We start from the raw sequence: 1,139,341 nt of genomic DNA, 5'->3' as shown, positions 1-1,139,341 counted from the left end.
TGATTGTTTTTTTAGTTATTCCTGATACTCACTGATTTCCATGATCAAAAAATAAATTCCCTGATTTTAAAGGGGTTTCCAGGTTTTCGACACTCTGTTTGCTAGACAAAGCAAGAAGTATGCTACATGGGACAACACTGTCCAAGAAACCTTGGGGTGAAGCTGTTTATACTGCCACACATTTAACAGACAGATCGCCTACAAGCGCTTTGTTGGATAATAAAACTCCGTATAAAAATAGTTGGGACGAAAGCCAGATGTGAGTAAACTGAAAATATTTGTCTGTGATCAAAGACGAGATAACAAGATACACAAGTGTCAGATCTTCTTATATACCTTGCGAATGTGAATGTATATGTGTGATGTGCAGAAACTATCAAATACGAGTTTGACAATAACAATTGCAGAAATCTCGCCAAACATGTGAAAAGGGCCCATGTGCCATATGTAAACAAGCCAAATTTTCTCGTTTTTTGATCAATACAAGCGAAATCTGCTCTTACCAATGAGATTTATTGATAAAAGAATTCACTTTTTATCAAAAAATCTTATTTGTACGAGTAGATTCAGCTTGTATTCATTGAAAAACGTGAAATTGTGGCTTGTTTACATATGGCACATGGGCCCTTTTCACATGTTTAGCGAGAAATGTCTTGTCAAACGTGTCAAACCGATAACACACATACAGACACAGTTGATTTTTCTTGGGCGCATTGATGGCGTTTCGACCTTGTTTACAGTCACATGCAGGAGACTGTGCGTCTCGTTATTGCTAGTCTTATGTCGAATTCGTTTTTACGGCAGGACTATACCGTCCCGGACTACACTTTGCAGCTGAAAAAAAAAACACTTTCGAGCAGTTGCAATGGTGTGCGTAATACCAGAGGTATCTGTCACTTTGTTTTGTTTTGGTCATTATCGCCATTGCCTTTTTGTCGCGTTTTTGCTTCTGTACGAAAAATTTGCCAATTTACTGAAAAATGACGGAAACTTTTATTAATTTGCAAGAATATGCATTGGTAGTGAACGATGCTGGTACAATGTAAAAATTAATAATAATCAAAGCAAACCGATTTTGACACAATTTTTTTTTTATTTTTACACATACGTGTGAATGTGTTGGTGTCTTCAAAACTGCACTCTCTTTCTTTCGCGGACTGTCCGGGACAGAACAAGGGTAGTCCGGGGTAGTCCGGAAAATTAAAAAAAAAACAGTACTAGGACAACGTGTAGTCCGTGGTGTAGCTACACCGGAAAAACGAAAACGACATTAGCTGTGACGCTTACGCGCAAATTCCAAAAAAATAAGAAACTTGATAAACTAGGTAAGCTTCTGAAATTCGTTGGTTGCTCCATTAATTGCTTCAGACTATGAAATGTGCATATTAGAGGGATTGAAATTTCTCTAAATGCAGTGTTCAATGAGCAACTGTTATCATCCAATGGTATGCGAAATAATTCTACGAATAATTGTTGGGATTTTTCAGTCGTCGTTAATACAGTACCAGAACACAATGGTTCAAGCACTAACATTATCTAGAGTTTGGATGAAAGTTTTGCAACAGCAGAAGACGATGGTGCTTTCGGGAATGATAACGAACAAAACGAAGCAGAACAAGAGCTTCGAAAAAGCGAAAGAGAAAAAAGACCGCCAGAATGGTTGAAAAACTCTGTGTAACAGCGATTTAGAATTTCTTAAGGGGTTTAGTGTAGGTTGTAGGTCATGTTGAGTGTAACATTCGCTCATATCATAAATTTTCCAAACACCCCAAAAAATTGAAATTATAGTCAAAATATCGTTTTTTGGACTTCAGCGCATACAATTTATTTTGATTTGGTCATTTCTCACCCGATTTCCAATATTTTATCAATTTTGGAAAGGAGAAAAATAGAGCTTTCAAATTTATACTAATTTCATCTGAACATGTTAGGTTCTTTGAGCTTTAATCCATTTTTGCCTTTCTCCTAGAAAGGTATAGCAATCACTTGCAAAACCGAAAGTATAAAAGTGCTCCAAAGGGCCGAATGGCATATATCACTCGACTTCTTTCGACGAACTGAGCATTTTCTGTATGTGTGTGTGTGTGTGTGTGTGTATGTGTGTGTGTGTATGTGTAGATTTTTATTCTCACTCACTTTTCTCAGAGATGGCTGCACCGATTTTCATGAAATTAATCGCAAATGAAAGGTCTTGTTGTCCCATAAGACTCTATTAAATTTTATTGTAATCGGATTTTTGGTTTAGAGGTTATGTATCATAATGTGAAAATCACGAAACATCATTATCTCGAGAACAACACAATCGATTTGAACAAAATTGATTTCAAATGAACGGGCTACCTTAAAAACCCTTAACTTTTGAATTTTATGAAGATTGAACTTGTGGTTCAAAAGTTATGAAAAGAAACGTGTTCTGAAGACTGTTTAATCTCACTCATGTTTCTCAGAGATGGCTGGACCGATTTTCATAAAATCAGTTTCAAACGGAAGGTCTAGTTGCCCCATAAGACCCTATTGATTCGTTTTGCGATCAGACTATTCATTTGCCTGCTATGTTTAAAAATGTGAAATCAGGCTATGAAAAGGAACATATTCCGAAGACTACTTGGACTCACTCACTTTTCTCAAAGATGGCTGACCCGATTTCCACAAAATTAGTGTCAAATGAAATTTATAGCTGCCTCATAACACCCTATTGAATTTTACTGTAAGCGGACTGTAACTTCGTCTGTAATGTATCGAAATGTGAAAATCACGAAACTTCATTATCTCAGAATCTACACAACCGATTTGAACAATATTGATATAAAATAAACGAGCTAGTTAAGGGGTAACTGATAAATTATGATTGAACACGTGGATTAAAAGTTTGGCTGCCCTATACGTTCCCATTTCATTTAATTATAATCGAACTTAAGCAACCGTTATGTATTAAATTGTTAACAAAACAACGGAAGTCTATTATCTTAAAGATTACATGACTTATTTGAACATAACTAGTGTCATACGAACGAGTCATCTCTCGAACCTACAAATAACAAACTTCATAACAATTTGATATGTGGCTCAAAAGTTATGGAAAGCGAAGAAATTCAAAGACTAATTAAAACTATACCTGCTTTGATCGATATATGTGGCCTCAACATAATTTAAATGTGGTATCGTACTATTTGAACGTTCCAATTTAATTGATTCCTTGCGATGTGTTAAAAGTCTGCAAATGCACAACGAATCGGCCATAGGATAAGATCAAAGTCAAATAACAAATCGTTTGAAATGATTGGTTTTATCGAAATGACAACATCCTCGTCTTCTGGCTTCTGTACATCGCCTTAATTCTGAATATATTCATATTGGGTGGTATTCGGTCATTTTTAGCAGATTTTCTGGCATCAATCTGACACCGGAAATACCTATATTGGGAGGTATTTAGTTATTTTGGTTGTTTTCCAGAAACTAAAAGTGGTCGTCTTTAAATCAAAATGGTGTCCAGGGTCAATGTTTGGTTTCTATGCATCATCTCGATTACAGAAATATTCATCTTGAGTATTATTCGGTCATTTTCGACTGTTTCCTAAAAGTTGCCATTTAGCAATTCAAAATGGTGCCTGAGGTCAATTGTTAGCTCATTGCATCATTCTAGTTCCAGATATACTCATATTGGATGGTATTTGGTTATTTTAGGCTGTTTTTCACAAACCGGAAGTCGCCATCTTGGATTTGGATGGTATTTGAGATAATTTCTAGCCTCTGAGCGTCATTCTGGTTGAAGAAACACCCATATTGGGTGTTATTCGATCATTTTCGGCTGTTTCCCAGTAGACTTCCCGTGCACGCGCTTTTTTTCAAGCGACGAGAGAAATCTTTCTCTCGCTCGTAGAATTTCCATGCATGTGCGACGAGACGAGACACGTCACATGCAATTTGCAGGTTGCTCTTTCGCTTCTCTTTCGGTTCGGATTGCGATGCGCAAGGCGATGTTTCATCGCACTACGAACTGAGCGAGACGCCCGTACTGTACATACTTGATACAGCTCGTGCGCTACAGCTCGTGAGACTTTCTCGTGTACACAGACTTCCTGTACACGCGCTGAAACGACGAGAGGTTTCTTTTCTTTTTTTTCTTCGGTAAGAGACTGCGGCGCACCACACGTTGTCTTATCGCTTTACGAACTGAGCGAGACGCCCGTACTGTACCTTAGTGAAACTGTATATTAGAGAAATGACAAAGCACTCACCGTTGAGGAAACTGTCAACATCAAAACGGGCGAGCTGTATAATTTTGCATTGCCGTTATCCGTTTTGATGTTGACAGTTGCCTTAACGGTGAGTGTCTCTGCGTCTCTCTGGTGTATAGGCTGCCTACCGTACCTACATACGATATATGCCGTCAGACCCTTCTGAAGGTGTATTAATCGGAAGAATTCACAAAACTATATTACTACGATCAGATTATCACGAACCTTCAGAACCTGATTTGCAATATCTATACACTAAGGTCGCTTTTACGCGGTTTTTTTACGTGGATTCCGGAATTTACGCGGTATTTTTTTTTTCTTGCGGATTTCGGTTCCTCTTCACTCGGATCGCAGAACTTACGCGGGTTTTTTATACGCGGATTCCGGAATTTACGCGGTTTTTTACGCGGCATGTATCCCCCGCATAAAAAGCGTTTGTAGTGTACTCAATTCGAAAATTCTATCCAACATCAACATGTACTAGAAAATATAAACAATTTCAATGGTTTTACTATTTTTAACTCCCGAAAAACTTATGTTGTAATTTCAAACCACATTTTCTATCCTTAGAACTACAAATCAGAGTTCTATCATAAGATAGTCAATGACATCTAAACCGACGAAAGGAACACTTCTGTAAACCAACGTAACACTCTGCATCCGGTGCATTTTCGTACCGTTAGCATAATAAGTATAGTAACAAAACGTTCTTAATTCATGGTAACAAAAGTCGGATGAATTAATAATAGAATTTTGAATTGATAAATAAATGAACTAGGTTATATCATTGATAATTCTAACGGTGTTTTGATGCATGCTGCTATAACACCGTAAATGAAAAAAACATAAAATCCCTTGCCTGTTTCCTTCTGCGCAAAATCAATTTCCTTCTCGCACCATTAGCGCAAAGCAACATGCGAGGCAAGCTCGCGAGACGAGCTCACGAGAATTTGCACGCAAGCTGTCTCAAGTACACGACGCCCATGCACCGCACTCGTTAAGTTGAGAGACGAGATATCTTCGTGTACGTCGCAATAAAAATTCCCATGCGACGAGATATGGCTCGTACGAATGGTAAGTTTTCTCGCTCGCACGCTGCACACAGCACGAAGCGACTGAATGAGAAACGAGACTTGTAGCGCAAAGCACACTGTCTCTTCTTTGTGCGAGCGAGATTTCAGGAAGTCTGTTTCCCAGGAACCGGAAGTCGCCAACCTAGAGTCCAAAATGGGATGTGTGGTCGATTTCAGCTGCTGTGTATCATTCTAGATCCGGGGATACTCATGTCAGACGGAAATCGGCCATTTTTGGCTGTTTTCCAGAAACCAGAAGTTGCCATCCTACAATTCATAGTGGTGTTCTTGCAACATTCTGGCTCCGGAGATACTCATATTGGGTGGTATTTGGTCACTTTGGGCTGTTTTTCAGAAACCAAAAGTCGTCATTTTGAACTTTAAAATTGCCTGTGAAATCAATTTCTGTCATCTGGGCGTAATTCTGGTTCCGAAAACATTCATATTGAATGGTATTTGGTCATTTCCGGCTGTTTGCCAGACACCGGAAGTCACCATCTTAAAATTCAAGATTGTGTCTGTGATCAATTTTTAGCTTCTGTGTATCTTTCTGGTTCCGGAGATACTCATATTTAAAGGGAATCGTCCATTTTAGGCTGATTTCCAGAAACCGGAAGTTACTATCTTACAATCCAAAATGTTGCCTAAGGTCGATTATGGAACATATTTTTTACCACTAAAACATTCACCTGCCAAATTTGGTTCCATTTAGTTGGTTAGCTCTCGAGATGTGCAGAAATTTGTGTTTCATTTGTATGGCATCCCTCACTTCCAAAAGAAGGAGGGGTGTCAAAACATTATGGACATATTTTTTACCCCTTAAAACATCTACATGCCAAATTCAGTTTCATTTGCTTGGTTTGTTCTTGAGTTGTGCAGAAATTTATGTTTCATTTGTATGGGACCCCTCCCTTCCAGAAAAGGGGTCTCAAACTATCATGGGAACCTTTATCGGCACCAAACACCCCTACATACAAATTTTCACGCCGATCGGTTCGGTAATTTTCGAGCCTATATGGATCAGACAGACAGACAGACAGACCGGATTGCATTTTTATATGTATAGATTACAACATCAATATTTTTCAAGAATGAATATACATTTATTGGATTGAAGCGTTCATGTAAATCTATTTTTACAAATAAAAGTTTGAATGAGAAAGGCTGGGTCTGACCGCTAGGTGGATTAATTTAGGTTTTTTACTTTTTTACGCAATTTTTCTATTAAATTTGAAATGTGCTGCTTGTTTTCGTGAGAAAAGTGCTTCAAATACAGAGGCGTTTTGAAGGTAAATAGACAAATGGGGATTTCAAAATATATAGATATATCTAACGATTCTACCAATATGTGAAGAGTTGCTACGAACTCTTCGCTTATTAACGCAACAGTGCAATAAATACTAAAAAAAATCTGTTCCTTTAAAATATATCTCAACTCAGCAAAATCTCAGCCAATTTTCTTTTAACAACAGTTATTTTATTTGAATCTGAATGTTTTTTCAAGGCTTTGGTATAACTGTAGTGTATTTGTTACAAAAATATGTGAAAAATTGCGAATAAACATGAAAACTTAAAAATAAAAAATTTAGGTGAAGTCTAGTTATATATCTTTGTGTTCGAGAGCCCTGTCTTTCTTCTTTCCAAAATGGTCAAAATATAAAAAATCGTATGAATACTGGCAATAATAATTGTGCCTCGGTTTTTCCTAAAAAAATATATAACTCAGCCAAATATCGTCTGATTTTCATACCACAATCCTTATTTGATTTAAATTGAATATGCTTTCAAACAGCCAGTGTATTGTAGTACTTTTCTTACAGAAATAAGTGGCGTATTTCTAATTGAAATGAAAAATTGCTTCAAAAAGTACAAAAAGAGAATTTTGAGATTTTTGGTGAAGTTAGTATAAACCTGTATATATTTTGAAATCTCTATCTTTCCTCTTTCCAATACTACTAAACATTCGATATCGGTTGAGAAATCATCGAGTTAAACAAAATTATGCACTGAGGTCCAATAAACGGTATTTTGACCTGAACTTTAAATTTCAGGGGGTATTTGCAAAATTTCTAGTATGTGCGAATGTTACACTCAACAAGACCTACAACCTATACTAGGTACCTTTATAAGTGCTTGCATTTTGTTTCATTATTATGAAACAGGATTCACTGCTAATGAATTTATAGAATAAATTCCTCCATCCATTGATCATTTGATAAAACATGATAATTAGATGAACTAAGCTAAAAATTTGTCAAATGGATGTTAATACGGCATTTTTGAATGACGAACTTACAGAAAATATTTACGTGGAGCTCTAAGTGGATGAAAACGGGGTTTCTAACACTGTTAGGTTACAACAGACATTATATGACCTGAAGAGCAGGACATAGGCGTAGCCAGGGGGGACAGGGGGGGCCGTTGCCCCCCCCCCCCCTTATCACTGGCATTGGTGCAGAATTTTTTTTTTGGCATTGGTGCAGATTTTTTTTTTGCAGAATAACGCTAAGGTGAAATTTCTTTTACACACCAAGTTCCCCAATACGGTGCTGCTGTGGCTGACAATCAGAGTGAAGGGGATGTTAAACCTGCTCTTCTTTTGCTCCGGACTGGCCGAGAATGGGGGAATTTATAGTACGAAGTACCTGCCGGAAGTAGCGTCGTTCACCAAAAAAAGTAGGAGGTTGTACTCAAGACACGACCGCATAAATGACGTAGAACTACGTACACTATTAACAAATGCATTGAGTGTTTCATTACCCTAGTAACACAACTGGTTTTATCAAAGTTTCATAGCGCTTTTTTGGCTGTATTGAGCGCTATGAAACTTTGATAAAACCAATATTTTTACTTGGGTAATGAGTTATAATGTCTACTAATGAAGGGTCGTGAATTTCGTGAACCGGATTCAGCAGTTAGCAGAACGTGCCGAGTTAAAAACCATACACAGCACACACACACAAATCATACCATATCATAGACACATACACATCATAGCATATCATACAGACACACGCACATCATATCATATCATACACACACACACATCATACCATACACACATCACACCATATCATACACACATCATACTATATCATACACACACAGCGTGCAAGCGACCAATCAGAGGACGTTATTTCTATTTCAACAAGGCTTGACAATTTTCAATAGTGCAATAGTTCGTAGATTCAAACAACATTTTTTCTGCATTTGGGCAGATGCGTGTATAATTTTCCAATCGATTGCTGCAAGAATGAAAAAAATCGGTTGAAAACCAACCGACCTATGAGCATTTGAAAAGGGACAAATTTCGTCCCAGTTTTTCAGTTTGCATCCCTGTGTGGTATGCTAAAGTAAAACGTAGCTCTACGTCAGAAGGCTTTTTTTTTCTTCACAAATCATTTATTTGACACGGCACAAATACAATTCAATGTTTAACGGCGCCAATTATATCGGATGACTTAAAATCTATAAGCAAATTTTTTATCCTCGCTGCCGACTACGAGCTGAAATTAAGTCTATCTTAAAACTAGCATGTATTATTCAATCAGTGTTTTGTAGTTGAATGGTCGTCTGATGATCATCGAACGAATATGCAGCATGTATGGATTTGTTCTGCTAAGCCACGATGTCATGAGCTGGGACAGGGGCTTGTAATCCTCGGGTTCTGAGGGTATTGTGCGGGGTCTAGTTGCTGGTTTTGGTTCGTTGTTGTTGTTTGCTGGTGTTCAAGTTGCCATATGGTGTGTGCCGCTGAGCCAAGATATAAAGAAAGGCCTCGGGTTTTCCTGGCGAGTTCGTGTGGGGTTCAATTGCTGGTTCCAAAATCGAGGTCTACGACGTGTTCTTGCCGTTTTGTTGAATGTGGGTGGAAAGGAATGGGACTAGACTTGGGCATGGATGGATTTCAGGAAAATGTATATAAGGGACATGTAGGTGAGGTCGCGACTCGCCAAGACATCACGAACAGGGACAGCTGGTTCTCTACCCTCGGCCCGGAGGGAAGTTATTAATTTAGACCTGGCGTCACGGTGTACAGGGCATGACCAAACAACGTGCTCTTTGTCGTGATAACCTTCACCACTGACACAGATACCACTTTCCCCGAGCCCAATACGACGGAGATGCGCATCAAATCTATAGTGATTGGACATAAGCCGAGACATCACGCAAATGAAATCTCGACCTACATCCAACCCCTTGAACCACGGATTCGTCGATACCTTGGGTATAATGGAATGTAACCACCTTCCCAGTTCCCCTCTGGTCCAAGAATTTTGCCAACTGATGATCGTATTCTGACGTACAAATGCGAAAAATTCATTAAAAGCAATTGGTCTTTCATAAATTTCACCGTTTGATGCGCCCACCTTAGCCAAAGAGTCCGCTTTCTCATTGCCCGGTATCGAGCAGTGAGAAGGGACCCACGCTAAAGTAATCTGAAACGATTTTCGGATAAAGCACTCAGATGTTCCCGTATTTTCCCCAGGAAGTACGGAGAGTGCTTAACATCTTTCATCGATCGAAGAGCCTCAATAGAACTGAGACTGTCCGTAAAGATGAAATAATGGTCCGTGAGCATTTTTTCGATAATCCCTAGGGTGTACTGAATTGCAGCCAATTCTGCGACGTAAAAAGAAGCAGGATTATCGAGCTTATGGAGGACGGTTAAATTGTTATTGAAGACACCGAAGCCAGTGGACCCATCGAGAAGTGATCCGTCAGTGTAGAACATATTGTTGCAGTTGATGTTTCGATATTTATTGGAAAAAATTTTGGGGATCTGCTGCACGCGTAAATGATCCGGGATTCCACGAGTTTCTTCTATCATGGATGTATCGAAAAACACAGTAGAATCAGAAGTATTTGATAAGTTGACACGATTTGGAATATTCAAAGAAGGGTTAATATTTTGGGACATGTGATTGAAATACAATGTCATAAAACGGGTTTGAGAATTGAGTTCGATTAACCTTTCAAAATTTTCAATCACAGGACGGTTCAAGACCTCACATTTGATAAGAATACGAGAAGACAGGCTCCAGAAGCGGTTTTTCAACGATAGAACTCCGGCTAAGACCTCCAAACTCATCGTATGGGTCGATTGCATGCAACCTAAGGCGATACGCAAACAACGATATTGTATTCGCTCCAGTTTGATCAAATGTGTGTTTGCTGCGGAGCGGAAGCAGAAACACTCGTACTCAATTACAGACAATATCGTTGTTTGGTAAAGCCTTATAAGGTCTCCTGGGTGGGCTCCCCACCATGATCCGGTTATTGTACGAAGAAAATTTACTCTTGGCTGACTTTTCTTCATCAGATACCTAACATGGCAACCCCAGGTGCCCTTAGAGTCGAACCAGACACCAAGATACTTATGCACCAAAACCTGAGAGATCGTTTTACCCATTAATTGTGCTTGGAGCTGAGCAGGTTCATGCTTCCTAGAAAAAACTACTATCTTAGTTTTCTCCGGGGAGAATTCGATACCTAGCTGTAGAGCCCAAGCAGACAAATTGTCCAAGGTATCTTGCAATGGTCCTTGCAAATCGGCAGCTTTGGCTCCTGTAACAGAGACCACGCTGTCGTCGGCAAGTTGTCTTATCGTGCATGAATTTGCCAGACATTCGTCGATGTCATTTACATAAAAATTGTAAAGAAGGGGGCTTAAACATGAGCCCTGGGGAAGACCCATGTAGCTAATTCGAAAAGTTGCCAAATCACCATGCGTAAAATGCATGTGCTTTTCGGACAACAAATTGTGCAAAAAATTGTTTAAAATTGGAGAAAATCCTTGTCGGTGAAGTTTACCCAAAAGAATGTCAATAGAAACGGAATCAAAAGCCCCCTTAATGTCCAAGAACGCAGACGCCATTTGTTCTTTGCGAGCATACGCCAGCTGAATATCTGTTGAAAGCAACGCAAGACAATCACTCGTCCCTTTGGCACGGCGGAAGCCAAACTGAGTATCTGATAGCAGACCATTTGATTCGACCCAGTGGTCTAAGCGACGGAGTATCATTTTTTCCATCAATTTCCGGATACAGGATAGCATTGCAATCGGCCTATAAGAGTTGTGATCAGAAGCTGGTTTCCCTGGTTTTTGGATGGCGATCACCTTCACTTGCCTCCAATCCTGCGGTACAATGTTTTGCACCAGGAACTTATTGAACAAGTTCAACAAGCGCCTCTTGGCATTGCCGGGTAGATTCTTCAACAAGTTGAATTTGATTCTATCTAACCCAGGCGCGTTATTGTTACAGGACAGGAGGGCAACTGAAAATTCTGCCATCGTAAAAGGTGATTCTATCGCGTCGTGGCCCGGAGACGTATCGCGAACAAGGTTTTGCGCAGGAACAGAGTCCGGACATACTTTCCTGGCAAAATCAAATATCCACCTACTTGAAGACTCCTCGCTTTCGTTGACCGTTACGCGATTCCGTATTTTTCGGGCTGTGTTCCAGAGAGTGCTCATTGATGTCTCCCTCGACGTCTCGTTTACGAACCGACGCCAATATCCGCGTTTCTTTGCCTTAGTCAAGCTTTTAAACTTGGTATCAAGCTCCGAATAACGTTTAAAGTCGTCGGCATCGTCTGTATCCCGGAAGGTCAGATACGCGTCGGATCTTTGCGTGTAGGCATCGGAGCACTCTTTGTCCCACCACGGAGTGAGAGGCGGTTCTTTGATCGTTACGCCAGGGTATTTCTTCGTTTGGGCTTGCAACGCGGCGTCGAGAATCAAGCCCGCGAGGAGGTTGTATTCTTCAAGCGGTGGATGATGTTGAATCGAATCGACCGTTTTTGAAATCATTTCCTCGTATAACTTCCAATCGACATTCCGTGTAAGGTCATATGGAATATCAATTGGTCGCATGCGAGTTGAACCGTTAGTAATTGAAAGAAGAATAGGCAAATGGTCGCTACCGTGAGAATCGAGGATTACCTTCCATGTGCAATCCAACCGTAGCGACGTCGAACATAAGGATAGATCCAAAGCGCTTGGGCGCGCTGGAGGTTTCGGGATACGTGTCATTTCACCGTTGTTCAAAATAGTCATGTCGAAGTCATCGCAAAGGTTATAGATCAAAGAGGAGCGGTTATCATTGTAAGAGGAACCCCAAGCCACACCATGAGAGTTGAAGTCTCCCAAAATCAAACGTGGCGAGCGAAGAAGTTCTATTAAATCAAAGAGCAGCCGTTGCCCAATCTGTGCTCTGGGAGGAATATATATTGAGGCAATACAAAGCTCTTTACCTTGTATTGTCATTTGACATGCGACAACTTCGATGCCTGGAATCGAGGGGAGGTTAATACGATAGAAAAAATAGCACTTTTCAATCCCTAGAAGTACTCCTCCATATGGGGTGTCTCGATCAAGGCAAATAATATTAAAATCATGGAAGTTAAGATCAATATTTGAAGTAAGCCAAGTTTCACAAAGGGAAAATGCATCGCATTTGTTTTTATTTATCAAAACTTGAAGTGAATCAATTTTTGGTAAAATACTTCTACAATTCCACTGTAAGACAGAGATAGGATCCTTCATATACGCAGATGAATTAGGCATCGAAGGATACAATCGCTGCAAGGAGGGGCCATTGGACAGTCAACTGCTTCAAAAATGATCTAACTGTTGGGAGAAGTACTGTGAGGAAATTTTTAATGGGATCAGGTATATTGAAGTTTTCAAGAATCCAATCCACGATGTTAGAAAAATTCACCAATCCAGAGTTTATTTGATTATCTGGGTGTGCAAAAAGAACAACTGGGGTTTTAGATGTTCCAGGAAGTGCTGGGAACTCCTTCTGGAACTTTAAATTTGCAAGCCCAGGAGGAGTTTGCTTCGGCTTTTCCGCAGCACTTTTAGATTTGTTCGTAATATTCATTCCATCTTGAGAAACCTTAGGTCCTTTCCTGGGAAGCTTAGGAGAGGAAAGATTTTTCCTCTTTCTAGTCTCCCCAAGACAGGCAAAAGAAGTTCCCTCTAGTGGTTCGTCAGAGTCGGTTTCATCTGAAGACAACAGATCAAAGGGGTTCGATATTATGGTAGAAGTGGTCACGGTCTTCTTAAGAATCTCAGCGTAAGAACGCTTTGAGCGCTCCTTAAGAGACCGTTTAATTTTATTTCTGCGTTGCATGTACACCGGGCATGCGGAAAGCTCATGCAGATTTTTCCCGCAGTGAATAAACTTTTCAGCGTTTACACTGCAAGAATCTTCCGCATGAGTCTCCCCACACTTGCCACACCGTGCCTTATTGCAGCAGTAGGCAGCTGTATGGCCTAACTGCTTGCAATAGGTGCAATTCATAACACGGGGCACATACAAACGCACAGGCAGACGAACCTGGTTGATAGAAACGTGGCTAGGGAGTGCAGATCCGGCAAACGTAACGCGAAACGAGCCTGACGGAGTGTATACTTTTTTACCGGAGACGAGCGACATGGACCGTAATTGCTTAACATCCAATACTTTCGCCTCGGTAGTGGATTTTTTGAAGCAGCCGACGCCGCTTCCCAGAATACACTCAACAGTCAGACTCGAATCGGTTATTACACCGTCGATCTCCGAGAGCTCAGAGCGAGCTATATCGTTGGCCTGATCCAGATCATTGACCACGACACGGAGCTTGTTTGGTCTGATTTTTGCGATTTCGGTCACGGCCTTGTATCGTGACGTCAGATCTTTCGCGATTTGTAACGTGTTCAGTGATTTTCCTCCCGGTTTGGGCCTCATGTAGAGAACCAGTGGACCCGTTGATCCGTCTGGGTAGAGCCTGGGACGAGGATTGACTAAAGCAGGGACAGAGGGGGGGGGGGGTGAACAGGAGGGACAGGATCGGGTGGGTTTGGAGACGGGGGATCGGGGGCTAAGGGATCCACATCCATTGCGCTCAAACTAGCGCAACAGTACAGTGGCAAAGAATCACGTACCTCTTTTTTGTTGTCTTCAATAGCACAATCACCGAGTCTTTCGGTGCTGGAACGGGCAGCTTCGCAGCGACACAGCTATAGCACAATACCAGGATGACCTTCGGATTATCAGTTTGTCTTCACACCGCACTTCGCACTCTTTGAAACACGACCGAGTAAGCAATGCTTCTTTTCTTCTTCACACAGTAGCGACTTTATAGCGAGACAATCACTTAATGCGTCCGTTTTCGTCGAGCGTTCGGGACGGAAATGAAAAGGCATTTTGCTGTTCAAAATTGGATTTGGTGAGGACGATCTTTATGCTGCCCCAACAGTGGGGGAATAATGGCAGTCTGGCGAGGCACGCTGAGAAGAACCGCGCTGCTACTGAGATATGGTGACCAACCACAGCGCAAGTGATTTATTTAATTTGAAGGCAGCCACAGGCGCAACGCGCTGTTACTTCTGAGTGCTGTATCTGCTTCTTCTGCTGTCAACGTTGTGGACGGTCCATCCAGCTCACCTTCCGACTAATGAATGTAGCTAGTTTTCCCAGAAACACTCTTTTATAGCCGAAGGGTGCTACGTAACAGGCCACGCCTTTCAGTTCAGTTGTCACATTCTTTAATGTTCTTTAGACGAACTATTCCACAATTCGCGTTTGATTTTTGTATCCAGCTAGTAAACACCGATGGTGCTCTCACACACGCAACGATATTATCCCTATCGTATTACGGCTTGTAATATCAAGCAAGCGATTTCGTTTGTCGCTATCGCGTGTTGCATCATGTTGCAACTGAGCAGTTGAGAGACGACGAAATTCTGTTCATGCTGATTGATAGAATCGACTTTATATCAGTACTGCATATTCGAATTAACTGCCTTTGTGAATGCGTTCTAACAGGGCAGTTTGTTATTCAAAATCGATTATGTTGATCGCAGCCTTTGTGCTGTCCCAACAGTGGGGGTATTAACTAAATAAACTACAACAGAATTTGATTGCTAGGATTCCGCGAAGAATGTTTGCTTGGGTTGATGCTAGGAAATTTTCACCCTTCAATTACTTGTTTATTTGCCTTGAAAAAAGGCATTTTTCTGTTCAAAATCGGTTGCTGATCGCAACCTTTGTGCTGCCCCAACAGTGGGGGAGTTAAGATACAAGGACAACATGCACTGTGGAAGCTATTTCACCTTCTGTAAATTAGACGGCCGCGACAGATGTAACTGCTAGAATCCGCACAGAATGCTTGCTTACGTTGTCAAAAATTATTAACTTTCAATGACTTGTTTATTTACCTTGAAAAAAGGCATTTTGCTGTTCAAAATTGGATGTGGTGATGACGATCTTCATGCTGCCCTAACACGGGGGAATAATGGCAGTCTGGCGACACACGCTGAGAAGAACCGCGCTGCTCCTGAGACGTGGTGACCAACCACAGGGCTAGTGCTGCTGCTAAGGAAGGACGACTGCTGTTGACAACTTGTCGCTGTCCAGAACTATTATGAGCGGCTTCGGCTGAAACAGACTCTTATATAGGCCAAATAGCATGTTTGGAATTGCAAGGTATATGATTCTGTCGACCGTGCTTGGGAAGCAATCATATAACGACCAATCAGAGGACGTAATTTTCGTTTAAACAAGGCTTGACAATTATCAATAGTACAATAGTTTGCATAATCAATCAACAATTTTCTACATTTGGGTGGATGCGTGTATAATTTTCCAAACAATTGCTGCAAAAATGAAGGACATCGGTTGAAAACAAACCGATTTATAAGCATTTTAAAAGGGACATATTTCGTCCCCTTTTCGTTAATAGTTTTCCTATTTACATCCCTATGTGGTAGGCTAAAGAAAAACGTAGTTCTACGTCAAAAATACCATAAGGCCGAAGACACGGTGTTTTGGCCGGATCTGGAGTCGGCTCACTATTCGAGGCGATCATTTGAGGAAATGGAACGGCTAAATGTCGATGTGGTTCCCAAGTTGGTGAACCCGCCCAACGTCCCCAAGTTGCGTTTCGTCGAAGATTTCTGGCAAGCCTGAAGCGTAAGATCTACTCCAACAACTTTGTCGCGAAATTTGAGGAGGAATTGATAAATAAAATGAAAAAAGAATTTGAAAACATGCCTACACGCATGTTTTCATCCGCCATGGCGAACGTTACGGTTAACTGCCGAAATTCGGCACGCAAGATCGTAGATTTTTTCTGCACGTAAGCTAGCATAATTACCTTTCATAGGAAATTAATCAAACCTTATTATCTGTCTTAGTTATTTTTTTACCACCATCCAAAAAAAATCCATTTTTTTAACGCATAGGTTAGCACAAAACGACATTTTTAGCCCACCTGCATCAACTAGCTTAGTATTGGAATCGAGCATTGACAATTCCTTACCTTAATTCTCTAATAACCTCACAGGTAACACGGTTCATGGAAGATAGTGCACTTGCCTACGCGTTGTCCTCGCTGTATCCTGCTAACGTAATACGCATGTCGTAAAAAGAGTTAAAGTGCAAAACCGGAGCTTTCGTATTTTTTTTATGACGTTAACAATTTTGTTGGAGAGGTGGAAGTCTGGTATCAACATTGCAACAGCATGAGAGCAGACGGTAAGAACTTGGAAGACCGGGATCTTATAGACTTGCTTGCTGAAGCCCGTTCGTTCTTACCTGCGACCAGCGTTGCCAGGTCATTTTTTAAAAAATCTGGAAAAGGCAAAATAAAAATCTGGAAAAAATCTGGCGGTCATTTCGTGGGGTGAAAGGTTAATTTTTCGGATAAAAGTCCTGGGGTACGCAAAAGTTTAGGTGACGAAATTGCAAAATTTCGCGCCAAAATTGAAGTGATGACCTTTTTGCGGCACAGAAAAAATAAAATCTGGATCATCCATGAAAAATCTGGATAATTGGACATCAAAGCTGTCTACCTGGATACATGTTCAAAAATCTGGATATTCCAGCTAAATCTGGATACCTGGCAACGCTGCCTGCGACTGAGAAAGCAATTAAAATTGAACTTGCTTCACCATGTAAAACAAGCACGATTGAGCTCTCGTTCAGCACATTACGTCGGGTGAAAACCTGGCTGAGGTTAACAATGGTTGAGTGCTCTCTGCTTGCTGAGTGTTCATCGGCAGATGGTAAACAACAATCGTGGAAAATTTACTGAATTAGCGCTGGAGCGATTTGCGGAGGATAAAAGGAAGATGTTTTTTAGTTAACGACCTTGTATTGTGATCTTTCTACGGTAGATTTAGTGTTAATTAAATTACAGTTTAGTTTAATTTAGTGTTAGTCTAGTCTAGTCTACACTAACACAGCCAGTACTTGAAAGGATCCTGGAAAATCCACCATTTTTTCAAAAACTGATTTCCATACATTTTTCTTGTCAACGGCCAGGCCTACTGTGTAGCGCAATATAATACAATGTAATCTAAGAACGGGGACAATCCGTATGTAAGAAGTAATATAATTCGTTGGGAGTGACAAAGCTAATAAATTACACTCCTTTGTTGACCAATCTCCTGGGATGGAACATAGGTATTTCCTCCTTATGTTCGGGTTTTAAAACCAAGGATATAGCACCTTTACTCGCTTCAACTGTTACGGTTGGAAATTAAAATTATTTTTTTTACCTGAGTACTTACTCTAGTCCTAGCATTTTAAGCTTATGGTTATAGCGCGATTACTCGCTCTCTTGAAGGAATATTGATTAGGTAAGAAGATTTAAGATGATGTTTCTTGTTAGCTTAGCTTAGCTTAGGTAGACTGCCCGTAGTTGCACTCCGTGATTGGTCGAACTAAGAAAACTGCAAAATGAACCAGATTTATGGTGCTTGGGACTAGTATGTAATGCTAGTGCAATTTTCACTGGTTCACAATACTTTTGCCACTGACCAATAACGACGCCGGCCACGACCAAAAGGCGGTACTACTTGGGAAGGAAAGGGATGGTGATACTCGTTTTGTTTAGAGACCGCGGGTACCACTGCATCTTTACGAGTATGACAGGATAGGAATCCTTTTAATAAGGTACAGCTCTGGTAACTTTATGATAACTGATGCATATTACGCGAAATACAAATTTGAAAATTCAGCAGCCTATTGCGCGATCAAAACCGTTATTTGTTTTAGTAAGATGGGGTGAGACAAATTCAGGATTTGCCATGGTAGGCAATGGGGAACGAGAACGCATGCTGAATCTGAATCTGAATCCGTTGTTTGAATATATGTACTAGCAAACCGATGAATTTTTATCGAGTTAGTTCGATTTGTAACTTAAATAAGTTCTACAAACAACGCGATACAGAACTGCAGAAATGCACCTGCCGTACTGCATTTATATTAAACATAATTTTAGAGAAATACTAAGCTATAAAAAGAACGCTCTCACCATCTACAATTCGATCCAGATCCTATTCAGTCAATCTATATTTTGTGTTCTTAATCGATCATACTCATCTGTCGAGTATCACTCAGCTTGGATAAATTGAAGAGAAAAATTCATAGGACATTCGTTGGCTCCTGTAGCGAAAACTTCTCCTTATGGCGGTTTCGATTACTCCCTAAGTTTTAAGAGGCATTTTAATCCGCTTGATCTTCATGCACTTTGACTAATACTGCGACCTGCGTGTTGACTAATATCGGCTGTTTCTTCAAATACGGAAGGCAACGTTGGCGGTTTTCGGTGAAAGCTAACTTTATATAACACTGTTTCAACCAAAAACAATAAATTAAAAATATTTAGCGAGAAAATTGTGACGCAGTAGAAAAATTGCGCCCGTCCGCGTTCGTGCTTCACTTCGATCTCCATAGTTTAGTTTAATTGAGTGTTAGTAAAAAAATTAATTTTTTTACTTCTAAAATTTTGAAGAACTTGCCCCCCCCCCTATTCAAAATTCTGGCTACGCCCATGGAGCAGGACGAAGATGAAAAGAACGCTTTGATAATGTAATGCGAAAACTTAGATTAGTACCATTATATGATCGTTGCATATGCAAAATGAAGGAACGCATACAAGATGCGTATTATATGTAGATGATTTGTTCATAATTGATTAATTAATGAACGATATTACCTGGATCAAAGCTGATAACCATCCAATTTCAAATGAAAGATATCAATGAAGTTTTCGTTTCTTGGGACTAGATATAGTATGAGATCTGGAAAATCAGCAAATGGAAATTATTCAGCTGCAACACACTAACATAATTTTGAAGCGGTTCAATATGGAAAATTCCAACCCACTGGCGACTCTAATGGATGAAAATCAAAAATAGAATCGACCTGGTGATCCTCTCACCACACATTCTTACAGAAAATAAATAAGATGCATTGCACCGGACATTTGCACCGCAGTTGCATTCTGAGATATCTTCAAGAAACTAAAGCTACAAAACATTTGTATCAAAAAAAATACGGCTTACCAACGCTACAAGGATAAGTGGATACAGATTTTGAAAATAATACAGAAAAAAGGAAATCTATTTCTTGATATGATCCCAAGTGTTCGGAAATCTCGTGTCGTGGTCAACAAAATCTCAACCGTCTTTTAAGGCTCCAATACACTCTTTGACCAAGCGTCAAATATTTGTTACTTTTTGATAGATAAAAATTTGGTCAAGATACTTGTTTGTCACTCTCCAATTTTTACATGGGGCAAACAACCATGATTTCAAATAAATTTGGCCATTATGTCAGAAGGTCAAATATTTGATCATTGGACAAAGAGTGTAATACAGGCTTTAGTCTACACAGTAAAAAAAATTACATCACTTTTAATGCACATAAATGGAGCATCGTAAACCATGTAATATTCCGTGTGGTATTATATTCACATGCAAAGTAAATGAATATATTGTGAATTTGCATGCATATTTATATTCGAAGCTTTAAGTTTATATAAATTAACATACAAATTTACATGGCTTAAACCGATTCTGTATTGTGCATTATTAACGGTGTGAAATTGTATATATTATTCACTTTATGTGCTAGAAATCGTTATGTGCTTTCATTTGTATTAGTTGTAGATTTCATTTTTTGGTACTGTGTATCCTCAACTTAGACAAAACTCATTTCACACTGTCTCCGCGACCAAAGAAGCAATATGGCACTCGTATCTGCTGTCTGAATTTGAAGTGAATAATTTGCCATACATAATCTATGAAAAAAAAATACCATGTATCAGGTTTTTTGAGTAAAACCGGAAATACCAAAGAATGAAACACATCGACGTGAAGCTTGTTTTCATCAGGGATATTATAGAGAGGTCATTTCACATTACAGTAAATTCCCACTCAAAAGAAACCAGCAGATGCGTTAACTAAGGTTTTTTCTAAAACTCAGTTTCAAAAGTTTTTCGATAAGCTTATGTCGAATTCGTTTTTGCGGCAGGACTACACCAAAACTACACTTCACGTGCTACTGTCATTGCGTTTTTACAATTGTAGCATGTAGTTTTGTTGGAGTCCCGCCGCAAAAACGAGCTGAACAATAATGATGCATTCACGAGAATGTGTTGAAGTATGCAATTTTATATTACTTGTTTACTACATCTGTCATACAACTTTGTGCTCTTGTACAAAAGCTTGAAGGGAAACTTCGAACTATTGTATGTATCCTGTTGTATCCTCCCGAGAAGTGTTTCTTGTAGTGACAATGCTATCGCCAATGTACCATGTAGAGTAGGAATAAGGCGTTGAAGCCAATCACTTTATTTGCAATTTCAATTCGAGCTAGCAGATAAATAAAGTTAATTGAAGTGGTTAATCTCAACAAACAAACAAATCGCTATGGAATTTTTCTGTCGAAGCCGTTTAAATCCAGAAGCACAATTGCGGTGACACTTGCAACGTGCCTGCCGAAAGTTTGTACGGGGCAAAACTATACCGTCGTATGGTGATCGAACTGTTGATCAAAAGCAATCTAAGAATTAAATTCTACCTGAGGACCAGGCTAAAAAGACACCGTAAGTGATATGCTTCTAAAATCACACATGTAATTTTTAAAATAATGAATAAAAAAATCACAGAAAGGTTGTATGCAAAGCCACGACCGCAAGGTTGAATTAGAATACTTTTATGAAAAAGATAACCCGGCTGCTTGCGTGTTAGTCATTTTTTCTAGTAAATAAACGTTGACCGTTCATTGGCAGTATTGTAATTTCTCTTTATTTGATATTTTGAATGAAGTTTATTTAATTTTGCGCAAATGAGAAGTTGAAGTGCTGCCGAATTGTATGCACATTTAATACGACATCATTGAACGGGAGCGGAATGATGGCGCTATGCGATTCGCCTTACCGTGGTGAAATGTACAGCTCTTTTTACAACGAAAGCAATCGTATAGCGACCAATCAGAGGTCGAATTTTGTGTTTTGACAATGCTTAAGAATTTTCAATAGTACAATAGTTCGAATAATAAAATTGCAATTTCCTGCATTTGGTAGGAATCTTAGAAGATTTTCTAAACGATTGCTGTAAAAACGAAGGAAAACCATCGAAAACTAACCGATTTATTAGCATTTAAAATTGGACATATTTCTCACTTTTTTCGGTTTTAGAATTTCATTTCACATCCCTATGTAGCCGAACTTCCTTAGAGAAGTATTCTACTTCAAAATATCTCGATGTATTTTCGAAGCCGTTCAAATCCAGAAGCACAATGTAATATGGATTCGGTTCTCGAATGGCTGCTCACGCACAATGTTGCCTTATATATTATTTCTTCAATGATCAATATAACTGTAGTTGGCAGAGCCGGATTTAAGGGGGGGCCCAGGGAGCCCAGGCCCCGGGCCCCCACATTTTTGGGGCCCCCACAAAACGAGAAAAAGTTCTTTTCTCTATCAAAAATGAGATTCAAGCAAAAGTTCAATTTACAGCAAGAAAATTTGAACAGACCATTTCAATTTGAAACTTTTCTTCATTGTTATTTTTTCGCGAGCGCCAATATCACAACTACATCCAAGATCCTTCGATTCTCTTGGAATTACACACATTAACACACCATTTGAATCGAACCAGCGCGCATGGGAGATCAAGCAGGAAAGAAAATACATAATCCACAAGTTTTTTCAATGCATTGCTGTTGATTCCGAAAATAAGATTACTTGTCCGAATCAGGGATACCAGATTTGCGTTGTAAAATGCAAATGTTCAGAGTCCATGTGCAGATTTTATTGACCTGCAGATGTGTGTAGTTTTTTCCTAGTTTCTGTAGATTATTGCCAGCGTAGCCTTATATTTGCGCAGTCTTACTCGAATTGTGTGCAAATTTTTGCCTGCGGATCGCATTTTTTTCAAATTGCGGCAGGTTTTTTTTCAGATATCAAGAAAAAAATTCCGGATTTCGAGCAGTTGCAGACATCTTTCGAAAACATCTGGCATCTCTGGTCCAAATCAGTTAGATCTGGCTATAAACAGTGAGCAAGAACCGAATTTATTATTATATTTATTCAAATGAGCTGTCACCACAAAACCTCGCGTATATCAAAGTGGAGCTCAAAAAAGATGATTACATGAAGAAAAAAATCAAAAACTCGTTAGTGCCTTGCAAAAATTATTTTATTTAAGGATTTATTTGAGCCTAATGATCTCGAACGCAACTGGAGAAAGGTCTTTTTCGAAGATGAAATCGATTGAAAATAGGTTGCGTACGACTATGAAGAGTGGAAGGCTGTCAAACTTAGCATTGTTAAGTTGAGAGTACAATATTCTGAAGGAGCTGAATGTTGATTATTCAATCAATAAGTTCTCTGCAAAAAAAACTCGTAAAAAAAAATCTAGCAAATTTTTGGTAACTTTTCAATAACAAATAAATGTTTTTAACTCGTACGATAAAAAAACGGGTTTGTTTTATTTTGGGGCCCCCACTGAAAACTGGGCCCCGGGCCCCCACAATCGTAAATCCGGCTCTGGTAGTTGGCAAAATCAAGAAATTTATAGTTGCCTCAAATTTAGGGCACTACAGTTAGGTTGTGCGAGTTTACTACCAACAAAGAGACCGAACATATTGTGAGTACAGTGGCAAAAAAGCGCAGAACCGAGAAGTGCGCACCGCAGCTTTTAAATTGCTGAGCCGAGGGGCCACCTTCACCGATCTAGTGGACAAGGTACGTCAAATCGAAGCTATACGATCGAATGAAGATATTTCTCATAAAAATCGTCATGATGATATTCAATAAAAAGCACGGCAAACAGAATCAAGCAACAACCAGAATTACTGAAGGAGTGCCACGACAATGAAACTCAGGAAGACCGACAAGTTCGGGACGCGGAAAGTATAGTAACAACCAGACTCTACGGGGTGGATTGATGCAGGCACGGAACAATGTGGATTGGAGAGGATTCATCGACACCCGAACGTTGCTTCAGATGCAACAGCTTGTTTCACAAATCAAGGAGCTGTTGCGCAGCGGACGAAATCTGTCTGAATTGTGGGGTAAAAGGACACTTGCAACGTACCTGCTGATCGTTTGTACGGAACAAAGCTATACTGCAGTATCGAACTGTGGATCAGAAACAATCTGAGAACTATCGGAGAAAGATAATCAACCTGAAGACCAAGTTAAAAAAGACACCGTAAGTGATATTTGAAAATCACACATGCAAGTTTTAAAATAACTATTATTTTCAATAGAACAATAGTTTGAATAATAAAATTACAATTATCTTCATTTGGGGAGAATCTTAGAAGATTTTCCAATCTATTGCTGCAAGAACGAAGGAAATCCATCGAATACTAACCGATTTATTAGTATTTAAAATTGGACATATTTTTCACTTTTTTCGGTTTTAGATTTTCATTTCACATCCCTATGTAGCCGAACTTCCTGAGAGAAGTATTCTACTTCAAAATTCGACCTCTGATTGGTCGTTATATGATTGCTTCCCAAGCACGGTCGACAGAATCATATACCTTCCAATTTAAAACATACCGGTTGGCCAATATAAGAGCCTGTTTCAGCCGAAGCCGCTCATAATAGTTCTAGACAGCGACAACAACAGTCGTCCACCCTTAGCAGCAGCACTAGCAGTGCAGTGGATACCAGCGATGGCGGAAAGCGGCCACAGCTGTGGCGTAGCAATGAATAGCGCACTAGTTGCAGCGGATTCCAGCAACGATAGCAGCTGGGCCAGCTGATGCAGGAACAGTGGATACCAATGGCAGCGTATAGCGGCCACAACTGTGGCATGGCTATGGATAGCGAACTAGTTGCAGCGGATCTCAGCATCGATAGCGGCTGATGCAATGAGGCACTTTAGTGAAATGCAGTCTCTGTGCGATAGTGGGCACTAGTAAATGCATTCAATGAAAAGTTGACTCATTTTGACAACACGTGAGCCGTCTAGTTTTGAGTGTTATATCAGTAATTCATTGTTTACTTTATCACAAGGAATACATTATTCGCCCTGTCAGTGATAACGCAAAGATGTGATCGGCATCTTATCCGATACTAAAATAAACAACAAATTGTCCTTTTCAAGAGTTAATATTTTCTAATGAGTTAATTCACATTTTTAATTTTTACAAGTTATAAATTTTACTTCATCTCCATGTCTCAAAACGTACTGAATTATATTTTCCTTCAGTCATGAGCACGACATCCGAAAAAATTTCATCTCAAAATTTAGAAATTTTCAAGCTTCAACCATGACAAGCAACTTACTATGTTATTGAAAATGGTCAATCTTATTTGTTGTGCCCGGTTCGTTTTAAACCGATTTCCTTCATTTTTGCAGCAATTGTTTGAAAAATTATACATGCATCCATCCAAATGTAGAAAATTGTTGATTGATTATGCAAACTATTGTACTACTGATAATTGTCTAGCCTTGTTTAAACGAAAATTACGTCCTCTGATTGGTCGTTATATGATTGCTCCCCAAGCACGGTCGACAGAATCATATACCTTGCAATTCCAAACATGCTATTTGGCCTATATAAGAGCCTGCTTCAGCCGAAGCCGCTCATAATAGTTCTAGACAGCGACAACAGCAGTCGTCCTCCCGCAGCAGCAGCACTAGCCCTCTGGTTGGTCACCATGTCTCAGGAGCAGCGCGGCTCTTCTCAGCGTGCCTCGCCAGACTGCCATGATTCCCCCGTGCTAGGGTAGCATGAAGATCGTCATCACCAAATCCAATTTTGAACAGCAAAATGCCTTTTTTCAAGGCAAATAAACAAGTAATTGAAGGGTGAAAATTTCCTAGCATCAACACAAGCAAACATTCTTCGCGGGATCCTAGCAATCAAATTCTGTTGTAGTTTATTTAGCTAATACCCCCACTGTTGAGACAGCACAAAGGCTGCGATCAACATAACCGATTTTGAATAACAAACTGCCCTGTTAGAACTCATTCACAAAGGCAGTTATTTCGAATATGCAAAGCTAATATGAAGTCGATTCAATCAATCAGCATTAACAGAATTCCGTCGTCTCCCAGCTGCCAAGTTACAACATGATGCAACACGCAACAACGAGCAAACGAAATCGCTTGATGTTACAAACCGCAATAAAATACGGGTTAAAACCGTTGCGTGGTGTTTATCCGCTGGAAACAAATATCGAATGCGAATTGTGGAATAATTCGTCTAAAGAATAATAGAGAATTAAACAACTGAACAGAACGGCGTGGCCTATTACGTAGCACCCTTCGGCTATAAAAGAGTGTTTCTGGGAAAACTAGCTACATTCATTAGTCGGAAGGCGAGCTGGATGGACCGTCCACAACGTTGACAGCAGTAGAAGCAGATACAGCACTCAGAAGTAACAGCGGGTTGCGCCTGTGGCTGCCTTCAAATTAAATAAATCACTTGCGCTGTGGTTGGTCACCATGTCTCAGTAGCAGCGCGGTTCTTCTCAGCGTGCCTCGCCAGACTGCCATAATTCCCCCACTGTTGGGGCAGCATAAAGATCGTCATCACCAAATCCAATTTTGAACAGCAAAATGCCTTTTTTCAAGGCAAATAAACAAGTCATTGAAAGTTAATAATTTTTGACAACGTAAGCAAGCATTCTGTGCGAATTCTAGCAGTTACATCTGTCGCGGCCGTCTAAATGCGCTATAAAACTTTGATAAAAACAGTTGTGTTACTAGGGTAATGAAACACTCAATGCATTTGTTAATAGTGTACGTAGTTCTACGTCATTTATGCGGTCGTGTCTTGGATACAACCTCCTACTTTTTGTTATATTGCTTTCCGCCAAAGACGGTGGTTAACAATGTTGATTTTTTGAGAAAATATTTTTATCTTGCTTGTAGGGGGAGTTTTTTTTTTTGCAAGAAAAATTGATAGAAACCTAATCATTCAAAAATTAACTATGCTGTGACATAGAAAAAAATGAAACTGATTTTCAAAGTTCAGTGAGAATATCAAAGGTATAGTGACATAAAATAAGAATTTAACGACAAAAACCTTTTTTAACATGTTTGATCAGATCAGATGTGTACAGTTTCTTCTGCAAAGATTTTTGTCATAAAATCACGGTGGTCAAATAAATTTTATTACTTCATTGTTAGAGAGATCCATCACGAATCTGTCAGTGCTGTGAATGTCAATGCTAATCTGTTTTTTTGACGTAGAATTACGTCTTACGGCAACATAAACAGGGGGCCAGTTTCATTACAGGGATCCAATTTCAAAAACCAATAACATCGAGAGCGTCACAAAAATTGCCCATTTTCAACCGTTTTAAGCTCAGTCAGTTTCCAACCGATTTTCGTCATTTTAGCAGTAAGCGATTGGAAATCAACCAAGCACCCGTCCAAATGGAGAAAGTTGTAATCTGATTGTTCGAACTGTTGTTCTATTGAAAATTGTCAAGCCTTGTCGAAACGCAAATGTCGACCTCTGATTGGTCACACAATGCTTCTTTCCCTAACAAGGTCGACAGAGTATACCTAGTTGACTAAGAATGCGCGCTTTGTGTTTTATGTATAATTTATTCCATGATTGTGCCGATACCACACGGACTGCTGGAAGGCAGCAGATAACAGAAATGCAGCACTTACGCTATTGCGTCTTACAACAAAACGGTTATAGATCGACATCACAATTTCCACCTTCATACTAATGTCTACCGTCGGCAGCATAAAACATGCACGATCTGCTTCCTTGCGACTTTAGTCATATCTATTTTTTCAGTTATCCCAATCCACAACGTGCAAAAAATCTATGTCAGAGCGGATATTGCGCGCTATCTGGACCATGAAGCATTTATGCGATAATTGAACGAAATTTGCAACTACAGCAACCAGTCTTTCTCAGGGGTGCTAAATATTTTTGGAAGAGCATAATGAATGGTTATTACTAAATTGCAACTTTGATTGCAGTTTGATGCTGCTGCAATTGCGCAGCAGTGTGAAAAGCCAAGAGAAATGATTACCCTGATCATTTCTCTTGGCTTTCTAAATTTCTACCGAAAACTCCCCGACAAGGCATGGATCACCAGGCCCCACATTTCTCTACCTAACTCAAGTTGTTTACGTTTTCTGAGTTAAAATTTGCCCCAGTCGTTTACCTAATTAGGTATAAAATTCTTGGGGTTTCGCTATTTTCCCCACAGTCCAAATAAGCACTGACGAAGGCACGAAGGTCAGTGCCGAAATACGTATTTGCAAGTGAAAAGTGATAGAATTAAATAGTGAAAGTGAATAAAAAGTGAAAAGTGTAGTGAAAATGTTTCTATCAAGACGCTCGAACATAAGTGAATAAATTCTTTCTGCTTTGTTTATTATGACGTAGAACTACGTTTTTCTTTAGCCTGCCACATAGGGATGTAAATAGGAAAACTATTAACGAAAAGGGGACGAAATATGTCCCTTTTTAAATGCTTATAAATCGGTTTGTTTTCAACCGATGTCCTTCATTTTTGCCGAAGCCGCTCATATAAGAGCCTGTTTCACCCGAAGCCGCTCTCAAAATCATTCTTAGTCTCACGCTTGGTGTGTACAGACGTGTTTGTTACAACAACTGAAAGTTTTAGTTTACCTATCGCATTCGTTTATTTTACCTATCGCATTCGTTATACAACAGTACGTTGTCGTGTCCCAACGGAATGGGAAAAACGGGTTCCAGTAAGGAGCAAAACAATAAGCGTCCTCGTGACCCTGCTGAAAAGGATGATGGAATCGCCAAGAAGATACTAGCTGCTAACAAGTTTGCATCGCTGGCTGACCAAACTATCGAGAAAACGGAAAAGAAGGAGAAAATGCCGCCTTTCTACGTAAAAGGTTTCCCGCCTGGACTAAGGCAACACTTCAATGAACTTATCAGCAAAGGGCTGATAGCTACCCTGAGGCTATGCACGGACGGCTACAAAATCGTCGTTCCATCCACCCCACGTTACAAGGCAGTAGAGGCTTACCTGAAGCAAACAAAAGCGGAGTATTTTACTCACGATATTGCAGCTACAAAACCATTCAAAGTTGTACTGCGTGGTTTACCGGAATTGGAACTGGACGAGTTAAAAACGGAGCTTGTCGCTTGCGGCCTAGAAGTGAAAGCAGTATACAAAATGATAAGACAACAAAGCCATCAAGTATCGTGATCAGTTATACCTGATCCACCTGACCAGGGGTTCAACTACACTGAGCACAGTGAAAACAATCACCGCCCTATTCAACATCATCGTGCAATGGGAGCGATACAAACCGAAGCCGAACAAATCAAGTGTCTCAAAGTGACAAAGAGCATGCTACGAACAGCCGTTCCTGTCCAAAACGAGCAGAATTTATCAAAATTCGAAGTGAAATTGCCAATCGCCAGCGACCGTCGAATAGAAAAAGTGTACAACCTAGCGTTACACCAACCCCGCCAGCGACTTCAAGTACGTTGCCGTTTCCACCTCCTCCAACTGGTGGTGTTCCTAGCCGAAACCCCCCCGGATTTTTGGGTTATGCACAGGCTGCCAGCATGCCCCCAGCAAGTAGCAATTTGTACTCGATGGAACAGCTAGCTACGCTGTTTCTTAAACTCAATCAGCAAACAAAAGCTCGTCGCACCAACCAGGAACAGATTGCGGTCATGATGACTTTTTACTACCGTCATGGATCCATTCTTTCGAATCCTTAACTGGAATTCCCGCTCTGTGGCCAACAAGAAGTTAGAACTTCTACATTTTCTGAACACACACCACATCGATGTCGCTGCAATAACCGAAACACATTTGAAGCCGAACATAAACTTCTGCCTGCCGGAACACTCGGTAGTCAGACTGGACCGCACAACCTCAGCTGGGGGCGGGGTTGCAATCGCCATAAGGAGAGGACTACCATACAAGTCACTACCGAGTTTCAACACAACCTTTGTCGAAGCTGTAGGAATCGAAATTACCACCACTGATGGACCACTCACATTTATTGCGGTCTATTGTCCGAAGCAGTCTCGACGGGCAAATGGAACCACGGTGAAATTGAAGAACGACATCCAAAAGCTGTCCAGAAGAGGAGGCAATTTCGTCATCACAGGTGATCTCAATGCTCGCCACTCCGCTTGGAGTGACTCCAGGTGCAACTCAAATGGTAACATCATCGTAGAAGATTCCGAAGCTGGATATTACTATCCCGCTCATCCGGAATTGCCAACTTACATCTCTCCTGGTGGTGTAGGCTCCAAGCTTGACATTTTTCTGACCAACATCACCGATCGATTTTCGATTCCGAAAACCATAACAGAGCTCTCCTCGGATCATCTTCCGGTCATCGCTGAGATTGGTGCTAACGTAGAGCGGCGCCAAGTTCAACAAAGAAGAAATTACCATCGTGCAAATTGGGTTCAGCTGCAGCGGTATGTTGAAAACCATCTTGATGCGGACATCACTCTGAACAGCACTGGAGACATCGATCGTACTCTACAGTCCATGATACACGTCATCCAGGAAGCAGAGTGCCGCTACATCCCATCTGTTCCAGTGACACGTAAGTTTGCGCAAATCGACGATAACACCAAGCGCATAATTTCCTTGCAAAACTCGCTGAGAAGGCAATATCAACGTACCCGCAACCCTAGGCACCGATTCTACGCTAGACAGCTAACAAAAATCGTTCAAGAACGTCTGGAGAAAGTGAAAAACAGACAGTTTGCAACCGAATTACGTAATTTGCCCAACTGCTCACGGCCATTTTGGCGTGTGGCTAAAGTGTTAAAGAACAAACCAAAACCCATCCCGCCATTAATAGTGAATAGTGAAACTCTGCTAGCTTCCCGCGAAAAGGCTTGTGCTATCTCTCAGCATTTTGCCGCTTCCCACAATCTTGGTCGTGATATTGTGAGTGGAATCGAACCAGCTGTCAGTGAATCGATAGTAATTCTGGCCCGCACACCGAATATCTTACCACCTGATCAGCGGATAACAGTGGTCGAGGTACAGAACAATATCAAATTCTCTCGGAACATGAAGGCTCCCGGATTCGACGGAGTGTTCAATCTTGTGCTTAAAAACCTTGGACCAACAGCTTTGTCTGTGGTGGAAAAAGTGTTCAACCGATGCCTTGAATTGGCGTACTTTCCAACAAAGTGGAAACTGGCGAAAGTGATTCCCATTTTGAAACCAGGAAAGGATCCCACATGCCCCAAAAGCTACCGTCCCATCAGTCTGCTTTCTGCCCTCAGCAAGGTATTCGAACGATGCATCTACAGCCGTATTCTGTGCCACGCAGAAGTAAACAACATATTCCTGGACGAACAGTTCGGTTTTCGCAGAGGCCATTCAACAACATATCAACTGCAGAGAGTAACAAAACTCATCATTCGGAACAAGGAGCTATCTAAAACAACTGCCATGGCCTGCCTGGACATAGAAAAAGCATTCGACAACGTGTGGCACGACGAGCTTATCTACAAGCTACAGCGCTACAACTATCCCGTTTATCTAGTGAAGATTGTGCAAAACTATCTCTGGCTGCGCAAATCTCAGGTCTGTGTGCTGGGTGGCCTGTCTGACCCATACGACGTAGGAGCTGGTGTTCCACAGGGCAGCATCCTTGGTCCTGTTCTGTACAACTTATTCACATCAGATATTCCTGAACTACCCAATGGAGGCATCCTATCGCTGTTTGCTGATGATACCGCCATTATGTACGAGGGCAGACAGATCAACCAAATAGTTAAAAAGCTGCAAACTGGGCTTAACGTCTTTGTGAATTACCTAACCTCATGGAAAATTTGTGTGAATGCAGCAAAAACTCAGACCATAGTCTTCCCACATCGGAATAGTCAACGTTTGGTGTCGACAACAAAGATTCGGTTGAACAATGTGGATATTCCCTGGTCGTCAAATGTTCGCTACCTTGGTTTGACCTATGATCATAAGCTACTTTATCGCCCCCACATTGAACAAACAGTAACGAAAAGCTTAGTGCTAATGAAGAAGTTGTACCCGCTAATCAACCGAAAATCGAAATTATCCGTCGTGAATAAATTGACGGTATACAAACAGGTCATCCTGCCGATGCTTCTATACGCCTCGTCGATCTGGAGAACCTGCGCGAGAACCCACCTGCAAAAGATTCAACGGATCCAGAACAAGTTCCTGAAAATGATCTCGAACGTGCCCTTCGGAACCCGAACATCAGAAGTGCATCAAATAGCTGGTATCGATATGACCGAAAACATAATCTCTGTACACGCTGAAAACACTAAAAACAATGCACTTAACTCTAGTGCGGTGCTCATTCGTGAGCTTTATTTATAAGTAGCTAGGTATATTTATTTAATAATTAAAACTCTAATGCCGAGCATTAAAATGTAAATCATGTACGTAGAAAAGGAAAAAGTAGTAACACTTATAGTACACAGTAAAAAAATCTACATTACTTTAAATGCACATAAATGGAGCATTGGAAACCACGTAATATTCCGTGTGGCATTATATTCACATGCAAAGTAAATGAATATATTGTGAATTTGCATGCATATTTATATTCGAAGCTTTAAGTTTATATCAATTAACGTACAAATTTACATGTCTTAAAACGATTCTGTATTGTACATTATTTACGGTGTGGAATTGTATATGTTTTTCACTTTATGTGCTAGAAATCGTTATGTGCTTTCATTTGTATTAGTTGTAAATTTCATTTTTTGGTACTGTGTACATTAAAAACATCAGAGTTGAAAAGTTGATAAAATTGAATCTCTCACAATGTTCAAAAAACAAATGTATAATGAAAATACCGTAAGAAAAATAAAGAATATTGAATCCAAAAAATCACAGGAGGGTTCTGTGCAAAGCCTCGACCGCAAGGTTGAAGTAGAATACTTTTACAAGAAAAATAACACGGCTGCTTGCGTGTCAATCGTTTTTACTAGTAAATAAACGTTGACTAATCAGATTAATCGAATTTTGCGCTAAGTTGCTTGTCATGGTTGGGACTTGACAATTTTTAAATTTTGAGACAATGAAATTTTTTCGGATGTCTTGCTTATGACTGAAGGAAAAGATAATTCAGCACGTTCTGAGACACGGAGATAAAGTAAAATTTATAACTTTTACAAATTTAAAAATGTAAATGAACTCAAGAGAAAACATTAACTCTTCAATCATCAGGTTTTTATTTCATCCTGAGTGAAAAGCTTATTTAACATTCAAAACTAGACGGCTCATGTGTTGTCAAAATGAGTCAACTTTTCATTGAATGCATTTACTAGTGCCCTCTATCGCACAGAGACTGCATTTAACTAAAGTGCCTCACTGCTATCGATGCTGATACCTGCTGCAACTGCTACGCTTTCCGTAGCCGTGCCACAGTTGTAACCGCTATACGCTGCCATTGGTATCAGCTGTTCCTGCATCAGCTGGCCCAACTGCTATCGATGCTAAAGCCGCTGCAACCAGTGCGCTATCCATTGCTATGCCACAGCTTTGGCCGCTATCCACTATCGCTGGTATCCACTGCACTGCTACTGCTGCTGTTAAGGGAGGACGACTGCTGTTGTCGCTGTCTAGAACTATTATGAGCAGCTTCGGCTGAAACAGGCTCTTATATAGGCCAAATAGCATGTTTTAAATTGCAAGGTATATGATTTTGTCGGCAAGGCTTGGCTATTTTCAATAGTACATTAGTGTGAATAATAAAATTACATTTATCTTCTTTTGGGAAGAATCTTAGAAGATTTTCCAATCTATTGCTGCACGAACGAAGGAAATCCATCGAATACTAACCGATTTATTAGCATTTGAAATTGGACATATTTGTCACTTTTTTCGGTTTTAGATTATCATTTCACATCCCTATGTAGCCGAACTTCCTGAGAGAAGTATTCTACTTCAAAAAAAAAATCCGAAGCCGCTTATAATAGTTCTGGACAGCGACAAGTTGTCAACAGCAGTCGTCCTTCCTTAGCAGCAGCACTAGCCCTGTGGTTGGTCACCACGTCTCAGGAGCAGCGCGGTTCTTCTCAGCGTGTGTCGCCAGACTGCCATTATTCCCCCGTGTTAGGGCAGCATGAAGATCGTCATCACCAAATCCAATTTTGAACAGCATTTGCCTTTTTTCAAGGCAAATAAACAAGTCATTGAAAGTTAATAATTTTTGACAACGTAAGCAAGCATTCTGTGCGGATTCTAGCAGTTACATCTGTCGCGGCCGTCTAATTCACAGAAGGTGAAATAGCTTCCACACTGCATGTTGTCCGTGTATCTTAACTCCCCCACTGTTGGGGCAGCACAAAGGTTGCGATCAGTAACCGATTTTGAACAGCAAAATGCCTTTTTTCAAGGCAAATAAACAAGTAATTGAAGGGTGAAAATTTCCTAGCATCAACACAAGCAAACATTCTTCGCAGAATCCTAGCAATCAGATTCTGTTGTAGTTTATTTAGTTAATACCCCCACTGTTGGGACAGCACAAAGGCTGCGATCAACATAATCGATTTTGAATAACAAACTGCCCTGTTAGAACGCATTCACAAAGGCAGTTATTTCGAATATGCAGTACTGATATAAAGTCGATTCTATCAATCAGCATGAACAGAATTGCGTCGTCTCTCAACTGCTCAGTTGCAACATGATGCAACACGCGATAGCGACAAACGAAATCGCTTGCTTGATATTACAAGCCGTAATACGATAGGGATAATATCGTTGCGTGTGTGAGAGCACCATCGGTGTTTACTAGCTGGATACAAAAATCAAACGCGAATTGTGGAATAATTCGTCTAAAGAACATTAAAGAATGTGACAACTGAACTGAAAGGCGTGGCCTATTACGTAGCACCCTTCGGCTATAAAAGAGTGTTTCTGGGAAAACTAGCTACATTCATTAGTCGGAAGGTGAGCTGGATGGACCGTCCACAACGTTGACAGCAGAAGAAGCAGATACAGCACTCAGAAGTAACAGCGCGTTGCGCCTGTGGCTGCCTTCAAATTAAATAAATCACTTGCGCTGTGGTTGGTCACCATGTCTCAGTAGCAGCGCGGTTCTTCTCAGCGTGCCTCGCCAGACTGCCATTATTCCCCCACTGTTGGGGCAGCATAAAGATCGTCCTCACCAAATCCAATTTTGAACAGCAAAATGCCTTTTGACGTAGAACTACGTTTTACTTACCACACAGGGATGCAAACTGAAAAACTGGGACGAAATTTGTCCCTTTTCAAATGCTCATAGGTCGGTTGGTTTTCAACCGATTTTTTTCATTCTTGCAGCAATCGATTAGAAAATTATACACGCATCTGCCCAAATGCAGAAAAATGTTGTTTGAATCCACGAACTATTGCACTATTGAAAATTGTCAAGCCTTGTTGAAATAGAAATAACGTCCTCTGATTGGCCGCTTGCTCGCTGTGTGTGTATGATATGGTATGATGTGTGTATGATATGGTGTGATGTGTGTATGGTATAATGTGTGTGTGTATGATATGATTTGTGTGTGTGTCTGTATGATATGCTATGATGTGTATGTGTCTATGATATGGTATGATTTGTGTGTGTGTGCTGTGTATGGTTTTTAACTCGTTCGCACGTTCTGCTAACTGCTGAATCCGGTTCACGAAATTCACGACCCTTCATTAGTAGACATTATAACTCATTCCCCTAGTAAAAATATTGGTTTTATCAAAGTTTTATAGCGCTCAATACAGTCAAAAAAGCGCTATGAAACTTTGATAAAACCAGTTGTGTTACTAGGGTAATGAAACACTCAATGCATTTGTTAATAGTGTACGTAGTTCTACGTCATTTATGCGGTCGTGTCTTGGATACAACCTCCTACTTTTTTAAACATTTAACAAGGCTGAAATTACTAACTGTTACTGCACAGTTTAATTGTCTGGTAAGTACAACTAATATCAAACATTTATGAATTGATTATACGATTTTTTTATGTTTCTTTCAACAGAGTCGACTTAAGCACATCGATTAGTGCGTTTTCGACGAAGAATTATGTCTTACGGCAACATATATAGGGGTACAAACTGTAAAACCGAAAGCATCGAGAGCGTCACGAATATTGCCCACTTTCAAAAGTTCTGAGCTCAGCTAGTTTCCAACGGATTCCGTTTATTTTTAAAGCAAAAATAATATACGAAACAAATACGGAAAAATATATCGCTTCACACCATTAAAATGATTAACCCTAATCGAGTGTATTTCCAAAGCTATTGCAAAAAAATATTGACATAAGACTAGCTGTCGTAATTCTACGTTAATCTTGCGGTCGTTTCGTATAAACAACCTCTTCCACTTTTTTTTACACTCTAAAACTTTTCCGAAGACAGCATTGATCTAAAATGTAACATTCGCGAGAAAATGAATTTTGACCAGCTCTTTTCGCATCCCTGCGTTGTTGCCCTCTCATCGAATTGGATTGTGCACAGCTCTGTAGATACGAAACAAGTCATTTTAAATCAATCGGCATTGAAGTTTTCGCTGTCGTAAATCCTAGAATCGTAATCGATGTTTGAAAAGTTATTGTTTCTTTCAATGAGTTGATGACTGGTGATATTTATCCGAGAGGAGATGTTTGTAATGGTTTATGTCAAAATATTCTCAAGTAATCATAGTATAGTCAGAGGTATAACAACAATGGAAAAAGGAAAGGTCAACAGAGTGTTTACGTTGAACAACATTAAAAAACATGTAGGGGTAAACAGGGTAAGACCGCCCACTGTAGTTTTACTACCAAGTTTTATGATAATTGAAAAATTTCTTTAACGTGTCTTTTACAGTATAATTACATAACATTTTGCACCCCTTTCTGTTTTGATAGTGCGCGAACGGTCACAGAAATAATCAAAAACAACCTTTTAGCTGGCAACCAGTCAATGCGCTATTGTTTTGCGGCAACGGGACTTAAGGTTTTTCTGTCTAAAAATCTATCGTTTTGTTTGTGAATATACGTTTAATCGCTTGCCTGAACCTGTCTTTTTTCGTAAATATCGAAAGTTGTGAGTAATCATGTAATTTTGACTACTTTTTCGGTGTAATATGAAAATGTTTCACTGGGGGTAAAGCCGCCACGTATACAACTGTTTGTTGTTTTACTTCAAGACCCAAATGCCTCGACACTACATAGGGGAACTTTACAGGATCAGTAAAGCAATTTCAAGCCACATAAAACAACGATGTTAATCGACCATTTTCAATTTGGTTGAAGCTTTTCTAGTAATATTTTTTTAACTTATTTCTGAAAAAAGTAACCTTGTGTAAAATGGTAATAATGAACAAAAATAATTTTAGAGCCAGGACGATTTATTCGATCGGTATGACGTTTTCGGCAGAGTTAAGAATAGTAGTTTTCTCCTTCCGAAAAAAGTATACACAGTAAAAAAATTCAAAGAAATGATAAAAAATAGAACCAAAAATCAAATTTCTTTTAAGTTTAAAAAAAACATGCAAAATCTACAAAAGGTAAGCTAAAATTTGATGGTTGTTGGATCGTGGAGTAATAGAAATATTAATAGCTCACATTTTGTAAAGAAAAATGTTTTTGGGCTGTTTGTTTGATTGGTATAGAGTCGTTGGTAATTTTGTTCTTCAAAAAAAAAAAACATAAAAATTTTAAAATTTATAAAAAATAACAATTGTTATTTTTTTATAAATTTTAAAATTTTTATGTTTTTTTTTTGTTACTCTATACATAATAAGTTTTCAAAAAAATCATACAGACAGGATTAATGAGTATTTTTTTTTTAATATGGGGGGAATGTTTGTAATGATTTATTTATGTACTAATATCTATTCAGAATTAGTATTGTGTGTTCTGCCACAAATTGTGGCATTTCAACACTATTATATATATGTATTTGTACACTTTTTTATATTATTGAATGTTATTAGCTTTCGCAGTTAAGTTAATGTAATTGTAGGAAAATTATTAAACCTACTTGTCAAGGAAAAAAAAGGAATAAAACAAAACTTAAAATAAACTTAAAACTATCTTACTGACTATAAAGTGAGCTAATCGTTGCAATTGAGGATTGCAACGATTTTTGTCGGAATTTGTTGATAATTTGGCTTGACATATTTTCTAATGTTTCTACATTAGTGAGCCTATGTAGCTCGTTCGTGCTAAACCAGGGAGGACGCTTCAAAATCATTTTCAAAAGTTTATTCTGAATCCTTTGAAGTGTCTTCTTCCTGGTTGTACAACAACTTGTCCAGATGGGAACTGCATATAACATTGCTGGCCTAAAAATTTGTTTGTAAACTAACAGTTTATTCTTGAGACAAAGTCTAGAATTCCTGTTGATAAGAGGATATAAACATTTGATATACTTATTGCACTTTGACTGGATATTTTCAATGTGCTCCTTGAAAGTAAGATTCTTATCATAAATTAGCCCTAAGTATTTAACTTAATCAGACCAATTTAAGACCACACCGTTCATCTTAATAACGTGGTTATAGGTGGGTTTGAGAAATGAAACTCTTGGCTTATGAGGAGAAATAATTAACTGTGTTTTAGAAGCATTAGGGGAAATCTTCCATTTCTGCAAGTATGAAGAAAATATATCTAAACTTTTTTGTAGCCGACTGCATATAACACGAAGGCTTTTTCCTTTTGCGGAAATGCTTGTATCGTTACAAAACAGAGATTTCTCACAACCTGGTGGTAAATCAGGAAGATCAGAAGTAAAAATGTTATAGAGGATTGGGCCCAAGATACTCCCCTGAGGCACACTAGCTCTAACAGGCAATCTATTAGATTTACCATTTAGATAGTTAACCTGAAGAGTGCGGTCAGTTAAATAACTTTGTATCATTTTTGTAAGGTAAAGCGGAAAACTGAAATTTGACATTTTAGCTATTATACCTTTATGCCAAACACTGTCAAATGCCTTTTCTATATCTAGAAGCGCAGCTCCAGTCGAATAGCCTTCAGATTTATTAGTTCGAATCATATTTGTTACTCTAAGTAACTGATGAGTAGTGGAATGCCCATGGCGAAAATCAAACTGTTTATTTGCAAAAATTGAGTTCTCATTAATATGTGTTAACATTCTATTAAGAATTATTCTTTCAAAAAGTTTGCTAATAGAGGAAAGTAAACTAATTGGTCGATAACTTGATGCCTCAGCTGGATTCTTTTCGGGTTTTAAAATTGGAGTGACTTTGGCATTTTTCCATTTCGTAGGAAAATGTGCTAGTGCAAAGCATCTGTTAAAAATTTTTACCAAGAAATTTAAAGAGTTTTCGGGAAGTCTTTTAATAAGGATATAGAAAATCCCATCATCTCCTGGTGCTTTCATGTTTTTGAATTTTTTGAGAATATTTGGCACCTCATTCAAGTTTGTTCCCAATACCTCTTCAGAAAGAAATTCTTGGGTGGTGATCTGATCATACTTTTGGTTTACTTCATTTTCAATAGGACTTACTACGTTCAAATTGGAGTTATGAACGCTCTCAAACTGCTGAGCAAGTTTTTGAGATTTTTGTTCATTCGTTAGAAAAATGCAATCACCATCTTTAAGGACTGGAATGGGCTTCGAAGGTTTCTTAAGAACATTCGAAAGTTTCCAGAAAGGTTTTGAATAAGGTTTTAGTTGTTCAACTTCTCCCATGAAATTCTCATTTCGCAAGAGAGTGAATCTATGTTTAATTTCCTTTTGTAATTCTTGAAAAATTATTTTCAAAGCAGGATCACGAGATCTTTGGTATTGACGTCTCCGTATGTTCTTCAAACGTATAAGAAGTTGAAGTTCACTGTCAATAATTGGTGCATTAAATTTCACTCGAGCCTTAGGAACTGATAAATTCCGGGCATTGAGAATTAAGCTACTAAAATTATCTAATGCTCTGTCAATGTCAGCACTATTTTGTAAAATAATATCATTATTCAAATTTTCTTCGATCGTAGAACGATATCTATCCCAATTAGTCTTGTGATAATTTAACACAGATCTAGTGGGATTTAAAATAGTTTCATGAGAAATAGAAAATGTTATGGGAAGATGATCAGAATCAAAGTCAGCATGAGTTAATAAATCACTGCATGAATGACTTTGATTTGTTAGTACCAAATCAATTGTAGATGGATTCCTAATAGAAGAATAACATGTAGGACCATTTGGAAATAAAACTGAATAAAATCCAGCCGAGCAATCATTAAACAATATTTTTCCATTGAAATTGCTTTGATTATTATTCCAAGATCGATGTTTCGCATTAAAATCACCGATGATTAAAAATCTAGATTTATTTCTTGTGAGTTTTTGCAAATCTCCCTTGAAATATTTTTTTCGCTCACCAGTGCATTGAAAAGGCAAATACACTGCGGCTATAAATAAAATGCCAATACTTGTTTCAATTTCAATTCCCAAGCTCTCGATAACTTTGGTTTCAAGATGGGGTAAAACACGATGTTTTATTCGACGGTGGATAACTATTGCAACTCCACCACCGGCAACATCAATTCTATCAAACCTATGAACCATGTAATTTGGGTTCTTTTTTAGTTTAATATTTGGCTTTAAAAGCGTTTCAGTCACATCTGCAATATGCACATCGTGGGCTGTTAAAAAATTGAAAAATTTATCCTTTTTCGCCATTAAAGAGCGAGCATTCCAATTTAGAAAATTTACAGCATTATTCAAAATCATTGCTGAATTTCAATTTCATAACAATATTAGTTGTAAATTTTATACCTTCTTGAACAGCCTCGTACATCGAGTTACAGTTCAACAAAACGGACATTAGCTGCAGCATGGATTGTTGTAGGTATTCAATCTTTTCTGGAGTTGGACTACCTAAATCAATACTGGCTGACTTTTCAGCACCAAACACGAATGGTTTGTTACTGTTTGAATTTGAAATATTACCTGTAAGGACACTGGCATATGAACAGCCTGGTGTTGCCTGAATAGGATTTTTTGTCTGAAATTTGTTATCTGAATTTAAATTATTACCTATAGACACACCTGCTAATGAAAGTGCTGGTGATGCCTGAACAGTATTGAAAGTCTTTTGTATACCCACATTGACAACGGGTTGCTTAGAATTCCTAAGTTGTCTGGAAGCAATAATTTTTGACCTTATAGGACAATTAAAGAAATTAGATTTGTGATTTCCCCCACAATTCACACATTTGAAACTATTAGTGGTCTCTTTCACGGGGCAGATATCTTTCGTGTGACTACCCGAGCAGGAGAAAATATCTCAGTTATACCATATTCAGATATTGGAAACTTGATAACACCATACCTTATTTTGATCTTGATAAGGCTTACATAGTTGGTAAAATAACAAAAAATAATACCAAAATTTTGTTCCTCCAAGACTATATGAATAACAAATCTTGATACTTGAATAACAAACCAATAACTTGCATTGAAAAGTTATGAAAGTAACTGGTTCAGATATTATCGAATTATTGAGTACCAAACGCATAACTGAACATGTTATAAATAATCAATAACTGCTGAAGGTAGCTTGCAGATATGCAATAGCAAACGAATATTTGAATGAGTTATCAGCTTAAGATCTCACGAAAACCTATGCATGATATTCAAATTAAGACCTAAATAATATCATACCCAGTTTTTTGGATTTCTTATGTTTTACCAAAAAAGTCACTGCATTTATTTTTCATGATTTATTAAAACAATAATGTATAAAAAAATAATAGTTAAAACAAATGAATTATTCGTTTACTTACAGATCATTCATTTTTCTCTCTTTCCAAAGAAACTGATAAGAATAAAATATGAGTTTACATATTTTTATCTTCTTGAATAATTAGTGGATCACCGATTTTTTCTATCAAAATATGTTGATAAAAATTTAATACCAATTTACTTATGTTTAATTCCTGGATTGTTCGAAGTAACGCGTGTAATCAAAGACGCTTTCTTGACGGCCTTCTCGTAAGCTGTTCCTGGGGAGTCCTGCATTATGAGCCTTCTTTCATAAAGGCGATCTAGAAAAATCGAAAGAAGAATATAGGGAAAATATTTATTATATTTTTTATATTTATATATATATATATATATATATATATATATATATATATATATATATATATATATATATATATATATATATATATATATATATATATATATATATATATATATATATATATATATATATATATATATATATATATATATATATATAATTCAAATAATAATAACTAAGAGCTTCAATTTACCTTTCATATATCCCACTTTTGATGGATCAAGCTGTGTTCTGTCCGGCGTGTCTACAGGTTTCGCTGATAGTCCTTTAACTCCGCCCGGGTTGTTAGATGACTTTCCAGTCACAGTTGCATCGCCAGTTCCTTCCGGAAATAATTCAATTAACAGTTCCTTCACAAACATGTAATCGCTATCTTTGCAGGATTGTGTAACTTTGATAAGCCAGTCTTTCTTCGGGTATCCGGGAAGTTCAGTGAATGTAGCTCCCGTGGTGTTTGTTACAGCGTGTTGCAGTTTGAAATTAAGCTCTGTAAGACGCTCGTTTTGTTTAGTCAAGCTACTAATTTTATCTTCCAGCTTTTTTATAATCGTAGCTGTATCGTTTAGATCCTGCTCAATAGAACTTGTTTCCGGTTGCGGCGCCTTATGATATCTTATAACAGACGCAACGGCTACAGGTGCCTCCAAATCATTGGTTATTTCAATTGCTGAACTTTCAGATATTGATTGAGATTGGTTGAAAGCGCTGCTTCGTGAGCAACCCTCTCCCGGATCCACCACTTCCGGAATGGTTCCTGATTTTTCAGAATCCTGTTAATAAACTAGCATTGAAGAACTAGTAATAAGCACGACATAAAATTGAGAATGAATTCGCAGGATTGAGACTTAAATTTCGCTCCAAAATATAACTTTTGACCGTTAGCCTTACTCAAAAAACTATTTTTTAAGCGAACTTATAGCCTCTTTTGTGAAGAAGTCCTATTTCTCTGGTTTGTGAGCTGTTTAGTCCGCCATTTTATCATATGCTTTTTGTAGTTTAAGAAATAGGATGTAATAGAAACATACATACCGTTTCCATAAATGCCAGATTCGCAATATTTGCTGCCAGTTTCACTCGTTTGACAGAAAGACGTTCGGATTTTCTCGGACCCATTTTTATAAAAAACAACCTTTTTGATTCTATACTTTTAACACTTCTTACTGCATTAAACCACGGAAGAGAAATGGACGTTAGATCAAGACCGAAAGTTATATGTGCACTGTCAAAAAAATTATCCATATCAAGAAAGTCAAGAATAACATTCCGAAATGCCGAAGGTTATATAATACACGCTAACGACGAGCTATTTTAAGCTAAGTTGAAAATAATCAGCCTCGATAAAACTGTGTGGATAAAAATAGAATCGAGCGGCGATAAAACAAAACTGAACTTCAGATTTACGAGGAGTGTTTAAATACCTTCAATTTTACTCTACCTCAGTGGCGTAGAAAAGGCATCTTAAAAAGGGCGCAGCGTTCGTCGTCAATGCGAATCAGTTATGCAAAACGAAACAATCAACTACTTACATAGCTTGGAAAAAAATCTAACAATATTCGCGTAATAACCGTTGACCTCTACATTATTTAAGAATGGATTTTTTTTTTTCAAGATTCTATAAACAAAGAGTGTTAACACTGATGATAGTCCAGGGAGCTTGTTTGCACGTTCCAGTGAATGAATCAAAATTTTTAAACGGAATCCTACTCTCTAAGCAATTGTGATACCAACTCTAAACGGGTTTGAAATATTGTTCTGCCATCATTGGAAACTAGATTCACTACGCAGTTTATTTTTTGAAAATAACTTGCATCTTGTAATGGCATAGTAAATATAATGATTTTTGCTCTTTTTTTTCGTAAAACACTTGAACACACTTGTTTACCAATACGTGACGATTTTGTGTGAGTCGACCAACTAGCTGTCTGACTCTTTCAGTACCTGAATAATGTCAGTGCTCAATATTCCGCACAATAACAAGTGACATTTCGCTTCACAACAGTGTTCACACCAAGTGAATTTTGTTTTTCCCTCGGTTCCTGATTTCTTTTCAGCTGCGTACTGCTAATGAGAAGACATTTCATTGCCTGATTCAGTGCCTGAGTTTCACATGAATTTGAGTTAGGAAAAAAATCTTTTCAACTGCATACCGCGCTTAATCAACCAATCACATAGCGATGCCACTCTGATAGTAACTTAGTCTTATTTTGCGCTCCAACTGGCATATCCTGTCTTAGATTTTAAAACAAAAAACGAAACTTAACTGGCTCAGTTCATTCAGCCCAGCAGTATGTGTTAAGTTTATCTACATTTTAAATAAATTTTTGAAAGTGTGTGCCAAACTTGAAACGCTCTTTCCAAAAATTAGGCCATAAAACTACTGGCTTGATTTCTTTTTCAGCAGACAAAATTTTTTATCTACACTGAACCAAATTTACAATACGTTGGCTTATGAAAGAAGAATTATCTCACAATTATCTTATGAATAGGCGAACCGGTGCATCGTTGTTCGATAGATTATTGCACACACAAAATAACCTCACTTTTTTAACACTTCACACAGGTTTGTTTACAAAGTGTTATATATTTTCCATTCACCGTCTAGTGGCTCTGTTCTGTTAGGAGTGCAATTAATGATATGAGTACAAAAACAACCAGATAGCTCTCCGCCTACGTGAATTCGTTGCTACACGTTCGTTGAAGCACTCCACAATTCAGACGATATTCAATCTTCGGTGACGGTTTTTAAATATCAATTCAATATAGAGAACAAACATTTTAAACCATACCCGAAAGTTTTCCTCCAGCTGGAGGGCACTGAACCAAAGTTTTTTCGTTTAGCGCGCGAATTTTTTACGAAATGCAATTTTTTAAGCAACACATTTCCGCATTTTCACTAGAGCCGAAAGTTTTACAAGTCCATGTAAACAAACTTTTTGCGATTATCAAATCTCTCTTATTTTTTGTAACGTCATCGTGCAGTGATGCAGTCATGCTGTGGTCCACCACGTTCCATATCTGGTTCTTGATGTTCATAAACGCGTAACGCAAATGATGAAATATTTGAGTGTAATACGAGCCAGTCGTCGTAGGTTCGAGTCTCGGCTCGGTAGAGACTGTTAGTGTCAGTGTGATCATAGTGCCAGCCCCGCAATTGTTCTGTAGATTAACTTGGCTGCAAAGTCTGTGTACTATAAGCAGAAGGTCGAGTTTCGAATCGGGATATAGTACCAAGGTTTCCGTTTTTTTTAAAGTGCTTTGATAACTTCGTTAATGCTCTATGGAAGTCTTGACGTTTACTACTGAAGTAGAGTAAATGATTAATAATTCAGCCTTGAAAATTTTTGCAAATACCTAGCCAAAATTTCCAATACAACGGAATCATCTATCTGAAGAAAATCAAATTGAATGGAAATGCCTGCTCGCTATAACATATTTGAAATATTTTAATTCAATACAATATTTCGCAGTAAAGTAAAAACTGCATAAGTTTGGTCAATTCTATTCATTCAGTGCATCAAACATAGGTTTTGACAATTGACACAATGCAGCACGCTCAGAGCAGGAATGCCAGATTCGCAGATTTTCCTGCCGAAATGCAGACTTTTGAACTGTTGCGCAGATCCTAATGAAATACAATCTTTTTGCCGATTTTCTGAATTTTGGGCAGGATTCCTTTGGGCGGTCGAACAATTGATGCAAACTTGTGCATTTTAACGATATTTTTACAACTGTACCACCAACAACTATGCAACCTTCCCATTTTTGGCCATCACTCATTCGTTTTGAAGTTCGCAAACCTGCTCGCACTTCCTGGCATCTTTGATTCAGACATTCAGTGGTGCAAATCTAAAGAGGTGCAAAAGGGCAGGCATACCAGATCTTCGAATTTCTATGTAGATTTACGAATTTGTTTCATTTTTACGGATATAGGTACGAATCCGTGAAAAAATCCATGAGTTTTTGACAACATCTATGGAAATCTACGGAGTTTTTCAGTGCATGTTGAGGAAATAAGAATGAGACATTGAAAAACGCATGTAAATAACAGCTTTAACATATTTAACATCTAAAATATGTATTTCAATCCAGGTATATCAGGGGTTTGCTATGGTTAATATATTTAACAAATTCGTAGGGAATTTAATCGCGATTCGATCCCGCTGTTTCTTAATTTAAACTGTAATATGTCTAGTTCGCATATGCTTACTGCTGAAATCTAACGAAACAAATCGTTACAATAATTAAAAAAATGTGCTTGTTAGTGACAATAATATGATGTACTTTCGCCGTTTAACTATTTATACAAAATTTCACTTTTCATTCATATTTGTAACGAAAAGGAAAAGAAATCATCGAAATCCGCAAATTCGAAATAATTCTGGCATCGCTGCAAATGAGTGACTGTGCTTGATTGAAAAACTGATTGCGTTTTTTTATTCCACTAGCCCACCAAGTTTTAACCTGAAGCCAACTTAACAGCTATTGACACCTTTCTTTATTCGCTTGACTCTGACCCAGTTTTGACCTGACGTGTTGCCCGAAGCACACCGTAAAATTTGTCTTACTTGTGTCGTAACCGCTATAAATGTGAATATTTTGTTGACAAACAAAAAAGAAGTTTTAAATATGTGATATTTCATACCCCAAAGCAGCAATAAACATAAAAGTAAAATGTTAACTCTACTCGTCAAATCATCGAATACTCAAGAAGAATACCTAAATCTTCAAACCTGATGTAAATCGCAATAAATATTTGCAATTTTTGAGTTCGTCGAAGCTGTCATGAGTGAACTGAAAGCAAATACGAGGTGCCGCCGAAACTTTTGACGTTGACTAACGTCTATATCGAAGTTAGGCCCCTGAATTGGAAAATCTAGTAATTCAACCAGGGAAAACCAGAGAAAAGTGGTCAGGTTTTGAGCGCTTATTTTGCAGTCATCTATAATCAGGTTTTCGAGGTTTTGGCATCAATCGATCAGAAATTTTTTTACGGTTAAATTTATGTAACAAAAACAAACTTTTGTTTGAGATACACTATTGAAAAATTGGTAATTAATATCGATTGTCTAAATCATACCGCGCAGCCAATCACTACCTCTCTTCCCAAGCACAGTCGACACTAACGGATACAATCGATCTGACTTTGTTGTTATTGTTGTTGTCACTTTCTGTTTCGGATGTTTATGCTGCTGCTAGCGGAAAAAACCTTGCAAATATGCATCTTTTTGTTGGTGTTAATTTTACGACAGCGGCCGGCGCCCCATAATTCTGATTCCAAAACCGCACCAGTGACATGCGGACGCTAGGTGATAGCAGCTGAAAGGAGGAAATACAAAATAGTACCGGTCATCTCGTGCCGGTTTCACCCGTTATGCTGGTGGCTTTAGTAGTAAATGGCTACTGCAAAACACTTAAATGGCTGGAATTCTGGACGGACTAACCAGGAAACTATAATCGGCAACTAGCACCTTTTGTAGCCTCGAAATTTTGGTACAGAAGCGGCTAATTGAATTTTCTGTTTTACCAAATGCTGCTGCAAGCGGAAAAAAACCCTGCAAAAATGCATGTTTGTGTTGGTGTTAATATTACGACAGCGGCCGGCGCAGCTTTCAAGAAACATTTGTCTCTACCATTCCATCATCTATGTAGCCCCGCCTTCTTTCTAATTATCTGACGAAGCCTTGGTATAAAACGTATCGTTCGAACATTTCACCCCATCAGTTTCACTACTAAACCGTACCGGATACATACGGACGCTCGGTGTTAGCAGCTAAAAGGAGGAAAAACAAAATAGTAACGGTCATCTCGTGCCGGTTTGACCCGTGATGCTGGTGGCCACTGCAAAATACTAAAATGGCTGGAATTCCGGACGGAAACCAGTAAACAAGAAATCGGCAACTGGCACCTTTTGGTGCCTCGCAGTTTTAGCGGTTAGTTGAAGCGGTTAGTTGAATTTTATGTTTTACAATTGCTGCTGTTAGCGGAAAAAACCTTCCAAAAATGCATGTTTATGTTGATGTTAATTTCACGACAGCGCTAGGTGTTAGCAGCTGAAAGGAGGAAAGACGAAATAGTACCGGTCATCTCGTGCCGGTTTCACCCGTTATGCTGGTGGCTTTAGTAGTAAATGGCTACTGCAAAACACTTAAATGGCTGGAATTCTGGACGGACTAACCAGGAAACTATAATCGGCAACTGGCACCTTTTGGTGCCTTGAAATTTTGTTACAGAAGCGGCTAATTAAATTTTCTGTTTTACCAAATGCTGCTGCAAGCGGAAAAAACTTTGCATAAATGCATGTTTGTGTTGGTGTTAATATTACGACAGCGGCCGGCGCAGCTTTCAAGAAAAATTTTTCCTTACCATTCCATCACCTATGTAGTCCCTCCTTCTTTTTATTTATCTGACGAAGCCTTGGTATAAAACGTACCGTTCGAACATTTCACCCCATCATTTTGATTCCAAAACCGCACCAGTGACATACGGACGATACGGATTTTAGTTGTAAAGGTTTACAGCTATAGTAATTCGCTAGCAGTTTCGTCTAGTGCTAAAACGAACATATTGAGAATCTTCGCAATGTCTCGACACATGAACATGATCTATAAGCGCAATTCTCGGAAGCGTGCGAAGGATCGGCAGAAGACGATTTCTCCGAAGGTACGAAGAACGATTGCTGGGCAAGAACGAGATCAAGACGACATGCTAGAGGTTAAAGGTAATACGCTTTCAACTGATTGGGACGCTGGAGAAGGACCTTCGACTCGAGGTAGGATATTCAATTCAGTTTATAATGAGGTCAGCAAGTTTTCACCACTGCATATACTTGTCGCTGTTATAACATGTTTTCAAGCATATAAATTTGATAATATCTATATTATACTCGGTTTTTGTACCTCTTATTCACAGTAAGGCAGTAATGTATAGCTCTACTTACGGCTGTACATTGGCCTACCCGATCAAACGATTATAACAAACGGGTAACACAAACATATCTGAACTTGATAGAAATAACAAAGCCTGTAATATTTTTGATATGCCAGAATGGTAAAAAGTACAAAATTATATCAAATTCTGTTACCATACACTTGAATGTTCAAAAGTGTGTTTTTCTAAAGCATATTTAAAACAAAACTTGTTATTCAATCAAGAAAATATTGTACATTCTAACTAATTCTGATCTTCTTCTGCCGAAAATCTACAAAACTTGCTATAATTTGTTATAATCAGTAAATGATTTTGATAGAAATTTTGATATTTTAACTATTAACGAGACCAAATTTAGAACACAAGTTGATGCGAAAAGTGCGTTACAATATATTAAGATTTGTTATAATCCTGATATTTTTGACTGATCGGGTACGGCCGGGCGAATCGGTTCGCGCCGCTTTTCGCGGCTACTATGACAGAGGCCTAACTAAATTATAGAGTTACTATAAAGTGTATTATGCCATCCATTGTTCATAAACTTTACTGATAATAACCCACAACTCAAAAATTATAATTTTGAGGAAAACGCGTTGGAAAGTTATCTTTGAAAGTTTCGTTCAAACTTAAAAGAAAACTCGATTTCAAAATTATCAATCGTCATTCAACTTTCTGTGTCTATTGTGTACATATTATGAGCACGTTGCAGTAGTTTCAACCGTGTTTTAATTTTAACTACCTTAATCACGAAATTTTGGTTCTAGCAGCAAAAGCATTTCTACTCACAATTCTGATTTTTTTTTTGACGTTGACTAACGTCTATATCGAAGTTAGGCCCCTGAATTTGAAGTTTTTCATCATCTAGTTTTTCAACCAGGGAAAACCAGAGAAAAGTGGTCAGGTTTTGAGCGCTTATTTTGCAGTCATCTATAATCAGGTTTTCGAGGTTTTGGCTTCAATCGATCAGAAATTCTTTTACGGTTAAATTTATGTAACAAAAACAAACTATTGTTTGAGATACACCATTGAAAAATTGGTAATTAATATCGATTGTCTAAATCATACCACGCAGCCAATCACTACCTCTCTTCCCAAGCACAGTCGACACTAACGGATACAATCGAGCTGACTTTGTTATATTGTTGTTGTCACTTTCTGTTTCCGATGTTTATGCTGCTGCTAGCGGAAAATACCTTGTAAATATGCATCTTTTTGTTGGTGTTTATTTTACGACAGCGGCCGGCGCCCCATCATTCTGTTTCCAAAACCGCACCAGTGACATGCGGACGCTAGGTGATAGCAGCTGAAAGGAGAAAATACAAAATAGTACCGGTCATCTCGTGCCGGTTTCACCCGTAATGCTGGTGGCTTTAGTAGTAAATGGCTACTGCAAAACACTTAAATGACTGGAATTCTGGACGGACTAACCAGGAAACTATAATCGGCAACTGGCACCTTTTGGTGCCTCGAAATTTTGGTACAGAAGCGGCTAATTGAATTTTCTGTTTTACTAAATGCTGCTGCTAGCGGAAAAAAACCTTGCAAAAATGCATGTTTGTGTTGGTGTTAATATTACGACAGCGGCCGGCGCAGCTTTCAAGAAATATTTGTCTCTACCATTCCATCATCTATGTAGCCCCGCCTTCTTTCTAATTATCTGACGAAGCTTTGGTATAAAACGTATCGTTCGAACATTTCACCCCATCAGTTTCATTATTAAACCGTACCGGATACATACGGACGCTCGGTGTTAGCAGCTAAAAGGAGGAAAAACAAAATAGTACCGGTCATCTCGTGCCGGTTTCACCTGTTATGCTGGTGACTGTTAGTAATAAATAGCTACTGCAAAATACTAAAATGGCTGGAATTCTGGACGGACTACCAGTAAACGAGAATAATCGGCAACTGGTACCTTTTGGTGCCTCGCAGTTTTATAATAGAAGCGGTTAGTTGAATTTTCTGTTTTTCAAAATGCTGCTGCTAGCGGAAAAAATCCTTGCAAAAATGCGTGTTTGTGTTGATGTTAATTTCACGACAGCGCTAGGTGTTAGCAGCTGAAAAGAGGAAAGACAAAATAGTACCGGTCATCTCGTGCCGGTTTCACCCGTTATGCTGGTGGCTGTTAGTAATAAATGGCTACTGCAAAATACTAAAATGGCTGGAATTCTGGACGGACTAACCAGTAAACGAGAATAATCGGCAACTGGTACCTTTTGGTACCTCGAAATTTTGTTACAGAAGTTTTGTAAAAGAAGCGTTGCAATTCCCCCTACTATTTGCTTCAATGGAATATTTTTTTTTATAAGAATACGGTAGTCAACGTCATGCGGTCGTGTCTTGAATACCACCCTCCTACTTTTTCTTGTCGTCGGGTTATGAAAATGCGAAGTATGTTAAAAAGGTAAGTAAATTATATTTCGCAAAAAATGTATCCTTCATAATTATTTGTTTACAGTCGAGATTGTCTGAAAAACAACTATCACAGACGGTGAATACTTCTGCCAATGCCTCGGATTCACATAATGCAAAGACACTGTTCGTTCGCTAACTGGGCTGAGGGCCTAGCCCAGTTATCGAATGTCGCTCGCTAACTGGGCTGACATTTCAAATGTCGTCAAATACCGAGGGGGATTTCGATGTATTGGCGCTAGGCAAAACTCCCTCAGCGAATATTGGAAAATGTTTTAAAACAAATACACTAAAAATTCTGATTGATGAACAGTAACTGAGAAATAATAAATTGTCTTTAGCTATGCGTGTGCTTTATTTGCACTAACCGTTGCTTGGAAACATTTTCTTCCAACAAAATATTTATTTGACCTGGAAACGAGTAGATGGATATCTGGTGGATCGCATGTGTGATGACAACCAAAATCCATTGAACTGAAAAAATCAATTTCAATTTACTATTCATGTGCCCCTATCTCGTTTTGACAGCGATATGCCAAACGCTGATTTTTGACGTTCATCTGCTTTTTAACTGGGCTATAGCCCAGTTAGCGAACGCCCAGTTAAAAAGCAGCCCAGTTAAACAGCACCCAGTTAGCGAACAGTTACTGTAGATCGAATCAGTTCAGCCTTAATAGTGCTACTTTGTTTGAATATAATGCCAATAATGAGTTGTTATTTAGAAGCCCAGATGCCGAATGTATTACCATCAGTCACTTGGAACTAAAAAATATAACCGGAAGCAATGACACTACAGCATATTCCAACTTGTCTTTATTTGATCTCCAAACCAATTTGTTCGATAATGAGATAGGTTCAAACGTTTTGGAAGCTTCCAGAGCTAGTCTCCCGCCACCAGCGCTACACAAAAGAGGTCTGTAGAAGATAAGAATGAATGTTTCGATAATTTTGTGGATAATGAGGATGCTTTTTTGAACGACTTTTTACAGGTTTGTATTGCCCGTTTAACCAAAAACACGCCTCAAACATATTTGCGTCGGTTTTGACCTTACAGAAAAGTAGAAAATTCGTTAATCTTTCGAACTAGTTTCTACTCGAATTTTGCTCTTAGGATTCCGAAACAAAATTTGACAATCGCAAGTGCATATTAAAATTTTAAAGCAAAAATAAAAGCTCATGCAACAATCAATGTGCTTCACCCAGTCTTCTGTTAGGTTTTGATCGACCACACAAAGTATATTGAGAGCAGCATTGTATTCTTGATAGGACTGACAAGTTGTCATATATTTACTAGAATAAGATTCATTACTAATTACCGTCATCCTAGTATTATGGGCCAGTCAACACTTTGTATTGGTTTCTAAGATATTTCAATAACTTTTAATAGTCAAATTTAAGTTGAGTGAACGTGAACAACGTTCACCCAACTGAAATTCGACTATTACATGTTATTGACATACATTAGAAACCAGTAAAAAATCTATTAGCCCATAATACTGGGATGACTGTACTTACTAATTACATTACTAATTTCTTACGAGATTACTTACTACTTTGTATTTTCAGATATTTTGCACTAAGGATAAAGAACTTTTCAAAGCAGAGTCGAAAATTTTGAATGTCGAGGTTCTGTTCATGGTTCTTAATTTTTATGTCCGACATAAACTCACATATTCTGCACTGGAAGATATGCTACGTATGTTGAATACAATTGCCGGGAAATGAACATTTCCAGAAAGTATTAAAGGCTTCTTAGGTTCGTTTAAAAATAATCCATACGGTTTCAAGCGGGTATATTTTTGTATACGATGCCAATATGATTTTGGTACTATAGCTCCGGCTGAATCAACTGCATGTGCTGTTTGTGGTGCTTGTAAAACAGACTTTCATCGTGATTCCTATTGAGCCCCAACTTAAACAGTTAGTTGAAGAATATGAGCAAGATATTGATTCCTATCGCAACTACATAACTGAAAACAAAATAGCTGATATAAATAAAGGAAATACCGCTAACAAATTACCACATAGCGAAGCAATGCGAGAGTCAACTCTAAGTGTCAATACCGATGGGGCAGCTACATTCCGCTCAACGACAAAAAAGCCATTATATCCAATTTTTGTTGTTCTGAACAACCTGCCTCCGAGTTTAAGATTCAGTAAACGAAATCTTATGCTTGCTGGCCTGTGGCTTTCGAAGGGAGAGCCAAACAGCGATATATTATTTAAAAATTTTTGCATGGAGATGAAAAAGCTACAAACAGGTATAAATATCAACAATTCAACACTGTATTTTTGCTTCAAAACTGCCTAGATTCTGTTGCGCGTTGTAAAGTGAGATGCACATGCAACAAACAATTTAATGGTGTGTATGGTTGTACTTTTTGTCTTCACCCTGGAGAATCTATCGGTAATGCTAGATGTTATCCTGGAAAATCTGTCGCAGACCGAGATGATGCCTCAACACGTGTATTGATGGATGAGGTACACAGAACCGGAAAGGAAAAACTTGGAATAGTTGGAAAATCTGTGTTCATGTCGATACCGAACTTAGACATTGTATCCAGATTTCCCACAGACTACATGCATGCAGTATTACTCGGAGTAATGAAACAATTATGGTCGCTGTGGGTAGATAGTGAAAACCATAAAGAAAATTTTTCTGTTGGCTTACGTCTCACTGAAATAGAAGAACGTTTCCTATCGTTTCGTCCACCAAGCTCCTTCCCAAGATTTCCCAAGCCCCTTACTGAATATAAACAATTCAAAGCAAATGAATGGGAAGGAATACTGTTGCATTACATATTTCCTATGATGTATGGAATTCTACCTAGGGAATATTTAAACCATGTAATGCTACTCTCATTTACTATATTCCAATTGCTGCAACCGGATTTAAGAGATATTAATTTATGTGGTCGACGTTTGGAGCATTTTGGAAAACAGTTTCAAGTTCTCTATGGACATCAAAACATGACGTATAATGTTCATCTATCCGCACAACAACTAATTAAGGCAGTGCATAATTTCGGTACCCTCTATAACTTCTCTCTTTTCCCGTTTGAAGCAGGTATTTTTAAATTTATTTCGTATTTGAACAGCAAATAATTTTTTAAACATTTTCTATTTTAGGCAACGGAATGTTGCTTGGTTTCCGCAGCGGAAGTAACAAACCAGTAGTTCAATTAGAACAAAAGTTTATATTATATAAGTTATGTATGTTTACCAAGGTTCCAAAACGTTTGCCGATAGAAAAATGGATAAAAGAATTATGGGCCAACAAAACTTCAGGAGCAGAAAATAAACAGCAATACTCATTACTCGCAATACTTTGTGAATACGATGATGACGTCAACACGAGAATTCGCACCACATCAAAAACTAGTAGTTAAATCAGTTACTATACGCACGAAAAATTCTTGCATGGACTTCATGTATGATGATTCATGGATTTCACTCAACAAAAGTTTCTATAACGTATTAAATATTTTGAGTGACCGTAACAATTCGTTCTATTTAGCTTTGCAAAAGTTAAACACTCAAGAAGTTTACAAAAATTTGCATACTTTTACAATCAGCAGCGAAATCAAATGTATAAAGTTAGATGAGAGCTTGGTACAGTGTGTTCATATGCAGATTACCACAGACAATGAAATTTTAAACTTTATTTCACCTTGTAAAATGCGAACACAAATTGATTAAAATATTCATTTTTAAAATTATCCATGCCAGTCCAAAAACCTTCATTCAAATACAATACATGTAATTTCATAGGAACAATAAAAATATTTACTATACAGTATGTTGTGTTTTAATAGTGTAAAAATTTTCTCTTCAAAAACGAGCCGTTTATGAAGTATTCATAAACCACTTCTAATATCTTATGGAAGGCACAACGAGATATAATATTAAAATTTGATATTAATTTCATATGCGTGTTAGAAACGGGAATATCTTTCGAATAACACGATAAGACTTCACAACAAAATATGTTATTGATGAGTTATAATTTTGCTATGCTCTCCTGCCCGGGTACCCGAGCAGGAGAAAATACCACAGTAATACCATATTCAGATATTGGAAACTTGATAACACCATACCTCATTTTGATCTTGATAAGGCTTACATAGTTGGTAAAATAACAAAAAATAATACCAAAATTTTGTTCCTCCAAGACTATATGAATAACAAATCTTGATACTTGAATAACAAACCAATAACTTGCATTGGAAAGTTATGAAAGTAACTGGTTCAGATATTATCGAATTATCAAGTACCAAACGCATAACTGAACATGTTATAAATAATCAATAACTGCTGAAGGTAGCTTGCAGTTATGCAATAGCAAACGAATATTTGAATGAGTTATCAGTTCAAGATCTCATGAAAACCTATGCATGATATTCAAATTAAGACCTAAAAAATAACATACCCAGCTTTTGGATTTCTTTTGTTTTACCAAAAAAAGTCACTGCATTTAGTTTTTATGCTTGATTAAAACAATAATATATAAAAAATAATCGTTAAAACAAATGAATTATTCGTTTACTTACAGGTCATTCATTTTTCTCTTTTTCCAAAGAAGCTGATAAGAATAAAATATGAGTTTACATATTTTTATCTCCTTGAACTATAAGTGGATATATATATATATATATATATATATATATATATATATATATATATATATATATATATATATATATATATATATATATATATATATATATATATATATATATATATATATCATATACATATATATTATATTCAAATAATAAATAAGAGCCTCAAATTACCTTTCATATATCCCACTTTTGACGGATCAAGCTGTGTTCTGTCCGGCGTGTCTACAGGTTTCGCTGATAGTCCTTTAACTCCGCCCGGGTTGTTAGATGACTTTCCAGTCACAGTTGCATCGCCAGTTCCTTCCGGAAATAATTCAATTAACAGTTCCTTCACAAACATATAATCGCTATCTTTGTATCTTTGTATCCGGGAAGTTCAGAGAACGTAGCTCCCGTGGTGTTTGTCAAGCTACTTATTTTATCTTCCAACTTTTTTATGATCGTAGCTGTATCGTTAAGATCCTGCTCAATAGAACTTGTTTCCGGTTGCGGCGTCTTATAATATCTTATAACAGACGCAACGGCTACAGGTGCCTCCAAATCATTGGTTGTTTCAATTGCTGAACTTTCAGATATTGATTGAGATTGGTTGAAAGCGCTGCTTCGTGAGCAACCCTCTCCCGGATCCACCGCTTCCGGAATGATTCCTGATTTTTCAGAATCCTGTTAAAAAACTAGCATTAAATAACTAGTAATAAGCATGACATAAAATTGAGAATAAATTCACAGGATTCTATTTCTCTGGTTTGTGAGCTAAAATATAATAGAAACATACATACCGTTTCCATAAATGCCAGATTCGCAACATTTGCTGCCAGTTTCACTCGTTTGACAGAAAGACGTTCGGATTTTCTCGGACACATTTTTATAAAAAAAAACCTTTTTGATTCTATACTTTTAACACTTCTTACTGCATTAAACCATGGAAGAGAAATGGACGTTAGATCAAGACCGAAAGTTATATGTGCACTGTCAAAAAAATTATCCATATCAAGAAAGTCAAGAATAACATTCCAAAATGCCGAAGGATATATAATACACGCTAACGACGAGCTATTCTAAGTTAAGTTTAAGATAATCAGCCTCGATAAAACTGTGTGGATAAAAATAGAATCGTGCGGCGACAACACAAAACTGAACCAATTGCTTTGAAACTTCAGATTTACGAGGAGTGTTTGAATACCTTCAATTTTACTCTACCTCAGTGGCGTAGATAAGGCATCTTAGAAAGTTCAGTTATGCAAAACGAAACAATCAACTACTTACATAGCTTGGAAAAAAATCTAACAATATTCGCGTAATAAACGTTGACCTCTACAATATTTAAAAATGAATCTTTTTTTTTTCCAAGACTCTATAAACAAAGAGTGTTAACGCTGATGATAGTGCAGGGAGCTTGTTTGCACGTTCCAGTGAATGAATCAAAATTTTTAAACGGAATCCTACTCTCTAATCAATTATGATACCAACTCTAAACGGGTTTGAAATATTGTTCTGCCATTGGAAACAAGATTCACTACGCAGTTTATTTTTTGAAAATAACTTGCATCTTGTAATGGCATAGTAAATATAACGATTTTTGCTCTTTTTTTTCGTAAAACACTTGAACACACTTGTTTACCAAAACGTGACGATCTGGCGTGAGTCGACCAAAAAGCTGTCTGACTCTTCCAGTGCCTGAAAAATGTCAGTGCTCAATATTCCGCACAATAACAAGTGACATTTCGCTTCACAACAGTGTTCACACCAAGTGAATTTTGTTTACTCCCTCGGTTCCTGATTTCTTTTTAGCTGCGTACTGTCCATGAGAAGAAATTTCATTGCCTGATTCAGTACTTCAATTTCACATGAATTTGAGTTAGGAAAAAAAAATCTTTTCAACTGCATACCGCGCTTAATCAACCAATCACATAGCGATGCCACTATGATAGTAACTAAGTTTTATTTTGCGCTCCAACTGGCACATCCTGTCCTAGATTTTAAAACAAAAAACAAAACTTAACTGGCTCAATTCATTCAGCCCAGCAGTATGTGTTAAGTTTATCTACTTTTTAAATAAATTTTTGAAAGTGTGTACCAAACTTGATACGCTCTTTCCAAAAATTAGGCCATGAAACTACTGGCTTGATTTCTTTTCAGCAGACGAAATTTTTTATCTACACTGAACCAAATTGACAATACGTTGGCCTATGAAAGAAGAATAATCTCACAACTATCTTATGAGTAGGCGAACCGGTGCATCATTGTTCGATAGATTATTGCACACACAAAATAACCTCACTTTTTTACAGATCCCACAGGTTTGTTTACAAAGTGTTAGATTTTTTCCACTCACCGTCTAGTGGCTCTGTTCTGTTAGGAGTGAAAATCAATGATATGAGTACAAAAACTATCACATACCACTCAGCCTACGTGAATTCGTTGCTAAACGTTCGTTGAAGCACACCACAATTCAGACGACATCCAATTTTCGGTGACGGTTTTTAAATATCAATGCACTAAACGGATTGAAAATATAGAGAACAAACATTTTAAACCTTCCCCGAAAGCTTTCCTCTAGCTAGAAGGCACTGAACCAAAGTTTTTTTCGTTAAGCGCGCGAATTTTTCAGGAAACGCAATTTTTCAAGCAACACATTTCCGCATTTTCACTCGAGCCGAAAGTTTTCCAAGTCCATGTAAACAAACTGTTTGCAATTATCAAATCTCTCTTATTTTTTGTACCGTCACCGTGCAGTGATGCAGTCATGCTGTGGTCCACCACGTTCCATATCTGGTTCTTGATGTTTATAAACGCGTAACGCAAATGATGAAATATTTGAGTGTAATACAATCCAGTCGTCGTAGGTTCGAGTCTCGGCTCGGTAGAGACTGTTAGTGTCAGTAGGATCGTAGTGCCAGCCCCGCAATGGTCCTGTAGACTAACTTGGCTGCAAAGTCTGTGTACTATAAACAGAAGGTCGAGTTCCGAATCGGGATATAGCACCCCTTTGGCATCACGTCATGCTTCAAGGGCTAACATCTCAACATATGTGTAAACGAGATAGCATATCACCGCTTCTTTTCATACATCTTTATCTTACTGCTGACAGCGGGCACAAATTAATTTGAGCCCAGGACATGAGTTCATTGTCATTCACTGCTACTCGGTATAGGGATGCCAAAGGCTCGGGCTATAGTCCCAAGGTTTTCGTTGTTTCTTAAGTGCTTTGATTACTTCGTTAATGCTTTTTGGGAGGCTCGACGTTTACCACTGAAGTAGAGTTAATAATTTATAATTCAGCCTCGAAATTTTTTGCAAATATCCAGCCAAAATTTCCAATACAATGGAATCATCTATTTGAAGAAAATCAAATTGAATGGAAATGCCTGCTCGCTATAACATATTTGAAATATTTTATTTCAATACAATTTTTCGCAGTAAAGTTAAAACAGCATAAGTTTGGTCAATTATTTTCATTCAGTGCATCTAATATAGGTTCTGACAATACAGCACGCTCAGAGCAGGAATGCCACATTCACAGACTTTTGAACTGTTGCGCAGATCCGCAGATCCATTTTACCGATATTTTTACAACTATAAATTATGCAACCTTAACATTTTTGGCCATCACTCATTCGTTTTGAAGTTCGCAAACCTGCTCGCACTTCCTGGCATCTCGGATTCAGACATTCAGTGGTGCAATCTAAAGAAGTGCAAAAGGACAGGCATACCAGATCTTCGATTTTTTTTTGTAGATCTACGGATTTGTTTCATTTTCACGGATATACGAATCCGTGAAAAAATCCATGAGCTTTTGACAACATCTATGGAAATCTACGGAGTTTTTCACGGCATGTTGAGGAAATGAGAATGAGACATTGAAAAACGCATGTAAATAACAGCTTTAACAGCTCTAACATCCAACATATGTATTTCAATCCTGGTATAACAGGGGTTTGCTATGGTTAATATGTTTAACAAATTCGAAGGGAATTCAATCGCGATTCGATCCCGCTGTTTATTAATTTAAACTGTAATATGTCTAGTCTAGCATATGCTTACTGCTGAAATCTAACGAAACAAATCGTTACAATAATTCAAAAAATGTGCTTGTTAGTGACAATAATATGATGTACTTTCGCCGTTTAACTATTTACACAAAGTTTCACTTTTCATTCAAAATTGTAACGAAAAAGAAAAAAAATCATCGAAATTCGCAAATTCGAAATAATTCTGGCATCGCTGCAAATGAGTGACTGTGCTTGATTGAAAAGTTTTGTTTTTTTTTATTCCACCAGCCCACCTAGTTTTAACCTGAAGCCAACTTAACAGCTATTTACACCTTTCTTTATTCGCTTGACTCTGACCCAGTTTTGACCTGACGTGTTGCCCGAAGCGCACTGTAAAATTTGTCTTACTTGTGTCGTAAACCGCTATAAATGTGAATATTTTGTTGACAAACACAAAAGAAGTTTTAAATATGTGTTATTTCTGGAGTCATACCCCAAAGCAGCAATAAACAGAAAAGAAAAGTGTTAATTCTACTCGTCAAATCATCGAATACTCAAGAAGAATACCTAAATCTTCAAACCTGATGTAAATCGCAATAAATATTTGCAATTTTTTAGTTCGTCGAAGCTGTCATGAGTGAACTAAAAGCAAATACGAGGGGCCGCCGAAACTTTTTCTTATCGTCGGGCAAATTATATTTCGCAAAAAATGTATCCTTCATAATTATTTGTTTGGAGTCGATATTGTCTGAAAAACAACTATCACAGACGGTGAATATTTCTGCCAGTGCCTCGGATTCACATAATGCAAATAGATTGAATGAGTTCAGCCTTAAAAGTGCTACTCTGTTTGAATATAATGCCAATAATAATAGGTTATTCAGAAGCCCAGATGCCGAATGTATTACCATCAGTCACTCGGAACTAGAAAATATAACCGGAAGCAATGACACTACATCATATTCCAACTTGTCTTTATTTGATCTCCAAACCAATTTGTTCGATAATGAGATAGACGTTTCGGAAGCTTCCAGAGCTAGTTCTCCCGCCACCAGCGCTACACAAAAGAGGTCTGTAGAAGATAAGAATGAATGTTTCGATAATTTTGTGGATAATGAGGATGCTTTTTTGAACGACTTTTTACAGGTTTGTATTGCCCGTTTAACAAAAAACACGCCTCAAACATATTTGCGTCCGTTTTGACCTTACAGAAAAGTAGAAAATTCGTTAATCTTTTCGAACTAGTTTCTACTCGAATTTTGCTCTTAGGATTCCGAAACAAAATTTGACAATCGCAAGTGCATATTACAATTTTAAAGCAAAAATAAAAGCTCATGCAACAATCAATGTGCTTCACCAAGTCTTATGTTAGGTTTTGATCGATCACACAAAGTATATTGAGAGCAGCATTGTATTCTTGATAGGACTGACAAGTTGTCATGTTTTTACTAGAACAAGATTCATTACTTATTACAGCCATCACAGTATTATGGGCCAGTCAACACTTTGTATTGGTTTCTAAGATATTTCAATAACTTTTAATAGTCAAATTTAAGTTGAGTGAACGTGAACAACGTTCACCCAACTGAAATTCGACTATTACATGTTATTGACATACATTAGGAACCAATACAAAATCTTTTAGCCCATAATATTGGGATGACCCTACTTACTAATTACATTACTAATTTCTTACGAGATTACTTATTACTTTGTATTTTCAGATCTTTTACACTAAGGATAGAGAATTTTTCAAAGCATAGTAAAGAATTTTGAATGTCGAGGTTCTGTTCATGGTTCTTAATTTTTATGTCCGACATAAACTCACATATTCTGCGCTGGAAGATATGCTACGTATGTTGAATACAATTGCCGGGAAAAGAATATTTCCAGAAAGTATTAAAGGCTTCTTAGGTTCGTTTAAAAATAATCCATACGGTTCCAAGCGGGTATATTTTTGTACACGATGCCAATATGATTTTGGTACTATAGCTCCGGCTGGAACAACTGCATGTGCTGTTTGTGGTGCCTGTAAAAAAGACTTTTTCGTCGTGATTCCTATTGAGCCTCAACTAAAACAGTTAGTTGAAAAATATGAGCAAGATATTGATTCTTATCGCAACTATATAACTGAAAACAAAATAGCTGATATAAATAAAGGAAATACCGCTAACAAATTACCACATAGCGAAGCAATGCGAGAGTTAACTCTAAGTGTCAATACCGATGGGGCAGCTACATTCCGCTCAACGACAAAAAAGCCTTTATATCCAATTTTTGTTGTTCTGAACAACCTGCCTCCGAGTTTAAGATTCAGTAAACGAAATCTTATGCTTGCTGGCCTATGGCTTTCCAAGGGAGAGCCAAACAGCAATCTATTATTTAAAAATTTTTGCATGGAGATGAAGAAGCTATTAACAGGTATAAATATCAACAATTCGATCTACACTGTATTTTTGCTCCAAAACTGCCTATATTCTGTTGCGCGTTGTAAAGTGAGATGCAACAAACAATTTAATGGTGTGTATGGTTGTACTTTTTGTCTTCACCCTGGAGAATCTATCGGTAATGCTAGATGTTATCCTGGAAAATCCGTCGCAGACCGAGATGATGCCTCAACACGTGTATTGATGGATGAGGTACACAGAACCGGAAAGGAAAAACTCGGAATAGTTGGAAAATCTGTGTTCATGTCGATACCGAACTTTGACATTGTATCCGGATTTCCCACTGACTGCATGCATGCAGTATTACTGGGAGTAACGAAACAATTATGGTCGCTGTGGGTAGATAGTGTAAACCATAAAGAAAATTTTTATGTTGGCTTACGTCTCACTGAAATAGAAGAACGTTTCCTATCGTTTCGTCCACCAAGCTCCTTCCCAAGATTTCCCAGGTCCCTTACTGAATATAAACAATTCAAAGCGAATGAATAGGAAGGAATACTGTTGCATTACATATTTCCTATGATGTATGGAATTCTACCTAGCGAATATTTAAACCATGTAATGCTACTCTCATTTACTATATTCCAATTGCTGCAACCGGATTTAAAAGATATTAACTTATGTGGTCGACGTTTGGAGCATTTTGGAAAACAGTTTCAAGTTCTCTATGGACATCAAAACATGACGTATAATGTCCATCTAACCGCACAACATCTAATTGAGGCAGTGCATAATTTCGGAGCCCTCTATAACTTCTCTCTTTTCCCGTTTGAAGCAGGTATTTTTATATTTATTTTGTATTTGAACAGCAAATAATTGTTAAAACATTTTCTATTTTAGGCAACGGAATGTTGCTTGGTTTCCGCAGCGGAAGTAACAAACCAATAGTTCAAATAGAACAAAAAGTTACATTATATAAGTTATGTATGTTTACCAAGGTTCCGAGACGTTTGCGGATAGAAACAATCTTCAGAGGCAGAAAATAAACAGCAATACTCATTACTCGCAATACTTTGTGAATACGATGATGACGTCAAAGAACGAGAATTCGCACCACATCAAAAACTAGTAGTTAAATCAGTTACCATACGCACGAAAAATTCTTGCATGGACTTCAAGTATGATGATTCATGGATTTCACTCAACAAAAGTTTCTATAACGTGTTAAATATTTTGAGTGACCGTAACAATTTGTTCTATTTGGTTTTGCAAAAGTTAAACACTCAAGAAGTTTACATAAATTTGCATACTTTTACATTCAGCAGCGAAATCAAATGAATAAAGTTTTTTTTTCTCTGTATGCCTGAAGGGCACTGGGTACTGAAATGCCACTGCGACATTCTTGCTGATTGTCTTTTGTGGCGGGCCCCGATTGCTGTGCACAGGTTACGGATTGCTCGTACTCATTGATGGAGTAGAACTGTTTTGTTGTAAACCTGTACCTCAATTAGGTACAACATAGTTGATGAAACTAATGACCTGCTTGGGATTGGAGCTCCATGCTTGGTATGGAGTTAAAAGGTAACTTCCTAAGAAGTTGTACCTAGAGGAAGCAAGAGCTTCGCAAGAGCAAAGCAAATGCCCTGAACTCTCTGGTTCAGATTTGCAGAATCGGCAGGTGTCGTTCAACACTACGCCGATTTTCTTTAAATGATAAAAAGCGGGACAGTGTCCGGTGAGGAATCCCGTGATTATCCGTAGGTCACTACGATTTAGACTAAGTAGCCTTCTGGCGGTTCCAGGGTTCGGATAGATAAACTGTTTGCGTTGTCTACAACCCTGTGCCTGTTGCCATTGGGATACTATTTCTAGCCTTTCCCAAGTTAATAGTTCGCTTTTGATAGCGGAAATGGACGTACCCAGAAACGGCTCGGGACCAATAAACCGCTGAGCTGATCCCTGTCTTGCTAGGTAGTCAGCGTGTTCATTACCCTCAACTCCGCAGTGTCCGGGCACCTAAAACAGAAAAACTGAATTCTGTCGGGAAAGTTCCCGTAGAGTTTCAATGCATTCCCAAACAAGTTTGGAAGCGCATTTGACGGACTTAAGTGCTAGTAGTGCTGCTTGACTGTCCGAGAATATACCGATTTTCGCATGTCTGTAGTTGCGTTGCAGACATATTTTTGCGCAGATATAAATGGCATATACCTCTGCTTGAAAAACGGTGGGCCATTTTCCCAGGGAAAACGTTTCCAATGACTATCCGCGTATCCAATGACCTCGTAACCAAGCTGTGAAAGCTTGTTGATAAGTGCGTCGACAACTAGTGACCATAACAAGGGCGAGAGAACTCCTCCTTGCGGGCACCCCTTGACCACTGACATTGTTACAGACGAATCTCCCAAGGTTGCTGTGATCACTCTGCTAGAGAGCATTGCGATACGCGATACGATACAGTTCCTTGAAGTTTGGTCGATTCCCTTATTAGAAAGAGCCGTATCGATTGATGCAAAGGACGTGTTATCGAAGGCCCCTTCAATATCAAGAAAGGCACATAGCGCCGTCTCCTGATAACTTAGGGACTTTTCAATCAACGTCACTAAGCTGTGAAGAGCAGTTTCTGTTGACTTGCCGCATTGATAGGCATGTTGGTTCCTGTTCTGCGGGGAGTCTTTAAGAAACTCGTCACGGATATATTTATCCATTATTTTCTCCATCAACTTGAGAAGCGATGAAGTCAGACTTATGGGTCTGAAAGTTTTAGGTAGGGTTTTGTCCTTTCTTCCAACTTTGGGGATAAACACTACCTTCACCTTCAGCCAGTTATCCGGAATATGGCCCAGGATAAAGCTGGCTCTGAAGAGGTTGATGAGTTCGGACATGATAACTGCGGCTGATTTTCGTAGAAAGATTGGTAGTATGCTGTCTGGACCAGGAGACTTCATAGGGTCGAATGAGCTTAGAGCCCAACCTATTGAAGCTTCCGTGAACAGTCGACGGGCCAGCATGATGGACTCCCGAGACGCCATATGTCTCGAATTGTCCTGCCGCGACCCATCACTATTCAGTTCTTCGGTCTCTGTCGATCCAGGAAAGTGGGTGTTTATCAGAACCTCCAGCGTTTGCTTGGTAGTGACAGTGAGGCATCCATCCTCTTTCCTCACCTGTCCTAAACCGTTAGTATGGTCTTTGGACATCGCCTTTTGGAGCCGCGTAGCTTCCGGCAGAGTTTGGATTCTTTCACAGAAACTAACTCTGGATTTCCGTTTAGCCTTGCGTAGCTCGGCGTTGTACTTAGTGAGGGACGCCCTGTAGTCGTCCCAGTTAGACGTGACTTTTGCCCTGTTGAACAACCGCCTAGTTTGCCGACGAAGGTCACTAAGTTGATCATTCCACCAGGGTACGTCACGGCATACTGACCGCTAAGTTAGTGGACAGTTAGCGTCGAGAGCATCCATGATTCTGTTTTGTAGATCATTTGCTGCCGAGTTCAGGTCAACTGAATTTCGGATGTTGCTGTAACTGAAAGTTCGTGAATCGATCAGGTGTCCCTTAAAGGATTCCCAATCTGTATTCTTAGGATTTCTGAACAGCTCTCTTTTCAGAGGGTTAGCCTCTATATTAAAAACGATGTGTCTGTGGTCCGACAAACTAGTTTCATCGGAGACATGCCAATTTTTAATCCTTTCAGAAATAGAGGCGCTACACAGAGTGAGATCAAGGACCTCCTGTCTGATAGCGTTTATAAACGTGGGGTTATTCCCTACATTACATACATTGACATCGTTAGAAGTAAGGTATTCAAGTAGGTACTCACCCCTGGTGTTGGTGTCCGAGCTGCCCCAGATCGTGTGGTGAGCGTTGGCATCGCAGCCGATCAGAAACGGCTTGTTGATGGCCTTGCAGTACCGCACGAGCGCAGCAACTTCGGGTGGCGGTATATCACCTTGGTCGCCCGGGAAGTAGGCCGACGCGACAACCATTTCCTGCTTTCCTCTAGTTGTCGGTACTTCAACCGTGACGGCAACGACGTCGCGTTGGATAAATTCTGTAATAGGTAAAAAATTTAGTTCTCTATTTAGCAGAATTGCAGTCCTTGGTTTGGACTGCGTGTCACAGTAGATTAACCTACCGTTAGGAGCGTTAAGTCCGAGAACTTTGGATTCGTTGATCCACGGCTCCTGGATGAAAGCAGCCGCTAGCTGCTCTTTGGCGAATCTCCTGCAAAGAACACCCGAGGCGCCTTTTGCGTGATGACGATTCTCTTGCAAGCAGCGAAGGCTGCTCACTTTGCAGTGAAGTTGCCGTCTTTGTCCGGATCGGAAGATGATCCTGGTATTGGCTGACGGCTGCCAACAGCGGTTTGGCTGGTTGATGGAAGTTGCTCTTCCTCACTGTTCGGCTTCGGTTGCAGCAGTCGATTGGCAACAGAAGGTCGTCGCGCACACTGTGGCGGTTTTTGACTCCGGGGGGTGCGACTTTTCGGTGGTTGATGCTTCACACTCTTGCGAGTCTTTGGCGGAACCGTCCGAGCAGCCGCGCGGTTGCGTTGTTTGGGTGGTGACAGGGCACTCACGGGGGAGCATCCTGCGCGTACCTTCCCAACCGCAGGGTTGCGTTTGGGTGGTTGTGGGGCACTCCCGGAAAAGTTTCCCACGCGAACCTTTAGCCCATTCGCAGGATCGCTTTGCCTGGGTGGTGGCAGAGTACTCCTGGAGGAGTTACCCGCACGTACCTTCCCTGACATTGCGACGGAGTCTTTCCTGCCTGTGACGTTCGGCCTTCCGCTTACCTTTCGGATGCGTGCTTTGCCGAAACCGTAGTGCAGTTCATTATTTCTACTCTCAACGAGTTTGGCCGATTCTTCGTCAATATCCAGAACTAGTTCGACCAAGGTCTTTACCAATTTGCGGTTACAGACTCGCCACATTTTGGTAGAGAGATGGTCGTTATGATTCTGGAGTGAACGAAGAATCTTCTCGTCCGGAGAGTTCGCACTGTCCGCGAAGTAACCGACATACCGTCTGGCCTTCGGCAGATCCTTCATGTGGTATACACGAAGTTGTGCTCCCTCCCATGGTACGAGAGAAGGTACCTCCCTTTCCAACCATTGCACTGTGTCGTTGTCGGCACAGGCAAGTTGCAGGAAGCCATTTTTTAGATGGCAACCGTTAAACTTGGGCTTGGTGGTTGGATTTTCCTGGTCCGCCATGTGATCGAGGATGGAGGTCCGGACAGCCTGAAGCTGGTCCGTTGTGAGTAGGGAGCTGGGGTGGGTAGCAGAAGTAACCGCAAGGCTTATAGCTCCCACCATGTCCCTATATGTGGCCTTCGGGAGCGGCTTCGAACCCGATGCCCCCAAACCAGTGCCGTTCCGCAGTTTTTTAGGCTGTGGACACTTATTACTGGTGTTTGGGGACACCAAGTCGTCCGACCGCTGTCGCTTGACGGCAACTTGGTTCGATTGAGCAGGCTGCTCTGTTGAAAGGAGGGCGAGCTTTCTGGCTTCTTTGTACGAGAGACCGGAGCGAAGATTTTTGCTCAGTCGCCGCCTTTGCGCATTTGAAAGTCGCTTGACAAGGGGTGCCGATGATTCGGGTTTCCCTTCGTCATCGGGCCTTGTCTGTGGACCGGGAACTAAGTCCATTTGACTTTCGTCATTCCCTTGTGGAGAAAGTAGGATTAAAGATGAAGCAGAGGGTCCTCCGTCCAGCGATTCGCTGTCGAGGTTGAAATCATCCTCATGCTCCATCTCCTCCGTTCTGCCCGGTGCGTTTGTTTTTATTGGACTACGCTCCGATGAGTCCATGGGTTCCGGCAAAGAAAGGCTGCCGGTGGCCGAATTTTGTGAAGTTTTGTCGTTCATAAAATTCCCACGAGTCGCTGGGTAAAGAAGAGTCCGCTGCATCAGTGACCCGCGTGATGCAGTAAGGGCTAATTACTGTGAAGGGTGCCCTGGTACTCCACAGGCTCCGTTAGAGGCTGGGTATTTCTTAAACCCCCCCCCCCCCCACCACGTCATCCATCGGCACGGGTCGCATAACACCTCAGCTTAGGGGTTTTAACCATTGGATTTTACGCAACAGCCATGGTTAAGAGCTGTTGCAACCATCCTCCTTTACAAGGGCTTTGGACCCTCTGCTACAGTTCTCAATAATTCAAGTCTATTCGTAAAGGCTAAACTGAACCATGAGAATCGTAACAGGCGGAGTTAGAATGTATAAAGTTAGATGAGAGCTTGATACAGTGTGTTCATATGCAGATTACCACAGACAAAAATCAGTGCGTCTTGAACTGTCCTACAGATCAGACGTTTTTTCGGTTGCTTGTGGACTGGTCTTTGAATGCCTATAGCTTCAAAGTTTGTGTTTTGTCAGTGTGTCTTTTAAAGATTACCTGAAAGTTATTTCCCATCAGTCTTTCTCAAGACTACCTACTTTTGAATTTAACATTTGTTTTAACTTTTTTCGTATCACCTGAAATGGCTGGACGGAAAAAGAAACCTCGCATCGCTGCGGGGAGGAAAAGAGAGGCATCTCTTTCTGACACATCGAGTGTCTGTAGTGACAATCCTTTTGATATTTTGCCTGAGCAAGAAGCTGGTGAAATGGAAGTTACAAATAATGAAACTATACAAAATATAAAATCTTTAAAAAAGGAGAAAGTTCCACCTATTGTGGTAACTATTTCTTCTGAATTTAATATATTCAAAAAGGAACTTTCAACGTTTGTTTCTGACGTTAAAGTTACCTATCAAATTGGCCGTAGAGGTGAATGCCGCTTATTAGCCGACTCAGTAAAGGGTCGTGATCGTCTTGTTCAGTATTTAACTGACAAGATGTACAAATTTTTTACATATGACACCAAGAACGCCAAGCCGTTCAAGGTTGTTTTGAAAGGTCTCACCAACGATCAAACCGTTGATGAGATCAAACTTACTTTAACAGAATTACTTGGCATAGCCCCTACCCAAGTAATTCTAATGAAACAAAAATCACGAGGCGAAAACAGTCAGAGAACTGGAATTTCCCTTGTTAACTATTTAATTCATTTTAACCGCAATGAGGTTAACAACTTAAAATTTTTTGAAAAAGCACATGCTTTGTATAATGTGCGTGTAAAGTGGGAAATTTAAAGGAAGTATGGCGGAGGTGAAAAGCATATCACCCAATGCCGTACTTGCCAACGTTATGGCCATGGTTCCAAATTCTGTAACATGGACCAAAAATGTCTTAATTGTGGAGACTCTTCTCACAAAAAGGACACATGTCCTGTGAAAGAGAGTAAAAATTTTCGCTGTGCGAATTGTAACGGCAACCATATGTCAAATTTTTATCAATGCCCAGTCCGTTTAGCAATTGTTAAGGCAAGGCAAGGTAAACAAAATTCAATTTCTCAAATAAAACCAACTTCAAAACAAAATTCTCCAAGCGTACCAGTGACGCATAGTTTACCTACTCCTTTGCATACCCGTTTAACTTATGCACAGGTTACAGGTAGTTCGAACATTATACCGCCTAGTGTTGGTAGTTCGAAAATAACCGTTAATATGGGTAAGCAAAACACGCTAGAAAATAATTGTACACCTATCACTCCAGCTAATATTGCTACCGAAAATATTTTTTCTAATGTCAACTGCCTGGGGCCTATTACGGCAGGTAAACTTTCTTTTTTGCAACAGGCAATGTTCGATCTTATGAACGCCATGTTGCAGGCAAAATCAATGTTTGAAGCCATTCAAATAGGTACAAATTTTACTATTAAAATTGTTTCTAATTTAAAATTTAGCAATGATTTTAAATAAAACAATTAAAATATTAAATTGGAATGCTCGCTCATTGAAGGCCAATGAGAATGAGCTTTTTAATTTTTTAACAGTAAATAATGTGCATATTGCAATTATTACTGAAACATTTTTGAAACCTAACATAAAATTAAAATATGATCCCAATTACGTGGTTCATAGATATGATAGGATTCAGGGTTCCGGCGGTGGAGTTGCAATTATTATTCATCGCCGAATCAAACATCGTGCTCTTCCCCATCTTGAGACGAAAGTTATTGAAACTTTGGGAATTGAAGTTCAAACTGAACTTGGGATTTTATTTATTGCCGCAGCATATTTACCATTTCAATGCACACGCGAGCTCAAAAATTATTTTAAAGGTGATTTACAAAAACTCACCAGAAATCGTTCGAAATTTTTCATAATCGGCGATTTTAACGCTAAACATCGTTCATGGAATAATTCTCAAAGTAATTCCAATGGCAAAATTTTATTCAATGATTGTTCTTCAGGATACTATTCTATTTTGTCTCCGAATAGTCCCACATGCTTTTCTTCTTTAAGAAACCCTTCAACAATTGATTTGGTGCTAACAGATCAAAGTCATGTATGTAGTGATTTGATCACACATGCTGACTTTGATTCTGACCATCTTCCAATAACTTTTTCTTTATCACATGAATCAGTTTTAAACCCTATGAGCTCTGTTTTTAATTATAACAAGGCTAATTGGGAAAGATACAAAACTCATATTGAGAGAAATTTCAATAATGAGCTTGATTTGCAAAACGAAGTGAATATTGATTCCGCTTTGGAAGCATTAAAATGTGCAATTGTTGATGCCAGGAATTATTCTGTTCCAAAGGCTCAAGTGAAATTTGATTCATCAATAATTGACGAAAATCTTCAACTTCTAATTCGTTTGAAAAATGTCCGCAGACGTCAATATCAACGTTCTCGTGACCCTGTTTTTAAAACTATTTATAAAGATTTACAGAAAGAGATTAAGCATAGATTTACTCTTCTGAGAAATCAAAATTTTGAGACTAAAGTTGAAAAATTGAAACCATATTCAAAACCATTTTGGAAGCTGTCGAAGATTCTTAAGAAACCTTCAAAGCCTATTCCAGTTTTAAAAGATGGTGAACGTTTTCTTGTATCCAACGAACAAAAGGCTCAAAGACTTGCTCAGCAGTTTGAGAGTGTTCATAACTCAAATTTGAATTTTGTGAGTCCAATTGAAAATGAAGTCACACGTCAATTTGATTTAATTTCTTCCCAGAATTTTTTACCTGCAGAAATAATTGAAACTAACTTGAATGAGATTAAATCAATTATTAAAAATTTCAAAAATATGAAAGCACCTGGTGACGATGGAATCTTTAATATACTTATCAAACATCTCCCTGAGAGCACAATGGAATTTTTAGTGAAAATTTTCAATTGCTGCTTCAAAATTGCATATTTTCCCAAATTATGGAAAAATGCAAAAATTACTCCCATTTTAAAACCGGATAAGAACCCAGCTGAAGTTTCAAGTTATCGACCAATCAGTTTGCTTTCTTCAATAAGTAAACTGTTTGAGAGAATTATTCTTAACAGAATGATGTCACACATCAACGAAAATTCAATTTTTGCAAATGAACAGTTTGGATTTCGCCATGGGCATTCCACAACTCATCAATTGCTCAGAGTTACAAATATGATACGAGCTAACAAATCTGAAGGTTATTCCACTGGAGCTGCTCTTTTAGACATAGAAAAAGCATTCGACAGTGTTTGGCATAAAGGTTTGATTGCGAAATTGCAAACTTTTAATTTTCCAATTTTCCTAATCAAAATTTTAAAAAATTATCTTACTGATCGAACTCTGCAGGTTGTCTATCAGAATTCAAAATCTGATAGATTTCCTGTCAGAGCAGGTGTACCTCAAGGTTCAGTCTTGGGTCCAGTCCTGTACAACATATTCACTTCAGATCTTCCTGATTTGCCTCCAGGATGCACAAAGTCATTGTTCTGCGATGACACAAGCATTTCCGTAAAAGGAAAAAGTCTTCGTGTCATATGCAGTCGATTGCAGAAAAGTTTAGATATTTTTTCTTCCTACTTGCAAAAGTGGAAAATCTCTCCCAATGCTTCTAAAACTCAAATGATAATTTTTCCGCATAAGCCTAGGGCTTCTTTCCTTAAGCCAAACAATAATCACGTTGTCAAGATGAATGGGGTTATTTTAAGTTGGTCCGACAAGGTTAAGTACTTGGGACTAATTTATGATAAAAAACTTATTTTCAAAGAGCACATTGAGAGTATACAAGCCAAGTGCATCAAATATACGAGATGTTTATATCCTCTCATTAACAGGAATTCTAAACTTTGTTTAAAGAACAAACTTTTGATTTACAAACAAATTTTTAGACCAGCAATGCTTTATGCTGTACCGATCTGGTCAAGTTGCTGTTCAACAAGGAAGAAAACGCTCCAAAGGATTCAGAATAAAATTCTGAAAATGATTTTGAAGCGTCCTCCTTGGTTTGGTTCACTCGAATTACATAGACTTACTGGTGTTGAACCATTAGAAGCTATGTCAAATAAAATTATTAACAATTTTCGACAAAAATCGTTGCAATCCTCAATTGCTACGATAAGCTCTCTTTATAGCCAATAAGTTAGCAATTAAGTTAGTTGTAAGTTTACTTCCCCTTTTCTGACAAGTAGGTTTAAATCCCTACGAATGATAAGTCCTAATTGCGAAAGCAAACAAATCCTAACAATTAAAATTACAAATTTCTAACAGTGTTGAGAAGTCACCATTTGTGATTGGACACACATACTCATTATTTACTAATATTTATCATAAATACTTAAGCTACTAACAAATCCCCCCTTAAAAAAAAAAAAAAAAAAAAAAAAAAAAAAAAAAAAAAAAAAAAAAAAAAAAAACCACAGACAATGAAATTTTAAACTTTATTTCACCTTGTAAAATGCGAACGCAAATTGATTAAAATATTCATTTTTAAAATTATCTTTTGTTTCGTTTCATGCCAGTCCGAAAACCTTTATTCAAATACAATACAATAAATGTAATTTCATAGGAAGAATAATAATATTTTACTTTACAGTATGTTGTGTTTTAAAAGTGCGAAAAATTTATATTCAAAAACGAGCCGTTTATGAAGTATTTGAAAACCACTTATAATATCTTATGGAAGGCACAACGAGATATAATAGTAAAATTTGATATTAATTTCATATGCGTGTTAGAAACGGGAATATCTTTCGAATAACACGATAAGACTTCACAACAAAATATGTTATTGATGAGTTATAATTTTGCTATGCTCTCCTGCTCGGGATATGGCAGTTTCGAGTTCCATGACCATAGGCTTGACAATTCCGACATTGAGTAAGATTATGGATTTCTCCATGTCTCTTGAAATTTTCCCACTTTATTCGCACGTTAAATAAAACACGTGCATTTTCCAAACATTTCAAATTATTTACTTTGGTACGATCAAAATGTACTAAGTAATTTTCCTGGTGTATTCCAGTTTGATTAATTTTGGCATTTGCCTTTCGTTTCATCAAAATTACTTGGTTGGGAGCAAAACCAAGTGATTCTGACAAACATTCTTTAATTTCCTCAATAGTTTGGTCATTTGAAAGACCTTTCAAAACAGCCTCAAACGGTCTCTCGTTTTTGGCATCAAAAGAATAAAATTTATACATCTTTTCAGTAAAATACTGTAAAAGATGTTTATGGCCAAAATACGAATTTCGCCTTGGCGGCCAATTTGAAAATTAACTTTCACATTCGACAGAAACGATGAAAGCTCTGATCGAAATGCTTTAAAATTTGCTACATATACCACAATAGGTGGAACTTTAACCTTCTTCATAACGGCTTTATGCTCAGTATGAGAAGTTTGAATTTCTTGATCCCCAACGGAAGAAAGAATATCATACCTGTTAGTCGAAATTTCAGTGTCACTTGGAGGAGATGCCTCACGTTTCCTTGAAGCCGCATCAAAGCGGGCTTTTTTATTTTTTCCAGGCATAACTGGAAAACTTCACTACACTTTCACTACACTATAGAATTTAATTAGAAATATCTCAAACCAAATTTACTCACTAAACACTCGTTAACGTTAAAAACAAATTTATTACTTTGCGTTTCAACAGGTAGTCTTTCAAGAAGATTGCCTGTTGAAAGCGAAAAACAAATTTCAATATCTCTCGGTAGTCTAAGACTTAGCCTCGAGCTGTTGGTAAAATGCGACCGTACTGTAGGACAGTTCAAGTCGATCTGGATTAATGAGTATTTATTTTAAGCTTTAAGACAGGTATATTATAAATTGAATATATTGAAAAATTATGAAAAGTATCTTTATTTTGAAAACCACAAAAAGTTACCTAAACATTATTTGGAAATTGGATAATCAAAATATAAAACAAAGTTAAAACTTAGATTTTTATTCAGATTTTTCACAGTGTATATTTTTTTTAAAAAGAAAAAAAAATACCACCTACAACTTTGCCAAAGACACTATACCGATAAAATCAACCGTTTTGGTCCTAAAAATATTTGTTATCCTCAAAAAATGGTGGGCGATATTACCTCGCTGGTTGGCGGGCTTACCCCGCATGAAAAAGATCTGCACATTTTCAATGACTTTTCAAAATTGAAAAAAAAAAGCTGGAAAATATGCATAAGTATTTCAGTCCTTATTTTTCGAATGCAGGTATTGAATAGAAGAACCTCTTAGTGAAGAAAAAATAGAATTACAGCCGCAACTTTTTTTTCTATAAACAAAATCGTTTAAGGTGTTACCCCGCTAAGGGGTAAGCTAAGGTTTAAGGTCTTACCCCGCTTACCCCTACCACAGGAGAAGAGAAAGTTTCGGCGAACGGTGCAACACAATCGTGGAGCCTGTTTCCAATGATATGATTGAATATTTGACTCCAGGAGGCTATGGAAGCCATCACCCAAAACAGCAGCAAGATTTCTTCTGACTCGGATGTTTTCGAAGACGATGAAACAAACGGGATAACGGCCGAGACCTTGTGACGTGGCGTAGACGTAGCCCAAGGCGGCTCGGAACCTTGTACGGTTCGTTCTGAACTGGAGACTGATGGAGGTGAAGACGATTGGCGCGACGACGTAGGCGTAGCCGGCGAGAATTTCGGCGTATCTGACGATAGTCTTTAAAGATCCCTGGAGTCCAACAGTACGTCGAGAGGTAGCGTAATCACTTAATCGAGTTTCCGGCATGCCTAGCCGAGCGAACAAACCACGCATGATGCTACAGATCGCAACGGTGGTGATGCTGGTCGTCCTAATGATCTCGGGCCACTTAGAGAATGATTCGATAACGAGCAAGTAATAGTCGCCTTCGATTGGACCGGAGAACACGATGTGGACGCGTTGCCACGGAGCAGTCGGTCTAGGCCAGGGCAGAGTACCGGGATGACAACGATGTTGCTATTCGAAGCATCGCTTCCTATGTAGCGACGGGATGACGAGTCACTCGGCAAATAAGATGCACCAAAGATAACTAGAACAAGATACCTAACTTCCATATTTTTCATACATTTTGAATACGACTGATTTTCGACGGTTAGTGCTGCCATCTGATGACTTAAATTCTCATAAAATTGTCACTATGAGCAAACCCGATTTATCGTGCATAGTCCGTCATCGATAGTTGAGCTGCTCAAGATTGTATATGAAAACGGTTTAGCAGTTTGGTCAGCTCGACGCTTAAGATAACATGCAGATTTTTGATATTGTCATTTTAATGCTATTGCCATATTTTTTGCACTTCAAACTACGAAAGAAAAGTGTGAAATTGACTGTCAGAGTGGGAGTTTATATTGAGGGGTTATATTTATTTTCAGGTCCCATTCTACCAACACTTACAGTTTGATATGACGCAAGCCAGGTTTCGGCACCATTGTGCATATGGTCAGGTTCACCGGGGCACCCGATTTTTGCTTTATCAACCTCGGCAAGAGTGGACAACTTGGCTGGAGAGCGTGTTCATAGCGGTTATCAAGAATTTCTGATGGTACGCTAAATTTTGAATGATGCGCCGATTATTCTTGATTCTTCCGGACAGTTTCCTGTATGAGAACTAAACATTCGTACACGTTATTATCATTTTTCGGATGGCAGCACCGTACAGTCGTCCACATGGATACTGAAAAAATTGTTTCACCTTTCAGCAGTCATGTCTTGGCCTTGTCGTCAGTTGATTTTGACGTTAAGTATACATCATATTAACAGTGTATAAATTAGTTCGACTTTTGCTCACGCGCAGCGACAATCATGTCCGATGAATTCTGCAAGAGTCAGGTATCTTGTTCTAGTCATCTTTGGATGCACCCATCCACCACAGAGAGCGATTCACTTTCCAATGATGTCAAACAAATTTCATCATTATGTCAGAAGGCCAAATATTTGGCCATTGGTCAGAGAGTGTAATACAGGCTTTAGTCACGCTTTTCATGCCGATTTCCACCCAATTTGCGAACTGGAGATTCACTTCACTGATACCACTGTCCTCCGCAAGCTGCTTCTATGTCACGTTTTTCCGCTCTTCAATATTCGTGAGACACACATGTAGACTAAGCACTTGAATTGCTCCTTAGAAAGCTCGCCAAGCTCGAACTCCACGCAAGCTTTATTCATTCGGCAAGCAAAAGCAACATGATCTTCTACAGGGTTTTTCGCAATCTGCAGACATTGGTAACGTCGGCTTGTTGCCGATTATTAGTATTTTTGTATACCTGAAGGGCATTGGGTAAAAGTGCCACTGCGACAATGTTTGTCTTTTGTGGTGATTATTTAGTTTCAAACAGGTTTTTGAGGTTGGCCACCGCTTGGGATTTTTTTTGCAATATAAGCAAAATCTAACTTACACACACACTTAAAATTTTTTGCCGCGTCTCGGTAACTTATTGCCGAGAACGGCACCACTGAGTGCTCGGTTAAAAAAATAATGACAGCTGTCACATTTTTTCGTAAATCTCGGTTCACTCAACTGAAATTTCGGCACAAAATATACGAAATCTCGGTAGTAATATTTTGTGCCGAAATTTCAGTTAGGTTAAACCGAGATTTACGATAAAATGTGACAGCTGTCATTATTTTTTAACCGAGCACTCAGTGGTGCTGCTCTCGGCAATAAGTTACCGAGACCCGGCAAAAAATTTTAAGTGTGCATCTCTCATGCTCAGATGCACCCAACTTTCTTTTCTTCCGCGCAACAAGAGAAATATTGGCTGTTTTCATTCACCTAAAAACTATCCTTATATATGTCTTATTGGGTGCAAAACAACCGGTACTTTTTTGCACCAAATATACTCATTTTTGAGAATCTATTCTGAAACTTAGTTTGAGAAAAAGTACCTAATTTTAAGAATCCAGCTTTTTATGCACCATAGAGCAAGAGCACCAGTGGCTAGATTGATGTGTCTAGAACAAGTTTGACAACCTACACCATGACACGGCCAGGGATGCCACATATACATATTTTTCTGTATTTTACAGATTTTTGAACTGAAAAAGCAATACAGAATCTGTATTACAGAATTACAGAATATTGCCTAAAATACCGATCTTACAGATTTTTTCGTTATATCGACGAACTGAAATCAATTTTAAAGGTAGAATTTGATTCGATTTTCAAAGTTTTGTAAAAGAAACAACATCAGCATTATGTAGGTATCGATGAAGAAAAAATGGAATGTGACTTGAACGAAGCGCGAAAATGAACGTGTCAGGATTTCTATTCAAAATTCGTATTGCAGATCTGAAACGCGAATTACAGGCAACTTGCAAGCAAAGTGCAGATAACGTGCACGCCAGATTGATCGTATACCAGTCAACTAGAGCGAACGCGACAGAATGCCTTCGTTAATCGTATCTATACAGTCTATCGCGTTCACTCTCGTATGCTGGTATACGATAAATCTGACGTACAAGTTGTTTGCATTTTGCTTGCAAGTTGTCTGTAATTCGCGTTTCAGCGGAAATTTGCAATAAAACAAATTGCAAAAAGGTGCGATTCTACCGATACTGTTGTAAAAATGGCAGCTTTAAGTAATCTTAAAGCGTTCGTGAAATTGGAAAATTTAAACGATTTGATGCGACAATTCCCCAAATTCGTAACAATAACTGACTGATAAGGGCTGCCCAGAAAATTTCGCACGCTTGAAAAAAAAAACTTTTTGACCGGAAGATTCTTTGAAACAAATAACTTAACTTAGTCTGCGCTGTTGAACACCATTAGGCGGGATGGTAATTTCAAGTTTCCATTACAGATCAAATGTGAGAATTTTTTTAAAAAATCCACACTCTTCTGCTTGTTTAGAACGCATACTTTTAATATATAGTTGAAACCAGAAAAAGCTAATGATCTCATTTTTAAAAGCTGAAAGCTACGTTGCAGACCAAGGAGAAGATACTAATATTAAATTAACGAAAACTTTAAAAAATAAACTCAACAAAAACCAGTATAAACATCACGTAGAGAAGAATGAATTTGTTTAAATATGTTCTGCAAGTAAATTTTCTTCTATCCAACATTCTGAGTTTGCTCGATACAGATTTTTAATACAGATTATTTGGCCCGAGATACAGATATACAGATATTTTCAAAGAAAAATACAGATATAAATGTGGCAACCCTGGACACGGCAACCGCACCGAGTGTTGCTATTCGGATTTGGGAAATAACAACCCACCTCTCGGATTAAAGCTCAAGCACAATGGATACGTTTGCGTTAATTTGACAGAAAATGTATGGACTTACTATCAAATTGCCGCAACACATTGCTGCAAATGTCAAACGGCTGTCATGTTTGTGTACGCAACCCCAATAGCAACGACCGGTGCGGAAATCGGTTGCTATCCAATATAGCAACGACTTAAGTTGTAAAAATAGCGACTTACCGGTGTGCTTGCTCTAACGGCGGTCGCTAAAATGTGCGTTCGTAATATGCGAACCTCTCTGCTTATACGACAGTTTTGAGATTTCTGAAAAGCTGGCAACACAAATGTTTAGATATATTTTTCTTTTGATAAAATGGGTAAAACCACCCCTTTGGCATCACGCCATTTTTCAAGGGCTAACATCTCAACATATGTAAAAACGAGATAGCATATCACCGCTTCTTTTCATACATCTTTATCTTACTGCTGACAGCAGGCACAAATTAGTTTGTGCCCATGACATGAGTTCATTGTCATTCACTGTTACTCGGTGTAGGGATGCCAGAGGCTCGGGTAAAATACATCAAGACTTCAAACTGACATAAGTAGAGTTTTCAAGAGTGTGAAATTTTGACGTAGAACTACGTTTTTCTTTAGCCTACCACATAGGGATGTAAATAGGAAAACTATTAACGAAAAGGGGACGAAATATGTCCCTTTTTAAATGCTTATGAATCGGTTTGTTTTCAACCGATTTCCTTCATTTTTGCAGTAATTGTTTGGAAAATTATACACGCATCCACCCAAATGTAGAAAAATGTTGATTGATTATGCAAACTATTGTACTATTGATAATTGTCAAGCCTTGTTTAAACGAAAATTACGTCCTCTGATTGGTCGTTATATGATTGTTTCCCAAGCACGGTCGACAGAATCATATACCTTGCAATTGAAAACATGCTGTTTGGCCTATAGAAGAGCCTGTTTCAGCCGAAGCCGCTCATAATAGTTCTGGACAGCGACAAGTTGTCAACAGCAGTCGTCCTTCCTTAGCAGCAGCACTAGCCCTGTGGTTGGTCACCACGTCTCAGGAGCAGCGCGGTTCTTCTCAGCGTGTGTCGCCAGACTGCCATTATTCCCCCGTGTTAGGGCAGTATGAAGATCGTCATCACCAAATCTACTTTTGAACAGCATAATGCCTTTTTTCAAGGCAAATAAACAAGTCATTGAAAGTTAATAATTTTTGACAACGTAAGCAAGCATTCTGTGCGGATTCTAGAAGTTACATCTGTCGCGGCCGTCTAATTTACAGAAGGTGAAATAGCTTCCACAGTGCATGTTGTCCGTGTATCTTAACTCCCCCACTGTTGGGGCACAAAGGTTGCGATCAGCAACCGATTTTGAACAGCAAAATGCCTTTTTTCGAGGCAAATAAACAAGTAATTGAAGGGTGAGAATTTCCTAGCATCAACACAAGCAAACATTCTTCGCGGGATCCTAGCAATCAAATTCTGTTGTAGTTTATTTAGTTAATACCCCCACTGTTGGGACAGCACAAAGACTGCGATCAACATAACCGATTTTGAATAACAAACTGCCCAGTTAGAACGCATTCACAAAGGCAGTTAATTCGAATATGCAGAGCTAATATGAAGTCGATTCAATCAATCAGCATTAACAGAATTTCGTCGTCTCCCAGCTGCCAAGTTGCAACATGATGCAACACGCAACAACGAGCAAACGAAATCGCTTGCTGTCACAAACCGCAATAAAATACGGGTTAAAACCATTGCGTGTGTGAGAGCACCATCGGTGTTTATTCGCTGGAAACAAATATCGAATGCGAATTGTGGAATAATTCGTCTTAAGAATATTAGAGAATTAGACAACTGAACTGAAAGGCGCGGCCTACTACGTAGCACCCTTCGGCTATAAAAGAGTGTTTCTGGGAAAACTAGCTACATTCATTAGTCGGAAGGCGAGTTGGATGGACCGTCCACAACGTTGACAGCAGTAGAAGCAGATACAGCAGTCAGAAGTAACAGCGGTTTGCGCCTGTGTTTGCCTTCAAATTAAATAAATCACTTGCGTTGTGTTTGGTCATCACGTCTCAGTAGCAGCGCGGTTCTTCTCAGCGTGCCTCGCCAGACTGCCATCATTCCCCCACTGTTGGGGCAGCATAAAGATCGTCATCACCAAATCCAATTTTGAACAGCAAAATGCCTTTTTTCAAGGCAAATAAACAAGTCATTGAAAGTTAATAATTTTTGACAACTTAAGCAAGCATTCTGTGTTGCATCTTAGCAATTTAAATTTGTCGCACCCGTCTAATGTAAAATAGCTTCCACAGTGCATGTTGTCCATGTATCTTAACTCTCCCACTGTTGGGGCAGCACAAAGGTTGCGATCAGCAACCGATTTTGAACAGCAAAATGCCTTTTTTCAAGGCAAATAAACAAGTAATTGAAGGGTGAAAATTTCCTAGCATCAACACAAGCAAACATTCTTCGCGGGATCCTAGCAATCAAATTCTGTTGTAGTTTATTTAGTTAATATTCCCACTGTTGGGACAGCACAAAGGCTGCGATCAACATAACCGATTTTGAATAACAAACTGCCTTGTTAGAACGCCTTCACAAAGGCAGTTAATTCGAATATGCAGTACTGTTATAAGGTCGATCCTATCAATCAGCATGAACAGAAGCGTCGTCTCTCAACTGCTCAGTTGCAACATGATGCAACACGCGACAGCGACAAACGAAATCGTTTGCTTGATATTACAAGACGTAATACGATAGGGGTAATATCGTTGCGTGTTTGAGAGCACCATCGGTGTTTACTAGCTGGATACAAAAATCAAACGCGAATTGTGGAATAATTCGTCTAAAGAATATTAGAGAATTAGACAACTGAACTGAAAGGCGTGGCCTACTACGTAGCACCCTTCGGCTATAAAAGAGTGTTTCTGGGAAAACTAGCTACATTCATTATTCGAAAGGCGAGCTGGATGGACCGTCCACAACCAGGGATGCCACATATACAGATTTTTCTGTATTTTACAGATTTTTGAACTGAAAAAGCAATACAGAATCTGTATTACAGAATTACAGAATATTGCCAAAAATACAGATTTTACAGATTTTTTTGTTATGAGCATGAGTATGATTGACCGCCCGCGGTTGCTACTCCGTTATTGCCAGATCAGCTGTAATTACACAGAGAACCAACAGATGATGCTTGGGACCAACATGCATCCTCAATGTGTAAAATCCTTGTGACCTTAATCTTTATTTTAGGCAATACTAGCGCCGGCCGCATCCTATATAATGCAGGTCAAAGAAGGAATTTGTATAGGAAAATGTTGACGTGATACTCGCTTATTGGAAGCCGAGAACACCTCTGCACTTCCACGAGAAATCACTGGGATGTTGGAGAAAGGGCAAGGTACACAGCAGGGTTCGTTTTGGTAAACGATGCGCTGGTTTCGAGTGTCGGGTTCTTTAGAACAAGTATCGCGCGAACAAGTTAATTATATCCGCCATGATATTCATAATGCGATTCGAACTTATTCAGTTTTACAATGTAACAATGATCAAATTGGGACAACTTGAAATGATATGATATCTCCTCGTAAGGTGATCCTTTTTACACCGAAAACTATTGCGCGTTGTTGATCTATCTGCAGATAATTCGACCTCATGAAGGTATCGACGCGGAGTCACTAGGGGTTCGGTCAACCGGGCATTTTCTACCTAATTGATCGACCAACGACGTTTCTCGTACACACTTTGACTGCTCTAAAAAAAACGATACGATTCCGCGAAAAACACACCTGAAAAACAGAATATAACGATGTTGCGCGCTTATTACGAAAACTAACCATGAGTATATTTCTTGCCAAACATCGCGATCCTCTGCGTACGACGCACGCGATGGATTTTACAGATTTTTTTGTTATACCAATGAACTGAAATCAATTTTAAAGGTAGAATTCGATTCGATTTTCAAAGTTTTGTAAAAAAAAACAACATCAGGATTATGTAGGTATCGATAAAGAAGAAATGGAATGTGACTGGAACGAAGCGAACGAAGGATTTCTATTCAAAATTCGTAAAACAAATTGCAAAGAGGAGCGATTTCACCGATCCTGTTATAAAAATGGCAGCTTTAAGTAATCTTAAATCGTTCGTGAAATTGGAAAATTTAAATGATGCGATAATTCCCCAAATTCGTAACAATAACTGACTGACAAGGGCTGTCTAACGAATTTCGCACGCTTGAAAAAAAAAAACTTTTTGACCGGAAGATTCATTGAAACACATGACTTAACTTGGTCTGAGCTGTTGAACACCATTAGGCGGGATGGTAATTTCAAGTTTCTATTACAGATCATTTGTGAGAATTTTTTATATAAATCTACACTCTTCGGTTTGTTTAGAACGCATACTTTTAATATATAATTGAAACCAGAAATTGCATGGCCCCTAAGCTAATGATCTCAATTTAAAAAGCTGAAAGCTACGTTGCAGAACAAGAAGGAGATTCTAATATTAAATTAACGAAAACTTTAAAAAATAAATTTAACAAAAACCTGTATGAACATCATGTAGAGAAGAATGAATTTAAATATGTTCTGCAAGTAAATTTTTTCCATCCAAGATTCTGAGTTTGCTCAATACAGATTTTTAATACAGATTTTTTGGCCCGAGATACAGATATACAGATATTTTCAAAGAAAATACAGATATAAATGTGGCAACCCTGTCCACAACGTTGACAGCAGTAGAAGCAGATACAGCAGTCAGAAGTAACAGCGGGTTGCGCCTGTGTTGGCCTTCAAATTAAATAAATCACTTGCGTTGTGGTTGGTCATCACGTCTCAGTAGCAGCGCGGTGCTTCTCAGCGTGCCTCGCCAGACTGCCATTATGACCCCACTGTTGGGGCAGCGTAAAGATCGTCATCACCAAATCCAATTTTGAACAGCAAAATGCCTTTTTCCAAGGCAAATAAACAAGTCATTGAAAGTTAATAATTTTTGACAACGTAAGCAAGCATTCTGTGCGGATTCTAGCAATTACATCTGTCGCGGCCGTCTAATTTACAGAAGGTGAAACAGCTTCCACAGTGCATGTTGTCCGTGTATCTTAACTCCCCCACTGTTGGGGCAGCACAAAGGTTGCGATCAGCAACCGATTTTGAACAACAAAATGCCTTTTTGGCGTAGAACTATGTTTTACTTTAGCATACCACACAGGGATGCAAACTGAAAAACTGGGACGAAATTTGTCCCTTTTCAAATGCTTATAGGTCGGTTGGTTCTCAACCGAATTTCTTCATTCTTGCAGCAATCGATTGGAAAATTATACACGAAAATTAAACAAACTATACAAATGCAGAAAAATGTTGTTTGAATCTACGAACTATTGCACTATTGAAAATTGTCAAGCCTTGTTGAAATAAAAATAACGTCCTCTGATTGGTCGCTTGCTTGCTGTGTGTATATGATATGGTATCATGCGTGTATGTGTGTATGATATGGTATGATGTGTGTATGATATAATGATATGGTATGATGTGTGTGTGTCTATGATATGGTATAATTTGTGTGTGTGTGCTGTGTATGGTTTTTAACTCGGCACGATCTGCTAACTGCTGAAACCGGTTCACGAAATTCACAACCCTTCATTAATAGACATTATAACTCATTACCCAAGTAAAAATAATGGTTTTATCAAAGTTTTATAGCGCTCAATACAGCCAAAAATGCGTTATAAAACTTTGATAAAAACAGTTGTGTTACTAGGGTAATGAAACACTCAATGCATTTGTTAATAGTGTACGTAGTTCTACGTCATTTATGCGGTCGTGTCTTGGATACAACCTCCTACTTTTATTACGAACTTTGCATCATAGCGTCCGTCATTACGGCGCGTTATGATATGTGTGTTGCCTAGCAATGGGCAAGATCGATCCGATTTTTGCAAAATCGATCTTTTTGGGTCGATTCATCGATTTTTTGAATCGATTTCTTTGCGCGCGATCTTCTACTGAATCCTTTGGATGGCAAGATCGTTTATTTTTCGCCTGAAAAATAAATGTGTGCAAAACGGATTGAAGACAATAGTGATAGCATTTATTGTTGCCAACGTAATCTGCGGCCGAATTCCGAGAACACTTATTTTTGAAGAGAAGAAAATTTCTTTATTGATAGTATACAAATTTTTTTTCTTCTCTCCGAAGAAGTGTGTGCTCGGAACTCGGACACTGATCTAAAAAATGTATAAATTTTTTACCGGGATGACCATAGTTGAAAAATGGACTAAAGTTCAGTTGACATGAAACCGAGAAAAACGCACTTCAAATGTTTTTGTTGGTTCAAACAATTGTCTACGTCCATGACAACTTTTTTCATGAGTATGTCACCACCCCCACTAGGTTCCAGAATATCCAGCTTTCCACGAACGGTAATGGCACCTTGCCCATTTTGACGTTTCCTGTAGGTCAGGGAAGCTGGATAACCTTGTCGTCGAGTTGAAAAAGAACAATCCGCAGCCAAATTAAGTCCCTCCAGTATTTTTAACGCAGTAATCATTTTTTTGCCTTTGTAAACGCGACATCAATAGACAAACCCGTATGACATTTGGCTAATACGCATGCGTTGTGAAATATATCAAGGATTAGGGGTGGGTGAAACGGCTCTTTTGCAAGAGCGGTTCTGAACTGACTCATGGTTCACAATCATTCACGAGCGTTGACAGTTCGTGTTGTCTCGGTAAACTTCGGGTTCGCGCGAACCAAACAGTTCTGCTGCGCCCAAAGAACCGTGGTTCTTTTTCGTGAGCCGTTCGTTCTTTCGCTCTTTTCTAAGAACCGGTTCATATGAACGGCTCGTGAGCCGTTCGCCCATCCCTAGCGAGGATGAAAAGAACGACGAGAAAAGTTTGCACCTCGAACTGAATATAAATTGCCGACCACAAGACCGCCTCGAAAGTTTGACATATATGTATTGTATACAATCATTACTAACTGATTGGTGTATATTGGGGTGGCAATGGACTTTGACAGTTTTGTTTAGAAGTAGTGTTCAGTGTTTAGCCCTCACGAACAGTTAGCAAAATTTCGATTTTTTGGATAACACCCGACTTCGACGTTTTATACATTTCTAATAACCCGTTCACATGATGTAATATTGCTCATCTTGATTTCAAATCCCATACTCCAAACTTTCCGTGAAAACTAGATGTATGTATGTTTCAAGATACACGATATCACGTGATATCTGCTATAGCGTGAAAAGTAGGAGGATGTATTCAAGACACGACCGCATAAATGACGTAGAACTACGTACACTATTAACAAATGCATTGAGTGTTTCATTACCCTAGTAACACAACTGTTTTTATCAAAGTTTTATAGCGCTTTTTTGCTGTATTGAGCGCTATAAAACTTTGATAAAACTAATATTTTTATTTGGGTAATGAGTTATAATGTCTACTAATGGAGGGTTGTGAATTTCCTGAACCGGTTTCAGCAGTTAGCAGATCGTGCCGAGTTAAAAACCATACACAGCACATACACACAAATCATACCATGTCATAGACACACACACACATCATACCATATCATTATACCATACACACATCATAAAATATCATACACACATACACACATGATACCAAATCATACACACACAGCAAGCAAGCGACCAATCAGAGGACGTTATTTTTATTTCAACAAGCGTAGATTTAAACAACATTTTTCTGCATTTGGGCAGATGCGTGTATAATTTTCCAATCGATTGCTGCAAGAATGAAGAAAATCGGTTGAAAACCAACCGACCTATAAGCATTTGAAAAGGGACAAATTTCGTCCCAGTTTTTCAGTTTGCATCCCTGTGTGGTATGCTAAAGTAAAACGTAGTTCTACGTCAAAAGGCATTTTGCTGTTCAAAATTGGATTTGGTGATGACGATCTTTATGCTGCCCCAACCGTGGGGGAATAATGGCAGTCTGGCGAGGCACGCTGAGAAGAGCCGCGCTGCTACTGAGACATGGTGACCAACCACAGCGCAAGTGATTTATTTAATTTGAAGGCAGCCACAGGCGCAACTCGCTGTTACTTCTGAGTGCTGTATCTGCTTCTACTGCTGTCAACGTTGTGGACGGTCCATCCAGCTCACCTTCCGACTAATGAATGTAGCTAGTTTTCCCAGAAACACTCTTTTATAGCCGAAGGGTGCTACGTAATAGACCACGCCTTTCAGTTCTGTTGTCTAATTCTCTAATATTCTTTAGACGAATTTTTCCACAATTCGCATTCGATATTTGTTTCCAGCGAATAAACACCGATGGTGCTCTCACACACGCAACGGTTTTAACCCGTATTTTATTGCGGTTTGTCACATCAAGCGATTTCGTTTGCTCGTTGTTGCGTGTTGCATCATGTTGCAACTTGGCAGCTGGAAGACAACGGAATTCTGTTAATGCTGATTGATTGAATCGACTTCATATTAGCTCTGCATATTCGAATTAACTGCCTTTGTGAATGCGTTCTAACAGGGCAGTTTGTTATTCAAAATCGGTTATGTTGATCGCAGCCTTTGTGCTGCCCCAACAGTGGAGGTATTAACTAAATAAACTACAACTACATTGTGGAAGCTATTCCACCTTCTGTAAATTAGACGGCAGCGACAGATGTAACTGCTAGAATCCGCACATAATGCTTGTTTACGTTGTCAAAAATTATTAACTTTCAATGACTTGTTTATTTGCCTTGAAAAAAGTCATTTTGCTGTTCAAATTCGGATTTGGTGATGACGATCTTCAAGCTGCCCTAACACGGGGGAATAATGGCAGTCTGGCGACACACGCTGAGAACAACCGCGCTGCTCCTGAGACGTGGTGACCAACCACAGGGCTAGTGCTGCTGCTAAGGAAGGACGACTGCTGTTGACAACTTGTCGCTGTCCAGAACTATTATGAGCGGCTTCGGCTGAAACAGGCTCTTATATAGGCCAAATGGCATGTTTTCAATTGCAAGGTATATGATTCTGTCGACCGTGCTTGGGAAGCAATCATATAACGACCAATCAGAGGAGGTAATTTTCGTTTAAACAAGGCTTGACAATTATCAATAGTACAATAATTTGCATAATCAATCAACAATTTTCTACATTTGGGTGGATGCGTGTATAATTTTCCAAACAATTGCTGCAAAAATGAAGGAAATCGGTTGAAAAAAAAAACGATTTATAAGCATTTAAAAAGGGACATATTTCGTCCCTATTTCGTTAGTAGTTTTCCTATTTACATCCCTATGTGGTAGGCTAAAGAAAAACGTAGTTCTACGTCAAAAAGGCATAAGACATTTGGCACAAAAAGCTATTACAAACTGTGCTTTTCTTCAGAAGTCGAGAAAGTGAAATTTAGACCAAATACTCCTGAATTCCGATTGAGCTGAAATTTTGCATTGCATTGGATATTGAATTTACCGTTTTGGATATTAGCCAACATTATTTCACATTTGCTACCTCAACCTCGTTAACTCAAATATTGCAAAAGTTGAATTAAATGTTCGTGTATATGCCGTGCTGCATTCTGTTCAGCATGGTGTCGCGCTCGCCATTTTGTTTATTTGAGTTTGTGCTGCGGATGTTCCGATTTTTTTATGAATTGGGTTGTTCAGCTATATCAGTTTTTTCTATCATCTGAAAGATCTGAATTTTCTAAGTAAAACGTGATTCAAAAAAATTCTATCATTGTCCTTCGCTTTTTAAATCACGATTTGAATTAGCTAAACAACCCAATTATACAGGTTTGGATTGCTCTTAGTGCATCCTAAACAATAGACCATTTCACGAACTGACAGGTTGATGATGTTGATGATGCTTTCACGTGCATTATGACAGCGGTTCCAAACTTTCTGTCAAAATTTCGTTCATGAATCAAGTTCACAAACGTCTCGTGAAATGGTCTATGGGATGAGCGACAACGAAAACTCTTAGTAGAAAAAACCGCCAAAAGAGTACACGCGGTAAAAGAAGATGGCAATAAACTAAAAAAGCCGTATCGTTAGTAGATGTTGTGAACGAAAACTCGTTGAACATGATAGATAAACCAGAAAACGCAAACAAAACAAAATCTCCATAAATATAGCCAAAAAAGGTCGTAAAAAGCTTATACCAAACAAAAATCGATTTTTCGGGCTCGATTTTTTTATGAATCGATTTTATTAATTTTGATTAATCGATGCAGGAGAATCGATTGTTTTTCGAAGATCGCTAATGTTGCCAGTTCATCAGAAACTCCAGAGAGGTTCGCATATTACGAACATGCTTTATAGCAACCGCCATTATGGTGCGTAAATACCGTTCGCCATTATGGCGCGTAAACAGCTGGACTGGAAGCGCGTGGAGCGCAGATTAACGAGATTAACGTAATAATTATTGTCGCCCCAGTAAAAAGTCGAATTCTTCGACTAGCGATAATGGATTTTAGTCTCATACCGTACATTATACTTAACGTCGGAAGTAGTGATCGACAACTCCAATTTTCAACTGAATGCATAATATAACAATAATAATTATTGGATATTAGATTTTTTAGGATGTTCTCGCCTACGCAAATTTTCATATGCAATTGTCAATTTATGTGTGAAAAAAGGGTAAAAGTATTTGCTTCCTTTTTGGCAAGCAAAATACTAAGAAATAGAGTCGTCAGGGCCAATTATGATCTGACGATCGTCAATTGAAAATGACAATGAGCGTTGACGGAGGCAGGGGGATTCCATACAATACTTCACTCATATAGCCTACTAGTTTCACAACCCGAAGTAGCTTCGGGGCGCTAATGATCGACAGAAAAAAATCTTCGAAATATTGATCGGAACTTGCGTGACGTATTTATTGGATGGATTAGATGCTATTGCCGTTTCGACTGCGCCTTGCGCGGTGTAACAAAACTATCATCAAATGACATGATGTGGTGTAACCAGAAAACTTCCAGTGCCGGTATCATGTTGGTCATCAACTATAGTAGCCGAAAGGAATTTGAATAATCGATGATCGACAGATGATCGACAGAAAAAAATCTTCGAAATATTGATCGGAACTTGCGTGACGTATTTATTGGATGGATTAGATGCTATTGCCGTTTCGACTGCGCCTTGCGCGGTGTAACAAAACTATCATCAAATGACATGATGTGGTGTAACCAGAAAACTTCCAGTGCCGGTATCATGTTGGTCATCAACTATAGTAGCCGAAAGGAATTTGAATAAAATTCTTCATACTAAAACGGCTATTATAAACCAAAGTATTTCACAAAAATATTTAGACTTTATGTAAAACTGTATTTAACTTTGCTTAATTCATAGAAAAAAATACAATATTGATTGCTCAGAATCAGCCTTGTTGGTCTTCGTCCAATTTGTGAGTCCATTCAAGGTTAGCTACCAAGGCGATATGATCAGATGGGAACACAGGTGACGGGATTGCACTGTAGGCAAGAAGTTCTTCTTCGCTTGGTAAAGGGACAACATCGTTCACATGCAATGCATCGGATTGGTAATAGATGTAATCAATACACGCCTGAAAGCCTACGGTAAAGTTTGTATACTTTGGACATCCACAGGCCGATTGAAATTGGAACGGTTGTGAAAGCGTCACTCCACGAATAGCTTCCTCCTCGTTACTTTGCCAGTCAGCCATTTCATCACCAACGAAACGTTCTGTCATTAACCGGTACATTCCGCACTCGGGTGTACTGTTGAAGTCACCACAAAATATAATGGCAAAATGATCTCTTTCTAGCTTCAATTTTTCCTCAAACTGTTCATATAAACTTCGAACGTAAAGCATTGAAAACCCTCCTTGCAGCAAACGTATGTGGTCTGCATCGGGATGGAAATAAAAGTGTGTGTTCGCCACTAAGAGATGCTTCATAGGATTTTGACGGGACCTAAGTAATGTAACTTGAATAGCTGTCGAACGTTCGCTAATTCTGCTGGCCAACTTCTCGTGTGACTTAACCTGACTCCACAGACACTGAAAAGCTTCTAAAGTTTCCAAATTTTCTCCTATAGTGATCCCTTGTTGATCTAAAACTCTGAAAGGTACAGGCAATAATTTATCACATCAACATTTTATTCTTAATCAATGTAAAAAATCAAACTTACTCAAATCTATCAACATCAAAAAACGTAGCTAAACCCTCAGCTGTTTTGCCTTTCGCCTTGAAGTGCCCGTCGTAGGATTTAAGTCTCAGCACTGGAAGTAAATCTAAGTCGAAAATCTTACTGTCCACTTCTTGCAGGCAAATGATATCCGCATGATAACCAATCAGTTCTTTGATGAATAGTTGTTTCCGATAATCAATGTGCAAAGCATAACTGGGACAATAGCCGAAGAGTTCCGTTCGGCTATAATCGCTATCAGCATACAGGTCAGCTAAAATATTGTACGACACTATCCGAAACTGGTGTCCATTTACCAATTTGGACTGCGTGAACAAATGCCGAACATCAAATGGACATTGACCAGGGCCAGCCTGGACCTCGCTAACAGATGTAATCTCCGATGATGGTCCAGACTTCTGCGAATTTTTAGGAACGCACAAAAATTTTAGATGATGGCCAACATCATCGGATGTGGGCATATAAGAAAAGCCAGTTCCTATTTGCTCCCACTCTATTAGCTGAGCATTTTTTGACTTAGGCATTTTCCCCCGAAACCAGTGAAAGTCAGATTGTTCTTTTTCGGCAAATACCAATTCCAATTTAGACGGATAAACGTAAAATCCTGCTAGCATGGATTGTGGTAAGTTAATTGTTTGTACAGCTGGCGAGTTAAAATCTATCCGAAAATCGTCATCCAATATTTTAAGCAGAATGTTTTTTTCCTCGTGTACACGTTTAAGCAGTTCCGAGAATGCAATCCCCTTAATATCTTGCTCCTTATCACAATCGAAAAAACGTACGCCAACTTCAGGGAGTACATCATTCACTAGTGCTAATTCCGTCGTTCCAAGCTGCTCCGACGGTGTTCCAGATTTAGCCTTCTTTTTCTTGTTCATTCTTTTTTTTGTTTCTTTTTCGATGTTCGCCTTAATCCGTTCGGTACTGGCATCTATATTCTCGGTTACATCTCGAAAAAAGTTAAAGACCCGGTTGATTTTATACCGCTCGCTAGCTAGGTGGAAAGTTATCGCACATTGTTCTTCATTGGGTAGTTGACGAAAGTATGCAACATGCATATTGTACTGGTGTTGAAGAGCGTAATTAGAAACAGAACGAATTAGCGGCGCTTTACCGCAAAAATTAGAAAAAGCAGAATTTAAAAACAGGCTGTTAATGATTGAGCAAGGCACAAGAGAAAGCATTTTTTAATGTTGACAGATAAGAATCAGCTGTCAATGACAGCTGACAGCCTGTCATCGTTGTTATTTAGCTTTAGCTTTTCAACATATCGGGGTTATTTGAAAGTGATGTTATAGACTATTTTACGAGACGTTCCTGAAATCAATTCATGAATGAAATTTTGACAGAAAGCTCGGAACCGCTGACACAACGTACGTAAAAGCAACATCAATATCAGCAGGATCCGTGACACCTGTCAGTTCGTAAAATGGTACGCAGGGAGAGAGGTATCAAAGATTGAAAGCAGCCCTATCTAAACTCTACACGTTTGATAGTATAGGCAACATATCGGGGCTTTATTTAAAAAAAACGCCCTGCAAAAGTTCCATATGTTTATCACTTTAGTCGGGAAGACCCTTTATTCATTCAACATAGAAAGAGATAGCAAGATAGCATGTTGTCATCCTCCTGATGAAAAAGAACAAGATACACAAGTGTCACATCTTCTCATTTACCTTTCGTACACACTTAAGCCTGTAGTACACTCTTTGACCAATGGTCAAATATTTGGCGTTTTTCCGAAAAAATGTTTGATCGTCAGTGTAATCACATACATAAGACATACGTAACACTCAGGAAGAAATCTTCCAAATAAGTTGGTACAAAATGAACTACTCGAAAGTACCAACCTCTGTGAAAAAAACCTCTGTTTGAGTTGTTTTTGATGGCAGTGTACCTGCGCAGCCCTGCATTTTTCTCGTTCCTACTCGAAAAATGCTGCATTGATTTTGTAAATAACTTTTTGACAGTTCCTTATGGGATTTTCTTTGGGGCTCGATAAGGCCGAGAAAAAGTTAAATTCATTTGGTTCATTATTTATCGAGCAGTTTGACAGGGCGAGGTAGGGAGTACTATGGGGCAACGTGTACCAGAAAAAAACGCCAGTGTTACGTATGTCTTATGTATGTGGTGTAATGGTCAAACTTATTTGACGTCAAACACTCTTGTCAAATATTTTGTTACTGTTTGACCAAACATGTTTAGCGTGTTTGTCAAACAGTGTAATGACCTTCGTTGAATATTCTAGTCAAATTTTTTTCAGTGATTGTTGTTTGCCCGAGTTTGTCTCTCATAAAATTGGGGAGTGACAAACAGACAATTTTTTTTTTGGTAAACGTCAAAGCAAGGCAGTTTTAACGCGTCCAACACTCCTGGATTGTTTTTTCTGTAATCTACCTACAGCTCCTGGAATTTTGTTTGTATCTATTCTGATCTTGTTTGTATCTATTCTAATTGTAGCTCGATGGCACAAAGGTGAGTTGATAATATTGTATTCCAAGATTTTTCGTTGCTTTTTCAAAGCCTCCTCGAGTGACAACCAAAACATATTACGAGTTTTCAAATCGTGTTGAAACTCACGGAATGCATAAGAAACATTCGAAAAAATCAAGAACATTTGCCAATATTCTTGTCTTCTAACATTTTCTATGGTTATACACTCCTGGAAGCACCAAATGCAGTATGATTTTGGTGAATTTCCTTGAAAATCAAAATGATTCTTCTCAGGAATATTTAATAATTTAACTAGTTCCTACACCTTATTCAGCTATATTTCTCTGCCGTTTTACGCATAATTTTCACAGCGTCCATCAAAGTTTTTCTAGAACAAGGAACAATATCCTCTATATTTTCTAAATTATGTCTGTTTACAGGAAAACCGAATGCATGACTATCAATCATGGTGAGCATCAGATCAATGTGAACTGTTCTCCAAAAACTAAGCGGATACTGGAAGTAGGTGAGTATTTTTTAAAACTACGGGAGGGGGTATTGTTGCGATTCAACCAATAATCGTTACAATTTACGGAAAGTTTTTTCAATGAAGTTGCTTTTATATATTTTTCAGACTCAACATGGCGAGCCAAACTAACTGCTGCCGCAATGGACGACTGCGGGGAAGCAGTCCTTGAAGAGATTTCCGAATTTGCTATGGAAATGGAGGAACACCTGGAGGAACATACTTTACAACCCTTGGAAGTTTTGTGTGATGTTAGCAACAAAGTTGCGCATGGTAAAGCTATCACCTTTCACTCTTTTTAGTTTAACGAAATACTTCAAATATCAAATATACGGAACATCGTCAAAAAAATCCTTCTCCGCCAACATATAAAATACATAAATAACGTGTAATTGAATCTTCTCATTTTCAGAACCAACATACAAGAAAAGGAGACGACCGAAGGTTGACATTACCTGGGATGAGCAGAATATAGCTAACCTCATATCAGCCGTCGAGTGCCACGAATGTTTGTGGAACGCTGGCAATGTATTCTACAAAGATCGGGTTAAGCGAAATGCTGCGTGGCAAGAGATTGTTGAAAACGTTTTTCACCAAAAATTTGATACTGCACAACTGAACGCAAAGTGGACGAATCTCCGGATACAATTTAAGTCTTACCATTCTAAGGTTGAAAAAGGAGGCAAATCAGGCCAAGCTGCCCTGCCGAAAACTTATTGGAAACATTACGGACAGATGCTTTTCGTGTCGGCTGCCGAAGAGAATTATACACTGGAAACGGAATCGAATCTGGTGAGTTGAACAGCAAAATAAAATGAGAGTAGTCATGATCAGTGGAAAATAATCAAGGGAACTGATTATTGGGTAAATTTGGATCTAGCGCTCGATAGAAATATTTTAGAGAAAAACTTTTTCCTAGAAAATTGTTACGATGAATTTTCGATGAAACAAAAAATCTAACTATTTTTATTTTTGCAGATAGAATTTTATTTTACTACTATTTTACTAAACCGCAATAGGTCACTAATCATGAAAAAACCGCCATTTTCACCCCAATTTTTTTGTTTGGATTTTAACAAATTTTCATTCAGTTTTCATATAACATATGACCCTTATGCGAATATTGGCAGTACAGTACCAACAAATGAGCCAATAATAATAAGTTTTTTTTTATTTTAGGATACGGATCTCGAAAATATTTCCGACCAGCAGATCACACCCAAGACACTAAAAAAAGCGAATTACACAAACCACCTCAAGCGAGGAAACGAGATCAGTAGCACTGGCTGGAATGACGGCCGCACTAGACAAAATGGCAAGTGTGGACAGTTTCCAAACATTTGGGAACTTTGTTGCAGAAGAATTGAGAAAAATTTCTAACGAAAAGGACGCAAACAAGGTTCAACGAAAGCTAACGAGAAATTTGATAGATTACTTAGATGAGTTAGAGCAGGAGTAATTTTGTTTCGTTTATTGCTTTTATGCATTTTCCGACTGATTTGCATACCTTTGTTACTAGTGTACTTTCGTTATCAGTATAATAAACATAATGTTCAAAAATAATGTTCGTTTGTTCATATGACAAGAAAACTTTTGGCTTAACTACGGGGGAGCTAGGGGGTCTATAGCCATCCTAGGATTTCTGTAGCCCTCCCTAAAGTTGATCACACCATTACTAATTTTGCTTCTCAAAATTGAACTGTTGGCGAGAATTGGACTTACCATATGACAGCGGGTGTAAAGGGAGACTGGAGAGGAGAAGCCCAAGACCGAGTTTTGTGGAGACGTATTCTGGATTCGGCATAGGATCTCAACGATCTGTCACCATAAAAGTAAAGTAAGTAACGCGGTGCATTTGCCCTGATTACTGAATTATTCAAAGTATACACTATAACAGAAGGAGGCTCCGTCGTTGTACTTACCAGTTGACTCTGGCATCGTGAACAAAGACTGATTTTATATTATTTGAATTATTTTATATTATTTGTGAGTATATTTACAGAAAAAATAAGTTTAGTTTCAACTCGTTTATAAGCACTCTCGTTATTTTCAAAAATTCACTTAGTTTGAAATTAATAGTTATGTTATTTCCAAAGATACACGCAGTTTTAAATATGTATAAAAAAGATAAGACTAGAAGACTACTTCAAATTTTCGAATATTGCCAATCTACATCACCCTCGTTAATAAAATACTGCGCTAGTTCATCTCGTATTTCCTTAGCAGTGTTACTGACGTACTGGCCGCTGTCCCTTATGGAGAAGAATCCTTCCGATTCTACAGAATCTTTTCGCCATTCTCCTGGTATAATAACTCCGTCATCGTTAGACCGATCGAATGAACCTGGTGGTGCATAAACTGTACTTTTATGTTGAATAAGACAATTATGCAGCGCGCAGCATGCCAAAACTACGCTTCTGGTTTTCTCTGCATTCAAATGAACAGGTTTTCGAAGCACTCGAAACCGCGCTGCCATTATTCCAAAAACGTTCTCAATTATTCGGCGAGCACGAGACAACCGGTAGTTAAAGATGCGATGCAGACCAGTTAGCTGTGTTCCAGGATATGGTTTCAGCAAATTCGCATTCATCGCAAACGCGTCGTCACCTACCAGGAAGTACGGAATTGGAGTAATTCTGTTCTTTAGTGACTCCGGAATGGGAATTCCAAGTTTGTTTTCACGCAACGCCTTTGCAAAACTACAACGTTTGAAAACTCCACCGTCGGACATTCTTCCATTACGTCCGACATCTGTGTAAACCAATTTATACTCAGCATCGGCTATTGCGAGAAGTACTATGCTGTGTGTGCCCTTGTAGTTATAAAATATGCTTCCTGAGTTCGGGGGTGCCACCATGACAACATGCTTACCGTCGACAGCCCCAAGAACATGGGGAAAATTCCATCATCAAACTTGTTTGAAATGGCTTTCCATTCTTTTTCAGTGGACGGTACCTGCGAAATAAAAAATAAAATAGATTTCAATCAAACCTAGTTAAGTTACAACGACACGTTCTACGCCCACTCAAGCCTATCCACCAAATATTTCCAAAACTTGAGCTCCTTCCAGATAAACGGCAGTTAGTGGAATTGTAAGAGGAGATTTTCAGTGACAAACTCTAATCCAATGCCCAATTAATGGATAAACTGGTGTTAGCCGTTCTAACGAAATTAAGGAATTTAAACATGCCATACAAATTATCGCAACATTTCGCACTATGTATCTAGGCTATGTATACTGTGGCCTTGAAAAACCAACAGCGGAGATAAGTCGCCTCAGATACTGCACATTCGAGGAACGTTTGTGCATTATAAACTTGAAAATAAAACAAAATTTTGATAAACAAAAAACTTAAACCTCGGATAATAAAACCCAGCAGCCCCCAAAAGTGCTCTACGAGTTCTGAAAAATTTTAGAGGTTTCAAGAAAAAATCAGAAGTTTCGAAAACCTTTATTTTTTTCAATAAATACGGAGGAAATAGCTGACGAAACCGTCACGTACTTTGGTTAAAAAAATACGCTGGGGTCGCTTTTTACGCGGGTTGGTTTTACGCGTTATTTTAAACAGGATATTTTTACAATAACGCGGATTATTTTTACTCGATTCGGAAGATTATTTGTACGCGGTATCAAATTAGTTTTATTATAAGTATAGCTAATTTAATCTTTTCAATGCGGTACAACCAACCGCGTAAAAAGAGACCTCACTGTATTTTAACAAAATAGACGAACTTACCTTCATATACAAAGGCTTCAATACTTTCCATATTGCATCCAGTACTTCAGGAATAATACGTGAGATGGTAGTCTCCGGAGTTCTGAAGAGGTACTGAAGCGACATGAAGCTATCTCCTGAGGCCAAAAACCGTAGTGTTAAGGCCAACCTCTCGCTTGCGGGAATAGAATTGCGCATATAAGTGTCCTGCTTGCTGATGAGAGGTCCAACTTTAAAAGTAATCGAAATCTTTTTTGGACATCCGGATGAAGTTTTTGTATAATCGTGGAGACTCTGTCAGTAGTTCCGGCAGTAGCTTCACGTAGAATTCATCTGTTGCACGTTTAGTTATCCACTCGCTCACCCAGACACTGCGGCGTGCCCGTTTTCTTTTAATTGGGCCTTCTTCCTCCTCGAGAGCAATTGATGCCGCTGATAAAACAACGGCCACGGATGCATACGATTCTTTCGACAACGACATTTTAAACAATCAACCGAGAAATCAACAAGCGAACTTTAAAACTCCGAACTTATCTGAACAGCGACTGAAAAAGTTTGACATGAACCGTCAAGTAGTGTACTGATCGAAAACAGTTTGACACCGGCTTAAAATTTTCTTATTTGACCAAATAATTTTCTGTCAAATATTTTATAAGTGTAATAAATTTGTCAAATAAGTTTGACAAATAATTACCTTTGACCAAAATTTTGGTCAAATTTTATCTGTCCAAAAGTGGCAAATATTTGACGCTTGGTCAAAGAGTGTACTACAGGCTTAAGAGTCGTAAACCCATTAATGGATGCATTCCGAAAACACTGATTGCCTCTTATGTTCTAGTTCCCGTGGTTAAATTGTTCGGTACTGCTGCTGCTGTTGAAGGTTGCCGTTGCAGCGGTTCCAACAGTGGAAATTGCACTCGCCACTGGCGTCGCCAGAGATGTCCCATTACCACATACATAAGACATACGTAACACTCAGGAAGAAATCTTCCAAATAAGTTGGTACAAAATGAACTACTCGAAAGTACCAACCTCTGTGAAAAAAACCTCTGTTTGAGTTGTTTTTGATGGCAGTGTACCTGCGCAGCCCTGCATTTTTCTCGTTCCTACTCGAAAAATGCTGCATTGATTTTGTAAATAACTTTTTGACAGTTCCTTATGGGATTTTCTTTGGGGCTCGAAAAGGCCGAGAAAAAGAAAATTAATTTTGTTCATTATTTATCGAGCAGTTTGACAGGGCGAGGTACGGAGTACTATGGGGCAACGTGTACCAGAAAAAAACGCCAGTGTTACGTATGTCTTATGTATGTGCCATTACTTTGTTGGCTGAAATCATAACATCTACATTTTACTAACTTGAGAGTTTAAGATAATCGTAAAATACTTTCAATGTTTTCGAATTTCTGTATCCTTGTGGCTGCATTTTCTGCCGCGGGTGGGATCGAGGTTTATCACATAGCACATAGCTGAATCCTAAATAACGTCATGGTTAAAAAGCAACGTGAATCGAACAACACGGTTCGTGTTTCTAGTGTGAGATCTCGCCTAATTAACTTTAGTTTATTATCACATACATAAGACATACATAACACTCAGGAAGAAATCTTCCAAAAAAGTTGGTACAAAATGAACTACTCGAAAGTACCAACCTCTGTGAAAAAAACCTCTGTTTGAGTTGTTTTTGATGGCAGTGTACCTGCGCAGCCCTGCATTTTTCTCGTTCCTACTCGAAAAATGCTGCATTGATTTTGTAAATAACTTTTTGACAGTTCCTTATGGGATTTTCTTTGGGGCTCGATAAGGCCGAGAAAAAGAAAATTCATTTTGTTCATTATTTATCGAGCAGTTTGACAGGGCGAGGTACGGAGTACTATGGGGCAACGTGTACCAGAAAAAAACGCCAGTGTTACGTATGTCTTATGTATGTGTTATTATTGTCTTCATAAACACTATAATGGTATACTTGTAGCATAAGCATTCTTCTCCCGCTATCTCCCCACCTTTATTTGCCTCATTGAATGAAATTCACCACTAATCTCAGAGGAAAAATGGTAAAACGCAAAAAAAGTGTTTTCGGCAGGATGGGGTAAAATGTGCATTTTTCGGTTTTTTTTTTTCAATAGTTACAACCCCCAAAGAAAAAAAATTGAATGAGGATCGGTTTTAAAAATTAAAAGACATCGTTTGAGCGGATAATGCTGTTCAAATTTTCATAGAGTTCCTCAGTTTACGAGAAAAAAAAATCTTTCAGAGCACCACTGACGTTGATTTGAAAGTACACAAGTTGTTAAATCTTTTAGTGGTTTAAAAAAATCACAGGAGGGTTGTGTGCGAAGCCACGACCGCAAGGTTGAAGTAGAATACTTTTACACAGCTCTACTTACGACTGTACATTAACCTACGGCCGGGCGAATCGGTTCGCGCCGCTTTTCGCGTTTAGCCTGGCAGAGGCCTAATGCACACGGCCAACACAATAGAAAGGTGTTTTCACATTGAAAATTAGACACGGCTTTACTGAAGTAAGTGTTGGCAAATGCATCAACCGTATTAGCGCTATCGCCGCTATCGTACGAAAGTCAACCTGGCAGAAGCCTGAGACGTGGTGAACAACCACAGGGCAAGTGATTTGTTTAATTTGAAGGCAGCAACCCGCTGCTATCCTCTGTTACTGCTGAGTGCTGATATCTGCTGTCAACGTTGTGGACGGTCCATCCAGTTCACCTTCCGACTAATGAATGTAGCTAGTTTTCCCAGAAACACTGTTTTATAGCCGAAGGGTGCTACGTAGTAGGCCACGCCTTTTAGTTCAGGTTTACCATTTCCTTATATCCTTTAGACGAATTATTTCACAATTCGCATTTGATTTTTGTATCCAGCGAATAAACATCGATGGTGCTCTCACACACGCAACGGTTTTAACCCGTATCTTATTGCGGTTTGTAACATCAAGCAATTTCGTTTGCTCACTGTTGCGTGTTGCATCATGTTGCAACTTGGCAGCTGGGAGACGACGATATTCTGTTTATGCTGATTGATCGACTTCATATTAGATCTGCAGAGTCGAACTAACTGCTTTTGTGAATGCGTTCTAACAGGGCAGATTATTATTCAATGTCGGTTATGCTGATCGCAGCCTTTGCGCTGCCCCTACAGTGGGGGGTTTACTAAATAAAGTGAAAATTAGACAACTACAACAGAATTTGATTGCATCCCGCACAGAATGTCTGCTTGTGTTGATGCCAGAAAATTAGTAACCTTCAATTATTTTTTTATTTGCCTTAAAAAAAGCATTTTACGGTACAAAATCGGTTACTGATTACAACTTTTGAGCTGCCCTGACATTGGGGGAATTAAGTTACACAGACAACATGCACTGTGGAAGCTATTTCACATTCAGTAAATTAGACGGGTGCGACAAATTTAAATTGTAGGATGTAACACAGAATGCTTGCTTGCGTTGACAAAAATTATTAACTTTCAATGACTTGTTTATTTACCTTGAAAAAGGCATTTTGATTTCCAAAATTGGATTTCCTGATGGCAATCTTCATGCTGCCCCAACACGGGGGGAATAATGGCTGCCTGGCGACACACGCTGAGAAAAACCGCGCTGCTCCTGAGACGTGGTGACCAACCACAGGGCTAGTGCTGCTGCTAAGGAAGGACGACTGCTGTTGGCGCTGTCTAGAACTATTATGAGCGGCTCCGGTTGAAACAGGCTCTTATATAGGCCAAATAGCATGTTTTCAATTGAAACGTATATGATCCTGTCGACCGTGCTTGGGAAGCAAGCATATAACGACCAATCAGAGGTCGAATTTTTCGTTTTGACAAGGCTTGACTATTTTTAATAGTACACTAGTGTGAATAATAAAATTACAATTATCTTATTTTGGGAAGAATCTTAGAAGATTTTCCAATCTATTGCTGCCAGAACGAAGGAAATCCATCGAATACTAACCGATTTATTAGCATTTGAAATTGGACATATTTTTCACTTTTTTCGGTTTTAGATTTTCATTTCACATCCCTATGTAGCCGAACTTCCTGAGAGAAGTATTCTACTTCAAAATGTTCATACCTAGGGGCTAGACACCTTTATTTTCATGAAAAATATTCCGATAATACTACTCGATATCGGTAGAAATATTTTGATATTTATCGTTTATCTGCCAATTGACAACCCTCCAACCATGATGTATAAAGATATGGTGTAACGATATGTCAAAAGCAGAATCGGCCATATTGGAAAAAAATTGCCAGCGAGTAGGTTTGTTTATAAACAACTAGGGCATAAAAATCATCGCATCTCATAATATATCATTTGGATGCATTTAAATCAGAAATTTGGCAATGCTACATACCTTGCTACCAATATTCATCAATTTAAGAAACAATTTTCAACTAAAAACACCTCCAAAGTGAAAAAACGCTTCCTCTCCCCGCGCCTACTTTTTGGTCAAACCGTTGCACCATGTTCTACTCATCATGCCTCCAACGATAATATAACGTCAATGAGCTATGATATAAATAGAGGGGTGCCCAAAAATGCAACGATAAATACTTCGTAATATTGAATATTGGAAATATTTCGCAGTATATCAATAGTGTCTAGCCCCAAGGTTTATACTGCAATAAATCAACTATACGACGCGTTCAGAAGGATGTTTTATAAAACCGGTGATCTATCATTCGCGTCTATAAGAGTTAAAGAACTGCTCTTTGAAAGACTTCAAACGCATGTATGCAGCATTTGAACAACACGTGCAGAATCTTGAGGCAAGACACTATTGATATATTGCGAAATGTTTTCAATATTCACTTCTTATTTCTTAGCTCATTGACGTTATATTATCGTTGGAGGGTTGTCAATTGACGGATAAACGATAAATAGCGAAATATATCTACCGATATCGAGTAATATTTTCAAGATATTTTCCATAAAAATAAAGGTGTCTAGCCCCTAGTGCAGAATAATAGTTGCGGAGTTGCCGTTTAAAACGTTCGAATAGCTTTTATTGGGCGAGAACGCCACTGATAAATGGAGTCCTTTAAAGCGCTTCAACGCAGCACATATTTACTAGTGCTGCTAGTAATCACTTGCAAACGTTTGAACAACTTCTGTTAAGCTAGAGTTCCTCTGTTGAATAAGTTCATGAACATGCTGCAACGTTTGTTCAACAAATAGTTCAACGTGTTGTTTATTTAGCATCGGTTGCTTCAACACTGCTTTTGTTCCACATTTGCTCTCATAACAGCTTCCAAAGTGTTTGTTTGAGAAATATCTTTGACCAAATTTTTATGTCAAAAAGTGACAAATATTGCTTGGTCAAAGAGTGTAATCTAGTCCTTAGCATAAAAGCACCAAAATCCCACATGGTTTTTGGTTTCAACAGCAACGTACCCAGATGCCAGCCATGTTGCAGATGTGGCCTTAACTCACTTCTGATTAGTTCTGAGTATGCGTGTAGGTTTCCGCCAGTAAATGATTTAAGAACGATGAGTGTTACCCATTCCCTGCAGAATGTGCATCCGCTGGGCTGTTTATTTCGTTTTGACCAAGCTCCTGGACTGCGCTCATATTAGCGAGCACCATAATCGTTTTCTTTGCACTAGCACTCATTCTATCTATCGTGGTCAGAAGGTGTTGTGTGAAGATTTTCACGGATCTGCTGTCGATCGGTCGGTTATTCCTTGCGAAACGAACCGAGTTTTAGGTAAAAAAGTTGTTCTATACTGTGCATTAAGTGATGAGGCGCATATCGTATTAAAATTTAACTCTGAAAACTGTGATGCAGAATTACGGGATTTTCGCGAATAAATTTCACTACTAAAGCGTTTTAGCTTACGGGGGACGATAAGAGCTGTATAAGTGCAAAAGAGAGAATATGCCAAAAAGTGAGAAAATGGCAAAATGGTTGCTTCCCGGAGAGAATTTAATTCCTCGTCATACAGCGTTGCCGATAGTGTTCGTCACGCTTTTTGCGTCAAATCAAAAGTTGTAGGGGTATTATTCAATTTATTCCTAACCGGTTAATCTTCTAGAAAATCTATAATTTAGTAGAGTATAACGGAAACCGATAACTATTTCTTTGACTGACCGGTTAATCTTGTAAGAAGTAAAGGAGTGCATACTAAGTTGTTACGCTGCGAGTATATGAAAGCAAAATTGGTTTGTCATCAGACGCAATTTAATTGCTGTTGGATGCGATCAAAGAAATTTTGGCAGCACGGTCATTATGCGAAAGTCGTGAGAGTGAGTTCTCAATTTGCTGGTTCTGACTGACGGCTTACTAGTGGACTTCCGTAGTTGGGGCACTCGCTTGTTATTTTTTTCATTGTCAGTGACACAATTTGATCGTTTTTATGTCAATTTTGCAGTGTGGCAAGCTGTTGGGCGAGTCACGAAGAAAATTTTTGACGAGACAAAATCGTCATCATCGTACAGTGTTGGTGCTAGCAAAACGATCGCGATAGGGAAGAGGAAAACCGTAGCCATCTTGTAATACGACTTGGTCGGCCTGGTTTGCACCGTTTTCAGAGTATTTTTTTAATCGAAAAAAACAAAGCGGATTGCGTTTGTTGAGTCGTACCGAGTTGTTTCGCGATTTGATCGTTTTGGTTAGGCTAGTTTCCGGATCGTACGCGAAAACGAGACCGAACTGCATCTGATCCATACACGGGCACATTCGTTCTTCCCATTTCAGTTTTCTTTCGGTTCTTTTTCAATTCCCCTTTGTGAATTTCGTGCGTTCCGCGTGCGTGTGTGCGTGAGTAGCGCAAGAGCCAATAGGGGAAGAAAAGAAGTTAGCGAAGAAGCAGACGGACTTTTTTTCACATCGAGCAAAAGCAAGGAACAGCCAGCCAACAAGCAGCGATTTCTGAAAGTTGGAAACGGAAGAGCCAGTTTTCTTCAATTTTTACGGTCAAAACTTAGAGCCTAGCGGCCGAATACACATCGCAATCGCGCAGTACAGATGGCGTTAAAAAGAATTAATAAGGTAAGTTCCCGAAAGCCACCCATTTCGCCACCCCCGTGCAAATTTAGTTAAGGTCGGGTTCCCTCGCTGTTGATGGTTCCGGTCAGAAATAACCATCTTCAACCTTCGGTTTTGTCTGTGCAATGGTGTAGTTTACCTTTTTTATTTGAAAAACTAGGTGATGGACAAAACTGAAGATTGTGCAATTTTCAGTCCTTGCTTTTCTACTGTATTTGGATACGGTAGAAGAAAAACCTTCAATAACGGGGCTCTCGCTGCGCGATTATACCGTCATCCGTCAGCAGAAGGCTGCTGGTGTATGTGTAGGTTTGGCTTAGTGTAGGTTTGTTGCCGTCAGAGCTGCCAGGCCAGAGATAGGAGATGGCACTTGGGAAACTTATTTTAATCTATTTTAATGACATGCTTTATGAAACATTTTTTAAAACAGCTTCAGCCTATTTGCAATTTTTTTTCTTCGATTTTAGCCGATCACCGATAGGCTCGAAGCAAGGCTTGTTTTCGAATTTCATTGACCTTTATGTTCCAACTTCAACCTTTTTTTCCCATTGTTCATAAATTGTTGCGATTGTATAACATTTCTCAGTAATTATCTTTTCGTAAGAAGTGGATGTTTAAAAAAGGTGTAAACGACTAACAGTGATAAATATGATTCACATAGATCATAAACCAACCGGAAGAGCATGATAAGTCATGGTTTAAATAGTGTCTGGTTGAGTTGCTCCAAACTATTTGAACAGTTGATAATTATTTTAGAAAAAAAAAATAACGAAAAAGTTTTGGCTCAACATGTTCTATACTAAATAACAAAACTTGTACACTCTTGCTAATTTTGACACGAAATGATTTACATAAACTTTGTAGATGTTTTGTTATAATCGTGCGCCGAATTCTTGCTCGGGTGGTGTAACTTATATAAAATATATCTTCAGAATAAGCTGATAAATTAACATTACTGTTTCAACTTCAATTGTAAATCATTTCAACTGTACGATTTAAATTGTGGTATTATTTTCCATCTGTTGTTTTCTTTGACACTAATAATCTGAACTGTTTTTTTTTTTTAATTTCCCGAAATGTTCTGACTAATACTCCAAAAACCAATCATGCATTTTTTAGTGTTACTTCATTAGCATCTTGAGCATTCAATATAGGGTATCGGCTCTATTATCGTCAGGTTTTACCTATTATCGTCCGGGAGGTAAATGATGTCCTAGAGCGGTAATTTCTTGCATGATGGTTCTTCATAATGCAGAGCATCTTTCTGCAAAAGATTAGTTCTCTCTGACTTCATTAACCCCCTGGACGATAATAGGTAAAACTCGACGATAATAGAGCCGATACCCTATATTATGATTATGAACATTCTAAAGTTAGCGTTTGGCCAATATAGATATAGAATCATTTTTCCGATTGCTAAGCGCCATAAAATGCTGAAGCAAGTTTCAAATATTTTTAATGTTCTATTCACATTTTTCGAATTGCGTCCGCAGCAATTTCATACATAGAAACTATATATTTTTTATTTGCTTGACCAAAAACACCCTTGCGTACCCGCAAGGATACCCTGTACCACTTTATTAAAATTATTTTTTGTTATTCGTTTTCGATAATTTATGCATTCAAGGATTCAGCAAAGTATTCACGTTCAAATCAGTTCAACAGTGCCTCGCTGGATCTTATAGATTTCCGAAAATCCGGGAATATGTTTCTAGAATAAGGCTAACGATTCTAACAAAATCATATTTGGGTATTAAAATACTAAGAAATGCTCTACCAATGCCACTATACTAATTTTTGATGAAATTATCGAACCAATCAAAAACCGTAGAAATGGCCTGCTTGGACCAATAATTGTACAATGGTACACCCGAAACAATGTTAAACTCTAAGAGATGGCGCTGTAGTGGTAGTGGTAGTAAAATCGAAATTTCAGCGAACATTTTGCTTAATGACCAAAAAACTGCTATTAGTTACTCTGTTTTTATATTATTTTAACTTTCTAGTACTTACTTTTACTATATTCAATCTATTTTTATCAAAAAACTTGATTTTGCTGTACTACTATATTGAGTCAACGCAGCTGTATAAAAAATTATTTTTTTTTTGATAAATATAGATTGCATATAGTAAAAGTAACTACTAGAAAGGTAGAATAATATAAAAACAGGGTAAATAATAGCAGTTTTTCCAGTCATTAAGCAAAATGCTCGTTGAAATTTCGATTTCTCTACCACTATCACTACAGCGTTATCTCTTAGAATTGAACATTATTTCTGTTGTCCGATTTTGTTAAAATGTACACAAAACTTCTGAAATCGGATTTCTGCAACCTAGTCTAGAAGAACCAACCAGAACACATTGATTCGAAAGCAAACAAGTTGTTGAATCGTTTGATGTTAAAATTCGCGGAATTAGATGATAGTTACAAATATTGAAAGAATTCAAATACAAATATTGAAAGAATTCATACAACAGAAGCATGAACAAGTACATATGTGTTTTTATTAGATACCGGAAAATTTTCTCTTGCATAAATTTTCAATGGGTTTAGCTATGCAGCATTTTTTTACGTTTGATGCTTTTAGAGCTTAGAAGTTTTATAATGTTTGTATTTTTTTTTACTACACCTATTTTTTCATAGTGTCGATAGTGTGAAATAGCTCGAGGTGATTATCAAAAGGGGGTGAATGAACTGAAAAAGGTTTATAGCCACTGATTTAGAGTATTCGACATGGTAAATCAATGTGAAACTTAGAGTTTTTGGTATTGATTATGCAATTTTAATAGTTTAAGCTCAAGTGGGTCGTCTTTCTTCCGTTTTTTTATCTTATTATTTTTTAAAAGTCCAAAAGTTTGGTTGTTTTAAGAAAATACTGCTACTAATAAATTTTCGATGGAAAACGATCAGCGATCTTTCGAATGTATGCCACATGAACACCAAAATAAACTTGTTCCGTCAACACAAGTAGGTACAACGTGGAATTTTCGAGATAATTTATTTATAACCTAGTTGCGGATGTCACAGGTGCTTCCGTTGCATGTATATGTGGGCATGTTGTTTTGACCACTAATTTTCACATGCTGTGTGATAACAGACATTGTGCTTATCACTAGATCGCTTTAAAGTGTTTTTAACATTTGTGTGGAATCTAAATCGATGTTCTAATCATTTTCTTTTTTTGCTTTCTCTTTCAAGGAACTACAAGACCTGGGGAGAGATCCACCCGCACAATGCAGTGCCGGACCAGTAGGAGATGACCGTAAGTATCAACTTATCAGAAGCTCTGCTAATTTTATATCATCATTTTCTACAGTTTTTAGTTCATAACGGGTTTCATAGGTGTTTCTCGCCTCAAATCATTCGTATTTTTGGGGTTATAACTTTCATGACCAATATATTCTCAATTGAATAAAACTTTCATCCGACTAAGTTTTCCAAAACAAAGCGACCCGAATTCGCATTCACAAAAAATTCTAAACTTTGTAGAAATTAGCGTTAATAACTGATTTTATAATACTGTGTAATCATACGGCTACGAAGGTTCTCGTATGACCAGGAATGGCCTAGTAGGTACTATATACGGAAACAGCAAGCGGAAACGATTTTTGAAACATCGTAGACGAATATTTAACTATGTGGTAAAATACTTTTAGGCAGGCCCGGATTTGAGGGGGGGCAAAGGGGGCAAATGCCCCGGGCCTCCCGATTGAAGGAGCCCCCCTAGACCTAGGGCGACCTTTTTTTTTTGCTCGTTACCTTCCAGAACGTTACCTCAAAATGTTTCAAGAAAAGAGGGCCTCACAAACAAATTTTCCCCGGGCCCCCAGCTTCTAAATCCGGCCCTGCTTTTAGGGTATGATTTTACTTTAAAATAAAAATTCTAGAGCGAATGGAATGCTATTTTTTAACAAACAATATGCTTCGCAAAATTGTAAGTTGACAAAAAAGGCAAAGCTTTGGTGCTACATTCCGATTCGGAACTTGACCTTCTGTTTCCTAAACACAGACTTCGATCCTACTGACACTAACAGTCACTCCCGAGCTGAGACTCGAACCTACGACGATTGGCTTGTTAGGCCAGCATCATACTTCGAGACCATCTGGGAGATGCTGTTGACAAAACTGTTATTAAAATATATGTTACTTTTTAGCAATTAGAACGTTCACATGATTTAGGCTGAAAATCAGTTACCATATGTTCGATTTCGGATCCTTACGGAGCCAACGAAAAAATCGTTACACAAATTGTGCAGAGATCGTGTACCGTTAAATCATCGAAACGGTGATAGTGTTTCTCATTTCGTTTTCTTATTTCCGTGTAACATCACTGAACAATTCAACTTTCATTCCGTGCTTTCAATTGTACAATCTTGAGCTGCATTGTAGCCGCAAGGTTATGGACTTCTCTTTGACAAGCGGGAGTGATTGTGATCTCGAATCTTATGTCGAGCTTTGTCGTGTAGCAATTACACTTTTGCACTAGAAGTGTTCGTTGTTGGTTTTTGAGCTACGCCTGAATCACACTTTGTCTATCTCACTCAAAAAACACACCAAAAACAAATACAAATGCTGCTTAAAAGTGACTGCTAAATGTGTAACTTCGTTTCTATGTTTACTTTCCAATTATGTTGTCTTAATTAGGTTCTTTCAAACAAACGAACTCGATGTGTCCTCTAATTTTATCAATGACATTCGCAAGACAACGCCGGAAGCAGAGCATGCCGAACGCACGCAGCCCTCCGGTATCAAAAAGCACGTGCGCATTATGACAGACTTCTACTGCCGCTCCAAGCATAACTGTCCCAGCGTCCATAAGGTTTGCACAGAATATGGGACAGTTATGCTTGGAGCGGCAGTCTAAGTCTTCAAAGTAGGATGAGATGTTTTGCAGGCTTGTACTACAACATATACCCAAATCGCGAAATCCAACGGGTTACGATCCGGACTTCTAGGGAGCCTCAAATTATTCGACTTAAACCTTTTTTTCCATCAGCCATCGTTGGATTCAATTATATCTGTGACATGGCACTCCATCCTGTTTTAGAACAACATATTGACCCTAGGACAAGTTGGGTTTCATTCAGAGAAGCACTCAGTTCTTTAACATAACGATATACACTACGGTATTGATTTTAACACCAGCATCAACGAAAATATGCGGCATTTTTTTTTTAAGGGGGGGATTTGTTAGTAGCTTAAGTATTTATGATAAATATTAGTAAATAATGAGTATGTGTGTCCAATCACAAATGGTGACTTCTCAACACTGTTAGAAATTCGTAATTTTAATTGTTAGGATTTGTTTGCTTTCGCAATTAGGACTTATCATGAGAGGGATTTAAACTTCTTGTCAGAAAAGGGGAAGTAAACTTACAACTAACTTAATTGCTAACTTATTGGCTATAAAGAGAGCTTATCGTAGCAATTGAGGATTGCAACGATTTTTGTCGAAAATTGTTAATAATTTTATTTGACATAGCTTCTAATGGTTCAACACCAGTAAGTCTATGTAATTCGAGTGTACCAAACCAAGGAGGACGCTTCAAAATCATTTTCAGAATTTTATTCTGAATCCTTTGGAACGTTTTCTTCCTTGTTGAACAGCAACTTGACCAGATCGGTACAGCATAAAGCATTGCTGGTCTAAAAATTTGTTTGTAAATCAAAAGTTTGTTCTTTAAACAAAGTTTAGAATTCCTGTTAATGAGAGGATATAAACATCTCGTATATTTGATGCACTTGGCTTGTATACTCTCAATGTGCTCTTCGAAAATAAGTTTTTTATCATAAATTAGTCCCAAGTACTTAACCTTGTCAGACCAACTTAAAATAACCCCATTCATCTTGACAACGTGATTATTGTTTGGCTTGAGGAAAGAAGCCCTAGGCTTATGCGGAAAAATTATCATTTGAGTTTTAGAAGCATTGGGAGAGACTTTCCACTTCTGCAAGTAGGAAGAAAAAATATCTAAACTTTTCTGCAATCGACTGCATATGACACGAAGACTTTTTCCTTTTGCGGAAATGCTTGTGTCATCGCAGAACAATGACTTTGTGCATCCTGGAGGCAAATCAGGAAGATCTGAAGTGAATATGTTGTACAGGACTGGACCCAAGACTGAACCTTGAGGTACACCTGCTCTGACAGGAAATCTATCAGATTTTGAATTCTAATAGACAACCTGCAGAGTTCGATCAGTAAGATAATTTAAAAAAATTTTGATTAGGAAAATTGGAAAATTAAAAGTTTGCAATTTCGCAATCAAACCTTTATGCCAAACACTGTCGAATGCTTTTTCTATGTCTAAAAGAGCAGCTCCAGTGGAATAACCTTCAGATTTGTTAGCTCGTATCATATTAGTAACTCTGAGCAATTAGTGAGTTGTGGAATGCCCAACTGTTCATTTGCAAAAATTGAATTTTCGTTGATGTGTGACATCATTCTGTTAAGAATAATTCTCTCAAACAGTTTACTTATTGAAGAAAGCAATCTGATTGGTCGATAACTTGAAACTTCAGCTGGGTTCTTTTCCGGTTTCAAAATTGAAGTAATTTTTGCATTTTTCCATAATTTGGGAAAATATGCAATTTTGAAGCAGCAATTGAAAATTTTCACTAAAAATTCCATTGTGCTCTCAGGGAGATGTTTGATTAGTATATTAAAGATTCCATCGTCACCAGGTGCTTGCATATTTTTGAAATTTTTAATAATTGATTTAATCTCATTCAAGTTAGTTTCAATTATTTCTGCAGGTAAAAAAATTTGGGAAGAAATTAAATCAAATTGACGTGTGACTTCATTTTCAATTGGACTCACAAAATTCAAATTTGAGTTATGAACACTCTCAAACTGCTGAGTAAGTCTTTGAGCCTTTTGTTCATTGGATACAAGAAAACGTTCACCATCTTTTAAAACTGGAATAGGCTTTGAAGTTTTCTTAAGAATCTTCGACAGCTTCCAAAATGGTTTTGATTGAATATGGTTTCAATTTTTCAACTTTAGTCTCAAAATTTTGATTTCTCAGAAGAGTAAATCTATGTTTAATCTCTTTTTGTAAATCTTTATAAATAGTTTTAAAAACAGGGTCACGAGAACGTTGATATTGACGTCTGCGGACATTTTTCAAACGAATTAGAAGTTGAAGATTTTCGTCAATTATTGGTGTATCAAATTTCACTTGTGCCTTTGGAACAGAATAATTCCTGGCATCAACAATTGCACATTTTAATGCTTCCAAAGCGGAATCAATATTCACTTCGTTTTGCAAATCAAGCTCATTATTGAATTTTCTCTCAATATGAGTTTTGTATCTTTCCCAATTAGCCTTGTTATAATTGAAAACAGAGCTCATAGGGTTTAAAACTGATTCATGTGATAAAGAAAAAGTTATTGGAAGATGGTCAGAATCAAAGTCAGCATGTGTGATCAAATCACTACATACATGACTTTGATCTGTTAGCACCAAATCAATTGTTGAAGGGTTTCTTACAGAAGAAAAGCACGTAGGACTATTCGGAGACAAAATAGAATAGTATCCTGAAAAACAATCATTGAATAAAATTTTGCCATTGGAATTACTTTGAGAATTATTCCATGAACGATGTTTAGCGTTAAAATCGCCGATTATAGAAAATTTCGAACGATTTCTGGTGAGTTTTTGTAAATCACCTTTAAAATAATTTTTGTGCTCGCGTGTGCATTGAAATGGTAAATATGCTGCGGCAATAAATAAAATCCCAAGTTCAGTTTGAACTTCAATTTCCAAAGTTTCAATAACTTTCGTCTCAAGATGGGGAAGAGCACGATGTTTGATTCGGCGATGAATAACAATTGCAACTCCACCGCCGGAACCCTGAGTCCTATCATATCTATGAACCACGTAATTGGGATCATATTTTAATTTTATGTTAGGTTTCAAAAATGTTTAAGTAATAATTGAAATATGCACATTATTTACTGTTAAAAAATAAAAAAGCTCATTCTCATTGGCCTTCAATTTAATATTTTAATCGTTTTATTTAAAATCATTGCTAAATTTCAAATTAGAAACAATTTTAATAGTAAAATTTGTGTCTATTTGAATGGCTTCAAACATTGATTTTGCCTGCAACATGGCGTTCATAAGATCGAACATTGCCTGTTGCAAAAAAGAAAGTTTACCCGCCATAATAGGCCCCAGGCAGTTGACATTAGAAAAAATATTTTCGGCAGCAATATTAGCTGGAGTAATAGGTGTACAATTATTTTCTAGCGTGTTTTGCTTACCCATATTAACGGTCATTTTCGAACTACCGGTAGGCGGTATAATGTTCGAACTACCTGTAACCTGTGCATAAGTTAAACGGGTATGCAAAGGAGTAGGTAAACTATCCGCCACTGGTACGCTTGGAGAATTTTGTTTTGAATTTTGTTTACCTTGCCTTGCCTTAACAATTGCTAAACGGGCTGGGCATTGATAAAAATTCGACATATGGTTGCCGTTACAATTCGCACAGCGAAAATTTTTACTCTCTTTCACAGGACATGTGTCCTTTGTGTGAGAAGAGTCTCCACAAATGAGGCATTTTTGGTCCATGTTACAAAACTTCGAACCATGACCTACCACAAAAGATCAAAATAATGGTCGCAGTGGTCCAAATCTTACAAAAAAAAAACTATGACCATAACGTTGGCAAACCCGGCATTGGGTGATATGCTTTTCACCTCCGCCAAACTTTCAATATAATTCCCATTTTACACGCACGTTATATAAAGCATGTGCTTTTTCAAAAAATTTTAAGTCATTAACCTGACTGCGGTTGAAATAAATAATTTACAAGGGAAATTCCAGTTCGCTGACTGTTTTCGCCTCGTGATTTTTGTTTCATCAGAATTACTTGGGTAGGGGCTATACCAAGTAATTCTGTCAAAGTAATTTTGATCTCATCAACGGTTTGATCGTTGGTGAGACCTTTCAATACGACCTTGAACGGCTTGGCGCTCTTAGTGTCATATGTAAAAAATTTATACATCTTTTCAGTTAAATACTGAATAAGACGATTCCAATCTTTCAATGTTTGGGCCAGTAAACGGCATTCGCCTCTTCGGCCAATTTGATAAGTAACCTTGACGTCGGAGAGAAACGTAGAAAGTTCTCTTTTAAAAATATGAAATTCAGAAGCAATAGTTACCACAATAGGTGGAACTTTTTCCTTTTTCACAAAAATTTCACTTTGAATAGTTTTACTTTCGAACATTTCAATTTCGCCGGCTTCTTGCTCAGGCAGAATATCATATAAATTTTCACTGCATAAGCTAGTTTCAGAAAGAGATGCCTCTCTTTTCCTCCCCGTAGCGATGCGTGGTTTCTTTTTTCGTCCTGCCATTTCAGGTGATACGAAGAAAAAGTTCAAAAATAATATCAAATTGCAAGTATTGAGAAAGAAAGAAATAGGTAGTCTTGAGAAATACTGATGTAAGTAAACTTCCAGGTAATCTTTAAAAGACACACTGACAAAACACAAACTTTGAAACTATTGGCAGTCAAAGACCAGTCCACAAGCAACCGAAAATACGTCTGATCTGTCGGGCAGCTCAAGACGCACTGAAATATGCGGCATTTTCAAACAGCTGGACACCATCTAGCCAAACATCATGGAATCCGCCGGATGTTCGATATGGAACTTCAATATCACTTTTTCCGGAATATGCACACCTTTTTTTAGTGAAATGAATCAGTCTGTGCGGTTGTAGACCACAGCATCAATGCTGAAAAGATTTTCACCTTCTTCGGCAAAAAAGCAACATCTTCGAAAGAGCCACTGGTAGCTCCTTTACCCGCTCAATAATGAGGTTTTGTTTCTTACTAGATCTAGAAGATGTGTGAAGTATTTTATGATGATTCTTCGCATCGATTTTACAGAAATTTCATTGGCATGTTTTCTGATGGAAGATACCGGATAGTAAAAATTCCTTATACCAAATCTTTGTGCGGACCAATTTGATCACGTTGAGCGTACGTGTAAATCGCAAAGCTCAACTTTACCAATTCCGCTGATTAGAGTCATCCTGTACAGACTTTTTGATGCAATAAGCTGTACCTAATACCTTTTTTGCTTATTATAATTTCGATATTCTGATGCACCACTTGAAAAAAAAAAAAAAAATCGAATACACTGTTAACAATTAGTCACACAAATAAACTCAATATTGAAGTATGAACAATTTCACTTCTGCCGCACCCTGGGAAATAGAACAGAGAAACATCAAATATTCGTTCTCTCCAGAAAATTGTAATTTGTGATACGGTAGTTGTTTGCTAACTGGACGCAGAGCACTTCCCTGTTATCGGCTCGCTCACTGGAATGTCATATGAAATGTAAACAAACGCCAAAGGGGACTTCAATGAATAACGGGCTAACGTGGCTTCGATTACAATTTCGTAAAAGAGCAGTATCGAAAAGTTTAGCGAAGCAACAAAAAAGGACTTTACACAAACACGGATAAAATGATGTCCTCCTGTTCTCCCATGTGCCGTTTTGAATTCATTTTTCCCATTTTCCCTCCGAGAAAATCTGGGCAACCTAAACTTAACGCATGGAAACGTAATACAAAAGATTGCAATTGGACATTTTCCTTTGAATTGTGAATCAATTGCTACTGGCTCATAGATCTAGTAAAGATCACAGGATCTTTAAACTTAACAGCATACCTGGGAGGGAGAAACGAATACTACACTCAAAACAGAGAACACGTACATGCGTCGTTTTCTGATAGCGTGTAACTACGCATGCATGACTCAAACGAAGTTTTATATTGGAATATTGAAGTGCACAAATTAATTTTTTTTTTCGCAAGTTTAATAATCAAAGTACGCTAGCATGACTATTACTTAAAGCTTATGAAATTTATTATTTTACGTAAAAAGTACGTTCAGTTATAACAATACTCATCCCAAAAAAATGCTGTTTTTTCATTGGTTCAAACTGACAGTCAATGACAGCTCATTTTGGTTCATTTTGACACTCACACAGCTTCGTATCCGTTTCTCCCTTTCAGTAGCATACCATCGAACGGAGCGACTTGTCACACTTCATTTTCCATTCATCATAACTTTTTATGGATAATATATTCAATTCTTATACTCTGGGGAAGTTTTATTGGATGTCCATAGCCATACTCGAAAATTGAAATGTTAAAAAAAAATTGATTCATAAGCTTCCAAAACAAATGAAAATGCTAGGCGTTGCAAGTTCAATGAAATAATAACTTCAAAACAGCTTGATAAGGTAAATTGGGGTATAGAGTTATCCTGCAGTGTCGGAAAGATGGTTTCGATGCTGGCGGATCAGTTTTCTTTGTGAGATTTCCGTAATCGCGATTTCCAGCACGCTTTTTGCAGGTTCTGACCATGATTTCCGATGCAAGAGAAGCCTTGTAACAGAAAATCATCGAAAAAATAGATACCAAAGTAAACAATCGGTTTCAAACACTTAAACCGATTAAACATCGACTATTGCAGCCATTTCGTGGACGGATAATTTTCATAACTTAAATGCACTGAAGTAATAACAATAATATAGTATATTATTACTGCACAAATGTATTCATTATTACATGAAGGATCTTTGATGAGAATCGGTTTCATAAAAGTTATCCACATTTTCTCGCATAAACTTAAGATTTGCGATGTTTTTTAAGTAAAACAAATCATTATACGCGTCAAAGCGGTTTGTTTACCATATGTCTCAACTTGGATATGTCAAAATCGACCGGCATTTACTGCTGGTGCCAGCTATGTCGTTTTGATCGAATCAAATTTTATGTTATAGTCCCTTTTTCGTTGTCGTTTTTGTTAAAAAGTCGAAATTTAGAATAGCATTTTGAGCATTTCGTACGAATGTCGGAAGTAGTTGTTAACAGAAATGAGGGTGATAACCACTAGATCTAGTTTATTGATATTTGATATTTACAAAATTTACGAATTAATATATTATTAATTTCATTACCAGACAAAAGTGAAAAAAAATTGCCGCAAAGCTCACAATAATTACCCTGGAAAAATTATAACTTTTTAACCATTCCTGTGAATTTAGGTGCTCCTAGTTTGGTTAGAAGTGCGTCAGTTTTTGACGCTCTTTGGGTTCCTTTTTTCAGTTTGAGCTCTATGGCAAAATCTTATGATTAAAGCAGGGGCGACTCGTGGCTCTGCCTGTTCAACTACAAATTCTGAAAATCGCAGTTTGAAGAAATAATCACAATCATGTCCGCGTAATCACGCAAATCATTCTCTTTGTTACTATTTGGAAGTGAAACTAAAAATCAATAAAATATGAATATAAATTTGCGTTTGAAATATATTTTTTGTAATGCACAGGTTGCACCTATGGGCGAGTTGCCCCTGGATTAAAGCCACTTCTTGTTAAAAGAAATCACTTCTTTGAAAGTCGATTGTTTATTTCTTCTCGGAAACCATATGTATAGATACATGTGTGTATGTATATGTATACTTAAACTAGCTTAAACAACACTGCATGCAAGCGTCAAAATTTCGATCAAAGTGATTACAGCAGCACAACTTCTAATGTTATTTGTTTTTGTTTTCTTTGCAGTATTTCATTGGCAGGCAACAATTATGGGACCGGTAAGTTGACATTGATCCTCATCATAACGCGTGAATCGTGTATATAGGCACATCACACCATTAAATTTTTGTAGCAATACAAAATTTGCAAGTGTTGCAACAGTTGGCAATATTCGATGAAAGTCTTAAGTCTAAGTCAGGGCTGTACCCATACTTATTCAGCTGAACTTGAACTCGTGACGAAACTTTGGTTGTAACAGGGAAACGTGTGACCATTTAGTTTTCGAATCACTACCGGTGTTTTACAGCAGATTCGAATGCATTGTGTTCGATTTATTTCTAAGTTTAAATCAATTTCCGTTTTGGCCGGCGGCCAGCGTGTCACCCGATCTTTAAGATGGTGACGACGACCTCCGATGATAAACAATCTGACAGCAAATACTTTGATATATGACCGATCTGATAGTTTTAGTAACGGTCGATCAGTAGTTGTTGATCCAGCCGGATGATCACGCGTGCATAATACGTTTGATTAGAAATAAAATGCATATTTCATGAAAATGATCAATAGATTGTCTCATCCCCCCTCGACTTGAACTGTCCTACAGTACGGCCGCATTTTACCAACAGCTCGAGGCTAAGTCTTAGACTACCGAGAGATTTTGAAATTTTGTTTTTCGCTTCCAACAGGCAATCTTTATTGAAACGCAAAATAATAGATTTGTTTTTAACGTTAACGAGTGATTAGTGAGTAAATTTGGTTTGAGATATTTCTAATTAAATTCTATAGTGAAGTGAAAGTGTAGTGAAGTTTTCCAGTTATGCCTGGAAAAAATAAAGCCCGCTTTGATGCGGCTTCAAGGAAACGTGAGGCATCTCCTCCAAGTGACACTGAAATTTCGACTAACAGGTATGATATTCTTTCTTCCGTTTGGGGATCAAAAAGTTCAAACTTCTCATACTGAGCATAAAGCCGTTATGAAGAAGATTAAAGTTCCACCTATTGTGGTATTTGTAGCAAATTTAAAAGCATTTCGATCAGAACTTTCATCTTTTCTGTCGGATGTGAAAGTTAAATTTCAAATTGGCCGCCAAGGCGAAATTCGTGTTTTGGCCGAATCTTTTGATGGCCATAAACATCTTTTACAGTATTTGACTGAAAAGATGTATAAATTTTATTCTTTTGATGCCAAAAACGAGAGACCGTTTAAGGCTGTTTTGAAAGGTCTTTCAAATGACCAAACTATTGAGGAAATTAAAGAATGTTTGTCAGAATCACTTGGTTTCTAATTTATTTAATTGTCCTGTAAGGTCAAAAATTATTGCTTCCAGACAACGTAGGAATTCTAAGCAACCTGTTGTCAATGTGGGTAAACAAAAGACATTCAATACTGTTCAGGCATCACCAGCACTTTCATTAGCAGGTGTGTCTGTAGGTAATAATTTAAATTCAGTTAACAAATTTCAGGCAAAAAATCCTGTTCAGGCAACACCAGGCTGTTCATATGCCAATGTCCTTACAGGTAATATTTCGAATTCAAACAGTAACAAACCATTCGTGTTTGGTGCTGAAAAGTCAGCCAGTATTGATTTAGGTAGTCCAACTCCAGAAAAGATTGAATACCTACAACAATCCATGCTGCAGCTAATGTCCGTTTTGTTGAACTGTAACTCGATGTACGAGGCTGTTCAAGAAGGTATAAAATTTACAACTAATATTGTTATGAAATTGAAATTCAGCAATGATTTTAAATAATGCTGTAAATTTTCTAAATTGGAATGCTCGCTCTTTAAAAGCAGTCCACGATGTGCATATTGCAGTTGTGACTGAAACGCTTTTAAAACCAAATATTAAACTAAAAAAGAACCCAAATTATATAATTCATAGGTTTGATAGAATTGATGTTGCCGGTGGTGGAGTTGCAATAGTTATCCACTGTCGAATAAAACATCGTGTTTTACCCCATCTTGAAACCAAAGTTATCGAGAGTTTGGGAATTGAAATTGAAACAAGTATTGGCATTTTATTTATAGCCGCAGTGTATTTGCCTTTTCAATGCACTGGTGAGCGAAAAAATTATTTCAAGGGAGATTTGCAAAAACTCACAAGAAATAAATCTAAATTTTTAATCATCGGTGATTTTAATGCGAAACATCGATCTTGGAATAATGCTCAAAGCAATTCCAATGGAAAAATATTGTTTAATGATAGCTCGGCTGGATTTTATTCAGTGTTATTTCCAAATGGTCCTACATGTTATTCTTCTATTAGGAATCCATTTACAATTGATTTGGTACTAACAAATCAAAGTCATTCATGCAGTGATTTATTAACTCATGCTGACTTTGATTCTGATCATCTTCCCATAAGATTTTCTATTTCTCATGAAACTATTTTAAATCCCACTAGATCTGTGTAAAATTATCACAAGACTAATTGGAATAGATATCGTTCTACGATCGAAGAAAATTTGAATAATGATATTATTTTACAAAATAGTGCTGACATTGACAGAGCATTAGATAATTGTAGTAGCTTAATTCTCAATGCCCGGAATTTATCAGTTCCTAAGGCTCGAGTGAAATTTAATGCACCAATTACTGACAGTGAACTTCAACTTCTTATACGTTTGAAGAACATACGGAGACGTCAATACCAAAGATCTCGTGATCCTGCTTTGAAAATAATTTTTCAAGAATTACAAAAGGAAATTAAACATAGATTCACTCTCTTGAGAAATGAGAATTTCATGAGAGAAGTTGAACAACTAAAACCTTATTCAAAACCTTTCTGGAAACTTTCGAAGGTTCAATTCTTAATTCTTAATAGAATGTTAACACATATTAATGAGAACTCAATTTTTGCAAATAAACAGTTTGATTTTCGCCATGGGCATTCCACTACTCATCAGTTACTAAGAGTAACAAATATGATTCGAACTAATAAATCTGAAGGCTATTCGACTGGAGCTGCTCTTCTAGACATAGAAAAGGCATTCGACAGTGTTTGGCATAAAGGTTTAATAGCTAAAATGGCAAATTTCAGTTTTCCGCTTTACCTCACAAAAATGATACAAAGTTATTTAACTGACCGCACTCTTCAGGTTAACTATCTAAATGGTAAATCTAATAGATTGCCTGTTAGAGCAGGTGTGCCTCAGGAGAGTATCTTGGGCCCAATCTTATATAACATTTTTACTTCTGATCTTACTGATTTACCACCAGGTTGTGAAAAATCTCTGTTTTGTGACGATACAAGCATTTCCGCAAAAGGAAAAAGCCTTCGTGTTATATGCAGTCGGCTACAAAAAAGTTTAGATATATTTTCTTCATACTTGCAGAAATGGAAGATTTCCCCTAATGCTTCTAAAACACAGTTAATTATTTTTCCTCATAAGCCAAGAGTTTCATTTCTCAAACCCACCAATAACCACGTTATTAAGATGAACGGTGTGGTCTTAAATTGGTCTGATCAAGTTAAATATTTAGGGCTTATTTATGATAAGAATCTTACTTTCAAGGAGCACATTGAAAATATCCAGTCAAAGTGCAATAAGTATATCAAATGTTTATATCCTCTTATCAACAGTAATTCTAGACTTTGTCTCAAGAATAAACTGTTAATTTACAAACAATTTTTTTAGGCCAGCAATGTTATATGCAGTTCTCATCTGGACAAGCTGTTGTACAACCAGGAAGAAGACACTTCAAAGGATTCAGAATAAACTTTTGAAATTGATTTTAAAGCGTCCTCCCTGGTTTAGCACGAATGAGCTACATAAGCTCACTAATGTAGAAACATTAGAAAATATGTCAAGGCAAATTATCAACAAATTCCGACAAAAATCGTTGCAATCCTCAATTGCAACGATTAGCTCACTCTATAGTCAGTAAGATAGTTTTAAGTTTATTTTAAGTTTCGTTTTATTCCTTTTTTTCTCTTGACAAGTAGGTTTAATAATTTTCCTACAATTACAATAACTTAACTGCGAAAGCTAATAACATTAAATAATATAAAAAAAGGCGTACAAATATATATATATATATATTTATATATATATATATATATATATATATATATATATATATATATATATATATATATATATATATTTATATATATATATATATATATATATATATATATATATATATATATATATATATATATATATATATATATATATATATATATATATATATATATATATATATATATATATATATATATATATATATATATATATAATAGTGTTGAAATGTCACCATTTGTGACAGAACACACAATATTAATTCTGAATAGATATTTTGGTACATAAATGAATCATTACAAACCGCCCCCCCCCCCTATTAAAAAAAAAACCCTGATCCCAGCATCTAATTTGAGTTAGTTAGACCCATTTCATTGTTTGATAATTTATGTATGTCTTCATATAACGCTTCAATTGTGCCGTGTCAAATAAATGTTGTGTGAACAAAAAAAAAAAATATAACGCTTCAATTCTATTCAGAGACAGACTACTGGTGTATCGTTGAAAGCATCAGCTTTTCCTGTTGACATGTTCACACCATTGAATTCAAGGAAATGTCCCTGGAAGGTCAATACCACCGACAATTATTAGGACTTTTTACTCTTTCAGTAGACGTGAATAATATTAATAACGGTGTTACCACGATGAAGCAGAAACGGCAATAATATACTCACGTAGAGTTACCTGGTGCTCATATCGATTTTCTCAACCTCTACTCTATTATCCTCAGGTCGTGATGAAGTACTTTATTGTCCTTTTCGATCCCCCCTGCGTCAATCGGTTCGTCATTGTTGTTCATATTCTTATTTTCAACCTTGCTGCATGCATTTCGCTCACACATACAATATGCAAAGGAAAGTGATAGTTGCGTTATGTCCATATTTCAATATAACATGCTAAAATCGGTGTTATACAAAACTCATAGATAGGATAAGATTTGCCTTTTTCGGTTTAAGACTAATTATTTTTATTCCAAATCGTAATCAAACCAAAAAAAGCAAATACGAGTTACAACATTTTGTTAGACGTGAAGTTCTTAGATTTCATTTCAAACATTGAAAACATATGCTCGAACAATTCCAAATGCTACGGAGCATTATTAATCGCCTTCACAAAGGCCACAGGCAAAAGTATTCGAGCGTTGCATGCTTGCTAAATAATAGTTTAGATTACAACGACCGGTTATCACTCCAATCAGCACATTGCAGTTCATTTTTGAACGGTTAAAAAAATAGTAGCTAACTTTTGGTGACAAGTTTGGCACATGCATTTTGTTTTGCGGCTAGAATCTAGATTCGACCAAATCTTGTTATGCTCAGATATAGCCCTTTTCTGTTTTTTCGAAGACTCAGGAATAGGCACCGCAAACTCAGGACCCACGAAATCATTTGATGCTCCATTACGGGCAAGCTCGTCTGCCCATTCTCTTCCAGTAATATTTGTATGTCCAGGGACCCAAAGAAGATGAACAGTATTTACAACTCTAAATTCTTCTTGTAGAATGCGACATGTAATGACCAGCTTTGACCTGGAATTGTGAGAGCCAAGTACTTTGACTATCTGAACATAAATAAATTATTCGAAAATTACTTTTTGTTTGCAGCCCTCCGCACGCACTCCACAAATGATAGCAAAGATTTCATCTTGAAAGACTGTGCAGTAGGTATTTAGTGAAAAGGTTCGTTGCAAGCCTAATTCACACGAGTAAACTCTGGCTCCAGCTTTTCCATCAAGGAGTCCATCCATATTAATAACGATATGATCGGATATTAGTCATTTAATATACCCCGATATCTGATCATTACGCAAAGGAAAAGAAGCACTGAAGTCACCATTAGGGAAACTCACAGAAAATGCCATAGCGCTTGGAGCAAATCCGAGTTTACCCCAAGAAATCATGTGTGACTACAAACATGAGTGAGATTTGTTATTGTTAATATCATGGTGCCATAGTCCATTTGTTTGTAATCGGTATGCACATGAGTAGGCTTCCTGTTCCAAGGAAATTTGCTTTATATCAAAAAGAGCTTCTAAAGGGCTATCCACTTTCAACGTGGACAGATTTTTAACGATTTTGAAATCAGGTTGAATATTGTGCCTATACACATACCAGGGATCAAAACAAGACAATCATCAGTGAAACCATATATGTACAGGAGATCCTATATCATTAAGTTTCAGTAGCAGAGCGTCCATTGCAAGATTCAGCAGTAGAGGTGACAAAACGCCTCTCTGGGGACATCCTTAAACGCATTGTTTCTTTATGTTTGCTCATCTTAACGATGAGTTAAGATAACGATTTTTAAGTATCTCATGTATCCACGTAACGATAACTGAGGGTATCTCATTAAAAACTATCGCTTTAAATGCTATATTGAAGGGAACACTATCAGAAGCTCCCTCAATATCTAAGAAATATGCCAGACAGGATTGCTTCTGTGAGAATGTTTTCTATATATCATGGATAACACGGTGTAACGGGCTAGTTGTTGATTTTCTTCTTTGATAAGCATGCTGCATTTCATAAGAAGTCGTTGCGACAAAGTTTTAAAACGAATGTTACGATCGATAATTCTCACCAAACATTGAAAAAGAAACGAGCCTAAACTAATTTACCTGAAGCTTTTTGCTTCATCATATGACACTCGTCCACTCTTTGGAATGATATCAACTTTTATTTTTCCTCATGATTTTGGAATGGGGCCATCCACATACCACGTGGACAGCTTTGGGGGGGGGGGGTTGGCTAATGTCCACGGTCCATACAATTTGTTTAGAATTTATATGGGCAGTTGTCCACGGAGGGGGAGGAGGGGGGTCAAAATCGGTAAATCTGTCGACGTGGTATGTGGATGGCCCCAACGTATCCTGCAAATAAAAATCTGTGTAAATTATTTTCCAAACAATTGAAGCTTCTCTGAAGTAAACATGGGTGTATCCAAATATCTTAAAATAACAATATAGTTCACTCTCGAATTTCCCATATATTTTCGTGAAGACAGACAGGGAACACCCCCTCTTGTGGTGAAAAAGGTAACTTAACTTATTGAACAGTGGTACAGTAAGGCATTTTAGGTGGACATGAGCTTTTCATTGCGATTTTGGTTTGCGGTTCAAAGCCATAGTTTTTATAAAAAGTTGTTTTTTATACATAGTCCTCTATTTATGTGCAAATGAAAATTAGGGTGGTCCTAAAATCAACGAAAAATAAACAAACTAACTTGTTTTTATTTGCATAAATAATTGTAAACATTCTTTGGCAAACTTGTAGATCAACTAATTCTAAGTAACTTTGTAAAAAAAACTTTTTTGTAGACATTAAATTTGGTTTCCAAAAACAGTCTTTTCGCTCTATTTTTTCAATTCAAATTTAAAAACAAAGTTTTCTTCGGTAACTTTAATCAAAAATACGCCAATTTTGACGAAAAAACATTGTCGATATATTGTACAGATGAAGAGTTTTCACTATTTCTATTTTAAAAATAGGCCCTTTTAAAATATTAATGTCTCCGTTTATGGCAAACATAAATAATATTTTTTGGTATCATTTGAAAGAACAAATATTGTATAAATATTGTAAAGAAATACCGAAAGTTGCTTAAAATTAGTTGATCTACAACTGTGCCGATGAATGTATATATTTATTTCTGCAAATAAAAAAGTTAGTTTTTTTATTTAGTCGGTTTCAGGACCACCCTAATTTTCATTTGCACATAAAAAATAGGCTAAATATAAGAAACAAGTTCTTAGAGAAAAATTTTACTCTAAAACCACAAAATCGCATCGAAAAACTCATGTCCGCCTACATTGCCTTACTGTACCACTGTGCATTGTTGTTGAATTTCTGTGAGCGTGTGACATTCTCACACACGAAACAGAATTTACTCAATTTTAGATTTAGTTGACTCAATTTCATACTTTCACAGAAAAAAATATGTTGTAGATTTCGTGCGTATATTGTTTGTATGTAAAACTAACGCCATTCCGGGAGTTAGCTTATCGAGGCACGAAGAAGAAATATTCGAATAATCAGGCCACGACGTGTAAATGTAAACTAATCCCAACCAATGTTGCCATAGACGTGGTTCCCTGTGTAACTTCACTAACTCAGATCCATCACGGGAAGCAACTACAAAATGTGCGGCCGTCAAGCTCAAGCTCAATAATCAGGCCACGAAATGTACAATTAAATGAATGTTTCAATTACCTCGTGGAAAAGATAAAAGGAGAAACCGCACAATGGTTGTCAATAATCGTATATGGTTGTTGTGCAACTTTTAGCTTAGATAACACTTGAATGTTCTATCAATTTAACAATTTAAGTATGGATACATATAATGTTGTAATTGGTTTAAAAGCTTTATTATATTATATATAAGAGATATTCCACAAAACAAACATAATTACTGATAACAACTGTTACGCAAAAACTATTATTTAATGTTTAGTTTTCTTCGTTTTGAAAGTATTTTTTGTTTTTTTTATCCCTCTGAATTTTTTGCTCTCGAGTTCTAATCTTCGTATTCATCACTTGCAGCTTTGCTTTAACCAGCATATTTATGTATTTACTAGCTGACCAGGCAAACTTCGTCCCGCCTATTTTTGTGTTTAATTTAATATTTTTCAACATTCCAAATTCATTGATTTCTTGCGATTTGCTTATATCGATTGAAATTATTGGTTTTATCGGAATGACAACATCCTCGACTTTTGCCTTTAGTACATCATCTCTATTCCGAAAACACTCATATTGGGTGGTATTCAGTTATTTTCGTTGTTTTCCAGAAACTGAAAGTGGTCATCTTCGAATTCAAGATGATGTCCAGGGTCAATGCTTGGCTTCTATACATTATTTCGATTACAGAAATATTCATATGCAGTAGTATTCGGCTGTTTCCCAGAAGTTGCCATCTTACAATTCAAAATGGTGTCTGAGGTCAATTTCTAGCTCCATGCATCATTCTGGTTAAAGAAACTCTCATATTGGGTGGTATTTGGTCCCTTTAGGCTATTTTCCAGAAACCGGAAGTCACCACCTTGGATTTTAAAATGGCATTTGGAAACAATTTCTGGCCCCTGAGCGTCATTCTGGACTAAATAACACCAATAATTGGTGTTATTTAGTCTTTTCCGGCTGTTTTACAGAAACCGTAAGTCACCATCTTAGAATTCAAAATGGTGTCTGTGGTCGATTCTAGCTCCTGTGTATCATTCTGGTATCGAAGCATCTCATATTGGATGGAAATCGGCCGATTGACGAAATACCCATATTGGGTGGTGTTTGGTCATTTTCGGCAGTTTCCCATTCACCGGAAGTCGTCATTTTACAATTCATAATGTTGTCTGAGGTCGATTTGTAGATTTAGTGCATCATAACAATCCCGGAAATACCCATAATGAGTGTTATTTGGTCTTTTGCCACTGTTATTTAGGAACCGGAAGTCGCCATATTGGATTTCAAAATGGCATTCTGAGACAATTTCTGGCCTCTGAGCATCATTATGGTTAAAGAAACACCCATATTTGGTTGTTTTTGGGTCATTTTCGGCAGTTTTCCAGTCACCAGAAGTCGCCATTTTACAACTCAAAATGTTGTCTGAGGTCGATTTGTGGCTTCAGTGCATCATAACAATCGCGGACATACCCATATTTGATCATTCGCTGCTGTTTTTCAGAAACCGGAAGTCGCCATCTTGGGTTTCAAACTGGCATTTGGAGACAATTTCTGGCCTCTGAGCGTCATTCTGGTTAAAAAAAAAACACCCATATTAGGTGGTATTTGGTCATTTTCGGCAGTTTTCCAGTCACCGGAAGTCGCGATTTTGCAACTCAAAATATTGTCGGAGGTCGACAAACGTACAAACCGTGGAACACCACCCATGGATTGCCTCATACATAGGCGAACTTTACTATTATAAAATATTCGGCCGAGTCCACTTCACAATAAAATGTGCATTTTTTTCAGTGTACCCATTAGGGTAATATTAGTGTCAAAAGTTACTCTTTTTCGCATGTCGTGTAGAACAGAACCAGAAGTGGCGCACCTAGCGGTCGAAAAGGTGACTAACGCTTCTGTCATTTTCAATTTGTCTTCATAATTTCACGTAAGTGAACTATATTGGTATTTAAGATATTTGGTGTATCCCGTCAACTCTTATGTGGCGAAAAACTATCTAGAGCCTATTTTATTGACTAAATAGTAATTAGCCGGCGAACTATCGCCCAATTATCGGAAGGAGCAGGAGAATGATCGGGAGAATCAGATTGTTCCAGCTGTAAACATCCTGGGAAATGTATTCTAAATTACTTTTCAAGTGCATACACCTTATTAAGAACACATAGTTCGTAAGAAAAAACTGAAAAATATCTATTTTCGCACACCAGTCCTACGTTCGCGAGCAGCAGTTTATGCTCGCGAACGTAGGACTGGTGTGCGAAAATAGATATTTTTCAGTTTTTTCGTACGAACTACTATGTGTTCTCAATAAGGTGTTTGCATTTGAAAAGTAATTTAGAATGAGAGCAATACAGTGCCGTTTCGATTCTACCACGGTCAAAATAAACACTTTCCAGTTAATCTAGCGAGATTGTGGATTCGAGGAAATGATTGAGGTTAGTATTTTAAAAATACTGATTTTTATCATTTCACTAAGTCCACAGTTTCACTGGATTCACAGCATGATGTGAATAAATCAAAACAGCACTGTTATACTTTTGCATAATGATTATTATAGGTATCAAAAAACTTTCAATCGCGTTTTTCTCGACTGCTTAGTTTTCGACATAGGACTCTTATCCAGTTTTGGAGTACTAAAAATTGTATTCAAATTTTTTTTCGAAATAAATTACACTTCCTGCATGAAAAAAAACAACGGACATTTAAAATTAAAGCTGAAGAAAATCGGTTAGAAAGTTTTTAAATAGTCATTTTACGAAATACACTAAAGTTGCTTTTTACGCGGATTTCGAAATTTACGCGATTTTTTTACACGGATTCCGGAATTTTTGCGGTTTATTTTTACGTGGGTTTTAAAATTTACGCCGATTCCAGAAAATTTCGTTTCTTACGCCACATGCTTTTAATGGTTTTTTAGTTTTAAATCGTTTATTTTGTGTCCGATGAGTTTACTTGATTCAATTAATGAACTGATTCAACCTGACCTTTTTTTCCTGATTTTCATCTCTATTCGCAGGTGGAAAATAACACTGCTATTGATTCTTTTTCGGAAGTATTTACAGAAATTATTAAAAATCTTTAGCAAATGAAATTTTTTACGCAAATTTCAAGATTTAAGCTTTTTTTTTTCACCAGATTTGATAACTTACTTGTTTTTTTTACACGCTATGTGTCCCCCACGTAAAAAAAAGACTGCAGGGTACATCATTCCGAAATAATCGCGTACGATAAATTTTCAAGTTTAGTTAATGGGTCCGTGAATAGGCGCGCTACAAATCGCTTTAAATTTTTCTCTATCGCTCAAATTTCTATGAAAAATTTGGAAAACTGTTCTCAACTAGTTGCACTTTAATAGAGCAATCATTTGTTTCCTATTTTTATTTTAATAAAAAGCTTTATAAGGTTTTCTTATGGTGGCCAGGTGTCCTAGAAACCATTTGTCAGATTTGCGGATGGATACATGTCGATTGTCCCTGAGAGTATCCCATAATAGTTCGTCTCAGACTCTGATGATGGCTTCTTATAAAAAACAAAGCGATACGAATTGGTTATCATCAATATATTTAATAAAAAAACCAAATATTTACGAAAATAGCAACTGTTGGTGCATACTTTGGGATCGTTTTACTTAAACCATGCATTAATACATTGAACGGTAGATACTCCGTTTGGATAATCTACTAGTCGTGTAGACAGAACATGAAATTACCATTGAAAACTGTTTAAGTATGATTTGCAGGCACGATGTAACTTGTCACATGCGTTGTTATTGTTCAGTAATAAATCGGAAATGCCATATAGTGACTAGAAACTTCACAACCCCGACCTTATTTTTAATTAGCATCGCTTAATATGTTACTGATCAAACCCAGTGACCTTGAAATTTAACAAGTTTGTGATACTAAGGTAAGAAACGGCAGATAAATGCCCTTCGCTAACCGGAGAGCATATACTCCGAGAGAGACAGAGCAAATAGATTTCTCTGCTGCGCTTCACTGTGAAACATTATTCAGCGAGGAACAATAAAGAGCAGAGTATAGTTCAACTGCTCATAGCTTTTTGACATAGGGTGATTGATTGTAATTCTCACGCTGCATGACTGAAATTCATGAGTTTGAAGTCAGTTTGTTAGTTGATTTAAAATAAAAACAGCTCACATGGTGGCGCATGAGTGTAACGTTTCGAATAAGGACGATTATTTTTCTTAGAAGAGGCACGCCTGTTTGTCTGTGCTATTATGGTCACCATACGTGGATTTGTTGTTTGATATTCTAAAAACTGAATTTGCATTGCATCAGGACCCAAACCCAAAACTGCGATAATACCTACTTTAACTTGTTTCGCAAGCTGTTTGGATGTTGCGTAGTCTTGATGTTTAAAACTGTGAACTCCTCATTGTAGACTGAGTTGTTTTTTATTGTTCTAAATCTAGCAATAGCATGCGGAAATTATAAGATCTCTTACCATTTTTTTTTTTTTTTTTTTTTTTTGATAAAGACAATCATTTTTTAATAGTTGCACCATTCCAAGGCTACAATAGTTTGTATAACAAAGTGGATTGTTGCTTGTTTATAAAAAAATAAAAATTGTCCGACTAGCATCCCACAAAACCGATGCCATGTCATTACCAGCGAATTGAACCGTTCATTCGTCTCATGTGTAAAGTGGTTGACCGGTGTTTGACCGAAGCAGACTTAAAAATTCATCATCGCCAACCTCTCGCTATTTTGATCCAAAGTTAGCAAACGCGGAACAACGGCGCACAGCCATTTCATGCGAAAATGTTGCGTCAATATGCAATTTACAGCAACTTCGATGCGTCTTTTTGTCTGCTGTGGATTTTTTTATTACTCCTGTAACATTTCATTTGGTCGTCCACTACGGGATTTAGCTTTTACGGTCTCTATCACGGATGCGATTGGATTATTAATAATTGTCAAACATTTGCTGTTAATCGGAGCTCACTTAGAATTCAAACTTAAGCTTTCTAAGGCTTAAAAGAAAAAAACTGCAAGAAAATACAAGATGGGCGTATACTTTCAAGCTAATGCTAATTTTGCAATAAAATCATTCAATAATTAGACCGCATTCTGTTGACATCTCAGAAATTGATATTTGTTTATCCAAAACTCCCAGTTACTTCGTTGTGCAGTTTATAATTGTTTCAAACAAAAATAATGCACGGTTCCATTTTTGAGCAATAGAGTCATCACGAAAATCTATCACATGATTTGAAGTTTCTACAAATCTAATAAAGCTTGAAAGGTGTGAATAAATCAGACTTCGTGGATTTTAAACAGCTCCTAGCAGCTAACATAGTATCAACAGGAATATTCAAAATAATAACATGTAACCAATGAAAGCTAGCTCACGACTTAGCGAACTTATCGCCGCATTGCTATATGTATTGTTATTATTATTTGTGATGTCAGCGAAAACATGTTCTCCTTCTATACAGCGTGAAAGCTGAACTTTTTGCTGTTGTGCCATAAAACGATAACGAAAGGCGTTTTGATATTTTGTCTATCATAAATTTTATTACAAAAACCAATTAAAAACTACCTAAAGTTCCTACAGATTACCATCTAAAATAAACACATTTCTATGCGCACTTTTACGTGATTCTGTCGAATCATGCTTGAAGAAGGTATTTTTACTCCCTAGTGTCCCGCTATATAGTATTTGTCTCAACTTTGATTAAGTTGGTTTTGTTCCTACGTAGTCAAAGAAAATAATAAATAAAACAAATGACTCACGAATCAAGTGCCCAGTTTAGTCTGGAACGCATGCAACGTATTTCCTAATCGTCGCAACACAAGACCATAACGTTCTAGGCAATGATTTTTTTTTTCATGTTCTAGTTTAAGTACCATTTACGTATAACAGAGCCCATTATCTTGACAAATTTTCTAATGTTACTGATTTTTTTCTCCATTCCATGTACACAACCTGCTGCTGCTGCTTCGGGACACCTTTACTTCGCAATGGTATTTCTGCTGAACGATACAAAACAATGAAACCACCTGCAGCCAGACAGTCCGTACCAAGGGGGTGTATTCTTCTTAACTATACATTTTCCTACAGATTATCCATTCAAACCACCTAAAGTGGCTTTTACAACACGCATATATCACCCTAACATAAACAGTAATGGTTCGATTTGCCTCGACATTTTACGATCTCAATGGTCACCTGCATTAACTATATCGAAAGGTAAGTTTTAGTTACCATGGTTTTAGTATTGTCATGTAGTAACACTGGGAATTAGGACAAACATTTTTTCAAGATCTGAATTCGACTGTCGCAAACAAAAATAACGCTAATTTTTATCTCTTTTCAGTGTTGTTATCAATTTGCTCTCTGCTATGTGATCCCAATCCAGACGATCCACTTGTACCAGAGATCGCTAGAATATACAAAACCGATCGGGAAAAGTATAATGAGCTTGCGCGGGAGTGGACTAGAAAGTATGCTATGTGATGCGTTCCAGAAAATAATCTAGAAATCAACAAAAACAACATCAACCAGAGAACCAACAGTAACTACAGCAAACAACACCCACTTGTATCAGAATTTTTACTTGTGCTACTCCTTTTACTACTGCTCCAACCGTCGCCACTCATGCGCAACAATGTTGCCACGGGTGCTGAAGCCACCGTCGCCGTCGCAACCGCTGGGACGAAAATTAGCGATGTCGTTTCTGATAGCAGCAGTAACAGTGTGACTCCTTCTCTATCGACCACGATCCTCCAGAGTTTCCGCCTCCACCTTAATCCTCTTTCCTACAGTCGTCGTCGCCGCCGCCGTACTCGTCTTTGTAACTGTCGTCATCCGCGCAATGACCCACAGTGGCTGCTGGATGGGCACATGTACCGAGGAGACAAGCAGCAGCAACAAAAACAATATGCAAACAATACGTTTACTATTATTTATTAACACACACATACCAACAGATTAATGTCATGAAGATCAGCTGGGACAACAAGATCGCGAACCGTTACTGAGAAAAAGCTGAAAACAAAAGAAAAACAATAAATAAATCTATTGATTACTCGTAAAAAAAAACTCAATATTCGCTCTGAGATAATCGTTTCGACGGCGGTTGCGCGCGTTGATTTTTTGAACAATTCCTCTAGAACCTTTCTCTCCGTCTGTGTACTATAGTTGAAAAACATACATAATCGACTGGTCCCCTTACGATCCAAACTATACAGAGGTGAACTATCGGCACTCACTGTGTGTCCCATTTCTTTCCCAAAGCAAACCCTTTTTTCAGAAGAGCGCTCCTTGTTCCATTACATTAAAAAACATTATTTCAAACTTTCTTACAAGATTTCTTTCAACGTCTAATAGCAAATTATTGCCGATATTCTTACTAGCTTCAAATCTGCAGAGTGCAGCAGACTGCAAGGTTTTAGGTTGCTCCGGCCAGTTTCGTGTAATGTACCCCCCTCCTAAGCAAAATCAGCTACTCTAAGCTGTAAAAAAGAAGTGTGTTTGATTTTTTTGTTTTGTAGCAACAAAAAAAAAAAACAAACATTGCGGACGATTAAAAAAAAGTGAAGTCAAATAAATGGTAGTGATCAAAAAAATTTATTTTATATTTGCTTTAAATACAGCTCATACTTATCGTACTTTGAAACAAAAAAAAAACACTGCAAAAAGAACATTGTAGTACTATAATACAAGCATTTCAAAAAAGCAAGAGGAGATACAAGATACTGAGATAAGTGAGATTTGAGAAGAAACTTAACTAATGATGAAAAGCAACCGCTCGAGGTTTAAAAATATGTGAGAAGCGATAGGAAACAGCAGAATACAGAACAAGAAAAAACTATAATTAATTTTTATTAGACTTTTTTTAATTAGAATAATTATTACTATTACTGCTATCTTATTACTAGACACATGAAAAAAATACTGGAAGTAAAGCGAAACAAGAGAGATAAAAATCCAGACGGTAAGAGTGTTTTTGTGTACGTGTGTTTCTCTTTCACCTTTTCCAGCAAACCGTTTTATTTCCCGCGATGAGGCGTTAAGGGTGCTCAGTTTTCTCCATTATACGGTTCCTTTGAAATGCAACCTTCTATTTCTTCTCTGATTTGTACGAAGTGATGATATCGCAGAATTTTGGCCAATTCCACTTTGGATCCTCGAGACCTTTTTCTTTTCAAAGTATTGATTTCGGGAGAAAATGCGTTCTTGAAAAAGGAAAAAAAAAGTTTTATGGTTGGTGACATCTTTACTCTGTCCTAGATAGAATAGGATACAAAATGTCTTTTTCTACACAAAACCAGAAGATTGGAGTACCATTCGCTGAAATTTATACCCTAGCTAACCGTTTTAGAATTTAGCACTACTTTCTGCTCAATGATTGGGCAACCAGTATCCATGATTGGGAAAGGTGGCTGATAAGTACGTACCTCATTCATTTATTTATTTAACATTTATTTACTTAGCATCATCGGACAACAGGGTCTACATGAAAAAAATAAAACTTAAAAACTAACAAACTAAAAAGAGCTTCGGCTACGCAATCGACATTTAAACGTTTCACAGCTAATATTGAAGTCGAACAAATGGAATACGGAATTAAAAATTTTACACATGGCAGTAATTGGTTCGTTTTGACCATATGCAGTCCGATGAAAAGGGATTCTGAGAAAGTCAATTGTCCGGAGAATTCTGGAGGGCGCGTTAACATTGATATTGGCTAGAATCCATGGTGCATCTATTGATCCACAAAGCACCTTTCCAACAAATACAGCAGCATGTCATCTCTTCGTTTCTCTAATGTGTCCATATCCCGCAACCTGCACCTATCTATATATGGAGGAAGCTCCACAGAATCTGTCCAAGGGAGACCTCGAAGTGCATATCTGATGAACCTTCTCTGTACCGATTCGATTCGTGCAGTCCAGAGCCCAGTATAAGGACTCCAAACAACTGCCGCTGTTTCAAGGACAGAGCGTACAAATGTATAGTACAAAGCTCGTATGCAGTACGGATCACGGAACTCATTAGCAATTTTAATTATAAATCCCAGGTTCTTGCTTGCTTTGTAAATGATACTGCTGCAATGATCGTGGAATCTGAGTTCGGTATCCAGCAGAACACCGAGATCTTATACAACCGTAACTCGCTCAATATCCTGACCGTTAATAGAGTAGTTGTATTCGATAGGGGCTTTTCTTCGACCAAAGCTGATTACGGAGCACTTGGCAACACTGAAACTGGTGCTTATTACGGGAGTCACTTCACGGTGAAAATCAGAGTGAAGTGAACGAAGTCCTATTACGGGCCTCACGTAAGTGAGAAAAACGTCGCAAGGTGACATCTGCCGTGAAATCTGGGTTATTATGAGTGTCATATGAGTCTAAGGAGAGACAACTGGGTATAGATTTGCATCCACTTTGGGAACCACTCACTGATTGGCTGAAATTGAAAACCCCGAGTGCGTTAAAATTTATCATCAGGCTTGCTGGCAGTGTTGCTGAGCAACATTGTTCGTTGTTTTGATTTATGTTTTTTAATGATGTCACCTGTTACAATCTAAAATAATTTAGAGTGAACATTAAAAAAAGGTACAAAGCGTACAAATACGGGCGTAGTAAGAGATCCGACATGGATCATCACTAAAATCAATTACCAAAAGATCCAAAAGTGCGCAAGGAGTTATTACGGTTTTGCGTGAAGCATAAGAACAGCATACCGCTGCTCGATGTCGGGAGTAAATAGTGTAGTGTGAGCTTATTTCTATCCGTTCTGGATTAAGATTGGAACATACCTGTTGAGGCATATTGCTTGTGCGGAGAGTACAATTCAGATGGGCCATTGAATGAATCATAATCAATGATGGATGACATGTTCGATTTTAAGTATATAAAAGATGCAGATTCTCCGGTAACCCTCAGACGGTAAAACTATCGCCTACAGGAGGAATTATGCATAATGGTGATAAATAGCATTAAAATATTCAAGTATTTTCCGAGTGAATGGCATCACTTACGAAAAATACAACAGGGATCATCGAGGTGGATGAGGAAGAATAGTAAGAAGCCAGATGTCGCCCCTTAGATTTGAGTGAAGTGGAAAAGAAAAAAGCGACGTTTCGCGTGGAATTATTTCACGACCATTTTGAACGGTGAAATGATTTCACGAAGATAGGGAAGTTTAAAAATCGATTGATTTGTAATCTAGTGATAATATATTTGGGATTTATTTTCCAGTAACAAGGCTAATCTTTTTTTTTTCCTTGAAAAAAATCGACTTTCTGGGACTTAAAAATTTTTGAGCTGCGGCCGGTGGAACGTAAGGGAAAAATTTACCTTCGAATTTCGTTTAGTTGTAGGGCGCAAAAGTTTCCTCTTGTCGAAAAATGTATTCATACAAAATTTCAGCTCAATCGACTTTCCGGGACTTGAAATTTTTGAGCTGGGAAACTCGCTTTTTTTATTTTAAGGGGGGGTTTGTTAGTAGCTTAAGTATTTATGATAAATATTAGTAAATAATGAGTATGTGTGTCCAATCACAAATGGTGACTTCTCAGCACTGTTAGAAATTTGTAATTTTAATTGTTAGGATTTGTTTGCTTTCGCAATTAGGACTTATCATTCGTAGGGATTTAAACCTACTTGTCAGAAAAGGGGAAGTAAACTTACAACTAACTTAATTGCTAACTTATTGGCTATAAAGAGAGCTTATCGTAGCAATTGAGGATTGCAACGATTTTTGTCGAAAATTGTTAATAATTTTATTTGACATAGCTTCTAATGGTTCAACACCAGTAAGTCTATGTAATTCGAGTGTACCAAACCAAGGAGGACGCTTCAAAATCATTTTCAGAATTTTATTCTGAATCCTTTGGAGCGTTTTCTTCCTTGTTGAACAGCAACTTGACCAGATCGGTACAGCATAAAGCATTGCTGGTCTAAAAATTTGTTTGTAAATCAAAAGTTTGTTCTTTAAACAAAGTTTAGAATTCCTGTTAATGAGAGGATATAAACATCTCGTATATTTGATGCACTTGGCTTGTATACTCTCAATGTGCTCTTTGAAAATAAGTTTTTTATCATAAATTAGTCCCAAGTACTTAACCTTGTCGGACCAACTTAAAATAACCCCATTCATCTTGACAACGTGATTATTGTTTGGCTTGAGGAAAGAAGCCCTAGGCTTATCAGGAAAAATTATCATTTGAGTTTTAGAAGCATTGGGAGAGATTTTCCACTTTTGCAAGTAGGAAGAAAAAATATCTAAACTTTTCTGCAATCGACTGCATATGACACGAAGGCTTTTTCCTTTTACGGAAATGCTTGTGTCATCGCAGAACAATGACTTTGTGCATCCTGGAGGCAAATCAGGAAGATCTGAAGTGAATATGTTGTACAGGACTGGACCCAAGACTGAACCTTGAGGTACACCTGCTCTGACAGGAAATCTATCAGATTTTGAATTCTGATAGACAACCTGCAGAGTTCGATCAGTAAGATAATTTTTTAAAATTTTGATTAGGAAAATTGGAAAATTAAAAGTTTGCAATTTCGCAATCAAACCTTTATGCCAAACACTGTCGAATGCTTTTTCTATGTCTAAAAGAGCAGCTCCAGTGGAATAACCTTCAGATTTGTTAGCTCGTATCATATTAGTAACTCTGAGCAATTGATGAGTTGTGGAATGCCCATGGCGAAATCCAAACTGTTCATTTGCAAAAATTGAATTTTCGTTGATGTGTGACATCATTCTGTTAAGAATAATTCTCTCAAACAGTTTACTTATTGAAGAAAGCAAACTGATTGGTCGATAACTTGAAACTTCAGCTGGGTTCTTATCCGGTTTTAAAATGGGAGTAATTTTTGCATTTTTCCATAATTTGGGAAAATATACAATTTTGAAGCAGCAATTGAAAATTTTCACTAAAAATTCCATTGTGCTCTCAGGGAGATGTTTGATTAGTATATTAAAGATTCCATCGTCACCAGGTGCTTTCATATTTTTGAAATTTTTAATAATTGATTTAATCTCATTCAAGTTAGTTTCAATTATTTCTGCAGGTAAAAAATTCTGGGAAGAAATTAAATCAAATTGACGTGTGACTTCATTTTCCATTGGACTCACAAAATTCAAATTTGAGTTATGAACACTCTCAAACTGCTGAGCAAGTCTTTGAGCCTTTTGTTCATTGGATACAAGAAAACGTTCACCATCTTTTAAAACTGGAATAGGCTTTGAAGGTTTCTTAAGAATCTTCGACAGCTTCCAAAATGGTTTTGAATATGGTTTCAATTTTTCAACTTTAGTCTCAAAATTTTGATTTCTCAGAAGAGTAAATCTATGTTTAATCTCTTTCTGTAAATCTTTATAAATAGTTTTAAAAACAGGGTCACGAGAACGTTGATATTGACGTCTGCGGACATTTTTCAAACGAATTAGAAGTTGAAGATTTTCGTCAATTATTGATGAATCAGATTTCACTTGAGCCTTTGGAACAGAATAATTCCTGGCATAAACAATTGCACATTTTAATGCTTCCAAAGCGGAATCAATATTCACTTCGTTTTGCAAATCAAGCTCATTATTGAAATTTCTCTCAATATGAGTTTTGTATCTTTCCCAATTAGCCTTGTTATAATTAAAAACAGAGCTCATAGGGTTTAAAACTGATTCATGTGATAAAGAAAAAGTTATTGGAAGATGGTCAGAATCAAAGTCAGCATGTGTGATCAAATCACTACATACATGACTTTGATCTGTTAGCACCAAATCAATTGTTGAAGGGTTTCTTACAGAAGAAAAGCATGTAGGACTATTCGGAGACAAAATAGAATAGTATCCTGAAGAACAATCATTGAATAAAATTTTGCCGTTGGAATTACTTTGAGAATTATTCCATGAACGATGTTTAGCGTTAAAATCGCCGATTATGAAAAATTTCGAACGATTTCTGGTGAGTTTTTGTAAGTCACCTTTAAAATAATTTTTGTGCTCGCGTGTGCATTGAAATGGTAAATATGCTGCGGCAATAAATAAAATCCCAAGTTCAGTTTGAACTTCAATTCCCAAAGTTTCAATAACTTTCGTCTCAAGATGGGGAAGAGCACGATGTTTGATTCGGCGATGAATAACAATTGCAACTCCACCGCCGGAACCCTGAATCCTATCATATCTATGAACCACGTAATTGGGATCATATTTTAATTTTATGTTAGGTTTCAAAAATGTTTAAGTAATAATTGCAATATGCACATTATTTACTGTTAAAAAATTAAAAAGCTCATTCTCATTGGCCTTCAATGAGCGAGCATTCCAATTTAATATTTTAATTGTTTTATTTAAAATCATTGCTAAATTGCAAATTAGAAACAATTTTAATAGTAAAATTTGTGCCTATTTGAATGGCTTCAAACATTGATTTTGCCTGCAACATGGCGTTCATGAGATCGAACATTGCCTGTTGCAAAAAAGAAAGTTTACCTGCCGTAATAGGCCCCAGGCAGTTGACATTAGAAAAAATATTTTCGGCAGCAATATTAGCTGGAGTAATAGGTGTACAATTATTTTCTAGCGTGTTTTGCTTACCCATATTAACGGTCATTTTCGAACTACCAACACTAGGCGGTATAATGTTCGAACTACCTGTAACCTGTGCATAAGTTAAACGGGTATGCAAAGGAGTAGGTAAACTATGCGTCACTGGTACGCTTGGAGAATTTTGTTTTGAAGTTGGTTTTAATTGAGAAATTGAATTTTGTTTACCTTGCCTTGCCTTAACAATTGCTAAACGGACTGGGCATTGATAAAAATTTGACATATGGTTGCCGTTACAATTCGCACAGCGAAAATTTTTACTCTCTTTCACAGGACATGTGTCCTTTTTGTGAGAAGAGTCTCCACAATTAAGACATTTTTGGTCCATGTTACAGAATTGACATAGGGTGATTGATTGTAATTCTCACGCTGCATGACTGAAATTCATGAGTTTGAAGTCAGTTTGTTAGTTGATTTAAAATAAAAACAGCTCACATGGTGGCGCATGAGTGTAACGTTTCGAATAAGGACGATTATTTTTCTTAGAAGAGGCACGCCTGTTTGTCTGTGCTATTATGGTCACCATACGTGGATTTGTTGTTTGATATTCTAAAAACTGAATTTGCATTGCATCAGGACCCAAACCCAAAACTGCGATAATACCTACTTTAACTTGTTTCGCAAGCTGTTTGGATGTTGCGTAGTCTTGATGTTTAAAACTGTGAACTCCTCATTGTAGACTGAGTTGTTTTTTATTGTTCTAAATCTAGCAATAGCATGAGGAAATTATAAGATCTCTTACCATTTTTTTTTTTTTTTTTTTTTTTGATAAAGACAATCATTTTTTAATAGTTGCACCATTCCAAGGCTACAATAGTTTGTATAACAAAGTGGATTGTTGCTTGTTTATAAAAAAATAAAAATTGTCCGACTAGCATCCCACAAAACCGATGCCATGTCATTACCAGCGAATTGAACCGTTCATTCGTCTCATGTGTAAAGTGGTTGACCGGTGTTTGACCGAAGCAGACTTAAAAATTCATCATCGCCAACCTCTCGCTATTTTGATCCAAAGTTAGCAAACGCGGAACAACGGCGCACAGCCATTTCATGCGAAAATGTTGCGTCAATATGCAATTTACAGCAACTTCGATGCGTCTTTTTGTCTGCTGTGGATTTTTTTATTACTCCTGTAACATTTCATTTGGTCGTCCACTACGGGATTTAGCTTTTACGGTCTCTATCACGGATGCGATTGGATTATTAATAATTGTCAAACATTTGCTGTTAATCGGAGCTCACTTAGAATTCAAACTTAAGCTTTCTAAGGCTTAAAAGAAAAAAACTGCAAGAAAATACAAGATGGACGTATACTTTCAAGCTAATGCTAATTTTGCAATAAAATCATTCAATAATTAGACCGCATTCTGTTGACATCTCAGAAATTGATATTTGTTTATCCAAAACTCCCAGTTACTTCGTTGTGCAGTTTATAATTGTTTCAAACAAAAATAATGCACGGTTCCATTTTTGAGCAATAGAGTCATCACGAAAATCTATCACATGATTTGAAGTTTCTACAAATCTAATAAAGCTTGAAAGGTGTGAATAAATCAGACTTCGTGGATTTTAAACAGCTCCTAGCAGCTAACATAGTATCAACAGGAATATTCAAAATAATAACATGTAACCAATGAAAGCTAGCTCACGACTTAGCGAACTTATCGCCGCATTGCTATATGTATTGTTATTATTATTTGTGATGTCAGCGAAAACATGTTCTCCTTCTATACAGCGTGAAAGCTGAACTTTTTGCTGTTGTGCCATAAAACGATAACGAACGGCGTTTTGATATTTTGTCTATCATAAATTTTATTACAAAAACCAATTAAAAACTACCTAAAGTTCCTACAGATTACCATCTAAAATAAACACATTTCTATGCGCACTTTTACGTGATTCTGTCGAATCATGCTTGAAGAAGGTATTTTTACTCCCTAGTGTCCCGCTATATAGTATTTGTCTCAACTTTGATTAAGTTGGTTTTGTTCCTACGTAGTCAAAGAAAATAATAAATAAAACAAATGACTCACGAATCAAGTGCCCAGTTTAGTCTGGAACGCATGCAACGTATTTCCTAATCGTCGCAACACAAGACCATAACGTTCTAGGCAATGATTTTTTTTTTCATGTTCTAGTTTAAGTACCATTTACGTATAACAGAGCCCATTATCTTGACAAATTTTCTAATGTTACTGATTTTTTTCTCCATTCCATGTACACAACCTGCTGCTGCTGCTTCGGGACACCTTTACTTCGCAATGGTATTTCTGCTGAACGATACAAAACAATGAAACCACCTGCAGCCAGACAGTCCGTACCAAGGGGGTGTATTCTTCTTAACTATACATTTTCCTACAGATTATCCATTCAAACCACCTAAAGTGGCTTTTACAACACGCATATATCACCCTAACATAAACAGTAATGGTTCGATTTGCCTCGACATTTTACGATCTCAATGGTCACCTGCATTAACTATATCGAAAGGTAAGTTTTAGTTACCATGGTTTTAGTATTGTCATGTAGTAACACTGGGAATTAGGACAAACATTTTTTCAAGATCTGAATTCGACTGTCGCAAACAAAAATAACGCTAATTTTTATCTCTTTTCAGTGTTGTTATCAATTTGCTCTCTGCTATGTGATCCCAATCCAGACGATCCACTTGTACCAGAGATCGCTAGAATATACAAAACCGATCGGGAAAAGTATAATGAGCTTGCGCGGGAGTGGACTAGAAAGTATGCTATGTGATGCGTTCCAGAAAATAATCTAGAAATCAACAAAAACAACATCAACCAGAGAACCAACAGTAACTACAGCAAACAACACCCACTTGTATCAGAATTTTTACTTGTGCTACTCCTTTTACTACTGCTCCAACCGTCGCCACTCATGCGCAACAATGTTGCCACGGGTGCTGAAGCCACCGTCGCCGTCGCAACCGCTGGGACGAAAATTAGCGATGTCGTTTCTGATAGCAGCAGTAACAGTGTGACTCCTTCTCTATCGACCACGATCCTCCAGAGTTTCCGCCTCCACCTTAATCCTCTTTCCTACAGTCGTCGTCGCCGCCGCCGTACTCGTCTTTGTAACTGTCGTCATCCGCGCAATGACCCACAGTGGCTGCTGGATGGGCACATGTACCGAGGAGACAAGCAGCAGCAACAAAAACAATATGCAAACAATACGTTTACTATTATTTATTAACACACACATACCAACAGATTAATGTCATGAAGATCAGCTGGGACAACCAGATCGCGAACCGTTACTGAGAAAAAGCTGAAAACAAAAGAAAAACAATAAATAAATCTATTGATTACTCGTAAAAAAAAACTCAATATTCGCTCTGAGATAATCGTTTCGACGGCGGTTGCGCGCGTTGATTTTTTGAACAATTCCTCTAGAACCTTTCTCTCCGTCTGTGTACTATAGTTGAAAAACATACATAATCGACTGGTCCCCTTACGATCCAAACTATACAGAGGTGAACTATCGGCACTCACTGTGTGTCCCATTTCTTTCCCAAAACAAACCCTTTTTTCAGAAGAGCGCTCCTTGTTCCATTACATTAAAAAACATTATTTCAAACTTTCTTACAAGATTTCTTTCAACGTCTAATAGCAAATTATTGCCGATATTCTTACTAGCTTCAAATCTGCAGAGTGCAGCAGACTGCAAGGTTTTAGGTTGCTCCGGCCAGTTTCGTGTAATGTACCCCCCTCCTAAGCAAAATCAGCTACTCTAAGCTGTAAAAAAGAAGTGTGTTTGATTTTTTTGTTTTGTAGCAACAAAAAAAAACAAACATTGCGGACGATTAAAAAAAAGTGAAGTCAAATAAATGGTAGTGATCAAAAAAAATTATTTTATATTTGCTTTAAATACAGCTCATACTTATCGTACTTTGAAACAAAAAAAAAAACACTGCAAAAAGAACATTGTAGTACTATAATACAAGCATTTCAAAAAAGCAAGAGGAGATACAAGATACTGAGATAAGTGAGATTTGAGAAGAAACTGAACTAATGATGAAAAGCAACCGCTCGAGGTTTAAAAATATGTGAGAAGCGATAGGAAACAGCAGAATACAGAACAAGAAAAAACTATAATTAATTTTTATTAGACTTTTTTTAATTAGAATAATTATTACTATTACTGCTATCTTATTACTAGACACATGAAAAAAATACTGGAAGTAAAGCGAAACAAGAGAGATAAAAATCCAGACGGTAAGAGTGTTTTTGTGTACGTGTGTTTCTCTTTCACCTTTTCCAGCAAACCGTTTTATTTCCCGCGATGAGGCGTTAAGGGTGCTCAGTTTTCTCCATTATACGGTTCCTTTGAAATGCAACCTTCTATTTCTTCTCTGATTTGTACGAAGTGATGATATCGCAGAATTTTGGCCAATTCCACTTTGGATCCTCGAGACCTTTTTCTTTTCAAAGTATTGATTTCGGGAGAAAATGCGTTCTTGAAAAAGGAAAAAAAAAGTTTTATGGTTGGTGACATCTTTACTCTGTCCTAGATAGAATAGGATACAAAATGTCTTTTTCTACACAAAACCAGAAGATTGGAGTACCATTCGCTGAAATGTATACCCTCGCTAACCGTTTTAGAATTTAGCACTACTTTCTGCTCAATGATTGGGCAACCAGTATCCATGATTGGGAAAGGTGGCTGATAAGTACGTACCTCATTCTTTTATTTATTTAACATTTATTTACTTAGCATCATCGGACAACAGGGTCTACATGAAAAAAATAAAACTTAAAAACTAACAAACTAAAAAGAGCTTCGGCTACGCAATCGACATTTAAACGTTTCACAGCTAATATTGAAGTCGAACAAATGGAATACGGAATTAAAAATTTTACACATGGCAGTAATTGGTTCGTTTTGACCATATGCAGTCCGATGAAAAGGGATTCTGAGAAAGTCAATTGTCCGGAGAATTCTGGAGGGCGCGTTAACATTGATATTGGCTAGAATCCATGGTGCATCTATTGATCCACAAAGCACCTTTCCAACAAATACAGCAGCATGTCATCTCTTCGTTTCTCTAATGTGTCCATATCCCGCAACCTGCACCTATCTATATATGGAGGAAGCTCCACAGAATCTGTCCAAGGGAGACCTCGAAGTGCATATCTGATGAACCTTCTCTGTACCGATTCGATTCGTGCAGTCCAGAGCCCAGTATAAGGACTCCAAACAACTGCCGCTGTTTCAAGGACAGAGCGTACAAATGTATAGTACAAAGCTCGTATGCAGTACGGATCACGGAACTCATTAGCAATTTTAATTATAAATCCCAGGTTCTTGCTTGCTTTGTAAATGATACTGCTGCAATGATCGTGGAATCTGAGTTCGGTATCCAGCAGAACACCGAGATCTTATACAACCGTAACTCGCTCAATATCCTGACCGTTAATAGAGTAGTTGTATTCGATAGGGGCTTTTCTTCGACTGAAGCTGATTACGGAGCACTTGGCAACACTGATACTGGTGCTTATTACGGGAGTCACTTCACGGTGAAAATCAGAGTGAAGTGAACGAAGTCCTATTACGGGCCTCACGTAAGTGAGAAAAACGTCGCAAGGTGACATCTGCCGTGAAATCTGGGTTATTATGAGTGTCATATGAGTCTAAGGAGAGACAACTGGGTATAGATTTGCATCCACTTTGGGAACCACTCACTGATTGGCTGAAATTGAAAACCCCGAGTGCGTTAAAATTTATCATCAGGCTTGCTGGCAGTGTTGCTGAGCAACATTGTTCGTTGTTTTGATTTATGTTTTTTAATGATGTCACCTGTTACAATCTAAAATAATTTAGAGTGAACATTAAAAAAAAGTACAAAGCGTACAAATACGGGCGTAGTAAGAGATCCGACATGGATCATCACTAAAATCAATTACCAAAAGATCCAAAAGTGCGCAAGGAGTTATTACGGTTTTGCGTGAAGCATAAGAACAGCATACCGCTGCTCGATGTCGGGAGTAAATAGTGTAGTGTGAGCTTATTTCTATCCGTTCTGGATTAAGTTTGGAACATACCTGTTGAGGCATATTGCTTGTGCGGAGAGTACAATTCAGATGGGCCATTGAATGAATCATAATCAATGATGGATGACATGTTCGATTTTAAGTATATAAAAGATGCAGATTCTCCGGTAACCCTCAGACGGTAAAACTATCGCCTACAGGAGGAATTATGCATAATGGTGATAAATAGCATTAAAATATTCAAGTATTTTCCGAGTGAATGGCATCACTTACGAAAAATACAACAGGGATCATCGAGGTGGATGAGGAAGAATAGTAAGAAGCCAGATGTCGCCCCTTAGATTTGAGTGAAGTGGAAAAGAAAAAAGCGACGTTTCGCGTGGAATTATTTCACGACCATTTTGAACGGTGAAATGATTTCACGAAGATAGGGAAGTTTAAAAATCGATTGATTTGTAATCTAGTGATAATATATTTGGGATTTATTTTCCAGTAACAAGGCTAATCTTTTTTTTTTTTCCTTGAAAAAAATCGACTTTCTGGGACTTACAAATTTTTGAGCTGCGGCCGGTGGAACGTAAGGGAAAAATTTACCTTCGAATTTCGTTTAGTGGTAGGGCGCAAAAGTTTCCTCTTGTCGAAAAATGTATTCATACAAAATTTCAGCTCAATCGACTTTCCGGGACTTGAAATTTTTGAGCTGGGAAACTCGCTCATTTTACTTGTTCTATGGTGCTTATTACGGGAGTCACTTCACGGTGAAATCAGAGTGAAGTGAACAAAATCCTATTACGGGACTCACGTTAGTGAGAAAAACGTCGCAAAGAGACATCTGCCGCGGAATCTGGGTTATTATGAGTGTCATATCAGTGAAGTGAGAACGGAAAAAGCGACGTTTCGCGTGGAATTATTTCACGACCATTTTGAACGGTGAAATGATTCCACGAAGATGCCATAAGTCTTAAAGTTGATTGATTTGTGATCTAATGGTAAATATTGGATTTATCCTTCAGTAACGAAACGAATCAGAATTTGATCCGTGCCTTAAAGCGGTCAAATTTTCATTTTTTTGGCCGATGAAAAAAATGCAAAGTAGTTCAGGCGAGCGGGGGCCTAGTGTGGTTAATAACGTCTCCGCCAACCACGCTCGACGCCTGGGTTCGAATCCCACCGCCGACATAGGTGTCGATGGTTGTGAGGTGGCGTGATCCACTCACAACCAACCCAACTGGTCTAGATTCAATCCTAGCCGACACCGGGAGATTTTCTGAGGCGAAAAATCTCTGGGATCACGCCTTCCATCGCATGAGGAAGTAAAGCCGTTGGCGCCGGTCCGTTAATAAACGGGTCGTGAGTTAGGGTCCTGGGTGTGGAGTCGCCTCCCTGGGCGTCGGTGATTGGCCACAACAGTGGCGGAACTAGACCGACGGAAAACAAGCGAGAAAAAAAAGTAGTTCAGGAAATTTTCGATACCGAAAAAAAACATTTTTTTTTGATGCCGAATGTCTTAGAAATGCAGAACACGTCAAGATCTGGCGTTATCTGAAAAATCGGAAAAAAAAGACTTTCTGGGACTTAGAGATTTTTGAGCTGGGAAACAATCTCATTTCACTTGTCCTATTCTCAATTTCACTTCACTGTCAATCTCACTCCACGGAGGTGATTTTTGTCACCTCACTTGAGGAGGAATCGGGAATAAGTCTAAAAACAGTGAAGTGAGCGTGAGAGTGAAATATATTTCACCGGGAAGTGACTCCCGTACAGTGGCGTAGCATGACCGGGTGACACCCGGGGCGGAAAATTTGGGTGTCACCCTTTTCCCCCTGGGTGTCACCCCCATCAGGTTGCAATGAATTTATTCTGACATCAAAAATTGTGAGAGTTAGCACGATCATTTTCAATTGTACTAAATCTACTTTTTTTTTGAAAAATTGATTGAGATTATACTCTTAGAAACAAATTTATATAATTTCCGAGGGTTTTACCGCGACCTCTACTAATTGATAGTTAATCTGACGGATATCACCTTTTTGAAGGTGACACGTATGAAAATTTTCCTCATGGGTGACCGCCCCCGCCGCCCCCATCACGCTACGCTAGTGCTCCCGTAATAAACACCATTCTCTATTTCACTTCACTGTCAATCTCACTTCACGGAGGTGATTTTTGTCACCTCACTTGAGGTGGAATCGGGAATAGGTCTCAAAAAGTGAAGTGAGCGTGAAGGTGAAATATAGTTCACCGTGAAGTGACTCCCGTAATAAGCACCACTGAGACGGTTACAAACACACCATTCATGGAATATATTAATTAATTTTTGTAACTCAATACAATCAGTAACTGAGTAAACTACGAAGTAGATTTTTAGGTCATCACCTTACACGATTCTACATCCTGGAGGAAGTGCCAAGCAGACATCGTTGTAATACAGCGAGAACAGTTAAGGTCCAACATTGCTACCTTGAGGTACGCCTGAAGTACTTCGGAAACCGCGAGATTCTGCGTTCCCTAGTTTTACAGATAAATAGCGGTTTTCAAGGAACGATTTCAACCACCGGACGAAGGTAGTAGAAGCTCCAAGATGCTTTAATTTGGCTAACAGTATATTGTGATCAACGCGGTCAAACGCTGCCTTAATGTCAGTATACACCGTGTCGACTTGTGCTCCATTTTCCATATTTTGCAGACAAAAAGAACAGAATTCAACTAGATTTGTACTAATTAAGCGACCAGGAAAAAAGCCATGCTGATCCGTTGAAATGTATTGCGTAACACTCCTTTGCAACGAGCCATCGATCAAAATCTCAAACAGTTTTGACCCAGCACAAAGCGATGTAGTCCCGCGATAGCTTGTAACGTCACTTTTGTTTCCTTTCTTGAACACAGGAAAATTATAGGGCCTTTTCCAGCATTCAGGAAATGTTTTTTGATGAAGCGACTGGTTGATAATTAACTGTAACGGTTTTGAAAGAGCAGATGCGCAATTTTTTCAGTATGATTGATGATATTCCATCCGGTCCGGGGGTCACTGATGATTTTAACTGCTTCAGAGCCTCTACAACTTCATTTTGTAAGAAACTAGTTAAGTTTATATCACATATATTTGCAGGAACGAACTTTAGCGCATTTTGTACATCACGAATTGAAGCACTTTTTTTCTGTGTGGGCTCATCACTGCGACCAGAGATTAGATCTATTGTGATATTGCCCAAGTGTTTTCTGTACTCCGCACTTCATATTATTGGCAGCATCACTATTGAACTAAGTGATACGCTTATCATTCATATCCGTGCTTGTGTGTAAGTTTTACCTTTCCGTTTCAAGCTTACTACTCTACTATACCGAGCCTCTGTCCCTCCTAACAATGGTGCTTATTACGGGAGTCACTTCACGGTGAAATATATTTCACTCTCACGCTCACTTCACTTTTTTAGACCTATTCCCGATTCCACCTCAAGTGAGGTGACAAAAATCACCTCCGTGGAGTGAGATTGACAGTTAAGTGAAATTAAGAATAGGACAAGTGAAATGAGATTGTTTCCCAGCTCAAAAATCTCTAAGTCCCAGAAAGTCGTTTTTTCCCGTTTTTTTAGATAACACCAGATCTTGACGTGTTCTGCATTTCCAAGACATTCGGCATCAAAAAAAAAGGTTTTTTTTCGGTATCGAAAGTTTCCTGAACTAGTTTGCATTTTTTTCATTGGGCAAAAAAATGAAAAATTGACCGCTTTAATGCACGGATCAAACTCTGATTCGCTTCGTTGCTGAAGAATAAATCCAATATTTACCATTAGATCACAAATCAATCAACTCTAAGACTTATGGCAGCTTCGTGGAATCATTTCACCGTTCAAAATGGACGTGAAATAATTCCACGCGAAACGTCGCTTTTTCCGCTCTCACTTCACTGATATGACACTCATAATAACCCAGATCCACGGCAGATGTCACTTCGCGACGTTTTTCTCACTTACGTGAGTCCCGTAATAGGATTTTGTTCACTTCACTCAGATTTCACCGTGAAGTGACTCCCGTAATAAGCACCAATATCGCCTAATTACAATTCCCTGGAGAGAACTTTCATACGTTACTCACACCAGTTTTATAATAACAGGGACTTATATTTTTGTTGGAAGGAGAGTCAACAGAGGTACTGTAGAATTCAGATTGAAGGAAGGGTGGGCAGCCTGAGAGTAAACCCATGCTAAAGTCCTTTGGCAACCACCAAATGGCCTGATTCTACTGAGATTCGAACCCACGACCATCCGCTTACCATAGCGGACTCTGTAACCTTGCGGCTACGGAGCTCCCCTGAGGCACTACTGGTAGTGAAAACACTAGCAAGACGATTACAGATGTCTTCAGTATTACTGGCTGATTGATCGTGAAGTGTCATTTGAGCAGGAAGTCCAGTTTCCTTGCGTTTCTCGTTAACGAATGACCAAAAACGTTTAGAATTTTGTTTAAGGTCACATTGCTTTTGCCCAACGTATCTCGAGTAAAGGAAGCGATTATATGTTCTGTATTGACGACTAGTTCTGGCAAACTCTCGTTTAGTGAAGGTGTCTCGAAAACGAGAATACTCCTTTAGCGCAGTGGATCTCTTACGTTTGAGACGACGACGTAAATTTGACCAAGGTGGCTTCAGCTTTGGCCTGGGTCGAGGAACGAATTCACGAAAGAGTGACAAGAGACGTTGGTTGAAAAGTGTTACAGCCATATTAATATCATTTGTATCCAGGAACGACCAGTCTGTTGAGTGCAAAGCTTCATTCAATCTTGCAAAATCAGTGCGGAAGTCAAACTCTCTATCATCAGGTGCCTCGTTATATCTAACTAGTGGTGGACAGCTGAGCGTGACAAGAACGGGAGGGTGTAACGGATCAACTTTGGTAACAGCCTCAGGTGGTAGCATTACCTCGCACTGATTGACTGCATTGATATTAGCAAATACCAACTCCAAGCAGGATTGATATTTGTTGACACTCTTGAGTAAAAGTGAAAAAAAGCATCCATAAACGTTATTTTTTTACAATCCTTTCAGAGTTCTCTCTTTCCGCTTTTTGCATGGAAGTGAACTGTCAAAACACCTCATTATGTTTCATGCGATGGAAGCAAGACAACAAAATCAGTTTATCAGTTAACGAAGATTTTCGAGGCATCGGTCAGTGTCAGTGAAAAAGTGTTTCGGTGAGGTTTTTTTTTGGTTGAGTGGACTGTTTATTTTTCTTTTTCGCTTTGAAGTGAAGATCATTTGGTTGGATTTGTCGTTAAATTTTATTCCGTAACCGTGAACGATGCTCGCGATCTATTTCATCTGAGTATAACAGCACGTTACTAGGACGAAAATCTAGTGTATCTGAAAGAGTGCTGTGATCATTGGAAGTGAAAATTGAAAATGATTGGCTGTAATTTTTGAAAAATTTTACTGGGGAAAACGACTTTTATCAGCACTGAGTCCAAGGCTCGATCACGGTTATTCGTGAACGGATTAATCTGATGCATGTCTAGTAATGCCATTCCATCCACAAGTGCACTGTTTGCAGTAGTGAATGCAGAGTTTAGCAAATCGAGTTGAACTTTTTTAGAAGAGCAATTCCAACAAAGGCCAGGTTGATTGTAGTCGCCAAACAGTAGGTGAAAGTCCTGCGGTCCCAGTTTCTCAGATACTTTAAATGCACAATCGATATGACGATCGACACTCTTCGAGGAGGTAGAAAATTCAGGTGGGATGTAAATAACGCCAAGACAAATAATTCGGTTACCACCATTCACGTTAACCCCAAGTTATTCGATATCACTATCACTAGCTACTTCTCGTTTTACTGACTCGGTTGAATTGTAGCGTTTGGATACGGCTATAAGTACACCTCCTCCTCTTGCTTTGCCCGTACTAACAGGATCACGATCATTGCGGTAAACATTATAACCAGTTCCAAACAGCTGCGGTGAATGGAAATAATCGTTAAGCCAAGTCTCGGTAAGAATCACCACGTCGATTTCTGTGTCGCTAACTGAGATGAAAAAGTCATCGATTTTAGTACGGAGTCCCCTAACGTTCTCATAGTATAAGCGGATGCAGTCAGAATTTAAAATAGTGCCGTCAGTATCAGCCGAAGAGATCAACGTGTCATCGAGGCTTTCTGGGTCGTCCGCTAAGCTTGAGGCTTCCATGGTACAGAAACGGTTGCGTACCGGACACAGGTCAGGATCATGATGATGGTGCGTTGTCACAGGGCTGAAACAGGTGAACGAGTCACAAGCTGAAGCGGTATTAAAGTCGTCGTACTTGCCTGTAATATTAGCTTGGAAGACCACTGCTCCAACCTCACACACAGGTCCGGGATGACTGACGAACGCAGGCTGCAGTAGCGCGGCTGTGGTGGGAGGATCAGTGACTTCCATAGTGCTAAAATCGTTGCGCCCCGGTGTAGATCCAGTGCCATCCAAGCACAATTCGGTTGATTGCTTAATCGAGTAGTTTACCGTTTGCCGAGCTTTCTTCAGACGCCTCTGATAAATAGGACAGTTGACGCTCCACGTTAAGTGGTTAATGCTGACATCGTTTCACAGTTCACGCACTTTTCAATCGCAGAATTACAATTCTTTGCTTCGTGATCTCCGGCACACTTAGAGCAGCAGAAAGGATCATTGCAAGAGGAAGCTCTATGGCCATATCTCGAACATTTGAAGCAGCGCAAAACATTGACTTCGAAACGATTAGACTGAAACGAGGCGCGCAGCGAGCAAGGTGGATCGGTCAAGTGGAAGACGACCTGCGGGGCTTCCGCAGACAACATGGCTGGCGAGCTGCAGCCAAAAATAGCAAAGCCTTGGTGCTACATTTCAATTCGGAACTTGACTTTCTGTTTATTTATACACAGACTTCGCAGCCGACTGTTTAGTGTACAGGACAATTGCGGGGCTAGCACTACGAAAGGACAACCGTTGATCGTGATCGTTGATACGGCAATCTTTCGATGTTGAGAGCTTCCGTGATTGGTGATGCTTCAATACGTTAGGTTTTCGCTTAATTCTTTTCAGCTTCAGCTGGCGAGACAGGTCACGTACGCTGTAGTCGGGCGCATGATGTATGGAACATGGTGTAACGGTTTGATGAAAAAGTAGGCTCACGGTGAGATAGTGGTGCTTATTACGGGAGTCACTTTACGGTGAAATCAGAGTGAAGTGAATAAAGTCCTATTAAGGGACTCACGTAAGTGAGAAAAACGTCGCAAAGTGATATCTTTCGTGGAATCTGGGTTATTATGAGTGTCATATCAGTGAAGTGAACAGTGAAGTGAGAGCGGAAAAAGCGACGTTTCGCGTGGAATTATTTCACGACCATTTTGAACGGTGAAATGATTCCACGAAGATGCCATAAGTCTTAAAGTTGATTGATTTGTGATCTAATGGTAAATATTGGATTTATTCTTCAGTAACGAAACGAATCCGAAATTGATCCATGTCTTAAAGCGGTAAAATTTTCATTTTTTTGCCCGATGAAAAAAAATGCAAACTAGTTCAGGAAACTTTCGATACCGAAAAAACTTTTTTTCTGATGCCGAATGTCTTAGAAATGCAGAACACGTCAAGATCTGGTGTTATCTAAAAAACGAAAAAAAACGACTTTCTGGGACTTAGAGATTTTTGAGCTGGGAAACAATCTCATTTCACTTGTCCTATTTTCAATTTCACTTCACTGTCAATCTCACCCCACGGAGGTTATTTTTGTCACCTCACTTGAGGTGGAATTGGGAATAGGTCTAAAAAAGTGAAGTGAGCGTGAGAGTGAAATATATTTCACCGTGAAGTGACGCCCGTAATAAGCACCAGTGTTTTTGTGTTGGAGGGATGGAGAGAAACGTCGCTAATTGACTACTTTTCGAACAACAACAGTCCATTCGTTTTCTCTTCAAGTGGATAGAATATTTGCTGCGAAAGTTGCTATTTTCTGAGTTTGGGGATGTGAAACGTAAGTACATTACAAATTATTCATCGTATTGTAATTACTCTTCATCGTAGACAAGGTCGAAAGTATTTTTCTAATTAAAATCGATCCATTTTTTATTTCTTTTAGGTGCCCTATTTTCGTATAGTATAAGATTGCCATCACATATCAAAAGCACTCGACTGACGTAGCAAAAGTACATACGACATCCAGCTTAACCGATCAATCGCCATGCCCAACCACGAGAAGTCAGAAGGTGATTTAGTAGTCTTCACGTATCAACGAACAGTATGTCCGGTATCCAGTTCATCTCACCCAAGTAGCTAAACACGAGGAACCAAACGACGAGTCAGCCAGCAGTCATCAAGTATCAATGGCCAGCATAAAAACACATCGTTATAGTAGTGATAGTTCTGGTGGTTAGATCAGGGTCAGAAGGAACCCAGTCAATCTCAAGCAGAGTTTCGTGATCGTTTTAAAAGTAAGTTTCAAGCGATTTCTAACATAATGTAGAGTGAATATTTATCAAATAAATCTCAGTGTTTAGTCGGGCGTTCGTCCATTTGCCAGAGTTAGGCTGTCATCCACATATAACGACAACCTTCACCCCCTGCATAGTCTGGTACAGAACGACAATTTAGGCGGAAATAAGGTTTTCGATATAATTTTGTGATTTCAAAGCGATATTCTCTTTGAAGAAGTTACTTCTTATAAGAAGGTTTACATTTAAATTGAAATAAGAATTTAGGAAGCATACTTAAATGACGTAGCATTCATGGGAGAGGGGGGCGTATGATCGTTTTGTGACAAGCTATGACAAGGGGGGGGGGGATGGGTTTGGTTGAAATCGACGTGGCATTTATATTTTTGAAAGACCAATTTTTTTGCAGAAGAAATGTACACTAAAATACACTAAAACAAAACTTTGCAGCGGAAGCTGTCGGAATCTTTTTTTCTGTGGCATTCAGCAATTTTCTAAAAGCTCTTCTAGCGTATAGACAATCGCTTGCATTCTCAATGCGTGCTTTTCAGTAGTGAAAATTCCAAAATACTCGTTTGTTTTCAAAGCTGATAAGTGCAGCGATTTCTTTGATGGCGAATTCGTGAATATTTTTTGTGTTTTCTACAGACAACAATATCGCACGCTTAGCCTTGGGGCTAATAGCGGTCTCGATCAACTAGGTTAGTTGAGAGAATGCGTTATCGATATTGTTTTTGGCACATTTTGCATGTGTAGGATAAGTACAACGATACACCGTGCCCCAGGATGACACCCCGTTAAGCATACAGACGCGAGGCATACGGACGCGAGGCATAGTACGCTAGGCATAATGGACGGCAGGCATACGGACACGAGGCATATGGACGCGAGGCCGAAAGGACGCGAGGCCGAAAGGACGCGAGGCCGATTGGACGCGAGGCCGATTGGACGCGAGGCCGAATGGACGCGAGGCCGAATGGACGCGAGGCCGAATGAACGCGAGGCTGAATGGACGCGAGGCCGAATAGACGCGAGGCCGAATGGACGCGAGGCCGAATGGACACGAGCCCAAGGGGAAGTGATGCGGAATATGTTATTATCGTCATCATCATCACAGCCCTCTTTCAATAACATGTATTTCGCATGCGATCGTACAAAACCGCATTCGGCCTCGCGTCCATTCGGCCTTGCGTCCATTCGGCCTCGCGTCCATTCGGCCTCGCGTCCATTCGGCCTCGCGTCCGTTATGCCTTTTGGCAGTATGCCTCGTATCCATTATGCCTCACATCCATTATGCCTCGCGTCTGTATGCCTAGCATACTATGCCTAACATCCATATGCCTAGCGTCCATATGCCTCGTGTCCCGTCCCCGTGCCCCAGTGCTGAGTCGAGAAAATTTCCAGTTTGAAAAGTTCCTCGACTCGATCGGGAATCGAACCAAATATCACAACCGTGTGCGAGAGAGCTAGCCGACCGACATCGCTAACCTCAGAGCCACGGGGACCACATTTTCTACAGACATATACCCTAAAAAGACGAGTTCTGCAAAGCAGAAGACAATTATATACAGCGCAATCAACATCATATAAAATGCTGTCACAAATGTATGATTGATAATTAAATTGAATTTGACAAGGTGGTTTTGTTTTCAAATATTTTTTTTTATAAATGTTACAGCATGTATTATTGTGCATTTTTTGGAAATAAGGGGAGTGTCATCTAATGTTACGTTTTTTCAGAGGAAGTTGAGAGTATGTGACCAAATGCTACAAAGGGGAAGAGAGTGTTTGAAAATCATGAAAATAATGCTACGTAATTAAAGTATGTTCCCTTAGGTGGTCCTCAAATACCAAATCAGCGAAATTTTTTTTTGGTTGCGGACGAAATGTTAGACTGTTTTTGGTTGAATTGTAGATCACTTGATTTTCAGCAACTTTGAAGAAGAGTTATTACCGTTTCAATTAGGAGATACGTCCTTTTCAAATGCTGAGAATCTCGTGTACTTAACTATTTTAAAAAAAATAGAGAAAGTAACTGATCAAAATTGAATAAAATTGATTTGAATATGCTAATTTTTGGTACAAAAAGGTAAGATTTTCACAGTTATAATTTATTTTGTTGGTAAAAATACTGTCAGAGCTGTATTAAGGGTGTGGGGCAGGGAGGCCATGGGCCCGGACCCCATATTTGTTGCCCCTCCCCCCTCAACTTAAAAAATGAGCTATGAAATGACAAGATCCCAATATACAACACAATTTTCGAAAAATAAAAATTGAAATTTTGAATGAAAATACTATAGGAAATGCAAAGAAAAGAATTGTCTCTTTCATTAAAACATGAAAGGTCAAATTTATATTGAACTTTAGGATGCACAAGGCTTTTTCACGTAACATTCCCAGTGACAATGCAGCGGTACTTATTATACGGGTACTATAATCGTATAAATCACGACATGGACGTAGCCAAAATTTCGAATAGGGGGGGGGGGCAAGTTCTTCAAAATTTTAGAAGTAATTTTGAAAAATAGAAATAAATACTAGTAGTTAGTGATCAACACTGAATTTCATTATTTTTTTTAACACTAAACTAAACTAAACTGTAATTTAATTTACACTAAATATACCGTAGAAAGATAACAATAACAACTTCGGTAATTACAAACCATCTTCCTTTTATCCTCCGCAAATCGCCCCAGCGCTAATTCAGTAAATTTTTCACGATTGTTATTAACAATCTGCCGATGACCACTTAGCAAGCAGAGAGCACTCAACCATTGTTGACCTCCGCCAGGTTTTCACCGGGTGTAATGTGCTGAACGAGAGTTCATTTGTGCATGTTGTACATGGTCGAGCAAGTGCAATTTGAATTGCTTTCTCAGTAGCAGGGAAGAAAGAACGGGCTTCAGCAAGCAGGTCTATAAGATCCCGGTCTTCCAAGTTCAAACCGTCTGCTCTCATGCCGTTGCAATGTTGATACCAGACTTTCACCTCTCCAACAAAATTGTCAACTTCGTAAAAAATTACGAAAGCTCCGGTTTTGCGCTTGAACTCTTCCAACGACATGCGTATTACGTTGGCAGGATGCAGCAAGGACAACGCGTAGGCAGGTGCACTATCTTCACCGAACCGTGTTTCTAGTGAGGTTATTAGAGAATCAAGGTAAGGAATTGTCAAAGCTCGGTTCCAATACTCCAAGCTAGTTGATGCAGGCGGATTTGCCCGGTACTTTTGCCGCTGCAATATCCTTAGTGGATCAACTGAAAAACCTGTGCAATTCCACGCAACATAGGGCAAGCATCTCAATCTATTTATAGACGCAACTTGGGGACGTTGGGCAAGTTCGCCAACTTGAGTACCACATCGACATTTGGCCGTTCATTCTCCTCAAACGATCGCCTCGAATAGTGAGTCAACTCCAGATCCGGCCAAAACACCGAGTCTTCGTCTATAAATTCCCCCGTTCACGGCCAGTCCGGAGCGATAGAAGAGCAGCTTCGACATCCCCTTCTCGCTGATTGTCAGTCACAGCAGCACCGTCTTGGGGAACTTGGTGTGTGGAAGAAATTTCACCTTAGTGCTTACTTCTTTCGTGGGTGAAGTAAAATACAAAGTGCCCTACCAGTCGTTGCCATCCAGGTATCGTCGTCTCGGGTCGCCGGGAAAATCGATTCGACCATCTTATTCAGGCACTACCGCTGCGTCATTGCCTGCAGCTCCGAGACTAGTGAACAGGACTTCCTGCTTCCTGACATGTATATCCATGTTCGTCAAGCACTGTGTCAAGTCGTCGGCCGTCCGGAACCGGGCTTTACTTCAATGCTCTGATTATTGTCCAATAGTGCCAAGATGTTGTAGATGCCGGAACGGGCGTATCCGGTGTCCTCGAGCTGCCGCACGATGTCCGTTTCCGACGCTGCGTGGTACCGTTATTTAAACGCGCAAATAAAAATTTTTTTTTTGTGGCTCATGGGTTGTTGAAGTTAACCACTTCAATTAACTTCTATTTTTTTTTTTTTAACTCTAATATTTATTTAGGCCCAACCGCAAAGCATAACGGGGCCGAATATCTTTTGGAGTAGGGAAAAGCCAGCTTGAGTAGAGCCTGTATCCCGACTGCTCCTCCTCAAACAGGCATAAAAACCCTCTCATCTTTTCTCTTTTATAAATACAATTTAAAAATACATATCATTTAAACCTACGGCTAACAATAACAATAATAAATAAAGTTCTTCTCTGTATGAGTAAATATCAATTCTTAATACTATTCGTTAAGGTGTGATGGTTCCTTATATCTTTAGAAATGAAAACTTATATCTATGTTTGGTGGATCATGTCTCTCAGAAAGAAGCGATGATTCATGTGTCTCTAAAAAGATCAATAAAAGAAAAAAAAAAGGAACAGAATTAGTGTGAAACTTTTTGATGGAGGTTGTGTTGGAAAAATAAGAAGAAGAAGCAAGGAGATAATCAAATTCGATACTTGATATCTCTTAAAAAGTCATAAATAGGTATTACAAGCGCTGGGTTGCGGCTAGCAAGCGCATCCCGTACTTGCATTGTAAATGTCACTTTCTGTTTTCGGAGAGAATCAATAAGCTTGGTCCTTGCTCTGTGGTACTTAGGGCATACGAAGACTATATGATCTATATCTTCGTACCCTCCACATTCGCACAGATTACTATCGACTAAGTTTATTCGATAAAGGTGTGCGTTTGCAACATAGTGATTGGACATTAGGCGCGAAATAACTCGAATGAAATCTCGAGTTAAATCTAACCCTTTGAACCAAGCTTTTGTAGACACTTTGGGCGAAATCGAGTGCATCCATCGCCCAAGATCGTCTTTATAATTTACTTCTATTGATCTGCTGACTAACTGTCAGCTTGACTTGAAAATGGAATTACATTCCTACTCTACATGGTACATTGGCGATAGCTATGTTTACTACAAGAAAATTCAAGCTAGAAACCTACAACAGTATACAAAAGGATATAATCATATACAACAGTTCGATGCTTTCATTCAAGCTTATGCACAAGTGTATAAAGTTGTATGTCGGATGTAGTAGACAAGTAATGTAAAATTGCATACTTCAACACCTCCCCGCAATTTTAACTTTTAGTTTTTCAAATAACTTTTGATGCTGAGTTTTAGGTAAAGCCTTAGTCAACGCATCTGCTAGTTGCTCTTGAGTGGGAATGTACTGTAATGTGAGATGACCTCTCTTTATAACATCCCTGATGAAAACAAATTTCACGTCGATGTGTTTCATTCTTTGATGTTACCGGGGTTCCTCAGAAAACCTGATACATGGTTTGTTGTCTTCATAGATTATGAATGGCGAATTCTTCACCTCTAATTCAGATAGCAAATTTGAAAGCCACATTGCTTCCTTGGTCGCAGAACAGAGAGAAATGAGTTCTGCCTCAGTTGAGGATAGACTAACAGTTGGTTGACGTTTGGTTGACCACGAAACGAGATTTCCGAATACTTGGAAAACATATCCAGAAATAGATTTCCTGTCTTCTGAATCATTTCCAAAGTCTACATCCGCGTATCCTTTGTATCCTTTTGTATTTTTAGTTCCTTGAAGATATCTCAGGATGCGCTTTAATCCAAATTTACTCAAAATGTTGACTGCGGCGCAAATATTCGGTCCTGAACACAACGCTAGATATTGCAAGCATCCTATCAATTCTCTGTAAGGATGCGTGGTAAGAGGATCACCGGTTTGATTCCATTTTTGATTTAAATCCATTGGAGTCGCAAATGGTTTACAATTCTCCATATTGGACCTCTTCAAAATTTTTTTAGTGTATTTCATCTGTGAAATTTCCATTCTCTGATTTTCCAGATCTCTTATAATGTCTAATCCCAAGAAATGAGAAACTTCACTGAGATCCTTCATTTGAAATTGCTTGGATAATTCAGCTTTAATTCAATTGATATCGTCCATGAATTGACCAATTGTAAGTAAATCATCCACATAAAATACCACATACAAGACACGTTCCTTCATTTTGTATATGCAGCAATCATTATATAATGGTAATAATCCAAGTTTTCGCATTGCATTATCAAAACGTTCATTCCATTTTCGTCCTGCTTGCTTCAAGCCATATAGTGTCTTTTGTAATTTAACAATGTTAGAAACCCAATATTCATCCAATGGTAGTTCCATGTAATTATCTTCTGTAAGTTCTCCATACAAAAATGCCGTTTGTACATCCATTTGATGAATCTTTAATTTTTGTTCGTTGGCAAGTGATAACATAACACGAATGCTACTCATTTTCGCCACGGGTGCAAATGTATCCTGATAATCAAGACCCGGTCTTTGTGAGCAACCTTTGGCAACTAACCTGGCCTTGTATCGACCATCGTCCTTAATTGTAAACAACCATTTGGATTTAATCGGTTTGTGGTGTTTTGATATACTTTCTATAGTAGTCCATGTTTTATTTTCATACAAGGAGGCAAGTTCTATTTCAATTGCTTCTTTCAATTGCATCCAATCATCACGTCTTTTTTAAAGATCAATGGATTGAGGAATTTCTTGTATAAATTCTTTGGCACTGAATGCTATTTCATAATTATTCATCCATTCTGGTGGTCCTCTTTCTCTTTCGCTTCTTCGAAGCTCTTGATTTGCTCCGTTTTGTTCGTTATCGTCCCCGAAAGCACTATCGTCTTCTGCTGTTGCAAAAATATCATCCAAGTTCTCGGTAATGTTAGTGCTTGGACTAGTGTATTCTGGTAGTGTATTAGTTACAATTGAAATATCCTCACAATTATCTGTATAATCATTTCGCACACAATTGGTTGATACCAGTTGCTCGTTGAACACTACATTTCGAGAAATTTCAATCCCCCTAGTTTGCGCATTCCATAGTCTGAAGCCATTATTGGAGTATCCGACAAATTTCAGAAGCTTGCTTCGTTTATCAAGTTTCTTCCTTTTCTCTTTTGGAATTTGCACGTAAGCATCGCAGCCAAATATTTTTAGTTTGCTCACATCTGGTTTTCTTCCAAACCATTTTTCAAACGGAGTTTTTTTTCCAACAGAGCGCTTGTAGGAGATCTGTTTGTTAAATATGTGGCAGCAAAAACAGCTTCACCCCAAAGTTCCTTGGACAATGTAGTTCCATGTAGCATACTTTTTGCTTTGTCCAACAATGTTCTGTTCATCCTTTCGCTCACTCCGTTTTGTTGTGACGTATATGGCACAGTTGTTACTATTGTAATACCTTTTTGAATACAGTAGTTCTTGAAATTTTCTCCAAAATATTCAGTTCCATTGTCTGTTCTTAAATTTTCAATGCTTAGTCCAAAATGAGCCGAGCCATTGCTTCATATTCCCTGAACCGATAAAACACATCACTTTTGTGGCTTAATAGGTACACTGTTGTGAAATGTGTGTAATCGTCAATGAATGTGACGAAGTAGCGAAAACCATCATAGGTCGTTTGCTAGAAGAAACCACATACATCAGAATGTATTATCTCAAGAAGTCTGGTAGACCTGGGCAGAACCATTTGTTTGAATCTTTCACGCGTTTGCTTTCCATAGAGACATGATTCACATATCTGTCTGTCTTGGTTAAACTCGTTCACCTGTATTTTGAAACCTTCAACCATATTCCTTTTAAAAAGTATCTCCAAGTTTGATTTTCCAAGATGACCAAACCGTTTGTTCCATTGAACCAAATTATCGTTCTTGCAAACCAAAGCATTTTCATTCATTGCTTCGCCGTATACATCTAGCAAATAGAGCCCGTTTTCGAGGTATCCTTTGGCAATAACTTCTCCAGATTTTTCCCGAATAGTAACAAAATTGTCAGCAAACAAAACTTCCTTTCCGAGGCTAACACTCTTTTAACGGAAATCAAATTTCCCTGCAACTCAGGAATAAATAGAACGTCGTACAGCTTCAAATTCTGCATTTTATTAAATCCGATTACAGATTGTAGTGAAACATTTCCAATACGCTTAGCTTGTAGTTCTTCTCCTTCCTTAGCAGTAGTAACAGTGATTGTTTCCTCAAGGTCCCGCAATTCCCGCATTATGTTAACGTCATTAAACATATGGTTAGAAGCACCAGAGTCCACTACCATTAAAGAACGTGAGCGATGCCGACGAATACCAGCCATAAGAGCATGTTCTCTACGTTCGTATTGTTACCTACTCCTCTATTTTCTTTGCGTTTACGTTTTTCTATTGGGCATTTATTGTGATAATGCCCAAGTTGGTTGCATCCATAACATCTGACGTTACGCTGTCGATCGTTGTTTTCGGCCAGAAACGCAATATTTTATCCTGCATTCGTATTCCGGCATTGCAATATTTCAGCATCGTATAAGATTCGGTGTAGATCTTCTAAGGGTTTCCTCTGTAGGACCTCTTCTGGTAGTAATAATATTTGTGCAACTACGTTGTTGTATCATTCCGGTAGTGCTCCCAAGAGCGTTTGTATGTACTCACGATGCGACGATTGTGGATCCGCACGCTGCAGTTCTCGCACAAGTTTGGAATGTGTTTCAACGAGCTCGTTCAAGTTGCCAAATTGCCTATTCTCTAGACCATACAATTGACGTCTCACGCACATTGCAACAAGCGTACCATTGCGTTGGTATGCTTGTACCAATGCATCCATGCACTGTTTTGCATAAGTACAATGCATGATTTTTTGCAATGGTTCATTAGTGAGGGTGCAGCAGATTTCATCAATAGCTGCATCATCTTCCTCACAGTGTTTCCTGTAGCGACGCATTCACTGTTCTTCTTCCTCTGTTGTGGCTTCTGGATCGGGTACTCCATATGGCTCTTCTAGCGGCGTGCGTTGAAGAGTATGATCCAATTTGAGTCTGGTCAAATGGTGCATCAAACGCCATTCCCATACAGTAAACTACTTTTCCTCGCCGCTGAACATTCCCACAGTGACGCTACGTCGTTGAATTAGCATTAGAGTGGCAGCATTTGGGACGAGGATATCATCCAGATCCTGTCCTGCAGCATCAAATGCTCCGCCTGTAGTTAGACTGCATCCGCTGCTACCCACAGCACCAGCACCAGCATTGCCGCTGCCACCCGCAACACGACCGTTACCGCTGCTACCCACAGTATGGTTACTTCCACTGCTACCCGCAGTTTAACGCTTCTACTGCTACCCGCAGCTTGACCATTTCCGCTGCTAGCCACAGCTTGGCCACTTCCGCCGCTACTCGCAGCTCTTCTGCTTCCGCTACCACCCGCAGTTTGACCATTTCCGCTGCTAGCTGCAGCTTGGCCATTTCCGCTGCTACCCGCAGCTCCAAGATTGCAAACCACAATCTTCTTCTTCTTCTTGCCGGACGATGATTGTCCGCCTATAGCTTCCTTTTTTGGCGTTGCCATCTCAGCCAAATAGTTCCGCTGAGTTGTACTGGGCCAATAACCTGTTGAAGTTAACCATTTCAATTTACTTCCATTGATCTGCTGACTAACTGTCAGCTTGACTTGAAAATGAAATTACAGTGATTATTCTTACCACCTAATTCCTACTCTACATGGTACATTGGCGATAGCTATGTTTACTACAAGAAAATTCAAGCTAGAAACCTACAACAGTATACAAAAGGATATAATCATATAAAACAGTTCGATGCTTTCATTCAAGCTTACGCACAAGAGTATAAAGTTGTATTTTTTTTTTAATTCTCGCTTATTTTCCGTCGGTCTAGTTCCGCCACTGTTGTGGCCAATCACCGACGTCCAGGGAGGCGACTCCACACCCAGGACCCTAACTCACGACCCGTTTATTAACGGACCGGCGCCAACGGCTTTACTTCCTCATGCGATGGAAGGCGTGATCCCAGAGATTTTTCGCCTCAGCAAATCTCCCGGTGTCGGCTAGGATTGAATCTAGACCAGTTTAGTTGTTTTTGAGTGGATCACGCCACCTCACAATCATCGACACCTATGTCGGCGGTGGGATTTTAACCCAGGCGTCGAGCGTGGTTGGCGGAAACTTTACCAACCACACTAGGCCCCCGCTCTTGTATAAAGTTGTATATCAGATGTAGTAGACAAGTAATGTAAAATTGCATACTTCAACATGGGTTAATATGATTGATGCTGCATGCGTAGTTTCGTCAGTGCATGTAAAGGTAAACACATGAAAAATTGGCAATTTTTGTCCATTTCTCTAGCACAAACGTTATTAGAGTTATTGGAAACAAAATTCTGCACCAATGTCAACAACTAGCGGCCCCCCTGCCCCCTTCTGGCTACGCCTATGAAGCACGATCTAGTTTGTGAGTTTCCGTGACAAACTCTACGAAAGCCTCTACATCGATTTCTCTGTTGCAATTGACAACTGCGAGAAGGAATCTAGACAGAATATTTTTATTTAGTTCTGTAGAAATTAGACGCGAGTAAAGAGCGAAGTATATATTTCAGTTTGCTCTCTATCGATCAATTTGAAAGATACAGGTTTTTTGTCTGAAAATTTATCTTAAATAGGTTTATTTAGAGCTTTTCCGAAGAATATGTAGAGCGATTTAACCAAATAAATAAACTATATTCTGTGAAAAGACGAAGCGAGCGGCGAGTTACTCGTCTGATCGCGAATCGCGCGCGTTGTTTTATTTCGCTAATTTTAGGACTACCCCAATTTTCATTATAATTTGAATGTAGACCTCAACAAGGCTCTACATTTTTCAATAGTATAATAGTTAGAAATCCCGATAGAGTCCTTCAACTTCGAGGTAGGCCCCGTACTCTTTGCATGTGTGCTGTCAAAAAGGATGCCCGCGAAATAGGTGTTAAGGGAGATTGAAGGATAGCAGCCCAAGACCGAGTGACATGGCGACGTATTTTGGATCCGGCATTGGATCGATAATCGGTCCGTCGCCGTAAAAATGAAGTAAGTACGTATGATAGTTAGTGTTACAAAATAACAGTTTTTCACATTTTGGTAGGAGTATATTCGCAATTTTCAATTCTCAAATTTTAACTGAGTATTTAAGGAGTATGGTCAAATACTTGATTACAAATAGACAAAACAGCGAAATTGTTGGTGCCACGACTGATAGGTTTGGTCCCCTTTGGCCAATCACTGTGAGTTTTAGAAAATCATCACTTTTTCGATATGCCACGCAAGTCGCACTACTGACACATAAATCATACCCGTGTTAACTGACCATCTTTAGTCGTACTTTTATCATTGTAGTTATCAGCAATTATCTTGTTATCGCTTATCCTGCTGTTTTTTTTTTATATATTTGAGCATCAAAACCAACGTGATATTATTCGACATATTTAATTCATGGGCCACGGTTATAATCGATTCCATATCATTTTCGTGTATTACATAACATTTTTTAGCTCTTTAAATCTCATGGTGATGAGGCTAGCATACAAAAACTGTAAGATTTTGTGTATACAATGTAATCATAATCGTATTTAAAAGATTAGATGACAAAAACAAATTCGATAGAACTACGCAAACTATAACCGAAAATAAGTTGACATGTACCTATAGCTATGTTTGTATCAATTCGCGAAATGCATTTCTAGTAAATATCTCCAATTCTCTCGCCCGATACGCGTCTTTCTCCCGCTCGCGAAAGCAGAACTTTCCGTCAAGGCCGGCCAACAGCTGCGCCCGAATCCTAGTCGGCAAACAGTTTCTCTCCGGGCTGCACATATATCGGATCGCTTAACCACAATTGCTTAGCCCGTAGCCCGTAGAGCAACGGGAAACAACCCGAACCGGTCGCGGTCTGAATCGTCTCGTGGAAGACCTTATAATGCGTAAACGTGTGATAAAGTGCCCCTAAAAATAAGTGAAAGCTGGTTTGTCCGCAAAGGTTAACTTAACCGAATATGTAAACAGTGCTCTGTGATAAATAGCGGCGAAGTATGTTAAACGGGAAATACTAGTTTGTATCTAATTTTAACTTGTATAATTGAATCTCTAAATTTACTAAGCGAAAGATTGAAGTTAAATGGTAGCTGTATACAGTACGACTTTATGGATAAATATTTTCATTGGTAAACTCTTAACAACATTCTACCGTAGTGTCTGCCTCATGAAGAGAAATGCGCATAGTGCAGCGAAATCTACATTGGATTTTACTTCAGCTCTGCTAGTAGGCACTTCCTCTCCGCCAATTTCGAGAGTCTATTCATTGTGAAGATCATTGATGGTATTCATTAAGAAAAAATAGACTAGCGTAAAAGAGAATTTCACCGCTCGCCACAATTTGCATTTGTGTCAAAATTAAGTTATTTTCATGATTCAATAATGCTTTGGAAATCGGCTAAACTATTCCTCTGAAAAAAAGCAATGATAAAACGCAAATTTCGAACAAGTACACTCAACAAACCAATTGAAGACAGCAAATTTGCCTCAATCAAAAATAGGTGACTATAACGTTGTGCTTCATTTGCGACACGCGCGCGAATTTGCAAATGTTAACTTGACCCGCACAGGTTTGATTGAGTTGTCAATTAATGTGTTCTATTTTCCCTTTCATGTGGCTTTTCTTTGTCATTTTAGTCGGTGATTTTATTTACATTGCAAAGTGCAGAACTCACGTGTTTCCAGTGCTTTTGTACTCACCTTAACTGTGATAATAATTTGTTTGAATAAAATTAAAAGTTTTCTACGTAGTCAGTACCGTGTAAACGACCCCATATCTTACGAAGGACGCTTTGCTTTTTAAATTTATAGGAAACACAACTTTAACTCTTGCAACTCACAGTTGAAATAATTAAATAATTCTATAACAGCAATGCAAACAGTAGTAAAAAAAAATGTTAATAAAATTTACAGTTACAATTGTCATGAAAACGTTTTTCTTCAAGACATCATTGTAATCATTGAAATTGAGATTGAGAAAGAAAATTGTTTTTTTTTTTGAACAAGCTTTACCTTTAAAGCATCACATTGCTCAAGACATAGTATTTCTTCTAATTGGAAGCATTTATTCCTTTTCCTGAAAAAAATCAGTGTTCTGCAAATGCATGTTTGTAAATACATGTAAACTAATTGTGGTCCGTTGACAAACATCGTCATGTTTATTCGTTCATCAAACATCGTCATGTTTATTTGTTCTGCGAACTAACGGTTTTTGGTAATTAGCCACTGATTCAAATGCCAGCAACAATGCTACAGTTAGTAGCAACCCCTGACACTTGTGATAAAAATTTCTTATCAGATATTCCATAATGTCTACTGATAATTGAACGCTATTGATCTTCCCGATGAAACGTGTACACAGTTACAGTTAGGAGGATCGAAGTCTGCACTCTGCAGTGCAAAGCTTGCATATCCACACTTCCGAAATGGGATGCGGATGTAAGCGACTGCTGGAGTTTCCGAAAGTACGTCGTTGATTGCTAAATGCGCTTCAACATGGGTAAGATTTTGCACAAACAATTAGGTGCCTGTATTGAGGATGACGTGCTTAGGTAATATCGCTTTAGTCGAGACGACTTAAGCCTGACTCGATCCAGCATATTATGATAAACGATGACTAGCGTGAAGAATTCCTTTATTGAGTGGCTTTCAAAGGGCGGCTCGGTCCGGCAGTTACAAGTAGTCAACTGCACGCTTTCGTAAAATCAAAACAATTGCAGGGAGGTACGTAGGGTCGTGGTAAACATGAACATCGTAGCTCTGAAGGTATGGCCAGTGTTTTGCGAGCGGTCGGAATTGAACGTTCATTTGTAGAAAGTAGCCCCGCTTCCCTCAATCGCATCTCGTAATATTTTGCCACTACCAGCAGAAGTGCTGACCAGGGTGGCTATGGAAGCACAGAGAACAGACGTTCATCTTATTTTCAAAAGATGTGTAAAAACTTGCAACCGTCATTTAACAGTAAGTGGTAATGCTCCCGCTATGTGGCGCTCGTGTCACTTAAAAACCAAGCGCAGATATCGATAAAATATCGATACAGCGATATTTATGCAGTGCTACTGGGGCACCACAAGACAGATGTCGTTAGTGTATTAATGTATTTGGATTAGAATCTTTACACATGATTTTCAAATTTCTTTATATGAACATGAATGTCTGTTCTCTGTGGTGAAAGTGTTCACATTTTAATTATTATTGAGCACCAATTGATTTGAACAGTAATCAGTAAATGTTGGTTTCCATAATTAAGGATTTAGCGGATACAAGAGTGAAATTAAAACCAACATGTGTATGTAACTTTTAGAACAACTAACGCAACGACGATCAAGTGCAATGGAGGATTTCAACAATCTGTTCCAGGCGGAAATGATTGTTTCTGCAGGATCAGCGGGCATTTCAGTCGATGAAAATATGAATACCGGAGGAATGAAGGCGTCTACGTTTTTAACAACTACCGCAACGGCTGCCACATGTTACCAGCGGTTGTCCAAAAATAGGAAGGTATGTTTATCATGACTTTTAAAAATATTGTGCCTTTGCCGGTAACAAGCTGCTCGATGTTGGTACCGTAACAAAATGACTGGCGATTTGTTTGGTTTCCGTCACTGCGTGAATTCATTATAATTATACCTGCCTAGCATCAATTGCAAATTCATCAAATTTAAACCATTTACGTCAGAAATGTAAACCGAGCATGTAGATGTAGACCGAAGTGTAGTTGTTTTTTTTTTTCAATGTAGGTCACATGCAAACCAGATGAACGCTAACAAATGAACCAATTTACTGTTTGAATAAACCTTCTTTCGATTTGTAGAATTACTATGCGCCAGCGTTCAACGCTCATACGCTTAATCTGATTTGTTAAGTTTAGTTTTGCTACCAAAATATCTCTGGATCAAAAATATGAGTTCCATTTTTCCATTCGATTTGCACTAAATTGATAAAATAGTAAATGATACCTATTTTAATGGCATCCTTCAATACCAGCATTCCATAACCACAGATAACAGACATCCAAGCTAATTCATTGATTTGATAACATCGATAGTTTTTTTGATATTATCGCAGAAACAAGGGTTGCCGTTTTTTAATGTAGAAATTTTGAAAAGTCGTAATTTGTAGAAAAAAGGACAATTTTATTTAATCCCAATTTATGTTTGCGATAAATTTGTTTGTTTTAGTGTTGATTTGGAAAAAAATACACAAACCTCACATAATCAGTGTTATATCGTAGCAAAAACTGCGACTTTGTCGTAGAGCTCAAACTAATAAAAAGAAATGATTATAGCTTTTATACCATTCCTGTGAATTTTAGTGCCCCTAGAAAAGATAAACGAGTTTTCCCGTAAACCAACGTAAATGATGATGATGGTCCCATTTCATAGCCCTACATCAGTTTGAGCTGGTCGATTTATCTAGGTAAGATATTATATAGAGTCATTGAATGTAACCAGCTGACAAACAAATAACGGACTGATTATTATATTACTGATTATACAGACATAGTAACCCTTCAAAAGAACACCAATAATTTGAAAATGAATAAAAAAACGATTTTCCACTAACATTAATCTAAGGCTGGACTTGGTTAGGAATTGAACCTAACATTTAGGAGCGTTAACTAATCAGAATTGGTTCTGGATTACGATTCTGCACTACGAGAGAGATCCTATGACATCAGAATTCCCGTTAACGAGCTCTCGGTCCACAGGCAAACACAAGCCTCCTCAGTTTTTTCTCCCAACCCGTTTTTTTAAATCGTAAAAACAGATAAATATAGAAAATAAAGGTATCAGCAGATATACTATTACTAACCAAAAAGCAACTTATCAACCCGATATGCTTTTGTTTCAATTTCAGGGATTCAAACCTGATGTACTCAATATCCAGATTGTCTATGTCAGTCTACGCGCGCGTGGCTCAAACATGTGGTGGCCGACTCTAATAATTAATATTATATAGCTATTCAAACAAAAATCCATCATCATCAATGAACATAATAACTTAATTTACCCAATAAATTAAGAAAAAATATTGAAATTTAACAATCTTCGTCATCAATTTACAAAAAAAATCTTGATAATCTGTCTACAAGACAGACTTTATGTGTGAAATACAAAGCCTTTTGAACTCCGCCATTATTGCTAAACGTTTTACTTGTCTTGGCATCGAAAATGGAAAAAGTTTATTCTTTGTACAACAGAGAATTCTGTGATCTTCCAATTGAAAAATGTGGTGTTCTAGCATCATCCGCGTTTCAAGTGTTGTACCTAAGAAAATCACACCCTCTATCAATTCGATCTCACAAATAGCGAGGCAGCATATTATTTAAAATTGTATATAGAAACAACATTGTCAAAAATAATACTCTTCTCTTCACAAAAAGCCATTGCAATACGTCCAGCATAAAACTCGAGGAAGTGTTTCTATTACATCTTAATATTAATCGCATGACTTTACTTTGTAAGCGCTGCATTCTCAACATTTGTGTATTGTTTGCGAGAAATAGTATGGATGAACAAAAATCTATATATGGTGACTTCTAAAGACTAGTTTTACTACTAACAGTCTATTCATTTTTCCAACGGGACAACATACCGTATTTTTTCGCCATTTTCCTGATGACATTAGCTATGTGAGACTTAAAAGTTAATTTGTCATCAATAATAACTCCAAGATACTTTAATTCATTCGATCGTCTCAACATCATTCACAATATTTACGTCTGGTCTGGAGTTGGCAGAAGAAATAATCAAGTACTGTGTTTTACTAATATTTAATTTAAGCTGTTTTTAAATTTTTACCAGTTCGCCAGATAATGTAAATCTTGATTCAAAAGTACAACAACAGTGTTTGGATTGTTCGCTGCAATGAACAGAACAGTGTCATCGGCAAATAAATTTATATCGCAAAAACCGCAAAATTCGATTCATGTCATTAATATAAATTATGAACAAAATGGGCCCTAAAACACTTCCTTGCGGTACACCAAGTGTATTTGCAATGGAATCCGATTCAAATCATTACAACGAGTTTTTTGAGTTCTAGCACACAAATAGCTTTCAAACCATTTATATGCTGTCCCTACGATACCAAAGCGCTCCAATGTTTTTAACAATAAGAGACAAGAAATTGTTTCAAAAGCGCGTTTTAGATCAAAAAATACAGCAATAATAGTTTCTTTAGCCTTGATATTTTCTTTCAATTTTGCTAACTCCAGATTCAATGCAGCCTTACAAGAGTGCCTCTCTCGATAACCTGATTGCTCTGGGATTAGCAAATCATTACTATTTAAATAATCCATCAGCTGGCCTTTTACAACTAGTTCTAAAACTTTCTCACATGTGTGCAATATGTTAATGGGACGGAACTCTTTGGCTTTATCTGTATAAGTAATCTTGGGGATTGGAACCACAAGTGATTCCTTCCAAACTTCAGGCACGTGCCTCGTTTGCAGTGATTCAATAATAAAGTACAGCAGATCGTGTCCAGGAGGAACTTGAGGAAGCACTACCTTCCACGGAAGAGCTAAGTGCTTCGACTCTCGACGATGGATGGGGGGAAATACGCTCGGTCATTGGAGAGGCCGCATCCGCGGCACTAGGTGTGGTATCGTCGAGCCGACAAAATGACTGGTTTGACGGGGAATGCCAGCAAGCGATGGAGAGGAAGAAAAGAGCTCGGAAAAATTATCTAAGCATCGCCACAAGAGAGAACGCGGCCAAATACCGACGAGCACGAAATTAGTTGACCACGATTCTGCGGAGGAAGAAGCGCCAGCAGGAGGACAGAGATCGTGAAGAGCTGGAGCAACTGTGTCGGGCTAACGATACACGCAAGTTTTTTGAAAAAGTGAACCAATCCCGTAAAGGCTACACACCGAGTCCATATATGTGTAGGGACGTGGAGGGAAACCCGATCACAAGCGAGCGCGAGCTGGTTGATAGGTGGCAGCAGTTCTTCGATGAGCACCTCAATAGCTGAGCAACGGAAGGAGGCGGAAGGGAAGTTATCCTTGGGTTGCCTACATACGACACTAGTGTCCCAGTTCCTGATATCCTGGAGATCGAACGGGAAATTGGGTCACTTAAGAACAACAGAGCCGCCGGCAAGGGCAGGCTCCCGGCAGAGCTCTATAAACACGGAAAAGAGGCTCTAGCAACGGCACTCCACTGGGTAATCTATAGGATTTGGGAGGAAGAGAGACTACCGGAGGAATGGATGAAAGGAGTTGTATGCCCCGTCTATAAAAAAGGCGATCGGCTACAATGCAGCAACTACCGCGGCATTACGCTGATCAACGCTGCCTACAAAGTTCTCTCCCAGATCCTACTCCGCCGTCTATCTCCTTTAGCGAAAGAACTCGTAGGGCAGTATCAAGCGGGCTTCACACAAGCACGCGCTGCTACGGATCAAATTTTCACTCTCCGGCAGATCCTTCAGAAATGCCGGGAGTAAAACGTGCCCACACATCATGTTTTCGTGGACTTATCATACGCTGCAGTCGATCGAGACCAGCTATGGCAAAAAATGCACGACTACGGTTTTCCGGATAAACTTACACGACTTATCAAAGCTACCTTAGACCGAGTGATGTGTTACGTGTGCGTGTCGGGGACACTCTCGAACCCCTTCGAAGCGCGCAGAGGGTTGAGACAAGGAGATGGATTATCCTGCACACTGTTCAATATTGCCTTTGAGGGTGTAATCCGACGGGCGGGCATCAAAACGAGAGGCACGATTTTCAGCAAAAGTAGTCAACTCATAGGCTTCGTAGACGACCTGGACATTATTACAAGAAACTCAGCGACGGCGGAGGCAATTTACGCCAGAATAAAAGCGGGAGTTAGAAGAGTTGGACTAGAAATAAATGCGTCGAAAACCAAGTATATGATAGGAAGAGGCTCGAAAGAAACTAACATTCGCCTCCCACGGACGGTGGTCATGGACGGCGACGAACTCGAAGTGGTAGAGGAGTTCGTATACTTGGGATCTCTGGTAACCGCTGACAATAACACAACTAAGGAGGTCCAACGACGTATTCAAGCTGGAAATCGAACCTACTTTGCCCTTCGCAGGACGCTTCGATCCAGGAGCATACGCCGCCGCACGAAACTGACGATGTACAAAACCCTAATTAGACCGGTAGTTCTCTATGGACTCGAAACCGTGACGCAGCTCACAGAAGACATACGCGCACTGGCCGTATTTGAACGGAAAGTGTTGCGGACAATATTTGGTGGAGTACAAACCGAAAGCGGAGCTACAGACACTACTTGGAGAGATTCCCATTGCACACCTGACGAAGGTCGGGAGACTACGATGGGCCGGACATGTCATGAGGATGCCGGATGACAGCGCGGTAAAATCGATTCTCTTCAAGGATCTCACCGGCACCAGGAATAGAGGGGCACAACGTGCTGGATGGCTTGACCAGGTTGAAGCGGATCTGCGAGTATCGAGACGTCTAGGAAATTGGCGACCCAAGACCGAGTAGAGGACCGAGTAGAATGGAGTAAAATTCTTGATACGGCACGAGCCACCACGGCTCTAGGCTACTGAAGTAAGTAAGTAGATCGTGTCCAGAAAGAAACTATGACTGACGCACTTCTAACAAAACTAGGGGCATCAAAGTTCACACGAATGGTTTAAAAGCTCTCTCTCTTGAGCTTTGCGGTAAAATTTTGGTCGCTTTTGTCGACCAGTGAAATCAATGTTCACAATCAATACAAAAAGCTAGTATGAATTGGGGATGACACAAGTAAATGAGATTTTTAAGGCTTTTCGCACCTACGCGAATTCTCATATGCAATTGTCAATTGATGTGTGACAACAAAAGCAATAATATTTATTTCCTTCACTTTTGCAAGCATAAACCAGACAAATACCAGTAGAGTCGTCAGGGCCAATAAGAGGAGGATCCGGGGGTATATTATTGAGCTCTGAAACAATGATATGAGCTTTTCTAATGCCTTTTTGCCCCTATTTATTACGGACTGTCTGTGTAGAATCAGCAGAGTATTTATACTAGTTGCTTAAATGCTTGTTTTTTTATCAATGACTCTAACTGAACAAAGTCAGCATAAGCTATTTTTTCGAAGTCGTTCAGAATAAGCAAATAATTATTATTGTCTCGGTTTTTATTACTATTCAACTGCTCAAACATATCACAAATTTTCAACAGGCAGAGCGTCGTTATTAGGGCTAAACTATCGTTTGCATTGAAAAAAGGACTTTTTTCGGGTGGTGATAAAAAAAACTTACACGGATAACTGAGTTTAATAAGTTTCCTATGGAAGAAATTATATTAGCTAACTTGCGTAAAATTCGAGCGAGCGGCCTTCCAGTAGTTAACCGGGACTTTCGTCATGGCGGACGAAAACATGCGTTAAGGTATGTTTTCGAGTTCTTTCATTTATCGATTCCTCAGTTTTCGCGTCAAAATTGTTGAAGTTGACCTTACGCTTCAGGTTTGCTTAGAAATTTTCGATGGGAGGTAGCTGGGCACGTTATGGTATTTCTTAATGAACGACAAAACATCCGGCAGGCACTTCGGAGTCAGTCCGGAGCTATAAGAGCGGCTTTAACCTTCTCACTGATTGTCTGCCACAGCAGCATACTTGGAACTTGGAGTGTGAAATAAACTTCATCTCGGAGCTCACTTGCTCCGTGAGGGAAGTAAAATATGAAGTGCCCTGCTAGTCGTTCCCATCCAGGGTGAGATAGGTCTCGTTATCTATCACCACGTCACGATTCGCCGGTAAGATCGACTTGACCATCTAATTCAACCGCTACCGCTAAATCATTGCCTGCAGCTCCGTAATCGGTGGACGGGGCTGCCGCTTTCTGACATATATGTTTAAGTTCGCCAGGTACTTTTTCACTGTTTGGTAGACCAGACCGGACCGAATTTCCGGCCAAGTGCATGTAGCGAAGTAGCAACTTTTCCCTCGGTCTTCCAATAGCGCCAATATGTTTAGCTGCCGGAACGGGCGTATCTGGTGTGCACAAAGTGCCGCACGATGTCCGTTCTCGACGCGATACCGTTTTTTGAACGCGCACACTTCTGAACGCAGTAGCTTTACTGTTCTCTACATCACGATCAGGGTTCGACTAATAGAGCTGTTAAAGTTTTTCTGCTGCGTGTGAAGGTAAACCCATGAAAAATCGGCAATTTTAGTACAATCTTTTAATGCAAACGTTAGGAACAATGAAAATTTTCTTTGATTGGAATATTATCGGAATTCGCAAATGTTCTAGGAATTGCCAAGCCTTTCTTAAGTGAGATCTAAGAATTCGAGTTCTACCGATTTTACTCCACGACGGGTAAGCTCCGAGCGGTAGAATTTATCGCAGGAAACTTCGAATACACTTTAAAAATATGTTAAAAAATGAAAACACAAGATATTCGTTCCTGAATCTATTTTTATTGAAGCAGTGTATATTGAAAGCCTTTACGACATATTAAGCAAACAGCTTATTTATGCGTGAAAAAAATCGTACGCGGCACGCACGTGGTTCATTGGAAACTCGCCCCAGTTCTTGGAATAAGCCTTTCTTTTCGTGTTCGCTCTGCCTGACCAGCATGTACGACTATACATAGAAGTCCATAGGGGTGGGAGGCCGCAAAATCTTCTTGAGAAAATCAGTAAAATTCTCCCGACAGCACGCTTGAACGATAATCGCCGTGTGGACCGGTGCACCGTTCTGTTGAAGGACGGAATGATCCTTCCCGTGGAGGTCCCTAAACGCACACGTTGGACGGGAGTAGTTTTCCCGTCCTATTATTGGTAGACACAGTCTCCATGCTACCAGTAATGAGAATGGTCTGAGGATGATGAACTTCGCCGCACCCTACCATGTGAAAGGACAGGTAAGGGAACCTGATAACCGATGAGACACTGGTGGCCAGTGGAAGTGCGTCGAATCTTGCTACTGAGATTGTGATAGATGGGGGTATCTATGAAGTAGTCGACAATTTTTTTTTATCTTGGAACTCTTGTGACACGTGACAACGATGTTAGCCAGAAAGTAAAAGACGAATAGTAGCCCCCAACAGGAACTTCTACGGTTTAAGTAGCCAGCTTAGATCCCGCAGTATGCATGTCCGCACGAAATTTGCGCTCTGTAGGACGCTGTTTCCCCGGTGGTACTCGACGGTCATGAGTGTTGATTGATGAATTGGGCCTCCGGCGAGCGCTTGGAGTTTTCGAGCATAGGATCCTGCGATCAATACTTGGCGGAAAAATGAAGAACGGAGTGTGGCGCAGGCGCATGAACCACAAAATATATGAAGCATATTAACATGCGGATATCATCAAACTTATAAAATACGACAGGCCACAGTTGGCTGGCCACGGAGGAGCGACTAGCGAAGAGAACACACAAAGGTCGATTACTCCGTGGAGGACTCCGTACTCGTTGGATGTGTGGATGGTTGAGGACCCCCGATTGGCGGATGTTGGGGGCAATTGGAAAAGACTAGCCCAATATCGAGTGATGTGAACATGTTAACACTTGTAAAAGCTTCGTGGAAGATTTTCCACGAGAAACTATTTTGTCGTAGCCAATGTACAAACAAAAGATTGCAGTATTCAGCAATTTTCAGACGTAGGACTACGTCTTACCGCACTATTTTTTCTTTGTTCACACACTCTTCTTACCGCACTATATCGAGATACACTCTGTGGAAACTAAAACCAAGATGTAACGTCGGAATAAAATATTTCAAACGGTATTACTGATGTAACCACATGATGGATAACGGAAATCAACATGTCGTTGTGTTGGATGTGAAATCAATATGTGGTGTGGTGGATTGATTATTTGATTGAAATAATTCAGTTATCATTATCATTTTTTTGCTAAACAGTGAAAATTGAATAAAAGTTTTAGGATCGAATTTCCACGAACAATGTATCAATCACATGGCACAGACTTATGAGTAGACACCAACTGCCTGCTGTGATATCTTCTATATCAGCGGCAACAAAAATTTGACAGAATCTCCCCGTCCCAATAGGTCAACTAATGTTTGTTTCCATGAGTCTAGACTATTTTGATGTCTTGAAGGTGAAGCTTTTTCGGAAAGTTCGTATCAACCTCCTCTATAAGACAGCTCTGCTGTTAAAGTGTTATTAAAACTGATGTCCTAAAGGAAAACATGCTGGCACAGGTAACAGTATTGCACCGAGCCATATATGAATACAGCGCTGGTCTCTCGTCGTATATCAGGGCAGTAGAACTCGATATTCATTAGTGTGCAGCCAAACCAAGTGATTGCCTCATTGTGTGGGGCGTGTTGGGCTAACACGTAGGTATCGTGTTGCGACCTAGAAGACTCTTCTTCTTTTTGTTTCGTGTAGAAGCAAATATCACAAGGTGCATTCCGCACACTACGCTGTACCGCCGGAGACAACAAAATTCTGTACGACACTCGCGTATCAAATAGATGCACACTGTCAATCGTTAAGCGATATTATTTCGGCCTATTTCTGGCTACTTCGTTCATTTATGTTGAGAAATATTATTACAAGATCAATGAAATAAATAATTTCCAGAATACACGCACTCAACGGGCGTAATTCTCATTTCTAGAAAAAAATGTCAAAATACGTTTGGGAAAATAACGTCGTAATGGCGATACTCATTTGACATGTTTGTTTAAGAATGTATTCCGACAGCGAGCCTTGGTAGCGTCAGAGGAAGAAGAAGACGATTATCGCAGTGAAAAGTGGTTCTACCGTGACCATTTCGAAGCCTGGTTGCGATATAGAGATAAATCCTATTCATTTTATCTTGATATTAGGATTCCCATATTTATATTTGTATTTTTCTATTAAAAAAAAAATTACATCAGCATCTGCTAGAAAACATTACCTTCCATAACCTGCTGAGGCTAATGTTGTTTATTACTCTAGCCTGGTTTATTTTTAAAGATAATTAAATTAAATATAGAAAAAAGTTTACTTTCTAATAAACCGTGCTCAACTAAGATCTGTACTTCGCCAGCTAGCTGGCATCCCGCCATGTTTCGAGGACTAACATCTCAGCGTATGTGTAAACGAGATAGCATATGACCGCCACTTTTCATCAGACCGATGTCATGGCAACTGTTCCCTGAAGCTGCCGCCGATGATGATGACGCTAGTGTTGAAAATATGATCATAAGCTCCGTTCATTGTGCCGCATGTGTTACTGAACAGATTTTTTTCGTGCTTCTAACTATATTGAATTTAGGGCTATCCAGAACGTGTTGAAACATGTTTGAACATGACCATTTGTGTCCTGCACAAAATCCATAGAACGTTTAAAACAAAACAATCGTTCTTCGCTTTTTGCATTCCTACACACCACTTGCAGCAACAGATGATCTCGCATGGACGGAGCTTATTCGTCTGTTTCGCAAGCGCTGACAGCCTTCTGACGGATAATCGAGCCAGAGAGCCAGAGAAAAACGGCTTCAAGCAAAATGTATGGGGATGACGTTCGTGACAGGGATGTGCTTTTCATACGCATAACATAGTATCTGTCAATGGGGCCCGCAAATCGCGGATCCGTTGCGATGTTAGCTGCAATGAAACGAAGCAATTAAGATAGAGATGCCAGCTAGCTGCTTTTCGCGAATTGAAGAAAATTGACTGTGTTAGGATTAAAAGTATTCTTCAATATTAAAGAGAATATTTTTTCTTTTAAAACAGAGTGCTGCAAATAAAAAATCAAAATACAGACCCTGTTCGATTTTGGCAACATGCCAGATTTTTTTTCTGCTACCAAAATCGAAACATGCCAAAACGAAACAGTTCTTTTTTCATGACTTTTTTTACTTTTTAGGTGGCCTATGGCAAAGTTAACAGTAGATATGGTCACCAATGAACTACTTTTAGTTCCAAGTCGTTACAGGTGCCGTATGATGAATTTAGGCTCAATAGTCTGGGTGTGTCCGGAACTCAACGGGGACAGGTCCGCATGTAGCCTATAAAGCCTGTATCAGACTAACCGTTGTAGCGGTTGACCGCTACCGTTCCGTTCCTTTTCGACCAATCAGAGCACAGCGGTCAACCGTCGCTTGTTGTTGTTGTAAAAAATAGAATTATTTCTATTTTTGCCGCCAACCGTTCCCTACGGTTGGCGACTGCTGTCATTGACATGGCGAAGGCAAACGTGCCTCTTCACACCTACACAAAGTCACATATAGAGACTTATCGAATAAAAATGTGTGCTTCTCTTTTTGGCACACACGACAGCCAGTCAAAACATTAATAGCACCGGCAACGCTGGTTGGCGATGTCAAATTTCGACCAACGGGAACGGGAAGGTAAAAAAAAGAAGTTTTGTTTGGATCGTGCGCTAGGAACTTGTTTTTATTGAATCTGTGTTTCGTTTGTTAGAAATAGTTCCAGTGCAAGTGAAAAAAAACTTGGCCGTTCGTGCCTCTCCGGAGGAATATACTCATACGGCGTTTTTGTCGTGTTCGCGTAGTGTTTGTTTGGTGATGCTGATCCACTTAAGCAGCGAACAAATTGGACACCATGAATCCGGGATCGGAGCACGGCATCGGCGCTGGTATCGACTGCATGATCATCTCCTCCGCTATTATACCTATATTGATGATCAAAAATACAAGCCTCCGATCGGAAGTATTGATTTGCAGAAGTGCTCAGAAAGTAACTATTGCACCCAGATTGGTATGCTTACGATTGAACAAATTATTAGAATTCCGACGTCCACCATCGCCGAATGATGTTGAATCGCTGGTGCCAGCAAAGCAAGGCAATACTGCTATTCAGCGGTAGGTTTGCGTGAATATATGGCTTTCACCGGGTACTAATATGTCGTTTTATATTTTTTCAGGAATTTGCTGTCAGCTGATTGTTGCGACGAGTGGTGTGCACATCTTAATAAAAAACTTGCTCTGCTTGAAGCCTGGGGACAGACCGATAGCAGAAGTTCGAGTTGCTAAATGCTAAATACGATCAATCTGCTTCATATCGGTTTTCTGTACAGTTGCCATTGTTAGTAGTATTATTATTAGTTAGTTAGTTAGTAGTAGTATTATTAGTTAGTTATTTATTGAAATTATGAATTCAAACGTCCCAAGCAGATAAGGATTAGTGTTTTTTTTTGACGTTGACTAACGTCTATATCGAAGTTAGGCCCCTGAATTTGAAAATCTAGTAATTCAACCAGGGAAAACCAGAGAAAAGTGTTCAGGTTTTGAGCGCTTATTTTGCAGTCATCTATAATCAGGTTTTCGAGGTTTTGGCATCAATCGATCAGAAATTCTCTTACGGTTAAATTTATGTAACAAAAAAAAACTTTTGTTTGAGATACACTATTGAAAAATTGGTAATTAATATCGATTGTCTAAATCATACCGCGCAGCCAATCACTACCTCTCTTCCCAAGCACAGTCGACACTAACGGATACAATCGATCTGACTTTGTTGTTATTGTTGTTGTCACTTTCTGTTTCCGATGTTTATGCTGCTGCTAGCGGAAAAAACCTTGCAAATATGCATTTTTTTGTTGGTGTTAATATTACGACAGCGGCCGGCGCCCCATAATTCTGATTCCAAAACCGCACCAGTGACATGCGGACGCTAGGTGATAGCAGCTGAAAGGAGGAAATAAAAAATAGTACCGGTCATCTCGTGCCGGTTTCACCCGTTATGCTGGTGGCTTTAGTAGTAAATGGCTACTGCAAAACACTTAAATGGCTGGAATTCTGGACGGACTAACCAGGAAACTATAATCGGCAACTGGCACCTTTTGTTGCCTCGAAATTTTGGTACAGAAGCGGCTAATTGAATTTTCTGTTTTACCAAATGCTGCTGCTAGCGGAATAAACCTTGCAAAAATGCATGTTCGTGTTGGTGTTAATATTACGACAGCGGCCGGCGCAGCTTTCAAGAAACATTTGTCTCTACCATTCCATCATCTATGTAGCCCCGCCTTCTTTCTAATTATCTGACGAAGCCTTGGTATAAAACGTAACGTTCGAACATTTCACCCCATCAGTTTCACTACTAAACCGTACCGGATACATACGGACGCTCGGTGTTAGCAGCTAAAAGGAGGAAAAACAAAATAGTACCGGTCATCTCGTGCCGGTTTCACCTGTTATGCTGGTGGCTGTTAGTAATAAATGGCTACTGCAGAATACTAAAATGGCTGGAATTCTGGACGGACTAACCAGTAAACGAGAATAATCGGCAACTGGTACCTTTTGGTGCCTCGAAATTTTATTACAGAAGTTTTGTAAAAGAAGCGTTGCAATTCCCTCTACTATTTGCTTCAATGGAATATTTTTTTTTTTATAAGAATACGGTAGTCAACGTCATGCGGTCGTGTCTTGAATACCACCCTCCTACTTTTTTTTCAAATAGGGTGTTTTGAGATGAATTAAATGTTAACCAATATTGATTTAGAATTTATATTGTGTGTTCTGCCATGAATATTAATAGTTTGTAGTTGCTTTCGCAGATAAGTGAAAATTAAGTGAAAATGGCAAACAAAAAATTAATTGAAATAAAACTCAAACCTAATCTTACATTTATCTTTACTGACTATAACTGAGAATTGCATGATTTTTTCGGAACTTATTCGACATATTTTGTAATGTTTACACATTAGTAAGCCTATGTACAAGGGTCAAAATAAGTAGGATAGGCAAGTGCCGGTAGGTAGTAAATCTGATAATTTTTGGATGGATTTTATAATTGATGACCTGATAAAAATGCTTATTGGCATAGATGAAAAAAACATTTCTAAAGTGAATGTTTCATCAAGATCAGGAATCGATAAAAAGCTCATCGAGAAATGGCTATTTTAGAAATGAAGCAGGGCAGGCAGTGGGGAAAATATACGGTTGTGACGCATATGCTGGTTGGTCGATTATCCGAAAGCATTGAGGGAAGATTCAACACACAAAAATTTTATGAGGCCAGCCGTGTGAACTGGAGCGTTGTCATCCTGAAAAAAACCTTCACCATTCGGGAATAATGCTTGCATCATTGAGAGAACCTGATGATAAGAATAATTTCACAATACTGTTCAAGAATCAAGGATTGTTTCGAAAGTGACCAAAACAACCAATATTCAAAAATATGTGTTTTGGAAGATGCCTGATAATCCTGAAGATAGAGGTGTCGCATGCTATATTTTGTTGCAGAAATGTAAATTCTCGCACTAGGACTTACTTCGGGACATCCAGTTTGTTCCGGAAGTGGCCAATGACGCCTAAATTTAAAAATATGCCTTTTGAAAGATTCCAGATGAAAAATCCTGGAGATATAGGTGCCACACGCTATATTTTTACGCAGAAACGTAAATGTCCCCTGAGACAGGTTTCTCTGGGGATTTCCAGATGAGAAATAGCCATTCCTCGATGGGCCCTTTACCGATTCCTGATCTTGATGAAACATTCACTTTACAAATGTTCAAATCCATCCAATTAGCAGGTTTGTCATGCCTACCGGCACTTGCCTATCCTTCTTATTTTGACCCCTGTACATATGCTTACTAATGTGTAAACATTACAAAATATGTCGAATAAGTTCCGAAAAAATCGTTGCAGTTCTCAATTATAGCCAGTAAAAGATAAACGTAAGATTAGGTTTGAGTTTTATTTCAATTCATTTTTTGTTTAAAAGCAACTACAACTATTAATATAATAAAGTATAAAATGTATGTAATAGTGTTGATGTTTCCGTTTATGGCAGAACACACAATATAAATTCTAAATTTATATTAGTAAATAATCAATTCATCACATAAAATCCTATTTAAAAAAACACTAATCTTCATCTGCTTGGGACGTTCGAATTCATAATTTTAATAAATAACTAACTAAATAATAATACTACTACTAACTCACTAACTAACTAATGATACAACTAACAATGGCAACTGTACAGAAAACCGATATGAAGCAGATTGAACGTATTTAGCAACTCGTACTTCTGCTATCGGTCTGTACCCATGCTTCAAGCAGAGCAAGTGTTATATTAAAGTTAGCACACCACTCGTCGCAACAATCATCTGACAGCAAATACCCACACAAATATAGGACGACGTATTAGTATCCGGTGAAAGCCATATATTCACGAAAACCTACCGCTGAATAGCAGTATTGCCTTGCTTTGCTAGCACCAGCGATTCAACATCATCCGGCGGTGATGAACGTCGAAATTCTAATAATAATTTGCTCAATCGAGAGCATATCAGTTTGGACGCAGCACTTCTGCAAATTCATGCTCCCGATCGGAGGCTTGCATTTTTCATCATCAGGATTAGTCGAATAGCGAAGGACATGACCATGCAGCCGATACCAGCGCCGATGCCGTGCTCCAATCCCGGATTCATCCTCGAACATCGTCGATACCTTCCAGAGGACGACTGGACTTTGTGTCCAATTTGATCGCTGGATTTCCCACTTGCAAGTGAATCAGCATCGCCAAACAAACACAACGCGAACACGACAAAAACCCGCAATTGCAGCAGCAAGAAAGCTGAGTCTGACCGTTTGACTATATTTCTCCGGAGACACGAACGGTCAACTTTTTTCCACTCACACTGGAACTAGCGGTAACATACGAAATACACAGATTTTTATAAGAACAAGTAGCGCACGATCAAAATGAAACTTCTTTTTTTCCATCCCGTTGGTCGAAATTTGACATCGCCAACCAGCGTTGCCGGTGCTATTAATGTTTTGACTGGCTGTCGTGTGTGCCAAAAAGAGAAGCACACATTTATATTCGATAAGTCTCTATATGTGACTTTGTGTAGTCGTGAAGAGGCACGTTTGCCTTCGCCATGTCAATGACAGCAGTCGCCAACCATTGGGAACGGTTGGCGGCAAAAATAGAAATAATTCTATTTTTTACAACAACAACAAGCGACGGTCGACCGCTGTGCTCTGGTTGGTCGAAAAGGAACGGAACGGTAGCGGTCAACCGCTACAACGGTTAGTCTGATACAGGCTTAAAGACCCAGAGACTTGATATGACCACCCGAGTAATTGGAGGCATAGTACGGTTCTTGGTACTGCTTTGTTCATAATCGTTATATTACCGGAACATGTTCCGGTCATATCTCCAGAACCGTTTTACCGATTCCGGTCATCCGCATCGGCAATATAAAGAACCAAAATACCTTTTAGAGGATTCTGAGCTTAAATTGTTTAAAGAAAAAAAAAAAATATATGATCAACATAGTCGCTCGTTTCTGGTACATGTGTACCAAAATTGAACCGTGTCAAAAGTAAAACGTGCTCAAATCAAACAGAACCTGTAGTCTCAAAATGAAATATAAAACTATCGTAGTCCTACGTCAACTATGCGGTCGGTAACTCGGTGACTTACTACTATGTTTATGAGGTAACATTTTTCTGTGAAAAACATTAACAATAGGGTGAATTTCATGACCATGAGAGCACGAATATTGGAGTAGGGATTCAATTGATAAAAAGAATATGGAGGCGTTGTGAAAAATAAAATAAAATATAGGACAAATTTTTTGTTTTCAATAACTTTGTGGTTTACGAGATGAATAATGGATACATACGATGAATAATGGATAAATACCCTATTAACCGTGGCATAGGAGGTCTTCTTGTAGCTTTGTGGGTGCCTTAACTTAGTCAATACGTAAAAGACATTATTTGTATTCAGTTTGTATTAATCAAATCACGCAAATACCTATGTATAGTAGCTCTATAAAAAAACCTCGAAGTTTGAAATTACTACAATTTGTTCAAGTTATCTTGACCATCATGTACTTTATTGGCTTTAAAACTTCAATCAAATTCATCACCAATCGGAAGCGCTAGTGCAAGTTTCTCTTCACATCCAATCCATGTTATTATTATGATTATGCTGACTGTTACCCCGCTATATTGACACCCCGACTAGCGCGATCACGAGTAAATGAACCGCCGTTATAAAGGTCGACAGATCATTTTATTTCTCCTTCGTTTTCAAGCTTTTTACTCTCTTGGTGGGGCAAACATTCGCTATATAGGTATGTATAACGGATTTGGCAACAGCAGCCGCTCTGGTCAGGCCAAGGTCAAACAAGCATATATTCAACGGGCAACTTTTTCGATGAATATCACTCTACAGACCGCCGAAGTCCTCAGAATCAATCAACATCACGGGTAAATGGCCAATGCGTAGGTAAGCAAGAGCTGCGTAGATACAGAAAATGTGACTTGCACCTTTCAACCAACCGCCCGGCCCATTTCGGAACCAGCAGGGTATGGGCTAAAACGTACTTAGTGTATTCCGTAAAATTAATCGACAACCGAATGTAACCTCACTATGCCATGAAAACGCCAAAAATTTGTTCCCATCATGCTTTATTGAACAGACGGTCGGTTGAACCCATTCTCCTCTACATTGCGTCAAAACGCAGCAGTTGAAGGTCGTAACAAAAAAGTTCGAATTGTGGTTGATATTTGAAGGGCACGCTTTGGAGAGGTTTTTGGCGGAGTAAAGGTGTGACGTGTATCGTTAGACATTTTGTACATAACGGTACCGTGGTTTTTAGATCTACTACATTTCACAACACTGGATTTGCGGTTTTATGATTTGAAGGATTTGCACTGAGGTTTCTTAAATTTGAATACCAGATAGTGCATGTTGAGAAATTGAAATGCGTCATATTTGCTTTTACTTAGCTGATGATTTTTAATTAAATTATAAAAGTCATGGAAAAGTAGAGTATGTACGTTCGTTTGTTGTTTCGGATAACATGAATTAGTCGCGAATTTATGAGTAAAATCTTTGTTTTTAAACTGCAAACTTGTTGTTTTTCATCATGACCAGATTGTCTTGCCTGGCAATGTGAGCGAAGTGAAAGTTACAAATATCAAACATATAATATATACCTAGTAAAAAATACTGAAATATGAGTTGAAGGGCGTGAAAACGGCCCTCGGGCATCACTTTTAAAACAGTCAGTGGTAGCAGAATTGTTATAAGCTGTGATTAAAAAATAAATATTGAATGCGTGTTTTGTTCTAGATAATTATTATACTACAATTCTTTATGCGGAATAGATGAGGAAAAAAAAAATTCTTTATGCTGTATCCCTATTAGAAAATGAAGAAAAAAACACTTTTGGTGCATGAAAATTCAATATCCATGTACGAGTATTCAATTAATATAGTCTAGTGTTTAAAAAGGAATGAGAAAATAGAATTTTGCTTCAAATTTATTTAGTATTAAAGTACTTTTAAAGGTAATGTAAGAACAAAGTACCACAACGGTCTATTGGAAAGCTTTTATTGTTTTTATTCAAGTGATCGTGATCAGGGCCGGCGGTTCATGTGGGTAGTGTGGGTAGTAGTACCCATTCGGAAAATGTCTCTGTGGGTACTTACCCACACGGAATTATCCCCCTCCATTGCTTACTACCCACTCGGGAAAATAATGTGACGTCGGCCCTGATCGTGATATTGTTTATAATTTTATTTTATTTCCCCAAATTTGACACCAACATTGTTCAATTTATAATTAGTGGTAGAAAGTTAAAGATTTGAACAAAACATAAAAGTGAATTTGATTATTTTTAAATCACTGTAACCTAAGGAAGTACCCTAATGATGACTATACAAACAACTCAAGTTTTGAGTAAGAATACGTGCATCCAAATCTCAAGTTTCACCAAATTCTAAATTTACCAATCAATTTTCAAAAAACTAAGACATACATTGTTTCATTCTAGTACTAAACGAACGGAAACTGTCTTTCTCAGGTTCAAAGGTTTGAAGTTTCTCGAAACTTCTCGATTATTTAAAAATCAAAATAAATCAGAATGTAGCGTCATGAAAGTCGATGGATGGTAAAAACCCCCTTGCTTGCTAGTGATGAATGCCAGTTAACATCCACAATTTATGATTTATTATATCATCGATTGTGTTATTCATTGAAACTTTAATGTTGAGAAGTAGAACTCATCCAGCTTGGTTGTAATTGCAAAAAAACATTTAGTCAAATACAATGTGTGTTAAATAAATATGGCTTGTAATTTATCCTTCTATTACCTATCAAGATTAATCTCAGGATGTCATTGGAGTTTTGCTCTTATCTCATAACATCAACAGCGAAATTGCCATCAAGATTCTATAAACTATTTTTGTCACTATTATAATTCAACGCGCACTGATTGTTTCCAAGTCATCACTTACTTAGATAGACACTAGTTAACAGAACGTGTGAGCTACTAAATTATATAACGGTATGCCATGTGTTAAAACGGTAAAGACAAAAAGCAGCTTTGACTTGGCTGTTTGGCACGTTGCTATATTTACCAACTCGTTACTACCCGACAGGCATGTTACCACAGGTGCGCAATTCTTGTTATGGTGCTTGTTCCAAGAAGTTACTTTTAGTCCACACCAAAATATACCGCAATATGCACGAAAAAGGTGTTGTTATCTGATGACATGCAGACACGCACAATTGCTATCAAAATCTGAAACAAAATGGCATATCATCATTGCTGTATTCGCCACTTCAGTTCATGTTAATCTTGAACGTATAATTGTAGCGAAAAAGTGTACTATCTATAATTGAATATGCATAATAGTAATTGAAATATTTAAAGGGCTCAATTCATTTGAAACACATCGCAACGTGAACCTTTTATTTACTAAGCTGTAAACCTAAATTGTTTTTTATCTACAGGGAGAAGACAAAATGATTGAGAAAGGCAAAATTTTGTCAAATTTCAAAAGGCTATAATTAAATCTCCAAAAATTAATCAATTAAACCGAAACCATTTCCGGTGTCCGTTGGTCACGTCGAATCTTCAAGAAATAGGGTAGGGAACATATTCTAAGCAGCTTTAGGAACCGCCTGTGTATTGAGACGAAATGTGTTGGCTGTTGTTTGTTTCAATTGCTGTTTGCTCACAGATTTCTTTGGTTTAACGGTATTTCTTATATTCGTAAGGGAGCTAGACAACCAAAGATTACGTTTCCATCATTGAAATTGTCGATATTGATCGAAATTCAGGAGTTTGAGGCCTGTTTTTTTCGACTGATTAAAATAGGTGGTACTGCTTAAGCCGTTCCCCACCCTACTAGAAAACTAGGATAGTTTTTCTGTGAAATAAAACCGATTTCGTCAAAATTGATTAATTTTTCGTGAAGTTCTGCCCATTTAAAAATTAATAAAGTTTTGCCTGTCTCAGTAATTTTGTCTACCCCCTTTATCTCCGTGCTCTAAAGAGTGAATCACAAGAAAGTTCTTGTAGAGTCTTTTCTACTATATAATTACAATATAGAGGTTGTAGGTTAAAAAAATATTATCATGATGCAAATGCGATATAAAAACTCTTTGCGTCTTGCGAAACTGCGTAACTGACACTACTTGAAAAAAAAAGGCAGACCCACTTGCAACATAGGTTTACAATAAACATCGCGAAGTGAGATGATATTTTGGTTGAAGTCCCTCTGAAACAAAAACCAAATAAGACAAAGGATGATGTTATCTCAGTGCGGATATCGAATGCGGTCTGATCATGGCGCATTTATGTGATAACTGAAAGAAATTTGCAATTGTATGATTCGGCCTTTCTCAAGGATATTACACATATTTGGAAGACATTAGTGATCCGCAACTCCATAATGAGTGGTTTTTTATCAAATTACTAACTGTGGTCTAATTTCGCTACAGATACGCAAAACCCAAATTCGATTTCAATCAAAAGTTCGACGAGAAGTATTTGATTGTCTACCTTCCAAGCTGCAACACAATACAACGAGTTATTTTACTGCGTGACCAGTTCCACTGTTTGCCAACACGCAATGAGATTCATGTTCGTATGTTTGTATTACATGTGGAATTAAATCTCGTTGCGTCTTGCGAAACTGAGGAAATGACATAACTTGTAAAAAAGTGCAGCCACTTACAACATGAATCTAATGAACATCGCGAACACAAAGCGAGCTTGTGATTGGTTATCTGTTACTTTTCCAATTGATTTTTGGTTTATGTTTTGATTGGTTGAACGTTGCGAAATCAAACCAAAAATGATTGATTTTCAACTCAACTTTTTATTAATTTTTATTTTGTTTTATTTTTATTTTATTTTTATTATTTTTATTAATTTTTATTTATTGAAAACATGTGTCAACTATAAAATCACAAGTTCAGGGCATTTTTCACCTTTCGATCAATACATTGGGGTTTAAAATCCGTTGATTGATAGTCACGTGCATTTTAAGAGAACACAGTTCCTTTACACTTTTCACGATATGCCACACTTCTAAGGTAAGACGCACAGTGGTCGGAAAGGACTGAAATCAGGGCGTAATTAATAACTTCTAGGGGTTGCCTTCTAGATGAACAATGTCTTCTCGATGATCCTGAAACATCTTTTGGTTGGTGTATGCGTAAGGGCTATTAAAATTTGAGTAGATTGAATTTTAATTATACGAGTGGGCGCTCTACACAACAAAACTTCTTTTTATGGTTCAGCAAAATACATTGCTGAAAGTGTATCAGCAAACCACTTGTTTACTGAATCACAGCATTTTTTTCAAAAGCTTACTCTAATTCAGTTCTACAATTTACTGAATTTCGTTTAGTTATTTTATTTTTGCTGTAAACCAGTATTTCATCGATAAATTCACTGAAAACCAGTAATCGATTCAGTGATTCGCGAAAATACAGCAAATCTATTTGGGGAACAGAAAACAGTAAATGAATGTTTGCTGGAATCCAGCGGAAGAATTGATATGTCAAAATATTTTACGTCAAGCTGTCATTAGTAAAACGCGCCAAATCGCTGTGCAGCTGGTACGGGATCATTGCTAAGCTCCTGATAGCGGATATGGGACCATAGCTAAGTCACTGTTGGGCTAGATGAACTCAAAGGTTGAAATGATAATCATACATCTCTAGTTCAATAGTAATTTGGCTATGATCCGATGGGCGGATGGAAGCTGGTGCCTGACGGAAACATGGTTCCCTTGAACTAACTGGTTAACCAGTAAATTGATTTATGCTTTGCTGAATGTACAGCAAATTGTCATAGCTGACAACCAGCAAGTTGTATTTTGTTTTACCGAACATGCAGCAAACGATCTGTTACTTTTATGCAATTGAGCATTACTGAATAATCAGCAAATTTCATTTTGCTGAACAGATTGCTGGAAATACAGCACACCAAAAATCAGCAAAATTTTGCTGGTTTCCAGCAATAAAAATTTGGTGTGTAGGCTAACATTTCTCGCTAAAGAATGGGCGATTGTGCGTCGCATGTTTGTTCTTGTTTCCGATATTGTGAATGTTAGGGCGAAAATTGCCCAGAAAACTTTCATGTTCCTGTCGCTATAAACGGAAGGGAATATTGTAGAGCGCGGGAATACCATTAAATACTCTACATAAAGTTGGAGTGTCATACATTTCATCATACTTATTTTTTAGAGGGCCTATTACCATCCTACTTTTTGACGTAGAATTAAGTCTTACGGCAACATTATAGGGGTGCAAATCAAAAAAACGGAGAACATCGAGAGCGTCATGAAAATTGTCCACTCTCAAAAAAACAAAGGAAAGCTACACCGATTCGGAGTTTGACCTTCTGTTTTTATTATACACAGACTTCGCAGCCAACTGTTTAGTGTACAGGACAATTGCGGGGCTAGCGCGACGATCCTACTGACACCGACAGTTTCTCCCGAGTCGAGACTCGAACCTATGACGACTGGCTTGTTAGGCCAGCGGCGTACCTCGAGACCAACTGGGAGAGATTGTCCACTTTCACATGCTTTTAAAAATTAGTCAGTTTTCAGCGGATTCCCTTCATTTTTACAGCAATCGATTGGAAAACTAGCTATGCATCCATCGAAATGCGGAAAATTATGATTTTAAGAGGCTATCTATTGTACTGTTGAAAAATGTTGAGCATTGTTTTGAACGCAAATTCGAACAATCAAAGCTGAAAACAAGGCTAAAAATATATCCAATTTGTGTATTTTCAGAGCCAGCATGATATCAAGTACCTGAAAATCGACGCTAGACGCCATTTATAATTTCAGTGTGATGACTTTCGGTTTCGGGAATCTGGGAAATGGTCGAAAACCACCAAACATGAATATTTTAAAGTTCAAGATGGTGACTTTCGGTTCCTTGAAAACAGCATGATTAATACCGCCTAATACGGGTATTTCGGGAACCGAGATGGTGCCCAGGGCCGTGAATAAACATCAGACGCTATTTTGAAAACCATGATTGCAATTTCCGGTTTTCGGAAATCTGCATAAAATAACGAAACATCACCCAAATTGAATATTCTCGGAATCAAAGTGATGTCCAGCGTTCGCAAACTGACTCCAGACGATATTTTGGAATCCAAGATTGTGTCTTCTAGTTTACGCGAAAGAGCTTAAAGTGGTCAAATACCACCTAATACATTAGTATTTTCGAAATTCAGTTACAAGTCATTGAAAAAATGGAGAGAGAGGACTAAAGTTTCCTGCTTTATATTATAGTTAATTATAGTCCTACGTCAAAAGAGAAGTTTGCTTCGAGTTTATCACTTGCGAGCACTCTCGAATGCAGCAATGCAAGTAATGTAACAAACAGCTTGATGTAGTTCTACACCAAACTTGCGGTTGTGGCTTAACATACAATTCTTCTAATTCTTATTACTTTAGTTCTGTTTGATGGATTTTTCAAAGTTTTAACATATGTGGCGTGTTTTTATCATTAAATTTCCTTTTTTCTTTTTTTAGTTTTTCAGGGTATACACAATGTTGCATATGTTTATGTGTCACATTAATTTGTAATAAATCATATTAAATCGCAGAAACACATTGAAATAGGAGTAACAACAGACTAGTTGGAAATATACTAAAAAAGGGTACGCAGTCGGCTGTCCCAAACAAAATCGATGTTGAAAAAGTCAAGGTGCTCAGCCCTAAATTGAAAGATAATGTTATTTATAGCTTTTTTGTAGAACATTTCGACTTTCTAAAAAATTGTTTTCAGGTTGCCCAAACGTGATTTATGAAAAAAATACTTTTTCAAGCTACAAAATCACTTTCTTGCACTTTTTCCAAATCTGTTCGATTCCTACGTTTTTCCATATATTTTTTTTTATTTTTGTAGGGGTTGTTTTTGAATATTTTACACGGTTTAGTTCAGCATCGTTTTCAATTATTTGACTCACAGAGCTCATTGAACATCACAAAAAAGTGAATTTTTCTCATAATATTTAGATAACACCTTTCAAAACACATTTAAAAAATTGTTTTGATCAAGAACTGGATTTTCATTGCAAAGCGGGATTCAAGACGAAATTTTACATGAGATCTAAATATTGGCGTTTTCACATGTGATGGAAAACTATGCATTTTCTCAAAAATGCCACTAAAGCTCAATATCTCCATTGCACAGTGTTTTATTTTGCCGTTTGTGTGAATTATTTCCTAAATAGTGGTTCGAATGTTAATTATAGCCATAAGGTATGTTCGGAAAAGCTTCAGGATATTCTAAAATGCATCTTTTAATGTAGAAAAATGTTTGATCAATCCACCAATGAGTGAGATAAAAATTCTTTCTCTTACATATTACGAGCAACATTGAGTTTTCTATTAAAGGGCACTAAAAATCACAATTTTCGTTCTCACTTTTTTCGCAGATTTTTCCAAATTTTCAAACCTTCTACTAAGTTATCAGCCATCCAAAAATGCATTTGTTTTCTGAACATTGTTATTTTTTATCTCCCAAAATAAAACAGTTATTTTAAATATTTGTTAAAATGCGTAGTTTTCCATCACATATAAAAATACCAATGTCTCAGCTCCCCGATAAGATATCAAGTATCTTTTTTCATGTAAATTTTTGACATAAATCCCGCTTTGCAATGAAAATTTCAGTACTTGATCAATTTTTTCATTTGTGTTTGAAGGGTTTAATCTGAAAATTATTAGAAAAATTAATTTTTCTGTGATGTTTAATGAGCTCTAGGAGTCAAATAACTAAATGCAATGCTGAACAGAACCATGCAAAATATTCAAAATCAACCCCACAAAAATAAAAAAATATGGAATATGGAATATGGAAAAATTTAGGAATAGAACAGAATTGAAAAAAGCGCAAAAGAGTGGGTCTGTAACTTTAAAATGTAGTTTTTTCATAAAACACGTTTGGGCAACCAGAAAACAATTTTTTAAAAGTCGAAATGTTCTACGAAAATGCTATAAATAACATTATCTTTCAATTTAGGCCTGAGAACTTTTACTTTTTCAGCATCGATTTTTTTGGGACACCCTAGTGCGCAACCCTTTTCACTTCATCACAAACCCCTTACTTTCAAACAAACAAAAATTCAATGAAAAATAATAATAATTTTACGTATCGGCAAGAAATTATCCCGTTTCCGTAAAGCTTAAACGACTGCGTATAGTTATACAATGGGGCTAAGTTGTAGCACAATATGTACAATGAACGTGAAATGTACGATTCTTGACATCCTATCCTATGCCATCACTTGACATCCTAAGTTTGATCACGCGTTGTAATGACGTTGAGCACGTAACTATAAATCAACATTCATAATAAACTAAAAAAGTGCATCTTTAGTTTGGCGTGTGCATTAGCGACAAAAAGACAACTTAGCAAACTGTGATGGGTATGTAGGTATTGCAATGGCGAAAAATTTCCAGCACAAACGATAAAAATGTGCTAAATCCTGAATATCAGCTTACTATTTGCAGTTAACTGATAGCATGTCGATATTATTATTTGGCATTCTCGGAACATATCACTATAGACTGATTTTGCATGCTGTCACCTAAACTAAGTTTTCATCATATAGCACAGTAAACCTAGGTCAGTGATGTTGAAAATTGCAGTTTTCGTCAAACGTTCAGCGCGAAATACCCTTCCGATTCGAATGTCCGAACAGTTTACGGATACGGATATATGCTCGAAATGCTTATTGTTTATTTCGCGGTGTAGAATGCTTGCATACGCTGCTACTCCGGTACTCGCGGACAACACCACCAAGTGGCTTAATTCTCACCGCTAGCTTCTACCCCCTAAAGCGATAGGACGCTACGAGTAGCGAGAAAATCCATTTTTTGTTCTTTCAAGGCTACTCGTTTACACCTCCCCAGCGTTATAGTACATAGGTGGATTTGCAAGCCGACTAGCAGCAGGTAGAGCGCAAGAAATTCAACTCACGCCAACCGCATGTGCACTGCAGAACCGCGACCAGACGACCGAGAAGTTGACTTCTCACAGCACCAGTCAGTCTTTGTTCGCGTTTTAAGGTGTATCGACCTGCGATCGATACAACCTAGCGTTCAGCATCACAGGGATCGTTTTGTACAGGATATACACGGTGTACTCGTAAATCTTGCGTATAGCACAAGTCGTTCGCACAGTTTGTGTATGAGTTTGATAGAAAAGTATAAGCTGCAGGCTAGATATACCTTCCTGGTCAGATTGTTCCTCATTCGGCATTCGTTCCGCGAGTCAGAAAGCAACCGCCAGTTTCAGCTGTTCGGCGGAAGTGTGGAATTGCGAAAAAGTTGCTCATAAAGCAGAACATACATTTTAAACAATACCATTTATTGTATATTCACCTATAAACCGCGAAAGAAATCATCGAAGCTGCTTTCGCGCCGCACTGCCGCAGGAAGGTGAAGTAATTGTGTCGAAATTAATCGTCTTGGCCTCAGGTGTTTCCGAAGTTTGCGCGATACTCCAAAGTTGAAAGCACTGCGCAGAAGATATCGAAACTCGACTGATGCTGTGAACATACTAGTTTTTGTACATCACACGAGAATGCTTCTTACTTCTACGTTAACGTAAAAGTTTCAAGATAAAGTGAAATAATAAACACTAAATAGTGTTGGAGTTCAACGGTGAAACTTGCCGAAGAAAACGTATAAGACTAACTGCAGCAAAATGCAACCGAACGAGAATTATAATAACGTACGTATTATATTGAGTGTATCTACAAAAAAATCAGAACAAGCTTTTCGAAAAAATGTGATACGAACACACTATTATGTTAGGTTTAGAAACGTTTAGACTTCTTGACAAAGAACACAACTATCAACAAGCCACATAAACTGTTATTAACTGGACACTGCTATTAACATATTGGATTTTTGCATACTTGATTTAAAAACACAAAAACAAGGCGATACCTGGCTATGCATAAGCTGTTCAATAGTCGCACTGTGTTTTGTTTTTTATTTGCGGGGTAGGGTCGACCTGCTTATATCGGCAGTTGATCAGTGTTCGTTTTTAACAAAAAAACTACAATCACTTCAACGTCTTCCCGATAAAAAGCGCCAATTACGTTACTTTTTTCCCTCTCGCTCTGAACACCCTGACCTGCTAAGCAAGAACAGAATACTTACTTCTGCATATAGCACAAAAGAACGCGCGAATGCTGTAATGAAAATAAAATTGCATCTCCGTTAATAACTAATGAGTGATGAGCAAGAGATGATAAGAGCAGTGAGAGCGTCAAAACGGATCGACATCAGATCGTAAAGAGCCCAGAAAGTTTATCGCGAAGTCTCATACGAACGAGCAATGTTGTGTATTATGAAAATTACCGTGTCGCATTTATCATCAAAGTCTTCTAAACTAGAGTTAGGATCTACCAATGCAATTCATCGACATGCTGATTTTGAAAAACACACTAAGTGTTAGGTACAAGCTTTGAACGCATGAAAAAGTTTGAAACTACGTCCACTTTTAAAGATCCACACCAAGGACGCGGTAATACAGAAAATCCGGTCAAAAATCGTGGTTCGAACATACGAAGACAGGCTTGCTAGGCCAGCATCGAATTTCATGTACAGGAGGACGAAAAACAAACAAGCCTTAAAGCCAAAGGTTAAAACGCTGTATACTTGAAACAAGAAAAACAATAAACCTCTACTTTGGTTTAAAATTGCATTCGTGGACTCAACCCTTCTAACGGTTTCAGAATTGTTTCAATCATTTTTAAAGTATTTAATTGTACAATAGAACTGTGTCGATTGTTGATAAAATCTGTGCTATGCAACGATGACAATTTCAGTTGGTGTTGGCTGTTGGATTAAAACTAAGTTTAGCCGTCTTGGCCGATTTAGCGGAATACATTAAGCAACGGTATTGCGCACTAAACTAAACACCACCAGCAGGCATTATTTCGCTTTGCTCACAGAACAAACGAAAACTGTGGAAAAAACGTTATGCGTGACAGATGAAGCCAATGTCGAATAAGCTAACGTTGAAATTTTACAAGGTATAATGATCTATGACGAGCAGGGGTAGTTTTATGTGAAGAAACTGAGCAAACCATTGAAGGCTCCATATCTAACGATCAGATATGTTCAGTACAAAACGATCAAAACAAATTTTGGGGTTTTAAAATACAAACTAGCTTCGAAACTCATTGGTCAAAATCATTTGGTTTGTATTAAAATCTTTTTCGACCAATTGTGATGCGTTGGCCACAACCCCGAATAATTTTATCTAACTTAGTTCAACAATAAATCTCTACTTTGGCATAAATTTCTCAAGGTACACTTTAAAAACCCAACTATCCCAACGGTCAATTGATAATATTCGAAAATCTAATAAAATTTCAGTCATGGCATTTACTGTATCGTCGTCAAGAAGGATTCCATAGCGAATTCAGATATGTTGCAAGATTTCACTTCGCACCTACCAGTTTACTAAAAATCCAGAAAGCCAAGAGAGAAAGAAAACCACTGCAGCGATATTGAATTGAATGTTTATTGCGAAAAACCGCTGCTATGGACATTAGCCCGTAGGTAGGGTTGTTCCATCATGGTTCATGGGATTCGAATGTTGGTCATTACCGCTTAGTTACATAATATTCGCGACAGTCGGCTGTGCTGTCACCGGCTCCTTTTAATGAGAGAAGAAGAAGGAAAAAGTTATGAATGTCTATATAGCGGCAACTCTCCTCCGATCCAGTCTATAGCGTTTGTACATAGCCTGATCAGAGCCGCCAGAAGATGATGTTGCAAGAATTGTTGTTTCTCATTCCGCGAGTGTCAATATGCATTCGCTCCGCGCTCCACTGCTGCCACTCTACACGGTGTAGAATAACTGGTTTTAGTGTGGAGAACCCATTCATAGTGAGTAGAGTAGGGTGTTACCAATTCCACGTTGTTGTCGATTACTATACATGCCACAGTCGTATTCGTATAGCGCACAACAATAATTATGGTGAGGGACAAGAATACATTGATTACACATATGAAACACTAAAGGATTAAAACATATTTACGTATAGTAAGTACAATAAACGGATTCAGTGACGAACTTTAAGTGAACAGAACAATGTTACCAGCAAAATGTTTGGAATGAAAAATATATTACTGGTAATTCCAATGAAGTACATTACTATAGCAAATTGGCATTAAGCACATAGTAAATGCTAGTTTTATAAGTGCTGGATTTAACAACAGTTTCGTTGGACATCTCCAAATTACGAACAGTAGGTAGAGCTAGTAACATCATAGTTCGATTCAAGCTTCAGGTTGAACTTTATTATACATCTTGTAGCTATTGTTCCATTTCATGAGCTGTTTTAGTTAATTTGAGTTGTACTAACCTAATTACAGGATTAACGTTTAGGGCACCCTTTGCAGTCTATAGGTATGCATAACGGAAATAAGATTAAATGACCAGTTCCGTTATGTGTGTAGGTAGAAGTAAATGACATTGACTATCGCACATTGAACCTGCTTCTGCGACCTCTCTTAATTCTTGCTGCGTGAGAGCTAATCAGTTGTTTTGTTTTTACATGATCTGGCTAGACAGGTTTTCACCCGATACTGTCTGATCCGCTTTTTTTTCTCTGTTAAATGCGAAGCACGCATCCGGAAGTAAATCAGAATGATAAATTTTGTTACGGTACGATGGTAGACATTTTGCAACGTTTATTTGTTCATCTATTTAGTACTCGGCTAAGAAAGAATTGAGGTATTGAGGTAGCTCAGCATTTCAAAAAATACCTTAATTGCTCTTAATGCTCAAAATACAACTTTGTTGTCGAGGTTTATTAATATGTTCCAAAGTTGTTTTAATATGTTCCAAAAAATTAGATTTTATAACAGAAATGTATGTGTAAGATCATGTTTGTACAAAACCTAGTAGTTTTCTAGAATGTGTTCATAGATAATTCCATATGACTAATGGTTTTCAATTTTGTTTTTTTTTTTTTTCAATAAAGTAGTCAAAACCAGACAAATATGATATTAAAGACATAATTAAACTCTCGTTTAAATTAAAGATGGTTTGAAGATGGAGATGAGATAGTCCGATTAGATAAGAGATTTTTGTTCATAATAACGGGAGACAACTAAAAACTTAGATTTTATCTACTACTGTCGAAAAAGAAACGGATGTACCTGAAGAAAAACGAATTTATTTCTCATGATGATACATAACATAAGTATATCAATTTGTTAACGTTTTTTCGTCAGCACTGATTTTCGAATTATAAAACTGATTTAGTAAACTCTAACAATAATATTTGCATTAAAAATGGACTTTTTTTGAATGATGATAACAAAAGTCAAGACAATTGAGTTTGATAAATATTCCATGGAAGGTAATTATTTTAGCTTACATGCAAAAATAAACCTACGCCCTTGCGAGTGGCCTTTCGGTAGTTAACCGGAACATTCGCCATGGCGCAGGGAAACATGCGTGTGGGCGTTTTCGAGTTACTTTTTCGTTTTAAACATAACATCAACTCCTCCTCAGTTTACGCGACAAAATTGTTGTAGTAGATCTAACACTCCAGATTTGCCCAGAAATTCTCGATGCCAGGATACCACGTCTTCGTCCTTATGGTATTTCTTGATGAACGATGCATCTTCCGGCAGGCACTCCGTTCACGGCCAGAACTTCACCTCAGAGCTCCTCCTTCGAGAGGTAAATAACATACGAAGTGCCCTGCCAGTCGTTGCCATTAACGCATCCACGCAGCGATATAGCCACTTTTCCTTCAGTCTTCCTATTCAGCATCTTTTGGAGCTTCTTGTCGTTCAGGTTCGCCGGCCACCCGAAACCGGACTTTCTTTCGATACTCTGATTGTTGTCCAATAGTGCCATTATGTTGTAGATGCCGAAAGGGGCGTATCCGGCGTTCACAAAATGCCACACGATATCAATTTTCGACACGGCGGGGTACCGTTCTTTGAACGCTCACATTTCTGAACGGAGTAGCTTCATTGTTTTCGCCATCGCGCTTAGAGTTCGATTGATAGAGCTGTCCAATTTAGACGTAGAATTACGTCTTAAGGCAACATATTGGGGTACAAATTGAAGAACCGAAAACATCGAAAGCATCTTGATAATGGTCCGCTTTCAAATGCTCAACACTCAGTCAGTTTCCATCGGATTCCCTTCATTCTTGTAACAGTTGACTGGGAAATTTGGTATGGTATTTGGTATCCACCAAAATGCGAACAATTTTGATCCGGTGATGCTAGCAATTGTACTATTGCAAATTTGTAGTCTTTTTAATCGCATATTCCGACCAATTAGGCCTGAAAACAAAACTAATTTATCAAGCAAAACTCTCGGTGGAGACGAAGCAACTCAGACGATATTATGGAAAATATAACTTTTCGAGGGAAATTCTCAGTCGACCAGAAGTTTCGCAGACGACAGAATGGACGAGAAAACGAATCATTTCTTTGTCGTTTTCAATAGCTGGACTGGCAGCAATAGCAAAGTAAAAATAAGACGAAAAGCTAGTGTACAATACGAGTGTGGCAGCAAAATATCAACTACTTCACAATCAAATGCTTTTGGGGCGCTAAAAAGCGCTAAGAAGTTTGTTAAATTACCATACCGGTCATTGCGGATTGACATTTGCATATGACGTACGATGATACTCGTTCTGTTATTATCACGATAGCACTTTCTACCATTTTTAGCGTTTAAGCGTTTAAGTTAACAACCTACAGACACACGGGTGCTCCAGTAATAGAGCTCTTTTCTTGGAACTGCACATGATGCATTCGGCCTACCGGAAATGAGAGCCCAGCACGAGATAAACCTTCTTCTTTGCCACGACCAGACCCTATCATCCACATGCTGATGAATGATGGTGACTTTCTGTTTGCTACCTTTTATACCAGGCTTTTGCGAGAACTCCCAGTGGAGAAGAAGCCTTGTAATTGACAGAATGGAAGAGAACATATCAGTCACAAGTTGTGACTGATATGTTCTCTTCCATTCTGTCAATTACAAGTTCAAGTTTGATGAAACAACAATGTTGTGACTCACAACATTGTTGTTCCACCAAACTTAAACTTTTTTTTCGAATGACTTCAGGGCAATTATTCAACGCTCCTCTTTAGTCCAGTCAGGTTTTAAACAAGAGAGAGTACTGAAATTTACCGCTTCACTTCATTAAATTGGTTGGCTGTCGTAGTTCTTCGTTAAGCTTACGGTCGCACCTCATACACAATCTCTTCCACCTTTATTCTACAGACTTATGGGTTACTAGGTTCGATGCTTCATGGGTAGTTTCGTCAGTGCGTGTGAAGGTAAACCTATGAAAAATCGGCAATTTTATCCATTTTTTGATACAACCGTTAATCATTTAAACTTCCCAAACGAGGAGCACTATTTCAAGCATCCCGAACCTATTTTAAGCAGTTTGCATCTGTTCTGCAATGCATTTTCTTCAGCATCTAAATGGTGCCTGAATGGCTACCATTTTGGTTGTTTTTTTGCGATTGATGTCCATTCAAAGATTTTTCTGCGTTGAACGATATTGTCGATATTTTGTGTATTCGTAAGACAGCTAGTTACTCAGAGTTTTTGTTTTCGTTACTGAAATTATCGATACTGATCAAAATTAAGGAGTTTGAGAACCGTTTTTTCGGCTGCTTAAGCCGTACCTTACTCTACTTTTGTACAGCAAAAAATCCAAAAAAATAATCGATTGAGCGACTCTCCAACACTTAATAGAAATCAGTCAGTTTACAATTTTATGTCCATAACCTGAGAACCGGCTTGTAAATGGTCACTGTAGAACAACTTTTCACTGCGATAATCGTCTTCTTTTGCTTCTGGCGGTAGCAACCCGAAAAAAATAACATCAAAAATACTTTAAAAGATGCTGTAATTGTACATAGTTTTACCATAATGTTTTTCATTGTAAATACATCATTTTTACATTAAACATCATTGTCCAGAACAATAAAAAACATTGTTTCTGCCTTTTTGCCATGAAACAGGGGGGTTGTTATGTATCTTAACAGCATTTTTCCAGGCACTTTTCCCATACATTTAGAAGTCACTTACAATGTTTTTCATGGTAAAATTACTGTCGGTGGTAGACTCAACAACAAAAACCATTGTGAAAACATGGTAATAGCAAGAAACGTTCGCAAGCTTACAGTAAAAATACCATGTTTTTTATGGTTGCAATAAAAAATATTGTCCATTTACTGTTCTCACCCCAAAATACATCGTAAATTTTTTTTTTCGGGAAGGCACGCTGTCTAAATACATTCTTGAACAAACATGCCACCACGACGCTTTTTTTCCCTAAACCTATTTTCACTTTTTTTTAGAAATGAGAACTACGCACGTTGTGTGCGGATGTTCGGGAAATTATTTATATGATTGAATTTGTAATATTATTGCTCAACAGAAATAAAATAAAGTAGACAGGAATAAACCAAAATAACAATCGCCGAACGAACGACAATGTGCATTTCTTCGATACGCAAGTGTGATTCGACCATTTTTCTATGCGCGAGAGCCGATGGTCGTTCTACATTTACGAGCGAGAGCCCACCGCGACGCACACTAAAGAAGCGAATCAAACAAAAGTGTAGACCATTTACAAGCCTGTCTTAGAAACTGGGAATGGAACCGAGTCACTTCTGATGAAAGGAAGAAATTTTGACAGAATGAAACCAAGACAAAACATTTTTTTTTTTGATGGCCGATTGCGTTTCTACCATATGGGTGCCGGAATGTTTGATGATGTCAGCTTTGCGTTTTGATAGCGTGCTCTGTTTAGTTACACTCTTGTTAGGAAAGCTGTAGTCAACCCGATCAGAAAGAAAAAACAAAAATGTAACAGAAGCTGTTAGTTTGTTACGGAAAAAACCTTACAGGCTGTGTTTCCAATTTGATCCCGTTAAGTGTAAAATAACAGAAATTATAAAAGAAATAATTCTACTAATATCAAACACATATCAAAATTTGTTGCTAATGTATCAGCTTTCCAACAAAATAAGATAGTATATAGAACAGTATAATAACAAACATTGTTAGAAACAACAGGTTTTGATAGAGACGAAAATTAGTTAGACTTGTTTCAGAACTACTTCATTTCAGGTTCTGTTATTATAACTCATTCAGATTCAATTTTGTTACCAAAATTATATGAAAAAATACGAAATTGTATCAAAATATGTTATTTGTATCTCGCGTTGGTAAAATTTTGTAATTTTTTAGTTATGCTCTTCTGATCGGGAATCATTAAACATTTTGCGATGAGTTTGGGAATCCTGGGATTTATTTCTGCTCCTGGGATCCGGAAAACAGGTTTTTCTCCAGAAATACCTTTTCCCTAGATTCGTTAAGTATTGCGTTTTTTGGGTACAAATGGCGTCAAGCGGTTTTTTTTTTATTCTCGCTTATTTTCCGTCGGTCTAGTTCCGCCACTGTTGTGGCCAATCACCGACGCCCAGGGAGGCGACTCCACACACAGGACCCTAACTCACGACCTGTTTATTAACGGACCGGCGCCAACGGCTTTACTTCCTCATGCGATGGAAGGCGTGATCCCAGAGATTTTTTCGCCTCAGAAAATCTCTCGGTGTCGGCTAGGATTGAATCTAGACCAGTTGGGTTGGTTGTGAGTGGATCACGCCACCTCACAACCATCGACACCTATGTCGGCGGTGGGATTCGAACCCAGGCGTCGAGCGTGGTTGGCGGAGACGTTACCAACCACACTAGGCCCCCGCTGGCGTCAAGCGGTTGTTCAGAAACGTTTGTGTTTTTGGTGGAATAATTCCATCGACAAGGTGTCTTTGGAGAAATGAAATCAAAATTTTCTTTTAACATTCGTTCTAAGGTTTTTTTTTGTCCATTACTTTGGCCCGCCTTCCGCTACTTTCTTTGCGAAGTCACACAGTCGAAACCAAATGATTTTCGCATTTGAAATTGATTTTTGTGCAGTTTTTTTTTTGTCATCTCTGATTTGTCTCGATTATCTGCAAATTGTTATTTGTATCATTTTCTTCACGACTCTCAATTTTGTACAGTTTTCTTTTACTTTCAATAAATGGATATTTTTTTTTGTTTCTCATTCATTTTGTTGAATCATATATGAAATTTTATCGTTTGTCATAGCAATACAGTCTCAAGTTAAATCAGCTGCTGAGCCAGTTCTGTCTTTTTTTTTTTGCCAAAGTCGTTTTGATTTGAAAGCAGTTTTATGCTATCGTCAGCCTAAAACAAAACTCTATTTACTTGAAATGTTTCATTCGATATCCCTACCTTAAAATTTGTTGTTCTTTATTTCTACTATCTTGTTTGGATTCATTTCAAATTCAAATTCTCCAAGTAATTTATTTCCGAAAATTTCAGTTATAAAGAGAGGAATAACCTTAAATTCCAAAAAAATGCGGGTCTTAACATTTTAGTCCACGAGACGATAACATTGATTAACACAGGTGTGATCCTAAAGTTCAAACTAGAAAAAAATGTAAGATTATTGGTTTTTAGCCATTCCTGTGAATTTTGGTGCCCCCAGCCACTATCATTTTTTTCAGAGACTTAAATGAGTTTTCTCGTAAACATAACATTGAAGCGACGTAAGTTGCGGTTCGGGGCACCAAATTGCACAGGAATGGTTAACAAACTATAATCTTTCTAAAGCAGCTATTTCTAGTTTTGGGACAGCACTTTTTTCGCTTTTGTCGACCAGTGTACTTACTTACTTAGGTCGACCAGTGTAATGCAAGCATTTTCTACATAACAAAATTCCTCAGCTATTTCACTGTTACTTAGTATACGAGGTTTACGTTTACACCACCTGTGATTCTGTTTTTCACTACACTTGAAGTGCAATCATGCATTCCAGTAATTCGAGCCAGTGACAAACGCCAGGAAAGGGTATCTTATGTTCAATTACGCCATTTTTCGTATCTGCTCAATTGTTTCAGAACTTCAAGCAATGCACCAAAATAACTCAAAGTTTTTATATTATTATTATTATTATTTTCAGAACATTGCACAGGAGGAGTTTCTGCCCACTTTCGAAGAAAGCGAGAAAAGTCCTATCACATGTGCCACCAGCACGACGACATCATCGATTGGTACATTCAATAAGCTAGCAAACGGTAATGACAGTCCCTCCCATCATACCTGTCAGCTCGGTAATGGATGCTGTGACAGCACGAACCGGAACTCGAACCCGGCCGAGTTGAACTGCGGCAAGCAGACCGTCTCGTACTACAAGCAACGCCAGTTACTCAGCTACGATGACGCCCCAAAACACCTCCAATTCAACCCGTTCATCCGAACAGGCTACCGAACGATTCTCTCTACCAAGCTCTGCCTGGAGAGCATCTTCTGGTGGACGAACGAAACTATCAACATCTGGAGCCACATTTTCGGCTGGTTTCTGTTCATCGGGTTAACCTATTCGGATATTATGCTGCTGGAAATGCATGCGAGCATGGTCGACAAGTTAATAGTTGGTTCATTGCTCGTATGCTTTCAAGTGAGTTTCAATGTTGTTCCCTAATGACCAATAACAATAACTAACGTCATTTCCTCAGGTTTGTATGATCTTGTCTTCCATTTACCATACTTTCTCCTGTAAATCGGAACAAAGCTATGAGTGTTTCCTGGCATACGATCTCTTTGGAATTGCACTGTCCCTATTGGCCATTTTCATCAGTGGAATTTACTATGCCTTCTGGTGCAATGCGGTTTGTATTTTGTGGAATAAAGTGATTTATCAACTATTAACAATATCTATTTTTAGGCGCTTCGGAACTTTTACATCATTACCATCGGTGTTATCTTCACCGTAGCTATGGTGTTGCAGATTCCCCGCCTGAAAGTAAATTCCAACGTCAAGATGATGGCCTTCGTTGCGTGGGCAGCATACGGTGTGGTACCAACACTGCATTGGTACATAGTAATGGGAGGTGCAGAAAGTACCATGGTCAAGGTGAGCTGCACGCCTTCAAATCCAATCATCGCCACCCGGCGAACGTGCGCACATATGTGAACAAACTATTAAGTAACCACTCTGGTAGCATCTTTTATGGCTTCCAATTTTTGAATGCGCGCCGAATGTTTCTATGCGCTATCCTCCATTATTTATGTGATCGATAGACCTTGGGAAAGAAATTCCAAGAGTATACTTGCAACTACACTGTGGGCGCAAGTCATGTTGCATAATTTCGCACTTCAAGTCTAATGTCAAGCTCATCGACACTGGACATAATTTAGTATTCAACGCACCGTGCGCTTTTTGGTGTTTTTATTCTTTTCATGCATACCATCTACAATGCACTGACCTCGAATTTTCATGTTTGTGTTGCAGTTATTCATTCCACGCGTAATGATGATGTACCTGCTGACGGGTACCGCCTTCTTGATCTACGTCACAAGGATACCGGAACGCTGGTTCGTTGGTAAAGTAGACTACATTGGCCATTCGCACAACTGGTGGCACTTGTTCGTGCTTGCTGCCCTGTACTATTGGCACAATAGTGGTAAGTTGTTAGTTTTTCTTAACGCTAGTATCTTTTTGTTTTTTTTTTTTGTTTTTCTTTTCAATCTACTATAACATTGCATAATTTCTTATGGCAAGTAACCCACACAGCGCCTATTTAACCGATAACTGCTTTGAGTATTTTTCTACTACTTTTTCAGTCACAGGATCTATAGCAGCAAACTATTATCTTATACTGCTATGAACTGAGAAGTAAATTAAAGCTTATGCTTTTGGGTCATATTTATTAGCGAGCACTTCTTTCTTGATGCCACGTACGATAAACGCAATTTTTCTTGGTTCATAAGTTTTTTTCTTCAAGCTTGTTTTACATGTTGATTACATCTGTTCAACATATTTTGCTTAGTTATGTTGCTTGGTTTGGTACAGTATTTTCCAAAGAATAATCCTTTGATTTACAAACAAATTTTTACACCAGCAATATTTTATGCAGAACCGATCTGGTCGAGCTGTTATCTAACAGAAGGGATACCGTTTCCAAACAAAATTCGGAAAATAATTAGAGAGCGTTTTTCTTAGGTTGGTACACTCGAATTACGGAGGCTTATTTTGCGGCCCACCAGAATTCACAGGAAAAGTTGAAAAACTATAATCTTCGATATTTTTTGAGTCTGAGCTCTATGGCAAAACATGTGTTGACCAGGATTGTTATTTGAGATGCACCAAATATTTGGACGCCGAATATTCGGTCAATTTTTGAATTCGTCGAATTTTATTATATAATATTTAGTTCATTTAGTTTTTATTTAAAATCTCGGTAAACATGAATTTTCTCTTAGTTTCTTGTGAAACTTGTAATGCAACAATCGGTAGAATAAAAAACCGCTATTACAGTGAATCCACGATTTTATCGTCTCAGATTTTGTTGCAAATTGTAACACTGCCAATTTTACATTTAAAAAACAAATTTCATTCTACAGGAAATTATCCGAAATCAAACTCTAATCTAACGTACCGACGGTGGTAAGAACCGACAAGTCGTCATAGAACTGCCTTATCAGCCGTATTAGTTTTTAGTCGACATGTTCTACAAACTAACACAAAAACTGTCTAACGACTCATTCATAAGTGTATCTCTCACCTCGTGAGTAGGCAAGTGCTAACAATTGTAACGTAGAAAAATACTCAAACTAATCAGTAACTGTAAAGAGTATACTTTGTAACACGTAGTAACTGAACATGTAGTACCCTCATGCACTTGTATAAGTGCCGAAATGCACGTCATAGCATAGCTAAGCGGAAACTGCCAAAAAAAACAGATTTCTTTCATTCAGTATCACGTAGTAGGTGCGTAAAGCAATGCGTTTAATTTAAATATTTTTTTTAGTTCTGCTAAGGAATCTGAAAGTTTTGTGTTTTCCTTTTATGTGCTGTGTACACAGCAGATATGCAATTGAATTCCGTCGAAATCGATACACACTTCCTTTCTTTTCGCAGGTTTGGCCTTTGCATTTTTCATGATTGATAACGGATGTGTGGAGGATAGAGATAAATGTTACCGTTTATAAATAAGCCAAATAGAAGCGAATTGAGTGCAAAATGAGCACCATTCCTCTTCAATTGCTTATACCTACAATACATGTATCTAATTGTGCAAATAATTCCGGTACTGTTGATTATTGGACATGATTTCAATACCGTGCATAGTGCGTTACACACTGATATCGTATTCATTTTTTGTTTGTTTCGGTGTTCGTTAAGGTTATGGTAGCTTGTTATATTGAGGTTTAACAGCGCATCTTGTGTTTTATTTCATGACATAGAAGTTACTGCGAGAGTTTTCTATCGATTTATTTATTCATGTTGTTCGCTTCTTTAAAGCAAAATACTTTATGTTAAACTGCCTGTTACATACTGTTCGTGTTTTAACGAAAAATACGTTTTATGTTAACTTGGATTTTTCTGGATTGTTCCAATCAAAATCAATATAAAATTAATTAACTAATTTATTGCTTACCATTACGGACAATGTATAAAAATGAGTGAAAAAAGGTGCATAGGAAAGTACTGGGAAAGCATGTATTAAAACCAACAGTCGAAAAATACAATCTAACCAAGACACCAGGAACCAATGTTACTGCAGTTGTGCTGCTCTTAATACGCTAACGTTCCGCGCAAACTACTTCAAACGCGAAATTTGTCAAGTAATCTTATGAAAATTTATAGATCACATCGCTCGTGATTGGATTATTTTTAACTGAAGAAAATATCAAGAATTTTGATTAGAAAAACTAAAACGCGTCGAAAAAGTGTAGTAAAAAATTCGATTCCCATTGTTAGATACACGAAAAATGGAAGCACATATTTTATATTTATTTATATAGACCAAAACCAGCTGCTCTAGAAAAGTTGCTGTACATGCGCTGCACACTTCCATGCAAGTTTTCAACAAACCAATCACAGTTGATTAGCATTTTTCGAATAACGTTCACATTTGAATTCATCGCTATTCGTTTACATGGTTTTCCGCTTACTACATTACACATTTTTCGACCGGTTTTTCACCGGTTCAAGTTGGCTTTTACAATGATTCAAAAAAACCTCCACGCCCTCCCTCCTTTTTTAGGTATGATATATGCCGAGTTCAGAATGACCCACGGGTGCTCTGCTGGGGTCCAGTATTCCTGACCAGATACAAAAGACAGACCACGGTCGCGTGGTGGGTAAGCGAGCGAGAGAGAGAGTGACTCAAATGAGATATTTTTAATAAGTCGTTGCTAGATTTTACTGCACTGAACAGTCAATTACTATTAGTCGTTCAATTTTGCGTCCTGTTCTAGTTGCATAGAATAGGTAATGTTGCTCAAATCTTCCAAGCCAAGCATAGGCATAAGTTTAGACAGTAAAATAGCGAAAAAATAAAGTTAAGAGGTTTACCAATTCGCAGTACAATACAAGATGATATTTATGCTGAATCTCTCTAATAGAAACAAAAGACGAGCTCGAATATCTTCGCAGGCTTTCATTATATTATAATTAAAAAAACTTTATATGAGGAAACCAATTATTGAACGATGACACTCCTTTACACAATATCCATTGAACCCAACCAATCCATTCATAACGCAATAACTCCAGATAACACCAATAGGTAAAATAATATGTATTTTTCTTAGTATCCCAGCTGTTTACATATCATGTTAGCGGTCGCTGAAATGTTCATAATATGCGAATGTTGCCAGATTTATTTTTGTTCTTGAAACACATGAGATTATTTAGTTGGGTACTAAATAATGTAATGAGAAATGTCGTTGGCATCGCTGGTTTTTAACAGGTCACGTATAAAGTTGATCTGCTGGGCAAGTAATGTCAAACTTATTTACATACTGTGTAGCAACGATCAACAATAGCGAAGTGGATTAAGGAAGTAAAGCCTTAAAAAATCGGAAAAAGCATAAGCATTTATTCAATATAGAATGAATATTCACAATCTTACAAATAATTTTAACATCGAAACTCTGCTTCGGATACAGCTAGACGAACCATTTGTTTTCATTTTTCGATGGTCGCGAAAAATCGACTCTAGTGCTCGGGATCTCTTTTATAATATGATTGTCCTCAATTAGCGGTACATGGGCGACATTACTTATCTAGGGACTAAATGGTCGGCGTGCAGCCAAACCGAACCAAGCGCCAAAAACATTATTTCGAGCAGATAGATTACTAGTTTTCACATCCACTGGTGTCAATAACTCAATTTTCAAGAAAATGGCGCTTGGTTCGGTCTGGTCGCACGCCGACCAAATAGTCTTATAAAACATATATAAAGACTCGAAACGGAAATTGTCAAAAGGGCGGGTAAAATATTATGAACTTTTTATTGCAGCGTCCGTTATTATAACATCATCGGTGGGTGCGGATCGCACCAGGGTACACTGGGAGGTGCTGGATGAGCCTAGACTGATCTGTCGAAAATTCGGCTATGGCACAATATCACCTGAATAACTTGTCGATATTGTCTGTTGGAAACTAACTAAAAAGATTGATTTTGAAGAAGTTATCAATAGTTTTGCCTCAATCAAAGCCCAGGAATAAAATTTATCAGGAGCAGAAAAGTTATTTCAAAGATTTAGCTCACATTAAGAAGCGGTTCGCCGCTCACTTGACTGAATAATTCTGCCACCTACCAACTACTTAGTGGTGTTTTGTTAGGTTCCCATCTTGCTTCAGCCTTCGTGAGATCGGGTTGTTTTCTCGTAGAACATCCACGTTCCATCGGAACAGATATTCCAGATCTTCACGATCTAAAACCATCCCTGGTTTGTGGCTGAAATACTGGAACGTCGGACGTGAGACTCGGCAGCCAGCATCGCTGGTGGTAGCAAGGCAGCCGTCAACATCTTTGGTCTTGACCTGTTGTCGTCACCAGGGCTGCAAATTTTTACTGTCAGTGATAGATTCTCAGTTGAAACTGAAAACTTCGAATATCAGTATCAACACGAACGAGCTGAAAGTGATAATTGCTTCCAGCTTCAATCAGTTGACGGTGGTAATGCTGACTGGCAGCATTACCGTGATTTCGCACACGCTATGTTGCTCTAGAGATGTTTATGCGGTGTAGGATGAAGGTGTCTACCTATAATCGCGAACGCAAACGGAACACGACGAGTGATCAGACAAGACACTTATTGCTCTTACAGATATAAAAGGATAATATAATAATTACCTTTCGTCTACCGGTTTCGGGCTATATATTGCCCATCGACAGGACGAGATCCCATATCCAAATGGTTAAAATTCTCGTACGTTGTATCGCACGCAGGGTGGAGAAATGTACTCGTACGCTACAGTATTCACACGACAGTAGCAAGATTTTTGTAATTACCACTGTGGAATAAAACACTACGCGACAGTAGCCGCTACCGAAGTTGCATACGATCTGCTTTATCTCTTACTTTTTGTCACGAATTCAATATGAACAACAGTTCTCTCGCTTACTTCTCTTTATACTGTTGTCATTGTACAGACAATCTCTGGCTCGTGTGTTATTGACTGTAGCTGTCTGTGCTATTTATTGCATTGATTACGAATTGAAGTGGAATCAGTTCACTTAGCATCGATTTTTATTTGGATCCGAGGACGTTAATTGAATTTGTAAGATTCATGCTTTAATTGTCCTGCTTTTGCTTAAATATGCTAAATTTAAATGAGACTTTCGCTACAGCGAACTATTTTCGAATGAAATAGTTTTGAAGTTGGGTTTCAAATCTTCTGGTGTTCACGATTGATGATACTTTTCGGCAGTACATATATAGAAATTATTTATTTTCCATCTTATTGCTGTACTAAACTGTCGCATGATTACTAATTATTGTCATTCGCACAATGCTACAGTCGAGATATCGAAGCGGCCGGAGATCGGTACAAAAGAGAATCGTTAACCATCCGTGTTGGCTTCTAGTCAAACGATTCTCTCAAATAGAGAAGCGTACAGCTGAACGCTGCTGTCGCAGTCTGCAAGAGAGGCAACAATTCTTTTCGATACGGTGTCATGCAAAAATGTCAACTGTTCGACACACTGATCGCACGCGTCGAAGACAGTAAGCTGGAGATTACTTTCTCCGCGTTGGTTGTCAAGTTGAAGAGAATTGAGTTGATCGCATCGTCATCGTTCATCAATGGATGTTTGGACGTCACAATGTACATTGACTCCCAAGCATTGAGGAGACTTATTTTATTGATGCTTTTGATCAGACCCGCCTTATCCCAATCGATCTCGTGTTGGTTACTCACTATATGTGTTGCTACACTGGATTCACTACTTTTGTCCATTTCTTCTGCTCTTATATGCTCTTTGAGCATGTTTTTATGTGCAATATGTATTCCATATCTGCGAGCGGGAAGCTGACTCTTCGAATCTCCTCATTTCACTCGTCGTGTTCCGTCTGCGTTCGCGATTATTGTGCTGGTTCTTACGTTATCTTTAAATCATTGTAAAGTGTCTACCTACTTCATTAACCTCATGCTCAGATCAAATAATTTCGATATTAATTAAGATCTATCATTTGTATCATTGACATGATTATTGACTGATAATTGACTCGGGTGATACTCAATATCAGTTTGAAGAGAGTGAGAGTTAAACTGCTGTTGTATCATTTTCATTTTTCTGTGTCGAAAACTCGCAACACTGGTCGTCACCCCACAAATTCGTATTGGCACTCGCGGATAGCCGATTCAAGCAAGCCCTCTGGCTCACCTGTATCGCATTCCTAAGCACCGATCTTGCATCCTAATGCTCCACGGCACTGTACTCTTTGTTCGTCAATTCGCGCACGTTGCATCATCCGTCTTGCACGGAGGTATGTACTGCGGAGGCCCGCATTTGCGTTGGTCCACCAGAATACAGGTGACCCACCACTCCTATGCTGGCGAGTCCTAAGCATAAGCGTCGTTCGCACCCGATAATGTGGAACCTAATTAGTCAGCACTCGGGCGGAGCCAACTGCTATCTCCTCATTGCCTTTTCGAACTCCTCGGCATCAAAATGCGATGTCTTCTACCCGTGAACGGGTAAAGCTCTACCCGTCGCGTTATGGTATACACTATAGCAAACCGAATGGTTGTCACTTTGAATAAAATCTGACTCCTCTGGGTACAGGGCCCACTCAATAGTCTAAGCGTTAATGTCGCCCGGCATTACTAACGGCGTTAGGCCCGTCAGCTCCATAGATAACAGGTCGACTATCTGGGTGCCTTTCGATAGACCAAAAGGCAGAGTACAGCTAATGCAGTAGAACATCTGTCCACCAACCGCGTATCCTTCGTTTGAGGTTAACCGTTATGTACTCGGCAGGGTACTCAGGTACCTTTTCAGACTTTATTGCAAACAAGGATAACCTCAATTCAGCCAGCTGAAACTTATGAAATGCTCCTAACTAGTGGAAATGAACCATTTTCCATCATCAGAGGGGGGTCGAAGGAGGGGACTTCGATTTTTTTTACCCCATAAGTACTCGGCAGGGTACCCACAAATTGAAATTCTTCTTGCTTTTTTATTTCTTGACCGATTTTCAATCTTGGCCTGTCAAAAGATTGGAAAATCTGTCTACTGTTAGAATCCGGGACCGACATGGACTTGTGACCACATCTAGTTTCTGTAAATCCGGATCTTCGGATCCGGTGGAACAAATTAGTACAATTGTCGGCAATCTTCGGATCCGGTGGAACAAATTAGTACAATTGTCAACAACATTGGTACAACATCATTCAATTCATGAAATCACTCCAGGAGTTGATTTTCATTCTGAAATGGCCATTTCGGACCAAATTTTCGATCTTGAACATGGTCCAGAAGATCTGGTTTTGCGGGAACCATATGGGAACCAAGAGCACTTCAAGTCCCGTATACTAAAAATAGATAAATTTTCCAATCCTAAGCCAGGTCAAGATCGAAAATTGGTTATGAATTGAAGAAGCAAGAAGCGTTTCATTTTGTTGGGTACCCGGGTACCCTGCCGAGTACTTACCTGTGTAAAAATTGCCGAGTGCATAACGGTTAACAACCTCCTGAACCGGGAGCCTGCTCGTCGTACATATAAGTGCCATATTGAACTTACCGCAACCCAGTTACTGGGAGAAATGCAGTAGAAGTTCGATACGATGGTACCGGTACCGGTACATACCATGCACTTGGGAGGCTCTCCGCAGTCCTTAGCTTCACGCCATAATGCTTGCATAGCTGGCTTCTACAGGGTGGTAACGTGAAAGTGATACACTTTATTTATGTCATAAAATTCAAACCAGTTTTTATTTCTCTTCGGAATCGTTTTCAATAACATCTTTAAGTAGTAAAATTACAATGTTCTATGTTGATTTCAAATCATTCACCTTTTACCTCAAATGCCTAACGTCGTTAAACTTTCCTAGCATGTATCCCCAGCTACTGAAGTCTAGCGGGTTCAAATCCGGTGACGATGCAGAACATTCAAATGAACTGATGAAACAAGGCAAATTTTACTCACATCATTTCTAAACGATCAATGCCGTTGTTGATGGATCCTGTTGAAAACTAAAACTGTCTTCCCCAAAATGCATTTTAGCGCAAACGGCCTTTGATAACGTTTGCCTCTTGATTTTTACGCCCCTGTTAAAGAATAGCAATAGTAATTCCCCAAACTACGACAGCTGACGCCTTGTGATATCTCTCGACTGCTCTTTCATCGGCTGGTATACCACGAAGACATGTTCCATAAACACAGTCATTTTGATTGTTAAAAGTTGCCTCCTGAGCAGTGCTGATAAAAGTCATTTTCCCCAGCAAAATTCTTCGAAAATTACAGCCAATCATTTTCAATTTTCACTTCCAATGATCGCAGCACTCTTTCAGATACACTAGATTTTCGTCCTAGTAACGTGCTGTTATACTCAGATGAAATAGATCGCGCGCATCGTTCACGGTTACGGAATAAAATTTGACGACAAATCCAACCAAATGATCTTCACTTCAAAGCGAAAAAGAAAAACAAACAGTCCACTCAACCAAAATGAACCTCACCGAAACACTTTTTCACTGACACTGACCGATGCCTTGACAATCTTCGTTAACTGATGAACTGATTTTGTTGTCTTGCTTCCATCTCTAAAAGGATTGTAAAAAAATAACGTTTATGGATGCTTCTTTTTCACTTTCACTCAAGAGTGTCAACAAATATCAACCCTGCTCCTGAGTAAACAACTTTTGGTCCGAAAAAATAATGTTGTGATCTGCGTACTTCTTCAGACGAGATCTAGGAACCCTGTCGGCAATATTTTCACGAGGTAATCCGTTAATTTTCTGCTTCCTAACAGCTGAATATCCAAGGTCCTTTTTGATAACATATTGCATGGAAGCGTGGCTCATGTTCATCTCACACTCCATTTTTCTTGCCGAATGGGCTTGATTTCGCCGGAAATGATCTTTCGCTGCTTTAGTGACCCCTGGAGTCCGAACACTCCGTTTTTCACCAGGTTTCTCCTTGGGAACAACCGTGGCTGTATCCTTGAAACGTCTGATGGTCCATCGTACCTCGAGACTACTTAGGAGGTTCCAGTATGTTCTACTAAAACAAAAAAAAAACATGTTTTTAAGCTACAGTAACTACTTGAGCGTTATGATTCCTTACTTACTTCAATGGCGACTGGCCGTTATCGATCCCAACATCTTTTTCCAACGAGCCTACAGCCAAATAAAAAACGTAGTAACTGAAGCTTAAAATCTTCAAGAATTCTTTAATCGGTTTTGTTGGACGCCGCTGCCTCATATTCTCAAAGGGCAGGGAGTATCAAAGTCTCATGCAGTGTTAGTTTTGGGCAAGTACTCAGTTGTGGGAATCTCACGTTTTCTACCAGCTACTGCTCCCTCAAGAAGGGGGTCATGATCCCTACATTTCGCTAATGGAGCGTTCATATTGGATGAAGTTGTCCAAATGTGTTTCTCAATCAAGCGATCGAAGGCCGTACACAGCAATATGGGCCAGCAGAAAATGTTAGCTGCCAATATTGGCATAATACGAATGGTTGGCTGCTGCAATCAAATCAAGTTTTCCATTGTAAATTTTGCTCGAATACCATGCCAACTGTTTGGTATTATAAGTCAATGTCCATCTTAGGGTCCCAATGGAAATCATCTTTTTGAGTTACATTTAGCGGTAAGCTTCAAAAGTTTTTGTTTCCTCGAAAAAAGTTTCTACCATAAATTGAGCTTATCAGACTTTTCACAGCATGCCATATTAAGGTATGACTTAGCTCAATATAAAAAACGTTTCCAGCTTATTTTAGCTATACAATTATGTAGTTTTATGTTCCATGTGATTTTGTGGAATACAAAAACCTTTCTTTTGTTTATGCATGTGAAATCCAGTACTAAGGATAATACTATTTTATTACAATGAAGCTCAGTTTCGGCGTTCTTTTACCGAAAGAGAAGAAGAAAGTTTAAACCGTAATAAATTGGTTTTATTACACCCACATCTGAAACACAACCAGTCCGCGATATCATTCCCGTTGCATGAATATAACGTACGGCACGGAGAGGAAGCACTACAAGAAACAATTTAATCGCAATAAAGAGTAATACGAAAGCGCCTACATGTGTCACAATGCCTCTTCAGCCATGCGAGTTTAGTTAGTGTGCAACGCTGAAACCACTCGGAAGTGAAGTATATTTTGGAATGGTACTTGTGTTTATCAGCGATTTCGATCGAATTGTTTCGTCCCAGCTGTGGTAAATTTATAGAACAACACAAAAACAATAGGAAAAGATATCTGTTTATTTTGCACATTGTTGAATGTTACTTACTAGTGGTAGATAATGCAATGCTTCTAAATATGTGATAATACCAGGCATATAAGAACGACTGTGCAACAAAGACTGCTGAGTTGTTTTATGTCATCTTAAAACAGAGCAGTTATTAAAAGAAAGCCGGTTGGTACGCATAGCACCCATTGAATTCGGATCGGTCTCCTATACTGAAACAACTGTGAACATCATTGCAGATTATTCTTATCCGGTAACACAAATTACTCATTTGCAACGCATATCGTACGATATGCTTTCCTTTGGTCTGAGCATTTCATTCGGAATAAAATTGACACTTTGGCCGGATGTTTCGCTTTTGCCATTGAAAAAAAAATCATTTAAGTGTTGTACCAACAATTACGCACTCTAGCACGGTGTTGATATGAAATACCCCGGGCTGGCAATTTATCGATTAGTTGGCAAAGCGGGTACAAGGAACTGTGAAGCATGGAAGCTCAAATTTCAAGTGCATAGAGGGATTATCTATAGTTTGCCATTTATGCCCACTACCGGCAGAAATCGGAAAGCCGATAGCAAAGTCCAGACCTGCCCGACAGACAATTGCTCACTCAATAGTTAACAATAATGCAATGTAGGGTAGTTTGGGGTAATTTGGACCCCCTTAGGAAAACTACTGTTATTTCGTAACCTGTTTTTTCTATCCCATAAACGTAATGTACTATAGTAATATTGATCTGTTTTCTATGTTTCTACACGAAAAAACCTTGATATTAAGGTCAAAAGAACAAAAAAAATAACGAAACTAAAAATTACGATTTTCGGACATAAAAAATCGTTTGGGGTGAAAATGGACAGCTATTGGGGTAATATGGACAGTGTTTGGGGTGATGTGGACAGGGTAAAAAATGTGAGTTTTATGGTATCAATAGTTGCTTAATACACAGTAGAAGGTGGTATCAGGCATACGGAATGATAACTGCAATTCTTAGGCATTGCACAGTGGTCCCACAGTAGGCCAAAAAAATTTCTATTCTCCAATTATTCATACTAGAAACTGAGTATGCGATCGTGTGTCGCACACGCGCGTTTGTATGTGTGTGCATGTGTGTGTGTATGTGTGTGCGTGCGTGCGCGCGCGTGTGTGTGTGTGTGAGTGTGTGTGTGAGTGTGTGTGTGAGTGTGTGTGTGCGTGTGTATGTGTGTGTGTGATTGTGTGTGTCTGTCTATGTGTGTGTATGTGTGTGTGTCAGTGTATGTGTGATGTAAGTTTCATGAGAATCGGATGATATACCAATTTTTGGCAGCACTTTGAATGTTGCTGTGTCAGGAAATTTCAATGATTTTTATGTTCGAAAATCACAATTTTGAGCTTAACTTCGATTACCTAATTCCCTCAATTTTGATCTGATTTTGGATCAACGAGTTTCGTTTTGAGGGGAAATTTATGTTATTTTTCAGAACTCTTGTGTACCGTACAGTCTCGTGAAACAGTTCGGAATGATCGGATAATCAACAGCCTATATGAAATTAACCGTATTTTTCAAGTTTTTGGGTTCCGGTTTGCATATCGTCGTTCCAAATCCGTTAATCCCGAATTCGCGAAACGGAAAAATATAAGACGAATGTACGTTGACGTACGATTTCTTATTTTTCCTTGAAAGGCCTATCAAATTCCTTAAATTTTTCATTAAATCTTTCAATCGGTCAAACGGCTCAAAAGTTACAATTTTTTGAAAAATGATTGCCGATTTTTCGCAACTTTAATTCAAAATGGGTCACACTAAGGACCAAACAAAAAAATACGGGTGTAAAGTTTTTCGATAAAGAAAGGTATACCAATGTTGAACATGATCTGAACAAAAAAATTAATCTGATAATAAGAAAGGTTTAACGGCATTTTAGGGGAACAACATTTTCGGACATCAGAAATGAGTTCAGCACCCAAAAATTGGCATTATACGTCATTTTCAAGCATTTTAGAAAAAAAATTAGGTTTTTCCAACTTTTGTTCAGAAACCCGCCACTCTGCGGGGCATTGAAAACACTTTTTGTACAGATAAATCATCCCAGATTGCCTGCAACACTTTTTACAGTTCATTGTTTGTACACCGCCGTCTATCCGTTCGTTTTTATATGCCCGCGGCATCAGTCCGACAAAAGAATTTACTTCAAACTCGCCTGACCATAACACCCCAAAAAAACTGTCCATTTTACCCCAAACAGGACGCCTTTCTAAAAACTCATTTTCTTCCACTATTTTCGGTCAAACTTATCGCAATCTTTCATTAAAATGTACTCTTCTACTAGACAACCACGGCTGCAAAGCTCATTGGACTGAAAACAACGAAGAAAATCTCAAAAAACCTTAAATACACAAGCGTAAAACTTACAGCAAAATCAACTATTGATGTTTCCTTTGTTTACATTAGCACTGCGGTGCACCTGTCACAGCAAACCATGAAATTTTTATATTAGTTAGAATTTAGTAGTTCATGGAAAGGATGAAGTAGTACATGGAACCCAAGAATGTAATACTTTCCAAGATAAAGCACCTGTCCATTTCACCCCAGGGGTCCAAATTACCCCAAACTACCCTATCAATGAAAGTAGTTCGTTTTCAAAGTTGTAATTTGGCTGGTACAATGAATGTCAGTTTATCAATCATGATATGATGTTAGCAGTGAACTCAGGTTCAACATCGATGTGTTTCATAAACCGCTGGTGACAGCAATGTTTTGTTACAGCAATTCACGATTATGTACAGGAACGCTCATACTTCATGAACTGTTGAATGTTCTTTTTCTAAGCAAAATATGGTAGTGTTAAAGTGTATGTTTACGACCTCCCCGAAAATTTGTTAGAATATGTCGTGGGGTAAATATAGGCTCAAAGGTAACCTTCAATGGAGAGCAAGCACTTGGATTATCGTGTGTGTAAAATGAAAAACTCCTGTATCAGAAAAGCTAGACTTAAATAATGAAGCTAACTAGATAGACCAACAAATCCATTTCCAGCCACCCATCTTAAAACTTAACTAGCATGAAACCAACAAACGTAAAAATCGGGTGCTAAGTCCACCACATCACCTTTAAATTCGCTTATCGTTTTCCGCCAACCTATCCAGTTTTTACCCTATTGTCGTTGTGTGTGAATACTGAAAAAAATTAGCGATCGTTCGAGACCCGGAGGTGCTCTTGTGATATTTTATCCCAGGCCAGATGTCGCTTCAGGACTTCCACACCTTCACATTTTCAGAGCAGACCAATTTTGCGATTTGTCAATCATGCTCTCATCGGTAATAAACATTTTTCGTGTCACACCAATTGAAAAAATACTAGAATGGCTGTTTTGATTTTGTCCCGCGTTCCCATACATTCAACGCACTGTGCGTCGACGACTCTCTGTAGAACTAGTTCTCGATATGTGTTTTGGTTGATCTTCACTTCTACAGGGACAAAACCAAGCGGAATCTGACCCAAACCATCACCGACAATGGTTTTTGTCACCTGGAAGCTCGTCGGCATAGCTTCGTGATCTTTCCGGCAACAAATCCTGTCGTTCTACTTGTTTACGAACTGTTGTACGGTGATGAGTTTCTCGTTGGTAAATACGATATTCTCCAACCTTTTTACCTTTGTTTTACCTTTGTTATACTAAACAAAGGTTATAAAATCGGTCGAAAAACGCAAAATAGAACCAAGATCCGGAGGGCCGAATCGTATATACAATTCGACTCAGCTCGACGAACTGAACAATGTTTGTTCGTGTGTATGTGTGTGTGTAAGTATGTTGTCTGTATGTATGTGCCGCAAAATACTAACGCACCTTTCTTACAGAACGCAATATCCGATTTTGATGATCTTATACGCAAACGAAAGCTCCCCCAGAATGCTACCGAGTGGATTTTTGATTAGTGGCTTAGATTTTAAAATATTGATCAAAGAGTATTTTTAATATGAGAAATTTAACTTTTAAGAGCCAGTTCGCGAGAGCCGCAACCGCCTTTCTGAGAGACGTTGTTTTGATGCCCTCCGATTGGGTTGAAATTTTCAGCGTTTGTTTGTCTATTCAAGGTAGGAAGTTTTGCAAAATTTCAATTTTTTTCATTGAGGTTAAGTAGGGTGAAACGGCCCTTGAAAATGATATGTCCAAAAACGTTCAAAATCTAAAAAGTACAATAACTGCTGCTAGACTCGATGGATTTTTCTAAAAATTTGTGATATTATTCTACACTAAAAGTACTTCAAAATGCATGGTCACAATACATGGCAAAGAGGTAAATTGACGAAAAAAATGCATTTTTCTTTTAAAAATTGTCAATTTTCAGGGTCATCCTACTCTTTTCAACATCGCTAGAAAAAATATCTGAATATGGCGTTTTGTAGAGCAACTCAAGAGCTTTGATGTCATATATAAGCCACGTGTGCCAAATGGGGTAAAACAGCCCTAGAAGGTCTTTTTCAAAAAACCGTCAAAATCACTAAAATCACTATAGTTCCTGCTAGACTTAGTAGATGTTATTAAAAATTTGGATTATCACTGTACCTTACCAGAACTACCTACTTTACCAGAAGATGCGCGATCTGGGGTAAAACGTTCCTTAAAGACTTTTTTTTTCGAAAAAAGCCGTCAAAAGCACCAAAACTGCAAGAACTTGGGTTAGACTTGATAGATTCACTGAAAATTTAGAATATTACTCTAAGTTAATACGAACTTAAGGGCAAGATGACAAAAGTGACAAATAGATTTACATAACGAAAACAAAAATTTTCTTGAAAAATACTTGGCGATTTTCGGGGTGCTATTTTCTCTACAGAAAAGGTCCAGAACCCGAAGTTAACATTTTATAAAACAATTACAGAGCTTTTATTTGGCTTAATATCCAGATGCATCTTTTGGAAACTGACTAAAAAGGACTAAAGTTTTTCTTGACATCAGTCAAAGCATCAAACAAGGTAAAAGATATTATCGATATGACGGTTGCGAAAATAAATAATTCCATCCGAGTTCCTACTTATCCGTGGAGCAAATAAAATTTGTTCGTTATTTGCACGATTCCCTGCAATATTTATGTAGGCAAAACTTAGCGTAAAGGAAGATGGTGCTTTGATGAACGGTGAAGAACACCATGAGTATAAATTGTAAAGCATAAGTGTTCGCAGTCGTGTTTTTTAAATGATTGTATATTTTTATTAATACAACAGTAAATAGAGTAACATGATTTTTTAGCCAACACTCTGGGAAAAAGCGTAGAATGAGACCGATGTCAATAAATTTATAAATAATCAAATTAAAAAGATGAACATTAAACTCAAACAACAACTTACTTTATTTACTTTAACAAAACTCGAAATATTGCAGTCTTTCAGCAACCGTCTCATCGATATTGTCTTTTACAAGGTTTGATGCTTTTCTTGAAACCTAGTAAAAAGCCAAGAAAAAGTTTAGTTTCCAAAAGATGCATCTGGATATTATGCCAAATAAAAGCTCTGTAGTTGTTTTATAAAATGCTAACTTCGGGTTCTGGACCGTTTCTGTAGAGAAAATAGCACCCCGAAAATCGCCAAGTATTTTTCAAGAAAATTTTTGTTTTCGTTATGTAAATCTATTTGTCACTTTTGTCATCTTGCCCTTTAGTTCGTATTAACTTAGAGTAATAATCTAAATTTTCAGTGAATCTATCAAGTCTAACCCAAGTTCTTGCAGTTTTGGTGCTTTTGACGGCTTTTTTCGAAAAAAAAAGTCTTTAAGGAACGTTTTACCCCAAATTACGCATCTTCTGGTAAAGTAGGTAGTTCTGGTAAGGTACAGTGATAATCCAAATTTTTAATAACATCTATTAAGTCTAGCAGGAACTATTGCGATTTTAGTGATTTTGACGGTTTTTTGAAAAAGACCTTCTAGGGCTGTTCTACCCCATTTGGCACACTTGGCTTATACATGACATCAAAGCTCTTGAGTTGCTCTACAAAACGCCATATTCAGATATTTTTTCTAGCGATGTTGAAAGGAGTAGGATGACCTTGAAAATTGACAATTTTTAAAAGAAAAATGCATTTTTTTCGTCAATTTACCTCTTTGCCATGTATTGTGACCATGCATTTTGAAGTACTTTTAGTGTAGAATAATATCACAAATTTTAAGAAAAATCCATCAAGTCTAGCAGGAGTTATTGCACTTTTTAGATTTTGGACGTTTATGGACATATCATTTTCAAGGGCCGTTTTACCCCACTTAACCTCAATGAAAAAAATTGAAATTTTGCAAAACTTCCTACCTTGAATAGACAAACAAACGCTGAAAATTTCAGCCCAATCGAAGAGTATCAAAACAACATGCGGTTGCGCCTCTCGCGAACTGGCTCTTAAGGCAGAATTAATGGCACGGAGAGCCATGTGTTGTATACCAATTTACTCAGATCGACGAATTGAACAAATTATGTATGTTTGTGTATGTGTGCCTGTACGTATGTATGTGTAAATATGTTGTTTATATGTATAGTATATCAAAATCGACCCAAAAAAGAAAAATAACAAAAAAACCCTCTTTACAGAACGCTTATTCCGATTTTGAAGTTCGCATGCTCAAATGAAAGCCCCAGAGATCTTTGAAAATCATACTGAGTGCGATCTTTTATTGGTTGCTTGAACTGTAGAGTTTTGACCAAAGTATATTTTAGACATGGGATATTTTACTTTCTGGATAATTTTTCTCTCCCACTGCTCTTTCCTCTTCTCTATCTCTCTTTCTCAAAGGAAATCAACAATCATGGAGAACTTTTCATAATCTTTACACTCTTCGTAGTGCGTCTTAACTGGTGTAAATAAATTACCCTTAAGCTTTTTCTTGGAAATTTGAACCAGATTTTAGAAGAAACTGCAATGCTTACTTAGCTCCTTTTCTCCCGAAGCTCCCGTCCTCACTTCTTATAAAATATATACTAAATTGTACGTTGAACCTAGATTTGCGAAGAGTAACAAACATTTACAGCTTTCGGGAGCCAAGCATTGTGGCAAAACCTGATCCCACAGTTTGCACATGTAACACAATTAGCGATACAGATATTTTGAAAAGCTTTACCAAAGATGTATAGACCTATTTACGTACGAATGTGTTAGTACTACCCGTTGAGAAAAACACAAATAAATCGCTGTTTTGTTTGCAATGCTACGTTTTGAACAGCTGGAAAATTTTTCAGTTGAATACTTATTTTATGTACTAAATTTGTGACCAGGAATCTAAAGTAGCTGGTGAACGTTATCGGCAAAATTAGGAAAAAGTGTTGTTCATGGCTATACACGTTTACTAGTGTGCGCAGGTGAAAAGTCACTTATCTCTATGAATGATACAATATGCTCATGTAAGATATAAATATTGCTTTCTAATTTAAGACTAAGTGCAAACAGAGTATCCATGTTATTCCACTTCGCGTTATCGCAGCAAGATTTAAAAAGTCTTTATTTCGGATTTTTCCATACAGCCTAGGCCTTCGAAAAGAATAATGTTCTCACCTACACTCTGGAAATCTAAAATTCTCAAAGATCGTGGAGAACCTTCATTTTCAGATAAGGCATTTGAGATAGAAATAAATTGACAACTTTCATCAATAGCTATATTTTTTTCCTGTATAATTCTAAACTATAATTTTTCGAGAGCAGGTATGTAAGGTTTGCTTCATTTCGTAAATAAAACTTGAAGCTGATTCATAAATCTAGGTCCTACGATTTCTGAAAATAACGCGAATAAGTAGGAACAGTGCGTCTTGAACTGTCCTACAGATCAGACGTTTTTTCGGTTGCTTGTGGACTGGTCTTTGACTGCCTATAGCTTCAAAGTTTGTGTTTTGTCAGTGTGTCTTTTAAAGATTACCTGAAAGTTATTTCCCATCAGTCTTTCTCAAGACTACCTACTTTTGAATTTAACATTTGTTTTAACTTTTTTCGTATCACCTGAAATGGCTGGACGGAAAAAGAAACCTCGCATCGCTGCGGGGAGGAAAAGAGAGGCATCTCTTTCTGACACATCGAGTGTCTGTAGTGACAATCCTTTTGATATTTTGCCTGAGCAAGAAGCTGGTGAAATGGAAGTTACCAATAATGAAACTATACAAAATATAAAATCTTTAAAAAAGGAGAAAGTTCCACCTATTGTGGTAACTATTTCTTCTGAATTTAATATATTCAAAAAGGAACTTTCAACGTTTGTTTCTGACGTTAAAGTTACCTATCAAATTGGCCGTAGAGGTGAATGCCGCTTATTAGCCGACTCAGTAAAGGGTCGTGATCGTCTTGTTCAGTATTTAACTGACAAGATGTACAAATTTTTTACATATGACACCAAGAACGCCAAGCCGTTCAAGGTTGTCTTGAAAGGTCTCACCAACGATCAAACCGTTGATGAGATCAAACTTACTTTAACAGAATTACTTGGCATAGCCCCTACCCAAGTAATTCTAATGAAACAAAAATCACGAGGCGAAAACAGTCAGAGAACTGGAATTTCCCTTGTTAATTATTTAATTCATTTTAACCGCAATGAGGTTAACAACTTAAAATTTTTTGAAAAAGCACATGCTTTGTATAATGTGCGTGTAAAGTGGGAAACTTATAGGAAGTATGGCGGAGGTGAAAAGCATATCACCCAATGCCGTACTTGCCAACGTTATGGCCATGGTTCCAAATTCTGTAACATGGACCAAAAATGTCTTAATTGTGGAGACTCTTCTCACAAAAAGGACACATGTCCTGTGAAAGAGAGTAAAAATTTTCGCTGTGCGAATTGTAACGGCAACCATATGTCAAATTTTTATCAATGCCCAGTCCGTTTAGCAATTGTTAAGGCAAGGCAAGGTAAACAAAATTCAATTTCTCAATTAAAACCAACTTCAAAACAAAATTCTCCAAGCGTACCAGTGACGCATAGTTTACCTACTCCTTTGCATACCCGTTTAACTTATGCACAGGTTACAGGTAGTTCGAACATTATACCGCCTAGTGTTGGTAGTTCGAAAATGACCGTTAATATGGGTAAGCAAAACACGCTAGAAAATAATTGTACACCTATTACTCCAGCTAATATTGCTGCCGAAAATATTTTTTCTAATGTCAACTGCCTGGGGCCTATTACGGCAGGTAAACTTTCTTTTTTGCAACAGGCAATGTTCGATCTTATGAACGCCATGTTGCAGGCAAAATCAATGTTTGAAGCCATTCAAATAGGCACAAATTTTACTATTAAAATTGTTTCTAATTTAAAATTTAGCAATGATTTTAAATAAAACAATTAAAATATTAAATTGGAATGCTCGCTCATTGAAGGCCAATGAGAATGAGCTTTTTAATTTTTTAACAGTAAATAATGTGCATATTGCAATTATTACTGAAACATTTTTGAAACCTAACATAAAATTAAAATATGATCCCAATTACGTGGTTCATAGATATGATAGGATTCAGGGTTCCGGCGGTGGAGTTGCAATTGTTATTCGTCGCCGAATCAAACATCGTGCTCTTCCCCATCTTGAGACGAAAGTTATTGAAACTTTGGGAATTGAAGTTCAAACTGAACTTGGGATTTTATTTATTGCCGCAGCATATTTACCATTTCAATGCACACGCGAGGTCAAAAATTATTTTAAAGGTGATTTACAAAAACTCACCAGAAATCGTTCGAAATTTTTCATAATCGGCGATTTTAACGCTAAACATCGTTCATGGAATAATTCTCAAAGTAATTCCAATGGCAAAATTTTATTCAATGATTGTTCTTCAGGATACTATTCTATTTTGTCTCCGAATAGTCCTACATGCTTTTCTTCTGTAAGAAACCCTTCAACAATTGATTTGGTGCTGACAGATCAAAGTCATGTATGTAGTGATTTGATCTCACATGCTGACTTTGATTCTGACCATCTTCCAATAACTTTTTCTTTATCACATGATTCAGTTTTAAACCCTATGAGCTCTGTTTTTAATTATAACAAAGCTAATTGGGAAAGATACAAAAATTATATTGAGAGAAATTTCAATAATGAGCTTGATTTGCAAAACGAAGTGAATATTGATTCCGCTTTGGAAGCATCAAAATGTGCAATTGTTGATGCCAGGAATTATTCTGTTCCAAAGGCTCAAGTGAAATTTGATTCACCAATAATTGACGAAAATCTTCAACTTCTAATTCGTTTGAAAAATGTCCGCAGACGTCAATATCAACGTTCTCGTGACCCTGTTTTTAAAACTATTTATAAAGATTTACAGAAAGAGATTAAACATAGATTTACTCTTCTGAGAAATCAAAATTTTGAGGCTAAAGTTGAAAAATTGAAACCATATTCAAAACCATTTTGGAAGCTGTCGAAGATTCTTAAGAAACCTTCAAAGCCTATTTCAGTTTTAAAAGATGGTGAACGTTTTCTTGTATCCAATGAACAAAAGGCTCAAAGACTTGCTCAGCAGTTTGAGAGTGTTCATAACTCAAGTTTGAATTTTGTGAGTCCAATTGAAAATGAAGTCACACGTCAATTTGATTTAATTTCTTCCCAGAATTTTTTACCTGCAGAAATAGTTGAAACTAACTTGAATGAGATTAAATCAATTATTAAAAATTTCAAAAATATGAAAGCACCTGGTGACGATGGAATCTTTAATATACTAATCAAACATCTCCCTGAGAGCACAATGGATTTTTTAGTGAAAATTTTCAATTACTGCTTCAAAATTGCATATTTTCCCAAATTATGGAAAAATGCAAAAATTACTCCCATTTTAAAACCGGATAAGAACCCAGCTGAAGTTTCAAGTTATCGACCAATCAGTTTGCTTTCTTCAATAAGTAAACTGTTTGAGAGAGTTATTCTTAACAGAATGATGTCACACATCAACGAAAATTCAATTTTTGCAAATGAACAGTTTGGATTTCGCCATGGGCATTCCACAACTCATCAATTGCTCAGAGTTACTAATATGATACGAGCTAACAAATCTGAAGGTTATTCCACTGGAGCTGCTCTTTTAGACATAGAAAAAGCATTCGACAGTGTTTGGCATAAAGGTTTGATTGCGAAATTGCAAACTTTTAATTTTCCAATTTTCCTAATCAAAATTTTAAAAAATTATCTTACTGATCGAACTCTGCAGGTTGTCTATCAGAATTCAAAATCTGATAGATTTCCTGTCAGAGCAGGTGTGCCTCAAGGTTCAGTCTTGGGTCCAGTCCTGTACAACATATTCACTTCAGATCTTCCTGATTTGCCTCCAGGATGCACAAAGTCATTGTTTTGCGATGACACAAGCATTTCCGTAAAAGGAAAAAGTCTTCGTGTCATATGCAGTCGATTGCAGAAAAGTTTAGATATTTTTTCTTCCTACTTGCAAAAGTGGAAAATCTCTCCCAATGCTTCTAAAACTCAAATGATAATTTTTCCGCATAAGCCTAGGGCTTCTTTCCTCAAGCCAAACAATAATCACGTTGTCAAGATGAATGGGGTTATTTTAAGTTGGTCCGACAAGGTTAAGTACTTGGGACTAATTTATGATAAAAAACTTATTTTCAAAGAGCACATTGAGAGTATACAAGCCAAGTGCATCAAATATACGAGATGTTTATATCCTCTCATTAACAGGAATTCTAAACTTTGTTTAAAGAACAAACTTTTGATTTACAAACAAATTTTTAGACCAGCAATGCTTTATGCTGTACCGATCTGGTCAAGTTGCTGTTCAACAAGGAAGAAAACGCTCCAAAGGACTCAGAATAAAATTCTGAAAATGATTTTGAAGCGTCCTCCTTGGTTTGGTACACTCGAATTACATAGACTTACTGGTGTTGAACCATTAGAAGCTATGTCAAATAAAATTATTAACAATTTTCGACAAAAATCGTTGCAATCCTCAATTGCTACGATAAGCTCTCTTTATAGCCAATAAGTTAGCAATTAAGTTAGTTGTAAGTTTACTTCCCCTTTTCTGACAAGTAGGTTTAAATCCCTACGAATGATAAGTCCTAATTGCGAAAGCAAACAAATCCTAACAATTAAAATTACAAATTTCTAACAGTGTTGAGAAGTCACCATTGGTGATTGGACACACATACTCATTATTTACTAATATTTATCATAAATACTTAAGCTACTAACAAATCCCCCCTTAAAAAAAAAAAAAAAAAAAAAAAAAAAAAACGCGAATAAGTAGAACCGCATTAAACTAACATACATGTTTGCTGTTCTAGTGTGAAATCAGCATCATTGTTATCTATAACTGTTTCCCCACGTTCGATTATCTCAAAAAAAAAAATTAAATTGCTTCTAGCCAGCATTTGAAAATTGGTTTGTGATCGAAAAAATAAGACTCATGTACTCCAGTGATAACATTCATATTATTTGCAAAAACCACGTCAAGCTTTAATTCAATAATCGTCTTTGGTTTACACTCTGAAAACTATCTTTCAAAATCATTTCATTCATTATTGAAATTGGACTTATGATGGTATACGATTTGTAAGTGACTGGCCAAATATGTTTAAAGTAATAGTTAGTATAACAAAGGTTTCTGCACCACTAGGTGGATTAATTTAGGTTTTTTAACAGCGATTTATCCCTTTTTACCCGTTCTTGTTTCTGCCTCGCAGAAAGGTCTTGAAGCTTCTGAATCGTGGTCTGAAGTTTACGTTTCAGGGTCTGACGAAGATTTCGATCAAATACGTTGAGATGCACCGTCACTTTGATGCCACTACGCCGAGGATTTCGCTTAATGGGCCTTTTATGGCTTTTATCAAGATGGCTTGACAAAGTATTTTTTTTTTAATTCTTATATCACCAATATTTAGTGGTTAATTTGTGAGTTCGAAACCCAATTCGTGGAAATTCGTGGTTAAGTGGTTTCCGAGAAATTTTCCAAAAACCAAGCCATCTTGAAACATGATTTTTCTTCAAATGAATCGGACAACGATGAAATATACATCAATCGAAGGCTCTTAATTTGTGGTTCACGAAAATGTAATTTTAAGGTCATAATTACTAGTGTTTGTACAGAAATTTGTGTTTTATTGCTCACGTAGTTCTACGTTTTCTACTGCTAGCCGCTAGTGGCGTTGACTGTTTGCGGTGTTTGTCACTGCTATACTATGCGTGCGTGTGGGGAATATGGTAAATATCGAGATTCAGGGAACTTAGCCAACACACTTGCTATTACAGGTAGCCCAACAGGCGCAGAATGGATATGTGTAAATTTGTTGTTAAAAAGGATACCGGTAACAAAAATGTACTTTAAAAGGAAAGCAATCCAAATTTGACGGATTATTTTTCAGAACCAGTAGGTATTGCTAACAATAATTATCACTTTTTCATCACCGAGATTCTGAGAAATGTTTCGGAAATATTTAAACAAATGTTCAAATAAGTTGCCGGGATCTAACTTAATGTTGCTCTTCGGTTATTTTTCCATGCATATGTGCTAACTTATGAGCAAAGTAATAAACAAGATGTCTGCTGTTCGCGGGTCTGTTAAGCTACTAGTGGCACCGTCGCGCAGAGGAGTACCTAGAACAAAATGCTGGCCAAAATAAGAAAAAAGTTTTTTGTCGCTTTCTGGTGCCGCTATATTTTTTTCTGCAGCTTAAATAAATGCTTCATAAAATATCCTCACTCGATTAACATTAAACGGTATTATCATATGCTGGGAGCGCTGTAAACATTGACAAATTTTCAAGCATTTTTTGAGAATCGAACCATTTATAGAAACAAGTTGTCAAACAGGCGTCAAAAAATGACAATTGATCAATATTTTGCACCAAATGAGTTTTTATGTTCAATGCTAATAAACCGGTTGAGGAAAATTCCGATATTAAAAATTATAGCTACTCTTAGGAAGTTTTCGAAATGATGTGATGAAAAAGTGATAATTATTGTTTGCAATACCTACTGGATCTAAAAAATAATCCGTCGAACTTTGATTGCTTTCCTTTGAAAGTACCGTAGAATGGGGTGAAATTGATCACCTTAATATTCGTGATAAAAAATACTAATCAAAAGGTATTGCACCTACAACACTAGGCAATGTTAACGTGTCCTTAAACGCCACTTTTGCATGATTCACATACCTGTCAAAGTTAACCCTTGCCCGGGGCATTTTTTCATATTTTCAAAAAATTCTTCTAACTCAGTCAAAACTCAATCAAATTTGACCAAACAAGTTTCCAAATAATAATAAAAAGTAATCTTAGTTAAGGGTTAATTACGTTAAATTTGGAGAAGTGAGTAAAGTTTTATAAAAGTTAAAAAAATGTAATTTTCAACAGTGATCATTCCACACCATTAAAGAAATACTGATAAATTCGCAGGAAACCACAAAGATTTTAATTTCAGAGCTAGTTTTTGAGCTTTTGCAACAAATCGAATTGAAATCGGTCTAACGACGATCAAATAAGAGCAAATTTAGCAACAAGCAGCTCGTGAACCAAAATAAACGAATATTAACCTGAAATATCGTTATTTTCGTTTCCAAACTAGTTGTAAATAATATTTTTCAATACAGAAATCATCATTCATCTTTTGCATATCGAAAAAAGCACATTGTCATAGTACCTTATAGAATTATCGAATTTAGTTCATGAAGTAGACGATAGAAGTTTCACCAATAGCCATAGAGGTTTACTGCATCACATACCAGTACTTGTTTTGAAGTGATACTATTTCGAGAAAAATGTACATGAAATTGGAAATTGTTATAAAAATTGATCAATTTCACCCCGTTCCATGGTACATTTTCGTCACCGGTATCCTTTTTGACAACAAATTTACACATATCCATTCTGCGCCTGTTGGGCTTCCTGTAACAGCAAGTGTGTTGGCTAAGGTGTCGTACACAAATTACGTAACGCACGAAGGGGGAGAAGGGGGTTGAGTTTGCTTTAGCTATTGTTACGTAGGGGAGAGGGGAAGTAGTTAAGACAGTTAGGGAACATCCATAAATGACGTAGCTTTTTTTTAGGTTTTTTTGACCCCCTCCTCCCCCATCGTAGCATTTCGTCACAAAGTCAGGACCCCCCTCTAGATAATTACGTAGGTTTATAACAACCCCCCCCCCCCCCACATAATTTTTTTTTGCAAATTTTATTATCCAAAACATACCTTGAGTCATTAATGAACAAGAAAAGACAAGGAAGGAATAAAAATGACCCTAAGCAGACAAAACAGTGATAAAAAGAACAATTAGGAAAAATCCAAATTTTTTTCTTAGTTTCATGTTTGCTACGTAGCTTGGCTTGATCCCCCCACCCTCTCCCTCGTCACAAAACTACAAACCCCCCCTCCCCCCTCAAATGCTACGTCATTTATGAATGCTCCCTTACGTAACTGTGATGTTTGCTCTCAATTGAAAATTCCGGAGGGGGGTCAGGCTGTTCAGCGTTACGTAATTTTATGGAGGGGGAGTCATATCGAACCTTACCTTTCGTTACATAGGGGGGGGAGGGGGTCTGAAATCTAGATTTTAGCGTTACGTAGTACGACGCCTAAGTTCCCCGAATCTCGATATTTACCATATTCCCCACACGCACGCTCAGTATAGCAGTGACAAACACCGCAAACAGCAAACGCCACTAGCGACCAGCAGCGTCATCAACAAAATAAAAACGTAGAACTACGTGAACAATAAAACACAAATTTCTGTACAAACACTAGTTATTATGAATTTGAAAGTTTCATTTTCGTGAACTACAAATTAAAAGCTTTCGATTGATGTATATATCATCGTTGTCCGATTCATTTGAAGAAAAATCATGTTTCAAGATGGCTTGACTCAGTTTTTTGAAAATTTCTCGGGAACCACCTAACCACACAAATTGAATTTCGAACTCACAAATTAACCACTAAATATTGGTGATGAAAGAATTAAAAAAAAATACTTTGTCAAGCCATCTTGATATATGCCCTTTTATGCCCTTTTTTGGTACTTCCGGTCTCTAAATACACGTAAATCGGGCAGCTTATCAACTATGTCCTTCTTCAATTTTCTACCTCGGAACAAGGTAACCACAGCACTACGTTTTTCTGTTCGAGATCCATTTTTGCCAATAATACTCGATTAGAAAAGTAACACATACATCTACTGACAGCTACGCTACGGCCCAAAGTAAATGAAGCGAGGAGGAATCGTCCAATGCAGTTTCGTATGCAACATAATAATAAGTGTTAAGGTAATATAGCAGTTCAATTGTCAGACCCTGTAGTAGCCTGCGTCCCAATATGAGGGCTTATAAGTGAATTATCCAACCAACACCGGCAAATGATCAAATCTCTCCTTTCTACAGATTTCCTTTCACGCAAATCCCCGCCCAAAGGATCAATTATGTTAAATTTATTCAGACCAGAGGCAAACTCCGACCGAATTCCACAAGGTCCTTCCCCTGGCCAAATTTTTCAGTTTTTTATCAGCTAATCAGATTTAAAAAAGGCAGAACAAAACAATCGAGAAAGTAATTGGCCGCCTGCTTAGCGAAATATATTAATAAGGCAGCTAACGTCAGCACAGTGAACGAAAAAATCGAATGCAGAAACCATACAGAAAAAGATATCAGCCATCAGAGCTGGATGGAGACGGCTTAATCTTGCGAATCTAACCGAACCTGCTCTAACAGGAATGAGTGGAAGACGACTTTACAAAACATATATCTGCTCTATGAATCAGTGTAATTATAGTTGTTTCAAAAGAAATATCTACATACATAAACGACCTAAGTTTTAAAAATATAAAAAAGTTTCAGACTACGGGCTAATAATAATAATTCGGAAAATTCTGGTAATCAAACCAAGCTTTGTGATTTTGACGTAAAACTACGTCTCTCAGGAAGTTCGGTTACATAGGGATGTAAAATGAAAATCCAAAACCGGATAAAGTGAAAAATATATCAAATTTAAATGCTAATAAATTCCTTCGTTCTTGCAGCAATCGATTGGAAACTCTTCTAAGAATCCTCCCTAATGCATAAAATTGTAATTTTATTATTCGAACTATTGAATTATGGAAAATTGTTAAGCATTGTCAAAACGCAAAATTCAACCTCTGATTGGTCGTTATATGATTGCTTCACAAGCACGGTCGACTGTATTATAGAACTAGTAATTCAGAATATACTATTTGGCGTCTATAAGAACCTGTTCATAGTAGTTCCAAACAGCGACTACAACAATCTTTACTTAGCAGCAGTGGTAGCGGATAGAAGGAGTACCTGTGGCAACAGATAGCAGCAGCAGTTGCAGCGAGTATCAGCATCGATAGTGGCAGGGGCAGTTGATGCAGCGGTACTTCCTTTAGTAAAAGTTGGCTTACTGCGGTAGCGGACAGCATCAGTAGTAGATGCATCCAATGAAAAGTTACCGTATTTTGACAACACACAAACGTTTTGGGATGCTGGCAATTAAAATATATAGGCCGTTGAGTTTTCAGTGTGAAAACAGCCTTCGACTATCGTAAAAATGCCTTAAATCTCCTCTCTCGGGGCAGCACGATGAGCAATCAACATCATATCCGATATGAAATTGAACAATAACTGTCTTTATAAGGACAACAAACAGATTATTGAAGATTTAATATTTTCTCGTTTTGCGTTAGAATTAAAAGTAAAAGGTTGTTTTGATCTGCATGCACCCTGACTTTTGAAACTTGTTCGTGTTGTATAGTGTTTGTTCCATTCTTGTTCAGTGATTTATGTGCAAACTTAATTTCGGCAGCACTTCAACTCCTCTTTTGCACAAAATTTTAAACATATTCAGTACAAGTAATGTAACAAACAACCTTATGTAGCTCTACGTCAACCTTGCGGTCGTGGCGTTGCATACAACCCTTGTGATTTTTTGTTTTCAATATTTATGCTCCAAAACTTCTTTTTGCATTACAAGTTGTCCTTTCAACCGAAGCGTTAAATAAGTCTTCCAAATTCCAGATGAATTGAACCAGCAGCCAAACTAATCATGCTGGACACATTGAAGTTTTTCCTGTTCGTGGTTCTTTTATTGATTACCATCATCCTCAACCAAAACGTTACGTCGAAGAAGTCCGGCGAGCGAGATCTCAGTCAATTCTGGAAATTGGAGAATGCCAACGGAAGTAAGCGCGAGAAGATAACACGTCAGTTTATCAGTTTATCATAATGTTTATTTTTTAAGCACTTAAAATGGAAAATCTAACGCTACCATCTGGAGTTTATACAGCCCTTGAACAAGGCCTCATCATAGAATCGATTCTGGACTTCAAGAATGACCTAACAACGAAGTGGATCGCCCGTGATAATTGGACTTACTCGCTTGGTCTGCCGTGTGATTTAGAAGACTTCAACTTCACGCATGTTTTATTAACTTTACACGGCGTTGACACTTTCGCAGATATTTATCTGGGTGACACTCTAATCGGTCAAACATACAACATGTTCACTCGTTATCGCTTCAACATCAAAGCGAAGCTGAAATACGAGGTAGGTAAGGAGCTTCATCAAGCTTTGCCTACATAAAGGAACTGAAGTAGCACTAACCATTCGAACTTACAGTGCAGGCATTCCTTACGTCTGCGGTTGGTTATCCGATCGCCAGTAGCGGAGGCGGCATCCCTATCTGCTAACTATCAGTCGCGAAAAATAGTTCCCGAATGTCCCCCCAAGGTGTACAATGGAGAATGTCACGTCAACCTTATAAGAAAAATGCAGGCCAGCTTCTCCTGGGACTGGGGACTGTCCGCGCCATCCATGGGTATTTGGAAACCCGTGCGGCTTGAGTTTTACAATTCTGTGAAGATAAGAGACATCACGTTCGCACTATCGGACGAAGAAACTCACTGGTCTGTACTGATAGGTGTTTACTTGGAAGTAGGCACCAGTCGCAGAAAAATAAATGGAACTTTAACCTTCAAGATTCTGTAAGTTTCTCTTTTCTCTTTTAACATTTAACAAACAAATCTTTGGAAAAATTCAAGAAAAAAAGTTGATTTTCTTTTTAGAGGAGTGGAGATCCCATCTGAGCAGCAAATAATTGCCGTTGATGAAACCAGCAACAGCTTCGGAGAGTTACTGGTGGAACATAACTTAACGATTCCGAGAAAGGATGTTAACCTTTGGTGGCCAAACGGGTACGGTAAAGCCACATTGTATAATCTATACGTAAAGTGGGAAGACAGCCAGATCAACAATATTCGCTTTCATTATCGTGATACACAAATTGCGGAAAAAATCGTTCGAGTTGGGTTTCGCACTATCAAGCTCAGTCAGGAACGGACCTCAGATGGTTTGATGTTTTATTTTATAGTTAACGATATTCCAATCTTTATGAAGGGCTCCAATTGGATTCCCTCGTCGGTACTGCCGGAGAGTTCTTATGATGAAAATTACGGTACAAATCTAGAAAGACTTCCGACTTCTCGTTTCTAACGTCTATTCTATTTCAGTTAAGTTTCTGCTTTATGCCGCCCGTGATGCAAACATGAACATGCTTCGAGTTTGGGGTGGAGGCGTTTACGAAAGTGATTATTTCTATCGACTAGCTGACGAGTTGGGAATCTTAATATGGCATGATATGATGTTCGCATGTTCAACTTATCCTACAAACGACGAATTTTTGGTTAACGTAGCAATCGAAGTTCACCAGAATGTGCGCCGGATACAGCATCATCCCTGTGTTGCGCTCTGGGCAACGAATAACGAAAATGAGGTAGCGCTACGGCAAAACTGGTATGGCACTAGACTCAATGAGGAAGCATATGTAGCGGATTATAAAAAATTGTATGTGAATATCATACAACCTGAGATTTTAAAAGTAGACAAATGGCGAACAGTACTCATATCTTCTCCTTCCAATGGAGATCGTAGTATAGAAGAAGATTACTACGCCAAGAATCCGCAAGATCCTCGGTATGGTGACGGTGAGGCTTCAAATCTATTTCTCTTTACTATGCTATATCCGGTTTTATTTTGTTTATTCTTCAGTTCACTATTATAACTACGTTTTGGACGGATGGAATCCGATAATATATAGAGGAGGCCGTTTTATTTCTGAATACGGTTTTCAATCGTTCCCTGCGTTCACGAGTTGGCCGATTCGTGATCTAGACATGAATGGATTAGCAGACTTAATCGAACATCGACAGCACAGTCCGCTACGAAACGGACCAATATTACAAATGATCGAGGAAAATCTACCAATGCCAACAAAGAACTCCTCTAACTATTGGCGAGATATTATATATCTCAGCCAGGTGTCACAGGCCATGATAGTAAAGACCGAAACCGAAGTTTATCGATCGAAACGCATCGAACAAGGTACGATGGGGGCACTTTATTGGCAACTCAATGATGTTTGGATCGCTCCATCTTGGTCAAGCATAGAGTACGGTGGTAAATTCAAAATATTACACTACTGGATGAAGGCTATTTTTGCTCAAAGACATGTAGTAGCATACATCAACGCAATGAAAATGCTTGACATATACCTCATTCGCGATACGCTAGGACCAAATGAAACGTGGTCTGTTGAAGTGAAAGTGCAGCGTTGGAATAAGTTTATGCCAGTTGAACAACTGTCCTACAACCTCAATGTTTCGAAGAATACCGTAGTAAAGTTAGGCTCGATCGACATTTATGATCACATGAATCAGAAGCAACTAGATGCCAAAGAACATATATTACTGATCGATGTTTACCGGAATGATAAACGAATTGCTGAAAACTTTGTTTTCCTAGGTAAAGTGAAACAGGCGACGCAAATATCAAATGTTAACGTAAATCTGAACGTTGCTTCGGTGTCCTGCAACGCAGCATCCAACATTGTCAAATTGAGCATAGAAGTAACCGTAAACTATCCCGCAGTGTTTGTCTACTTAGAGCTAACTCCGGAGAATAGTGCTCTGAAGCAGTGTCAATTTTCAAAGAACGGTTTCCTACAGTTCAAACCCATTCAAACAATCTACATGCAGTGCGTGGATATGGGCTGTAAATCCAAAATACAGAGCAGTGACATCACAGTACTTACGATTAATCAACTAATGTTCCAGGAGGATGTCTAATTCGTTTTTGTATTCGTGCCCATGTCTTGGGGTTTATAATAAAAATCGAAAAATTCAAAAGTTGCATCTATCAACTAACCAACACTCCCAGTTAAACCTTATTTTTTCGATATGTTTCTATATAGTCCACAAAATTAACACCCAAAATAAGGAAACAACCCAACATAAATGAAAAGCAATTTAATACTTTTTTTTTCACAACATTTATTTGACACGGCACAAGAATTTAATACTTGTTGTTATTAGTCTTCCAGTTGGCCTCGATGTAAGATGATGCTCTAACTAGCCAATCGTCGTGTTTTCGCATCTCGTCTTGAAGATACCTTCATCCATAAGATCGCAGCGCTTACCCCGCAATTGTATGTGAAAAATGTTTTCCCACACTTTTCACCGTATTAAATAATTGTCGTCTGTTTAGTAGTTTGTTTATTGAAAAATTATTGGAAAGCAAAAAATTAATGTTTGAGAGTATTGGAGAGTATCAACAACGTCACACTAAAAAGTAACCCCGCAATCACCGACCGCTATAGAGACTTCTGTTGATTATTAGGGTGACAATGACTGTATGGAAAAAATTTCCTCGAAAATCTACCAAGTATATGAAATTGAAAAAATCGATTTTTTTTATGCCAATTGACTGAAAAATGCATAAAACCAGATCTGGTGTTATCCAGCGAAAAAAAATTTTGGTCGAAAATCGACTTTCTGGGACTTAGCTGTTTTTTCGGCAACTGAGAGCCTAATATGGGATATTCCAGAATTGACTTTTAAAATCGCTTCAGAACTAGCTCCAAACCACATGTATATTATTCTCATGTTCACTGGCGTAGCGTTGAGGGGGCGGCCCGCCCCGGGTGTCACTCTCTAGGTAGTGACACCCATGAGGAAAATTTGCATACATTTCAGCTTCAAAAGGGTGGCATTCGTGAGATTAGTTATCAATAAGGTGGAGGTCGAGGTAAACCCTCGAAAATTATATAAATTTGCTTCCAAGAATCTAACCTCAACCAATTTTTCAAAAATGGGTAGATTTAGTACAATTGAAAACGAACGTGCTAATTTTTGATAACAATTTTTGATAACAAGATGATTTCACTGCAACCTGGTGGGGTAGAGGGGAAACTTGTTGGGGGTTTCCCGTCCCGGGTGTCACCCGGTCATGCTTCGCCACTGCTAATGTTTATGAGGCATCATAAATTTGATTTTCATTAGGGTAGTGCTTCTATGTTTCACTAGGGTGGTGCCTAAAACAATTAAAATGAAATTTATTATTATTAATAGAGAGAAACAATCCTAGTAGAAAACTTATCTTTCTGACATTTCGCACCACGACTAGGGATATCTATATCCTATATTCTAGTTCTAATAAAAATGGTTCCAATACAACTCTTTGTTGAGAATTTTACAAAAATTTCCCTTGACAAAAGTCAACTCGTAGCCTATTTACCTATGTGAACCAGCCAACCAATTAATTTCATAAAGGCATACAATTTGTGTCTAACATTTTTAGCAAGAAGTAGGAAACCAATGAGTAATGCTACGTAAATTATGTACTCTCCCTTTGGTGGGTCAAAAAATCCCAACTTTGAGGCATGACCCTTTTCGCTGCCACTCTGCTGAGCCTGGTTGGTAATACCACTGAAGTCCGCCGTGTTTTATCCGCTTGACTATATCGGCCGATTTGAATGACTGGTACACTTCATAGATCATGTCACTGCGCCAAACACCATTCTCCAGTTTTCCACCAAGGATCTAACGCAAGATCCTACGCTCAAAACACCAAGAGCTTGCCGATCAGCTTCTCGCAGTGTTCACCCCAAGTAACAATATCTATGCTTTAAAGCCATGAACATGTTTTTAAAAAGTTTTGTTAGAGTCGTTCCGAAGCCAATAAGTTTCTACACAGCAACGTATTGCATTAAAATAAATCGAAATCAGTACGTCTTGGAAAGGTTTTCAGATGTCATCTAAGATTCATGTCTTCAATGCGTTATTCACTGTTAATTAATGGGGACATAACTGCACGATAAACCTAATCCTTATATCATCAGTTTTAAGGAGGACCTGGTGAATCAACATTGAAACTGTTAGGACTTTCGTGAGGTTATTCCAGATTTCGTTACAAGTGCGAGCTGGTTGGCGAATGGTTGGACACGTGTCACTTGAGATCCTATTGTGGTCATTCACCTCTGTCTAGCAACTCCTATCCCAACCTCCACGTGGTGCCAACCGGGATACGAGTAACCTTGGCGGAGATCGGGTAACCAACCCCGGTGGAAACTTTGGCCGTATGCTGACTGGGAAGGGGGAACGTACGCGGCTGTTTCCCCATGTTAGGGGCGGCGTACAACAGCGTCTGATCCGTAGCGGGCGGCTGAATCATGAAAAGCGGTGTCTCGCCAGCTATATCAAAAACGGCAGCCCCGTCGCGAGACTAGGGGTCGCAGCCCTAGTAAGGCAGCATACTTAATTTTAAATACTACGAACAATCCAGATATAAATACGGAACGGAGTAATCGGCATGGACCTAGGCGAACGAAAAAGGACAACGATTATTGGAAACTCGGTACTTGGAATGTAAGGACTCTACTCGAACCGGCACGCGCAAGTATCCTGGCTAGAGAGCTGCGGAAGGTGAATGTGGAGGTTGCAGCTATCCAAGAGGTGCGGTGGCCAAAATCGGGAGAACGCCAATTCCGAGCAGTAGATCCTATTGCGGACACTTCATTTAAGTACCACATCTACTATAGCGGCGGCGTGAAAGCAGAAAGAGGAGTCGGTTTCGTGCTAATTGGAAAACAGATGAAGCGTGTCATTAGATGGAAGCCGATCAGTAACCGTATATGCGTGTTGAGAATTAAGGGCAAATTCTTCAACCACAGCCTAATAAATGTGTACGCACCGGGGTCACATGTTGGTCACGGCTGTGACTCGTCAGAGCATGGGTAGATATCGAGATGCAAGAGCCGCTGAAAAGAGACTCCATCGCCGGAAGAAACGACAGCATTGGGAGCGTATTCTTGCGGAGGCGGAAGGTTGCTTCTCCAGGCACGATGCGAGGAGCTTCTACAAGAAGGTCAACGGAATCAGGAATCGAAACGTGTCAGCCCCTGTCATGTGCAACGATAGGGAAGGGAACCTGATAACCGATAAAACAGAGGTGGCCAGGCGTTGGAAGGAACACTTCAGTGTGCTGTTGAACGGTGAGGGAAACAGTGGAGTCGAAAGGAACAGGATGACTATTGAGAATGATGGTCAAGCTGTGAATCCACCATCCATGGACAAGGTGAAGAAAGCAGTGAAAGAGCTGAGAAACTGCAAGGCAGCCGGGAAAGACGGCATTCCCGCCGAACTCTTCAAAGTCGGGAGCGAACAGCTGTATCGTGCCATCAATCGGATCATGCTAAGAGTGTGGTCTGATGAAGAATTGCCCTCGGACTGGTTGGAGGGTCTCATATGCCCGATCTACAAAAAAGGCCATCGCCTGGACTGTAGCAATTATCGGGGAATAACTCTTCTCAATACCGTGTACAAAATTCTCTCCCGCATCCTGTTCCACAGACTGAGGCCGTTGCAGGAAACCTTTGTTGGCGAGTACCAATGCGGTTTTCGAGGGGGACGCTCCACGACGGACCAAATGTTTACCTTGCGACAAATCCTCGATAAATTTCGAGAATACAACTTGAAGACGCACCATCTGTTCATAGACTTCAGGGCAGCGTACGATTCAGTCAAGAGAAATGAGTTATGGCAGATTATGATTGAACATGGCTTCTCAACAAAGCTGATTAGGCTGTTTCGTGCCACCCTTGAAGGTTCTACATCAAGCGTCAGGATATCCGGTGAGATATCGGACTCGTTCGTGACGTTAGATGGTTTGAAGCAGGGCGACGGGCTGTCGAACTTATTGTTCAACATCGCATTGGAAGGTGCTATACGGAGGGCTGGTGTGCAGAGAAGCGGCACCATCATCACGAAGTCGCACATGCTTCTCGGTTTTGCGGACGATATCGACATCATTGTTATCAACCGTAGAGCTGTGGAAGAGGCCTTCGGACCTCTCAGGAGGGAAGCTGCGAGATTAGGGCTCGTCATAAACTCTGCCAAAACGATGTATTTCGTGGCTGGCAGAGTGCGTGGTAGTCCGTCGGATGTTGGTGCTGCGGTGGTGCTAGATGGGGAAACATTTGAAGTAGTCGACGAATTTATTTACCTGGGAACATTAGTGACATGTGACAACGAGGTTAGCCGTGAGATAAAGAGGCGGATAGCAGCCGCAAACAGGGCCTTTTACGTAACCAGCTAAGGTCCCGCAGTCTGCAAATCCGTACTAAACTTGCACGCTATAAAACACTGATTCTTCCGGTGGCTCTCTACGGCCATGAATCATGGACGCTGAAAGAGGCTGATCGGCGAGCTCTTGGTGTTTTTGAGCGTAGGATTTTGCGTTCAATCCTTGGCGGCAAACTAGAAAATGGTGTTTGGCGCAGACGCATGAACCATGAAGTGTACCAGGCATACAAATCGGTGGATATAGTCGAGCGGATAAAACACGGCAGGCTTCAGTGGGCTGGGTAGTAGCGAGAATGCCGGATGAGCGTCAAGCGAAGGCTATATTTAGCAGGAATCCCGATAAAGGTCGTCGACTTCGAGGTAGACCCCGCACTCGTTGGATGTGTGCTGTCGACGAGGATGCACGCGAAATAGGTGTTAGGGGCGATTGGAGTATAGCAGCCCAAGACCGAGGGACATGGCGACGTATTCTGGATTCGGCACTGGATCGATAATCGGTCTGTCCCCTGTAAAAGTAAGTAAGTAAAGCGAGCTAGTTAGTTTTTAAACAGACATAAAGCGCAGATTTCGCCTAGCTCGCACTTAGTTTTTAAATACACAGTAAAAAAATTACGTTACTTTAAATGCACATGAATGGAGCATTGGAAACCACGTAATATTCCGTGTGGCATTATATTCACATGCAAAGTAAATGAATATATTGTGAATTTGCATGCATATTTATATTCGAAGCTTTAAGTTTATATCAATTAACGTACAAATTTACATGGCTTAAGACGATTCTGTATTGTGCATTATTAACGGTATGAAATTGTACATGTTTTTTACTTCAGGTGCTAGAAATCGTTATGTGTTTTCATTTGCATTAGTTGTAAATTTCATAAGTTTGTACTGTGTAGACATAAAGCGCCACAGTGTTGAGAAGTCACCATTTGCGATTGGACACACACACTCATTATTTACTAATACTCATCCTTACTAATACTTACCCCCCCCCCCTCCCTTGTTCTTGCCACTGGTGCGAAATTTTGTTTTCAATAACTCTACTAGCACAGAACAACAACTTTAGCCAATAAAAACATCTGTGTAAAGTATCAGCCAGATCAAAAATAATTCTAGAGAAACATTTCAAATGGTCCAATCTGCTTTTATCGACTTTTTGATCGATCATTTTCATTCAATCCCCTGAACCTATTAATAACCTCTTAAGACACGTTATTTGCACAATTTGGTAGCGGAGGGATCACTCTAGCCTTCTGAACAAAAATCACACTTGGGAGAATTACTAAAGCTGTACCATTACCCAAATGAAAAGAGACTTCGGAAAAACGATGAAATCAGATAGGACCTTTTGAAATGTTTATCTAGAATTGATCAAAATGCTTGCCCTATGTTGCGGAGGCGGAAGTCTGGTATCAACATTGTAGCAGCATGAGAGCAGACTGTAAGAACTTGGAAGAGCTGGATCTTACAGACCTGCTTGCTGAGGCCCGTTTCCCACGACTGAGAAAGAAATTAAAATTGCACATGCTCTACCATGTACAACATGCACGATTGAACGCTCGTTCAGCACATAAGGTAGGTCGGGTGAAAACCTGGCTGAGGTCAACAATGGTTGAACAGCGGTTGAGTGCTCTCTGCTTGATAATAGCTAATTTCTTTATTCCACCAGCTCACCTCGTTTTGACCTGAAAGCAACCTAACTGCTGCCAAAACCCTTCTCTATTCACCCGATTTTGACCCAGTATTCACCTAGTATGCTGCCCGAAGCGCACTGTAAAATTTGTCAGCATCAACCCTCCACCGCACTTGCTTAGTTCGTAAACAATTATCTGGCATCTCTTTCTCACTTGCGTCGTAAATTGCGAAGTCGTTTCTTTTTCCTTGGCAGATTTGCCCGAACACAGTGGAATAAAGAAATTCGCTATAAGTGTTCATCGGCAGATCTGCCGTTAGCTGAGATTTTGACGTAAGCGCCAGAAGCACAAAACCGCCCCAGAAGCGATTTGTTTTAAATCGTTCCAAAATGATCAAAAGCGCTTTATTACGCAATCTGATCTGATAGAATCTGAGTAAATATGTTGAAAAACGTATCCCATTGCTTTAACATGTTTATTTATGTAAATGTATTGAGTTCTAACGCCAAAGTCACTTCTTCTGCAAAATAGCAAAATCATTTCAAAGCTTTGCACGAAAAGTGACGTTGGTACGCGTAATGCGTACTGTAGTCAGCAGCAAGAAGTTGGCATTGCAGCACCATGCTTGGTTTCGCTATTTCGCTCTTTGAATGCTCATTAGGCTATATTTTGTCAAGGAGGCAGAATTTGAACAAGTCATTTATGAAGCACTTGCAGAGACACTCTATCTTCACAATTTGTCTGAACATTGTAGGTTTAGTGTAAATTAATACACGCAAATATCTGTATCTTCTCCGACAGTCAGATCAAAGCGCTTAAAGCACCTAGTTGCAAAGCAAAACTAGTGTGAGAATGCATTCTTTCACTTCGGCAACTAGCACAAAAAACAGGTTTTACTATACTGGGTACCAGGACACTGCGGAATTAAAGGCAATGAAAAAGCCAACTCACAAGCAAGACAAGGTTTTTCTGTAAATTTTATAGCACCAGAACCCTTCTGTGGCGTTTCACCAAGAGCTATAAAAACAGAACTAGATGAGTGGGAAAGGATGGTCATAAGTAGGGACAGTGGTAAATCGCGATTTCGCGGAAGCTGCGAAATCTAGCATCGGCCGCGAAATTACCAAAAATCCACGAAATGCCGCGAAAACCAGCAACACGGACAAATCTAAAGATTAAAGGGCACCTCGACGGTAGCGGGAGGCCTATTCCTACGCAACCAATAAGACTAGTACTACTGCTCTCTTACGAGATTTTGTCAGCCTGAGTTGAATTGTTTTCGGACGGTTTGGTTACTAGATCTTCTTCGGGCAATGATTTCGGCAATTGTAGACCTGCATGATAGAGTTCCAGAGTGTGCAAAATCGAAGTTGAAATATGTACCTACTTAGTTCAAGCAGCAAACATTTTTGTATATTCAAAAATACGCAACAGTGAGATTGATATTATAATTTTGGTAAGTATTCGAAACGCGGACGGTTTCTTGAGGTTTTCCGGTTGGCAAATAAATATCTATAGATTGTGCCTGCAGACCCCAAAATATAATTGAAGACAATTTGACAGTAGTCCGTTCTGCAAAGAAATCATGAATCGTACGGTTAAATTACCGTATATTAAATTGACTAAAGCAGTTTTTTTTTTATTGTTTTTAGCCAAAAAAGCACTTCATTTTGCGTTTTCTAAAGAAAAGGTTGCCGCGAATTTACCGCGAATTCTGAATATTTTCTATTTTACCCCCCGCGAATTCTCAACTTTTTTGCCGCGAATTACCACTGTCACTAGTCATAAGTAAAAATTGCAATGCTGCATCTGGTTTACGGTAATCAAAAAAATTTATGAAACCAAACTACGCAAAAACCATGACGCTACTTAGGCTCAATAAAGTAGACCTAAGTACGATAACAAAACTTTTCACTGGTCACTGTCCGAGTAAGTACCATCTGAAGAAACCTCGGAACACCCACTTTGCGAATGCAGAGTATTAATACAACGCAGACTGCGTATCCTCGGTAAAGGATTCCTAAGTTCTTCCGAAATATGGAATGAAAGCCCTTCTCAGATACTACACTTCATTCGAATTGTGATACCTGACTGGGATACACGAGCAAATCAAAATTGGACATCAATTCAATAATAGTTATGCGCCGAAATTGAATGCACCTAGATTAAGGCGGAGCATACCACAATAGATCTACTATCAATGGTCGCAGTGGTTCAGTTTCCTACAGGAAAAAGTGTAAATTAAGTTACAATTCAGTTTAGTTAAGTGTCAATAAAAAAATGAAATTTAGTGTTGGTAGTCGACGCTTTATTCGCTAGCTGTTAACATTATATTGACACCGAGCAGCACGGATTTTTTCCTAAACGGACAGTAACCACAAATTTAATGCAGTTCGTGTCTCGCTGTGTACAAACCATGGATTGTGGTTTTTAAACTGATGCAATTTATCTGGACTTGAAGGCTGCGTTCGATAAAGTGGACCACTGGATACTGCTTGGTAAAATGCATAGGCTCGGTATAACATCGGATTCCGTACGCTGGTTTGAGTCGTATTTGACTGAGCGTAGAGTTTGTGTGAAAGTAGGATCTGTTGTTTCAGACCGCTTTTCCAATATATCAGGAGTTTCTCAAGGTAGTAACCTGGGTCCGCTACTCTTCTCTATCTTCATCAACGATGCTGCTCTTCTGCTGCCACCAGGCTGCCGGCTGTTTTATGCTGAAGACACGAAACTGTTTAAAAAAATTAAGTGTTTGCGTGATTGTATGGAGCTACAGAACTACCTGGACACGTTTGTGAGTTGGTGAGGAACGAACTGCTTAACGCTGAACATAGATAAATGCAACACAATCTCTTTTAATAGGAAGCGTACGCAAATCGAATTTACATATTCTATTGAAAATCAACATCTTCTCCATGTGGAGTGTGTAAAAGACCTCGGAGTAATTTCGGACCGCGAACTGACATTTAAAACCCATTATGACAGCATTATCGCTAAGGCAAACCGACAACTTGGGTTTATATTCAAGATTGCTGATGAATTTCGTGGTCCGTTATGCTTCAAATCATTGTACTGTTCCCTCGTGAGATCAATCCTAGAGGCCAGTTCTGTGGTATGGAGTCCTTTCCATGCAAATTGGTCACACAGACTGGAAATGGTGCAGAAAAAATTCATCCGCTATGCTCTCCGCTTTCTCCCTTGGCGGGATCCACAGAACCGACCACCATACGAAAACCGCTGCCGACTTCTTGGTATTCAACCATTAGAACATCGACGACAAATCGCACAGGCCGTCTTTGCTGCAAAACTATTGACTGGCCACATCGACTGCCCAAGTATCTTGACCCAGCTCAATCTACACGCTCCTGAAAGACCACTGCGTAACAGAAACTTTTTTTTATTTGGAACCGCGCAGTTATGGTTCCCACGATCCGATTCGCGCCATATCCCGCCGCTTTAATGAGTTTTATGAGTTATTTGACTTCAATATGCCGATCAACGCTTTTCGTCAGCGAGTTATTGATGTTTTACGAACAACCTGACTATATTTTTAATTTAATAATTCATTAAGACTCATCATTGTCAGATGAATATAGATTGTGAAATAAATAAATAAATCACTTAGTACTAGTATTTACTTCTAAAATTTTGAAGAACAAGCTCCCCCCATTTGAAATTCTGGCTACGCCCATGTGTTCTAGAATTGAAATTTCACGTGAAATTCACCTGAATTCCAGAAATTCGTAACGTGAGAGAGGTAGTGCTAATCGTGTTAAAGATGATGTTCACACTTAGCACTAGTTAAAAAGATGCAATGACCAAAGCACCATGCGGCTTGATCAACTTTCTTCGTATAAAAATTAACACAATTTCACAATGTTTTTGAAGGGCTTGTTTTTTTGGCAGTTTTGCAGTAGAATTCACCGAAAAATTGTCTTGGCATACCCAAAAAAAAATTAAAAAAATGATATTTATTCATGGAAGTAAGAGAATATTATATGTACATGAATTGAACATAAATAGTTTGAGGATGGTTTTAAGTTGTATCAAGGATTCAATTCATACAATTTATATTTACATTTTTGTGTGCCTGTGCTCGTTATTACCTAAAACGCAGGTTTGCTTATAATCCCAAGTTATCATCCGAATGACATCTTAAGTTTACTTTTATGTCATTAACGTTTTTATTCGAGCTGTAGAGACACTCGTAAAGCTATGTTAAGAGTTGACGATCAAAACGTTTATTCATATATTTGGTTTTATAATATAGGTTTAACACCTTCTTGTAGGGTAGACCCTTGTAGTTGTAGCATAGTAATTTCATAGTATTATTATAGCCATTAAGATTTGTCCTACTTTAAAGTTGATTTAGAAACACAGCTTTTACTTCAATGTACTTACTTTACTTTACTTTGTTGGCTAACGGACCGTTCACCGGTCTAGGGCCGAACGAATTAGAGATGTCCAGCTTCTTCTGTCTTGGGCAGCCGTTCTCCAGTCTCCCCGTACACCAGCAGATCGTGCATCTTCTTCCACCGCGCACATCCATCGCGTGCGAGGCCTACCACGGAGTCGACGGCCTCTTCCTGGTTCTCTACTGAGATAGTTTTGGCGGCTCTCTTGTCAGGCATCCTGGCTACATGTCCAGCCCACTGAAGCCTGCCCCGCTGTATTACCTTCACTATATCAGCATGTTTGTATACCCGCCACACTCCATCTTCCAGTTTACCGCCAAGTATCGATCGCAGAACTTTACGCTCAAAAACTCCGAGCACTCGTCGATCAGCTTCCTTCAGCGTCCATGCTTCATGTCCGTAAAGGGCCACCGGGAGTATCAGCGTTCTATACAGCGCTAGTTTTGTGCGAGTTTGCAAACTACGGAACCTTGGCTGGTTACGCAGTCCGTAGAAAGCCCTGTTCGCAGCTGCAACTCTTCGTTTCACTTCACGGCTCATATCGTTGTCACATGTCACAAGCGTACCAAGATAAACGAATTCGTCAACCACTTCAAATCGTTCCCCATCTATCTCCACCTCAGCACCAACACCACGGGGGCTCCCACGCTCTCTGCCAGCTACCATGTACTTCGTTTTGGCAGAGTTAATGACAAGCCCCAATCTCGCTGCTTCCCTCTTAAAAGGTACGAAGGCCTCCTCCACGGCCTTACAGTTGATACCGATGATATCGATGTCGTCCACAAAACCAAGAAGCATGTGAGATTTCGTGATAATCGTACCGTTTCTTTCGACGTTTGCTCTTCGTACTGCACCCTAAAGAGCGATGTTAAACAGTAGGTTGGAAAGCGCATCCCCCTGCTTCAGTCCATCCAACGTTACGAACGCGGCTGATGTCTCGCCAGCTATCCGCACGCACGATTTTGATCCCTCCAGTGTCATGTAACCGTCGGTTACAGGACCCTGTATGATTTTTATTTGTGCTCAAATGTTTAGTCATACTTTCACGTTAATATTTAAGGGTTATTATAAGTAGGGTTAGTAAAATGTAATTGAATGTTAATATTAATTGTTAAAGTAGGTTTGTAGGATTAGTCAAATTAATATTCAAAAAATTGTCAACACACTTCCACAATATATATGATACACAGTGGGTATAAGTGGGTGGTAAAAGAGCCAACTCCCCTCCAGTATGACAGCAAGTTTGAGGGGGAGGAAAACTGTTATACGGATGGGTGTCAAAATAATCTAAGCGCGAAATATGGTGCAGCCACTGTAAAATAAAATAGCGCGAATAAGGTTCTTGGTACCTGAGAACACCATGCTAGGTCATATAGTATCTGGTTGTCGTGTGCTAAGGTTGTAGATTGAAAGGTGCTGTGCTAATTGTGAGTGGCAGCAGAGTTTACTCAGGTAACAGAATGAACCCTGAATGTGGAAACGCAGTTCGCAAGATAGTTGGAGTAATGATCTCGTTATTACCGCCCTCACAGGACCTTTTACTATTGGTTTAATTTCGACCGTTCAGTACGGTTGAACCAGCACACGACCGGCCTAGCGAGCCCTGGATGCCCGCTACGTCTAACCCGTAAAAGACCAGCGATCGTCCTCTGGCATTGAGCCATAAGCGCAAAGGAGGACCTACCCCTCTCGGCACGGCCACTCTGGTATCGTCCTGGGCCTGCCGATACTCGTCAACGAGGGAAGACCAGAAGAGAAAGCCAGCGTTTGTTCCTCACCCCACCCCTCCGTCGTAAACCACAGCAGCAACGAAGCGGAGCATCACGCCACAGCAGCGGCAGCAGCGTCGTCCGCACCGAGCAGCAGCAGCGTCAACTTAAACAGCGGTACGTACCGATCGTCGGCCATCCCCACACCCACACACATACACGCTTACAATAGAATTAATTAGTAAAATTAGAAAATATTCCCGCTTAAAATAATCCTTTTAATAAACTAATTTACGTCACAATTGTTTGCTTTTCCACTTGAAGTCAAATACAAATTCTATACCACAATAGCCCGAATGATAAGGTGAAAGTAGTCCGCACAGTTGTCCGCGAAGCTCCGCTGATTACCCAGTAGTAAGCCGATCCTGGGACCATCGTCACAGGGTCTCTTGCTACTGAGCTTTCCCGGTACAGACTGTAGAGTAAAAAGACAGTAACACTTGGCGCCTAACTACAACACACGAAAGGTAATCAGCGGAAACGAGTAATATATAAAAATCGGTGGATTTTTTTTCTAGGCGGCGGGAGAGTACACAACCCAATTGTGTAGGATCCTCAAGTATTTCATTGCGCAATACATACTTTTGAATACTTACACTAGACGCTGGCCATTGTGAATAGATCGCGGTTGATTAACGTTCAGAAAAACAGTTGAAAATTCAAAATTCACAGAAAGCAATAACAATATTTTCGGATATAGCAGTGAATATAAATTTTATTAAAATATAAAAACTTGGATAGTGTCCGAGCGAAACTGCAAAAAGAGGTCTTGAATAAACAAAAATTAATAGTAAATAAGCACACGACAACACAAAATCAGAAAATTTTTATTCATATTATTTGCCATACATTGTTCAATTGATTCTCTATTTTAAAAATGACATTATTGTTCGACTATTTCAAAACGTTTTATTTGTCCAAAATTATTTATTGATTAAACAATTAAAAAATGAATTCAGAATTCATGTTGCAATATCGTTCCATGAACGTAGAACACCTGTTTACCGATGAGTTTGAGCATGAGTTGCTGATTCGAAAGGTATCATTCAAAACTAGTGATTCCAGTGATGCTAAGAAATGGAAATTGCGTAATAAATTGAAAGAGCAACGTGAAACTAATGTTTTCACGGTTGCGCATTTTGAGACAGAAACGGATTGCGTCGATGAACTGAATCGTGTGGATGAAAAACTAGCGAAAATTCGTGACCAATTGGAAAATAGAAAACCTAAGAAAACTGAACTTCCCGTATTGAAGACTAGATTGATCCACTTGCTATTCAGGTTGGACAGGTTGAAAAAGAACTTTGACACGGAAGGATTGGAAATGGTTGCGATGAAAATGCTGAACGATCATTTCACCTTGCTATCTGTAGATCCAGATGCAAGAAAACGAACAGAAGAACAGATTAGGGCCGAAATGAGCAATTTGAGCATTAGGGAAGAAGAATCGGAAATGGAAAGGGTAGACAGTAGTGATGATGAAAGTTTTCTAGAGTCTGTGCCAAAACGAAATAGAAAAGGAACCGAGAAAGTGATAGGAAAAGCCAGCACCCCCAAACCGAAAAGAAAACGAACAGTGAAAGGAAAACAAACAGAGGAAATTATGAACAAAATGTTGAAACACTTGGAAGGTTTTATAGAGTCTAAACTGAGCAGTTACGGCTTAAAAGAAAAAGGAAATAGTTGTTTGAAGGATGAAAATAAGGAAACAGCTGTGGAAAGCAAGAAAGAGGTCAAGAAAGGAAAACAGAATAGTAACGCGGAATGGAAAAATAGTAGAAAAATATACAACGAAGAAACAGAAATTAGTTCAAGTTCAAGTAGCTCCTCTAGTGAGAACAGATCATATGCTCCCAGACGCTCTCCACGTTCAGTAGCGGACTGGAGGATGAAATATGATGGTAAAGATGAAGGGAAAAGATTAAATAAGTTTATCGCAGAAGTCGAATTTATGGCTGAAGCGGAAAACATGAGAAAGCGAGCCTTGTTCAATGAAGCAATTCATCTGTTCATTGGAGATGCTAGGGCTTGGTACATTGAGGGAAAACGCAACAAAGATTTTCAAAATTGGACTGAGTTAGTGACGGAGTTGAAGCTAGAGTTTCAACCTCCGGACATGGACTTCCATTACGAACAACAAGCGACTCACCGATGGCAGAAGCAGTCTGAAAAATTCCAAGACTACTATAATGCAGTCATAGAGATCTTTCAGTGCATGGCTGTTCAACCTAGTGAGCAACGCAAATTTGATATCATTTTCAGGAACCTACGCTCCGATTATAAAAATGCTTTAGTAGTAAAGGGCGTAAGAAACCTGAAATCGCTGAAGCAATGGGGAATGAAATTGGACTCCGTTAACATGCTGATGTACCGAGCTAAGGATAAGCAACCAAAGTTTACACAGGTTCACGAGGTAAATTACGCTAACAACCAAAGAGCAAACAAGACAGGTGGGAAACCAAGGAACCCTCCTGCTAGCGGTGAGAGGTTGAATTGGCAGCAAAAACCCGAACCGTTTAAAACACCATTGCCCGTTAAAGCGTATCCTTTCGAGGACAATGCACAGCCAAGCTCAAGTAGAGGAGATTTAGAGCGCAGATTAACAAACTACAAAATTCCTGATAAATTTGTCTGCTTTAACTGCAGAGGAAATATCCACCACTACAAGTCCTGCCTGAGAGAGAGGGAACTTTTCTGCACGGTTTGCGGATTCTACGACTTTAGAACCGAGAACTGTCCCTATTGTACAAAAAACGGACAGAAGTCGGCGTAGAAGGTCGTCGAATTGTAGTCAAAAAGCCTTCGACAGTTTTTGTTCCGTATAACTCAGAAGTGGGTGAGCTAAAATTAAACTTAGAAAACGATGATAGACCGTTTGCCCAAGTGTCGGTGATGGGAATAAAAATGATAGGGCTATTGGATAGTGGAGCACAGGTGTCTATCTTAGGGAAAGGTAGCGAAAAGCTGCTTGACGCCTTGAAGTTAAAAGTTTTCGACACCAAAACAAAGCTGTCGTCCGCTGGAGGTAATGAATTAAAAGTTGTTGGGTACGTAAATCTGCCAGTAACCTTTAACGGAATTACGAAAATTGTAATCACCTTAATAGCACCAGGACTGAAACGCCGATTGATTCTCGGAATCAATTTCTGGCGGCTATTCGACATAGAACCCACAGTTGAAGGACCTTCGTTAAACGCGGCAAAAGCCTTAGAACTGAGTGTTGATGAGCAAGAAAAACAAGATCTGCTATCACAAGAACAAATGGAACAACTGGAACGGGTAAAGCGACAGTTTAAGAAGTTTGTGGAAGGTGAAAAATTGTAAAAAAAACCCTTACTTTCTCACAAAATAGAACTTTCTGACGACTTCAAAGATGCTCCCCCGGTTCGTTTTAATCCGTATCCGTGGTCGCCTGAGGTACAAAAAAATGTCAACGATGAGCTCGAAAAATGGATTGCTTCCGGAGTTGTTGAACGGTCAACCAGCGACTGGGCATTGCTTATTGTGCCAGTGATGAAGAAAGCCGATGGAGATGACGGTGAAGGAAAAGTGAAGGTGAGAATGTGTTTGGACGCACGTGAGTTAAACGAGAGGACAAGGAAAGATGCTTACCCGTTGCCTCACCAGGATAGGATACTGGGAAGATTGGGTTCGGCAAAATACTTGTCTACCATCGATTTGTCCAAAGCATTCTGGCAGATTCCGCTTGATCCTGCCTCACGGAAATTTACTGCTTTCCGCGTATTTGGCCGTGGGCTTTTTCAATTTACCCGTTTGCCATTCGGTTTGGTCAACAGTCCGGCAACATTGTCCAGACTAATGGACCAAGTGTTGGGCTACGGGGAGCTGGAACCACATGTGTTTGTGTACCTTTATGAAATCGTGGTCGCAAGCAACACATTTGAAGAGCATATAATTATTAATGGGGGGGATTTGTTAGTAGCTTAAGTATTTATGATAAATATTAGTAAATAATGAGTATGTGTGTCCAATCACAAATGGTGACTTCTCAACACTGTTAGAAATTTGTAATTTTCATCATTAGGATTTGTTTGCTTTCGCAATTAGGACTTATCGTTCGTAGGGATTTAAACCTACTTGTCAGAAAAGGGGAAGTAAACTTACAACTAGCTTAATTGCTAACTTATTGGCTATAAAGAGAACTTATCGTAGCAATTGAGGATTGCAACGATTTTTGTCGAAAATTGTTAATAATTTTATTTGACATAGCTTCTAATGGTTCAACACCAGTAAGTCTATGTAATTCGAGTGTACCAAACCAAGGAGGACGCTTCAAAATCATTTTCAGAATTTTATTCTGAATCCTTTGGAGCGTTTTCTTACTTGTTGAACAGCAACTTGACCAGATCGGTACAGCATAAAGCATTGCTGGTCTAAAAATTTGTTTGTAAATCAAAAGTTTGTTCTTTAAACAAAGTTTAGAATTCCTGTTAATGAGAGGATATAAACATCTCGTATATTTGATGCACTTGGCTTGTATACTCTCAATGTGCTCTTTGAAAATAAGTTTTTTATCATAAATTAGCCCCAAGTACTTAACCTTGTCGGACCAACTTAAAATAACCCCATTCATCTTGACAACGTGATTATTGTTTGGCTTGAGGAAAGAAGCCCTAGGCTTATGCGGAAAAATTATCATTTGAGTTTTAGAAGCATTGGGAGAGATTTTCCACTTTTGCAAGTAGGAAGAAAAAATATCTAAACTTTTCTGCAATCGACTGCATATGACACGAAGACTTTCTCCTTTTACGGAAATGCTTGTGTCATCGCAGAACAATGACTTTGTGCATCCTGGAGGCAAATCAGGAAGATCTGAAGTGAATATGTTGTACAGGACTGGACCCAAGACTGAACCTTGAGGTACACCTGCTCTGACAGGAAATCTATCAGATTTGGAATTCTGATAGACAACCTGCAGAGTTCGGTCAGTAAGATAATTTTTTAAAATTTTGATTAGGAAAATTGGAAAATTAAAAGTTTGCAATTTCGCAATCAAACCTTTATGCCAAACACTGTCGAATGCTTTTTCTATATCTAAAAGAGCAGCTCCAGTGGAATAACCTTCAGATTTGTTAGCTCGTATCATATTAGTAACTCGGAGCAATTGATGAGTTGTGGAATGCCCATGGCGAAATCCAAACTGTTCGTTTGCAAAAATTGAATTTTCGTTGATGTGTGACATCATTCTGTTAAGAATAATTCTCTCAAACAGTTTACTTATTGAAGAAAGCAAACTGATTGGTCGATAACTTGAAACTTCTGCTGGGTTCTTATCCGGTTTTAAAATGGGAGTAATTTTTGCATTTTTCCATAATTTGGGAAAATATGCAATTTTGAAGCAGCAATTGAAAATTTTTACTAAAAATTCCATTGTGCTCTCAGGGAGATGTTTGATTAGTATATTAAAAATTCCATCGTCACCAGGTGCTTTCATATTTTTGAAATTTTTAATAATTGATTTAATCTCATTCAAGTTAGTTTCAATTATTTCTGCAGGTAAAAAATTCTGGGAAGAAATTAAACAAATTGACGTGTGACTTCATTTTCAATTGGACTCACAAAATTCAAATTTGAGTTATGAACACTCTCAAACTGCTGAGCAAGTCTTTGAGCCTTTTGTTCATTGGATACAAGAAAACGTTCACCATCTTTTAAAACTGGAATAGGCTTTGAAGGTTTCTTAAGAATCTTCGACAGCTTCCAAAAAGGTTTTAAATATGGTTTCAATTTTTCAACTTTAGTCTCAAAATTTTGATTTCTCAGAAGAGTAAATCTATGTTTAATCTCTTTCTGTAAATCTTTATAAATAGTTTTAAAAACAGGGTCACGAGAACGTTGATATTGACGTCTGCGGACATTTTTCAAACGAATTAGAAGTTGAAGATTTTCGTCAATTATTGGTGAATCAAATTTCACTTGAGCCTTTGGAACAGAATAATTCCTGGCATCAACAATTGCACATTTTAATGCTTCCAAAGCGGAATCAATATTCACTTCGTTTTGCAAATCAAGCTCATTATTGAAATGTCTCTCAATAGTATTATTTGAAGAGCATATTCATCACCTACATGAGGTGGCAAAGCGTTTGAGGGGCGCAAATTTGTCGATTAATGTAGAAAAATCGAAATTTTGCGTACCAGAGTTACCATATCTGGGCTTTATCTTGTCCGAAAACGGCATGAGACCAAACCCCGCAAAAGTGGAGGCAATCGTTAACTTTGAACGACCGTCTTCCGTAAGATCACTGAGGCGTTTTCTAGGCATGGTAAATTATTATCGTCGCTTCATAGAAAACTTCAGTGAAATGACAGGCCCTTTGACAGACTTGTTAAAAGGGAAACCAAAAATGGTAGCATGGTGCGAAATAGCAGAAAAGGCTTTTAACAGATTGAAGGAAAAACTTATTACAGCACCCATTCTGGCGAACCCCAATTTTGAATTGCCATTTAAAATTCAAACAGATGCGAGTGACATTGCTATAGCTGGGGTTCTTACACAAGAACTGGCCGACAAAGAACACGTAATAGCGTACTTTTCCCGAAAGCTCACTACACCTCAGCGATCATGGAAGGCAGCTGAAAAGGAGGGTTAGTGGCATTGGAAGCTATAGAGAAATTTCGTCCCTATGTCGAAGGGACAAGGTTTACTCTCGTGACGGACTCATCAGCTCTTTTGTTCATTATGAACACTAAATGGAAGCCTTCTTCGAAGCTCAGCCGCTGGAGTATTCTTCTACAGCAATACGACATGCAGGTGCAGCACCGAAAGGGATCGGAAAACGTTGTTGCCGATGCACTTTCCAGGGCAGTCGAATCTGTGGATTTAACTACTTCTGACAGCTGGTATGCTAACCTGTATAGAAAAGTTGAGAATGAACCACATAGTTTCGCGGACTTTAAAATTGAAAAGGAAAAGTTGTGCAAGTTTGTGTCTGGAATCTCTGATGTTTTAGACTATACGTACGACTGGAAACTTTGCCTGCCAGAAAAACTGCGAAAAATTGTGTTGAAACAGGAACACGATGACTGCTTGCACCCTGGATACGAAAAAACGTTACATCGCTTGAAGATTCGGTACTACTGGCCCAGAATGGCAGCAGATACCAAGCGTTATATTCTGGCAGCGACATTTGCAAGCAATGTAAACCTACTTCTTCCCCAGTGGTTCCACCCATGGGAAAGCAAAGGTTAACTGATCGCCCGTTTCAGATCGTGGCTCTGGATTTCATTCAGAATTTTCCTAGAAGCCGGACAGGAAATTACCATTTGTTAGTCCTGTTGGATTGCTTTTCTAAATGGACAATGCTTGTGCCGGTGAAAAGGATTGATGCAAAGTCTGTTTGCAGGATAATGGAGGACCAGTGGATGAGGCGCTATGGAACCCCGGAAGTGGTGATAAGCGATAATGCAACCACATTCCAGGGAAAAGAATTCCAAGCACTCTTACGCCAGCGAGGAGTCCAACATTGGCCTAATTCGAGGCACCATAGTCAGGCGAATCCGGTGGAGAGAACTAACCGGACAATAAACGCCTGTCTAAGAACGTATATGCAGACAGATCAGCGAATATGGGATACCAGAGTCACTGAAATAGAAGAGATGATAAACACTACAATCCATGCGTCCACTGGCTATACTTCATATCGTATACTGTATGGGCATGTTAACCAAGCTTGCTCAGGGGATGTTGGGTGGGGAAAGGTTAAGGGCTTATTATTGAAAACGAGCTCACAGCTAGTCTTACATTCACCACTTTCTAGTACTTCACTTACAGAACACACCCGGGGCACGAACCATTTAACAGGGGTGAACAAAATTTCAGTGCGTTGCCTAACGACTCCGACACTATCGTATCGAAATGAACTTTTCCTTCGAAACCAACTAAACGAAATTACTGTAACTCCTTTCGAGTTTGTGGAGCGAAATGCGAAGCTAGGTGAAAATTAAGGGGAATCTCGGGCTTGAAAGTAGGTATAAATCATCCTTAAAATCTAGTTTATTTCCCTTCCCGACATAATTTTGTCCTTATTACTAAGTTACTTGCTCTCTTGACGACGTTCACAAGTGGCTAAATTCCGTTCCGTTCCTGCTGAGCACGAGTCGGCGTCCCGAACATCGTGGCTGTTGACAACTCTTGCGATCCTCTGCTCACTAGCAGCTCACACGGTCATGTCAATGGCTCCCGGCTCGTACTTGGTAACTAAAGGTGCTGACAGGTGCGCCCAAAATGGCGGTGTTTCAGCTTGGACGCCGCAAAATGGTGGGAAAGATTTCTGTATTCCCTTTCAATAGAGGACGCCGCCTCGACCGTAAAGCTCTGGAAGCAAGAATAAAAGGCCCTTCGAGGACCTTTTTGAAGGGAATTAGCCATCTTGTTTTCTCGCCTAGTTACGCCTAGGTTACATTTTTCTTTAACTTAACTTATATTTAATTGTACATATATTGGTTTTACCTTTTTTTCTCCTTGTTATACAAATCTATGTGTAGTTTTCCAATAAATCTTTTAATTGCTAAGCACTAAAACAATAGGTAATTTTATTAAAATACATTTTAACCACATTTTAACAATTTTAACACTTCACGATTACAATTTTTTTAAAAACAACTTTTATTACCTATCACTACACTTTTTAACTCCTGACAAATCCATTAATTCACACCCAGCGTATTGTAAGTAATTGTACATCAAATCTATAAGCGCGCACCTCTCGATGTTTAGCGGGTTTCGCCGAAAAAAGCCCGCTTGGTACCGGTTCTTCGCCTTTTATGTGAGCTGTCATTGCAGAATCGCGACTGTCCCGAACACTCCCGAACCGCAATAGACCTGCTCCGTGGGCTACCCTTTTCTTTTGAACCACCCTGTGGAGCCGAATAGCTTGGTCGCCTCTGTCAGTGTGCCTGTGAGCGACCCCGTATGAGTGACCCCTCCGTCCCAGACGCGAAGCGACAGACTTGGAGGGATATCACCTAACTCTGTTAAAATGGTAATGGTGATATTGTTGACGAGCTTTCTTGCATGGGTGACCCCTCCGTCTTAGACGTTAAACGACAGACTTGGAGGGATATCACTCATGTAGATGTGCCGTGAATCCAGGGTAGGATCTAGGGGATGGGGGATTTAAGTCGAGCAAGTCTGGATTAAGTTTTAATTGTGGCGGAGCCAGCGCATGCAATGAAACCGAAGGTTAAATGCATGAGAAAGTAGTGAAAGGCGAGGAACATCGGTTGGAGCGGGATGAAGGAGAATTATCCATAGAGGTAAGAGATCAGCACAGAAGAGAAGTTGGGGGAAATATTCTGCAGGCGGTAACGAAAAATCTAGCGAAGAGTCACGAAAAGCACCTTAAAGTGTATAACTTGAGGCATAAGAAGTTTGCACCGACTTATCAAGTCGGACAGAAAGTATACAAGAGAAATTTTCGTGTATCCTCGGCAGCTGACAATTATAACGCGAAGTATGGACCGCTTTTCATACCATGTATCGTCGTTGCGAAACGGGGTACTAGTTCCTACGAGTTGGCTGACGAGCAAGGGAAAAATCTGGGCATTTTTGCAGCTCAGGATATAAGACCCGGTAACAACACGATAAAATGAGAAACAAACAACATAGAATCGACTCACCGATAACCAAAAAGAAGCATGATCTTATCCATAGTATATGAGGTATCCAACTCACTGAACGTCGCAAATAATTCTTCACCTCTCATCGTCTCACTCATGGTGCTTAAGTATCATGTGAGTGGTAAATGTAGTAGAGATGGTGAATAAATTTGTCGATGAATCACTCAGCTGAAATGAACTGCTATGAGGAGTGAAGCTTCGTAACCTTAAAATAAAATAATAAATTATTTCCTTTAGAGAGAGCACAGCTAAAGAAAATCTAATAGAATTAATAGAGCCCGGGACAAAACAGAAAAAAACTACCTCTACGACAAATTTGATCGCACTAACCTCTATTAATTAAACTCGAAACCACCTTGTTTCAGGAGTTATTCCTGTAGATCCCCAGGTGGCCAACTGAGGGAAAAAATCCTGCAACGAAAACGTTTAATATGCCTAGAAGAAAAGAGGAACAAATACCGAGAAAAATTACAATTTTCCTAATCACTCAATTCATTAATTTACCGCTGACATGCTTTCATATCTTTACTTAGTAAAGATAGCGCAAAGTAATACAATTAGCGACCGATCAATACGTTTTCAACCGCACGCGATCAAGTTGTAGGTAGACTGAATTGTTTCACCAAACGTCGACCGAATTACCCGATATGAGAATCGATTAAACAATGAATGGCAGTACTAGATTTTACCAATGGTGTACACCGTGTTGCCTAAGCATAGGAGGAAAATCACATGTGTGAAATAATAGCAAATTTGAAATTAAAATTAACTTTTAGTCAATCACGATTTCCGAAGGTGTTTAGTTGTTTACTTAGTATATTTGTCTATTCAACTGTGTAAAATACATGTAAATTTTCAATATATGTTATTTGTCAATGGTAACGTCTTTCAAGTTTTAGAAGTACGTAGTGTGTAGAGAGTATAAAATAAATGTTAAGAATAGAGTCCTAACATTTATTTTGCTGAGGTGGAGGGATAGTGTAACCGTCGGTTACAGGATCCTGTATGATTTTTATTTGTGCTCAAATGTTTAGTCATACTTTCACGTTAATATTTAGGGGTTATCATAAGTAGGGTTAGTAAAATGTAATTGAATGTTAATATTAATTGTTAAAGTAGGTTAGTAGGATTAGTCAAATTGATATTTGTTCTCGATTGGAATCAACTAATTTATTCACGGATTTTTTAACGTTGAGAGGATTGACAATTTTAGCGTGTTTCTTATGCAATTCTATATTTCAGACTGATACTGACCGATTGAACTGGACACTGCTGTGGGTCAGTGTAGTGAATAAAACACACGAACATCCACGATCTCGAGTTTCTATTGCTCTTTGATAAGCATATTTTAAGAGAGAATATTGAGATTGCATACCAGTGTTGCTAACAATTATGGAACGATCGTTTCTAAACATGCCGGCCGCCTTGAAGCCAGACCGGTTTCAAACTTTGTTCTGCTTAAATTATTTACATGAATTTTTCTTCTCTCTAACCTTTTAACCATTTTACAATTTCATTTAACTTCTTCTAACATGATTGATTTAATTTTTTTTATATTCCGGAACTATTCTGCTTCTGAGGCCCTTGACACCGAGCCCTCTCGGTATGGTCGTCTTCCTCCATTAGATGTTGCCGCACTTCTTCTGCCTGCTCTGGTACTTTCGGATAGTGATGATGTGATGAATAATTGAAATCTTTCGGATAATTTTGCGCTTGGTTCTCTTCGATGACTTTGGATGGCATCAGATGATGCATTGACTTCCTTCCTTCAACTTGGCTTGTTGTGTTTGACATCCTTGACGATATTGCGATTTATGTGACGATTTCCTCAGGATGAGATGGATGTAGTATACTGACATTTTTTTGTGTAACTGGAACAACTTAACCCACATGGCTTATATGGCGCCTGCTACTTGCTTTATGATGAGAACGCCTGGTGGAATTCTCGAAGATGACGAGATGAGTGTTACTATGGCTTGAACTTCTTCTTCGTAGAGTGTTAGGTGTTGATTGACAAATAGGGCTGATCAGACCGAACTCCAACCAACTGACTAACACTGATGGGAGCCTATAACATAGTTGCTTCCAGGAACTGATTGACGCTGAACTTGCTGCTGGTAACGATATGATGTGATTAGTTTACTTTCCATTGAACGATGACCCTTGCAGTCAACGTAAACGCCGCGTGCGTCGAAGTTCATGCTTGTTACCAAACCAAGAATACTGGACCCTTCCAGTATGATTTCTATACTAAACCGTCATGCATGCATGCAACGAATCAATGGTTGATTGAAGATAAAGGGAATGACTGCTAATGATGATTTCTGACCCGTGGTGGGACAGAGCAACCTATGGGAGACAAAAATTCCTTAAGCTTTTTGAATTGTCATATGAAACAAAAAGTTAACTGGCCCGCGGAGGTACTCACTAGGGAGCCCTCCGCAGCGTTGCAGCAGAGAACTTAATATCCGTCTGCTGTTGATTGATGAGTGTTGTCACGAATCGGAAGTACACAAATTTTTAAGATTCCTCTGTCGAAGCAACCATCCTTCGTGCGTACTGTAACAACTCTGATGTTGCCGTCTCGTCCGGCAAAAATCTTCACTACCCGTGCCAAGTTCCACTTTAGAGGTGGTGCATTTTCGTCCTTTAGTAAGACCATCGTTCCCACTGTAATATTATCTCGTTGTTTGGTCCACTTTGTACGGTTGTGAAGGTCGGACAGATATTGAGTGCTCCACTTTTTCCAAAGCTGCTGTGTGAAACTCTGGGCACGCTGCCATATCGATAACCGATTAAATGGAACACCCTGTAAATCAGGTTCTGGAATCGCTGTCAACGGACGATGCACTAAGAAGTGCCCAGGAGTAAGTGCTTCAAAGTCGTTAGGGTCGCTGCTTACAGGTGTCATTGGGCGGGAGTTTAATACAGCCTCGATTTGTGCAAGAGCGGTTTGCATTTCATCGACGTTTAGTGTCCTGAGTCCGATGGTTTTTCTGAAGTGTGTCTTGAACGATTTGACCTGTGCCTCCCATAACCCACTAAAGTTTGGTGAGCGAGGGGGGATGAAGCGAAAGTCGATTCCATCGCTTCCAGCATGCTTGGTGATTGACTCTTGGAACTGCTGACTATAAAACAGTTTATAAAGCTCCATCAGTTCTCTTTTGGCTCCAACAAATGTGGTAGCATTATCACACATTATCACTTGCGGTTTTCCTCTCCGGGCAACAAAGCGTTTCAATGCCGCTAGGAAAGCTGCAGTAGTCAGGTCGGTCACAAGCTCTAAGTGCACCGCTTTGACAGCCAAGCAAACAAATATAGCAACGTAGCATTTTACTGGTCTGGCCTTACGATTAGGATAACTAATGAGGAATGGTTCACAATAATCCACTCCAACCTTCAAGAATGGTGATGACGGTGTTTCTCGCTCTGGGGGAAGATCTGCCATCATTTGTTCTGAAACCTTCGGTTTATTTTTAAAGCATGCAATGCATTCGTGAATGACTCTTCTAGCCAAGCTATGAATTGAGGTTGGCCAAAACCTTTCTCTTACAGATGCAATTAATAGTTGCTGTCCTGCATGAAACAACTTGAGATAATAGTGCCGCATAATCAACAATGTTAGTGGATGATGGTGGTTCAAGATAAAGGGATGCTTTCTTGATTCTGGGATTGACGCATGTAGTAACCGGCCGCCAACATGAATCAAACCCTCGCTGGATAGCTGCGGACGTAGGCTCATGATTGAAGACCATTCTTGAACATGGCCATATTTCGTCAAACTGCGAAGTTCTGCTGAAAAGCACTCCTTCTGTGACAATCGAACCAGGACAAGCATTGATTTCTCTAGTTCTTCGTGTGAAATGATGCCTAGTTTCCGTTGTTGGCGGTTACAAGCTTGCGAGTTAAACCGAAAGCGTCTGAGCAATGCAACTAACCGGACAAGATCCGTGTACGACGATCTGATGCTGAATAGTTCACTTGGTGGAAATGCTTGAGTGGGAAACGACGACGATCGTTCTTCTAACAGAGTGGGCTCAAGCTCTTCTTGGTTTGATTCCTCCGTTCGTGGCCAATATTCTTGTTCTTGACACAACCAATGAGGACCCTGGAACCACGAAGATTGGTACTGCAATTGAGTAGGGGACATCCCCCTGGAAATGAGATCTGCGGGGTTCTCTGTTCCAGGCACATGGTTCCAAACTCCATCCCTTGTAATATGTTGTATCTCGGATACACGATTTGCGACAAAAACTTGCCATTTTGATGGTTGCGATGCCAGCCAGTGTTTGACTATCATGGAGTCAGTCCAGAAGAATTGCGGTTTAAATGGAGCATTACAGGCAAATTTTTCGTAAAGATGGCTGAGCAGAAGAGCAGATGAGAGCTCTAACCGAGGATAGGTTACCTTTTTCTTTTTGGTTTTCAAGTATTCTAGGGGAGCTACTCTCGATTTTGAAATGATAAGAGTTATTGAAACGGTTCCATCTGATGCGGTACAGCGAAGGTACAAACATGCCCCGTATGATACCTCAGAAGCATCGCAGAATCCGTGCAACTGACTAGCCTCCTAGCTTCGGCTGGACATATACTAAAATTGGAACGATACAGAGAGAATTAGCATGGCCCCTGCGCAAGGATGACACGCAAAATCGTGCAACTGAATCTCTGAACAATCGCTACTACAGCCTATCCAACGAGGAATTGACAACGACTCCAACGCTATCAGGTTTTGCTTATACTCCTTCCAAATTAACTGTAACGATTCATCCAATGGATCGTCCCAGCCGCATTTCAAACGCCACAGCTGCTGAATAATTATTTTCGCCTGCACTACAACTGGTCCCACTAAACCAAGCGGGTCGAAAAGGCATGCTGCGTCTGAGTGGATGCTCCGCTTTGTGATAGACAGTGTGTTTGATCGCCATTGTGGAAAGTTGAAGCAAAAACTGTCAGATCAGGTCAGGTCTTTACTGTCGCACTAGATGAATCTAACTCCAGAGTGGTCCGATCATCCTTTAGATGCTTAGGAAGATTAGCAATCAGCTGAGCAGAATTAGAATTCCACTTTCTAAGGGTAAATCCTGCTGAGTCGGTCACCTCGATTACCTCTGACATCAACCTTTTAGCTTGTTCGAAATCATCAGCTCCCGATAACATGTCATCTACGTAGAAGTCCTTTTGAATTGCTTCGGCACATAAAGGTGTGTAGATTGGCAATCCTTTCCCAACTGCGTGAGACATTTTGTTGCAAGATACGGTGCACACGCCGTGCCGTATGTGACGGTGGTAAGCTCGTATGTCTTGACTGGACCTTGGGGTGAATCCCTCCAAAGAATTCTCTGCAAGTGCTGGTCTGATGGCTGAACTCGAACCATCCGATACATTTTGGCAACGTCAGCGACGAGAGCAAAACGATGTAAGCGGAAGCGCATGATGATCGAAAATAGGCTGTCCTGAACGACTGTCCAACCATGAGTGCGTCATTCAAGGAGACGCCAGTTGAAGTGCGACATAATCCGTCAAAAACAACACGAAGCTTCGTTGTCGTGCTGTCTGGTTTTAACACAGCGTGATGAGGCAAGTAGTACACGGGCTCCGTGCAGGGTTCGTCGTCGACTTCCTTCATGTGGCCCAATAGTTGATACTCGTGAATAAACTCACTGTACGTCGCCTTCAGCTCAGGACTCGAATCAAGTCTTTTTTCCAAGTTAGTAAACCGCCTTAATGCTATGGTTTTGGATTCTCCCAGCTTCGACATCGTGGTTTCCTTCTTTGGCAGAGTAGCCACAAATCTTCCTTCGCAGTCACGGACGGTCGTACGCTCAAATAGCTCCTCACAGGCGGTCTCTTCGATTGAATAAGTACTGCTTACATGACAGTGCGTCTTGAACTGTCCTACAGATCAGACGTTTTTTCGGTTGCTTGTGGACTGGTCTTTGACTGCCTATAGCTTCAAAGTTTGTGTTTTGTCAGTGTGTCTTTTAAAGACTACCTGAAAGTTATTTCCCATCAGTCTTTCTCAAGACTACCTACTTTTGAATTTAACATTTGTTTTAACTTTTTTCGTATCACCTGAAATGGTTGGACGGAAAAAGAAACCTCGCTGCGGGGAGGAAAAGAGAGGCATCTCTTTCTGACACATCGAGTGTCTGTAGTGACAATCCTTTTGATATTTTGCCTGAGCAAGAAGCTAGTGAAATGGAAGTTACCAATAATGAAACTTTACAAAATATAAAATCTTTTAAAAAGGAGAAAGTTCCACCTATTGTGGTAACTATTTCTTCTGAATTTAATATATTCAAAAAGGAACTTTCAACGTTTGTTTCTGACGTTAAAGTTACCTATCAAATTGGCCGTAGAGGTGAATCCCGCTTATTAGCCGACTCAGTAAAGGGTCGTGATCGTCTTGTTCAGTATTTAACTGACAAGATGTACAAATTTTTTACATATGACACCAAGAACGCCAAGCCGTTCAAGGTTGTCTTGAAAGGTCTCACCAACGATCAAACCGTTGATGAGATCAAACTTACTTTAACAGAATTACTTGGCATAGCCCCTACCCAAGTAATTCTAATGAAACAAAAATCACGAGGCGAAAACATTTAACATTTAATTTATTTAATTCATTTTAACCGCAATGAGGTTAACAACTTAAAATTTTTTGAAAAAGCACATGCTTTGTATAATGTGCGTGTAAAGTGTGAAACTTATAGGAAGTATGGCGGAGGTGAAAAGCATATCACCCAATGCCGTACTTGCCAACGTTATGGCCATGGTTCCAAATTCTGTAACATGGACCAAAAATGTCTTAATTGTGGAGACTCTTCTCACAAAAAGGACACATGTCCTGTGAAAGAGAGTAAAAATTTTCGCTGTGCGAATTGTAACGGCAACCATATGTCAAATTTTTATCAATGCCCAGTCCGTTTAGCAATTGTTAAGGCAAGGCAAGGTAAACAAAATTCAATTTCTCAATTAAAACCAACTTCAAAACAAAATTCTCCAAGCGTACCAGTGACGCATAGTTTACCTACTCCTTTGCATACCCGTTTAACTTATGCACAGGTTACAGGTAGTTCGAACATTATACCGCCTAGTGTTGGTAGTTCGAAAATGACCGTCAATATGGGTAAGCAAAACACGCTAGAAAATAATTGTACACCTATTACTCCAGCTAATATTGCTGCCGAAAATATTTTTTCTAATGTCAACTGCCTGGGGCCTATTACGGCAGGTAAACTTTCTTTTTTGCAACAGGCAATGTTCGATCTTATGAACGCCATGTTGCAGGCAAAATCAATGTTTGAAGCCATTCAAATAGGCACAAATTTTACTATTAAAATTGTTTCTAATTTAAAATTTAGCAATGAGTTTAAATAAAACAATTAAAATATTAAATTGGAATGCTCGCTCATTGAAGGCCAATGAGAATGAGCTTTTTAATTTTTTAACAGTAAATAATGTGCATATTGCAATTATTACTGAAACATTTTTGAAACCTAACATAAAATTAAAATATGATCCCAATTACGTGGTTCATAGATATGATAGGATTCAGGGTTCCGGCGGTGGAGTTGCAATTGTTATTCATCGCCGAATCAAACATCGTGCTCTTCCCCATCTTGAGACGAAAGTTATTGAAACTTTGGGAATTGAAGTTCAAACTGAACTTGGGATTTTATTTATTGCCGCAGCATATTTACCATTTCAATGCACACGCGAGCTCAAAAATTATTTTAAAGGTGATTTACAGAAACTCACCAGAAATCGTTCGAAATTTTTCATAATCGGCGATTTTAACGCTAAACATCGTTCATGGAATAATTCTCAAAGTAATTCCAATGGCAAAATTTTATTCAATGATTGTTCTTCAGGATACTATTCTATTTTGTCTCCGAATAGTCCTACATGCTTTTCTTCTGTAAGAAACCCTTCAACAATTGATTTGGTGCTGACAGATCAAAGTCATGTTATGTAGTGATTTGATCACACATGCTGACTTTGATTCTGACCATCTTCCAATAACTTTTTCTTTATCACATGAATCAGTTTTAAACCCTATGAGCTCTGTTTTTAATTATAACAAAGCTAATTGGGAAAGATACAAAAATTATATTGAGAGAAATTTCAATAATGAGCTTGATTTGCAAAACGAAGTGAATATTGATTCCGCTTTGGAAGCATTAAAATGTGCAATTGTTGATGCCAGGAATTATTATGTTCCAAAGGCTCAAGTGAAATTTGATTCACCAATAATTGACGAAAATCTTCAACTTCTAATTCGTTTGAAAAATGTCCGCAGACGTCAATATCAACGTTCTCGTGACCCTGTTTTTAAAACTATTTATAAAGATTAACAGAAAGAGATTAAACATAGATTTACTCTTCTGAGAAATCAAAATTTTGAGACTAAAGTTGAAAAATTGAAACCATATTCAAAACCATTTTGGAAGCTGTCGAAGATTCTTAAGAAACCTTCAAAGCCTATTCCAGTTTTAAAAGATGGTGAACGTTTTCTTGTATCCAATGAACAAAAGGCTCAAAGACTTGCTCAGCAGTTTGAGAGTGTTCATAACTCAAATTTGAGTTTTGTGAGTCCAATTGAAAATGAAGTCACACGTCAATTTGATTTAATTTCTTCCCAGAATTTTTTACCTGCAGAAATAATTGAAACTAACTTGAATGAGATTAAATCAATTATTAAAAATTTCAAAAATATGAAAGCACCTGGTGACGATGGAATCTTTAATATACTAATCAAACATCTCCCTGAGAGCACAATGGATTTTTTAGTGGAAATTTACAATTGCTGCTTCAAAATTGCATATTTTCCCAAATTATGGAAAAATGCAAAAATTACTCCCATTTTAAAACCGGATAGGAACCCAGCTGAAGTTTCAAGTTATCGACCAATCAGTTTGCTTTCTTCAATAAGTAAACTGTTTGAGAGAGTTATTCTTGACAGAATGATGTCACACATCAACGAAAATTCAATTTTTGCAAATGAACAGTTTGGATTTCGCCATGAGCATTCCACAACTCATCAATTGCTCCGAGTTACTAATATGATACGAGCTAACAAATCTGAAGGTTATTCCACTGGAGCTGCTCTTTTAGACATAGAAAAAGCATTCGACAGTGTTTGGCATAAAGGTTTGATTGCTAAATTGCAAACTTTTAATTTTCCAATTTTCCTAATCAAAATTTTAAAAAATTATCTTACTGATCGAACTCTGCAGGTTGTCTATCAGAATTCAAAATCTGATAGATTTCCTGTCAGAGCAGGTGTGCCTCAAGGTTCAGTCTTGGGTCCAGTCCTGTACAACATATTCACTTCAGATCTTCCTGATTTGCCTCCAGGATGCACAAAGTCATTGTTCTGCGATGACACAAGCATTTCCGTAAAAGGAAAAAGTCTTCGTGTCATATGCAGTCGATTGCAGAAAAGTTTAGATATTTTTTCTTCCTACTTGCAAAAGTGGAAAATCTCTCCCAATGCTTCTAAAACTCAAATGATAATTTTTCCTCATAAGCCTAGGGCTTCTTTCCTCAAGCCAAACAATAATCACGTTGTCAAGATGAATGGGGTTATTTTAAGTTGGTCCGACAAGGTTAAGTACTTGGGACTAATTTATGATAAAAAACTTATTTTCAAAGAGCACATTGAGAGTATACAAGCCAAGTGCATCAAATATACGAGATGTTTATATCCTCTCATTAACAGGAATTCTAAACTTTGTTTGAAGAACAAACTTTTGATTAACAAACAAATTTTTAGACCAGCAATGCTTTATGCTGTACCGATCTGGTCAAGTTGCTGTTCAACAAGGAAGAAAACGCTCCAAAGGATTCAGAATAAAATTATGAAAATGATTTTGAAGCGTCCTCCTTGGTTTGGTACACTCGAATTACATAGACTTACTGGTGTTGAACCATTAGAAGCTATGTCAAATAAAATTATTAACAATTTTCGACAAAAATCGTTGCAATCCTCAATTGCTACGATAAGCTCTCTTTATAGCCAATAAGTTAGCAATTAAGTTAGTTGTAAGTTTACTTCCCCTTTTCTGACAAGTAGGTTTAAATCTCTACGAATGATAAGTCCTAATTGCGAAAGCAAACAAATCCTAACAATTAAAATTACAAATTTCTAACAGTGTTGAGAAGTCACCATTTGTGATTGGACACACATACTCATTATTTACTTATATTTATCATAAATACTTAAGCTACTAACAAATCCCCCCTTAAAAAAAAAAAAACTGCTTACATGACAGGCCTCTAACTCCCAGAACTTAGCAATCAGTTCTTGAAAATTGACTGTCGAACTGATGAACGTTGATGTTTGGGGGGTACAAATTTGATCAGGAACTCTTCCCGATATTATCTTTTTTTTTATAAAAGTATTTATAAAAGTATTGACGTTATATTGTTTAATTAAAAATTATTTATATAATTGTATCAAACACCGACTTCTAAATTGAAGTTCAATTCTTCTACATTCATCCTACCATTACAATTATCAATGAAGGTAATGTATCTAAACAAGAGTTTCAAAATTTCCCTTCTTGGTGTCGCTGATTTACCTTCAAGCGAGGGCCGCAAGAGTTCATCAATCGTCAGTGTTCGTTGATAGCCAGTCCAAGCAAGCAGCTTTTGTTGGAGTAGTTGGTGCGCTGCGCGCACTCTGGTGCAGCCAAAAAATTTGTGCTGGATGGTCTCCTCACCAGCTCTACAGTGTATACACACTGGCTCATCGGTTCGTCTCATTTTGAACAGCAGTTGACGATGTGGCAACTTATTGTTGAGGTACATGTATAGTGTACTTTTTTCCGCAGACAGCAGACTTCGACCAGAAATATTTTTCCAAACACGGACCCAATTGATATTCGGATTTTTGATCTCCACTTTTGGTTTGTCTGTTTGTTCGATGAAATAACGATGGATCGAACAGGCGGAGGGGTGTAGACGGATTTGCAGGGGATGATGTGTAATATTGCTTAGGATGATTTTAAAACAAGGAAGATCGCGGATGGAATTTGAGTTGGGAGGAATTGCTTGTTGTAGTAAGGAATTATAAAAAGGAAGGGAGTCTAATTCGTGTATATGTCGGTTAATCAATAAAGCCTTGCATTTGAGCGCCGGTAAATGCAGTTTGAGGCCACCATCCTCTCTGTTGCGTGACATTTGCTGCATAGGTATAGTAGCATAACACCCACGGAAGAGATAGCTACGTATGGTGGCCGTTAGTTTCGCTATGTGTGCTGGCGTCGGTGCTAAGTTGGCTGCCATGTACCAGATTTTCGATGTCAAGAAAACGTTTAACAGCGTAACTTTCTGATGTAGCGTCAAACTGCGCAACGAATGATGCCAAATTTGTCGTCTGAAATTGGTTACCAGAGTGTTCCAGTTGAACGAAACCATCTCCTGTATTGAGTTTGTAAAAACTACGCCAAGTATTTTGATAGTTTCCTCCGTCCGCAGCCATGGTACTGTCATAGGGTGATTAGTTCCACCGACGTCGATTGCCGTTGTTTTTGCTTCATTCAAGCGGGCCCCGGAAGCATTTCTAAACCGCCTGATCAGATCTCGCATTGTATTGAGCTGCTCCACACTGGTGACGATGGCACTAATGTCATCTGCATAAGCAACTACCAAATCAGTCCCACACACGTGTTCTAATTGTCGTAGGAGAGGGTGCAGATATATCACGAACAAATGCATTGAAAGTGGGTCCCCCTGACGAACCGATCTCTGAATTGGAAAGGGTGCGGAGAGGTGTCCGTTGATGAGCAGTCTGGAGGAGGAAGCAGTCGATACACGAGAGAGTAAATTCACTAATGCCGTGTTAAAACCCAGGGATCGCATTGTATTGAATAAAAATTGTTGATCGACGCGATCAAACGCATGATCCAGATCAAAGGAAATAAGCTTTCCATGTCTGCCGTTTGCTTTTATTTGTGCGATCCTATCTTTCATGCTAAGTGTGGCTTGAAATATATTTCGCCCAGTATTCGAACACCTTTGTGATCCGGTCAGTACGGAATGAGTTTGTAACACATTTTCCAAGCGGTGCTTTAAAATACGGGATAAGATTTTATAATTGTAATTGATGAGACTGATGGGCCTGTATGAACGAGCGGTGTTCCCCGCACCGCGTTTTTTTACCAGAACGATCACTCCGTTCATGAACTCGTTTGGAATGTTTGATCCGATGGCTTCATTCAAAATTAAATTTAGTTCTCGGTGAATCACATTGAAAGTTCTTAAGTAAAACTCTTTTGGAAGGCCGTCGGGGCCAGGAGATTTTTTTGATGAGCTGGATCGAATAGCAGATAGTATTTCGTCTGTCGTGATTTCATTCATACAGCCTTCGTTCGCTGCATCCTCTTCTGGGATGACTCTCTCGCATTGGAATATTTCATCCACTTCCACCACATTCTCTCGTGCATACAGACCAGAAAAATATTTAACCATATGATCACCTATAGTATCAGCGTTGTCTATTACTTCGTCCGTTTCAGTCTGCAGTAGTTCGATGGTGGTTCTCTTTCGTGCTCGTTCTCCTAGTTGGTAGGTAGACAGTGGTTCTCCGGCGACGAACATTTCTTTTATTTGCACGAACATTTCGGAGCGGCGTTGATGTAGCAGCCAGGGATGCCACATGTACAGATTAATCTGTGTTTTACAGATTTTTGGCCGAAGTAACGATACAGAATCTGTATATACAGATATACAGATTTTTGTCGAAAAGTACAGATTTACAGATTTTTCGAAATTGACATTAATTTTTAAAAACAATCCAAATTTTATTTCATTAAATATTAAGCAAATTGAACATATTTTCTACTCCTCACACGTTTTAAGCTAAAAATTTTGTTTATGTACCATAAACACTTAAAAAATACAAAGTTCTTTAGGTTTAAACAATACAGATTTCTTTTACAGATATTTTTGTTCCAGATACAGATGCTCAGATTTTTTCAAGGGAAAACACAGATTTAAATGTGGCAACCCTGGTAGCAGCATTTCGGCTTTTATCCGGTTGATGGTGGTGAGCATGGCACGGTTGTTGTAGTAGTCGTCATATGCTTGTCGGAGTAGTACTTAGAGACGTTGTTGTTCCCGATAGAAGCAATCGTACATTATTTTGGACTTCCATCGAAAGAACGATTTAATTTTCGGCTTCGCTACTGCTAGCCACCATTCCATCCATGACTGGAAATTGCGGCGTTGACGAGTCCAGTACTGCCACTGTGTTTGGAACTCTTCGATGTGTTCGGTAGTGAGGAGGTGGGGGCGGAGACACCAAAAACCGTTCCCATGTGCTTGGTTAGGAAGAGGGAGACATACCCTTGCGGTGACGGCTTTGTGGTCAGAGAAACAGCATACATGGGTAGTGACGGATCTTAGCTGCTCTCGGAGACCAGCACTCACGTAGAAACGATCGAGCCTGGACGAGGAGTTATGAGTGATATACGTATATGCAGTATCTCGTGGACGTAGTTGTTGCCAGACACCAAGCAGACGCAGTTGCTGTACGGTGGCTAGCAGAGCAGGACTCGAGTTGTTTCCCGTCGCATCGCATTGCCGTAGCACACAATTCAAATCGCCCCTAGGACAGTGCAATGGCGAAGATAATATGCGATAGTGTTGTTGAAAAAACGCTCTCGTTCGGCACGCAGAGCGGTTCCTGACGGAGCATACACGTTACAAAGTGTCGTGTTATTTATACGCAGAGCAAGCAATCTCCCGTCCAGACTCTTTTCTATATGAGAGAACTTAAGATGCTCTTTCAGGGCGATAGCTGTTCCTCTCCTAGAGTGATCGACGTTGCAGATGACATTATAGCCGGGCAAAGTAAGCTGATCGTTCTCAACCTCCTGCAAGAAAACGATATCTAGCTCCTGGGTGCGGATAAATGTGCGTAGAGCGTTTAGTTTTGTTTGGTTGGTGATTGTGTTGATGTTGATAGTTTCAATGTTACAGCTGACGTGGTCCATCACTGCTGCATCTTCTCATCGGAAATTAGTTCGTGTTCGTGCTCGGCGGTGGGGGTATCGTTGTCTCCTTCAGTGGGTTTTATCTTTTTGACCACCGGTTTCTTGTGTCTTCGGCTACCGTTCGAGGTTATCGAGTATTGGGAGCTGTCGGTTTCGTAGTCATCCTTGTTGAGGTGGTTGGTAGAAACTGTACCGAGTGAGATCGGTAACGGAGAGAGTTTGGATAGTCTTGCTGAAATCGGGGCCGCGGGAGGCAGCATCGAGATTTTGACTTGCTTGTTAGCAGAGTGTACTCCTAGGAGATTCAGGGCTCCACCCGAAGTGCTTGGTCTACCGATTTTCCCCGAACTACTGGCCATAGCCCGTGTTAGTATTCGTGTACCTACCGGGTTCGAGGAAGTTTTAGTCGTTGTAGGTTCGGACGGTTTTCCCATCGCTACTTTCGCATACGATTGGTCTGCAGTGGCTTTTTGCACCAGTAATTTTCTGTTTTGCACACAAGGAATACCAATATGAGCAAATTCGTGGCAGTGCAAACAGGTTTGCCTTTGGCCCTTGTAGGCTACCGTGGTTTCTTCGTCCTCAATCTTAACGAGAGAAGGTATGTTTTTCGTTACTGCTACCCGAGCAACACGAACACCGGTTGTGATGCCACCTAGCTCACCATATGCGTCATCCCAGATCAAGTCACGAACGTAGAAGACTTCGCCGTATTCGGCGAGGAAAATGGCGATTTTATTGTTGGAGATACCTTCGGAAAGGTCGAAGAGCCTCACTTCCACCGCCCCGTCCTTCATCTTAATGCGTAGCTTGTACGACTTTCCGTCAAACATGAACTCGTGCTTACCATCGTGTTGCCCCACGATCTTCTCGGCGAGCTCGAGGTTGTTCACCTTCACAAAGGCACTTCCCAGCCGTCTACTGGGTTGAAGTTGGAGCACATTTTCGCGTGTAAGACCGAGTTTTTTTACGACAAACTTATGAATCACGTCATGAGAAAGTTGCTTCGAAAACTGGGAATAGTCCAGACGGAACGTATTTTCGCGTCTGACGCCGCGGCAGAGGCGAACGCAATGATTGCTCTGGCAATAGCAAACGTATATAAGAAAAAGCCCGTGATCGACTTCCGATAACTGATCGCACAAAAATATCGACTGTTATTATCCAGCCGAACACGGTTTCTTGGAGAGTTGGACCATCTTCGCTCAACTTTTTCTTTCCTGCAGCTAGTAGGTCAAAATATACTTCGGCTCCAATGATCATGTCTATTGGTCCAGGTTTCCCAAACGATGGATTTGCCAAAATAAATTCTTGGGGAAGCTGACAAAGGTTGATTTCAACGGGATTTATTGGTAGAGCTCTGGTGATCCTTGGAAGGATGTAAAATTTCATATTTTCGGCAAATGACGAAATCGAGGGGAGCCTCGGCAGAATGTTTGCTTCAACGCATTTGGTTGATGGTATGCTACTGTTTCCGATTCCTTGAACGCGCAAGAATACTGAAGACCCTCGAAATTTCAGCCTCTTCGAAAAACTGCTGGTCATGTAGCAGTATTCGGAGCATGAATCCAGCAAAGTTCTAGCGAACGATGTGTTGCCAAATTGATCCTGCACACGAACGATGGCAGTAGACAGGAGAACTTGGTGCGTCAAAGCTCAAGCAACGCTTTCGAAAGTTGTTGTTATGTTTCGGTCTTCGGTGGGTGGTGGGTGAGTATTGGGAGACATTGTGCGAACAATGGGATATGATGTTGTAGGTTTTTGCTCTGTGAGTGCTTGAGTGAGTGTATTTTGTGTCTGACCTTGTGGTTTAGAGTGTGTTTGTTGTGGTTGTGGGGCTGCAGTTTGTGGTCTACCTTGTCCTTGCGGAACGAACGGTTTCACTGGACGCGAAGAGGCTACTCCGCTGTCGTAATGTAGTAGAGTATGATGCTTCCTCCTGCATCGATTACAGGAACCACGAGAACAGCTCTCCGCGAAATGCCCAGTAGATATGCAGTTTCGACATAATCGCTTCTAACTCACTTCTTTACACGTTGCTTTACTGACATGGACTGAAATTTCTCGCACCGGAACGCAAGGTGAAACGAATCACCACACAACATGCACTTTTTCGATGACTGTACAGATGTATGTGCCACTGCCAACCGCGGACGTCTTATTGTGAGCTAAAATCGTTGACCAGTTCGCAGGGTTTTCTCCGATTTTTGCAAGCATTTGTAAATTCTTGTCAAACTCATTGATGAGGTAATTAAGAGAGTCACAACTTTCTCTTCGCATGGGATTAATAGCAAAAAGTGCATCCAGATGGGCCTTTACAATCAGCTTTTTGTTTTCGAACCTTTTTTCCAACATCATCCATGCCACTTCGTAGTTGTCTGCCGAAAGTCCAACAGAATTGATTTCCTGAAAGGCATCACCAGCGACCGACGATCGTAAATACGTGAACTTGTCGACATCATCGAGCTGACGATTGTTATGTATCAAACTCCGAAAGGTGGCTCGGAACGTGACCCAGTCCTTTACCTTACCGCTGAACATTGGCAACTTTATATCTGGTAGCTTCACCCTTGAACCTTGTGGTTGTGCTACAGCGGGTGGATCATTATGAGCAGATCGTCCTGCTGATGCATCTGCTTTTGACCGCAAAGATATGAGTGCCGTTTTGATCTCGTAATACTCCTCCTCTGCAACTCGAATGGCTTCATTATATTCTGCTTCACGCTGAGTTAATAGTGCTTCCAAACGCTCTGCTCGTTGTTCAGCAGACTCCTTCTTGTCAGGCTTCTCATCTTCTTCATCGATGATTAATTCGATTTTGCGGCGGACGGTGTAAAATTTCCTCAACGCATTTTCTAATGTTTCCAAACGAACATCGATTTGTTTCTCGTGCATGTCAGCTTGAAAATCTTGTACAAACTTTCCTATGGTTTTGATGGACGACCGCAGCTGCCGCTCATGTTTTTTCAGCTCCTTCATGTCTTTCATTTTGCACTTCACTACTCTTATCACAATGTTGCAGAGCTGCTAATCAACGTTTCTTGAGAAAAAGTTGCAGAAATGATCCTAACCTTTATCACTCAGTTAAAATGCTCGCGCACTTTCAAAGTACATTTTGTCTTTATCACTTGATTGTTCAGCAACACTGCAACTTTTCAAACAATGTCACTAAGCACTTCGTTCAATTTTTCGATAATCAGCAAAGCACGATTAGATGAATTGACCGAGCCGACCGATTGCGTTCGCGATTGACAAAGGGACCAGACCAGGGAATTTGACTGCAGCAGTGAACCCAACAACTTCGAACTTGCCAACAAAGTCAAACGTTACTCTGAACCAGAAGATAATAATCAAACCAACTCATAAATCTTAAAAGAAATACGCTCATGCATTTAAGATCAACCATTTATTTCGCACAATGTATAACTCTACCCTAACCAACATGCGTATGCGCTTCATGCAAATAACGCTAGCACGAACATGCAATTTGTACTTCCCAGCGGTATGATGAAATCCAGCAGCAGACATCCCACAAGTGTCCGAATTTGTGATAATGCTGACGGATCTTGGTGATGATCGATTCCGTGTACGACGCCACGCCACGCCAGCATTCAGCGATGGCCGCCACCGGCCAATTAAAGATGAACAATAGGTCTTTAGAGACGCCTTTGTCGCTATAACAATGCAGCACTTAGCGACCACGCGAGACGTTATTCCGCACTGACAACGCCAAAATTGGCAATTATACACTACGCGCACTATGAGTTCTTCATCCAATCGAGCAATCCGGGTAATCCGGCTCGAAGGACCAATGTTCTCGATTGGAATCAACTAATTTATTCACGGAATTTTTAACGTTGAGAGGATTGACAATTTTAGCATGTTTCTTATGAAATTCTATATTTCAGACTGATACTGACCGATTGAACTGGACACTGCTGTGGGTCAGTGTGGTGAATATAACACACGAACATCCACGATCGTGAGTTTCTATTGCTCTTTGATAAGCATATTTTAAGAGAGAATATTGAGATTGCATACCAGTGTTGCTAACAATTATGGAACGATCGTTTCTAAACAATATTCAAAAAATTGTCAACACACTTCCACAATATATATGATACACAGTGGGTATAAGTGGGTGGTAAAAGAGCCAACTCCCCTCCAGTATGACAGCAAGGTTGAGGGGGAGGAAAACTGTTATACGGATGGGTGTCAAAATAATCTAGGCGGTGCAGCCATTGTAAAACAAAATAGCGCGAATAAGGTTCTTGGTACCTGAGAACACCATGCTAGGTCATATAGTATCTGGTTGTCGTGTGCTAAGGTTGTAGATTGAAAGGTGCTGTGCTAATTGTGAGTGGCAGCGGAGTTTACTCAGGTAACAGAATGAACCCTGAATGTGGAAACGCAGTTCGCAAGATAGTTGGAGTAATGATCTCGTTATTACTGCCCTCACAGGACCTTTTACTATTAATTTAAAGTCGACCGTTCAGTACGGTTAAACCAGCACACGACCGGCCTAGCGAGCCCTGGATGCCCGCTACGTCTAACCCGTAAAGGACCAGCGATCGTCCTCTGGCATTGAGCCATAAGCGCAAAGAAGGACCTACCCCTCTCGGCACGGCCACTCTGGTATCGTCCTGGGCCTGCCGATACTCGTCAACGAGGGAAGACCAGAAGAGAAAGCATAGCCAGCGTTTGTTCCTCACCCCACCCCTCCGTCGTAAACCACAGCAGCAACGAAGCGGAGCATCACGCCACAGCAGCGGCAGCAGCGTCGTCCGCACCGAGCAGCAGCAGCGTCAACTTAAACAGCGGTACGTACCGATCGTCGGCCATCCCCACACCCACACACTTACACACTTACAATAGAAATAATTAATAAAATTAGAAATATTCCCGCTTAAAATAATCCTTTTAATAAACTAATTTACGTCACAATTGTTTGCTTTTCCACTTGAAGTCAAATACAAATTCTATACCACAATAGCCTGAATGATAAGGTGAAAGTAGTCCGCACAGTTGTCCGCGAAGCTCCGCTGATTACCCAGTAGTAAGCCGATCCTGGGACCATCGTCACAGGGTCTCTTGCTACTGAGCTTTCCCGGTACAGACTGTAGAGTAAAAAGACAGTAACAGTCATACGACTCAGCTTCATTAGTTTCGTAGGGAAACCGTGTTCCAGCATGATCTGCCACGGCTCGTTTCTTTTCACTGAGTCGTATGCCGCCCTGAAGTCCACAAACAGAAGGTGAGTCGGTAAGTTGTACTCCCGGAACTTATCGAGGATCTGTCGCAAGGTGAAGATTTGATCCGTCGTGGAACGCCCGAGTCGAAAACCAGCCTGGTATTCGCCAACAAAGGATTCCGTTAACAGTCTCAATCTGAAGAATAGGATACGGGAGAGCACTTTATATGCGGAGTTGAGCAACGTTATCCCTCGATAGTTGCCACAATCCAATCGATGGCCCTTCTTATAGATAGGGCATATGAGGCCTTCCAACCAGTCGTTCGGCATTTGCTCGTCCGCCCAGATTCTTAGTATTATCTGGTGGATCGCATAGTACAGCCGCTCGCTTCCTGCTTTCAGAAGTTCGGCCGGGATACCGTCCTTCCTAGCGGCCTTGCCGTTTTTCAGCTCACTAATCGCCTTTTTCACCTCCTCCTGTGTTGGTGGCTCCACAGTTTGTTCGTCACTCATAATCGTCATCCTGTTCCTGCTCTGCTCATCCGGCTCATCACCGTTCAATAGCGCCTGAAAATGCTCCTTCCACCTGGCTGCAACCGTCGGTTTATCAGTAAGCAGGTTGCCGTCCTTGTCATTACACATGACCGGCACAGGGAAATTCCTGCTTCTGACTCTGTTGACAGCTCTATAGAATCTCCGCACGTCGTTCTGAGCAGCGTTGCCAACCCTCCAGTTTTTCCTGGAGATCTCCAGTTTTTTGAAGATCGCCAGCGAAACAGCTGAAGGTTGAATATTTCCAGTTTTTTGAAAATTGTTCCAGTTTTATCCAGTTTTCTGTTCATCACCTCATTTTTTGAACTCATTCCATTTACATGTATGGTCTTTTCAGTGTTTTGTGCATTCATGCCCCTCGGTTGTAAGATTTTAATCGAAGTCCACTCAATTGCAAGTACGCCAGTGACCATAATCTCCATCAGTAAAAATTTTTCTTTTAGTCTTTTTGGTTACATGCAATTATACGGTGCAGCATTTTTGAACCGAAAATCAAATAAATTTCTGTAAAAGCCCAAACTTTATATATCCATTTTTCTCAAGCTTTTTATTTATCGCTGGTTCTGAGCATAGCTGTCCTCTGCGCTGGCGAGCACCTGCTCCTCGCGCTTCTTTCGACGGTGGGTTCTATTTTCGGCAGCTCTTGCCACCCTGTACCTGTTCTGACGCGTAACCGCCGTGAGCATGCGGCTCCTGACACGGTTTTCTCATCTGTGACTCTCTGCCACTTGGCATCGAACCAGCCATTAGGCTGTATTCCACGCGTCGTACCTACCACCTCTCTCGCAGTCGTTTCGATGGCGCCGTGGATATTGCTCCACAGTCCATTTATGTCTTCCACTCCTTCCTCTTGCTGTTCTGCTATCCGTTGATCCAGCTCTCTGGCGTACTCTGCTGCCACGCCATCATCTTTCAACCGCTGAATGTTGAAACACGTCGTCCTCTCTGTGCGAGATTTCAGCACGTTCGACAACCGTGCGCGGATCTTACAAACGACGAGATAATGGTCAGAGTCAATGCTTGGTCCCCGAAAAGACCTACCATCAGTAACATCCGAAAAGTGCCGACCGTCAATCAGTACGTGATCGATCTGGAAGCAGGCTTCTTCATTCGGATGCCTCCAGGTGTGTTTCCGAATATTCAAACGTGGAAAATAGGAGCTACATATGGCCATTTCTCTGGCCGCGGCAAAGTTTATCAGCCTCGGGCCGTTTTCATTGGTTGATGAGTGGATGCTATGCCTTCCAATGACTGGACGGAAGAATTCCTCCCTCCCAACCTGTGCGTTTGCGTCTCCGATGACGACTTTTACGTCGTGTTTTGGACACTCGTCATAGATTCGCTAAAGCTTGTCATAGAACTCATCTTTGACTTCATCGGATTTGTCGTTTGTCGGTGCGTAGGTGTTGATTAAACTGTAGTTGAAGAATTTGCCCTTAATCCTCAAGACGCATATACGGTCATCTACGGGCCTCCACCGGATGACTCTTGTTTTCTGATTTCCCAGCACTAAGAAACCGACGCCTTGTTCCGTTGCTTTGCCGCCACTGTAGTAGATGTGGTACTTGAAAGAAGTGCGTGCAATAGGGCCTACTGCACAGAATTTCCTTTCTCTGGAATTTGCCACCGAACCTCCTGAATCGCTGCGATTTAGACTCCCTGCCGCTGTAGTTCTCGAGCAAACAAGCCAGCCCGCGCCGGTTCATTGAGAGATCGGACGTTCCAAGTACCCAATTCCCAATCGTTTACCTTAATCTTTTTCCGTGTTCGTAGCCTAGGTCTTTGCCAATTGATCCGTTCCGTATTTCTAAATTCGTTGTTCGTGGTTGATGAAAGGTTTCGGTATGCTATCTTACCAGGGTCGCGATACCTACATCCTGCTGATGGGGCTGCCATCTTAGGTGTAGCTGGCGGGATACAGCATTCCATAATTCAGCCGCCCGCTCCGGATCAGACGCTGTCGTACGCCGCCCCTATGGGGATACAGCCGCGTACGACCCCCTTCCCAGTCAGCATACGACCATAGTTTCCACCGGGGTTGGTTACCCGATCTCCGCTAAGGTTACTAGTATTCCGATCGGCACCACGTGGAGGTTGGGATAGGAGTTGCTGGACAGAGGTGAGTGGCCACATTAGGGTCTCAAGTTACACGTGTCCAGCCATTTGCCAATACTTCAATGTAGAGAGTATTAAAAAACTTTTAATGTTACTAGTTTTATACGGAATTAAATTCGCCGACTATTTCTAATGATCTCCCATCTACCACAGCAGCAACACCAGCCTACCAGCTACTTCATATATTTTATTTTGGCAAAATTTATGACAAGCCCTATTCTCGCAGCTTCCTTCTTGTAAGGTCCAAGGCCTCTTCCACCGCTTTATGGCTAATACCAATGAAGTTGACATCGTCCGTAAAACCTAGGAGCATGTGAGACTTCGTATTGATGGTGCCACTTTTCAGCACGCCAGCCCTCCGTATAGCACCTTCCAATGCGAATGTTGAACAATAAGTTCAACAGTTCGTCACCCTGCTTCAAACCTTCTAACGTCACGAAAGCGTCCGATAACTCATCGACAACCCTAACCTATGCTGTGGAACCGTCAAGGGTGGCTCGAATCAGGCTAATCAGTTTTGTTGAAAAACCGTGTTCAAGCAGAATCCGCCTATCCTATTTCTTTTAGATAAATTTTTGCTTATTCTTTTTTTTTCATGAAGATGTCGTAGTTTAAAAATAAGAATAAGTAAAGATTAAAATCAATCGGACGGATTACTGTCATTCAGGTGCTATATTTTCAGAGGATTCTAAGGGAGGATTGCTTTCGGTGATTCGGTCTGCTGTCAATCGCCTCAACTAATATCTCGTCCATAACGATGAGAAACAGCAGCGTTGATAAAATGCAGCCCTGTCCCACACCATCAGTAACCCTCATAGGATCGGATAAGACACCTTGCACGAAAACGCCTCGCATTGAGCCCGATGAGATGGACTGGCTTCTCTGGAACTCCTTTACACGTAAGTGCACCCCAGATGTTGCCGTGGTTGAGTCGGCCGAACACTTTTTCAAAGTCAACGAACACCAGTGCTTTAATATAATGATTTGCCAGCACAGAATCCAGCTTGCTGCCGCCGGAGAGAAGCGCCGATCTTCTCCTGGATTCTATTAAGGATTACCTTACAGAGTACTTTGAGAGTAACACAATGCGACGTGATGCTTCGCCAGTAATCACATTCAGTTAAGTCTCCTTGACTAATATGCACTGCATCCAGTCCACCGTCCAAAAGTCGCGGTTTCCCATATATTGCTGAATAGCTAATGCATCATCTGCGTTGACAAAAATGGGTCAGGTTTGAGCATCTCGGCTGAAGTACTTCTGATTGCCGCTTCGATTTCATCTAGCGATGGAGCTTCGGAGTTGACGCGATTGAAGCGCCGAACTGTTCGCCACTGACATTCGAAACTTGGAAGAGCTGTTTGTTGTGTCCATCGCTTAAGCTGTTCAGTACAGTCAGTCAGTAGCTGATCAGCTCTGTCTTTTATCGGTAGCTTTATGCTCATACTGGCACCACTAAGGCGGCGAGTATTATTGTACAACAAGCGGATATCACCATTGGCGGGAGCTGTTTCTTCTTCCAGACTCTCTTGTCCCGTCTTCAGGCGCGTTTAACAGCCCTTTCCACTTCAGCGTATCATTGCCGGGCATTTGTCTTAGCTGCTCTGGTTTGCGCTCGCTCAATGCGGGCCTTCGGCTCCCTCCGCTCCAAGTTTCATCCGAAATCTACTCTTTCCGTTTGCTGTGCACTTTGCCTGAGGTCTCATCACTTACGCGATGACGACGTTCTTGATGCCGGTCCATTGCTCTTCGACAAAGGCCCTCTTCACGTCGGTATTCTCCAGTCGTAACGACACCCAACTTTCTTCTTTCGTCGTTGAACACGTGCGACGCGCAGTCGTATCTCAGCGATATCGAAATGATGGTCGGATGCAATGTCGCTACACTTGTTTCGTACATCAAGAAGGTTCTTTCTCCATTTTTGGTTGATACAGATGTGGTCATTTTGGTTTTCTGTTCAGCCATCGCGGAAAACCCACGTCACTTATGTGCTGGTTTATGGAGAAAAAGCGATCCACCAATGACAATGGCAAGGGTCAGTATATTCCAAGTTCTGATTCATGTCTGTATTTTTATGTTAAAGGTCGTTGTCAAAGATTTCATATTTCGTAACTTATTTCTGTTTTCGGGTACAGTATGTTGTTAGCCTAAGGTTCCTATCCCGCTGACGGGGCAGCCATCTTTGGGTGTGTGGGATCCACCGTTCCCTCTTCCCCGTTGGCGTAGGTAACCAAAGTTGCGTACCTCAGCTGGCACTACGTGAAGGTAGGGATATATGCTTGTAGAAAATATGTTGAAGGATAGGAGTCAGCGACCAGAGATGATAGATTTGCACAAGTTCACTCTTTGAGAGCCGTTTGAAACATTTGGGGTCCTGTATTTTTTTATAGAGACCGGATTCCTTTTCAGAACTGGTTGATATACACACAAAACTAGAAAAAAAAACAAGAACCCGACCCGCGGTTCTGTGAAAATTGAACCATGCCGATCAAAAAAGTTAAAATTTATATTTTTTTTCTTATGCTTTATTTTCATATTTTCTCATCTAAAGTCATCTAACCACTTATTTTTCAGAAAGCTCAGTAAGCCTTACTGTTGTCTTGATTTAGTTATTCTGGTGATAGTGTTCAAAACATCGATTTTTCAGTTAAAATGTCTACTCTTTATTTTTTTACTCTTCCGATTTATGCTCCCCTGAAATCCTACAGTACGTCTGTTCGCACCCACCAATATTTTTCAATTGTCAAAGGCTGATAACCAAATACTAATCAATCAAATTATCATATCATGCGAATGAACCTTGTCTCATAGCATCGATCAGTGGCAATTCAATTTCTCGTTTATGATAATCACTGATAGATTGTCCCTTCAAATTACTGTTAAAGGGAGGCAAATTATTTGAATCCCTACTTGAATTTATTTCATTTTTATTCAAGTTTCCAAAAATGTTTAACTACCAGCCAATGTTGAACAACATATTCAAAAAACCACTTCGACAATTTGAAGTGCCATTGAGTAAACTGCGCCCAACTGCTGGTAGCTAAAGGGTTACATAGAAAAAAGTGAAATTTATCACCCGGCTACTGAAACGAATGGCCAATCTAGTTTGCATTCGCAGGCGCACCGCATCGGAGGCAGTTGTTGTAAAGCTCCCAATGCCCATTTTGGTCACATTAACTTATTGCTCGATTGAGTATTAATTTTAGATTGTGCTTCATGTTGCAATCTAATATTTTGAGAAAAACGTAAAAAGAAAGAAACCGTGTTGGTTGGGAGCTTTTATTTATAATGATGAAGCGTTTAGTGATTCTAATAGCCATAATTTCACTGAAAAATGCGAAGGTACTAAGCTTTAGTGAAATAAATCTTAACAGTTCGTGGCGTATCGAAAATTCCAATGGAAGTAAGTTTTCTACTGTGAATAGTTGAGAAGAATGTACAATTTTACATCGTTTTTAACAGCAATACGGCTTACCAATATATCTTTGCCGTCTGGAATCTACAGTGCATTGGAAGAGGCCCGGGTCATTAAATCAATTTACGATTTTAAAAACGACCTCAGCACAAAATGGGTAGCACGTGAAAACTGGACCTACCTTCTGAATATACCGTGTACAAAACAACAGCATGACTATGATCACGTTATACTTTCCTTGCACGGAGTAGATACCTTTTCACTGGTGTACCTAAACGACGAGCTTTTAGGAGAAACGAACAACATGTTCGTCCGCTACCGGTACGATGTTACAACTCTGTTACGCAAAGAGGTATATAGCTTATTTTTTTAATCAGTTGTATGATTATCACTAATCCTGAACTTTCTTCGGATACTGACATTTTCAGTGTCCATCAGAGGTTCGTCTACGCATTGAAATTCGCTCTGCAGTAGCCGAAGCAGCGGCTTTGTCAGCCCGCTATCAACAACTAAAAGTGGTTCCCGAGTGTCCTCCCGAGGTCTACCACGGTGAGTGCCACATGAATTTGATTCGCAAAATGCAAGCCAGCTTTTCCTGGGATTGGGGTTTAGCAGCCCCATCGATGGGTCTATGGAAGCCAGTTCGATTGGAGTATTACAACTCTGCTAAGCTGAGTGATGTAACGTTTGCCCTGACAGAAGTAGGAGATTACTGGCATATTCGCCTCGGAGTTTATTTGGAAACAGGTACTCTTAGTAAACCAGTTGAGGGCACGTTGAGTTTTAGTATACTGTAAGTATTGGTTACGTTCCACAAGTGCTCTTATCAATCAATATAGATTTTATTATTAGAGGATTGACTGGCTTGGCAGAACAAACGATCACAGTTGAAGAGGATAGTGCAGAGAACGGTGAATTGCTTGTAGAAAATACGTTGAAGGTACCTAAGCAATCGGTTGAACGCTGGTGGCCTAACGGGCATGGCTTACAAAAACTTTACGAACTTCGTGTGCAATGGGAGGATGAAATACTAACCAGCCCTCAAAAACCGACAGAGAAGATTATTCGTATAGGTTTTCGAAGCATAGAACTTGTGCAGGATAAGACCAACGATGGGTTGACATTCTATTTTATGGTCAATAATGTCCCGATATTCATGAAAGGATCGAACTGGATAACGTCTTCTATTTTACCGGAAAAATCCTACGACGAAGACTATGGTAACTTAATCAGTAAATCATAGTTCTAGCCTAATCAGTTTTTCTTGTTTTGTTAGTAAAATATTTACTTACTTCCGCAAAAAGTACTCATATGAACATGCTTCGCGTGTGGGGTGGAGGTGTCTACGAAAGCGATCTCTTCTACCAATTGGCTGATGAATTAGGAATTCTTATTTGGCATGATCTAATGTTCGCGTGTTCTATGTATCCAGCGAACGAAGAATTTCTGAACAACGTTGCAACAGAAGTACGACAAAATGTAAAGCGCATACAGTATCATCCGAGTGTAGCTCTGTGGGCTACCAACAACGAGAATGAAGTTGCTCTGCGGCAAAATTGGTATGGAACTCAAATTAATCAAGAAGCCTACATCGAAGAATACAAGCAACTGTATGTCAACGTTATCCAAGCAGAAATTCTCAAAATAGATAAATGGCGAACGGTGCTAATATCATCACCGTCGAATGGAGATTTATCAGTTGCCCAAAACAATATTGCAGATAATCCACAAGATCCGCGATATGGAGACGGTATTAAAATTACATATATTCGCTGAAAACTAAGTATAATCGATGAACTTTTTAAACCTTTTTTTAGTTCATTATTATAATTATGAAGATGACGGTTGGGATCCCAACATCTACTCCGGAGGTCGATTTATATCTGAATACGGATACCAATCATTTCCAGCATTTTCGAGTTGGCCTACTGTAAGTCTAACTCCTGAAGAACTGACTGATTTAATTAATCACCGGCAGCACAGCCCGTTGGGTAACGATCCAATTCTACTGATGATCGAAAAAAATCTTCCATTACCATTGATTGATTCACCGGATTACTTGCGTAACATCATATATCTTAGCCAAGTATCACAGGCTATGATCGTGAAAACTGAAACCGAAGTCTATCGGTCGAAACGAATCGAACAGGGTACAATGGGAGCACTCTACTGGCAGCTCAACGATGTATGGATAGCTCCGTCATGGTCGAGTATTGAATACGGCGGAAAGTACAAAATTCTCCACTACTGGATGAAAAAAATATTCACGGAAAACCACATTGTCGCTAGTATCAATCGCAATAAATGGATGGATTTATACCTGATCCGCGATGCATTGGGAGTGGATGAGCAGTGGACTATACGCATGTATCTTCATAGCTGGTCAAGTTTCCAACCTGTCCATGAAGTGCTGTTCGATTCAATCATGGTGCCGGAGAACACTGTCGTTAAAATTGACAGTTTCAACATCCATAGTTATCTGAGCCGTTTCAATGCAAACCCAGCGGATCATCTCGTGCAATTTGAGCTGCTGTCGCAAAACGGAACTAAACTGTCAGAAAATTTTTTACTTCTCGATAAAATTAAAAACGCCTCTCAAAGTCCACGTCCATCGATAAAAATTTCTATTGTCGCTATGAAATGTAGTGTGATAACTAACAAAGCTACGTATAGTATCAAGGTAGACGTCACTTCCCCGGCTATTTTCTTGTACATGGAGCTAGCGCCAAAAAGTGACAGTTTAAAACAATGCCACTTTTCAAACAACGGTTTCCTACAATTTACTCCCTCAGTATCCGTTCAGTTGGAGTGTGCAGATCTTGGTTGCAAATCAAACCTGCATGCATCTGATATCAACGTTATGGCAGTAAATCAAATGTAAGCCAGGCGCCAAAAGTTTGAACTACACAAAGTTTTGTGTGTATTAGGTAAGAAAACATAAAGAGAAATAAAATATAATAAATGAAAATCAAATTCATTTGAATGCTCCAGATCAACGTTTATTTGTTTATACAATTGAAATTGTATCACTGACCGATATTTTGATTTTTTTGTACTAGAGGAAAAACTTATCTGAACTGATCGATCAGTAATAATTTTCGTAAAAACGTAGACTGCCTCAGGCGCAAATTTAATAGCGAAAGCTGTCTCTGCTCAATCTCTCAGCTCCCGGTTCTCTAAAAAAAAGGATTTACTTGATATGAAGACGTACTGTTTAAATGGTTGCTTTGTGTGTTCGTCTTATTTTTACAAGCTTCTGACAACAGGGTTTACCGGTAAGTTACGCATATTCAATTCCAACAGGACCAGAGTAAAAATGATCGATTATTACGGTACAAAAACAGCACGTTGGATTGGTATCATGCTCTTAGTGATAAATTTCAACATTGTAATGTGTAGCTAGGAAAAAGCGAATCTATATGAAGAACGGATATCATAAAATGACGTTTTATCAAAAAGGAACAACTGTGAAAATCGGCAATGACAGGCTAGAAAAAATATTTTTTTTACTTATTTTCCATGGAATGCCTCAGATATTAGTTTCTAAGAGGAGAGAAAATAACATGAAATAACTGAAAAATGTCCCCCAATACTGCCAACCAGAAACACTTTGTATGATTGTCTGTCTTTGAAAATATACTAAAGTCGCTTTTTACGCGAAGGATACGTGCCGCGTAAAACACACCGCGTAAATTACGGAATCCGCGTAAATAAAAACCGCGTAAATTTCGGAATCCGCGTGAAAAAATCGCGTGAAAAGCGACCTTAGTGTAGTTGTGTCCTTGAGAGAATGGGAATCTCGAGAACCTCCCCGAACTTCAATCTCAGACTAGACTTTATATTATAATCCAATCCTTTCTCATATGCACCCCTAAGTGTTGCATCGTTAGATGTTGCTGAATTACTATATTTTGCGGCAGTAAAACAGTAAGATACTTTATGTATTGATAGATCCAACGATAAACAGTTCACTGGCAACGATGTTATAATGACAATTTTACCGCCAGTACTGCCTCGGGATCATTGAACCTCTTAGCACTACTTTACCTCAACAGATAGTTTCTAATTTCTGGTTACACCACTGTATTATAAAAGTAAAATAAATAAAAGAAATATTAATTTTATGTTCGTGATTGGCAAATTTTAATATTTTTTCTGTGATTCGCTTATCCGGAAAACTCGATTATCCGGAATGATTTTTTTTTTTTTTTTTTTTTTTTGATACTCCGGATAATCGAGTCCGACCTGTATAACTAAACATACCAATTCCCAAGTAAAAAAATCCGGACCATTTTTTCAAAACTAGAGTTTATTATTTCATTTATTTGGCATTCCGTCATGACATAGCCTGATAAACAAAGTTTCTCCAATTCACTCGGTTATTGGCTGCTGCTCTCCAATCCCTTGGGCACCTTGTACTCTCCGCCAGATCTCGCTCACCTGGTCTACCCATCTTGCTCGCTGCTCCCCTGGTCGTCTCACGGCTGGTATCATTGTCCTCGGTTACCAGCAGCGTTGCCAGGTCATTTTTTTTAAAAACTGGAAAAGGCAAAATAAAAATCTGGAAAAAATGTGGCAGTCATTTCGTGGAGTGAAAGGTTAATTTTTCGGATAAAAGTCTTGGGGTACGCAAAATTTGAGGTGACAAAATTGCAAAATTTCGCGCCAAAATTGAAGTGATGACCTTTTTGCGGAACAGCGAAAATAAAATCTGGATAAAATCTGGATCATTCATGAAAAATCTGGATAATTGGACATCAAAGCTGTTTACCTGGATACATGTTCAAAAATCTGGATAATCCAGCTAAATCTGGATACCTGGCAACGTTGGTTACCAGTGAGCCAAGATAGACAAAGTCGTCGACTACCTCGAACTGATCGCCGTCAATCATAATGCTACTGCCTAAACGAGGTCGGTCGGCTTCGGTTCCGCCGGCTAGCAGTAACTTCGTTTTAGACGCATTTATTTGCAACCCAATCTTCCTTGCTTCGCGTTTCAATCTGGTGTACTGTTCTGCCACCGCCGCGGTTGTTCTGCCGTCAATGTCTATGTCATCAGCAAAGCAAACGAATTGACTGGATTTGTTGAAAATCGTACCCCGCGTGTTGATGTACGCTCGATTCATTACACCCTGTAGCGCAATATTGAATAACAGGCAAGAGAGACCATCACCCTGTCGAAGCCCCCTGCGGGATTCAAATGGACCCGACAATCCACCCGAAATCCGCACACAGCACTGCGTCCCATCCACCGTAGCTTGTGAAGATTTGGTCCATCGTAGCCGGCCTGATAACTTCCCACAAATCTGTTGGCTAGGGGTGAGAGGCGGCGGAAAATGATTTGGGAAAGCACTTTGTAGGCGACATTCAGGACGGTGATCGCACGATAGTTCCCACAGTCCAGTTTGTCGCCTTTCTTATAGATGGGACAGATAACCCCATACTTCCACTCCTCCGGTAGCTGCTCTGTATCCCAAATTCTTGCAATTAGCCGCTGCAAACAAATGGCCAGCTTTTCCTGGCCCATCTTTATAAGCTCCGCTCCGAACCCATCCTTGCCAGCCTATTTATTGGTTTTTAGCTGCTTTATGGCATCCTTAACTTCGCCTATCGTTGGGGCTGGCACGTCTTCTACATTTGTCACACCGGCGGGATCGCTTTCTATGCCGCCATGGTCTCCTGCCTGGGCGCCATTCAACTGTTCGTCGAAGTGCTGCTTCCACCTTTCGGTCACCTCACGATCGTCCGTCAGAATACTACCATCTTTATCCCGGCACATTTCGGCTCGCGGCACAAAGCCTCTGCGGGATGCGTTGAGCTTCTGATGAAACTTTTGCGTTTCCTGAGAATGATGCAGCTGTTCAAGCTCTGCAAACTCCTCCTCCTCCAAGCGGCACTTTTTCTTCCGGAAGATTTGGGTTCGCTGCATCTTCTTTTGTCTATGTCTTTCCACGTTCTAACGAGCGGCACCGCGCATTTTTGTCACCCGCGCAGCGTTTTCCTCATCCATCTCCCTCCTACATTCGTCGTCGAACCACTCTTTTCGTTGGGTTCGTCCCATATGCCCGATGACGTTCTCCGCTACGCTGTTGATGGCTGCTCTGATGGTTTTCCAACAGTCCTCGAGAGGAGCTTCCTCCAGCTGGTGCTCTTCCGGCAGCGCAGCTTCGAGCGAATGCGCGTAGTTTTCGGCGACGTTAGGATGCTTCAGTCGCGCGAGATCTAACCAAGGCGGGCGTCGGTACCGAATGTTGTTAACAACGAAGAGTTTTGGGCGCATCTTAACCATCACCAGGTAGTGATCCGAGTCGTCGTTAGCGCTCCTATAGGATCTCACGTCGAAGATGTCTGAGAAGCATGCTTGTCATTCTCCTCAGTATGTGAAAGGATAGGAGAAAAAATTCACCGCGCACTTCCCTTCCAGTATCTGCCTGCGTGTAGCAAATGCTTTCACCACACTGCTTCTTTCTCCACTCCAAAGTGTCTCAACCAGCTTATAGAAAGACAAACACACTTCCAACTCACCCCACATCTGATAGAAACAAGAGGGGTGAATCACTCTACAGAGAAAACGCAGAAATACACAACAGTGTCCACTGGCGAGTAGTCCGGAAGGTGAAAAAAAACCTACCGGGCAAAAGTGTAGTCCTCTTGTAGCTACATTGCGAAAACGAATTCCACCAGAGTAAATTTGACCGGCACGAGCAACGCAGTCTATTTTTTTTTTCTCCCAGTCTCTTTGCCTCTTCTGCCATGCTCAAGAAACCAACTGTGAAACGCACCGCAGATATTTAGCTCTGCAGTGTAATTATTGTGCATGATGTCTACACGTGTGAGAAAGTACACCATAGTTCATTGTCTCGCAAGAGAGAGATTTCAGATTTCACCGCAGTGCTTCCAGGAATTTCAGCAGATAAAAATCGTTTGTCGCTTCCTTCTAGCATGAGCGTTGATTAGCTCTTTAGTGTGAGAGCAGTTGTTCTCGCAGTGCAAGATGTTCTCCTGAAAATGTGCCAACAGTCAATCAGAACGTGGTCGATCTGTGTTTCTGTCTGATTTGGTGTCCTCCAGGTACTATGCACGGCCATTAGACTGGGACACAGTTGTATGGGAAAAAAGCGTTGGTGTAATTTTTTCGCTCCAATGCACTTTTCGTGTTCCTTATGGGTCCTGTAACAACTGTGTAACTTTTCAGATCGATCGGTGGAACCCCTGATTTGCGCCCGATTTTTAAAGTTTCCATACGATTTTATATGAGAAAATCCACATTTTCAAAACTTATCCTCTAGAAATTTCCAGTTGGCTCCTAAAAATATACCAATACATGATATTTGTAGGAAATTTTCCTGGGAATAATTCTTCTGAAGACTGTAAGGCGCTACAAAATTTGTAGAAAGAGTTTTTCACCTTAAACTGATCGAATGTCTGACGAACGGCTCAACATTGAATTTTTCCAGCAACACTGCGGCAGCATGCTGCTGTTGCAAACTCAACAACGTGATGAGAAACAGTTTCGCGTAGAATTAAGCTTGAAAGCGTGATTTTTCGCTCATAGTATCTTCGGAGAAAATGCTTAGAATATCAATCCCTATATTTGAATAGTATTCGTTGTGTGATTCATACCCCTAAAAGTGAGAAATCAGCTTTCTAAACACCCCTACGTAGTGAAAAACATTTTCGTGTGGAATTAAGCTTGAAGGTATGATGTTTTGCTCACGTTATCTTCATTATCGGAGAGCTTGCTTAAAATATTAATTATTAAGTTTTGATGTAGATTGATTACTCCCCCTAAAAGAGGGAAGTAAACTTTCTAAACACCCACGTCGTGTGACTCTGGTGTCTTTCAGAAAAGAGTTTGGTAGATACATAGCTACAATTTGTGCAGATACATGGCTAGCAGGTCACTACGAACCACGGTAAATGAAGTCTATTGAAAAAGAGAAAAAGAGAGTATTGATCTTTGGGCGAGATGTTGGTTGAGCGGGCACCAAGGTGGGCCGCTGAAAGATCCGAAACAACTGGAAAAGGGTAGGTTTTCAAAGTTTTTCTTTAGCTCCCCGAAAATGGAAACATCTTTGGCTCCAACTTAATTTTTATTACTGATAATTATTGCAATTAATATTGATTAAAACATATACAAAAATTCAACAAAAAAGGTTATCACCTTTCAATATTTCAGAGGCTTTTGTTGTCTGTGGGATTCGACAACTTGTAGCAAATAATTCTGTTGATCGGGGTCTTTTGTTGTTGTAGCCGCTGACAAGCTTCACGGCCTTTTCCGCAAAATCATTCACTACTGCAATTGCCTTCACGCGTTCTTGTGCTTCCAGATATTGTTTATTTGATTGCCATTTTTCAGGTTTTTCTTTAAAAAAGTCCGTTGAGATTTTCATGATTTCGAAAAATCGTTTCGTTGCCTTCGTTACAAAGTTAGAAAGTGTAGAGTTTTTCTGAATGTTATCAGCCTTTACTAAGACTTTAGCATTCTCAAGTTGTTTTGCCTTCTTAAGTTTTTTTTTGCTTCTGTTTACCTTTTTTCGCTACTAGAACAGACGAATGTCTTCTTCTTCCTCACCTGTGTATACCTCATTGGTTCGTAGTGACCTGCTGGCCATGTATCTGCGCAAATTGTAGCTATGTATCTACCAAACTCCTTTCTGAAAGACACCAGGGTATGATCTATTGAATTGGCACCAGAACCCAAGTTGTCACACGAGGTGGGTGTTTAGAAAGTTTACTTCCCTCTTTCAGGGGGAGTAATCAATCTACATTAAAACTTTATAATTAATATTTTAAGCAAGCTCTCCGATAATGAAGATAACGTGAGCAAAATATCATACCTTCAAGCTTAATCCCACACGAAAATGTTTTTCACTACGTAGGGGTGTTTAGAAAGCTGATTTCTCACTTTTAGGGGTATAAATCACACAACGAATACTATCAAAATATAGGGATTGATATTCTAAGCACTTTCTCCGAAGATACTATGAGCGAAAAATCACGCTTTCAAGCTTAATTCTACGCGAAACTGTTTCTCATCACGTTGTTGAGTTTGCAACAGCAGCATGCTGCAGCAGTGTTGCTGGAAAAATTCAATGTTGAGCCGTTCGTCAGACATTCGATCAGTTTAAGGTGAAAAACTTTTTCTACAAATTTTGTAGCGCCTTACAGTCTTCAGAAGAATTATTCCCAGGAAAATTTCCTACAAATATCATGTATTGGTATATTTTTAGGAGCCAACGGGAAATTTCTAGAGGATAAGTTTTGAAAAAGTGGATTTTCCCATATAAAATCGTATGGAAACTTTAAAAATCGGGCGCAAATCAGGGGTTCCACCGATCGATCTGAAAAGTTACACAGCTGTTACAGGACCCATAAGGAACACGAAAAGTGCATTGGAGCTAGTACTTATTTTTTGTCCCACCCTAACGGCCATGTTCTTGGAGGCTGCAAAGTCGATGAGTCTTGGGCCCCTTTCGTTGGTCAGCTGGTGCGCGCTGAACCTTCCAATCACCGCTTTGTATTTCTCCTCCTGGCCGACCTGAGTGTTGAAATCCCCGATGACGATCTTGATATCATGTTTTGGGCAGCGGTCGTACTCACGCTCCAACTGCGCGTAGAATTCATCCTTGTCGTCTTCGGTACATCCGAGGTGAGGGCTGTGCACGTTTATAATGCTGATGTTGAAGAAACGGCCCTTGATTCTCAACCTGCACATTCGAGGGCTGATTGGCCACCACCCAATCACCCGTTTCCGCATCTCGCGCATCTTTATAAAAGCTGTCCCCAGCTCATGCGTGTTGCCGCAGCTCTGATAGATGGCATGACCATCCCGGAACGTACGTAACATTGAGCCCTTCCAGCACACCTCCTGCAGCGCTACGACGTCGAATCTGCGGGATTTCAATACTTCGGAAAGCGCTCGTGTGCTCCCTTGGAAATTGAGAGACCGGCAGTTCCACGTCCCGAGTTTCCAATCGTTAGTCCGTTTTCGTCGCATGGGTCTGTGCCAATTGTTCCAGTCCGAATTTCTTTGTTCCTCGTTCATTACTTGTGAGTATTTTACGGTGGCGGCTTGTAAGGCCTGTGCACCAACCCCCTGTCTCGCCGGAGGACCGTCCTGCACAACACTGTTCAGAGTCCCACGTTGGCACGAGGACGATAATCGGCCGCCCCTAACCTGGGGTACAGACGCCGTTTTGAGCCGCTCCTAACATGAAGGTCAGACGCTCGGAAACTCAAAAGAGCCCTCCTTCCCTGTCAGCATACGACCAAGTTCCCACCGGGGTTGGTTACCCGATCTCCCTTGGTTGCTCGAATCCCAACCGGCACCGCGTGGAGGTCGGGATAGGAGTGGCTGAATAAGAGGCTAAGGACCACATTTGGGTCTATTTTATTCCAGTAGGCGCACTTGGCCCCGATGGTACGCATTATCCAGCCGTTTACCAGCCACAACTCGAGTTTATTGGAGTCAGTTAATAAAACCTATTTCTAGACTACTTTCTCTATTGGACCACCCCACACTGTTTCCAAAGCTGTAAAAGTGAGATCGAAATTATTTTGCCGAAAAAAATTGATTTTAGAGCCATAACATCTTCAGCAAAGTTAATTAGTAATTATTCTCTATTTTATAAAAGTTGCAATTTTGTGATTAATCCACCTAAAATTGAGAAACGATTTTTACCTTTTTTATTTTTCCTTAGAAAAAATCACTTATTTCGGCAAAGTTATAGCACATTTGATAAGAAACAAATTTCTCAATGACACCATACTTCTATCGGTCTATTTGAATGGACTTTTATGGAGTTTTCTATAGATAGGGCCGAAAATCAATTTTTCAACAACACTCAAAAGTTTTTTTTTCAATGTTCCCTAATATTTTTAGCAATACCGAAACAAACAATTTCGTCAAAGAAAGTTCATTTTTATCTCTCATATTTCTTTGGTTATTGACGATTTTATTTAAAATAATGCACTAATATACTTACAGATACCTACAAAACAAAAGCAATATCACCAAGGTAAGCGACATGCTTATTGTTTTATCCGTGTATATGTAAGCTTCCTCGTTCCTCCTGCCAAATATCATCAATCTCAATTCCCTGGGAAGGTTTGTTTTCCTCTGGTCAGTTAGTTTTAGAGCCAGAGAAAAAATGCTTACATTCTTTCAAAATCGAATAGTCTGATTCTATTGATATTTAAACTAATGACCCCCGCTTGATTGTCAAAGCAGACACTGTAACCTTACGGCTACGCAGCTTGCGCGGCCGATATCCTATGAAAGCTAACTGCCCGTCTCTAGATATAGTCATTCAAGATGCGTATGAGAGTATCCAGGATGTATCAAGCACAAAAACCGCTGTCCGAAGTTATACCGAAAGATTTATCCGAGAAGAAGATTTATCCGAGAAGAACTGGAGAGTTTTGGTGGGTTTGACCAAGCAACACCAATTTTCTCAAGTCTCTGTTAGCAGATTTTTTTGATTCAGGCTGGCGAAAAAGTTTTCACAATTAAATCCCCTGATATTCCCTGAAATATAACATTTATTTCTCTGATATTTTCAGCATTCAGCACATAAAAGTGCAACGTAGATGAACGCAACTCTGAAATCCCAGTAAAAAATGTGTTCGATCAGATATGAAACCAAACAGTAAAGGTACCGCATTAGCCTTTCATGGTAAAAAAAATCCTTTCTTGCGCTAAAGAGCCATTTAAAACAAATTGCGTCTGATATTCCCTGATTTCCCTGATCGAAAAATGAATACCCTGACATTCCACGATTTTCCAGGTTTTACCAGGTTTTCGACAACCTGTTAATTACTTTTTCATGGCTCCTATTACAGAAGACGAGGCGAGCGGCGAGTTACTCTTCTGATCATTTTTAATCGAGTCCGACCTGTATAACTAAACATACCAATTCCCAAATAAAAATATCCGGACCATTTTTTCAAAACTAGAGTTTATTATTTCATTTATTTGGCATTCCGTCATGACATAGCCTGATAAACAAAGTTTCTCCAATTCACTCGGTTATTGGCTGCTGCTCTCCAATCCTTTGGGCACCTTGTACTCTCCGCCAGATCTCGCTCACCTGGTCTACCCATCTTGCTCGCTGCTCCCCTGGTCGTCTTCTTCCTGCCAGATTCGAGGCAAACACCATCTTCGCAGAGTATTTGTCCGGCATTCTTGCAACGTGCCCTGCCCAGCGTATCCGTCCAGCTTTGGCCACCTTTTGAATACTGTGTTCGCCGTAGAGTTGCGCGAGCTCATGGTTTATCCTTCGCCTCCATATTCCGTTCTCCTGCACGCCACCAAAGATCGTCCTAAGTACCCGTCGTTCGAAAACTCCGAGCACTCGCAGGTCCTCCTCGAGCATTGTCCACGTTTCATGCCCGTAGAGAACAACCGGTCTTGTGAGCGTTTTGTACAGGTTACACTTCGTACGAGGGGTCAGTCTGTTCGAACGCACTTGCTTGTGGAGCCCATAGTAGGCACGACTTCCGCTGATAATACGCCTCCGGATCTCACGGCTGGTATCATTGTCCTCGGTTACCAGTAGGCCAAGATAGACAAATTCGTCGACTACCTCGAACTGATCGCCGTCAATCATAATGCTACTGCCTAAACGAGGTCGATCGGCTTCGGTTCCGCCGGCTAGCAGTAACTTCGTTTTAGACGCATTTATTTGCAACCCAATCTTCCTTGCTTCGCGTTTCAATCTGGTGTACTGCTCTGCCACCGCCGCGGTTGTTCTGCCGTCAATGTCTGTGTCATCAGCAAAGCAAACGAATTGACTGGATTTGTTGAAAATCGTACCCCGCGTGTTGATGAACGCTCGATTCATTACACCCTGTAGCGCAATATTGAATAACAGGCAAGAGAGACCATCACCCTGTCGAAGCCCCCTGCGGGATTCAAATGGACCCGACAATCCACCCGAAATCCGCACACAGCACTGCGTCCCATCCACCGTAGCCTTCATTAGTCTAATCAGCTTCCCCGGAAAGCCATTTTCGTCCATGACCTTCCATAGCTCTTTCCGGTCGATAGTGTCATACGCGGCTTCAAAGTCAATGAATAGGTGGTGCGTGGGGGTTCTGTATTCACGGCATTTCTGGAGGATTTGCCGTATGGCGAAGATTTGGTCCATCGTAGCCGGCCTGATAACTTCCCACAAATCTGTTGGCTAGGGGTGAGAGGCGGCGGAAAATGATTTGGGAAAGCACTTTGTAGGCGACATTCAGGACGGTGATCGCACGATAGTTCCCACAGTCCAGTTTGTCGCCTTTCTTATAAATGGGACAGATAACCACTCCTCCGGTAGCTGCTCTGTATCCCAAATTCTTGCAATTAGCCGCTGCAAACAAATGGCCAGCTTTTCCTGGCCCATCTTTATAAGCTCCGCTCCGAAGCCATCCTTGCCAGCCTATTTATTGTTTTTTAGCTGCTTTATGGCATCCTTAACTTCGCCTATCGTTGGGGCTGGCACGTCTTCTACATTTGTCGCACCGGCGGGATCGCTTTCTATGCCGCCATGGTCTCCTGCCTGGGCGCCATTCAATTGTTCGTCGAAGTGCTGCTTCCACCTTTCGGTCACCTCACGATCGTCCGTCAGAATACTACCATCTTTATCCCGGCACATTTCGGCTCGCGGCACAAAGCCTCTGCGGGATGCGTTGAGCTTCTGATGAAACTTTCGCGTTTCCTGAGAATGATGCAGCTGTTCAAGCTCTGCAAACTCCTCCTCCTCCAAGCGGCACTATTTCTTCCGGAAGATTTGGGTTCGCTGCATCTTCTTTTGTCTATGTCTTTCCACGTTCTAACGAGCGGCACTGCGCATTTTTGCCACCCGCGCAGCGTTTTTCTCATCCATCTCCCTCCTACATTCGTCGTCGAACCACTCTTTTCATTGGGTTCGTCCCATATGCCCGATGACGTTCTCCGCTACGCTGTTGATGGCTGTTCTGATGGCTTTCCAACAGTCCTCGAGAGGAGCTTCCTCCAGCTGGTGCTCTTCCGGCAGCGCAGCTTCGAGCGAATGCGCGTAGTTTTCGGCGACGTTAGGATGCTTCAGTCGCGCGAGATCTAACCAAGGCGGGCGTCGGTACCGAATGTTGTTAACAACGAAGAGTTTTGGGCGCATCTTAACCATCACCAGGTAGTGATCCGAGTCGTCGTTAGCGCTCCTATAGGATCTCACGTCGAAGATGTCTGAGAAGCATGCTTGTCATTCTCCTCAGTATGTGAAAGGATAGGAGAAAAAATTCACCGCGCACTTCCCTTCCAGTATCTGCCTGCGTGTAGCAAATGCTTTCACCACACTGCTTCTTTCTCCACTCCAAAGTGTCTCAACCAGCTTATAGAAAGACAAACACACTTCCAACTCACCCCACATCTGATAGAAACAAGAGGGGTGAATCACTCTACAGAGAAAACGCAGAAATACACAACAGTGTCCACTGGCGAGTAGTCCGGAACGTGAAAAAAACCTACCGGGCAAAAGTGTAGTCCTCTTGTAGCTACATTGCGAAAACGAATTCCACCAGAGTAAATTCGACCGGCACGAGCAACGCAGTCTATTTTTTTTCCCAGTCTCTTTGCCTCTTCTGCCATGCTCAAGAAACCAACTGTGAAACGCACCGCAGATATTTAGCTCTGCAGTGTAATTATTGTGCATGATGTCTACACGTGTGAGAAAGTACACCATAGTTCATTGTCTCGCAAGAGAGAGATTTCAGATTTCACCGCAGTGCTTTCAGGAATTTCAGCAGATAAAAATCGTTTGTCGCTCCCTTCTAGCATGAGCGTTGATTAGCTCTTTAGTGTGAGAGCAGTTGTTCTCGCAGTGCAAGATGTTCTCCTGAAAATGTGCCAACAGTCAATCAGAACGTGGTCGATCTGTGTTTCTGTCTGATTTGGTGTCCTCCAGGTACTACGCACGGCAGCGGTCGTACTCACGCTCCAACTGCGCGTAGAATTCATCCTTGTCGTCTTCGGTACATCCGAGGTGAGGGCTGTGCACGTTTATAATGCTGATGTTGAAGAAACGGCCCTTGATTCTCAACCTGCACCCAATCACCCGTTTCCGCATCTCGCGCATCACTATAAAAGCTGTCCCCAGCTCATGCGTGTTGCCGCAGCTCTGATAGATGGCATGACCATCCCGGAACGTACGTAACATTGAGCCCTTCCAGCACACCTCCTGCAGCGCTACGACGTCGAATCTGCGGGATTTCAATATTTCGGAAAGCACTCGTGTGCTCCCTTGGAAATTGAGAGACCGGCAGTTCCACGTCCCGAGTTTCCAATCGTTAGTCCGTTTTCGTCGCATGGGTCTGTGCCAATTGTTCCAGTCCGAATTTCTTTGTTCCTCGTTCATTACTTGTGAGTATTTTACGGTGGCGGCTTGTAAGGCCTGTGCACCAACCCCCTGTCTCGCCGGAGGACCATCCTGCACAACACTGTTCAGAGTCCCACGTTGGCACGAGGACGATAATCGGCCGCCCCTAACCTGGGGTACAGACGCCGTTTTGAGCCGCTCCTAACATGGAGGTCAGACGCTCGGAAACTCAAAAGAGCACTCCTTCCCTGTCAGCATACGACCAAGCTCCCACCGGGGTTGGTTACCCGATCTCCCTTGGTTGCTCGAATCCCAGCCGGCACCGCGTGGAGGTCGGGATAGGAGTGGCTGAATAAGAGGCTAAGGACCACATTTGGGTCTATTTTATTCCAGTAGGCGCACTTGGCCCCGATGGTACGCATTATCCAGCCGTTTACCAGCCACAACTCGAGTTTATTGGAGTCAGTTAATAAAACCCGAACTTATGCCAATGTACAGGCTTTTTTTCACGAAAAAGTTTGATGAAAACAAAAAAAATCAAAACCTATTTCTAGACTACTTTCTCTATTGGACCACCCCACACTGTTTCCAAAGCTGTAAAAGTGAGTTCGAAATTATTTTGCCCAAAAAAATTGATTTTAGAGCCATAACATCTTCAGCAAAGTTAATTAATAATTATTCTCTATTTTATAAAAGTTGCAATTTTGTGATTAATCCACCTAAAATTGAGAAACGATTTTTACCTTTTTTATTTTTCCTTAGAAAAAATCACTTATTTCGGCAAAGTTATAGCACATTTGATAAGAAACAAATTTCTCAATGACACCATACTTCTATCGGTCTATTTGAATGGACTTTTATGGAGTTTTCTATAGATAGGGCTGAAAATCAATTTTTCAACAACACTCAAAAGTTTTTTTTTTTTCAATGTTCCCTAATATTTTTAGCAATACCGAAACAAACAATTCCGTCAAAGAAAGTTCATTTTTATCTCTCATATTTCTTTGGTTATTGACGATTTTATTTAAAATAATGCACTAATATACTTACAGATACCTACAAAACAAAAGCAATATCACCAAAGTAAGCGACATGCTTATTATTTTATCCGTGTATATGTAAGCTTCCTCGTTCCTCCTGCCAAATATCATCAATCCCTGGGAAGGTTTGTTTTCCTCTGGTCAGTTAGTTTTAGAGCCAGAGAAAAAATGCTTACATTCTTTCAAAATCGAATAGTCTGATTCTATTGATATTTAAACTAATGACCCCCGCTTGATTGTCAAAGCAGACTCTGTAACCTTAAGGCTACGCAGCTTGCGCGGCCGATATCCTATGAAAGCTAGCTGCCCGTCTCTAGATATAGTCATTCAAGATGCGTATGGATACTCTCCAGGATGTATCAAGCACAAAAACCACTGTCCGAAGTTATACCGGGAGATTTATCCGAGAAGAAGCATGGGCTGGAGAGGGCGACTGGAGAGTTTTGGTGGGTTTGACCAAGCAACACCAATTTTCTCAAGTCTCTGTTAGCAGATTTTTTGATTCAGGCTGGCGAAAAAGTTTTCACAATTAAATTCCCTGATATTCCCTGAAATATAACATTTATTTCTCTGATATTTTCAGCATTCAGCACATAAAAGTGCAACGTAGATGAACGCAACTCTGAAATCCCAGTAAAAAATGTGTTCGATCAGATATGAAACCAAACAGTAAAGGTACCGCATTAGCCTTTCATGGTTGAAAAAATCCTTTCTTGCGCTAAAGAGCCATTTAAAACAAATTGCGTCTGATATTCCCTGATTTCCCTGATCGAAAAATGAATACCCTGACATTCCACGATTTTTCAGGTTTTACCAGGTTTTCGACAACCTGTTAATTACTTTTTCATGGCTCCTATTACAGAAGACGAGGCGAGCGGCGAGTTACCCTTCTGATCATTTTTGTTATTGCAGATGCCGAGTTGGCTGGATTTTGGACGAGTAGCTCATCTGTCACTCAGCTGTCACCAGTCAAGTTTCGCTCGCGTTCTCTATACAATATCTTGCTAGCCTCTTCGGTGGCTGCGGGCGAGGTGAGTAGCTGAACTCGTCTTCTGTGATAGAGTCTGTCAAAGGACTTATGCGAAATGGCAAAAATTCTCAAATTTTCTGCTGAAGAAAAAGATACGCATATTTAAATACATCGTTCCAATATATATAATAATAAATTAGGTAACCATCGCAATAAAATCTACACAGTGTAACAGCTATGAAGTATTAATCAATTCAATGTTTGAGTGGCGACTTTCGTGATTTCAGCACATTTTTATTTTAAGCATATACAACCAAACTCTATGAAAAACTATTTTTTGCCATTTTAAATCAATCGAAAATATCCTTTATACTCAGCACAGCTAAGAAAAGTGGAACAAGAATCAGGCATACATACAATAGTTATACATACATACATACAATTGTGTGCGCGCGGAGCCTAGGCAGAGATTGTTAACGTAAAAGTTCAAAAATATGGTGCTGCTACTACCAACTTGGTAAGAACTATTTCAATCATTTGAAGCAGAGCATGGACATCAAAAAAATAAACTCAAATGCCGAAACACGTACAAAATTTTTATCGCTAAAAACCATATTACAATTAACAAACCTCTTCAAAAAATCTCGATTTTTCAAAATCGTCACCAAAGCTGAATATTTATCATCCATTTGCTCTAATCTTCATATTGTTTACTAACGTTGTTTGGTGTTGCATTTGTTTTGAAAAATGTCCTGGGGTACAGACGCCGTTTTGAGCCGCTCCTAACATGGAGGTCAACCGCTCGGAAACTCAAAAGAGCCCTCCTTCCCTGTCAGCATACGACCAAGTTCCCACCGGGGTTGGTTACCCGATCTCCCTTGGTTGCTCGAATCCCAGCCGGCACCGCGTGGAGGTCGGGATGGGAGTGGCTGAATAAGAGGCTAAGGACCACATTTGGGTCTATTTTATTCCAGTAGGCGCACTTGGCCCCGATGGTACGCATTATCCAGCCGCTTACCAGCCACAACTCGAGTTTATTGGAGTCAGTTAATAAAACCCGAACTTATGCCAATGTACAGGCTTTTTTTCACGAAAAAGTTTGATGAAAACAAAAAAAATCAAAACCTATTTCTAGACTACTTTCTCTATTGGACCACCCCACACTGTTTCCAAAGCTGTAAAAGTGAGATCGAAATTATTTTGCCCAAAAAAATTGATTTTAGAGCCATAACATCCTCAGCAAAGTTAATTAATAATTATTCTCTATTTTATAAAAGTTGCAATTTTGTGATTAATCCACCTAAAATTGAGAAACGATTTTTACCTTTTTTATTTTTCCTTAGAAAAAATCACTTATTTCGGCAAAGTTATAGCACATTTGATAAGAAACAAATTTCTCAATGACACCATACTTCTATCGGTCTATTTGAATGGACTTTTATGGAGTTTTCTATAGATAGGGCTGAAAATCAATTTTTCAACAACACTCAAAAGTTTTTTTTTTTCAATGTTCCCTAATATTTTTAGCAATACCGAAACAAACAATTCCGTCAAAGAAAGTTCATTTTTATCTCTCATATTTCTTTGGTTATTGACGATTTTATTTAAAATAATGCACTAATATACTTACAGATACCTACAAAACAAAAGCAATATCACCAAAGTAAGCGACATGCTTATTATTTTATCCGTGTATATGTAAGCTTCCTCGTTCCTCCTGCCAAATATCATCAATCCCTGGGAAGGTTTGTTTTCCTCTGGTCAGTTAGTTTTAGAGCCAGAGAAAAAATGCTTACATTCTTTCAAAATCGAATAGTCTGATTCTATTGATATTTAAACTAATGACCCCCGCTTGATTGTCAAAGCAGACTCTGTAACCTTAAGGCTACGCAGCTTGCGCGGCCGATATCCTATGAAAGCTAGCTGCCCGTCTCTAGATATAGTCATTCAAGATGCGTATGGATACTCTCCAGGATGTATCAAGCACAAAAACCACTGTCCGAAGTTATACCGGGAGATTTATCCGAGAAGAAGCATGGGCTGGAGAGGGCGACTGGAGAGTTTTGGTGGGTTTGACCAAGCAACACCAATTTTCTCAAGTCTCTGTTAGCAGATTTTTTGATTCAGGCTGGCGAAAAAGTTTTCACAATTAAATTCCCTGATATTCCCTGAAATATAACATTTATTTCTCTGATATTTTCAGCATTCAGCACATAAAAGTGCAACGTAGATGAACGCAACTCTGAAATCCCAGTAAAAAATGTGTTCGATCAGATATGAAACCAAACAGTAAAGGTACCGCATTAGCCTTTCATGGTTGAAAAAATCCTTTCTTGCGCTAAAGAGCCATTTAAAACAAATTGCGTCTGATATTCCCTGATTTCCCTGATCGAAAAATGAATACCCTGACATTCCACGATTTTTCAGGTTTTACCAGGTTTTCGACAACCTGTTAATTACTTTTTCATGGCTCCTATTACAGAAGACGAGGCGAGCGGCGAGTTACCCTTCTGATCATTTTTGGTATTGCAGATGCCGAGTTGGCTGGATTTTGGACGAGTAGCTCATCTGTCACTCAGCTGTCACCAGTCAAGTTTCACTCGCGTTCTCTATACAATATCTTGCTAGCCTCTTCGGTGGCTGCGGGCGAGGTGAGTAGCTGAACTCGTCTTCTGTGATAGAGTCTGTCAAAGGACTTATGCGAAATGGCAAAAATTCTCAAATTTTCTTCTGAAGAAAAAGATACGCATATTCAAATACATCGTTCCAATATATATAATAATAAATTAGGTAACCTTCGCAATAAAATATACACAGTGTAACAGCTATGAAGTATTAATCAATTCAATGTTTGAGTGGCGACTTTCGTGATTTCAGCACATTTTTATTTTAAGCATATACAACCAAACTCTATGAAAAACTATTTTTTGCCATTTTAAATCAATCGAAAATATCCTTTATACTCAGCACAGCTAAGAAAAGTGGAACAAGAATCAGGCATACATACAATAGTTATACATACATACATACAATTGTGTGCGCGCGGAGCCTAGGCAGAGATTGTTAACGTAAAAGTTCAAAAATATGGTGCTGCTACTACCAACTTGGTAAGAACTATTTCAATCATTTGAAGCAGAGCATGGACATCAAAAAATTAAACTCAAATGCCGAAACACGTACAAAATTTTTATCGCTAAAAACCATATTACAATTAACGAACCTCTTCAAAAAATCTCGATTTTTCAAAATCGTCACCAAAGCTGAATATTTATCATCCATTTGCTCTAATCTTCATATTGTTTACTAACGTTGTTTGGTGTTGCATTTGTTTTGAAAAATGTCACATTAAACATCACTGCAGTTAACAACACTTTGCAACAACAACGCTCTCTTCTATTGCAAGTGCTGAATTTGCGCTCTCTATCATGTTAACCTTGTGTTGTTAGCGTTGTTCTAAACACAGATAGTTAAAATAGCCAGTGATTAATTCCCCCTTTCACAAATTTCATGAATATCGTGTCTCCAGTAAACGCCCGTAACCATTAATCAAGTATGGCGGTATATGGCAAGCTGCTATGCTTCGGCTTGGTCTTGTTGATAAACACTTTGATACAACCGTTGAAATCGGCACTTACCAGTACGTATCCACCACAACCTTTCTTACGTTGTTCTACAAGTGGGTCTGCCGGTTGGTTGATAGAAATCTACAATTAAAGAAAAAAGTTAGCTAACATTTTAAGGGCCCTGCAAAACCATTACATTATCCGCATTGATTTCGTCATCCAATTCGGGTTTAATAATCGCCTCGGGGTGTGGGGCGAAAATTGCGCACGTTACTGTTGCATTGTGCGCTTTAATACCTTCCCAGAAATCGCTTCGATCTCTCCTGACCTACAATTGCCATATGATATATGATATATGTGTTAATTTTGCTTTTTTTCGTTACATACAATATCAAACTTACCGAGCTTAGCTTCGTGTAATCATGATGCGTCTTCCAGATGTATATGGTCTGGTTTTCTGAGCCGGAAATAATGTATTTGCCGTCATGGGAGAATGATGCCTTGATTTGTGAAGACACATTCATATATCCCTTGTATTTACAACTCAGATTTAAATCTCTTAAATCGTACAGCCGTATTCGACTATCGTTGGATGTTACCAATATTTTATCCTCACCTGAGAAGAGAAACTTCTTTACCGGCATAATTCATGAAAAACAATTTACACAACTTACCGGGCATTGGTTCAATACCACTTATTTTTCTTCCAATAGCATTTTTGCCACGTGTAGACCGAACGTGAATCTGCGTATGATACTTCAACTGATCAGTATTGTAGAACAAACACCTTCCATCATAGGATCCAACTACAGCGAATTTCCCATTCTGGCAGAAATTTGCCGCAGTGATAAGCTTGGTTTGACCATCTACCTCATTCCACAAAGCTACTTTTTTATCCGGAATATTCCATAATCTTAACTTGCCATCTAGACTGCCACTGAGGAAATAACGGTCGTCCCGAGGATGAAAAGCTATTGCCGTCACAAAATCGATATGTTGGAAGCAGCAAAGACATTCTTTACGTGAGATGTGCCATAGTCGTACGGTTTTGTCCATTGAACTGGATAGGATAAAATAGTTTTTGGACCAAGACACATCCAACAGATCTGAAGTATGGCCCGAGTAAGTGCAAAATGATTTTGGCATAAATGGGCCCGGAGATTTCTCCGCTGCCATTGCTAGTGCAAGTGCTTCTTCTGCAGAATGATGCGACACTAGTGATTCTTGTGACGGTGTTGGAGAGGATTTTTGATCTGCTGCATTGTATTTTGTACGCATATCCTGGAAAAAGGGGAACGCATCCTTCAACACCCAAATTCGAAGAAGACGGTCTTGACCTGCAGTAGCCAACAAACGACCACAGGAGCTAAATTTCATGCACCATACAGCACCAGTGTGCTCACCAGATAGATCTTGAACATGTTGAAGCTTTGCAAATTCATACGGACCCTTGTTGGTACTAGATGCTTTAATTTTGATGTTTTGCTCTGGATTCATGACATCTTCGATGTCTGCCACGTCTTCTTTGTGCCTTGCATGTGATACTTCCGAAGCGATAGATTTTGCCTTATCGACAGTTTTTTTAGCAGTCGAGCGAAAAAACCTTTTTATTTTGGCAGTTTTTCTCTTTAATCGGCCACCTTCTTCTTCGATTTCGAGATCTTCTTCGTAAGCTGGAGCTTCAGAGCCGGGTGGTGGACCGACAGACTCTTCATCAGACTCCGGAATATGGCTGGTTAATCTCATGATGTGCAAAGACAACGGGTTGATACACTGCGGCAGCTTCTCTTCAACTGCAGAGAGCGGAAAGTTCTCACCTGTATCCAGATTCTTAACAGGAATTTGTTCTAGAATTTCCATATCTGTTAACTGTTTACCAGAATCGGTCCTGGTTTTTACGTAGATATTCATTTGTTTAAACATGTCCTCGTCACCAGCCGACTTGCGACGTTCTTTCAAGTTCATGTGTTTCGCTAGTGATGAACTATATCTTGTGCCACTGCCTAAGCTGTTGGTTCCAGTTCCTGATAAAGCTCGGGTCACTGCTGTGTTTCCCATAATTTCCTGTCTCATTTTTTCTACCCGCTCAATTTCCTCTCGTGATGGTCCTTGCGCCTTATTGAATGCTCCATCAGTGGGTTTCACAACATATTGCCCTTTAGTTGCCTTGTAAATATTCAATCCCTGCGAAGGATCGATCGAACTAACACGAGCTGGTGCAGAGTTACTTTTCACACTATTTGACGGACTTGGTTTAGAGTTAACAGAATTCGACGAATTCCCTAATGAATTTGATATTCGCCCGATGGAACTGGTAATTAATTTCCGCGGTTGTTCACCATTTACATCGGCTACTCCACTCAAGGCAGGGCTTCCATTCGAGATAGTGCTGGAAGCATCCTTGAAAGAACTTTCAATCTCTCTTGTAATCGACTCCAGTGTAGCAGGATTTTCTAACGAACTTTTTCCAGCTAAATTATCTGAGTCAGAACTGCGAGGGACGCACATTGGTGTCTGCGATGGTAGTTTAACTGTAAGCTCATTCGATGAGTTATCCGCAGGAGGTAACTTTAATCCCTCGTTCATGTTGAACTGTTCCGAGGAACTACTAGAGAGTTTTCGGGTTTTCTTTTTTCGTCGTGGTGGAGCAATCGGGCCGGAACACGTTAAACTATCCGTCGTCTTAGAATGGGCAAGCTTAGTGCTCGCAATGACATCTGGCTCTGAAAAAAAAATCCATTTGAATTACATAAAATATTTGTAATAAAAGTTGACACGTGACGATGACATGTTTAATTCTTTTTTTTTCATGCGAAAAATAAATGCTTTCACAATTTATAATTGAATATTGTCATTCCAGGAAACAATTTACCTTGGAGCGCAACATTCATGTTCATTCGATATTCACTAACATTGCCACTGGAAGAAGCATGCTCCTGGTGTAGTCCCACCTCCTCGTTGGAACTGTATTTATTTGGGCTGAAATTGTCCTCGCTTGTAACTCCAATGGCACCACTGCTAGACGGAAGCGATAAGCTCTCACTGAGTTGTGTGTCGCGAGATGACGACGAAGGGACTGCTACTAGAGACTGCGGGGCTGACGAAGCAGAAATTCCTACGTACAGGGAGTCCTTGCCCAAACTAAATGCTGTACGAAGAATTAAAATGGAAATTGAAACTGGTATGAAGAACATAATCGATTATTTACCACTAGCATCGACGCTCGCACTTCCTGCAAGGATTCTTCCAACTCTGCCCAACGAAGTCATACTTTGAATGCTAAGCGTATCACCCTCGATCACTCGGAAAGGATGCGTTGTACGCGTGGATGAAGAATAAACACCTTCAACAGAACTATTCTGCAACATCAAATAAAAAGAAAAATTTAAATTTCATCTACGATTTTGTGGGCTGCAAGCACATAGATTTTTACAACTAGATTTCTAAATAACATTGTACCCGCGAGAGAAAACAGCTATAAATTCAAACAGCAGCGCCATACGGTTAACTTTTTGCAAGCCGTGTAAAAAGGTGGATCAAACGTTTTATGCAATGTACCTTTGCTCTCATAGTAGGGCATATTGTTGGAATTGTCACTGTCGTTACTTTGCAGTGGGTACGCACTGCTGACTCCGACTTTTCAGTTTCACGTGCATGCGATTCGTAAAGCCGATTACTGTACACATATAGTTGGTTAGCTACAGAGTCATTAGATAGATGAACGATTTAAATTCAAACGGTTCCGCTCTGGCGCGCTTGCCTTTTTGATAGTATAATAAGGTCTGAGAGAGCATCGGAATACGGAATACACTAAACAGATATAGATTGGTACAGTACCTGTGAATCAGGTGTTAGTGTGTTGCCAGGATTCTCATCTTCGTCATTCTGCATGCATTGACGCAGTTCGCGAAAACGCCGTCTACCAAACTACAAAAGAAAGAGTACGTCAAACACACATGAATTATACACAACTAGATGCCACACAAAATCGAAGCTATCTAATATATCAACTGAAGATGTTTTTATCGAAACTTGTTGCATTTAAGTTTCTCCCAATCATCTGCAGATATTTTTGCAGAATTAAAATAAACATACAATATGCGATTTTTTTAGTAATTATCGATGATCAACAAAATTTAAACTCGCTGATAAAATTGCTTTTTCCTAAAGTTATTTCGTTATTTATTTCTCAATGCTTTTTTGGAGTTCATGTTTGATTGACATTCACACTACAGTAATAATTCTAATGCTCTAGTTTCTGCATCGTACAATAAAAAGCAGCCAGTGCCTTTAGAAACCAATTTCAAAGTATGTATTTTCTGCCACTGTAATGTTCATTTATAAAAAAAACATGCCTATTATAAAACATGCAATGTAGTTTTACTCAAGAGATAAATTAGAAAACGAAAAAAAAAAATTTAGCACACTTAAACCTAATATTACCGTTTTTGGTTCGACAAAATTAGACTCATTCCTATTTTGGTTAAACACTTGAGACTGCTGAGTCTGCTGTAACTGTTGCTCTCGTTGAACAATTTGCAAACTGTGCTTTGAATTATCGATATTCAACTTCTCTCTTATGTCCGGATTCTGTAACTCATCTTCACTGTTTGATTTCAATGAACGTTTTCTGTAATGAGTACAAAAAATACGCATTAAATCAACATACAACAACAAAAACTTTCATTCGCAAACAATACAACCAAATGCTATTTACTTTCGCTTTATTAAATGTAGGGTAATGTCGCAAATTCATCTCAATTTGGTAAAGAACCTCTTTGAAAACGATATATCGGTATAACTGCCAAGTGAACCGCTCTAGCCTCATTGGTTTGATTATTGTTTTATTATCTCACAATTAAGTCGTTATGATTCACTTTTTACACAATTTTCGAAAAAAAACAAAACAAAATCAACAAAGTTGATTGATGCAGTTGTTTTATTTTTATTATTGTTCCTCCAAACTTTTCATAGCAAACCAGTAACAGAAAGAAATCAGCAATTGAATCAATAAAAATCGCATTCCGTTCGAGGATATTCAGGTAGATTGAACATTTTTGATTCTTCTTTGATTACTCACTTGCCACTGCCAGTAGAGGTGTTGGAGTTCCGCGGAAGATGATTGGCGTTGTCTTCTTCTGCGTCAAAGAATTCGTCAGAGCTATCACTCGCGCTTGCCATATTGCTGTTGGATGTTTTTTGTGTTTCTTATACTACCTTAGCGCCGGTTATTAATGAATAATTTACATGATATAAACCAAAAATGCAGCAAAATGTTTCAATTTCTGCAACTATTTATTTCGGATGAAGACTAACAGCCTGGCACGGATGAAAGGTGAAAAATCATTAAAACGCAAGTGTCAATGATGACTTTGACAACAACAGTGTACAGGGTTGAAATTACCCCTACGGTGTGCAAAAATCGCAGAACTGCACTGAAAAAAATCACACGCTCATAGACTTTTCTATCCGCGCTCACACCAAATTCCCGAAGCCAGATACCAGCAATCTTCACTGAAATTCAACAATAAAACCATATACTGAAATTTCAGCAATTAAAATGTGTACTGAAAATTCAGCAATTTGTTTTACTTTACCGACATTCAGCAATCTTTCCTTCGATTACTGAATATACGGCAATATACTGCCAAAATGAAAAAAATGGTGCTTGTTGTCAATATTTTTACTCCGCGCGCGTAAAAAAGGCGTACAAAAGGCTTGTGAGGCTTGAACTCCGACCGTTGAGACGTGAACGAAGTGTTTGGTGAGTAGTAAAACTAATGAATCTTGTTTTTCTTTAGTTCAATGGAACGAGGAAGATGGCGAATGGACATCGGATGAACGGATCGGACTTGGGCGACACATTACTCGAGGATCAATTTTGTCTTTGTGACATGGTGAAAGTTTAATAAATAATAAGCAAAAAATCGACTTCCAATGTGCTTTAAAATCTACACGAAGAATTCTCACTGAACTGATATTTCAGTAATTTAACGGACGTTCGCTGGAAATTCAGAAATAGTCCGTCAAACATGAATGACATTTCACATTGCTGGAAATTCAGCCAAGTACCGTCAAAAAGAATGACATTTCACATTGCTGCAATATTTCATTGCTGAAATGTTTACTGAAGCTCCAAGGTGGCAAAATTCAGTAAAAGTTTACTGAATTTCAGTAAAACAAATTTGGTGTAAGTATTAGTGGTCGATTTCACTAATACACCGTTCACACTACACCGCATATCACCTGATTCGTGCTATCAAGGCCATATCACCATCCATATTACCTGATATCCAATTATCCAATATTGATTACAGAGAACAGACTAACAAGCAAACGCTAAAAAATTAGTAAAAAGTTCGTGTGCGCAAAAATACACCCCCCCGAATTAAATCCCTCGCCATGACTCATGCCGAATGGTAAAGTGTGATGTCGCTACCTTCGCCATGGAGCGAACGACATAACAAATAGATAATCTCGTATGTCTGAACGTAAACAAAACGAGTGAGAGATGATTTGTGCAAGTGAAGTACAAGCAACCCAATGGCATCACGCCATGTTTGAATGGCTAACATCTCAACGAATGTGTAAACGAGATAGCATATCACCGCCACTTTTCGTATACAGCTTTATTTGACAGCTGACAGTGGGCACAAATGAGTTTGAGCCCAGGACATGAGTTCATTGTCACTCACTGTTACTCGGTGTAGGGATGTCAATAGCTCGAGTACAAGGGATATAACTCTTTCTCGTTTTGTTTACGTTTAGACTTACGACCTTATCACAAAGTACTCCAGATTTTAATGTCAGTACCTGAGAGGAAGAAACGAATACACTCAAAACAGAAAACACGCACATGCGTCGTTTTCTGATAGCGTGTAACTATCTTCTTGCTGTAACGCATGCATGATTAAAACGAAGTTTTTAGAAACATCAGGAATACTGAATGTGAAAATTTCACAACTAATTTTTCGAGTCTGTTTTTTTTTTCAATTGGCCGTTGTATAAGTTTTTTCTGAGTTTCGAGTTCGACCGTGATGAAGAGTGTTCGAAATTGTAACCAAAACCTTAAATCACGAGAAGCGCAAGTTTAATAATCGAAGTACGCTAGCATGATTACTACTTAAAGCTTATGAAATTTATTATTTTACGTAAAAACAAACCAAAATATTTTGTAAAACGACAATGAATACAAGAACTGTTTGCGATGAATATTTTTTCGAGCAACGCGATACCTTTCAGTTATAACAATACTCATCGCAAAAAAATGCTTTTTTGAAGTAGAATACTTCTCTCAGGAAGTTCGGCTACATAGGGATGTGAAATGAAAATCTGAAACCGAAAAAAGTGAAAAATATGTCCAATTTCAAATTGTAATAAATCGGTTAGTTTTCAATGGATTTCCTTCGTTCTTGCAGCAATGAATTGGAAAATCTTCTAAGATTCTTCCCAAATGAAGATAATAGGGGGTTTTCATTTGAAAAAATACCTACTTTTGAAGTAGAATACTTCTCTCAGGAAGTTCGGCTACATAGGGATGTGAAATGAAAATTTAAAACTGGAAAAAGTGAGAAATATGTCCAATTTCAAATGCTAATAAATTGGTTAGTTTTCGATGGATTTCCTTCGTTTTTGCAGCAATAGATTAGAATATCTTCTAAGATTCCTACCGAATGCATAAAATTGCAATTTCATTATTCGAACTATTGTACTATTGAAAATTCTTGAGCCTTGTCAAAAAACAAAATTCGACCTCTGATTGGTCGTTACACGATTGCTTTCCCAAGCACGGTCGGCATAGTTATGGACCTAGTAAATTGGGAATGCATCATTTGGCCTATATAAGAGCTTCATCAGATAATAAACAGACATTTCATTTGATATTAAATAGGAGAACTAAAATTTGAAGAACACAAATGAATATTTGAAGAGTTCATATTTTCTCGTTTTGTGCTATAATCCATAGTTAATTATCTTCATCTACATGCATACTCGGACTATTATTACGTGTTTGTGTCGCTTAGTGTTTGGCTACGGTTATGCAGAACGCAAATAACGGCGCGATGCGATTCGGCAAGACGAAATGTGTTGAAATATATAGCTCTACTTCGCCTTAAGAAAAGCTGTACATTTCACCACGGTAAGGCGAATCGCATCGCGCCGTTATTCGCGTTCTGCATAACCGTAGTCTTTGTTCCGTTCCCGTTTAATAATGTCGTATTAAATGTGCATATTACAATTCGGCAGCACTTCACTTTTCATTTGCACAAAATTTGAAAATATTCATTGAACTTCATTCAAAATATCAAACAAAAAGAAGTTACAATACTGCCAATGAACGGTCAACGTTTATTTACTAGAAAAAATGACTGACACGCAAACAGCCGGGTTATCTTTCTTGTAAAAGTATTCTACTTCAACCTTGCGGTCGTGGCTTTGCATACAACCTTCCTGTGATTTTTTCTTATAATAATCGATAACCGACCTTTCAGTAGGCACTACGTAATTTGTCTTAGATCTCTACAAGTTTTCTTTGATTTTAAAATTGAAAAATTATATTCGTTATAAATTTTCACTAACTGGCAAGTAGTGCACAGAGTGACATTGCTGTTGCTGGCTATTTGCTCCACATCTGTGGAGTGTGAAGATATTTGAAAAATGACCTGGCCTCCCTGTGTCATGATTTCTTGACGGTAGGGTATGTCTTAAAACCAGTTACAGTTGTTAAAATTCGTAATCGATTTTTTCTATAGTGTTGCTATTTAAATTAAGAAAAGTCAGTAGAATATGTATTTTTTTTTTAACATTTCTTATCAAAAGAAATAATAATATAAATACCCCTAGAACACTTGTAATTTTATTATTCAAACTATTGTACTATTGAAAATAGTCAAGCCTTGTCAAAACGAAAAATTCGACCTCTGATTGGTCGTTATACCCAAGTAACACACAAAACATGTTAGAAAATAATTCACAATGACAGTAGTCATATAAGAATACTATAAGCGCAATTCAAAACTTGTGTTGTTCTCGAGATGTTATTTCATAGCATAAGTGTGTTTAATATATTATCGAATATAAACTGCTGCTGCTTATCTGTAACTTGTGTTTATGATGTTATCAAAACAGTACAGAAAGCAACTTAAAATACAACATTTGCGAGATGTTTTTCATCAGTAATTCAACCACATTTCGAACACAAACTCATTTTTTCCTGGTTTTGGAGATGTTTTCCAATAACATGAGTTAAACAAACAACAACTATGACACAAATGACACTTGTCTTAAAGTTGTCCTCCAGATGTTTTCACTATGTATTAGAAAAACTGTGTATGAAATGCCCAGCCGGGACAGCCGCGCGCGTTCAATATTATACGCCTAATAACAATACTACGTACCTGTAAAGTACTTTTCCTATCATTGGTATTCGAAAACCAACGTAAAACTACTTGATCAAATTGTTAATAGAATTATTTAAACGATTTTAATAAACCTATTTGAGGTGAGTCAAAATGCGCCATGAAAAGGTAAACAAAACGCTTACAGTGCAACCAACATCACTCTAATTGTTGTTACCGTATATCTAACAACGTTTTCTAGTTATGAATTATTTTATGTCTACATAACGCGAAAACAATATGAATATTCAAGGGATAGAAACAATTCATTTTAAAAGGTTGAACATTGCTTTTCATCATCAATTTATAATGGATTAAAAGTGCAACTGACAAAAACGATCATCGAACTGGTTGCACTGCGCGTAACAATACGTTTGCGCATGCGCTGGGTAAATATTGTCATAGCAACGCATTTCCGCATGCGCTTTGTTATGGCGAATTCTGACCCACGAATGCGCGAATTTCTTCATTACACTGGGTCAGTGCAGATCTACCCAAGGAAAAAAAGAACATTGCGGTTTACTACGCATGTAAGAAAGAGATGCCAGATAGTTGTTTACGAACTAAGCCCATGCGGGGGTGGGGTAAACTGACTCTTCGCAATGAAATAAATCAGTGAACATTCTGTAATGCATAATCTATGTTCCACTGATTGACAAATAGAAAACAATATCCAATGAATGGCGCATAATTTTTTCAGAAGTAAAACGTAATGTTTCACCATGAAATTTGACGCGCACGTAAAACTTTGTATTAAAAGCATCAAATGGTTGATTTATTATTTTTTCTTATTTGATTATTCGAAACGCCATAATCACTATTTTTTTCCATTATTGTTCCTGAATAAATCAGTGTCGTTCTGCGATATTTTTATTTTAAAATTTTATGCTTGCGTCAACGATGTTTTGATTAGTTAGCAATTGCAACTTAAAAATAACCTATTTTCAACGTATTTCTACCATATAGGTACTCAAGATGTATTTTACAGCTCCGGTCTAACAAGTTGGCTTGCTTTCATGAAGTTTTATAATACTTTATAAAGTACCAGTACTTGTTCTAGTAGCCTTTAATTTTTGCGCTTTTCTGGTAATAGAGATGTCATGGAAAAGGTAATGTCAACTGAAATTTATAACTGCAGGTTGTATTAGAGCAGTTATCTCAACCGCTCTATACGACGTGTGTTACTTGGGTATGATTGCTTCCCAAGCACGGTCGACAGAATCATATACCTTGCAATTTAAAATATGCTATTTGGCCTATATAAGAGCCTGTTTCAGCTGAAGCCGCTCATAATAGTTCTAGACAGCGACAACAGCAGTCGTCCTCCCTTAACAGCAACAGTAGCAGTGCAGTGGATACCAGCGATAGCGGATAGCGGCCAGAGCTGTGACATAGCAATGGATAGCGCACTGGTTGCAACGGATCTCAGCATCGATAGCAGCTGGGCCAGCGGATGCAGGAACAGCTGATACCAATGGCAGCGTATAGCGGTTACAACTGTGGCAAGGCTACGAAAAGCGTAGCAGTTGCAGCGGGTATCAGCATCGATAGCAGCTGATGCAGTGAGGCACTTTAGTGAAATGCAGTTATCTCTAAATTTCAAAATTGTCAAGCCCCAACCATGACAAGCAACTTACTATATAATTGAAAATGGTCAATCCTTGTTGAAGCGTGAAATTCGATTGATCTGATTAGTCAACATTTATTTACTAGAAAAAATGACTGACACGCAAGCAGCCGGGTTATTTTTCTTGTAAAAGTATTCTACTTCAACCTTGCGGTCGAGGCTTTGCGCACAACCCTCCAGTGATTTTCCTCCTTGGTTCAAATTGACAGTCAATAGTCTGGTGGACAAAAACAAGGGAGAAAGGTGCTCAAGATAAGTTGGAAAAACTTCAACGGCTAGCCACTCTCTCAATAACGGGTGCAATGAGAAGCACACCCACCAAGGCATTGGAAGCTCTACTGTTTATGCTTCCACTGCATCAATTCATACAATTAGAAGCCGAAAAGAGTGCCTTACGGATCAAAAGATCATTAAGGCTCTTTGAGGGTGATTTAACGGGTCATCTAGGTATTCTAAAAACTATTCGTATCAATCCCCTAGTGATAAACAATGAAGACCGGATGGAGAAAAGATACAATTTTGAAAGAGGATTTCGAATGTTTGAACCTGAGCGTGATGTTTGGAAACGCGGTGGTCCTGATCTCCGCCCAGGATCAATCATTTTCTACACAGATGGTTCAAAAATGAACAATCGAGTGGGAGCAGGAGTAACTGGCCCAGGAATAGACCTGTCAGTTCCAATGGGCCAATGGCCAACTGTCTTCCAAGCTGAAGTCCAAGCAATACTAGAATGTTCTGAAATATGCCTACGCAGGAAATACAGACACTCAAACATTTGCATGATGTCCGACAGTCAAGCAGCGTTGAAGGCTTTGAAGTCTGCGACATGCACATCAAAACTAGTTTGGGAGTGTGTTCAATCACTCCAAACACTGGGTTGTAATAATCAAGTAGACTTATACTGGGTTCCTGGTCACTGTGGAATAGATGGGAACGAAAGAGCCGATGAATTGGCAAGACTTGGATCGTCTCATCAGTTCATAGGACCAGAACCCTTCTGTGGTCTATCCGCTTGTTCCCTTAGAATGGAACTAAAAGCATGGGAAACTCTGAAAGTGGAATCCAACTGGACAAACACCTTCATCGGTAGGCAGTCGAAACGGTTCATCACTCCGAACGTTTCTATGACTCGTAAAATACTGGATCTTTCAAAAAAAGATCTAAGCACGTATACTGGTTTAATAACAGGGCATTATCCGAGCCGTTATCATTTGAAGGTTATGAAAAAACTTCAAGATGATACATGTCGAGTATGTGGCATGGAAAAAGAAGACTCGGAACATCTGTTATGCCGATGTCCGGCAATTTTTATCAAAAGATATAAGTTCTTCGAGAGAGGTCTTCTGGAACCCTTTGAAATCTGGAGAACAAATCCCAGTACGGTTGTGCGCTTCATACAAAGTATAATACCGGACTGGACTAATGCTATTGGCCAGACTATAACGACCACTTCCAATAGTGATACGTTATCCTGACTAAGCAAAATTAAAAAGGGGGAATATGTCACAAAATATCAAAAAATTGGTCGCAGTGACGAAAATACCCAACACGGAAAAAAATGGCATCGCGCCATGTTTCAAGAGCTAACATCACAACATATGTGTAAACGAGATAGCATATCACCGCCTCTTTTCATACATCATCTTCTTACTGCTGACAGCGGGCACAAAATAATTTGCCCAATGCCTTGTTCAGACTACGCCGGATATCACCTGATATCGCCAGATGATATCGGATATCACCTCGATCGTTCACATTGGAGAGAGCTGATATGATTTGACATTTGCTTTGATGATTGAAAAGAGAAGAAAACAAAAACAGGTCAAAAAAAAAACAAAACCACAAGAGCAATGGGATCAGGATAGAGATGTCAGCGAGTTGGCTCGCACCAACGCGAACTCTCATATGCAATTGTCAACATGTGCGGGATGAAAATAGCAAAAATATTTCTTTCCTTTTTTCTCGCATGCAACGCGAAGTGCGAAATTTGTAGGGTTGCGTCAAATGTCTGTTGGCCGTGTGGCCAACTGCTTAAAATGTGGTTATTATTGGTTTTCGAACATGATATCCGCGATAGCATGTAGCCGAGGTGATATCCGTTGACAGCTCGATTGTATGGGATATTAGGTAATATGGATGGTGATATGGCCTCGATAGCACGAATCGCCTGATATCAGGTGATATGCGGTGTAGTGTGAACGGGGTACAAGACGTGAGTTCATTGTCATTCACTGTTACTCGGTATAGGGATACCAATGTCTCGGTATACTCTTAAGGCTCTAATACACTCTTTGACCAAGCGTCAAATATTTGTCACTTTTTGACAGATAAAAATTTGTTCAAAGATAGTTCACATACAAACAGACGTGCCTCTTCGAATAGTTATCCTGAAAAATTTTCGTGCACATTCGAAACGTTACACTCATGCGCCACCATGTGAGCTTAATGCCTACTAACTTATTTTCGTAAAACGGTTCTTATTTTTGCTAATGGGTGTGCACTATACACACTTAGATTTTATTGCCGAGAACTCAACAGCTGATAAATTGCTGACATTTGTTAAAAAATTCGCCGAGCTCCATCAGCTGTTGGGAAGTTTGCCGAGATAAATTAAGTGTGTAGACACTATATATATATAGATAGATAGATCTGCGGACTGAATCGCAGCGAGCCAAAATAACTGTCAAACGTGCGAGCCAAAATGAACATAACGAAAAATTTGTATCAAACAAAAAACAAGAATATAAAAAACCAGCGATTCCAGTGCTACTGTCATTAACTACGCAGGTCTACATATATAGTGTCTATAGTGTGCACCCTTGCTTAAATCTACACCAGCGGCATAACTGACAGTTTTTGCCTTTGATACTGAATGTGTACAGTTGCTTATAGCGACACTAGTGGCATTACTGCCCACTAAGCAAAATTTCAAAATAATCGTTATTTTTTTGATCGATGAAATCGTCATCGATTGGCACGTCTGTTTGTCTGTGGATAATTGTTTGTCACTCTCCAATTTTTACATTGGGCAAACACGGGCAAACAACAACCATGATATCAAATAAATTTGACCATTATGTCAGAAAGTCAAATATTTTACCATTAGACAAAGAGTGTAATGCAGGCTTAATGAACATGCAGGTTGTTTAGCGACGCACAGTGCGTTGAAAGTATGGGAACGCGGGACAAAAATCAAAACAGCCATCCTAGTTTTTTTTTTCAATTGGTGTGACACGAAAAATGTTTAGTACCAATGAGAGCTACTATTTGCACAATTGACGAATGTAAAATACGTCATCGCAAAAATGTCTTAAACGCCATTTTTTTGTACAGAAGCATAAAATGATAATTTTCCAAAAATATTTTCCATTTCGAAATAAAAGGCTTGAAAAGCATATTAAAATAATTTCTAGACGATGAAAAAGTGACCTAAACGCCATCACATTCAGTTTTTATGATTATTTCTATTTAATTCTCTTTAAGTTGTGTTTATTTACGATTTACTGTTGCAAAACACCTAGACATTGTTTATCCAGGAATCTTTTATGTGTTTTGCACATAAATTACGTGTTATACATAAAAATAAGGGACAGATGTACGACAAATTGCTCATTCTTGGTTCCAGAGGTATCACTCGAAAACGCGAATTTCGGTTGAAAGAGCAAACTTGAGCAATGGCAATCACTTTCAAAGTTTGGAGGACATTCCAAATAAGAGGAAAAAGTGAAATTCAGAGAGGTACTTTGGGGTACTTTTTTTGACAATCGATTTTAAATCGAAAGTGTCCTTTTTACTCTAGGCATAAATATACATGACTAAGAAGCCTGTAACTTCCAAATGCGCTATGTTATGTCTCAATAGTAACATGTGAAATGTAGTAGTTACGCGCCTCACCGTTGCCATTTTGGTTTTAACATGTAAAGATATAAAGTATATTAAAAAATTAATTTTAAAACTGAGAATTTTTTTTTAAAAATTACGTGTCACTTGAATAGGTAAAACCACTTTGCAGTAGATGCGTGCCATAATCGTATGAGTGAACCTGGGAGATTATTAATATTATTACAGTATGTCTCAAACATGTATAAAACATACCAGCATATAGAATTGGTTTAGTAAGAAATCAACTTTTTTGATTTTTGTCTATGGAACGTTGCACTGTGCGACGGTTGCGACATCACACTTTACCTTACCATTTAGTATGACGAGGGGTTTAATTCGGAGGATATTTCGTGGCAAACATGCCTAATTTTACACACTTTTATCAGACTTTTTTTTCGTCGCTTGTTAATAGTCTGTTCTCTACACACAGAAAAAAAAACATGGTAATTTTTACTATTTTAAGGGTCAGCATGAGCAGATTTGATCGGTGGTTTTCAACCGACTATTTTATATAGTATAGATAACAATTCTGTGGTTATTACAACAATACCAAAACCAAAAATCGAATGGTGAAATCGACCATGTATGGTTGAGATGACAATGTTTTTTTTATACTTTAAAACTGTCATAATGACCATGTTTAGTTATAATTAACCATCAACCTAATTGTTCGTATGACAAGAGAATAGTCATTTTCAGATGCCAACATGAGAATTTGTTGCTTCAACCATGTATTTGTTGTCTGAACCAAATCAAGCAGTCGGTTGAAAACCACCGATCCAATCGAGTCAAGCTGACCCCCAGAATGGTAGAAATGACAATTTCTACCATTTTGGAGATAACTCAACGATTTATTTTGTTTTTCCTCCTCGTTGAGGACATGTTAAGTTCTTGTCATCACACTGATTTGAATAACGCCGATCGAAGTGTATAATATAAAAAAAAATTTGTATTCTGAACTTAGAATTAAACTGAATTGTTTTTGTTATGTTTATATAGTTCCCTTATAGAGTTCTCCAGGCGCGTTTGTATTAGTGCGATGTATTCGATTTTTCTTTGTTAGCTGTAAGAATTTTTTGTCATCTGTGAGAACTGTCATCTAGGAGAGAGAATAAAAAAACTACCGAGTTTGATTCACACTATCACAAATTTCAATATACAGTGTAAAGCGGGCCGTGTCGCAGTGTTCGTGTCTTTTCGCTTGGAGAACTCTATAGTTTCCTATGACAGACGTGATATATTTCTGTTATTTTTTTTTTTTTATTTTGGACAACTATGACCTCAAAAAAGTGAAAGCTCTAAAATGTAGTAAAGCGGGCAATGTATGTAGTTTTTCGAGAATGCGAAAATGAACGGGAATAGAAGGTGTGACTTTTAGGCTTAGAATTTTTTTTTTGCAGTTCATCGTGGCATGCTGGGATACGGGAACACAATAGTAGAGGATGATTCGACTTTGGCTTAGAATGAGTTATACCTTTCCCAGTAGTTTAATTGGCCAAAACACCTTGCCGGAGACAACGGAGATTGCGGGTTCGAGTCCCATCTGGACGAGGGAAATTTTTTTTTTAAGCCTAAAATTCCTTCTATTAAATTTTTTTTTAAGCCTAATAACCTTCTATTCCCGTTCATTTTCGCATTTTCGAAAAACTACATACATTGCCCGCTTTACTAAACATAAAAAATATAAGTAATATGACAAAAATGAAATTAGTTCATAAAGTCTAAAATGTAGACTTAAAAAAACTATAACATGGTGACTAGGCACTATTTCGTCCTGACCGTTCTATGTTATAGATTATTTGGCAGTCTACTGTTTAGCGCTCTCGCTAATAGTTTACGCTTTTTACGTTATAGTTAATACTTTTTAAAAAAATTGTTTCTTATATTCCATAAAAACTACGACATAGAAATCTATCACGTCTGCCAGAGGAAACTATGCCACTGTGCATCGTGTGGCAGCACTTTTAGTCGAAATGTATAATGTCCCTAGTTTTTATGTTTAGTTTAATTATAACTATAACTAACTTTATAACTAATCCGTAGTTTGAAGCTAGAGATGTCAAGGTTGGAAGCGATTCAAGCATTGGTGGCTGATTTCGGTACCATATCAGCATATGTGCCTTCAGTTATTTCTACTTCAACAAAACGCAAAATGCTGTCAGCTTAGTCTGGGATGGTTTATTACGAGTCACGCCAAACACGTTTGGATCCCCAACACCTGGTTTCCTAAAAGTAGAAATTCAATGAGTGGCAAATACTACTTGTCACTCTTACACATTACCTTTAGGTGTACCAAAAGTATGTTTATACCACTACGCTTCATAATGAGTTTCCGATGGTCTTTTGCTCTCAGTATCTGAAACTGTAAACATATTAATAAAAGTTACTTGCATTCATATTATCAAAAAATCACAGGAAGGTTGTATGCAAAGCCACGACCGCAAGGTTGAAGTAGAATACTTTTACAAGAAAGATAACTCGGCTGCTTGCGTGTCAGTCATTTTTCCTAGTAAATAAACGTTGACCGTTCATTGGCAGTATTGAAATATCTTTTTGTTTGATATTTTGAATGAAGTTCATTGAATATTTTAAATTTTGTGCAAATGAGAAGTTGAAGTGCTGCCGAATTGCAATATGCACATTTAATACGACATCATTAAACGGGAACGGAACAAAGGCTACGGTTATGCAGAACGCGAATGACGGCGCGATTAATTATAGCGCAAAACGAGAAAATATTAACTCTTCAAATATTCATTTTTGTTCTTCAAATTTCTGTTGTTCAATTTAATATCCGATGAAATGTCTGTTTATTATCTGATGAAGTTCTTATATAGGCCAAATGATGCATTCCCAATTTACTAGGTCCATAACTCTGCCGACCGTGCTTGGGAAAGCAATCGTATAACGACCAATCCGAAGTCGAATTTTGTGTTTTGACAAGGCTTAAGGATTATCAATAGTACAATATTTCGAATAATAAAATTGCAATTTCATGCATCTGGTAGGAGTCTTAGAAGATATTCTAATCGATTGCTGCAAAAACGAAGGAAATCCATCGAAAACTAACCGATTTATTAGCATTTGAAATTGGACATATTTCTCACTTTTTTCATTTTTAGATTTTCATTTCGCATCCCTATGTAGCCGAACTTCCTGAGAGAAGTATTCTACTTCAAAATACCTGATTCATTTTCACAACCGTGAATATCGTGAATAATATCCGAACGTTCTGTACGATTCGCGAGAACGAGTCGGTAGGCCGTATGTCTCGTGGACACTTATAAGATTATCGAATACATGCTCGGTGGAAGATGTCTGCGTGGTTTACTGAATGGTGCTTTTGGAAACTTTCGGTTAATCACTGGAGGTCTGCAAGGTTAATGGACAATATATATAATAAAAAAAAACTATTTCAGTGCAATTCAAAATAAATAAACCTGAATAGGATCATAGCAATTTTTTTTTAAGTATCGATATAAATAAGAGAGATTTTAAATTTAACAGAAAAGATTGAGAAATATGTCACTCTGAAAAGATAATCATAAATATTTTGATATAAAATAAGATTCTGACATTGAAATGGTTGATAAAAATAAACGGATTGTATTGAGGGATTTCATGCAAACTTGTCTATGCAGTTAATTTTAACAATTTTAAACTTACCATTACTCCGTAAAACTTGAGGCATACTGAAACTGATTCCAACGTTCTGCAGACAGAGATCGTGGTTGTTCATAATTTTTGTCGTAATTTTGTAAAACTTATTTGTCAACATTGGTTGGTTGTTTTGTTTGGTCTGTGATCCAAGATGAAGCCTGGAGAAAAAAATTGGCTTATTCTTCCGTTTGGTACAAGCATAGTAGTTTCATAATCCCACTTACGTTGGAATGATATAGCACGAACTGATGACCATATTTTCTTCTTACAGTCACGATGCGGATTGAAGTGTTTGAATACTCGCTGAATGTTCGGCCTTGGTTCGGTCCGATCCCATTTGCACTTCCAAGCGGAAAATATGTACGTTAACATTCTCCATAAACTGATAGCGTTCTCCACTAAATAGTATACGGTAGCATTTATTGGGCTCTAGTATGAATTCTTCTGTACCTGTACCTGTCCAGCTTCGCTTTTCTCTAACACATATTCACCATACTGAGTTGCTGGCACTCGACTCGAACTTGACTTCAGATCTGTTAACAAAACGCAAAAGTTTTGGAGATGCAGTTTTTCGTCGTTCCTTAACCGTCGTTTATCGAAACTTATTTTGCATTCTATAAGGTCGTGCAACCGATCAAGGTCAAGTTTTATGGGATTATTGAAAGAGGAACCGCAATCTCCACTCATGGTTCATGTCCCGTCTGGATGAGGTATATTTTTTTTGAGCCAAATTCACATTTTCAGTTCCCGTTCTTTCTACGCATTGCATAAAAATGCATGCACTGCATACTTTGCAGAAGCACTTAAAATGTAATCGTAACACAAAATTTGCAATTATGCTCACGAATCATAATCTCTAAGAACATTTATTTTTTATTGACAAGTCAAAAAAGAACAAAATTAGGTGCGCCACGGATTAGCGTACTCCATTCAATAAGCGCAAAATTAATTATTCCGAACAATTTTCAATTATTTTCTTACATGAACAGTCAAAAAGCGAAAATAACAATTTAAACATCAAACATAACCATTTGGTTATTTAGTTATTATACGATCAACAATGTGTTCAACCGAAAATTCGTCACACCGAATTTGCTTCATTATTTGATTACAGTAAGACTGAGCATGTTCCAGGAAGGCGGATTGCAGTCTTAGTATGCGATTCATTAAATGATCGTTGTGAGGAAGCACGAAGAGCATTTTTGCGGTAATCTCACCGGTGCTGGTCAAGTGGGATGCCCTCTCGGAAGCAACAAAATCATCTCCTTGAGGTATGCTGGCACCTTTTTGAATTAAAACTACCGCTAGCCGTATATAGTTTCTCTACGCCTGAATAATCGAAGCACACTGCAATTGCTTCTCACATCCCTGTAGATCGTTCCATTCTTGATCCCGAACCAGGACTACGACTGCCGGCAAAACATGCAAATGTGTCAGCATCCAGTTTTGTTTTAAGATTCCTTTTGAGTAATACCATTCGTAGGATTGGTGTTTTGGTTTTGATACAGCAAATTCATAACTGGGTGGAAGAAGCTTATATTCTATAGATTCGCTAGAATTAAAATAAAAACAAAAACAACTAATTTTATAGTATCCGCTCTTAAGAATCTAGGTACCTTTCTGCACAGAACAGATATGCAACTTCGAACAAAACTCTCTAGCAAATCGGTGCCCAAGCTTTCGCATTCATTTTTTGCTGTTTCATTCTACATTGATTTTACAGTGCATCGTTCGAACAGTTCGCTCCAATAGTTTGAACATGCACCAAAAAAAAATTTTTTTTTTGCTTTAATGACTAGGCAAAAAGGAGATCTTGAATAGTTGAATCTATCAAAATCAAGTTAAGACAGGATCACATTCAAGAGATCTTTAAAGTGGAAATTCAGTAACAAGCCACAATCAACGTCAATAAAACAAATTAAACTGAAAATCTTTCAACCATTCAAACATTGTCTAAAAAAATTTTTTGGATCGTACACCTCACGACTGTTAAAACTATTTCAACCTGTTAGTTGATTTATTTGAATATTTTCGTTGGACTTGGAAACTGAATTTCTCGATCCACGACAATATTTTTTTCTCGTACCGTTTTTTATACCTAACATTGCTAGAAATGCATATCAGACGCGCTGTACCAGCACTGCTTACGACAAATGTAAAAAAATGATTGTCGTTAGTCAAGATATTCAGTTTTCAACTTCGGCAATAATGAAATTCATTGAAAATATATCTACATAAAAACCGTTGCACGTATGCGGGTGGTGCTGTACGTTCATCATGAAAAGGCACCCTCGCTATACCAGTACCGGGGAGAACAAAGGATTTTCTCGATGAAAAAGCGGCGAGAGCTCATACAGTCCTTTAGTTGAATTGTTTATTAATTGTTTATTGTTTCTCGTCTTCGAATGAAAATCGGACAGACTAATTATAGCTTATTCTAATTTCTAATTCTATATTTAAAAGCCGTTTTCGTCATACCCAGTTCATGGAGGTCACTGACATCGTTATATGCTTTCAGACATGCATTATATGCACTATCACGTCCGTAACTAGTTCTTCGGAAAGGTAAATTAATCGTGGGATAACTTCGGAGGGCTCGCGGGGGTACATTAAAATTGATGTGTCTTAACAGTTCTGGACAGTCAATAACATTTTCTATTATGTCGAAAATAAACGTTCTCTGCAGCTTGATTCGACGGGCTGCGAGAGTTTCTAAATTAAGAAGCATGCAACGCGCGGTGTAGTCAGGTAAATTCACCGGATCATTCAACGGTAGTTGGCGTAAAGCATACCGAATGAACTGCTTTTGTATCCGCTCTAATTTCACGGCGTGCGCTAGTTGGTATGGTGCCCAGACTTGAACTGCATACTCAAGGATGCTCCGAACCAATGCACAGAAGAGGATTTTTAGAGTGTATACATCAGTGAAATGGCGCGACTGCCTTCGAATGAGTCCGAGCACTGCAAACGCTTTGGCTGCAATGATTGAGACATGATCATGAAATCGGAGTTTAGAGTCTATTGTGACTCCTAGATCGCTCCAGGACGTTACCATCGATGTAATATGTATGGTTTACAGAGTCAGAGCGTCTTGTGAATGAGACAATTTTGCACTTCGCTGCGTTCATTTTCATGCCATTTTGTGAACACCATAGCGAAAGTTCGTTAATGTCGTCTTGCAAAGCCAGACAGTCCAGAGGTGCCGATACTACTCTATAGAATTTGAGGTCATCAGCAAACATCTGCTTCTGGGACTTCAGTCTAGTGCATATGTAGTTTACAAACAAGACAAATATAAGCGGACCCAGTACGCTTCCCTGTGGGACACCAGACGTGAGGACGAACTCTTTGGAACACACGGAGTTCACGCAGACTGAGGCTTTACGGTTAGTGAGGTATGAGTGAAGCCATTCGGTGATGTGCTCTGGAAACCCCAAACGTTTAAGTTTTTCGATGGCATAATCGTGTGGTACAACATCAAAAGCCTTAGAGAAATCGACGTAGACAGCATCGACTTGTTTTCTGTTCTCAATTTCAGGAAATAGTGCGTTTGTATAACACATCAGGTTGGAGGTTGTGGACCTTTGTTGCGCAAACCCGTGTTGGTATTCTGATATAAGCGGTCGTGCTACTTTATATAGCACGACATGAACTAGCGACTCGAATATCTTCGCAAGTGAGCATAGTATTGATATGCCACGATAATTGTTGACGTGGTGAATATTGCCAGTTTTGAGAATCGGTACAATGCGTGCGGTTTTCCAGACCGTTGGGAAGACCTTCGAAGAGAGCGATAAGTTGAAGAGGCATGAAACAGGATGAGCCAGTGATGCTGCGCAATTTTTGAGAAGTAGAGGCGGAAGCCCGTCCGCTCCAGCGCCTTTTGTGGTGTCGACATTTTCCAGTGCTTTTCGAACCTCTCCAATCGAAAACCTTATTTCTGGTAGACTTATGTCATACGAATTTACACTCTGGAAGCATTCGGGACGTATCGCAGGGGACGATGTACTATAGACACTTTGGAAGAAGTCGGAAAATAATTCAACAGCTTCATCAGCCGTATTTGAGGTTTTACTCGCATGTTGTAAACTGGACGGTATTCTAGGGCCAGCCTTAAGTGACTTTACATATTTCCAGAAAGAGGCCGGATTTTGCCTTAGGTTTTGTTGTACATTTTGCAAATACGCCCTGTGAGTATCAGCAAGAAGATTCTTATACGTAGCTTCCATATTCCGAAGCACCCTACGGTTTTCTTGGGTTTTCGACTTGAAGAAGCTTTTTCTCATTTTCCGAAGCATGTTCCTTGAGTGGCGAAGTTCGGGAGTCCACCAAGACCTGCGAGTTGAACATGTGTGTTGATTACCTCAAACAGTTTATCATAGTACTTTCCAAATCGACGGATTCGTTAACCAGATGCTGTTGCCAGTCGATAGCGGCAAGAGCATTATTCAGCACGTCAAAATCGCACCGCCTGAAATTTAGCTCCACTTCGGCTGGCCGATTCGCAGCATTTAACACATCGCAACGAGCATCGAGCAATACAACGAATGGTCTATGATGACAATCAACTGGTAGCAGCGGGTGTGGGGGCTCGTCTACTTCGACTTCATCCGGCATGTTACTGAAGAGCAAGTCCAGCCAGCGCCCATTCACATTTGTGAGATTGTTCAATTGAACTAAACCACAGGCGAGTAGTGTTTCAGTAAGTACTATCTCTTGTTCAGACGATGCATTACTGGGCAAATAACCGTTCAGATCCGCGTCACATTGCCATCTTAGGTGTGGGAGGTTGTAGTCCCCTAGCACCATTATAAAGTCAGTATTGTCGACCTGATCAGACCTTGCCCCGATTGCTGCAGAGTGAGCAGCGTACACATCAGCACTGGAATTTGGCCGTAAGTATATACAGCAGATGTAAAGTGAGCGACTTGGAAGGTGGACCCTAACAGCAACCTGCTCAAGATGGCTACTGTTCGGCAGTGAGATCAAAGTGCTTGTGATGTTATTTTTGATTGCAGTAAGCACACCACCACCCCGCGATAGTTCACTGGTACGCTCTCTGCGGTCACATCTAAATAAGGAGTAGTCGGATGACAACTCCGAATCAATTATGTCAGGTCGGAGCCAGGTTTCAGTGAAGACTAGGACATCGTAGTCACAACTGGAAAGCAACAGTCTCAGCTCGTTTGTTTTGGTACGTAGGCCCCGCACGTTCTGGTAGTACACAGTCAGATAATTTTTTACGGTGGTACTCTGTGATCTGTAAGCGTAGTGCGGATCGGTAGTGCATGCGGAAGAAACGGAAGTGTACTTGCCGTGACAACATTTTGGAAGCCCCGTTCCCCGCTACCACACGCAGGACCGGGACGACTGTTGAGCGCTGGCGGCAGTGGCACGACTGCGGTGGGGGGTTCGGAGGATTCCACAATGCTAGAGTCGTTGCGTCCCGGAGTTGTCAGCGAGTCGACCGTAGAACGCCGTGTGTTGGAGACTGGTGGCCGAGGGTCAAGTTCTAGCGGGCTGGAAGCGCAGTGCTGATGAAAATGATTACCGTAAAAAGATTTGTACTTGCCATTGATGAGTTCTTGGAAGCCCCGTTCCCCACTTCCACACGCAGGACCGGGACGACTGTTGAGCGCTGGCGGCAGTGGCTCGACTGCGGTGGAGGGGTCTGGGGCTACCATAATTCGAGAGTCGGTGCGTCCCAGTGGCCAGAGGAATGTGGTTGTAGCTGGTGAAAAATCGGTTGATGCGTTGGTGTTCGTGTCTACGAGATTTCCATTTGCGAAGAGCCTACTTCCATGCTGGGGGACAAGAGATCGCTTGTTGGGGTTACCTCTATGCGGGGAGCATTCGGTGTCTTTTCTTGAATTTGTGGTGCCCAGAAGTTTTTTGCATTAGTGCCGTCGAACTCCCGGAACACAACGCCACGTGGCCAGGTTTCCACGTCAAGCGCGATATCGCGGTATTTTTTGTCCATTCCATTCTTTGAAGGATATGAAGTTCATCGTGCTCAAGTCGGCGTTCCTTTTCAACAAAGGAATTACTTTAATTGGCTCGTTGCACTGTAGACTCTCTTTAGCGAGCTCGACAATAGCTTCAGTTTTGACACTGGGATGAATTCTCGACAAATATAACCAGAAAAGTTCCTTTGGAGGTGAGACTGTCATTATCGTCTGTGAAGAAGATGACTTCGTTCCGACTAGAAGTGGTGGATTCGTTTTCGTTTGTTCCTCGCGGCGACGTTTTTTTGGAGGCTCTCTAGCTTCATTTCTTGAAGAAAGTGGTGTGGATGCAGTTCCAATGACCTTCTTGGAAAGTTTTTCCACGTGTTCACCATTGGCTTTAATTGCCTGTTTCAATTCGCTAAGAGCTTCGGCGTGTCGATCATGGGTTGATGAAACGGCACAGCTAACAGATGACATAGCATCCTTGAAGCGAGTCATTTTCATGAGCTTTACACACTCGTCGCACATTCAGAAGAGATTTTTCCTTTCGCGAAGAATTTTCAAAAAGGACGAGTTCATTTTGGCACACATAACATGGGCGATTTGGTTGCAGAAACCCATGCATCGAATATTATCCCCATCGGCTTGAGCCGGCTTAGCGCACTGGTCACACACATTCTCCATTTTAGCGAAAGATTTTCGTTCAGTGTAGCAAATGTGTAAATTTAAAACGGCGTTGGATATGACCTTATCCTCGATGGCGGTGGCGCAAACGAGCAACAAAAACAATAGGTGGTGTCAGTGATTAAAATGAAACTTTGCAGCTTAAGAATTAACGGAATCAATTAAACTTCACTTTTCTTTGGTCACAAATCACTTTAGAAAATAGATGAGATACAACACATAGCAGACGAAGTTTGAAGTTGAAAGAAAAACACAGATAAAAATCTACTCGAAAAAACGCTGAATGTGAATGAATGGAATATAAACGTAATGAAATTTCGAGTGTAAAATGCGTTCTCTCCACCGCTAGATGTCGATACTTAAAATAAAGAGATTTTGTCTCGTTTTTGGTTCTTCAGTTGAACAGATGTGCTTTCTGGCTTTCCAGATCCCAGATCGCTCGTGAATAGTGTTCCGCTGCACATCCAAGCCGGATAGCCCAACTAGTGGCTGAGCGGTGGTTACCAGCTCTGATGGTTAATCGCTGGCAGCCGTCCTGCACTACTCGGGCCTTGTTCGAACAATTTCGTTAAATCCCGGCACAGTTCCTTATCAGTAGGTTTCGTTACCAGCCTTGCCCGAAAGCAAGAGATTTTACTTCTGTTTTTCCATTTTTTTTCTCACTCACAAACATCGGCGCTTTCGCTGTGGGCCTGGTAAACCGAGGTTACCTAATCTTATGCCCACAGCAGCGATTATATTTTGTCTAATGACAGACACTAAGAAAACGACCGATAAGGAGAAATATGTTCACGATTTCGAACAACTACGAGATGATGCAAAATTTTTGCAGACAACGTTTTGACAGTTTCAGATTACGGTGTCAGAATATATTGCAGCTCGAAAAATATTACACGTTTGTTCACAAGACTACATAATTAAGTAAATTTAACCGGTAAACTACCCAGGTAACCATCAAGCACTATTTTAAGCCATATAAGAAACACATAACAGCTTTTGAGTGCATATTAGCTGTAAAGAATATTTTCAAATGCCAATAAGCACTGTAGAATTGAAGCCGTGAAATAGACCCTTTATGGGTGTATAAAGCTATGTTTTAGAGCTTTTAAGCCCTGTAGCTTTAGGCTAAGTAACGTATACGTGAATGTTTACGATTTTAAAGACAAAAACAAATAAAAAACAAAGGATAGAATGGAAAAGTGGCAAAACATTTTGAAGGGTAGCTGTTAACGAAGAAAGTTACGAAATTTTGACCGTTTTGCCTAAGACAGTAAAATCAAACTACGCACTAGTACTGTGCAATCAGTAGCAGATCAGCAAATAAATGCCGATTTATATCAAGAAATTGATTTCCAAGCTGTTGAAGTTGATGATTTCTATGACCAAGAGTCTTATTATAATCTGGAGTTTGTAAGTTAGTTGCTATACATGTTCGCGAAGAAACGTTTGTTTGTACATCATACTCTTCCGGCAAAAAAACTCATAACCTGTATAACAAGTTTATGAAGAAATTACAGTGTATCATAACATCATACTCTATCTGTAAAATAAGGGAATGCAATAAAAAAATAAAAAATATGTGATATTGATTAAAACAGAAATATTCGTTTTTGCTCGTCAAATTCATAGGACGGCCGTATTTAGAATATTTTTTTTTTATTCTCGCTTATTTTCCGTCGGTCTAGTTCCGCCACTGTTGTTGTGCCGACCCGTTTATTAACGGACCGGCGCCAACGGCTTTACTTCCTCATGCGATGGAAGGCGTGATCCCAGAGATTTTTCGCCTCAGAAAATATCCCGGTGTCTGCTAGGATTGAATCTAGACCAGTTGGGTTGGTTGTGAGTGGATCACGCCACCTCACAACCATCGACACCTATGTCGGCGGTGGGATTCGAACCCAGGCGTCGAGCGTGGTTGGCGGAGACGTTACCAATCACGCTAGGCCCCCGCTCATATTAAGAATATATTTGAAAAACAGTTTCAAATGAATCGTAGAAAAACGAAACTGCAACAAGTTGCCTCGAATCACTTTACGATTTTAACATGTCTAGTCTCTTCGGTTCGTTATCACCGAAAGTGCGGGTGGCTCCTGTCCAGGAGCATTTCAGTGGGAATTCACGATCAAAAAAGTGATCGATTATCTGGAGATTCACCGTTGCGCCTTGTTTATTGAAACGATTGCGACCGTGTATCTTCCCAATCGATGCAACCGTTGCCTTCATAAAATTTTCATCTCGGCAGCGGTCCCCCAAGGATTCCACATTGGCATTTCACGGGCTGCTGAAGTGATTCAACTAACTTAACGTTGATCGGGTTGTTTGGCGACGTACCCGGTTATTAAAACAACTTCCAACGCATCCAGCTTCGTATTAACGTGCGACAGCAACAACAGGCATTTGTTTACCTTGATGGTCAGGTTATCGTTCTCTTCCGCAGCCTCTTTCGGTTCTGTCTGGCAAGATGAATGTTTCATCTTTTGTACTTCTCTTGTATTCTCCTAGTTCGAGCAAAAAAAAAACGAAGAAAAAAAAACAGCAGAAACCATCAATTTTAGTTTGAAAACTCTCGTTTTGCGATTTTAATAGGCTGTAAAAATGATGTTTCACCGAGCGAGACGATGGAACAACGGGTAAACGCAGAAGACCAGAAAGCCTTCAATATGCAACAACACCGCGGTTCGAAACTGGATCTTCTTCGACTTCACAGAGCGACACGAAAAAAACAACGAGTCAGCAGTTAGCTGGTCGGATACGTGTGAGGAAGCAAGAAAGCAAATAACTTTTTTTTTGCCCGAGAGAAAAAAAAACAAAACATAAACAGAATTTTTCTCATAGGTGTAGTTCAAAAGTGGGGGCAGGCAGTATATCGACCGAAATATTCGCCAAAAGTGGTTTTTGAACAGCCCTTAAGTAGAATATAGAACTTTTAGGCTTTGTAAGACATTTTCTATATTATACTATAGAACCAAATTAGAACTATTTTTCACGGCTAAACGGTTACTTTGGTAGTTCTATTGCAAATATCGATAGTTTTGATCACCAGATAATACATGGTCGCTATGACCACTGCGATTGGGTTTTTTTGACAATGTAAATGGTTACTGCTTTTTTAACTGTCATGGTATTTTCAACCATGAACTATTTCAAGGTGACAATTATTGTGGTAATAACTACAAAATTCTGTGATTGTTGCGATAACCATAGGTGTAAGGTCAATACTAACATTTTATTTTTCTCTGTGTATGCTTTAATTATAAACATTTTTCTAATCAAAAGTCTTATACGATCTATGGCAATCATTAACTTTTCAACGCCAGACTTTAACTGGGTAGAGCTTTAAGGAATGTGTGAAACTATTACTCACTGTGTGCGTGTGTTCTGCTGCGCTGGTGATGTTTAGGATTTTATGGGTTGTATTTTGCTAATTTCACTCGTCATTGAATTTTGTTTCGAATTTCAACAGTTTAATCGCTTGTACAGTTTCTAGTGTTTAGCGACAAGCAAACTGTTGTGCTAGCAAATTCTAACATCTAAATAGTTTGATAAATCTATTGAATTATTTTGTCAATTTGCCAAACAGTAGTGATTTGTTTTACATATTCAGACGAAAAGTAGTCATTTGATCTTGAAAACTAAACTAAATTTAATATCGATCTTAAATATAACGTATAACGTTGTGTCCAGCCAAACAGTAGTTGAAACATAAGAGTCATTTTCAAGTGTGCGAAATCCGAGGAAAGTGATCATTATACTCTGGCTAAACATCTGTAACGCTGATAATTGCCTAATAGGTCGAAACTGTTGATGTGGAGTGGGGAGCAGGTAATGGATGTTTTTCTTTTAGTCAAGCTGTTTGTTAATTTTTGATATAACTCGATAAATCGTAGACTCAAAGCAAAAACAGTTGTTTGTTTCAAGTTGTTTATTTGTTTTTGCGTAAGGGCGTTGTCGTGTTCTTTTATGAAGTAGGCCAACTGTGTTGCAAAATTTATTTCACATTCGATTTTACATTTTTTTTTATTCACAATCAGTTTGATGATCTAATTATGAAAATATAATTGTTTATTGCAGATGGAGGATAAATTACATGATCGTGCGTTCGTAGAGAACTACTTCGAAAATCTGAATGATTTATCTAAAAAAATTGCTTTAGATATTGAGGAAATAAAAGCAACATACGAACATATCTGGGATGATCTCAGCTCCGACGAACAAACAGAAATTATAAATGAAACTTTGATCAAACCAGAATTGACACTGAAATATTTTGATAACTTTTCTACTTCTTCCGATTCGTTCAAGAACATTATTGACGGTGAAGACGATAATAGTGACGACCGGAAAGTCAATTTGTACGATGGTAGATCATTGCAAACCTTTCAGCACTTAAAAACAGGAAGGAAAGTGATTCACGACGAATCTATTGGTTTGTTCCGAGACGAGCACTCTGCACCTTTCTCGCACAAAACTAAAAGTCAAATTAATTTGTCCATATTTCCACTGGAAAAGGAGAAACCAACCGAAAGGCGATTAGATCTTGCGAAAAAGCTGGAAAAAATGAAAACAGAAAAACCAAATAAAACTGGACAAGATACTTTGAAAATAACCGGAATAGCCAAAAATAGTGACAATGATCTGTCGTACAATAATAATAATAATTTAACACGAGGAATCAAATCAACCGATCAAACTAATTTTCTTGCCAACTTCATATGTGGCCAGACTGGAGGACCAGTGTTGGTCTCTAATGCTTCAATAAGCGGAAGTGATGAAGCAGACGGTCAGTCACTTGAGAATATAGGTTTCGATGATGATAAAATAAATTTGTTTAGGAATAGCTCCAGAAGCGACAGTCTTCATCAAGTACGATCTTCTTCTGTTGAGGAAGATGATAAGAACTTTGATGAACTGAACAGTTTGCTAGGCAACAGCAAAGGTTTTGATTTTCTCAATAATTGGTGAAACAAGCATAGGCTAGAACCCCCAGTAAACTAAATACTGGTAGCAGGGCAACCTTTCATTTGTTGTTTGTCTATTGTTCTTCTCGAGTTTCCTTCTAGTCTCTCTCCGCATCGTCATTTTCACTATTTCTCTGTGTGTCGTTTTAATTTATCACGAATCATTTTGCACACATTTTAATATTAAGAATTCAAAACTCAAGATACTCAAGTAGACTATTCTAAGGCAACAGACTGATTTTCTAAAACCAAATATAAAGGAATAGATAGTTGCGAGAGTAAACAGTACCTCAAAATTTACTAGTTTTTGAGAGAGTTGATCAAACTTTATAAAACACAATAGGCTCATTCGTGGTTAGTTTTATAGTTGAAATAGAGATAATGGTGCACATTACGGGAGTCACTTCACGGTGAAATATATTTCACTCTCACGCTCACTTCACTTTTTTAGACCTATTCCCGATTCCACCTCAGGTGAGGTGACAAAAATCACCTCCGTAGAGTGAGATTGACAGTGAAGTGAAATTGAGAATAGGACAAGTGAAATGAGATTGTTTCCCAGCTCAAAAATCTCCAATTCCCAGAAAGTTGTTTTTTTAGATAACACCAGATGCATTTCTAAGACATTCGGCATAAAAAAAAATGTTTTTTTCGGTATCGCAAATTTCCTGAACTAGTTTGCATTTTTTTCATCGGGCAAAAAAATGAAAATTTGGCCGCTTTAAGGCACGGATCAAATTTTGATTCGCTTCGTTAATAAAGAATAAATCCAATATTTACCATTAGATCACAAATCAATCAACTTTAAGACTTATGGCATCTTCGTGGAATCATTTCACCGTTCAAAATGGTCGTGAAATAATTCCACGCGGAACGTCGCTTTTTCCGTTCTCACTTCACTGATATGACACTCATAATAACCCAGATTCCGCGGCAGATGTCACTTTGCGACGTTTTTCTCACTTACGTGAGTCCCGTAATAGGGTTTTGTTCACTTAACTCTGATTTCACCGTGAAGTGACTCCCGTAATAAGCACCAATATGACTGTAAGGAACCTGTTCGAATACAAAACAATATCACATCCAGTCTACAATACACTAAGGCCTTTTTACGCGGATTGCGGACTAAAGGGTTTTTTTTATGTGGATTTCGAAATTTGCGAAGTTTTTTTACGCGCTACGTATCCCCCTGCGTGAAAAAAGCTGTACTTTATGTGCTATGTAAACCCAAGCTTCGTTTGTAGTACTACTGGTGAAAAAGATTTTTAGTGTATTCACCTCCCAGCTGCGGAGTTTTTCTAATTTTGACCCTCAAGAACATCAAGTGTAAGCACAGTTCCTGATAGTACGAGAATCTATGTTAAAAATTTGCAGAAAGTGTGCGTTTTTGAAGGAAGAGGTGAATGAAAATTTTTCATTTTTTTATAAGTTTCGAATGTTTGGCTGATTTACCAACAAAATTCTTTGCATATTATTCCAACTTGGTCCAAAACACGTTGAGAGAACGTTTCGATCATTGTGCGACGGGTAATACGATCTTTTTTACGTGTGTAAGATACAGCGATAGACAAGAGATATGTTACGTTACTCTTTAAAAAACTGAGAAAAATCAGAAATATTAGGGAAAAAATGGGGCTTATTACGGGAGTCACTTCACGGTGAGAACGAAGTGAAAAATCTCACGGTGAAAAAAGACGCGTGCAAATCGAATGGGAATCACTTTCACCATGCCTATTACGGTTGTCACTTCACCGTGAAGTGACTCTCGTGATAAGCCCCAATTGCATAAAACAGTTGAATGCCTGCAAAATGATCAGACTTGTTTTTCAATGAGATGTATTTGACATAAGATTGCCTTTTTCTGTAACTGAAATAGCGAATATTTCGTCGTTCCTATCGCTGGGTACTCTTGGCAATCTGCTCCTTCAACACGAGTATACTGGTGCGCTGCTCCGGTGGTAGCATAGCAATTTGCTCATCCGAAAGTTGCAAAACCTGCATAATAAGAGCTGCTTTTTCCTGATCCGAAGCATCATTTGGAATACCGTTAGAAGAAGCTGCTGCAGCAGCACTTGCTGCGGCAGCCGACGATGCTACCGAAGCTGATGGCCCAGAGCGCGCCCCAGCATTAATTGTTCCAGCTGGTTGTTGACGTGGGTCCTTGGGACCCTGGCGGGGGTCAACCGGTCGTTGACGAGGATCCACTGGGAATGGATTCGATTGAGGCGGTATTTGAGGACCAATAGGACGTGGGGGAGGACCTCCACGTTGATTGAAGTTTCCACCCATGTTTTCCATCGGCGGCGCTAGTCCACCAGGTGCAGCCAAAGATCGCATATCTTGATCCAAATTAATTTGTCGACTTAGTCTAGGATCGACATTTCGTAAATCGACATCATGACCAGCATTTCCACCAAACGAAGCAGATGCTCCAACTGGAGGTACCGGCATTGGGGCTGGAACTGGCAATGGTGCCGGTGAGTGTTGCGATGGAGAAATAGTTGTTGAATCATTCATCAAAATGGGAGGCATCTGATTCGATTTATGAAGGAAATTCACTGCCGATGCCGGATCAACAATTCTCATAACTACTTGTGTCTGCAGAAGGGCATAAGCTAGTTGTGGATTCTTTAACAATAGATCTCTTGCCTCTACAGGGTTGTTTTGGAAACAGGTTTTCATCTGTTTCATCAACTCGTACATTTGCTCAGGTGGAAGAGAAACCACCGTTTTCGTAATTATTTCCGGCGCTTGCGAAGGATCGCATGGGTCTCCGTAAGGATTGTCAATTTGTGGTCCTTGAAGCAAAGCTGCCATTTCCATTCGCGATTTCTCGGTACACGCATTGTCCACGCGTAAAGCACGGCCCCCGATTTCGTAACCATTGAGATTACGCATAGCACTGAGAGCCGTCTCTTGATCTTTATATTCACAGAAACCATACCCTTTCGGTTTGCCGCTCTCACGATCAAATACGAGCCTGTAATGAGAATAGGTAATATAAAAAAATGTATGTTGATATTATAAGAACTATTGAGGACAGTCAAAATCATAAACACAATAGATTTAAATGAAAACTTACTTCAAAGATATTACTGGACCAACTTCACTGAAAATATCCTTTAGTTTCTCCTCTGTTGCTTCATAAGGAATATTTCCGACTGCAACCATCAATAATAAGTAAATGTTCCGACAGCGAAATATACAATAAAATATTTACCAAAGACAGATCGCATGGATTTATCCATGATACTTTGGTCACTTTTATCACCCATCATTTTTATTATACTCAATTGATCGAGACAACACGAGAATGGAATGAAAAACTTTGAAAAGCGTCAGTAAAATTGCGATTCCAGAAATCAAATGACAAGAAAATAAAATGCTTGCTTCAGAGATGCCAGATGTTTTTGGAAATTATTTGATCTATACTCTAAACTGAGAAAAAATTTTTTGAAATGAGAAAATAATCTGCTAGAGACAAAAAGGACCAAATGTTTTTAGGTAAAAGCTCATACATCAAAGAAAGTATCTACTTGCATCTGCAAAAAATAACTGCAAATATCCTCACTTTAACAGAATTGTCTCATGGACTCCAGAAGTCCGCATTTTATAAGCAAATTAGGCAAATTTGCACATCTGGTATCCCTGGCTTGATTCAAGTCGATTTGACGTTTTTATTCTACACGATAAAAACACTATACCTCCAGCTGTTACACCGTAAAACCATGATATGCACACAAAGAAAATATTACCAAGTGAACACGTAAAAACAACGCAAATTTACGTAAACCTGAATGTTTTCACTGCTTTAGGTAAATAATACGCATAAAAATTGGTGAAAATAACGCAACAGCCTAATAAAATGCGAATACTTAATTTTGGGTAAAAATTTGTATGGAACTTTTGATTTTGATATTGTTGATTCAAGGTATCCGATTTTACCTAAATGATGACTCCCATGCAGGTACTCAAAAGCAGGTAAATCACTTTTACCTAAAAGTACCTTCCCGCGAAGAAGCGCTGATTTGCGTCGAAAATACGCATATTTGGGTATTTTTATTTTTCTGTGTGTAGAGATATTATCTCCGCTTGTTTGGCACAGAACGCGCAGACAGGGCTGCCAAGTATACAGATTTTTCTGAATTATACAGATTTTTTGACCACGATACAGAATACAGAATTCATACAGAATTTTGATTTTTAATACAGATTTGTACATAATTTCAGCAATCGATTTTTTTATATTTTCGTTCGCTGTGGTGTGGCCTTTGCTGTACGTAAGAGTCCTCTCCATTCCACTCGGTCCATGGCTGCAGTTCGCCAGCTCTGCAGTCTGCGTAGGGTCCGCAGGTCGTCTTCCACCTGATCGATCCACCTTGTCCGCTGTGCACCTCTCCGTCTCGTCCCTGACGGATTGGTTTCAAGAACCATCTTTACCGGGCTGTCGTCTGACATCCTTACAACATGCCCAGCCCACCGCAACCCAGCCTATCTTAGTGGCGTGGACGATAGATGGTTCTCCAAGCAGCTCCTGCAGTTCGTGGTTCATTCGCCTTCTCCACACTGCGTTTTCCATCTGCAGTCCACCGAAGATGGTACGCAACACCCTCCGCTCGAAAGCCGCAAGGGCGCGTTGGTCCTCCTTAAGCATAGTCCATGTCTTATGCCCGTAAAGGACTACCGGTCTGATCAGCGTCTTGTAGATGGTTAACTTGGTGCGGCGACGAATTCTACTCGATCGGAGCGTTCTCCGGAGACCAAAGTATGCACGATTTCCTACCATAATGCGCCGTTGCATTTCTCTGCTGGTATCGTTGTCGGCAGTTACCAGTGAGCCCAGATACACGAACTCATCAACCACCTCGATTTCATCACCACCAATTTGAACTCGAGGTGGGAGGTTAGCACTGTCCTCTCGTGAACCCCTTCCTTTCATGTACCTCGTCTTCGATGCGTTGATGACCAGTCCAATCTGTTTAGCTTCAGCCTTTAGTCCGATGTACGTATCCGCCATCTTCACAAAGGTCCGAGCCACAATGTCGATATCGTCGGCGAAACCAAAAAGTTGAACCGACTTTTGGAATATCGTGCCACTCGTGTGAATCCCCGCTCTTCTAATGACACCTTCCAGGGCAATGTTAAACAGTAGGCACGAGAGACCATCACCTTGCCTTAGACCTCTTCGGGTTTCGAAGGGGCTCGAGAGTGCCCCCGAAACTCGAACTACACACATCACTCGATCCATCGTTGCTTTGACAAACCGCGTCAGTTTGTCCGAGAATCCGTAGTCATGCATAATTTGCCATAGCTTGTCCCGATCGGTTGTGTCGTACGCCGATTTAAAATCGATGAACAAATGATGTGTGGGCACGTTATATTCGCGGCATTTCTGCATAACCTGCCGAGCCGCGAATATCTGATCCGTGGTGGCGCGGGCACCCATAAATCCCGCCTGGTAGTGCCCCACGAACTGCTTCGCAAATGGTGATAGCCGACGGCAAAGTATTTGGGAGAGTACCTTGTAGGCGGCGTTCAACAGAGTGAGTGCCCGGTAATTGCAGCACTCCAGTTTGTCGCCCTTTTTGTAGATGGCACACATAATACCCTCCATCCATTCCTCCGGTACTCGTTCTTCCTTCCAAACCTTGACAATGACTCAGTGCACGGTTCTAGCCAGTGTTTTTTCATCGAATTTCAATAGCTCGCTGCGAAGTTGGTCAACTCCAGCAGCTTTATTGTTTTTCAGCCGACAAATCTCCTCCTCCACCTCCAAAAAATCGAAGGCTGGAATTCTGATGTCTTCTGCTCGTGCACCAAGATCAGTTGCCATACCGTCCTCGCGCTCTACTGCATCGCCGTTTAGATGCTCGTCGAAGTGCTGCCTCCACCTTTCGATCACCTCACACTCGTCAGTAAGGAGGTTGCCGTCCAAGCTCCTGCACATATCGGCTTGCGGCACGAAGCCTTTACGGGAGCTGTTCAGCTTCTCGTAGAACTTCCGAGTGTCGTTAGCTTGGTACAGCTCTTCCATCGCTACGCGATCTCGGTTCTCTTGCTAGCGCTTCTTCCTTCGGAGGACTGAATTTTGGCTGTTCCGTGCCTGTCGGTATCGTTCCACGTTCGCTCTCGTACGGTGTTGCAGCATTCTCGCCCGTGCTGCATTCTTCTTCTCGACCAACCGTTTGCATTCGCCGTCAAACCAGTCATTTCTATGATTCAGGGCCCTTGTACCTAGTAGCGCTACTGCAGTGCTACTTATGGCGGATCGGATGCTCCTCCAGCCATCATCAAAGGTAGCTGCGCCAAGCTGCTCTTCCGTAGGTAGCACTGCCTCCCGCTGCTGCGCTTAATAATAATGTAGTCTTGCCATATTTATAATTTAAACGCATCCATGTTCGAGTTCTGCTGGGCGTCTGGCATTTACTAAGCGGGAAATTCCTTTGTTTGATTTCTTCTGGACATTAGACATTTCACACTCGTTTAAATTGTTCAGTACTTTTTATTACGGTCATGTTCAGTAAATTTGAAAAAATACTGATCATTTTGTAATTTTCTTAAAAACAACTGATGTCGGTTGACTTGACGAGCTCAGCAAAAAACATTACTGACCTTTTCTGTAAACTAAGGTATGTTCTGCACTTTCATGAAGTTTAGTAAATATTTGACGCTAAGCGCTAAGCGGGAAAGCTTTGAAATAAAAATACCGGATTCTATTGCCTTTCTAGCAGAAAAACACGGTTATAGCATATAACGAAGCCCATTTTGGATGTGATTCCGATGTGCTTCAGATAGAAACATATTTTTTTTATTGTGTCCGCAACAGAAGGCATTATTATTGTTAATTTTAATCACCAGGTATGATTATTTAGTATCATCATGGCGGATCGTATCCAGTACTGAAACTGAGCTGTACCCAAAAAAATTAGTACCGTCGTACACAAATTTTGAATAATAATCACTCATTTTCAAAGACGCCTAGTGTTACTCAGTTTTGAGTATTTGTGGAGTTACTCAGTTTAAGAGTTGTTCCACTTTTCACGAAAATGCGTCAAATGTCACTAATTTCAGATTTATTATTTCCGAGCGCGTATATCAAAAAGTCATTGACAGAAATTCGTTTTGCTTACAAACAGCTGCTGCCCAAATTATTGCACCTCGATTTTTTTTTCATAAAAAACACAAATTATTATTTTGATCATACAGCTACTAGCAATATTCATGCATCGGAAAAGTTATTTACCCTCTATGGGGTGACACCCATGAGGAAAATTTTCATACGGTGTCACCCTCAAAAAGGTGACATCCGTGAGAATAAATATCAAATAGGTGATCGTGGCGAAACTCTCGAAAACTATATGATTTTTTTTTCTAAGAATAGAATCTCAACCAATTTTTCCAAAATGGGTTGATTTAATGCAATTGAAAACAAACGTGCTAACTCTCACAATTTTTGACAACAAAATGATTTCATTGCAACCTGGTGGGAGTGACACCCAGGGTGAAAGAGGTGACACCCAAATTTTCCGCCCCGGGTGACACCCGATCAGGCTACGCCACAGTAGAGAACTAATATTTCACAGAGAGGTACTCTGCATTATGAAGAACTATCCTGCAAGAAATTAATGATCCTGGACATCATTTACCCCCCTGACGATAATAGGTAAAACCTGATGATAATAGAGCCTGTTTAATTCAAAAAAATACGATGCGCTTGAAATAGTGTTATGTTTTCTTCTCAGATAGATTAACTTTAATGTTTTTTATACTTTTGTGTCATAAAAAGTCAACTCTTAACAATTGCTATGGAATAAATTAAAGTGGGACTGATATGCATTACAGCGTGTAAAATAACCGAATATCAGTCCCAGTCTTTATGGCCACTAAGACTGAATCAGATTGTTGTTGTCAAACTTGTTTGTTTTGCTGGAAGTGAATCACTTTAAAAGTGTCAAAATTGTTTAACCTCGTGCAAACATCCTCATTAGATCGGATCCGTGCTTGTTAGGCACACACCGATAGTTCCGTTTAAGATTGTCTTGGTTTTAATCTGGCTCTTTCTGATCACTTATAGTTTGTTTTTTCGTGTGGTTTTATTGATAATTTCTTAACAAGGAATAATAAAATGTTGAGGAAAAAAGCACTCAAACCTAGGGGTTTGCGAAATATTTCCAATATTCGATATTACAAGGTATTTATCCTTGCAGGCACCCGTCTACCTATATCACAACTCCTTGACAGGACATCATTGTCGGAGTCAGAGTGACAGATAAACGGTAAATATCAAGATATATCCACCAATATTGTATAGTATTACCGCAATATTTCTCTTAAAAAAACATTGTCTAGCCCCTAGACTCAAACTTTGAATACAAACGTTATTTTTTTATAATATCAATTATGGGACTCGCATGCGATTACTTTTTAGATGGGAAAAATTGACCTGATATTTTTTTAAATTTGCAGAATAAATTCTATTATTCTTCACATTTATTTTAAATAGCATTGAATAGCATTAGCGATGATTCTAGCCGCTGGTGGTCATAATTCTAAATCTATGAAACTGCAAATAGAACTGATATGCGTTTCGCGGCAGTGCATGTGTTCTAAAACTAATCGCAACACTTACTCTGTAAATAGTATCCACGCAGAAATTTGCTCGCAGTGTGTACTTGAGACAAATTTTATTGTTATAGAGTTTGAAGGTTTGTTGTTATTACAATATATTAATATGTTAATTTATTAACATGTTTCCAGTTCTTCAGAAATCAGAAAGGTGTAAGTGGAAGGAGTTTACTTTTAAGCATTTCGGATGAAACGATCACAACACAAGCAAAAATTCAAAAAGGTTTTAGATTTTCATTTGACATCCCTATGTAGCCAAGTATATAGCCGAACTCCCTGAGAGACGTAGTTCTACGTCAAAATTCTTTTGTAATAAATGATTTTTCATATCCTAGATTAACACTTCAAACAGCCAGTAATTCGATATTCTAAGTAAAAGCCACGTTTCAAAAAACATAAATTACCAAGCATATAATAATATGTATAACAACTGGACAACACAAAGAATACTTTTAAGTCGTAAGGAACCATTTAAATATTACATAACGCATAACCCCTGAGCGCGTTATGTATTATTTGCATGTTCCCTAAAGAACCCCTGAAGGCAGAAACTGTTCGAACATTCTACTGGTGTAACGCATTTCGACTATCGATCATCATACCGAAAACCCAGCCATCACAGGCCGAAAACAATTTTTCCGCTGGGAGCACGGTCAATAATAAAAATATGTCTAATTGTTGGTTTCTCTCGCACATTAATGGCTGACAAAAATTCTTTGCATTTTGGTGATAAAGTTAAACGAAAATGCTGAAAAAAGGCATGTAAGTACAGTTAATTGTGTATAAATGTAATTGCGATAGTTTTGAGCTACTGAAAACCCTTTTTTGAGTGTGAAAAGGTGCTTTTTCAAACGGGTCAATTGTTAGCCCTGAGTGACATTTTTCAGGTCTTCTTTTTTTGTTCGATTCATACGGAGGCTTTTCACGAGAAAGATGTATGTGTGAATTACTTTAAAAGTGTGAGTGTTTGTGCAGTGCTTTTGACTTTCTGGCTTCTGGCTGCCTGTGTTGATGTTTTTGGAAGAACAGCTTCGAAACAGTGGAACCGAATGGTGTTTCGTTGTGCGATACACGAACAAGGCTGGATTTCGTTCGAAAAGCTTGTATTGCTGGTTCTCGAGTACAACGCAAAGCCTTCCAGTTATTGGAGCTATCCGGAACAAATATCATTTACTGAATGGACACCAACAAAATCATTTGTTCGCTAGAAGAAATTAACCGCACAAATGTTATGAGTTATGTTTTTGTGACCAGTGTTGAATCATCTCATCAACACATAATTTATCTAATTTTGGGAAACAGCCTTAGGAGTCATTGGCGTAAATAATCGTAAAAAAATCTGAATGCTTTACTTGAGAATTAAACACAACCACAGTAACAAATCGGTTGTGGGATGAAATTATTTCTGCGATAGCAAATGGCCATGCGATTCAAAATGAGGCCAATACACTGGGTGTGATAAAATCCCACATCGTGCGTGCTAAATTAGGCGAACAATTGTAATTAGTAGTTTCTATTGTTACTGGAAAATGTGTTATAACAAATATTCAAGTGTTAAGTATTAGGAAGTTAATCTGAGCTTATATCAGCAGTTGAGCGTGAGAACATCGTAGATATAAAGCTTACGTTTTGCGTAAAACGCAGCACCGTCATTTGGTGCGGCTGAACAACAAAGATGGAAAGAAGTTTGTCTGTCAAAAGCTTGGAAACTCAACCAGCGCTGCCAGTCAGAACAGCAAAGCGAGTAAAAAACTGAAAAATTAGAAAAAAATTAGAATTTATGATTAGTATGTAGCTTTATTCGTGCTAATTATTTTAATGAAAACTGTAATTACACATAAAACATTTTTTTGCTTTGATAGGGTTCTATAAGCTATGTTGCTATGTGTTTAAATAATTTGTTGAACGCTAAAAAAAACTTTTGGAATACAGCCAACCGTCTGGTAACGCTGGATATCCTTTTCGTTAGTGTGTGAGTTGCCCTATGCACTTCCCAAAAACACTACCAACGAGATAGCACTGTGGCAGCTGCTTGCTCACAATAGCACACAGCGAGACCAACAATGAAAAGTCAAAGCATTTCTGTAGGACTGTAGTACAGATTTCGCAGGAGAAATTGAGTAAGTTTTGCAATCAGCAAGAATTTGTGAAACGAAGACACTCGCAATGCTCTCCGCGACTGGTAGTCCTACATGAGCCCAATCCTTATCGATGCAGTAGTTAGCGGTTTTGTTCCACTGCCAAATTATTTTGGAATAAGTTATAATGGTCAGATTTGTTTGTTCAAGTACAAGTGAAAACTAGGTTGGTAAAATGAACCCCGTAAATGAAAAATCAAATGAGGTAAAAGTAGCAACTTCCAGGATATTGATTGCTGTCAGCTATCGTAGCTTCCACTGCTGTTGTTGTCGCTGCTTTCGATGGTCGATTGAGAAAAATGTAACGTGAACATAAAAGTGTGTGCGTATGTCTTTACGAAATGTAGGGTCCTGATAACATTATAAGTAAGCAAGGTACGATGGCTGTTGATATGTGTTGTGAGAGGAATAAAGCTTTTTCGCCATTCCGTGGGCCCACTGCGTTGAAGACAGTCGCGACACGTGCAGAGAGGAGCATCTGACCAACGATGAAATTTCTTTTGCTCATCTGACATCCGATGTCTAATGGTTAGGTTTCGTCGTTCTCGCTCTCTGCTTCACTGACTGACACAGCACACCGACACCTTTTATTGATTGATGTTTTGTCTAAGAACTTTTTAGTTAAAAAGTGAAAGATTGATCATTTATTTAGTAATGAGAAAAAAACTGACTTGATACAACTTTCATGTTTTGAAATTCGATAATTTGAGCTTTGGTTTTAATCAATTTTTAATATGACAATGTTTTTGTTTATAGTCTACGATTGTCAATTATTAGGATTCTCTATTTCTGAGCTGTTGTAAGCTAGGAGAATAAAATTTGAAGTAACATGTTTATAATTTTCAAAGAGGCTTCGCGTGGCTGATTTCATCATATGTGCATCAAACATTCATTCAAGTGCTCTTTCCTTATATGAAAAAAAGAAAATCAAACCGATGCTTTAATTGAAGGTTTTCGCCAGTACGCTTACTTGTTTTTATAGCTTTTCATATTTCGATAGTTGCATATGCCCGGATATCAGGGGATAGGGTACCTGTGCAGTGCACAGGTGGACCCGACGCACCTGAATTTTCAATTATCAATTATTTGGTTAACACATTGTATTCAAGTGATACATTTTTGCAGGCGCATATTAAAATGTTATACTTATTGAATGTAAAACATTTGTAGCGAATTATTTTATTACTTTATGTGGATGAGGTTATTCTTCTTCTGTTGTTTTCAAATAGCACTGCACACAAATTTGGATGAGCAAAGCTAATAAACGAAGTTATCATTATAAAGTTTACGGTTCGCTTTATTTCGACGAGTCCCTTTTTTATATCTTAGTCTGATGTTCGATAGTTGTTGTTTTTTTAACAATCTAAATCTGCATCAGTCAAAATAATATTTTTAGAAGTTTGAAAAAGTGTACATTAGTTTATAATATACAGTAAACTGGAAAAATTCTCCAGCAGCCAATAATCGAGTTTGAAATGATAACAGCATTCAAATATACAAACCAATTCGAGACCTGACTTAGAATTTCTTTATTGATTTTTTCTTACAGCCGCCAGTTGCGCCGAGCTCCGTTAGTTGTCTTCTTTGACACAATTCACCATTAATTGTGAATCACCAATCTTGACCGGTACGGCAGCTCGGATTGGAAATTAATTCGTTCATCATCAATAATTAAATTACGTGTGCGCAGAGAAACTTGCACTGAAATAGTAAGACCTCCGTGAAAAATAAAAAAAAAACAATAATGGGTACCGTAGAATGTCCTGTGTGCACATTGTACCTTCGGGCTGACATGAGCCTTGAGGCACATTTGGAGACGCATCCACCGGACAAGGTTATCAAAGCTTTAGTAGAAATGGTTTCGAAGACAGGTCCCACGCCAGAAGCACCAGAATCATCTCCAGTAGTGAACGCTGCACCAACCAGTGCATTGGAGTTGACCTCGATGCCAGCATGCAGCTCACGTTCGCAGACACCACCGAATGCCCTAATGTATCACTCCAACGGTTATGAACCGTTACATTCGGCCGCTCCTCCACCACCAGCAACACTAGTTACAAATACTGTCCCTACCGCAATAACCGTTGTCAAAGCGTCCGATGTCGGTTATCCAATAAACAACGTAATGATTGTGAAAAGTTGCAGTACGAAATTTCTTCAGCCTGCCGGGAACTCCGGCGGTCTTGCATACGCATCTGGTTCAATAGGAACTGGAAAAGGAATGTTTCTAGAATCCGATCGTGGAGGAACACAAGGAGGTAAAACAGCTTCTATCACCGTACGCCGTCAGCTTGCCTCCTCACTGTACCCTCGCTACACGAATGAGCGATATTCTGGCCCGCCACCACCGTATAGTACGGCAATATCATCTACAGTATCCACTGGTTCTCAGCTGCAACAATCAACGATGACTGGAATTTCCTCAAAATACGAGCAGAGACAACCGTCACCATCTCAATATCAGGCGGCTCCAACGATTGCAGTTACCCAGCAACAACAATTTTATCAGGCTCACCCACCGCCGCCACCTCCGCCGCCACCAGCAATGCTGCAGCAATCTTCGCTTGCAATACATCAGCACCAACAACAGTACCAAACCCCTTCAACCAGTGGAATTAAAAACACTAACTTCCTGCAGGCTCAGTACACAGAAAAAGAAGATGGCAATTTTGTGGTAACCGAGAATCCCAAAAAAGTTGTAGAATATACGGAGAACGACGAGGGTGATTTCATGGTAATTGAAAAAATTATCAAATCTTCACCAAGAGTTGTTCAAATCTCCGAGGATGATCATTCTATAACAAAATCAGAAACAAGGACCGAATCTAATGAACAAGAGGTACAACCGGATGAAGAAGCCGGGGAAGGCCAGTCTGAATTCGAAATGGATATTGAAGAGGATGAGCTTTACGAGGAAAAAGCAAAAGAAGATTCCCTTCAGCAACTGGCAAACACTATTGAGATAGTAGAAAACGATGATGGATCTTTTAACGATAATCGTGGATCACACAATATGAAAGAAATGCCAAAGCCGATACTGATCGGTGGTAATGAGGAAAATAGTGGCAAAAAATGCAACAGGTTTAATTTTATCGTGGAATCGTATAGTTCAGGCGATGCGGGTCATTCCTCTAACGGGGCATACACGCCTAAAAAGAAACCTGCTAGTGGACTAAAAGTATTGAGTAATGTGAAAGTAACCACTGATTTATCTCAAGGCATCAAAGATATTATTCTCAACTTAAATAGCAAAAACAAATCCGCCAATGTTCCTGGAAGCACTAGTGGTAACTCCAACAATGCAAACGAAATAGGGGCATCTATCATTTCCGGGGTTAAACAAGCAGCTGTTGTTAACAACAATTGTCAGAATGAGCTTATCATTAACACTGGTAGCAACATGCCACCGATCGATCTCAATAATGTGAAAGATATCGAAATCATTAACGAAGACGAGGAGGACGTTCGTTCCGGTGAAGAAGAAGAATGTTATGTTGGATCGATGGAAGTCAAAGCAAGCATTTCCGACATAGTTCAAACTAATCAAGAATCGCAGGAATCGTTAGCATCATCGCAATCTACATCTTGTGTTTCACGCACCACACCAACACCGTCGGTAATTACTAGTGTAATCCGAATGACACCTCATACATCTCCGGTAGTTACTGCTCCAACTCCGCCGCCATCATTAACTCAAACAGTTGAAACCTGTAGCGTGCAATCTACTGAACCATCGAGTTCACAAGCTTCCACTTCAGTTCCAGCTACTGTTGAGTCCTCAGCAGGTACTGATTATAAATTAGCAGGACTGTCAGAGGCAATTAAGAAAATTTCGGCATTACAAACAGGAAAGAAAAATTGTTCTGCAGGGCCTATTTTTAACAAGCAGCCGAAAAAGTTAACGGTCAAACTAAAAACACCTCTTCCCCCGGTACCACCTGCAACCCCGCCTTTGAGCGTGGCGGAGAAAAACACGAACAACAACGGCACTTTATCAGTCGTTCCAAAAGTTGAACGTACCATTAACGACGACAAAGAATGTCAAGAACAGGAGCCTACGTGTTCATCAACTACATCTACAACATTTGCAAGTCATCAAAGCGAAGCCATCGATGAACTGTCCTCGCTCATGGTACGAGACAACCTCCAAAGTCCTAAAGCTGCACATAAATTAGAGCTTCAGGTCAGTACATAAAGTGTTTAGCCTATTTAATCTGTTTGAATATTTCTTTTTTTTAGGACTCATTGCCGTCACAAAATTTGATTCCGCTGAGAGAAGAAGCAACTGATTTGACTACAGAAACCATTACAACTACAACATTAATCACTACAAAGGTCGAAAAGGATGCCAAACTATCGGAAACCATCATTTTTACACAATCTTCCATGCACTGCAGCAGCAGCAGCAGCCACAGTGGACCCCCTTCAAATGAGAGCGTGTACGACGAGTGCGAACAAAAAGATGCTATTCTTCCATCGGAACAACAGGAGATTGTTCCATCTGCCATCGCGTCGGTTGAGTGCTACAAAATTACATTCATCGATGATGATGCTGCAGAACCCCCAGTCAGTCAATCGAAATCTGAAACTGGTAATGTCGCCGTCGGTGCACATGAAACAGTTGCTACGAATTCGGAATGTAACGACGAAAATCAAGAAAATAAACCTAAACTAGAGATAGATGTGAAAGAAGATATCGCCGGAAGTAGTTCCCAGCTTAACGACGATTATTTATCATCTGGGTCTTCTAGTGACTCTGCGCACGAAGATGAAGGAGAAAAATTAAGAGTGAAATCCTCCGATGCTGTACAACAACCAGTGTCAATACTGAAAAAATGTATTAAAATAGAAAAGGTGGATAAAGGAACCCTAGATGAGTTAATGGGTTGCGCTACTATTTCATCCGCAAAGAGTTGCGGTAGTGCACACTACCAGAAAGATCAAAAAGATTTACTCGAGGCTGGTCCTTCGAGTGCCTCCACTAGCACAACTGATGGTAACGGTAATGTTCGATCAGGAAATGTTGGACCTACATTTTTAGAATACTGCGCCGAATATGACGATTATGTTCCGGTTGCCGGATACGGAATGCCCCAAGAGCAAATCCCATTATCTTGGGTACAAAAGTTCAGCCCACAATATGCTCCTTTTGAAGACCAGAATTCTTACATGGACTTGGATATGTGTAGTAACAAAACTAATTCCAACAGCGTCGGCGAGAACAGTGCTACCAGTGCAAGTGGCAGCGGAAGCCTGGGAAGTCGAGTAGACAATAGCATGGATCGAGCACCATCGGCGGAAAGTTTGAATATCCGAACCGACGAAAAAATGCCTGCCAAAGGTGAAATATCTGAACAAGAAAGTAATGGAGATATGGAGTTGTCGTGGAATAGAGTAAGTGTACACCCGGTATGATGTCAAGATAGAATATCTGAGCGTTTTTTCTATTTTCTTCTAGTTATATCCGGTTCACGAGAACATTCCGATTTATCCTAGCTCTTACGACATGTCGACGGCTCAGGAGTGTTGGAACTTGACTAATCGTGGAAACACCAGTGGCGGTGGTCACAGCAGCAACAGCAGTAACGGAAACAATAATACTACCAACGCCGTGACTACGGGAGGACCATCTAGCGCCAGTGTTCTAAACGGGGCACAACAGGATCGCGGTGAAGCGTGCTATCCGTATCATCATCCTGCCATAGAGAATCCCTCCCACGGGTTGAATTTGTAAGTGTTTTTCTACATTCCGGTTTTATTGACTTTTTGATTTTTTTTTTTTTTAATTAAGTTTCAATGCAAAATTGAGAACACCCCTTGAGCTTGCACTTGATTGGTTACTAATTATCACAAAAACAAACGGAAAGTGTGAAATTTCACGGAATGATAATGATAGAGCAAACCATTTGACTTACTTAAGGGGCCATCCACATACCACGTGGACAGCTTGGGGGGGGGGTCCACGGTCCTTACAAAAAAATATGGGGATTTGTCCACTGGGGGTAATTATCGTTAAAAATCTGTCCATGTGGTATGTGGATGGCCCCTAATGTCTTTTCAATAGATTATGATTCAATGATATTTTTGGATGACCGGATTTATGAAAGTGAATCGATCAGTCCATATTTTCAATTATTTAGTTAGTACCCAAATTAACAGTATTAATTACAATAGTACAAGTCGTATCATGACGACACCAACACCAACCCAGCTCATCGATCTAGAGGAGGATTACGGAGCATCCGTCGATCTCGCATCGGCGAGATGATACTTAAGCTCCGAAAGGACGCCAAAAACAGAGGAGATGAGGGGTGCGACGTTGCAAAAACTAAAGAGAAGTGCGGCGTGGAAGTGGCCACTGAGTCAATCCGCCTCCGAAAGGGCCCACTAGTATCGACAGTTGCGAACTTGGCCCAAAATACAGCCAAACTCATGGTTTGCTTCAGGTGCTTAACCCTCTAGTGCCCAGTGCCGCTTTAGACGGTCTTCAGTTACACCTTTAAAAATGTTCATAAAGATTCATGGTGATTTTTTCGAAGCCCTCCGAAAAATGAACTTGGGCACTATAGAGGTTAAGTCGTGGGCCTGCGAGTGGCCCGGCAGGAGTCAATTGTACAGGCGTTGTCGTGGTGCCAGCTATAAAGCGAAAGACTGCTAGGAGCCTCCCAAGTGCTTGGCATGTTCCGGAAATCGAAGGATACGCGGTTACTAAGGTGAACAGAGTGTCCGCCACGTTGGTCTATCGACCTCATAATCATGGAGCTAACGAGCCTAACGCCGTTGGTAGTGGCGGGAGACTTCAACGCTTGAGTTCTTGCGTGGGGAAGTCGCTACACGAACCAGATGAGTCAGATCTTGTTGGAAGCTTTGGCAAAGCTCATTCTAGATTTGGTCAACGCTGAGACCATAAGTATATCCAGTAGAAATGGTGCGGAGTCTCACGTCCGACGTTCCAGTATCTCAAACACAGCCCAGGGATGGTCGGCCAACCTACCGAACATCCAATCCATGAGCGACGACAGCCGTGTAGAGGTTGAGGAGGAAGCAAGGGTTACGAATGAGACACTCATCGTGATCGCCAATTCTTTGAAGGTGAGCATGGTACTGGAACTGGATGGAATCTCGCCAGATATATGGGTATAAGGGCCTACATGTAATACTGGACAGTGCGGGCAAGGTGCTTGAGAGGATTATCCTCAACAGACTGGTGATGTACACGGAGTATGTAAACGGTCTAGTAATTAGTTCGGATTCCTGAAGGTCAGATTCACTCTGGATGCTATTCTTTTCGTCATAATACGGCGATGGCAGCACTCCAACGTAAGAGACGGGACATCCGCTATTACACAATCGTCAAACTTGACGTGAAAAATCGTTCACAAGCGCCAGCTAGGACTCCATTGCGCTTGCGCTGTACAAGATTTTGAAAAAGTATTTCCAGAATTGAGTACTAATCTACAACACGGATGAGGGTTAAAAAGTGCGTCCCAATCACCGCAGGAGTACCACAAGGTTCCATCCTGGGTTCGTTATGTAGAATATCACATATGACGGAGTCACAGACAAACAGATGTACCACTTCGTAGAAAAATCCTGAAAATCTTCGTCCTTTTTCGAAACGTTACTCTGATGCGCTATCATTTGAGCTTATTGCCTACTAACTTATTTTCATGAAACAGTTTTTGTCTTTGCTAATGGGTGTGCACGCTTACATGAATCAACACCAGCGGCATTACTGACGGCAAAGCAAAATTTCAAAATAATTGTTTTTTTTTCTGGTCGATGAAATCGTCATCGAGTGGCACGTCTGTTTGTCTGTGACGGAGTGTTGGAGCTGAAGTTCCCTGCAGGGGTTGTGATCGTCGGCTTTGCGGACGACATAATGCTCGAGGTCTACGGCGAGTTGATCAAAGAGGTCGAGTTGACGGCCGCGCACTGTATACGCTATGTCGAGGACTGGATGCACTCCAGAAAACTGGAGTAAGCGCACCATAAGACAGGTCATGGTTGTGAACGACAATAAATCAGAGCAACAGAATCGGAGATTACATCATTACCTCAAAGTGATCTTTGAAACTCTTGGTGGTTATAATTGACGACAAACTTACGCTCAAGAGCCACGTTAACTATGTCTGTAAGAGGGTCTCAACGGCTATTGCAGCTCTATCTCGAATGATGTCGAATAGCTCAGCGGTGTACGGTAGCAAGCGGAGACTTATTGCCAGCGTGATTTCGTTCTTGCTTAGGTATGGTGGCTAGTGTGGTTCAATGTGCTAGGTACTAATCATAGCAAGTACCTACAGGCTCATGTGCCTGAGGGTTGCGAGTGCGTATCGTACAGTGTCGTACGACGCAATCTGCATCTTGTCCGGTATGATACCTATCAGCATGGCCATTAGGGAGTTATTAGGGAGAGTTATGTAGAATGCTTTGATCAACATGACACAAGGAGCATACGAGGTACCAGAAGGTCATACTCGAAGATCAGATGGCAGCGGAAATAGTACAGTTCTGCGAAGGGTAGATGAACGCACCGACCCATTTCGGAAGTATCCGGATGATTAGGGAGGCGCCATGGAGAAATGAATTTCTAACTGATGAAGGCTCTGTCAGGCCATTGACTGCTTCAGGCAGTATCTACTAGAGATGCACCGAATAATAGGGCGGGGAAAGTTATTTTTGAAAATTGCCGAATATTCGGATTATCGAATAATGATTTAAACTAGACCTTGTTTAAGGTAATCCACTCTAATTGATGAGTAATTTGGTTTTTAATTTTTCTCATTTAAATATCATGTTCTGTTGAATATTCGGCCGTCTGTCCGGCCGAATATTCGGCTGAACAGACGGCCGAATATTCGGCTGAACAGACGGCCGAATATTCAACGAAACATGATGATAAGATGAGAAAAATTAAAAACAAAATTATTCTTGACTTAATGTGACTTACCCTAGACAAGCTCAAGTTAAGACCATTATTCTGTAAACTGAAAATTCGGTACTTTCCACAACAAAACTTTTTCCCAGCCCTATTATTCGGTGCAACGCTATAGTATCTACACAGGTTCGGGCACGTGGGATCCTGTATGTGTCCCGAGTGCGTGATAAGGAGGAGACCGCCTAGCATGTCTTCTTCGTATGCCTTCGCTTTGCACGCTCAAGAAGCGACATGATGGTAAAGAGCGGGCCAGACACTACGGACAACTTAGTTCGGAACATGTGCAAAGATCCGGACATATGGAGTGCGGTTCGTGCAGTCGCCTTTCCGATTGTCCTGGAGATACGTGTGCTGCGGGTCAACCACCAACACTCCAGTAGTAGCTAACTGCCAGTCATCAGGTGGTTAACTATGGGGTATAAGAGTAAAAAGGGAGTTATAAACTTAACTGTTGTTCCGGAAAGATAAGGGCTGGAAACCAGAGGGGTTTTTAGTGAGTTCAGTTAAATTTAACTTAGTTCTGACTGTATATATGGTTGCTACTCCGTGATGGGTCCAAGCCACTGACGATGCCCTTTTTTTCCTGTGTGGACTCATCACTACGACCAGAAAAATTGATCTTTTGTGATATTGCCCGTGTGTTTTGTTGTATCCGCACCTCTGTTATTAGCAATATCACTATTGGAAGTAGGTGATATGAATATTATAATCCGTGCTTTTGTGTATGCCCTTCATTTTTACGCCTACTATTCCGAGCCTCGCTGCCTCCGGCCAATACTATCGCCAATTACAATTTCCTGTAGAGGTTTCAACTGGATGGACCTCTGACCAGTTTTATTGTGAGAGGGGTTTAATACCAGAGGTTTTTGTCGAGGTTCAACGTGAAGAAAGGGCTAATGAGGAGCTTGAGAATAAACCCATGCTTAAGACCGATGACATCGAACGGCCCTGATTCTATTTAGATTCGAACCAACGACCACCCGCTTGTCAAAGCAGACTCTGTGAACTTGCAGCTACGAAGCTCCCAAGATGCACAATACATTCCACTAATAAAATTGATTTCGGTTTAAAAACACCAACAACCATACAAAAAAAAATTACAGCTGAGTGTAACTTGGCTTGTTCGCTTTTAAACTGCGGAATCGGTGTTAGCACCTCCAGTAGCAAAACGAATTCGACATAAAATTACAATTGTATATATTTTCCGTTTTTATGTTTTCTTTTACCAATCTAATAGAAAATATTTCGTTGCAGTCAATTTTCTCACCAGTACGAGCAACATCGGAGCGACGTGGCCAACGAAGAAGATAAGGACGACAAGTCGAAAATTTTTCTGGACTATGGAGGAGCTGGTAACAGCGGGTTAAGCTACCACGGATTGGGAGCAGGAAATAGTAGTGGCTCGATTTTACACGACGAGGCAAATCGCAAGTTGGCCAAAATTCGTACGTACCGTTGTACTGAGTGTCCAAAATCATTTGCTCTGTTGAAGCAGCGACGGGCACATATGTTGTCCGAGCATGAGATCGATTGCAAAAGAGAAGTTTTAGGTGCAAGTACTAGTGCTGCATGCAATAGTAATACCACTAGCATACCATCGACCGTTACTTCCGGATCAGCTTTGAGTCTGTTCGCTGGTAATGCAGGTGAAGGTTCTAGTACGGCATTGCTAGCTAAAAAGATCAAACTCGAGCCACTACCAATGCTAATGAGCTACAGTTCCTTGAAACAGGAGCTCGAATTGAAACGAGAAGGAGGAGTAGCTGATGGAGAAATCCCAGGTCCTAGTGGGATGGCGTCTGGGTCCAGAAATAGTGGAGTTTTGACAAGTGGTGAAGTTCGTCGAAGACGATCGTACGTGTGCGGTACATGCAAGCAGGTCTTTGCTAGGTTTAAACTTTTTAATGTTCATTTAATGACTCATCCCGCCGAATGTTATACATGTGGTAAAAGCTTCCGACACTGGCCAAACTTTGCTCTTCACATCAAGCGACATCTGGGCATAAAAGATCATCAATGTCGACTGTGCGGCAAAAAGTTCGTAATCAAACAGAAGCTTGATGAGCATATGCGAGTACATACCGGAAAAGCCCCGCTTAAATGTCCAGATTGTGATCAACATTTCCGACGGTTCTCGAACTTGGCTCAACATCGAAACAGACACCACCTCAATAAGGTTCCTTCCGAAAAAGATTTTGTATGTCATTGCGGTGAAGTCTTCCAATCGAAGGCCAAAATGGAGTGGCATAAAGAAATCCACGAGAATAGACCTAAGAGCTGTCCGTTTTGTCGGGAGAAGTTCATCCACAAGAATAGTTTAACTCGACATATTCGCTTGTCTCACACAGAGAAATATGTGAAATTAGAAATCGAAACCGAAACATGTACCATTTGTCAGCAGCCGTACATCAAAACGAGTATGAAACGCCACATGGAAACACACACCGAAGAACGAATGGCTTATTCCTGTGCAATATGCAACAAGCTGTTTACCACAAACTGGAATCTGAAACAGCATCAGTGGACGCACGCCAATCCGACGCTAAAACCGTTCCAATGCAACATGTGCTCCAGTGGATTTGTACGTGAGGCGGACTACATTACCCACATGAATGCTCACAAGTCGATTCGGCCGTACACCTGCAATCATTGCGGTTGTCAGTTCATCCGTAAGTATAACTGGATCCGACACACTCGTGAACACGAGTCAGACAAAAAGTACACTTGTGAAATCTGCGGCCGTAAGTTCCATCGGAAATATTATTTGAAGGAGCACAAGCGCATCCACACTGGCGAGCGGCCGTTCTCCTGCAACATCTGCGGCAAAACATCATCAACCAAAACTAACCACAACAAGCATATTAAGATTCACCATGCGCGTGATCCACTGACGGCGGAGAATTAAGTGGTTGGGATTTTCTTTGTTTATTTATCATGGCTAACAAAAAAGGTTGACATCTGGCTCACTTTCTCGGTGCCAGTTCCCGACAGGAAAGTAGCATAGTGGAAAAAGGCCGTACTAGCTATTATGCCTAGCGAATGGGCGAAATTACCTACATGACAGGTTTTATCGGACATTATCTCCGATATCGCGAAGGGAATAAATTTTCGGATTGCAAAAGCTACACAAGAGACCACTTCGTTTTATTACATGGAATAAATTTTAGCTTATATAAGTTTTTGCACATGTTTCTGTTACTAAAGCAAAAATTAACTAATAAAAGCTTCACTTATATAAATTTTCAAAATTTTAGAACTATTGTTGCTCTCATTTATACCGCAGCCAGATGTCAGTCAATATTTGTAGAAACAAAAAATTCAAAATTATCCACAAAATTCCAAAATCAAAAAAAGTAATAAGCAAACGTCAAATATAAGTAGACAAACAAATAGTAGAGCCTAAATTTATTTATTTTAGTTATGGTTTTTTTTATGTCGTACTATAAATAGTCCCAGATGGAAGCGTAAAGAAACAAGTTTGAGTGTGTCAAGTCCACAAAACTATACAAAGAACTGATTCATTCATTTTTCAACAAACAGACTAATGGCTAACGTGCGTAAACATAGTCCAATTATTTCTAACACTTAATAGAATGAGCAGATAGCGAGCTTCATTGGAAGCGCAGCAAATCGTGTCAAGAGAATGTTCTGGTTAAATTAATTTTAACTCACAGCAACCCTATAATCTTGTATGAAGGCAAGCAGGATGAATTATTACAACAAGCATAAGCTAAGATAAGTAAAGCTAAATGAAAGGCAACAAAAGTAATATTAAAATAATATTAAGTGCAATAGTTAGGGAACAGTTTTAAAAAAATTTCTATCCTAGGTACACTTTTTAAACTAATTGCCAATTTGGAAGTAGTCGTTTCTTTAAACTTTCCTGAAAGTTTTCCTTCGTGGAACTTTTGCATAATTTTTCGATGATTTTTGCTCGCTATCAGCCTGTGGCAAACTGTAAATACTTGCATAAGCTCCATTTGTTCTGTTTTTCTTCATTACCTTGTATTTGTTAAGAACGTCCTTAGTTCAATTGTAAAACTACTGAATTTGCTCATCGATGCACACAATCCATACCCACAATTATAATAATAGAAAAAAAAAGAATAATTGATCAGCCTCACCTACTGCATTGTGCTCCAGTTGATCATTCGTCAGACTATCAAAAGAGGCAACCACATTGATTTATGCTGCGGATACCTCCCGCCCGAATTAAAAAATGACTGATCTTCATAAGCAACCACTTTTCTCACCAATTTGCCTCATTCATTCGAAGGTCTTATTATTTTGTTGTAACTAAATAGTATCGATTGTAATAAACTAGAACACCTAAACTCTAAAAAACAAATTGAAATAAAGCAAAAAAAAAACTGAAATAATTCGTAATTATAGGTGTAATACAGACAGAAATAAAAACAAAAAAAATCTTTGCAAACCAACAAATACTATAAAACTACGGTAGCGTTTAATGATCATGCGTAACTTAACTCTCAACCAGAGTGTGGCAAATATTGATAGAGAAGCTGAAAACCACATTGCAGCAGAACACGGTTACTATTGTCCCGGAAATTGTACAGAAACCACTTCGGGCGGCCGAAATTCAACACGAAAGTGGACTCGCGAATTCACACATGACTCTACCAATTGCAAACATGTATTCGGGAATTTCACAAAATTAACCACAATCTCCTAATTGAAGCAGATCATATTTTTGACCGGGCAGATAGTATTTTTGGCTGTAATAAAATTACAACAGTTTGAAAGAAAAATCAAAGTACATTTTAGACAAAAAAAAGAGTGCGTTTCAGTATAACGTTTTCTGTTTGTTTCGGGAAGAGATAGAATAATGAAAAATGCATAATAAACAGAACGTGAAAATACATTCAGCAACATAAATCATGGTGATTATCGAATTAAAAGTAATAAAATTATAAAAAAATAAGGATATACAGTCATGGAGAAAATAATAAATACACTTGCAGTTTTGGTTAATTTTCCATATTTTAGGCACTGATTTTAGTTGTTATATGATGTTATGTTACATCATTACGATCTGCAGACACTCTCTTTCAGAGAGGAACAGAGAAATAACTGGAATTTTTCTGTGTCGGTGATTCCGAAAATTTTTTGCGTGAGTTAGTGCTTTTTAAGGTGGCGAAAAAAATAAATACACTATTGAAATATATATACAAAACATTCCAAATAAGCTTTATTTATCTACATATCGTTAGCAAAGTGACCTTTTGCGTTACAAAACTCACTTTCAATGTTTTGTGGCTTGTCCTTTGTTTTGTAAAACCATATTCAATCTACGTGGTATGATTACCACCAGTTTTTCACGAGTAGAAGCTGGGCTAGCATTTCACGCTGCCTGTACGTCGTTCCATAAGTCTGTTTCATTCTTTAGATGATGGTTTGCAACGTAGAACTTAACAATCTTCCATAGATTTTTGATACGGATAAAGTTAGGAGACTATGCTGGCCAATCCAACAATTTTATATTTTCCTCTGAAAACCATCTTCAAGTTTTCAATGCTGTATGTTTAGGATCGTTACCCTCCAACGGAGAGGCATGTTTTCTCTGGCATACGGAAGCATCATGCTACTTAAAATATCTACATAGTCATTAGTATTCATTGTCTACGTCATAAAATGAATGGGTTCCACACCAGCATCAGAAAACAGCACCACACCATTTTGTGGTCACTTCCAAATTTGACTATTTTCTTGGTTAAATGTGCGTTGAAGGCAATATTTACCGGTCTTCCCACCAGCTGCTGACCGTTTGGACCAAAAAGGTTAAATTTCGACTCATCCTACCAAGACACGATGTGCCATTTAGTTGCCCCCTAGTCTAAGAACTTTTTAGAAAATTCAGTTCTTGCCAAAATGTGTCGTTTTTGAAGTAGAGTTAAGTTTCCTATGTACCTTGGTGGTCCATTTTGCTTCCGTATACCAAAGAAAATATGCCACTTTGCTGGATCTTTAGGCAGTATAACAATCCTAAACATACAGTATTGAAAACACGAAGATGATTTTCAAACGAAAATATAAAATTATTAGTTTGGCCAGCGCAGTCTCTTAATTTAAATTCGTTTAGAAATTCTATGGAAAATTGTGAAAGTCTGGGTTGCAAAGCATTTTCTAAAACATGAAACAGACTTATGGAACGTCGTACAGGCAGCGGGAATTGCAAGTCCAGCTTCTACTCGTGAAAAACTGGTGGTAATCATACCCGAAGATTGAATATGGTTTTACAAAACAAAGGACAAGCCACAACATATTGAAAGCGAGTTTTGTAACACAAAAGGTCACTTTGCTAACGATATGTAGATAAATAAAGCTTATTTGGAATGTTATGTATATATATTTCAATAGTGTATTTATTTTTTTCGCCACCTTAAAAAGCACTAACTCACACAAAAAAAATTTCGAAATCACCGACACAGAAAAATTTCAGTTATTTCTCCGTTCCTCTGAAAAAGAGTGTCTGCAGATCGTAATGATGTAACATAACATCATATAACAAATAAAACCAGTGCCCAAAATATGGAAAATTACCTAAAACTGCCAGTGTATTTATTATTTTCTCCATGACTGTATAATTATAAAATGATGACAAGCCCCAATCTATTTTTTTCCATTATTCTAAGTGTCGAGGAACTTTGCAAAATCATATCTGTTGTGCTTGTACAATAAATGTACTAAACTAACGAAATGTGCTTAATTCAAATCGTTTGGCAGTGCGACAAGAAATTGCACAACCTTATCTTACCAAGCCGTGGTGTGGCCTTCGCTGTACGCAAGAGTCGTCTCCATGCCACTCGGTCCATGGCTGCAGTTCGCCAGCTCTGCAGCCTGCGTAGGGTCCGTATTTCGTCTTCCATCTGATCGATCCACCAATACCGGTCTGATCCAGCGTCTTGTTAATGGTTAACTTGGTGCGGCGATAAATTCTACCTAAGTATACACGATTTTCTGCCATAATGCGCCAATGAATTACCCTGCTGGTATCGTTGTCGGCAGTTACATGAACTCATCGATCAACTCGATTTTATTACCACCAACTTGATCTCTAGGTGGGAGGTTAGCACTGTCTTCTCGTGAACCCCTTCCTTTCATGTACTTCGTGACCAGTCCGATCCGTCTGGCTTAGGCCTTTAAACCGATGTCCGTCTCCGCCATCTTCACAAAGGCTCTTGCTACAATGTCGATATTGTCGGCGAAGCTAAACAGTTGAACCTTTTGAATATCGTGCTACTCGTGTTAATCCCCGCTCTTCTTAATCACACCTTTCAGGGCAATATTAAGCAGTAGGCACGAGAGACCATCACCTTGCCTCGAACCTCTTAGAGTTTCTAAAGGGCTCGAGAGTGCCCCAGGTACTCAAGCTACACACATAACTCAATTCATCGTCGCTTTGACCAACCGCGTTAGTTTATCCGGAAATCCGTAGTCGTATGCCAATTTGAAATCGATGAATAAATGGTATTGTATTCGCGGCATTCCTGCATAACCTGCCGAACCGCGAATATCTGTCCCGTGGTGTCGCGGGCACCTATGAGCCCTGCCTGGCAGTGCCCCACGAACTGCTTCGCGCAAATGGTGATAGTCGACGGCAGAGTATTTGGGAGAGTACCTTGTTTGCGGCGTTCAGCAGAGTGATTGCCCGGTAATTGCAGCACTCCAGCTTGTCGCCCTTTCTGTAGATGGGACACACAATACCTTCATCCACTTCTCCGGTACTCGTTATTCCTCCCAAATCTTGACAACGACCCAGTGCACGGCTCTAGCCAATTTTTCTCCAACGTATTTAAACAGCTCGCTTAAAAGGTAGTCCACTCCAGCAGGTTAAGTGATTTTCAGCCGGCCAATCCTTCTCCACTTCCAGGAGACCAGGGGCTAAAATCCTGTTGTCTTCTACTCGTACACCAAGATCAGTTGCCATACCGTTCTCGCGCTCTACTGCATCCCTGTTTAGATGCTCATCGAAGTGCTGCTTTCACCTTTCGAACACCTCACATTTCGTAAGGAGGTTGCCGTTTAAGCTCCTGCACATAACGACTTGCGGCACGTAGCCTTGACGGGAGCTGTTCAGCTTCTCGTAGAACTTCCGAGTGTCGTTAACTTGGTACAGCCTTTCCATCGCTACGCGGTCTCGGTCCTCTTGCTAGCGCTTCTTCTTTTTGGCTGTTTCGTGCCTGTCGGAGAAGAACCTGCCGTCGATTAGAACGTGGTCGATTTGCTTATCTGTCTGTTGGTCGGGTGATCTCCAGGTGGATTTGCGGATATCTTTGCGGGGAAAGAAGGTACTTCGGATTACCATACCACGGGAGGCCGCAAAGTTTACGCACCGATGGCTGTTATCATTTGACATTGCGTGCAGACTATCTGGCACCAATGATGACTTTCACGTCCCGTCGCGGGCAGCTATCGTGCTCCAGCGTAGAACGCTTCCTTTTCGTCGTCGGGTCTTCCTTCATGTGGCAGTGCACGTTGATGATGCTGTAGTTGATGCTGTAGTGGCTTTTTATCCTCAACTTGCACATCCTTGCGTTAATCGGCTGCCACCCCATCACGCGTTGGCGCATCTTGCCTTTCTATGAAGGTCCCCAGCCACAACTCTGGTAGATAGTAGCCGCCCGGTGTCCGCTTTTTCATACCTTCTGTCCTGTCCAATAAAGTTCCTGTAGTGCTACGACTTTGAAGTTGCGTGAATGTAGCTCATTGTAGATTATCCTGTCGCATCCGCATCCTGGAAAGCAGAGCGATTTGCAGCTCCATGTCCCATGTTTCCATATTGTTTTCCAATGCGCCTCGTTGGGGCTTCCCCAACCCCTGTCTCGCCGGGGGACCATCGTGTTAGCTCGGTTTAGAGTCCCTCGCTGACACCAGGACGGTGATTAGCCGCTCCTAACATGAAGATCAGACGCTGTTTTGAGCCGCACCATCTTGGTGAACAGAAGCTCGGGTTGGCGAAACACTTCCTCTACCGCCGGACTATGGTTTACGCGCCAATGATCGCGTCGCACCTTCTCACTCAGCTATTGTCGGATGACAACATTGCCTAGGGAACACCAACCAGTTGTGTTGTGTTTCAACTGGCAGTCTAGTGTTGTCATATGACTCGTGGAGGTGTGAGATAGGAACTTGTGGGGACCGGAGCTATGTTTGACGCGTTTTCCAGGTTTTCAACTCACCATTTGAATCCCCGGAAGCTGCACAAGCTTGACTCCAAAACGAATTAGCCGAGCAGAGTCAGCCGATAGTTCAACTATCAAAACATTTGGCAGGGTGTCGAAAACCTGGAAAATCAGGGAATGTCAGGGTTTTCATTTTTCGATCAGGGAAATCAGGGAATATCAGAGAAAAGTAGAAAATAATCAGAGAACATTTTTTGACTGATACGCGGTGCTTTTTTAAACGGCTCCTTAGCGCAAAAACTGTTTTTTTTTTGAATTTAAAAGAATAATTCAGGACCACTGACGTTCAGTTCTATATCTGATTGAATTCCTTTTCCACTGAGATTTTAGAGTTGCGACCTTCTACGTTGCATTTTTTTGTGCCGAATACTGAAAAATATCAGGGAAATTAATGGTATATTTTAGAAAACATCAGGGAATTTGATTTTCATATTTTTTTCGCCACCCTGTTGGGACACTTCGTATGTATTCATCTACGATATATTTCTGCTTCCTGCAGTTAGAGTCGTTCTAGCTCGCGTTCGAGTTTGAGAAGAAGCCGAGTTTAGAGAAGCTACTATTCCCCCCGCTGATCCGTACTGCACTTTCAGTCTTCGGCAACCTGACGTCCTGTCGCCAGTTTTCACAGAACGAACTGATAACCATTCTATTGGTCTTCGGATATACTACCAAAATGTCCTTGGGGGCCGTTCAATAATTACGTAAGCAAAAAGGGGGTGAGGGGGGGTGTGCAATTTTCTTACGCTATCTTACAGGGGAGGGAGGTGGTGAATTGCTTATCTTACGTAAGAAAAACATTGTTAATGGAGCTATTTAAAAAACCATGTTGGTGAAAGTATGAACGGTTAAAAAGAAAATTACGGAAGGTCTATTACCTCGAATTAAGGACAAAAAAGGAAATAAAGTATTGTGCTCGCTTCAAGATGGTCCCCGTAGTTCTGTGGTTAGCGATGTCGGTCGGCTAGCTTTCCCACACGGTTGTGATATCGGGTTCGATTCCCGATCAGGTCGAGGAACTTTTCGAGCTGGAAATTTTCTCGACTCAGCACTGGGGCACGGTGTATCGTTGTACTTATCCTACAACATGCAAAATGTGCCGAAAACAATATCGATAACGAATTCTCTCAACTAATCATAGTTGATCGAGACCGCATTAGCCCCCAGGCTAGCGTGCGATATTGTTTTCAAGATGATAAAACTATAATAAAAATCTATATATATAGTATACATAGTAAAAACTTACTAAGGGGGAGGGGGGTATCAAAAAATCTTACAAGGGGGCGTGGAGGGGTTGAAAAAGTGGAAAAATATGCTCACGTAATTATTGAACGGCCCCTTGGACTTCGGATTGAAATTGACGACTTTTTCTTCATGGCTACCGAATATCATTGTGTTAACCGAGACCTGGTACAACTTTTTGGTGGTCTATTCGCTGTTTATCGATGCGAACGTAATCATCACGAGAGCTGCAAGACGCGTCGTGGTGGGGTTTTGATATTTACTTCTAAACGCCTGAATAGCTGTAATGACCCTGCTCCACTAAATGACACCCTTGAATAGCTTTGGATTTAAATCTCCTTGCCAATTCGCTCTCAATCGTGAGGATTGCTAGAATTGAATCCGTGCAATGAAAATTTGTGAGATATGCTCTAAAATTCCTCCCTTGGCGCAACCCCTTAAATCTGCCAACCTAAACTGAACACTGACGGCATCTAGGAATGCGAACTCTTGAGTAAAGACAATTCGAGGCTAAAAATAGTAGGAGGGTAGTAGCCAAGTCAGGACCGCAAGACGTAGGGCTACGGTATTTTTCCATGTTTCGATGCTTCGGAGAAATCGTTTTCTACCGATCCTTCACACGCTTCTGGGAATTGCGCTTATACATCATATTCATACTACGAGACATTGCGAGGATTGAGATGTTCGTACGAGGATTGAGATGAGAATTTTTTTTTTTTGTAAAATGTTTTAGCGGTACCTTTTATATCAAGGCCTCGTCAGTTACTTGAAAAGAGAGTGGAGCGCAGCAGAATAGGAAATGGCAGAAAAGGTAAAACATTGTTCAAAACCATTTTTTTTCAATAGTGTCTCAATCAATTAGTTGTATTTGTTACAACTTAATCGTAAAAAGAAATCTGATCGATTGATGTCAAAACCTCCATAAAAATGACTGAAATATGAGCGCTCAAGCCCTGATCACTTTTTCCATGGTTGAGTTTCTTGATTTTCGAATTCGACACCTAACTTCGAGATAGACGTAGTCCTACGTCAAAAAAGTGCTAGGTCAAATCGATGCCTCGGCAATTTTCGACCACCTGGATCGAAATACTTTTCGAAGTTGTATTAGGTAACATTATCTATATTTCAACGTATTTATTTCTTTCATATCAAGAACTTAGATTCTAGAGTACTAGTATGCTGTCACGCTGTCTGTTTAAATAACAAAAATAACAAAATCCTGCTGGATGTTAAAAACGGGAATATCTCTTCAAATTGTCGTTCCGATCCATTAATAGCTGTCTTCAATTATCTCGGCGTCGTGTCGTTTCAGCCACGACGAAATACTTCTCCTTAATCATCTTATGGTAAACTAGATTCGTACACTTCGAGTCAGTGTACAGTTCCACTTCGAGCGTTGGTGAGTGGCTGGTCACTTTGGCATAAATTCGCTTACCTTCGATTATTTCGATCAATTTCATCATAATGTCCGATTCACGCATCCTTGGATTTGCTCGAAGAGCGTGCAATTGCACCTGCACATTTCGCAATGGTACTCGCCGTAAACTGACCGGACATTTCAGTATATCCCGTACACTGATGGTTTCCTTGTTCAAATAATCGACGTAGAAAACTCGCACTTCTCCCTGATCCGGGAAGTATTCTTCGATGAGACCACGATACCAAAAACTGTCCTGCTTGTATATCGCAAGACATGGCATATTTTCTTCGATATCCGAGCATTTGCGCTGCTTTCTCACGTAACATTGAATTTTGGCCATCATCTCTTTCATCTGTTGAATGTGATCATCCAGCTGAGGGTATACAAACAGATTAAAAGGACTTATGAGGTTAGTAACCTCGCAGTAGAATCCTTTAATGGATTTGTCCAACTCAAACTTTGGATAACCGTGCAATGTCGGCCGCGTCAACTCGACTGGGGGATCAATTTGAGTTGATGTATCGAATTCGATAGGATTAAACGAAACATTCGAGGAAACATCGGTCGCAGCTCCACCGCCTGCCTCATCGTTCAGTTTATCGTCATCAGCAACCTCACCGTCTTCCAAATCTGATCCCGTCTCGAGTTTTACATCACCGAAGCTGAAGAAATACTGCACCTTATTCAGATCGATTCCGATTTCCTCAGATTCTTCATCCAACTCCTCATCAAAATCAGCCGCAGCAGAACGCGACTGTTCCGCGGTCACGTGGTCGAGCAAATCGTTCATTTCTTTTTTGCTGAATCGGCCACGAAAATTTGTAGGTGTTTCCTGCAACAAGAAGAACAATTTAGTTATCATTTTGTACGTCTGTCGATATCGATGACACATTTACCGCATCACTTTCACTGTCGCTAACAGCTTCCGTTCCAAAATTAGCACCGATTCTGAATCGAATTCCTTTCGGTGAATTCCCTCGCTTACTGCCGAATAAGTTCATATACGGATCGAAAAGCTGATCAACTTTTTCTTCGAATATGCCGTGCTTTTTGATGACCATTTTTTGTTCGAGTAAATACTCGGATACATCCACGGAGACGGCACCGGTCACTTTCAAATAGCACGGAATAACCCCTGCCGCATCGCAATCCATATCTGTGTCGACTCGCACTTGACACTGTTTGCCCACAATCAAAGAGTGTAGCGTATCCAAAACTTCCGTCTTCCAAACGACATCCGGATCAACCGGAGCCACGTCAGTCAAGCGGTACTTATTAACCAGAATAGGTACGCGTCCGCATATCACATTCTTTCGCAAGTCTTCCACGTCACATTCCTCGATGTTGCCATAATCAACAAACTGTACCTTATACCGGCATGGACTAATTGCCTTCCGAACTATGGCCCGATAGAACTGATCATCAATGTGAAATTTTGCCACGCACGGTTCACCGCTGGCATAGAATTTGTCGCTCGGTAGCTGTTTACTGCCATCAAATTTCGCATTGATAAGCTTCTTCAGGGCCGACAGGGTCTGTTCCTTTTCCACATCGTGCAGATAGATTACGCCATTGTTATCCACGTAGGTTGGTACACCGACAAAGATACTCTTATCAATAGGTTTTGCCGGTGGCCACCGATCGATCGGAGTCGGTTCATTAGTGATATCGTCCTGAAAAATAAATCAAGTTGTGTTATTGTTTGATTCGTGATTGATTTCGTGAATCACTCACCTGATAGGTGTCACATGATCCAGAGAAGCTGGGTTCTATATCAGGTTCCACCATTTCGGTGTCCAAAGATTGAACAAACTTATCGAAAGCTTGGTAATGGCGTAGAAGCTCCTCTTCCACTGAAGTAGCCGACGACAGTGCCATGAACTTCTCCTTTAGATGCACGTAACCGTACTGTACCAGGTTATTATTGATGTTGGTATACTGAAATAGCAGCGGCGAGAGTGCTGTGGTATTTTCCGATGTCATTCCCCATAGAATGACCGGCAGTGAATCATCCACGCTTTTACCATGTAAAGAGATTGAGAAACAATGAAACTTCTCGATTGCCACCTTAAAGGCATCGATTACGGATGAACTCCAGGTTGGTTGATTGCCCGTCGGACCGATGCACGCCAGGAAACAACGAATCGCTGCTGGATGGATCTGTCGGATAAATACCATAATTGCAATTAAAGAGAGTTCCGGCCATAGCGACATCCCAATCGCAAGCATTATGGAGTATTGCCAACTCCCTGGTTTCAATCGAACTGTGTGAGATTGGTACCATTGGAGGCAAAGGCAACACTAGAAATCTCAAAATATCTCGATTTCTTTTTAAACAAAAACATTTTTTTTGTTCTAATCTCTGTTACTCAAAAACAATAAGATACACAAATTTTTGGTTGAATTTAAATAAAAAATGTTTAGAATTTTCAAGAGATTTGTCGCTATTAAGGAAAGAAGATAAGGAAAAGACTGTAGCCTAAATTCATACCTGTTTTAAATCGGCAGGAATTGTACACATGTTGGAGTAATGAGCATTCATGGTGAATGCTCGATCGATCAGGAAGACCGTATAGTTGCTGTCATCTACAACCTCTATTACACGCGCTCGGTACCATTCGCAGCCGATTCCATCATTGTCGGGTGTGGGCACGGCTGTCATCGTAGGAAACACCAAGCAGAGCTCATCTACTTTCCACTCCGTTTTGTCATCTCCTTCGTCCATTTTCTCGTCCATCCGGTTTTGGATCTCTTCCTGCATTCGGGAAATTCCATTGGCATTTTTGACTAGACTAACGTAGAATTCTCCCGGAGAAACAACCCGTAAAAGTTCTACGCGAACTCTTGCTTTTCGTTTTTCTGAAGCAGAGCTTTTAGTAGCGACTGTTCGCTCACTGGCAGTATCTCCCCCATCCATAGCAGTCTTATCCTCGACAACAGGCGTCTCCTTAGGTCGTTCAACTATGATGCTCTCTGCCCCTGTCGAAACAGCGAAGCCATTCTTCACCATCAACCCATTAACGCATATATCATGACGTTTCTTAACAACGTACAGGGCAACGTCGTAGAAGCGCTCAGAATCACGACTATCTACAATAATCTGGAACACTGAATTGCTTTTGGCTAGCCGGTTGAAGTCGGCTATCGCTTCCTGTGTCCAACGATAGTTATGCTGTTTAAATGGCATAACATGCATGAGCTTGCAACAAACGGCAAATTCAGGCTGCAAGCAGAATTGTTTGGGCATGTATCGAATGTCTTGCCATTCAATAAGCAAACGGTGCCCAGTATCTACGGAGGCAACCTCACAGTGTGCTATACATGGAAATAAAATAAATAAAACAATAACATAATTATAATTAGGTATATGGAAAAGGAACCTACCTTCACCAAGCTTAATTATTCGCCCTCGTTTCCATACCACAACATCATCAGGATCTTGTTCGGCGAACGCGCAAACCATTCCAACGTGGGGCAAATAGGCAATTTTGGCCTCTTTGCTGCAATACTCAGCAAGCTGCTGTTGCATTTTATCGAACTGCTCTTGCCATGCGTTGTTACGAATGTAGAACTCACTTGGTGAAATAGAGCACGTCAGCTTAGCCTTGAATACATCGTCCTTCTCTAGTTCACGAGCGTTGATTTTTCGCTTGTACTCAGAGTTCCATTTTTGTAGACTATTTTCCAACTGATGAATTCGAAGCTGCGCATCGGATGTCCGCTTTGGAGGTTTTGGATCCGTTTTCGCGACGTTCAAATAAATTAGTGTACTTCGCAGTGACTTTGGGTTGTCGACGGTTTGAGAGATCAAATCCACGAGTAGCGGTTCGGAGCTCGTTGTATTCTGTATAACATACATAATCATATGTTTGCTGGAAAATTAAAACAGAGTATAGGTAAGTTAAATGTGCTGGAATTTCTGCAAATTAAACACCTACTTCTCGATAACGTCTATCATTAACTGGCGTGCCTCTGGGCTCCACGTGGAACCACCATCCGCCGGTACCAAATCATACAGGGTGCACTCGCAGGCCAACAGTTCGGTGTCGTGTAGAATTTGAGTCATTTCACGAAAGTGCGTCCTCGGAATCTCATCGGTACGGCCGAAGTCAACAAATAAAACTTCATACTTTTTTCCGTGCTTGGCTCGGCTCAAAATCTTTGCCCGGTACCAGCGTCGTTCGGAAATCGGCTGCGCCAGATAGATTGAGCCGATATTTATTTTTTCTGGTTCCTCAACTTTTTCAGAATCAATCTCACACAATTCGTTTATAATAGAGAACTGTTTTTGGTTAGTAATCACGTAAAACTTGTTTGGATTGATCACGCAAGTGACCTGAACCTTCTGACTGTACTTAATGAAGGTTGCGTTATCAGGATTGATTGGATTTATTTCCAAAATCGGTTTACGAACCATTTCGTGAGCTGCATCTGCAGGCATAATTGCCGGAAGTGATTTATTCGAATTACTTTGAGTTGAATTAGTGGAACCGTAGGAAACAAGGCGGCCTCCGAGAGTACGATTAGACTGCACGACTCCTAAAGGTTGCTGTTCTTTGTGGCTGTCAGTAGCGTGCTGAGAACACTGCGGATCTGATTGGTTGGGTATGGTTGAAACGAATACCACATCCGGACTAGGGGCTCTCTGCTTGTCCGTTGTAGTTGAAGACTGATGTGCACTCGAATCGCTGGTATGTTTTTCGTGACGTGAAGATTTTTTATGCTTGCGTTTAGAATGACTTTTTTTTATTCGACGCAGTTCAGATTCACTGGATCCCATTGAAAGCTGATCCCTTGCTGTTTGTATTTCCTCAGATCTTCTTGAAGCAGAATTACTTCTGTTTTTGGTTGATTCGCTTCCAATACCCTCGGACGGAGTTTTGGATTTATAGCCTTTTTTATTAACGCGATCAGATTTTGTATTTCCTGAAGCAGATGATGCTGCTTCGTAGGGTTTTTTAGGTTCTAGCGAGTTCATAGGTTCCAGCACAGGAAAGGGCTCCGGTGTGTAAAATGGAAGATATTTGTAGCGGTAACTGTCGGAGGTGCAAGTTAGTCCAAAATAGTTTCGGATCTCCTTACGCAAAGGTTCTTTTTCCCGAAAATTGAACGGATTTCTAGAAGGCTCCTGAATCTGAGCCGTAATTGGGGCAGTATGCAGCATTTTTTTCATGTCCTTGATTAGATCTGACAAAAGAATTTGTCGGGGTAGTGCCACTTGGAATGTTTGGAATTGTTCGATAGAACGCTGTGGAAGAAAATGAAACGTGAAGTTTCAAAATGTAGTAGTTTAGCTGACTGTCTACAATACGCACCTGTAGGTTTCGACCGGAAGCATTAAGTTCCTTCTGAATAACCGTAGTTTCTTTGTGATACTCAACGAACTGTTCTCGCACAGCGCACAGTAATTCCTGTTCTACAGATTGTAGCACGTTGTGGAGCGAGAAGAAATAGTCGGTAATTTCGGTAATAACTTTATCGGTATACTCCTTCTGTTTTTCGATAACACGATCAAGGTTCTGCAAGAAAAAACATAATAACACATTGTCAAGAAAGTACAAATTAAATAAAACAAAAATAAATAAAAAGGCTATAAACGCCCGGGTGGTCACCCTTACGGGGGTGTTTTAGCGAAATTTACAACTCTCTCTTTTCGTTGACTTTTTCATGCTGGAACTTCCATGCCACGCCTTTGTGGCCTTTTGAGCTTATCACTTTAAAAACTTCGTAAGGCGTCGTACACAAATTATGTAACTCTAAAAATCTAGATTTCAGACCCCCTCCTCCCCTATGTAACGATAGGTAACGTTCGACATGACTCCCCACCCCTAAAATTACGTAACGCTGATCAACCTGACCCCCCTCCGAAATCTACAATTTCGAGCAAACATCAGTTACGAAACTGTCTCTACTCCCCCGCCCCCCTCCCCGCTACCTAACAATAAGTAATGCAGACTCAACCCCGCTCCCCCCCCCCCCCCCTTCATGCGTTACGTAATTTATGTACGACGCCTAATCAGTCGAGTCGGAGATTATAGTTTGAAACCCAAAGCATGATTAAAACTGAACCAGTGGTATTCAGATCATCACCAAGAAGATAATTATTTTATGTCGTCAATGTTATAATAAATAGTACGTCCTAGAATAAAGTCTGATTTAAAAGATAGAGAAATTTGGAATATGGTTTTTGGTATGAAGACGACCACTGACAGTTGAACATAAATATCCTTTGATCCCCAAGCTGGTCCGGGAGAATACCGGCACAATGACCGAGCTTCAACGAACGAACGTTTAACTTCTACATAACCGTGACATGGGAACATCGATCCTTCTCAAATAACCATACCTCATAGCGGTTACTAAGGACCTATTGATCAAAGCACACCGAGTATTATACGTATTTAGATGAAAAAGAACAAGAGGAAAAACTAAAAGCGCAAGACCGGACAGCATCAGATGAAATAGCTAATAGCTCTGCTGTACATGATTTTAAATTCGGCCTTTAGTATCCAAAACAGCTCGGATCCTGCACACACCCGTCATATAGAAAATCAACCCCGATAGAAACGATCCTGGGTCATAGTGATATAAGTGCCCTTTTTCTAAAAGCAAAAATAGCACTAGGAATTCAATTGCTGTTTTATATCTTTTAATCAATTTCTATTATTTTATTATCTTACTTACGTTAAATATTATATATTTATCACTTATTCCTAGGCAAAAATATATTACAATTAATACTGACAGTGCGATCGCAAAAATATGGCGTCAGCAGACTAGAAATTTCAGATTAGAGATGGGCGATACTTCTATCGACTGGCGATACTACCCAGCAGGGATGCCAGGTCATTTTTTCAAATGTCTTCACGTTCCTAGAGAAAATGTCTTCACATATCTTCCAACCCGAGATCACTTGTTAAAACCGACCGAAGGCTGCAAAAATTACCGGCAAATCGAAAACTGTCGAGCAAAAAAGAGGTCACCACCTATGCAAAATGCGGGTCATAATAACATGTTTTCAAATGTCTGCACATATTTTTCAATGTCTTCTATTTCCCGCATAATCAATAACCATAACAACATGCTTAACAGCCTATTAGGTGTATGGATTACCGTTAAACTAGCAATACTCAGAGAGAGAGAGAGAGATATGCGAAGAGAGTGATGTGAGCCAAACGAGCAAGGAAGGTAACACATTGAAAGGTGCTGCAATCAAGTACAATAAAGTATATATTTTTCATGTTTTCTGGCTAATCAATGACTTGAGAATGCTTCAAAGTTGGTTTATCAGAGTGATTTTTAACTGGTGGTTCACAAACCTTTTGTATGTTCAACAAAATAATGATCAATTATGGTACAAGTATATAATATTAAATATAAACATGACACCTTCAGGGTTTTTGTGATAAATTTAACACCTTCAGGGTTTTTGTGATGCACTTTATTATTGCCCCAGGATTTCCACCGTCACTATCAGTTATACAAGTCAAATGAAAGAGGTAGTCAACATTGCGTTTTGAGAAGCAATCCGGCAACTCTGACACGTGAAACCTAGTTGCCAAATTGACGGTTTTTTTCATCGCTTATCTCTCTTTGAGCATCTCTAGTATGAACAGCAGCAGAGCAAAAATATCGAGTTTTTGGGAATCGATACTCTTCGCAGGTTATTAGGGGGATGACAGCATGCTATCTTCTACTATTTTACTGTTTAAAGTTCAGTATGGAACTTTGTCAAGTTTTACATCAAATAAATAAATTAGTGTATACGTCGACGCGAAAAAAAAATTTTTTGGACCATTTTGACTCAAGATTTGTTATTAAAAACTGTGTGTTTGTTTAGGTGGATGAATTTTTTGCAACATTGTAAATATCTCAAAAACTATGATCATTACTAAAATGATATTATATGGAAACTTTTGAAACTTGTGACATAATAGTTAAAAAAGAATACAATCAATCGTAGGAACACAATTTTTTTTTTCATCTATAACTTATTTGACACGGCACAAATACAATTTAATGTTTAACGGCGCCAATTATATCTGGTAGCTTACTTTCTTAAGTATCTTAATACCTAAAAGCAAATTTTTTATCCTCGCTGCCGACTACGAGCTGAAGCTAAATGTAACTTAAAGCTAAAATATTTTGCATTAAAAGCACTGGTTTACTGTATGATGGTTTTCATTGCCATAGGTAAGCACATGTTCCGCAGCTGGGCCAAGATATTACGGACTGGCTTATTGGGTTGTCTCCCTCGGGCCTTGAGAGTATCGTGCGGGTCTGATTGCTGTTTCCGGATCCGGGGTCTTAACGTGTTCTTGTCGTTAGGCTGGATGCAGGCGGAAGGGGGTAGGACTAAACTGGGGCGTGGATGGATTTCAGGAAAACGTATATAAGGGACATGTAGGATAGGTCACGGCTCGCCAAGACATCACGAACAGGAACAGCCGACTGCCTACCTTCGGCCTGCAGGGAAGCTATTAATTTAGACCTGGCGTCACGGTGTACAGGGCATGACCAAACAACGTGCTCTATGTCGTGATAACCTTCACCACAGGCAGAGATACCACTTTCCCCGAGCCCAACACGACGGAGATGCGCGTCAAATCTATAGTGATTGGACATAAGCCGGGACATCACGCAAATGAAATCCCGACCTACATCCAACCCCTTGAACCACGGGTTCGTCGACACCTTGGGGATTATGGAATGTAACCACCTTTCCAGTTCCCCTCTGGTCCAAGCATTTTGCCAACTGATGATCGTATTCTGACGAACAAATGAGAAAAATTCATTAAAGGCAATTGGTCTTTCATAAATTCCACCGTTTGTTGCGCCCACCTTAGCCAAAGAGTCCGCTTTCTCATTGCCCGGTATCGAGCAGTGAGAAGGGACCCACGCTAAGGTAATCTGATACGATTTTTCGGATAAAGCACTCAGATGTTCCCGTATTTTCCCCAGGAAATATGGAGAGTGCTTAACATCTTTCATCGATCGGAGAGCCTCAATGGAACTGAGACTGTCCGTAAAGATGAAATAATGGTCCGTGGGCATTTTTCGATAATCCCTAGGGTGTACTGAATTGCAGCCAATTCTGCGACGTAAACAGAAGCAGGATTATCAAGCTTATGGGAGACGGTTAAATTGTTATTGAAAATACCAAAGCCAGTGGACCCATCAAGAAGTGATCCGTCAATGTAGAACATATTGTCGCAGTTGATGTTTCGATATTTATTGGAAAAAATTTTGGGGATCTGCTGCACGCGTAAATGATCCGGGATTCCACGAGTTTCTTCTATCATGGATGTATCGAAAAACACAGTAGAATCAGAAGTATTTGATAAGTCGACACGATTTGGAATATTCGAAGAAGGGTTAATATTATGGGACATGTGATTGAAATACAATGTCATAAAACGGTTTTGAGAATTAAGTTCGATTAACCTTTCAAAATTTTCAATCACAGGACGGTTCAAGACCTCACATTTGATAAGAATGCGAGAAGACAGGCTCCAGAAGCGGTTTTTCAATGGAAGTATTCCAGCTAAGACCTCCAAACTCATCGTATGGGTCGACTGCATGCAACCAAAGGCGATACGCAAACAACGATATTGTATTCGCTCCAGTTTGATCAAATGTGTGTTTGCTGCGGAGCGGAAGCAGAAACACCCGTACTCAACGACAGACAATATCGTTGTTTGGTAAAGCCTTATAAGGTCTCCTGGGTGGGCTCCCCACCATTGTCCGGTTATTGTACGAAGAAAATTCACTCTTTGTTGACATTTTTTCATCAGATACCTAACGTGACAACCCCAGGTGCCTCTAGAGTCGAACCAGACACCAAGATATTTGTGTACCAAAACCTGAGAAATCGTTTTACCCATTAATTGTGTTTGAACCTGAGCAGGTTCATGCTTCCTAGAAAAAACTACTATCTCAGTCTTCTCCGGAGAGAACTCGATACCTAGCTGTAAAGCCCAAGCAGACAAATTGTCCAAGGTATCTTGCAATGGTCCTTGCAAATCGGCAGCTTTGGCTCCTGTAACAGAGATTACACTGTCGTCTGCAAGTTGTCTTATCGTGCATGAATTTGCCAGACATTCGTCGATGTCATTTACATAAATGTTGTAAAGAAGGGGGCTTAAACATGAGCCCTGGGGAAGACCCATGTAGCTAATGCGAAAAGTTGCCAAATCGCCGTGCGTAAAATGCATGTGCTTTTCGGACAGCAAATTGTGCAAAAAATTGTTCAAAATTGGAGAAAATCCTTGTCGGTGAAGTTTACCCGAAAGAATGTCAATAGAAACGGAATCAAAAGCCCCCTTAATGCCCAAGAACGCAGACGCCATTTGTTCTTTGCGAGCATACGCCAGCTGAATATCTGTTGAAAGCAACGCAAGACAATCATTCGTCCCTTTGGCACGGCGGAAGCCAAATTGAGTATCTGATAGTAGACCATTTGATTCGGCCCAATGGTCTAAACGACGGAGTATCATTTTTTCCATCAATTTCCGGATACAGGATAGCATTGCAATCGGCCTATAAGAGTTGTGATCAGAAGCTGGTTTCCCTGGTTTTTGGATGGCGATCACCTTCACTTGCCTCCAATCCTGCGGTACAATGTTTTGCTCCAGGAACTTATTGAACAAGTTCAACAAGCGCCTCTTGGCATTGCCGGGTAGATTCTTCAACAAGTTGAATTTGATTCTATCTAACCCAGGTGCGTTATTGTTACAGGACAGGAGGGCAACTGAAAATTCTGCCATCGTAAAAGGTGATTCTATCGCGTCGTGACCCGGAGACGTATCGCGAACAAAGTTTGGCGCAGGAACAGAGTCCGGACATACTTTCCTGGCAAAATCAAATATCCACCGACTTGAAGACCCCTCGCTTTCGTTGACCGTTACGCGATTCCGCATTCTTCGGGCTGTGTTCCAAAGAGTGCTCATCGATGTCTCCCTCGACGTCTCGTTCACGAACCGACGCCAATATCCGCGTTTCTTTGCTTTAGCCAGGCTTTTAAGCTTGGTATTAAGCTCCGAATACCGTATATAGTCGTCGGGTATACCTCCCTTCTGGAAGGCCAAAAACGCGTCGGATCTTTGCGTGTAGACATCGGAGCACTCTTTGTCCCACCACGGAGTTGGAGGCCGCTCTTTGATCGTTACGCCGGGATAATTCTTCGTTTGGGCTTGCAACGCGGCGTCGAGGATTAAGCCCGCGAGGAGGTTGTATTCTTCAAGTGGTGGGTGATGTTGAATCGACTCGACCGCTTTTGAAATCATTTCCTCGTATAACTTCCAATCGACATTCCGTGTGAGGTCATACGGAATGTCAATTGGTCGCATGCGAGTTGAACCGTTTGTAATTGAAATAAGAATAGGCAGATGGTCGCTACCGTGAGGATCGAGGATTACCTTCCATGTGCAATCCAACCGTAGCGACGTCGAACATAAGGATAGATCCAGAGCGCTTGGGCGCGCTGGAGGTTTCGGGATACGTGTCATTGCATCGAAGGATACAATCGCTGCAAGGAGGGGCCATTGGGCAGTCAACTGCTTCAAAAATGATCTAACTGTTGGGAGGAATGCTGTAAGAAAAATTTTAATTGGATCGGGTACATTGAAAGTTTCAAAAATCCAGTCCACAATGTCAGAAAATTTCACTAATCCAGAGTTTGTTTCATCAACTGGGAGTGCAAAAGGAACAACTGGGGTTTTAGATGTTCCTGGCAGTGCTGGGAACTCATTCTGGGACTTTAAATTTGCAAGCCCAGGAGGAGTTTGCTTCGGTTTTTCCGCAGCACTGTTTGGTTTGTTTGTAACTTTCATTTCACTTTGGGAAATCTTAGGACCTTTTCGGGGAAGTTTAGGAGAGGAAATATTTTTCCTCTTTCTAGACGCCCCAGGATTGGCATAAGTTGTTCCCGCTGGTGAATCGTCAGAATCGGTTTCATCAGAGGACAACAGATCAAAGGGGTTCGATGTTATGGTAGAAGTGGTCACGGTCTTCTTCAGCATCTCAGCGTAAGATCGCTTTGAACGCTCCTTAAGTGACCGCTTGATTTTATCTCTGCGCTGCATGTACACCGGGCATGTGGAGAGCTCATGCTGATTTTCCCCGCAGTGAATACATTTTTCAGCATTTACACTGCAAGAATCGTCCGCATGAGTTTCTCCACACTTGCTACATCGTGCCTTATTGCAGCAGTAGGCGGCTGTGTGGCCTAGCTGCTTGCAATTGGTGCAATTCATAACACGGGGTACATACAATCGCACAGGCAGACGAACCCGATCGATCGAGACGTGGCTAGGGAGAGCAGATCCGGCAAACGTAACACGAAACGAGTCTGACGGAGTGTACACTTTTGTGCCGTTGACAAGAGACACAGACCGCAATTGCTTGCAATCTATGATCTTTACTTTTACGTCGTGACACAAAGCATTTTTGAAGCAGCCAAAACCGCTTGCCAAGATACACTCGACCGACAGACTCGAATCGGTTATGACACCGTCGATCTCCACGTCTCGTGCGGGTATATAAACGCGATACTCGCGTGTGAAAAGCTCGGAGCGAGCAATAGCGTTGGCCTGTTCCAGGTCGCTGACCACGACACGGAGCTTGTTGGGTCTGACCTTGGAGATTTCGGTCACGGCCTTGTACCCCTCCGTCAGGTCTTTCGAAGTCTGCAGGATGTTTAACGGTTTCGATTTCGGTCCTGCTTTTGGCCGAAAGAAAACAGTAAAGCTGCCCTGAGATCCGTCCGGGTAAAGCCTGGGGCGAGGGGGGACTGGAGAATTAACAGAGGAAGGGTTGGCAGGAGGGACAGGGTCGGAGAGGTTCGGGGATGGTGGCACGGGATGCGAGGGATCTACATCCATCGCGCTAAATCTAGCGCACTAGCGCCGACAGAACACGTACCTCTTTACTTCTCCTTTCAGCAGGGTTGGTTGTCCGAACGGTCGAAGCTGCAGCCGTTACAGCCAGCAGCACCAATACAGCAGCTCCAAACAGCCACCAGCAGCGAGCCGGGTGTGTGATCACTCAGCACAGCGACACAACTCGCTGTCAACTGTTGGCTTCTTCTCTTTCCTCCTTTGTGTTGAGATTCTCGTCTACTGCTGTAGCACAAATCACTTAGCAGCCAAATCGGCTTACGCACCAGCAAACAGCCACGATGCGAAACAGTTGCACAATAGCGGGCGACCTTGAACCTTCACTCGACCAGGCAAACAATGCCAACACTTGCTCGCGCGTCTTTTGTTTTATATTCTATCGGAGCTATCACCAAACACATCCGATACTGATGCTTGTTCGGCACAGAATGAAACACAAAATTTTGTACATTTTTAAATTAATATTTTTTGCCTTTCTCCTAGAAAGGTATAGCAATCACTTGCAAAACCGAAAGTATAAAAGTGCTCCAAAGGGCCGAATGGCATATATCACTCGACTCAGCTCGACGAGCTGAGCATTTTCTGTATGTGTGTATGTGTGTGTGTGTGTATGTGCAGATTTTTATTCTCACTCACTTTTCTCAGAGATGGCTGGACCGATTCTCATGAAATTAATTGCAAATGAAAGGTCTTGTTGCCCCATAAGACCCTATTGAATTTTATTGTAATCGGATTTTTAGTTTAGAGGTTATGTTTAAAAATGTGAAAATCATGAAACATTATCTCAGAAACTACACAACCGATTTGAACATAATTTGTCTCAAAAGAACGGGCTACCTAAAAAACCGTTAAGTTTTGAATTTCATAAAGACTGAACTTGTGGTTCAAAAGTTATGAAAAGAAACGTGTTCTGAAGACTGTTTAATCTCACTCATGTTTCTCAGAGATGGCTGTACCGATTTTTTTAAAATCAGTGTCAAATGGAAGGTCTTTTTGCCCCATAAGACCCTATTGGTTTGTTTTGCAATCGGACTATTACTTTGCCTGTTATGTTTAAAAATGTGAAATCCAGCTATGCAAAGGAACATATTCCGAAGACTACTTGGACTCACTCACTTATCTCAGAGATGGCTGACCCGATTTCCACAAAATTAGTGTCAAATGAATGGTCTAGCTGCCTCAGAAGACCCTATTGAATTTTACTGTAATCGAACTGTAACTTCATTTGTAATGTGCCGGCTTGTGCAAATCACGAAACTTCATTATCTCAGAAACTACACAACCGATTTGATTATTATTATCAGATGAGCGGGCTAGTTAAGGGTTAACTGATGAATTATGATTGAACACGTGGTTTCAAAGTTTGGCTGCCCTACACGTTCCCATTTCATTTGATTATAATCGAACTTAAGCAACCGTTATGAATTAAATTGTTAATAAAACAACGAAAGTCTATTATCTCAAAGATTACATGACTTATTTGAACATAACTAGTGTCATACGAACGAGTCATCATCAAACTTACAAATAACAAACTTCATAACAATTTGATATGTGGCTCAAAAGTTTTGGAAAAAAGAGAAATTCAAAGACTATTTAAAACTATACCTGCTTTGATCGATATATGTGGCCTCAACATAATTTAAATGTGGTGTCGTACTATTTGAACGTTCCAAGTTCATTGATTCCTTGCGGTTTGTTTGAAGTCTGCAAATGCACGACAAATCGGCCATAGGATATGATCAAAGTCAAATAACAAATCGTTTGAAATGATTGATTTTATCGAAATGACAACATGCTCGTCTTTTGGCTTCTGTACATCGCCTTAATTCTGAATATATTCATATTGGGTGGTATTCTGTCATTATCAGCAGACTTTCTGGCATCAATCTGACACCGGAAATACCCTTATTGAGAGGTATTTTTGGTTGTTTTCCAGAAACTAAAAGTGGTCGTCTTCAAATTCAAAATAGTGTCCAGGGTCAATGTTTGGTTTCTATGCATCATCACGTTTACGGAAATATCCATATTGAGTATTATTCGGTCATTTTCGACTGTTGCCTATAAGTTTCCATTTAACAATTCAAAATGGTGCCTGAGGTCAATTGTTAGCTCCTTGCATCATTCTGGTTCCAGAGATACTCATATTGGATAATATTTGTTTATTTTAGGCTGTTTTTCACAAACCGGTAGTCGTCATCTTGGATTTCAAAATGGTATTTAGGATACTGGTTAAAGAAAAATTCATATTGGGTGATATTTGGTCACTTTGGACTGTTTTTCAGAAGCCGAAAGTCGTCATTTTGGACTTTAAAATTGCCTGTGAAATCAATTTCTGTCATCTGGGCGTAATTCTGGTTCCGAAAACATTCATATTGAATTGTATTTGGTCATTTCCGGCTGTTTGCCAGACACCGGAAATCACCATCTTAAAATTCAAGATTGTGTCTGTGATCAATTTATAGCTTCTGTGCATCTTTCTGGTTCCAGAAATACTGATATTTAATGGGAATCGTCCATTTCAGGCTGTTTTCCAGAAACCGGAAGTTGCCATCTTACAATTCAAAATGTTGTCTGAAGTCGATTTGTGGCTCCAGCGCATCATTATGGTTCCGAAAACATCCATATAGGGTGGTATTTGGTCATTTGCCGCTGTTTTTCCGACACCGGAAGTCGCCATTTTGGATTTCATAATGGCATTTGGAGACAATTTCTGGATTTTGAACGGCATACTGGTTAAAGAAAAACTCATATAACCGGAAGTCGCCATCTTAAAATTTAAAATGCTATCTGTGGTCGATTTTAGCTCCTGTGTATTATTCTAGATCCGGATATTATTATATTGGGTGGAAATTGGCCATTTTCGGCTGTTTTCCAGAAACCGGAAGTTGCCATCTTACAATCCAAAATGTTGTCTGAGGTCGATTATGGAACATATTTGTTACCACTAAAAACATTCACCAGCCAATATGGTTCCATTTAGTTGATTAGTTCGCGAGATGTGCAGAAATTTGTAAAGAAACATGTACTTCCAGAAAAGGGAGGGGCGTCAAACCATTATGGACATATTTGTTACCTCTAAAAACATTCACATATCAAATTTGGTTGTATTTTCTTGATTGGTTCTTGAGCTGTGCGAAATTTGTGTTTCATTTTCATGGGATCCCTCCCTCATAGAAGAGGGAGTCGGATTTCAAACCATTATGTACATATTTGTTATCACTAAAAACATATTAGTTACCCCTTAAAACATCCACATGCCAAATTCGGTTTCATTTGCTTGGTTTGTTCTTGAGTTGTGCAGAAATTTATGTTTCATTTGTATGGGACTCTCCCTTCCAGGAGAGGGAGGGGTCTCAAACTATCATAGGAACCTTTATCGACACCAAAAACCCCTACATACAAATTTTTCACGTCGATCGGTTCGGTAGTTTTCGGGCCTATATGGATCAGACAGACAGACAGACTTGACTGCATTTTTATATGTAAAGATTACAACATCAATATTTTAGAACCTAGAGAGTGAATATACATTTATTGGATTGAAGCGTTCATGTAAATCTATTTTTACAAATAAAAAATTGAATGAGAAAGGCTGGGTCTGACCGCTAGGTGGATTAATTTAGGTTTTTTATATATAAATACTGCCGTAGATTTTCACTCGTTGCCCAGCTAATAAAAGACTTTCAGTCGTTGGGCTGAGCTATCAATTTTGCAAATCGATTGAGGAACACAGGGAACCCAGGCAAGCTTGAAAACGTTTAAGAAACTGCAAAAGTGCAAAAACATTCTTTCTGGATTTTTGGATTTTCTACGTAAATAATTGTTTCCCCGATCAGTATACATTTGTTTTATGCCATACAATAGCTCAAAATCTACGATGGAATCCGGAAAGTGCAGCATAAGTCCGAATTCAAAAACCGCCTGGTTCAAGCCTATGTGATTGCCAAAAAAAATCTCATCGTTATTCCAACCCAAACAGTGCTCAACAACAACGTCTCCATAAACACTCTCAAAAATAGGCAGCTGATTTGCATTAGTACGCCAGATTAACTTAGATCGTTTTTGAAACAATTGATTCAAATATGGTTGTTATAAATGTATACTCAGTTGCGTTTGGTTTTCTTATTATTTAATTTAATTTAATTATTTTAATTTCTTTTAGTTCTCTATGTCCAGCGTTGAAAAAGCATTCATAAATATCTCAAACGAAAATCAGTGTTGTCAGAAATGATGTTTGGCTTCGTTTTAGTTGGCCTACATAGCCCACGGGCGGGAGCCCGACTAAAATGTTGCCCATATTGTATTATTATGTATATTTAGATCACAAATAACGTTTTTTTAATACGAGCGGGAAATGTTTTGTGATTAATTAATAATTTAGCTATATGTATTCAGAATTGAATTCAATATACATATGTATTCAGAATTGAATTCAGTAAATGTATTCAGAATTGAATTCAGTCTTTCGAATGCGTTTCCCGAAAACCACGAGTGGCGTTTTTGCTTGTACGTTTGTTATTGTTTTTGTTTTTCAAGTTGCAAAACCCCACTGACCGAACACGAAATCTTTTAATATCGGAGACAAAAAAATCTAAAGTAATATTTTTATGTTGGTTAAAGGATTTCCTCTACAATATTAAAGCAACTGATCTGACAACGTTTGTTTTTCACGCTTCTCGATCTGGATTGCATCCAAGTTGAAAAATCTGTATGCACCCGTGATTTTCTGTATTTTGTTTTTGTGTGCCTGCAAGTGCTTGGGTTTAGGGTAACTGGGTGATAAAATTAATAAGTGAAGTGAAATAAAAGTGTAGTGTAAAATTGTGGAGATTCTGTCAACAGCTCGCATAAGAATTAATGAATTTATCTTAGTTGACAATTATTTGAAAATTTCTCTTCACTACCACATTTAATGTTTTAATGAATCAAAGAGACTTGCTCGCATATTCCGCATAGATCTTGCAGAAAAAGTAAAGCGAGTTTATTCATCTAGGCTACCTAATGCAATGATTTAACGTAACAAAAGCTCTGTAGAAAGGTATACATCACCGTTAAGTTAAGCTAAGGTAAGTTTTTTTTATTCACCTTTTTCAGTTTCATTCTAAAACTCAAATTTCTAACGTACTAGTAACACTACATGCGAGACGAACTCACAGTGCAACCTGTCAGTATTGATGCGAATCGACTTTCTGTTTTCCCTCTTGGTTCTATTTTTAGCCTCTACTCATACATTTACATGTCGAATAGCTAGAACAAAAGCTGCCACCAGATTACAGCTTCCATAGCATATCACAAAAGCTCAAGCTAAAAGTTCCTATAGCTGGTTTATCGTGAGAAAGAAATGTATAACAAAAAAAAATGAATAAAATTAGATAGCATACGGGTGTTCAATTTTATTTATAGCATAGGTTCTTCATGATTTTCATGTTGTATGAAGCTTGTGTTAACTTGTGAAAGCTCACGAAATACATCGCAAAGCTTGGTGTACAACATGGGTATTACCTGTATGAAAACGATTATTAAAGCGTATCTCGCTCTCCCCACCATCGAGTTGGCCGTGTGGCCTAATGGAGAAGGCGTCGGACTTCGGATCCGAAGATTGCAGGTTCGAGTCCTGTCACGGTCGATGGAAATTTTTTTTATTCTAGTTGAGAATAAATTTTTTATTTGTTTATGTAGGTAAGTCAATACATATATATGTCTTCTGCTTTAGATTCAAACATAATAATAAACAACTTAAAAATTATGTAATTTTAATTGATTAATTTTATTTTCATGAAACATTTTTGTTAATGTTAATAAGTTAATAAATATTTGATGCCAATATCAGACAGATTTAACGAAAAAAGTTGCAGGGTTTAATTCTGTTTAGATCATAGATTTTTATCTAGAAAATTAAAATACCGGTGTGAGTACCGCAATTGTGCTGCAACAGCAACACAACAGCAACCAAGAAATGACTCATGGATTCGATATGTAAAGAATTTATACCATACCATGAGTGATGATCATTCCACTCTGTTCCTAAGCCAGTGATAGAAAATTGAGCAGATGTTGTATGAGGAATGCAACACACGTGCAAAAATCTGACAAACTGAGACAGATATGATTGCATGCTTTCCTGAGTTCCACAAACGATGCATAGGAGCAGAGTATGACGACCGCGAAGTTAGCTAAGAACTGTTTATCTGTCATATAAGAACTGTTTAACTGTTATTCAGACTATTTGGAAATCAAGCTATTTATCACGTCACAACATACCTATTTATCTATGTTTGACAACATTACCTAAATGTTTCGTATCTACTTCATATGTTTAGTTTTTGGCAATTTTCGTAAAAATTCAAGTTTATTGCTTTCACATTTTGGTGATTACGAGGTTATCGTTTTACCCTTTATGTTCCCGTTCATAACAGGGATTACGCACTGTATCTGTTTGTTTATTTATATTAAAACGATCTTATAATTTTGATTTTGCTATTATGCTTAGTTTTGTTACTAGCAATGAGCGGTCAATAATTGTTTGTCAAGGATATTTTTTTTCTTTATTTTTAAGTTGTTGAAGTAATTTTTAGCTCTGTTTGCCATTTTTCTGGTAAAGAAAAAATCGTTTTGATCGTTTACAGTTTTTGATTTTATTTGTCATTTCCATTTAGATATTCACGACCTTTTTCAATATCGTTGTTTTGAACCCTTGTTTAGTGTCTTTTTTTTTAAACGTTTACATACGCAGAAAAAAGAGATCTATCAAAATAATCGTTCATGGACTAGCAAAAGCTCATGCATTTTTTTTATTTTTGTGATTTCAATTGAGATGAAAAAAATCTGAGAAAAGGCCTTAACCCTCCAATAATTATTATTTCTTAGAACAAATTCTCTTCCCACTCTACTAAAGGAAAATTATAATTGTAATGTAATTAAAAAACCACATGTTTCAAAAGCAGAAAAGTATGTAACCGCTAGTGAAAAATAATAGAATAATCCGTTTTTAAAAATAAAAAAGAATATCCAAGGAAAACAGTTTTCTGACTACTTGTGATTTGAAATAGCATATCACCTCTTCAACTATTTGAAAAAAATTCAATCTCAAACTCAAAAATTGTGAATTATTATTATGCTTACATTTCAATCGATTTGAAAAGTGTGAAATTCATTATAGGCTCAATGTGGCACCTTTCGAATGTGCTCAGGACGGCGAGCGAGGAAGTAAATGGTTATTTTGTGACGCGCTCAAGGCAACCATCAAATCAAATATCACAAACGTTGAAGCAAACGACGAACGTGGGAGGAAATAATTGCGAATGGAGCATCTGACAGAAAAGCCTTGTGAAGATTACATGTAATTTGTTTCGAATTAGAATGCCACTGTGCCGGTTGGATATTTGAGCCATCGGCTATAAATTTTGAATGTTGAATCACGTTTCTCTATCGTTATTACTCCAACTTCGTAGGGAAGAAGCCGAATCGCAATCTACAACTATGCGTGCACCTTGACCCTTTTTTACTTATAAATCGTGCAGACCAAACTGTTTGGAAGCCTGTTGAAAGCCAAGGTTCTGAGCTGTGAGCGATCTCCAGCAGACTGTTCGGAGTTCTGAAAGGAATCGGTTAACATTTCCAGCTTGCTGATTCGTAGTAGTAGAAACATTTATAGAGTAATATCGAAACATTACGCCGTGAGCGCCGCAAGGTTGCGCGCACTCATAAACCTAATAGTATCACGACCTAGTGACGTTTGTTTCGTTTGTTGGAAGGTAAACTCACATAAAAAAAAAGATTTACATCCTTTCATAGAACGACTGTCGCTAACTTTTCCGATCTGTCTGAAGACTCCATTCTAAAAGCTACAATCTTCGGTGTCCAGGGAGAGACGGCTTCGATCAGAAAATCTTATGTTCAGAAATAAAAAAAAATCAAACAACGACTGACTGTGTTGTGAACGATCACGTCTATGGCGTTGTTGTCGTTGTCGTTGCCATAGTCACTAAGACTCGATTAGTGATCTTTAATGCTGTGCTGATGACTAGCGCAAAATGATAGCCTTATGCCGATCGCAGCCGATCGGTACAGCCCTTCGCCAGTTCTGCCGGTACAGGGTAGTGTGAATGCGCACCTTGTGCACTGGGATTAGCAAGGGTTCTACGTACACATTCGCTCGATTGTTGCCTGCAGCACGAAGTGTTGCTCACTATAGGCACAGCCAAATGGACAGATGAATTGCTCAAACGAGTTTTAAGGCTAGAGTCAGTAAAGTATCGATGTAGCGTCCCATCTAGCAGTGGATCTGTGACTCAATGCGCGACTTCTCGGTTTAATTTTCATGAGACCGACCGAGCGCGAAGGAAAGCAGCTTGAGTCGCACGCGCTGGCAGAGAGCGGGTTCTCAGGCGATTATGCATAGGAATGAATCTCTTACTCTCAGGGGTGCGCACACGCGGAGTTTTGTCTCGCGCCTCGGCCACATTAAAGAGGTAGGGGAGTACTCGACTGCATTAGTAAGTAAAGTTTACATTTTCGGGTTGACTTCTACGTGAATAGTTTTTATATTTTAATTCAGTACGCGTTGATCGTTCGGATTAAGACGTTCTGCGTGGTCCTCGTCGGTATTGAAATAAACTTTACTTTGCTATCGTAAGTTTATTTTGCAGGGGTTCACGTGCACAAGGGTGTTGTAACGCGATCTTCCATGGGGATCGAATGCTGATGGAGTGTGCTCATCATTAAGATTCGGTGAAAGCATTCAACTTTGACTTTTGGCGCCTCTCGCGTACGGTAGCTTGCGGCGTGTTCAGGAAGCGATCGTACGATTGCGATTGCTGTTTCTCGCGTGATCGTGGCCCATCTGCAAGCGGATTGAACTAACATAATTTTTATATAACTCCCTGGTACTGAGCCTTCGGGTGTCAAAGATCTGTGGGAGCTAGTGCAACAGTGCTGGCTGATTCGAAAAATCCTACAGTGCCTACGGGTGGTATCACCAAAAGGAACGACGAATGTGCAGAGAGGCGGGTTTAATCTTTTAATCAATTCGTAGGTCTTCTCTTTATTCAAGTGAATCGGTAATGCAAGCTTTGAGGGGCTCATAAATCAGCGAAGAAGAGACCCACTTGGTGTGCAAGGAGTGGGAACCTTACAGCTTCAGTCAAGGAAAAGGTTCATTGGAATACACTTAGTGCCAGCAACGGTTTTAGTTAAACTGTGAAGCGATTCTACTTTTCTGCCCGCACGGCCTAGAGTCTAGTGTTATTATTGTTGAATCTTCTCCTTTTAGATTTTTGCATCTTTTCTTCTCTTTAGAGCTAGTATAATTGGTGATGCATGCATACCGGTGCTGTAGTGTTTATTGTTCATAAAGCATGATTGTGCCGCAGAAAAGTGTGTCGTGAACGTGTAGTGAAGCGTTGGAATATACTCAACACAGAGCATAAATATAAACACAGAGTGACATAACAGTTATCTCCACAATCAACATCATCATCATCATCATCGACCGGACTGGTAAGAACAGCTGCATCTGCTTGGCGAAGGGTACAGATACCCAATACTACTGGCCTCGTCGCGGTTTGCGTAAAGTTTAAACGAAAGTGAGAGTCAGGTTGGATACTGACTACCTGTACAGGAAATCGGTACGAAGGAAAAAAAAGGAAAATGTTCCTGCGCCGATCTTACCTCGCAGTGCTAATCATATTCGGATACCTGCTAATCATAGGTAAATATTAAATTTACATATGATACGTATGACCTGTTTCAACTCGGTTAGTTGTTCGGAGTTGATGTTTTATGACTTTAGTTTGCATATCATAAACCAAGGATATTATGAGATTGCGAGATTGAGTTAGTGGAGTGAAAGTGAAATTTGAAACTCCAATATACGGCAGAAAGTAATAATACGGATATCTGTTGATGATATCTACAGCGAAGACATTATTAGAGTAAGCGCTCCTATAATGGAGATAGTACTAATAGTGGTTGTACTGTAATAAAGGCCGCTTTATTAAAAATTTAACGAATATTAGAGCAAATAAACTGATTACAGTGTGTTCACTTGGTATTCACGAATAACCAGAGGTGAAATTGTTTTTTTTAGAATAGGACTGAGAAATCTATCTTCAAAAATAGTTTTTTTTTACTTTTATACCAAATATCAATTTTCTGCCATGGTTCAAAGGTAGTAAAATGATATTATCCCATGACTTTACTGTTTTACATGGAAAAAATTCTCTTTTTAACATATAGAGTGTATTTTAAATCATTAAAATTTGTTTTACTTACTTCATCCCTTTGTGCTACTATAGGTACATAAAAACACGCTTGTTGTTATAATGTCGTACGACAAAGCAGCAATAAGCAAGTTTCCTCCCAAGGGTTTCAAAAATGGGTGGTTTAACTTATTTTTTTCAGGTGAAAAAAGCGACGCAGAGAAATAATTCTTTTGCATTTGCAACTTGGAAAAGACCTTTCTTTGAATTAGAGAAAAATCTTTCGAAGAGGTAGGTAGAGACGAGCAGCCTTTCTCATGATTTTAGAAAAAAAAAAATATCTGATTGGTGAACACCATCATAAGTTCTTTTTTGTAACAATTTTTCAATGCTTTGATCTACACTAAGGTCTTTCTTACGCGGAGGATGCGTTCTAAGTTCGTATGGGCCCGCGTAAAAAAGACTCTTATGAGTTGCAAATATAACAAAGAAAACCGTCCTAAAATGTTTAAACCTCGTTTGAATATGATAGTGGTTGATTCAGAGACCAAAAGGCAATATTCTAAATTTTGAGCTTTTACACCAAAAATTGTGTGTTTTTTTTGTCAACTGATCTATGATAACTCGTGGTCTAAAACGGAAAACGTGATTGAAATGATGCCGATTTCTTGTACCAGTTTTGAGTAATGGAGAAAAGCAACCCACATAAAAAAGGCATAAGAAAAGACCTTATTGTATTTTAAAATCATGAACGTTCGCGACTTGGTGAATGATTTTTTTCTTAGTGCCAATTTAATTTATTTTGGATATACTGACTTTGGATAACACTGACTTTTTTCGACATGATAGCTTTTCCATGTTAAATTTTGGTTAAAATTTTGTTGAAGTTAATATCAAAAATTGTTTTTTCATTGCAATCCGCTATTTTTCAAAATTTCCGATCATTTACCGAAGTTTTAAACTTATATTTAATGTTAATTTATCTAATAAATCACCATAAATAACATTTTAAGTGATTAAGTTCAAATAATATATTGCACTTGTGGCGTAGCCAAGGGGGCAAGAGGGGTGGGATTTGGGAAACAAGCCCGCCCCAAAGCCATTGATCTTCAAATTTTTTTTCAATATTAGGGTTCCGCATTACTTTTCATCAGGGTTTTAATAGAATTTACGGGGAAAACTTGACCTTCGAATTTCGTTTAGTTTTCCTATTGTAAAAAGTCCCCATGCAAAATTTCAGCTCAGTCGGCCTCCGGGAAGTCATTTTTCGACCGATCATATTTTTGATTTTTGGATGAAATTTTTGATATCAAGAATTTTTTCTAAGTCTAATGTCTAACTGCATAAAACTTCGAGATCTAGTATTGCTTCAAAAAAATTTTTTATCGAGTTTTCCAGTTTGAAAATTTTATAAGTCCGATTGAAAAAAGTTTTTTTATCAATTCCAAACGCAATTCCGCAATTTGGTATCGAATACAATTTCGATATCGAAAAACAGGGACAAAGCCAAAAATTAAAAAAGCAAGAAAAGTATAGGGAGAAAAATTAACAACTGTAGCGGTTGAAGTTTCACTGTTTTGATTATAAGACACACCCGCAAGGTTAACAAGAAATTACGACAACCTGTCTTATGTCATGTATTTTTTGCAATATGTTTGGAAATACGATCGATAAGTTCTCATATTGAAAAGAAAACATGTTAAATATTATGAAGTCATTTGATTGTGTGTGTGTGCTGCTACTGCTGCTAATTAGTTAGGACCGTCATAGAGACCCTCCGCTAGTAAACTGATCGATTTGAGCAGAAGCAGGTTCTTATATAGTCCAAAGAGTGCATTCCCGGTTAACTAGGTATATCATTCTGTCGACCGTGTTAGGGAAGGTAAGCAATAAGTGACCAATCAGAGGTTGAAATCGGCGTTTCAACAAGGCTTAACAATTTTCAATAGTACAATAGTTCGAGTAATCGAACTACATTTTTTGCATTTGGGCGGATGCATAGACGATTTCCCAATCGATTGCTACAAGAATGAAGGAAACTGGTTGGAAACGGACTAAGTTTAAAGTGACAGTGGACAATTTACATAACGCTCTCAATGTTTTCGGGTTTTCAATTTGTACCCTTATATATGTTGCCGTAAGACGTAATTCTACGCCAAAAAGCGCATGAAAATTTTTCATCGATCAAAAAGTGAAACTTTGACCAATTTTTCTCTCAGTCCTTTTCTTGGTTTTTAATTCTTTGCCTCTTTACTTAAAGAAAAGCAAAGCCATGGTGCTACGTCTGATTCAGAACTCGACCTTCACAGACTTCGCAGCCAACTGTTAAAATGTACAGGGCAATTGCGGGCTAGGCTAGCGCAACGATCCTATTGACACTAACAGTCTCTCCTGAGCCGATACTCGAACCTACGACGACTCGCATGTTATTCCAGCATCGTACCTCGAGACCAGCTAGGAGGATGCCTCTACAGTCTACACTTTATAACTATAAGTAAAGTTAGCAAAAAGAAAAGTTTTTTGTAGCTTATTTATATCCTTACGCCCGTCCCGGTATCTCATGGGAAACAAGGTGTCTAGAATCAGCACTTAATTCTGGCAAAGGAATGTCGGGAAAATATACTATTTCATGCAGCTATGCAACGGAAGATTGCATCGAATGTCTGTCTAACTGTGGCAATATAATTTTATGACCATACCTGATTCTGGGAAAGAAGCTGCTGACAATTGAGCAGTAATTTTGTATGGGGATTTTTTTACGAGATGACGAAACTACCAAAATTCGAAAAGTTGATTTTCATTCGCACCCTACTGCGATAAACAATTCAAATGTTGGTCCCTAACTTATGATTATACGTACTACACAACGGTTCACTTAAATAGTACGTGCGTTGCACGGTAAGCAGTATCGCTAATGGCCACAGAAAAACACTTAATCTTTTACGTTGTTCTCTCCTATTCGCTTTCTCTTCAATTTTCCCCCGCACTCATATCCCTACTATAACACAACCCGTATTGTGAGTGAGTGGCTTAAGAGCACCAAACCACTATTTTTCTATCCTCGTTTTGTTACATGATAGTCATTATTATATTATTTTCTTATTCATTAAATCTAAATTGTCTGATACGATGCATACGATTCCATAAAGAACCTTACTAATGCAGAGAACAAAAATTTCAAACAATGGAACAAATGGAAAATCATTAGTATAGGATAGCTTACATTCTATTTTTTCAAGACTACACGCAAAAGCTCAAGCTTTAATCATCCAATGTGTCCTTTCAATTCGCACAGAATTTGCTCTGACTCCGCACAACCAATGCGTGATACGCATAACGCAAAAGTTGTACAAGGAATACATTAACAGAGATCAAAATCAGAATATGTATCATATACACAAAAATCGTAATGTCTCGGTAAACTTCGGTTTCGGGCGAACGATCAGTTTCGAGGCGCTCAAAAAACCGTTCTTTACTTTCGCGAGCCGGTGTGTATCAACCGCTCGTGCATCCCTAAAAATCGTCAGCAATCGAAACAGCCAATGGCGAGCCTTGTTGCCGCGGAAGTTATTGACGCTGGTGCCAGTAACGTAGAACCGAATGCATGTGAATGAAACCAGAGTCATAATTAAATGCAAAATGTTTTGGACTAATCTCATGTTTTTGTTTATTGTTAATGATTGAATGATGTTTTCAAGTGACCTGATTCATGAAAGTGAATCGATCAGACAATAATTTCTTCAATGGAGTCAGTACCCAACTTATCAGTGTTGATTGCTGGTTGCACTGTTTTAACGATGCCAACCTTCTGAACATCGGCTGATGCTTTATAAGTGTAGTGGTTTGGAGCTGCGCAATACATTTAAAATACGCTAGAGCATCAAATGCGTTATGCCCAACGCACATGCGTTGTACTGGTTCCAATTTTAATCAGTAAATGCGCTAATTTCGCTTATAATTGATCTGGTTACGCACAATCCAACTTTTGCGTGTAGCTGCGATATCAAAAGCACGAAAAAAGCGGTCCAAGATTACTTTCTAGTGGAACGCCGGAGTAGTTTGTGAATGTTCGAGATGTACAGCACTCACGTTATGATTATAGGGTAATTAACGGTTTCGTCAGCAGTCAGCACAGCATGTTGCTGGTATTTTAATTGCCACAATGGAAATTGGTCAACCAAAACGAACTGTAAGGGCGGCTTTTTCACAAATTAATTTAAAAAATCCGTTGAACTTTCGATAGCTTTTGTCAATTTTTACAAATAGATAAAAAGTAGGAAAAGATGGTAAAAAACAATAGATGAAACTCGACCGCTTGCTAAAAAAGGATGGCAGTCTGAAACATTACAACTGTCATAGACTGACGAGAATTGGTAATTTACCCTACATAATTAAAAAACTTTTATGACATTTCAATAATAGTATTTAATCAGCGCTTAAATTTTTGTTGTTTTTACGGATTCGAATTAGGAAACAATTAAAAAAATATTTTACCAAATAAACAGGCATTATTTAACATTTAACATTTATTTACTTAGCATCATCGGACAACAGTCTACATGAAAAAAAATATAACTTAAAAACTAACAAATTAAAAAGAGCTTCGGCTACGCAATCGACATTTAAACGTTTCACAGCTAATATTGAAGTCGAACAAATGGAATACGAAATTAAAAATTTTACACATGGCAGTAATTGGTTCATTTTAACCATATGCAGTCCGATGAAAAGGGATTCTGAGAAAGTCAGTTGTCCGGAGAATTCTGAAGGGCGCGTTAACATTATATTGGCTAGAATCAATGGCGCATCTATTGATCCACAAAGCACCTTTCCAACAAATACAGCACGCATGTCATCTCTTCGTTTCTCTAATGTGTCCATATCCAGCAACCTGCACCTATCTATATATGGAGGAAGCTCCACAGAATCTGTCCAAGGGAGACCTCGAAGTGCATATCTGATGAACCTTCTCTGTACCGATTCGATTCGTGCTGTCCAGAGCCCAGTATAAGGACTCCAAACAACTGCCGCTGATTCAAGGACAGAGCGTTCAAGTGTATAGTACAATGCTCGTAAGCAGTACGGATCACGGAACTCATTAGCAATTTTCATTATGAATGCCAGGTTCTTGCTTGCTTTGGAAATGATACTGCTGTAATGATCGTGGAATCTGAGTTCGGTATCCAGCAGAACACCGAGATCTTTTACAACCGTAACTCGCTCAATATCCTGACCGTTAATAGAGTAGTTGTATTCAATAGGGGCTTTTCTTGGGCTGAAGCTGATTACGGAGCACTTGGCAACAACTGAGACGGTTACAAACACACCATTCATGGAATATATCAATCAATTTTTGAAACTCAATACAATCAGTAACTGAGTGAACTACGAAGTAGATTTTTAGGTCATCAGCGTATACGATTCTACATCCTGGAGGAAGTGCCAAGCAGACATCGTTGTAATACAGCGAGAACAGTAAAGGTCCAACATTGCTACCTTGAGGTACGCCTGAAGTACTCCGGAAACCGCGAGATTCTGCGTTCCCTAATTTTACAGATACATAGCGGTTTTCAAGGAACGATTTCAACCACCGGACGAAGGTAGTAGAAGCTCCAAGATGCTTTAATTTGGCTAACAGTATATTGTGATCAACGCGGTCAAACGCTGCCTTAATGTCAGTATACACCGTGTCGACTTGTGCTCCATTTTCCATATTTTGTAGACAAAAAGAACAGAATTCAACAAGATTTGTACTAATTGAGCGACCAGGAAAAAAGCCATGCTGATCCGTTGAAATGTATTGCGTAACTCTCCTTTGCAACGAGCCACCGATCAAAATCTCAAACAGTTTTGACCCAGCACAAAGCGATGTAATCCCCCGATAGTTTGTTACATCACTTTTGTTTCCTTTCTTGGACACAGGAAAAATATAGGACCTTTTCCAGCATTCAGGAAATGTTTCCTGATGAAGCGACTGGTTGATAATTAACTGTAACGGTTTTGAAAGAGCAGATGCGCAATTTTTCAGTATGATTGATGGTATTCCATCCGGTCACTCGGGGGTCACTGATGATTTTAACTGCTTCAGAGCCTCTACAACTTCATTTTGTGCGAAACTAGTTAAGTTTATATCACATACATTTGCAGGAACGAACTTTAGCGCAATTTGTACATCACGAATTGAGGCACTACTGGTAGTGAAAACACTAGCAAACTGCTGAGCGAAAAGATTACAGATGTCTTCAGTATTACTGGCAGATTGATCGTGAAGTGCCATTTGAGCAGGAAGTCCAGTTTCCTTGCGTTTCTCGTTAATGAATGACCAAAAACGTTTAGGATTTTGTTTAAGGTCACATTGCTTTTGCCTCACGTATCTCGAGTTAAGGAAGCGATTATATGTTCTGTATTGACGACTAGTTCTAGCAAACTCTCGTTTAGTGAAGGCGTCTCGAAAACGAGAATACTCCTTTAGCGCAGTGGATCTCTTACGTTTGAGACGACGAAGCCGTAAATTTGACCAAGGTGGCTTCAGCTTTGGCCTGGGTCGAGGAACGAATTCACGAAAGAGTGATAAGAGACGTTGGTTGAAAAGTGTTACAGCCATATTAATATCATTTGTATCCAGGAACGACCAGTCTGTTGAGTGCAAAGCTTCATTCATCCTTGCAAAATCAGTGCGGAAGAAGTCAAACTCTCTATCATCAGGTGCCTCGTTATATCTAACTAGTGGTGGACAGCTGAGCGTGACAAGAACGGGAGGGTGTAACGGATAAACTTTGATAACAGCCTCAGGTGGTAGCATTACCTCGCACTGATTGACTGCATTGATATTAGCAAATACCAAGTCCAAGGCTCGATCACGGTTATTCGTGAACGGATTAATCTGATGCATGTCAAGTAATGCCATTCCATCCACAAGTGCACTGTTTGCAGTAGTGAATGTAGAGTTTAGCAAATCGAGTTGAACTTTTTTAGAAGAGCAATTCCAACGAAGGCCAGGTTGATTGTAGTCGCCAAACAGTAGGTGAAAGTCCTGCGGTCCCAGTTTCTCAGACACTTTAAATGCACAATCGATATGGCGATCGACACTCTTCGAGGAGGTAGAAAATTCAGGTGGGATGTAAATAACGCCAAGACAGATAATTCGGTTACCACCATTCACGTTAACCCAAAGTTGTTCGATGTCACTATCACTAACTACTTCTCGTTTTACTGACTCGGTTGAATTGTAGCGTTTGGATACGGCTATAAGTACACCTCCTCCTCTTGCTTTGCCCGTACTAACAGAATCACGATCATTGCGGTAAACATTATAACCAGTTCCAAACAGCTGCGGTGAATGGAAACGGTCGTTGAGCCAAGTCTCGGTAAAAATTACCACGTCGATTTCTGCGTCGCTAACTGAGATGAAAAAGTCATCGATTTTAGTACGGAGTCCCCTAACGTTCTGATACTATAAGCGGATGCAGTCAGAATTTAAAATAGTGTCGTCAGTATCAGCCGAAGAGATCAACATGTCATCGAGGTCTTTTGGGTCGTCCGCTAAGCTTGGGGCTTCCGTGGTACCAAAACGGTTGCGTACCGGAAACAGGTCTGGATCATGATTATGGTGCGTCGTCACAGGGCTGAAACAGGTGAACGAGTCACAAGCTGAAGCGGTATTAAAGTCATCGTACTTGCCTGTAATATTAGCTTGGAAGACCACTGCTCCAACCTCACACACAGGTCCGGGACGACTGACGAACGCAGGCTGCAGTAGCGCGACTGTGGTGGGAGGGTCAGTGACTTCCATAGTGCTAAAATCGTTGCGCCCCGGTGTAGATCCAGTGCCATCCAAGCACAATTCGGTTGATTGCTAAATCGAGTAGTTGACCATTTGCCGTGCATTCTTCAGACGCCTCTGATAAATAGGACAGTTGACGCTCCACGTTGAGTGGTTAATGCTGACCTCGTTTTCTTTCGGAAGGTTACGTTGTTTGCTCATCGTTTCACAGTTCACGCACTTTTCAATCGCAGAATTACAATCCTTTGCTTCGTGATCTCCGGCACACTTGGGACAGCAGAAAGGATCATTGCAAGAGGAAGCTCTATGGCCATATCTCGAACATTTGAAGCAGCGCAAAACATTGACTTCTTCGACCACTCTGCAGCGATCCCATCCCACGCTAACCATTTTCAGCTTAATCAGTATTTCAAATGTTTGGGCATCAGTCTCCAGAACAGCCACCAATCGGTTGTAAGTCCAGTTCTCATTGATACGAGTACGAATAACGCTAATATCGGCGGAGAGCGGAAGGTCGTTTTGCTTTTTTAATTTTAGTACAATATCGTCAGCAGTCAAGTCTTCAGACAATCCAATTATTTTTATTCTCGGTCTCAAAGGTTTTTGAATCGAGATTTCATAGTTCTCGGATAAAATTCCAGCAGCGGTATTAACAAATTTCTGAGCAAGCTCATTTGTTTCGCATCGAACAGCAACGTCTCCGTTTTCCTTACATCGAACAGCTTTGACGCAGAAGACGGTAGGTTCAAGCTTCGAGCGCCTAAAGCCTAAAAAGCTATCCTGCAAACTGTGCTTACCAGACTCAAGATTTTTAATAACATCAGTTACATTGTCAAACCGCTTCAATAGATCAGCGCAGGATTTTTGCATTTCGTTGAGGCTAATTTGCTTCTTGCGACAATCAAAACAAAAATGCTTCAGGGCGATGTTGTTTTTTAACGCATTGTGATCTGCCGTCCTGAGCTCAGAGAACCGAACGGGTACTATTAGTCCGCAACCACCAAAACAATACACTCTCTCATTTTCAGTGGCAATACTCAGCATACATACACTGCAGGTCACCGACGTCATGAGGGCGACGCAGGGGGCCCTTCCCAACAGCTTTACAGTAGAAGCAGACAATTATAGCACCAGGGGGGGGGGGCTAGGGGGGGCTTCAGCCCCCTCTAGAAAGTGTTTAGCCCCCCCTAGAATTTTCCAGAGAATGATTGTATTCAATATAAATACATTCTATACTACTTAGCAGAGCATCAAAATCAACACAAATTGAGATGTCGTCATTCATTGGCTAAGAACTAGTTCTGCACCCAGGATCGTTTCTCAAGCCTAGCTCTCTTACTCATCTTACCAGTCAGACAAGAGCTGTAGTAACTCGTGCTGTATCAAGAAGTTGTCGCCATTTTACTCGGTTTCGGGCTGTGTTTCACCAGTTTCTGCGACCCTTACTTTCTGGTGCCGGTAGGGTTTGCTGAAGAGAAGTGATTCCACAGGGTTGTCGTCCGGCATCCTTACGACGTGACCGGCCCACCGCAACCTATTGTCTTTCGCCAGGTGCGCAATGGGGTTCTCTCCAAGCAGCGCTTGTAGCTAATGGTTCATGCGCTATCGCCGTTATCCGTCGTCCGTTTGTACTCCACCGTAGATAGTCCACAGCACCTTCCGTTCGAAAATACCAAGAGGACTTCTGTAGAGGACTACCGGTTATATCAGGGTTTTGTAGTTGTTTGTATTGAAGTAGTCATGTCCAATCAGCACTGTAATTGGTGCGTACGTATGTAATGTCTGTGAAGAACGGGCCGTCGATGAGAACGTGGTTGTTTTGCTGTACGTTGGTCGAGGAAAGAAGGGACTTTGGACTGCCAGCCCGTGGGAAGCTGCGAAGTTGGTGCATAGCTGGCCGTTGTCGTTCGTCACGGTGTACAGGCTGTGCGGGCCGATCACCGGCTTATATAAGTCTTTCCTTCCGTTCATATCCCCAATGACGATCTTGATGTCTCTACGCGAGCAGCTATCTTAGTTTCTCCAGCTGTGCGTAGAACGTTTCTTTTTCTGCATCAGGGCTTCCTTCGTGAGGGCAGTGCACATTGGGAAAAGTGTAGTTGTAGAACCAGCCTTTTATTCTCAACAAACACAACCTGTCGCTGATTGCCTGCCACTTCATCACACGACTCTACATCCTGCACAGCACTATAAAACCGCTACCAAGCTCATTGGTTGTGCCACCACTTTGGTAGTACTGTGCCTTGCGGTCACAAATCCACCGTACCTTCTCTCCTTTCAGGCAAAGCTCCTGGAGCGCAACGATGTCGAAGTGGCGGGATTTTAGCTGATCCAGCGGAATCCAGTCGACATCCGGGGCGTTGAGCGATCTACTGTTACATGTACCGAGCTTCTTATCGTCGTCCTTATTTCGTCGGCTGGGTTATTGCCTATTGTTCCGGTTCGTTTTAAATTCTTGATTCTTCGTAGTATGTTTATTTTAGTATGCTGCCTAACTAGGGCTGCGATGCCTAGTCTCGCGACGGGGCTGCCGCCATATGTGTAGCTGGCGAGACACCGCATTTCATAGTTCAGCCGTTCGGCCCGGATCAGTCGCTGTTTGAGCCGCCCCTAGCCTGTGGGGTTCAAACAAGCTGCTCTCTATGGAGAACAACTACCCCTTTCCTGTCAGCATACGGCTAAGTTCCCACCATTTTCCTTGGTTGCTCGTATCACAGTCGGTAACACGTGGAGGTAGGAATAAGGCATTATGCATTGAACCACACTGGGGTCTATTTTATTCCAGCTAGTACGGGTGTGCTGTTAAAAAGCACTGTCCAGCCATTTACCAAACCTGGCTCTCATTAATATCAAATCAATGTTGCTGAAAGAGGTTGGCGTTGATGCTGTGTTCAAGATATTCAGTACATCTTCGGAGATTCTATCCCGAAGTGATTTTTTCTGCTGTTACGACACAATTTTAAGCGTTATTAAATAAGTATATTAAAATTTCCTTATCCGTTTTTTTTTAATTTACATACATGAAAATTAGCCCCCCCTAGAAATTTTCCTTAGTTGCGCCCATGGTTTTGGTTACTTGAAATAACCTTTTTTGGAAGTATGCATTTCAGAGACCTCAAGTTCGAAAGCACTTCGATATTTAGTATATGAGTGACATCTATCAACAGGGACAGAACATTTGCAATCACAAAAAATATGGATCTTTTAATTACTTTAATATTTTAGGTTTAACTTCAACAAATATCAAAACTAAACACCATTTTTCTGGAAGGAGTCTGATTATTTGATTGGAACCGTAAAACATTGAGTGACTGAGTTCAAACGAATAAACGCTGAAGACGAACCATGCAGTGGATTTCACACGTATGACGAAAGAGTCGGTGGAAAAGACGACGAAAAGTGACGATCGAAACAATGTATTGGACGGAGGAAATCGTCTCTGGGGAAGATAGAGATAGTTTAATTCGCTGGAAAAGTCACGGCATCGGTTTTCTGGCATGCGCGGGGGGGAATTTCATTATCTTAAAAAAAACAACGGCTCATTAGAGTATTTGAATGATGGAATCAAGAAAAACGGTCTGTTTTGCAAAAAAAAAAAAGTGTTGTTCGAACAGCAGGGAAAAGGGAACGTTGACATATAATGTATATCTTTCTAAATTGTCAGTGCCGTTTGTCTAGTAAAACGTCCTCGTACTTCTTAAAAATAGCAAAGTTAAATAAAGTACAATATATATATATATATATATATATATATATATATATATATATATATATATATATATATATATATATATATATATATATATATATATATATATATATATATATATATATATATATATATATATATATATATATATATATATATATATATATATATAGCACCCCTTTTTTACAAAATGTCGCAGTGCTCGTATATAAATATTCAGCTGTAGAAATAGTCAACTTCTTTGGTGAAGATACAAAATTTACGGTTGGGTATTTAAGTTCGAGCGCCATGTGAATACCGTAATTATGCAATAATTGAGAATAAAGAAACTGTACAAATTTACACAAAACTTAAAAAAAAAAAATTAAGTAGTTACTTGTGTTAATTTACTATTAACGAAGCATTTCGTTGAACAACAAAATTTGACTCCTTCAATTCCTTCAACTGTGGTGGACAAATATGTTTCAAATGAATTATTCCATACACGTTCATGGCGCATGTACACTGACATTCATGCTGAGGAAACAACTGCAGTTTAATCCTCTAGCTCAAGGTGTAAAAACAGCACTTTAATATTTAAAGGCTGAACTCAGCATCGTTTCAAGCGGCATCGTAATGGGTGTTGATGGCATTTGCGGTTAATCTGCGTGATTTGCTGAAGGGCGCGGATTATCCGCTCCTTTTCCACGCAAACGGCGATGAGCGCCGTGTTTGCATCTTCCAAGCAAGCCGCCAAGCCAAGCAAAGTTGCTTCGCAGATGCACCGTCACCACCACCGCACGTCAAGGATTTTGGCGAAAATTGTGTCAGCTCCGGTAACATAATAGAATTTACAACATTTCAATCGGTTCAGTGTTGTTTCGCTTAGAATCGTACGCAAGCAGAAATAACAACCATCAGCGCGAAGCGCTCAATTGAGTGAAATAGATTCTACTCTTTGCCACTGAACTCGACTGAACAGTGGCAAAATAACAAATACGTCAGCTGAAAGGAACCCTATCTTTGAAGCGATGTGAATTATTATGACTGATTTACAATACCTGTTCTACGGTGGCGAGTAATGATGATTGATTGCTTTAGTCAGATGCTCCACAGACAAATCGCAACGCGACGCGATGGCAACGAATGACGGGGTTTCCACAACAAAATCAACTTCTTTTTGCTTGGAATAGCAATATATTGTCAGAGAATGAAATCAAATACAAGATCCACCCCACCATTGAAGGGCTAAAAGCGGATTGTCAAGCTCTCAGTAATGCTACAAGAATAATCACATTTGCAACTTACAGATTCGTTGGTTAACTGTTTTCGTGTTTTTTGACCTCGAAATCAGCCACTCCATTCACCATTTATGCAACCGCTAATTTCACTGACACTCGCGTTGTTGCTGTCTGACCGCGCTTGTAATAATTAATTTTTATGACCCACGATTAGCACCGAATTCATTAAACAGTTCTATCAACATTTGTAAACGGTGAGAAACTGGCCACCACTGCGGGGTGTCAGACTGTGCGACAATCGCTTAATCTTGGATTCGTCGGGGCCACCGTTTCGTTGATCATTTTCCACCGGAGATCCCACGCCCCGTCAAACCAACGAAGACGACCGGAGCTGGGATGGGTCGTGAAATATTGAAGGTATCATCATCATGTATTCGGTTGGATTGAATCTGAACAGAACTGATTCAATCTGTCATTCGTTAAGTTTCTGAACAACACTTCAATCTTTGATGGAAACGGTATAAGCTTATATCATCCCCATGCCACAATGCAGGTATAACAGGTTGAATGTGAAGAGTTATAAAAATGCTTACGCCGATAAACCTTCAAATATGTTAATTTGTGCACGAATGAGAAGCTCTAATAAGAACACAATTAAAACCAAGCTGACGTCGTCTGATACCTCCGTCTCTTAAACGCTAAGCTTTCGTTCGCGAAGTTCTAACCTATGTAGATGTCTGTGGCCTCTTGTGGAGTATGATTTTTTATCCAAGTACCTTTACGATCGTGGAAAATGACGGCTCGAGTACTTCAGTAGTCCGTCGGTCTGTTTTGTCAGCCAGCCAGTCAGTCAGTCAGTCAACCAGCCAGCAAGTCTAACGCAAACGTACGGTGAGTACATCAGGCATCAGAGGTTGCAAAATCCAGCCACTTTGATGCATCTCCGCGCAACGCAAAACTATGCTACGATTTGTCGAGCTTTCAAAAGTGTTTATCGATTGCTAAAACACTTCTCCACGAGCCCTCTGCCGTCGATGCCGATGAGCGGCGCGGTGCGTGTGTACTCTTTGCTCTTTCCCTGGCCAAAGCGCACGATAGCTACTCGGAAAGCATTTTCCAAGCTCGAGATTGTCTTTGCAAGGACTAATTTCGCTTTGTGCAAGCCTAAGTTTAATTAAAAAAAAAAATAAGCCTATGATTTGAAGCAGAAAATTGTTCAGCGGCAGAGTCATTTCGATTGACTACCGTTGCGCTCTTTGCTGGGCTTTCGTGACCTTTGAGTGCAGCCTATTGCATAATGCGCCGTCTTATTAGCGTGGTGTAAGGTTATCTGACTTCTGACTGAGATTTGCGAAATACGACATATACCGCAGCTTTCACTAGTGTCCACGCGGCATAATAATTAGAGTGAAACATAGACTAATATTATAGTTGGCTTAAAAAAAACTGATGGCGATAAAATTTATAACTGTTAACGTGTCCTGCGATGGTCAAAGTTTATGCTTGTATGAGGCTTATGTTTATATATTTTCTATTTTATGCACTGAATACGAATGAACACAAAGAAAATAGCTTTTTCTGATAAAGTAATACATACTTTAGTTCGTCACTCGTAACCAAATCTACTGTGTCCTAATAACTGTGTATGAAATGTGAAAATTAAATCTGGTTGAGAAAGTTCCCATTATCTTTGTTGTTACAATTGCTGTTGTTACAAACCTCACTTCTCATTCAATTGTAGAGAATGCAGAAACTATGATTCAGTTTGAAGTTGAAATGCCCTGAATGAACGTAAGTGGTACGCCAGTTAATATGTTGTAATTTCAACGAATCCATCAGCGACAATGAATCATCATCTTGCTTTGTTGTTACTAATGATAGAGGCGAAATTAAACTACATTGCTACTTTTGTTATGTACAAAATTAAAGTCTACACACATAACTCACTCCTTCGTTCGAATCAGTTTGTCGATCTATGTATGCGAATGCGAGTATAGGTGCGCGATTCTATGTGTTTGCTATAAATCGGGTACGATGGGTATTTTTTTCTGGGTCCGAAAAAGTTCGGTTCAGTTATGACAGTGAAATTGGTGCAAGGCACAAACAAATATCAAAAAGTTTGTTTTTTTTTTGACGTAGAACTACGTCTCTCAGAAAGTTCGGTTACATAGGGATGTAATATGAAAATCTAAGTTACAAGTATGTCCAATTTCAAATGCTAGTAAATCGGTTAGTTTTCGATGGATTTGCTTCGTTCTTGTAGCAATCGATTAGAAAACCTTCTTATATTCTTAATGCAGAAAATTGTAATTTGATTTTTTTTTAAAGCAAAATTCGACCTCTGATTGGTCGTTATATGATTGCTTTCTCAAGCACGGTCGACAGAATTATATGCCTAATAAATCGGAAATGTATTACTTGGACTATATAAGAGCCTACTTTAGCATAAACTGGTCATAGTAATTCTCGACAGTGTAGTCGCTGTCGGATTGCAATGGCAGCGGATAGCAGCAGCAGCAGCAGTTGCAGTGCAGTATGGTTTATAGAGGGTGTGGCAATATTATTGTAGTTGCATTGGTGCCCTACATCACTTTTTAATATCATGTGCAAAACTACTATGATGTTTTTTACGCTACCGTTGCTAAGAAGGAGCGCTACGTCATACCAATGTTTTGGTTTCGTCTTCCTGCAGTGTTTTAGTGTAAAGTGATGGCATTGTTTTAGAAATCCCGTAATTGTCCGCGAAAACTATGGCGACTGATTAATGTTTAAGTGTGTAGTCTCCTTCTAGTGTATTACTGACTATAGTCATGAAAAAAGACTAGTTAATACTGCTTTCCGCAGGAAAAAGCCTGGAGATTAAAATAGATACGGAAACGTGTGCTCAAAACGTTCTCGTAGTTCTAGCTGTTTAATCCGTTCGAGTGCCGTCACAAAAAAAAACCTGACCGAGAGGAACAACTGGAAGGGCGCCAGGACAGTGCTTTATGAATTGTAGGAGAAATGCTAAGTATTTTTACTTGGGTGACTGTTATTCAGAATGAATTCGGATTCGATTGTCATGCAGGAATTTCTACCATTTTCAGTAAAATTACCGGTGGTGGGTTGCATAACGTTGGATTTTGCAGATTTAAACACGAATAACATGAGAATACTAAGCCAGAAAATTTACGAGGTATGAATTTCTGAGGAACAAGGAACAAACCAGCAAGATCATTTTGTACAACGTAGTCGCGATCTCATCGATATGCAAAAAAATATTCAAGAGATAACAATACATAAATATAAATTTCAGAAGAAACAGCCTCAAAATAGCAATAACAAAGATAAATGACAAAATATTATGCATATCATGAACCGAATAAATATGATAAAAGGCTAATATTTTCTTCGATCATCGTATTAGACATTAGTCATATCCGAAAGTTTTATTTAACCTTCTATCGATATAAATAAAATTATATTGTTCTCAGTTCAAAATTAGCAGTAATTTTTGAAAGTAGTGCGGGAGATGTTATAACCGAATTGGCATGCATATTGGATTATGTTGACAATTTCATAATCACACCAGTGAACGTTTTCCAAATGATTTTGCGAATTTGGTACCAATATTTCATTGCAAAAATAAGTTGATTTTGATATAGAACAGCAAAATAGCGGTGCATGATCAGTACACTTCCCCGGTGTATTTAGAATATATTTTCATATAAATTATTTGTGAATTAAACATGAACATACAAATCGAAAAACAATCTCCATAAGAGCACTTAAACCCATTTGTGTTATGACGTTACTACTGTTCACACGGGCGTTGATGATATTTTTTGACTCACCAACACACTCTCACGTATACTTCTTCCACACCCTATATATAAGATGGATGCCCAAAAGCCGGAAATCGACTCCAGATGCTATTTTACATCCATCCACCTCATACATATAACCATATTATTTTTAGAGAATTATTTTAATAGTGTTTGGTAAAACTTATTTGCAATCTCTGCGTCTCTCATTCAAAGAATTATTGTAAAGGAAAAATTTGCTTCGAAGTTATAGTTACTTGTAGTTACTTGCAGTCACTCTCGAATGTAACAATGCAAGTATTGTAACAAACAGCTGTAGCTCTACGTCAATTTTACGGTCGTGGTTTTGCATGCAACTCTCGTGATTTTTTTTTCAGAAAAATAGTCACGTGTGATTCAATTACAAGCAACAACATTATCAATGCTTACCCAACGTTCGTGGAATAGGACACCCAAGGCTTTGTTGTACTTTTTGCTGTTTCGTTGTGAATATGATTTTAATTGTTCATTAGAATGTCAACGAAAATCGACTTTTCGATAGGGCTCGAAAGTTTTCAAAGCCATAAAGCGGTGACAGTTTCACTTTTTTGACTCATGTAAAAAACAGAAAAGGTTCTGATACTAACGATATCGAAAATATTTTGCTGATGACAAATGCCTGAAGCGTCGAGATCTGGTGTTTTTTTTTTTTTCAAAGGTGGCGGGGAAATCTGCAAACAGACACCTGAGAAGAGAACTCAGGGTGTGGGGATGAGACTAGGGGAGAGATGCTGGGGTAGTTACACTCCCCCAGACCCCAACTGATCCCTGTCCCGACCCACTAAAACCCCTCCAGTCTCCAGCCCTGGTCTTCCCGGAACGACGGTTAAGTATTACGTCGGGAAGTGGCTTTTGTGCGTGATGCACCCTCTTTACTCTTATAACCTCCTAGCTAACTACCTGGAGACTGGTAGTTAGCTACCACTGGCGTGTTGGAGATTGACCCGCCACACACGTTATAGCTCCAGGACAATCTGGGAGGCGGCCGCACAGGCCGCGTCCCAGATGTCCGGGTCGTCGCACATCCTCCGGACAAGATTGTCCGGAGTATTGCCAGGCCCGCTCACAGCCATCATGTTGCTCCTCGCTCTTACGAAACGGGGGCATACGAAGAAGACATGCTCTGCAGTCTCCTCCTCTTCCACGCACTCGGGATACATGGGGGACCCCGCGTGCCCGAACCTGTGCAGATATTGCCTGAAGCAACCATGGCCTGACAGGATCTGTGTCAGGTGGAAGTTCACCTCGCCATGTCGTCTCCCGACCCATCCGGATATCTCCGGTATAAGTCGGTGCGTCCATCTGCCCTTTGTGGAATTAGACCATTCCCTCTGCCAACGGAGCATCGATAATGACATTCTGGTGCCTCGTATGCCTCTTGTGTCACGGTGGTCGAAGCACTTCCTGTCCTCCTTGATAGCGATGCTGATAGGCATCATGTCGGACAAGACACAGATTGCATCGTATGACACCGTACGATACGCACTCACAACTCTCAGACACATGAGCCTGTAGGTACTTTCCAGTTTACCGCGGTAACTGTTAGTACCTAGCGCTCTGGACCATACTGGCCCACCATACCTAAGTATGGACGAAACCACGCTGGCAAGAAGTCTTCGCTTGCTGCCATAGACCGCTGAGCTATTGGACATCATACGAGATAGTGCTGCAATAGCCGATGAGGCCCTCTTACAGGCATAGTCGACGTGGCTCCCGAACGTGAGCTTGTCGTCGACCATAACCCCCAAGAGCTTCAACGATCGCTTTGAGGTGATGGTACAGTCTCCGACTCTGACCACCGCCTGTTGCTCTGATTTACGGTTGTTCACAACCGTGACCTCCGTCTTATGGTGCGCGACCTCCAGTTTCCTGGAGCGCATCCAGTCCTCGACCTTCCTTATGCAATGCGCAGCCGTCAACTCGACCTCTTCGATCGACTCGCCGTAAACCTCTAGCGTTATGTCGTCTGCAAAGCCGACGATCACAACCCCTACAGGAAACTTTGAACTATGACGTTCCACAACACCGGACCCAGGATTGAACCTTGCGGAACTCCGGCGGTGATTGGGACGCACTTCTGACCCTCCTCTGTGTTGTAAACCAGTACTCGATTCTGGAAGTAGTTTTCCAGAATCTTGTACAGCGACACCGGTACGTGGATGCTTCTGAGCGCGAGCGCTATGGAGTCCCAACTGGCGCTATTGAACGCATTCTTCACGTCAAGCGTGACGGTTGCGCAATAGCGTATTCCCCTTCTCTTGCGCTGGAGTGCTATCTCCGCCGTCTTGGTGACGGAGGCGATGGCATCCAGCGTGGACCTGCCCTTCCGGAAGCCGAACTGGTTGCTTGCCAGACCGTTTACACTCTCTGTGTACCTCACCAGTCTGTTGAGGATAATCCTCTCAAGTACCTTGCCCGTCGTGTCTAGCAGGCAGATAGGCCTATATGCCGATGGGTCACCTGGGGGCTTCCCAGCCTTCGGCAGTAGGACCAATTTCTGCCGTTTCCACCTATCCGGAAAGAGGCAGTTATCCAGGCACCTCTGCACGACTACTCGAAACAGCCCGGGGGCCGTTTTTATCGCCAGCCTGATTGCCAGGTTAGGGATGCCATCCGGTCCCGGTGCCTTGCTCACCTTTAGAGAGTTGGCGATCACGATGAGTTCCTCATTCGTAACCCTTGCCTCCTCCTGAACCTCGACACGGCTGTCGTCGCCCACGGATTGGATGCTCGGCAGGTTGGCCGACCATCCCTGGTCTGTGTCTGAGATACTGGAACGTCGGACGTGGGACTCGACCGCCGGAGGCCAAGGACTTGGCTCGTGGCGCGGAAAGAGTCCCTCGATGATTCGCTCCAGCATCGCTGGTGATCGCTCTGCAGGCGCAAGCGCGCCTTTGGTCTTGGCCATTACGATCCTGTAGGCGTCACCCCACGGGTTCGTATTGGCACTCGCGCATAGCCTATCGAAACAGGCCCTCTTGCTGGCCTTAATCGCACTCTTCAGCGTCGATCAGGCAGAACTGAATGCTGCGCTGAATGTCCTCTGTTCGTCTGTTCGCGCACGCTGCATTCTCCGTCTCGCACGGAGGCACGCACTGCGAAGGTCCGCTATCTCGTCAGTCCACCAGTAGACCGGTGGCTTCCCATTCCTTTTGGCGAGTCCTAGGCATGGTGGCGTCGCACGCCCGAGATAGCATAGCAACAAGTTGGTCAGGCGTCGGGCGAAGCCGACTGCCTCCCTCGCGCTCTCGTCTAATTGCCTCTTCGAAAACCTCGGCATCAAAATGCGATGTCTTCCACCCGCGGGCGAACGGAGTGTTGGCCCTACTCGTCGCTTGCCGCCTCTCTTTGTTGTCTACACTATAACAGACCGCCTGGTGGTCGCTATTAGTGATTGATCAGTCTTGGGCTGGAGAACGTCACGTCGATGATCGACTCCGCGCCATTTCTGCTAAATGTACTTTTGTTCCCAACGTTGGCCAGATCTAGGTTAAGCTTTGCCAAAGCCTCCAACAAGATCTGGCCCCTCTGGTTCGTGAAGCGACTTCCCCACTCAACAGCCCAAGCGTTGAAGTCGCCCGCCACCACCAACGGCGTTAGGCCCGTTAGCTCCATGGATAGGAGATCGACCATCAGGGTGAACCTTTCGGTAGACCAACGTGGCGGAGCATAGCAACTGCAGTAGAACACTCCGTTCACCTTAGCAACTACGTACCCTTCTTCTGAGGTTGAGACAACCTCCTGAACCGGGAACTTGCCCGTCGTACATATTGCCGCCATACTGGACTTATCCGCAACCCAGTTACCGTTTCCGGGAGGGATGCGGTAGGGGTCCGATATGATGGCGATGTCCGACAACGACTCAGCGGCTGCTTGGTGTAGCAGCTGCTGAGCTGCGAAGCAATGGTTCAGGTTCAGTTGCGTCACCCTTACGCTCGTGGTTTCGCAGCCGGCTTACCGGCTGGACACCTGGGGCCTCCCATAAAGTGTTTGGCGTCCCGTTTCCCGGAACATACCATACACTTGGGAGACTCCCCACAGTCCTTCGCTTTATGGCCTGCACCTCCACATCGCCTGCACAACTGGCTCCTATCGGGCCCCATTGCAGGTCCAGGACTTATGTCCACCCTCAAAGCACCGGAAGCAAATGTCTGGTTGCTGTAGTATGCCCAGAGGACATACAGACCAGCCGACCTTCAAACTTGCCTTCTTTCAGGGCCAGGTTAGCATCCGCCGACGGTAGTCGGAAGGTAGCTATCTGGGTCCCCGCCGGACCTTTGCGGAGGCGGATTGACTCCTTAGCCACCTCCACCCCGCACTTCGCTTTGAAGGCTTGTGCAATGTCGCACCCCTCGGTGATTTCGTCCAGGTTTTTAAGCTGGAGAGTCACCTCTGATGTGGGTGCCCGCACTTGCACCTCCTTCCCTAGGACCTTTTCAGCTACCGTTTTATAGGTAGCTCCCTTGTTCTTGGCGTCCTTCCGGAGCTCAAGTATCATCTCGCCAGTGCGAGATCGGCGGATACTCCGCACATCCGTCCCCAGATCCTTGAGCTGGGTTTCCCCCCTCATCTTCTTCAAGACTACTGAGTATTTCGACCCGTCCGTCTTGAGTATGAGGGCATCACCCCTACTCCGCGCCTTTTTGACCTTTTTCGGTCCTCTGGCCACTCCGCCGTCTTGGCGCGTCGCACCTTCCCGACGCCTCCTACCCTCTACAGTAGTCCAAGGGTTGCCCGTAGCCTCCACTTGTGCCGTTTCCGCGGCGGACCTTGAACCGGTTGGTGTGTTCTCCCGTGGGAGTAGCGCAACCAACCGTTTCTTGGGGTTCCCGGGGGCCGCTTACCCCGGAGACTGCCTCGTTCGCTTAGCGACCTGCCCTGTAGAGCAGACCGCCGCGAACGAGGGGGCGTCTGTCTGCACCTCTTTAGATGCAGTCGCCCTTCTGGTCCTTACCTCTTTCTCGGCCGCCTTCACCCGAGCTAGGAGTTCTTCGTGCTCCTTCCTGGCTTCATCAATAGTGGCCCGAAGCAGGAGGAGGCTCTGCTTCAGGCCGCCAGCGATATTCCGCCTATTCGCCGAGAACTCGATTATAGCGTCGAGTTGTTCGGACAACGCTGCCACTCTTGGGCGCGTGTCCATGCACCTTTCGACGGCCTTGACTAGCAAGGGACCGTCTACCGAGATGTCTGGTGTGGACACCGACGGATTCGCCGGTTTCCTAACTCCAGACTTCGCCGCATCCGTCTCCGCCTTCTTCTGCGGAGACCGCCGGATGCCACCTCGTGCGAAGGGATCTGGTAACCCCTCCGCACCCGTCTCTTTTTGGTTCTTCGAGCTCATTTTTGTTAATTGGGTCCCCCTTCCAGCCGCTATCCTTGTCCATAGATGAGAAGTCGCTTGTATGGTCCCATGGTAATCTATGCCGAAGCAGTGAGGCCATGGGTAAGGGGGGTCGCCATAGTACCTTATCAGCACTATGACGCCCCCGCCCGCGTAAGTCAGGAGAGGGGCATCTTGTCCTAGGACTAGTTCCCCCCTATCTGATCCTTCTCTGCCTGATTCCCACCAGGCAATGGACGCGGAACGTACTGGAAGGCCTGCCAGGTTTTACGGGACGGAGACGAGATCTGGTGTAATACGGTCAGACAATGGTCAGTGTCAGTGAAATTAGCGATTGCATACATTTAGCATCAAAAACAAGATTAGCATCTTTTCCATGAATAAAAATGTGAAATTTGGCGGCTTTAAGACTCCACTTCCCGAAGTCCGTTTGAGTTCAAATTTTGCATAGGGTCTTTTTTCGACAAGACGAAACTTTTGAGCCCTGCCGCTAAACAAAACTCGAAGGTCAACTTTTGACGTAGAATTACGTCTTACGGCAACATAGGGATACCAATTAAAAAACCAAAAACATCGTAGGCATCACAAAATTGTCCAATTTCAAATTCTGTCAGTTTTCAACGGATTTCCTTCATTCCTACAGTAATCAATTGGAAAATTAGTTAGGCGTCCGCCAAAATGAGGTGAATTGTGATTATGTGATGCTCACTATTGTACTTTTGAAAAGTTTAGAGCCTTGTTAAAAACATGGCAAAATGTTAGGTGAAAACCCTCAGTATCAGTCTAAATCAAACTAAACAACCAATCACTACCTTTCTTCTCCAGTACAGGCGACTTGATTTTTGAAACGATTTGTTGTTTTTGTTGACGCGCTCACCGGAAGTAAAACTCTCAGTAGTCACATATAAAATTTATAGAAATTTAGTCTTCAGCACTGCAGTACTGAAGCATGAGGATGATTTACTGGGAACGGAATCAACCAATGATTTCAAATATTTCGCAGACTTTCATAGCGGACAGACCAGCAGAGGAAAAAAGTGAATCACGCTCTGGTGTTTGTAGACCAGCATTTTGTGGGAAGCATCGTCATACAATCAAACTAAAACCAACCGTCTTTTCAAGGACGACCACATATTTTCAACTGAAGCAGTATAAAAGAGTTTTCCACATCTGAGTACTTCAGTAATCGTGAGTGTACTATCAAGAAACGGGGTGCTTTCTACTGCTAGGAACTGTTAGCGTCATAGTAAGAACATACAGCACCCGTGATTGGTTCGCAGTAACTTCACAAACCGAATAACGATTTGTTTCGTTGTCATAAAATTGGCACAACAGCGTTTTCGTTCAAAACTAATTCACAAAATTGGCATATCGTCGTTTTCGTACTAATCTAATAACTCATAGTTTCGAGAACGGGTTTGGAAATCTGAAACTTCCCATTCTCATTGACCATATAAACCATAAATCCAACAAGCAAATAGAAATCAAATTTCAACATGCGAAGAAACTGTATTCCTTTGTGGTACTGTGCATAACATTGAGTTTCATCACTATCCGCAATTTGCGGAACCAGAATGATACCCAGAAACCGGATATCAACTACAAGCGCTATTTTGATATTCTAGATGATGACTTCTGATTTCTGCAAAACAGGGAAAACAGACCAAGTACCACCTAATATGAGTACTTCCGGAATTAAGACCCACAGACCTGGAATCGACTCCAGACGTAATTTTGAAAATTGGATGAAAATTACAGACATAAATATATTGATACAAAGATAATCATTATCTCAACGTTAACGTTAAGGAATTATTATTGAAATTTATCGCTTTTGGCCATCAAATTTATCAATGCCAATACAGTGTATTTCTTAACCTATTGCAAAAAAATACAATGACTTATGACTCACGTTATTCTACGTTAAACTTGCGGTCGTGTCTCATACACAACTTCTTCACCTTTTTTCCTATACATTCCATTGCCACCCTAGTGCTTATTTTGAATTAAAAAACAGCATTGTGTGGATATTTTCATCGAGTGTTTGGAAGTGATTCGCAGTGATGGGGTGTCAAAATTTTTGCGTCGATTTATTTTCACGGACAAAACATGCACCCACCACCTATCACCCGACTCGAAACAATGGGCTAAACAAAGACAGCCGCCTCCGAAGAACGCGAAAATAGTTCCATTCATGTCATATCATTGATTGACTGGAATGCGCGTGAAATAATTTTCAATAGTTATTTATCTGCATCATTTTCCATCATGAACAATTCAGGTATCTAAAGCGGTGATTTGAAGTTTTAATTTTTTTTATTTTTTTTTAAATCAATATAACAACAACGGTTTTTTCAATTTGAAACTGAAATTGTTCGAAAATGTTTTTTTTTTTTCTTCACATAACATTTATTTGACACGGCACAAATACAATTTAATGTTTAACGGCGCCAATTATATCTGATGACTTAAAAACTAAAGCAAATTTTTTATCCTCGCTGCCGACTACGAGCTGAAATTAAGTCTAACTTAAAACTAGCATGGGATTTCCAATCAGTGTTTTGTTGTTCAATGGTCGTCTGATAATCGTCGAATGGCATGTATGGATTCGTTCTGCTGAGCCACGATGTCGTGAGTTGGGACAGAGGCTCGTAGTCCTTGGGTCCTGGTTCTATTGTGCGGGGTCTGGTTGCTGGTTTTGTGCTTAAGGTTCAAACGTGTTTTTGTCGTTTTGTTGGGTGTAGACGGAGGGGAACGGGACTAGACTGGGGCGTGGATGGATTTCAGGAAAACGTATATAAGGGACATGTAGGATAGGTCACGGCTCGCCAAGACATCACGAACAGGAACAGCCGGCTGTCTACCCTCGGCCTGCAGGGAAGCTATTAATTTAGACCTGGCGTCACGGTGTACAGGGCATGACCAAACCACATGCTCTATGTCGTGATAACCTTCACCACAGGCACAGATACCACTTTCCCCGAGCCCAACACGACGGAGGAGCGCGTCAAATCTATAGTGATTGGACATAAGCCGGGACATCACGCAAATGAAATCCCGACTTACATCCAACCCCTTGAACCACGGGTTCGTCGATACTTTGGGGATTATGGAATGTAACCACCTTCCCAATTCCCCTCTGGTCCAAGCATTTTGCCAACTGATGATCGTATTCTGACGTACAAGTGCGAAAAATTCATTAAAGGCAATTGGTCTTTCATAAATATCACCGTTTGTTGCGCCCACCTTAGCCAAAGAGTCCGCTTTCTCATTACCCGGTATCGAGCAGTGAGAAGGGACCCACGCTAAGGTAATCTGAGTAGATTTTTCGGATAAAGCACTCAGATGTTCCCGTATTTTCCCCAGGAAATACGGAGAGTGCTTAACATCTTTCATCGATCGGAGAGCCTCAATGGAACTGAGACTGTCCGTAAAGATGAAATAATGGTCCGTGGGCATTTTTTCGATAATCCCTAGGGTGTACTGAATTGCAGCTAATTCTGCGACGTAAACAGAAGCAGGATTATCGAGCTTATGGGAGACGGTTAAATTGTTATTGAAGATACCGAAGCCAGTGGACCCATCAAGAAGTGATCCGTCAGTGTAGTACATATTGTCGCAGTTGATGTTTCGATATTTATTGGAAAAAATTTTAGGGATCTGCTGCACGCGTAAATGATCCGGGATTCCACGAGTTTCTTCTATCATGGATGTATCGAAAAACACAGTAGAATCAGAAGTATTTGATAAGTCGACACGATTTGGAATATTCGAAGAAGGGTTAATATTTTGGGACATGTGATTGAAATACAATGTCATAAAACGGGTTTGAGAATGAAGTTCGATTAACCTTTCAAAATTTTCAATCACGGGACGGTTCAAGACCTCACATTTGATTAGAATACGAGAAGACAGGCTCCAGAAGCGGTTTTTCAATGGTAGTACTCCAGCTAAAACCTCCAAACTCATCGTATGGGTCGACTGCATGCAACCTAAGGCGATACGCAAACAACGATATTGTATTCGCTCCAGTTTGATCAAATGTGTGTTTGCTGCGGAGCGGAAGCAGAAACACCCGTATTCAATAACAGACAATATCGTTGTTTGGTAAAGCCTTATAAGGTCTCCTGGATGGGCTCCCCACCATTGTCCGGTTATTGTACGAAGAAAATTCACTCTTTGTTGACATTTTTTCATCAGATACCTCACGTGACAACCCCAGGTGCCTTTAGAGTCGAACCAGACACCAAGATATTTGTGTACCAAAACCTGAGAAATCGTTTTACCCATTAATTGTGTTTGAACCTGAGCAGGTTCATGCTTCCTAGAAAAAACTACTATCTCAGTCTTCTCCGGAGAGAATTCGATACCTAGCTGTCAAGCCCAAGCAGACAAATTGTCCAAGGTATCTTGCAATGGTCCTTGCAAATCGGCAGCTTTGGCTCCTGTAACAGAGATTACACTGTCGTCTGCAAGTTGTCTTATCGTGCATGAATTTGCCAGACATTCGTCGATGTCATTTACATAAAAGTTGTAAAGAAGGGGGCTTAAACATGAGCCCTGGGGAAGACCCATGTAGCTAATGCGAAAAGTTGCCAAATCGCCATGCGTAAAATGCATGTGCTTTTCGGACAACAAATTGTGCAAAAAATTGTTCAAAATTGGAGAAAATCCTTGTCGGTGAAGTTTACCCGAAAGAATGTCAATAGAAACGGAATCAAAAGCCCCCTTAATGTCCAAGAACTCAGACGCCATTTGTTCTTTACGAGCATACGCCAGCTGAATATCTGTTGAAAGCAACGCAAGACAATCATTCGTCCCTTTGGCACGGCGGAAGCCAAATTGAGTTTCTGATAGTAGACCATTTGATTCGACCCAGTGGTCTAAACGACGGAGTATCATTTTTTCCATCAATTTCCGGATACAGGATAGCATTGCAATCGGCCTATAAGAGTTGTGATTAGAAGCTGGTTTCCCTGGTTTTTGGATGGCGATCACCTTCACTTGCCTCCAATCCTGCGGTACAATGTTTTGCTCCAGGAACTTATTGAACAAGTTCAACAAGCGCCTCTTGGCATTGCCGGGTAGATTCTTCAACAAGTTGAATTTGATTCTATCTAATCCAGGCGCGTTATTGTTACAGGACAGGAGGGCAACTGAAAATTCTGCCATCGTAAAAGGTGATTCTATCGCGTCGTGGCCCGGAGACGCATCGCGAACAATATTTTGCGCAGGAACAGAGTCCGGACATACTTTCCTGGCAAAATCAAATATCCACCGACTTGAAGACCCCTCGCTTTCGTTGACCGTTACGCGATTCCGCATTCTTCGGGCTGTGTTCCAAAGAGTGCTCATCGATGTCTCCCTCGACGTCTCGTTCACGAACCGACGCCAATATCCACGTTTCTTTGCTTTAGCCAAGATTTTAAGCTTGGTATCAAGCTCCGAATACCGTAAATAGTCGCCAGGTATACCTCCCGTCTGGTAGGCCTTAAACGCGTCGGATCTTTGCGTGTAGACATCGGAGCACTCTTGGTCCCACCACGGAGTGGGAGGCCGTTCTTTGATCGTTACGCCGGGATATTTCTTCGTTTGGGCTTGCAACGCGGCGTCGAGAATCAAGCCCGCGAGGAGGTTGTATTCTTCAAGTGGTGAATGATGTTGAATCGACTCGACCGCTTTTGAAATCATTTCCTCGTATAACTTCCAATCGACATTTCGTGTGAGGTCATACGGAATGTCAATTGGTCGCATGCGAGTTGACCCGTTAGTAATTGAAATAAGAATAGGCAGATGGTCGCTACCGTGAGGATCGAGGATTACCTTCCATGTGCAATCCAACCGTAGCGACGTCGAACATAAGGATAGATCCAAAGCGCTTGGGCGCGCTGGAGGTTTCGGGATACGTGTCATTTCACCGTTGTTTAAAATAGTCATGTCGAAGTCATCGCAAAGATTATAGATTAAAGAGGAGCGGTTATCATTGTATGGGGAACCCCAAGCCACGCCATGAGAGTTGAAGTCTCCCAAAATCAAACGTGGCGAGGGAAGAAGTTCTATTAAATCAAAGAGCAGCCGTTGCCCAACCTGTGCTCTGGGGGGAATATATATTGAGGCAATACAAAGCTCTTTACCTTGTATTGTCATTTGACATGCGACAACTTCGATGCCTGGAATCGAGGGGAGGTTAATACGATAGAAAGAATAGCACTTTTTAATCCCTAAAAGTACTCCTCCATATGGGGTGTCTCGATCAAGGCGAATAATATTAAAATCATGGAAGTTGAGATCAATATTTGAAGTAAGCCAAGTTTCACAAAGGGAAAATGCATCGCATTTGTTTTTATTTATCAAAACTTTAAACGAATCAATTTTTGGTAAAATACTTCTACAATTCCACTGTAAGACAGAGATAGAATCCTTCATATACGCAGTTGAATTAGGCATCGAAGGATACAATCGCTGCAAGGAGAGGCCATTGGGCAGTCAACTGCTTCAAAAATGATCTAACTGTTGGGAGGAATGCTGTAAGAAAAATTTTAATTGGATCGGGTACATTGAAAGTTTCAAAAATCCAGTCCACAATGTCAGAAAATTTCACTAATCCAGAGTTTGTTTCATCAACTGGGAGTGTAAAAGGAGCAACTGGGGTTTTAGATGTTCCTGGCAGTGCTGGGAACTCCTTCTGGGACTTTAAATTTGCCAGCCCAGGAGGAGTTTGCTTCGGTTTTTCCGCAGCACTGTTTGGTTTGTTTGTAACTTTCATTTCACTTTGAGAAATCTTAGGACCTTTTCTGGGAAGTTTAGGAGAGGAAATATTTTTCCTCTTTCTAGACTCCCCAGGATTGGCGTAAGATGCTCCCGCTGGTGAATCGTCAGAATCGGTTTCATCAGAGGACAACAGATCGAAGGGGTTCGAAGTAACGGGAGAAGTGGTAACGGTCTTCTTCAGCATGTCAGCGTAGGAACGCTTTGAACGCTCTTTGAGAGACCGTTTTATTTTATCCCTGCGCTGCATGTACACCGCACATGTCGAGAGCTCATGCAGATTTTCTCCGCAGTGAATACACTTTTCAGCGTTAACACTGCAAGAATCTTCCGCATGAGACTCCCCACACTTGCCACAACGTGCCTTATTGCAGCAGTAGGCGGCTGTATGGCCTAACTGCTTGCAATTCAGGCAGTTCATGACGCGGGGCACGTAGAGCCTCACAGGGAGACGAACCCGGTGGATCGAGACGTGGATTCGAAAATGTTGCTAATAGTTCAGGAGCGAATTTCAATAACGATTAAGCGAACAATTATTTTAAACACTTTATTGTGTATTAAAGCATAATACCGAGATAAATGCTACAAGTTTGGTTTAATCCTAATTTTATTTTATTTTTTTTTCTGATAAAAATCGTAAATAGATTTTATCGGTTCAAAACATCACTTCAAAAATTTGTTAACAGACCAAAAGTGCTTTGTATTTCAGTGGCTTTACACTTATATTTCTTTATTTCATGAAATGGTGTTTGATGACATCAATAAAATATGAATGTCAGAAAAATAAACCACGGGGTTTGCTCACAAACTGCTGTTACTACTACTAGATAATTGAGATGAAATACAAATACGCTCATAAATTGCCATAATGGAGTGCAATATTTTACCTTCCATATGAACGAGTATATCATGTAACAGAAACTAATAGTCCAAGCGTACTTTCCCTAAGTCCTGAAAATTTAACGTTCACATTACTTAATTAAAAATTATTGCCAGTAAGCGAGCAAACCGAGGTTTTCTATCTGTTTTTCTTTCTTTGAAAAAGCTGTTCTGGTAGCAATTAAAATATACCCTAAATATTACCTAGCGAACCTATACATTAGAGAAATGACAAGACACTCACCGTTAGGGCAACTGTCAACATCAAAACGGATAACGGCAATGCAAAATTATACAGATCGCCCGTTTTGATGTTGACAGCTGCCTTAACGGTGAGTGTCTCGGCATCTCTCTGGTGTATAGGCTGACTATAATTACCACAAGCTTATTACCTACTCGCTGCTTGAAATTCTGTGTAAATGAACTGAAGATTTCAACGGGTGAGCACGCAGGAACTCTGCTTTGGCTCGCTGGGGTTAGACTGCGCAATATATTCCTATAACGACATTCGCTCAGAGACACAAAAAGAACCTAACGACCCATTTCCCAACAGTACGAATTACGACAAAACCCCCCGCCCAGCCCAGCGAGCTTGTTGTCATTCAAGCTCAAAGGAGGGTACTTTGTGTGCTAACAGCCGGTAACTGTACCTACGGTCTGTATGCCAACCAGCACACAATTCGCAGAAATAACCGAGAAGGCAATAATGATACACTCCGACACTTGGTCACTTTCGAGTTGGCCATTATAGCATACACGCGATCAATCGTTCACACCCCTTCCTGAAGTATGCGGTTGCGTTGTACGATCCGCTGGTACGGGACGAGGGACAACAGTTCGATTTCATTTGTCAGCCCTCAATTGAACTTTCATTCCTGAGTTTTCGATATGATTTCGCACTTCAAATGCTCAAGCTGAGTGTCACATAATTTTTTTCCAAACATTTAACTGCATCTCCCTTGGGTTCTAGAACTGTAGGAAATTTTCTGCACTCAATTTATTAGTCAGTCGGTTAGTCCACGTAACAGCATAAGTAGTAACAGTACGTTGCGCCACGTGTGTCCCACTGAGCATGCAACATAATAATGCAACACACCCTGGCGGTAGAGAAACAAACAGACAGAGAGACAGAGGTCAACAGAGAACGTGATCTGATAAGTGGTGAGTGAAGCTTAGCTCCCTACTGTAACACCTCCAACTGTTGCATGATCGTATTGAGGTGCTCTTAAACTCAGCAGCTGTGCTTCAGGGGTTCCCATGCGGCACTCCATCCGCGTCCAATCCAGCTGTTGGAAACATGGATCCCAACGAGCCCCGTGAAAGTAATGAAAACACATTGGTCTATCGAGTCCTGGTCAGCAACATCAATAGTGAGTCAACAATATTGAGGTGTACGCCCTTGGGGGCTTGGCTAGTTGGCGTACGGCGGCAACCGATCGATCAATCAACGCTGTAAAGATTGTATTCGATGGGATAAACATTTTTGTTGACGCCGATAAATAATTCATTTCGCTCTTCAAGTGATCATAAACTGTTGAGTATTAGTGCAAACTGAATTTCTGTCCCGGTTCATTCAGCTGAAGTTACAGCTGGATGGAATGGGATAAGCAAAATAATATCGTTGTGATTAACAGAAACTATCAATACATAAAATGGTAAAAATTTAATAGTACATATCGTAGAATATTTGAAGAATTAGTTGAAGAAACACGTAACAAACAAAAAAATTTCGTGGAGCATTTTTTTATTTCTAAAAATGAAATTTGTTAAACTCATTCCGTCGTTTTTTTGTCATATAAAAGGTCAATTATGAAATAATCATGAACTTATTTCTGGAAAAGTACTCAAACATTTTTAAACTGCTACTTTACTCTGCATGCTGAGCTATGCATAGTTCAATTTAAACAACCAGTGACTTTTTTCGTTGGACTACAAACAAAATGCAAAAAAAGGATGCCAAGTTCGACAGTTTGCAAGATAGTTGCTTGAAGTATGCATGAATTTTTGCTTGTCTTATAGATTGCTTCTCATCCGAGACATCAGCTTTAAACGAGTTCGTTCTGTTTTTCGCTTCTAGACACCACGGACTTTAAAACCGATCAATCCGCATCACTTCTCTCTGCATAATAGATGCGATTTTGTTGGACACCCTCTCTCATCTCTTTAATCTATCCAACCTCTCAACTACCCAACGACGTTCATCGCTGACTGCTTCGGCCCGGCAGAATGTAAGACGATCACGGTATTAGACACAACCCGTGATCGCAATTTGCATTCTTCCCCATCACCAACGAGATCAGACAATCAGTTATGCTATGGTGATTTTCCTATGCCTATACAGTGCCGCAACGCTAGTTGGTGCTATTTTAATTTTCAATTACGGTGTTTCGTTTGATTTGCTGAGTTGACAGGGTACGTGGCAAACACTCAAGATTCAACTGTTTACGTTTGCGCGTTGATCTTCATGGGTTGAGGGGTCTTTTTTCACATGGAAATCGATTGTACTCGCTTACGAAGCGTCCCTTTTGCTTAGCGGGTAATATCAGTCGAAACATGAGATCAGGTTGGACATAATATAGTCTTTCGCTTGGTGGCGTGCAGCATGCCGTTGGTGCATGAGAAGATGCGCTTCCGCTATTGGCAGCAGAGAAGCGAAACTAAGTAGAGGCGTGAGTCAGACGTGTTGGGAAAAGGTCACTTCTTTGTGACCTATCGAATGCAGGAATGGTTGTACCCATTAGCGAGAGGTTGCATCACTTGACATGGTTGTAATTTGGTTAGCATTGTCGTTGCGTTTGATAATTTTTTTCCAAGTCATTCAAAATCGTTGAAAAATTAACTCTGCTCACTGACCGTTGCGTGGCGTGGCGTCGTGTCTAAGCCAATTGTCAATGAGTGCTGGTCCGTCAAAAAACCACGAAACACCCGCTAAGGATTTATTATGATTTATGGATAAACAAGTTTAATAACGTAAAATTTAAATTCGCTTGATGGTTTTGCGATTAATTTTTGATAAGCTTACGTTAACAAATCAAAGTTGAGTGTTTAAACTGGTAAAATTTATCAGGACGTAGATATCTAAGAAACATGCATATCGCATTTTTACAAAAATATTCTTCAAACTGATTTTTTTAAGAAAAATATCATGAATTCCCAAAATCGCGAAAAGCTACTTACGGTAGAGCTAAAGGAGAGTGAGTGGGTGTTGAGTTATAAAAAATGCCAATTGAAACCATCGGAAATTGTACGAAAAACGCACTTGCATATCGCGCTGTACTGAACAGAATGCGAGTTTGGAGGATGCGAAAATAAATAAATAATTACCAAACGGATGGAGCGCACCAAACTGCCGATAATGTGACACCGTAGATTTGCCCACACAAAAATGCCACAAAAGTACAGTTTTGAGTAGCTTCAGCACACGGATATTACCTGCGAAAAAAAATAAACTTTCGCGTAATTTGTTTTTACAGCATAACAATTTTGAAATGATTAAGAAATCGAAGCAAGCGTGCAACGCAAGTAGACGTCTTTTATTTTTCGCGTCCGTGTTTTTACAGGAAAATTATAAATACAAACCGACAACAGAAGTATATACATAAATTTATTGAGCTACATATGCCACTAGTGCCAAGTGTAACAATTTGCTGTGATAATAAGCCAGTGAGCTGTTAAACGTGTTAGTTCAGTGAGTGAGTGGAAGTCGCAAGATTGTGGAAAAGTATAAATTCGAATTGATGTTTGTAATAGAACCCTAGACGGCGCAAATATGGTTTATAAATAAGGCTAAGCATTCTTTCCTGCATATTTCTATTCTATCTTAGATTTCATCGATGAAAATGGAGGATTATTTACATAACGCGTTAATATAGTTAATGGAAGAATTGCTGCGTAATAGTTAGGTGGTATTCAGTAGTTTTAGATATTTTTAGTAACTGATATGCTCCCAGGATTTTCTAAGGAAAACTGGTGATGTTGGAGCTATTGAGTTGGTAAATATCTATAATTCTAATTAGCCCACACAACAGCCTTTGTGATATTTAAAGTTTAATTTCGCGTAACGTAGAGTATCATTTACCAAAAAGGAGAAAAGCTGTTCTTTTTCATATGATCACAAATCCTACCCTGTTATACTCGTAGTGATGCAGTGGAACCCGCGGTCTCTAAACCAAACGAGCATCACCATCCCTCTTCTTCCCAAGTAGTACCGCCTTTTGGTCGTGGCCAGCGTCGTTCTTGGTTAGTTGTAAAAGTATTTCCTAGGTCCCAAGCACCATTAGTCTGGTTCATTTTGCAATTCTGTTGGTTTGATCAACCACGGAGTGCAACTGCGGGCAGTCTATCTATGCTTTACTATGCTTTATTTAAGGGATTAAACATAAATAATGCCAGCAAAAAAATAACAAAAATAATTTCAAATTCAGCAGCTTAGACCAGAAAAGCCACAAATGAAATGAATCTAGTCAAAATTTAGCCTAGAAGGGCTAAGAAACGCAACAGGACAAATATATTCTAATTTTTGCTGTAAATGGTTCCGTCTTCCATGTATGATTTTTTGATGTAGTTTGATGCGAAAACAAATTTCCCCGAGTTTGGATATATTTCAACTTAAGCCGCAACAATGCCGCCATTTCGAATTTTTGAGAAATCGGAAATTTTTGATGTTTTTTCGACGCCAAAGCCAAATATCGAAATTTCGAGAGTTTGACCACATATTAGCATCTTCTTACCTACCTTAAAAAAAACGGATCTTAAATCGAACAAAAATTGGGCACAAAACGATGATTCTACGAAAACGGTTTTGGTATGGTTTTAATATATTCCACAAAGCAAAATAATATGGAGTATGATAATCATTGATCGTAATGCGCTAATTTCTAAAAGTGGTGGTCAAATTATGTCTTATATTGAGAAAAAAGTCTTAGAAATCGTTTGGCAGGTGTCTGATCTACGTAAAATGTCAGAAACATGTCGTTTTCCCCTACAATACTAAAATAGGTTTATAACGACGTTAAATTACCTTATTTGAAATCTCTTTAATGTAACATCAAGAGTGTAAGCAACACTAAAAGATACAATAACAGCTTGTCTTCACATGATTCTCCCCTTTTTGTGGGGAGGGGGTCTCATTTTTGGCCAGGACCGGTCAAAACATAAAAATCTCGCTTCAGCTATGTGACAGAATCATCGCAGGTAAATTCAATGTCTGAAACATTTCAAATTATAACAAAGTATTCTCATGGAACGGTTTTAAAATTTAATTTAATTGAAATAAGATCCCAATTACATAGTTCTTAGATTAAATAGGAATCAGTATTTCAACGGTGGAATTGCAATTACAAACTTAAGACGTTCTGAGCTAGACTTACCAATAAAGCAGTGCGAAAATATGTCATACCCTTTCATGGGCAATTTGCATTTTCCGAGCGCATTAGATCCGTTGTAATTATATCCATCCAGAGCTTCGTCCGAGAAAACCATTGGAAGAAATTTAACTAACGACATTCCAGCAGGTTTCTTGCGAGTCAAAAAGTTTACCTTGCGAAATAGTTAGAGGTTTTCATATGTTGCCCGATTGAAATCAGCTGAAAAACCTACATATTCCTCGCGGATGCGATCGTTTTGAGAGACCGAATTCTCGAGTCTCTCGACTTCCTCCGGTTCGACTAAGGGGAACAAAAATCCAGTTACATACGGTGCATTTGAGTCGCGAACTTCGTAAATCTCATCGGAGGATAAAATGTAGTATTTTTCCGGTGTGGTTACTGCAGAGTAGTAAAATGTTAGTGCTTTTGTTAATCGCTGCATAGAAGTAAAAGCACTAAGAATTGTCAGGTGAGTTAACTTATCAATGGGCTCGATACGACATACACGATTTGCGTTTGGTATTATATTTATTTTCCTAAATGGTCCGCGTTCGAATATGGTTCACATCATGTGATGATCCACCGAATACCACGTAGTTGCCAGTTTGCGGAACGACGTAGCACGCCGTTTTGATTGTGCTCGTCATGAATGTTTAACTGTTACAGTTTTGAATGTCCAAATTGAAAACAGAGTGCAATTAAGGTGTTTTTCTGGAGCCCTTTTCTCGTGTAGTTCTGTCTAATAGTATTGTTTATTAGAATTTATGGTGGAATAGATTAATTGATATGTATTCACTGATATGTCGTGTGCAATGAATTTTTGAACGCACTGACTCTCGCATGACAGGTAATAGAAAATTCAATAAAGTTGAGTTTGACATCTGATGACTATTTAGTCAGCCTGAAATAATCATGATTGGTTTGGTCTTATCAATATTTTTAAGACTTTGGATTAGTATGTACATCTACACCTGATGTTTGCACTTAATGTTTTAGATACACCAAGCTTTGCCATTTTTCTATCTTTCCAACAGGATCACACCCTAGGTAATGAGTAGCTCAACTTAGTAATGAGCCAACATGACGCATAGTATGCCTCGAATCCGTCATCTACCACGTTTTTGCACGGTCAGGCTTCAAGTAGGGTTCTATCAGCCAAACATGTGTTCACCTCGAAAGCAATGGTTGTGGATAATACATGAAATCTTATGCTTCACTTTTTCGATTTTTCTAGCTTTTGGGCTGCTTATGTTTTGTATACTATGTTCCAATAATGACTAGGTCGGCATTTTGTTAACAAACTTAAGACTATATTAGCTCGATGGATGGTCAATATGGAAATTTTCATTTTTAAATTATTAAGGCTTTGTATGCATGAAACTTTGCCAATTTTTCTATTTAATAGGCAACATTCGCATCGACAACTAAGAGAGAATCGGCGTGAAATGTCGTAGTGTTTCGATGTAAACCGCGTTTCCGGCTCGGGAGAATTTTACTTATATTAACGTTTTCGGAATATAATGATTTCGAGGGGTATACCCAGATACTTGTTCATGTCTCACTGTGACTGTTTAACCGAAGATTTCGTCCGGTCGATAAATATCGCGATTAACGAAAACGCGATGTATGCCTTCCCAAGAATCGCGACGTGCGTTCGTTTTTTCTCGGGATTGGGATTGACTCGGGATCGACAAATAGCTGATTGCTACGAGTAGCATGGGCTACATCGCGTGCGTCGTACGCAGAGGATCGCGACGGTTGGCTAGAAATATACTCATGGTTAGTTTTCGTAATAAGCGTTTTTCGCGGTATCTTATCGTTTTTTTAGAGCAGACAAAGTGTATACGAGAAACGTCGTTGGTCGATCTGTTAGGTAGAAAATGTCCGGTTGACCGAACCCCTAGAGACTCCGCGTCGGTACCTCCATGAGGTCGAATTATCTACATATAGATCAACAACGCGCAACTGATTTCGGTGTAAAGAGGATCACCTTACGAGGAGATATCATATTATTTGAAGTTGTCCCAATTTGATCAAAGGTCCAGTATCCTTGCGTACGATTTATTGTTGCGGTGTAACATTGTCAAACTGAATGACTTCGAATCGCATTATGAATATCGTGACGGAACTTGTTCGCGCGATACTTGTTCTAAAGAACCCGACACTCGAAATCAGCGCATCGTTTACCAAAACGAACCCTGCTGTGTACCTTGCCCTTTCTCCAACATCCCAGTGATTTCTCGTGGAAGTGCAGAGGTGTTCTCGGCTTCCAATAAGCGAGTATCACGTCAACATTTTCCTATACAAATTCCTTCTTTGACCTGCATTCGGATGCGGCCGGCGCTGGTATTGCCTAATATAAAGATTAAGGTCACCGGTTTTTACACATTGAGGATGCATGTTGGTCCCAAGCATCATCTGTTGGTTCTCTGTGTAATTACAGCTGATCTGGCAATAACGGAGTAGCAACCGCGGGCGGTCAATCATGCTCATGCTCATGCTCATGCTCATAACAATTTTGAAATGATTAAATCTATGGGCTCAACGCGTACGCGTATTTTCCTTCCGTGCGTTGACACTCCATAAACGAGCATACAACAGTGACATCTTCAAATTCGGATGCACTTCGGTCGGACGTAGTCCATAAAGCTGCACACATCATTTCGCCTGTCGCTGGTTGCACACAAATCCGTGGCATCGCTTAATGGGTTGCTTCAATCATTTCCAATAATTCGGGGCAGTTTCCATAGGCATCACCATCATGATATGATGTTGGGGAGTGTTCCTGTCCCGCCGATAGATAAGAGTGACATTTTCAATTGAATATTAACTAGCGGTATTGATGCGGTAATGTTTCCGCGGTCCGCACAAACTGTGCTCTTCTGCTATCGGTCACGTACACTGTGTGGAATGCTACGCCACCGTAAAAGGCAGTCAAGAATTTGGACATCCGAATTCACCATGTCGGACCTCATTAATTCAAGCTTGGTTTTGTACAAAACCTTTTGATACTATAATGCACCGTATGTAGTTATGCGGATGAACTGCGCATAGAATGTTTTTTTTTTAATTGCATTATTTTGTTTGCACGTTTGTTTCTTGGTCAAAGAACAACGAATAAATGGCGAAAACCTCCCTACAGCTCAGAAGCCGCACTTTGAACGCTGCCAAACGACTAAAAACACGCAGATACACACCGTGGTGGGGAAGGGGTATGACATTTCACGACACCCACTCACAGCCGCCCGGTGATGCGCGCTGATGGTGAGAAAAAATTAGGCTTCTTCGTCAGAATGAGAAGTGATGAATGATTGAATTATAGCCCTACGGGCTGTGGCGGGTTCGAATTGCGGTTTATCCACGATCGTTTCCCACAGTAGTGCGGCGTTCCGGACAAGATAAGGTTAAATTATAAATAACCCTATGCACAAGTCGACCGAATCGAGAGCGGGTTGGTTTGTTGGTGCAAAAGTACCGCAAACCTCCACGTGGAATTCCCTCGAGAGACCCCAAAGCTTACTCGAACGAAGATGAACGGCTCGCGATTGGCAAATAACGACGGATAATCATATTTTATAAACATTTCGCGTTTATTATATTAATTTGCATGTTTGATACAATTTTCCGTCATTATTCGCTGGCGGTCGACAGCGCCGTTTTGCCAACCGACAACGAGTGACGCACGCTTTCGGGTTGCATTCGATCCGCACCGCGCCGTTTATCTGTCATTTAATCGAGGCCATTATTGGTGTTGTTTGTGTTGATGTTGACATTGCTGCAGCGCGCTGGGACGGTTTTCGATTTATCACAATTACAAAATTTAAGCGCTATTGAAATGGTAATTTGTCTCTGCCGCGCGCTAGATGTGCGTGCCTATCAGAAGCTATTGCTGCGTCGCGAAATTGTTGCCTCTCTGCATTCGGCTCCTCTTGACTTGCATTTGAAATGCGACAAAAGATGGCCATAAATCGGCGATCCAGCGAGTTCGCGCCACTATGACAAGTTTGCCTCGGAAATGACAGTTTCTGGTGTTTTTTTTTCTACATAAATATTTGACTGTGCAGTGGTAAGCGTTGCACGTTTGGACAATTGTGGCGCGATCTGCTGCATTTTGTCACGTGTCATTAAATGTTTTTTTTCCATAATCAATCCAGTGAATTTTGTTTGGGCGGTGTGCGGATTGTGAGTGAAAATTCGATCTAGAAAACGACGGATTAAGCTTTTCGAGTTGTCAGAAACAAAAGTGTTGCCGCAAAAAAATTATCGACGACAATTTCATTTTAAGTTTCAGTATTTGAAAGTGTATTTTGATTGCGAAAAATGAGTTTTTTTTGTTTTAAGATTTTGAAGCATTCTAATTGATTCACTTATAAGGTCTATAAGTCTGTCTATCGAAAGCTTTCAGTTTAATTACTAATACTTCAATAATGTGCAGAAGAAATGCAAAGGTAAAATTTGACATAGCATTAAAAAGCACATTTTTACGACGAATGCCCATATTTTCACCTATTACACAATTATTTTATAAATTGTATGTCAAATTGAGCAGTAGTGGAATTTGCGCCAATAACTCTACTCCGCTAATCGAAAAATGTAACAAATTTTTACTTTTTTTCGAAACAATAATATACGTTAATCGCTGAGTCTTGATTTCAGAAGCTCACACTAATCGTCAATTATATGTTTATTTTTCGCAAACAACGCCCTCTTAAACTCATGTACCATGAACTGTGGTTTCTCTTTAGAGAATCACTACTGGTGAGTGTGAGAGTACACTGGTGGGCAAAGCGATGCTCTTACTTGAAGAGAGCGGCGAATCGTTTGTGTCTGAGAAGCTAGCAAAAAATAATGAAATCAAGGTAGGAAAGTAGATAGCATTGTCTGCTTTACATCTCGATACTTACAAAAAACCCAGCCACCAGTCACGCATGTTTGCTTTTCGAATGCTATCGAATTTATCTCAGCCGCGATCATCGCGGTGTACTTCTGTGTATTTTCACCAGAGTGATTCACCACTCTTGTTTCGTTTAGCTGTGGCAAGTGCATTAATTTTTCTACGAGCAGCAGAAACACAGCACAAGGCAGAAGCAAAAAGCGTGGTGCAAAATGTTGCTACACGTAGCCCTCATGCTGGGCAAGAAGTGAGCGGGGAACATCCACTCTGCTCTTTCCACATATTAAGGAGAATACTAAGCCTGATAGTCAAAATAAGTAGGATAGGCAAAATTTCGATGAAATTTGAAGTGCTGTAGCTTTGCCAAATGTTATTCGATTTTAAAAATTCAAACACCGTTAAACTGGAGCATTTTAAAATTTCATTTTCTGACCACAAATGTGGCCTAGGGCACCGGATGTAACCTGCTAATTTTTTGATGGATTTGGTAATGGGTTACCTGATAAAAATGCTTATTTGCATCATTGGCATAGATGACAAAACCATTTCTGAAGCGAATGGTTCATCAAGAACCGGAATCGGACAAAACCTCATCAGAGGAACCTGTAGTAGGGGACATTTACATTTTTGCATCAAATAAAGCGTGTGACACCTCTATCTTCAGGATTTTTCATCAGGAATCTTTCAAAAGACATAGTTTTGAATATAGGCTTCATTGGACACTTCCGATACAACCTGGATGCCCCGAAGGAGCTCGTAGTGGGAAAATTTACATTCCCGCATGAAAATATAGCATATGACACCTCTATCTTCAGGATTTCTGAATCAGGAATCATCCAAAAGACATATTTTTGAATACAGACTGCGTTGGTCAATACCGGAACGATCCGGATACCCGGTAGGAACCAGTAATGGGGACATTTAAATTTCTGCATCAAATATAACGTGCGACACCTCTATCTTCATGATTTTTATCAGGCATCTTCCAAAAGATATTACTGAATATAGCTGCAATTGATCACTCCCGGAACGATCCGGATACCTTGAAGGAACTGGGAGTGTGGACATTTGAAAGCAGTCTAAAAAAATATTAAAGCTTGGACATTTTTTGTGGAACTTCTCCAATGCAAGTCTTCATGTGCAACAGGGACATGCCTGAATATCCCGATTGACATTCAGAAAGCCCAGAAAATATATTTGTATTTTAAAATTCATTAAAGCCCGAGAGAGAACCTTGCGAAAGGTCGGCAGATTTGTAGGACATATTGCACCGTATGCAATTTTCGAGTTTTTACGAAAAATTAATTACGAAATTCAGAACTATTTTCGTAAAAGTGCTATATCTTGAGATAGGCTCATATTACCACGGGATGATGAGTGTTTCTTACGTAACATTTTCCAAGAAATACGATGAAACCATCAAATTCAAAATAAATTTAGCTGCATTTGCCGAAAAACGCAAATTAGGTTTAAAATACAAAAATAATCTATCTGGCAACACTTCCGGTCAAAAATAATATTTTTTCTGGATTCCTTGGTTTATTTTCTTCAAAATTCTTCTATCACTATTTTTCGGTTGTCTTACGTCTATAAACTGTAAAAAAAAAATTAATTACGAAGTTAACAACTTTTTTCGTAAAAATGTTATATCTCGAGATTGGCTTATTTTACCTCGAGATGATAGTTGTTTCTTATGTAAAATTTTTCAAGAAACACGATGAAATTATCAAATTAAAAATCGAAATGGCTGCATTTGCCGAAAAATGTAAGTTTAGTTTTCAAATACAAAAATAATTTATCTGGCAACACTTCCGGTCAAAAGTTATTTTTTTTCTGGATTCCTTGGTTTATTTTCTTGAAAAATCATCTATCAGTATTTTTCGGACATCTTACGAAAAAGAAAAAAGAGATTTTGAACAAAAAAATGCGTGACTTTGCAATAAACAGGCGGGCATACCAATCGACACCAAATTTGGGATTTTTCCAAAGGGACAGTAGATGAATAATTCTCCCAACTTTGAGTGAAATCTGTGATGGTCGTGTCCAAGTTTATGCTTTTTCGTGGTCGCTTCGTATGGAATGACCCATATATATATTTTTTTTTTACAACTGCAACTTTATTATCTATAAAATTGTCGAACACACTATTTCAATTGAACAAAGCGTTTTTCTGATATAAGATTTTTTATTCATTAGTAACAATTTTGGATAAGTCTTTTTTAGGGTTGCTGATATTTTATCGATATTTGATATTATGGATATTTACTCGTCACAATATCAATATTTTCGACCGATATTGTTGCGCTTGATATTATCGATATTCCGATATTGCGACTCGATATTGCCATCAGGGGAGTACTGCCATCAAAATCTTGCCTACCAATCATAAATTCATCATGGCATCAACATTAAATTTAAAATGCTTACACACAATATAAGATATTCATTGAAAGTGCACATTTTGACAGCCATACCAATCTCCTGGTTGTCATATTTCCATTTTTATTGACAGCATGTATAGAGCGAATTTCTGGAACCCGTCGAGCTTCTCGGGGCAATAGCCACCACATTAAACCGATCAAATGCGGTGCCTTGGTGTTGCATTGGGATAGCAAAATCGATAAATTTTAGTCAAAAAGCGGTGTTACATAAGCGATAACCGGAATGTTCACGTAGGATTTTTCAGTAACTGGCTGGTGATTAGTCAATGGATCAGTGAAGATGAGGAGACGCGGCCCACGAAACGTCGATTTAATCTGATTGGGAAATGCACCTGGCGTAAAGCGATCAGCAATCGGCCCGCTGTCCTAACGGACGAGATGAAATAGCAAACACTTCGCCGGAACATTCAATACTAAGGCCTGAAACATGCTGAACGCCAACGCGAGCGTTCGGGCGAGGTTCTTGCCATCGCTCACGTTGGCGTTCAGCATGTTTCAAGCTTAACTGAAAGCCAAACAAAAAAAAATTGCAAACATCGATAAAATATCGATACAGGAATGAAACATCGATTTTGACAAAGGTGCTGTTTTTTTTTATCGATAAAGCTAATATCGATATTCTATTTTTAATATAAACAACCGTAGTCTTTCTGAAACAGCAGTCGTGAGTCAACATGAACAACTGATATCATTAAATGACTGTGAAAAGTTTCAGCAAAGTCAGAAATGACAAGTTGAAAAAATTTGCCCTCCTGTCCTGTAACAATAACGCGCCTGGGTTAGATAGAATCAAATTCAACTTGCTGAAGTATCTACCCGGCAATGCCAAGAGGCGCTTGTTGAACTTGTTCAATAAGTTCCTGGAGCAAAACATTGTACCACAGGATTGGAGTCAAGTGAAGGTGATCGCCATCCAAAAACCGGGAAAACCAGCTTCTGATCACAACTCTTATAGGCCGATTGCAATGCTATCCTGTATCCGGAAATTGAAGGAGAAAATGTACTCCGTCGTTTAGACCAGCGGTTCTCAACCTGGGATACGCGTACCCCTAGGGGTACGCGAAAGAAAAATCAGTAATGGCGGACAAAGCAATTCTTCTTTATAATACTTCACTTGCTTTTAAAACATGACTATAGCAATCAAACAAACTATAGTTCAATCTGAAACCTAAACTAGACCACCACAATGATCTACCACTAGGCTCTCTCATTCTGCTAGAACATTCCAAGGCAGGGGGTACAATTGATTTAGAAAATGTCGCCAAGGGGTACGCGGACAACCAAAGGTTGAGAACCGCTGGTTTAGACCATTGGGTCGAATCAAACGGTTTACTATCAGATACTCAATTTGGCTTCCGCCGTGCCAAAGGAACGAATGATTGTCTTGCGTTGCTTTCTACAAATACTCAGCTAGCCTATGCTCGCAAAGAACAAATGGCATCTGTGTTCTTGGACATTAAGGGGGCTTTTGATTCCGTTTCTATTGACATTCATTCGGGCAAACTTCACCGACAAGGATTTTCACCAATTTTAAACAATTTTTTGCATAATTTGTTGTCCGAAAAGCATATGCATTTTACGCATGGTGATATGGCAACATTTTGTTTTAGCTACATGGGTCTTCCCCAGGGCTCATGCTTGAGCCCCCTTCTTTACAATTTTTGTGTAAATGACATTGACGCATGTCTGGCAAATTTATGCACGATAAGACAACTTGCAGATGACAGCGTGGTCTCTGTTACAGAAGACGAAGCTGCCGATTTGCAAGGACCATTGCAAGATACCTTGGACAATTTGTCTGCTTGGGCTTTACAGCTAGGTATCGAATTCTCTCCGGAGAAGACTGAGATAGTAGTTTTTTCTAGGAAGCGCGAGCCTGCTCAGCTCCACTTACAGTTAATGGGTGAAACGATTTCTCAGGTTTTGGTATATGAATATCTTGGTGTCTGGTTCGATTCAAAAGGCACCTGGGGATGTCACGTTCGGTATTTGATGAAAAAATGTCAACAGCGAGTAAATTTTCTCCGGACAATTACTGGATCATGGTGGGGCGCCCACCCAGGAGACCTTATAAGGCTTTACTAAACAACGATATTGTCGGTGCTTGAGTACGGGTGTTTCTGCTTCCGCTCCGCTGCAAACACCCATTTAATCAAGCTGGAACGATTGCAGTATCGTTGTTTGCGTATTGCCTTAGGTTGCATGCAATCTATGTGCCCTATGTGCCAGTTCGTGATATCCTCGCTCAGCGAAACTTGCCATACATGCTACTTGTTTATAGCTATTTGAAGAGCCCATTTAACAGCGAAACGAATCTCGGATGACAAAAAAACATGTTAGTTTTAATAATAGATTTAGTTTCAGCTTGTAGTCGGCAGCGAGGATAAAAAATTGGCCTTTAGCTTATAAGATATTTTAGACCATAAGGCATTAGACTTAATTGGCTCCGTAAAACATTAATTTGTATTGTGCCGTGTCAAATAAATGTTGTGTGAAAAAAAAAAGTTGAAAAAATATTTATTTTCTTTCATTTCCTATGGAATGCCTCTCTCGCAGACCTATGTCGTATCTGGGATACCACCCTTCTACTTTTTTCAAAGTTTTGAAAGAATAGAAGACGAGCCCTATATTTTTATAATGCGAAAATACCCAAAAATGTAATAGACGTTTTTTTGATTTGAATGAAATTTTGTACCTACATGTATTTGGCTTAGCAAACTGAATATGTTAAGTTAGAATCGAGAGAAAATTTCTGAATGGGCGTATGTTCTTTGACATAAGTTTTATTCAAAGTATTTCAGCTTAAACATTCATGGTTGTACTAAATAACTGTCTGAGATTGAATTGTAGGGAAGCTTGTAAACAAAAATATATACACCGTAAGAAACTTCTTTTTTCACTACAAAAAATATTCGCATAAACACTAAATTACAAGCCAATTTTTTTTTCTTTTTATTCTAAATGCGTTTTTCTTATTTTTTAAATTGAAACTTTCAAATTTTTAAAGTAAATCTTTTAAATTTTAAGTTTTGAATTTTCAGACATAATCATATTGGATAATATTAGGTCACTTCAAGCTGTTTTCTAAAAACCATAAATCGCTGTCTTAGATTTTGAAACAGTGTCTGGAATCGATTTCTGGGTTCAGGGATTCAATCCGGGTCCCAAAATACTCACAGTGGTTGATATTTGGCCATATTAGGCTCTTTTTTCTATCTCTGGGCTCCTGTGTCCTGTGTATCCATTAGACTGGGACACAGTTATATTTATGAGGAAGAGTGATGGTCCTATAACAACAGTGATGGTCCTATAACAGAAAATCCACTTTTTTTAAACATATTCCCCAGAGAAGTCCAGTAACTCCTAAAAATATATGGATACATGATATTTGCAGGATATTTTCCTGGGAAAAACTCTTCTGAAGATCGTAAGGCGCTATCTGTCATTCATAGACATTCAAACAATTTTGACACATTGAAGAGTTATTCGTCTAATTGTAATCAGAAATCGTTGGAGAGGTTATAGTATTATTTCGTTTTCGCCCTTCATAACACCTTACATTGTTTTAAAATTCAAATTATGTTAAACAACCCCTTTGTTATATTACTTACTCACAATGACTCAAAATATAGCATAAATAGTAGATCTCCAGTTATTTTTACCTGTAAAGACAAAAAAAAAAACATCGTTTAATCAAATTCTGGAGTGCAAAGATTGGATCGAAAATTTATTTAATATTTCCTCCGTTTTAATTAGTGACTATTCCAACTCTATTGAGTGAATCAAAAATTCTGATTGGCAACGATACTGATGAGTTACGACTTGCCTTGACATTCAACTTTATGATCTGGAACCACAAGTTGGTAGATTCAGTCGTTTAGCAAATAAGATCGTTAGAGAGATATATTCGTGGGAAAAATAACCTCCACTCATCAAACACGCATATCTCATTTTTTTCTAAGAGCACTGGACCCTAACAGAGCGTGAAATGTTTTGTAATTTTTTCAGGAGTGCGATAAATTACAGCAACAGAGCGTGGAATGTTTAGTTTTTTCCTATTGTGTCAAATTAAACCAGCCTAGAAATGTAGGTACCTGTAAACCTGTAACGACACTTCACTGCCGGGGGCGATTAATATTGCATTGTTGGTATATTTCTTTATTTCGCTGAATCAGTAGGCTAATTTAGTTTTTGTACTCTCATACTATTTAGCAAACTTCCAACCCCTTGGGGAAAACGAAATCGAACGCCAGCACGAAATTCACCGGAGCGTTAAAATTTCTAGCGGAATAAAATGATTTACGACCATAGTGAAATAACGCGTACACGAAATTTGTAAATTAATCACTCACAATTACCTGCTGAACTAATGGCTGCCGCTGCTTATAATAATTTCTGTCCGAGAGAAAATTAAAATTCAATAATAAATTTGTCAACCAGAGTGCACGCTGTGTCGGCGGTTCGTCGGTCGTGTCAGAAGGTTTGAGCGAATTTGTGTATATACCTGCCAGCCAGTGCGGGGTTAACCGAAAAAGCTCGTCGCCTTCATGATGCAAATTCAGAAATGGGCAATATTGTGCCTGTCTCCCATGACACTACCACCGCTTTCGGAACGTTAAGCTTGCTGATGATGGTGAGCAGTGGCGTTTCTAGGGAACGATAGAAATTTATTATGCAATTTGTGTGATGGACGCGTCCGAACGCAGATTAGATGTGTTTAACATCGTCTATTAGCTTCTCTAGAAAAAGGTTCCTAGAACCTACATGTTAGCGGTCACAGTTCGGCTCTTATTCGGACAAACAATAATTACATAAATAAAGTGTATCCGTACTCGTCACGGACGAAACGGACAGCGACGGCTTCTCATTGAAATGCAAAACTTTTAATAAAGCATAATTTATCAAATGATTTTATGAGGTGATTTATGGATTTTCGTTCACAGCTCTACCGCATTACCACTTGCCCTCGCATGTGCTGCCGCCCAATAACCGCTAGAGGAGCACAGTAGGCTAGGGAGATGTGGTTGCGCGGTGGTGACAGGCGTAAACATGTCATAACAGTATGCACGCACTTTTGGGCATCGTCAACGGCTAACGCATTAATTGTAGTCGGTGGCACAAAAAGAAACCAGGCGGCACGCATGTCCATCTTAATTAGCGAAACTGTTGTTGGCTTGTTTACTGGTTTGGGACGATCTTCTGGAGGGAAGGTTCATGGCAATTAGTATAGTTACCAAAAAGGGCATCTTGAAGGAGCTCTTTTATGTGTATAGTTCAATATCAAGAGTCAGGGCAAGGCGGACGCGTGATGGGCGTAAATTTAGTGTGTGGGAAAAATGTTGATCATCTTAAATATGTAAAAACCAAGGTTGGACAGTACTAAAAGTACTTTTTTAAGAGAGTTTTGAAACTTTTTCTCCATTCTTTGATTTGAGGTTTTAGGTGCCGTGTATAATTCACCGAGAAAGATTAACCATCCAAAGAGATTTTTTCTCTATTCTTTTTAAATACAGAACATCTTAGTATTTAACCAAATTTGTAGAGTTATCGGAGTGAAATTAACGGAGATAGGTTTACCCACTTACAAAACCATAAGTTTTATTTCAGATATTAGTACATAAAAAAATCTAAAATATTAAACCACAGTTTCGTGATTCAAATAGAAATGCACCACGAGCGACTCGCTGTTTTATGGTAGGTTTTCGTCATTTCCCAGACAGTTTTGTTAAGCAAAGCGCCTCCAAACAACAGTCCAAGGCAGCAATGCTCAAAGCATTCAGAGCCATTCTTCGGGTGTAAACACCTACCGATTAACAACTTTTAGATTGTACATACTGCACCGAGACACCGTTGTTGTGCATCAGCTGGCTGCGGAAAAAAAGATCATTCATAAGCAGTAGGTACTGCTATGCTAACCTGATCGAGAAGCAGAACCCCATTAAGCATAAAAATTCGTGATCTACCACAAGACCACGAAGTTGGTTCACACGCCACCCGATGAGACACAGTAGAACCGTGAGCCTCCACGAATGTTATTTTTTATGCGATAGATGCAATGAAATACGGAGCTGTGTATATGTATGTGTTCAATTGGATGACGTCATGGTGGATGTCATCGGTTCGGCGATAAACCCCGCAAGGAACTCTGGGCTGGTTTGCGCTGACCTTGCCTCGTTACCCACACGAGTGAGTATTATGTGGCTCATATAGGGGAGTCAGAGACGTTCTACCCTCACAATCCCTGCTCCCGCAAGTACAGTGTGTAGTCGTTGATAGCGTGAGACGTTAGTTTAACTTGTTTTGTTTTCCTGAAGCGAGAAAAATTAATTTTGCTGTTGGTCGTGGATTAAGTGCTGCGGGTAGGCCTGAGTGATGACCGAACAATATGCCCACGTCTCATTGAAGTCCTATGCTTTTAGCTGCATAAGCTGTAGTAATCCACTATTGCTCCTCGATGAACATAACCATGATGTTGATTCTTTAAGCGAACTCTGCAAGGGTTGCAAGATTCTTTAACACAACCTCCTGTTGAAGTCAAGGTTTTCGAATGACATGCGTTATAAGTGACTCGTGAATGCAATTGAAACGAAATTGTGCAATCCCACAAAAAAGAAGCAACCGTTTCATTCTACCATTTTTGATCTGGCTGGCACAAAGGTTTTTTTGAATCTTGACTAATTTGTGAAAAGGGCTGTGATATCTTTAGGGTTGTAGTTCATAATTTTGTCTTTCAAAAAAACATATACACTATGAAAAAGGTTTTTTTTAGAAATAAAATTAAAAAAAGATAAAAATAATCTAAAAAACTTGTTTTTCAAAAAAAATTTGACGTAGAACTACGTCTCTCAGGAAGTTCAGTTACATACTCGGCTACATAGAGATGTAAAATGAAAATCTAAAACCGGAAAAAGTGAAAAATATGTCCAATTTCAAATGCTGATAAATCGGTTAGTTTTCGGTGGATTCCTTCGATAGATTGACAAATCTTCTAAGATTCTTCCCAAATGCAGAAAATTGTAATTTTATTATTCAAACTATTGTACTATTGAAAATTATCAAGCCTTGTCAAAACGAAAAATTCGACCTCTGAGTGGTCGTTATATGATTGCTTCCCAAGCACGGTCGATAGAATCGTAGACCTTGCAATTTGAAATGTGCTATTTGGCCTATATAAGAACCTGTTTCAGCTGAAGTCGCTCATAATAATTCTAGCAGCAGCAGCAGTGCAGCGGATACCAATAGCAGCGAATAGCGGCCATAGCTGTGGCATGGCAACGGATAGCGCAGCAGTTGCAGCAGGTATATCAGCATCGATAGTAGCAGGGCCAGCTTATGCAGTGGGGCAATTCCTGTGTGCTGTCTTTGTGCGATAACGGGTACTAGTAAATATGCATCCAATGAAAAGTTGCCTCATTTTGACAACGCACCAACTTTCTGGAAAAATGGCGTTCAAAATACATGAGTCGTCTAGTTTTGAGTGTTAAAACAGCTTTTCACTGTGTTATTCTATACAAGGAATACCTAATTCGCACTGTCGGTGATAACGCAGAGAAGCAATCGGCATTTTATCCGATATTGAGTTAAACATCAAATTGTCCATTTCCAGGATACCTGATTGAAGAGTTAGTATTTTCTCTTAAAATAATTTACACCTTCATATTAGTAACAGTTATAAATTTGGGTATTTAAATTAAGTAATAAATTTGGGTTCATCTTCATGTCTCAGAACGTACTGAATTATCTTTTCCTTCAGTAATAAGCGCAACACCCGAACAGCTTTCATTATCTGCATGAAAATTAAATTATCGCATTATTAAAACTTAAAAATCATCAAGCAACTATATTATTGAAAATGGTCAATTTCGATCGATCTGATTGGCCATTATATGATTGCTTTCCCAAGCACGATCGACAGACTCATCATAGTAATTCTGAATGTACTATTTGGTCTATATAAGAATCTGTTAAGAGTGGTTGGCAAATGGCTGGACACGTGTAACTTGAGACCCTAATGTGGCCATTCACCTCTGTCCAGCAACTCCTATCCCAACCTCCACGTGGTGCCGACCGGAATACGAGTAACCTTAGCGGAGATCGGTTAACCAACCCCGGTGGAAACTATGGTCGTATGCTGACTGGGAAGGGGGTCGTACGCGGCTGTATCCCCATAGGGACGGCGTACAACAGCGTCTGACCCGGAGCGGGCGGCTGAATTATGGAATGCTGTATCCCGCCAGCTACACCTAAGATGGCAGCCCCATCAGCAGGATGCAGGTATCGCGACCCTGGTAAGGTAGCATACCGAAACCTTTCATCAACCACGAACAACGAATTTAGAAATACGGAACGGATCAATCGGCAAAGACCTAGGCTACGAACACGGAAAAAGATTAAGGTAAACGATTGGAAATTGGGTACTTGGAACGTCCGATCTCTCAATGAACCGGCACGGGCTGGCTTGCTTGCTCGAGAACTACAGCGGCAGGGAGTCGAAATCGCAGCGATTCAGGAGGTTCGGTGGCCAAATTCCGGAGAAAGGGAATTCCGTGCAGTAGACCCTATTGCACGCACTTCTTTCAAGTACCACATCTACTACAGTGGCGGCAAAGCAACGGAACGGGGCGTCGGTTTCGTAGTGCTGGGAAATCAGAAAACAAGAGTCATCCGGTGGAGGCCCGTAGATGACCGTATATGCGTGTTGAGGATTAAGGGCAAACTCTTCAACTACAGTTTAATCAACACCTACGCACCGACAAACGACAAATCCGATGAAGTCAAAGATGAGTTCTATGACAAGCTTGAGCGAATCTATGACGAGTGCCCAAAACACGACGTAAAAGTCGTCATCGGAGACGCAAACGCACAGGTTGGGAGGGAGGAATTCTTGGAAGGCATAGCCTCCACTCGTCAACCAATGAAAACGGCCTGAGGCTGATAAAATTTGCCGCGGCCAGAGGAATGGCCATATGTAGCTCCTATTTTCCACGTTTGAATATTCGGAAACACACCTGGAGGCATCCAAATGGAGAAGCCTGCTCCCAGATCGATCACGTACTGATTGACGGTCGGCACTTTTCGGATGTTACTGATGTTAGGTCTTTTCGGGGACCAAACATTGACTCTGACCATTATCTCGTCGTTTGTAAGATCCGCGCACGGTTGTCGAACGTGCTGAAATCTCGCACAGAGAGGACGACGCGTTTCAACATTCAGCGGTTAAAAGCTGATGGCGTGGCAGCAGAATACGCCAGAGAGCTGGATCAACGGATCGCAGAACAGCAGGAGGAAGATGTGGAAGACATAAATGGGCTGTGGAGCAGTATTCACGGCGCCATCGAAACGACTGCGAGAGAGGTAGGTACGACGCCTGGAAGGCAGCCTAACGGCTGGTTCGATGCCGAGTGCCAGAGAGCGACAGATGAGAAGAACTGTGCCAGGAGCCGCATGCTCACTGCGGCTACGCGTCAGAACAGAGAGAGGTACAGGGTGGCAAGAGCTGCTGAAAATAGAACCCACCGTCGGAAGAAGCGCGAGTACGAGGAGCAGGTGCTCGCCAGCGCAGAGGACAGCTATGCTCAAAACGACGTGCGGAGATTCTATAGAACTGTCAACAGAGTCAGAAGCAGGAATTTCCCGGTGCCGGTCATGTGTAATGACAAGGACGGCAACCTGCTTACTGATAAACCGACGGTTGCAGCCAGGTGGAAGGAGCATTTTCAGGCGCTATTGAACGGTGAGGAGCCGGATGAGCAGAGCAGGAACAGGATGACGATTATGAGTGACGAACAAGCTGTGGAGCCACCAACACAGGAGGAGGTGAAAAAGGCAATTAGTGAGCTGAAAAACGGCAAGGCCGCTGGGAAGGACGGTATCCCGGCCGAAATTCTAAAAGCGGGAAGCGAGCGGCTGTACTATGCGGTCCACCAGATAATACTAAGAATCTGGGCGGACGAACAAATGCCGAACGACTGATTGGAAGGCCTCATATGTCCTATCTATAAGAAGGGCCTTTGATTGGATTGTGGCAACTATCGAGGGATAACGTTGCTCAACTCCGCATATAAAGTGCTCTCCCGTATCCTGTTCTTCAGATTGAGACCGCTAGTGAAATCCTTTGTTGGCGAATACCAGGCTGGTTTCCGACAAGGGCGTTCCACGACGGATCAAATTTTCACCCTGCGACAGATCCTCGATAAGTTCCGGGAGTACAACTTATCGACTCACCATCTTTTTGTGGACTTCAGGGCGGCATACGACTCAGTGAAAAGAAACGAGCTGTGGCAGATCATGCTGGAACACGGTTTCCCTGCGAAACTAATAAAGTTGAGTCGTATGACACTGGAGGGATCAAAATCGTGCGTGCGGATAGCTGGCGAGACATCAGCCGCGTTCGTAACGTTGGATGGACTGAAGCAGGGGAATGCGCTCTCCAACCTACTGTTTAACATCGCTCTTGAGGGTGCAGTACGAAGAGCAAACGTCGAAAGAAACGGTACGATCATCACAAAATCTCACATGCTTCTTGGCTTTGCGGACGATGTCGATATCATCGGTATCAACCGTAAGGCCGTGGAGGAGACCTTCGTACCTTTTGAGAGAGAAGCAGCAAGATTGGGACTTGTCATTAACTCTGCCAAAACGAAGTACATGGTAGCTGGCAGAGAGCGTGGGAGTCCCCGTGGTGTTGGTGCTGAGGTGGAGATAGATGGGGAACGATTTGAAGTGGTTGACGAATTCGTTTATCTTGGTACGCTTGTGACATGTGACAACGATATGAGCCGTGAAGTGAAACGACGAGTTGCAGCTGCGAACAGGGCTTTCTACGGACTGCGTAACCAGCTAAGGTCCCGTAGTTTGCAAACTCGCACAAAACTAGCGCTGTATAGGACGCTGACACTCCCGGTGGCCCTTTACGGACATGAAGCATGGACGCTGAAGGAAGCTGATCGACGAGTGCTCGGAGTTTTTGAGCGTAAAGTTCTGCGATCGATACTTGGCGGTAAACTGGAAGATAGAGTGTGGCACAGACGCATGAATCACGAGTTGTACCAGGTATACAAACATGCTGATATAGTGAAGGTAATACAGCGGGGCAGCCTTCAGTGGGCTGGACATGTAGCCAGGATGCCTGACGAGAGAGCCGCCAAAACTATCTTCAGTAGAGAACCAGGAAAAGGCCGTCGACTCCATGGTAGGCCTCGCACGCGGTGGATGTGCGCGGTGGAAGAAGATGCACGATCTGCTGGTGTACGGGGAGACTGGAGAACGGCTGCTCATGACAGAAGAAGATGGACATCTCTAATTCGTTCGGCCCTGGACCGGTGAACGGTCCGTTAGCCAAAAAAGTAAAGTAAGGAAGTAAGTAGTAAGAGTCTGTTTCAGCCGAAAATGCTCATATTAGTTCTAGACAGCGACTACAACAATCCATACTAATCAGTAGCATTTGTGGCAGCGGATAGCATCAGCAGCAGCAGTGGCATCAGCAGCAATATTGGGGCCAGCTGGTGCAGCGGCACTTCCTAGTTCTAGTAAAAGCTGCTTTTGTGCAGTAGCGAGCAGCGTCAGTAGTAGGTACATTAGCCGATATTTCTTCTAATGAAAAGTTGCCGTATTTTTGACAACACACAAACATTTTGGAATACTGGCTTTTAAAGTATATGGGCCGTCGAATTTTCACTGTGAGAACAGCTTTCAACTGTGTTATCAGAAAAATACCTTAATTTCCTCTGTCGGGGTAGTCTGTGTGATCACCTTTATATCCGATATGAAACTGAACAACAACAGTCCTTATAAGGCAACAAACAAATTATCGAAGATTTAATTTTTTTCTCGTTTTGCGTTGGAATTTTCAATTCGTAGCACTTTAACTCCTCTTTTGCACAAAAATACAAGTAATTTAACAACCTTATGTAGTTCTACGTCAACCTTACGGTGGTGGCTTTGCATACATCCCTTGTGATTTTTTTCGTATAAACCACGAAATATTTGCTAAACATTGATGGCTGTTAAACCATGGAGAAATGACAAACAAAATGATTGAAATTTTTCAGAAAAAAAAGAAAAATATCACTGCCGGAACGTTTTGATTGATTGGTATAACGTTTTCAGCAAGGTTTCAGACAGTAATTTTGTCTTTCCAGAAAAAATATATACCGTTAAACAAAAAGAATTTTCGTACAAAAAAAAAACAGATATGTTTATAAACTAAATGTCTTAAAAACTTATCTTCTATGAATTTGTTCTTTCAAAACTACACATTATAATCTTAACAGAAATAGTTAACTAACTGAACATGAGAACAATGAAAAAAAAAACCAAAATTTGTCAAAACAATTTTTTTTGTTTTCAAACTTTTTTACAGTGTATATTTTTCTAGAAATAAATAACTACAACTTTGCCGAAGACACTGTAACGTTCAAACGCTAAAAATGTTTTTATCATTATTAGGCGCTCGGCGCAGGAAATAGTCTCGGCACAGGAAATAGTCCCGACATTTGTTTTATGTCAGCACAAAATTTGGGACATTATGTTTTGGGATTATTTCCCGTTGTGAAACTGCTCTGGTAGAACGTCTTGAGCAAAGAGTAGATAATAGTTCATCGCCATATACAATATGATACATATACATATGAATTTTTATTTGGCTTCGTTCTTATCTGAGTAAAAGACACGTGAAAGTCGGATCAACAGTATCTGACAGCTTTATCCTATCTTCTGGCGTGCCTCAAGGAAGTAATTTGAGCCCATAGCTGTTTGTACTATTTTGCAATGATATGACGATAGTTCTTGAATAGTGGAACACTCATTTATGCTGACGATTTGAAAATCTTCCTCAAGGGGGTTCCTCAAGGTTCTCACCTGGGCCCTCTTCTTTTTATATTATACGTGAATGACATTTCCTTTCTTCATAAATCAATACATGTGCTTGTATATGCTGGCGATATGAAGCTCTTTATAGAAATAATGAATGCAGAAGACTTCGAAATATTCCAGAATGAAATTAATGTATTCTACACTTGGTGCAACAAAAGTCTATTGCAACCCAACATTAAAAAATGTAATTCAATAGCCTTCAGCAGAAAAACAGTAACACAAACATTTTCTTAGGAAACCAACCAGTAGAAAAATGCAAAATCGTAAGGGACCTAGGCGTAGTCTTAGACTTCAAACTTACATTCATAGAACATTATAGCACAATAATCAACAAAGCAAATAGTATGCTGGGCTTTATAAAACGCTTCGGCCATAATTTTGAAGACCCATATACAATCTAACTATTATATATTACATACGTCCGACCAATTCTGGAATACTGTAGCATTGTATGGAATCACTATATTGTAACACATGACGAACGCATTGAATCTGTCCAAAGCAATTTCTTTTGTACGCGCTTCGTAAGCGCGTACAAAATATGAAGCACGCTACATGCTTATAGACATACAAGCACTTGAAGACCGCCGCGAACTTTCAATACTTTATTTCATCAATGACATTATTCCCCAACGCGTGCAATCTTCTAAATTATTATCGCAACCAAATTTTTATGCACCCAGTCGTCAATTAAAAAATCGTAAAATATTTTCGGAAAACTCGTCACTATAATCAGCACTGCGGAAATATCGACATCACTTTGGGCAGATATCAAATCAAAAAACGACTAACTACAGGAAATAATGTATAGAATATAAGAAAACGTTGTATTATTATAACTGTAACCTACATTTGCTTGACGAGATAAATAAATAAAATAAATTCTAGTATCATCGACAAAGCCAATCGTCAACTAGGATTTGTTTTGAAAATGGCAAATGGCTTCAGTGATCCAACCTGCCTACGTACCCTTTATTGCTCCCTAGTTCGATCAATACTCGAATTCGCATCAGTCGTGTGGTCACCATATAAAACTATGTGGAAGTCCAGAATCGAACCCATCCAGCACAAGTTTATCCGGTGTGCGTTAAAACTTATGTGGCGTAATCTTGACGACTCGAACAACACGTTTTTTTTACACAGGACGCTGCCCCCGTGCAAAAAAAAGAATCGGGGGTAGTTGGGTTATAGCATTTCGAAAATTTCGTAAAAAGTTACACCGAACTTAGATTTTGAAATCATAGCATAAAAATTGTGAAAAAAAAAACACATTTGTTCATGAAAATGTTGCATCTAAAAGTCGTTTGGTTGGTTTGGTTTGGTTGAAAACTGTTGATTACTAATCAAATTCACTATACAACGTATCCTAATGTCAATTTGTCTTGTTGACGGTAGCAATCTTAAACGATTGTTATGAAAACGTCAGCAGGGATAAAAAATTAATTCTTTCTGATCCGAAATTGGTTTAAATTATTCTAAATTTGGTATCATGCAAAATGCTACTCACAATTCTGAACGTAGCTACTGAAGGAAAAGCAATTTTTCCGCTTGGAAAAGCTCGCTTAATGGACAACCGTACCAAAAATCTGCAGAAATTTGCTGTAGGGAACACACACACACACAGAGAAATGATGAATGATGATACTTCTTGCACTATCGTCATTCAGTTTCGGGTGCTGTCGCGTTGATACCGATATAGTGTGATAGTAATGCAGGGGTGTCCAGTTTATCGTCCCATGCGAAGCCGTAGTTACAAACAACAGAACCCGTTCCAAACGTCAGCCCAATGGACTTCTTTCATCCAACCTATAGATAGCCAGGTTAAGTTGCATGCTCCCGCTCCAAAATGGAACGGCAAATGGCTCGTTTTGTGTAACATTTGATAAATCTTTTCAGCGGTGACGCTAAATAAGCCGCACCATGTTCTGGACCGAGCACGGCTCCTTGTTCGATCACAGGCTGTACGAGTCCATCTGAGAAAGGCGTTTGTTGTTGAATAATTGGAGAAGGCTGCCGGTCGTATCGTTTCAAAACCGTTCACATTCAACCATTCGTTTTTCTTTCGACGCTGTCTCCTACTACTGGATGCCGTTGCTTTCATCGTCGAATAAACTGCCGATGCAATTTGCTACTACTACTCATCGTTATCGTCATATTTCTAATGCTCTCCAAACTGGTCCGGCACTATAATCCTTCCACGAAAGGCGCAGCAGTCATTAGGCGAGAAGTGTTTTGTCGTTAAACATTAAACTTGGTTTGCTGCTTTTTTTTTTGCTTGAACCATTATTTCAACATACTAAACGATTTGCCAGTTTTATCAAGCGAACATTTGATTCCTGCCTACGTCTCACTTCTTGAACACCAAGATACTTTTGGAACCCAAAAAAGCTGAAGCAGTTTGGGCGCAATTGCACAATTTCTCCATCAACACGCGCTTAATACTCACTATGCCGAACATTCCAACGCGTACGGTAACTCTAAGGAACGCCATCGCATTATAGAGCTCGGTTTCGTGCAGAAATCACCGAGTCTCCCACCAGGCGTGGCACACATCTATTTCGAACATCAAATCTGAATTATTCATTTGAAGCGAAACAAAACCCCACTCGTGGACGGATAGCCAAAAGAACCTGCTGGGAGAAAACGCTCACCAAATGCACACGCACCGTCTAGTCCAACCCCGTTCGGTTGTCAAGCCGGCTAATGCTGTTTCGTTTCGAAACATCCAATATAATTTTCCTATTTGGCAAGAAAAATTCTGCCGAAACTTTTCCTCCACTTCTGTCGCACTCGTCTCGTAATTTGTATTTCACTTTCGATCTGTGTTAATCATCATAAATTCGTTTTGATAAAGCACTGCGACGCAACGGGCGAGGGTTCTAACGCAGACGCACCCCCCCCCCCTTCGCCTTCGCCACTCTTTGACTGTGGAAAACTCTTGTTTTAGTCGGTGTCTTGTTCGGTGCCCGGATAACCGTTGCACCATGTGTGCAGCTTTTCTGTTTGGTGGGTTTTTGGCCATTCGGTGGTTTGCAAACTCGTTTGCTTCCATCGACAACATGTTGAGAATGGGCGATGAGTGTAGCTGCGGCTACATGTGCAAAACTGCCCACTACAGGCTGATACCAGGTCATCCGTCCGTCTGCCATAAATCGGTAAACGTATTTTCCCTAACGATGATTTCATTTTTGGGCACTGTTTCAGCAGTGCGCGCGTTGATTTATGCAAAAATCTGCAACATCGCCGTAAGACGATGTCGATACTACAACCTAAATTCGTATGGTAGCAGTATAGGATCACCTTCGCGCATGCCACACCACTCACGCACCACACTCCAGCGTGTGATCTAACTAAACTGTTCAAGCTTGGCAGGAATTAAATTACCAACCGGTAGATATAGATCGTCGTTTGTATTGTTTGTTGTTTCCTACCAACTGAAACATGGCAAACAGATAATTTTCACCTCGTTTAAGCATTTCAAATAAGACGAATAATAGAACAAAAGTGAACTCACAAAGCAAGATGTATGACACATAGTTTCCCTATGTGTGGGGCCCCAGCTAAGGTTAACGAATGCACGTTAAACTTGCGGGAGGCCACCGACCGCAAGCTGGAGCAACTGAGCGCAGAGTTCTAGATCAGGTTTGTAATTGTTTCTATGTACAGCAGTTGAGATACTATTGAGTAATCAGGTCGAATTGCGCACGCCATAATGTTTGTCATGGGTGTGGAGCAATTAGCAAACTGGAACGGACGGAACCGACAGGCAGCCAGGCAAAGCGATCCAAGTCTAAAGAGGATTAGAATCATAAAACGCGTCTAGTCTAGAGGACAGTTGCCGGTTGTTGGCACCGAGATAATTACGTTCGAAATTGTTGGGCTGCATTCGTCGATTTTGATTGTGAATTGAACTTTATTTTTTTTCTTCATCTATAGTTTATTTGACACGACACAAATACAATTCAATGTTTAACGGCGCCAATTATATCTGGTAGCTTACTTTCTAAAGTATCTTAATAACTAAAAGCAAATTTTTTAGCCTCGCTGCCGACTACGAGCTGAAACTAAATCTAACTTAAAGCTAGAATATTTTGCATTGAAAGCACAGGTTTGCTGTTTGATGGTTTTCATTGCCATAGGTAAGCAGCATATGAAATTTGTTCCGCTGCTGGGCCAAGATATTACGGACTGGCTTATTGGGTTGTCTCCCTCGGGCCTTGAGAGTATCGTGCGGGTCTGATTGCTGTTTCCGGATCCGGGGTCTTAACGTGTTCTTGTCGTTAGGCTGGATGCAGGCGGAAGGGGATAGGACTAAACTGGGGCGTGGATGGATTTCAGGAAAACGTATATAAGGGACATGTAGGATAGGTCACGGCTCGCCAAGACATCACGAACAGGAACAGCCGGCTGCCTACCTTCGGCCTGCAGGGAAGCTACTAATCTAGACCTAGCGTCACGGTGTACAGGGCATGACCAAACAACGTGCTCTATGTCGTGATAACCTTCACCACAGGCACAGATACCACTCTCCCCGAGCCCAACACGACGGAGATGCGCGTCAAATCTATCGTGATTGGACATAAGCCGGGACATCACGCAAATGAAATCCCGACCTACATCCAACCCCTTGAACCACGGGTTCGTCGATACCTTGGGGATTATGGAATGTAACCACCTTCCCAGTTCCCCCTTGGTCCAAGAATTTTGCCAACTGATGATCGTATTCTGACGTACAAATGCGAAAAATTCATTAAAGGCAATTGGTCTTTCATAAATATCACCGTTTGTTGCGCCCACCTTAGCCAAAGAGTCCGCTTTCTCATTACCCGGTATCGAGCAGTGAGAAGGGACCCACGCTAAGGTAATCTGAGTAGATTTTTCGGATAAAGCACTCAGATGTTCCCGTATTTTCCCCAGGAAATACGGAGAGTGCTTAACATCTTTCATCGATCGGAGAGCCTCAATGGAACTGAGACTGTCCGTAAAGATGAAATAATGGTCCGTGGGCATTTTTTCGATAATCCCTAGGGTGTACTGAATTGCAGCTAATTCTGCGACGTAAACAGAAGCAGGATTATCGAGCTTATGGGAGACGGTTAAATTGTTATTGAAGATACCGAAGCCAGTGGACCCATCAAGAAGTGATCCGTCAGTGTAGTACATATTGTCGCAGTTGATGTTTCGATATTTATTGGAAAAAAAATTAGGGATCTGCTGCACGCGTAAATGATCCGGGATTCCACGAGTTTCTTCTATCATGGATGTATCGAAAAACACAGTAGAATCAGAAGTATTTGATAAGTCGACACGATTTGGAATATTCGAAGAAGGGTTAATATTTTGGGACATGTGATTGAAAAACAATGTCATAAAACGGGTTTGAGAATTGAGTTCGATTAACCTTTCAAAATTTTCAATCACGGGACGGTTCAAGACCTCACATTTGATAAGAATACGAGAAGACAGGCTCCAGAAGCGGTTTTTCAATGGAAGTACTCCAGCTAAGATCTCCAAACTCATCGTATGGGTCGATTGCATGCAACCCAAGGCGATACGCAAACAACGATATTGTATTCGCTCCAGTTTGATCAAATGTGTGTTTGCTGCGGAGCGGAAGCAGAAACACCCGTACTCAATAACAGACAGTACCGTTGTTTGGTAAAGCCTTATAAGGTCTCCTGGGTGGGCTCCCCACCATTGTCCGGTTATTGTACGAAAAAAATTCACTCTTTGTTGACATTTTTTCATCAGATACCTCACGTGACAACCCCAGGTGCCTTTAGAGTCGAACCAGACACCAAGATATTTGTGCACCAAAACCTGAGAAATCGTTTTACCCATTAATTGTGTTTGAAGCTGAGCAGGTTCATGCTTCCTAGAAAAAACTACTATCTCAGTCTTCTCCGGAGAGAATTCGATACCTAGCTGTAAAGCCCAAGCAGACAAATTGTCCAAGGTATCTTGCAATGGTCCTTGCAAATCGGCAGCTTTGGCTCCTGTAACAGAGATTACACTGTCGTCTGCAAGTTGTCTTATCGTGCATGAACTTGCCAGACATTCGTCGATGTCATTTACATAAAAGTTGTAAAGAAGGGGGCTTAAACATGAGCCCTGGGGAAGACCCATGTAGCTAATGCGAAAAGTTGCCAAATCGCCGTGCGTAAAATGCATGGGCTTTTCGGACAACAAATTGTGCAAAAAAATGTTCAAAATTGGAGAAAATCCTTGTCGGTGAAGTTTACCCGAAAGAATGTCAATAGAAACGAAATCAAAAGCCCCCTTAATGTCCAAGAACGCAGACGCCATTTGTTCTTTGCGAGCATACGCCAGCTGAATATCTGTTGAAAGCAACGCAAGACAATCATTCGTCCCTTTGGCACGGTGGAAGCCAAATTGAGTATCTGATAGTAGACCATTTGATTCGACCCAATGGTCTAAACGACGGAGTATCATTTTTTCCATTTCCGGATACAGGATAGCATTGAAATCGGCCTGTAAGAGTTGTGATCACAAGCTGGTTTCCCTGGTTTTTGGATGGCGATCACCTTCACTTGCCTCCAATCCTGCGGTACAATGTTTTGCTCCAGGAACTTATTAAACAGGTTCAACAAGCGCCTCTTGGCATTGCCGGGTAGATTCTTCAACAAGTTGAATTTGATTCTATTCAACCCAGGCGCGTTATTGTTACAAGACAGGAGGGCAACTGAAAATTCTGCCATCGTAAAAGGTGATTCTATCGCGTCGTGGCCCGGAGACGCATCGCGAACAATGTTTTGCTCAGGAACAGAGTCCGGACATACTTTCCTGGCAAAATCAAATATCCACCTACTTGAAGACTCCTCGCTTTCGTTGGCCGTTACGCGATTCCGCATTCTTCGGGCTGTGTTCCAAAGAGTGCTCATCGATGTCTCCCTCGACGTCTCGTTCACGAACCGGCGCCAATATCCGCGTTTGTTTGCTTTAGCCAGGCTTTTAAGCTTGGTATTAAGCTCCGAATACCGTATATAGTCGTCGGGTATACCTCCCTTCTGGAAGGCCAAAAACGCGTCGGATCTTTGCGTGTAGACATCGGAGCACTCTTGGTCCCACCACGGAGTGGGAGGCCGTTCTTTGATCGTTACGCCGGGATATTTCTTCGTTTGGGCTTGCAACGCGGCGTCGAGAATCAAGCCCGCGAGGAGGTTGTATTCTTCAAGTGGTGGATGATGTTGAATCGACTGCTGGACTCGACCGCTTTTGAAATCATTTCCTCGTATAACTTCCAATCGACATTCTGTGTGAGGTCATACGGAATGTCAATTGGTCGCATGCGAGTTGACCCGTTAGTAATTGAAATAAGAATAGGCAGATGGTAGCTACCGTGAGGATCGAGGATTACCTTCCATGTGCAATCCAACCGTAGCGACGTCGAACATAAGGATAGATCCAAAGCGCTTGGGCGCGCTGGAGGTTTCGGGATACGTGTCATTTCACCGTTGTTTAAAATAGTCATGTCGAAGTCATCGCAAAGGTTATAGATTAAAGAGGAGCGGTTATCATTGTAAGGGGAACCCCAAGCCACATAATGAGAGTTGAAGTCTCCCAAAATCAAACGTGGCGAGGGAAGAAGTTCTTTTAAATCAAAGAGCAGCCGTTGCCCAACCTGTGCTCTGGGAGGAATATACATTGAGGCAATACAAAGCTCTTTACCTTGTATTGTCATTTGACATGCGACAACTTCGATGCCTGGAATCGAGGGGAGGTTAATACGATAGAAAGAATAGCACTTTTTAATCCCTAAAAGTACTCCTCCATATGGGGTGTCTCGATCAAGGCGAATAATATTAAAATCATGGAAGTTGAGATCAATATTTGAAGTAAGCCAAGTTTCACAAAGGGAAAATGCATCGCATTTGTTTTTATTTATCAAAACTTTAAACTATACTATATTTATCAAAACTTAAAACTCCCCCAAAACTTTAAACGAATCAATTTTTGGTAATATACTTCTACAATTCCACTGTAAGACACAGATAGAATCCTTCATATACGCAGTTGAATTAGGCATCGAAGGATACAATCGCTGCAAGGAGGGGCCATTGGGCAGTCAACTGCTTCAAAAATGATCTAACTGTTGGGAGAAATGCTGTAAGAAAAATTTTAATTGGATCGGGTACATTGAAATTTTCGAAAATCCAGTCCACAATGTCAGAAAATTTCACTAATCCAGAGTTTGTTTCATCAACTGGATGTGCAAAAGGAACAACTGGGGTTTTAGATGTTCCTGGCAGTGCTGGGAACTCCTTCTGGGACCTTAAATTTGCAAGCCCAGGAGGAGTTTGCTTCGGTTTTTCCGCAGCACTGTTTGGTTTGTTCGTACTTTTCATTACACTTTGGGAAATCTTAGGACCTTTACGGGGAAGTTTAGGAGAAGAAACATTTTTCCTCTTCCTAGACTCCCCAGGATTGGCATAAGATGTTCCCGCTGATGAATCGTCAGAATCGGTTTCATCAGAGGACAACAGATCAAAGGGGTTCGATGTTATGGTAGAAGTGGTCACGGTCTTCTTCAGCATCTCAGCATAAGAACGCTTTGAACGCTCCTTAAGTGACCGCTTGATTTTATCTCTGCGCTGCATGTACACCGGGCATGTGGAGAGCTCATGCTGGTTTTCCCCACAGTGAATACATTTTTCAGCATTAACACTGCAAGAATCTTCCGCATGAGTCTCCCCACACTTGCTACATCATGCCTTATTGCAGCAGTAGGCGGCTGTGTGGCCTAACTGCTTGCAATTGGTGCAATTCATAACACGGGGTACATACAATCGCACAGGCAGACGAACCCGGTCGATCGAGACGTGGCTAGGGAGTGCAGATCCGGCAAACGTAACGCGAAACGAGTCTGACGGAGTGTAATCTTTTTCACCGCCGACGAGAGACATGGACCGCAATTGCTTACAATCCAAAATCTTCGCATGTGTTTCGGTATTTTTGAAGCAACCGGTTGCGCTTTTTAGGATACACTCGACAGACAGACTCGAATCGGTTATGACACCGTCGATCTCCACGTCTCGTGCGGGTATGTAAACGCGATACTCGCGTGTGAAGAGCGAGCGATAGCATTGGCCTGTGCCAGATCACTGACCACGACACGGAGCTTGTTAGTTCGGACCTTGGAAGTTTCGGTCACGGCCTTGTACCCCTTCGTCAGGTCTTTAGAAATTTGCAGTATGTTTATTCGCTTTGAACTCACTCCTGCCTTTGGACGAAAATAAACAGTATAGCTGCCCTGTTGAGATCCGTCCGGGTAAAGCCTGGGGCGAGGGGGGACTGGAGAATGAACAGGGGAGGGGGTAACTGAAGGGTCAGGGTCAGGGGGGTTCGGGGATGGTGGCACGGGAGGCGAGGGATCTATATCCATCGCGCTAAATGTAGCGCACTAGCGCCGACAAGAACACGTAACTATTTACTTCTTCCTTCCAGCAGTGGTTGTCCGATCGTTCGAAGCTGCACCTAAAGCAGCCAGCAGCACCAGTACAGCAGCACCAATACAGCCACCAGCAGTGAGCCGGGTGTGAGATCACTAAGCACAGCGACACGACTCGACTGTCAACTGATGGCCTTGAATTAGAAAGATCTATTCACTGTGCACAGATCAAAACTGCAGCTGGTATTTTGCACCAATACAGCCAAAGTTGCGAGCCGGGTACAGAACGTAGCGACACAACTCACAATCTAGTTGGCCTTTAGCGCGAATAATACACTCTTTTGTTTGGCTATTCGTACACACGGACCGGATTGTAATAGAACGACCACTTTGCACGTCCGTTTCTGTCGAGTGTTCGACGCGTGTGAATTGAACTTCTCCAGTAAGAAAATTTATACAGTTCCTCGCAGAATAGGCAATATACATCTCATTCTTTTGAGATCTCTTAGTTTTATAAGGCACTGCACACTTTAGCTGATACCCAAAATGCATTTTCCATTTTTGATCGAACATTTTTGAGACTGATTAGACAAACGGCCTTTTTAATGGTTGTGCAGTATCGGATTGACTGGAAGGTTTTGAAACTTTGCCAAAGGTAGAGCTTATCGATTTTTTCTTAAAATCACTTGCTTTTAAAAGTCGTAACTAATAAAACGTACATCGTAAATAAAAAATAGTACCTAGGATGGATTTCACGCAGCATCCTCTCAGAACTCAATAAAATATTGTGGGTGTCCTTAATAAACTAAGTAAGCTTGGCGTACTTTTTGTTTTGAAAATAACACATGAGAAGGTCTAAAGTTTTGAACCCTTTTTAAAATAAAATCTGAATATTTTAACAAGGCTGGAAGAACATGAGGCCGAATGGACACATAACCAAATGAAAAAAAAAAAATCTAAAATGATAACTCAAACAGACTGCTGACGTAAGTTTATTTCTTTGTGCATTTTTTTACCCAATAAACATATAACATATTTTCCGACTCTCTGTAGTAGACATGCAAGGTTGTGGAAGTTGTCGTTGGTCAAGACAAAAATAAATATCCTAAAATTTTGACTAGTCTGTGAGTTTATGAGAAAAAATATTTGATTGAAAACTACTCTTCATCCTCCGGAAAGTTTTCTGATTTTTTCTTCTAATATTCCAGCGCCATAAAAAGTTTTGTGGTTTTTTTTTGCCGATTTGCTGTGAACCACTGGCGAAACCAAGGGGGGAGCTTCACTTTGTTGATCGATGAAAAAATGCACAAAAATTGTCGACATCAAATTTTTTTAACCAAGTGCCTTAGAAATGCATAAAACATAGAGATCTGGTAATGTCTCGAGAAAATTCTTAGAAAATTTTTTTTCAGAGAAAGTACCAGATTTTGACATGCCATTTTACAAACATTTGGCATAAACGAATCGTGCTTCGAAATTGTGGTTTAGTGGAGTCGAAGTGACGACGTGGCAGCAGTTTAAAACTAAACTGACAAGGGATTTTCCGACTTCGGTAGATGTGGTCAGCATAAATCAGACCATGATGAACCGAAAAAAAATACCCAGTGAAAGTTTGGAAACCTATTTCTATAGCCATGTTGCGATGGGAAAAAAGGTAAATCTGCCAGACGAAGCCATTATAAAATATATCGTATCGGGCCTGGAAGGCCGCTACGGAACTATTGCGCAAGTGGGTAGTCTGCCAGATTTGTTAAAGCAGCTTAAGTGGTTGGTTGATCTGAAAGATCTGAAGGTAGCCGAAGGTAATAATCGTGCTGCACCGTCAAGATCTCCTAAGCCGACGGGTACATTGAACATGAAATGATATCGGTGTGGTGCTATGGGACACGTGGCTGCAACTTGTAGTGAAAAAGGTAATGCAAAAATGCAAAACGTTGAGTGCCTTCGCTGCAACCAAAAAGGCCACATTGCAAAAAACTGTAGTAAGTCGGGTTTCAAAGAAAAAGCCAGGATCATGCAAGAGATCAGCCAACAGAGTAATTTCATCAAACAAGTGAAAATTGGTGACTACAATTTAGACGCGCTGTATGATTGTGGATCGGCAGTTACCACTATTAAGCAAAATTTCAAGCGTGCTTTGACCAATGTTGAACAGTGTGATTTAGTGCTGATCGGGTTCGGCGGCAATAAAGTGAATGTGACGGAAAAAAGCAATGAAATTGTTACCATCGATAATTTGGAAATTGAATCGGCGGTGTACGTTGTTCCAAATTACGTACAAGCTAACGCAGTAATTATCGGTCGTGATATTCTTGATCGCAAGGACATACGTTTCATCAAAGAAAGGGGTAGTGCCAGAATTGAAAAGATACCTTCCTATGAAGAGGAAGAGCTGGCAGCCACAGGCGATCGGCGAGACGTGTTTAACGTTCGCGCGTTTGAGCCCATTGAGGCGGCGGAAATCAACGTGGAATGTGAAGATGAACGAGGAAGAATCTTAGAAGTAGTGCAACGTTACCGACATTGTTTTGCGAAAAATTACCATGAAATGGGTACGGCGAAGGATTGTGAAATAGTGATCGAAATTTCTAATGTAGAAAAGCCAGTATATACTAAGCAATACCCACTGGAGTACTCTCGTGAAAAGTGATCGAAGTGAGTGAATTATTGGAAGCCAACATAATTCAGCCGTCGAAGTCACCATATAATAGTCCGACAGTGCTTGTGCGAAAAAAAAAATGGTGATTGGAGAATGGTTGTGGATTACAGGGCTGTGAATACGAAAACAGTAAAGGATAAGTGGCCAATGCCTATAATTGAAGATTGTCTGAACAGACTAGTTGGCGGGCGTGTATTTATAGCAGTGGACCTATTTCGTGGGTATCATCAAATTCCTATCGCGGAAAACAGTCTCAAATTCACTGCGTTTTCCACTCCGCACGGGCATTTTGAATATATTAAAATACCATTCGGCTTAACGAACGGCAGTGCAGTGTTTCAAAGAATGATAGATTCGGTTATTGCGCCACTGCGCTCGTTGGGATTTGTTGCGTATTTGGACGATGTGACATTTGGTGGGCACGATATCGAAGATGTTATGAAAAAGCTTGAGATATTTCTCGACAAGCTAAGTGAATACGGTCTTACAGCTAATTTGGAAAAGACGCATTTTCTCAAAACGTTCATCAACTTTTTGGGACACGAGATAAGCGAAGGGAAGATTCAACCGGGAGCTGAGAAAGTGTTAGCAATTCGGAAATTTCCTACTCCTATGATCGTGCGAAACGTCAGAGAATTCTTGGGTCTGGCGAACTACTTCAGGCGGTTTGTAAAAGAATTCAGTATTACAGCGGAACCATTAACCAGACTGACCAAGAAAGACGCGGAATTCGAGTGGAATGAGCAACAGCAGCGAGCTTTTCAGACTCTCAAGGAAGTGCATATTAGTCGTCCAGTGGTTGTTATGTACGATCCCGAAAAAGATATTGAATTGCACACAGATGCGTGTTCGCATGGGCTCTCTGGCGTTCTCCTACAGGAGATGGATGACGGTCTTCATGCCATCAGCTATTTTAGTCGCAAAACTTCTGAGATAGAAAATCGGAAATATAGCTACGAGCTTGAGGCCCTAGCGATTGTAGAATCGGTGGAAAGGTATAGAAAATATCTTCTAGGAAGACATTTCAAAATCGTTACTGATTGTGAAGCGGTTAAAAAACGGTGGAGAAGAAGCAAATGTTACCAGTAGTGGGAAGATGGTTGTTGAAACTACAAGAATATGACTATGATTTAGTGCATCGAAAGGGTGAGAAGATGAAGCATGTAGACTGTTTACGTCGCAATGCAGTTGAAGAGCCCGAATGTGAAGAACCGGAACCAGTAGTGGCACACATTATGGAGGTAACAATTCGTGAAAACCAGTGGTTGAAGCTTTTGCAGCGAGAGGACGAGAAGCTTCACTCGATTATGAAAACTTTGTCAGCACCGCCAAAAGACAACAGGGATAAATAAATCTACAAAGAATTTTCTCTGAGTGAGGAGGGCGCGATGCGAAGATGTGGCGACGGACTAAAGTGGGTGGTACTAAATCGTGCTCGCTGGCGAATAGCACGATGCTACCACGATGAACTTGGACATAAGGGAGTGGATAAGGTGATTGAGGCAATGAAGCAAAATTTCTGGTTTCGTCGGATGCGTAGCTACGTGAAACGATACATCGGGGCCTGTATCCATTGTGCATATGTGAAGGGGAAAGTGGGTGCAAAAGAAGGCCTACTACAACCAATTGAAAAAAAAAACCTGTGCCATTTGATACCATTCATCTTGATCACCTGGGCCCGTTCATTCGTTCCAAACTTCAGAACGAATATCTGATAGTATTAGTGGATGGCTTTACGAAATATGTAGTGATCAAGGCAGTCAGAAATACGCAAACCGGTCCAGTAGTAGTTATGCTGAACGAGGTGTTTGGGATATTCGGAAAACCGAAACGCGTTATTACGGATCGTGGTACTGCGTATACATCCAAGGAGTTCGAGAGTTTTTGTGTGCAAATGGGAATCATCCATGTCAAGGTTGCGGTTGGAATCCCGCGTGCAAATGGTCAAGTGGAACGAGCCAATCGCAGTATTTTGGATTCAATAAGGTGCATGGTGAAGGATGACAACCAAACTTGGGACAAACACTTGCGGATGGTTCAGTGGGGTTTGAACTCAATGATCAACAGCACAACTAAACTGTCACCCAACTCACTTTTATTCAATTATAATCCTCGGGACATTGTTGAAAATCAATTAACGATGATGTTTGCCAGTGAGTGCACCGAAGGCAGATCGGACGAAATAAAGCAGTTAGTGCGAGCGAGAATAAAAACAGAGCAGCAGAAACAGAAGAAATACTTCGATGAGCGCAGAAAGGCAGCTAGAAAATACTATGAAGGAGACATTGTACTCGTTGAAAAGGACCTGCAGGCCACTGGGCAGAGCCGGAAATTGGAACCACGATTTAAAGGGCCATACGTTATCCAGAAAGTGCTAGGAAACGATCGGTACTTAATAACCGACGTTCCTGGGGTACAACTAACACAGCGGCGAACGTCGACAGTTTTCGCCGCAGAAAGAATGAAGCCATGGTCAGTGAACGCATTAGTCGAAGACAGTGACGATGATCAGAATCAATCGGATGTTTCAGGTGAAGAATAGCTTATCGCCGGGGCGGGATAATATCTATGGTGTCCGTTGTTGAAGTAATTAAAATTTCATAATTATTAGAAGGATCACCCGAGCTTACAATTTACTACTACTACAATAAAGACAAGATTCTTTTACATATTTGGGCAATGGATTGGGGAATAAAGGAAATAATCAGCAGTTGAAATTCTATAGTCGATCTGTGCGTTTGATTTTTCTGATCAGTGCGATCCGAAAGCAAATCCCTTTTACACTTGCTATTTTCCAAAAAAGGAAACTTTGGCACCACTCGTTTTTTTTGTCGCCCACCTATTTCGCAGCTATGTGGCCGTCATTGTTTCCCCAGTGAAACAAGGTGTCTAGTATCAGAACTTTATTACGGTGAAGAAATATCGAGAAAATGTAATATTTCAGACTACGCAACATGAAGCTGCCTCGAATGTCTGTCTGTGGGAAAATAATTTGGTAAATGAACCAGTTTTTGGGAAGGAGGCTGGAGCACGATGGAGCTGGAATTTTCATGAGGACTTTTTTCTAGAAGACAAAACTTCTGATACCTACAAAATACGGAAAGTCGATTGGTTCTTTACTGGTTATGTCATGCGATGTTTTCGAATTGACAATGGAGTGAACTATGCTACAGTTTATTCAAACAGCACGTGTGTTGCACGGTAAGAGGGTTCGCTAGAGAAAGCAAGAAAACACTTTAGTTTCTACGTTGTTCTCTCCTATTCTCTCTTTCTCTTGAATATTCCCCCGCACTCATATTTCTACTACAACGCAACCCGTAATGAGAGTGAGTGATGTGAGCGTGCTAAACCACTGATTTTCTAATCCTGTTCACATTTTTTATCGCGGAGAGAATTTGGCGGTTGGCACAGCTTTTTTCGGAATTCGAAAGAAGAAACGACACGGAACTGTGAGTAAAGGTTATTAACGAAATGTATAAAGTAGCCAGGGAAGAAACATAGGATTTAGGAGGCACGAACGACGCCAAGAAAATGTGTATAAATTGTAGAGATTAATTTGAGTAACATGAAAAGTTAATACTATACTCGTCGTTATATTTTGTGCAGATTTTGCCATTTAGGTCTGCTAGTCGGACCGGTGAACTATAACATTGGAAGGGACACAAACTCGAGTGTAGTAAATATCGAGACATAACCCTCCTAAATTCCGCATATAAAATTCTCTACCACTGCGGTTCCATAGACTGAGGCCGTTGCGGGAAGCCTGTTTTGGTGACTATGAGCGCGGTTTTCTACGGAGAAGATTTACGTCGGACCAGATATTCATCGTGAGACAGATTTTCAACAAGTTTCGAAAACATCATCTGTAGATAGATTTAAAGGCAGCGTACGATTTTGGGTTTTGCGAAAGACCTCGATATCATCGATGTTAATCGTAGAGCTGTGGTTCTACGGCTCTCTGAAAGGAAGGTACGAGAATTGGATTTACCACGAACACTAACAAAACAAAATACATGGTGGCTGGCAGAGAGCGTGGTAATCCTACGGGCGTGAATGCTGCGGTGGTGATGGATGTGGATAGTTTCGAAGTGGTTGATGAATCTGTCTATCCAGGTACACTCGTAACATGTAATAACGAAGTAAGCGGCGAGGTTTAAAGACGGATTGCGGCGGCGAACAAGGCTTATTACGAATTAGGTTCCGTAGCACTCTTAAGGACGCTGATCCTCCCGGTGGCGCTCTTTGACATAATTCGTGGTCGTGGAAGGAGACCGATCGGCGTGCGCTTGGGATCTTCGTGCGTAATCCTGCGATTAATACTCGGTGGCGAACAAGAAAACGAGGTGTGATGAAGGCGTATCCATTACAAGCTGTACGGCAGATTACAGTAGGCTGACCACGTAGCACGTATGGCGGATGAGCAGCCAACAATGATAATATTTAGCATAGACCCGGATAGAAGCCAACGACTCCGAGGCGGGGTCTTCGGTAACGCGTTAGATGTGTGCTGTCGACGAGGATACCTGAGCATCAGTTATAAGAGGCGAAAATCTGTATAAATTTCCTTCAGATGTTTAAGGATAATAAGGAATTACCAAGTGATTTAAAGAAATTAGTGGAATAACAAAGTTAGTGAGTTAATAAAAGTATCCAATTTGTTTTTGCATCCGATACTAAAATTTAAAATAATGATTTTAGGATTTGGCTTCCGGCGTTCGAGTGCCTAGGGACTTGCTAGTAGTATAGTGTGCGCAAAATCTTCAAACAACGATCGCATAAACTATACGGGTGGATCCAGGTCAGTAGCTTACTGGGAAGCTGGTTATGACCAACTACGTTATTGATCATGAAAAAATTGAGGAAATGCACATTGAGAATAATTTGTCACTCTCGGGCATCCGTTTTGGTAATTTAATATACTAAATTTCAACTCATTTTGATCAATAACATTTGTCATTTGTCAATCGATGTTCAGAATTCTCGATTTTTAGAGTTTTATATTTTAATAGTTGATGTGAAATTTAGAAATTCCAACGTGAACATGTTGTTTTTCATAACCAATTTATTGAAATTTGATGCTGTGCGTTTCTACGACTAAGCGCCAATCGCAGTTCCAATAACTTGAGATGAATACCGCCACAGTAGTAACAAATCAAACAATCGAACAAACAGCATTTCAACCAAGTGGAAGCGCAATAAGCAGCTGCAGCCCATAAACCGATCCTGAAGGTTAGCATTAGCATTTCCTATGTGGCAAGGTCTGTGTCCCACACACAGCGATACTTGTTCTGGAACTCAGCGGTTAACGCGCGAAAAAGCATCCTACTCTCGGCGCTGATTTCACGGATGTTCGCAACAAACTGCGACGACAGAGACGTAAGCTGGCCGCAGTGTCGAGTGGATAAACGACTATTCGCAACCGGATTCGGACAAATTTGAAAGGGAAAGGCAGGCAAAGCGATGATCGTCTCTTATGATGCCTGTGTTCGATCGGTTTTTAGATGATGATGGATGCTTGTAACTGCTCAAAAAGGCTCTGCCGCCAAGAACGACAAGCATCACAGACAGATGCAGATGTTCTTAGCGTAAGGTTGCAAAGATGCCCATAGGCGCCTGCCGTCTCCGACCTTAGGTGCTTATAAATTATCTCATTGCGGTGACATATCCGAATTAAACCGTCAATCGATTTTTATGGAAAGCCCGCGAGCTAGACGCCGAACGAAAACAAAAGGTTGAACTCAACCGCCTTTGAACAGCCCAAATCAACAACCGTGAAGCGAGACTACGCTATGCCATAATTTACAACCACTTACCACTTCTCTGTATGCCGCCGCGATATAAGTCGAAGAATTGGAGCAGCTGAGTAACTCACTAATAACTGGCTTTTTGTTCGGAACCATGTTATAAAATAATTAATCCGTAATTACAGTTGTAACCCTTTCGATGGGCTGCCTCCTCTCCTCGGCATCGTGGGCCCTTCTTGCTTCGCAGACACAAAAGGGTAAGTAGAACTTCTACCAATGTTCAGTTCGGGTAGACACCGGCTGGATTTGCATTGTTGTTCATGACTGTGTGTAGTGTAGTTATGGCAGCTGTTTGCCATTCATGTTTGCAATCCGGCGTCGAGGTGCATAATGTCTTAAGTTCATGTGCGGTTCTGATTGTTGCCATATTCTGCGGGAATCTTTGGCCTTTACCGATGCCGATGTGATGTGAATGTTCACACCAGAGCTTCAAACCGTGCCGATTTGAGCAAGCGGTAACTCACGTTAGTCAGAGCAGTCATTTGTTTCTTGACCGTGATCTTTACGGTGAACGGTAGAGTTCAGAATCGGTAAATTTGATTAGCTATGCGATACGAGTTGATCCGTTTAGTGACAACAACAAATAAAAAAATGAGTTTTATTTGTGCTGACAAGTTAATGCTGTTTTATTTTTATCACAAAAATTATATCTGTGTTTGCTTTAGAAGGTGCTGACATAGAAATTCTAAACAATATTTAAGCAATGGTTTACTATTGAGAGAGAGGTTAAATCGGTTATTTTACAAGGTCGGATCATCAGTATTCTTGCATTGCAAAACCGTCGTTTAAGTTTTTTCAAGTTTTGGATGGCTTAGGAAGAATTTTTAACACGCTCATAACATGTAACATTTTCTTACTAGCAGCTGTTGAAATTGGAATTTGAAAATGCAGGCCTCAAGGTTTTTTTTCTGCAGTACATGAGAGATATTACAAATAAAATAGTTCTGAAGTGTTCATACCTGATTTCAATTTACCATAAGAGATGGTCATGTTCTCACAATACACACATTGACACAGTCACAATGATAATTTACCTGAAAGAAAAGAATACGAAACACTTTTATTAAAACTTGGAAAATTGTACAAAACGTAAGCTATTATAGTTGAAATAAAATTTGGAAGAAATTTACATCAATACTTATATGAAGATATAGTAACATTATTGTTGAACTCTGTACACGTGTCAAGAATGTTCAAAGATTTGCCCTTCCGGTATGACTGTCAACCATAATCAACGCTGTCATCATCCACAAGGCCATGAAATCAATCACGAAAACTGTATGTGACAAGCAACAAATTGACAAACATAAATTTACATCTCGTTACGTCAACACGTCTCGATCTTCGCTTCCTAGCTGGCAGGACATACAGTGCCTTGGTGGAAAAAAGCATCTGTAAAGGAGCTCACAAATAGGGGCAACCGAACAAGGGTACGCTGCTGAACGGTGGCCGGAAACCAGTTGCCACCAGTTTTTCCATACACCGTAAACACACCGATAATGTAATGGATCTTCATGGTAGCATGATGTGCAGGCTTTTAAGGGTACAGTGAAAAAAAATTAAGTTTTCGTTTTTAAAGTTTTGACTCTCTAGTTGTGAACTGTTTTTACTGTGCCAATGATTATGGCAAGACAGAGTCTCTAGGAAACAGCGTCTGTAGTAACCATCGTTTGAGTGCATCCCATGGATTGCACTGTGATGGTTCTTGGCCAATTTTGACGCGTGTTTCAACTTTATACCTACTGCTGGTAACTTGTCTTTGCTTTAGGCGAGACTTCCATCATGGTTGATTACTTAGCTAAACAAGCACTGACTCGGCGGCAAAGTTGAATCATCACCTTGAACGGATGTGAAGCAACTCTATCAAGAAGGTGTGATGCGGCCCGCTGTTGGAGCTGCTGATTTTTGTATCAAAATCGTTTGAGGATTGCTTTCTCTGTCATGAATCAAACGCCAGGAAGATGAAACGAGCTGGAACATTGCGGGATTACAGGATTCCTGGTTGGGAAGGAAGGAATATCTCTTAGTTAGTGTAATAGAGCATATTTGCTCTTTTAAGTTTATGATTATTAGGGTGGGGAAAAGTTATCGATTTTCCAGAACCAAGTTATTTTGGTTCCTTTTGGGGCCCCAAACAACCCCAAACTAACCGGAAGTCGATTGGTTTTGTCTCCGCTTGGCGCATTGCATTTCAAATTTGTATGAAGATTTATATGGGAAAACCTACTTTTTTGCATTTACCTTTCTAGAGAGCTCAATAATGATCTAATAATGCACTACATTATGTTAAAGTACAGTAATTTAGATGCCTAACAACTTTACAGAAGGCACTGAAGAGCTACGATGTCCCTAAGAAGAGCTACAGTTGTTCAAAGTTGAGTATGTCGATTTTAATGCAGAAAATCTTGTTTTCTGCCAACATCACCAATGTATCGACGTCAGTAGAATTCCCATCAGAAATAACCTGTCGTAACGAGTTTGTACACTCAGCTGGACCAAGCAAACAAATTTAGGTTAATATTCTAGACGTAAGTAGAATCTACAACGTGTTCCAGAGGTTACTTCTGATGGAAATCAGACTGACGCCGGTACACTGGCAGTGTTGGCAGAAAAAATGATTCGCAACATAAATTTCAACATGCTCAACTTTGAACAGCTCTTGCATTTTTTTGAGACAACCTAGCTTTTTAGTGTCTTCGGCCAAGATGTCAAGCATCAAACAACCTTCCGTTTAAAGTCATGAAACCTATGGTTTGAGCCATTTTGAGCTCTTTAGAATGGAGAATGCAAAAAAGTTGGTTTTTCCATACAAATCTCCATATAAATTTGAAATGCAATGCGCCAAGTGGAGACAAAACCAATCGACTGCCGATAAATTTAGGATTGTTTGGGGCCCCAAATAGAACAAAAAAAACTTGGTTCTAGCTTTCTGCTATCACGTTTCATTATTTCCATATAACGATTCCCCACCCTAATGATTATTCATGTGAATTAAATTCGATTTTCTGTTTTATTTATTTCACAGGTAATTCTCGAGCTTCAATACTAAGTGACAATCGAATTCCCTAATTTATGGATAGAGTAAGTCCTTTTCTGCAAAAATTATACCAAATGTAAATTCGAAAGTATAGATTCGTCCAAGTCTCTGGTTCTCTTTGTGAGGAAACATATACCTGAGACTGCCTCCAAATAAGTGATACACGCTGATAATCTACGATGTAGCAAACTAGAAACAACATATTGTTGATTAGTTCTGGAACAATCTCGCCTAAATGCTAAGGAAGTTTTAGCATTGCGACAAAAAATGGGCAAAAAACGAGAGAAACATTTTTAAATATATTTCGAAATGTTAGTTTATATTCAGTTGATTGCCAATTGTTAGCTTCAGTGAAAAAAAAACGAACTCTATTTAAGTAACACTGAGTGTCCCCCAGGGATCACACTTGGGATCTCTTCTTTCTATTTTACACTAGTTGACCCGTTAAACTTTGTCCCGTATATTTTTTTTTCTATATTTAGGCCGTTACAAATTTTATTTTCATTATATGTCGACTCCCCCCCCCCCCTCCAAAATTCTTAAAAATTGAAAGGGAAAGAAAAAAATTCAAGCCGTTTTGTTAATATTAATGATTCTTCGACAGCGTGTATACTAAATTTAGCAACAAACAAGTCCAGTGTCAGCTAGAGTGTCGTCAAAAATCAAGCAATATGAATAACAATAATAATAAAGTGTTATTTTTCAACATTCATTTGAGTGCAAGTTACAAACGTCGTAACTTGTATACAAACTTTCATCGAAGATATTCTTTCCTCTTCGTCTCGGTGTTATTTATTTTTCGCCCTCCTTTTTGCTTCACCATAACTTTTAAAATTGATCTTTATAGTACCAAAATCTCCAACCCAGAGTAGTTATCAAATCTTCTACAGTGAAGTATTTTTTACGTGATGAATACGTACCGTACAAAAAAATATGTAAAAAAACGCGTTATTTGGAAAAACGACGTAAAAACCGCATCGTGTAAAAAACCGTGTAAAAATATAACTGTGTAAAAACACCCTCCTATAGTCTGTTACCGTTACTGTTTACGCGAGGACGAAAAACCGTGCAAAAACGTGTAAAAAACATGTTATTTAAAAAAAAACGACGTAAAAAACCGCGTTATTTGGAAAATCGTTGTAAAAAAATCGTGTAAAATAAAACCGCGTAAAAAACTCCATACTGTATATGGGTCATTCCATACGAAGTGTACATGCCACTTGGACACGACCATCACGGATTTGGCTCAAAGCTGGACGAATTATTCATCTAGGTTCACTATGAAAAAATCCCAATTTTGGTGTCGATTGGAATACCCCCCGCTCTGTGGGACCCCCCTCTTTGGGACAAAGTCAGGCAATTTTTGTTCAAAATTCCGTTTTTCTTTTTCTTACAATTCATAGATGTAGGACGTCCGCAAAATACTGATAGATGATTTTTAAAGAAAAAAAACAAGGAATCCAAAATAAATATAATTTTTGACTGTAAGTGTTGCCAGATAGATTATTTTTGTATTTGAAAACTAAATTTACATTTTTCGGCAAATGCAGCCATTTTTATTTTAAATTTGATAATTTCATCGTGTTTCTTGGAAAATTTTACGTAAGAAACAACTAACATCCCGAGGTAATATGAGCCAATCTCGAGATATAACATTTTTACGAAAATAGTTGTAAATTTCGCAATTAATTTATTTTATAGTTTATAGCCGTAAGACACCCGAAAAATAGTGATGAGTGAGTTTTGAAGAAAATTAACCAAGGAATCAAAAAAAAAATATTATTTTTGACCGGAAGTGTTGCCAGATAGATTATTTTTCTATTTTAAAACTAAATTTGCATTCTTCGGCAAACTTAGCTGAGTTTATTTTCAATTTGAAGGTTTTATCGTGTTTCTCGGAAAATTTTACGTAAGAAACATTCATCACCCCGTGGTAATATGAGCCAATCTCGAGATATAGCATTTTTACGAAAAACTAATTACGAAATTTAAAACCATTTATGTAATATTTATGTTACGTTTTGGGCTACAAAGAATAAACTATGGCGCAAAACCAAGCCAAATGATCTGACAATAGGCAAACATTTAATCGATCAATTTTAAATTGAATGAAACGGGTCTCCTACGAAAGGCAGAAAATCAAAAGGCAGAATCACGAAAGGCAGAATCACGAAAAGCAGAATTACGAAAGGCAGAATATTTCATAAGGCAGAATAACGAATGGCAGAATCAAAAAAAGCACGAATGGCGGAATCAAAAAATGGTCTATTTTCTTTTTAACAACACACACTCGCGGCCTTCGGCCGACTCTATTGTCCAAGTGTATGCTGTCCTTACTCGCTACCGCTCGTTCGGACTTAACTAAGGGAAAGAAAACCTGTTTGATAATCCTAGAAAACCAGTAGATCAGTTGTTTGTATGCGAGAGGCCGCCGCTTCCGACGGCGGGTCGGCGGCCGGCTCGGACCGCGGAAACCACGGCGGCTTTGTGCCGCCTCGGTTCCTTGCCCTCGATTATGCGTCTTCGCCGCATGAATTGTTTCATGTTAATTATAATCAACAAGCCGTTGAGACTAGTGTAAGTTATACCTACCATCGAAAAATTTCTCTCCGCGATGCCGTGAGACTCTTTATGATCTGAGCCAAACCAGTTTGCGCGTTTCGGATCTAATAATTAGGCTTGATTTGCACCTCACAACAAAAGTGGTCATTGATAGTGACCAGTTATTATGTCTGGTTCCCAAAAAATATTAAATAATAAAGGTAGAGTAGCAGCTTTGATACCGTGACCAGGATTCGCACCAATTTGTCATTACGCACTTGGCTATCGTGAGTCAGATTCTGCTACCAGTGATTCTGCCTTTCGTGCCCTTCGAAATTCTGCCTTTTGAAATATTCTGCCTTGTGTGTACGGTCATAGAATTCTGCCTTTTATGATTCTGCCTTTCGTGCTTCTGCCTTTCGTGATTCTGCCTTCTGTGGCGAACCCAATGAAACTTTACACACGTATTTGACCTAGCAAACTGAGTATTTTCCGCGTTTGGAACAATTTTTTAGGCTCAAGTAATTTATAAAAGCGGTCTGCATTTTGACATAGGTTTTATTCAGAGCATTATACTCCAGAAACCATAGGAAAACCGCAAACAAAAATCTTTTTGACTGCGAAAAACTCCAAATAAACACTAAATTGTAATGTAGAATAGAAGAGTTGATTTTTCTTTCTTTTAAGGGGTTATATACCTTTTTGGCCGAGAAAAATTAGGGAAGTTTGAACCTTTTTTTTTAGTGCATAGCACCATTTTCATTGCATCGAAGGGTATTTTTCTGAAAGTACAGTTTATCAACAACAACAAAATATGTTTGATTTTGAGATATACCAATTATTACTCGAGTAATGGCCGTTTCCCTGAAACGCTATTTTTTTGCAGAGGCTTGCGGTGATCCTGATAGAGACTCAGCGGGTCAACCGAAATCAAAAAACTCATGTTATTTCATTAGTTTAGAAATGTGCCGGGTCCTTGAACGATCGCTTTTATGAGTATTTACGCGAGGACGAAAAACCGTGCAAAAACGTGTAAAAAACATGTTATTTAAAAAAAAACGACGTAAAAAACCGCGTTATTTGGAAAATCGTTGTAAAAAAATCGTGTAAAATAAAACCGCGTAAAAAACTCCATACTGTATATGGGTCATTCCATACGAAGTGTACATGCCACTTGGACACGACCATCACGGATTTGGCTCAAAGCTGGACGAATTATTCATCTAGGTTCACTATGAAAAAATCCCAATTTTGGTGTCGATTGGAATACCCCCCGCTCTGTGGGACCCCCCTCTTTGGGACAAAGTCAGGCAATTTTTGTTCAAAATTCCGTTTTTCTTTTTCTTACAATTCATAGATGTAGGACGTCCGCAAAATACTGATAGATGATTTTTAAAGAAAAAAAACAAGGAATCCAAAATAAATATAATTTTTGACTGTAAGTGTTGCCAGATAGATTATTTTTGTATTTGAAAACTAAATTTACATTTTTCGGCAAATGCAGCCATTTTTATTTTAAATTTGATAATTTCATCGTGTTTCTTGGAAAATTTTACGTAAGAAACAACTAACATCCCGAGGTAATATGAGCCAATCTCGAGATATAACATTTTTACGAAAATAGTTGTAAATTTCGCAATTAATTTATTTTATAGTTTATAGCCGTAAGACACCCGAAAAATAGTGATGAGTGAGTTTTGAAGAAAATTAACCAAGGAATCAAAAAAAAATATTATTTTTGACCGGAAGTGTTGCCAGATAGATTATTTTTCTATTTTAAAACTAAATTTGCATTCTTCGGCAAACTTAGCTGAGTTTATTTTCAATTTGAAGGTTTTATCGTGTTTCTCGGAAAATTTTACGTAAGAAACATTCATCACCCCGTGGTAATATGAGCCAATCTCGAGATATAGCATTTTTACGAAAAACTAATTACGAAATTTAAAACCATTTATGTAATATTTATGTTACGTTTTGGGCTACAAAGAATAAACTATAGCGCAAAACCAAGCCAAATGATCTGACAATAGGCAAACATTTAATCGATCAATTTTAAATTGAATGAAACGGGTCTCCTACGAAAGGCAGAAAATCAAAAGGCAGAATCACGAAAGGCAGAATCACGAAAAGCAGAATTACGAAAGGCAGAATATTTCATAAGGCAGAATAACGAATGGCAGAATCAAAAAAAGCACGAATGGCGGAATCAAAAAATGGTCTATTTTCTTTTTAACAACACACACTCGCGGCCTTCGGCCGACTCTATTGTCCAAGTGTATGCTGTCCTTACTCGCTACCGCTCGTTCGGACTTAACTAAGGGAAAGAAAACCTGTTTGATAATCCTAGAAAACCAGTAGATCAGTTGTTTGTATGCGAGAGGCCGCCGCTTCCGACGGCGGGTCGGCGGCCGGCTCGGACCGCGGAAACCACGGCGGCTTTGTGCCGCCTCGGTTCCTTGCCCTCGATTATGCGTCTTCGCCGCATGAATTGTTTCATGTTAATTATAATCAACAAGCCGTTGAGACTAGTGTAAGTTATACCTACCATCGAAAAATTTCTCTCCGCGATGCCGTGAGACTCTTTATGATCTGAGCCAAACCAGTTTGCGCGTTTCGGATCTAATAATTAGGCTTGATTTGCACCTCACAACAAAAGTGGTCATTGATAGTGACCAGTTATTATGTCTGGTTCCCAAAAAATATTAAATAATAAAGGTAGAGTAGCAGCTTTGATACCGTGACCAGGATTCGCACCAATTTGTCATTACGCACTTGGCTATCGTGAGTCAGATTCTGCTACCAGTGATTCTGCCTTTCGTGCCCTTCGAAATTCTGCCTTTTGAAATATTCTGCCTTGTGTGTACGGTCATAGAATTCTGCCTTTTATGATTCTGCCTTTCGTGCTTCTGCCTTTCGTGATTCTGCCTTCTGTGGCGAACCCAATGAAACTTTACACACGTATTTGACCTAGCAAACTGAGTATTTTCCGCGTTTGGAACAATTTTTTAGGCTCAAGTAATTTATAAAAGCGGTCTGCATTTTGACATAGGTTTTATTCAGAGCATTATACTCCAGAAACCATAGGAAAACCGCAAACAAAAATCTTTTTGACTGCGAAAAACTCCAAATAAACACTAAATTGTAATGTAGAATAGAAGAGTTGATTTTTCTTTCTTTTAAGGGGTTATATACCTTTTTGGCCGAGAAAAATTAGGGAAGTTTGAACCTTTTTTTTTAGTGCATAGCACCATTTTCATTGCATCGAAGGGTATTTTTCTGAAAGTACAGTTTATCAACAACAACAAAATATGTTTGATTTTGAGATATACCAATTATTACTCGAGTAATGGCCGTTTCCCTGAAACGCTATTTTTTTGCAGAGGCTTGCGGTGATCCTGATAGAGACTCAGCGGGTCAACCGAAATCAAAAAACTCATGTTATTTCATTAGTTTAGAAATGTGCCGGGTCCTTGAACGATCGCTTTTATGAGTATTTTGTTTTCAGTGCAAACGGGAACGTTTTTCCCAAAAAATGCACGTTTTGAGCGCTAAAAATTGCATTTAAAAATTTTTTGCGGCAAAATGTAACTGTATGTTTCAAAAAGCGATCGTTCAAGGACCGGCGAATTTAATAACGAAAATTAAAAAAAAAATGAAGGAAATCGGCTCAGTAGTTTTCCCGCAATCAGGATCACGGCAAAGTCATTTTTCGGAAAACACTATTCCGAGATAATCGCGTGTAAAGTTTGAAGTTTAGCTTATGCGACCGTGGCGAGGCGCGCTGCAAATCGCTCTAACTTTCTTCCTATTGCTCAGATCTTTATAAAAATTTGTGAAAATGTTCTCAAGATGTTATATTTGAAGATAATACAATAAAACTTTTTTCGGTTTTTTGAAAACTAAAAAGGTATATAACCTCTTGAGGCTGATACAAATTTCGAATTCTTTCTATGTCCAAGGTTATCAAAGTTAGCAGATGGGGTAGCAAAAAATAAATAACACCGAGACGAAAAAAAAGAAATATCTTTGATCAAAGTTTGTGTGCAAGTTATGACGTTTGTTACTTGCACTCAAATAAATGTTGAAAAATAACACTTTATTATTATTATTATTTATTTCGCTTGCCTTTCGACGACACTCTCGCTGTCACCTGACTTGTTTGTTGCTAAATTAAGCATTTATGCTGTCGGAAAACCAATGATATGAACAAAACGGTTTGAGCTTTTTTTTCTTCCCCTTCCAATATTCATTGATATTGAAGATATCAGCTCTTATATAGTCAGGTTTCACCTATTATCGTCCGGGGGGTAAATGATGTTGTAGAGCGTTAATTTCTTGCATGATGGTTCTTCATAATGCAAAGCATCTTCCTGCCTAAGATTAGTCCTCTATGACTTCATTAACCCCCCGGACGATAATAGGTAAAACCTGACGATAATAGAGCCGATACCCTATCCAAAGATTTACCTTTCGATTTGTTTAGTCTGCAAATGCATAATGAATCGGACATGGGATACGTTCAAACTCGATAGAAAAATCGTTTAAAATGATTGGTTTTATCGGGATGAGAACATCCTTGCCTATCAGATTTTGTATAACACTTTAATTCTTAAAATACCCATATTGGATGACATTCGATCATTTTAGCTGATTTCCAGAAGAGGAAGTCTTCTATTTGGATTTCAAAATGGCGTGTGGAGTCAATTTCTGACCTTTGACCATCAATATCATACCGGCATATTGGGTGGTATCCATCCCCAATGTCACTATCCTGGAATTCAAAATGGTCGTCATCTTAGAATTTAGAACTCAGAATCCTAGAATTAAAAATGTTCGTCATCTTAGAATTCAAAATGATGTCTGGGGCCGCTTTTTTGCTTCTGTCCATCATTCTGGTTCTCAAAATATCCATATTTCGTGGTAATAGGTAATTTTTGTATTTGGCTTTTATGCATCGTCACGATTACGGGAACAGCCAGTACTACGCAATAGTATTTGGTCACTCTGAGCTGTTTTCCTGAAACTAGAAGTCGCCATTTTGGAATTCAAAACTGTGTCTGTGGTCGATTTTTGGTTTGTGTGCATCATCATAATTACGGAAATACCGGTATTTGGTCACTTTCGGCTGTTTCTCAGAAACAAGAAGTCGTCATCTTGGATTTTAAAATGGCACGTGGGGTCAATTTCTGGCCTCTGGGCGTTATTCTAGTTCCAGAAACACTCACATTTGGGGATATTCAGTCGTTCGAAGTGTTTCCCAGAAACCGGAAGCCGTCTAAAAATTCAAAATTGTATATGAGGTTGATTTTTGGTTTCTGTGCGTCATCACATTTACGGAAATACCCATACTTGGTGGTACGGAATGTAGCTTGTGTCACTTCCGGCTGTTTTCCAGCCCCTCCGCCTTCTTTCAAATGTATGAGGGGTGCCAAACCATCATAGAAACATTTCCTACCCCCGAAAATCTTCACATAGCTAATTTGGTTCCATTTGCTTGATCAGTTCCCGAGTTATGCAGAAATTTGTGTTTTATTTGTATGAGAGCCTTTTTTTCCAAAAAGGGAGGGGTATCGTACCATCACAAAAATAATTCTTGTTCTCAAAAACCTCTACATGTCAAACTTGGTTCCATTTGCCCGGTTAGTTCTCGAGTTGGGCAGAAATTAGAATTCTAGAAGAGAGAGTGGTATCGAACTATCCTTAACACCTGTCTCGTCCCCTGAAACCTCTACATACAAATTTCCACGTCGATTGGTTTAGTAGTTTCCAAGTGTATATGGATCAGACAGACAGATCTGCATTTTTATACGTTTGGAAGATCAGTGACGTAGCCAAGGGAGAGAGGGTTAGGGTTTAAACGCCCCTCTAGGGTCTTCAATCTTGATTTTTTTTAAATAGGGGTCGGCATTACTGTTTATTAGGGAGTGCAAAAATTTGATCTTCGAATTTCGTTTAGCGGCCGTCCAAATTCCAAGTGGACAGAAAAATTGTCATTTCAAACCCCCCGTCCCCGTTGTGGCAAAGCTAAAAACTTCTCAAATTTCTCAAATGCCTCTTAAAGGTAGAAATAGGCTATACAAAAGTTTATGCTGGAAAACATTCCTCAAATCCAGAAAAAGTCGAAAAGAACATAAACTTGAATATAATTTTAAGTAATCTCAACAGCTTATGGAAAAAACAACAAAAACTCTAAACAAGCATCAAAAGTAAAATGAAAAGAATTAGGAAATAGAAAATGTAAATTACTTTTAAACGGCAGTTGAAACCAAAAACGAAAATGATCTTAAATTTGGTTCAATTCTAACAAGAGGAAGATGATGATTCAAATTCAGCCTAATGTTTAGAGGACGCCAAAGAAGGAAAGGCCAACACAAAAATTGATTTCAAATTCAGCTAAAAGTGGTTCCACAGATGGATGAGACTAATGATAAAACGGAATCCAAATCTGCTAACAAGAGCAAATAAAATAAAGTCTTATTTTACTTAAATTCTTGCAAGGTTCTCAACATGTGCTCAACATGTCTGAAGAATCTTTCCAAATTCAGAATCGATTCCAAATTTATCTCAAACATTGCTGACAACGACTCGAAAAACTGAAATATTTGCAAATTTTTTATCATAGGCCAATATTTTTTTTACTTGGTAGATTTCCATTTTTAGGATAAAAATCGTGTCCACGTGGACATTATCATTACCCCCTTCTCCTCCAACCGTGGACAAGCGTGGACATTTGCGTACCCCCTACCCCGTATAAGTGCGATTTTATAAATAACGATATTGTGATTTTGATTCTTTTGAAAGGCTAAAATGGGTAATTTTAATGGTCTCAAAAAATTTTAACAACCAACACAACCTAGGGAAATGACACCTTTTATCACGGCATATGGGATTTTAATGCACTAAGTGCCATAATTAGTACCTTTGCGTTTATGGCAAAGAGCCATGTTTGAATTGAAGATCGACCACGTTATTACCTGGCATGGCCTTCGACTACTGAAGTTATTCTTAAATTGAATTGCTTAATTCATATCGAATAGGTTAGATCATCTTCGTCCAACATTCAACCAGTTAGGTCACGGACAAACTAGTGAAGGCTACGAAGTAACAATTTGCTACCCTCAACACTGCACAATTGTATTGCGAACAATAGTACACCGGTTGGACCACCATCGAATAAGGCAATCAAAGCTCTCATCACCATCTAATTTCAATGGAAATCGCTACAATTCCTGTGATGAGATTATCGGAACCGCTGGCTCTTACGTGCGAATTACACCTTGTTGCAAAACGGCATAATTGGCACGTAAACGCGGTGGTAGGATGCGTGCACTACACAATGGGTAGCTAATAACCACAGGTCAGGGTCAGAGTGCATGCCTCGAGAAGATGGTAATCCTACGAAACCTGTGAAATTTTTCCCCTTTTGATTGCTAGTACGCAAGCCTGGATCATGGCGCAAAATGTGATAAGGTGAGCAAGATACGTCTCATGGTCACTCGTACACGCGAAGCGTGGCCCTAAGCCGGGAGCTGTCCGAACGGTGCCGTTTTGATTGAAAAATTGCTCATAAGAGCATTGCGTGACATGGACACGGTGGTGGGTTGAGCTATCGGCTTATTGTTTTGTGATCGCATGTTATATTGTAGACTATCATCCTCTTCATCATCATCATCGTTACACCTCCGGCGGTCTTAGTGAGAACTGATCTGAATGTGATAGGAAAAGATGACCTACAGCAGATTGAGCTGTGATTCAGCAAGATTTTTTTATTGATGTCAACTTTTTTGTTTAAAAACGTTACAAAACAAAAATTGATGTTTTATAATAGCAAACTCCCTCTGCACTGTTCATTGAGGCCCAGTCATCCAAATGTTCCACCCATCTTGGGACGTGCTGCTTTCTGTAAGGACAGCACCGAAACGTGAGAACGTACAACGGCCCTGCTCGCATTAGCAGAGGCACAATGTTACCCAGACTACATTGCAGCAGGCGTGATGCCGTAAGTGGAAGGGTCATTCCCTCCGGGTATAGATTCGGCCTTCGCCTGTAAATGCCACGCACTATTTATATTCCTCCGAATCGCGATTGATGAGTCACCATGGTTAGGCACTGCCAACTCGAGTAAACCCCTACCGAGTCAGTTTCAGTTAGAGGTCTCAATTATAAGCGACAAAATTTGTTATTAGCAATGTCGGAACAATTTTCACAGTAAATAACCGAGTCTACCGGCAGTTCCGACTTTATTTACACCAGCGAGCAAATTATCCCGCGGGCAAAAACCTTGTTTTAATGCATTTCTAATTATGACAGATCATGATCACCAAATTGGGAAATTGCACCACAGCACACGACGTGTTTGCAGCGGTTTGTTATCCAAGCCCTTAGTAGCGCCGATCTTAGTTGCAACCTCAACACAGCACAACGAGCCATTCTTACCAAATTACCCAGGGGCCGAACGTGACATAAGACTTCGCAACGTATAGATCGCAAGTTCTGGGTCCGATGTTGCGCAAAACTGGTCCAATTTAAATTGGTTAGACACAAATCTGGACTGGCAGCCAGCCACGAACGTTTTGCTGTGTGGAAGTGGACCAGAGTGGGCCACCCGGGTGCCCGCCAAAACCATTATGAAAATGCACGCTTTCCGTTCAGTGAAGTTGACAGACTGAAAAGTTTGCTCGTTGTGGTTTAGGGTGAAATGAAACCTAAACTAAATGAGATTTTTAAACCCAGGCGTTAAATTTCCGATTGCTTGCGCGGAAGCAACGAAGAGATCGAAGCAGTAGAATGGTTTCAGAGTGAACGGTTTCATAACATCAGGTTAACCTAGTAATTCTAATCCTCTGAAATAACTTGAACTTAAACTACTGTTAAATCTTTTCTGCGGTATAAGTGCACCAAACACGCCTTTCTTGTAATCTTACGGCTCGAATCAGTTCTCTAGTGTGCGTATGCTGGTTTGGCGTCTTGTGACGGTGGGTCCCTTTTAGTTGCTGGTTAGCACATTTATGTGATCAATTTCCACCACGGGTCGCTTGTTTGTTGCTGGAAGCGCTGCATTTAGCAACCGCACATTTCTCATCCCCTCGGTAATGGTTCTCAAGGCAGAAAGAGGAAGTTCGAGTTTCGAGTGTTTTGGTCTTTTATTAATCGACCGATTTATGAATGATTGTTCGCACTACTAGCGACTTTGTGAGTTGTACTGACCGTGGCAAAGTTGTCCATCAGCAGCACCGTCACCGATCCAGATTAGATTGGTGTTACGTTCTCTAGTCGCACAATATTTGCTGTCCCTGCTTAACAGCGGTAACGGTGTCAAGGTTAAGTGATGTACCGCAGATTCGTAATAGAACGTTAGACTTGTTGTAACCTTTCTGGCGTTTTTGTGCCATGGCGTTGATTCTCCTCTGCATCGGGGATAGCCACAGCCGAGATGTGAACTTTTCTTCTGAACTTCAACAACTAAGCCATAACAAAGCCATCAAATCGGTACGATAAAAAGAGGCGTGTATCTGTGTCTCGTGGGTGCCTCCAGGCCATACGGGTATGCAACGCGATCTTCGGCAATCAGGGGAACTGCCCTGCTTTAGCGGGCTGTTATATGCTACCTAATGGGACATGGTGATCGTGGTCGAGCACGGTCTGTGTTTGCCCTCACTGCGGTCGATTTGCGCGCATTTAGTTTGAAGTTTGTTGATTTTTGGTGCATTATAGAATATAAATACAACTAGAGACCACATCAATGGTTCGCGAATGAGAACTTCGAGTAGATTGAGGAGACAATACTCAACTATCCCATTATAAATCACGGTATTTATGAAAATTTCTAACGGCACTGCTGTATGTTGATTGGTGCACAATGAAGCAACCACCAACCGTTTGCAATCAAGCGAATTATTGTGTGAAAATAAGGGTAGCAATGGTTATGTGAGAAAAAATACTTTCGATAAAAATGAAGTTGATTTTTTTTTGTAAAAACACATCTTCTCGCGTTATAATCCATATGCTAGTAATCTTTTTATGGAAAGGTACAGAAGAACGTACATGGCGCAGTCAGCTCCGGTTTGATCTTAACTTATTTCTCGAACTTTTGAGAAATGTCAACCAGCCATTTTTTAATTGATGATAATAATTAAAATCAATAACATTAGTGAATCAATTACAAAATACAGTCAAACCTCCATGAGTCGATGTTCTAGGAGTCGTTATTTTCCTATACTCGATGAAATTTTCAGTCCCTTCGATTTCCCATACAAACTCACTGCCAGTCGATGCCTCCTTCACTCGATGGTCCCGTGTGGTAACTATGCTAGTTGTTCGGTTTTTATGAGCAGATGTTGTTTCCAAATTTCAAGTTCTCTGACGCGAGAGAGTGAATGGAATCTCAATTCCCGCAGAAGATGAAGAAAACTGAGAAATGAAGGAATAATGTGCTGACTTGTTAAAATGTGATAGGCTAGATCGGATTTTGATGATTTTTGGTAGTAGAACTAGACAAAACAACAACCTATAGGGCAATAATACTGGAAGCTCTACAGTTAGCAAAAAATATTGCTTCAACATTATCTAATTAAAATTATGATCCAGCAAGAAATCATTTAATAGCAAAGGGAAATCACCTAAGAGCCCCTCTAATGAAGAAAAATTATCAGATGCTCACAACTTCTATTTTTCTCGTTTTGAAATTTGCAAATTTTGACACTTGCTATCAAAAAAATGTTAGATTTATAGTATAAAAAATCTACTGACATATAAAAATGCCCCCACTTCTTATACTTATTTAGAATTTTTGCTATCAAAGAAAAAGTTACTTTTACATGGTATAATTTTTCTGAAATTCAACTATCTGTAATATTGTCGATTACAGTATTTCAATAAAACATGTCATTTTTTAGTATATTATTATTATATCCCGTCGGGATGCGGTATATTTTTCCAAATCTGTATCATATTTCCAGTTCGCTTAATTTACATTCTCTCTACCAAGGTTGTTAATACGATAGAATATCGGCGATAATCGTCATCGCCGTTACCGATAACGTATGGTATCGTTATTGACGATGACGATAGCACCTTCAAACATTAACGTTATCGGCGACGACGATAGTCACTAGACGTTATCAGCTCACTAACGTCTTGTGCCAGTTTTGTCTGCTGTGGTAGCGAGTGGTGTACTGACTTGATCAAAAAGCAGGCACGGGGTGGAGAAGCGTTTTTTCACTTCGGAGGGTTGGAGACGAAGCATCACTAGGCAACAGGAAGAAACTTTTCCTTATTTGTTTATGTTTCGCTGCTCACCAGGCAAAAAATGTTTGAGTTTTGATTGTTCTAACTTTAGAGGCGCTTGCGTTGTCATATTGTCATATTTGCTTAGAGGCGTTGCGTTGTCATATTTGCATAATGCATCTAAATTATATATCTAATGATACAAAAATTACTCTTACAGTGGTTGTTGAAAAACAAACGTTATTGTTTCGATACCGTCCAGCAGGTACCGTCTTTGACAATGACGATAATGTCTGAAGACGTAAGCGTCATCGTCGATAACGATAACAGGCGGTATCATTATCGGCGTTTTCGATAGGTTATCGATTAACAACCTTGCTCTCTACTTCATATACTGTCTGCTTAATGAACTATATTTTTCACATTGACATTTTTGAATTATTTTTTCAGAATTGTGATTTTAAATAATCAATCAATATCATAGAATAAAATCTCTATCAATATCAAAAAAATTCGCAACTATATCGGAAACAATCGGTCCGGATCGATTCACGAAGCAACATGTATTGACTCTAGACACCTGTTGCTACTAAAATTGAATAATATCTTGAGTTTAAAATGACAAAAAATAGTGTACACAGCTCTATGCAATCCATTGTTTGAATAATAGACGTCTTGAAAAATATATTCTATGAGTCGATATTTCCTTGAGTCGATGATCCCTTCGATATCGACTCCTGGAGGTTTCACTGTAACACATTTTTCCCAGAACCTTTTTTTTGAGCGTGAAAGTTGTAATATTTTTATTTGCAGGCGCGCTTCAAATCACTAAAACATTCATCCCTTCCCCTCTCGGATAAATCTTAAACTTGTACCTAAAGTGATAAAGCAATGATTTTTTTCTCGATTTTTTTTTAAAGGTATGAAACCCCTTAAGCTGAGAGAATGAGTACCATGAGTATGCGGTTTTTTACGCGATATCGCAGTAAATCAAAAATCGTTCTGCGGATTTTTAAATTAACGCGGGTTGGTAACCAAGACGTCAAAGCATTTTTCGAGTAAGAGACTTAATCAAAAAAAAAAAAACCTTCGCCCCTCCGAAGGATCCGGAATAACCGTGAAAAAGGACAATTTTGAATACTGGGCGTAGAGTAGAGCATCTCGGGGTTTTTTTTTTTTGACGTAGAACTACATTTTTCTTTAGCCTACCAGATAGGGATGTAAATAGGAAAACTATTAACGAAAAGGGGACGAAAAATGTCCCTTTTTAAATGCTTATAAATCGGTTTATTTTCAACCGATTTCCCTGATTCTTGCAGCAATTGGTTGGAAAATTATACACGCATCCACCCAAATGTAGAAAAATGTTGATTGATTATGCGAACTATTGTACTATTGAAAATTGTCAAGCTTTTTTGAAACGAAAATTACGTCCTTTGATTGGTCGCTTGCTGCCTTTCCCAAAAAAGGTCGACAGAATAGTATAACTAGTTGGCCGCATCGTAGCGAATTGCGGAAGTAGCAGCAGCGGGTTGCGCCAGTAAACAAATCACATCACGTATCTAAGCAGCAGCGAGGTAGCACCAAACGTCTTGATATGCCAGTTAAGAGCTTCGGCCTTCTTCCCGCAAAAAAGTCTTGGCAACAACACATTCTGTGCTGAATCCAAGAAAACACAATTCTGTTGCGGCCGTCTTATTTACTGAATGCTAAAACAGCTTTTAAAGATTTTGAACAGCAAAATGTCTTTCTCAAGGCAAATAAACAAGTAATTCAAGGTTAATATTTTTTTGGCAATAACACAAGCATTTTGTGCTGGATCCTAGCAATCAAATTCAGTCGCGATCAAAAAATTTACTTTATTTATTTACCTAATGCCCCCACTGCTGGGGCAGCACAAAGGCTGTGATCAGTATAACCGATTTTGAACAACAAACCGCTGTGTTCTGTTAGAACACCTTAACATCAATTCGACTCTACATGAATAAATTGAAATTTAATCAATCAGCATAAACAGAACTTCGTCGTCTGCCAGCTGCTCAGTTGCAACATGATGCAACACGCAACAGCGAGCAAAAGAAATCGCTTGATGTTACAAACCGCGACACGATGGGGGTTAAGATCATTGCGTGTGTGAAAGCACGATCGGTGTTTATTCGTTGTATACAAAAATCAAATGCGAATTGTGGGATAATTCGTCTAAAGAACATTAGAGAATGGCAAAAATGAACAGAAAGGCGTGGCCTATTTCGTAGCAACCTTCGACTATAAAAGTGTTTCTGGTAAAATCAGCTACATTTATTAGTCGGAAGGTGAGCTGGCTAGACCGTCCACAACGTTGAAAGCAGTATTAGCACTCAGCAGTTACAGCAGATTGCAGCGGATAGCAGCGGGTTGCGCCTGTGGCTGTTTTTAAATCAAACAAATCACTTGCCCTGTGGTTGGTCACCATGTCTCAGGAGCAGCGCGGTTCTTCGCACTTCTCAGCGTGTGTCGCCAGACTGACGTTATTGTCTCACTACTGAGGCAGCATAAAGGTTGCCATCAGCAAATCCAGTTCTGAGCAGCAAAATGCCTTTTTCAAGGCAAATAAACAAGTATTTGATTGATAATTAATTTTTAACAACTTAAGCGAGCCATCTGTGCTGGATATTAGCAATTTAAATCTGTAGCGGCCGTCTAATTTCTTGAATGTGAAACAGCTTTTACAGCTCGTGTTTTCAGTGTCTTCATTCCCCCACTGTTGAGACAACACAAAGCAAGCATCAGTAGACTTTATGACTCAATAATGAAACACTTACAACAATGCATTTGTTAAAAGTGTGCGGAGTTCTACGTCAGTTATGCGGTCGTGTCTTGTATACAACCTCCTACTTTTTCTAAATCCTTTCTTGGTGATTTACTTAACGCAGATTTCTTGAGTTACGCGTTTTTTTACGCGGATTTTTAATTCACGTGTTTTTTACGTGGAATATCATTTCAAATGAAGGCGGATTTTCGAATTACGCGGCTTTTTTACGCGCTTTCCCCAAGTGAAAAAACCTGACTGTATATGTACCCGCAGATTAGTTGGGTTGCGTATATTGGGTACAAAAATGGAGTATAATAACTGCTCAGGAGCCTGTGTCTATTTTCTCCCAGAAACCTATGCTCCAAATCATTCTTTCATTATGGGGCCGTTCAATAGAGAGAATTCAGGTTTAATTGCAATCTGTTACACATCAGAAGTTGTGCAGATCGAGTTTTAAGGACGATTGCGTCATATTCGTCTGATTTCCATCACTGATTTTGATTGATAGGCAACTACTGTGCATGAAACATGATTTTGACAATAACAACGAAGTTCACTACCTCCCTGGCGAATTGTTGTTAAGGCTGGTAGGAATTTATACACAGTCGAAACGGCAAAGTTTTTCACTTCTTAAATGTTTTACCGTTAACTTCTTCCTAAAATTGTTGTACAGTTCAGTTGGAACTGTATATAATGTGCTTGCACAAGGCTCCTTGTTTCGGCGCCATTTTGAACAAAACTAAGCAAGCATAAACAAAACAAAAAATACTGAAAATTATTTTAAAAATTTCCTTTTTCCTTTTTCCTTTTTGTTTTTTCATTGAAAACAAATTATTTGTAAAGAACCAATATTTTTGCTGAAAATGATCCCAAATATTTTTAAACAATCAAATTCTTGACATATGGGCAATTGTTCGAGTTTTTGTATAAAAAATCTGCTGAAAAAAATAGAATTCGAAAATTGTACACTAAGGTCGCTTTTTACGCGTTTTTTACGCGGATTCCGGAATTTACGTGGTTTTTTTTACGCGGATTCCGGAATTTAAGCGTATTCCGAGATTTACGCGTTTTTTTTACGCGGATTCCGGAATTTACGCGTTTAGTCACTAAAGCGACTTTAGTGTATTTCACTTTTCCAAACACATTCTTGCTTAGATTTGACCTTTTTGTTAATAGTTCGTATGGTTTCCTGAAAGTCGTCTATCAATTGCCAGATGGACACTTACAGAGGCAAAAAAGTTTTACCTTAGAATATTTTTGTATTCTTCTAAGCGTTTCTACAAAAACAATCTATCTGGCGACGGATGTATAATATATGTTATAGATATTTTTTTTAATTCTTTGGTTTATTTTCAGTATTCATAGACGTCTTAGGTCTAAATAATAAAAATAAGTAAAAGAGGTTTCGTTTGCAACAAGGAACCCCTGTCTTAGAGACCGGGGGAATCGGGATTTTTCCAAAGTGAACCTAGCTGATGAGCTTTGATCCAAATCCTTGAAGGTTGTAGAGCATTTCCAGGAAAAATGTCCTAATTTTATATTTTTTTTCGTTATTTTTGATTTAGCTGAAACTTTGCACAGATCCTTTGGGCTAAAGATGTTATTTTGTGTTATTGGTGTTTTATTAGCATGAGGACTAATTTCTGAAAAGGGTTTAGGTAAAAATGATAACGATGATTACAAATTTTTCTAGAGCCCGAAATGTTTGTTTGATCGGTGTGACGTCTTCGGCGAAGGTGTGGATAATACAGTGCAACAAAAACTTACTTTTTCTTCTGCCTTGGCTTCTATGTATGACTTTTTGATGAATTTCGATGCAAAAACAAATTTTCCCGAGTTTGAAGAAATTTAACCTTGAGGGGCTACAATAGCGCCATTTTAAATTTTTGTGAAATCGGAAATTTTTAAATTTTTTTCGATGCTATTTTGTTTTTAAACCAAATGTCAAAATTCTAAGAATTTGTCCACAGTATTTTCTTACCTATCTATAAAAAACAGATCTTAAGTCGGACCAAAACTGTAAGGCTGTGCGAAATTTCGAGATTCCCGAAATTTAACGAAATTCTTCTCGAAATTCTTCAAAAAATGACTAGAATTTAAAAATTTTAAGTAAATCTTTTTATTGATTCATATTTCAACAGAATGCTTAGAGATATTTTGAGTTTATTTAAGTTGAAAACTTTCAAGAAAATCCCAGAAATTAGGAAAATTATAGTAAACTATTGAATTTTTTAAATTTATACGGTTAAAGCTGTGGAGCATTTCCGGACCTTAATTAGAGCTAATGACAGCAGAAAAATTGGTTCTGAAATCAGAATTTGTATCTATTTTTAAAAAAAAATGTGTTCTGAATTTCGATAAATTTCGTTTAATTTCGTGAAACTCGAAATTTCTCGAAATTTCGCACGCTCTTACAAAAAACTGACCTCAAAACGGGGATTTTTCGAAAAAAAATTAGGATATGGTTTTGAGAAATTTCACAACGCAAAAACAATATCAAGTATGTAAATCATTAATGCATTTGCTACTATCTAAATGTGGTAGTAAATTATGCCTTATATTGAGAAAAAAAGCCTCAAAATTTGATTGGTAGCTGCCTGATCCATTTAAAATGTCAACAATTTGCAATTCTCCTGCAATTTCAAAACTGGAATAGGTTTAGCTCAGTGGTTTTCAACCTTTTTCAATTCATGCACCCCCTTTTGATAATTTACACAAGCTTTTCCCCCCTAACGGAACCATGGAAAAAAAGCTGTAGTAATTAAAAAATATAAGGCTTTTTAAACTTTAATTTTAAACAGCTTTCAAGCAGGAGCAGGAAAACACCAATACACGGGCATCTTCAGCATCACTTGTGAAGGTGTGTGTGACGATTTATCGTCAACAAGCACATAGAGCTTTCTACGCCAGATCTCACCAATACAGGCTTAGTCGTGTATCCTTAATTCCTTATAAAATCGATTTGTTTTCAACCAAAAAATTAGCTGATATTCAATTTCGAAAAATATTTCACTTAGAATCCTAGTTCATTCGTGTTACCTGTTTCAACGAACTGTGTTTTAGTGGAAACATAAATGAAATAAAACTAAAAATCGGCTTACAACTTGAATAAAAGTTCGGGGCAGGAGGAAATTTTTTGTTATCACCAGCGTGTTGATTATTTGCAACCAAAAATAAAACTTGTATTAGTGAAATCGACCACTAATACTAGCGCAGATAGAAAGGTCTATGTGACGTATGCCTATATATATATATATATATATATATATATATATATATATATATATATATATATATATATATATATATATATATATATATATATATATATATATATATATATATATATATATATATATATATATATATATATATATATATATATATATATATATATATATATATATATATATATATATATATATATATATATATATATATATATATATATATATATATATATATATATATATATATATATATATATATATATATATATATATATATATATATATATAGTGCTAACTGCAAGAACGCAGTCCCGGACCATCAGCGAGAGCTAGCCTAGGTTGTGGTGAGACTCAGGCATTGGACCGCCGAATTCTCACAAAAGCCACATTATCCGGAAGCAGCTCTGACGGAGCGAATAGTGCCGCTCCCACCACCCAAATGCACTAATTCGCCCATTGGGATTGATGCCAGTAAGTTCCCAATTACGGTAACTGGTCGCAACGCCATATGATAAGAGTCGGATTTCGTTTTCGTACCACGATTCTGGGCTGACACCTGCGCCGAGCTCCCTTAGTAAGGTCGTGTGACAACGGCTTGAAACGGCGAGACAACAACCGGTGCAGGGGTCTCCGTCCCGTAAAACCTGGCAGGCCTTCCAGTACGTTCCAAATTCATTGCCCGGTGGGAACCGGGCAGGAGTGGGATCAGATGTCCTTTCCTGACTTGCGCCGGTCGGGGGTGTCATAGTTGCTCATAAGGCGCTATGGCAGCCGCCCCTAGCCATGGCCTCACTGCTTCGGCATAGACTACCATGGGACCAGATAGGCGACCACTCCAGTATGGATAAGGATAGCGGCTGGAAGGGGGACCCATTTAACAAAAATGAACAAAAATAATTAAGATCAACAATTGGGCGCAGATGGGTTGAAAAACCCGTTTGCACGAGGAGGCATCCAGAGGTCTCCGCCGAGAAAGGCGGAGATGGATGCAGTAAAGGACGCCTGCGAAGACGGCAAAGGCAGTACGCCTACCGGATCGACGCAAGACATCGCAGTGGCTGGTCCACTGTTGATAAAGGCGGTCGGAAGACAGCGAGACACGCTACCGAAGGTAGTAGCGCTGTCGGAGCAGCTCGATGCCATAATCGAGTTGCGAAAAGTCGCACCAACACGACGAAGTACCTGAAGCAGGCTCTCTACGTGCTTCGGTCCTCCGTCGATGCTGCGAAGAAGGAGCACGCCGAGCTCAAGGCAAGAGCGGTGGCTGCAGAGAAGAATGCAACGGAGGTGACCGGAAGGGCGACGAAGTCGGTCCAAACGGACACCTGCATGTTTGCAGCGGTTTGCGCCTCCGGGTCAGCCGCAAAAAGAGCAAGGCAGTCTCCGGGGGAAGCCCCCGAGAACAGCAAGAAACGGTTGGTTGTGCTAAGCCCGCGAGATAGCACACCAACGGCCTCCAAGTCTGCCGAAAAGTCTGCCGAAGTGGCAGCTACGGGAAACCCTTGGGTTACCGTGGGAGGAAGGAAGCGCCAAAAAGACAGCAAGCGCAACGACGAGAAGGCGACAAATCGTCCAAAAATGGGAAAGAAGGCGCGAAGCAGGGGCGACGCCCTCATACTCAAGACGGATGGGTCCAAGTACTCCGAAGTCTTGAAGAAAATGAGAGGCGAAACCCAGCTCAAGGATCTGGGAGCGGATGTGCGGACCATCCGTCGTTCTCGCACCGGCGAGATGATCCTTGAGCTCCGTAAGGATGCTAAAAACAAGGGCGCTGCCTACAAGACGGTAGCCGAGCAGGTCCTCGGGAAAGATGTGCAAATTCGGGCACTCACCTCAGAGGTGACTCTCCAGCTCAAAAACCTGGATGAAATCACCGAGAGGTGCGATATTGCACAGGCCCTCAAGGAGAAGTGCGGAGTGGAAGTAGCCACTGAGGTAATTCGCCTCCGAAAGGGTCCAGCGGGGACCCAGGTGGCCACTTTCCGGCTTGCATCGGCCGATGCAACTCTGGCCCTGAAGACAGCCAAACTTAAGGTTGGCTGGTCAGTATGTCCCCTGAGCATACTCCAGCAGCCGGACGTTTGCTTCAGGTGTTTCGAGGGAGGACACAAGTCCTGGACCTGCAAGGGGCCCGATAGGAGCCAGTTATGTAGGCGTTGTGGTGGTGCTGGCCATAAAGCTAAAGACTGCGGGGAGCCTCCCAAGTGCTTGGTATGTACTGGAAAACGGGACGCCAAGCACTTTATGGGAGGCCCACGGTGCCCAGCCGGTAAGGCGGCCACGAAACCACGGGCGTGAGGGTGACACAATTGAACCTGAACCATTGCTATGCGGCACAGCAGCTGCTATACCAAGCAGCGTCTGAGTCGCGGTCGGACATCGCAATCGTATCGGACCCCTACTGCATTCCTCCCGGAAACGGTAATTGGGTTGCAGATAAGTCCAGTACGGCGGCCATATGCACGACCAGCAAGTTCCCGGTTCAGGAGGTTGTGTCAACCTCAAATGAAGGATACGCGGTTGCCAAGGTGGACGGAGTGTTCTACTGCAGTTGTTATGCTCCGCCGCGTTGGTCTATCGAAAGGTTCACCCAGATGGTCGATTTGTTATCTATGGAGCTGACGGGTCTAACACCCTTGGTAGTGGCGGGCGACTTCAACTCTTGGGCTGTTGAGTGGGGAAGCCGCCGCACGAACCGGAGGGGTCAGATCTTGTTGGAAGCTTTGGCAAAGCTCAACCTAGATCTGGCCAACGTTGGAACCAAGTGTACATACAGCAGAAATGGTGCGGAGTCGATCATCGACGTGACGTTCTCCAGCCCAGGACTGATCGTGAACTGGAGGGTAGACGATGGCTACACCTATAGTGACCACCAGTCGGTCTGCTATAGCGTAGTCCAGAACGTGAGGCGGCAGGCGACGGGTAGAGCCAATACTCCGACCGTCCGCGGGTGGAAGACATCGCATTTCGATGCCGAGGTATTTGCAGAAGCAATGAGAAGAGAGCGCGAGGGGGGCAGTTGGCTCCGCCCGAGTGCTGACCAATTAGTTGCCACATTATCGCGGGCGTGCGACGCCACCATGCCTAGGACCCGCCAACCTAGGAATGGTAAGTCACCGGTATACTGGTGGACCGACGCGATAGCGGACCTCCGTAGCGCGTGCCTCCGTGCAAGACGGATGTTGCAACGTGCACGTACCGATGCACAGAGGGTAGAGCGCCGTGTAGTATTCGGATCTGCAAGATCGGCGCTTAAAAGTGCGATAAAGGCGAGCAAAAGGGCCTGCTTCGATAGGCTATGCGCGAGTGCCAATACGAATCCGTGGGGCAACGCCTACAGAGTCGTAATGGCGAAGACCAAAGGCGTGTTGGCGCCTGCAGAGCGATCACCAGCGATGCTGGAGCGTATCATCGAGGGACTCTTTCCACGACACGAGCCAAATCCTTGGCCTCCGGTTGCTGAGTCTCACGTCCGACGTTCCAGTATCTCAGACACAGACCAGGGATGGTCGGCCAACCTGCCGGGCATCCAATCCGTGAGAGACGGCAGCCGTGCAGAGGTTGTGGAGGAGGTAAGGGTTACGAATGAGGAACTCATCGTGATCGCCAACTCCCTAAAGGTGAGCAAGGCACCGGGACCGGATGGAATCCCGAACTTGGCCATCAGGACGGCCATGAAAGTGGCCCCCGATCTATTTCGAGCAGTCATGCAGAAGTGCCTGGATGACTGCCTCTTTCCGGACAGGTGGAAGCGACAGAGATTGGTGCTGTTGCCGAAGGCTGGGAAACCGCCAGGGGACCCATCGGCATACAGACCTATCTGTCTGCTGGACACTACGGGCAAGGTGCTTGAGAGGATTATCCTCAACAGACTGGTGAAGTACACAGAGGGTGTAAACGGTCTGGCAAGTAACCAGTTCGGCTTCCGGAAAGGTAGATCCACGCTGGATGCTATTCTCTCTGTCAGAATCGGGTACTAGTTTACAACACGGAGGAGGGTCAGAAGTGCGTCCCAATCACCGCAGGGGTACCGCAAGGTTCCATCCTGGGCCCGGTGTTGTGGAATGTCATGTATGACGGGGTGTTGAAACTAAAGTTCCCTGTAGGGGTTGTGATCGTCGGTTTCGCAGACGACATCACGCTAGAGGTCTACGGCGAGTCGATCGAAGAGGTCGAGTTGACGGCCGCGCACTGCATACGCAAGGTCGAAGACTGGATGCACTCTAGGAAACTGGAGTTAGCGCACCATAAAACGGAGGTTACGGTTGTGAACAACCGCAAATTAGAGCAACAGGCGGTGGTCAGAGTCGGTGACTGCACCATTACCTCAAGGCGTTCCTTGAAGCTCTTGGGGGTTATGGTTGACGATAAGCTCACATTTAAGAGTCACGTCGACTATGCCTGTAAGAGGGCTTCAACGGCCGCTGCAGGACTATCTCGAATGATGTCCAATAGCTCAGCGGTATATGGCAGCAAGCGTAAACTTCTTGCCAGCGTGGTTTCGTCCATACTTAGGTATGGTGGGCCAGCGTGGTCCAAAGCGTTAGGTACCAATAGTCATCGTCGAAAACTGGAAAGTACCTACAGGCTCATGTGCCTGAGGGTTGTGAGCGCGTACCGTACAGTGTCATACGACGCAATCTGCGTCCTGTCCGGCATGATGTCTATCAGCATAGCCATTAAGGAGGACGTAGAATGCTTCGATCAACGTGACACAAGGGGTATACGAGGCACCAGAAGGTCATTCTCGATGATCAGATGGCAGCAGGAATGGTCCAATTCCGCAAAGGGTAGATGGACGCATCGACTTATTCCGGACGTATCCGGATGGGTCGGGAGGCGCCATGGAGAAGTTAACTTTCACTTGACACAGATTCTGTCAGGTCATGGTTGCTTCAGGCAGTATCTACACAGATTCGGGCATGCGGGGTCCCCCATGTGTCCCGAGTGCGCGGATGCGGAAGAAACTGCTGAGCATGTCTTCTTCGTGTGCCCTCGTTTTGTGCATGCGCGGAGCGACATGGTGGTAGTGAGCGGGCCAGACACCACTCCGGACAACCTAGTTCGGAGGATGTGTAAAGACCCAAACATTTGGAGGGCGGTTTGTACAGCCGCCTCTCAAATAGTTTTAGAATTGCAAAACAGGCGACAGGTTGACCACCGACACGCCAGTGTTAGCTAACGGCCAGTCTCCAGGTTAGTTAGCTAAGTTAGCAAAGAGATCTATAGAACCAAGAGGGTGCACAGAGCACAAAAGCCGCTCCCCGAAGCAATACCTAGCGGTGGTCCCGGGGAGTATTATGGGCTGGAGACTGGAGGGGTTTTAGTGGGTCCGGTCACTGATTCAAACCAACCCCACACTCCCTGAGGTTGGTCACCCCAGGGGTTTGGATGCAAATTTCCCCTCCACCTGAAACAAAAAAAAAAAAATATATATATATATATATTTATAGATATATATATATATATATATATATATATATATATATATATATATATATATATATATATATATATATATATATATATATATATATATATATATATATATATATATATATATATATATATATATATATATATATATATATATATATATATATATATATATATATATATATATATATATATATATATATATATATATATATATATATATATATATATATATATATTTCCAGATGTGTATCATGTTTTCAATTCGCTTATTTTTCCGCTTTCTCAGCTGCACACACTGTCTACCTTTAATAAGGTTTATTCCACTTAGTATTTGGCCGTTTCCATTCATTTACTGCAGCGCCTCTAATTGTCGTGCCGAGAAACTAATGACAGTATTTTGATCTGTTAAATTAGTGGTGAAAATTTCATCAGGATTGATAAACACGTTGAAATTAACCAAGATGGAACGCGAGGCGAGAAAAAATTGTGCACACCTACTAACACAGAACCTGATTGTCATGAGTTCGAATCTTAGTAGAATCAAGACCTTTCGGTGTCAGAGTTGCGCTTACGCATGAGTTTATTCTCAGGCTCCCTCCCATCCCTCTATTTGGCTCTTTCTTCCCTCACGCTAAATTCCAGAAACTAAGTCGAACAGAATGAAATGAATATTTTTCCAGGCAGTACTGAGGCATACTTGGTAGGGTAATTAACGAGGCTTGGGAAAGAAGAGCAGTACTGCCGTTCTACGCATATTTGTCCCATGTTCCAAATCATGCAAACGAGAAAAACGATGTTAAAGTTTTACAATACTTTTACGCATTGTGTCAATGTGATAAATGCAATTATGGGCTTCTAACCAGTTTTACCTTGCAATAGACTGTTTTCAATAAATCTAGTTGAAGGTTTTTCGATTTAACACTCTTTTCCATAGAAATACCCACTGGGACAATAATGCCGAGAAATTTGCCTTCCAATATGTATTTTCTACGCATATCAGTCCCACCACGTGCATTCGATGTTTCCCAATACAAAGTTCGTACTGGGGATACAAGGCTGTTTAACCTTTCACGCAAATGATCACGCTAATCTTGTTGTCTTTATACGTAAGTTATGATAGTCGAGATGAAAGTTTAGTTAATTAAATAAGTATCAGATGACCTACCATTACAAAGGGAAATTGTTTTTTAGATTGCCCATTCCTATCATATTTGAACGTTGTTGGGCTTTCACCATTTTGGCTACACACAAAAGACAGTTCTTACAACTTCCAATTAGTATGAATCTCATGCGTTTATCTTCTTTTATGCTCGAAAAGGAAGAGCATTCATATTACAAACCAGCAAACGTGGCTTAGTTATCCCTAACAAAGATATGAACGTACCGCATTTGAATAATCAAGCAAAGTGATTTTCGGTACCGAATTTCTGAAACCTGTAATGTACCAAACGTTGTTAGGAGAAGTCTTGAGTGCTCTGTAGCCCTTCCCAAGTTATAAATGTGGGAATTAGTGGTTATTGGGATGAATTAGAATAGAAAAAATCTAGTGGGACAAATATGTGTAGAAAATCATCGATGGGACAAACAGACTTGGTATAGTTATTCAAGATTTTCGGAACAAACAATGTTGTTTTTAAAAGTTTTTCAAAAATATACGCGAAAATAGACTCATTGGTGATAAAAAACGAAAATCGACCAAAAGTAACATGGGACAACTATGCGTAGAACGGCAGAGTAGAGTCTATGAAAATAGGCGTGTAGAAAGAAAGATAAAAGTGTAAAAACCGTCGCTGACCACGGTGATAAAAACTACCTTTCTTTTCCAATATAGTCATTAGAGATGCAGAGGTAAAGTCGGCCTCTAACATTAACGGTTGTAACCCTTCCTCCTTTCCTTCCCTAACGACCGTAATGACGTGGCCGGCGCCGTTATCGATCTTTACAAAGCGGAAGCTACTGAATTGTTATACATTGAGGATGGTAAATTAATCCCAAATAGTCAGTGAGATGGTTCTAGGTGCAACTTCACTAGCTGAGATTCATCACGGAGGAGAAACTACGAAATGTGCGGCGGTAGTTTTCCAGTCGTATACACTGCAGAAACGAGGGAAACAATATCAATAAAATCAACTGCGTTACGGAATTTTATTTTTATATATAAAGAAGAAGAAAATGATGTATTTTTTTGAAGATGTAAACAATAACTAAAAGTAACTCCTGAGGATAATATATGGTGTATTGTATTCAAATTTAATTTCTCTCCCACCAATCCCTTACGTTACCTCTGGATGATTCTACCTTCACTATTTTTTTTTGAGAATAATTTTTCAAATCAGTTTAACTCAATATTTTAACTTCTAAAGCCACATCATCCGTAACTACTGTAAAATACAGGCTTAGCATTTAAAAACATATTGTGACAAAATTTAAACATATTCAACAATTACTGTTTTGGTTCGTGGTTAACCGTTATCTTGGCTGTCACAACGCTTAGTGTCGACCTATTTGCTTCGATGTCCCAGCAAAGGCTGCAAGAAATTGTTTGTCAATTTTAGCCCCTTGTTATACACACACGCAAAGGCACACGGTGGGCGTTCTTGGAATTCATTTCGCTTATTCACTGCGGATTTCAATTTCCGCAGGCAATTTATCAAACCCTAGCCCTACCCAACAACCTATATAATATTAAAGTTGTCTCCCTTCTCTCGCACCGGTTAAAAATCGGATGGAATGAACTGTCTACGCACGATCCCGTGTTTCACGCGGCGGTCGACTGCGATTAGGCGGCGGGTGATTTAAACGATTTCGCACCCATAAAATCCGGACCCCGAGGGCGACGAGCGGTAGACCACGCGTACCGTTTCGCGCGCGGTTGATACTTTACTGTCAACTTCCCTCCATGGGATTACTTATACGTATTGTACCTGAGTTGGTGTTTAGTGGGTATACACGAGTATGTGCATTTATAACTCGAGCACAAACGGCGCGGTGCTCGTCTGAAGGACAGTGGCTGTTAGGGTCAACCACCACGACTACTGTTATTATATAAAGACTCTGCGCCATTCATTACAACTTATTTCTATCAGATCAGATCAAAGCTACTTCCTCTTATATGGTGGCATGTCAACATGGGGGACTTATACGTTGGGAAGTAGAACACTTCCGTGAGCACTTTTTTAAAGTCAATTACCCCCGCCTTGTCTTCACAATACTGGTTCAAACCAACGATTTATTTCACAGTGGGACTTTTAAGATAATCCTACTCTGTGCTGATGATGCTGATGACAGGTTTACAAACTACTAGGCGAGATCTTCCGCCAGATCGACATTGCTATCATTTTATTCAGGGTATCGGTCTAGGTTCTCACGGTGCTATTAAGCCGTGTCGCCTTACCAACATCACAAACGACACAATCGTTGAGGATTTCGCAGAACAAGACATTTTTGTCTTAGAGCCTCATAAAACCAAACACGGCGAGGCAATTAATCACACGGATGCCACCCTCGGCAAAACGGGCAACAGACCCGGATCTTTGTGGATTTTGAACAGCAACCTAGAGGATGATTTTCATTCGCGTAGATTCATCGGTTACCACGTGATCGGGTTCGAACGGGTGTAAAAAGGGCCTCCGGAAAACCATCCAATCAATTAAGCCAAACAAATAATCAAATTACTGCAACCCCATAAAAGGTTCAGACACGATGCAGTCCAAGGACTGACGAACTGAAGATCTATCTCTTGTGATGCCGTACGGAGAAACAGTGTGGTAGAGGTGCCGCTCCAGTTGCTAATTAATGACGACGGAAATCAAATTGGAGCAGCTGCCGGCAACCACTTCGATCAATTGGCAATGTCAGGTAAAACTGAAGTGCACACCAATATGTCCAAAGTGATCATTTTCTAAACTTAAGGAAGATGCCAATTCAGCCTGACGGTCAACCATGAAACCGTGATGTTTGTGCGCACTCCGTTCGCTACTAATTGAGCGCTAATTGGGACCTATGTGGGTCGTAAATCACTTCGACAGATCGCCACCACTTTTTACTCTACCACCGCATGCGAGCGAATCAAACTCGATCAGTAGAGACATCCTCCGGTCGGCGATGCACGCAAGTGTGCATCCGAAATGACGAATGATCATTACGATCGACGGAGGACACGTGACATTGAAATTGGTGCAGAAGACGACGGAAAGCAATGCTTCTGACAGTAGCGTGCGTTGTTGGCCTCTGAAAAAAGCATTTATGCTAGCTAGCTAGCTAAGTACGTACACGTAGTTGTAGTTGCAGTTAAGGCAGATGACTTCCATAAATTCTTTTGTCGCAATATAGCAGTACCGGTCACGATCAGAAATTATATACCACCGAACATTCCATCCATCGTGTATGATTTCGTAATTAGAGGTTTATACATTAATCAGGATAGCAGCGCGAATGATGAGCAAGAAACTTATGCAGTTTATAGAATGTGTTCTTCCGATACATTTATTGCCCCAAGTGATGGTTGGAGGTTACCAAAATACTGTTAGTGAATGATATCCTTAACTGTAGTTGTTTGTGAGATTTGTCAAGAAAATATGTCATTCACTTTTTTATGTATTTTACATACCTAAGCGTTTTTAACATATTTTTCGTGTTTCAATAAGAAAGAGAAAAATGTAAAAAGGTGAAAAAAATAATGTGAATGATATGTATTCTTTAAAAAATCCGAAACCGACTGCACTTAGGAATATATACACTTAAAGCATTTTTTATTTACTTACAATCAAAACGAATAATTCACATTAAAAACCTTAATTAATCCACCTAGCAGTGAGACCCAGCCTTTCTCATTCAATCATTATTTCATATTCCATTATTTGTTTAAATAGATTTACACGAATGCTTCAATTTAAAAAAAAAATACATCTTGGTAATAATTGCTGGATTTATATATCGCTTTAAATAACAAATTTTTGGTAGCCAATTGTGAACAAAACATTCAAGCACATATGAACATATATTAACACTTGCAAATAACATAAAGTATATATGTTTCAAAAATATGACGCGATTTTTTTTTTTTTTTGAATCGTGGTATAATCGAAACGTCAATGTACTCACATTTAGGTTGGACTCGATTATATAACATTCGATAGAATATCATTTTATATTCGATTATTGATAGCAGAATTTTTTTTCTAATTCAAATATGACTTTCTTTTCACAATTCTTGAACCACGTGTTCAAACATAATAATTCATCAGTTAACTCTTAACTAGTTCATCCATCTAATAACAGTATTGTTCAAATCGGTTGTGTAGTTTCTGTGATAATGAAGTTTCGTGATTTTTACATTTTGATACATTACGGACGAAGTTACAGTTCGATTACAGTAAAATTCCATAGGATGTTATGAGACAGCTAGACCACTCATTTAACACTAATTTTGTGAAAATCGGTTCAGCCATCTCTGAGAAAAGTGAGTGAGTTTAAGTATTCTTCGTAATATGTTTCTTTTCATAGCTAGATTTCACATTTTTTAACATAACAGGCAAAGTAAAAGTCCGATTGCAAAACAAATCAATAGGGTCTTATGGGGCAACTAGACTTTCTATTTGACACTGATTTTATGAAAATCGGTCAAGCCACCTCTGAAAAACATGAGTGAAAATAAACAGTCTCCAGAACACGTTTCTTTCCATAACTTTTGAACCACATGTTCAATCTTTATAAGATTCAATAGTTAAGGTTTTTTTAGGTAGCCCGTTCATTAAAAACCAATTATCTTCAAATCGGTTGTGTAGTTTCTTAAATAAAAATGTTTCGTGGTTTTTACATTTTGATACATAATCCCTAAACTAAAATTTCGATTACAATGAAATTTTATGGTCTTATGGCGCAAATAGACCTTTCATTTGCAATTAATTTCATGAAAATCGGTCCAGCCATCTCTGAGAAAAGTGAGTGAGAATAAAAATCTACACATACACACACATACAGAAAATGCTCAGCTCGTCGAACTGAGTCGAAAGATATATGCCATTCGGCCTTTTGGAGCACTTTTATATCTTCGGTTTTGCAAGTGATTGCTATACCTTTCTAGGAACAAGGCAAAAAATGTACAAACATTATTTGTACTTCCAAAATATCAGAAATTGTTTTTGATCTATCATGCGATAGGTTTAAAAAGTCTGGTGTGTATTTTTGCTAGAAGGACAAAATAACTGTCTACAACTTTGCTGAGGACGTTATACCAATCAAACAAAACGTTCTGGCATTTTTTTTTTATTTTGGAAAATTTTGGCTTTTTTGTTTCTTTTTTTTCCATTATCGGACAGCCATCAATGTTTAGCTAATTCTGTAATGTTCTTATAGAAAATAGATCTCAAAAAACGAACTTTTTTAGATAATTAATTTGAAAAAAAAAAGTTTTTTTAGAGCTTCGGAAAAAATAACTCATGCTTTTACGTTTAAAGTAACTTATTTACTTTTTTTAAATCAAAGGTACATTGCTTGCATATATAATAAAAAGAAGAAATCTCAAGTGTGAGCCTTGGGGAACACGCCCTAGTTACTTGAATAGAATTCTTTTTTTTTTCACTGAAGCTAACTGTTTGCAGACGATCACTGCCGCTTATAGCAAGTCCGTCCCATTTGCGTTTTGGTGTTGACGAGAAAACAGCAATTGAAAATCGTAACGCTTTGGGTGAAATTTGGCACCCAAATGCCTTTTCAATCAAGACCATCAACAGAATTTAGTACTGCAATGACAATCTAACACTTTTACATCATAAAACTTGTATAAACACCGAAATTTGACTAAAATTTGTTGAAAATCATAAGCTGGGACTCACATGCGATTACTTTTACGGCACGTAGCCAGAATGATGGCAAGTCAGTCCCATAGCCGGCTACGACCGGTGATGAAAAACAAACTACTGCAAATCAATGGCGGTGCTATAGCTTGCGTTTGGAATGAATTCATCGCTGGTCAATTCATAAATGACCTTCTCTCGTGCCTCATTAAACAAGTTTTTTGTGAGAAGCATAACATAATGTACCAACTGCGCCGCTCAGAATAAAATTAGATTTTGTTTTTACATTTGATACTACTGATAAATTCGAAATCAGTGTAGGTAACTTATTCTAAATTTTCCTGAGAGCGGTCACACGTTCATGACGGCGGACAGCTTCGACGTAGCAGTGGAAGCAAATATGAAAGAACAAATATAGCTTAGGAAAATGTTTGCTCCGTTAAAAAATAGTTAAGTAGCGTACCGAAGTATTTGATATGACTGACAAATTCTTCAAAACGAAATTCACGACAATAATTATAAATTTACAATTCTGGCCCACGTCTTTACATAAAATACGGATAAAATACGAAAAGTAGTATTTACTCAAGAATGCTTCAACTAACAAGCGTTCATTGTAAACAACCAACAGCTGAAAGAAGCTAATGGTGGAAACTTTGTCTTGAAGAAAACATTGTACTATCAGCTAGAGCCACACGATGCAGAACGTGTAAAATTCAATCAAACCTCCTATCGAATATCACTTGGTACATCCAATTCTAAACCTGAAGACCATAAGTTGTGGTAAATATCACATTTTTCATAATCATTATTGGCTGTGGGGTTAAATTGCGAAGATTTTTGGAATGGGACCGACTTGCGATCACTTTTGCTATGGGACAAACCGACTTGCTATTTTTTTCATAGTTCCTCAGAAAGAAGTATTCAAAAATATTTGTTCTATCGAAAGTAGATATAAAAAGGAATTGATTCCATAAATAAACTCAAAATTGACAAAAATGCAACTGGGACGGACTTGCCATGAGCGGCAGATCAGTTAAATACGACTTAATTAAGTTGAGGAGAACTCAACGATAGTTTCAATCGTCGATTCTGTAAAAAATTCGATACTTGAAGCTATCGTTGAATTGAGATTTTGATCGGTATTAGAAAGAATTTTCTCCATTTCGCCGTAAACTTTTCGAAATCAAGTGACATACTAAGCATTCTTAACAAACGAAGAAACTACTTCTTCAATTCAGGGTGGCCAGCGGATTTTCAATTTTAAACTCCCGGTTTTTCCTGGTTTTCTCGGTTTGTTTATTTTCCGGTTTCAAAACGCAAAAATAAATAAGTTCAACAGTGTTTATTTTTTGATAAACTACAATTTTGTAGGAATTTCAATTTTATTACTATTACTTTGTTTTTAAACTGAAGGAAGGAAAATTAGTTCGACCAACTTTTTTTTCGCAGCTGATGATCTTTCGTTTTTTATGGCTAAGGATTGGATGCAACTCTGCCCATCGTGTTAATCTTGAACGAAGTATTACACCAGCCACCGAAGGGCCAAAGGGCACCAAAAGGCTTTCGGAACCTCTGAAGACCATGGAAAGTGTTCCATATAACGAACAAACAATGTGTCAGTCATTTTTAAATTTTCCTGAAGAACCGTTCTTCGAAATAATTTTCTGTTATTCTTTTCAACTAAACTGTATAACTAAAGCAATTTGATCCTCGTGACTTCCTGCTCTTTCTGGTTAAGGTTTTCGAAGTTTTGTAGAATCAGCTTCTGCTTCTTTAAGCTTTCAGATTTGTTTTCATAAATTTTAAATTTAATTCAGAAAATTCAGCTTCGAATCATTTTCTTCAAAATCATTTTCTGTAATGATAGAAGCCTTGAGAAATTTTCATGACTGTTTGTATGCTTTGAGAGGTTTCAAGTTTTTCATTTTTAACTTAATTTTAGCATTTTTAACCAAGTTGTTATTTGATTTGACTTTAAAATATTTGTAATCAAAAAAAAATTTTTTTTTCTGGTAGCCTTTTTATTTAAGTTTTAGATCTCCTTATAGCTTAGTTTTTATCCAAATACAGGGTGTTAGGTAGCTCACTTAAAATCCTTTAAGGGGTGATAGAAGACCCTATTAGATAAAAAAAAAATCCTTCTACGCACATGGTCAAAATTTAATTACTGCTGAGTTATTCACTTTTTCAGTTTTCGGTTATGTTTTCCTTAAATGTAGTCTAGCACAAGAAGTGTGATAGCTAGCTCAATTCTGTTGGTTTCGTTGGAAAGCTGAGAAAATTTCGTAATCAATATTGTCTTAAAAACGTCCAACTAGAGGAATTAGGAAGCACTTAGAATGGAATAAATGTGAAATTAAATGTTTTTTGAAAACTAAACTGCAATTTTCTGTCTGAAATGTGTGATTAACATGGATTTTGTAGTTGACTAAATTAAACATTGAATCTCTACAATTTGTTCTTTGACATCAAGCATCTAACTGTATTAGTTTAGCCGCTATTTCACTTTAAAAGCAATAAGCTGCGCCGCCATTCAGTGTTAAAAAGATCACAATTTTCGTTTCACTTTTTTACGTAGACGCGTCGTTGAATGAAAGCGCAGCCTATTGCTTTTAAAGTGAAATAGCAGCTAAACTAAAAGAGTTAGATGCTTGGGGTCAAAGAATAACTTGTAGAGTAGACTTCAATGTTTAATTTAGTTAACTACGAAATTCATGTTTATCACACATTTCAGACATAAAATTGCAGTTTAGTTCTCAAAAAACATTTGATTTCACATTTGTTCCTTTCTAAGTGCTGCTAAATTTCTCTAGTTGGATTTTAAGACACTATTGATCACGAAATTTTCTCAGCTTTCTAACGAAACCAACAGAATTGAGCTAGCTATCACACTTCTTGTGCTAGACCGCGTTAAAGGCAAACATAACCGAAAACTGAAAAAGTGAATAACTCTGCAGTAGTTGAATTTGGACCATATGCGTAGAAGGATTTTTTTCATCTAATAGGGTCCTCTATCACCCTTTAAAGGATTTTAAGTGAGCTACCTAACACCCTGTATAATGCCTGATTTGAATAATTCTTGACTTTTCTAGGCTTCAAAATATTTTCAGCGATTTTAGGTCTTGACCTTTCCTAAGCCTAGCTAGTTTATGTTAGCAATTTGTAACCTAAGATTCAAATCTTTTTTAACATCTAGGAAAGCAAAGCCCAACTATATTCCCCCGTTTATGAGTTTGACATTCTGTGTATAATACACAGACTTTGTAGCCAACCGTTAGTATAGAGCAGTGGTTCTCAACCTTTTTTTGTCCGCGTACCCCTTGGCGATATTTTTCATATCGATTGTACCCCCTTGTTTGGAATGTTCATGCCGAGTGGGAGAGAGTAATGGTAGATCATGTTGTGGTAGTCTAGTGAAGGTTCCAAATTAAACCGTAGCTTGTTTGATTGCTACAGTCATGTTTTAGGGGCTAGATTGACCAATAAAGGAAGTATTATAGAGAAAAATTGCTTTGTCCGACAACATTGTTTTTTTCTTTCGCGTACCCCCTGAAGGCTTTCGAGTACCCCAAGGGGTACGCGTACCCCAAGTTGAGAACCGCTGATATAGAGGAGAATTTTAAGGCTAACGCTACGATCCTATTGACTTTAACAGCCGTCTCTTCCAGCCAAGTTTCGAACATATAACGACTGGATTGTTACACCAGCATTTTGCTTAGAGATCTACTGGAAAGTTTCTCGAACCTTCTAGTGTTTGTGAGATAGGAGAAAATGTATAGCGCGTTGAACTAACGCTACAAATTTTAACCAAAATAATATCTAAATCCAACATCCGATTTTCCGGTTTGCTGGCCACCCTGACAAATATACGTAAACTTTTTGGAATTGCTTTCAACATCATCTAAAATCGTTTATCGTAAAGAACAAACAGAAATTGTCCTAAGTGTAACCCTTGCGGATCACCAGAACAGAATACGTTTTTCATTGCATCTAACTGTTCACTTTTGGTTGGTTGAATACAACCTAATGTAGATCAATAATCTCAATTCAGTCCTCATTTTTTCAAGCTGTAAAATCTAGATTGGAATGCTAGCACTTTATTTGATAATGAAAATGTCAAAAGTCATTGGCCAACCGATTGTGGAAAGGCCTTTAAAAAAATGTGTTGTTCATGTGTGATTCTATGTTTTTTTTTAATAAAAGTCGGTATTAACAAGGATTTTATCTATTCCACCAGAAATTTGCTGGAATCATGAGACATAATGAACAGTCAAAATATGAAACAAAAATAAAACTCAAATCCTTAGTAACGTAGTTATTTTTAATAATATAATTAATATGAATTATTTCTCAAAAAAAATCATCGACATCGAAAAAAGACTCTGACAACAAGTCCGATATTCAAAACTATTGTGAAATTGCAACAGAAGTATTGGCATAGATTTACGTCTCTCAGGAAATTCGGTTACATAGCGATGTAAAATAAAAATCTAGAAACCGAAAAGTGAAATATATGTGCCATTTCAAATACTAATGAGTCGGTTAGTTTTCAATGGATTGCTTTCGTTCTTGCAACAATCGATTGAAGAATTATTTATGCATCCACTCAAATGCAAAAAATTATAATTCGATTTTCCGCACTATTGTAGTATTGAAAATTGTCAAACCTTGCTGAAACGCAGATTTTGACCTTTGATTCGTCGCTTGATGCTTGCTATCCCTCACATGGTCGACAGAATTTAATATCTAAGCAATCGGAAATGCATTCCCTGGGCTATATAAAAGCCTGCTTTTGTCATAACCAGTTATATTAGTTCTGGATAGCGACTAGGACAGTCCTAGACTAGAATAGCAATAGTGGTAGCTACGTTTGACAACATACAAACGTTCTGGAATGCTGGCATTCAAAATATATGGGCCGTCAAATTTTCAACATGAAAACAGCTTTGCACTGTGTTATTAGGAGAATACCATTTTTCCACTATCGGGGATAGCACACAAATTGTTCTTTTGAGGACAAATTAAATACATGATTGAAAAGTTAATTTATCGAGAAACAGAATCGGTAGCTACACCGGGTACCAGTAGCGGTAGTTGTGGTAGCAACGTCAGTGGTAGATACCGTGGCACTTCCTTCAGTAAATAACAGATCGCTTGTGTGCAAAGCCACGACCGCAAGTTGACGTAGAGCTACATAAGGCTGTTTGTTACGTTACTTGTATTGTTGCATTTGACAATTATCAATAACAATAACTTTTACCCATCATTATTATAACTTTGGAAATAATGTGGTTACACTAAAAAGACTCAGAACGGCATCTGAGGTTTTAAAAATTCAAGGTGTTGACTTCCGGTTTCCGGGAAATGATTAAAAATGGGCAAATACTGATAAATCTAGGTGTTTTAGAAATTAGGTGGATGCTCAGATGCCAGAAGTCGACTCCAGATGCCATTTTGAAATCCACAGTGGTATCTTCCAAACTCGAAAACAGCCAAAAATTACAAAATGTCAACTTATGGGAATATTTCCGGTTTCGGAATTATATTCATAAGCCGTAAGCCGACCCTTGTTGACATATCTACATTGATGACTGATTATATAAGATAGTCTATCGTAATCTTACCATCTAAAAAAATATTGTAAAGGAGAAATTGGCTCCGAACTTATCACTTGCGGTCACTCTCGACTGAAACAATTACGTCAACTTTGCGGTCGTGGCTTTACACACAACTCTTGTGATTTTTTTTTTAGTGAAATAAAATTCAATAAGAATTTTGTTTTTTAAAAGTCCGTTTTGCAACTGGAAACCTGATCAAATATACGTTTTAATTTACCGCAACGACAGAGGTCATAAAGAAACTAGCTCGAAAACATAAAATCCTGTACAAGTAATGTAGGGCGTTATTCAAGGATCACGCTCGGGATCGTTTCTTTTTTTATATACTATCACATTGAAAGAAAGTCGAAAAAAGAAATCGTTTCACAGCGCGTTGAAATATACTATTTGTTGTCAAAAATGAGTGTATACGCTTTACTGCTCGACAACTTTGCAATTGATGTTAATCGATAAGTTTGGGAAGTAGAAAATTGTCTCGAAATAATTAGAGAACAATTATTTCTATAAATGAACTATGTAATGTTCGAAGTAGAGACATCAAAAAATTCCCCTCACATATAGTTAATAGTTCAAACAATCTGTCAGTTGCTGCCACTGTTATCAAGTTGAAAAAGAACTCAACCAGCTAGTAATTGAAAACACTAAGCTTTGCATATGTTGTATCAACTAGTGTTTTTTTTACATAACAACTAATGTTTTTGAATACGCCGAAAAGATAGTTATCTGAAAGAATACCACAATCGTGGTGCGTTCGATCATTTTGGCCTAGTTTTTGAAATTGTCTATAGGAATCCGTCGGTGCGAAGAAGAAGACCATCACCAGTCAGCGGAATGATCGATGCGCTAGTTTTCGGCAATTCGCAGTGCGCTTTTTCCATTCAACCCATCTTGTGAAAGGTCATCGAAAGCTGATATTATCATAAATATGTTATTTTAACGGTCCGCTCGAGTCTACACACATTTGACATGCAGCCCATCAAAAGCACCCGAAACTGCAGCATAATGAAGCCATTCAGACTGCCGACGGCAGCGGCAGCTTAGCGGGTGACCCTTTTGGCAGGATCCCAACCTCGCTTAATTATGCTTCCACTAATTGTGAATTCATTCACATAAAGTGGCTCCGGCCATGCAGTCCCCTTTTCTCATCTCATCGGCATCGACAAGATAGCCGTGAAAATGAACGCCATCACCAGCACCGCATTAAACTAACCGCAAACGGCGACGACTGCACGGCATCCTTTCGGAGGTCGTGATTGGAATTTCGGAATGCCAAACGACGAAAATGCGAAGGAAGCAGCTTGCTATAATAGTTCACCACTAATCAGTACTAATTTATAGTTTAGACCCATTAAATATTTTTATGTTCCCATCTGTGTTAATTGTCATGTTAATTGTATGTTAATTTTTTAGGATTAGAAGCAGTCAAACCACGATGAAAAAACTAATGATTTTTTTCAACAATCAAAACCAGAAATGTTGCACCTACCAAACGTTTGGATTTTATACAATTTAATATTGTATACTAAATTGCCGGATGGCTGTTGATTAAGGAGTAAGTTGACTGACATAAATGAACAAAACAGTTTCAAGTTCATTCCCGCAATTCAAGAAGAATAAAGATATATCATCACCGTCTCAATGCTGTCTAGGCGAAGTTGGCTTACATATTGGAGCACTAACTGGTAAACTGAAGTTTAGCGCGTAAAACCTTTTAGGTGTCACGGACAACTGAGATGGGGGCGGAGGGTGCAAACATTCTAATGTGACCACAGAACGGAAAAATTAGCGGCAATATGCAATCACCTGCAGCTCGAGTACTACCGCCGCTTAGCTGTTAGAGCATTGTGAATTAGAGGCCAATTTGGTGGTTGATTGAAAGAAAAATTGAATATTGATTGGATCCGCCGGATCGGCGATCGGTTACCAGACAATTGAGGCTTATAATAACGTACATTAACGAAAAACTAATTACAGTTTTGAGAACGTTCTATTGAGCCCAAGGTGGTGAGAAAAAAATGTGTTATAAAGTAATCAACAGTGCTCTGGTTTAAAATGGTGGGTAGAAACCCGCCCTCGTCAGTCGCTTAGCGTGGATTTACCATTGCAGAGATGGAAAATCAACACGACATTATAAATCTACCTGTTTCGATTCCCTGCACGTAGAATTTATTGGGTCATTAATCGGTAAATATTCATTATTTTAATGATCACGGTGTGCCGCCCGTCAGCGCCGGTTTATAACATGGAACGTGTTATTTTTCCGAAAGATTTGCCAATGGTGTCCACAGCTGGCACGAAAGAGGAACGCCAGAATGCTACAGTTGCACCCCCGAGGGGGATTAGAGCACCGTGCTGATGGAATTTGCCGTTTGGATAATGACAATAATGATAATAATAATAATAATAATAATAATAATAATAATAATAATAATAATAATAATAATAATAATAATAATAATAATAATAATAATAATAATAATAATAATAATAATAAAAGGATTTGCAAGGATTTGACGGTGTTAGTATTCAGTTGATAATCATGAGAATATTGTGAACTGCTAGCTGATGACTAGCAGCTGTGTTTAGCCTCGGCGAAGTTGTCGAGAATATCATACGATGTATTGACCCTCGAGTATTGTCGATTTTTTATGAACCTCATAGTTATCGACATCCAACGTTGATCGATATGATTAAGTAGAAACTATAAAAGCCTTGAAGGCCTAGTTAGGAAGCACAATTTACATACTTAAACCTCTGCAACATCGCCAGGAACGTTGAAATCGGCTGATCCGCAACAGATTAGACTATTTGTGAATTACTCTTGCAGTTTTCCATCTCGCACCTTCTGAAAACCGTTTGGATCGTCATAATATTGAACATATCAATATGCCATCACCGAATAGTTACTGGAAAATGAAGTGCACTGAATTGGAATAAAACGTGCTAATCTGCGTTTAGCGACCGCACTATGTAAAGTAGCAAAAATCGTAAATTTCAGCAAAACGGAAAAAATTGTCAGGTTTATTTTTTGCGTTCGCCACTAACGGATGGTTTTACGCGGTGATGCGTTGTACGCACGCATGTTAATCAGTTAAGCGTGAAATTCGCAGAAAAGCCGCATTCACCTATAAGGATGTCAGTGATAGTTTAAAGTAAATACTTGTCATAAATAAAAAACGTTCAATATAAAGTACTTTCAAATAACTACTGTTTTGTGTTCTTGAATCAATTGAAAAGTTTTAACGGAATTAGTAAATGTGTGGAATAAGCACATTTTAAACGGAGTTACAAAGTTTTTCAACAGTTGCCGAGCATAAAAAAGCTACGTTGTCATTTAAGCGGTTGTTTATTGTGTTAACTAAAAATTGCAAACTACTTTCTGGCGCTCCATCTTTAACTCGCTGGATGCCACATGGTTCAATCAATTTGCATCATGTAAACAGTTTTAACGCACTACCGGTTATGTGCAAAGTGGTGACGCCTTCGATAATTGGTGAAAATTAGGTTTCCTGCGTTTTTTACTATTTTCGACGGTGGAAAAAATATTGTGTATACCGATTGCAATTTGGAAATAAAGCGTGTTCGAAAGTCGTCAACTATTTTTTTTTTCATTTTCTATTTCGATTTCGATCTCAAATTTTGTATTGCGTTATCTTTAAGTAGAACCTTTTCACAATTTTTCATGAAGATCTGAGCAAAAGGGAGAAAGTTAGAGCGATTTTAAGCGCGCCTCGTCTCGGTCGCTAAAGCTAAACTTGAAACTTTATACGCCTTTATTTCGTAATGGTGTTTCTCAAAAAATTACTTTGCCGTGTTTACGATTGCGGTAGAGGTACTGAACCGATTTTCTTCATCTTTTTTTGAAAAAATGTTCGTTACTGACTTTCCCGGCCGTTGAACGATCGTTTTTTGATACACGAAGTTTAAGTTTGCCGAAAAAAAATTTTTGATGCAATTTTAGCCCTCAAAACATGTTTTTTTTTATGGAAAAACGTTCCCGTTTGCACTGAAAACAAAATACTTATTATAATGATTGTTCAGATACCCGGCACACTTTCAAACTAATGAAATAATATCAGTTTTGTAATTTTAGTCGATCTGCTAGGTCTCAATCGTAAACACCGCAAACCTCTGCAAAAAAAACAGCGTTTCGGGAAAACGGCCATTACTCCACATTGGTATTTCTACAATCAGACGTGTTTTTTTATGTTGAATAACAGAATTTCCAGAAAGTTACTACTTTTATGCAATTTAGAAGGTACTACACGCTTGATAAAAAATCCAAACTTTGCTCTTTTTTCTCAAGCAAAAATGTATATAAACCCTTAACGTAGAGTTTTATGTAAAATACTATATTTTCCTGCACACATCGTGAAATTTAAAATCGTTAAGTTCCATTACAATGTGTTAAATACAATCGAGTCAAAATGAAATAGTGAGCACTATAAGTTAGTTCAAAAAACTAATCAAAATAAAAAATGAGATAGTCACAATAGAGATATAAAACCAACGACGATCATAGTTAAACATCAATAACAATAAGTGATGTATTTAAAAATGAAATCTGAAAATGCAATTCCACGTGAAATCATCAAAAAGTGCTGAAATCTGAAATGAACATTTATAATTTTCATGAAGCTTTGTACTTGTTTACGGCTAGACATGACTTTCTTGAAATATCTCGAATATGGTTACATTTAGGGATGTGTACACTAAGGATATTTTTCAATATAATCACATCAGTAGGCATACGCAGTCGAAATTTATAGTTGCTGCGCCATTGAGTTTACTATGGCAACAGCATAACTCTCACATTTACATAATTTCGAACGAATATTAACATTACTATGTTATATTCTGCCCGAAAATCAGTTTTGCCGAATCATGTTTCAACAATGTCCCAGTTTCGCTCAAAACTCTTAAAAATACATTCGGGAAAATAGCAGTAGGTGAAAATGTAAAAAAAACTTGACGGAATGATTTGATACTGAATGTTTTATTTTGGCTAGAAGAAACATTGTCCCAACCTTCAATCGAACTACACGAGCAAAAAGACCCAGCACCGTCAACATTATCTGAAGATTCGTTGCCTGATTCTTCTTCTCTAATTTCGCTATCCGTGAATCTCATATATTGCAGAACCAATTAACGATGAATAAATTTTCATGATGATCGGCTCAGTAGATTTTGAGTCAAGTTTTTGATCGAAAGACTTACAAAAAAGCGAATTTCCATAAAAGACTGGAATTTTCCAAACTCAATTTTGAAATATCTCAAAAACAGATCATTGAGAGAGATAGTCGCCAATTACTAATAAAATAAATTTTTTTTTGAACGTCATAGTAGAATGGAATTGAATATCGAGAATAGGTTATGTTTCCATTTAATTCTACTTTATGTAGTAGAATTTAATGGAAACATAACCTATTCTCAATATTACTAATAAAATGATGCTGCATCATTGGAATTTAATTGAAAGGGGACAAATTGTGTAGATTTTAAAATTTAGGTAAAAAATTATCTTATATTTCTCTATCCAGAACTTTATATCAATAATTTTGGAATAATGAGAAATTCCATGGAAAATGAACGAAAAAAAAAAATTTTTAGCATCTCATTTCCGATTTTGCTGAAGCTCTGTACAGTTGTTCCTTTACGATTTACAGGTCATTTTAGACTCACGATTGATGACATCCGATGACATCCGAGAGCGTCTCTCTATGACAGTGTTGGTATTGGCAAAATAAAGACAGCCGACAGATAAAATATATTGCGACTATAACGTTGCCGTCTAGTTTCCCATGCACGAATGTTTTTTTTTACTGTTCACCTTATTCCCATGTCGACGATAGCATGTATGGTTGTATATAACATTCGGTATGCAATACACACATCTCTCAGTGCACAGCCGCTCTATTGCCGAGTTTGCTTTTCTTTTCACGAAGGCTATCGGTGAGGTGCCGAGTAGTCCTTGCGCTTCTTCTTCCCACAGCCTTTTAAAACAGCCGTCACACGACATTTAAATAAAAAAAGAGAGGGAAAATGTCTTTGATGAATTCGGGTTGTTACCGGAATGCGCTGTTTGTGTAATGCGGACACGAACGTCTGTAGGTATAAAAAACAGATTCTTCTCTTTTCTACATTCGCAATCCCGAAGACATCCTCCAAATAATGCCGAATCGACACACGAAGTGTCTTCAGCAAAGTTGTAAGTAATAAAAATGCGGTTCTAGAAAAACCATATACACTGTAAATTTTTTTTTTTCGAGCCAAGCTTTCCGAAAAAATCGTTATTAAATATCTGAAAAAGTACTTTTATTTTTAAATCGTTCGTTATGAGGTTTAGATATTTTGCCTATAATTTAATTTAGAGATCCTAGAGCAACAGATTTTGGCTATTTGATTAGCGTGTACAGGAAGAAGGTGCAGCAAGAGTGAATTTGTTCTTTGTAAACTCCAAAATACCAAACTCGATCATTCTACCAATTTGTAAACGTTGATTCTTGATACTTGAGATTAGTTTGCCATCTTCAGTGTACAACAATCCAGTAGCTACTAAGGCTGTGCGAAATTTCGCGACATTTTTCTCGAAATTCTTTAAAAATGACTAAAATTAATGATTTTTAAGTAAATTTTTTTATTGATTCATATTTAAAGAGAAGGCTTAGAGATATTTCGAGTTCATTAAAGTGCAAAATTTCCAAGAAAATTCCGAATATTAAGAAAACATAGTAAACTCTTGTTTTGAAGTGGGACTACGTCTTTGTTTACTATACTGGGATGCATTCTGTAAAATTGGAAATGAAACTTGCAAATGTTGCGTCAGATTTCAAACGTTAATAACAGCATAACCACATGATGGATTACAATAACCAATATGTTGTTGGATAGATGAAATGTGTAACAATTTCGTAATATGATAGTAATCACTCCAATTTCATTGTTTAGCGGTAAAATTGATAAAAAGTTTCAATGACAAATTTACGCGAATAATGAACCAATTGCATGCGATCATTCCTAGCACAGACGACGTTAATGGACACCATCTGTTCCCTGTTATATTCTCGGTATCAATATCGAAAAAAAAATTGACAGAGTCTCCCCGTCCCAATAAGTCAATTTATTTTTGCTTCCATGAGCTTACACTAATGTGATATCTTGAAGGTAAAAGTTTTCCTAGAAGTTAGAAACAACCCCCATCCTTGAACAGTTTCTTAACCTGCTTTCATAACCTAATAAAAACTGATGTCTTAAAAGGAAACATGCGGGTAAAAGCAACAGTACCAGTGGAGTAAAGAACCGCAGGTCTCTCGTCGTCTATGATTGCAGCGGTACTCTTCTATTCGTACATTTCAGCGGTACATTTCTACGCGTACTGCAGCGGTACTATTCGTACTGCAGCGGTACTATTCGTATTGCAGTGGTACACTTTTTTTCATATATTTCTATTCGTGTGCAATCGAGGAAAAAATGCAATGCTGCTGATAATGATGATTAAAACCTAATCTAATAAATATGATTACCATAAATTACTCAACAAAAATTGTAAATTTTCGCAACAGATATTGATTTAATTTTATCTTCGATATTCACTAAATAATCGTGACCGGATAGTATCGAAAGAGTAAATTCCCAAATATACACATTTATAGAATTGATTGATTTAATCGGAGTTAAATAAGACAAAGCTAAAGCAAGTATTATCCCGATCAGTCAAAAATATCAGGATTGTAACAAATCTTGATATTTTGTTGCAAACTTTTTGTATCAACTTGTATTCTAAACTTGGTCTCGTTAATAGTTAAAGTATCAAAATTCCTATCAAAATTACTTACTGATTATTGCAAATTATAGCAAGTTTTGTAAGGTTTTCGGCAGAAAAAGATCAGAATTTGTTAGAATATACGATATTTTGTTAATTGAATAACAAATTTTGTTATATTTATAAAAAAACACTCTTCAGCATTCAAGTGTATGATAACAGAATTTGATATAAATCTGTACTTATTATCATTCTGGCATATCAAGAATATTACAGGCTTTGTTATTCCTATCAAGTTCAGATATATTTGCGATGGCTGTTTGTTATAATCGTTTAATCGAGATTGGATTTGGTTTTTGAGGATATAGAGTTAATTCTGACTTTGACGCATTACGAGAAATTCTCGGTGCTTCTTCTACAAGTACGATATCTTGTTACATGTTGTTTGCACAAAAAAAAACACTGCAGGCATAATAACCAAATATAAACGTTATTCTTTCGAGTGTTGTTGAATATATTTCAAAAATTGATTTTCGGGGGAGGCTGAAAATAAAAATACGTACAGTCACTGAGCAAACACATTGATTTTGTCTGCGGACTCTGTATATTTTGTAACAAAAAATCCCCTAATTACAGTGTTTAGTCCCACGACACCATTTCATACAACCCTAGGGCTGTATACCTTGTAGTATTTTAAAAACAATTGAGACCAAAGGTTTTGAAGCATTTGCGGACCTTCATTAGAGTTTACAACAGCAAAAATAATTTTTTATAAAAAATTTATAAAAAAAATGTGTGCTCAATTTCGGTAAATTTCGTCCAATTTCGTGAAACTCGAAATTTCGCGAAATTTCGCACACCCTTAGTAGCTAGTATGGAACGATAACGGCGCAGACCACGTGCTTACGATCGTTAGGGTAAGGGAGGATGTTGTAAGAATGGAGGTGTAACAGCCGTTGTTGACGGAGACCGAGTTTACCTATGCATCTCCACGACTGCGACGGAAAGGAAGGGTTGTGTCACCGTGGTAAGTGACTGATGGTTACAATCTTTGGTTACAAGCACAAAAAGAATCGTCAAAAGCAGAGAGAATAAAATTGCCTCAGCTTGTCCCTCGGCCATTCAAAACAAACGTAAAACGAAAAACGCCATTCAAAACAAACGTGAAACGAACTTGTGTTAGTGCGAGGAGCATCGCACGAAAGAGCACCGATCTTTCTGCACTCGCGCTTCTCTTACTTTTTTGAGTGTAAACTCGCGCTCACTCACACTGCTACGCTCACAGAAAACGCGCTCCGCCATCGAAATAATGGCTACTCTCATGAATCATCACTTTATTGGCCACTACTCCGTTGCCGGATATGATTATTAGCGGCAACTAAAATTGCTCGTAGCTTTCACGGATTTTAATATTGGCGTCACTTTCACCGGTAGTACGAAACCGACAAATTTCGTATCACCTTCTTCATTTTTCGTACTTAAAGAAATTGCGATTTCGCTACAGGAAAACTAAATGAATAAAATGCGATCGACATTATGGCACTTTTCTCAAACATACACGACTTTGTTGGCGCTACGCCGCACAGCTATTGAGAACAATAATCGGCCCGGAACATTTGGAAAAGTGGACCGCACAGGTCGAGTGCTCGCATCGAACTCCTATCGTTGCGCAAACGTTGATTTTGACTACTATCTCCTGATGGTCAAAATGCGCCAGACCTTCGGTGGTCAACAACATCCGCTATCTTCGCCCACCACAACGGTATGATCTGAAACGACTTAAATTCCCCGAAGTTATCGACGGTATGAGTAAGAGATGGTTGACGAATTTATGTTCCCCGGGTCATTGGTAACGTCAGACAACAATTGCAGCAGACGAATCCGTAGATGTATTGTACTTAGATGAAAGTCGTGTCCCTACTACGGACTCCTCAAGGTCTTGAGGTCTTTTTGCCCCCGGACCATGCGTACCTTGTACAAGATGCTTATAACACCGCAAGTCCTCTAGAGCATGAGACATGGACAATGCTCGAGGAGGACTAGCAAGCTTTGGCCGTTTTTGAACGACGTGTGCACAGGACCCTCTTCGGTGGAGTATGTGCACGGTGCTCCCACAGACCGTTATTATTAAAGAAAAATACCATTAACACAGAGAACGCCAGTTTGTTCGTTATGATGTTCTTCATTTCTGGGTAAAATCGTTGGTGGCGTTTTTGAGTAATGTCCATTTCATGATAAAATGACCGAAATTCTTAGGAAATTTATACAAACTCGTTTTAGCTTCTCAGATGTCAATGGTACTTTGTAGGTATAGATATTTTGTCTACCTATAAGCAATTTGCATTTGCATGGTGTAGCTCAAGGTTATATTTTTTGGTAATGGCTTTATTTCAACTTTATCTTCGGTACAAGGGTTCGAGTCCTGCAACCGTAAAACTGAGTTGAAAAGGATTAATGTATCAATCGTTTATTGTTTATGTGTTTATGGCTTGTTTTTTTATTGTACAAATTACCTACAAGTTACCATTGAAATCTGAGGGACTAAAACCGATTACTGGTGCAGTGTGTATGAGTTTCCTAGGAATCTCGGCCATTTTAACATGAAATGGATATAACTCAAAAATGCTACCAACGATTTTTTTTGAAAATTTATCCAGAGATGAAGAACATTATAACGAACAAACTGGCGTCCACCGTTTTGATGGTTTATTTTGTTTAGTAATAACGGTCTGTGGAAGCATCGTGCAGCCATAATGCGTTACACAAACACAAACAGATCACATACAGAAAGATACAACAGAAGTAACAAAAAATAATAAACTAACAGCAGAAAATGCGAAAGAAATATTCTTTTGTGGTGAAATAGGTAACAAAAATCAATCTTGGTAGTAATACTTGAACGTGTAGTTAATATGATAGTATTGGGTTATTTCTCCTTTGTCTCCTGCACCTTGCTCAACACCAGGAACAAAGTTACTTTGAACCTACATTATCTACTATATAAAAATGGAATTCCGTAATCGCAGATCACCGTTTCTGAGGTGTACAGTAGTCACTATCGTTTTATATCGTTTTAAATCAAAAAAATCACAAGAAGGTTGTGTGCAAAGCCACGACCGCAAGGTTGAAGTAGAATACTTTTACAAGAAAGATAACCTGGCTGCTTGCGTGTCAGTAATTTTTTCTAGTAAATAAATGTTGACCGTTCATTGGCAGTATTGTAATTTCTTTTTGTCTGATATTTTGAATGAAGTTCATTGGATATTTTTAAATTTTGTGCAAATGAGAAGTTGAAGTGCTGCCGAATTGTAATATGCACATTTAATGCCGAATTGTAATATGCACATTTTATACATTTCAACAGATTTCGTCTTGCCGAATCGCATCGCGCCGTTATTTGCGTTCTGCATGACCGTAGCCAAACACTAAGCGACGCAAACACGTAATAATAGTCAGAGTATGCATGTAGATGAAGATAATTAACTTTGGATTATAGCGCAAAACGAGAAAATATTAACTCTTCAAATAATCATTTGTTTTCATTCCGCGTCGAACACTCGACAGAAACGGACGTGCAAAGTGGTCGTTCTATTACAATCCGGTCCGTGTGTACGAATAGCCAAACAAAAGAGTGTATTATTCAAGGCCATCAGTTGACAGTCGAGTCCGTGTCGCTGTGCTGAGTGATCTCACACCCGGCTCACTGCTGGTGGCTGTATTGGTGCTGCTGTACTGGTGCTGCTGGCTGCTTTGGGTGCAGCTTCGAACGATCGGACAACCACTGCTGTAAGGAAGAAGTAAAGAGGTACGTGTTCTTGTCGGCGCTAGTTCGCTAGTGCGCTACATTTAGCGCGATGGATATAGATCCCTCGCCTCCCGTGCCACCATCCCCGAACCCCCCTGACCCTGACCCTGACCCTTCTGTTACCCCCTCCCCTGTTCATTCTCCAGTCCCCCCTCGCCCCAGGCTTTACCCGGATGGATCTCAACAGGGCAGCTATACTGTTTATTTTCGTCCAAAGGCAGGAGTGAATTCAAAGCGATTAAACATACTGCAAATTTCAAAACACCTGACGAAGGGGTACAAGGCCGTGACCGAAATTTCCAAGGTCCGACCTAACAAGCTCCGTGTCGTGGTCAGTGATCTGGCACATGCCAATGCTATCGCTTGCTCTGAGCTCTTCACACGCGAGTATCGCGTTTACATACCCGCACGAGACGTGGAGATCGACGGTGTCATAACCGATTCGAGTCTGTCTGTCGAGTGTATCCTTAAAAGCGCAACCGGTTGCTTCAAAAATACCGAAACACAGGCGAAGATTTTGGATTGTAAGCAATTGCGGTCCATGTCTCTCGTCGGCGGTAAAAAAGTTTACACTCCGTCAGACTCGTTTCGCGTTACGTTTGCCGGATCTGCACTCCCTAGCCACGTCTCGATCGACCGGGTTCGTCTGCCTGTGCGATTGTATGTACCCCGTGTTATGAATTGCACCAATTGCAAGCAGTTAGGCCACACAGCCGCCTACTGCTGCAATAAGGCACGATGTAGCAAGTGTGGGGAGACTCATGCGGAAGATTCTTGCAGTGTTAATGCTGAAAAATGTATTCACTGTGGGGAAAACCAGTATGAGCTCTCCACATGCCCGGTGTACATGCAGCGCAGAGATAAAATCAAGCGGTCACTTAAGGAGCGTTCAAAGCGTTCTTATGCTGAGATGCTGAAGAAGACCGTGACCACTTCTACCATAACATCGAACCCCTTTGATCTGTTGTCCTCTGATGAAACCGATTCTGACGATTCATCAGCGGGAACATCTTATGCCAATCCTGGGGAGTCTAGGAAGAGGAAAAATGTTTCTTCTCCTAAACTTCCCCGTAAAGGTCCTAAGATTTCCCAAAGTGTAATGAAAAGTACGAACAAACCAAACAGTGCTGCGGAAAAACCGAAGCAAACTCCTCCTGGGCTTGCAAATTTAAAGTCCCAGAAGGAGTTCCCAGCACCGCCAGGAACATCTAAAACCCCAGTTGTTCCTTTTGCACATCCAGTTGATGAAACAAACTCTGGATTAGTGAAATTTTCTGACATTGTGGACTGGATTTTTGAGAATTTCAATATACCCGATCCAATTAAAATTTTTCTTACAGCATTCCTCCCAACAGTTAGATCATTTTTGAAGCAGTTGACTGCCCAATGGCCCCTCCTTGCAGCGATTGTATCCTTCGATGCCTAATTCAACTGCGTATATGAAGGATTCTATCTCTGTCTTACAGTGGAATTGTAGAAGTATTTTACCAAAAATTGATTCGTTTAAAGTTTTGATAAATAAAAACAAATGCGATGCATTTTCCCTTTGTGAAACTTGGCTTACTTCAAATATTGATCTCAACTTCCATGATTTTAATATTATTCGCCATGATCGAGACACCCCATATGGAGGAGTACTTTTAGGGATTAAAAAGTGCTATTCTTTCTATCGTATTAACCTCCCCTCGATTCCAGGCATCGAAGTTGTCGCATGTCAAATGACAATAAAAGGTAAAGAGCTTTGTATTGCCTCAATATATATTCCTCCCAGAGCACAGGTTGGGCAACGGCTGCTCTTTGATTTAATAGAACTTCTTCCCTCGCCACGTTTGATTTTGGGAGACTTCAACTCTCATGGCGTGGCTTGGGGTTCCCCTTACAATGATAACCGCTTCTCTTTAATCTATAACCTTTGCGATGACTTCGACATGACTATTTTAAAAAACGGTGAAATGACACGTATCCCGAAACCTCCAGCGCGCCCAAGCGCTTTGGATCTTTCCTTATGTTCGACGTCGCTACGGTTGGATTGCACATGGAAGGTAATCCTTGATCCTCACGGTAGCGACCATTTGCCTATTCTTATTTCAATCAATAACGGGTCGCCTCGCATGCGACCAATTGACATTCCGTATGACCTCACACGGAATGTCGATTGGAAGTTATACGAGGAAATGATTTCAAAAGCGGTCGAGTCGATTCAACATCATCCACCACTTGAAGAATACAACCTCCTCGCGGGCTTGATTCTCGACGCCGCGTTGCAAGCCCAAACGAAGAAATATCCCGGCGTAACGATCAAAGAACGGCCTCCCACTCCGTGGTGGGACCAAGAGTGCTCCGATGTCTACACGCAAAGATCCGACGCGTTTAAGGCCTACCAGAAGGGAGGTATACCCGACGACTATATACGGTATTCGGAGCTTAATACCAAGCTTAAAAGCCTGGCTAAAGCAAAGAAACGCGGATATTGGCGCCGGTTCGTGAACGAGACGTCGAGGGAGACATCGATGAGCACTCTTTGGAACACAGCCCGAAGAATGCGGAATCGCGTAACGGTCAACGAAAGCGAGGAGTCTTCAAGTCGGTGGATATTTGATTTTGCCAGGAAAGTATGTCCGGACTCTGTTCCTGAGCAAAACATTGTTCGCGATGCGTCTCCGGGCCACGACGCGATAGAATCACCTTTTACGATGGCAGAATTTTCAGTTGCCCTCCTGTCCTGTAACAATAACGCGCCTGGGTTAGATAGATTCAAATTCAACTTGTTGAAGAATCTACCCGGCAATGCCAAGAGGCGCTTGTTGAACTTGTTCAATAAGTTCCTGGAGCAAAACATTGTACCGCAGGATTGGAGGCAAGTGAAGGTGATCGCCATCCAAAAACCAGGGAAACCAGCTTCTGATCACAACTCTTATAGGCCGATTGCAATGCTATCCTGTATCCGGAAATTGATGGAAAAAATGATACTCCGTCGTTTAGACCATTGGGTCGAATCAAATGGTCTACTATCAGATACTCAATTTGGCTTCCGCCGTGCCAAAGGGACGAATGATTGTCTTGCGTTGCTTTCAACAGATATTCAGCTGGCGTATGCTCGCAAAGAACAAATGGCGTCTGCGTTCTTGGACATTAAGGGGGCTTTTGATTCCGTTTCTATTGACATTCTTTCGGGTAAACTTCACCGACAAGGATTTTCTCCAATTTTGAACAATTTTTTGCACAATTTGTTGTCCGAAAAGCACATGCATTTTACGCACGGCGATTTGGCAACTTTTCGCATTAGCTACATGGGTCTTCCCCAGGGCTCATGTTTAAGCCCCCTTCTTTACAACTTTTATGTAAATGACATCGACGAATGTCTGGCAAATTCATGCATGATAAGACAACTTGCAGACGACAGTGTAATCTCTGTAACAGGAGCCAAAGCTGCCGATTTGCAAGGACCATTGCAAGATACCTTGGACAATTTGTCTGCTTGGGCTTTACAGCTAGGTATCGAATTCTCTCCGGAGAAGACTGAGATAGTAGTTTTTTCTAGGAAGCATGAACCTGCTCAGCTTCAAACACAATTAATGGGTAAAACGATTTCTCAGGTTTTGGTACACAAATATCTTGGTGTCTGGTTCGACTCTAAAAGCACCTGGGGTTGTCACGTGAGGTATCTGATGAAAAAATGTCAACAAAGAGTGAATTTTCTTCGTACAATAACCGGACAATGGTGGGGAGCCCACCCAGGAGACCTTATAAGGCTTTACCAAACAACGATACTGTCTGTTATTGAGTACGGGTGTTTCTGCTTCCGCTCCGCAGCAAACACACATTTGATCAAACTGGAGCGAATACAATATCGTTGTTTGCGTATCGCCTTGGGTTGCATGCAGTCGACCCATACGATGAGTTTGGAGATCTTAGCTGGAGTACTACCATTGAAAAACCGCTTCTGGAGCCTGTCTTCTCGTATTCTAATCAAATGTGAGGTCTTGAACCGTCCCGTGATTGAAAATTTTGAAAGGTTAATCGAACTTAATTCTCAAACCCGTTTTATGACATTGTATTTCAATCACATGTCCCAAAATATTAACCCTTCTTCGAATATTCCAAATCGTGTCGACTTATCAAATACTTCTGATTCTACTGTGTTTTTCGATACATCCATGATAGAAGAAACTCGTGGAATCCCGGATCATTTACGCGTGCAGCAGATCCCTAAATTTTTTTCCAATAAATATCGAAACATCAACTGCGACAATATGTACTACACTGACGGATCACTTCTTGATGGGTCCACTGGCTTCGGTATCTTCAATAACAATTTAACCGTCTCCCATAAGCTCGATAATCCTGCTTCTGTTTACGTCGCAGAATTAGCTGCAATTCAGTACACTCTAGGGATTATCGAAAAAATGCCCACGGACCATTATTTCATCTTTACGGACAGTCTCAGTTCCATTGAGGCTCTCCGATCGATGAAAGATGTTAAGCACTCTCCGTATTTCCTGGGGAAAATACGGGAACATCTGAGTGCTTTATCCGAAAAATCTACTCAGATTACCTTAGCGTGGGTCCCTTCTCACTGCTCGATACCGGGTAATGAGAAAGCGGACTCTTTGGCTAAGGTGGGCGCAACAAACGGTGATATTTATGTAAGACCAATTGCCTTTAATGAATTTTTCGCATTTGTACGTCAGAATACGATCATCAGTTGGCAAAATTCTTGGACCAAGGGGGAACTGGGAAGGTGGTTACATTCCATAATCCCCAAGGTATCGACGAACCCGTGGTTCAAGGGGTTGGATGTAGGTCAGGATTTCATTTGCGTGATGTCCCGGCTTATGTCCAATCACTATAGATTTGACGCGCATCTCCGTCGTGTTGGGCTCGGGGAGAGTGGTATCTGTGCCTGTGGTGAAGGTTATCACGACATAGAGCACGTTGTTTGGTCATGCCCTGTACACCGTGACGCCAGGTCTAGATTAATAGCTTCCCTGCAGGCCGAAGGTAGGCAGCCGGCTGTTCCTGTTCGTGATGTCTTGGCGAGCCGTGACCTATCCTACATGTCCCTTATATACGTTTTCCTGAAATCCATCCACGCCCCAGTTTAGTCCTATCTCCTTCCGCCTACATCCAACCAAACGACAAGAACACGTTAAGACCCCGGATCCGGAAACAGCAATCAGACCCGCACGATACTCTCAAGGCCCGATGGAAACAACCCAATATGCCAGTCCGTAATATCTTGGCCCAGCAGCGGAACAAATTTAATATGCTGCTTACCTATGGCAATGAAAACCTTCAAACAGCAAACCTGTGCTTTTAATGCAAAATATTCAAGCTTTAAGTTAGATTTAGTTTCAGCTCGTAGTCGGCAGCGAGGATAAAAAATTTGCTTTTAGTTATTAAGATACTTTAGAAAGTAAGCTACCAGATATAATTGGCGCCGTTAAACATTGAATTGTATTTGTGCCGTGTCAAATAAACTATAGATGAAGAAAAAAAAAATCATTTGTTTTCTTCAAATTTCAGTTGTTCAATTTAATATCCGATGAAATGTTTGTTTATTATCTGATGAAGCTCTTATATAGGCCAAATGATGCATTCCCAATTTACTAGGTCCACAACTCTGCCGACCGTGCTTGGGAAAGCGCGGTATAACGACCAATCAGAGGTCGAATTTTGTGTTTTGACAAGGCTTAAGAGTTTTCAATAGTACAATAGTTCGAATGATAAAATTGCAATTTCATGCATTTGGTAGGAATCTTAGAAGATTTTCTAACCGATTGCTGCAAAAACGAAGGAAATCCATCGAATACTAACCGATTTATTAGCATTTGAAATTTTTCTCACTTTTTTCAGTTTTAGATTTTCATTTTACATCCCTATGTAGCCGAACTTCCTGAGAGAAGTATTCTAATTCAAAATTAAATCTTCATTAATTCATTTGTTATCCTTATAAGGACAATTGTTCAATTTATCATAGGATGTAGTGTTTATCTTACATCTTTGTGTTACCTTGCTAGTGAGGACTAAGGCGCACGGTGAACACAATGAGAAAGGTGTTTTCACATTGAAAACTAGACACGGCTTTACTGGAGGAAGTGTTGGCAAATGCATCTACCGCTAATACCACCGCTATCATACGAAAGCGCGTCGTTTCATGTGGGGAATATCAACAACGGAAAATGACGCGCGTCTAAGCATAACCCGAACTGTTTCGCCGTGCTGCTCCCATTTACCTTTACATCGCCCTCAGGGAAGTACCGGCTGCATCTGCATCTACCGCTGAGGCTGTCACTATACTGCTGTTGGTACCAAAAGCTATTAACTCTTCAAATAAGTGTGTTATTTGTTCTCAAAAGAACAATTGTTTAATTCAAAATCGGATTTACGCAATCGCATCTCTGTAATATTACAGACAATAATATTCTTCTGAACAAACTGATACAACTTTCCCATTAGGCCTCTGCCATAATAGACGCGAACCGATTCGCTCAGCTGTAGGTTAATGTACAGCCATCAGTAGAGCTGTACATCAACCTACGGCCGAGCGAATCGGTTCGCGCCGCTTTTCGCGTCTACTATGGCAGAGGCCTTAGAGAAAGTTGCTGGCTGATGTATTCACTTCATGCAAGCCTGCTGCTGATGCTTCCCGCTACCACACTGAAACAGCATTTCAGTGAAGGGAGTGTCGTTGCATCAGTTGACCCTGCTACTATCGATGCTGATATACCCGCTGCAACACCTACGCTATGCATAGCCATGCCACAGTTGTGGCCGCTATACGCTGGCCCAACTGCTGAGTACCTGCAACGCTATCCGTAGCCATGCCACAGTTGTGGCCGCCATTGGTATCCGCTGTACCTGCATCTGCTGGCCTTGCTGCTATCGATGGTGAGATCCGCTGAAACTGCTACACTTATTCGCAGCCATGCCACAGTTGTGGCCGCTATCCGCTATCGGTACCCACTGCTCGCTCCCGCTGCTGCTAAGGGAGGACTGCTGTCGTCGCTGTTCAGAACTACTATGAGCGGCTTCGACTAAAACAGGCTCTTATATAAGGATGAAAATAGGAATGAATTATTTTACGTACGTGGTGGAATGATATAACTTGAAAAATATGTGTGACTTCATTCTGGTTCAGAGCGATCATTTGATAAGCTCCACCTCTTTTTTCAGTTTCTAAAGTTTTTCCTCAGTTTCGTAGCACGGATGCACAAAAATGATTTCTTGTGAATATTCTGTCGAGCCGGACCGATAGCACTCTCATTGAAGCAACAAAATAAAATGTTTTGTGTCGTGTTGCGCAGCTTGGTTGAAGAAAATGTTCCCGTCCCCATGTCGCATGTAAGCAGATTACTGCGTTCAGTAGACAGTAGATAGTGTATCCAGCGAATAAACACCGATGGTGCTCTCACACACGCAACGGTTTTAACCCGTATCTTATTGCGGTTTGTAACATCAAGCGATTTCGTTTGCTCGCTGTTGCGTGTTGCATCATGTTGCAACTTGGCAGCAGGGAGACGACGAAATTCTGTTTATGCTGATTGATTGAATCGACTTCATATTAGCTCTGCATAGTCGAACTAATTGCTTTTGTGGATGCGTACTAACAGGGCAGTTTATTATTCAATGTCGGTTATGCTGATCGCAGCCTTTGCGCTGCCCCTACAGTGGGGGGTTTACTAAATAAAGTGAAAATTAGACAACTACAACAGAATTTGATTGCATCCCGCACAGAATGTCTGCTTGTGTTGATGCCAGAAAATTATTAACCTTCAATTATTTTTTTATCTGCCTTCAAAAAAGCATTTTGCTGTTCAAAATCGGTTGCTAATTACAACCTTTGAGCTGCCCTAACATTGGGGGAATTAAGATACACGGACAACATGCACTGTGGAAGCTATTCCACATTCAGTAAATTAGACGGGTGCGACAAATTTAAATTGCTAGGATGCAACACAGAATACTTGCTTGCGTTGACAAAAATTATTAACTTCCAATGACTTGTTTATTTGCCTTCAAAAAGGCATTTTGATTCCCAAAATTGGATTTCCTGATGGCAATCTTCATGCTGCCCCAACACGGGGGGAATAATGGCTGTCTGGCGACACACGCTGAGAAAAACCGCGCTGCTCCTGAGACGTGGTGACCAACCACAGAGCTAGTGCTGCTGCTAAAGAAGGACGACAGCTGTTGTCGCTGTCTAGAACTATTATGAGCGGCTCCGGCTGAAACAGGCTCTTACATAGGCCAAATAGCATGTTTTAAATTGCAAGGTATATGATCCTGTCGACCGTGCTTGGGAAGCAAGCATATAACGACCAATCAGAGGTCGAATTTTTCGTTTTGACAAGGCTTGACTATTTTCAATAGTACAATAGTGTGAATAATAAAATTACAATCATCTTATTTTGGGAAGAATCTTAGAAGATTTTCCAATCTATTGCTGCAAGAACGAAGGAAATCCATCGAATACTAACCGATTTATTAGCATTTGAAATTGGACATATTTTTCACTTTTTTCGGTTTTAGATTTTCATTTCACATCCCTATGTAGCCGAACTTCCTGAGAGAAGTATTCTACTGCAAAACAACGGTGACATGTAGTTTTTTTACATGAGAAGATTCGTGATGTTCAGGAAAGACATTTGAGAAAAAATACGTAAATATCGTATCGTTTTCAATCGTTTGAAATCAAAAAAATAAGCGGTGACATGTAGTTTTTTTACATGAGAAGATTCGTGAACTTCAGAAAAGAAATGTTAGTTGATATTCAGGAAAAAACATTTGAAGAATAATAAAAGAAATATGTTTACGTAAAATTGAAATACTGCTCACAAAACTACGTAGAACATGCAAAATCATGACTTTTAGGCTCAATTCGCCTTTAAATTAAAGTTCAAAGCGATGACAAGTGATTTTTTTACATTAAAATGTTCGGTAATGTTCAGGAAGGACCTCTGAGGAGAAATAATAGGTATAAAAACTAATAAAAATTTATATATTGTTCACAAAACTACGTGAAACATGCAAAATCATGACTTTTTGTGCTGGATTTGCCTCCAAATCGAAATCTGAAGTGGTGACATGTGATTTATTTTAAATTAAGATGTTAGATGATATCCAGGAAAGACATTTGGAAAAAAAAGATAACTGTTTATTTAATATTGAAATATTATTCATAAAATTTCGTAAAGCATGCAAAATCATGGTTTTTTACATTAAAATTTTAAATGAAATATTAAAAACGTTCTGAATTTTGAAACCTTTAATCGCGAGCATCGCCGGGAACATTCAACTAGTTGAATATAAAATTGCTTCTGAAAACACAATTTTGAAAACAACGATTAATCCAAAGCAAATTTGTACCAATTTTTTAATATTCTACGTAACAGAGAGTTGTTTTCACACGAGTTGCAGACTCAATTACCAGCGTTCTATATCAGTTTGTGCCACGAGTATCGCTAGTGATTGAATCTTGTATATGATACATGAGTGAGGTATATTTCTATTTTGAAATTTTTGCGGTTTGAAGCTGACCTTATTTCGATTATTGGCACGGTTGGCGTTTTCTAAGCGACGAAACAGACCTTCAACCTAAGATTAAAAGCCTCTGTTAAAATGTTTAATAAATGCTAAACGAGAGGAACTCATAATTCATCAATCAATAAAAACTGACACCCTTATTAACGATTTCTCATTGTCTGCCGCCTGCCAGTATTGTCAAACCAACAAGAGAACAACACGATTCGGTCGCGTCGCATGTTTTTCAGCATTGAACCGTTGACCAATGTTGGTTCAGCCAAAACCCGTCAATAAACCCCGGTGCCAAAAGTCTTTTGACGAGCAGTGTGTCATATCGCACAGTTTCTGTGCGAATTGCCAGCAGATGCATTCGTAAAACAATGCGTGTCAAGGCGTTTTTCATCGCTCATCTTTCACAAATACTAGGGATAAATGAGTATAGCTTCGGCTCATTCAACTTTTTTTGTCATATTTTGTCGTTCGACTTACTTTCAATGTTTAAACGTTAAGGTTTACACTGATCTGTGGTGTTCTTTTTCGTAATCTTCTGAATTCATTACCTACGTGATCTGGATTTAAATCAGGTTAAATCTCGTGTTAAACAGAGCTTACGTGTAAATCACACCTAACTTCTTGGCATCGGGCTTAAACTCGAAGACAGCACCTAGATGCAAAACTAGCCGAATCAGGCTGTACAGGTTTTTCTGCACTGCCAGAGCAGTGACATAAAACTCTCAACAAGACAGGCGCTGCTTTTTTACAAACCAAATGTTGATGCTCGACGATGCACAAAAGTATGGACAAATTCAATAGGAGGAATGTGGCTGAGGCCAAACTAGCCTGCCTTCTCACAGGCGATATCGCGTCTTCTTTTCTCCCTCATCACCAGCTCTCGTACCCTCGCCGACCACGAAACGGTGGGCGGTACGTTGAATGTCCAGTTTTGCGTCACTTACAATCCTGAAGAAACGACCGTGTGAGGAACCCGTAAGGTAAGGGGTCAAAGTTGCGTAAGTAAGCGAAGATGAGCACGGTTGCCCGCTAAAGCACGCGATCACAAGCCGACGAATGTTTTGATAAAATATAAAGATACGAAAGTTTGACAGTAGGGATGTTGTCATAACCTACCTTTTCTAAGCTTGCAGAACCATTACACAATCGCTAACAAGGCTATGGGAATGGATTAATAACTCTTCTCTTTTGTTATCTTCTGCAGACGGTCGCGAGGAAAATGTGCGGACCAAACGTGGCCGTAAGCCCCGCGTTTCGGTGCTGCCTACCCGGGTCGATGCGGAACCGAGCCAAAATCTGGACAACGGAGAATCCGCAGGAGATGACTCGCCGGTAATACCACCCGGATTCCTGAGCCCCTCGGTGCAAGAGTATCTCGAGCTGGGAAAGTCGATTCCTGGTGAGTTTACTGGAAAAACTTTCGCAAAAGGCCATTTCGTACGATATTAATTAAGTTAAATTCACATACATATTTGCCCGCAGGATTATTTCGCAATAATTAATTTATATTCGAATTCACTTTGCAATTAGCAAGTTTTTTTCATTCTTTCACATTGCTGGACACAGTGCCAAAACGTGGAAAGCAAAAAGTACACAAGAAATTCTTTTTCAGAGTAGCTGAAAAACGCGGCCATCAACCATGTTTCTAGGCGATAGGTTTTGAAGCAAATTGGGCTGGATGTATGATGCAGAAGAATGGGAAAGAGATAGCGCGCGCATTACGCCCATTAGTGAAACATCGTGTATAGCCATTATTTATTTATCCGAAGCGCGTGCCAACCGGAAAAGTGGCACACTGCAGCAGTACGTACGCGAAGGCAAATTGCATCCGGTGGTGTTGCAGTGTACAGCGACAAACGGAAAGTTTCCTGGGGGTTGATTTACGTGTCAAGCTTTTTTTAAAATTTCGATTGAGTTCAACGAAAGTTTTTGTGAAGCTTTGAAGCGAATTGAAATTACAATAAATAGAAAATTTTATTGCTTAATTTTCGTTCTCATTATACTTTGTTCGATTTTTTCCCACTTTCTCTTTTTTTCAATCATCCTTTTTCTGCTCAGTAACAACGTGCTGTTCATTTGTTTTAGTTTTAGTTTTATGTACTAGCGATGTTACGTTAAAGGTAAAATTTACCTTTGTTTGAGTTTCTATTTGTTTTATTTAGAGTCAATTTGAGATTAGTTTATCTTTCATTGTTTGGTACATCTTTTGGCTTCCAGTGTATTTTGAAGCTTTTCACTTCTTTAGCCTATTCTTTTCGCAGTGGCATCCCTGTATTATTTGATCGATATACTCTTGATGAATATTTATGTATTGAAAACAAAACCGAAAGCTCTAAAAAAATCGATTTCTTCCAATTAAGTCACACTAAATATTTAAAATCTCAATTGTGCAAAATAGTACAGACGTGTTAACAACCTTCTCAGATTTGACCTAAAGTTTGGGGAGTTTTTCATATAAGGTCACTGAGCAAAAAATTATCCCACAATAGATCAACGATTCTGGTCGCACTGAAGAAGTCCATACAGGTAAAAAAAATGCAAAAATCCCAACTATAGTATCGATTGTACCTCTCCTTGCTCCGTGGGACCCAGACCTTTTTTGTAAAAATTACCATTTTCAGCCAAAAACCCTTTCTTGTTTTTAAATTATGGTCAGGCATCTCAAGAGTACAACCTTTTTTAATGTCTCAGAATACACAGAATGTTCTCATAATACTTTTTCTTTTGCTGTTTGTTCACAAGAGCATCACAAAAGAAAACGAAAAATGCATTTCGTGCGTCGATTTGGTATTATTTGAAGAATGTTTTCGGAATAAAGAATGTAGAAGAGAGAAGAAGCTGTTTTTTTATAAATCGTTCGTATCAGCACTAACAGTACGTTTCGGTAACAGCTCAAATCCACCGGAGACATTTTTTCCCTTTTTTTATTTGCCTATGAAGGATGTCGTGTGACGTCTGTTGAAAAAGGCTGTAGGAAGTATAAGAGTAAAAAGTTAAATACAGACTGCTCGGTACCGGTACTCGCCAATAGAGCGGCTGTGTACTGAAAGATGTGTGTATCGCATACCGAATGTTATATGCAACCAAACAACATGTTTTCTGTCGACTGTCTTTATGTTGCCAATACAACTACTGTCATAGAGGAACGTTCTCGACTGTCATAAAAAACTGTCATCGCGTGGTACATTTTTTCCCTGATTATGGTTATATATTTATAACACAGTCTAAAAATAACTGATAAGAAAATTGAGCTAGAAAATTAAGCTAGAAAAAATAAGCTAAACATGCTATAACTTTGTAAGGAAAAGTCCTGGAGATGTGTGACCTTCAGCAAAAACGTGTGTTTTGTATGTCCAAATGCTTCTTAAGAACAACGTTTTCTTGTGAAATGTAACTAACAAAAGTTAAGCACAAACAACTAATTTTTAAGTAACTTTTATAGAACATACTCTGTAATCCTGTACCCAATGAAGATAGGAATTTTGATTGTTCAGCAAAGTTTCATATTTTTGCACATTCTAAAATAGTATTTACATCATGATTCCACTTGCCTCTTTTTAACCTATACGTTCTTGAAGTTATCGAAAAAATAAGCTAAAATATGATATAACTTTGTCCTGGAGATATATAATCTTTGGCAAAAATGTGTGTTTTGTGTGCCCCAACAATTCCAACACCTTTGTTCAAAATGCAACTAACAAAAATTAAGTACAAAAAACTAACTTTTAAGTAAGCTCCATGTAATATACTTTATAACTTTGTACCTAAAAAAGATAGGATTTTCATTTGTTCGACAAAGTTTCATATGTTTGAATCTTCTACAACTTTGCTGAATAAACTATTCATCTATCTCTTAACACAAAAAAGTTATTTTTTTTAATTAAGAATAGTGAACTTTTCATATTTTTTAACAATTTTCGATTAGGCGGGTCATTCATACAAACATTTGTTCCGAAGACACTATGAAGTAGGGATGTAACGGATATCCGCATCCGCATTTGCAAATGCGGAATGAAAATTGACATCCGCATCAACATCTGCATCCGTAATCACATATCCGCATCCGCATCTGCAGATGTCTGAAAAATCACATTCGTAACATCCCTGCATGAAGCTAGGATGAAGGTGAAAGGCGCTATGGAATTAGGCTCCACTTTTTGCCTCATTGGACCACTGTGCATCGCCTCAAGCATGTTACTAAAGCGGATAAACATACTATGGGTGGATAAAATTTCTGGAGGTTTAGATACGATTATTTTAGTCTGGAGTGAAGTTTTGGTGTGAAAGAGTCTGAGGAAAAGTTCCCCCTTTGATATTGAATGATCAGATTTCTACTGAGATTCAAACCTTTTCTTTTTGTTATACAGATCGAACTCGATTATCCGCAGACACGGTTATTAGAAGGCTTGATTTTACGGAGAAAATGGTTCGATTATCGGGAGTCATTTTGGCTTCCAATAACTTCAAAATTTGGTTTAGGTTAGAATTTAAAAGTTCAAAATTAATGAAAAAAAAATTCCTTATGAATATCCAAGCAACTGGCAACACTTCCGGTCAAATTTTGACGTGACATGGCTTTATGGCTTTGTTTTCTGTACTGAGATGATTTCTGTAAAATTGAAAATGAAACTGGTAAAGGTTCCGTCAGATTTCAAATGATAATAACAGCATAACTACATGATGGGTAACCATAACCAATATGGATAGATAGGATGTAGGACAATCTTTTAATACGCTAGTTATCATTATTTTCAAGGACAATATTACGCGAACAATGAACCAATCACATGCGAGCACAGACGATATGAAAAGACACCAACCATTCTCTGTAGCAATATAAAAAAAAAAATTCACAGAGTCGCCCCATCCCAGCAGTATGTTTGCTGCCATGAACTTAGACTGATTTGATGTCTCGAAGGTAAGGGTTTATAGCAAAGTTTGAAACAACCCTTTCCCTCGAATAATTTCTAAACCTGCTGTTAGAGCGTAATAAAAACTGATGTCTTGAAAGAAAACTCTCGTCGTCTATCATTGCAGCAACCTATTCGCATGCAATCAAGGAGAAAGTGCAATGCGGCTGCTTATGGTGATTGAAAGTTTATCCAATGAATATGGTTATCATAAAACCCATAAGTTGAACAAGAGTTGAATTTTTGCAACGATTATAAGTAACAGTTATACCTCGATTATACACACCCTCGATTATACGCACCCTCGATTTTGAGTACTTCGATTTTACGCACATTTTACCTCGATTTTACGCACATTTTACCTCGATTTTACGCACACTTTTTTCAAACACATTTTAAATTCGTATGTTTTCTTCATTAAATTGTGCGTAATGAAGGGTTATATATATTAGACATGGTTCACTAATAGAGGGCCGTCTATATAGACTGCGAAACCTGCCGAAAACCGGGAGACAGTAACAACAAGACCTCTTTTGCGAAACAGTGAACTTTTTTAAGGTTGTACACGTGTCTAACGCGTAAAATATTTGATGTCGTACGCACACAATCTCTTTTGGAGTAATTTACTAAAACTTTTATATAAAACGTGTACTGTTACAAGCTAGAGGAGCTGTTTTCAATGCCTCCTTAGCATTAGTATATGGGTAAAAATAAATGTGTGAGTCACACATATCCTCTCTCTCACACACACGCACACACACTCGCACACACACAGACACATACACACATACACACATACACACACGCACACACACACACAAACATACACACACAAACACATATACGCACACATATACGCACACATATACATACACATATACGCGCACACATATACACACACACATACGCGCACACATGTACGCACATACATATATACGCACATCCACATATATACGCACATCCACACACACATATACGCACATACACACACATACACACACATACACACACATACACACGCAAACACACATATATACTCACATACACACACGCCCATTTCATTTTTTTTCAAGTAATTCCTTTCAAGCATTTTGCTTATGTTCTGGGTGAGTTTCCCACGGCACATTAGAGAACGTCTATTATTTACGTAACGCAAATAATTACCTTCATCGACCCCGCTTCTATTTCACTCTCTTTTTTGGATCCTTAATATTGTTTCTATGAGTTGTCAAGCTTTCCAACCCCCCTATCGAACATTACATACTAATTGGATGACCCTCACATGTTTTCTTGCACATTTCTGATCACGGAAGTTGATTTTTGACTTTGAAAAAAATTAAAAATTCTGATTCGATTTTATGAACAATTCGATTTTACGCACATTTCAAAAACAAGAAGGTGCGTAAAATCGAGGTATAACTGTATAGATTTCTTTATTTCATTTTATCTTCGACCAAAGCACGTGATTTTTTTGTCTATTTACTAAGATTTATTGAGAATCATTTTTACATTTCAACTTTGATATTTTATTTTTTCATTTTTAATTTTACAAAAAATATACGTATATTAGCTGTCTTCATAATACAGTGAATATAATTGTTGGCAAATGAAAATAAACTTGTCAAGCAAAAAATTAGAATAAACCTCCCAAGTAACAATTTAAGTCGTACTGCATTCTTTTAGCGGTTTTCATGACCAATTTCGCAAAATTGCTGTTAGAACTAAAAATACTATCAGAACCTCCTGATAACCGCTATAAGTTTGCTTTACAGCCAAGTGGCCCACCCTTGCCAAGCTTATTGAATCAATTATAAGAATGGCAATAAAACTGCTTTAAAACCACATGGAAAGAGTACCGCATACTATAAGCAACTGGCATTACCTCTTTAAGAGCGCAATAAGTTTGGTTGCATTATTGCGCTCTGCTACTTGCCACAATAAATCCAAATCAACTTTTCATTGCTTGACAGCAACCGTAATAAGTTGATTTGTTGTGCCGTTCCTGCACACACACCAGAACATCACGCCACTTTTTTTAATAAGGAAATCTCTCGTCGCGGGAGAAATGTTTCACCTGTGTTGGTTATCATCGTGCAATCGATTTTGTTTGATGGTGATATTGTAGAAAGATAAGGAATAAGGAGGGATTTTTGGTAGGTTTTGTAGCTCTCAAGCATATGCGCATGAAATTTTGTCGTGCATTTTGAGATCATAGGCGCTTAAAATTTATGCGCCATCAGAATAGTAAGGGCTTACAAAAATGATCTCATTGTTAGCAAAAATGAATTGGATTGTTTCAGCTCAGTTTTTCGGAAAAAAAATCTAGCCGTGTTCTTCAATACAGAGATAGATCAAAATCAACTTTGGATATTCAATTTATTTGTTAGTCAAACGACGATTCGATTTTCGTTTCAAGATTATAAAAAGTTTCAAAAATATCAATATGGCGCGGTTGGTAATTAGTTGGCATTAATCGTAGCCGCAATAAGCCTAGTTCAATGATATATATGTTGTAAGGTGCGGCATAGGTTGGATGCCTGCATTATTAGAGAAAAATATGGTAAATCCCTGAGGCCTAGACAACTTTATTTTTATGAAAAATCTGACGTCACACCGACGATAATGAGGAATCGACAAACTTTGATATAAATAGAGAGGTGCACGAAAAATTTAACGATACATACTTAGTTTAATTGAATATTGAATATATTTCGAAATATATCAATAGTGTCTTGCCCCTACCTTATTTTTAAGGACGCATAATTTAACGACATAGGAAATTATTTTCAACCAAAACAAGACAAACTGGCGATAAAATTTAAAAAAAACTACCAAAAAGTACTAAGTTTGCTGTGTTACTTTATTAGATTTTTGGAGTTCTACGTCATCAATGTTCACAAATGCGCTGCAAGATGCTCTAAAGCATTTTACACACATCTTACGGAGACTGCGACAGAATTCTGCATCACACTGAACCAACTCAGCTGCTTTTGTCTCACCTTTATGTATATCATTGCCTGCATATATTTGTTTACAAGTTTGACAGGTTAAAACTGGGCATTTGAATGACCGCAATAAAACTGGTTTCTATGTTATATGACAGCAAGCTGGAATGGTTTTAAGGGGCAATAGATAGTAATAATAAAACCAATAATAAAGCAAAATCGCATTGACTCTTGCCGGTTTTATTGGAAGTTTTATTAGAGTTTTATTGACAGCTATCAGTGTTCATTACGACTTGCTATTTTTGGCAACGGGTTTGACCGCCATAAAACCGTTGGTAATATTCATTGCTGTGATAAAACCGTTAGAAAACCAAGTAGCTATAGAATTGTTACTCGGGCTTTCAAACTTTATCTCCGTTGTAATTGCAGATTACTACCATTTTTTGCAGGAACTTTTTGATAACTTTGTTTGACATATTTTTTCATGTTTCCCTAACGGTAACGGTTTCGAAATTATTTTCAGAGTAAGATTCATATAAAAAATAGATTAAATCAGAGCACAATAAGACAAAACCATTCATTATGATAACGTAAGTATCGTTCGATTTGGTTGTTGAGGAAATAGAGGTAATTCTGCTTTAGACGCATTACGAGAAATTTTTGGGTCTTCAACAATAACGATACGCTTGTGCCTTTTCAAATAAATGTTGTTTGCATAAAAAACACGACAGACAAGATATCGCCAAGTGTAAACGAAATTCTTTCGAGTGTTGTTAAGAGGCTGAGAATAAAAATACGTAAGTCACTGAACTCATGAATTGATTCTGTCTGTGGACTCTATACTAAACTAACTAAAAATCCCTCTAATTCCAGTGTTTGGTCCCCCGTCACCATTTCATGCAACAGTAGGGATGTATACCTTGTACTATTTGAAGTACACTAAAGTCGCTTTTTACGCGGGGGATACGTGCTGCGTAAAAAGAAACCGCGTAAAGAAAAACCGCGTAAATTCCGGAATCCGCGTAAAAAAAAAACGCGTAAATTCCGGAATCCGCGTAAAAAAAAACGCGTAAATTCCGGAATTCGCGTAAAAAACCCGCGTAAAAAGCGACCTTAGTGTATTTGGATTCCGGAACTTACGCGGTTTTTTTTACGCAGATTCCGAAATTTACGCGGTATTTTTTTCTTACGCGGTATTTTTTCTTACGCGGATTCCGTATTTTCTTCACTCGGATTCCGAAATTTACGCGGTTTCTTTTTACGCGGCACGTATCCCTTGCGTAAAAAGCGACTTTAGTGTATACCATAGTATAGAGTACAGCACACGTACTAGTGGTTCGTAATTTTCATATAAGCTGACGGGCTCAGACTTTTTAATTTCACTTCCGTTTTAAGGCCAATAAACTTTTTCAATACAAACAATATTTTTATATCTAAATGAAGATAGTTCATTATTCTTGAGTTTGAAGTTGAGCTTGACTCATATCAAAATCAGGGCCGGATTTAGATACTGGGGGCCCGAGGCAGATATTTTCGTGGGGTTTCTTTTCCTAAAAAAAGTAGAGGTAAGCAAGTTTTATATTTTGATATGACTTAACGCTTCACTGGAAGCTGACGAGGAAAAAAAACTTTTTCATTAATAGAAATACTTAAACAATCCTAATGAAACTTTCTAAGTAGCATCAGGAGAAATTATTTGAAGCTTTTGCTGATTTTGTTTTGACGTGGGACTACGTCTTTCTTCACTATACTAAGGCACATTCTGGGAAAACTGGATTGAACATGTAACGTTTTTGGTTGGCGGAATGGAAGATTTTAGATGCTAACAGCGCTCTAACAACTGTTCCGACTTCAATAGTTAATATACCGTTGGAAAGCTAAAACATACAAGATTTGTAAAACATGATAATTTTAGTTGCCATTTTATCATCACTCCGTGGAAAATACGGGAAAGTTTGAAGGTCGAAAATCCACATACATTTTTCATACGATTGCTATATTTCCCTAACGCAGACTTCAAAAACATAGACGAAATGATTTCACGCATTCAGTCATTGGCTAGCAATGCCAGCTAATTGGCATCGCATTCATCACCCAACGTAAGCGACGAAGAATGAAAGCAGAGATGCATCCACGTGATTGGTTTTTCCCCCAAACAACCAAGTTCCCCACACTGAGTGATGCTATAAAAGGACATTCCGTGTTAAGAGAAGATCATTCCCTGGTCGACCGTCAAGGCGAACAGTTCGGCCTTCGATCTGAGTTGGACCCCACCAGTGGTAATCTAATTCAGATATCGTTGTTGGAATACAGCCCGAAACTGGACGTGATCGGCACTGGGGACCATTGGAAGCCGTTGGAAGGGACCATTGGAAGACTTGGAAGCAGAGTTGCCGTGTCGAAATCTGTGTTTTGACGACAAAAATCTGTGAAAATCTGTGACCAGAGAAAAAAAAATCTGTGATCATATCTGGGATATGATTATTTGTTTAAAAACAAAACGAGATTGATTGAAATGCTTAATATGAACATTAAATTTTTCTCCACTCGACTGAATTAACTATTTAGCTTTTAAAATTGCATTGGAACAGTCAACTTGTTTTTCAACGAAGTGTTTTTCAGGTTGGCATTGAGACTAGATAAGCTGCGTATCAGAGAAAGAGGCTATGATTTAGTCAGGAACGCCAAAATATCGTAAATTCAATCATAATGAGGTGATTCAATCAGGTCACCTCTCTGCACACTTCATTAGGTTAACTAAGCAGCATATGTCGCGAAAAACTAGCATTCCTAGATGGAATCGATAAAAAGGCAAATGTCGGAATTGTAAACGAATTCGAAATTTGCGAAAAGAATGACTCCGGATAATCGAACTATTTTGTACGGATGATTATTTGAGCTTCCGGAAAATCGTACCTTCGAATTAATGAGTTTGGTTTGTAGAAAAAATGTAGGTAATTTGTTATTTCCGGCATTTATGGGAATCTGTGAAAATCTGTTATTTTCCAAAAATATCTGTCATCTGTGATTACAGATTCTTTGATTTGAAAAAGGAAGAAAATTTGTGATTTTACAGAAAAATCTGTGAAAATGGCAGCTCTGCTTGGAAGCCGTTTGGATGCTGCCGATAGTAATTTGTGTAGGTATAGTGTGTCGTATACCAAGTGTGTGTCTGAGTAGCGTTAGCGTGTGTATGTGTGTGTGTGTGTGTGTGAGTCGCGTGTGTATGTGTGTGTGAGTAGCGTGTGTATGTGTGTGTGTGTGAGTAGCGTGTGTGTGTGAGTAGCGTGTGTGTGTGAGTAGCGTGTGTGTGTGTGTGTATGTGTGTGTGTATGTGTGTGTGTGTGTGTGTGTGTGAGTAGCGCGTGTGTGTGTGTGTGTGAGTGTGTGTGTGTGTGTGTGTGTGTGTGTGTGAATGTGTGCGTGAGTGACGTATGTGTGAATGTGTGTGTGAGTGTGTGTGTGAGTAACGTGTGTGTGCAAAATGCATTCATACGAGGCAAATTTATTTATGACAGAATACTTTTATAGGCAACAAGTTAATTATTTTTCCTATTAGTTTGTATGCTATGGTTTATGACATGTGTGTGTTTTTTTTTTGTTCATGGATTGTTGTGTATGGTATTTGTACATTTGGTGTGTGTTATATACTATGGCTATGGCATGAATGAAATTATTACACCCACAATAGTCCCACGCCAAGCCTACGTTTGTGCACCCAAGCACATACCCTTTAACTTTTGTTAAATTTTGTTAAATTTTGCGAATCAAAAATTGTTCCGATCATTATACGATCAAATACAAATACAAATACAAATACAAATTATACATTACCTTTTCTAGATTTTCAAAACAAATTTGCTGTCAAAATCCATAGCAGATACGCGTGTCAAATAAACAACGATTCCGAATTTTATATGAGTCAAACCTCAATTCCAGTCTTTCCGTGTCTTTTTTTTTTCAGCCCAAACATCAATGGGAAAATGGGTGCAATTTGCTTTCTTTTTACTCACTATTATATCCATTTTTCATACTGAACTCGCGACAGACAAACCGAATAAGGCGAACTGAATGAAAATAAATCCTAATAATAAACATGCGAGCATAAAAAGGTTGCGGAGGGGAATAAATGCACTCCAATAAAGGACCAAAATAAGAGTTCGATACATAATTTATCTGTGTCTGCTATTTTCTTTTTAATGAAATAAATTTGAAAATATTAATTTTATATCTGACGAAGGTGAGAGAAAAAAAAAGCATATAGAAAAAAAGAGACTGTTTCCGCCCGGGTTCGAACCGGGGACCTTCTGCGTGTGAAGCAGACGTGATAACCACTACACTACGAAAACTGACGTACTAGGTGATGCTCCGTGCACAAACACATTTAGCAGCGTGAGCCTCTAAACCATATCGTTATTCGTTAGAAGTATAAGTGATCAAGCTTGTATAGTACTAGAGCTAAAAATAAAAACTAGGATGATATGCATAAATAAACAGGGTGGATTCGTTAATTGTTGCCTTATACCCGTCATATGGAAGCCAAGAGTATATTAGCTATTTAAAACGTGAACAATATAAAAAATAATTTTATTAATTTAGATTTAAATAATAATCATCTCGTCTTCTTCCCCAGGCCGCCCCGGAACAGACTATCCTATTTTGGCTGCTGTACCATACACTAACTTCTACTGTGATGAGCAGGACTATCCAGGCTTCTTTGCGGACATGGAAACCAGGTGCCAAGGTAAATATTGAAAATTAAAAAACAAAATTGTTGATATTCTACGAATAATATCTGCCTGTTTTATTGCCTCTTTTAGGTTGGCACTATTGCGACATCGACGGCCGGCAGGCGACGTTCCTGTGCCCCAACGGAACCCAGTTCTCGCAGGCCGTCTTCGTGTGCGACTGGTGGTTCAATGTCCGGTGCGATCTGTCCCCGCGGCTGTACGCCATCAATGCCCGGCTCTACCAGCGTCCGAAGGTGAACCCGACCCGGAAGCATCGGGTTATAACGAAACAGCTAGTTGAGGACATTTTCAACAAATGAGCCATTTTATTCGAAATGTGTTTTTGTACTGGAAAGAACGCTACGTGGGGTGCTATTCCACCAGCATCCGCCGAGCGAGCGAGTGATCAAAAGAAGTTTGAATGAGGAGCAGAGTGCAGCTTGGGTGTGTGTGATTTTCAAGTAGGGTTTATTCCGTACCCAAACTCGACCGGTCTCACGGCTGGATCCGGTAGAAGGGCTTTCGTGATACTGCCGGGTACAACAGAGCAAGCATTTCACAAAATTGTTTTATATTAAATATTTTAAGTCCTGTCACGATGAGAGACACGGCAGGTATGAATGTGTACAAAGCCAACTTTCAAGAGCCGAATCGCGGCTGTACGCGAAAGTAAAGTTAGTTCTTCTTTCGACCTTTCCCATTCAGAAAATCTAACTGCAATCGTTCAGAACAATGGTAGGTTGGTTCAACGGGTGATTTTTTTTCGTTATAAATTGCCATTTTAAAACATTACTAGATGTATTATGAGCAGAATTACAGTTAGAATAAACAAGAAACTTCAGGATAAATGTTGATTGTAGCGTAAAATTATGAACCAATCTATTGCTCTAGCAATAGATGTATAGTTAAGTCTGTGAAGCGACGAAAGGCAAGCACAGAATTTGAATTTAAATTAAATAAAAGCAAACACAAAAATGTTCATACACACCCCACCATAACCGTCGCACCCCCTCACCAGGGCCTCCCATGAGTATCAGTGTAAGGCCAAACTGTAAATGAAACTAATTTTCAAGCGACTGCGATATTTCTAGCACTACGAAACGAAACGAGGACCTGGATAAAGGCTCGCGTACGGCGCGAAAAAACCTTTCTTAGAGTTTATTTAAGAAGTTTTTTTTCTGTATCTGGCTCAAATGACACAGGAACACCAGCGTTGCTCCACATCACACTATACAAATGTAAATAAACAGTGTTTGCCAACTCGTAATTTTCATCTGAAGCAACTTCGAGTGCGCAAATGTGTAATTTATTTTCATATATTCTTCCTTGTTCTACATTAGTTTTAAGTAAAGTTTTCCAATGTCGAAGATCAAGTGTTGACGAATACTCACAGAGCTATTAGAAGTTTTCCAATTAGCTTGTATGACTATAATTTGGAGTTTTTGCGAATATGAGGCGTTGTTGCAGGGTAGCGTAACTGTGAAGGTGAGCATTTTTGTAAAGTTTACCTGTAAGAATTGTGTTAGAGATTTTCTAATAAATTTAGTTTAAGATACTGCAGTGATGATTTAATCTATCCGAAAATTCTCGAGAAATCCCACCGTTATAGGATTTAAGATTTGAGGGAAATTTGGAATCCCGATTGCTTAAGATTTGCGATTTTACCAAATTCTGTATGGGTACTGTGATTGGCACAAAACGATAACGCGATTCTGTGAGATAGTCTATAGTAATAATAACGTGTTGTTTTGCAACATTAGTTTGCATGCAAGTTACAAGCGTCCTACCTTGCATACAAATTTGTTGAAAAGATATTTTTTTATTCTCGATGTTATTTATCTTTCGCGCGGCTTTTTATCGAAATTTACCGAAATTTACACATTTTAGATGGTTTTATTATGCATTTTACGTGGCACGTTTTACACGCTTACAGAACGACTCCATGTTTTTTCTCACATCATAAAGCTAAAGTAACATTACAAACGCACAAGTGTACGATAAAACTATATTAATCTTTACGAGCTTATAAAATAGTTTTTCGGTAAGTCTGCCTTTTTTCTATTCGCTATCAATGCACTAAATCGTCCTATTTGTTTTTTTTTTCAAGTGCCATATTTTGTAAAAACGAGAATAACAAAACTTACCCAACCACCATCGGAAAGCACAAACAATGTGATATGATTTTGGTTCCTAATCCGCACAGCAGTTTTGGAAAAAATAAATCCATGATTTTATACAGTTCAAAAATAACAAACAAGTTTATTAAACACGCAAGACTTCGAAATTTTGCATGTCAAAAAATTTTACTCTAGTCGTAGGCAGGAGTTAGGAATGCAGTATTTTTAAGCCTAATGTATTAAGAGGTGATTCCCCCGTTACCTTAGCTCGAATTTTCGATCAATTCGACTAATGATGTTTGTTTCGCGTGTCCGAAGTTAATCTAATCGGCAGTATATGAATTTACAATAAAATAATAGCAACGATCAATAAACGAATTATTTTCACAATAGGATGAAGATTCTGATGTATTCACTGTTGTATAACTATAATAAAAATATGAAAAAAAGATCGTGTGGGCTCGTCCGGGATTTGAACCCGGGACCTCTCGCACCCTAAGCGAAAATCATACCCCTAGACCAACGAGCCCGTTAAGAGGTTCGTTGCAAATAGTACTTTGAAAGCTGCATGCTTGCCTGTTTCTATATATAGTCCAGCACATAGGCCTACTAAATGGATGCGACTGTGTGAAAACAGAAATGCAAAAATAAACCAGTTTGGTATGCAGTAGTTGGATAAATTGGTGGCGATTGAGCAGTGGAAAGTTAAATGTAAGGCGAAGTTGGTTATAAGGTAAGGTTAAATGTTTGAGATCTTTCTATCATAGAGACCTTAGGTAGCATTAGTGACGCTTGCATCTTGCAGGCGTATAACACTGGTGCACGTAGAGAAAATAACTATTGAGTTCCATAAGAACCCCTTATGATTTTGCGCCACAAGGATTCCTTATAGAAGTCATAAGTTTGTCTTATGAAATGGAGGGGAAATTTTATTCTCGACTACTAACAATTTTCATATGTCATACTTATAAAATTTATTGGTCGTATGTATGCATGATATAAGAACAGACATATCAAAATCATAGCTTTTCAATATGAACTCCATGAAGAGATTGATATGAATATCATTAGTTGATTGTTATAAAGCTCATAATTGCTGCCATAAAATTTATAATACCAGGGTATGTTAACATGTTTTGTTAAAAAAAAAATTTACTCTAGATCTTATTTATTCTTTACTCACAAATATCGCAAATATATAAAATATAGGTTTTGAAATTCGGGACACAAGTTCGCCTTTGATTCCTCTTGCCGAATGTCGTCAGCGTTGCCCTCTTTAATGATCACAAGCCCTCTTTAATAGTCGCTAGAATAAATATAGATGACATGATATAATGGTAGAATTTGTAGAGATGTACTTACAGTTTTTTTGCTCCAATTTTCAACAACTGACACCAGCTGTGCAAATTTCAGCTTAGCTTTATCCAATATCTTAAAACACTTATCTGACGGTGCACTAGCAATAGGAACAAAAATTCTGGTCTGCCATTTTGCAGATTTAATAAGATATGACTATGGAATTTTCAGAGTGTTGACGTTAAAGAAAATCATAAGTTACGCGTATGGGATGCATATATCGTTTATATGAAAATTCCAAAATATACTTATGAAATTTATAAGCTTGAGATGTAATGCATAAGTGTCTAATGAAATCAAAATTATGCATGTTCATAAGTTGTAACTTATGAAATTCTCAAGTGTTTTTCTCTCAGTGTGGATATCGAGTCTATTTTATGGCGATAAGTACAGGCCCCGTTCGATTTTGGCAACACGTCAAAATTTTTCTTGTTAATATCGAACAATGTCAACAACTAACGGTTTTTTCTTCACCATAGTTTTTTACTTTTTTTGTGTGCTATGATGACTTAGACTCTAGCGATGGCCACCAATGGACTAGTTTTTGGATTTCAAGTCGTTATAGGTGTCGCTAGGTGGGTTTTGGTACAATAATCTGGTAGTATCTGGAACAAAACCGGAATAGGTGCGCAAGTGGCCAATGGCGACCTAGACACTTAAAATGACCACCAAAGTAATTAGAAGCATGGTGCATATGGTAGGCATGGTAATCATTGTTTTGGTCATGGCCATTATATTACCGGAACATGTTCCGGCCATGTATCCGGAACCAGTTGACCGATTCCGGCCATCCTCCTTGGCAACATTAGGGACCATAATACCTTTCTCTTGGCGGGTATTGAACTCAAATTGGTTAAAGGAAAATCGAGAAAACTAAAATATATAAATAAAAAACCGTTTGTTTTTGGCACATATGTGCCAAATTCGAACAGTGCTTAAATTGAACCGTGCCAAAAACGAATCGTGCCAAAATCGAACGAGGTCTGTTGTTAGTTCTATTGTTCATCAGGACCACCATAAGGGAACTGGTGGTAATTAATTATGCTGCAAAAATGAGGACTTACCTATAACTAAAATATGTATTCGTAAGACAGCTAGTTATTCAGAGTTTTCGTTCTAGTAATCGAAATTGTCGCTATTGATCAAAAATCAGAAGTTCAACCCTAGAAAGACAGTCTGCGTCAATTTGACTCCTCGCTTTTAGTGACATTACGCTCTTCTTTTTCAAATAGTGCGAATCCATTACTGTTTTTCAAAAATAGTAGGAGGGTGGTATTCAAGACACGACCGCATGACGTTGGACTACGGTATTCTTATATTCCATTAAAACAAATAATAGAGAGAATTGCAACTCTAGTATTTGCTGCAATTTTATCTAACAGTGCATTTCTGGATGCTGAGACGTTAAAACGTTATAAATAATAATATATACTAAAAGAATGGATATCTTTATTTAATCGCTGTCATTTCATACATATTCGAATCAACCCTTTGTTTGCTGCACTACCAAGACAATCATTTAATTGAGCGAATTGGTAAAATTTTCCTATCTAAGCAAAAAGCAAACTTTACGAAACTATCTTTAATTGGAGCCCAGAACGATTCAACCGAAAATTTTAAATCTGAAAATTGTTTGACATTTAATCGATAAAACTCATGCTAGGTTAGTTCCAGCCCAGCATATAACTTCATGTATTTGAAAAAATAAAAACGTTTGGTTCAATAACTCAATATAGCAAGAGCTCAATCACACGTTTTTCGGTAGTTGTTATCAAGGTTTGGGCGAGTGACAGGAAAATATCTTAACTTCTTCAGTTGTGATTTAGAGCATTTCTAATTGTTTTGTTATTTTTCACGATAGCGACAAGTTTGTTTCTTTCTGTGTGCGAGAAAAAAAACAAAACCGCGCACCGAGAAACAAAAACGAAAATTTAATGAATGCTCATTGAGAAAACTTGCAACTCTTTTTACCAATAACTTATGATACTCAAAAGAACCCGTTTTGATCTAAATCAAATTTCTAGTAAATAAGTGTTGATCATTCATAGGTAGTAATTTTTCCTCGATGAATAAAGACTGGCTGAAGAAGTTAAAATCGCTGCTGTAAAATCAAATTCACGACTGTGTTCGTTAAGACGTTTTAATATTTTCAATGACAATAATAATCTTCGATAAACACCCGCTAAAGTTATTCACACACATGCTATAGCTATCTAAACACGCGTTAAAACTATTCATACACACGCTGTAGCTATAGCTATCCATACACACGCTATTCCTTTCCATACATCCGATACAACTATCTATACACACGCATAAGCTATCCAACCATGCGCTATTACTATCCATACATACGATATAACTAATCATTACACACGCAGCAGCTATCCACACACAAGCTATAACTATCCGTACACACGCTGAAGATATACACGCAATAGCCATAATATGCTACACATGCTAGTGTCTTACACACGCTATAGCTAGCCATACACACGCAACAGCGCCATCCCTATCATCGCAAATGTCATAGCAATACAGATGCACATACGCTATATGTGCACACTGCACACACACCCAACGTTTTCACCCAACGATATCTGAATTGGATTACCGCTGGTGGGGTCCAACTCAGATCGAAGGAGCACCGAACTGAATGAAGAAATGCAGCTTCCCACTACCTCCGCCGCTGCTGCCTGATACCACCGCTCTGGTTCTGCTGCAGCTCAGTTTGGCCGCTGGAATCAGCCACCGCTGCTGATTATACAAGACCGGCCTGGTGGCCTTTCACTTGTTAACTGATGACTGCTATGAGACGACACAGGCTATTATATAGCCCAAAGCAAAAATCCATCCGCGAGCAAACAAGAAGCGAGCTTGTGATTGGTTGAATGTGCACGACTTTTACCACAACTTTTAACTAGTTTAGTATCGAGCACATATTTAAATTATTGTATGACAATCTTGCGCAATATTTCCCCTATCAATCAAGCCATTGGTGTTTAGAATCTGTTCAGTGGTAATGATAAAAGAAGCATTTTAAAACGGTGTTGAAACACCTGTTGCAGCTACCGAAAGCGAGCTCGTTATTGGTTGAAAGCTGTGAGACTGTTTACAAAGTCAGATCGGTTGTATCCGTTAGTGTCGACTGTGCTTGTGAAGAGAGGTGGTGATTGGTTGCTCGGTATGATTTAGACAATCGATGTGATTTATCAATTTTTCAATAGTGTATCTCGAACAATAGGTTATTTTTGTTACATAAATTCAACCGTAAAAGAATTTCTGATCGGTTGATGCCAAAACCTCGAAATTCTGAAAAGAAATGACTGATATATAAGCGCTCAAAACCTGACCACTTTTCCCTGGTTTTCCTCGGTTGAATTACTAGATTTTCAAATTCAGGTGCCTAACTTCGATATAGACGTTAGTCCAACGTCGAAACTGAATTCTGGTATTTGTTATGTATCGTATTATGTATTGTTGTTAACACCGTAATGATCACTCAACAATAAATTTCAAACAGAAAATTGCATTTAAAATGATTAAAATGCATCAAATTAACGCCAGAATAAGATTTTCTTCCCAGGGTTCAGGCCCTGTTATTTAGACTAATTGAAGTAGGCGCCACTGCTTGAGCCATTCTTTACCTTACCATATTTTCTATACATCGTTCACGCTTGCCATAGACAGAAAGGACTATAATTTGCCACTGGAATTTCTAACTCATTTTCTATACAGTATATTCAAAAGTATCTACTCACAACTGATTTGCCAGCAGAGGAGCCTGGTGGCGTTTATTAACTCTTTATGAAAGGAAGCTCAATGATGAACACAAAATTGAACACATTCTAAGCTATATGTGTTTACTTGCGGTTAGTAGAAAAAAAGTAATTTGTTATAAAAAGATATCATAACAAACAAAAAACTATTTGTCAGAAGTGGGATTCGAACCCACGCCTTCAGAGAAGACTACGACCTGAACGTAGCGCCTTAGACCACTCGGCCATCCTGACTTGTGAGAAAGGCAGTGCTCAAACGCATACTATAGCTGTAGGTGTCGCTAGTGCGTGTGGTGAGCAAAACCGATCTACTAAACATACAGTCGTTAGTAACGACTCGTTACTCGATATCGAGGGCGAAAAAAGGTATTTATGTACATATACCTGATCAATTTTACCAACAATTGTTGGGCGGTTTAGGTATTAGTCACCCAAATGAGTAACAAAAAAATGAGTGCGTCACTACATTTTAGTATCCATCGTATAATTCATAAAAAGCCATTTTAGTGAGGTTTGTCACTATAATATAGCAGCTGGAATGACTGTTTCGAAAATTTGTTAACTTAAGACATGTTCTCCTTAAAACGGCTACCTTTTACCGCTACATTCACGCGCAGGGAAACTATAAATAGATTATTCCTATTTTAGCATTAGGTGCTACTCGATTATGCATGAACCAATTGTTCAATTTATCCTATATTGTATTGAGATTTATTGGAAATCAATTCTTACAATTATATGATCATATTTACATTCGTTAATTTCTAACTGATCATTTTTTGAAAACACTGATGAGAAGACTCCCTACAACACATTAGCAACAACGAAACATTTGTGGGAAGCTTATTTTTGTATAGCCTAAGTTCAATAATATTTTTGTTCAACTTTATGAAGATTTCCGACAGTTCTCTCACAATGACATTATACCGATCATGCAAACCACTTAGATGCTAAAAATGTCTATTATCATTGATAGGCATTCGGTGCAGGAAATAGTCCCGACGTTTGATTTATGTCAGCGAAAAATCCGGGAGATCAAACGGTTTGTTTGATCGGTATAGTGTCATCAGCAAAGTTGTAGATAGTACTTTTGTCATTACGAAAGTAAAATAAACATTGTAAAAAATAGATTTAGAAAATATGTTTTTTTTTTTGTTGAAAATGTTATTTTTTTATTTTTTATTTTTCCAAGTTCCGTAAATTATTTTTGGTTAGTTAATATGTAGTTTTTGTAGGAAAAATTCAGAAGTATAAAAAGTGAGTATTTTGAGATATTTAATTTATAATTATATTTTTGTGTTTAAAAGAAAAACTTTTTGTCTCACGGTGTACATTTTTCCCAGAAGGACAAAATTATTGTCTGTAACTTTGCTGAAGACGTTATCCCAATCAAACCAAATGTTCTGGTTTAATTTTTTTCCCGAAATATTTTGACCTTTTTAGTTCTAATTTCTCCATGATCGAACAACCATAAATTTTTAACACTCTTTTGCCGATTTAAAAATATAGATTCAAAAAAATGAGCTGTTTTGGAAAGTTTTATTTTTCAAAGTTTAATTCATAAGAAAAAAATCGAAGAGAGACAAAACTATTATCTATAACTTTGCCGAAGACGTCACACCAATCAAACAAACCGATTTGACCTCAAATATATTAAAATTCATCAACACGATTTTAAAATAACATTTTTACATAGCTTCTAAAAAATGAGTCGTGATTAAAAAACAAAAAACAATAGCACAAAATGGCATCTGGCCCATACAAACATCTACGCAAAGTTTCAGCCAAATCAAATAAGACAACTGAAGTAGTACAGTGCGCCATCGCCTATACAAGTAAAATAACAAAAGGGAATGTTTATTTTATATTCGCTGATCGCAAATTCGAAAATTTTTGTTGTGATTCGATTATCTGCAGGATTCGATTAAAAGGTGTACAGAATTAAAAATCATCATTTTCAAATGGCTGTAACTTTTTACTCATTGAGTATTTCCTATTGAACATCTGGGTGAAATTTGTTCAATGTGTATTGTTGACACTGTGTAAGTTGCACTCAGCTACTAGTGCAATCGTTGCGAAGATGAAGTCGGAACGACAGGAGAGGTAGAAAATCCGAATATTTCTCATCGTGCAATCAGCAAGAAGCTGGAAATGGTTCAACCTACGGTAATTCGCGTTTTAGGTCTAATCTACAAAAAAAAAAAATATATATATATAAAAAGACTCAAAGAATGACAATAAGTTTTAGTTCGGAGCTTCGCAGCTAGGGGCGCTGCAAAATCTACGTTTTCATTCATGAATTTGAGCAAAAAAGATGTCTTCAGCTAAGTTGTGGATAATGTTGTCACAAAAAACTTTGCCGAAGACACTTTTTTAACTCTTATTGTATATCGTTATATCTCTACGTTTTATATTACGATTGTTTCAAACATTTAAAAACATGTTGCATTAAGAAGGCAACAATGTTCTGCATATATTTGTATATCATCCAAACATACATCTTTGTAGTTGACACAAATAGCTTTAGTTTTTTTTCTCGAGTGCCCAACGACACGCCCACCGGAAGTATGACTGTCATTAGTCACATATAACAGCCAACATGCAACTTTTCAGTCTTCAGTGTTCATCTGATCACTGTAACAAAAGGATGATTTACTGAAAACCGGATCGACCAGTAGCAAGCAGGCTTGCCGCAGCGCAGCATGCGACGATTTTATGTTTGTATAGTTTTTGCTGCAACCCACGCTCATTTGAGTGCAACATTTCGTAGCGGACGGTGCCTTTTTTTTTTTGGCGCATCAGAATTATTCAATTGAAGTAGTTATGATTTTTCTGCAACTCTCAGAATGTTGCTTAAAGTGATAAAAATGTACTTACCGCGCAACGTTCGTCATTATACCTAAACACAATATGCTGCGTAGTCCAACTTTTTTTACATTCTTCCATAATACCATTTCCACGGCCCCGCCTACTTTTGGCGTTACTCCTTTCCGACAATCGTACGGGTTTATTTCATCACATCATCATTTATTCGTCCACTGACTTTCACGCGATACGGGTGTATATTTTGAAATCGGTTCCGGTTCACATTTATTCTTCGTGTTTCTCATGAATACGTTTCTACCACGTGGGTGGTAGAGATGGTCGAGTTTTGCTTTTTTTAAACCCGTACCCGACCCGTATCCGATTTTTTTTCGGTTGAAACTAAACCCGACCCGAACCCTAAACTTTTTTTTTCAATCAAACCCGAACCCGACCCGAACCCGAAAATTTTAATATTGTGAAACCCGAACCCGGAACTGTGAAACCCGAACCCGACCCGAACCCGAAAATTTTATTTTTGTGAAACCCGAATTCGACCCGAACCCGAGATTTTTTTTCGGCTCGATTTTTTGTATTAATTTGAAGCTGCCCTGAAGCTTTGAGCCTCGATTGGTATTGAAATGTTAGTGATTTTTACAGTTACATGAAATTAGACATCATTATCTTATAAAAATGCTTATTTGATATAGTCGGGTTTCGGGGTTTCAGACCTAAGCCCGACATTTTCAAACCCGATTTTTTTTCCACCAAACCCAAACCCGACTCGTACCCGAAACCTTCAAAAATTTTCAAACCCGAAACCCGACCATCACTAGTGGGTTGTAACTGTAGAAGAAAACGCACACCAGGTCCAAGACTGCCAATACCCGTAAATTATGCGGGTTGGTACAGCAGTGCTAGGGTGGCAATAAAAATCGAATTTTCGAATTTAACTTAGGAGTAGTTCTCTAAAGTTCCGTCTCCTCGAAAAAAACCTCAAAGCGGTCGAAGTTTCAGGAAAATATCGATGTAAAAAGGCACCTTTTATGTATGACGCATGCCTGCGTGTACGTCAATCTGCGGGTGTATGTATGTGTGTATAAAATATATGCGTGTATATTTTAATTACGAATATTAAGGATTGTGACCTCAATTAAAAGTTAGGTTTCCATCCGACTAAAATCGACATTATTAAAAACAAACAATATAGAGCAGGTAAAAGGGTAAAATTCGGTAGTTATATGAACTAAAAGAGATTAGCGTACTTGCCAACTTTGATTATTTGAATTGTGTTATGCTTTCATGAAGACTAAATCGCCAATATCGGATAAAACAGGCGTATTTTTAAAGATTAGGTTTCTAAATTTGTGGAAGTCAACTTCAAAATCGAAAGCGATTGAAATTTTATTGTTATAAGTATCACCAGTAGAAATTCTCCTAAGTTGAATCGTAAACGCAAAAGTTCAAGTCTTAATCAACCTCATTTCATACAATTTTTGCTCTAATTTCGATCAACGAATGTATAACATGCAAAAACAACATTTAATCAGATTAGACACCAATGCCTTCACCGTTTGGTCAGTGATAGAAAAATTAAGAAAAATAACTTCTTGTAGAGTAGTGTTTATATTTTACTGCACATTTTACTGTTTCGATGTGCCGGCATAATAAAAAAAATGCAATATATCAACCTTAACTCCAAGGTGGCTCTCCTTCGCGTGCGGTGGTATCATCCCTCGTCATGCCGCCGCCGCCTTAACCAATGCCAAAGAATTGCATATGGATCGAGACGATTCTCGCTGTCCCAAAAGGCTCACCAAACCACACATCATCTTCTTGTTCGCCATCTCAACCCACCGGCACAAAAAAGTACATCTCGTGAACATATGCACCCGGTACAAAATCGAGCCCACTGCATATCGTGGTCTCCGGGGCGGAGAAACGTAATTATACACTAGACCTCTTTTCATCACAGCGGCGACGTTACGGATTCGTGTCATCACCACATATCGTCCTTGTCATCATCTTTTGCTCCCGAAGCTGACCCTCTTACCAGCACCATTCAACGTTTGCATGCACGTATGGCTGATAAGTGGAAACTTTCTCGTGAACATTTGGCACGGTAGCTTCTCGCTATCACCGTTGGATTCAATGAATATAAAAATTGGTCTTTCATTGCCAGCATTGGCCACAGTCTGCAACGACGACAGCGGAGGTGATGATGAGATGATGTTGCCAACGACGAGTGGAAGAACTTTTCTAATTAACTTCTCCCAGGAGTAGAACAATAATAATCGCAAAACTAGAAAGCGTGAAAGTCCCACCTGTCGTATATGACATCTGCTGCAGTGCAAGAAATGGCGAGGTAGACAGAGAGAGAGAGAAAGCGATAGACCACGCGGTACGACGACACAATCAGCTGTCATTAGCGCATTCAAATGAGGTTTAAATCCAGTTTGATTCCTTATTGAGTTACCCCACCGTGCCGGCCCCGAATAGGAAGTTAGGTTGTGGTGTCGATTGCATCGAGATCAGCCGATAGCTGTCAATCAATATTAACGGGTCCCCAAAGAGTATTACTCTGAATAGGATGATGAAATGATGAAGTGATGAAAACATAATGTGGTAGAATGAAAGCGTGACGAATGATAACAAAATAATAAAATGACAAAAATATTAAAACTTTAAATGAGAAAATGATGATAATAAAATGAATTAATGTTAAAATTAGTTGATAATACAGTGCTGAATTAAAAAAAATAGATACTTTGTGGAGTGATGGGATGATAAAATAATAAAATGGTGAATAGCAAGTTTCAATAATAAAATTTTAAAATATCAAACTGTAAAATGAAAAAAGTATGTATTAACAAAACGGCAAAATTATCAAATGACTGATACATCGCAATTTAAATCGGTTTAATTTGAATTTGTATCATTCAGTTGCTTTTTTTTCAATATAATTATAAAAATAGAACCCACCACCAAAAACCTAAACTCCTTCACTGGAAGATGAACCACGACGCTATAACCAGACTCAACAATCTAATTTCTTTAATGCAGACCGGGGACCCACTCGGGGGAGGAACCGTCCCTTATGATTAGCTCTGAATTGGCCCGAACTGGACGAACAGATTTTCCCACTTAAAACCTATTGGAAACTTCATTTCTTTATTCCAAGCACATTTGGTTCTTCACACACCTTCCGAAGATTGGTGTTATTGTTCAATCACTGCTTTCCTTTTTCAGCCTTTTCTTACCTCCCCATCCTATGCAGGCACAGAAATGATCGTCTTTTGTTGTAGACCATAGGCATTCTTCTCGTGCCGACCCGAAGATAGTGTTCCCCTCGGGGGAGCCGGCGAAGGAAGATGCTTCACTAATATTTTTCCAATCACAATTTCTCGTTCGTTCAACTGCAGGTTTTCCTCTGCACTCGAGATTAGAAGAGAACGCTTCAGTATTTGGTCGATTTCTTTAATTGAGCTTCCTGTTTCCGGTCCTTGCGCACTCCTACACCAATCTTTCCGTGACAGAGGTTTCAATCAAATCAAATCAATGTACTATCCTTATTAATGGCTACAGGGTCTTCCCCTTTGCTGCAACCGTTGCCACTGTCCTAGGAAGTGTGTGTGTGCTTCGAAATCGAATTTGAGACCTTAATCAGGGCAATCTTGGAGAGTACTCGAACCATTTCTAATGGAAATGTTCTTTTTTCCCAGATGAAAATGCATATAAAGACATCGGAGTTGTGAGCAGGCTTGTAAACGGTCACCAATTTCATTTGATCTCGCTTCCTTAGCGTGCGTCACAGTCGGCTTTCGCTCGTAAATGTAAAATAACCAAACCATCGCCGCTCGGCTCACAGAAAGAAAAGGATAGTCAAACGACACTCACGTATCGAAGAGATGCACACTGTTAATCTTTTAGCGATGTTATTTCGGCCTTTTTCTGTCTACTTCGTTTATTTATGCTGAGAAATATTATTACAAGATCAATGGTATAAATAATTTCCAGAATACACACACTCAACGTGCGTAATTCTCATTTCTAGAAAAAATGTCAAAATACGTTTGAGAAAAATAACGTCGTGATGGCGATACACATTTGACATGTTTGTTTAAGAATGTACTTAGACAGCGAGCCTTGGTAGCGTCGGAGAAGAAGAGGACGATTATCGCAGTGAAAAGTGGTTCTACCGTGACCATTTCGAAGCCTGGTTGTGAGTGTACTATTTGATGCAGCCAAGCAAAAAAGATAGCATATAGATGAAGTCATTTTCGCTAACACCTTCGCACTCGGTATCCACGTCCTGGTTGTCTGTCCGACAGTACTTAAATATTCACGATTTGCATAAGAAGCAGAGAAGCACAGCCGAGATTAACATCTTGTACGAAGTGATTTTGTCACTCGCCTCGAAGGGGAGAAAAATGTCAAATTAGTCAAATGAGAGTAAGCTTCCCAGTAATTTATTCGCCATCAAGCGCACCGCGGAAACGTTACGAAGATGCATTTGGAACTAAAAGCGAATCTGCAAAGCAAATTTTCCGCTGCACGCGTGAAACTGGCATAATACGAGGCGAGAATAAATTGGCAGATGGTCAATCGTGGAGGAACGCATGATCTTCTGCCAATAACAATGGCTCTGTTTTTTTTCTACTTTTCAACACCATTTTTTGCGGCACTCCGGTGCACGGGAAGAAGGCTTGTGAACATACGGCGCACTGGATGAAATGAAATAGAAAGTAGCTTTGCGGTGTGGAAATTTCGCTAATTTATCAGCTAATGGACCTACCCACTTTGTAATGGCACGTGACTAACGGATCTGACAAAACTTGCGAATTGCACGGATGGGAATGAAAAATTACTCAATGAAAATTATGAAGTAACATTAGTTTAATTCGAATTTGTTGTTAATGAGGTAAAATAAGAATCACTTTGTTTGTATGGTGTAAACACAGTTGAAATAATGGGAATAGTAAAATCGTAGTTCACCGGTAAAACGCTCAATAAATCTATTTATATTAAAAAGATGAAGATACATATCAGTCAATCGGTTGTATGCAATAACTAAACTGGGTAAATCTTAAAATGTGAGTTTTTTGAAAAACCTGTATGTGTTTTTGAAAGCTCTTACTACATTACTACATTAAAAACGGAATATCACACTCAGGTTGGCAAGGTTGGACAATTCAGCGCACACCGGCTCACGAACGACGGCTATCGACTTATTGATATCGCCACCTCCAATAGCATGGCCATACGTAGTTTAAAAGTTTGATAGTAAAAATGTTAAAATTTAGGTGAATTTTTGGCACTTGACAAATGAAAAGACCACGTGGTTAAAGTCGCAAGGGGGGGAGGGGGGTTGGCCGAAAGACCACGGGGGGTACGGGGGGTATAAAAAGTGATCAAAACATGACCACGTGGTTTAGGAACGGCCCCTAAGGGAAGTAAACTTATCGCGAAGACGAACAATTAATATCTTTTTAACAGATTAGAGTACAGAATTCTGCAAAAACATGTAGATTTCTTCGAATTTTCACTAAATTTGGGGCCGTTCCTAAACCACGGGGTCATGTTTTGATCACTTTTTATACCCCCCGTACCCCGCCGTGGTCTTTTGGCCAACCTCCCCTTTGCGACTTGAACCACGTGGTCTTTGTCAAGTGCCAAAAATTCACTTAAATTGTTACATTTTTATTATTAAACTTCCAGTACATTCTATATTTCTAAAATGCAAAAGCTTCATTCTTGACTTGGTGGCATCAATGAATTATAAGTCAAGAAAGACAGGGACCACGTGGTCATTTCGTTAACCACCCCACCCCCGTGCGTGGTCTATCGTGGTCTTTTGACAACCCCCCCCCCCCATCCCTCATCCTCCTCCTTATGGCCATGTGGTTTAGGAATGGCCCCTTTACAGATTTTCTACAGATTGTTAAACTGGAAATCTGTGAAAGATTTTGAAATTCAATATACAGATTGAATTGTTGCACCTCTGGTTACAAGCACAATACTGCCGGTACCCGCATAACTGTCCCATACTGATTTTAGTCACTTTTGAGTTATCATCGGGAATCGACTCAATTGTTATCATATTTTCTGGAAAAAAAATTAAAATTGATACTTTTGTATGGAAAAATACCAAGTTGTTTTTGTCCCATATTGAAAGTACCCGCATTACAGTCCCACTGCATAGTGGTACAAACTGCAAACATATAATTTTGCTCCAGATTTGCGTATATCGGATTATTTTAGGCATGTAGAAGTATGTCATTTATTTAACTAGACTAATAACAATGGCAGAAGCGCCACATACATCATTTTACGCGCAGATTGGTCAGCGTTATGGACAGGAAACCCTAGAAATATTGAAGGCGTATGCCAACTACAACCAGAAACTTGGTAACATGCTGAACCGGAAGAATTTTCTCCTCGAGTGTCGGAGGAAAGGCCTGGTTCCGCCACATATAGTGCATTCGCTGAAAAGTGTACACGGGCTTTTAGCTAGCAGAAGTCCGTTTGCCCAAAAACTGACATCCCATATCGCCAGGTTTCAAAAATCTCTTCAGAATACTGAGATTCCTAGAGAAACATTTCAAAAGGTCCTATCTGCTTTAACCGATTTTTTGATCGATCACTTTTATTCAATCACCACAACTTATTAAACACCTTTTATGACACGTTATTTGCACAAGTTGAAAGCGGAGGGATCACTCTAGCCTTCTAAACAAAAACCACGCTTGGGAGAGTTACTAAAGCTGCACCATTACCAAAATGAAAAGACGCTCCGGAAAAACGATGTAAGCAGATAGGACCTTTTGAAATGTTTAGTATGAGATTCAGGATACTTTCCACAACGTCAAGATGATACAACAAAGCATGTCGTGTTCACGAAATCGGATCGTTAAATCCACGGACCCGGACTTGTATCGACAGTTTCTAACGAGTCAGAAATTTGCATTCTACACGAACCTCCGTAAAAGAACCGAACAAACGAATAAAAAAATGCGTAAGTTGCTCACGAGCACGGCAGACGATAATCAATCATACGAGCCCAATGTCAATGAAAAGGCTATTTTGAACACTACCACTGTATCTATCCCCACAGAGTGCTTGACGCTGTTGAGCATGGGTCCTAAGTTTGCTCTCCCGTACAGATCGTTTGCCGAAATGCCTTTCATTCATCTCATTGCTGATGTTGAAATGGTCTTGTCTTCGGAGACGAATCAAGATACACGTGAACGAACGAGATGCCAAGTCATTAACGAAATGCAAAACTTCTTAAGAAGATCCTCCACCAGCACACAAGTCGAAGTCTTTTGTCACCGGGCAGAGACCGTAACAAGGAAATTCATCAGAACTCATCCGGACATCTTAATCACGGAGGCGGACAAAGGAAACCGAACCGTTATGATGAGTCTGGAGGAGTACGATGAGAAAATGAAGCAGTTGGTCGAGGACACGAACACGTATGAGCCTTTGACTAGGGACCCCACGGCTAAGTACCAACGAATGAACAACAGCATAGTGCAGCGTTTGCATCATTTAAAGCAGCAATGCGATATGTCCTCGCATATACGGTTTACCCAAGACACATAAACAAGGCATACCACTACGTCCGGTAGTCCCCAACATAACTGCACCAACCTACAACCTATGCAGATACGTCTCCCGTGTGCTTCAAGCTTCAGTCGACAATTCTTCAAACTTCAGTCGACAGTGTTTACTACGCAAAAAATTCAAATACTTTCTGTGAGTATGTTAACCGACTAGAGGTTCCGCAGGACCACATATTAGTATCGTTTGATGTGGTTTCTCTTTTCACAAATGTGACTAAACATGCTGTGACACATGACGTTATAATGATGTGGGATGAGATATAGAAAAACACGGAAATCAATCTGGATTTATTTCTCGAAATTCTGGAATTTTGCATCGATGCCAGTTTCTTTGTTTTCCGTGGAAAGTTTTTCCACCAACGATCGGGAACTGCAATGGGCAGCCCTTTGTCACCTATTCTGGCCGACATAGTGATGAACAACATTATTACCAAAGCAGCGCAGGCAGCAGGCAATCCCACCCATGACAGTTTCGTGCTGATCCATAGGGACAGAGTACAAGAAGTTCTCGACATCTTTAATCTGCAGGATGAAAACATACGTTTCACTTGTGAAATGGAGGAGAATGGTAGATTACCGTACCTGAATATGCTGCTAATTAGAACCGACGACGGAAGGATCCTAACGGATTGGTATGCCAAGCCGATGGCATCAGGCAGAATGCTTAATTATTTCTCGTTCCATCCAATGGCTCAAAAAAATCGGGGTTGTCTTCAATTTAATTGACCGGGTTCGAACGTTGAGCACCTTTCGCACGGAGGACGAGAAGAATCAGATTATAACTAAAATGCTACTAAGTAACAACTATCCACTGCGGCTTATCAACAGAATGCTTCGCCACGGCCGCCCTCCAGAAATAACAGAAACAACTAGCAAACCAGACTGTTATCGATCGTTGGTACATATACCAGGTCTCATACCTATGATAAAACGCACACTAAAAATCAACATGCCTTCGGTGGGAATCGCTTGCAGCAGCGATCACACAGTCAAGAGTTTGTGTAAGACTGCTAAAGATCCTGTTCCCCACATGCAGAAAAGTAATGCCGTGTACCGAATTGCATGTATTGACTGCGAGAAATGCTACATCGGTATGACCAAAAATCAGCTGCGAACGAGGATGTATGGCCACCAGCCGTTAGTGAACATTCTCGATCGGCACCTATCGACTGGTCACGAATACTCTGATCCACTGATACAGCAGCTCAGAGAGAAATCTGCTCTGTTGGAGCACGCTATAGATCAACAATACCGTTTTGATATAAATAATCCATCGATAGTCGATAACAGTTTCAAAACACAGGCGCTGCCGGTATTGGAGATGTGCCACATATACACCACTCCTGAATCAGTGATGGAAACGAAACGAATATGATGCAATCGTCGTTTATTCATCAATTGTGCACTTCACGAAGTGTACAGGCCGGGACTAAACTCGAATCCTCTCAACCCATAATGAAATGATGATAGCGTGCATAGGTTTCTGGGAGAAAACAAACACATGACTAGACTACATCAGCTCTGAGAAGCGAATCGATCGTTGCGTTTGTCTCTCCATAGGCCGGTAGTTACGGGAAGAAAGGATAGCAACAGGAGAAAATCATGTCGCCTGAACAGCAGCAAAGGTGTGGTGCGGTGAGAGGGAATGTGTGGGGGAAGGAACTACTTCGGCAGCGGTTGAGTTTAAGCGAGAGTAGGAGAGCATACACTGTCATTTTCTTTCTTTTTCTGACAAAAAATCATATTCATGAGTCAAAAGAATAAGGATATAACAAGTTCTGATCGCTCTCTGTAACAGAGACGAATAACTTCATATACCGAGTTGTGCACATTGAGAACCACGTATTGTGGTGTACACTAATGAATAGAAATATATCGTAAAGAGGAAAGCAAAAGGAGTGCACCAGCATCGATACTTTGTTTTTCGCATACTGACGACGATCTCAACGCATCCTAGGCTTGTTTTATATGTATTCATTAATCGCTAGAGGTGATTTTTTTCCTTCGCTGCTCCTGATACGGTCAAGCGACGTACGGACACTGATGGCATCAGCGCTACACATAGCTATCTGCTTACAAGTGTAGCGAATCTGAGAGCGGAGCGACCAACAGCAGCCCGTCAGCACCAGAGCGACACCAATGAAGCATTTGACTTCAACACTAACCAAAGCTCATAGACTCGTCTGCACAGAATATTTCTTCCTCTTCTGTAGTATTGGTGTTTGGGCTAGAGTCCGACAGTTCGAGTGGGAAAATTTTTGTGTGATGGAGGCGAAGTGTATCGCTCGATAGGTTTTTTCACCAAAATGAACCAAATTTGAATCTGCGCTTCGGATGTACGGCATTAAACCCCCTTACGACCCGACCTTTATTATGTTTTGCACAAACATTTTAACTTGTTGGTTACAGTTTTCGAGTGAGTAGTTTTTCAATGTCATATAGTGTAATATTGTCCTAATGTAAATCAATTTGTACGTAAAATGTGAAATATATTTTAGGCCCTGATGATGGTTCCATAGAAGGACCGAAACGTTGGTGATGAGCAGATAGAAATCAACGCAATTCATTAGACTGCAAGCCGAAATATAAATCCCTTAAATAATAAATCAATTCCAGTCGAAAACTTAAGTTACAATATCTAGACTAATGTTGTTTTTCTGTAGTACAATCTACGTTGCCAATAATACCGCCGGTTGCTGGTTGAATTTATATGTGATGGGACAAAATATGCGAGTACTTTTGAAATGTACCCGCATATTTTGTCCCATTTTGTCTTTTTTCAAGTTATATAACGTAAAACCAATTTCATCCATGTTTTTTTGTTCTCAACGATAAACTTGTGGTGCCATGAAACTGTTATGGTCATTGGTTCTGGATGTAATTGCTGGAAATCCGAAAATTCACGGATAATAATTAATCGCCGTTTTCTCAACATGTTGTTTTTCATTATGGGACAGTTATCCGGGTACCGGCAGAATAGGAATCGTTAAGAGCAGAGGGAATGAAACTGCTTCAGCTTGTCTTCGGCCTTTTAAAACAAACGTTAAACGAAAAACTCGCAAGCAAAATATCATCAACTTTGCTTTCGGTCTCTTATCTGAACCATTGTGTTAGTGCGAGGAGCATCGCACGAGAGAGCAGCGATCTTCCTGCACTCGCGCTCAGTCACACAGATTTACGCTCGCAAAAAACGCGCTCCACCACCGAAAAAAAATGGCTGCTCTCATGAATGATCACTTTATTGGCCACAACTCCGTTTCCGGATATGATTATTAGCGGCAACTAAAATTGCTCGTAGATCCACGGATGTTAACAGTAGTGTCACTTTCACCGGAAGTACGAAACCCCCTAATTTCGTATCACCTTCTTCTTCACTTTTTACACTTAATAAAATTATGATTTCGCGACAGAAAGACTAAATGAATAAAATGCGATCGACATTATGGCACTTTTCTCAAACGTACACGACTTTGTTGGCGTTACGCCGCACAGCAATCGAGAACAATAGCGCTTACTAAATCGGCCCGGAGCATTTGCAAAGCGGACCGCACAGGTCGACTGCTCGCATCGAACCCCTATCGTTGCGTAAACGTTGATTCTGACTATGGACAAAATTCGCCAAAGACCATCGGTGGTCAACAACATCCGGTATGATTTGAAACGACTTAAATTCCCCGAAATTATCGACGGTATGAGTTCGAGATGGTTGACAAACTCATGTGCCTCGGGTCATTGGTAGCGTCAGACAACAACTGCAGCAGAAAAATCCTTAGATGTATTGTACTTAGATGAAAGTCGTGCCCTTACTATGGACTCCACAAGTTCTTCAGGTCTCTTTGCCCCCGGACCAAGTGTACCTTGTACAAGACGCTTATAAGACCGGAAGTCTTCTACGGGCATGAGGCATGGATAATGCTCGATGAGGTCTAGCAAGCTTTGGCCGTTTATGAACGACGTGTGCTCAGAACCCTCTTCGGTGGAGTATGTGAGAATGGCGTATTTAGGCGAGGATGGCGCAATTCTACGGCGAACCCTAAAAGTCGCTAAAGCTGGAAGGGTACAAAGGGTGGGACATGTTGTAAGAATGTCTGACAACTACCCCGCACAATGGTGTTCGTCTTGAATCCGGCCGGTACGAGACAAGATCTTGCAAGTGTGGGATGCTCAAGAAATTGGAGACAAGCTGCCATGAAACGAGTGGGTAACGTTGTGAGACAGGTGAAATCCGGAGGGATGTTTCTGGAGTACAAGTCTTAAAAATATCTACAATTACTAGTTTTTGTAGATTTCACACAACTGTTTGGTCTTAGAGAGTGTGTGAACTGAGCTCTAATCTCAGGGATTTTTTTAAATAAATATTGCACGACGTCACAGCGCAGTAGGCGTCTTCGCTCGATAGCTGCGCTGCCAGAAGAGATTGAACCTGAAAAAGCCCCTATAGAGCATCGCTGGAACGCCGTTAAAACAGCTATCATAAGCGCCGCCAGAAAGAGCCTCCTCATGCAAAGAACTCGAGCAGCTGCACTGCACACACGACACGCGGGAATTCTGCAAAAACTCAACGCATTCCACACAGGTTTCGTCCCACGAGCAGGGTTGCCACATTTATATCTGTATTTTTCTTTGAAAATATCTGTATATCTGTATCTCGGGCCAAAAAATCTGTATTAAAAATCTGTATTGAGCAAACTCAGAATCTTGGATGGAAAAAATTTACTTGCAGACCATATTTAAACAAATTCATTCTTCTCTACATGATGTTCATACAGGTTTTTGTTAAATTTATTTTTTAAAGTTTTCGTTAATTTAATATTAGAATCTCCTTCTTGTTCTGCAACGTAGCTTTCAGCTTTTAAAATTGAGATCATTAGCTTAGGGGCCATGCAATTTCTGGTTTCAATTCTACATTAAAAGTATGCGTTCTAAACAAACCGTAGAGTGTAGATTTATATAAAAAATTCTCACAAATGATCTGTAAAAGAAACTTGAAATTACCATCCCGCCTAATGGTGTTCAACAGCTCAGACCAAGTTAAGTCATTTGTTTCAATGATTCCGGTCAAAAAGTTTTTTTTCAAGCGTGCGAAATTCGTTAGACAGCCCTTGTCAGTCAGTTATTGTTACGAATTTGGGGAATTATCGCATCATTTAAATTTTCCAATTTCACGAACGATTTAAGATTACTTAAAGCTGCCATTTTTATAACAGGATCGGTGAAATCGCACCTCTTTGCAATTTGTTTTACGAATTTTGAATAGAAATCCTGACAAATATTTCGAAACGTTCTTTTCCGGGCTTCGTTCAAGTCACATTCCATTTCTTCTCTATCGATACCTACATAATCCTGATGTTGTTTTTTTTACAAAACTTTGAAAATCGAATCGAATTCTACCTTCAAAATTAATTTCAGTTCGTTGGTATAACAAAAAAAATCTGTAAAATCTATCGCGTGCGCCGTACGCAGAGGATCGCGATGTTTGGCAAGAAATATACTCATGGTTAGTTTTCGTAATAAGCGCGCAACATTGTTATATTCTGTTTTTCAGGTGTGTTTTCCGCGGGATCGTATCGTTTTTTTTTTTAGAGCAGACAAAGTGTGTACGAGAAACGTCGTTGGTCGATCTGTTAGGTAGAAAATGTCCGGTTGACCGAACCCCTAGTGACTCCGCGTCGATACCTTCATGAGGTCGAATTATCTGCAGATAGATCAACAACGCGCAATAGATTTCGGTGTAAAGAGGATCACCTTACGAGGAGATATCATATCATTTCAAGTTGTCCCAATTTGATCAAAGGTCCAGTATCCTTGCGTACGGTTTATTGTTGCGGTGTTACATTGTAAAACTGAATAAGTTCGAATCGCATTATGAATATCGTGGCGGATATAATGAACTTGTTCGCGCGATACTTGTTCTAAAGAACCCGACACTCGAAACCAGCGCATCGTTTACCAAAACGAACCCTGCTGTGTACCTTGCCCTTTCTCCAACATCCCAGTGATTTCTCGTGGAAGTGCAGAGGTGTTCTCGGCTTCCAATAAGCGGGTATCACGTCAACATTTTCCTATACAAATTCCTTCTTTGACCTGCATTATATAGGATGCGGCCGGCGCTAGTATTGCCTAATATAAAGATTAAGGTCACCAGATTTTACACATTGAGGATGCATGTTGGTCCCAAGCATCATCTGTTGGTTCTCTGTGTAATTACAGCTGATCTGGCAATAACGGAGTAGCAACCGCGGGCGGTCAACCATACTCATGCTCATAACAAAAAAATCTGTAAAATCTGTATTTTTGGCAATATTCTGTAATTCTGTAATACAGATTCTGTATTGCTTTTTCAGTTCAAAAATCTGTAAAATACAGAAAAATCTGTATATGTGGCAGTCTTGCCCACGAGCCGAAATGTGTAGGGATAAGGATGGAGGCGACGGATGATCTTGCGGTGATCAAAAGCTCGAAGCAGCATTGCGATGAACACCTGAATGCTGAATGGCATGCAAGCAGAAGACCACAACAGGACTGGAGGAGACGTGGTTGGTGCAACGAACGACGAAGATGTGTCACTCCCAACAATAAGCGAAGTTAAAATGGGCCCCGACAAGTTGCCCAGCTCGCTACATCCGCTGGTCGTCGAAATCTGGGAAACAGAATAGTTACTCGCACAATCACAGTCCTGAATGCCGCTTACAAAGTGTTTTCCCAGATCATCTTCCAACGCCTGTCACCATTAGCCAGCAAATTTGTAGGAAATTACAAGGCCGGCTTCATGGAAGAACGGTCTACGACTGACCAAATCTTCACACTGCGGCAGAACCTCCAAAAGCTCCGCGAGCTTAGAATCTTTTCGTCGATTTCACAGCCGCATGCGACACAATAAACCGGCGAATGCTATGCAAAATTCTTGACGGTAACGGCTTTCCGGGGAAGCTGACAAGACAAAATAAGGCTACGATGGAGAATGTGGAGTGTTGTGCGAGGATTTCGGGTGAAACGTCGAACTTCTTCGAATCCCACAGGGAGCTTCGACAAGGTGTTTAACATGCGGACACAATTATTAACAGATCAGGCCAATTTATTTGCTTTGCGGATGACGGCAGGAATTTTAAGACGGTGGCAGAATTTGTGTACCTCGGCTCTCTGGTAACTAAAGCAGGTATTAGACGTAGCGAAAATTTGCTATTTTTAGTACGAATTTTATTTGCACAAAATAAAATCCGTACCAAAAATAGCAAATATTTGCTTCGTGTAATACCTGCTTAAGAACAACGATACCAGCTGGGAGATAAGAAGGCGTATTATCGGAGGAAGTCGTGCCAACTATGGGCTCCATAAAAAACTACGGTCGCGATGCCTGAGTCTCCACACCAAGTGTATTCTGTACAAAACGTTAATAAGACCAGTCGTTCATTATGGGCGCTCGGAGTTTTTGAACGTCGGGTGCAAAGAGCCATCGATGTCGGTGTGCAGGAGAACGGAGTCTGGAGGCGTACAAAGAATCATGAGCTTGCGCGCCTCTCCAGCGAACCCAGTATTCAAAAAGTGGCTAAAGCTGGGAGGTTACGCTAAGTAGGGCATGTAGCTAGAATGACGGATAGCTACCATGCAAAATTGGTGTTCGCGAGATGAGTAGACCAAATGGGGGACGATCTGCAGAGCGCCGGGTGCTCGTGGAAAACTCACTGATACACACAGACACTGACACTTTGTCTACTTTATCTATTATACAAACTACTTCTTCTGCTGTATAAACTTAACATGAATTTTTGTCGGTTGCTTATTAGTTATCAACTTTTTTAAGCTTTTGACAGACATTTGGGAGAACCTTATTACAAAAAAAAATCGTGTATTTCCCGTTTAACAAAACTGAGATTTTTTTTTGTACTTTTTCTTTCTGTTCAATATGAACTTGTTGATTATGTTGTAGAGAGATTAAGTTCAAAGACAGTTTTTCTATACCATCAAAAGTTTTCAAACTACAATGCTTTAATTAAGTATATGCTCAAATATATTAAAGGTAAGTTTGAAGCGTAAAAAAGATTTCTGTATCCGAGTAATTAGCATTTGAAGTTTCAACATCCACAAATTGTCCGTGTGTTCTCTGCAACCAATGATTTCATTTTTACATGAAAAGCAGACTCAATTAAAAACTAATAGCGCTTAGTCCGGTTTGATTGCATCCAGATTCTATAACATTCGGCCAATCAAATTTTATTTAGAAAAAATAGCAAAAATAAAAAAATAGAAAGGTGATTAGTACGGCCTATGATTGAGCCATATAAACTGTAGGTCGACTAGTAGATTCAAAACATATCAGAGTAAAAAAGAAAACAGAACATAGATCGTAGGGTGGGGAAAAATGATCGATTTTCCAGAACCAAGTTTTTCTGGTTCCTTTTGGGGTCCCATACAACCCCAAACTTACTTGAAGTCGATTGGTTTTGTCTCCGCTTGGCGCATTGCATTTCAAATTTGTATGAAAATTCGTATGGGAAAACCTACTTTTTTGAATTTACCTTTCTAGAGAGCTCAATAATTCTCTAATAATGCACTACATTATGTTAAAATATAGTATTTTAGATTCCTAACAACTTTGCAAAAGACACTGAAGAGCTAGAATGTCCCTAAGAAGAGCCATAGCTGTTCAAAGTTGAGTATGTCGATTCAAATGCAAAAAATCTTGTTTTCTGCCAACATTACCAATGTACCGGCGTCAGTTGGATTCCCATCAGAAGTAACCTGTCGTAACGAGTTTATACACTAAGCTGGACCAAGCAAATAAATTTAGGTCAATATTCTAGGCGTAAATAGAATCTGCAACGTGTTTCAGAGGTAACTTCTGATGGAAATCGGACTGACGCCGGTACACTGGCAGTGTTGGCAGAAACAATAGTTTGCGACATAAATTTCGACATACTCAACTTTGAACAGCTCTAGTATTTTTTTGGCACACCTTAGCTTTTTAGTGTCTTCGGCCAAGTTGTTAGGCATCAAAAAACCTACCATATGAAATCATGAAACCTATGGTTTGAGCCATTTTGAGATCTTTAGAATGGAAAAGCAAAAAAGTTGTTTTTTTTTATACAAATCTCCATATGAATTTAAAATGCAATGCGCCAAGCGGAGACAAAACCAATCGACTTCCAATCAATTCAGGATTATTTGGGGCCCCAAATAGAACAAAAAAAAACTTGATTCTGGCTTACTGCTATCAAATTTAGTTTTTTCCATATAACGATTCCCCACCCTAATAGATAGCTAGAAAACTTAGGGGGCACATTAGTATCTAAAGTAAGAAGAGCTCAAATAGTTTTAGTATCATGCAATCAGTCAAGTCGGCTCTATTAACAAACAAATGATTAGAATGTAGTTATAAATATCAATGAGTGGTAAGCTTCAAATCATACTAAAACACAGCTGACGCAAAGGGGCAACTTTTACGAAACGATTATCACAGAGCAATCGCTTCCAGGGGACAATCAAAGAGCTTATTCAAATTTTCTGTAACCATTAGACTAAATTTTAAAGTTTGCCCCCCTAATTTCACTGACTGATCCTTTTATGTACTGAGAAGCCGAATGATGAATACGGCCATTAGAAGGATATTCACTTGTGCTGTCACGGGCAACCCATTCTCGCTCACCGTGTCTATCCTGGTTGCAACGTTCCGTCCATGTGATCTTTCATCAAGCGCCAGAGGGCGTTGTTTTTAACAGCTTGCAAAAGAGATTTTCCCACTCAGTTGCCTCCGTCCGGTGTTGGTTGCTGCTACTGGCGCGGCTTCTGTGGTGCTGTGGTATGGAAGTTGGTTTTTCTTACCCTCTTCACTGGATCAGCCAGTCGAGCCGCCCTCCAACCAACCAACAAGTGCCCTCGATCCATCATCCAAACGCCATCATCCCCTTTTGCAGCCGCGTGTTCTGGCATGCGAAGAGCTGTACTGACAAGAACCTGTCAGTCAGTCAGCATCGTTTCGCTGCCTGATTGGAGCCGGGGTATGCCACAGATCTGGAATCACGGATAACACAAAGACGATAACATCTCACACTCCCGGCTTTCGCATGTGAGCAGTGTTCCTGCTTTTCCCAATTTTACCTTCACCGGAGAAAAGCGATGAAACGAAAACACAAATCCAGTACGGAAAAGTAGCAGCATCAACGTCAGCAGTGAGCAGAAGCGTTATGATGATGCTTATTGAAACGTTTTTAAGTACCAAGGCCACCCGCCAACAGATCCAACCTTGACGATTCGGTTATCCATTGGTCATCGCAATACGGTGGGACGGTTTCCTAAGAGCGGTGGTCATAAATCTGTCAACAAATTAAGTAACAACCAAAAATTATGTCTTATTATTATACGGCTGTTTTTGGTAAGACAATTAATTTACATTGAAAATTGGGGAATTACACGGCAGCTTACAGCATTACCCAGTGTGACAACGGCCGCAGAAAATCCTGTAAACTTTCCCAATCTGCTTCGGCCAAATCGAGTGCAGCAGTGGTAACTTTTCCATCCTAGTATAGGCCACACAGCGCACTGTTTTGACTTGCCAACCAGCCAGCTCTCGCATATTTGTGGTTTAGAAGTTGTCCAAAGTCCCCACCCCTCCCGCCAATCCTTGCCGGCTGGTCTGGCCATGGACTGTAAACTTTCGGGAAGTATCCTTTTCTGCATCAAACTCTAGCATCAGTGCTTCGGGTGCTACCCGAAGTGATTGTGATTGTTTATTATGTGCTGCGGATTTCGAAGCCATAGAATTCCGGAATCCATCCTTCCTAGAGGTTTGAGACAGTATGGGGAATCGCTGCTCGGGGCTGCGACAGGGTAGATCCTTTTGTGTATGTTATTTTCACACAGCTCCTGACGTGGTAGTGCATCTGACTGGGGTCGAAACTCACTCAGGTCGTCCAAGAGGTTGAGGTTCTGACTGATGGCAGGTTGGCAGTGGAACGTCCGGCTTGGATTTGGTTCAGAGGTGAAAGTTTAACGTTTGCTTTTGGCGCTGCAATCTATCGCTATGCCGACTGGGTAACCCCGTTCGGTTCATACGAAGCTGCACAGTGGGCAAAAACTAATCAACCAATTGTCCGACCCTATTAGAAACGATTACTTCTGGCAAAAAATTTCGTTAATGACACGAGAATAGCTCAAATGACCTATGGAGTGTCGCGAAACTTACGCGCTTGTGTTGATCTCAACTTAACTGTAATTTCGCCTACAACTTAAAACTATTCAAGCCTAGCCATGTGCAAAAGGTAAAACTTCAGCATCCGTTTCTACTGTTTCAGCGTAGGAGAGGTCTTCTTGTGCGGTAAACTGCAGCAACCCAAAACTGGCAAAGGATGCTGACTTCGATTCCACCGAGAGTGGTGAAAAGCTTTCGCATTCCGGAAGAAGTTGGTATTATTTTCAAATCATTGATTTCTAATTGGTGGTGGCACTTTGGCAGATACGACCGACGAGAGCAGAATAAAAGACGAATGTTTGCTGGCTTGAGGCTTTCCGGGGGAAAGTTTTTTGTTGTTCGTACCGGGTTTGATTGAACTGTGCGGGTGTGCGTTCTGGGTTCGCACAGGCTGGTGAGGTTCCTCTTGCTGGACGATGTCAAACTGTGATGTTTCTCGGATGCCATACATTTTCAGTAATTAAACTTTCCAACTATAAACGTTTTTCCTCGCGGCACAATTTGCGTCTCCAGCTGCGTTCGATTGGAAACGAATATCAAAAGGCTTACTCAACTCCGTCAGCAACGGAGACCGTGTTCTCATTATAAGTCACAGCCAGAAACGATTTATGTTTTATTCCCGCACAAAGACCGCGACTTTTTCACTCTGACAACGATTTATTTTTATGGTCAGCAACAGTTTTTCCTTTGATTTTTTTTTCTGCTGCACTACGTTAGAACACTACCGCGGACAAAATTATTACTCGTCATACAAACTGTTAATCGCACTTTTTTCTCTCAGTTGGTTTCGGCTCCGTCGGAGTACAAGCCGAAGAGGCGCATTTTCATAACTCACGCCACACAAAGGAAGCAGTCAGTAAAAAATAAAACTTTTCGCACAACTCACACGTGCACATACGAATGGGGAAGCGGAAAACCTCTGCATTTGATTGTATGTACATTTATTGAAATAGATTAATTTTCAACCTGTTTCGTCGCACCGGGTGTGGTGACAGCGATTCCGGACAAAGTTGATACTTGGTCTGGTTGGTATTGCCGGATTACGAACCGCTTTGGGATACTCGTGCTATGTCAGTCGCTTGACAGAAATAAAATTAAAATAAAAATGACTGCACTTAATAGACACAACGTCATTTTGGATAGTTTGCCATTTGTGCAAAGGATAATACTATGAGATTGTTGAATTTTCTTGTTTAACCTGTCCATTGGAACTGCTGGCAAAATTGAAGTTCAGTAAAAGGGGGTAAGGTCAACAATATTCTTATTTTGTTTTTTTTTTCACAAAAAAATAAGTTTGAAACCGTCAAAACGTAACGTTTTGCATATTTTTTGCAAAATTCCAGAAACAATGGCCATTTCAGGCTGTTTTCCAGAAAGCAGATGATGCCATCTTGCAAGTCAAAATGGCATCCAAGGGTTGTTTCAGGCCTTTGGGTATCATCGTGGGTCAAAAAATATCCATATTGAATAATATTTGGCCATTTCAGATCGTTTTCCAGGAACATGAAGTCGTTATTTTATATTTCAAAATAACATCTGGAATTGATTCCTGGCTTCGGGAAATCATCTCTGTTCAAGAAATATCCCCGCAAAACTTTTCCTTATTACTTTAACAGCAATAGCGCAAAATTGCCCTCCAGGTAACAAATCCGTTATTTAAAAGGCAATAAAGTTCTTCCCCAGTCACGTAACAACATATACCGACAGCCTACTCTTCCGGGTCAGAAGACTAGTCTTTCTTGGTTAAGTATTCGAGGAAACTAGTTCAAGAAAGATTGGTCTTGTGATCGTCATGAGATGGCTGACAAACGATGGATTTGTATGACATAATCTCACCCCCACTGGCACAATCTCCCCCGGCTAACGGTACTGTCATATATTTTGCACGTTTTACGGGAATACGATTATCTATAGACCGTTCCGATAATAATAAATACACTTACGATCAACCGTCATTTCAAATAACGTGCAGTATACAACCAAACGTTGGCTGCGTCCTGTTGTTTACATCCAAAAGAAATAGATGCTGTCATTTTTTCTAACATTTAGTGCGAAATTTTGAAAATGCGTGGCCTTTCTCCCGAGCAAAAAAAGCGAATTGTGCACAAATGGGGCACCGTGAGTGGTCTTTCTATAAGAAAATTAGCCAGAGAAGAAGGTATAAGTGTCGGAGCAGTTCAAACCGGATTGCGGAAGTATTGTGAAGAGTGCACATTTACTGATGCCCCAAGACGTGGTAGAAAACTTGGGCCTGTTGATCCCACAATGTACAAAAAGGTTAAGGAATACTACAAGCGGCATCCTTCAGTATCAGTACGAGATGTGGCGAGAAAGCTTTGAACCTCGGCGAGTAACGTTATGCGTGCCAAGGGAAGAATAAGTCTGCAGACCCGTCGGAAGCAGAAGCAGCCAAAACGAAATTCAAAACATCAATCTGTGAAACCGAGAGCTCGGAAGCTTTATGACAAACTTCTGACCAAAAAAATGGGGTGTGTTATCATGGATGACGAAACCTACATAAAACTGGACTATAAGACTCTGCCAGGACCGCAATTTTATACATCACCGAAGGGAAAGGATGTCCCTGGACCAGTGAAAGCCATTTACACCGAAAAATTCGGCAAGAAGGTAATGGTTTGGCAGGCCATTTGTGAATGTGGGAAAATATCTCGTCCATTCATTACGAATGACACAATGAATGGTAAAATTTACGTGAAAGAGTGTTTGCAGAAAAGGTTGTTACCCATGGTTAAGCAGCATAACAATCCATAACAATCTTTTGACCCGATCTTGCTTCCTGCCATTACTCTAAGGATGCACTAGGGTGGTATAAAACAAATAATGTCACATGTGTCCCAAAGGAGATGAATCCTCCAAACTGCCCTGAAATTCGCCCTATTGAAACTTTTTGGGCTTTGACCAAGGCAAAGCTGAGGAAATATGTCAAACCAGCGGACAATGTTGAAAAATTTAAAAAGATTGGCTTAAAGTGGTAAAAATGGTCGGAGAACACACTGTGCAAAAGCTTATGAGTAGTGTTAAGAGAAAAGTTAGAGAACTCGCGTATCCTACGAAAAATAATCCCAACTTGAATTGAAACTGGAAAGAAAACACTTATTATCTATATTTCCGCCAACCACGCTCGACGCCTGGGTTCGATTCCCACCGCCGACATAGGTGTCGATGGTTGTGAGGTGGCGTGATCCACTCACAACCAACCCAACTGGTCTAGATTCAATCCTAGCCGACACCGGGAGATTTTCTGAGGCGAAAAATCTCTGGGATCACGCCTTCCATCGCATGAGGAAGTAAAGCCGTTGGCGCCGGTCCGTTAATAAACGGGTCGTGAGTTAGGGTCCTGGGTGTGGAGTCGCCTCCTTGGGCGTCGGTGATTGGCCACAACAGTGGCGGAACTAGACCGAAGGAGAATAAGCGAGAATAAAAAAAAAATTATCTATATTTCAGAATAAAATGACCCGAAAAATCCTGTATTTTTTGTTTTATTCAAGAAAGAAGATGTATTTATAATTTTCGGAACAGTCTATAATAATGGTCGTTTCAACCACATGCAAAATTTAAGTTAAGTTTTGAATATCAAACGTCGTCCCATCAATCATACATTTTAATAAATCTATTTTCAAATCTGGAGAACTACAAATAACTCACAAAAAAGCGTATTTTCATTAAAAATTTTGAGATATTTCAGACTTAATATAACATAGCTCAAAAAAAAACGATGCATTTAGAAAGTTACTTGCTGAGAGATTTATAATTTCAAATTGCTATTAGAATATATATGGCATCGTTGGAGTTTTATTCTCAAAAATGTTAAACTGGAAAAAAGGCTTGGACTAAAAGTCAAAATTTTTGGGATAATTTTAAGTTTTTTTCAAAATAACTTGAAACAGATGCATTTACGAAGTTTCGACAATCATAAGTTTTTTGACGTAGAACTACGTTTTTCTTTAGCCTGCCATGAAAGGTATAAATTGAAAATCTTTTAACAGAAAGGGTACGAAATACGTCTTTCTTCAAATGCTCATAAATCGGTTAGTTTTCAACCGACTTTTTTTATTCTTGCAGCAATCGATTGGAAAATTTTACACGTACCCGCCCAAATGCAGAAAAATGTTGTTTGATTATGCGAGATTTTGTACTATTGTAAAATTTAAAGCCTTGTTGAAACAAAAATACGTCCTCTGCTGGCTTTCCCTAAAAAGGTCGACAGAATAGCATATCTTGATAGCTGGGAATGCAATATTTGGCTATGAAAGACCCTGCTTCTGATCAAACTAATAAATATATTCTGTTGGTAGATGGTGAGATGGACGTACGGTTTTATATTCCTAATTTGCTTTCGGCTTGAAAAAATCACTTCCCGGTTAGTCACGTGATAACAGCAAACATTTCAATTCGCCGGTTAAGGGCTTCGGCCTTCTTCCCCGCGATGAAGCCGTGGCCTTTTTTCTGGATCAAGCGTTCTGTGCTGGATCCTAGCAATCAAAATCTGCCGCGGCCGTCTAATTTACTAAGTGTGAAAACGGCTTTGGCAGTGTGTTGTCAAAGTGTCTTATTCCCCAATTGTCAGGGTAGCACAAAGGTTGTGATCAGCATATCTGATTTTGAATAGAACACTGGTCTTTTCAAGGAAAATAAACAAGTAATTGAAGATTAACCATTTTGACGTAGCTGAATCTGTTTCAGATAACACTGATCAATACAGGTGTGACCTTAAAGCTAAAACTAGGAACAAAATTAAAGATTATAGATTTTTAGCCATGTAAATTATGGTGTGCCCGTCACCAACATTTTTTCAGAGACTTAAATGTGTTTTCTTATAAACATAACGTTGAAGCGACGAACCAGGTGAGCAATTATTATGAGACACTCTCACGTAAGTTGACGCATTTCTACACTGGCTAGAGGCACCAAATTTCACAGAAATGGTTAACTGTTATGTGCTCGACGGGGACCCGGGTAGTTATTAGGTTTCAAAAGACAAAATTTCCGAAATACCCATATTGCGTGGTTTTCTACCATTTTCAAATCTCTTCCAGAAACCGGAAGTCGCCATTTTTATAATAAAATGACCGCTAGGAGAGCAAAATCATTTCAAATCGCCTGGAAATACGCGAAAATTTAATCGACCATTTTTGATTTGAATGAAACTTTACACACGTATTTGGCTTAGCAAACTGAGCATTTTTCACAGGTGGAGAGATTTTTTACACCCATGAGTTACATTCTAAAAGGGCGTATGCCTTTTGGCATAGGTTTTATTCTAAGCATTGTAGCCCAGAAACCGTTGGTTGTATAGTAAAACTGTCTGAGAATGAGTTGTAGGGAATTTAAAACGCACCATAAAAAAATACACACTGTACAAAAAAATTTTTGTTTGACCAAAAAAAATGGAGAAATGAAAAATAATTTTTTTATGGTAGATTAATTTTTTTTATGAAAATTCTAATTCAAACATTTTTCAAAATATTTGTATTCTGATGATTTTAAAAGATGCAGAGAGTCATTTTGAATCAAAAAGCTCTTGGTAGTAAACATTCTAAAGGCATTGGTTTTCGAGTTATTTCTAATTTGAGCTCGAAAAATTATAATTATTTAGGAAAATACACGTTTTTCTTAATTTGTCCATGGTTCTCCAGCAAAAACCATACGTTCATTGGAATGCTTGATCAAAAATATACAATTCATTCTTTGACAACAAAACGATTGGGCGAATGGTTCTCAAGAAAAGAGTTAAATGTTCTAAGTGATATAAATATACATAAGAATCAAATATTTATTTTCGAGTTTTATTATCTTAGGAACATATTTTTTATGACATAGATACTTCACAGAACTAGTTTCACCTTATATTTTATATACATCATAAGTAAATGTTTCGCCATCTTTTGAAAACAGCTTCGTTTGTATCTTATTTTCTGAAATCGGAACAAAAAAGTAATTCTTTTGTGTGGCAGCTATTATTATAGATTTTTTGAAAATATTGCTCCATTCTGTTACTCCTTGTTCATATTCTTCATATTATAGCCAACTAAAAGACATTTTTGATGAATTTTTGTTACAATCATACAATTCTTTTGCACTTGTAATGGGATGTTCATGTTCTTTAGTTAAACTTGCATTTCTTGCCATTCGTTTTAATATGCCACCAATTGCATCGCGGGCCTTCACCATGAGAAGTCGCAAAAAATGCCACTCTGCATCGACGTTATATTTTGTTTTGAACTTGCAAAGACTTGCAAAGTTTTCTCTATTTTTATATTGCGAGGCAGCTCCATCAGACATTAATATCGCTTTTTTCAACTCTATTGTTGTTTTCAAAAAACTCATTAATTTGGCAATGAACACCTGAACCGCAACAGTATCATGATGGAGTACTTCCGATATTATGATGAAGCTGATATTCTTAAGTGTTCCAGATTCTGAATAGTAAACATGGTGGCTTGACTATCATTCCAATAACCACACGAATCACAAATTGATAAAGACGTATTAAAATGAGCTTGACTGTTCAATATTTTTAATTTTGCAATAACGTTTTCGTTTAATTTACGTAAACTTGATGAGCACCGATGATCAGGAAAGGGTTTACAGCATTTGGGCTTGGTGTATTCCATTTTCACTTCCTTCATCTTCACAAAATACAAACTGTTACTAACACATCTGGAGTAGTGCAATCGTATTTATATACGAAAACAGATATTATAGGTAACCCAGTAGTTATTGGTTGCGTACTTTACAAACAGTTATTATTAGTAAACAAGTAGGTAGTTTTTTTTTCTTCATCTATAATTTTTTTGACACGGCAAAAATACAATTCATTGTTTAACGACGCCAATTATATCTGCTAGCTTACTTTCTAAAGTATCTTAATAACTAAAAGCAAATTTTTTATCCTCGCTGCCGACTACGAGCTGAAACTAAATCTAACTTAAAGCTAGAATGTTCTGCATTAAAGCACTGGTTTGTTGTTTGATGGTTTTCCATTGCTACAGGTAAGCAGCATATTGAATATGTTCCGCTGCTGGGCCAAGATATTACGGACTGGCATATTGGGTTGTCTCCCTCGGACCTTGAGAGTATCGTGCGGGTCTGATTGCTGTTTTCGGATCCGGGGTCTTAACGTGTTCTTGTCGTTTGGTTGGATGTAGGCGGAAGGGGATAGGACTAAACTGGGGCGTGGATGGATTTCAGGAAAACGTATATAAGGGACATGTAGGATAGGTCACGGCTCGCCAAGACATCACGAACAGGAACAGCCGGCTGTCTACCCTCGGCCTGAAGGGAAACTATTATTTTGACCTGGCGTCACGGTGTACAGGGCATGACCAAACAACGTGCTCCATGTCGTGATAACCTTCACCACAGGCACAGATACCACTTTCCCCGAGCCCAACACGACGGAGATGCGCGTCAAATCTATAGTGATTGGACATAAGCCGGGACATCACGCAAATGAAATCCCGACCTACATCCAACCCCTTGAACCACGGGTTCGTCGATACCTTGGGGATTATGGAATGTAACCACCTTCCCAGTTCCCCTCTAGTCCATGAATTTTGCCAACTGATGATCGTATTCTGACGTACAAATGCGAAAAATTCATTAAAGGCAATTGGTCTTTCATAAATATCACCGTTTGTTGCGCTCACCTTAGCCAAAGAGTCCGCTTTCTCATTACCCGGTATCGAGCAGTGAGAAGGGACCCACGCTAAGGTAATCTGATACGATTTTTCGGATAAAGCACTCAGATGTTCCCGTATTTTCCCCAGGAAATACGGAGAGTGCTTAACATCTTTCATCGATCGGAGAGCCTCAAAGGAACTTAGACTGTCCGTAAAGATGAAATAATGGTCCGTGGGCATTTTTTCGATAATCCCTAGAATGTACTGAATTGCAGCTAATTCTGCGACGTAAACAGAAGCAGGATTATCGAGCTTATGGGAGACGGTAAAATTGTTATTGAAAATACCGAAGCCAGTGGACCCATCAAGAAGTGATCCGTCAGTGTAGAACAAATTGTCGCAGTTTATGTTTCGATATTTATTGGAAAAAATTTTGGGGATCTGCTGCACGCGTAAATGATCCGGGATTCCACGAGTTTCTTCTATCATGGATGTATCGAAAAACACAGTAGAATCAGAAGTATTTGATAAGTCGACACGATTTGGAATATTCGAAAAAGGGTTAATATTTTGGGACATGTGATTGAAATACAATGTCATAAAACGGGTTTGAGAATTAAGTTCGATTAGCCTTTCAAAATTTTCAATCACGGGACGGTTCAAGACCTCACATTTGATAAGAATACGAGAAGACAGGCTCCAGAAGCGGTTTTTCAATGATAGTACTCCAGCTAAGACCTCTAAACTCATCGTATGGGTCGATTGCATGCAACCCAAGGCGATACGCAAACAACGATATTGTATTCGCTCCAGTTTGATCAAATGTGTGTTTGCTGCGGAGCGAAAGCAGAAACACCCGTACTTAATAACAGACAATATCGTTGTTTGGTAAAGCCTTATAAGGTCTCCTGGGTGGGCTCCCCACCATTGTCCGGTTATTGTACGAAGAAAATTATCCGGTTATTGTACGAAGAAAATCTTTGTTGACATTTTTTCATCAGATCCCTCACGTGACAACCCCAGATGGCTTTAGAGTCGAACCAGACACCAAGATATTTGTGTACCAAAACCTGAGAAATCGTTTTACCCATTAATTGTGTTTGAAGCTGAGCAGGTTCATGCTTCCTAGAAAAAAACTACTATCTCAGTCTTCTCCGGAGAGAATTCGATACCTGGCTGTAAAGCCCAAGCAGACAAATTGTCCAAGGTATCTTGCAATGGTCCTTGCAAATCGGCAGCTTTGGCTCCTGTAATAGAGATTACACTGTCGTCTGCAAGTTGTCTTATCGTGCATGAATTTGCCAGACATTCGTCGATGTCATTTACATAAAAGTTGTAAAGAAGGGGGCTTAAACATGAGCCCTGGGGAAGACCCATGTAGCTAATGCGAAAAGTTGCCAAATCGCCGTGCGTAAAATGCATGTGCTTTTCGGACAACAAATTGTGCAAAAAATTGTTCAAAATTGGAGAAAATCCTTGTCGGTGAAGTTTACCCGAAAGAATGTCAATAGAAACGGAATCAAAAGCCCCCTTAATGTCCAAGAACGCAGACGCCATTTGTTCTTTGCGAGCATACGCCAGCTGAATATCTGTTGAAAGCAACGCAAGACAATCATTCGTCCCTTTGGCAAACAAGTAGGTAGTGTTGCACGACAAACATATTTTTTTTACAACCTTTCGGCAAGGGGGAACGTGTAGGTAGGCAAAGGTTTAGCGCTTGAGTTATTTATCCAATCGTTTTGTTGTCAAAGAATAAACTGTACATTTTTGATCAAGCATTCCAATGAACGTATGGTTTTTGCTGGAGAACCATGGACAAATTAAAAAAACGTGTGTTTTCCGAAATATTTATAATTTATTGAGCCTAAATTTAAAATAACTCGAAAACCGATGCCTTTAGAATGTTTACTACCAAGAGCATTTTGATTCAAAATAACTCTCTGCATCTTTTAAAATCATCAGAATACAAATATTTTGAAAAATGTTTAAATTAGAATTTTTATAAAAGAATTAATCTACCATAAAAAAAATTATTTTTCATTTCTCCATCCTGGACTTTTTTTTAAAAGTTGCGTATTAACGTCAACTATCTTTAAAAAGAAATAAAAAAAAATTCAACTCTTTTTGCCTTTCTCCTAGAAAGGTATAGCAATCACTGGAAAAACCAAAGGTATAAAAGTGGTCCCAATGGCCGAATGTCATATACCACTCGACCCCTTTCGACGAACTGAGCATTTTATGTATGTATGTATGTATGTGTGTATGTGTGTGTGTGTGTGTGTGTGTGTGTGTGTGTGTGTGTGTGTGTGTGTGTGTGTGTGTGTGTGTATGTGCAACTTTTTTTTCTCACTCACTTTTCTCAGAGATGGCTGCACCGATTTTAATAAAATTAATTGCAAGTGAAAGGTCTAGTTGCGCCATAGGTTGCTATTGAATTTCATTGTAATCGGATTTTTAGTTTAGAGGTTATGTATCAAAATGTAAAAATCACGAAACATCAATATCTCAGAAACCAGACAACCGATTTCAATAAAACTGGTTTCAAATGATTGGGCTGTCTCCAGAACCCTTAATTTTTAAATTTCGTTATGATTGAACTTATGGTTCAAAAGTTATGTATGGAAAAGTTATCCTGAGGTTGTTTAAACTCACTCATTTTTCTCAAAGATAGCTGAACCGATTTTCACAAAATTAGTGTCAAATGAAAGGTCTAGTTGCCCCATAGGTTGCTATTGAATTTCATTGCAATCGGGTTGTAACATTGTCCGTTGTTCATAAAAATGTGAAATCATTTAATGAAAGTAAACATATTGACTTTCTCCTAACGATCACTGGCTAATTAAAAGGTAGAAAAGTGATCCAAATGGCCGAATGTCATAAACTACTCGAATCCGTTCGACGAATCGAGCATTTTCTGCATATATGCATGTATAGGTGTATATGTTTGTGTGTGGGTGTGTACGTGTGTATGTGCACCTTTTTTTCGCACTCACTGTTCTCAGAGATGGTCTGACCGATTCTTTCTATCTTGATGTCAAATGAAGGGTCTATTTGCCGCTAAGGTTGCTATTGAATTTCATTGTAATCAAACTTTTAGTTTTGGCGCTGCGTCAGAATGTGAAAAACGCTCTTATATCTCAGAAGCTATGAACATAGTTGTATTCAAATTAATGGGCTTTTAAACCCTTAAACAATGAATTTCATAAAGTTTAAACATGTGGTTTGAAAGTTATAAATAGGAAGAAACGCAACCCGCAGACTGTTTAAAACTGTAGCTACGATCAAAATATGTGGCCTCAACATCATTTAAATTCGATAATGTACTATTTCAATGTTTGCGGCCTTGCTCGGGATTGAAGTTGAAATTAAAAGTCATTTCTATCATTTCACTTTTTGCCTTTCTCCTAGAAAGGTATAGCAATCACTGCAAAATCTAAAGGTATAAAAGTGCTCAAAAGAGCCGAATGTCGTTAATCACTCGACTCAGTTCGACGAACTGAGCATTTTCTGCATGTGTGTGTGTAACGTTCTCCCAATCTCACTCGATTTTCTCAGAGATGGCTGAACCGATTTCAATGAAATTAATTGCAAATGAATGGTCTAGTTGCCCTATAAGACCCTATTGAATTTTATTGTGATTTGATTTCTAGTTTGGAGGTTATGTATCAAAATGTAAAAATCACGAAACATCAACATCTCAGAAACTATACAACCGATTTGTACAAAATTAGTTTCAAATGAGCGGGCTACCCTAAACAACCCTTAACTTTTGCATTTTATGGCGATTGAACATGTGGTTCAGAAGTTATGGAGAGAAACGTGTTCTGGAGACTATTTAATCTCACTCATTTTTCTCAGAGATGGCTAGACCGATTTTCATAAAATCAATGGTAAAATGGAAGGTCTTGTTGCCCCATAAGACCCTATTGATTTATTTTGCAATCGGATTATTACTTTGCCTGTAATGTTTAAAAACGTGAAATCCAGCTATGAAAAGAAACATATTTCGAAGACTACTTGGACTCACTCACTTTTCTCAAAGATGGCTGACCCGATTTCCACAGAATTAGTATCAAATGAAAGGTTTAACTGCCTCATAACACCCTATTGATTTTTGCTGTAATCGGACTGTAACTTCGTCTGTAATGTATCGAAATGTGAAAATCACGAAACTTCTTTATCTTAGAAACTACACAACCGATTTGAATAATATTGATATCAGATGGGCGGGCTAGTTAAGGGTTAACTGATGAATTATGATTGAACACGTGGTTTCAAAGTTTGGCTGTCCTATACGTTACCTTCTCATTTGATTGTAATCAAACTTAAGCAACCGGTATGTTTTAATTTGTAAAACAACGAAAGTCTATTAGCTCAAGTATTGCACAACTTATTTGAACATAACTAGTGTCATACAAACGAGTCATTTCTCAAACTTACAAATTACAACTTCATAACAATTTGATATGCTGTTCAAAAGTTTTGGAAAGAAAAGAAATTCAAAGACTATTCAAAACTATACCTGCTTCGATCGATATATGTTGCTTCAACATAATTTAAATGTGGTATCGTACTATCTGAACGTTTCCGGTATCGCTCGTGATTAAATTGTTCGAAATTGAGAGTCATTTCTTTTATTTCGCTATTTCTTAAGCACTAACATTACGTCAAATTTCATATTTTATACTTCAATTACAACATCAATATTTTAGAACCCAAAGAGTGAATATACCTTTATTGGATTTAAGCATTCATGTAAATCTGTTTTTATAAATAATAAGTTTGAATGAGAAAGGCTGAGTCTGACCGCTAGGTGGATTAATTTAGGTTTTTTAGATTGAAATTTAATGTTTATTTTTAATTTTTTTTGGTCAAAAAAAATTTTTTGTGTACAGTGTATATTTTTTTATGGTGCATTTTTAATTCCCTACAACTCATTCTCAGACAGTTTTTCTATACAACCAACGGTTTCTGGGCTACAATGCTTCGAATAAAACCTATGCCAAAAGGCATACGCCCTTTTAGAATGTTACTCATGGGTGTAAAAAATCTCTCTATCTGTGAAAAATGCTCAGTTTGCTAAGCCAAATACGTGTGCAAAGTTTCATTCAAATAAAAAATGATCGATATTCGACCATAGGTCATTTCGCGCGATCTTGCTCTATAGGCAAATGAACAAAATTGTCAAAAAAAAAAACAAAAACGGAATTGTTGATTGCGATTTTTTGCTGAAACTTGTTGATAATTTTGTTTAACATATCTTTTTATGTTTGCCAATTAATGAACCTTTGTAAACCGTTGGTTGTATATAAAAACTGTCAGAGAATGAGTTGTAGGGAATTGAAAATGCACCATAAAAAAATATACACTGTTCAAAAAAAATTTTTTTTGACCAAAAAAAATTAAAAATAAACATTAAATTTATATTTAAAAACAGAGTTGAATTTTTTTTATTTTTTTTTAAAGAAACTTGACGTTAATACGCAACTTTTAAAAGAAAGTCCAGGATGGAGAAATGAAAAATATTTTTTTTATGGTAGATTAATTTTTTTTATAAAAACTCTAATTTAAACATTTTTCAAAATATTTCTATTCCGATGATTTTAAAAGATGCAGAGAGTCATTTTGAATCAAAAAGCTCTTGGTAGTAAACATTCAAAAGGCATCGGTTTTCGAGTTATTTCTAATTTAAGCTCGAAAAATTATTAATATTTCGGAAAATACACGTTTTTCTTAATTTGTCCATGGTTCTCCAGCAAAAACCATACGTTCATTGGAATGCTTGATCAAAAATGTACAGTTTATTCTTTGACAACAAAACGATTGGATGAATAACTCGAGCGCTAAATCTTAGCCTACCTACACGTTACCCCTTGCCGAATGTTTTATAAAACAATATGTTTGTCGTGCAACACTACCTACTTGTTTACTAATAATAACTGTTTGTAAAGTACGCAATCTATAACACCTGTTTACGCAACCTATAATATCTGTTTTCGTATATAAAACGATTGCACTACTCCAGATGTGTTAGTAACAGTTTGCATTTTGTGAAGATGAATAAAGTGAAAATGGAATACACCAAGCCCAAGTGCTGTAAACCCTTCCCTGATCATCGGTGCTCATCAAGCTTACGCAAATTAAACGAAAACGTTATTGCAAAATTAAAAATATTGAACAGTCAAGCTCATTTTAATACGTCTTTATCAATTTGTGATTCGTGTAGTTATTGGAATGAAAGTCAAGCCACCATTCATCCCTTCGTTGTTTACTATTCAGAATCTGGAACACTTAAGAATATCAGCTTCATCATAATATCGGAAGTACTCCATCATGATACTGTTGCGGTTCAGGTGTTCATTGCCAAATTAATGAGTTTTTTGAAAATAACAATAGAGTTGAAAAAAGCGATATTAATGTCTGATGGAGCTGCCTCACAATATAAAAATAGAAAAAACTTTGCAAGTCTTTGCAAGTTCAAAAGAAAATATAACGTCGATGCAGAGTGGCATTTTTGCGACTTCTCATGTTAAAGGCCCATGCGATGCAATTGGTGGCATATTAAAACGAATGGCAGGAAACGCAAGTTTAGCTAAAGAACATGAACATCCCATTACAAGCGCAAAAGAATTGTATGATTGGTCTAATCAGAAAAGTAATAAAAAATCATCAAAAATGTCTTTTAGTTGGCTATAATATGAAGAATATGAACAAGGAGTAACAGAATGGAGCAATATTTTCAAAAAATCTATAATAATAGCTGCCACACAAAAGTATTACTCTTTTGTTCCGATTTCAGAAAATAAGATACAAACGAAGATGTTTTCAAAAGATGACGAATCATTTACTTATGATGTATATAAAATATACGGTGAAACTAGTTCTGTAAAGTATTTATGTCATAAAAAAATATGTTCTTAAGATAATAAAACTCGAAAATAACTATTTGATTCTTTATATATTTATATCACTTAAAACATTTAACTCTTTTCTTGAGAACCGTTCGCCCAATCGTTTTGTTGTCAAAGAATGAATTGTATATTTTTGATTAAGCATTCCAATGAACGTATGGTTTTTGCTGGAGAACCATGGAAAAATTAAGAAAAACGTGTATTTTCCTAAATAATTATAATTTTTCGAGCTTAAATTAGAAATAACTCGAAAACCAATGCCTTTAGAATGTTTACTACCAAGAGCTTTTTGATTTAAAACGACTCTCTGCATCTTTTAAAATCATCAGAATACAAATATTTTGAAAAATGTTTGAATTACAATTTTCATGAAAAAATTAATCTACCATAAAAAAATTATTTTTCATTTCTCCATCCTGGACTTTTTTTTAAAAGTTGCGTATTAACGTCAAGTTTCTTTAAAAAAAAAAAAATCAACTCTTTTTTTTTATTGAAATTTAATGTTTATTTTTAATTTTTTTTTGGTCGAACAAATTTTTTTTGTACAGTGTATATTTTTTTATGGTGCATTTCCAATTCCCTACAACTCATTCTCAGACAGTTTTTCTATGCAACCAACGGTTTCTGGGCTGCAATACTTCGAATAAAACCTATGCCAAACGGCATACGCCCTTTTAGAATGTAACTCATGGGTGTAAAAAATCTCTCCAGCTGTGAAAAATGTTTAGTTTGCTAAGCCAAATACGTGTGCAAAGTTTCATTCAAATCAAAAATGGTCGATTAAATTTTCGCGTATATTTCAAGGCGATTTGAAATGATTCTGCTCTAATCTATTATATCAGTGCGGATATCGGACGCGATCTGACCATGACGCATTTATGTGATGATTGAATGAAGTTTGCAATTGCATTATTCGACCTTTTTCAAGGCTACTATATGTATTTGAAAAAACATATTGAATAGTTTTTATTAAACTACAACTGTGATTAGAAGCCGCTGTTAATGCGCAGTAGTATGATGTTCATCACCATTCTCTGATACTGTCGCATAACCAGCGTTACATAAGAAACTAATCCGATTCAAAACAGAAAAGTTCGGCACGTTCTGCTAACAATGCTGAATCCGTTTAAGAAAATTCACAACACTGCATTCACAAGGATGTAACGTCTTGAAATAGTAGACTTTATGACTGATTTATGAACACTTTAAACAATGAGTTTGTTAATAGTTAGCGTAGTTCGTCAGTTATACGGTCGTGGCTTAGATACAACCTTTTTGACTAAAAAAAATCCTGAAGACAGAGGTGTCGCATGCACATTTTGATGCAGAAATATAAATTCTCCCACTACGGGTTCTTTCGGGCACCCAGGTTATTCCGGAAGTGGTCAATGAAGCCTATATTTAAAAATATATCTTTTAGAAGATTCCTAATGAAAGATAGAGATGTCACACGCTATATTTTGATGCAAAAATGGGAATGTCCCCTACAACAGGTTCCTCTGGGGACTTCCGAGTGGAAAATAGCCATTTCTCGATAGGTTCTTGGCCGATTCCGAATCTTGATGAACCATTCGCTTCGGAAAGTGTTTTGTCATCTATGCCAATGAAGCAAATGAGCATTTTTTCAGGTAACCCATTACTTAACCCATCCAAAAAGGAAGGAAAACCAGATTTGTTTCTCAATGAGCATTCTCAATAATGCCGAAATAAAAGCGTTGAACTCTGTTCACTGTAATATCAAGAGTGTTAAAGATATCCAAAGATACATTACTAATTTTCTTCACCCCCCTTTCTGCGGGGAGGGTGTCGCATTTTACCTTATCAAAGACGCGATGATTCTGTCTCATACCTGAAGCGAAATTTTTATGTTTTGACCGGTTCTGGCCAAAAATGCGACCCTCTCCCCCTAAAAGAGAGAGGATCATGTAAAGACAAATTGTTATTGCATCTTTGAGTATCGGTTACACTCTTGATATTACATTAAGCAGATTTCAAATAAGTTAATCCAACGTCGAGATAAACCTATTTTAGTGCTGTAGGTGAATTGGGGCAAAATTGACATGTTGCTGACATTTAACGTGAGTTAGACACCTACCGATTCCTGAGACTTTTTTACTCAATATAAAACATAATTTGACTACCACTGTTGCAGAGCAAACAAAGAGACAGTATTTCCAGTTTTTTAACTCGATTTATTTCAAGCGGAGTTAAAAAATCCCTTAAATTAAAAGGAAAATTTTTGATTATAATTTGGATTTTAGTATAATAATCTTAAGAACTAGGTTTAACATTTTTTGTAATTTCCTTATTTTCAAATTATGGGTTTTTATAGTGATATAGATTCTACATGCTCTTAGCATGGGAAGTAAGTTGGAGCGATCAAAGCACGTGGGGGCGTATAAGCGATTCATCTTAGGTGTAGGTAATGTTGAACTTAAATTGTAGATTCTCATGCAATCTCTCATGCTATTTTCATGCAGATTCCACTTACGTTTAGTGCTCATTTATAATATTGAACCTCCGTTTTTAATCTGCACTTGGTGATGCTGTTATAATAGATATAAGTTTTAGGTTAGAATCTAAGTCACAATAATTAGCCACGTAAATTTACCGTTTTAAATATTGATAATTGTGTTCGAAAATAATCACTGGGCTTATTATTAAATTTTAGGTATTTTATAATAATTATAAATTTAACTTTAGTAGAACTATAAGTATAATAATCACCACTTTCGCTAAGCCACTGGTTCAGTCTGCTGCTACTCCTGAAGTGGCGATCTACATTCAACATGGCTGTTTTATCGTTGATCGTAGATCGTTTCCGATCGGTATCGCTCGTGCGGATGATGGATAAAGCGTCGCTTCAATAGGCCTATTGTGAATTGGTAGCACCAGGGGAACTCGCTGAATGTTGGTTCGTCACAGACAGGGTGACATTCCCCCCCAGTACGTCGTGGCCTTGGTCCGACTTACTCGAACTGGAACCGACGTCCAGGATTGCGATGTTCACTGCAGGTCTCTCCAATCTTCCTTGGGATGTTTGCAATGTTACTCGCCGTACTTGTCGATCCTTAGAACGGACGATCTCTATAACTCGTCCCTTCGGCCAACAATTCCTTGGAAGGCGGTTGTCTACGATGACGGCAACATCGCCTACCTGTATTGGTCGCGTCTGTTGAAACCACTTTGATCTTCGCGTGAGTGTTGGCAAATACTCCGTGATAAAACGTCTCCAGATTTCATCTGCGTAGGCTTGCGACGCCTTCCACGAGTTGTTTAACAAAACTGTATTGTTATTAAATGCGATCGGGGGTTTGGCACCATTGGAAGACCCTAGGATGAAGTGATTCGGTGTTAGGGGAAACAAAGAATCTGCGTCTATCGGTACGTCCGTAAGCGGTCTTGAATTAATTATCATTTCGACTTCAGACAGCATGTTTCTTAGTAGCTCATCAGTCGGAAGTTGCCTTGGCTTTATTTGGTCCAGGATCTTTTTAACCGATTGGATTAATCGCTCCCAGCTTCCCCCAAAGTGTGGAGCAGCGGGGGGGTTATACGTCCATTTGGTATTCGGACTTACAAAGTGCTCCATCATTTTATTTTGGTCCACTTTTTGCAGCTCGTCTCGTAGAATACGTCCTGCCCCAATAAAATTTGTACCGCGATCACTGAAGATTTCAATTGGTGCCCCTCTTCTGGCCACAAAATTTCTTAGGGCTAGGATACACGAGTCGGTGGAAAGAGAATGTGCGATTTCGATGTGAATAGCTCTAACTGTTAAACAGGTCATTAGAACACCCCAACGTTTCTCTGTTCTTCTTCCGACTACTACTGACATTGGTCCAAAATAGTCTACACCAGTATACGAAAACGGACGAGTGAATGCAGCCATTCGCGCCACCGGAAGCTCCGCCATCATAGGAGGTGTTGGTTTAGCTCTTTGTATCTTGCACATTTGGCAATTGTACCTGACACGTTTGCATGCTGCGCGAAGCTGCGGAATATGAAATTTGAGACGAATTTCATTTATCACTGTCTCATGATTTAGGTGTTTATATTCACAGTGGTAATCAGCTATTATTAGGTCTGTCAAATAGTGCCGTTTGGGTAGTAAGATAGGATATTTGACCGAATCTGCAATAAACTGGCACGATTTAATGCGGCTGTTCATCCTTAAGACTCCAGCATGGTCAACGAACGGACTTAATTTGTAGAGCTTACTGGATTTTGCCAATATACTTTTAGTTTCTGGTGCGTTGTGGTTGATTAAAAGGTTATATTCTTCGGGGAAAGCTTCCTTTTGCACCTGACGGTATATACACCATTCTGACTGCTGTAATTCTTCCTGGGTGAACGGTATAGCACTTGGTGGGGAACGAACCTTTCTGCGTCGATAGGACAGATACCGTAATACATATGCCACAGCTCTGTGAAGGCGCTTCCATCTAGAAAATCGCTCGAAACGTATTATGGGTATGTACTCATAATGGTGAAGCACATTTGATAAAATCTCTTCATCGGTTGTTCCAACATTCTCCTTATTCACCGGCCATTGATTTTTTGGTTCTTTGAGAAAATCAGGCCCGGTGAACCAACGACCGGATGCGGTAAGGTCGGGTATTTTCTGCCATTTTGTGCCTTCATCCGCTGGATTTAAGCGTGTTGAAATCCAATTCCACTCGGCTGGCTCAGTGGCTTCTAATATTTCACCAACCCTGTGTGCAACATATGTAGAATATCGTCGGTGGTCGGATATGATCCAGCAAATAACGTCCCGAGAATCCGTCCAGAAGTATCTCTCAGATATCTTCACGCGGTGCACTGCGGCAATGCTAGCAGCCATGCGTGTTCCGATCACAGCGGCTTGCAGCTCAAGACGCGGAACCGACACATATTTCAAGGGGGCAACTCTAGCTTTCGCTCCTACTAGGGCACATTCTATTGTACCCGCCTGCTCGAATCTCAGATATGCCACGGCGACCAGTCCGTCCCGTCCTGCATCGACGAAAATATGCAATTGAGCAACGTTATCCTCTGCTGCTGTCGTAGTTTGTCGATAGCAACGGGGAATGCTTAGCCTCTCAGCTTGCGGCAAAACTTTTAACCACTCCATCCATTTGTCTGCCAGCCCTGGCGGTATTTCTGCGTCCCAATCTGTTTTTGCACGCCACACCTCTTGAAGAAGAATTTTAAGGAACATTAAGAAACCAGTCATCAATCCCAAGGGATCGTAAATCCTCATGAGTGTTTTTAAGAGTTCGCGCTTTGTCGGAATCTTCTGTCCGCTAAGTAGTTCTCTATCATGTTTTGGTGAAAGTTTGAACGTAAACGTATCCGACGAAATACTCCACCACATGCCCAAGACTTTTTCCGTTGCCATTTCGGAGCTGAGATTTAAATCTTTCTCGACAGCGCCTGCCTCGCTGACCGTTTCTAGCAGCCTATTTGAATTAGATAGCCAATTATGGAGCTCAAAACCTCCTTGTGCGTGGATAAACCGTACGTCTGAGGCCAGTTGTATAGCTTCGTCTTCGTTCTCTTCACTAGTCAGAAGATCATCAACGTAGTGATCTTTCTGTATACAAGCTACGGCTCGTGGAAACTGTTGCTGGAAACGTGCAGCATTGGTGTTTTTCACAAATTGAGCGCAACTAGGCGAGCATGTGGCTCCGAAGGTCATCACCTTCATTATGTACACATCAGGAGACCTCCTTGAATCCCCATCTCTCCACAGAAACCGCTGGCTTTGTTGATCGTCTTCATTGATCTCTACTTGATGGAACATCTCTCGTATGTCGGCTGCTATAGCGAAGCGATACTCTCGGAACCTGTATAATACAGATGGCAAAGATGCAAGCTGGTCTGGTCCAGTTAGCAGGACAGAATTTAATGAAAGTCCGCCTACTCTGGCAGCGGCATCCCATACTATCCGAACCTTACCGGGCTTGTTAGGATTCATAACCGGAAAAATCGGTAAATACCACTTCCGTGGGTGCTTCTCAGCAACTTCCTTAGGGCTCAACTTTCGTATAAAACCTTTTGATTCATATTCTCTTATTTTCTCTTCCAATGTTTTAGCTAGTAGATCATCGCGACTCATCCGCCTCTCTAAACAAACTAAACGCTTTTCGGCCATGGATTTACTGTCTGGCAGTTCTATTCCATCCCTTCTCCACAAAAGGCCAGTTTCGTAACGATTGCCTTTACGATGTGTTCGAGACTGAAGTAGCTGTGTAGCGCGCTCATCTTCTTTTGAGAGTAATGGTTCAGTATTGCGTACAATGCCTAAAGAATCCATAGAGAAATATTTCTTCAGCTCAGTATTTAGACAGGAGTCTCCATCCTCAAAACACGGACAAATGTGAAAGCTGTGGCAGGCGTTGAAACTACTACCTGGTGTATTTGTACTAACTGAGCATGGACCGTAGATCAACCAGCCCAGTCGCGTTTTGGTAGCAACTGGTTCGTTTGCCGCTCCTTCTACACTCTTCAGGGCATTGCCGACATGGCAGTTATCGATTCCGATTAATATCCTTGGGGAAACAGAATCATACGAGTTGACTGGCAGCCCTTTCAAATACGCGTATTGTCGTGATAGGTCCTGAACTGAAATCGATTGCAGCGGAAGGCTAAGCGTTCTGACTGTGTGCACCTTAGGGAGCACAAACTTTTTACAATGATTCTCTAATCCAGAAATTTTCAGCGTTAGTCGAACGGATTCTCTCTCCTCACGCTGCTGGCCGCCTGTCCAGTTTAAACACAGTGGGCTTGGCATACCTTCTAGATTGAGTTCTTTTACCAAGCTATGATCCATGAATGTTGCCGATGACCCATCATCCAAAAATGCATATGTTCTGACAGAAACATCCTTTCCATGCAGAATAATAGGAATGTACCTGAACAAAACTTTTCCAGTTGAACCACAATGTGCATTGCAGCTTTGAGAAGATGGTTGTTTCGACGACTGTACTGCTTTATATCTTGCGTCGTCGTGAAGCATTGGATGATGCATGAATGTACACCCGTTCCTGCCGCATGAGGATTTTATAATGCAGGCTCCAAAATGTTTGTTGAGACACTTTTTACAAAGCCTTTTCTCCCTTAACGCTGACCAACGTGATGAAATGCTCATATTTATGAATGCTTTACAGACATCTGTAGAGCTGCATGCTCCTTCGCAGATTACGCACCGTTGTATAGCTGTTCGTATCCCGGTAGGTTTCAATGGTTTCGTTTCTTCAGAGTGAACGTTCAGGTAATCATCTTGCTTACGGTTCTTTCTATTGATTGGCGGTTCGACCGGAGATATAGTGACAACACAAGCAGCTTCCACCAGTTTTTCTAGCCAATCACCGAAACTCGACAGTGTAACCAGTTGCAAAGATTGTCTGTGTAATGCCCAATTCAGTTTAATAGCGGGCGGTAAACGATCAACTAACTCCTGTAATAAGGCAACATTACATAAATACTCGTCCAAACCACACGCCTTGATTGTAGCGCAAACGTTCTGAACGGCCACACCGAAATCGATTAGAGTATTTAGCTTCTCTGCTTTTGGCGACGGCATTTCCCGTATGCGTGTAACAAGCGAATGTACTATAACTTCAGGACGCCCAAAAAGCGTTTTCAAAGTACTCATAATTCCTGAAAGATTCGACGGATGCAACAAGCGACTGCGGACAGCTTCTAGCGCCTTTCCTTTAAGGCATCGTTGGAGCCGAAGAAGATTCTCCTCATCACTATACCCGCACATTCTCGTTGAGCTTTCGAAACTAGCATGAAAAAGGGGCCACTCTTCCGGATGGCCATAAAATACGGGTAAATCACGAGCTACCGCCTGTCGAGCCGCCAGTTGGCTTCGACTGAGCTCGTTGTAAAGTGTCGAACTGGAAGCAGCTGAATTCGCGGTCGTCAGCCCTGTCTGGTTTATTCCCACAGATGATCGCCGTCGTTGGAGTAAAGAGAAACGTTCTTGGAGTTGTCTTTTCTCTAAAGCGTGCTTCTCTTCTAACAATCGAAGCCCATCTTCCAGTTCTTCGTCATTTTCGTAAGCACTCTTATTAGCATCTATAGTCGTCGAATTTGCTTTCGGAAAAACGCCCATTGAATTTGCATCGAGCTCATTTCTATTCGGCCTCGATCCTGTATTGAACTGCACTCTCTGATTTTCTCTCACTTCAGTATATGCCAGCCTTCTTTGCAATAATCCGATTTGCTTACGTAACTCCTGGATGCAAGCTAGCTGATTCCTTTCCGATTCCTGCCTAGTTCTTTCGGCTGGTGTTGAATGGCCTGATGTGACCTGAACATGGCACTGTGCGCAGTTCCAGTCTCTTTCCGACTCACTTTCACTCACACCGACACAGTTGAAGTGAAACCACTGATTGCAATTATCGCAATTTATCATTTTGCCATCATCCGGGGCATTACAAAAAGGACAAACCGACTCCAATACCGAACTTTCAAAGAGTGAATTGATTTCTAGACCTGTACCATTTTCTTGTGCCATTTTAGCGCATATACCACCCGATCGCAAATAAACGGATTTTTTAATTTTGTTGCAGAGCAAACAAAGAGACAGTATTTCCAGTTTTTTAACTCGATTTATTTCAAGCGGAGTTAAAAAATCCCTTAAATTAAAAGGAAAATTTTTGATTATAATTTGGATTTTAGTATAATAATCTTAAGAACTAGGTTTAACATTTTTTGTAATTTCCTTATTTTCAAATTATGGGTTTTTATAGTGATATAGATTCTACATGCTCTTAGCATGGGAAGTAAGTTGGAGCGATCAAAGCACGTGGGGGCGTATAAGCGATTCATCTTAGGTGTAGGTAATGTTGAACTTAAATTGTAGATTCTCATGCAATCTCTCATGCTATTTTCATGCAGATTCCACTTACGTTTAGTGCTCATTTATAATATTGAACCTCCGTTTTTAATCTGCACTTGGTGATGCTGTTATAATAGATATAAGTTTTAGGTTAGAATCTAAGTCACAATAATTAGCCACGTAAATTTACCGTTTTAAATATTGATAATTGTGTTCGAAAATAATCACTGGGCTTATTATTAAATTTTAGGTATTTTATAATAATTATAAATTTAACTTTAGTAGAACTATAAGTATAATAATCACCACTTTCGCTAAGCCACTGGTTCAGTCTGCTGCTACTCCTGAAGTGGCGATCTACATTCAACATGGCTGTTTTATCGTTGATCGTAGATCGTTTCCGATCGGTATCGCTCGTGCGGATGATGGATAAAGCGTCGCTTCAATAGGCCTATTGTGAATTGGTAGCACCAGGGGAACTCGCTGAATGTTGGTTCGTCACAGACAGGGTGACAACCACTATTAGATATTATTTCGCTTTGTGAAATATACTAAAACCATGCCAAAACCGTTTTCGTAGAATCATCGTTTTGAGCTCAGTTTTTGTCTGATTTAAGATATTTATTTCAAAAGATGGGTAAAAAAATGCTAATATGTGGATAAACTCTTAAAATTTTGAAATTTGGCCTTAAAACAAAATGGCGTCGGAAAAGCATCAGAAATATTCGGTTTATCAAAATTCAAATGGCTTTTAAGGTGAAATGTGTTCAAACTCGGGGGAATTTTTTTTCGCGTCAAAATACATGAAAAAATCATACATAGAAGCCAAGGCAAAAAAGAAATGAAAATGTTTGTTGCGTTGCATATGTCAACGAATGTTTAAGCAAAATTGAACGCATGAAATGCTTAGTACTATTTTATTGGCTATTAAGCCGGTCCTGTCACTTTATCAAGTGTGATAAAACGGTAATTTCATTTTCTAGAGACTTTTGGAATCAAAATTTGATTGTTTTATTTTAAATTTATGCGGGAACCAAAAATAAGCAAAATTACTGTCAAATTTCAGATATCGTCTACCTATATAAAAGTGCGGTTGCTACAATTGTGCAGAAGTCATAAGTGGCTCTTTCACACCTTGAAGTTGAGGCCTCGGATTGACAGGACTTGAAAAAAGAAAAATCACAGGAGGGTTGTGTGCAAAGCCACGACCGCAAGGTTGAAGTACAATACTTTTACAAGAAAGATAACCCGGCTGCTTGCGTGTCAGTCATTTTTCCTAGCAAATTAATGTTGACCGCTCATTGGCAGTGTTGAAAATTCTGTGCAAATGAAGTTGAAGTACTACTCAATTTCAGTTTGCACATATAAATACGACCTCACTGAACAGGAAAAGAACAAACTCTTTGCGGCGCAAACAAGTTTTAACAGTCAGAGTATATGTACATATGAATTCAAATTGAGATAATCAACTTTTGGTTAAAGCTCAGAATGAGAAAATATTAAATCTTCAATTCATTTGTTTGGTTGTCCTCAAAAGGACAGTTTGTTGTTGAATTTAAAATCTTATATGACGCTGATTGCATCTCTGTGTTACGCCGATAGCGGGAGTTATGGTGAACTTGCGTATGACGAAGGCATCGTATTACCTGTTTTATTGAATGGGAGAAAGAGGAATATTGTAAAAATTTGTAAACATTTAACTCAAACAATATTACCAAATCATAGTCAGGCCAGGCCTCAACATCGTCGAATGAGGCACCAAAAGGAGAACACGCAACCCCTTCGTCTCACTCGCTGCTAATGAAACTTCGTAAACTCAGTTCGGCTGGTGCTAGCCGAAGAGAAGATGAATGCTCTTCATATTCCACACGACTGTTGCATGTGTAATCTTTTGCATAATGCTTTGCCTTCCGTCTTTCGGATGAAGCTAAAAACAACTTCAACTGACGAAAATATTGCTTAAAATGAATTTCTACAATCGTCGTCGTCGTCGTCACCTTCATTATCGAACTGAAGCGACTATACTGCCGTGATACAACATTATGACGTACATCCATTTTATCAGTTTTTCAATACGGCCTAAAAACGAACGGGTTACTTGTCACTTTTGTATTGAAATGGTGCATACGTCATTTTGTTTTCTTGATTTTATGTAACGTGCGAATAAGTAACAACTAAAAGAAAGATACCAAAAGATGGGTCTTCAAATAACGAACAAATTGGCATAAGAACCCCCATATTTGAAAAAATGGCGCTTACGTCAGTCTGCGAGATTACGGCAGTGATAGTCAGCTTGAATGAAATCGTCACTTGGATGGATGAGGGCAAATTACTTTGGACAAAGCGTTGATGCTGCTGCTGCGTCTTAGGCCGTTTACATACTGGCGCGTTCTACATTGCGGAGACGGTTCGCCTTGCCGTGGGTTAATGTACAGCCCCAAGTAGAGCTGTACATTAACCATCGATAGGGCGAGTTGCCTTCACAGCGCAGACCGCGCCAGTATTTCCATGGTCTTAGACATATATAAGCAGGAATAAGGGCTAGGAAAATTATGCATTGAAGCTGATTAATGCGATTTGTAACATATTACATATGATTTGAATGTAAACGGGACGGGACGTAATGTAAATAACACGTGCAATGAGACATGTAACAGGTAGCGTGTAAAATGTTCCACGCAACGATTTGCAAAGCCTGCAACCAAATACATCAATTACAGCACCCAACATGCTTGTCCTTACCACATAGGTCAAAGCGAAGAAAATAACTTGCTTCGGTTCATCGTCATCATGCAGTTGACGATAAATTTTAAATCGTCAATTGAAGCAAAATTTGCTCGAATCTGCTTTCTTCGTTGCTGCCTTGAAGCCTCAGTTCTAGCAGTTCAATCTGAACCGACGATACAAATACGCCGAAAAAGAAACGACGAAACAAAAGGTACCGAGTGAAAGACGATTGTTTTGTGCTCAGTGAGAGGGAGAGCAAAACAAAACGAAGTTGATATCAAGTCGGGTTGAAGAGGAAGTTGAATTGCGTCATCGTCGCTTGGCGATGCACTCATGAAGGTGAAGATTAAAGGGCCTGAGTCAGGCACTCTGACAACAAAGTTGAAGGCTGTTTTAACACTGAAAATCAGACAGTCAGCAGAAGTTTTGATTGCAAAAATCCAGAATTCCGAACAGCCGTAAAGAGAGCTGTTTATTTACCTTCGGCAAGTTTCTCGCCCCATCCCTCGCGTTCGCGTTCACCATGGCAGAGGCCTAACTGTCTTGTTATTCAAAGTCGGTTATGCTGATCGCAGCCTTTGCACTGCCCCTACAGTGGGGGGTTAACTCAATAAAGTGAAAATTAGACAACTACAACAGAATTTGATTGCATCCCGCACAGAATGTCTGCTTGTGTTGATGCCAGAAAATTATTAACCTTCAATTACTTGTTTATTTGCCTTGAAAAAGGCATTTTGCGGTTTAAAATCGGTTGCTGATCGCAACCTTTGAGCTGCCCTAACAGTGGGGGAATTAAGATACACGGACAACAAGCACTGTGCAAGCTATTTCACATTCAGTAAATTAGACGGGTGCGACAGATTCAAATTGCTAGGATCCAACACAGAATGCTTGCTTGCGTTGTCAAAAATTATTAACTTTCCATGACTTGTTTATTTGCCTTGAAAAAGGCATTTTGATGTTCAAAATTGGATTCCCTGATGGCAATTTTCATGTTACCCCAACAGTGGGGGAAAAATGGCAGTCTGGCGACACACACTGAGAAGAACTGCGCTGCTCCTGAAACGTGGTGAACCAGTGGAACTGTTATGAGCGGCTTCGGCTGAAACAGGCTCTTATATAGGCCAAATAGCATGTTTTCAATTGCAAGGTATATGATTCTGTCGACCGTGCTTGGGAAGCAATCATATAACGACTAATCAGAGGTCGAAATTTCCGTTTTGAGAAGGCTTGACTATTTTCAATAGTACAATAATGTGAATTATAAAATTACAATTATCTTCTTTTGTGAAGAATCTTAGAAGATTTTCCAATCTATTGCTGCAAGAACGAAAGAAATCCATCGAATACTAACCGATTTATTAGCATTTGAAATTGGACATATTTTTCACTTTTTTCGGTTTTAGAATTTCCTTTCCATACCCTATGTAGCCGAACTTCCTGAGAGAAGTATTCTACTTCAAAAAAAAAACAATTTGAAAGTGAGTTTTCCGTGCATGTGACATCTCAAACAGTGCGAAACGAGGTTTTGAGGGTAGAGTAACGCTCAATTTTTAATAAATATTCAAAAAATATTTATTAGGATTTATAGTGATTTTACCAAAACCCGTCTAAAAGCGGGCTTGGGCACTAGAGGGTTAAAAAGCTTTGTTTATCGGTGAAAAACATCAATAAACAGTTGGCTCGATGCTTGGAAAAGGTCATTTGGTCAGACGAGACCAAACTAATATACCATCACAGGAATGTGGCGAAAAACTGATCAAAGTATGAAAACCCAACGCTTCAATTTTACTGTTAACCCTGTCGGATATAACCAATTCTCGCTCTTGTCATTTCCTATGCAGGTAGAATCAAACTGAAGCCAAGGCATAAAACATTCTTGTATTATTCATTTTTAATCTCTTGAACCACAGATGTTGAAGAAATCTCTAGTTAGGTAACTCTTACCAATTTTTGTGTCAAGAGGCGACAATTTTAATGAATTTATCTAAAAATGCAAATTCTATCATACTTAGTTACAATCGCAGAAATTTGAGAAATGTTACATAATTGCATTTACCTTGTAAGTATTTTAACGTGCTTAACATACTACATAAATCCGTAACATGTTTTCACCGTTTACTCGTGCAGGTGATCGCCCCCCAAACTGGCCAAGAGCACATAAACACTGACTTGCTGTGTCGGAAGATGTGAGTTCGATTCCACTCGGCTGTTTTTCTTAGTCATCTTCACAAGAATACCAGGAGCGCATAAGCCAAAGCAAGTATATAATACACGAACTTTGTAATTGAATTGCTTCTTCACTAAAGAGAGTTGGTTGTGGTGTTCAGGGTAATCAAAAAGTGTATGAAACAGGACACACACGATTGGTCGCGCATCCATCGGTGGCTGTTTATGACGAGAAGCATGCGATCTATTTTTATTTAACATTTGCGAAGCTTAACTCGCAAGATAAGTAATGAATTCGTTGTTTTTTTTTTTAAGTTTTTGTAATGCAAAGGTTTTCCATTATATGAGTGCTGTATTGATGCCTTATAACAATGTTTCAATTTTGTTTCAGCGTTGTTCTTATGTGATGAACGAATTGGTATAAGAAATGTGATTCATTACGAATAATAATACAAATATGAATTTAGAAAAAAAAAAAAAAATAAAAGAGGCGAATAATAATATTTTTAACCCCACAATTTCTAGAGTGTTAGTGAATTCCAATTCAAATAAATATATTGTCAGAAGTGGGATTCGAACCCACGCCTTCAGAGAAGACTACGACCTGAACGTAGCGCCTTAGACCACTCGGCCATCCTGACTCACGTTCGGTGTCACTGCCGTGCGTTTACCGACCATTGCTGTGATACACGAAAGTTAGTGTCACGAAAACACGGTGCCGTCTCCAATCAGCTGATGGGGATCAATGGAAAACGAATCGACAGCCACTAACAGTCTTCAGATTCATGAAAGACTTACCTGTAAAGAAGAGAAAAAGAAAAGAATCAGAAAAAAGTTGTTAAGGCAAATAACTTAAATAAAAGCAGCTTTTCATTAATAACAAAACGTGATTTTCATTGAAAAACTTTCTCCCTTCGTTTCCGCGTATTCAACACTCGTTGCGAAGCGCGCGCGATGGAGAAAAAAACATTCTTTTGATTGGCAATCAAAACAGATTTTCCACTGTGCTGGGTTCGACTGACTCAACCTTGTCTTCCCACTCCCGTCTACAAGTCTTCGCCATTGTAAGCCGTTCCCAACAGAGTCGGACCGGTGGCTTTAGCCCAAGCGGTCAGTCGGTTCTGGCAGGATTGAACCGAAGCCGTCCCGCTGCACGATTGATCGGTTTGCGAGGTTAGCGCCACCGGTAAACCGGGAACCGGCAAACAGCAGCCGGCCATCAACGCAACCGAAGACGTGCATATCGAGGAAAACAGAACAACAACTAAAAACATAATTCGCTTCAACAGGTTCACGCGAAGCAGCATCAAAGACGGAAATTCTGACTGACTGCGAGTCGGACGACGACGGACCAGACGTTCAAGAAATTCAATCAAAATCTTGACTTTTTCTTGCGTGTTTCCCAAGAAACGTGTTGAATTTTCTCATGTTTCAACTAAATGCTTTTGATTGATAGTGACGGATGGACGTGGAAGAGGCAAACGCACTCGGGAACGGCAATGAAGGACAAGTGGAATGCAGCTTGCACTACGCTGGAAAATCGCTCGTTTGATCTTTGGCTGTTGTAGCAAGCACTAGGATTACCAGTAGCGCACCGCATGCTTTTGCAAATCAATGTTTTTTCTTTGCAACCAATAGTTTGACGTAGGACTACGTCTTTGTTTTCTATAGTGGGGTACGTTTTGTGGAAGCGAAAAGCAAATCGTCTCAGATGTTACATAAGATTTCAAACGTTAGCAGCTGTTCAACCACGTAATTTGAGCTGGAGACCATGCTGCATTTGCAATTGAAATTTACTATAGTTCCAAATTTAAAATTGGAGAAATAAAAATTACGCTTCCTATAAGAGAAAACTGATTTCTACACTAACAAACTACAAAAATCTATCAATGCTAAGTTTTTACTGGAAGATTATCCCAATAATACTTCTTCTCGTCGTTTACAACTGGAATAATTGCTTTCAGCAGCTTTTTTATGACTGTGCGCCTTTTTGACCTTGTGAATCTCGTTGATAGTAGGGTAAACAGCTATAATAGGGAGGCGTATTTACCACAAACAAGAAATATTTCATGCAGTTAGATACACTCTTCAGTTGGTAATGCACTGTTGTTATTTTGTTGTTTCAAAAACGCCATAATTTTATTAAAAAATATGACTAAATCGCAAGCTTTCCGATATACCAGGGCAAAACGCCCCAGATGCTTCATATGCTCTCAGCTCACCACACGAAGTGAAACAGCACTTGAAGTCTCAGAAGTGAACGCTAAAGCAATGAACATATCAGCACCACTAAAGTTGGGGCATACCGCCCGGAGCTGCAGTGTAGCAGAAAGCATTAAATATTTAGGAAAATTATACAATTTTCACCGTTTCTTTACTTGATACAGCTGCTTGTAGGTTCACTTGAGATATATAAATGCAAGTACCAGGTAATAAACTTTATATACTAGTAAAAAACCTCACGGAGACGCTGCAAGCAATTAGAACTGAAGCAGCTCGAATCAAAACTTATTTTTCATACATGCCATTTAAAAAAAGAGCTAAAATGCGCTTAGTCAATAGTGTATAAAATAGTGTCGTAACAATTGAAAAAATCGCTTCAATCGGAATTAAATCTCCGAAAAGATGTGTTGAATATCCACACTGTCAACGCCAACCTCTTCCAGCAGCACTGATTCGATATTGAGGAGAGCTTGTTAGATAATACCAGACCTCGATGTTTCATACATTATTAAGACATTTGGCATAAAAAAACGATCTCGACAATTTCGTGAACCTGTGTATTTTTTTCCTTGGTCAAAAAAGTGAAACTTTCGCCGAACATATTATTGCTGAAAATTTAATCAAACCTTGCATTCAAGAAGGCATTCATGTCATGATTGATGATAAGGCAGTAGAATTGTTAGATTCGATTCTCATGTCGAACAACACGATCTCTCGGTGTATTTTTGACATGGCTGATGATGTCTAAAGCACTTTTATTTCTGAATTATAAATTTCAAAATTTGCAATGTAGATTGATGAATCCACAGATGTGGCAGGACTAGCATTTGTGATGGTATTTGTACGCTGTCAGTTTTCTGAAAGTTTCCAAAAAGATTTGTTCCTTTGCAAACCATTTTAAGCTGATCGATGATTATGTAGCGGAAAACAATATTTAACGGGAAAATTGTATTACTGTATGTACGGACGGTGCGAAAGTTATGGTAAAAAATATTTCTGGAATCGTGGCTGGAATTCAGGAAAAGGCAAAATATTGTGATGGCAGTCAATGGATTCTGCATCGTCATGCACTCGCTATGTAAAAACTGTAATCATTTTCGAAAGAAGGATTGCAGGAAAGTGTTAGTGAAATATAAAACTTTACCAACGCTTGGCCTAAAAATTCGATATTCGAAGCGTTATGTGAAGAGATGGGTAGTCAGCATTCTTCGCTACTGCTCCATACCGAAGTAATCTGGTTGTTTAGTGGAAAGACGTTGTCCCGCTCATCAGGTTAGTATATTTGGCTGAAATTTTCCATAAAATGAACGATCTAAGCCTATCAATACAGGATGAGATAATAACAATCTTCAATACAAACAGCAAATTTACGGCCCTCAATAGAAAAATTAAGATTTGGGCAGCTTAGTTAAAAAAAAACGAGAACTGGACAGCTCTCCAAAAACCCAAGCAGAAATTGCATCGAAGATATCATCCAAGAGTTTCCTCGAAATGAACGAGCATTTGCAGGTAGGGATTATAACAAATAAAGCCCTTCTACATAATATATAAGAAGTACGGTTGATGAGGAGTATAGAATGAGCATGGGAAAGGGTTTATGTTGCTCTTTTCCAGCCGAAATTTGCGTGTTTTTGGGTTTCCCCTGTTGTAGCTACGATTAGCGCTGATTTTTTATTTCTCCCCAATTCACCTTATTCATGTGACTTTCGTGCGCCATAATTATTGCAACAAAAATACAAAGTAGGTTTGCGGGTCGATATTTGTTGGGCCCAGAAAAGTTTTCTATTACTTGCCAAAAACACGGTTAACGGTCCGGTATTTATCGCAATAATTATGGCGCACCCTGTATATTATATAGAGATACTGAGAGAGAAATAGGCGAAAAAAAAAATTGTTCACGAAAACCTCTTATATATATGTTTTTTTTTATTTACACCACCCTTAGAAAAGGTGGATCTTAAAGAATCTCTTTAAGCAAATTTGGTAAGAGTGACGCGAGGAATCCTAATTTGCTATATTGAAAAAATTTACGAAATTCTAATATGATAAAACATTTATAAAGACTCTCATTCTAATATAAGTAACTTTCAACCAAAATCAGGCTTGTCGTTACTGCTCAGAGAATCACTATCGTGGAGGAGTACATCCTTCATTGCGAAAACAACTGCTCTCACACTGGTGGACAGAGCCACTCATTTGTTTGAAGAGAGCAGCCAATCGTGTATGTCTGAGGAGCTTGCAAAAAAAAACAGCACGTTGGAATCTAACTCTCTCTGAGCTTCTTATACGAAAGGACATTACGCAGAATAACTACACAACAGGGCTCATTGCAGTGTTTTACTGTGTGATTAAACATATGTCAAATGAGAGGAGCATCTAGGTAGGAAAGTAGATTGCGTTGTTTACTTTGCATCTCAAAACTGAAAAAAAAATCAGTTTTTCTTTGCTGAATCTCCTTTTTTGCTGAAGACTCTACGGCTCCAAAATCAATTTTTTCGGATAAAATTTAATTAGTGTAAATTAGTGCATTATATTAGAAAAATCTTCGATAACCGAAGAAACATGTAGAAGAGATAAAAATAAACTTTCTTTGATAAAATTGTTTGTTTTTATCAAACAATATTGTAGAACATTGAACAACTGTAGAAATTGAAGTAGACAAAAAAAATTAGTGGTATTGCATAGAAAACTCTTGAAAAGCCCATTTAAATAGGCTATATTCGACAAAACATTTTCAACTGATCTCATAGTGGCCCTATACCTTTTTTAAATATTTGTAAAACCCCTAATTTATCCACCTAGCGGTGAGACCCGGCCATCCTTATTCGGACTTATTATTTGTTAAAATAGATTTACCCGAACATTCCAATTTTTAGAAAACGATACCTTGATCAAATCAGTTGAGAAGTTTCTGAGATATTGATATTTCGTGATTTTCACATTTTGATACATAATCTCTAAACTAAAAATCTGATCACAATAAAATTCAATAGGGTCTAATGGGGCAACTAGACCTTTCGTTTGCAATTAATTTCATGAAAACTGGTCCAGCCATCTCTGAGAAAATCGAGTGAGATTGGGAGAGCGCTACACACACACACGCGCACACACACACACATACACACATACAGAAAATGCTCAGCTCGTCGAACTGAATCGAGTGATAAACGACATTCGGCCTTTTGGAGCACTTTTATACCTTTAGTTTGTGCAGTGATTGCTATACCTTTCTAGGAGAAAAGCACAAAACATTATTGCCATATCTTAAAATACTACTACCCACATTTTCGTATCGGTATGAACAATAGAGAGAAAGTAGTCGTTATGTAACTGACGCTTACGGACTAGATGTAACACTAAATTATCGAAACTTTGTGGGGTTTATGATTTCAAATTACTTTTTATGAAAGCGTAAACTTTCACGTTTGAAAAAATTTAAAAACACTTTTCCTATTTTTTTCAAGCAAAAAGATATATAACACATTTAAATGAATCTAACTCAAAATTTCTTACAACCACGAAAATGTCAAATTTCAAAACTTTATCAAAAATGAGGAAAAAATACAAGAACAAACTTGGAAATAAAATACATTTTATAATTATGTATAAAGATTTTGCTGATTGTTTTCTTATTGCATTTTTTTTCTGAAAGTAAATTTATTTGCCTGTATTTTTTACGTTATTCCAATCAGGTAAGTAGGCTTTAAGTTTTCTTTAAGTTAGAATAGCAAACAATCCTTTTTGAGAAGTTATGCTTGACAAAAACTAATGTGTTTAATAGAATAAAAGAAGTTGATTTGAGCTGGAAATGCTCTTAGCAGTAGGTTTTTAGTTTTTGTAATCCAAAAAATCACTGACATGCAAGCTAAACTTTTTCCTTTGAAGTTTGCGCTGACAGTAGCTTTATACCTGCTTATAAAATCGTGATCTATGCCGTTTTATTCCTAAAATCTTTTTTAAAACAATGTGTAATCAGGAGTTGGCTTGCGTCGCTACTCTTGCGCACTAAGCTCCGAAGTTGACCTCATCCACTGGGCAACGCAGACGACTTGCGAACACCATAGAAACAGCAAAAACCAAAAACTACAACAACCATCGATTTGTCGTCGGCCAAATCTAACGGGCTCGTTGGTCTAGGGGTATGATTTTCGCTTAGGGTGCGAGAGGTCCCGGGTTCAAATCCCGGACGAGCCCACAACCGATGTTTTTTGTAGAAAAACCATATAACCGTTTGATAATTCAAGTTTAATTTTGTTTCTCCATTATTTAAGTATAGCTGCCACATCACCGATCGACATCATTTTGTTGAATTAAATTTAAACGATTGAATTAACCTGCGTTCCCTTTGTAAGCCGAAGCTCAACAGGTGGCATCCAACCATTTGACTATTAAATGCCAAACCACTGGGTAATTGACTTTTACACACTAAATTACGAAATTGGTTCACCATCTTCGCTAATGGCTTTAAATAGTAAGTCTGCTGATTTTCCTATCTTATCAAGACTACAGATGGTTGATAACTCACTCCCGTATTTGTATTCTCCCGACGGAAAACCCGTACATGCATCTTTCGGATGGTAAGATAAATTTACCGACCCCGTTTCCAGCAAGCTTCTTCTATGCGCTGTCAGGGATGGATTGCATCCGAAAGAGCAAACTATTTTAATAAGTCTTTTCAACAGTTCGTACATGCTGATATAACACCACGTCCGTTTCCCTCGAGATTTATCGCTTGAAGATTTGCAAAGTGCGAAAATGAATGACTGAACTCGCTCGGGTCCTTCCCTTGTAAGATAGCTTCCGACCAAGAGACAGCAATATAATAACAACTGGCCAAGTCTTGGGGATGTGGTTGAATGCTCGAGGATGGACTTGTTATCGGTTCATCAGCATCACTTACTCGAAAGCAAACTGTAGATTTGCAGCTTGTTGAGAAAAGGATTTTTGCGAGAAACTTAATTGGAACAGATTTGTCCAAGTGATTTGTACTTTTTGCGGCTTCGATGTGTAAATTATATTGATGCAAGCTCAAAAATTAAACTCTATCGTAGGGTGATAGATGACGAAAAGACCAATTCATATGATTAACGGTTGAAGTCGAATGCCTTTTTCGTTTCAGCGTTGAATTATTGGATTGAATCATTTTACTCCCGAAATTCACTGATCCACATTGCATCATGTATACTGAAGTCTTATCAATAAATAAAATAATGATTAAAACAAATCAAAAGCAATCAGTTCAAAATAATCCAAAGCGTGTTCGGAAGCATTTACAAATTAGAGCTTCAGAAAACCTTTGAACAGAATCAAGTATTTCATAGTATTTATGTTTATTGCATTCAATTGGCCAGAAATCACTTCGTTCTGTCGTAAGAAAATATTTTATAATTTATCTTCGAGCAGCGCAGTCCGAGTGCGATTCTTGTGTGCCAATAACAATTGAGTTTAGTCTGTACTCCAATCAAAGTGTTGCCTGCAGCTGTGTACTGTTCGTCTTTGCCCCACAGATGCCCCATTCGCGACGAGGAACTAATTATTGTATTGTTATTACCATCGAACATATAAGCAGACAGTTGCAGCCGATCCGATCTTTAACACTCTTTGATTAGGGTGTTTAGCGTTTTTGATCAATTTAGTTACGTGAGCAGCGCGTCTGACTACTGAAGACGGGAACATTCGGTTTTGAATCAAACATACTGTTGCACTATCAGAGGTTCTAAATGTGTTAAAATCGTTCTATCTCTTAGGTACACCCGAAACCTTCCAGAACGATAAATATATCGAAAGTGCTAAATAAAATTATAGTAATTACAGACAACAATAATTTTCTAATCGTTGGATTTCACATTAAAATTAATCGTGAAGTACTTGAAGCGGCCATCGGCCACCGTGTTTCTGCACGAAGTGTGAAATGAGCATCGAGGTGCTACACAGATGAGACAGTCGACCGGCACTGATTATGATTCCCGTGTGCTAACCCCTACAGGTCACAACATATGCGGCGCGGTGTCAACGATCATCGAACGGTAAAATTGAGCAGGTTCCACCTGTTTTTTATTTGTTCCTTCACTACATCTTAATTAATTGATAATTGAACAACATTAGCACCTTCCGGTTCGATGGATAAATCCGCTTTGGGAGAAAACCCGCCCGAGTACACGTGGGTCTAAAACGAGCGGGAATATTATTTCTGGAAAATGTAAGGAAAACAGTAAGACGCCAGGGTAGCAATCGAAGACATTTGCACCATTATTCGCTGCTTTCTAATCATCGCAGCCCGAAGGCCAGAGCGGTGAAGGCGTGGAATTGTTGATGAGTCGCAACGAGTGTGTTTAATTGAGTGGATAATCGTCTGATAGTCGCGCTGTATTCATTAATAATCTCCGACTCGGTGTGTGTCATCTGCTTCCGGTTGTTTAGTCATTTGATGTACTATTAGAGGAGGCAGATTGAAATTGAATTCTACAGCGTTCTCGTTGGAGATCCACATTTCATCTCTGTTACCTTTTAATAGTGAAATTTCTCGAGCCTGGTTTAATTATCCAGTAAGCAGACTCTACTGATTATAGGTTCAGTGTTTTTCCGTCGATTTGAAGGATTGAAGTCAACTGAACCATGAATTCATTGCAATATCGATTAATATGTTAAAGTTGTATTATTCAAGGTATATCGGTGTAATTTGACGTTTTGTTTTCATTCATCTATAGAAAATAGCATATTTATATAGAAGAAGAATGACAACATAAACTATATTACTATTCTTTTGAAAGAAAGGGTGTCGGACCAAACGAAACGCTCCTTAGAAACTTTCAAAGTAACATTGTCAAAAAAGGAGAGGAGACTGTTTAGGTAACAGACTCACATAGTTTATGAACAGCTCTAATAGAACCGATTCGATAAAGGCGTCATTTTATTTTCCGAAATGCAATTGTTAAAGAGAAGCATGGAAAGGGTAACTTAGTTTTTCGGGTATCCAGAAAATTTGCCAAGTTTGTTACAATATTCGAATTAATAAAATCTGTTAATCTGTGGAAATTAAATCAAAAACATTCAAAACTTTCAAATTTCCATGTTTGTTTGTTTATTGCCAGTAGCGTAAAGGAACTCCTTTTTAAATTGCTACCTTTGATGTCGTACAGGATCACATACAATGTCAACTTATTAATATCTACTAAAACATACACATCTTATTGACTATTGATTTTTCATATAATAATAAAACTTCTAATCATTCATATACTATCATCGATTCCAAAACTCTAGGCAGCCCCTCTTAAAAACTACTTCTGAGGTTGAACGTTTGGTTGCAATAGGTAATGTATTCCAATTGACTACACCTCGAACGAACAGTGAGTTAGAGTAACAGGTTGTGTTGTTTGGTGGAACTATTAGATTTTGAAGACGTCGTCCTTGCAGCGGCAGTAATTTCTGGAACAGTAATTGAGGAGAACGTGTTGAGAGCAGCTTGCGTAGGAACATGCATGAGCGGTAAGCGTAGAAGGTGGTCAAATGACATCCGATCAAGCTCTTTTGCAGGTGTGTCACGTGAGCGTAGCGGTTCAGGCCATATACGAAACGTACACAACAATTTAAGGCGATACGTAGTCTTTCCATGTCGCTGGAACGTGCGTTGATCAAAAGTGAGTCACCGAACATAAAGTGCGGCAGTATAAGAGCCATAAAAAGCTTCAGACGTGTATCAATAGGAGCAAATGAGGCGCATCAGTAGGGCGAGCGAAGGCTAGCGTATATTTCACCGCATTGCTGACTGATCAGGCTGTCCCATTGAAGATCAGATTGAAAAATGAAGCCGAGATTTTTGGCACTATCCACCCATTCTATTGTCTGTCTGTCCAATTTGACTGGTGGCAACGGATTAGGTGGAGCAGTTCTACGTCTTCCCTTGATTAATAGTGCCTTACTTTTGGAAGGATTGACGAACAGTTGATTGCCCTGTGACCACTCGGGAACACATTCTTTCAAGATCGGCGTTGATCATCCTGATAAGTTCTTGTATGGGTATTCGAGAGTGGCTTATATACAGCTGAACGTCGTCGGCATACAGCTGTATCGAGCAGTACTTTAGGACGGTTGGTAAATCATTCACATGACAGCAGAATAGTAGAGGTCCAAGTACAGAGCCTTGCGGAACGCCGGAAGTAGTATTGGTTTCATCAGACTGTCGATCGCCGCAGAATACAATTTGGGTTCGCTTTTCCAGATACGATTTCAGCAGGAAAACAGCAGAGTTAGCAAAAATGAATTGTGTTTTAAGTTTAGAGCAGAGCTTTTTTTTCCCCTGTAGGGCCGAAACACAACTGCGTCCATTAGTAAGGACTATTGTTGTATGACCCATGTTTGATTTGGTATTAGTCGATTATCCTATCACAACTAAGGTGTGATGGACACTGGTTGACATAATACCCGATCCCAGTTAGGGTCGACTCGTTTTATGTAGTCTAATACCTCACCAGGATCACAATGCCAAATTTCATGGGGCTCTAGTAGCCCTTTTCCAAATATTGACATCCTTTGATTGAACAAGGCTCCACAGATGCAGAGTATATGTTCAGCAGTTTCGGTTTCAAATTGGCGAAAACGACATTCTGTAGATCGAGTTTTTCCAATTTTGTTTAGGTGATACCTACTCGGGCAGTGACCGGTCAACAGACCCGTTAGTACCCGAAGATCTTTTTTATTCAGATTTAGTAAGATCCGAGCTTTCACAGCACTCGGTGTGATAAATCTTCTAGCTTGTCTGGATGTATCCGTGGCGTTCCAGCTTGATTCTACCGCGGACATTTCCCAAGTTCTAAATTCAGTTCTCAGAGCGCATTCTGGGACTCCGCAGAATGGTTCCGGACCAATAAAACTTGATGCTGAGCCTTCTCTTGCTAGGCTGTCGGCTTTTTCATTTCCTTCAATGCCGCAATGGCCAGGCACCCAGTAAAGAGTAACTTCGTTCCTACTGGCCAATTGTCTTAAAGAAAGAAGGCATTCCCACACTAGCCTCGATTTACATGTGAAAGCTTTAAGTGCATTTAAAGCTGCTTGGCTGTCAGAAAATATGCAGATTTTCGCAAATCTGTAATTTCTTTTTAAACAGATATCCACACATTCAATAATAGCATGAATTTCTGCTAGAAATACCGTTGGACTGTGGCCCATTGGTATAGCTCTACTGATTCCAGCCCGGCTCCAGTATTTTCACCCATTTTTGATCCATCGGTGTAAAACACAACAGAACCTGGACGCAGACTCGGCCCTCCTGACTCCCATTCATAGCGGCTTGATTTAACTACTTTGAAGGGGATGTCATAGTTTGTCTTCGTTGTCATCCAATCTTCTATTGTTTTAACATCAGAAATCAGTCTGAATTCCTTAAGGATTCGTAAGTGTCCCACAAGGTCACCATCTGAGATACCCTTAGAGATAGTCTTGTCTAGATGAGAATTCCAATTCAGTTTTTTGTCTAAAGTTACTCCGAGGTATTTAGAGAGAGCGTGGGTGGGATATGGTATCAAATGTCTTTGAGAAATCCAAGAGTAACAGTACAGCAGTGCCTTTCTTATCAATGTTTGCAGCTAAATCATCGTACACTCGAAGCGCTACAGTTTGAATACTCTGTCCTTTGCGGAAACCGGCTTGGTATTCAGTGAGCAGGTTTTGCTCTGCAATGTAGGACAACATTTGTTGCTCGAGCAGTTTTTCGAGGGCCTTCGATAAAGCGCACAAGATACTAATTGGCCTGAGATTCGACAAAGAATTCAGATGCGGTTTTTTTCTCAGATGCAAAACTTTGGCACGTTTCCAGCATGTGGGGGGAATTTTGATGTTGCAATAACTCTATTGAAAATGTGCGTTATTTGGTGTATAACGAATGGCAAAATTATTTTAAAAAATTTAATCGGCAGCCCATCCAGTCCTGTTGCATTCGATTTGATGTTCCATATAACGTTGACGACTTCCCAGCAATGTACAGGCCGGAATGAAAAACTGTATGGTGATTCAGGCGATTGCCAAAAACCGCTCCGGGGTTCGCTGGGATGGCAGCTTGAAAGAAACATGCGGTTTACGTCATCCGGGTTAAAGCGCATGTGGCTGGTACTTTAACTTTGCCAATTCCGATATCTTTAAACCTTTTCCATAAAGTCTTATGGGGGATTTTACTGTCTAGGAAATCATTCATATACCGCTTTTTTGCAGACGCTATCATAGAATTAGTTATGTTCCTCAATCTATTATAACAGCGTCGCGCTGTTTCTTCAACTTCTCCCGGTGCTCGGAGCCAACTGTTGTAGGCTAGATCGCGCTCAAGCATGGCTTTCCGTATTCGATTGTTGAACCAGATGTTAGATGACTTGGATTTACTTGTACGAAGTGGAATGCACTATCATGAATCTGCTTTACATGTGTATTAAAAAAGTGAACTAATTCATCAGGATCCTGGATCGCGAAAAACGAGCCCAATGGAATAGACAGAATAGCATTCTGCAATGTATTTGCATCAAAATTCACGTAGTCTCGGTAGGTGTCAAGTTTCGGCCTAAACGTCATGTCAAAATCGAGTGTACCAAAAATAAGATCATGGTGCGAAAGTGCGGGGAAGCTAACCTGATTAAACCGTATTACTTTGTGCCGGCAGCTAGTAATAAATAAATCTAACTGCGAACAGCCGTCACGGTGGAAAAACGTTGGTTCTTCGCCTATCGATGCCAGTGCAAAGGAACTTAGCATGGTTTCAAATCTAGCTCGCCTTCCACTTGGTCTGGAGAAGTCAGTATTGAAATCTCCGAGCAAAACAATATTTTCGTAGCGTGATGCAAAATACGTCAATTTGTCTACCAGGAATTGTGTGCAGTCATTATTTGGAGGGCTATAGATAACAATGAGCAATAATTTTTCGTCGCCGGGTCGAATTTCCAATGCAAGACACTCGGTTTCGTTGTCCGACTCGTGGGACAGTTCTGTGTTGTAGACTTTGGTATGGGCAATGTGATCCTTGCAGTAAATTACTATACCACCACCACGGCAATAACCTCGATCATTTCGAATAACTCAATATCCTGGAATGGCGATGCTTTGATTGTTGTTTCGCTTTGTAAGCCAAGATTCCGTGAAGCAAGCAATGTTAACTTTGGAGTTGTTAAGAAGCGACTTGACTTCATCAAGTTTCATCAATTTCTCGCGCACAGACTCTGCGCGTTTCCGTGACAGATATTAAGCTTTCCAGAGCAGAGAACAGCGTTTATCACTGCACCAGTAATGCTCGTCGAGGTGTGGTTATTTGTTGTGGACATTATGTGTAAAAAGGAAAGCAGTTTTTAGGGGGCTAAAAACTATTAGCAAAGTTGAACATATTATAATTTCACATTTAACATTACAAAATGTATAACACAATAGTACAAAAATACAAAAATAAACCTAAATTAATCCACCTAGCGGTCAGACTCAGCCTTTCTCATTCAAACTTATTATTTATAAAAACAGATTTACATGAATGCTTAAATCCAATAAAGGTATATTCACTCTTTGGGTTCTAAAATATTGATGTTGTAATTGAAGTATAAAATATGAAATTTGACGTAATGTTAGTGCTTAAGAAATAGCGAAATAAAAGAAATGACTCTCAATTTCGAACAATTTAATCACGAGCGATACCGGAAACGTTCAGATAGTACGATACCACATTTAAATTATCGAAGCAGGTATAGTTTTGAATAGTCTTTGAATTTCTTTTCTTTCCAAAACTTTTGAACAGCATATCAAATTGTTATGAAGTTGTAATTTGTAAGTTTGAGAAATGACTCGTTTGTATGACACTAGTTATGTTCAAATAAGTTGTGCAATACTTGAGCTAATAGACTTTCGTTGTTTTACAAATTAAAACATACCGGTTGCTTAAGTTTGATTACAATCAAATGAGAAGGTAACGTATAGGACAGCCAAATTTTGAAACCACGTGTTCAATCATAATTCATCAGTTAACCCTTAACTAGCCCGCCCATCTGATATCAATATTGTTCAAATCGGTTGTGAGTTTCTAAGATAAAGAAGTTTCGTGATTTTCACATTTCGATACATTACAGGCGAAGTTACAGTCCGATTACAGCAAAAATCAATAGGGTGTTATGAGGCAGTTAAACCTTTCATTTGATACTAATTCTGTGGAAATCGGGTCAGCCATCTTTGAGAAAAGTGAGTGAGTCCAAGTAGTCTTCGAAATATGTTTCTTTTCATAGCTGGATTTCACGTTTTTAAACATTACAGGCAAAGTAATAATCCGAGGAGATCGAAGCAAGCTGTGATCAAAAACGGACGTGAAAATGTTTCTCGTCGGAATTTTTCATCGTTTTTTCAAGTTTTTATAAGTTATATATTTTCTATCTGGAAAAGGGATGTGTCTACATTTATTGAATGAAGGCCGCTGTTGTCTCGGTGTGAATTCCGAGTGTTTGATTCGAATCGCGATGAAGTGTTCCGAGGGTTGTCGTGTACGGTTGAGGATAGTGCAATAATGTCGACGTATTTTATTTAGCCTTCCCGTCGCGTAATCGTTATATTTTAAGTGCAAAGGGTGGAGTAAAAGTTAATACGAAATGTGGCGGTTTCGTATTATCGGTGTGAGTGACGTCGATGTTGAAATCCGTTAAAGATTCGTGCAATTTTGTGGCTAATTTGTGAGAGCTGCATTTCTTTTTCGGTGGCGGAGCACGTTTCCCGCTAGCCCTTGCCTTGCCATAAGTGTGTGTGAGTAAGTGCAAGGTGAACAAGGAAAAGTGCGAGAAGTGCAAGTGCAGGATGACCGTTGCTCTTGCGTGCGGCACGTTCTCGCACTAGCATGATGATTCACAGAGGACGCGGGAATTAAAGGATAAGTATTAGTGTTGGTAACGTTTTGCCTGTGTTTTTTGTTTGATTTGCATGGCAAAAGGGAACCACTGTTTTTTTCTGCTTTTCACGACGCTGTTAGCTTCGTATCCTCTCCGGTATGGCATCGGCCTTGCAGTGCGTGCTGAGACTTGAGGGGTGCAGACTGTAGGATTGTCGTGAGTTTGTGATTTCTTTTGTTTTTGTGCAGTTTATATGAGGATGATATATATGTGTGAGGTATAGTTTTTTTTTTTCGCGTTCATCGAGCTGTCTCGTTATTTGTGTGCGCAGTGGACTGACGTCGGTAGGGATACTATACATACCCTGCTTGCGTTGTCAGCCGTTTCTGAATCAATTGGGTTTATTTATTTATTTATTTTTATTTTGGAAGATACATATCTGGTTGCATTGCTCTCAGTATATGGAGATTTGTTAAAGCGTGATTTCATGGAGTCGCTTTGTTTGCCAAAGTCTATACTCAATAGACAGAATTGCTCCAATAGGAGGGATGTTTTAAACCTTTGAACACGCTGGTTTTTACATGACGGAATGAGTAGCAGTACAACATAATTAAGAAATTTATCTTTCGCGCTCCGACTGGACGGTTACGAATATTTTGAGCAGTTTTATGCCCTTGTTTTATGATTTTTCTAGCTTTTGAGTAAATACCGAAATACATAGACAACTTTTAATTTAATTAAGTAGAAATCTTGTCGGTGAGCATGGCAAATAAATTTTAACTGCAATTGTTTTGGCATTTTGTTAAATCTAATTAGTACTCGGTCTTGTTAAATATGCATATTTGTATTTTAAAAAATTTTCTAGCTATGAATGCATGGAACTTTGCCAGTTTTTTCATACTCAGTAGGTATCTTCGCTTTATTATTCAAGAAGTAAGTGGTAATCAACGCTAAATACCGTGTCTCCGCGCGTATGCGTCGGTAAGAGAGAATAGAGCGGTCGCGCATAACTTTCCGAAGTAAACGTGTTTTCGGCCCAGGTGAGCTTTGCTCAACTATGGATTTTCGGTGTGTTGTGACTTTCGATGTGTACCAAACCATTTATTCGCAGACTGTCCACCCGTAGGTTCTTTTCCAGCACGCAGTGATTCGGAATAGGTTCCGTTCGTTCGATAAATATCGTAAATAAATAATCGCGACAAAACATCGTAATTAATCGCCACCAAATATCGCAATTATTTGCAATTAATATCAGGATTATACGCGACTCGTCTGTCGAACGGCGATGGCCAAGCAAATAGGCCGTTTTTGAAGTTCTCTTGCTGACCGCTTGCAGTATGTGTTGAGGGCCTATATATTTACTTTTCTCTTATTTTTGGGTAATGCATATCTGGTTGCTTCGTAACATTGTGTAGTCAGCTGAGATAAATCAATGAGAGATACGTTTCGGTAGTTGCATAATGACTTCATAAACAGATTTTCGAATATTTGAGTGTGTCTTGATTAGGTTGTAGGTCCGGTATCCTCGCGTGCGCTTTATTTTTGCGGTGTTACATCATCAACCGGAATGAGTTCGGATCGCGTTATGATTTCCGTAAAAGATATAATGAACTCGTACGCGCGATATTTGGTATTATGAACCTGGTATTAGAACTCAGCGCATCGTTTACCAAAACGAAATCTGCTGCAAACCTTACCCTTTTCTCCAACATCCCAGTGATTTCTCGTGGAAGTGCAGAGGTGTTCTCGGCTTCCAATAAAGCGAGTATCACGTCAACATATTCCTATACACACTCCTTCTTTGACCTGCATTCGGATGCGGCCGGCGCTGGTATTGCCTAATATAAAGATTAAGGTCACCAGTTTTTACACATTGAGGATGAATATTAATCCCAAGCATCATCCATTGGTTCTCTGTGTAATTACAGATGATCTGGCAATAACGGAGTAGCAACCGCGGGCGGTCAATCATGCTCATGCTTATGCTCATGCTCATTACAGGCAAAGTAATAATCCGATTGCAAAATAAATCAATAGGGTCTTATGGGGCAACAAGACCTTCCATTTTATTATTGATTTTATGAAAATCGGTCCAGCCATCTCTGAGAAAAATGAGTGAGATTAAATAGTCTCCAGAACACGTTTCTCTCCATAACTTCTGAACCACATGTTCAATCTCCATAAAATGCAAAAGTTAAGGGTTGTTTAGGGTAGCCCGCTCATTTGAAACTAATTTTGTACAAATCGGTTGTATAGTTTCTGAGATGTTGATGTTTCGTGATTTTTACATTTTGATACATAACCTCCAAACTAGAAATCAAATCACAATAAAATTCAATAGGGTCTTATAGGGCAACTAGACCTTTCATTTGCAATTAATTTCATTGAAATCGGTTCAGCCATCTCTGAGAAAATCGAGTGAGATTGGGAGAGCGTTACAAACACACATGCAGAAAATGCTCAGTTCGTCGGACTGAGTCGAGTGATTAACGACATTCGGCCCTTTTGAGCACTTTTATACCTTTAGATTTTGCAGTGATTGCTATACCTTTCTATGAGAAAGGCAAAAAGTGAAATGATAGAAATGACTTTTAATTTCAACTTCAATCCCGAGCAAGGCCGCAAACATTGAAATATTACATTATCGAATTTAAATGACGTTGAGGCCACATATTTTGATCGTAGCTATAGTTTTAAACAGTCTGCGGGTTGCGTTTCTTTCTATTTATAACTTTCAAATCACATGTTTAAACTTTATGAAATTCATTGTTTAAGGGTTTAAAAGCCCATTAATTTGAATACAACTATGTTCATAGCTTCTGAGATATAAGAGCGTTTTTCACATTCTGACGCAGCGCCAAAACTAAAAGTTTGATTACAATGAAATTCAAAAGCAACTTTAGCGGCAAATAGACCCTTCATTTGACACCAAGATAGAAAGAATCGGTCAGACCATCTCTGAGAAAAGTGAGTGCGAAAAAAAGGTGCACATACACACGTACACACGTACACACCCACACACAAACATATACACCTATACATGCATATATGCAGAAAATGCTCAATTCGTCGAACGGATTCGAGTAGTTTATGACATTCGGCCATTTGGATCACTTTTCTACCTTTTAATTAGCCAGTGATCGTTAGGAGAAAGTCAATATGTTTACTTTCATTAAATGATTTCACATTTTTATGAACAACGGACAAAGTTACAACCCGATTGCAATGAAATTCAATAGCAACCTATGGGGCAACTAGACCTTTCATTTGACACTAATTTTGTGAAAATCGGTTCAGCTATCTTTGAGAAAAATGAGTGAGTTTAAACAACCTCAGGATAACTTTTCTTTACATTACTTTTGAACCATAAGTTCAATCATAACGAAATTTAAAAATTAAGGGTTCTGGAGACAGCCCAATCATTTGAAACCAGTTTTATTGAAATCGGTTGTGTGGTTTCTGAGATATTGATTTTTCGTGATTTTTACATTTTGATACATAACCTCTAAACTAAAAATCCGATTACAATGAAATTCAATAGCAACCTATGGCACAACTAGACCTTTCACTTGCAATTAATTTTATTAAAATCGGTGCAGCCATCTCTGAGAAAAGTGAGTGAGAAAAAAAAGTTGCACATACACACACACACACACATACACACACACACATACACACATACATACATACATACAGAAAATGCTCAGTTCGTCGAAAGGGGTCGAGTGGTATATGACATTCGGCCATTGGGACCACTTTTATACCTTTGGTTTTTCCAGTGATTGCTATACCTTTCTAGGAGAAAGGCAAAAACATACTTCAACAAATTCTCTCTAGTGGATAGCGTCTAGTACTTAATTAAGAATAGTGAATGAGCTGATCCTCAGTACGAATGATTTCAGGTTGTTGGTCCACCGTGCGCTTAACAAAGATGGTCCCCAGCTTAGTGTATACGGATGATAATTTTCCAGCTTTCTTCAGACGTACAGCGGCTGCCTTAATTCTTCTTGCCTCCAGAGACAGGTTTTCGTTTATATAAATTCGTCGCGTAGAATCAATCCCGAGATGACATAACTGTAAGTCGCGCAGTCGCAGATATTTACTGTAAAAGTCGTCACGGTTGTTTTTCAGGGCGAACTGAATAACAATTAAGCCATCGGATTTCGTGCTCGAATGTAAGCGCCTAATGTTGACAGAAGGAGTGTTCTCTTCGTGCAAGCCAACCTGCTTCCACATAGCCTTGAAATGAGCACTTAACTTTTCGTCTTTCAAGTACCGTATTCCACTGACAATCAATTCATTGCGGTTTTCCAAAGTACCGATTTCACGCGAGATATCATTGACTTTTCCATTTAGCACAAGCAGCTCGTCATCGTTACGTTGGAATTTCTCGGCACATTCTGATTTAAAAGAGCTTATATCTCGCGAAACAGATTCTTGTTTTTCGTCAAGCTCGGCTTTCACCAAATCAATTTTTGCGCTAATGCCGTTGTTCATCTCTTCGATCCGCGCTAGTGTTTTTTCGAACTGGCAGTTCATCATTTCCATAACAGCCTACAGCGTTATTGCAGTAGAGGTTTTATCAGCATCAGCATCATAGTCCGATCGCACTCTCTTGGTGACATTTGTTTTGTTTTTGTTATTCGGAGGTGTGCGATGCAGATTCGACATTTCGATTACGTAGTATGCATAGCAAGCAATGAGTTGAACGAAGTGTGTATGCGTAAGACTGCGTACTTATCGTTTCCTATCAGCTACAAATTTATCGTTTTGCCGGTAATCGATGTCTATTCAGATGATCACAGCATCGGTTTTCGGTTTCAAAATTCACACTGGAAAATGCTACAGATAAACTGCAAACGCGTACACGGTCGTAGGCGCTTTTTATTAATTCACTCGGATGGTTTCTCGGGAGGGCACGATCGAATTTTATCCACTATTAGGAATTTGTTTAACAGCTTCTATTCGCAACACATACTGAAGCCAGTGCGACCAGATTCCCTCTTTCCTCTTTTCGAATAGTTTAGAACTTGAAAGTTTTGAAAATCAAAATCCCAAAACATCAACATCATTAAACGGTTAAATCTTAAGTTCTTAAAAAGCGAATCATAAATTTTTAACACCAGAAAATCTTAACATTTTAATAAAATTTATCTGGCAACACTTCTGACCGAAACTGATTTTTTGCAAGATTGCTTGACTGATTTTTTTCCATAATCACCTTTCAGATTATTTCCGGACATCCTCTGTTTATAAATTGTAGAAAATATAAAAAACCTAAATTAATCCGCCTAGCGGTCAGACCCAGCCTTTCTCATTCAATTTTTTATTTGTAAAAATAGATTTACATGAACGCTTCAATCCAATAAATGTATATTCACTCTTTAGGTTCTAAAATATTGATGTTGTAATCTTTACATATAAAAATGCAGTCAAGTCTGTCTGTCTGTCTGATCCATATAGGCCCGAAAACTACCGAACCGATCGACGTGAAAATTTGTATGTAGGGGTTTTTGGTGCCGATAAAGGTTCCTATGATAGTTTGAGACCCCTCCCTCTTCTGGAAGGGAGAAGTCCCATACAAATGAAACATAAATTTCTGCACAACTCAAGAACAAACCAAGCAAATGAAACCGAATTTGGCATGTGGATGTTTTAAGGGGTAACTAATATGTCCATAATAGTTGGATGAAACACAAATTTGTGCACATCTCGAGAACTAATCAACCAAATGGAACAAAATTTGGCAGGTAAATGTTTTTAGTGGTAACAAATATGTACATAATGGTTTGAAACCCGACTCCCTTTTCTATAAGGGAGGGATCCCATGAAAATTAAACACAAATTTCGCACAAATCCTCAAATCTTGAAATTGTAAAATCCCCAAAAACTCAAAATCCTAATATCTCAAAATCCCAAAATATCTCTGTAAAATCTCATGAAGATCCTAAAATTCTAGTACCTTAAAATCCAAAAATTTGAAAACATCTGAATCCCAAATCCTGAAAATTAAAAATCTTGAAGTCTTAAAATCTTAATATTTTAAGACCCTTAAAACCTTAACACTTAAAATCTTTAAATCATAAAATCACAAAATTTCAAAATCCAACATTTTAAAACTTTGAATTGATAAAATCATAAATTCTTAAAATCTTAAAATCCTAAAATCTTAAAAGCATAAAATCTTAAAACCCTAAAATCCTAAAATCTTCAAATCTTAAAATCTTGAAATCTTAAAATCCTAAAATCATAAAATCTGAAAATCCTAAAATCTTGAAATCTTAAAATCTTAAAATCTTAAAATCTTAAAATCTTAAAATCTTAAAATCTTACAATCCTAAAATCTTAAATCTTAAATTCTTAAATTCTTAAATTCTTAAAATCTTAAAATCTTAAAATCTCAAAATCTTAAAATCTTAAAATCTTAAAATCTTAAAATCTTAAAATCTTAAAATCTTAAAATCTTAAAATCTTAAAATCTTAAAATCTTAAAATCTTAAAATCTTAAAATCTTAAAATCTTAAAATCTTAAAATCTTAAAATCTTAAAATCTTAAAATCCTAAAATCTTAAAACCTTAAAATCTTCAAATCTTCAAATCTTCAAATCTTCAAATCTTCAAATCTTAAAATCTTAAAATCTTCAAATCTTCAAATCTTCAAATCTTCAAATCTTCAAATCTTCAAATCTTCAAATCTTCAAATCTTAAAATCTTAAAATCTTAAAATCTCAAAATCTTAAAATCTTAAAATCTTAAAATCTTAAAATCTTAAAATCTTAAAATCTTAAAATCTTAAAATCTTAAAATTTTAAAATCTCAAAATCTCAAAATCTTCAAATCTTCAAATCTTAAAATCTTAAAATCTTGAAATCTTGAAATCTTAAAATCTTAAAATCTTAAAATCTTAAAATCTTAAAATCCTAAAATCTTAAAATCTTAAAATCTTAAAATCTTTAAATCTTAAAATCTTAAAATCTTAACATCTTAAAATCTTAAAATCTTAAAATCTTAAAATCTTAAAATCTTAAAATCTTAAAATCTTAAAATCTTAAAATCTTAAAATCTTAAAATCTTAAAATCTTAAAATCTTAAAATCTCAAAATCTTAAAATCTTAAAATCTTAAAATCTTAAAATCTTAAAATCTTAAAATCTTAAAATCTTAAAATCTTAAAATCTTAAAATCTTAAAATCTTAAAATCTTAAAATCTTAAAATCTTAACATCTTAAAATCTTAAAATCTTAAAATCTTAAAATCTTAAAATCTTAAAATCTTAAAATCTCAAAATCTTAAAATCTTAAAATCTTAAAATCTTAAAATCTTAAAATCTTAAAATCTTAAAATCTTAAAATCTTAAAATCTTAAAATCTTAAAATCTTAAAATCTTAAAATCTTAAAATCTTAAAATCTTAAAATCTTAAAATCTTAAAATCTTAAAATCTTAAAATCTTAAAATTTTAAAATTTTAAAATCTCAAAATCTTAAAATCTCAAAATCTTAAAATCTTGAAATCTTGAAATCTTAAAATCTTAAAATCTTAAAATCTTAAAATCTTAAAATCTTAAAATCTTAAAATCTTAAAATCTTAAAATCTTAAAATCTTAAAATTATAAAATCTTAAAATCTTAAAATCTTAAAATCTTAAAATCTTAAAATCTTAAAATCTTAAAATCTTAAAATCTTAAAATCTTAAAATCTTAAGTTCTTAAAATCTTAAAATCTTAAAATCTCAAAATCTTAAAATCTTAAAATCTTAAAATCTTAAAATCTACAAATCTTCAAATCTTCAAATCTTAAAATCTTAAAATCTTAAAATCTTAAAATCTTAAAATCTTAAAATCTTAAAATCTTAAAATCTTAAAATCTTAAAATCTTAAAATCTTAAAATCTTAAAATCTTAAAATCTTAAAATCTTAAAATCTTAAAATCTTAAAATCTTAAAATCTTAAAATCTTAAAATCATAAAATCTTTAAATCTTTAAATCTTTAAATCTTAAAATCTTAAAATCTTAAAATCTTAAAATCTTAAAATCTTAAAATCTTAAAATCTTAAAATCTTAAAATCTTAAAATCTTAAAATCTTAAAATCTTAAAATCTTAAAATCTTAAAATCTTAAAATCTTAAAATCTTAAAATCTTAAAATCTTAAAATCTTAAAATCTTAAAATCCTAAAATCTTAAAATCTTAAAATCTTAAAATCTTAAAATCTTTAAATCTTAAAATCTTAAAATCTTAAAATCTTAAAATCTTAAAATCTTAAAATCTTAAAATCTTAAAATCTTAAATTCTTAAAACCTTAAAATCTTAAAATCTTAAAATCTTAAAATCTTAAAATCTTAACATCTTAAAATCTTAAAATCTTAAAATCTTAAAATCTTAAAATCTTAAAACCTTAAAATCTTAAAATCTTAAAATCTTAAAATCTTAAAATCTTAAAATCTTAAAATCTTAAAATCTTAAAATCTTAAAATCTTAAAATCTTAAAATCTTAAAATCTTAAAATCTTAAAATCCTAAAATCTTAAAATCTTAAAATCTTAAAATCTTTAAATCTTAAAATCAAAAAATCTTAAAATCCTACAATCCTAAATTCCTAAAAAATCTTAAAATAAATCCTAAAATCTTAAATTCTTAAAGTCCCAAAATCTTAAAATCTCAAAATCTTAAAACCCTAAAACCTTAAAATCTCAAAATCTTAAAATCTTATAGTCCCTAAATTTTGAAATCCTAAAATCTTTTAAAATCCTAAAATCTTAAAATTCATAAATGCTTAAATCCATGAATTCTAAAATCACAAAATCTCTAAATCCTAAAACCTTAAAATCTTGAAATCTTTAAATCCTTAAATCTTAAAATCCTTAAATCTTAAAATCCTAAAATCTTAAAATCCTGAAATCTTAAAATCCTAAAATCTTAAAATCCTAAAATCCTAAAATCCATAAATCCTAAAATTTCTTTATCCCAAAATCTGAAATTTTCAAATTCTTACAATCTTTATATCTAAAATTTAACTTAAAATTAAACCCTAAAAGCTTAACATCCTGATTTAAAGGGAATTTGAAATCAAACCACGGACTTTGAAATCAAAACCACGGAAGCCTTAAGTGCTAAAAATTTAAAATTCTATCATCTTAAGCTTCAAAATCTTAAAATCTTGGAATCTTAAAATCAAAATATCTTTAAATCGTTCAACTTTAATATCGAAAAGATCCGAATCTCAAAATCGGAAAGTCCCGGAGCCTTAAGTCTTCAAATTCCAAAATCCCAAAATCTCATATTCTTAAAAGCTGTAAAATCTTTGAATGAGAAAATCCTAAAATTTTAAGATCCTGAGATTTTTGGGTTTTTCAATTTTAAAATTTAAATTTTAAAATCCTTAAATCGCAAGAGCGTTTCCATGCAAACTCTAGACTAATTTTCTTAAAGAGCGTATGCTTTTCGGTTATTATAATCATTCAAAGTACATATTATAACTAAAAGACCTTTGATTGTACAAAAAAACTGTCTAAGAGAGAATTGTAGGGAACAAATGTAACCTTGTAAAAAAAGTAAACACGGTGGAAAAAAAAACTTTTCTTCCGGTGCGAAAATGTCTGAATTGGATTAACAAAAAAAGTTGAATTTTCTCTTAATTTAAAAAAAACTCGTTTTAACAAAAATTTTAGTAACTGAAATTAGAGTTTTAGACAATATTATCGATTTCGTTTTTTTAAATACAGATCGGACTCTAGTATCTGGAGACTCGATTATCCGGAATTTTAGACTCGACTATCCGGAATTTTAAATTTTTGGTGTTCGTTTTCAATTTTCATTCCGAAATTTCACCTGTACCATCATTTTTAATAAATTCGTTATCATTTATGTCACTTCCGGCATGTTTAGAACATGTTCGAATTAAGTGAAAATAATCGATGCTCAATTTTTTATTGCTTCTCAAGATTTCACCACTTTTCGCCTCAAACATATATTCTGGTTACGCCACTGCATAATATTTCCTTTTGTTATTTTTCTTACAAAAGGAAATATTTATTTTATGTTCGATAATCGCAAATTTGAATAATTTTTCTGTGATTCGATTCGATTGTGATTCGATTTCGATTCGAATTGGAATAAATCAAAAAGCTCATGATGATTACTTCGTAATTTCACTTGTTTTCAGGTTACTATGGTTTGAAGTTGAACAAATTAGGAGATAAATTTAATGAAAAAAGGATTGAGTTTTCTCAAATTTATTTTTTATTGAAGTTTGACATTATATCAAAATTTTCGATAAAAAGATCTGGATGGAGGAATGAAATATATATTTTTACTTAATAGTTAAGTTTTACACAAATTTCTAAATTTCAAATATATAAAGAAATATTAAATCTAATGATGCTGTATGATTTAAATAGTAATTTCAAATCATACAGCTATTGGTTGTAAAATCTGTAAATGCATTCGGTTTTGAGATATTGCAAACTTTAGTTTAGAAATTTTAAGGTTTATATGAAAGTACGCTTTTTGTGTGTTTTTGTGGTTCTCAAGCAACAAACAGAAGTTTATTGCAAAGTACGGTAAATATACCATAGTTTGTTCTTCGACAGCGAAGACAATGGACGAACAATTCTGAAGTTATAGTTATGTTCACATTCACGGAGATTGATTTGCATGAGTTGAATAATTCAAAGGACGAGAATAATAATAAATTTGCAGAGAAAGTTAAACTCTTTTTGGATTTAAAGCATAATTTTTTTTTCAAATTTTCTCAAGTTAAAACCCATAATAACTTGAAAATGAAGGAATTTACGATGAAAATCATCCTAAGCTTTTTGATTCAGAATATTTTTTTTAATCATTTAACATCATTAGAATAAAATTATTTTGAAAATGACAAAATTGATCATTTTTTTTAAAACTTGAACTTCTATAAAAAAATGTTTTTAATTTCTCCATCCTGGACCTTATAGCAAAAGTTTTTTCTATAACTTTAGGTTTCTTAGAAAATCAGAATAAACCTAACTTAATTTTTTGTAACAAAATTAAGTGTTCACTCGAAATTTTTGCACAAGAAAAAAAAAATTTTCAAATGTTCAATTTGTTCTCTACCTGTACAATCAAAGGTTTTTTGAACTACAATAATTTGAATGCTTTGAAAATGATAACCAATGCCAAAATGCATGCGGCCTTTTAAAAAATTACTCTTGAGGCTTAACATATCCTCCATCTGTGAAAAATATGCAGTTTGCTAAGCTTAATACGCATGCAAAGTTTCATTCTAATCAAAACTGGTCGAATAAACTTTAACGAATTTTCAGCTCATTTGGCATGGAAACACCTCTTAAGATCTTTAAATGTTAAATTTTAAAAATCCCGAATCCCAGAACTGAGATGAAGGTCCCCCACACTCCTGACAATTGGGTTAGGTGACGTTGAGAGGCAAAAGATCTCATGAATTACACTTTCTATCTCACGAGGAAGTGAGTAATTGTCAAGGCTCTGGGTGTAGTCTCCTTGTCGATAGTCTTGAATTGGTACAATCTTTCAATATTCAAAATCTTAAATTAACTGAGCTGAGTCTTAATAATTCAAACTCACTTGTCGTTGGGAAAAGGTTCTAAGTCGATAATCGACAGTCGAAGTAGCGTGAAAGGTGCTGTATAGAAGCGTAATTAGAACGAACGTTTTGCCATATCACGATTTCATAATCATTGCGGACCCACAATCAGCAAGAACTCCTGTAGTAATGGTTAAAAATGAACTTGATTGTTAACTGGCCAATCTTAATTATAATGCAATATCCCAATTACTACCAACCCATTTTCCGAACAGAAATTCTGTGCACAATTCTTCTTGGAAAATTACATTTCCCGCCCCTCGGTAGAGACCCTAATAGCCTGTTCGTGATTCATTGCGCCCTCAGGGAGTGTTGCTTGATTTTTCTGCGAAAGCTGTTCGGTCCATGTTCAAGCATTGTTATCGCGCGGTTAATTCGTCAATCAGTTTCCTAGTTTTGTGGTAGACAAGCGGCAGCGTTAAATCCATACCATACCGCACTTATCATTCCAATTAATCCGCACTCGTCGTCACTGTCTGTAAAATTCAACTACATCACCACTGCGGTGAACTAATAAAAGCCTTAAAGTTAAACCGCGTGAACCCTTCAAGACTGCACGCTCCATCGAACCGCACCAATCCATCAGCGCCATCAGCCTGTTGTTGCAGGGCAAATTAATGAAACGTCGCCAAGATTTGGACTACACCTCAGGAAAAGGGTGTCTAGTTTGGTTCACAAAAGCTCGATCGAAAGTGGACAGTTTCGCAGCCGCAATTTCTGGTTTGCTCACGACCGCCAGCCGCCGGCAGCAAATACCGACCGTAATGTCCACCTCATTAGGGGCGAACTCGCTAATCATGCGCCGCATGAAACCTCCCCCGTTTGAGTTACTAACAATGAACGGTGGTCCTGTGGTGCGCGCTTCAGTCTGTAGAGCAAATGGCAATTTTTCCGTCTGTCAGTGCAGTGGAGCATGTAGGTTGCAAGTCGCCTCATCACCAGTCATCAGGCCAGCTGCGGCAACAAGTGAGTGCACTTTCATTTACCTTGATTCTTTTTCTGATTGGATGCTAAAAAACACTGATGTGCAGTGATTATTGCTAGTTGATGAGTTGTAGAAGGCTTACGCGATCGAAAAAAAAAAAAACGTTCGCAACTCTTCGCCCTATGGAGAGAGATTTATTCACCATCATTAGTGACCACAGACTGTGCAGATGACACGCGAGTACCGTTGAACTGGTAAGGAGCATTACATAAATTGCGTTGTAATGTGCGAATGCAGAAGAACTAAATAGTTTGTTAAGCTCTGAAGTCTGACTCAGTTTGGTTAAAAAAAGGGGGATAACATTGTCAGGCTTGAGGTTGTTGTTATTCATTGCTACAATGTGGAACACACTTGTGTTTATATGCGTTGCAATTTTAAAACATATTATTTATTGGCTTCTAACACGCTCGTAAAAATAAATATAACCGCGATATTCACATTTCAATTATAAAGCCCCTTTCATATTACACTTTATCTTATTCGTGACATTTTTACCATGGGTATTGAACTTCACCTTTCATACCCGGCGGCTATGGGCGCTTTCATTTGCCTCTGGTGCAGTGGAATAGATCAAAAAACCCGCAAGCGATAATTCGGATCATTGACTTACGCGGGAAACGACGACGAATACGCGTTAAAAGGCCAGTTGGTGCAGTTTTCGAATTCGCGTCCCACAAAAGTGTAGTAAGTAAATAAGATCGTGTGAACCGTTTCAGGTTATGACTGACGGCACTGTCTTCGATCGACAAAAAATTGTAGCCGAACAGGCTCACCGCGATGGCTTGTTTTGTCGTCCGGGACCAGCTTGAACTTGACCGTGTCTTGAAGCAGCAAGCGTCTTTTGGCTTGCAAGTTCATGGTCATAATTTTGGGTGTCATGTACCTTATATTTTCTCTCTCGTGGCCTGATTTTCTTCAAATAAAGTGTTTGGATGATGCAGAAAGATTATTTTCGCTGTTAATGTGCTTGTAGAAGTAGATTAAAGCTGTGGGATGATTTTTTAAGCAGATGAAAGTTGCAGAAGCCCTCCACTGAAATAATTACGGTGTAACTCTAGGACGTCTAATTAGCACACTTTGTATGCTCCTTATGAATCAAAGTGGATCTCGGTATAGTTTATACTTAAGCCTAAACATAAGGAGACTTAATTATTATTGTATGAAGGCCATTTTGAGCAAATTGCCTAAATCTGTATAAAAATAAACCAATAGAGGCGAACCAGTTGAAAACTGAAAACCTCTCTAATAAGGAAGAGAAAAAATGACCTTAAAATAGAATGTTGCCCGCGTTTGATCATGATAAGCTGAAATTGCTCAATGAACCGTCAAAATTATGTTTGGCAGCAATTAATCATTCTCTTAGTGTGTGACTTTAGTGATCTTACATTTTGAACATCAATAAATAACCCAATTGCTGGCCTCGCTTAATGCGAATCAAAAGATGAGAGGATTTTAAAAATGTTAGTATGATAATCGGTACGTTCTGGATCTTGGTTGATACTGAAATTGTGGTAGATGGGGGAATCTATGAAGTAGTCGATGAATTTGTGTGCTCTGGTACTTTAGTGATGTGTGACGACGGTGAAGCGCCGTGAAGTGTAGCGACGGATAGCAACCGCAAACAGAACCTTGCAAGGTTTACGTAGCAGCTGAGGTCCCGCAGCATGCATGTTTGCACGAAATTTCCGCTCTATAGGACGGTGATTCTCCCGGTGGTGCTCTATGGCCATGAGTGTTGGTCGATGGAGACCGGCCGGCCAGCCCTTGGGGTCTGGGAGCACAGGATTGTGTGTTCAATACTTTTCGAAAAACAGCCCTAGTAACAATATTGGTTTTATCAAAGTTTTATAGCGCTTAATACAGCCAAAACAGCGCTATAAAACCTTGATAAAACCACTTTTGTTACTTGGGAGGAAAAAGGAGTGGGCGGCAGGCGCATGAACCACGAGACGTACCGAGAATACAAAAGTAAACCAGAATGCCCTCGAACGAGTCCGCTGACATCATGAATAAGCTATGCCATCAATTGAATATAAAAACTATCAAAGTCCCATGCATTCAGAGTCTAAAAACTTAAAAAAAGTCAAATCAATCTCGAGTCGAAAGTTTTACGTACGACACGATTCTGGAAAATGGACGCGATGAAAATCTCCTGATAACCAACACAAGACGAACTCGAATGATTAGCCATTATAAACAAAAACTATCATGTTTTATTTTAAGTTAATCAAACTGCAGAGGGATTTACCACCACCCAATGAAACTTTGTGGGTGTGTAGGTCTTACTAAACGAAGCAATTTTGCATACTTTATTTTTTCAAAATCTATCTAGACTAACATTTGAACAGGGGCTGAAGTTTTTTAATAAGTCGATATATCTGAATAATGAACCATCACCAACGCACATAATTTCCAGTACGCAGTAGACGATAAATCCAACCTACCGGGAATCAAAGTCCAGCACGAGATGAAGGGGACTTTATCTGAACAAAATAGCAATGGCGAGATCCATAAATTACGTAACGCAAAAAACTCAATTTTTGGACCCCCACCCCGCATATGTAACGAAACGTAATGCTAATACCTACCCCCTCATAAAAATTATGTAACGCCGTAGCAAATTCTTCGCTTGAGATTTTCTGTTACGTAACTCTGATCTTCCTTTCCACCCTTTCCTTATATAACAAATCGTAACGCTCAAGGATACAACCTCCACCCCTCCCCCGACGAGCGTAACGTAATTTATAGAACCACCAATGTGATCTTTCGTCGTCACTGCTACCTGCATGATGAAAAAACCATATAATTGTCTTAAGTACCTACGGAGAGGACTATAAAAAAAACCAGGCAGCGCACACTGTTTCCAAAGCTGCAAAAACGTGATCGAAATTATTTTAACCCAAAACATTGATTTTAGAGCCGTAACGTCTTTTGCAAAGTTGTTCCATTAATTATTCTCCATGTTATAGAAGTTGCAATTTCATGATTAATCCACTCAACAGTGAGAAACGAGTTTTACTTTTCTCATTTTGGAAGATAATTATCCCCTTTGTTCAGCAATGTTGTAGCAAATTTTATAAGAAACAACTTTGTTGAAGACATCATGCTTCTATCTATTTATTTAAGTGGACTTTAGTGGAGTTTTCTATAGATTGCTATTAAAAATCTTTTTTTGCTATTTAACTTTTCATAGTGATTTTCTACAATTTTCGAATGTTCTAAAAAACTAACAATATCTCCAAATAAAGTTTATTTTTATCTCACATATATTTTTGGTTGTTGACGATTTTTACTAGAATAATGCCGAAATTTACACTTATTACTCTTAACTCAAAAAATAATGTTTTTGGAGTAATAGTGTCTTCAGTAAAGTTGTTCTATTAATTGTTCTCCATTTTTTTAGAAGTTAGAATTTTGTGATTAATCTACCTAAACGTGAGAAATGAGTTTTATTTTTCTCATTTTTGCATATAAAAATCCTCTTTGCTAAGTAAAGCTTTAGCACATTTTGTAAGAAACAACTTTGTCGAAGACACCATATATGTATCTGCTAATTTGAATGAACTATTGTGAAGTTTTCTCTAGAATGCCTCTTGAAATCGTTTTTTAGTTTAACTTTTTATAGTGATTTTCTAAATTTTTTCAATGTTCTACAATGTTGTTAACTACAATAAAACACACAAGTTCACCGAAGATAGTTTATTTTTATCTCTTAAGTTTATTTAGTTATTAAAGAATTTTATTAAAATAATGCACTTATTTATTTACAAATATCTGCACAGGAGACAGCGAGAGACAAATACCTATATCTGGATTAAATGACGTTTTCCTTATACTCAAATATAGAAAAGGTTTAATCTGCGATTGTTTGCAGATTTTAAAGATATCTGTTAGTAAATTAGTGCATTGTTTCAATAAAAATCGTTTATAACCGATGAAATATGAGAGATAAAAATAAACTGACTTCAATGAAATTGTGTCTTGTGTCTTTTGTGATAGTAAACAACAATGTAGAATATTGGAAAATTGTAGAAAATCACCACCAAATGTTATATTAAAAAAAAAAGATTTTTAGTAACCATCTGTAGAAACCTCAACAAAAGTACATTAAAAAAGGCAGATAGAAGTATTGTACCTTTGAAAAAATTGTTTCCTATAAAATGTGCAACAACTTTGCCGAACAAAGTTAATTTTTATATGCAAAAATGAAAAAAGTAAAATTCGCTTCTCACTGTTAAGTGGATGAATCACAAAATCGCAACTTTAATAAAATGGAGAATGATTAATGGATCAACTTTCCTGGAGGCATTATGGCTCTATAATCTAGTTTCTTGGGTCAAAATAATTTCGATCACGTTTTTGCAGCTTTGGAAACAGTGTGCAGCGCCGCGTAAATTATCCCCTTGAACAAACAAAATTATCCCCTTGCGAAAAAAACGGCATGTCAATTCATTAGAGAACCTTCGACCAATAAGTCTTTTGTGTTCCATTTCGAAAGCGTTAGAAAAAATATTGAAAAGGCAGATAGTATCCCACCTAACTCGGTACAGTCTACTGTCAGATCACCAAGCCGGTTTCCGGGAAGGTCAACGTGTAAAAACAGCACTACTTAGAGTTCATGATGATATTGCAGTGGCAGTAGATAATAAAAACATAGCCGTTTTAGCCCTGCTAGACTTTTCGAAAGCTTTCTCCCACGATCGGCTATGTAATAAGCTCAGTGCTCGGTTTCACTTTAATCGCTCTGCTGTTGCTTTCATCCGTTCATATTTAACTGGCAGATCACAAACCGTGTACTGCGGGGCAACAAGGTCGCTAAGTTTACCAGTAACTTCCGGTGTGCCCCAGGGCTCTGTCCTTGGACCTGTCCTGTTCTCACTTTATATAGACGACCTGCCAAATGTGTTGCAGTATTGCAGAGTGCAAATGTTTGCTGATGATGTGCAACTTATTTGTATACATCCAGGAATGACGACTTCGGATCTAATAGCTCGTCTGAACGAGGATATGATTGCTGTTTCACGTTGGGCGACGGAAAACTGCCTACACATTAACCACTCCAAAACGAAAGCATCTTATTTGGAAAGAATCGCACCGATAATTCGTCAAAACCGGAACTGTTACTCGAAGGAAACCGCATTGAGTTTACAAGTGTTGCGAATAATCTTGACATACCTTTTCAAGCACATTTAGGCTGGGATAAGGCGGTTGCCGCTCAGTCTGGTAAAATATATTCGTGTCTCAGGGCGCTTAGAACTACTGCATCAGAGCTACCAATCCATACCAAATTGCAACTTTTTAAGTCACTAGTCTATCCTCACTTTTTGTTCGGAAGTTTTGTTCGGAATGAGCAGAGCACTACTGATAGAACTTGAAGTGGCCCTAAATAGCTGTATACGTTATGTCTATAATATGAATCGTTTTACGTCAGTGCGGCATTTACAGAAAAATTTGATTGGATGCCCTTTTCAACAATTTTATGATATGCGAGCATGTTTGTTTCTGCAAAAAATTGTAACGAAGCGTTCCCCGAACTACCTATTTAAAAAGCTTGTTCCATCTCGTAGCAGCAGAACCAATAATTTCGTAGTTCCTTCGCACAGAACAACATCCTACGGAAACTCTTTTTATGTGAGAAGTGTGGTTCTCTGGAATAATTTACCCACGCAATTAAAACGAACAACGTCGGAGGCAATGTTTAAAAAAGGCTGCTTATTATATTTTAATAACTAATGTTTATATTATGATAATAATTTCAAGAAAAAAATTGTACTGTAGCGTAATGATAGAATAATACTATTGTACAACTTTGTGCCACCGTAATTTGACAAGCAAAAAGACGTATGTCTTGCGTCAATTAGTGAATTTTAATAAATAAATAAATAAATAAATGATAGGATGAAAGAATGTAAAAGAGGGACGGCATATCGTTATCAAGAATATCGATATAAAACATATCGTTAAGATGGCACCGCAGACAAGCGACTAAGCAGCCAAGTTCAGACTTCTGTACGTTTGTCGTTACCAGGAAAGCTAGCGCAGCACACTGGATTCGAAGCCAAAGCAAACGTAAAGCTGTCACGAAATACGCTAGCTCGGAGTAAATTGTTTCATTCCTCGTGCAGAGTACAAACTACAATCGGCCCTTTTAAGTGTCATGAACACGTTTTTTAAGCGATCTTGATTTTTTTCACAATGCAAATTATTAGTTTTTCACAAAATACGGTCACATTTTGATTATCGAGCTAGTTCGAATTATGTAAATGAGAAATTTCAGCATGGGCCATTCAATAATATGTAACACATATTAAACGGCCAATCATTTGAAAATAAGGTTAAAAAAAATGCAGCCAGAAATAACAAGGAAAGGAGAATAATCTCGCGTAATATTCGAATGGTAATTCGCAATGATCAGAAAATTAACAGACCCGCCGGCAACACCAATAGAACTTCTTAGCCCCATTTGTTTGTTGTAAAACAGTTTGGGGGACCCTCTTTAATACTATTAGGCGTCGTACACAAATTACGTAGCGCTAAAAACCTAGATTTAAGACACCCTTCCCCCCCCTGTAACGATAAGTAACGTTCTATATGACCCCACCCCCTATAATTACGTAATGATGGACAACCTGCCCCTCCTTCTAAATTTGCAATTTTGAGCAAACATCACAGTTACGTAACGGTCTCAACTACCCCCCTCCCCCCTATGTAACGATAAGTAACGCGGACTGAACCCCCCTCCCCTCCCTACATGCGTTACGTAATTTGTTTACGACGCCTTAGCATCGTTTTAGTGAGTGGTAGAGGCACTAAAAGTGCCATTGGTGTGTTACAATCGTGACACCGGCAAGCTTGTTTTATTTATCGTCATTGCGGATTGCCTTTTGCTGATGACACGGGGGGATTCGTGTTCTATTGCTACTTTTTCACACATTGCCGGCAAGCAAACAACATTGTAAGCTAACTGCTAAATACTGGTTTACTAAACTGGCAGAAATAAAAAATAAAATAACTAAAATTAGTCAACAATTTTCATAAATGTGTTTTTTTACAGTGTGTTTTCTTTGGAAGGACAAAATTATTATTTACAACTTTGCCAAGGAAACTATATCTATAAAACAAACCGTCTAAATGCTACATACAGGGAAGGAAACAATCCCGAACCTTGATGTCCCGGATTTTCTCTGACATAAATCAAACTGAATAATGTCATGTTTCAACAAAAAACAAATTTCTAAGAAAATTCAACTCTTTTTCGTATTATTAAAAAATATACGTATAACTTGAAAATAGATGCATGTAGGAAGTTATTTATTAGAAGCTTTTTGATTGGAAATGTCTATCCGAACCTTTTAAAATCATTAGAGTAAAAATATTTTGAAAAATATTGGATTGATTTTTTGTTCTTTGAAAACTCAACTTTTAATAACAAATTCTTTTTTATTTCCACCCTAAACTGTTAACCCAAAGTTTTGCTATCGTGGGGTGATCGAAAGTTGGAAGCAGCACATGAACATCTACCGTGCAAGCAGTGTTTTGTTGAAAAAAAATGTACTCCGAGGTATCTCTCTGAATTTCACCTTTTTTTTTATTCAGAATATCCATGAACCTCTGGACGTGATGTTCACTGCTCAAGTTTGCTCTTTTACCCAGAATTCACGTTTTTGAATGATACCTCTGCCACCAAGAATGAGCAATGTATCGTACATCTGCAATGTACATCGCAATGTATCGTATCTCTCTCTTCTTTCCGCAATAACAAACCTATATAAACATAATTATTGGAGAATTAAATAAAAATAGAAATGAAAACTTATTGTGGTGCCGCTTAGGTAACTTTTCGTCGCCTAAAAATTATTCAAATATGCTTTTAAAGCATATTTTTTATCTCGAAATGAATAATATTTTAAAAAAGTTATCATTCCATGCTTCTGTAAAAAAAAGGTGTTTGAGACACTTTCGTGATTACTTATTTGACATTCGCCATTTATGCAAACAGTAGGTACTAAACATTTTTCGTGTTACACCAATGGAAAAAAATGGCCTGAATGGCTGTTTTGATTCTTGTCACGCATTCCCATACATTCAACGCACTGTGCGGCGCCTGCAAACGCCAAAATACCAAAAGCAAAGCAAAACCTAGGTGCTACATTCCGATTCGAAATTCGACCTTCTGTTTATTATACACAGACGTCGCAGCCAACTGTTTTAGTGTACTGGACAGTTGCGGGGCTAGGCGCTACGATCCTACTGACACTAACAGTCTCTCCCAAGCCGAGACTCGAATCTACGACAACTGGCTTGTAAGGTCAGCATCATACCTCGAGACCAGCTGGGAGGGATCCCAATACCGCCTCAATACTGTATATAAAGACTACCAGTGTGATCTGCAGGATCGTCTTAAGGCGAATCCCGAAAAACTCTGGAGCTATGTGAACGAACAACGTAAAGAATTTGGTTTGCCGTCTAACATAACTAATGGGACTATTGAAGTAGACACTATCCAGGGTATTGCCGACTTGTTTTGCACACAATTCTGCTGTGCGTTTTCTGTGGGAAATCTAAATTATTCGGCTCTTAAGTTCAGCTCTTCAGAATCAGTTTAAAACATCAATAGGATCTGGTCCTGATGGCGTTCCCTCGTTAATCTTCCTTTGACGAAGGTTTTCAACTTATCCTTAACGAAGGGCGTTTTTCCCGAATGCTGGAAGAACTTATTCATCTTCCCTGTTCTCAAGAAGGTATGCAAGTGGACTGTTGCTAACTATTGTGGAACTACATAGCTAAGTTCTGTCTCAAAGCTCTTTAAAATAGTTATTCTTGGAAAATGATTGTCCACATATCATTCCTCTGGACCAGCATGGGTTTATGCCGAAACGCTCGACGACGACAAATCTGATTACTTTTACATCGTTTATTACTCGAGATATTGAACACGGTCATCAGGTAGACGCTATATATACCCATACCGACCTCTAAGCTGCATTCGAAAAGGTACACTATTAGATTGCACTAGCTAAATACGACAAAATAGGAATAATTGACAACCTACTAATTTGGCTTCGCTCCTACTTGACTGACAGAACTATGTCTGTTAAACTTGGAGATAACACCTCATCCCCCTTCTGCGTTACATCCGGTGTTCCTCAAGGTAGTCCCCTCGGACCACTCCTTCTCCTGCTTTTTATGTACGATGTAAATTTGATTTTCAAATGTATGAAATTATCTTACAATGACGATTTAAAACTATACAACACAATAACAAATACTCTAGGCGCCCAGATGCTACAACATGATTTGAAAGTCTTCGATGATTGGTGCCGAATTAACAGGATGTCACTCCATGTGTCTAAGTGCTCAGCTATCTCCTTCGGTCGGAAACATGCCATGTATCTTCACGAGTACAGCTTACAAGGGACTGTTCTGAGCGCGAAACGGTAGTTGAGGATCTGGGAGTTATGCTCAATACGAAATTAAGCTTCAAGGATCGTGCTGCTTGTAAAGTCTCAAAGGGTTCATCGTAATTGAGATTTTTGTTCCGCTTCGCTTAAAACTTTAAGAACGTGCACTGCCTAAAAGCGCTCTATTGTTCTCTGATCCTTCTTATATTGTAATAGTCCGTTATAGGGGAGCTCCGTAGCCGCAAGGTTACAGAGTCCGCTTTGGTAAGCAGGTGGTCGTGGGTTCGAATCTTAGTAGAATCAGGCCAATTTGGTTGTCGAAGGACTTTAGCATGGGTTTATTCTCAGGCTCCCCACCACGTACCCTTCCTTCAATCTGAATTCTACAGTACCCCTGTTGACTCCCCTTCTAACAAAAAAATGTCCCTATTATAATAAAACTGGTGTGAGTAACGTATGAAAGTTCTCTACAGGGAATTGTAACTAGGCGATATTGTTAGGATGGACAGAGGTTCGGTATAGTAGAGCACTAACTTGAAACAGAAAGGTAAAATTTACACATAAGCACCGGATATGGAAGATAAGCTATCACTTACTTCAATAGTGATACTGCCAATAATATGAAGTGCGGAGTACAGAAGTTTCAAAATGCTATAAATCTTAAGAATCGTAATAACAAAGTCCCTAATATTTTTTTACCTTCAGTCAGCTATCCCTGCGCCGTAAAATTGTCCTTCCTGGGTTTTATTTTCCTCTTCTTCCTTTTTGTCATCTGATGTATGGCTGCGCCTAGCCTCTTTCGCGATGTCGGACATGCGATGCTTAGCGACTTTGACACAGTTGCCGCCCGATCCCACGCAAAACTCAAACTTGTCACTCACATTTGAGTTCTTTTGAATATAACTCACACTTAAAAAGTATAGAAAAACTCAAACAAAGAATGTACACAACGAGAACGGCTGATCGACTAAACAAAGGGAAATTGTGAGTAAACACGTTCTGTAGAGACGCTATAACGGTCGAAATTTAATGCAGAGACCTCTATACTTCGAATTTGAAACACGATAACGATCGTAGGTAACTTCTGCTTGTTTACAAAGCTTCGAAATAAAAAGAAAAACGAGCGTCGCCAAATTAAACGAAAAATGTGATTTTGGAGTATAAAAGTTGTTCAGTAAAAATTGATTTAAATGAACTTTAAGTTTAATTCTGTACTGCCACTCATCGCAAGTCCGTCCCAATTGCATTTTTGTCAATTTTGAGTTTATTTATGGAATCAATTTCTATTTAGATCTACTTTCGATAAAACAAATATTTTTGAATATTTCGTTCTGAGGAACTATGAAAAAAATAGCAAGTCGGTTTGTCCCATAGCAAAAGTGATCGCAAGTCGGTCCCATTGCAAAAATCTTCGCAATTTAACCCCACAGCCAATAATGATTATGAAAAATGTGATATTTACAACAACTTATGGTCTTCAGGATTAGAATTGGATATACCAAGTAATATTCGATAGGAGGTTTGATTGAATTTTACGCGGTCTACATCGTGTGGCTCTAGCTGATAGTACGATGTTTTCTTCAAGACAAAGTTTCCACCAGTGTTTGTTGACAATGAACGCTTTGGGTGTGTCACTGTATTGTTAGTTGAAGCATTCTTTAGTAAATACTACTTTTCGTATTTTATCGTATTTGCTTCCTCTGCTACGTGGAAGCTGTCCGCCGTCACGAACGTGTGACTGCTCTCAGCAAAATTTGGAACAAGTTCCTACACTGATTTCGAATTTATCAGTAGTATCAAATGTTAAAACAAAATCTAATTTTATTTCGAGCGGCGCAGTTGGTACATTGTGTTATGCTTCTCACAAAAAACTTGTTTAATGAAGCACGAGAGAAGGTCATTTATGAATTGACCTGCGATGGATTCATTCCAAACGCAAGCTATAGCACCGCCATCGATTTGCAGTAGTTTGTTTTTATCACCGGTCGTAGCTGGCTTTGGGACACACTTGCTATCATTCTGGCTACGTACCCTAAATGTAATCGCATGTGAGTCCCAGCTTATAATTTTCAACAAATTTTAATCAACTTTCGGTGTGTATGCAAGTTTTATGATGTAAAAGTGTTAGATTGTCATTGCAGTACTAAATTCTGTTGATGGTCTTGATTGAAAAAGCATTTGAGTGCAAAATTTCACCTGAAGTGTTACGATTTTTAATTGCTGTTTTCTCATCAGCATCAAAACGCAAATGGGACGGACTTGCTATGAGCGGCAGTGTACTTGGGCGATGTAGATTTTGATTCTTGGATAGTTTTAGCATGATTTAGGCCAATAAAAATAAATGGCGAAAAAAAATTTTTTTTGGTAGATATAACCCCTTTGACTAAAAATCTAATGGTATTTACTTTTTAGCTAACGTCAACAGACTCAATCTGATCCCGATCAGAAAGAAAAAACAAAAATGTAACAGAAGCTGTTAGTTTGTTATGAGAAAAACCTTTCAGGTTGTGTTTTCAAATTGATCCCGTTAAGTGTTAAAATAACAGAAATTATAACAAAAATGATTCTACTAGTATCAAACCAATATCAAACTTTGTTACTAACGTATCAGCTTTCTAACAAAATAAGTTAGCATATATATCAGTATAATAACAACTGTTGTTAGGAACAACAGATCTTGATAGAGACAAGAAATTCGTTGAACTTGTTTCATAACGTTTTCATTTCAGGATTTGTTATTATAACTCATTCAGATATAATTCTGTTATCAAAAGCATATGGGAAAATACAAAATCGTATCAAAACATGTAATAAGTATCTCCTGTTGATAAAATTTTGTAATATTTTAGTTATGCTCTTCTGATCGGGATTGTAATGAACAAATATTGACATAACAACGTTATATTGGACCTTCAAGAGGGTGCTTTAGTTGTAGCGACATTCGTCTATTGCATTCGCGAATTTCACTAATATGTAAAAACAAGTTTAATTAAACCCTCGACAAAAACCTAAAAAAAAAACACAGCCTATTTGTTGATCGTGAAAAGTAGCTTGCATAAAACGCATCTTGTCATTAAAAGTTTGAGTTTATTTACCATTTCAAAACGATATAAGCAGTTTAAACTCCAATCATCGGATCACATCGAGCAACCCCACCGATTAGTGAAAATGTCTTGTGGAACGCACCAACACGCCGGCCACGAAAATCTCGATAACTGCAACAGGCACATTTCGTTAATCCGCCGTCGATCCCGAACGTCCCAATAAATTTGCGCCAATAATGGTTACAGTGTATACAAATGCAATTATTGTCACTTCATCGAGATAGTAAACACTGAAACCCGCCGCTTGTTGAGCATACTGCGTTGGCCCCCTCTGTGCACTTGTGACTGTTTTGTTCAGCGTTTCTAGCGAGGACGGTTTCGATAAAATCTCACACAATGAGGCGCGGTCTGGAAGGTGAACCGAAAATCGAAGCCTATTAAAATGTGCCAGATGTGCTTTGGAATCGTAATTCCCATGCTTAGTCCCCCATACGGCGATGTTAGCAAGCAGCAGGACTGTCTCCGTATGGCGATGTGGATAAGCTGTTCGGTTGGTTTATGCGCGCCACGCCACCGTTGCCGCGTTATTCTGTACGCGAAAAGCCGCGAGCAGTTTTGAAATGTCACGCCACAGAACAGACACGAGCAGCCAATCTAGCAGTCCACGGTCCACGGTGGGATTCGCTGAGGGACCACGCGGCATCCCGCATGAATAGACGGCTGCTGGCTCCTGAATGGTATAAGTTAATACGGTCTTCATAGAACATTATTCTCGCCAGATAACATGGAAAATCCGTCGCTCCGATTATCTGTTTGGCGTGGGGAAAAGGTTATTAGGTTTTAACTATCGCTTCACTCCGATCCGATGGAATTAGTAATCTATTCTTGTTTGGTACAGATTATTTGTCATGAATTTGGCCGCTTCGTAGATGAGTATGCTCAAAGATTATAGGCAAGGTTTAGATTTTTCGAGTGCATGCCTAAAAGCTCCATCAATTGTCCCGTCAATCAAATGTTCGTACCCACAAGCGTGTGCATGTCAGGAAATTTTTCTTTCAAAACACTCGCTTTCGGTTCGATTGAAATGCGGCCGCACTGCTGCAGCTTATTATAAATTATATGCATAATCATCCAAACCGGATCGGAAAGCGACTTCTATTGAAACTTGCCATGATCTAATTTTCAGTCGGTCATAGAATCGGATCACTCTGCACAATGGCCGGCAGCTGCTGTGTGGTCAGCGTTTTAGAATGGACGCCGTGCCAGATGGACTCGACGGTTCGATCGAGAGCGCACGACTTTCCGATCAGGATTCCAGTGATCGCATCGCCAATCATCGTCAGATTGTTTTGCCACACAGCGCGAAGTTGGTTCGTTCCCTACAAGGTCGACCGTGTTCACCGAGCGGGTTTTCACCAAAAGGCGCCACAATCCAAGTTCCGCTCACGACGATCCGATTTAAATCCACTCAATGTGTAAATAATAGCTTAATTAAAAATAACTTAAATCCTACGGTCGATCGACAAAGGCGGTATGGTACTCGCTTCTCGGGGTTAGCACCGTCCCCGATCTTGATTATTCAAGAACTGTTGTTCTTGTGGTGGAATAGAACGGTTCGTGCTCCAGACGTTGATTTTTTCGTGTGGCTCTAGGGTGTGGTACCAACTGACAATCGGCACGCGAACGGAACCAGCGGTAAACACCAAAGAGCACAGGGTAATTGCTCCTCAGGCATCCGCGGGTGGGAATTCGCTCAGTATAACCGAAAGAATGGTCTGGAAAATGAATAAGTAAATAATCCAAAGAGTAACAGTAACAAAGCTACTATGTTGTTTCAATGTCAAACTGAGTGGTTTTCCGATGTGGGAAGACTTGTTTGTTCATAAATATGGCACTTGAAGAAGCGGAATTTTGATTCTTTAGAATAAAAAACTTATGCAACGACAGCGATTAAAACAGACGTGGAACAGAAGACAGAATAGCAATGGTACGTATCTACATAATGAGAAGATTACAATGATGATGATGTTTCCACCTCTTTCCAGAGATTTATTTTTATTTTTATTAGTTTATTTGATCGGCCACTAGCACATTCCAAGGCTATTGGGCCGCTTTCCAGAGATTTGATACAGGCGATTTATTCACCAAATAATCAATCATTACCAGCTCCAAACAACGGGAAAGATTCCATTTTTGCCTGGACTAATTTCAATCACGAAGTCATTTTTCTGAAAGAAAAATATCCAAACTCTTTTTTGTTATAAACAATTGGAATAAACAGTTATTACTAGTTTTTTAGAATAAATATTTATCAAACGTGCATTCTGTTTTGTGATTTAAAAATATTGATAAAAAGTTGCATATATTATAAAAGTATCAGAAGCTATGTAAGTACTGCAATAACTTAAAAACGACTGAACCTAGGACATAAATCGAGTGTGATATTCACACTCGATGTATGTCCTACATATTCACACTCGATGTATGTCCTACAATGTAACTAGACACCTCATAGTTACATGGTTAGAAAGTTCACTCGGAAGCGCGTAGTCGTAGGTTCGAATCTTGATAGTTAGGCCATTTGTTAAGTAGCTTGCGCATGTTTTGTTTACTTCCAGACTTCCCATAAATCCCTCTGTTATCATATTTTATACAAAACCCGAATGAATTTCATTCTTACTATTTGATATTGTGTCTGTCATAGTTTTTGAGTGAGTATCAAGAATTTCACCTAATGCATCAAAAATCTATTTCCACAAAAGCCAAGAGCTAAATTAATATTGAATCCAGCAAGACGAACGATGTAGTCTCCAATGTGGACCAATCAAGACATATACATTCTTACATAAATAATAGAGTTGTTACGAACCTCTTGAAAAAGTTTAAGGGGTACAGACAACCGAGCAGTACTCTAATGTAGAGCGAGATAATGAGCAGTACAGCAATTTAAGGCACTAGACGTCCGTGAATTCCTTAACAGTCCTGAAGATGAAACCCAAAACTCTAGAGGCTTTATTGATGACGTACGAAATGTGAGGCTTGAAAGTAAGCTGAGTATCAAGAATGACTCCCAAATCCTTAACTTGGCTTATACGCTCGATTTCTGTCCCTAGCAAGGCGTATTTGAAATGTATCGTCTGGTTTTTTCTGCGATAACGAAATAGTGTTTTTTCCGCGAAACGAAAAAACGAATATTTTGACGGTTTGACATCCATACAGTTCCGATGACACCAATCGGCAAAAATATCCCATTGACGTTGAAGGAAGCAACAGTCTTTGATTGTATGAACACAAAGATACAGTTTCAGATCATCCGCGTTAAATAGCCGTGGACTTTTAATAACTAGGTTCACGCCGTTGAAGTAAAGCAGAAAGATAAGTGGTCCTATGTGACTTCCCTGCAGTATTCCGGACGTAGCCTCGAAGTAAGTGGATTGCCAATTTCCAATAGCAACGGTTAGACTACGACCGGTGAGATACGACTGAAACCATTGAAAAGGGGTCCCGTTGATCCCTAGCTTGTATAGTTTCGCGATTTGAATGTCAAAATATATATAGATATTCAAAATGGCGGCAAGGGTCGTAGTAAGCTCTGGACAACATTTCGATTCCGAAAGTACTCATATATATTTAGTCAATTTTAGCTATTTTCCGGGGACCAGAAGTCACCGCCTCAAATTTCAAAATGGCGTCTGGAGTTGATTTCCGATCTCTGGACATCATCTCGATTCCGAAAATACCCATATCCGGTAGCATTCGGTCAATATTGTTTTTTTTTTTAAACCGGAAGTCGCCATTTTGGAATTAAAAATGGTCTCTGTGGTAGTCCTCGGAGACCTGGCTTTAATTCTGAAACTACTCATCTGAGGCCAATTTTATCTATTTTCCGGCAACCGTAAGTCATCACCTCAAATTTCAAAATGGCTTCTGGAGGATTTTTGGTCTCTGGGCATCATCCCGATTCCGGAAAAATCCATATCCGATGTATTCGGTCAATTTTGTTTCTCTTTCAGATACCGGAAATCGCCATTTTGGAATCCAAATGGCGTCGAAGGTCGTTTTACGGTCTCTAGATATCATCCCGGTTCTGAAAATACCCATATTGTATGGTACGTGACGTTGTATTATTTAACTACTAGGGGCTACTAGAAGCCCCAGTGGAATCTGTTCCGGAAGGATCATTTTAAGGGCACTTCACTATAACACTCAAAACCATAAAAATGCCCTGTAATTTTATGGACTTCAGACCAATAGTTGTAAAATTCTGTTAAAATATTAATCAAATACCTTAGTTTTGGAACATATCCCCGCAAAACCGGATTTCCGGCAATGAAAAAGTTCTTTAAAGACACCGCTGACTCTGAATTAAAAGTAGAGAAGTTACTGAATCTTTTGGTGTTAAAAGATTCGAAATCGGATAAACATTGTCAAAGTTACAAGCACTACAAATTTGTGGGTACCCGGGTACCCCGTCGGGCAATAAAAGCTAAAAAAATTCAACTCCACCCCCTTGTAACTATATAGAAACTAATGTTATCAAAAGTTGCCTTTTAATGAACTTTGAGATGTCACTGAGTTTTATCACTTTTGATTGCAGTGAACTATGAAATGTTGTCTTATGAAACCTAAAAAGGTACCCGGGTACCCCGTCGAGCACATAACGGTTAAATAGACGTACCGTGAGTACCCAGTACACGCCATCAACATCATTATCGGAAATGCAAATGCGCAGGACGGACAGGAAGACCTTTTCCACCGTCTAATTGGTAGAGAAAGCCTTCACTTAAGTACTAACGAAAATGGTCTGAGGCAATATTGTCGGTGTAGCCAGAGGCATATTTTCATCCGATACACAATTTTCAGAGGTTACAGACGGATCTCTATCTCGTGGTATGCAAGATTCGCACCCGGTTATCCAACGCATGGAAATCCAGGACAACGAGGAAGACATGGTTTAACACTTGACTCGGTTATCAATTCTTGTTCGCGTGTAGGTTCAAAATGCATTTTTAAAATTTGGTTTTGCACGTGCTTAGCCTGTGTATCTGGGCACAGCTCATCTACACTAGTACTGCGTACTCTAACGTCAGGTAGATGATCTGATTGTAGACAGCCACCTTTTGACATGCCTTTGAAGTCCTACAAATCAAGGGACGCTGCATTTGGCAATCGTGTTATCAACATGTGATCAAAATATATTGGATCACTTTGTAAGGAGGTCGCCAAGTCGTACCGTGCAATCGTCAGCAGGAACAAGTCTGGGCGAACTCGAATGTGGAAAAAGAATAACCTGGATCTATGCCGCAATGGTTACGATTTTCCAGCTGAAATAACACTCTTTCCAAGCATCCAAGTTGCGTGTCAGAGCTCGGATGATGCAACCCTTCATTCGTGAATTGAGACACCGCTCCACTTCCAGGAAGAGATGGGATGCCCGAACTGTAGATACTGTACAGTAGTGGACTCAAAATACTACCTTGAAGCACTCCCGTGTCGATGTTGGGGTGTTCTGAACAAACCATATGGTAAGAAACAGAAAACGTTCTCTCAGTGATATATAGAGACAAGAAACTCCAAAGGATACTGAAGAGGAAGACCGGGGCAAAGGGGGCTGCATCGCTGCGTGCGCTTGGCTGGGAGTAAAAGTGTAAAAAAGTACCTGGCAAATATAGACATACATGTCAGGCAGGCAATGACGCAGCGGCAGCGGCTGAATAAGATGGTCAAATCAATTTTCCCGGCGAATCGCGATGTGGTGGTGGACGGAGAGATCTGTCTCATCGTGGATGGCAACGACTGGCAGGGCACGTTTTTACTTCCCCTACGACGGAAATGTGCTCCGAGGTGGAGTTCAATTCACACACCAAGTTCCACGAGAAGGTGCTGCTGTGGCTGACAATCAGCGAGAAGGGGATGTCAAAGCCGCTCTTCTTTCGCTCCAGACTTCGTTGGTACTGGTGCCAGAAGAAGTTACGTAACCTAATGATGTTCTTGGTGGTACTGTCAATATGGAGGTTCCGAACAAGCCGTATGGGAACTGTTGTGTTACGGGCGACGTCAATCGCACGTTGGAGGGTTTCCAATACTTGATCGATCTCCTCCGGAGATAAACCGGACCCAGTCAGCAAGATGATAATTTAGCCGAGGATGACTGGCCACCGTCTCGGCAGTGGCACTCAAGGTCAGCATCATTGGATAGTGGTCCGAAGATAGCTCCTTGAACACGACTGAGATGGCTATGTTGATCAGGAGGATGTCCAAAACAAGGACATTCCGATGATAAAATGTTGCAGTGCCCGGTTACAAATTCCTCCGCCAGGATGATGCCGTTTCTGTTTTGTCTCCGTTTTGACACCTCGTGCCTAGCGTTTTGGTCCCCCGCGATGATCTATTTCACATGTCGCTAGCCTGTTGAGCAATTCCACAAAAAACGGGCAACTAATTTAATCGACCTTTTTTGATTTGGCTGAAACTTTGCATAGACGTTTCTATAGGCAGAAGATGCCATTTTGTGCTATTGGTTTGATTGGTTTGAACACGACTTATTTTGGAGAAGTTCTGAATAATGCTATATTGGGGTATTGATGATACAAATATTTTTAGGGTCAAAACGGGTTGTTTGATCGGCGTGACGTCTTTGGCAAAGTTGTAGATAATAATTTTGTCTTTCCGAAAAAAATATACACTCACTCTTTTTTTCTCTGGATTTCTCCGTAATTGGACCGGTTGCATTGTTTAGGTAATATTTGTAGTTTTTATAAATGAGCTTTTTGAGATATTTAGTTTTAAATTTTTCTTTTAATTTTTTTAAAAAAGTATTCAATTTTTTAAGATGTATATTTTTTTCGAAAAGATAAAATTACTATCTAAAACTTTGCCGAAGACGTTACTCCGATCATATAAACCGTTTTGGCCCTAAAAATATTTGTTATCATAAATACCTTCCCAAAATAGCATTTTTCAATAGCTTCTCAAAAATGAGTCATGTTTCAAAAAATTAAACCAATAGCACAAAATGGCATCTTTTGCCTATAGAAACGTCTATGCAAAGTTTCAGCCCAATCAAAAATGAAAATTTTTAAAAAAATATTAAAACTGGGACATTTTTCGTGGAACTGCTCTGTTTGGTAAGATAGTTTTTAAAATGAGCAGCCTTTCCGTATCGGGTGCACAGTCCACAGTGGTCCAAAAAGGCAAAAAGTAGAACCTAATTTTATAGCGCCTTTAACCCTCATCCTAGCTAAATGATGTCTTGGGAATAATTGTTTGTATGAATGACCCGCATAATGTCTATTTCTCAAAAGTTATGAAAAGTTTACTATATTACAAATGAAATAATTACCTTTCTTGTGTTGAGCGATAGATTATCTGGCAAAGTTGTAGAAGATAAAAAAATATGAAACTTTGCAGAATAAACAAAATTGGGTAAAAAGTTATAAAGTATAAAATGTGGAAGTTACTTAAAATTTAGATTTTTGTTATTAACTTTTGTTAGTTGCATTTTACAAGAAAACGTAGTTCGGAGGAATTTTTGAGGCGCATAAAACATACAAATTCGCCAAAGACCACATACCTCCAGGACTATTCCTTACAAAGTTATAGCATATTTCAACCTATTTTTCTATTAACTTTAAGAACGTATAGGGTGAAAAGGAGCCAGTGGAATGGTGATGTCAACACTCTTCCTTAAACGTTAGCTCAAGTATTACAAACTATTACAAGTTCCATTTGGCCTAATCCACCAATTAAATTTTATGTAACTTTCTTCTTAATTCGCGCTATGGAATTACGTTCCATTTTTTGCCTCGGTGGTTTGCTCAGTATCGTTTCGTCTACCTTCTTGAAGTCTGCAGTAGGGAAATAAGCCGACCCCGTGCGGCAAATGTATGGGAATATATCTCGAATTTTTTTTTTCAATTTTCACTCAATAAGAAAATTGAGGCGATAATTATCATACCAAAAAAATCTTATCCATCTGATCCAAAATCCCAGATAGTGAAGACGTAGCCTTGCATTAACTAAAAGTATGTTTTATTCAACTGTATGTTCATGAGGTGGAACATTGTATATTTCCATGAGTTCTAAGAACTTTTGCATGAATTCCAGGCTTGGATATAAATGATGGGACTCGTTTGCCTTTATTTTCTCTCTATACACAAAAAATAAAAGCATATCAGTCTCCACGCATTCTAAGACGGCCAAGGTATTTATCAATATTCCTCATTGTGTCTGTCATGTGAACAGTTTATTTCACTCCAACATTTTACGGATTGCAATATAGCGATTTGGTTTCAACGGATAGCAACATGAATCAATGCATGTTTTCATCTCAGAGCAATCACAGCTGATAGACGAAAGCTCGTTCTACATAGAGTCTACAATGAAATTCCTAAAAAGCCTACAAGAAATTTATGCAGACTGTTAGGTCACATTCCTGATCACTTTACTTCCACACATCCCAGATATCAGGAAGGATTTCTGGAAACAGTTTCCATAAAAATTTCACTTTATCTTTCGATTTTTTTCGAAAATAGACATGAGTTTTGATCAGTTCTTTGTCTCTAGCTTATCTTTGATAGAACTTTGCAAACATGAACTGTGTTTTAAATGAATCAAGTCAATGATATTTTGATGTGAAGACTTTTCTTTTAACTGATGACAAATGTGAAATGTTGTTTTTAAAGTTATTTGAATATATACTTAGGATGGGACTCGTATGCCTTTATTTTCAATATGGGACAGGCAGGGTTTGGTATTTTTCCAGTAATTTATTTTTCCAGTAATTTTCAGAACAAACTTTAAAATTTCATCAAGCCATATGAAAACTTGAACAAAATTAGATACATTGACGGAATAAACTTGAATTTGCCTAAAAGTCATATGGAACTCTTATGCTTTTATGGGCAGTACATGACTTACATGTTATTAATATAACTATAAAACTCAATGGGCCCGAAAATACTTTCTTGCGGCACACTGTGTGTGTTAGCAATGTTATGCTTGATCCGGGTCAAAATCGCGCCGGGTCGATGCGGGTCGAGTCGCGCCGTTAAGCCTTTAAAGGGCATTTTTATAAGAATGAAGAATTATCCAAACTCGAAAATAATCAATTAATGTACGAGAGTGTCCAGGAGCGTTGGTGAACGTCATAATATTCCGCAAAAATGGACTTTTGTGGATATAAAAACCTGGTAGAAGCAGGAAATATAGGTGACGCAATTAAAGAGTATATGGAGGAGGTTTTCTTCGAAGACAAGCCGCGAGCTGAACAGTAAAAAGAACCTAAGAACTCGAAATCAAAAACTTTTATAGGCAGCAAAGTTACACATATAACGTGTGAGGAAAAAAAGCCGAACAACTTTTCAATTGGTCTACGAATTCGAAGTGCTGCACAAATCGAAAATTCCACAAAATGAAGATCCACCTTTATATAACTGGTAACGCGACCAGTCGATTATGTCAAGTGACGCTTTGTTGAGGAAAAGGCGTTGTCGGAAGAAGACCGTCGTAAATTGATTTTCAATTTTTGTGAGCTAAATAAAGAAAAATCTAAAAGGGAAGTGTTCCATTATTTGAAAGATCTTTAATATAAAAAAAAAACATTTATATACATTATCGTCAAGCTCTTCGAGAATGGAAATACCTTCGAAAGAAAATCTGGCTTCGGATGAAAACACACTTTGTAAGAGAGCAAAGTTCGAGCGAAATTGAAGGCGGAACGCCTGGTCGGTCGGCGAAATAATATCGTGAGCTGGGCAATAAGTATCAGATTGATCCAAAAACGGTAAATAAGAATCTTCATGACATGGGTTTAAAACTTAGAATATAAGTATCATAAAAATGACAAAGTAGTGTTTTGGCCAGAGTTTACATTGTCACACTATGCTAATGCAACTTTAGCGGATTTGCGGCAAGGCAATATCGGGTTTATTCTTAAAGAATATAATCCTCAAAGAGTGCCGCAGCTGCAGTCTATTGAAACTTTCTGAGCAAATTTGAAGCGAATAGTCTACCAAAAAGGTTACAGAGCAAAAAACGTCGATTGTTTGATAGAAAATTCAAGAAGGAGCTCAAAACAATTGAAACATCCGAAATTCAGGGAGCTATAAAGCAAGTACCCTAGAGGATCAGGAAATCAGTGCGATGTGGAGCTGAGTTTTTCCTATGAAGTTTGTTAATAAGTTACATTACTTGAATAAACAAACAAGTATAGATAAATAAGTTGCGCAAGATTTTAATTTGGAATTGAAAGTTTGTTCGGATTATTTTTCCCATACGTTATTTGTAAATCACCAGGCTGGTTGATATAATTCAACATATCAGAACATTAGAAAACAGTAGCAAAAACTAAAAATCTTTGCAAACTCCGATGGAGTCAGATTTATAGCTCATGAACTTACTTCAATATAAAAAATAATCATCTTTGTAATAAACTAAGTCATATATAAATTAAGAACGCAAATAAACAAAATTCAATTACCTATATGGACGTATAGCATTCTGTTCACTTTGCTTATCGATGCAATAGCACCGAAACTGCAGGGTTGACAGAATGCGCGTTAACGACCTTTGCTGTCGATCATTTCCGAACCACTTAATAAATCAGCTCAGTTCAGTTTGGCTCTTCAGCTCACCAGCATGTTGCTTTTTTAATTAATAAAATTACCGAACAATCCGGGATCTTAACTTATATATATATATATATATATATATATATATATATATATATATATATATATATATATATATATATATATATATATATATATATATATAAATTCCATCAGTGGCAATAAATCTTAAAATTACAAACAATAAATTGATTTCACTCGAAGTGAACTCTAATTTTGTTAGAAGTCACTTCTTAGGGCAGTCTCGTTGAGCATGTCGACAAATAACGAATGAATGTAATTTATAAATGAAATTAACTTATTTGGTTGATGTGAAACTTTATTCCTGTTGTACCTTTTCCAACAAAGAAAAAGAGACTACTTCACAGTTGGATCTGCTTTAAACTATATTTCAAAAAACGTCGTTAGAGAGATATATTCCAATAGAAGTTAAAAATGATTTTTCAAAGATATTGAAAAATGTCAATAGTTCAATTATAGATAGATTGTATCCAGAGATCTTTGCAAATATATAGTTTAAATTTTGCTAAGCATTAATAATTGACAAGCATTATCACACAACAACCGAGTGTTGTGCACCTTTCTATATTGTTACATGATTCATATGCCCGGTAAAAGCAGCTGCTAAATTCCTCCCATATATCATTCAAAAGCTGTCAAAATAGTCATGCTTCTTTGATAGCGAAAAACCACCTAGGGAAAGCCTTTTTGTTCCGTTCAAATCTAGGCAATTAAAAGTTACATCGACGAAGTGAAAGAACCGAACCGTGAACCGTGTACAGGAGAAAATCTAGCAAAATATGATCGAAAAAGTGAAGCCACCATATCTTAATACAAAGCCTAGCCTGGCTTCGACTGCAGCAAGTGTATGTATATATCTGCATATCATAGATCCACCTTCGACGACGAGGCTTGACTGCGGTGGCAACGACAAAACACGGATGACGCAATTCGACCGTTTTGCGAGCGCGAAAAAGATTTATACTGCCGCCTATTCATAACTGGAACAATCATAAACTAGCAGCGCGCGCACCCTTCGCCTGGACCATGTTTGTCTTCCTATACCAGAGCGGCCCTGTAGGTGTGCTGGTGCTGAGTAACAGACCCCAAAGTGGCCTAGGAGGTCCGATTAAATCATAGTTCGAATAATTCTTTCTGGTTTCTTAGCTTTCCTTATTTAGAACATTTTCGGTTTCAATATGCTCTAGTTTGATCGGTATAATGACTTATTCGTTTTCTTCTGGTTCGTGCTAGGTTTGCCTTTAGCAAACACGATATACGACCGTTAGACAGAAACCGCTGCAGTGGCAAACGTTCACAATTGGCCTCAATCCTAAAACACTCTGGCTGTCTTCCGTAAACAACTAACCTAGCGTAGAGCGATTGCAATCATTGCAGAAAACCCATTCATTATTGTAAATCGACACCACCCTGCTGTGCCTGTCGCCACTGCCGCTGCCAGAAGGTATCCGAAAATTTACAAACAATCAATTTTCCTACGACCTCCACCTACCGGGAGACGAATCCGTTGGAGGTTTAAGTTCTGGCTTGGAACGGGCCATCGTTCGTTCATCGAGTGGTCAAGGAAATTGACAATTGAATCCTCTCATTGGTTTCAGTGGATTCCATCTGTATCTGCGGGCAGGTTCGTACGTCCTGGCATCCATTCTGTTTCAACATATGTAACGATTAGAGAGAACGGTTTCTTATATCTTCAGAGCAGAAATGCTGCCGAGTTTGGTCCGTAGCTCCCGCTGGGTGTCCTCACAGTGTTATCACATGTGTACGACACGAATAACAGAAAATCTAACAAATCGAAGCTCGAATGCATGAGTCGGTGGCACACTAAAAATTCACTTCGTGAGAAGACCGACTTTTACTAGTTTTGGTTTCGTTTTGTGAATTTTTACAGTGTCCGCACGACGAACCCCCTCGAGAAACATGTAGTCCGTGTCGCTGACGGTATAGGCGTGGGCTTGTACGTGCCCGTATTGTTCCGTCTTTTCCAATCTCGCCAAACCGGAGAAAAACACATTAGACCGAGATTGACACGGGAGACGACGGTCGATCGCAGGACACCGCTTGAATGATGACGATTCCGAATCGGTTTGTTCGATTCCATCACCTTCGCCGGATCGTATCTTTCCTACTGGTAGGCGAACCTCACTCACCATCGGAATACGGAATGGGTTTCGATGGCTCTGCCGGTCCAATGGTAAAGGTTCTTTCGCCTACATTTGTTTACAGTTCCGCCGGTTGCGATGTGAGAACATCGTTCGACGTCTGTGCATTTCGCAGGCATGTTGAAGCCCCTTCTAATTACCCCTGCCCAGAATCACTGCAATCCGGGTAACAGCCTCGGGAAGTAGACAAATGATTTTATTATTTCTGATGAGGCTCCAATCGAAATCGAGCTTCGCTCGGACGGAATGGAACTGGGCGGCTGGCCTACAGTTGTCCTTCTCGTTTGATGTCATCGGTTACGTCGGTGTGTTGTTGACAACCAGTCACCGTTGATGATGATGATACGCTGTGTGGTGACGGTTAATGTTGTCATATTTTCCGGATGCATCTTTTGCCAACTTCGAGCTACTTTTGCTTGAGGTGTTGCTGAAACGTGCATTTATGGAACTACTTACTGAGTTTCTATTCGCTGGCATACATTGACGATTGTGTTCAGAATGATTGATTTTTTAGCCATTTATATATTGTTTTCAAATTATACAGTTTTTTCTACTAGTTTTGAGTACCCTGCAAGCTCACTTAGAATTATTAACCCTCAATTTTATAGTTATGATGATGATAGATAATTAACTAATTAGGCCCTCCCCTCTCTTCAAGTGCTAGTAAAATTGGAACTGCATGCTCGGGAAAAATATCACTGTTGGACAACAATTGAGCAACTTGATTCGTTGTTTTGCTTTCGTCTTGATTAGACGCAAATTGTTTATCTCCGTTTGATTCGCAAAATAACAATACACGAGTTATCGTACGGGTGTTTTTTTTTGTCGGTCAGTTCTTGTGCTGCGCGATAACAATAGCCTGCAGTTTATCGGCAGAAACATCTTCTGCACACTGGTAGGGGCAGGCTACCCCGCCAGTGATCTGATACGCAGCTGATATATCAACAAGAATAATTCTCCCGCACCGCTGTTATCCCGCTAGCAGCACGGACCATCATACGATCGAGCGAGTGGAAGTCAACTACAAGTGGCATCTACAAGGTCGAGTGTAAGATACGGCCACTGTGTCACAACACGAAGCTGGATCGTCATTGTTTGTTCTGCGGAGACACTCGATTAATTCAACTATCAGCCGTGAGGTCGTGACTTAGACGTTCGGTGAAGTATTCACTTTAGAATTTTTATCATTATTGTTAATATTATTATTATTATTGTTATTATTATAATTATTATAATTATTATTGTTATTATTATTATTATTGTTATAATTATTATTATTATTATTACTATTATTACTATTGTTATTAGTATTAGTATTACTGTCTGTTTTTTTATTTTGATCCATTGTAGTTTGAAAAATTGTTTTTAAAATTTAATATCAACTACTTGATCCCCCCACTCCCCCCCCCCCACATTCGAATATTTATCGTTTGTGTGCGGTAGAGCGTAACGCTTCCGCAAAATAGACGACATGCAGGTGCAACTATTCCTGGATGTGGAAACAAATGGGGAAGAGATTGAGATCTCCCCCATCAATTCCCCTCTACCTTCCCCGCTACCTAGCCCCGTACCAAGGGTACCGGCAACACGGGTGAAAGCTTACCCAGATGCTTCGAAAGGTCCGTTCGTAGTTTTCTTTAGGCCCATAAAGAAGCCTCTTAACATTATACAAATAGGCAAGGACCTGGCAAAACAGTTTTCGGACGTAACTGAAATTAAAAAGGTTAGACCGAACAAACTGCGAGTTGTCGTGAGTAGCTTGAAGCAAGCAAACGCAATTGCTAGCTACGAGCTCTTCACGAGAGAGTACCGCGCGTACATTTCTGCCGAGGACGTGGAGATCGACGGTGTGGTTACCGAAGGAAGCCTCACGGTCGATGACATTTTGCGTCACGGGGTTGGCTGCTTCAAGAACCCCCTGATTCAAGATGTAAAGATACTGGATGTCAAGCAATTGCATTTAGTATCCATCGAAGAAGGGAAGAAGAAATTCCTCCCTTCTGACTCCTTCCGTGTAACATTCGCCGGATCCGCACTGCCGAACTACATCTCTTTGGACAGGGTTCGTCTGCCTGTACGCCTGTTCGTACCGCGGGTCATGCATTGCCAAAACTGCAAGCAGTTAGGTCATACAGCCACCTACTGCTGCAACAAGGCACGATGCAGCAAGTGCGGAGGCAATCATGCTGAGACCGCTTGCAGTGAGGATACTGAGAAGTGTCTTTACTGCGAGGGAACTCGGCATGACCTTTCGGCGTGTCCCGCGTACAAACAGCGCGAGGAAAAAATTAAGCGTTCCCTTAAGGAACGATCAAAGCGCTCTTTCGCAGAAATGCTTAAGAGGGCTGTGCCACCCTCGACAGGAAACATCTTTTCCTTTTTGCCAACCGATGAGGGTACATCTGACGATCCCGTCGAAGGGTGTTCTTATGCCTTGCCAGAGGGATCTAGGAAGAGGAGAATGCTCAACTCTCCTAATCTTTCTCGCAAAGGTCGTAAGATAACCCCTAGCGGAATGACCAATAAGACAACACAAAAAGGAAGCGGTGAAGGAAAACCGAAGCAAGTGCCCCCCGGTTTTCATTTCAAATCAAACCAGGAGTACCCACCGCTTCCTGGGGCACCAAAAACCCCTCGTGTACCCATTTCTCGATCAGAAGACATAAAAGAAACAGGGTTCATAAAATTCTCTGATATTGTGGACTGGATATTTAAAACATTCAACATACCAGATCCCCTACAAAATATTCTTCTTGCCCTTCTCCCTACAGTAAAAACCTATTTGAAGCAACTCACAGCAACTAGGCCCCTCATGTCAGCTATCGTATCTTTCGATGACTAATACGTCGAAAGAGGTTAGGAATTTTGTCACTGTGTTACAGTGGAACTGCAGAAGTATCATCCCCAAATTCGATTTATTTTCACATTTGATAAACACATACAATTGTGATGCGTTCGCGCTCTGTGAAACTTTTCTCAATTCGAATGACCAACTTAATTTCCACGATTCAACATCATTCGTCGAGATCGAGACTCACACGGTGGAGGGGTACTTTTAGGGATCAAAAAGTGGTATTCTTTTTTCAGAATCGACCTCCCCTCGATCTCGAACATTGAAGTTGTTGCCATTCAAACGAATATGAATGGAAAAGACCTTTGCCTTGTTTCATTATATATTCCCCCATCCGCGCGGATTGAACAGAAGCAACTCCTTGATATAGCAGAATTGCTTCCCGCACCTTTTCTGATTTTGGGAGATTTTAACTCTCACTGTTCGCTATGGGGGTCGCTGTACGACGACAACTGATCTTCTTTAATCTGTAACTTGATCGACGACTTCAATATGACAGTTTTGAATACTGGGGAAGCGACACGTGTACCTAATCCTCCAGCACGTGAAAGCGTGCTTGACCTTTCCCTCTGCTCGACATCACTAGCGTTAGATTACCAGTGGAAAGTAATCAACGATCCCCACGGTAGTGATCATCTTCCAATCGTTATATCAATTGCTAATGGTTCAACTCCCCCGAACCCAATCAATATTTCCTACGACCTTACACGTAATATTGATTGGAAGTGTTATGAGTCTATTATAGCGCAATCTGTCGAGACTCACGAGGAACTTCCTCCGGAGGAAGAATACGCGTTCTTAGCTGGCTTGATAATCGACGCCGCGACTCAAGCTCAGACGAAACCGATACCCGGGGTAACGATTAGGCAGCGCCCTCCCAACAAATGGTTGGACAAAGAGTGCTCTGAGCTGTACGCGCGAAGGTCCGCGGCGTATAAGGACTACCGGAAGTACGGCACTATCAACTTGCTTCGAAAGTACGAGGCACTGGTCAGGCAGATGAAGAGCTTAGTAAAGGCGAAAAAACGCGGGTACTGGCGGCGGTTCGTAAACGCGTTGTCGAGGGAAACAGCGATGAGCACTCTTTGGGATACCGCCAGGCGCATGCGGAACCGTGACGTTTCGAATGAAAGTGAGGAGTATTCAGATCGCTGGATACTCGATTTTGCCAAAAAGGTCTGTCCGGACTCTGTACCAGAACAGAAAACCTTTCGCGACGCGTTATTAGTAACTACGGAAGAGCCTCCATTTTCGATGTTGGAATTTTCAATGGCTCTCCTGTCGTGCAACAATAAGGCTCCAGGGTTAGATAGAATAAAATTCAACCTGTTGAAGAATTTACCCGACTCTGCAAAAAGACGCTTGTTGAATTTGTTCAACAAGTTTCTTGAGCTAAATATTGTCCCGCATGACTGGAGGGAGGTAAAAGTCATTGCTATTCGGAAACCCGGAAAACCTGCCTCTGATCACAATTCATATAGGCCGATTGCGATGCTCTCTTGCCTCCGGAAAATAATGGAGAAAATGATCCTCTTACGGTTTGACAAATGGGTCGAAACAAACGGGTTACTTTCAGATACTCAATTTGGCTTTCGCCGGGGCAAAGGGACGAACGATTGCCTAGCGTTGCTTTCTACTGAAATTCAACTAGCCTTTGCTCGAAAAGAGCAAATGGCTTCTGCGTTCATGGATATTAAGGGGGCTTTTGACTCTGTCTCTGTAGAAGTTTTAAGCGCGAAACTTCATTCGCAGGGACTTTCACCAAATTTGAATAACTTTTTGCTCAATTTGTTGTCAGAAAAGCATATGTATTTCTCACATGGCGATTCGACAACTTCCCGAATTAGTTACATGGGTCTTCCCCAGGGTTCATGTTTAAGTCCTCTCTTATATAATTTTTACGTCAATGACATCGATTAATGTCTTGCAAATTCATGCACGCTAAGGCAACTTGCAGACGATAGCGTTGTATCCATTACTGGTAGCGAGGCTAGCGATCTGCAAGGACCATTGCAAGATACCTTAGCCAATTTGTCTGAATGGGCTCTTAAGCTGGGTATCGAATTCTCTCCGGAGAAAACTGAGCTGGTCGTTTTTTCTAGGAAGCATAACCCAGCTCAGCTGCAGCTCCTACTAACGGGTAAAACGATCTCTCAGGTTTTAGTCGCTAAATATCTGAGGGTCTGGTTCGACTCTAAATGCACCTGGGCTTGTCATATTAGGTATCTGACACAAAAATGCCAACAGAGGATTAATTTTCTTCGTACGATTACCGGAACTTGGTGGGGTGCTCACCCAGGAGACCTTCTAAGGTTATACCAAACAACGATATTGTCAGTTCTTGAGTACGGCTGTTTCTGCTTTCGCTCCGCCGCGAACACGCACATTATAAAATTAGAGAGAATACAATATCGTTGTTTGCGTATTGCCTTGGGTTGCATGCAGTCGACCCATACGATGAGTCTTGAAGTGCTAGCGGGTATTCTTCCGTTGAAACATCGTTTTTGGAATCTCTCTTATCGGTTACTAATTCGATGCACAGTTATGAACCCATTAGTAATTGAAAATTTCGAGAGGTTGGTCGACCTTCAATCTCAATCCAGATTTATGACTTTTTTGACTATATGGCTCAAGATATTAATCCTTCTTCATACGATTCCTCCAATGTCGCACTTTTAGATACTTCTAATAATGCTATATTTTTCGACACCACCATGAAACAAGACATTTCTGGTATCCCGGATCAATTGCGACCCCAAGAGATCCCTAAGATTTTTTCCAATAAGTTTGAACATGTTAGTTGTGATAAAAGGTTTTACACTGACGGATCTAATCTAGATGAGTCCACTGGCTTCGGTGTTTTCCACGAAAACTTTACCGCCTCCTACAAACTCGATGCTCCTGCTTCCGTGTACGTCGCAGAACTTGCTGCTATTCAGTACTCTCTTTGGATCATCGAAAGCCTGCCCATAGACCACTACTTCATCTTAACAGACAGTCTCAGTGCCATTGAGGCTCTGCGATCGATGAAGACTGTGAAGCACGCCCCGTATTTCCTGGGGAAAATACGGCGGTTTTTAAGTGCTTTAACAGATAAAAATTACCGGGTTACCTTAGCGTGGGTCCCTTCTCATTGTTCCATTCCGGGCAATGAAAAGGCTGACGCTTTAGCTAAGGTGGGTGCTATTGATGGCGATATTTATGTAAGACCAATTGCTTATGATAAATTTTATAGCATTTGCGTCAGAGAACACTCAACAGTTGGCAATCATCATGGAACTCAGATGAACTGGGACGGTGGCTACATTCCATTTTTCCTAAGGTATCGACGAAAGCATGGTTCAAGGGGTTGGATGTAGGTCGGGACTTCATTCGCGTGATGTCCAGACTTATGTCCAATCACTACACGTTAAACACGCATCTCTTTCGTATAGCTTGTAGACAGTAATCACTGCGTTTGTGGCGATGGCTACCATGACATCGAGCATGTTGTTTGGTCGTGTACCGAATACTGTGGTGTTAGGTCCGAGCTTATAGATTCCCTTCGGGCCCGAGGAAAACAACCGAACGTACCCGTTAGAGACATTCTGGGGAGCGGTGATCTCCAGTACATGACACAGCTATACGGGTTTATAAAAAACGCTGGAATTAAAATTTGATTTTTTTTATCTATTTGCTAGATTAAAATTCCCATCATAAAATGAATGAAAATGATACACCATGGTGGAGACACTAAAACGAAGACTCGGCTCCTTCATGTTCACGCAGACACCTCAGACCAAAACTGCTCAAATGGAACATCACTGCTTAGCCATGTACAAATAAATGAATCCTGTAACTCAATATAGTTAAAATCAAAATTGTAACTCCCCTCCTCTCACCTTAAATCCCCACTAGCTCGTAGTCGGCCGCGAGATATAAAAAATTGGCCTCCCTCTTTTCCCTGCTAACTTAGAATTAAAAAAAACATGTACTTGGCTCAGTTAAACATAATTTGTATCGTGCCGTGTCAAATAAACCATTTTTAAACTAAACAATTGAGCAACATCAGTTAACTAAATGACTGTAATCAATATAACATTTCAACCACGTCCAGATACGCGCTGTATTGCGCCCTAGGATGGACTCAATTGCTTGCGAGTGCTTTTTATAGCACAACAGCCGCTGAAACAAGTAGAAAAAGGGTACCGAAATTAAGCAAGCGTAAGAGCACACGATTTGTTCAATAAACCAACACTTAGCACATCGTCAAGTATTCTTAAGAAGGTAATTGCCGAGAATTAATCCGATTCGTTTCAGTTTCATTTCTTTTACGGTTCGCCGCTTCGCTCTCTACCTTTCGGTTATCTTCGTTGGCTGCTCGAGATTGTGTTTACGACGTCACGACACCAGGCGGAAAAGTGGGCAACTGTTGTTTCGATCGTACCACTGTCAAGTCCGGCGGCAACGAACAAGTTGGAAGTCTGCCTCTAGGGCACATCTTTGTTCGAGCGCTGAGCAGCAAAAAAAACCCTTAGCTGTGCTACCGCGTCTCTGTTTGACGAGCTGTCGATTGTGATGAAAAATGAAGAGACCGTAGCCGAACGAAGTAGATGGGAAGATTAATTGAAATTTAATTGAAATATGAGAGCCCACTTGGTTATTATTTCTTTTAAACTGGATCTCTGATGAAGGTAACTGAGCATGACCTATTGCAAAGTCGGTATTAGCGCCATCGTCACCTGAGATGTAAATTGTGGCGTAAGACACCACTAGTTACGATGTCTTCGGTCCAATCGAAATTAAAATAAATAGACAACGATGGTTATTATCACGCGGGGTAATTTTGGTCGAGGAATGCACTGCATCGAAGCAACGGTAATTACTACCTTGGCATACCTGTCCTTTGCGCCTCGGTTAAAGCTAATCACCGTGTGTGTGGTCCACGCAGTCCGTCACCAATGCAGCTGTCGTGTTTGCGCATATGCTTATCTGGTGGAACCTTTTTCAAATCACCACAAACAAGCCCGTAATTACCAGCTTACCGAACGGTGATTTACCGAGTCAGGGACACCGAAACATTACAAAAAAACAGGCGCCCGCTTCGGCCTCGACATTTGCCGTGAATGTATTGAGTTCTGCGTGTAATTTCGCTACAGTAGTCGACCCACAGCTTTTTCTTCAGTATCCTGTACCGATAAAAATCTAAACTCCAACTATAATCCGCCCAATAACCAACTCGCAGCAGCGCTACTATGTAGATGATCTACGATGGTTTGATTCTGATTTGATTTGCATTCCTTGCATGCGGGTTTTCATTGGCTGTCTATCGGCAGCGTGGTTAGTGCAGCCAGGCAGTGTCAGCACTGAAACTTCGGTTTGGCATTCAATTATGCACGCAAATTTAATCACATACGACATACCACGTCGGAATGTACTTCAGAGTTAGTGGCAGTTGTTTCGCAAAAGTTGCGCAATCGCGAGCGATTTTGCGAAGGTCGGGCCAATCGAAAGCTAACGGCAGGGTCAGCTAATTTCAGTGCCAGATTTTATGTGAAAAGAGGAATTTATTTCTTTTGAGGTATACGTGCTTTGAATGACAAATAAAACATCAAAAATTTAGAAAATATCTAATTTTTATCGATACTGTGTTTTAAGCTCGCTAGATTTTTTAATCTGGGAAATTTCCTTATCTCAAAAATTTCGTCTTTCTGGGACGATTTTCTAGAAAAAAAACCTACTTTTCGAGGTAATACCAGATCTCAATGATTCATGTATTTCTAAGAAATTCGGCATCTAGAAAAATCGATATCGACAATATCATGATAATACCTGTGTTTTTCTTCATTAGCCGGAAAAGTGAAACTTTGACCGCTTTGAGGCACGTGTTTCCAAAGTTCCATTGAGCTGAAATTTTGCATGGGTACTCTCTACGAGCAGATGAAAATTTTGAGCTCTACTTCCAGGCGAATTTCGAAGGTCAAATTTTTGTAATATATTCCATTGCACAGTGGTAGGGAACGAAAGTTTACGTGGAAATGGAGTTTTCGATTTTTTGCGATTTTCGAGCGATTGAATTAAAATGAAAACTAGGGTGGTCCTGAAATCAGCGAAATAAAACAACTAACATTTATGTTTGCGGAAAAATGCTATACAAGTCGGACTCGATTATATATAGACTTGATTCGATTATATATAATTTTAGACTCGATTAAATCGGGGGAAATTTTTTTTTCTATTTGAAATATGACTTAATTAACGGGTGACAACTAAAAATTTGGATTTATTTTTCTACTGCTGCCAAAAAAGGTGGATGAACTTGAAGAAAAACTGATTTATTTTTCAAGAAGATACATTAGGCCGTTACAAATTTTATTTTTATTTCATGTCACCCCCCCACTCTTCAAAAATCTTGAATATTGGAAGGGGAAGAAAAAAAAGCACAAACCGTTTTGTTCATTTTATTGGTTTTCTGACAGTATAAATGCTTAATTTAGCAACAAACAAGTCCAGTGACAGCGAGAGTGTCGTCATAAGGCAAGCGAAATAAATAATAATAATAATAAAGTGTTATTTTTCAAAATTTATTTGAGTGCAAGTTACAAATGTCATAACTTGCACACAAACTTCGATCAAAGAAATTTCTTTTTTTTCGTCTCGGTGTTATTTATTTTTTGCCACCCCCTTTGCTAATTTTGATAACCTTGGACATAAAAAGAATTTGAAATTTGTATCAGCCTTAATTGTGAACTAACAAAATATATTGAACATTTCAGAAAGGTCCGTAACCGGCCTCCCGACGAAGCTTCCCTATGATGCCGAAACAAGAGCATTGTACGGTCTTCAAATTCGTTTTTCGAATGCATCTCTTGATTCTACCGATCAACTATTTGCAATTCGTTGATCTCCAGTTATTTTTGCATCGAAGGAACTCAAAATCCTAAAGAAATCTTCGATTGGACGACATTGAGGTGTATTCATTGGGTTACGTATTTGGGGTACAAATGGAGTCGAATGGTTAATCTGGCCAAAACACATACTCTTCATCGGAATGGTGTTTTGAAAGAAATGGAATCATAATTCTGTATAAACATTCGTTCTGGTATACATTTTAATTGATAGCCAAACCAATAGGCGTGAACCATGATTTTGATAAAAAGGAAAAAGTCCTTTTCTGTCCAATACTCTGGCCAGTCTTCCACTATCTTATAGTTGATGTTTGCAGGAAACCATACAAAATAGAATCCGGAAGATATTTGCTTTCAAAAACGTTTACTTTGAACTTTTTGTCAAAATTTTTGTGCAGTTCATAGCGAACTGTACAATGCATTCGCGGAATTTGGACGCCATTTTCAACCGAACTAAGCATGTATAAACAAAACAAAAAATACTGGCATAAAGAGGAAAGATAGAGCATTCATATACATATTCTCATGTCTTTCTGAGCGTGTTTGTTGTGGAGTAGAAGGGCCCCAAAAAAAATTCCAGATTTTTAGTTGACACCCGTTAGAGCTGAAATAACGTAAGCGAATATCCATAAAATATGTAACGCTTTAGCAGAATTAATGGGGGCTATCTGACAAAGCGTTGCTACCCATGCGGAAACCTATACAAAAGAAGAGGTTGTTGAATATAGTTAATATCGCGCTGCGTAATATACAGACGTTTCCTAACTAATTTATAAAATGAAAAATAATTGAAAAAAAAATCTCGAAATTAATAATAAATATGAATATAAAAAAAAACAAAAAAAATAGCAAACTAAAAATAAATTTAAAAAAATTAAACTAAATATAAGAAATTCAAAAAATATAAGTAAAAAGTAAAGAAATCAAAAATACATGGAAAAAATAAAAGAAAATGAAAAAAAAAATTCAAAATAATGGCGTGTGGGATTGAAAGTAAACATCTAAATTTACACTGATCGACTCTCTCTCTTTCTCTCTCTCTTCTCTCTTTCTCTCTCTTCTCTCTCTCTTACTCTCTCTTTTTCTCTCTTTCTCACTCTCTCTTACTCTCTCTCACTCTCTCTCACTCTCTCTCACTCTCTCTCACTTTCTCTCTATCTCTCTACTCTCTCTGCTTCTCTTTCTATTCTCTCTCTTCTCTCTCTTTCTCTCCCTCTCTCTCTTTCTTTCTCTTTCTCTTTTTCTTTCTCTCTCTCTTTCTCTCTCTCTCTCTCGATTTCTTTCCTTTTCTATCTTCCACTCAATTTTTCTTTCTTTCCCACTCAATCTCTCTCTCTCTATCTCCTACTCAATCTCTCTCTTACAAATTTCTCTCCCACTCAATTTCTCAATCTAGCACTCAATCTCTATATTTTTCTATCTTACTTAATCTCTTTTTCGCTTCCACTTAATCACTTTTTCTCTCTCACCCAATCATTCCCTCTCTTCTTCTCTTACAATTTTACTATATCTCTCTCTTTCTCTTTTTTCTTTTCTCTCTTCCTTTCTCTCTTTCTCTATCTCTCATAAAGCTTTTGGCAAATGACTTTCGAAATGCATCCGTTTTTTTTTTTTAAATATAAGTATTTCGCGCTGAGAATGGACCATTGTTACATTAAGATGTCAAAAACGATTCAAGTGATGGTTGTTTAAAAGCCGATGTTGATTAAATACAGAAACTTCATTTGGGTAATCAAATTGAGAACTCCTCGTTGACTGAGAATTGTCGCCATTTCAAAGTCATTGCTTTTTTACATTAAATGATGAAATCAGAGATGTATGTGGTCAAAAAAAAAAAAAAAAAAATTAACAAAGTTCAAATCAGTGCGTCTTGAACTGTCCTACAGATCAGACGTTTTTTCGGTTGCTTGTGGACTGGTCTTTGACTGCCTATAGCTTCAAAGTTTGTGTTTTGTCAGTGTGTCTTTTAAAGACTACCTGAAAGTTATTTCCCATCAGTCTTTCTCAAGACTACCTACTTTTAAATTTAACATTTGTTTTAACTTTTTTCGTATCACCTGAAATGGCTGGACGGAAAAAGAAACCTCGCATCGCTGCGGGGAGGAAAAGAGAGGCATCTCTTTCTGACACATCGAGTGTCTGTAGTGACAATCCTTTTGATATTTTGCCTGAGCAAGAAGCTGGTGAAATGGAAGTTACCAATAATGAAACCATACAAAATATAAAATCTTTAAAAAAGGAGAAAGTTCCACCTATTGTGGTAACTATTTCTTCTGAATTTAATGTATTCAAAAAGGAACTTTCAACGTTTGTTTCTGACGTTAAAGTTACCTATCAAATTGGCCGTAGAGGTGAATGCCGCTTATTAGCCGACTCAGTAAAGGGTCGTGATCGTCTTGTTCAGTATTTAACTGACAAGATGTACAAATTTTTTACATATGACACCAAGAACGCCAAGCCGTTCAAGGTTGTCTTGAAAGGTCTCACCAACGATCAAACCGTTGATGAGATCAAACTTACTTTAACAGAATTACTTGGCATAGCCCCTACCCAAGTAATTCTAATGAAACAAAAATCACGAGGCGAAAACAGTCAGAGAACTGGAATTTCCCTTGTTAATTATTTAATTCATTTTAACCGCAATGAGGTTAACAACTTAAAATTTTTTGAAAAAGCACATGCATTGTATAATGTGCGTGTAAAGTGGGAAATTTATAGGAAGTATGGCGGAGGTGAAAAGCATATCACCCAATGCCGTACTTGCCAACGTTATGGCCATGGTTCCAAATTCTGTAACATGGACCAAAAATGTCTTAATTGTGGAGACTCTTCTCACAAAAAGGACACATGTCCTGTGAAAGAGAGTAAAAATTTTCGCTGTGCGAATTGTAACGGCAACCATATGTCAAATTTTTATCAATGCCCAGTCCGTTTAGCAATTGTTAAGGCAAGGCAAGGTAAACAAAATTCAATTTCTCAATTAAAACCAACTTCAAAACAAAATTCTCCAAGCGTACCAGTGACGCATAGTTTACCTACTCCTTTGCATACCCGTTTAACTTATGCACAGGTTACAGGTAGTTCGAACATTATAACACCTAGTGTTGGTAGTTCGAAAATGACCGTTAATATGGGTAAGCAAAACACGCTAGAAAATAATTGTACACCTATTACTCCAGCTAATATTGCTGCCGAAAATATTTTTTCTAATGTCAACTGCCTGGGGCCTATTACGGCAGGTAAACTTTCTTTTTTGCAACAGGCAATGTTCGATCTCATGAACGCCATGTTGCAGGCAAAATCAATGTTTGAAGCCATTCAAATAGGCACAAATTTTACTATTAAAATTGTTTCTAATTTAAAATTTAGCAATGATTTTAAATAAAACAATTAAAATATTAAATTGGAATGCTCGCTCATTGAAGGCCAATGAGAATGAGCTTTTTAATTTTTTAACAGTAAATAATGTGCATATTGCAATTATTACTGAAACATTTTTGAAACCTAACATTAAATTAAAATATGATCCCAATTACGTGGTTCATAGATATGATAGGATTCAGGGTTCCGGCGGTGGAGTTGCAATTGTTATTCATCGCCGAATCAAACATCGTGCTCTTCCCCATCTTGAGACGAAAGTTATTGAAACTTTGGGAATTGAAGTTCAAACTGAACTTGGGATTTTATTTATTGCCGCAGCATATTTACCATTTCAATGCACACGCGAGCACAAAAATTATTTTAAAGGTGATTTACAAAAACTCACCAGAAATCGTTCGAAATTTTTCATAATCGGCGATTTTAACGCTAAACATCGTTCATGGAATAATTCTCAAAGTAATTCCAACGGCAAAATTTTATTCAATGATTGTTCTTCAGGATACTATTCTATTTTGTCTCCGAATAGTCCTACATGCTTTTCTTCTGTAAGAAACCCTTCAACAATTGATTTGGTGCTAACAGATCAAAGTCATGTATGTAGTGATTTGATCACACATGCTGACTTTGATTCTGACCATCTTCCAATAACTTTTTCTTTATCCCATGAATCAGTTTTAAACCCTATGAGCTCTGTTTTTAATTATAACAAGGCTAATTGGGAAAGATACAAAACTCATATTGAGAGAAATTTCAATAATGAGCTTGATTTGCAAAACGAAGTGAATATTGATTCCGCTTTGGAAGCATTAAAATGTGCAATTGTTGATGCCAGGAATTATTCTGTTCCAAAAACTCAAGTGAAATCTGATTCATCAATAATTGACGAAAATCTTCAACTTCTAATTCGTTTGAAAAATGTCCGCAGACGTCAATATCAACGTTCTCGTGACCCTGTTTTTAAAACTATTTATAAAGATTTACAGAAAGAGATTAAACATAGATTTACTCTTCTGAGAAATCAAAATTTTGAGACTAAAGTTGAAAAATTGAAACCATATTCAAAACCATTTTGGAAGCTGTCGAAGATTCTTAAGAAACCTTCAAAGCCTATTCCAGTTTTAAAAGATGGTGAACGTTTTCTTGTATCCAATGAACAAAAGGCTCAAAGACTTGCTCAGCAGTTTGAGAGTGTTCATAACTCAAATTTGAATTTTGTGAGTCCAATTGAAAATGAAGTCACACGTCAATTTGATTTAATTTCTTCCCAGAATTTTTTACCTGCAGAAATAATTGAAACTAACTTGAATGAGATTAAATCAATTATTAAAAATTTCAAAAATATGAAAGCACCTGGTGACGATGGAATCTTTAATATACTAATCAAACATCTCCCTGAGAGCACAATGGAATTTTTAGTGAAAATTTTCAATTGCTGCTTCAAAATTGCATATTTTCCCAAATTATGGAAAAATGCAAAAATTACTCCCATTTTAAAACCGGATAAGAACCCAGCTGAAGTTTCAAGTTATCGACCAATCAGTTTGCTTTCTTCAATAAGTAAACTGTTTGAGAGAATTATTCTTAACAGAATGATGTCACACATCAACGAAAATTCATTTTTTGCAAATGAACAGTTTGGATTTCGCCATGGGCATTCCACAACTCATCAATTGCTCAGAGTTACTAATATGATACGAGCTAACAAATCTGAAGGTTATTCCACTGGAGCTGCTCCTTTAGACATAGAAAAAGCATTCGACAGTGTTTGGCATAAAGGTTTGATTGCGAAATTGCAAACTTTTAATTTTCCAATTTTCCTTATCAAAATTTTAAAAAATTATCTTACTGATCGAACTCTGCAGGTTGTCTATCAGAATTCAAAATCTGATAGATTTCCTGTCAGAGCAGGTGTACCTCAAGGTTCAGTCTTGGGTCCAGTCCTGTACAACATATTCACTTCAGATCTTCCTGATTTGCCTCCAGGATGCACAAAGTCATTGTTCTGCGATGACACAAGCATTTCCGTAAAAGGAAAAAGCCTTCGTGTCATATGCAGTCGATTGCAGAAAAGTTTAGATATTTTTTCTTCCTACTTGCAAAAGTGGAAAATCTCTCCCAATGCTTCTAAAACTCAAATGATAATTTTTCCTCATAAGCCTAGGGCTTCTTTCCTCAAGCCAAACAATAATCACGTTGTCAAGATGAATGGGGTTATTTTAAGTTGGTCCGACAAGGTTAAGTACTTGGGACTAATTTATGATAAAAAACTTATTTTCAAAGAGCACATTGAGAGTATACAAGCCAAGTGCATCAAATATACGAGATGTTTATATCCTCTTATTAACAGGAATTCTAAACTTTGTTTAAAGAACAAACTTTTGATTTACAAACAAATTTTTAGACCAGCAATGCTTTATGCTGTACCGATCTGGTCAAGTTGCTGTTCAACAAGGAAGAAAACGCTCCAAAGGATTCAGAATAAAATTCTGAAAATGATTTTGAAGCGTCCTCCTTGGTTTGGTACACTCGAATTACATAGACTTACTGGTGTTGAACCATTAGAAGCTATGTCAAATAAAATTATTAACAATTTTCGACAAAAATCGTTGCAATCCTCAATTGCTACGATAAGCTCTCTTTATAGCCAATAAGTTAGCAATTAAGTTAGTTGTAAGTTTACTTCCCCTTTTCTGACAAGTAGGTTTAAATCCCTACGAATGATAAGTCCTAATTGCGAAAGCAAACAAATCCTAACAATTAAAATTACAAATTTCTAACAGTGCTGAGAAGTCACCATTTGTGATTGGACACACATACTCATTATTTACTAATATTTATCATAAATACTTAAGCTACTTTGTTTGGATTTGTTCCCCCTTAAAAAAAAAAAAAAAAAAAAAAAAAAAACAAAGTTCAAAAATTGACAGAAACATGGAGCATAAATTTATTTAAATTTATGGAAATCTGATGTGGTATCTTCGGGAAAAACGTGTGTTTAAGCGTTCCCCAACGGATTCTGGGAACAACGTTTTCTTGTGAAATAGAACTAACTAGAGCTAAGTACAAAATACTAGATTCTAGGTAACTTTCATATAAAGCACTTAAGGGGTAATATCTACCAAAAAAATTTTCTTGTCATTTTTTTTACTGGCTTAAATCATGATAAAACTATCCTAGAATCAAAATCGACATAACCCAAGTACTGATCTGTACTCAAAATTCGTTCAAACCAATTTTTACGGAGCAACTTTGATGCTTCAAAATAACATTTATTGTTTATTTTGGCGGTATTCGTTTTTCTTTTTATTTCGAGACTTTGTAAACTAACAGAAGTTACCTATGATCGTTATGGTGATTCAAATTTGAAGTTTTGAAGGTCGCTGCATCAAGCTTCGACCGTTATAGCGTCTCTACAGAACGTGTTTACTCACAATTTCCCTTTGTTTAGTCGATCAGCCATTCTCGTTGTGTACGTTCTTTGTTTGAGTTTTTCTATACGTTTTAACTGTGAGTTATATTCAAAAGTGCTTGAATGTGAGTGACAAGTTTGAGTTTTACGTGAGATCGGACGCCAACCGCGTCAAAGTCGCTGAGCATCGCATGTCTGATATCGCGAAAGAGGCTAGGCGCAGCCTTACATCAGATAACAAAAAGGAAGAAGAGGGAAATAAACAATTTTACGGCGAAAAAGCTGACCGAAGGTAAAAAAATTATTAGGGGCTTCATTATTGCGATTCTCAAGATTTATTTTAGCATTTTGAAACTTTAAACGCGTTTTTCTCAAAACCATGTTTTCAAAATCGGTGAGCAGTAGAACTTAAAAAGTTTACATCCGATAGACTTGGAATTTTAACTGTAGCTTCTTCATTCGATTATCTAGTGAAGTACACACGATTTTAGCGATTGATTAACAACAACAAAAGTTATAAACAATTAAAGTCGATTTTTTTTGTCGAAAATGATTTTTTTTTCTTCAAACCGCCATTTTGCGAAGAAAAATTCTAAAAATATAATCATGTGTACCGTGCTGGATCGAAACCCGTACAGTATCGAAATCCGTACGCCTTGATGTTTTTCTTCAGTTTTAAGCATTACAAAAATGAAAACTCATATAAAAGTTACATGTACATGTCCGTTGAACTATTGGCTTTCTGTTAAATTGAACTATGCGCCAGTAGGCCATGAAATAAAAATATTAAAAATGAAAAATCAATCGTGTATCGGTTTCAGTTGACATTTCGTCGCATCGTTAGAGATTTCACTAAGGACACGTTCTTCAGATAAAAACGTTTTTCAAGTGGGATATAAGTGTTTTACTCTGTGAATCTTTTTGAAATCGATTGAAAAGGTAAGTCTTTGTCATTTTCGAGCTGTGTATTGTCTGGTAAATAGTGCAAATTGTATTTATTCATCAAAAACTGTGCCGTACGGATTTTGGATCCTTGTTAATCGCTTGAATCTTAATCCGTACAGCGTGTGTATCATGCATATTTTGTTGAACTTTCATCCTTGTTTTCAGCATTTTATGGAAGAAAACAAGCATAAATATACGGCAAACAATCCCGAAAGAGCTGTGACAGAAGTGCGCGAGGGAAAGTCGTACCGGGAAGCTTCGAGAGGTTCCGGCGTTCTAGTGACTACGATAAAAGAGCCGTAACTTATGGCTACGAATCTCAATCAAAGGGAGTTCCACCAACCTTCACTGCTGGAGAGGAAGATTTGGATCATGAAGTGGGGTATAGCAATCGGGGGGCCCGGGGCATTTGCCCCCAGTTTTTTATTCTTCATTAAAAATTTGAAGGACAACGATAAACATTTTTTAAAAACATGTTTTCCACAGAAAGCTGCACTATTTCAGCTGATATAAAAATTAGAAAATCGTGTAAAACTTTAGGAGTCAATTGACCGCCACAATTTTTTTTTTTGCTTAGTGTAGAATTTTATAAGAAGTAATTCTTACTCTACATGCTCAAATAAACAAATAATAAATAAATACAATATATTTATTCGTAAATTTAAAGATAAATTGAAAAATAAAATTCATTTACGTACTTCTATATCTATACGGATTTTGATTCACTGCTGTACGGTCTTTAATCCAGTCTATATCGCGTGCGTGCGGATTTCGATTCAAAAGTGTACGGATTTCGGTTCAGACGAATAACTGCGTACGGATTTCGATTCAAAACATGTTCTATTCAAACATGATTTTTTCAAGTTTCAGAGTAGTTTAAATCATTTCACTTGAAAATAGTGATAGAATATAAGAAGACCTAAAAGTTAACATGTCAGTTTAAAGCAATATGTAATTTCTTGATTTTATATTGACCGTTGAAGATTATCATGTGCTTAAGTGTACGGATTTCGATCCAGCACGGTACTTCACTAGCGACACTTATGTAGATAATGAAAAAGTTTTGTTTTGGTAATAGGTGGCGTTGCGCACGACTTCTACTGCTTGCCGCGGAACAACTTTTAAAAAAAGCGGTTCACGGCAATCGCTGTACAGCCGCCATTTTGTAAAAAAAACATCGCAATGATTTTTTCTTTCTATTTTCCAAGAGTTGCTTAATCCAATGATATATTATTTATATACCTTACATCTCAAATGTCCTTTAATAAATCATGAAAAAAGCCTTGTTTTTTTTGAGCATTTGGTAGATATTACCCCTTAATAACTCTGTCTTTCATATTTTTGCATCATATAAAACTTTGCTAAATAAACTACTCCACTATTTCTTAATCAGTGTTGTTATTCTAGCTCATAAACAGCCAGCAACACCTCAAGTGAGGTTCTCAATGCTAGCGATATTCATTCAAGCGGTTATATTTTATTTTTAAAGTTCTTCCTTGCTCAACAATAAGTGTTTCTCAGACGAACGCCAACTCACGTTTGCTTCCGAAATCATATGTACATATTCGCGTCTACTTCCCTACTCATGAGTACGACCAGTTGAAGAGAATTGTTACAAAACACATTGCAATGACTGCGAAGGGACAAACAATATTTCGAATCGCGTATCGGACTATCTGGCAGCGATTTCCTTCGGCTGGTTTCGCATTAGACTGCTGTAAAAAAACTTACCAAAGCAGTCCGATACCCTACATTTTCCAGTGTGTGATACTTTACAGATTCTCCGTCCCACTCTCGGCTGTCGTTTTCGTTTCGAGCGTGTTTTTAAGCAGTTTTAGTCGAGTACTTCTACTCGCAAATAGGAACTCGTCTACCCTTGTACAGTCGCTGATTAGAAACAAGAGTTTTTGCGTGCCGGTGCATGTTAGCTGCTGCTCCCGCGAGTGCATTAAGAATAAAGAGTATCTCGAAGGCGTGCGTATTCTTTTGCATATTCGGCTATTTATATAACATTTATATACATTGAAATATATAATCGTCTTTTAGACGATAAACATCTCTGATTTAAGTATATTTGATGTAAATGAGCATAAGCTCTCCAACGACGTAGGAAAATTTAAGGTGGACGGGTGGTATCTAACTCAAAAATCGATTTTCCAAAAAAAAATCCAATATGGTCCTATCTTTCCCCTTTCCAATTATAGTTTGGTTAAGGTAATTCCATAAAGAAATTCCGTAGTTAAAGCAATTTTGGTGAGCTAAGTTTTGACTGAGAAAAGGTACACAAAAAATTGATTATTCCCACGTTGATCATCGCAAATGCAGTTTCTTTATTTAATCAACATAGGCTTTCGAACAAACATCATTTGAATCGTTTTTTAACAACTGCGTGTAAACAGTGATCCAGTCTCAGCGGGAATTGCATAAAATTATAGTTATAATTATTATAATTACATACTTCGAAATGAAACTCTTAGAATTCAGGGTGGCGGAAAAATTTTCAAAATTAAGTTCCCTGATTTTCCCTGAAATATATTATTTTCCTATTCAAAAAAACAAAACAAAAACAAAAAGTGCATCGTGTATAAACTCAATTCTGAAATTCCAATGGAAAAAGTATTTTATCGGATATAAAAACAAGCAGTAGAGGTTCCGCAATAATCTTCAATGCTGAAAAAAATCAGTTTTAGTGCTGAAGTGTCATTTGAAAAGGAATCGCGCCTCGGTTCCTTGATTTCATTGAGGTTTTCCATGACATGCCCTGATTTCCTTAATCGAAAACTGGATTCCCTAACATTCCATGATCTTTCAGATTTTTTCAAGTTTTCGCCACCCTGGAATGATTTTTTACGAAAATACACCTTTTCCGTAGGTTTTTAGCGATTCTCTAGCAACAACCACAGATTAATTGAAATGTATGAACGATAATACACAATGTACTCTTCGTCAGCAAAAGTTTGATTCAATAATTTAACCCTTAAATGCGCAATGTACTTTTAAAACAACACTACTAAAACGTTTTAAAATATACGTATTTTAGTATTTTTCAGAAATATAATTCATTAGAACAGCTCTCTAGACTCTTACGAAGAAAACTTAACAGCTGGAAGTACTGTATTTGAATTTTTTGTTTTTATTTTTGCTGTCAAAATCTCGGAAACGAGAAAAAAACATAGCGAGATTCTCGACTGGTGGTGACTGTCTTTGAAAATAAATTTTAAAATAAAGTTAGTGGTTAGTGAAAATGTCTGAATTATCAAGTAGTAATCATACTAACAACAGGTCAAGTAAAAAGTTACTGTTAACAAAAGTAATTGTTTAGACTTTATTCTGCGATAAAGTCACAGTGTTGTTTAAAAACAACATGGTAATATTTGCACATTAAAAAGTAAATCTTTCAACTTTTTTATGCATATTGGTTAGTTTTAAGGCAGTTAACCTGTTAAACATAAATTTTATGTTTTTAGATGATTTTTGAACGTCGCGCGCCTTTAAGGGTTAAGAGTTTACTCCGTCCTTCGGATTGTCCAAATAATCTTTTTGGCGTAGAATTACGTTTTACGGTAACATATATAAAGGCACAAATTGAAAAACCGAAAACATCGAGAGCGTCACGAAAATTGTCAACTACAGGGATTTTCTTCATTCTTACAGCAATCGATTGGAAAATGTGGAAGTTTGTGATTTTGTGATGCTAACTTTTGTACTATTGAAAAACGTATAGGCTTGTTGAAAGCAATCTAAGCTAAAACAAGGCCTTCTTCCCCAGCATAGGCGACGCTGAAGTATACAAACGATTTGACTTTATAACCGAATTTGTTGTTGTTGTTTCACTCGCTCTAGTCCGCAAAAACACTCCAAGCTCAACTTTCTTCGTTTAACTTTCAGTAGTTACGTATAAAAGCTAGCATGCAGAAATTTTGTCTTCTTACTGGTAATTGACTCGACCCGCAGCCAGCTGAGATGCAGCCGATATCAGTGCAGCAACATGCTATGGTTCAACCGATGGACCGCAGCACTGCAGAGCATTATATGATTGTTGCTGGAGAATCGCCAATTAGTTACAAAAAGGAGTATTTTCATGAAAATATTAATTTTTCCAATTTTTCAATAGCTCGAAAACCTAACGATTTGAAATATCAACTAGGATAATTACCATTAATGAAAGATAATTGTTTTGAAAAGTTGAAATTTAAAAATGTTAAACCAAACTTTAAAAAATGGCTAATATCTCTTAACCCTAAATTTTTTCCAATAGCTTCGGAATAGCTTTAAGTTTCAATAAAAAAATCAAGCGAAAATTCTACTCGCCTTTGTTTCAATATAGTCTTTTCCCAAACTAGAGTTTTAACTCTAAATTCAAAATCAAAATAATTTAAAGACGGATGCATTTTGTATTGCAAATAACTGCCAAAATCGTGTAAAATTCATTCATAATTTTCACAACAAAAAAGTTTACAGTCCACAGTACAGTGCCTTTCACTGCGAAATGCTTTACACGAAAGTCCACTCAGATTCACGAACCAAAACGATCGCTTTCTACACAACCAAATTTACAACCCAATTTCAATAGGGCAAGCGACCGGGGTGTTATGCAGTGCGGGAATTCTATCGGATTCAGTTCCATAAGATCTCCAATCTGTTCTGGTTTAACTGCTATTGCTACTGCCATGCGGAGGCGTACTTCATCAACCGAGTTAATGATTGGCTATCTTCATCTCGCTTCAATATAGGGCACCATCATAATACCCCTAGGATTTTACTAAATTCTTATCATTGATTTATAGCAACGGAAGCGGCAACGTTCTCCAGTACGCATTCTTATTGGTAAGAGGAATTTGCATACGATGGTAAAGATATCATCTTCCGACCGATGCTCAATCTTGATTCGGAAAGGTTTGTGAGCCGGCAGTTGCAAAGGACCGAGAACTCGAAGGGTTGAGCTCGAGATTCCAGAAACATTACGCCTAGCAGCTCGTTGGCGGTAGGCAGGGCATCGACTGTCTGGGCTGTGGCCGGCAGACTCACGTAAGAAAGCAGATCTTGCTACAGCATCAATTTTTCATAAGCAAATCTTAAATCTCATAAGCGTAAGATGACGGGCTGCCGGTTATGAGTACCACAAGCCTGATACAAACTGGAACCTGCTTTGTGTTGTTGTCATTTGGTCTGTATGTTGTCGTGCATATCTTCTGTGTCTCATAGTTTATAAAGCTGAGCGCCCGTCCAGTCGGACGATAGACTAGACGCACCGGCAGAGAAGCTGTTAGACGGTATGAACTAACTCAAATCTTGGCACACCGATATAGGAGGCAGACATCGCACCGTCGGAAGTTATGGATATTAGCAATAAAGCCTATCCCCTTTCGGGATTGCTTCTGCGGAAAACGTTCCCTAAAACTTGAAGACAGCTCTTCGCTTCCTTTCCGAAGAGCCTCCAGATGTTGTCAATTCCTTAACTAATCAAATTGCAGCAGAGGCGAGCTGCCACACGGATGAACACATATCTGAAACAGTGCACTTGCATTTTGCCTATGTCAGCTAAAAGAAGGGAGTGTACGGTTTAGACATTGCACCGTATTAGGGTAAAGCACATACTAACAGACGTAACACACTGACCATATTTTAATCCAATCAGTGGACTCTATTCTTTTTCTAATGTTAAATGTTACGTCTGTTGATCTTCAGGTAGACAGTTGTTTCAAGGTATTCCTATCAGGGCTCAATCGGAATTGGATTTCGGAACTCAACTGCCGCCTACTAGTAGAGCGCATATATTTTCGCAGCTCAACCAACCGGAACTGGGATGTGGAAGTGGTACTCTTTTTCTGTTTAGAGGTTAGAGGTATACCACTGTTTGAGTGTTCGAGTTTAAGTATGTGAGATATTAAATAGTATACATCATAATTTTTATTAGCTGCAGTCACTCTAATTGGAAACGGTCGCTCTTTTTTTGGGTTAACTATAAACAGGCTTTTTACCAGATACGGTTTTCGTATTTTGATCCACAATGTTCGTGTTTTATTTAAAGTAAATCAATTCGCCATTAGAGACGCTGTAAAAAAAAACTCATTTTCTATTTTCGAAGCTTTTTTGGTATGAGTTAATTCATTGTATGTTTCGATTAAATCAATTAAACAAGACTTTAGATTTAAACCATTGATTACTCTATTTGGTTACATTCGTCTATTTAACACTACAAATATGTTTTACTTTCGAAATCAAATAGGTGTACTAAAAACCCCATTTTTGTCCGACTATTTTTTATTGATATGTAAATAAAGAATGACAAAATCGTTTTCGAAATTCAAAAAGTTGCTGATTTCAGTTGAATCACTTTTCATAAAAAAATCAACTACTAAATCTTAGTTTATAAGTCTAAACCATCTTCTCTCAAGTTAAATTATAATCACGGTATTGGGGGGAATGGGATGATTTTAAATTGGTCTGGCAGAGTTAAGTATCTAACCATTTTCGGTTTAAGACCTCATGGTCTTCTTACCCGACAATACGAATGGCGATATTGGCCTTACAGATTATTAAACCTACTTGTGCATTTTAGGGTAATTTATCATCCAGGACTACTCCAGTATGTTTCACTTGCTCGATACTTTTTATTTTCTCTGCTTCAAGCTATAGAGCCTGCAGTTGTAGTCTTTGTGGTGTACAAGCATCCATCATATGTTACACCTTCAGGTTGTTTAATTGTTGCTTCTAAACAAGCAACAAACTGGCACCCATTAATCATACATATTGGCATGTTATAATCATTCCATTAATGGTAGCACACTGTTGCCACTCTGCAACACGTTGATCCAACAAAATTCATGTCATAAAATCGCTCAATCGTTCCGACAGTCCCTCAATAGAGGTAGTAAACTCTTTGCTGCAAAATGCATTGCAAACGCGTGCATGTGAACAACTTTGCTGCGGAGACATCAAAATAAAAAAAAAAAATACAACGTACCACTAAACAGCTGCAGTCAGATTATTGCACAACCATCGGAGCTAACAGATTCCCGACATGCGCGCATAATTTCAATCGAGTCAGCCGATTGAGCCGAGACGGCGATGATTTCAGTGTGTTTGCTCGTAGTGCCGGTGTGTTCACAAAAAAGCGATCGATTATTTTTGCCAGCTTGTGAAGAATTCAAACGGCTTTTGAATTCCTAAGCCCGATGAAAAACTTGCAGCCAGAGATGAGTGCAGTTTTTTTTCTCTTCATCTGACCACTATTGGCTATAAAATACCTTGGAACTACACGGCTACATATAAAATTTATTGCAGTGCGCGAGATCATCTCGAAATAGCGATGGGTTGTGTATGTAAGTCCGAAATAGATGACATGCTTGGGCTTAATTGGACAACTTCTGACCAGTTGCTCTGTATTTTTTCAATATGTAACGGCCCTCGTAACGGTCAATTGCTTCTAGTGCACTTTGGCATGTTTGGTTAGGATCTGATCGTACATTCAAGCGATTTTGTAATCATTGACCGTACACGAGGATATATACTAAGAATCGTCTCAGAAAGCAATAACCCATTTCAAAATACCACAGATGGGGTTCAGTATTAGACTTTTCACAACCGAGTTTTTACTGGTAATTTTACACTACAGTGCGCAATGGTCCAGGAACAAAAATTAGGGGGAAATTTTGGTCTAGAGCTCTATAGCAGGAAAACTTTCTTCTACAAAGTTATTACATATGCTAAAGCGCTTACAGAAAAATTATCAAAAATTAGGGTGACCAAAATTTTCGATGAAGTTAAGTATCTAACTTTTTTATCTTAGAAGATAGAAGAAAAAGTTGTTCTATAATGTTATAGCACCGTTAATTTTAAGTGACTTTGTAAAAAAAAGTTTTTCTCTATTTTTGAAAACAACCAATTTACTTAGAAAAAACACATTTTGGGCTCCAACTTTCCAATTTTAATTTTTATCTAGAAACTGTTTTTGAATGACTTTTAGGGCTTTTTAAGAGAAACAGTTTGCAATGCGACATCGTGAATATCTCAATTCTAATCGAAGTTATTAATGTTTTTCATTAAAAATATGCGTTAGTCTTTGGTTTGTCATTCTTTTTGGGTAAACATAAAAAATATCTTTAGGTTTCAATTTAAAGGGCACATTTGACTCTACAAATGGAGAAATTTTTAAAAACACGCTATTTCTTAAATTTGAGTAAATTCAATTTTAAAACATGACAAAAATTGCATGATTTTCATATACTGTGCATATGAAAGTACACAGTTTTTTTTGGTATTTTTTTCCTAAAACTAGAAGTAATTACCTTTAATTTGATCCAAAAAGATCGAAAACCGATCAACTGGTTCAAAAGTTATGAATTTTTGAAAATAAAATACATCGAATACAGCCGTTTTTTATGGCGTACTTGGTCGTAGAAAGGAGGGCTCCTTTTAATTTCCGAGCGGCTGTACTCCATGTTAGGAGCTGCTCAAAATGGCGTATGTTCTCCTGGTTAGGACGACCGATTACCGTCCTCGTGCTAACGTGGGCGAGACAGGGGGTTGGTGCGCAGGCCTGACAAGCCGCCACCGTAAAACACTCACAAGTAATAAACGAGGAACAACGAGTAATAAACGAGGAACTCGGTACTGCCGATCTCTCAATTTCCAAGGAAGCACACGAGTGCTCTCCGAAGTATTGAAATTCCGCAGGTTCGACGTCGTAGCATTGCAGGAGGTGTACTGGAAGGGCTCAATGGTACGTACGTTCTGGGATGGTCATGCCATCTACCAGAGCTGCGGCAACACACGTGGGCTGGGTTAGAATTTATAGTGATGGGCGTGATGCGGAGACGGGTGATTGGATGGTGGCTAATCAGCCATCGAATGTGCAGGTTGAGAATCAAAGGCCGGTTTTTCTACATCAGCATCATGAACGTGCACAGCCCTCACCCCGGAAGTACCGAAGACGGCAAGGATGATGCGCTGTTGAAACGACCACTGCCCAAAACATAATATTAACCCTCTAGTGCCCAAGTTAATTTTCAGGCGGATTCCGAAAGAATCATTATGAAACTTTATAAACGTTTTTTAAGTATTAATCGAAGCTTTTTAAAGGTTTCTCTAAAGACCGTCTAAAGGCGGTACTGGACACTAGAGGATTAAGATAGTCATCGGGATTTTAACGCTCAGGTCGGCCAGAAAATAGATTAAAAACCAGTGATTGGAAGGTTCAGCGCGCACCAGCTGACCAACGAAATAGGCTTAAGCCTAATCGATTTTGCCACCTCCAAGAACATGGTCGTGAGTAGTATCTGCTTGCAGCACAACCTCCTGAACAAGCACGCCTGCAGGTCACCAAATCAGACAGAAACACAGATCAACCACCACGACCTGATTGATTATCGGCACTTCTCAGACATCATCGACGTCAGATTCTATAGAAGCACTAACGTCGACCCGGACCACTACCTGCTGATGGTTAAGATGCACCCAAAACTCTCCGTTGTTACCAACATTCGATGCCGACGCCCGTCCTGGGTATATCTCGCCCAATTTAAGCAACCTAACGTCGCCGAAACCTACGCGCATTCGCCCGAAGCTGCGCTACCAAAAGAGGATTAGCTGGAGGTAAAACCTCTCGAGAACTGTTGGAACACCATCAAAGCAGGCATCACCAGCGTAGCGGAGAACGCCATCGAGCATGTGGGACGAGTCCAACGAAACGGGTGGTTAGACGACGAATGTAGGAGGGTGATGGATGGGGAGAAAGCTGCGCGGGCGCAGTGCCATTCGTCAGAATGTAGAAAGACCCAAACAGAAGAAGATGCACGAAGCGAAGCCTGGAAGAGGAGGAATAAGCAGAGCTAGAACAGCTGTATCATTCTTAGGAAACGCGAAAGTTCTACCAAAAGCTCAACGCATCCCGCAGAGACTTTGTGCCTCGAGCCGAAATGTGCCGGGATAAAAATGGTAATATTCTGAAGGACGATCTTAAGGTGACCGAAAGGTGGAAGCAGTATTTCGACGAATACCTGAATGGCGCTCAGGTAGAGGACCAAGGCGGCGGGAAAAGCGATCCCGCCGGTGCAACAAGCGTATAAGACATGCCAGCCCCAGAGCTAGTCGAAGCGAAGGATGCCATCAAGCAGTTGAAAAACAATAAATCGGCTGGGAAGAATGGTCTCGCAGCAGACCTTATAAAGATGGGCCCTGAAAAGCTGGCCACCTGTTTGCACCGGCTTATTACAAGAATTTGGGATACAGAAGAGATACCGGAGGAGTGAAAAGATGAAGTTATCTGCCCTATCTATGAGAAAGGCTTGTCGCGTTGGATTGAAACAATTGTGAGATCACCGTTCTGAATGCCGCCTATGAAGTGCTTTCCCAAATTATTTTCCGGCGACTTTCATCGCTAGCCACCAGATTTGTGGAGAGTTATTAGCCCCGGCTTCGTAGAAGAATGGTCTACGACGGATCAAAACTTTACCATATGGCAGATTCTCCAGAAATGCCGTGAATACAGAACTCCCACGCATAACTCATTCATCGACCGGGTATGACAATATCGACCGAAAAGAGTTATGGAAGGCATGGACGAAAATGGCCTTAAGGCGTCGTACACAAATTACGTAACGCATGAAGGGGGGGAGGGGAGAGGGGGTTGAGTCTGCGTTACTTATTGTTACGTAGGGGGAGGGGGGGTAGTAGAGACAGTTACGTAACTATGATGTTTGCTCGAAATTGAAAATTTCGGAGGGGGTCAGGCTGATCAGCGTTACGTATTTTTAGGGAGGGAGTCATGTCGAACGTTACCTATCGTTACATAGGGGGGAGGGGGCTGAAATCTAGATTTTTAGCGTTACGTAATTTGTGCACGACGCCTTTCCGGGGAAGCTGATTAGACTGACAAAGGCTACGGTGGAAGGGACGCAGTACTGTGTGAAGATTTCGGGTGGATTGTCGGATCCATTAGGATTCCGCGGTTGCGACTGTCAGCCTCGGTATCGTGGCTGAATGTACACTACGGGCTGATCCGATTCTGGGAAAACCCCGCGCTTCGAAACGGAACTCCTTCGGAAGTATGATTACTTCGAGTTTCCGGATAGCTGCGATGGCGGTTAAGCGTTTACAGTGTTTAAAGCGACGTATGCAGAAAGAACCTCCGCGAGATCATGCGGAGACAAATTTTCGAGTTCAAAATAAAAGGATTTATCCACAAAGCATTACCGGAGGAGTTGAGGGAGGCGGATTCACTACGTACATGGTACTTACTTTTGAGTGTGGTGCTGAATCTGAAGAAGCCATCCAAGATGCGGGTACCGGCAGTACACCGTGATAATAAAAAAAACTCAGTGAGCATAACACAATGAGCATAGCGCAGAGCCCTACGTAACCGCTACAGAATGCTTTGTCAACTGCATGAGAACGCTCGACCTCATACTGCCAAAGTTGGTGAAAATCACAAAGAAACGCTCAAATACCTTACTCACCATAGTTCCAAAATGTTACGCCATCCGATCCGATTATTGCTTGTTTCATTCGATGGCACATGGTCTGGTTGATCAGCAGTTCTGCTCCTCGAAAAATGTCTTGATTCGTGGTTAGCCTCGAAGACGTTACTTTCATCGTAATGGTATTGAAGCTCTGCTAGGAAGATTGGACAAAGTTGTAACTAACGATGGACAACACTTCATAATTAGTGAGAATTTAGTTGCTCATCTCAAAGTTTAGAACTCGATTTTCTATTATGCATATTTGCATTTTTTCAAGTTCTTAGGCTGTTAATGCATGAAACTTCTTAGTTTGTGATTTTAAGTACGTGTCTTAGCTTGTTTTTCATATCAACGGACTCGTAGTTTACTCTCATGAAAAGTTACTTTCAAAGATTTCTTGTACGATATATGATTGTGTCCAGTATGACTGACCCGTCTTATTTTCACATCAACAGTTCTCAAGTGCAGAATTTATGAGATATCAATTATTTCTTTTCGGTGTAGGGTTGTTGTAGAAGATTTGGTTTGCGTATTACGAAATCAAACTATTTTCCATTTATTCGCGAATTGAAACGTGTAATTTTGTGCGATACGAATGATTGGTGATTACAATGTGAAGCCGAAATTATTTTCCTATTTCTAAAAAACTAAAAAAAAGCAACGTCTCTTATGCATGCTCCCATACGGTTTCAAATATATTGTCCCACGGTGCCCGGATGCCCAGAGACTACCACCAACCACGGTGGATCCAGATCATTTCCTTTTCAAAAACACTAGTTTCTCCCTATAGTTAGTCTTTACATTTTTTTTTGCATATCCCCCGTGTAAAAAAGATACTCTACTGTGTGTATTCAACCATTCATTACATTTCAACATGAAATAATGTGTTTTTCTCGAACTGTGTCACAGTATTTTTTTTCTTTTTCGGGTAAGTCCGATTTCCCAAAATGTGTGAGATGAACGCTATTATTGCAATAAAGTAGGTGCTTTCAACGAAAATGTTTTCATGAACTATTTCCACTTTAGCGCAGTTATGAACAGAAACAGATAATCCTTATCGTTTTACAAATTAGAAATTTCTAACAGTGCAGTGAAGTCACTATTTAAGATTGGCCACAGCTTCTAACAAACCCTAAAAAAAATCGGCAAGATAATTTTCGAACAACCAAACACCATTTGGATTTGAAATGTCATGCGGCCGTAACAAGGTGTAACTTACTCCTAATTAGTCGGATCTCTATTCATGTTTGAAAGAATACTTTCAAGGAGTTGTACTTAAAGATAGAGCAAAAAATATATTTTTTTTTTCAATTTTAAGATGCGTAAAAGCTAGACAGGGTCTGCTTAAATACGATGCGGTAGAAGGGGCTTGACTTGCTCAACACTTTGTTGGATGTCCTTTTCAAATTCCGGTAGAAGCGAATCGTCTTTTGCGCGGATCTTCAAGAGATGTTTCACCAGGTACAAATTCGACGTGAAGATCGGCATGCTGAACGGCTACTTTGGTGGCAAGAGACGACACGAGACTCTGGCGTTTACCTTTTGGACGTGGCAACTTTTGGGGCTAAGTTCTCAACATGCTCAGCACGTTAAAAATTTTAATGCTGAGGAGCATGCCATTATATGGACGACTATCTAAACAGTGCGGATAGCGTGGATGAAGTGGTGAAGTTGGCCCTCGAGGGTAAACACGTTCATTCTCAGGATGGGTTCCATTTGCGAAATTGGCTATCTGATTCCGATCGTGTTCTAAAACGAGTCGGGGAATTCGATGCTGGATCCGAGAAATCTACTGCTGGATAATAGCTGCAAGACTGAATGGGTACTTGGGGTGTATTGGAGAAATGAGCCAGATGTCTTTACATTCTCCACGACACATGTTACAGATGCGCACTATCCACGGTTAAATATTCACTTCAGAATTGTGGGAAGCACCTTAACCGTTATGCGAAAGATGAGTGCGATGGACGAAGAAGTTTCAGTTTCTGAACCAAAAAATAAAATCCGAGATGCTGTTTCGGAAACCGGACAACGTAGGAATCGACAGATGAATACTTTTGTGGACGCTAGCGCTTATGTAGTGTACCTGCGAGCTATAGTACCAGATAAAAATGAAATAACACTGGTGCGTGGCAAAGCGAAAGTTGTACCACTACTGAAGGTACAGTCGATTCCGGGGTTGGAGCTAATAGCTGTGATGATCCTCCAGTTGATTTTCTGGAGCGACTCGAAGACGGTGATGGCGTGGATCCACTCTCATCATCGGAAATTTCGGTGGTTTGTCGCTTGCCGTGTAGGATAAATGCTCTAGAAATCGGAGGCAACACAATAGCCGTGGATTGTGACTAAGGAAAACGCAGTGGATAATGCTACTATGTGGGAACAAGGTCATCGAGCAATCCTAGTTTTCTGCACCAAACAGAGAAACGGTGGCCTTCATGGTCAGCTGCGGAAACTACCAAGGAAGAGCTAAGAGCGTGCATGGTCCATCACGTAGCAACAGCAGCACAGGCAGCCGATTGGAAAAGATATTTCTCGTGGACACACTGATTAGGTTTGGTGGCTTATGAGTACAGATTTAGCCCAAACTCAAAACAAAAAGCAGAAAGCGAGAGCAGCTAACGCAAGATGAACTGGTGACAGCGGCATAAATTATAGTTAGCTTGGTACAATCGGAACAATATCCCGATGAAATGACCGTTACCGTTAAACCAGAAAGTGTCAACGCCAATACGAACAAAACTAGAGAAAACCAGCAGAATTCGTACCCTGTCGCCTTATGTTGACGATTTCATCAAAAGAACATCTGGAGGTTTTAACACCATAACATTTCCTTCTACTGAACTACAGCGATGGAGTTTAAATCCCAAACAATCGGATCTTGAACCGGTGGGCAGAGAAGATTGGAATCAAATACACTGTGTTACAATTTTGTGCTAACATATGAATCATCAATACCATTTTTACATAGGCCCTTGTCAGAAATAATTCGTGATTAAAAAAAATCCTCAAGCTCAAAATGACATCTTTAGCTCAAAAGAACACATATGCAAAGCTCCAACCAGATTGAAAATGATCGATATAAATGGTTTACATTACTTCTGTTTTTGAAGATAAGTTTTCTCTGTAAATGACTGACAAATTTATTGGAACAACTGGAATGCTTAGGAAAGGTGGCACGGCAAGTTCTCCAACATAAACCTAGTTCTCAGTTTTCTTTTCCTTACTTTTTGAGATACAATAAAGCTTCGGAGGTCGTTTGTTTTTTGTTACGTTCAACTAAATGTTAAAAACAATCAACTAAATCGTTCATTAAAAAGCATTTGAAAGGCATCTGAACTCACTAACACTGACTTCACATGGGTGTATTTAAAAAGCAATTTTTCAGACGAAAAAGTTTCTTTTCCATTTTATCGCCGGCTTTTATTGCCAGCAAATTACGCAGCGTTATGTCGAACAGAAACCTGGGACAGAAAAATTGACATCAGAACGAGGTTAGTGAGACTGGGTTTGTGATCTCATTCCAGATAAAAAGAAAACCTTTTATTCTATCACTGGGTTTTATTCCGTATTTCATAGCGTAGAAAATCGAGACAAAAAAGTAAGCTATTAATCGAAGCGAGGTAAGCATTTAATGAGCAATTAATAATTTATTTCGACCATATCACCCTAGCTAACACACAGAAAATCCCGAGTGAGAATTCCCAGGATACCTATCAGTATCACTCGGTGACGGAATCGTTTCTGCGATATGAACAGAATCTGTTCGAATCGCATACGGAGAACCTTCTCTTTGATTCCTCAAGAATTCAAAGGAGTACACGCTGTATTTTTCCGCAAACTCTCGAAGCCAGTATTCAATGTTTATTTTTCATCAGGTCGGACTCGATTATCCGGAGACTCGGTTATCCGGACACTCGATTATCCGGAATTCGATTATCCGAAATTTTAGACTCGATTATCTGGAATTTTATTTTTTTGGTGTCAGTTTTCAATTATTATTCCGAAATTTTGCCTTTACCATCCATTCTGGCATATTTGTTACCATTTAAGTCAATTCAGGCATGTTTGGGACATGTTCGAATTGAGTGAAAATAATCAATGTCCAATTTATTTTTTTTTTGCTTCTAAATATTTTTCCCCTTTTCGCCTAAGAAATAATTTCTGGTTACGGCACTGCATCATACAAGTGAAATAAAGAAAAGAAATATTTATTTTATGTTCGTTAATCGCAAAATTTCAGTATTTTTTGTGTGATTTGATTATCCGGAAAACTCGATTATCCGGAATGAAATTTTTTTTGATGTTCCGGATAATCGAGTCCGACCTGTATTTCAATATATAATCGTTTAATGTTTTTCAAGTAACTTTTTGAGAAAACTGGTTAGAAAAGTATTCGTTGTAATATTTTATAAAATTGAAAAAAAAAATCAATAAATCCAGCTTGATGTTGACCATTGAAAACTGCTTAATTTGTTAACGTTTAGTTACGCTAGCTGGACAATGCAAATTTTAAATGAATGAGGAACATTTTTAACAGTTAAGGTGAAATCTCATTGAATCCAAAAATGGCCGACATCGAGTCACCACTTCGAATTTTCGAAAGCACATCTAATCATCTAATGTGTTCCAAGTTCATCTTTTTCCTATTGCGCCTAGCCAACTGTTTTCACAAATATTTGTATAATAACTATAAGTTATCCGATAAGGCTACTTACTAATTTAAATTTACCAAAGAGAACATCAGCATTAAATTTGTTCATGACAGTCTACTTTGGTACAATTGCATTATATACCAATAGTATCAGCAAGTGATGGTTTAAGAATATTTTCGAAAACATAAATGTTTAACCTGCATTGATTTGTCACAATCATGCAGTAACAAAATAATTGCAAAAAAAGAACACACGACACGGGCTCGTCCGGGAATTGAACCCGGGACCTCTCGCACCCGAAGCGAGAATCATACCCCTAGACCAACGAGCCACTTGTATAAGGCAGGAAAAAAAGCTAAACAAGAACACTGTATTCTCTACCTACATCGATGGATACGGCCCAACCGATTTAACCGACACTCGGGTTCCGTATAATACAAACACCCGAAGATGAGCACATAAGCGAAAGTTGAATACAGGCAACGCATGCGCAGTTCGGCACACGAGCAAATGTAGCTTTTACTTTACCTCGAAGAGGAAGAAACCGTACTCAAGGGGTGTGGCGTTCACGTGTGTTTGTGTAAAACAGCTGACTTCTCGTAGTGCAAGGAAAAAGGGTTGCCCGGAAAAAAAGAGGGAAGAGATTATTGTTTTGCATATGCAATTTTCCGTTTGTTCCGCGTTCGTGATAAATACGTTGCTAGATTTTCCCATGTAATTGGCGACACAGGCGAATAGAAGGGGATGTGGTTTTTGGCACTTTTTCAGCTGTGTCCTTTTTATTTATTTCTTTTCCGCAGCAGGACACCGTGAACAAACATGATTGTTCACTGATTCGATGTTGGTCCGGGTGAAAACGAAAACTGAAGGAAGCAACTAACAATAATAGGTAAACAACAGGTCAAGCGTTGGTCAGTAATCTAATGGTAATGAGATCAATCAGGTTAATTTCAGCTTCAATTAAGCTTAGTTTGTTCGAAGTAATGAAATACCATGGGTATTGAAAACACGAATTCAACATCTGGCTCCATAGCTCAGTTGGTTAGAGCGTCGTGCTAATAACGCGAAGGTCGTGAGTTCGATCCTCTCTGGAGCCAATCTTTTTTCTCATTTTTTTAACAACAGTTCTTAGAAAAACATAACGAATACGGATATTAGACTCTATAAATAAAGCACAGAACTTTTGTTCTTAGAATGAATGGCTATCGAATATTAATCAACTTCTGTTTATTCCAGTACAGTTTAATTACAGGTTATGACAGGTTGAAACATTCCAGTCTGTGACTTATAAATCAAAGCTAGTAGAAGTTTCGAAACGTAGAAATTTACTTCCAACAAACTGAAATACCGCCTGTGCTGTTTGCCTGTTACTTTTGAATCCTTTCTTCATACATTTGATTTCACTGTTCACTTGATCATCATTCGTTGGTTTTTTGTCACCGATCACTTCTATAAGGCTCCATAGCTCAGTTGGTTAGAGCGTCGTGCTAATAACGCGAAGGTCGTGAGTTCGATCCTCTCTGGAGCCAGAAGGCTTTTTTTTGCTTTGTCGAATCAACACACAAATAAGTCTTTCTAGATATATTTTAATAGATAAAAATTTTCAGAAAAAGAAATACCTAAATTTTTGAAAACCTTAGATGGATTATATTGAGAATGCAGACAACACCTCTTTATTTTATATATCGCACATTAGCGCAATGCATACAAGTAATTGTGAAACTTTAAAATCATGTTCTTCTCTTATTTGATTTGGAGCATGGAACAAATATATGCCGAACGATAGTACAGTCCCCACAGTACGCTGCATATCGCGATGAAATAATGCACCCACCGCCAGGCTGTCGGTTGCTGCGGACAAATTTTTTCTTGCTTTTTTTTCGCGCGCTAGGCAAGCGGGCATCAGGTAGAGATTACATCAAATTGCACCGTTCCGCGCAGCAAACAGACAACAAAATCGGAATTGAAAGTGAATGTCAATGTTTTGCTTGCCAGCCAGTTGATGTTGGATTTGTAGGTTCATTTGTTTTTATTAGGCATGGACCATAGGCAGGTGATTGTATGCGGATGTATTTCTATTTCATGATTGTACGAAAGATAATTTATGGGACTCCCTGGAGATCTGCTAAGATGTGAACCTTCATAGCTTGTAGCCATTCATGTTCTGACTCGGTTCTTAGATGATTTTATCTTTGGCCATACGTCTCGACTGACATAAGCCAATGTAAATAGTAACCAGTGATTGGTCACGAAACAATTTAAAGGGTAAAATTAATTCTAATTGAAGATTAAGATAAGGAGCTAGTCTGAGATCAGTTACATCAATGATCTCAAATTTAGCTCCAAACCGTTCAAACGCCTTTGACAGCGAAAAAAGGCTAATTAGATTCCAAGTTAAGCCAGAAATTGTGCAAAGATTTGCCTAGAAATAAAATTAAAGATTTCTTATTTTTTCTTCGAGCTGTTGGTAGAATTTCTACACTTTACATTACATTTTTAATCTACTTCACTTTGTAATTCTATCACTTTTTACTTATCACTTGCAAATACGTATTTCAGCGCTTACTTATCGCATTCATCAGTGCTTAGATTAGCAGTTCATCTAAGCACTGATGAAGGCGCTTAGTAAGCGCTGAAATACGTATTTGCATGTGAAAGGTGAAAAGTAATAGAATTAAAAAGTGAATTAGATTAATTAGATGCTCTATTAAACTGATTTGAACCTGCCTAATTTAAATTGGATTCAGATACATTTTGATTCAAATAATACTTTTTACTTACCAAACCGAATCAACTCTCAGGCCGAGATAGCTGTTGATGATAGTTTTCTTTCTGTTGGACTACTGCAAGTGTGTAGTTTACCGAATCAAAACAATTGTTTTCTAGATTTGGTGTTCACTACTGACACAGACAGGGGTAAGCGGGGTAAGACCTTAAGCAATTCTGTTTATAGAAAAAAAGTTGCGGCTGCAATTTCATTTTTTTTACGCTAAGAGGTTCTACTTTCAATACCCGCATTTAAAAAATAAGAACTGGAATATTTTTGTTTATTTTCCAGCTTTTTTTTTAATTTTAAAAATTCATTGAAAATGTGCAGATCTTTTTCATGCGGGGTAAGCCCGCCCACCAGCGGGGTAAGATCGCCCACCATTTTTTGAGGATAAACAATATTTTTAGGGCCGAAACGGTTGATTCTATCGGTATAGTGTCTCTGACAAAGTTGTAGATGGTATTTTTTTTTCTTTTTAAATAAAATATATACTGTGAAAAATCTGAAAAAAAATTTTTTTTCTATGTTTTAACTTTTTTTGTTTTCTGATTATTCAAGTTCAAATCAATGTTTAGGTAACTTTTTTGGTTTTCAAAATAAATAGATTTTTCAGAATTGGGGTATTTCAAGATATTGAATTCATAATATACCTATCTTTAAGCTAAAAATTAAAACTCATTAAACCTATCTGTATGATTTTTTTGAAGACTTATTATGTATAGAAAAATACTAATAATTATTATTTCTATTATTTATATTTTCAATTTTCTATGTTTTTTTTTTTTGAAGAACAAAATTACCAACGACTCTATACACCAAATAAACCGTCAAAAAAAAAATCTTCACAAAAATTGAGCTATTAATATTTCTATTACTCCATGATCCAACAACCATAAAATTTTAGCTTACCTTTTGTAGATTTTACAGGCAAAAATATGTTTTTTTCGAAAAAATTTGAAAAAAAATATATTTTTAATTCTATTTCTATATTTTTTCATTAAATTTTTTTAGAGTGTGTACTTTTTTCGAAAGTAAAAAACTACTATTTTCAATTCTGCCGGAGACGTCATACCTATCAAACACACCGTCCTGGCTCTAAAATTATTTTGGTTCATTAACACCATTTTCACACAGGTTTACTTTTTTCAAAAATAAGTCCTGTTAAAATAAATTACTAGAAAATCTTAAACCAAATCGAAAATGGTCGATTAACATCGATGTCTTATGTGGCTTGAAGTTGCTTTACTGATCCTGTAAATATTCCCTTTGTAGTGTCGAGGCATTTGGGTCTTGAAGTAAAACAACAAGCAGTTGGATTCGTGGCGGTTTTACCCCTTGTATAGTGGGCGACTTTACCCCCAGTGGAACATTTTCATATTTGACCGAAAAAGTAGTCAAAATTACAAGATTACTCACGGCCTTCGATATTTTCGAAAGAAGATAGATTCAGACAAGTGATTAAACGTATATTCACGAACAAAACAATAGATTTTTAGACTGAAAAACCTTAAGTCCCGTTGCCGCAAAACAATAGCGCATTGACTGGTTGCCAGCTGAAAGGTTGTTTTTGATTATTTCTGCGACCGTTCGTGCACTATCAAAACAGAAAAACGTGCAAAATGTTATGTAATTATACTGTAATAGACACGTTAAAGAAATTTTTCAATTATTTTATAACTTGGTAGTAAAACTACGGTGGGCGGTCTTACCCCGCAGGGCGGTCTTACCCTGTTTACCCCTACTTGTCAATTGGCTTCGACGGATCCAGTGATTAAAAACGAAATTCATCACAATGCGATGTTATTAACCATCAGGGCAGATGAATCAGATAAGTATGAACCAGGAGTGTTCAAAAAGTGTTTGAAAGTGAAAGTGAGAGCATTAAATGTCGCGAGCGTGCGTGAAAGCCTGAACAATGTTGACTGGAATAATATTTTTATATCGGAAGCAATGTTTATTTGTAATGTCGAGGAATACGAGACGCAGACGGTAGAAATGGTTAATTTTCTTCGATCAATTGGCCTTTTTTACGTTGACGTTGGCGATATCGCAAAAGTTAATAACTGGGTGGATTTCAATACCTTACTGTTTTATTTCACAGTATTTGGTATTCTTTCCCGTCATGCTTTTGTGATTATGAAACGTGTTAAGTATGATCACAAATATACCGAATGGTTTTCTTCGCTGATAGAGCTAATGAAATTAAAAACAGACTAAGTTTATATTTAAGAGGCCAACTTCATGAGTGTTAATTGATTGTATTTTTGGCTTTAATTTATTGTATTGTAATATTAAGTGTGGATAACGGGCTTAAAGCCTATATTTTTTTATTTCTTCTGGAATATGGCAACGAGAGAAGGCTAGATACCACTGGATATCCGAAAAAAGACTTAGTGTAGAAGAAGTCTTAAAATATCAAAAAGGCGCACGTTTTTGAAACTATGATATCATTTTTAAACGTACCTCAAACCACTGAAAAATTGATTCTACAATAAGCCCAAGGACTAACCGGCGAATACAATTTTATATTTAGAATTTTATCGCTGGCACCTGGTTGTAGAATGTAACCTAAAAACCGCATCTTAGAAAAAGGTAAATGAATCCTTGGTGGCGAACCAGCCTGTTGCTGAAAGCCACCTTAATAAAGTAAAAAAAAAGTAATTGAATCCGCAAGCCCCAGTTCAGAATGAAGATGCCTTAAAAGCAATTAGTCTGAAAATGAGTTTGAAATGGTGCTGAAGAATAGCCTCAAAAGCTTCCGAAAGGCTTAACAATATAGTAGTTTAAATATCAGTGTGTTAACACTGGGTAACCGCTTATAAATTTCAGAATCTAGAGATGATCTCCAATCTAGTTCAAAAACGCCTCAGAAATTGGTACCAGGTAGTTAATATCAAAAAAAAAAAAACCATGCAATGGCTCGTTCCTAAACCACGTGGTCATACTTTGATCATGACAATTCTAATCGGATTATTTCTGTATACGTAATTTTTATAATTTTTTTAATAAATCCTATGCGACTATATTTCAGTTTGTAATCGATTTATAAAATTGAAACATAAGTTTGTCCACTGTTCTACGTTTCGACTGAGTGTATTTAGTCTTGGAATTGTAAGTGTAAGTGTTAAGTAAAAACACTCAGCCGAGGCGTAGGAAAGTAGACAACCTTCTTGTTTCAATTATACAAAAACTGCATACCAAAATACCAGAAAACTCAAATCACAACAGTCGAAATAGATGTGAAATTTGAAACCTATGTTAGTTGATTTTACATTTATTATAATTTTTTTTGCGTTAAGCGTAAATATAATTTCCAGCCTGCAAAGTATGTTGAAATGGCCGTTATTTTTTATACGCTATCGATCGATGATCGATTATGGTATAAAAACAGCGCGTTGGATTGGTATCATGCTCTTAGCGATTAATTTTTAACATTGTAATGTGAAGCTAGGAAAACAAAATCCCAAAAAAAGTTCCGAGTGAAAATATCAAAATACTCAAACGTCACAACATTGTTGTTTTTTTACCATCACCAAATTTTGACAGAAAGTAGTATATATTTTCGTTTTCAATATGTGGAAAAATAGATGGATTTATAAAAAAAGTACGTTTTGGAATATTCAATAATTTGTGACAATTTGGAAAATCTGGCACAGAAAAAAATTTATATTTATATTTTTTCTAGAACCGCAATTTTATTATCTACAACTTTGCTGAAGGCATCACACCGATAAAAAAAACATTTTGGCTCTAAAAATATTCGTAATCATCAATACCCTTCCAAAATAGCATTTTATATAGCTTTCCAAAAATGAGTCGTGTTTCAAAAAATAAACCAATAGCACAAAATGACATCTTTTGTCTATAGAAACGTCTATGCAAAGTATCAGACAAATCGAAAATTTGATTAAAAAAAAATTAAAACTGGAACATTTTTCTGTGGAACTGCTCAACATTTTATTACGCTGCTGTTGGGGGTTGCATATTACAGAAAGAAAAGAAAATTTAATTTGTGCTGAGACATGGAGATGAAGTCGATTTTACAATCGTCATTGTCAATGCGTTATAGTATTTTGAAGTGAAAAGAGAATGAAAGTGAAATAAAAACGAACGAGAAAATATTTACTCCTCAATTAAGTATTTAATTTGTCCGCAAAAGGACAATTAAAATGAACAAATAATATTTTTGTTTTTATTTAAGTACGAATAAGGCTCTCCTCTGATAACACAGTATAAAACTGTGTCCACACTGAACATTTGACGGCCGTCAGATTTTGATTGCCAACACCCCGTTTGTATGTTGCCAAAATACGGCAGCTTTTTACTGGAGGAAGTGCCGACCAATGTAGCCACCGCTGATACTGCCGCTGCCGTACAAAAGTAGCCTTTTACAAGAGTAAGTAGTGCCGCAACTACCGCTGACGCTACTGCTACCCGCTGCTACTTGGTCAGGACCGTGCTAGTGGCCATCTACTAGTAAACTGTTTGGTTTCAGCAGAAGCAGGCTCTTATATAGCCCGAATAGTGCATTTTCGGTTAACTAGTTGTATTATTCTGTCGACCGTGTTAGAGAAAGTAAGTTTTAAGCGACCAATCAGAGGTGTCGAAGCCAGCGTTCAACAAGGTTTGAAAATTTTCGATAGTACAATAGTTGGAGTAATCAAATTACAAATTTCTGCATTCGAGCGGGTGCATAGATAATTTTCCAATCGATTGCTTTAAGAATGAAGCAAACCGGTTGAAAACTGACTGAGTTTGAAATATTTGAAAGTGGACATTTTTTGTGACGCTCCCGATTTTTTCGGTTTTTTTAATTCGTATCCCTATACCTGTTGCTGCAAGACGTTATTCTACGTTAAAAACAAAAAAAAAATGGCGGTTGCATGATTACAAAAAAACTTCTTAAGCTTTTTATACAAAAATACATAACTATTCCACCACAGTATTGTTGCGAAAAGGGTAGTGTAAATAGAGCATTATTGAATAAATGATTTTGCGGAATTACGGAAGACCCTTCCGAAAATTTCTAAAAAAAGCTTCTTGCAGACTTGTACCGACAAAAATAACAGGATAATTTTAGTAAATGCCGAAGAAAGAGAAATTGTATAGAAAAAAGAATTGAAAGAAAAGTCAGAAAATAATGAAATGGGTATATGACGTAAAATCACTGAAAATGTTTTGGTGGGTCATAATAAAAAAAAAATGAAAAACTGGAAATTTTTAAAGCCTTTGAAGGTTGAAGAAATAAGGTTGAAAAAATAAGATAAAAAAGTTAGCATGAAGCTCACCACTCCTGAAGGGCAAAAAAAAAACGAATGATCTCAAATTTAGATTGAAATGTGCAAAGTTTTCTAAAAACAAGATTAAACACTAGTTTTAAGTCCTGGATTCAAGAGTTGAACCCCCCAATTAGGAATCATTCTTATATATATTCTTATCTTATATATAAGATATATCCATGTTTGATGATACTCGGTTACTTTAGGTTTCCAAAAACCGGATTCCAAAATGGCGCCTGGAATTAGTCACCGACTATGGAAATGCTCGCATTGGCCACTTAAGGCTGTTTTTCAGAAACCGGCGGTCACCTTCTTTGATTAAAAATTATGTGATTTCTGGCCATTGGGCATCACCTTGGTCCGGAAAAACCCTTGTTCCACGGTATTTGACCAGTTTAGACTGCTTTCCAGAAACCGGAAAAGCCAATTTAGATTTCAAAACAGCATCTGGGATCAGCGTTACTAAATTTCTGTTTTATACATGAGAAGAAGATATGGGAACAAATACCAAACGCACCTGAATGTTTTAAAGAAGGGAACAATTCATCTTGCTTCTTAATTTGTTAGTTTTCTTTCTTGAATTATAATATTAGAAGCGATTAGAGAAAAGAACGTTTTTTCACCCGAAACACACTTCGCAGATAACAGGAAAAACAAAAAAAAAAAAATAGGGAAAAGATCATTCTGATACGATGGAAATTCCATCAGAATGTCAGAAAAAAACATCAGGGAACTACGTTTAAATTTAAATAAAAATACTGAAAAATGTTGCTGAACGTCAAGCGGTAAAAAGGACAACAGATCACAAATATAACATCAAAAAGAAATCAAATTAAACAAATAGTCTCGTATTCAATTCCTAATTGCTTGAAATCGTTTTTTAGGTCACAAGAAGAGCCAAACACGAAAATGATCCTAAATTTCACTAATGCCAGAAATTGGTAACATTATTCAAACAAATCTCTCTCTCTCTCTTTACATCACAATCAACGATCATTATTCCTTCAAACTGAGTCATTCCGCCAGAGATTGAGCGAAGCAGGTTATACCAGTACCAGATTTACCAGGCAATTTTTTCCATAATGCAAATCATTAATGTGCTCTCTCCAGTGTTGCTAGTTGCTGAAATGGCTGTTCCTACCGGCCGAATGAGTTTTTCAAACAATGTGCATATGGCAACTGCGGAATCCACTACTGCCATCGAATTATCGCGAAACGGGTTTAGTCCTAACGGCAAGCAAGCCAGAAAGCTATGGTACACGCTCAGCTTTCGATTTCATTCGCTGCCCGTACCACCCTGTGTGGCACCCGGTTATAATAGATCGAGACTCCCGCGCGCCTTCTTGCACGGTTATACATCTAATTCAAACATACCACCACGGTTTGTCCAAGATGAAGCTTCTTGAGTAGGCCCCCACTAGAGCAATGCGTTCGGAAAGGCATTTTAATTATACAACCGATGTGCAGCAGCAGTTGCAAGTAGAAGTAAAAGTACACAATTTTGGGGTCGGCCACTTGCACTGAATTATGCATTCGGATCGCTTTTCCCGTGCAGGCGGAGAACAAAGCATTCCGAATCGAGTGCATTTATTTAAAGCGTTCAACTGTGGATTAATAATACTGTTCGCAGAGCCACAGAAGAGGAGAGCACAGCACAAACAAACTGCAGACTCTGCCGTCATCGTAACACGTGTGCACATAATATTTGCTATTGCAGACCGAATAGTGATCAACATAACCACAAATAAACCACTTGATTGTGGCTGGAGGAGACCCGTTTTTTCTTGGAGACAAAGGCAAAAAAGATTAACCAAGTAAGCGAAGCAAACAGCAAAACAAATCAATTACGTTTCCAGTCCAGCCAGACCACTAGCAAGAAACCAAAACATGTCTCGAGAGGCGCCTGGCGCACCCATAAATAGACTGCGCACTGGTCATTGCTAGTCCTCCTGACCTACCCCAAATGTGAACCAGTAGTAGGTAAGCGACGAACTTTATGCTGCGTGCGCATGGTACCCAAAATAAACACTTGTAAACAAGCCGCAACTTTGGCGGTCGAAAGGGCTCCTCGGTCGAGAGCGAGAGTGTTGACTACTGCGGGTAAGAAACAGCAAAGAAGATAAATACTGGGTAAACAATGCGGAACAGATAAATGAAAACCGTGAAAGGAAAACTCGAACAAATAAACTCGCTCCGCATTGAGAGCTTTGCAGTGCGAGAGTGTGAGCTTCGATTCGAGGGGAACTCATGAGATGGCTCGCTCTCATGAGTTGTGGGGTTGGCGGTTAGGAGAGAAGTCATGTCGCGCGAGAGGAAAATCGATCAAAACAGAGTTTTCCCTCGGCGTTGAATGTGAGTTTTGTGAAACTTATTTTAATCAAACATAGTATGTATACAGAGACACGAAAACATAAAACAATTATGTACTCAGTTGGGGTTCAAGGTAACAAGAGATAATTAAGTTTCGCTGCAAAGCTAATCTCCCGTTGGAATATCTGAGAACGATCAAGTAATTAAAATTATCTCACGTATTTCTTTAATTCAAAACTGCTAGCAGGTTTATATTTTGGAAAGTGGAACATGGGTAAGCGCTTTGCACTATACTTTCTTTTCTTCTTCAGGCTGGAGAGATAAGAATTATGATTATTGTAGTTGCACAGCAGTTCGGGCAATCCGCTAGCAATATCAAGTCTGATCTGCTTCTTTATTCGAGCGAGCCTGTGGAAGAAAGCAACCGTTGTCAGTTTTTGCGCACCGAGCTCTAATGAGGTTGAGAATCCGCAATTGGTACAGTACAAATGATATTGCCTTTATAAATTGGTACTATTTATGATTTTAGATAAACTCGTTAGCTGATCTTTTTTGCGGTAAGCGATTTTCTGGCGATACAAAAAAATTTTTTTTTTGCTAGAATACAGGCAAGTAGGGTAACCGCTCCTATATTCATCTCATCACCATATTTTCAACGTAAAACTTTCAGCCATGATTTTAGATAAACTCGTTAGCTGATCTTTTTTGCGGTAAGCGATTTTCTGGCGATACAAAAAAATTTTTTTTTTTTGCTAGAATACAGGCAAGTAGGGTAACCGCTCCTATATTCATCTCATCACCATATTTTCAACGTAAAACTTTCAGCCACTTGAAAAAATCGAGAAGCAAATAGATTTACTTTCAAAAATTTGTAGAAATTCGACGGTAAATTGGACAAATGAGAGAATTAAGATGAATATAGGTGCACCAAGCTGTTGAGATGAATAATGGAGCGATTACCCTACGATTTTTTATGCTAAGTAATTTTCAGTTTCTTCATTCATACTCAAGAGACGTCAGTACCTATTTTTAAGGCCATTGCTTTGGCTATGACCAAAACATAGGGTCAAATTTTCAAGCGTGTGGGTGTTTTCCTGTGCAACCCGGCATTTTCCAATGGGCAATAGTTGCAATTGCTTACACAAGGAATCCTCATTTTGTCAAAATATTCATCAAAGAGAACGAGGAACTTAATTGCACTGATAACGTAGTGTTTCGTTAAGTCATTGAAAATTTGTTATATGAGAGAAATCATTATTTTTCAATCACATTTGTTTTAACACGTTTCCTGAGCTTTCAGATCAACAGAATAATAGAATATAATTTTTGAAAATAGTCAAGTAATGGGAATAACGAATACTGAACTGAAAAAAAGAATATCAAACACCGAAAGTAATTTTTCTTTAAAACTTTGCTCTGGTCTAAAGATGTTATTATCATTATTAGGAATCGGCTCAGAAAAAACTCCTTAAATTAGATTTCCCGTTAGCAGAAATAACAAATGAATCCAATAAAAAAAAATATTTTTAGAGCCAAAACGATTTGCTTGATCGGACACTAGAAATATTTTCGATCATAATTAGACGTTCGGCGCAGAAATAAATATTTCACTCATCAGCCACATTTTTGGCTAGGCCCTTTGCAAGATTTTTTTCTGTCAAAAACTGCTCCCTTTCCATCTCAAGTAAAAAAAAATCACACACCGTCGCATATGTTGCATATGTTACAAGTTTCTTCAATCTCCAATTCATCCGGTGAGCGTGTATTAGTTCGCTCGTTGTATGCATACGGAGTAGAGAAAGAATATGACAAGAGCTGCCAAGCAGCATTTTCCCCGTCATAGAGTATGCAAGCGTTGTCGATTTCAAAGACTTGAAATGCGTCTTTAAATGACATCACGATCTGTAAACTGCGTTAGAGAAAAACAAAAACATTCGCTTACTTGCAAGCTATCCAAAACACATACTCATTGGTTCATGGAAACTCATTTGCACCTGATTGAAAATACAAAACTCGTGCCCATCCAGAACAATATTCGCAACTTCGGCAACTCTGTTCAGACAGTATAACATATTTTCATTTCAAGTTAACACTGGGGGACGAAACGAAAGTGTTTTTAATTAGACATTTGAGATTGACGGGTGAGATTCTCATTATGTGTGGATGAAGGGGACAAAAATGAATCTGATCGTTGCATTAATACAAATGCAGCGAGTGAAGTCTTACTAACACATGCATTGCGGTGCTTGGCTGTATGTTCTCCTGCAAAAACACGTACAAGCGTGTGCCCGTCATAATTTTTGTTACTTTTCGGTTATTACTATTTGTGAATAATGCGCAGTCATAAGACACAATAAGTAATAAAAAATTGCCCTAAAGTAATAAAATGCTCCCCGTTCGCGTTGGGTGTATAAATTGGTTACCCTGTGTGTTCGTCTTATTTTTACAACCTCCTAATAGCAGGGTTCGTCGGTGAGTTACGCATATTCAATTTTAACAGGACCAGTATAAGAATATTCGATTATGGTACAAAAACAGCGTGTTGGATTGGTATCATGCTCTTAGTGATAAATATTCAACATTGTTATGTGTAGCTAGAAAAAACACTAAAAAAAGTTCAAAGTGAAAATGTCAAAATACTTAAACGTTCATAACTTTTTCGTTTCTCATTTTACCATCACCAAATTTTGTCAGATAGTAATACATATTGTCAATGTGTTTTTTAAAAAAGGTACTTTTTGAGATATTCAATATTTTGTGACTATATGGAAAATTTGGCACAAAAAAAATTGTTTTACAATTTTCTAGAACCGCAAGTTTATTACCTACAACTTTGCCGAAGACATCATTTCAACCAAACAAGCCGTTTTTCTGATATAGAAATTTTTATCTATTTGTCACCATTTTGAATAGTCCCTTTTGAAGCAGCAGTCGCGAGTCAACGTGAAGAATTGATATTATGAAATGACCTCTTTTTCAAAAAGGAACAACTGTGAATAGTTTCAGCGAAATCGAAAATGACATGCGAAAAAAAAAGTTTTTACCTATATTCCATGGAATGCCTCTACCGCAAACAATTCAGATAGGAATACGGAACGGAATAATCGGCATGGACCTGGGTGAACGAAAAAGGACAACGATTATTGGAAACTCGGTGCTTGTATGTAAGGACTCTACTCGAATCGGCAAGTGCAGGTATCCTGGCTAGAGAGCTGCAGAAGGTGAATGTGGAGGTTGCTGCCATACAGGAGGTGAGGTAACCGAAAACGGAAGAACGCGAACCTCGGACAGTAGATCCTATTGCGGGTACTTTATATGAGTACCGCGTCCACTACAGTGGCGGCGTAAAAACAGAAAGGGGAGTGGGTTTCGTGCTCATAGGGAAACAGTTGAAGCTTGTCATTAGATGGTGCGTGTTGAAAATTAAGGGCAAATTTTTCTCCTACGGCCTGATAGCTGTGTACGCACCGACCAACGATAAACCCGATAAAGAGAAGGAGGAGTTATATGAGGAAAAGACATATAAAGAGTGCCCAGGACAAGACAACAAGATCGTCATCGGGGATGTTAATGTGCAGGTCAGGCAGGAGAACTTCTTCCGCCCCGTGATTGATGGAGAAAGCCTCCACTCTGTAGCACATATTTTGAACGCCGGAATATACATAAGCACATCTGGATGCACCCGAATGGAGAGACCAGCTCTAAGATCGATTATGTTCTGATTGATGGTCGGCACTTTTCAGACGTTACAGATGTGAGGTCGTTTAGAGGACCAAACGTTGACTCGGATCATTATTTCGTGGTATCCAAGATTCGCGCCCGGTTATCCAACGTGTTAAAATCCAGGACGACAAGGAGGAAACAGTTGAACATTCAGCGGCTATCAACTGGAAAAGTGGCTACAGAAGGTTGATGAGCGGATCGAGGATCAAGTTAGAGGTAACCTCAATGAACAGTGGAGGCATATCCACAGTACAATACGCACCACAGCGGGAGAAGTGTGGGGTACATCTGCGACAGCCACATCCAATGAGTGGTTCGACGCTGAGTGTCAGCGAGTGACGGATGAAAAGAATCGCACCAGAGTTCACATGTTAGCCTGTGACTCGTCAGAGCGTAGGAAGATACCGGAAAGCTAGAGCTGCTGAAAACAGACTCAATCGCTGTAAGAAACGTCAAGAACACCACTTACAGACACATTATCTGTTTATTGACTTTAAGGCGGCGTACGATACAGTGAAACGCAACAAGCTGTGGTAAATAATGCCATAACATGGTTATCCAACAAAACATATTAAATTTTTACGTGCGACGCTTGACGCGTTCACATCATGCGTCGGGACAGCGGGCGAATTTTCGGACCCTTTTGTGACGTTAGATGGTCTGGAGCAAAGTGACGGGCTCTCGAACTTGCTGTTCAACATAGCTTTGGAAAATGCAATATGAAGGGTAGGTGTGCAAAGGAGCGGCACCATCATCACGAAGTCCCACATGCTTCTAGGCTTCGCGGACGACATTGATATAAAGGTGTTAACCGTAAGCTGTTGAGGAGACCGTTACGGCTCTCAGAAGGGTAGCTGCGAGAATTGAACTCACCATAAACACTGCCAAAATGAAGTACATGGTGGCTGGCTGGCAGAAAGTGTGGTAGTTCTGCGGGTGTTGGTGCTGCGGTGGAGATGGATGGGAATACTTTCGAAGTGGTCGACGAATTCGTTTATCTTGATACTGTCGTGACATTTGACAACGAGGTGAGCCACTCTATCCTCCCGGTGGCGCTCTACGGACATGAATCGTGTGCGTGGAAGGAGGCCGATCACCGAGCGCTTGGGGTCTTCGAGCGTAGAACCCTGTGATCAATACTCGGTGGCAAATGAGAAAATGGGGTGTGGCGCAGGCGCATGAATCACGAGCTGTACAAAGTAGTTAAACAGGCTGATATTGTCAAGCTGATGAAACACCTTCCACCTAGTCACGTAGCACGGATGGCGGATGAGCGACCTGCAAAGATAATATTTAGCAGAGAACCGGATAGAGGCCGACGACTTCGAGGCAGACTTTGCACGCGCTGGATGTATGAGACTGGAGAGGAGCAGCCCTACCTGGGTACATAAGTGACAAGTGACAACGAGGTCAGCCGTGAGATAAAAAGGCGGATAGCAGCTGCAACAGGGCCTTCCATGGATTGCGTAACCAGCTGAGGTTACGCAGTCTGCAAACCCGTACTAAACTTGCACTCTACAAAACACCAATCTTTTTTGTGGCCCTCTACGGTCATGAAGCATGGACGTTGAGAGAGGCTGATCGGCAAGCTCTTGGTGTTATTGAGCATAGGATTTTGCGTTCAATCCTTGGTGGCAAACTAAAAAATGGTGTTTGGCGCAGACGCATGAACCATGAAGTGTATTAGGTGTACAAATCGGCAGATATAGTCAAGCGGATAAAACACGACAGGTTGCAGCGGGTTGGGCATGTAGCTAGAATGTCGAAGGAATAACCAGCGAAGACTGTATTTAGCAGAGATCTCGATAGAGGCCGTCGACTTGGATGTGGACGAGAATGCCCGCGAAATAAGTGTTAGGGGAGATTTGAGGATATCAGCCCGAGACCGAGTAACATGGCGACGTGTTTTGGATTCGGCATTGGATCGATAATCGGTCTGTCGTCGTAAAAGTAAGATAGTAAGTAAATGTAAACCGAAAACATCGAGATCGTCACAAAAATGGTCCACTTTCAAATGCTCAAAACTCAGTCAGTTTTCAAGGGATTTTCTTCGTTCTTAAACGAATCGATTTGAAAATTAGCTTATGCGTCCACCAAAGATCGCTGTGACGTCTTCGGCAAAGTCGTGAATAATAATTTCGTTTTTTTTTAATACACTAAAGTCGCTTTTTACGCGGGGGATACGTGCCGCGTAAAAAAAACCGTGTCAGTTCCGGAATACGCGTGAATTCCGGAATCCGCGTAAAAAAACCAGCGTTAATTCTGCATTCCGAGTGAAGGGAAATCGAAGTCCGCGCAAAAAAAAAAATACCGCGTAAATTCCGGAATCCGCATAAAAAACCGCGTAAATTCCGGAATCCGCGTAAAAAAAACGCGTAAATTCCGGAATCCGCGTAAAAAAACCACGTAAAAAGCGACCTTAGTGTATACACCTTATAAAAAAATATTATGAAAAAAAAAGTAAAAGAAAAATTTAAAACTCTTTATCTAAAAAAACTCATCTATTTTTTTATGACACTACAAAAGACTACTTTAACTTTGAGGCCTGCCCCATCATGGAGAAATCAACAAAAAATAAGTCACAATTTAAGAAAAAAAAATCAATTTTTTTGTGTTTGGAAGGACAAAATTATTATCTACAACTTTGCCATACACTATACCAGTCAAGCAAACCGTTTTGGCTGTAAAAATATTTTTAATCTTCAATAGAGCACTCTATGAGTAAGTCAAAATCTTTTACAGTCAAAACGGTTTGATTGATAAGTGTTTTCGGCAAAGTTGTAGGTAATAATTTTGTCCTCCAAAAAAAAAAAATACCTCGTGAAAAAAAAACAAGTTTTTTTAGGTAAAACCTGACGATAATAGAGCTGATACCCTATATTATGAAAAAAAATTCTTAATTTTCAATTTGATTTCTAACTTCTTTAAAAAAAAAAGATTTCAGAGTGTATATTTCTTCGGATAGACAAAATTATTATCTGTAGCTTTGCCGAAGACGTCATATCAATCAAACAAACTATTTTGGCCTTGAAAAAAATTTGTAATCATCAATACTTTCCCAAAATAGCATTTTCAAATAGTTTCTCAAAAATTTGTCGTTTTCCAAATAATTGAGCCAATTACACAAAATGGCATCTTTCGCCCACAGAAACGTTAATTCAAAATTTCAGCCAAACCCAAAATGATAATTGGAAGATATATATAAACTGGAACATTTTTTGTGGAACTGCTCAGCACTGAAAAGCTTGAGAAAATAATCAATTACCTTTCAATTTTACTATTACCGGAGCCAAGACACTTCAAAACCTAAAATTGGTGTCCGACTCCATTTTGAACCCTAAAACTGGTGACTTCCAGTTTTCGGAAAGCTAAAAGTTTTGAAGTATCTTGTGATGTCAACGACTGGTAGTAGTTATACGGTGTTATTTTGTCTTTGGCTTTCTCGGTCTATTCCAAAAAGAAGTACTCGACAATCTTGTCAAATTACCCAACGTTTCGGTCATTTTGGTGGTGGCTTTTTCAAGGGAAATAATCTCAGACAAATACGACACAACTAATTTTCCCTTAAAAAAGATCACCATAACGACCGAAACGTCGGGCAATTAGACTTATAACACCGCGTTCAGAAATATCGATAGTTTCGTAAGCAGGATGACATCTTGAAGCTAGTACACAGTGTCTGCAAAATTAATATGAGTGCAGACAAAATTTACACAATATTTGTAGCACATACTTTCTTAGAGAAGATTTCTATTTCTAGTGATCAACATTTTACGGTGTTCTGCAAATAAAAATATTAAACCCGTATTTTTTTGTTTGGCCGTTAGGATAACGTTTCCTGTTAAACGGTTGCTTCAAAAATTGATCTTACAAAAAAAAATATTTAAAAAAAGTTGTAACTTGAGTTGTTCGAATAATTTTAAATCTATTGGTACCAAATTGAAGGTACTTAACCAACCTTTCAAGAAAAAATATCAAACTTTCAATAACAATAATTATGCAAAAATTATGATACAAATAGTTCTTTACCGTTTTGCAGGAGTTGAGACCCTAAGACCCGACTGTTTGCTTTTTTATTATTCTTCTAGGAAGTTTTACATAAAATATCAATTTTTTTACGAAGGTGAATTTTTTATTTTAAAGATAGAGCTTTTTAATCTTCAATATCTACCAAAACACAAAGCGTTTCCATTGAACAAAGCTACTGCAATGCAGTATCGTGACATAAATCATATTTCCCTGCTTGGAAGGCTCAAGACCCAGGGGACCCTATCCTCCAAAAGGGCAAAAAACGGTTTGTAGCATAATTCTTGCATGGTTATTGTTATTTAAAGTACAGTTTTGTATGTTTCCACGAAAGGTTCATATTTTCCTTCAATTTGGTACCTTTCAATACGAGTTTGAGTGTTTTTTTATTTGTTTTCACATGTGTATAAAAGGTCCTAAATGTTTGAACATAAGTTTGATTTGAACTGGGCCACGTCAATGAAATATTGGTAGTTCTTTTATGATGGAAGAATAAAATAAAATAGGGTAAGGAACGGCTCAAGCAGTGGCGCCAATTTTAATCAGTCGAAGAAAACAGGCTTCAAAAACTCCTAAATTTTGATCAATATCGACAATTTGAATAATGGAAACGAAAACTTTAAATTACACAGTGCAACAATTTTTTTGCCTTGGCTTCTATGTATGATTTTTTGATAAAGTTTGATGCAAAACCAAATTTCCCCGAGTTTGAACATATTTCAACTTAAGGGGCAACAATGGCGCCATTTTGAATTTTTGAGAAATCGGAATTTTTTGATGTTTTTTCGACGCCATTTTGTTTTAAAGTCAAATATCAAAATTCTAAGAGTTTGTCCACCTATTAGCATCTTCTTATCCATCTTTAAAAAAAACAGATCTTAAAATTGGACAAAAACTGAGCTCAAAACGGTGATTCTACGAAACGGTTTTGGCATGGTTTTAGTATATTTCACAAAGCAAAATAATATCGAGTATGTCTGAGCATTACCATTAATGCGCTAATATCTGAAAGTGGTAATCAAATTATAACTTATATTGAGTAAAAAAGTCTCAGAAATCGACTGGTAGGTGTCTGATCTACGTAAAATGTCAGCAACATGTCGATTTTGCCCCGATTTCCCTACAATACTAGAATAGGTTAACTTATTTGAAATCTGTTTAATGTTACATCAAGAGTGTAAGTGATACTCGAAGATACAATAACAATTTGTCTTCACATGATCCTCTTCTTTTTGCGGGGAGGGGTTGCGAAACGTTCGGTATGTTTTTACCTATAATACCGGGTAGAAACCAAATGTGTTCAACTGGAACGTGGGACAACTGGTAAACCTCGATTCCATTTCTCAACCGACAAAACCGTCTAATTAGCTAAATTCACAACAATCGACCTAGATCTCGAACGACAGAATTATAATAATATATAATATTTCATCTGGCCTTCTTTTAAAATTGATTGAAGTGGGTTCACTATACCTCAACGTAAGAAAGAAAATTGGAAAGTGCTGTGGCACAGCGAAGAAAAAGACCAAAAAGCTAGAAAACTTTGAGGGTGGCGACCTGCTTCGTTTTACCCATTCAAAAATCGTTCCCAAGCTGCACAAAGAATTCCCAAACTGATTCCCCGTTAGGCTATTTACGACCAAAACGCTCATTCACGCGACCTAACCAAAAGAACCAGATAAACGGTCAGACCAGCTGGACGCCACCGAGAAGTTTAAATATCCAAATTTTTATATTCAACACAATGACTTCCAGTTCCAGGTTCCCTACTGATCCAATTTTTCACCGTGCCGTGTTCTACCCGCTGCGGTGCCAATGAAACGGTACATTTGCAACCGGTTTGCGTACAGGAGAATAAAAGACCCGATGCCGGTCGCATCCCGCCAGGGCGAACCAACCAAAGCGGGGCTATTTTTGGCCGTCATTCTGGCATAATTAACTGTATAGTAGCATGCCTTGATCCGCTTCCGAATAGCTTCCTCTGACGTTCAATCGGCACCAGCAATAAGCAGCCGGTCCTCGCCAGTTAAACCTAAACAAAACAACCAAACAATTTCCATACCGCCAGTTTCGTAATCTTCCCAACTCCCGTAATAATTGCTTCTTCACACATTTACCATGCCTACTTGCCTCTTTCGCGTGTTTGTATCCTCATCGGAAGCAGCATCGCTCTTCCGTGCGAACACATTCCAGTTCACCTGTCATCGCGTGCTCCTCATCCATACATCTCTATAATTAACACCCGAGCATCTCTAACGCGAGCCTTCTTTCCCACCGAACAAGGCACGGTCGAGAAGATCGCATCTCAAAAAAAAAAACCACTCTCACTCTTGAAAGGCAATAAACATTCGTCGCAGACTTAGCTCACCTGCACAGACCCCTGCCTCGTCCAGGGTTTGCCAGTGCAAACCGGACTCGATCGACCGGCATCCGCAGAGGAAACAAGATCAACTGCACTCGACTTGAATCGACAGCTGGCAGCCACCGCTCCGTGTCTTGGACGGTGCATGGAGCCAGCAAACCGCGAGAGTACCGTTACTCTAATCCGCTCCGTTGGGAACCCACAGCTGCAGCACAGGTTGAGTTCCTTGATCGAATTGTACGATCAGAGAGTAAGAAAGAGAGATCGAGTGCGCGGGTTGGCTGTTCGTTGATCGAGTCACTGTCGGAGCCTTTTAGCCCGAAAGCCTTAGCAAGCAAGCGTGCTTCTTGGCAACTTGACCGGCCAGCTGGGCAGTAAGTCACAAACGGTGGCCAGAAGCGGTTTGGTGGGTTTTTGCCAGAACCCAAGAACTAAGCTCTTGGAAAGTCGTCAGTGGTTCGTTTCGATCGGGACTTTGTGCAACTTTGGAAGAGTGCGCGCCGGATTGCATCCGATTTGCTTTTTGCCGGGTTTTGGAATCAAGGCCTGCACTTGCAGCTGTTTCGACTGGAGTTCACTCGTGTGTTGGCTGGTGCGAGCGCAATACTGGCCGCTGGTGCTACTGTCCGGAGCAGCAAGCATCCGAGATGCGTGAAGCAATCTACCGTGGTTCACAGTTTAAGGCACGTTGAAACCGCAAGAATACTCGGTGTTGGAGTTCGATGAGGTGTGATGAAATTATGTGCAGAATTAATCGCGAGTGAATCGCGTTCAGTGCTTGGCAAAGTCGCAAGAAGATAATCTAGCCAATCGATATGTGTTTGTGCATTTCTTCTAACGTTTAACCGAATGAATTGAGTGCGGGTGGCAGAAGTGTGAAGTGTTTAGGCGGTGTAAAGCAACTACTGGTAAATTTTTAGGATACTAGAGCAGCTGTGCAATATACGGAAAACGGAGTGCAGCGCAGCTGTTGCACAAGTCAAACGGAATGGCTAGACCGGCAATGATGCCTGCGTCGGTGCTTCTAGGTGAGCCAACAGAATTTGATTGCTTTCGTTTAGACGAAGGAAATTATTGCAAGAAAATCAGCAAAGTACTCGAAAGAGTTTCGAGCTTTACCGGCTTCGAAAATTTCTCAAACCCCAAAGGAAATAGTGCACAATTCCAAATCAGCTAGTAACGTTCAATTTATCCAAGCGACTGTTGCATAAAATACAGAAAATATGACTGCCGGTAATTTTTATTTAACACCTGATCTTGACATTAAAGCTGAATACTATTATTAAAAAAGACAGAGAGATAGAGAAAAATCATACGTTCTCTGATCTGCGCTTACCTTGGTCTGTCAGCTCACAAGTTAGACCAGTTTTAAAATAAAAAAATGAGTAGCTTGAATTGGCTCTAAATTCAATCGCTATCCGTTCTAAAAATTTCAACTTCCTATTTCATGTGTAGTGATATGATAGGACGATGAAGCAGAATATATATGGCTTAAATCAACGGTGGTTTAATGCCTTTTAGAAGACAGGTATTTTTTCATTAAAAAATATCTTATCGAATTACGTTCTGTCAGTATTATTTTTTTTATAAGATTAACTGATTAACTGCCGAAAATTTAAAAGGTTGATTGTGAGGTGATTATGATTGGTTTCTAAAGCTGTTTCACATTTTGGAAATAGAAGTAACAAAAGTATGTCGGATGCTTATTAACACACATACACTTTTCAAATGGTATTTAAAAAGGGAATTAAACGTTTCGAAGATTAATGTAATTTAAATTTTTAGCCTCATCAGGGGTATACCGAGTTCAGTAACTAGTTGTTGATAGCTTCGTAAGGAAATCACTAGTTCCGAATTCGTATGAGTTCGAAATTTGTCGATTTTTTGTGCACTATCAAACAAACCGTTTTCCTAATATCTTATCTTATCGTATTTTATTCAGCAGCACTATTTTCAAACCATCCTTCTAAATTGTGTGAAGTTCATATCACTACAAGTATGTTCAATTCTTTATGCACCTAATACTAAGATGTTAGTTGTAATTAAAAAAAAGTTCTATTAGAAAATATGACAAAAACTGAGTTGTTATAAAATTATTATTCAAAAATAGTTTAAATATAAGTTTAGTTTGGATTTTAAAAAAATTATTTCGAAGCAGTGCTCAGTATCAGTATCAAACTAGCATAAAGGTGATTTTTTCATGTTCTGACTAGCTGACCCGGCAAACTTCGTCCCGCTCATTTTTTCATTTAAAATTTTTTTAACATTTTCCATTGATTCCACATACGTCTAAAGATCAACCTTGCGATTTGTTTATAGTCCGCAAATGCATAACTCAATCTCAAAAAAAAAAAAATCGTTTGAAATGATTAGTTTTATCGGAATGAGAACAACCTCTCTTTTCGACTTCCGTACATCACCATGGTTTTGGAAATACCCAAACCGGGTGGTAGTCGGCCATTTTTCGTTGTTTCCAGAAACCGGAAGTAGAAGAATTTAAAATGGTGTCTGAGGTCGATTGTTGGCTCCTGTGCATCATCACGATTACGAAAATATCCATATTGGTTTTTGGTTACGTTTGGCCGTTTTCCAGAAACCGGAAGTCGTCATATCGGATTTCAAAATGGCACGTGGCGTCCATTTTCGGCATCTGGGCGTTATTTTAGTTCTGGCAACACCGATATTTGGTGGTATTCGGACATTTTTGGCTGTTTTTCTAAAATCAGAAGTTTCCATCTTTGATTAAAAAATGGCGTCTGTAGTCGATATTTGGCTGCAGTGCTTCATCCCGATCATTTTAGGCGGTTTTCCGCAAAAATTATTTGAAATATCTGTTCAATTTGTATCGAAGACCACCCACCCTCCCTTCATCCCCTTCCAAACTATGGAGGTGTGTCAAACCATCATTTCTTGCTTCAGAATACCGTCACATGCAAAATTTTGTTCGCTTTGCTTGATAAGCTCTTAAGTTGTGCATAAATTTGTTTTTCATGTGCATGGGACTCGTCTTTACTAGCGCAGGGAGGGATGTCGAGCTTCCTTGAAAATATTTTTTGGCCCTAAAACCTCCACAAGCCAAATTTGTATGAGACCACTCCTTTTCAGAAGAGAAAAAGGTGTCAAACCCTTTAAAATTTTGTTACTCTTAAAAACATTAATGGATGGTCATGGACTTTCAATCAATGCCTGACATATTTCCTAGTCGATTTGTTAAGAGCACAGGAGATTCTGTTGAAAATTCAAAATTCTCGGGGGTTATCAATACTGACGAGGAAATGGTTCCTTTCGATGTCACAGCCCTCTTGACGAGTGTCCCAGTGAAAGAAGCTATGAATCTTTTGGAAGATTGGCTTCTTTCTCAACAATGTGACAACCCTTGGAGAACTAAAGTACGTAGTTACTTGATGTTGAAGTTAACTTGGCTTTGCGTTGAAGACAATTATTTTTCATTTCGTGGTAAATTTTACAAACAAACAAAAGGGGCACCGATGGGGAACCCTCTTTCACTTTCCTATGTGAACTTTTTATGGCACATTTGAAAAGTAAACTAAAGGAAAAAGACTCCTAACCATATGGAGATGGAGGTACATGGATTTTTTGAATGCTGAAACAGGGTGACTTATAAAGCTTTTTAGAAATTTTGAATGGTATTCATAAAAACATCCGGTTTACTTTGGAAATTGAACAGAACAACAGGTTTCCTTTTTTTGAATGTAGTTGTTATTAAAAACCCACTTTGAATTTGAAATCTTTAGGGAGCACACGCATACAAAACGGGTAATTAGCACTTCGAACCACTCCTTCCAGCATAAAATGGCTGCTTTTTACCATATGATCCACCGTATGGAATATTTGCCTCTGAGTAATGAAGGAAAGAAAAATGAAATGGAATATATTTTTGAAACTGGTGAGCAGGATGGAACCCTCCCAGCTGGTCTGGAGGTACGATGGTGGCCTAACAATCCAGTCGTCGTAGGTTCGAGTCTCGATTCGGGAGAGACTGTTACTGTCAGTAAGATCGTAGCGCTAGCCAGGCAATTGGGTCCTGTACACTTAACAGTTGGCTGCGAGGTCTGTGTATAATAAACAGAAGGTGGAGTTCGAAGCGGAATGTAGCACCAAGGCTTTGCTTTGCTTGAGGAGAATGGATATAATAGAAGAACCATTCAAGCTATTTGTGATAAAAAAAAGAATCCAACACAGGAAATCTTACAACAACATTCACACCGCTAACAGAAGATCGGAAGAGGGTAGTTCGGAAGAGGGTAGTTGTTGAATACGATGTTAATTTTACTCATCAACTTCGTAAAAAAATTAGGAAATTTGGGATGGATATTATCTACAGTAGTAGAAATAACCCAATTAAAACGAGATTTGGTTCTACTGAAGACGCTTTTGACAGTTTGCATAGGGCAGGTGTTTATAAAGTTGCATGTCCACATTGTGATAATGTTTACATTGACCAAAAGAAATTTCGGCATCCAGTTTAAAGAACATGCTGCAGGACTCATGATTATCCTTCAAGACGCTAAAAAGGGAACAACTCACAATATCAGATCCAAAATAGCCGAACGTATTTTGTACGAAGATCACGCTATGACTACCGACAATATTAGTCTAGTTCGATCTGTAATATCCCCTTGATAATTAGATGCAGAAAGTAAAAAAATTGTCAAACAAAACTCAGCTACTCTTCTTAACAGAGATCAAGGTAATTATTTCTCAAAGCTTTTCAAATATCTACCTAAAATTCCCCGACAAGGCATGGACATCCAGGCCGCAGACTCTCCCAACTAACTTGAGTTGTTAATTTTCTCTGACTTAAATTTTGGCCCATTCGTTTATCTACTTAGATATAAAAGTGTAGGAATTTCAGTATTTTCTCCACAGTCCATACATATGAGCATGCTTGTCATTCTCCTCAGTATGTGAAACGAGAGGAGAAAAAAATTCACCGCGCACTTCCCTTCCAGTATGTGCCTGCGTGTAGCAAATGCTTTCACCACACTGCTTCTTTCTCCACTCAAGAGTGTCTCAAACAGCTTACAGAGAGACAAACACACTTCCAGCTCACCCCACATCTGATAGAAACGAGAAGGGTGAATCACTCTACAGAGAAAACGCAGAAATACACAACAGTGTCCACTGGCGAGTAGTCCGGAAGGTGAAAAAAACCTACCGGGCAAAAATGTAGTCCTCGTGTAGCTACGAACGAATTCCACCAGAGTAAATTCGACCGGCACGAGCGGCACAAGCAACGCAGTCTATTTTTTTCTCCCAATCTCTTTTCCTCTTCTGCCATGCTCAAGAAACCAACTGTGAAACGCACCGCAGATAGCTCTGCAGTGTAATTATAGTGCGTGATGTCTACACGTGTGAGAAAGTACACCATAGTTCATTGTCTCGCAAGAGAGAGATTTCAGATTTCACCGCAGTGCATTCAGGTAGCTCAACAGATAAAAATCATTTGTAGCTCTCTTCTAGCATGAGCGTAATGATTTGCTCTTTAGTGTGACGGCAGTTGTTTCCGCAGTGCAAGATGTTCTCCTGCACTCTAGAGGTTTTCTGAGGAGAAAAGACAAGCATGCATATGAGCACTGATGATGACACCAAGACGGTGTCGAAATACGTATTTGCGTTGTGAGAAGTGAAGTGATTGCAAAGTGTAAACATCCTCATGCCAAATTTGGTTCCATTTGCTTGATTAGTTCTAGAGTTATGGAGGAATTTGTGTTTTATTTGTAGAAGAGCCCTACCTTCCACAGTCTGAAACTATCATAAGAACCTTTTCTGGTCCCAAAACCCTCTGCATACAAAATGTTCACACCGATTGATTCAGTAGTTTCCAAGTATATATGGATCAGACAGACAGACAGACATGACTGCATTTTCATTTGTTCAGATAGGGGCCATCCACATACCACCCCCAAGCTATCCACGTGGTATGTGGATGGACCCATAGATCTTTTTTTTAGCTTTAAGATATTTAAAAAATGGTTGTTTGGTTTTAAGCGTTTCTATTTCATTTTCCTTGACATTCGCCAGATGAATATTTAGTTCCCAACTTGAGTAATCTTTTCTCAGCGTACATTAACTTTTTTAGACGTATAACTACGTCCTACTTTAATAGGGTGGCATGCAGTGGAATGTGCAACGAAAATGCGCTCTCTTCAAATGCATAATATGTTACTACCGCTGAACGGATTTGATTTTGAATAATATATCAATGAAAAGTTGACCTCTAAATGAATGATTTTTGGTCTAGCTCTCAGTATTCAATCAATCGTCGTAATTGCTTCAATATTTGAGAACATTTTGTAGATGATTTAGTGTGAATTCGTACGTGGCATGTGCCGTTTTAGCATGCATGAATTGTTGATTTTACTAAACAGATCGTAAACGCTGATGCTTCAATCGATAGGTGAAGTTTTCCCCGAAGTGTGATGTTGACATATCATTTTCAAGTGCCTATAATCTCGCTGTCACAAAATGAATTTTGGACACCTGTGTCTTGATTGACAGACGAAGTATTCTGCACAGTATTATCGGGGTGTGATGAATACTACAGCACGTTTGCAACGGATTTCATACGTAGTTTAATTTGCTGAAAATAATATCACCTCGTTTCGTGATGTTTACTTTGTAAGTGGCCCCGCCTTTCTTACAAGTTTTATCATTTTTTTAGATTCACGAGACGCGAAGACATTTTATATTGCCTTTTATTAAGTTATTTCATTTTTTCGGTTTCGTGAGACGCAAAAATATTTTATTCTATATCAAAAATGTAAGTTGTCTCACCTTTTTTCATGTTAAACCATTCTCTCAGTTTCGTGAGATGCAAAGATTCTTGTCTGTACTAGTTGACCCGGCAAACTTCGTCCCGCCCATTTTTTTCTTTAATAAAATTACTTCAAACATTCCATATTGATTAATTCCTTGCGATTTGTTCATAGTCTGCAAATGCATGACAAATCGGATATTGAATACGATCATAGTCAAACAGGGATGTTACGGATGTGATTTTTCAGACATCTGCAGATGCGGATGCGGATATGTGATTACGGATGCAGATGTTGATGTGGATGTCAATTTTAATGCGGATGTTCCGCATTTGCGGATGCGGATATCCGTTACATCCCTTGTCAAAACACAAATCGTTTGAAATGATTAATTTTATCGGATTCTGTTCATCACCTCCATTCTGGATATTAAGTAGTATTCGGTCATTTTCGGCTTTTTCAGAAACTGGAAGTCGTTATCTTAGCATTCAAAATGGTATGTGGGGTCGATTTTAGACTTCTGTGCATCATCACGATTACGGAAAAATTGATATTCGGTGGTATTTGCTAACTTAGGCTGTTTTCCAGAAACCGGGAGCCGTCGTCTTGGACTTCAAAATGCCATGTGAAGTTCATTTCTGGCCTCTGGCGTCATTATGGTTCCGGAAATCTTTATTTTGGATGGTATTTGGCTGTTCTCCAGACACCAGAAATCGCTATTTTAGAATTCAAACGGTGTCTGAGGTCGATTTGTGGCTTTAGTGCATCACTACGATTCCGAAAATTCCCATGTTGGGTAGTTTTTGGTTATTTTCAGCAATTTAGAAACCGAAAGTCGTCACTTTGGATTTCAGAATGGCATTTGTAGAACATTTTGAGCGTTCCGGAAACACCCATATTGGGTGGTATTCGGTCATGTTCAGCGGTTTTCCAGAAACCGGAAGTCTCCATCTTAAATTAAAAATTGGCGTCTGGAGTCGAATTTTGGCTCCTGTGCATCATTCCAATCACTGCAGGCTGTATTCCGGATAAACTGGTTGAAATATCTGTTTAGATTGTCTGAAAGACCTCCCCCCTTCCAGGGTACAGAGAAGTGGCAAATTACCATAAAAATTTATGTTCGATTTGTATAAGAGCCTTTCCGTTGAGAAGAGGGACGGGTGTCGAACCCCCACTAAAATATTTATTCGCTCTCAAAAACCGCCTAATGCCAAATTTGGTTCCATTTACTTTATTAGCTCTGGGGTTGTGAAGAAATATGTGTTTCATTTGTATGGGACCACTCCAGTCCAGAAGAGGGAGGGGGCCAGAATCATCAACGAAATATCTTTTGACTTTAAAAACTTTTATATGCCAAATTTGGTTCCATTTACTTGATTAGTTTTCGATATGTGAAGAAATTTGTGTTCCATTCGTATGGCAGCCCTCTCTTCCAGAAGAGGGAGGGGTATCAAACCACCATGAACATTTTCCTTGCTTCCAAAAACCTTAACACGTCGTATTTGGTTGTGTTTGGTTGATTGGTTCTTGAGTTGTGAGAAATTTGTGTTTCATTTGTGTAGGACCTCCCCATTCCAGAAGCGGGAGGGGTCTGAAACCATTCTAGGAACCTTACCCGGCCCTAAAAACCCCTGTATAAAAATTTTCTCGCCGATCGGTGTAGTAGTTTCCGATCCTATATGGATCAGACAGACAGACAGACAGGAATGCATAGGAAACTAATGAACATTGTTTAATATTCGCAGTGAAATTGAAATACATAAGAATATACGTTAGAGCAAGCTCTGTAAGTTTGCTGGTATGTGTACACTGCTATTTTCAGTTTTTGCAGGCGTCAAGCTTGAACAATGCCTAAAAATAAAATGGCGGTTTTCCGTATTGCTCGTTTCTAAATTTATAATTGACTTGTTAGTCCCAGAAAAATGAAATGACGAAATTTCATAAAGTTATCATATTGATGTTGATGATTTTTGTGTAGATAATATATTTTTCTAATCATTTGATTACTGGTAAAGTATATTCGTAGTTTAAGATTTATGTTATTACATAATACTAAACTATATGAATAAAAGCATTTGCTTTATTCCCGTGGTCATCATCCTACAGTGCTAGATAAAATGGAGTACACACCATTACCTTTTTACATAAAGCAGAACTTGTTGTTTGGTTCGCAGAAAATGATGTGCAAAAATTGACGCATATTAAAATTTATTCAGACTTTGTGTGTTCGATTTTAAGACTACTCTAAAAAATTGAGGTTTTAGACTGGATTAGATTACAATAATCAATATGTCGTTGAATGGATTAAATGCTGGACAATTTTGCAATGCGCTAGTTATCACTATCATTCCATCATTTTGCGGTGAAAGCTGATGAATAGTTTCGAGTATGTCTCGCACAGACAACACGAATAAGACACTAGCCGTCTACTGTGATCTATATCAGTATCAAAAAACAAGTTTGAGTTCCAACAGCACAATTTATGTTTCCTTCCATGAGGCTTATTCCAGGCTTTGATGTCTCGCAGGTAAAGATTTCTAGAGAAGTTCATGACAACCACCTTCTCTTAAAGATTTTATCATCCTGCTGTGCAATTCCACAAAAATAGGCTTTTATTCAAAATGCTTCAGCTGGATTTTTTTTTAAATGAACGCTTAATTTCAATTTATTATTCCGTTTCTTTATTTTTTTTTATATATTCAATTTTTTTTTATATATAACAAAACTTTCGTGTGAAGAAAAAAAAAACAAAACTTTCGGTTAACAGTCAAGGATAGAGAAATCAGAAACAAGCTTTTTCATGAAGTCTTAGAGCGTTTTTTCAATCTCAACATTTTTGAGAAAAAAAAATGTTTCAATGATGTTGAACGATTTTAACAGGCATTCAGAATTAAAAATCGTTTTCAACTTATTTTGAATTGAAGTTAAAACAATTAGAATGCTAACAACAAATTATAAATCAATACAAATCCTTGTTTATTTTTTAAATTTTTTTTAACGTTATTTCGAAACTTTTAGTAAAAAGTTCAGGATGGAGAATCGTTGGACAAATTTTTGCTTGAAAAGTTAAATTTTAGAGTATTTTTCCAGTTTCACCATGTTTAATAATAAAATTTCAATGACGCAATTTAACTCTAATAGATATTTTAAATTATAAAGCTCTTGGTGTCAAACTTTCTAAATACAACCGATTTGAGATATTTCAAAATTAAGTTTGGAGAATTTGAGTTTTTTATAAAAATAATTAGTTACATAGTAAGTTATGGCAATGTTCACATCTGCGGAGTTTTCCACGATGTTAGTTTGATCACAAATTTATTTTCTTCTTCCCAGCCTAACGGAGCTCTTTCGTTAGATGCGTTTCTGTGGAAGGTCCGCAGAACTTGCAAAAAAGGTGCACATTTTCATTCCAATCAAAAATGGTCAATATTCGACGATAGTTCATTTAGCATAAACTTGCTCTTTCGCGTCTGATTGTTGTCACTGGGGAAATCTGCTTATACTCTTATATAAATGTTTTTACAGTGTTTGCTCAATGTTTGTCGAAAGTTTGCGTTGTAAAATCATTTTCACATAACAACACGAAATTTGAGTGACAAACAAACCTCAAGCTTCATAATCGGGCGAACGCACAACAAATTACAACTCCACAAGTTTACGCTCTCAAATTGGCTTTCATTTGCGATAAAAAGTTTATTACCCTCCAAAGCAATAATACCAACACAACGCGGAAAGCGTCGGTCGGTCGAAATTCAATCATTCAAGGGTAACATCTAAAGTACACCGATTCGCTGTCACTGTCGCGCAGTTGCATGTTAGATCCGATGCCGGATTTTCCCTCCCCGACACGCATAATCAGCGTAAATCCCTAATGAAATGCGACCGAAAATTAAACATGATATCCGAGGTACCCGCGCGCGCAGCGAACAGAATGAGAAAAAAGCGTCCAAAACACTGCCGAAAGATATACAATTGCGGGGCACCAGCCGATTTCGCCGTTGCGTATAGAAAAAAAGTCAATCCCTCAAATTGAAATGTGTGAAATTTACCATGTTGCGGTGCGGACCAGTTTCCAGAGAGCGGGTCGTCGCGTGTCAAATTGTCCATACCAATCAGCGAAATCACACTCACCTGTTAGGAGGAGAAGAAAAAACAAAAAAAAACACCGATTAGTGACATTCACGTTGAAAGCTTCACGGTTGACAGCTCGGTATTGACTGTCGGCTCGAAAAAAAAAAACTGGTGATGAAGACTCTTGTTAACATAGGAGTAAACAATACAGTCTCCAGCGTAGAGGCGCTGTTTCTAATATTAGGTGCACTTGTTTGATAACTATGTAATATTCAACTGGTGAAAACATTTCGTCAACTAAAAATATAAACTCATTCATAAGCTAGCGATGTTTATTTATCAGCCTAACATAGTTGGGAAAATAAATCCCACAAAGAAATCTCCGATTAGCGTATAGTCGCACAAAACAGCGGCAACACGGTTTAATCGCTACTACCGCAGCAGCTAGTAGTAACTTTTTGTTGGCGGATTTTTGTGTTCCGAAATATCGACGAACGATTGGAATTAAATTTAATTTGTGCTCCACATTAGAGATCGGAGTCCGGAACTGTGTGTGCGTTGCGCTGATTTCCCGTGAAAATTCACTCAAAACGAACCGTTTGTTTGCTCACTACCGCCGCATTCAAATGCGCAATCGGCTCAAGGTGAAAGAAGTAATGGCAGTCACCGACGCCGCCTGCCGGTGCAACACAATGAAACCGAAGCAGATCGATTTGATCGGATTGCTGAATGAACAACCGTTACGCAAATTGTGGATATTTGATTCAACGCTGGTCGCCTAAGCTGTTGCTTGCGCACGAAAGAGTGCGCTGACTTCTTGTTGTATTTAGCAACATTTGTGGCATCAATAATTGGTGAGTGACAAGAAGCGAATCAGTTTGGGATTTTTTTGGAATGGTGGCAACTTACTTGTTTTTTAAAACTTTAATCGACTTTGATTCGATATAGTAATCGACAGTATAAAGCATTAGCGGGTACCCGTTAGAGTGACTTTCGGTGAGGTGCATTAAGGCGAAAAAAGCAATCATTAGCATCTTGAATTCCAAAAGTAGTTTTTTCGGTCAAATGATAATGGAGTTCTGTGATCCAGGTGGCAAGTTGCAAGCAGAGTTTTTCTATCATAAACAAACAGTGCAACAAAAATTGACTTTCTTTCTGGCTTGGCTTCTATATATGAGTTTTATGTATTTTGATGCAAAACCAAATTTTCCCGAGTTTGACCCTCATAATCGCAAATTGTCAAAAAATTTGAAAAGTTTACTGTGTGTGTGGAACCTTTCTAGAACCCACTGTCTGGCAGTGATATAGTGAAAAAAAGACAGTTGCAATTATCTTTCATTTCTGCAACTATCTTAGTTTCGGGTTCTAGAAGGTGTTAGCTCTACCGATCTTCCAAAGACCCTTTACAGAATGACTGAGTACTTGCAGTACATTCCGGAGTAATTTTCCAATCGGTAAGCCCCGCCTCAAAATAATATTAGAATCTTACAGATTTTATTATTATTTTCAGACTTTCAATTCGTTTGATACATTTGTATCAAAAAAATTAACCCGTATTTAATAGCATGTTATATTTATTGTATTGGAGTCAATATCATATGTAACGTAATAAAAATAGTTTAGCTTAGGCAGCATCCATAAATCACGCAACGCTCACAAGAGGGAGGGGGAGTATCCCTGAGCGCCCCGACCCGCTACACAGGGGAGGGGGGTAAGACCAGCGTTACGGAACAAAAAATCTCTGCAGAGAATCTCTAAAAAGAGGGTGCGGATCCGCGAACTGAGCTTTTCTGCGTTACGTAATTTATGGATGTCGCCTTAAATAACAACATAATGTTCATAATGAATATAGATCAAATAATTAAGCAAGAAAATATTTGAAAAGTTTACTATACTCAAAATAAATAAACTCATTATGTTGTGTTAAGAGATAGAGGAATGGATTATTCAGAAAAGTTGTTGAAAATTCAAATATATGAAACTTTGTCGAACAAATGAAAATCCTATATTTTTTCGGTACAAAGTTATAAAGTATATCATAAGAAACTTACTTAAAAGTTTTTGCACTTAACTTTTGTTAGTTGCATTTTACACGAAAGTGTTGTTCGGAGGAATTGTTAGGGCCACAAAACACACATTTTTGTCGAAGACCATATATCTCCAGGACTTTTCCTTAAGCAGGTATTAGACGACGCAAATATTTGTTTTTTTTTTTTTTTGGTACGATTTTTATTTGCACAAAATAAAATCTCAACTGTGCAGTGGCGCCATTTTGAATTTTTTTTAAAATTGAAAATTTTCAATGTTTTTCCGACGCCATTTGTTGTAAAGCCAAATATAAAAATTCTAATAGTTGGTCCTTATAATAGCATTTTCTTACCCATCTTTGAAAAAACATTGTCCAATATTCTAAATGGATCAACCTTACCGAAGACGCGATGATTCTGTCTCGAAGCTTAAGCGAGATTTTTTTTTATTTTGACCGATCTGGGCCAAGAATGCGACCCTCTCCCCACAGAAGGTGGATGTTGTTGAATTTGTTGCTATTTTATCTTTGAGTATCGCTTACACTCTTGATATTACATCAAACAGATTTCAAACAAGTTAATCCTACGTCGAGATAAACCCATTTCAGTATTGTAGGGGAATCGGGGCAAAATTGACACGTTGCTGACATTTCTACGAGGATCATATACCTACCAATCGATTTCTGAGACTGTTTTCCTATATATCAGGCATAATTTGACTATAACCTACATTAAGATTTTTCAGATATGATTAGAGTTGCAAGTTAGAGTCACTTAAGTTCAAGTTCGATATTTTATAATTTGCCTTTCACAGTTTATCATCCGATTTATATTATTATTTCGCTACTGTATTTTGCCTAGCTTTCTTATTCTCCAATTCACTTTTTATTTTCCTTTTTCTTTTTTCTTCATTTTCGTAACTGAAACCTTATCGATTCCCCATTTCAAATTAACTTGTCAAATATTTCCTGCGTTTATTGCATTTTTATATCTGTACTGCCCCAACAATCCCTTTCGATTCAGATATTATTCTTTATATTATTTCAACCCTTTTATTTAATTTTCTGTTTCATTCTATTTTCCCTGTCTTTGCCTTTATTTTATTTTTGAAAAACATTTTCATACTGTCAGTTTCCTTTTTCTTACCCTTTGTCGTTTTCTCTTACTGTTTAATTTAGCGAAATTTTTTGTTTTTGTTTTCGCTCTGTACTATCCTCTTTCTTCCCATGGCGCAGTATGCCCAACTATTTTTTTTTGCCTCAATATTCTTTATTTAGCAATCTATCTTTTTACCTGAAAACTGTTTTTTTACTTATTTCACATTACTTTTTGCCAATTTTCTCGTTCTTTTATTTCCCCATTTGTTTCTTCAAGGATTTTTTTCATTTGAGATTGTAACGTGGTCTCACTGCTATCCATTTTCGTTTTCTATTGTTTATGTACATTACGTTTATTTATTTTCTATATCGACTTACCTTTTCCCATTCTTTTTCACACAATTCACTATTTCTCAAAGCTTTTTTACTGATTTTTTCATCAATTTCCTACTTATCTTCCCTATTTCATATCCTTTTTATTTTATTATGCATTATATCATATTCATTTTCCATTACACGTTTTTATTTGTTCCCTACAACTTACAATCTACAGTGTCCTTCTTGCATCTCTGTTATCTTTCGTTTATGTCATTTGCCACACTTTAATCCACATTTTTGTGCACGTGGCCTACATTTTTATATTTTATTTTACATTAATAACTTTTCGCCATTCGATTTCCATGTTGTTGATAAATTTTGCTGAGTTTTCGACTGTTGGAATGTTGTGTACTTATGTTATACTTTCGGCTGAGCAGTCATAAAAATTAGAACGACTTGTTTTATACTATCTGCTGTTTAGCACTGGTCAGTGACATCTTTAGGGGAAAACAAACGAACAAATAATATTTTTTCTGAAGATGTCACTGACCAGTGATGAAACGTCGGATAGTATAAAAAAGCCGTTCTAATTCATGTTGTTTATCTTTTTTTTCGATTTTTTTTTAATTTTTCTTTTATTCCTTTTTCTAGTTACTTTGTTCTATTTCCTTTTTCTTTTTTGCTCTTTTATTTTGCTTTTTTATTTTTCGTTTCCATTTCTGATTCTCTTCTTCTTTCAATATTTAACATATAAACAAGTCGCCATAAGTTTGGAATCCCTTCATTAAGTTTTGCAACGCCCAGTTTGAATATTCAAGCACTCCTCAAAAAGTTTGGCATCACCACGAACAGGCAGATAGCTCGTGTTTCTGACGACTTAGAAAGTTGCGGTCTTCAGTAGTCTTGTTCAGCTTCTGGATGGTGGACAGTTTAGTTCAAAATCCCGCCGACATGTTGCGCTAGTGTGCACGCAATTTCGATTTCGACTTTTTAAAATGTTGGAGTCTTCAGTAAATTTGTTCGAAAATTCGAGAGCTTCTAGATGACGAACAGTGTGGTATAGATTTCCTCCACTACGTGGCGCTAGTGTGTAAACAACGCGTCTTATTTTGATTTTAACTACCCCGCGATTCTTACTTCCTAGCAAGTTGCTGTCTTCGGCTAATGCCAGCGGAAAATTTTCTTCAAGAATATGTATCGCATGTCTACCTCAACTATTTTCATGCCGAAGTTTTCCAAAGTTCTGTAAGAATTTGATTGTATTTCCACAGATAAAAACCTGTGGTCAAAATATTCCTATTCAGTCGATCTAGCGAAAAAATATCTGTAATTGCTTCTGAGATATTTCAACTACTTAGTTACTGAATATTGCAACTTTCTAAGTAGTTGAATTCTCGAGATAAATTTAGTTCATAAGACTGAAAACAAAACGCATACTAACGTCAAATAGTAACCTTATTCCGAACCAAATTGTTAATAAACCTAAAGCTCCTGACCCCCCAAACATCTTTGCTAAAGACCACCGCTTTCTAAAGGATGTTACGGTAATAAATTGGTCAACTTCAATTGGCCGTATTATTTTCATCACGCATAAAAAAAACACACACACACAACACCCCTCGTTTTAAAGATGTGTGTGTATAGTATCATACCTAATATTTTATTTAGACATTTGCTCATTAGTTGTGAAAATGGCGTCGAAACAATAGAATCAAAGCATGAAAATTTTGTTCACGCATCGCAAAAATCCGAACTACTAGCACGCCAAGTTGGCAACATTGTTAAATGTGGGCAAATCAACCGTCAACAAGGTGATAAAAGTATTTAGAGAACGTTTGTCGACTACAAGAAAGACAGGATCAGGGGTTGTTACATATGATAAAGCACTTATTGAAAAATTATCAAAAATTAGGGTGACCAACATTTTCGATGCAATCAAGTATCCAACTTTTTTATCTTTGTAGATAGAAGAGAAATTTGTGCTACAATGTTATAGCTCCATTAATTTTAAGTAACTTTGTAAAAAAAAGTTTTCCTCTATCTTTGAAAACAACCGATTTATATTGAAAAAACACATTTTACGCTCTAACTTTTTTATTTCAAGATTCATTTCAAAACTATCTTTGAACGACTTTTAGAGCTTTTTGACAGAAACAATTTGCAATGCTGACATCGTAAATATCTCAATTTTACTCAAAGTTATAATTATTCTTTATAAAAAATATGCGTTTTTCATTTGTATGTCAGAACGACGAATTCTGAATCAAAATTTGCATCTGGCCCTTTACCTCCTGAACAACTTTGCTGAAGATCGCATGATGGAGATGGCGAGATTCTCTAGAGAAATTAGGATCAGCACACTCAAAACTGATTCCTGAACCATACTGTCCAACAATGACAAGCTCCTGACCTCTAGAACAACTTTGCTGGAAATCGAAACTTTCCAGGTTGTCAGAATCAGAAGACAGAGTGACATTGATCTGCTCATTTTAGGTGACGCTAAACTTTTCAGGGTGATGCAATACTCAAACCGGGTGTTGCAATGCTCGGTGATGTGTACGTGTAATTATAAAACATCCTCAATTACAGTTCTTTAATGTGTTTACACAAATAACTTTTGTCCACAACGTTTCAAAGTCACACATGTTTAGCAATTATCAATTAATTCTATCATTGCCGTCCTTCAGCACGGTGAATACGTTTCCAAGTTCAACTTGTTCTTACTTCTTTTTTGATATTTGTATCAGTTATTACTACAGACCATTTATAGCAAGCAAAATGAAAGCCGTTGAGTGATTGGGTGGAAGTTAACCCGGTAAGTTTATTCCAACTTCAAATTAGACGGTACAAACCGGCCAAGTTCATAATGACCTTCGAAACTAGCAGTTGCATTTACTTCCTACAAGTCGATTCGAGGAGCGATTGCTATGACCAACTAACTGCAATCATTTATGTATAGTTTGTTGTTCATTACCCAAAAATTGCAGTGTACTTAGAGCAAGCGCACCGGTGAGTTGCCATTTGAGTGGCTATTTTCACAACACTGGCCGTTGCTATTTTGGATAGCAACCGATTTTCGCACCGGTCGTTGCTAATGGGGATTACCAATTTCACTATTTCTTTTTCACACCGGCAGTTGCCAATTTCTGAAGACCGTCACTAGCCAGCGTTAGCAAAATGTTTGTTTGTGATGTATTTCGCATATTTTTTGCGGATCTAATAATAACCAACTTATCCGTCAGTCAATCGTTTCCGGAATGATCTACGTTCATTCTACTTTATAAAATGTTCCCTCCATTTCACGTCACTTTGTTTTAACTTCGTTTCCGTTCTCTCAAGTTATCGATAACATAATTCTTTTGCAGATTTTTTTACTTGTGCGTACATGAATTTTTTCATCCTTATATGTTTATTTAAAGTAATTCCGTAAAACTGGGCAACGTTGCAACGTTGGCCTAAATGACTATTCTACTGAAAGCTAGCGAACTGTCATTAGTTGTATTCTGTATTTCATGCTGTCTCAGTTCCCACAATTTGCTATTATTATTTGAAAATTCGCCGCCAAAAAGAACTTAAATTTAGTGACGAAGAAAGTGATTTCGCAAAACAAATTTCTTTATACGCGATTAAGAAAATGGTTTTTAGAAAAGAGTTCGGGGCGACTCTCAGCCTAGTAAATAGCCAAATATTGACCGCCATACGAAGGAAGGTGCCATCCAGCGTTTTAACAACGGTCTATACCGATGACCATTTCCAACGCCGCTTTCGAACGCATCTTAGGTTGTTTTTGCAGATTGAAACAGCGGTAAAGGAGAAAAATGGTTTTTTATGCAACGACCGAACGAAACGGGAAAAAAAGTTGGTAATACTCCCGAGCAGATTTGCTTAAACCTTCTAGGTTTATTGAATAATATTGGCCAACCTTGTGAGGATTTGAGCTTTCCGCATCGTGTAGGTTGCAGACCAAAATGCCAACCAAAATGGTCATCTCAATAAAAAAACCTATACAAAATGTTTACCTGCCCGAAAAAACACCCTGTGCAAAATTTCAGCTCAATCGGAAATAAAATTGAGTAGTGGTTCACGCCGACACTTGCGTCCTACGACGTGTTTACAAGCGAGGCTGAGGCCGACCAATTGAGTCCGCATTCGAAACACTCATCATCTTCGTAATATTATTACGAACATTCTATCGAGCACAAAAAAAAAACAACAGTTTGACATTTCATCAAATAGCAACGATTCGGCTCGTTGCTATCGCGTTGCCAAATTTAATAACTCGCTACTACCCGAGGTGGGGATTGCTTTTTCCCAAACCAACATAGCAACGCCCGGTGCGGTTGCCGCGTTATGGTGGGAGTTGCCAAACTAGCTTTAGAAACTTCAATTTAGCCACTGGTGGGCTTGCTCTTAGCGAGCCGAAGGTTCGTACTCGAAAATCCCACTAACAAACATTGGAACCTGTTCAAGCACAAAACCAAACTTAACCAACGATAGGAGGTTGGACTACGCAATAAACTCCACTGGTATCGCAATTACTCGGTTTACGCATGGAACCTTAAGCTTTTTTACCAACTCGCAACATTACCGACGAAGGTGATCTTCGTTGTCTCTTTCTGTATAGAAAAAAGAGGCAAAATCAAAAAAAAAATTCTTAGCAAATCAAAGCGCACTAAACCGAAAATCAACTTAACCATCGCCGCCGATTGCATGTGCGCACCTGTGTGTGAGTGATGATCAATTATGCCCCTATGAGAGTATGTCGAGATCCACCACCTTCGCCTTTGCATCACCTCCCCTCTCGCACCGTCAACACCGGCTTTTGAGCTCATCTTGTAGACGGCTCGTCTCGTAGAGCTTTCGTTTGGGAGATTTCACCCCACGAGCGAATCGTTCGATTGAGCATTATCGAAAGAAATCGACAGTTCGACCGCACAGAGCGAGAGTTAAAGAGAAAAAACGTCAGACCGTCGTTCGCTGGTTATGGATTATTATTTAATTGCCCGTATGATCTTGATCTCCTTACGGCGAAAGGAGCGCTACCCCCGTGGTGCGTCGTCGTAGCGTGGATTTACGCGGAAATATTGTGCGACTTTGCTGATCTTGTTTGTTTTTTTTGCTCGATTTCTGCTTCTTGCTTAATTCAAAAGGGTAACATGAAATGAATGCGATGAAGTTCTTTTCTCACAGTTCACGTACTAATTGGAAGCTTCATGATTTGACCAAACTGGTCGTGTGTTACGCAATGAGTTCTGTTCTACTATTGAACTGTTCTGTGTTTCAGATAGCTAGGGTTCAGTAAATATTAGGTAAACCGGTTCTAACAGGTGTTTAGTTGTTTTTAACCAATTATACTATTTACTCGTTAGTTATACAAAAAGGGAACAACTATTCCCACTCTATGTACAAGTGATTTGATAAAAAATAGCATATGGTAACCTTGCGGTTTGTTTGGTACCGTCTGCCGGGGTGAGATTGAGCCACGGGGGTGAGATTGAGCCAAAACGGGAAATGTTTGTTTGTTAAATTACTTGAGATTTCTAGAACCTAATGCCTCAAACTTAATACTGTATGAAACATGACATATTTATTCACAACTTGAAATAGAATATAGATAATATTAGTGAACTGTTTTACTTAAATAATGTTTCAAAGTACAGGCTGAAAAACACGCGCAAATAACGTTACCAAAAATATCCCATGCAAACCAACCCGATCAAGAAATCACATCAACTTACTGCTCAGATGGTACGTTAGGATGTCGTCTCCAATGTGTTGAGGAAATATTATGCATTGAAGCTGTGATGGCTCAGAAAATAATGTTTTTCCAAACTGTACACTTTTCGAGCCCTTTTGGGGTGAGATTGTGCCAAGCTATAATGAATGGTACAGGGTGCGGGATTCACATTCACGACAAAAAAATATCAGTATAAATCAAAACACTTGCATTGTTTACATAGGGTATGTTGTCTAGTTATGGTATTATTTGAAATTATGACTAAATGCTTGAGAACAGTAAGCTAACAACTGTTAGATGGAAATTTACAATGACTGAAATTACTTAAGGAATGTAACAAAATTTTGTACACCTATTCTATGTAAACTGATGACTTTTAAAGCAAGGAAGGAGGGTTGTGGGTATGTTTCCAGCGGTTTTGAGATCTCCAATGGAATATACAGTGGTCAATGGCACATAATAATTGAAACGAAAAATCTTCTCAGGCTTTATGTCCTAACGTTTTCCCTTTCTAAGCTACCTGGAGACGCCACTATGTGTTTAGAGACTGTCCATGAGCCACGTTCTCATAACTGGTAACTCCAGATATTGATTTGATCCAGTCATACATTTTTCTATAATTCATATGGAACGTAGTTTCTGGTCAACCCCCTACAACCCCTTAATAGTCCACGTTGTTTATGGTCGTCTCTATACTCACTGTTTAATCATGTTATTCATGTGAATTATTTGTAGATACACTACTGTTCATTTAGCAGGTATTAAATTCAAATTTTTGTTTTTGGCACAATCTCACCCCATAGAAGGGGTGAGATTAGGCCAAAGTTCATTCAATTTTAGCAAAATCATAGTTTATTGTAACTTGACCATATTTGCAGCAGTCGTTAACTAAACATTTAAGTGTGCATTGACGTGATTTGGATCAAACTCATTGCCTAAATGTGTGCATTACAAGCTAAGAAACAAAAACGTGTCCTTTTTTGGCACAATCTCACCCCGGCAGACGGTAGCTTAAAACTTTTAAAACCTATAAAAGGATGGAGCCCCAAATTGAATCAAGCTTTCTGTTTTGATATTAATTCAATATCGTTTCCAATTTCGGACAAAATATATTAATATATCAATTCAACAAACAAAACTAATTTGAAAGAATCATTTGTTCATTTTTCAAATATATTTTTTCTCTCTATCACTGGCGGTATAATCTTCAATTGTAGGATTTGTTACGTTGATTACAAACGTAGGAATTGTTGCTAAGATCAACGTTTCTAATGGCAGTCGTAGTATATTGAGAAGAAACCTATAAATTAGCAGAGTTGGGTCTCATCTTCACACTCTTGAAAGTATAAATGCAATAAATGTTACTTGCAACATTCCAATATGAACATTAATGTTTTGTAAGATTTGTAGCCGAGCTGCTGCAGCAGTGAAAGACAATTTTATGACTAACTTATGCAGGTCACCTATAGAATCTCTCTGCGTTTGGCATGATCAATAGAATTGCAAATCGAGCCATGAAATAACGTGATATTCTCGCTGCTTAGCTTGAAACAGTACTCTAGAAACATGACCATAAAATATTTTTAAACACAAATGCAATATTGCAACAGCCGTAGGCAACTTCAACAATAATCTATACATATAAAAATGGAGTTCTGCCTGTCTGTCTGATCCATATAGATTTGAAAATGGCTGAAGCGGCGTGAAAATTTGTAAGTAGAGGTTTTTGAGGACGGGGAAGGTTCGACACTCCTTGCTTCTATGGATTCCCATAAAAACGAAATAATTTATTGCATAACTCGAGATCTAGTCAAGCAAATATAGCCAAACTAGAAATATGTAGGAATTTGTGGGGCAAGAAATGTTTCCATGATGATATGACACCCAAGTCAACAAATTTCTGCGTAACTCGAGAGCTAATTAAGCAAATGGAACATGTGGAGGTTTTTTGGAACAAGAAATATTTTAATGGTGATTTGAAATTCTTGTCTCCGATGGAGGGAAGTTTTAAATGATCGGGTTGACGGTAGCCAAATGTCAACTCCAGACACCATTTTAAATTCTGGAAGAAAAGAGCTTAAATGGCCGAATCAGGTATTTCCGAAACCAGATTGATACCCAAATTTCAGAAATCAACCCCACATTTTTGAAGCCAAGGTGACTTCCGATCGTTAGAAAACTGCCGAAAATGGCCCGGTGTGGTTATTTCCGAAATGATGTCTAGATACCAGAAATTGATTACACATGCAATTGTTAATTCTAAGATGGCGATTTCTGCTCTATGGAAAACAGCACGTCTGAATATCACCGAATAAGGGTATTCCGTAATAAGGATTATGCACAGGAACCAAAAAATAAACCCCGTATGCCATTTTGAATCTGGCCGGATGAAGTTTGCCGGGTTAACTAGTCATGAATATTAAATGAAAATACGATATATATTGAATAATTACGAAAGGAAAAGGGCAAACTTAGAAAGGAAAGCTGATGAAAAAGATGGAAAAGAAAACGAATGTTGACGAAATGTCAAAAACTTCCGTGAAATAACTAATCTGTCAGCTGCGTCTAAATTGTTCGAGATCATTGTAAGCTCTATTGTATTGAATTGCACGCGCAACTACAGTTCTTCGGACCAGCATGGTTTTGTTCCTGGACGATCTGTAACAACAAATCTGATGGACTTCACGTCGAATTGCTTTTCTGAACTCGAACGAAACGAACAGGTTGACGTTATTTACACTGACCTTAAAACCGCCTTCGACCGAATTGATCATTGAATACTAGCAAAGCCTTGGATGCTACATTCCGTATCGGAAATCAACCTTCTGTTTATTATACACAGACTTCGCAGCCAACTGTTAAGTGTACAGGACAATTGCGGGGCTAGCGTTACGATCCTACTGACACTAACAGTCTCTCCCGAGCCGAGACTCGAACCTACGACGACTGGCCTGTTAGGCCAGCATTATACCTCGAGACCAGCTGGGATGATCATCGAATACTGCTGAACGAAATTTCCCGTCTTGGTGCATCATCACGGTTCGTAAAATGGATTGAATCATTCCTGTGCAATAGAATTTTGCAAGTTAAGCTTGGATCAGGTGTATCGTCTGTGTTCACGATCAAGTCTGGCGTACCACAGGGTAGTAACCTAGGACCCCTTCTTTTTATTATTTTCTTCAATGACGTTGCTGATGCACTTGGGATTGGTTGCAGATTACTTTATGCCGATGATTTAAAAATTTACTTGATAATTCGCACCATCGAGGATTGTTATTGTCTACAATCACTTTTAAATACCTGTGTGACGTGGTGTAAACTAAACTCTCTAATTCTAAGTACTGCAAAATGTGTAGTGATAACCTTTCACCGCATTGAACGGCCAATACTTTTTGATTATGCTGTCGACGGAGAAGTGCTGGACAGAGTAGATTACGTCAACGACCTTGGAGTTATTCTTGACAGAAAGCTAACTTTCGATAGACACCGTGCTGCAATTGTTTCGAAAGCAAGTCGGCAAGGTTTCATCGCAAAAATTGGACGTGACTTCAAGGATCCCCACCGTCTGAAAGCTTGTACGACCCCTACTAGAAAACGTAAGTGTGGTTTGGAGTCCACACCAGCTTTCATGGAACCTGCGCCTCGAGCGTATACAGAGACGTTTCATCCGATTGGCCCTGAAAGAACTACCTTGGCGTGATCCTACGAATCTGCCACCCTACCCGGATCGTTGCGCCTGCTTGGACTTGACACTCTAGAGCACCGCCGCAAAGTACAACAGGCTGTATGCATTGCCAAGATGCTGAACGCTGAACTGGATTCCCCGAAGTTGCTGTCATTGATGAATTTCCGTGCATCTCAACGTATGCTGAGGCCCTCTTCGATGCTTTTGAACCAATTCCATCGCACGAGCTATGGTTATTATGAACCTGTTGCTTTTTGTGTGAGAACATTCACAAGTGTAGCGCTTTTTTTTGAATTTGGTGTGCCTAGTCATATTTTTAAACGTAGATTAACTAACTCTAGTTACTTTTAATGATTATCCTTTCTTCATTAAGACTTTATGTCAAATGATGCACTTAAAAATTAACATAAATAAACATAAAATGAGAAAAACATGAAAATGAGAAAAAAGGAAAACTAGATGAGGAATTGGAATGAACAGAAAGTTGACAAAATAAAATAAAAAAAAGTTTTTGATGCAAACTGAAAAAATAATTAGAGTAGCAAATATTGATGAAAAGAAAATATGGACGCAATAAGAACTAGTGAAAAAGTAAACGATAAGAGCGATGTGGAATGACAAGGAACTGAAATAGATAAATGAGCATGAGCAATGAAGAAAAAAAAAGAAAATATTGCAAAAGAAGTAGCAAGAAGTCATGAGACAATGAATATAATAATGAAAAATGTATAAAAGAAAATACTAGACTTTGAAAAAGTTAAAAAGAGAAATCAGCAAGAAAAGAACTTTATAAAAGAAAATGAAATGTAAGATAAGTAACGAATAGAAAATAACAATATGAAGACTCGATAGATAAGAAAATTACAAAGGAGGATTACATAGGAACTAGTGACACTAGGTAGGAGATACTTGAAATGGAAATAGGAAAACAGACATTCGAAAAAAAATGCGGAGAAATATAACTCTCTCATTCTCTGTTTCAAGCGTATTGCTTTTTGGAATTCTTTCTTCACGAGCATCATTTACTTTTACTTTGAAAACTTGAAACTTAAAAGGACAGATAATAAATAAAATTTAAAAAAATAAAATTTAAAACAAGTAACAATAACATCAAACGAAGCAAACGAAAATGTTAAATAAAAAAAAAACAAAAATAAATTACATTTAAAAATAAGTAATGTTTGGAAAGGATTCATTATTAGAGAAAAACATGATCTATGAAAAGTGAAAGAGAACATTAAATAGTGCAAGAAAATGGTATTAAAACTCAAAAAAAAAACAAACTGGAAAAAATTTAAGCAAGAAATGCGGAAAAATATAACAAATGATATTTGAAACAATGAAATAAAAGTTGGAGCAAAATAAGCTAAAAGTGATAAAAAGCAACGAGAAAAGCGAAGTGAAAAAGAAAATAAATGAAGAAAGATAGATGACCACGGGAAATGTGAGAAAAAAAACAAGGAAGAGGCATAAAAAAGAAAAGATTATAAAACGGTGGAAGCTGAATAAGAAATGTAGAAAACATCAAACTTTAAATGAATTAAAAAAGAGAAAATAAACTGATAAAAAGCAAAAAGGATTCTGTGAAAGAAAATTAGCTGTAATACGAGTAAAACATAGAAAAGAACAATTGACAAAAGCTCGATAAAGAAAAAATTAACATAGAAGAAATTAACTAGTGGAAAGAAAAACTGCGATAAAAAAACGATAGGACATTGAACAAAAAAGAAAAGATTATAAAACGGTGGAAGCTGAATAAGAAATGTAGAAAACATCAAACTTTAAATGAATTAAAAAAGAGAAAATAAACTGATAAAAAGCAAAAAGGATTCTGTGAAAGAAAATTAGCTGTAATACGAGTAAAACATAGAAAAGAACAATTGACAAAAGCTCGATAAAGAAAAAATTAACATAGAAGAAATTAACTAGTGGAAAGAAAAACTGCGATGAAAAAACGATAGGACATTGAACAAAAATACAAAAAAAACACTGTAAACAAACATGCAATGAGAGAGTAAAATAAGTAAATTAGAGAAAGGTTAATGAAAAAGAGAAACAAATGACAAAATATAATGAGTACATTAGTTCAAAAGTCGAAGGAAAAGAGTAACAAAAAAAAATGAAACAGAGTAAAAGTTCATTTTAAAAATTAAATAGAAAAGAAAAATTATATTAAAAATATATAAAAAATAAAAAAAAATAAATAGGAAAAAATAAATAAATATAAAAAATAAATATATATAAAAAAATATGAAAAAAATAATAAAAAAATCGGAAATTTTAAAAAAAATAAATAAAATATACAAAACATTAAAAACAAATTTAAAAAAAGGGAACAGAAAACAAATGAAAGAAATAGAAAAATGAATTCAAATGATGAAAAAAAATGTGAAAAACTATTAAAAAAAGTTTCAAAAAATTGAAATATGGGGTTAATGATGAAGAAAACGCTTGAACAATTTTTTTTACGGTTGAATGCATTTTCATATAAAAATAACTAGAGGATATATTTTTTTACAATTTTTCTTACGTTAAGTGGGTTAGTCAAAAATAAAATATTTTTTATTCATACATTTAGGCCGTTACAAATTTTATTTTCATTTTATGTTTAATCCCCCCCCCCCTTGAAAAATCTTAAATATTGGAATTATTCATTTTATTGGTTTTCCGACAGCATTAATGCTTAATTTGGCAATGAACAAGTCCAGTGACAGAGAGAGTGTCGTCCAAAGGCAAGCGAAATAGATAATGATAAAAATAAAATGTTGTTTTTCAACATTTATTTGAGTGCAAGTTACAAACGTCATAACTTGCACACAAACTTTTATCAAAGATATTTCTTTTTTTTCGTCTCGGTGTTATTTATTTTTTGCCACCCCCTTTGGTAAGTTTTATGGACATAAAAAGAATTCGAAATTTGTTTCAGCCTTATTAAAAAAAACAATGGATTCACGATGACAAAAAACGTAAAGAGAGAGAGCTGAAAATTAGTGAGCGAAATGAGAAAAGAATTATTGAAAATCAGTTCAATGAATTGACAAAAGGATATGTGAGAAGAAAGTGGAATATTATGATAGTAAAAAAACGTCAGTTATAAAAGAACCCAGCAAGAGGGAACGACATTAATCGAACCGAAAGAAGCAAAAACAAAAATCAGAATGGGAATTATAATAACCTATGTAAAAAGAAAATAACAAATAAAATTAACGATCAAGGTGATAGAAAACATGAAAGGTTGAAAAGTAAACGAAAACATCAATCAAAAGTAGACGAGATGGAAGCAAAAAAACTAAAATTAAAAATATCAAATGGGGAACGAAAATGAGAGAGGAATGGACAAACGATAATAAGAGAATAATATGAAACACTAGAATGAAATGCAAGAACCAGAAGTTCATACAAGAAAATAAAAAATGATGGCAAAGTAGAATGAAACAAGGTATAGAAATAGAAATCAACAAAAAGGTGGAATAGTGTGGCAAAAAAATATTTCCGCTTTACAGCAGCAGTTTTTATCTAAGTGTGGATGCACATATTCAATGGTGTATGTCAATCGCAAAGCTCAAAACCATAAATCATAAGAAACTGTTTGTTTCGCAAGGTTTACGTTATGCTAGAGGAGTAGAAACAAAACGCCGCTCAAGTAACAAAACTGGCTTTATCAAAGCTTTATAGCTTTATTTGCATTAACGCTAATTAAGCTCAGTGAATACCGGTGTCAGGCAATATGCTTCGGTGATCCCTCCTCGCTTCGTAAGTAGTCCGTGTCAGAGTTGGCGTTTTTGTTTTTCTTTTTTCTTTACTTGTTCCCCACACAACAGGCATATACAAAATGCAAGATTTTACATTAGTGAAGTCCGGTCTGTCGCGTGCACCCTTTCACCGATAGCCGATTCGGTTACAGCACTGGATTGTTACGATTTCTAGTTTATGTAAACTGCCAGCGAACCCTCCACTAGTGTCTCCGCAGTGAGGAATAGGATACGAGAGGTCTATTAGTTAAGGCCAAATGTCAATCAAAACAACCGGTTCAAAAGTTTTTCCTCACTCGTTGAGGGGCTGAATCGTTTCATCTTTACGCTACAAAGCGCAATCAAAATATGAAGTGAAAATTATCTACTACCGACTTGAGAAAAAGCTTGAAGTGTAATTTATCTCCGATGATGAAGCGTTTTATAAATGCCCCGCGTTTGGGGGTACAATCACAGTGTGTATTTTAAAGGCCTTGAAATTTACGAGTATGTTTCTGTTTTCTCTTGCGGTGGTTAATTATCGCGTGCAACACAGAAGCAACAACTGGAACCAATTTTTTTTTTATTCTCGCTTATTTTCCGTCGGTCTAGTTCCGCCACTGTTGTGGCCAATCACCGACGCCCAGGGAGGCCTGGGGGTGTGGAGTCACCCAGGATCCTCCTAACTCACGACCCGTTTATTAACGGACCGGCGCCAACGGCTTTACTTTCCTTATGCGATGGAAGGCGTGATCCCAGAGATTTTTCGCCTCAGAAAATCTCCCGGTGTCGGCTAGGATTGAATCTAGACCAGTTGGGTTGGTTGTGAGTGGATCACGCCACCTCACAACCATCGACACCTATGTCGGCGGTGGGATTCGAACCCAGGCGTCGAGCGCGGTTGGCGGAGACGTTACCAACCACACTAGGCCCCCGCTCAACTGGAACCAATTGAAAACCGAAAAAAGTGCATGAAATATGATGCATTAAATAAATCGAGAAGACTCAAATTCGTTAATTTTGCTTGGTTCTACGAAATAAGCGCAAAACTGTTCAGGTCACGAGATTTACCTGAACAATTGTAGCCGCTTTATTATTTCTCAATCCGTCTTCATGTGCTGCTTGCGTTTTTATTTTTGGAAATTTTGAACTTTTATGAAACTTCAGTCAGTTAGATCGTTACTCTGCTTTTGATCGTTATACTTCAGTAACAGGCGGAAAGAGCCCCATAAAGTTCACACACGCATGCGCACAACCGCCTTCGACTAGAGCCAATTATGACCTAACAATAATAATAGCAACCGCCAAGCTAGGCTAGTGTACACCCAAAACTGTAACAGCAAACTAAAGTGTATCGGATGAAATCGATTAACGCATGCAATATCATAGTTTAATGGCTTTCCAAAAAAAGCAAAGCCCTTGTTACAAAAAAAAGTCGAATGAACATTAGTTGAACAAATTTGTTCCCTTTCTTAATAGACCCCACCACCGGGGTGTAGAGGCGAGTGCATGCAAGCAATACAAATATCATGAATTTACAGAATCGGTACGCGAGGCGATGGCTCAGCTATCGACCCAGTGGGTAAGATTACTGTAACACGACAGTAGTGACGACGAGGGTTCTGCAGCGCGTTCGACCGTCGAAGAGTTTGTGTTTATTTTGCCCCAACGCAGAAGCAGCAGAAGCTGGAACTCGTGCGAATCGTGAATGATGGCTTTCACGGCTTTGGTTTTTTTTTCTTGCTTTAAACGTAATGCAATAATAAGCGCGCTAACACGGCGAAGTCGGTTACGAATGTTACTGTTTCAGTTGGCAAAAAAGAAGCGATTATATTCCCCTAAGTTGCATTCGCGGTGGACGATTGGGGTAAAACGAGGTCTTTTTTCAACCTGTGAATATATGTTTTCCTAATTTTGATCTGGTGTTCACGTTTAATAAAAATTATTACATAATAAGTTATACCAGATCTATCTGTTTCAATATGTAGAGTTGCTCACTCAAGATATGTGTAAAAAGTGAAAAAACATAAGCCAAATGAAATACTTTCGAGACAATATCATTCGGCAAAAAGAGTTAGACACTTGAAACACCGTATTGCAGTCTAATCACACAATTATAAACGGCTTGCTTGCAATACTTTTTGGATTTGTTCAATGTTTACATTAATATCTAAAGAATATGACGAATATAGTAAGACTTTCCATTTGAGCGTTACTATACAAGTTTCAGTGTAGAGGTATCATCATTATCATTACTTTCAACTAAACTGTGAGTCAAATTTGTAATTACAGTAAAGTTTTTTTTACACGATTTTACGTACCGTGTAAAAAAACCACGTTATTTGGAAAAACGTCGAAAAAAACCGCGTTATTTGGAAAAACGTCGTAAAAAAAACCGTGTAAAATAAAACCGTGTAAAAATATAACTGTGTAAAAAACAGCCTACTATAGTCTGTTACCGTTACTGTTACTTACTGTAACAATTTTACGCGAAGACGAAAAATCGTGCAAAAAAAAAACGTGTAAAATAAAACCGCGTTATTTGAGGAAACGACGTAAAAAAATCGCGTTATTTGGAAAATCGTCGTAAAAAGAACCGTGTAAAATAAAACCGTGTAACTTTACTGTAGTTTTGTCTTAATTCTCATCTATCTATAAATTCACTTTTAACTTAATTTGAAATCATTTTCATTCTGACCTTTTCCTCTCGTTAGAATTACTTTATTAAAAAGCAAAGCCTTGGTGCTACATTCCGTATCGGAACCCGACCTTTTGTTTATTGTAGACAGACTTCGCAGCCAACTGTGTTAAAGTGTACAGGACAATTGCGGGCTAGCGCTACGATGCTACTGACACTAACAGTCTCTCCCGAGCCGAGACTCGAGCCCACGACGACTGGCTTGTTGGGCCAGCATCGTACCTCAAGACCAGCTGGGAGAGGGTAATTACTTTATTAATTTGCCCAAATTTAGAATCACTTTCTTCTTTTGTTTTAGTTTTTGGTTTCTAGGAACGTTCTCAAGTTTTTAGTTATTTCGAAATACCTAGTTTGCGTCATCCATCTTTTTAGATGAAATTTGATTTCTTTTTGTTTCTTCTGTACTTAAGAAGTATTTTGTAACCTATTTTGGCTGATTTTCTATCATATTTAATTTAAGCTTTTTAAACTATTATTTGTATTGCTGACTTTTTCTACCCTTCAGAGACATTTTTCACACATCTCGAGTTGATTCACCATTAATAAATATTCGCTGGAGGAAATATTTCCGAAACTCGATATCCCGGATTTTGTGCAGACGTAAACTTGGGACTATTTGATCGGCGTGGTGTCTTCGGCAAAGTTGTAGATGATAGTTTTGTACTTCAAAAAAATTAAATTTAAACATATAAAATGCAGCTCTGTCTGTCTGTCTGTCTAATCCATATAGACTCGGAAACTACTGAACCGATCGGCATAAAATTTTGTGTATAGAGGTCTTCGGATCAAAGAAAGGTGACTAAGGTAGTTCGAGGCTCCTCCCTATTCTGTAAGGGAGGGGTTTCATGCACATATCGAAAACTAACCAAGCAAATGGAATTAAATTTAGCATGAGAGTATTTTAGGGGTAACAAATATGTCCATAAGAGTTCGATATCCCTCCCTCTTCTTGAAGGGAGGGATCCCATACAATTAAAACACAAATTTCTGCACATCTCGAGAACTAGTCAAGTAAATGAAACCAAATTTGGCATGTGAATGTTTTTAGGAGAAACAAATACGTCCATAATGGTTCGACACCCCTCTCTCTTTTAAAAGGGAGGGGTTCCATACAAATTAAACACAAATTACGCCAACTCAAGAACCAATCAAGCAAATAGCATGTGAAAGTTTTTAGGGGTAACAAATATGTCCATTCTACACCACTCCCTCTTTCGTAAATGAGGGGTTCCGTACAAATGAAACACAAATTTCTGTACATCTCAAGAAATAGTTAAGTAAATAAAACCAAATTTGATATGTTTTTAAGAGCATGAAAAATTTTTATGGTGGGTCGACATCCCTCCCTGTTCTGGAAGAGAGGGATCTCATACAAATTAAACTCAGATTTATTCACAACTCAAGAACTAATCAAGTAAATGGAACCAAATTTGATATGCGGAGAATGATGCACAGGAGAAAAAAGTCTTGGAAACTTCCGATTTCTGGAAAGCATCTACCGCAAACACCATTTCGAATTCAATGGTGGCGACTTCCGGTGTTTCGGTGGCTGGAAAACAGTTGAAAATAACCAAACACCATCCAATATAAATATTTCCGAAACCAGAATGACGTCCAGAGGTCAGAAATTGATTTCACATGCAATTTTGAAATCCAAGATGACGACTTTCGGTTTCTGGAAAACAGCTTAATGTGACAAAATACCACCCAATATCAGTACATAGCTCCGGAACCAAAATGATGCACAGAAGCTAACAATCGACCTCAGACACTATTTCAAATTTTGAGATGACAACTTCTGGGAAACAGGCGAAAATGACCGAATATTACTCAATAGGGATATTTCCGTAATCGAGATGATGCATAGAAGTCAAGCGTTGACCCTGGAAACCATTTTGAATTTGAAGATGACCACTTTCGCTCTCTGGAAAAAAGCGATATCACCCATTATGGGTATTTCCGGAATCAAATTGATGTTCAGATGACAGAAAAACAGTTGACCGTATACCACCCAACATGGGTATTTCCAGAATCAAGGTGATGTACGGAACCCAAAAGGCGATTAGGATAAAACCAATCCTTCCCTTTTCGGCGAGCTCTTGGTGTTTTTGAGCGTAGGATTTTGCGTTCAATCCTTGGCGGCAAACTAGAAAATGGTGTTTGGCGCAGACGCATGAACCATGAAGTGAACCAGGCATACAAATCGGCGGATATAGTCAAGCGTATAAAACACGGCAGGCTTCAGTGGGCTGGGCATGTAGCGAGAATGCCGGATGAGCGTCAAGCGAAGGCTATATTTAGCAGGAATCCCGATGGAGATCGTCGACTTCGGGGTAGACCCCGCACTCGTTGGATGTGTGCTGTCGACGAGGATGGATGCACGCGAAATAGGTGTTAGGGGCGATTGGAGGATAGCAGCCCAAGACCGAGGGACATGGCGACGTATTCTGGATTCAGCACTGGATCGATAATCGGTTTGTCGCCTTAAGAGTAAAGTAAGTAATCCTTTCTAACGATTTGTATTTTGACTTTGATCGTATTCCATGGCCGATTCTTCAGGCATTTGCAGACTATAAGCAAATCGCAATGAGGAATGTTTAAAATTATTTAAATGAAGACAAAAATGGCCAGGACGAGGTTTGTTTGGGTCAGCTAGTACACTATATAAATAAATAAAATAAAAATTGTTTTTTTTTCTTGTTGTGTTTAAATAATATTGTGTTATACCACAATATATCTAACTAATGGTAGCAGTGGTCATAAGCTTCTACAATGGAACTAATATTGTGAAGTTGTTATAAAAAATCAGATTTTTAAAAAGTGAGTTTTTTGAGAGATTTAATTCGCAATTTCTGTTTTCCAAACTGAAAATTTTCAAGCATATTTTTCTTCTGTAACGACAAGAACACTATCTATAATTTTGAGTTACCGTTGAGAGTTCAGAGCATTTGCTTTGCTCTTGCTTCCTCTAGGTACAACTTCTTAGGAAGCTTCCTATTACCTCCATACCGAGTATGGAGAGCTCTAATCCCAAGCAGGTCATCAACTATGTTGTATCTAATTGGGGTACAGGATTACAACAAAACAGTTCTACTCCATCAATGAGTACGAGCAATCCGTAACCTGTGTACATCAATCGGGGCCCGCCACAAAAGACAATCAGCAAGAATGTCGCAGTGGCATTTCAGTACCCAGTGCCCTTCAGGCATGCAGGAAAAAAATGTGCTAAGTAGCTGTTCTAGTCGTGGCGAAATCTCGCGTTTTCTCGTCATTGTCATTTTGACGTGGGACTACGTCTTTGTTTACTATACTGGGATGCATTCTGTAAAATTGGAAATGAAACTGGCAAATGTTGCGTCAGATTTCAAACGTTAATAACAGCATAACCACATGATGGATAACAATAACCAATATGTTGTTGGATAGATAAAATGTATAACAATTTTGTAATATGCTAGTTATCACACTAATTTCATTGCTAAGCGGTAAAATTGATAAAAAGTTTCAATGACAAATTTACACGAACAATGAACCAATTACATGCGAGCATTCCTAGCACAGACGACGTGAATGGACACCATCTGTTCCCTGTGATATTCTCTGTATCAATATCGGAATAAAAATTGGCACAGAGTCTCTCCGTCTCAATAGTTCAATTTATTCTTGCTTCCATGAGCTTAGACTAATATGATGTCTCGAAGGTAAAAGTTTTCCGAAAAGTTTGAAACAATCCCCATTCTTAAACAATTTGTAAACCTGCTTTCAGAACCTAATAAAAACTGATGTCTTGGAAGAAAATATGCCGGTAAAAGCAACAGTACCAGTGGAGTAAAGAACCGCAGGTCTCTCGTCGTCTATGACTGCAGCGGTACTCTTCTATTCGTACTGCAGCGGTATTATTCGTACTGCAGCGGTACTATTCGTATTGCGGTGGTACACTTTTGTTCGTACATTTCTAACTGCAATGCTGCTGCTGATGGTGATTGAAAGTTTATCTATCTCATAAATATGATTACCATAAATTACTACTCAAATAGAATTGTAAATTTTTGCAACGGATATTTATTTAATTTTATCTTCGATATTCACTAAATAATCGTGACCGGAAAGTATCAAAAAGGTAAATTCCCAAATATACACATTAATAGAAGAGTAAGAGCCTGCGAGTGCTCATGATTTTTTAGTTTATTTACTAAGATTTATTCAGAATCTCTTTCTACGTTTCATAATTGTTAGGTTATATATTATTGTTCTAAGCTTTATCATAATAAACGAATATTAGCTGTCTTCGTAATACAGCGAATGTAGTTGTAGGCAAATGAAAAAATTGTCAAGCAAAAAACAAAAGTGGAATTGTTGATTGCTACGATTTTTTGCTAGAACTTGTTAATAATTTTGTTTAACATATCTTCTTATGTTTGCTAATTAATAAACCTTTGTAAAGGCTTCCATATTATTTTGAAACTAAGATCCATATTATAAATTTGATTTTACTTACTTTACTTTACTTTGTTGGCTAACGGACCGTTCACTGGTCTAGGGCCGAGCGAATTAGAGATGTCCAGCTTCTTCTGTCTTGGGCAGCCGTTCTCCAGTCTCCCCGTACACCAGCAGATCGTGCATCTTCTTCCACCGCGCACATCAACCGCGTGCGAGGCCTACCACGGAGTCGACGGCCTCTTCCTGGTTCTCTACTGAAGATAGTTTTGGCGGCTCTCTCGTCAGGCATCCTGGCTACATGTCCAGCCCACTGAAACCTGCCCCGCTGTATTACCTTCACTATATCAGCATGTTTGTATACCTGGTACAACTCGTGATTCATGCGTCTGCGCCACACTCCATCGTCCAGTTTACCGCCAAGTAACGATCGCAGAACTTTACGCTCAAAAACTCCGAGCACTCGTCGATCAGCTTCCTTCAGCGTCCATGCTTCATGTCCGTAAAGGGCCACCGGGAGTATCAGCGTCCTATACAGCACTAGTTTTGTGCGAGTTTGCAAACTACGGGACCTTAGCTGGTTACGCAGTCCGTAGTTTCACTTCACGGCTCATATCGTTGTCACATGTCACAAGTGTACCAAGATAAACGAATTCTTCAACCACTTCAAATCGTTCCCCATCTATCTCCACCTCAGCACCAACACCACGGGGCACGGTGCTCCCACAGATCGTTATTATAAAATAAAATGCACCAAAGAATCTGAGTACACCATTCGATTCGTTATGACGTCCAGAATCTCTGGTCAAAATTTTAATATCATCGTACGATACATTTTTGAGTAATGCCCTTTTGAAGGTCGTAAAGTACAAAAAAGTGATACAAAAACGACAAAATACTTATTATAAAGCACTTATTTAACCACCATTTCATGAAATAACTTCCAAAATAGTTTCTACACATTCAAAAGGTTATATTTCAAGACATTAATAATTGGTGAAAAGATTTATTTGAAAATCCCACAGTGCACAGTGGTCTAAACTCGAATAATCGTGATCATCTAGATTTGACTGTGAAAAATTGATTTTATGTACTCAATGTCTTCAGCAAAATTGTTTCATAGAACAAGGCCTTACTTTTGGCGTTTTTAGTTTTTCGATCGATCCACCTAACAGTTTGATAAAAAAATATTTTTTCTAATTTTCAATATACCAGACAGCTTCCTTTAGCAAATTTGTGGAAAATTTCAAAAAAAAAAACAATTGCTGAATACTGTGATATCCTGTCTGTAAGTTGGACACGACAAAATAGAGTTTTTTGTGGAACACTTCTCCTCAAAATTAGTTTTGTTGTCTAGAATGTTGTCTGTAATGGTCAAAACAATGCAAAATGTTTTAAGATTTCATTCATTCAACTAAGGTTCTCTCAAGACCATATAAAATTTATTGTTTTGACAATAATAGAAAAAGTTATAGGCAAAAAACTGATTTTAAAGAGAAGTGTTCTACAAAAAACTCTATTTCGTAGTGTCCAACGTACAGATAGGACATCGTAGTATTCAGCAATTGTTTATCTTTTAAAATTTTCCACAACTTTGCTGAAGGATGCTATCTGGTATATTGAAAATTAGAAAAAATATTTTTTTTATCCAACTGTTAGGTGGATTGATCGAAAAACTAGAAACGCCAAAAGTAAGGCCTTGTTCTATGAAACAATTTTGCTGAAGACATTGAGTACATAAAATCAATTTTTCACAGTCAAATCTAGGTGATCACGATTTTTAGAATTCAGACCACTGTGCACTGTGGGATTTTCAAATAAATCTTTTCACCAATTATTGATGTCTTGAAATATAACCCTTGAGATGTGTAGAAACTATTTTGGAAGTTATTTCATGAAATGGTGGTTGAAAACGTGCTTTACAATAAGTATTTCGTCGTTTTTAGATCACTTTTTTGTACTTTACGACCTTCAAAAGAGCATAACTCAAAAATGTACCGTACGATGGTTTTGAAATTTTGACCAGAGATTCTGGACGTCATAACGAATCGAATGGTGTACTCAGATATTTTGGTGCATTTTATTTTATAATCACGATCTGTGGGAGCACCGTGCGGGGACTCCCACGCTCTCTGCCAGCTACCATGTACTTCGTTTTGGCAGAGTTAATGACAAGTCCCTATCTCGCTGCTTCTCTCTTAAATGGTACGAAGGCCTCCTCCACGGCCTTACGGTTGATACCGATGATATCGATGTCGTCCGCAAAGCCAAGAAGCATGTGAGATTTCGTGATGATCGTACCGTTTCTTTACACGTTTGCTCTTCGTACTGCACCCTCAAGAGCAATGTTAAACAGTAGGTTGGAGAGCGCATCCCCCTGCTTCAGTCCATCCAACGTTACGAACGCGGCTGATGTCTCGCCAGATATCCGCACGCACGATTATGATCTCTCCAGTGTCATACGACTCAGCTTAATTAGTTTCGTAGGGAAACCGTGTTCCAGCATGATCTGTCACAGCTCGTTTCTTTTCACTGAGTCGTATGCCGCCCTGAAGTCCACAAACAGATGATGAGTCGGTAAGTTGTACTCCCGGAACTTATCGAGGATCTGTCGCAGGATGAAGATTTGATCCGTCGTGGAACGCCCCTGTCGAAAACCAGCCTGGTATTCGCCAACAAAGGATTCCGTTAACGGTCTCAATCTGAAGAACAGGATACGGGAGAGCACTTCATATGCGGAGTTGAGCAACGTTATCCCTCGATAGTTTCCACAATCAAATCGATGGCCCTTCTTATAGATAGGGCATATGAGGCCTTCCAACCAGTCGTTCGGCATTTGTTCGTCCGCACAGATCCTTAGTATTATCTGGTGGATCGCATAGTACAGCCGCTCGCTTCCCGCTTTCAGAATTTCGGCCGGGATACCGTCCTTCCCAGCGGCCTTGCCGTTTTTCAGCTCACTAATCGTCTTTTCCACCTCCTCCTGTGTTGGTGGCTCCACAGCTTGTTCGTCACTCATAATCATCATCCTGTTCATGCTCTGCTCATCCAGCTCCTCACCGTTCAATAGCGCCTGAGAATGCTCCTTCACCTGGCTGCAACCGTCGGTTTATCAGTAAGCAGGTTGCCGTCCTTGTCATTACACATGACCGGCACAGGGAAATTCCTGCTTCTGACTCTGTTGACAGTTCTATAGAATCTCCGCACGTCGTTTTGAGCATAGCTGTCCTCTGCGCTGGCGAGCACCTGATCCTCGTACTCGCGCTTCTTCTGACGGTGGGTTCTATTTTCGACAGCTCTTGTCACCCTGTACCTCTCTCTGTTCTGACGCGTAGCCGCAGTGAGCATGCAGCTCCTGGCACGGCTCTTCTCATATGTCGCTCTCTGGCACTTGACATCGAACCAGCCATTAGGCTGTCTTTCACGCGTCGTACCTACCACCTCTCTCGCAGTCGTTTCGATGGCGCTGTGGATACTGCTCCACAGCCCATTTATGTCCGATCCGTTGATCCAGCTCTCTGGCGTATTCTGCTGCCACGCCATCAGCTTTCAACCGCTGAATATTGAAACGCGTCGTCCTCTCTGTGCGAGATTTCAGCACGTTTGACAACCGTGCACGAATCTTACAAACGACGAGATAATGGTCATAGTCAATGTTTGGTCCCCGAAAAGACCTAACATCAGTAACATCCGAAAAGTGCCGACCGTCAATCAGTACGTGATCGATCTGGAAGCAGGCTTTTCCATTTGGATGCCTCCAGGTGTGTTTCCAAATATTCAAACGTGGAAAATGGGAGCTACATATGGCCATTCCTCTGGCCGCGGCAAAGTTTATCAGCCTCAGGCCGTTTTCATTGGTTGACGAGTGGAGGCTATGCCTTCCAATGACCGGACGGAATAAATTTGATTTTATCAGAGTTAAATAAGACAAAACCATTCATTATGATAACGTAAGTATTGTTGGATTTGGTTTTTGAGGATATAGAGTTAATTCTGACTTTGACGCATTACGAGAAATTCTTGGTGCTTCTTGCTTGTGCCTTATCAAATATATGTTTGCACAAAAAAATACTATGAGCGGGGGCCTAGTGTGGTTGGTAACGTCTCCGCCAACCACGCTCGACGCCTGGGTTCGAATCCCACCGCCGACATAGGTGTCGATGGTTGTGAGGTGGCGTGATCCACTCACAACCAACCCAACTGGTCTAGATTCAATCCTAGCCGACACCGGGAGATTTTCGGAGGCGAAAAATCTCTGGGATCACGCCTTCCATCGCATGAGGAAGTAAAGCCGTTGGCGCCGGTCCGTTAATAAACGGGTCGTGAGTTAGGGTCCTGGGTGTGGAGTCGCCTCCCTGGGCGTCGGTGATTGGCCACAACAGTGGCGGAACTAGACCGACGGAAAATAAGCGATAATAAAAAAAAAAAAAACAAAAAAATACTACAGGCATAAATATCGCCAAATATAAACGATATTCTTTCGAGTGTTGTTGAATATATTTCAAAAATTGATTTCCAGAGGAGGCTGAAAACAAAAATACGTACAGTCGCTGAGCAAACACATTCATGCTGTCTGCAGACTCTGTATATTTTGTAACAAAAAATACCCTAGTTACAGTGTTTAGTCCCACGTCACCATTTCATATAACCCTAGGGCTGTATACCTTGTAGTATTTGATAAGGTGACGAATCTCCTGTCCTTTAAACGCGGTCATCCGAAAATGTCACACTAAAGACACCATCGAGACTCGTTTGATAAGCCTAGCAGGAGCAACCGTAACCACTCAACATAACGCTATACCTATGTTAAACATTTTCTGGTCAATAAATTAACACCAAATCGAACAGCTAATCAACAGGTGTTGCAACAGGGTTTTCTTTTGTAAAACAATTACCTACCTACTAGACTAGAGCTAATTGGTTCGGCGAAGCACGTAACTCACGTGCATCGGTACACTGCCCAAACTGAACGCTGGGTGCTCGATAGGGTAGCAGGGAATCGAAGTGCTTATCTATCGCCTGCTATTACAGTAATAGCTCGAATTTGACAGCAACTCTAGCGTATCTGCCGAGCCCCACACTACTCCCCGGCTGCAGTGCTGCTGCATCGGTTATCAAATTCTGAACCGTAGCGCGGGAGGCAAATCGCGAAAGCGCACACAAGCTGGCTGCGGTTACCTAATATGGTTGGAGCGCATTTTTTTTGCCCGGTCTTGAAAAGTGTAGTATGTACCAACTAACCTTCGGAATGGCCAAAACGTACTCGCATGTACCCAGGCGGAGTGTGCCACGGTGAAAAGATGAACTCGAGAGATAGACGAACGGCGCGGTAAACATCGGAAATTGAAATTAATTTGCCCACAGCTTGGCTGCTTGGTCTGCTGGCAGTAAAACTACTGGTACTGTCTTCGGAAAAGTGTGGGGGTGGTTTTATTGACATTTTTTTGGGTCGAACTCGATGTTGAATGAGCTTTGAGATTAGTGAAGGGACGATAGCATTGCGCAGCGTTAATGGCGGATTGTTACTCAATTCGATGCAAGTAGTGTGGTTTTCTTAATTTAATTTTGAAGGTAATTAACCCGCAAAGCGGGGTTGATGTATGAAATTTTAATTATCACCGTATTGCATTTCCACTTTCCCGAAATGGGCGAGCTGGAGATTTCAAAAGAATGATGGAGTCATAATGGTATTATAGTTTTTTTTTTCTTCATCTATAGTTTATTTGACACGGCACAAATACAATTCAATGTTTAACGGCGCCAATTATATCTGGTAGCTTACTTTCTAAAGTATCTTAATAACTAAAAGCAAATTTTTTATCCTCGCTGCCGACTACGAGCTGAAACTAAATCTAACTTAAAGCTAGAATATTTTGCATTAAAAGCACAGGTTTGCTGTTTGATGGTTTTCATTGCCATAGGTAAGCAGCATATTAAATTTGTTCCGCTGCTATGCCAAGATATTACGGACTGGCATATTGGGTTGTTTCCATCGGGCCTTGAGAGTATCGTGCGGGTCTGATTGCTGTTTCCGGATCCGGGGTCTTAACGTGTTCTTGTCGTTTGGTTGGATGTAGGCGGAAGGGGATAGGACTAAACTGGGGCGTGGATGGATTTCAGGAAAACGTATATAAGGGACATGTAGGATAGGTCACGGCTCGCCAAGACATCACGAACAGGAACAGCCGGCTGCCTACCTTCGGCCTGCAGGGAAGCTATTATTCTAGACCTGGCGTCACGGTGTACAGAGCATGACCAAACAACGTGCTCTATGTCGTGATAACCTTCACCACAGGCACAGATACCACTCTCCCCGAGCCCAACACGACGGAGATGCGCGTCAAATCTATAGTGATTGGACATAAGCCGGGACATCACGCAAATGAAATCCCGACCTACATCCAACCCCTTGAACCACGGGTTCGTCGATACCTTGGGGATTATGGAATGTAACCACCTTCCCAGTTCCCCCTTGGTCCAAGAATTTTGCCAACTGATGATCGTATTCTGACGTACAAATGCGAAAACTTCATTAAAGGCAATTGGTCTTTCATAAATATCACCGTTTGTTGCGCCCACCTTAGCCAAAGAGTCCGCTTTCTCATTACCCGGTATCGAGCAGTGAGAAGGGACCCACGCTAAGGTAATCTGAGTAGATTTTTCGGATAAAGCACTCAAATGTTCCCGTATTTTCCGGAAATACGGAGAGTGCTTAACATCTTTCATCGATCGGAGAGCCTCAATGGAACTGAGACTGTCCGTAAAGATGAAATAATGGTCCGTGGGCATTTTTTCGATAATCCCTAGGGTGTACTGAATTGCAGCTAATTCTGCGACGTAAACAGAAGCAGGATTATCGAGCTTATGGGAGACGGTTAAATTGTTATTGAAGATACCGAAGCCAGTGGACCCATCGAGAAGTGATCCGTCAGTGTAGAACATATTGTCGCAGTTGATGTTTCGATATTTATTGGAAAACATTTTGGGGATCTGCTGCACGCGTAAATGATCCGGGATTCCACGAGTTTCTTCTATCATGGATGTATCGAAAAACACAGTAGAATCAGAAGTATTTGATAAGTCGACACGATTTGGAATATTCGAAGAAGGGTTAATATTTTGGGACATGTGATTGAAATACAATGTCATAAAACGGGTTTGAGAATTAAGTTTTAACCTTTCAAAATTTTCAATCACGGGACGGTTCAAGACCTCACATTTGATTAGAATACGAGAAGACAGGCTCCAGAAGCGGTTTTTCAATGGTAGTACTCCAGCTAAGATCTCCAAACTCATCGTATGGGTCGATTGCATGCAACCCAAGGCGATACGCAAACAACGATATTGTATTCGCTCCAGTTTGATCAAATGTGTGTTTGCTGCGGAGCGGAAGCAGAAACACCCGTACTCAATGACAGACAGTATCGTTGTTTGGTAAAGCCTTATAAGGTCTCCTGGGTGGGCTCCCCACCATTGTCCGGTTATTGTACGAAGAAAATTCACTCTTTGTTGACATTTTTTCATCAGATACCTCACGTGACAACCCCAGGTGCCTTTAGAGTCGAACCAGACACCAAGATATTTGTGCACCAAAACCTGAGAAATCGTTTTACCCATTAATTGTGTTTGAAGCTGAGCAGGTTCGTGCTTCCTAGAAAAAACTACTATCTCAGTCTTCTCCGGAGAGAATTCGATTCCTAGCTGTAAAGCCCAAGCAGACAAATTGTCCAAGGTATCTTGCAATGGTCCTTGCAAATCGGCAGCTTTGGCTCCTGTAACAGAGATTACACTGTCGTCTGCAAGTTGTCTTATCGTGCATGAATTTGCCAGACATTCGTCGATGTCATTGACATAAAAGTTGTAAAGAAGGGGGCTTAAACATGAGCCCTGGGGAAGACCCATGTAGCTAATGCGAAAAGTTGCCAAATCGCCGTGCGTAAAATGCATGTGCTTCTCGGACAACAAATTGTGCAAAAAATTGTTCAAAATTGGAGAAAATCCTCGTCGGTGAAGTTTACCCGAAAGAATGTCAATAGAGACGGAATCAAAAGCCCCCTTAATGTCCAAGAACGCAGACGCCATTTGTTCTTTGCGAGCATACGCCAGCTGAATATCTGTTGAAAGCAACGCAAGACAATCATTCGTCCCTTTGGCACGGCGGAAGCCAAATTGAGTATCGGATAGTAGACCATTTGATTCGACCCAGTGGTCTAAACGACGGAGTATCATTTTTTCCATCAATTTCCGGATACAGGATAGCATTGCAATCGGCCTATAAGAGTTGTGATCAGAAGCTGGTTTCCCTGGTTTTTGGATGGCGATCACCCTCCAATCCTGCGGCACAATGTTTTGCTCTAGGAACTTATTGAACAAGTTCAACAAGCGCCTCTTGGCATTGCCGGTTGATGATTTTGATTCTATCTAACCCAGGCGCGTTATTGTTACAGGACAGGAGGGCAACTGAAAATTCTGCCATCGTAAAAGGTGATTCTATCGCGTCGTGGCCCGGAGACGCATCGCGAACAATGTTTTGCTCAGGAACAGAGTCCGGACATACTTTCCTGGCAAAATCAAATATCCACCGACTTGAAGACTTCTCGCTTTCGTTGACCGTTACGCGATTCCGCATTCTTCGGGCTGTGTTCCAAAGAGTGCTTATCGATGTGTCCCTCGACGTCTCGTTCACGAACCGACGCCAATATCCGCGTTTCTTTGCTTTAGCCAAACTTTTAAGCTTGGTATTAAGCTCCGAATACCGTAAATAGTCGCCAGGTATACCTCCCTTCTGGAAGGCCAAAAACGCGTCGGATCTTTGCGTGTAGACATCGGAGCACTCTTGGTCCCACCACGGAGTGGGAGGCCGTTCTTTGATCGTTACGCCGGGATATTTCTTCGTTTGGGCTTGCAACGCGGCGTCGAGAATCAAGCCCGCGAGGAGATTGTATTCTTCAAGTGGTGGATGATGTTGAATCGACTCGACCGCTTTTGAAATCATTTCCTCGTATAACTTCCAATCGACATTCCGTGTGAGGTCATACGGAATGTCAATTGGTCGCATGCGAGTTGACCCGTTATTAATTGAAATAAGAATAGGCAAATGGTCGCTATCGTGAGGATCGAGGATTACCTTCCATGTGCAATCCAACCGTAGCGACGTCGAACATAAGGATAGATCCAAAGCGCTTGGGCGCGCTGGAGGTTTCGGGATACGTGTCATTTCACCGTTGTTTAAAATAGTCATGTCGAAGTCATCGCAAAGGTTATAGATTAAAGAGGAGCGGTTATCATTGTAAGGGGAACCCCAAGCCACACCATGAGAGTTGAAGTCTCCCAAAATCAAACGTGGCGAGGGAAGAAGTTCTATTAAATCAAAGAGCAGCCGTTGCCCAACCTGTGCTCTGGGAGGAATATATATTGAGGCAATACAAAGCTCTTTACCTTGTATTGTCATTTGACATGCGACAACTTCGATGCCTGGAATCGAGGGGAGGTTAATACGATAGAAAGAATAGCACTTTTTAATCCCTAAAAGTACTCCTCCATATGGGGTGTCTCGATCAAGGCGAATAATATTAAAATCATGGAAGTTGAGATCAATATTTGAAGTAAGCCAAGTTTCACAAAGGGAAATCGCATTTGTTTTTATTTATCAAAACTTTAAACGAATCAATTTTTGGTAAAATACTTCTACAATTCCACTGTAAGACAGAGATAGAATCCTTCATATACGCAGTTGAATTAGGCATCGAAGGATACAATCGCTGCAAGGAGGGGCCATTGGGCAGTCAACTGCTTCAAAAATGATCTAACTGTTGGGAGGAATGCTGTAAGAAAAATTTTAATTGGATCGGGTACATTGAAATTTTCAAAAATCCAGTCCACAATGTCAGAAAATTTCACTAATCCAGAGTTTGTTTCATCAACTGGATGTGCAAAAGGAACAACTGGGGTTTTAGATGTTCCTGGCAGTGCTGGGAACTCTTTCTGGGACTTTAAATTTGCAAGCCCAGGAGGAGTTTTCTTCGGTTTTTCCGCAGCACTGTTTGGTTTGTTCGTACTTTTCATTACACTTTGGGAAATCTTAGGACCTTTACGGGGAAGTTTAGGAGAAGAAACATTTTTCCTCTTCCTAGACTCCCCAGGATTGGCATAAGATGTTCCCGCTGATGAATCGTCAGAATCGGTTTCATCAGAGGACAACAGATCAAGGGGGTTCGATGTTATGGTAGAAGTGGTCACGGTCTTCTTCAGCATCTAAGCATAAGAACGCTTTGAACGCTCTTTAAGTGACCGCTTGATTTTATCTCTGCGCTAGATGTACACCGGGCATGTGGAGAGCTCATGCTGGTTTTCCCCACAGTGAATACATTTTTCAGCATTAACACTGCAAGAATCTTCCGCATGAGTCTCCCCACACTTGCTACATCGTGCCTTATGGCAGCAGTAGGCGGTTGTGTGGCCTAACTGCTTGCAATTGGTGCAATTCATAACACGGGGTACATACAATCGCACAGGCAGACGAACCCGGTCGATCGAGACGTGGCTAGGGAGTGCAGATCCGGCAAACGTAACGCGAAACGAGTCTGACGGAGTGTAAACTTTTTTACCACCGACGAGAGACATGGACCGCAATTGCTTACAATCCAAAATTTTCGCCTGTGTTTCGGTATTTTTGAAGCAACCGGTTGCGCTTTTTAGGATACACTCGACAGACAGACTCGAATCGGTTATGACACCGTCGATCTCCACGTCTCGTGCGGGTATGTAAACGCGATACTCGCGTGTGAAGAGCTCAGAGCAAGCGATAGCATTGGCCTGTGCCAGATCACTGACCACGACACGGAGCTTGTTAGGTCGCACCTTGGAAATTTCGGTCACGGCCTTGTACCCCTTCGTCAGGTCTTTAGAAATTTGCAGTATGTTTAATCGCTTTGAATTCACTCCTGCCTTTGGACGAAAATAAACAGTATAGCTGCCCTGTTGAGATCCGTCCGGGTAAAGCCTGGGGCGAGGGGGGACTGGAGAATGAACAGGGGAGGGGGTAACAGAAGGGTCAGGGTCAGGGGGGTTCGGGGATGGTGGCACGGGAGGCGAGGGATCTATATCCATCGCGCTAAATGTAGCGCACTAGCGCCGACAAGAACACGTACCTATTTACTTCTTCCTTCCAGCAGTGGTTTTCCGATCGTTCGGAGCTGCACCCGAAGCAGCCAGCAGCACCAGTACAGCAGCACCAGTACAGCAGCACCAGTACAGCAGCACCAATACAGCCACCAGCAGTGAGCTGGGTGTGAGATCACTCAGCACAGCGACACGACTCGACTGTCAACTGATGGCCTTGAATTAGAAAGATCTATTCACTGTGCACAGATCAAAACTGCAGCTGGTATTTTGCACCAATACAGCCAAAGTTGCGAGCCGGGTACAGAACGTAGCGACACAACTCACAATCTAGTTGGCCTTTAGCGCGAATAATACACTCTTTTGTTTGGCTATTCGTACACACGGACCGGATTGTAATAGAACGACCACTTAGCACGTCCGTTTCTGTCGAGTGTTCGACGCGGAATGTAATCGGAATGGTATTATAGTTGGTAGTTTCTATATTGTCTAAAAAATATTGCAAAAAAAAGTTTCAAACTGTCCTTTCGTTAGTCTAACTTGAGACTTTACAAAAGGTTGCAGTGAAACCGTTACCGTTGGCAATTACGAGCTACAACTTCAAGACGGTAGGATTGACATCGGTTGTTGAGGTTTCTCTTTCTTGAATGCTACTCGCAAATAGCGCTAGCAGAATGTGTTTACTGAGGGCCAGCAAACCGAAATCACTGTTTGGAACAGTGACCTTCCGCCGGCCGGTGCAGTGTGGTTAGGTTAGGTAGTTCTTGTTGAATAAATTTACGAATCACCTTCAGCTCGGTTGCTTCCGTCTTATTGGTGACATTGAAATGCACGAGTGGTGTGAACCATCGAAATATGAAGCGCGTTCGCTTTTGCTGTGTTATAGCGTGTAACATAAGCAGTGTCAAAAGTAAGTCGTGAGCGAAAAGCTTCTTTCTTTCGAATTGTTCATTATTATGTTTTCCACTTGGGACGCCTCTTTACAGAAAATGCTAGTATAGTTATTGTTAGAAGGGAACACGCAAGTAACTTTTGAAAGTATGCCACCGTCACTGGTGGCAACGGGACTAAAAACTCGAAACGAACCCTGAGCTCCGAACAACGAAGTTGCTTCAAGTGCGCTCTCATCCAGCCAGTATTGGGAGCACTGTACCTCGCTTCGAAAACTTTTCTTTTGAGGAACAACTCCTGGTGTAATATATGCCACTAAATTGACATTAATTGGACAATGATTGTTTTATATGGGTGTTTCGAAAACTACTGCACAACTGCTACGACAAGGGATAATTTCGAATAAGAAGATTTGGCATTTTCAGATGGATGAAAGAAATTTATCTTTTTCTCAAAGTTGGTGCGTTTCAATATTATATTTATATTAATCAAAAATATGCTTCCGACCTCTAACTGCAAATTTGTTATCAAATAGCTAAAATTAAAATAATCAAACATTTCATTCAAAGCAAAAACGTGTTTGTGTAAATCCTCAATGACAATGACAATCCACTCACAACCAACCCAACTGGTCTAGATTCAATCCTAGCCGACACCGGGAGATTTTCTGAGGCGAAAAATCTCTGGGATCACGCCTTCCATCGCATGAGGAAGTAAAGCCGTTGGCGCCGGTCCGTTAATAAACGGGTCGTGAGTTAGGGTCCTGGGTGTGGAGTCGCCTCCCTGGGCGTCGGTGATTGGCCACAACAGTGGCGGAACTAGACCGACGGAAAATAAGCGAGAATAAAAAAAAAAAAAAAACTTCTAGGTTACGATTCATTCATAGTACCACTCGCACAACGCGAGCTGCCCTGCTTGGCCCAGTTTCTGGCAGTTCTCTCGAGATGATCGCTTTTACCGCCGAGATAATGCTAATTGATGCGTTTTCATAGTGGCAAACTTGACTTGCAGGCAACATAACGTTTCACTTAACTGCATGCTCCGAACCTGCTGCTGCATTCCAGTGTGGTGATTTCGCTGATTTATCTGTGTGTGTGTTTGTTTTAAAAAAAGCAGCAAATCAGTTGCAGAATGCGGATCTTTCTAACGGAACCTGCAAGTCAACTACCGTTTCCAATGTACACACAGCCCAAGATCTTTGGGCCTTTGTGACTTGATTTTTTTTTCACAACTATTTCCGAGCGTGAGAACTCCCCGGCAATGTGTACAACAACACGCAACTTGTGCCATGAGCTATGGGTGAGAAAATTCGCTCGCTTCCTGCCGAACCAACGAACGATGCATATAAAACAGCTTCCATTCATAGGCGAGACTCAGAGACCCAGCACCGACAAAGCAGCAAAATTAGCAGGGGGCGTCAAAACGCTTTCAAGTTCCCATCTATCATGGTAATTATTTAGCAATTTATTAACCACGTTATTAAATAAGAACGTATCATAACAAGTGAGTATGCCCAGCGTTTTGCCAACTCGCAACGCTTCTTACCCTAACGGATGTAGATGGACGTGTGATCTGTTTGTAGATTCATATCTGCTCCGGGACTATCACCGACACGTGTGTGTGTGTGTTTACCACCAGCGCTGACGGTTCCTTCCGGAGAGATCCTGCTAACCAGAGTCAGAGTCCGGTTGGAGCAATCCATTTCTTGCGATGTTTATTATTGTTATTACCCTAATCATACACGAAATAATTGCTATAAGATGGTCTCGTCGGCACTCGACCTTAACGGGTGAAGCCTTGCAGGCGAGGTTTGAACAGGAGTAAGTAAATCTCGATGTTTACCATCTCCGCAAGACGTTGCTGTGTGAACGAAGACTGGCGGTGCCTAGTGCAAGTCGCTGCTGCTGATGTGTCTCATGCTGGATTGGTCTGCACACGCTACTTTGGCTGTCTGTATAGCAACTATCCCTTTGGCCAATAAATCATCATCGATTGAATTCCGATTGATTATTCATTACGACAAACGTTCTCTTCCGAACGCTCTGATTTCCTTGACACGACCAGAATGGAACGGCGCGAAGAAGGTTTTTCCTTCCGAGGTAGCAAACAGCTCTTTTACAATCATGGCTTTATAATTAAATCGAAGGCAAAGACTGACTCAAGACTCCCTGTACTGTTTTTGGCATAAAACACAGAACCACATCGGATGGCCAGATCGAAGACGACGGACGGTTGACACATCCGTAGTAAAACATGTGTCCGGTATGTTACGTTCCGGCACAACACCAGCCAACATGCTGTCAACATGGGTAACGGGGCTTCCTCTTCCACCTTTCAGATTCGATTGGTGAAAGGTGCCACCACCAGCAGAGATTTCCAATGTTTTGAAAGTGAAATTTTCAAGATGAAGTCGAACAACACCGAAATGAATAAATTGTGAAGAACTTTGTCTTCTGGGCTCGATTTTGGAAAGTTTTCCTCTGGCAGCGGAGTCGACCAACATCGATAGTGTTCCACGTTCGACAACTGTTCGAACGAGTGAGTGCAAGTAGCGATAAAGTTGAGAGTCGGGGTTGTGCTGACGACACGTGTGAATAAGACGAAACTTGGTTCCTGAATATTCCAATGAGACATCTGGAGTTATTACGTCAACAATATTCGAGATCTAAGAGTGCTTCTTAAATGCAACTTGAATCGTTAATGGACAACTAAATTTCATACATATCTTAATAATTTCACACAAAATATTGAACCTCGAAATGATTAAGAATGGATTAAAGGTAATTTTTTTTAGGTAAATATAACTGATTTTTTCCGCGAGGAGTAGGTTAAAACCGGTAAGCCATATCATCGGATACCTTGCATTAGTAAGACAAATAGTTAAACTATTTTTCATGAGATTAAGTTTATAAGTGATGCTCCCGCGGCTTGGTGTGACCTTTAGCAGTTTTGAAGCTTCGGGGATTTTAGAAGTGTTTCAGTTGACTTGAACTGAATTCGTTATTCACGACCTTTATGCTAAATTTAGCACCACATGTAAAACATATTAAACAAAACCAAGCGGGTCCCAGTTGTGTGCCTGCGAAAACAACCAATTCAACATGAAAAGAAATTGATTTTTCACTTGTTAGATATTGGGCATTCTACTCATTGATGATCAGTTAAACACGACTACCTCTAGGTAATTCAGGATTTTCCGAAAAGTTTCGAAATCCAATAGATTACAAGAATTCGTTCATTCTGCTGTAAATTCGACTAGATTTAAGTGACATTCTCATCCCGGTTCAGAACTTTCAAAAGTCGTCTAAATGCGTAAATCCGATTCTGTCAAAATATTTTGGACAATCATTTGGTTCGAGCCAAATCGGACCAAATGACCTGGAAATACACAAAAATGTAATCGACCATTTTTCAATTTTAACGAAATTTGCGGCACGTAATAAACTGAGCGTTTTTCAAAGATGGAAAGATTTTTAAGACCCGTGAGTTATTTTCTAAAAGGGCGTATGCATAGGTTTGCTCCAAAGCATTGTAGCTCAAAAACCGTTCGTTGTGTAGAAAAACTGTCTGAGAATGAGTTGTAGGGATTTAATAATAAACCATTAAAAAGATATACACCGTTAAATTTTTTTTTATTAAAAAAAAATTAAAAATAGACACTTAATTTCAATTAAAAAGAAAGAAAACCGTTAAAAAAGAAAAAACAAATACTTCCAGGCAATTAAAAAAAAAGTTTAGCATGAAAATCAAATTTGGAAAATTAAGGAAGAATATTTTTATTAATGGTAATCTCAACACTTTTCGAAATATTTGTACCTATTCTAATAATTTTAAAAGATTAAAACAGTTATTTTAAATCAAGAAGCCGTTGGTAGTTAAAATTCTTAATGCATCAGTTTTCGAATTATTTTGAATTTTGAATTTTTTAACCTATCCGTAGTTTTCTCGCGAAAAAAAAAACATAAATTCACAGCTAATAGCTTTGCAGGTTTTGTACAAAATATCCATGAGCTAAAAAAAACACCACATATTTGGTGAACACCACAATTATAGAAATGGCCCCAAAGAGTGTTGACGAACATATTTTTTTGCAATACATTTTTCAATCCTTTCTGAGTACCCCGAGGAAGTATTCTTAGACCATTGTTGTTTATACTGAAAATTGATGAAATTTAATAATTTGTACAATAACATTCTTCTGACAAAAAAATTTCTTAATAAATAATAAAAAAACGCAAAATCTTCTATGAGCATCTAGGAGCCGTTGACGGAACTTATTCATTGGTAAGCCGAAGTAAAAAAAAATCGAAAACATTATTAAAACGGTGGCAAATAACACGAATTGGATCATGGCAACCATATAGTCGATTCCGCGGTTCCAAGTATAAGAAACTCCTTTGGCGCAGCGGCCTCTCAGGGGTGTATATGTTTAGTTGAGCGTCGATGTAGCCAGTCAGTAATTTAGCAGCGAACACAGCTTGGGCAATTTGACGGCGAACCTCAAGTGGTTGAATACCAAGAAGTCGACGATGGTCCTCGTAAGACGGCATGTTCAGTGGATCTTGCCATGGGAGATCTGTCGGACCAGTTTGCATGGTATGGCCTCCAGATTACAGAATTAGACTCGAGATTCGATCGCACTAGGGCACAGTAAAGTGCTTTAAAACATAACGGGTCGAGGAGTCCATCGGCAATCTTGAAAATGAACCCCAATCGACGGTTTGCTTAGGCAATAATATTATTATGATGGTTCTTGAATGTCAACTCGTTATCTAAGTACACTCCAAGATCTTTCATGCATTGTACACAAAGGAGATGCTGTGACGATATGGTATAATCGTATTCGATAGGGACACGCTTTCTATTGAATGAAATTATGTTGCATTTTTAACACTCAATGTGAAGGCGACATTCATAAATTACGTAACGCAATAAAAACAATTTTTGGACCCCACCTTTATATGTAACGAAACGTAACGCCAACTCTCATAAAAATTACGTAACGCTGTAGAAGAATTTGCTTAATAAAACTGCTCGTTTTTAGACAGCCTCTTCAAAGATTTTTTGTTACGTAACGCTAATCATACCCCCCCCCCCTTCCCTATATAACAAATCGTAACGCTCAAAGATACTTCCCCTCCCACCTATGAGCGTTACGTAATTAATGGATGTCGCCTAAGCAGTTTGTTGCACACCAGTTTATGAACGTATTTAGATGCTCCTGTGGCACAACACATCCGCATAAAACAGTTGACATCCGAGTGGCAAAAAAAGAGAAGCGTCATTTATGAAGATAGCGAAGAGTAGCGGGCCCAAGTTACTACCTTGAGGAACTCTTGAAACGTTTGAAAAACGCCTCGAAACAGCTTATCACGAATACACTTCGACTAGTCAAGTGAGGTTTGAACCAGCGTACGGATTCTGTTTGGACACCGAGTCGTTCGAGTTTACTAGGCGATATCTCGTAGTCTACTCCAGCGCTTCTCAACCTTTTTTTCTCCGCGTACCCTTTGGCGATATTTTTCATATCGATTGTACCTCCTGATTCGAAATGTTCTCGCAGAGAGGGAGAGAGTAGTGGTAAATCATGTTGCGGTAGTCTAGTTAAGGTTGCAAATTGAACTATGGTTTATTTGATTGCTACAGTCATGTTTTAAGAGCTAGATTGAACAACAAATTACAAATTATAAAACATTATAAGAAAAATTGGTTTGTCCGTTATTACTGTTTTTTTCTTTCGCGTACCCCCTGAAGGCTTTCGAGTACCCCCAGGGGTACGCGTATCCCAGGTTGAGAACCGCTGGTCTACTCGATCAAACGCTGCTTTCAGATCCAGGTAAATTGCATCGGTTTGTAAACTAGAACCTATGCTGCAAACAGCGAGAAACAAACAGCATAATACTAGTAGCTACAGATCGTTGAGGGAAAAACCCGCGCTGGTAGGCGTCAATAAAGTGTTTGGAAGTGGCAAACAAAGCGTCGTTTACAATAATCTCAAACAACTTTGAGCAAGCACAAATCGTAATGGTTTCATCTATGTAGTTGTCAAATATTCTCCGTGGAAAATGTTAAAATCTACATAATATTCAAATGCCTTGTAGATTGTATGTCCATGACTAGAGTTCGCCTGCTCTGCAGTCTGTGTAGGGTCCATAAATTATCTTCCATCTGATCGATTCACCTTGCCCGCTGAACACCCTTCCGTCTCGTCCTTGATGGATTGGTTTCAAGAACCATTTTTACCGGGTTGTCGTCTGACATCCTTACAACCTGCCCAACCCAATACAACCTGCTAACCATAGCGGTGTGGATGATAGGTGGTTTGTCTTTTCCACGTTCCGTTCTCCATCTGCAGTTCACTGAAGATGCTACGCAACACCTTTCGCTCGAGTCCGCAAGGGTGCGTTGGTTCTCCACAAGCATAACTAGTCCTTATCTCATGACCGTAGAGGACTACCGATCTGATCAGTGTCCAGTAGATAATCAATTTGGTACGACGGCGATTTCTACTCGATCGGAGCGTGCTCCGGAGTCTAAAGTATGCGTGATTTCCTGCCATAATACGCCAAAGAATTTCTCTGCTGGTATTGTTGTCGGCAGTTACTAGTGAGCCCAGGTACACGAACTCGTCGATCACCTTGATTCAAAAACCACCAACTTGAACTTGAAATAGGAGGTTGGAACTGTCTTCTCTTGATCTTCTTTCTTCCATGTACTTCGTCTTCGATGTATCGATGATCAGTACAATCCGTTTAACTTCCGTCTTTAGTCTGATGTACGTTTCCGCCATCTTCACAAAAGTCCAATCCACAATATCGATATCGTCAGCAAAGCCAAACAGTTAGACCGACTTTTGGAACATCGTGCCATTGGTGATAATCCTTGCTCTCCTAATGACACTTCCCAGAGCCCACGAGAGACCATAACCTTAACGTGAACCTCTTCGAGTTTCGAAGGGGTTCTAGAGTGTCCCCGATAATCGAACCATACACATCACTCGATTCATCGGCGCATTAACCAATCATGTTAATTTGTCCGGGAACCCGCAGTCGTGCATAATTTGCTATAGCTAGTCTCGATCGATTGTGTCGTATGCAAAATGGAAATCCATGAATAGATGCACGTTTTATTCGCAGCATTCCTGCAAAACCTGCCGAACCGCGAAAATCTGATCCGTGATGGCGCGGGCACCCATGAATACCAAAAGCCCCACGAACCGACTCGCAGATGGTGGTAGTCGACGGCAGAGTGTTCTAGTTCAGCAGATTTGCAGCACTCCAACTTGTTGCCCTTTTTGTAAATGCGATGGAAGGTATCTCCTCTTCCGGTACTCTTCCCAAATCTTGGCAATGACGTAGTGCACGCCTCTACCCAGTGTTTTTCCAACGTATTTAATCTCCTTCTCCACCTCCACCAGATCAGAAGCTAGAATCCTGTTGTCTTCTGCTCGTGCACCAAAATCAATTCCAATACCGTCCTCGCGCTGTACTGCATCGCCGTTTAGATGCTCATCGAAGTGCTGCTTTCACCTCCCGATCACCTAACACTCGTCCGTAAGAAGGTTGCCGTCCAAGCTCCTGCACATATCGGCTTGCGGTACGTAACGTTTGCGAAAGCTGTTCAGCTTCTCGTAAATTTTCCGAGTGTCGTTAGCTTGGTACAGTACATCCATTACAACGCGATTTCGGTCCTCTTGTTGGTGCTTCTTACTTCGGAGAATTGAATTTCGGCTGATCCGTGCTCTGCGGTATTGTTCGACGTTCGCTCTCGTACGGTATTTCAGCATTCTCGCTTGTGCTGCGTTCTTCTCCTCGAATAACTGTTTGCGTTCGCCGTCAAACCAGTCGTTTCTATGATTGGGAGTCCTTGAACTCAGTGGCGGATCGAATGGTACTCCAGCCATTTTCAACAGTAGCTGCACCAAGCTGCTCTTCCATGGGTAGCGCTGCCTCCTGCTGCTGCGCATATTCCTGTGTAACTCTGGCCCCGCAATATTAGGTCGCGGCGTTCGACTACCGTCGAAAATTTTGAGGACATGCATACTAGAGTGGGTAAAGTCGATTTCATACAGAATTAGGAAACATTGACAGTTGTAAAGCAGCGCCCCCAGTGATCAGATTTGAAATATTTTGACAGCTATTTAAAATTATTCGCCTTCCAGTTCAAAAAGCGTCATATTGATACGTGAAGTTTGAAGAAGGTGTGCTAAATGGAAGACTAAAGAAGAACTATCGAACCATGACCATCGTTCTTGCAAGCAACCCAATAGAACGCTTGAGCTACACCTAGTGGCTAAAACATGCGCTCAAAAATTGTACGAGAAAGTACTGACGAAGCACAAAAGATGCATGCCTATAGACGACGAAACATCCCTGAAGATGGATTTTGAACAGCTTCCCGGATTGAAATTTTATCTCGTCACAGTACGAGCTAATTTCCAAGACAAGTTGAAGTTTGGTTGTGGGTCACTTTCTCTTCTTTTTCTACTCATTAAAAACTTTACCTGAAAATACATGATGGGTGATGTTTTCCAATAAACATTACATGAAAGAAATTTCGAAACATAAATCAGAATCTCATAGGTTGCGAAAATTGTTTTTGAAATACAGTCTAGTGTTGAACAAAATAAAAAAAAAATACAAATTGACAGCTTATGCAACAGCTCTTCGAGTATAAAAACTCGAACAATATACACCCGTCATCCGAATTTAACCTTTCAACTAGAGTTGTAACGCAATCACTTTGCAATAAAAGCATGAATAACTGCATGGTCGCCCTTTGGATTGATGTCATTACCAAGTGACAGCTTTTGCACCGCGTGAGGCGTGTCATGAAGAGTGACCGATTCAGTAGCAACCGGCATCGATCAACAATAATAATGCACAGGCTTTCGAGTATTTTACTTTCGGTCGAAAAAAATTAACCGCTTAGGACGCGGCCGCTGTTGCCGGGACGTAAGGTAACATCGGCTACCTGATATCGAACAAGGAAGTGAATACCATATCATTTGCAGATGAGGATGTGAACGTGCCTATGATCGATAGCTGGGTGCTACTGTGTTTAGTTCAACATGATCACCTGGATTACGTCGAGCAAAGGGAATCACCACGGCTGAGTCTGCGCCCAGTTTCCACTTCCAAGAGCGACGCCGACCGATTAGAGTTTGTGAAAAGTTAATGGCTGAGGTTAGCGCACCGGTGGGTGAGCCGCAGCGTATAACGACAAAAACAATGTTTACAGGTTGATATCTGATAGCTCTGGTTAATAAGCTAAGTTGGTTGATTGGTGCCTTTGGTTTTTTTTCACCACAGACGGTGCGGAATCTGGCAAGCCACTGTGGTGAGACAGCATCCGATCGGTACTTTTATACCGGCACAAAAAATGGGATGCATTAGTCGGGTTGATTATGAGATTACAACCGGTAAATTGAGAGAAAAGGCAATCGGGGGCTGAAATGGTGGAAGCACTTTCATCACAAAATTAGCGACTGGCAAGGAAAAAACTCAACGCATTTCTGACTCTATCCAGGAGTTGGTATAGCATACGCGATCTGAACGTACCTTTTTATGTAATGAGCAAGTTTGTCCCGTTCTTACCTGAAATAGAGAAAAATAAAAATTGATCATTAAATTATCCTAAGAGATGTAAATAACGCATTTTTTTCTCAATTCTTATCATTCTAGGTAAAATAACGCAAGATTTTCCTCTAATTTTGAATGCCACAACAAGCCATGCTGATTTACAATTCCAGAAGATCATTAGTAAGTTAACTACCCGCGAAATTTGATATCATTTTATAGAAAATCAAAAAAATAAATGAATTTATGAACTAGTTTTTTAAATTTTCTCCATGAATAGGTTTCTAATAAATGTGATCTAAATGAAAGAAAAAAATGAAGTCCAAATGTATAGCAGAATTGCATAGCGAATATTTGATCGTCCGTACGTTGACCGCGATTGATTAATACTAAGCAAAGCTGCTAAATAATGTAATAATATTATAAAGTAAACGATACAAATTTTTTAGTTAGATTTTTTAGACATTATGGAAGCTCGAGTCACATAATTTCTAGACGCACTGTTTATTTTACTATAGCGTTTCTTTTATTAAAGTGGAGTCGTTTTCTTGAATTTCTAACTAGATCGATAAAATTCGGTACATTTCATTGAGTTTTGAAGAACCTAACTCTTTAACCAAAAAAGTACTCTTCCTAATGACTATCACACAGCTTAGCTCATCGCGTTGCCAAAGCTGCGCACCAATCAGCATTAGGGCTGGCCTAGGTTTATCGATGATGCAAAAATTATTGTTTAGGCCGTAAGTAATTACACAGAAGGTACTTTCCCCGGTTCAGATGTTCGCTTCAAGTTCTGCGAGCGTGTCGTGATCGTGCGCGAAACCGCGTAATGATGGCGGTCGATATAGTGCAATTACGCGTCTAAATTAAGTATACGCGAAACCAGACGCGGTAAAGAGCGGTCGATGTAGGAAATCGCGAGTGGTCATTTGCGCAAAGGTCATCCGTGGTCGTTGCGATGCGAGAGACCATCTCATAGCATTGCCGCATACCGAGTCCGAAAATAGGCAAGCACAAAATAAGAGGTTTCGACAGAGTAATTTTCAAGTTTATGCAAACGCTGCAACATCCTGCGGACCAAGTCATAAATCAACCTGATTCTCTTGTTTTCAACTGTTTTCTTCCGCGATGCTTGAATCAAGCAAATCTCAACGCCGTCCTGCCGGCAGTTGAACTCGGCCGGGAGTCTACCAGAGGACACTAAGTGAAAAACATGCGGAGAAAATGCACATTCGTCACGCATATCAAACACTTGGCCGCATAAATTTTCTCCGCACTTCTTCGTTCGTAAAACACTGAAGTACCGTTGCGTGGGGTTATGCTGAACTGCTTGTACGATGTACGATTAATGCTATGCTGCATTTATACAATTGAAATTGTAAATGAAATTGCCGAAAATCGAGGTTGATTAAATTATTAAAACGTTGACGATACCGTTCAGCAAGCAGAGCAATTCAAATGTCTTGCTGCTGGAGATGCCGGACCGAGGAGGCGGCGAGTCACGTGAAATTTGCATCTCCGAGGAAGTAACTTTCCCGCCTTTACCGCTAGCCAGTCGGAACGAGGCGGAGATCCGACGATAGGCCAACAGGTCACTCTTCTTCAGACCACTCGGCGACAGACTGTGTCGCGGACCGTGCGGACAATCAAAATCGGTGTGCCGTTGCACTACACTTGAGCATTGTAATTTGAACATTTTGATTCACCACACGAAACGTATTACGACGACGACGGCGGCGGCGATGGCAATGCCGGTCCGGCCAACTCACTAATGGGCTTCCGAAGAAAGAAGCGATCTCTCACCGATGGGTTGTGGCGCGCTTGATTGTTGGTCGAATTACATAATTAAGACATTACCGTGACGCGAAGAAGTTTACGGCGGGACCGATTTTATGGGGGCCCCGTGCGCACAGTGGGGAATCGCTGGCCATCAGCCAAAAAATTTTTTTTTCGTTAGCAGTTTCATAATATTTTTCCTTTATTGCTATAACATTCTAGTGCCTAAATCCAAAATTTGGGCGCACTATCATGAAATCTGACTTTTCAAAGCTTGGCGAACTGACGTTTTTTGACATTTTTTTGAAAAAAAGTGCATTACTTTGAAACGCTCTGTAGCTTCAATGATAGCTTGGATTTTTTTGACGTCAAAGGAAAAGTTGTTGTAAATATTGTGCAAAACAAACCCCTTTCATTAGATATTGTGAAATTTGGTCATAGTAGGCCTGACACATTAAAAAAATTCAAAAAACGTGATTTTTTGTAGAAAAGTAGCCTAAAAGTTTAGTTGCCGCAGTTTGCCACGGTTGTGACTACATTCAAAATTTAGGTAAAAACGTAAGCTTTCAAATGCATACTGTCCGCTGCTGCGCAAAACTGCGCAAATTGTCACTTTAGTAAAAAAAGTGATAGCAGATTTTTTTAGTTTTTATTTTTGAAGTTGAAATTTCATCCAGCATTAATTTTATTTATAACCATGATACCCCGTTAATGAAGTTTTATGTTATCGTACTCAATCCGTAAGGATAAAATATAAATTTGGGTAAAAATGACAAAATTTATTAATGAAAAGTTATAAAATAAGTGTAAAACAAGAAAACAGTAAAAAAAATTTTATGAAATTTTAATTATGTCAAACTTCACATCACTTTCTGCAAATTGAAAACAATATTAAAAACATTCAGCCCTTTTCAATTTATGATCATGAAGTTCGCTAAATTGATTGAAGTGTCAAATGCTAGCAGCAAATTCATACCATCAAAATCCAGCTAACAATAGCCCGTTTGAAGATTGCTTGTGCTTCGCACTCGTTTGCATACAACAGTAAAGCACACATTTTGCTTTATGAGAAAAAAAAAAACAGAGAACGTTGTGTCATTCCAGTGTCTTGTTTTTCAAATTCATAAATTCGTTGAATTTTAGTATGGAGCCTTTAACTTCAGCGGCATCACCTAATTTAATGTCTAGTAAGTTGTCATTTCATGGTGTTATACATGTATTTAAATGTCCTCTTTCAACCATAGAAACCGGATTAGGAAGATAACATATATATGAAACAATGAAACATCGAAAATTACTAGAAGAAATAAAAATTGCCGCGAAACACATTTTTCCTGCTGATAAATATAATGAACTTAAAATTTTCTGGAAACAATTCAACACGAGATTTAAGCGATCACAGCAGAAGATGATGATGCTGATGATGAGGATTTTTTCAATTTGTAATTAGTTTGTATTACTTATGTTGTTTTAGTTTGTTAAAAAAAAAAAAAAAAAAAAATATATATATATATATATATATATATATATATATATATATATATATATATATATATATATATATATATATATATATATATATATATATATATATATATATATATATATATATATTTAGGCAAAATTTGTTTAGTTCGAGGGGTCGTCCATAAATTACGTATTTTTTTAATGGGGAGAACGCCCGGTGACACTACTTGTGGTCAAAGATCATATAATTCTATAAAAAAGAAAAAAAAGGCCAAAAAATAATAAAAATTGAATTTCGTGCTTTATCGACGGCCCCAAATAAAAAATGGATTCCAAATTCGTGTTCAGCGTCCCAGAATAATGTCGCATTTATCGACACTTTTTTTGCTTGGCCAGCCTTTGTATCGAGTCGCCCCACTGTGGTGCGTCGTCGTTCCGCTTTTAAACGCTGGGACCGCACAGAAGTTTTTTGCTGAACTGAATGGAAAAGATTATCACCTTGGTGCATTATATGGAAGTGCTAGAAAAGGTGTTCAAGTGGTTGGTATAGAGTAATTAGTAAGCGGAAGACCAATAAATAGAGAGTAGCGAGTCACATTGTGCTATTATTTTTTTACTTTTCATGAGATCGAACCAACAAAAAAAATTTACATAGTGTTTTTTTGGTATCTTGTTCATTGTGATTCAGATATGAAACCTAATATAACACGAGGTGGCCTAATTCTGGAAAAACTAATAATGGGAAGTGTACACATTTCCATAGCAAGTGTTTCCGTTTTCATTGTCAAAGAAGCGGCATATGTCTGTTTGACACTGCCGTAACCGTTTTAAATGATATTTAGCTGGACAGTAACCCGTGACCAGTCCAGTTAATATACTGAGTGATGCTTTGTTAAGGCATAGTATTCTGTTTGTCTTTTGTTTGTTGGGTGTTATAAACAGCTTGGACAGTCTCAAAGATTTTGTGGCAGTCTAGTTTGTCTGTATCATAGTTTATTCCCACCTTTTTTATTTTAAAACTCAGCTTGGAAAATAGGTTCATCTGATGGGTTAACACTAATGCTCACCTAATTTTTTTCTTGCATCTTATAGCATCTTCAGCTTTCCAATGCTGGTATCAGATCGAAAATCGGTAGTTGCGAACACAGTCAAAATTGCATTTTTCTGATTTAATCCAAGATGGCGGCCAAATTCGAAATGGCGGCCTAAATTCTGATCGCTTCAAATGAAAGACCTATCATTCCTCTTTATAGAAAAGCGCTACTTGCAGTACTTTACATAACCAAATTTAAAAATATAGCTCAAATAATACATCAAGAATTGCTAAAATTTCAACTTTTCTGAAAATTATTTCGCCCCTTGGTGACCAAGGGGTCAACAAATTCGATCAAACAAAAGTGGCATTATCATTTTTTCTCTATTTCTAATAACTATGTGTATTTATATCAAATTCGAAAGACCTTGTGCACCTAGTGCCTTAGTTTCAGCGAGAATTGCTTCACTGTCTTGGAAGAGTTTACATTCAACCTTTCCATTCGGCACCACTGTGCGGTACAATTTAATGTAGATTACATTCTGTCTGTAATTGTGTTGTCGTATTTTCCACGAACTATTATAGCTAAGTCATCAGTAAAGCCGATTACTTTACAGCCTTGAGCTGCTAATTTATTGAGAAGATCGTCAACAATAAGCGACCACAGTAGGGGAGATAGCACTCCACCTTGAGGACATCCCCTTGTGGTTTTCACTGTTATTGACGAACCTCCCAATTCTGCAATTACCTCTCTTTTATTCAACATTTCCATGATCCAAAGCGTAATGTTGGGATCAAGGTTCCTTTTTTCCAATGAATTCTAGGACGTACGTTGAGATTTATTGTCCCCAAAATAGCTGGGCAAATGATTTTCCCATGCAATGTATCGGCGGCAAGCAAGGTTACTGCAATATTTATTTGCACGTGGAGAGTTTTCAAGTGGATTTATCGGAATCGGTTCATGTAGCTCGGTAAACGGAACCGATTACGCCAGGGTTAACGACGGAAAGCAAAACGTGAGAAGCGGCGTTGAACCGATTCAATTCTTGGCAACCCGTTTTGGTAATATGGATGCCAGACAACAAAACTGCATTCGAGAGAGGAACGGACGAGTGAACAGTATAGTGCCTTAAGATAATTCACGCTGTTAAAGTTCCTTGCGATGCGGAAAATAAATCTCAAACTTCTGGATGCCTTATCCACAATGCAGGAAACATGTCGATTAAACGCTAGTTGGCTATCCAAGATTACGACGAGGTCCTCTACATGGTCAACTCGTTGAATTTCGGTACCACAAGAGCTTGTAATCAAAGATGGCAGCACTATTCAGCACAAGCATGCATTTAAGTTGCACCAGATTATAATTACCCTTGCTGGAGGCAGATTGCATTCATCATCGGACGGATCTTTATAAATATTTTGAAATCGTCAGCGAAGGACGAAGACCCATTCTTTAAGTACATAGTTCACAACATTAAAGTACAACAGGAAGATCAACGGTCCCAAGTGGCTGCCTTGTGGGATTACAGACGAGGCCAAAAAAGCTTTTGCATGAGAATCATCTATTGTTACAATTGGTTTACGACCGAGGTAGAAAAGCAATACACTGCTGGTAATATAAAGTTTTTCGAGCTTAGCAACCGTAATGCCATGTTTGATTTTGTCAAACGCCGCAGACAAATCGGTATAGACCGGCCTCTGACGATGACTTCAATGTGGAGGCGGTTCTAGAGATCATTGCTGCATTAATTTTGAGTCTACTCAAAGTCCCCAACCATTAGCGGAACGTTACAAGCAGCCTGAGTAGCTTGGTCAGTCGGGACCACTTCGTCGTAGAAGGTTCGCGCGAATTTCTCGGCAAAAAGTTGGCAGACCATCTTCGGATGCAACCTTACCATCGAGAGTCATGGTCAGATTCGATTCGTTACGCTGGACGTTAACGTACCTCCAGAATGGATTTGGTTTAGTCTTCAAATTGATGTCGTCTAAAACAATCCTGACAGGTCCTTTTAAACACTGTGTTCAACCTTTTGTATTTGTCGTAGAGCGGGAGTACTGAATCTAGAGTATGTCCGAGGCACAGCTCTTTTTTGGCCTTCAACATGCGGAGGTCGCGGGTCATCCAAGCTTACTGTTTGGTGAACGTACTGTCTTGAGAACATACCGGTCATTTGCGTGCAAAAATATGTGCGAGAGAGTCGACGCAGTCACTGCAGGTCGGCCGAGAACAGCAAACCAGTCGATAGCAGCAAAAAAATCCGAATTGCTTCTGTGGTCAGCATTCCGAAAGTCGTATGAAACATCCGGATGCAAAAAACCGTTGTTCGATGGCTGCCAGATAAATTCGGATAAGTTAAAATCCCCGATTACTATAAACTTATCGGTTGCGGTACCCATATCGACTACTGGTATGGCAGATCGGGATTGAGCTGCGAGTAGAGTATCATCGCGTACTAGATCGAATGGAATGTAAGTTCCACACAGGAGGACTCGGTACTTTTCCACGAACTTACCCCGATGTTTTGAAAATTGCGAGAGTTTCTCCAGTATATATATTATGACCTCCTAAAAATCGTTTATTTCAACGTTTTTTGTTATGCATCGAACAATCGGAATATTAGAACCGTTTTAGTTTGGTAATTTTTAGTTTTCCGTAGTACTTACTTCTGAAAATCCTTCTGATTGATATTGGAGTTCCTCAAGGAAGTAATATAGGTCTTCTACTACTTTGAATGTTTAGAAAAAAAAAATAGAATTTGAAGCTCAAAGGAATACCAAAGCTTTTTACAGGCAACAGATCATTCTCTATCAATGACATTGAAACAGATTTATCAACCCTAATTAAAGTTTTTAATGGTAATCGTCTTTCTTTAAACCTGTCAGTAATGAAATACATTAATGTCATTTTTTTCTAATGTGTATTTTCCACGTTCTTATTCATATTTGCACCACAATGAATTAATAACGCCATAAACGTTATGACTATAGAACTAAATACACTTCTGTTTTAACGCGACTTTTTGTTACGTGATTTTATTTCACACGATTTTTTTACGCGATTTTCTCGAAATTACGCGATTTATTTTTTACGCTATTGTAAAACGCGATTGCGATTGAATATTGTGAAATATTGTTTATGAGCCAAAATGTAACACACACACATTAACATACACATACATATACACATACACACACACTTATCACATAGCGAAAGATTTTGTAACGACGCGATCTTTTTTACGCGATTTGTTCAAAATTACGCGATTTTTTTTACGCGATTCCTTTTTTGTGCGCACGCATCAATCGCGTAGAAAGAGAATCTAGTGTATGTTGCTTTCATTTTTTAGAAAGGATATGAATACTGAATGAACATTAGGACGGGAATGATTTGTATGAAAAAAAAACCTTCGAATTTCGCTTAGAAGTAGAGCTATTCCACAAAAAAACGGGCATTGGCTAAAATTTGCATAGACATTCCTTTAGGCAAAAGATGCCATTTTGTGCTATTGGTTTAATTTTTTGGAACACGACTCATTTATGAGAAGCAATTGAAAAATGCTATGACCTGGAAATACGCGAAAATTTAGTCGACCATTTTTGATTTGAATGAAACTTTGCACACGTATTTGGCCTAGCAAACTGAGCATTTTTCACAGATGGAGAGATTTTTTACACCCATGAGTCACATTCTAAAAGGGCGTATGCCTTTTGGCATAGGTTTTATTCGAAGCATGGTAGTCCAGATACCGTTTGTTGTATAAAAAAACTGTCTGAGAATGAGTTGTAGGGAATTAAAAATGCATCATGAAAAAATTATACACTGTACAAAAAAAATTTTTTTTGACCAAAAAAAATAAAAATAAACATTAAATTTCAATTTAAAAAAGAGTTGAATTTTGTTTAAATTTTTTTTCAAAGAAACTTGACGTTAAAACGCAACTTTAAAAATAAAGTCCAGGATGGAGAAAAGGAAAATATTTTTTTTTATTGGTAGATTGATTTTTTCATAAAAATTCTAATTCAGACATTTAAAAAAAATTCTGATGATTTTAAAAGATGCAGAGAGTCATTTTAAATGAAAAAGCTCTTGGTATTTAACATTCTAAAGGCATTGCTTTTCGAGTTATTTCTAATTGAAGCTAGAAAAATTATCCAAATTCAGGAAGATACACGTTTTTCTTAATTTGTCCGTGGTTCTCCAGCAAAAACCATACGTTCATTGGAATGCTTGATCAAAGTTTTTTGAAAAATGTTTGAATTAGAATTTTTATAAAAAAATCTTACTTACTTTACTTTAAAGGCGACAGACCGATTATCGATCCAATGCCGAATCCAGAACACGTCGCCATGTCCCTCGGTCTTGGGCTGCTATCCTCCAATCGCCCCTAACACCTATTTCGCGTGCATCCTCGTCGACAGCACACATCCAACGAGTGCGGGGTCTACCTCGAAGTCGTCGACCTCTATCGGGATTCCTGCTAAATATAGCCTTCGCTTGACGCTCATCCGGCATTCTCGCTACATACCCAGCCCACTGAAGCCTGCCGTGTTTTATCCGCTTGACTATATCCGCCGATGTGTATGCCTGGTACACTTCATGGTTCATGCGTCTGCGCCAAACACCATTTTCTAGTTTGCCGCCAAGGATTGAACGCAAAATCCTACGCTCAAAAACACCAAGAGCTCGCCGATCAGCCTCTTGCAGCGTCCATGATTCATGGCCGTAGAGGGCCACCGGAAGAATCAGTGTTTTATAGAGTGCAAGTTTGGTTCGGATTTGCAGACTGCGGGACCTTAGCTGGTTACGTAATCCGTAAAAGGCCCTGTTTGCGGCTGCTATCCGCCTCTTTATCTCACGGCTAACCTCGTTGTCACATGTCACTAATGTGCCCAGGTAAATAAATTCGTCGACTACTTCAAATGTTTCCCCATCTAGCACCACCGCAGCACCAACCTCCGACGGACTACCACGCACTCTGCCAGCCACCATGTATTTCGTTTTGGCAGAGTTTATGACAAGCCCTAATCTCGCAGCTCCTCTCCTGAGAGGTCCGAAGGCCTCTTCCACAGCTCTACGGTTGATACCAATGATGTCGATATCGTCCACAAAAACGAGAAAAGCATGTGCGACTTCGTAATGATGGTGCCGCTTCTCTGCACACCAGCCCTTCGTATAGCACCTTCGAATGCGATGTTGAACAATAAGTTCGACAGCCCATCACCCTGCTTCAAACCATCTAACGTCACGAACGAGTCCGACATCTCACCGGCTATCCTGTCGCATGATGTAGAACCTTCAAGGGTGGCACGTATCAGCCTAATCAGCTTTGTTGGGAAGCCATGTTCCATCATAATCTGCCATAACTCATTCCTCTTGACTGAATCGTACGCTGCCCTGAAGTCTATGAACAGATGGTGCGTCTGCAAGTTGTATTCTCGAAATTTATCGAGGATTTGTCGCAAGGTAAACATTTGGTCCGTCGTGGAGCGTCCCCCTCGAAAACCGCATTGGTATTCGCCAACAAAGGTCTCCTGCAACGGCCTCAGTCTGTGGAACAGGATGCGGGAGAGAATTTTGTACACAGTATTGAGAAATGTTATGCCCCGATAATTGCTACAGTCCAGGCGATGGCCTTTTTTGTAGATCGGGCATATGAGACCCTCTAACCAGTCCGAGGGCAATTCTTCATCAGACCACACTCTCAGCATGATCCGATGGATGGCACGATACAGCTGTTCGCTCCCGACTTCGAAGAGTTCGGCGGGAATGCCGTCCTTTCCGGCTGCCTTGCCGTTTCTCAGCTCTTTCACTGCTTTCTTCACCTCGTCCATCGATGGTGGATCCACAGCTTGACCATCATTCTGAATAGTCATCCTGCTCCTTCGACTCCACTGTTTTCCTCACCGTTCAACAGCACACTGAAGTGTTCCTTCCAACGCCTAGCCACCTTTGTTTTATCGGTTATCAGGTTCCCCCCCCCTATCGTTGCATATGACAGGGGCTGACACGTTTCGATTCCTGGTTCCGTTGACCTTCTTGTAGAAGCTCCTCGCATCTTGCCTGGAGAAGCAACCTTCCACCTCCGCAAGAATACGCTCCCAATGCTGTCGTTTCTTCCGGCGGTGGAGTCTCTTTTCAGCGGCTCTTGCATCTCGATATCTACCCATGCTCTGACGAGTCACAGCCGTGGCCAACATGTGACCCCTGGCGCGGTTCTTCTCTTCCGTCACTCGCTGGCACTCAGCGTCAAACCACTCATTGGGCGCAGCTGCCGCAGTTGTACCCAACACTTCTAGCGCTGTAGTGCTGATCGAACTGTGGATGTGCCTCCACTGTTTATTCAGGTTCCCTTCAGCTCTTTTCTCAATCCGTTCATCAACTTTCTGCGAGTACTCTGTAGCTACTCCTTCAGTTGATAGCCGCTGGATGTTCAACTGCATCCTCCTCGTTGCCTTGGATTTCAGCACGTTGGACAGCCTGGCGCGGATTTTGGCTACTACGAGATAGTGATCCGAGTCAACGTTCGGTCCTCTGAACGACCTCACGTCTGTAACGTCTGAAAAGTGCCGTCAATCAATCAGAACGTGCAAAGCTCTCCAGTCGGGTGCATCCAGGTGTGCTTACGTATGTTCCGGCGTGCAAAATAAGTGCTACAGATAACCATCTCCCTAGCTGCAGCGGAATTAACAAGCCTCAGGCCATTGTCGTTCGTAGTAGAGTGGAAGCTTTCCCTACCAGTTACGGGGCGGAAGAAGTCTTCCTGCCCGACCTGTGCATTTGCATCTCCGATGACAATCTTTATATCGTGTCCTGGGCACTCATTGTATGTCTTTTCCAGGAGCTCATCCTTTTCGTCATCGGGTTTCTCGTTGGTCGGTGCGTACACATTTATTAGGCTGTAATTGAAGAATTTGCCCTTAATTCTCAACACGCATATACGGTCCTTAATCGGCCTCCATCTAATGACACGCTTCATCTGTTTTCCAATTAGCACGAAACCGACTCCTCTTTCTGCTTTCACACCGCCACTATAGTAGATGTGGTACTTAAATGAAGTGTCCGCAATAGGATCTACTGCTCGGAATTCGCGTTCTCCCGATTTCGGCCACCGCACCTCTTGGATAGCTGCAACCTCCACATTCACCTTCCGCAGCTCTCTAGCCAGGATACTTGCGCGTGCTGGTTCGAGTAGAGTCCTTACATTCCAAGTACCGAGTTTCCAATAATCGTTGTCCTTTTTCGTTCGCCTAGGTCCATGCCGATTATTTCGTTCCGTATTTATATTTGGATTGTTCGTAGTATTTAATATTCAGTATGCTGCCTTACTAGGGCTGCGATACCTAGTCTCGCGACGGGGCTGCCGTCTTTGATATAGCTGGCGAGACACCGCGTTTCATGATTCAGCCGCCCGCCCCGGATCAGATGCTGTTGTACGCCGCCCCCAACATGGGGAAACAGCCGCGTACGTTCCCCCTTCTCAGTCAGCATACGACCAAAGTTTCCACCGGGGTTGGTTACCCGATCTCCGCTAAGGTTACTCGTATCCCGGTTGGCACCACGTGGAGGTTGGGATAGGAGTTGCTGGACAGAGGTGAATGACCACAATAGGATCTCAAGTGACACGTGTCCAACCATTCGCAAAAATCAATCTACCATAAAAAAATATTTTTCATTTCTCCTTTTTTTAAAAGTTGCGTTTTCACGTTAGGTTTATTAAAAAAAATAAAAAAAAAATCAACTCTTTTTTTTTTAAATTGAAATTTAATGTTTATTTTTAATTTTTATTTTGGTAAAACAAAATTTTTTGTACAGTATAATATAATTTTATAATATAATTTTTTAATGATGCATTTTGAATTCCCTACAACTCATTCTCAGACAGTTTTTTTATACAACAAACGGTTTCTGGACTACAATGCTTCGAATAAAACCTATGCCAAAAGACATACGCCCTTTTAGAATGTAACTCATGGGTGTAAAAAATCTCTCCATCTGTGGAAAATGCACAGTTTGCTAAGCCAAATACGTGTGCAAAGTTTCATTCAAATCAAAAATGGACGATATTCGACTATCGGTCATTTGGCGCGATTTATCTCGGTAGGTATTGATGATTACAAATATTTTTAGGGCCAAAACGGTTCGTTTTATCGGTGTGACGTCTTCGGCAAAGTTGTAATAATTTTGTCTTTCCGAAAGAAATATACACTCTAAATAAAGTTATTTCTTTTCTGAAAAAGAGTCAAAAGAAAATTAAAAATTATTTATCTAAAAGAGCTCATTTTTTAAAATCTATTTTTTAAAGATAACCTAAACAATGCAACCGGTCCGATCATGGAGAAAGTTATGACTTTTTGAAAAGAATTTTTTTATTCAATTTTTTTATAAGTGGTATATTTATTTATTAATTTTTTTTTTTTTGAAGGCCAAATTTGCTATCTACAACTTTGTTAAAGACACTATGCCAATCAAACAAACCGTTTTGGTTGTGGAAATTTTTTTTTCCAGTAGAGCTCACTATGGGGAGTTAAAAATATTTCTACAACCAAAACAGTTTGTTTGACTGGCATAGTGCCTTGGGCAAAGTTGTAAATATTAATTTTGTCCTTCCATAAAAAATGTACCTTGTAAAAAATTATTTTTTATTGATTTCTGTAGTTCTATTTTGTAGTTTTTATATTAAAAAAATAGAATTAAAAATATGGGCTTCTTTAGATAATTAATTTTTATTTTTCTTTTAAATTTTTTTCACATAAAAAAAACTTGTTTGTTATAGTATATTTTTTTTTGGAAAGGGAACATCCATAAATGACGTAGCTTTTTTAAGGTTTTTTTTGACCCCCCCTCCCCCTTCGTAGCATTTCGTCACAAAATCAGGACCCCCCTCCTTTAGATAATTACTTAGCTTTAGAATAACCCCCCCCCTTCCCCACATGATAAATTTTTTGCAAATTTTATTATCAAAAACATACTTTGTGTCATAAATGAACAACAAAAGACAAGGAAGTAATAAAAACAACCCAAAACATACAAAACAGTGATAAAAAAGAACAATTAGAAAAAATCCCATTTTTTTCTTAATTTCATATTTGCTACGTAGCTTGGGGCTTGATCCCCCACCCTCCAGCTCGTCACCTTTCGTCACAAAACTGCAAACCCCCTCCTCCTCCCTCGAATGCTACGTCATTAATGAATGTTCCCAAAGACAAAATTATTATCAACAACTTTGCCGAAGACGTCACACCGATCAAATAAACGGTTTTGGCCCCAAAAATATTTGTAATCATCAATACCTTTCCAAAATAGCATTTTTCAATAGCTCCTCAAAAATGAGTCGTGTTCCAACATATTAAACCAATAGCACAAAATGGCATTTTCTGCCTATAGAAACGTCTATTCAAAGTTTCAGCCAAATCAAAAATGACAATTTAAAAAAAAATATTAAAACTGGGACATTTTTTGTGGAACTGCTCAGTAGTGCTCAAACGTTTCGGCATCTCGAAAAAACCTATGCGAAATTTCAGCTCAATCGAACTTTGGGAACATGTGCTCCAAAGCGGTTAAAGTTAAAGTAAGTTAAAGCGGTTTTTGATCGATGAAAAATATGCGCAGGTGTTTTTCATTAGATCTTTGCTATCGAACATTTTTTCGAGATCGTCGAGTGTTATACAAAAAAAAAAATTTTTTCGAAAATATCGACTCTCTCTCTCTGAGACTTTTCTGAGAATTTTCGGGCTTGGCGCCAAAGGAATATGTAGATGCATGAAACATTCGGACATTCGCTAAGAAGTAGGGTTCAAAATTTTCGTCTTTTCGAAAAGAGTACCCATTCAGAATTTTAGTTCAATCGGACTTCTGGAACACGTGCCTCAAACGATTCACTTTTTCGTTTCGACTAACAATTAAAAGCACAGGTGTTGATATAAAAAATTTTTTTTTGATGGCAAAGTTGTCTCAAAAATGCATAAAACGCCAAGATCTGAAAAATCAAAAAAATTGACTTTCTGGAACTAGCTGTGCATTTTTTCATCGATCAAAACAGTGAAACTTTGTCCGATTAACCTGAAATTTGAGTACTACTTCTAAGCAAAATTCGAAAAGTCGATTTTCATTGTTAGGGTGCAATATATAGAACTGTGCAGTGGACAGTGGTTAGGGTGGCAATGAAAATCGCTTATTTTTCCGATAACTTTAAAAACGTATGGGGTAAAAATTTGTTGGATTGGGACAAATAGAACCTAAAACAGTTTGTAGTATATGAGCTAAGCTTTAAGGAAAGTACAGTACTCGATTATCCGGAGACTCGATTATCCGGAATTTTAGACTCGATTATCCGGAATTTTGTTCGTTTTTAATTTTCACTCCGAATTTTTACATTTACCATTCTTCTGGGCGATTTGTTACCATTTATGTCACCTTCGGCATGTTTGGGACATGTTCGAATCAAGTGAAAATAATCAATGTCAAATTTTTTTTGCTCCTAAAGATTTCACCCCGTTTCGCCTCAGGAATATATTCTGGTTACGCCACTGCATCATGCAAGTAAAATTAAAAAAAAAAGAAATATTTATTTTATGCCCTTTTTCACCCTAAACGTTCTTGAAGTTATCGAAAAAATGAGCCAAAATACGGAAAAGTCCTGGGGATGTGTAATCTTCGACAAAAACGTGTGTTTTGTCTGCCCCAATGATTCTTTAGAACCATGTTTTCTTGTAAAATGCAACTAACAAACATAAAGTACAAGAATATAAATTGTAAGTAATTTTCATATAAAATACTCTGTAACTCTGTACCCAATGAAGATATAAATTTTGTTTATTCAGCAAAGTGTCACGGTTTTACATGTTCTAAAACTTCGCCAAACGTACCATTCCTTTATCTCTTAACACAAAAAGTTAGTATTTTAATATATGAAAACCTACTGCACAATATGCTCGCCTGTTCAAATATGGGTGGATTGGGACAAATTGAACCTGCAACATTTTGTAGTGGAACTTGAGTTAAACTTTAAAGAAAAGTAATGACATCATAATTCCACTTACCTCCTCTAACCCTATACGTTCTTAAAGTTATCGAAAAACTAGGCTGAAATATGCTATAACTGTGTAACAAAAGGTGCTGGAGTTGTTTAATGTTGTTTAATTAATGTTTAATGGAAAAAATGTGTATTTTGTATGTCTCAACATTTTTTTCGAACAACGTTCCCAAAAATCCACCAAAACATCATCAGTAGTATTAAGTGGCACCGCCCAGATTCGCCATCGATTTTCATTGAGAGTGATTGAATAAGGACTTTCGATTTCTTTAACATAAAAATACGTAATTAGGTTTCGAGTGTGTGAAAAAAAGTTACCAAGAAAGAGAAAACAAACTGGAGCAACAGCTCGACTACCCACCGATTGTTCGCATTGAAAACCTGGCGATTCCCTAACGTTCTGCTCGGGTTTCAGATTGGAGGAAATTTCAAACACTTTCTAACACTATCACTGTCATCATTTGTGCCGGCCGGCCGGCGAGAGAAAAGCTAGGCCAACAGTGTCTCACACACTGTTGTTGTTACTGCAGCTGAAACCAATGCGGCATGCTGTTTCGGTACTTTCGGCCTTTTCTTGGCAGGTAAACAATTTTTAAATCGCTAAATAAATTTATTATTCGGCATTATATTGCGCCGAGTTTCCAGGAAATGGTCAACGCAAAAAGTGGGATACCGCCAAGGAAAGACAGTACACGCAATGGATGAGATTGCCGCTCGATGCACCTAATTGACCCTAATTTCACTGCGATTCTTGGGAAAGCTGACTCAGTTTCATGACCCAGCGCCAAGCTGCAATTTTCGATCATAAACTATAACACCAGCTGCCGAAAAAGTTGTCGGATTAGCCCCTGCGTGATGTTTATTGCGGTTTTCAGTGGAGGTGCCGATTTCACCAAAGAAACTCGTTCATACCTTGATTGGGATCTCGAGTAAATGGATGGAAATTACTGACAAATCGCTTTCCCGCAGGGGCTGCACGTGGATTCATAATTATCTCTCAAGAGTAAAAAGAAGACTGAAATCATACGCATTTCAGCGGAAGATTTAATCTACACTGATTTCGAACTTAGAATGGAAATAAACTTGAGGCTATCGCGTGGGAGAGCAGTTTGCTTCTGTCTTCCGAGAGACAAGCAGACATGTCCCAAGGTTTCGAAAGAATGCACTCAGGGTGGCGTTCAACAAGCTGTCATAAAGTTCGCTACCAGCTATGAAAAATCACCACATAGAATTTGAAAGGTTGCAGGCTCCATTGTACCGTGTATTTATCTGATTATAGCAAATTAGCATGTGCCGACTAGGTGCGAGTTAGTTACACTTCAGATCTAGTAAATAACTTGGTGTTAAATGTCGATGCGGACTGTAGGAATTTTTGGATACTTTATTGCTAACAAGTAACAGAGAAGAATCAATTAAAGTGAATTTGCAACTAACTTTTATTTTAAAAAAATCTGAGTTAGAATAGAACAAAAATACAGTGTTTGGCTCCAGAGAGGATCGAACTCACGACCTTCGCGTTATTAGCACGACGCTCTAACCAACTGAGCTATGGAGCCTGATGTAACAATAATTTGAATAATTCACTGGACTTCAAATTAATTAGTTTAATAGACAGTACCAGTATTATATTAAAAAAATGTATATTCCTTAAACTCGGAAATTGCAACATTTTTTACAATTTGCATTCCAAAGTAATCGTAAATAAGCATTAAATTGCGGTCTCATCATTTCGATCATGATAGAATGGAAATACAAAAGATTTAAACACGATAACTTTTCTATTTAGTCGTCGTGCGGCCAAATCAAACCAAGCGCCAAAAACATTATTTCGAGTAATCGGCGTTCGAAGTTTAACCATCACATATGTTTTCTGCCAGCTGCTACAGGAAATTTTTGTTATAATATCATTATGAACTGATCAAGTGATTTCGTTTTTTAAAAAAACATGGATTATTAATTTTCACAACCACTGCACAGTGGTTCAATAAGGCAAAAAATGGATCTGAATTCCATAGCGCCTTATACCTTTATCCTATTTATGAATGACCGCATAATCGCAAATGTTAAAAAAATATGAAAAGTTTACTATACGAAAAATAATAAAATTAACCTTTTTGTGTTGAGAGATAGAAGAATAGTGTATTCAGAAAAATTGTAGGTTATTCAAAAACATGAAACTTTATTGGACAAATGAAAATCCGATCTTTTTTCGATACAAAGTTATAAAGTATATTACATGGAACTTACATAAAAGTTTGTTTTTTGTACCTAACTCGTGTTAGTTGCATTCTACACGGAAGTGTTGTTCGGAGGAATTGTTGGAGTACACAGAACACACATTTTTTCTAAAGACCATATAGCTCCAGGACTTTTCCTTACAATGTTATATCATTTTTTAGCTTATTTTTTCGATAACTTCAAAAACGTATGGGTTAAAAAGGGACAAGTGGAATCATGATGTCAATACTTTTCCTCGAAGTGAAGCTGGAGTACTATAAACTTCTTTAGGTTCCGTATGTCCCAATCCACCCATATTAGAGTACGGCGAACATATGTCACAGTAGGTTTTCATATACTAACTTTTTTGTGTTAAGAGATAGAGGAATGGCTTATTCGGCAAAGTTTTGGAACGTGCAAAAATATGACACAAAAACCAAATCTTCATTGAGTACAGAGTTGTCAGAGTATTTTCTATAAAAGTTACTTAAAAGTTAGTTTTTTCTACTTAACTTTTGTTAGTTACATTTTACAAGAAAACGTCGTTCTAAAGAAGTATTTGGACATACAAAACACGCGTATGTTGGAGGCCACACATCTCGAGAACTTTTCCTTACAAAGTTATAGCAGGTTTCAGCTTATTTTTTCGATAACTTTAAGAACGTAAGCTAGGATGAAGGTGAAAGGCGCTATGAAATTAAGTTCCACTTTCTGCCTTATTGGACTACTGTGCACTGGTGTGAATTAGTCAATTGAAAAAAAATGGTCCTTGGTTCGGTTTGTTCGCACGCCGAGCATTTGTCCTACAAACTACGGCTCATAGCAAGAATAATACAAAATCGACGTCTTTATTAAAGAACGTCATTTTTTAACCAAATTCTGCTGATGTGGGGTCTACCATACAAGGTTACATTTATTATATTTTTTTTCTCACGAGAAGCTTATCAACGGTTTAAATTTTGAATGTCGAGATTTGATGAATGTAATTTCGAGTTACAATACTGGGTTCATCAAAAAAAGTTAGGATATTAAAATTTCTGGTAAATGTAGGTAGCGGAAAACCTTTTTCGTTGCCAAAACTTGTATTGATATTTGCAAATTGATTAAATTAAAAATTAAAAAAACATACAAAAAAAAAATGAAGGGTGTCACTTTGTGCTGTTATAATTTTTATAATCACGACTCATTTTTAAAAAAGGTTTTTGTAAAAATGGTATAGAAGATTACAAATATCGTTGAAGCCAGAATGCCTGTTTGATCGGTCTGACATCTTCGGCAAAGTTGCAAATATTATTGTCTTTCTGAACAGAATATCCACCGTGTAAATTTTTTTTAACAAATAAAATAGAAAATGAATATCTAAAAAATGAATATCTAAATAAAATAAACAATGAATATCTGTTTAAAAATCTGTTTTTTTCTGTTGATCGAAGAGATATGAGAAAAAAAGTTAAAATTTTCAACAGAACTCTTTTCTTTCGTCAGCCAAAAAGATTTGTTGGATTTATGTGATGTCTTCGGCAAAGTTAGAGATAGTATTTCTTAAAAAAAAAAAATTAATACACAAAAAATAGATATAAATTAAGTACAAAAACCACACATTGAATCACAAAACCCACACATTGTTACCTAAACATTGACGCTAAACAACTTGGAGAAATAAAAACTAAACAAGTTAGAATTTTCTGAAATAACATATTTTTAAGAACAACATTATTATCTACAACTTTGCTGAAGACACTATACCGATAAAACATACCGTTCAACGTTAAACATCCCGCCTCTGCCCACTGTTTCCAAGGCTGCAAACGCGTGTTCGAAATTATTTTGATCCTAAAAATTTAATTTACAGGCGTATTGTCTTCAGCAAATTTGATCCATTTATATTTTCCATGTTACAGGAGTTGCAATTTTGTGATAAATCCACTTAGATTTGAGAAACGAATTTAACTATTTTTCTTATAAAAATTGTTCGCAAAATTGTAGCACATTCTATAAGAAACAACTTTGGCAAAGACACCATACTTTTATTTGCCTATTTGAATGGACTTACGTGGATTTTTTGTACATTGCCACTAAAAATCAATCTTTTCAATATAACGTGTAATTGCAGTGATTTTCTCAAGTTTTCAATCTTCTAGAATGTTGTTTGCTATACCGAAACATACGAATTTATTATTGTCTACAATTTATCATTATCAATTTATTATTATCATATATTTGTTTGGTTTTTGGCGGTTTTTATGAAAACAATGCGCTAATTTAAACTAAAATATGTGAGAATAAACTAGAATATTTGAGATAAAAATAAACTTCCTTCAAAGAAATAGTTTGTTTCGTTTATCAAACAATATTGTAAAACGTTTAAAAATTGTAGAAAATCACAATAAAAGGTTAAATTGTTTTCTTGTTTCCAATTTGCTTGTTTGTTTGTTTATTTGGTCGGCCACTAGCACATTTCGAGCTTATCGGGCGTTTCTAATTTATGTTTGGGGGTAATCTATACTGCACAGTTCCACAAAAGTCCATTTATATGGGTAGGTAGAAGTATGATGTCTTCAACAAAGTTGTTTTTTTTTAAATGTACTACAACTTTACCGAACAAAGTGGATTTTTATATTCCAAAATGAGAAAATTAAAAATCGCTTTTCATTGTTTATAAGTGGATTAATCGATTAATCACAAGATTGCAACTTTTATAACATGGAAAATAGTTATTGGAACATTTCTACTGAAGACACTGAGACGCTAAAATCAATTTTTTTGGGTTAAAACAATTTCGATCACGTTTATGCACCTTCGGAAACAGTGTGCTCTGCTTATTGCCAATATCAAATGTGAAAGTTTTTTTTTCGTACATTCCAATCATTTACGGAATAAAATGTCATAACGTCACACCACGAAACTAAGAGAATGATGTAATTCAGAAAAAGGGGGGTGCTATTTACAATATAGGTAGAAGAAAAAACATCGCGGAACTGGGTAATATCATTTCAGTGCGAATGACCTATGCAATCTAACCATCACGTCTTAATACTATGATTAGAATAAATTGAAATAACATTATTCGACCCTTTTCAAGGTTATTTACATGAATTTAGAAGATGCACATGTTATCGCAGAAAATTAAAAATGTTTTTAATCCACTGCTCACGCACAGCATATACTGTACAGGGAAATATTGGATTCTAGTCCTGTGCGCCGCCACACCGCGCCGCCGCCGCCGACACTTTTACATACTACGCCGCCGCCGATGATTTTGAGTCGGTGCGCCGCCGAGGAAATTTTTATCGCGCCGATAGTCATTTCCTTGCTGGTTGTTAAATTGTTTGCCTTCTTGATTTATAACCATTCTTATATCTTTTTTTGACATCCTGTCAATCCGGATGACCATATTTTTATTTATTTAGGTTGAATTGAAAATCCGAACATGAGAGTGTACTCATTCTACGCAATATTTTAGAAGTGGTAATTAGTTTCACCCTGGTAAACGCCGCCGCACACTGTTTCCAAAGCTGCAAAAACGTGATCGAAATTATTTTTACCTAAAAAACTAGATTTTAGAGCCATAGTGCCTCCAGGAAAGTTGATCAATTAATTATTCTCCATTTTATAGAAGTCGCAATTTTGTGATTAATCCACTTAACAGTAAGAAGCGAACAATACTTTTTTCATTTTTGCATAAAAAATTCACTTTGTTTGGCAAAGTTGTTGCAAATTTTATAAGAAACAACTTTCTCAAAGGTACCATGCTTTTATCTGCCTCTTTAAATGGACTTTTGTGTAGGTTTCAGGTTTTTTTCAATATAACTTTTGGTGGTGATTTTCTACAATTTTCCAACGTTCTACATTGTTGTTTACTATCGCAAAACACACAATTTCATCCAAAAGAGTTTATTTTTATCTCTCATATTTCATCGGTTATTTCATAATATCTCATATTTAATCGGTTATTGACGATTTTTATTGAAACAATGCACTAATTCACTAACAGATATCTTTAAAATCTGCAAATATCTGCAGACTAAACCTTCTCTATATTTAAGTATAAGTAAAACGTCATTTAATCCAGATATAGACTTTTGTCTCTCGCTGTCTCCTGTGCAGATAATCGTGAATAAATAAGTGCATTATTTCAATAATAATCTTTAATAACTAAATAAACTTGAGAGATAAAAATAAACTTTCTTCGGTGAACTTGTGTGTTTTATTGTAGTTAACAACACTGTAGAAAATTAAAAAAAATTTATTTAATCACTATAAAAAGTTATATTAAAAAATGATTTCATTCTAGAGAAAACTTCACAATATTTCATTTAAATGAACAGATACAAGTAGAGTGTCTTCGACAAAGTTTTTGCTTACAGATTGTGCTAAAGCTTTACTCAGCATAGGGGATTTTTATATGCAAAAATGAGAAAAATAAAACTCATTTCTCACTTTTATGTAGATTAATCACAAAACTCTACCTTATACAAAATGGAAAATAATTAATAGAACCACTTTACTGAAGACACTATTACTCCAAAATCATTATTTTTTGAGTTAAGAGCAATTAGTGTAAATTAGCGCATTATTCTAATAAAAATCGTCAACAACCAAAAATAATTGTGAGATAAAAATAAACGTTCTTCGGACATATTGTTTGTTTTGTTGTAGCAAACAATTTTGTAGAACATTCGAAAATTGTAAAAAATCACTATAAAAAGTTAAATAGCAAAAAAGATTTTCAATAGTAATCCATAGAAAACTCCACAAAAGTCCATTTAAAAAAAATAATAGAAGTATGATGTCTTCAACAAAGTTATTTCTTTTAAAATTTGCTACAACTTTGCTGAACAAAGTGGATTTTTATATTCCAAAATGAGAAAAGTAAAACTCGTTTCTCACTGTTGAGTGGAATAATCATGGAATTGTAACTTCTATAACATGGAGAATAATAAATGGAACAACTTTACTGAGGCCGTTACAGCTCTAAAATCGATGTTTTTAGGTCAAAATAATTTCGATTACGTTTTTGCAGCTTTGGAAACAGTGTGCGCCGCCGCCGCCGCTGACAAATACCAACGGCGTCACGCCGGCGCGCCGATCGCCGCCGAGATAAAATGTTTCCTACGTCGCCGCCGCCGAAGAGATGGTCGGCGCACAGATCTAGTGGATTCTGCTGAGAACGCGGAATTCGTATGAGAAAAATTAATGCTCTTTATTCAATACTTAAACGTCTTTTTCAAATACGGTTATTTTGACTTTACAGCTGCATTTTGAACTCCATTCGTTTTCATTTCCATGTCTGCCAATTAACACGAAAAGAATTCGATTGAGCTCCTAGCGGCAGCTCCAGGAGGCAACACTATACAACGCGGTATAGCGTTGCATGGCTAAGAGTGCTCTATCGGTCCGGTTTCGCTGCTTGCCAACATTACCTATATGAGCAAAAGAAAGTTATCAAGACCAGGCTTCGGAAAAAGACTGTGGTACGACACTAAACTGACGACTGTTCTCTCTTTTTACTCTAACAGCCTCATGAATAGCTCACCTACAGCAAAAGCTCACACAAGGTAACGAAACATAAGGACATAAGGAGATGAAAAATAAAAGCCAGTTTGACATTGCATGTGTGTGCTGTCGTCAGTGACTGTCGGGCTATGTACCAAACGTACGGGAAGCAGAGAGAGCAACGAGAGCCGAATTCCTTTTAAAATTGCTGTCACAGATTGACAGTCATTTTCAGAAGCCTGCAAGACACGCAACGACTCGCATCACGGAGCGGGATAATATGATTCCAGTGCGTACACCGTAAACGGTCTGACCATAATGTACTTATGCGAGGACTGATTCAAAGTTGATTGCATTACACGGGATTTTTCAAGGCTATTACATAAACTTGGAAGATGCTGGGGAATGATTTTTATCAAGAGCAATTCCACAAAAAAACGGGTTACCAATTTAATCGACCATTTTTTATTTTGATCTACAACTTTGCCGAAGATGTCACGCCGATCAAACAAACCATTTTGACTCTAAACATGTTTGTAATCATCAATAACATTCCAAAATAGCATTTGTAAATAGCTTCTCCAAAATGAGTCGTGTTCCAAAAAATTAAACCAATAGCACAGAATGGCATCTGCCTATAGAAACGTCTACGCAAACTTTCAGCCAAATAAAAAAAGACAGTTAAAAAAATTAAAACTAGGACATTTTTTGTGGAACTGCCCTCAAGTTAAAATTTAAACTTTGATAAATATCCGATTAAAAACTCGATAATACTGTGCATAATACTTCCAGCGGTTGGTGTTCAAAATACCGAAACAAAATGCGCGATTGATTTTCGCACATTCTCTATACATAGTAAGCCTGCAAGCAATTGAAAGTGAGCGAAGGGAAAATGAGCTTGTGGTTGGTTATATGTGCACAATTTTCAGCCTAACATTTAATTAGTTTAGTATTGAAAAGATATTCCAATTCGACGTTCAAAGTTTAACCACTTCGTATAACCGTTTTAATCGCCATTTTTGATGTGGCTAAAACTTTGCACAGACGTTCATATGGCCTAAAGGTGTCACTTTGTACTTACATGGGGTATCGGCTCTATTTTCGTCAGGTTTTACCTATTATCGTCCGGGGGGTAATTCATGTCCTAGAGCGTTCATTTTTTGCATGATGGTTCTTCATAATGCAGAGCATCTTCCTGCAAAAGATTATTTCCCTATGACTCCATTAACCCCCCGGACGATAATTGGACGAACCTGACGATAATAGAGCCGATACCCTATTAATTTTTTAAACTATTCAATTTTTGAAAAAAATGTAAAAATAGCATTGAAGATTACTAATATTGTTAAAGCCAGAATGGTTTGTTAGATCGGTGTGACATCTTCGGCAAAGATCCACGTAAAAATTTTGTATTTCTAAAAAAAGAATATCTTCCGTGAAAAAAATTAAGAAAAATGAAATAACAAATAATTTCCAATCTCAATAAAACTTATTTTTCTAAATCTGTTTTTTTATATGCAACTACAAAAGATTAGCTAAACATTGACGGCAGTCTGATCATGGAGATATGAGAAAAAAGAATTAAAATTTTCATAAAAACTATTTTTTTTATCTGAGCCAAAATGGTTTGTTGGATTTATGTGATGTCTTCAGCAAAGTTGTAGATAGTATTTTTGTTGTTCCAGAAAAAAAAACTCAGTGAAAGGCATTTTTTTTAGCATGAGCTTGAATGACCGCACATTTCGCAGTTGCTCCTCCGTGATGGATCTGAGCTAGTGAAGGTGCACAGGGAACCACGTATATGGCAACTCGGGATAAGTTTACCATCTTCAATGCCAGTTAGAAGCAATTTTTTTAAATGAAAAAATAAATATTAATTATACCTAAAAAACTCACATTTTAAGGATCAGATTTTTCTTTATTTTTATTTTTTTTATAATGTAAACTTATAGATTTTTGGAAAGACTAAATTTTTAACTACAACTTTACCGAAGACACTATTTCGTTCAAACAAACCGTTTTAATTCTAAAAATCTTCCATCACTAAGCCATTTAAAAAAAATTAATTATCGTGATTAAAAAAATGCTAATACCTCGAAATGGCTAAAGGTAATTCCATACGAATAGTGCCTGGCTAAGGTAATTCCATACGAATAGTGCCCAAAAATCTAATACATTAGTTTTAGTACAGCCAATACATTTTAAATTTCAAATTCCTAGTTTTTCCGGTAAACAATCAATATTTTTGCCGATTTTAAAACGTAGAGATAAATATGTTTGTAAAGCTTTTATTCATTGAAAAAATATATATTTATAAGACTTCTAATTTTATTTAATTTTGCTTTTTTCTCTTCACACGTCGTCAGTGGCACGACATGTATGTCACAGGTCTGCAAAATTTGCCACGGATGTTTCTCCTTTGCAACAGAAATAATAGATTAGATTCGTACCTGAAGTGACAAAAAGAGTACAGGAAAGTTTAAGTGCAAAATTGTAGAAGAAAATGTATCAGAAGAAGGTTTTTTATTCCACCATAATAAATTTTCCGGTTTGGCGTTGAAATTCCCGGTTTTCCCAGGTCATTTTAAAACTCCCGACCTTTTTTGATTTCTAGGTTCGCAGGTTAGCCGTGAATAATCATAATTCAATGATGTAATATGATTTAATTGGTAATTTTAAATCAGAAAGCTCATAGAGATGACCTTTCTAAGTACATGCGTTTTCAAGTTATTTTAAATTTAGATGTTAAAAATTTAAAAAAATAGAAAATTTGATTCAACTTTTCTCAACATGACAAGGATGTACTATAAATCTAGTAATAATTTTCAATCAAGAAACTCTTGGTGATTAACTTTCTGGATGCATCCGTTGTCGAGATATTTCAAAATGAAGTTAGAAAAATTAGAATTTTCTATCGAAAATACACAAGTTTTATAAGTTATTCGTGATTCTCAAGCCTGATGCATAATTAGTATCAATCCAAGGTTGTTGTGAACCTTGAATTTATATGGTGTGGACAATGGCAAGTGTCGAATTCTTAGAACTTATTTGAAAGTTACTTTGCATTTTAAATTAATCATTATAAAAAGTTGAATCCAACATTTTCGATAAAAAAAAATACACACGACCGTGACAGGACTCGAACCTGCAATCTTCGGATCCGAAGTCCGACGCCTTCTCCATTAGGCCACACGGCCGTCGGTGGTTATGGGCAGCCAGAAAGCAATCGGGTTTATTTTTAGAATCTTAGCTCTTCATTGCACGCTGTCAGCATTAGCAGGTACAAAGGTTCGGTTTGTTTATAGCACAGGCAATAACGGATAACGGAAAATAATAAATTCACGGGCAGGGCTAATAACACCGGTAGTCAATAACGAATGCAAGCAAATGCTGTCTGACCTTGGTAGGCAATTTAAACATTTACCATTCCATTATATAAACCAGGCAGCTAATTCCCGGCAAAGAGTAAAAATAATGATCGCTTTAATATCTGTGTATCGATCACGCGGAGTGCAAGTCATCGCGAAAAAATCGCTACCGAATGTATGAATTTGGTTCATCTTTCTATCAGAGCAGCAAACAGCCGTGCTCGGATTACAAATTCGGTCCTAAAGGAGCACTAATTCGTTTCTCGAGTTTGACGAATTGTCCCCACTAGAATTCGTACCGGAATTTCGAATTTTCTTCGTGTGCTCACACGTGCTTAGATTTTTGGATATGATGGAGAAAAAAAACGCAAACAGCGCGCAGATTGGAATAAAATTAATAAAAGCAATTGCACGTGAGCAAAATTAATATCACCGAAGGGATCCTCCTTCTTCCGTGTTCGAAAATGTCACTCTTTTTCCTGGTTCCTGTTCTCCCTTTCTCCCGCTCGCAGGCAGGCACTTTTTAATGAACGACAACACACGGGAATCGGAAACTCGCAAGCATAAATTCAATAAGCCAATCTATCGGCACCTTTTGCCGGAACGGAGTGGCAACTTCCGTGTGCATTCTATTAGTCATTAGTCTTGGGAAGCTACCGTCGCCGTAATTCGTCCAAATCCGGTGGGACTCTTACGTTATGCCAAAAGTAGCGCAAATGAGAAACAACGAATTGAAAAGAGAAAAAAAAAAAACACGAGCAAACAAGAGCACGAAATGGACCGAACGAAAGCGAAATTAAAGACTGCTCGCTTCATGAAGTGGACACAATTTGTTGTTTGTGCGCGAACAATAAGATTGATGAAAAAAATGGTTTATAATTTTATTTCTTGCTGTGGGGACTAAAGGTTTAGGCATTCTGTACAAGGACACATTGTTGAAATAAATAAATTCATATATTGTTGAAATTTTTACGAAAGTAAAATTTTTTGCTGAGTAATGTTTGTCCACTTTTTGAAATGAACAGTCTTTATCGTCGCTCTCGCCAGTCCAGCACCTCCCATGTTTTATTCAAATATTTGATTTTTCGAAATGAAATTAATCAAACTGTAAAAAGGTACCGGGCGAGTCGAGGGCTGCTCCAACGGTGTCTGATTTGGACACAGTAGAAAAAAGTGGTAGTAAAATACAATCAATTCATAGTAACTTTGCTTAATTATTTCTAACCAAGGGCGGGTGGTTCGGACATCCGTACTTGTCATCTGAAGAGTTCGAGCAACTAATTCAATCTTTTCCAACAGTGTTCAAAGAAACGGGACCCCGATGAACCTATAGGAGAAATAAAGCGCAGGATCTTGTGTCTCTGTTGGAGTGGGGCTCGACCTGGCGATGACGGCAGCATACGGACGGAATCAGAAGCTTATTAAACTAAAATTTGTATGCATGAGTTTGCATGCATTCGAAATTACAGCAGGGAATTGAATATCCATGTTGTGACCTTTGACAATCCGGGTGACGACGGTTCTGCGCGTTTGGCGTTCTTCGAGTGGTGGGTTTTTGTACAAACAGTTTTACGTGAGATGATGGAGGCAGCGAGAACAGGTGCAAGGACGAAAGCAACGTTTGATTCCAAGATATTTTATTTGTTCCGTATTTTTTAAGTAAGATGAGCCGTAGCCATTTCCGCGAGCAAAAAAGCTGCCTTCCATTACTGTCAGTGGCGACAATCGTGGAAGCGGCAGAATGTTTGAATAACTGTGTGGTCTCTAGCGAATGTTGGTTTGGTTGGTGGTACGGTAAACCACGACGCGATTGGCTAATATGATTTTCCACCGCAAATTGCACTTGAGTCTGGAGGAGCATACTATTCAAATTAGCTGTCCCCAATTGCTTCCGGAAGAAAATATAATTTCGCATGTGACGCCATTATACCGAAAGCATTGATTATGGTTCGCGTAATCACGGGGGATTACGATGTGAATGTGTGTGCTGGTTTCTGTAGGCCACCTCGAAGGGGAAACCTCATCCCAATAGATCGGTCATTATGGCTAGATATCGGTGCAATTAAGCTTGGCTATAATCAACCGGACGGGCCCTCATCAATTCGCAGCGGATTTCGCACGAAAGAAAATAAGAAACGCAGCAAAAGATTAATGCGTTTCCGAAAATAGCTTCCCGTTTTCTCGTACCGATGCAGTATCGATAGTCGGCAGGAAAGCACAACAAAAAAAACGATATCATCATCAAAAACAGAATAATTAGCCGAATTTTGTGTGATCCAACCATGGGAGCGGGAAATGTCGTGCGATTGATCTTTCGTTTGTCCACCGTTAGTGCGCATCCGAATGATTTTCCCTCCAGCGTAGGAAGTTCGATCTTCTTTCGTTTTTTCAGCGGTACGTAATTGGGTAGGTAAAAGTTCAGAGATCGTGTGCTACTGAAAGCACATTGTTAAATGATGATTAACTTATACTCATCAAAAAATGTGCAAAGAATCAAAGTTAATTTGTTAATTTGTTTAATTTGTTAGTTAATTTATTAATTTATCAACAATCACATTGCGTTAGATTTCAAGCAGTTCTTTTATTTAATCTATTTTAAAAACAAAATACACTTGTTAAACTAAATTTGCTCTTCAAGATTCCACTTGCATCGAGCTAACAAAATCTCCTAAGCCCACTACTAGTGTAGCAAATAGAAAAAAAAACTACCCTCGCCCGAATAGGGACTTGAACCCTAGACCGTTGGATTAAAAGTCCAACGCTCTACCGACTGAGCTATCCGGGCTTGCGTCATACAGTAGTAAAAAATCGTTGAAGATTACAAATGTGATGAACTTTTTTATACATTCACTATAATACTGGGTAAAACCTTTCAAGCACAGACATCGAAAAGATACTCAAAAGAAGTAGGGTAAGCGCTCCCATAAAGAAGGACAGGTCATATCAAAGAGAAAAAAAAGTCACATTTTATAAGGTTTAACTACTATGAAAGCAAAGAAACCGATTACAGTATCTTCACTAGGTACTTACGATGAATCTGACGTGAAAATAGCATCTTTGTATGGTCGAATATTATATGATTTTAAGGCAAACAACAATTTCCCGCAATGGCTTTACAAGTAGTTAAAAAATCCTATGACTTTGATGTTATTTATGAAAAATTTTCACCTTTTTCAATTTATGAAGAGTATTTGAAAGCATTCAGATTTGTTTTTTCTGATTTTCCTTTTTTTATCGCTACATAATAACACGTTTGTTCCGGCGTATCCCAATGTGTTCAATTGTCAGTAGCAGATTCGGTCGTAAACAAATTGGCCATGGTGAACTTTTTCATAAATTTTCGGAATAATTGCGGTAAATAGACTTTTAAATTCAATACAGGTCAAGTTTTCCAGTAAAAACCGAGCGAAAATACGTATATTTTTTTATCAATTGACAGAGAATTAATGGAATTAAATTTGTATATAACATAATGTTTCTGTTACGCTTTTTCTTCACCTCAAAAAATACTGTGAAATGCCTTTCAATTGCAACTAAGTCTAAGTGGATTCTTTCTAAGTATTGCTGCAACGTGAATGTACTTTTAATCTATTGAAGAATAACGCCTTTACTCTAGTGTCTTGTTTTGTGTTCATTAAGCATCGAGAAGATAATTTTATATGAAATCAAATTTGTGCATTTTAGTATATCCGGAACCCGATGTCAACATTATAGGAACCATGCCTACACTATGGGAACAAAGATAATATTACAAAATTCCTATTTTATTCAACGAGATAATTCATTGATCTCGACGTTTCATGCATTTTCAAGCAATTTGACACCGATGTTATGTCAAATTCTTAACTCTGAGCGCTTTGAGGCACTCCTAAACTTTAACCGATTGACCTGAAACTTTGCACAGTGCATTATTTTGGGCCAATAAACATAATGCACGCGGTCGGTTCTTTGAATTCTATGATGATTTTTTTCCATACAGTTATTGCCATCTAGTGTAGGATTTACATTTTTTTTTTAATTTATCTCTACTAACATTTGAAAAGGACTGATTTTTTCTAAATAAATAATCTGAATAATTATAAGAGACAGATGATTGTTGTCAAGATATGACTTCGAGAAAAGTGACTGAACTACCATTGAAAAAAAAAAATATTTAAATACAAGAAGTGATTTTCAAAAAAATCCTATTATCAGATTTTTTTAAATAAGTTTTTTTGATAGAAAATTTAGCTGCCTAAAATTCCTCTGAACAAATCAAAGTGAGCATCCTTAAGAAAAAAAAGTTTCTCTAACAAAAACTTTTTCATGTTTGACGCGGTATTTGGAAACACAAAATTATTATTTACATTTCTGCCAAAGAACAACCCGTTGGCTCTAAAAATATTTAAAATCAGCAATAACTTTTTTAAAACAACCCTTCTTAAAAAAACCTTTAGCACAACATTACATCTCTAGCCCATAGAGCTGTGATAAGTTTCAGCCAGATCAAAAATAGTCGATTCAAAAAACATCAAAAAAAAAAATTAATGTTTATTGAACGATAGGAATTGTAAAAAAAGTTATTTTCAAAATCTCATTAGAACGCGCTAACTTGTAAAATCGCGCTAGTCGCGTTCAAAAGTGGTGGTCGAGCTTTGCAAAATAAGCAAATGAAAATACAGATTTAGAGCAATAATTACAACAATTGATACAAAAAATTGCAATAAAATAGAAGTAAAATATTCTTGAATTCTACACAATACCTCACGATGGTTTTCTCTTAACAAAAAAGTCCCTCTTACAATAAAACTGGACAACAACGAAACCTCTCCAAGAAGGTATGATTGGCAATATTTGACGGAGGAATAAGGGACGATCCATTAATGATGTCACGCAAAATTTGGAAAAAATTAACTCTTCCCCTCCCCCTTGTCACAAGCTGTCACAACTTCCTTGACCCCCCCCCCCCTTAATTACGTCACGTTTTTAAACCTCCCCCTTTTTTGGTAATAATTGATTGAAAATCGAGAAATTTGTTAGGAATGCATTTTTTCTTAATAAGAACGATTTTACTGAAAGAAAAACTGAAACTGAAAGGAAAAGAAGATTATAGAAGATAACTAGAAAAGGCGTTTAGTTCTAAGTCCAAGGATGCTGTTGATGGAGTCGCATATCGACGACATAGAAAGCCGAGACAGTAACTGCAGCATCATTGCTGATTTTTGAAAGATCATCAATATTTAGTTCCTCTTCTTCAATCAATTCGCAATCCAAATCTTCTCCACATGTTACAATAGCCAAGCATTTTTATTTACGTTTTGTCACAATTTTGGAATGGATTGGATTGAGAGACACTAAAAATTAATGAAATTGCGCTGTCATTCATAAACGAACATGCACGGTAAAACAGAATAATTAACATTATGCTTTTCAACGTGAAAAAATTGTCATTTATTTTATCTAAAGCAAATCTTAAGCAAAAAAAGGGGATCGTAGAACTATAAATGAATGATGCAAATATCATAAATAGTTCTGAGTTGAACTCTGTGATTAGGTATGTGACTTTTTTATTTATTTTTTTTTTGAGTTTAAATGTGATGTCACACTCAAGCTAACCCCCCCTCACCCATATGCCACAAAGTATCACAATAATTGAAACCCCCTCCACCCCCTACACGCGTGACATCATTAATGGATGGTCCCTAATGCTCGGTATAGTAGAGAGCAGTAGAGGTGGACAATTTGCTCACGAACTGATCTAAAGAGCTGGTTTTTTAAGGTAAGTGAGTGTATTACCGTTTTTTAATAAGCGATAACTCACCCCTTACTTCAAGCAAAAAGATGATGGCTAATATTGTTGATCAGACACTGCAAGCGAGAGCAATGTGCAAACGTTACAACCAGACTTTCTGAAATCTCGCTCGCACAAAGAAGAGACAGTGTGCTTTGCGCTACAAGTCTCGTTTCTCATTCAATCGCTTCGTACTGTGTGCAGCGTGCGAGCGAGAAAACTTACCATTCGTACGAGCCATGTCTCGTCACATGGGAATTATTTTGCGACGTACAGGAAGATACCTCGTCTCTCAACTTAACCAGTGCGGTGCATGGGCGACGCCTACTTGAGACAGCTTGCGTGCAAAATCTCGTGAGCTCGTCTCGCGAGCTTGCCTCGCATGTTGCTTTGTGCTAATGGTGCGAGAAGGAATTGATTTTGCGCAGAAGGATACAGGCAGGGGATTTTAGGTTTTTTTTCTATTTACGGTGTTATAGCAGCATGCATCAAAACACCGTTAGAATTATCAATGATATAACCTAGTTCATTTATTTATCAATTCAAAATTTTATGATTAATTCATCCGACTTTTGTTAACATGAATTATTAACGTTTTGTTACTATACTTATTATGCTAACGGTACGTAAATGAATAATATATTTCTTTTCACCGGATGCAGAGTGTTACGTTGGTTAACAGAAGTGTTTCTTTCGTCGGTTTAGATGTCATTGACTATCTTATGATAGAACTCTGTTTTGTAGTTCTAAGGATAAAAAATGTGGTTTGAAATTACAACATAAGTTTTTCGGGAGTTAAAAATAGTAAAACCATTAAAATTGTTTATATTTTCTAGTACATGTTGATGTTGGATAGAATTTTCGAATTGAGTACACTAAAGTCGCTTTTTATGCGGGGGATACATGCCGCGTAAATTCCGGAATCCGCGTAAAAAAAGCCGCGTAAAAAGCGACCTTAGTGTATAGATATTGCAAATCAGGTTCTGAAGGTTCGTGATAATCTGATCGTAGTAGGTAATATAGTTTTGTGAATTCTTCCGATCAATACACTTTCAGAAGGGTCTGACGGCATATATCGTATGTAGGTACGGTAGACAGCCTATACACCAGAGAGACGCGGAGACACTCACCGTTGAGGCAACTGTCAACATCAAAACGGATAATGGCAATGCAAAATTATACAGCTCGCCCGTTTTGATGTTGACAGTTTCCTTAACGGTGAGTGCTTTGTCATTTCTCTAATATACAGGTTCACTAAGGTACAGTACGGGCGTCTCACTCAGTTCGTAAAGCGATGAGACATCGTCTGGTGCGCCGCAGTCTCTTACCGAAAAAAAAGAAAAGAAACTTCTCGTCGCTTGAGTAAAAAGCGCGTGTACAGGAAGTCTGTGTACACGAGAAAGTCTCACGAGCTGTAGCGCACGAGCTGTATCAAGTATGTACAGTACGGGCGTCTCGCTCAGTTCGTAGTGCGATGAAACATCGCCTTGCGCATCGCAATCCGAACCGAAAAAGAAGCGAAAGAGCAACCTGCAAATTGCATGTGACGTGTCTCGTCTCGTCGTACATACATGGAAATTCTACGAGCGAGAGAAAGATTTCTCTCGTCGCTTGAAAAAAAAGCGCGTGCACAGGAAGTCTGGTTACAACCCTCTTACTTAACGCAAAGCTGTGCGCGAAAATGCAATAGAACTCCCAGCAACCAGCTGCCATCGGCTGTTTGCCAAGCTATGCATTACCCATCCACCAGCCGCAAACGGCGAAAGCAAGCAAAAAATTAACTTGCCACAGTTTACACATCGACACAGGAGCTGGCTAACGCCGAGTACGCACACGAATGGATGGCAAAAGTGAAACGAAAAGAGCGAAAAAACTGGTTCACTGATCTTCTGAATCTGTATAGATGCAGGCAATCAGCTCACGAGCTGATCATAAGAGGCAGTTCTTTGAAAGAACGAAATCTTTTGATGGCGAGCGGATCGCTTGTGAGCTGGTCAAAAGAGCCAGCTCATCGGAAGGATCAGTTCTTCTGAACGCGATCAAGCAGTAGAGATGAACAATCAATCCGTAAGTTCCTGTGTGTGAACTGTGGCAAATAATTTTTTTGCTCGCTCTTGCGGCTGGTGGATGAGTTATGCATAGCAGATCAGACAGTTAGTGGCAGCTGGTTGCTGGGAGTTCTATTGTAGTTTCTAGCGCGACTTTGCATTCGGTAGAATGGGTGTAAATAATCTTACACACAAGTACGGATAAATAATAAACATGACACATATCGGAAGCGATATTGCTAATAATAGAAGTGCGGGATACAGCACGTAACTTTTTCGCCTAGACAGAAAAGTTAATTATATATTGGCGACCATTGAACAATGGTAATTTATTACCAGAGAATTAAAATAAATACAAAACTGGCAAAATATAGATTAAAAATAAAGGATTTGATGCAAAATTATAAGACGAAATAAAACGAAAATACATTGTATAATCAAGTAATCTGACAAAAAAAAACGGTAAAAAAGTGGAAAGAAGTAATAATGCGCAACATAAATGAAAATTAAACTTAATTTAACGTCCTGAAAGTGAAGCTCGTTGATTCTAATAACAGAATTAAAACTAATGTCTGGAACTCTTAATAAATCCTTTCAAGGTTTTTATGCTAATCAGCATGAATCTTAAACATATAGAAAAGTAATATAAATAGATGGACCAAAATGATCCATCTCTTGGTTTGAAGGAAAATTTTATGACATCTAGAAATATTGGAATAGTTGAAACTATAATATTTATAACTTGAAATCGTAGTTCATCTTTAATTTGAGCATGAGATATACCAGTATTTCAGTTATTCGCTAGTAACATTCAAGCTACTTCGAAAGAAGAACAATCTCCCTCTAAACAACAGGGCAGAACGAAAAATCACATCCTACTCTGTCCTGAAGCGATTTCGATTTTAACCAAATATTCCTTCCGTTTCCTACGAGGACAAACAGGATTGCATCTTTAGAACAGCACCATAGGTACCTATAAATCCTTCGTTCGTTTGTCGAGCGACGCAATGTCCTTTGATTGTTACGCGCGCTCTAGATTTGTCACCACCATCGCAGAACAAATTGAAGTTGATGAGGTTGTTCCGATGCTCACTCCTACCCCTCGGGGGCTTTGGAACCGTGAAAAAACGTGCCATCGGTGCGGTATACAGCAGCAGATTTCGATAGTTGTTTTTGCGGGATTGTTTACTTGTGGAAGAAAGGATTCACTGATTTGCTGATGCGACGACGGCAACAGCTAAGGTACAATGGATCAAAGGGGTGTGGGAATCGTTTGTAGCTAGGACTGAGTTTTTTCAGACAATTTGCGAACCCGAGCTTCTTGTCTGGCAAAGCTCGACTACAACGTGACATGAGCGAAACGAAGGTCGATTGCCAGCTCCGAATATCCGGGCGAAACGATTTCGAATGACAGAAACAATGGCTGTGACTGCGGTGTGCGTGTTTACTAACCGCATTTACCGGCTTTCCCTTGTATAGCCTTCGTGCAGCAATGAGAAACCAGAATCAGTTTGGATGCTGCAGCAGCCAGGGGAAGACAGGTGTGTCTCCGTCTTTCCTGACGGATCCATAGCCATGAGCAAGGAGGTTTTTGGGGTGGGGAAGAAACTGATAAAATTATATGAACAAACAAATAAATCTACTGAAAAGACATAAATTATTCGACAGATAGTAAACAGTTCCAAAAAGTTACTGCTCCCCCTCAAACAGAAATCCTGCACACGGGTATGCCCCCACTTAATGATGAATGTGGGTTCCGAAATTGGCACACAGAATTTACACAAACAAACAATCGCGTGCAATTTCGCTGCGCGTCTATGCAGCGGTGTGTGGTAACGATAAACAACCGATTGTCGACTACTATTTTCATCGTCATTCTCATCATCATCGTCGAATACCTTAATCAACCAAAGATGTGATTTTCATCGGGGTCACGTTTATAAAATATTCAAGCTACAACCGTATTTATCCGGGACTTAGTGCGAAACCATTGCTAACTGAGGGAGTGGGCTAGGTTGTTGCGAATAATCCTGCAACAGAAAAGTGAATCGCGTCCTGAAGTCGTCTTCGAACGTCTTTTTACTGTTGCGGTTGCCTTTCCTCAAACGAGCTCTGACTGTGGAAGTGACTTGTTTTCCAGCCACAGGAAAAAAGTATTCCAATGCCAAACAGTCGACGGAACCGAGGTCAGGAAAGCGCTCTAGCAGCAAAAACATTCCTGACATCGTGCTTGTCATCGGAATTAGATCAGAATATTCTATCACGCACCGTCGCCCCCGCCCCCGTTGTGTTACTCGTGTTCATAGCGGCCCCCGGCGGCAGTATCTAAAATGCAAAGACATTGTCAGCCTTCAAAGTCCTTTCCATTGCCATACCGCATTCGCTGAAAATATTCGCTGCGATAGGTATTTGCGACACGACCGGTATTTCTAGTGTGTTTTTTCCTGTCTTTTGCTGGCATTAGCTGCAGCATCAGCCGTATCGGAAGGCGAAGTTATCGGGAAGCCACTTTGACTTGTATCAACGCGCGTGTTCTTATTGGGCTGGTTGCATTCTGCTAGTCGTTGACGGGGAAAAATATTTTCCATTCGATGATGGTCCTTGGAAAAAAAAAACATCATAGATAGACGGTGCCACACTATTCGTAAAGGTAGAGTTACAAAAAATTTCGTCCTAGCCTTGCAAGCGGAAGTTCATCGTCAGATTTTTTTTTCCTTTCACGGGTAGTAAATCATATTTCTAGGTTAACAAGCGGCGTCGATGAATGTGCAATTGGAACCAAGCTATCATTTTTGAGTGCTTTTGTCGTCTTGGTAATAATTCGTTTCTCCAAGAAACCCGATCGAGTCGAGGATCTTTTCGAGCTGGAAATTTTCTCGACTCAGCACTGGGGTACGGTGTATCGTTGTACTTATCCTACACATGCAAAATGAGCCAAAAACAATATCGATAACGAATTCTCTCAACTAATCTAGTTGATCGAGACCGCTATTAGCCCCAAGGCTAAGCGTGCGATATTGTTTTTTTTGTTTTCTCCAAGAAAAGCTGCAGTCAAAAAATTTATTGTGTTAGATATTGATCATATATTTCAGTGAATCTTGTTTCTGGAAAATTACGAATAACCTCCGAAAAAAAAAACTCAAATTTTTTAAACATAATTTTTAAATATCTCAAAAACGATTGCGTCCAGAAATTCACCAAGAGCTTTGTGATTTGAAAATAACTACTAGAATCATATTGTATCATTGAAATTTAATTATCCTTCTAAAAGTTGAAATTGAAAAAAATCTTCGAAACTCAACTTTTATGTAAACATTTGTCTGGCATTTCTCCATCCTGAACTTTTTTCCAAAAGTTTTGGAATAATGTCAGGTTCAATTTTTTCTTGGGATAATATTCTTAATAAAACAAGTAGTAAATTTCAAGCTTACTAAACATTAATTCGAAATAACTTGAAAACGGGTGCATGCAGGAAGTTTATTATTATGAGCTTTTTGATTTCAAATAGAATTCTTATCTTTTTAAATAATTGGAAACCAAATATTTGTAAAATATTGGAAATGATTTTTTTTCTAGAAAACTTTACCCTCAATGAAAACTGTATCTTTCGTTTAACTATCCTGGATTTTTACCCAAAAATTGAGTCAGATTTCTTTGAAATAATTATTCAAAAGAAATTTAACTTTTTGCCTTTCTCCTAGAAAGGTATAGCAATCACTGAAAAAACCAAAGGTATAAAAGTGCTCCAAAAAGTCGAATCTCGTATATCAATCGACTTAGTTCGACGAGCCGAGCATTTTCTGTATGTGTGTGTGTATGTATGTAACGGTCTCCCAATCTCACTCGATTTTCTCAGAGATGGCTGGACCGATTTTCATGAAACTAATTGCAAATGAAAGGTCTAGTTGCCCCATAGGACCTCATTGAATTTTATTGTAATCGGATTTTTAGTTTCGAGGTTATGTATCGAAATGTGAATATCACAAAACTTCATTATTTCAGGAACTACAAAACCGATTTGAACAAAATTGGTATCAAAAGAACGGGCTTGTTTTTTGAACCATTTGTGAAATAATTTTGTAATGATTGGACATGTAGGTCAAAAGTTATGCAAAGAAACGTGTTTCAAAAACTGTTTAAACTCACTCACTTTGAAAAACCCTTAATAACGAATCAAAAACAACATTAATTTATACATTATTTGAAATCTACTGACTGACGTTGACTTCAAGAATCAAAATATTTATAGGCAGTATATGAGTACAAATCGATTATACAGTCATACCTCGATATAAGGCAACCTCGATATAACGTAACTCGATATAACGTAACTTTTACCTCGATATAACGTAACTTTTTAATGTATTGAAATTGAAAATAAATGATACAGCAACTGTTTTTGGGCCATAAATTGCTTCAAAAAAATGTTTGTAGTAAGTTTTGAAACCAAAGAAACCAAGGCAAAAATTGTCCAAAATGGGCATGAGAAAGGTTTAAAAATACTAATAGGTGATGGGAAATAGGTTTTTACGCATCCTTCAGTAACAATTCATAGTCTTGCATCAATTAAAAATTTTTTTTTGTTTGTTGGAATTTTCTCTAAATGGGCATAAGAAAGGTTCAAAAATACTGATAGGTGATGGGAAATAGGTTTTCGCGCATCTGTGAGTAACCACCAACAGTCTTGCATCAATTGAAAAATATTTTTTTTGCTTGTTGAAAATTGTCCTAAATGGGCATAAGAAAGGTTTAAAAATACTGATATGTCATGGAAAATAGGTTTTCGCGCATCTTTGAGTAACCATTAACATTCTTGCATAAATTAAAAAAAAATATTTATGCTTCGATATAACGTAACTCGATATAACGCAACGAAAATAAAAATAAAGTTGCCTTATATCGAGGTATTACTGTACCACAATCAAAAACAAAATCGCAGCATATAGTTGAAAGAATTTAATGTTATTTTCATGTATATGTGTTAATTTATATTCATATCGTCGGTTTCGTGCAACACTGGCACAACTCAAAAATATAGTTTCGAGAAAAACGCGTTTGAAAATTTGCGTCATAAATTTGCGTGCCAGTGTTGCACGAAGCCGATGATATGTTAAATTTCAAATGTTCGGTATAGTTGTGCTGTTGGCTACCAAAAATTTGTTGTTTAGAACGAATAACAAATGCAGCAGAAATAATCAAGGTGTATTTTTTGAGTGTTGGAGTAAATCTATTTCAACAAATTATAAGTTCGAAGGAGAAAGGCTGGGTCTCACCGCTAGGTGGATCAATTTAGTTTTTTTTTTTTGTAAATTTGAATGTAGTGTTTATTTATGATTTAGTTTTGGTAAAAAGAATTAAAACTAATTCAACTCTTATTTATAATTTAACTTTGCAAAAAACAAAATTTTTTTTCGACGGTGTACTTTATTTTGTAAAATATTGGAATTTTTTCTCAAGCAGTGATCCTGCAAACTTTGAAAAAATACCCATATTGGGTGGTATTCGGTCATTTTCAGGAATTCATCATCTTAAATTTCAAAATGGCATGTGGAATAAATTTCTGGCCTCTGAGCAACAATCTGATTCCGGAAACACCCATATTGGATGTTTTCCTAAAATCAGAAATTTTCATCTTGGATTCAAAAATGGCGTCTGAAGTTGAGTTTTGGCTGCTATGCATTATCCCGATCATTTAAGGCTGTATTCCAAGAAAATTAGTTGAAATACCTGTTTCAATCGCATGGAAGCCCCACTTGCCCCCCTTTTAGACTATGGAGGAGTGTCGAACCAGCATAGAATCATTTCTTGCCTCCAAAAGCTTTCACATGACAAATTTGGATTCATTTGCTTGAAATTTGTATTCGATTTGTATGGAAGCCCTCTCTTCAAGAAAAGGGAAAGTTATCGAACCACCATAGAAAATAATTCTTGCTACCAAAACTTTTCTTATGCCAAATTTTGTTCCATTTACTAGATTAGCTCTCGATCTGTACAAAAAATTTGTGTTTTATTTGTATGGGAGCCCTACCTTCCAGAAGAGGGAAGAGTGTTTAATGGCCATGTAAATATTTTTACTCCTTACACATGGTAAATTTCGTTTTATTTGATTAGTTCTGAGTTGTGAAGAAATTTGTTTTTCATTTGTATGAGAGCTCCTCCTTCTAGAAAAAAGAGGAGTGTCAAACTGCCACATAAATATTTCTTGCTTTTAAAACATGCTGAATTTGGTTTGATTGTTTGATTAGTTTTTTAGTTATGCAGAAATTTGTGCCTCATCTGTATGAAAGCCCTTCCTTTCAGAGGACGGAGGGGTGTCAATCTACCACATAAATATTTTTGCCCCGAAAAACCTCTAAATGCCAAATTTGGTTTCATTTGTTTGATTAGTTTTTGAGTTATCTACAAATTTGTAATTTATTTGTATTAAAGCCCTCAGAGGAAGAACGGGTATCAACCTACCACAGAACTACCGTAAACTGGGGTGACTTTGATCACCGGGGTGACTTTGATCACTGTACCTCTTTTTTGAAAATGTGGTAAAAAAGCGCTCGTAGTGCTTGGGACTTGTCGTAATCTTCATTGAATGCGTGGATATATGTTTGCATTGCTACTACTCATGCATTTCCTGCTATTTCAAGAATGTTTTTCATGCTAAAATATTAATTGAAAATAAAGTGCATTTTTGGCGATTTTTGTTGCATACAAACAATCGGTTCAAGCAGATTCAAAACAACAAGTTGCAATACGTAAAGTTTTTTTTTATTTTGTTCCCAGATTAGTTCTTAAGATGAACAAATATTATAACAATACATTTTATTGTTATTTTTGCAAGTTTTTCCTCAAAGGCAATGTTGAGTTCCAATATTCTCCACAGCGTATTACATATTTCTTTTTAACAAAAACCCAAGACGTGAAGTAACATGCAAATTTGGCCAATTTCATAAGTCATATTCCTCGTGGACTAGTTTTTGATGATTCTAGACCACCTTCTCTCTCAGTGGATAACAATTCATATATTTTCTAAAAATTTTGTATGAATCTTGTACATTCGCCATTATAAACTGTTCACGTAGAATGTGAATGGCTATTCAATTTAGTGAAAGTAGCAAAGTGTTACACCAAATTCATCAAAATAATGAAGTGATCAAAGTCACCCCGGAATGATGATTGGTGTAAAATTTTTAGAGCATATTTAAAAACAGCAAAAATGTTGTTAAACTTTTGAAGTAGTGACTGAATCTTTTTCAATGCATGCCAGTACTTATTTTAAATCGAATAATGCCAGTACTGGTTTTAAATCGAATTTTATCGAATAATATTGTTTTCAGTATATTCTGAAAATATTTGAGATACAATCAAAAAAGTGATCAAAGTCACTCCAGTTTACGGTACTTGTTTGTTTTTCTGTACGACCAAAGGCCTCTGAGCTACAATGTCATTTGGCATGGAAACGCTCATCTCAGAAACGAAAAGAACAATATCAATAAGATCAACTGTGGTACAATTTCGCATTTGGAGATTATCCATCAATTACGCCAGGGTTTTTTTTTTCAAAAATGCGGTTCCCCTCACCTCATAATTAGTGCTGGGACTATCCGGATTAAAATATCCGGATATCCGACCTCGGATATCGGACAAATATCCGACCTCGGATATCGGACAAATATCCAAAATCCGGATCAATCGGATATCCGGATATTATCCGACAGGATATCCGGATTTTCGTATGGTCGGATATCCAGATATTGTATCCGAACATAGTTTAATGAGAATTATGTAAATAAATACTTACGAGGGGATGGGGGATTGTGGAAAAAGCCATTTTTCGCGTTACATTTCATTCGAACGGGCTTAAAAGCTAGAAAAAAATCCGGATATTCGGATATCCGACTATTCGATTATCCGTATCCGGATATCCGGACATCCGAATAGTATTCGTTTACACATTCGTGATCCGAGCTTCGGATAACCGGATCACGAATATATCCGGTTAAAAGTCCCAGCACTACTCATAATCCGGATGATACGGTATTTTAGAGTTATATTTTTTCAAATTTTTAAATCTTACGTAAAATTTTGTTGAATCTCTCTACTCCCGCTTCGTAAGCATTCGTAAGAGATTAGGATACCTCTTCTCCCCCTTAACCTTTACATATTATGGGTGACCTCTTATATATGAAATAGGGCAGTTCTCATGTCTTTTAGCAGCATCTGGACGTTGTCCGCAGCTTACCACTAGAGATGATCGGGTTTGATGTTTTTCAAACCCGTACCCGACCCGAACCCGATTTTTTTTTTCGGTTGAAACCCGAGCCCGACCCGAACCCGAAACTTTTTTTTTCGTTCAAACCCGAACCCGACCCGAATTCGAAAATATTATTTTTTTGAAACCCGAACCCGACCCGTACCCGACACTTTCAAAAATTTTCAAACCCGAACCCGACCCGAACCTGTCGGGTACGGGTCGGGCTCGGGTTTCGGGTTTGAAAACCCGAAACCCGACCATCTCTACTTACCACTCCGTGACCGGATTTGGCAAGATACCAAATTGTTTTACCTACCTGTCGCGCTCTTGTTTTGGAGTCACCACCTTTTTGTAAGTCGACAGTTCGACTCGTTTTTTAGCTCTCTTGACAGTTGTAGACGACGCTGCCAGCTTGCTTGCGGCATCTCCACCAACGGAAAGATAGGGATTCCGCTTGAAACTGGTAACCACTCTTTACGTCGTTTTTTCGGCCTTCGGATTTTGATTTCTTCTCCGACAAACGCTTCACAAACACTCTTATTGCGTTGGTGACGGTTGATTTGGCCACATTTAACAATTTTGCCAAATTGGCGTGCGATTAATTCGGATTTTCGCGATGCGCGAGTAAAATTTTGAAGCGTTGCTTCTCTTGCTTAGACGCCATCCGTTTTTACCACTGTAGAATAAATATGTCAAAATCAAACGTAAGGCACACATCTTTAAAATGAGAAGTGTTCAGGTTTTTATTTGAAACATGACAAAAATAATGCGGCAAATTTAAGTTGACCAATTTTTAACCGTAATACACTTTATATACAAAAGGAATTGTTTTTTATTTCATTTTTTTAATAATTTAAGCAGAAATGCGTAAGGTAATGTCTATACAATACGTTACACTTGCGGCAAACTTTGAAAATATATACCAAACGCGTGACATAGGAAGCAGAAAGGGTCGATAATTATATATTTTTATGACACGTAAATGCTCCCTTAATGATTAAAGAAGATCGGTACAAATATTACGTAACGCGAGCGAGGATAGTAGTAAGCAAATGTGTTTCCCCATATATGAGTAAAGGTGCTAGATAAGAAGATGGGGGTTATTCAGAAATACAATATTTATGTTACTTTATATTATGAACCCTAATATTAATATTTCAACATAAAGTTAAGGGGATAGTGATTGATTTTCTTCGAATTTCCTGATTTTTCATGAAGTTGAAATCAATGCTCAATGGTCCAGAAACCAAATTTAGAAGAAAATTTTGGTCTAGGGCTCTATGGTAATATTTAAAAACAACTCAAGAAAAACTTTCTCTGCAAAGTTGTTGCATACGATGTTATTGAAAAATTACCAAAAATTAGGGTGACCCAAATTTTAGATGAAATCAAGTATCTAACTTATTTATCTTTGTAGAAAGAAGAAAAAATTGTTTTACAATGTTTTAGTTATAGTCCGTCCGTCCGTAACTTCGTAGAAAAAAGTTTTTTTTCTAACTTTGAGAATAACCGATTTAGATTGAAAAGAAAAACGAATTTTTCCAATTTTCTCCTTGAAACTGTCTTAAAGGACTTTTCAAGAGAAACAATTTGCAATGCTGACATCGTGAATATCTCAATTCTATTCGAAGTTAAAAATCTTTTTCATAAAAATATGCGTTTTTTGGAGTAAACATTAAAAGTAACTCTTGATCTCAATATGAAGGGCAAATTTGACTCTATATATAAAGAAATTTTTAAAAATATGTTTTTTTAAGTAAATTGAATTCAAACATGACAAAAATTTCAAAAATTTTATATATTTTGCATGTTAAAGCACACAGATATATTTTTTGGCATTTGTTTTTAATTTAATAAGATCAAAAACCGATTAACAGGTTAAAATTAAAAAAAAACAAAACACCAAATAAAGCCGTTTTTTAATAGTCACCCTATTTCGGAGCTAGTCGCTCTAACGACCCAACGAAAAAATACCGGTTTGCTAATTTTCGACGAAGATCACAATTGGAGTACTTTGCGTGAGCTGTTCCGAAAAAAAAACGGCGTTACTTAATGCATTTTATTTTCAAAAATTCATATCTTTTGAACCAGTTGATCGTTTCCCGATATTTTTGGATCAAATTAAAGGTAATTATTTTTTGGACACGAATGCACACAACACTTGTTTTAAAATAATAATAATAATAATAATAATAATAATAATAATAATAATAATAATAATAATAATAATAATAATAATAATAATAATAATAATAATAATAATAATAATAATAATAATAATAATAATAATAATAATAATAATAAGGTAATTATTTCTAGTTACTTTTTGAAAAATATAACGACTTCGTTGCATTACCGAGGCTAATGGTTGGATGAATCGGAAACTTTTCAGCCGCCCACAAGAAATGTGGATGGCATCTGCTACAATTACAAAGTTTTGCAAGCGAATATGTGTGGTTCAAAACAATCATCTTGTCGAAGAAGATGAAACTTCTTTGGTCACATTGTTTAGTTTCTCGGAGCCCAAACCACTAATAACAATACCCGAACTGGAGAAAGAACGAATTAGCCTAGTACAATTTTCTCAGTCAAAATGTCCATATTGTCAAAAAAAAAAAAAAAATTAGCATCACCTGAAATAACTAGATATCTTGTATTTCCGACGACCTGGAAAATTACGGTCTTCAGTCAATTCAAGCAGAAGGTAGAGGATTGATGAACAGTTCCATGCAGAATTCTGTTGCATTAGTGTGAAAGCAATTCATCATATTTTGACTATAACTTATCCTGTAATTTCTATTCTCTAGAAAAAAATATAAGAACATTTTCAAAGCCACATGCACACACGCAATTTAAAAACAAACTGAGTATAAAATAAAATCTGTTGACCCTCTGAATATTTTTGCTGAAGACGATTATTTTTTAAAAGGTCTAATTCACGAGATGAATAAGATGAATAAGGTTCAAAATACTCAAAACTACATGCACACTAGCACCACGTTGTGGTCAAATTCCGAACAAACTATGCATCAAATAACATCCTTCACAAGTTCCTGAACAACTTTTCTGAAGACCACAAATCTCTGGGTCATCTGTATCCGAGATAGCATAGCATAGCATAGCATATTTGATCGCCCGTGTGTTGCCCGCGATTGACCAGAATCAGCTGAAATTGCACAAAGAACCGTCAAAATGGTGCCTAGGAGTAGCAAGCCATTTTCAGTGTACAATTCCTGGTGATTTTTCTTTTAACTGGTCAATAACGTAGCTAGCCACGCCCAATGCAGATCAATAGAGGAAGGGATATCGGGAGTGTTAGTTTAATACTTGTTGCTACTAGAGACCGAGGAATCCTCTGCATCATCCACAAGTATCAAAGGAAGGAATTAGTGTTAGTGGAAAGGAATTGATCTGGATCCATCGAGGTTGATGGTGCGATCTTTTCTACACAAATTCGCGCCCGATATGGATGTTTCTCGGTCTCTGCGCAACCGGCCATCAGAAGACGATATGAATAGAACCGCATCACGATCGCTGTATCGGCATATAGGAGAATCGAAGTTTCTACCAATCGTTGTTATCAGCAACCAATCGTTAACAGTCTGTATCACACCAAACATCGCGTTTCATCCTGTGAACTATTAAAATTTACCTCGAAACAAATGAATTTCGTAAAACGCACCGCACGCTGAATGCAAACTACTGGTACCAGCTCAAAGAACCGATAGAGCGAGTAAAAAACCCACAAGGCACACCCGAGCATTATACGATGTAATGGTCATTGAACTCCGAAACCGCTGTGTTAAGATAGTTACACTGAGCGCTGTCAAAATAACGTGCGCGAAACTGAGCTGACCTCCCCGAAGCAAACTATAGCGTGCCCACTACACTCCGGAAACCCTTAGATAAACAAAACTCACCCGGGCCGATGATGCGTTTCACCGGGGCATTATGCACGACCGCTCCATTTTCTCCTACCGACGCATACGCGACACGACGTTTCGCACCAAAGACACCTACTGAGTATAAAAACTGACAAAGTTCCATGCATTCATAGCCCAAAAACTTAAAAAAATCCAAAAAAGCATATTAAACAAAACAGAGTTCCAAATTTATTATTAAAATGCCAAAATAATTGCAATCAAAGTTCAGTTGTCGTGAACTATTTTCACGCCCAAAACGATTTCAACATAATTAAATAAAAGTTATTTATGTATATCAACATTTGTCCAAAAGCTAGGAAAATCATAAAACAAGAACAAAGACCTGAATAAAATGTCACCGCCCTGCCAGGACTCACAATTGTAGACGATGCATCAATCGCATGCCGCATTGTCATGCTCGAATGATAAATTTTGAAACTATATTGAAAAACTGCCAATTTTGACCTGTGAGAGTGCATCGCACAATCTGGTTTGTAAATATAAAAAAAAACTCTACCCGCAACCGAAAAGCTACCACACTTTGTGCACCCAACAGATGACACATTTACACTTCTGACAAAGTTCAAAACCCGCTGAAAACCACTACACACAGAGCCTATGCATTCTTAAAATGTTTGATACAAAAACTTATACTCATCTGTTTTATTTTGGTTATGCCAATGCCAGCGATACAAACGCCGACAAGCACAGCGCAACACTACTCTCTTCGCTCTCTCTCCAGATATTATCGTTCTCTTCGCTCACACTGCCATGCATTCCATTTTCGCATGTTAATAACGAACCGCTAGTTAGAGCGACGCACAAAGTAGGCACTCACACTCACGCAACTTAGCTGGCCTTACAATTTTCAATTGCAATTCGAGGAAAAATTATAACTTTCACGCAAGGAACACTGTGTTTTTCACAAAACCTTCACTTTTCTCACTTAGACAAAGCATCACAGATCACAACTTGACACTTTTTAACAAGTTTGGCCACTTAATTCACCTATAAATTAATAACTTAAACGGATAGCTTTCGGGGCACGTATTATTAGTTAGCCGTGATGCCAGCTCTCCCCGGGTCATCTGTATCCGAGATAGAGCTAATAAACTTGTTCATATTAAGTAGTGAGAAACTTTTCGAGGTGCTGTAGAAAAGCGATCCCAAACGTGAAATAGCCATGAAAAAGTCACTGAATCAATAGTTCTTTAAATATATTCTTGAGTTGTTACATGTTGCATTAAACTTCGATTGGTTATGTTAAAGTTAAAGCATTATTTTAATCGGATAAACAGAATAAACCTGCATCAAAAAAATATATTTCCCATACATCACGTTTCAAATATATCACGCGAAAATATTTTTTGAACGTGATATAATCGAAACGTCACTGTATACTGTGGTAAAAATGAAGGCTGTGAATTATCGATTCCAACCTGTATTGATTCTCAAACTTTCGCACAAAATCTAGCTACATAATTGTTTTTAATTAAAAAAAAAATTGATGACGCTGTTGTACAACTTACTAAAATCATACAGTTCTGATTGAAACGTGCATTTGAACAAGGTTTGAGTTTCTACAATAGTACATAAGCTAGCATTATACAGGGTGATGAAAAATAGTCTGTGTTCAATGTTTTAGTCATAACTTTATTCTTTCAATATTAAACAACAACATATTTATACAAAATGTAGATACATTAACATGGTTTGTAATATTTACATCATGTACTCGAAATGTCCACCCTTAGCTTCAGCGCACGCCTTCAATCGTTTAGGGAAATTATCGACGAATGACGATAGTTCTTTCACAGATATGGCATCCAGGATAAGGTTAGACTAGCTTTCAAAAGATCCAATGATTTGTGTGGTTAAGTACAGGCTTTGGATTCAAGAATAGACCAAACGGAATAGTCCATCGGATTTAAATCAGGAGAGTTTGAAGGCCATACATCTTTAGTTAAATATCTCGGAAAATGTCTGCTACAGAGTTCCAGTGTTTTTATTTCGCTCCATGCGATGGGGCTCAATCATGTTGTAATGTCCATTTAGTTTTACCGAAATGTACACGTGTCCAAGGTGCCACTGTGTCAGTTAAAAGCTTCTGGTAAACAAATTGATAGATTTTTACACCCTTTTCAATGAATATTTGGGCGGTTTTACCGGAAGCCATAATTCCCACCCAAACCATCACCGAAACTGGATGATGTGATCGAGCTACGTTCATACGCTTAGAAGAGCCTCCTGGCAAAAGCTGGCGGTCATTTTGGTGGTTATAAAATTGCTCCACAGTGAAAATTTTCTCATCGGTGAATAAAAGTGTGCGATGGCGTCCATCGATAAATCCTCCAACAGAATCTTCGTTTTTCGGTACCAATTTTCTTTCATCCTGTCGTTAAGGTAATGATCTTTTGAAAATTTGTAACAGCGTAATCCTGAATCCTTGTAAAGAATAGTTCGTACAGATTTTGAGTCAATTTTTAATGATTTTGTCATTTTTAGATTTGACTTCTAGAATCCGGTTCCCAGGGGTCCTAGCGGTTTCTTTTCTGTCTCTTTCTGAACGATCCTCTAAATTACCCAGCTCATTATATCGTTTTATAGCGTCTCTAATGGATGGTATAGGCATTTTTAACATACTAGCGATGCTGGACGCTTTCCTTGTTTATACAACTCGATCACCGCACTGCATAATGGACTTGACTTCATTTTGACACTTAATGCACACTGTTTCAACGGAGATTTCGTGGTTTTGTTTACACATAGCCGAGGTTAAAAATTGCAAAGGTAAACTCATTCAACATCTGTCAAATCTTAGTTATACACTGAAACAAAAAAACACGGATAATTATTCCTCACCCTGTACACTAAAGACACTTTTCACGTGATTCACTTTTATGCGGATTTCGGAATTCACGCATTTTTTTGGTAAACTTCGAAACTAATGCGAATTTCCCAAAAATTTAGACTAGTCACCATGGGTTCGCCGCAGAAGGCAGAATCACGTTAGGCAAAAGCACGAAAGGCAGAATCATGAAAGGCAGACCTCTATGACCGCACACACAAGGCAGAATATTTCAAAAGGCAGAATTTCGAAGGGCACGAAAGGCAGAATCACTGGTAGCAGAGCCTGACTCACGATGGCCAAGTGCGTGATGGTAAATTGGTGCGAAACCTGGTCACAGTATCAAAGCTGCTACTCTACATTTTTTATTTAACATTATTTGGTAACCAGATTTAATAACTGGTCATACAGCAATGACCAGTTTTTATGGGAGGTGCAAATCAAGCCTAATTATTAGATCCGAAACGCGCAAACTGGTTTGGCTCAGGTTCTTAAGACTCTCACGGCATCGCGGAGAGTAATTTTTTGATGTTAGGTATAACTTACACTAGTCTGAACGGCTTGTTTGTTATAATTAACGTGAAACAATTCATGCGACGAAGACGCATAATCGAGGGCAAGGAACCGAGGCGGCACAAAGTCGCCGTGGTTTCTCCGGTCCGCCGTCGGAAGCGGCGGCCTCTCGCATACAAACAACTGATCTACTGGTTTTCTAGAATTATTTAAACTGGTTTTCTTTCCCTTAGTTAAGTCCGAACGAGCGGTAGCGAGTAAGGACAGCATACACCTTGACAATAAAGTCGGCCAAAGGCCGCGAGTGTGTGTTGTTAAAAAGAAAATAGACCATTTTTTTATTCTGCCATTCGTGCTCTTTGTGATTCTGCCATTCGTTAGTCTGCCTTTCGTAATTCTGCTTTCCGTGATTCTGCCTTTCGTGATTCTGCTTTTTGATTTTCTGCCTTTCGTAGGAAACCCGTCACCATGGTTTTAAATGACTATCCATGTAATTATGAACTCAAAATAGACAACTGGACATTGTTACTCATTGCTAACCTTTTCTTCGTGGAGTTCCTCATCGTTCCTCAGGGAAGTAAAGCGTACAACTAACATAATTTAGTAATGATGATCGTAATTCTCTTTGCTAAAAAATAAGCAATCGTTCCTGCTCATATAAATCCCCAAATTAGGATATAATTTCCCAATCAATCTGTTTTTCCGCTGGTAAACTACCTTCGATTGTAAGCACGGATCCCTTGGAGATACCCCGCAGCAGAAAGCAAATCGATATCGGCGGCACTCGTCGCATTCGTGTGTATCGTCATCATCAGCCGGCTTCGCCCGGTGAGTGAGTACTGATTTTAATTCAATCTGCTTCCCATATTTTATCATTTGCATATTTGTGGTACGCGTACCGAAGGCATCTATCCCCACCAACTAGCCACTAACCCCGTTTGTGGACTGCCGTCTGCTCTAAATTCGGATTGGACAATGTTCCACCACTCCAGAATGCCAGCCGGTACGAGGAATGTTTATTTACAGTCTAACACTTTCCAGTAAACCGTCCGAATCCCGCAATCGAGCCTAAGCTACAGGAACGTGAATTGGTTGGCAATGATTTGAATACAGTGTTGTTGTTTGGGGTCCTGCCTTGGCTGCGGGCGGGTGGACCACATACTATAAAGTGCAGTAGCTGCCTGGCACTTGAGAGGTGTGACTTCGAGCCACTGCGTCCCTAGTTACAGTTGAATCTCGGTTTAAATATATTGGAGTTAATATTAGTTTGAAGATACTATCGAATGTAAACATGATTTACGTTTTAACACTTTTCTTTTCGATTTGAATAACTTGCTGACCAGTGAAAAATCAAGAAAAAATTTCTTCAAAAAAAGTCATTGAATGACTTTACATCCGTTTACAATCGAATACTTTCAACACTCGGGACTAGCACCTAATAGTTTGTCTTTCTCAACTCATCGATCTGCTGCTTGGGTCTTCAATCGACAATCCTGGTATGTTGTTCGCTACAGACAGTATCGATAGGATGGTAGGCGCAAAAATGAATGCAATTCGGATGCGTGTGCAAATCCGCAGTACGTGCACTTCTACTGGCCGATTGTCTACTCGAAGCACCTCCACATTTTGCTAGTTTTAGCGATTGGGGAAAGATTTTGATGGTAAGGTGCATCACAACGCGGTGGATAAACAAAACGAAAAGGCTGCTATATATCTAGCGCTTGCCACATTAGGCATTGAGAGATTCCACCGTTCATATGCCGAAGGGTTTGAACTTTCTGTTGGGTGGATCGATCAGTGAACCTTTTTTTGCACTACTCTACAATTGGTACACAAAGTACTGTGATTTTGGTCGCCCGCTACTGCCCGTTGCACACGTACGTAATTGGCCTATTTGGTGATATCCAAGGGGGTTATTAATTGTCACGAAATGCAACAATATAATCAACAAATGCACAAACCACCCGTCGACCGTTGCGTGCATCACTCTCCGGATGGGATGCATATGGGATAGCTGTGCTTGGTTGTTTTCATAGAGATTAGTCACCCATGTCGGCCCAACGGATTGCGACAGTTCGGTAGTAAATCGAGCAACGTGAAGCTTTCTGTCCAATTCTAGAGGGTCTTAATATTTCATACAACACTGAGACACTGCTCAAAGTTTGATGTAAATCCAACTAAATTGGTACAATCCTAATGGTTTTTCCATTTCATTTTGTATCCGAATAGGCAAATTTATGCATACCCACACAGTGACTCTTAACGCAGGGATGCAACAATGATGGTTGCGTTTTGTTTACAAATGCCATAATTGTGCACCTACGAAAGATAGCTGCATGCTCCCTGTGCCCAATTGGTGTCACAGAATCCCCACCGGTGAAGGCATGTCCCGGATTCGGTTATGCACGAAGGCACTCTTTCCCTTTGGCCGAGCCACAGCAGCATTTGGTGTTGCCGATGGTGGTTTCGGGGATGCGTTTGTTTGATCGTTTTGATTGGGTGCAGCTGCTGAGCTGATTGCAGTCTTGATTGTAAAAAGGTTCGAATTTTCGGCAAATATGGTTATAACTTGGGCACAATGTTGTCGTTTTGTGTTAGAAATGTTCCGAGATAATTGAGTATTAGGGTGGGTATCACAGACCTACAAATCGGACAAGTCGAACTTTGCACACAGAGAGTGATGTTTAAAATTCATAGAATTTGTTGGCTCATTTCAAGATGGCTGGACAAAGTATTTTTTTTTTATTCTTTTAGCACCAATATTTAGTGGTTAATTTGTGGTTTCGAAATCCAATTTGTGGTAATTTGTGGTTGAGTAATTTCTGAGAAATTTTCAGAAAACTGAGTCAAGCCATCTCTGAAAATGATTTCGCTTCAAATGAATCGGACAGCGATGATATATACATCAATCGGAAGCTCTCAATTTGTGGTTCACGAAAATGTAGTTTTTGTAGGCATAGTTCATATTAAAAAAAGTAAAAAACTATTATTTAAATTTTTGAACATTGTTTACCTCTTGTTGTCTACACCGTCCGTACGCCGCGTTGGATGAGCATAGTACTGGCACCTGCCAATGTTAGTGCTAGTGGGTTATCTAGAACATATCGACAGTCGTTCATATACACTAAGGTCGTTTTTTACGCGGGGGATGCGTTCCAAATTTGTATGGGTCCGCGTAAAAAACGACTTTTTTGAGTTGCAAATATAACAAAGAAAACCGTCCTAAAACGTTAAAACCTCGTTTGAATATAATAGTGGCCAATCTAGAGACCAAAATTCAATATTTTAAATTTTGAGTATTTACACCAAAAATTGTGATTTTTTTAAAAAACTGATATATGATCACTCGTGGCCTAAAACGGAAAACGTGATTGAAATGAGGTCGATATCTTGTACCGTTTTTGAGTAATGGAGGAAAGCAACCCGCGTAAAAAAAAACGCATAAAAAGCGACCTTACTGTATACGACATACAGTTGTCGCTGCCGTTGAAAGCTTTTTTGTTTTATCATTCAGGGGGTAGTTGTAGTAGCATATTCCTGAGACGAGAAAATATCGAATTTTAATTCTAGTCAGGACTCACACCTTTGGGCATTTACCATGCGTTTCAACCGTTCCCTACAGTTCTAAGGCCCATTCCCGATCTTCAGGCATCATTCCGGTTTCTAAAATACCCAACAGTCGAATACAGTTGCGTAGTTGGTTACCAAAATATTATTATATTTATCGAAACAAAAAAATGTTCTTTATTATTATCAGGCTGTAATTTATTCCAAGAGTTAAAACGTATGTGCTAATAGATTTTAACATATAATAGATTTTGTATGAGAAAGACCAGATCACACCCCTAGGTGTATTAATGTAGGTTTTTTTTTCAAACAATCGGTAAACGGCAAAACTACATTTCCGGAAATGATTCGACCGAAGATCGAGAAAATAACGCTCGCATGTCTACGTAAAACTTCACTTTTCAGGAAATTTACGTAAAACACACGGAAGCTTGTCAACTACAAATATCTGCTAATTGATCAACATTTGCATTTCGCAGCAAATCTACACATATAGTATCCCTGCTGTTTACATACTGTTTCACCTAGAAATACTCAGAGGAAGAGATTCGCGGTGAAAAAAAAACGCCAATTGGGCAACTGGGTTTCATATGTCAGAGGTGCCAGATCTCTTCTCAAAGCGCAATGTTGACTAACATTCGACTTGTATAATCGGTGGTGACGGTGAAAGTCCTTAAGAATAGTGAAGTGCTTCGCAAAAACTGTTAAGGTGATATATTTTATGCTTATGTTTAATTTTATACACCTTCACTTATTTTGTTACCTATACACAAGGTTTGTTGAACTCCGGGTAAAAATCACTCATTCATTGGCAATAGAACAAAAAATCGTATAGAAATTAACACGTTCTTTTTTGTACCTGATTGCAATACCTCTCAATGTGGTGTTACCTTTCTTGTTCGTTTGGCTCACCGCATATCTCTCCCTCTGAGTATCTCTAGTTTCACCATACTCATCGCTACACGAAAGCTTTTTGAGAAAAAATTATCTTGATGGTCTACCAGCGCCGCGTACGGTCGGTGTTGACAACAAGAGGTAAACAATGTTCAAAAATTTAAATAATAGTTTTTTAATTATTTTATTATGAAGTATGCCTACAAAAACTAAATTTTCGTGAACCACAAATTAAGAGCTTTCGATTGATGTATATATCATCGTTGTCCGATTCATTTGAAGCGAAATCATTTTCAGAGATGGCTTGACTCAGTTTTCTGAAAATTTCTCAGAAATTACTCAACCACAAATTACCACAAATTGGATTTCGAAACCACAAATTAACCACTAAATATTGGTGCTAAAAGAATTTAAAAAAAATACTTTGTCAAGCCATCTTGAAATGAGCGAAATCTCTTTGTTGAATTGCGAGTCAATCCTTAATTGAGGATTCTGGAAATATGGAGGGATTTAGAGCGGGTAGACAAATTTTTGTTAATTTTTAAATGACCAGAACTTCACGAAAAATGAATCAATTTTGACGAAACAGGTTTCATTTTACTGAAAAACTATCCTAGTTTCCTAGTATGACATGAGCATTTAATGTGACCAACCTATACTGGATTATAGGAGTGTTAGTCAAAATGTACATTTTTACAACGCGTAAAACATTTTGTGACATCTTGTTTCTTTCAGGTTTATATGTTGCCAATAAACTAGAAATAATTCTGAGTTCATTAGTATTCAAAGATCGAAAATCCGTTAGGAAACCAACGAGATATTAACTTATAAGCAAGTGACTACTCACAGTAGGTGTTTTAGTGATTTTTTTTGTTTCTCGAAGAAAATATATTCAGCCATTTTAGGTTCTGACCATTTAATATTTAACCGAATTTGGTGTTAAATTTGCAAAATATTTGGCTGCAAGACGCACGTTTTAATTTTTAATATTTTTGATTGCAAAATAGATGATAATCGGAAAAATAAAAAAAAAACACAACAGAAATAACGTTAGAGTACATGAGTAGATTAGCTGTTTGCTAGCAAGAGGCTGCCGCTTCCGACGGAGATTTCATCGATAACTGCTACAGTACATGTAAAACCCAGTTGGTTCAGTGCTTTGCGAATTCTAAGATTCAAATATAATTCAGTATCAAACTGATTACCCAAGAGTCTGCTTTCGAAAGAAGATCAAACGTGGCAAACATTTTTAATCGAAATTGAGAGTTTAGTAGCCGGTGAGTTTGCTAAACATTAGTAATGCATAGCGTCGACTTTTCTGTGAATTTCTGTCTGCCATCCAAACTATTGTGGAGTCATTTTTTTTCTAATTTATATACCATCTTGTTTTCTACGATGCACGGGCTGAAAGCTATGAAACTTTAAAACATTTTAACTTTATTTTTACTCCCAGGTTCCTAATTTCTGGATGAACAACACATCATGTTTAACGCACAATCTGTTTAATTGCATAACATATCCTATTCGATAATTACACAGAGATTTTTTGGTTATTTAAAATTTTGACTTTAAAGGGTCTGAGGAGTTTTGGGTTTTGAAACTATCTTTACTCTATTGAATTTAAATAATTTTGAACCATTGAAGCTCACAAGCGATATCTAAAAAAAATCTATTTTTCGCTTACTGCTTTCCATTCACAGTCCTGTCTGTCTTTCTGATCCATATAGACTTGGAAACTACTGAACCGATCGACGTAAAAATTTGTATGTAGAGGGTTTGAGGTCGGTCCTATGATGGTTTAAGTCCCCTCCCTCCTCTGGAAGGCAGGGATCTCATACAAATGGTACAAATTAATTCACAACTCAAGAACTAATCAATCAAATGAAACCAATTTTGGCATGTGGAGATAAGAAATATTTCTGGGATAAATTGGCACCCCTCCATACTCTGGAACCCCTCCCTTTCAAATCAAACACATAATTCTGCATAACTGGAGAACTAATCAAGCAAATAAAATCAAATTTGGCATACGTATGTTTTTGAGAGTAGTAATCTTTTAAATGGTGGTTCGGCCTCCTGTCCTGTCTATGAAAGGAAGGGGCTCATACAAGTGAAACACAAATTTACGCATAACTAGAGAACTTATCGAACAAATGGACCACCACTTGGCAAATGGAAGGTTTTGGGAGCAAGAAATATTCTTCTGGGAGGAAGGGCTGTCACACAAATGAAAAACAAATTTCTGCATAATTAGAGAACTTATCGAACAAATGAAACAAAATTGAGCGTGGGGATGTTTTTGTGAGCAAAATTATTTCTGTGGCAATTTGATATTTCTCTCTCCTCTGAAAGGGAGGGGCCCATACAAACGAAACACTAATTCCTGCATAACTCAAGAACTGATCTAGCAAATAAAACCTCATTTGGCATGCGGATGTTTTCAGGGTTAATAAACTTTCAAATGGTGATTCGACACCCCTTTCTCCTCTGACCGGGAGGGGTCCATAGAAATGAAAAAAAAAATCTGCACAATTTGAAAAGCAATCAAGTAAATAGAGCCAATTTGGCATGTGGAGGTTTAGATTCAAAAAATATTTATATGAAACCAAATTTGGCATGTAAAGGTTTTGAAAGCAAGAAATATTTTTCTGGTGGTTCGACTTCCTTCCCTTCACTGAAAGGGAGGGCTCCTATACAAATTATACACTAATTGCTGAATGACTTGGGACCTAATGAAGCAAGTGGAACCAAATTTGATATGTGGAAGTTTTTGAGGGTGTGTTTCCATCATGGTTTGATAATCCGCAAATGAAACAGATTTTCCATGCAAATGGAACAGATATTTCGAACAATTTTCCGAAAAACAGTCTAAAATGATCGGGATGATGTACAGCAGCCAATGAATTCGAGATGGAAACTTCAGGTATTTGAAAAACGGCTGAAAATGGCCCAATACCACCCAAAATTAGTATTTCCGGAATAAAAATAATGGCCAGATGCCAGAATCGGACTCCACATGCCATTTTGAAATCCACGCTCCTAAGAAACAGCCCAGAATGACTTATTTACAGCTCATTTGAGTTTTTCAGAACCACAATGATACACAGAGGTAAAAAATCGACCACAGACAAAATTTTTAATTCTAAGATGACGACTTCCGGTGTCGAATACCATCCAATATGAATATTTTCGATACCAGAATGACGCCCGAAGGCCAGAAATTGACTTCGCATGCCAGTTTGAAATCCAATATAACGACCCCCGCTTTCTGGAAAACCGCCGAAAGTGACAATGGTTTTTTTTCATGCACAGAGACCAGAAATTGACTCTACATAACATTTCGAAATCCAAAATGACGACTTCCGGTTTCAACAAAACAGCCGAAAATGATCGGATACCATCTAATTTTCGTAATCGGGATGATGCACAGAAGCCAAGAATCGATTCTGGACAACTTTTTCAATTCTAAAATGGCAACTTCCGATTTCTGGAAAACATCCTAAAATGACTGGATACCACCCAATATGAATGTTTCCGAAATGAGAAAATACCCTTTGAACACTCAATATGGGTATTTCAAGCAACGCAATGCATGGAAGTCAAAAGGCGAGAATGTTTCCATTGTTCCGGCAAAAAATGAAGGTAAGTTGTTTCGCAGTGCCTAGAAGATGACTCGTATGCAGCTCTCGTTTCCTAATGTCGCGAACCTCTAACAGTTCTCCTCCTGTCGCTATTGTGTGACAAATGAAGCTGAACTTTCTACACGCAGTCTTTTGTATCGAGTTGAGCGTAGATTTTTGAACTGAAAGCGTTGCCACGCAGTCTCGATAAAGGGAAACGAAACGAAACACTTTGTTGAGACAGAATGTGTAGGCAGTGGAATTTATTCCGTCCATGTTATTGTTATCCGTGCTCGGGAAGCAAGGCGATAAGCGAGGAAAATGTATGGAAAAGCTTGACCTTGGAACTTTTCACCTTTTTTCACCACTAAGCAGTAAAGCAACAATGTTGAACATTATATCAAACAATTGTCACACACTTTATCTTTTCACCGACATATAAATGACTAAGATGCATTCGCTTGCTAAAATCGTTTGAAATCTGACACAGCATTTGCTAGTTTCATTTTCAATTTTACAAAATGTAATCTAGTATAGGAAACAAAGACGTAGTCCTACGTCAAAAAAGATCCTTAATATCTTACCGAAGAGCTGAGATATTGGAATTTTTACATGTGATGGAAAACCAGAAGAAAAAAAAAATACGAAAAATAAGAGAAATGAACAGAATTGCAAAAAGTGCAAAAAAGCGTTTTTTAGCTTGAAAAAGTCATATTTCATAGATAACGTTTGAGGAACCTGTAGACAACCCGAAAAAAATTTACGATGTATTTTGCGGTGAGAACAGTAAATGGACAATGTTTTTTATTGTAACCATAAAAACATGACATTTTTACTGTATGCTTGCGAACGGTTTTTGTCATTACCATGTTTTAGCAACGTTTTATGTTGTGGAACCTTCCACTGACAATAATTTTACCAGGAGAAACATTGTCAGTGACTTCTGAATGTATGGGTAAAATGCCTGAAAAAATGCTGTTAAGATACATAACAACACCCCTTTTTCATGGTAAAAATGGCAAAAACAATGTTTTTTATTGTTCTGGACAATAATATTTAATGTAAAATTGATGTATTTACTATGAAAAACATAGCTAAATTACATTATAACTATGTACAATCACAGCAACTTTCATGGTTTTTTGATGTAATTTTTTTTCGGGAACTCTTTAAAAAGGCGAAATGTTCTACATAAATACTATAAATACAGGTCGGACTCGATTATCCGGAACATCAAAAAAATTTCGTTCCGGATAATCGAGTTTTCCGGATAATCGAATCACACAAAAAATACGCGTAACCAGAAGTTATTTCTGAGGCGAAAAGCAGTAACATCTTGAGGAGCAAAAAAAAATTGGACATTGATTATTTTCACTTAATTTGAACATGTCCCAAACATGCCGTAAGTGATTTAAATGATAACAAATATGCTAGAAGGCTTAGACAAAATTTCGGAATAAAAATTGAAAACGGACACCAACAAAATAAAATTCCGGATAATCGAGTCTAAAATTCCGGATATTTGAGTTTCCGGTTAATCGAGTCTCCGGATAATCGAGTCCGACCTGTAACATGATCTTTTAATTAAGGGTTGAGAACCTTGGCTTTTGCAACATCAACTTTTTTGGGACCAAATTTGTCTGGCCCATAGTTGAATATTCGGAAGATTTTGAGGTTTGTCTGGTACGCAATCTTGCTAAATTGATTTATCGTACATAATGGGAACCTTGATTCTATACTAATTTATTGTCTCGAAGGTATAGCAATTAGGGTAACGTTTCTTTTTGCAAAATATTAGTTAACACTGATTTTTCGGAGAAACAACTGCTTTTTTGTATTGAAACTTCTCGTGCAACTCATTAACAAATCGTTTACTTTCGTTTGTATATCTGTAAGAACAAAATGCAATCAATGTTCATGCAGCTGAAAGTTATAGATCAATAAGAAACGTATATTTTTTTCGATGAAATATTTGAAAGCTTATGGATTTACTTTAATTAACCACAGGCGATATGGATCATGGGAACATAATAATAATAATATCGATATTTCGTGGACTGCAGGTGAACATGCTGTACCTGCAGTACTGCTCTAAGCATGGGTTAAGATGTTAAAACAACAATTATTATGTCGTTTTAATGAAAAAAATAATTGCAGTGTTGAAACTATGCTTTCTGAACAATCTAAAAGTAAACTGTTTGTTTTAAGTCTTGAACTCTAACTTCTAGCTTTATACTCAAATTTCTTAATCAATCTCAGTTTATCCTGTTTTACAGTGACTCAGTATTTTTTTTTTTTTGACGCAGAACTACGTCTTTATTGTCTGTACTATGGTAGATGCTGTAAAAGTAAAAATGAAACCAACTGAATATTAAATTAGAATTCAAACAGTTGTTACTGTATAACCACACGATGTATTTTTATCATCAACTAGTTGAACGTTCCCGGCGATGCTCGGGATCAAAAGTTTAAAAATTAGGAATCATTTTTAATAACTCATTGCATTATTAGCACAACTCACTTCAAAAATATTTCACTTTTTATACGTCCATCATCACTTTAAGTACTTTAAGGTGAAACGGGACGTGCGCGATCAACTCGAATTTTGCAATCTAATTTTTTCTTGATTTATGAAGACTACGTACATGAAACTTTGATCAATTGTTTTCACAACTGTTGCATGCCTGAAGTAGCAATTTGAGTGCTGTTTATTTAGTGGAAGCCGAATTCTTTATGATCAAAATACAGAAGTAAAGGAACTCTAACCTCAAAATTGTATAGAAAAAGGCCACAATCCAGTTTCACCTTAACATTCTAAGAACGTACAGAATGGAAATATCCATATTGGATTGCATTTTGTGATTTTGGGATGTTTTACAGAAGCTGGAAGTCGCCATTTCGGATTTCAAAATGACGTATGGAGTTCGGAAGTTTTGGAAGTATTGAAATGGTTGGTCAAATACCACTTTAGATTATTTTCCTGAAACCAGAAGTCGTTATTTTGGAAAATGTTATGTGGGGTCATCCCAGTTCCGAATATACCACACTCGGGTGATAACCGGATATTCGTCAATCGTTCACAGTAAAATCTCTTGTTATGTAACTTTTAGAAGAAAGAAATCAAAGTAAGAAGAATTTAGCAGGACCATTCATGCTTAGTTCACCTCTATAATCATATCTAAAGAGATAACATGTGAATTTTTATAACAAAAATGTTTGTTGGTGTCCAAGGAACACGTCTGAGAAGTTAACGTTTTAATCCACATAACTACCTAGAAATTAAAAAAAAAAAAGATTCAACCAATGAAATGCGGCCTTTCCTCCAGCCAAATGTCCCAAGATCTAGTTTTGGTAAAAGTAAAAAAGTATTTCGAATCCCGTAATGTGTTACTATTGACGAAACTACGAAAACATCAGAAATGTAATTTTTATCTGCTCGACTCGCACCAAATTAAAACATAAATTCTTCTGCAAGAAAATATTTGCAGATGTTGAAGGAACAACGGAAAAAAAATTAATTCACAGGCGAATTGAGCTCATGCTCAAAAAGTCAAAATTTTGCAGGTATTATATGTATAATATATGTAAATTTCAAAAAGAGTATTTTAATGTGTTTTCCAGTATCCAGAAAATCATCTTCAAACATACGTAGTTTTAAAAGTAATATCTCAACTTTTGGCAATAAGATACCTATTATTTTTCCTCAAATGTCTTTCCTGAACATTAACAAACATTTTAGTGAAAAAAGAATCACATGGCATCGCTTTGAATTTTGATTTGGAGACGAATTAAGTATAAAAAGTCATAATTTTGCATGTTTTACGTAGTTTTGTGAATAATATTTCAAGTTTTAGTGATCAGATACTAATAATTCTTCCTCAAATGTCTTTCCTGAACATTACCAAACATTTTAGTGAGAAAAGAATCATATGTCATCGCTTTGAATTTTGATTTAGAGGCAAATTTAGCACAGAAAGTCAAAATTTTGCATGTTTTACGTAGTTTTGTGAATAATATCTCAAGTTTTAGTAATTAGATACCTATTATTTTTCTCAAATGTCTTCCCTGAACATCAGCGAACATTTTCATGTTAAAAAACCTACATGTCACCGCTTATTATTTTTGGCTTAGAACGATTCAAAATTATAATGATTACTGTACACCTCAGAGACTGAGGGAATAATATCAATAAGACCAAGCGTTACGGAATTCCATTTTTATATAGTAGAAGAAGATATATCTTTTGAGAGATAAAATGATGGAGCTCGACTTTCCGTGGACAATGAACCAATCACGTGCGAGCACGTCTAGCGCGGACGCCTCGAGAAGACGACAAACGTCGTGATATTCTCTAGAAAAGTAACAGAAAACCAAACACAAACTTTCCAGTTGATGTCGAGGTATGGTGCTGACCTAACAAGCCAGTCATCGTAGGTTCGAATCTCGGCTCGGGAGGGACTGTTAGTTGTCAGTAGGATCGTAGCGCTAGCCCCGCATTTGTGTTCCGTGCATTGAAACAGTTGGCTTCGTGCGAAGTCTGTGTATAATAAACAGAATACAGCACCATGGCTGTGCTTTGTAAGAATCAAAAAATTGTTCAGCAGAATCATCTCGTCCCAACATGTTAACTTATGTTTGCTACTATTAGCCTAGACAATTTTGATGTTCCGGTAAAATTTTCCTGAAAAGTTGGTAAAAGTTGGTAACAACCTCCTTCAACAGACAATTGATTCATCTGCTGTGAGAATGCAATTAAAACTGATATCTTGAAGGAAAACATGCTGGTACAGGCAACAGCAAATTTAATAAGACAGCTCAAATAGCGGTGCGTGCTCTACTAAGCCGAGCATCAAATATTTAACTTTTGATGCTAGTCTACGGCTGGGCACGCAATGATTAAATAATAGTACCACACATGGAGAAGCCTCATTTTAATCTGAATAAATTTGAATTTTTAAAAATTAGTATGAAAATCTGTAGATTTTGTGAAAAATCTGTTGAAATTTGAATGTTTTTCGGAAATTTGTTATCTATAAGTGCAGATATCTGTATAAGAAAATAACATTTAAAAATCTATATTTTACAGATAAATCTGTATTTTTTTCGTGTTGGGTACGTTTCCCACTGCAACCAGTGATTAGATCTGTTGAGGCAGATCTAATCACTGGTTGCAGTTATTTGATGTAAGCCTTATCACGGTGCTACTGTTAGGTTAAGTGATTTCCACTTGTTTAATATAGTCATCGTGCCAGTATGATATTATTGAACGAATAAAGTTCACTGTCTTATTGTGAGAAGTCATTCAAACATCTGATTATTTAAATAGTGATTCGCAGTCACATAGTAAATTTTTCGAGGTATCTCAATCTAGGTTATAGAAGCTACAGGCGTCACACTGCAATTCCCAAATTCAAAATGTTATCTATCATCGATTATTATCTTAACCCGAAAAATCGGCTCCGCGCATGGCTATAAAGTTGATATCGAAACAAATAAAGTCATTAGATATTTCCCATTTAAGTCAGTGTACCAACCAAACCATAGATTGTTGATTTATTTTTTTGTGTAATTGTCCTCTCACAAACGGAAGACACTTTTCCCGCAAAAAACCCTAAGCTCTGTTGCAAGTTAGAGAGAAAAACCTACTTAACTGAACGGTATGAGCGAATTGATCCACGCAGATAATCGTAAAGAAAGCCATTTCAATAACGACAGTTTCGTTTTAACTACCAAAAGCCGTTACGTTTTCATTAACTTTCTGATCGCATTATCTGAATATCGTCCTTTCGGTAGACGTGCAACTGCATTGACGACGAAAATCATGGTTATCAAGATTGGCGCTGCTTCGCAGATGTGCAGTCTAACACTAACACAGCAAAAAATTCATGACCGTAGCAGCTAGGCGATAGTCGAGCTTCCTGAGGCGGCAGATCACCCAGAGCTAGTGCCAACGATCGTTCGCTAGTTTCACGATGACAGGTTGTTTGTAGTCCATTATCTGGCCACTGCTACATAACATCCATGGTGCTATTCCTTTCTCTTCACAACGGAGGCAACTTTCCTTCAGGTATCGATGCCCGCTGTAGTAAGGTTTCGACAGTTATACTGCACAAATACGAGCGATTTACTGGAAAGATTGCGTTATTTGATCTTACATCGAACAAACATGGCAACAAATTGGTGGCAGCCTCCATGACTTTTTCTTTTCCTCGTTTACATCTAGACGTCATGTCTCGAAGGCAGCTGTGCAGACAATCACCATTCAGGCAAGTCTGCTGTTTTAAATCGATTGCAATCAAGTAGCAATCGGAGCTGGACGAAATTTCAATGTTTTTTGCTCTTTGAAAGGTAAGAAACACAGGATAGGGAATCACACACCCACTGCTCTGCGTCCGATTACACAGCACACGAAATTGTGACTTTTTCGACATCCAGTTTCAGTGTCAACTGGTAATTAAAACACTAATTTCCTGTTGCGGTACTCCAGCCCCCTCCTAGCCCCAATTAATTTCCGATTTTGGTCAGACCAGATTAATACCGAAAGCTATTAATTCCACCCGCGTTATAGCTGGCAAATTCAATTGCCCCTACTGGTGACTAATTAAAATAGATTAAAACTAGACGAATCGAAATTTTCCATTGTCAATCGTAACCCGAACACAATGCCCCTGCAGCAGGTTCGAAACCAAACGCAATAAACATGAGTTCGGAACCAATTCGACACCTTCGTCAGCAAGTACAAAAAAAGACCACGGTTTTTCCACTCTTTCATTAAATCGTTCTCGTTGGACCGTAATTGATCGATGACCCCTTCCGTCACTCTCTGCAGCCGTATCTGTGGCGTCGGTTTGCACAAGCTATAATAAATTTAGCGAGGAGATAATTGAATAGATTTTTACAAACATCGATAAACATGCCATTATCTTCTGTGTACACAAACTGAAAAGCGATAAAGATTAGGCATCATCGCTCTTGCCGCGCTACCGGTTCAGCGTTCGAAGAGACTCGTTTGACTGAATGGACTGTTTTTTTTTTTCTATGGCGTAGCGGACTGCATGATGGGTGGGTTTTCGTGTTTACACAATGCCTTTTTGATGTGCGCTCCGGTCTGAATGCCAGGTCACGCGTGTGGTCTCAGTGGGGCTGCTGGGATTATACCGGGCCCGTCCTGGCCGATCTCTATTCACGAATGGGATTTGTGTTTCGCGTTCAAAGGCTTTACGGAACCGTCGAGACGATTTTTTCTATCTAAGTGTTCGATTAGGGTGAGATAATTAACCTGATTTGCGTGAAAAGTGAACTCAATCAATTGAAAAATTGAGGGGTTCGTGGTTCGTGCCTACTGATATCTCGTACCCCACTTGACGTTAGATGATCAACATGATAAGGGCTACTAACAGGATATAAGTTATTATTACAACCGGCCCATTTTTCCTATTGTTTCTATTAAAGAGGTTTTCAGCCACTAGGCTGATTTTGTATTTATTTGTGATGAATTTGTTTTTATTTGTGCTGAGTGCTGAAAGGAGTAGATTCAATAAAGTTATACTAGATAAAGCCGCGTACCGACCATCAAACTTGGACACCCACTGGCAAAATCCAGTTCAAAATCTCGAAACCGTTAAGAATGTCTTAACCGACCGTGCCCAGCGTTCTCAACTATTTGTATTTGTATTTGAACAAGCGATCTGACAATTAAAAACTTATTGAATAAATGAACTAGCTAATCACAGTTCTAAGCCTATTCACAAAATATCGGGTTGGTACGTCAAACTCAAAATGGTCTTCGACATCAGTAAAGGTACGAATACACGCTGTGAAAGGTTCATTATTTCCAAACAAAGGTTCATTATTTTCAAACGTGGTGAATAGGTCTGCTCGGGATACGAAAATTCACCATTTGGAGAAGTTTAGGGGAATCCATTTCTCCGTTCAAAAGTTTAGCGCTAAACAACGACTGCTGTATTTTAATTCCATGTTCTAGGGTATCGAGTCCCAGCAGCCGGCACCTATCAGAATGGTAAACTGTCGGGGTTCTCCAGGGCAAGTTCCTTAGTACAAAGCGAATAATTTTTTTCTGAACCCGTTCAATCCAAAGTATCAATGTAATCTGGTAGGGATGCCATATAATAACGGCATATTCCAAAATTGAGTGTACGAGTGCGCAGTACAATGGTTATCCAACAATATGGGTCAGAAAAGTCCTTTGGCATCTTGGATACAAAGCCTAATTGTTGTGTTGCTTTCGATATCATTCCAGAACGGTGTTAATGAACGGTCATTTTCCAGTCCAATAAAATTCCTAAATCAGTAACTTCACTTACTCTTGTAAGTAAGTTGCCGTTAAAATGACAATTGAACAATGTCGGTGGTAATATTCGATGAAACGTGATAACCTGGCATTTTTCTACACTAACAATCAATTTATTACTATGGCACCAGTCAACAAATAAACTTAGACAGGTTTGAAAACACCAACAATCCTCCTACGTTTGTACAATAGCATACAACTTTAAGTCATCAGCATACGCCAGTTTACGGTTACAACGGTTATCCAGTATTAAAGCAGCGTTATTTAAGAACAGAATAAATAGCAGCGGTCCGAGGTAACTGCCTTGTGGTACACCGGACTTATTTAAGAAACGGCGAGATACACAATCATCAATCTTCACTCTAAGTTCGCGATCTGTTGGGTAGGATTTCAACCAGGTCACCGAGACAATTTGTGTAGCGATATTTGATGGTCGATTTCTCCTGTGCTATCGATTAGCAGAATACTGCTTTCGTAGATGTTGAGAACGATTGATGTAGGATATTTTTAGGCCAGAAAGCAGTCAAACAGAACATCAAAGCAGGATCTAGAAACCAAAATACGTGCCTGAAAATTTCACAACAAGCTTCTTACGAAGTAAGAAACGTGCATCTTGGTGGACGAAGAAACGTAAATGGATTATAGCGAAATTTCATGATGTCCACAGCAAGCTCATATTCGTCTTTGCTGATGAATAACTTAATCGAGAAGGACATCAATATTAATCAACCCGAATGCCCCAAATTTCGCCACAAACCGAAAGCAGACAAAGATTGAAGAGGAAAGGTTACACAGAATGAGACAGAGATGAAGAACTGAACGAGCAAAATGGCCAGCCCGGTTAGCCAATCCTTTGCGTAGCCACTGCCGATTTAATCCCTACTATTTTTATACTTTAGGTTTTATCACCTTGTTTCTCCATTTTTATTGTATTTTCTGCTTCTTTGTGTGTTTTTTACTCTAGTCTATGGTACTTTTTTATTTAAACTTAATATAAGAAAACCGAAAGCCGAAAATGGAAACATAGAAATACAAGATATAAATGATTGAAAATCAGTAACTTATATTCCTGAAGATAGAATATCGGAGACCCAAAATAAATTGGGACTAGAGAAATAAAAATGGCAACCTAAAGACCGAAGATGAAATCACATCCTCATAGACAAGCAAGCAACAACAATCTTTAAGAAGAACGAATCGTAAAACAGAGCAATAAACGGTTCAAAACATAAGATAGAAGATGGGAAGTATAATAAAAACAATAAATAGCTTTAGGGCAAACCTGTGTTGACCACTGGTCGATAAAATCGAAAAAATTCCCTAGAACTCTAATTGAAAAAACATGAAAGATTGTAGCTATTTAACCGATCCTGTCAATTTTGTTGCCTAGAAAGTGCGTTAAGTTCTTGGAGACTTCAATGAAGTTTTCCCGTAAGCAAAACTCTTCGAACATTTACTCTGTTGTCTTTTGATGCACTTTCGAGCCGGCTAGAGGCACCAAAATAAACAGGAAATGTCAAACAGCCACATTCTTTTATTTTTTTACACTTTGAGTTCTAGATCAACCTTTTTTTTTCGCTTTTGTCGAGTGTAATTGTTGAATTTTGAAACATAACGAAGTTCTATTAAATATAATACTGGTTTTTCTTCGCTAGTATCTTTAGTGTTTTTTTTTTATTTTTCAATGTTTATTTACAGATATTCTTTGAATTAAGTGAAAATAAACAATAACTAAAAACTATTCATTACACAGTCGATCAAAACAATAACAATTTACTTGTTTACTTCTAACGCGTTCAACTTAATATTTCTCAGCCTTCTCGTTTATCAGTTAAATAACGCTATGCAGTCAAAATTTTGAGACACGCAGCCTGCGGGTTATCTCTTTTTAATTTTTCTTTAAATTGAGTATAACTCACCAAATTGATAATCCCTTCTCTATTTCCTAGCAGTTAGTCTTCTATTTCCTTAATGTTTTGTTTTGTCTTTTCTATATTTTCGATATGTGCTTGTCGAGCCATTTTTGCTTTCAATAATGATCTTTCTAATCTATATAAGTAAATAAAACTAAAAATAAGTCGCTATCCGTTTGTCAATAGACAAACAGCACAGATACACGAATCGGCGTGGAAATTTGTAAGTAGCGGTTGTTGGGGCTCGAGAAGGTTTCCTCATCTGGAAGGGAAACCAAATGTCTACATAACTCAAGAAGTAATAAAGCAAATGGAACCAAATTTGAAATGTAGAGGTTTTTGGGAGCACAAAATGTTTGTGTGGTAGTTCGAAATGGAATGTGAGGATTTTAGAGTACAAGAAATGTTCCTATGATGCTTTAACACCCCTTCTTACTATGGAGGATGCTGGGCGGGTTCGCCGACATGGTTATAACATCGATATTCAACCAATCCATCTTCTCCAACGATCGCTTCGAGTAGCGGGTCGACGCCAGATCCGGCCAGAACACCGCGTCTTTGTTCTTATAATATTTCTTGATAAACGACGCAACTTCCGACAGGTACTTCTCACTATAAATTTCCCCGTTCACGGCCAATCCGGAGCGAAAGTAAAGCTAGGGCTTTACATTCCCTTCTCGCTGATTGATTGCTACCACCTTCTTGAGGAAGTTGGTGCATTAAATAACCTTCACCTTGGAGCTCACTTCCTTCATAGGGGAAAAGAAATACGAAGCGCCCTGCCAGTCGTTGCCAAAAATCGACTTCAGGTAACATTTTGAATTCTAAGTTGGCGACTTCTGGTCTCTGGAACAGAGCTCATAATGACCGAAGACCACCCAACATGGGTATTTCCGAAACAGGAATGGTTTTCAGTGGCCAGAAATTGACTCTACATTGAGTAGTGAGGGGCAAAAATACGCACTTAGGGGCCATTCACATTCCACGTGGACGATTTTTTTTGGATTTTGACCGCCTCACCTTCCGTGAACATCTGCCTATATGAATTCTAAAAATTTGGTATGGACGGTGGACATTACACAGACATCCCCCAAGGCTGTCCACGTGGAATGTGGATGGTCCTTTAATTGTTTTTGCAACAGAACTATTGCAAAAAATCTTTCATAAAATTCGGGTTTGTTTCCAAGCGGTACATGAACCTTTTTGTTTTTGAAACGTATTACTAGAGTTTTTCTATTTTCTCAACCCTGAAAATCCGGTTTTTCGACGATATGTTCCGAAACTGAGGGATTTTATGAATATTCAAAGAGAATTTTACAATTATTGGTTCGAAGTTCATAATATAACTTCCACAGGCCGGTTTTTATGGTTTGGGATGTTCTGAGGATATGCCCCGAAAATTCCATTGGGGCTTCTAGAAACCATACCTGGAGACTCAAAAACAACCCTGGACTGGCGAATTCCGGTTTACATAAAAAAAACAACCATAACTGGTAGAATACCACCAATTTCGGAATCAAATTGAAGCTGAAATCAAAAATCAATTACAGAGGATATTTTTAAATTCAAAATGGTGACTTCCGTACAGTACAGTACAGTACAGAACAGAACAGTAAAAATTGACCAAATACCACCCCATATAAGTACTTTCGGAACCAGGATTATGTGCAGAAACCTGAAAACGATTTCAGATGCCATTTTGAATTTCAAGGTAGTGACTTCCGGTTTCCGAAGAACAAACTAAAATGGCCGAATACCACCCAATATGGGTATTTTAGGAATCGGGATAATGCGCAGATGCGTGACTTCCGGTTTCCGGAAAACATCCAAAATTACAAAATATCACCTCTTATGAAAACTTTTGGCATCATAATGATCCCAAGAAACTTAAAAACGACTTCAGGCGGACCGAAAGTCACAATCTTGAAATTGAAAATGGCGCCTGAAGTTGATTTCCGGTCTCAGGCATCATTTCAATTCCAGAAAATGCACATTTCGGGTGCTACTCGCCCATTTTAGGTTGTTTCCGAGAAACCGGAAGTCGCAGTATTTCTACAACTTTGCTGAAGGAAGCAATCTGGTATTAAAAATTAAAAAAAAAATATATCTAACTGTTAAGGGGATTAATCGAAAAAACGAAGACGTAAAACGTAAAGTTTCATTTTACGAAACAAAGTTGCTGAAGACGCTGGGTACAAAAAATCAATTTTCACAGTCAAGTCTAAAACGATCACGATTTTTCGAATTTAGATTACTGTGCAGTGGTTGATAAACGTACTTTACAATAGGTATTTCGTCGTTTTTATATCACTTTCTATATTTAACGACCGTCAAACGAAGATTGGTACGTCATACGAATTGAATGATGTTCTCAGGCCTTTTGGTGCATTTTGTCTTAATAATAATGGTCTGTGAAAGTGTGTGCATGTGTGTGAGCTTTTCGCAAAATCCCCGCAAAAAGTTTTCATTTTTGTTTATTTCTAAATACCCTATAATGCATGACGGCTCTTGAGTAGTGTTAAGCGTTGTTTGACCAATAAATAGTTAATGGGTTCGATGATGGCAATTTCGGTCACGGGTTACTTTAAAACACGTTTTATTATGTCAAAGCCGACGTTTCAAGGATATATTTCCTCGTCCTCAGGGCTGTTTGTTTTGCTTTGCCCTGAGGACGAGGAAATATATCCTTGAAACGTCGGCTTTGACATAATAAAACGTGTTTTAAAGTAACCCGTGACCGAAATTGCCATCATCGAACCCATTAGCTCTTGAGTAGTTTTCATGTGGTTCAGAAAGTGCTCCGAAATGAAACAAATGGTTAGCAGCATTCTGTGCCGAACACGCATCAGTATCGGACGTGTTTGGTGATCGCTCCGATAGAATATAAATCAAAAGACGTGTGAACAAGTGTTGGCATTGTTTGCCCGGTCGAGTGAAATAAATCCGGGTTCAAGGTCGCGCCTTTGTGCAACTGTTTCGCATCGTGACTGCCAGCTGGTGCGTAAGCCGATTTGGCTGCTGGCTGAATTGTGCTACAGCAGTGGACGAGACACAAAAGAGGAAAAAGAAGAAGCCATCAGTTGACAGTTGAGTTGTATCGCTGTGTGGAGTGATCTCACACCTGGCTCGCTGCTGGTGGCTGTTTGGTGCTGCTGTATTGGTGCTGCTGGCTGTAACGGCTGCAACTTCGAACGATCGGACAAACAACCTTACTGGCAGGGAGAAGTAAAAAGGTACGTGCTCTTGTCGGCGCTAGTGCGCTAGACTTAGCGGGATGGATGTAGATCCCTCGCCACCATCCCCGAACCCCTCTGACCCTGACCCTTCTGTTACCCCCTCCCCTGTTCATTCTTCAGTCCCCCCTCGCCCCAGGCTTTACCCAGACGGAGCCCAGGGCAGCTATACTGTCTATTTTCGGCCAAAGGCGGGACCGAAATCGAAACAGTTGAGCATCTTGCAGGTTTCTAAAGACCTGACGAAGGAGTACAAGGGCGTGACCGAAATTTTCAAGGTCCGGCCTAACAAGCTCCGTGTCGTGATCAGTAACCTGAAAGAGGCCAACGATATAGCTTGCTCTGAGCTCTTCACACGCGAGTATCGCGTTTACATACCCGCACGAGACGTGGAGATCGACGGTGTCATAACCGATTCGAGTCTGTCCGTCGAGTGTATATTGCAAAATGCCAAAGGGTGCTTTAAGAACAACACATGTCCCGATGTAAAGGTGCTCGACTGCAAGCAACTGCGGTCAGCATCGATCATCGGTGGCAAAACAGTATACACTCCGTCAGACTCGTTTCGAGTTACGTTCGCCGGGTCAGCACTACCAAGCTACGTCTCGATCCACCGGGTTCGTCTCCCTGTGCGATTTTATGTGCCTCGCGTCATGAACTGCCTGAATTGTAAGCAGTTAGGCCACACCGCCGCCTACTGCTGCAATAAGGCACGTTGTGGCAAGTGTGGGGAGACTCATGCGGAAGATTCTTGCAGTGTTAATGCTGAAAAATGTATTCACTGTGGGGAAAACCAGCATGAGCTCTCCACATGCCCGGTGTACATGCAGCGCAGAGATAAAATCAAGCGGTCACTTAAGGAGCGTTCAAAGCGTTCTTATGCTGAGATGCTGAAGGAGACCGTGACCACTTCTACCATAACATCGAACCCCTTTGATCTGTTGTCCTCTGATGAAACCGATTCTGACGATTCATCAGCGGGAACATCTTATGCCAATCCTGGGGAGTCTAGAAAGAGGAAAAATATTTCTTCTCCTAAACTTTCCAGAAAAGGTCCTAAGATTTCTCAAAGTGAAATGAAAGTTACAAACAAACCAAACAGTGCTGCGGAAAAACCGAAGCAAACTCCTCCTGGGCTTGCAAATTTAAAGTCCCAGAAGGAGTTCCCAGCACTGCCAGGAACATCTAAAACCCCAGTTGTTCCTTTTGCACTCCCAGTTGATGAAACAAACTCTGGATTAGTGAAATTTTCTGACATTGTGGACTGGATTTTTGAAACCTTCAATGTACCCGATCCAATTAAAATTTTTCTTACAGCATTCCTCCCAACAGTTAGATCATTTTTGAAGCAGTTGACTGCCCAATGGCCCCTCCTTGCAGCGATTGTATCCTTCGATGCCTAATTCAACTGCGTATATGAAGGATTCTATCTCTGTCTTACAGTGGAATTGTAGAAGTATTTTACCAAAAATTGATTCGTTTGAAGTTTTGATAAATAAAAACAAATGCGATGCATTTTCCCTTTGTGAAACATGGCTTACTTCAAATATTGATTTCAACTTCCATGATTTTAATATTATTCGCCTTGATCGAGATACCTCATATGGAGGAGTACTTTTAGGGATTAAAAAGTGCTATTCTTTCTATCGTATTAACCTCCCCTCGATTCCAGGCATCGAAGTTGTCGCATGTCAAATGACAATACATGGTAAAGAGCTTTGTATTGCCTCAATATATATTCCTCCCAGAGCACAGGTTGGGCAACGGCTGCTCTTTGATTTAATAGAACTTCTTCCCTCGCCACGTTTGCTTTTGGGAGACTTCAACTCTCATGGCGTGGCTTGGGGTTCCCTTTACAATGATAACCGCTCCTCTTTAATCTATAACCTTTGCGATGACTTCGACATGACTATTTTAAACAACGGTGAAATGACACGTATCCCGAAACCTCCAGCGCGCCCGAGCGCTTTGGATCTATCCTTATGTTCGACGTCGCTACGGTTGGATTGCACATGGAAGGTAATCCTCGATCCTCACGATAGCGACCATTTGCCTATTCTTATTTCAATTAATAACGGGTCAACTCGCATGCGACCAATTGACATTCCGTATGACCTCACACGGAATGTCGATTGGAAGTTATACGAGGAAATGATTTCAAAAGCGGTCGAGTCGATTCAACATCATCCACCACTTGAAGAGTACAATCTCCTCGCGGGCTTGATTCTCGACGCCGCGTTGCAAGCCCAAACGAAGAAATATCCCGGCGTAACGATCAAAGAACGGCCTCCCACTCCGTGGTGGGACCAAGAGTGCTCCGATGTCTACACGCAAAGATCCGACGCGTTTTTGGCCTTCCAGAAGGGAGGTATACCTGACGACTATTTACGGTATTCGGAGCTTGATACTAAGCTTAAAAGCTTGGCTAAAGCAAAGAAACGCGGATATTGGCGTCGGTTCGTGAACGAGACGTCGAGGGAGACATCGATGAGCACTCTTTGGAACACAACCCGAAGAATGCGGAATCGCGTAACGGTCAACGAAAGCGAGGAGTCTTCAAGTCGGTGGATATTTGATTTTACCAGGAAAGTATGTCCGGACTCTGTTCCTAAGCAAAACATTGTTCGCGATGCGTCTCCGGGCCACGACGCGATAGAATCACATTTTACGATGGCAGAATTTTCAGTTGCCCTCCTATCTTGTAACAATAACGCGCCTGGGTTAGATAGAATCAAATTCAACTTGTTGAAGAATCTACCCGGCAATGCCACGAGGCGCTTGTTGAACTTGTTCAATAAGTTCCTGGAGCAAAACATTGTGCCGCAGGATTGGAGGCAAGTAAAGGTGATCGCCATCCAAAAACCAGGGAAACCAGCTTCTGATCACAACTCTTATAGGCCGATTGCAATGCTATCCTGTATTCGGAAATTGATGGAAAAAATTATACTCCGTCGTTTAGACCACTGGGTCGAATCAAATGGCCTACTATCAGAAACTCAATTTGGCTTCCGCCGTGCCAAAGGGACGAATGATTGTCTTGCGTTGCTTTCAACAGATATTCAGCTGGCGTATGCTCGCAAAGAACAAATGGCGTCTGCGTTCTTGGACATTAAGGGGGCTTTTGATTCCGTTTCTATTGACATTCTTTCGGGTAAACTTCACCGGCAAGGATTTTCTCCAATTTTAAACAATTTTTTGCACAATTTGTTGTCCGAAAAGCACATGCATTTTACGCATGGCGATTTGGCAACTTTTCGCATTAGCTACATGGGTCTTCCCCAGGGCTCATGTTTAAGCCCCCTTCTTTACAACTTTTATGTAAATGACATCGACGAATGTCTGGCAAATTCATGCACGATAAGACAACTTGCAGACGACAGTGTAATCTCTGTTACAGGAGCCAAAGCTGCCGATTTGCAAGGACCATTGCAAGATACCTTGGATAATTTGTCTGCTTGGGCTTTACAGCTAGGTATCGAATTCTCTCCGGAGAAGACTGAGATAGTAGTTTTTTCTAGGAAGCATGAACCTGCTCAGCTTCAAACACAATTAATGGGTAAAACGATTTCTCAGGTTTTGGTACACAAATATCTTGGTGTCTGGTTCGACTCTAAAGGCACCTGGGGTTGTCACGTGAGGTATCTGATGAAAAAATGTCAACAAAGAGTGAATTTTCTGCGTACAATAACCGGACAATGGTGGGGAGCCCATCCAGGAGACCTTATAAGGCTTTACCAAACAACGATATTGTCTGTTATTGAGTACGGGTGTTTCTGCTTCCGCTCCGCAGCAAACACACATTTGATCAAACTGGAGCGAATACAATATCATTGTTTGCGTATCGCCTTGGGTTGCATGCAATCGACCCATACGATGAGTTTGGAGGTCTTAGCTGGAGTTCTACCATTGAAAAACCGCTTCTGGAGCCTGTCTTCTCGTATTCTTATCAAATGTGAGGTCTTGAACCGTCCTGTGATTGAAAATTTTGAGAGGTTGATCGAACTTAATTCTCAAACCCGTTTTATGACATTGTATTTCAATCACATGTCCCAAAATATTAACCCTTTTTCGAATATTCCAATTCGTGTCAACTTAGCAAATACTTCTGATTCTACTGTGTTTTTCGATACATCCATGATAGATGAAACTCGTGGAATCCCGGATCATTTACGCGTGCAGCAGATCCCCAAAATATTTTCCAATAAATATCGAAACATCAACTGCGACAATATGTTCTACACTGACGGATCACTTCTCGATGGGTCCACTGGCTTCGGTATCTTCAATAACAATTTAACCGTTTCCCATAAGCTCGATAATCCTGCTTCTGTTTACGTCGCAGAATCAGCTGCAATTCAGTACACCCTAGGGATTATCGAAAAAATGCCCACGGACCATTATTTCATCTTTACGGACAGTTTCAGTTCCATTGAGGCTCTCCGATCGATGAAAGATGTTAAGCACTCTCCGTATTTCCTGGGGAAAATACGGGAATATGTGAGTGCTTTATCCGAAAAATCTACTCAGATTACCTTAGCGTGGGTCCCTTCTCACTGCTCGATACCGGGCAATGAGAAAGCGGACTCTTTGGCTAAGGTGGGCGCAACAAACGGTGATATTTATGAAAGACCAGTTGCTTTTAATGAATTTTTCGCACTTTTACGTCAGAATACGATCATCAGTTGGCAAAATGCTTGGACCATAGGGGAATTGGGAAGGTGGTTACATTCCATAATCCCCAAAGTACCGACGAACCCGTGGTTCAAGGGGTTGGATGTAGGTCGGGATTTCATTTGCGTGATGTCCCGGCTTATGTTAAATCACTATAGATTTGACGCGCATCTCCGTCGTGTTGGGCTCGGGGAAAGTGGTATCTGTGCCTGTGGTGAAGGTTATCACGACATAGAGCATGTGGTTTGGTCATGCTCTGTACACCGTGACGCCAGGTCTAAATTAATAGCTTCCCTGCAGACCGAAAGTAGGCAGCCGGCTGTTCCTGTTCGTGATGTCTTGGCGAGCCGTGACCTATCCTACATGTCCCTTATATACGTTTTCCTGAAATCCATCCACGCCCCAGTTTAGTCCTATCCCCTTCCGCCTACATCCAACCAAACGACAAGAACACGTTAAGACCCCGGATCCGAAAACAGCAATCAGACCCGCACGATATTCTCAAGGCACGAGGGAGACAACCCAATATGCCAGTCCGTAATATCTTGGCCCAGCAGCGGAACATATTCAATATGCTACTTACCTATGGCGATGGAAAACCATCAAACAACAAATCAGTGCTTTTAATGCAAAACATTCTAGCTTTAAGTTAGATTTAGTTTCAGCTCGTAGTCGGCAGCGAGGATAAAAAATTTGCTTTTGGTTATCAAGATACTTTAGAAAGTAAGCTACCAGATATAATTGGCGCCGTTAAACATTGAATTGTATTTGTGCCGTGTCAAATAAATTATAGATGAAGAAAAAAAAGTGGTTAGCAGCGTCACTACCGTCTGAAGATTTCCAATTGAAAATGACTTAATTTATAACATTTTATGGCCTTTTTTCAGCTTTCTAATGTTTGTGACAGAGAAAAAATTGGTAGTTGTGAACATGGTCAAAAATGCGTTTATATGTAATTCAAGATGATGGCTAAAAGCCATATTGTAATAGAAGCCTAGTGTAATAGATCTTTTTTTAATTTGGCATGGTCGCCATGTAATTGTTCTTTCTTTAGTCCGGCGTCCAAGCCGGACCCGGGAGCGTCATCAATTTTTGATTTATACTCGATGAGTGATGTTAGTTCAAAGAATCGCACTTAGCGATCTGTTTATTGCACAGGTTGGTTGCGATGCGGTTTTGTGCTGTGATTGCACCGACGTTTTATGCTGATGCGACAAACCGCTTGCATGCTTACTTATGTTCTCAATGGTGCTTGGAATAAGACCATTACACTATCATTCTATTTAATAAAAAAGTGCTGTTTGCAGTTCGATAACAAATTTCAGAGGTATAGCTCGAATAAAATCATTAAGAATTACTGAAATTTCAACTTTTTTAGAAACTATTTCACCTTTTGGTGACCGAGAGGTCTGCATAATTGAACAAACAAAAATTGCATCATATTTTATCATTATTTCGGAAAATATATGCGCATTTATATCAAATTTGAAAGCCATTGTTCCCTTAGTGGATAAATGCTTTAATTTAAATTTGCAAATAAAAAGCTTTTTTTATATTCAACCATATAAAATGGCAGCCTCTTAAGATTTTTTATGACTAGTCGGTGAAAGAACTAGAAAGTGAATGAAAAAAATTGTTGCGGTTTTTTAGAAGAACCAACTGTATTGAATTATTTGAATTTATTTTTATGTGTAACTAACATTTTGACTGCAAATAACATAATTTAAACTAGAAATTGGAAATGCTCTTAGTGAATACATCCCTAACGAAATCGAAAAGAACGATTTTTCATGAGAACATTTTATTTACATTTTTTTTTTTTATTGTTTGTTTGAAATTATATACACTTTACTAGTTTTAAGAATCCTGGAGATACAACACTAAATACATGCAAAGAATCATTCCTTCTTCTATTATCCAGATTGGCACATTTCGTTTATTTGACAAAGATTTCGCAGCCAGCTGTTAGTATGCAGGAAAACTGCGAGACTAGCTAATTATTTATTTCGTCCTTTTCTAAATATTTTTAAATATCTCAAAATTTCATTCCTTTTAAAAAAATATCCCGAAAACATTTTTCAATTCTAAATTTTTCCGTGTCAAATAAATGTTGTGTGAACGAAAAAAAATTCTAAATTTTTGATACGTTATGTAAAATGCTTACCGGCTGTAACGTTTTAACTTAGATGGATTGGACTAGAATTTTCGGCTTTTCAAACTATTTGATGTAGCTAAACAATTTGTAACAAAAAATATATTGATGTTCCTAAGTTTATAAGTAGATTTATAGATAAAATGAGTTTTGGGATCACCCTAACCCTAGAAAAACTATAATGGTGAAATAAACGGGCGAATATAAAATCAGAGAATCGATAGATCTCCTCTGTGAAACCTTCATCACTATTCTACAGTTTTTTATTACATGTTTTATGCATGTTTTATAACACAAGTGAACGTTACTTAACTCAACATTCGTTGTTCAAACGCTCACATTGAATACTTCACACTTTTATTTTATTTTTCAACTAGGCTAAATCACAAAACGCTTTTGTGTGGAGAAAACATTTTCTACAGCAAAATCGTGAAATCTGTAGCCTCTGCAGAGCCAAACAGGTTCGATATGCATGAAAAAAAAAACAATAGGTTAACGATCTGACCTTTCAATAATGGTTTGAAATTACTATTCCAACATAACTAGTGAAATTGGACCAGATCGCCATCGTAAAACACACCTTAAAGCAAATCAGCGAATAAGAACTCCGCATTAAAGCTACTCTTTGAGATCTGAAAATCACCCAGATAGTCAATAGGAATAACACCACATGGAAACAATTTTACCAATGACAAAACCGTTAGAATTGAAAAATGATTTACAGCCGACGGAAATCTTGCCAATAGTTTTAGATAAATAAGAAAACGCTATAAACAAAATAATTAATTAAAACTTGAATACTGAAAGTCCCTTTTTTTCTGAACTCATTTCAGGTAAATCCAATAAATCAAAAACACATTGAATCAGCATGAAATGCTTGCATTTAAAACGTTTTGCATTTTACGGTACAGCAGAAGATGCACCGCACTGGAATCGAAAAAAAGGACATATCCTGGATACCCGGTAAGTGCCGCATGACTGCCTCACAAAACCGGCCAACCTTCGGAGCACACGGTTGCTACTTTCCATGTCGTCGATATTTGTTTGGCAGACAAGTAAGAAAAGCAAAATCAATCGCATTTGCTTCGGACCGAAACCACCAGAGCTCTGTGGAAAAACTGTATACTCTATCCTTTCACTGTAAAACTTCGATACCCGTAATTGAATTCCAAACTCTGCCATGTGCAAGTTTCTGTCGGTCACTTGTTTCGGTGGCTTCAGTTTTTGCAAAATCGCATTCGCAGCTTTTTGTTTCCTTCAAAAAATCGAAACACTTTCAGCTCCAAAGACCGAAAAATTTGCCCGGAGCAGCGGCGAGCGGAAATTTCCTCTGCTGTCTTTTTCGGAAGCGCACCGAGCCGCGGTAAGCCGACAAAGGGAAGTGCGACAGCTTCCAATGAACCATCATTATTTTCATCTGTCGTCGTCAGCGCCCCTAGTGGCAGCCGGAACCCGGACCCGAACCGGACAGTGCTGGAGTGAAATGCAAATAGATATCGCTTCGGATTTTCTTTGTTTTTGTTTATCTGTTATCACGTATTGCGGATTCCGTTGGGCAATGGAAGCGGATGTGACGACGTCGGTCTCCGCTTTGGTAGGAAAGACCTCGCCATAGATTCGCACCCGAAAGCGGTTTCTGTTCCTTTCAACTCGTATGCGAATCTAACTAACAGATCGATGTTTCGAATGTTGTTTTCTGGTAGAACCGTGTAATTTAAAAAGATAAAATACTGATTTTTACCTGCATTGAAACAAAATGCGAGATAATAATACGATTGAAATAAATAAAACTTCAAAACGTAAAATTTCAATATTTATTCCATTGGCATGAACAATTTAATTATATCAAACCAGTAAAATTACCGTGTACACTCAAACAAAAAGTTTTGGCTTTTTTGCTAATTGAAATTCGCTTTTATATTTGTATACTTTTGTTATGAACTATAACAAGAGTAAAAAATAATTCTGGTGCATCGGACAAAAACCTAAATTAATCCACCTAGCGGTCAGACTCAGCCTTTCTCATTCAAACTTATTATTTGTAAAAATAGATTCACATGAATGCTTAAATCCAAAAAGGTATATTCACTCTTTGGGTTCTAAAATATTGATGTTGTAATTAAGGTATAAAATATGAAATTTGACGTAATGTTAGTGCTTCAGAAATAGCGATATATAAGAAATGACTCTTAATTTTGAACAATTTAATCACGAGCGATATCGGGAACGTTCAAATAGTACGATACCACATTTAAATCATATTGAGGCCATATATATTGATCAAAGCAGCTATAGTGTTGAATAGTCTTTGAATTTCTTTTCTTTACAAAACTTTTGAACAGTAAATCAAACTTTTATGAAGTTTGTTATTTGTAAGTTTGAGAGATGACTCGTTTGTATGACACTAGTTATGTTCAAAAGAGTCGTGTAATACTTGAGATAATAGACTTTCGTTGTTTTACAAATTAAAACATAACGGTTGCTTAAGTTTGATTACAATCAAATGAAAAGGGAACGTATGGGGGAGCCAAACTTTGAAACCACGTGTTCAATCATATTTCATCAGTATATCCCTCACTAGCCCGTTCATCTGATATCAATATTGTTCAGATCGGTTGTGTAGTTTCTAAGATAATGAAGTTTCGTGATTTTCACATTTCAATACATTACAGACGAAGTTACAGTCCGATTACAGCAACATTCAATAGGGTGTTATGAGGCAGCTAGACCACTCATTTGACACTAATTTTGTAGAAATCGGTTCAACCATCTCTGAGAAAAGTGAGTGAGTTTATGTAGTCTTCGGAATATGTTCCATTTCATAGCTGGATTTCACATTTTTAAACATAACAGGAAAAGTAATAATCCGTTCGCAAAAAAAAACATAAGGGTCTTATGGGGCAACAAGACTTTCAATATGACACTGATGAGAATAAACAGTCTCCAGAACACGTTTCTTTCCATAACTTCTGAACCATATGTTCAATCTTCATAAAATTCAAAAGTTCAGGGTTTTTAGGTAGCCCGTACATTTGAAACCAATTTCGTTCAAATCGGTTGTGTAGTTTCTGAGATATTGATGTTTCGTGATTTTTACATTTTGATACATAACCTCTAAACTAGAAATCAGATTACAATAAAATTCAATAGGGTCTTAAAGGGCAACTAGACCTTTCATTTGCAATTGATTTCATTGAAATCGATTTAGTCATCTCTGAGAAAATCGAGTGAGATTGGGAGAGCGTTACACACACACATGCAGAAAATGCTCAGCTCGTCGAACTGAGTCGAGTGGTATATGCAAGCTTAGGAGAATGACTGGAGAGCGACTGACGACTTTTCCCTCTCTTCACTCTAACAGCCTCATGCATGCGCTATTCATGAGACCTCACATACAGCTACAGCTTAAACAAGGCAAAGAAACGGTGTTGTGTTGCGTACGACAGCTCATTCTTGCGCATGTATTTTGTTTGTTCGGACATGACAGCCTAGGTTGCTCATTTTGAGGATGTCCTGTTCCTGTTGACAGCCTGCTGATCGGCTGCGGCTGTCATCGACTTGCATTTTTTCGTTTCTCCTTTTTCACAGGCCGGTGGCATATTGAATACAGAGCAAACCGTTTCCATTGTTGATATTATTCCCCACGTAAGAAAAAACGTGCTTCGCACCATCTCTCTTTCATTCTTTCATCGGCCTTACTGTCGTGATCATAATCACCTGACATCCCGCTCGGATTCGTGTTGAAGGATGTCGGAAGATTATAGGCTGTCATTTACGACAGCTTGGAAATACCAACACACATATGAAGATGAAAAATAACAGTCCGTATGGCATTGTATTGCATGTGTACTGTCGTTAGTTGCTGTCGAACTGTTCACCGAACGTGTGGGAAGCAGTGAGAGCTGTGCAATACAATGAGAGCCGGATCAGTTGAAAATTTGCTGTCATTGTCTTGCAGTCATTTTCATAACACTGGGTATACGACATTCGGCCCTTTTGAGCACTTTTATACCTTTAGTTTTTGCAGTGATTGCTATACCTTTCTAGGAGAAAGACAAAAAGTGAAATGATAGAAATGACGTTTAATTTCAACTTCAATCCCGAGCAAGGCCGCAAACATTGAAATAGTACAATATTAAATTTGAATGATGTTGAGGCCACATATTTTGATCGTAGCTATAGTTTTAAACAGTCTGCGGGTTTCGTTTCTTCCTGTAACTTTCAAACCACATGTTTAAACATTATGAAATTGATTGTTTAAGGGTTTGAAAGCCCATTTATTTGAATTCAACTATGTTCATAGCTTTTGAGATATAAGAGCGTTTTTCACATTCTGACGCAGCGCCAAAACTAAAAGTTTTATTACAATGAAATTTCATAGCAACCTAAGCGGCAAATAGACCCTTAATTTGACACCAAGATAGAAAGAATCGGTCAGACCATCTCCGAGAAAAGTGAATGCGAAAGAAAGGTGCACATACACACGTACACACCCACACACAAACACAAACACCTATACATGCATATATGCAGAAAATGCTGGATTCGTCGAACTGAGTTGAGTAGTATATGACATTCGGCCATTTCAATCATTTTTCTACCTTTTAATTAGCCAGTGATCGTTAGGAGAAAGTCACTATATTTACTTTCATTATGTGATTTCACATTTATATGAACAACGGACAAAGTTACAATCCGATTGCAGTGAAATTCAATAGCAACCTATGGGGCAGCTAGACCTTTCATTTGACACTAATTTTGTGAAAATCGGTTCAGCCATCACTGAGAAAAATGAGTGAGTTTAAACAACCTCAGGATAACTTTTCTTTACATAACTTTTAAACCATATGTTCAATCATAACGAAATTCAAAAGTTAAGGGTTCTGGGGACAGGCCAATCATTTGAAACCAATTTTATTGAAATCGGTTGTGCGGTTTCTGAGATATTGATGTTTCGTGATTTTTACATTTTGATACATAACCTCTAAACTAAAAATCCGATTACAATGAAATTCAATAGCAACCTATGGCGCAACTAGACCTTTCATTTGCATTTAATTTTATGAAAATCGGTCCAGCCATCTTTGAGAAAAGTGAGTGAGAAAAAAAAGTTGCACATACACACACACACACATACACACATACATACATACATACAGAAAATGCTCAGTTCGTCGGAAGTAGTCGAGTGGTACATGACATTCGGCCATTGGGACCACTTTTATACCTTCGGTTTTTCCAGTGATTGCTATACCTCTCTAGGAGAAAGGCAAAAAACAGATAGAGTACCTAACTACCTGACGATTTCAATTGTAGGGCATAACGAATGCAGCGTTTATAAATGCAATATCATATGCAGAAATGGTACAGACTTTAGAGTGGACTTAATTAGTTACCTAAAAATATTATCCACCTGATCGCATGAACAGTTACAAACCTATTTATAGTTTTACGCTTTGGGGCGAATTCGAGTTTTAGAACGATTTTTTTTGTTTCATGACAGTGTTTCAGTAAAAATCTAGTCCACCGCGTAACATCATTTTTTGTCTGTATACCTTTTGGCCCTACGTTCGCACATACTTCGTGATAAAAAAAACCGCAATTGATTGAGCAAATAAAAATTACAATCGCCAGAACATCATCAAACGCGTTGTCGGATCCGAATCAGCAGAGCACATGTTGCACTTGCGGCAATGTTTTTTTTCATTTGTTTTTGTTTCAAATTCCGATGGATTGGTGGTTTATCCTATTGTTATTTTTTCAGCACAAATCAACACTCCTAGTGCTGTTGATTCGGTGGATTCGGAATGATGCGAATGTTTGATGGGACTTAATTTGTGTACGTACTCTGTTTGGTTTCATTATTTTCGCAAGGTGAAAAAGAAAATCACTCTGGCTAAAATTAAATTTCAAAACTGTCGCACGTTGATTACGTTTTTTGAGATATATTAAATCATATTTATGAAATCATCGCTAAGGAGACGCAAGGTCTGTGATGAGTGAAATCACCAAGCGGCTCCATAGCTCAGTTGGTTAGAGCGTCGTGCTAATAACGCGAAGGTCGTGAGTTCGATCCTCGCTGGAGCCAGCTCACTTTTTATAAACTTCTTTCTCGTGAGCCTGTAGCAATCGATGCCCGGTCTTCATTTAAATTTTAAAATGTGTAACTTCAATAAAAAAAAAATGGCTGGCGGATGATTCATCAATTTTTGGGTACTTTATTCTTTTGTGAATATTATATTATGTGGATTTGTGAACATATTATTTTTTTAATTCTTTACAATTATTTAATTTTTAAAATTGAAAAAAATATATTTTTTGCTCTTTCTTTGAGTACAACTCCTTGAAAATATTCTCTCAAACATGAATAGAGATCCGACTAATTAAGAGTAAGTTACACCTTGTTACGGCCGCATGACATTTCAAATCCAAATGATGTTTGGTTGTTCGAAAATTATCTTGCCGATTTTTTTTAGGGTTTGTTAGAAGCTGTGGCCAATCTTAAATAGTGACTTCACTGCACTGTTAGAAATTTCTAATTTGTGAACCGATATGGATAATACTTTCTGTTCATAACTGCGCTAAAGTGGGAATAGTTCATGAAAACATTTTCGTTGAAAGCACCTACTTTATTGCAATAATAGCGTTCATCTCACACATTTTGGGAAATCGGACTTACCTGAAAAAGAAAAAAAAAATACTGTGACACAGTTCGAGAAAAACACATTATTTCATGTTGAAATGTAATGAATGGTTGAATACACACAGTAGAGTATCTTTTTTTACACGGGGGATACGCAAAAAAAAAGTGTAAAGACTAACTATAGGGAGAAACTAGTGTTTTTGAAAAGGAAATGATCTGGATCCACCGTGGTTGGTGGTAGTCTCTGGGCATCCGGGCACCGTGGGACAATATATTTGAAACCGTATGGGAGCATGCATAAGAGACGTTGCTTTTTTTTAGTTTTAAAAAAATAGGTAAATAATTTCGGCTTCACATTGTAATCACCAATCATTCGTATCGCACAAAATTACACGTTTCAATTCGCGAATAAATGGAAAATAGTTTGATTCCGTAATACGCAAACCAAATCTTCTACAACAACCCTACACCGAAAAGAAATAATTGGCAATTGTATTGGAAACGAAAACTAAAACGCATTGTTTTCTCATGATATCTTATGATATCTCATAAATTCTGCACTTGAGAACTGTTGATGTGAAAATAAGACGGGTCAGTCATACTGGACACAATCATATAATCGTACAAGAAATCTTTGAAAGTAACTTTTCATGAGAGTAAACTACGAGTCCGTTGATATGAAGAACAAGCTAAGACACGTACTTAAAATCACAAACTAAGAAGTTCCATGCATGAACAGCCTAAGAACTTGAAAAAATGCAAATATGCATAATAGAAAATCGAGTTTTAAACTTTAAGATGAGCAACTAAGTTCTCACTAATTATGAAGTGTTGTCCATCGTTAGTTACAGCTTTGTCCAATCTTCCTGGCAGAGCTTCAATACCGTTACGATGAAAGTAACGTCTTCGAGGCTAACCACGAATCAAGACATTTTTCAAGGAGCAGAACTGCTGATCAACCAGACCATGTGCCATCGAATGAAACAAGCAATAATCGGATCGGATGGCGTAACATTTTGGAACTATGGTAAGGTATTTGAGCGTTTCTTTGTGATTTTCACCAACTTTGGCAGTATGAGGTCGAGCGTTCTCATGCAGTTGATAAAGTATTCTGTAGCGGTTACGTAGGGCTCTGCGCTATGCTCATTGTGTTATGCTCACTGAGTTTTTTTTATTATCACGGTGTACTGCCGGTACCCGCATAACTGTCCCATACTGATTTTGGTCACTTTTGAGTTATCATCGGGAATCGACTTAATTGTTATCATTTTTCTGGAAAAAATTAAAATTTATTCTTTTGTATGGAAAAACATGGAAAAAATACCAAGTTGTTTTTGTCTCATATTAAAAGTACCCGCATTACAGTCCCACTGCATAGTGGTACCAACTGCAAACATATAATTTTGCTCCAGATTAGTGTATATCGGATTATATTAGGCATATAGAAGTATGTCAATTAATTACCTAGACTAATGTTGTTTTTCTGTAGTATAAATTACGTTGCCAATGATACTGCCGGTTGCTGGTTGAATTTATATGTGATGGGACAAAATATGCGAGTACATTTGAAATGTACCCGCATATTTTGTCCCATTTTGTCTTTTATTCAAGTCATATAACGTAAAACCAATTCCATCCATGGTTTTTTGTTCTCAACGATAAACTTGTGGTGCCATGAAGTTGTTATGGTCATTGGTTCTGGATGTAATTACTGGAAATCCGAAAATTCACTGATAATATAAAATCGCCGTTTTCTCAACATGTTGTTTTTCATTATGGGACAGTTATCCGGGTATCGGCAGTGTAGGTCTATGATAAGTTTAGCCCAGATACAGTTAATTTAATCAACAGCACGCAGCTTTGCCTCGCCTACTCATATGTGGGCAATTCTCGCTGAAACCAGGCTACTAGTGACACGAGGTCTTTGAAAATTGATTTTTTTATTTTAGTTCGATTAAACGCAGTAAAAAATTAATAACTGCACATAAATTTGTTCCATTTGGTGGACCCCTTGTTCGCCAAGGGGTGAACAAATATTTAGAAAAGTGAAAATCGAATATTTTTACCGAGCTATATTTCAAATATTTGTCCCAAAACCCTCTACAAACAGTATTTCATTATACAGAAAACATCTAGGGCTTTCATGTGGTGTATTCAAAAGTTTGACCGCCATCTTGGATTCGCCGCCATTTTGAATTTTATCATTAAAACGCGTTTTTGAACAGGTTGGCAACCACCGATTTTAATTCTGAGACAATCATTGGGAAGCTGAGAAAAATTCCTACAAGATACATTTAAAAAATCAGGTGTGTCGCGAAAGAAACGTGGCCGTCGAGCCAATTTTCTATACCGAGTTTTAAAATTTTCAACGCGCGCCGCGCGATCGATATAGCAGCAAGCGCTGCTTGCCACGCAGCGCACACTGAACGCACATCGTTTAGTATGCACGAAGTACATTGTTTGAATAGGTCTTTATAAACAACTTATTTGGATAGGGTAGAACTGCCATAGATGGACCACTTTTTTTAGTGGACAAGATACTTCGCCAGACAAATGGTGGCCATTCACCCATTTGTAATTTACTACTTGAAAAATGGGAGGTTAGAGCATTAAAGTTTAATCATAATAACACCTGTTCTCGACCACAACTATGTGCTTGTTCACTGTTGCTTCAATGAATTGTTTAGTTACATGAAGAGAAATCTGCCACACGTATCAAAAACGCATGTTTTCTCTGACGGCGCTGAAAATCAATGCAAAAATAAGTATAATTTTACAAACATTACGTTTATGAAAGATGATTTCCAAATGAACGCGGAGTGGAATTTTCACGCAAGCTCGCACGGGAAATGCCCATGTGACGGAGTTGGTGGAACCATCCAGCGAACTGCCTGTAAATATAGCTTATCTCCCAACAGAGACAGGCTGATTACAGATGCGGTATCGTTCTACGAATGTGCTGTGGAAACCCAAAGCAAAACAATGCCATTCGCTTACGTCGAGCAAGCGGATTACGAAGCGGCTCAAACTAAAAGTCAACATCGGATGGAAAATGTCAAAACTATCAAAGGAACGCAGAATTATCACTATATTTTACCTCAAGAATAATATAATTTGTTTGCTAAACAATATTCCAATAGTTCTGAGAGTGAAGTCAAAAACCTCAAATGCAAAGCTTAAGACGTTGATGAATGTATTGGTAACAATTGAGTGATTTCTTCGTGTTTTCATTATTTCACTTGTATCTTGTCCACTTAAGAAAGTAGTCCATCTATGGCAGTTCTGCCCTATCCAAATAAGTTGTTTATAAGGACCTATTCAAAACATATACTTCGCGCATACTTAACGATGTGTGTTCAGTGTGCGCTGCATGGCAAGCAGCGCTTGCTGATATATCGATCGCGCGGCGCGCGTTGGAAATGTTAAAACTCGGTATAGAAAATCGGCTCGACGGCCATGTTTCTTTCGCGACACACCTGATTTTTCAAATGTATCTTGTAGGATTTTTTCTCAGCTTTTCAATGGTTGTCTCAGAATTAAAATCGGAGGTTGCCAACCTGTTCAAAAACGCGTTTTAATGATAAAATTTTAAATGGCGGCGAATCCAAGATGGCGGTCAAACTTTTGAATACTCCACATGAAAGCCCTAGATGTTTTCTGTATAATGGAATGCTGCTTGTAGAGGGTTGTGGGACAAATATTTGAAATATAGCTCGGTAAAAATATTCGATTTTCACTTTTCTAAATATTTGTTCACCCCTTGGGTCCACAAAATGGAACAAATTTATGTGCAGTTATTAATTTTTCGCTGCGTTTAATCGAACTAAAATAAAAAAATCAATTTTCAAAGACCTCGTGTCACTAGTGGCCTGGTTTCAGCGAGAATTGCCCATGTGTAGTTATATTATACGCTCCCTACGCGCAAAGGCACCGCTCAATCAACTCTTAAACAGGATTGCTTCCGTGAAAAGGCCTTTTCTATATCATGAATAACACGGTGTAAAAGAGTAGTTGTAGATTTTTAATGAATTCCTGATTACCGACAATCGCAGGTGGCCAGGCGTTGGAAGTAACATTTTGAAGTGGCGTTGAACGGTTAGGAAGGTAGGAGAGTCGCCGAGGGGAACAGGATAGAAATTGAGGATGACAAACAACTTGTGGACCCACCAACATTGAACGAGGTGAAAAATGCTTGCAAAGAGCTGAAGAACCACAAAGCCGCTGGGGAGGACGGCTTATCGGCCGAACTTTTTAAAGTCGGGAGCGAGTGACTGTGTAGAGCAATTCACCAGATTATACTACCTACGGACTGGTTGGAAGGACTCATATGCCTTATCCACAAAAAGCGACATAGACTCGACTGTAGTAATTAACGAGGCATAACCCTCCTCAATTCTGCTTATGAAATTGTATCCTGTTCCAGCGACTGAGGCCATCACAGTGAGCCTTTGTTAGAGAATACCAACGCGGTTTTCGAGCGGGACGATCTAGAACGGACCAGATGTTCACCTTAAGATAGATCCTCGACAAGTTACGAGAACACAACTTGCAGACACAACATCTATTTATAGACTTTAAGACGGCGTGCGATACTGTGAAACGCATCAAGCTGTGGCAACAACAAAACTAATTAAATTGTTTCGTGCGATGCTTGACGGGTTCACGTCAAGCGTCAGGACAGTGGGCGAATTTTCGGACGCGTTTGTGACGTTAGATGGTCGGAAGCAAGGCAACGGGCTCTCGAACTTGCTGTTTAACATAGCTTTAGAAGGTGCAATACGAAGGGCGGGTGCGCAGAGGAGCAGTACCATCATCACGAAGTCTCCCATGCTTCTGGAATTCGCGGACGACATTGATATAATTGGTATTTATTGTAGAGAAGGCCTTTAAGGCTCTCAAAAGGGAAGCTGCGAGAATTGGACTCACCACACTGTCGAAACGAAGTACATGGTGGCTGACAGAGAGTGTGGTAATTCAGCGGGTGTTGGTGCCGTGGTGGAGATTGATTGGGATACTTTCGAAGTGGTCGATGAATTTGTTTATCGCGGTAGTCTCGTGACATGTGACAACGAGGTTAGACGCGAGGAGAAGAGACGGATTGCGGCAGCCAATACGGCTTAATACGGATTGCGTTGCCAGTTTAGGTCACGTAGTCTACAGATCTGTACGAAATTAGCGCTCTATAGGACCCTGATCCTCCTCTCAAAGGACACGAGTCGTGGACATGGAAGGAGGCCGATCGACGAGCGCTTGGAGTCTTCAAACGTAGAATACTGCGATCAATACTCAGAGGCAAACTAGAAAATGAGGTGTGGCGCAGGCGCATGAATCACGAGCTGTACAAAGTATACAAGCACGCTGATATTGTCAAGCTGATGAAACACAGCAGGTTACTGTGGGCTGGCCACGTAGCACAGATGGCGGATGAGCGACCGGCAAAGATAAAATTAAGCACAGAGGCCGATGACTTCGAGGCAGAACTCGCACGCGCTGATGTGTGCTGCCGACGAGGATGCCAAAACAGCGGATGTAAGGAAGAGAGACTGAAAAGGAGCAGTCCAAGGCCGGGTGTTATGGAGACGTATTCTGGATTCGACATAGGATCTCATCGATCTGTCGCCATAAAATTGAAAGTAAGTATATGAGCAGAACTGCTGAGCAACCAGTATATGTGCCATCGATCAGAAAAAAAATATCTAGAAAATATGACAAATGAGATATTTTGGTGTTTCTTTGTGAGCTTCAACAACTTTGGCAGTGTGTCGAGCGTTGACATGCAGTAGACTTGCTTTGTCATGCCCCTGCTCGTATTGTGGTCGTTTTTCGCGCTTTAATTGAAAGTTATACCTTTTAACCTTCGCAGTGTGTATATTCGGCCGAACCGACGACGAAACTGGGCAGTCCTCATGACACACTTTTCTTTATGTTGCTGGAATGAATTCATTTTTCATCACCCGCATGATGCGATGAAGAAAACTCTCCCTTTTTTGCCTGTTCTGTTTACAGGCGAAAAAACGACGCTCAACGTCCCTTGGTTTTGAATCCTTAGGAACTCAAATTCCTTGTTTTCGGATCATTTCCAAAGCATGCCCATTGCATTGCATTGGCGGGTAACTCCTGATACTAAAGCAAGCTGTTCCTGCGTCTGACATGAATCTTTATCCAGCGATTTCTCCAATTTAGCGTTTCCGAAGGTTCTAAATTACCGTCTCTTAAGCGACGCAACAGATGTACGTTCTTTCACTTAGATCAGCGCTTCGTAAACTTTTTCAACTCTCGATGCGTTTCGGTCGCCGTTCGCTTTGAATGAAATAAGAAAAGTAAAACGTCCCGCAAAGGACAATTATTTGTCACAAATCCAGACATCATCACACAACACAAAGTTCATGATGCCACAATTGAATTACTAACGTGACAATGCGGTAAATTTACCATATGTCTCAATTAGGTACATCACATTTCAAATATGCCAAAATCGACGAGCGAAAACTTAGTTGCGCAACTAATATTTACAAAAGGCCACGTCTGATCCGAGAATTTGTGAAATACACGGAAAATAAGTTGTTTTGAAGGTTACATTTTTTGAAATTCCAACGTTTTCCGGGAATAATCTCATTCCGATGATTTTAAATAAATAAAAAAATTGTGGTATTCGTTTTCAAGACATCCGGAGTGATTTGCGATTAGGGCGCAACTAGCACAATACACTAAGGTCGATTTTTACGCGGTTTTAACGCGGTTTTTTACGCGGCTTTTTTAACGCGGATTCCGGAATTTACGCGGTTTTTTTTACGCGGATTCCGGAATTTACGCGGTATTTTTTTTGCACGAATTTCGATTTCCCTTCACTCGGAATGCAAAATTAACGATGGTTTTTTTTACGCGGATTCCGGAATTTACGCGGATTCCGGAATTTACGCGGTTTTTTTACGCGGATTCCGGAATTTACGCGGATTCCGGAATTTACGCGGTTTTTTTTACGCGGCACGTATCCCCCGCGACTTTAGTGTATAAATATTGGAGTATATCAGTTTGAAAATTTGCAAGTTATTTTCAAGTCGTAATTTGAATGGAAGAGAATGATAATAATTATAATACCAAAAATGGCTCAAAAATTGAAAATGAAAATTTTAGCTCAATCGGACTTTGGGAGCACGTGCCTTAAAAAAGCGTTCAAAAATTTAACTTTTTGACCGATGAAAGAAATACCTGTACATTTCTTTCATCGGTCAAAAAGGTAAATTTTTGAATACTTTTTGAGTTTTGAGTTCACGAAATCGTCGATATCAAAATTTTTTTTGAAGCCAAATGTCTTAGAAATGCATGACGCGTCGAGATCTGGTGTTATCTCGAAAAAAAATTGAAATAAAATCGACTTTCTGGGACTTTTTTGAATTTTTGAAATGAGGGAGTTTCCCAGCTCATAACTAATCTTTTGAGCCCTACTCGCAAACGAAATTCGAAACTGGTTTTTTATTGGCACTGGCATGCTAATTCACAAACAATCCCATCACGAAGTTCTTAGCATATATATGAGGCAATGAGGGTGATATCTTTTGCTACAACATTCGCGTCATCCTGTTATTGATGAATTTCAACAAGGCATTAACGTTATACCGATATAACCATCAAAGCTTCATCAGTAAAACTACCAAAACAGGCGTTAGAATATTATTGACGATAAAAATTGTACATTTAATAGCTTTATGTTTTCAAATTATCACTAGAATCATTTACCATCATCATCAAAATATTTGTCTAACGCAACAGTTTTCAGTCAAAACAGAACAAAAAATAAAGAAAATTTGTTTTTTCGCTTTTCGAAGTTCTTTTCCATATTTTTTGGTTCCGGTGTATTTTTTAATTCATATATATTCGAATAGAAGGTTTTAAGTGTTTGTCTTACCCGTTCCCTTAGTATATTATATAAAAGTATTATTAACCCTTTCCCGGCGGGTAATGCTGTATGGCATCACCTGACATCTAAACTTTGATTGAAGCATAACAGTTATACTTGCACTTTTGAACGACGAAACTGTCAAATACGATTACCCGATCAGTCAAAAATATCAGGTACATATATATAATGGGAAAGCGCATCAAAGTATTAAAATTGCCTGATGCAAGAATTTAAAGATGCTTAAGGATCAGTGTCACAAACTCTCCACCAAATGTTTCCAAAGTGTTTGCCTTATTGCAATCAAGAAAATGAGAAAAGGTAAAAAGGTTTAAGAAAATCAACATTATATGATTTTCAATAGGGTTCATAGTTTCAATAATGGGATTCGCAAAAATTCGAGAACGGTTACTCCTAAAAAGTTCTGTAATTGTTTGGTTACATTCGAAAACCTGGTAAAAACATAGATTATTTAAAGAACTTCGTCTATATTATTACGAATATAATAGATAAAAATCTCAGCATTGTTCAAATCTGTTAATTATACGAGGAAATATCTTGAAGTAGTAAAAAATGCAAATGACTTGATTCACACAAGTCGAAAACTACAATCCAACAAAGCAACTGTCCCTTCATTTCGCACCTGAGCAGTAATATCACAAAAAAATTTGGTCCCATGCCGCCGGCTATTGTGATGCATTTATTGGCACGTGGTGGTGGTCGTAAAAAACAATGAAGGTCAACCAGAACCGGACGCAAGTGCACGTTAAAAATACGTCAGCGAACTCGTTAGGAAGTCACTTCAGGAGAGTTAATCGTTAGTTTTTTTTTTTTCAGCTTTTCGCAGACATCGGTTTAGCGGTATTTTCAAACCCACGAGCGGTTGTTGTTTTTGTTTGAAATAGTTTTTGTTAGTCTATGCCGGTTTAACGTCGACCGCTAAAGATTCAATGTCAGCTTACTAAAGGGTCTGTCTGACACGCAAGGTAGTTAACTGACTAGCCAATGAACGGCATAAACCCAGTGGACATGGGAAAAAATAACGCCGGTTAGTGGAGCAGTGGCGGGAGACGTTCAGTGATTTTCTCATGGGTCACCCACAAACCGTTTAACCTACAAAACAATAGAACCGGTCAGAGAAGTTGCATGCGACGCATTGAAACGAGAGGATTTATAAGTAGAATTCTTACTCTACCCGTTTTGTTTGTGGGGCTGGCGGTTAGTGTTATTCAAAATTAGGTTGGGCGGGATGCAGGATGACCAAAAAACTCCGCAGCCGGTAGGATTCGAACCTACGCTCCCAGAGGGAATCTGATTTCGAGTCAGACGCCTTAACCACTCGGCCACGACTGCCAGGACGGAAGCTGTCGTACAATTCCTGATTCAACTGCGCAAATCTATTGACGATTGAAGGCAATGATTAAGGTTCATTGAGATAACCTCCGAAATTGCGTAACCTACCGTTATCAGGGGTCTTCATGTAGCGCTCGTAGACAAATGCCCCACCAGTGACGTGTTTTGAAAGATACACAGTTTACGGTTAGGTATTTGTAATTTTGTATATTAGCGCTACGAGATCCCTCGTTGAATAAAACATTTACACCATTAACACAGCTTTGTTTTGCTTCATCACCTCCGATGCACGACACATGTTTCGATACAGTTTGGAACCATTGCCGATGTTTTGAGATCGACAAGATTTATTACCGGCACCAGCCTAAAATTTGAAAGGAAACCAATTCGTGCACGTTTCGAGACTGGATGTTGTCAAAACTTAAAACAAACTTTCGAACGGGCTGGAAGATGCAACATCGTATTTGTGATAAAGATCTAACCCAGTAAACATCACGAAATAAAGAAACATAGCAATCGTGAAAATAGAGTAGGCATCAATCATTCAAACATTTCTAATATTCCAACACCAGTAAATCTATGTAATTCGATTGAACAAAACCAACGAGAGCGGTTCCGAATCATATTGAGAATTTTATATTAACTTTTTTTTTCAATGATTTTACTTCTTGTTGTTGTGCCATATGTATATATTAATTAAATTTACCTTGTCATCCCAATTTATCTTGATGACGTGATTATTGTTTAGCCTGAGAGAAGAAGCTTCTGTGAGAAAGAATAATCAACTAAGTTTTCGGAGCCTTCACACTTTTGCAAGTAGGTAACGAAAATATTCAAGCTTTTTCAGCAATCGCTTACATATAACAAGAAAATATTTTCTTTACATGAAAATGATTCTGTTATCACAGAGCAATTACTTTGTGCATCTTGAAGGAATCAGGAAGATCTGGAGTGAATTTGTTGCACAGGACCGGACCCAAGATTAACCTGGGAGTTGAGAATAATTTCTTAACGATTTTATCATGAAAACTACTTTCGGTCCAATCTGAAATAAAATCTTGATTTTGAGATTCCGTTCTTCTCGGTTTTCAGGCCAAACTTCCGAACCGTAGCTATTCAAAGGTTGTAGTCACTATTCTCTAAGCTTGACTAGCGGGTGGAGGAAACTGCTTCAAAAGTCAACGGTAAAGTACGGGACAATAAATTTGTCTTCAATGTTGGAGCCTAAAGCACGCGCAATTAACCTTCATAACCGAAAATTCATCGCAAAGTTTCTGCCTTTTTTGAAAGGGACCAAGATCTAGATTAATCGCCTGATGCTACAGCATTTTAGCACGTTTAATTGGAATTAATTGTCCGCTACCTGTTTGACGACGCTTTTTTAATCTGATTTGGCCGTTGAACGAATGGTCTTTACTGTTTTTTTCGGAGAAACTATTGTATTCTCTTTCAAAATATATATAAAACAGAAAGACTAAAATAAAGAGATAAAGAGTATACCTTTTGTCTGGCAGATAAAAAGTTCTCTGATAATAAATTACATATTGTTTCTCATTTTTTGCCACTTTTCAAGCTATATTTAAGCTATAAATAAGAACAGACTGGACGCCATCGTAATACTTTTTCCTCCCTTGCTCGAGTTTCAATCCAAAACGTTTCGCGTGCAGACACGCGAGAAAGTTATGAAAATTAAAATGATGACCGTAAAGCTACTCCGCTTATGCCGTGAAACACCGCCGCGCCGTGTGGCTAAAAGTGTGACAACGAGGAGTCTTTCGAACAAGGCGTCAAGCCATTATTGTCCCGTGCCTCATTTTCCACTACCAAGCAGATCCGCAAAGTTTTATGTTAATTAACTTTCAAAAGCATCGGTGTCGGCTCGGGTGCTGGTAGGTGCCACGAAGGTTATCTCTTCTTTTCGATAAAATGGGGTTAGTCACAGCGGATACTTTCGTGTCTAAATCAAGGTGTTATACATCATAATTATCGCGAAAGTTTTCATTTGAATATTTACAGGAATGGTCATTCGTCATTTGACTGTGACAAAAATAACGTCTGATAATCGGAACCCACTCTATTGCGATGATGGTTCCAATGTAGCCGTGAAAAGCAGATTGCAATAGCGTCAATGGAATAAAGTTGCTAAAATCCACTATTGTTACACGTAGAAGGAGACAAAAACGAAGAGAATTTGGTGAATAAAAATGACCCGAAAGGATTACACATTCTGCGCGCTCACGGTAATGGATTGACACAAAGGATCTTTTTTTCCGGAAGAAAAACTTGAGGAAACAAGATAATAGGGAAAAAAATGCGATAAAATATTCACAAGGGAACTAATTCAATGGGTTTTCAGCGTCAAATTAGCATTTTCCCTGCTGTTAAACGATGCGAGCTGTGACAAGCGTACCGCACAGGAGAAGAAGGGATACAGGTTCAGCTGGGTGAAGTTCGGAAGAGTTCAAGAGGTTCATTATATTTTTTCGCCCGAAATTGCACATTATTGTCCTCGTAGCCGTGAGCATTGGAAAAATTGAGTTTTATACATGATCACATACATGATATGATTCCTTTTATTTACTTTTAATTACTTCGAGGCTATTTCAAACTAGGAGGATCAAAATATTCTATATTTGGCATTAATCAACATATAAACAAGCATAAACAAGGTAACAAAAAAAAAAACAGTCTCAAAACGCTGCCTTGGGGAACTTCGTTCGTTTAGCTGCTTCACGCTTGGTTTTCACGGGAACAAGTTGGTCGATAGCATATAGAAGGATAGCGGAGACGGTTGACGCAGCAACGTTAACATCGTAGCCAGTGTTGGAATTGTCAGCGAAATATCAATTTCAAACGCGATACGTTTTCGCCTCTGAACTTTCTGTCGCTCGTTTCACACGCTGTTAAATCCCGATTGAACTTCGAGGTGCGTCAAAACGAACTTGCATGAACTTGAGTTGGCGCAACTTACCGATGCGAGGATACGGAAACAATCAGATCGTTTTTTATCTCTATCTCTTCACATCACATTCGCTCATGATATACCCAGAGCACATATCGTAGATGAAATATCATGAAAATATTCGTGATATTGTTCGACGAAATATCGATCTGTTTCCGCACTTCAGCCAGATGACTGATTATACATTTTATTTACGACAAGTGCAATAAAAATGCTGATGGGTGGTTCTAATGTAGGGCTTTCTAGTAGTTGCATATGACAGCCTAAGCAGATAGCGATTTTCTTTATTCCACTGCATCAGGGCAAACCTGTCGAGGAATAAAGAAACGACATCGCGATTTACGACGCAAGTAAGAAAAAGATTTCAAATAATTGTTTACGAATTAAGCACGTTCGGTGCTAGGTTGAAGCTGACAAATTTCACAATGCACTTCGGGCAGCACGCCAGGTCAATACTGGGTCAAAATCGAACGAAAAAAGAAGGGTTTTGAAAGCAATTAGGTTGTTTCCAGGTTAAAACGAGGTGAGCTGGTAGAATAAACACGACTCATTTTTAAGAAGCTATTTTGAAAATGATATTTTGGGAATTGCTCAATCAATGGCGTGTCAAATGTGCATATAGTAATAAAAGTTTGAAAGTTATTTTTGTCCACTGGAATAGGGTTAATTATCTATCAAACAGATGAAAATAACAAATGTTTTTTCTAGCAAAGCATTCATATGCTATAACAACAGCAGCCTAAAAAGGGTAATGAAACGCACGGCAATTCAATGGCATGACTTATCATAATTTTCTACAACTTTTTCGATTTTAAACCGTTTACATTGGTTTCGGTTATTATCCATTCCTCAAAAACTCGCATCCAATTGCTGTCATAGCCGTAAATGCACGTCGAATCTGTAAGACTTCCAAACAACTACTATCAAAATTCGCACCCGCGCCGCTCGGACCCGGCGGTTGAGTGAAACGAAAAATATCAAAACCGAATATCAATATGAGTTCGCGCGTTCGTTGATATAGGCTACCTATTCTCAACGCAGAAAAAGCACGAAGGCGACACGATGTTCGAATGATTCGAATCCCGAGTACGTTTTGCTCGCATGTGAGATGAAGACAAAAATATTCTTTACGATGCCAGCTGAAACTGATTCTCGTATGGTGTTTTCATGAACTTTTATATTGAATATCCTTAATGAATCTTCTTGTGCGAAGTTCTCCGGCGATTTGTTTGCATTGAGCGGTGAGTGAACTTTTTTTTTATCATGATTATTCCAACACTGATCGTAGCTTCGAAGAACATCATCCCACTCGACACGCAGAAGGAAGTCATTCAAGCCATCAAATAATTCCCTTTCCAAACCACATAACCACGCGTTTTTCTAAAAGCCCAATCAATAACTTTAAAAAATATAATTGTAGTTACTTTGTTTTCATTGCCAAGAAAAATGTTTTTTTAGGTTTTCCTTTTTCTCACAAAAAAGTGCATTTTTACACCATTTATTATCTTCATATCTCGATATCTCGGGTATCTGGTATCAGGTTTCAGGTTCTGGAATTTGGAACTTTTCTCAGAAAATATAGAGAAATAAATCGGCGACAGTCACTTTTTCGTCTGCCTGAAATCCTATAGTGCAGTGTTGCCACAGGTACAGTTTTTTTTTGGAAAAGTACAGATTTTTTCGTTTTTTTTCTGGTACAGATTCTTTGTGGTACAGATTACAGATTTCTGTCCAAGAATACCGATATTTTTCCTTGGTGTACCTAAAATCAGTAAAGATGCATCCCTTGGAAAACAAAACAAAACATTTCTGTAAAGCTCGATACACATCATGGGTTAATGCCGAAGCGCTCGATGACGAAAAATCTGATTACTTTAACATCGTTTATTACTCGAGATTGGACGCGGTCATCAAATGGACGTTATATATACCGACCTCTCCGCTGCATTGGACAAGGTAAACCACGAGATTGCTTCGACAAAATACGAAAAAATAGTAGGGTAAAAGCACCGGTTTTGGCCATAGTATGTTAATTAGAGATATTTGACCTGTTTCCTTCGAAAAATATGTAATTGAATCAGTTCAACGTGGGAATCGGATGAAGTCGCCTGTATTTTTCACTAACATTGAGTTTAAATAGTCAAATTATGTTATTTTGCTTTTATATTTTCCAACCAAAAAACTTCTCTAGGCTCTTATTTTGGCCATAGCATTTCTTAATTGGCCACTCGGGGCTCCTGTTTTGGCCAATTCGCGAAAAAGTTGGATTCCCATGAATTCATTTTATAATTTGACTTTACTATGTGGATATATTCTATCAGCATAGAAACTTCGTTATTTAACTAACTAAAAGGCCAGTATAGCTATTAATCAAACTGAATAATAATATTATATCCACACATAGGTTAGCAGTGCAAAGTACTTCGAGCTAGAATTTTATTTAAATTGAGTAGGATATTTTATAATATTTTTCTTCTTTCATTTATCTTTAATAAATAGCTTCCGCTTTTTGCTTTTTTCACATAGAAACTTATCCGTATTATTCACCAACTACAGTCAAAAGTCCGAAGCGTTAGTTTCGGTAGATACAAGCAATTTTGTAAATAATCTGAACAAATAGAGAACATATATAAATTATGCCGTGATTTATCGCGGGAACTAAAAAAAACTTTATTACTACGATTAACACTTTATGTCCGATCACTACTGAATTACACACAAGACTAAATTGAAAATTAAATCTAGAAAGCTTAAATAAACTAAATCCGCTGACTCGTCGTTCCTCCGGTGGTTCAATTCTGATGCAACCTTTGTCCGCGTGGTTCGATCGAATCCTGCAGTCGTCATCGATTGTCAATTTATGGTTTCGTTGCTGGTTTGGTTCCTCCGCTTGTTGCTACGGGCCTCAGCTGGGTTTTTGCTGACGTCTCGGCTCCGGGTGCGCCTAGGCCGGTCGGTCGTGGTGTAACGTCTCCCCCCTTAGATTGTCGTCCGTCCTCGGACGATTTTTCGAAAAGGACGAGCCTCGGTAAGGTTGCGGGTTCTCCTTTTCCAATGGTTCCTTTAGGTTCCGTGGTGGTTTCAGCATGCTTATGGATTTTCAGGATGGTATCTTCCTTAGATTTGGTTCTTCTGTTGATGATATAAATTGCAAAAGAGCAGAAAAAGGTTAGTGTGAGGAGAATTCCTCCTCCGATGGTTGTTGTCCTCTTCGAGCGATGCAGGTCCAACTTTATCTCTTGAAGACTGTTTAAGTGTTCCAGTTTGATGTGGGTGATCTCATTCCGCTCTTCCGAGTAGTTGAGTTGAATGAATTTCCTTCCATAGATTGGTATGAGGTATTCTTCGTGGTCTGTTAGATGCTTTTGACCATTAAATGTGAGATTCATCACCTTAATCGTACAATTGTTCGTTTCGACAATAGTCGGGGTGTTGACTAATCTCGAGTTATTACATGAGTCGGAAATCAATACTTGTTGATTCGTATCCAATAGTATGATTCCTTTTTTGATTTCTTGTATTCTGATATGTTGCCTGACGGGTTTTAGGACACATTTTGGTGTCAAATGATTCAAAAGGTTGTTGATACAGTCGTCTTCGATAAGAGTTGTTGCTTCGCAGATGTCACAAATGTGCTCTTGTTTATAGATAATGTATCTGTGCTTTGCCACCAGCTTGATGTCTGTACTGATTCGTGTGTTGTTTAAGTTGAGCGTCTGGATGTTGATCAGGTCGAACTCGTTGTCTTCTAGGATGGGTATTTTCGCCAAAATTAGGATTTCGTCGCCTTTTACAATTACGCTTCCTGAGCTGTATTGGAATATTTGATCTAAGTAATCCAGATTCAATTTTTGTGCTTTAAGTCTGTTATAAATGTACAATTTATCATCTAATGAAAATAAGTTTCTATTCAAAATGTTTAGCTTTGCAAATTCGATTTGTTCTTCTACGCTAGTGAGAATTTGAATTAACATGTCAAGGTTTATAATAAGATTAATGTATTCCAAGTCCGTATTGGTCGTAAGTGAGTTATTATTTTGGTCTACAATTTGTTTGTTTATTTTCTTGAGAATATCTGTAATATTATTCAGTTTATTCTGAATTTTTTCGTTTATAATTATTTGCCTTGATAAAGATTGAGAGAGTAAGTTTCCCTGCTTTTCTAACGTTTCTAAGTTATGATTTATAATTTCCATATCATCGTTATCTGGATTGCCTGCAATAAGTTTAATTACTGATCCTAAAGCGTTAACTAATGCTCTTCTATTTCTGCGGGGATATAAACTCAACAATTTTCCTCTTGCGTATTGGATTTTGTAATCAAGGGTCCTTCTGAGATGATCTATTATTTTCAGGTTTTCTGTCGTTTTTTCTATGTAGTCAATGTTGTTTGCAATGGATTTAATATTGATTTTGTGTATAACTCTCTCAAACCCTATTCTTATCCTAACTTGTTTTAGTTTTATGGCAATTATGCCATTATTATATGATATTTCTTTAAATTTTGTGCCGTGTATTATGATGATGTAAGTTAATCTGTAACGAGAGTTAAGTTATTGATTTAAACGATTATTTTTTTATTCTGTTTTTGTGTATTTTTACGTCATTGATGTCTTTAAATGTAAGATCGTTATTCTCTTTTATGGTAGTTATTTTGTAAGGGTTTACGTCTTTAGTTATTCGTTGGGAAATTTTAATGTATTTAGCATCGCCTGGGTTGTATTGTTCAGGTTGTTCGTTATCTTTATTTTGTTGTTCATATTTAGCTTTCCTTTTATCCAGTTCGATTTTAGCCGCTGATTGCAAGCTTTTAAATTTTTCCGAAATTTCTTCCATGTTTGTCGAGCCCGAATGATTGAATACCAAATTACGCGGTAAATTTTTTATAGCGGTATGAAAACTGTTGTTATAAATATCGACGGCGATATTAATTTGATCTCTTGTAGACAAATCGTTGAATTTAATTTTGTTTGTTCGATAAATTTCGATTAGGGTAGAATGAAACCGTTCTACAATACCGTTTGAATTTGAACTACTCGCGAAATGTAACTCGACTCCTAGGTCGTTAAGGAATCCGATGAAATCAATAGACCTGAAAGAAGGTTCCTGGTCACTCACAATAGTCTTCGGTCTGCCAAATTGTCTAATGTGTTCTGTAATAGCATTTTTTACGTCCACTATTGTTCTAGTTTCCAAAGGTATGGCATTTGCAAATTTGGAAAACGAACCGACTATGGTGAGCCATTTTTGACCTTTTAAAAAGAATATGTCAATGTGGACTCGATCGAAAGGGTTATTGCCGAAAATGCTTTTTCTTATCAAATTCGGTGGCTTCCTGTCATATTTGGCTTTTTTGCAGATATCACAGGAATCTATCAAAATTTTAATCTTTCGATCAAGTTGTGGGAAGAAATATTTTTGCATTATCTGGTTCTTATTTTCTTTGATTCCTCTGTGGCCACGATTATGAGTTTCCCTCACAATTTCATCCTGTTGTTCATCTAGGCGTATGTCCTCTAGAAGGGTTTCTGAAATAAAAACTTTGTAGGGGCTATTAGTTGAAAAATGTTTCCGGTAAGTTTCTTGAACTAATTGAACTAAAGAGATTGGAATTTTGAGGCAACTTGAACCTCTGGGGTTAAGAGTCCGCTTTAATATTTCTACTATTTCTTCTTCCGTATAACTTTGTTTGACTATTATGTGCCTGTGAAATTTGGGAAAGATCTGTTCATATGCCGTAATCTCTATTTTTCCGATTTTAAAAATAATTTGGGTCCTGAATGTGTTGATTGGTCTCTCAGTGCACGGAATAAAGTAATCATCGCTTGTATCCGCTGAGTGTACTGTCATGTCGTCACTTTCATCATCTGAAAGTTCCTCTTCTCGTTCGGAGGGTTCCACGTTTAAAGACATCGATGATTGTGAATGTGCGTTTAATTGATTATGTTTTTTTAGGTTTATCCGAGACAACGCGTCTGCGACGACGTTTTGTTTCCCTGGTTTATAGATTAATTCGTAGTCAAATTCTTCTAAAGCCAGTTTACCTCTTATGATTCGGTGATTTGCATTAGTCATAGAGAAGGTAAGTGGTTGGTGATCTGTAAACATTTTGAATTTCCGTCCGTATAGATACGGTCTGAAATGTTTGACCGCCCAAACGATTGCCAAAAATTCCTTTTTCGTTGTTGAGTATCGTTCCTCTGTTTTACTTAAAGTTCGCGATGCGTATGCTATGGGTCTGTCATTGCCTGCGGGCCCTTGCGACAGTACTGCCCCTATTGCATAATCGCTTGCATCGGTAGTAAGAATAAATTCCTTGCTGAAATCGGGGTAAATTAACACAGGATCTAGCGTTAGAATTTGTTTACACTTTTCGAAGCATGCGTTTATTTCGGGTGTTATCTCAAACTCCGCGTCTTTTCTAAGAAGTGCTGTCAACGGTTTCACTATTTTAGCGAAGTCTTTTATAAATCTCCTATAATAGCCTAGCGTTCCTAAGAATTGACGAACTTCTTTTTCTGTTTTAGGGATTGGCCATTTTTTTATGATTTCTATTTTGTCACTGTTTGGTCTTACTCCATCTTCAGAGACAGTATGACCTAGAAACTGCGTTTCTTTTTTAAAAAATTCGCACTTGTCTAGCTGAATTTTTAGTCTAGCTTCTTTAAGTCTTTTTAGAACTTGTGCTAAATTTTTCTTGTGTTCCTGAAGTGAACTGTAAAATATGATTATATCGTCCATATAGACGAAACAACATACTCCAATTAAATCCCTTAGTATACAGTCCATTACCCTTTGAAAAGTTGCCGGGGCGTTTTTCAACCCAAATGGCATGCGAGTAAACTCGTACTTTCCTCCGTTCACAGAAAATGCTGTTTTCTCTGTGTCTTCTTCTGCCAGCTGGATCTGGTGGAAGCCAGAAACTAAATCAATAGTTGAGAAATATGTAGCCCTTCCCAGTTTATCCAAGATGTCGGTAATCTCGGGTATGGGGTACTTGTCGTTGATAGTTTTTTCATTTAGCTTTCTGTAGTCGATCACTAAACGAAATTTCTTGTGACCAGATGCATCTGCCTTTTTCGGGACTATCCATACGGGTGAGGTGTATGGTGAGATTGATTCTCTTATAATTCCATCGTTTAGCATCTTTTTAACTTGCTTTTGTACTTCGCTTTCATAAACGTAGGGATATTTATATGATTTCGTATGGACTGGGATACTATCTACCGTTCGAATTTTATGTCTTATTTTGTGTGTGAATGACAGTTTGTCGGACTCCACGTATAAAACATCTCTGTATTGATCGATCACCGTTTCGAGGGCTTGTTTTTCTTCCCTATTCATGTGGTCGTCACGAAAGGTATAGTTTGTCATGTTTATTTGCTTTGGCAATTCGGTTAAATCGAACGGATCCTCATCCATTTCGATTTCACTCGAATTTATTTCTTGTGAAGATTTTGAGAAATTTTGAATCGCTACAAAAGCTTTATTATTGCTGCTTCTGTAGATACCAGGTAAAATAGTGAATGAATTGTATTTCTTTTCATTCGCTATTATGAAATCACCGTTCTTTTTGGTTTTCAGTGCGATGTACTGAAATTCTTGTTCATTTATGTTAATTGCTTGCTCTTCAGGGAATTTTTTTTTGCATTTTTATTGTTTTTCGTCCGATTTTCAAGGAATTATTACGAATGTCGATTTGAGCATTTAAGTCTCTTAATGACTCGTAACCTATTAATCCATCGAAAAACTTGTGGAATTTAAAAATATAAAATTTCAATTTCTTCTTGATCTGAAATGGATCAAAAGAAGCTGATTTGTTTATTTTATGTGTTCCACTTATATTCGTTACCCTGATTCCATTCTCAGTTCTGCAATTTTCAATGTTTACGTGCTCGGGTGAAATATAATTTTTGTTCGCTCCCGTGTCGATCAAAAATTTCATCTCACCTTTCGAGGTTTGAATTATTATATAAGGTACAAAATTGTTGTCGCTTTTTATATTTTTCGACGTGGCTCTTCTACCACGTGAAAATTTAACTCCTCGTCGACGAAGTAATCATCGTCTTCCGAGTTCAGAGCTGATTCCTCCAGCTGATTAGAGGTGTCGTACTCATCCTCGTAGTTTTTGCTGAATTCGCTTTCTTGTTTTGGTTTGGTTTCGTGGTTGTTCACCTCCGTACGGGACTTTGCGGTTTTCATTGAAACGTCGTCGTCCACCGGTGGACCTCTAGGGGTTTTAAATTTCCCTGATCCGTTCGGTTTCGCGTTGAACGTGTTACCGTGCTTGTTGTTGCTGTTGTTGTTGTTGTTCGTGTAGTTGGTTTTTGTATTCGTCTGATTACCGTTGTTGGAATTTGAAAACGGTTTTGAATTGAATGAATTGTTAGAGGTTGAACTGGAATGTTTGTTAAATTTTTGCCTGTACGCGGCATTCGCGTATTGCGTTGTTATAGCGTAGGCTTCTTCCAATGTTTTTGGTCGATAGCTCCTCACATGCATAGACAATTCGTCTGTGAGGCCATCTATGAATCTAGTAAGCGTCATCAAGCTTACTAAATTTTTTATTGCCTTAGTTGCATTCTGATAATCTTCCATCGTCGCTGCTGTCGATTTGATAGCGGTGTCGATGGTTTTGATTTTATTATAATACTCAGGAATTGTCTTTTTCCCTTGTGTTATGTAGAATAATGATTGGATGTGTGACGTAAGGTCACGTCTATCCCCGTAGGAATTCAAAATCACCTCTTTAATTTCTAGCCAGCTGTTCGGGTTGCCAGCAGCGATCAAAATCTCTTTGGCTTCGCCCGTAATTTTATTTTTCACTGCTCTGACTAATTGGCTATACACTGGTTCATCTCGGTATCTTCTAAAAAGTTCGAGAGTATTTTCCGCGTCTTCCAGCCATGCATGGGTCTCTTTTTTATTTCCACTAAATGTTGTTAGATTTTTGATTGGGTCTGGAGTCCTGAATTGCATAAAAGGATCATCCGCCTTCTCTTTTAAATTTCTGAGTTGTCCAATCAACTCATTTTGGTTCTGGGTTAAACTTCTTATGTGCTGAAGTAAACCCTCAATTGTGATTGCCGGTTGTGGGGCTGGTTGAGGAGCTGGTTGTGGCTCTTCTTCATAAAGTTCTGGGGCTGCGAGATCTGGTGAGATCATTAAGTCGCGCTCGGCCATTATAATAAATTAACTTCGTTTGCTTTGTATTGCGTATAGATTTGTTGTCAGTATTCACTTACACTGCACTTTCACGGTTAGTTGTTAGTTTTGTTTTTTTTTCACTTTGTGATATTTCAGGTGTCCGCTTACCGCTGGTGGGGGCTCGCACCTCTGAATTAGTATGGTTTTGTTTGTGTTAATCTTAGAAAAATGATTGTGGTTACTTACAGGAAGATTACTGCTTTCATCTCCTGGAGTCTTGGTGTGAAGTGACGGATGGATGGGGTAGGTTTCCAAATGGCGGGATCGGTCCTCTGATATCCGCAAGTCCTTGATGTTCACTCAGGGGTTGTTCTTGCTGGGTGTATCAGTTGTCTGCCATAGACGTGGGCTGTTCCTCTTTGTAGAACTCGGTGACTGTGATACTAGATATTCACTCTGTTAACACTGTTCACTTTGTCTAACCACTTGGCCTTGAGACTGCGCCAATTATGCCGTGATTTATCGCGGGAACTAAAAAAAACTTTATTACTACGATTAACACTTTATGTCCGATCACTACTGAATTACACACAAGACTAAATTGAAAATTAAATCTAGAAAGCTTAAATAAACTAAATCCGCTGACTCGTCGTTCCTCCGGTGGTTCAATTCTGATGCAACCTTTGTCCGCGTGGTTCGATCGAATCCTGCAGTCGTCATCGATTGTCAATTTATGGTTTCGTTGCTGGTTTGGTTCCTCCGCTTGTTGCTACGGGCCTCAGCTGGGTTTTTGCTGACGTCTCGGCTCCGGGTGCGCCTAGGCCGGTCGGTCGTGGTGTAACGTATATATATTATATTAAATAGCGGTGCTGTAGTAATACAATCTTTCTTATCCAAAACCAGTTTTGTGTTTTCACGAATCTCATGCGATATCTTATAACAGCCCGAAAGTACGAAGTTTCATGTTTTGCATCAATGTTAATACGTTACCATGGGTTTGTTTACATATGGCCAATATCAGGATTATGAATTATGGAATTGCTTTGATATGTGGCCAAGAATGGATTATTGATCGTTTTTGGAAGCTTCTGTTATTTTTGATATTGCAGAGAAAATTTATACCATAATGCCTATTTTTTTTATCCATGTGCTGTAATAAGTTGTGCCTGATGCTGGTAACAAAATTTGCTATGGGAATTCATAAATGACGTAGCATTTGAGGGGGGAGGGGGGGGGGTTTGCAGTTTTGTGACGAAAAAAAATTATGTGGGGGGGGGGGGGTTGTTATAAAGCTACGTAATTATCTAGAGGGGGTCCTGACTTTGTGATGAAATGCTACGATGGGGGAGGAGGGGGTCAAAAAAACCTAAAAAAAAGCTACGTCATTTATGGATGTTCCCTATAGAAATGTACAAACTTAAATAAGATTATGCTCTATCAAAAATAGCTAGCAAATTACCTAAACGTTAGACTGTAAGTAAACCTGGGAGAGTATAATTAGTTCCTTTATTCAAAGTAAAATACGCATATTTGATTGCTACAGTAAATAATGTATTTGTCGAATAACATCAGCAGTTTCAAAAGGAGACTTCGAAATAAGAGTAATTCAAGATACTTCTTCAACATTATCAATTTTATTCTATCATGGCAAAAACTGGTGCTATATCCAAAACCGGTGCTTCTACCCTAATTAATAAAAAGCTGCTAATTTGGCTTCGCTTCTACTTGATTGGTGGAACCATGTCTGTTAAACTCGGTGATTACAACTCATCCCCTTTCTGCGTTACATCCGGCGTTCCTCAAGGCAGTCCCCTCGGCCATTACTTTTCCTGCTGTTTATGTACGATGTAAATTCGGTTTTCAAATGTAGAAAATTATCTTACGCTGAAGATTTGAAACTATACAACACAATAACAAATATTGTAGACGCCCAGATGCTGCAACATGATTGGTGTCGAATTAACAGGATGTCACTCAATGTGTCTAAGTGCTCAGCTGTCTCCTTCGGTCGGAAACTATCTTCACGGGTACAGCGTCTTACGAGGGACTGTTCTGAGTCGCGAAACGGTAGTTTAGGATCTAGAGTTATGCTCGATTCTAGATTAAGCTTTAAGGATCATGTTGTCTCAAACGCTTCATCGCAAATGAGTTTTTGTTTCGTTTCGCCTAAACCTTTAAAAACGTGTACTGGGCGGCTCTATTGCTCTCTGGTCCGTCCTATATTGGAATACTCCATTATAGTATGGTGCCTTTTTTACCAAGACACAATTGTGAGGATTGAAGCCGTACACGCAAATTTGTTCGCTTTGCCTTGAGACAATATTCTTGGCGTAACCTACCAAGCTATAAAAGTTGTTGTAAGCTCATCAACTTAAAGCTGCTGGAAAGAAAGAAGGCGGATATCGGCCAAGGCGTCTTTCGGGAATCATCGATTGTCCTTTATTATTCGGCTTTCTTGATTTAAACACCAGACGACGCAATTTCCGTTCCCATACGTTTTTAATTACCCGACCTGCAAGTACTAACTGTGCTCTACATGAACCAGTGCTCACCATGTGCCGTGTTTTCAACAGCTGCTATAATGTATTTGATTTCAACGCGTCACGTGATAACAAAGGCATTGCTTGAGTAACTTTCTGCGTTTGTTTAGTTGTTAATTAGGTAATTATATGTAGGTAATAGAAAAAGATAAACCCTTCTTTTTTCTCGTGTTTTCATGCAAACGTTGCTGTTGTTCTGTTTCCCTGCTCGGAAAACTTGAAAATAAATTCTAAATTCAATAAAAATATGTATAAGCATCAGCAATTAAAAGAACAACTGTAAACAAAAGTCAAAATCGATAAGTCGCTACCACTGGCTCCATCTATTGACAAATAACCAAAAATCAGTTGCGCCTTCAATACAAACATGTAATATGAAGTTTTGAAAAACATGAAAAATTTAATAAAGGCAAGAGATAAGGAATTGAATGATTTGTGGACAAAAGATAACAGAATATGAAAAATGATTTAGAAAAACCGTTAGAAGTAAAAAAAATTAACAATAGTACTGAGAATAAAGAGAAAAGTGATTGAATTCAAGGCAAAATTTTTAAAGAAAAGCGAGATTGAAATATCGAAAAAGCCCGGTTAATTGAATACTACAATATTTATAAAATGTTGGATAACTTTTGAACCTATAAGATTATTCACTGGTGAGAAAGTGCGTTATATGCTGTTGTCGGTACGCCGCAATGATTGATAAACAGATAATTTCTTTTTGCCATATGGCATCACCTGACATATAAACTTTGATAACAGTTTAACATTTATACTTGAAATTTCTAACGATGAAAATATTTTAAGCAGTTAGAGAACTTCAACATGCAATATAGTTTGTGCCAATTATGCAAGCGATTGTTGAGTAATAAGAGTTTGAATGCCATTTTTCGTTGTAAAAACTGATTACTCTCCGCGGGGATAGGGTTAAAATATAACTCACCTCACAACTTCGCACCACTCAAACGGAAGCTGATGTGTTTACATATGTGCTGTTGTGTTTACATATCTGACGTTATAATGCTGCAAAACCATACGAAGTTGCCAGCTTATTTCACTCGTATGTTTCTCGAAGAGACCACCTAATGCATACTTTTTGCCCCTCACTACTCTATTATTGCATGATTTAGAGATACAGTTAACACATTTACACCTTTAATAAAAAAGAGAGTCCGAATAACCCACCTGCCTCCTGTGAGGATTGAACTCACGACCGCTGGTTTACGAGACCAGCGCTCTACCACTGAGCTAAAGAGGCAAGGACAGGAGAGGGGCGCTTAGAACACAAGCGCTGGAGTGTTCCGTCTTTACCCGCACCACGTTCATCTCATCATCCCTCATGTTATCTGGCACCGACTCCAGTACAGGGAGCTAGCGGAGCTGGTGAATTCAGATAGCAATACCAAAAACGACCACGACTGACGGGCGGACAGGCAAACAGCAGTAAAAGAAGACTGCTTTGTGAGTCATTGCCCATCGATGAGTGGCGTGTTTGATAGAATCTTCTTTTATTGTGTTGAAAGAGTTGTTATGGTTTGCAAAAATGTGGAACTATAGCTAACGAGCGATGTTCAAACCGGTACCTTACTAATATATTCAAAACTCTGGTTTCATACATTATTTTAACAAAAACATAGGTCAAAAAGAAACAAAACTAAAAAAGTCGATCAAGAGTCGGCTAATTACCACAAAAACAATCCAGCCGCGGTCACATTAGAATGTGAAACAACCAACCTGCCATAATTCTGTTGATTCCGGTTTGGCACTAAACAACAGCATGCGCCGACGGAAGGGGCAATAAAAATAATAAAACAACAAAAATTAATTTCACTCTGCAGAAACATCAGTAGAATCACAAACGAACACGCGACCACACACGGGAAATTGCAGAATGAGGCGAATGTGGAGCGATATAGGTGACTGAAGCGCGAAATTATGAAAAAAATGTCATGTAAACTCGTGTCAGCATAAATAATTTAATAATATGACTTATTTACCTGCTGCACAACAGAAGCGAGTTTTCCGTTTTTTTTCGCCACTTTCATATCACTGACCAGCGGCAATCCGATCTCGTGCTCAAAATATCGCACGGTGGGCAAAAATGGTAATTTGATGACCAATGTAGCTTTGTTTTGTCTGTGATTAATGTTATTGCTGAAAGGGTCTACAGTTATCTGAATATGCTGATCGGTTTACGACTATACATATGTTTTCTTTACTTCAAGAACCTTATAAAAATTTGTGCCAAGTGCAGAAATATAGAAAATTAACTAACACTGCAAGTGTATTCATTATTTTCACCATCACTGTATACACCACTCACCAAGCGGTCAGTAAGAGAACAGACATTGCTGGTCTAAACAGAGTTTATGCGTTTCTTTTGACTCGGATAACAAACAACAATGAATCTTCCTCAAGCTCGAATAAAAATAGCTAAAATATCAATAGGTATGGCAGCAATCTCCAACAGCAAAACTCACCATGATGAACCGGTTCGCCAGAACAATCACTGTTTTTATTAGTATCATAACCCAAAATCAGAAATAAATATTTAAAAAAAAATACAAATTGCAGACTATACCCCATAATTTGCAAATTAAGCCAGAATCATCAAAGTCCATACTACCATATAACACCAAACTACTTTTAAAAGCGACAAGACGAGAAACAAAAGTAGAATTCATATGTAGATAACGTCTAAAAAACGGAGAATTGTAAAAATATCTTATTTATCGAAATAATGTAGTTTTTCTGAGAAAAATACTAACCGGTGTCGAAATGTTGGATCAAATCAAATATTTTGTTTCAAAATTGCAAGACCACTAGCTGAAATATTTGTATCTCTGTATTCACTGCCGCGCATATCAGGTCCGTCCCATTTGCAATTTCAGCAAGCCGGGAAAACGCGATTTTATATAATTTCATATCATTGCTTCTTATGAGATAGGACAATACTTTTGGATATTTTTCCAAAATTCTCTAGAACAAAGCTGATGAGTTTATCTATTGTCACGTAACTATGCATAGTTAGCCTAGCTATTGAAAACATACTTTATTCTCTCTCAATATTTTTATTCGAGCGAGATTGAAATTAATGCTTCGATTCACCATGTATTACCTACCTATCATTTTAATTATACACATCAGCAGTTTGAAAAATTTTCCTCACGCAGAAGCTGTGAAAACCCAAAATACATTCAAAAGAAGTTCCAATTTCTGAAAGAATGTTTTGCTTCGAGATTGTTTGATACAATTTGAACAAGTTTCACCTTCGGCACATAAAAAAGGTCTATGTTACAAAAACAAGATAACCAGTTGAAACGAGGAGGTTAGGTTCGATTTTTTTATTGACTCAGAAATAGAGAATATCAGTAGAAGACGGTTGTGTGTTGGCGAGCACGCGATTTGACCTTGAAACTTTTCATTGAATAATTTTATTGCTGGGCAGAGAATGGACGATGATGTTCCTGAGATAACCGAGAAAGCCCTACTGAAGGCGGCGAAACGGTTGAAAACCTCTAATGCTCCAGGACCTGATAGTATCCCTGCTGTCAAATATCTTAAAATAACAATATAGTTCACTCTCGAATTTCCCATATATTCCCGTGAAGACAGACAGGGAACACCCCCTCTTGTGGTGAAAAAGGTAACTAAACTCATTGCACAGTGGTACAGTAAGGCAATTAAGGCGGACATAGGCTTTTCGTTGCGATTTTGGTTTGCGGTTTAAAGCCATAGTTTTTGTAAAAAGTTGTTTCTCATACATAGTCCTCGATTCATGTGCGAATGAAAATTAGGGTGGTCCTAAAATCAACGAAATAAAACATTCTTTGGCAAACTTGTAGACCAACTAATTCTAAGTAACTTTGTAAAAAACTTTTTTGTAGACATGAAATTTGGTTTCCAAAAACAGTCTTCTCGCTCTATTTTTTCAATTCAAATTTAAAAACAAAGTTTTCTCCGGTAACTTTAATCAAAAATACGCCAATTTTGACGAAAAAACATTGTCGTTATATTATACAGATGAAGAGTTTTCACTATTTCTATTTTAAAAATAGGCCCTTTTGATATATTGATGTCTCCGTTTAGGGCAAACATAAATAATATTTTTTGGTATCATTTGATAGAACAAATATTGTATAAATATTGTGAAGAAATACCAAAAGTTGCTTAAAATTAGTTGATCTATAACTGTGCCGATGAATGTATACATTTATTTATGCAAATAAAAAGTTATTTTTTTCATTTAGTCGATTTCAGGACCACCCTAATTTTCATTTGCACATAAAAAATAGACTAAATATAAGAAACAAGTTCTTAGAAAAAAAATTTACTCTAAAACCACAAAATCGCATCGAAAAACTCGTGTCCGCCTACATTGCCTTACTGTACCACTGTGCGTTGTTGTTGAATTTCTGTGAGCGTGTGACATTCTCACACACGAAACTGAATTTACTCAATTTTAGATTTAGTTGACTCAATTTCATACTTTCACAGAAAAAAATATGTTGCAGATTTCGTGCGTATATTGTTTGTATGTAAAACTAACGCCATTCCGGGAGTTAAATATTGATAATATAATAGATGTAGCTTATCGAGGCACGAAGAAGAAATATTCAAATTATCAGGCCACGACGTGTAAATGGTAAACTAATCCCAAGTTGCTATATACGTGGTTCCCTGTGTAACTTCACTAGCTCAGATCCATCACGGGAAGCAACTACGAAATGTGCGGCCGTCAAGTTCAAGCTCAATAATCAGGCAACGAAGTGTACAAATAAATGAATATTTCAATTACCTCGTGAAAAAGATAAAAGGAGAAACCGCACAATGGTTGTCAATAGTCGTATATGGTTGTTGTGCAACTTTTAGCTTAGATAACACTTGAATGTTCTATCAATTTAACAATTTAAGCATGGATACATATCATGTTGTAATTGGTTTAAAAGCTTTATTATATTATATATAAAAGATATTCAACAAAACAAACATAATTAGTGATAACAACTGTTATGCAAAAACTATTATTTAATGTTTAGTTTTCTTTGTTTTGAAAGTATTTTTTGTTTTTTTTATCCCTCCGAATTTTTTGCTCTCGAGTTCTAATTTTCGTATTCATCACTTGCAGCTTTGCTTTAACCAGCATATTTATGTATTTACTAGCTGACCCGGCAAACTTCGTCCCGCCTATTTTTGTTTTTAATTCAATAATTTTCAACATTCCAAATTCATTGATTTCTTGCGATTTGTTTATATCGTTTGAAATTATTGGTTTTATCGGAATGACAACATCCTCGACTTTTGCCTTTAGTACATCACCTCTATTCCGAAAACACTCATATTGGGTGGTATTCAGTTATTTTCGTTGTTTTCCAGAAACTGAAAGTGGTCATCTTCGAATTCAATATGGTGTCCAGGGTCAATGCTTGGCTTCTTTACATTATTTCGATTACGGAAATATTCATATGCAGTAGTATTCGGCTGTTTCCCAGAACTTGCCATCTTACAATTCAAAATGGTGTCTGAGGTCAATTTTTAGCTCCATGCATCATTCTGGTTAAAGAAACACTCATATTGGGTGGTATTTGGTCCCTTTAGGCTATTTTTTTTTGGAGACAATTTCTGGACCCTGAGCGTCATTCTGGTTAAAGAAACACCAATAATTGGTGTTATTTAGTCATTTTCGGCTGTTCTACAGAAACCGGAAGTCACCATCTTAGAATTCAAAATGTTGTCTGTGGTCGATTCTAGCTCCTGTGTATCATTCTGGATTTTGGATGGAAATCGGCCGGTTATTGGATGGAAACCGGCCGGTTGAAGAAATACCCATATTGGGTGTTATTTGGTTATTTTCGGCAGTTTCCCATTCACCGGAAGTCGTCATTTTACAATTCATAATGTTATCTGAGGTCGATTTGTAGCTTCAGTGCATCATAACAATCCCGGAAATACCCATAATAAGTGTTATTTGGTCTTTTGCCACTGTTGTTTAGGAACCGGAAGTCGCCATATTGGATTTCAAAATGGCATTTGGAGACAATTTCTGGCCTCTGAGCATCATTCTGGTTAAAGAAACACCCATATTTGGTTGTATTTGGGTCATTTTCGGCAGTTTTCAAGTCACCAAAAGTCGCCATTTTACTACTCAAAATGTTGTCTGAGGTCGATTTGTGGTTTCAGTGCATCATCACGATTTCGGAAATACCCATATTGGATGGCATTTGGTCATATTTCGCTGTTTCTCTGAAACCGGAAGTCGCCATCTTGGATTTCAAAATGGTATTCAGAGACAATTTCTGGTCTCTGAGCGTCATTCAAGTTACAGAAACATCCATATTGGTGGTATTTGGTCATTTTCCTCTTTTTTCCAATCACTGGAAGTCGCCATCTTACAATTCAAAATTTTGTCTGATTTTTCAAAAACCGGAAGTCGCCATCTTGGATTTCAAACTGGCATTTCGAGACAATTCCTGGCCTCTGAGCGTCATTCTGGTTAAAAAAACACCCATATTAGGTGGTATTTGGTCATTTTCGGCAGTTTCCCAGTCACCGGAAGTCGCCATTTTACAACTCAAAATATTGTCGGAGGTCGACAAACGTACAAACCGTGGAACACCACCCATGGATTGCCTTATGCATAGGTGAGCTTTATTATTATAAAATATTCGGCCGAGTTCACTTCACAATAAAATGTGAATTTTTTTTAGTGTACCCATTAGGGTAATATTATTGTCAAAAGTTACTCTATTTCGCATGTCGTGTAGAACAAAATCAGAAGTTGCGCACCTAGCGGTCGAAAAGGTGACTAACGCTTCTGTCATTTTCAATTTGTCTTCATAATTTCACGTAAGTGAACTATATTGGTATTTAATATATTTGCTGCTGTCGACTAGCAAATACATTTAATTGGTCTTTACGACAAGGCAAATTCCCAGCTCATTGGAAAAATCGCATATTTTTCCGATTCATAAAAAAGGAAACAGACATCTTGTTCGTAACTATCGAGGTATAACATCTCTAAGCGCCTGCTCGAAATTATTTGAATTTTCTATGTGATCACCTGCTGTTTCACACAAAAAGCGTCTTTTCTAGTGACCAACACGGTTTTTATCCTGGTCCTTCTGTGACAACTAACTTGCTTTATTTCACTTCGGACTGTATCGCTCATATTGAAAACGGGAAGCAGGTGGGTCCTGTACACACAGACTTGAACGCTGCATTTGATAAAATTGACCATCGAATATTACTCTATAAACTCGTTATAATGGGTGTCTCCGAAAACCATGTTAAATGGTTGCAATCGTACCTAAGTGATGGAAGCCTATGTGTCAAACTTGGATCCCACACATCCCGACGATTTACAAACACCTCCGGCGTTCCTCAAGGGGGTAATCTTGAACTGCTCTTTTTCGTTTTGTTTATAAATGATGTCGCAGCCCGTCTTGAAAGAGGATGTAAGCTGCTCTATGCTGACGATTTGAAGATTTTTATGGTCATTGACAAGTTTTACGACTACCAAAAACTGTAAGAACTGTTGGATATTTTTGAGGATATTTTTGGTGTCAAAAAAAAACCCAATGACTATTTGTGTCCAGACATGTGCCGTAATTTCATTTCATCGATGTAGTAGTTCCATAAAAGCTACTTATACAGTCGGACGTACATCTCTAGCTCGTGTCAATAAAATTAATGACCTTGGGGTACTACTTGATGATAAATAAAATGAAAATTGACTTTTGGGCCGCATCGAGCCAATATTATTGACCGTGCAAGTCGTCAGCTAGGATTTCCACGGTGCCCTGCTGGACCATTATTATAAAAAAAAATTGTCCATCAAATCCAAGTATAGGGGTCAATTCTTGAGGTCATTTTACACCTCTGGTTAAATTAATAAAAAAAATCCACCGACTGGATCTCGAGAAATCTCAATTTTAGTGTGTTAGTTAAAAAATTTCAAAAAAATTCTTGTTCGATTCATGCAATATAATCGAAATTTATCCAAAAACCATTTTATGCCAAAATATACTTGTTGGTGTTGTTACAATTATGATTGTGTTTTATTACAAATCCACACACAAACGCTCACAAACACACATAAATATTCACACACATATACATATAAACACACAAATTTTGAAAATTATGTATGATATTTTCTTTATTAGAAAGACGAGCGCTGCTAAATTTTTGACTTCTACTACTTTATCAAATTTTTAATTATTAGTGCGATTTCCAGGTTCTGGATAGTGAAAGAACAGTGTATAATAAATGGTTTTCTTTTTGTCTCGAGCATGGGTTCAAAGAGACAATTTCTGATTTTGCCAGCAGCTTAGAAAAGCTACAACTTCCGTTCTTTTGAAAATACCACATCACTAACCCTAGAAAGGTAGTCTGCGTCAATTTGACTCCTCGCTTTAGTGACATTACCCTCTTTTTATTTTTTTTTTTTTTTGAAGGGGGGGATTTGTTAGTAGCTTGTATTTATGATGAATATTAGTAAATAATGAGTATGTGTGTCCAACCACAAATGGTGGCTTCTCAACACTGTTAGAAATTTGTAATTTTAATTGTTAGGATTTGTTTGCTTTCGCAATTAGGAAATATCATTCGTAGGGATTTAAACCTACTTGTCAGAAAAGGGGAAGTAAACTTACAACTAACTTAATTGCTAACTTATTGGCTATAAAGAGAGCTTATCGTTGCAATTGAGGATTGCAACGATTTTTGTCGAAAATTGTTAATAATTTTATTTGACATAGCTTCTAATGGTTCAACACCAGTAAGTCTATGTAATTCGAGTGTATCAAACCAAGGAGGACGCTTCAAAATTATTTTTAGAATTTTATTCTGAATTCTTTGGAGCGTTTTCTTCCTTGTTGAACAGCAACTTGACCAGATCGGTACAGCATAAAGCATTGCTGGTTTAAAAATTTGTTTGTAAATCAAAAGTTTGTTCTTTAAACAAAGTTTAGAATTCCTGTTAATGAGAGGATATAAACATCTCGTATATTTGATGCACTTGGCTTGTATACTCTCAATGTGCTCTTTGAAAATAAGTTTTTTATCATAAATTAGTCCCAAGTACTTAACCTTGTCAGACCAACTTAAAATAACCCCATTCATCTTGACATCGTGATTATTGTATGGCTTGAGGAAAGAAGCCCTAGGCTTATGCGGAAAAATTATCATTTGAGTTTTAGAAGCATTGGGAGAGATTTTCCACTTTTGCAAGTAGGAAGAAAAAATATCTAAACTTTTCTGCAATCGACTGCATATGACACGAAGAATTTTTCCTTTTGCGGAAATGCTTGTGTCATCGCAGAACAATGACTTTGTGCATCCTGGAGGTCAATCAGGAAGATCTGAAGTAAATATGTTGTACAGGACTGGACCCAAGACTGAACCTTGAGGTACACCTGCTCTGACAGGAAATCTATCAGATTTTGAGTTCTGATAGACAACCTGCAGAGTTCGATCAGTAAGATAATTTTTCAAAATTTTGATTAGGAAAATTGGAAAATTAAAAGTTTGCAATTTCGCAATCAAACCTTTATGCCAAACACTGTCGAATGCTTTTTCTATGTCTAAAAAAGCAGCTCCAGTGGAATAACCTTCAGATTTGTTAGCTCGTATCATATTAGTAACTCTGAGCAATTGATGAGTTGTGGAATGCCCATGGCGAAATCCAAACTGTTCATTTGCAAAAATTGAATTTTCGTTGATGTGTGACATCACTCTGTTAAGAATAAACCTCTCAAACAGTTTACTTATTGAAGGAAGCAAACTGATTGGTCGATAACTTGAAACTTCAGCTGGGTTCTTATCCGGTTTTAAAATTGGAGTGATTTTTGCATTTTTCCATAATTTGGGAAAATATGCAATTTTGACGCAGCAATTAAAAATTTTCACTAAAAATTCCATTGTGCTCTCAGGGAGATGTTTGATTAGTATATTAAAGATTCCATCGTCACCAGGTGCTTTCATATTTTTTAAATTTTTAATAATTGATTTAATCTCACTCAAGTTAGTTTCAATTATTTCTGCAGGTAAAAAATTCTGGGAAGAAATTAAATCAAATTGACGTGTGACTTCATTTTCAATTGGACTCACAAAATTCAAATTTGAGTTATGAACACTCTCGAACTGCTGAGCAAGTCTTTGAGCCTTTTGTTCATTGGATACAAGAAAACGTTCACCATCTTTTAAAACTGGAATAGGCTTTGAAGGTTTCTTAGGAATCTTCGACAACTTCCAAAAGGGTTTTGAATATGGTTTCAATTTTTCAACTTTAGTCTCAAAATTTTGATTTCTCAGAAGAGTAAATCTATGTTTAATCTCTTTCTGTAAATCTTTATAAATTGTTTTAAAAACAGGGTCACGAGAACGTTGATATTGACGTCTGCGGACATTTTTCAAACGAATTAGAAGTTGAAGATTTTCGTCAATTATTGGTGAATCAAATTTCACTTGAGCCTTTGGAACAGAATAATTCCTGGCATCAACAATTGCACATTTTAATGCTTCCAAAGCAGAATCAATATTCACTTCGTTTTGCAAATCAAGCTCATTATTGAAATTTCTCTCAATATGAGTTTTGTATCTTTCCCAATTAGCCTTGTTATAATTAAAAACAGAGCTCATAGGGTTTAAAACTGATTCATGTGATAAAGAAAAAGTTATTGGAAGATGGTCAGAATCAAAGTCAGCATGTGTGATCAAATCACTACATACATGACTTTGATCTGTTAGCACCAAATCAATTGTTGAAGGGTTTCTTACAGAAGAAAAGCATGTAGGACTATTCGGAGACAAAATAGAATAGTATCCTAAAGAACAATCATTGAATAAAATTTTGCCATTCGAATTACTTTGAGAATTATTCCATGAACGATGTTTAGCGTTAAAATCGCCGATTATAAAAAACTAGCTGACTCGGCAAACTTCGTCTCGCCCATTTTTGTGTTTAATTTAATAATTTTAAACATTCCAAATTCATTGATTCTTTGCGATTTGTTTATAGTCTAAAAATGCACGACAAATCGGCCATAGGATATGATCAAAGTCTAAATGCAAATCGTGTGAAATGATTGGTTTTATCGTAATGACAACATCCTCGACTTTTGGCTTCTGTACCACCTCTATTCTCAAAATATTCATATTGAGTGGTATTCGATAATTTTCAGCTGTTTTTCTGGCATCAATCTGATTCCGCAAATACCCATATTGGGTGGTGTTCAGTAATTTTGTTGTTTTCCAGAAACTAAAAGTGATCATCTTTGAATTCTAAATAGGGTCCAGGGTCAATGCTTGGCTTCTATGCATCATCTCGATTACGGAAATATTTATATTAAGCAATATTCGGTCTTTTTCGGCAGTTTTTCCGAATCCGGAAGTCGCTATATTGGATATCAAAATGGCATTTGGAGACAAATTCTGACCTCTGGGCGTCATTCTGGTTTAGGAAACACCCATATTGGGTGTTATTTGGTCCTTTTTTGCTGTTTTCCAGTAACCAAAAGTCGCCATCTTACAATTCATAATGGTGTATGTGGTAAATTTTTATCTTCTGATTCCGGAGATACTCATAGTGGGTGGTGTTTGATCATTTTCGGCTGTTTTCCAGAAACCGGAAGTCGCCATCTTAAAATTCAAAATGGTGTATGTGATCGATTTCTAGTTTCTGTGCATCATTCTGGTTCCGGAGGTGCTCATATTGGATGGAAATAGGCCATTTTCGGCTGTTTTCCAAAAACCAGAAGTTGCCATCTTACAATTCAAAATGTTGTCTGAGGTCGACTTGTGGTTTCAGAGCACCATTGCGATTCCGGAAATACCCATATGGAAACCGGAAGTTTCCATCTTAAATTTATAAATGGCGTATGGAGTCGAGTTTTGACTTCTGTGCCTCGACCCGATCATTGTAGGCTGTTTTCAGAAAAACCTGGTATTTTTGTTTAGCTTGTATGAGAGGCCTGCCTCCCCTTCCAGAGTACGGAGGAGTATCAAATCACAATAGAAATTTATGTTTGATTTGTATAAAAGCTCTCCCATCCAGAAGTGGAAGGAATGTTGAACCACCATTAACATATTTTTTGCCCCCGAAAACCTCCACATGCTAAATTTGGTTTCATTTACTCTAATCGAAAAAAAGTTCTGCAGTTGTGAAAAATTTGAGTTTCATTTGTAGGAAACCCTACCCTCCCAGAAGAAGGAGGGGTGTCAATCTATTATGGACATATTTGTTACCCTTAAAAATATTCACCTGCCAAATTTTGTTCCATTTAGTTGGTTAGTTCTCCAGATGTGCAGAAATTTTTGTTTAATTTGTATGGAACCCCTTCCTTCCAGAAGAGGGAGGAGTGTCGAACAATTATGGACATATTTGTTATGTAAAAAACATTCACATACCAAATTTGGTTATATTTGCTTGATTGGTTCTCGAGCTGTGCGAAATCTGTGTTTCATTTGTATGGGATCCCTCCCTTCCAGAAAAGGGAGGGGTCTCGAACTATCTTATTCACCTCTCTCGGCCCCTAAAAGCCTTATATACAAAATTTCATGTCGATCGGTTCAAAAGTTTCCAAGTCTATATGGATCAGACAGACAGACAGAGCTGCATTTTTATATGTTTAGAAAGTTACCGCGACGGTAGCCACCAGTCGAGCGTGCTTCTATTTGTATTTAATTTTCGGTGGTAGCTTTTGAAGGATGATTTCACAATAACTGTCAAGAGTCACCTATTTTAAATTGCTGTCATATTATTGTTGTTCATTGCGCCTTCTGCGATCTCATTGCTTCGTTGTATGGAAATTCTATTTTCATGAATTCCACCATTTTCCTTTAAATTTTCCTAGTTTTCTCGCCGTAACAATTTGCCTTGGATGAAGACGAACACAACAAAATAAAACCAGCTCAAATCAGACGCTCCGTTGTAAAGTTATGGGCGGTCGCACATATATGTAACTTAATTTTATATATAAGATTTCGAACGATTTCTGGTGAGTTTTTGTAAATCACTTTTAAAATAATTTTTGTGCTCGCGTGTGCATTGAAATGGTAAATATGCTGCGGCTATAAATAAAATCCCAAGTTCAGTTTGAACTTCAATTCTCAAAGTTTCAATAACTTTCGTCTCAAGATGGGGAAGAGCACGATGTTTAATTCGGCGATGAATAACAATTTCAACTCCACCGCCGGAGCCCTGAATCCTATCATATCTATGAACCACGTAATTGGGATCATATTTTAATTTTATGTTAGGTTTTGAAAATGTTTCAGTAATAATTGCAATATGCACATTATTTACTGTTAAAAAATTAAAAAGCTCATTCTCATTGGCCTTCAATGAGCGAGCATTCCAATTTAATATTTTAATTGTTTTATTTAGAATCATTGCTAAATTTTAAATTAGAAACAATTTTAATAGTAAAATTTGTGCCTATTCGAATGGCTTCAAACATTGATTTTGCCTGCAACATGGCGTTCATGAGATCGAACATTGCCTGTTGCAAAAAAGAAAGTTTACCTGACGTAATAGGCCCCAGGCAGTTGACATTAGAGAAAATATTTTCGGCAGTAATATTTAGCTGAAGTAATAGGTGTACAATTATTTTCTAGCGTGTTTTGCTTACCCATATTAACGGTCATTTTCGAACTACCAACACTAGGCGGTATAATGTTCGAACTACCTGTAACCTGTGATAAGTTAAACGGGTATGCAAAGGAGTAGGTAAACTATGCGTCACTGGTACGCTTGGAGAATTTTGTTTTGAAGTTGGTTTTAATTGAGAAATTGAATTTTGTTTACCTTGCCTTGCCTAAACAATTGCTAAACGGACTGGGCACTGATAAAAATTTGACATATGGTTGCCGTTACAATTCGCACAGCGAAAATTTTTACTCTCTTTCACAGGACATGTGTCCTTTTTGTGAGAAGAGTCTCCACAATTAAGACATTTTTGGTCCATGTTACAGAATTTGGAACCATGAGGATCTGGCATCCCTGCTGCCGTGTCATGTCGCGTTTTTGCTGTGCTGCTACTAATTCCGAGTTTTTCTAGTGTTTAAAGCATCAGGGACGTTTTTCGCTAGTGTAAAGTGTGGAGAGCAATGATAGGTTTGCGGATTGTATCGAAAATTTGTGCGGAGTTGTGATTTAATGCATTTGTCCGGGTGATTCTAAGTTGATTTCGATAGTGAAAATGCGGTTGGTTGTGCGATGTTTTCTATCCCTCCAAATTTCGCGTTCGCAATTCAATCTTCTTCTGTGTGTTATGTTCAAAATAGAAGTGGGTGTATGAGTGGTGATCTATTCGCAAACTGGCCGCGTTGGGCGGGTTGTGTACGATAGTGATAGTGATTGAATTAAAGTGTGCAAACTGCAACAATCGAGCATTGAAAAACATTCGACATGGCTGAATGTGAACATGTCTGGAGTAGCATTGGGCGATACGACGGAGAGTATCGATACTCCAGTATCGATACCCGAAGAACCAAAAGTATCGAGATGCTCAAAATATCGGTCAAAAAGTATCGATACCAGAAGTATCGATACTATAGCTGAGATCATTTTTTGAATTTTTGATAAATACATTTACTCAGGGTGGCCACTTTACCGGAAAAACGGGAAAAGCGGGGAAAAGCCGGGAATTTTAAAACACCGGGAAAAGAATACGGGAAAATCGGGAAATTAGGCTTCACGCCGGGAAAATCATCCTCCTTCATGTCTGCCGCTTTATTTGTTCAACAGTTTCTGAGGAAATGTCAACATGAGACCCTGTTTTTTTATGTTTACCTAACTGGCATGATTCTGCCGGATAGGGGAAAGCTGGTTGTTGGTTTCAGTTAAAGTCGACAGCGGCTTCGCAGCAAGATCTGCGTCAAATAAAATCGGTCTTGATCAGGTGGATAAATTTACTGTTCCGTAACATATATTGTCAGATTTTAAAGAAGTCAAAAAGTTATCAGCGTCGCGGGAGGCGTATTGAAACTTCTTGTGAATAGTGTTCGACATCGCATCGGGGAGAATCCGGTCAAAAGTCAAATAGGACCGGAAACTTCGAGTCTCGATTTTATTTCGAACCGGACCGGAACGGAGCTACCCGGTTTGTACTTCCCGATTCTTGGTATGATTTTAACCACAAGCAGCAAAAAGCAGCAAAAAAAATTTTTTCATTCTGTGTTGGACCTTTTGACTACTTGATTTTGTTGGGGAAAGACGCCACCTTGAAGAGCTATTTGTTAAAGATTTCTCAGATTTTTTCTATATCAAAAACAAAAAGTAGCTAAAATATTTTTTTTTTTTTTCAAATTGTTTATTCAGAGTGTCAGTTGAATTTATTTTACGGACCATGAGAAAATTTCTTATACATTACATTGACCCCAGCTCGAAAATTTTTTCGAAAAAAAAATTGTTTTGAAATAACAGATCTCAACGTTTCATGCATTTTGCAAAATGCATCTAGACAGTTTCATGTGCATTTTTTTCATTGGTCACTCTGAGGCTCTTCTTCCCAAAGTCCGCTTGAAGTTTTGCCTGAGGACATTTTTCTAGAAGACAAAAACTCTATGCCCCAACTCTTGCATTTATCCCACGCATTTCATTGGCATCCTGATACAGAAGCACTGCAAGCTCGAGAGAAGGTTGACAGAGAAAGATGCAGAAGAAAGCAAAAAAGCGCGAGAAGGCAAAGATTGTCAACGATTTGGAGATAAAGAGGGCGAAAATTGTGCAGCAGATCACCATGAAGGTACTTGCTAAAGTCGACAAACAGCTAAACACGATGAAGGAGGAATGTTTTTCATAGTTTTGTAACACTATTTTTGCAAGGCACAAATAAGCATGTGAAAATTGATTTTTTTCTTATATGTTTTAAAAATAAAACACCGGGAAATTTCACTAAATATCATCGGGAAAACCGGGAAAAAACCGGGATATTGAAAATTGATATTGAGTGGCCACCCTGAATTTACTGAAAACCAGTATTCGATTCGCGAAAATACAGCAAAACTATTTGCTGAACAGAAAACAGTAAATGAATGGTTGCTGGAATCCAGCAAAAGAATTGATATGTCAAAAAATTTACGTCAAGCTGTCATTAGTAAAACGCGCCAAATCGCTGTGCAGCTGGTACGGGATCATCGCTAAGCTCCTGATAGCGAATATGGGACCATAGCTAAGTCCTTGTTGGGCTAGATGAACTTAAAAGTTGAAATGATAATCGTACATCTCTAGTTCAACAGTAATTTGCCTATGATCCGATGGGCGGATGGAATCTGGTGCCTGACGAAAACATGGTTCCCTTGAATTAACTGGTTAACCAGCAAATTGATTTATGCTTTGCTGAATGAACAGCAAATTGTCATAGCTGACAACCAGCAAGTTGTATTATGTTTTACCGAACATGCAGCAAACGACCTGTCACTTTTATGCAATTGAGCATTACTGAATAATTAGCAAATTTCATTTTGCTGAACAGATTGCTGGAAGCACAGCACACCAAAAATCAGCAAAATTTTGGTGGTTTTCAGCAATGAAAATTTGATGTGCCGACTTTTTGTTGTTTTTCTGGTATCTATCCGCATTCTCTAGAGCAGCATGAATCAAATGACTTCACAAACAAATACATACAGGTAATGCAGAAATTCTGAGCTTTGGCAGACAAATGAATTAAACATCTTATATCTTCAAGATTTGTGTTCACTGGCCCAATGGGCTGTGAAGCTCCCGTCTTATTTGTATAAATTATTGACACACTTCCATATTAATTGATGAGGAAGTTGATGCGTAGAAAAGTTAGATATGTCAGCGAAAATGAGATAGTGAAGTCTACCGCTGAATTTTTCTAACTAATAAATATTGCATTTTTTTTTTCACTTGTACTCTAACTTGTGTCGACGGAAAGCATGAGTTAGTTTCCGCTTGCAAATATTCGATCTGAACAGTGTAACCAGAAAACTTATATTTGTTTTTAAAATACCGTCAAATTTCGCTCGTTGGGCTATGTTTAGTTGGGCTACGTTTTAGTTGGGCTCCCGCTCGTTGGGCTATAGCCCAACTAAATCGAAGCCAAACATCATTTCTGATAACGTTGAATTTCGTTTGAGGGGTTTGTGGATGCATTTTAACGCAGAAAGTAGAATTAATTGAAATAAAAACAAATGAAGCTTAGTATAAATGTAAACAAACAATATTTTAATCAATTGTCAGAGAAACAATATAAGTTTTGTGCCTTAATAATGCAACGTAGAGCTATGCCTATTCTTGAAAGTATTTGAGAACACGTTATTATTTAGCACTCCTTTTTGGCTTTAAATGTGTGGCTTAAGTAAAACAAATTTCGAATTTGGCCCTATGCTGCGTTTGGCTCAGATTTTGACAGTTCGTTTGGCTCACAACATTCTCTCTATCTATTTCTCCATCTAAAGCCTGTAGTACACTCTTTGTCTAATGGTAAAATTTATGACCTTCTGACATAATGGTCAAATTTATTTGACATCATGGTTGTTGTTTGCCCGTGTTTGCCTCATGTTAAAATTGGAGAGTGACAAATAATTATCTTCGACCAAATTTTTATCTGTCAAAAAGTGCCAAATATTTGACGCTTGGTCAAAGAGTGTAATACAGGCTTAAGTTTGCTAGTGCAAATAGACTTGTGCGATACTTATACTGACAGTGGCAGCTTTTCAGTGGTTCCAGCTCGTATCAACTAGCTGGCATCTCCATCCGATTTGCTTTGCTTTATCGCAGCCAACATCGCAGCGGTTCTACGATGTGTGGGCTCCACTGACGCTGACAGACAGCATAACATAGCGTATCAAAAGTGGCGGTGATCTCGTGTACACATTAAGATGTTAGCCCTTGTAACATGTCAGCTAGCTGGTCCGTATGCATAAAAGAATATCGATACAAATATCGCGTTTTTCAGTATCGATACGGTCGAGTATCGGACGCTTGTGTATCGATCCAAAAAATCGAAATATCGTCTCAAAAGTATCGATATTTCCGATACCGATACAATATCGCCCATTGCTAGTCTGGAGTGTAAGCAGGATATCGCTAGTCCGTTCATCGAAAGAGTACGTGGAGACCGCTTTACTTCGATTCGACACGGCCAGCACGGCCATGCGAATGAAAGCAGGAAGAAAGAGACAAAACTTGCTAAGTATTCCTAAATATTCTTTTGTATTATTAGATGATCGTGCGATGTATTTGCGAGAGCGACAATGACAGCAGTCTGGCAACATAGCTTGCGTTGACATAAAGTTCCTTGTGGGATTTCCAATAGGATTTTTTTTTTCAACTTGTTGCATTGGTGCTGATGAAAGACAAATGATTGTTTCAATTTTGTTGTATTGTAGGTGCTCATGTTTACGACACAAGTATCATAAGGTTTGCTGCCAAACGCGATTTGTGCTGTTATCTTGTTTGATTTTTCTAGCTTTTGAGCAGATGTTTCATATGGACATTTTTACTGACAAGTTTGGCAAGAGTGTCAAAAATATGGGTTATATTTTGGTACACATGTATATGGTAAGATTTATATTGGACAATGATATGTCGTGTATTTCTATATATTCATTTCATCCATTTTATTTAAGCACAACATAACGGACACTTTCCATACATTGAACAAAACTAGATAAATTTTTCATATACCGCCATACAAACATCATTGCATAATATTATTATATACGGGTCGATTTCTTTGATACGGAAGTAACATCAAATAAATCGAAAGTCTGAACACAATAGCAGAATCCCAATGACTCTACTATTGTTTTCGGGCGGGGCTTGCCGACGGGAAAAGGATTTCGGAATGCACTGCAAGTACTCAGTTATTCTGTCATGGATCTTTGGAAAATCGGTAGAGCTAACACCTTCTTGATCCCGAAACAAAGAAAATTGCAGAAATGAAATTATACTGCAGCTGTCTTTGTTTCACATTATCACTGCCAGACAGTGGGAGAGAGATAGGTTCCACACACACACATGTTACAGAATTTGGAACCATGGCCATAACGTTGGCAAGTACGGTATTGGGTGATATGCTTTTCACCTCCGCCATACTTCCTATAAATTTCCCACTTTACACGCACATTATACAAAGCATGTGCTTTTTCAAAAAATTTTAAGTTGTTAACCTCATTGCGGTTAAAATGAATTAAATAATTAACAAGGGAAATTCCAGTTCTCTGACTGTTATCGCCTCGTGATTTTTGTTTCATTAGAATTACTTGGATAGGGGCTATGCCAAGTAATTCTGTTAAAGTAAGTTTGATCTCATCAACGGTTTGATCGTTGGTGAGACCTTTCAATACGACCTTGAACGGCTTGGCGCTCTTCGTGTCATATGTAAAAAGTTCATACATCTTTTCAGTTAAATACTGAATAAGACGATTACGACCCTTTACTGAGTCGGCTAATAAGCGGCATTCGCCTCTACGACCAATTTGAAAGGTAACTTCAACGTCAGAAACAAACGTTGAAAGTTCCTCTTTGAAAATATTGAATTCAGAAGAAATAGTTACCACAATAGGTGGAACTTTTTCCTTTTTTAAAGAATTGACATTTTGTATAGTTTCATTACTCATAACTTCCATTTCACCAGCTTCTTGCTCAGGCAAAATATCAAAAGGATTGTCACTACAGACACTCGAAGTGTCAGAAAGAGATGGCTCTCTTTTCTTCCCCGCAGCGATGCGAGGTTTCTTTTTCCGTCCAGCCATTTCAGGTGATACGAAAAAAGTTAAAACAAATGTTAAATTTTCAATTAGTGCGAATATGTTCACGATTTAAAAAAAACTGAATTCTGGTATTTGTTATGCATCGATGTGTTACCACCATAATGATCACTCAATATTAAATTTAAAACAAAAACTTGCATTTCAAATGATTTTAATGTATGCATCAATTTCACGTCAAAATAAGATTATCTTTCCAGGGCTAAGTAAGTACCCTGTACCAGAGTTCTGCAGAGACACTGGAAGAGGTCTTAGCCATCACAATGAACAAGCTTCCGAGCCTGTTCATTTCAACGTGATTTGGCATCTGAAAAAAATTCCAAATTTACAACGATCGCTTATTAAGTGCCTTGATTACCACAAAAAATCAAAATAATGGTTGCAGTGGTCCAAATCTTACAAAAAAATGCCTTGATTGAGTATAACAGTAATCAGACATGATAGCCTATACTGCCTTTCTTGCATGGTTAACGTAAAAGCCAATATGTCCAAAATGTACCTACTTTTTTGTTGATTCGACTTTCTTGTTCTAAAATAAATACAATCATACACACTAAAAGAAACTTTTTTGTCCTGAAACATTCGAGAAATATTAAAAATTGTGTAACTACCAATTGGTTTTACTCCGTGCAAAATGCAATTGTTTAAAAAAATCGTATTATTCGATACACAAGCTAGGAAAAGGAGGCTTAATTCTCTTGTTGTGTATACATTTTTAAATCACTCTTTCTAATAAGGAAAATATAATACATAATTTTCAAAATTTGTGTGTAATATATATATATATATATATATATATATATATATATATATATATATATATATATATATATATATATATATATATATATATATATATATATATATATATATATATATATATATATATATATATATATATATATGTATACGTGTGTGAATATTTGTGTGTGTATGTGAGTGCGTGTTTGTGTGTGGGTTTGTATGAAACACAACAAGGTTAAATTATTTTTTTCCCATTCAATTCACAGAACGTAACATTTAAATTAAACTAAAGCCACTAAGCCATACAAATAACATACTTAAGTCAATTTAGAGAGTTAAGTCAGTGGTGAATTATCATAATTGTAGCAACACCAACAAGTATATTTTGGCATAAAATGATTTGGGCAAGTTTTTGGATGAATTTCGATGATATTACATGAATCGAATACGGATTATTTTGAAATTTATTAACTAACACCCTAAAATCGAGATTTCTCGAGATCCGGTCGGTAGATTTTTTTTAAAGTTTAACCAGACCCTCATACTTGGATTTGATGGACAATTTTTTTTTATAATAATGGTCCAGCGGGGCACCGTGATTTCTCATGTTGAGAATTGCTCCTTCGGAACGTAGAGGAAAAACTCAGCAGGCAATGGTTGATGCTAAAATCATTCTTGCATAAATCGACTGCCCGGTTCAACATCGATAAAATGTTTTTAACGCCGCTCCATCGCTCTGTTTTCGGATATTTCGAACCAGAATAACACAGTGAAACAATTTTTTTGCCTTGGCTTCCATGCATGATTTTTTGATGCGAAAATGAATTTACCCGAGTTTGAACATATTTTAACTTGAAGGGCAACAATGGCGCCATTTTAAACTTTGAGAAATCGGAAATTTTTGGTGTTTTTTCGACGCCATTTTGTTCCAAGGCCAAATGTCAAAATTCTATGAGTTTGTCCACATATTAGCATCTTCTTACCCATCTTTAGAAAAAAACAGTTCTCAAATCGGACAAAAACTGAGCTCAAAACGGTGATTCTACGAAACCGGTTTTGGCATGGTTTTAGTATATTTCACAGAGCAAACTAATATCGAGTATGTATTAATGGTAATGGCAATGCGCTAATATCTAAAAGTGGTAGTCAAATTATATCTTATATTGAGTAAAAAAGTCTCAAAAATCGATTGGTAGATGTCTGGTCCACGTAAAATGTCAGCAACATGTCGATTTTGCCCCAATTTTCCTACAATACTAAAATAGGTTTATCTCGACGTTAAATTAATTTAAAACATGACTGTAGCAATCAAATAAACCAAAGTTCAATACCACCACATGACCTACCACTCTCTTTTACACTCTGTGAGAACATTCCAAGCCAAGGGGTACAATTAATTTGGAAAATATCGCCAAGGGGTACGCGGACAAAAAAAAAGTCGAAAACCGCTGTTGTAAAATAAAGTGTAAAAAAATTGCTAGACAATCCTTTTAATAGTTGAAAAAGGTAAGAAAAATGGTTTCAAACTTGGTATGAAATGACAAGAGAGCGTTTCTTAACCCTCTAGTGCTCAAGTTGTTTTTAGACGGACTTCGAAAAAATCACTATGAATCTTTATAAATTTATTGATTGAAGATTTTAAGAGGTTCAACTGAATACAGTCTAAAGGCAGCACTGGACACAAGAGGGTTGAGAATAGAAAATATCCAAATAAATTTATTAACAGAGCAATTCTCGCTGAAATCAGGCCACTAGATGCACAAGGTCTTTCAAATTTGATATAAATGCACTTAGTTATTAGAAATAAAGAAAAATGATAATGCCATTTTTGTTTGATCGAATTTGAGCTATATCTCTGAAATTGGTTATGGAACCTACAACAAGGAGCATTTTTCTGTAAAGAGGAATGATAGGGCTTTCATCTGAAGTGATCAGAATTTTGGCCGCCATATTGAATTTGGTCGCCATATTATATCGGAAAAATGCAATTTTGGCCGTGTTCGCAACTACCGATTTTCGATCTGAGACCAGCATTGGAAAGCTGAGAAAAAATTCTATAAGATTCAAGAATTGGGTGAGCATCAGTGTTACCCTGCCAATTGAACGAATTTTTCGGCGCAGTTTTGAAATATTCTATGCATTCCACGCAACCAACGTAGTAGCCATTAGAGATGGTCGGGTATGGGTATTTTTACCCGATACCCGTACCCGACGGGTTCGGGTCGGGTTTCAGGTACGCCAAAAAATAATTTTCGGGTTCGGGTCGGGTACGGGTAATTTAAAAACCAAGAAAAAATGTTCGGCTCAAGCATTTTTTGTATTCAGTGTGGTTTTACAAAAAAATGTGGTTTATTTTTAAGTAAAATAATAAATTTCATTAACTTTCAGTAATAATCCTGCCAGCGTATTCCGATTATTAAACTCGCGCTTTCTAGATTTACGGTCCAAGACGGCTTTCTTTGTAAATTTGTGGAATTGCTTAACCAACTTCTGTTTTATGTAGCGACAGTTTTGTAGTTGCACCGGTAACGTTACATTGATTTCTGTGGAAGAATGATTACATTTTTCTGACCGTGGACTTATTCCAAAAATACTTTTCATGATAACATCCATACACGCAATGAAATAAACAATATTTTCTTATATTTCTGTCCTTTGGTAAGCTACGAGTTTTGGAAGTTTGCCGATTTTTAAAGGCATTTTTGTTGTTTAAACGTGTAAGCAATATTTGCATGTAACCTCTTTTCGGATTACCTCCTACGTTAATTATTACTCGAGTACAAAAACAAAAGTCGGTTGATAACAATTTCGAACTTTACACTTCATTACGGTTGAATGTTTATTTTCGTTTCACAAAATAATGGAAAATTCTCAATGAGTCGGGTACGGGTAACAAATTTCCCATACCCGACCATCTCTAGTAGCCATATGCTGAGATCAAGTGGATGCGCATGTTATAACCTTGCCATATCAATATATATCGTAATCAGTTAATTATGCAACTAGTACGCCCACACTATTTGCATTGAGATTAGTTATAATAATATATGCAACATGCTCGATGTTAGATAATATATTTTTTATATTAATATTTTTTTCTGTTCTTTTGAGTTATTTTTATTCTCGAAGCAAACTGAATATTGTTTAATATTGATTACGGCATGGAAATTTCACTCTACGTACATGTGAAAATCGTTTTTCTTGGGATGGGTAAAGTTATATTTATTTTTGAACTGACTTCCTGTTCCGTCAGTGTGAACGAACACTTTTAAAATGTGGGAAAAGTGTTATTTATGTTTAAAAATAGAACAATATGGTGAAGCAACAATAGACATATACAGGGTTATGGTCCAAGAAGGAGGATCAAGATTTTGTGATGTAAAACCCCTTTGGCACAGTAGTAGATTGGATGAATAGTAATAATTTGCTATGTATAATAGTGAGATTGAATCTCATTTTGAATCGTCACACTATGATTTTCAGCTAAATCTGCATACACAATGGCTTCATTCGGGTTAAGATTGGTTATTCTATGGATCCAAAAAAAAAAAAACTATACGATATAGTGTAAAGTTTCATTTTACTTATGGCAATTTACTTTAGTGACAGGGAATGAGCTAAGCATTGTTTCAATGAACAATTCATCGCATTTCAAAAAATAATACTGGAGGGACTACTACGTTGATTGCATGGAATGCATTGATTACACTAAAGTCGCTTTTTACGCGGGGGATACGTGCCGCGTAAAAAAAACCGCGTAAATTCCGGAATCCGCGTAAAAAAAACCGCGTAAATTCCGGAATCCGCGTAAAAAACCGCGTAAATTCCGGAATCCGCGTAAAAAAAACCTGCGTTAATTTTGCATTCTGAGTGAAGATAAACCGAAATCCGAGCAAAAAAAAAATACCGCGTGAATTCCGGAATCCGCGTAAAAAAAACCGCGTAAATTCCGGAATCCGCGTAAAAAAAACCGCGTAAATTCCGGAATCCGCGTAGAAAAGCCGCGTCAAAATGAACCCGCGTAAAAAGCGACCTTAGTGTATTTAAAAACTTCGTTTGGAAAATTCGTTCAATTGGCAGGTTAACACTGATGCTCACCTGTTTTTTTTCTTGCATCTTATAGAATATTTTCTCCGCTTTTCAATGCTGGTCTCCGATTGAAAATCGGTAGTTGCAAACACGGGCAAAATTGCATTTTTCTGACATAATCCAATATGGCGGCCAAATTCTGATCACTTCTAATGAAAGCCCTATCCTTTTTACAGAAAAGTGTTTCTTGTAGTAAAATATCAAGAATTGCTAAAATTTGCACTTTCCTAGAAACTATTTCTCCCCTTGGTGACCGAGGGGTCAACAAATTCGATCAAACAAATACTACAAGGTATACACTGCCTGTGATCGCATAATTGTAACATTCGACATTTTATGGATTTCGTCCTCTTATTGGGAAATGCTTAGAATAGTATGTACTTTTTACATCTGGAAAAATATGCTTATGTTTGTGTGAAAAAAGTCGTAAGAAATACCAAGTTGTTTTGTCACATAGCGTAAATAACCGCATAATTGTCACACTACTTAACTTTTTCAACTTTTTTGTCAAAAAAGTTTCCATCCAAATCCACATCTGCATCCTTTGGAACTCGGAAGTTATTCTGGTCCGGTAACCAACCACCGGTGATCCGTTTCTGATGTTCAGCTCATGCTTGTTGAATACATGAAAAACTTCTTTTTCCATGTGATACATTCCAAAAGTAGCTTGAAAGTAACGGCATAAATGTATCATTGCAAAAATGTCAACCAATTTGACTTCAAAAGTGATATTCAATGTATACATAGTGTAAAGTAGTGCTTTCTTCATGATACTAAGTTTAGTTAAAGTGTCTATTTGCGAGAATATATTAGTAACAATGCATTTAAGGTCAAAATATAAAAGTGCGAATTGCTCGAACAACCAATTTTGCAAATGTTACAAATATGCGATTATGGGCAGTACAGCTCTAGGGTTGTATGAAATGGTGACGTGGGACTAAACACTGCAATTAGGGGATTTTTTTTTACAAAATATACAGGGTCGTCAGACAGAATCAATGTGTTTGCTCAGCGACTGTACGTATTTTTTTTCAGCCTACCCTGGAAATCAATTTTCGATATATATTCAACAACACTCGAAAGAATATCGTTTATATCTGACGATATTATGCCTGTAGTATTTTTTTGTGCAAACAACATGTATTTGACTGTATTTGAGAAGGCACAAGCATATTGTGGTTGTTGAAGAAGCACCAAGAATTTCTCATAACGCGTCAAAGTCAGAATTAACTCTATATCCTCAAAAACCAAATCCAATAATACTTACTTCATCATAATGAATGGTTTTGTCTTATTTAACTCTAATTAAATCAAATCTATAATATGGATCTTACTCTTTATCAAAATAATATGGAAGCCCTTACAAAGGTTCAATAATTGGCAAACATAAGAAGATATTTCAAACAAAATTATTAACAAGTTCCAGCAAAAAATCGTAGCAATCCACAATTACCTTTTTTTTTGCAGGACATTTTTTTACATTTGCCTACAACTACATTCGCTGTATTACGAAGACAGGTAATATACGTTTATTATGGTAAAGCTTAGAATAATAATATATTATCTAACAATTTTGAAATTTAAAAAGAGATTCTGTATGAATCTTAGTAAATAAACAAAAAAATCATGAGCATTCGCAGGCTCTTACTCTTCTATAAATGTATATATTTAGGAATTTACTCTTTCGACTATCCGGTCACGATTATTTAGTGAATATCGAAGATAAAATTAAAAAATATCCGTTGCAAAAATTTACAATTCTACAATGGTAATCATATTTATGAGATAAACTTTCAATCACCATCAACAGCAGCATTGCAGTTTTTCCTCAATTGCACACGAATAGAAATGTACGAACAAAAATGTACCACTGCAATACGAATAGTATCGCTGCAGTACGAATAGAAGTGTACCGCTGAAATGTACGAATAGAAGAGTACCACTGCAATCATAGACGACGAGAGACCTGCGGTTCTTTACATCACTGGTACTGTTGTTTTTTCCGGCATGTTTTCTTTCAAGACATCAGTTTTTATTAGGTTCTTCAGAACCTAACACGCAGGTTTAGAAATTGTTCAAGGATAGGTAATGTTTTAGGAAAAATTTTACCTTCGAGACATCATATTAGTCTAAGCTCATGGAAGCAAAAATAAATTGACCTAATGGGACGGGGAGACTCTGTCAATTTTTATTTCAATATTATACAGAGAATATCACAGGAAACGGATGGTGTCCATTCACGTCGTCTGTGCTAGTAATGCTCGCATGTAATTGGTTCATTATTCGCGTAAATTTGTTATTGAAATTTTTTATCAATTTCACCGCTTAGCAATAAAATTAGAGTGATAATTAGCATATTACAAAATTGTTATACATTTTATCTATCCAACAACATATTGGTTATTGTTGTCCATCATGTGGGTATGCTGTTATTAACGTTTGAAATCTGACGCAACATTTGCCCGTTTCATTTCCAATTTCACAGAATGCATCCCAGTATAGTAAACAAAGACGTAGTCCCACGTCAAAATGGCATTATCATTTTTTCTCTATTTCTAATAACTATGTGCATTTATATCAAATTTGAAAGACCTTGTGCATAGGGTTTGCAATATTCCCGGGATTTGATTTCCCGGGAAACGGGAATAAAAAATCTCATTTTCCGGGAATTCCCGGGAGCCCGGGAATGGAAAAAAATCATAGCAAAAATGAGATTTCAAATAAAGCTTATAATAAAAGGTAACAAAAAATCGGTTACAATTTCATTACAAATTCGCATGTAAAACGAATTAAAAAAAAATACAAAAGATATTCTAGTTTACATTGATGTGTGCTAGTTTTGTGTAGTTCTATACTGCCGTTCTACGCATATTTGTCCCATGTTCTAAATCATGCAAATGAGAAAAACGATGTTAAAGTTTTACAATACTTTTGCGCATTGCGTCAATGTGACAAATGCAATTATGGGTTTCTAACCAGTTTTACCTTGCAATAGACTGTTTTCAATAAATCTAGGTGAAGGTTTTTAGATTCAACACTCTTTTCCATAAAAAATACCCACTGGGACAATAATGCCGAGAAATTTGCCTTCCAATAGATAACTTCTACGCATATCAGTCCCACCACGTGCATTCGATGTTTCCCAATACAAAGTTCGTACTGGGGAAAGAAGGTTGTTTAATCTTTCACGAAAATGGTCACGCTAATCTTGTTGTCTTTATACACAAGTGATGATAGTCGAGATGAAAGATAGTTTATCTGAATAAGTATCAGATGACTTACCATTACAAAGAAGAATTATTTTTTTTTAGATTGACCATTCCCATCATACAATATTTGAACGTTGTTGGGCTTTCTCCATTTTGGCTACACACAAAAGACAGTTCTTACAACTTCCAATTAGTATGAATCTCATACGTTTATCTTCTTATATGCTCGAAAAGGAAAATCATTCAGGTTACGAACCAGCAAACAAAGTTTAGGTATCCTTAACAAAGATATGAACGCACCGCATTTAAATAATCAAGAAAAGAGATTTTCGTTACCGAATTTCTGAAACCCGTAATGTAGTCAAATGTTGTTAGGAGAAGTCTTTAATGCTCTGTAGCACTTCCCAAGTTGTAAATATGAGAATTAGTGGTTAGTGGGATGAATTAGAATAGAAAAAATCTAGTGGGACAAATATGTGTAGAAAATCATCGATGGGACAAACAGACTTCGTATGGTTTTTCAAGATTTTCGGAACAAACAATGTCATTTTTAAAAGTTTTTTAAGAATATACATGTAAATAGACTTATTGGTGATAAAAAACGAAAATCGACCAAAAGTAACATGGGACAACTATGCGTAGAACGGCAGTATAGCTCTTCACATTTTTATCGATGTGAATCAAGTAAACAGTTTTTGAAAAAGTTTATATCTGGAGGTAAATTCAGTTCGTTTTTTTATATAACTGATTTAAATGTGACTACATTAATTATCTATAGATAAATCGTCCAGCTCAAACCTTTGTAGGGGTATGTGGCGGGACCATCATCATCATCATCATCATCATACATTAGCAATTTGCGATCGATTTTCGCAGCAAATGTTTGCAAAAGAGAACGTTCAAGGCTTCTCTGTCGTTAAACAATCCCTTCAGATCCGTTGAAAATTATCCGTTAAGCCCAAATAATTTAATGTACTTTTGTAAAACTTTGCTCAAGTCCACTGAATCCCTGCCTGTGTTTAATTTCCAGAATATTGCCAAATCAACGATTCCAGCTACATTTCATTAGAAACTGGAGTGTCCAATGCTTTTAGTTTCTCGAAGAGAAAGCTGAGTGTTAGGTAGACGAGGCAAATATTTGCTATATTTGGTACGGACTTTTTTGGGTAAATTTTTTTTCGGGTAATATATATGCAAATATTTGCTCAAAACTTTGTTTGCTTAAACGATAGCAAAGCGCCTTTTTTTATCAAATATATTTGGTATGCCATGACGATGAAAGTTATGTTCCGAAAAAAACTTCGTAGATAATCTAGTTGTCATTGGCAGAACAATATTTGAATATGACTCGAAATAAGTCAGTTTTAGAGCATTTAAATGTTTATGTAGGGAAACTGCTCCATTATTCATCTCATTAAGCCGATATTTACGAAGAATGCACGGATTAAACAACAAATTTTCATGAAATCATTGAAAACAAATAAATAAAATACGCTTACGTGCTCTTATAGAATCGTTCAGTATAGTATATTTAGTAAACTTAGCTAGATTTATCCTAAATTTTGTAAAACAAACCATTTTACACAACGCTTCCATATCCATCTCAAAACTTAAATCACTGCTCAATTATTCATCTCACGACGCCCCCATATTCATCACACTGCAATGCACTGTTAATCATGAATGAATCACATTATTATGAATGAACGTAGCCGCAGCCCGTCGTAGTAGGTTACCTAGATATCCGCTGTAGTTGTTTACGTGCAAATATGGTAACCTAGGTAACCACTGCAGTGCTGTCCATTTATGTCGGAATAATTCAACATTTTCAGTATGATTTGTTCGTATTAACAGAAACCGATTTGGCAACTTTTGATTTTCTTCAAGGCAGAGAAAACAGATGAAAATACAAACAGTTGAAATTTAGGAATTGTAGAAATTAATCTCATATATTTCTGCTAATTCAAGCTGGTTTTTGGAATTTTGAGGTGAACGTTTCAAAGATTAAAGTATTCTTAGTGTAGTGAGTGATTTTGTTTAGTGATTAAAATAAAAAATGGTCCGCTAGTGATGAGAAAAACTTTGGTTGGCTGCTGAACGAGTCCCGTTGTAGCCGTATAGAACAATGCGCGGATTTTGTTTTCTGAGGTAGGTGATTGAAAACCTGAGGTAGGAAATTGAAATAATTTAGAGCTTTTGAGTGAGTTTTTGAGGATTCCACTTAATGAGAAATCTAAAGTGAACTAAGAAGAATCCAATCCATGGATTAGCAGATTGGTTTAAGAAGAAAATATGCGTTTTTTCCTGTTTTCAATTGAATGAGATGAATATATGGGCTGAGATGAATAATGGAGCAGTTCCCATAATTAACCTGTAAAAAAGATTTTCATGTGAAATAGCAACCACGACCGAAGTTACACTGACTCTTAGTTTGATAGAAGTATTTATTTCTGGTCGCATTGATTTACGACTTTCAAACTTTTTTATCAATTTACAGAGTTCAAAAATTTTTGTCAATGAACAAAGAAATTAGTAGGGATTGCAAACCCTACTTGTGCATCTAGTGGCCTAGTTTCAGCGAGAATTGCTCAACAGGATCAATCAGATTCAGAATTGTGATAGATCAATAGAATGATAGAAATATGTAAACAAAATTGGTCTTCGTCAAGGCGGTTTTTTGAAGACAAAACGTACCAAAAACAAAATCGTTGACGAACTCATGGTTGTTTTGTCATGAGAATCAACTTCAATCATCAATCGTCAAAACCATTTGAAGCATATTCTCATCAGCATTGTGAACATCCACTCTAATACATTAAACAATTTTACTTTCACTGTCCGTAAACTTATGACAACTTTCCTCTAAGCCTCTTCATAGGTTGTAAAAACGTGTTGAAACCGTATGTTTTTTTTTAGAATATTAAAATAAAATTGTGTGAATCGTTTGCACTCTTGACGCAACATCACTTTAAATCAATGTTTATATTGCAATTTTTGACCAACCTTTCAGCGATTACGAATTCGACTCGGAGAGAAAGTTGACATATGGAAACAAAAGAAAGAAAAAAAGCATAAATGAACGGGAGCACTCGGTCGGCTGCTGTGAGGTGACATTTCTCTTCGCCATAAAATCCGCTGTTACTCTGTGCACTGTTTATCACCATTATAAATTTTGCATAGCAATTATTCAATATTTTACATTCCGATTAGTTGGGCTGCTGTGTCTTTTTCGCTTGTTTTGTTCGTTCTGCTGGCTGCTTTTCTACAGAAGCTCATTTTTGTGCCTGGTCAGCAACAGCAGCATCATCCCCGTATTTTTCCGGATAACCGTGGCGTGAAATTAGATGTGATTTTAACAACGAAACACCCTCCCCTACCACAAAGCATGCTTGGGTACACACCTGGAACATTGTCCATTACCACTGATGAGGTGGTTTCAGATGATTGATAGAAACTGCATTAGACTTGGGGGGGGAAATTTATAGCACTGGAAAACATTCCATGGTTGATAGTAGAGATAGCACAGAGTGGAAACTGTATTCGAAAAGCTAGATAATATGCCAAAACACGAGTGCAAATTGCCCTAATTGAGAGCGACTAATCTGGCAAATCAATTACTTGCATGGTTAGGATGCTTCCGTGCGCGCCGTGTTTCGCACGGTACTACACCCGGCAACCCGTCCCCGAGAGAGGTGTTGTGCTTTCGTGATTTAGGATTTGTTTCGGTGCGTGAGTCTGGTCTCTGTGAACTAACATATTATTTTTTTGGTGGACTAGAAAACATAACTGAATTGATAGGTTCAAAAAGAGATGATTAGTCTGCTGTTTGTTATAGCGATCAATTGGTGTTATCGTTCATTTTTTAGAATATTCAATCAATTTAAACCCTCTCTCTCTCTGAACATGAAACACTCCGCAGCAAGGTATTTGTGTCCCAATTACGATCAATTTGATTAGATTTTAGTACGAACTAAAAACGATGCAATAATGATTACAGAATAAATGTACGAAGTGCATCACATGTGGCGTTTTGTGTTTTGTTGCTGTTAGTTAGCGAATTCAATTATAATTCGTGCTCATGTTTTCGTGATGTTTATCTTCAACACAGCGCAATTTAACAAGTGAAAACTTGCATAATTTTCAACAGGGGCTATCCGAACAAAAGCTTCTTGGCTTCAGTGAAGTCGTTGGATATCTATATCAGAACAAAAACATGTACATACACTAAAAATGTATTTTGACGTAGAACTACGTTTTTGTTTAGACTTAAATTGAAAATCTAAAAATTAAACAAAAATTTAAATGCTTTTAAGTCGGTTTGTTTTCAACCGACTTCCTTAATTCTTCTAGCTATCGATTGAGCAATCTAACACACATCCGCCCAAACACAGAAAAATGTTGTTTGATTATGAGAACTGCACTATTGAAAATTATCAAGCCTTGTTGAAACAAAAATCACGCTAAAAAAGCGACAGAATAGTCTACCTAGTGAGCCGTGAATGCATTCTTTGGGCTATAAAAGATTCTGATTCTGGTCAAACTAATTACATTCTTTTGATGGTAGGACAGACTACGGTATTTTATTCCCGATAAAATCATTGAAACAAAGTGCATGAAAAGAGGATTTTACGAACATTAAAAGAACACCTATTTTTTAGGAAAAAGCATCTCAACAAACTGCAAACTAGATGAAAGTTCTTGTTAGTTCTAAACTTTCTTGCAGTTTAAATTCTAAACTTTCTATGCAGTTTAAATTCAATATGCGATTACACACAAAGAGTATTCATAAAATAAAAAACATCACTGCCTCCTGTGAGAATCGAACTCACGACCGCTGGTTTACAAGACCAGCGCTCTGCCAACTGAGCTAAAGAGGCGGATATAAAGAGGCTGCCTGGAGAAAATCGCCTCGTCAGTGGATAACGCCTTACCGGGGCCATCATCATTCAGCTTATTATGTTGACATTACCTGTAAGTTTGTCTTTTTCAATTCAGTTTCTTCTAATCGTCGCTTTATATTCCACAGTGTATCTGTTATCTATTCCCATGATCATGTAACACTCCAAGAGAACAAGCCACGTGCAACATAATTGGCACGTTTTCTTCGTTCAAGACAGAATCTAAATTAATACTTCTAATAAAATGTGTTACTCCTCTATTCCCGCGGTATTTCTTATAGCAACTTTGTTGCTGGATCCATACCTGATCCATAAAGGTTAGGTGTCTGTTTTAGTCTCTCACTCAGGAAGCCTTCTACCCCCGAGATTAAGTTTTCAGTAGCAAACTGTATTTCGGCGTTTCATAATTTGCGCTTAGTCGATTCCACCGCAGCTATGCACACACATTCAATCGCGTCATCCAAACGTTTGCCTTTCCAGCATCACCGCAGCCACAAAATCGTGCGCACAACACCAGCCAGTTCTCGTTCGCCTATTATCCTATGCTAGGGAGCCCTTTCAGGTCGTGAGAAACGACCGACGCGGCGGCGTACCGAACACAACGCAGGCAGCCACCAGCCGACTCGATCTTTACGTCTGTTCTAGGTGACCTCCTAATGAAAAGCGATAGTTAGAGTCGCCCTATCCAGTGGACAGAAGTCGCACAGCTGTCCGCAAAGACGCATACAATGCAAATTCCGGACCCGCTCCGGCCCGCGTGGTCCATTCATACAGTCAAACCACCGTACCACTGACCGAAGCACAGAATTAATTAAATTGTTCTCGCCCCCGCTGCCGCCGTTCGGCTGTTTGTGTGTATATTTGCACTGTGCATCGTGTCGCCTCGGCAGTGGTCCCTGGCACGATGCTAGCTGGTTTAGATTCCGACCCGCGACGCGTGACTGCATGCCTTTGCCAGCTTTGGACCGACATATATAATAACAATAATAATGGTAACGATTATGGTTTTTAATAGTTATTGCAACGTTTAGGTGCCTTCTAGCTCTAGTCATCAGCCGGCTCCCCATTTTCGGTAGCACAACGGCGTTAGTGGCGTCTTTTCAAAAGCCGATCCCGATGGCAGAATGATTTAGTTGCTAATCCAAGAAAATAAATACTAGTGAGCCCGCCTTCGATGAACTAAAGTCTATAATTCAATATTTAGTACAAAAGCTGCTACTTGGCAATGACTGCATGCACTATTCTACTGTTTTGGGAGATGTGGATAATCACCGCTATATCAAGGGTTCGCTCCTAAATCATGTGGACATATTTTAGTCGATATGATACCACCTCGTTCACCACCCTTTTTGTTATCAAGTGGTTTTTCACATTGCCGAAGATGGACTTTCTAACGAACAGGAACAATCTTGTGATGTTTCAGTTGCTCATATTACAAATTTTAACCATGAAAAGTGAAAAAAACAATTTGGCATTATTTACGTACTTATTCAGGTTGATATCTGCTTTCGAAGCCTATGGTATCTAATTTGGCATACACTAATCATAGCTGAGAAATCCACAAGGGAATGCAAAGCATTTAGCACAAAAAAAGTGCAACGTAGATGAACACAACTTTAAAATCCTAGTGAAAACAGTCGGACATTCCGTGATCTTCCAGGTTTCCCATATTATTCTTTTTAATTTTCAGTTTTTGATTTAAAATTTACTCTTACAAAAATAAAAAGTGCTGCCAATACCTTTTTAGATCTATTTTTTTGGTAATCATTTGGTCTTTTTTTTACCAAATAAGTAGACGAATAGCAGGTGATTGTGAAAAGCTTTCATTTATAATAACATTCAGGTATTCCATCAAAGATTATATCTTTGAATAGGAAAAATTGACTGATGCACAATTTGTTGCATCATTTCTACAAGAAAATGTTATATTGAAATATAGCTCAATCGATAGTACTATTGACTAGTACTATAGTACTATTGACCAGAGTTTTAAGTTTGTTATATTATGATTATTTCAGCAATTTTCAAACTATTCAATTAAAATACAACAATCTACATTTTGAATAGAAAAAATTATTAAAAAAATATTTCTTATGATTGAAAAACCATTTACAGCATCGAAAACGGCAAATTAAATCGTGGTGGATTAAAACAAAAAAAATCCCAGTTCTTTACTTTCATAGTGCTTCTCATCAAACTGTGAACAAACTGTGTTAAATATTATATATTGACATTTTTTGTACGAAAAGCACTCTGAAAATCACATTCCAACTTTCAACGAATCATTTAATCCCTTCGTGATCTTTCTATGAACCCCGCATCCCCTTCGAAATGACTTAAAGATGACTCCTTAGACCCTGGCTAGAGTATAAGTAATTAAGCCAGCAAAAAATCTATTCGCTGGGCTCGTCCGGGATTTGAACCCGGGACCTCTCGCACCCTAAGCGAAAATCATACCCCTAGACCAACGAGCCCGTTGAAAAAAATGATCTTTGGATTGGAGGCAGAGCCCAGTGTTTCTGGACAATTTCTTTGATTTTTGTTATTTATTTCTTTAGTTATTTTTAAAGTTAAAACTTCAACTGACAGTCTCAATGAAGTAACTAATTGGAAAAACCGACTTGAGTTGACAACATCATAACTATTCTCAAATCGGCATGAGCCCCATTCTTAAGTTCGGTATTACAAAGTTTTAATACATATAAACTTACAATAGTATGATATAAAATTACAAAAAAAATCAGTCAAGAATATTATAAACGAATAACAATAATGACACGAGGTAAAACTAATCTAAGCTATCGCTTCCATAGATTTTGTTCTTGAATTGTTCCAATGGAACCGAATAGCCTATTAAAAACACAGCACATCGCTTGACCGGTTCATGCTGTCCATAGTGAGTACATCTTAAAAACACGGGTCGAAGAAAGTCCCGAGATCTAAGATCTCGCATCTGTTTTTTATATGGTGGCAAGTTGACTGGGTTTGACCAAGGAAATCGTCTTAGAACAAATGTAATGAATCTACGTTGTACAGCTTCAATTTTGGTTTCCCATATATGTAAATTCGAACTCCATAAAACAGAGGCTGTGTCAAGAATGGAGCGCACTAACGGGAAGTAGATGGCTCGCAAGCAGTACGGGTCACAAAAATCCCTTACCATGTGCATAATAAATCCTAAGTTACGGCACCATTCCGCAAACCGGAGTCTGTAGTTGTTTGCAGTTTTCTGGACACCGTACAGCAAGGTATATTTTAAGTTCATATCCCGATGAAATTACGAAACAAACATCATTAGATAGATTAGGAAAAGCAATGGACATAAGTTACTTCCCTGTGGGACATAAGACTTATTGCAAAAAGTATGAGATTCAGTGGAACCAATCTTCACTGATAGGCTGCGATTTGTCAGGTAGCTATGCAGCCAAAGAACAAAATCGTCAAAAGCGCCATGACGGCTTAGATTTCGTAATAGTATGTTTTGGTTAATTTGGTCAAAAGTAGCCTCGAGATCAGTCTACACTGTGTCGACTTGAGCATTTGCCTCAATCTTTCTAATGCAAAATAAGCTGAATTGGACCAGGTTCGTGTTAATCGAGCGTTTGGGAAAGCAGCCATGTTGCTCCGTCGTGATATAATATGATTTCACTTTACTAAACAAAAGCTCACTCACAAGAATCTCTAACAATTTTGACCCAGTACACAAAAAATGATACCGCGGTAATTCGAAGCATTATATTTGTCTTCTTTTGGTGGGAAGGTATTGGATTATTTCTAAGATTTTGGGAATTTTTTTTTGTGTAAGTGACATATTGAAAATTTTGTGTGATGGCTTACATAACACTTCGGCACGTTTTTTGAGTACCACTAATGGTATCCCGTCTGGGCCCGTCTCATCAGACGTTTTAAGCATTGAAAAACTGGCCTTCGTGTCGTCGTCGCTAAAGTGAATTGAGTTTGGCTCAAACACTTTTTCGGGAACATTAGTTTACGAATAAAACTGCTACGGTAAAACTAAAAACATTAGCAAAATGTTTCACGAACAGGTCACAGGTTATAAATCGATACACAGGTATTCCTCGTTATAACGTAACCGGCAACCCCTTGTCATTACCGAACGGTTTTGGTCTCAGAAGCAGAAAACGTCAGTATCAAACATGAAAATTTTTTTTTTGAAAAACGGGTTTTTCCTCCCATTTCGATTTATTCAGAAGAATTTTGGACAACTGAATTGTTTATATAAAAAGCTTGTTTTTAGGAAATTTTTAGAATACCGATTTTTTTTTAAATACCTTTTTGTTTTAAAAATGGATTTTTCTCATTGTATGATCTCAAAGTAAATTATGTCAATATCATTCTATAAAAGTTAGGAAATTTTTTTAAAAGTCATCCCAGACAGATATATCGATTCTTAAAAAAAACTTCAGCCCTTTTCAAATGTTAGTTCGGATAAATCAAAAAAAAAAAATATATGCAAAGTTGCCTAGGGTAATAAGACCTACTCATCCACAAAGTTTCATAGAATTCTGAGAGGGTATATTGGTGTTTAATACAGGTATACCTCGATTTTACGCACATTCTCGGATTTGAAATCTGCGTAAAATCGAAGCTAGAATTTTAATTTGTTTTATAACTCAAAAGTACGTAACGCTCGAATAAGGGGTTGGGAACAGCACATACAAAAAATTTTCAAGGTCAAAAAAAGAGACAGACATAAGATGAAGAGGGTTCGATGAAGGTAATTACTTGCGTTACGTAACTGATAGACATACTGTGTTTAAGTATGTTGTGTGGATGTTTTTGTGTGTGTATGTATGTGTGTCTATGCGTGTGCATGTGTTTTTGTGTGTATGTGTGTATGTGCCGAAAAATGCAAATTTAGTTTTTAATACAAAAATAATCTATCTGGCAACACTTCCGGTCAAAAATAGTATATTTTCCTGATTCCTTGCTATTTTTTTGACGTCTTACGTCTATAAATTGCAGGTAATAGAAAAAAGTGGTTTTGACAAAACTTGCGTTACCTTGCAACAAAGAGGGGGGTCCTACAGAGCGAGGGGTATTCCAATCGACACCAAAATTGGGATTTTTTCAAAGTGACACTTAACGAACAATTTCCCCAACTTTGAGCGAAATCGTTGATGGTCGTATCCAAGTGGCATGTGCACTTCGTATGGAATGAGGGATATATATTATGACAATATATGGAAAGCACAAATAATGTATAGTTACATAATAAAATAAAAAAAATAAAAGGAGACGATGAAAAAGAGTTAAAAAATAGCAAATTGATTCTAAATTTGCAAAATTTTATCATTAATAAAACAAGAAATTTTCACGACATAGCTATGGATGATTCCATCTCAAGTGTGCATACCTCATGTCAACGACCTTTTCTCATTTCGCTCAGACTTTGGGGAATTGTTCATATGATTCATATTCTATACGAAAACTCCAACTTTGATGCCGATTGGACCACCCTTCGTGCCGTGGGACTCTCTTCTTTTTTGATAAAAGTGTCAAAACCTTTATTTCTCCTGATTAAAATTACAAATACATAATATCTAGAAATGAATTGATACATTTTTTTGGAGAAAAGTAGCCAAAGAATCTGAAAATAACAGCCATTTCAAGCGGCAATGTTGCCAGTTCTATGTTCTATTTGCATTTTGAAAATTAAACTACTTTCTTTGATAAATGGGTACTTTTGATTTTAAATTTGATAATTTTATCGTATTTTTGAGAAAATTTTAAATAAAAAACACTTTTCATCTCAAGGTATTTTGAGCCAAACTCAAGTTACATAATTTTCAAGAAATAAAACCTGATTTCCTCTGGTTTTAGGCAATCTTCTTTTCTAAATTTTTTCATCCCGCCGGATATGTAACATCAATAGACAGTCAAGAAATTGTATTTTAAAAGAATTGGTCAAGACATTATAAAATTAATTTTCAGCGGAAGTGTTGCCAGATATGTTGGTTTTTTATTTGAAAAATCAAATTACGTTCTTCGGCAAAAAAATACATTTTGATAACAAGTTTGATAATTGTATGTTGTGGATAATTCTTACACGAATATCACTTATCACTCGAAGGTGTTATGAGCAAAACACGAGTTACAACATGTTTAAGACATGAATTCAAATTTACTCTGATTTGCTTGTATTTTCTATTCGTTTTTTGCTAATATTTATGTTTCGATTATGGACATTTTGGATGATACAATTCGAGAGAAGTTGACCGGAAAAGTTGCTTGTTGCTTGGATATCCATAAAAACAATTGAATAAATGGAATTTTTAAATTCAAAATTAAGTAAAGGTTTTTTTTATTGATGACGGAAGACAACGTTCATACAATTAAAAGCCATTTAAACAGAGCCTACTTTCCAGTAGTCACTCTTGCCATAGAAAACTACGGTTTTGTGTTTGTTTGTAGACAGCGTTGTAACAGTCCACTAACAAAATTAGCAATTAGGCGTAGTTAACATTAAGCCTTGTTGTTCTTCTTTAAATGTTAAAAGTGTAGAGTGAATAATCACCGTTCATTTCGTGCCCAGCATAAGCGCTGTGTTTCTGAAGCTCACACCACCACTGAGCGAAATGGAAGAGGTGGAATACACAGAAGCAAGCTAGGATGCGAAGGGAGAAAACGCCCCGAGCCTTCGTTTTTTTTGCTCGTCACCTTCCGCCGAAAAGCGTTAAGTCCTTTCAAAATTTAAAATTTTATTACCTTGAAATTTGTCAAGAAAAGAGAGCCCCACGAAAATATCTGCCCCCAGCACCCAAAGCTGACCCTGCACAAAAGTACGCTGCGGTGTGAACTGCTGAGGGGACAAGCGTGATGTCGGCAATCACCGAGGGATTACATCATTATGCTCTGGGTCTAAGCTTTCTGAAATTTTAGTTGGAGATGTTCTATTTCCTGCAGTCCGTTCATATATTTCACCTGCTCAAAATGGTTTCTTCAAAGTACGGTCAACTGATACTAACCTGGCAGAATTCTTATTATTTTGCATCAAGGCAATGGAGGACGGAAATCAAATTAATACAATCTACACAGATATTAAGGCTGCCTTCGATCGTGTTGACCATCAATAATTGCTAACTAAAATTGAGCATTTAGGTGCCTCTTCTCACTTCGTTAGATGATTGGGATCCTACTTGATCAACCGTAAGCTGAACATCAAACTTGGATCGACCTTCTCTCACAGCTTCACAAACCAGAGTGCCTCAGGGAAGCAACTTGGGGCCTTTACTGTACTCGCTTCTTCAACGATGTCTGTCTATACCTACCTCCTGGCTGTAAGCTAGCGTATGCTGATTATCTTAAAATCTTCGTCTTTGTCGAATCAGTAGAAGATTGCATTAAACTACAGCGACTGATGAAAATGTTCGAGAAATGGAGGATGTGGAACCAACTTATCATCAGCGTACAAAAACGCTGTGTCATATCCGCAAACAAAACCGCTTTCAAAGTTCCAGTTTGCCTATCAAACTGGAAAATCTACTATAACAGCGCTTCATACGCTGGTCATGAAAATTGAAAAGTCACTTTCAGCTAAAGAAATTGCTCTGTGCTCTTTCTTGGATATTGAAGGTGCTTTTGATAATGCGTCCTATTCTTCGATGTCTAGTGCAATGAAGAACAAAGGATTTCACACGAGCATTGTTAACTGGATTCATACCATGCTTGCAAAAAAAGAAATCACTTCTGAGTTGGGAGGTTCGTATATTACGGTAAGGGCAACGAAAGGATGTCCGCAAGGAGGTGTTCTTTCGCCACTTATGTGGTCTTTGGTGGTGGGCGATCTTCTCAAAAGCTTAGAAGCAAAAGGTTTCGAAGTTGTGAGCTTTGCAGATGACATAGTCATCTTGGTAAGAGGAAAGTTCGACAACATAGTTTCGGAAAGAATGCAGGGGGCTCTGGAGTATACCCAGTCTTGGTGTATAAAGGAGGGTCTCAGCATTAATCCGACAAAAGCTGTAATCCTACCTTTCACTAGAAAGAGGAAATTCAATCTGAAAACTCTCAAGCTTGAGGAAGTAGAAGTTCCATTCAGTGAACAGGTTAAATACTTAGGAGTTATCCTTGATGCCAAGCTAAACTGGAATGCACATCTTGACTATGCAATCAACAGGGCGGTCAGTGCATTATGGTTGTTCTCCAAAACCGTTGGGAGAAAGTGGGGCTTGAGACCGAAAATGGTGATGTGGATATTCACATCTATTATACGTCCAAAACTGACCTACGCTGCGTTAGTGTGGTGGCCAAAAACCAAAGAGTCCACCGCTAGAACAAAGCTAGATAAAGTTCAACGACTTGCGTACATTGCTATAACAGGAGCAATGAAAAGCACCCCGTCAAAAGCTCTTGATGCAATTCTTCATCTGCTGCCGTTGTACGAATGCGTGCAACTAGAAGCAGAAAAGAGTGCCTTGAGGCTAAAAAGAACAAAAACTATCTTGTCGGGTGATCTTGTGGGTCACCTGACTATACTGGACTTTTTCAAAAGAGGGCCAGTGATGAGTATGAATGGAGACTGGATGGCACCTCAGGATAACTATGATATTCCCTACAAGAAAAAGGTATGCGAAACGTCGCGTACAGACTGGGAAGTCGGAGTTCGTGATGTCCGTCCCGGTTCAACGATATTTTTCACAGATGGCTCAAAAATAGGTACCAAAACTGGTGCAGAAATCTTCGGCCCTGGAACTAATATTTCAGTGGCAATGGGACACTGGCCAACAGTGTTTCAAGCAGAGATTTTTGCAATCCTTGAATGTGCGAATGTGTGTCTGACTAGAAAATACAAACATGCAAATATTTGTATTTTCTCTGACAGTCAAGCAGCACTGAAAGCACTTGATGCTTATAAATGTACATCCAAGATTGTCTGGGAATGTATTCTCACATTGCGACAGCTATGTCAAACAAACTCAGTAATTTTGTATTGGGTTCCAGGACATTGTGGCATTGATGGGAATGAAAAGGCAGACGAACTTGCAAAACAAGGATCTAACTCACAGTTTATCGGCCCAGAACCTTTCTGCGGTATATCAAACTGTGCAGTGAAAATGGAGCTTAAACGCTGGGAGGAACAAAAGGTGATAACCAATTGGTTTGATGTCAAAAAGTGTTCCCAATCTAAAAGATTTATCACACCAAACGAGAATCATTCGAAAAAGCTTCTAGAGCTCAACAAAAGAGCTCTTTGTACATACGTCGGCCTAGTAACGGGGCACTGTCCGAGTAGATATCATTTAAAGAACATTGGCCGGGTTCAGGATGATATCTGTCGCTTTTGTAATATGGAAAGCGAGACATCGGAACATCTGCTGTGCAGTTGTGGTGCATTATTTGAACGCAGATCAAGGTTTCTTGGCAGTGGCTGTTTACAGCCCAAAGAGATTTGGTCTTTGAATCCTGGGAAGGTGATTAGCTTCATAAACCATATTTCACCTGACTGGGAGCGTGTCGGTGCAGGTACTTGATCACTCAACAATAGTAGTCATTGTATTTTGCAAGGGGACACGTATAGCAATTGACTGGGATATATATTACAAAAGTTCACATTAATGGACAACGTAATTCTGATTCCCTAACAAACAAAAAAAAATCCTCCACGAGAAAGAAATCTGCCATTGAGTGGGCTAACTAAATCAACGGACGCCCGGTCGTCAGAGTTGGGGTTGTGCGAGACCTTGGAGTTTTATTGGACTCACAGCTTTCGTTCAGAGATTATTACTTGAATATTATTGCTAAAGCGAACAGAAACTTAGGATTCATCACTAGAGATGCCAAAAGTTTCCGTGAACCCTACCGCCTGCGGTCACTGTTCTACGCCCTTGTTCGCTCAGTTCCAATACTTCTAGCTTCAATCATTTCGAGTCCCTACATAAACTGTTGGGCCACTAGAATCGAAGCTATACAGTCGGATTCTTAAAATTTGCACTAAGGTTGCTTCCTTGGAATAACCCAACGAACTTACCACCCTACCAGGACCGATGTCGTCTCCTTAACATGGAAACTCTGTAGTGTCGGCGGAATTCAGCTAGAGCACTGTTTGCTGCCAAGTTGTTGCTTGGTTAATATTGACACTCCCAACCTTCTGGAGCAAATCAACCTGAATGTACCGGTAGTATCTTTAAGATCTAGTTACTGTTTAAGACTTAACTTTAGACGAACTAACTACGGGAAAAATGAACCTGTTTAAGCAATTTGTGAAGAATTTAACGAAGTGTACCATTTTTTCGATTTTTGTCAATCCTGTGAAATTATTAAAAACCGTCTGAAACTATTCAACTTGGCCGCTTGAGTGTATTTGTAATAGTTAAAAGTTTAATAACCCGTTCACACCACACCGCATATCACCTGATATCAGGCGATTCGTGCTATCGAGGCCATATCACCATCCATATTACCTGATATCCCATACAATCGAGCTATCATCGGATATCACCTCGGCTACATGATATCGCGGATATCATGTTCGAAAATCAATAAAAACCAGATTTGTAGCAGTTGGCATCACGGCCTTACAAATTTCGAAATTCGCGTTGCATGCGAAAAACGAGGAAGGAAATATTTTTGTCATTTTCAATTACCAAATCAAGTGTCAAACCATATCATCTGACTGTAGTGTGAACACCCGAGGTGATATCCGATATCATCTGGCGATATCAGGTGACATGCGGCGCAGTCTGAACAAGGCTTAAGTTTTATTCATGTAGACAAATGCAGTCAGATGAATTAATAAACCAATAATAATAATAAGAATAATAATAATAAATTCGATAGCACTCAAAGAGTATACATGCGTGACGGGCGACTGGTTTTTTTTTCAGTTTTAATATACAAAGGAAACAACGCAATTTTCTTTTCAACCTAGATGCTCCTCTCATTTGAAATATGCGTAAGAGACACGCAGTAATAGCGTAATAACCTTTCGTGTAAGAAAACTCACACCAGTTTATTATTTCTCTGGACAGTATTTCAGATTCCACTGCTCATCAGAACAGTTATTTTCGCACTGCAAGATATTCTCCTACACGCTAGTGATTCTCTGAGAAGAAACGACAAACTTGCTAACAATTTTGCTAGCCAGCTTTGAAATTAGTAATGTTGATAATAAGACATTACTACTTGGCGAAATTATATCCACCATTATGTTTCATACTTCACATACCATTGCATTACTTTCGGAAAAGTGCCCGTGAATATTGTTCACAGTGTCAATCCATTCGATATTCTTTCAAAATAAAAGAGCCGTTTAAAGCATAGTTGTCCCATGTTCTACACAAACCGTATGCTAACTATAATAATATTAACGTACTCTATTAATTAGTATTGCTTGTGAAAGTAAACAAATCGAAATGAAAAATATGTAAATGTTGGTTGAAATTTAAGTGAAAAACTTATTGGAAACACGAATAATTTCACCTTACCGAAATAAAAATACGATTTCCTAGGGTAGTTCGTTTTGAACCGTAACTTTCGATGGTCTGCTCTTTTCGGTTGCCACCTTAACTTTGATTTATATTTTTGTTATTCAGATAATTAATATTTATAGAGTTCGACCAGGGCACGAAAAGTTAGCAAGCACCATATAAGTTTACATGAGACCATATAGAACAGTGTGTATCCCAGGGGCATTAAGTTTCCTCAGGATCGATTTTCTCCAGCCGGCGCGAATATAAATAGTGGTGTCCCTATCCGCTACCGCGGTTAGACTCGAACTACTTTGAACGTGTCCGTATGGCACGGTTTGGAAATCCAAATCCACACAGTCACAAAATACCACATGGAAGAAAGCAATTTAAAATTGATAAACCTTCGCTGGAATGCACTTTTGGCGACCGTTTGTCTACTGGTCCAGAGAAACCAGCAGAGCCGATTCGTACTGAAAACTAATTAATTACTGTAATTTTATTATACGAATGCGACTGGTCTTCTGTGGCGAGTGCAAGCGTAACGAAAAGGGGACAAATATTATGCTTTACGGTTTCCGAAACCCCCCTGGGCGATTTGATCGTACGCGGTCATCAATTGCGCAGTATGCAAGTCAGTTTGCTGTCGGATTTAGGGGCTGCTTATGTGAGTCTGGCAAGACTGCAAATAATTTTCCACCAGCGGCGTGCTGGCGTTCTAAGGGATTTCCACGCATTATATTCGCACGTGCTGTGGCGCCATCGACGGCCGTGCGGTTTCTTATCGGAACCATGCGGAAGCTGTCAGAGCGACAATCGCGAGGATCTGGAAGAATACATGTGTATTTAGTCTGGCAGCAAACCGACATCGCGTTTGCACACCAGGAGAAATCGAATATTGCGCTACTCGTTAGATCGGTAATCGAAGGCAGAAGAACATTAGTCGAATAACAGACGTGCTTTTCTTTCCGTGCCGGTGGTAACGAACTTCGCTCGCATTCAATAATTCATGATAGAACCGAAGCCGGCCGCCGAATCCATTCGGTCGCTTTTGATATATGTGACAGTAATGGCAAACTTTGGCTAGGTGCGACTTTTGCGTTGATTTATTCGTTGTGCAGTACGCAAACATTAGGCGAATTAAGATGGCGGTCTCGACACTTCGAGCAGGTAATTCCGGATGATTGTACGAGATGTCTAATGAGATTTGCTCCGCACCACAGATGAATGTTGGGGTTTTCTGGCGATTTACTCTAACGAGAATGGAGAGTGTTATTGCGGAACGCACATCGTAAGTTTAGGTTCACGTAGACCTAATGCTGGGCTTTTAATTTGGCTCTATAGCTGTTGATAACTTATCAAAATGTATTGAATGATATGTTGTTATGAACCTATGGCAATGAAAACCAAACAAATGAAAAGTTTGCGATTCATGGTTCTAAAAGTAGTAGCGTTTGCTTATACAGAGTATTCGAAATGTGTTCTTTTTTTCAATGCACAGATACTAGCTCATAAATAGTCAAATACGATTCTTTTAAACAAATGTCTTAAAAATGCATGGAACTTGGAAATCTGGTGGTGTCGAAATAATTTTTTTCTGGAAAAGCCAACTTTCTGGGAAGCTTTCCCAGCTCTAAAACATTACTGACTCCCAGAAAGTCAATATAAAAAAATCAAGGACGTTTGTCATAAAAAATTGATATCGAAAATTTAATGCATGGAATCGTTCAAAAACGTGAAATTTTGACCGCATCGGGACACGACTTCTGGATGTTCGGTTGCAAAGACGACTGCCCGGAATCAAGTCTGTTGTTAAATATATCTTATCAAACAAATTCTACTTAAACCTAACCTACTGAAACTCCGGAGAAACGCAATTCATTTTTCCGATTTTTCTCCGTGTTCTTTTCTAGCTTTTTGATTCTTGGCTTTGTATCTTCAACAACAAACTTTATTTCTCCTCTTTTGATTTGTTGTCTATTACCGTTACGATCGTCATTGCTTCTCCCGTGGGAAATAGGGTGTCCTATATCAGAACTTTGTTCCGGCGCAAACATAGATTTCCTGAAAAAATTTTGCAAAGAGATTTTTCGAACAAAATTCCATTTTTAACAACGGCTTTTTCCCGTTAACACGCAAGTTCATTAAGCAGACAGTGTGTGAAGTAAAGAGAGCGAAAAATAAGCGAACTGGAAATATGATACAGATTTGGAAAAATATACCGCATCCCGACGGGACCCCGGACGTTCCCCAAGGCTACCACTCAGTACCACTTCTTTTTATTTTGTACGTAAACAACATTTCCTTCATCCTCAAAAATATTAAAGTTCTAATATATGCCGACGACATGAAGCTGTTTTTGGAAATAATAAATCAAGAAGACATCAATGTATGAAATCCATCTCATTTTACATCTGGTGTAAGAAAAGCCTACTTGAATTAAATGTGAAAAAATACAATGTAATATCCTTTAGCAGAAAATTAACAACGCCCAAAATTGTAATTGCATTAGGGAATCAGAATGTAGAGATATGTGATAAAGTTAGGGATTTAGGAATAATCTTAGATTTTAAACTTAATTTCATAGACCATTATAACACTATCATACACAAGGCAAACAACATGTTAGGGTTTATCAAACGCTTCTGCTACCATTTTCAAGACCCGTACACTATCAAAACTTTGTATATTGCCTATGTGAGGTCAATACTGGAATACTGTAGCATTGTGTGGTCTCTTCGTCCTGGCGTACATGAAGAAAGAATAGAATCAGTACAAAATTTTACTATATGCTCTTCGAGGGCTAGGTTGGACCTCACATCGTCTTTCGTCATATGAAGCACGTTGCATGTTGATTGACATTCAAACATTAAAAAAACGGCGAAAGTACGCGATGGCTTAATTTGTAAACGATATCGTTTCGCAGAACGTTGACTCAGCAGTACTACTTTCTAAATTGAACTTTCATGCACCCATTCGACAACTTGGACACCGTAGTTTATTTGCTCTTAACCATCATCGTACGGAATACGCAAAAAATGGACCTATGATATGATGAATGATGAATTCTTATAATCAACACTGCGAAGCCATTGACTTTACGATGTCCCGGTATAAACTGAAGCAGTATTTCAAGTATTTCAAGACCCCGGGTCCCGTCGGGAAGCGGTATATTTTTCCAAATCTGTATCATATTTCCAGTTCGCTCTCTTTACTTCACATACTATCTGCTTAATGCATTTGCAAAGAGATTGTGATTTTTCTCCGAGTTATCACCAACATCATCGAGTTGCTTTATTGATGGAAAATTGTCTGATTTCAGTTTTGTTTTGACGTAATTGAAAAAGTTCTTTGGACAAGACTTAATTTCTAGCTGAGTTTTTTCATTGAATTCTTCAAATACATTACTGATTGCAAAGTTCAGTTGATCACATATTTCCAAGTAAATTGCTAGATAATCACTGCTATTGTGTTTTTTGAAAATTTTGTGGGCTTTTTATTTGCGGTTTCAAAAATTTTTAATTTGTCTGTTGAACCAGACGGGATGTTTAGTGTTAGAGTTGCGTCGTTTTTTCTTTAATGGAATCTCTTGAGAGATGTGGGACTATACGAAGATAAAATAGGATAATATCTTGAGGAACAAACTTTTTTCTTGTAACTTTAACAATTTTCATCCGATTTCAATAGTTACAGGACCAACATATTCAGCAACTCATCTACTTTGAAATCAGAGTCAGCGGTGTCCCAAAAGAATTTTCTCATTCCCGAAAATCCGGTTCTCCGGGGATATGTTTCAAAACTGAGAAATTTTGATATTCTACAATAATATTCGTACAATTACAATGGATATCTCCTTCGGACGTTTGGACTATTTTGAGGAATCGGTATCTTGCTCGAGCTCTGATTCTGCTGAGCTATTTGCGAAGTTTTTCTCTTCAGTATTTGCCACGGATTGTGTTTCAAATCAAGATGCTCTGCGTGCTGCAACTAAGAGGCCGGTCATCCACATTCCACGTGGACAGATTATTACCGATTTTAAAACGTGGACAACTCCCCATATAAACTCTAAAAATTTTGTATGGACCGTAGACATTACACAGACTCCCTCCCTCTCACGCATGATATGATTACTACCGCGTACACTGTTTGTCCCGACGGAAAACCAGCCGTTCTTTTGTGCCGTTGCATTGATATTCTGGCTGCTCCACTTTCAACCAATCTTTGGCTCAAGGGAAGTTTCCTGAGGTATGGAAGCACTCCTATATGTTTCCGGTTTTTAAAAGTGGTGATCGACGAAATGTTAAAAACTATCGTGGAATAAGTAATCTGTCAGCCGCGTCTAAATTATTCGAGATCATTGTTCTATTGACCTGAATTGCACAAGCAACTACATTTCTTCGGACAAGCATGGTTTTGTTCGTGGATGATCTGTAACAATAAACCTCATGGATTTCGCGTCGAATTGCATTTCTGAACTTGAACGAAACGTACAGGTTGATGTTATTTGCACGGACCTTAAAGCTGCCTCCGACCGAATTGATCATCGAATACTGCTGAACAAGATTTGCCGTCTTGGTGCTTCATCACGGTTCGATAAGTGCCTTGAATTCCTGTGTAATAGAATTTGGCAAGTTAAGCTTGGATCTGAGTTATCGTCTGCGTTTACGAACAAGTCTGGTGTACTACAGGGTAGTAACCTAGGACCGCTTCTTTTCATTATTTTCTTCAACAATGTCGCTGATGTACTTGGGATTGGTCGCAGATTAGTTTACACCGATGATTTGTAAATATACTTGACGATTCGCATCATCGAGGATTGTTATCGTGTACAATCTCTTTTGAATACTTTTGTGACGTGGTGTAAACTAAACTCTCTAATTTAAGGTACTGCAAAATGTAAAGCGATAACCTTTCACCGCATTAAAACGCCAATATTTTTCGATTATGCTGTCGACAGGGAAGTGCTGCGTAGAGTCGATTACGGCAACGACCTTGGAGTTATTCTTGACCAAAAGCTGACTTTCAATAGACACCGTGCTGCAATTGTTTTAAAAACAAGTCAGCTATTGGGATTTATCGCAAAAATTGAACGTGACTTCAATTATCCCTAAGCTCTATACTGCTCACTTGTACGCCCTCTACTAGAGAATTTAAGTGTGGTTTGGAATCCGCACCAGCTTTCATGGAACCTGCGCCTCGAGCGTATACAGAGACTTTTTATTCGATTGGCCCTGAAAGACTTACTTTGGCGTGATCCTACCAATCTGCCACCATATCCGGATCGTTGCCGCCTGCTTGGACTTGATGCTCTAGAATGCTGCCGCAAATTACAGCAGGCTGTATGCATTGCCAAGATTTTGAATGCTGAACTGGGTTCCCCGAAGTTGCTGTCGTTGATGAATTTTCGTGCATCTCAACGTATGCTAAGGTCCTCTTCGATTTGCGATGCCAATTCCATTGTACGAACATTGGTTATTATGAACCTGTTGCCTTTCGTGTGAGAACAGTCACGAGTGTCGAGCCTAGTCATATTTTCAAACTTAGCTAAACAATAGCTAAGTCTATTACCTTTTAATGGTTTTCATTAATCTTATTAAGACTTATGATACAATTAGAAATAAACAAATAAGAGTACTTTCAGAATCGGGATGATGTCCAGAGACTTGAAAATTACTTTGGTGGCCATTTTGAATATCAAAATGGCGACTTTCGGTTTTTGGAAAAGAAACAAAATTGGCCGAATACCATCAAAATGAGTATTTCCGGAATCGGGATGATGCCCAGAGGCCGGAATTCAACTTCAGACGCTATTTTGAAATTCAAAATGGTGAATTTCGGTTTCTGGAAAACAGCCAAAAGTGGTCAAATACCATGTCGTATGAGTACTTACGAAATAGGATGTTCAGAGACCTGAAACCACTAGAGAAGTCATTTTCAATTCCAAAATGAAGACTTGGAAGTGATTGAAAAATGGCCGAATACCACCCAATATGTGTGTTCCGGAATCACGATGATGCCTAAAGATCGGAAATTAATTTCACACGGCATTTCTGGTGTCATTTCGAGATCTCTGGTATTCGATATTCGGCCAATTTTGATTCTTTTCCAGAAACCGAAAGTCGCAGGGTGGCCACCCAAACGGGAAAACCGGGAATTTCACTGAATATCGCCAACAAAACTCACAACTATTGAGTAAGGCCTGTACTCGAAAAAAAAAAACGCATCAGACAAAAGAGTTCACCAAAAATTTATTTGAAATCGGATTTCCTTGCAACTTTCAGGGAATGACTGGATTATTTTTCGGTATAATTACTTCATTAAATTTCCTTTCCATCGCTGAAAGCCCGCGCCTTTCCTTTTAGACCACTCATAATATTGTGCGCAATAGTGGAGCCAACCTTTTTAGTCACTTTCATCCTTTCTTTCTTCAACTCAAACTCGTTCCTAAACACTTTGGACGATTTTCGACCTTGGCTTTTACTATGAGCCAAAATTACTCCACCGGACGAATCTCTGGTGGATTTGGGGAGTTGACGGTTTTTGATACAAAAACAACGTTATTATCTCTGTACCAATCCAACGTCGATCGCTCGTAATGGCATGATGCCAGGTCCGGCTAAAATAATGTCTCGCCTCCGTGGGACTGTAGGAACGGCAAAAAACGCTTCTGGTGGCACTCGGTGCGGTGAAGTTGATGGTCCCCGTTTTGATGTACGGTTTACTCAGTTTACTGCATTAGCATATGACCTGCCAAAGCAAGTATTTTTTGGCGCATTTGTTTACTTTCTTCTTCCTTATATCTTCCGGAACATCAAACCGTGATTTGGCAATGTAGAACTCCAGTTCCGGTATCTGCTTTGTGTTTGCCGGGATGTGGGTTTCGTCATTCATAACCACACACATCGGTTTCGTTAACCACTCTCGGTACAGTTCCCTTGTGCGGGATTTGGCCGTCGTGTTTTGTTAGTCACGCCGAATCGATGCCTTCCGAATCTTGACTACACGGAGCCCAGCTCGTTTCATGGTTTACTGAACGAACCAGGCGAAACATTTTACCTTCAGAGCCGCGTTGCAAATCGAAAGGTTCGGATTACGCTCGAAATAATCCAACACCTTCCGGACATTCACCAGGTCAGCTGTCTTCGATTTTCTTCCTCTTCCAGCCCGCCGCTCGGTCGTCTGGGACTCCTTAAACGATTTTACCACCCGAGATACAGTTGTATGGGTGATTCTCAGTTGTCCTTCGATTCACCTCATGGTCGCAGTCGGACTTTACATGATGACGCGCAAAATTTTCTGGCATTTTTCTTCTTGTTTCGATGACATCTCAATAACCACTGAACACTTTGCACATGTAAATAATACACTCCAAACCAGTTATTCCCAGGTTTTCATTCATTTTTATCCACGGACAAAAGAGTTACACACGGATGAAAATGGTGCATTATTTTCGAGTACAGGCCTTATGCATTCGACGAAGACATTGTTAAGTTCCTACCGCTGTAGCGAGAATTGCCTTGATAATTTTTGGAGAGATCTGATAGCCGGTTCAAGCAAGAACCTTTATGACTTGATCGTGTTTATTAAGAAGCTTTTGATTCTATCACACGGCAATGCCACGTTGGAGTACATGGTCTTTGAATCTGGAATAGGAAAGCCTTGTAGCGCAGCGCTTGGTGTACGATGCAGAAGTCGTTGATCTATTACGCTCGCAATTCACATAGCCGATATGTTGAATTGATGAAAGCAAAGAAAAAGTAGCTGCAGTAGCAGATTAAGATGAAGAAGCCCGGAAGAAGAAAGCCACGGCCAGTGCTACTAAAGCGATAGAAGCCAAAAACGCAAAACTTCTCGCATGATACATGATGGATGAGGAGATGCGTGCGCTACTGAAGTAATGTGTTTTAAGTGTTTTGAAAATCTGATTGACCTGAATAAGAAGTTTGTTTTGCCAGGAATGTGTAAAATTTTTCTTTTACACAATGATTCTTATATGGTTGAGGATAAAACGGTTCCTACAAACTTAATTTGGCCTTGAAGTTCCAGGTAATGAGTATTATATGCGTTGATTATAAAATACTTGTAGACAAGTATTTCCTCTCGGAAAAGATGACACTCGTCACATTTTTCGAATTTTTGCTATCTCTTGGTTTCAAAAAGGCCAAACACGTTTAAGAAGTGACTTTGAGCGTATTAGGATGTAAATCGAAAGTCACGCTGTTTTGATTGTTAACTTGTTGAAAACTACAGAATTCAGAAGTACAATCACCCGGGAAAAATATTTGAACGAACGAGGAAAAGCCGGGAAAAAACCAGGAATTTGATTTTGGGTTTGGAGTGGCCACCCTGAAGTCACCATTTTGGAATTAAAAATGGCATCTCTGGTCGTTTTCAGGTATCTGGACATCGTGTCAATTCCGAAACTACTCATATGAGGTGGTTTTTGGACAATTTAAGCTGTTTTCCGAAAACCGGAAGTCACCATCTTAAATTTCAAAATGGCGTCTGGAGTTGTTTTCCTGTCTATGGGCATCATCCCGATTCCGAAAATACCCATTATCGATGGTATTCGGCTACCAATTTTCTGACTGTTTTTACCTCGTGATTTTTGTTTCATTAGAATAACTTGGGTAAGGGCTAATTCTGTAATTTCGTTCGACCTCATCAACGGTTTGATCGTTGGTGAAAGCTTTCAATACGACCTTGAACGGCTTGGCGTTCTTGGTGTCGTAGGCAAAAAATTTGAGCAACTTTTCAGTTGAATACTGAATACGACGATTACGAATCTTAACTGTCCCGATCAGTAAGGTAGCTTCAACGTCAGAAACCAAGGTATAAAAGTTCTTTTTTCAAAGCGGTAAATTCAGAAGCAATAGTTATCACAAGAGGTGAAACTTTCTAATTTTTTAAACAAAATTTCATTTTGAATGGTTTTATTTTCAATCGTTTCAATTTCGCTGATTCTTGCTCAAGTAGAAGATCAAACAAGTTTTCACTGCAAAAGCTAGAGTAGGAAAGAGATGTCTCCATTTACTTCCCCGTAGTTCTTTTTCCGCCCTGTCATTTTAGACAATACGAAAAGATCGGGCAATGTACGAAGTTTAAGGGGGAGCGAAAAATGAACGAGAACATAAGGTCTTAGACTTGCAAAAAATTTTCTTCGTGCAGTCGTTTACTAAGGCGTCATCCATTAATTATGTAAGGACTTTTTTCAAAATTTTCGACCCCCCCTCCCCCCATAATAAGGCTTAGTAAGATTTTGCATTTTCCCTCCTCCCCCCCCCCCACGAATCTTACGTAAGATTGTCTTTTTAGGGAAAAAAATATTTTCGAAGGTAAAACATTTTTTTTTACACATAGCATATTCTTAGAGGATAAAACAAAACAAGTTTATACAGTTAATACTATGTTAAAGTAAACAAAATTCAAAATCAAGTAGAAATGAAGTAAAGCACCCAGCGACGGCGAATTCACTGCTTTCCCAAGGTTCAACTGTTAAGATCGCAGGGATAAATAATTCAACTCATGTTATTTCTTTTTTAGTTTTGTTAACTTTTTGTTAACTTTTTTTTCAGTTTTTTTTTTTTAATTTTTCAATCTTACGTAAGATTTTCTTGAATCCCCTTCTCCTCCTTCGTAAGCATTCGTAAGAAATTTGGATAACCCCCCTCTCCCCCTAAACCCTTACGTAATTTGTGGATTAAACTTAAAATGTAGTCAGAAGATAAAAAATGAAATTAGTTCGTAAAGTAAAACGAAAGTTGAAAAATAATATCAAATGTAAAATAGGTAGTCTTGAGAAAGACTAATGTACACCAACCAACAGGTCAATTTCAATCAACGTTCTGAAAGTTTTTTATGCTACTGGCAATTTCTTCAATTTTTCAATTCGTTTTACCTTTATTATACATTTCTGTGGAATGTTTGCTACCAATAGGTTTGTTCACACAAATCATAGCGTTTATCACACATTTCGTTTTTAGAATCAAACCGAACAATTTAAAAGCATTCGCAACGCGTACTACCAACATCATCATTTAAATCCATTGCAGTTGTGAGTCTTTTCAATATCAAAGCATCATTATCTTTTTTCATACAGAGCTGTGGCCAGCAGCGGATGAGTTAATTGCGTTGTATAATTCATGTGCCAATTTATAAATAATTAACTTAAGGTGATGCATTGTAGGGGGCCACAAAGGGTCGACTACGAATTTTCAAGTGCACACAACTCGTAAATTGTTAATGCCTCACCTGTCAACAAAACACTACTTTATGTTTGCATCACCACAGAAAATATGATGTAGTGTTTTGGTTAGTAAAACATCTATCATTTCTGACTGTTGGGCACTTAAAAACTTGAAGTCAAATGAATCAACTAACAATCTTCTCATGTAGGTATAGGGAGCACATTCAAATACCCGCATCGAAAAGGCTGTAAAGCGGTTCATGATTTTGAGAAACGTTAATATGCAAAAGATTAAAATAAGGTTCACGAATTATTACTCGTAATTCTATGTTTGTTAAGAAAACAAGCAAGCAACGCGCACTGTTTTGCTTAAATTAGATTTATGATTCCCTTCGTAGCGATCCACTGCGGCTTAACTCAGTTATTATCATATCTCACCCAACAGCCGCCATAGATTGGCCACTGCAAAGTGTAAATAAGCTGATAGCCAAAGTCGTTAAGCCGGTGAGTGGGGTGGATTCGGCGTAGAAAATAAAAAGATACAACCGGAACCCCGCAAACAAACGGACAAGAATAGAAAAATCTGTATGCAGTCCCGCTGCTATACGCGCCGTAATTGAGCCGATCGCTTCTGGCAGCAGCTCGGCAGATTAGCACAAGTCAGGATGGCCGAGCGGTCTAAGGCGCTACGTTCAGGTCGTAGTCTTCTCTGAAGGCGTGGGTTCGAATCCCACTTCTGACAAAATAATATCGTATTTTGCTGCTGCATGCCCCCCACCTCTCTTGTATCATTAAAGCCGACGACACAGGCTATATTAAGTTTTCATCATTAGCATTAACAATCAAACAAACAAAAAACAGCCCAATGTTTCTTATTTTGAAACGAAAAACCAGGAAACCTATAGAAACGAGGTAATTTATAGGTTTTTCCTTCATCCGAAAATTCATGTCCTTTCCCGTTTTGCACATGCACATTATCGAGATTCGTATCGCGTATAAGTGCAGCTTAATAATAATCACATCGGACAAACTCCTGACTGCGTGGATGTGGATTAATTCTGCAGCTGTTGATTAATTTTCTGTGATTTTTTTCGTGATTAATTAAGTGCGTGATAATTAAGTGCATATATGTATGCGCATAAATCGCGTTCCGAGCAGTAATGTTTTAAGTACTTTTTTTCGCTCACGTTTGATTTAGTACTGTGGCCTGCGTTTAACCACTGTTTCGCTTGCATCAACTTCCGGACAGGCAGCCGCCGCTTTGTCGAAAACCAAAATAGGAGCGACGATAATCAGAAATCGCTCCTGTCAGGACGAAAGGGCCGACCATAGATAAGTCGCTGAGCCTACCTATTATTGTGGCGTAGCTGGAACAATTCCGCAACAAAGCTTTTGTGTCTTTCGGGAGCAGGATTTTTATTGTCCCCGCAGTTCCTCCCAGGCTTCTCCCGCTTGATTACTGCGGACAACAGTACTTCGGCGAATGCCTCGGGTCAGGCCGTATAAATTATAATTTCGAATCAATTAATTACATGCATTATGAAAGCTTGCATAATTAAATTTATGTACGGATGATTACGTACTTTTTGTCCGGAGGTGGATGCTACTCTGATCGAATAATGAGTGATTTTTTTTCGCCATGCGGAACTGATCGAATGGCGATGAGCCGGCGCTGCTTTGGAAGCATGCACTCACTACGTTATTGATGACTGTAAACTCAATAAGATCGAAGAATGTGGAGGGTTACAATACCTGAAAAGAAAAATAAGCAAAAAAAAAACGTTGATTACTAGTCAATCACCAATGTTTTATAAGGTTTAGAAAGTACTGTTTGCTCAATGGGTAAGAAACATAATTATTTTTGTGGCAGTCGAATTGCCTGCCAAGCAAATTACGATTCTGTGGATATCACGCCGAAAAGTGTACACTAATTAATCATTTTATTATGCATTTAGGTCATAACCGAACACAGCCGTCCCCCAAGGTACGGAAGAAAACATGCCTTTCAAGAGAATTGGTAAAAATTCTGTAGAAGCTAATTAAATTATATATTTTTTTAATAGTTTATTTGACACGGCACGATACAATTTATGTTCAACTGAGCCAAGTACATTTTTTTTAAATTCTAAATTAGCAGGGAAAAGAGGGAGGCCTTTTTTTATTCTCGCGGCCGACTACGAGCTAGTGGGGATTTAAGGTGAGAGGAGGGGTGTTACAATTTTGTTTTTAACTATTTTATATTACAGAATGTATTCATTTGTACGTGGCTAACCAGTGATGCTCTATTTGAGCCAGGGGGGATCTATCTGTCAAAAATCGTGTAACCAACATATTCGGCAACATGGTGTTTGTTTTGGTTTTTGTTCCTTTTGGTCATGAAATTGATCGATGTGAAATATTATAGAATTGGAATGTTTTCCATCGAAACTCGAGAAACCGCGGAAAACTTTCATGAATGTTGTTTAGCTATTCACATTTTTCCCCCATTATTGTTCATAGTTACAAACATCATGGACCAACAAATGTCATGGACCAGAGTTGATCTGCGATAACACACACATATATGAAATTTGACAGCAGTGAATCCCCTCTCAGTTTTGGTCTGAGGTGTCTGCGTAAACATAGAGATGCCGAGTCTTCGTTTTAGTGTCTCCAGCCGTCTTTCAGTTTGTGACAGAAATTTTATTCTAGCAAATAGATAAAAGAAATCAAATTTTAATGCCAGCATTTTTTATAAACCCGTATAGCTGTGTCATGTACTGGAGACCACCGCTTCCCAGAATGGTAACCCGGTAATTTTTATCTGTTAAAGCACCTAAAAACCGCCGTATTTTCCCCAGGAAATACGGGATGTGCTTCACAGTCTTCATCGATCGCAGAGCCTCAATGGCACTGAGACTGTCTGTGAAGATGAAGTAGTGGTCTATGGGCAGGGTTTCGATGATCCCAAGAGAATACTGAATGGCAGCAAGTTCTGCGACGTACACGGAAGCAGGAGCATCGAATTTGTAGGAGGCGGTAAAATTTTCGTGGAAAACACCGAAGCCAGTGGACTCATCTAGATTAGATCCGTCAGTGTAAAACCTTTTATCATATCTAACATGTTTAAACTTATTGGAAAAAATTTTAGGGATCTCTTGGGGTCGCAATTGATCCGGGATACCAGAAATGTCTTGTTTCATGGTGGTGTCGAAGAATATAGCATTATTAGAAGTATCTAAAAGTGCGACATTGGAGGAATCGTATGAAGAAGGATTAATATCTTGAGCCATATAGTCAAAACATAAAGTCATAAATCTGGATTGAGATTGAAGGTCGACCAACCTCTCGAAATTTTCAATTACTAATGGGTTCATAACTGTGCATCGAATTAGCAACCGGTAAGAGAGATTCCAAAAACGATGTTTCAACGGAAGAATACCCGCTAGCACTTCAAGACTCATCGTATGGGTCGACTGCATGCAACCTAAGGCAATACGCAAACAACGATATTGTATCCGTTCCAGTTTGATCAAATGTGTGTTTGCTGCGGAGCGGAAGCAGAAACACCCGTACTCAATTACAGACAATATCGTTGTTTGGTAAAGCCTTAGAAGGTCTCCTGGGTGGGCTCCCCACCAGGTTCCGGTAATCGTACGAAGAAAATTAATCCTCTGTTGGCATTTTTGTGTCAGATACCTAATATGACAAGCTCAGGTGCATTTAGAGTCGAACCAGACCCCGAGATATTTAGCGACTAAAACCAGAGAGATCGTTTTACCCGTTAGTAGGAGCTGCAGCTGAGCTGGAATATGCTTCCTAGAAAAAACGACCAGCTCAGTTTTCTCCTGAGAGAATTCGATACCCAGCTTAAGAGCCCATTCAGACAAATTGTCTAAGGTATCTTGCAATGGTCCTTGCAGATCGCTAGCCTCGCTACCAGTAATGGATACAACGCTATCGTCTGCAAGTTGCCTTAGCGTGCATGAATTTGCAAGACATTCATCGATGTCATTGACGTAAAAATTATATAAGAGAGGACTTAAACATGAACCCTGGGGAAGACCCATGTAACTAATTCGGGAAGTTGTCGAATCGCCATGTGAGAAATACATATGCTTTTCTGACAACCAATTGAGCAAAAAGTTATTCAAATTTGGTGGAAGTCCCTGCGAATGAAGTTTCGCGCTTAAAACTTCTACAGAGACAGAGTCAAAAGCCCCTTAATATCCATGAACGCAGAAGCCATTTGCTCTTTTCGAGCAAAGGCTAGTTGAATTTCAGTAGAAAGCAACGCTAGGTAATCGTTCGTCCCTTTGCCCCGGCGAAAGCCAAATTGTGTATCTGAAAGTAACCCGTTCGTTTCGACCCATTTGTCTAACCGTAAGAGGATCATTTTCTCCATTAATTTCCGGAGGCAAGAGAGCATCGCAATCGGCCTATATGAATTGTGATCAGAGGCAGGTTTCCCGGGTTTCCGAATAGCAATGACTTTTACCTCCCTCCAGTCATGCGGACCAATATTTAGCTCAAGAAACTTGTTGAACAAATTCAACAAGCGTCTTTTGCAGAGTCGGGTAGATTCTTCAACAGGTTGAATTTATTCTATCTAACCCTGGAGCCTTATTGTTGCACGACAGGAGAGCCATTGAAAATTCCAACATCGAAAATGGAGGCTCTTCCGTAGTTACTTATAACGCGTCGCGAAAGGTTTTCTGTTCCGGTACAGAGTCCGGACAAACGTTTTTGGCAAAATCGAGTATCCAGCGATCTGAATACTCCTCGCTTTCATTCGAAACGTCACGGTTCTGCATGCGCCTGGCGGTATCCCAAAGAGTGCTTATCGCTGTTTCCCTCGACAACGCGTTTACGAACCGCCGCCAGTACCCGCGTTTTTTCGCCTTTACTAAGCTCTTCATCTCCCTGCCCAGTGCCTCGTACTTTCGAAGCAGGTTAACAGTGCCGTACTCCCGGTAGTCCTTATACGCCGCGGACCTTCGCGCGTACAGCTCAGAGCACTCTTTGTCCCACCATTTGTTGGGAGGGCGCTGTCTAATCGTTACCCCGGGTATCGGTTTCGTCTGAGCTTGAGTCGCGGCGTCGATTATCAAGCCAGCTAAGAACGCATATTCTTCCTCCGGAGGAAGTTCCTCGTGAGTCTCGATAGATTGCGCTATGATAGACTCATAACGCTTCCAATCAATATTACGTGTAAGGTCGTAGGAAATATTGATTGGGTTCGGGGGAGTTGAACCATTAGCAATTGATATAACGATTGGAAGATGATCACTACCGTGGGGATCGTTGATTACTTTCTACTGGAAATCTAACGCTAGTGATGTCGAGCAGAGGGATAGGTCAATCACGCTTTCACGTGCTGGAGGATTAGGTACGCGTGTCGCTTCCCCAGTATTCAAAACTGTCATATTGAAGTCGTCGATCAAGTTACAGATTAAAGAAGATCGGTTGTCGTCGTACAGCGACCCCCATAGCGGACAGTGAGAGTTAAAATCTCCCAAAATCAAAAAAGGTGCGGGAAGCAATTCTGCTACATTAAGGAGTTGCTTCTGTTCAATCCGCGCGGGTGGGGGAATATATAACGAAACAAGGTAATCTCGGTTACGGCCGAAAACTGTTTTGCCAGGTCCTTGCCTATTTGTATAATGTTAAGAGGCTTCTTTATGGGCCTAAAGTAAACTACGAACGGACCTTTCGGAGCATCTGGGTAAGCTTTCACCCGTGTTGCCGGTACCCTTAATACGGGGCTTTCATATTCGTTTGAATGGCAACAACTTCAATATTCGAGATCGAGGGGAGGTCGATTCTGAAAAAAGAATAGCACTTTTTGATCCCTAAAGTACCCCTCCACCGTGTGAGTCTCGATCTCGACGAATGATGTTGAAATCGTGGAAATTAAGTTGGTCATTTGAATTGAGAAAAGTTTCACAGAGCGCGAACGCATCACAATTGTATGTGTTTATCAAATGTGAAAATAAATCGAATTTGGGGATGATACTTCTGCAGTTCCACTGTAACACAGTGACAAAATTCCTAACCTCTTTCGACGTATTAGTCATCGAAAGATACGATAGCTGAAATGAGGGGCCAAGTTGCTGTGAGTTGCTTCTAATAGGTTTTCACTGTAGGGAGAAGGGAAAGAAGAATGTTTTGAAGGGGATCTGGTATGTTGAATGTTTTAAATATCCAGTCCACAATATCAGAGAATTTTATGAACCCTGTTTCTTTTATGTCTTCTGATCGAGAAATGGGTGCACGAGGGGTTTTTGGTGCCCCAGGAAGCGGTGGGTACTCCTGGTTTGATTTGAAATTGAAACCGGGGGGTACTTGCTTCGGTTTTTCTTCACCGCTTCCTTTATGTGTTGTCTTATTGGTCATTCCGCTAGGGGTTATCTTAAGACCTTTGCGAGAAAGATTAGGAGAGTTGAGCATTCTCCTCTTCCTAGATCCCTCTGGCAAGGCATAAGAACACCCTTCGACGGGATCGTCAGATGTACCCTCATCGGTTGGCAAAAAGGAAAAGATGTTTCCTGTCGAGGGTGGCTCAGCCCTCTTAAGCATTTCTGCAAAAGAGCGCTTTGATCGTTCCTTAAGGGAACGCTTAATTTTTTCCTCGCGCTGTTTGTACGCGGGACACGCCGAAAGGTCATGCCGAGTTCCCTCGCAGTAAAGACACTTTTCAGTATCCTCACTGCAAGCGGTCTCAGCATAATTGCCTCCGCACTCCGCGTCCAAAGAGATGTAGTTCGGCAGTGCGGATCCGGCGAATGTTACACGGAAGGAGTCAGAAGGGAGGAATTTCTTCTTCCCTTCTTCGATGGATACTGAATGCAATTGCTTGACATCCAGTATCTTTACATCTTGAATCAGGGAGTTCTTGAAGCAGCCAACCCCGTGACGCAAAATGTCATCGACCGTGAGGCTTCCTTCGGTAACCACACCGTCGATCTCCACGTCCTTGGCAGGGATGTACACGCGGTACTCCCGTGTAAAGAGCTCGTAGCTAGCAATTCCGTTTGCTTGCTTCAAGCTACTCACGACAACTCGCAGTTTGTTCGGCCTCACCTTCGTAATCTCGGTTACGGCCGAAAACTGTTTTGCCAGGTCCTTGCCTATTTGTATAATGTTAAGAGGCTTCTTTATGGGCCTAAAGTAAACTACGAACGGACCTTTCGGAGCATCTGGGTAAGCTTTCACCCGTGTTGCCGGTACCCTTAATACGGGGCTAGGTAGCGGGGAAGGCAGAGGGGAATTGATGGGGGAGATCTCAATCTCTTCCCCATTTGTTTCCACATCCAGGAATAGTTGCACCTGCATGTCGTCCATTTGCGGGAGCGTTACGCTCTACCGCACACAAACGATAAATATTCGAATGTGGAGGGGTGGGGGGATCAAGTAGTTGATATTAAATTTTAAAAACAATTTTTCAAACTACAATGGATCAAAATAAAAAAAAGACAGTAATACTAATACTAATAACAATAGTAATAATAGTAATAATAATAATAATCATAACAATAATAATAATAACAACAATAATAAGAATAATAATTATAATAATAACAATAATAATAATAATATTTATAATAATGATTAAAATTCTAAAGTGAATACTTCACCGAACGTCTAAGTCACGACCTCACGGCTGATAGTTGGATTAATCGAGTGTCTCCGCAGAACAAACATAACGATCCAGCTTCGTGTTGACACAGTGGCCGTATCTTACACTCGACCTTGTAGATGCCACTTGTAGTTGACTTCCACTCGCTCGATCGTATGATGGTCCGTGCTGCTAGCGGGGTAACAGCGGTGCGGGAGAATTATTCTTGCTGATATATCAGCTGCGTATCAGATCACTGGCGGGGTAGCCTGCCCCTACCAGTGTGCAGAAGATGTTTCTGCCGATAAACTGCAGGCTATTGTTATCGCGCAGCACAAGAACTGACCGACAAAAAAAACACCCGTACGATAACTCGTGTATTGTTATTTTGCGAATCAAACGGAGATAAACAATTTGCGTCTAATCAAGACGAAAGCAAAACAACCCTAATTAAATTATATATACAAGTGAATTTTCATGAAAAGCAACGACACTGATTACAAGTTTACATCGTGTTAGATTGTTAAATTAATCACTAGTCTGAATATTATGGAACTTTGCTCAATAAAGCGAATGAGCTACACTTCACTAGAATGCTCTTATCAGCAACTCGAACTTATCTAAAAACGCGAGAAACTAGCGTGCTCGAGAAATGAACTTGAGATTGAGCAAAAGTTAAAAAACCGTTAGAATATAATTAGGCTGAAATTCAAGATAATCTAATCTGCTCTGATCTCATTTTGGAATCCGTTTGTTACAAATTCGAAAAATTGGAAAATAATTACTGAACCAACAATATTACAACTCCCCCAAAGGACAGACATCACTTGCCGAAATCGGCCGCTTGTCACACATTCAACTGTAGGCTTCAAGTGGTTACAGCACGAAGAAACCAATTTTGATTTTTCAGTTCGTTTTATGGTTTGATAAACTACTACTTGAAGCTGGAGCTGCTCATCCGTTGTCGTCTCACAGAATCTCCCACCCAATGAAACATACATGAAGTCGATTCCACTTCGCTAACCGGACCCAGAGGATAGCAACGAAGCCTAAGCTCGTTAGAAACCCACTGCAGAAGTTACAGACTCTGTGCGAACATGGAAAATCGGTTATGTTTCGTTCGTTCGCAAGTTAGTTTCCCTTCGACTTTACCTCGGGGTCCGGTGGTGTGACCCCAACCGCGTCCAGAAATCCAGACAGCAGAATCGAATCCCAAGTCACGAGCACTTTGCTTTACACGTTTGCTAACAGGGGTAAAACTTTGGTAAGTTGTTTGCTGAAAGTATAGGGCAAGCAAACGAATGGTTCACTACACTCAGGATTAAATGATCATTTTTAATTAAGTTTTGAAATACTTTTATGAAAGCGGTTCGTTTTGTTTCGTTTCTATTTTGCAGCACTGACCACTGTGGTGTTGCTGGTAATGGTGGCGGTGGTAGTCGAGTCTATATCCATTACGCCGGAAAATAATCACCACTACGGAGGAGAAAACCCCGCTGGGACGAACGGAAGGTTAGCGGAAGGTCACTATCCACTGCGCCGATATGCCAGCGCCAAAGGAGTAGGCCGGCCGTCTTCGTTCGCAAATGCAGGAGGCGGTGAAGGAAGAGGCGGAGGAGGATTTCGGCTTGGATCGGGACCCAAGAAACAGCCACCTCGGCTGATGTCCCGAGTGGACAATGGTAACAGCATCAATAGCAACAGCGTGATTTCACCGGTGTTCGGCAACCAAACGGCTGACCGATACCGACGATTGATTCCCTATATGACGTTCTACATTCCAACGCCCAACGGAGACTATAGTTTACCCATCAATCAGGCGTACAATTATATGCCTATCGTAAGTATGAAGTAGATGTTAAAGGTGCATACTGGCGCACACTCTTTAATTGTTTTCAAGCCATCAAACGCATTTCAGCCTTTAACGCATAATAAATACTAATTGCAACTGTGATATTGAAAAAAGCTCTGAATATTTTAAATTACATGAATTAAACAACATTTGAAACATACTAGAATGTTGATGTTTTCTCGCTGGTTCTGCTATATATAGTGAGAACTTATATTGATTTTCAAGACCAATCAAAATCATCAAGAGAAATATAACTCTTTCAGCAACACAGGCAATATGTATTTAGAAATGTTACATAGAGTAAATTTTCAATATATTTCTACGAAAATATCTACAATTGAAAATAATCAAATAAATTATTACATATTTAATGATTTCAAATAAATGATGATTTATACGGTTTCTTAGACAAAAGTCACTGCATGAAATCTTTGAATTCCATAGGGTGTTATGATTGCATTAGTCTTCGGACTTCGGATGTACTATGTGCGAAATAATTTTTCATATGCGATTCAACGAAAAGCTATATCAAATATTTACCAGTATCATCAAACAATTTCTTCTGATGATGTGCAGAAAGTTTCATTTAGATTTTTCATGTAATACTGTTAGTAAAAAAGTTTAAAAAAATTATCCATGGTCGAGCACAATTTCCCTTACGATTGCTATTATAATCGAATGATATTTTCGAAAAATACAGTAAATTTTCAGTTAAATGCTTCTATAACATTCGAATTTAATGTAGGAACTTTTTTCTTGTGCGAAATATTTGCTTTAAGTTGTAGTTATTGGTGGATTGCGAAGACCTGGGGTGGCATTGTGCAGCTCGATTCGAACGATTTTCGCTATTTTCGAGTACGTCACATACTGCCAGTTTTGCTTTAAGCTCAAAAGGAGCTGTCATTGTCATTTGTCCTTCGGCTTATCTCACCCGAAAAGTCGAAAAAAGTACAATAAACGAAACATAACGCCCACCAGCGATCATTTAGTTTTGTTCGAGTAACTCGAAACGAAATGCGCAATGTCACCCCTGTTTTGTATAATGCTTGGAACCGCTTACTTCTGAGACTTCACCGCTTCACTTTTTTGTGCTTAATATAATGATGGATTTTACGTACCAAGCTACAACTTATGGATTTTGTTAATTTTTAAATAGCCCTTTTGAAAAATGAATCAATTTTGACACAACAGGTATCATTTTACAGAATTTTTTTTCTTGTTTTCTAATAATGTTTGCAAACTAGACGTGATCAACGGACACCAGAAATGTTCCGGAGTTTAGGAGTGTGTTTCAAAATGTACTTTTTGTAACACGGAAACTTTGTCTTAAATCTTGTTGATTTCAGGTTCGTATGTTGCTGATGAGCTAGAGTATATTCTGAAAATCTGTCAAGTAAACATCGAGATATGAATTATTTAACCAATCACCCCTAACACCTATTTCGCGTGCATCCTCGTCGACAGCACACATCCAACGAGTGCGGGGTCTACACCGAAGTCGACGACCTCTATCGGGATTCCTGCTAAATATAGCCTTCGCTTGACGCTCATCCGGCATTCTCGTTACATGCCCAGCCCACTGAAGCCTGCCGTGTTTTATCCGCTTGACTATATTCGCCGATTTGTATGCCTGGTACACTTCATGGCGTCTGCGCCAAACACCATTTTCTAGTTTGCTGCCAAGGATTGAACGCAAAATCCTACGCTCAAAAACACCAAGAGCTCGCCGATCAGCCTCTTTCAGCGTCCATGATTCATGGCCGTAGAGAGCCACCGGAAGAATCAGTGTTTTATAGAGTGCAAGTTTAGAACGGATTTGCAGACTGCGGGACCTTAGCTGGTTACGTAATCCGTAAAAGGCCCTGTTTGCGGCTGTTATCCGCCTCTTTATCTCACGGCTAACCTCGTTGTCACATGTCACTAATGTTCCCAGGTAAATGAATTCATCGACTACTTCAAATGTTTCCCCACCTAGCACCACCGCAGCACCAACCTCCGACGGACTACCACGCACTCTGCCAGTCATGTATTTCGTTTTGGCAGAATTTTGACAAGCCCTAATCTCGCAGCTTCTCTCCTGAGATGTCCGAAGGCCTCTTCCACAGCTCTACGGTTGATACCGATGATGTCGATATCGTCCGCAAAACCGAGAAGCATGTGCGACTTCGTAATGATGGTGCCGCTTCTCTGCACACCAGCCCTACGTATAGCACCTTCCAATGCGATGTTGAACAATAAGTTCGACAGCCCGTCACCCTGCTTCAAACCATCTAACCTCACGAAAGACTCCGATATCTCACCGGCTATCCTGACGCTTGATGTAGAACCTTCAAGGGTGGCTCGTATCAGCCTAATCAGCTTTGTTGGGAAGCCATGTTCGAGCATAATCTGCCATAACTCATTTCTCTTAACTGAATCGTACGCTGCCCTGAAGTCTATGAGCAGATGGTGCGTCTGCAAGTTGAACTCTCGAAATTTACCGAGGATTTGTCGCAAGGTAAACTTTTGGTCCGTCGTGGAGCGTACCCCTCGAAAACCGCATTGGTACTCGCCAACAAAGGTCTCCTGCAACGGCCTCAGTCTGTGGAATAGGATGCGGGAGAGAATTTTGTACACGGTATTGAGCAGTTATGCCCCGATAATTGCTACAGTCCAGGCGATGACCTTTTTTGTAGATCGGGCGCTCCAACCAGTCCGAGGGCAATTCTTCATCAGACCACACTCTCAGCATGATCCGATGGATGGCACGATACAGCTGTTCGCTCCCGACTTCGAAGAGTTCGGCGGGAATGCCGTCCTTTCCGGCTGCCTTGCCGTTTCTCAGCTCTTTCACTGCTTTCTTCACCTCGTCCATCGATGGTGGATCCACAGCTTGACCATCATTCTCAATAGTCATCCTGCTCCTTCGACTCCACTGTTTTCCTCACCGTTCAACAGCACACTGAAGTGTTCCTTCCAACGCCTAGCCACCTTTGTTTTATCGGTTATCAGGTTCCCCCCCCCCCCTATCGTTGCATATGACAGGGGCTGACACGTTTCGATTCCTGCTTCCGTTGACCTTCTTGTAGAAGCTCCTCGCATCGTGCCTGGAGTAGCAACCTTCCGCCTCCGCAAGAATACGCTCCCAATGCTGTCGTTTCTTCCGGCGATAGAGTCTCTTTTCAGCAGCTCTAGCATCTCGATATCTATCCACGCTCTGACGAGTCACAGCCGTGACCAACATGTGACCCCTGGCGCGGTTCTTCTCCTCCGTCACTCGCTGGTTCTTAGCGTCAAACCACTCATTGGACGCAGCTGCCGCAGTTGTACCCAACACTTCTCGCGCTGTAGTGCTGATCGAACTGTGGATGTGTCTCCACTGTTCATTCAGGTTCCCTTCAACTCTTTCCTCAATCCGTTCATCAACCTTCTGCGAGTACTCTGCAGCCACTCCTTCAGTTGATGGCCGCTGGATGTTCAACTGCATCCTCCTCGTTGCCTTGGATTTCAACACGTTGGACAGCCGGGCGCGGATTTTGGCTACTACGAGATAGTGATCCGAGTCAACGTTCGGTCCTTTGAACGACCTCACGTCTGTAACGTCTGAAAAGTGCCGTCCATCAATTAGAACATGGTCAATTTGAGTGCAAAACTCTCCGTTCGGGTGCATCCAGGTGTGCTTACGTATGTTCCGGCGTGCAAAATAAGAGCTACAGATAGCCATCCCCCTAGCTGCAGCGAAATTAACAAGCCTCAGGCCATTGTCGTTCGTAGTAGAGTGGAAGCTTTCCCTACCAGTTACGGGGCGGAAGAAGTCTTCCTGCCCGACCTGTGCATTTGCATCTCCGATGACAATCTTTATATCGTGTCCTGGGTACTCATTGTATGTCTTTTCCAGGAGCTTATAGAACTCCCCCTTTTCGTCATCGGGTTTCTCGTTGGTCGGTGCGTACACATTTATTAGGCTGTAGTTGAAGAATTGGCTCTTAATTCTCAACAAGCATATACGGTCACTGATCGGCCTCCTGCTGGACAGAGGTGATTGACCACAATAGGATCTCAAGTGACACGTGTCCAACCAATGGAAGGCCAATGACCAACAACAAATTATCGGGCCGACGGAGCGAAACACTAGCCCTAGTTCCGGGAATCTCAAGGAAACTTGAAGTTGAAGAGCCACTATTGATTTTTTTTTCACCCCATAACCGTTCGGCAGGGTACCCACTCAAATAAAATGCTTTTAACTTTTTCAATTCTTAATCAATTTTGGATCTTGACCCGTCAAAAGATTAGAAAATTTGTCAATTTTAAGCACCGACTGAGGCCTGGGACCACATCCTGTAAATCCGGATCTTCGGGACTATGTTCCGGTGAGACAATTATCAATGAAACCGAATAACATTTGTATCAAAATTCATGAAATCCCTCCAGGAGTTGATTTTCATTCATTTTGAGTCCATCTGATGAGTTGTCCTCGGAATGGCCACTCCGGAGACCGGTTACATGATTGAATAAAATTCCTAACAATATGAATGTTAAAATTCACTCAAGGAATCCATTTTGAATCCGTGTGTCAATTGGTCTCCAGAATGGCTCCTTCGGAGACTTCTTAGGCACTATTTCAGTTTAGAATGTATTGATAAAGGCTTTTCAATTTGTACACGCAAAAGTTGAAAGGTGCAAAAAAAAAACAGCAATCAGCGCATTTTTTAATGGAACCTGTACAACTAATGTGTGTTGGGCATAACACTATTGATGTTCTAGTGTATTTTAGACACTCCAATTCACTACACTGATAAAGGATCCACCGGTGTTCAGGTGTAGCAATGAATTCTGATAAGTTGGATACTGACTAAATAAATGAAAATATTAACTGATCGATGCACTTTCATGAATTCGATCATTTTAGAACATCATCGAATCATTGAGAATCAAAAAGGCATTAGATTTTTTCAAAACATTTTGCATTTAATTTTGACCCTGGTTTTATTCATACGCATTCGGTTTCACGTTACTGGCACCAGCGTCAGTTAATTCTGAGGAATAGACTATCGTTCATATGTTCCGGCTTACGAAAATGAACCCCAGTTTTTTGAGCGCCTCAAAATTTATGATTTTATAAATCTACAAAGACTGCATTTTAAATTATAAAACTTAAATCTAAACATAAAAAAATGCAGATCTGTCTGTCTGATCCATATATGTAGACTTGCAAACTACTGAACCGATCGGCGTAAAAATTTGTATGAAAGGGTTGTTTTTTTAGGCCGAGAAAGGTGACTAGGATAGTTTGAGTCCCCCTTCCCTCCTCTGGAAGAGAGGACACCCATACAAATCAAGCACACATTTCTGCATAACTAATTAAGTAAATAGGACCACATTTAGCTTGTGAATGTTTTTGAGGTGAAGTAATATTTTCATGGTAGTTTGACACCCGTCCCTCATCTGGAAGGGAGGGATTCCATACAAATGAAAAACAAAAAACAAACAACTCATAATCATAATCAAGTAAATGGAACTAAATTTTAAATGTGAAGGAGTTTTGGGTGTAAGAGATATTTTCATAGTGGTTTGACATTCCTCCCTCTCCTGGAAGAGAGGAGTCCCATACAATTGAAACACAAGTTTCTGGACAACCTAAGAACTAAACTTGGCATTTGAAGGTTTGTGGGTGGTAGATCGACACCTTTCCCTCTTCCCCCTTTCTTCTGGAAGATGGGGGTTCCATACAAATCAAACACAAATTTTTGCATAATTTGCATCTGCATAATCTGGGAAAGAGCCGAAATTTACCAAATACCATTTAATTATTTTCCTGCTCGTGGTGATGCACAGAAGCTAAAAAATCGAATTCAGGCCCCTTTTTGTATAGACGACTTCCGGTTTCAGGAAAACAGAAACAATTTCCAAAATCTGAGAAATATGTATAATTCAGAATACCTAATCCTAATCCTCAAAATCTAGCAATTCTAAAAATTCAATCTTTCAATTCAAAAAATTTAAAATCTGTAGAATGTTTTAATCGCCAAAATCTTATAGCATTAAAATCGTAAATTTGCAGAACAAACGATAAAATCAAAAAATCGTAAAATATGAACTTTAAAACCCTTTGAAATCTAACTTATCAAATCTTGAAAAAATATTATTTCATTGGAATCTGTAAAAAGTGTAATTCTATAAAGAGTAGAAATTTTAAAAATGGATATGAAATGCTAAATTAAAGTGTGATGGTGAAATTCAGGGAGGCCACTCAAAACCCGAAATTAAATCCCCGGTTCGGTCAAACATTTTTCCCGGTTAAGGATTAAAAAAAGCGTGACTTTCGTTTTACATCCCAATATGCTCAGAGTCACTTCTTAAACGTGTTCAGCCTCATTTAAATCAAGAGATACTGTCGCAAAAATTCGAAAAAAAAGGCTTGAGTTTGCCTGTGATATGTAGAGCTCGTTATCGAGAACTATAGTATCATTGGATCCCTCTCGTAGTTCTAGATCGTTATCTAGAACCAATTCTGATTAGTGCACGCTCTTAAACATCAGGTTCAAGTCCAGATAATTTCCGGGTTGGAAACGTTCTGGATGAGCCTTGGATTGGAAATCCGTCAATTTTTTTTTTAATTATTGGTATTCATTTGAAGGGTTACTATGTCTGAAATTAATAACCAGTCCGTTATTTGTTTGCCAACTGGTTACATTGCATGTTTTTAAAAATATCTCATATAGATAAATCGTCCAGCTCAAACCGATGTAGGGGTATGTGGTGGGACCATCATCAAAAATGTGATAGACGTCATCTTTTCCGAGAGGAGATGTTGTCTACAAGTATCTTATAAACAACACATATAATATTCATTACCGGGGACTCTTAGGCCAAATTAAGTTTGAAGGAACCGTTCCTACCTCAACCATATAAGAATCAATAAATAAAAGAATTATTTTACACATTTCTTGCAAAACAAACTTCATTTTAATCATGCCAATCAGATTTTCACAACACTTGAAACACATTACTTTCGTAGCTCAAGCATCTCCTTATCCATCAGTGCAGCCTCTTCCGGGTGTTCACGAGAAGTTTTGCCTTTTTGGCTTCTATCGCTTTAATAGCACGGGCCCTTCTTCATCTTGATCTGACTGCTTCTTTTTCTTCTTTGACTTCAACGATTCAGCATATCGGCTATGTGTAATGCGAGCGTAATTGATCAACGATATCAATTTCGTCTCCTCCAACGGCATCCTGTACTGCCTCGTGCACCAAGTGCTGCACTACAAGCCTTTCCACTTCCAGATTCATGACTACGCACTCCTTGTTAACCGAGAAACCTCGCTCCAACGTGGCATTGCCATGCAATAGAATCAAAATCTTTTTAAGCGACAGATCGCGAAGACCGCAACTAGGTCTTGATTCGAGGTTCTCCGATTGGATTGAAACTTTCAGTACAATGTTTTGTATAATATCAGATTTTTCGAAAATGGGTTAGTGGGGTAAAAAAGCACATCAAAAATTGATGTCCAAAAACTTCTAAAAACGTGAAATTGTACGTGAAACTCTGTGTAAACTGAATCGATTTTCATGAAAATTGGCATGTTTATAAGGGAACAAAATGAGGGCATGAAAATTGGCATGTTTATAAGGGAACAAAATGAGGGTTATTGGGAGTTGTTAACGAGAATACATGATGCGATATTCGCATTTTTCTAAAAAAATTAAGGTGATTTTCACAGCAGTTTTTCTCTTGCCAACAGATCTAGGATAAAAATACAAATAATACGTTTTGTAGTGTGACTCAAGAGCTTTCAATTGATATATTGAAAAAATGCGCCGTTATAAAGATGCGTGAGAAAATCCAATTTTTCTATAACATGTTTTTGACAATCATTTCGAACCCATTGTGCGAGAAACGAAACTCCGTTTTGTGTCGTTGTTCTCCCATTGGGCTATAATTTTCAGGTTATGTTTGTTTATGCACTATTGCAATAGTTTGCAGAATTTGAGGTTTTTGGAAAAGAGGTTAGTGGGGTAAACAGGCTCTTCAAAATCTTGTGTTTATAAACTGCTTTATTCCAAAGTTACACGATGAAATGAGAGGGTATTTTTGGAGCTAACAGGAGTAGAATGAATGCCAACAAAGCCATGCGATACTCTTTGTTGAACTTTTTTTTAAATATGTCCTTTGAATAATTTAATAACCAAGAGGATGGTTGAAGTTTAAAACCTAATAAACTCTATATTTCGTCATCTTTATTTTAATTCTGAATTATCTAACCATTCATCGAGATAGTAATTGCAATCAATGCAATTTCCAAGAATGCATTTTTCCTGTTGCTCTGATATCAGCAAAAAAAAACCTAATGAAAATCAATGTTTGAGAATTGATTGAACCAATATTCATGATGTTCTTGTACGTTCATCAATGTTTCATCTTTACTAACTTGTATTAGCTCAAGCTTATTTTGCCTATATAACGTAGAAAAGCGGGCGAATTATGATTTTATTTGTTCTACCGATAAATACATTTTCGGTTTGAATTACCTAATTACTGTAGAAGGGTGTACTTTTGACCTCATTCCTTTATGAGCATCTTCCAGTGAAACTTTTTCGCACGCATCTTTACAACGGCGCATTTTTTTAATATATCAAATGATAGCTCTAGAGTTGCACTACAAAACGTATTATTTGTATTCTTATCTTAGATCTGTTGGCAAGAGAAAAACTGCTGTGAAAATCACCTTAATTTTTTAAGAAAAATGCGAATATCTCATCATGTATTCTCGATAGCAACTTCCAATAACCCTCATTTTGTTTCCTCAATACACAAAGTTATAACAGTTTTACGTTTTTAGCAGTTTTTGGACATTAATTTTTGACGTGCTTTTTTATCCCACTTACCCCTTTTTAAAAAAAATCTGATATTATGCAGAACATTGTACTCTTATATAGATAAACAAACCCTGAAAGTTTCAGTCTGATTGGAGAACCCCGATACAACTAAGGGTGGTTGCGGTTCTCGTGAACTGGCTCCTAATAAACACGGTAAAGTTAGCAAGGTTCTTGCCTGAACTAGCTATCAGATCTCTATAAAAAATATCAAGGTGCTTCTCACTACGACAGTAGGAAGTCAGTAATGTCTCTGTCGAATGCATACTCAATAGATGTGAGCCATTTGACTGCTACTTCCGGGGAGCTTACCATGGTCAAGTTAGCTTTCAACAGGAAGATGAATATAAACAAAAACTGATATATGCACTGTAAGAAATGAGTTGAATAAACCGTCAGCCAGGTTGAGATCGTGCCATCCAGCACATGACTTGTCAGCAATCTTTTCCGGGTCAGAAGGCTAGTCTTTCTTGGTTGAGGATTCGAGGAAACTTATTCAAGAAATTTTGGTCTTGTGATCGCCTGACAAACAATGGGTTTGTATGGCACAATCTTACCCTGGCTTGTAATGTACAAGAAAATTTCCGGTTTTTTCCGGTTTCAAACGATTCCAGGTCTTCTCCCGGTTCTCCCGGTTTTTCCAGTTTGGTGGCCACCCTGTGAAATTAACATTTACAATAACATTTTTTATCCCATTTAACATTACCAATAACATTTTTTATCCCACAAAGTCTTCACAATTTTTAAAATCTATAAACTTTATTAAATCTAAGAATTAAAAACGTTGAATAAATGGAATCCTAGAATTTGCAGAAAATCTTGAAAAATTAAAAAAATCTGGAATATTTTAAAGCTCGATTTTGAAAAGTGACCAGAATGACGAGATAACCTCAATGCTCACCTGATATTTTGAATGTATCTTTAAGCATCTTTCTCAGCTTTCACGTTTTTCTGATGAAATCCAAGATGGTGGCGAGATCCAAGATGGCGGCCAATTTTTTCTACTTCAAATGATCATTCTTCTTGAAAACGATGTGTTGGTTGAAGGGGGTTCAATGACAAATTTAAGAGAAATAAATCAATAAGAAGGTTTTGCTCAAAAGCAATTGCTCAAAAATCAAAGCAGAAGCAATTGCTCAAAAATCAATTTTTGTAAAAACCGTTTAACCGATTTGTGCCCGAGGGGTCCATCAATATGAACTAACCAAAGTGGTTTTCTCATTTTTTCGCTACTTTCAATCATTTAGACATAAAAATATCCTTTTTGAAAGACCTCATGTCACCAGTGGGACGGTTTCAGCGAGAATTGCTCAGTACAAGCCGAAGAAAGCTTTATATTGCCATTATTTCGAAACATGACAGCATGGAACCCTAAAATTTCAAAAATCATCAAACACTGAATAATTTAGAGTTGAAATGAATTTTTGGTTGAAAAACAATATTCAATCAATTCGAAGCGGCCCTAAGACTTGATAAAACCGAAAACCCCTTCTATTTTTTTAAATAAAATTTGTTAATTTTAAAAATCATATTTATGGCAGAAGCTCCAAAATTCAACTAAACAAAACCCCTAAAATTTTAAAATATTCGAATTCAAAGATTTACGCGTTGTTCCTAACAGAATAGAATATAGGATATGGTGTTTGCAAAAATTAAAAATTATTGTTCTTCGTTTTTATGTGAGAAAAACTTCCGTTTTTTAAAATACCCTTTGCCTGGGTGAGATTGTGTCAAAAAAGTTAGTTCTAGTGAAAAACAAAACAAACATTTCAATACTAAAAAACAAACAGTAGCATATATACGAACAATACACATGAATAGGATTGTGAAAAACTGTACTACAAAACATAGATATACATAAGTCGAGTCAACTCGCTCATTAATTTCAAATGAGACGCTCGATAAAGCTTATGTGTGCCATGTATTTCCTAAGGGTTGCTTCTGTAATACGGCCCATCGTACCTTACAGTTGAAGTAAGGTTTCAAATAAGTAAAACAGGAGGACCTTTTTTGTACAAAGCCTCTTCTATGACAAAAACTCAGTGACAAACCATTTACTAGTATGATAACGCTGTATCTGCAGCCATCAGTCGATTTAAAAAAAAAATATTCGTTTGATTTGACAGACTTCGACTGGCAGCTGGCTGCAGGTTGTCATGAGTTTCGTTCGAGATTTATCCATTGGAATTTTGTCGTATGATGTCACAACCGCAAGTGACGTTTCTATATATCGAACCCGTCTACCACTGGAGTGGTTGTGATTGAGTTTGATGGCACTTTCTGTGTGCCGTTATTATGTGGCACTCTAGAGCTCTCGAGCCTGTCATTATGTCAGACGGAATTGGACGAACAAACAATATACTGTAGCCAAAAGTGAGAGTATATTAGCCACTGTTTGAGGAAGAGGGTGCTTTGAATCAGGCTGAGACATCAGGATAATGGTTGTAATTTACACTCCCGTGTCTGATTAACGTCGGCGGGTGGCAAAATGTGCCCCACCCCCGCAATTTCCCCCTAAAAAGATAATTTGATTTGTTTGAAACTTTTTGAGTGTATTCAACCTCAGTGAAATTGGATGTTCGATTGAGTTTAATAATTTCAATATTTTCAGCGCCCTCAACGACCACAAGAGCAGCCACAGCATCACCATCACAGTAGCAAATTACAAATTCTGTCACTTCAACAGCATCAGCGTCAACCGCAGCAAAGTGGAACCGGAATTGGGGGAGATCCACCACTCGTGTATCAATCCTATCAGCCGCAGAACCATCAATCGTCGCGTTATCAATCGTCGTCTTCACAGTCTGGCTCACCTTCTCAAGGACCATCGAAGATCAACAATTACCCCGGAAAGTATGAGTACTCGCATCGTCCTCAACATCAGCCGTCACAATTCAATCCGTCAAGCTCAGGCAATAGCCGCGACACAAACCTTGCCCTCATTTACAGCGCTAAAGCACAACTGCAGCAGCATCAGCAACAGCAACAACAGCAACATTATCAAACCCCATCATCCAAACTGTATGCCATTGAAGTCCAGTCTCCCTCTGGTATCAAGCCGCAACCGACAATACAATCTAGTAAAGGAGCAGGCACCTCCGGAATCGAACTTAATCTAATCGTTGCTACCCCAGCTTCTGTCAACGAGGAGGCAAGAGTGCCTGGAAAGGTAAGTTTACCAAGAATAATAAACAATCTGAGGCTGTATTAACTAGAGTAACGCATTTTCAGTATCAACCACAACCAACGTATCAACAATATGCGATAAATCCGTTTCTACCATCGAATAAACTACCAGGCCACTTTACGCCGATACACAATGGCGCAGGATCGCCATCCGGCCATCAAACGTTAGACGACGACCGAAGTGATGAAGTAGACGAAGATACACCACCACAGCCAAGGCCTTCACCAGTCTACACTCAACCAAAACCGCAAACTACCTACGTGATTCTAAAACCTTCCCATGAACCCAACCAATTGTACTACCAGGAAAAACCAACTAGACCTTCGCCCTTAGCTGGACCCCATGCGACTTACAAAGAAAAACCAAATTATCTGGACGATTCCGACGTGTACAATTCACCGAAGTACGCTAAACCGATATACCTCAATGAACAGGAGGTTTACAAACCTATAACAAAATCAGTGTCAGCTTCGAAACCAGGCTACATAGAAGAGCCGGAAGTCTACAAACCCATTCCAAAATCTCAGCTCAATTTTCTTAAGTCGAGTTACTTGGAGGGACCTGAGTTCTATAAACCAACCCCGAAGCCTATACCTATTCATAAACCTAGCTATTATGACGACACTCCGGTGTACAAGCCTGCTCCAAAGCCTGTACCAATTTACAAAGAGAACTCGGAAGAGCATCTTCCTTCTGCCAAACCTATTCCTGTTCCTATCCCACTAGGTATCGACTACTCAACTCCCCGACCTGTATCAGGTGTAGTTGAATATTCCACTCCCCGGCCACATCCGGCATCAGTTCCGAAGGAATCCCATCCTAACCGTTATATTCCGGCCGCATCTCCGCCGCAATATCCGTCGACAGTTCGTCCCAAATTTTCCGTCCGACAGAAGCCAGCTCCCAAACACAACCGTGGTTCCACTAAAGTACCCACGTTTCGCCAACACCTGACCGAAAATCTTGACCCTTCGGACATACGATCCCCCAGCCCAAGTTACTACGATCATTATCCCGATTATAAATCTTACGTTAAGCCAAACTACTACCCAACACAAGCGAACTATATTCCCGCCGTGAGTCCAACGAAACCCACGAAGTGGGCGCTTACATCCCCGAACCCCAACTATCAGCAACCTCGACCGGTGTACCAGCATCACAAACCACAACCAGTAACCCCGACCAGCATAGTCGAGACGGCCAGTACATCCGGTTCCACTTCATTGGCCGATTTGCTGAAAAAATTGCAAGACAGTAACCATCTGCCGAAAACACTGACCCCCGAGAACATCGACAATTCCATCCGAACGTTGGTCAAAATTTTGAACAACCTCAAGGAAACACAACAGATTCACAAACCACCATCGCATGACTATAACGGCGACCAGGATCACGACTACGACTACCAACCGGGACCGGTTTCGACTGGACGTCCTGGTAAACCAATTGGCAACCATGACGACGACGAAGAGAACGATCACGTGATGCCGCACCACCATCATCCTGGCGTGGGCACCACGCCTGGACCGAACTCTGGCAGACCTGGTATCGACTATCCGAATCTTTCCGAAATTCCGGCGACCAGTTTCAGCTGCAAAGAGCAACGCTATAAGGGTTTCTTTGGCGATCCGGAAACCAACTGCCAAGTGTGGCACTACTGTGACCTTAACGGCGGCAAAGCTAGCTTCCTCTGTCCGAATGGAACTATCTTTAGTCAGGTAGGAAAGAGATTATTTACAATAACTATATTTTGTCAACTTTTTCTCTCTCTACAGGTTGCTTTAACCTGCGACTGGTGGTTCAACGTCAAGTGTTCAACGACTGCCCAACTCTACGTGTTGAATGAGCGATTGTACAAGTACATTCTACCCTTCACACCCAAGTTCCCAGAGGATTACAGCGGACCACTGGTTGATAAGTGAGGATTCTTTGAAGCACCGTTGTTCTCTTATCCAGAGGTTTTTTTTTTTTTGGTTTCAGGTATCTCGCCATAAAGTTCCAAGAAATGGAGGATAAAATGAAGAAGCAGCGGGCCAAAGGTAAACAAGTTATCAAACCACAACCGGAGAACGAAAACGATGAACTGAACGGGAACAAGCTGGAGGACAATGACAACCGGTACAATCAGAACCAGCCGCATCCTATACAGTATGTAACGGAGAACTCACTGGAAGCATCAGTCGGAACGGCGGCTCCGATTTCTCCGTCGACCCCCATAACGCTGGAAGATATCAATTCGGATTTCGAACGAACTGGAGGCCCCTCGAGGGACGATTCCTCGTCAATGGAGACGGGTGACGAGAGCAATCACAGCAATTCGCCGATCGTGGTTACAGCCCCAAGTGCTCCTGCTAGCTCGATCGGAGCAGAGGATGACGACGGCAGTGAAATAGGACCGGTTGTTACGTCGTTAAGTCCTATGCCATTAAATGGCATGTCGCGCTATGCCTTGCCGGACCCGGCTTCGGTAAGACCTCATGGTTCCGGACCCACGCAGGTACTGCGGGATGTGGGGATCGAGGTGAAAAACGATGGCACCAGTGGCCACCTAACACCAAGTCGCGACTATGAAAAATAACAAAACGCGCGTGATCGTGATGAATTTCTGTGAATAGCGCTTTTAGTAGGTTTACTAGTTGTTCGATAGATTAAACTGTAGCCAGTTTCTGTCAGATTCTCCCAGCCGAAAATCTGCATCCTTTGGCTAGAGACTGCGCTCTAGTTTAAGTGCTGGGTACTGAAGCAATTGTTTACGGATGAACCAGCATGGTTCAGAGATTACGAGTGATACCGCAAGGTTTGTACAAGTACTGTAATTTAAAACACACTATTGTTTTATAACTTAATTTCATTTAAAACTAGTTTCATATTTTGTACTCTACATGTTTCGCTTCTTGAATACACCTTAAATTATTGTCATTCGCTGGCTAGACTGGCTTCAATAACCACCTGTTGCATTCACCTTAAGCCAAATAATGGTGAACAATTCGGTACTTGAAATCGAGCAAACGAAGAAAACAAAACAGATATCGAATCAGTTACCCGTAGCTTAATACAACTAAATATAAAAAGTGCGTGTGCGAGTGTTATGAACGGATAACAGATTTCATGCCTGCGTAACAAGTCAGCAAAGTGAGAGCGTGTTACATATATACCAATAAACTTTGAATGTAATAAATCTGATCTGAAGCGACTGACATATTAAAAGCTGAAACCAGTCTGAGGACGGTTGAATATTATAGCGAGAAAAGAAGCGTATGCAATCGTGTGATAGCCATATTGATAAAGAATTAGGTTCTAATAAGAAAAACTGTAAATTTGAAATATAGATGGATATATTATTACCAAATGTAGTTTGTGTATCAACGCGTCCCCCTTTTTTGAATTTGAATTATTCTCACTCATTACGCTATTACTTTTTGGTAACTTTAAATTCGTATTTTGTTCAATTTTCTCGTACATTCCTACTCATTTTCTGATCTGGAATCTCTGTATTTTTTTTATTTTAAGTTCAATAATTGATAAGGTAAGTTCCATTTTTTGTCGGGGTGAACAATTCGATATCGGTCAATCGAGCACTTTTCGAGCAGTTTCACTTTTCACATTCACTTCAGCAACCCCAGCCCGAATGTAGGCAACAAATACATCGAAAGCATTGCGTGTGACAAAAACGTAAACACAGAACTAACCTGTTTTCCTTGCTGGTTGATTGTGTACGCCTGCTGCATATCCTTGATGAGTTCATCCACCAGTGGCTGATACTGCCGGTTGACGTCGACCAAATCGATGCAGAAGTGCAGCGAATGGGACTCGGTCCGGCAGCCGCTGCAAACTTGCTTCTCACAGGTGGTACAGAACAATACCGTTGTCAATTTGTGCTCATCGCAAATGCTGATATCGTCCTGGATCCAGCGTTTAGCTAGCAGCGAGCAGAGCTTGTGCTTTGACAGAATCTTTCCGACACGGTGAATCTTTTCGAAACAATCACGACATAGTGGCGTGTCACATTCTTGGCAGTAGTGGCGAGTACGAGTTACATTGCACTCGAAGCACTCTTTGTCGTATTCGACTTCTGTTGTATTTTCGCTACCAGGAGATTCTTCCGTCGAGTGGCTGGCCAAATAAGACAGCTCATGTTGTCGTTGGTACAGAAAGCCCAGCATCTGATAACTGTGCTGTAGTTGATCTCGGATCCGAATCTTCGGATCTAGAATAGAGCGAATATTGCAGATCCGGCAAACTACGGCCCGAGAATATCCCGGACAGTGCAGCTGGTCACCGATGCACCGTTCGCACATTAGATGGTCACATTTTAGTATGAAAGCTCGTCGCGAATGGCCTTGTTTTACTAGAACCAAAAACAAAGGATTTACTTTTTGTTGGGTTAATTTAGAGGGTCAACTTGTTATGTACCATAGCTGGAAGTGAACAATTGGTGACACTTCGGGCATTTGGGCGGAGAACGCCAGGTTAAGGTCTGGTTCGACCGGAGTAGATTTTGAACGTTGTCGTATGACATCGCGCAATATTCGCTGGTTTGTTTACGTTTATTTTTATGCACTCACTACTTGCTTCGCTAGCAAACGAGTTGTAAAGTCTTTATCTTCTTTTCACCGAACGAAAATCTGTTTTTCACTAGAATTTAACAGAAAGCACTACTGTTTTTAAAAAACTCGCCACTTTGGCGTTGTTGAGCTTGTAATAATTTGCGAGAAATTCAAGAATCGTATAGAAAACACTTTATTCGAAGCGCAAACAAAATCGAAGCAACCGGCGAACTTGAAAACGCGTGTTTTACAGCATGTACGAGAGCGTATGCTTTTGTGTGTGTAGCCGAAGAGTTGCCAGATTTAGATAAGCAGCAGATATCAAATGCTGAAACTACAGGAGTTTCGCGGCGTACAGCGCAATTTTATTGAGAACTATTGAAAAGGTTATAATATTGTATAAAAATAACTAAGAAGATTAATACTGTGTGCAAAATTTTCAAACTCATTATAACACGCATACGCGCATGGTTATTGATTTGATTATCAGGATAAACACGAACGGATGGTATTTCATATGGTTTATCGTTAACTCCTACAGTCGGAACTATACCCCAAATAGATTGTAGAGCACGTTTTACGGCTATTGATTATGCGGGATCTTATGCACTACACAGGTTAACTTGTGTACTGGCAGCTCTGTAGAGCCCTTGCAGTGCGAAAAGTTTGATCGTAAACATCAGAAAAATGCAAAAACACACACAAGCTTGTGATGCTTTGTAAATGCTGAAAATCGATTTTGTTCATTTCAGTGTTGCCATGATTAAAGCATTTTGTGAAGGTGTTCAGTTGAGGTTTATGAATATCAATGCTTCTGTTAATCGATTATTTGATTTTTCCTATATCGTTGGCGAAATAAACGTGAATTTTTCCTATATCGTTTGCAATACGTTTAGATTTGCCTTTTTTGATTTCGTAGAAAATAAAGCGCGATGCTTGTTCTCATTTAATACTATTTTTATTGATTTTTTGTTCGTAGCATAAACCTGAAATGTACTAAATTTAATGTCCATTTCTTAATGCGAAAGTATATTGGAAAGCTACTAAGCTAAGCTAAGAAAATTGTTATTGTGTTGTGAGTTATTGTTTTCTATCATTCAATTGTGCATTAGGGTGTCCCAAAAATGCATCAAGTCTGGACTCACCCTCCAGATGATAGAAGATGGTGTAACGAACATACTTTTGTTCGGCGGCAGCTCTAGAAAATTATGTTTTCAACTGGCCCCGATGACTTTTTTGAAAAAAATCGGGTTTTCTTATGTTAAATCCAAAAACATGTCCAGGGGTGACATTGCGCATTTCGTTTCGAGCAACTCGAACAAAACTAAATGATCGCTGGGGGGCGTTATGTTTCGTTTTTCGTATTTTTTCGACTTTGCGGGTTAGATGAACCGCAGGGCAAATGACAATGACAGCTCCTTCTAAGCTTAAAGCATACCTGGCAGTATGTGACCTACTCGAAAAAAGCGAAAATCGTTCGAATCGAGCTGCGCAATGCCACCCCAGTTATTCAATTTTCCATGAAACCCTAACCTTTTATATTTTATGCAGATTCCTTAGGGTCCACACTATAAGAGAAATATTTGTTTTGGATTGTTCATCGTCAATTTATTTTCTTAAAAAATTTCTATCCTTTGGAAAGGAAACTCTCAAGTACATTTTGACATTCAATCAATAAAAGTGGGTATCAAGCCTAATGCTATCCCCAGCTGAATATCATCAAAAGATAGGAAATTTTATGGGGAAAAATTTTGCCGAAAACTGCATAGCTCTAAAATAACGTGATTTTGAGTTATTCGAGATTTACTGTGGAATAAAAAGATGCATTTTGTTGTTTTCCAATACTGCTTGCTGTATCTGATAGTATAATAATTTCAATTGAATCTCCTGCTTCTCAAAGGGCCCGTTCTGCAGGGTCATTGATAACTGTTAAGCTATAACATTTCGATTTGGCATCAAGATAATCATTTCTTTCTATCCAGGCCTTGGGATCTTCCTAAATAAAAAAAACTTTCTATCAAGCCGCAGTCTATCGAAAAAACTTTAGTGACTTCTCTATGAGTCTACTAAGTTTTTTACAGACGAAAATTTTGTCACTCATGAAATGTCGTTTACACTGCTCTCCTTTTTCAAGTTTTGTGCCACCTTCTATTCGAGTCATGCAGTCTGCAGACCCGCCAACTCTCCAACACAACGTGTTGTGTAACCGGAGATTGCGGGTTCGAGTCCCATCTGGATGAGTTTTTTTTTTAATATTAGGTAACACTTTTTGTCCTAGTTCATTTCTCGTATCCTCGTATAACTACATACATTTCCTCCCTGTTAGTAAACTTGATATTATATATATATATATATATATATATATATATATATATATATATATATATATATATATATATATATATATATATATATATATATATATATATATATATATATATATATATATATATATATATATATATATATATATATATATTCAATTTTTATTACTCGACCATGATTATTGTAGGAAAACATTAAAATGCAACCTTTTATTTCACAGTATATCACGAATAACTTAGAATCAAATTATTTTAAAGCCATGTAGCCTTTGACGAAGCTCTTCCCCATACAATTTCCAAACTTTAAATGGTATTCAGTTGGTGATAGCATTAGGTTTAATACCCACTATCATTGATTAAATGTCAAAATGTATTTTAAAAATTCCAAATTCCATTCTTCCATTCTTTCCAAAGGATAGATTAAAAAAAAATAAATTGACGATAATCAATCCGAAACGAGTTTTTCCCTTATAGTTTGGGCCTTAAGGAATCTGCAAAAAATATAAAAGATTAAGGTTTCATGGGAAATGGAAATGATTTGGATTTAACATAGTTGAAAACAGCATTTTCTAGAGCTACTGCTGAACAAAAGTTTGTTCGTAACACCATTTCTTTTCATCTGGAGGGTGAGCCCCCGGGATCCCAGACTTGATGCAATTTTAGGACACCCTATTGTGCATGTATGTTAACGCGAAATATAGATAAATCTTTATCCGCATAAACAAATACCATACACGAATTGTTTCCCGTATAGTATCTTAACCATTTATAGAAAAGTCACATAACCATTTACATACCATATCAGCTTCAGTTTTGACCATCTAGTTTTTTTTTTACTCTCGCTTATTTTCCGTCGGTCTAGTTCCGCCACTGTTGTGGCCAATCACCGACGCCCAGGGAGGCGACTCCACCCAGGACCCTAACTTACGAGCCATTCAAAAACATCGATTTTCCCGAACATATTTTTTTCGATATTATACACGATATGGTAGACTAATAATCCAAAATTTTGTACTAAAACTATTCTTCAAATAGTATAAATATGTTATTTTGCAGTAGTTTCCAGTTGTTCAGGTATCATTTCATTAATGGTATATTTATATTGATTTATATTCTGATAATCGTTCGTGGAATAGTCGTGATATTGTTTTGAATATTATAAAGCCTGTATTACACCCTTTGAACAAGCGTCAAATATTTGGCACTTTTTTAAAGATAAAAATTTGGTCAAAGATAATTGTTTGTCACTCTCTAATTTTAACATGGGGCAGCACGGGCAAACAACAACCATGATGTCAAATAAATTTGACCATTATGTCAGAAGGTCAAATATTTGACCATTAGACAAAAAGTGTACTACAGGCTTAAAGATTGTTAGTGGCGATTTCTTTATTTTTTGCAAAAACCTGATGTTTTTGTTTTTCAGCTGCAGACATCATCACTTGCCAGCCATGAAGTACATTTCTCTTTGTGAGTAGTCATATTTGTATTCTTCCAGGCTGCGTGGGGCGCTGTTTTGCATTCGTCGTGCAATGTCGACTTTAACTTCGTTCTGCTCGGAGATACTGGATACAAAAAAATATTGTATAAATACTGTGCTGGATGGAAACCCATACAGTATCGAAATCCGTACACCTTGATGTTTTCTTAGTTTTAAGCATTATAAAAATGAAAATTCATATGATAGTTACATGTACATTGTACATGTAATCATCATATGAAATTTCATTTTTATAATGCTTAAAACTGAAGAAAAACATCACGGTGTACGGATTTCGATACTGTACGGGTTTCGATCTCGCACGGTACTAAAGCCGAAAAATTTGTGACCAATTTGATTGCCTTTCATTATAGTTTGACAAAAACCTGCGACTACAGCGTTTGCTGGAATATATCTCTTCGTTTTTCGATGGAGCTTCAACTGTTGAAGGTGTGGTGAACAAATAGTGCTTGGGGATACTGAATATAATATTGTAGCTCAATCATTTGAGTCATACAATTTAGTACAGTAATAACTGATAAAAGATATTATCACGAACAGTTACCATACTTCATTAAGTACAGTTGAAGTCCTTACCGCTTCAGCAATGGTTTTTGATAATGCGGGATATTCAATAGATCAAAAAAAGAAAAAAGGATACATGTGTGGTATTCCAGAATACAAAATGAACAAACACATCCGTGTCATTAGCCATCCTCTATTCTCCTACCATAGATCTTACATAGATATATCACTCTCAGACCATAGACAACATCACCACACATGTTATCCTAACTGTTTTATTAAGCCCGTATCATGTTGATTGAAAACCGTCGACGAATACATCTGTGATAATCACTTTCTATAACTTTTGTTGAAAATGCCCAACAAACATCAAACTGTATAACAGCTTATTAGGCTTTAAGGGGTAATATCTACCAAATGCTCAAAAAAACATAGCTTTTTTCATGATTTTTTTTTGAAGGAGCTTTGAGATAAAAGGTATATAAACGCTTTTTATTGAAATTCTTCCGCGGTGAGCAGTAGAAGACGTGCCCAACGCCACCTATAACCAAAACAAAATTTTTTTCATTATCTACTTTGACGTGGTTGGTGTCCAATCCCACGCAAAACTCAAGCTTGTCACTCATATTTGAGTACTTTTGAATATAACTCACAGTTAAAAAGTATAGAAAAACTCAAACAAAGAACGTACACAACGAGAAGGGTTGATCGACGTAACGAAGGGAAATTGTGAGTAAACACGTGCTGTAGAGACGCTATAACGATCGAAACTTTAGCAGCGACTTCTATACTTCAAATTTGAAACACGATAACGATCAGAGGTAACTTATGCTAGTTTACTACTACTTACTTACTTACTTTTACTTTTATGGCGACAGATCTTAAAGATCCTATGCCGAATCCAGAATACGTCTCCACAAAACTCGGTCTTGGGCTGCTACTCTCCAGTCTCCCCTTACACCCGCTGCTCTGGCATCCTCGTCGACAGCACACATCCAGCGCGTGCGCGATCTGCCTAGGAGTCGTCGGCCTCTATCCGGTTCTCTGCTAAATATTATCTTTGCCGGTCGCTCATCCGCCATCCGTGTTACATGGCCAGCCCACTGTAACCTGCCGTGTTTCATCAGCTTGACAATATCAGCGTGTTTGTATACTTCGTACAACTCGTGATTCATGCGCCTGCGCCACACCCCGTCCTCTAGTTTGCCTCCGAGTATTGATCGCAGGATTCTAAACTCGAAGACCCCAAGCTTTCGTCGATCGGCCTCCTTCCACGTCCACGATTCATGTCCGTAGAGCGCCACCGGGAGGATCAGAGTCCCATAGAGCGCAAATTTCGTACGGATCTGTAGACTACGGGACCTAAGCTGGCTACGCAATCCGTAATAAGCCCTATTCGCCGCCGCAATCCGCCTCTTCACCTCGCGGCTCACCTCGTTGTCACATGTCACGAGAGTACCAAGATAAATAAATTCGTCGACCACTTCGAAAGTATCCCCATCCAACTCCACCGCAGCACCAACACCCGTAGAACTACCACGCTCTCTGCCAGCCACCATGTAATTCGTTTTGGCAGTGTTTATGGTGAGTCAAATTTTCGCAGCTTCCCTTTTGAGAGCCGTAAAGGCCTCCTCAACTGCTCTAGAAGCCCAGAAGCATGTAAGACTTAGTGATGATGGTGCCGCTCCTCTGCACACCTGCCCTTCGTATCGCACCTTCCAAAGCTATGTTGAACAGCAAGTTCGAGAGCCCGTCACCTTGCTTGAGACCATCTAACGTCACAAACGCGTCCGAAAATTCGCCCGCTGTCCTGACGCATGATGTGAAACCGTCGAGCGTCGCACGTATCAGTTTAATCAGTTAAGTTGGGAAACCATGTTCTAGCATTATTTGCCACAGCTCGTTGCGTTTCACTGTATCGTACGCCGCTCGAAAGTCTATAAACAGATGATGTGTCTGCAGGTTGTGTTCTCGAAACTTGTCGAGGATCTGTCTCAAGGTGAACATCTGGTCCGTTGTAGATCGCCCCACTCGAAAACCGCATTGGTATTCTCCAACAAAGGCTTCCTGCAACGGCCTCAGTCGCTGGAACAGGATACGAAAGAGAATTTTGTAAGCGGAATTGAGGAGGGTTATGCCTCGATAATTACTACACTCGAGTCTATGTCTCTTCTTGTAGATAGGGCATATGAGTTCTTCCAACCAGTCCGTAGGTAGTTGTTCCTCAGACCTTAGGATAATCTGGTGAATTGCACTACACAGCCGCTCGCTCCCAACTTTGAAAAGTTCGGCCGGTAACCCGTCCTTCCCAACGGCTTTGTTGTTTGTTAGCTCTTTGCAAGCATTCTTCACCTCGTCCAATGTTGGTGGGTCCACAGCTTGTCCGTCCTCCCCAATTTCTATCCTGTTCCCCTCGACGACTCTCCTCCCTTCCTCGCCGTTCAACACCACTTCGAAATGTTGCTTCCAACGCCTGGCCACCTGCGATTTATCGGTAATCAGGTTCCCCTCCCTGTCATTGCACATGGCAGGTACTGGCACAGTCCGGTTCCTGATTTCGTTGATCGTTCTATAGAGGCTCCTCATGTCGTGCCTGGTGAAGCACTTCTCCGCCTCCGCGAGGACGCAATCGTAGTGCTCACGTTTCTTACGGCGATGAAGCCTCTTTTCGGCAGCTCTTGCCTTCCGGTATTTCTCCCGCATCTGACCCGTTACACGATTAGGTGCTACTAACGTGTTGGCGTAGGCTCGATTCTTCTCCTCCGTCACCTCTAGGCACTCAGCATCGAACCACCCACTACGCGTGGTTCCCGTTGTTATGCCTATCACTTCTCGCGCTGTTTCGCTGACCGCATCATGGATGTGCTTCCACTGCTCGTTCAGGTCCACTCCAGCTGGTCCACCGATCCGTCTATCAACTTTCTAAGTATACTCTGCAGCAACTCCTTCCGCTGATAACCTCTGGATGTCCAGATGTATCTTCCTCGCCGATCTCGATTTAAATACATTGGACAACCGGGCGCGAATCTTGCCTACCACGAGATAGTGATTCGAGTCGATGTTTGGCCCTCGAAAGGACCGCACATCTATGACGTCTGAAAAGTGCCGGCCGTCGATCAGCATGTGGTCGATCTGGGGGCAGGCCTCTCCATTGGGGTGTCTCCAGGTGTGCTTCCGAATATTCAGACGTGCAAAATGGGTGCTACAGATGGCCATTTCCTTAGCCGCGGCGAAGTTCACTAGCCTCAAGCCATTGTCGTTGGTGGTAGATCGAAGGCTTTCCTTACCAATAACAGGACGAAAGAACTCCTCTCGTCCGACTTGTGCGTTCGTATCTCCGATGACGATCTTTATATAGTGTTGTGGGCACTCTCCATACGTTTTCTCGAGGAGCTCATAGAACTCCTCCTTTACGTCATCGGTTTTATCGTTTGTCGGCGCGTACACGTTGATAAGGCTGTGATTGAAAAATCTGCCCTTGATCCTCAATACGCATAGACGGTCATTAATAGGCCTCCACCTAATAACACGCTTCATTTGGTTTCCAAGTAGTACGAAACCGACGCCCCGTTCCGCTCTATCGCCGCCACTGTAGTAGATGTGATACTTGAAAGAAGTGCCCGCGGTCGGATCGACCGCCCGGAATTCACATTCCCCGGTTTTAGGCCAACGCACCTCTTGTATGGCTGCTACCTCCACTTTTGCCTTCCGTAGCTCTCTGGCCAAGATGCCCACGCGTGCAGGTTCGAGCAGAGTCCTAACATTCCAAGTATCAAGTTTCCAATCGTTGTTGCTAGATTACAAAGCCTCGAAAAACGAGCATCGCCAAAATAATCGAACAATGTGATTTTGGAACATAAAAGTTGTTCGATAAAAATTGATTTGAATGAATTTTGAGTTTAGATCAGTACTTGGGCGATGTAGATTTTGATTCTAGGTTAGTTTTAGTTTAGCATGATTTAAGCCAATAAAAAAAATGGCAAGAAAAATTTTTTTTGGTAGATATTATCCCTTAATAGGAAAGGCAGCCAGTATTTTATTGAGGCAAAGATGAAGTTATGACTAATATCTAAGACGAGCAATAACCAGATACACAGCTCCTTGCATGTGATTGGAAACAAGGTCGAAACGACCTCAACGCGTCCAAGAAACATCAACTGTGTCTGTGTGCGTGTGTAACCTGTGCGGTTGCAATTTCAGCATCGAGTGGAAAATTTATCTAATTTTGGGTACCGCTGCAAGAGCGTGTTCACGTGAAAATAACCCTTATTATGGGTACTTTTGCGAGGGAGTATTAGTGAAAATTACCCGCACTTGAACACCCCCGCAGCAGCGTGTACCCAACATGACAACTGTCACCACCTGTGCTGAATATGGTTCACATAAGTTTGTTTATTTTCGTTCAAAATCGTTCGGTTTTTTGTTTGTGGACGATATTGTCGCGTTAGTGAGGTTCGATAATTTTTTTGTCATGTTTGTAAAATAATTGTTAGGGATTGATAGGCCGGCATTTTCCTCTAGCTGCGAAAAAGTGGTGCTGAATCCAGTCTCGGCGGGTATGTTGTGGTCGGCAGCCATCGCGGGATGATGAGTTTAGCCTCGATCGTGATCAAGTACACACGCGTCATTTGTTTTGTCCGGTTCAAGTGCGCGTTTTAACTGTTGGTTATTTACAGTTTGTGTGTAGTGAAAGCGAAGGTTGTTCCGCTTTACAACGAAGGTTGTTCCGTTGTGTCACGATCGAGTGCGCGAGTTTCGGTGTTTACTTGCTCGCCGGATAGGGTAAGCTGCGCTATTGGCTACCCCCGGCTAAGTGTCAAGGAGGGAAAAACACCGCCCGCCGACGACTGCTGCATTAGCAGCTTGGAAGCAACACCAGACGACCACAATTGGAAATCTTCACCACCGCAGCTAGAGGAAGGACGAATAAACGCGATAAGTCTTTCTGTTTTATTTATTCGTTTGTTTGGTTTTTGTTCTTGCATTCTAGCAAGAATCTGAAAGTGCATAGAGGTACAACTAATAATTGGCGCACAGCGCAAAAACCACACTGAAAAAAATATTTTTCTTAAAAAAATATTTTTTTCTTTTCGAGTGTGGGGTACCGCTATCAAAAATTGGATTTTTGCTAAAATTTTTGTTACGCAAGTGGTGAGGTTTCTTCCGCAATATTGTTCGGGTCGTATTGTTTATTTGTTTTTCAGTGTTATTTCTATTATTTATTAAATATTTATTGTATACATTTATTTATTTTTGTTATCTGAATCGGTGATTTTGCGTTGGTTTTGGTGGAACTGCCGAGTTGTGGAAAGCTTGAGCCTTTCCCAGTCAAGGTGGTGGCCAATCATAAAATATTCCGATCCGATTCGAAAAATTTTTCAATTCCGCTCAAATTTCTAAAATAAAAGGGAATCGTTAAAAAAAAACAAAGTTTCATACCGTGTCAATATTTAATGCTTTGTGCCTTTGAGTTCTTTTCCAAGAACATCGAGAGAATGGCGATGATTGTAGAGAGCTCAACAGAGCTTATTGGTTGATGCGGGTTGACCATTTGCATTTCGATGAGCTAGATTTTGAGTTGAGCTCGCGGAATGTTGTCGTCTCGGCTGATTCGGATCCATCTGGGGTTCAGCGGCAGCGTCGTTTACGGGGATTGTTGGCCGAAGAACGGTCTTCTCCGGTGGAACGCTTGCGCGTGTTTCTAGGGATGCTGCTGAAGAAATGGAGATCTGCCTTAGGAAGTTGAGTTCCATTAAGGAAGATCTCCGTTATAGATGCCCAAACAAGGAGGTTTACCGAACAAGGTTACTCCATCTGGGGTCTCGACTCCAGATAATCCAAAAATATACAGCAGGGGAGGTCAACCAGGAAATTTTGGGTTTGTTGGCGGAAGTTGGTGCTACATATCAAGAACATTTTGATATGTCAGCAGTACTTCCTCCAATTGAAAATACTGGGGAAGGTGGAGCAGGTTTGGGATTTTTGCTGGGCACGATCGTGCCACCAAAACAAACGGCACCCATTTCCCCGCAAAGTGTAGGATCTGGTCCGCTCGTAGGAGAAGATGTGGGGTCTGTCTTGAGCGAGTTAAGGAACGAGATTCGACTTTTACGTCAGCAATCCCAACGAGATAAAGCTCTAGCGGCTGAGAGGTCTGATAGCCTTTTGGAAGCTACTCAGAGGCTAATGGGCGGGATTGCTTCACTGAACACTATTGCTTCAGTTTTGCGAAAGACGGTTCAAGAAGTTGTCTCACTTCGTGAATCCGTCCAGCTGGCGTTCCCGAGATTGATCTGCAGACCGATCTGGACGAAAGACGTGAGACGAACGAAATTGAAGAGCCAGAAGAACCGGAAGTACCTGCTCCACCACTGGCGCCCACATTAAACCAAACCGTGGTGGAAAAGCTACTCCTGGACTTTCTGAAAGAACGATGTCCGTCACTTCCGATTAAGAACACGGAACCAGCTTTACCAGTCATTCAGTCCCAGGCCCCACAACACCATGTGAATGGAAGGTCTAGTCCGACAGGTGGGCGTTTTCCTTTGCCCAATCATACGGGTAATGAAATACCATCCTGCTCGGGCTACCATTACAATCGTCGACCACAGCGTGTTTCCGATTGGAAAATCGAGAAATACGCTGGGACAGATGATGGGCTAGGACTGAATGAATTTCTGGACTCCGTTGAAAATTATGCTCAGTGCGAGCAAATTTCAGAGGAGAAGCTGTTCAATTCTGCAATGCACCTACTCACTGACAATGCTCTTACTTGGTATCGGGCTATGAGATCGCAGAACAGGCTTTACAACTGGAACCATTTGGTTTGTGAGCTTAAGGCAAATTTCGTTCATCCGGAACTTGACGCCGCTCTCAATTCAAAGGTTTCCCAGCGCCTGCAGATGCGAAACGAGTGTTTCCTGGACTATTTCCAGGAAATGGAAAAAATATTTCGTGCTATGACGGTTCCCATGACACCGAGCGAAAAACTCGACGTGCTCAAGCGGAACCTCAGGCCGGACTATAAGCAAATACTAATTTCGAAGCCAGTGAGTACGCTTGCAGAATTGATGACTTTAGGTAAATCGATTGATGCGTATAAAACACCGATTTACCGAAAAGTGTTCGGTTCTCAAAAGGAAGTCGCTGCTTATTCGGTAAATCCACCAATTAACACCTCGAAAAAGGACCAACCAAACAGAAAGGGAGGTGGTTCGAATAACAGCCATTTGAAACCAAAACATTTTGGAGCAAAAACTCTCAAAAGGATAGTTTTGCTTCCAAAAGGCCGTCTGAAAACACGAAGAAAAAGCCAGGTGCTCAGACGGAAAAGAATCTTGTCGAGAGAAATTCGAAACCGGAATCCGAACAAAAGCCGGTGATTTGTCTCGACTATCTGGTGGAACAGCATCGACCTCCTAGTCTCGGAGTCTGTTACAACTGCGGTGGTACTGGACACGAGCATGAGGCGTGCAGAAATCCAAAACGAGTCTTCTGTATTTTGTGTGGATTCAAGGGTTTCGATGTCTTTCGCTGTCCCTACTGCTTGAAAAACGGGATTCGTACCAACTAAAGTCGCAGTTGTGTAAGGATGTGCGCCCCATAGAAAGCCTAAAATTAGACCCCCAAATTTACAACAGTTTTCGACCAGCTCATGATGAGGATTATCGTGATCCGTTGTTTGTTGAAACCATCATCCTCGATGATCCGTCGGATAATCGTCCTTTCGTTTTTGTCGCAGTATATGGCCATTCCTTCAAGGCTTTGCTCAACAGTGGTAGTAATGCCACCATTATCACTAAAAAGTTGTACCGAAAGTTTTCCAAAAGTCCATTGAAAGGTTTGGAAAGGCCAGTTGAACTTCGTTCGGCAAACGGACAGACCTTACCGATCCTTGGACAAATATATCTTCCGTACACTTTCCAAAACAAGACAAAGGTTATTTGCACCCTTGTAGTGGAGCAATTAACAGTTTCTTCAATACTCGGTATGGACTTTTGGCGCGCCTTTGGAATAACACCCGAGTTGCAAACTTGTGCTCTGTTGAACTCAGGTTCGGAGCGGGACGAAGAAGTAGAGATTGATGCTCCGAGTGAGTCTATACTTACTCCGGAGCAGATTGCCTGTATCGAACAGGTTACGACCTGTTTCCAGGCGGTAGTGCCCGGAAAATTGAATACGACCTCGCTAACAGAGCACAGGATCGTAATTAAGGAAGAATTCCATAGTGCCGCGCCTGTTTGCCGATATCCCTATAAAATGAGCCCAAGAAAACTGTCTAAAGTCTGGGAAGAAGTCGACCGTTGGCGATCTATGGGTATTATTGAAGAGCCAGATTCCGATTGGTCTTTGAATATTGTCGCTGTGACCAAACCAGACGGCTCTATTCGGCTTTGTCTAGATGCCCGGCCTCTTAATGAGCGTACAGTACGTGATGCATACCCTCTGCCGCATCCCGGGCGCATTTTAGGAAGCCTGCCTAAAGCCAAGTACCTGTCTACTACAGACTTAAAGGAGGCTTTTCTCCAGGTTCCTTTGGCTAAGGGCAGTCGTAAGTTTACTGCTTTCAGTGTGCCCGGCAGGGGTATGTTCCAATTTACTCGTCTACCCTTCGGTCTCGTTAACAGCCCTGCCACTTTGGCACGTTTGATGGACCAGGTGTTAGGACGAGGAAAACTGGAACCGTACGTCTTCGTTTACCTCGATGATATCATCGTGGTAAGCGAAACGTTCGAGCATCACCTACAATTACTCAAAGAGGTGGCCAAATGTCTAGCCAAAGCCAATCTGACGATAAACCTGGCTAAATCCCGTTTTGGGGTTCCAGAGTTAAAATTTCTTGGCTATTTGTTGAATCAGGAAGGTCTAAAAGTCAATCCTTGTAAAATTCAGCCGATACTCGATTACGAGCGGCCGGTGACGGTTACTAAACTGCGCCGATTCCTTGGAATGTGCGGTTACTACCGGCGTTTCATTGATCGGTTTAGTGAGGTAACCGCACCTTTGACCGACCTCTTGAAAACAAAGGCCAAGAATATTGGCTGGAACTCCGAAGCAGAACTCGCGTTCCTGAAGGTAAAGGAACTTTTAGTCACTCCTCCAGTGCTTGTCCCGCCAGATTATTCAAAGGAATTCATTTTGCAGACAGATGCCAGCGACACTGCTGTCGCGGCTGTTTTGGTGCAAGAACATCCAGAGGGGGAAAAAGTGGTAGCTTATTTTTCACATAAGCTAACCACTCCCCAACGGAATTACCACGCTACCGAAAAGGAAGGTCTGGCGGTGATTATGGCGGGTGAACACTTTAGAGGTTACTTGGAAGGTTTTCATTTTCGACTTGTCACTGATTCATCAGCCATTACCTGGATACTGAAGACCAAATGGAAAACCAGCTCGCGCCTGAGTCGGTGGAGTTTGGAACTACAACTCTACGACATGTCCATTGAGCACCGGAAAGGTAAGGACAATGTCGTTCCGGATGCCTTATCCCGTACTGTAGCAGCCATTTCGGCATTGTCCACTTCAGACTGGTATTGTTCCATGAAGTCTAAAGTTTCAGATAATCCTGATGATCACCCTGACTTTAAAGTTGAAGATGGTAAACTTTTCAAATACGTGGCCTCGAAAAGTGTACCATTCGACTCTCGGTTCAGTTGGAAATTGGTCCCAACCCCCGAGTGTCGAGAAGAAATCGTGCAGCGTACTCACGATAAATTGCTTCATGTGGGATACGATAAAACGATTCACGAGGTTCAAAAACGCTATTTTGGCCTCGTATGGGACCAGAAGTTCGCGAGTATATTCGCCAATGTGGGACCTGCAAAGAGATAAAAGCACCAATGTGGGACCTGCAAAGAAAAAAAAGTCCAACCAGAAATGGGTCAGTCACGCACAACCGGTGCACCGTGGCAGATGATTTCGGTGGACTACACAGGCCCACTTCCTCGAAGCAAACGGGGCAATCAACACTTGCTAGTCGTCCTCGACGTCTTCAGCAAGCACGTAATGTTGACCCCCGTTCGCAAAATTTGCAGCGCCTCACTTTGTGCGACCCTTCGCGAACAATGGTTCAACCGCCATGGAAGTCCGGAAATCCTGTTGAGCGATAATGGTTCGACGTTCATCTCCAAAGAATTCAGCCGGTTCCTAAAAGAAACAAATGTTACACATTGGCTGAATTTGAGATATCATTCGCAGGCTTACCCGGTAGAACGAACGAATCGTTCTATAAATACGGCAATACGCGCGTACGCCCGCACGGACCAGCGCAACTGGGATGCCCGCATTTCTGATGTGGAACGCATCCTAAATACCACGGTTCATTCTTCTACCGGGTTTAGTCCTCATTTCGTCGTCCATGGTTGCGAAATGGCATCAGGGGATGACTACTCCAGGATTTCCGGGGAGGGTGATCTGAAATCAAGACAAGACCAATTAGAGACAATCCGGGGTATTGTGGTTAAATATCTTAGTAAGGCCTCAGAGGGTGCTCGACAGCAATATAACGGGCGACATCGCAAATTTGCGAACCCATTCGCAGTCGGTCAAATTGTTTACCGACGAAACATGAAGTTGTCGAACGCTCTCGAGCCTTATAACGCTAAAATTGGACCACAATACTTACCGGCGAAAGTTCTCGCCAAAAAGGGGTCTTCGTCCTACGAGCTGGCTGATCCTACCGGGAAAAATCTTGGTGTCTGGCCAGCAAATCTTCTCAAACCAGCATAAACTGGTACAATTTTATACCGGCGGCCTGCTTTCAAACGGATTGTTCATTTGGGAACATTTCAAAGGTGGCACCCGGATTACATTTGGGACTGTCGGTCCATTCATGCGTTGCTCTACCTTCTTCTAGTGAATAGTAAAAAGGGAGACTTACACTGCTGTAAGAAGGTTCTTCATTACCTTCGTTAACGTTTTGCGTGCTTCGCACTAGTGGCGGAGTAATAAATCGTTCCGCTGAAGTTTTGCTTTCTGTTCCAAAATCAGTCGTGACGGTGTAAAGTTTAATTATTGTCGGAATAGAATTACGCGCCTTTTGGAAAACACCCAAGCACTGGCACTTGGAAACAGAAGGCAAACAACCGAAAACACATCACTTCACCTTGTTCGGTGCCATTGATTTAGTTTTCACCCCTCTTCAGCGGGGACTTTTTACAAATTTTTGCCTTGTTTTGGCGTTTCTTTTTCGCACAAAACACTTTTCCCCTTTTCTATGGGGATAAACACGCACGCGCAACGTATTTTCGCCGCGAGAAACCGTCGCAAAAAAAAACAAAAAATCGCGAAAACCGGAATGTGAACGGCGAGTTTCCATTCCGGTTTGTTTAGATAAAATATTCATTGATCATTCCGCATAGGACTGACGTCATCGCCGGTTGACGTCTCCAAACGATGCCGTGCTGCCAGAAACGATAAGATGGATTCGGATTAGAAACTGATCGTTTGTGGTAAGGCAATGTTACGTATGTACGGTGCGGCCGAATGTGGATATGTATGAATGTGTGTCATCGGAACCGAATGTTGTGTATTCGGAGTCTTGCATAATACTGGGGTTTCAGATTTTAACCATCAGGGTGATAAAATTGAATTCCTTAGGGAATATTTTTTTATTATTTACCGCATTATGCGAGAGACATTCTTTGGTCCCTCTCAAACGTCTCAGTATGGGAGATGCTTTTGAGATGAACAGGGACAGAAAGACATTTGGTCCAGAATGTTGACGATGACATGGGATGGGTGCCAGAAGGAGTGCGTGAATGTGTGATCGTATATGGATGAGTGAACGAATAAAAGTTGGTGTGGTTGAATGAGAAGCAATGTTCTAGAGTTAATTCAAAATGTGAGTCGAATTGCAAATGGCGATTGGAATGTTTGAAAGAGAAAATAGAATGAGTGGTTCGGAAATTAACTCTAGCTCAGGTATCGAGTGTTGGCACCGTAAGAACACGAAAGTTGGACAGTCGATAAAAAACCCGACAACCGTTCCCCTGCAAGTCAGAACCGTACAAAATTAGTACTGGGACTTGCAGTATTTTGAAAAGATGAGTTGTCTTGAAGAATGGATTAGAATTGGATTTCAAGTTCAGGCCTTGATTGGGTCAGATGATAGCTGACTGCTTCTCGCTTTGCGAATGCTTTCAGAATTAGCACTTCATACCAAGACCAAACAATTTCAACGATTCGGAACTCTGGTCGATTAATTTTTGGAATTGTTTGCTTGTAAAACAGTCCCAAGCCGTGGTGTGGCCTTTGCTGTACGTAAGAGTCGTCTCCATTCCGCTCGGTCCATGGCTGCAGTTCGCCAGCTCTGCAGTCTGCGTAGGGTCCGCAGGTCGTCTTCCACCTGATCGATCCACCTTGCCCGCTGTGCACCTCTCCGTCTCGTCCCTGACGGATTGGTTTCAAGAACCATCTTTACCGGGCTGTCGTCTGACATCCTTACAACATGCCCAGCCCACCGCAGCCTGCCTATCTTAGCGGTGTGGACGATAGATGGCTCCCCAAGCAGCTCCTGCAGTTCGTGGCTCATTCGCCTTCTCCACACTCCGTTTTCCATCTGCAGTCCACCGAAAATGGTACGCAGTATTGTTGGGGATAGATAGGCCGGTATTTTCCTCTAGCTGCGAAAAAGTGGTGCTGAATCCAGTCTCGGCGGGTATGTTGTGGTCGGCAGCCATCGCGGGATGATAAGTTTAGCCTCGACCTCGGTACAGGACACACGTCGCGTTTTGTGTTTATTTTTATGCGCGTTTTAACTGCTGTTTTTTTTGCAGTCTGTGTCGTGTGTGTCTCGCGAAGGTTGTTCCGCGGATACGTGTAAGACCAGCGAAGGTTGTTCCGTTGGCCCGTGAGTGCGAGTGCTAATACAGGTGTTTGCTCGCCGGATAGGGTAAGCTGCGCTATTGGCTACCCCCGGCTAAGTGCCAAGGAGCAGGAAGACACCGCCCCGCCGACGACCACTGCAGCAGAAGCGACCGGAGGATATTTCGAGCTGCAGGAGCACGGACGGCCACCATCGGCGACCCTCACCGCAACTGACAGCTAAAGAACCGGAATAAACGGATGAGTTTTTGTTTATTTATTTTGTTTATTTTTTTTTCTTTAGTGTTCTAGCAAAAGTCCGAAATCCGATTGGGGTACACGCTGCCCTGTAAGGGTCTGCCGGGCAAATTAAAATACGCAACCCGAAGAGTAGCTAGCTGCCCTCTGCAGTTAGCTATTTTATTAGTGTGTAGGGTAACCCCCACTAATACGTGTTATCGGTTTGGCACGTTTGACAAGACATTTCTTTAGTTGTTCTTGTCAAGCTCGTATTTGATAGTTTATGCACATTACACACGAACATTCGCCATTAATGTTTCTGGAAGTCATTCGGGGGCGCCACATTACTGAAAGTTCGCAAGGTATATGAGAAAATCTGACACTTGTGTATCTTGTTATCTCGTCTTTGCTAATATGTTACACCTTCATTCACATGGTACCTGTGGGATACGAGCACCCAAGGAAAGATCGGTGAATCAATTAAAACTTGGTCGTATGCTTACAGAGAAGGGGAAGCTGTTCTCCTTGGTCTGTTTCCCATCTCAGGGGTGACTCATATAGCGACTGATATGGAGCTGAACGTCCTGGGAGGTGACCGGATCCTGCTTGGTCAGCTAGAACCTCGCCACTATGACATCGTTGTGCTCCAGGAATTTTACCAGAGAGGAGAGAAGGTACGGAAGACTTGTGGGCGCAGGTTACAGTACTACAGGATCGGAGGCACCAATAACGAGCTGGGTACCAACTTTGTACGCTGGGCAGCTTGCAGAGTCGTGTGATTAAATGAAAATGTAATCAGCGACAGATGTGCACTGCCCTTATGAAGGAAAACCCGATGTAGAGAAGGAATTGTTCTATGCGCAGCTGGAAAAACTCTACAACAGCTGCTCGCGTCGGAATATCTAGATTGTCATCGAGTACATGAACGCTCAGATCGAAAGGGAAGAAATGTACAAACCAGTGATCGGCTACATAGCCTGCACACCGAATCGAACGACAATCGACGCGTTAACTTTGCAGCTTTTCGAGAACTGGTAGTACCTTCTTCTCACACAAAGACATCCACGACGCCCGGTTCTTCTCATACACTACCAACGTCCGCACCAATCGCAGTGCGGATATTGACTCGAACCACTCCGAAGTTGCGGTATGCCTGCACTCGAAAATATCGACCGTGTATCCGTAGCTTAACATCAAGTAGTTCCGAAACTTCCAGCCTGCGGAGGAATTCGTGCATTAGCTCGAAGCGATATTACCCACGGCAGAGATACCTGGTGCATCATTAGGACGCCTTTGGCATCATTTGCACAGCTATCAGGGGTAACGCAACGGCGACACTTGGAGTAGAGGCCAGGGCTCTACATTTTTGAAACAAAACAATGAAACTGATATACTCGCGATGTCATTTCGATTCAAACAGTTTCGTTTTCACTTGATTCCTTTCGGCTACTATCAACGAATCACTTCTTTCTCTCTTTCTTCTTTCGGATCATTTTAAATGAAACTAATGACTATTTCAATCGACGGAGAGAATGACGGAGGGAGAGACTCTTTACTTTCCTTCAGTGTCTCAATTGAAATTAGCACTGCATCGCGTCGTTTGATGGTAGTTTTCTTATACCCTGATTAAAACGGCAATGGCATCCAATAAATACGTTACGCAAGTTCCGATCAATATTTCCTTCCTCTTTCTTATATATATATATATATATATATATATATATATATATATATATATATATATATATATATATATATATATATATATATATATATATATATATATATATATATATATATATATATATATATATATATATATATATATATATATATATGCGTGAAGTACTGTACTGCCGTTCTACGCATATTTGTCCCATGTTCTAAATCATGCAAACGAGAAAAACGATTTTAAAGTTTTACATTACTTTTACGCATTGCGTCAATGTGACAAATGCAATTATGGGTTTCTAACCAGTTTTACCTTGCAATAGACTGTTTTCAATAAATCTAGTTGAAGGTTTTTAGATTTAACACTCTTTTCCATAAAAAATACCCACTGGGACAATAATGCCGTGAAATTTGCCTTCCAATAGGTAATTTCTACGCATATCAGTCCCACCACGTGCATTCGATGTTTCTCAATACAAAATTCGTACTAAGGAAAGAAGGCTGTTTATTCTTCCACGAAAATGATCACGCTAATCTTGTTGACTTTATACACAAGTGATGATAGTCGAGATGAAAGTTAGGTTATTTGAATAAGTATCAGATGACTTACCATTACAAAGGGGAATTTTTTTTAGATTGCCCATTCCCATCATACAGTATTTGAACGTTGTTGGGCTTTCTCCATTTTGGCTACACACAAAAGACAGTTCTTACAACTTCCAATTAGTATGAATCTCATACGTTTATTTTCTTATATGCTCGAAAAGGAAAATCATTCAGGTTACAAACTAGCAAACAAGGTTTAGGTATCCCTAACAAAGATATGAACGCACCGCATTTAAATAATCAAGCAAAGTGATTTTCGTTACCGAATTTCTGAAACCCGTAATGTAGTCAAATGTTGTTAGGAGAAGTCTTCAGTGCTCTGTAGCACTTCCCAAGTTGCAAATATGAGAATTAGTGGTTAGTGGGATGAATTAGAATAGAAAAAATCTAGTGGGACAAATATGTGTAGAAAATTATCGATAGGACAAACAGACTTGGTACGGTTTTTCAAGATTTTCGGAACAAACAATATTATTTTCAAAAGTTTTTAAAAAATATACATGTAAATAGACTCATTGGTGATAAAAAACGAAAATCGCCTAAAAGTAACATGGGACAACTATGCGTAGAACGGCAGTGTATGGAAGCCATCTGTCTCCGTCAGCGCTCATTGCCATTTTCAATTGAGAATCGTCATTTGAGAGTGATGGTGATAATCTCCGCTTTCAATTGAAAAGTGTTTGTATCAATTCCAAGCTCTTCAGTTGTCAGAATCACAGCAAGAGCTTTCGACTGTGTGTCATGTGACTCACGAAGTGCTTGAAAATGATACAAAAGCTTTTTAATTGAAAGTGACGGGTCAAAGCGTCACTATAACCTGATAATTGTTAATTGAAAATAACTGCCAGGCTCTGGTAGAGGCACCGATCGGCAGAAACGGCGGGTATGACAGGGAATGCGACGCAGCGGGCAATATACTTGACCAAGTCAAGGAGGCACACGATCAATATGAGGAGCTCGAGCAGCTGTCCCTTGCCAGCGATACGCGGTAGTTCCATAAAAAGGCAAATCAGTATCGCAGAGGCTATATGCCGCAAGCAGACATGTGCAATGACGCCAGCGATGTAGTCGACCGGTACAAGAAGTATATTGATTTGACACCTAAATGACGATACATCAAGCGGAGGTTGATCTAGAAGCATAAGCAGCAGCAGCAGGGATATTCTCGAGCCCCTTTGAATCTCGCAGAGGGTCAAGGCATAGAGATGGACTCTCCTGTTTGTTGTTCAACATCGTCCTTGAAGGTGTGATCCGGAGGGCGGGTACTTTGAACACTTTTGTCTAAAACTTCGAACACTCTTTTTACTTTTGTTTATTCTACTATACTACTCACTAAATCGTCCATTTTGGAAGCAACCTGTCTCTTTTTTAATAAATTAAACTCTAGTTTTACTAATTTAGTATGTTTTATTTGCACTCATCCGTTAGTACATTTCCATTTACAGGTAAAACTTCATCGTATAGATACCAAATGCAGATCTCCATCATCCACCAGGCGACATCTTGTTAATTTAGCCTACAGAAAGCGACTTTCAATCAGCCGTACATAGAATTGTGGAGCTCCTCTATTTCCTGCTCTCGTTGGACTGCTCTCTGGCGAAACTTTTTTTGCTCTTCGTAGTTTTCATCATCAGTTTTCATCTCAAATCGGCACAGAGGACAACTGTTGGTCTGAGAGTAAAAAAACCCAAACAATTCAAACGATCGGAGCTTACCAGATATACGCCTAAAGACTCACTTTCTCCAACCAAGGCAGGATACAGGACTTGTGGAAATCGTGCTTACAGGGCAGCACCAGGAATGGTTCGTTCACATCTTCGTTCGGTTTGATGCAGATCGCACAGCGTTCGTCCTCTCGGGTTACCAACTTCTCTGGTAGGTTTTTTACCAGCTCCTTACTGGCCGGCGGTGGCAACGATTCTGAGCTTAGCTCATCGGCGAAAAATCCATTTTGCTGCAGGAAGCGAACCATCAGCATCAGCTGGTGGTTTTGGGTTTGTTCGGCTGTGATCGGCTCGCAGCCCAATTCGTCAAAGTAGTCTGCCATTTTGAACTGTTGGAAGAAAAAAAACTACCATCATTAATGGTTTTCTAGGATTTGTTTATAAATTAATGTTTGGTTCAAGGAGTAAAAGTAGTAATGGAGATAGAAAATTAAATTATCTGAAAATATGACAGTGGAAACTTCGATAAATATAGTTCAGCAGGTGGGACTCGAGCCCACAATTTCCAACCTCCGGTCAGATGTGTTTTCGTCAACCACCGCAGAACGTTGAAGACGTAGTTCTAGAATTGGTATATATATACCAGGAAAGTTGCTTGATTTTGCTCCAAGAAGTTTTCGAATAAACAATTATTTTTCATGCGTCCAGAAAGTGTAGATTGAAATCACTGCAATTTAATTAATTTATTTTTATGGCTGCGTCCTGATAGTTTTGTTTGACCTTTAAAAGTCAAAACAAGTGTATTATTTTTTCGAGCAATGTAACAATTACAATTTAAAAAGTACTTCAAAAGTGTCCCAACTTGTTTTCAAACTTTTCGAGCATGCAACCGGAATAGAGATCGCGTACGGAGCGATTGTTTTTGAGTCACAATGCAATTATCCTCGCCCCATTCCGGCGGTGGAATTCCGAAAGCCGTTTGCGTTCGACTTGCATATGCTGCTACTGGCAAAGCTACTCGGCACCAGAGCGTGTTCATGCATAATTAGTACGGAAAAATACGGTGTGAAAGTAAGCGCCGGTGTGTGAGCGTTGAGCGGATGACCAGGTCAGTTGTGCATGACTATACTCGCGGCAAGATGCAAACTACGCATCTTCAAAGTCGGCTTTTTTTTTACTGCCGATGACGCTCGTCATCGTAGGACAGTCCAGCTGCGCGTGGTGACATTTCTGATAAATTGGAAGCCGCTACTAGTAAGCTAGCTCTGTAGGTGAAAAAAGACCTTACTCGCAGATTACTCTGCAGCTGGTAGTTTAAACGTTCTATAAAAAACTTCACCTCAATCCACCTGAAGCTTAGTATCTATCTGCAATCGAAGGCGCGAAAAAATCGACCGAGAAATCCTCAAGATATGAATTTCCTCTACACGGTTGAACGTAATAATCTATAGCCCAAACACAATGGATTGCGTTGCGCTGACGTTAATTTGACAGGAAATGTATGGGCTAACTGTCAAATTGCTGCAAACGCAGCCGCAACATATCCATTGTGTTTAGGCCTTTAGTGATGGGTTTCGTGACTTAGTTTCGAAAAATATTCAGTTCGTCCTATTTATGCGCACTAATTAAATTTGCTTTAACTGAAAAACCAACGCAATTGGACTGAACCATATATTGTATTATACTTACTTACTTTACTTTACTTTTTTGGCTAACGGACCGTTCACCGGTCCAGGGCCGAACGAATTAGAGATGTCCATCTTCTTCTTTCTTGAGCAGCCGTTCTCCAGTCTCCCCGTACACCAGCAGATCGTGCATCTTCTTCCACCGCGCACATCCACCGCGTGCGAGGCCTACCACGGAGTCGACGGCCTCTTCCTGGTTCTCTACTGAAGATAGTTTTGGCGGCTCTCTCGTCAGGCATCCTGGCTACATGTCCAGCCCACTGAAACCTGCCCCGCTGTATTACCTTCACTATATCAGCATGTTTGTATGCCTGGTACAACTCGTGATTCATGCGTCTGCGCCACACTCCGTCTTCCAGTTTACCGCCAAGTATCGATCGCAGAACTTTACGCTCAAAAACTCCGAGCACTCGTCGATCAGCTTCCTTCAGCGCCCATGCTTCATGTCCGCAAAGGGCCACCGGGAGTATCAGCGTCCTATACAGCGCTAGTTTTGTGCGAGTTTGCAAACTACGGGACCTTAGCTGGTTACGCAGTCCGTAGAAAGCCCTGTTCGCAGATGCAACTCGTTGTTTCACTTCACGGCTCATATCGTTGTCACATGTCACAAGCGTACTAAGATAAACGAATTCGTCAACCACTTCAAATCGTTCCCCATCTATCTCCACCTCAGCACCAACACCACGGGGACTCCCACGCTCTCTGCCAGCTACCATGTACTTCGTTTTGGCAGAGTTAATGACAAGTCCCAATCTCGCTGCTTCTCTCTTAAAAGGTACGAAGGCCTCCTCCACGGCCTTACGGTTGATACCGATGATATCGACGTCGTCCGCAAAGCAAAGAAGCATGTGAGATTTTGTGATGATCGTACCGTTTCTTTCGACGTTTGCTCTTCGTACTGCACCCTCAAGAGCGATGTTAAACAGTAGGTTGGAGAGCGCATCCCCCTGCTTCAGTCCATCCAACGTTACGAACGCGGCTGATGTCTCGCCAGCTATCCGCACGCACGATTATACGACTCAGCTTAATTAGTTTCGCAGGGATACCGTGTTCCAGCATGATCTGCCACAGCTCGTTTCTTTTCACTGAGTCGTATGCCGCCCTGAAGTCCACAAAAAGATGGTGAGTCGATAAGTTGTACTCCCGGAACTTATCGAGGATCTGTCGCAGGGTGAAAATTTGATCCGTCGTGGAACGCCATTGTCGGAAACCAGCCTGGTATTCGCCAACAAAAGATTCCGCTAGCGGTCTCAATCTGAAGAACAGGATACGGGAGAGCACTTTATATGCGGAGTTGAGCAACGTTATCCCTCGATAGTTGCCACAATCCAATCGATGGCCCTTCTTATAGATAGGGCATATGAGGCCTTCCAACCAGTCGTTCGGCATTTGTTCGTCCGCCCAGATTCTTAGTATTATCTGGTGGACCGCATAGTACAGCCGCTCGCTTCCCGCTTTTAGAAGTTCGGCCGGGATACCGTCCTTACCAGCGGCCTTGCCGTTTTTCAGCTCATTAATCGCCTTTTTCACCTCCTCCTGTGTTGGTGGCTCCACAGCTTGTTCGTCACTCATAATCGTCATCCTGTTCCTGCTCTGCTCATCCGGTACCTCACCGTTCAATAGCGCCTGAAAATGCTCAACCGTCGGTTTATCAGTAAGCAGGTTGCCGTCCTTGTCATTACACATGACCGGCACCGGGAAATTCCTGCTTCTGACTCTGTTGACAGTTCTATAGAATCTCCGCACGTCGTTTTGAGCATAGCTGTCCTCTGCGCTGGCGAGCACCTGCTCCTCGTACTCGCGCTTCTTCCGACGGTGGGTTCTTTTTTTAGCAGCTCTTGCCACCCTGTACCTCTCTCTGTTCTGACGCGTAGCCGCAGTGAGCATGCGGCTCCTGGCACGGTTCTTCTCATCTGTCGCTCTCTGGCACTCGGCAGCGAACCAGCCGTTAGGCTGCCTTTCACGCGTCGTACCTACCACCTCTCTCGCAGTCGTTTCGAGGGCGCCGTGAATACTGCTCCACAGCCCATTTATGTCTTCCACTCCTTCCTCATGCTGTTCTGCGATCCGTTGATCCAGCTCTCTGGCGTATTCTGCTGCCACGCCATCAGCTTTCAACCGCTGAATGTTGAAACGCGTCGTCCTCTCTGTGCGAGATTTCAGCACGTTCGACAACCGTGCGCGGATCTTACAAACGACGAGATAATGGTCAGAGTCAATGTTTGGTCCCCGAAAAGACCTAACATCAGTTACATCCGAAAAGTGCCGACCGTCAATCAGTACGTGATCGATCTGGGAGCAGGCTTCTCCATTTGGATGCCTCCAGGTGTGTTTCCGAATATTCAAACGTGGAAAATAGGAGCTACATATGGCCATTCCTCTGGCCGCGGCAAAGTTTATCAGCCTCAGGCCGTTTTCATTGGTTGACGAGTGGAGGCTATGCCTTCCAATGACCGGACGGAAGAATTCCTCCCTCCCAACCTGTGCGTTTGCGTCTCCGATGACGACTTTTACGTCGTGTTTTGGGCATTCGTCATAGATTCGCTCAAGCTTGTCATAGAACTCATCTTTGACTTCATCGGATTTGTCGTTTGTCGGTGCGTAGGTGTTGATTAAACTGTAGTTGAAGAATTTGCCCTTAATCCTCAACACGCATATACGGTCATCTACGGGCCTCCACCGGATGACTCTTGTTTTCTGATTTCCCAGCACTACGAAACCGACGCCCCGTTCCGCTGCTTTGCCGCCACTGTAGTAGATGTGGTACTTGAAAGAAGTGCGTGCAATAGGGCCTACTGCACGGAATTCCCTTTCTCCGGAATTTGGCCACCGAACCTCCTGAATCGCTGCGATTTCGACTCCCTGCCGCTGTAGTTCTCGAGCAAGCAAGCCAGCCCGCGCCGGTTCATTGAGAGATCGGACGTTCCAAGTACCCAATTTCCAATCGTTTACCTTAATCTTTTTCCGTGTTCGTAGCCTAGGTCTTTGCCGATTGATCCGTTCCGTATTTCTAAAATCGTTGTTCGTGGTTGATGAAAGGTTTCGGTATGCTACCTTACCAGGGTCGCGATACCTTCATCCTGCTGATGGGGCTGCCATCTTAGGTGTAGCTGGCGGGATACAGCATTCCATAATTCAGCCGCCCGCTCCGGGTCAGACGCTGTTGTACGCCGCCCCTATGGGGATACAGCCGCGTACGACCCCCTTCCCAGTCAGCATACGACCATAGTTTCCACCGGGGTTGGTTACCCGATCTCCGCTAAGGTTACTCGTATTCCGGTCGGCACCACGTGGAGGTTTGGATAGGAGTTGCTGGACAGAGGTGAATGGCCACATTAGGGTCTCAAGTTACACGTGTCCAGCCATTTGCCAACCATATTGTATTATAGATAACTCTTAAAACAAAGTACTGTTTTCCAATGCACACTGTAATAGGATTATAAGACGTTTAATGAAGGGTTTTCTTCATACTCCTAACAACTATGACCTGAACTTTACAGATTTTTGCGATTACCGTTTTTTTTTCTAATACAATCTATTGAACGCAATTGTTAAATATCAATGGCCCAATTGATGCCGCACACCGTTGCGAAAATCACTCAACTAAACACACGTGTAGTCGAATATGTCGGTATGCACGCTAAATTAATTAAACATTGTATTGTTCTCTAATTTCAGGCGGGTCAGGCAGGAGCGGCGCGCGATTTCCTCCCGTTATCACGGACTTGACTGATCGGTAAGCTTATCCATTTTACACGCACAATAATTGCCCTGGCCGACATTATCAGCCGAAAATGTGTGGCTTACCAGTTGCAGTGAGGCGAAATTTGATGGTGGGAAACAATCGACATGTCACTCTAACATGACGAAGCCGGTGCGGCCAGTTGGCCATGAAAGCGCCGATTTGTGTTTGCCCACACTGCACACTGACTTTATATTTTCGATGCTGCGGCGAATGATGGTGTTGACAAATTTTGCGCGAATTCCGTTTGTGCTCTGTTTCCGGTGAAGCGGTCCAAATGCTATTGTTGTTTGCACTGGTCATTTGAAGATTCATTATTGCTGCATGCGTGGTGAGCTGGGTTCTGCACGGTGAAGCTGAATTATTAGTGTTCGGTTGTGTTGATTATCTTTCAAAAGTGGCAACGAGTGTCATAGAAAGGGGTTTTACCAGTGGTGAAATGTAGCCACAGAGTTCAATTGATTCATTTAGTTGAGCGTATAGAGTGACATATTTTTGGTCAAATAAATGGGCTTTTATAGTCATACATTTTTTGGAATGAAAAACAAGAATTAATTCACCTATTTGGCGTGTTCTGGCCTCTCTGATACGAATTTTATCATATGTTAAAATAGATTAGCGGAAATACTTCAAAGCTGAAAATAACGGATGACAACTAAAAATTTGGAGCGTTGTACAGTACAGTGCCAATGAGATGTATGGAAAAAATTGACCTTCGAATATCGTTTAGCAGTAGGGCTCAAAAGTTTCGTCTTCTCGAAAAAAGTCCGCATGCAAAATTTCAGCTCGATCGAACATCGGGAACACGTGTCTCAAAGCGGTCAAAGTTTCACGAAAAATATCAATATAAATTTTGTTTTTAGATGATGTATGTCTTAGAAAAGCATGAAACGTCGAGATTCGGTGTTAACTCGAGGAAAAAAATTTCTAAAAAATCAACTTTCTGAGTCTTACAAAATTTTTGAGCTTGGAGCCAACTGTATATATATAAAAAAATCAACTTTCGAATTTCGTTTAGCGGTAGGGCTCAAAAGTTTCGTCTCCATGCCAAATTTCAACTCGATTGGACATCGGGAACACGTGCCTTAAAGCGGTCAAAGTTTCAACTTTTCGACCGATGAAAATAATGCATAGGTAGCAGTTCATGAAATGGTCGATATCGATTTTTTTTTTGTGATTCCAAATGTCTTAGAAATACATGAAACGTCGAGATCGAGAAATTTTTTTACAAAAAAATCAAGTTTCTGGGACTTTTAAGGCTGGGAGACTTGAAACTCTGACCGCTTTGAGGCACGTGTTCCCGAAGTTCGATCAAGCTGAAATTTGGCATGGGAACTCTATTCGAGAAGGCGAAATATTTGAGCCCTACCGCTAAACGAAATTCGAAAGTTGATTTTTTCATGTATGGCATATACATGGCCCCAAGCTCGAAAATTTTCTAAGACCCAGAAGGTTGTTTTTATAGAAAAAAGTAGTTAATTTATTCGAGGCGGGTTCCGTGGTGCTCCAGCAACAATCTTCGGCGGAGCTGATGTGTTGCATGCTGCTCCTACAGCAGACTTCTCCTTCTTGTCGATTAACCGGGGTATCGCACTGCTTACCAAGCCGGCGAGCCACACAAAACAGCAGCACACGATCCACGGGCCAACAGGACAACCTTCGTTGGACTTGCACAACACAAAGCTGCACACCAACGAGATCGCGGCCAACAGAGAGTTATGAGACCGAGTTCACCTCTGCATCTCTATGGATGTCACAGGGAGGGGATTTGTGTTAGTATAATGGGGTAGGAAAAATCAGGATTCGCCGTGGTAGGCAATACGATCATATATTTTTCAATCCCACGCGAGAAGAATAATTGTTTAAACCAAATAAATAATCGTCAGATTCAAAAGCTAAGCGCGAATCATCGAGCTGATTTGCCGGCACCGATTTTATGTCCTGTGAGAGTAAACTACGCGATACGAATCCCTAGATCACCAGCCACCGCAAACCGACCTCAAACGATTAATCACTGTACTAAAACCAAAACCTATCTATCTTTTTTTGTTATTTTAGAATCAATAAGTTGATATATTCAATAATAAAAAACAATACTGTGCACAATAAATATATATCGCGATGACGTTGTTTAAAACGGCCACTATACGGTATCCAGTTGCTGTCTTCATCAAATTTGACATGTGACTTATATTTGAATGCGAGTTGTAAAAAGTAAATTATTTTCAAACGCGGGTATGGTCTCATCCAGCCTGCTCATGTGTTAAACTATATGAATATTCGCCGTCAATATCAATCGTTGAGGCAAAAATACCTGATAAAAGATGAAAAAGGGTAAGTTCCACGCATCCAAAGCTCTATAAATTAAAAAAGAAAACACACACACCTAAACCAAAACGTCCTACATTAATTGTGTTTCGTCTACGAATATATTGCAAAAATTTAGCTTCGAGCTGAAAATAATCATTCAAAAGCCAGAGAAGTCATGAACAGCAAAGAAAAAACAATGCATATCGAAACAAAGTAATCCGACAAATTTTAAGTTCGAAATTTCAAAACATTTTAACAATAAAAAAAATTGCGAAACAGACAAACAAGTTGTGCGGTACGCGTCTTTTTTCAGGTAAGAAATATAAATATCAACAATGAGAAAATATAATAAAACGCTGCGCTTCGCGCCCTCTGGCCTTAGCACACAATCAGCCTAAGAAATCGTGGGATACAACACACACGCGGATACCAAAGATAAGTATTTGATTCATGTCGGTGAAGCCACCAGCAGTTAAAATAAAGATGGGGGCCGTTCCTAAACCACGTGGTCATAAAGAGGGGGACGGGGGGGTTTGTCAAAAGACCACGAAAGACCACGCACGGGGGTGGGGGGGTTGACGAAATGACTACCTGGTCTTTTCTGACTTATAATTTATTGTTGCCACTTAGTCAAGAATGAAGCTTTTGCATTTTAGAAATATGAATGTAGGTACTGGAAGTATAACAATAAAAATCTTAAAAAATTAAGCGAATTTTCGGCACTTGACAAATAAAAAGACCACGTGGTTAAAGTCGCAAGGGGGAAGGGGGGTTGGCCAAAAGACCACGGGGGGGTACGGGGGGTATAAAAAGTGATAAAATATGACCACGTGGTTTAGGAACGGCCCCATGTCTGTAAATGTATGCACTTATCTCAGACACCGAAGCAGCATTCAGTGAGTCAAGCATGCATGCCGCACCCGAACAAGCACAAACAAACCGTTTCCATGATTACAGTTGCCGCTCTCTCGGCTTTTGCCGCTCAGCAGAACTTGTCATCGATCATATATTTTTCAATCCCACGCGAGAAGAATAATTTTTTAAACCAAATAAATAATCGTCAGATTCAAAAGCTAAGCGCGAATCATCGAGCTGATTTGCCGGCACCGATTTTATGTCCTGTGAGAGTAAACTACGCGATACGAATCCCTAGATCACCAGCCACCGCAAACCGACCTCAAACGATTAATCACTGTACTAAAACCAAAACCTATCTATCTTTTTTTGTTATTTTAGAATCAATAAGTTGATATATTCAATAATAAAAAAACAATACTGTGCACAATAAATATATATCGCGATGACGTTGTTTAAAACGGCCACTATACGGTATCCAGTTGCTGTCTTCATCAAATTTGACATGTGACTTATATTCGAATGCGAGTTGTAAAAAGTAAATTATTTTCAAACGCGGGTATGGTCTCATCCAGCCTGCTCATGTGTTAAACTATATGAATATTCGCCGTCAATATCAATCGTTGAGGCAAAAATACCTGATAAAAGATGAAAAAGGGTAAGTTCCACGCATCCAAAGCTCTATAAATTAAAAAAGAAAACACACACACCTAAACCAAAACGTCCTACATTAATTGTGTTTCGTCTACGAATATATTGCAAAAATTTAGCTTCGAGCTGAAAATAATCATTCAAAAGCCAGAGAAGTTATGAACAGCAAAGAAAAAACAATGCATATCGAAACAAAGTAATCCGACAAATTTTAAGTTCGAAATTTCAAAACATTTTAACAATAAAAAAATTGCGAAACAGACAAACAAGTTGTGCGGTACGCGTCTTTTTTCAGGTAAGAAATATAAATATCAACAATGAGAAAATATAATAAAACGCTGCGCTTCGCGCCCTCTGGCCTTAGCACACAATCAGCCTAAGAAATCGTGGGATACAACACACACACACGGATACCAAAGATAAGTATTTGATTCATGTCGGTGAAGCCACCAGCAGTTAAAATAAAGATGGGGGCCGTTCCTAAACCACGTGGACATAAAGAGAGGGACGGGGGGGTTTGTCAAAAGACCACGAAAGACCACGCACGGGGGTGGGGGGGTTGACGAAATGACTACGTGGTCTTTTCTGACTTATAATTTATTGTTGCCACTTAGTCAAGAATGAAGCTTTTGCATTTTAGAAATATGAATGTAGGTACTGGAAGTATAACAATAAAAATCTTAAAAAATTAAGCGAATTTTCGGCACTTGACAAATAAAAAGACCACGTGGTTAAAGTCGCAAGGGGGGAGGGGGGTTGGCCAAAAGACCACGGGGGGGTACGGGGGGTATAAAAAGTGATAAAATATGACCACGTGGTTTAGGAACGGCCCCATGTCTGTAAATGTATGCACTTATCTCAGACACCGAAGCAGCATTCAGTGAGTCAAGCATGCATGCCGCACCCGAACAAGCACAAACAAACCGTTTCCATGATTACAGTTGCCGCTCTCTCGGCTTTTGCCGCTCAGCAGAACTTGTCATCGGCGACAACCCAGTAAGAATTGTCGGGCCGATGTCGGACCAATTCGCGTCCGATTCTCCGATAGATCGGTCCAACAACGGGTCGACATTTCGCTCAACATCGGTCCGATGTCGTGCTCAAATGCAACAAAAATGTCGGACCAGGGTTCATTCGCTCCTAGGGGTTCATTCGTCTTCGTGCGTCGCGGGCAAGAGGGAAGTTTAGTTGTGTTTGTTTTGAAGCAAGTCCGGTGCGGCTGGCATGCGGACTTGGTCAAAACAAACACAACCAAACTTCTCCTGCCGCAAAGAGATCACGATGGCGGGGTGTGCGATTCAATCTTCATTGTATGCGACGCAGCAACGGCGGTGTGCAGGTTGCTTTGTTTTGATTATTTTGATAGCGCGGTTTTGGATTAGAGCGCTTCATTTATTTTAGAATGGTGCATGAATAATTATTTTTATCCACTATATAAAAATGGATTTACGTAACGCAGATTTTATTGATATTATTCCCGCCGTTACTGAGGTGCACAATAAGCACCATCATTTTAAATCAAGAAAGTAAGCGGTGACATGTGCGTTTTATTGCAATAAAATATTTGTAGGGTTCGGAACAATATATTTGTGAAACATTTAGGGTTTCTAAATAATAAAAATTGTGATATCATTCACATAACGTAAAACGTGGTGGCGGGGCTGTGCGATTCAAATCTCATTGTGTGCGATGCAACAACGGCGATGTGCAGGTTGCTTTATTTTGATTATTTTGATAGCGCAGTGTTGGATTAGAGCGCTTCATTTATTTTAGGATGGTGCATGATTAATTATTTTAATCCACTATATAAAAATGGATTTACGTAACGCAGATTTTATTGATGTTATTTCCGCCGTTAGCGAGAGATCGTGTATTTCGAGCGAATTTCGTTCAACCCGCATGAATTTTGAGAGAGATGGGTCCGATGGTCCGAATCGCGTTCCATGAAATTCTGACTGGGAAGCATATGTACAGCGTGACACTGGAGAGGAAGTTTCACTGCGATGAACTTTAGACACAATACACTCTCCGCATGAACACGAACGCTAAACGCGTTCACCAACACAACACTGCGCTATTAAGCAGGTATTAGACGGAGCAAACATTTGCTATTTTTGGTACGAATTTTATTTGCACAAAATAATTTGCACAAAATCCTTCAATCTTCAATCCTCCAATTTGCTATTTTTGGTACGAATTTTATTTGCACAAAATAATTTGCACAAAATCCTTACCAAAAATAGCAAATATTTGCTTCGTCTAATACCTGCTTTAGGACAGCCATTTGCAGAGCGATAAACTGTACAAGAAAACTGTAATAAAATTCTAATTCCTGAGTCCCGTCACTCGTAATTCACTTCAAACATACTGTAATAAACAAGGAATACCCTCAACTACAACTATCAAACGATTTTCACAATTTTTTGTACTATGCACCACAATTTAACGCGATTATTAGAGACGCGATAAACAAAACGTCTACACACGGCGGGCTTCCTCTCGAGTCTCTCGATGCTGAAATTGCAACCGCACAGGTTACAAACGTCTTTTTTTTTCTTCACATATCATTGATTTAACACGGCACAAATAACAAACGTCTTAAAGAAGAAGGTTATAGTTTGACATCACAGCAGAATTTCGACCTTCATACTCATGTCTACCAATATATTAAACACGCAACAATCTGCTTCCATCCGACACGGGAACGGGAACACTGTCTCCTCCAGGGGGGATTTACCGCTGTCAAATTTCATATATGTGTGCGTTATCGCAGATCAACTCTAGTCCATGAAGTTTGTTGGTCCATGACGTTTGATAAATTACCAATGTGACGATAAAACATCATCAATTTTCGTCAAAAACTTGTTGCTGTCCCAAAATTTCACTACGAAACGCATTATTAATAAAAGTTTTCCGCGATTTCTCAAGTTTTGATAAAAAAGAACGTTCCATTTTAATTCGATCAAAACGACAAAAACCAAAACATACAGACGCCTTGTTGCCAAATGTGTTGGTCATGGTTTCACGATATTTGACAGATAGATTCGCCCTGGTCTCCTCAAACACGACACGATGCATGTTATATTGTTGCGTTTGTGAGAGCTTGGTACAATCGTATTGCGAAACTGGGACAAATAGTGGAAACTTGAAATAAAGCCGGGGCTATTCAGAAAATAGTTCTTAAACAGAACAAATTAGGATTTAAATTTTGTACATCAGTATATCTAAATACGAAATAAAATTTTTATACGTGAGGAAATGTAAGCATTTGAAAATGATAACATGACATCTGAAAAGCACACATCGTAACGCGCTGTCTGTGCAAGAAGTAAAATGAATGATTGATTTTCGTACTTTCTCTATTTATGTGAGCCAGCAAGCGTCAGAAAACAAGCGAAGGGAAAGCGTGCTTGTGATTGGTTAAAAGCTGCAAAACTATACCGGAATTGTTGATTTTCAATTTATTTTTTTACTAATTTTATTATACCATAGGTTTGGGGCAACCTTTTCCTTTTGATCAAGACATTGGCGTTTGAAATTCGATCAGGGGTGGAAACATAATATGCATTTCGAAAGAGCCTATTTTCGTTACACTTTACAAAGCATGCTACCCTACCAGGCTTCTGAAATTGACTTTATTTCCGTGACAGCAAATTTTAAACTAAATCTCATCGTATTGCACAGCTGTCCCTGCTTCCCACAAGTTCGGTAAACAGTCCGACAGCGACTAATGACAGCACACACATGCAATGCCAAATAGGCTGTTATTTTTCATCTCCTTGTGTCTGTTGGTTCTTCCAAGCTGTCGCTAATGACAGCCTATACAGCACAAAATCCTTCGGTACAAATCCCAGCGAGCTGTCAGGTGATTATGATTCACGAGAGTATGGCCGATGCTATAATGCAAGCGAGGCAGTGCGAAACACTTTTTTTCTCGTATGCAGAATAATATCATCAATGGAATAATATATGAAACGGTTTGCTTTGTGTTCATCATGGCAACGGCCAAAGAAAGAGGAAAAACGAAGGAGCCATATTCTCATTGGGACATCGGACAACAACTCGGAAGCGTGCAGTCAACGCAACGGGGAGTCGTGTGAATAAACGTTCCTTCGAAACACTGAGCACTGAACGGAAGGAGAAATGTGTCAAAAAGGAGAAAATGCAGAATCCCAACTCGGAAAAAATAACATTAAAAAAACCTTAAAAGCTGCTGTAATTGTACATAGTTATACCATAATTTAACTATGTTTTTCATCGTTTTTGCCATTTATACCATGAAAAAGGGGAGTCGTTATGTATCTTAACAGCATTTTTTCAGGCATTTTTCCCATACATTTAGAAGTCACTGACAATGTTTTTCATGGTAAAATTATTGTCGGTGGTAGATTCAACAACAAAAAACGATGTTAAAACATAGTAATGATAACAATCGTTTGCAAGCTTACAGTAAAAATACCGTGTTTTTTATGGTTACAATAAAAAACATTGTCCGTTTACTGTTCTTACCGTAAAATACATCGTAAACTTTTTTTCGGGAATGCTTCGGTCTAGGATGTGGCCAAAAAGTTGAATCTGTCTAGGTCTTTCGCTCAGAGAGTCAAGCACTGGGAGGGACTGCATATGTATCAAGAGCTGAAGACTATAAATCGTTACGAACGGCAAAATACGGTGGGAAAGTTTTAGGCCCGGAATCTGCACACCCAGATGCTAACGAAGCCTCATTGTGTCATCATGGATAATGAGACTTACGTCAAGGCGGACTTAAAGTAAACTGTGTACTTAAAGGTGATCGTTTATCCTTCGCTGACGATCTGAAGTTATACCTGAAGATCCGTTCGATAGCGGATGCCTATTGCCTCCAGCGGGAGTTTAACACCTTCACAAATTGGTGCAATCTAAACTGCATGATTGTCAATCCTGAGAAATGCTCGGTAATTTCCTTCAGCCGTATTCGTGCTATTTTTGATTACAAGCTCGGCGATACCAAAATCCAACGAGTCGACCATGTGAAGGATCTAGGCGTTATATTGGATAGCCAATGTAGTGAATACAGATACCGTAGTGAAGTCAAAAAAAAGTAGGAGGTTGTATCCAAGACACGACCGCATAAATGACGTAGAACTACGTACACTATTAACAAATGCATTGAGTGTTTCATTACCCTAGTAACACAACTGGTTTTATCAAAGTTTCACAGAGCTTTTTTGGCTGTTTTGAGCGCTATGAAACTTTGATAAAACCAATATTTTTACTTGGGTAATGAATTATAGTGTCTACTAATGAAGGGTTGTGAATTTCGTGAACCGGATTCAGCAGTTAGCAGAACGTGCGAGTTAAAAACCATACACAGCACACACACACACAAATAATACCATATCATAGACACACACACATCATACCATATCATACAGACACATACACATCATAGCATATCATACAGACACACACACATCATATCATATCATACACACACATCATACCATATCATACATACATACACACATCACACCATATCATACACACATCATATCATATCATACACAAACAACAAGCAAGCGACCAATCAGAGGACGTTATTTCTATTTCAACAAGGCTTGACAATTTTCATTAGTGCAATAGTTCGTAGATTCAAACAACATTTTTCTGCATTTGGGCAGATGCGTGTATAATTTTCCAATCGATTGCTGCAAGAATGAAGAAAATCGGTTGAAAACCAACCGACCTATAAGCATTTGATTTGCATCCCTGTGTGGTATGCTAAAGTAAAACGTAGTTCTACGTCAAAAAAAATTAATATCAATTGTCGGATCCATACGTATGATGCAATTTGGTCATCTGCGTAGGATTTAATATGACTAAATAATGCATTAGCACAGCACGAATGTAAAATGAGATTGGCAACCAGCAAAAAAATTGACGCAAACTTTTGCGTTTGATCGCAACTTTTCCGGATGCACAGTTACGTAAGAGAAGTGCGGATCGAGTCATTCGGTGTTCTAGTTTTGGGAAGGTAGAACGTAGAAAATTTATCAGGGAATACGACATGGCGCAGCCAGTAGGTAAGTAGAGTGAATAAAAAAAAAGTGATTTCATTGACTGATTATCTAGGCTTGTAAGGAAAAAAAAGATTGGAAGTGGAAAAGAATTTTCAAGGCGAAATGATGCAATTTACAGAGAAAGAATCGCATGAGCGAAGCGGTCTCATTGCAAAAAAAAATGAGCGAAGCGGTCTCATTGCAAAAAAAAGCGGAGCGGTCTCGCGGAAAAAAAACAGAATGATTGAGCGAAGCGGTCTCAACACAACACAACAAATACAAATTGTTTCAGGCATTTTTTTATCTCTACTTCACAGCGAAACATATGCAAACGCAGAAGCAAGGGTACAAAATGAAGGATATGACGCGCAATTCACCGGTTGAAAATATTAGCGTCCCTTCCGTAGAGAAGCAAAGAAAAAAATATAAGGTTAAAGATTTGTCCCGTGAATTGGCGGCAGAGAGGGCCAAAAACATTCAACTAATGGAAGAACTCGAACAAAGTCAACGAATCAACGAGGAACTTCTGGCTAATCAAGCTGAGAAAGAGGCCAACAGATCTGATTTCGAAAGCGACACCCCATTTTCTAGTACTCGCAGGGTATCAGCTGTAGCTAATTTTGAAGATTCACGGTTTTACAACTCTATTATTCAGCTTTCGATCGCTTCCGTCAATATACCCGAGTGCAAATCTGCGGATGACGGTGAGATTCATCGCCAATCCTTCGAAGCTTGGAAAGATCTACTCGTAGATTCAATGACATTAGCAGGAGTACAAGATGAATTAACTAAGTTCACCATTTTTGAAATCAAGGCCGGATCTCAACTTCTTGAAATTTTCAAATTCGTCGAATGAGGACCCGAATGTTAGCTGCTTTCCATTTGCCAATGCAATGTCAAGGTTAAAATCTTACTTTGGATCAGGTTCAGACGTAATGCTTATTAGGCGTAAATTAGCAATGTGCGCTCAGAAGCAAGAAGAATCTGACTTGGCTTATATTACTCGTGTTGGCTCGATGGCTCGACTCTGCGCATTTGATTCCTCAAAAGAATTTGAACAAGTTGTGGCAACAATTGCCGAACATGCCATCAATAGGGATGTCCGAAAAGCTGCACTAAAAATGTTGAGTCGCAATAAGTGTTTCACAGATTTAATCGATGTAGTACGCGAAATAGAAACAATTAAATTGAACGAGGATTATGTTCGCAGGAAGTACCGCAATGATGAGCAAGCATTAGTAGCATCTGTTGGTGCATCATACCCAGGAAACATGGGTCGCGCGGGGCGTTATGTACCACAAAAAAAATTTCAGCTCAATTTTAACAGGCCGTTTAGAGGAGGCGCTCGAGCTTCACGCGGCAGACAGCCCTTATTCAATGACAGTTCATCGTTCCGATACGCATCGAATAACGCTTACACTAGTTCATCATCCCATTTCACACGTAAGAATAAATGCTGGCGCTGTAACAGCATATATCACGAGGCTGACGATTGTAGTCACAGAGAGAAAGTTTGCAACAGTTTTGGAGTTCGTGGTCACATCCAGAGAGCGTGTCTCACTCGTGGTAAAGGGCATGGCATTAAGCGACAATCTACTGAGCCGTTGGAGACATCTGCAAAAAAGTCGCAGCGATTGAGGAAGTGAGAGAAGACTCAGAGGCTGTTGAACCAGTAAGTGATTCCACTGATTTCTAATTTTTGCTCAGTTTTAATTTTCATTCATCCGCAATGTTCTGGAAAAAAATCTAATTCAAATTAATTCTCAATCAAATTTACTAAATTCATTAAATTACAAAAAAAAAACAAATGAAATAAAATAAATAATTAACAATTACTGGTGTGTTACATGTGATCCTCAGATACGTTTGCAAGAAAATCAACATGAGACGGAGAACGTTATGAACACCCATGTAGGTCCTCAAATGGAAGCACTTGATAATGTTGTACAAGTTGCGTGTACCAGCACCAATGTCATGTTCACTGGAGATGACGTCGCTAATTTTACCGCAAAGGTATCAGGCATGCAATGCATGTTCATGATTGATTCCGGTGCGCAAGTGAATACATTCACTGATAAAATGTTCAAAATGCTCATTTCGAACTCTAGCTATTCTACTGGAATCCTCGACGTCCAATACAAATCAGACAAAACACTTAAAGCTTATGCAACAGAAGGCACCATCAAGGTTTTGGCTACTTTCCACGCTCCTCTTTATATTTCTAGTGATAGACCTACATACATAGAGAAGTTCTATGTAGTCAGTGAAGCTTGTGCTTTGTTGGGAAGACCTACAGCTTCACGGTACAGTGTTTTGATGCTAGGTTTACAGGTACCTATAAAATGTAAGGAGATCTCGTTTGTAGAATCGGTATACGCAGGAGAAATTGCTTAAGTTTTCACTGTCGAAGCATTTCCAAAATTCAACGTCCCTCCTGTTAAAATCTACTACGACACAACAAAACCACCTTGCAGAAATGTTTTTACCTATATACCTTTGACAGTTAAATCACTAGTTGAAAAAAGACTGGAGAACCTGGTTTCAGCTGATATCATAGAAAGAGTTGTTGATGGAATAGATATTTCGTTCTGTTTGTCAATGTTGGTCGTGCCCAAAGGCAAAGACGACATACGTTTAGTTATTGACTTACGGGGACCTAATCGCTATATTCACAGAACTCCATTTCCGATTCCTACTTTAGAGAAAATTCTTTCCGAGTTAGATGGAGCCAACTGGTTCTCTATTATTGATTTAAGCAATGCATTTTTTCACATTGAACTGCATGAAGACTCACGCCATCTCACTAATTTCTACACAGAGTTCGGAATGTTCCGTTGCGTCCGATTACCGTTCGGTCTGTGTGATGCACCCGATATATTCCAAGAGACGCTCCAACGAACTGTGCTTGCTGATTGCAAGGGATGCAAAAATTATTTGGATGACGTGCTTGTATTCGGAAAAACAAAATAAGAGCATGACACTAATCTGGAAAAAGTTCGTGCTTGTCTTGCTAACCACAATGTTGTATTGAATGAAAGCAAATGCATCTTTGGGAGTCAAACAGTTGTATTCCTTGGTTTTCATCTTACTCCCAACGGCTGGCAAGTTGGGGAAGAAACAGTTCAAGCGGTTAGGAACTTCAGAAGTAAAAAGCTTCCTAGGACTAATAACTTTCATGGACAAATTTATTATGCATCGGGCAACAAAATCTGAACACTTACGAAACCTTGCAAATTCCGAAAACTTTTATTGGACTGATAGCGAAGATGATGAGTTCAATTGGCTCAAAAACGAAGCTTTAAACTCTATAAAGCTACTAGGTTATTACAACCTAACAGACCGTATAGAGCTTTTCGTAGATGCCTCTCCTGTTGGCTTGGGCGCGGTACTAACTCAAATAGACGGCAATAATACTCCTAGAATTATAGCGCGTGCTTCTAAATCTTTATCTATCGCGGAAAAACGGTACTCCCAAACGCAGAAGGAAGCTCTAGCAGTTGTTTGGGGTGTTCAAACGTTTTCATACTACTTGTTGACCAGACCGTTCACTATTAGAACTGATGCAGAGGCGATCCAATATATATTCAGTGTTAATCATCGTTTAGACAAACGAGCAATTTCACGCGCGGAAAGTTGAGCGTTGAGATTACAGCCTTACGACTATGAAATCAAAAGAGTTCCCGGAAATCAAAACGTAGCCGATGCGTTGTCTCGTCTCATACCAGCAACACAGGAAGCAACTCCGTTTGAAAAAGAAGATGAGACTCACTATCTCTTTTCGCTGGATGCTAGTAACATGATCATTACTTGGGACGAAATAGAAACATTTTCGGAAAAAGACAGCGAACTACAACTAGTACGAGAAACGATGTCGTCGAACAAATGGCCATCTGAGCTACGATCATATGAAGCACAGAAAAATAATTTGCGTTGTAGTGGTTCTCTGGTATTTAAAGACGACCGAGTAATTCTACCATTTCTAATTCGACTGAAAGCACTTAACTCTGCACATGGAGGACACATAGGAGAGGTGGCGATGAAACGTGTTATGCGTGAATTTTTCTGGTGGCCCAGAATGTCAGCCGATATAACTCGTTTCATAAAGAATTGTAACACCTGCGTCCAACTTTCAAAGCGAAACCCACCGTTACCATTATGCTCACGAGAACTGCCCGAAGGACCTTGGCAAATGCTGCAAATAGATTTCCTCGCATTACCCGCCTTTGGGTCTGAAGAATTTTTAGTTGTAACAGACACATACTTGCGCTACCTGTTCGTAGTAGAAATGAAGGTAACGGATGCAGATACTACAAACTCAGCTTTGAACGAAGTTTTTCGAATGTGGGGGTCCTCAGAGCAATGGAGCAGTTGAAAGGCAGAATTCGGGAATCATCAAAGCTCTCTCAGCAGCAAAATTAGATGGCTCTAACTGGCGTACAGCACTACAACAGTATGCACACAGACATAATACGTTGATTCCACATTCGCGGCTACAAGTTACTCCTTTCGAACTAATGGTGGGTTGGAAGTACAGGGGTAACTTCCCTGGTATATGGAAGCCTTCCGAATCAACAGAAGATTCTAAAGAGATTGAGGCAAAAGTTCGTGAGCGAGATGCTGAGACAAAACTTATATCAAAAAAGTATGCTGATCGTGTACGTGGGGCAAAAGAATGCGGTATTACGAACGGCGATACTGTTTTGCTTGCACACCAGAGAAAAAGCAAGACCGATCCTGTTTTCTCCGCCGAACGATACAAAGTTATTGCTAGAGATGGACCAAAAGTAGTTGTGATGAGCAGATCTGGTGTACAATACACTAGAAATATCCAAGATGTCAAACTAGCTCCAGATTTGACTCACTCGGATATTTCAGAGTCGTGTGATACACAACCCGAAAAAACATGTATCCCCTGTGCTAATGATCAACTTTCGCATCAACAAAGCAGTAGACTTCTTCGACAAAGGAACATAATCAATCGTCCTGCAAGATTCAACGATGATTATATTTACCAGTTATTTTACTAAACGTACCTGCTGAGCAACAGCGGTTGACACATATTCTTTAGATGACATAAGTATTTAATGTAATAATAGAATAATCTAAGTTTAAATGAAACTTAAAAAAAAAACACATTGCTTCTTTTTCAAAACTAAAAAAATTTTCTGGCTTGCGATTAGTCTAAAAATTAATAATAAAAAGAAAAGAAAGAAAAAGTCCTGTCAATCGCACAGAAAACAAATTCAGCGTAGAGCCCAGCGGTGTTATCATCGGTAGTAGACACCAACATGTAAACAAACGTGGTACACTGAAACAAAACTATTTGCTTTTATTGCTCGATTAATTAACATTCAAATTATTTTTCAGTTACTCAAAATAACGGAACTACCTAAATTTTTTTTTTCAAAACCTAAAAAAAAACTAAGCAACAAAAAATATATAATAAAATAAAATATTTAAATTTATAAATCTGAAGAGTACGGCCGGGGGCAGATGTAGTGAATACAGATACCGTAGTGAAGTCAAAAAAAAATTAATATCAATTGTCGGATCCATACGTATGATGCAATTCGGTCATCTGCGTAGGATTTAATATGACTAAATAATGCATTAGCACAGCACGAATGTAAAATGAGATTGGCAACCAGCAAAAAAATTGACGCAAACTTTTGCGTTTGATCGCAACTTTTCCAGATGCACAGTTACGTAAGAGGAGTGCGCATCGAGTCATTCGGTGTTCTAGTTTTGGGAAGGCAGGACGTAGAAAATTTATCAGGGAATACGACAGCCAACTATCGTTTAAACGGCATGTATCTTACATTGTGGATAAGGCATCCAGAACTCTAGGATTTATTTTCCGCATCACAAAGCATTTAACCAGCGTGTATTGCCTCAAAGCATTCTACTGTTCATTAGTACGTTCCACGCTCGAATACTGTTCCGTTGTCCACATTACCAAAACGGAGTGGTATGAATTAAATCGGTTCAACGCCGCTTCTTACGCTTTGCTCTTCGTCGCTTACCTTGGCGAAACCGGTTCCGCCTGCCTAGTTATGAGAGTCGATGTCGACTGACCCATTTGGAGACTCTCCAGACGCAAGACACATCGCAAGAGCTATGTTTCTGCCGATACGTTGCAAGGTAGAACCGATTGTCCTGCTATTTTGGGTGTAATTAATCTGAACGTGCAACCCAGGGCACTGCGGAACAACTCCATGCTGAGGATACCCTCTCAACGCACCAACTATGGACAAAACAGCGCTTTGGTCGGTATACAGCGAGTTTTCAACAAGGTATCTTCTGTTTTTGATTTTAATTAATCATGTGATACAATCCACCGTAGGTTTTCTGTGTTTTTTACTACAACTTGACGAATAAGGAAGTTTTTGTTGTTTGTATCGTATTGTACTTATTGTATTGTAGCTAACATAACTGTTTTTAGTTTAAGACAATTAACCATCATTGGGACAGTTGTTGTCTGTTGATGTTGACTAATAAATTAAAATTCCGAAAGCTTCCGGGGTTACTGTTCTCCACTGCTCAGCAAAAGTTTGATGTTCCAGAAGAAGTAAGGGAGTAGAAACTTTTAAAGTTTACCAAGAAATACCTGATTTAGCAAGCGCTCTGCTCTGGCAAAAGGCATGCGTTTTTCGTCACCAACGGGACTGTAAACGGGGAGATCTACCTCAATGAATGTCTACAAAAGCATCTGCTTCCTGTGTTGAAGCAACACGAGGGACCTACGAAATTCTGGCCGGATCTAACTTCGTGTCACTATTCAAATTATGTCCTGGAATGGTACGAAGCCAACGGGGTCACTTTCGTACCCAGGGACGTGAACCCTCCCAGCGTACCGGAACTAAGGCTTATCGAAAAATACTGGGCTATTATGAAGCAAGCACTCCGAAACCATCCGAAGAAGATCAAACCTAAGGAGGACATAATGAAAAAGTGTGTTTTCGTACAGAAAGGCTGCAGCCAGATGTTGTACAAAACCTAATGAGTGGAGTTTTGCGTAAGGTACGCTCGCACGGTTATGGCATTAAAGTTGAATGGAATAAATATGCCAAAAGCTTATCAAACCCGTTAGGGGTTATACAACCAACACCATAATCTGAAAGTTTGAAAAGGATAGGTCAACTAGACATTTTTCTACAGCGTTTATTCCGTGATGAAATTTGATGTGGGACACTCTTCATACGTGTGAACATCCAGGGGCTATCAAGGAAAAGAGTAGCGGTGGACTACAATCGGAATGTTGATGGACGACTCGATGAATCAGTTGAAGTCGACCTGAACGAACAGTGGAAGCACACTCTCGACAGCGCGATAGGGAATGGGTGACTCTTTGTGTCTATAAGTGGCGGAAAAGAATCGAACCCACGTTAAGGCTTCATCGCCGTGAAAGAGGCGTACACTACGATCGTGTTCGCGCAGACGCGGAGAATTGCTTCGCCAGAAGCAATTAATTCCTGAGTAGCTTCTATAGAACGATTAACGGAATCAAGAATCGGACCGTTTCAATTTCAACCATGTGTAATGTTAGGGAGAGGAACCTTATTACCGATAAGTAACAGGAGACCATACCTAGGAAACAATTCTTCGAAGTGGTGTTGAATGGTGACAAAGATGACTAGAACAAGATACCTGACTCTTGCAGAATTCATCGGACATGATTGTCGCTGCGCGTGAGCGAAAGTCGAACTAATTTATACACTGTTAATATGATGTATACTTAACGTCAAAATCAGCTGACGAAAAGGCCAATACATGACTGCTGAAAGGTGAAACATTTTTTTCAGTATCCATGTGGACGACTGAACGGTGCTGCCATCAGAAAAACGTTAATAATGTGTGCGAATGTTAAGTTCTCAAACATGAAACCTTCCGGAAGAATCAAGAATAGTCGGTGCATCATTTAAAATTGAGCGTACCATCAGAAATTCCTGGTAACCGCTATGATCACGCTCTACAGCCAAGTTTTCCACTCTTGCCGAGGTTAATAAAGCAAGAATCGGGTGCCCCGGTGAACCTGACCATATGCACAATGGTGCTGAAACCTGGCTTGCGACATATCAAACTTTAAGTATTGGTAGAATGGTACCTGAAAATAAATAAAACCCCTCAATATGAACTTCCACTCTGACAGTCAATTTCACACTTTTATTTCGTAGTTTTGAAGTGCAAAAAATATGGCAATAATTAATCTGCATGTTATCTCAAGCGTCGAGCTGACCAAACAGCTACACCTTTTTCATATACAATTTTGAACAGCTCAACGATCGATGACGGACTATGCACGACAAATCGGTTTTGCTCATAGTGACAATTTTATGAGAATTTAAGTCATCAGATGGCAGCACTAACCGTCGGTAATCGGTCGTATTCAAAATGTATGAAAAATATGGAAGTTAGGTATCTTGTTCTAGTTATCTTTGATGGTGAGGAAGTCAGGAAAGTCGTCGAGGGGAACAGAAGAGAAATTGATGGACAAGCTGTGGATTCAACAACCTCGGACAAGGTGAAAAAAGTTTGCAGAAAGCTGAAGAGCCACAAAGCCGAAAGGATGGCTTAACGACTGAACTTTTCCAAGTCGGGAGCGAACGGCTGTATAGCGCAACTCACCAGATTATCCTGAGGGTACGGTCTGAGGAGAAACTACCTCTGGACTGTTCATATGCTCTGTCTATAAGAAGCGACTCAGACTCGTAGTAACAATTAGGCATAATCCTCCTCTATTTCGCATATTAAGTTCGAGAACACAATTCGCAGAAACATCATATGTTTATAGACTTCAAGTCGGCGTACGATTCAGTGAAACGCAACGAATTATAAAGTTTATGCTTCCCAACAAGACTGATTAAGCTAAAAACTTGCTAAATTTTGGACACATTTGATGAATTTTTTCGTCTTGGTACACTCGTAACATGTGATAACGAGGTGAGCCGCAAGATGAAGAGACGGATTGCTACAGGGAAGATGGCTTGTTGAGGATTGCGTAGCCAGATTAGATGCTGCAGCCTACAAACACGATATTATCAAGCTGATAAAACACGGTAGGTTACAATAGGTTGCCACCTAGCACCTGAGCGACCGCCAAAGATAATATTCAGTAGAGACACGGATAGAGGTCGACGATTTCGAGGTAGACCCCTGATGTGTGCTGTCGACGAGGATATCCGAGCAGCGGGCGTAAGGGGCGACCGAGTTTTATGGAGGCATGTTTTGGATTCGGCATAGGATTGCTGTGGTCTGTCGCCATAAAAGTAAGTAAAGTAAGTTAGGTAGAGACTCTGAGCAATTGATGAATTGTGGAATGGCGAAATCGAACTGAAATATAGGTAGAATTTTGTTTACGTGGGATGAGAATCGAACCACAAGATTATTTGAGTTGTGTCTAATAAATTAAAACGAATACGGTGTGCCTCTCACTTCTTTCTTAAATAAGTCTTCATACTGGTAGATGAGTTTCGTTTCGTAACTAAACATGGGTGCACATTTCCGTGAAATTCTGGTTAGTCAGATATCCGAAAGATGTAAGTTTTGTCTGGCAAAATCCAGTTGTATATGGCATAATGAATGTTGGCAAAATCAGTTGTCTGTCGTCGATTTCGGTACCGCCAAATTTGCAAAGCGAAAATATGGCATGAACCAAATTTGGACACGGTGGAAAGTCTATGGTATCTGCTCAAAGTCCAAACATTACCGACCGACGTTCATCTGTTTGTTGACCTTCAGTTTGTCGATGTGATCAACGGTAGTGAGTGCGAATTCCACGACGAGAATGTCTGGTGTTGGGCGGGAAGAGTTGTGTTAGACACAAACAACCAGTCAAAAAAAGCGGCGACGGTAAATACCCACCATAGTCGCGCGAAAATATTTTTTTTCCCAAAATACTAAAACCTGCAACGGGGGCTCGGACGGCGCGACCTACACAGCAGTTGTCGAAAAAAATAGCAGCTGACGCCGGAAAATTTTCCCAGATATTTAACTAATTAAGCAGTTGTTTTTTTTTGCACGCGTTTTAGACCAAGCGCCAACTCCGTCGTGGCAATCAGTGATTCCGGGGTATACTGGCTGGCCGGCTGCCGGGTCATCAAAAATGCATGTAGAGCATCTATCTGTCGGTAATGTGTCCAATGCCAATATATTTTAGGCCCAACTGAGATTCAGTGAATGCCTAAATTCAGCCCATTTAGTACTGATTGTGCTTTTTGTAGACTCTCGAATTCAAATCGGGAGGACAAACAGCATGATAGATGCTCCGTTTACGGGACGATTTGCACCTCGCTTTTACACGCCGGTCCCCGGGCGCCAACTCTTACTCTGCTCTTCGCCCCGAACCGGATTTGGTTTGTTTGTAGTCTAATTAAAAAACGCAGTCGGCCAGCCGTGGTAAATCTTTGGCAGCGGTAAATAGAAACAGTGACGGCGGAGTGACAAAATCTCTGAAGAAATAGAGGAAACCCGGAAAGCGGTGCGGCTATGCAGCGTGTGCAGTTGCCGGTTATCTGCCTTTTTTCCGACCCACGTCGTGTTTGGACTAAATTCATTCGAATACAAAATGGATACATACGCCTGTCGTTTAAAATGCTGGGTAGAATTGTGCAATTAATGCTGATATTGTCGAAGAAATATCGAAAGTACCACAAAGCCGTTAATTTTAAATCTTTCAAATTTAATTGATTTAGAATTGAATAATCGTAGCTGCAGTAATATATCAAAATGACAGAAGTACTGTCATGGAGAAAATAATAAATAAACTTGCAGTTTTGGTTAATTTTTCATATTTTGGGCACTGATTTTAGGTGTTATATGATGTTATGTTTAAGCAATGTAACGATCCTTAACATACAGTTTTGAAAACACGAAGATGATTTTTAAACGAAAAAATTAAATTATTAGTTTGGCCAGCACAATCGCCTAATTTTGTCCTTTAGAAATTCTATGGAAGATTGTGACAGTCTAGGTTGCAAAGCATCATCCAAAGAATAAAACAGACTTATGAAACGTCGCACAGACAGCGTGAAATGCTAGTCCAGCTTCTACTCGTGAAAACCTGGTGATAAACATACCACGAAGATTGAATATGGTTTTACAAAACAAAGAACAAGCCACAAAATATCAAAAGTAAGTTTTGTAACGTGAAAGGTCACTTTGCTAACGATATGTAGAGACATAAAGCTTATTTGGAATGTTTTGTATATATATTTGAAAAGCTGATTTAATCGATGCTGAGATCCTCTGCAACTAGTGCGCTATCCATAGCCATGCCACAGTTGTGGCCGCTATACGCTGCCATTGGTATCCACTGTCCCTGCATCAGCTGGCGCAGCTGCTATCGTTGCTGGAAACCACTGCAAATAGTGCGCTACCCATTACTACGCCACAGCTGTGGCCACTATTCGCTATCGCTGGTATCCAGAGTTGCCGTTTTTACAGATTTTTCTGTAAAATCCCAGATTTTTTTTTTATTTTTTCAAATCACAGAATCTGTGATCACAGATGACAGATATTTTTGAAAAATCACAGATTTTCACAGATTTTTTCCATAAATGCTGGAAATTAGTAACTCAATTATTCTATAGGTCAGACTTATTTATCCGAAGGTACGATTTTCCGGAGGCTCGATTAACCATCCGGAGAAAATGGTTTGACTTTCCGGAGTATTTTTTTTCTTAAATTTCGGATTTTGTTTACGATTCCGACATTTGCCTTTCATCGATTCCATCTAGGAATGCCAGTTTGTCGCGATATATGCTGCTTAATTAACTCAATAAAGTATACAGAGGGATGACCTGTTTACCGTATCCAATGTAGGAGTTTCTTCTGATTAAATCATGGCCACTTTCTCTGATCCACAGCTTGTCTGGTTGGTTTCAGTAAGGTCGCAAACAAAGCAGACAGTACAATTGCCTTTAAACTGTCTTCGCAGATCATTCTTTTCTAACTTTCATTATAATCAGGATTATTACGGATGTGTTACAATGCAATTTAAAAAGCTAAATAGTAATTCAATCGAGTGGAGGAAAATTTAATGTAATACAAAGTCGAAATTAAAATGTAGAAATGACTCAGCAATAAACCTTCAAACTATATTCAGCATTTGAATCAATTTTGTTTTTTTTTTTAACAAATATTCATATCCCAGATATGATCACAGATATTTTCACAGATTTTTGTTGTCGAAACACAGATTTCGAAATGGCAATTCTTCTGGTATCCACAGCACTGCTAGTGCTGCTGCTAAGGGAGGACGACTGCTGTTGTCGCTGTCTAGAACTATTATGAGCGGCTTCGGCTGAAACAGGCGCTTATATAGGCCAAATAGCATGTTTAAAATTGCAAGGTATATGATTCTGTCAACCGTGCTTAGGAAGCAGTCATATAACAACCAATCAGAGGTCGAATTTTTCGTTTTGACAAGGTTTGACTATTTTCAATAGTACAATAGTGTGAATAATAAAATTACAATTTACTTCTTTTGGGAAGAATCTTAGAAGATTTTCCAATCTATTGCTGCAAAAACGAAGGAAATCCATCGAATACTAACCGATTTATTAGCAATTGAAATTGGACATATTTTTCACTTTTTTCGGTTTTAGATTTTCATTTCACATCCCTTAAAGCCGAACTTCCTGAGAGAAGTATTCTACTTCAAAACAATCTCTAATTATTAGTATGGGCTAGTTAATACCAGCTCTAAATTCAAACGACTCAAAACATCGTTAGCCATCAGTTAGGACCAGGTTAATTAGTAAATCGAATGCGTAAGACGCCGTGCAAAGTCAAAAAATATCATTTTCTTCTTTTGTGCAACCAGTTTAGATCAGATTATCACGTTCATACCACGTCACATGATAGACGCCTCACTAATGCTACTGCGAAACAACACACCCATTCGCTTACACTACACACCAATAATGACCTCAAACTTTCTCAATAAAAAGAAACTACGTTCAATACTGCGACCAAAACACATGAACAAAAGCGAGTTGGCTTTTAACCGCAAATCCAACGTACTGCCGGTACCCGCATAACTGTCCCATACTGATTTTGGTCATTTTTGAGTTATCATCGGGAATCGACTTAATTGTTATCATATTTTCTGGAAAAAAATTAAAATTGATACTTTTGTATGGAAAAACATGGAAAAAATACCAAGTTGTTTTTGTCCCATATTGAAAGTACCCGCATTACAGTCCCACTGCATAGTGGTGCAAACTGCAAACATATAAGTTTGCTCCAGATTAGTGTATATCGGATTATTTTAGGCATATAGAAGTATATCATTTAATTAACTAGACTAATGTTGTTTTTCTGTAGTACAATCTACGTTGCCAATGATACTGCCGGTTGCTGGTTGAATTTATATGTGATGGGATGGGACTTTTGAAATGTACCCGCATATCTTGTCCCATTTTGTCTTTTTTTTCGAGTTATATAACGTAAAACCAATTCCATCCATGGTTTTTTGTTCTCAACGATAAACTTGTGCTGCCAAAAAACTGTTATGGTCGTTGGTTCTGGATGTAATTGCTGGAAATCCGAAAATTCATGGATAATATTAAAGCGCTGTTTTCTCAACATGTTGTTTTTTTATTATGGGACAGTTATCCGGGTACCGGCAGCGTACGTCAGAACTGTTTCTAAAATCGTTGAATGGTGTTAACAATGATGCCTACTGGTGTATTAAATCAATCCATACAGATTTTCAAAACGCTCGCTTCTGTCCAGTCGATCATCTTTCCTCCTCGATAATCAATGCCTACACTTTTCTATCGGAATCGAACGTCAGAGGAAACACATTTTACAACGTGTACAATTTATTTTTATTCAATTTTAATTAACGCTGTCTTGTGCAATGATTTATGGCAAGGAATCTGGCGAAAGAAAAGCATCTGCAGAGTGGAAAGAGAGAGAGAGAGAGAGAGAGAGAGAGAGATCCTCCGTGCAACATCCGCTGCGATTCGCGTCGCTAGACCGCACGCCCACATGATTTGGTTCGATTGTCTCATAGTTGCTGATGATGATGCGTCGTTTGCTTTAACTTTAACCGTTTCGGGACACTATAACTAACCATGTGACAAGACGATAAAAGTTCAATTTTTTATTCAGATCCATTACTAACTAAAGGGTTAATAGGGACGGCAACGGAACGGATGTTTTTATATTCCAATTAACATTTTGGACCAGTTTCAATGCAATTTCCTTCCTCCATTTGTAGCACTGAGCGGTACATTAAAAGTACATCACCGCTTAGTACCCACCTTCGTTTGTTGCGAGACCGAAATAGATATGTGTACTGGGATTTTTTGTTTTGACATGAGCAGACATGGCGCCTGAAGTATATTTGGCCAATTTGGTGGCGCGCTTTTGTCACCCCACATGTGTGGATTGTGGGCCAACTTTCGCCGACTGAAGCTTCCGCCGCACCGCGGAATGTCATCAGGTAAATCAGGCGAGAAATTATAAACAGTCCGATGGCTCCAATCAACCAACCAACCAACCATCTCATGCCGTGACGACAAGTGGTTGCGACTAGACAGCTTAAGTGTGGTTGACCACTACTGAATAGGGATCGGAACGAAAGAAGAGGGGGTTGTTAAGGGTATTTGTATACTAACGCTACATGAATACCCCTATAAAGGGTGCCCCACATCAAATTGCATCACGGAAGCAATGCTGTAGAAAATAACTAGTTAATTTTCTACAGCATCGATTCTTTTTCAACTTTCGCACCAACATTTTCAATGCAATCAAGTATCTAACTTTTTTATCTTTGTAGATAGAAGAAAAATCGAAATAGGGTGACCATAAAAAACGACTGTGTTCGATGTATTTAATTTTAAAAAATTTATGACTTTTGAACCAGTTGATCGATTTTCGATCTTTTTGGGTCAAATTAAAGGTAATAACGTCTAGTAAAAAGAAAAAAAAAAACAAAAAACAAATCTGGGTGCTTTTATATGCATAATGTATAAAATAATGAAATTTACGTCTTGTTTTTAAATTGAATTTACTCAAATTTAAAAAATAACATTTCTCTAAAAGTTCCTCCATTTATAGAGTCAAGTATGCCCTTCAAAATGAGACCAAGAGATATTTTTTATGTTTGCCCCAAAATGAATGACAAACAAATGAAAAACGCATATTTTTTGATGAAAAATGATAATAATAACTTTGAGTAAAATTGAGATATTTACGATGTCAGCGTTGCTCTAAAAGTCGTTCGAAGACAGTTTTGAGATGAAACTTGAAATAAAAAAGTTAGAGCGTAAAATACGTTTTTTCAATATAAATCGGTTGTTTTCAAAGATAGAGAAAAACTTTATTTTACAAAGTTACTTAAAATTAATGGAGCTATAACATTGTAGAACAAATTTTTCTTCTATCTACAAAAATAAAAAGTTAGATACTTGATTGCATCGAAAATGTTGGTCACCCTAATTTTTGATAATTTTTCAATGAGCGCTTTATCATATGTAACAACTGTGTAGAAGAAAGTTTTTCTCTAAAATGTTGCTATAGAGCTCTAGACCAAAATTTCCCCCTAAATTCGGTTTCTGGACCATTGTGTATTGTGGTGTCTGTTTGTTGGGCATAGAAACGGAAACGTAGTGTACGCGCCGGCCTTTGTGCTATAAAAAGCGCACAAATGCATGTAAAAATCGGTAACTTCAGTTGGCCATATATTCAAAACTACAAATAACCCACTGTAGTTTTGTGTTTTTCTGTTAGTCAGAACGGTACTCTGTTGGATGGCTTCATAGAAGTTTGGATTCGTTTGCGCCTTTTCGAGTTTCAAGTTCAATAAAAAAAGCATCTTAAAAAAGTTTTTTCCAGTTTTTATTCATGAATACTGTATATAATAACCAATATATCACTAGAAATTGTTCATCTTGATTTAACGAGTCACTCTAAATTTTATACAGTCATGTTTTAGGCCTTAGAGTTGAACGAAAACGTCTTGTAGCTCTGAAATCTCAATTTCAGAGGTTTGACGTATTCAGCAAACAGTTTTGTAATAAAATTTTACACAAGTTTGCAGAAAAAACTATTCATCTAGCAAGTCACGTTAAAATGTTAGGTATGGCGCCCTCTACACGGCGAAATTCGTAACTAATTCCATTGAAGCATAAGAAGGACAGCAGTAAACGAAGCAACTTTCTAGAAGATATGGATAACATAGGACATGAATGAATAGTTTTGCCGTCCGTTTCTCGATTTGGACACACTGTGTGGGTAGTAGTACCTACTCGGAAAATATCCGTATGGGTACTTACCCACACGGAATTATCGAAGTCTAATTAAGCTTAAATTTTGAATGAAGGCTTTTTTGAAAAGACGAATGCCAAATTTTTTCCATGCATTCCATTGACACCCTATTGTTGATGCTCTGTCGATTTTTCGAAAAAAAAAAATGTTCAGGTATCAACAGATATCAGCCCCTGGCTACGGCTTTGTTACCCATGGACCCTCCCACCCCAGCCACCCTTAAATTCTTTACTACCCAAACGGGAAAACAGTGTTATGCCGGCCCTGTATCGATCTGGGTCCAGATAGGTTGACTTCCTGTCTCCATCAGCTGATAGTCAGGATCTGGGATACAGAACAACTACCGGAGGAGAGGAAGGAGGGTGTAATATGCCCAATATACAAGAAGGGCGATCTCCCAGATGGGGTTCGCCACAGAAGGCAGAATCACGAAAGGCAGAAGCACGAAAGGCAGAATCATGAAAGGCAGACCTCTATGACCGTACACACAAGGCAGAATATTTCAAAAGGCAGAATTTCGAAGGGCACGAAAGGCAGAATCACTGGTAACAAAACCTGACTAACGATAGCCAAGTGCGTGATGGTAAATTGGTGCGAATCCTGGTCACGGTATCAAAGCTGCTACTCTAAATTTATTATTAAATATTATTTGGAAACCAGACATAATAACTGGTCACAAGAAATGACCAGTTTCGATGGAAGGTGCAAATCAAGCCTAATTATTAGATCCGAAACGCGCGAACTGGTTTGGCTCAGGTTCTAAAGACTCTCGCGGCATCGCGGATAGTAATTTTTCGATGTTAGGTATAACTTACACTAGTCTCAACGGTTTGTTGGGTATAATTAACATAAAACCACTCATGCGGCGAAGACGCATAATCGAGGGCAAGGAACTGAGGCGGCACAAAGCCGCCGTGGTTTCCGCGGTCCGAGACGGCCGCCAACCCGCCGTAGGAAGCGGAGGGCTCTCGCATACAAACAACTGATCTACTGGTTTTCTAGGATTGTTCAAACAAGTTTTCTTTCTCTTAGTTAGGTCCGAACGAGCGGTAGCGAGTAAGGACAGCATACACTTGGACAATAGAGTCGGCCAAAGGCTGCGAGTGTGTGTTGTTAAAAAGAAAATAGACCATTTTTTGATTCTGCCATTCGTGCTCTTTGTGATTCTGCCATTCGTTATTCTGCCTTATGAAATATTCTGCCTTTCCTAATTCTGCTTTTCGTGATTCTGCCTTTTGATTTTCTGCCTTTCCTAGGAGACCCCTGTTAGTTGTCAGTAGGACCGTAGCGCTAGCCCCGCAATTGTCCAGTACACTAAACAGTCGGCTGCGAAGTATGTGTATAAATAAACAGAAGGTCAAGTTCCGAATCGGAAAGTAAGCAACCAAGGCTTTGCTTAACAAGAAGGGCGACAAGTTGGAATGTGAGAACTACCGAGCAATCACGATACTCAACGCAGCCTTCAAAGTGCTCTCCCGGTCATCCTTCACCGTCTCTTACCGCTAGCACGGAAGTATGTGGGAAGTTAGCAAGCCGGTTTCCGGGATGGGCGACAACGGACCGAATCTTTACGAATCCTTAAAAAGTGTCGCAAATACCAAATCCCCATGCACCACGCCTCACCACGCCTCACCAGCTACACCCAAGATGGCAGCCCCGTCGCGAAACTAGGCATCCGCAGCCCTAGTAAAGCAGCATGCCGAAATTAAAATACTACGAACAATCAAGAATTGAATACGGTCCGGAACAATCGGGAACGACCTTGGCGACGAAATGAGGACGACGATTGGAAGCTAGGTACATGGAACTGTAGATCGCTGAACACTTCGGGTGGCGACGGGATTCTGCTCAGCTAGAACCCCGCCACATCGACATCGTTGCGCTCCAAGAGCTTTACCGGAAATGAGAGAAGGTACGGTGGATTTGTGGCCGCATGGCACAGTACTACCAGAGCGGCAACACAACCGATAAGCTGGGCACCGGCTTTATAGTGCTGGGCAGGATGCAGAGTCGTGTGATCAAGTAGCAGGCGATCAGCGACAGGTTGTGTAAGTCGAGAATAAAAGGTCGGTTCTACAACTACACTTTTCTCAATGCCCTCACGACGGGCGACCCGATATAGAAAAAGCTGGAGCACAGCTGGAGAAACTTTACGATAGCTGCTTGCGTAAAGACATCAAGTTCGTCATCGGGGTCATGAACGCTCAGATCGGTAAGAAAGATATATACAAGCCGGTGATCGGCCCGCACAGCCTGAACACCGTGACAAACGACAACAGCGAGCGATGCGTCAACTTCGCAGCTTCCCGAGGGCTGGAAGTCCGAAGTACCTTCTTTCCCCGAAAGAACATCCATAAAACTACCTGGAGATCACTTGACCAACGCACATCAAACCAAATTAACCATGTTTTCATCGATGACCGGTTGTTCTCAGACGTACGCACCAACCGCGGATATTTGCTCGGACCACTAGCTAGTTGCGGTAACTTTGCGCACAAAACTGTCGACCGTATACCTCGCGCGGCATCGTCCAACTCCACGGCTCAACATCAAGCAGCTCCGGGACCCTTAGACGCGCAACAGCTCGAAGCGGTACTACCCATGCCGGAAGGGCTTGGCGATGACCGAGTACCAGCTCCCGATGTTCATGAAGTTCTTTGTGAGCTCGGGAGGCTGAAGAACAACAAAACGGCAGGCAAAGACGGACTGCCGAGCGAGCTCTTTAAACATGGGAGAGAGGCGCTGGCTAGAGCGCTGCAATGAGTCATATACAAGATTTTGGAAGAGAAAAAACTGCCAGACGAGTGGGTGGAGGGAGTCGTCTGCCCCATCTACAAGAAGGGCAACAAACTGGAGTGCCGCAACTACCGCGGTATCTAGCTAATCAATGCCGGCTTCAAAATACTCTCACAGATTCTGTTCCGTCGTCTGTCACCTTTGACCAGGAGGTACGTGGGCCAGTACTAAGCGGGCTTCATGGGAGCCCGTGCCACCACGGACCAGATCTTCATCGACTTCACGGCGGCCTATGATATAGTCGATCGAGAACAGCTATGGCAGATCATGCACGACAACGGATTTCCGGAAAAATTGACTCGACTGATCAAGGTCACCATGGCGCAAGTGAAGTGCTACGTGTGTGTTTCGGGGATACTTTCGAGCTCTTTGAATTGTGCACAGGGTTAAGACAAAGTGATGAACTTTCCTGTCTGTTGTTTAACATCGCCTTTAGAGTCTGATCCGAAGGACGGGCAGCGATACGATGGGCACGATTTTCACAAGGTCTGTTTCGCCTCTGGGATTCGCGGATGACTTTGACATCTTTACACGTACCTCTGCGACGGTGCAGAAAACTAACGGCCAATTAAAAGCCGAAGCCGGCCGATTCGGACTGCGAATAAATGCGTCGAAAACAAAATACATTCGAGACAGCGACTCCAAGAAGCACAACATCAGCCTCCCAACCCAAGTCTCTGTAGTCGGCGATGAGGTGGTCGATGAATTCGTGTATTTGGGGTCTTTGGTGACCGCCGACGATAACACCAGTAAAGAGATCCAGAGTCGTATCCAGGCCTACTTTTCACATCGGAAGACACTCCGATCGAGTCTAGTGCAACAACGCACGAAGTTGACGCTGTACAAAACCCTAATAAGACCGGTAGTCCTCTACGGAATCGAGACAAAACCGTTTCTCGCGGAGGACCTTAACGCACTTGGAGTTTTCGAAGAAAAGGTGCTGCGGACTATCTGCGGTAGTGTACAGAGGGACGACGGAGAATGACGACGGCGCATGAATCACGAACTGCACGCGCTACTTGGAGAGAACCCCATTGCACACCTGGCGAAAGTCAATAGGTTGCGGTGGGCCGGTCACGTCGTAAGGACGCCGGACGACAACCCTGTGAAATCACTCAGCAACCCTGCCGGCACCAGAAATAGAGGGACACAGCGTGCACGATGGCTCGACCAAATCGAAGGAGACTTGCGGGTGATGAGGCGCCTGGTGAACTGGCGAATCACAGTCCAAAACCGCGCAACATGGCGACAACTTCTTGATACAGTACGAGCCGCAACAGCTCTCGTCTGATTGTTCAGTAAGTATCACCCCCTCTTGGAAATGTAGGACGCTCAAGAAACTGGAGACAAGCTGCCATGGACCGAGTTCATTGGCATAACATTGTGACGCAGATGAAATCCTGAGGGATATTTAACCGAAAAAGTAAGTATGACATTTACATAGGTTTCTTTACATATTTAAACGAGCCGTTTAGAGCGAGTGAGTGGTACATGTACCATTTTTACACTTTTTGTGTTTTGCCGAAATCTGACAACTAACACTAGAGTTATAATCAAAACATTTATTACAAAAGTTCACATCAATGGACAACGTAATTCTAATTCCCTAACAAAAAAAAAAAATAATCAAAACAATTCTAAGTAATTAACAAAATCACCATTTCGTTGAGAGTAAAAGTGGTTCATGTTCATTCTTAGCATGATGGATTCATTATAGCTCGATAAACTTAGGACACAGAATATTCATGTCTTCAGCAAAGTTATTCAAGTGGTTGAGTACTTTTAGGTGAAGATCTGTTTGCAAAGTAATTTTCTCACAACGTTGCGCTAGTGTATCTGTGACTAATTTGTAGGGGATGGGAGTTTACCTATTTTAGATCAACTCGTACATTCAGGCCAATTCAAGAGATAACACTCTGGTGACTTTGAAAAAGTTATGAGAGGTGGTTCTAGTAGGCTCCAGAAACAGATTTAAAATTCACAGTAGTTGTGGATCTTTCGGTAAACCATCTAAGGGCCATCCTAGAACATATTTCGATCGAAAGATCACTTCCTACACTTCTAGTTAATACCGCAGAAACAGTTTCGAAAAAACTAGAAAGCTCACTTCATCACAGCATCACTTTTAAAAATTACCCTCTGTGACGGTATATCCCTGAAAAAGCTCCTAATACTAAATCTCTGGTAAGTTTTATTATAGGTAGGACTTTTATTTTGTCAAGAAGAAGTCTTATCGAAACCTCGTTCCTCTATAGCTAATATCGCCACAATTCCCTGAAGAGTACTATTATACGTTTCTTTTAGTTTTGTTAAGAGGAAAGTTAACAGGGGTACAATAAAATTCAGCTTGCAGAGAGAGTATGTGATGAGAAGACTGAGAATAACTCATGTTAAAGTCTTTTGACAACTCAATGGCATGATCCTACTGATATTCGAATCCATGAGTACGGTCTCTGTAACCTTGCGGCTATGGATCTCCCCACTCCAGGACATAATTTGAACAGTGGCATGAAGCAAGATGCGGCCAGAAAAGCGAGCAGGCGCTTCTGTTCAGTTTTATCTACACACAGTTCTTCCCGGTTCCTGTTACGATAGCTACACACGACGCACTCGCTTGCTAAATCATGTATTTCTTGGCAAACTTCGAAAATTTCTACTCCCTTACTTCTTCTGAAGCATCAAACTTGGGCTGGACGATGAAATGAAGAATAGCCGCTTCGGAAGCTGGCGGAAGTCCGCCTTGGCGTAGGTCTCATCATTTATGATAAGACAATAAGATTTTGTCAGCCAACATAAAAGGGAAAAAAAAAGAATTTTCTAAATTTAAATTTGAAACAATAAACACGAGAATCATTCAATAATTGGGACTGTTAAATTTCTCCATCCCCTTACCAGCTGGTCTCGAGGTACGATGCTGGCAAATATCTTAAAATAACAATATAGTTCACTCTCGAATTCCCCATATATTTCAGTGAAGACAGACAGGGAACACCCCCTCTTGTGGTGAAAAAGGTAACTAAACTCATTGCACAGTGGTACAGTAAGGAAATTTAGGCGGACATGAGCTTTTCGTTGCGATTTTGGTTTGCGGTAGTTTTTGTTAAAAGTTGTTTCTTATGTATAAGATTTATGTGAAAATGAAAATTAGGGTGGTCCTAAAATCAACGAAATAAAAACAATCTAACTTGTTTTTATTTGCATAAATAATTGTAAACATTCTTTGGCAAACTTGTAGATCAACTAATTCTAAGTAACTTTGTGAAAAACTTTTTTGTAGACATTAAATTTGGTTTCCAAAAACAGTCTTTTCGCTCTATTTTTTCAATTAAAATTTCAAAACAAGGTTTTCTTCGGTAACTTCAATCAAAAATACGCTAATTTTGACGAAAAAACATTGTCGATATATTGTACAGATGAAGAGTTTTCACTATTTCTATTTTAAAAATGGGCCCTTTCAAAATATTGATGTCTCCGTTTAGGGCAAACATAAATAATATTTTTTGGTATCATTTGAAGGAACAAATATTGTATAATTATTGTAAAAAATACCGGAAATTGCTTAAAATTAGTTGATCTACAACTGTGCCGATGAATGTATACATTTGTTTCTGCAAATAAAAGAGTTAGTTTTTTTATTTAGTCGATTTCAGGACCACCCTAATTTTCATTTGCACATAAAAAATAGACTAAATATAAGAAACAAGTTCTTAGAGAAAAATTTTTACTCTAAAACCACAAAATCGCATCGAAAAACTCATGTCCGCCTACATTGCCTTACTGTACCACTGTGCATTGTTGTTGAATTTCTGTGAGCGTGTGACATTCTCACACACGAAACTGAATTTACTCAATTTTAGCTTTAGTTGACTCAATTTCATACTTTCACAGAAAAAAATGTGTTGTAGATTTCGTGCGTATATTGTTTGTATGTAAATCTAATGCCATTCCGGGAGTTAAATATTGATAATATCATAGATGTAGCTTATCGAGGCACGAAGAAAAAATATTCAAATAATCAGGCCACGACGTGTAAATGGTAAACTAATTCCAAGTTGCTATAGACGTGGTTCCCTGTGTAACTTCACTAGCTCAGATCCATCACGGGAATCAACTACGAAATGTGCGGTTGACGGCTCAAGCTCAATAATCAGGCCACGAAGTGTACAATTAAATGAATGTTTCAATTACCTCGTGGAAAAGATAAAAGGAGAAACCGCACAATGGTTGTCAATAGTCGTAAATGGTTGTTGTGCAACTTTTAGCTTAGATAACACTTGAATGTTCTATCAATTTAACAATTTAAGTATGGATACATATCATGTTGTAATTGGTTTAAAAGCTTTATTATATTATATATAAAAGATATTCAACAAAACAAACATAATTAGTGATAACAACTGTTATGCAAAAACTATTATTTAATGTTTAGTTTTCTTCGTTTTGAAAATTTTTTTTGTTTTCTTATCCCTCCGAATTTTTTGCTCTCGAGTTCTAATTTTCGTATTCATCACTTGCAGCTTTGCTTTAACCAGCATATTTATGTATTTACTAGCTGACCCGGCAAACTTCGTCCCGCCTATTTTTGTTTTTAATTCAATAATTTTCAACATTCCAAATTCATTGATTTCTTGCGATTTGTTTATATCGTTTGAAATTATTGGTTTTATCGGAATGACAACATCCTCGACTTTTGCCTTTAGTACATCACCTCTATTCCGAAAACACTCATATTGGGTGGTATTCAGTTATTTTCGTTGTTTTCCAGAAACTGAAAGTGGTCATCTTCGTATTCAATATGGTGTCCAGGGTCAATGCTTGGCTTCTATACATTATTTTAATTACGAAAATATTCATATGCAGTAGTATTCGGATGTTTCCCATAAGTTGCCATCTTACAATTCAAAATGGTGTCTGAGGTCAATTTTAAGCTCCATGCAACATTCTGGTTTAAGAAACTCTCATATTGGGTGGTATTTGGTCCCTTTAGGCTATTTTCCAGAAACCGAAAGTCACCACCCTGGATTTTAAAATGTCATTTGGAGACAATTTCTGGCCCCTGAGCGTCATTCTGGTTTAAGAAACACCAATAATAGGTGTTATTTAGTCATTTTCGGCTGTTTTACAGAAACCGGAAGTCACCATCTTAGAATTCAAAATGGTGTCTGTGGTCGATTCTAGCTCCTGTGTATCATTCTGGTATCGAAGCATCTCATATTGGATGGAAATCGGCCGGTTGAAGAAATACCCTTATTGGGTGGTATTTGGTCGTTTTCGGCAGTTTCCCATTCACCGGAAGTCGTCATTTTACAATTCATAATGTTGTCTGAGGTCGATTTGTAGCTTCAGTGCATCATAACGATCCCGGAAATACCCATAATGAGTGTTATTTGGTCTTTTGCCACTGTTGTTTAGGAACCGGAAGTCGCCATATTGGATTTCAAAACGGCATTTGGAGACAATTTCTGGCCTCTGAGCATCATTCTGGTTGAAGAAACACCCATATTTAGTTGTTTTTGGGTCATTTTCGGCAGTTTTCCAGTCACCAAAAGTCGCCATTTTACAACTCAAAATGTTGTCTGAGGTCGATTTGTGGTTTCAGTGCATCATCACGATTTCGGAAATACCCATATTGGGTGGTATTTGGTCAAATCTCGCTGTTTCTCAGAAACCGGAAGTCGCCATCTTGGGTTTCAAAATGGTATTCAGAGACAATTTCTGGCCTCTGAGCGTCATTCTAGTTGAAGAAACATCCATATTAGGTGATATTTGGTCATTTTCGTCTCTTTTCCAATCACTGGAAGTCGCCATTTTACAACTCAAAATATTGTCGGAGGTCGACAAACGTACAAACCGTGGAACACCACCCATGGATTGCCTCATACCTTAGATGATTGAAACATAGATATCCAACTCAACCAACAATACGGGCAACAAAAATGTGGCGCCCCTCCGAGTATGATGGCGGTTGGGTGAACTACATTTAATGCGCACACACAGAAAAATAATAAGGTAATTGCTATCTTTTTAGGCTTGGTCAGATTTGTGCGGTGTTTTAACAGACTAATCTATATGGTCTAGATAATAATAATAATTTATTACAACAGGACTATAATCAGAGCCGGAGCCCCAGGCCCCAACAATTTTAGGGCCCCCACAAATCGACAAAAAGATTTTTCTCTTTAAAAATGAGATTTAATCAAAAGTTCGATTTACAGTAAGAAAATTTGAACAGACCATTTCAATCTGACACTTTCCTTCAGTGTTATTTTTTCGCGAGCGCCAATATCACAACTACATCCATAAGAGTTCACCTTGGATTCTCTTGGAATAACACACATTAACACACCATTTGAATCGAACCAGCGCGCATTAAACGCCTAGAGTTAAAGTTTAGCCGACTGTCACTAAAAGCGCCAATCGAACTGTCAAAACTCGTTCCAATCGAACATCAGCAATGTTAAAACTATGATGAAAAAACTGTTGACTGTTTGATTGGAACTTTTCAGTGACAGTCGGCCAAACTTTAACTCTAGAGCTTTAGCGCGCATGGGAGGTAAAGCAAAGAAAGAAAATAACCCACAAGTTTTTTTGATGCATTGCTTTTGCTTACTTGTCCGAATCAGGGATACCAGATGTGCTTTTCAAAATGCAGATTTTCTGAGCTCGTGTGCAGATTTTATTGACCTGCAGATGTGTGTAGTTTTTTCGTAGTTTCTATTATTGCCAGAGTCGTCTTATATTTGCGCCGTCTTTCTCAAATTGTGTGCAAATTTTTGCCTGTGGATCGCTTTTTTTTTTTAAATTGCGGTAGTTTTTTTTTCAGGTATCAAGAAAAAAACTTGAAGATGAAACTTATTAAAAATAGGTTGCGTGTGACTGTGAAGAATGAAAGGCAGTCAAACTTAGCATTATTAAGTTTCGAGTACGAGTATACTGAAGAAGTCGAATGTTGATTATTTAATTAATAAGTTTTCTGCAAAAAAACTCGTAAAGCATAGTTTACAGTTCCAAGCGAAGTGAAAAATTTGACAAGTGAAAAAGCGTAAATTCTCGCTTGCGAAATCTGTCGTGAAAACCCGTTTGTGGAACACGCAGGTATTTCACCACCCTGCAGTTTACAGTTTAAGTGAAGTGAAACTCACGATTTTACACTCCGAGCGAAGTGAAAATTGGCTGCAACTGACAGAATAGAAACGCACGCAAGTTTTCGCTTGCTGTTCCTTTTTTCACTAGCGCTTGCATGCGTGAAAGAAATAAACCCAAGTGAAAAAGATGAGATCCACAACCATCGATTTCGCTGGATCGAATTTGTTTACAGTTCCAAGCAAAGTGAAATTTTTTGCAGGTTGCATTTTTCACGAGCGTGAAAAAATGAACATGTTGTATGAGATTTTCACTTCGCTTGGAGCTCTAAATAGAGCTTAAGAAAAAATTCTAACAAATTTTTGGTAATTTTTCAATAGCAAATAAATGCTTTTAACTCGTAAGATAAAAAACAGTTTTGTTTTATTTTGGGCCCCCCATATAACTGGGCCCCGGGCCCCCACAATCGTAAATCCGGCCCTGACTATAATAAATGCCAATGTATGAGATGGCCATGATATGAATTATTTATTTTGAAGATAGTATGACTAATCGTTCATAGTCGTTTCAACAATATGTTTTTAAGCATAACCAAAGATGACTAGTACACAATACGTTACTCTTCAAGAGTAACGTATTGTGTACTAGTCATCTTTGGTTATGCAAGAGTAACTCTTGCAGTATGCAGCGGACACGACTTTCGCTGCGCGTGAACGAAAATTGAACTAATTTGTATACCGTTAATTTGGTAATGACGACAAGGTGATAAAAGGTGAAGCATGTTTTTTAATATCATTGTATGGTCCTGTCATTTAATTTTCAATATCCTTATACGGTATTGCCATCTTGTTTTCGTTTTCATCTAGCGGGTTGAGCATGATAAATCGATTTTGCTAATAATCACACACACTTAAAAAATTTCGCCGAATCTCGGTATTGTTTGTGCCGAGATTTGAACTGCCGAGTACTCGGCAACCATCTCGGCTTAATCTCTTTTGCCGAGAATCTCGGAAAATCAATATTTGACATATGTCATTTTATGCCGAGCATCGCGGTACACAGTTGACTGTGCTCTCGGCAAATCCAGCCGAGAAGCGGCAAACCAGTTTAACCAGTTTAACGACTATTCGGTTATATGAACTGAATGTTCGGCACAGTAAAGAGCCGTTTTTTAGTGGAATCCAATCGCAGAGAATAGTTTCACTGTGCATTCGGTAGTTTTCTTTCAAAAGATAATTTATTCATACTAAATCTTGAATACTTATTCATACTAAATCTTGAATACTTTTCTTTATCTTGCTCGCCAGTGGGGCATTGAGCTAAACATATAGTCTAAAACTACGTCTAATGCCTATCCTTAAAACAAATACAATATTGTATTCACACGATTTGGAACTACACTTTTTGAGTTCCAGCCACTTCCCACCAATCTGTTCTACATTTTTTTCGGCTACCGGATTTTAAACACTTGTAATTTGCACAAATTTCAGCCAAATTTGTATTTGCTTCCTGTTTGCTCACCCGTAACACGCATAAATTTGCACTAAGAAAAATGGCGGCAACTCGTTCATGAGAATGACAGCTGTATTGCCGAAACACGGCAACGAGTAAAATTTGTGCCGAGATACCAGTAATGTTTTTGCTGACCTCGGCATCAACAGTGTTTAACGACAAATTCGGCAAAAAATAGAGACGAGATTCGTCAAGCTTAGTTTTTTGGACGAAGTCCCGGCAAAATGATCTGACGACTGTCGGCAACCGGCATTTTTTTGCTGAAATATCGGTTGAATCCAAAGTTGCCGAGTGAGCTCGGATGTTTTTTTGCCGAGCTCGAGATCCAGTTTTAAGTGTGCAGTTTGAGATCATCAGATGGCACCGTTATAAAGGTGTTGCGAGCAAAATGTATGATGTCAGGTATCTTGCTCTAGTCATCATTAGCATAACTCATTTGTTGTTTGTACCAATTTTAATAGTCGATTGAAAACCACTATACAGCTTTAATCCCTTTGCGGAACTGATTGGGTTAATAATTCTGCCTCAGCCGTCAAATGTTGCTGAAGGATGTTCTCCCTTTCGGTTTGTAGCTTCCGTTGCAGATTATTGTTTGTGATCTCATTCATTATCAATTTCACTATTCCTTGCTTGAATGTTTAAATCGATTTATTAATATTTGCAAAGAACTGAGAAAATCAAATTTAGAAATTTTCGCTCATCCTTTTAGGTTCTATTTAAAAACGATACAATATTTATTTTGGTGAATACTGCTAAACGCTATTTTTAACTAAGGTTTTAAATTACTGCGTTGAAAATCGTTGTTATATACGTCTCTTAATATCCTCAAAATTCACTTACAACGAGTAGCAAAGCATAGCATAACTTATTTCGTCAAAATTCACGAACGTCAAGTACAACATAAACAATGTTAAAATAATTTAAGTGAATGTGAAGCTTTTTTTTTTCTTTTTGTCACCTTCGACAATTCGATGAGAGTATCTATGCGATTTTTACATTTTGTGACTCATGCTAATTTGTAAAATTACGCGAGGTTTCTTTGCATTGTTGTTGTAATAAATTGAAATGGCAAATCATCTAGATTATATTGTAAAGTCGATTGAAAACCGCCGTACAAATCAGATTGAAAGTAACATGATATTTTTCTGGGTGTGAGAATCTGGTCAAGCTCACCACTGAAATGATAAGGAGTACCATGATATTTTTCCGAGTGTATATGCTTTAGTTCACCCAACGGCCTACAGATGGCAAGTTCATAGTGTTGCCTTGAGATTATATGCAGCGAAGCCCAACTTGGATATCTATGTCTCTTTAGTCTATGCTCATACATAGGCGAACTTTATTATTATAAAATATTCGGCCGAGTCCACTTCACAATAAAATGTGCATTTTTTTCAGTGTACCCATTAGGGTAATATTATTGTCAAAAGTTACTCTTTTTCGCATGTCGTGTAGAACAAAATCGGAAGTGGCGCACCTAGCGGTCGAAAAGGTGACTAACGCTTCTGTCATTTTCAATTTGTCTTTATAATTTCACGTAAGTGAACTATATTGGTATTTAAGATATTTGATGCTGGCCTAATAAGCCAGTTGTCGTAGGTTCGAGTCTCAGCTCCTGTAATTGTCCTGTACTCTTAACAGTTGGCTGCGAAGTCTGTGTATAATAAACAGAAGGTCGAGTTTCAAATCGGAATGTAGCACCAAGGCTTTGCTTTGCTAAATTTCTCCATCTCAGACTTTTACCAAGAGATTTTCAATAATTTTAAATTGCAAAAAGAGTCGTCTACGTCTCTAAGCAAGTTTCGCTACAGGGCACAGTGGTCTAAACTCGAAAAATCGTGATCGTTTTAGATTTGACTGTGAAATATTGATTATGTACCTAGTATCTTCAGCAAGTTTATTCCATATAACAAGGCCTTTCTTTTAACGTTTTCGGTTTTTTGATCAATCCCCCTAGTAGTTAGATATAAAAACTATTTTTTCTAACCAGATTGCTTTCTTCAGCAAAGTTGTAGGAAAATCTATAAGAAAAAGAATTACTGAACACTGTAATCTTCTATCTGTACGTCTGATATGACGAAATAGAGTTTTACGAGGAACACTCCTCAAAATTAGTTTTTCGTCCATAACTTTTTTCTATCTAAGATTTTATTCATTCTGCTAAACCTCGCATATTTGTAGAATACATTGCACAGTGGGGAATCGCTGGCCATCAGCCAAAAATTTTTTTTTTTTCGTTAGCTGTTTCATAATATTTTTCTTTTATTGCTATAACATTCAAGTGTTTAAATCCAAAGTTTGGGCGTAATATAATGAAATTGGAATTTTTATGACTTTTTAAAGCTTGGCGAACTGACGTTTTTTGTCTTTTTTTTTTTGAAAAGAAGTACATTATTTTGATACGCTCTGTAGCTTCAATGGTAGCTTGTTTTTTTTGACGTCAAAGGAAAAGTTGTTGTAAATATTGTGAAAAACAAACCCTTTTCATTAGATATTGTAAAATTTGGTTATAGTAGGCCTGACACTAAAAAAAAAATTTACAAAACGTGATTTTTTGTAGAAAAGTAGCTTAAATGTTTAGTTGCCGCAGTTTGCCACGGTTGTGACTACATTCAAAATTTAGGGAAAGACGTAAGCTTTCAAATGCATACTGTCCGCTGTAGCGCAAAACTGCGCAAATTGTCACTTTAGTGAAAAAAGCGATAGCAGATTTTTTTAGTTTTTATTTTGAAGTTGAAATTTCATCCAGGATTAATTTTAATCATAACCATGATACCCCATTGATGAAAATTTATGGTATCGTACTCAATCCGTAGGGATAAAATATAAATTTAGGCAAAAATCCAAAATTTATCAATAAAAAGTTATAAAATAAGTGTTAAACAAGAAAACAATAAAACATCTTTATAAAATTTTAATTATGTTAAACTTTATCACTTTGTGCAAATTTAAAACAGTAATAAAAAAATTCAGCCCTTTTTAGTTCATGATATTATTGTTCCAGTTGAAAATCGAAATATCGACTCGCGACTTTCGATTTTTTTACCTTATGCACAATACGCATAGTGTCGCATCTAGTGCGCTGTATTGCGCGTCAGATGCGCTTTACAGCGCACTAGATGCGACATTATGCGCATTGCGTATAAGGTTAAAAATTCGAAAGTCGCGAGTCATTATTTCGGTTTTCAACTGAAACAATAATAATGAAATTCGCTAAACTGATTGAAGTGTCAAATACTAGCAGCAAATTCACACCATCAAACTCCGGCTAACAATAGCCCGTTTGAAGATTACTTTTGCTTCGCACTCGTTTGCATACAAAAGTAAAGCACACATTTTGCTTTATGAGAAAAAAACAAAGAACAGTCGTCGCCCTCCGCATCTTTTCGTATTCATTTAGAACGTTGTGTCATTCCAGTGTCTTGGATTTCAAATTCATAAATTCGTTAAATTTTATTATGGGGCCTTCAACTTCAGCGGCACTACCTAATTCAATGTCTAGTAAGTTGTCAATTCATGGTGTTATGCATGTATTTAAATATTCTCCTTCAACCATAGAAACCGGATTAGGAAGATAACATATATATGAAACAATGAAACATCGACAATCAGTAGAAGAAATGAAAATTGCAGCGAAAGACATTTTCTGGAAACAATTCGGCCGGAAACAGCGGACGATGATGATGATGATGACTTTTTCAATTTGTAATTAGTTTGTATTAATTATGTTGTTTTAGTTTATTTAAAAAAAAAAAAAAAATATATATATATATATATATATATATATATATATATATATATATATATATATATATATATATATATATATATATATATATATATATATATATATATATATATATATATATATATATATATATGGGGTCGCCCATGAACCACGTTTTTTTCAATGGGAAGGACGCCCGGTGGCACTACTTGTAGTCAAAGATCATATAATTCTGTAAAAAAGGAAAAAAGTGTCAAAAAATATTAAAAATTGGATTTCGTGCTTTATGGACGGCCCCAAACAAAAAATGGATGCCAAATTCGTGTTCAGCGCCCCAAAATTATGTAAATACCAAGTTTTTGTCGCATTTATCGACACTTTTTTTGCTTGGCCAGCCTTTGTATGGAGTCGCCCCACTGTGCATTGGGTTGATATTTTTATTTGCTGTAAAGATATTTCTAGTTTTTTGCTGGACATAGCCATATTTTGAGTCCATATTTCTTCGAAGGTTGCAGATAGTAGCAAACCAGACTGTATGCATTTGAAAGTTCGTCAAAAGAACTGCATTACTCAAAAGAGTTCAACTGTTTCTAGTTGTATCCAACCGAGTACTGAATGAAAGGAAAACACCCCTCAAAATGAGTTTTTTGTCCATAACTTTTTCTGCAATCGTCGAAACAATTCAAATGTTCTAAGATTTTGTTCATTCTGCTAAACCTCGCATTTTTGTAAAATGTATTGGTTTGATATTTTCATTTGCTGTGAAGATATATCTACCGTGTTCAATATTTTACTATAAAACAGCGCAACTCATTATATCAATCAAATAAATCGTTCTGGTTTTAATTTCTTGTTTTTTCTTTAAATTTACTGTTTTGTTTATTTATTTTTCTATGATCGGATAGCCATCATTGCATGGCTAAGCTTTTTAAGTTTCAATTAAAAGAGATAATTTTTTAAAGTAAACTTTTTGAGTCAAACAATTTTTATTTTTTTTATTATTTCCGAAAAAAAATTGTTTGAGGTGTATATTTTTTCTGAAAAACAAAATTTCTATCTACAGCTTTGCCGAACCTTTTTCAAAAATTAGTCATGATTGGAAAACAAATATTATTAACACAAAACAACACCTTTAGCCCATAAGAACACTTGTATAAAAAAATTGTGACATTTTTAAACGATAAAGTTATGAGCAATTCAAAATGTCAAGGCCATCACATTTTAGTCAAAGATATTGTTCAATGTACATCATTTAATTTTCAGATGATTATCGAAACGATGTACAAATTTGCTAAAGACACCATGTTAAAATCTTGTTGAAATTTCAATGACTTGAAACTTAATAGTGTTTTAAAATATACATATATCTAACATCTAATCTTTTACATTTTGTCATTAAAAAGAATAAAAAAAAGCTAAATTTTCAGCGCGGTCGATTGAAAAAACAGCACTCTATCATATTACAAAAAAAAAACGACCCGGTGTCTGAAAAACCATTATACGAATTCAAGTTAGACAAACCAAAACAAAACGTTTCACGTTGCTGCGCTTTTTCGTCAGTGACCGAAACCGGCATATTGCTATTCACCGTAAATATTCATGAACTTTCCGAACTGCGTCGAAGCGTTTGAATTTCGTATCAATTTACTCCATCAACGGGCTAGCTACATCCGAGATGTGCTCAATCGTCGACGAAAACACCACAACACTGAAGGAGAAAGAGACCAAAGTGGTCACTTTTTTTGGGTTGGTCTTGGAGCCACCCACCTAACCACAGCATCGACGCATATTGGAAAGTTAGCGGTGATAACCTGTTTCAAATAAAATTTTAACTACAGTCTCTTACAACAAGTACGATTTTTTAAGCAAACACAAACAATTATTCGGATAACAATTAACAACAAGCGTCAGAAGACATAAGCAAACTTCTTATGAACCCACTGTGAATTGCTCCATCATGAACCAGAGGTAACCGCTTCTGAAATCCATGTACGCATACCAATTGACGTAGACATCTTCGCCTGCACGGCTGCTGTTTTTGGTTGCTGTGCTCTGGTATGGCTATGGCAATAGCAACGAACGTCAGCGGGACAGTATCGTCATCATCATTGCCGCGCTGTGGTCGCCGTTGTCGGGGTGGGTTCTTTCGGTGGGTGATAAAAACAACGAAACAAGCGCCAAACAGTTCTTCCTTATTGGGTGGATGTTGCTTTATTACTTTGATGTTTTTTTTTGCTTTTTTTGTTTTCAATAAAGATACATTTTGCCTCTCGGGTGTATTGATTCATTAATAATGTCGGTTCGGTTGCTGATCGCGACTTTTGCTACATTAGAGGAGAGAGGTGATACGACGATATCTACCGCCCAAAAGACAGTGTTTGTGTACTATTGTAATCGTTCAGCCAAGGATTCGTGTGTCCATTGCTGTTCAGTTACAACTCTGTAGTCTATATATATGGTTTCTGCTAGTAATGACGAAACGCTGATAAAATATAACTTATCTTTCACTATGCTCTGACCATCCTCTAAGTAAAACACAATATTTCAAACAGATTTAAATGATTCTTTCGTTCAAATTCATCACTTGACTCCTATCTGAAGGCTGCTAGATCAGTAAATTGAAGACGCCTGTCTGCATGCATTTGTCGGAAAAAGCGTCCAAAGCATTCTACCTGTCTCGGCGTGTTGTCTATTTCGATCGATTTTATTTTTTTGTTATTTTAGAATCTCTGCTGAAGCGGTTCAATTTCATCATGCAATAATCTGCTCCCGGCGCGCGTTTACAGGTTTACAGGTATCACTAAATCCTAAATAACTTGCTATTTATTGTTTTCTTCGTTTTAAAACTATGTAAGAAATCGAAACACAAGGAAAATCTTCCGATAGAATGTTTTTCTTTTGTCCTCCTCGAACACACTGACCACACGCGCTTCCACAATACTCACGTACACACTGAGACGAACAGATAAACAAGCAGTCACTTAAGTTAATCCGTGATAGAAATCTGTGCGAAACCGATGAGCGATTTCTCGTCCGGCTGTTCGCCGGTTCCGAAGCCGGAGTTCAACTGGAAGGTGACCGTTTTCACTGTGCTCCGGGCGTCGATCAGTTTCTGCAGGTTGGCCGCCATCACGACGATATCGCGCCCGTCGACAAGCCCGGCACCGACCAGTTCGGAAGCGATGCCTTCGGCCGAGTCTTTGCCAACAGCAAACTCGAACCGAATGTCGTTTAGTTCCCGGTTGGCGTTTCGCATCCGCAGTACCAGGTTTATGGGGGGCAGATCGTCCAAGGCGAGACCGCCAAGAGTGCTGGTGATGTCTGCATTAGTACGATCCGAGGCCCCAGTTGGTGCCGTAACCGTAGCCTCGGAAGGTTCGGACGCATCTTCCGTCTCCGATGCGGACGAGTCCATTCGATCCAAACGGTTCATCGGTCGCTCTTCGGAATCCGAATCGGACGACTGCTTGCCGTTATCTTCCTCTTCCGAAGACCAAACCCATTCACCGGTAACAGTCCGATGCAATCGGCCGGAGGCACCAGGTTGTCGTTTGGCAGCCTTATGAACGCGGGTGGCCATTGAGGGGCCGGTGGCTAACAAGGTTTGCGTAAGGTACTTGCGGTCTTTCGCTTTCTTGAAAAAGGGATGCTTTAGTAGCTCGCTAGCCGTAGGACGTTTCGATGGTTCCTTTTGGAGACATTCGACGATCATCTTACGGAATGTTTTTCCGTAGGCTTTATACTGATCTTTTTCATCCGCTCCAGTATCGATCGAAGGAGGGTCGTTCTGGAGCGTAAGCATCAGCACCTTCATAGGGGGATACTTGTGATAGGGTGCCGTTCCAGTGGCCATTTCGATCGCTGTAATACCGAATGACCAGATATCCGCCTTAAAGTCATAACCATGATCTTGCTCCATGACTTCGGGTGCCATCCAGCACGGAGTACCCACGAACGTATGTCGAACTTTTTGTCGCGACAAATCACGACCGGTAGCCAACCATGCACTCACACCAAAATCCGCTATCTGAACAGTGCCGTCGTCGCCAAGCAAAATATTACCAGCTTTAATATCGCGGTGAATTTGCCCATTGCTATGGAAATATTCCAATCCCTTCAGAACTTCCTTCAAAACTGTGGCAATTGTGGACTCATCGAACACACCGTGCTTGCAGTTAACGGATTTCATTCGATGTTTGATAATGTCCAGCAAACTGCCACCCTCCAACAACCGCAACACTAGCCACAGTTCTTCTTTAACCACGAAGCTGGTATGGTACGTGACCACATTCTCATGGTTGCAGCTGCTCATCGCTTGGATCTCCTTGAGCAGCTCATCCATCGAGGTGTTCCACTTTTCCAAATTGATCCGTTTAATGGCACATTTTTCGTTGCGCGGTTGACAGAAGGCACCGTGCACTACGGCAGTTGCGCCAACTCCAATCACCTCCCGCAGCTCGTAGTCATCCTTGCTGTTGGGCCACGGTGCATTGGTTGGTGGTGCCGGAGCAGCGGCGGGTGCTGCTGTCGATGTTGGCGTCAAACTGGCCGTCGATGCCGACATCGATACCGTTCCGCTGTTCGAGCTGGTTGCCATCTCGGCGGCCAAAATACTAAAGCCAAAACCCCTCGAAAATCTGACACTGAACACTACGCGTCCGTCTGGATGAGATCCCGACGTTCAACTGAGCTTTGCTGAACTGAGTGGCGGCTAATCCGTCGTCCGTTAGAGTGCGCACGCGTTGCTGCGACTACGCCGACTGCGACGCTGTGGTGGCCGTCCAAGGTTGACAAAATCGTGTGTGTCCCGTTGGAAGAGCGAGTGCGCGAGCGAGCGGAAAAGAAAGAGAGAGAAAGGAGAAGCAAAAATCAGTTTGATGATCAACAACTAGGTACAACTTTTATATTTGTTTACAGGTTTGATTATTCTGCGGGCCAGCAAAAACACTCACGCCCGCGTGCCTACGCAAGTGGGGCTCCCGCAGTACGAACGGTGGCCACAGCCGACGACGGTTCGAAAGTGGCTTAAAGAGAGAAAGAGGATAAGCCAAGAGTACAGCAGGGAAACAAAATAAAGAAAACTTTTCCTAATGTTTACAACTTCATTGAAGCGTTTTATTAGTAGGGGCCGTCTTTTCGTATACATAAAAAAATGAATTTACAGACAGCGACTATTCAACCGTTAATCGATGATTTGTCCTTCTTTCTCTCTCTCATTGCCTCTCCCTCTGCCTCTGGCTTGGGTTAACTGCACTCTCGCTCAGTGTCTTCAAATTTACTTATTGATAGCTAATGCAAACTAGTAATCTAATAAAAAAACTGCTTTTGTCGTAGAGTGGTCTGGATTTTTGATGAAAGTTGAAAACTGAGACATTCAAAGGATGGGCTTTTAGTTTATTGGAATTTGTTGTTCTATTTAGTTATTTTAAATTAGTTTACTAGCATGCTATGAACAAGGTTTTGCTCCCATTTTGAATCCAGTGTTGATTTAGAAACGCAATTCGTCAATGTGTGTATAAAAATTGCAGACGATTTATTTGTTATCGTTGTTACAACCTTCTAAATGTTTTTGTTAAATTATTATCCAACACTAACCTAATTTCGAAGAACAAAAATTACATATTATGAATTGAGACTTCTGTTAGAACAGTTGGAGCCTCTTAACATGCAAACTATGCAAGTATGTAAACATAGCATAGTTCAATGCTCCCAGTCATTGAACTAGGCCCCTTGAAAGTACGACAAATTTGTTGATCACTTGAATGAACATTTTCAATCTTATGGCGTAAACAAATTACGATTATTGCTTCCACGATTGTGAACCAACGTTTGGTTTTCTTGAAAACAGTTTGATATGCTGATCACAGCTGTTGTTGTTCTATTCAACTATTTATTACAACAATTTTTTTCAAGGCTTTTCTTGCTAATTTTTTGTTATGTTTGAGGAATGTTTGTTTTAATGTTCAGTATACAAACTTGCTGAAGAAGAATTTGATCTCAAATTGTCTAGTTATAGAAGTTTTGTTTTGCTTTGATTTTATTTATAGATCTTCTGCTCTAAAGAATATTCACATCAAATATCAGATCCGTAACCTGTAAGCTTAATTTTTCATCAGTAAAAATAGGTTGAAAAAAAAGGGTAGGTATAAAAAATTGCACAAATTGCTGACGTTCAGCTTAGTGAGCTTGAACAGAAATTATGACAGTGTTGAGCGCACGTGCTACTTTATACCAAGTCATGCCATTTTAGATCACAATATTTTTGTAATTGTAATTGTAATTCATCGGACCACACCCTGGCAGACAAGCGTCCGCCCATCTACATTTACATGCTAGGTGAGGACCTACAAGCCTATCCGTTATCTCAAGATTTTCAGGTGACTTGAGATATGCGCTAGACCGTATAGCGCACCAGTTTCTTCCACTAGTAGGCGCAGGCTTTTAACCCGTCCCGCTAGTTTCAGATGCATTACTTAGAGGATAGGAGAAGGCAGCAAGTGAAACGATAGAAGAGATATATTTAATTTGCTAAAATGGAATGACAAATTGGGCAATTGTTATGTTATCAATCATATAAATACATATATATACACATATATATATATACATACACACACGTACACATACATATACATATATACATACATACACACATACATATATATACACATATATACACGCACATACATATACATATATATATATATATATATATATATATATATATATATATATATATATATATATATATATATATATATATATATATATATACATATACACACATATATACTTATATATATATATATACATATATACATACACATACACACACATACACATATATATACACATATATACACACATATACATACACATATACACATATAAATACATATACACATATATACACACATACATATACATACACATATATACATATATATATATACATACACACACACACATACACATACATATACATATATATACACACATACACATACATATACACATACATACACATATACATACATATATACATACATACACACACACATACATATATACATATATATATATATATATATATATATATATATATATATATATATATATATATATATATATATATATATATATATATATATATATATATATATATATATATATATATATATATATATATATATATATATATATATATATATATATATATATATATATACATATATATATATACATATATATATACATATATACATACATACATACATACACATATACATACACATACACATATATATACATATATATATACATATACATACACAATTTTAGATCACAATATCTTTGTCTCGAAAAACTCAATTTGAGAAGACTTTAAACGACATTTTTGAGAAAAACCAATTTGTACTGTACCAAAAACCTCACGTAATGAACTCCAAAAATTTTAGAATTTTCGACAAAATGGATCTTGAGTTACTGTGTGACAAGCAAGCGCTAAAAATAATTTTAAAAACAAGCTTTTCAATTTTTCATTATTTTCTAAATGAATTTTTTTCATGAAATTTCGCAAAATTTGAGTTTTACTCAGTATCTCTAACAATTTTGCTATACTTTCGTTATAAGTCTAGCCATTCTCAAATTATGGCCAGTATTGAAATTCGATAATTGTTGTTAACTTCCACATTAAATATCGTCTTGGTATTGAAAACAATGGTTAGGATCTGATAGACCGTTGAAAGATGAATAATTAAAAAACATTAGAACAACATTAGAGAGTCTATAATAAGATATGATGATGTTTTAAAAATGAACTAAATTATAGAAAGAAAATAAACAAATCATGAATCCACTCGATAAAAATCTAAATGAATGATCGAACTGTTTATACTGTTATACTACAAGGTAAAGCAGTTTTGCAAGCTCGTCTGCCTTCTTTACTTAGTCAAATAATCATGATGAGTAGAACATGATGTAACGGTTTGACCAAAAAATTGGCACGGGGTGAGAAAGCGTTATTTTTCAATATGGCTGCTTCTTCTTTTTGACACCGTTACTCCATGTCTTTATACATTATGTCAATTCATAAACTCCAATCCTAGTTTTTATTTTCGATTGGAACTTGTTTCTCAAAATTCTTAAAATAACTATGGGGCCATCCACATTCCACGTGGACAGCTTTGAAGGGGGGTGGTCTGTATAATGTCTACGGTCCATACAAATTTTTTAGAATTTATATGGGCAGTTGTTCACAGAGGGGTAGGGGGCGGGTCGAAATCGTCAAAAATCTGTCCATGTGGAATGTGGATGGCCCCTATTTATTCTAAAATTACAATGGAAACCCTGAATAGATTTCCTTGCACCGAAATGTACACTGTAAAAAATCGGCACGTTACAGCCAAGTGTGGATTCCACTTACTTCTGTGCTAATAGATGAAACATTTCATATCTACGTGGAATACACTTGCGTTTCAGTTCACAGCACAGAATGAAGTATCTTACACTTCGGTTTGCCATGTCATGCATACCAGAATCAATCAATTTACACTCAGATTTCAACGCTTATACACGTCAAGTGCCAAAACACGTTAAAATTTCATAGATTCCAAAAAAAATCGATATGGGTCGACATAATAGAATGATTAGGTTCGTTTATTGACATCCATATGTAAAGAGCTTTAGGGATTAGCGTCCGATTTGTTTTCAGTGTAGGATAAAATGAATGTTTAATAACAATTTGAAAAGTGCATTTTGGCGAAATGAAAAAAAAAGTTAACAGAAAAGTTGACCAAAAGGCCATAGCGGGAGTGGGTATAACAATTGGTTCCAATATAATCAAGTGGTTTAGGTAATTTTAAGCGCTAAGTTGGAATCATGATTTTCAAAATGACATCTGGGATCGATCTTCGGCCTTTTGAATTCAAATTGACATCTGAAGTTGATTTCCGACTTCTGGGTATCTTTTCGACTCCGGAACGTCAGATTGGCCATTTCAATCTGTTTTCCGGAAACCGTATTTCGTCATCTTGGATTTCAAAATAATGCCTGGAGTTTATTATTGTCTTCGGGAACTTATATACCGGATAGTAGTTGGCCATAATTGGCTGTTTTCTAGAAACCGGAAGTCGCCATTCTTGGAAAATATCCATATTGAATGGCTGCGACTAACGAATTCCGGCATTATGTTACTTATCAAGTTGGTCGCAGAAGGGGAGGCCGCATGCTGGCGAATCAATGAAGGATTATGATTGTCTCATTTAATATTTAATATTTTGAAAAAATGTATGAAAGAAAACTCATCAACCAAAACTACATAAAATAACAGAAAGGCAGTGTGCAAAGCCACGGTCGGAAGGTTGACGTAGAACTACATGAAGCTATTTGTTATATTACTTGCATTTAATTTTAATTTATTTAATTTTTTTAATACCTGATAGTATAAGGTGAAACCTTTTAAATTACTACCTCCGAGTTGTATGACGTTTTGTACGTATAAATAACTTCCCAATTTCTCATTTATAATCTAATTTACTACTTTACTTTACTTGAACAATAATTTATAATTATGTTTGTCTGGAGTTCCAAAATTCGAGGCAGTCTAAATTTGGTGCAAGCAGATACTAGGAGGCGTAGCACTACCAGCCACGCAACAGTTTATTACGCTGTTGCGTGTTGCATATTGCAGTTGTGCGGCGGGGGAACAACCAAACTCTGTTCGTGCCTACTGGTGACAGATATGAAAATGGAGTTTGAAATTCTGCTGTAAAACACCCCTGATATAGATAAAATTAGTTTATTTGACAAAAAAGCTATTGCTTGAAGATACGGGGCCTAGACTCTGCATGCTAAGTGAGCGCTCTGCCATGTGACCTACATCTGACGTTGGAAATGGTTTTCTATTGCCGTGTTGGTAACCAGCGTAAAAGGACTGTATCGTGTTGGGGCTTGGAACAACAACCGATTCCTTTTTTCGTGTCGGACAGAAGCATATATTTGGCAAAAGATGCAGCGCACTCTAAGCCATGCAACACTGTTGCGTGTTGCGTAATGATACGATATTTGTTTGAGTCGAAAGCAGACTTTTATATGACCTAAGGAGTGCATTCCCGGTTAATTAAGTATAGAATTCTGTCACTTAGGGAAAGCAGCACAGCTGTGTTTGGCCTAAATCTGCGTTTCAACAAGATTTGACAATTCTCAATAGGACAAAAGCTCACATAATCAAATTACAATTTTCTGCATAGCTAATATTCCAATCGATTGCTGCAAACTAATCGAAAACTAACCGAGTGAGAAGCATTTGAAAAAATACAAATTTCGTCTCCTTTAGTGGACTTCCTTATAGACGTAGTCCTATGTACATCAAATGATTATTAGGTCAGTAATTCTTAGCTAACAAGAACACGAGACAAAAATAGTCCGAGAACTGGAATTACCAGAGTTTAGTGCATCTCAACATAGGCATAACAAATTTAGTGCTGTAACGGGCAAATCCCATGTCTGAAGTGGTAAAGTTGCAATCCATCGCAGAATCAGATTTGTTGCCTACTGATTTTCATAGTATTTTTTTACATGTGAGGCCTGATCTTGGGTTTGAAATTGGGTGGATAATTGATCTGTTGCCCCAACAGTCAGATGAGAAATGTAACAAAGTTGTTCACTAATTCTCTCAATTTACGTTACTGGTATTTTGACTCACGATACGGCGCTTGTAATAAACTGATCGTGCCTATTTTTAGAGATATTGCACCAAATTCAATAAATCTTACTTCTGTACAGGGACGAACACAATTTTAAACAAGATGACCATTTCAAAAAAAAAAAAAAATAGTTAGAACCTAAAAGATTTTTCATATTCTAGCAGCAACAGCCAGCGACCGTTGAATAATTCTTGCTTGACAACTTATTTCCAGAATTGCATAGTCAAAGCGCAATGCCTTTGGTCGGGGCGCTGATTATGTACGGCGAGTGACTACAAATGAATATCGCTAACTAAAATAAATAATCAATCGTCATTGGAAATCGACAGCCGTCACGATACGAGTGACTGAACAGTTTCAGTGGAAAATAAAAACGTCCGTTCCACTGAATCGATACGTGATGTCATGGATGCGCCACGATTTCAGCGAAATTTTCGTCCCCGTGACAACCGGCGATCGAACCGCAAGTCGGGAACTCACTCAGTGTGATTTCTTATCTGCCCTGCAAGCAGGTGAGTCGGGTTCAGGAATGCTATCGCAGTTCCGTTATCTAATCATCGTGCTTGCAGCGAAAACGAAACTTCGGTCGTAAATGTCATTACACAGTCCTAATTAGGTGCATTATTCCGTCTGGGATGGAAAAATTACACTCTAATTTTTTGGTTTTTTCATCTTTCTCGGTAAGGCCCAGCGCTGCTGGCTGGTGCACCGTCTGTTGTTTGTTTATCTTATCGCCACCAGCAGCAGCAGCGTCGTGTAGCGCACGGCCGCCGTGCACTCGCGGTACAGTACATATGGGTAAACATTTGCATGAAAGAATGTTGCACCATGTTCGATCGTCTGCCGAGTGTCTGTTGTTTACCGAATGGGAACAGTGTTGCCTTCGGTGGACGTAACGCGTTGCCGGTGCGAGCAAGAGAGAAAACTCAGATCTGTTTTTATCTTGGGTATTTGTTTTCTTTCGAGTACTTTTTGCTAATCCCTACTAATAAACTTAAAGCCATGCGCACAGAGGGTTGGGAATCAACCTCTTTCGGGGGACATTCATTTTTCAGTTAGTTGAACAATTACAAAATGTTTGCAATTTTCTTTCAATACAGATCAATTTCAAAAAAAAAACAGCAAGTCGTATGAAAGACATTATCACAAATTTTTAAACAAGCTTTACATTCGGGACATCAAATTGGAATACATATGCAAATATCAGATGTCTTGTTGGGAAGTTCTGTCGATTGTATCGTTGACACAGAAATAGAGGATGTCACAGCAAGAGGTAGGCAACACTCATGGCTACTCAGTGTAGTAATAATAGTAACTATTGTACACACTTTATCTATTAAAAATATTTGTGACATGTGTCAGGAATCTTTGGTGCGAACTAATCTGAATCACCTGCAATCTTATTGATCATCGTTTTTACGGATCGCCCCTAGAACGAAAATCCTGCGCACGACCATGGATAAACTACAACTAGTTATCAAGCCACCTGTGATCAGCGAATCTTCCAAAATAATCCGGTTGTACGAGAGCACAGATGAATGAATAATACTAAACTATTATTGCATTACGCTTCGCTACAATACACTGCACTGTGGTGCAGTGGAAGGACTCCATGAATTACATCCACTTGATATCGAATGTGATTATCTCATCTTCTGCGCTGAGCAGACGGAGGAAGGCTATTCACATGATTCACAAAATGAGGAACCGTCGGCTATTGATGGTAGTCTAAAAATAGCCCTCTCGGTGTGGTTAAGCAAACACTGCCGGTAATAGTCTTGCCCCTCTGCGGCTCTTAACGTCTGTATCAACTTTTTGTAGGATCGTAAACGCAGCAAATTTGTTCCAGTTGTTTCGAGTGCTGCGTGTAGCAAGTAAAAGGTACTAAAGGCCTTTTCACATACATATAGCAAAAGCTAATTTGACATTTTGGCTTGTGTTTTGACAGCGACGATGAGTGTATTGGCGATTCTATACTTTGCAGTTTCTGTACTTCAACAAGTACTAAATATACCTTGTACCATTTTACCGCAGCTGCTTATGTCTTTCTACAGTATTACGTTTGAAGTAGAAAAAAGAAAAACAGGAATGACACTGAAATATACAAAACGTGCAGATGAATAAAGAGTGTTTATAGAGGCATAAGACGGCTGTAAGATAGTGCGAGACCTGTGCGCCGGTCATAAAATTGGTGGCGTCCCGGCGAAGTTCAAATTTTTTCCAACGAGAAGGTTCGCGTTTCCCCACAAGACCTGGTTCCTTATGTTCGTTCAACTGAGAGCTTATTTTCTACAATCAGTGAGTTTTTTGTTACTAGGATCAATGCATTAGTATAAAAAGATATTGAAATTTTGAGAAACATTTTGTTAACAGTATCAGACATAAGTAGATCACAGAACATCAAATTCATTGTTTACAATGGAATTAATTACAAAAAAATATTGAATAGAAAAAATCCAGTATTCTCTATTTCCATTGCGGCGGCGCGCCGGTTCACAATCACGGCAGCGGCGTATTAAAAATTATCGGCGGCGGCGCACATATCTGGTTAGAGTAGGCACACGGCAAATAAAATAAGGAAGAAGAGTGGAGGAGCTAAAAATATACTTGCTGCGGTAGTGAATGAACTTCTGCATCCTACTGGTGCGCAATCCTGTGACTTTCGCTGATTTTTATCACGACTCATTTTTTCTGAATGGCGTAAGGCTTGTCGAGATGATGAAATTCTAAACTTTACAATATCAGATAAGAAACCGGGCGCAGCAATAAGTGGTTCGCAAGGGCTGCCACTGTTGGCATTTTTTTACTCTTTTCTACACTCAGCAGCAGTTACCGTTTCCGATGAGAGAATGTTAATGATCTCTAGATGTGCCTGCATGAGGTGGTCGTGACGAAGAGTTTTCATTCGCTGCATGTCTGCAAATATCTTAAAATTAAAAGATATTTGATGTCTGTTACAATTATAAATATTTTTTAAATTTATGTTTTGAAAATGATTGCCGGTTTGGTTTTTTCATGCGTGAAGAAAAACATTGAGATTTTTTATGCCAAATTTCTTTATGAGCATAGAGCATAAATGCTAAAAATTTTACGCAAGCGCTTTTCAACCAAAATATTTTTTTTTCTATTCGTTTTTTCCTAGCAAGACAAAGCAATCAAAATAAAAATGATTTCAAGCTGGGACCAATGTATTAAACGTGGATGAACCATTCGTCTAAGTTCGCTTTGTTCATATTTTTGGTGTAAGTAATACTTCATCAGAAATCGCTTAGCCGTTTGTAATGCTATTAGTAGTAAACAAGAGGTTCTGTTGTCCCGAAAGGTATTCTCGCATTCCATAATTACCGCAATTTCCAGTTAAGAGGAAACTGGACGCTGGCTTTTTTATACAATTTTGAGGTTATGTTTCTTTCCACTTGACGATTTTGAGCGTAAAAATCTCAGCTTCCACCTAATAAATAGAGCACGAGTTGTTATTCTGCATGCGTCAGCAGAGCAGATAATCGAACAATGTTTCACACACGTAATTAATGATTTTCGAAAAAATTATCTTGCAAAAATTAGGCAAAATTCGAGCACGGAGTTTCACCTTAAGAGTTATATGTAAAAATAACGAATCATTATTTTTTCAGTAGTTTGGTGAAGGGTTTTTTCGTAGAACATTTATTGTTACAGAATTTCACTCCGCAATTCAGTTAATGGATCAAAAGTTCCTGAGAAGAAATGTAAAATGGTGGCTGGGTAAAACCTGGGAGGGAGAAACGAAGACTACACTCAAAATAAAAAACACGCTAATGCGTCGTTTTTAGATAGCGTGTAATTATCTTCTTGTTGTAACGCATGCATGACTCAAACGAAGTTTTTAGTAACAGCAGTAATACTGAATGTGCAAATTTATCTGTAAAACACAAATTTTTCGATTCTGTGTTTTTAGAATTTGCCGTTGTATTAAAGTTTCTTCAGAGATATTGAGATATTTGAGCAGACTTTCTGAAAATGTGTACGAACCGGTGAGTACCGATAACCGGTGAGGCAGATTTTTCGGGGTTTCATGTAGTTGCAAAAAATTTACAATCCTACATCTCACTTTTTTGTGAAACGAGAATCAACATTCGACCGTGATGAAGTGTGTTCGAAATTGTAACCAAAGCCTTAAGCCCAGAAAAGCGCAAGTTTTATAATCGTAGTACGCTAACACGATTATTACTTAAAGTCTATGAAATTCATTATTTTACGTAAACATAAACCAAAATATTTTGTAAAACGATAATGAATACAAAAACTGTTTGCGATGAATATTTTTCCAATCAACGCAATACCTATCAGTTATAACAATACTCATTACAAAAAAATGTTTTTATTCCGCTTAGTTCAAACTGACAGTCCATTCTGGTTTGTTTCGAAACTCCCACAGCTTCGTATCCGTTTCTCCCTCCCAGGTTAAAACCATATTTTCCACGCTATGAGCATGAGCCCGTGGTTGCTACTTCGTTATCGCCCGACAAATAATAAAACGCTCTAGTCTTGAGGTTTTATTCATTCGGCAATATAGTTAAACCTTTTGACGCAATCTTTGATATATCAATTGACTTGCCGCCTAACTAAGTCTTATTTTGTCGATTTGTCAGTGATTCTTGACTTAAAACATTTGTTAACATTATATGACCGGAACACTCGTAGTCTATTACTGATTTATTTATATATTCACTAACTCAATAGCAATAAGTTTTCTTACCAATTTTCCTAAGAAACCACTAGCAGCATCTTAATTCCGACGAAATGTTCTGACCTTCTTATGATCACCTATCTATCCGTGATTTACCTGTTGTTCTACAGTAATAATTTACAATAATTTTCATTTTTTTTTATATTGTTGTTTACCTATCCGAGAGCTGATATCAATAAATTCTAGTAACTTCACGATATAGATTTGCAGTCATTCAACAGCTGTAAATCTTTAATACTGAAAATAATTGTAGTGGTATACCGCGCAGGACCGAAATTCGTACACCCCGTGGGTTAGAAAATGACCTGTTTAGATGTCTTATTTCATATCATCGACATATATCAATACTTTGAAACGATGCAACACAGGGGTAGTAATGATGTAACAAACAATAACAAATAAAATGAAGAGCAAAGGGCCTAAATGGGAGCCTTGTGGAACTCCAGATATCACTTTAACTGGTACAGAAAGCTGTCCCTTAAACCTAACAATTTGTGTCGTCCTATTCGTCAAATAAGAGGATTGAAATCCATCTAAGTAGGCCTGACCCAAATCCCAGTTTTGTTAGTTTGAAAATTAGCAAGAGAATATCTACTCTGTCAAAAGCTTTACTAAAATCCGTGTATAGAGTTCCCACAAAGTTGCCTCTGTTCATAGACGCAAGGGAGAACTCAACAAATTGAAGTAACTTGGTAGCTGTAGACCTTCCTTTGTAGAAACCATGTTGGTTGCACGTTATACGGTTCTTTACTTAATGAAATATTATCTGGTTTACGATGACTTAAAAAAGGTTGGAGTATCATTGCAATGCCACGGTAATTTTTGATGTCAGATTTGTTAGCTGACTCGGTATATCGGTATAAGAAAAGATTTTTACTGGGCTGATGGAAATTGTCTGGACGCAAGAAATAAGTTGAAAAGCCAAAATAAGGGTTTTACGAAAGCTGGGGCTAAATGAGTTAACTCGGCAGTTGGAAGATGACAAAGGTTTCAACGTTTCAATAAAAAAAACACATAACTCTCAAGTCCAGTTATCTCACTGGGTTTGTGAAAAAGCAACCGTGGAGGCTTGGTTACAATATTTAGTTGATACTCTATTATTTTGTCGGTATGGCATAAAGTTCAATGAAAGTCAGCTAGATGCCATCAATTCTAGACCTCAATCCAGCACATCGTTTCACGACAATGTAGGAGTAGAGTTGGAAATATTAGCCCATGATCGAAGACATCGAACTTCTCATCGGACAGCAACAGATACTTCTGTGGGATGAAGATATGTGCTTTAGGATAGCCCCTTGACAGAATAAAGCACCTTCATCCATAATTTACGATGAAAACCCCGAAGAACTTCAATTCCCAGGTATTTATCTGGGGTACCCTAGATTCTTCAACTCGGATGTGCATGTAACGCCATTTATGATTGCCACCAGCGAACTGAAACCGTGACAGACGAGGAGCTAAATCCCAACATTTGTTGTACATGGACATTAAAGTACTTCGCCTGCGTGTTCTTGATGGTCTCAAATTGACCTTCAAATGCATGGCAACGATCAACATTACGCGGGCCATGTTGAGTATTTGCAATGATTTGCCAGCTCGGTAAGCCGACCAGGTTTTTAACGTTGAGCGCCAATGAAACCAGATGGCCATATTTGTTGCGAACACTGTACAAACTATCAAACATGAGCAACGGAAACGAACTACAAGATGTTATGCAGTAACTGTCAGCATTTCAGTGGAGTACTCTTATAAATGAGGATTTAGTAGCTTGCTGCTTTTATTTCAACAAACTTGTTAATGTGATAATGCATTTGCTCATATCACCCAGGAACAGTCTGTTTGGGAAGTATCGTGTGGTGGATTTTTTTAAGCGAATAGAGTTCTAAAACCGCGGTGGTTTTCTCGAGACCCTTGCGAAATCGCTTCGGAGAATACGCCAGCAACAATGCAGCTAATCGACGATCTGTGTTCCGTAAGCGCCAGTGGTTTGCCTGACAGTTATAACTATCAGGTACACAAACACACGTTTACCTCTTACAAACGCAACAAAGAGTAATGTCGTTTCAACATACCGTATTGGTCGATGGATGAAACGAGATTATTTATGCCGATTGCTGCTGACGATGGTCGTCGCGATCAGCTGAAAAAACATTTCAAGAAACTCCGAGAAACGTTAGAGACGAAGACGTCACGCTTGAGCAATATCTTAGTGACAATAACTGCACGTATGAATATTATTTAAGCACTATTCGAGCATCGATCAATCGGCCTACCATCTTGCTCAAACGGTCTATGAGAGAGTTGTGGACAAACGCATTCAATCCATGGATTGCCAATATATTTCACTCTAACATAGATCTCCGATTCATCCCAAAAGCGTTTTCGTGAGCGTCCCAGAATGGTTTTTGTGACCTTGTAAAGCTACAGGAGTATTCCGACCAAGAATAAACGGCACTGCCTTAGAAAGTTAGCATCAAAATCTTAAATTCTATTGAAATGTCCGTGCAGGAAGCTGCCTGGTATTTCCTTTGCTAGCCGATGTCAGAGGCCTGCAGAAAAGTAACAGACTTTTGAGAAGGAAAAGATTTGATTACCTAATCAGTAGATTTGTGTTACAGGTCGAGTTTATCCCGACAATGTGGCCTCACGAGCGCATAAAATTTCGTAAACGAAACAAGCAGATGGATGAGGAGAACCTCGATGATGACTTTACAGATGTTTGGATACAAAACATTGTTCAGAAGTACGAAGCTCTAGACAATGTATGTTTAGCGGATTTCATTGCTCATTGCACACCCATACATACAAACTTCGTACTTCAGCACGCATACTTAGATGGCGTGATTACATTACAGCACGAACGAGCTGGTAGAGTATAAACGTGAAATGGTTCTGCTGTTTTTGCCTTTCAGAAGCGAGTTATGTGACGTTCATGATGGAAACAAGTTTCTCGAGTTGTACGACCGTCATGAAAGTGACATCCTGAGAAAACTCAAAGCATATTCCACCGATTTGAACTTAGAACATACCGTAGAGGAGTATCTTCATCTCTGTTCTGAAGATAAAAACGAGCAGCAGAGCATCACCACTAGCATGATGAATTTTGTTCGTACGATTGCCATGGATCCGAATGGTAACGACATTGAGCATTTGCTCATTGGTGTGTTATCCGCAGTTGTGAAGCAGCGAACGAACGTTATGTCCAAACAAGACTATTGTGCGAGTAACTAACGCTGAGCGAACAACTAACGCTGAGCAAAGAAATTTGGTTTTGGAGGTAATTGACGGTTTGCATAGTTTTGGTGATGGCAAGAAACCGCTCCAGATCTTCTTCACCAGACCAACAGGTTGTGAAAAGACCTCTACTTTGCGCATTCTCATAAACTTCCAGAGGAATACGTACGTTGCAAGCACATCAACAACATCAATGGAACAACAGTATATTCAGTTTTCCGGATTACCATGGCTCGAAGAAATCATGCTGGTTTTAGCTTCGAGGCGCTTCAGCTGTACCGTAACGCGTTCGCCAGTATCAACATGATCATTGTGGATGAAATAAGCATGGCTGGTGCGGACGTGCTTAATACCATTCACACTCGTCTACAAAACATTACGGGAAATCACGATGACCCTCTTTCGGAGGAATGAGCATTATTTTCTGCGGAGACTTACCTCAACTACCTCTTGTCAACGCACGTCCAATATATAAACCTTGTGTGAATTTCATGCACGTTGCGGTTTTTTGGTAGTCTCTCGGTTTCTTTCCACTGGTTGAAATCATGCGACAAACTGAAGCGAATATGATAAGAGCCAACATCAGCAACTTGTATACGTTGGCCTGTCCCGTGTGTTATCTTTCGATGGCCTTTACCTTACAAATTCCGGTAATGCGGTTAAATTTTATCACGCCAGAGGTAGCAAATCGCCTAAAATGTTAGAGCTACGTAGTGAGTTACAGCGTTTAACAAACCATCGACATCAGACGCTTGGTGATCACTGATCAGCTCATGAATGCAATCGAAGCGAGTGGACCTGCCTGCACTTTAATAAGTATAAATGTGCAAAGTATCCAGGCACACTCATCAGATATTTCCTCTGACCACGTGTTGACGAAAACAGATATTTTAGCCATGATTGAAACGTGGCAAGAAAACGAATCGTCTGTCGGAATCGATGGATATACTTGTATTGTACAATTCAAACGGCCGAACATTAGAGCGTGTGGTGTTGCAATTTACGAACGAACCATCGCATCTACTATGGCAGTTGCTCGTACTATTGAGAAACTCAGTGAGCGATATAATGAAGAACTGGAATAACACCTGGTATTTGGTATTTGACGTATATTTGCAATATTAACGTTGAGTGCAGGAGATAATGTGCGTATTTTTTATACCACAGGTCAATACTTTCGGTTTTTAGAGTTGAACAGTACTTCTGTATTTGATATAGCTATTCTTCCTAATTGTTCAGTAAACAACTAATCGGTGCTCATCATATCTTTTCAGAGTGCTGCGAGTGACTAATTTGAAGACTTCAAGTCTAAAACCGGAGTGCCGATATTACAGTCTTTATTTTCAGTCGTGTGATTTGTGTTCAACGATTTGCAGGGCAACCCTTAGAGAACTGCTTTGCTTCACTTGAAACCACTAGCGGTGACAACAAATAATGAATCTGGGCAACATGTAAGAATTATAATTTTATATTTAAAGAAACCAATTCTCTTTTCTATTTCGTAGTGCATAACCATAACCATCGTCTAGTCTATAAATAACGCTTGCACAGCAGTGTGTGTAGTTCGGGGTTGAGCAATAGAATAAGTCGACAGCGGAATGTGATACGATATAGATTGTGGAACAGTACCACCGTCCCCCGTAGTTTAATTGGTCAAAACACCATGCCGGAGACAGGGAGATTGCGGGTTCAAGTCCCGTCGGAAAGCGGTATATTTTTTCAAATCTGTATCATATTTCCAGTTCGCTTAGTTTTCGTTCTTCCTCTACTCACATACTGTCTGCTTAATGAACATAACCATCGGTTTGGAGGAAGACAATAATCAAAAACGACCCTACAGGATCCCCTTTTTTCAGCTACATGGAAAACTCAAATGACCCTTTTCAGAGCCACATCAGAAATTTAAACGGCCCTTTAAGGCGCTACCATTATTTTCAATGGAGAGTTGAATTTTTTTATGGGACAAGAACGAGCCAGTATTGTCTTTCGTGGGGTGGGGGCAGGGGAAAGCTATGTGCTGGATATGTCCATGCAATGAGAACTCATGAAAATAGAGCGGTGATGAAATTGAAATAAATGACTTTAGCATGTAAAAATCAAAGATGTGATATTTTTAGTTTTCTATCCCTCTTACTCACTGTGTTGTGTGTCAATGAACAATAGCTCGGCGTAGTCCTACGTCAATAATGCGGTTGTGTGTTTTTTTTTGGTCAAGACAACAGATTAACTATTAGGTATATTATTTACTTATAAACGCTATTGATTAGGCTTTTCGAAAACTGTGTGGTTAAGTGATCAGACGTCGAAGTGGCCAAATATCGATCGTCAACAGTGTTGTTTTTTGAAAACCTGAAGTTTCATCTGTTCCAAGCAAGGTTTCAATCTAGACTGTATCTCTGGAAGGGTACTTACCCCCCGGAACAACGGAGAAAGTCAAAATGTCGCCTGCTGTCCCAAAAACTATGATAAATTTGTGATCTTTTGAAAGAGGTTGGATCAAATTCGGTTCAGATCTTGCGGAATGGCAGGTAAAATAATTTTCATTTTTTCGGCTTCGCAGGGGTCAGGTACGCAAATGTTATTGTTTTTTAGTACCATTATGAACAATCCCTTCTGCAGACGATAGATTTACTGTCTCAGGGTTACCAGAAAATCTGCGCTGACATAGCCTTTAATTTCCTTAAAATCGAACGTGTCAACTATCGATGATTATGGTTCATTCATTGACCTATCTAAATTGTACTCTCCAGACAAGAAATGTGCCTCAACAAGTACGTTTCAAATTTAGGCCAGAACGGATTCAAAGGTGTAATTAGGCTCACACTACACAATTTACTTCTGACATTGAACAACGGTATGTCGTGCCCATGCTACCCGCAAAGCCGTATCCACTTCTTGTGCACTTGTGGATCTTTTGAAAATCGATATAAGTGATGCTCCAAATATAATCTTTTACTACGCCTGTATTTTTACATGTTGTTCTTTATTTTAAATGTTCATTTGAATATTTAAGAAAACAACAAATTAAATTATAAATAAACCATAAATCAAAACAACAAAAACATGTTGTTCAGCAAAACTGCAAAAAACAAAACAGTAAGCCTGATGGTAAATATTAACGTACTCAAGGTTTTCAATTTCAACCAATCTGTGAGTGGTTCCCAAAATGGATGTAAAGTTGTCTCCCGTTAGCGCTCAACGAAATTTCTCCAGGGAGTTATATATGGCGATATTTGACAGAAGGAACGAGGTTCGGTATAGTACAACAGCAAGAATAAAATCACATTGCACACAAGCACGGATAAATAATAAGTATGCCACTTCTCAATAGCGGTATTTCTAGTAATAGAAGTGCAGGATACTGCAGACTCGGGCATATCTCACAATAGATCACAGCGACCGCAGTGAGGAAGTTCATACAAGAAAAAACAAAACTGCCGACAACGATAGCAGCAGAGAAAATTATCGGCGTATTATGGCAGGAAATCGTGTATACTTTTGTCTCCGACGCTTCTCAGACCGGTAGTCCTCTACGGCTATGAAACATGGACTACACACTTCATCAAAATAAAGTCGTTCGGTTTTTTACAACAATCCATCAGTAAAGTGTAATAATACCGGTATTCCTGTAAAAAAGCATGCAATCAATGAGTGTTCTGTAATTTTTACCATAATTTTGTCAATTTTTACCGCAATATATGCCTAATTTTACATTTACCGAAATCTGTATAACTTTTTACCAAACAATCTGTAATCTGTAAAATTGCGAATCTGGTGGCCATTTTCCTCATACGTACAACCGTGCCAGACGCGTAGACGGTACCGGCAGGTTTATTCATAACCTACTTTTTCTACCACCGGTGTTTTTCACAGGTGCGTTCGGCATTTTTATTGTTGCTTGTACATTTTTACAGTTTTTTTCGGTAAATTTTACAGGCTGTTCGGTTTGATACTTCACCAAAAAGCTGTGAAAATTACCCACAATTCGGTTCGTGGTTTCACAAGCTGTTCGGTGATTTCCGGAAGCACCGAAGATTTCGCCGAACGTTCAGCTGTGCTGTGTTCAGCAGATGACGGTAAAATTTTACCGAACTCGGTGTTTTATTTCGAGTGTGATGCTTGCAGGGCTGCCGAATATACAGATTTTTCTGTATTATACAGATTTTTTGACCACGTTACAGAAATGATACAGAATACAGAATTCATACAGAATTTTGATTTTTAATACAGATTTGTACAGAATTTTAGCAATCGATTTTTTTTTATTCTTGCTTATTTCCCGTCGATCTGGTTCCGCCACTGGTGGAGGCGACTCCACCTAGGACCCTAACTTACGACCCGTTGTTCAACGGACCGGCGCCAACGGCTATATTTCCTCATGCGATGGAATGCGTGATCCCAGAGATTTTTAGCCTCAGAAAATCTCCCGGTGTCGGCTAGGACTGAACCTAGACCAGTTGGGTTGGTTGTGGGTGAATCACGCCACCCCACAACCATCGACACCTATGTCGGCGTTGGGATTCTAACCCAGGCGTCGAGCGTGGTTGTTCGAGTTCTGCTGAGTGTCTGGCATTTACTAAGCGGGAAATTCCTTTTGTTCGATTTCTTCTGGACATTCGACATTTGGCTAAGCGGGGAAGCTTTGGAACAAAATTTTCTATTGCCTCTCTAGCAAAAAAAAAAAAAAAACACGTTTATAGACCTGAGTTTTCTTTCAGGAATTTAACCCAACCTTTCTACGGTTCCAGGCGAAGTCTAAGGTTGAATGCCAAGCCCAGTTACCCCAAACCAGAGCACTTGTAGGCACACGAACAAAGTACAGAAAAATACAGATTTTTTCACGGGTGCATACAGATTTTTCAAAATAAAATCTGGCAGCTCTGGATGCTTGTGAGGGACCAATGAGTATTAAAGAGAGGTGAGGAGGAAACTTACTAACACTTGCACGCGCCCCTCTGCTCGCCCTCCTCTGTCCAGATTTCATGCGAAATAGTGACGTAGTATTTGGGTTTACCATTGAGTTCGTCTAGCTGTTTACATTTGAAGCATTTACTAATACTAGAAAAATGCACTCTCTTCCTCACCTCTCTTTTATGCTCATTGGTGAGGGACCAACGCGTCCTTGCGGTGTTCGAGTGGAAGGTGTTTCGTGTATCATCTTCGGTAGACTGCAGATGCAGAACGGATCGTGGAGAAGGTGAATGTTATGTATTCATTAAAAAACGTGAAAATGTGGACATATGGCACATGGGCCATTTTCACACGTTTGTCGAGATTCGAAAATCGTAAGACAACGATAAACATTTTTTAGAAATCAGGTTCTGATTATATTGTTATAAATTAACAACCCAATTGTTGAAATTACTTTATTACAGAATCATAAAAAAAAAAGATGAGTTATATTTTAAAATTGGCGTTTGAAATAAGTTTAAAGTAGGTAGTTTAAAGATTATAACCATTTAAAAAACGCTAGGCTATTAGTTCCCCAATCTAAAAAGAAATATGAGCGAAGTATCCCCGCTTTGCTGTGGGTCGTTCAAAGCGAATCGAACAGATCTTGCGGTAAAATTTTAGCGCAAGTATTGCTTCGAACCAAAATCGGTCCATTGCACTGCTCGTATTGGTGACTTTGATATGGTTTTGATGTGCTAACGAAAGCAAGCAGCATGACCGACGGAGGGAAGCGCGGCGGTCTGGTGGCACTGATGAAACCGGCGCTGCTGACGTTTGCCAGTGTGTATGTATAGCGAGAGTTTACATTAGGCTTTTGCTGCTGAGAACTTTATTTTGGGCTGAACTAGGCATGTTGCCTTTTTGCGTTCAATCCATTTCTTGGATGGTAGATTTTATGGCCATGCCGAGACATGATGGCTAGACATCACGTTCACTTCTCCCCACCGTCTATTCAATAGATTAACAAAATCAAGTTAGTGGTTGTAGAGGAACACACAGGAATAAACAATATTTTGATGAAATTATGTAATTTTAAACATTGCGTTAGGCCTACCTGTTTATTCCAAAAAGTTAATCGGTTCCGGGGTAACTTTCCACCGAAGTTTACCGTCAGCTATTTGTTCTGGATGTTAGCAGCTACGAATATTTGCACAAATCAATTTCTTCTCGAACTTTTGCACTCCGATAGACAAACCAAGAACGAGTCGATTTTCCAATTTGCACAAGAACTAGCCGGAACTTCGTAAGGAACGAAAATTTTTTCTACCGCGACTTGCAAAACGTCACACCGAGTAACTTTTTTCCAGACTTTTTGAGAAATTGAATTCAAAGCTGTTATTCAGAAGCTAATTTCATAGCGATTTCGTTTCGAGGTGGCTATCTCGGACCGTCCGCGCGGAGCAGGGTACACTTTTTCCAACACTCTTCTCTTTTTCGTGGCACTGTAGCGATGATTCGTGTTTTTCCTGTTTTTTTTTTTCGTCTGCACCGACAGACGACGTTTTGTTATCTTCTGGTTTTCTTCTCTCTCGCTCTTTTGTCCCAATGTTGACGTTTCTCGACTGATTCGTTCTTTGCCTCGCGCTCTTTGCGCAATGTGTCAAATGTGTCGTGCATATGGTGCGCGAGGTTAGCCCTTTTTGTTACCCGTAGGTGCAATGTACATACGAAAGGTGCAGAGCAACGTAATGTTCTATGTGGGTTAGTTAGCGAAACGGAAATTAACATAATGAATGATGCGTAAAATATTGGTGAATAAGTTCTTTTAAACGAAAATGATTCAATTCAAACATGGCATTTTCACAGCCCTTTATGAATATTTTAAAATAATTGCCCTTAGATTGAGTTTTTCATATTTTTCTGTATGTGTTTTTCCGTTCGAACAATTTTTAAATTGCTGGCATAAATGAATTATCGATTATATCAACCGAACTAGGTAGTAGGTTCGCCAAATCATCAAAATCAGCACTCAGCAGATGAATTTCTACAGAATTTTCAATTATTCTCGGTAAGATGAACACCACAAATTAGTAGCCTTTAATTTTGATCTTAGATCTTAGGATCTTAGAGATCAATGAAAACTATTAAAGTCATATATGTGCTGCTGCTGATATGCTGCTGCTGGGTTTTTAAACCGAGAGTATTCTACAAACTTCAATGTTTGAGATAGGGAATCGGCTCTCTTATGGTCTGGTTAGTCATATTACCCCCTGGACAATAATAGGAGAAACCTGACGATAATAGAGCCGACACCCTATTATATTCCAGAAATATGAGGTGAATTCAAAAACATAGAGCTTCTACCTTAGGAAACATCCATAAATGACGTAGTTTTTTTTTAGGTTTTTATGACCCCCTCCTCCCCATCGGTAAAAATCTCGGTAATACATCAAAACACCGAGATTCTGTAAAAGCAATAATCAAAAACCTGTCAACTTTAACGAGATTCTCGGTAATGTTCAACTGTCGAAGTATTACGAGAACTTCGGTAAAATTTACAGAGGTACGTGATTTGCGATATTTGTTCGTCAGATAACCAAGAATATGATTAAAACGATTAAATATACAAATTAATTTATTAATTACTAAGTCAACTGATCAACTAAACACAGCTTTGGTAAAAACTGGAGTGTTGTATTGCTTCCAGGAAATAAAGTAACATCTATCACTCTGCAACTTCCATCCTGCGAGCGAGTTAGTAATTTACAAAATTGATTGGAGAAAGAATAAATCGTTTTCTTCAAATATTCTTTGCAGGAAAAAAAACGAGATCTGAGAAAAAGTAGTGTATACTCACTCAATATTTTAGTTAATCTGCACTTTGCAGATTTCTACATAATAATAATCAGCCGCAAAACCTGCTCCTTTTCTTTCTACACCGAAACACGAAAAAAACCGCTAGTAAAGCACTCGTTATTTTGACAGTTCAGTTTTTCGGAATCTCGGTAAGTTTTTTTTTCGACGAAATCTCGGTTAAATGATGTCAGGGTTCCGAGATTCGGTATTTTAGTTTACTGAACTCGGAAATTTTCGGTTTTAGGGAATTTTCCTTTACAAAAATTTACGGTATTCCGGTAAACACCTACGGTTTTCGATTTCTCAGTAATTTTCTTACTGAACAACGGTAAACCAAAATGTTTTCAGGTAGTTCGATATTTAACTTTACCAAGAGAACATTACGCAGTTAAGTGTGTGGACAATAATCAAGAGGAAATCGAAGAAGACTGAAAAGGTATTGCGGGATACTGTACAGATGGCGAGAAATTGGAACAAATTAGCCGCCGGTCGCTAGTAGGAATTGTTTGCTAATATTTTTCTCGAAAGTACAATAGTAAACCTTCATTTTGACTGCTCAATAGTTTTCCAAGCCATACCTTGTTGCACTCAAATGTACATTCCCTATATTTACAGTCTGGCGGAGTGTATTCGGGAACCAATTTAAACTGTTATAACGGGAACCAGTCCTATAGAATTTCCATTGACTGGTTCTGGTTCCCGATATTACAGTTTAAATTGGTTCCCGAATCCACTCCGCCAGACTAGTAAAATATACAGTGACTATACTCAAATGGGGTGCCCTGGTCTTAGATTGACCAAGTTCCGATCTATGGTCGACACTTTCTATCACACTTAAATTTTATCACCGAGTACGGTAAAATAAATTACCGAGATTTCAACAGCTGAGATCTCGGTAATACATCAAAACACCGAGATTCTGTAAAAGCAATAATCAAAAACCTGTCAACTTTACCGAGATTCTCGGTAATGTTCAACTGTCAAAGTATCACGAGAACTTCGGTAAATTTACAGAGGTACATATTTTGCGATATTTGTTCGTCAGATAACCCAGAATATGACTAAAACGATTAAATATACAAATTAATTTATTGATTACTAAGTCAACTGATTCAACTAAACACAACTTTGGTAAAAACTGGAGTGTTGTATTGCTTCCAGGAAATGAAGTAACATCTATCACTCTGCAACTTCCATCCTGCGAGCGAGTTGGTAACCTTCAAAATTGATTGGAGAAAGAGTTAATCGTTTTCTTCAAATATTCTTTGCAGCAAAAAAACGAGATCTGAGAAAAAAATAGTGTATACTCACTCAATATTTTAGTTAATCTGAACTTTGCAGATTTCTCCATAATAATAATCAGCCGCAAAACCTGCTCCTCTTCTTTCTACATCGGAACACGAAAAAAAAAAAACGCTAGTAAAGCACTCGTTATTTTGACAGATCAGTTTTTCGGAATCTCGGTAAGAGTTTTTTTTTTGTTCGACGAAATCTCGGTTAAATAAACGTGATACAATATACGTGATACAATCGGTTAAATAAACGTGAACATGGTAGCTTGTGTACCACTAGTGTCTAATTCAAAAAGCTTTTTTTATTGTGTGAAATAAAGTGCTATTGGTGATCTAGTGCTAGTGATCCGACGGCCAAATTGGATATCTTAACGGATAAGTAGAAGTGTCTTTGCATGCTTTTGATTTATTCTGCTTTTTATTGATATAATTTGTGCCAGCGCCGACCACCGAATCTATATCACATAGACGCTACGGCTGCTGATTGAAATTTCATTGTTGTTTTTTTCATTGTTCGCTGTCTATAGCCTCTGCCGTTGCTGCTGGACGATACCAGCGTATTTGTCTGCAGCGGCGTCTGCTTGTTTGTATCGGGATAATGGATTGTGCGAAATGTGGCAATACCATTCGCATTAGCGATGATCCTGTTATTTGCGTTGGTAAATGCAAGTCTCAATTCCATAGAGTTTGCACACCACTGACAAAAATAGCAGCGAAAGTCGTAAATGATAATGATAATATTAGGGGTCTTCACATCGAGCTTGTAAACAAATACCCAGCCGTAAAAATACTCACCTCCATTGACGAGTAATGGAAGATACACAGTTTACGGCTGGGTATTCGTATACGAGCTCGATGTGAAGACCCCTATTGTGTTTAAATGTGTATCATGTCTATCAGCCCAAGATGACGGCGGAAACATTGATGCTTTGAGTGGTGAGCTGACCAAGATTATGGGTGTATTGTCATCTGTGTCTCAGTCGCTTACCGATAACCAAATCAAAATTGAATCAAAGATAATCACGGCAATTTCAAGTGGTATCGAGATGATTTTGAAATCGGTCAGTGACTCTCTGCGTGAGAGTATGGTATGCATTGAAACCAGTGTTGCCAGTAAGCTGAATGATTTCAAAAAATACCTTGAAATTAAAGATCGGGAAAATAATGCAGCCTCAATAAACAGAAAGAGAGCACGTAATGAGAGAACGGTTTGTTTTTAGCACGCGATGAACTGATTGTGGACGATTCGAGACGCGATGACGAGGTTTTTTGTTGCAATAAACAAACCTACGCGAACGTTTTAGCGGGGTCAACTGGGGCCGTTTTTGAAAAATTCAAAGAAAAGAGAACCGTAAGGCTCGGCCGGTCATTGTGATCAAACCAGTCGAGTCTTCTCAATCTAGTGAAAACACTAGATTATTTTTGAAAGAATCCAATTTTTCCAAAAATACACAAAATTAGCAATTTTAGGAACGGAAAGAATGGCTCGATTATTGCTGAGTGTGCAACAGGGGATAATGTTGAGGTTGTGAAAAAAGATATAGAGAGATTGAAAAGTATAGTGCTGTTATTCCCACAATTCCGAAACCAAAGTTGAAAATTGTGGGAATGAGGGATCGGTATTCCTCTGAAGACTTCATTGACCTGTTGAAAAGTCAAAATGACATCAACGTCAATGAAGTAAAAGTAATTGCGGAGTACGAAAATACTCGCTTCAAATATAATAAATATAATGTAATTGTGGAAGTTGACAAGGATACTTATAACGCCTTGATGAGTGCTGGAAAAGTAAGCATTGGGTGGGATAAGTGTCCTGTACAAGAGGCCAATAATGTTTTGCGTTGTTTTAAATGTGGAGAAATCGGCCATAAAAGCACGGAGTGTGTTAATCCCGAAACATGTTCCAGATGTAACGGGCAACACAAGACATCTGATTGCTCTTCAACTGAATTTAACTGCGTGAATTGTTTAAAGTCAAATAAAGAATTGAAAATGAATTTGGACGGTAAACATCCAGCTTCTAGTTCACAGTGTCCGGTTTATCGGAGACTGTTCGAAAAAAGAAAAAGCAACATGTTTTTTAGTAAATAGCAGCTAAAAGAATCGCAATGTGAGAGGAAGTTAGAAATATTATATCTGAATATTGCTGGTTTATCTACAAATTATGTTGCTTTGCGGCATCTTGTGGAAACAAAACGTCCAATGTTAGTATTTATAACCGAAACTCATATAGTAGATGCTGATGCATTTGATCAGTATAGCTTTTCGGGATACAAAGTTGCTTTTTGCCTTTCGCATTCCAGACATACTGGTGGGGTTGCTATTTACGCCAAGGAATCAGTAACATTCAACATTCTATCAAACGAATCTGTTGAAAACAATTGGTTCCTTGGAATTTCAGTTGGAGGAGGCATGACGATTGGAAACTTCGGACTTTTATATCACTCCCCTAGTTCAAGTAACCAGCGTTTTTTAGAAATATTAGATAACTGGTGGGATAGCTTCGTTGATTTAAACAAATTAAATGTCATTGCTGGTGATTTCAATATTGATTGGTTAAATGATCCAAATTCGAATCAATTGAAGCAGTTAGCTAACTTTTACAATTTAACACAAACGGTTTCAGAATTTACGAGAATTTCCAGACATTCGCTTACATTAATTGATCACGTGTTTGCCAATTTTGACAACGTTCATTCTGTTACAGAGGCCGATTGTAAAATTTCAGACCATGATACAATTTGTATTTTGATAAAGAATGATCGAAACCGTGATGAAAAGGTAAAAATTAAGTGCTGGAATAGATATTCAAAGCAGGCATTGTCTCAGCTTGTTTTGAGAAGCTTGGATTTTCTCCCAATAACTGGTGATTTGAATAATAAAGCAGCTGTTCTCACCAATACGCTGAAAGAGTGTACCAGTAGTCTAGTTTTTGAAAAATACATTGAATCGGATAAATCGAACAGCTGGTACTCTTTGGATCTTTTACGTTTAAAACGTAAAAGAGATAAAAAGTACAAACAATTTTGCCGAAGTAACGATAACAATGATTGGAATAGGTACACTGTCGCGCGTAATTTATATTCACGCGCCTTGAAAAAGGCCCGTTGTGAATATATACAGAGGAAGATCGATCAACATCAAAATAACAGCAAAGAGTTATGGAAAATATTAAAAACATAATGAAAAATGAAGATCGTTTTCCGCAATCCATAACATTTGACGGTTTGAGAGAGCAATCAGCGCGAGTAATAGCAAAGATATTCAACAATTATTTCGTTGATAGTGTTCAATCGATCAATCAAAGCATTGATTTGGTCAATGAACCGGACGAGATAATACAGCCGATGTAAAAGGCCAGCTGATGAATTATTTAAATAGTAATAACTTGCTAATCCTAGAGCAATCAGGTTATCGAGAGGGTCACTCTTGTGAGTCTGCTTTGAATCTGGTGTTAGCAAAATGGAAAGAAAAAATCGAGGCTAAAGAAACTATTTTTGCGGTGTTTTTAGATCTAAAACGCGCTTTTGAAACAATTTCTAGGCCCTTATTGTTACAAACATTGGAGCGCTTTGGTATCGTAGGGACAGCATACAAATTGTTTGAAAGCTATTTGTGTGCTAGAACTCAGAAGACTCGTTTTAACGATTTTGATTTGGATTCCATTGCTAATACACTTGGTGTACCGCAAGGAAGTGTTCTAGGGCCCATTTTATTCATTATTTACATTAATGACAAGATTTACATTATCTAGCGAATTGGTTAAAATTTAAGCAACTAAAGTTAAACATTTGTAAGACAAAGTACTTGATAATTTCTTCAACCAACTCCAGACTAGACGTAAATATTGAAATTGATGGTGAGACGATTGATCGCGTAAATGAAATAAAGTATCTTGGAGTAATTATTGATGACAGATTAACTTTTAAGTCTCACATTGATAATGTCATCAAAAAAATGGCCAGAAAATACGGTGTCTTGTGCCGGTTAAAGGATGAATTGACTATTAGAAGTAAAATTCAGTTGTACAAGTCAATTATTTCACCACATATAGATTTCTGCTCATCCATTTTATTCCTGGCAAACAATACGCAAATATTGAGATTGCAACGTTTACAAAATAGAAATATGCGATTAATATTAAAATGTAATAGATACACTTCCTCGAGTTTTATGCTGGACGCATTGCGATGGCTTTCTGTGAAGCAAAGAGTATATTGTTTGACAATGGTGTTTCTATATAAAATTTTTAATAATATGTTGCCTCGATATTTGTGTGACCGAATTGATAGAGGAAGAGATTTGCATAGGTACAACACTAGAAACGCGGAAGCTGCCAGAACACCAAATTTTCTTTTTGGAAGATCACAGAACTCTCTGTTGTACAAAGGAATAAACTTTTTCAATTCGATGCCCAGGCAAGTAAAACGTGCAGCAACAATGGCAGAGTTTAAACGGCTTTGTATTTCACACATAAAGTCTGTTTTGTAGACAGCATAGATTTTTTGTAAATTTATAAAAAAGATTGTAAAATTGAAATATTTTTTTTTAAATTTATTTGGTACATTAAGTTATTATGTTCATTGATGATGATGGATTTTTTGTTTGAATATAGTTATATAATATTAAATAGTAGAGTAAAAAAAAAAAGAGTCGGCTACACATGTTTGAGTCACGTGCGCGGAGACTGACATAGACAATCTTGATATGAGTACATCAGGTTTAAACCCCTGAAATGGAAACAAAAAGCATATCGAGTTGACAAATTGCTTTTTGGCTTGTAATATTTTCTAAATTATTTTACTTTCTTTTTAACAATTCATCTGTTTTCACAATTTAAAATAGGGTTTGGAGCGAAAACTGAAAAGGCTTGAGTTTGCCTGTGATCTGTAGAGCTCGTTATCGAGAACTATAGTATCATTGGATCTCTCTCGTAGTTCTAGATCGTTATCTAGAACCAATTCTGATTAGTGCACGCTCTTAAACATTAGGTTCAATTCCTAATCAAGTCCAGAAAATTTTCGGGTTGGAAACGTTCTGGATGAGCCTTGGATTGGAAATCCGTCAAATTTTTTTTTTTAATTATTGGTATTCATTCGAAGGGTTACTATGTCTGAAATTAATAACCAGTCCGTTATTTATTTGCCAACTGGTTACATTGGATGTTTTTGAAAAAATATCTCATATAGATAAATCGTCCAGCTCAAACCGATGTAGGGGTATGAGGTGGGACCATCATCATCATTTTATTTTTTTATTTAAATGATGTCAGGGTTCCGAGATTAGGTATTTTAGTTTACTGAACTCGGAAACTTTCGGTTTTACGGATTTTTTCGGTAAAAAAATTTACGGTATTCCGGTAAACGGTTTCCGATTTCTCAGTAATTTTCTTACTGAACAACGGTAAACTAAAATGTTTTCGGGTAGTTCGATATTTAACTTTACCGAGAGAACATAACGCAGTTAGTGTGTGTTGAATTGATTATATGAGCTTGCTCTAGCATTCTAACAACTGCAGATATCCTTTTAGGGTTGTTTTATGGAAATAAGACCTCCGCAAAATAGGTATGATACAATACATGGCACTCAAATTTTATGTAGAGTTTTAAATGGTATCCCCGCCGATACTTGCACTTATTCAAAGAATGTATCCTCGTGTGCATAGAGACAGGAACATAAAAGTTTTCTGGGCAATTTTCGCCTAAACATTCATAATATCAAAAACAAGAACAAGCGTGCGACGTGCAAGCGGCCATTTTTTTAGCAAGCAATGTTAACTTAGAGCACTACTCATGTAGGTAAAATTCAAACTACCCAAATCGTTTTAGGATCAATAGTTTTAGGATCAATATTCGAGAAGACATCGTTCATCTAGGAGGAGGAAGCTTAGAAGTTTTTAATTTCGCCCTAATTTAAGTTCTTTCCGAGTACTGTGAGACGTAAGGTCGTTCAGAGAAACAAACGTTGATTCGAGTCATTATCTCGTGGAATGCAAAATCCGCACCAGGTTGTCTAACGTATTGAAATCATGGACAACGAGGAAGAAACGGTCGAATGTCCAGCGGTTATCAAATAAAGGAGTGGCTGCAGTGTACTCGCAGAAAATTGATAAGCGGATCGATGAGCAAGTTGGAGGAAACAATGGAGGCATATCTACAGTACAATCAGCACCATAGCGCGAGAAGTGGTGAGTATAACTGCGACAACCACATCCAATGAGTGGTTTGACGCTGAATGCCAGCGAACGAAGGATGTGAAAAACCGCCCCAGAGATCGACATGTTGGCTGCGGCTGTGACACGTCAGAGCGTAGGAAGATATCGAGCAGCTAGAGTCGCTGAAAAGAAACTCCACCGCTGGAAGAAACGTCAGCATTGGGAGCGTATTCTTGCGAAGGCGGAGGGTTACTTCTCCAGGCACGATACGATAAGCTCTAACAAAAAGATTGATGGAATCAAGAAACGAAAAGTGTCCACTCCTGTCATGTGCAACGATAACAAAGAAAACCTGATTATCGATTAATCATAGGTGGCTAGGCGTGTGAAACTGAACGGTGAGGAAGACAGAGGCGTCGAAAGGAGTGTGGATTGATATTGAGAATGATGAACAAGCTGTGGATCCACCGTCCGTAGACAAGGTTAAAAAAGCTGTTAAAAACTGCTAAAGGCAGCTGGGAATGACTAACCACAGACAGACGTCCAAGCAAGAACAACATTGATCAAAATTTCCGTGCAAATTGCGTTATAAATCACTTGTACACTAGCGCCGCCTGGTGACCTTATCGCTACAATACATTTTTTTCGCTGGTGCACGAGGATTGCGGTACTGGTAGCGCTATCTGGTTACGGATTGCTACTACAAAAAACTTTACACAAGTTTGGAACTCAGCTTGGACGTCTGTCTGCGGACTAACTGTATCGTGCTATCTATCGGATCGTGCTGAAGTGTGAGCAGATGATAAATTGCCCTCGGACTGGCTGGAGGGTCTCATATTTACACAAATTTACGCGTTATTCAATTTATCGGGGCCTTATTCTTTCAATACCGTGTATAAAATTCCCTCCCGCATCCTGTTCCACAGACTGAGGCCGTTGAAGGAAACCTTCGTTGTCGAATTCCAACGTGGTTTTCAAGTGGGACCCTCCACTTTGAGAGTTCAACTTGCAGACTCACCATCTGTTCATAGACTTCAGGGCAGCGCACGATTCAGCTAAGAGAAAGGAGTTATGACAGATAATTCTTTCCAGCGAGAAAGGAGTTATGACAGATGAAGGTTTTCCAGCACAACCAATTAGACTGATTTGTGCCACTCTTGATGATTTCACATCAGGCGTCAGGGTAACCGGTGAGATATCGGACGTTTTCGTGACGTTAGATGGCTTGAAGCAGGGTGACGGGTTATCAAACTTATTGTTCAGTATCGCATTGGTAGGCGCAATACGGAGAATTGGCGTGCAGAAAAGTGGTACTATCATGACGAAGTCTTATATGCTCTTAGGTTCTGCGGTCGATATCGATATCATTGAGGTTAACCGTAGAGCGGTGACAGAGGCCTTTGGACCTCTCAAGAGGGAAGCGGGATTTATAATTCTTTAGGTCATTTACCTTGTTCACACTATAGAAATCACATCATATCCGCGTATCTTTATATCAGAATCCATACAACTAGTTTTCTCGGGAAACGTCTTGGTGCTACATTCCGATTCAGAACTCGACCTTCTGTTTAAATATTTTATACCAACACAGATTTCTCAGCCAACTTGTAAGTTTGTTATTGTTGTTGTTTTTCAAGTTGCAAAACCAAAACACAACCGAACATGAGATCTTTCAGTGTTGTATCCTATTGTTGTGTAAAGGTTTGCCCCTCGCAATACTAGAGCAACCGATCGGCTAACTTTTGTTTTTCACGCTTTTCGATCCGCATTGCATCCAAGTTGCGACCGTTCGTACAATCCTTAAGCTGTCAAAAGTTGAAAACAAACTAAAATGGACTTGTGGATTTCCTTATTGCGAGGCTAGCGCTACGATCCTATCGACACTAACAGCAAAAACATCATATCAAGAAGACTGGGAACTCTGCCTGAGACTGAGCGACAGTTTTGGCAGCGCAGTCTTTCGAGTAAAAGGGGAACTGAGGCATGCTAGTGTGTGTGCTGGCGATGCGAATGCAAGCCGATCGCACAGGTTAGACCACCACATACGCCCACTCTGTCTTCGCAGCGATGCAAACTTCCACCTTTAACCCGTAAAGACCCGGGACGGAACTTGTTTTTTGAAAATGCTTGTTCTCAGCACTGGAACCGCCGATTTGGGAAAACTTGGAATTTTATTCAAGGGGAATAGTTGATCTAAGTTTTGGTAAAGATGCCACCCCTCTGGACCCCTCCCTGTTTTCGTAAGACGCAAATATGTCTGTGTTTTTTTTCTAATTTTTCAAACAGATTGAGCAAACACTGAGAATTTTCATACGTATCAATTGCTCCATGTATCAAATCATGTCAGGTAGATGAAATATGGTATGTAAGAGTGAATTTTGGAGTTTCTAAATTATTTCAGTACAAAATCACAAAACTACGTATTTTCATAAAAAATCAAATAATAAAATCGTTCTTCAAATTTTAAGCTCTACATTTTTGAAGTAAGGTCTCCTGAATCAATACTCGATGAAATATTTATTTTGGCATGCAAATATATCGAGAAAAACGAGTTTAAATTCACTTAAGTACGTATTTTCATGGAAACCTGATTTTCTCAGTCTCCCACAGTAGGTTTCAACTTAGCTCTTCAATCTTCAAGCTCTATATTTCTAGAGTAACGTCTTCTGTTTCCAAAGATGCTGAAAGATTTATTCTAGCATGCACAGATTGAGATAAAAACGAGTTTGAATTCACTAAAGTACGAGTTCTTATGAAAACTTGATTTTCTCCAAATCTGTGCATGTTATCACCACATGTAATCTTTCACCATCTTTGGATTCAGCTGACGTTACTCTAAAAATATAGAGCTTAAAAATTTAAGAGCTATGTTGGGAGACTGAGAAAATCAGGTTTCCATGAAAATACGTACTTTGGTGAATTTAAACAGGTTTTTCTCAAAATGTTTGCATGCTAAAATAAATATTACATCGCGTATGGATTCAGGAGAACTTACCGCAAAAATGTAGAGCTTAAAATTTTAATAACGGTTTTGTTGTTTGAATTTTTATAAAAATACGTAGTTTTGTGATTTTGTACTAAAATAATTTGGAAACTCCAAAATTCATTCTTACATACCATAATTCATCAACCTGACACGATTTGATACATGGAGCAATAGATACGTATGAAAATTCCCAGTGTTTGCTCAATCTGTTTGAAAAATTAGAAAAAAACACAGACATATTTGCGTCTCACAAAAACGGGGAGAGGTCCAAAGGGGTGGCACCTTTACTTAGAGCAACTATTCCCCTTGAATAAAATTCCAAGTTTTCCCAAATCGGTCGTTCCAGTGCTGAGAACGAGCATTTACAAAAAACAAGTTCCGTCCCGGGTCTTTACGGGTTAAACATTAATTTGTATTTGTGCCGTGCAAATCAATTGGATTGGATGGCGACAATTTGAGTTGAATTTTATCGATTGATGTTTATTCAAAGGTTTCTCTGTGATGAACGGTATTTTATGTAGGTATTCGTGAAACAGCTAGATAATCAGAGTTTTCTTTTCTCTCACTGAAATTTTTTATATCCATCAAAATTCCCAAGTTTGAAGCCCGTTATTTTTCGACTGATTATAATTGAAGCCTTTGAATAAACCGTTTCTCACCCTACCTCTTTTCTATTGAAAATCAATTAGCTCTTAATCTATGTAACTCTTCATTCAATAACACTCTTCACCTTTAACAACTCTTTCTGGTTCAAGCTCGCACTTTCTATGATTTCCTATCATCACTATAGTTATTTCCGGCTTCTTCAGTTTGCGTATTTTCCACGCACAGTTTTTTATCCGATTCACAAAGGCAAATGCTTTTGTTTGGTACACTCGCAACCCCAACACGAACTGAAACACTTTTCTGGGCTTTGATGTAATGCTTCCTTATTCGTCCCCAATACACCGTTTGTCTTCACATTTCTTATTCTTGCACCTTTTCAACCTGATTTTATACTGGGTTGTTATAAAATGGTATCCAGATCAGACATAAAATTAGTAATGAGTATGTACATTGCTGTAGATATTTAACTGTGAATTACGCGAATTCATGGTTAGCGTTTAGTGGGGGAATCTCGGAAGATAGGAAATTGGAAGCGCCAATCTCATCCTTCGGACAAACGATTTGATCACTGGTACCTAGTGTTCTTCCATTGTCATTGTTTTTCCATAAAAAGATATTCATTGGTCTGCGGTTAAATAAAGCAAATTCATATGCTTCCAAATAATAAATCAACACAGAAATTTTGTAGCCAAACAATCTATAACTTTCAGTTCCTTGAACATTCATTGCATTTTAGTTGAATCAATCCGCAATTCTTGAAAATATTTTTTTTTCACAGAAATGCGAACAGAAGTAAAAGGAACCTTGGTTACCATTTTTTTTTAAAGACAATATTTTTGAGTAAACTCTTACAGTAACTTTTTAAATTGCTCGTGGAAGGAGATTATTAACCCTCTAGGGCCCAAGTCAATTTTCAGACGGACTTCGAAAAATCACTATGAACCTTTATATACATTTTTTAAGTATTGATTGAAGCTTTTTAGAGGTTTAACTGAAGACCGTCCCAAGATGGCACTGGGCACCATAGGGTTAGGCGTCTCGTGGTAAGCAGAAATTCGACCTTAAACATGTTTTGTTAATTTTCACATATTTTATCCCTCCAATGGCATATCACAATATTTGCACATAATGGATGTAGTTAAACAGTTTATACCGTTCAAAATCTGACGTAACATTCATTGCAGGTTTATACTCGCTTTCGCAGAGTATTCCCCAGTATAAAAAATAAAGTCGCAGTCCTACGTCAATATCGTTTGACCTATTTCTGAGGTTCAGTAATAGCTTCTACCGGAGTAGACGTCTATATTTGTGCAAGCCTAGTTAAAACCAGAACTATGATTCCTTCCGCTACCTTGCTTTTCTACGAGCAGAGAAAATGAGCAAAAAGCAAAAAAAAACTGCAGGCAGTAAAACTTTCCGTGAATCCGAGAATCAGAAGCTGTGTAATGTTGATCCGGCGGCATCAAGAAGGAACATGTGAATGTGCCAATTTTATGAAAATGCATTTGCCTGATCGTTTCCACCAGTCAGTCGGTGTAGGACCAGTCGGCGGCGGCGGATTGCGAAATCCGCATCTAGCTTCCCTTTCATGACAATCCCGACGCGGCAGTGGCTGCACTGCGTGGCAAGGATGCACTGGGGCGGAATACAATGCTCTAGACTGGCGGTATAGTAACCGAACCGACAGGGGTTTGCCTCGCCGTCATCAAGTGGACGCAGAGCAAACAACATCCTTCCCCAGCACAGTTAGAGAGAAAAGAGAGAGAGACGGAAGCAAGGGACGAAGTCTGGGTCGATGTAATCCCTTTGCACATGGCGTAGCGAGCATCACAACTGGGTTTTGCCGCCGTTCCTTAGCATAAAACACAGGCAAATCCCTTCGATTGCCGTGTGTCACTGCACCGTGCCGGATATTACGGCGGGACGGCTTACTCCGGTTTGTCCTAGCTGCGACTGGGCCAAAGCAACATGGGCTGCTCAAATGCTCTCGCAAGTGCAACCGGCGAATAAAAGTTGATGGCATTTTTTATCCGCACAGCCTGGATTGTTTATTACTTGGACTCGAGGCAAAAAGTGTGTAGTAAAAAGATTCATCTCGGATTGCAGTGTCCTTCTTTGGAGGATATATTTTTACTGTCCGACCAAAACAAGGGCGTGCAATTTAAGGAAGATTGACTCTTCCTGCTAGCCTAAATGAGCTAATCTGAATCTGTACATGAAATGGAACCAACCGAGCCTTTTCCAATCGATCCGGTTCAAACTTGCAGGATCGGCAAGATGAGCTAGGTTATTCGGTGCGTGTTCCCCGTCAGCGTTGGGAATTATTTGATGTCAACCGGTGACGTGGTAAGGCGTTAAATGAAAGAGGTTTCGTTGTGCCTACCAGAGACAGAAGTTCTATCGACAATTTAGGCTTCACTAGTAAATGCAATGAAATTGCAGGCCGATTTCATTACGATAGAAGCCGAAGCCCATGCTGCCGGCATCTAGGGGAGTGACGGGATGCGACTTGAGAGGAGGTGGTTTTGTAATTGCTCATTTTCATTTTCCGGTCCCGTTTTCATCTTCAGATTTCCAGTGCCCGAGTTTGCGCGTACTGTAACGATTGGTGGCAGTAAAGGTCGACAGCACTCTGCCGATTGGCATTGATCGATGGCCAGACGTTTGTCTATAATAACCTCCACCGGCGGTGGGCGGGTGGTAGTGTAGGCGTGGGTGTGTCTGGGTATCCCGGCTTCGGATCATTTTGCCGATATTATCGCCTCTGGACAGCTGTGGGATGAAAATACCAATTTTCAATCAGAAGCAATTTGTCTGATGAATACGACCTTGATACGGTGGGTGATGCTGAAAGTCGGGAACAGAACAGATGTAAATATGATTCTGGAGTTCACTTGACAGTCAATTGCAAATCAAGCAGGGGATCAGCCTGTTTTGAGTGTCATCAATGATAGTCATCAATAGGATTAGGTGTCTAGCTCAAGTCATATAGCGAGTAGAGGGAAAACAATGGATATTCACTTCCTTCCAAGCAAAGTTGCCATTATGCCCGATTTCTGACGGCACGTTAGACAAACACACTAATCTCGAAATTTGTTTTCACTCTATATTTGTCAATAACCCAGAGGAAACAAAAATTATCATGTCGAATTTATAGCACAATTTTGTAAATGTTTTTTATGTAGTGTGATGTATCATAGTAAACCTTCCAACCTCAAAGCCGGTCACGAAATACGATACTGGTCTAATAAACCAGTCTTCGTATGTTCGAATCCCGGTTTGAGAGAGCCTGTTAGTGTCAGTAGAATCTTAGGGTTAGCCCCACAATTGTCCTGTACACTTAACAGTTGGCTACGAAGTCTGTATGTATAATACACAGAAGGATCTCAACAGCGAAATGCAGTAGAAATTATCGATGTATAACAATATTTCTTCAGAAGCTAGCAATACAATAAAATAGAAGTGCAAAAACTCAACAAAGTGTAGTGAATTTCATGATGTCGAATGTTGAATGAAAATTAATTTCAGCATAAATTACGAACTTACCATAAGTTTAGTGGAAAATATATCGTGAATGCTTGATTAAACTTTTTCTTAAAAAATGAAACAAAAAATCCAAATTTTTATCGCATTACTTAGTTTTTAGCAAATTCTATACCTCTTCTTTAATTTCATATTTTGATTCTTTAATTTCATATTTTATTTTGAAAACTTCGGATTTCGCATTCAATATATTTATCATTATTATTCTTATAAGCCCACTAGATGATAACCGACCTTCCCAGAACATGACCAACCAAGTATTTCGAAGCTTGTCATAACTCTAGAAAAATGTTAACATTACTTCATATTTCCTGAATGAGGTATTGAGAACTTGCAAATTAAATTAAAAGCTTCAACGTCTCGGCTTCTCCGGTAGACTCTGCGATAGGTTGAAGACTTATTTGACAAACCGAAAGTTATACGTCAAGATAGGGTCAGCTCAATCGACAACATTCAGTCCGCAGTGTAGTGTTACTCAAGGAAGCAATTTAGGATCAATTTGATTCGCTCTGTTCTTCAATGATTCTACCAATCGGGTGTGTGCTGATCGATGCGGATGATTTGAAAATTTACCTCGTGATCCGTAAGCTAGACGATTGTTACCTTCTACAAGATATGCTCAAAAGCTTCACCAAATGGTGCCTGCTAAACCACCTTGCAATTAGTATAGGGAATCCTATTCTGTTCAGCTATTCCATCGACAGTATTGTTCTGAATCGTGCCGACAAAATTGGGGATCTAGGTGTTCGGTTAGGTCACCAGCTGACCTTTAAAACGCACTACTCATCTATCGTAGAAAAGACCAACCGCCAACTGGGTTCTTTTTAGAAAGTTGCAGCTGAATTCACTGATCCATTGTGCTTACGTGCTTTGTACTGTTCTCTAGTCAGATCTATTCTCGAATTCGCTTCGAGTGTATGGTCGCCATATGAAGATGTGTGGATTTCTAGAATTGAATCAGTTCAGCATAAGTTTGTCCGATATGCGTTACGTAATCTTCTTTGGACGCAACCGCATGATTTGCCTTCCTATAAAGACCGTTGTGCATTGATTGGAATCGTTGGAATGCCAGATTGACAGTCCCGTGTTACTTGGTCAACTTCAAATCTACGCACCTCAACGCATTCTAAGGTCTAGACAATGGTTACGAAAACCTCCTAGAAACGCTGTATAAAGTGACAACGACCCGATGATTAGTGTGATCAGACGATTCCAAGACGTGTAACGCTTTTTCGATTTTAATGTTTCAACAAAAACCTTCCTTCAGCGTGTTCGTAGCAGCTTATGATATTTATCATATTTTACATTAGATCATTAAGACATGTGTAGTGTCATGTGACATGTGACATGTGTAGTCAGATGATTTGTATACAATAAACAATAAACAATTTAATTTTACTCTTGCGGCGACACACCAATTATCGATCCAGTGCCGAATCCAGAATACAGTGCCATGTCACGCGGTCTTGGGCTGCTATCCTCCAATCGCGACACCTATTACGCGGGTCTCCTCATCGACAGCACACATCCAGCGAGTGAGGGTCTACCCCGAAGTCGCCGGCCTCTATCGGGATTCTTGCTAAATATAGTCTTTGCTAGTTGTTCCTCCAGCATTTCAGCTACATGCTCAGGTCACTTGAACCTGCCGTGTTTTATCCGCTTCACTTTATTCACCGATTTCTATGCTTGATACACTTCATGGTTCATGCGTCTAACACCGTTTTCCAGTTTGCCGCCAAGGATTGGACGCAAGATCCTACGCCCAAAACCACCAGGAGCTTGCCAATCATCTTCTTTCAATGTCCACGCTTCATGGTCATAGAGGGCCACCGGGAGAATCAGTGTTTTATAGAATGCTAGTTTTGTGCGAGTTTGCAAGCTGCGGAACCTCAGCTGGTTACGCAATCTCTAGATGGCCCTGTTAGCGGCCGGTAACCGCTTCTTTATCTCATGACTATCCTTATTGTCGAACCTCACTGTACTGTATCCCGATAAATAAATTCGTTGACTAGGTACTTCAAATGATTCCCCATCTATCACCACCGTAGGCTACCATAACAACCGACAGGCAATTACACTTTCTACCAACAACCATATATTCCGTTTTGATAGAGTTTATGACAAACCCTATTCTCGTAGCTTCTCTCTTGAGAGGTTCAAAGGCATTTTCCACCACTCTACGGTTAACATCAATATAGTTTGTTTCACTTAGAATTTGGCCGCATACAATTTCCGATTTCTTCATGAGGAAATCACGTACAAAATTGGTAAAAATGTGTTTTGCAGATTTTTTATTAAACTTCAAGGAAAAAATACAAAAAATTGATTTTCCACCAGTGTTGCAAATTTTCGACGCTGCAAACGAAAATGACAAAAACCGCACTGTTTCAAGTTGAAACGACCTTCAGCGTCAACGGAGTCAATTTTTAATGAATGTCCGGTCATTGAAAAAAAGAGATGTCTGATTTAATATCGAAATTATTTGATGCGATTCAATTCATTGCCAGAAGCTGATGAACTTGAGCATCTACGTTCTCAATTGCATAAACATCGCTAAAGCAACACAGCGTGTGCAAAATCGCAGAAATGCTGCTATCACTGTCAACTGATTGGAGCTGAAAGTCTCTTCCATTCTTAGCTTGTTCGTTGAAAATTGAAATTCAAAGATTTCGATTTCTACTGAAAATCCTTCCATGACAGTGAAACTTTGTAGCGCTTTTTGCCACACTTCTTCAATTTACGCTTACGCTTGTTTGGTGTATGAATTCGTTTTTCAGTAATATCAACAATATTCTGCTCGAACCATTCCAATTCATCCCGGGCGTAGTGGCAGCTAGCTAGATCGGGCCAGAACTTCACGGGGCCTTCGTGTGACTGGATGAACGCAAAGTTCCTGAAGACACTTCTCCTTGTGAACTTGTCCATTCATGGTTGCTCCAGTGATGGAAACTTTTGTCTTCTTTCTACAGTTACAGATGACTTGCCAAATCTTCAACTTGCGGGCGAATTTATCCGCGAAAACGATTTTGAACCTACCTGCAGCATTCCCCTTACGGTTAGCAAAGTGAAATTATTGACCCGGAATTTGTCCAAAGTCCGTTCATCAAAATACAACTTTGTCTGGACTTGCTCGTATAGCTTTCTTGCTCGGGTTTTGGCAACCAGGTTATGTTTCGGCGTCCTGTTGGGTTGTTTGCTGGCATAATACGACCGTAATCCTTCATGCATACAGATTCGACGAACTGTACTATGTGCTGCATTGAACCTTTTCATCAAATCACGGAGGGAGACCCCAGGATTATTCCAGATTGATGAACTTCGCTCGTAGTTCCTGGTCCAATGTTCCACTCCTACGTTTGGTTTGTTTAGCGCGATCCACCGTCAAAGTGTCCCGGTAACGTTCGAGCACGGTATTCACAATTGATATTGGTAGTTTAAGAGCCTTGGCGATCATTCACAATGTGCACATTTTTTCTCGTCTCCCGCGTTCTATCTTGGATAACTCTTCAACGCGTATATCAATCCTGACGAAATTTTAACCACTAAGTAAACAAACCTTCCAGATCGAAACGCTGTCATTAATTTCTCGGTACGACATTTAGAGGCACTGCAGTAAAAAAAAGGAAACGGTTAAATACTAAGTGGAACAAACCTTAATGTGGATGTCATCCGCAAAACCTAGGAGCATGTGAGACTTCCAAATGGTGGTGCCACTTCTCTGCACGCCAACCCTCCATATGTACTATACTATCAATGAGATGTTGAACAATAAGCTGGCCAGCCCGTCGCTTTGCTTTAAGCCATCTAACGTCAAGAGAGGGTCCTATAACTCACCGGCTACCCTGACGTATGATGTGGAACCGTCAAGGGTGGCACAAATCAGTCGAATCAGTTTTTTTGTAAATCGGGCATATGAGACCTTCTAACTGATCCGAGGGCAATTCTTCATCAGACCACACTCTCAGCATGATTCGATGGATGGCATAACACAGCTGTTTACTCCCGATTTAGAATAGCCCAGCGGAAATGCCGCCCTTTTCAGCTGCCTTGCAGTTTCTCAGTTCTTTCACTGCTTTTTTTACCTCGTCCATGGACGGCGGATCCATAGGTTGTTCTTTAATTTTTCCATTAAATGCCTTTTTTTTTCTCGCCGTTTAACAGTACACTCAAATGCTGTTTCCAACGCCTGGCCAGTGATCTCCTCTTTTTAATCGGTAATCAGGTTCCCCGGTTGTCATCGCACATGACAGGGGCTGGCATGTTTCGGTTTCTGTTTCTGGTAATCTTTTTGTAGAAAGAAGACCTCCACATTCAGCTTCCGCAGCTCTCTAGCCTGGATACCTGCGTTTAAATTCCAAGTACTGAGTTTGAGATAATTGTTGTCCTTTTTCGATCGCCTAGGTCCACGCCGATTGATCCGTCTATTATAAATGTTTGGATTGAGCGTAGCAATTCATATTTGGTATGCTACTTAACTGAAAATGCGATACTGGGTATCGATACCTTGACTCGTGGCAGGGCTGCCGTCTCAGATATAGCTGGCGAGTACCGCATTTCATGATTCAGCTGTCCGCTCCGGGTCAGAAGCTACTCCTAACTTGGAAACATAGCTGTGTACGACCCCCTTCCCAGTTAGCATACGACTAAAGTTTTTACCAGGGGTTGGAATCCTAGGTTTTTCGGTGTCCGATCAGCACCTCTCATTTGCAATAAAAAATGGACAAAAATTGCCGATTTTCTATGGGTTTACCTTCACACGCAACGGTCGAAACTACCCATGCAGCTTCAATCATAGTTAGCGGAAAAAATTTGACAGCTCTATCAGTCGAACTCTAACCGTGATGGCGAAACAATGAATCTACACCGTTAAGAAATGTGCGCATTTATTATTTATTTGCAACAAGTAAAAACTATGTATTAGTGAAATCGACCACTAATACCAGCGCAGATAGAAAGGTCTTTTGGACAATCAGAGCACCGAAAGAAAGCTCGGTTCCGGATGGCCGACGACCATAAGTGACAAGAAGTTCCAAAGGATGCTGAAGAGAAAGATCGAAATCGAAAGTGGAAGGAAAATCGTAATCAGTCGAACAGTGAAAAAGTACCTGCGAACATGGGCATGCGTGTCAGGAAACGGCAGTTCCGTCCACTGGTCTCGGAGCTGCAGGCAATGACGCAGAGGCAGTAACTGAACACGATGGTCAAGTCGATTTTCCCGGCAAATCGCGACGTGGCGGTCGTGATGGACCCATCTCACCGTGGATGGCAACGACTGGCAGGGCACTTCGTAGTTTACTTCTCCCTCGAAAGAAGTGAACTCCGATGTGAAACTCGTTTTACATACCAATTTCCCCAAGTAGGTGCTGCTGTGGCTGAAAATCAGCGAGAAGGACTGTCAAAGCCGCTTTTCTTTCGCTCCGGACTGGCCGTGAACGGGGAAATTTATAGTACGAAATGCCTGCCGGAAGTTGCGTCGTTCATCAAGAAATACCATAAGAGAGAAGACGCGGTGTCCTGTCCGGATCCGTTGTAGGAGATGGAGCGCCTGAATATCGATGTGATCAGTGCTGCAGTAGCGAATGATTCTATCATTGCTGCTGTTGTACTCCACCTTGTCTCACAGTTGAGTGTAGGAACAGCGAGAGTGCACATTATCAACAAGAAATATTAAGTCGCAGTGCCTTTTCCAGTTGAAAGTTCCGTCTTATATGAGCCGTTGCGGAACAGAGTGGTCTAAAAACCATTTTTCCAGAAATGAGTTTTTACATAAACCGCATCTTAAGAAGCTGAGATTAGGAGACTAGAAAAATTTCAAAAAATCTAACTTTAAAGTTGATTTATACCATGTTGAAATTTCGTCCGAAACAGAATGGCCAGTTTCGTAAGGGATTTTGTTGAGTGCTCGAGTAGAGCCGCTATGAAGAAAATTCATTCCCCTCATTTTCGTCGAGCAGTTCATACTGGTGTTGGTACCGGGTGATGTGGGGCAGAGTACCAAAAAAAATCGCCAGTGTAACATATTACATGTGATATGTAACTTGTCACTTGCCCTGTAACATGTTACACGGGATTTTTAACATGTTACACGTAATGTAACACGCAAAATGTAACATTTCAGATACCATGTGATTAGAGTGCCTGTAAATATATAGAGTGGCGACACTGTCAAAATTGGAATAAAAATTATCTGTCAGTGTAATTCCAATTGAGCAAACAACCTATCAAACACGTGTGGGGAAAAGAGAAAGGATGTTCAGTGTTACCAGTGTTACCAGCGTTACTTTGGATGACACGGCGCCACTCTAGTTATATATATATATATATATATATATATATATATATATATATATATATATATATATATATATATATATATATATATATATATATATATATATATATATATATAGGCACTCTACATGTAATATGTAACATGTTGTGTTACATGTAATGTTACACGTCACATGTTAGATGTGACATTGTGACATGCCATGTACATCATATAACATGTGACACAAGCCATTTTATACGAGTTAACGTCATTTTTGTTTATGTTTATGTACATAGACCACTCTGTTCCGAAACGATACGAGGATTCCAGTGAAATATATATAAAGTCAGAGTGGTCTATATACATTGTTACGGTAAAATCACTTATTTCACCAAAAACCTAAATTAATCCACCTAGCGGTCAGACCCAGCCTTTCTCATTCAAACTTATTATTTATGAAAATAGATTTACAAGAACGCTTCAATCCAATAAATGTATATTCACTTTTAAGGTTCTAAAAAATTTATGTTGTAATCTATACATATAAAAATGCAGTCCGGTCTGTCTGTCTGTCTGATCCATATAGGCTCGAAAACTACCGAACCGATCGGCGTGAAAATTTGTGTGTATGGGTTTTTGGTGCCGATAAAGGTTCCTATGATAGTTTGAGACCCCTCCTTCTTCTGGAAGGGAGTGGTCCCATACAAATGAAACACAAATTTCTGCCCATCTCGCAAACTAATCAATTAAATGGAACCAAATTTGGCAGGTAAATGTTTTTATTGGTAAAAAATATGTTCATAATGTTTTGACACCCCTTCTTCTTTTGGAAGGGAGGACTGCCATACAAATGAAACACAGATTTCTGCACATCCTGAGAACTAACCAACTGAATGGAACCAAATTTGGCAGGTGAATATTTCTAGAGGTAACAAATATGTGCATGATGGTTTGACACCCCTCCCTTTTCTATGAGGGAGAGGTCCCATACAAATGAAACACAACTTTCGCACAGCTCTAGAACCAATCAAGAAAATACAACCAAATTTGGTATGAGAATGTTTTGAGAGGTAACAAATATGTCCATAATGGTTCGACGCCCCTCCCTCTTCTGGAAGCACATGTTTCTGCACAAATTTCTGCACATTTCGCGAACTAATCAACTAAATGAAACCATATTTGTTGATTGAAAGTTTTCCAAACCTACCACCTAATATAAGTATCTCCGGAGCCAGAATGTTGCAAAAAGCTAAAAATTGACTTCAGACACCACTATGAATTGTAGGATGGCAACTTTTGGTTTCTGGAAAACAGCCAAAAATGGCCGATTTCCGCCTAACATGAGTATCTCCGGAACTAGAATGATACACAGCAGCTGAAATCGACCACAGAACCCATTTTGGATTCTAGGTTGGCGACTTGCGGTTCCTGGGAAACAGCCGAAAATGATCGAATAACACCCAATATGGGTGTTTCTTCAATCAGAAGGACGCTCAGAGGCCAGAAATTATCTTAAATACCATTTTGAAATCCAAGACGGCGACTTCCAGTTTGTGAAAAACAGCCTAAAATAACCAATCAGGCACCATTTGGAATTGTTTAATGGCAACTTCTAGGAAACAGTCGAAAATAACCGAATAATACTCAATATGGATATCGAGGTGATGTATAGAAACCAAACTTTGACCCTGGACACTATTTTGGATTTAAAGACGACCACTTTTAGTTTCTGGAAAATAACCAAAATAACTGAATACCTGTGACAGATTGATGCCAGAAAATCTGCTGAAAATGACCGAATACCACCCAATATGAACATATTCAGAATTAAGGCGATGTACAGAAGCCAAAAGTCGAGGATGTCATTTCGATAAAACCAGTCATTTCAAACGATTTGTTATTTGACTTTGATCATATCCTATGGCCGATTCTCCGTGCATTTGCAGACTTTAAACACATCGCAAAGCAACGAATTTGGAACGTTCAAATAGTACAAAACCATATTTAAATTATGTGGAGACCACATATGTCAATCAAAGCAGGTATAGTTTTAAATAGCCTTTGAATTTCTTTTCTTTCCATAACTTTTGAGCCACATATCAAATTGTTATGAAGTTTGTTATTTGTAAGTTTGAGAGATGACTCGTTCGTATGACACTAGTTATGTTCAAATAAGTCATGTAATCTTTGAAATAATAGACTTTCGTTGTTTTATTAACAATTTAATACATAACGGTGGCTTAAGCTCAATTATAATCAAATGAAATGGGAACGTATAGGGCAGCCAAACTTTGAAACCACGTGTTCAATCATAATTCATCAGTTAACCCTTAACTAGCTCGCTCATCTGATAATAATATTGATCAAATCGGTTGTGTAGTTTCTGAGATAATGAAGTTTCGTGATTTTTTCATTTTGGTACTTTACAGACGAAGTTACAGTCCGATTACAGTAAAATTCATTAGGGTGTTACGAGGCAGCTAGACTTATTAGTTGACATTAATTTTGTGGAAATCGGGTCAGCCATCTCTGAGAAAAGTGAGTGAGTTCAAGTAGTCTTCGAAATATGTTCCTTTTCAAAGCTGGATTTTACATCTTTAAACATAACAGACAAAGTAATAGTCTGATTGCAAAACAAATCAATAGGGTCTTATGGGGCAACTAGACCTCCCATTTGACACTGATTTTATGAAAATCGGTTCAGCCATCTCTGAGAAACATGAGTGAGATTAAGTAGTCTTCAGAACACGTTTCTTGTCATAACTTTTGAACCACGAGTTCAATCTTTATGAAATTCAAAAGTTAAGAGTATTTTGGGTAGCCCGTTCATTTGAAATCAATTTTGTTCAAATCAGTTGTGTAGTTTTCGAGATGTTTCATGATTTTTACATTTAGATACATAACCTCTAAACTAAAAATCCGATTACAATGAAATTTAATAGGGTCTTATGGGACAACGGGACCTTTCATTTGCAATTAATTTCATGAAAATCGGTCCAGCCATCTCTAAGAAAAGTGAGTGAGAATAAAAATCTGCACATACACACACACACACACATATACACACACACACACACACACACACATACAGAAAATGCTCAGCTCGTCGAGCTGAGTCGAGTGATATATGCCATTCGGCCCTTTGGAGCACTTTTATACTTTCGGTTTTGCAAATGATTGCTATACCTTTCTAGGAGAAAGGCAAAAATGGTAATTTCATGTATTCACATGTTAAACCACTTCATAACCTTTATATTAGAACATTTTGTTTGAAAGAATCCGTTAAACTGAATTTTACTCAGAGATTTTTCAAAAATTGCTTCTCCTGACAAATTTGCTCGATGGCACATAGACCACTCTGTTCCGCAACGGCTCATATAATGCTGAATAAAGGTATAATTGAACTCAACGGACTTCTTAAGAAGTTCATCGTCATCTTGAGCAATGGCATGGTCATCCGTTTCAGCTGCGTTCAACATGTTTGCTGCATTGTCGCTTGACCACGAATACATTTGATAGGTTTCAACATTATATGCCACCTATACCAATTAATAAATAATTCGTCTAATATGTTGACGACTGTGTGGCGATTGGTCATTTCGATCATCCCTAGTCCTCGCAGCTGAATTTTACCGTTCTCTACATATCGGGCCTTAATTCCCAATGTGGTCCTTTCAAATCTACTTGCGGCATCAATCGTAATGTTGAACAGGCGGTAATGTAGTTTTATTCATTCGTCCCAAAAACAATGTTCGAACGATTAATTGGACAAAGCTTCCTGTGTTCCCTTCGTCAATCTTTGAAAGCCCTTTTGTTCAAAGAACCTGAAGCTTGCTTCATCAAGAGCCACCATTTCGACGCAAGCGATTTTGAACTCTTTTTCTTCCATTTCGATGGTATTTTAGCTTTTTTCCCTTCCGATCCTTCGTAATACTTTGGGTGCTTTCTTGCCAGATGGCGATCGAGATTGAATTTATTATGTACCTTGCTTATTTTAAATTAAAATTTGAATATAATTTTAAGTTTATACATTTTCAAATGTCGACAGCATAGCTTGCATTCGGAATCGTTCTCTTCTTGGGCTATCCATTTTCTAAGCAACAGGGGTGGGCACCATTCCGCTAATTCACTAATCGCTAATTAGCGACGCTAATATTCAGTTAGCGGTTTAGCGATTTCGCTAATTTTTTAGCTGGTTAGCGAAACTGTTAGCGTCGCTAAAATTTTGGCCTTCGGCTCATTATGCTCTTCCAAAAACATTTAGTAGCCTTGAAAAAGGCCGATTGCTGTAATTGCAATTTTCATTCAATTATTGCATAAATGCTTCATGATCAGATATACCCGCTGCAACTGCTACGCTATCCGAAGCCATGCCACAGTTGTGGCCAGGGTTGCCACATTTAAATCTGTGTTTTCCCTTGAAAAAATCTGAGCATCTGTATCTGGAACAAAAATATCTGTAAAAAAATCTGTATTGTTTAAACATAAAGAATTTTGTATTTTTTAAGTTTTTATGGTACATAAACATAATTTTTTTAGCTTAAAACGTGTGAGAAGTTGAAAATATGTTCAATTTGCTTAATATTCAATGAAATAAAATTTGGAGTGTTTATAAAAATTAATGTCAATTTCGAAAAATCTGTAAATCTGTACTTTGCGACGAAAATCTGTATATCTGTATATACAGATTCTGTATCGTTACTTCGGCCAAAAATCTGTAAAATACAGATTAATCTGTACATGTGGCATCCCTGGTTGTGGCCGCTATACGCTACCATTGGTATCCGCTGCCCCTGCATCAGCTGGCCCAGCTGCTACCGATGCTGAGATCCGCTGTAACTAGTGCGCTATCCATTGCTATGCCATAGCTGTGGCCGCTATCAGCTATCGCTGGTATCCACTGCATTGCTACAGCTGCTACTAAGGGATGACTGCTGTTGTCGCTGTTCAGAACTATAATGAGCGGCTTCGGCTGAAACAGGCTCTTACATAGGCCAAATAGCATGTTTTAAATTGCAAGGTATATGATTCTGTCAACCGTGCTTGGGAAGCAATCATATAACGACTAATCAGAGGTCGAATTTTTCGTTTTAACAAGGGTTGACTATTTTCAATAGTACAATAGTTTGAATAATAAAATTACAATTATCTTTATTTGGGAAGAATATTAGAAGATTTTCCAATCTATTGCTGCAAGAACGAAGGAAATCCATCGAATACTAACCGATTTATTAGCATTTGAAATTGGACATTTTGAAGAACAAGCTTAAGGTTCAATCAAGAATTTCAATCTAGCTTTTTCGGCACACCAAGAATTTTTGTAAATTGCAATGCGCTTGAAATTATGACATCTTTGGTTCTACCGCAGACAGACGTCCAAGCTGAGTTCCAAACTTGTTTTTTGTAATAGCAATTCGTAACCAGATAGCGCTACCAGTGACGCCAGCCTCGCACACCAGCGAAAAAAATGTATTGTAGCGATAAGGTCACCAGGCGGCGCTAGTGTACAAGTGATTTATAACGCAATTCTCTTTGAAAATTTTCACAGAATTTTCGATCAATGTTGTTCTTGCTTGGATGTCTGTCTGTGGTTCTACTTTTCGATTCAGATAATAATTGAATTTTTATGAAAACAACCCTAAAAGTATTTATTTTTGATGCAAGGTGAATAACTTTTGTTAGTTCTTGTTTTTACAAAATAAAGTATAAACACCGTTTTGTGAACCTCTTATTATAAATAGCTCTAAAAAGTAATTGTTTTCGTTTGCTTTACCACAAAAGATCAAAGTGGTTTAAAACATACAAAACAAGAGCAATAAATAAAGTCTATTTATATTGTAATAATAAGTCTACTTTACTATTTACATTATAATATTTACATTGTAATAATAAGTCAGCGATTAGCGATTAGCGAAAGCTCCGCTAATGTTTAGCGTTTAGCGATTATCGAGCTAAATTTTACGATTAGCGGCTTAGCGATTAGCGTCGCTAAATTTTCGGTTAGTCGTGCCCACCACTGCTAAGCAATGTTCAAATGACTTCTGATTTTGATGGTTGTTGTCGATGAAGTGTTTTAATTTTTTCATACCGTAATGCCAAGTGCTTACTACGATCTGCTTTTCATTTATATGTTGTGTGAAATTTTGGGTTAGATTAAAATTAAAAAAAAAGAAAACGTCATTAACATCACTGAGTAGACAGCTGTTCACGAGAAAACATTAAGTTAATTATTCAAACTCGAATTAACCAAAAGGAATGCGAGATAAATTGAAGCATCTTGAAAATTGTTTCAATTACGCTACTAATCCCTTCTAGAGTTTTAACCAAAATGGCTCTTTATCTCACCAAATGACTACCAAATTATTGCTAGACTTTTGTTTCGTATTTCACCATTTTCATTTCAAACATTCTGGCAGCCCCCAAACACCGAGTCGACAATATGATAAACGTAAAGACATATTGCAAGTAAACGGTTTTCGCCTATTCTTTTCATACTCATTCAGTTACGTTACGCGTACGTTATTGACACTTGAACTTACCATCCGCTGATTGTAGAGTAAAACAGGTGAAATCGGCGGTTTCCCTGGTGGAACAGTGTGGGCGTTGGTACTTTCCAAAAAACGTGCTAAAAACAACCGCACAGATCAGGTTACTTTCGTCAAGTTCAATTTTACTGGCTCTCTCTCCCTCTCTCTGGTGCTAGGCTGCATCACCAGTTGCCAGTTACCATACTAGCGAATCGATCTATTTATAACGTAAAGCTACACCTCAAGCTTAGCGAGAACTTTCACCACCCGGAACCTTCCTCCGTACATAGAGAAGGAACATGGCGCAATTACTCTGTGTAATACATAACTGCACGTGCCAAAAAGGCTATAGCTAGCTATTCGCAATAACCACTGTACTGTACGGCATTTGTTATGGTTTATGTATATTCGCTGGCATAGCCTGCACGGAGTGATGAAGCTGCTGAGCGGTTTTACTGGTCTTTTTTCCGAGTCCCTTCATCTTCTCGGTCGGTTTTATCGGGGAGCTCCGCACGCTACTATCGGGCTCTTAGCACATTTATTTCACTGTATTTGTCTGAGTTACATTACTCCTCCGGGTGCTGCCATGCCTTGTCTCAACGGTGCAGCGGATCCGAACTCGATCGATACTGCCACAGCCTCCGTTCGGGACGACCGGTAAGGGTTACCAGCGTATGTTTACGCTGGAGGTTTATTACTTCAAACACACAGATTTTGCCCCAAAGCGTTGGCTGGCGATGAAAACGCCGATGACACCAGCTACAACGTCGTTTGCCGGCTGCTGGCCTAGATTCACGCCTAACTGAGGCTGCAACGGTCGGCCGCTATAGTCTTGACAAGCTCTGTGCACCCAAATGCATTTTAATTACATCGTTCCACGCCGGACCAGAACGGTGAAGCAAGGATGCAGTTTTCTTCCACTCCTATGTACCGACGGTCAATCGAGCTATTTGTCACGCGGTAAAGTTTCGTGCGTCCTTCTAAGCTGTGCCTCTGTTTTCGCCGTATCTGCAGCATCTTCGGGTATATTTATGCGTGAATAGCGTAGAAATAATGGCATTTCTTTTGCAGAAAGTTACAGCAGATCCATTAGCCTGCAATCACCACCAATTGGACCTGGAACTTAGCAGAGCTCGTAATATATACATAATAATATACGTCGTAATATATGTAATTACCCTAAGTCGCGGGATGACATTAATGCCAGTCCAACCCTTCACAGTTAAACAATACATGGATGCCGAGGTGTTATTTGACGAGACAATGGGTGTCCTGAAATATCATCGAGTGACGCACAAAGGAATGATAAGTGTAATAAAACGACAATGGTGATGGGCGGTGCAGCAGTTTACATGACCGATAGGGTATCGTTGCGATCGCTGCTGTCGCGTAAGTGTCAGGTCCGTCACTCTATGAAGGGGATTGCTAGTGAAAAAGGATAAATGGGCCGCTGAATGTGCGACGGTGTCCGCTTTCAGTACTTACTTACGCAAATGGAAAAGGCGTCCGGGAGGCTGGATTCTATTCATCGCACACACCGGTTCGATGATCCGCTTCTCATTAGCTTGATGTGCAGTGCAGTGCATGTTGCTGGCATTTATGACAAGTGTCACTTGGGAGCATACACGAGGTAACGACCAGCTGACGTGTCATGCTTTAGGGGGAGTGTAAATATCGTGTAGTTGGGGAAGTCGCTATTTACGGCTGCAGTGCAACAGAATCTGTAGTGGTTCGTTTCTTGATTAAAGCGACATAAACTGGAAAATGCTAGAAAAAATGGCTCTAAATTTAAAAATTGCAAGTTATAAGGAGTTTGAATACAAATATATCGAATATTCAAAATTTTCTATTTGTTTTATCTTACTTTTGAGGATGGTTTAAAAAATCGCAAAAATGTGTTTTTGGTCTGATTTCGAAATTTTATTATATACTAGCACGCACCACACTTGTGGTAGTATGAAAGACTTCACTCTTGCCCATACTGATGTGAATTACTTCGTGTGAGCAACAAATGATAAGCCTGAAAAAACCAAATAATTTTTTTCTGGTTCAAAGTTGCCATATGAATTTGGATCTGCAATTTGAACAAAACAGAATCTAAAAAAAATTTCAACACAATTTTTTGAGATCAAGAGAAGTGCAATTGTAAGAAAATCCCCGGGATGATGAAAACATTCTGTTTTTATACAGAAGTTAAAAGACTTTTACTAGTGTAATTTAGTAGTGGATGAACTATTCTTTTGTTACTGTGTCTAGTTTTTTTTGTGATTGATGTTATAGGCCATCAGGTCTTAAGTTTTCTTTTATTCTCTGAAATATTCAAACTGCTTTCTCAATTCTAGGTTAAGAAAACTGATTGTTTAATTTATTATTATTTTTTGTCTGCTTTAAGTTATCCTTTGATTTCACAGTTATTCATGTGGAATTTTCCTCACAGAGTGAATTGTTTGAATCAAAAATCCAAATACTTCAACTGAGGGATTCGTTCCAATGTTCACATCAGCACATGTATTCGTCCCATGGAATGGATTTCTCTTAGTCTACATCAAGTCAGTAAATTTATTGTGTGGAAAATAATCAATGGTTGAAAAATCGGGTTTTATCGATACAAAAAAAAAATCATGTGAAAAATGCTGATTGAAATGCTATGAATAGCTTTTGCCATTTCTCAAAAAATGCTTAAAAATAACCACGCGAAAGAAAATGACTAGAGACCAGAAAAAAAAAAGAAACAAAGATCTGAGAATAATGCCAAAGACGAACGATAGCGTCTTGATGACCGGAAATAGAATCCGGAAGGAGAACTGCTCCGTAAAAATTACTGATTACACAGTGCAACAATTTTCTTGCCTTGGCTTCTATGTATGTTTTTTTTTTATGAAGTTTGACGCGAAAATAAATTCCCCCGAGTTTGAACATATTCCAACTTAAGGTGCAGCAATGGCGCCATATTGAATTTTTTAGAAACCAGAAATTTTCGATGTTTTTTCGACGCCATTTTGTTTTAGGACCAAATATCAAAATCCTAAGAGTTTGTCCATATATAAGCAGCTTCTTACCCATCATTTAAAAAAAAAACAGATCTTAAATCGGACAAAAACTGAGCTCAAAACGGTGATTCTACGAAACCGGTTTTGGCATGGTTTTAGTATATTTCACAAAGCAAAATAATATCGAGTATGTCTGAGCATTAATGGTTGTAACGAGTACCTTGGAAGTAATGTTTTTTAAGATTTAGCAGCACTATCGTAATATTAAATAACGATATTGTAAGATTGAATCAGAATTGACTTGTTTCTTATTTCATTTATTCTGCATTACACATAATGCATGCTAGAATTAACTTTTTTTCTAAATAATCTGCGGTTCACATTACCGCAACAGGCGCCAAAAAAGTAGTAATTGGCATAATATTTACTCAGCCACGAGTCCTCTTACGTTCGCTTACGTTGCTTTGCATGCATCGCTGGCGGTCGAAGAGTGGATTGACCCAGCCGAATAAGTCTATTGACCTATTGCGTCACTGGGAGAGTTTCCTTTTTCTCTCTATCCTCGGGGATGGGATACTGGATGCTGGGTGGAAGATGCACGCTAGAAGAAGATAACTTTGCCGAAACTGCAACCTTCGGGCTTTTAGCGTGGGCAATGATCCTCGCGAGACAGGTTCCGGTAACGAAGTTACCGTGGACGGTTGATCTGAGGAATCCCAATGCTTGATAGTTCACTCTAAGTTGATTAGTGAAAGAGGCAGGAGCGATCTGCACAGTACAGATCCGCGCGAAGTTTGAGACAGGTGGTTTAAAAAAACCAGTGAAACTCTTTATTTAATTTACTAAGGACAGTTCCTTTTCCCAGATAGACCCGTAGATAGATAAAGGCAGGTTCCATTCAGAGTGGATGTGCGTAAAAAATTGTAGTGTGCAAAGTGTGCATAAAGGTAAGAAGCGGAATCTTGCCCAAAGGCGGTAGATAATGAAACGACACGTGCTGGCCACCTTTTTCTTCCATTAGAATTGCCACCGCTCATCGATTGCGATATCACGGATACCCCCGCGGCTTTCCTGCACAACACGATTCCGAACACGAGCATCGTCAAACGTTTATGCCTGTACGGAACAGGCCGAAAGACCAGTAATCGGCACCATCACCCTTGATGATTCACTGATCGAGGCGCACGATGTGCGCTGCCAGGCAGCAGCAGACGTTCGAGGAGAACAATAGGCTAGACGGATAGAGTGGAGACACCCGATTTCGACCCAACGTAGCACTGGTAGCGTGCCGATAGGACATCGGTGAAGGGACCCGCGTGGTACGAAGCAGAACGACGCAGCAGCAGTAACCAGGTATGGCGGCTACGCCATTGTAAGCCGACCCACCCTCATGAAACCCGGTAAAGAGTGAGTACTCCCATCTAATTTTTGTCCATGCGCATGCGACTAAACTAGGGCCGTGACCCTAAGCCGAATCTAGAAAAGATTTGCCCCCGCCGCACACTTGCCCTTTGACGACAGCAGAATTGCACACTGTAGAAGATAGGGAATAAATCGGGAAAGGAATGAGTTAGGATAAGAAATGACTAGGCCTAGTGAAGCGAAATTGAAAACCAAAACCATTGTAAGAAAATGCTGAAACGGGATAGAAGGTACCAAATCTCACTGGAATAAACCGCAGTAGTTATACGGCAGAAAACGGCAGTTTTTATGAAAAGTGATAGACTGTCCTAGTAGATGAGTTAAGGTTTTTCACTGGTTTCACTCGGGGTTTCGTGTAGTTTCGCTGTTTTTTTTTTGGTATTATTTTACTGGGACGGCTGGCTCCGAAACCAGCCCGGAAAGCTCCCGAATCCACCCTGGTCAATTTTAGTTCTGCGAGACTGGATTGGGCCAGTGATGAAAATTAACCCTCTGCCGTTCTGTTTTTGCGAGGTCGAGTACCGCGGATAAAGGTACCAGGTGGGAGCGTAGGCAAAGTATCTGACGCATTTAGCGGAGTAGAGCAGGGCATTTAAGGTCAGCGGACAGCTTCCCTTCCCGTAACGGGATAAAAAAGAACCTCCCCTTGGAAGGTCTCAGGCTGGGCAATCACATCTCGGCGGGTGGTCTCTCTTAGGAGAGTGGCGCATTTAAGCCACCCGCTTATCATCGGGAAGCGATTCAGCCGACCAGTTACATTGGCGCCCAACAAAACAAGGCTTATGCAGTATACGGGTAGTCATTGTACGTTTAGTTACATTTGGCAATCAGTAGACAAGGCTTTGCAGATTGGCCTGGTGATATTTTCAAAGGGTTTAGCCAGCATTGTTTTTTGCTTCAATTTCTTTATTTTGGCGGTCACAGAAAAGGCAGAATTTTGGTATTTATTCTTAAGATTTGCACATTATCGCCATAATTCTTGATAGAATTTTCTAAATTTTTTAGGGTGCCTAACAATTGGCTGAAGCATTTGCCATCTTCTAATAATAAGTCTTTAAGCAACGTAGTATCTTCTCTTTTTTTTTTATTTTTCCGAGAGAACTTGTGTTTTTCTTCCAGATTTAATAACCTAATGTTCCTAAGAATAAGAATACTTTCAGTGTATATAGTGAAAGTAAATAAGTTTAACGAAGTTCTCTTATTGTTGTTTCGGAAATTATTTAGTAATCATATAATATTTTTTTCTATAGTCATTGCATATCCTAATTTTCTTAATTTACATAGTCTTCGAAAATACATCCTGGCTATCCTGTTGCGTTTTAAACATTTATTTGGTACTCTAACATCAATTACACTTGGTAAACAGGAACGGCACAATTTTCAGTCCTTCCTTGATCGATTTAGCTTAGTTTGTAGTAGTAAGTGATTTATTCTATTTTGTTAATTTTGGTTTCCCTGGAGGACATAAAATGGAAAAATTTCCCTATCCAGAATATTTGAACCACGAAGAAGTCAATTACGAACTTCTCATCCGTGGTAAGTTAGATGAAGCGGTCGCTGCACTAGATCTTGCAAATAAACAAAGGCATCTGAGAGCCCTGATGAAAGATGATATAGCAAATTGGAAGAACTACCCTTCGCCATATAATATAAGGGAAGAGCACTTGCACATTGAGGGTAGGGTCGAAGATTTGGTGAAAGCAATTAAGAGACACGGTTTAGAGAGGCGCTATGTTTCACGGATACTCCACTACTGGTACCGAGCAAAACGGACTGTGGCGAGAGATGAAGAAGAAAAGAAGATTAGAAGGGAGTTGATACGTGGAATTGAGAATTGTATGAAAGAGTACAAAATAGGACCACCATCTTCACCGTTCATTGAGAGAATTAACGACATGTTAACCGACGCAGATAGGAGTGAGATACCACAGGACCAATTAGGGGCACACGGTAGTAGTACACCCAAAAATCCAAAGGAAACAGGTGCGATACCGAAAATTCCGAAACAGAATAGTACAGAATTAAGAGAAGAGCAAAACGATGAAACACAGCAGAGAATCAAGCACTTAGAACGAATGGTGGAAAGCATGTCGAAGTTGCTGGTAGAGCGCGAGTCTCGAGAAAAATCGGTTGAAAAAACACGCGATACCAAGCGAGCGTTTGAGAAGCCGCACATATCTGGCTTTTTCTCACGGGATATTTCCATTTCAAGCAATGAAGGGGACGATGATAACCCTGAAAGGTTCGATAGACACTACGAGAGAGCGCGACAGCAAAGACAAGCATCGGGTTACGACTCGGAAAGCTCCGTATTGAGTGGCAGACTCACGGATAGGGAACAGTCAGGGTCAAGACAAGATAGACGACGAACTCGAAATAACCGACATGATCACGGGATCAGGGACCACCTGAACCGGGTGGAAAAATGGAAAATCAGATTTACTGGTGACTCCAGAACAGTCAGCGTAGAGAACTTTTTATATAAACTAGAAAAAATTGCGGAGCGGGAGGGCGTAACAAAAAAGCAATTACTGCGAGATGTCCATCTACTGTTGGATGGACCGGCATCTGATTGGTTTTTTACCTTCGTGGACGAGTTCGACGATTGGTCGACGTTCGACAGGCTCATCAAATACCGGTTTGGAAATCCTAATCAGGATCAAGGGATTCGTCAGAAAATGCAAGAGAGAAAACAACATCGAGGCGAGACGTTTATCGCATTCGTCACGGAAATAGAAAAATTAAATCGTATGCTATCGAAACCATTATCGAGGACAAGGAAATTTGAATTGATCTCGGACAATATGAGACAACACTACCGATCGAAGATATCCATCGTAGAGGTCAAAGATCTACAGCAACTAGTCATGTTAAACCATCGTATAGATGCAGCTGACCCGAGTCTCCACCTAACTGGCGAGCCAAGGCGAACGATTAACAATATGGAAGTCGAGAGAGGAGATTACGACAGTGACGGGTCAGCATCAGTGAACGCAATGGAACCACACTCCGCAAAAGAAAACAACCAAGCAACAACACGGAATAGGCCGAAAATCCTGCCTAATCAATCGCGAACCGGATATGCAGGGCAGTCAACAATGAGTGGTTGTTGGAACTGCCAACAACAAGGCCATGGGTGGCGAGAATGTTCTAGACCCAAAGTTATTTTTTGTTACGGATGTGGGAATTTAGGGCGAACGATACGTTGCTGCGAACGTTGCGCCGCAATGAATAAAAGAAGTACGAATCAGGAAAACTAAGAAAGGGGTGGGCAGAAGGGGATCAATCCACTCCTAGTTTAAACAAGATTCCCAAAACGAGAAACATAATCGATTTGGATCCTTTAACAAAGATACATCATATTAGGGTGAGCGTGACGAAATGTCCTCATATTCGAGTGCACGTTTTCGAAACTGAAATAGACGCTCTCTTAGATTCGGGGGCAGGAATAAGCGTTATCAACTCATCGGAAATCGCCGAACAGTACGGACTTAAAGTTCTTCCGGCCGCGGTCCGGATAAGCACAGCAGATGGAACAGAGTACAAATGTTCCGGATACCTTAACATTCCATTCACATTCAAAGGAATAACTAGAGTGGTGCCTACAATCGTTGTCCCACAGATTTCTAGAACACTCATTTTGGGGGCAGACTTTTGGGAAAGCTTCAGAATCCAACCGATGATCGATGTTGGGAATGGACCGGAGTCAATTGAAACCCTTCAAGCTAGGGAGGAACCATACATCTGTTTCAACATAGAACATAGTGAGAAACTACCGAAGGTAGAGGAAAAAGAACCGGATGAGACACTCGACATACCGACGATTGATGAACCGGCAGAACCAGTTCCAGAGAGTATTGAAACAGAACACGAATTGTCGAACGAGGATAGGGGAAGACTAATTGAGACGATAAAAAAATTCGAATTCACAGCACCAGGAAAGCTCGGGCTAACGGATCTCATCCAGCATGAGATCGTACTGAAAGAGAATGCCAAACCAAGAAACCAACCGATTTATAAATGTTCTCCTTTCATTCAAAAAGAGATTGACGCGGAGATCGAACGATTTAAAGATCTGGGCGCAATCGAAGAATGCTATAGTGAATGGACTAACCCACTAGTACCAGTGAGGAAGTCAAACGGTAAGATTCGTGTTTGTCTTGATTCACGACGAATTAATGCGATGACGATCAAGGACGCATATCCAATGCAAAATATGCAATATATCTTTCACAGATTGAGCCGGGCAAAATATTACACCATTATCGACTTAAAGGATGCCTATTTTCAAATACCGCTAAAAGAAGAATGCAGAAATTATACTGCATTCCGAACCGAAAAAGGTTTGTTCCGGTTCAAGGTGTGTCCGTTTGGACTGACGAATGCACCATTTACGATGTGTCGTCTAATGAATAAAGTCATTGGGTTTGACCTTCAACCGTATGTCTTTGTATATCTAGACGACATCGTGATTGCTACAGAGACTTTAGAGGAACATTTTCGTCTCCTCGAAATAGTAGCGGAGCGCTTGAAAAAAGGGAAATTGACCATTTCTCTGGAAAAATCCAAATTTTGCAGAAAGCAGGTGAAAAAGAACCTATCGCAAGCATATGAAAAACATAAGAGGTCCTACAACCTGCGTTCTAACGTCAACTGTCCGCATTACGTTGCTGGTGAGAAGGTTCTTAAAAAAACTTTCGACCTCTCGGACAAAGGAAAAGGGTTTTGCAAGAAACTTGCACCAAAGTTTGAGCCTTGTGTCGTAAGAAAGGTTTTGGGATCCCATACGTACGAGCTAGAGAATGAAGGGGGAAAACGAATAGGAGTTTTCTTTGCCGATCAGTTAAAAAAACTAAAAACAGCTTCCAAACAAAACTAATCGATGAACATTCAGCTATGTACCTCTTTTTAGAGCAACTAACGACTTCAAACAAAGAAAATCGAGAAAAAAACCTACGGGGTAATCACAGTAATGCAATTCTTAGAGGAAAACCAAAACATATTTACCGGAAGAATACTCAGAATTTGTAAGGTTTCACGACACTAAGTCAGAAGTGTTAAAGCTATGAACCTCCATAAGGAGCGACAACAGTTTGCAACACAAAACACCGAAAGGGTATGAGCAGCAAGCCGATTTTGACGGACTCGTGCTGGCATTTTTTTTCCGAGAAAAGCTAGCACTGAGGGTACCAAAATCTGGCCAATAATGTAACAATTAACGATCAGCTATAGAAAAAAAAAAAAAAGCTTCATCGAAACGCCTCCGATGAGGGGTTAAAACAAGACAACCAAAGAAACACCGATAGGGACCGCAAAATCGATTTAGTGGCGACACTTAGTCCGCTCGCCACGGACATTGTACATTTTTGTAAATAGTAAATTAGTTTGTCAAGGGCCTACAGTCTTAATCCTTATGTAAATATTAGTACTTAGTCTAGATTAGTCTTAGGTGTAAATACAACTCTCACATTTTTTTCCCTCGGTGGTTGATGGCATCCTACTTTGCTCCAGAGGGCATATTCACCATTTTTCCAGTCAGTTTAAGTTCAACCTGCATCCTCCCTTCCTTCAGCAGGGATATTTGCAATCACTAAAGTTAAGTTATTCCGTATACCATCCTTAAATAAAAATTTCATTAGTAAGATTTGCTCGCTGTACCTTACATGAGCTTATAATATTATCTGTTCCCAGCCGAAAGAAGTGTCACGATGTTTTTTTTCTTTAGCTGTCGTAAACCGACCCTGTAGTTTTTTTTCTCGAATTTTCGACTTCCACTTTGTATTCCTCTTCGAATAATTTATTTCCTCAGTAGCGTTGCGTAACAATGAACATGCAAACTCGGCTGCCTGCGAATGGAAAAACAAACACTTTACACCTAATAGAACCGATACCTTTTTCTTGTTACGCTCCTTATCGTTCGATACACCTCGCAAACAGTAATGTGCAGATCCCTCCATTATTCACCGAACGTGGTTCGGATGACCCGGTTAAATTATTTTTTTCTTAGATAAGAAAACACACTTTCACTACTTACTTACGGTTATGACGTTCAAGTTCGAGGATTGACTGGATTTTGTTGACAGTTGGGTGACAGACTGAATGACAGAAATAATAGACGTGGTAGACTGGCTGAGAGCATGTCAGGAGATGGATTCTGACATGCGCAAAAAAGGAATGTGAATGAGTTTGTATACTCACGGTTTGTTCCTGTTAACTACGACAATTTGGTGATCAGATTTGTGGAATGCTGATTCATAAAAATTCTTCGTAGAAACAAGATTTTCGTTCCGAATTCCCAATTAGCGTCAAGTGTAGACATTGTGTTCTGCGGTAGCAAATTGCGAACAGGAACAGTATTTTTTGGTGGGGAAAGCGTCACCTTGTAATCTCGCTAGGTGTCGGGGGAGGGTGATAAGCGGGACCTACTAGTCTGTTTTCGTTCAGGCGATCATTTCGTGGTATTATCTTCGCTACTCGACTTGTCGAGGTAGAGGATAATACCCAGTCAAGTAATATTTTTTTTTTTTTGAACTTACTCGTGCCGGTCTACGGCGGCGAGTTGAATCTCAAGTCTCACACGTGTTAACCGTACGAGGTATGATTAAGAAGGATGAGTGGGAAGCATGAATGGAGTTGTTCAGTCACCGTCAACTGACTAGTTGAAAACTTCTTTGAAAATGGGTTTTGTTTATCAAACCATGTAGTGCATACGTTAGGTTTGCAGTCGTATTTTTTTGGAAATTTGTTTTAAATTTTTTGCTGGAGACTGGAGACTGTTGTCGTTGATAGTCAGTGATGGCCTATATTAATGAGAATATAGTACCGGAAATAGATACTGATCCAATTTAGTTTGGCGATGACCGTATATGACCCCGAATTTATAACACATTTTTTAAAATACGACTGTTGCCTACGAAAATTTGATTGGTTATTGTTAGGTCCCTTTCAAAGCCAATCAAATTTTCGTAATTTTTAGTAGGGAATGATGTAACGAGTACCTTGGAAGTAATGTTTTTTAAGATTTAGCAGCACTAATATTAAATAACGATATTGTAAGATTGAATCAGAATTGACTTGTTTCTTATTTCATTTATTCTGCATTACACATAATGCATGCTAGAATTAACTTTTTTTCTAAATAATCTGCGGTTCACATTACCGCAACAGGCGCCAAAAAAGTAGTAATTGGCATAATATTTACTCAGCCACGAGTCCTCTTACGTTCGCTTACGTTGCTTTGCATGCATCGCTGGCGGTCGAAGAGTGGATTGACCCAGCCGAATAAGTCTATTGACCTATTGCGTCACTGGGAGAGTTTCCTTTTTCTCTCTATCCTCGGGGATGGGATACTGGATGCTGGGTGGAAGATGCACGCTAGAAGAAGATAACTTTGCCGAAACTGCAACCTTCGGGCTTTTAGCGTGGGCAATGATCCTCGCGAGACAGGTTCCGGTAACGAAGTTACCGTGGACGGTTGATCTGAGGAATCCCAATGCTTGATAGTTCACTCTAAGTTGATTAGTGAAAGAGGCAGGAGCGATCTGCACAGTACAGATCCGCGCGAAGTTTGAGACAGGTGGTTTAAAAAAACCAGTGAAACTCTTTATTTAATTTACTAAGGACAGTTCCTTTTCCCAGATAGACCCGTAGATAGATAAAGGCAGGTTCCATTCAGAGTGGATGTGCGTAAAAAATTGTAGTGTGCAAAGTGTGCATAAAGGTAAGAAGCGGAATCTTGCCCAAAGGCGGTAGATAATGAAACGACACGTGCTGGCCACCTTTTTCTTCCATTAGAATTGCCACCGCTCATCGATTGCGATATCACGGATACCCCCGCGGCTTTCCTGCACAACACGATTCCGAACACGAGCATCGTCAAACGTTTATGCCTGTACGGAACAGGCCGAAAGACCAGTAATCGGCACCATCACCCTTGATGATTCACTGATCGAGGCGCACGCTGTGCGCTGCCAGGCAGCAGCAGACGTTCGAGGAGAACAATAGGCTAGACGGATAGAGTGGAGACACCCGATTTCGACCCAACGTAGCACTGGTAGCGTGCCGATAGGACATCGGTGAAGGGACCCGCGTGGTACGAAGCAGAACGACGCAGCAGCAGTAACCAGGTATGGCGGCTACGCCATTGTAAGCCGACCCACCCTCATGAAACCCGGTAAAGAGTGAGTACTCCCATCTAATTTTTGTCCATGCGCATGCGACTAAACTAGGGCCGTGACCCTAAGCCGAATCTAGAGAAGATTTGCCCCCGCCGCACACTTGCCCTTTGACGACAGCAGAATTGCACACTGTAGAAGATAGGGAATAAATCGGGAAAGGAATGAGTTAGGATAAGAAATGACTAGGCCTAGTGAAGCGAAATTGAAAACCAAAACCATTGTAAGAAAATGCTGAAACGGGATAGAAGGTACCAAATCTCACTGGAATAAACCGCAGTAGTTATACGGCAGAAAACGGCAGTTTTTATGAAAAGTGATAGACTGTCCTAGTAGATGAGTTAAGGTTTTTCACTGGTTTCACTCGGGGTTTCGTGTAGTTTCGCTGTTTTTTTTTTTGGTATTATTTTACTGGGACGGCTGGCTCCGAAACCAGCCCGGAAAGCTCCCGAATCCACCCTGGTCAATTTTAGTTCTGCGAGACTGGATTGGGCCAGTGATGAAAATTAACCCTCTGCCGTTCTGTTTTTGCGAGGTCGAGTACCGCGGATAAAGGTACCAGGTGGGAGCGTAGGCAAAGTATCTGACGCATTTAGCGGAGTAGAGCAGGGCATTTAAGGTCAGCGGACAGCTTCCCTTCCCGTAACGGGATAAAAAAGAACCTCCCCTTGGAAGGTCTCAGGCTGGGCAATCACATCTCGGCGGGTGGTCTCTCTTAGGAGAGTGGCGCATTTAAGCCACCCGCTTATCATCGGGAAGCGATTCGGCCGACCAGTTACATGGTAATGCGCTAATATTTAAATGTGGTAGTCAAATTATATCTTATATTAAGTTAAAAATGACTCAGAAATTGATTGGTAGGTGTCTGATCTACGTAATTGTTACTGTATCTTTGAGTATGGCTTACACTCTTGATATTACATTAAACCGATTTCAGAAAAGATAATTTAACGTCGAGAAGAACCTATTTTAGTATTGTAGGGGAATCGGGGCAAAATCGACATGTTACTGACATTTTACGTGGATCAGACACCTACCAATCGATTCCTGAGACTTTTTTACTCAATATAAGACGTAATTTGACTACCAACTTTTGATATTAGCGCATTAATATTAATGCTCAGACATACTCGATATTATTTTGCTTTGTGAAATATACTGAAACCATGCCAAAACCGGTTTCGTAGAATCACCGTTTTGAGCTCAGTTTTGGTCTAATTTAAGATCTGTTTTTTTTTTTTAAAAGAAGGGTAAGAAGATGCTAATATGTGGAAAAACTCTTAGAATTTTGATATTTGGTCTTGAAACAAAATGGCGTCGAAAAAACACAGAAAATTTCTGATTTCTAAGAAATTCAAAATGGCGCCATTATTGCACCTTAAGTTGGAATATGTTCAAACTCGGGGAAATTTGGTTTTGCATCAAAATTCACAAAAAATATAGGGTAGGGAACATATTCTAAGCAGCTTTAGGAACCGCCTGTGTATTCAGACGCAATACTCGAAATGTGTTGGGTGAAACTCAAACAGTAGTATATCAATCTGTTCGCTATCGTTTTCTCTGTCAGAACTTGTTTTCAGATTGTAAAACTAAGTTAGCAAACTTTAACAATCATCAATCAAAGTTACCAACCGAGGGACACTATTCCAATCACCCCGAACCTATTTTAAGCAGTTTTCATCTGTTTTGCAGGCGTTTTTTTTAGCACCCGAAGTGGCTCCTGAATGGCTGCAATATAGGTCGATTTGTTTCAAATGCCGTTTGTTCACAGATTTCTTTGTGATTAACGGTATTTTTTATATTCGTAAGACAGCTAGACAATCAAAGTTTTCGTTTCCACCATTGAAATTGTCGATATTGATCAAAATGCAGGAGTTTGAGGCCTGTTTTCTTCGACTGATTAAAATAGGCGCTACTGCTTAAGCCGTTCCCTACCCTATATTGAAACCAAGGCAGAAAAAAAGTCCATTTTTGTTGCACTGTGTAATTGAGCCGTGCCAAATTAATTTATTGATTGAAAAAATGCAAGAACAAAGACAACATTTTAAAGACCGAAAGCCAGATACAATAGCTCATTGTCTTAACCCTAACTAGAATTCTAATTTCATGATATATGATCAACTCGTTCTCAAGTTATTGCTTTCGAAATGATGCTACTTCTTTTATTTTGGTTGACATGGCAAAAACTTGTTGGTCATGTTTTGATCAAGCATTGATTCCTGATAAAAAAAACTTTTAAAGTGAAGCAATGGCTTGAAAAATGTGACCGTATTTTTAAGACTGTCAAACCGAAAATAGCCAAAAAACTTGAAAAATCGTGCTAAATGACCGCAAAGTGAAATTGGGCAAGCCAGTTAAGAGCATAAGCATCTCGAATAAATTAGAGGTGGGAAAAATGGTTCGCTACAGTTCCGCTCACTAAGGTGAATTAGTTTTTTTTGACAGCTAACTCGCTATTTTCGTTCTATTAATTTTTTCTATCAATATAGCTTATTATCAGACACCGCAAGCGAGAGCAATGTGAAAACTTCATACCCCTACTACTAAGCGCAAAGCCGCGCGTGAAACTGCGATAGTACTCCCAACAACCAGCTGCCACCGGCTGCATGCTCTGCTATGCATAACTCATCCACCAGCCGCGAGAACAAGCAAAAATTACCTATCCACAGTCCACACAGAGACATAGGGGCTGGTTAACGCCGAGTACGCACACGAATGGATGGCGAAAGTGGAACGAAAAGAACGAAAGAACTGGCTCACTGATCTTCTAAATCTATATGAAGCAAGCAACCCGCTCGCGAGCTGATCAGAAGAGTTAGTTCTTAGAAAGAACGTATATTGCTGGATATTTATTTATTTATTTATTTAATGTAATTTAACGAACAAAGGTCTTATTCAATGTTGTGCGGTCAAAATCATAAAAGTGAGGTATTATGAAGTCTTCTTTTGAATATTAATGTTGGTTCTTCAAATCTGAACAAGTTTTCTACAACAGAGAAGGTACGAATACAGGCAGCCATTGGTTCGTTGCATCCAAATACAGTACGATGATAGTTTTGTTGCAACAATCCGGTAGAGTGAAGAGTTCGCTGTGAAGCCCGGAAATTTAACATGGATAGCGTTTTCGAGGAGTCATTTTCGTAGATCTCTCAATGCAAATCGCAGAAACCTTTTCTGCACTTTTTCGATACGTAAACTTCACACTAGCTACTGAGGGCACCAAATTAGAGAGCCATTCTAGAGGCCTTACCAACGAGCAAAAAAGCGTTTTCAAGCAGTGGGGATCTTTGAAGTCTCGAGCAATTTTTGTAATAAATCCAACATGGACGAAAGAGAGATTGACTCTTGCGTGTCCTTTTTTTCCCCCGTCCAATTCACAAGGTTCCGCGAGTACGAAAAAAGCCTACAAGAGCTGATCTTCCGGGCGAAGCTATACCCAGAAGGATGTTCGGGTCGCTGGGTGGTATATTTCCGGTCCGAAATTAAGTTTGTAGAGATCTGGTACAGTTTTCAACCGTGGCCGTGATGACTAAAGTCCGTCCTAATGTCGGTGTCATGCCCCAAGCTTGCTTTTCAAGTTGAACGGCGTGGTGACCGACTCGAGCTAACCGTCAAAGATCTGCTGAAGACTGCAGCCGGCCGTTTTAAGGATTCCAGCCTTCAGCCGGTAAAGATACTGGATTGCGAACAATTGCACTCAGTATCGCTCGGAAAAGAGTAAAATTTAAAAAAATAAACCCAATCAGACTTGTTTCGGGTGACTTTCGCCGGGTCTGTTCTACTGAGCTATGTGCTCGTGGACAAGGTGCGTCTATCCATGTGCTTTTTTGTACTGCGGATAATGAATTGCCACAAGTGCACGCAGTTGGGTCATATGGTCACCCACTGCGGCAATTAAGAACGCTGTGGCGAATGCGGAAAACAAAACGCGGATGATACCTGTAATAAAAGTAAGGAAAAGTGAATCTATTGTGGGCATACTCCAAGGCAACCATGCACTTGAGATTTATCCTTATGTTCGACATAGCTACGATTAGTCTGCACATGAAAAGGTAATCCTGGTTTCCCACGGTATTTCAATTACCAATGAATCAAATCACACACAATTGATTAACATCCGTTCATAAGTTTCTGCAATTTCCACGCTGACCTCTTGTGATCACTACGGGTTGCATATCTGCTGCGAATTGGGCCCACGGATAGTTATCATTGTGTTTATGGATTGGGGTATCATGACATGGAACACGCAGTTTGGGTGTGTGTTGAAATCCGTGGCTGTAGTTTTAGTTTAGGCTCGTATTCAGCAGCGAGGATAAAAAATTTGCCTTTGGCTTATGAGATACACTAGAAATAAGATTATCTGGCTCCGCTAAGCATTTATGTATAAAAAAATCACAAGGGTTGTATGAAAAGCTACGACCGCAAGGTTGACGTTGAACTACATAAGGTTGTTTGTTACAGTACAGTTTAGAATTTTGCGCAAAAGAAATGTTGAAGTGCTACCGAACTTAAGTTCGCACATACATCACTGAATTGGAATGGAACAAGCACTATACAACACAAACAAATTTCAACAGTCGGAGTGCATGTAGTATGAAATAACATTTTATTTTTAATTTTAGCGCAAAAAGAGAAAATATTAAATCTTCCATATTTTTTTTTTATTGTTCTTCTAAGGACAATCGTTGTTAAATTTCATATCGCATACAATATTGATTACATCTGTGTGCTATCCCGACAGTAGGGATTAAGGCATTTTTCTGATAACACAGTGGAAAGCTGTTTTCACACTGAAGATTTGACGGTCCATATATTTTGAATGCCAGCATCCCAAAACGTTTGTGTGCTGTTAAAATACGGCAAATTTTCATCAGAGGAACTGCTGGCTAATGAATCTACTACTGATGCCGCAGGTTCTGCAAAAGACAGCTTTTTACTAAAGGAAGTGTTGCAACAGCTGCCCCTGCCACTATCGCTGCTGATACCACTGCTGCTGCTGATGCTATCCGCAGCTACTGCTGCTGCTGCTGCTGCTATGTAAGGATTGTTGTAGTCGCTCTCTAGAACTAATATGAGCAGTTTCGGCTGAACCAGGCTCTTATATAGGCCTAATAGTACATTCCGAATTACTAGGTCTATAATTCTGTCGACCATATTCCTTTTAAGTAGTTTTGGCCTCCCGGGCCCTTGCAATCCTGATTTCTGTCCTGGCTGTTGTATTAAAACAGTCATATTGAACATAGTCTCAAAAGCGCGCGCGAAGTCTTCAATATAGCCTTCTATAAAAGTAAACTATATAATGGCTGATATCGGGAATAAGGGGTTCGCCACAGAAGGCAGAATCACAAAAGGCAGAGGATCGAAAGGCAGAATCATGAAAGGCAGAATTCTATGACCGTACACACAAGGCAGAATATTTTGAAAGGCGGCAATCTGAAAAGCAGAATTTCGAAGAGCACGAAAGGCAGAATCACTGGAAGCAAAACCTGACTCATGATAGCCAAGTGCGTGATGGCAAATTGATGCAAATCCTGGTCACGGTACCAAAGATGCTACTTTACATTCATTATTTATTATTATTTGGTAACCAGACTTAAAAACCTAATTATTAGATCTGAAACGTGTAAGCTGGTTTGGCTGTGGACTTTCACGGCGTCGCGGAGAGTAGTTTCTCGATGTTTGGTTTAACTTACACTAATCTCAACTGTTGGGTATAATTGACATAAAACAACTCATGCGGCGATGACGCATAATCGAGGGCAAGGAACCGAGGCGGCACAAAGCCGCCGTGGTTTCCGCAGTCCAAGCCAGCCGCCGATCCGCCGTCGGAAGCAGCGGCCTTTCGCATATAAATGACTGATCTACTGCATTTTTAGGATTATTCAAACAGGTTTTCTTTCCCTTAGTTAACTCTGAACGAGCGGTAGCGAGTAAGGACAACATACACTTGGACAATAGAGTCGGCCAAAGGCCGCGAAAGTGTGTTATTGAAAGAAAAATAGATGGCACAATGTTAGTAAAGTACATAACCTACATCAGATCAGCCATTTTGTGATTCTGCCATTCGTGCTCTTTGTGATTCTGCCTTATGAAATATTCTGCCTTGCGTATTTCTGCTTTTCGTGATTCTGCCTTTCGTGATTCCGCCTTTTGATTTTCCGCCTTTCGTAGGAGACCCTGAATAAGCTATGTCTCCGATGCAATATAAACATTGGCGAAATTCCAAAGCCTTGACTTTAAAAAAATAAATATATGGGTCATTCCATCCCAAGTGTGCACACGTCATATACGCGACCTTCTTGGATTTGGCTCAAATTTTGTGGAATGGTTGATTCAAGGTATTTATGTAAAAATCCCAATCTTGGTGCCGATCGGTCCACTCCTCGCCACGTAAGACCCTCCCTTTTTTTAAAACAGTGCAATTTATAGCTCATTTATAGCTCATTTATAGCTTCAAAAGCATGATGTCTAGAAATAAATTGTTACATGGGTTTTAAAGAAAATTAGTTGGAGATTCCAAAACAAAATCAATTTTAGGCAACAGTGTTGCCAGATAAATTGTTTTTGCATTTGGAAAACGAAATTGCATTCTATGGCAAATGAGTATATTTTGATTTCAAATTGAACAATTCCATCATGTTCCTGAGAAAATTTTATATAAAAACACTTATTACCTCGAGATATTATGAGCAAAACTCGAGTTATAGCATTTCTTATTATTATTCTGCTAATATCTAAGCTCATATTAAAGACATTCTGAATAATGAAATTTGAAGAAAATTATTCAAGTAATCCAAAAAATAACAAATTTGACAAGCAGTGTAGCCAGATATGTTGTTTTTACAGTTGAAGAATTGAATTGCATTTTTAGACCAGCAAATATATTTTGATTTAAAATTCGACACGATGCAATGTTGCTGAGAAAATTTTACCCGAAAAATACCGATTACACCCTAGCCAAGTCGGACGCGCTTCAAGTCTTCAGGGTCTTGATTGAAGTTTTCCCGCGAGCAAACGTAAATGCAGTAACGTGAGCAAATCCGAAACGAAAATGTTCGAGTTGATACATCAAATAAGCATATTGGACACAATCATAAAAGCACATGATTCTATCGGTAGATTAGCCACTATGCAGTAAATAATTTTCAAATAATTGTAAATTGTTTCTCAGAACGTGGATTGTGCCCTATCTAGCTCGCTGTGTGTCAACTTAGTTGAACCTCCTCAACCTGTTTTTAGTTTTTTAGTCAACTTACTTGGACCTTCTCATCCTGTTTTTAGTTTGTAAAATCAATCGTACGCAAGCTCAAATCGATAATATTTTTTCTTTTTCATCTATCATTAATTTGACACAAATACAAGATTTTAATTCAAAAACAGATATTGAGACATTGTTTTAACGGTGGTCGGTATTTTCCGTGTATGGGGCGTGAGACCTAAAAACAAAAAAAAAAACTGCAAAAAAATATTAGTCGCTTGACTCGTTCAGAATGACCTGTTTTTTCACTATTTCGGTTAGCAGTATAGAATTATTTCTAGAATTTTTATTGGATGGTATTATCGGAAGATAAGCTAAGCGAATCTGATAAAAAAATAAAATACACAACTCACAGTTTTCCGATTTAATGCAGAGAGAAAGATTATACCTAGGAAACACTTTTTTTTCAAGAGTAATACTTAGAGAGATTGTAGAGAGCTAAGACTAACTGCTTGTATCAATGATTGCTACTCCAGGATAGATCCGAGTCAGCAAATTTACTCAGTAAATCAACTGAAAAAAGTTGGGAGTGATCGAGCATTCTTTGTACAAATTACAAGGCGTGATATTTTGCAAGTTTTAATAAAATGTGGTGTCAAAGATCCTTCCCTTTATGAATTTTTTAGTGATTCAGAAATGACTAGTGACTGGATTCCTCCAAAAAAAATGTATAGATTCAGCTCGGGGATATGGTTACTTGGGGATATCGTGCGTCTCCATCAAATCACATTCAACGGAGTCGCGTAGACCACGGTTGTAAGATATTGGCTATTTTTTTCTTGACTTTTGGCCGTAATCTGGTATAAATACTTTAATGCTTACCATGCATTTGCTTGGTAAACGCAATTCGAAGCCATAAATAATATGTAAGATGGACCAAGACGGTACACTTAGTCCCACGAGCTCGAATAAAAAGCAAAGCAGTTCACAGGATTAGAATCATGAAAAATGTGTGTCGGCCTGTCACTGGCAGAGCTAGCCTGCATTACATAACATTCATTCCTTGTGCCATCGGCTGGATGCAGGACTCTGGAACGCATACGTTTCCACGGTCGTTTTCCCAGCTTCCTGAGCTGAGGGTGCAAGTGAATACACAAGAGAGGCAGAAAAGCGAGCGAGAGAGAGAGAGAGAGAGAGAAGCATCACGGACAAGCGACGATAATAAAATATACGTCACACGCCAAAAGCCATTGCCAAGGTCATGTCTGACCCACTTCTCTACATTTACCCCGCGCCGTCGCAAGCTCCACCGCAGTCACATTCACATCCTCAACCAAGTACCCTGTCTAGAATGCTATGTACACATATTTTCAGAGACTAGCGGAAGCGAGCATGAGTTACGACGCACCCAGAATCATGAGTGTCGCACACTTACACCACCGTTAGTAACTCGATGGTTCTCACCATCACAACCGTCGTTGTGTCGGTGGTTGCAACAGGACATTGTCGTTGGGCAATGCAATTTCGTCCTGGTTCCGTTGCTGTGTGTGTGTGTCAGTGTCTCTTTTAGTTCGGATGCAAGCCGGATGACGGCTCCGGCTATGTAGACACCCCTCCCTCTTCGTCGAGCGGTGCAGAAAGTCGACGCGAAGTTGGCTGGCTGGTAACGAGCGACGTCAGTGAGTGCATTCGGGTGCAGCAGAGGTATTCTGATGGGCGTTCGGTTTTTCGGGTTTGCTCCATCTCGTTTCCGCAAAGTGGGATGGAAATTTTTCTTTTCTTCCCTCTGCCACCACCATTCGGGTCTTTTCCGCTGCGTTTCTTCCGAACGAATGCATTTTGGTTGCCGTGCCTGAGCTATCAGTACATACGCTGTAGCACGTGTAGGAAATTAAATGATGGTGAAACGAAGATCCCACCGCACACAGTGCATCGCAGTTGGCTTTTGTTGTTGCTGGTTGTTTTTTTTTGGTGTGTTGGTGCGGCAAGTGGAAAGCAATGACTGCCAATGATGACGATGACTGCGTTGGTCACTCGAACACAGGAGGCGGGGCAAAATTATCCGCCACGTGGTGCTTGCGCGGTTGGTGTGAGAGCTCTACCGGGTCGTTATTGACTATGTTGATTATTACAGGGTGGCAGGTTTTTTTTTTGCTTGCCGCGAGAAGAGTGTGAGCATCTCGTGGTTCCGTCGCGGGGCTTGGAAGCATTGCGTTTAAAAATCGTGGTTAGGCTTGTTTGGAGGTAATGTTAGCTCGAGCATAGTTTGTGAGCTTCGTTCGCGTTATCATGTTCATGTTTGCAGGGAAATCATGCCCCTGGTTTTTAGATATTTTCTCTGGTTGTTTTAGGCGAAGAATTTTTGTAAAAGTCATGCAACAGAGAAGTTTATTAAAATGAAAGTTTGTTTCTAAGAGTTAATTTCCCTTAGTTACTCACTGACTGGGGTTGAACCCATACCTGTTGGGATCGTGGAGGATTTTGCCAACAGCACAATCAACGACCGCTAGCTCTGAGATTTCAAACGATGTGTTCAGATTACCGCGTGCAATTTTAACCTTGGCCTTGATGACATGCAGTGTTCTCAAAGTGCTGGTTAGAATGCTACGTTAAAAGCAGAATGCTAATGTGATTAGCAAAAATGATTATCAAACGTTATCAAGTTTTTTTGAATTCTTTTGAACCTGTTAATGTGTATTAAAATTACTTCCGAGCAAATTTTCTTCTACGAAGTTATTTCTGAAACCTTTTTTTACCAAAACACAGGAATATATGTCTGATTCGGACCTGCTCCTTCTTCGTAACCCGCCATTCGCAATATTGATGGATGGGGCCATCAACTCCGGGCTAGAAGACTAGCCTTTCTTGGTTAAGTATTCGAGAAAACTTATTCAAGAAAGATTGGTGTTGAGATCGCCATGGGATGGTTGATAAACAATGGGTTTGTATGGCACAATACCACCCCGGATTCCGGTAATATTGTATAAAAAGTTGAATCGATGGGCACTTTGGAGCTGTTATTTCGAAGCAAGCTGCGACAGTTAAAAATAACTTGCCATTGAACCTCAGTCACTAGGGTGAACATGCTTCCTACGTCGCCCTCGTCGTCAATAATATGATCGTCGTACAGGTTCATTTCTGATATTTTCTTTTTTTTAATTTTCGACAATTTTGACATGTTTAGAAATTTTTACATATTTGGCATTTTCGTTTTGTTCGATATTTTTTGTTACCTACCTTCATTTTTGCACTTTGGGACCAATCTGAAATTTTGTTACTTTTGACATTTATACATTTCAGATTATTAGTACTTTAAAATGTTGTGAAAAATCGACATTAAAGACATTTAAAACATTTAGTATTGACGTTTGGATAGTTTTGACATTTAAGATATTTAAGACATTCAAGACATTTAGGACATTAAAGATATTTAAGACATTTATGACATTTAGGACATTAAAGACATTCAAGACATTTTAGATATTAAGACATTTAAGACATTTAAGAAATTTATATCATTTATAACATTTAAGACATTTAAGACATTTAAGACATTTAAGACATTTAAGACATTTAAGACATTTAAGACATTTAAGACATTTAAGATATTTAAGACATTCAAGACATTTAAGACATTTAAGACATTTAGGACATTTAACCCTCTAGTGCCCAATGCCGCCATTTGGCGGGCTTCAGTCAAACCTTCTAAAAAGCTTCAATAAATGCTTAAAAAATGTTTATTATGATTCATAGTGATTTTACCGAAGCCCGTCTAGAAATTAACTTGGGCACTAGAGGGTTAAGACATTTAAGACATTTAAGACATTTAAGACATTCAAGACATTTAAGACATTTAAGACACTTAAGACATTTAAGAAATTTAAGACATTTAAGACATTTGAGACATTTAAGACATTTAAGACATTTAAGACATTTAAGACATTTAAGACATTTAAGACATTTAAGACATTCAAGACCAGTGATGGTATGATCTCGTGCAAAGTTGAACTGAGTAACACTTTTCCAGATTTGAATCCAACCTGAATCTGCTTCCTCTCGATAGTTTGAGTTTTTTGCACCACACACTCTGATCGATTGAGTTTAAATGCGTGCAATGCATGCAGTGCACGATGTATCCAACGATGCAGGCGATGATGTGACGCGATGAGTTTTGTTTTTAGATCGAATTTATGCTTTCAAAGGACAATGCAACAAACTGTTGCAGCACAGTTGAAAAGCAGAAAGTCGTAAACATTGAAGGGTGTATTTGGAAGTATTTTTCAAACCGCTTTTCTCTTTAATAGTAACTAAAGTTGTTGTGATTAAATGTGTTGATTTGAAAGAGTGATGCATATGAATACAGATTTCAGTGGTAGTAAAATAATATCGTTTGGTCTTGTGCTTTTTTTTAGTGCAATTAGTCAACCATTTTTTTTCATGCTGAAAAATAATCATCACTTTCGGATGAAAGTTTTATTTAACTAGAGTTGAAATGTGCAACTGCAAATCTTGTGAAGTGTTTGTCGCATGTATAAGGATCGGTCGGACGTAGCGATAAGTGAGTGACTTAAACAAAAGAGGAAGATATCGTCATAATCAAACAGCTGCTTTTTCACTGATTCGGCCGAATATGATGGCAGTACTGTACATGGGAAGCTCCCTATGTTGTTTTGCAATGATCTGCTTTGCCTAGGGACGTTGCGATACCACCGATACTAACACAGAATCGATCCTTCTGCTTCCGATACTCGGATATTTGGTATCGATGTTTTACCATCGATACTTCATCAATATCGATACACAAGCTTCCCTGCAGGCCGAAGGTAGGCAGTCGGCTGTTCCTGTTCGTGATGTCTTGGCGAGCCGTGACCTATCCTACATGTCCCTTATATAAGTTTTCCTGAAATCCATCCACGCCCCAGTTTAGTCCTACCTCCTTCCGCCTGCATCCAGCCTAACGACAAGAACACGTTAAAACCCCGGATCCGCAAAAAAAGCAATCAGACCCGCACGATTCTCTCAAGGCCCGAGGGAGACAACCCAATATGCCAGTCCGTAATATCTTGGCCCAGCAGCGGAACATGTGCTTACCTATGGCAATGAAAACCACCATACAGTAAACCAGTGCTTTTAATGCAAAATATTATAGCTTTAAGTTACATTTAGTTTCAGCTCGTAGTCGGCAGCGAGGATAAAAAATTTGCTTTTGGTTATTAAGATACTCTAGAAAGTAAGCTACCAGATATAATTGGCGCCGTTAAACATTAAATTGTATTTGTGCCGTGTCAAATAAATTATAGATGAACAAAAAAAAAACAAAAACTGTTGCAGCAGACGCGGCGCGAATTTCATCGCAATTCGATTTTTATGCAATTGTTGTTATGCAGGATTCAAACTCAAATCTAACTCAAGTGTAATGCACTGTTAGTAGGGTTTACGTGCAAACCGAAAATAAATGTGCAAGCAAGTTTTAAAACTCACTTGGATACGAGTGCAAAGTCACACTGCCTACTCTGTTTAAGACATTTAAGATATTTGAGACATTTAAGACATTAAAGACATTTAAGACATTTAAGATATTTAAGACATTTAAGACATTTAAGACATTTAAGACATTTAAGACATTTAAGACATTTAAGACATTTAAGACATTTAAGACATTTAAGACATTTAAGACATTTAAGACATTTGAGACATTTGAGACATTTAAGACATTTAAGACATTTAAGACATTTAAGGGATTTAAGACATTTAAGACATTTAAGACATTTAAGACATTTAAGACATTTAAGACATTTAGGACATTTAAGACATTTAAGACATTTAAGACATTTAAGACATTTAAAACATATAAGACATTTAGGACATTTAAGACATTCAAGACATTTAAGACATTTAAGACATTTAAGACATTTAAGACATTTAAGACATTTAAGACATTTAAGACATTTAAGACATTTAAGACATTTAAGACATTTAAGACATTTAAGACATTTAAGACATTTGAGACATTTAAGACATTTAAGACATTTAAGACATTTAAGACATTTAAGACATTTAAGACATTTAAGACATTTAAGACATTTAAGACATTTAAGACATTTAAGACATTTAAGACATTTAAGACATTTAAGACATTTAAGACATTTAAGATATTTAAGACATTCAAGACATTTAAGACATTTAAGACATTTAGGACATTTAACCCTCTAGTGCCCAATGCCGCCATTTGGCGGGCTTCAGTCAAACCTTCTAAAAAGCTTCAATAAATGCTTAAAAAATGTTTATTATGATTCATAGTGATTTTACCGAAGCCCGTCTAGAAATTAACTTGGGCACTAGAGGGTTAAGACATTTAAGACATTTAAGACATTTAAGACATTCAAGACATTTAAGACATTTAAGACACTTAAGACATTTAAGAAATTTAAGACATTTAAGACATTTGAGACATTTAAGACATTTAAGACATTTAAGACATTTAAGACATTTAAGACATTTAAGACATTTAAGACATTCAAGACCAGTGATGGTATGATCTCGTGCAAAGTTGAACTGAGTAACACTTTTCCAGATTTGAATCCAACCTGAATCTGCTTCCTCTCGATAGTTTGAGTTTTTTGCACCACACACTCTGATCGATTGAGTTTAAATGCGTGCAATGCATGCAGTGCACGATGTATCCAACGATGCAGGCGATGATGTGACGCGATGAGTTTTGTTTTTAGATCGAATTTATGCTTTCAAAGGACAATGCAACAAACTGTTGCAGCACAGTTGAAAAGCAGAAAGTCGTAAACATTGAAGGGTGTATTTGGAAGTATTTTTCAAACCGCTTTTCTCTTTAATAGTAACTAAAGTTGTTGTGATTAAATGTGTTGATTTGAAAGAGTGATGCATATGAATACAGATTTCAGTGGTAGTAAAATAATATCGTTTGGTCTTGTGCTTTTTTTTAGTGCAATTAGTCAACCATTTTTTTTCATGCTGAAAAATAATCATCACTTTCGGATGAAAGTTTTATTTAACTAGAGTTGAAATGTGCAACTGCAAATCTTGTGAAGTGTTTGTCGCATGTATAAGGATCGGTCGGACGTAGCGATAAGTGAGTGACTTAAACAAAAGAGGAAGATATCGTCATAATCAAACAGCTGCTTTTTCACTGATTCGGCCGAATATGATGGCAGTACTGTACATGGGAAGCTCCCTATGTTGTTTTGCAATGATTTGCTTTGCCTAGGGACGTTGCGATACCACCGATACTAACACAGAATCGATCCTTCTGCTTCCGATACTCGGATATTTGGTATCGATGTTTTACCATCGATACTTCATCAATATCGATACACAAGCTTCCCTGCAGGCCGGAGGTAGGCAGTCGGCTGTTCCTGTTCGTGATGTCTTGGCGAGCCGTGACCTATCCTACATGTCCCTTATATCAGTTTTCCTGAAATCCATCCACGCCCCAGTTTAGTCCTACCTCCTTCCGCCTGCATCCAGCCTAACGACAAGAACACGTTAAAACCCCGGATCCGGAAACAGCAATCAGACCCGCACGATTCTCTCAAGGCCCGAGGGAGACAACCCAATATGCCAGTCCGTAATATCTTGGCCCAGCAGCGGAACATGTGCTTACCTATGGCAATGAAAACCACCATACAGTAAACCAGTGCTTTTAATGCAAAATATTATAGCTTTAAGTTACATTTAGTTTCAGCTCGTAGTCGGCAGCGAGGATAAAAAATTTGCTTTTGGTTATTAAGATACTCTAGAAAGTAAGCTACCAGATATAATTGGCGCCGTTAAACATTAAATTGTATTTGTGCCGTGTCAAATAAATTATAGATGAACAAAAAAAAAAACAAAAACTGTTGCAGCAGACGCGGCGCGAATTTCATCGCAATTCGATTTTTATGCAATTGTTGTTATGCAGGATTCAAACTCAAATCTAACTCAAGTGTAATGCACTGTTAGTAGGGTTTACGTGCAAACCGAAAATAAATGTGCAAGCAAGTTTTAAAACTCACTTGGATACGAGTGCAAAGTCACACTGCCTACTCTGTTTAAGACATTTAAGATATTTGAGACATTTAAGACATTAAAGACATTTAAGACATTTAAGATATTTAAGACATTTAAGACATTTAAGACATTTAAGACATTTAAGACATTTAAGACATTTAAGACATTTAAGACATTTGAGACATTTGAGACATTTAAGACATTTAAGACATTTAAGACATTTAAGACATTTAAGACATTTAAGACATTTAAGACATTTAAGACATTTAAGACATTTAAGACATTTAAGACATTTAAGACATTTAAGACATTTAAAACATATAAGACATTTAAGACATTTAAGACATTCAAGACATTTAAGACATTTAAGACATTTAAGACATTTAAGACATTCAAGACATTTAAGACATTTAAGACATTTAAGACATTTAAGACATTTAAGACATTTAAGACATTTAAGACATTTAAGACATTTAAGACATTTAAGACATTTAAGACATTTAAGACATTTAAGACATTTAAGACATTTAAGACATTTAAGACATTCAAGACATTTAAGACATTTAAGAGATTTGAGACATTTAGGATATTCAAGACATTTAAGACATTTAAGACATTTAACACATTTAAGACATTTAAGACATTCAAGACATTCAAGACATTTAAGAAATTTAAGACATTTAAGACATTTGAGACATTTAATACATTTGAGACATTTAATACATTTGAGACTTTTAAGACATTTACATATAGACATATATATTTGAGACTTTTAATGCATTCAACATTCATTTAAGTGTTTTATGACATTAATGACATACAAGACATTGATAAGACATTACAAGACATTGATTTAGAACATTTATGATATTTAAGACATTTAAAGCATTTGAGACATTTGAAATATTAAGGTCCCTTAAGACATTTAAGGCTTTAAAGACATTAAGGATATTCATAACATATAATTTTTTTTAGACATTTAAGACATTCAAGACATTTAAGACATTTAATACTTTCAATACATTTAAGAATTTCGAGATATTTTAGACATATAAGACATTTATGATATTTCTGACATTTTTTACATTCCTCACATTTATGAGATTAATGACATCTTTGAAGTTTGTGTCATTTTTGACACTTTTGATATTTTTGACCAATTTAACATTCTTGACATTTTTGGCTTTTATGGCATACATGACATTTTTGATATTTTTGGCTTATTAGACATCTCCGACATTTATGACATTTGAAATTTTTGACATATGTGACATTTTTGGATATATTTCACATTTTCGAGCTATGTTGATATCTTTCTGACATTTCAACGATTTTGACTTAGGGTATCGGCTCTATTATCGTCAGGTTTGTCCAGTTATCGTCCAGGGAGTTAATGAAGTCATAAAGAACTAATCTTTTGCAGGAAGATGCTCCCCATTATAAAGAACAATAATGCATGAAACTAACGCTCTAAGACATCATTTACCCCCCGGACGATAATAGGGAAAACCTGACGAAAATAGAGCCGATACCTTATTTAAAATTTCTGATACACCTGACTTGCTGTAAGAAATCAGACCACGAGTGGAAACTAACGACAAGAACACGTTAAAGCCCCGGATCCGGAAACAGCAATCAGACCCGCACGATACTCTCAAGGCCCGAGGGAGACAACCCAATATGCCAGTCCGTAATATCTTGGCCCAGCAGCGGAACATGTGCTTACCTATGGCAATGAAAACCACCATACAGTAAACCAGTGCTTTTAATGCAAAATATTATAGCTTTAAGTTACATTTAGTTTCAGCTCGTAGTCGGCAGCGAGGATAAAAAATTTGCTTTTAGTTATTAAGATACTTTAGAAAGTAAGCTACCAGATATAATTGGCGCCGTTAAACATTAAATTGTATTTGTGCCGTGTCAAATAAATTATAGATGAACAAGAAAAAAAACAAAAACTGTTGCAGCAGACGCGGCGCGAATTTCATCGCAATTCGATTTTTATGCAATTGTTGTTATGCAGGATTCAAACTCAAATCTAACTCAAGTGTAATGCACTGTTAGTAGGGTTTACGTGCAAACCGAAAATATATGTGCAAGCAAGTTTTAAAACTCACTTGGATACGAGTGCAAAGTCACACTGCCTACTCTGTTTAAGACATTTAAGATATTTGAGACATTTAAGACATTAAAGACATTTAAGACATTTAAGATATTTAAGACATTTAAGACATTTAAGACATTTAAGACATTTAAGACATTTAAGACATTTAAGACATTTAAGACATTTAAGACATTTAAGACATTTAAGACATTTGAGACATTTAAGACATTTAAGTCATTTAAGACATTTAAGACATTTAAGACATTTAAGACATTTAAGACATTTAAGACATTTAAGACATTTAAGACATTTAAGACATTTAAGACATTTAAGACATTTAAGACATTTAAGACATTTAAGACATTTAAGACATTTAAGACATTTAAGACATTTAAGACATTTAAGACATTTAAAACATATAAGACATTTAAGACATTCAAGACATTTAAGACATTTAAGACATTTAAGACATTTAAGACATTTAAGACATTTAAGACATTTAAGACATTTAAGACATTTAAGACATTTAAGACATTTAAGACATTTAAGACATTTAAGGCATTTAAGACATTTAAGACATTTAAGACATTTATAACATTTAAGACATTTAAGACATTCAAGACATTTAAGACATTTAAGACATTTAAGACATTTAAGACATTTAAGACATTTAAGACATTTAAGACGTTTAATACATTTAAGACATTTAAGACATTTAAGACATTTAAGACATTTAAGACATTTAAGACATTTAAGACATTTAAGACATTTAAGACATTTAAGACATTTAAGACATTTAAGACATTTAAGACATTTAAGACATTTAAGACATTTAAGACATTTAAGACATTTAAGACATTTAAGACATTTAAGACATTTAAAACATTTAAGACATTTAAGACATTTAAGACATTTAAGATATTTAAGACATTTAAGACGTTTAAGACATTTAAGACATTTAAGACATTTAAGACATTTAAGACATTTAAGACATTTAAGACATTTGAGACAATTAAGACATTTAAGACAATTAAGACATTCGAAACATTTAAGACATTTAAGACATTTGAGACATTTAAGACATTTAAGACATTCAAGACATTTAAGACATTTAAGACATTTAAGACATTTAAGACATTTAAGACATTTGAGACATTTAAGACATTTAAGACATTTAAGACATTTAAGACATTTAAGACATTTAAGACATTTAAGACATTTAAGACATTTAAGACATTTAAGACATGTAAGACATTTTAGACATTTTAGACATTTAGGCCATTTAAGACATTTATGACATTTATGACATTTAAGACATTTAAGACATTTAAGACATTTAAGACATTTGAGACATTTAGGATATTCAAGACATTTAAGACATTTAAGACATTTAACACATTTAAGACATTTAAGACATTCAAGACATTCAAGACATTTAAGACATTTAAGACATTTAAGACATTTGAGACATTTAATACATTTGAGACATTTAATACATTTGAGACTTTTAAGACATTTACATATAGACATATATATTTGAGACTTTTAATGCATTCAACATTCATTTAAGTGTTTTATGACATTAATGACATACAAGACATTGATAAGACATTACAAGACATTGATTTAGAACATTTATGATATTTAAGACATTTAAAGCATTTGAGACATTTGAAATATTAAGGTCCCTTAAGACATTTAAGGCTTTAAAGACATTAAGGATATTCATAACATATAATTTTTTTTAGACATTTAAGACATTCAAGACATTTAAGACATTTAATACTTTCAATACATTTAAGAATTTCGAGATATTTTAGACATATAAGACATTTATGATATTTCTGACATTTTTTACATTCCTCACATTTATGAGATTAATGACATCTTTGAAGTTTGTGTCATTTTTGACACTTTTGATATTTTTGACCAATTTAACATTCTTGACATTTTTGGCTTTTATGGCATACATGACATTTTTGATATTTTTGGCTTATTAGACATCTCCGACATTTATGACATTTGAAATTTTTGACATATGTGACATTTTTGGATATATTTCACATTTTCGAGCTATGTTGATATCTTTCTGACATTTCAACGATTTTGACTTAGGGTATCAGCTCTATTATCGTCAGGTTTGTCCAGTTATCGTCCAGGGAGTTAATGAAGTCATAAAGAACTAATCTTTTGCAGGAAGATGCTCCGCATTATGAAGAACAATCATGCATGAAACTAACGCTCTAAGACATCATTTACCCCCCGGACGATAATAGGGAAAACCTGACGAAAATAGAGCCGATACCTTATTTAAAATTTCTGATACACCTGACTTGCTGTATTTCACATTTTTGACATATTTTTAATGTAACTCTTCACATTTTTAACATATTTCGGTTTTTAATATATTTGGCGTTTATGGTAACCTTGAAATGTTTAGCAAGTTCATGGTAGCCAACCTGTGGTGGGATCTAGGTCTTATGCTGTCAGGGAAGGGGAGGGGGAATTTACCTCTTTGGAGGAAAGCCCAAACACTTTGGGCGTCTGTTGTTCCGTTTAGGAGTGGCTCACGACAGCGTCTGACCCGGAGCGGGCGGCTGAATTAGGAAACGTGTAGTCTCGAATGCTATAGCCAAGAACGCAACGGAAATCAGACCACGAGTGGAAACTTGGTACCTGAAACCACAAGTCGCTGGATTTTGTTGGTGGAGACAGGGTACTGCATGAGCAGAGCATTCAGAGCCCCGAAAAATCGGCATCATTCCTCTGCAAAAGATCTGTCGTAAAGGCCAGACATTCATGTTTATATATAAAAAAAAATAAAAATCGTGTGTGAAAATTTGAATCAAAATACGTTAAAACACTAACGACATCTGTTTTGTGGTGCCCCATTTGCATTGCAGAAATGTTGCTGCATCGATGTTATATCGATTTCAGTGCTTGGTTAATCAGAGACGCGAGCGCCACGTAGCGGGAGCATTACCACTTACGTATAAAATGACGGTTTCAAGTTTTAACACATATTTTGAAAATAGGATGAACGTCTGCTCTCTGTGGTAAAGGTGAGAAGGTGTGGCAAGGCCTAGTTCTACCAGAGCGGTGGAGTAACCAACGAGCTAGGAACGGGTTTTTGTGTGCTGAGCAGAATGCAGGGTCGCGTGGACAACTAGGAGACGATCATCGAGAGGATGTGTTTGTTGAGGATTTAAGGTCATTTCTTCAACTACAGCATCATCAACGTGCACTGTCCGCGCGAAGGTAGACCTGATGACGAGAAGGGATCGTTCTAAGCGCAGTTTGAGGCAACACAGGAAAGCTGCTCGCCACGGGACATCAAGATCGTTTCGAGGGTATGAACGCCTAGGTTGGTATGGAAGTGATGTATAAGCCAACGATGCATCAACTTCGCAGCTTCCCAAGACCTGGTGATCCCTTTTTCCACGCAAAGATATCTACAAAGCCACCTGGAGATCACGTGACCACCGAACAATAAATGAAGTTGATCGTGTGTTCTCATTGATGGCCGGTTTTTTTCAAACATCATCAACATACACTCCCATGGGGGTGCGAATATAGACTTAGACTACCACCTAGTAGCAGTACATGTGCGCTCAGAATTATCTACGGTATTTCACACACGATAAAACCGTCCTCCTAGGTTAAACATCCGGCAGCCACACAACTCGCAGGCTGCCGAGAATCACGCGCGCTTACTCGAGGAGGAACTGAGGAGAAAGAAGCTCCAGCAGGAGGACAGAGATCGTGAAGAGCTGGGGTAACTGTTTCGGGCTAATGACACGCGCAAATTTTACGAGAAGGTAACCGATTCCGTGAGGGTTACACACCGAGTCCAGATATGTGTAGGAACAAGAACGGAAACCTGACCACAACCGAGCCCGAGGTGGTCAACAGTTGGAAGCAGTTACGTGTTACGTGTGCGTATCGGGAACACTCTCGAATCCCCTCGAAATGCGCAGAGGATTGGGGCAAGGAGATGGACTATCATGCACGTTGTTCAACATTGTTTCTGAGGGTGCAATCAGATAAGCGGGTATCTAAATGAGAGGCACGATTTTCAGTAAAAGTAGTCTACTTAAAGGTTTCGCAGATGCCCTCGACGTTATTACGAGAAACTTTGCGACGGTAGAGGCAATCTACGCCAGGCTTAAAGCGCAGGCTAGGAGAGTTGGACTAGGAATTAGTGAGTCGGAAACCAAGTATATGAAAAGAAAAGGCTCGAGAGAAACCAAATATTCGTCTCCCACGGATGGGGCTCATGGATGACGATAAAAAAAAACGGATGACTATAAACTCGAAGTGGTGGATGAGCTCATGTAATTGGAATCTCAGGGCTTTTCGATCTAGGAACATACGACGCCACACGAAACTGACGATGTACAAAGCCTTAATTAGACCAGGAGTTCTCTATGGACTTCTAACCGTGATGCTGCTCACGGAGAACATACGCACACTGGCCGTATTTAAACGGACCTTCCAGTTGATCACGTGATCCTGCATTCTGACCAGCACACAAAAACCCGTTCTCAGCTCGTTGCTTACTCCAGCGCTCTGGTAGAACTAGCCCTTACTATCACGGAATCTGCACAACTTCTTATCTTTACTGCAGAGCTACGATGTCGAACTGACGGGGTTTTAACTCCTCAAGCAGCACTCTGTCGTCCGTAGCGTTCGAAACAATACGTTTCTTAATCCAGCCGCCCGCTTAGGGTCAGGCGCTGTTGTGAGCCGCCCCTAACCTGAGAAACAGACACTCAAAATGTTTGGGCTTACCTCCGAGGAGGTCAACTCCCCGTTCCTTTTCCCTGTTAGCATACGAATGAGGCCCCACCACAGGTTGGTTTAGCATGAAAATGCTAAAAATTTCAAAGTTACCATAAATGTCAAAAATCTTAGAAAATGGAAAAATGTCAAACATAGGTCAAATAGGTAAAATACAACAAAAAAGTCAAGAATATCAAATATGTCGAAATCGACTTAAAGTCACATATGTCAACAATCAAGTAAAATATGTTTTCTAGATCCGTAGTGATTTACTGGCAATAGATTTTTCAATATTGTTTTAATTTGATAAGTAAAAATTTGTTTAAAGTCCATCAGGTAGCAAAAATATGAGTTTTTTGGATTATGATAAAATTTTCGATTTTTATTGCACATATTTACTATGAGGCTTTAAAGGGCGTTCAAAAGATAATTGCTGAGAATTGAAATTCAAAATCTTACAATTTTGACAAAATTGTAACTCATTTAGATACGCTTCGTTTTCAGGACAGTTGACTCAATATGCGAACAATTGAAGTTCAGCTTGTGCTCAATGAATATTGTTTGTCGGTAAGCCAGCATAACCAATGTAACTTTAATTTTTGAACACTTTGAATGCGTCTCTTGGTTTGCAAAAGTCGGTTGCTTGGTGCCCTAGTAAGATGTACAGTATCTGGTTCCGATATATTTTGTCAGGCATAAATCATAAATAAACCATCAATCATGGTTTTAATTCAATTTAATATCATGTAACACGCAGCTCTTGCCTACCCACCGCACGAGACTTTCTTTTCACCGGTGAATCTGTTGTCATAGCCCACCGTTGGGAATGTTACTCGGTTTGCAAAGTAGCTAGCTAGCAGCCTGAAAACCGGACTGTTGGATGATGCTGAGTCTCCCCCAATTGTGGTGTCCCACCAGAAGTGTTGGGTTTGCAGTGTTGCAGCCACAAATGGTCATACCACAAATGCTCCAGCTGGACTCAAGCAGAGCGAAGACCAGCCCAATCGAAGAGGGTGTAATGTGGCAGCGTCCAGAAGCAGCCTCAAAATATTCAAACAATCCCACTCACTTCCACTTCACCACTTTCCGCGTGGAATCAATCGTCGGACTGTAAACTTTCCATTTATGAGTGTTGATCACTTGACTGTGGCAGGAATCATGGCCTGGTTGAGAAAATTTGCTCACTTCTAGAGAGAAGTCCTAAAATCCAGAGAATGAGAACAACCTAAGAAGGACTAATTTTTAAGGTTAGAGTGACCTCCGTGGAAGACACACACAGGCTCTTACGTTGGGTTGACAGAATGTTTGCTAACTATATAGAAAATTCTCTGCTATGGATGGCGCTTCTGCTGCTATCGAGTGACTTGCGGAGCCATAGGCGTGTGCAGGGTTCCCTTTGTGGAACAGGTATTGATTTATTTTGTCTACATTTTTACTCCTCAAAACCGCTCCCATGCGCCATGGAAGCTGCAAGGGGAATCCGAGGGTACTCTGGCCGTGCTTTGTTATGATTACAATTTACAGGACATTTCCTCGCTAGAGAAGACAATATCTCATGTAAGCATATATTGTCATATGTTAATTCTGGTTGACTTAGTGGCAATGCAATTGCATGATTCAGATAAGACGTATATCAATTTTTACTATGCGTTTGTTGGCTGTGTTACATTTCCGCAAGGAGTCAATAGGCAATTTGAATTGAACCAAGTGAACAATTTCCTGTGAGCTTTTGTGCCTGGTCTGGGACGTCTACACGAATGATTTTATTTACATTTAAAAAGTAGCTCTATGCTCTATACTTTTGATTTGTCTAGAAATATTCCATGTAATTTCAAAGACGGCAACGAACATAGCATATCTATTAAATTCGTGAAAATTTCCAAGTTAATTGCACCGACATTAAAAACTGCTGCGCTGTTGTTAGTGGCTCACAGCAGTGGCCGTTTTAGGTGCACGATGTAAACAACGAAACTAAATGCCGGCGACAGACTAAGTACGAATCAAAAGGAAAGTTAACGTAACACACAGAGTAGTAGGATAGAAGTACTGATTCTGGCCATATTAGTAATTTATTGATAACACTTTGATAGTAGAACTTAACGGAAACTTTTCATTTTTTCGAAAGACGAGTAACTTAACCTCGTTCCTCTTAAAAAGTTTCAATGAATTTATCCAATACCATCATTATGTTGTTTCATGATTTGAACACTACGACTTAAACCGATGCTATTACTCTAGTCTCTCTAGCCTGTGTCAGCTGGTGTATCTTTGGCATCATTCCTCCCCAGGCAATGGAGCCGGTCGAAAAGGTGGATACGTACGCACTGGTATCGCCCTGTAAAACATACAATGTTGTTACAACACACAACAATCAACGGCCAGGAATCGGGCACCGACTTCGATGGCAACGAACGCTGAAAATACTTACTTAACTTGTCATCTTGAATTTTGCAAAATGCGCGCTTGTCTGTGCGGATGTGTCTCAAGGAATTTACATTCCGCACGTCTTATCATGCGAACACAAACGAGTATACGCGGCAAACTGGCAGGGATGGTGGTCCTGTTAGCTACGTTTCGCAGAGCTGGTAATAAATTTCCACCCTTTTGGAATGAATAATTAGCGATAGGATCTGGTTAAGATGGCTTGTAGCTATGCAAACTTTAATCGTTGTTTATGTACGAATAATCAAGCCTCAGTACTGTAAATCAAAGATTTGTGTTTTGTCGTTCAAGCCTTTTCATTTTTTACGTGGCTGGAAGGACTTTCCAGGATATACATAGGTGACACCCGATGAGGTATACACAGGTGAGGACGAAGAAAACATTTGTCTGTATTCGTAACGAAAAATATGTAAACAGGAGCACGTGTTGGGGTGTGACGTAGATTTCGGTCAACGAGAAAACGCCATTTGAAACGGTTTTCCGCATTGTTTAACAGCGCAGGTAGGCATTTTCAGCATGAAACTTGCAAATATTGTGAAAAAATCCTTAAAAAAACTACCAAACATTGTTTTTTCCACAATGTTTTTGGGGTATGTCATCACTGCGACCAAAAAGAAGCCCTTTAAAGCCGAAACTCAAACCATCTCCGTACCTTTCTTCATTCCGTTGATGACGTAGAACTCCGAAAACACTGTGGAAAAAACAATATTTGGTAGATTTTTCAAGATTTTTTCGCTAGTTTTGAAAGTTTTATGCTGGTGAAAATGCCTTCCTGCAGAATACCGTTTCAAATGGCATTCGCTTGTTTTTGGAGATCTACGTCACAACCCAAAAGGACGTGTTTTTTGCTTATTTTCAGCTACTAATACAGACAAATGTATTCTTCTCCCTCACCAGCCCTTAGTTTACACACAGAGAACAGACGTTCATCTTCTTTTCAAAAGATGTGTAAAAACTTGCAACCGTCATCTACCACTAAGTGGTAATGCTCCCGCTATGTGGCGCTTTTGTCACTTACAAACCAAGCACTGATATCGATAAAATATCGATACAGCAATATTTATGCAGTGCAACTGAGGCACCACAAGACAGATGTCGTTAGTGTATTAACGTATTTTGATTCAAATTTTTACACACGATTTTTAAATTTCTTTATATTAACATCAATGTCTGTTCTCTGTGGTTTACACTCCATGTGAAGCGAAATCCATGAATTAACACTTCGAGCAAATCTGACAGCTCCAGATTATAAACTCAGAAAAGTCAACTTTTGTCAGCAGTTTTTTTTTCCCTACTGTGTGCATGCCTGAGAAAAGTAAGCCTATTTAAGTGAATATGCTGCTCGCAATCTCCGAACTCGTTGGATCGAATTTATTAACAGTTCCAAGCGAAGTGTAATTTCGACAATGTGTATTTTTATGCGCGCGATTCTCGCTTCGCTTGGAACTCTAATCAAGGCTTAAGAACAAAAATTGTGGAAGATGAGGAGACACATTGATTGATTAAGAGTTAAACCTTTGGGAGTATATTTAGCAATCCGCTTTTCACAGCATTATCCTACCTGCAGAGTGCTATCATAGTTACCTTACCTTACCAAAGTCGCGACGGCCCGTGCTGTGCCAAGATGTTTATCGCTATGTTGCTCGGGTCTGGGCTGTGTTTTGCCAGTTTCTCAGATGTCTCATCCAGTGTTGTTAGTCTCGCTCGTAAGCAGCATGCAACACCTCATGTGAGGTTCTCGGTGCCGCCGCTTTCACGCAGTAGAGAATTCTCCATTCAAGCTATTTCTAGTTCTTTCTCGCTTTCTTTCTTGCTCACATTTACTCCCGAGATCATATGCACACACTCCCGTCTACTCTCCTCGTGTGTACTCGTGTGTACCTACTCTCCAACTCGCAAGAACGACCAGCCGAAGACAATTGTTTCAAGATGCTTTGCGATGGTTGCAGAGGAACAAAAAATGATAGAGTATCGGACTACTTCGGCAGCGGTTCGATTCAGCTGGTTTTGCATTAGACTGCTGTAAAAAACTTACCGGAGCAGTCCGATATCGTACACGTTGCCCCACTGTCGGCTGTCTCGTTCTCAAGCAGAAAGGAGAAGGAAGGTTTTGCTTCTCACTCGATTTGCAACGCTGGTCTCATCACCAAAGACAAACAGGGGAAAAAGTACCAAGCGCTTACAGTTTTTCGATGACATTAGAGAGCGCTCTTCTATAACAGTAGCCGACAGAAAAAATGTTCTGTGATTATAACGTTGCCGTTTAGTGTCACATCCTCTCGAGTGGCTGTATACAAAGTGGCGACACTGCCAAAATTGGAACAAAAATTATCTGTCAGTGTCATTCCAATCGAACAAACAACCTATTAAATTCGTGCGGAGAAAAGAGAAAGTAAGTTCAGTGTTACCAATGTACCCAGCGTTACCTTGGATGACATGGCGCCACTCTGTGTACAGGCACAAAACCATACCCGAATGTTTTTTTCTCTGCCGTTCACCTTATTGTGACAATGAGTTCCATTAGAGCTGTCGTACTCCTGAGATTGATCATCGAGGCATCGTGACTATTGTGTATATTCCGAACCTATCCAAGACCATAGCCGAACACCTGCAATCCGATTATCCGCACCTGAAAATAACACAAAAACCTACTACCCGCACAATCAATAACTATAAAACGTGCCTAACGACTAGTTCGGGATATAGTCCCGACTGTTTGGGCTATCGTTAAACCATATGAATTATCATCCGTTTATGATTATTGATTATGCGGGTAGAACTATAGCTGCTACATTGGAATGATACGCAACCAACTAAAGACCAGAGTATTTGGACACCTTGCTTATTTTGCTTATTTTCAGCTACTAATACAGACAAATGTATTCTTCTCCCTCACCAGCCCTTAGTTTACACACAGAGAACAGACGTTCATCTTCTTTTCAAAAGATGTGTAAAAACTTGCAACCGTCATCTACCACTAAGTGGTAATGCTCCCGCTATGTGGCGCTTTTGTCACTTACAAACCAAGCACTGATATCGATAAAATATCGATACAGCAATATTTATGCAGTGCAACTGAGGCACCACAAGACAGATGTCGTTAGTGTATTAACGTATTTTGATTCAAATTTTTACACACGATTTTTAAATTTCTTTATATTAACATCAATGTCTGTTCTCTGTGGTTTACACTCCATGTGAAGCGAAATCCATGAATTAACACTTCGAGCAAATCTGACAGCTCCAGATTATAAACTCAGAAAAGTCAACTTTTGTCAGCAGTTTTTTTTTCCCTACTGTGTGCATGCCTGAGAAAAGTAAGCCTATTTAAGTGAATATGCTGCTCGCAATCTCCGAACTCGTTGGATCGAATTTATTAACAGTTCCAAGCGAAGTGTAATTTCGACAATGTGTATTTTTATGCGCGCGATTCTCGCTTCGCTTGGAACTCTAATCAAGGCTTAAGAACAAAAATTGTGGAAGATGAGGAGACACATTGATTGATTAAGAGTTAAACCTTTGGGAGTATATTTAGCAATCCGCTTTTCACAGCATTATCCTACCTGCAGAGTGCTATCATAGTTACCTTACCTTACCAAAGTCGCGACGGCCCGTGCTGTGCCAAGATGTTTATCGCTATGTTGCTCGGGTCTGGGCTGTGTTTTGCCAGTTTCTCAGATGTCTCATCCAGTGTTGTTAGTCTCGCTCGTAAGCAGCATGCAACACCTCATGTGAGGTTCTCGGTGCCGCCGCTTTCACGCAGTAGAGAATTCTCCATTCAAGCTATTTCTAGTTCTTTCTCGCTTTCTTTCTTGCTCACATTTACTCCCGAGATCATATGCACACACTCCCGTCTACTCTCCTCGTGTGTACTCGTGTGTACCTACTCTCCAACTCGCAAGAACGACCAGCCGAAGACAATTGTTTCAAGATGCTTTGCGATGGTTGCAGAGGAACAAAAAATGATAGAGTATCGGACTACTTCGGCAGCGGTTCGATTCAGCTGGTTTTGCATTAGACTGCTGTAAAAAACTTACCGGAGCAGTCCGATATCGTACACGTTGCCCCACTGTCGGCTGTCTCGTTCTCAAGCAGAAAGGAGAAGGAAGGTTTTGCTTCTCACTCGATTTGCAACGCTGGTCTCATCACCAAAGACAAACAGGGGAAAAAGTACCAAGCGCTTACAGTTTTTCGATGACATTAGAGAGCGCTCTTCTATAACAGTAGCCGACAGAAAAAATGTTCTGTGATTATAACGTTGCCGTTTAGTGTCACATCCTCTCGAGTGGCTGTATACAAAGTGGCGACACTGCCAAAATTGGAACAAAAATTATCTGTCAGTGTCATTCCAATCGAACAAACAACCTATTAAATTCGTGCGGAGAAAAGAGAAAGTAAGTTCAGTGTTACCAATGTACCCAGCGTTACCTTGGATGACATGGCGCCACTCTGTGTACAGGCACAAAACCATACCCGAATGTTTTTTTCTCTGCCGTTCACCTTATTGTGACAATGAGTTCCATTAGAGCTGTCGTACTCCTGAGATTGATCATCGAGGCATCGTGACTATTGTGTATATTCCGAACCTATCCAAGACCATAGCCGAACACCTGCAATCCGATTATCCGCACCTGAAAATAACACAAAAACCTACTACCCGCACAATCAATAACTATAAAACGTGCCTAACGACTAGTTCGGGATATAGTCCCGACTGTTTGGGCTATCGTTAAACCATATGAATTATCATCCGTTTATGATTATTGATTATGCGGGTAGAACTATAGCTGCTACATTGGAATGATACGCAACCAACTAAAGACCAGAGTATTTGGACACCAATCCAACATCAACCAATACAACCGGTTGACAGAGGGTGGTGCGAACAAACATACAAATACAGCTTCCATGAGAAAGGCCGCCAAAAACAGCCGAAACGTTGGGCAATTTCACAGATTGTCGTAAAATATCATGAAGAAAAACTGAGAAAGCTTAATTAATTCCATCCCGATCAGTTAGAACTATCAGGATTATAACAAATCTTGATATTATGTTACGAACTTTTTGATTTTGATGATTTTGAAGTTGATAAACTTGTGTTCTAAAGTTGGTCAAGTTATAAATAAAATATCAAAATCGTTTTGTTGTCAAAGAATGAATTGTATATTTTTGATCAAGCATTCCAATGAACGTATGGGTTTTGTTGGAGAACCATGGACAAATTAAGAAAAACGTGTATTTTCCTAAATAATTATAATTTTACGAGCCTAAATTAGAAATAACTCGAAAACCAATGCCTTTAGAATGTTTACTACCAAGAGCTTTTTGATTCAAAATGACTCTCTGCATCTTTTAAAATCATCAGAATACAAATATTTTGAAAAATGTTTGAATTAGAATTTTTATAAAAAAATTAATCTACCATAAAAGAAATATTTTTCATTTCTCCATCCTGGACTTTTTTTAAAGAGTGCGTATCAACGTCAAGTTTCTTGAAAAAAAACAAAATAAAATAAATTCAACTCTTTTTTTTTAATTGAAATTTAATGTTTATTTTTAATCTTTTTTGGTAAAAATTTTTTTTTTGTACAGTGGATATTTTTTTTATGATGCATTTTTGATTCGCTACAACTCATTTTCAGACAGTTTTTCTATACAACCAACGGTTCCTGGGCTACAATGCTTCGAATAAAACCTATGCCAAAAGGCATACGCCGTTTTAGAATGTAACTCATGGGTGTAAAAAATCTCTCCACCTGTGAGAAATGCTCAGTTTGCTAAGCCAAATACGTGTGCAAATTTTCATTCAAATAAAAAATGGTCGATTAAATTTTCGCGTATTTCCAGGCGATTTGAAATGATACATTCTTTTTATCTGGCGAAGCTTCTGGAGCACAACGATATTGAAGTGGCGAGGTTGTAGCTAATCAAGCAAGATCCGAATGCCACCCAAGAAGTTTAGCAATCTACATTTTCATGTACCGAACTTTTAATCGACATTCCTATTTCAACAAGAACAAGAACAAGAACAAGAACAAGAACAAGAACAAGAACAAGAACAAGAACAAGAACAAGAACAAGAACAAGAACAAGAACAAGAACAAGAACAAGAACAAGAACAAGAACAAGAACAAGAACAAGAACAAGAACAAGAACAAGAACAAGAACAAGAACAAGAACAAGAACAAGAACAAGAACAAGAACAAGAACAAGAACAAGAACAAGAACAAGAACAAGAACAAGAACAAGAACAAGAACAAGAACAAGAACAAGAACAAGAACAAGAACAAGAACAAGAACAAGAACAAGAACAAGAACAAGAACAAGAACAAGAACAAGAACAAGAACAAGAACAAGAACAAGAACAAGAACAAGAACAAGAACAAGAACAAGAACAAGAACAAGAACAAGAACAAGAACAAGAACAAGAACAAGAACAAGAACAAGAACAAGAACAAGAACAAGAACAAGAACAAGAACAAGAACAAGAACAAGAACAAGAACAAGAACAAGAACAAGAACAAGAACAAGAACAAGAACAAGAACAAGAACAAGAACAAGAACAAGAACAAGAACAAGAACAAGAACAAGAACAAGAACAAGAACAAGAACAAGAACAAGAACAAGAACAAGAACAAGAACAAGAACAAGAACAAGAACAAGAACAAGAACAAGAACAAGAACAAGAACAAGAACAAGAACAAGAACAAGAACAAGAACAAGAACAAGAACAAGAACAAGAACAAGAACAAGAACAAGAACAAGAACAAGAACAAGAACAAGAACAAGAACAAGAACAAGAACAAGAACAAGAACAAGAACAAGAACAAGAACAAGAGCAAGAACAAGAACAAGAACAAGAACAAGAACAAGAACAAGAACAAGAACAAGAACAAGAACAAGAACAAGAACAAGAACAAGAACAAGAACAAGAACAAGAACAAGAACAAGAACAAGAACAAGAACAAGAACAAGAACAAGAACAAGAACAAGAACAAGAACAAGAACAAGAACAAGAACAAGAACAAGAACAAGAACAAGAACAAGAACAAGAACAAGAACAAGAACAAGAACAAGAACAAGAACAAGAACAAGAACAAGAACAAGAACAAGAACAAGAACAAGAACAAGAACAAGAACAAGAACAAGAACAAGAACAAGAACAAGAACAAGAACAAGAACAAGAACAAGAACAAGAACAAGAACAAGAACAAGAACAAGAACAAGAACAAGAACAAGAACAAGAACAAGAACAAGAACGAGAACAGATAAAAGGGTGTGTGTAGTGGGGCGTAATAGTTCGAAAATTACAACCAATCTCTTTTTATTTTCTCTTCGAATGAACGCAGTATCCTTTCAGATACACTATATTTTCATTTTTGTAACAAGCTGTCATACTCTGATGAAATATTTCATGCGCATCGTTCACAGTCACGCAGCAAAATTTGCTCTGGAATAACGAAAATGAAAATGAAACAGCAAGCGCTATTTAAATGAAAATCCAAAATTGATCCAAGAGTGAACTTCCCGGAGCAGATTTCTTTCGGGGTAGTACTTTTTTCTCTTTTCATTAGTCACATATTGCTACTGTACACAAACTAAATTCACAGGTGAGTTAATTTGCAGAAAATTTCAAACGGTGAAAATCAAATGAAAACGTTTCTACTGCGACTGACAGGTGTCTTGAGTTTCTTATATTTACGAATTATGAAAACAAAAACGAGAATGAACATTGCATGATAGTGAAATATTTCATAGTGATGGTAAGACTCGTAGCACTTGATAATGTCCTTTATGGCTACTATTTTTCATGCAAAAGAGATTGATTTAAAAGCGTTGGAAATATCAATTTTTTTTCTTACTTTTGCAATAATATCTTTTGAAGCTGTTTATGCTATATATACAAATGAAAAATGGTGTCTCGTTGAGTATTATTTAAGAGAAATCCGTTTTGTTTTAGAATGGCTGTGACATAGATTTTATGATTTGACGAGATTTTATGTACGAGATAGCGATTTTTTCATGCTCAGTTCTGAGGAGTGATTTATCCTAGGGGCTCCTTGGAGAAAGTATACCGATGTGCATGATTGCCTGGTTGAAAAGGGATAGTGTAGCTTTGTAGTCGCAAGGTCGCAGAATTTAAATTTCAATAAAGTCTCGTATAAAATCTGTCTCAGATCCTGTAATATACAAATACACCTATGTACACCTATGAATCTTGAATCTTGAAAAATGGCCTTTGCAAGCATTGGAATCGATATAGTAGACGTATTTCAAGCTTAGAAATGGAATACAAAGATACACACAAGCATGAATATCGACTAATGTAATGTCACTTATTTGAACAAAGTATTGCAAATATGAAGAGTAGAATACAGCAAATATTAGGACAATATCATAGTATAACAATGTTCTTTCGGCGTAAACAAAACTTTCCCTAGTTTACATCTTCGCAGAGTATCTACTAGTATCACTGTCTCCCCAGGATAATTTGAAAGCCCGAGCAGGTGCATCCAACTTCAGTCGATTTCTCGAAGTTTGTTTCCAATCAAAACAAAACTTATCTAGATCGTGCCGCTTGATGAGGGGCGGCAGTGGAATCAAATTAAACTTTAAATTACCTATAGTCTCTTTTCGTCGAGCCAAATTCTCCCGTTGCGTTTCTCCGTTATTGGGGACTGGACAGCTACACGATTTGCGTGTCTATCGAGAAAGCCCCGTCTGCTAAGCAAGACAACAACTGTTCAATCAATCAACATCAAAAGACGAAAAGAAACTCTAACTGGTACAACAATAATAATCACTTGGTTGTGGATGATACCCGCGGAAAGGCAGTATGTCCGGTGCTTTGCCGCGTGGGAAACTCGAATCTGTTTTCCTGCCGTTACGAGGAGGTAATTATAATAAACTGTGGAATAATCGAACAGTTGGGAAACAATTGCTTTCGACTGGACGTCACGAACGGTTTTTGGATAATTTAAACTGTTCAAGCTGTTGGGTTTTTGTTGTTTCAACACTCATGGTGAAAAACTCTTTTAAAGCTACCATTCCATCACCTGGAAAGCAGGGAACACTGAAAAACTTCACTGTTTTATTTCATTAGTGGTTCTCCGTCATTCTTTGCGACAAACCGAGATGAACTTCATTATTTGAGATTTCGGCTGAAATATACTTGATTGTTCAGTTCTTCACGTGCTCAATGGGAAAACTGACAAACAGAGCACTGTATCGAGACTTTTTTCGGACTTTCTGCCTGCCAGTAATTGCGGTCAATGGAAAACAATCGCTATCTAATGAAAATCCTGGTCTTTCGGTGGCGGAAAAACCGACACTTTAGACAGCATGTAGACAGAAACGACTCGTAAGCATGGTTGTGTTTTAGCCGCGAAGAAGGTTTCCCTTTTGGATGCCGTGGATTTGTCGCAGTGGAACACTCGAGAAAGAAAAAAATCCAATCCATTCGAATTAAGTTTACAGTTTTCCGCGTCAGCCATATTGAATAGTCCGGGACGGACCGGACGAAAACAGACTTCGTAGTGATTCATCGTTAATAGGTATTGTGGTTTTTTCGAGTTGCTATGCTGGTTGCTTCAGCGGTAAACCGATTTGGGATTGAAGCAGCGAAGGAATGGCACTGTCAGTTTTCCGGTAGTATTGCCACCTGGGAACTGGGCGCCACACAGCAGCAATGAGTGGACAGGAAAATGCGCGTGACGAGCTTCGATGCGTATCGAATCACAAACATCAACATCTCTCCGGTTGGTGAATGCTACCGTCAACACGATGCGATGCTTTGCTGATGCCTACTTCAGAAAGCAAATGCCGGGGGAAAACGCGTGTCATTCCAGCTCGTGTGGCAAGATGCTGCCGTTCAGCGGTTGGCTTGGCAGTGTTGCCGATTGTCTTTTGAGCGTTATATCAAACCAGCAGGAAAAAAGGTAAGCTAAATTACATTTGGGTCCTAGATAGTTGGGAACGAACTGCGGTCAATCGAAATACCCGACCGGCACAAGATTTCAATGGATGCTTTCAGGACATTGGCACACCGCCGTCGGCTGGCTGGAGCACCCACTTGAACGCAACTCACAGCGGAATGCTTCAAACCATAGTCCCAGGACGGAGCGGGATGTTCATACCTTTGACAACTGTGACGCGCCATGTTTAAATCGCGGTGTTGGCGGGTGTGATTTACTCTGTCATGTGTGTATAAATCGGTGCCTAGTTTTTACATCCCGCAAATCCAATGTTACGCGTATGTCGCACCAGCCGCGTGCAGTTTCTGGTTTCGCTAAGCAAATGCCAGTGTGGCATCGGAATTCACCGGCCCTTGTTATCTATCGGTATGGTTGAACAGGGTAAAATGGTTTTATTGGTGCAAAAAACTTAATATTTCCCTTTGTTAGAACGTGATGTCACTAATGGCACATTTTATTCTTTAACTCTCAAAAGGAAAATTTCACTAATGTATTGTGAACAATGCGCAGGTACTCGGCTACTGGGAAAAAATTTATTCCTTGATTTTAAAGCCGGCAGTACAGGTTGCAATCTATAGCAGCAATCCGTGTGAGTAATTTGATTTTTTTAGATGAAATTCAAGCGTTAGTCTGCGCTTGTTGACGATAAACTGATTAAGCTTCTGTGGACTGTTCCCGTGTACATATTGGGCAAAATCGACATCAGTATAGCCTGATATATAATGAGCTAAATGTAAGGCCAGTTATCTTGTCCGAGATAGCGTGTAGCGTGACTTCGTTCATCTGTTTCCCATAATGAAGCGGTTGAGTTGATTTAATCGAATTCTGCCTATTTTCTATTTTTCTATATCACTTCGGTCACCGGAAAATCGCTGCTTTGCTGATTAAATTAGATGCCCATACAAACGAAGCTGGAAGGATAATTATTAGTTCATTTTTGCTTGGACCCTTTGATCTTCGTTTGCAAACGCATATTACCGTTGAATTAGTTTTGCTCTTTTAGGGTTGTGTTTGGAGTTATACAAAAATTTAAAAAAAATCGTAAAGTTAAAGTAAAGTTTACCAATAGCAAGTTTGATTACATTTTAAGATCTAGTTAAGAAAAAAAAAACCAGTATCTAATACTTTTTGTCGATTGCTGGGCGTTCTCCTTTATAAAACAGTGTTAATGACCGTGAAAGTCCACCAGCGTCCTATAGAAAATGACTTTCATGCGGACTGCGTTATGAAAGTACCAAGGTATACGAATTCATCGACGACATCGACACAAACTCTGTACCAACACTCCTCGAACTTTCACGCTCTTTTCTAGCCACCGTGTACCTCGTTCTAGTAGAGCGGATGATGAATCTCATTCATAACGAGGTAATGATTTAATTTGAACCGTCCAATATCACGAGCGGGTTCGAAGTTACACCCGTCTCTCCTGACGCATGACGTTACTATAACCCTAACTAAATCGTACGCCACCTTGAAGTTGAAAAACAAATGATGAGTCTGCAAATTTACTTTTGTAAACTCAGATGTGACGCAAGGTGAGCATTTGGTCTGCTGTGGATCGCCCTTCCCGGAAAACTGCACTGATGCTCTTCAACAAAGACTTGCTGCAACGGAAGCTGCCAACGAAATGGGAAATGCGTTGGAGAATGTTGCACGGCAAATCGAGGTGTGTAGATGTGCGACTAATTTAGCTTCCAAGCGACCGATGGTAATTCGTTTCAGCGGGGCTAAACGTGATTTTGATTCCAATAGTTGGATTCGTACATCACATACTACATACATTTTCCATCTAGATCTGTTGACACTAACCATTCCAATAGCTCGCTTAGTTCGTTGCTCTCACTATGGTGACAGAGATTGTGCAAAAACAAGGGCAAAAACAAGGAATGATTTTTTTTGGGGTTACAAAAGGGGCCGCGGAGCTCTGTGTGCTTAGAAAATGAGGCCGCGGAGTCAAAAAGGTTGGGAACCACTGCCCTAGAACCTTGTTGATTGGCTGGCTCTCGTTGAATACCGGATTTGCCAGAAACAAACCGTTCGGAATTTCCCATCCAGCTGTGGGAACGTCTTGAGAAACTTGGTCGTTTGAACTTCGGGCATCTCATCATCCCACTTGACATAGGCCTGCTTAGTAAAAAATTCTGAATATTACACCTCACGTACATTATTTTTTTTTAAATTTCAGTTGCTTCTGACAGTACCCACGATTTAGTTTGAAAATTATGAGCAATATCATTTAAATTTTTTGAATTTTTATGGGATTCTCTGTTATGAACGATGGAAGTTATTCTTTACTGTGTGCTACACAACTGTCTACGGATTCGAATTCCAACGAAGCGGCCGACGCACAGGAAGACAAGCAAAATTAAAAGGTAGGAGAAATCGAGTCGATCGATTCACTGAAATCGACTTCAAAACTCGCCTCCTTCTTTGTAGAAAATCAATTGGTTCCACTGTTGATGTCTGATTTTTTTTTTGAGTTTTGTCATGCAAGCGCGGTCTTGGGCTGCTCCGTTCCAGTCTCCCCTTACGCACGCTGCTCTGGCATTCTCGTCGACAGCACACATCCTGCACGTGCGAGGTCTGCCTTGAAGTCGTCGGCCTCGATCCGCTTCTCTGCTGAATATTATCTCTATCGGTCGCTCATCCGCCATCCGTGCTACGTGGCCAGCCCACTGTAACCTGCCGTGTTTTATCAGCTAGACAATATCAGCTTGTTTGTATACTTCGTACAGACTGTGATTCATGCGCCTGCACCACACCCCATTTTCTAGTCTGCCACCGAGTATTGATCGCATCGGCCTCCTTCCATGTACACGATTCTTGTCCGTAGAGCGCGAATTTCGTACGGATCTGTAGGCTAAGGGACCAAATCTGGCTACGCAATCCGTAATCCGCAATCCCTATTCGCTGCCGCAATCCGTCTCTTCACCTCTTGGTTCACCTCGTCGTCACATGTCCCGAGAGTACCAAGATAAACAAATTCGTCGACAACTTCGAAAGTATCCTCATTCATCTTCACCGCAGCACCAACACCCGCAGAACTACCACGCCCTCTGTCAGCCAACATGCACTGCGTTTTGGCAGTGTTTATGGTGAGTCAAATACTCGCAACTTCCCTTTTGAGAGCCTAAATGTCTCCTCAACTACTTAACGGTTAACACCAAAGTCAATAAACATATGATGTATCTGCAAGTTGTGTTCTTGAAACTGGTCGAGGATCTGTCTCAAGGTAAACATCTGGTCCGCTGTAGATCGCCCCACTCGAAAACCGCATTAATATTCTCCAACAAAGGCAATGGCCTCAGTCGTTGGAACAAGATACGGGTGAAAATTTTTTAAAGCGGAATTGAAGAGGGTTTTGTAGATAGGGCATATGAGTCCTTCCAACCAGTCCGTAGGTAGTTGTTTTTCATACCATACCCTTAGGATAATCTGGTAAATTGCACTACACAGCCGCGGGTTCCCGACTTTGGAAAATTCGGCCGGTAAGCCGTCGTTCCCAGCGGCTTTGTGGTTCTTTAGCTCTTTGCAAGCATTCTTCACCTCGTTCAATTACTCTCCGTTCAACACCACTTCAAAATGTTGCTTCCAAAGCCTTGTCACCTGCGATTTATCGGTAATCAGGGTCCCCTACCTGTCATTACACATGGCAGGTATTTCTACCGCTACTAACGTGTTGGCGTAGGCTCGGTTCTTCTCTTCCGTCACCTCTAGACTCTCAGCATCGAACCACTCACTACGAATGGTTCCCGTTGTCATGCCTATCACTTCTCGCGCTGTTGTGCTGACCGCATCATGGATGTATTTCCGCTGCTCGTTCAGGTCCACTCTAGCTGGTTCACCGATCCGTCTATCAACTGTCTGAGTATACTCTGCAGCATCTCCTTCCGCTGATAACCTCTGGATGTCTAGAAGTATCTTCTTCGCCGATCTTGATATAAATACGTTGGACTATCTGGGTCGATCTGGGAGCAGCAGCCTCTCCATTGGGGTGTCGCCAGATGTGCTTCCGAATGTCCAGATGTGCAAAATGAGTACTATAGATGGCCATTCCCCTGGCCGCGGCGAATTTCACTAATCTCAAGCCGTTGTCGTTGGTGGTAGAGTGAAGGATTTTCCTACCAATAACGGGACGAAAGAACTCCTCTCGTCCGACTTGTGCGTTTTTATCTCCAATGACGATCTTTATATCGTGGTGTGAGCACTCTCGTAACGTTACCTCAAGGAGTTCATAGAACTCCTTCTCTACGTTATCGTTTGTCGGCGCGTACACGTTGATAAGGCTGTAATTGAAGAATCTGCCCTTGATCATCAATACGCATAGACGGTCATTATTGGGCCTTCACCTAACACGACTCACGCTTCATTTTGGTTTCCGAGTAGCACGAAACTGACGCCCCGTTCCGCTCTGTCGCCGTCACTGTAGTAGATGTGGTACTTGAAAGAAGTGTCCGTGGTCGGATCAACCGCCCGGAATTCACGTTCTTCGGTTTTGGGCCAACGCACCTCTTGTATGGCTGCTACTTCCACTTTTGCTTTCCGTAGCTCTATGGCCAAGATGCCCGAACGTGCCGGTTTGAGCAGAGTCCTAACATTCCAAGTGCTAAGTTTCCAATCGTTGTCCATTTTCGTTTGCCGTTGCGGTCTATACCGATTGTTCCGATTCGTATCATTCTCTGCGATCCACCCTATACTGAAGATCTAAGCGAATGAACAAATACTGAACGACTGGTTGGAAGGCCTCATATACCCAATCTAGAAGAAGGACCATCGACTAGATTGTCGCTATCGAGGCATTACGTTGCTCAACTCTGCATACAATGTGCTTTCTCGTATCCTGCTCATCAGATTGAGACCGATAACGGAATCCTTCGTCGGCGAACACCAGACTGGTTTTTAACAGGGGCGTTCCACGACGGATCGAATGTTTACCCTGCGACAGATTGTCGATAACCAGTAATATAACTTGCTGACCCACCATCTGTTTGTAGATTTTAAGGTCTCATAACGAAATCTCTCATGCTTTCTGGTTTTGCGAACGACATTGATATCATCGGTATCGACCGTACGGCCGTGGAGAAGAGTTTAAGGCCTGTTAAAAGAAAAGCGGCGAGGTTAGTGTGGTATTGGGCTGAGTATTTCCTTCAGTGTAAAAAGAGAACAAACATATGAAATATATACAAATAATGTGGCTCCTTATAAAAGGATGGATTTACGTTTGTTTTTATTGACTGCCAAGCAGGATATCACATTGGCGATCCTGCCAGGTATGTGTTTTGTTGGAGGGATATTGCGCAGATTGGTGCGTCCTATTGTTGCTCTGTTTTTCGGAGGTTTTTTCGTTCAGGTTCTAGGTTTGAGTCAGAAAAACATCGCATGCACTGAGTCGAGCTGATAGTCATAGCATGTGTTGCCAGTTGGAGTGGAATTATCAACTTGCGCTGAGAATTGCTCATAGCCAAGTAAAAATTGCGCCGGGCTCAGCCCATGGCCAACCTACGATGTTTGGCTCATGGTCAACAAGCGATAATATTGACAATCGATTGCGTTGAGTTTAGCTCATAACCAAAACATCTGATCACCCTGGTCTGAAAAGGAAAAACGCAGTTCGCAGTTTCTGACAGCAACATTGCTGGCGTCGATTGATTGCGCATCAGTGTGACGGTGACAGTAGCGGAGTTTTTTTTTGCGACGGGCGAGATGGTGTTGGTGATGGTGTTTTACTTTGCTTTGTTCTTCACGCTTTATGAAGAGTGAAAATATTGCTGTCACACTCTGGTCTCGAATCTAGAATTTTCTTTGCAAGTGCATGAGTAACACGAGCTAGCGAATCTGTTGAGAGTTGAAAATATATGTAAATAGTGATTTCGGAGTGTATTTATCGAAAAGTGCGTTTACAAATATTCTGTAATTGTTGACCGGGCTGTATGAAACAATAATTTAATCGTCAAAATTACAGAACATGAGCGAAGCGAATGCAATCTCATCAGATGATAGCAGCGATGAATATCATGGCGGACGTTTTGCAAGAGCACCAAAGGAAATTTTCAAATGTCGCCGCAAATTTCCGAGAATTGAAAATGTCTCCAGTTATGATCCCCGTCAGGAGAGAATGAAAGCAGATTGGCTCTCCGGATCCTGGCCACTCAAGCCATTTGACGGATTGTTGCCTCCAAGTGCCTGGAAAGCGGAGTGGATTCGCTTCCGCGATCATTTTGAGCGTATCGCATCGTGCAAAGCACCGGTCAACCAGCGCACGAAGCTGACTGGCATGAAAATCTTTGCGGGGGATTATTTACTGAACGTCATAGAAATGCAGGAGAAATTGGCTTCCGAGGACGATGCCGACGTGTAAAAGGTGACAGTCGGTGGAATTAACAAGTGTTTCGAGCAAACATGTGGTGTGACGGAAGAAAGAATCAAATTTCGCGAAAGGCGCATGAAAGTTTCTGAGCCATTTACTGATTGGGTGCTGCGACTAGAAATGCGGGCGAAGTTTTGTGATTTTGGAACATGACAACGAGACGAATAGTTCATACAAGCTCTGTTGAGACGGTCGGTACCTAGAACCGCAAGAAAACTCTACGAAATGTCTGACATATGAGCCGTTGAGAGCAAAAGTGGTACATGTGCCATTAGGTAAATTTTTCAGAAGACGCGATAAACGAAAACACTCAAATAGTTAATTATTTTCAACATTTTTTTCCAACATAACTGCACTAAATCATTGCTGGAAAGGTTTCAAAAGACGGTACATGAAAACATAATGAGTTCTGGTTGAGAAACTTACACAAACTCCAATGGAAAAACATGTACCATTTTTGTTCTATGGGAAAAATAATGACAACCAGAAAACGTTGAGAGTAAAAGTGGTACATGTCCAGTGTGAGCATGAATGATACATTATAGCTCTCTAATCTGAAGACATAGAACACTCATGTCTTCAGCAGAGTTGTCCAAGTGATTGAGTAATATTGAATGATGATCTGTTTGTTAAGGAATTCTGTCTCTTCGTGGCGCTAGTGTATATGTATTTGGTAACAGCATACGATTTGATACTGAACTAGGTGAAACACTAGCGCCACGTAGTGAGAAATTTCCAAAGCAGACAGATCTTCATCTGAAAGTACTCAATCACTCGACAAACTTTGCTGAAGACATGATTGTTTTATATCCTAAGATCCTCGACTTCCAATTCATCTAACATGCACAGACTGGACATGTACCACTTTTGCTTTCAACGAAATGGTGAATATGTTATTTACCAAGAATTGTTTTGGCTATAACTTTGGTTTAGGTTGTCAGATCTCGGTTTTTCTTGGACATACTAGTACATTACTGCGTTCTGCATCAATTTATGCAAAAAATGGCACATGTACCACTTTTGCTCTAAACGGCTCATATTTGGAGAAGATTTGGAACGAATTATTCGCCATGGAAAATATCTGGATTACATCAGAACAGAAGACGATGATCTGTCAAAGGACACTCGAGCAAACAAGCAGGGAAAGGCAGTTGAGGAAGGAAAATCCGATGAAAATCTAGTACGGCCGGTGAACGCGTTGAATATAAGGAAGAAAAACTTCAGTTCTGCGCGCAACGAGCCTTACCGTGGTTCACGTACATCATCGTTCGGTGACAATTCGCGGTTTTCTCGAGGTTGGAAAGAACGGAATACGGCATCTGAATCAAAATGTAAGAATTGTGGAAGATGCCATGGTCCGAGGGAATGTGAAGCATTTCGGGTAAAATGTTTCAACTGTGGGAAAGTTAGACATTATGATGGTTATTCCCGTTCATCTGTACGTGTTGGAAACGTGAGATACAAATCTCGAGAAAAAACCGGTCGTCGCGATGAAATCAAGGACGAAATTAAGAACGAAGCTACAAGGATAAATCAGGTGAATGATGAAATTTCTCAGGATGGATTAACGTGTCTCTACTGGGAAACGATGCATCATGCAAACTAAATCTTATTCGTGTAGGGATTCAAACGAGAGATAAGCACACCATCAACTATGCTGATTATGGGTCAAGCATGAGCCAATGTGTATTTCCTAAAGTTCCCATTGACCCGATTCGATTTAGAGTGGACGAAACAGTAGCTCCAAAGCAGATCATAAGATATAACATTCCAAAAGCATTTGAAAACGCTACTACTGAAAGATTGAAGGCAATGGAGTCTAAAGGCATAATTGAGAGGGCTGATAAAGAAGGAGACAGGCGTCGGATTTCAGAATCTTAGTCGATTACAGAGCCGTCAACAAAGCGATTATTCGAGAACCATATCCCACGCCTTCTTTGGCGAAAATTTAGACAGACATTCCTAGCGGCAACGGAAACTTTTTCACGTTTTTTTCACGTTTTTCACGAAGCTCGATCTGAGGGATGCATGTTATTATATCGAGCTTCATGAAGAAGTTCTTCATACTACTACTTTTATGACAGCGAATGGCCTTATGCGCTTCAGAAGGTTGTCGTTTGGCCTATCATGCGCACCGGAATTATTCCAGAGGGTGATGGAAAGGCTGCTGATAAAATGTAAAAATCTTATTGCATATTTTGATGACTTTTTTTTGTTTGCACGAACACGAGGAGCTTAACAAAAACGTTGAAGATGTCAAGAGGGTGTTATATGAAAACTGCTTGACGATCAATGAGGAGAAATCGGTTTATGGTAAAACAACGGTGGATTTTCTCGGATTCACTATTGACGGATACTACCGGCCAGGTAATTTTTTTATGGTATCAAGCATTTTGAGCGACCTGTTGACGTCCCACAACTTAGAAGCTTTCTCGGTCTAATGACATTTATCAGCCCATTGAACTTTTCCCATAAAACAAAACCACTCAGAGATCTGGTGAACGGAAAATCTGAATTCAAGTGGGAACAAATTCATGATGAAGCATTTAAAGAGTTAAAGGAGGCTGCCTGAAGATCAAATAATCAAGCGAGAATATTTTAGTAAGGAAGTTAGGACCATTCTATATACGGACGCGTCTCCATGGGGCCTTGAAGCAGTCCTCGTACAAGAAGGTAAGTTTCATAGACGCCGCATTGTAGCATGTGCATCTAAAAGCCCAAAGGTGCCGCCACACGGAGTCATAGTTGGTTGTAAAAAGCATTTTTTTCATCATAACGCGGGATTGTACTGTCAAAAGCTATAGCATAGAGACCCTGAACAATTCGTCATGCCCCAATAGTTCATAACCTACTATTCAGTGATGAAAAAATGCTTTCTACAATCAACTAAGACTTAGAAACTAAGAGGATTAGCGTCCGTGTGGCGGCACCTTGACCATTCGTTGGCATTAACAAATTCACAGGTAGCGGAAGAGTCAGCAAAAGATGCAGAGATACAAATGGTAATCAAATGGATTGATAAGAATGAAAAATGGCCACAGGAGATTCTTAAATACCAAGCATTCCGAGGAGATCTTTTTGTTCAAGGGCAATTCCTGATGAAACGAGAGAAAATTGTCTTACCGTTAGGGCTGCGTCAGCGAGCATTGCAGTTGGCTCACAAAAGTCACCCAGGGATGTCAACGATGAAAAATTTCTTGCGACTGGGTTTGTGGTGACCAAGCATTGATCGTGAAGTGGAGGTATATGTTAGAGCTTGCCCTGAATGCCAATTGATGACTGCCAATAGCAGACCACTTTCAATTACGCTAACGGAATTTCCTAAAAATTCTTGAGAATATGTGTCTATAGATTTTGGTCCCATAACATTCATTTGTATAACATTCCGAAACCTATCAATACTCATGCTCATAATAAATATTTTTTTTTACTCTCGCATATTTTCCGTCGGTCTAGTTCCGCCACTGTTGTTGTGCCAATCACCGACGCCCAGGGAGGCGACTCCACCCAGGACCCTTACCCACGACCCATTAATTAACGGACCGGCGCCAACGGCTTTACTTCCTCATGCGATGGAAGGCGTGATCCCAGAGATTTTTCACCTCAGAAAATCTTCCGGTGTCGGATAGGATTGAATCTAGACCAGTTGGGTTAGTTGTGAGTGGATCACGCCACCCCACAACCATCGACACCTATGTCGGCGTTGGGATTCGAACCCAGGCGTCGAGCGTGGTTGGCGGAGACGTTACCAACCACGCTAGGCCCCCGCCCATGCTCATAATATAGTTATAGTACAATATACCAAACACGGAAGTATACAGGTACTATAACCATGTACACTAAAGTCACTTCTTACGCGGGGGATACGTGCCGCGTAAAAAAAACCGCGTAAATTCCGGAATCCGCGTAAAAAAAAACCGCGTAAATTCCGGAATCCGCGTAAAAAAACCGCGTAAATTCCGGAATCCGCGTAAAAAACGCGTAAAAAGCGACCTTAGTGTATTTGAATAATCACAATAAACAACAAATCTTTAAAAAAAGAAACATAAAAAAATGATGGCAAGGATAAAAAAAAATTGTATTCAATTGTAATTGAATGTTGTTGATCTTATAAGTCCAAATCATTAATGTTTCTCTGTGCTTCGCAAACTATTGCATAGAAACATCAGAGTTTATAGTACTAAAACTTAGATTTTCCATCCAGTTTAACCACTGTTCAGCAGAACTGGAGGTACGTGTCTATCCCGTACAATAATTTTAGCTGTGGCGATAACACCGCTCCGTGTTATACCGCTTAATTTCCTGTCTGAATTTCACTCCCTCTTGGCTCTCGACGTGTGGCCAGCTCCGGCCGGCCGTAGAAAGAGATAACATCCCGAAAATATCGAAGAAAACTGTAGACAACGTCATAAAAGTGTGGAATCCGCAGAAAATCCACATTTCGCCGGCTGTATCGCCAATCTTGCTGCAGCTCAAGCAGCGTCTCAGAGTGCCCTGGCGACGATAGTTTGCTGGTCCTGAACCGAAAACTCCCATCGAACGCACTCGATCGGAACCAATCGTGCTGGAAGTCTGGTAACATGACATTAAATAATCTTTTTAATTTCGCCGCTCAACCATGACAGATACTCATTCCAAAGCCAATGCAATTTCAGCTAGCAATCAGCCAAGTTAGCAAGCCTGTACCAGTAGAGGCACTACGAAGGCAGAAATTCCACTGACCAATGAGGTGGAAAATGATTATCGTTTATTAGACAGAAAATTCCTCCCGCTAGGACGGTGTACCTTGCTGGTTGTAGTTGGTGTTTGTGTGAATGTTAGTTACAAAGTTCTTGAAGGTTGACATACACTTTAGTTTAATCATGAAAATATCAATAGACTGGAGTGAACCACAGAGAACAGACGTTCATCTTCTTTTCAATAGATGTGTAAAAACTTGCAACCGTCATTTACCACTAAGTGGTAATGATCCCGCTATGTGGCGCTTTTGTCACTTACAAACCAAGCACTGATATCGTTGAAATATCGATACAGCAATATTTATGCAGTGCAACTGGGGCACCACAAGACAGATGTCGTTAGTGTATTAACGTATTTTAATTAAACTTTTCACACACGATTTTCAAATTTCTTTATATGAACATGAATGTCTGTTCTCTGTGAGTGAACAACGGATCGGGAGCAACTGTAAAGTGATTTTTCACGCCACTGTTGAGAGTTTTTCAACTTCCCAGTCAACATTTTCATACGTATAATAATGTTTCAATTCCAATATCCGCACCCATATATATCTTACAAACTCGCATTTGATGCACAAAAACAGCATATGCGTACTATTTTGGAGGCGATATACGTACTGAGGAATAATGGTATGCACTTTATTGATATACGTATTTATATACGATAGTTTCCGATTGAAAGTGATTTGTTTCACACTTTAGTACAATTCTAAGCTTACAATCGTAAATCGGTTAGACTCCAGCATGATATGCAATCAAAACTGTATTTCTGCGCATGATAACAAGCGTGGTATACGATTTCGACGTCGTCAAGATATATTTGCGATAATTTTCACACATTGATATACGATTTGTGGTTGACTGGGTTTACTGTTGAGCATTTGCATGCTGAATGACTGATCGAATTGGACTGAAGTTTTGCATTGTACCTATGGTTTTAGAAAAAATCATCAACTAGCAGGCAACTAGCTTATTTAAAAAATATCAAAATATTTTAATCAAATCAAAAAAGTTCGATTAAAATTTTTTGCATTTTCAGGTCACTTTCACTCGAAACGCTCTGCTTAAAACGTTCACAAGAAAGGTTGCTCGAATTCCCAGAAACTATTTTACTTCTTGTTAAATGTGCTGCAGGCTTCTCACAATGAACCAATCAGTTGCGAAAGGTAGGAGTTTTTGTGTATCAACAGTTCGATGATATTTCCTTTCACTTCGTTTTTGCCTTCTTTTCAGAATCCCACGCCGCTTTTCATTTCAGTTACAAACAGTCAGCCAACAAAAGCAAACAAGTTTTCTATTAAACAGTCGTTTGGATCAAATAAAACATGTCTAAAAGATTATTTAAGAATTATTTTACCAGTACGTGGAGTGCAATGATTTTAAGTTAATCGTTTTACCCCATGATTCTCGTGAAAACCCGTCGATTCTTGTTTATCATCGTGATTTCCAGTTAGCGGGGAACTTATTGCTACGAAGCGTGTGTCCTCATCTAGTAACTATAGGAAGATGATTGTAGGAAAAATAGAAATTGTTATCTACAAACACTCCGTCTGGAGGAAATATGATTGCAGGTTGTATAACTGAGAAAAATTGGCCGGCTTAATTACGAAATTCCAATTTTAGTATTTATAACCTTTTTTTTCGTAGATGATCAATGTGGGAAAAATATTAAACACCGATAGATCTTCATACTACCGAGTTTCCGTCCCATTAGTTACAACCGAGTATTTCAGTTTCCCTACGGCGAATTGTCTAGTGCAGCCGTTTTTCACGGTCTCTCCCTGCCCTTCCTCTCGATGTTCCGAATTTCCACGAACAATAAAAATGATTTCTCATCTTCGGGAGTTTTTATTCCGATCTACACTGCTTACCCAGACTCATTTGTGGGTTGTAGTTTTCATTTGAAGCCAGCGTGCTTTCATACGTACGGCAAACAGGCAGAGTTAAGCGGAAATTCATCATAATAAAATTGCTCTAGTTCCCAATTTCTCGGCAGTGTCGGTAGCGGTACGCTTTCGGCTGCGCTAGAACTGCATCGGTCGTTTATTTCTTATTCATTGGACCTTCGGACCTTTTGAGCTAGTCAAGTCAAACCCCATACAATAAGCTGTTGGTTCATTTTTAATGCTTTCGATTTTGCTCGGACAGCAAACTGCTGAATCACAATCTACCACAAGAGAGTATTGCGACTATCAATAACAATTTGTTCGAAATGTTTCGAACAAAGATTAGTGAACGAGCAAAATTCTAGTTTTGATAGCATCCATTCTATAATAATTCAGTTCCTGGCTGGCTGCATTGTTGGCTGCGGTACGAAAAAAAGCAATTAGAGAAACTCTATGCCAACGGGTGGGAGAATGATTTTGCCTAAGAACGATTTCTGAAACTGGTGATTGTGTTTCAGCATTTGAGATTACCTAATAAAATCTATATACCCAAGCAACAATGAAAAAGAATTTAAAAAATACGCAGAAAACTTGAAAACTGTGGGATGAACCAAGAATCATGAACATGACCATAATACGGTTCTAGGTTGCTGTCAAGGTCGATTAAAACTCTTCAAGTCGCATTTGGGGGGTTTTGTCAAGCAGATAAACCTAGTTCAATAAAGAAGAACTAAAAAATTCAATGCGGTATATTTTTCCAAGTCTGTATCATAGTTTCCGGTCCGCTTATTTTTCGCTTCTTCATTACATACACTATATGCTTCAATCAACACGAGTGTTGACGAATTAAAAGTCATTGTAGAATAGAAAGTATTTCAAAACATTCAGCCTGATGGATAAATTTATCTTAGATATGTTTGATTAGCTTGCAAATTTTTGATATTAATAATTCGTGACTAAATTTTTCTGCCGATAACGGCTTATCATTGTTGGTATGGCTGGACATGTGTCACTTAAGACCCTATTGTGGTCATCCACCTCTGCTCAGCAACTTCTGTCCCAGACTGGGATACGAGTAACCGTAGAGAAGATTGGGTAATCAACTCCCAGTGCAAACTTAGGTCGTAAGCTGACTTGAAAAAAGGGACGTACGTGGCCCGGTCCCCATGTTAGGGGCGGCGTACAACAGCGTCTGACCCGAAGCGGGTGGCTGAATGTTGAAGGTTAGTGTCGCGCACGCTATATCTAAGACGGCAACCCCGTCGCAGCTCTAGTAAGGTAGCATACCAAATATGAATTACTACGAGCAGTTAGGATATAATACGAATAATCGGCATGGACCTCCATGTCAAATAAATGTTGTGTAAACAAAAAAAATCGGCATGGACCAAAGCGATTGAAAAAAAGGACAACGGGGAGTTCTATGACCTCCTTGAAAAGACGTACTGTGAGTGCCCAGAATACGACATCAAGATCGTCATCGGAGATGCAAATGCGAAAGTCGGCCAAGAAGACTTTTTCCGCCCTGCAATTGGTAGAGAAAGCTTCCATTCTACTACAAACGATAATGGCTTGAGACTTATTAATTTCGCTGCAGCCAGAGGCATGGTTATCTCTACCGATTATTTGGCACGCAAGAATATTCGAAAGCACATTCGGATGCACCCAAATGGGGTGACCTGCTCTTAGATTGAACATTTCCTAATCGCTGAATTTTTCAGACTTTTCAGAGGACCAATCGTTGACTCGGATCACTATCTCGTGGTATGCAAGGTCCGCACCCGGTTGTTCATCGTATTGAAATCAAGGACAACGAGGAAAATACAATTGAACAACCAGCGGTTATCGATTATGGAGTGGCTGCAGACTGCTCGCAGAAAGTTGGTGAGCGAAATAATAAGCAAGTTGGAGGGGAAGAACGGCATTCCCGCAGAGTTTATCAAAGTCGGGAGCGAACAGCTGTACTGTGTGATCCATCGGATCATGCTGAAAGTGTGGTTTGATGATGAATTACCCTCGGACTGGTTGATGAGATCTGCTCCACAAAAAATACCTGGACTGTAGTAACGGGGCATAACTATTCTCAATACCGTGTACAGAATTCACTTCCGCATCCCGTTCCACAAACTGAGGCCATTGCAGGAAAATTTTGTTGGCAAATACCAATATGGTTTTCGGGGAGTGGTTTCCACTATTGTCCAAAACCTCGCAAATTTCGAGAATACAACTTGCAGACTCACCATCTGTCCATAGACTTTAAGGCAGCGTACGACTCAGTTAAGAGAAATGAGTTATGGCAGATAATGCTCGATCATTTCTAACTAAACAGATGGATTGATTCGTGCCATTTTTGATGGTTTCACATCAAGCGTCAGGGTAGCCGGTGAGATATAGAACGCTTTCGGGACGTTAGATGGTTTAAAGCTTCACCCAGACGGCAGAGGTAGCACTCCAGTGCAAGAGAAGCGGCATACGCTATTGAGCAATCGTCATGCTCGGCGAGAAGAATGTGTGCAATAGTGCCAGTTGGGACTTCATAGCGCTTGCGCTCAGGAGCATCCACATACCGGTGTCGCTCTACAAAATTCTGGAAAATTCCTTCCGGAATCGAGTGCTTGTTTATAACACGGAGGAAGGTCGTCCCAATTACCGCAGGAGTTCCGCATTCGTTCTATCCGGGGAAAGGTACTGTAGAATGTCATGTATGACGGGGTGTGGAAACTCAAGTTCCCTGTAGGACTTGTGATCGTCGGCTTTGTAGACGACATAACGCTAGCGGCAGGGCCGGCGTCACATTATTTACCCGTGTGGGTAGTAAGAAATAGGAAAGGGTGACAAAGGCGTAGGGGGGGGGGGGGGGGGCGAACGAAAATATGTGTGTAGGCATATATTTGAGTTCTTTCTTCGTTTTATTTATGCAATTCCTCCTCAATTTTCGCGACAAAATTGTTGGAGTAGGTCTTACGCTTGTGGTTGGCCGACCTGGGCACCCCATCGATTTTCAGCCGCTCCATTTCCTCCAACGATTGCTTTGAGTAGTGGGCCGACACTAGATCCGACCAGACCACCGCATCTTCGCCCTTATGGTATTCCTTAATGAAAAATACAACTTCCGGCAAGCATTTCGTACTATAAATTTACTCGTTCACGGCCAGTACGGAGCTTCTTACTGATTATCAGCCAAAGGAGCAACTTCTTTGGCCACTGGGTGTGTGAAATGAACTGCACCTCAGAGTTCACTTCCTTCGGGAGGAAAGTTAAATACGAATGCCCTGCCAGTCGTTGCCATCCAGGGTGAGATAAGTCTCGACGTCGACCACCACGTCGCGATTCTCCGGCAAAATCCACTTAACCATCTTATTTAGCCGCTGAGATACCGGAACAAGAATAACCGGCGTCCCTTTTCCGTACGATGTCCGTTTTAGACTCATGGGTTACTATGATTGATACTGCATGGGTAGTTTCGTCAGTGCGTGTAGGGGGTAAATCCATAAAAAATCGGCAATTTTTGAGCATTTTTTTAATGCAAACATTAGGGCTCAACAACTTTGTCTTCTCGAAAAAATCTCCATCCAAAATTTAAGCTTAATCGGACTTCTGATAAGGTTTCTCTTACAGTCGTGAAAGTCTAACATTTTTGACCAACGTAAAAATGCACAAGAGTAGCTCTTGAAGTTTTCGAAATCGAAATTATTTGATAGCAAATCTCTTAGAAATGCATGAAGTGTCGAGATCTGATGTTATTTCATAAAAAAATGTTGAAAAAATTTACTTTCAAGGACATGGAAACTTCTGTGCTGGGAGACTCGAGCTACACACAAGAGACACTCCCAGCTGGAACATTTCCATCGATCAAAAAACTGAAACTTTGACCGCTTTGAGGGTCTTCTTCCCGAAGTCCGATTGAGGTTCAAATTTGGCATGGGAAATTTTTACGAGAAAACAAAACTTCAGAACTCTATCGATCACTATGGAACCCTAATCAACTATCAAAACAAGGTGAAAATAAAAATTATTCAGGTTCGTGCAAAATACAAAATATGTTGAACCTAAGACTAAAATGGTTAACAAGTGGTAACTATATTATTTTTTATCTAGGAGCCAATATTTAAAAACATTTGATCATTTAGAAAAAAGTCTTATGTAAGGGAGAAGAATTTGAGATTGAGAAGGGTTTCTTTCTATAAAAGTACTTAGCAGAGATTGGAAATTTTAACTATGAAATATGTTCACGTGGATTTCAAATAAACGCTGATATTTGTTATTTTTTTAATATTAATTTCCATTTCGCGGCAACTGCTTTGATAAGCTGGATATGAATATAGAATCGCCACGTAATTGAGCCGACTCTAAACAATTGCAGATTTTAAATAGTATTTGATTCAAATCAGAAGAACAATTCCTTCGTTATAGCAAGCCTGGTATTGATTAATCGGAGAAAACAAACAAATTCGAGAACAATAAAATAATAATCCTTCTCCCTGAGAAACTTTACAACTCTACATAAATCTGTAACCTCTCGTCAAAGATGACTAGAACAAGATACCTGACTTACAGTTTTTCTTACATTTTGCCCAATTCACGTTTACAACGTTTAGTGCTACCATCTGATGACTCAAATGCGCATAAAACTGGTGATTAGCAAAATCGATTTATCGTGCTTGACCCGGTGGATGAAAATGAAAACTATATGGCAGTACCATATAAGGATATTGAAAATTAGATGGTCACACCGTGCAAAGATATTGAAAATTAGATGGTGAGACCATACAAGGATATCGAAAAAATTGCTTCACCTTTCGCCACCTTGCCATCATCGTCAAATTACCAGTATACAATTTAGTTCGATTAGTTCGTTCACGCGCAGCGACAATCATGTCCGCATAACGCGAGAGTCAGGTATCTATCGAACACATACGATTCGCATTGAGCGTCCTTGAAAAGGATTCCTGAAAAAGAAACCTCAGGAATGCCCTGTATATGGCTCTAGGATTCTTGAAATAAGAATGGTGAGTGGGAATCCTCCGGATCGTGTTTGCGATTCCTTTCACGATTCCGTCACCGAGTTATAGGTATCCTGGGGATGGATTCTCTGCGTGTTAGTAAGGGTAGTCATCTTTGCTTTCGCTCAACGATATCCATCAAAAAATCTGTTGCTCGCAACATTACATTTTCTTGGTTTTGTCCGATAGTTCCGTGTGGGTAAGTACCCACAGTGATATTTTCCGAGTGGGTACTACTACCCATACTACCCACATGAACCGCCGGCCGGCTATCAGTATAGCCATTAGGGAGGACGTAGAATGTTTGACCAACGTGACACATACTGCCGTGATATAACATTATGACGAACATTCATTTTATCAGTTTTTCAATACGGCCCAAAAACGAACGGGTTACTTGTTACTTTTGTATTGAAATGGTGCATACGTCATTTTGTTTTCTTGATTTCATGCAACATACGAATAAGTTACAACTAAAAGAAAGATACCAAAAGATGGGTCTTCGAATAACGAACAAATTGGCATAAGAACCCCATATTTGAAAAAATGGCGCTTACGTCGGTCTGCGAGATTACGGCAGCATAGGGGCATACGAGGTGCCAGAAGATAATTCTCGATAATCAGATGGCAGCAGGAATGGTCCAATTCCGCGAAGGGTAGATGGACGCAGGATGGATCCGGATGGGTCGGGAGACGCCATGGAGAAGTTAGCTTCCATCTGACACAGATCCTGTCAGGTTATGGTTGCTTCATGCAGTATCTACACTACCTGAGGTTGGTATCTCATGTGTTTGGCAGCAAATTTTCTCTCTTCCAGGAAAAAAATTGTTTAAAGCTGAGTGATTGGCTGCCACACTTACTGTTCAACATTGCATTGAAAGGTGATATGTCAAGCCATAGGTGTAGCCAGAGGGGGCAGGGGGGGCCGTCGCTCCCCCCCCCCCCTAAATGTTGACATTGGTGCATAATTTTGTTTTCAATAACTCTAATAGCACAAAACGACATCTTTAGCCCATAGAAACATCTGTGTAATGTATCAGCCAGATCAAAAATAATTGATTGAAATGCTTACGCTATGTTGTGTAGAATTGCACAGGTTTTTCAGTTGATCCACCAAGGATATTGCAGCGGCAAAAGTACCGGGCAAATCCGCCTGCATCAACTAGCTTGGAGTATTGGAACCGAGCTGTGACAATTCCTTACTTTGATTCTCTTGTAACCTCAATGGAAACACGGTTCGATGAAGATGCACCTGCCTACGGGTTGTCCTTGCTGCATTCCGCTAACGTAATACGCATGTCGTTGGAAGAGTTCACGCGCAAAACCGAAAATTTCGTAATTTTTTATGAAGTTGACAATTTTGTTGGAAAGGTGGAAGTTTTGTATTAACATTGCAGCAGTATGAGAGCAGACCGTAAGAACTTGAAAGAGTTGGATCTTATAGACCTGCTAGCTAAAGCCCGTTCTCTCTTCTCTGTGACTGAGAAAGCCGTTAAAATTGCACTTGCTCTACCATGGAAGCATGCACGATTGAACGCTCGTTCAGCACACTACGTCGGGTGAAAACCTGGCTGAGGTCAACAATGGTTGAACAGCGGTTGAATGCTCTCTGTTTGCTGAGTGTTAATCGGCAGATGGTTAACAATAATCGTGAATAATTTACTGAATTAGCGTTGGAGCGATTTGCGTAGGATAGAAGGAAAATGGTTTTTATTTAACGACATTGTTATTGTTATCTTTCTACGGTACGTTTAGTGTAAATTAAATTACAGTTTAGTTTAGTTAAGTGTTAATAAAAAAATGAAATCCAGTGTTGATCACAGATATGTCCAAAGGTTTAAATGAAGTTAAATGTTTTTACTAAAGAACATCAACTTCTATTCGAGGTGGGACCAAGAATAATCAAATTTCCACTCTGATGGCAAGGACAACATTTCACTGGTTGCCTTGATGTAACATATACCCCCTTAAAATAACCAGTACCCTTGGAATTTAAAAGGCAGCGAAATGAGCCGTCTGAGTCGATTAGGGATTTCTGGCTCTTCATCGTCTAACTGCTCAGAAACATTTTCTTCATTGTTTAGTAGCTGTTCAGCAGGTTGTTGTTCTTCAACCATGAGTTGTGGTGGAGCTTCTAATCTTGGGGGAGGAAGTTCCTGAACTTCTTCATGTTCAGCTGGTGGATCTTTAAAAGCAGGAGCCTTCAGGATATCTGCATCGTTTGATTCGTTTTCTTCGAACAGGAACAGTATCCTTCTTCGTGGCCAATGCGGTTGCAGTCCTTGCAAAGGTGGTTGTTGAATAAGCAGTCCTTCACAAAATGCATTTGACCGCACTGCCAACATGGTGTCTTCGGTGTCTTACCTTCTTGCTTCGAAGAATGTCCCCGATACGGTACACTCTTCTTGTCCCTGACGGCGTAAACTGTAGATTTCGAGCCGCTGCTTTGTTGCTCGATGATCGTGGTGTCTTCCTTTAAGTTGACAAGGCGTTGATACTCATCAATTAACAATTGTAGAGTAATTGGTGATTGAGGCTTCACATTTTCTAGCATAGAAAGTAGTCTTGCCTGGACATCCGAATATTTTGTGGCTTTCAATCCGCTTACGAAAATGAGGCACTTGAAATAATTCGGTGTTAGGTTCTGGAACTGAAAATCTTCACAGGCTCGATTGACGTTACCGCCGTAGCTAATAATATCTACAGATTCCCATTTCACTAACTGCAAACACATGAACCGCTTCCGCAAAGTTGACGTTTCATGCCCGAAGATTTTATTTAGAATCTTGACTGTTTCTTCAAACTTCACGTCCTTGGGAAGCTTTTGCAGGATTTAGTTGAGATAGCGACTGTGCGAATGGGTGTTTAGCTTCCGGAGAAGTAGACGTACCTTCGCCGCATCATTCAGCTGGCCTGCATCGTTCTCGAAGAGGTTCTGGTAGCGGTTAATCAGCGTCCGAACGTAATTCCGTTTTTTTCGGGGAAGACAAACTCGGTGATGTTCGATAAGAGGGACTCCAAAATCTGCTCCGGAGCTTGATCCTAAGGCTGTTGCTGCTGGGCTGCCATCTGCTGTATAAGTTGGGCCATCTTAAGAATCATATCTTGAGTTCTCGGTTGCCATGCTCGTTGAACTCTATCTTTTGCCATGTTCGTGGATTCTTGAGATCCTCGTCGCCAAAATGATATGTCCAAAGGTTTAAATGAACTTAAGAGTTTTACTAAAAAGATTCTATTCTATTCGAGGTTGGACAAAGAATAATCAAATTTTCCACTCTGATGTCAACTGGTTACCTTGATGTAACAATCACTAAACACTAGTGCGTATTTCTATTTTTCAAAATACCATTTTTTTACTTCTAAAATTTTGAAGAGCTTGCCCCCCTATTTGAAAATCTGGCTACGCCCATGATTGCATCAAAACTTCCGATCCCTGCTTTGACACCATTTAATGTGTCTGTCCTATGTGGCTCAGTGGAACGATTTTTCGTTGACTTAATTAAAAACGAAGTCGAAGGCAACCTGGTGTCGCTAAAACTGGACTTCGCAACACGCCACGGGCGTTCCGTCATCAGAGTTAATCTCCAACTAATCAGAAAAGGACAGCTGACCCTTCGAATGCTGGGTCTAATTGAAAGCACTGATCGACTTATAGCCAAATATATTGAAAAAGAAGTTTCACAGCTACTGGAAAAATTCACCATTAGAATCACCCAACCGTATTCGGAAACAACGAATGCTGGCAGTAACGTCCTGAAGTTCGTTGAGCTTATGATCAATGGACAAGAAATGGCGTTCTGCCAAGATGTAAATCGCCTCAGAAGAAATTCCAGAATACATCCCGGATGAACTGCCCGCTGAGCTCGATTTAATCCCCAAATCCATGAAATATAGTGAAAACGCATTGAATTTGGTTGTCGTTGAGGCGACATCCGGAGACGATACCAAAGCAATTATTGCTCAAATTCGAGAGCTCCTTAAGATTTTGCGCGGTAAGCCGTACAAGCAAAGCTTCAAAGTAAATAATAAACGGCTTCCATTTCTCGAATGTAGCACCAGATGGGGCTTCACTTATACAATGACTGCACCTTAGAAAACAAGCAGTTCTTTTTGAAAGTTTGGAAAGCATGGAAAGCTTTGATCGAATTAGACAAAACAGGTGGACCAACATGTTCTGCATCTGGTGTCTCGTTCGGAGGACTAAATACTTCTTTACAGCCGGTGGATAAACTTAGCCGTCTTGAGCAGGAGCTTCAGCAGAATGCACAACCAACGGCCAGCTGTACTGATATAACTCTCTAACTCCGCAAGTTGAGCGTACTGTAACCGTTTCATTTGGATACCGACATTCTACCCTGGTGGGAGGAGATCCGAAACGATTACCCAGATTTTTATCGATTGGCATGTATTGCTCATGCTGTACCAAGTACACAAGTTAGTGTAGAAAAGTCCTCTAGCGGATACGGTCAAGTGCTGACACCAACGTGTACCAAATTTGGGAAAGAGAAACTGGTTATGGTTATGTTTATAAAATTTAACGGGGACCTGTTTTGCATATATGATGTCGATATCAATGATTTTTCAAATGATGATTCCATTGATTTCTGTTGATTGAACTAAGTTAAGCTTGTTTTTGTTATTCCAAGTTACTGAAATACAGTTTGTGCTGAAAAGTTCTGACCTGTTTTGGGTACCCACTGGGAGAGAGAGGGTAGGGGTTCAAACAGAATCTCTTTTGTAAAAAAATATGTACCTTGATTATAAACGATTTCACGTGAATGTTTCAATCAACGTGAAACGGGACGGAGTCTAAGCATGGAAGGACCGATGGCTTCCTCCTGCATACTACCACATTTCGGGAATGCCTCATAGAATATCATTAATTTTTCAAGTAACCAATTATTTATTGTGAAACTTTATTGTGAAACTGCTAAATCAGCATCAGCACACCTTATTTTTAATCAGTTTGCACATTTGGTTTCACTGTGAAACCTTCAAAACGTTCCAATTTTGCTATTTTTCATATTATTGTTTTTTTTAGCGACTAGACAATTTCCACAAATACCGGCACGTAAGAGTCGCGTAATCATTCAAAATAAGCAAACTTTTCTCTTTACATTAATAAAAGCACAATCGTAACTAATTTCATCGAAAAATCGGCTAAACTGAGCTGTAACTTTCCTCTAAATTGTAGTGCCTCGCAAAATTCCGGATTTTGCTTTTTTCTAGTTTCAAGCCAAATACGTGTGTCAAATTTGGGCCAGTGTTGTCAGCATTGCCGGCAGCAGTCTTCGCTAGCCAAGGAGATGGCATCCCTATCTAAACTCTACACGTTTGACAGTAGGCAACATATCGGGGCTTTATTTATAGGCAGGCGCCCAGCAAAAGTTCCATATACTTTTTACTCTAATGGGGAAGACTCTTCACGCATTCAACATAGAAAGAGATAGCACGTTGCCATCCTCTTGGCGCTAGCATATAGAAATGTTTGAACTGTTATGATTCTGTTGAATGAAACCATGTACACCAAAGTCGCTTTTTACGCGGGTGATATGTGCTGCGTAAAAAAAACCGCGTGAACTCCGGAATCCGCGTAAAAAAACAACGTAATTTCTGGAATCCTCGTAAAAAACCCGCGTAAAAAACGCGTAGAAAGCGACCTTAGTGTACTGTTAACAATGATAAAATATTGCTTGGATATCGTCCCGTTTCACTTTAAAATGAATAGGTGCCATCTTCGGCCAAATATTGAGAAAAACAGTATTCGGGAGAAAATATAAAAGGGTTATGCTTGCCGCTGGGCTTCGGTACATCACCATTACCAACATTACCAATCGAAAACACAAAACCATTCGATTTGGTTTACAACTGCAAACCCAGCCACGATGGCTGTGAAAATTCCAATTTGCGCCTCAAGCAATCGAAAGGAACATAATTTCACCTTTTCTAGTGTTATGAATCCTGACAGATTCATTACGCAAACCGTTGCATTTTCAATTCAGGCCAGCATGCGTCGCTTCGAACGGAATAATTTAAACTTGTGACCATGTAAATTGCTCACCTCCTATCATCAGGAGAAACAAACAAGGGTCTACCGGAATGCATACACACAATAGAGAGCCTATGCATCTCCAGACTGTAGCTAGGGCAGTCAACAGGAATTTATGCTGCACCATTTGACACCCGGGCTGAATCCCTCCCGCTGCCTACCGATGACACAATCGGACAGGTGTACTGTGTAAATGAATGTCAATATCGGGCACTTTCCGGTGCTAGATTCCCGACACCGAATCCCGAGAACGTAATCACACGCATAATCACGGAACCGTAGTATGAATTATTCCCATTGTTACCCCCGACAGCTGGCCACAATCCGTAGTCTACTGCGACAGATGAACCAGATATTGCTTTGATGCTCGCCGTCACTGGGATCCCATTTTCAGTTGTTATTTACCATTAATATTTCAACGTGTGGTGCTGGGCCGGCGAAACCCATGAAAATATCATCAAGGGTACTAATTCGATAATAATTAGTATTAATTGCTGTTCCTTTTCAATTTCCGTTACAATTAAGTCGACAGAAGTGGGACATCACTTGATAACTGTCTATTCTGTTCACTCGTTCGGTTGACGGTTGTGGAGCTGGCGGTCAGCATGGAACTAAAGGATGAATGGATTCAGGAAGATGAAGTGTACGACAATCCGCTGTTAAAGTGGACTTTGAACGGGTTAAGGTATTTCGGAATATTGCTGTACAAAAGTCAACCGTGGAAAAAACTTAACTGTTTTCGGGGAGTTTGCTTTACTGCGTCGATGTTGCTTTTCAATATTACCCAGTACGTGGATCTGTACCAAGTGTGGGGAAATGTCGGTGATATGACAGCTAACGCTTCAACAACTTTGCTGTTCAGTACGACGATCATTCGGTTGTTTCATTTCTATTGGAATAGAACTAGTGAGTGTTG

At 39.1% G+C, this 1,139,341-nt stretch overlaps 21 protein-coding genes, 2 long non-coding RNA genes, 19 other non-coding genes and 1 pseudogene across 62 annotated transcripts in view; 20 read left to right on the top strand and 23 right to left on the bottom strand.

Annotated features, from left to right (window-relative positions):
* Positions 1–41,342: 41,342 nt before the first annotated feature.
* On the bottom strand, positions 41,343–42,743 carry LOC129716811 (uncharacterized). The gene is made up of 3 exons (XM_055666645.1): positions 42,660–42,743; positions 41,824–42,400; positions 41,343–41,589 (listed from the first exon to the last, which is right to left on the bottom strand). The coding sequence occupies exons 1-3, from the start codon at positions 42,741–42,743 to the stop codon at positions 41,465–41,467; spliced, it is 786 nt and encodes a 261-aa protein (XP_055522620.1). The 3' UTR covers positions 41,343–41,464.
* A 10,566-nt stretch (positions 42,744–53,309) lies between these two features.
* On the top strand, positions 53,310–54,355 carry LOC129716809 (uncharacterized). Its single transcript, XM_055666644.1, has 2 exons — positions 53,310–54,033; positions 54,096–54,355. The coding sequence occupies exons 1-2, from the start codon at positions 53,439–53,441 to the stop codon at positions 54,353–54,355; spliced, it is 855 nt and encodes a 284-aa protein (XP_055522619.1). The 5' UTR covers positions 53,310–53,438.
* Positions 54,356–89,793: 35,438 nt separating this feature from the next.
* LOC129727254 (2',5'-phosphodiesterase 12) lies at positions 89,794–91,854 on the bottom strand. The gene is made up of 2 exons (XM_055684885.1): positions 90,645–91,854; positions 89,794–90,574 (listed from the first exon to the last, which is right to left on the bottom strand). Exons 1-2 carry the CDS (start codon positions 91,844–91,846, stop codon positions 89,872–89,874), a joined length of 1,905 nt encoding a protein of 634 aa, XP_055540860.1. The 5' UTR covers positions 91,847–91,854; the 3' UTR covers positions 89,794–89,871.
* A 1,073-nt stretch (positions 91,855–92,927) lies between these two features.
* On the top strand, positions 92,928–95,172 carry LOC129717535 (uncharacterized). Its single transcript, XM_055667503.1, has 5 exons — positions 92,928–93,137; positions 93,536–93,621; positions 93,730–93,894; positions 94,034–94,413; positions 94,801–95,172. Exons 1-5 carry the CDS (start codon positions 93,127–93,129, stop codon positions 94,999–95,001), a joined length of 843 nt encoding a protein of 280 aa, XP_055523478.1. The 5' UTR covers positions 92,928–93,126; the 3' UTR covers positions 95,002–95,172.
* A 595-nt stretch (positions 95,173–95,767) lies between these two features.
* LOC129716808 (putative nuclease HARBI1) lies at positions 95,768–97,818 on the bottom strand (annotated as a pseudogene).
* A 5,093-nt stretch (positions 97,819–102,911) lies between these two features.
* On the top strand, positions 102,912–133,066 carry LOC129720323 (ubiquitin-conjugating enzyme E2-17 kDa). The gene is made up of 6 exons (XM_055671786.1): positions 102,912–103,054; positions 104,045–104,338; positions 107,535–107,598; positions 116,931–116,962; positions 131,140–131,323; positions 131,451–133,066. Exons 2-6 carry the CDS (start codon positions 104,315–104,317, stop codon positions 131,588–131,590), a joined length of 444 nt encoding a protein of 147 aa, XP_055527761.1. The 5' UTR covers positions 102,912–103,054; positions 104,045–104,314; the 3' UTR covers positions 131,591–133,066.
* A 30,472-nt stretch (positions 133,067–163,538) lies between these two features.
* Positions 163,539–207,834, top strand: LOC129724666 (progestin and adipoQ receptor family member 3). Of its 14 annotated transcripts, XM_055679802.1 has the most exons (8): positions 163,539–164,041; positions 164,097–164,235; positions 167,346–167,542; positions 203,321–203,818; positions 203,877–204,029; positions 204,086–204,274; positions 204,653–204,824; positions 206,282–207,834. In XM_055679802.1, exons 3-8 carry the CDS (start codon positions 167,375–167,377, stop codon positions 206,350–206,352), a joined length of 1,251 nt encoding a protein of 416 aa, XP_055535777.1. In that variant the 5' UTR covers positions 163,539–164,041; positions 164,097–164,235; positions 167,346–167,374; the 3' UTR covers positions 206,353–207,834. The 14 variants fall into 14 exon arrangements, with proteins under 14 accessions (XP_055535777.1, XP_055535786.1, XP_055535750.1 ...); XM_055679811.1 differs by lacking the exon at positions 164,097–164,235; XM_055679775.1 differs by lacking the exons at positions 163,539–164,041; positions 164,097–164,235; positions 206,282–207,834 and adding exons at positions 164,674–165,171; positions 205,765–206,272.
* On the top strand, positions 178,253–179,571 carry LOC129724732 (anillin-like). The gene is made up of 2 exons (XM_055679867.1): positions 178,253–178,832; positions 178,895–179,571. Exons 1-2 carry the CDS (start codon positions 178,573–178,575, stop codon positions 179,001–179,003), a joined length of 369 nt encoding a protein of 122 aa, XP_055535842.1. The 5' UTR covers positions 178,253–178,572; the 3' UTR covers positions 179,004–179,571.
* A 7,093-nt stretch (positions 207,835–214,927) lies between the features above and the next one.
* Positions 214,928–236,185, top strand: LOC129717524 (beta-mannosidase-like). Of its 3 annotated transcripts, none has more exons than XM_055667490.1 (7): positions 214,928–215,048; positions 233,022–233,185; positions 233,245–233,549; positions 233,622–233,986; positions 234,068–234,456; positions 234,512–234,985; positions 235,050–236,185. In XM_055667490.1, exons 2-7 carry the CDS (start codon positions 233,050–233,052, stop codon positions 236,123–236,125), a joined length of 2,745 nt encoding a protein of 914 aa, XP_055523465.1. In that variant the 5' UTR covers positions 214,928–215,048; positions 233,022–233,049; the 3' UTR covers positions 236,126–236,185. The 3 variants fall into 3 exon arrangements, with proteins under 3 accessions (XP_055523465.1, XP_055523464.1, XP_055523466.1); XM_055667489.1 differs by having other exon boundaries at positions 214,962–215,334; XM_055667491.1 differs by lacking the exon at positions 214,928–215,048 and adding an exon at positions 231,123–231,275.
* A 24,156-nt stretch (positions 236,186–260,341) lies between these two features.
* On the bottom strand, positions 260,342–262,030 carry LOC129716807 (uncharacterized). Its single transcript, XM_055666643.1, has one exon. The coding sequence runs from the start codon at positions 262,028–262,030 to the stop codon at positions 260,342–260,344; it is 1,689 nt and encodes a 562-aa protein (XP_055522618.1).
* A 419-nt stretch (positions 262,031–262,449) lies between these two features.
* On the top strand, positions 262,450–262,554 carry LOC129719244 (U6 spliceosomal RNA). The gene has a single exon (XR_008727166.1). It is a non-coding gene; the product is annotated as a U6 spliceosomal RNA (small nuclear RNA).
* A 20,311-nt stretch (positions 262,555–282,865) lies between these two features.
* Positions 282,866–286,141, top strand: LOC129732455 (beta-mannosidase-like). The gene is made up of 6 exons (XM_055693351.1): positions 282,866–283,145; positions 283,205–283,509; positions 283,586–283,950; positions 284,010–284,377; positions 284,434–284,907; positions 284,975–286,141. Exons 1-6 carry the CDS (start codon positions 283,031–283,033, stop codon positions 286,036–286,038), a joined length of 2,691 nt encoding a protein of 896 aa, XP_055549326.1. The 5' UTR covers positions 282,866–283,030; the 3' UTR covers positions 286,039–286,141.
* A 14,528-nt stretch (positions 286,142–300,669) lies between these two features.
* On the bottom strand, positions 300,670–309,412 carry LOC129733857 (WD repeat-containing protein 44). 2 transcript variants are annotated; one of them, XM_055695416.1, is made up of 9 exons: positions 309,152–309,412; positions 308,515–308,701; positions 307,909–307,998; positions 307,280–307,430; positions 306,944–307,219; positions 304,746–306,794; positions 304,473–304,687; positions 304,268–304,399; positions 300,670–304,212 (listed from the first exon to the last, which is right to left on the bottom strand). In XM_055695416.1, the coding sequence occupies exons 1-9, from the start codon at positions 309,250–309,252 to the stop codon at positions 304,051–304,053; spliced, it is 3,363 nt and encodes a 1,120-aa protein (XP_055551391.1). In that variant the 5' UTR covers positions 309,253–309,412; the 3' UTR covers positions 300,670–304,050. The 2 variants fall into 2 exon arrangements, with proteins under 2 accessions (XP_055551391.1, XP_055551392.1); XM_055695417.1 differs by lacking the exon at positions 307,909–307,998.
* A 23,233-nt stretch (positions 309,413–332,645) lies between these two features.
* LOC129717521 (uncharacterized) lies at positions 332,646–335,279 on the top strand. The gene is made up of 2 exons (XM_055667485.1): positions 332,646–333,092; positions 333,342–335,279. The coding sequence occupies exons 1-2, from the start codon at positions 333,075–333,077 to the stop codon at positions 334,230–334,232; spliced, it is 909 nt and encodes a 302-aa protein (XP_055523460.1). The 5' UTR covers positions 332,646–333,074; the 3' UTR covers positions 334,233–335,279.
* Positions 335,280–336,046: 767 nt separating this feature from the next.
* Positions 336,047–337,629, bottom strand: LOC129717519 (cleavage stimulation factor subunit 2). Its single transcript, XM_055667484.1, has 3 exons — positions 337,449–337,629; positions 337,311–337,389; positions 336,047–337,208 (listed from the first exon to the last, which is right to left on the bottom strand). Exons 1-3 carry the CDS (start codon positions 337,504–337,506, stop codon positions 336,122–336,124), a joined length of 1,224 nt encoding a protein of 407 aa, XP_055523459.1. The 5' UTR covers positions 337,507–337,629; the 3' UTR covers positions 336,047–336,121.
* A 5,851-nt stretch (positions 337,630–343,480) lies between these two features.
* LOC129726382 (uncharacterized) lies at positions 343,481–358,825 on the top strand. Its single transcript, XM_055683005.1, has 5 exons — positions 343,481–343,615; positions 346,541–349,174; positions 349,231–350,385; positions 350,450–350,721; positions 355,184–358,825. Exons 2-5 carry the CDS (start codon positions 346,736–346,738, stop codon positions 356,832–356,834), a joined length of 5,517 nt encoding a protein of 1,838 aa, XP_055538980.1. The 5' UTR covers positions 343,481–343,615; positions 346,541–346,735; the 3' UTR covers positions 356,835–358,825.
* Positions 358,826–365,503: 6,678 nt separating this feature from the next.
* Positions 365,504–945,737, bottom strand: LOC129718443 (RING finger protein 17). 2 transcript variants are annotated; one of them, XM_055669231.1, is made up of 9 exons: positions 945,355–945,737; positions 944,631–945,289; positions 371,107–371,310; positions 369,730–371,039; positions 369,176–369,663; positions 368,283–369,106; positions 367,526–367,951; positions 366,688–367,464; positions 365,504–366,623 (listed from the first exon to the last, which is right to left on the bottom strand). In XM_055669231.1, the coding sequence occupies exons 1-9, from the start codon at positions 945,458–945,460 to the stop codon at positions 365,655–365,657; spliced, it is 5,763 nt and encodes a 1,920-aa protein (XP_055525206.1). In that variant the 5' UTR covers positions 945,461–945,737; the 3' UTR covers positions 365,504–365,654. The 2 variants fall into 2 exon arrangements, with proteins under 2 accessions (XP_055525206.1, XP_055525207.1); XM_055669232.1 differs by lacking the exons at positions 944,631–945,289; positions 945,355–945,737 and adding an exon at positions 372,476–372,615.
* Trnar-ucg (transfer RNA arginine (anticodon UCG)) lies at positions 384,244–384,316 on the top strand. Its single transcript has one exon. It is a non-coding gene; the product is annotated as a tRNA-Arg (tRNA).
* LOC129718445 (uncharacterized) lies at positions 387,195–537,752 on the top strand. Of its 2 annotated transcripts, none has more exons than XM_055669234.1 (5): positions 387,195–387,321; positions 387,988–388,399; positions 524,868–525,062; positions 536,152–536,262; positions 536,339–537,752. In XM_055669234.1, the coding sequence occupies exons 2-5, from the start codon at positions 388,339–388,341 to the stop codon at positions 536,566–536,568; spliced, it is 597 nt and encodes a 198-aa protein (XP_055525209.1). In that variant the 5' UTR covers positions 387,195–387,321; positions 387,988–388,338; the 3' UTR covers positions 536,569–537,752. The 2 variants fall into 2 exon arrangements, with proteins under 2 accessions (XP_055525209.1, XP_055525210.1); XM_055669235.1 differs by having other exon boundaries at positions 387,270–387,321; positions 388,112–388,399.
* On the bottom strand, positions 535,795–535,867 carry Trnav-cac (transfer RNA valine (anticodon CAC)). Its single transcript has one exon. It is a non-coding gene; the product is annotated as a tRNA-Val (tRNA).
* On the bottom strand, positions 538,823–538,894 carry Trnap-agg (transfer RNA proline (anticodon AGG)). Its single transcript has one exon. It is a non-coding gene; the product is annotated as a tRNA-Pro (tRNA).
* Positions 543,652–543,734, bottom strand: Trnal-cag (transfer RNA leucine (anticodon CAG)). The gene has a single exon. It is a non-coding gene; the product is annotated as a tRNA-Leu (tRNA).
* On the bottom strand, positions 552,320–552,588 carry LOC129718446 (uncharacterized). Its single transcript, XR_008726899.1, has 2 exons — positions 552,451–552,588; positions 552,320–552,407 (listed from the first exon to the last, which is right to left on the bottom strand). It is a non-coding gene; the product is annotated as an uncharacterized LOC129718446 (long non-coding RNA).
* Trnal-cag (transfer RNA leucine (anticodon CAG)) lies at positions 593,954–594,036 on the bottom strand. Its single transcript has one exon. It is a non-coding gene; the product is annotated as a tRNA-Leu (tRNA).
* Trnap-agg (transfer RNA proline (anticodon AGG)) lies at positions 599,741–599,812 on the top strand. The gene has a single exon. It is a non-coding gene; the product is annotated as a tRNA-Pro (tRNA).
* Trnap-cgg (transfer RNA proline (anticodon CGG)) lies at positions 680,140–680,211 on the bottom strand. Its single transcript has one exon. It is a non-coding gene; the product is annotated as a tRNA-Pro (tRNA).
* Positions 680,904–680,977, top strand: Trnai-aau (transfer RNA isoleucine (anticodon AAU)). Its single transcript has one exon. It is a non-coding gene; the product is annotated as a tRNA-Ile (tRNA).
* Positions 681,336–681,409, top strand: Trnai-aau (transfer RNA isoleucine (anticodon AAU)). The gene has a single exon. It is a non-coding gene; the product is annotated as a tRNA-Ile (tRNA).
* Positions 700,711–944,267, top strand: LOC129718444 (uncharacterized). Its single transcript, XM_055669233.1, has 6 exons — positions 700,711–701,378; positions 928,447–928,889; positions 940,366–940,923; positions 940,986–942,659; positions 942,717–942,859; positions 942,922–944,267. The coding sequence occupies exons 1-6, from the start codon at positions 701,339–701,341 to the stop codon at positions 943,517–943,519; spliced, it is 3,456 nt and encodes a 1,151-aa protein (XP_055525208.1). The 5' UTR covers positions 700,711–701,338; the 3' UTR covers positions 943,520–944,267.
* Positions 773,312–773,385, bottom strand: Trnai-aau (transfer RNA isoleucine (anticodon AAU)). The gene has a single exon. It is a non-coding gene; the product is annotated as a tRNA-Ile (tRNA).
* Trnar-ucg (transfer RNA arginine (anticodon UCG)) lies at positions 782,667–782,739 on the bottom strand. The gene has a single exon. It is a non-coding gene; the product is annotated as a tRNA-Arg (tRNA).
* Positions 785,623–785,695, bottom strand: Trnak-uuu (transfer RNA lysine (anticodon UUU)). The gene has a single exon. It is a non-coding gene; the product is annotated as a tRNA-Lys (tRNA).
* Trnai-aau (transfer RNA isoleucine (anticodon AAU)) lies at positions 840,633–840,706 on the top strand. The gene has a single exon. It is a non-coding gene; the product is annotated as a tRNA-Ile (tRNA).
* Trnas-cga (transfer RNA serine (anticodon CGA)) lies at positions 850,430–850,511 on the bottom strand. Its single transcript has one exon. It is a non-coding gene; the product is annotated as a tRNA-Ser (tRNA).
* Positions 866,344–866,415, bottom strand: Trnat-cgu (transfer RNA threonine (anticodon CGU)). The gene has a single exon. It is a non-coding gene; the product is annotated as a tRNA-Thr (tRNA).
* Trnat-ugu (transfer RNA threonine (anticodon UGU)) lies at positions 897,747–897,819 on the bottom strand. Its single transcript has one exon. It is a non-coding gene; the product is annotated as a tRNA-Thr (tRNA).
* Positions 900,243–900,314, bottom strand: Trnap-agg (transfer RNA proline (anticodon AGG)). The gene has a single exon. It is a non-coding gene; the product is annotated as a tRNA-Pro (tRNA).
* Trnal-cag (transfer RNA leucine (anticodon CAG)) lies at positions 920,112–920,194 on the top strand. Its single transcript has one exon. It is a non-coding gene; the product is annotated as a tRNA-Leu (tRNA).
* An 8,667-nt stretch (positions 945,738–954,404) lies between the features above and the next one.
* Positions 954,405–958,747, top strand: LOC129716806 (uncharacterized). Its single transcript, XM_055666642.1, has 6 exons — positions 954,405–954,430; positions 954,494–954,777; positions 956,091–956,974; positions 957,085–957,265; positions 957,334–958,629; positions 958,710–958,747. The coding sequence occupies exons 1-6, from the start codon at positions 954,405–954,407 to the stop codon at positions 958,745–958,747; spliced, it is 2,709 nt and encodes a 902-aa protein (XP_055522617.1).
* A 988-nt stretch (positions 958,748–959,735) lies between these two features.
* Positions 959,736–960,552, bottom strand: LOC129718442 (uncharacterized). Its single transcript, XR_008726898.1, has 3 exons — positions 960,442–960,552; positions 960,021–960,230; positions 959,736–959,963 (listed from the first exon to the last, which is right to left on the bottom strand). It is a non-coding gene; the product is annotated as an uncharacterized LOC129718442 (long non-coding RNA).
* Positions 960,553–966,525: 5,973 nt separating this feature from the next.
* Positions 966,526–1,026,966, bottom strand: LOC129718441 (E3 ubiquitin-protein ligase RNF181). 3 transcript variants are annotated; one of them, XM_055669227.1, is made up of 3 exons: positions 1,026,797–1,026,966; positions 966,877–967,191; positions 966,526–966,809 (listed from the first exon to the last, which is right to left on the bottom strand). In XM_055669227.1, the coding sequence occupies exons 1-3, from the start codon at positions 1,026,869–1,026,871 to the stop codon at positions 966,675–966,677; spliced, it is 525 nt and encodes a 174-aa protein (XP_055525202.1). In that variant the 5' UTR covers positions 1,026,872–1,026,966; the 3' UTR covers positions 966,526–966,674. The 3 variants fall into 3 exon arrangements, with proteins under 3 accessions (XP_055525202.1, XP_055525203.1, XP_055525204.1); XM_055669228.1 differs by lacking the exon at positions 1,026,797–1,026,966 and adding an exon at positions 987,117–987,253; XM_055669229.1 differs by lacking the exon at positions 1,026,797–1,026,966 and adding an exon at positions 968,496–968,633.
* On the bottom strand, positions 1,015,652–1,038,612 carry LOC129718440 (serine/threonine-protein kinase OSR1). Its single transcript, XM_055669226.1, has 2 exons — positions 1,038,153–1,038,612; positions 1,015,652–1,018,247 (listed from the first exon to the last, which is right to left on the bottom strand). Exon 2 carries the CDS (start codon positions 1,018,074–1,018,076, stop codon positions 1,016,466–1,016,468), a length of 1,611 nt encoding a protein of 536 aa, XP_055525201.1. The 5' UTR covers positions 1,018,077–1,018,247; positions 1,038,153–1,038,612; the 3' UTR covers positions 1,015,652–1,016,465.
* Positions 1,038,613–1,139,030: 100,418 nt separating this feature from the next.
* Positions 1,139,031–1,139,341, top strand: part of LOC129731550 (odorant receptor 56a-like) — a 10,921-nt gene continuing 10,610 nt past the window's right edge. Inside the window, exon 1 of the mRNA XM_055691638.1 lies at positions 1,139,031–1,139,331. Coding sequence (XP_055547613.1) covers positions 1,139,031–1,139,331 — 301 coding nt within the window. The remainder of the gene's footprint in view (positions 1,139,332–1,139,341) is intronic.

Source organism: Wyeomyia smithii, chromosome 1 (genome assembly GCF_029784165.1).
Source record: "Wyeomyia smithii strain HCP4-BCI-WySm-NY-G18 chromosome 1, ASM2978416v1, whole genome shotgun sequence".
In the NCBI taxonomy this organism is placed as follows: Eukaryota; Metazoa; Arthropoda; class Insecta; order Diptera; family Culicidae; genus Wyeomyia; species Wyeomyia smithii.
The sequence above is the reverse complement of the archived record's forward strand: the minus strand, read 5'-3'. Positions and strand labels throughout refer to the sequence as shown.

Bases quoted from the DNA above. Each gene is read 5' to 3' on its own strand.
- LOC129716809 (XM_055666644.1), top strand. From the start codon at position 53,439: ATGGATGAGGTACACAGAACCGGAAAGGAAAAACTTGGAATAGTTGGA. The intron at 54,034-54,095 runs GTATTTTTAAAT...TTTCTATTTTAG, and splicing joins TCTTTTCCCGTTTGAAGCAG to GCAACGGAATGTTGCTTGGT.
- LOC129718440 (XM_055669226.1), bottom strand. From the start codon at position 1,018,076: ATGGCAACCAGCTCGAACAGCGGAACGGTATCGATGTCGGCATCGACG.
- LOC129726382 (XM_055683005.1), top strand. From the start codon at position 346,736: ATGGGTACCGTAGAATGTCCTGTGTGCACATTGTACCTTCGGGCTGAC. The intron at 349,175-349,230 runs GTCAGTACATAA...TCTTTTTTTTAG, and splicing joins CACATAAATTAGAGCTTCAG to GACTCATTGCCGTCACAAAA. The intron at 350,722-355,183 runs GTAAGTGTTTTT...ATTTCGTTGCAG, and splicing joins CCCTCCCACGGGTTGAATTT to TCAATTTTCTCACCAGTACG.
- LOC129727254 (XM_055684885.1), bottom strand. From the start codon at position 91,846: ATGCTTTCTCTTGTGCCTTGCTCAATCATTAACAGCCTGTTTTTAAAT. The intron at 90,575-90,644 runs GTAAGTTTGATT...TGTACCTTTCAG, and splicing joins TTTGATGTTGATAGATTTGA to AGTTTTAGATCAACAAGGGA.
- LOC129717535 (XM_055667503.1), top strand. The intron at 93,895-94,033 runs GTAAAGCTATCA...TCTCATTTTCAG, and splicing joins TAGCAACAAAGTTGCGCATG to AACCAACATACAAGAAAAGG. The intron at 94,414-94,800 runs GTGAGTTGAACA...TTTTTATTTTAG, and splicing joins TGGAAACGGAATCGAATCTG to GATACGGATCTCGAAAATAT.
- LOC129718445 (XM_055669234.1), top strand. From the start codon at position 388,339: ATGTTCCTGCGCCGATCTTACCTCGCAGTGCTAATCATATTCGGATAC. The intron at 525,063-536,151 runs GTGAGTTTACTG...CTTCTTCCCCAG, and splicing joins GCTGGGAAAGTCGATTCCTG to GCCGCCCCGGAACAGACTAT. The intron at 536,263-536,338 runs GTAAATATTGAA...TGCCTCTTTTAG, and splicing joins CATGGAAACCAGGTGCCAAG to GTTGGCACTATTGCGACATC.
- LOC129724666 (XM_055679747.1), top strand. From the start codon at position 165,126: ATGGTAGCTGTATACAGTACGACTTTATGGATAAATATTTTCATTG. The intron at 165,172-167,345 runs GTAAACTCTTAA...TGTAACTTTTAG, and splicing joins ATGGATAAATATTTTCATTG to AACAACTAACGCAACGACGA. The intron at 204,030-204,085 runs GTTTGTATTTTG...ATCTATTTTTAG, and splicing joins ATGCCTTCTGGTGCAATGCG to GCGCTTCGGAACTTTTACAT.
- LOC129718444 (XM_055669233.1), top strand. From the start codon at position 701,339: ATGGCTAGACCGGCAATGATGCCTGCGTCGGTGCTTCTAG. The intron at 701,379-928,446 runs GTGAGCCAACAG...TCTATTTTGCAG, and splicing joins GCCTGCGTCGGTGCTTCTAG to CACTGACCACTGTGGTGTTG. The intron at 940,924-940,985 runs GTAAGTTTACCA...ACGCATTTTCAG, and splicing joins AGGCAAGAGTGCCTGGAAAG to TATCAACCACAACCAACGTA.
- LOC129732455 (XM_055693351.1), top strand. From the start codon at position 283,031: ATGATGAAGCGTTTAGTGATTCTAATAGCCATAATTTCACTGAAAAAT. The intron at 283,951-284,009 runs GTAAGTATTGGT...TTTTATTATTAG, and splicing joins ACGTTGAGTTTTAGTATACT to AGGATTGACTGGCTTGGCAG. The intron at 284,908-284,974 runs GTATTAAAATTA...ACCTTTTTTTAG, and splicing joins AGATCCGCGATATGGAGACG to TTCATTATTATAATTATGAA.
- LOC129716807 (XM_055666643.1), bottom strand. From the start codon at position 262,030: ATGTCCCCTACTCAATTGCAGTACCAATCTTCGTGGTTCCAGGGTCCT.
- LOC129717519 (XM_055667484.1), bottom strand. From the start codon at position 337,506: ATGATGGGTGATAAAAGTGACCAAAGTATCATGGATAAATCCATGCGA. The intron at 337,390-337,448 runs GTAAATATTTTA...TGATGGTTGCAG, and splicing joins ATCCATGCGATCTGTCTTTG to TCGGAAATATTCCTTATGAA. The intron at 337,209-337,310 runs GTAAGTTTTCAT...TTCTCATTACAG, and splicing joins GGTCCAGTAATATCTTTGAA to GCTCGTATTTGATCGTGAGA.
- LOC129716806 (XM_055666642.1), top strand. From the start codon at position 954,405: ATGAGTTTAGCCTCGATCGTGATCAA. The intron at 954,431-954,493 runs GTACACACGCGT...GGTTATTTACAG, and splicing joins TTAGCCTCGATCGTGATCAA to TTTGTGTGTAGTGAAAGCGA. The intron at 956,975-957,084 runs GTAAATCCACCA...AACTCTCAAAAG, and splicing joins AGGAAGTCGCTGCTTATTCG to GATAGTTTTGCTTCCAAAAG.
- LOC129733857 (XM_055695416.1), bottom strand. From the start codon at position 309,252: ATGGCAAGCGCGAGTGATAGCTCTGACGAATTCTTTGACGCAGAAGAA. The intron at 308,702-309,151 runs GTGAGTAATCAA...TACTCATTACAG, and splicing joins ACCTCTACTGGCAGTGGCAA to AAAACGTTCATTGAAATCAA. The intron at 306,795-306,943 runs GTAAATTGTTTC...TTTTTTTTTCAG, and splicing joins CATGAATGTTGCGCTCCAAG to AGCCAGATGTCATTGCGAGC.
- LOC129718441 (XM_055669227.1), bottom strand. From the start codon at position 1,026,871: ATGAGTCGTGATAAAAATCAGCGAAAGTCACAGGATTGCGCACCAGTA. The intron at 967,192-1,026,796 runs GCAAGTATATTT...TTCTTCCAACAG, and splicing joins GAAGTTCATTCACTACCGCA to TTCAAAATGGCAGACTACTT. The intron at 966,810-966,876 runs GTGAGTCTTTAG...TTTTACTCTCAG, and splicing joins TCCTGCCTTGGTTGGAGAAA to ACCAACAGTTGTCCTCTGTG.
- LOC129720323 (XM_055671786.1), top strand. From the start codon at position 104,315: ATGGCGTTAAAAAGAATTAATAAG. The intron at 107,599-116,930 runs GTAAGTATCAAC...TTTTCTTTGCAG, and splicing joins CGGACCAGTAGGAGATGACC to TATTTCATTGGCAGGCAACA. The intron at 131,324-131,450 runs GTAAGTTTTAGT...ATCTCTTTTCAG, and splicing joins TGCATTAACTATATCGAAAG to TGTTGTTATCAATTTGCTCT.
- LOC129724732 (XM_055679867.1), top strand. From the start codon at position 178,573: ATGAATCCGGGATCGGAGCACGGCATCGGCGCTGGTATCGACTGCATG. The intron at 178,833-178,894 runs GTAGGTTTGCGT...ATATTTTTTCAG, and splicing joins GGCAATACTGCTATTCAGCG to GAATTTGCTGTCAGCTGATT.
- LOC129716811 (XM_055666645.1), bottom strand. From the start codon at position 42,743: ATGGGTCCGAGAAAATCCGAACGTCTTTCTGTCAAACGAGTGAAACTG. The intron at 42,401-42,659 runs GTATGTATGTTT...GTTTATTAACAG, and splicing joins ATCTGGCATTTATGGAAACG to GATTCTGAAAAATCAGGAAC. The intron at 41,590-41,823 runs GTAAATTGAAGC...CGATTTTTCTAG, and splicing joins AAAAGTGGGATATATGAAAG to ATCGCCTTTATGAAAGAAGG.
- LOC129717524 (XM_055667490.1), top strand. From the start codon at position 233,050: ATGCTGGACACATTGAAGTTTTTCCTGTTCGTGGTTCTTTTATTGATT. The intron at 233,186-233,244 runs GTAAGCGCGAGA...TTATTTTTTAAG, and splicing joins ATTGGAGAATGCCAACGGAA to CACTTAAAATGGAAAATCTA. The intron at 233,550-233,621 runs GTAGGTAAGGAG...TCGAACTTACAG, and splicing joins AAGCGAAGCTGAAATACGAG to TGCAGGCATTCCTTACGTCT.
- LOC129718443 (XM_055669231.1), bottom strand. From the start codon at position 945,460: ATGTCATACGACAACGTTCAAAATCTACTCCGGTCGAACCAGACCTTA. The intron at 369,664-369,729 runs GTAGGTGTTTAA...TTAATTTTCCAG, and splicing joins ATGATAGACGTTATCGAGAA to CAAACATATGATTATGTATG. The intron at 366,624-366,687 runs GTAAATGTGTCA...TTCTTGTTGCAG, and splicing joins GCGACAGTGAAAGTGATGCG to GAAACACCTACAAATTTTCG.